Source organism: Peromyscus maniculatus, chromosome 4 (assembly GCF_049852395.1).
Source record: "Peromyscus maniculatus bairdii isolate BWxNUB_F1_BW_parent chromosome 4, HU_Pman_BW_mat_3.1, whole genome shotgun sequence".
In the NCBI taxonomy this organism is placed as follows: Eukaryota; Metazoa; Chordata; class Mammalia; order Rodentia; family Cricetidae; genus Peromyscus; species Peromyscus maniculatus.
The window spans coordinates 37,413,742-38,438,367 of NC_134855.1; the positions used below are offsets into that span (position 1 = coordinate 37,413,742).

The following is a 1,024,626-nucleotide window of genomic DNA, read 5'->3' on the forward strand; positions in this document are numbered from 1 at the left end:
GCCTCCCAAATGCTGGGATTAAAGGCGTGCATGTCAATTACTATCTTAAATATCAATTGTCTATATATACTCATTAAAGGACAAAAATTGTGAGGATCGATCCAAAATCAAGACCCATGCTGTCTACAAAAATCCTACTCTAAATATGAAGATACATGCGTATTAAATGCAAAGACATAGAGAAACACACACCACACCACACTGACCAGAAGGAAGTAGAAAGTAGCTGAGCTGACAGAGGAAAATTTCCTTGAACTACCTGCGCTCTGGAAGGTTCTGGTAGCCTCTGGGAAGGGGTGGTTCTTTTCAGTCTAATTGAGAGCAGGGCTCTAGAAACTTGGCTCCGCCCTGTAATGGAGCAGCTCTTGCTCTCTCTGTCTCTGTCTCTCTGTCTCTGTCTCTGTCTCTGTCTCTCTCTCTCTCTCTCTCCCCCCTCTCTGAATTTAAATGATCTCAGCTGTAAAATGGAGATCATAATGAGGATTTGATGAGTCAATTAATAGAAAAGAACATTAACATAGTAAGTACTGTATAACTACTGTCTTTTATTGCTGTGTGAGCTGAATTAATTAATGCATTGTGTTAATATTGGCAAATACTTTCAAATATTTTTTTTTATAAAGGATTGGAAATATTTCTCTTTTTTGTAGTGCTTTGGGGTTGAAGGGTTGACAATACCTCTACAAGGTAAATATTTGTAAAAAAACAAAAACAAAACTTGTTTTCTGGTGTGGTGGTATAACTGGGAATGTCCCACATAGGCTCAGATGTACGAATACTTGGTCCCCAATTGGCGGCACTGTTTGGGTAGGTTTAGGAGGCATGGCCTTCCTGGAGGAATTGTGTCACTTGGTGGGGCTGGCTTTGAGGTTGCAAGCCACACATCATTTCTGGTTCTCTCTTCTCCTTCCCGCTTGCTGTTCAAAGGGTGAGCTCTCTCAGCTTCCAGCTCCAGCGGCCATGCCTGCTACCTGCAGCCATGACGTCGCTGCCATTTTGGACACCAACCCTCTGAAACTGTAGGCCCGCGCTAACTCCCTCTTCTATAAATTGCCTTGGCCATGGTGTTTTCTCTCAGCAACAGAAAAGTAAAGAAATGTATCTGGGATATCCATCTCTATTCTCTGTAAAAAGATTTTTTTTTAATGTGTATGTATGTTCTGCCTGCATGTATATATGTACACCACTTAAATGCCTCATGGCTATGGAGGTCAAAAGAGGGTAACAGGTCAGGGGAACTGAAGTTACAGATGGTAGTGACCCACCATGTGGGTGCTGGGAACTGAACCTGGTCCTGGGCAAAAACAAGTGCCCTTACTTCTGAGCCATTTCTCCAACTCTGTCTCTGCATTTCTTGATGATTCTGCCAGTTCCAGGCAGGGCTCCCTGAACCTATGGGGTAGCCTGGAAAGATGCATGATCATTGCTATCAAATGTCTCCATTTATTACGAGAATGTTATCCAGAAAGTCTATCAATAACTATAGACATGACCTATCTACCAGTTCCCCCAAAAGAAAGGAAATTAATTGGTTTTTATTCCTCTACTTAATTTATAAGTAGTAACAGCAAAGATATATGCTTTCTGAAATTAATACTTAAAGTGTTACATTGGAACCACCACCCTCCTGTAGCATGAATCTTAAAAGTTCTTATTGATAAAATCAAACCCGAGGCGAGTTATTGGGGTCCATGCTGGTAGATCAGAGAGATAGAACAAGCCACAGCTATCTCACCTTGCCAGTTCCTCAGCTGGTCCTGTTTCCTCAGACTGGAAGCTTCTGTGTCCTCATCCCAATGGCTCTCAGCTGAACTGCTGCTTAAAAGCCTGAATGCTTATCCAGCCAAATCTTAACCAGCCAAAAGCCTCTAGTTTCTGGTCCTCACGCCTTATATATCTTTCTACTTTCTACCACCACTCCCTGGGATTAAAGGCTGGCTTTCTGGGATTAAAGGTGTGTGTCACCATGCTTGGCTATTTCCAATGTGGCCTTGAACTCAGAGATCCAGAGGGATTTCTATCTCTGGAATGCTAGGATTAAAGGTGTGAGTGCCACCATTTTCTAGCCTTTGTATCTAGTGGCTGTCTGTTCTCTGACCCCAGATAAATTTATTAGAGTACACAATATTTTGGTGAACACAATACCACCACACCCTCCTTAAAATGATTAATACTCTCTATTTTCAGAACAACTTTAAGCTACAGAAAAATCAAGCAGCAAGTGTCTCCACAGAACTCCCAACACACACACACACACACACACACACACACACACACACACACACACACACACACACTAAATAACAGAACTTTGACTTGGCCCAAATTGAGATGTTTCATGACTATGAAATGAATTCCAGATTTTGAGACTTGATACAAAGACTGAAAAGTTTATCATGATGGGAAGCATGTCGGCATGCAGGAAGACATGCTGGAGAAGTAGCTGAGCGTCCTACATCTTGCAGGCCACAGGAAGTCAACTGAGACACTGGGCGGTATCCTTAGCATAGGAAACCTCAAAGCCTGCTCCCACAGTGACACATTTCCTCCGACAAGGCCCCACCCACTCCAACCAAGTCACACCTCCTGATAGTGCCACTCCCTATGAGATTATGGGGGTCAATTACACCCAAACACCACCCTGGTATATGCTATGTCCACATGATAATGAGTTTTGTTGTGACATTTTCATTCACATCTATAATGTATTTGACCACATTCACCTCGCCCTTACTCCATCTAGTCTCCCTCTCACGGCGGCTTCTGCCCTTCCTCCTCTCACCTAATTCCTTTTCTACTTTTCCCCAAAAAACTGTTTGTGCCATCCTTACAGAAAAAACACCATCATCTTCTCCATATTGTTCCAATTTTAGTACATGTGCATGTGCTGCTGAAGTGAACGCCCAGATCTGTTTATTACCATTTGTCTCCACAGAGGGATGCTTCCAGCTTCCTTATCTATTTTTCTAAAATCTTTGATTTCCCAAAATTATATATAGTTATTTTATTTTTTATGACATTGCTTATTTTTGTGTGTGCACATGGGAGGGGCCAATGCACATGCACCACACCATACACATGGAAGTCAGAAGTCAACATGCAGGAGTTAGTTCTCTCCTAACTAACACGTGGGTCCTGGGGATCGAACTTGGCTCACCAGGCTTGGCAGCAGGCGTCCTTACCCACTGAACCAGCTTGCTAACCCCAAGGTTTTTTTTGTTTTGTTTTGAAGTATTAATCCTGTTTGGTGTTAAGCTTCCTGGCTCTGAGGTTTGGTGTCTGACATTAACTTGGAGGAATGGTTGGTCACTATTGCTTTAAATATTTCTCTGTTGTCCCCTCTCCTCTTTGGGCGATCCCCTTACAGGTAAGTATACCCTGGGTAGATATCCCGTGGTTCTAGCTTCCTTCTGTCCTGGTGTCCTCACTTGTCCATTCGGAAGTTTCCTTTTCCACGTCCTCAAGTCCTCCATTTGCTCTGTCAATCTGTCAATGCCCCCACCAGAGGCATTCTTTACTTTCTTCCACTGCTGTTTTTGATCTCCAACACTTCTTTTTTATTCTCTCTTAGAACCCCCAGCTCTTGACCTCTTCTGCCCGTCTGTTCTTGCATGTGGTCAACTTTATCAGTCCTTTATCAGATATCATAATACAAAATCGTCACCTAACAATCCCAGTACTCCTGGCACATCTGGCTCTGGTTCTGATGCCGCCCTGTCTCTTTAAGCTGTGTGCCTTTTAGTGTGCCTTCTAGTATTTAGTATGTCTTCTAGTAAGAAGGCAGCCGTGGTGTAAGGAAGTTAGTGTGAAGGTGGAGGGAGCAGGGAGTCTCTTTCATCCTTTGGTGGCCTGTATCCATGAGCTGTGGGCATCTCTTGCGTTCCACATTCCCCAGCACTCCCTTGGGAAGACACCATGCTTGGAGAGGACTGGAGTCCTGTGCCCCCTTCTCCTCCGTGGGAAACTGAAGGGAGCTGGAGTGAGGTTTTCCTTTTCCCGCAGGTAGGTAAGGTACTGATAAACCCAGCAGGTGAGGCTCCGGTAAAGGGGTTTCTCCTCTGGACAGGCCTTGTTAGGAAGCACAGAATGCTCTGGTACCTCTCGGTATTTCCTTTCCCTTCCTCCTGTTGGACTCTGAAGAGAGTTTTCTCCCATCCTCCCCATGAGAACCTTCTGTGCTCCTGCAGAAAGGTTTACAACTGTGTGTGGCCTCCCTGTGACTGAGCCTGGGACTTTAGCTCTCAGATTTGCTGTTACTGAGCTTAGTAAATCATCACTTAGACTTCAGGTCATGCTCAAGTCACCTGGTGTTAAAGTTAAAACAATACCTGATAATTGTTCTAATTGTACATAGTTTTACTATGTTAGAGTTAAAACCTTCCCTTTTTATTTAGACAAAAAGAGGAAATGTTGCAGGATACTTGTTCGCAATGATACTCAGAGACAATAAAGTTTACCTTGAATCAGAGGGCGGAGTGATTGGCTGACCAAATTAGCCATAGAATTTTTGGAGGACTCAGGATAGATATAGAGAGACACAGGAAGTAGTATGGAGGGGTTTAGAAAGACTCATGGGCCTTTTTTGGATCAGAGAAGGAGAGAGAAAGGAGGTCACTGGTCGCTTCTCCACTGCTTTTCTGATCAATCAGGTTTTCACCCCGATATCTGACTCGCGATTTTCATTTAATAATAGAACAATACAAGTCAACGCTTCTACCCAGCACTGGCTCCCCGGAGGCCTCTGCTCATTGGTTCCTACCCAGGTAAATTTGAAAGGACTCTGGTCAGGTCGGGCCTGGCAAACATGGCTCTGGCAGGCCTTGCCCATCTCCCCACTCCCTCTGCCTTGCTAAAAACTGTTCGATTACATTCCTGAAGCCAGCCACCAAGGTCTGTTCCTTTATTTGGCCAGTCTCTCCCCCTGAGGCTGACTGCCATGATCCAGCTATCAAAGTCTTGAAGTCCAGCAATCAAAAGCCCTGTTTGGCTCACCTAATTAACATGCCCAGTTAAAATTAAACACCTCATCTTAACAAGGGTTTCCCACTTTACCTTTATAAACCATCATTTCCCCGTGGGCCACGTCTGTCTCCTCTCTCTCCAGAGATAGTCCCTTGTGCCCCCACCCAGACAAATGTCCCTGCCCCCTCTCCTTGTCCCTTCCCCTTCTCCCTTATCCTCAATCTCCTGTCTCTGTCTCCGATCCCTCCCTGCCCTCTGTCCCTCAGTACTTACCTATCTGTTGCTCCAATTTGGGGGTTACAGTTGACCCTGCCACTTCATTTCTCTCGTGGATCTAAGGAGAGTTGGCTTGTTGCTTTATTGTTTCATTTTCTCCCTTTCTTTCCATTTCTTTCTCCTTTCTTCCTTCCTTCCTTTTTCTTGACAGTTTTATGTAGCTGAGGCTAGCCATGGACTCCTGCTCCCCTGCCTCTATCTCCCATCTCCCAAATGCTGGCATTGCAAGCGTGAGCTACCAAATGTGTATAAAGTGGTTTTTGTCTGTTTATTTTCCTTTTCTTTTTCAGTTGAACTTTTAACTTGTTCCTCCCCCACCCCCCCATCTCACCACCACCCCCACCCCCTACTCCCCCCACCTCCCGCCACACACACATTATCTCACTATGTAGTTCTGAGTGTCCTGGAACTCACCCTGTTGACTAGGCTAGCCTTGAACTCACAAAAATCCTCCCGTCTCTGCCTTCCAAGTGCTGGGATTAAAGGTGTGTGCTATCATGCCTGGATTACTTTTATAACATAGTGGCAACTTCTAAGCTCCTTAAATGTCTTACCAGGGCCTAGAAATAGTCTTGTGGTTTTTTTAATTAAAAAAAAAATTAAATCTACAAAGAAGAATTAGTATAGCATAGCCTCCCATAGCCAGCATTCAGGCTTAACCACTGTTAAGGTTCCTATATTTATTCCTACGTGGTTTGTTGTTTGTTTGTTTTTGTTTTGGGTTTCTTTGTTTACTTAGATTTTCTACACAAAATTATAACTCTTTACTCTTAACTTTTTAAGAATAGTGCAGTTGAAGTGTAAATTCACAGGCCTTTTAAAGCATATAATTCCACGTTTCCCTGTCACAGATATGTGCGAGCATTAGCACCATGAATCTTATAATGTTTTCACCTTTAAAAGAAAACTTAAAACTCTCCAGCTCTTAGTCCCCACATCCCACCTCTTCCCCAGAGAACTACTAATCTTCCTGACTCTGTCTTAGATTTACTATTCTGGACATCAGGTATAAACAGAATCTCCCATTGTTCTTAGAGAGGACCTTCTGAGTAGCTTCATTCACTCAGCATAACTTTTTCTTGGCTTAGCCATGCTCTGCCATAAATCACTACAGCATTCCTTGTCCTGCACGGACTGTAACTTATTCTCTGGGTAGACCATATTTTATTTATCCGTTCACCTGTCGATTGCTAATTGGCTGCCATATAAAAAAATGCTACTAGGAACATTCACTTATGAATAGCATGTTATTTTACTCCTTACATTTTTTTTTTATTTTCATGGCTAAGAGATGAGATTATTTGTCCACAATTCCATACAAACGAACAGCCGTCTAAGAACCAATCAGAATACAGATTTAAGCTCCAACACTACAGTGTGTCGGTGTTCTGTACTTGGCCGCTTGCCCCTCGAGTGTCTTTGGGCAGAAGAAAGTCGCCTTTTACTCCTCTCTTCACTAAAAGGTATTGGTTGATATGGTTTTCTTTTGTGGTACGACTTGAACCCAGGCCCTTGCACACTCAGCATACATCTGCCCCTGCGCTACACCCCTAACCTGGCGTGGATCTTTTGAAAATCCACAATCGTTTAAGTCACTTTCTGAGAGTCAACAGGGATGAGTGGGGGGGGGGGGGCAGAGAGCCGGGGGCAGGGAGCGGGAGGCCAGGAAGAGCACGGGGCAAACAAATTCAAACAAACCAACCCCCAAGCAATCCAGGCTCCAGGGCTCATAACAGCAAATTCATCCATAGCCCTTAGTTATTTTGGCAGTGTGCTTGAATCTCAGCACACAAAATACAAAATCCGCACACCTCCATCTTCCTACAGAGAAATTAGTTTCTATTTTGAGCCCTAGTGTCTTCCCGCTGAGTGTGGAGACTTAATTGTAACCGGATTGAGTTTGAAGTTCACCCTTCCCCAGGGTGATGGCCACATTCCTAGGGGTTTACAGTGTGTGCAGGTGTGCCAGTTGTGGTGGCACAGGCTGCTAGGATGTGCTAGAGAGGTGGAGACAGGAGGACCACAAGTTCAAGGACAGCCAGAGTGTGGCTGTGTGCGGTCAGATAAGTCATGATTCTCCAGCTCGCCACCTCTCTGTGGTGACCACTGGACATCCAAATGGCCCTCTTCGCTCTCAACCCATGCAGGTCAATGCTCTTTCCCTTTATCATAAAACAAGACCTCCTTAGGCCCTCTGCCTCCTGGGGCTGTGCCTGTGATACTCTTGAATGTACTGTACACACACATACACACACACACAAATCATAGATAGATAGATAGATAGATAGATAGATAGATAGATAGATAGATAGATAGATAGATAGATCTTGGCTATGGGCTAAGAATTCTGTAAGACTATTCTATCAAGACCTGCACTGTCCAATACAACCCTCTGAAACATGCATACAAAATAACAGAGCTATGACTTGGCCTAAATTGAGATATTTCATGACGATGAAATGAATTCCAGATTTTGAGACTTGATACAAAGACTGAAAAGCTTAGCCAGGCATAGTAGCACCTGCCTGTAAATCCCAGCACTTTGGCATGCAGGAGCAGGAAGACCTTAAATTAGAGGCCAGTCTGGTTTACCTATCAAGACCCTGACTCAAAAACTGAAAAATTAGGGGTTGGAGAGATAGCTCAGTGGTTAAGAGTATTGGCTGCTCTTCCAGAGGACCCGGGTTCAATTCCCAGCACGTACATGGCAGCTCTTAGATGTCTGTAACTCAAGTTCCAGAGGATCTGACACCCCCACAAAGACATGTATGCTGGTGAAACACATGAAATAAACAAATAATAAAGTAATAATGAGATGAAAGAAAGCTAAGTATGCTAATTGTAATTTTTGTTGATTACATGCTGAAATGATATGTGGGATATATTGATTACATCAAATGTATTGTGAGGAAGGGAGAGGGCTCACAAAGTAAAGCACTTGCCTGAAAAACATGAGGACCTGAGTCGGGTCACCAGAACCCACATAAAAATCTGGAGAGTGGTGGCGCATGCCTTTAATCCCAGTACTAGGGAGGCAAAGGCAGGCAGATCTCTGGGTTCAAGGCCAGTGTGGTCTACAGAGCGAGTTTCGGGACAGCCAGGGCTACACAGAGAAACCCTGTCTCAAAAAACAAAACAAAAAAGCTGGGTATGGTGACATGTGCCTGTAAGTCCGTGATGATGAGACAGACAGGCAGATCCCTGGAAGCTCTCAACCCAGGAGACTGGCCTACACAACAAAGTTCATGTCAATGAGAGACGGGGTCTCAAAGAAAAGGTGAGAGAGACCTGAAGACTAATGCCTGAAATTGTCTTCTGACCCATATATACCTGTGCCCTGCATATGTGTACCCATGCCCATCCACACATATGAGTTTACACACACACACACACACACACACACACACACACACACACACACAGAGTAAATGTGTAATTCAAATTATTTTCACTTCTTTTACTTTCTTTAATGTGGCCACTAGAACACTGAACGTTGTGTTCATGATTGGAGATAAATTTATTTTTTGTTTTGTTTTCAGGACAGGGTCTTTCTGTTTGTAGCCCTGGCAATCCTGAAACTCATTCTGTAGACCAGGCTGGCCTCAAACTCACAGAGATCCACCTGCCTCTGCCTCCCAAGTGCCGGGATTAAAGGCGAGCACCACCCCAGGCCAGCGTGTGTGTGTGTGTGTGTGTGTGTGTGTGTGTGTGTGTGTGTGTGTGTGTGTGTGTGAATTTCTAACAACGATGTCTAGACCTTCTGTATAGCCATTTTGTTCCTGCTCTGCTTTACCCTTCCGAGGCTGGTGCAGTTCTGATATTTTCAATTCAATAAGCTTTGAATGTTTGAGCAGGATCGGGGTCCAGCCTCATCTGGGTCCAGCCTCATCCACTTGCCTGGCTCTTTTTTCTTCCTCACTCTGCCCCTCCAACAGAGAGTCAGTGATGAGCAGGTGATGCTGCCTTCAACCGGTCCTAAAACCATCTTTCACCAAATGTCTCAAAGTCAAAGACCAGGCATTTGGTTTTTGTTCTATTGTGGATTTTTTTTAAGTTCTTTGAGACTTTTGTATAATATATTTTGATCATGTTCACCTCTTCCCCAATTCCTCCTAAATCCACTACCCTTTCCTACCACCCAACTTTATGTCATCATCTCCCCCCCACACTTTTTTTAACCCATTAAGTACAAGTTTGCGGTGCTCTTGGCTCTGTGGTCATCCACTGGAGTATGGTTGGCCTACCAGGAGCCACACGCTTAAAACTGTCTCTCTGTCTTCCAGCAGCTATCAATTGCCAATAAGTCCTCAGCTAGGACTCAGAACATCATATGTGGGAGCCCACTAGCTTTCCTGGTGGTTTACCCAGCAGGACTGCATAAGAGGATGATTGGACCACAGGCCTGGGTACCAGGTGTTTGTGAGGGTCTACACTTGGCTATATCTAGCAGGGGGAGGTCTTTTGCCCCTCCCATTGGCATTGTTATAAAAAGCCCTTCGGATGTCCATTTAGGAGAATAAGATTAGTGGGTTCTCCCCTAGTGTGTATAACCTGTCTAGCTGCAGTTTCTATATCACCCCCATCCCCAATCAAGGCTCAGAGATCATGATGGAAGAGGTGGCAGGAAGACTGTAAGAGCTTGCATGTGTGTATGTGCCCCATGAGTATGCCTGGACCTATGGAGGTCAGAAGAGGGTGTTGGGTACCCAAGAAATGGAATGACAGATGGTTGTGAACTACTATGTGGTGCTAGGAACTGAATTCGGGTACTCTGCAAGAGCAAGTACTCTTAACCACTGAGCTGTTCCTCCAACCCTGTTCTGCTGCTCCTAGTATTCTGTATTCCCCAGCTTTTATGAGTGACGGTTACTTCATAATCAGTAATAGCAAGAATAATAACTGTTTTAAATTTTGCCTTAACTGCCAGACTACGGTACTAGGTCTTGCTCCTTCCCTCCAATCCACTGAATCCAACCACTGTCATTTGGCTTCCACTCTGTTCCTCATCCTGTCCAAATCTCTCCAACAGTCTCCCGCTTGCCAAAGTCAATGATCTCTTCCTGGTTCTTATGCAACTTGACTTCTTTGCAACATTAACCTAGTTATTTAGACCTTCAGAAAATTACTTTTAAATTATAGAGTCAGATAGCTATACTACAAAGTATTTCCTTAGACCACCCATTACCCACAATGCCACATGACAACACAATCAAGGTTGGGTTTTGTTGTTGTTGTTTTTGTTTGTTTATTTGTTTTTTGAGACAGGGTTTCTCTGTGTAGCTTTGTGCCTTTTCCTGGAACTCACTCTGTAGCCCAGGCTGGCCTTGAACTCACAGAGATCCGCCTGTCTCTGCCTCCTGAGTGCTGGGATTAAAGGCGTGCGCCGCCGCCGCCGCCGCCGCCGCCGCCGCCGCCGCCGCCGCCACCACCACCACCACCTGGCGCAATCATGTTTTTGTTGTTGTTGTTTTGTTTTTTGAGACAGGGTCTCTGTGTATAGTCCTGGCTGTTCTAGAACTCACTCTGTAGCTCAGGCTGGCCTTGAACTCACAGAGATCCGCCTGACTCTGCCTCCCTAGTGCTGGTATCACTGTCACCCAGCATAATCAAGGCTGTCAGCGTATTTTCTGCTATCCTTTTGTGTGTGTGTGTGTGTGTGTGTGTGTGTGTGTGTGTGTGTGTTCATGTGGATGCTCACACATGCATGTGGAAAAGTGTGCCTGCTTGTGAATGGAGAGGCCAGAGGTCAACATTAACTGTCCTCCTCTATTGTTCACCCACTTCATTTTTGAGAGCAGGCCTCTCATGGATTCAGAAGCTCATCAGCTAAGCTGAACAGTCTGGCCAGTAAGCTCCAGGGATCATGTTACCTCAGTCTCCACAGCACCAAGGTTACAGTGCATGCCACTGTGCCCAGCTTTGTTACATGGCTTCTGGGCACTTTAAGGACTGAGTATCTCCCCAGGCCCCTCACTATCCTCTTTACTTAGGCGTATTTTTACATCATTATGTATGAATATATACATACATACAATTTTGGATTTGGTACCTCTGTCTCGAAACTCTCCTTTCTTTTTTGTTTTTTGTTTTTCAAGACAGGGTTTCTCTGTGTAGCTTTGGAGCCTGTCCTGGATCTCACTCTGTAGCTCAGACTAGCCTCGAACTCACAGAGATCCACGTGGCTCTGCCTCCCGAGTGCTGGGATTAAAGGCATTCACCACTACCGCCTGGTGTGAAACTCTTCTTATTTCTACAAGATAATTACTTCTTTGTTTTTCCAAACTTCACCTGACCCACAAACTTGAAAACAGGATCGACCCCATGTCTCCCTGGTTAACAGGACGTGACTGCCACACTACTGTGGAGAAAAATTGTCTGAAGTCTTTGTAAACATGTAAATGCCCAGGGCACAGTCGATGCCTTCAAAAAGATGCTCCTTCATTACTCTTTCTCTTTATGCCTTGTTTTTGTTTGCAGGCAGGGTCTCACTATGTAGCCCTGGTTATGCTGGCTGGAACTCACTATGTAAGCCAGGCTGGCTTCAAACCCACAGAGATCTGCTTGCCTCTGTCTCCTGAGTGCTGAGATTAAAGGCGTGTGCCAACACACCTGACATTTCATTAGTTTCTTTCGACCCCCAAGACATTATAGTTCCTGCTTTACATAACATATAGTCCAGAGATCCCATTAAAAAATATATAGTAGACACACACACATACCATATTAACCAGCTAATCAATCAACCAACCAACACAACTAGAGCGCTGGCTAGTGCACACTTGTCATCAGACTGAGTGGCAGTATCCTCTGAGTGTCTGTCGTCTAAACACCCTTTAGGGAATTCGGACGGTCTCTTCCCTTGGCCTGGCTGTTCTTCCACCTGCACTTCCAGGAACACACGGCTCACTTTCAGCCCCGCCTCTGCCCACGCCTTTCTCTTGGCCTGGATGGCCACTTCTCATGTCCATGCTTAGAGGACAGGTCAAAGGTGGTCCCTGCTACCTTCACAGAGCTTCTCCCCTACCCTGTGTCTTCCCACCCTGCTCACAAGGTAGAGCTAGACAAGTGTCCATGTTTTCAGGCTGGATGACAAACTACTTGGAAGCCACTGTGCCGGATCGACTGTGTTAGTGACCTCCCCCCCCCCCCAGTAGTTCTGTGGTGCTAACAGTGGGATTCTTCCAGCTCTGGGCCCTGGCTCAGCTGAAGGCTGAAAGGACCACAGAAAAACAAACATTTAGCTGCAGCTTTGGTCGGTAACTTCATGGTGAGCATGACAGGGAGAAATTAGGGATAATTAACGTGGAAAGAAAGAGGCAAGCTGCCCGCCTTTCTCTCTAAAGCTTCCTAAAACTTAGTAGCTTTGCTGCCTCTCGAAAAACTGTTATACACACCATCAAGCAAGTGGCAGGTCTTTATTTTTAATTCATCACGGAAGCCTGCTGCCCCAATGATGCCTGACAGAAAAATTTCTTGTTGGTAAGGGCCTTTTTGGATGCCAAGAAAAACTTCAGAACTCCTTGGTTTTCCTCTGTGTCCTTATATTAGTCAGGGTTCTCTAGAACTTATAGAAGGAATACCTCTCTATATAGAGAGAAAGGGGATTTGTTAGAACGACTTACAGGCTGTGGTCCAGCTAATCCAACAATGGCTGCCTATGAATGGATGGTCCAAGAATCCAATAACTGTTTAGTCCACAAGGCTGGATGTCTCAGTTGGTGTGCAGTATACGATGGAATTCCAAAGAAGCAGGCTCTAATGACAGTGGGGGAATGGACTTACTAGTGAAAGTCAGAGTAAGCAGGCAATGAGGGAGAGCCTCTGAGCTTCCTTCATCCATGGCCTGCATAGAGGCTGCCAGCAGAAGGTGTGGCCCAAATTAAAGGTGGATCTTCCCACCTCAAAGGGTCTGGATTAAATGTTTCCCTTCCTACCTCAAAGATCTGGATTAGAAGTAGGTCTTCCCACTTCAAATGATTTAATTAAGAAAAAAATCCCTCACAGGCATGCCCAGTCATTTGGATTTTAGTTAATTCCAGATGTAGTCAAGTTGACAACCAAGAATCGCCATCACAGCACTCAAGGCAAATTCAGTCTAACTCATGAATGGCTCCTAGGCTTTGATATTTGCCAGAAAGGAAACTCTGATAATCTAAAACAGGTAAAGCCTGGGTCCCAATCAGACAGCCTAGATTGAAACAATTGCTATTTACTATTTACTATTTGTAAACAAAACGTTAAGTGGTACAAAGCCAACTAAGTGGTGTCCAGTTGACAGTGTCTTAGGACCTCTGACAATTCAAGACCTAAACCTAGGTCCACACCAAGGCTGCTTTGTGATGAGACCATGAAAGCTAATCCTGCCACCAACTGTACTGATTAGTGAACAAAGGCAAGAATCAAGCCAATCATCCTTGTAAGATCTTGTAAGCTTGTAGGCTCCAATTAGAACCTCGCAAGAAATAGTCACCCAAACTAGACACCACAATGTGCTAAAATAGGATCCCATGGACCAGGGGACTGCCTCCTGCACAGAGTGGCAGGCACAGGACCAAGCAAACACTGAGACGCAGAATGTGGTCCTGAGCTCTCCCCAAAGTGACTCCAGTCCTTGGAAGAGTAAGGTGTCCATGCAGCAAACAGACCTCAGCACCAAGCACTTCAGTAAACAGCGACAGCCAACTTCCTCTAAACTGTAAATTCCCCAATTACATTCAGACAGGAATAGTTGAAGGAGCTGGAACAGCCGCAGATTCCAGGTCCAAGGTCCCCATTAGAGAGATGAAATGCTAACAACCCACTCCTTGGTGTGTGAATTCCCGGTAGAACACTTCAAATGTTAATTAAGAATTCCTGGGGTGAATATCAAAACTAACTTTTCAAGCAGATACAGGTATTTTACTGCTCAAGCTGAGGTATTTAAATTATAAGAATTTCTTGATGCTGGTGAAACTATCACAACCTCATATTTTTATTTATTTATTTATATTTTTAGCGGACAGCTTTTCTATTGACTTTGTTGAGACAGGGACCTCAGTAGCCTACATTAGCCTCAAGCCCTGTGTGAACTGTGGCGGTTTGAATGAGAACGGGCCCCGTGGGCTCCTATGTTTGAACACTTGGTCTCTGGTGGGTGGAAATGTTTGGGAAGGATTAGGGGTCTTGTTAAAGGAGGTGTGTCACTGGGGGGCAGGCAGGCTTGAGGTTGTGGAATACCCCTGCCATTCCCCGTGGGTTCTCTGCCTCCTTGCCTGTGGATTCAGATGTGAGCTTTCAATCTTCCCGCCCCCATGCCTTAGCCCCGCCATCATGGATTCTAACGCCCCAGAGCTCTAAGCTAAACAGACGCACTAGAAGTAACTTATATAGTAGCAGAGGACGGCCTTGATCTATTGAGTGCTGGGAATACAGACGGGCGCCGCCATGCCTAGTCCATACGGTGCTGGAGATGAACCCAGGGCTTGCTGCCCGCTAAGCCATTGCCATCACCAACTGAGCTGCATCTCCAGCCCTTGACACTAAGTTTTAAGGAGATTTATAGGGACTTCATTAAACATGAATAATTAAAACATCAGCTGATAAATGCTGTTTGCAAGGAACCTTCACAGCTCTTGGTTTTATAATCACTGAAAGAAAATGTGCTTCCAGACGTGTGGGTGTGCTGGAAGGAACTCTGCATGTGACTCAGGCGTATCAGAATCGGCATAACTAGAGCCCATCAATATCAGGAGTAGCTGCAGGAAGTCGTCCTCCCAGGAGTAGATTTTTGATGAAATAAATGGAATTTCAGAATTGAAATATCAATGCCGTGACAGGAGCAACTGTGTCCTCTTGGCTGGCTCTGGGACACAAATCTCTGCCTTGGGGGACAGAACCTATGTGGCCAACACTGAAACAGAGATCACAGGCCTGTTTATTGAGGACACACCTCAGTCCTTTGCTTTTGAAATCAACTAAAAGTAGGTCACAGCAGGCAAAATATCAGAAGAAAATATAGATATTTATTTTTAGTGCCCTTGATGGTGCATTGGTTTGGTTAAGTCAGCGGGAGGAGGGGGCAGGAGGGAGGAGACAGAGAGAAGGGCATTTGTTAAAGGGAGCCTGGGTCTGGTTTGAACTCTACGATGTGGCATTGAAAGGCAGGCCAAAGAATTTCACCGTTACTTTTTCTTCTGCCGTTAAGAAAACTAAAGACCTCTTGGGATTATTAAGGAAGAGCAAGTACTGGGAAGGTACAACCATGAGCATTTCTGTCTTTCTTCCTGTGAAATTCCTACCTTGCTGAGTCCTCCTGATTTTTATTTTAGCTAGTTATTTATTTAGTGTTGAGGGAGCATCTTGCTACGTAGCTCAGGATGGTCCGAAAACTGAAGATCCTCCTGCTTCTGCCTCCCTATTCCTATGTGGGGAAAAGTGTGTGCCACTGACCTGGGTTACTACAGCCAGCTTTAAACTTCAATCTTAAAGAAAAAAAAAAAAATCGATGTTAGAAGAGTCGATGTGCTCTGTCACCTCCGTCCCCGTACACTACGTGGGGGGCACACACTGACTCTCCAACGCCATCTTTCTTCCTTTTCCCAGAGGACCACCCTAGGTTTGGAGGATGGAATAAGAGAAATGGTTTCTTTCCTTGAGTCCTCTAGACAAGGTGAGCAGGGCTTCTACCTGAGCTGATACCCAAGTAACTCCAGCAAAACCTTTCTCCCCTGCAGTATCTGCCTAAGCTGTTTCCCAGCACCCCACCCCCTGGTGCACAATCCCTGGATGCAGCATCTGCTCAAGCTCTGCTGCCTCTTCCTGTTAGCCCAGGTTATGATGTACTGGCTCTGTCCTCGTGTCTGTCACTGTCTTTGATATGGTCCTCGCAAGAGAACTTGGGCCCAGGCACTCTGCCGACTGCCCTAATGGGAAACTCTGTTCTTAGCACGCACAGGAGCTTCATTAGGAATGGACCAGAGCACTTTGCAGCAGCGGAGGGGAACAGGGGAAAACAAACCTATTGTCATTTCAAGAAGATGCACCATTCCCATTCCCGGCATCACCGCAAACTCGTGCTCAGGCCGGGAGGAGCCAGAGCAGTGGTTCGCAACCTTCCTAAGGCTGTGACCCTTGGACACAGCTCCTCGTGTGGTGGTGACCCCCAACCATAAAATGATTCCGTGGCTACTTCATAACTGTCGTTTTGCTACTGTTATGAATCATAATACAGGTAAATATTCGGGACAGCTGATGTGTGACACTGGGCTAGAGCAAGGCCCCGATTTCAACATCAGTGCAATGCCTTACACACAGGGAGCACCGAGGGGCTTCGGCCAATAAGCCTGAGTCGGAAACCATAAGAGGAGCACTCATTGTGAAAGCATCCACCTATCAACCAAAGCAGAAGGCTGATAAACTGGCATGTACCCACCACCCGGCTCTGAAGAGAACACTTCGCAGTTAGTCTTCTTTCATCTATGTTCCCACCTAGTCCCCTTCCCCCTGCAGTATGTATTCATGCTATAAAAGCTTTGTTCTTCCTGCACATTATTAAAAACAACAACAACTAGGAATTTGAGTTAATAGTAGAGTACTTGCCTAGCATGCACCAAGGCCTTAGGTTCAGTTCCTAGTACCACGTGCACACACACACACACACACACACACACACACACACACACAATCAATCTAAATGTACAAAACACACCCAAAAGTAAATAGCAATTTCTCAACCACCATCTGTTAGAATTAGCTTTAGCTGTCAACTTGACACACCTGAGAAACGGGAACCTCAACTGAGGAGTTGCCTCAATCAGATTGACCTGTTCCCATGTCTGTTGGCTATTTTCTTAATATTGCTAATTGATGGAGGAGGGCCTAGTCCCCTGTGGGTGGTCCCATCCCTAGGCAGGTGGGCCTGGGCTGTAAGAAAGGTAGTTGAGCAAGCCAAGGGAAGCAAGCCACTGAGCAGCCGTCCTTCGATGGTCTCTGCTTCAGTTCCTGCCTCAAGCTTCTGCCCCGGCTTCCCTAGATGATGTGAGCTCCAAGTTGCTTTTGGTCGGTGTTTGAGCACAGAGAAGGACACCAGGACCCGATCCAGTATCCAGTTCCTCCAATTGTCTCCTACGTCGGGATTTCTAGTAAGGTTCCTAATGTTGAGTTTGCAATATGACTTGTGTGACTCAGAGTACATTATGTTATGCTGTGGTGGCAGAAAACTCTGAAATCAAGCCTCCAACAGCCTGGGTTGACTTCCTGCTCACGTGAATTTCCATTGTGAGTCACCTCCACATCCTCTTCACTCTTGGCTAAAGAAACAGTCCCTCTTCGGGACGACCCACTTCCTGGCAGATGGCGATGAGGAGTGGTTGGAACACACAATGACTTGGAAAGCTTCTGCTCAGAAGTGGCTACCCTCACACCTGCTCACAGTTTACTGCTCAAAGCAAATCTCATGGCAGAAGCGGAGGTCAGCACAGGCGGGAAAGGGTGATTGTCCCACAGGAGAGGGCGGGTGATACTTAAGGCAAACCTACTATACCTCGTAAGTGTCTCTTAATAGGTCTCCCTCTTAGCTCTTCCCCTTCAGTTAATCGGTTGGAGAAATGGGGCCACTTGGACTGTAGCGTCTCCTCTAGTCTAGGTTTTGATGATTGCGTTTCTATGGTATCCACTTAACTGTGTTCCTCTATGACTTCCACTTCTTCCAAGCCTGTAGTTAAATCTAGAGGCCTACTCCAGTTCAGAAAACCCAGAATGGGTCTACTGGAGCTTTACTATGCAATGCTGCTCAGCAATTCACATATTCAGGTATGAATGCATTCTAGATGAGCATTGTGTTGTGTCGACTGTCAATCCTTGTATAACAAGTCCCCCAACCTCCCAAATATGGTGGCGTAAAACAATATAACCATGCACTATAGTTTCTTTGAGTCAGGGATTGGGCCGGAGAAGGTAGCTTGTCTCTATGATTTCTGGGGTTCTTAGCTGGAGATCTCAAAACTGGGGAACTGACGTCATCTGAATATTTGACTGAGACAAAGATTCTGCACCCAGTGTGGCCTGATTACTGCTTTCCTTTCTGTGTAAGCTGTTCATTGGGCTTCATGGGCATGCTAGCTGACTTTCCTCAGAGTGACTGGGACAAAAGAGCAGTACTGATACAGGACTATCGTTATGACCTGTTGTTAGAATTCATATATTGACACTACTGTAAGTCACAATACCGGCTCTTATCCAATATAGGAAAACTCTATACAAATACATAAATACCAGGAGGGCCGGATGTGGTTGCACAATCCTGTAATGCTATGGACCTAGCACGATTCCACTGCTCGACTCTGCTAAGTACATTCCTATAATTCTAACATTGGGAGGTAGAAGTGTGTGTGTGTGTGTGTGTGTGTGTGTGTGTGTGTGTGTGTGTGTGTGTGTGAGAGAGAGAGAGAGAGAGAGAGAGAGAGAGAGAGAGAGAGAGAGAGAGATTGGGAATCCAATTTTGTCTATATAGCAAGTCTGAGGCCAGCCTGGGCTAACAGACCCTGGTGAAGGGAGAGAAAAGAGAAAGGGAGGGAGGGAAGGAGGGAGACTGACTCATTAGGGGTTAGCCTGAATTAGAGGCTAGCTCTTCTATATACTATGTTTTTTTCCCACATCAAAACAGAAAAGAAGCAGGCAGTGGTGATGCACACCTTTAATCCCAGCACTTGGGAGGCAGAGGCAGGCAGATCTCTTTGAGTTCAAGGCCATCCTGGTCTACAAAGCAAGTTCCAGGAAAGGCTTCAAAGCTACACAGAGAAATCCTGTCTGGAAAAAACAAACAAAAAAAAAATCAAACAAACAAAAAACCAACAGCAAAACAGAAGAGAAATGTGAGAATTTCCTTTTAATCAATGACCTTTGGGCTATCTGGCCCAATGGGCATGGTCCTTTCTAGGTACATGATGGGTTAAAATTAAGGAGGGGGTGCTCCTGCTCTCGCTTGGGTGGTCGGAGACCGAATAGTGGGTTCCCATCACCCTTGGGCAGAACGGAGGATAATGACAGCTGGATACACACAGATGTTTATTTCATTCTGTATCCATGAATGCATTATCCCCACTTTATATCTGAATAAATTCCTGAGATCTTTTAACAGACTCAGTGCGTTCGAGTAACAGAGAAAGGATAATCCACAGCACATTCTGTGGGACGGTGACTTTCAGCATTTGAAATGTTGTGGTCAGATAGATTTCAGGGGAAAATCAGAAGTTTCTAAATGGAACAATTTATTTTGCCATATGACAATAAACAAAAAGAATCATTTGTCCCTCACCCCTCTCCTTTCCATCTTACTTTGTGTCACTTAAGACAGTCTTGCTATGTAGCTCAGACTGGCCTCAAACTTAAGGCAAATCCTGCTACTTCTGTCTCTCAAGATGGGATTACAGGTGTGTGCCATCATGCCCAGATTTTTCATTTTGTTTTTAAAGGGCCTTTTTTCATATAAAAGCATCTTAGTCTTAAAATGAAGAATCCACTTGTTTGTTTGTTTGCTTATCTTTTTATTTATTTATTGAGACAGGGTTTGTCTGTGTAACCCTGGCTCTCCTGGAACTCATTCTATAGGCCAGGCTGGTCTTGAACTCAGAGATCCACCTGCTTCTACCTTCTGCGTGCTGGGATTAAAGGTATGTGTCACCACCGCCCATCTTATTTATTTTTTCAAGTGCTGGAATCACACTAGTTTCATCAGGCTTACCTCAAATTCCTGCCTTAGCCTTCCCAGTAGCTGGGACTATACATTCATGCTACCATACCCAGCCAAAATGTCTTCTCTTAGATATGAAGCCAGGAGAAATCCCCTCGACTTCCCATGGCAATGTATGTGTGGAATCCACTTGGGAAACACTCTACAGGCAACTTAAGATTCTGCTACCCAACATCTATAGTACTGTACCCTAAAAATGTGAACACACACACACACACACACACACATACACACACCCCAGGTGTAAGAGTCAAGTGTAAGAATGTGCCTAAGAGCATGTTCAGGATGGCCTTGAAAAGAGAACCAACAAGATGTCCAGCAGCAGTAGCAGCCTCCCAGATAAGCTGATGCACATTTGCATTGGGTCTTCCCATTTGTAGGGAGTCCTGAAACAAGTAAGTATAGTAGTTTAGGATGCACATTTTAGATGGAAAATGCTAAAAGAGCAAGGACGTGATTATTAAAAGGTCAAGCTATGGTTACCATTGGAATGAATGGTGTTTCTGATCCAGAAGGGAGCCACCAATGCTTTCCTTATTGACAGTAGTAGTAGCTACAAAGCTATAGGCCTTATAACTAACTCATTGAGTTACACATTTTTAAACGTCTATGTGCTAATATTTTACAATAAAGTGTACTTTTTAAAAAGGAAAAAAATATCATCTTTGGAATAAAAAATGTTAACTGTAGAGAACACTTAATTTTTTTTAAGGCCCATCTGTTCTTTCTCAGCTTCATCATCACTCTCCCACCCCTTTCTTCATACAGAATGCCAGACTGCCAGCGGGGTCCCTGCTACTTCCATCACCGGCAACCTCCACACTGGAGCCCGGCACGTGGCGCCGACTCGGTAGAAGAAGAGTGAGCCTGGAGCTTCCCTCCGGAAGTCTCACAAAGAGGTCTGCCTTCATTTCTCTTGCAGGGTGAGGAGGAGGAGGAGTTAAGGAAACAGCCCCTGCTTGTGAAAACCGCCAGAGGTCCCTGTGTGTGGTGGACAAGCACTCTGTCATAGAACTCCAGCCAGTCACTTGGAGTTTGGGGCACTTGGGTTGAAACTCTAGGCCCCCAATGAAGTTAAATGCTTACTCTTCCACTGAGTCTCAGCCTGTGACAACTTAAAAATACATCCACGGCCGGGCGGTGGTGGCGCACGCCTTTAATCCCAGCACTCGGGAGGCAGAGGCAGGCGGATCTCTGTGAGTTCGAGGCCAGCCTGGGCTACCAAGTGAGTTCCAGGAAAGGCGCAAAGCTACACAGAGAAACCCTGTCTCGAAAAACCAAAAAAAAAAAAAAAAAAAAAAAATACATCCACAAGGACTTCAGGACTCCTTTGGCTATGGCCTAATTTTCCTCTCACTGAAGTGAGAATTGAGAGGTCTGTACAGAGAATGTGAACATGACTTTCAGGGTTAGGTCATTAAAGATTGTTGTTGGCTTCCTCCTGGTTTTGTCTTTGGATCGCTTTCTCCAGGGGAGCCAGCTTCCATGTCCTCCTGTCAACAACAGCAATCACTTGCCAGGAGCCTAAGTCATTTCAGCAGTGAGTAGTCTCCCATCCCTGTTGTCTTAGTTACGGTTTATATTGCTGTGAAGAGACATCATGACCACAGCAACTCGTATAAAGGAAACATTTCACTGGGGTGGCTCACTTACGGTTTCAGAGGTTCAGTCCATTATCATGATGGGGAGCATGGTGGCATGCAGGTAGATGTGCTGCTGGAGTAATAGCTGAGAGTCTTACATCTTGCAGGCAACAGGAAGTTGACTGAGATACTGGGTAGTATTCTGAGCATAGGAAACCTCAAAGCCCACCCCTACAGTGATACACTTCCTCCAACAAGACCATGACCACTTCAACCAAGCTGCCCCTCCTAAGAGTGCCACTCCCTATGAGATTATAGGAGTCAATGACATTCAAACTACTGTAGGGGACCAGCTGGGAGACCAGCGCTCACACTTTACCCCAGGGTATGCTTAAGGAGAAAGGGACAAGAGATTTAGATAGAAGGATAGAGGGGAGAGAAACAGAAACACAGGACAGCCTCAGGAGGGCCTGAATCATTATCCACCAGCCCCTTCAGTCTCTTCTAAAAGACTGTTTATAGGAATGCCAAGGGGTGGAGCAAAAGACCACCCCCTAGGTCAGTCAATCACCTAGAAACCAAACACATAGTCAAGCAATCTTATAATGCAGCTCTGCTGGGTAAAGCAAGCTCAGATCTCACTAGGAGACCTTTGTGGGCCTCCCCAAACTACCACACCTGTCAAGCCAATGGGTGACTGCCACCTGTGAGAGCCTCTGTACAAGAATCACCAAGATAAGATTCCTCATCGCCACTCTGGATTCCTCATCCACAGAAACCATGGGAAATATTGTTGGTTTCAGCCACTGAATTTTGGGGCTAATTTTTAAATACAATAATAGCTATCTAAAATCAGTATGAAAGGGAGAAAAGATAGTGGAAGGATTTTGATTTTTAAATTTTGTTGGTATATGTGTGTATGCAGAAACGTGTGTATGCTGGGGATCAAACCCAAGGCCTCACATATGCTGAACAAATACTCTACCACTGAGTTGTGATCCCAGCCCAGCATCTGTAATTTTTAAATAAAATTAAAAAATAGGTGGCATATGCCTTTAATTCCAGCACTCTGGAGGCAGAGGCAGGCAGATCTCCGTGAGTTCGAGGCCAGTCTGGTTTACAGAGCGAGTTCCTGGACAGCCAGGGCTATACTGAGAAACCCTGTCTTGAAAAACACAAACAAACCAGCCATTAGGTTAAAGGACAGGGGCCTGGGAGATGGCTTAGTAGATAAAGCACTTCTGGTGAAAGCGTGAGGACACAGAGTTCACGTCATTTTCATCCACACAATCCTGGACATATTAGACAGCCTGTCACCGCTGCCTTCAGGAGGCATCGAGAAGGGAATTCCAGGGGCAAGCCAATGATCTAGACCATCTATGCTAGCCAAATCTGCGCACTCCAAGTTTAGGAAGAGAAAACAATGGAGGAAGACACTGGACATCAACTTTGGGCCTCCACGTGCACATGCACACACATGTGCATGCACCCACACACATTCAAACATGTGTGCACACACACCACATACACATACTGATAATAATCTTTGAAAGATACGAAGGCGAGCTTTAAGAAAAATATTAGTTGATCATTTGCAGAAGAATAATACACAGCTCTTAAAAATTTGTGTGGGCGGTGGTGGCGCACGCCTTTAATCCCAGCACTTGGGAGGCAGAGTCAGGTGGATCTCTGTGAGTTCGAGGCCAGCCTGGGCTACCAAGTGAGTTCCAGGAAAGGTACAAAGCTACACAGAGAAACCCTGTCTCAGAAAACCAAAAAAAAAAAAAAAAATTGTGAGACACTCTCCAGCCAGGTGTGGGAGGGCCTGCCTGTGACCCCAGTACTCAGAGGTAGAGACCAGAGGTCACAAGTCCAGCCTTGGTTGCACAGTAAAACTTGGTCTCAAAAAAGTACAATAAAGAAGGAGAAAGAGAGAGAGAGAAAGGGAGGGAGAAAGGGAGGAGGAAAAAAACACTAGTTATGGAGACTGAATATGTAGAGAACTAGGCCAAAAATATGTCTGTTTCTAGTGAAATAAAACATGATATATTGCCAGTCATCAATCACTATTATATTTTTCTGGCTGGATATTACTCAGTCATCCCTGACTACAGAGGAGGAAGCCCCAGAAGGGCATTTCTCTCTGTTCCACAAACATTTATGTTTATGTTCATGAAGGACGAGAACCCCCTTTGACTTGTTCCCCCCCCCCCCCTTAGAGAATCAGTCATTCAGCTTGTGGTTCTGCTCAGTGGTAATGGCACCAGCCATGATGCTAACCGAAACTGCTTTCTCACGGCCTCCGTAGCCTTCCTTTGGGTGTACCCACCAGAACGCCAGGGTTTGCCCTCCCCTCCCGTCATTTCTGCTGTTTAACCAATTGTTTTCTCTCCTTTGTCCTTCTTGGGCAAACCCAGCAAATAGGCTGTATACTAAGGACTTCCTAGAAAAATACCATTAGCTTAATGACTTCCCCTACTCATAGTTACATTTAATTCCTGTTGAGCTAATGGTACCAGGGGGCTGATGTCTGCATCCTGGAACAAAAATTCCCATCATTTTTCCCTGCCCCCCACTTAAAAACATTCTTTAGCTCTTACTGAAGCTAAAAGCCCCAGACTTCTCTGAGTATTGTATGCGCTGTTAGATGGATTTTATGCACCAGCCAGATTTTGTTTAAAGTAAATATTAATCTTGCCTGGTATATAAATGAAACATCTGCAATTTTCTGTATGTAATGATACCATCAGGGGAGGAAGGGGCATGGAGGGGGGGGAGGGAGAAATCATTAAAGACGGAATATTCGGCTAAGACAAAGGAATCTAGACAGAGACCAGCTGTCTGAAAAGTTGAAGTAATTGTTCTCCTTGAGTTACATCACCAGCCCAAGTTGGGGTGCTGGGAGCCATCCCAGTCACGGTCATTCTGGCTAACCACCCAAGTAGTGAATTCATTCTCGGTATTCAGACGTAATGGCGTTGAGACAGGAACCCGACACCTATTTGACACACTTACTTATACAACCTGTTAGTCAAACAGTTCTCCCGATAGCCTTCCCTCACTCCCCTTTGTAACATAAAAAAGGCACTAGAACTTTCCCAGAAACCAGCCAAGGCCTACTCTGTTTTGACTGTGAAAACCAGGCTTTCAGCTATGGTCTATTTTATGGTCCCTTTGGATTATGGGGGGCAAATGGGATGAAATAAATCTGGAATAAACTGGTTCGGACAGCGCCCCGCTTGCGTGGATTGATTTGGCCCTGTGATGACTTTCTTGTTTCTCGGCTGGAATGCTTCAAATATGCACTTAAGTCCCCCACAGAAAAAGCTGCTAATGTAAATGGATGTGTGTTTAGAATGGACCGCCACCTTAGCCTTCCCTGAGATGCAAGAGCAGGAAAACACCAAAGATCAGCTGGAATAACTTCTTCGGTTTCTTCCTTTCAATACTCGAGGTTGCAGAGTTCAGATTTTCCCTGTCTTCTTCTGGCTCTATTTATCCAGGTGACTTCAATTTTAGCTATTAAAAGAAGGGGTTGACCCTCAACTCTAGGACATTCCTCTTAGAGTTGAGTTTTGACTCCTGTGCCCAACTGATTATTGGAGTCTTTGATAATCATCTTCAACAGTGATTTTCATCTTTAAAGGTCTATAGGAATACAAAATTATATAAACAAATACCTGAACTCATTTACAATGCTCTTTTTAGTTCTAAAATGCATTTCATCAGCGAATCTGGGGACAGGATGCATGCTCAGCGGTAGAATGCATGTCTAGCATGCTTGAGTCTTTCGGTTCAATCCATGCACATGCGCACACACACAAAGTATTATAAAACAAAAAAAAATGAGAAGCAGTGGAAAAATAATAATTTATGACTCACACAAATATTGCTCTATTAGACTTAATCAGAGGCGAGGCAGTACCTTGATCTGGCCACATGCAATGTTGCTCTCATGTAGATGCTGCTGTGTGTGTACACCGCACCAGTAGTTCAGTAGAAGTCTGAAAGGCGCCCTTTGCATGGAACATTACATTGTAAGAATCTTTAGGTACAATTTTCTTTAAAAATAGCATTTTATTTCTTCATTTTTTCTAATTTGTCTTAGAATATACTTAGAGAAAGCTAAATCCAGTTACATCAACATTTCCAACGTTAGCTGAATATGTGGTCTCGCTGTTTGACTCTGTAATAATTGTAGTAAGTCATGGTTGAAACCCCGTTTCATAGGCTTAAGGGGTCATTCTTAAATTACATCCCTGGCAGAAGCAGGTCAATGGTTCTCAACCAAGCTCGGCCAGAGACTTCTACAGCCAATCAGGCTCTGTGGTGCTTTGGCGCATATTTCACTCCCAATCGCCGGTTCCCTCCAGAATGTCCATACCCGGAGCTAGCGATTGCGTGCGCGCGCGCACACACACACACACACACACACACACACACACACGTTAAATGGATTCCTCAAAACTGCAAACACTGCTGAGGGGTGGACGGTGAAAATCGAGGCGCAGCCAAGAGAGCTCTTTCACACAACTGGCCACCACCCTGGATGACGGGAGGCTTCGGAAGTGGATCCCTCGAAGGCCTGTGAGGGCCAGAAATAGAACAGTGTCGCCTCTCAATTCCATGGCGCTGTCTGCCTGACCCACTTGGCACCTCTAGTGCCCCGTTCTCCAAAATCCTGCCCTAGTCCGCTTTTTCTTTGTGTTCTGGTGGATAGCTTTGCAGCCTCGGCCAGGTTAGTTTATTTGGTCACTTCCTTATACTATACAAGGAAGAGGGGCCCCTGTGGCCCCAGGGAGAGAAGAATTTATGTATTTAGGTATTTCTCTTCTTATTTGTTTTTATTTTGATACAGGTTCTCAGATAGCCCAGGTTAGCCTGGAACTCTGTAGTTTGAGGCTTGCCCTGAACTCAAGATCCTCCTGCCTCTATCTCCCAAGTGTAGGGGTAACGAACAGGCACCCCCACTCCCAGCTTGGATTTCTTATTTAATAAGCCCCTTTCTCCACCTTCCGTTCCTCTGCTCTACCCTACTCCCAAGGGTTTGGGGCTGTGGGCAACTGAACAAATTATACTCGGAAAGTATTTAGGAAATCTGAAGAAACTGAAACCAATACTCATATTAGAGAGAATGCCTTTCAAATTGTTTGGTCTGCTCATCTGGGAAGTGACGCTAAATAGTGCTAGACTTTGTTGTGAGAATGAGGGAACACAGGCTAGGAAGGACCATGGCTCAGGATATTAGGGTCACTCACCCACTCTCTCTGGCGCCCCCTTTCCGCCACACGGGGGGATTTCACTTTATGGCCCAGTTATGGTTGCTGGCACCATGCAGCTGGGTCCTGCTAAATATGAAGACAACCAAAGCAACATACACTTAAACTGCCAGAACCTTTAAGACCCGATTTCCCCTTGGCCCTGATGACAGGCCTCATTCAAGATGGAGACGGCTCCCTTGGCTTGGGTTTGGTAGTTACCATGAGGAGTGTGTACCACCTGGCCGCCAAGGCACCGGGGGAATGAACAAGAAGCAATTTCATCTCCAGCCACTGAGAGTTGGGTGCTGTTCCTCCTTCCGCATGACTGACGTCATGTTGTTTTTCTCCTGCTGGAAAGCCAAGTGTACAAGAGTAAACTGCTTTGGGTGTCGCAGACTAACCCTTGGGAAAGCATCGAGAAACCTCCCAATGTCTTTTTTTTTTTTTTTTAATTTTGGTTCTTCTCTTGGGAGAAGGACATATCCTCCCCCTCCCACTGCCAGTCTTACTTTTTAATGTATTAAAATGTTCCCGAATACCAGAGAAAATAACTCAGTATGTTTGTAGATAAAAATAAGAAAGCATCTCTTGGAAATGATCATTGCTTTCCTGAAAATAAAGTTTAATTTGGGAAATAAAGATCATGTTAGCTAAAATATTTAACTGCCTTATTCCCTCCCCTCTTGTAATACCAGTTCTATATTTTTTTCCTTATTGGGGGGTGGGCAGGTAGAAGCAGGGGATTTGAGACAGAGTCTCACGTAGCTCAGGCTGGTCTTGAATTCCCTCTGTAGCTGAGGTGAGCCTTGAACTCTTCACCCAACCTCCTCCAGCTCCCAAGTGCTGGGCTTACAGGAGTGTGCCACCACTCACGGCTCTTGCCCAGTTCCTTTTCAGTGAATGTTTACAACTAATGTCTGAGAATAACGAGAATGTTTACCAGGCCTAGTAAATTATCAGTAACTTTTTGCAGACTTTACCATAACTAAATTTCAGAACAGTAACTAGGAACCTCTTCTTGGCTCACTGTAGTGACTGTTGGCATCGTTACATCCTGAGGTCAAGATATCATTAAAGAGACTTTCTGGAAAAAATAGAAGGCAATCTTTCCTAGGTGTTCTTATTGCAGGGGCATGCTAAGTGTTCAGATTGGGACTGCACTCAGTTGTGAGTGACGGAGCCGGCGCACAAAGGCTGAGTTAGGTAGAGTTCCTTTTCCTTAGGTAAGAAGTCTAGGAGCCCGCATGGCAGAGCATGCCTGTCATCTCAGGACCTGGAGGGTGAGGCAGGGTGGAGAGTTCTAGGTCGGCCGTGGGCTACAGTAAGAGACTCATCCTTAAAAACTGGCAGATGTCTGGAGGTGGGCAGTTCACTGTGAAGGAGAACAATGGACGGGAGACATGCTGGCTGAGTGTCCCCATCTGAGAGTCTACTGCTTTCCTGGACGCCTCTCGCTGTGGAGGCACTGGACGAGACAGCTGAGCAGAAGCCTACCGGGTGCGAAGGGTGGCATTTTATAGTTGTTGCTGCTGCTGCTGGGTTTTTGTTTGTTTTGCTTTCATTTCTTTCTTTCTTTCTTTCTTTCTTTCTTTCTTTCTTTCTTTCTTTCTTTCTTTCTTTCTTTCTTTCTTTCTTTCTTTCTTTTTCTTTTCTTTTGAGATCAGGTTTCATTTTGTAGCCCTGGTGGCCCTGAACTCAATCACAGAGCTCCCCCAGCCTCGGCCTCCTGAGTGCTGGGATCAAAGCTTTTTGCTGTTGTTTTGCGCAAGGGGGCAGTAGTTTTGAGCTGGTCACTTGACCACTGCAAAGGAAAGCAAAATGCTCCTTCTGTTACTGACAAGGAAGGGCAGAACAGGTGGACAGTTAGCAGTGTCTTCCAGGGGATTGTAAGCACCCTAATCTCAGATATTTATTTTTTTGCTATAAACCTGGGAAGCATTTACGGCTATGTTCCCACTGTGTGCATTAAAAACTGAGGTGCCAAGGCTTACCTCGGACAGGGCCACATACGTGCCGGGCTGTAGAACTGGAAGTTGAACCTCCTTTGGACAACGGTTCTCCTGTAAAGACAAAAGTCGAAGACAGAAACTGGGTCAGGTCTGGAGGCCTTGCTCCTTTAAGCCTCCGACGACTGCCTAATCCATTGCACAGAGAGCCAGCCCAGGGCATGGCCAAGGTCTCTTGGGCAATCTGCCAGCCGGCCCCCCGTGGGAGGCCGTTATACGGTCATTCCTTCCCTGCTGAAACCACACACTCCAGTCGTTCTTAGGCAGCTGTGACATGCATCTGGATTAGCTGGCTTGTGAGGCAGAGTTCATGAGTCCAGGAAGCTGGGCACATCAAAGATCTGCGAATGGACTTAGATGGGGGAGGGGTGGGCAGACGGTATGTCCCTCCTGGCCTCTGGGATCAGGGTGTGTTCCAGACAGGACAGGAGGCACTGTCGACTCTTCGTGAGGAGAATCAGCCGGTGCTGAAGCCGCGAGTGAATATGTACAAAGATCCAGTCATCACAAGGCAGAGGGGGGTCTGTGGTCACCCTGTTATCTTCATTCACTGTTTTAGTTGACTTTAACAGCTCCTGGGCCTGTAGTAAAATACATGAAGTACAGGAACAAGAAGAAAGGCTTGGCTGGAGGCAGGGAAGCAGAGGCACTGGGAGCCAGCCACGGTTCTCAGGTTGTAAAATAAAATCTCTAGACCAATTGGACACTGGCCTGAGGCCACGGCAGTGATTAATGCCAGGGCTGTAAAAAGCGCTAGGCAGGAGCGGTCAGCCAGGTTGCACAGTGCGTCCATGTGAGTTCGTATTGTTTTTCTTTTCTCTTCAAAGCCGCTTAATATGAAACACACAAGCTTCAGTTGTTTTGGCATCTAAAATAAAATTAAAAACTCATTTACTTTTCTCTTCTAATTAAGAACTTAAGCAACTTTCCAGAAGACAAGCCTAAGTAACATGACGCCCCGACCTGGTGACATCATTCTGTCGCCCCAGATCTTTCTTAATATACATTGGTACATTTCACACAGGTGTAATTAGTGGAGTAGACAAACAGTTCTGGGTTCAACTTTTTTCACTTAACCTTGTTTCATGTAGACATTTCCAGACTTATTGGAAACATGTGTTGGAGGGGGTTTCTTTCAGCTGTATTCCGTTACATTGATCTGCCGTGGTCTGCGTCATCCTCTCTTGTTTGTGGGGCATGCGGGCTGCTTTCATGGTTTTGTTGTTAGGAATGATGCTACTTCCAGCAGTTTTTTTATTTAAATGCTTTCTTTTCTGCCTTTGGGTTATTGTGAAAGATTATGTTCTTCAAAAGGCTATGCCTGTGTCAACATTATAAAAAGTCACTTACTTCTTACCGTTGGCTTGTTTGGACTTAGTGTCAACAGCAGTGTGAAAATACACTTGCTTTTCAGTATCGCCAGATGTACCCGTGGTTTATCTGTGTCTCTTAGCTCCATACCTACCCTACTATATTCTCCTTCATAACCCTGGGGCTCGGGGCCTGCAAACTACATCTCCCAGGATTCACTCCCTGGCAGGCTTCACATCAAGTACGGTCAGTAAAAGGTGCCAACAGAAAATTAGAAAGGGAAGGAGGGGGTGCCACACTTCCCTTCCTTTTGACAATGTCACTTCTCCAGAAGAGACATCATTTCTGGATACCTTCTCTCTGGTATTCCCAGCATCCTTTTAGGTGCTCCCAGAGACAAGAAAGAAGTGCAGTTCTGGGCTACTGTAGGATTTCCCCCGCCTTTCAGCCCTACCACCTGCTTCCTGGCCACCTGCTTCCTGGCTCTCTTTCCTTCCTAGTCTCAGGGCCAGCTACCTCTCCCTGTCTGATTTTTAGCTGGTCCAACAATATGGTTTTCCATATCAAATGCTTTCTCTTTGAAAATCCTAAGCAGATCTTTCTCTCTCACTCCCTCCCTTCCTCCCTCCTTCCCTTCCTCCCTCCCTCCCTCCCTCCTCCTCCCTCCCTTCTTTCATTCTTTCTTTTCTTCCTTTATTTCTTCCTCTCCTGTTTCTGTTCGTTTATTTTAAGAAAGATTCTCACCAGGTAGCTCTGGCTGGCCCAGAACTCACTATGTAGCCAAGGCTGTCTCAGACTTGCAGCAGTCCTCAGGCTTCTGCTTCCAGAGTGCTGGGGTTGTAGGCATGTTCCACCCACCATGCCCGGCTCCCTGTCCACCTTTTGACAAAGGAGTTTATTATCAGTTGCTCTGTTCTTCTCTGTTCTGTTTGCAGATGGCTCTAATAAATATTTTAGTTAGACGTCTGCGCCACTCATGTTCAGGGAGAAACAGACAACAGAATTCCAGTAACTTCTTAGTGAGCCAAAGTGCCTGAAAGTCATCTTTGCTGCTCCCTTTGGTCATTTTCATTTTACATCTCCCTGTGATCTTTCCTCTTTTCCTTTCTGTTGTTTCCTGTTATATCAGTGACTGTGGACCTGTTTTTCCAGTACTGTTGTTAAAAGAAATAAATAAATAACTGTTGGGGCTGGAGAGATGGTTCAGTGGTTAAGAACAGTGGATGCTCTTCCCGAAGACTGGGGTTCAATTCCCAGCACTCAAGTGGTGGCACACAAATCATGTGTACCTCCAGCATACACATGGTACACAGACATAGATACAGTCACAACACCCATACACATAGAGTGAATATAAATAAAAACCTAAAAAAAAAAACTGTCGAAGATTGATTTGTTTTGAGACAGGGTCTCTTCATACAGTCCTGGTTGTCCTGGAACTCACTATGTAAACCAGGCTGGCCTCAAACCCACAGAGATCCTCCTGTCTCTGCCTCCTGAGTGCTGGGATTAAAGGCATGTGCCACCACTCTCCACTTGTCTAAGATTTCTTTTTTCTTCTTAATTTTTTTTAAGATTTATTTATTATGTATACAGTATTCTGCCTGCTCGACAAAAGAGGGCACCAGATCTCATTATAGATGGTTGTTAGCCATTGCTGGGAACTGAACTCAGGACCTTCGGAAGAGCAGCCATTGCTCTTAAGCTCTGAGCCCTCTCTCCAGCCCCTAAGATTTCTTAATTTCCCTCTACAGTGTAAAAAAAATTCCACCTGTAACCCACCTTTCCCAGTTGTACATATTTGTTGGTTTACTCTACCTTATCAGATACTTCTTGGAGAATTTTCCCTTTCCTGTTGTAGCCCACTTGCCTTAGTACCAATCAACCAATCCCTACATACCAGGAACAGGCTAGGACTGAATCAGTCCAGCCAGCACGCTCCACACATACTCCCACTTTGTCCTACACTGTTACTGCCTTAGAATTAGACAGTAGATGACAGATTGTCCAGGTGAAGTGATTTCAGGGCTCAGATTTGGGGGCAGATGTGATGTTTCCCTATGTGTCCTGGTTACAGTGGCAGCGTCATGGAATTCCCAGGGTTAACCAGTGTCAGGATGAAGGATGAAGTCAACATAATACATATCTACAGAGGATAAAAGATGCCATTTTTATCAGATGGATCCAGATGACCTTGCTAAACTGCTAAACAGGATCATCCTGTCTGCTTGTTTTTTTAATTAATTTATTTTTATTTTATGTACATTAGTGTTTTCTTTTTTGCATGCATGTATGTCTGTGTGAAGATGTTGCATTCCCTGGTATTGGTGAAATTATTAAGGCCACTCCACATAGTTAAAAGGAAGATTTATTTAGTGGGTAGCTTACAAATGAAGGGATAGGTAGGTCGTGGGGTCTGGGGAAGGTGTATCGCAGTCCAGTGGTGTTCTCTGGAGCTCTGCTCGGTCAACCTCCACCTTCAAGGGTCCAGGAACAGAGAGAGCGCTGGCCCATCCAGATCTTGGGTCTCCTGGAGCCTCCCTTGGCCCCGCCTTGTAGGCGTGACAGTTGCCGAAGCCTCAGTGGGGGTTGGAACTTCCAGATCAAAGCTGGAATGGCTACCCACTACACCCTGGAACTGAAATTACAACAGTTGTGGGCTGCCATGTTGGTGCTGGGAATTGAACCCTGATTCTCTGGAAAAGTAGTTGGTGCTCTTAACCATTGAGCCATCTCTTCATCCCCATTAATTACCCATCCTCTTTTTAAGCTTGCCTTACCTATGGTCTTGCCACTTAAGTGAACTAGTAACACTCTGTTCCTAGCTAAGCTCACTAGAGCTGAGTTTTCTTAGGCTGTCCTGGGAGACTGGTATATCAAGTGATAAGTAGTCATTTTTATTAAGATGCATAAAGTTAAACGTTTGTTCAATAACTGTAATACTTGTTCTACTACCATTTGTTATCTACTACATTGCAAAGTAATTAAAATCATTGTCATTCAAAATGTTTCGGAGATTGGAAGAAGGCACTGGGCTACGCAGAAGTGACATGTTGCTAGAAGCAAGTTTGCTCTAAATGGCTGGTGATTTCATTTGTAGAGTGTCCTTTAGCTCCACCACTGCAGAGAAAGCCTTGGAGTGAAAAGTTTTTAGTCAGAGCCTCCTACCATATAGAGCCTTTCCTCGGAAGCAAACACAAACCCCTCTGTTGTAGAATATTACTTTAACTGTGTAAAGATGTGTTACATTTGTTTATGTTGCAGAATATTACTTTAACTATATAAAGGTGTGTTACATTTGTTTATGCTGCATTTGTTTAACATGTAAAGATGTGTTGCTTTGTTTGCCTAAGGCACTGATTGGTCTAATAAAAATCTGAATGGCCAATAGCTAGGCAGAAGAGGGATAGGTGGGGCTGGCGGGCAGAAAGAATAAGTAGGAGGAGGAATCTCTAGGCTCAAAAGAGAGAAAAGGAGGGAGAAAGAAAGGGAGGTGCCTGGAGACAGCCACAGAGTAGGACATACAGAATGAAAGAAAGGTAAAAAGCCCTGAGGCAAAGCATAGATGAAGAGAAACAGGTTAAATTAAGTTATTAGAGCTAGCAGGACAAGCATAAGCTAAGGCTGAGCATTCATAGCTAATAAAAAGTCTCTGTGTCATGATTTGGGAGCTGGTTGGTGACCCAAAAGAAAGCGTGCTACACCTCTCTCCAAACACTCAGAGCAGTTTGGTGTTTGTCTCTATTACCTTGCCTCTAAACTCATACTCACACTCTACCCTGATAAATATTTTCCCACTAAAGACACTTACCTTCAAGACAGCACAATTCACCTCAGGATGCAGAAAAACATAAGTCACCTTTCCAAAGACTCCTGGCAGGAAAGGGAGAGCTATGCTGTGGATCAAACATGTCTGCAAAGTCCCAGGCCTTTTGATGACACCAACTCTCAACAAGAGAGTTGAAAGATGCTGTGTGCCATCTGAGTTAGATTTGAAAGGGATGCTGCTCTTGCTGTTGCCCTGGGAACTCATTCCAGGAGCCTCCTGCTGCCTCCTCCTGTGAGAGGTTTGGTATGCTGGGACCACCATGTGGAGAAAATATGAGACAGCTAGAGATGTCCCAAAGCCCCAGCTCTCTTGCTCCCAGTTGCTTGGCTCTTCCCAGCCCCCAACCCTAGCTGTGTTCTGAATACAACTGCAGGAAGAGCCCTCAGTGAATACTGCTTGACTGACCCAGCCCACCTCAGCTTTGTGAGTAAAACATCCAATATCATATAACGACACTGTGTTTGGAGTGGTTCACTAGCTGATAACTGCCATTGACACACAATTTATGGATATTCCATCAAGCAACGTGTTCTCTGTCCTTGTGGAACTTAGCTCTTAAAATCTGCACTATATTGTGAATAAACTACTCTTCTCTTGGGACATTGAGATGTTGTATTTTAATTAGTTAATTCATTAATTAGTTTATTAATGGTATTTGGAGACAGTGTTTCACTATGTAGTCCTGGATGACCTGGAATTTGCTATGCAGACCAGGCTAGTCCCAAACTTGTAGCAGTCTCCTGCCTCTGCCTCATAAGTGCTGGTATTATAGACATGTACTACCATGGCAGGTTAGATGTGTTTTAATTAGTATCTGGATCAGTCAGTCTTGGCTTCTTATTGATATATTTGTCATTCGAAATGATGATACATACTTGTGTGTGTGTGTGTGTCTAGTTACATTCTTGTGTGTGTGCGTGTGTGTGTGTGTGTGTGTGTGTGTGTGTGTGTGTGTGTGTGTGTGTCTAGTTACATTCTTAGTTCAGCCTTTTTGGAAAAATTAAACTTTTTTATTTTGAGATTGTTATTAGGCTGGTGAGATGGCTCATTGAGTAGAGGTGCTTGCATTGCAAGTCTGAGGACCTGAGTTCAAATCCCTGTAAAGGTGGAAGGAGAAAACTGACTCCACAAAGTTGTCTATTGACCTCTGCACCAGCACCGTGGTATTTGTGCAACCCTCTACCCCCCCACACACACACACGCTAATAATAATAAACACAATGAACTTTGAAAAGATTAACAATATACATATAGTTATATAATATAGTCATCTCCTGCACTATTTATTTACCTATGCCAAATAATCATACAAATATATAGTAAACTATTATCAGGATATCAACAGTTCTACAATCCAGATACATTTCTGTCACTGTGAGGACTCTTCTTGTCACATATTAGATTAGTGGTTCTCAACCTGTGAGTCACGACCCCTTTGCGGGTAAAATGACCTTTCACAAGGATCACCTAAGACCATGGGTGTAGCTGGAGAGTTTCTCTCCAGCTCCTGCCAAGCCCCAGCAGTACCGTAGCCTACTTATAAAATAAACACACAGACTCTTATATTATTTAAACTGTTTGGCCTAATGGCTCAGTCTTCTAGCTATCTAGTTCTTACATCTTAAATTAACCCATTTCTATAAATCTATACCTTGTCACATGGCTTGTGGCTTACCGGTATCTTTACATGTTGCTTGTCATAGTGGTGGTGGCTGGTAGCATCTCCTGACTCAGCCTTCCACTTCCCAGAATTCTCTTCTCTGCTTGTCCTGCCTATACTTCCTATTGGGCTACTGACCAATCAGCATTTTATTTATTAGTCAATCACAACAACACAGTCATAGCATAGAGAACATCCCACAGCACTTCCACTTTTCTTTTTTTTCAAAAAGGAAGGTTTTAACTTTCACATAGTAAAATTACATATAACAAAACAGTTATCAAGCAAGAATTACAGTTACAACATCTAGTCTATTTATAATATCGAGTCTATTTGTATTTGGCAAAATTAAAGAAGATATCCTGTCTATCCTATATTTGTGAGTCTAGGGTTTCATATCTAACTTATCTTTTATCATAACTAAGGAAATTATAACTATTTAGTCTTCAACTATAATTATCTAATCCTCACCTATAATATCTAATCTTCAACTCCCTCAGAGACCCAAGAAGGAAATAATATTACATAACAAAAATAAAAACAGAAGTGCATGCAAGCAGCTTTCAAAAAAATGTGAGTTGACAGAAATAGCCAGCTGTCTGGATAGTTGCCCGAGGTTTCTCTGCAGTGTCTGAAACTAACTAGGAATCTCCAAAACAAATAAAAAAGAAGAAAAAAGCAGAGAGAAGTGACTGAGACTCTAGGCCTGTGGGCTGAAGACAGATGCCCCAACTTTACAGAGGAACATTTAAGTTACTGTCCAGGCTACCAGCTGTCTCTGTCTACTCTAGCAAGACTCCCAAAAGTTGCTTGCGTCCTTCTCCCGTTTCTCAGGTAATAGTGTATCCTTCTGGGGTCTTTGATGTAGTTGAAGACTAGATAGTTATAATTTCCTTAGTTATGATAAAAGATTAAGTTAGATATAAACCTCAGACTCACAAATATAGGATAGACAGGATATCTTCTTTAATTTTGTCAAATACAAATAGACTAGATATTATAAATAGACTAGATGTTGTAACTGTAATTCTTGCTTGATAACTGTTTTATTATATGTAATTTTATGTGAAAGTTAAAACCTTCCTTTTTGAAAAAAAAAGAAAAGGAGAAGTGCTGTGGATAAGTAAAATGCTGATTGGCCAGTAGCCAGGCAAGAAGTGTAGGCGGGACAAGCAGAGAAGAGAATTCTGGGAAGTGGAAGGCTGAGGCAGAGAGATGCTGCCAGCCGCTGCCATGAAAAATGAGATGTAAGATAGTGGTAAGCCATGAGCCATGTGGCAACTTATAGATGAATAGAAATGGGTTAATTTAAGATATAAGAATAGTTAGCAAGAAGCCTGCCACGGCCATACAGTTTATAAGCAATATAAGTCTCTGTGTGTACTTGGTTGGGTCTGAGTAGCCACGGGACTGGCAGGTGAGAGAGATTTGTCCTGACTGTGGGCCAGGCAGGACTGGAGCCACTCCAGCTACACATGGGAAACCACAGATATTTACATTATGATTCAACAACAGTAGGAAAATTATGAAGTAGCAATGAAAATAATTTTATGGTTGGGGATCACCACAACACGAGGAACTTTATTAAAGGGTCACAGCATTAGGGAGGCTGAGAACCATTGTATTAGAAACACCCTCCTTTCGGCTGTTCTTATACAGTCCTCAACCACTGAGCTGTTTTTCCTTTCTAGAAGTCTGTCAGCTCCAGGAGATTATTTAAATGGATTCTGTAGTATTTTGGATTCACCTGCCTTCCTCCTTCCCTCTTTTGTGTGTGTGTGTGTGTGTGTGTGTGTGTGTTTTGTTTTGTTTTTTGTTTTTGTTTTTCAAGATAGGGTTTCTCTATATAACAGTCTTGGTTGTCCTGGAACTTGATTTGTAGACCAGGCTGGCCTGGAACTCACAGAGATCCATCTGCCTCTGCCTTCCAAGTACTAGGATTAAAGGTGTATGCCACTACTGCTTGGCTGTTGTGTTTTTTTTTTTTTTTTTTTTTTTTTTTGAGACAAGGTATCACTAAGTAACCCAAACTGATCTCCAACTCAACTCACTGCTGTGGAGTATCGTTCTGTATGCTGGGAATATATGTTGCTCTGATTGGTTGATAAATAAAGCTGTTTGGCCAATGGTGAGGCAGAATAAGGTTAGGCGGGACATTCCGACTAGAGAGAGAGGAAGGAGAAAGGCAGAGCTGAGAGACACTACCAGCCGCTGCCAGAAGAAGCAAGATGTAAAGTACCAGTAAGCCACAAGCCACATGGCAAAGTATAGATTATAGAAATGGGTTCATTTAAGATGTAAGAGCTAGCTATTGAGAATCCTGAGCCATTAGGCCATACAGTTTAAAAATAATATGAGCCTCTCTGTGTTTATTAGGGCCTGAGTGACTGACTACAGGCCTGGGCAGGACTGGAGAAAACAATCAACTACAACTCACCATGTAGCGAATGCTGGTATCATACCCTTGATCTTCCTGCTCAGACTTCCTAGTCCTGAGAATGACCCACCACACCCAGCTTGGTGTTTTGTTTTGTTTTGTTTTTTTCTATTCAATATGATTCCCTAGAGATAAATACAAGTTGTATGCAACAATATTTCATTCCTTTTTACTTCTGAGTAGTAGTACTCATGTATTAATTTATTTGGCCATTCATCCTTTAATAGGCATGGATTGTTCCAGCTGTCGTCTATATTATGAATAAAGCTGTTATGGGCATTTCCTATGAACTCCAGTCCTCATTTCTCTGGGATAAACGCCCACAAGTATAATTGCTGGGTTCTATGGTAGTTGCATGTTTAGTTAGTTTATTTATTTTTAAGGAACTCTCAAGCTGTGTTTTCAGAGAAGTGATATCATTTCATATCCCCAGGAGTGATACATGAGTGTTCTAATTCTCTGCATGTTACCTGATTTTGAACAATACTTTAAACACAGCTTTCCAGATTAGATTTCCCTCCATGGATTCTTTGGTCAACAAGATTTAGGCCTCTAAACCTGGGTAGATCCCCAGGGGTAGGAAGGAGCATGGAAAATTGAAAGGAGATGAAGAGGCAGAGGGCATACCATCTAATTTCAACACGCAGTGATTGCTGTCTTATTTTGGGTCACTGACACCTTGTTTTAACTGGTTTCTGTGGTAACTGAATTAGTAATCTCTTTCCCTTCAGGTAATCTTTTCGAAGCTCACTGAAAAGCTAGAAGAGTAAGAAGCAATAGATGAGTTGTGAGCACAGACGCTGGTTTAGGAAGACCTTGGAAATCATTGAAAGGTGACAGGGTTTGAGATAGGGGTAAGTAGTCAAATCTATTGTTACGAAGCAGCTGGTTTTCAGGGCAGATGCCCTAGGTAAGGGTGACCCCTTTAATGAAGCCTCGTAGTTTAATATCTCCTGATATTTCCAGAGTGTCTCTTTTCTCTTAGGCACACATGACTCCTGCTACAGCCATTGACATAGACATGACACACACAGGGAAGACAAGAGTTAATGTTTTGACAGTTTGTCTCAGTTCTAAGATGTTTAGATCTTTACTAGACTGCTGCATAGACAGAAAGACCTTCTAAGAGTTAAATTTTAAGTGCTAAAGTGATTTCATTTCTTCTACTGTTTTATGCTAATAATAATTACTAAAATGTGGATACTAGCTCAAAATGGCTTTCTTAGAGTAGGAATCCTGTTTTATATACTTTCCTTTTAGTATGAGTTGCTACTGCCTTTATACTACATTGTCTTCTTATAGTCAAAACCCTTCAGTTCTATCAAATTGATTATCTTCCCCAATAATACCAGCAGCCTTCATCCATTTCAAGGTTGGGTTGTGTGACTGTCAAGGTGGAAACTGCAAACTGATCATGAGAGTTTCCAGTTTGTCAGAACATGCTATATTTATGCCCCGCCCCCTTCCTGCCTTCTGCTTTCCTTTCTTCCTTTTGGAGCAAGCTCTTCCTCTGTAGTCCAGGTTTGACTTCAAATCTCAGTTCTCTTGGGTTAACCTCCAGTGCTGGTGTGACATTATATGCTACTGTGCCCAATTTTGCAAGGCAGTTAAAGTCCCAGGCTGGCCTCAAACATGGCCATTCTCCTGACTTAGCCTTCCAAGAGCTGGTATGATGAGTGCACAGCACCATGTTCAGATGCAAAGCAGCTTTGCTTAACAATTGCTCTTACAAAACTCTTTGTAGAGGTTCAGGTTCATCATCTCACTAGCATTTAGGCTCACTATTTTATAGGACCAAAGGGACAGTCATTGATTAGTATAAATAAGATAGTAATGGCTCTTGCAACGTTTTTCATGGTTTCTTAAATTAAACATTTCCTTTACATTAATATATTATTTTGTTAAGAATTTCCAAGCCAAAGGCCAGGTATGTTGGCACATGCCTTTAATCCCAGTAAAGGCAGGTCTCTGTGAGTTCAAGACCAGCCTGGTCTACATAGTGAGTTCTAGGACAGCCAGAACTACACAGTGAGAGCCTGTCTCAAAAAGAAAACAAACAAACAAACAAAAAATTAATTTCCAGGCTGGGTGTGATAATGCCTTTAACCCCAGCACTTGGGAGGTAGAGACAGGTGGCTTTTTGTGAACTGGAGGCCAGTCTGTTCTGCATAGGGGGTTCAAGGCCAGTCAGGACTACATGATGAGACCCTGTCTCAAAACAAACAAGCAATCTGTACATTGATGTGCGTAAAGTGAGGTATATCAATATAGGATGTGTACTATAATCTCTCCTCTATAATACTAACATGGGAGGAACTCATATCTCTGTAAACGGTTCCTGTGCGCTTCTGTTTAAGACAAGAACTGCCAATTTACCCCCAGATGAGACCCTGAGAACTTAATTGGTGTCATTATCTACTACTGAATCATCATTAAGTCACTCTTCCTCAGAGTGGAGATGTGGGCATTCTGGATTGTTCTGATTATTCCAAGCACACTGGTCCTGGGAACAAGAGAGGAAAAACATCTTGTCTATTAACTAAACACGAACCTTTACAGACTACTTTCCAACTTATTAAGTTTTTACAAACCTTATCTTGTTTATTCTTCTAACAGATCTGTGAGGCAGGGATTCCATATTCTTCTTATTTTGTAGCCCAGGACCCCATGCCAAAAAGACTAGATGGATTGCCTGAAATCACAAACAGTGCAAAAGTCAGAGCAGCAGCCTAGATGTCACAACTCTGATTTCAGTGCCTTTTCTTACAAAGCTTGGTGAAAAAAGGGAAGCCATGTTCTAAGGAGGAGACTGTAAAATATACCTTATATATTCTCCAAATCAACAGGCTACTTTTGTATTATCATAAGTAGATTCAGCATATGGTAGTTGGATTAGTACCCAATTGCATTACCTCACCTTTTCTGAAAAAGGAAAATTTTGTTTCCATCTTCAGATCATTTCACAATCAGAAGATTTGAATAAATTTTTTTTTTGTTTGATTTTTCGAGATAGGGTTTTTGTGTAGCTTTGAGGCTGGTCCCGGATCTCACTCTGTAGCCCAGGCTGGCCTCGAACTAACTCAGAGATCCACCTGGCTCTGCCTCCCGAGTGCTGGGAGGCATACGCCACTACCACCCGGCATTGAATAAATCTATTTTTAAAACATTAGCCAGTTAGTGTGTGCTCCTGTAATCCCTGCCCTGGGGAGGCTGAGGCAGGAGGATCTGAAGTTCCAGGCCAGTTTAGATTATACAGCAGCTGAAGCAACAATAGCAACACAGCTGGTCAGGTTGCCTGTTACCCTAAGCCAGACCTTCCCAGGGCTTCAGCTGGTCCCAGGGTCTTTAAAAAGTTTTATTATGCCAGGCGGTGGTGCCGCATGCCTTTAATCCCAGCATGTGGGAGGCAGAGGCAGGCGGATCTCTGTGAGTTCGAGGCCAGCCTGGGCTACAGAGTGAGTTTTTTAGGAAAGGCACCAAAGCTACACAGAGAAACTCTGTCTCGAAAAACCAAAATGAATAAATAAATAAATAAATAAATAAATAAATAAATAAATAAATAAATAAAGGTTTTATTACATGTATTGGTTTATTCATTTCCGGAGACCAGCTTTTGGGAGGTGGTTCTCTCCTCCTACTCTCTTGGTCCCAGGGATTCAGCGCAGGTCATTAGGCTTGGCGGCAGACGTCTCTACCAGCTGAGCCATCCTTCCAGATCTGTTCCCATATCTCGTAACACAATGTGAACCCTGAGTCTATCTGAATCTGTTTCTCCTACTTTCTTCCCGAACTGGATTTCCCTTCAGTTTAAATAATTCACTGCCTACCCTCTGTGGGATGAGTTCCTACAATACTGGCAGGCCGTGCACTAGACCTGCGAGCGGTTTATACGTCATGTGACTCCTTTGACAGCCTGGCTAACCGAGCACAGCAACGGATTTCTGAATCCCTGGATGAATGTCTGCCATTAGCCCATGGGCCAATGGCGTTAGCAAACATGTGTGACTACAGATCATTGCACATGCAGGGACTGTATAGGGGTACTTCATTCCATTGTTTTTCCCAAGCGATTTCCAAAAAATGTTCAAAAGCAGAGGAAGAATGAACGAACCAAAGGAGAAGAATGAACTCTGGAACTATTAAATGACCCTCAAAGAAGAAGTGTGTGCCTCAGTTTGGATTTATTACCTTGTCTTGTTAATTTTTAAAATTTCATCTGGCATTTAAATTTTAAACATAAACTCTACTTCTTACTATGTGCGCTATACTACACATCCCATAACAGACACTGGCTATGGCCCTAATTTAGGTTTGATTTAAAATAGAACTACTTAGGAATCTGACCAAGGCAGAGAAATGCACCAGCACTCACAAGGCACATTCTTTTCCCAGGCCTCCTCAGTCTCTTGCCCTGGGCAGTAAACTGTACCGTAACATAACCAGTTTAATAGTTGCTGTTTTCTTTCGGTCTGCCGAGAAAAGCTATATTGTTGGCAAGGTGACAGAAAATTTACAAATGGAACCCAGCATATCACATATATATGTGAGGAATGTGTGTGGTACATAATATCTGTGCCATCTACGGTTCCCTCTTATTTCTTTCCACTTGTTATAAACAGACAAGGAATTAGGGAACGTTTAAAACTGGGTGAGTGGAGAGCCCCAAGAAAAGCAAGCGGTGATTCTTGAGCCTCTGTTGCCCCGGAAAATACAAAGTTGCCTAACAACTAACTAAAAGTACCTTCTATCATTTTTAAGGGAAAATCAGATTGTTTTTAAAGCATGAAAATTCACTGTTTGAACTTATGTTCAGCTAATTCTTTACATATTAAGAAGAGACTTTTTTTTTTTGTTTGTTTGTTTTGTTTTGTTTTGTTTTTCGAGACAGGGTTTCTCTGTGTAGCTTTGCGCCTTTCCTGGAGCTCCCTTGGTAGCCCAGGCTGGCCTTGAACTCACAGAGATCCACCTGGCTCTGCCTCCCGAGTGCTGGGATTAAAGGCATGCGCCACCAACGCCCGGCAAGAAGAGACTTTTTTAAAATTTAACTTCTTTATTGACTCTTTGGGAGTTTCACATCATGCACCCCAATTCTGCTCACCTCCCGGTCTCCTCATATCCTCCCTACATCCCTGCTGTGCCCTCCACATAAGGAAACAAAACAAAGTAAGCAAGCAAGAAAACAAAAACAATCCCCCAAACCAAACCAACAGAAAAACCTCCTTGCTTCTCCATCTTTCTGGCCTCTCCAGCACCTCTTCTTCATTCGTCCTGGTGGCACTGGAGGCCTTGGTGTGCCATATGATGTACCTTCGTCCCATCAGCTTTACTGGCAAGGGCTCATTGCAATGAGTCTGGCCTCTGGTTTCTGGCACACCATCACCACTGGATCCTCACCAGAACTCCTCTGGGGTATCCTATGGCCTTCAATAGTCTGGGAGATCTTGTGGGCATCTTTCCACAAGTTCTTTCACAAGCTCCAGCGGGTCCTAAAGGGAGTAAGTGCTAGGATGGGTCAACCCAAGGCCCGACTGTGGGCCTGGGTGGTAGCCAAGCTGGTCAGTCTGGGCCACTGGGGCCACTGTCCTCTGGCGACAGAGAGGAGTCAGCTGCCCTACATGCATGCCCACAGGGTCGGTCCACCCTCGCCTGTGGTGAGGGGTAGATGGGCCATCTCTCCCGAGTGCAGGGGCCAGCTCAAGAAGACACTTCTTAGGAAATCTTAGAAGAGACCCTGGCTGTCCTTACACAACAGATCTCAACGTGCCCCACCCCCTTTTTTATTCTCACCCATGATTTTTTTTTCTTTACTCTGTTGTATGTTTGAGCTTGTCTTTTGCAACATGTATCGTTTTTCACTCACAGGTTAAGACAGCTTTGCGGCTCTTAGTACAATATTCTGTATATAATGGTAATCATTTAAAGCAGGAGATCGGGTTGTGCTTAATAACTTGTAGTGCGGATTATATAAACACTCCAAGAAGGAGGGAAACAGGGCCCTTCTGTGTACCGATTTCATATTGCTAGCTCTCTGCCTGGGTAGATGCTAAGCACCCCGAGCTAGGCAATGATGAGATTACTTGGTCAGCGTCCTTGACTTCTGAAACTATAAAACCAAATCCTTTTCAACCCGAAATAAAGATGATGCAGGAAATTAGCATATTTACTTTCTGTGATTTTGCTACTTAAGTCAAGTTTGAGGGTAAAGAGGAAGAAATTTGATGGTCTTCATAGTTCTTTAAGCAATTTCATTCAAGTTTAGAAAGAGAGCTGAGGATAGTCCAAGAAGAATGCGCAAAAAAATTATGGATTTCCTCCATCACCTACTCATTTTGCCCACTGCAGACAAGCCTGAGCAGGAGGAAGCTGTACCTGTTTATTTCTTTAGGAGTTTCTCACACATCTTAGGATTCCAGACTGGACTGACCTTTGAGTGTTTGTCTTTTGTTTGGTTCAGTGTCTTATTGTTGCTGTCTTTGTTATCTGTGTTTGAAAGATTGGTAACTTTCACACCCTGTATTTCAAGAGAAGTTAATCAAATATCACCCTGGTTTTCGACAGCCAGGCACTTGAGAGCGGGGAGGGGCTGTCCATAACTTCCCGGCTTCCCCTGTTACGCTCTTACTTGCTTTGAATATTCATGTCCTGCTTTGCTCGAGGGAAGCCTGAGATACTTTTGCTGCTTAATATAAATACAGTGATAATCAGGCCTTTGAATGTATGAGTGAGAAATACCCAGCACATTTCAGTCATCTTTTATTTTATTGAGTGGCCTTTGCTTCCTGTCGCTTTTCACAGGAACTTTAAATACGAACACCATTCCGGCTGCTATCTTTATATTGGGAAGCTCTACGTGAGGCTGAAGTTTTTACAGGGAAACTTGTTTAAAACACAGTTGTCTTTAAAGGCGGGTTTGCCACAGTAAAGGTTAGGGGTTCTCAATAAACCCATTTATAGCAACTTCTGTATTCTTCCCTCTATGTACACGGACGGCCTGCGACCAATTCCTTTTGGAATTTCTACTTGATCCTTCTGCAAAGAAAGGGGGTCCAAAGGACTTTGGGAATAGAGTGGGGCTGAGCCTTCTACATGTAAATGGTCTGTGGATGGCTGGGAGGTTTCTGGAGGACCCAGGTCTCCCAGATCCCTAGGCCATTCTTGGACTTCTGTCTGTTGGGAATAACAAAACATTTTGGGAACGAGGGAGTTTAATTTACTGCCACCAGCCTGCTTAATAATAGCATCTTTGTCTGTTCCCCTCCAGGACTCCTCCTCCTGACAAGAAGCTACACTCGGCTGGCCAGTGGACTCAGTCCAGACCGCATCCCCAGCCACAGACTTCAAGGAGGCGGTGGACCCTCGACCCTGGACAGTCACTGATCCCTGAGCACCCCTCCCCCCGCTCCCAATTCACTTTTGCGAAAGATAAAGGTGCAGTGAGCGAGATGCACTGTCCATCTCTCTTAGCTCATTTTGGAACCAGAAAAAAAAAATGTGTTTGTTTGTGTATAGTTAAGCGAGGGGAAGAAAAACCAACAAAGCCACCCTAAGGCATCCGCGGAAACTCCAGCTTGGCTAATTGCTCTCATATGTCCTCCTCCAATGCTTTTAGAGAGCAGTGTAGACCAAAGGCCGGGCCACTTTACTGATTTTTAAAAGCGGCTGGGGAAAAAACAAAAGCGGGGTGGGGGGCGACTAATCACACTTCTGGTCCTGTCCCACAGGCGTCCAGGCGGAGGGAGCCCCAGGGGAGCAGCCTTCTCAAAGGAAGCTTGGCCTCCCGCAGGGAACGGGCTGGGAGAGGAGGAGCGGAGGCGCCGGGCGGAAAGTTCGCGTGCCGCGCCCCAGCGGGTCCCCGAGCCCCGGCAGCTTCCAGTCGGGAGGGGCGCGGGAGGCGTAGCCCCAGCGGGCGCGCACAGCGAAGGTGCCTTCCGGAACACGCGCAAGGGCGGGGACTCGCGCTGCCAATGAGGTCCCGGTGTGGGCCGAGCGAGGCGGGGGGACGGGCCCGAGCGCTGCCTCCGCGGTGGCAGCTGCGGGAGCCCGGCTCGGGAGCCGCAGGAGCCGCCGCAGCTGCTGAGCGCCCAGCCCGCCGCGCCCTGAGACCCGGCCCCCGCGGTGGGAACGGCGTCGAGAGCTGGAAACTTTCCTAGCAGGTAACTCCAGCTGTCCGGGCGCCCGCTGCGGGCCTCCGGGCGTCCGCAGCCGGCTCAGTTGCCCGGGATGGCCGGGGAGGAAGGGTCCCGGGTTGCAGCCCAGGAAACCAGAGCCAGGCTGGTGGGAAAGTTTCGGGACGTCCCCCCTCCTCCTCGGCCGGGCACAGCGGGAGCTTTCCGGGAAGAGGCGCGGGCGGACATGCCCGGTGCTCCCGGCCTCGGGCTAGGCGCTGCCGGGGAGTCGGTGCAGGCCGTTTCCTGCGCACCGGGAGGAACGGGTTGCAGCAGAGCCGGGCCGGGGGGGACACCGGGATCACGCGGCTCGCAAGACTTTCCCAGCCGCCCCTCGTCCGCCTCCTCCGTCCCTTGGCTAGACAGGGCCTGGGCTGCGCAGGGCACCTGGGGTGGGGGTGGGGGAGACATGCGGGAGGGGCGCATGGCACCGCGGGGTCTCGAGTGTCGCGCTGCGCGGGTCGCGAAGTTGCCGAGCGAACTTCAGCTGGGAAAATCGTCTCTCCCGCTGTGGGCTTGAGATTGTGTGCTTCGCTCCTGCAGGCTGCGACTCGCATATGCACGCGAATTTCTTCCCTTGGTGGTGGCGGCGGCGGCGGTGGGGTGATGGCTTGGGATTAGACCTTGAAGATTTTTCTTTTCGTGCCAGCTAAGTGGAGGGTCGTGTCACGTTTGCGAGTCCCCTTGCCCTTGGGCGATGAGTGATTACTTTTGGAAGCATTATGATAGGATTCAGGTTCTTCCTGGAGGACTTTTGGGTGTGTAGGGGGGCCCCCCGGGCTCGGCGCGGTTCTTTCCGGAACGGCTGGCGGGGAAGGAAGCCCTGGGCATTGTGTAGCGTGTTTGCAGACAGCAAGATCTCTGGACTGGCGTTCCCAAAACTTACTTATTGTGTAAAGGCTCCGGGAGGAAATGCGGCCGTGGCCAGGTAGAAACGCGGCGCCGCGGCCGAGGGCGGGGGACGCCGGGCTGTGACAGTCTTCTGCAGGCTGCCCAGGCTCCTGCTTGGGAGCCCCGGATCCTTGTGCCTGGAGTAGTGGGACTCGTCTCAGTATTACAGTTTCCTGCGGAGTGAACTCAGGGAGGTGAGGAGGGCACCTTCATCTTGAACTTGACCCCAGAAGTAGCGTCCTGGCGGGTTAAAAGGTAAAGGCAAGCTGAGTCTTAACCTGGAAAGGAGTTCAGACGCTGTTGGCTCCTTTGGTTCAAAATCTCTTAGGAAAGGGCTCGGGGCGGCCGAGGTCGCGAACTCTGGAAATGCCAGACTCATCAGACTGCCGAAGTTAGTGTGCTGGGGGACGGAAGGAGAAACCTGGTTGGCTGGCCCGGGGAGTTGATTTTTCTTTGTGGTGAAAAAGAAGGGAGCCTGCGTCTCTGCTTTCACTAGATCCGCTACTCCCCTTCACCCCAATCCCCCCTTCCTGGGTCGTCCTTATCCTGCCAGGCTGGCACTCCTGGGATGGGGGAGGGAGGAAGAGGAGAAAGCAGTTGTGAAGTTTCTCCGGGCAGCCCGGAGGTATTTCAGATCTGCTACTAGGAAGATTCCTGGATTTTAACAGCTGCTTCTTGATTGCTGGGAATGAAAGAATTTATGAGCGCCTGTGAGGTGCTCATTATGGTGGCGTTCTGAGTGTTTTGCTCATCTGGGCTACTTAAAAGAGCTCACAGGGACTTCCCTACAATCTGCAAAGTTTGTGTCAGCCAGAATGCTTGTGGGTGTCAGTCAAAAAGCATCATAAATAGATCTTGGTGCTTTTACAAAGAGTATGCCTAGTAAAGAAACTTTGGTGTCTGACGTTCCTCAGTCCCTTCCTAGAGATTTCTTCCTACCTGCCAAGTGGACGTGTCCTGGCTTCCCAACTACTGTGATTCGTCAGCAAGGGATGGGAAATAGTGTCATTAATTTTTGTGGAGGCAGGGAAGTCCAGAAATAAATGTAAGGTCACTTCCATGTTCCTGGTGCCACAAACTTTTGCTGGAACTCGAAAGTATTGATTTTCCTGCTTTTTTGGTTCAACCACCAGAATGTCTAAATTATCATAATTCATGTTCGTTGTGGAGCTAAAACATAACTGATTCATAGTCAGTCAGCCCTTTTTTGCTTCCCATAACAGCCAGAAGAACATTTTGTCTCTTTAACCACATAAAATTTATTTGATGCCATAGTGGGGTTTTGATGCTGGGTGATTGAGGGCACAATTTTAGAGACAATGGAATTACTTTGACTAAATCATCCATTTTTAGACAACTTCTTTTCTGGGTTGCTGATTAATTCTTTATCTCCCAGAGAACATTAAAAGCCCTGTCCCTGGGCTAGTGAAGCTATAATCCATATTATAATGAGGCTTGCCAGAATAGCTGGGAGGTAGTTGGGTCTGTTTCGACCAGGCACTTAAAACTCAATAGTAAAGATTTTGTTTCTGTTAGGCTGAGAATTTCCTAGTTAGAAAAATGGGTTTATTCTTGTCCAACATACATGAGGCCTTGTTGGTGGGGTATGGGGGCGTGTGGAGAACAAACTTTATTTTTATTGTGGAACTTTTAGTTTACACACATATATCACACAGACTGGGGAATTGTGCTATGTCTCTAGAACGGTCTTTTGCTTAACTATTTTTTGTTTGTTTGCTATTTTGCGATGGGGTCTCACTACAGTCCTTGCTGCCCTGGAACTCACTATGTAGACCAGGCTTCCCTCTAACTAACAGAGATCCTCCTGCCTCTGCCTCCCGAGTCCTGGGATTAAAGGTGTGCACCACCAAGCTTGACTCTGAACTGTCTTTTAAATGCTTATTGTAGTTGTAAAACTACCTCTCCTCCAGCTTACAGAAGCATCCGCTCTCTAGGGCTCTTCAGCCTTTCTGGGTTTTTGTTTTCTAACGGATGATCCCCAGAATGGAATCACATTGCAACTTTGTGACTACAAGAGTTGGGGAAATCTAGGAATTTTGTGTAATAGCAGAACAGTGTAACAGCAATCATAAAGAGCTACAATACATATTTTATCCCCAAACCTCTCAGTTGAGTCAACCAGGGCCCCAGGAAGTCAGGTCGGTTTGCCTGATATCACCTATGATGGAGCTGAACTTGAGCCCAGCAGATCCTTGTTGTCCATTCTCTCCCTCTACCTTTATTCATGGAAGTCACCTGTGAATTCACTAAGGCCTGACAGACAGAACGTGTGGCAGTTTCTCACAGTGTTTCATTTATGGTTATTTTGGTTCGAGAACCCCAGAGCTTTATCTCTGCTCTGATATGAAGGATTAAAAACAGTTCTCTAATAATGATAACTGAATATTTCTCCCTAGGAGAGTTTCAGAAAGTCACATACTTCTCTCTGACTAATCATTTGTTTACTTTCAATTTCTTTTCTTTTCTTTCTTTCTTTCTTTTTTTTTTTTTTAAATCAAGTAGGCCTCAGTGATTTATATTCCAGATGTGTATCGGTGATAGCATTCTTGAGGAGATCCCTCCTCAGATCTACATCTTTTTAAAAACAAAGATGAACACACTCTTTGCCTTTCATCTTGGCTCCTGTCAGACTAGGTATAAAGCCTGGCTGAATATCCCTTTCTTGGATTCACTACCCTTCCTGTGGAGTACATAGACGGATTTTGTAGCACTTTCCATGGCATGGAAGTCTTTCCTTGTGGTTAAATGGTGAAGTAGGAGTGTGCAGTGACCCGTTTTCACTCGTGATCTACTGTGTTCCTGCCTGCCTGTTTAGGAGTACTAAGTGTAGCTGGACCCTCAGTCTGGAAGCTGGTCAGGATTTTCGGTAATACTGAGAATCAAATCTAGATGTTCTGACATGCTAAACACATATACCACTGAACTACACCATTTGTTTATGAACTTTAACAGGTTCAAAATGAAATCACATGCTAAGATACTAGCTTTTTTTGTTTGTTTTGGTTTTGGTTTTTTCGAGACAGGGTTTCTCTGTGTTGCCCTGGATGTCCTGGAATTCATTATGTAGACCAGGCTGGTCTCAAACTAATTAGAGATCCACCTGCCTCTGCCTCCCAAGATCAAAGGCGTGCGCCGCCGCCGCCGCCGCCGCCGCCGCCACCACCACCACCCAGCAGATGCCAGCTTTTTTACTTTACAGCTTTTGTTTCATTTATTATTTGATCTGTGCATGTGCAAGCGTGGGTGCACATGCCATGCTGTGTGTGTGGAGCTCAGAGGACAACTTCTGGCATTACTTTTCTCTTCCGCTGTGGTTCTGGGGATTGAACTCAGGTTGTTCGTCTTGTACATCAAGCCCTTTGGCCCATTGATATCTCAGTGGCTCCATATAAGCCCTTTTATGATGGAGCAATTTGTCCATATAAGGCATTTATTTATTGGTTGGTTGTGACAGAAGGTCCTGACTGAGTAGCCCAGTCTGGCTTCAAACTTGTGCTCTCCCTGCCCGGGGCTTCTGTGTGCTGAGATTACAGGTATACGACACAGCTTGTGGCTTCATAGTCAGCTTTTAAAACTTAACTTTTGGAGGAATATCTTTGCAAAATATTAAGAAATGGGGTTTAAACCCATTTAAACAGATGTGTCAGTACCTGTTCACTTACTGGTAAATCTGACACAGTTGTTCTTTCCTTGGAAGTGAAAGTGGAAGGGAACGCTGCCACCCAGTATTTCCTAGTAAAGTCGGAAGGCGGTCGGTCAGTGTACCAAAAGAGGATTTCCATGACGAAGGCCCTTAGAAGCATTATCTGGAGGTTAGTGAAAGGAATTCTGGTTTTGTTTGCTGTCTTGCTGGTCAGTTGTCTCTGTAGAGTGTCTTTAAGGGGCTTCTGTGAGTGTGGGTGATGGAGGAGAATGTTCTAGAAAGACGTACCCCATAGAAAGAAATGTCCAAGGGAAGAAAAACGTTGCAGAGACAGGACATAGACCATGGGTTTCGGCATGGGTTTTGCCATGAGCATGAGAGGATTTATCAGTCCCAAAGTCTCCCAGCCACTATTTCATTGTAAATAGACATGAACTCACAATGCTCAGCCTTTTAACTAACACAGAACCACCGTGACTCAGCGCCTTTCTTGCCTCACCCAGCAAGCCTAGGGCCACACACCTCGGAAGGGTGGAGAGCGTGGAAGAAACAGGTAACTGTGCGTGGGCCTTTCACACAAAGAATGGACTGAAGCAAAATGGTATATTACGTGACATACAGTTTTGAAGATGTGGAAGATATACACATAAAAACGCATATATTGCACCTGTACAGTTTAGAGTCAGTATATGATCATGTGATACACTTGTTCTTGTCATACATGCATCCTCTGTGTTGAGCATTCTTTGGCCCTGTTTTAATGACTGGTTTCTAAATCCATTGCATATGTTACCATCACCAGATAATCCACTTTGACCTTTGATATCTTTGGACCGAAATCTCCCTCAGACTATTGGAACCCTTTGCCTCAGATAGGATGCCTGTATGGAAGTCACCGTGGCCTAGTTCAGCTTCTGGCTCCCAGTAGCTCCAACACCTCCTATCATCAGAAAGCTGCCTCTTTCTGTTCGTGCCAACCTGAGAACAATGTGAAAGGACTCGGATTGGCCAAAGAAGAGTTCCAGTTGGCAGGCCCCCATTAAACCCACAAGATGGGACAGTGTCCCACAGAGGAGGTTCTTGTGGGGAAGAGATGGAGAATAAGAAAACAAAAACAGCTGGCCAGCACAGCATAGATTGCTAGAGGTGGTATTGGCTGGCCCAAATGGCAAAAGACTGAACATTCTTAATGTCTTTATGATGTACGTTCCTGTAGTCTGGAAAGCATAGGCTTGTCCACATTCTGCAGGGATATAGTCTCTGTGTGTAAAGGGGTATTGAATTGACTTCTAAAAACTTAGGACGGGTCATGATGCCCATATAGTGTAGTATGATCCCCTCTCACTGCCAGGCTTTGCTCTAAATTCCTTGAGATTCATAACATCAATTATTAATGTTTATTGAGTACTTGCTGATGTGAACCCAGATGTGTGAATTTTAAAAAAATCCATGGAGATGAAAGAGTAGTTCTTCTCTCATTATCTGCTCCCCCCCCCCCCAGTGACAGTTCTGCATACAACAGCTTTCTGTATCCTGGCCTCCCTTGCTTCTTGTGAAATAGACCAACCACCACTGTTCATTTATTTAGAATGAGAACTAGCCTTAGTTGGATGGTTGTTCTGCCTAGGCTGAGGCTCATCCATGATTCACTGGCTTGAGTGTAGGGCGTGGGGTGGTGGTGGGGGGCATTGCTGTTAAAAACTCACAACATGACTTCCTACCATGATTCTGCCTTGTTTGTTTATTTTGTTTCTGGTGTAGCCCTGGACATTCTCGAACTCATTCCATAGACAGGGCTGGCCTTGAACTCAGAGATCTGCCTGCCTCTGCCTCCCCAGCGCTGGGATTAAAAGCATAGCCACCACCGCCCCACCCACTGCAGGGCCACAATTCTGCTTTTGATGACTTTTTAATTGTCCACATATTCATGGGTAAGCTGGGTGTGTCTCCTGCCCCAGGGAGAGAATCTTGCATCAGGATAATTTTAGTATAACTGCACCTGCTGTCAGTGGCTGGTTAATGAGCAGGTTTGTGACACCAATTGGGACTTGCCTATCTTCAGCATCACCTGAAGCTTGGAGTGGTCTCACACCGTGCAAAGGTTGACAGTACCTAAAACCACAGTGGCTTCTTCTCAGCTGCTGAATTAACCAGCCTTAGAGCTACCATGACTTAGAACCTCTCTGAAGAAAATAATTCTTATTATTGCCTAAGACAGTGATTACCAAAGCAGAATGTGCCAGACTATCTAGTAAGGGAGAGAAGGAAATACCAGAGCTTTTCCAAGGGGAAAACCAAAGAGTTTTCCTAATGTTTATATATGAGTACATACTGGGTATAGAGCTGCGCAGTACCCGTCACTTGGGTTGTGTGAGGAGCGTATTACAACCTAGTGGAGTTGACTGTGGTAACCTCACTACTGTTCTTGCCTTAGAGCCGTGGTTCTCAACCTTCCTAACGCTGCGACCCTTTATACAGTAGTACCTCATGCTGTGGTGACCCCCAACCATAACATTATTTTCATTGCTCCTTCATAACTGTAATTTTGCCCCTGTTATGAATCATAGTGTAAATATTTGATATGCAGGATATCTGATATGCAACTCCTGCCAAAGGGGTTATAACTCACAGGCTGAGAACCTCTGCCTTAGATGAACCCTATCCATTTACATAGATTTATGGTGTATATTATCTATTTTTAATTAAACTGGCTCCCACAAAATGGGAAGCAACTTTAAAAGGTTCTTGCAAAGAAAGTGTGGGGAAATGCTAACGGCACACAGTTGGAATAAAGAGAGTGAGAAGGTATGAAGGATGAGAAGTTATCACAAAGCTGGGTGGTGGTGGCCCACGCCTTCAATCCCAGCACTCGGGAGGCATGGGCAGGTGGATCTCTGTTGTACGAAATCTAAATTGCCTTTTAATAAAAAAAATCTGGAACCAGATATTGAAGTAAAAAGATCAGAAAAACATAGGAACAAGCCACATTCACCACCTCTTACCTCACCAACTCCTCAGCCTAAAAGGCTTTGTAGCCAAAAGGCCTCTAGTCAAAAGGGACGCTTCCGCTGAAAAGCCCTTAGTTCCTGTCTTCTCACCCCTTATTTATATACTTTTCTCTGCCTAGCCGAACTTCCTGGAATTAAAGGTGTGTGTGCTTCCCAAGCAAAGGCATGAGATCTCAAGTGTTGGAATTAAAGGTGTGTGCCACCATTGCCTGGCTCTGTTTCTCTTCTAGACTGAGTCAATCTCATGTAGTCCAGGGTGGTTTTGAACTCACAGAGATCCAGATGGATCTCTGTCTCCCTCCCAGGTGCTAGGATTAAAGGTGTTTGTCACCACTGCCTGGCCTCTATGTTTAATCTAGTGGCTTGTTCTGTCCCCTGATCTTCAGACAAATTTTATTAGGGTACACAATATATTACCACAGATCTCTGTGAGTTCAAGGCCAGCCTGGTCTACAGAGTTAAGTTCCAGGATAGCCAGCGCTACACAGAGAAACCCTGTCTAAAAGAAAGAAAGGAAAAGCAACAAACAACAACAACAACAACAAAAAAAAAAACTTACTACAAAGTGGTTAGGAGTTTTGATAGGTTGGCACAAGATTTGCCTAACAACTTATATTATTAATAAAAATAAACTAAAATATTGATTGAATCGTAAGTTTCATTAGATTCTTGGGAAAAGCCATATGTTATATTCTTCATATGTGGAATCTAGTCACTATTATATGCACATATATAAACAAATGTACATGTGGATACAGTAAAACATGTAGAAAAGGGAACAAGAAAGGCTAAGTATTGGGTGAGGAAGGACTGATTGCAGGTAATAGGCACAGGTTAGGAAAGAGGGTACAAAGTTAGTTGGGTTTCTAGTTCTAACTCTGTCATAGATTGTTTTTGGTGGCTTAAGTGCACAAAAATATATTGGATGGTGAAAGTCTAAAATCCAGTGTGAGCTCCACAGCTTCCGCTCCGAATGGCCGCTCTAACTGTACAGACCGAATGGTCGCTCTAACTGTACAGAAGTTCATTGTGCTGTGTGTGGTGCGGCACACTTTTTATCCCAGCACTCGAGAGGCAGAGACAGACAGATTTCTATGAGTTTGAGGCCAACCTGGTCTACATAGTGAGTTCCAGGACAGCCAGGGCTGTATAGAGAGACCTTGTCTCAAAGACCTGCCTCCCTCCCCTACAAAAGAAAAGTTCATTGAGATGTATAGACTTTGGGTCTGGTTAATTCTGGTGTGTGATTTTTTTTTTTTTTTTTTTGGTTTTTCGAGACAGGGTTTCTCTGTGTAGCTTTGTGCCTTTCCTGGAACTCACTTGGTAGTCCAGGCTGGCCTCAAATTCACAGAGATCCGCCTGGCTCTGCCTCCTGAGTGCTGGGATTAAAGGCGTGCGCCACCACCGCCCGGCGTGATTTTTTTTTTTTTTTTTCAATTTTTGTTGTGCTTTTTCAAGACAAAGTTTTTCTATACAGCCCTGGCTGTTCTGGAACTCGATCTGTAGACCAGGCTAGCCTTGAACTCAGAGACATTCACCTGCCTCTGCCTTTGGTCTTTGATAAGGCTCTTCCTCTTTCTTCAAACTGAAAATTGTATCACCCTTAAAACACAGCTCAAAGGAACTCAGAAACTGATTTCTGATGAAGATTTCCCTCTCTGTTCCCACATTTCAGTGACCCCGCCCCCTTTATCTTCCTGACACGTGTCTGTGCCTGCCTGCCTGCCTGCCTGCCTGCCTTCCTTCCTTCCTTCCTTCCTTCCTTCCTTCCTTCCTTCCTTCCTTCCTTCCTTCCTTCCTTCCTTCCTTCCTTCTTTCCTTCCTTCCTTCCTCCTCCTCCCCTCCCCCCTCCTCCTCCTCCTCCCCCTCCTCCTCCTTCTCCTTCTCCTCCTTCTCCTCCTCCTCCTTTTTTGGTTTTTCAAGACAGGGTTTCTCTGTAGTTTTGGTGTCTGTTCCGGATCTTGCTTTTAGACCAAACAGGCCTCAAACTCACAGAGATCCACCTGGCTCTGCCTCCCGAGTGCTGGGACTGAAGGCGTGCGCCACCACCGCCGCCGCCCGTCTGTGCCTGTGCATTTCTTAAGGTGTTTTTCTCCTTTTGCCTTTTATAATTAAGTTGTTCACCTGTTTGCCCTGCCCTGATGGGATATAAGCTTTTTGATGGTAGGGGTCTTGCCTTGCCTTAGTCACTTAAAAAAATTATTTGCTCCTTCTTTGAAATAAAGAGATAGGCCAAGAATCCATTTTTAAATATTTTTATATAAAAGGTTTTAATCTACATCTTTAAACTATAGACTATACATGATTTGGAAAGGAGACTGTTTCAAACAATGATCAAAGAAGAATCATCCGTTCTCTGTCTTTTCTTTTGTCTGGTCACTCAGAAATATAATGCCATCAGCTATGATTGTTGTTGCTTCCTGCGTCACGTGATTTTCATCCATGTGTTCACCACAGTCCACTTTCCCTTCCAGAAATATGTGAGCGTCCTTTTCCACATACTGATAGGCCTCCTCTCCGAGGCCTGGTTGAAACACTGATATTCTGTGCCATGTTGTCTTTTGACTGACGTCACCTGTTTGGAATACTTCACTGTCCCCTGATCACCACATCTCATTTGTTGCCAGAGAAAATATTGTGACTGGGTTTTGTTTTGTTTTTTTCCTTTCCACCTGTCTTGTGACGGGGTCCTGACCTGCTCGCCCAGGGAACTGAACGTGATTCAGAGATCGTTCAAGAACCGAACTGCTGGCTGCCTCAGATGCTTGTCTTACAAACTGATGCAACACTTGCAACACAGGTGTTCAAAACATGCCTTCGGTTTTTCTTACAATCTAATCTTTAGGCTTTTCCTGACGCACACCACCACCCCGGCTTTGTGATAAGTTCTCATCCTTCATACCTTGAGTGCTGGAGTTCAGAAAAACCAGGTAGGCATGGTGGCCTCCTGTAATCTATCACTTGGGACACAGAGACAGGGGACTCTGTGTGTGTGTGTGTGTGTGTGTGTGTGTTATGCACATGCTGCTGTGTGTATATGGAGACCAGGGGACCAGCCATGGGAGTTGGTTCTTTCCTTCCCACAGGGGACTCCAGGAGTCAGGCTCAGGTTGTCAGACCTGCCACAAGCCCCTTTTTGCCTTCATGTGCTGAGCTGTCGCATTAGCCCGATTTTTCTCTTTCTTAAAACAAGGTCCCATGCAACCCAAGCGGGCCTCAAACTCAATCAATAGCTAAAGCTAGCCTTGAACTCCCGATCCTGTTGTCTCGCACTTTTCAGTGACGGGCTTGCAGCCATGCACCACCATGTACAGCTGATCTTTAGGAAGACCTAACTGCCTGTGAATGGTTAGCCATCTGTAATTACCACCAAGCAAAATCCTGGGAGACTGTCCTGCATGCTACTGTGATACTGGCCAGAGCATTCCTGTTGGGAATGATGGACTCTTCCACCGCTCAGCTGACATTCCTCACGTAGAGAGGCTAATTGAGGGTTGACAAGCTGTCTGCTTTCAAGTTGAGCTCTGCTAGATACTCTGTGCTGCTATGATGAAAAACAGATTCCTCCAGAGTTTTGAGGGTCAAATGACAGAGTGTATACGAAAGTGTTTGGAACGTTATAAATGGCCTCCTATAGGCAGGGGAGGCATAAAATCTGATTCTTGTGGTGTTGACTTCTATCTCATATTTCTTCGTTAGCCATTTCTGTTTTCTTTTGAGTATATTTCCATACATTTTTAAAGTATAGCATATCCTAAGTAGAATGGGATGTAGTTTTTCTCAAAGAATTGCAGATAGTAATTGGAAGTGACTATAAAGCATTTAACCGTGGAGCAGGGATGTTGTGTGATCAAGTGATGCTTTGGCAGTTTAGTTGGCCGAGTATTGGAAGGACCTGCTTATACGTGGGATACGTCTGCATAAAGATGGGAATCGAGGCTTCTGAGGTAAGTGATGGCAAACTTGAAGTGGTACCCAGGAGATGTTTGATTTTTAGGAGTGTTTTAATCTCCTGAGAGAGGTGTTTGATGTTCCTTGGAAATATCTCGACAGAGTTTGGGACTGAAAAGTTAAGTGTAGTTTGACAATCTGGATGAGTTTGAAATTGTTCCTCTGTGGATTGAGAGGAAATGGATGAGAATAGGTAGAATTTAACTTCATGGAGGGCAGGTTTGCAGTGGAGTTTAGTGTCTGTAGAGATTTACAAACCAAAACACATCAGAGACACAGCGTAGTTAGAGACGCATGGGCCACAGAAGCAATAAGTAGCTCTTAGATTGTCGACATGCAGACGTGATTTTATTTATCTGTTTGTGTCACAGAAACTGGCTTTGCAGCCCAGGCTAGTCTGAAACTCGCTGCCCACATGCTTTATTCTGCTTCCTCGGTGCTGGGATTGCAGCTGGCCACCACTTCATTCTAGCTACCTTGTCTGAGGTTCTTAACTTGAATGGGACTTAAGACAACCTTCCCACAAGGTGATTTGTCTAAACAAACAGTAGTTCCCAAAGTGGCTTCCATGAAAAATTAATTTTCATGGAACCGCAAGGGCAGCGCAAAGGAAAAGGCTTCTGTAGTTAAATAAATGCAAAGATCTGGGTTAAGCAAAGTGTACCAGATGTGTGTGTTCACATGTACGTGGCTGTACCTGTGTGTGCAAATATGTATGGAGGCCTGAAAGTGATGTTGAGTGTGGAATTAGTTCGTTTCTGTGGCTGTGATAAAACATGTCAAGGAGACTTGTAAAAGGAAGGGTTGAATTGGGCTTACAGTTGCAGAGTTAGAGACCTTGATGGTGGAGCAAAGGCTTGGTGGCAGGAAGAGCTGAGAGCTCACATCTTAACTGTAAGCAGGAAGCAGAAGAATGCACTGAAGATAACTGAGTTAAAGTCTGCCTTATGACACACTTCCTCCACCGAGGCCACACCTCCTAGTCCTTCACAAACAGTTCCACCAGCTGGGGCCCAAGTAGTCAAGCATATGAACCTATGCGGGCTGTTCACATTCTAACCCCCACAGTCTTCTTCCATCACTCTATTTCGTTTACTTAGGGTCTTTCGCTGAACCTAGAGCTTGCCAGTTCAGAGTAGTCCAGTGAGCAAGCTTGCCCCTGAGTCCCCTGTCTCTGTGTCCCGAGTGATGGCATTACAGGAGGCCACCAAGCCTACCTGTTTTTTCTGAACTCCAGGACTCAAGCTTATGTGACAAGTATTGAGAGCAATCTTCTCAGCCCAAAACTAGGTAAGTTTTTTTTTAAATGCCACAACTTTTAAACACTCAGGTCTTATTCTAGATCTCTTAGGAGGTAAATAGAGAATTCATTGTTTTGCAAATGCATGGAGCAATAGGTATTTTTTTTTTTTTTTTTTTTTTGCAAAGCATGCTTTGGCCACAGAACAATGCTGGTTGAGTAGTTTGTCAGATATTTTAAAGCAAATCCTGTTATATAATTTTGCTTCACCAACTTTGGTACATTTCTAACTAAGGACTAAAAAAACACTACTTCATTATCACATAAAATTAACAATAATCTCAACGTATTATTGTCCCCTAGATGTCATTTATTAAAATTTTTTTTTTGTACCAAGAGTGAATCAAATATTCGCATTCTACACTGTGTTGATTCTTCCTTCAATCTTTTTCAGAACAGAAAAATACTGTTTACAGCTTCCCTGTGCGTCTTGATCTTCGGCAAGGAGCTTGTAGATTGCCCTATATTCTGACATCATTTTCATGTGGTGGTCTTTGTGGTGTTGCTTTGTCCCTGTTTCCTATAAACTGGAAGGTAGTTTTAAAGGTATAATCGGGGCCTGGTGAGACGGCTTAGCAGGTCAACAGACCTGCTGACGAGTCCAGTGACCAGAGTTCGATTCCTAGCACCCATCTGGGTGGAGAGAGAGCTGACTCCTGCAAGTGTCCTCTGACCTCTACTCTCAGGCCATGGCAGTAGCATGTACACCTGCCCACAAAATAAACAATCTGATAGAGCCACAACTAGAGACAGATAAAAGTGTTGCAGTAAAAAAGAAAAAAAAGGTTCTAGACAGTGTATTTTTTCAGCCCTATGGTTTGGGAACATTTAGGTTTAGTAACTCATACGCAGTAGTTTTTTTTTTTTTTTTTTTTTTTTGGTTTTCCGAGGCAGGGTTTCTCTGTGTAGCTTTGTGCCTTTCCTGGAACTCACTTGGTAGCCCAGGCTGGCCTCGAACTCACAGAGATCCTCCTGCCTCTGCCTCCTGAGTGTTGGGATTAAAGGCGTGCGCCACCACCGCCTGGCCAGGTTTTATTACTCTTATTATTTATCTGTTGATTTTATTATTAGCATGTCAAGGAGATGCCAGTTGAATTGGTCCAGATGTTATGGAAAAGCCTGGGTAACCGGAAGGAATAGTATACTGTACCTTAGATGGCATGTGTCTTTTGAGTAAAGTGCTTTGGGTGTTGAACATTTTTTGGTTTAATTCAAAATGGCAAGGTACCCGAGTTTTAATGATAAACTTCAGTTGCATGATGGCTCATTTTTGTTCGCACGACAGTTTAGAAATATGCATCCATTTTACTTTTCCTAGATACAGTTTTTTTTTCCTAGGTACAGTTTTTAATAGATACTTTTCTGACGAATGCTTGGGCCAATCTCGAACAAAACCGTAAGGAAGTCCTCAGAGCGGTAATTTTATCTACACATTATCTTGTGAACTCAGATGTCTAAATCAAAGTCCTCAGCATTGCTGACCTTGCTAATTGAATTTGCCATTAAATTTTCCCCCTCCCTCTGTAGCCTTTTGAGCGCTTTTATGTCTGGGAAAAAATAAAAGGAATTTGTGTGTTAATGAAGACTAACTTGACCACATGTTAAAGTGGCTTTATATGATGAATGGCAACCTTTATGAATTTTTGCCAGCACATTCTTATATTTAATCCCTCGGCTGGCAGGGACACTGTTTTCTACATTCACATTTGCCTTGTGTGAAGTAAGGTGCCTTGGTCATAATAGGTATTTTGTAACTGTAGCACTGTACTGCAAATAGACATATATACTTCTCTCTCTCTCTCTCTCTCTCTCTCTCTCTCTCTCTCTCTCTCTCTCTCTCTGTTTCTCCCTCCCTCCCTCTCCATCCCTCCTACTCTCCCTCCCTCCCCCTCTCCCTCCCTCCCTCCCTCCCTCCTTCCCTCCCCCCCTCTTTCTTTCTTCCTCCTTTCAAGATCAGCATCTTGAGCGCCACGGGTGTGTGCCACTGTGCCCAGCTCCTTTTTTTTTCAAGTGTGGGCTAGCAAAGCAGACTGTACACGCTAGGCAAGTGCTCTCTACTGTGGAGCTGTGCTCATGACCTTTGGAGTCATGTGAACCTAGATTTTGTGTGTAGCTGTGATAGGAGACTTGACCTGTTTCCCTATTTGTAAAATGAGGATAGTAATGCCTCTTTCTTGGAGTTTGTGCCAGAGCCAAAGGTAGACAGACGCTCTAAACTGCCTACTGCCAGACTTGGTTCATAGGTACCCAGGCATGACTCTGCTCTCTTCTTATCATTGTTGGATGAAAAACTGAAATTTATTTATCTGACGTCTTCTTTAGTGTGAGCATGTTTATGTGTGTGGGAAGAACACCCACGTCGGGGTGAGAGTGGAGGTCAGAGGGCAGCTTGCAGTTATTGGTTCTCCTGTCCCACCATGTGGGTCCCTGGGATTGAACTGTGGTCATCAGGCTTGGCGGGACCTCTACTGACGGAGCCACTTGTTCTGGGTGTTCTAAAAATTATTAGTTTAAAGGGATCTAAGCTCAGCAGTAGAGGATTCACTCTGTGGGCTTCAGTCCTCAGCTCAGGGGTGGGGGAGGAGTTGATAATTTTAGGATTTTTTTTTTTTTTTAATAGAAGTGTAAATAAGAACTTGGTTTCATGCTCCTCTCTAAGGTGGTTGGCTTCTATTTAAACAATTAGATGTCCGTACAAAAACTTTTGAACAGCCATGCAGGGTAATTTTAGGTGGTAATTTATGGAAGAGAAGGAACTGGCTGACCAAAATGGGGTGTTTTGACTATTTTGGCATAGGAATATTGCTAAGTAGCCGTCTGGTTTTTCTGAAAATCCATTTACCTACTGAGACTGTGAGAACCTCACTGGCTTCTGGGACTTTGGTGGTGGTTTGCTCTGTGGTTCAGAACAGTAAGTAGTATTTTATTTAGATGAAGCATTTCCGCATACCACACTCACTCCAGTCCTGCAGATGTGTTTATCCGTGGGGCGGTTGCCAGGCAGGAGGACAGGCTTCCCCAGAGAGCTCCCAAAGTGGGTGACGGTGGTGGGGGAGCGGTCCTCTTTACAGACAGGGTGTCTTGTTAAAGACCGTGTCTGCTGGGATTAGCTCTTGCCCAGCGGGACTCGTTCCTCTGCAGTTTGTCTCCAGGTCTTTCTTAGGTCACCGACTTTGGACCTGACTTGTGTAAGGAGAGAATGCTCAGTAAGACAAGGGGTCTGCGTTGCTTACTACCCGGGTGGTATTCCTTCTGAGAATGAATTCAGTACTCCAGTGACACCTAAGTCCAGCTACACTTGAGGGCTTTACCCTTTTCTCCCATTTCCAGGTTTGTTGGTCTTTCCCATTTTGAGTGTTTTGTTTAAGCCTGAGGGACCTCTTCCACCGACCAGCTTCGCAGTCCTGAAGTCAGGCCAGGAGGAATGAGGCAACATGGAAGAGATGCCCTTTCTCCAAGGATGGAGACTGGGTTCGGGGCCGTGGAATTGATAGAGATGTCACCTTCCTCGGCCCCCATTGCTTCCGTCACTAACAGCAGCTTCAGGCAGTCTCACAAATACCATGCTTATGCCTTTGCAAAGATCCGAGGATGCCTGAAGGTGGGTGGTATCATGCCCTGCTGGTCATTCATGTGGTTTGTCCTGGTTAGGGTTACTACTGCTATCATGAAAGGTGGGGCCCAAAGCAAGTTGTGGGGGAAACGGTTTATTTGGCTTACACTTCCACATCGTAGTTTATTACTAAAGGAAGTCAGGGCGGGAACCCGGAGGCAGGCGCTGATGCAGAGGCCATGGAGGAGTGCTGCTTACCGGCTTGCTCCTCATGGCTTGCATAGCTTGTTTTCTTATAGTACCCAGGATCAGCAGCTCAGGGGTGGCCCGGCCTGCAGTGGGTGAGCCCACTCCCACTGACCACTAATTGAGAAAATGCTGTACAGGCTTGTCTGCTTAGAGCCAGAGACGTTTGATCAATTGAGGGCCCTCCTTTCTAGAGACTACAGCTTGGGTCAAGCTGACATAGAATTAGCCAGTACGTGTGGTTCCTTTGCATCAGAGGTGGGTAGGACTGTCTGTTGCTTCCCTCCTTTGGAAGCTTGCACGATGCCTTCTGGTACCATGAAAGCTAGTGCTCAGGGAGGGAGCATTCTGGTCACTCCCAGTTTAGGGGCCTCTGGGCCCTGTGTCTGAAGTGCATAATGTCTTCAGCAGTAAGGGCGTATTTTCCACCTCTGAGGGGGAGGGGGACCAGTGGCAGTAACAATAGTAATAATAGCAGTAGCTTAGACTATTTTGGTAGCCTCTTGCATAACCCCGACCAACCACTCAAAAGAGGGCTTCTTATGCCTGGTGTTGGGGTTTTCTGTCTTTGGGTCTTGGTCTTTGGCTCTTGCGGTTTTTGAGGGCTGTCATGTCTTTTAAGGACCAGGCCTGTGTCTTTGAGAGAGTAGCACACAGGACCCTAGGGGAAGGTGACCAGGAAGGAGCTAGTGCTGCAGGAGAGAGGAGGAGGTGGAGGTGGTGGTGGAGGAGGTAGAGGAGTTGTTGGTTCTGGACCGGCTTCAGGGAGCAGAGGGAGGAGATGAAGCGTGTGTGTAGGATTTTGCCAGGTGGGAGGGGAGTGCTTTCTGGATGAAGGGATCACAATGAACAGAGGCTGGGAGGCATGAAAACAAGTCATGCTTGGGGGTTTGTTCTAGAACAGACGGTGCCTGGCATTTGGGTAGAGTGGCTGGGAGGAGAGAGCCAGATTGCAGAGGCCTTGCATGCCAGGCTAAGAAGTGTGGACTCGCTCCCTCGAGCAATGATAGCTGTCAGGGGCCTTTCAGCTGGGAGGTGATGTCATCAGATCTGTGCTTTGGAGCAGAGCCTTGGCAGCGGTGGTGTGGAGCAAAGGAGATTGGCGTGGGGACAGATGGGTGGCAGGGCACTCTGTTCGGCTTTTGAAGTAGGTCAGGTGAGAGATGACATTTAAGGCTGGAGTTATTGGTCGGGCGAGGACTGACGGCAGCTAAGTGCCTTTTCGTGTGCATGTAAGACATATTAGCTTGTGGGGTTTTCCTAAAGGGAAACGGGCCCGGGGTCAGGTGGGCCAGCCAGGATTTGAACCCAGGTTGCTTACCCCATGGCACTGTCCTCTTAGGACAGGTGTCTGAGAACACCATTTCAACAGACTGAGTTTTCAAGGTGCAGTTTACTTTCTCAGCAGTGCATGAACTGGGCAGCATGGAGTCTAAGACAGACAGGAACTCAGGGCAAGGCGGAGCCCGGCAGAGGCGTGAGCTGGGGCATCAACAGGGCGACACCACAGTGCCACAAGAGGACTGGGCAGGGCCAGGCCGAACCTTTCTTTTGTATGCCCGTGTGTGCTCCGGATGATACGGCTGGCTTCGATTGGCTGCCGTGAATCTTGTTTTTTTTGAAAACTGTCCATTTTGGGAATTTGAAGACATACCCCTTCTCTTCTGATTTCTAGAAAGCTTAGACTCCAGGGGGAGCACAGTTTATGCTTCTTTTCTAGTCTTCTTTAAGCACCCTTACCTGGTAAGGAACTTGGCCAGCCTTCCACCCTGTTTTTGGACACAGGGTCTCTCACTGAAATTGGGTTTGGCTAGGCAGGGGGCCAGTAAGCACCCCTGAACCACCTTGGTCTCCCCCAATCCCTGACTCAACTATCTCCCCATCTACTTCTATTTCAGGAATTTTTCGTAGCCCCTTAAACCATATGGTGTTGATTTTTGGTTTAAAAAAAAATAATCACCTAGGAAAATGATTTATTTTTATGATCTTGTGTGCATTTATATGGAATTTTGCCAAGGTTGCTCTTTTAAAAAAGTTATTTGGATTAACATTAGGGAGCAGCGAGCCCTCAAAATTAGAATTTGCCTTGCTTTTTCAGTGGATTTTCAGAAAGAGATTTCTAGGAAATTAGATTCCCATTTTTCTTGCTTACACATAAGAGGTCGGAGACTGGGTGTGGGTGGCACAGGCCTTGAATTCCGCACTCGGCAGAGGCAGAGAGGTAGGTGGATCTCTCAGGTGGAGACCAGCTTGGTCTACATAGTACATTCCAGGCCTTCCAGGACTACATAGTGAGACCGTGTCTTTGGGGGAAAAAAAAAAAAGTTGGACTTTTGGAACCCTGGAAAATAGAGAGTGAGACTGAGGAATGCTGTATATTCTGGGGTTACGCGTTTGCCCAGGAATGGCCTGGGTTATTCCTGACTAAACATTTATAGAGTCTAGGTGTGCAGCTCAGGGTTAGACTAGAGAGTGTTTGTGGGATGGGGAGAAAAGGCCCTGAATTTGCTTCCCCATCACAACGACAAAAGTCACTGATTTCAGTCTCCTCTTCTTCCCCCAAATAACAGAAAAGCACTCAGCTCTCTGAAATCTGAGTTTTCAAGTCCAGCCACCTCCCATCATACATTGGTTTATATCGAGTGACATCCAGTCCCTGCCCTCTTTGTCATGGGCAACTCTGCCAAAGTTGAGGCTCTGAAGCCAGGCGACTGCGGTAAGGTTCCAGCCCAGTGCCTTGGTCCCAGTGACCTGAGCAGATTGCATGGCTTCCTGGAGCTTGCTCTCTGGGGACCTGGGGTGCGGCTGCTTCTGAAGGTTCTTTTGGGATTGGAGTGTGGTGAGGTCCTGGACTTGAGCTTGATGGCGGGAGGCGGGCGAGGCTGAGTGCCTGTCTCCCTCTCTGGGCACGCCTTATCCTGGGGGGCTTAGCCTGCCGAGCAGCGAGCGTAGGCTGACTGTGTGCTGCTGTTCCTTACTGCCTTCCGTGACTCCTCCAGAGCTGGCAGGAAATGTCTGATGTGTGTGGCTCTGGCTGCTTGGAGTTGATACGGGGTCTGTATTTTTTGGTTTTTGTCTTTTGTTGGTACCTGGCTGCCCACAGTAGTATTTGCCGCTTATCCTAGCCGGCAAGTTTGCCGTTAACTCTTGCAGATCAGACCAGTTTCTTGTTCATTTTTCTTGTGTTGGGGAGGGAGAGGAACCTTCTCCAACTTCCTGTCTCAGTGACAGGGCTTCTCAGCTCCCAGCTCCTTAGTTCCCATTCTGCCTGGCGGAGGGCGAGTGGAAGCTTTCCTTGGTTGCTCGTTTAGTCATTTAGAAGATGCCAGTTGAGCATCCACTGCGTGCCAGGCCTGGGGCCAAGAGCTCATTTATTTTTAACGTGTTTAGTTTGGTCCACACGGGGCCTCAGTACGCTCGCCCACTGTGCCCATTTTGTAGGTGACTGTGAACCCCGACCCTGCCCCACCCCTTGTGGCACTGGATTTGTTCTTTCCCTGCCCATTTTTGCCTTGGGTTCCCCAGTAGGTGTTCACAGGGATTGCTGTGTCTGTCCAGAAGGGGGATCCACTTTTAAATCCTTACGGGTTCTGGTTCTGAGGTCCATTGCAGTGAGTGGTGTGGGCCTGTAAATGCTGTGGAGTTGGGGTATGGAGAGAAAGATTTGGGACACGACGGACTGCTCATGGGGAGAGCTAGCTGGTGGGAGCGAGGTAGGGTACTTAAGCAGCTGCTGAAGGTGGTGGGCCCTTTGGACTTTGAACCGCCCTCCCAGAAGCCCTTGCCCGGGTATGCTAAAAGCAGGTTTGTGGAGCGGGGGCTAGTTACAAAAGTTGTTCATAATATTCTTTCTGTTTCACTGTCATTGCTAGATTGCTTTGGACTGACATTTGGTGGGGGGGTGGGGAATACACTGTCCTTAGATTGCCCACAATTGTGAACTCGTTCTTATCTTCAGGACTTTACAGTCCAAGCTCCAAAATACACAAGGGAACAGTAAAATGTAAGGAGCAACGATTGTGACGTTACATAGACTTGGATTCAACTTTCAGCATCTGCTTAATGCCCTGGCAGATGTTTCTTAATGTTAGAGCCTCAGTTTCTTCATCTGTAGGAGGGGGTCATTGTCCTCATGGGAACTGTTGATACAGGACACCTGGAATAGGTGTTGGCACATAGGAGGTGTTGGGAAGTGTGAAAATCGAGGAGCTTGAAGACTCAAGATGGATGTGGTCTCCGTTTGGGAAGAACCTGACGTCTGTGGGCAAGGCCGACACGTGTGAGTCCCTCGGGTTGAGAGCCAAGGGCTTGGCAGATTCTTTGACATTTTTCAAGACAAGTTGGTGTTTACGTCATCTTTGGAAGGACTAAGAACTGAGTTTGCCTCTTTGTTGCTGTGGTAAACGCCATGGCCAAGAGCAGCTTGAGGAAGAGCTTCTTTCATTTTACAGGTTACAGCCGTCACCGAGGGAAGGAGAGCAGGAGCGTGAGGCAGGACCTCGGATTGAGGTCCCAGAGGAAGGGCACTCACTGCCATCTCCCCTGACTTGCCTTCAGCTACTCTTCCCCGCCCCCCTTGGTGGTGATAGCATCTTTTCTCCATAACAAAGGACACCTTTTCTCACAAAGCCAGGCCCTCACATTAATACACCTAACGTGGAGATGCTCCGTGGGTGTCAGAGGACAAGGATGTAGCCAAACAATTGACGATTGACAGTGCTTCATGAACTGCAGGTCGTAGTAGCCAGACACCCCCATTTTGTTTTCTTTGTCCAGGTGTCTGTCCCCCTTTGGGTGGCCCAGGGCCCTGCTCCCACCACTGCCGTCTATGACCACCCAGTTGTCCACCTCGCTAATGGGCTGCTCTGCTGCCAACTTGATGGCAAACTCTTGTTCATTTCTTCCTGGTGACCTGTAAACTGAACCTACCTGCCTCGTAGTGATACCTAGTGATAGCTGGGCCCTTCTACATCAATCCGCAACCAAGAAAAAAATACCCCAAAGACGTGCTCACAGGCCAGTCTGATAAAAGAACAATTCCTCATTTAAGGAGCCTTCTTCCCAGGTGTATCAAATCGACAACTAAGATGAGCCATCACAGATGGGTGGTAGCCAAAGCAATGAACAGTATGAGCAATGGGTGGGAATATTCAGAGCTATAATCATCGGGTTGAGAGCGGTGGTAGGTTGTAGGAGGAAGGCAGTCCTGGGCCAGCAGCCCTGAGAGCCTGGTGTGTGATATTATTGGTGGGCCTCACGGACCTTGCCGAAGAACTAAAACTTGACTCTCTCGGTGATGGGATTTTTGAATGGCTTATGGGAAGGGACTTGGTTAAATTTGCTTCTGTGTAGATTGGTAGGAAGGGCAGAAGGGAGGCCAGGAAGCCAGTGAGACTCTTGTATGGTTAAGATAGTAACTTGAACTTGGATAGGAGTGGGAAGCATGGAGAGGATGGAAGGGTGAATTCACTGGTTGATTGATAGGTGTTAGGGGGAGGAAACAGGCGCTGTTTAGAGAACCGTTCGAGATTTCAGTGGAAATAATGGGGAAGGGGGGACACCAGAGTTGGGAGAGAAGGATGCAGGGGTGGGATAGACTCTCCTCTCTGGGAGCATGAGGGGTTTGGGGCAATTAACACAAAGATACCTGCGGGGATCCAGGTGGAGTTCACGAGAAGTTGGATGTTGGCCACAGGCCTTAGACGCACAATGGAAAAAAGAAGTCAGGGCTGGAGATAAGACGAAGCTTAGGGATTAAGATGCAGTACCAGGAATGAAATGTTAATAATACTTACATGTAAACCACTGGTTAAAACATAAATCTAGAGTTCACCATTTAATAAGACAACCCAGAAGCCAAGAATCTGGGACGGGAGAAAGCCTTGCCTTTATAGGCCCTTTTGTACTGTACAGCTGTTTTTCTACATTTGTGTTTTTTTTTTAGAGATTTAGAGGAAATACTGTAAAGAAATGATTAATGTTGTACATTATCAGGTGAGCCGGAAACCAAGCACAGAACATAAAAATAACCCGCGCTGCAGTCTGTAATGCTATTATGCATAATTCTAGGTTACTTCATGCTCTGACAATAATACCATTCATGGGGGGTTTAGAGTTCCCACCTTTCACATACATTATTTCCGTCAGAATTAATCACGCCTCCATCTGTGCTCGCAGCAATTAAAATATTTTAAGAATTAGAAATGTTAAATGATGCTCTGTAAAGTTTGGGAAGGGGGAGAAAAGAATACCATTATGGGTTTAAGGCAGTGGCCATGATTTCCTTCTAGCCTCTGTGTGTCTTCAGAAACACAGTTGTAGACAGCTTGGGTGACTTAGGGGCTCTCTGTTTTACAGATTCCCCAGGTGCTCCGGTGTCTGGGTCTTTGCCTGCCCCCCCCATCCTCACTCCCCACTTCTATTGTAGCTGGGTTGATTTGGGTCCTGTTGTTCCTCTCTCGGGATGCTTGGGGCCGGCTTGGCCTCTTTGTCTTCAGAATCAGGGCACAGAGAAAGATCTCAGCAGGTACTCTTGAAAGAATCATCATTTTAGCCTTTGTAGACACTGTAAGGTAGAGATGGAAGATATTTTGGGCCGTTTTCAGCCAAGAGGAGATTCAGAAAAACAGTTACCTACAAGATGTTGGACTCAAGCGTTCTCCTGACCTCTAGCCCAGCAGCCTTCCATTGCCCTCGGAATCAGAATCTTCCAAAAGTTTTACTGTGGGAAGATGATTCAGCATGTAGAATGAGTGCAGCAGGATTTGGGTGTTTTTGAGAAGCTGTCCTGTGTTCTGCTGAGCCGGGGTCATGCGCCAGCAGCATGGTTGATAAGCCTTGCGACCTTGAGTAGGTCACATGGGTCTGGGCCTCACTGTCCCAGAGTGGTGCGACAGGTCACACAGGTGTAATGTATTTGGGGCACCTGTTTGCACAGGGCTATTGTAAGTGCGGGTGCCAGGAACTGTGGCAGTCATTTTCCTGTTGCTGTGGTAAGATGCCATGACCAATGCCACGCAAGGAAGAAAGTGTACTTTAGCTTATGATTTCCGAGGGATTGAGGGTTGATGGTGGCAGAGTGGAGGCATGGTGGCTGGAGCAGGATGGTGAGAGCTTGCATCCGTGAACTGCTAGCTCAAGGTCGAGAGAAGAGTTGGGAAGGGCTTTAGACTCTCACAGCCCACCTCCAGTGACACCCTTCCTCCAATCAGGCCACACCTCCTAAGCCTCCTCAAACAGCATCATCCACTAGGGACCGAGTGTTCAAATACACAGCCCTGTAGGGAGCATCCTCCTTCAAATCACCACAGTAACTGGAGAGCTTTTCAGGTGGGACACTATGGATAGTGCTCCCTGAATACTAATGAAAAGATATGTTGATTAACAAGAATCCTCATGCTAGTAAGGGTGATGGGGACGGGAGAGCTGCCTTCCAGTGTTGGGAAGACCAATAGGGACAGGTATGCAGGCAATCTGTCGATGTATTTATGTGAACCACTGGAACGGGAATTCTAGAAGTTTATGCTAATGAAGTAATTGTACAAGTGCACACAGTTACATCACGTAGATGGTTACCACATTACTTACTAGCAAAATATCGGGGGAAATGTTCACTTCAAAAGGAGAGCTTGAGGAGAAACGTCACCCATACAAGAGAATGCTCTACCGTCATAGTAACTAAAATATTTCACCAGTAGTGTGATGGATAATCTTGGTTATTAACTTGATGTACCTGGGAAGAAGGGCCCTCAGTTGAGGAGTTGTCTGTATCAGATGGGTCTGTGGGGCATTTTCTTGATTGCTAATTGATACAGAAGGGCCCAGCCATCCCTGGGCAGGTGGGCTGGCCTTTATAAGAAGGGTAGTTGAAGCAGGGCGGTGGTGGCGCACGCCTTTAATCCCAGCACTCGGGAGGCAGAGGCAGGCGGATCTCTGTGAGTTCGAGGCCAGCCTGGGCTACCAAGTGAGTTCCAGGAAAGGCGCAAAGCTACACAAGAGAAACCCTGTCTCGAAAAACCAAAAAAAAAAAAAGAAGGGTAGTTGAGTGTGAGCCTGGAGACTTGTGAGTAAGCCTCGTTCCTCCGTGGTCTCTGCTTCCGTTCCTGCCTCGAGCACCCTGCCGTGGCTTCCCTCCACGATGGACTGTGTGGTGGAAGTGGAGTGAACTCTTTCCCCACTCAAGTCTTTATCTATCACAGCGACAGAAACCAAGCTAGAACAAGTAGGCGGCTCTGCACAGAGGCACATGACTGCTCCTAGGGACGCCTGAGGAGAAGGTTTTTAATTGTGGATATGAGGGAGAGTTCAGCCGGAGGCATCTGGAAGAGTCCAGACAAGACAGGGCCATGAGAGGGGGTGGGATGGGGTGGGGAAGTGAGAGAGGAGAAGAGAGGAAGACAGAAGACCAAGAAGGCCAAGGGAGAGAGAGGGAACCAAGAGAGTGGGAGGCCAAAATGGCAGCAGGTTTTTACAGGACTCAGAGGCTGGGGGAAGGGAAGCTGAGCCTTTGGGCCGGAGAGGTCTAGGGTAGAGGCGGGTGGGGGTAGGGTAGAGGGAAGAGTGCTGAGAGGAGCCACAGGTATGGAGTGAGCCTGGTGGTCAGCGTGTGCTTTGGTTTGCTAGATAGGCACCGCAGTGGGCCGTTTGTTCTGAGTTACTTCTGGGCCTGACAGAGAGGAAGCTCAGCGGAGTGACAGGGACAAGTGTCTTCTGTTGAGGTGGAAAGCAGCAGCTCGCAGCTGGCCCTGGGTAGGCGTCCGTCCTATCCGCCGCCGTTCTCCTTCCTGTGGTTCAGAAGTGCACCCGTCGACGGCACCCGAAATTCCGAGTATTTACCTTGGTTTGTTCAAGAGGGACACACACACTTACAAACTTCTATTGTAGTGTTGTGATTGTTTTATTGTTATTGTTAATCATGTCCTGTGACTGATTTATAAATTATGCTTTATTATAGGTGTGTGTGTGTGTGTGTGTGTGTGTGTGTGTGTGTGTTAGGGGAAACAGTATGGGTAGGCTTTGATGCCCAGGTTCTTGGTATCTGTTGGGGGGCAGTCTTGGGATGTATCCTTTGGAGAAGGGGGATTAATTAAATGGTACCGTCACATTTATTTATTTTTTTAAAGTATGCATTACATATCTTTAAAATTATATTTACTTTTTGTGTGTGGATGAGTGTGTGTGTGTGTGTGTGTGTGTGTGTGTGTGTGTGTGTGCCACAGCAGATGTGTGGAGGCCAGAGGATGACCTTCGTGAGTCAGTCCTCTCCTTCTACCATGTGGGTCTTGGGGATCAAACTCAGGGTGTCGGGCTTAGCAGCAGGCGCCCTGACCTGTTGCGTCATCTCCCTAGGTCTTGCATTATATATATCTGTTACCCATTTACACTATGCCAAGATAATGTCTATTTAAGTGTGTGTGTGTGTGTGTGTGTGTGTGTGTGTGTATGTGTGCACGCGCACGCGCGGGGATAGGTGCCTGAAAGTGTAGGGAAGGGAACTTGGCTTCTCTTCACCCTCCTAGATTCTTGGGCTACAAGTCAAGTTGACACAGACGGATTAGTAGGGGAAATCCATGTTATGTGTTCGGGCATAGGAGTCTGTCTCAAAGCAAGAGAGGAGTGAGGTCATTGACGATTACGTAGCGTAATAGGCATGGGGACTTCTGGTGGGTGGCAGGAGCCGGCTCAGGGCAGATGGAGACTGCCTTCTACTGAAGGTAAAGCCCCCGGTGTGGTGACAGCTGTTGGGAGGGAGCAGCTTTCTTACTAAAGGATCAATCTTTCCTGTGTAGATGCCCATTCTCTTTCAGGAAGACAACGTCTCAGGACGTGTGAAGAGGGGGCTTATTTGGGTCTTCTGAAGCCATGTTTTGGGGTGGCACATCCTGAGCCCCACAGCAGTATCTATCACTCTCTGTCATTTCATGAGTGTGTAAAAGATGAAATCATTTTAATGTCAAAAATTTGTCCCTTTTTTATTTTATGGTTTGTAGATCAAAAAGTTATTTTAATTATTTCTGCAGTTAGGTGAGGAGCAGAGTCTTTATTAGGGTGTGGGAGAGGTAGACAGGACAGAAAGGGGAGGGGGTGGGGGTGATGTTGTTTAGGGTACAGACTGAGTTAGGTTCCCCCCCCCCCAGGAGCTCAGTGTCTGCCTGCTTTCAGTTGAGATTTTGTCTTTGATACAGGGTCTTGGATGGTTTAGTCTGGCCTGGATCTTCCTGCCTCAGTCTCTCAGATGTTTTCTTTGTGAATGGGGAATATTATTTTTGGCTGTTTGTTTCTGGATTTTTCACATAGGATATGTTTGCACGTAGGATGTGTTCGTTCTTGAGCTCCTCTGTGTAGCTGAAGCTGGCCTTGAACTCCCGATCCTCCTATTTCTGCCGCTTGAGTACTGGGACTGATATGGACCGCCATGCTTGGCTATGCTTCAGATTTTAACCTTGAGTTCTTGGTATTATGTCTAAGTTATTTTTGGAAAAAAGAAAAGAGTACTACTTGAGGAAAGATTGAGCTGTTGTTTTTTTAAGCTTTATTTATTTCTACTTGTGTATGTGTGTATGTATGCTCTTTTTGGGGGGCCCACCACCCAGGTCCCAAATAAATCACACATGGAGGCTCATTCTTACTTATGAATGCCTGGCCTTAGCTGGGCTTGTTTCTTGCCAGCTTTCCTTAACTTATTCTGTCTACCTCTTGCCTCTGGGCTTTTCCAATTCTCTTACTTCTGTAAATCTTACTGTTACTCCATGGCTTGCTGTGTAGCTGGGTGGCTGGCCCCTGGAGTCCTCCTCCTTCTCTGACTGCTAGGTCTTCCTTTCCAGATTTCTCCCCCTATACATTCTCTCTGCCTGCCAGCCCCGCCTATCCTTTCTCCTGCCTCGCTATTGGCCAGTTCTTCATTAGACCATCAGGTGTTTTAGACAGGCACAGTAACACAGCTTCACCGAGTTTAACAAATGCAACATAAACAAAAGCAACACACCTTAAAATAATATTCTACTACATATGTGCCTGCATGATTATATGTGTACCAAGAGCATTTGGGAATCCTTGGGAGCCAGAAGAGGATGTCTTATCCCCTGGAACTAGAGTTACCGGCAGTTGTCAGCTGCCATCTGGGTGCTGTGGGGCACTGAACTGGAGGCTTTGTGCATTCTAGGTAAAGACACTACCATTGAGCGGTGAGTGGGTGTTTGCTGACGAGTCCTTTCCTTGCTGGTTATGAGGTGAAGGAGATGGCATGTGTAACACGCTGCCTGGTCTAGCTAAGTGTTTAGAACATACTAATTCTTCCCAAGCCCTCACAACTGCAAGAGTCTCCACACAATGTCTGGAGAAGGTCGGCCTGTGTTTCTCTCTAGCCTTGTGTGATCTGGGACGAGAGGTGGTTGTCTGCCCGGCTCAGTGTTCTACACTGAAAATGACTTGAAAGTGAGCGGCAGGCTTTACTCCCATGAAGCCTTCAGCAGAGTGGAAGATTCCTGTGTACTGGAGCAGTTTCTGTTCCAAAGCACTTTCTGTAAAGGTGGGGTGTCAATTCCAGTGTATCAGCCACTTGAGCTTTATTAGGTCCTCAGGAGGCGGATACCCACAGGTGATCTTTTCTCTCCTCCCTGGGCGTGGCCGGAAGGAGGACTCCCTGTTGATGTTGGGGCCCAGGATCTTCTTCATGGAGTGGATAATGAGGTATCTTCTAGGCAGAGGGATACTTCCCTTCCCTGCCTTCATTGAAGTCTTCCCTACCCTTTAAACTCCACGTCTGCACACACTCTCCAGACAGCCCCCGGTTCTACCCTTGCTCTCTGTAGGAAACAGTGTTGCCCACCCGCCCTGCCTTTGAGGGTTCCTCCTGGGTGACAGCGGACCTGAGGGATGTCCCTTGGACCTTTGCTCTTTGTACCATGCCCATAGCCTTGCCCTGGAAACTGTTCCGAGTTAGGACACAGCTGCGGATTCTAGTTGTCTTGTGCTTTGTTTTGTTTTTAGTCAAAGTCTCTCTATGTAGCCCAGACTGGCCTGGAACTTGCTGTGTAGACCAGGCTGGCCTCACAGAGATCCTCCTGCCTCTGCCTCCCCGGTGCTGGGATTAAAGGCGTGCAACGCTGAGCTAGTTTTACTCTTTGTTGAGCTCACTACTCCATGTCTTAGAAGAGTCTCCTGTATGGTTTTCCACATAGCAAACAGGCTCCTTAACTTTAAGGAGAAAAAAAAAGGAATTTAAAAATAACTTTGTGTGTCCTTCGATGCTTTTCTTTTCACAGACATATGCTAAATGGCATGCCATTCTTTTTTTGTTATTTGGCTATGTATTTTTTTTTAATACACAAGTGTGGTATATTTTTATCACATGCCAATATGTATTCAAATGATTCCCAGCAGTTGTATGTAATTTGCTTTGTAGTCTGTTAGGAATAACATTAAATTTATAACTATTACTACTGAATTTTAGGTAACCTTGTGAAGAAAATTGTCCTTCAAATTTTGTGGAATGTCTTCCAACCATTAAACTGCATTGAATTAACATAAAATGACTAAATCTTTATAGCTTGTTCATCTTTTTAATATCTGAGCAGTCTCTGCGTTCCAGAACTGAGCTAGGTGCTGGGTGAGCCGCTCAGGTCTAGGAATTCTAGCATTAAGGGTAAAGCATGACGTGTGTGCCTCCAGGAGTGTTGGACATAAGCTCTTTAGTTGATTAGGCACAGGAGAATTCCAGTGTATTCAGATCAGACGGTAGCTGTCTGTGAATGTGGCGTGCGTGCGTGTTTGTTGAGGTGCAGAATGTGATGGACAAGTCTAGCTGTGTGACAGTGACAGTGGAGATTTGGGACACAAGGCATAGGGACCTAGTCCACCTTGAAGAATGGTGTTTTGAGTATCAATCTAAAGGCAAAAAAAAAAAAAAAAAAGGAAAACACGTTCTATAGTTGGTGAAGTTTCTCATGGGGTATGGGTTAGCAGTTCTGGAGTTCCATTTCCTGTGCACGGGTTAAGAGATGGTGAAGTAAGCAAGAGAGAAGGCTGGGATGTTCCTTGTTGGGAGGGATTCGAGTTGGAGACCTAGGTGTGGACTTGGGTTTAGCTAAGTACTGATCCAGATAGAGTTGGTAAGTACATGTGTGTAAATGTGTGTAAATGGGCTGGTACACACACAGGAGTGATGAGGGCCTAGCAGCCACGCCACACCATAGCAACAAGCACACCCATATCTTCACTCTAGGGGTGCCATTGTCCGGTGACCCGGACTCCTTGGAGAAAGGCGTAATTATAGGTCTGGAGCATCTTGTGTGGCCAGAAAATAAGGAAGTGCTCAAAAAACAAAGGATGTGGGCATGTCGAAGGGAGGAAGGAGCCAACCTCAAGGAGCTCTTAATAGCCAGAGCTAACTTTAGCAACAGAATAAATAGTGTGGTACTGCATAATAATCCAAAAGCGTAATACGTGTATTCACATGACATGAAATTTGTGCTAAGACAGGAAACCTCTTTTGTGCAGAAGAATTTCAAATAGTTTCTGTCGATACCTTTTCCTCCAGGAGCCTAAAGCTGACGTTTGCACGCCCTCCAGCTCACCGAGGGTAAACTGAGGTTGAGTTTTGTGACTCTTCCCCAGGGTAGAGTATGGGAAGGGAGAAGCAAGTTTACAGCGGCTGTCACTTAGCTGAGCAGTCAAAGCTAACCTGGTGGGTAGCCATCCTGTGACAGTGTGGGCGTACAGTGATGGTGGGACCTTAACCTGATCTCTCCCTAAACCTGCAGCCCGATAATAGCTATTAAAAAAACAAGTCAGACAGGCCTACCTCTTTACCACCAGCCGAGCCTGCCGAGGAGTTGCCGTGAGCTAGCCCACCCTCCCGAGCTGAAGAAATCTATGGACAAGAAGTTATCCCTGAAGTTAAGTGGTGACAGACGTGTACAAGGAATACTGTGGGGCTCTGGTCCCTTTGCGAATCTTGTGATTGAGCCTGTGGAGATGGCAGCTGGCGGGCACAGACTAACATTGGAACGGTAGTCACACAATGCAAGAGCATCACGTTAGAAGCCTTGGGAAGAGTCCTCACAGTGGCCGTTCCGCAGAGGAGTCCACATACCTCCCCAAAGGGCAGCTCTGACTATGGTGTAGGATTGGGTTGTGTACATTTTCATATAAGAATTTTTTTTTTTTTTTTGCTAAGTAACTTTTGTGATTGGGGGGTGCGGGGAGCCAGACAAAACCCATTGAGGAACATTTTGCAAAATGCTTGACCAGGACTCCTCATCACCGTTAAGGATGGGAAAAAACCAACAACAATGAAATAAAGAAAACTGTAAGATACCAGAGGAGGCCAGGTAGCTACAGCGTGGGACCCTGGACCAGGAGCCTAGAACGGAGGGATGTTAGTGGGAAGTGAGAGTAACCCGGATGATGTTTGTTATGAGACATTCAAGTGAGGGAAACCTGAAATGAACAGTGATTTCCCCGTTATCTCCATTCTACATCTGTGGTTTTACTCTCGGCTTACTATATACCTGCCCATTAATCCATCTTATTTTAGAAAGTACTTCAAAGTGGCAAACATCAGTGCATATGCCTCCCCCCATACACCCCAGCCTGTTTAAAGAATAAGTTCTTCTTCAGAACGTTTTTATTAGCACATTAATTATACAGAATCATGGGCTCCATTATGACATTTCCATATATGTAACGCATTCGATCTCATTCAACCCGCGTTTTGTTCCCCCTCCCAATCCCACCAATCCTCTTCCTCTTCCCCTTCCCTAGCCTCCCAAGGTGGCTGTCCAGCAGGTACCGGGCACTTCACAGTTGACACTACGTCTGTGGTTGTGTCCTATAGAATGTGGAGGAAGATGAAGAGTTACAGAGGATGTAGGTTTTGTTTTTCATGTCGTAGAGTGATGAAAGGTGTGTGTGTGAGATCACCTGAGCATGTTCGACTGCCATGCAGCTGTATCTGTGGGCCCTGGGACTCTCTGGAGCCTGTGAGTGTCCAGGAAATAGTAGCTTATACCTATAACTGTCAGGGCAGCTGGAGGGCATTGTGTGGGGTGAGAGGCCAGGCTGGGGCAGTGATGTGCCCGAGTTGGGATGTGTTGTGGTAGAGCATTTACCTGAGGAGAGCCTGAAGTCTCCCGACATCCTTCTTCCCTTTCCAGGGGTCGCCCGAGGAAAGCGGATGCCAAGGAGAGCAGCTTTAGCCCTGGAAGGGGCCAGGAGGGTGATCCATCAGAGAGTGCAGTTATGCAGAAAGGACAGCAGTCACCCCCAAAGCCCACAGAGCTGGGGCTGTGCCTGGAGGATGGCCTTCCAGCTGCTAACAGTGGCCCTATTCAGTGTGGATGCATAATGACTTCCAAACTAATCAGGAACCAAAGCCTGAGGCTGGGGACGAGCACAAATATCTTGTTGACTGAGCAAACATCTCGATTTTGTCCGATAGGAAGTTGCTGAGGAAGGTCAGAGTGATGTAATGGCGTGTGCTGAGCTTTCATCCTCAAACAGATGGGCCCCCGGGGTACCATCTGCAGCTCCCTGGGCCCTTGGAAATCATTTCCTATAAATGAAATTGTCGTAAGTGACCATTGAGAGATTGGTGTGGTAGCCATACCAGAAGTAACTAGACAAAGGAAGGGAATTTCCAGTGCCGTTGGCTGCTTGCTTTCCTCCCTTTGCCTTAGAAACCGCCCTGAGCTTTATGATTTTGTTCAGCTTTCTTGTGTAGCCCGCGAATGTTGTTGGTGTCCACTCCCCGCCCTCCCCTCCCTGGTCCTCCAAAGTAAACTTCCCTTTCTCCTCAGGCTCGCACAACTGCCTCGTACCCCTAAGCCAGTGTCAGCTGGGCACTTTTTATAAGCTGCTTTGCTATTTCTGGTTTTTGTTGAGGAGGAAGTAGTGTTTTTGTTTCTGGTCTCCCTCCCACCCCCCAATCAAAGGAATATATTTGTTCTGGGAAGACAAGGGCAGGGGATTGAGTTCAGAGAAAGACAATAATATTGTATTTTAAGTACAGCATCGTATGTAAGTGGTGGGCTTGTGAGTCATAATTGAAGTTGTTTTTTGGTTTGGTTGGGTTTTTCGAGACAGGGTTTCTCTGTATAGCTTTGCACCTTTCCTGGATCTCGCTCTGTAGACCAGGCTGGCCTTGAACTCACAGAGATCTGCCTGCCTCTGCCTCCTGAGTGCTGGGATTAAAGGTGTGCGCCGGCGGGCCCCCCCCCCCAGCTAATTGAAGTTTTTAATGAAATGTCTCAATAAAGTATATATTGGAGCAGAAAGCAGGGTCCATAGTACTTCTTGGTTTATTTATTCAGTAGTCATTGGCACCCTGTGCCCGGCCGGCGTAGCTCTGTGTCCTGGTAGAGAGATGCTTTCAGTAGAAAATAGTGTTCTTGGAGGAGTGCATCCGGTAGAGGCAGGAGGACAGACTTCTTGGAGGAGGCGGTTTTTGTATTGTATCTCAAGGGAATGCCTAGGTGAGGGATGGGGCTTTGGCAGAGGGAGACACCCAGAGTGAGATGTGAGCCAGCCCAGAGGGAGCCCAGACAGGCATGGGTTGTAAATGGCTGGTGTACTTGTCTACATGGGGATCGAACGGAGTGTACAATGGTTGAGACCCAGAAAGGGGACTCAGGGAAGGTGGTTTTGGAGTCCAAGTGGAAAGCTGGGGAGTCCTGTGGCTGAGTCGTGGTGAGGAACAGAGCGGCGGGGAGGTGGGGGTTAGCCTATTGAGCCTGATGGCTTTGGTTTTCTGCGTGGAGTGGGAGGGAGTGATGAGAGTGTGGAGCGCTTGTCGAAGGCAATCAGAGGGGCCTTTTTCCCGTCTTTTGAGGACCTTTCTGGGTCTGAGGATTCCAGGGCTCTGGCATTCTGGGCTACGGCAGGGCCTCTCTCGGAAGTCATTTTGGCTTGGAATGTAGTGGAGAAGCTGAGGCCTAGTCTGAGTCCCACCTTGTGCCCAGTGAAGAAGACCGCAGAATAAGGAGAGTGGCTAAAGGACAGAGGTGGATGACGAGTGATGGATTCTGGGAGGCCGGCCCGGGTGTGAAGAAGAGGACACACAGAAGGGCCACCAAAGGACCAGGACCTTGGGAGGGGGGCTCTGTGCCGGCTGGAAGGACCGGAACACAAGCATGGCACGTCACTGGTGACCATGACGTGGGCCTGCTAAAGCCTAGATTCGGGAGCCGGAGGTGGGTGTGATGAATGACGGCTGCTGTCACTGTGTGTGCTGGACACGGCTAAGTGCTTTCAAGTGTGCGCTAGGACAACAGCGCCACGAAAGGCTGATCCCCATTTACAGAGGAGGCAATGAGGCCCGGGGAGGGGAAGACGTTGCTCCAGGCCACATGGTGAGTCAGAAAATGGAGTTGGGATTCTAATCCAGACTGTCCCCTGGGTTCTTTTCCCTTAGGGGCCGACTGCCGGGCACAAACGTACAGGAAAAAGACAGGAGAGAGAACTGTGACCTAAGGACCACCGAACCGCGTTTCCTCCGTGAATGAGAAGTTACCAGAAGTAGGTAGGTGTCCGCTGAGAGTTGGGGTGGAGGGTGGTGTGACCATGTGCAGGGGAGCACCAAAGGACAGGCGGCGAGGAGGGGAATGGACTGGACAGGTTCCATTTGTCCAGAACCGTGTTTGAGCCAATGCTTCCTTAGCTGAGCAGGCGAGTTCATGCCCAGAGAGCCGCGTTCTCGCGGCAGGGCGAGGGAAGAGTTCTGTTCAGACCTTGCTGGCAGCGACGGCTAAGAACCATGTGCCTGTGCATCTGTACCACTGAACTCACTGTAGCCTTCCAAATGGTGAAATGTTTCTGTTTTTACCATCCTAAAAAGCAAGGTAGCGGAGGGAAGGGAATATAGCCATCACCAGTTACCAAAACCTTTTCCTTTGCCAAGTGGGCACTTAGCAAGTATGTGAATGAATGCTAGGGATTTTGCTAAGCGCTCTATGCATTGCTTTCATTTAATCCCTCTTTTGAGGGATGAGGTCAGCTCTGCTGCACCGACGAGGGTCCGGAGTTTAAAGGGATTAGACAACTTGCCCAGGGCCGCACATTTAGAAAGTGGAAAGCTGGTGCTGTTGGATCCCCCTGCCTCTACTCAGGGAACTGAAAAAGCAGAAAGAAGATTCTGGAAGCTGTGTGAGGGGTGGGAGTGGTTGACTGAAGTAAGAAGAATGCATGATGGGAAGAGAGAGGTGGGAGGAGGCCTCGTGATGAGACCACGTGGTTGAAAGTGTGGTGGAAGAGCCTGGCCTCCAGTGTCCGGACTGGGTGGCGCAATAGAACTGTCGGAGGGTACAGGAGGGGACTCCAGGTTATCATGAGTGTGTGTGGCAGGCTGTGCTACCTACAGATTCCCACTTGCTAGCAGATTCCTCCCAGACTGGGACCTGTGGCTGGGCGGGATGGATCTAAAGAGCAGCTTAGTCTGTTCCCCTTTCTCATGCTCCTCCTGAGTAAGTGTACCTCCTTCCTGTCTCCTTCCCCGGGGGCAGCTGAGGACCCACTGAGTCTACAGTCAGGAATGTGATACAGGATGGAGAGGAGGAGCAGGAGAAGGAGGAGGAGGAGGAGGAGGAGGAGGAGGAGGAGGAGGAGGAGGAGGAGGAGGAGGAGGCGGCCTGAGTATTACTCTGCTGCCAGTAGCAAAGCCCGAATGTGAGGTCAGACCATGGCCAACCTTCCCACTTTGTAGACAGACTGAGACCTTTTGTCACAGGTGTTCTTTCTTTTTGGCAGAATAGTGTGAAATGAATCTATTAGGGATTGGATGGGACCGGCTCCTCAACATTTTTGAGACTGTAACCTGAAATGCCTGAGGCATGTCTTCAGTGGTGGCCCGTGCTATTTGGGGTACAGGTGCTAAGATGTCTCAGGTCCTTGGATTGAGTGAGGTGTTTATGAAGGGAGCCTCAGCTGTTTATGAGGGAAGTACCCCCCTGAGAGTCGCCGTTATCATTTTCCTTCATGTGTTTTCTTTGGACCCAGCAGGAGTCATTCATCCTCCTGGTTGGTGGCTTTTAAATTCTGTGCTGGGAGGTGGGCTGGCTGAGCAGCGAAACAATGGTCTGTGATTATGTAATCATTTAGAATAAATAAAAAGATGGTTCATGGCAGGTCCTGCAAGGGCAGCCTGGAAATGAGCGGTATCGGGAGGGATTAAGTTGCACTGCAGTTGAATTTGGCAGCTGTCAGGTTCTCCGCGGTAAGGTCCGTCAGCTGTAACCTCCAGGTGTAAACAGAGCTTCATCAGCATCCCTGAACAGCCTTCTGAGGATCCAGACAGAACTCGGTGGGATGCTGTCCATCAAAGAGTCATTGGCCAGGCCTTGTTTCTGGCTGCGATGTTTACCCCCGGCGGCTGGCAGGATCTATGGAGCTTTGCTGCAGGGAGAGATAGAGGGTCTCTGGCCTCCTCACTCGGGTCCTGTTTGCTTCAGTAGTTTGTCTTCTTTTCATCAGCTAAGACACATTTAGAGGCCAGATAAAACTTGCCTTTCAAATGGGAGTGGAGTAACAGTTACTGAAGTAGTCCTTCATTTTGTAAAATAATTATATGCTAATTTTGGGGCCACGGTTAGAACTCGGTGGTAAAATACTTACCTTGCCTGGGTGAGGCTCTGGGTTTGATTCCAGCCCCTCCTGGGGGGGGGGGGCGGGGACTAATATTATAAAGACTTAACCTTCTGTGCCTTTGCAAGAAGATTTTGTTGTTGTTGTTGTTTTCATGCCTGTATGTTCTCTCAGCCTAGAACATTCCTGGTGTATAGGATGAATTTAATATAGATGAGTTATTTGTACACGGGGGACACATTGCCTGATCTGTTCAAAGCCACACAGTTAATAACTGGGTGCCTTGAGAAATGGTAGGTGGAGTATTAGGAGATAATGGCTTCTGAACCTCTTCACTAACAACAATATTGAGGGTGCTGGAGAAATGGTTCTGAGGTTAAGAGCACCTGCTGACCTTAGAGACCCGTGTTAGGTTCCCAGGACCTACATGCGGCTTATACACCTGCTTGTAGTTCCAGCTACCAGGGATCTGACGCTGTTTTCTGGACTTCGAGGGAGTCAGTCTGCACTCATGTGCAAATATCCTCCCCACACCACATAGACACATAATTAAAAAATAATAAGGATAAATTTTAAGAAAGGGAAAGACTCTAAAATAATCAATATTGAGTATAGAAGAGTCCTGAGGTTTATAACAGTTTAAGGTTTTATAAAAGTGTTTTTCTGGGGTTGGAGAGATGGCTCAGTGGTTAGGAACACTTGCTGCTCTTGCAGAGAGGACACGTATTTGGTTCATGTCAGGCGGCTCATAACTGTCTGTAACTCCAGTTCCAGAGGGCAATGCCTTCTTGCAGCCTCCCAAGTTTACCTGTGCGAACATGGTGCTCACACTCACCACACATACCTATAAAATAAGTAAATCTTTAAAAAATAGTTTCCCCCAGCTATTAAGAAATCCTAATCTTTTCTAGAACAAATAAGTACAATTTTATGTATTTGAAGTGTCAAAAGCATTAAATGAGAAAGAACTTAGGAAAATTCATATATTTTATAAGTTCTACATTCAGGAGTTTGAAACTTTGTCCTTAATGTCATTGATTTTTAAGAGCTGTTTCTCTGATTCTTTTGATTTTGAAATTTTATATATATGTTTGAAATATTTATGTGTGTCTGAGTATGTGTGTATGTCACCATATACATGCAGCAACCCTTGGAGGTCAGAGGGGCATTGGATCTCCGAGAGCTAGAGTTACAGATGGTTGTTAGCCACTGTGTGGGTGCTGAGAACTGAACCTGGGTCCTGTGTAAGAGCAGTGATTGCTCTTCACTGCTGAGCCGTTTCTCCAGCCGACGCCTGCTGTGTGTGTGTGTGTGTGTGTGTGTGTGTGTGTGTGTGTGTGTGTGTGTGTCTGTGTGTCTGTGTGTCTGTGTGTGTGTCTGTGTCTCCAAGAGTAGGCCTGAATGAAAGTAATTTTAACTCTATAATAGTAACACCAGGAGTGACATAAGATTTTAGGAGTAACATGCTGTTGGTTGTGTCACTGTCTAAATTGTATGGACACAAGACGTTTTATGACCCCACCTCTCATACAGTGGTTTATTTGGCTTTGTCAATGGAGCACTATGGTAATTTGAATAAGAAGCATCTCTCATAGGTTCAGGAATCTGAAAACTTGGTTCCCGGTTGGTGGCCCTGTGGTGGAGCTGGTGCAGGGCTCCTGGAGAAGTTTGTCACTGGGGTGGGCTTTGGGAGCTTATAGCTCACTCCATTTCCCCCTCTTTCTACTTGATGTCTGTGGTCAGAGATGCGATCTCTTTGCTTCCTGCTCTGGTCACCATACCTGCGGCTTGCTGCCACGCCTCTCCTCTGCTGTGGAGGCTCTTAGTCCTCTGAAACTTTAAGCTAGAATAAACTTCCTTCTGTAGGTTGCTGTTGGTCATGGTGTCTTATCAGAGCAACAGAAAAGTAACTAATAAAAGCACCAAGTAAATTTAGGGACAAAAGTGTTACTATTTGTCCTGTAGCATTTATATTATCATTATTATTATTTTTCGATACAGTGTTTCTCTGTGTAGCCCTGGTTGTCTTGGAACTCACTCTGTAGACCAGGTTGGCCTCAAACTCAGAGCTCCTCTTGCCTCTGCCTCCCAAGTGCTGGGATTAAAGGTGTGCACCATCACTGCCCGGCTTTATTTTACTTTTAAAGAGGCAAGATTTTGCTAATTTGTTTGCCCATGGTAATCTCCAACTCCTGGATTCAAGTAATTCCTCCTGCATCAGCTTTCCAAATACCTGGGTCTGTTGGTGCATGCCACTGTGACTGGCTAGGCCAGTAACCTTGAAACATTCTCAACATCAGTAAAATCCTTTCTCACACCTGCAACATTTGTATAGGTATAAATTATAGTCACATATTTACTTAGTGACAAGTGGTTTGTATTTAAGATACTATGTAAATGGAATAATAAATAGGAACAAAAGATGAGGGAAGTAAACACAGTTAGGGATTCTACTAATTCTTTTAGGTACCCTTGGAGAGTACCTCCTACCCTCTACTGTGGAGACATCTGGTTGAGAACGACAGTGATCCAGAAGAGGAAGCACACAGCACTTTTTGAGGGAGGGTTTGCTAGTTTCTGGAGTGGTGTGTGGATGAGAAGTCGACAGAGAGGTACACTGTCAAGCAGATTGAGAGTAGGCTGGGTGGAGAGTCAACCAGAAAGCTGGGGGGTATAACTCCCTCACCATCTGTCTAAGAACGTTGCTGAGGTATCACGAACCAGACTCCTGAGGATTGAAGCTGTCTATCCCATTAGAATGATCAGATCACTTTCTCATAGCTGGTGGTGCGGGATACTGGACCACAGAGCGTAGTTCCTACAGAAGGCATGCAGAATCGATGGGAGGTCTTTCAATTCTTTGAGAAGAATAGGTTTGAATGGAGTGGGAAGGAAGCCAAGCCAACCATCGGGAGTTGAAAATGAGGTGAAAGTACCAGACTCGGGCTTGGTGAATTTTGAGTTGATGGAGGCTGCGAACTGGGGAGGCAGGCTGCAGGGGTGCTTGCTTAATTCTTGTGGCATGTTTGCTGGTCAGCTAGTACGAGTCTTCCATAGCAAACATTGTGAGCTTGTGTTTATTAGTTACGTTTCTAGTACTGTGATAAGGCACCATGACCAAGACAACGTGCAGAAGGGAGGGTTTATTTGGGCTTACAGTTCCAGAAGTTTAGAGTCCACCAGGACAGAGCATGGCGGCAGGAGCAGGAAGCTGAGAGCTCACATCCTGAACTGCAAGCCCGATGTAGAAAGTACACACTGGGGATGGAGCTTAACACAAGGACTGTTACCCAGAGAAACCCCACCCAAACCAAACCAAAACCAGAAACCCTCAAAGCCTGCCCCCCAGGGATCCATTTTCTCCAGTAAGGCCACATCTCCTAAATTTACCGAAAGGTGCCACCACCTGGGGACCAAGTATTCAAACACTTTACGGAGACATTCAAACCACCATCCTAAAAGCATTGCTGGTTTCTGGAGTTCAGAAGATGGCCTGATTAGAACCGTGAGGGGAGAGCGGCCTCTGTGACGTGGGGGAAAAAAAAAACGCTGTAGCAGAACTTGTAGGAAGTTAGCCCTGAAGCACCAGGAGCCACCTCAGACCCGTGTGTGGTCAGCGTGTGGTGTGATGCATGTCCGCCTGGTTGGTTACCTGTTAGGGACTGGGTGTAACTTGAAATAAAGGTGGTGATATCAGGCAGATTAGGAATTCAGACTGTTGTTACATAAAGGAATAAAAGCAGGCAGGGGTGATAAATGACAGATTGCCCGAAGCTCTACCTTCATTTGAAAGTATGTAGAACAGAGTGCTCAGATCTGAAGAGAAGGTGGACTCGGACAGCATTTCGGTAGCCATGGGGTTTTATAGACTATCCACAAATAAAATAGTTAAGCGTTGTTTGAGTAATTCCAGCAGAAGTTTTTCACAGCAAATGAGAAAAGAGCATCTTCAGGAAACGGCGGGGGGTGGGGGGGAGGGGGTGGGTGGGTGTACAGATAGTCAATTACCAGAAGTAATTGCAAACACAGACACCTTCCATTCCGTCAGGAACTACGTGAAAGACGAGCTGTGCAGAGCTATATTAAATTCTGGAGAACCCTTCCTGAATGATGCCTTAGAGCATTTAGAGGCACTTACCATTGAACCCTTACTTCTGAATAAGAAAGAGTTAGCCAACTTTATAACAAGTCGGTGTGTTTGTGGTTTAGAAGGGGAGACCATATAGTTGAGAAATCTTAGAGGTGACAGCGGTACAAACTGATAAAATTAGGATTTGAGATTGCTGGGTGTCCTTGAGCGAGGAGGAGGAGGCCTCACTGAAGGGTTGAGTCAGGACCAATTTATGTTGATTTCTCAGTGGGACAGGGCAAGCATGCCCAGCCTCATCCTTTGAAGGGGGCGCCCTGAGAGCCCAGCAGGGGCTCAGCCTCTCCATTGTCCGTACAGTAAAGAAGGACTTCAATTTACAGATTATAATCTCCCAAATCCTATTTCAAGGAAGGAGATGACATTTAGGAATTGTGTGCTTGTAGTAATGAAGGGCTTAAACAAAGATCTGTGAGTGATGTCTGGCAGATCATTTGTTCATACTAGATCCCAATTCTTTCACCCCCAAATGGAAGAAAGGCTTACTGGGATAATCTCCGAACCCCCTGCTGGTTCTGAATGGATGCATCCGTTCTGAATAGATGAGGCTAGAAGAGGACTGAGCACCGCCTGCTTTATTGAGTGGCCCCCTCTGTGTGTTCCAGCCGCTTTAAGTGTGACAGTTCTGCAGATCTGTGTGTCCCTTGCTCTCTGTGATGCCAGTGAGGTAGGGATAACCCTGTTCCCATCTTACAGGCACAGACAAGTTCACTAGGAAGTGGCTGAGTGGGACACATTGAGACATGGTCATCATGGTCATAATGAAGGCACCAGTGACTCTTTGTCAGTATGGATTCAAGAGTCAGTGTTTTAGGGACTAAATTACTCTGTTTAATTTTTTCTGTTTTCTCACAGATGGCTTAGAAGTAAAATAAATGTAAAGCCATTTATTTTTATTTATGTTTGCAGTGTTGAGGGTGAAACTTGAGTCCTGTTCATGCTGGGCAAGCATCTTACTGCTGAGATACACTCCCAGACTAAAGTCAAATTTCCAAAGATTTCAAGATCTTGAATACTACCTTATACTCTTTTTTTTGGGGGGGCAGATAATGATATAGGAACAATAAATGCTAGTCTAGTTTTCCCTTTTGAAGTTCTGAACCAGTTCTGAGATAAAAGCGGGGGAAAAGGCATACTGAATTCACATTATGCTTTTTGAAATTTTTAATGGATAGAGATACAGATGAAGAATGTGCCTTAATTTAGTGTAATTATTATTATTTTAATTATCTTGTCTTGGTTGGTTTTCTGTTACAATAACAAAATGCTCAAGACTGGACAACTTATAAATAAGTTCATTCGGCTCACGGTTCCTGAGGCTAGTTAGTCCAGGGCATGGCTTTAAGCATCTGCCTGGCATCTGGTGAGGGCCCCTTGGTGGCAGCATAACCCAGCAAAGACTGGGGCTGGGGGATGGCACAGTGGTTGGGAGCACTTGCTGCTCTTGGAGAGGACCGGGGTTTGGTTCCCAGCACCCACCTCAGGCAGCTCCTAACTGCTTGTAACTTCACTTCCAAGAGTTCTAACGACCTCTTCTAGCCTCTGCAGGCAGTGCATGCATTCGGTACACACAGAGACAAGCAGGCTCACATACATACATACATGTATGTAAATCAGAATACAAAATTTAAAACATCTTTAAAGAAAAAAAAACATAGCAAAGAGTATCTCACGAAAGCCAGCCAGTTTGGGTCTCTCTTCTTTTTATGACAATCTCTCACATGCTATCATTAAAGTCTCCACCCTGATGACCTCATCTAATCCTAATTTAGTTTTCAGAAGCTCCTCCTTCAAACGGCATTAGCATAAGGATTTTGGGATTAGGTTTCCAGCACAACCTTTGGAGGACACGTGTAAATTCTATGTGTCCCAGCAGTGGGCTTTGCCAACCAGGTGAATTCCACTATAGGCAGACTTGCCTCGCTGCTTGCTGCCCATGCGGGACCATCATTGTGCCTCCCCATGGAGGCTGTTCTCACATCACCACACGCTGTACCAGAACTTCCAGTGTGTGCTTTAGGAGAGAGCTTGGCAGCCAGGAAGGGACAGGCGTCCGCCCACTTCTCGGTGTTTGTTCCCATGCTTCATGAATTAGTAAGTTACTGTGGCTTCTAGAAGTGGGGCCCCAGAAAGAGACCCAGATGGTGAGCTAGTAGGGCGCTCTCTCTATGAAAGAAACAGGAACCACACTGACTCCAGTTCCCAGTAACAAATCCTCTTCTGTTTCCCAAAGCCAACATCATTCTGGGTAAATGATACCTTGGACCAGAGATACAAGCTTTTATAAAAGGGAAGGTGGATTAAAACAATGACCCAAAACCTTCACCCCATAGCCACTGTCAGGGCTGCTGCTGCTATGGTTTCTGTTTAGTAGAAGGCAAAGTAAATATTCTGGTGTGTCTTATTTAGTATTTTCGGAAAGTCCCGGCCCTGAGGATGCAGCTGTGGGGTTCCTGCTTGTCTAGCATGTGTGAGGCCCTGGATTTGATCTCAGACACTGGGAAAAAGTCCTTATATGTGGTTATACTGCTAGCAATCTCTCTGTACCTGCACGCAAACGCATGCTTTGAGGATATTAAGTTACCTTGGTATTTCCTGATGTGGTGGTTGTTGAAGTCTTCACCATGTCAGAAACCCAGTTTTAAGGTACCTTCTTCCTTCAATTTTTTTTTCTAGTATGAATGGAAAAAATTCAGACAAAAATATATTGTGGACAACTGGTTTGTCAATTTCTGAAGGAACATTTTTATTCAACAGCAAGTAAAGCAAGTTTGCCCAACTAAATTATTCATAAGAATTACAAAACTTGTCATTTAGAATGGATGTTGGGATATTCAGGTCATTTAGGAGACTGTGGTTAAAAATAAAATGACCCAAATATATAGCTCTAGTTTTTTTTTTTTTTTTCTGAAGGCAAGTTTAAACTTTTAATTTTTATTTGACATTGGTCCTAATTCTGTTTCCTGAGGAATGTCAGTGACTATTTTACTTTCAGTGTTTAAATAAAAAACCACTTCTGCTGCTGTTGGTGATTTCTCTGTAGCCAGGTTGTCTGCATGTTGTAGCCATGGTCCATGCATGAGGGATGTGTAAGTGAGTAACAGAGAACCCAAAGAAGGTCATGAGCAAATCACTCCCCCAAGAAAAACTCGAAACAATTTATTACTTGTTCCGATCACTCTCCCTTTGTACTTTAAAGGGGGGAGCAGTTGAAATATGAATTTGTCCCAGTCTGCTTTGGGGTGGTAACTGGAGCATAAGATGTTGAAAATCAATTATGTATTTAGGGAGATGAAATGGGCTGACACATTGAAGGCATGCTATATTGTTTGGTGGACAGATCAGGGCATTACGTCATCTTTCTGCAGTAAAAGGGTCCCCTGAGAGGGAGAGACAGATAACCCGTCCTACAGGGTCTAAACTTCACAAACTTGCCACTGATCTGGGGGAAATCCTGTCCTAGGAATTGACTTAGTTTTTGTTGTTGTTGACTGGTAAGCAAAGTATTTCGTACTTCTGTTTTAACCCATCATGTGTCATGGTTTATAGCAGTGTGGGAAATCGCAAAGCCCTGTTCGTTGCCGTGCCACTGAGGTTGGTAAGATCTTTGCAGGAAAGGGCAGAGAGTTTGAGACTGAAACTGTGCTCACAACCGCACTGAGGTTTATGGATCTGGGGTGCCTTGTGGACACTGTCTTAACCCTCTGATAGGAGAGGCACCCGTGGACTGGGCTGCATAGACTCTATTAGAACAGTCATACACAGTGACTTGCCAGCTGGAGCTAAAACTCAGGGCCTGCAAGCATACAGCTGCAGCTGAATGCCACAAACTGTGCTTTCACAACAGAAAGTTACTTAGTTGTCAGAGACAGAGCTCCAGAATCAAGGTATAGGCAGTGCAGTTTCCCCCTGAGGCCGGCAGAAAAAGAAGGATCTGTTCCAAGCCTCTCTGGTTTCTGGTTTCTAGGTGACCGACCGCCTTGCTTCCTCCCTGGGTCTGTACCTATATGCACATTCCCACTTTTATGAAGATAACAGTCACATGAGATTTAGGTTCCACTCTAAGGACCTCCTTGATCATCTCTGTATCAGTTTTCTCTCTCTAAATAAGGTCCTGTCCTGAGATGCTATGTCTTAGAACTTCAGCCTTCATAGTGGGAAGGACCTATTGACCCTAATGGCAGGGATCTGGGCTCACTCTCTCCTGTCTGCTTACTGCTTCTCATCATTGTTTAGTAAACATCTGACAATATTTGCAGCCTGGGCAAGAAGGTCAGATTTTACACACACACACACACACACACACACACACACACACACACACACACACACACACTTTATTTTCTTCTTGTAGATGAATGTCAAGTCTTAAATGGCAGTAATTTTGCTGGAGGATGTATTTCAATCAATTTTAAAACACTTGTCTTTTCCCTGTTTGCTCTGTAGAGTTTAAAAATACTTGTTTTATGCACACATTGATTTTAGAGAATAAATTGGGTACTTTGTGATCATTTTCCTTTTAGTCTGTTTATAACTTTTAGATTGTATTTTTTTATTCATGTTTGTGCCTTCACAGGGGAAAGTGATCACTGTTTGAGGATTTTTTTTTTCCTCTAGCGTACACAGCCACTTGGGATCTCAGTGCCTGCAAACCAGACAGCCATGGAATGAAGGTGCCAGAGGTTATTTCCAAGATGGATAGGCATTCACTGTGCTATAGTTAGGAAATAAACGATGTGCCATATCATTTGACTTTTACTAGTATTTAAAAGAATCGTTTATGCCCCAAAGACACTGATTTATTTAAGAAATTCCTGTGGGCAGAGAAGTTTTTCCTTGGAGTCAGCCCTATTCAAGATTATAACATTATGGGCAATGATTCTCTCTGTCAGTGTTAAGAAATAAATGTTTCACACTGGGCATGGTGGCGCACCCCTTTAATGCCAGCACTCTGGAGGCAGAAGCAGGCAGGTCTTTGAGTTCAAGGCCAGCCTGGTCTACAGAGGGAGTTCCAGGATAACCAGAGAAATAGTAACTGGAAAAACTAAACAACAAAAACAAAAAGAATGTTTTGAGCCTGGTATGGTGACACATACGTTAATCCCATCATTTGAGAGGCCGAGGCTTGTGGTCTCTGTTTGTTCAAGACTAGTCTACTCTACAGAGCCAGTTTCAGGCCAGCCATGGCTATGAAGTGAGATCCTGTCAAAAAAAAAAAAGAAAGAAAGAAAGAAAGAAAGAAAGAAAGAAAGAAAGAAACAAACAAACAAACAAACAAACAAACAAACAAACAAACATACGTGGTGGATCCAGGAAAATTGTGGGTATATACCATGTATACAGGATATAACTGGTTTATGTGTATTAGTAAACTTCAGTTTTCAAAGTAGTCTAAGTTGGGGTTTTTGTTTTTTTAAAGATAGCTAGACAACTTAGGAAATGATAGCATGTAGAAATGCAAAAACCTTTGGCAATCTGGGCATGATACTATACCCTTGTGTCCTGGCTGTTTTGTGTGTCTACTTGACACAAGCTAGATTCATCAGAGCAAGGAGTCTCAGCTGAGGAAATGCCTCCATGAGATCCAGCTGTAAGACATTTTCTCAATTAGTGATCAATGGGGGAGGGCCGAGCCCATGAGGGGTGGTGCCATCCCTGGGCTAATTGGTCCTGGATTCTATAAGAAGGTGGACTGACTGAGCAAGCCAGAGGAAGCAAGCTCTTCATCAGCTTCCAGGATCCTGCCCTGCTTGAGTTCCTGTCCTGACTTCCTTCGATGATGCGTAGCAATATGGAAGTGTCAGCCAAACCAAACCTTTCCTCCCCAACTTGCCTTTTGGTCATGGTGTTTTGTTGCAGCAGTAGAAATCCTGACTGAGACATCTTGTAATCCCAGAACACCAATTTAGGTGATTCGGGACTTCCTTGTATTTGTTTATAACTACCTCTGAGTGTATATGTGCCTTTGAATATTATCATAGAACAGGCATGGACCAAAACTGTATGTCTGGTTTGCTCAGTATCCCACAGTTCAGAGCTGCCACCAGGTATGTGGCGCCTGGCTGGAAGCCTTTCATTCTGTGTATTTCTGGCGGGAAAGTAGAGAGTGGGGAATCTCTAACAACCAATAGTGAAGGAGCAGCCAGTCCGGCCCCTGAGAGGGCACTAAAGGTTGGTCTTACCTCATACTGTGTTTGCTACAGACTCCTTCCCATGGCAGCCCCAATCCAAAGGAAAGGCTTTTGTTGTGAAATACAGCTGTTAAAGTACTTAACGCTCTTCCCCCCCAAACATATTATGGGATATGTGGCATGTGGTTTTTGAGAACATAGATTTATAGTGCACTTAGGAAATGGTAATACCTTAATTTCAGCAAATTGCTGCAGATCAAATTATGTAGGCTAGAGTAATTTTTTTTTTTTAAATTATGAGATATGGTGGTGCACATCTTTAATCCTAGCTCTCAAGAGGCAGAGGCAGAAAGATCTCTGAGTTGGAAGGCAGCCTAATCTGCATTGCAATTCCCAGGCCAGCCAAGGCTACCTAGTAAGACCTTGCCTTAGGAAAAATGAAAAGAAAAACAACAAGAAGAAAAAGCAAACCAAGCTGGGTGATGGTGTCACACTCCTTTAATCCCAACACTCTGGAGGCAGAGACCAGTGGATCTCTGAGTCCGAGGCCAGCCTGGTCTACAGAGCGAGTTCCAAGATAGCCAGAGCTTCCCAGTGAAACCCTATCTTGAAAAACCAAAACCAAAACCAAACCACTCAAAAAACAAAACAACAACAACAACAAACAAAAACCACCAAACAAACAAAAGGAATTATAGGTGTGGTGTGGTAAAACATGCCTATAACTTATCTCAGAAAAAAACAACAAAAAGAATTATGGTAAAATATATGACATAAAGTTTCTTCTTTAATCCTTCCTAAGTTTGTTATTTGATGCCATTAAATGAATTTGTGTTCTTCTAAGCACCATCATCCACCTCTAGAATTTTCTCATCAGCTCAAAGACAAATGCTGTGCCCTTTAAACAATAGCTCCTCACTGCCCCGCCCCAGTGCCTGTAACCTCTCTGCTTTCTGGTGGTGTGAATTTGCTGAGTCTAGGTGCCTCACGCAGTGGAGACCTGCACTGGTCCCTTTGTGTCTGGCGCCTCTAGTTATCCTTAAGTTATATCTGTACAACTTTCACCGTAGGCAGTTTCTTTTTAAATCATAAAATAATTTGGCAGATCACTGTGGAATATTAAAGTTCTGAGACAGAAATTTGAAACTCGCATGCCTCCGGGGGCCAGAAGAAGGTAGTAGCATCGAATATTGATGGAGCAGTAACTGTGTGCCAGACTCAGCTCCAAGCACTTTGAAGGTAATAACACGTTTACCCTCCCAGCAGCCCAGGGAGGCAGAGACAGTCACGGATACCCCAGTTTTGCATGCAGGAAACTGAAGTTGGAAAGATGAACCATGTCCTTAAGATAATGACCTGGCTTGTATGCGAAAGGCGGGGCTTCCAGCTCCAGAGCCTGGCTAGGCTCGGGTGCGGTGGGCTGGGCCGTGGGAAGCTAGGCCAGCCAGTCCTGGGGGCTTCTGATCCTCTGTCCTGGTGCAGGAGTTCAGGGAGCCGTGCAAAGACATACCCTCGGTGTTGCCGAGAGGAGGTACAGGCGCGGTACTGCTGGCCCTTGGACGTTTTCACCAGACGCTAGAAGGCCTCTCCCGCTCTGGCCTCCTAATTGCTAAGCACAGCCAGCCTAATTCAGGCAAAGACAAAACAAAGCGTGCCGCCAGACAGCGGCCCTGGGACCCACTAGTTGGAGGCTTTTGCTCTGGAGGTTTCAGATAACCTTTTCCTCATCCAGAACCCAGGACAGTTTGCACCCCCAGGACGCTCGCTCGCTGCCTTTCCCCGGAGGGAGAGCCCTGCCGCTCTTCGCTTCCTCAGCTGCAACTTAGATATAGCAATTTTCAGGAAATGTGTTGAACGATGATTCTCCACAGCAATTTTGATTTCTTCTCTGGTGTTGCCAAGAGTTCACTGAAAGTCTAATTTAAAACAAAACAAAGCCGGTCGGCTTGGAGAGCCTCTTATCCTTTCATGTAGGGCTTCGTCATTTACTGTTTCATTTTGGGGCTTCTTTGATTTAACAGGGCTGATTAGAATAGGACTTTAAAGTGCTCTCCGGCCCCCCTTCAGAAAAGGCCTCCCCAAAGACACTCACTCGCATGCAGTGTGTAACACGTCCAAGCCTTGCTGTCCTGATTGTATACCAGCCGCTAGCTTTCAGGACATGGTTACTGCATGCCAACCACTCTGTTAAGGGTTCCGCATGCCTTCTTTCTTCTTTCGCTGTGGAGTCGATCAGTTAAGAGTTTGGGAATATATATTGAATTCTAGAATGGGGAGGATTTGAGCAGTTGTAATTCAATTTATTGATTTTTGCATAGGAAACTGTTCAGGGTCAACTGATTTAAACAACCAGTCGAAGGTCATTCAGCTGTTGTCTGGCAGTCAGAACGCCATGAACACATACATCCATTGCGTATATAGCCAGATAGGGTTTGTTTAGATGTACCAGTGTGTTATCACTCAACAGCTTCTGAAGCCACAGGTCATGTCTAGATATTTTAAATGGGTATATCTTAGCCCATTTATGTTACTACACAAAATAATGAAGACTGGGATACATTTTAAGAATTGACTGATTATAGTTCGGAGGCTTAGCTAATCCACACTCCAGTGCCCGCAGTCTGGTAAGACGATAGCTTGTGACTGTGTTTTCGGGTGTTAGAAAATGGAAAGGCAAGGGGGCTTAGGGTACCCCCCCTCAACTCTTTAATAAGGCCCCTTGTGTCTTGATCACCTCCTCACAGGCACCTTTTAATGTAGCAGCTTCCCTTATCTTCAGGGCGCCCACAGAAAGCTTATTCCCGGCACACCCGGAGACTGGCAGTGGCTATCGGGAGCCCTGGAGAATGCTGAACCCGGCGTATATTATGCTTTCTCCCTGTGCATACATACCTGTCATGACAAAGTTTAACTGACACATTAAACACAGGCGAGATTAACAGTGACTAATAACATAGAACAAGTAAATCATATACTAGTAGTGTAACAGTTGCTCTGATTATGCAGACATCTACCAGAAGAAGACTAACGGGTAGATCGTGTATGTAGTCTGCACGTGTCGGACAGAGATTATTCACATTCTGCAAGGGCAGTAAATGGTTTTTATCAAACCACTGAGTACCCGCACGTGGCAATGTAGCTCAGTTGGTAGAATGCTTGCCTAGCATGTACAACACCCAAGGGTCAATCTCCAACCCTGTTTTAACTGGCCATGGTGGCTCATTACCTGTAATCCTAGAATTTGGGAGGCAGGCAGGAGGATCAGAAAGTTCAAGATCATCCTTCCTTACGTAATGAACTTGAGGCCAGCCTGGGCTATAATGGACCCTATCTCAAAAGAAAAAAATTTTTTTTAATATAAAAGCTTATGAATTAGGGTTTTCCATTTAATCCTTTTGGATCATAGCTGACAAAGGATCAATGAAACCGTGGGCTAGAAGGGACGCTTGCACAATCATGTGGTGTATTCCTCCTGAACCACCATATGAATTTGAGACATTCAAACCACACTACTCTGCTGATTCTAGTGTGATTTGCTGATCTGTCTTTTTGGAGTACTAATGTGGCGTGGTTCCCTTGCAAGGTGCTTGGGATCTGGGGTTTACTGTGCTTAAGAAGAGGTCCAAGCCCTTACCGCATTAACGCAGGACTCTTAATGATCTGATCATCTTGCTGCAGAGAATATTTAAAAGGAAAATATAAAGATAATTTCTAACCTAAAACAAGCAGTTTTCATAAGAATGGAATAGCAGTCACTACATTCATCAGAAACTGGGCTTTCAGCTTACATTTTGGTAGGATGTGAGTGGGGTTCAAAGCGCGGCAGTGGGGAGGGTGGAGGGTAGCCCCCTTTCCAGTCAACAGAAGTCACCCACATTTTCTTTTTTAAGAAGTTATCTTCCTAAAGCTGGTTGTGGTCGCGCCTGCCTTTGATCCCAGGCCTTGGGAGCTGGAAGCCGGAGAGTCAGGCGTGTAAGGCCAGCGGTGGCTACGTGTTGAGTTCAGGGGCAGCCTGGGCTGTGAGGTCCTGTCTCAGAGAACAAGAAGTAGGTAGGGTGAGGTCGGGAAGGGTAGCTTAGTGTGTCAGAGTGCTTGTCACCAAGCCCGGTGACCTAAGCTGAATCCCTGGGACCCACATGGTGGAAGGAGAGAACTGACCTCTGCATGTTGTCCTCTGGCCTCCATACATGGTGTGACAGGGACGGACGGACACACACACACACACACACACACACACACACACACACACACACACCACCCATTTTCTCTCAATAAACAAAAGTTTAAAAAGTTATTTTCTTCATGACAAGAGCAACCTACCTTTTGTAGATAATTTAAAAATCACAGAAAGGTAATTTAATTCACAAATTTCATGTAGGCATTTAAAACAAGATCATTGTAAATTAAAATTATTATTATTGAGGGCATGTGTGTGTGCACGTGACTAAGGCGTGTGTGGATGTGCATATTGTGGTAGGCATGTGGAGGCGACAACTTCGTAGGGATTGGTTCTTTCCTTCCATTTTTACGTGGGTTTCTCAGGCTTGCATGGCGAGCACCTCTAACCACTGACCCCTCCCGAAGGCCCAAGATAGTAAATTTTATTTAATTTAAATTTAACGGAATACAGCTGAATTTAAAGTAGAAGGAATGGCTGAACTTGAGAAGGATTTTTTGACTTTCACAGATTGCTGTGAAGGTTGAGAAGATTTCACATGCTTCTCAACTTTTTATGGGATCATAACCTGATAAACCCAGGAAGTAGTGAAATATTGTAATTGTATTCATTAGTACGCTTGACCTACCAAGCATCTTAGCTTAGTCTCGTCGGCCTTGGCTGTGTTGTTTTTGAGATAGCATCGTCACTAGCCTGCTGTAACCTCCCAAGAGCTAGTTGTACTGGGACTACCGCTCCATCTCGCTGACTCCCTTCCGCCTCTAACATACTCAACACTGTGTGTTGGTGGGCAGCATCATCTAACACAAGTCCGTTTTGTAATGAGTGTTGAGCGTCTCTTGTATACACGCAGGTGAGTGTTTAGTAGACACAACGTGATGCAAAAATATGAAACACGATACCCCCAAACACTGGTCACACAGTGAGTGTGCTGTGGAGTTGCCTGCTGACCTCACAAACATGTGACTGGGAGCTGTAGATCGCTGCACTGTCCAGCATGGAGAGAACACATGCTGTGAGCCTGGGAGAAAGTCCAAATTTAACTCCAAGTATGGTTTCTACTGAATTTGTATCAATTTCACACCACCACGAAGTGGGAAAATTCCCAGGTCATATCATTAGAAGCCAGTGGCCCTGTATATGAAGAAATGGAAGCTCCACCTCAGGATGATTTTGTACAGCCTGCAAGGCCTTACCCACTGTCAGGACACCACTTGTGGTTTGTAATAACTCCAGGCTAACTAGGCCTTGTTTGTGTTTCAAATATTTATCAGGTGACATACTATATACCATGTCCTGGGCATGTGATGATAAAACAAATGAAGCTCCCCACTTGTTCACGGTCTAGGAGGATAGATGGCTTCCCATGCAAATACAAGATAATGTCACAGGAGATTCAAAGTGAGGGGAATGGGATTTAGTGAGAATACGTGGGAAAACTGAAGCAAGCCTCATCTTTGTAGCAGACAGTCTTTGTAGAGTAGCATTGAACAGAAACGGTGAACAGGAGCTTTCAGGAGGAATGAGTATATCCCAGGGGACACTCCATGGATCTGTGTAGTCTAGTGAAGTGTCGAGGATTTGGGGAGCAAACTTATGCCAGATGGGGGGACCACCCAGAGGATTAAAAAGTCATCACAGGAATTATCACAGACCTGTAAGTCATGAGGCATGTAATTAAGTCCATGTAAATACTCACTGGCCAGTTTCAGGCATCAACATTTTGCTGAGTTTATACATAGTTTGTGTATGGATGTTTTGAGTCATTTATTTTTCCTTGTCTGTCTAACATGAGCAGCATGAAGTTTGATCTGCTGTCACTTTCTGTGTAACCATGTTTGGTTTATAACTGATTGCGTATACCACGGTGGCCCTGTAAGGCTATAATGGTACTAAAAAATAGTCCCTTTGCTTAGCGATGCATTGTAGCTGATAAGTAGAATAACACAACTCGTGTTTGTGGTGATGCCGGTGTGGAAATAGAAAAGTTCATGGGCAATCGGCATATGTACAGCATACAGTTTTATAGGGAACTTTTTAATATTAAAAAAAGTGTTCTACTTATAAAAATTTTCCTGTAATGCAGTGTGCTGTTACGCCTGCAGCAGCCTCCTATACCTTGCATTTACACCTCATGGTTGAACAGGATGACTAGGTTTCTCTTAGTCCACTCTGGCGTTTGCACAGTGATGAAATTGCCTAGCAATGCTTTTCTCAGGCTATGATCTTGTGGTAAGAGTACCTGAGAGGTAGTCCTTGGAAGCTACCAGTGTATATTATATTATAAGCAATTGTCCTCCTACTGTTTTGATCTCTAGACTTACTCATCCTGTATAACTGCAGTGTTATAATCTCTGATCTCTGTCTTTTTCCCTTCTACACACCGGAGTTGAAAACAAATCCTATGCATACATGATTTTATTTATGAACAGTATCCATTTCCAATTGATAAAGCTTCCTGTCCCCATGCTGTGGGCACACAGTGAAATGAGACTGATTCCCTGATGCTCATCTGCTACCCAGTCCAGATTTCCATCACTATAATAATATATCTGTATAATAATATATCATCAATATAATAATAAACTGGGATAATCAACCTAAAAGCAAAAATGGCTTATTTGGCTCACAGTTTTGGAGGTTCCAGGACAAGATGAGTTATAGGCTTGTGATAAGTTAACCCATCATGGCAGGCATGTGAAGTGGAGCAGAAACCCTCACCTCCTGGCCAGGAAGTTGAAAAGAGCCTGGGCTCCTACAGTCCTTCTCAGGGTCCTGTCCCCAGTGTCCTAAAGACACCTTGCCTGTGTGCCGGCCCCCAACCCCAGCATGGCCTCCCCTTGGAAAGGTCCCACCCACTGCTGACAGCACCATCTTGAGGACCAAGACTTTACCCACAGGCCACTGGGACATTTCAGATCCGAACTACAGCGCATCTTCTAAAGGGTTCATTTATTTTCTAAACCTAAAATTTTCAAGAATATGACTTTTATTTTACTAGCACATTTGTCTGTGTTTGTATTCCCTTTACGAGTGTTTTATAGTTTATCTGGTATTATTCAGATGGTTCACCATCAGAATGGTTCCTGTGGAACGTGGTTATTGCTTATTTATCACCTAGTACTCTGTGTGTGTACACACACCTGCCTGCATGCCTCTCCCTACCCCTCAGCCCTCCTATATGCTGACCAGTTCCAGTGATTTGTTTGCCTCAGTGGTTTTGCTTTGTGTTTAGCCGATGATTTGGAAGCATGCACGGAGTTGGTCTCCATCACACCACAGCTCCAGCCTTTGAAAGCTGTCCCCATTTTGTTGCTGGGATTTTATTTTCTGGCTTTTTCTTTCTCTTTCTCTCTCTCTTTTTTTTTTTTTTTTTTTGGGTAGATAGATCCAGATCTTATGACTGACTTGTACCATAGCCAGAGGCCCCTCGGTGCTTTGTGATGAGTCATTTCCTAATCAGTGCCAAGCATTGGGCCTGGAGTGCCCTGCCCAGGGGTGGAGACAGCTGGCCTGTCTGCAGCTGGAAGGAAGTCCTTGTTCCAGAAGAGAAGGGTTGAATGGCCTGGATGGGGGTCCTTTGGGCCTTGTCATGGGAGAGGGTTGACACACCCCGTGTCCCTGGACCGGCTCTGGCCTTGGGGATTCAGAGTGACTGCCAGTGTCCTACCTAGACAAAAAAGCCAAGAGCAAGGATGTTCCTCAGCCCCAGGGGATTTAACAGGTTATCTGGGGAGAGTCTGCTTATCAGAACTGAGGTAAAGGGTGGGTTAGGCCTGTGCAAGTTACAGGAAAAGAAGCTGACAGGGTCAGGACTAGCCAGGGGCTATTTAAATCTCTAGTGTAGAAATTCCCACTGGATTGAGCCAGGAAGGGATGGGTGGGATTGAAGGTTAGAGGCTTGGCTGTGGGGAGGAAGGGCTCTGTAGACACTGAGAACAGCAGACCAGGCCTGGAAGTCCCAGCTGAGTGTTCTCAGTGTCCCGGGCGGTCGTCTTGGCCTGTTCTGTAAATAAATGACTGGGGTTTAGAGTGTGTGGATTGTATTTAATAAGTTTGAAACAATATTGAGAATTATTTTTTCAAATGTAGAAGCAGATGTGGATTTTATTTCTCATTTTGAGATAGGATCTTAGTAGCCCAGGCTGGCCCAGAGCTCCTGATCCCCCTGCCTCGGCTTTCCACGACCCAGCACTGTATGTAGTGTGCATTGTAATGCCTGGCTTGTAAGTATATGGCCTCACCTTACAGAACTACCAGGTTAAGTGTATTGCAGCAATTTCTTCATTCAATCTAAAACAGTTTGGTGCTTTTGAATATTGTTGTCTATCAGGTCACACAGTAGGCCCGCTCTGAGTAAGTAATGGCCAGAGCTATCCTTTTTTTTTTTGGGTTTTTCGAGACAGGGTTTCTCTGCGTAGCTTTGTGCCTTTCCTGGAACTCAATCTGTTGACCAGGCTGGCTCTCTGAACTCACAGAGATCCACCTGCCTCTGCCTCCCGATTAAAGGCGTGCGCCACCACCGCCCGGCCAGAGCTATCCTTTTAGAGCAAGGGTAAGCCCACCCTTGCCCTTAGGCCACAGTGCTGAGTCTATTGCTTGGCTCTCTATGCCATACAGGTTCTGTACAGGTAGTTGCCACTGGCCTCACTGATCACAGAACCCTAATGTGTCGACCCATTCTATTAACCTCAAAGCAGGAGAAATAGACTATCTTAAAACACACCCATTTAAATACTGCTTCCCCAGGGTCCTAAGGCCCCAGGACTCCAGGACAGATTGAGCTGACTGAGCCACAGGCTTAGTGTCATCCGGAAGGAGGAAGGATATGGCTTCCACCCCACTGTAGCCCTGGGCTCAGAGAAGCCTGGAAGCTGGCGAGGAGCATACAGATGCCATAAAAAAGGTAGATAAGGGAGTGATGGATGTCGGTGTAGCCAGAGGAAATTCCATGTCCACATAGCAGTGATGAGCGCTGCATCCTGACTTTGGGAAGGGCTGTCAGGGCCTTGGGTAGTCCTGGAGCCTCCAGGACATATAGAACATGGCAGTTGGCTGCAGACTGCTGCGAACTCCATTTTGTTTTTTAGACTACTTGGGTTTTAAGGGACAGAGTTTGGCCACATCTTTCCTTTTTGGTGCCCAGGGTCATCTTTCTGAGCAGCTCATTGTGCATCTTGTAATGTCCCTGGTGCTTTGGGGCACTGAAAGGCTAAACTGTACATTTTCTCCCCTGTCACTCTTAACTTTAGTGCTGTCTTTGTGCCTTGATCTGGCCGTCCCTCCACCCTCTTAATTGCCAGTGGCCTGGGGAACCAAATACTCCCTCCTGTGGGAGTTGTATCCCAAAGGAGATGAATTAGCTGGAAGGGTGGGTCTGGAAAGGGGTGGAGGGTGGAGGTTGGGAACCCCTCTGCTGGACCCTGAGTGTAGTCCCGGATTGTGGCAACTCTGAAAACTCCTGTGCTGCTGGGCTCCTGGTGTCTTCTGGGTAAGAGGGTTTTCAGCTGTCAGGCTTCCTTAGCTCAGCGTCTCAGCAACAGCATCTTCTCATCTGTGCCCAGTGCAATTTCATCATGAAAAGAAGAGAATGGCCGGGCGGTGGTGGTGGTGGTGGCGCACGTCTTTATTCCCAGCACTTGGGAGGCAGAGGCAGGCAGATCTCTGTGAGTTCAAGGCCAGCCTGGGCTACCAACTGAGTTCCAGGAAAGGCGCAAAGCTACATAGAGAAACCCTGTCTCGAAAAACAAACAAAAAAACATTTTATCAGATGGTGAGACAGTGGATAGAGAGCAACTCGGACCCGAGGCAAAGGCCTTTTCTGATCCAGTGTTCTAGAAATCCATGGGACTTCCTCCATGATGACATGGACCCTGTCATCAAAAACCATAGTTTGTAGTAGGGAGAATCAGCAGACCTCCAGCCTGCAGTTAGAAATAGCGGCGTTGCGTCCAGGGTGCCTGTTGTGTGATTGAGTCAGGGATTTGGAATCGAGAGGGCAGGGATCCAAGTGGCATTGAGTTTGAAGGGCCGTGCAGTCTACATTGGAGACCCAGTGGGGCTACCAGAAGCCCTAGGCGGAGGAGAGGGAGTTCTCCCAACCCTCCCAGGGAAGTCGTAGGTGCGGAGGGAGATTGCACAGCTCATTTCCGAGGAGGAATGAGAAGGGTTTGTGATTGGAATGCAGACACTGCGATTCCAGCTCGGAGGAGTGGCCCTGGTGGTGCCTGAGAATGGCCAGGTCACCCTGGGCACAAGTGAGATGGGGAAGACAAAGGTTTCCCCCGGGAGGAACAGAAATGAGGGAAGAGGCGTCCAAGAAGAACAGGGACAGGTCGGGGGCGGGAGGCTAAAGGCATCCTGCCTGTGAGAGGAGAGTCAGCAGTCTTGGGGCTGTCCGTCCCTTCCCGCAGGAGACCCTCAGTATGGTCACTTCTCGCCTCTGAAAGGGCTGAAGGTGGGAGTGTTCTTCACAGACTCACCCTTATCTCAGGCCTGCCAGAGCAACCACATTTAGTGACAGTTTATGCAAGACTTAGCAGTGGCCCCTTCTGTCTCTTTTCTCGGCTTCCCCTCAGGCCACACCTTGCACCTACCCCAGGGATGCCCCCCTGAAGTTACCCACTCTGTCTTTCTCCACTTCCTCCTCAGGTCTGTTTGTTTTCTCAAGGTGTGAGTTTTTCCCAGCCGGTGCTCAGAAGGACAAAGGAAACATTCCGACAATTGGTCGAGGGTAGTGGCTGGCACTCCTGGCTACCAATGAGAAGCCTCCGTAGGACAAGCTGACGAAGCGCACTAATGTTAAACCTGCAACTAAAGATTCTCCTAGAACTCTTGAAAACGTCAGTCAGCATCATCGTGAGAACTCCCCGGGAAATTTGAATAGGTGTTTGGGGTGGGAAGCCATCTATCTCCCTGTGGGGCTAGCAGGGATGCCCGCCTCCAAGAAAAAGAAAGTTGTGCAAGATTCGAAATGGGAAATGATGCCCTTTGCAGCTGGGCTTGGTGACACCTGCCTGTAGTCCTGGGTGCAGGATGGGCTGAGGCAGGAGGAGTTGGAGTTGGAGACCAGTACGGGCAAAACAATAAAGCCCTATTAAAAAAAAAAAAAAAAAAAAAGAGTCCTTTGCCACTTAGGCTCCAAATGCCAGAGGAATTCCCACAAAGGAGAGACTCCTCCCCGTCTTGCTGTTGGCCCAGCCTGCTTTCTATTAAGCGCCATCACTCAGAGCGCAGCAGAAACCAGAGCTTGCTTGGTTTGTTTTTAGGAGCCCTGGGGTACTGTTCCCCGCCCCCCTGGTTGCAGTTGAGTGTGACTCCGAACCTCGTCATGAACTCTGCCCTCTGCCCTGTTGTTGAACCTCTGCCCCTCTGGCTTCTAGTCCGTGTTAGTCCGAGCTGTGGAGCCCCCCACAGAGCCCGAGGACTATCCCATGGGCCCAGTAATGGCAGGCTTTGGTTCATGAACATATACACTGCCTTTTGTTTTGGGGCCTGAGGAGGCCAGTCTTAGGATAATACTTGAGAGAGGGGAAAAAGTGGGTTTTTTTGGATGACTACTTCTATTGGATAAACAACTTTGAAGTCTATTCAGTTTTGAATGAAAGTGGTGAGCAATGGATAAGCCCTAGTAATTCTTCTCAAAAGCATTACATCTTGTATACTGGGGCTTGAACCCGAAATCTCACACATGCTAAGCAGGCACTCTACCATTGACCTATATCCCCAGCCCGTTTTATACTTAAAAAATAAGTAGGGGCTGGAGAGATGGCTCAGCGGTTAAGAGCACTGACTGCTCTTCTAGAGGACCCAGGTTCAGTTCCCAGCACCTGCGTGGCAGTTCACACCTATCTGTAATTCCAAGATCTGACACCCTCACACAGATACACATGCAGGCAAAACATATATGCACATAAAATAAAAAATAAAGAATGTCATTTAAAACAACAAGTAAATATATTATTATGTAGAGAGTATGTACATGGAGGTCAGAGAAAACTTATTGGAGTCTGTTCTTTCCACGTGTGGCTTCCCGGATCAAACTCAGGTTTCCGGATTGTACAGCAGGCACCTTTAACCAGCCCGGTTTTTACTTTCTGTTTGGAGATAGGGTCTTGACATGTTTCCCAGGCTAGCCTTGCACTTACTGGGCATGGTCCAGGCAGGCCTTGAACATGTCCTCTTCCTTTCTTCAGCCTCCTGAGGTGCTGAGCACGCACCCCTAGGCCGTCCTTCTGTCTTGAGTTAGTTGGAAATCTGGGTGTGGTGGATTGTGGTTATAATCCAAACACTTGGGAGACGGAGGCCGGGGTCACTGTTGGAGGCTAGTGTGGTGGTCTACATGGGGCATTTCAGGCCAGCCAGGGAACTATGGGGACACTGACTTGGAAAACCAAAGCAAAGCAAAACAAGCAAAAATGGCAGTCAGTTTGAAATGAGATCTGAAAATTAAACGTTAGTAAAAGGTGGCTGGAGTCCTCCGTCTCCGTAGCAGTGGCTCTCAACCTTCCTAACACTGCGGCCCTTTAATACAGTTATTTTCATTGCTACTTTAGAGCTGTAATTTTGCTATTGTTATGAATCATAATGTAAATATCTGATATGTAAATCCCCAAAGGCATCGTTACTCACAGGTTGAGAACCACTGCTCTATAGACTTGGGTTTCAGCTTTCATAAAAATCCCATTAACACTGATGCATTTTATCAAACTGTATATTTTATGTAGGGATATTATATAACATAGTGCCTATTTTTAGAAACTTGATTGGGTACAAATATTGTTCTATGTACTGAAAGCATCTTTGAAAGGAAGGGATTTGAAAGAGATTCGGAAAACATCCCATGCTTTTTTTTTTTTTTTCCTTGCTAATCTAAAGTTGGTTTTGAGGGACAAAAATCTCAGGGCGTAGTTTTTTTTTTGTTGGAGTACAGCAGGCAGTCTGACTGTAGTAATGAGTAACTTCGCAAGTACCACTCAGAGTTCCTCTGGTCTCCCGGGCCTCTCTTCTTCCTTACCGTAATTACAGCGGAGATCCTTAAGACCCATGTAGGACCAGATACAGAACCTGCTCTCTGTGATCGCACCACCACAAAAACAGGCTGGAGGGGCGGCTCTTCTCCTCGAAGGAAGCTCCTGCCCCTCTGGCCTCTGTAATTTCTACTGCTGCCTTTGTTGTAGTCTCAAATTCAGAAAGGATGTTTTCCCTGGCCCGGCCGGAAGCGATGGTACAGGCAGGTTGCTCTTGGTGGGGCAGAGGCCAGAGCACAAGGGTGCTGTGTACTTAACCTGCTGCAGGTCTGATTGGAAGGGTGTGCGTGTCTGAGGGCCTCAGGGTCGGCCGGGGTCCCTCGGGCAGAGGGCCTGCTGTGGAGTGGATGTCCTTTGATACTTGTCTGCTAGTAGTGGAGGGCGCACACGAGAAGTGCGCCTTTTCTATGGAGGTGTGCTGTGCAGAAGGACAGAGGGAAGGGCCTGCAGTGGCTGGGAGACTCTCAGGCCTGCCTGATCCCCTGAAGGAGACAGGTGAGGGGGGAGGGACACACACCAGGACACCTAGACATGCAGGCTGTTGTTCACCAGGTGGTGCTGTCCTGCAGTGGATGAGACCCTGCCTGGTGTGGGAGCCGCTGGGGTGCCCGGAAGCCCCGGCATTGGCTTAACCAGAGCATGAACGGTGGAGGTGTGCCATTTTGAGGCAGCATTCAATATTGGGTATGAGAGTGGCCCCCCTCTTCCCCTGGAGTGTTCTCTCCCTTGTGTTTGCACCAGTGAGGTCCCAGTTGATTCTGAGGTGGTTGGAGGAGGCTTGACCTTCCCCAGATCAGTGCCCGGTTTCCTCCCAGAGAAGAGCTCCAGTGCTCTGTTCTCATCTTTGAAGTCCTGGTGGGTATGGGGGCGGGGCATGACTGCCAGCTCCTCATTAAACCAATTTAAAGGAGGGGAAAGGCCCCCACTCAGCCTCTGCATGCACAAACCCATTAGTACTCTGTGCCCTGCCCAGGTGATTTTTGTTGGCCCAGTGGTGACTACACACACGGTCGTGTCCTGTTGGCCGTGACGCCTGGCATCGTGGCTGTGAGAGCACTGACTTGGGCCAGAGCCTGGCTGTCAGTGTTTGTGAGTGTGGAAAGCACCCTTGGGAATAACACTTGTCCTGGACAGGTGTAGAAACAAGGAAATAGTCAGTCTGAGTCAGTCTCGGGGGGCCTCTAGAATCCAGTGAGGAAGCCTGCTGTGAGTCTCTGTGTCTGACTCTCCTTTTCAGAGGAGCGGGAGGGTGGCGGCCGGTCACACTAGCCCCCCAGAGACCCAACAGTCCAGGCAGAATGGCACTGAGGCTGACCCAGGGCGGTTGCGGGCAGATTGTCTTTGGTGCAGAGGAAGCACTGTGGGGGTGGAGCAGGCCTGCTGTGTGACTAATACACCTAGTGGGAGAGAGCCTGTTCAGAGGGAGGAGGCGCAGGAGCGCCAAGGTGCTGAGCTGAGCCCTTGCTCAGAAACGGTGAGTCTCGGAGAAGGCTGGGGTTTATGATGGAGGTAAGAAATGCGGGAAGGAGAGGTCAGGGGGACTCAGGTCCCTAAGATTACCTTAAATCCTGAAAACATTTCACTGTGGACTGGGTGCTGTAGACCTCTCTGAAGAGACCTCGAGTTAGCAGCGATGAACTGGACACTTGCTGGACTTGACTGAAGACTGGGGGCCGGGGGCTTTTGGGAACCGTCCAGGCCAGCTTGTACAGAGTGGAGCAGGGGAGGACCTGAGTCCCCCTGCTGTCCTCGGCTGCCTCTCCCTCTCCACTGCTCCCGGTTCTCAGGGAGCCCAGGGCTGTTTTGGGGGTGTGTGGGTTGTTTGTCCCATAGGGTAAGTGTACTGACAGGCTTGCACTTCTGGTTCTGTCTGCCAGTCTTCTTGGTTAGTCTCTGTAGAGGAACTTTCCAGGTGCCCTGAGGAATGAGACAGTCACTCTCTGTTGCAGGCAAGTGGAGCCTGGGGTGAGGTGAGGTGAGGTGAGGTGAGAGCCGGCACCACACTGATGCACACAGATCCTGAAAATTTTGATGGCTTAGGAAATATAGCATATTTTAATGAAAACAAACTTACAATTTTTTAAAACAATAAGTGTCTTACTATTAAAACACTCTGATTAATAGTATAGAAACTTCAGTAGATCCTTTGAACATTTTCTAATTTAATTGATTTATGCTTATTTCAGAGTTCTTTGGGTTTTTTGTATATATCTAGTACAGTACTTCTCTACTGAAAATATTTAATATATGTTGATTACTACAATGTATTGGCTTACAGTTTGCACACAGAAATACAACTGATTAAATTGTCTGATTGTTTATTTATAGACTAGGCCTCTTATATCCCAGGTTGACCTTGAACTCCTCCTGATCCTTCTGTCTCTACTGGAATGTTGGGATTCTAGGCTTGTGTCACTTCACCTGGTTTGTGTGGTGCTGAGGATCAAACCCAGGGCTTTGTGCATGCTAGGCAAGCGCTCTACTGAGTTACAGTCCTAGGCCCTACTTACAGTGTCTCAAGTGATGTCGTTTCACACCCCCCCCCCCTGCCCCCCTGCCTCCAGAGTAAGAGTAGCAGGGACCTCAGGCACATGCTGCAGTGTCTGGTTTGGATGTTTTAATAAAGTTAGATTGACGGTCTCTTTTCCTCTGTCATTCTCCTGCCCCTAGCTCCCCAAGAAAACTTGGTTGGGTTTAATTACAAGCTGCCTTCTGCCTCTCAGGAGACAAATAAGGGAATGTTTCTAGCCTTCCTTACATAAAACACCCTTCACAGGTTGGCTTTTTGGGGTCATCAGTTGGAGCTGGCATGTCTCCTGCCCATTCTGCAGACTGCTCGTTCACTTCTGGTGTCTCTGCCCACACCGGGTTTCAAGGAGGATTTGCTAGGTGTGTGAGGTTTTAGGAATTTCAGGGGGAATATTTTAAACCTGCCTTGTTATTTTTCTGTCCAAATACCTACTTCCTGGCTGAGATGTAGCTCAGTTTGTAGAATGCTTGCCCAGCATGTACGAAGCCCCAAATCCTGAAATACACAGGCATGCTAATCCCAGCACTCAGGAGGCAGAGGCAAGTGGATCACTGAGTCCAAGGCCAGCATAGTCTACATAGTGAGTTCCAGGACAGCCAGGACTACACAGTGAGACCCCATTGAAAACCACCTCCACCACCACCACCACCACCACCACCACCACCACCACCACCACCACCACCACCACCACCACCACCACCACCACCACACTTTCACAGTCATCATCTATGTCGTAGGTAAGCCTGGGCCACATGAGGAAAAAAAAAAAGAAAGAAGGGAGAAAGGGAAAGGAAGTCTCTTTCACTTGCTCATTTTTCTTTCTCTCTTTCTCTCTTTCTCTCTTTCTCTCTTTCTCTCTTTCTCTCTTTCTCTCTTTCTCTCTTTCTCTCTCTCTCTCTCTCTCTCTCTCTCTCTCTCTCTCTCTCTTTCTTTCTTTCTTTCTTTCTTTCTTTCTTTCTTTTTTAAATTTATTTATTATGTCTACAGTGTTCTGTCTGTGTGCCAGATCTCATTACAGATGGTTGTGAGCCACCATGTGGTTGCTGGGAATTGAACTCAGGACCTCTGGAAGAGCAGCCAGTGCTCTTAACTGCTGAGCCATCTCTCCAGCCCCTCACTCATTTTTCAAAACATTCTTCATTCTTTTCATTTATTGTGCGTGCATGCGTGAGTGTGTGCGTGTGCGTGTGTATGTCTGTTTCTCTGTCTGTGTGCGTGTTGCAGGAGTTTGCCTTTCTCCCATCTGTGGATTCTGGGATGGAACTCAGGTCTTAGGTCTTGAGCCATCTCAGCGGCCCTCCACTTACCTTTCTACTGTGTTCCTTATCCCTATTGCAAAGCGCACAGTAGGATTGGAGCATCCCTTCCTTTTCCTTCAGGAGGGTGATCTGATTGAGAATGGGTCCCGAGGGGTGAGTACAGCTTAGAGTATTCCAGTTAGGCTCAAATGCCCACACAGGCACGGGCAGGCACCCACAGGGTGTCCACCAAAGACTCTGACCTAGATCTCTCTGCATCCTGGTGATGCTTCTCCGGAGGGATGGCGGGTCAAGTGAAGGCTGCTCCGACACCTGTTCTTCAGATGTCCCTGGGGTATGCTCTCTGCCACCTTCCCGGTGTGGCTTGCCAGTGGGATTTCTTTTTCTGCACTTGCCTTTTGGTCACACCCTGTTTATCCATCAAGAACAGTGGCTGTAATGCTCCCACCTGGTCTAGGGGGTCTTGCCAAAGGGAGTGTGTCAGGGAGTGCGTATTAGAGTCTCCTGTGCAGGTGGAAGCTGAGAATTCTGGGATTCGGCCCAGGTGTGCTGAGGTAGGGTCTGGGCGAGGATGAGACTCTGCTGTGTTTTTGTTTTTAAACCCTAACACCAGGTGATTGGTGTGAGTGTGTCCTAGATGAGACTGATGTGAGTGACATGTCACATCAGGGACCAGAACATCTCAGCGCCCGCTTAGATTCAGTGGTCACTACAAAGAGAATGGGATGTGTTTGAGGAGACACATCTCAGGATTTCCCTCCCTCCCTCCCTCCCTCCCTCCCTCCCTCCCTCCCTCCCTCCCTCCCTCCTTTCCTTTGTCCCTCCCTCTCTCTCTCCCTCCTTCCCTCCCTTCCTCCTTCCTTCTTTCCTCTGCCCCTCCCTCCATCCACCCCCCCCCTCCTTTCCCTCCTTCCTTGCTCCTTTTTCTTTCTTTTTTGATTTATTGAGACAGGATTTCTCTGTGTAATAGCCCGGGCTGTCCTGGATCTTGCTCTGCAGACCAGGCTGGCTTCAAACACACAAAGATCGGCCTGCCTCTGCCTCCCGAGTGCTGGGATTAAAGGCGTGTGCTACCACCAGCAACAGCTCAAAATTTTCAAATAGTCAAACCCTCCCTTTGCTACATTAATATTTGAGATATATAATTTTTTTGAAAAACACTTGTATGGGTGTTCACTTGAAAACAGAAAAAACGCCTTCTCACCCTGAGCAGATGTGTGAGGGTATTATTTTGAACCTCACTAACTAGTTTAACCACTTTGTACTGCCAAGCCAACATTCCCTTCTGCCATGTATCCGTTTCACAACCTTAACCTAAAATTGCATGGGAACAGCGTTTTCTACAATTTTAACTGCACGCAGAATGAGAAAAATAGCACCGAAGAGTAATTTGCTAAATTCAGCAAAAGTTTGGCTAATTTAGCAATCCAGGTGGGAATGTGCTTGGGTGGAAGTCTACCAGAGATTTGCATATTGAAGTGGAGGTTCACACTGCAGCCACACACTCCTCAGGGTCACAGTGAAATAGTGATTGAGGTGTGCTGCCCTTAGAGATTTACTGGGCTGGAAATGTATTTAGTGAATTATCAGTTTTTCCTCCTCGTGTTTTGTGTGCCAGAGAATTAGCTGATTTTTCCCTTCTCTGGGATGAGCTTCAGGACATAGGTAGGAGCTTACTAACAGATCCTGTGACACGATTTTGTTTGTTTTTTTTTTTTTGTTGTTTTTTTTTTTTGGTTTTTTCGAGACAGGGTTTCTCTGCGTAGCTTTGCGCCTTTCCTGGAGCTCACTTGGTAGCCCAGGCTGGCCTCGAACTCACAGAGATCCGCCTGGCTCTGCCTCCTGAGTGCTGGGATTAAAGGCGTGCGCCACCACCGCCCGGCTCGATTTTGTTTGTTTTTAATTACACCGTGTGCATGTGTGCGTGTGCGCGCGCATGCTCTCATGCCGTAGTTCTGTGGAGATCAGAGGACAGCTTGTGAGAGTTGGTTCCCCTACTGTGTGGGTCCTGGGGATCAAACCCAGGCTGCTAGGATTGGTGGCTGGTGCCTTTTCTGCTCACATCTCCTTGGTTCTAGTTTCTGTTTTTAACTATGTCTCTCTTTTGCAAATTCCCTTTATCTGAAAGACGACTTTGCAGTCCATTGATATTTGAGATCTTATTAATGTTTTGGCTTTGGGGAACAGTGAGCTCAGTGTTGAAGTTAGAGAACTTCACGGCTTACGAGGGTCCTCACGGATGGCCTGTCATCTGGTTTCATTGCCTCAACAGAAGCTGCTCTCGTTGAGGTCCTGTGTGGCTCCTGATGGGAGACCTCGGTGGTCACTTTGTAGCCCTTGACAGGACTTCTCCCTAGGGCCCAGACTCCTGACCACCTCTCCTTGGAACCTTCGCCGGCTTCCTTTGCACATTCACGACTGTTCCTCCTCCTCCCCGTCAGCCCCCCTGTGCTCATGTCTCCTAGGTCAGGCTCACCCGTGGTGGTTTTCGTTGATTCCGCTCCGCTCAGCCCTTTCAGAGCGTCTCAATCCTGCCTGGTCTGCCACCACCCACGAGTTACTCCCGAGTCTCTCTGAATCCATCCTCATCTCAGTCTTTTGGACCTTTCTCCTTGGATGACTCACGGGTACTTTGAACTCGGGATATCTAAACTTAACTCATTTCCTCGCTAATGATCTCTGACTTCCTGTCCCGCTCCAGAGCTCACCCCAGCGCTTCTGTCAGCTTTTCCATTTTGGTGGTTGGCTGCCATGAAAACCAGATACTTGTGACTCCTCTTCCTCCCTTAACAACCCCGTGGTTTAGTTAGTAATTAATTACTGTCATTTTCAATATTGTAAATAACGAAGAGGGTGGTTTTATCTGGGGAGGTCTTCTTGGGAGGGCAGCATCTTGATCTGTAGCTCAGGCTGGCCTGGTGGTCGTTATGTAGCTCAGGCTGGCCTCAGACTCACAGCAATCCTGCTTTAGCTCCCCATGTACCGAGATGACAGGAATGTACCACCACACCCCACTGAAAAAGATTCTAAAGTCCTTCCACACCACACAGCTGTTCCAGGCTGTAGAACATATACCTAGTCTGAAGTATTGTAAGAGCCAGTGGAGACCATTTCTAGTCATATTTCGTACTGGACACAGTTAACCTAGGCACTTATTAAACAGTATTCTGATTTTCATGACATGTTGTAGAATTCAGGGTTTAGAGAGACTCAATATAGACACAGCATTACAGGGCATGGAAAGTGTGTTGGAGTTGGCGTTCAAACCTATGGGTCACCCTCTCCCAAACCCAAAGCCTTTGGCTCTACCCACGCTGGCTCACATTGTTCCCATAATGCCAGTGTTGTTTTAGACTTCTGTTGGGTAAATTGAATTTGAGTTGGCAATTAGGTCTCACTCATGTGCTCATCTGCCAAGAGACATCTTTTCTTCCAAAGTTGGTATGGCTTGGATGTAGTTTGTCCTCTCCTAAATGGGTGTTGAAACTTGGTCCCCATGTAACAGTGTTGACAGGCGAGAGGAAGTGTAATGACTGGATTGTAAGAAGTGGCCAGTGCAGGGCTCAGAACTGGGTTCTGCTCCACAAGAATGTCTTCTTGTCAGCTTGCCCTTCTGCGGTCTCCCTGCATGCTGCCCCACAACTGTGGCCTTCCAGCTTTCCGAACTCTGAACTCTATACACTTCTTTCCTTTCTAAATGATTTTCTGGAGTATTTTGTTATAGCAACTCAAAATCGATAAAGACGTGGCTTTGGGAAAACTGTGGTCTGTGTTGCCTAGGGCCTTTTTTAGATTCCAGCCCCGGGCTTCTCATAGCTGTGTATTAACCAGGTGGCTTGAGACAAGGAAAGAGGGACGGGGCTTTCTTTCCTAACAGGGTTTTCGTGAGAACTGAATGGCATGAGGGAAGTAATTGAAGCCCAGGGACAGTTTGTGGGAGTTGATAGTTGACCAACAAGTAAGCTCTTGTCTGCCTCCCAGATTTCTGGTGTTCCCGGTGATGATTGGATCAGTCACATGTAGGCATAAAGGCCGGAAAGACTCATGTAAAGACCTTTTTAATAAAGACAGTATACGTAGAGGTAGTTTCTGCCATTAGTACTTAGAAAAACTGTTTTTCGAGCACAAATATGCTCTAAATAAAATAAGCTATGATCTACCTCAGGCTAGGCAGGTATAGGCAGGCACATTTGCGTAAAGTCTTCTCAAGTTTTTTTCTATTCTGTTGATCTTAGGAGAATAGATTTGGACATGTTTGTGATATACCAAAGTGAACCCTACTTTATGTATTATTACCTTCCACTTCCCGATTTTTCTGAGGACATAATCTTTTTTTTTCCTCCCTCATATTTTCCCATTACATTTTGATAAAAATGGTTGGCCAAGAAAAGGGGCCCAGCTTGTTACTGTGGGATTTTTGACATTAACTTTTAATGTTCGTGCCCTACAAAAATTGTCCTATAAATTTTGGTGCGATGCTGTATATTTGTCTTGTAGTTTTGACAGAACATGCACCTGAGGTTCTCGGTGGGCCCCAGTAAGAGACAACTTAGTTATTAGAAAGTTAAATTTCAGATTTAATAAGGGCTACCCTGCCCTGTGATGAAGTGACTGGGGAAAAATTCAAGTGGCAATGGTCTTCAGAGGACCCGCGAAATCTCAGCATCATGTTCGGCTTGGGATCATTAGAGTCGGAAAACTCAGCTGCTCCTCAGACACAGGAAACAGACCCTCGCGGCTGGGTCCCAGCAGTCTGCCTCAGCGATACCTCCAGGTGATTCGGACACTCTGGAGTTTAGAGCTAGCAGAATGAGCCTGGAGGCTTGGGGGGGAAAGGGAGGACCTCTAGAGAGAGGTGGGGTGAGTGAGGAGGAGCTAGAGCCGAGGAGTGGTTGTCCTGATTTGCTTAGCAGATACTGGAGGAGGCCATGAAGACAGGGAGGCTTTGAGTTTGGTGGACAAAACAGCATGGAGCTCAGAGCAGGAACCTGGTTCCCAGGGAGTGCGTCTGGAGGTGTGGGAGAGGAAGGGTCTAGGTTAGGGCAAGCAGTGTTGGCATTGCCAGGGTTAGTGCCGTCGTGGACTGTGGTCGTGGTGCTGTTGGAACAATGGAGCAGTCGATTTGTGAGCTGTCTATACAGAGGCAGTAGTCAAGGTGGCTTTAGTAAAGGGACACAGAGGAGAGAGCTCCCGGGGCTAGAGAGAGAGAGCACCCGGGGCTAGAGAGAGAGCTCCCGGGGCTAGAGAGAGAGAGAGAGCACCCAGGGCTAGAGAGAGAGCGAGAGAGCACCCGGGGCTAGAGAGAGAGAGAGAGAGCACCCGGGGCTAGAGAGAGAGAGAGCACCCGGGGCTAGAGAGAGGGAGCACCCGGGGCTAGAGAGAGAGAGCACCCGGGGCTAGAGAGAGAGAGCACCCGGGGCTAGAGAGAGAGAGCACCCGGGGCTAGAGAGAGCGTCCGGGGCTAGACTGGTGGAAACTGTTGTGGGATTATGGTGTTCACTTACACAGATAAATGTGTTTCAGAGTACACAGGAAACGCTGGTGATAGGAACAGCACCAGGGTCTCTCAAGGATGCTGTCTTTAGCCTCCTTTCGAAGTACTAGAGACTTCATGTGCATGCCATTTATCTTGCCATCTATGGCCTTGTGGTGCAAGGCAGGGTTCTCGTAGGTGACCTGTCCCCAGAAGAGAAGAGCGTGGAGGAAGAGCAGAGGTGCGACCTGGAGCAGGCTGCTGAGGTTGTCTCCCATCCCCAGTTTGTCTGGAGAGGAACTACAGCTCTGGCTGTGCATGTTTCCACAGCTGCTGTCTCTGAGCCTGTCGCCGGGCCGTACAGCTTTACAGTGCAGTGGGGAGATGGTTACAAGAAGCTCTGCTAGGGTCTAAACGGGAGATGAATGTGATTTTATGCTTTCCGGAGAGTCATCAAAACTGTGAAATACGAGCTTCGCGATGTTTGTGAGCAGGCAGAAAGGATTTGGTTTGGAAAGGTTTAGTGCACCAAGGTTTGGCTATTTAACAAATCACTCTCTATCCGGGCTTTGTCGCAGACGTATTTTGCTGTACCAGAGAGATGTTTCGCTGAGACCGAAAACCAAGTACATCTGTGCAGCATCTTCCTTCTAAGCCGAACCACCTCCATTGGCGGTCCCTCATTCAAAGAAACATGTGTCCTGGTTTCTTTTGGGCTCTGATTGGGCTTCCTTAGAGAAAGGCATGTGGACCACACACTGATGTTAGGAAGTAACTTTGTCTTGTGTATGTGGGAAATGTCTGTGAACATTCTAATTTTGGAAATTGGCTCCTGGATAACAGGACCTCCACACCCAAAGTGATCTCTCTCTCTCTCTCTCTCTCTCTGTGTGTGTGTGTGTGTGTGTGTGTGTGTGTGTGTGTGTGTGTGTTGGGGTGGTTCACACAGTGCTCAGTCACAATGCCCATCTTGTTCCTGAGGGATAGGATGCGCCTTATACATGTTCAGAGAGGTGGTGACAGATTCAGTGATCAAAAGTTTTCAGTGCAGACTTACTAAGGGCTTGATTGAACCATGCACCAAGTTTCAAGGAAAAAAAAAAAAAGAAAAACAAAACCCCAAACCCCAAAACATATGTATGTGGGATGGGACATGCCTTTAGATTTAAAGCTTGAACTAAATAGATTTGTTTTTTATTTTGAGATAGAGTCTTATGTAGCCCAGACTGGTATCAGACTTCCTATATAGCCAAGGATAACCTCAAACTTCTGATTCACCCTCCTGTCCCTAGTGCTGGGGTCCCTTGAACCACTCCATACTGTTTGCCCTGTGTAGAGGACAGAACCCAGGACTTTGTGCATGCTTGGCAAACACTTTACCAACTGAGCTACAGGCCTAACCTCCGCCCCCAAATTCATAGGCTTGATTCAGATTTTACGGGACTCCTACAAATCATGTTTGATGTCTCCACACATAGAAATTATTCTGTGATGCAGATTTAGTTGGGGTGGTTTTTACTGTTGGCTTGGATTTTACTGTTGGCTAGTTCGGTCAGAATCACCACCCAGCATTTTTAGCATAGCTCAAGGCTTGTATCTTTTCTGGAAAGTTTTTGGCCGCTGCCACAGCCGATATTGGGACCCAGACTTAGGTAATTGTATTAATCTAGGAGGAGCATGGTGCTCCAGCAGCTGCTGCTGTAGTTCAAGTCACAGAAACAAAAGCCTTCTCGGTTACCGGAGAACGTGAGAAACGGGTGCTGCCCCGTGGGAGTCCCTGAATTTTAGACTGTGAGTCATAGTTGTCTTTCTACGGGGATTCCCTGATTTAGGGTGTGCAGCTGGGGAATGGCCTGACTGTATACTGGGCAGTGGTGGGCAGGCAAGCCTAGGGGTTAGACCCTTCCTGGGCAGCCCAGTGTAGTTAGCCGAAAGATGGTGGTTGCCAGGCCATAAGTGCTTTGTGGAATCAGTGAGACAAAGCCAGGTGGATGGTGCACTCCAGTAATCTCTGCTCCGTAGGGCAGAGGCAGGTGAATTGCTGCAGATTCAAGACCAGTTTGGTCTACACAGGGTTCAGACCGGCCAGAGTTCTGTAGAGAGAGCTTCCTCCGCAACACACAGTAAACACGTAGAAACCAGTAAAGCCAACAGTGCATGTAAAATAACACTTGAAGTCCATGTGACTGATGCACGCAGGAACTCTGGTGGCTCCAGTTTGTATGTTGTCTTGCTGTGTGAAGGGTGGTCTTCCTCCTGCATCCCATGCTGCATGTGTGCAGATGAGTGAGTGATTTGCCAGTGACGGGCATCTTGGTACATGGAAGTCTTACAGAACTGCTGGACAACTAGTCATGGGATGTGACATTGGCTTGCGAGCCGTGGTGCAGATGAGAAGCATTCAGCCGTTTGTGAGTGCCCATGGCAGACTACTGTTTAGTTTTCTGGATTTCACTGGTTCCACGGGTGGGATAAAGCTGAGTTACCGTTTGTTTGTTTTTAAGTACCTGAGCTACTAGCAAAGCCTTTTGGGTCCGTAGGCTTCGGAGTCATTGGACGAATGAGGGAAAATTAATTTGAGTGGATGGATCGGTGGACATTGTCTCACCAGTCTTTTGCCTTTGGCTTCAGTCACGGAAGCCAGCAACAGAACCCTAAGATTCTATCACATAGAAGTTAGATTTTTGTACTACGCCGCCAGATGTAGACTATTTTCTTTAATCATCATTGCCTTAAAAACGGCCACTCTTATCGGATTCTCTGCTTTTATTTAAATGTTAAGGACATATTATTGTTTCTGTTGCTTTTTAAATATTTTTGGCAATTGTGTTTCAATATAATCAGTTTCCTTTGTAATCGTATTTTCGACTTAAACATTCAAAATCATTCTTCGAGTAGAGGGTCCAGGTAGCTGAGACAGCACATGGTACCCAAAGTAGAAATCCCCATCGTGGGCGACACCTTTGTATCTTTCTCACCTGACTTGGAGACTGGATTTGTTCAATAATTTGTTAATAGCTAGGTTTCCTGACATTAGAAAACAATTCAGCCGGAAGGTGGTGGCGAACGCCTTTAATCCCAGCACTCAGGAGGCAGAGGCAGGCGGATCTCTGTGAGTTCGAGGCCAGCCTGGGCTACAGAGTGAGTTCTGGGACAGCCAAGGCTACAAAGAAACCCTGTTAGTTTCCACCTCAGCTGCCAAAGCAGTTACGTCATCACCTGTGGCCAGGTGCTTTTCCAGGGTCAGCAATGTGACATGTGCACCCTTTAAAAGTGCCCGCCAGGCACAGCTCGCTCTCTCTGTCTCTTTCCCTCTCTTGCCTCTTCTTTCCTCTCTCACTTCTTCTTCCTCTTGTCTGTCTGCCTCTCTCAGGTCCCCACTCAGACACGGCCTCTTGCACTAACTCTGTTGTGGGAGGGGTGTTTGCTTAGTGCCGTACCTTGGCAGGGCCGCCAAGAGGTACCCACCATCGCTTTTCTTTTCATTTATCCTTTCACCCTAAAAAAAAAAACACAACAAAAAGCCAAACAAAAACAAACAGACATATATTTGACCTTCATTTCGTGGCATGTCTCGGCTTTGACTTTTAATCTTCGGGAGCTCTGGTGTTCTCCATTTGGGGGCTGTTGGGGTCAGTGGAAATCATCGTGTGTGTCTGTCCATGTGATCTCTCTGGCCCTGGTGGTGGTCCCCCTTAAAACTGATTAAAAAAAAATTATGTGGATGGGTGTTTTGCCTGCATATGTGTCTAGCACCACAAGCGTGTGTGGTGTCCTGGGAGGCCAGAAGAGGGCGTGGGATCCCATGGGACTGGAGTTAGAGACAGTTGTGGTGTTGGGAACTGAACCTGGATCCTCTGGAGGAACAGTCAGTGCTCTTAACCACTAAGCCATCTGTCTAGCACAAGACTACTTTCTATAACCAAATGTTTATGGACATTCTAAGAGACTGTCCTGTCCTCAAGCCAAACTGCCGTCACCTTCATGAAAGGGAGCAGCTGTGCCCACTTCAAGTCTGTTGCGATCCAGTTGAGGACTGTTGACATTTCCTCGTAGACGGACTGAGAGAGGAGGGTCATTGGGAAGTCACCTGAGTACTCAGCCACCCCTCCAGCCATTTGTCTGCAATTCTGTAACCACTCAGGGCCTCTTCTAGTGCCGGGAGGAGGGGCCAGAATACATGGGTTGGGGAAGACTTAGAAGGGGGGTTCCTTTCTGTGGGGCTCAGAGGAAGTCATCATCCATCAGGATTCTAGTGTGTCTACTTTCAGGTCACCCACACTCTGTAAGTCAGCCCAGGACACTCGTTGGTTGGATTTGTGCTTTGGTTTGTGGTTGGAACCTCAGGAGGACTCAGGAGAATCGGGCGATATGAACAACATCCAGAGAAGGACTTTTTTTTTTTTTTTTTTAAAGATTTATTTATTTATTATGTATACAGCATGTATGACTGCAGGCCAGAAGAGGGCATCAGATCTCATTACAGATGGTTGTAAGCCACCATGTGGTTGCTGGGAATTGAACTCAGGACCTCTGGAAGAACAGACAGTGCTCTTAACCTCTGAGCCATCTCTCCAGCGCCCAGAGAAGGACTTTTAGTTGCGGTGGCCAAGGATAGTTTCTCCTGTAAATGCCGTGAGAGGAGGCAGGTGCAGGGGCTGACGCTGGCATTTTTATTTATTTTTATTTGACCCGAATTGATGTTTTGCGTGTGTGTCTGTGTGAAGGTGTTGGATCCCCTGGGACTGGAGTTACAGAGAGCTGTGAGCTGCCATGTGGGTGCTGGGAACTGGGAAGTGCTCTTCATTGCTGGGCCTCTCTCTAGCCCCCTTATACTTGGCACTTGCTCTAGATCTGAGAAGAGGTGATGTGCCCTGGGGCAGAATTTGATTCAGCTCCACTGTATCTCCTTCCTTCCTTCCTTCCTTCCTTCCTTCCTTCCTTCCTTCCTTCCTTCCTTCCTTCCTTCCTTCCTTCCTTCCTTCCTTCCTTCCCTCCCTCCCTCCCTCCCTCCCTCCCTCCCTCCCTCCCTCCCTCCCTCCCTCCCTCCCTCCCTTCTTTTTTGGTATTTCAAGATGGGGTTTTTCTGTGTAGCCCTGGCTGTCCTGGAACTCAGTTTGTAGACCAGGTTGGCCTCGAACTCAGAGATCTTGCCTCTACCTCCCTCCCAAGTGCTGGGATTAAAGTTGTGCATCACCGCAGCCTGATTTCCCCTGACTTGCATTTTCAGTGCCGGCATATCCAAACTTACTTTAGAGTTTGGATAAAACCCTACGGCATTATTAGAGTGTGTAGAACTGCCTAGAGAACACAAGAGGGCGTCAGGCCATTCCTTGCCACAGGTCCTACGTTTAACAAGTGTTAAACAATGAACGTGGAATTCCTCTTTGACACGAGAGATACATCTTAGGGCTATGAATCGATCGATGCCCGCGTGGCACAAATGTCTCTGTCCCACATGTTCTTCTCCCTGGCATCCTAGCCTGCCTCTGAGTGTTTTCCCTGTGTGTGCAGGGGAACTCTCGGGCTTGCACCTTTAGTATGTATTCTGTTGTACAGTGCTTGTAACGTGACAACTCAACTTAGAAATAACTGAGTTGGATGTCTAGAAATTCTGAGGGACGGGACAGTAGGTCCCCCAGCGGAGGCAGCTTCTTTTTCAGGATGGATTTGAGACATAGGCTGCTGCTTCTTCTTTTTACCTTCTAACCTCCGTGAAAAATAAAAGTGTTCTTTTAACTTTGCCTGTGTTTAACTTGTTCATCAAGGCCTGGGAGAGAGAAGGCATAGAGACCGCACGGCCAAGGTCTGGAGCTATCCGCATCAGTCTGGTGCCTGGATGGGCAACAAACAAGGCTGTGTCACATGTCCGCCCCGTGACAGGCCTGCCTGTGCCCCTGCAGAGTGGAGATTGGTAGTACTTGCCCCAAAGGACAGTTTGAAGATGAGATGACTCCACACATCCAAAGCGCTCAGAGCAGAGTTCAGCATGTGTGGTTAGTGTTGCTGTCTGCCTGCCTATTAGAGTCACCTCAGGAGAGGTTGAAAAAAAGATCGGTCTGGGTGTGGTGGTGCACACCTTTGGTGAATTCGCATCCATCCTGGTCTACATAGCAAGCTCCAGGATAGCCAGGACTACGTAGACAGACCCTGTCTCTAAAAACTGAAAAAGAAAGAAACAAACAGAAACCCAAAACACTAAGTGGGCATTAAGAATTCCAAGTCCCAAGGACTGGAGAGATGGTTCACTGGTTAAGAGGAATGGCCACTCTTCCAGAGGACCATGTTCAGTTCTCCGCACAGACATGGCAGCTCACTGCCATCTAGGAGATGTGACACCTTCCTCTAGTCTCCACAGGCACTAGGCAGACACATGCAGGCAAAACACCCACCAACATAAACATAAGGTAAAATAAAATGAAGAGCAAATAAACAAAACCCCCGAACCTCTCACCCTAATGAAATCAGAGCATGTGGAGGTTATAACCTTGTTAGTAGTCATTGCCAGTTTCTAACGAAGGGGAAAAAGGATTTTTGAGGTCTTTTATTCCGGGGCATTAAGTGAAAGATTCATCTGTCATCTACATAAGCAGGAGCTTTTTCTGTAATGAATAGCTGCCTTTCATGGGGCATCTTTGAAGTTGTCTGGCCCTTTTCACTTTGTGGCCAGATGCAGTGCAATTTATAAAATTTAATTTCTTTAGATTTCTAATACCAGACTTCATCCGGCTGGCGTTGATTGATTGAGTGCCTTTTAACACTTTTGAAGACTGTCTTCAAGGCCTCTTCCCTTTTCATACTAAGAGCTGATCGCCCGTACCTCAGCCTCCCTCCGAGGCTGTTCTTTTTTATGGTGATGGTTTGTCAGCTACTGTGATTTACAGTGGGAATGTGAACAAGAAATAATTTCTTCTTAAAAATTGCAGCACCCACTGGTGGAAGTGACCTGACCTTAGCCAGTCCAGGGGGTCAGGAACCAGTGTTCCCTTCGGCCCAGTAAAAGGGGGAGTGGCTTTCTCTCACATTGTATATGGGACCTCTTCTTTATTCAGAGAGTTGATGGCCATCTGTCAAGGAGGCAGCTTGGGTTAGATGGAGATTGTAGCCCTTTTGAAACAAAATGTAACGGGAAAGGGAGAGCAAGTGTGACTCTCAGAGATGGTTTATATGGAGCTAACGTGAGGAACATTGGGAGTCAGACCTCCAGGGAAGACTTCTGTGGTCTGGGTGCCGTCCTCCGAGAAGCTCTGTGAGAGGTCCTGAGATCTCATTCAAGACTGGTCCCCATTCAAGCCCCAGGGCATCTTCTAGAGCTTTTGGTCTCATGGCCAATGTTGGCATTCCCCAAGACGGCCTCGGCTGGATCTCTGTTTGCTATAGCTTCATCCTCTTTTAGAGTCCTTTTCTTTGGGGCTCCTACTGTGCTCTCTTTACCTTCCTATCTCCCTGTCTTCTCATTCACTGAAGATTGTGAAGGGAGCTGCTCCGTGCCCAAGCTTTCAGGTCAGTTCTGAGCTCAAGTTCCAGCGTCACCCTCCCTAGTCCTGTGGGTTTTAACCATCATTTGAAACGGTTACAGATCCAAAATTGAAAATCCCCTTTAAAAGAACCAGGTTCTCTTCAACTTCCTCGTTAGCTTGTTCTTCCGGCATTTGTGTTTTGATCTCTGAGATGGCACATTGCGTTTCTCTGCGGCTCTCTTGTCTTGTTCTCCGTTCCCCCCTTTGGCAGCTTTCATTGCCTGCATGTGCCGCCGCCGCCGAGCCCTGCTGTCCTCGGAGTTCCCAGTTGATGCTTAGCCCCTGTGCTGCGGATGTTTGTGGTACTGAGCATCCAAGGCGGGAGCTGGGGTTCCATCATTTGGTCCCTGGCCTGGTCTTCTGCCTATGCTGGGTGACTGGAGCTCTTTCTGCGGTCCTTTGGTCTCAATGCTTGTCTTCCCTTCCTCCACAGGGCTAATCTGAGTCTTCATGTACCTTTCTGACTTCCTTTCCCACTGGAGAAAGTGGAGGGGTAAACTTGGTTAGCTTCCCGACAAGGCCGTCCACATCGCTGCCTTTCCCTTCCGTCGTAGTATGCTTGACTTTGTCCTTGTGGTTGGCACAGAGCAGATACTTAGGGATATGTGTAGAGTAAAAACATCACATTTGCTAGTACAAGAGAAAAACAAAGTTCTGTTACATAAGGTCCTTCAGATGTGCAAACCCCCAAGCCCAGTGAGAACTGTCCATTTTATGCTTAAATTTGAAGATGAACTGCAGAACTCTGGACAGTAGGGTCTGATCTACTGGAGGAGCAGCCCCAGGAGGCCTGTATGTTCACATCCTTCTTGGGCTCTCTGTGTGGCATTCCTCCTTCCCAGCTCCAGACAGGTCAGGCCCCCTGGAACATGTATTTTACAGACTTTGAGACAAAGTAGGTCATAGACTTTATGGCCAACTCCTTCATAGGAAGGTAGGGAAAGTTAGAGGACTATGCCAGACTTTATGGCTTACTTTAGGGAGGAAGGCTTCTAGTTTCGGTGGCTGGGAAGGAGGAGTTCTGGTATCAGTGACTGGGGAAGAATGGAGAGCAGGAGAAAGGCGGACGGGAGGTCAGAGGTTTACTGTATGGCCTTTCGTTTGCCTTTAGTTAAGAGTCCTCAGCATGCCAAACCCAGGCTGTCTGAGTCCCAACACTAGCCCAGTGTTCCTTCTTCTGTTGGAAAAATCTGGTTGTAACCCCATTTCTGCAACTTGCTGACCCCAGAGACCCAGGGCCGGCTCCCCCATTGCTCAGGGCTTTGTATTTTTACTGAGCATATTCAATTTACTAACTTCATAAAAAATGATGATAGCTTTAATTTTATTTTAGAGTGTGTGTGTGTGTTTGTGTGTGTGTGCGCGCACACGCATGTGAGCACGCACCTGTATGTGACTACCTACTGAGATCAAAAGAGGGTGCTGGGTCCCCTGAAACTGGATTTATAGACAGTTGTGAGATGCCTGGTGTGTGTGTGTGTGTGTGTGTGTGTGTGTGTGTGTGTGTGTGTGTGTGACCAAACCCAGGTCCTCTGCAAGTGCTTTTAACTGCTGAGCTCTCTCTCCAGCCCCTCAAAATGATAGTCATTTTTTTTGGGGGGGGAGTACAAAAATTACAGATGGTAACATCATGCTCCTTCAGAAATGTCCATTGATATTGAAATGAGGAAACATGTTTCAGGCTACCCCAGGCTGCTGGGCAAAGCAAGGGTGTCAATAACATAAGGTTAAGGAAAATATCTAAGAGACGGAGATTCTGGGATGGAGTTTGCATTGGCTCGCTTTCTCTGATGGGCCTCACTGACTGGTGATGCTGCTACTCTAGTTAGGAGTGTCCTGCTGCCTGGGTGAAGGCCACGTTTGGTTAGGGAGGACACCTTGCGAGCGAGCGAGCGAGCGAGCAAGCAGAGTTTTCGGCAGGACAGGAGTTCCACCTTTGCACTGGCCTCGCAGGAATGCAGCCGTTGGTTATTTCTAGAGCCGAACTTGTCCTGGTTTGAGGAAGAATGCGTAGATTTCAGACTCGGGCTTCTCTGTCATTGCCCTGATCTGTTTTGTGCGCATATTTGAAATACCAAGACAAATCTTGTAGCCAGTGCTTTTAAGGCCTGATGGAGAACAGATCTGTTTCTCATGTGTGAACCAGAGAACTCTGACCATAAATTTGGGAATTAGTAGCTGGTACCAGAAGAATTTTAAAACAACTAGTCAAAACTTTGGGGGGAGACTTACCATTCATTGTACTTTGCTTTCTCTGATAACCCTCTTAGTTACTTGCTTGAAAACATTTGCTTTGCGTAAATAACCTTGAGGTGCTGTGGGGAATTTGTAGAACTGAGTATTTTTCACCAACGAAGATCTTTCAAATGGACTGTGGGATGGACTGTTGTTGCCTGGAGACATCGTGGAGAAGGCATTGTTAGAAGCTGGCCCCAACGGATCCCTTCTCAATGAATAGGAAGAGGCTATTATTGTACGTAGAAGGAAGTAGAAAAGTCACTCGTCCCTCCAAAAGTGAAGTTTCCTGTTGGCCAAGTCATATCAAGATGAGGGCGTCTCTATACAAACTGAACATAGTCATTGTTAGCAGCTTGGGACATACCTAATGTTTAGGAGGATTGGAGTATTCTAGTGAGGTCGAAAGTGATGTCATTATGATAAGGAGTTTCCACTTACTTTGTTAATCATTGAAGGGTGTGTGTGCAGGTGCAAGCACTCGTGTGTGCTCTCTCACTGAACGTGGAGCTAGGCCGGCAGGCAGCAAGCTCCAGCAATCCTCCTACCTCTGCCTCTTGAAGTGCTGGGGTTAAAGAAGTGTAGGACCACAGCAGCTTTTTAATGTGGGTGTGGAGGATTTGAACTCAAGTCCTCAGGCTTATGTGTCAAGTGCTCTCAGCCACTGTGCCATCTCTCCAGCCCTGATTCGTTTAACATTTGAGTTTAAATTCATGCCTTGAAACTTTAAAAAATTCACATTATGACTATAAATTTGCATAGCTTTTAATGTCATAAATTTTATATCTTTTTAAAAAAAATTTTAAAAATATTTATTACGTATACAATGTTCTGCCTATATGTGTCACTGTATGCCAGAAGAGGGCACCAGATCTCATTACAGATGGTTGTGAGCCACCATGTGGTGGCCGGGAATTGAACTCAGGACCTCTGGAAGAGCAGCCAGTGCTCTTAACCTTTGAGCCATCTCTCCGTCCCTCAAATCTTTTTTTTTTTTTTTTAAAGGTGAATGTAACTTATAATCAAGTGAGTAATAATATAATTGGAGATTGACTTTGTAGAATCAGTTTGAATAAGGCACACTGAAAGATGAGGCCTTTGTGTTGTAGAGAATACAGCCTACGGGCACCGTATTTTCCTACTGTGCATGTCGAGGAAAACCAAAGCTGATTCTTTGTCCCAATTGCTTTCTGGTTGTTTTAATGCTTTTTATGTGAAGTCTCAGAATCCTGGAGACGGTCCCTCACTTGTTCATAGCTGCTTTGCAAGGATTGCTGGTTCCTTTGTATTGGTGGAGGAGGAACTGTAAGTATTCATTCATCAAGAGTTGGGCTTCCCCAGCCTCCTGGGATTTCTCGGGTGATGTAGATGCTGCGTTTGCTTTCAGGACACCTCTGTCAGGCAGGTTCCTCATGAACTCCCAGGGTGCCCCAGACCTCTGTCTGCAGACTCTTCTGTTTTGTTGTCTCCTGTTTGCATTATTCTGAATTGTTTATTATCTTCTCGGTTGCGCTGACCTACTGCTACCATACGTGTCCTTTCTTTGGATGAACACTGAATGTGGCTAATATGTAGAAAAGCCCACAAGGCCTTCCCTACACACGGCAAAACTAAATGGGCTTTAAAAACTCGAGTTGCTAACATGAAGGATGTTTTTGATGTCTCCCTTCTCTGAAGTAAAATGGCTCCTGTAGCTAGAGTTTTCCTGCCTTGCCCACAGTCAGGACAAATCTCTGTCACCCGGCAGTCCCACAGCCTCTCAGACCCAACCAAGTAAACACAGAGACTTATATTGCTTACAATGGCAGTGGCATTGGCCGTGGCAGGCTTCTTGCTAACTGTTCTTATATCTTAAATTAATCCATTTCCATAAATCTATACCTTGCCACGTGGCTGGTGGCTTACCAGCATCTTCACATGCTGCTTGTCCGGGTGGTGGCTGCAGTGTCTCTCTACCTCAGCCTTCCGCTTCCCAGAATTCTCTTCTCTCCTTGTCCCACCTACTTCCTGCCTGGCCACTGGCCAATCAGTGTTTTATTTATTGACCAATCAGAGCAATTTGACATACAGACCGTCCCACAGCAGGCTCCTCATACTGACATGTACCATAACTTGCTGCATTTCCTTTGTAAATATTAATCTTAGCTGGGTGGTGGTGGCGCATGCCTTTTAATCCCAGCACTCGGGAGGCAGAGGCAGGCGGATCTCTGAGTTCGAGGCCAGCCTGGGCTACAGAGTGAGTTCCAGGATAGGCTCCAAAGCTACACAGAGAAAGCCTGTCTTGAAAAACCAATATATATATATATATACACACACACACATATATAATGTATATATAAAATATGATATAATATATATTATTCTTATTTCATTTATTTTTTATTTTATTGTTTTACATTTCTACCTGTTATGTGAATGAATGTTTGGTCTGCCTGTGTTGTGTATGTGCACCACGTGCATACCTGTTGTTTGCAGAGTTCAGAAGAGGGTGTTGGATCCGCTAAAACTGGACTGACAGCCAGTTATAGGGGCTGCCGAGTAGGTGGTGTTTGGGATAACTGGACTGACATTTTCAGGTTAATTCAAGTGCGGGTGTGAGGGATATTAGGAAATGCAACATATTCTTTGCAAGTATCTCATCCCCTGATGTCCTACTGGATTTGACGCATTCCTTGCAAGCGAAGCATGTTCTCTGTCCATTCTAAACTGCTATAAATGTTGGCTAATTGCTTGACTAGGGAGGAAATCGCTTATCTATGTTCATCTGAAGCTGGTTAAATCTGTCAACAAATATTGAGAACAGAGTGGGTGCGGAGCCTGTGTTCTGGCTTCTGTTTGTATCTGTTAAAGAATAAACATAGTCCCTGCCCTCTGCTAGGAAGTGGTCTCAACGCTCTGTAGACAGGCAGCGTGCGTGCCCTGCAGAAGCAAGCCCTTTAATGCTAGTGTTACCATGACTTGTAGTGACTGACAGCTGTGATGGATTTCTACCTCCTCTTGAATTTTTGTTGTGGATTTCCTAGGGTGTTCTGTTCTGTGTCAGACAGAGTATTCCACGCACTGTAAAATTTCTGCTGTATGACACAAGGGTGTTGTGTCAGTCCCCAAAGACTTGAAGGGCTAAAGGAGAAATACCAAAAGTGAAAATTTTGATGGTTAGCTTAACTTCTAGAGAATCTTGGTGCATTTTTTTTTTCTTTTTGTGTGTGTGGTGTCAGTTGTCACTCGCTTTGTTTGAGATAGGCCTCCCATTTATGACTGTAGACAACAGATGAGCTGGCCATGACCTTCCAGAGATTCTCCTCTTCTGTCTCCCATCATGTTATAGGAACACTGGGATTGTAAATGGATGCTGTCTTGTAGGACTTTTCCGGCTTTCTGTGGGTTCTAGGGACTTGAACTCAAGTCTTCATGCAAGTGCATTATCCACTGAGCCATCCAACCTTCCCCTCCCCTCCCCCCACAATGTTTTAAAGGATGGATTTGTGAATTTGTGGTGCCTGGGAAACTCAGATGTCAAGTGATTGTAACAAATAAGGAAATCTAGGTGACCCTAGGATATTAGCCATCTAAGGGTAATGATTCACCTTTGATTTTCCTTAAAATGAACATCATGGGAAACTTGCCTCTGTTAATTTTATCTCTAGTAGCCTAAAGGTTACTCTATTCTTTAGTTGGGCTTCATAACATGGCATCTTAAAATCTAGCCCTTTGCCAGATAATAACAGCAGCAGCAAGAAGGTCAGTGCTTCTTGCATGGCTGTAAAGGAATTTTCTATTTATTTTACCTTAAAGTAGGTCACTAAGACCCCCAGTCCAGAGATCTTGCCCCTTACAGGGCCAGAATACTGGACAAATGGGTCTTACTGTGTTCCTCAAAGTTTACTGCTATTGGTTAATACTGTACCGAAGCTTTAAAAACTCAATTTTCCCGACCCTTTGGGTCTTCATTTTCGAATGCTTCCATATCACCTAAGACCTTGGCTTTCTTCCTGTTATCTGTCTGTTACTAAGGTGTCAAACATGAATCTTGTAGTGGGCAAAGGAAAGATCATACTTCTGCCCTGCATTCTCTCCCTCAAAATAAATCTATTAGTCAATCTATCAATCTCTCTCTGTCTCTCTCTCTCTGTCTCTCTTGTTGTCTCTCTCTCTGTCTCTCTGTCTCTGTCACCCCCCCCCCCCATGGAATCCAGAGCCTTGAGCAGATTGGGCCAGTACTCTGCCACCATGCTACACCCCTAGATCAAAAGTGTCTAACTTAACGTTGTAAATACTATCTATGTATTCTGAAATCTCTCTGTGTCGCTGCCTTCAGGGTCTCATTGTAGTCTAGGTGGGCCTCGATCTTGCAGTTGTCTTGCTTCAGGCTTCAGATGGATAGCCTTATGATTGTGAGCTGCGAAGCCCAGCTTTGAAGTGCGTCACTATCTTCTTCTCTTCATGTGAGACAGTGTCTCACTCTGTAGCCTGGGATGGTCTCCCTCATGGTGATCCTCCTGCCTCGGCCTCCCAAGTGCTGAGATTACAGGTGTGCAGCTCAAAGCAGCATTTTTTTTTTTTTCTTTCTTTCTCCAGACAGGGTTTCTCTGTGTAGCCCTGGCTGTCCTGCAACTCACTTTGTAGACCAGGCTGGCCTGACTCTGCCTCCTGAGTGCTGGGATTAAAGGAGTCCAACCCTACATTTGTTCCACATTCTGCCGTGGAAGCTCCAGTTTTCCAGGGCAGCAATTGAGGGTTCTTAGTCGGCCGCTTGCATCTGTGTCTTTGTGTCGAGCATGGTATTTGCAGTTAAGATAAAGGACATGGCTTGTACCTTCCGTTGTAACACTTGCTCTTAAGTACTTCCTCACAGCATGCATGGCCCTGCCTGAGCAACCTGAGAATTTCTGGCAGTTTCTTTTCAGTGTGCTGGGCTTTCATCACTTGGGTCTGAATGTATGTGTCTGGAATCAGGTGAGGGGATCTATCTACGTCTTCTCTGTTTGGTTCTTGTTCATCACAAGTCGGTGTTCACCTGTTAGAGGGGAAGACATTGGTTGCCTACTGGGAAGGAAGTGTATGATGAACAAAGGCTGCATTCTGAGAGCTCTTGGGTACCATTGCCATACAAGGATTTCTACTGTCTTTCTTTGGTCCTCCAGTTGGGGTCAAGAAACTCACTATTCTGGAAAACGGGTGGGACTTCGCAAAGTGATGTCCATGAAAACAAAGCTCACGAGAGCTTTTGTTTAAATCCAGAACACCGACTTACTCATTTTCTCCCAGAATCATGTCTGCCAGCAGATCAGACCGTGGTGTGACTGGACCAGCACACCATAGTGGGGTGATGGTGGGCTAAGGAAGGACCGAGTCAGGAGGTGCTTCACGGTGGGGATGAGAACAGGGGAGGTGGTTCTGTCATTCCACCGCTTGACATGGCTCTTGAGATGGCTCGCTCTGTTTCCAGACCTGTGCATAGGTGTGGGTCTGTAAGTTCACGGGCACAGGTAGAGTCCGGTATGCTAGATGACCTTCGGAAGGAGGCAGTGTTAGCCTGGTTTGTCACTGTGGCTTCTTTTCTGGCCATCTCTCAGGGATTTGGGATGATTTTGCATGGCTCAGATGGACTTTTGTTGATTTCAAAATTTGACTTCCTGGGAAGTCTTCATTTTACCCCCTTTTCCTGTGTGTGTGTGTTGTACACATATGCACACATGCTATCGTAGTAGTAGGGTACTTATTTTGTGCTCACATATAACCCATTTTCCCATGTCATTGTTTGAACAGCTTTTAGAATAAAATTTAAACTCTGCCCCAAGTCAGCTGTTCACGGATGAGTGGGAGCCCAGGAGAAAAACTTAACGGTAGATATTTGATAGGTTGTTACATCTAAGACCGCTGACGTCAATATAACTATCCTAAAAACAGCTGAGCTCCCGACACAGACCAGCAGGACGTCTGGGCTGAGGTGCCAAAAACCAATGTCACCTAGACCTTACTCTGTAGCATGGTGTAGTTCTGCTGCAAATTAGGAGTGACCTGCTGGCCAATTAAGGGCAGCTTTGTGGACATAATGTGGCCTGAGATGGCCAGAGGGTCAATCACAGGCCTCTCTCTGAGAACCACCACAGCATGTGTGAGGGACCGAGGACAAGCTTACGGCATGGTTCTGCTGGTGTTTTCCTTGTTTAGGTGTGTAGTTTTCACTGAGTTACAAACCGGGACAGTTGATTTGAAGAAGAAAATGTGTGTGCCTATTATGCATCTATTTTTTTTTTTTTTAAATTTTGCCTTTGCCTCCTTTAAATAAAAAAGAAACAAACAAATCCAAAAACTCTTTAGAGAAAGGCTTGCTAAGTAGCCCGGGCTGACCTTAAACTGGTGATCCTCCTGCCTCGGCTTCCTGACTACTGGGATGACCGATGTGTGCCACCATATCTGGCTTTCATGGGCTCTTAAAAATACCACATCACGTAAAAATACCACGTTGTTTTGAGCATGACTGTCAGGAGAATCTTGTGTTTCCAGGGGGCTCCGTATGGAAAGATGCTTCGCAGGTTCAAGAAGCATTTCAAAGGCAGAATTGGGCCCGAGCCATGCTCCTTTTGTGTGTAAAGTCGCTTTGTAGGAAGCTTTAACCCTGATCACCACTGTGGCTTTCTAGATATTATCCTCCTAAAAATCTTTGGGTTTTGTTTGTTTGCCCAAAGCTTTCACTGATCTGAGAGGGGAGCCTAGCCAGCCACTGGCAGCCTGCTGAGGAAGACAGCGTGCTGAGGGAGGCAGGGCCCAGCTGGAACTCTGCACGTTTGGAACCGGGCCTTGTTGTTAATTAGCTGAGTGACCCCTGGGTGGACTCAGTCTCCCAGGGTCTGTTTCTTCGTTGGTAAAACAAAGGCTTGAGAAAGTAAATACAAGCTTGGACCACATGATAAGGAAGGTCACTCTGCTTGCTTGTGTTGTGGCTCTGTGGATGGCAGCACATTGAGCTCCTCATCCTCCTCAGACTCCTAATCCTTCTCGGTGGGCTGCACAGAACTGCTTTACTTGCTCTCTGAGCATTGCCATGTGGCTTGTCAGACTGAGGCCACCCACCTGAGGCTCTCAAGGTAGGCAGGTTTGGGATTCCTTCTCCGGGGGAAGGTGTCCTCCCCTCCCCCCATCCTTGGGGGCTTGGCTCTGCTACATGCCTTCTGCCTTCTTCTTGGTGCATCAGCTTCACGAGGAAATAATAGTCCCATTGTTGCTTGTGGTAGAGATGGTTTCCAGTTTCATCTTAATCCTGGGCCATTGTGTTGTTTTTACAAACTCAGTCCCCCCCTCGTCCCCTCCCCTTGCAAAATGCAATTCATTCTTTTAAAAGACTCAGCAGCCATCCACAAGGCCTGCTCTTCTCATCTCCTTCCCAAAGTCATAACTATATATAGTAAAACTGCACGGGAGTGTGCACTGTTTAATTGGGCCACCTGGCATCAGGGTTAAAATGGGTTCCGTCTGTATTTAGTTTGCAAATGCTTGTGAGCTATGTTCCAATCCAGTAACCTTCCAACATGGTTTTTGTGGTTCATAATTGGTGGCACCTGTAAAACATTTCTCTTAACCATGTCGCTTTTTTCTTCTTAACCATACTCTTTGTGATTTTATGTCTTCTTCTTTTTGTTTTTGTTCACTAGGGCTGGCAAATTGTATTATTACCTTGCCAAATATCTTACCACTAGTGATGGACCCAGGTTTAGCCTTGTAACCCTAATTAGATGTGGAATGCGGAGAATGCACCGCGGGTGGCTGTTGTAACTTTTCTAACATGACAGTGAACTTCTGATGGCTTCATGGAAAGCTAGAAAGCATTCCTTGTGTCTCCCACCACCTGCTCATTCATAGGACGGTCACAGAAATCTCAGGGTACTTCTGGGTTACTCGAAGGCATCTCTTCTGAGCGTGATTACACATTTGAGGTCAGTATGCAAACGACAGTCCCCACTTTTCCTGCATTTGACTCCTTCCCTTCTCTCTCTAGAGACAGAGAGTGTTGACCATGTTGAAGGCTGTGCTGAAGAAGAGCCGAGAGGGAGGGAAGGGGAGCAAGAAGGAAGCAGGTGAGTACACAGATGCGAGTTGAGATTATGGCGGGCGGCACCGGGCGGGCGAGCGGGCCAGATCCCACCACTTCGGGCTAGGTAGGGGCATGGCCTTGGGACCACCCCGGAGACTCAGAACCAGCAGTGTCCTGGAGGCTTTGAGGAGCTCTGTATTTAAGGAGTTTTTATTATTGTTACTATAATGAGAAACGATGTTGGAAATAAGTTTCAGTTTTGAACCAAATCCTTCCCCCAAAGATGTTGAAGGTTCATACTTTTAACAAGTCATTCCGGTCCGGAAGCCTAGTTAAAGAGGCTGAAGGATGGCAGTTGTGTTTAGGAATTTGATTTCTAGAAAGCCCTTTTCCTTGTCCCACATGGAGTTGAATTTTATGTCTGACCAACTGTTGCCTGACTGGTTCTTGTGTTTTTGAGTATCGAATTTTATTCCTAACAGGTGTGGGCCCGCTTAATGCCAGACGGTTCACTCCGTGTGAGGGGAGCGGCCTAACGTGGCTCTGCTTCCCCTCCTCTCCTGTCTGTAGTGTTTTGGGGCATATTTAGCCACTGTGACCCGAATAGCATCGCATTCCGTGTGGTGACCTCCCCTAAGGTTGTTCTGCTCACCGTCAGTCTTAGGTTCCAGTTTCTCTCGATAGAAAGTCTGTGCCAGTATTCCCAGTTAAAATGAGCTGCAGGAACTACTCTGTAAGCCACTCTTAAAACTCAATGTGAGATCTACTCTTGTTGCCAAATGGCCCTTTTTAAAATTACTTAATGTCAAGTAATATTTCAGTTTTCATTTCTGTTAAAATATCATAGATAAATATACTCGGCATCATCAATTATAATTAACTTTTAATTCAAAACACCTTATGTGTTGTTAATTTGTCTCCATGCTTTTCCTAAGGGACTCAGTAACTAAATGTTTTGGCTGTGTGGAACCTAGATAAAGTTTCTACTTATTACTAATTATCCCTTAAACCGAGCCTGCAAAGTGGCCAACTCACCTCGAATGAGAAGCCTTTGTTACAAGGTTGCTGTTCGGATTCTGTTACAGACTTCTCATTAATGCCTGGGTAAACAGATACAAAGACTAGAAGGAAGCAGATTTTAATGATATAAACAGAAGGCTGCAGAGTTAGCTCATAACCTTAGAAAATCAACCCCTAGCTTTGAATAATTAATTAGAATTGTTACTATGGAGAAATTTTAGTTCACATAATTTCTTTCCAGGGGCACATTCATCCTTTGCTGGGTCAGGGCCAAAATGTCTTTCTCATTATTTTTCTGAAAGTAGTTAATTTTTCCCCCCGAAGTTTTGGCTCATCTGATACTAATTCGAGAGACTTTATTTTGTTGCCTTCGAAACCTTTGTAATTTTTAGCATAAACATAGTTCCTAAGCTGTCTTGGGATGGAGCTGCCAAGCAACCAGGTGCCCACCCCCCACTCCCTCTCAGGACCAGGGTCTGCAAGCCAAACTCCCTATGGAGTAACAGGATCTCTCAACAAAGACCCTCCTCTTCCATGGTGCCAGAATCATGGGAAATAAGTTTAAATGATGTTCAGCACCTGTGCCGTTCAGGCAGGCCAGGCAGCAAGCATAGTTTGCCTTTGAAAGGTTTCCAGTTTCAAAACATGGGACTTGGGGTTTAGGTCTCCCTTTGGCCTTTTAAGAGAAACTACTGCTTTTTCTGTGAGTCCTGTCTTTATAGTAGTTCCCACACTCCGGGTTTTTCACTAGGGTACACCGACTTGAAAACGTAATGGGAGCTTTTGGTATAAAGCGTGGTACGGTCCATGTGCTTTGCTGTTACTAGAACGTGGTTTGTGTTGTGCTGGGGACAGAGCAGCTGGGATTTTACATCCAGCTGAAGTTATGGGAAAAGATTTGGGTAAATACTTGGAATTCGACAACTTCTTTGTTGAATTCTATGACAGCGCTCATCATCTCAGTGAGTCCTAGCTGAATTTCTCAGCCTAAGCAGGTCTGAGACAACTGTGAGACTCAGGGAACAACTTCCCCTTCAGCATGACCAGGCTTTGTAGTACTGTTTCCAATTAAAAGCAGTCTTGTTTGTTTGTTTTTTAAGGCAGGGTTTCTCTTTGTAGCCCTGGCTGTCCCAGAACTTGATATGTAGACCAGGCTGGCCTCAAACCCTGCCCTCTGCCTCCTGAGTGCTGGGATTAAAGTCGTGCGTAACCACCACCTGTTGGTTTCATTTTTGGTGGTGTTTTTGAGGCAGGGTTTCCGCCAGCAGCCCAGCCCGGCCTTGAGTGTGTGCTCTTCCTGCCTCTGCCTCCAAGTTGCTGGGATTACAGTTCTGCGCCAACACACCAGGCTAAATATTAGTAGTAGTCCTTCCTCACACCCACAGCTAAGGATTCAGCCTAGGCCTGTCAACCTACTAGTGAGCATTCTGCAGCTGAGCTGTATCCCCAGAAGTATGGAAACGCTTTTCCTCCAGCTTCTGTCCCTAAAAGAATATATCCCATGTAACTACCTTAAGCTGTGTGGGGAAAAAAAAAAATAGCAAGTGTTGACACTCAGATTATAAATATATATATCACAGAACGTGAGATTGAATCCCATTGGTCGAACTCTAAAATTAGGAAAATTCTTTTTAAAAATGATTATGCATTTTCATCTGTGCTTGTAGATGAATAAAATGTTAGTTTCTGGAAGCTGGAGAGGCATGTTGGGGAATGCGATACCAAAAACCTTGAGGTGTTTTTGGGATGAATGTTCTCTTTGTCCTTGTTGAAGTTCCTTCCTTCAGTAAAAAATGAGCCACATCTGTCTCTTGGCCTTGAACTGGGTCTGTGGGAGCAAAAATAAATATTAAGGGCTGGCAGGATGGCTCAGCTGGCCAAGTGCTTGCTACCAAGCCTGAAGGATGACGACTTGGTTTTCATCCCCACCACCACATTCTGCAAAGAGAGAATTAAATAATAAATACATTAAAGGCTGTCCTTTTATCCCCATGTGTGGACCCCATGGACGGACGGACGGACGGATGGACGGACACACACACACACACACACACACACACACACACACACACACACACACACACACTATACATGTATCAATGTAATTTTAAAAAAATCAGTATTTAGCCACAGTAGAAGGGCATGTTGGACCAAGACATCTATTTTTTTTCTCCGTTTTCATGGCAGAGTCTTGATTTAAAACAAGGAAACAAAAGCTCTTCAGAGAGGTTTGCCACCTACCACCAAATTTCTTGATTTCACCTGACCTATCTTACCAGATGATTTTCATGCGACTCTTATTAAACTGTTATTAAAATGAACTAACTGCTGTATTCTCCAGTCAGGGATATCTGATGTAAGATCAGAACCTAACAAGAGTTTGAGTGCATATTAAACCAGCAGAGGAAGCCAGCCTCTGTTCTCTAGAGAAAAGGAATATGTTCCATGTTGTAACAGCAAAAATCATAAATGATAAATGTGTAAGCTATATATCGAAATAAATGATAAAACTGTATTGGTGACTCAAGACTTGACTGAATAAAAGTAATTATTAAATTCCTGAGTATATATGCATACACATACATATTTATTATTTTAAGCCAACTAGTTCTCCTAAAATTATCTGTATAGTTCTTTTACTCCATGATGAAATTCCACTTTTGTTGTTGATTCTTGTAGTCCTGGGGATCAAACCCTGGGCCTCCAAATACGCTTCATCTGATCTTAACCCTGCATGCATCCCAACTTTTTGGTTTGGGGGACTTTTTTTTTTTAAGTTTTCAAAAGGGGTAGTTTTAGGTTCACAGAAAAGTTGGCTAGAAGGTATAGCAGCTTCCCCCAATGCACACGGCTTCTCCTGTTAAAACAGCCACACCGGAGTGTTTCATTTGCCATATTTGTCCCGCTGGCAATCCCAGTGATGCAAAGATAGTTTACATCAGGACCCATTTGTAGTTACAGACATCCTGTGGTGTAGAGAGATATATTGTAGTGTCATACAGGACATTGTGACCTCCTTAAACATTCTGTATGCTTCTTTTTTTCTAACACGGCATAAAATTGATATAAAAGTTCATCTGGAAGAGAGGGGGCTTAGGACTAGGCCAGGAGAATTGAAAACTGTGGAAAGTATTTGTAAACTGGCCAAGCCTGGTTCACATGCCTGGGTTCGATCTGCAAAGAAGCTGGAAGGGTGTGTGTAAATGTCCTCACGTCTATGGGGCAGGGTGAATTCTGCTTCCCATCAGCCTGTGTGCCATGGAGGGTGGTTGAGTCCAAACTGACAAGTGTGGTCCTTAATCAGGAGAATAGCCAGAAAGCAGCTGGTTTGGCGAGGTTTTTGTTCTTGACAGTAATGTCAAGAAATGAAACGTTATTTTATTTGATATCTAATATAATTAAAGTTCACAGTAGATAATTTTTTTTTTAAACATAGATTTTTGCCTTCCTTATTGAAGATCTTTTTCCTTCCATAGGAGGGGCCTGGGCAAGTTCCCTGTATGTATCTCTTCTCTAGCCAGCTTTTACTTCCTCTCTCTGTCTCTGTGTCTCTGTCTGTCTCTGTCTCTCTCTGTGTCTCTCTCTGTCTCTCTCTGTCTCTGTCTGTCTCTGTCTCTCTCTCTCTCTCTCTCTCTCTCTCTCTCTCTCTCTCTCGTGTGTGTGTGTGTGTGTGTGTGTGTGTGTGTGTGTGTGTGTGTGTGTGTGAAGGAAATGGTCTTAGTTTGGAGCAGTTTATTAAGGAGCCTTGGCCTTCACCCTTTCCATCACTAAAACCCAGGTGGTTGACTAAACACACTTGTAATGTGTTAATGAAGGCAGTGGATAGTTTCTCAGCCTGTGTGTACCCAATTAGTTGGTTTGTTTTGCATTTGTTTCTTCACTTTGAATTCGAGGCAAAAGGAAGCTGTTGTCCTCTCCAAAGTCTAAAAGCCATTGATGTGATTGTTAAACTTGGTATTTTAAGCCATTCCAGGCTGCCTTGTGGCTTTTGGTGGTACCTTCTAAAAATGCCTCAATATAAATGATGCTTTGTTTCATCCAGAAACTATGAAGCTGCTTTTGATTAGTCTGCTCCATTGCCCGCTTGCTGCGGCTGTGGACCATTATTTAGGAATTCAGTGCAGCAACTGTATTGTTGATGTGGCCATTTGGTATCTTATGTTAAGAGACTACAAAATGTTTCTCCAGCAACACAGTAACCAGAAACAGTTCCTTCTAAAGGTAATGCATTTTTCTTTACCAGAACATTTGAATAATTGTATCAAGTGTCAGTCTCTGGTTTATGCAGAGTAGAGCTGGGATACAGCTTAGTTCTCAGGGTTTGCTGGGTTCCTGCATCATGTGTTTTCTTTGTTCTCTTCAGAGCGCAAAGTCTGCGAACAAACCAAAACACCAGATTTGGGAATTAGAGGTCACAAATTCAAATCTCAGCTTGATCAACTCTGGATAACTGGAACTTGGGCAAAACTTTCTTATAGAGATATTGTCCAGGTTTAATTAGAAATTCTTTCAGCCGGGGGGCAGGGGGTAGTGGTACACACCTTTAATCCCAGCCCTGGGAGGCAGAGACAGGCGGAACTCTGTTAGTTCGAGACCAGCCTTGTCTACAGAGTGAGTTCCGGGACAGCCAGGGCTACACAGAGAAACCCTGTCTCGAAAAACAAACAAAACCAAAAAAAAAAAATAAATAAAAAAAAAATAAAAATTCTTTCTACCTAGGTTGATACTCAGTTTCTGCTAGATACTCATTACGTCTTTTCTTGAGAAAACCATGTCAGCTTAAAGAGCAGAGGAGATGCAGACCCAGACTGTCCTTAAACTTGCTAGATAGCTCAGTTTGCAGCCATTCTGTCTCTGCCTCCCAAACAATGGGTTATAGGTATAGGTGTGCACCCGTGTGCTGGCGCAAGTTTTATGTCAACTTGACATGAGCTGGAGTCATTTGGAAAGAGGGAACCTCAATTGAGAGAATGCCTCCACCAGATTGACTTGTGGGTAAGCCTGTGGTGATTTTTCTTGATTGATTGGTGTGGGAGAGCCGAGGGCCTGTGTGGTAACCACTCCTGGGCTGGTGGTCCTATAATGTATAAAAAAGCAGGCTGAGCAAACCATGGAGAGCAAGCCAGTAAGAAGCATTCCTCTGTGGCTTCGGCTTTGGTTCCTGCCCGGACTTCCCTCAGTGAAGGACTGTTACCTACAAGTGTAAGATGAAAATAAACCCTTTCCTCCCCAGGTTGCTTTTGGTCATGTTACTTCGTAAGACAATCATTCATTATACTGGGCTTCAAACAGAATTCTTGTTCTTCCCCTGGAAGTTAAAGAGAAGTCAGGGCTGATTGGAGGGATTTCTTTCACTGCTTATTAGAATATAAAACTTAGTACAAGTTAAGATAAGAACCCGAGACTGCCACCACAGCCAAGACACATCTGCCACCACTGTTCGCCTCCTGGTTTCAAAAGGGCCTCTCAACCTTCCACCCCTCCCTGCCCTTCCTCTTCTTCCCAGGGCCGCTCTTTCTCTCGTCCTGAGTCCGCCGAGGACTCTCTGATCCATTCCGGCCAGCTGAATGTGAACCCCACCTCTCCAACCAAATGCTTTATTCAACTGGACAGTGGACCACAACATAGCATTCCTGTAACATTTCCCCCCTTTGTCTAATTAAAAAGGAAAGGGTTGTTTTCAAAGTAAAGTAAAACTATATACATTGAGAATAATTATCAGGTATTGTCCAAATAGAAAGGAAAAGCAATAACCTTAACAAAAATGAAACCAAATACTCTACTGAATTGGACAACGGACCATGACAAAAGCAAAATTTTCATAACAACCGATTCTAGGCAAAAGTGATTTTCTAGAAGTTTCTTTTTATGACTTCCTATTTCTAAATATGGAGTCTACTATCTATTTTGGGCAATAAAGGTACTTCTCCTGACTTAATCAGTTCTCCATAATGTAACTGGTAAGCTCTGAGTTGTTTACTAGATGGTAGTTTATACTTTGTAAATTCTTTTCCTGTATTTTTCACCTTTAGCCTTCATCAAATACTTTGTATCCTTCTTTGTGCAATTAAACTGAAAGGCACCTTCCCTTGCAAAAGTGATTTCAGGAGATGGCAAGCAGATCTGAGGATAGGTTTCTAAACACATTTATAAGACTTCATTCATTCATTTATAAGATCCTCATTCAGGAAGGTCTTCATTTTTGGAAGGCTTTGTCTTTCATCCTCTGGTTGCTTTCCCAAAACATATAGAATGGATGTGTTAGAGGAAGGGGACAAGTCTGGAGCGTTTGTCATGTGTTGGACACCTGCACATATGGGCCATGATGGCTTCATGATGGACTTCCTGGTTGCTGTGTGGTGCATACTTGGAACAAGCCCTGTGCTCAGAGGGAAAGGGAAGGCCAAGGCAATCGCCCAGAACCTCCCACTCCATGTGGCCAATGAGACCTCCAGGATGACATGTCCTGCTTGTCCTGCTCAAATCATCATAAAGGACGATACAAAGCTCTCTGCACTTTTTCCTGAGTCCCTGCTGGATGTGTATGTGTGCAAAAGGAAGCTTAACTTCAATAGGGAAATGATAAATTAGAAACTCAGTTAAAAATGTTTATTTGTGTTTACTACATTGGGTTTCATTTCAGATATTTTTTCCTCATGAAAGGTGTTTTTTTTTTTTTTCTTTCTTTCTTTAAAGAACTGCAAAGAGCCTCATCAGTATCTTTCATGATTCCATAAAATCGCCATATTTTAGTTTCCATGTGAGCTGTTTGCATTTTGGGGAGAGAATTTCAAAGTTGATTGTTTCTAGTCTACAGAAGTGTGGAGAACTGGATCCACCTCCCTCTACTGGCCAATAGTTTCTGCAGAGGACCGTCTGTGTTGGCTCTACTTGAATAGACGATGATCCGAACTTACCATTTTTGGTTAAAGTCTTAGGAATAAAAACCAAACAAGTATCTCAACAGCTGATTTTAATTCTTCACTGTTAAGTTTTCAGCCAGGAGTTGCCCATATTTCAGGTGGTGTGGGAGCATCCAGGCTGTTAGATTTGACCCCCGATGCCTGACCCCACTCACAGAGGACACAGGAATGATTTGACTTCTGACGGGAACCTGCACTGGGTAGCTGCAGTGCTCTTGGTTGGAAAGTTTTTAAATATTTATTGGTATTTGTGGGTGTGTGTCTGCCTCTTCCTGTCTGTGTGCCTGTGGGTGCCAGGAGAAGCGACTCGTCCCCTGGAGCTGGAGTTATAGGCAGGTGTGAGCGGCCTGACGTAGGTGCTGGGATTTTCTGGAGTTTTCCTAGGTCATGGGACTGGCCGATGAGCAAGGCTAGGAGCCTGGCTGCGAACTCTGGGTTAAGGATAGAAGGGGGCGGGGTCAAGTACCAGCTGTGAGGAAATTTTGATTTTTGACAGTGGATTTTCTTAATCTGCTTGAACTGCCGCCGTGGAACATCTTTGGTGGGGTGGCTAAAACAACAGGGACTTACGTGTTTTCAGTTCTGGAGGCTGGAAGTCAGATGGGGGCCAGCGTGTCAGATTATGGTGAGGGTTATTCCTGGTTGGTGGAAGGCGGCCCTTGAGCGGGGCCTGATGGGATAGAGGCAGCACGCTCTCGGAGCCCCTTACACTAACAAGGACTGTGCGCTCGTGTCTCCTGACTGTGGAGCCTGAGGTGTCTACCTGATGCTCAGAGTCTCTTCTCTCAACGCTGCCACGCAATGGGGTGTTACAGCCTCAGCGTAGGAGTTCTGAAGAGGACACATGTGTCCATAGCATTTTATTGTTCTTAAAGTACAATGTCATAATTCACTGATGATAACAACACACCATTATTTCATTAAAGAAAAATCTGTTCTCGATTAAATTTCGACAGTGCTTTATCATTTAACATACTTTTATTAAGGTTTTTTTTTTTTTAAATCTATTTCGGAGATGGCTTTTAGCACAATATTACATTAAAGAGTTCTTTGCATTTGCTTATTTCTATGTAAATGTGTGCCATGGCCTGTCTTATATCCCAGCACTGTAGAGGCTCACTGTGTTCTGCCTGCCTTGGTGAGGGTCTGATCTGAAAAGAAGTCTCTCTTCCTTCCTAGTGTGGCCCTGGTTTGTATGTGTGGCATTTCCTTCTCTTCCGTTTACATTTTGTTTGTTTTTGTCTTAAGAGATAAGATATTTGCTTTGTTGCCCAGAATGACCCAGAACTTGTGTACCTAACAGGTCCTCCAGCCTCAGAGGGATGGGGTTTAAAGGCATGTGCTACCACGTCAGGCAGATACACCATGATTCATTTCGACTGTTGATAGGGAAGCCGAAGCCTGGCCTGGTGGCACATGCCTGTAATCCCGGCATTTGAAAGCAACGGAAGTTTAGAGCCTGGACTAGCCTACGTGATGATTCCTGGTGATCCTGGATGGTGTAATGAGACCCTGTCTTAGAATGGAAGTTTTGTTGTCTTTCTGGTCATGATTCCAAATCAATGCTGAAATGAATCTCCCTGAACACACCTGTCTGTGTTTTGGTGGGGAGAGTTTTTTGGTGTTTGTTTTTTAAAAAGTAGTGTTTTTATTTATATTTTTCTTGATTTTGCAAAAATACCCTTCTAAAAGATGACATTAAATTTATAGTTCTACCAACAATGTATTAGGAAATATCATCAGCATTGTGATGAAACGATTTTATCTCTGCGGGTATCAAGACAGTTGCATTTTATGTTTCAGTTATGATTTTTGGATAAAAGGTATGAGCTCAGCACTTTCTTGCATGTTCAGTGGCCATTTGAAGCAGTCCTGTCCGGGGCTGCATTGTGGCTGTATAGCTTACCAGCTCCACGAACCTGGACACATGACTTAGGTGCTGTGCTCAGGGCTTGCTCATGGGGATTAAATTAATATTTTAGAAGCGTTTAAGCTGATGTTTGACACTGTATCTGTTGTATGACTTTTTGTCAATAATAAAATTTCTTTCTTTCATTGTCCTGCCTGTTTACTTCTCTTTTTCCCATTGGGTTTAGTAGCTGTTTTAATATTTTAATAAGTGTTTAATCACTGAGAGCTCACCAGCTAAAGTTTTAAGCAAGGCAAACATGTCATGTTTAATTTCGAATTACAAAGCCTAAAAAGATTTATCTAAGTCATCCCTTATATTTGGGAGGATTGAGTGAAGGATTCTATACTAATTCTGTAAGTTCAGTGTTAAAAACGGGCTCGGGTTACACATCAGTTTTTGAGGCGATTGACTCTGTTTCCCTGCTTCATGCTCGGGTGTGGTGCTCATGTGATTAAAACTCTCAGACCTGCACCCCGCAGGGCCACGGTTCTGAAGATGCCATCCTCTGTAGGGCTTGTTTCTTCTTATGTACTCAGTTGGCTCTGCAGACATGAGACCAGGTGCCTTTTGATGTAGGACGGTGTTGTGTTGGAGTGAGTTTAGAGCACTTTTGGAATGCCTTCAGCGGGGCACTCAGGAGGCTGAAGTGGGAGGTTGAAGCTGGAGGTCTCTGGACTGTACAAGAGGGTGAAACTGTCTTGGAATACAAAACCAGATAAGCGAACAAACACCAAAACAAAGAAAGTCCCCTGAGGTGGCCTCTCAGTTTCAAGTTTGAAGGCACTTAACAGTTTTCTTAGAACAGGTTACGATATTTCTTTGAACCTTTAGCTTTCTTGCCTATAAAATAAAGATAATTTGTGTCAGATAGCAATTATGAGAGTCAAATATAGTGAATTTTGTTTTAAAATTTCAGTATCTGGGGAGATTAAAAGGTATATCATGAGTATACTCTTGCAGATATTTAAATTTATGCCATAGGTTTTGATATGCAGATGCTGGGTTTAAGAAACCAACAGGAAATGAACCACCAGTTGACTCAGATTCTCCAGAGAAGACATGATGATCCTTATGAAAAAGTTATTCCTCACTGCACAGTTATACAGTGTGCTGAACGCTTCTGTTTCCCTAATGTAGTGGACCGTTTATAAATGGAGAGTCGGGGCTGGGGTATAACTGTGGCAGAGTGCTTGCTTAGCATGCTCGAGGTCCTGGGTTCGATTCTTAGATCCACCGAAGGAAAACCAAGGAAAGCCACTCTGAACTAAGTAAAGACGGCACGGTTCTTGAGTTGTAGAGACAGAATTGCCCAGTGTTTTGGATCACTGAAGTTGGTGATCTGGGTGCTTGAGTTCAGGTCCCAGCTTAAGCTGCTGAACCTCACTGTCTTTCCGGTTTTGCTTTTGTGAAATGGAGAAGAACATTACAGAGCTGACCTGTTGAATATTTAAAATCTGAATTTAAAAAAATTATCGGGGAAAAAAACCTGTATGAACATTGACCACAAACAGATTTCTGCCTTGTACTCCCTAAATAATATAGTATGACCCCAATTTACATAGCATTTCCATTGTATTAAGTATTGTCCAACATCTGGCAGTGGTTAAAGTATATAAGAGGATGTATGTAGGTTTTATGCAAGTGCTATGTCATTTTCCATAAGGGATGTGCTCATACTAAGATTTTACTATCCAGTGGGGAGATTGCAACCAATCCCCTACCCATACCAAGGGGCAAGTCTTCTCTCTAGAGTGTTGATTCTTTGAAGAGTGAATAAGTTAAAATCCTTAGAACAATGTCAGGACCACAGCAAGCATGTTAGAAATGTTTGCTCTTGTAACTGATGATAATCCCTATACCATCCTGGTCTCTTTGCTTCTCTGTCTCTTTCCACTCTCCTTTAGACTTTGGTAACTGGTGGCATCTTGGACATGTTGATTCATTAGCTCACTTGTCTGTGTGGCCAGCCCGACCCTGGCCACTCCATCTGGTGCAGATGGAGGAAAGAGCTACTTCATAGGCATGCCCTTAGCAGAATGCTGCAGGGACAATTGCTGTAAACAGTCTGGAAAGATGTGTTCGCTAAGAGATGGCAGAGGGTAGGGGGACTGGGGCCTAGATGCAAGGATTCGAAACAAGAAGCTTCTCTGTCTGCAAAGATGAGTGTGCATTTGAAGTGCTGTGCACGGGATTCACTGCTCACTTCATCTGTACAGGAGCGGGCTCTAGTGTAACTGATGATGGGCAGCTGAGTCCTACACCGGGCCATTTCTCCTCCACCAGACCACTGGGTGGGGACCCCACATGTGCACCTTTGTGGGAGCGGTTGAGTGGTTAGAGCCGCCGAGGTGCTGCCATTTCTTTCTGCGACACTGCAGGGACATCCCAGCCAGTTACGCAACGCTTGTGCACGTGACTCTGAAAACTCTTAGGAGAAGTATGGTCCCCCATTATCACAAACTGTGACCTTGGCAATCCTATAAAGATGAACTTTAAATACAGATGCGAAAGTCCAGAAGTTAAAGGGTTCTCTTACAAAAGAACAAGGCACACGATTTGATCAAAGCCATTTGTCAGTGTGTTTCATTTGATTCTTGTGTTTATGCTGATTCTGTGTCAACATTTTGCTCTCTCACATACTTACACTCACAAGTTAGATACACAGAAAGGAATAGCTAGTGAATATATTTTTGCTGTTCAATTCGCATGGCCTTAGAGAGCTCTTTTCCCAGAGACATACTCGAAGAATGAATGGAGCAAATAACTTGCAATCCGTTTTATGTTTTAGAACTCATGGTTAGAGTGGAAAGTTAATATGGTTAGCTGCAGTGAGACAATATTGACATTGTTGCTAAGATATTTTACCAGACATGTCGTTGAAGCTGCTGTTTTGAAAGTGAGCAATGATTGTGTGTGTGTGTGTGTGTGTGTGTGTGTGTGTGTGTGTGTGTGTGTGTCTGCCTGCTTGTCTGTGTGTGTGTGATGGTAGAGCAGACATGGTGTATAGAATACAAAAGACACAAAATGGCAAAATGAAGCCAGGTGGTGGCGGCGCACGCCTTTAATCTCAGCACTTGGTAGGCAGAGGCAGGTGGATCTCTATGAATTCAACGCCAGCCTGGTCTCCAGAGCGAGTTCTAGGACAGCCAGGGTTACACAAAGAAACCTTGTCTCAAAAAACAAAACAACAAAAATCCAAAAGCCAGTAAATGCAAAATCATCTTGTTTTCTCCTTTAGTCCCACACCTCATTATAGACCTGAAAAGGACCTAGTTAAATAGCTATGTGTATATAGTCGATTGATACATCTTTCTGGAATATGAATGGAGTTGTCTGTGTTGTGCAGTGTTGAGTGTGTGTGTTCATGTTCATGTGGATGCCAGAGGCCAACCTCAGGTGTTACTTTGTGGGTACCATGCACCCTGGATTCTCTCACTGACTTGGTGCTCACTAGGTACGTAGGCCAGGCCAGCCCGGTAGTGAGCTCAGGGACCCCCTGTCTTTGCGTGTCCAGTGCTGACTGGAATTGCAAGTGTATCACCATGCCCACGCAGCATTTTTAATGTGGATTCTGTGGAGGAAACTCAGATCCTCACACTTGAAATTTTTTTTTTTTTTTTTTTTTTTTGCTTGTTTTTGAAAACTTCACATGCTACCTAGAAACTTTGAGCTGCCTCTCCCACCCCCCACCGAATGTTTCCAGATGCCATTTTCCTTGTAAGGACATTTCCTTTCAATTGACAGAGATAGCAGCTCCCTTCATGCGGTCCTTGCCCTTGTCGTGAGGCCTGCTGGCACACAGCTTTGCTGGCGGGACTGGCAGAGTTTGGGCCTGAGTAGTGAGTGTGGGGGTGGTGTACAGGTTATGGTATTGTTCCAAAAGCCTCCTTTTCCCCTCCACTTATTTTTCCACCCCCAAAATGTCACCATGTCCAATGTGACAGAATGTTCCTGATGATTATCATTCAGAGAAACACGACTTGCTAAATGAGCTGTGGGTGATAGAATTTCTTCGGCACTGAGCAGCTAGTTCTCCATTCCCAGTATGCACTTCGGTTAGGGCATCTGCTGTTTGGGCCAGCAAAGCCAGTGTGCTCCCGTGGTATAGAGTCGAGACTGATCTGTGGGCAACTTTGTGTGCCCTCACCTGGAACACGTGAGATGCTAAAGCACCTTCTTGAGATGGACTGTGATGAAGAAATGAATGTATATAAAGTTTAATGAGGTGTCTGGCACACTGAGTAATGACTACTAGCTTACTCATCCTTATTAGGAGGCTGGCAAGGTGACTTAGCAGTAAAGGTGCTTGCTGCCAAGCCTCACGACCTGAGTTCCAGTCCCAGAATACACAACAGGAGGAAAGAACCGATACCTGTAAGTTGTCCTCTGACTGCCAGACCCACGCCCACACCCACACCCACGCAGTCATCTTTCTTAGTCCAGATACACTCAGTAGACAGAACATTTATAATGAAGACATAGCTACCAATCCCGTTGTGTTACTGTGATGCCCACGTGACGGGGGGTTTCAGGAACCGGGGAGCTTAGCTTGGGCTGTAATCATTGGGCTAAGGCCTATGAGTGAGATGGGCGAATGGCTAAAGGATGGATACTCTCCAGGCACTGGCAGTTTCTGGCTATCTTGTCGCTTGGCTTCAGAACATTACTGACATATTTGCAAGGTCTGTGGCATTATGTTCCTCTTGTTCCTCTTGTTAACCACAGGAAGGTTTGATGGGGAAAGTGATGTTCTTTATATTATTATGGATTAAGAGGGTGAATTTGGGTTGTGTTTAAGGACATTTCGCATTAAGAAAAGAAAGCATTAATTGGTTGAACTTGGAAGTTGGAGGCAAAGAAATTGGAATAAGATAGATGGGCTATATAGTTAATACATGTTAATCCTAGTTGGTGGGGGGCAGCCTGGACTTCTTGGGGAGACCCTGCGTCCATGTGGGGAAGAATGACAGCCAGACAGAAGCCAGTTTAGAACATCACTGTAGAACAATCAGTAGAAAGTAGACCATCTTATGACAGTTAAGTCCGTGATGTATGGGTTGGGAGTGTCAGCTCAAGTCTGAGCCTGTGGATTGAAGCCCATAGTGGTTATGGTTAGAAGCTTCTAGATAGAGGGAAAGTGGGCTTCTTGGTAAGTATCCAGTGGGATAGCTTTACTGGGCAACCCCAGGAAGTAAAAAGAGATGGGTACAGATTTCTGTTTCTGTGTGCCAGAGAGTCAAGTATACTTGATAAAATATTCGTGTCCTAAACATTGCCAGAATACATGCCACACTAGAAACAGCCAAGGCAGAGGAAGCCCATCCATGCTTCTAAGCCTGAAGAACAACCATCATCACCGTGGTTCTGTGCTCCTTTGGAGGCATGTCCCCTTTTATTATTATTGTCATACAGCATATAAAATGTTACATACACTGGCCTAGGTGCTTATTCCACGTGGCTTAAAAAATGCCGATCATATGGCAAACTTTCTTTCTTGTAACTTGTTCACTGGCACCAAAACCAGTCTTTGTGCCGTTCCGTTTGTTTAGAGCTATTGGTGGGGCAAAGGAGGCATTCTTGACCCGTGGTCCTGATCATGTAAAATGCTAGCAAGTTCTGGCAGGACAGTTACCGTTGTTAGTTTAAGAGGCCACCCAGAAAAGATAAGGGCTTCTTTTTTCATTGTGGGGTGAAGTATGTGGTTCAAAATCACACTTCCTGAAAGAGAAGGGCATGGGAAGGGACAGTTGATTGAAGTGCTGGAAGGCGTTCTATAGTACATACTTTTTAAAACCATAGTGTCTCCACGGTAGTTAATTTGGATGGTTCTCTTTAAGTAATGCTTTCGTTTTGTTTCCAAAATAATAAATGTATTGTGTGTTTTGAGTCTGTGAGCATCTCAGAATGCTTTTGATTGATATGACATACAATTGAAAAGTTGTTTCCGCTTTATGAGACTTGATCATCCTAGCCCCTCCCTTTTTATATAGCTATTGTTTTGACTTCTGGCTTTTGATGTTGTGGATTGAATTGTATTTCCTGAAAGGATATGTTGAAACCTCAACCTTTAATATGGTGCCCGTGGAAACGGCCTAGTTTGGAAATAGTGTTTACAGATGTGATCAATTTAAAGGTCTTGATAAGATTAGGTAGGTTGGTCCTAATTTCAGATGCCCGGGGTTCCTAAGAGAGATTGCAACAATGTTGAATGTGATGTTCATGCCTGTAATCTGAGGACTTGGGAGGTTGAGGCAAGCCTGAGCTCTGTAGTGAGTTCTAGGTCAGCCTGAACTATGGAATCAGACCCTATCTCAAGCAGACTAACATGGAGAGAGAACACCAGATCGATGAAGGCAGGGTTTGGAATGATGAGTCTTCAAGCCAAGAAACATCTGAGATGGCTAACTAGAAACACAGCAGTCGCCATGGACTAGCTTGTCTCTGGAGGGAGCATGACCCTGTCCCACACTCTGATTGGTGGCCGTTAGGTGTGGAATGGAAGAAGTTAACTTCTGCTTGTTGAATCCGCCTCTTTTGTGATACCTTGCTGTACAGTGCTCTAGGTCAGCTCAGTGACCAGGCGTGGTCAGGCTCTGGTTCTTTGCAGCATCCTCTGTTTTATGCACATTCAAAAACACATACCTTGGTCTATGACAGTCTTTTCTTAAGTTTTCAATACAAAGTTTTTACCAGATGACTCCAGGCCTGGGTCCTCCCCCAGGGGAGCGGCATAGGGCCTGATGGTCCCTTTGTCTGCCTTCCTCCTGACAGAACAGGGGTTGTTCTCATGACTTGGTCATGTCCAGGTTTCTTCTGAGAAACAGCGTTTGTTTTCTGTATCTGTAATCTTTTCTCACATCATTAAACCTTTTCTGTCACTCCCCTCTATGTCCTGGGGAAACCATCCCGGGCCTTTGCTCTTTCTCTGTGATTAGTATGAAGTGTTGGTGCATCTTAGTCTGGGCTGCAGGTTAAGTGGTCCAAAAGCAAGCCCTGTGAAAAGTGTAGGCCAGCCATTCTGTAGTCCACCAGAGTGCCCAGCTGTCCTTGGGTGGTCTCCTCAGTTTTCTTTTCCAGGTCTTCAAGATGTCCACTTTCCTTTCATTGGTAAACTGTGTACTTTATCAGCTCCTCACCACCGATGATTTTAGGGGAGGCCTGTTGTGTAGGGGGAACCTTTTTAATCATGAAGTGTTGGTGCTGGGAGGCTTGGGGTGGAACAGTCTCAGTGACTAGAGTGTGGTTAAGCTATTGTTGTTCTAACAACAAAGTATGCTCCGTTCTTCTCTTAAATTGCTAGGCTCTCTTGTCTCTCTTGCTGTCTCTTATTTGGGGCTGCACATGTAGATTTTTGCCTCTTAGTTTACAGATATTTTACTGGGGTTCTCCAGAGACTTTGTGTAACTTCCTGCCTGGTGCAGTTTTACACACAAACAAGGTTTCATGCTTTATCCACCTGCATCTCACCTCAGCCCACTCCATCAACTGCCTGTCCCCCTGCCCGTGACAGCAGAGATGAGCTGGCACAGAGCCAGTGCAGGTTCAGAGAAGAAATGCTTGCCATTGATGGTGGCATTCTGCTGTTCTTCTTCCCTTGTCTCCTGACCACCTGCCAATGGCCGTCAAGGTCACCTCTGGGTGATAACCATGGTGCATGTGTCCTTGAGCACATACCGTGTGGACTGGACCTTCATTTCATTCACTTGCAAAGTTAGATTAGAGCAGGTGGCCAGCTTAACCCAAAGACCTTCAGATATACACACGGCTCTTTCCTTGGGAGTGTAAATGTAAATATTTACATCAGGCATGCACACAGAGAGTGTCAGCCATATACAAGGATTAACCTCTGCCCATGCTTCCAGTTGCTTACTTCCCATTTCCAGATGCAGGCTTGACTACAGAATCCATATGTCCTTCTAGAGATCCTCCATTCACAAACAGTAGGTGTGTTTACATGTATATCACACACATAGTTATATATACATATTACGTAACATATACAAATATATACACATACACTCCCATGAAACGTACATTTCTAAATACAGGAAACTTTTTGTGCGTGATCATTTATTTTCTTAAAGTTTCTTCCTTCCCTTTCTCTCCCATTTGTCTTTTTTTTTTTTTTTTTGAGCCCATGTTGGCCTTGCCTTCTGACTTCCTCACACAAGCATTTAGACCCTGGCCCACTTCTGGTTCCAGCAGCAGTAGAGATCTCTGCTACACATTGCATTGCATTACCTTCTCTGGGAGAGTTTTAAAGCCCATGGCTTGAGCCGCAGTAGTTGAAGCAGCTTCCCAGACAACTCTAGGCCTGCTCCCACGAACAGAGGAGTTGGGGCCGTGCCCTGATCAGATGCAGGAACACAGGGCCTTGAAAGCTTCCAAACCCAAAGAGGTGGTGAGGTCCGCCAGGTCAGTAAACATCTCTGTGCTGCTGAGGACATGTAGACTAAGGAATTTTGCATGCATCCCACAGACCTTTCCAGGCTGCTGTCGGGTGCAGCTGACCCACATCTTTATTCTTCCTCTGGGCCAGGCGGGGTGGGGGGGACTAGCTCTGTCATTTAAATGCTACAGAAGCTGCAGGCCCATATGCTGCAAGGGTGAATGAACAAACATAAGGTACTGGGTGAAAGGAGAGGAAACTATTTCGGGTGCTTTGACTAAACACCTATGCTTCAGATGCATAGGTTTGGGTGACGACAGCGTAAGGTGTGACTGAAAGAAAAGGGATGATCAGGAGGCTCGGGCACCTCCCCAGCGGAATGTTCAGGAGCGCTTGGAACTAATTAAGCAGCCGGCACGAAACTGGGAAATAGATGATGGAACAGGCTTCTTCATGGTGGCCTGGGACTGCGTGTAGACCTACATACACTATTCTTGGTTGTCCCTATTAAGTACACAGAATGATGTAATATTGAAAGCGGATCTTGGCAGTCTTCTGAAAGAGGAAGCTCTGGGAAGGTGGATTCCACGTCTGACTGCCTGAGTTCAAACTCACTTGTGACATTGGCTGGTGCCCTCGGGCATGTTCCGTAGTGCTTTCTGTTCCTCAGTTTCCTCATCTGGGAAGGGAAGTAGGAATAGTGACTGCTTGGAAGGGAGACTGTGAAAATGAGGGGGGGGGGGATAGCGTGCACTTGGTGCTCTGTCTGGGCACCTGCTCACACTCCTGAAAGCGTTCGCTTTAAATTACGCTTCTGTAGGGTGCGAGAATGGAGGTTTTTCTGAGGTCATATATTTTTTTTTTTTTTTTTTTTTTTGAGACAGGGTCTCTCTGTGTAGCTTTGCGCCTTTCCTGGAACTCACTTGGTAGCCCAGGCTGGCCTCGAACTCACAGAGATCCGCCTGCCTCTGCCTCCCGAGTGCTGGGATTAAAGGCGTGCGCCACCACCTCCCGGCGAGGTCATATATTTTTAAAGCATAGTTGTACTTGCATGGTGACATACTTCAAAGAAAAAACCTGGACAGTTAGGGGGAAATGCCAATCTGTTTACTTGTGTGTTTCAGGATAAGGTGTCTTTGTGTGTGCGGCTCTGAGCATGCGGTGTGAGGACATTTGCTGACCTCTGTTTAGAAGGCATCTGTACAATGTCTGAAGACAAAAGGATCCACTTGTGTTGTTAGCTGGTATTTATTGGACCCCGGGGGTTAGCTGGTTTCTTGTTTCTTTGGTGGTACTGTGTTCAAGAGTTACTCATGATTGTGAATATGTTTTGGAAAACAGTTGACATGGATTCCTTTCTCCCGTCCTTTTGAAAATGTGTACTGAGTGATCAGTAGCTCTGACTAGATGCCAGGAGGTCACATAAGACACAAGATGCTTTAAAGAGCTTCCTGTTGCAGAGAAAACCTTCTGCAAGGTTCAAAAATGACACTGCAGAGGAAATTTTTTTCCAACTTGCTGGGTTTCTGTAAATATATGAGTTACGTGATTATAAAACTTTATGATGGAAAATACCTTTAGAAAACAGGGCACCCAGAGGCGGGAACCGCAGAAGATGCTGTAATACATTTAATGCCCTAGTTAAATGTATCACCCCAGTCCCCTTTTCGGGAGCTGGATAAACAGAACATCTTTCTCTTTCTATTTGAAGCTTCCAGCCCCCGCCCTCCCCAGTGCACTTTAGTGCACGATAAATGGAAATCTTATTTCCTGCCTCGGCAGACCTATTTCCCTGAATGTCTGAGCTCACCTTGTCTTTCTCAGGGCTGCTCTTTCTCAGCTCGGCTTTGCTCTCATCTGCCTGCCTTCCCTGCCCTGGTTTTTTAAAGCCATCTCTAATCCTACCCTCCATGCTCTTCAGTTTGACAGTGTCAACTCCAGCTTTCTGCATGGCCACTTTTAACACTCATCTCCTAGGTTCAGTTTATCTTCCGCTGTGAATTGAAATCCTCATTCAAAGTCTTTACGAGTAGGGCGAACAAGTTAAAATAAAGAACCGTTATCAAAAGCCATTTCTGCTAATTTACACTGCTTTATTAGATGTCTTTATGCTCTTTGGTGAGTCCATTATCTTTGCACATACAGCTTTCACTCTGATACTTCTCCTATGTGCATATTTTAATTTTGATTTATTTTAAACACAGAAGACCTTATAAATGACCATTCATCCCTATGCCCTTCCTGATCTTTTATTTTTAGAATTCAGGAAATCAGTGATTTTGATATAGGAAGAGGTGTGTGTGTGTGTGTGTGTGTGTGTGTGTGTGTGTGTGTGTGTGTGTGTGAGAGAGAGAGAGAGAGAGAGAGAGAGAGAGAGAGAGAGAGAGAATGAATGAATGAATATCAGAGACTGTATATAGCCTACAGAGCCTAAGATACCATTAGGTCCTTACAGAAAAAGTGTGATTGCCCCTTATGTATTTAACTCATTTAGAATGTGGTTTTTTTTGGGGGGGGGGGCTCTCATTTTCCCTAGCATTCTTAAACAAATGGAGTAGTGTGTTGGAATCTGAGCTGGCTAGTTGGGAGAAGGCTCCAGCCACTCCCTCTGTTCCTCCCAGTTAATGCTGTTCCGGTTTCCTGTCTTGTGAGAGGTGTGATTGGATCAGGGGTTCTCTGAGGTGACCTCGAGCTGGAGTGATGTGATTCTCTGTGGTGTTGAAATATTCCATGGGAAGCACATGCCAGTGTTGGGAGGGGAGCCTGGCAAATCCTGGTCATTGATAACATGGCTTGCGCACCCTGGAGAGGATGCATTTGTCCTGCCCAGCCTGGGCCTTTCTCCTGTAGCAACAGGAAGGGTGATTGAAGTGTGCTTCCTATGACTTACTTGAAGTGAGGGATAAAGTAGGTTGTAGTTAAAACAACATCTACTCAAGGACCGATGAAATGTCCCAGTCATGCTGGTTGTTATAATGAACATCTTTAATTCTTCTTAAACCTCTTTAAGCATCTGCTGAGGAATTGTTGAATCAATCAGGGGCATAGCAAGCTTGGGGGGGGTCTCTGTGTAGTTTTGGTGCCTGTCCTGGATCTCACTCTTGTAGACCAGGCTGGTCTCGAACTCGCAGAGATCTGCCTGGCTCTACCTCCTGAGTGCTGGGATTAAAGGCATGTGCCACTGCCCAGCTATAGCAAGCTTTTTTGTTGGGACCACCAGCCTGCAAATAATGACATGGAGACTTCTTATTAATTATTAATTAACCTTAGCTTAGGCTTGTCCCACTAGCTCTCACAACTTAAACTAACCTGCTTTTATTAATCTACGTCTTACCATGTGGGTTTTTACCTTTCTTTCATTCTGTATGTCCGACCCCTTCCATGTCTCGCTGGCCTCTCTTCTGCACCTCCGTTATCTCCTCCTCCTTCCCCTCTCTGTCCCGGAAGTCCTATCTATACCTCCTTCCTTGCTATTGGCTGTTGAGCTCTTTACCAAACCAGTCACAGTACTATAACTTCACACAGTGTACAGATATCCCCCAACACAGGGGATTTCTGACGTCTGGTAGCTTGGAGCATGCCCCAGCATTTATGTATGTGCCCCTCCCAGAGTTCTGCCTCATAGGATGCTCTAAGCTTTCTTTGACCTTAACCTACTGCCCTGTGCTGTTAAAGTAAAGTTGTAGGGATGCTGCCCAGCCTCTGAGCTGCAGGATCTCCCACTTGGTGCCTCGTGCCTCCTGCTTACCCATAAAGCTGCTCTCTCCCTGCCTGCCTTGGGCCTTCCTAGTAAAAGGAAGCTAGGAGTTTAATCGTTTCTGAAAAACCAAACAGAGCAGCATGTTTGGGACAGATACTGTCAGGAGATGGCAAAGTCAAGTTGGAATAGAAGTCCCCCCTCCTCCAAGCCCCATCTCCGAGTCCCATTTTTATTGCAACCTACATAAAACCAAAGGGCTGGAGCCCAGCTGTTCCCGAGGCTGAGGGTCCTCATGGCTGTGGCATGCTTTGGAAGCCGTTTCTCACAGGCTTGCAGTTAATGAAAATATTTGCTTTGCTTGATACAAACAAAGTTTATGGGCAGAATTTGTGATTAGGAAATGCTTTAAATCTTCTGCCCTCCAGTCCCTAATTTCTCTCGTTCCGTGTTAGAGAATTCCAAGTGTCCGAGATAAACCTTTTCTCAGGAACAAGCTTAACTTGTAAAGTTTCTGGTGATGGTGTACGTCTTTCTCCATTTCTTTGTGTTCCCATCGAAATTAAGGGACTGGAAGTCTGGGTTTTCATGAGGAGGCTAGAAATCTTTCAGAGTGGGTAGGGAGACTGTTGCTTATGGCATGTCAGGCCAGCTCACTGCTGTTTACAGCCCAATCTGGGACTTGGGTAATACATGGGTACCCATGGTGCCATATAGCTCTCTTCAAGCACATGGAAAATCAACATTGACTGGTGTCCCGTGTCCTCTGTCACTGCGGGGGTGTAACCTCAACTTCTTGTATGTTCTTGTCTGTCTCCTGTTGTTACTTGCCTGGGCACCTGCAGATCAGGTCTACCGAGTGTTCTTGTAGGCACTGTACCTGCTTACAGAATGGTCGTGGGGTAAATGGTAGTGGGGACTGGTCATGGAACTAGTTAGCAGACAGAGAAAGTAATTGTCCTTCTGCTCTAAGTATACAGAGCCCTGTTGGGAGGTAGTGTTCTGGTTGTACCTTGGCTTTGCCTTCCATTGGCAGCCACAGAGATGGAAGTCTGGGTCCCTCATGCATTGGCTAATGATCTCAAGAGGTGGCATTTTCAAGAACCCAGGCTGCTTCTCTGGTATGTATGTAACATTGTAACTCTGGGAGGTATGTAGCATGGGTGTTTATGAAATCATGCTAAGCGGGTAGGGACCTCCACTGTTCATGCGGACAGTATAAAGGGCCTCTGCTAACCCGTGTTTACCCTCCTCCCTTAGGGGTAGAATGCCGTGGTACCTGCCGTGAGTGGTTTTGTAATTCCAGTGAGGGCTGTCTAGTCATTGTGCCTTTCCTCTTCTTCAAATGCAAATCATTTGGGCAGAGAGTGATAAATCATCATAGTTTCCCAAGTTTAGTGAAACCCTTCAAGTGTAGTTGGTGAGACTGAAGAGACCTTCCTGACTCCGCCAGTACCCACGGCTTTTCTGTTGACAGCTCTGTTGCTATTGAGTAGCTTGTGGAAGTGAGCCTTCAGCACGTCGCTGCATTCTGTGGCGGGCTTAACACTCCTTCCCCACGGCTCCTCATGTGGAAAACAATCACAGCAATACGACACGGACCATGATGGGTTGGGGGTCACATCCCTTTTTGGCCTTATGCACAAAGATCTGGAAAAAACGAGTGTCTGTCTGGCTATACAACTCACGGTTTTCATTTTTTTCTTTCTCTCCCCTCCCTCCTTCAAATGTAGTACTTTTTCTTTTTTAGCCAGGAGGTCATGACAAGGACTCGGAGAGTGTTTGTCAGACAGACTGGTTTTGCTTATGGAAAACTTGCATGTCTCCTCCTAATTCTCCTGTCTATAATTTAGAACTTGGAAGATGGTTTCTGATCTACAGGGTGATGACTCAAGTTTCTTTGCAGTCCCCACTTGCTTCTTGGTCTATACTGAGGGAATGTGACGAGGGGTGGAGCGGCAGAGTTGGGGAGGGTAGGAGCAAAGTGTATCATCCGAGGACGTGTGGACTGGCTACGCTTCTTCTTTCTCTAAGAGGCTCGCTCTTGCCAAGATCTGTATTCCTCGTACACTTTGTACACTTGTAATTGCATCCTCTATGTTTTTTGGAGGACCTGCTTCCTCTAGAAAGTTCTATTTCATAATGCTGTGCTAGTTTGTTCCTTTGGGGGCTTGCTCCTAAGAGGGTCTGCTCGGTGAATGAGCCCCGTGATGGTTTAGGCTTGGCTGGGCTTCAGAATGGTAGAGTAGACGGGATCAGAAAAGGGAAGTGGTTCCAGGGAGCACTGTGGAAGCAGTCTGGGTTCCACTGGCAGCCCCATATTGGAGGAAGCAGACTGCGAGCTCGAAGTCCGGAGAGCTCCCGGCTTTGGAATCTGTTCCACTGATACCCACAAAAGCCCAGTGACCTCCAATTGTAACTGCAGCTGAAATCAGAGTGTCTTGTGGCCCGTGACTTTCTGTAGTAGTTGAGTGGAACAGAATGAGCCTCCTGGCTGAGTTCATTGATGCTTCAGTGGTAAAGCTGGAGTTTCCCCTGTAGGCAATGGATTTCAAGAGTGATAAGGGAAATCATTTAAAAGAAATTTCATATTCTGGTATATGGGAATTGTATTCTAAGGATGTAGCTCTTGGGAATCAAACTTTCATCAACTTGTTGTGGATGGTTAACCTAGATGTCATCTCTCTACTCCAGGTGGTGACTTTGGTTCCGAGACGCCTGCCTTGTCCTCTGGTCACAGCGGTGACTCTCCTGTGAGTGGTCTTCCTACAGCAGAAGACACCTATCGTGTGAGCTTGGCCAAAGGGGTTTCGATGTCTCTTCCTTCTTCACCCTTGCTGCCTCGACAGTCTCACTTGACACAGTCAAGGTCGAACAAAAAATCCCCAGGTAAAGAAAAACATTCCCAGTATCTACATAAGCCAGATTGGCCCTTTAATATATACATTAAAAGAATGATGAGTGAGTGCCTGTAAGAAATCTGGGAGAGCCAGATTTCTGTGTATGTGTGGATAGATGCGTGTGTGAGTTCAGGTGCCCTCAGACCAGAAGTCTTTGGGCATTTCTGTCCACCTTTCTGTATAGTTCCACCTCCATATATAATGATAAACTACCCAGGATAGACTTTCATACAGATTCGAGATCTTGCTATAAGAACTCACGGTCACCATTGGCTTTGTCAATTTCTTCCTGGTGAGTGGAAGAACACTATCTCTTACAAGATGCCCCTAAAGTGATGGATGCAGGCACGTGTCAGAGACAACAGTCTGTTCACTGCTACCGAGCTCTGTGTATCGAACCTGTTTGCCTGCTGACACCATCCAGCGTTGAAGTTGAATTTCTGGGGAAGAGCCGGACTGTGACAGAGCTGGGGCCGTGGGCTGGGGGGCTGCTTGTCTGAGGCCTCGTGACTCCTTTCATCCTCACCCACGTCCTACCCTTCTCAGCTGATACCGAGAAGAAAAACAAGTGGTAGTTGGCCATGAGAGGCTGGGATTCAGATGTGAGGAAAAAGCCCTTCCCGCGCTCATCCCTGGGGTCCTCGCGGTTCTTTGATAGTCTTTTCAACTGACTGAATATTTACTTAGAAAAGGCAGGATGATTTGGGTCCCCATTGATCATGTGCCAATGAAAATTCTTCTCAATTACATGGGAACATATTCAGAGTTCATCTAGATTGTGCCCCGGGGCTACGAAATTAATTAGTTTCTGGTTTCCTAAATATTTGTGTTACTTGAAATGGCATATGCATTATTTCTGAGTCATCTAGTCGGTGTTTGAGATTTATGTATGGTAAAATTTAAGAGGGGAAACCCTGAGGCATTATATGCTAGGAATGGTGGTGTGAATTTGGTGAGTGTCCAGAATCTTCCATTGTTCCAGAACTTTCTTATTTTGGACAGCATTGTTTACAGTTCAGTCATTAGCTGGAACTTGGGAACTTTTTTTTTTTTTTTTTTTTTTTTTTTGGTATGAAGTGATTTCCTGTGCCAAGGAATTTGACCTGTTTATCAGTATTCAGGGAAATTCCTGGAATGTCCTTTGCTTGCCTCACTGCTCTATCTGTGTGTCACATGTCTTTTCTTCCTTCAAATCATGGTTCCCACAGGGCCTCTCTTGCTAGGTCACCCCGGTTGGAATGACTGTTCTGACGAATCGTGAACATCTTCTTTAACTCGGCTGTGTTAACTTGTCTTTTCACCCAGGGCTAGTGAGTTTATCAACAGAAATTTTTTGCTTTGCCAGATTTCAGACTCATCAACCTTCCTTCTCCCAGGGCTATGTGGGCCGGCCACCTTGTAAAATCCAGATTCAGCCAAGAAACCTGTTCTGTCAGTTTAACAAGGAAGCCCCGCCCCCGCCCCCAGCTCTGCTCCTGTTCCTCCTCTGCCACCAACCCCCAGGTGACACCTGATCATCCTGGCCCGACTTCAGCAAGAATCCTGTTAGCTCGATTCAGCCAGAGTCCCCTCCTCTTCCTGATGTTCCTCTGCAGTTTCATGTCCTCCGACCTTCACCCTGTACCTCGGCTGTACACCCCCACTCGGCTGTACACGCCCACTCGGCTGTGCACGCCCACTCGGCTGTACACGCCCACTCGGCTGTACACGCCCACTCGGCTGTACACCCCCACTCGGCTGTGCGACTTTCAGAGTTGAGCCTGGTCTTTCCTTGGCTGAAAAATTCTACTGCAGTGGTCCAGCACCCACTCCTGGATTAAGTGTGCCTTCCGACTCTTCCACAAGTATCACTGAATAGTGCTTTTCCTTTTTCTTTCTTTCTTCTTTTTTTTTTTTTTTTTGGTTTTTTGAGACAGGGTTTCTTTGTGTAGCTTTGCGCCGTTCCTGGAACTCACTTGGTAGTCCAGGCTGGCCTCAAACTCACAGAGATCCGCCTGGCTCTGCCTCCCAAGTGCTGGGTTTAAAGGCGTGTGTCACCACCGCCCGGCTTATAGTGCTTTTTCTTAAACATTGTGCACTTCATGTAACTGATGCGTTAGGGCGAACACAATGTCTTAGCTGAGTATGCCATACATGGAAAACAGGGATAATTTGGGGCCTGGATATGCTGAACTGTGTTCATCTCTACCAAGCAGTTGCTCAGACAATGAATTGCTATTGCTTTTGCCCCAGGGCTGGGGATCGCCTGAGACTCTAGGGAATAGGACATTTCAGACATAGTTCAGACATTACTGATGGCAATGTCAGTGTCTGTTTGGTGGGACTTTCTGTAGCATTGGCAGGCAAGCCTGGGCAGTGTGATTGTCCTGAAGAGTGCCAAGAGGATTGTCTTCATATGGACAGAGAAAAGAGAAACCCTGACCACTTTGTCCCATGTTCCTGGGCCAATATCAGATAGTTTTAGCTTTGAGAAAACATCCTGAAGTTTTTTTCTGTTATAAAAATGAAATTTATCTTTTAAGTTCTTTGGTTGGTCTTATGGACAGAAGGATGTAGCCGGACACCTGAATATTTAGTCTTTTAATGGATTCGAGAAAATGCCTTCCATTTTTAGATGCTTTTGTTCAGCTGAGCAGATCCCCACCAGCAGAACTGCTCCTGTGTGCTGCCTAAGTCCACGTAGCAAATTCGTGTCTCCCGGTGCTGATGTGGCATCATTATCCCAGTGATTTTACCTGAAAAAATTGAAGGCAGAGATGACCGCTTAAGAATGGCCGCAGCTCACCAGACATAAAATCATATTTTCATAGATCCTAACACACATTTCTACTTAGAGCGTATTATTGGAAAAATATCCTGAGTGCTAATGTCTTACCTGCTTTTTTTTTTAATTTTTAAAAAAGGTTGACATATGGCAGTGAACATACACTGGCTTTAAAAATATCCATCTATTTTAAAACTAGCACCGTTGCTATTAAGGATACAGTAAGTACAGTGTATCCGCAGTTCTCGGAAGATAATGAGCCAGTCCATCCTCGGGGTACCCATCTTTTCTCCCCCGTGGCCTGTGCTGCCCTGACTCATTCAGGCCCAGCTTTCAAATCACCTTGCTGACTTTTGTTACAATTTGTCATGTTTATCAAGTTGCTTTTAAAAGATACCAAACCTTGGAATCAAGAGTTCGTGGCCAGCCTGGCTACACATAGCAAGATCTTGTCTCCACAAACAAAAAACCCTCAGAAGCTCCCCTAAATCACCACACAGTTTTACTTGCTTGTGTAGAAACACTTCACTGCTTGATGTTCATCAAACTTTAGGCAGTCAAAACACATGGTTGTACATTTTGCTTGGAAGGAGGAATGGCCAGATAACACAATTCTTTACTGATTTGTGGGCTGTGGCTCATGTATTGGCTGGATGGTGAAGAACTTGGAAAGAGCATGATTGTAAAATTGGTAAGAAAGGCATTCAAGGAATATGGTGGTTTGAATGAAAATGGCCCCCGTAGGCTCATAGATTCTAATGGTTGGTCGCCAGTTGTTGTAACTGTTTGGAGAGGATTAGGAGGTGTGGCCTTGTTGGAGGAGGTGTGTCACTGAGGATGAGCTTTGAGGTTTCAAAAGCTCACACCATTCCCCATTTGCTCTCCCTACTTCCTGTTTGTTGATAAGCATGTGAGCTTTCAGCTGCTTCTCCAGTGCCCATCGGCTGCCATGCTTCCGACATTACGGTTATAACCCTCTGCACCTGTGAGTCCCAAATTTTAAACACTTTCTTTTATTAGTTGACTTAGTCACAGTGTTTTGTCACAGCAGTTGAAAAGTAAGACAAAGATGAGGTATGTTCAGTAATCTGGTAGATAAGATGGCTGTTCTGTGGACAGTCGGCCTCTTTTCCTGGCCATCTCTCCTTGCCCGGTGGGCCCACGAACAGAATGGTCATGGTGGTGGAGATGAAAATCATGCGTGGACTCGACATGTGCTTCCACTCACTAAGGCTGACCTGGCTCCAGCTGCTGCTGGGTGCCACCTTTGCCAGCAGCAGGGACCAGCGCTGAGGCCCAGGTTTGTCACCATTCCCTGGGGAATGGCCGTGGATTAGCCACATTGGACCACTTCCTCTGTGGAAAGGGCCATGCTTTGTCCTTACTGGAATACATACTTTAAAAAACAAAGAAGAAACTGTCAGAGACTAGAAAGAACTCTTATTTCATCCTGAGTCCACTTCCCTGTAATGAGACACCTTGAACAACACAACTTACATTAGTGAAAATGTGGATTAATACTATAGGTGACTACCTAGATCCTGGGAACTGTGGGCAAGAGATAATGTCACTGCAGCCAGGTTGGGTGGCTCATGCCACATGTGGAAGGCAGAGACAGGAGGACCGACACAGAAATTCAAAGCCAGCTTGGTCTCCATAAAGTTCCAGGCCAGCCAAGGCTACAGCGCAACATTCTATCCCAAACAAACAAACAAACAAACAAACAAACAGAGATGTCTTTCACCTTGTGTTAATGTGAACTTTGTATAGTTGAGTTATTCATTTTTATCACTTATTTTTGGAAGTACTGAGATTGAACTCATGGACTCTTCCATGCTGGGCAAGTGTTCTGCCACTGAGCTATATGTGCAGCCCCCACTTTGTATTCCGTTATTCACATTTACCCTTCTGCCACCGTCCTCTGTTTATTTGTATTTTATTCCACTGCCTGCTAGAACATTCCATTTTCTGGGTATGGTTTCACTTTTTGATGTTCTTCTAACTGGAAGATCCATTTTATGATAACCACAAACAAGGATCGACGCCCAGTAAGATACTTCTGTGGTTGTTGTGAGCCTTGTGGGACTAGGAATTCACCAGTATCTCTACTGTATCCTCCATCTTTCAGAAATGAGAAAACGCCGTTTCCTGTGGCTTCTTCTTAGTAATGTCATTAGCTCTTTCCTGTCTGCAGGCTCTCCCCCAGATCACTTTGGTTCCCTTGTCATTAGGCGTGGATGAGAAGTGGCCTTTTAAACACTGTAATGGAAACAGCAGAAATGGCGACATGTGGCAGTACAGGTTGAACAGCCTTAATCTGAAGCTCTAAAGTCTGAAATGCCCCAATAGCTGCAGTTTTGAGCGTGTCCATGACATCACACCCAACCTCATGTCATTGGTCATGGGCAAAATTCAGGCACCCTAGAAGAGAAGTGTTGCATGCCTTTCCTTCCGGGTATGCCTAGAGGATGGACATGCGTGTAAATCAATTTCATGTGGGTCCCAGGCCCCCTGTATCTCAGCACCTGTATTCACATAGTCTAAAACCTGAAACACTCTAGGTTCTGTATTCTATGGGTCTGAGGCTCCCCAAGTCTCAGCATCTGTAGTCACATAGTCTAAAACCTGGAATACCTTGAGTTCTGCAAACCTTAGATTGGGGATCTTGCCCTGTATTGCCCTCCTTGTACTTTTGGCTAGAGTGGGGAGACCAGAGAACACCGACTGTTTCCAGTTCTGGCTTAGCATTTGACATAATTGTTACGGAGCTTGTGCGAACTCCTCTTGCTGTACGTCAGGGAGAACCCTGGCAAGCTGTGAAGTGGAACTCATCTTCCTTGTTTGATTCTCGGACCGTGAGTTCATGTCTGCCAAGGCTTCCCTAGCCTATCCTGCAAGAGTGTTTCTTAATTTGGAAATCTCACCCTTGAGAGAGAACTATTGCTGCCATTATAATATATATATTGTTTTGCTAGTCTGTGTGTGTGTGTGCATGTACTTGTGCGCGGGCATGTAGAAGTCAGAGGTTGATATTGGGAATCTTCCCTGATTGCATTTCCACTATTTTATTTTTGAGATGGGATCTCACTATGTATTTCTGGCTGGCTTGGAACTTTCTGTGTATATCATATTGGTCTTAAAATTTGGCCATCTACCTGCCTCCGCCTCCTGACTGCCGGGATTAAAGATGCACTCCACCACACCTGACTTTCCCATGTTATGTTTGGAGATAGACCCTCTCACCCAGAGCTTCCCCGTCGGTCTAAGACAGGCTTGGCCCTCAGCGAACCTCAGAGATTCTCCTTTCTCTCCTCCCCAGCATTGGGATCACAGGCACATACTGCCACGCCTAGCTTTTCTGTATGGGTGCTGGGGCTCACTTCTGTCCTCTCGCGTGCACAGCAAAGCCGTCACTGATGGATCCATCTTCGCAGCCTCTCCCCCAGATCTGCCCCACGCAAACCTGAGGCTCACAGGATGCAATTCTTCCCTGTCCTTTTGTTCCTGCTTTATATCTTACTGTAAGGTATTTCTAGTTTTCTTTATGCACGTGATGTTTATTGTCACCTGTTGCAGTATTCGATAATCGATTCCAAAACTCATTTCCACTCAAATATTTTTGTATTGTTTTTCTTTCAAAGAACTGGTAGCCATCCATGTGTGGTGGGCCATTCCTGTAATTCCAGGGCATGCAAGGGTGAGGCAGAAGCATTGCGTTCAAAACAAACTGTGTAGCATGACCTAAAATGTTTCCTGCTTTCGCTGGTAATTCCTGGTGTGAATCTTTGGCTGTGGTGTAATATGTATTGTAGTATGTATCATTTCCCATCTTGCCAATAAGCCTGCATGCCTGTAAGCCCAGAGCATATGAGGTAGAGGTAGCAGAGTCAGATGTTCAAGGCCAGCCTGGGCTGCATCAGACCCTGCCTGTAAGCATATTTGTTTAACAGTAAGTCTTTCATATTGATGTATAACCCATCTCCAGAACTCCTGATATCTTTTTTTTTTCCCCCTGGTAAATTGTATGCACGCCTGCTATCTCCTCAAGGACAGTAGCTTCCCTTAGTGGAATTAGTCAATGAAATGGCCTGCATTGGTGAAGAATCTTGCTGCACACTGGCTAGTTGCTTTCCAGAAAGTAGTATTGAGTTGCTACTCTTCAGAGTTCACTGAGAGCTGTCTTTGAAGTTAGCATCTTCAGGAAAACATCTAACTGGTTGCTGCTTGTAGGCATTCTGTTGGGGCTAGTTGTGCCTGCTGAGACCTTTAGAGAGGTGGAGGGTCTCTGTGTGACCCTCCTCTTTTGAACTCCCCATCTGTCTGGGCTTCTTAGACATTTCCATTTCCTTTCTGTACAGTGTCGGGGGCAGTATCACGGCTGAATCAGATCAAGTTCATGTTTAGAAAAACATTCAGCTGGTGTCCAGTTGCATCTGTAACTGCTTGCTGTCTTTGATGCTTGGAGAGGCTCTTAGAGATTGTGGAGGCTTCTGAGACTGTTAGAGTTGGGAGGGCTCTTAGAACAGCTTCTGGCTCAGAATTTTTTGAAGAAAAGGAAGCAAAGATCCCACGGTCATTATGGAACATGCCTGGAATTTGTACAAGTTACTGATCTCTCCCTAGCACCGTTCGGCCTGGATACTGTGGACACAAGCTATAAAAGAGAGAGTGTATGTTCTGGTTTCACGTATGGAGGAGAGCATAGGCCAGGGGTGGCGCACTGTGTCTGTGAGGCTGCGTCGGGGCTGGAGAATAAGGCAGGGGACACGCAGTCCCTCCCCTGTAGCCATAGTTACTGGTACCTGCTGCTTTCCTTTGAGTGCTTAAGACCAGCCTTGAGCAAGGGCACTGGTGACTGGAAAGGTCTTTGTTTCCCCCTGGAAGTTGTATGACAACCTTCTCCAAGGAGTAGGCAGACAGTTGTCCCTTACCAACTGGGACACACGTGCTTTCGGTCATTCTCCTCTAAACACACAGAGCCAAGGTTTATTCCACTTTGAATTTCGAGGGCCTTGAGTCCACTTACTTCTCTGTTCATGAGTCCTAGCTCACCCACGTGTCATTTGGCTACACCTAGAAATTGCTCCAGCAGTATCCAAGGAAATAGCAGCTCTCCAGCCTTCTGCTGGAGCCGGGGCTTTAAGGCATATGAGGAATGGCTTGAGTCTTGTTTCTTTAGGCCCCAGACTAATGCTAATATATACATAACAAGTTGCTAGCCACTGATGAAGAATGTGATTACTGCATATAAGTCCTCTGTAATGAGAGTAAGCATTTCTATATTATCATTAATTTCTACTATTAGAGATAATAGTTGACAAAGAATTACCCATGCACAAAAGTATATGAAGTTGCCAGGCATGGTGACACACATCTGTGGTCTCAGCTACTTAGGAGGTTGAGACAGGAGGATTGCTTAAGGCCAGTCCAGGCAATACTGAGACCTTAAAAAGTGTGTGTGTGTGTGTGTGTGTGTGTGTGTGAGAGAGAGAGAGAGAGAGACAGAGACAGAGACAGACAGAAACAGAGACAGACAGAGGAGGCTGTACTAGATGTCTAGTCCTTCTGTCCTTCCTAACGGACAGTGACTTTTGTCTATTGCTTGTCTTTGTCAGGCTCTCCTGTGGAGTCCAGGATGGCCTCTGACTCCAGTCTTGCCTCAGCTCCTCCCAGGGGATGGCTGCCATGCACCAACCCACGCAGTTTTGTCTTCCTCTCCTGTGGTACACAAAACCACAGTCACTCACTCACACATTCGCCGGCTTTCCCTACCGTTGGACAAGGAAGGGGTTAGCTGGAGAACGTTCCTGTCTAACAGCTGAAGGAATGTGAACTAGAGGCCCGTGAGAGGAGAGTGGCTGGTGCAAGGTCAGCATGGAGGGTGTGGCCGGTCCCTCCTAGCTGTCTTGTCAGCGCGTTTCTTAGGAATGGCCACAGTTCTACTGTTTGTTTTAAGCTGTCAGTCATGAATGTTATAAAAAAAAAACCAAAAACCTTTGTGGTCCATTTTCCACTTAATTAGGTTATAGTGTTTTATGACTCACAGAAGTTTCTAATTTTCTAAAGTTAAATTGATACGTTTTCCGTTGTAATTTACCCGGTTGTGTTTTTTAAAAACAGATTTATTGAAATATAATTGCGTACTACATAATTTAGCTATTTAAAGTTTCCAGTGCAGTTTTTTTTTAGAAGTTTTCACATGATTGCAACCATTGCTAAAGTCTAATTTTAGAACATTTTTAAATCTCACCTAAAAAAGAAAACTCAAACAAACTTACATTCATTATTAATCATCCTACATTCCTTCCCATCCTTCGCTCCCCACTCCCAGCCCTAAGCAACTATGACTCCATTTTTCTGTCTATAGATTACCTTTTGTGGGCACTCTATACAATTAGCATCATAACAAGGTGTGATCTTCGGTGAGTGATTTTGTTGCTGTTTTTGGAACATGCTTTGTAGTATGATTGACATCATTCAGTTTTGTTGCTATATAAAATCTTACAGTGCCTACTTACCTTTGCTTATCCATTGTGGACAATTGGTTGTATCCACTTTGGGCTATTATAAATACACACTGCTACAATTTCATATTTTAACTTTGACGTACATACATATTTTTATTTGTTCTTGCCTGTATATGTAGTTTTAGCGCCAGTGGGTCTTAACTGTAGCTCTATGTTGAGTGCTTTACTCTCTTGCTAACTTAATTTCTGCAGTGACTGCTCCACTAGATGTTTCCACCAGTGGAGTCTAAGTAGACTTCTGGTATACCTACAGCCTCTCTAACCCTGTTCCTCTTCCTAATTCATTGTCCTAGTGCATAGAAACGAGTGTCTTATATTTTACTGCATTTTTAATAGTCTGAATGTCAATTATTTATCAGCTACTTTATGTGCAAATGTTCTTCCATTCTGTGATTTCTTTTTCACTATCACAGTAGTTTGTTTCAAACAGAAAAGGCTCTCTGTTGGCCAGCTTTTTATCTGCCTCTGACCTTTTGATGTCATGTCTTGACGACCATCACCTAGTCTAGCATCGTGCTGTTTTTCTCCCAAGAGTTCCATCGTTTTCACTTCCCGGTATTTGGATCTGTGGTCCATTTGGGGTTGGCCTGTGTGTAGTGTGAAGAGACGTGGGCACCGCTTGTCCCTGAACTGTTTATTGAAAAGACCGTTCTTTCCTCCTTGCTTGGCCTTTGTTGACCACCATTGCTTCATCAAACCAGCCCGTGCTCCCCGCCTCGCTTGGCTCACTCTCTTTTTTTATGCCTGAGGTCAGAATTTCTCAGAGCTGACTTGCGGTGAGGCTTTGATCTCACTCCATGAAGCTTCCCCTCGGTCTTCCCTTGTCACTGTGGGAGGAGTGGCCTCTGAAGGCAGCAGACACCACACACCATATTTCCCTGCGCCGAGCCTTGTGTTGCATCTCTGCCTCCACAGTGAATGCATGACTCCTTGGGGACAGGAGTCTTGTCTTTGGTTCTGGTTTGTCCGCCGCACCCCAAGGAGGCCCGAAAGCAGGATCCAGTCACTTTCTTAATGCTGGTGATGAGACCCAGGCGTGAGAATTTTGGTAGTCTGCATTGACCAGCTAAATGTGATTGGTCGAAAATACTAATGGACCCATAAGCAATTTAGAAGCAGTGGTACCTTGCATCCATTAGGCTTTGGACATAGCTTTTTGCCATGTCTACGGTAGACCACACACTCTATAGTTAAGGTCCAGCCCGCTTCAGGCCGGGCTGCTCGTAAGCTGTGAGCACAGGGGAATGTACGCGAGCATGTCCGTTGGCAGGCTCTCGCGTTCCCGAGCCCCTGTCGCACTCGCGTTTTCTTGGGCTTTTCAAGGTTTTGCTGCCTCTTTCCTGCCGCCCGCCCGCCCGCCCGCAGTTAATGACAGCTGGAGGTTTCAGCCAGTCACACTTAGAGCAGTGTCAGCTGCCCCCTGTGGCTCTGTCAGATGGCGGCTGGAACCGGCCCAGAGCCACGCTCAGAAATGAATGTTTGGCCTCAAAGAAAACAGGTGGGGGCGGGGACAGAGGGAATCTTTTTGATTATTGCTGATTCACAGCGAAACCCAGAACTCACAGAGGCCGGCCGAAGCTCTTCCGTCCATCTCTCACATTAGTGCGTGTTAGTGTGAGGTAGGAAGAGACAGGCTGGTGCCCTGGCTGGAATCCTCAGATTCGTTGTGAAATGTGAATGTTGGTAGGGGGTAGGAATGGCTGGCTGCGTTGAAGGCAGGGTAGCCAAAGATGTGCAAGGCCAGGAATTGGGAAATGAAGGTAACACAGAATGATGGTCCTTGTTTTAAAAAAAGGAAATAGACTGTGGAGAAGAACATGCCTTCCCATGGTCTCCTCACACGGCTGTAGCAGGCCAGCTCTAGTCTCCTGCCCTCGTCATATAAGGACACATAGTACTGTCATGGGATATTAACAAGCCTCACAAGCCCACCTATTTTTTGTTGTTATTGGTATTTTGGTTTTGTTGTTGTTGTTGTTTTGAGACAGGGTTTCTCTGTGTAGCCCTGGCTGTCCTGGAACTCACTTCGTAGACCAGGCTGGTCTTGAACTCATACAGATCTGCCTGCCTCTGTCTCCCAAGAGCTGGGATCAAAGGCGCAGGCCACCACTGCCTGGCTAGGCCCACCTATATTTAATTATCTTCCCAAAGCCTGTTTCCTAATGGCAGGGTCATCAGGGCTTACTAGAGACACAGCATATGTTCGTGCCCCCCTCCCCGACACTCCACCCCCACCCCAGTTGAACCCAGTGCTTTATGCACACTGGGCAAGCAGTCTGCCACTAAACTCTCCTCTAGTCCCACTCAAGGTTTTCTTCTTTCTTTTTCTTTTTGCGCTGAACATGCGAACCAGGATGTCAAACGTGCTAGGCAGGTGCTGTACCTCCGAGCTATGTACCCGGCCCCATAACCGTCATTGTTCAGGACAGTGAGCGCTGAGACCAGGAAGCCTCGCCGAGAGTCGCTGCTTATTTAGAGTCGTTGGCACCATGGCTCCCTCCTGGCATCCGTCCTTTGTGTCAAGGTGCCGGGATACAGAATTTAGGAAATGCTTCTCCGTGAAAATTTGATTTTCTCATTAACTTCCTTCATCAAAAAGCCTGCCTTGCTGATCACAGGTGCCAAGCGTTGGTAAACGCGTCACCTTTGAAAAGGCCTGGGAGGATTAATTCCCCCAGTGGAAGCCGTGGTCTGGGTAGAGTCGTCTCCCTAACTGAGATGGGAAGGACCTCACTGGTGCAATGCAATCGCTCACCAATTGCTCTAGTCACGGGCGGGCCAGACATGGGTCCTCCCAGGCACCGTGTGCTAGGGCAGGGTGTAGGTGTTTCCTCATTAGGGAGATGGGGATCTGGTGCCTTTCTTACAGGTGTGATATTGAATGTGTTTTCTTACATTCCCATGTTGAAATATTAAGCCCTGCTTGTAGGGGCCCCGCCCCCACCCCCACCCCCAACCCCTGCAGGGTACTCTTGAGCAAGGAGAAGTGGGAAATATTTAGATAGAAATATAGAGGAGAAAGCTAGACAGAAACACAGGATAGCCTCGGGAGGGCCTAGATTAAAACCCACCAGCCCCTTCTGTCGCTGCTAAAGGGCTATTTATAGAAATGCCAGGGGGCGGAGCAAAATACCTCTCCCTACCACAGCCAAGTGCAGACCCTTTCTGATCACCTGGTAACCACGCACGTGGTCAGTCCATCCCCTTATGCAGCCCTGCTGTGTAAAGCAAGCTCAGCTCTCACTAGGAAACCTCTGTGAACTCCAACACCTACCGACCTGCCTTTAGGAAATAGGCTCTGGGGGAGGGAGAGTGGTTAAGGGTAGATGGGCTTGCCGGAGCAGAGACCCCACGGCAATATTATGTGTCCTCGTGTGACCAGGGAAAGAAAGGAAAGCTGGCTTTGCCACAGCCATGGGAGGAGACCATGGGGAGACAGTTCCTAGTTAGTTCCTTGACCCTGGACTTTCCGCTCTCCAAACTATATAAAACAAATAGCTGAGTCTGCTCAGTGTGTGGTGTTTTTATTATAGCAGCCTGAGCCGACTAGACCACAGGACAAGCCACATTTAACCTAGATGGAGACTGATGGGTAGGGTATGGTGATTGCAATGTCCCGGGGAACCGTGTGCTATGGAACTCATCTCCGTCTTCCTTCGTTTGACTCAGTGGCCACCACTGCGCTCCCACAGACTTGGTCTTCCTGAGCCTTCATCCTCAGCCAGATGCCCTCCAGTGGGATTCCACCCTCAGATCTGTGTTTTCTGGCAAGCGTGTGTCATCTTGATGTGCGGCTCGGCCTCCTGCAAGGCTTTGTTCCCTGTGAATAGGGCATGGAAGCAGCATAGCCCAGCGGGTTCCATTCCAGCTCTCCCACCCAGCCGCTGGGGCCACCCATCTCCTCTCACACTGCACATGACTCACGTGACAGGAGTAAAATGCAGTCCCCAGTGAAGGAACTGGTGATTGGGGTGACAAGTCCTTCCAAAGCAAGGGTCTCGGCCGGAAAGGGAAATGTAGGTAAAGCAGAGAGTGGCCAGCGATGTCCTGCCTTGGCAAATGATGACACTCCCCATATGTCCTCAGTGGAAAAGAGAGGTGGGTGTTGAAGAAGATCGAGGGGACTGCGTACTCCGCAGTGATCTCTCTTTGCTCACTAAGCAATGGAGTGCAGTCAAGAAGTCAGTAGCCTGGGATTCGGAGCTGTGCACAGGAGAAAGTCATGGTGTTGTTCCGTAATGCAGGTGAGCGATCAGGTCAGTCCTTGAGTGGAAGCCTTCGTGTCCATTTGAACATGGCTTACACTGCTCAGAGAAGGCACTCACAGGCACACGATGCAGCTGTGATTTCTTCTGTCATTGACAGATTGGAGTTTATTTGGATGTACACCAGATGGAGTAGAGAGCTTGTACGTCATACCAGAAACATGTAGCTTGCCCATCAGAGTCCTGCCATATACAGGGCTTGTGGAGGCAGAGCCTGACTGTGGGGCCAGCAGATGAGGCTGCCATCGTTGACCATGTGCCCTCTTGTTCTGTATGGAGAAGGTGCAGTAGGCTGCAGATGAGGTCATTGTGTCCTAGTTACGACTCCGCCATAATATTGGAGGGGGTTGTTTGACAAGACAGCAAAGGACTAGGGGTACTGCTATTTAGGGCAGCACAATGGTTCTTGGGGACTCTGGATATAATAACACTTGTATGCTGGGAAGCTCCCCTTGATGTCAGAAAAAGACTGTGGACCCTAAGCTCTTTAGTAAAAATTCAGTAAGGGATTTCTTTTATTAAAGACATTTTTGTACAGTTTATATTTTTTCAGTGATACTTTTTTTTTTTTAAGATTTATTTATTTATTATGTATACAGCATGTACACCTGCAGGCCAGAAGAGGGCACCAGATCTCGTTACAGATGGTTGTGAGCCACCATGTGGTTGCTGGGAATTGAACTCAGGGCCTCTGGAAGATCAGTCAGTGCTCTTAACCTCTGAGCCATCTCTCCAGCCCGTGATAGAGTTTTTATTAGAGCCAAATGTATCCATTCTAAGACATGAACGAATATACATTTGTATATACATTAACATTTGCATGTGTGCATGCAAGAGATCCTTGGGATAAGTGGATTTTTGTAAAGGTAGCGGTGAAATGTGAGTAGGTGTAGTCTGTAGTAAGTGAATGTGAATTTTTGTATACTGTCCCCACTTTTACTGTCTTAATAGAAAAATTCTACCCAGGCTTCGTCCTGTCCAGGAGGACAAACCTGGGGTTCGGGTCCCAAGTCCTTGTTGTTGGTAGTGCTGTGTCTGCAACTTACTAGACTGACCTCGCTTGATACTTGGTCTCTTGTAGAGAAATGATAATCAATCATCTGCTATCTGTATCTTTGGGAGAGTTATAGAGGCTGTTGATGAGGAACTGTTTCCTAGAACACACTGGAGAAAAGCTACTGATGTCACATCAAACTGACTCCGACTTCTGAGCCCACATCATTTGCTCCCTCTGGTCTCTGTTGGCTTTTCATAGGCCGTTCTTTTTATTTTCTGAATTTTATATCTCAGACCCGGAGGATAGAGAAAGCAATACGATTGAGATGCAGGGACTTCTAAAACGGAGCTGCTGCTTAGATGTTGGTTTGTAAATGTTGATGGGCCTGTTCAGTGTGGATTTGTGCTTAAACATTCTGGCCACGGCTTTGGGTGAGTTGACCCATCCGCCGCTTCAGTAGACAGGATATGGCCAGATACTGAGTGGTTTTCATTTCCTGCAGCATGTCTTGTTCCCAGCCCAGTGCCTTTCACTTGTTTGTTCTTCTGCCTGTGGCCGCTTTTATTGAAAGCCATGAAGATGAAGCATTGGCAGCACAGGGAAGCAGGCATCTCATGAGCAACAAGCAGTTGCCAGGGAGCCCAGAAGGCCACCTGAACCCTAGGAAAGTCTGTCCACTCATGGTACATGTGGGCCACATCAGTGAAACCAACCCAGTTCCTGACAACCGATAGATACTTACTTATTGGTTAGGGGTTTTACAGTGCACACTGTTTTGTATGACTTTTTAAAAAATGTGTGTATATGTGTGAGTGCGTGCGTGCGCGCGCGCGCGCGCGCGCGCGCGCGCGCGCACGCGCGCACACACACACACACACGTACCTGAAGAGACCAACAGAGGGCATTGGCTACCCTGGAGCTGGAGTTACAGACTTCCCTGAGCTGCCTGAAGTGGAAACCTGAAGGGGGGACCTGAACTCCTTCCTGTGTGGACCACAGCAAGCGCTCTTAACTGCTGAGCCGTCTCTCCAGCCCCCATTTCCTTTTCTTACACTTTGTGGTGTTTCACTAAGCAATTTACTTTTGAAGAAGGGAAAACAAATTCTTGTCCCCTAAAAGCTGCGAGCCACCTTGGTGAGTGAATCATGTTGGCCCTTTGATTTTCTGTGATAGACAGAAGGTGAAAAACAGAGTCCCGGGACTTTGCTCTGAAGTGAGGAAGAAGCTTGGAGCAGATTGCTTAGGAGAATCCCACTTTTACCTGTGTTTTTGCATCTCTTCATTATCTGTGTGGTTGACATCCCATTTTGTTTCATTCACCCAGGAGATTCTTAGTCACTGTGTCTTTCTTTATATGGAGCCCCCCAAAGGTCCCTTTCAGCTCCAGGATCCTTTTCATCACGAGAGGACACTGTGGGATGGAGGTGGCTCTCTCTCGGGCAGTGGGGTTTATTTTTCCGAATGGCCTCAGAGGCACTCTGAGTTATTTGAGTCTGTCTTTCACTCAGTGACTTCGTGAGCTTTTTGTAAACATTTGTTTCATGTGGGTTTTCTGAATGTTAACTGTGTGGGCTCTGGGCGAGGGAGGAGGGAGACAGAGGGAAATAAACACTTGGCCCTAAGCTCTTGGGAACAGCCAGTTTAGTGAGGGAGACTGGTGATGGCGAAGACACGGGCGTGTCCGTCCAGTGTTGTGACCTCGTGGGAAAGAGGGAGGACTTGGTTGGAAGCAGGGATGGTTCCCTGTGTGTGGTGTTGGAAGGGGTTCTTTGTGGATGAGGTCCACAGCAAACCGGAGCTCCTAAGGGGCATCTAGTCGGCCATGGAACAGCACCCCCTCCACCCCCCCAGTCAGGAGGCATATGAAAATGTGAGTCAGGGCCATGGTGGATTTGACTTAGGAGAATAGCTGGGTCATGGAGTCAGGAAGGATTTAATTTTTGTTGTTGTTGTTGTTTTGTTTTTGTGAGTAACATCCTTTGACTGTTTTTATACTGAAGGGTGGAGGAAGTTTGCGGGTTAGAGCAAGGCCTGTTTTCTGCTTGCTACCGGGAGTGGGGACCGCTTGGGACTCTTGCCATGATCCGTTTGAAGTACGGCAGCTTCATTGTCTGCAGGGACAAGAGGATGCAGTGATGTGGAGGCTGGTCTGCGAAAATGTCAGGAAAAAGAAACCCTGGGTTACAGCGACATATTTGCACGCGAGGGTTGGAGGGGGAGACTGTGGACAGTGGCTCTGGGCACGGGCATTTTATCATTGCACATGATATTGACTCTGTGGTTGGGATAGCAACGAACCATCACCGAGGCACTGCCCCGGCCTCTGCCCAGTGGTCCAGAGCTTTGGGATCTGGGAAAGATGCTAGGGCTCCAGTTTGGTTTTCTAGATGAATTTGGATTTGAAAAAGAGATTTTTTTTTATTGTGCCTTGTACCTTTACAATTCTCCACGGTCCCTAAAAAAATGTAGTTTTTGTGATATTTCCAAGGTGAGCAGCACTCCTACATTTTTTAAAAAAAAGAACTCCAAGGCTTTGATTGGTCCTGAAGTTCTAAGTAATACTACTACTGTTGGAACCCAGGGGTAGTGCTGGTGTAATTCACTACCATATGCACTGATTTGACTTAGCAGGTCAGGGAATTTGGGTCTTCCACAGGGTCCTGTTTGTGCAGAGCGTGAGGAGCTCAGAATGCAGAACCCAAGTTCAGATCTCTGGCCTTGAGGAGGAAGGTAGTTCGGGATGTTGAAGGTCAAGAATAATAAAGAATGAAAGTGTCTGTTAGCTTTTGGAAATACAGCTATTGGCCAGAGTTGGCCAGCTTCTGCCACGGGTCAGACAGGAACTATATTAGGTTACTGTGGTCTCTGTTGCAACCATTGGATTCGGCCATCATGGCACAGAGCAGCCACAGATAATAGGTAGATAGATGGTCACAGCTGTGATCTGGCATCTCTTAAGAAAGCACCTGATGGTCTCGTTCTCATGGTTTTCCCTGACCTTTGCCTCTTAGGAATTGAGTTAGAATTTATTTATTATTATTTATTTATTTTTATTTTATATTTATTGTTTATTTTTCAGTGCTGGACACAGTATAGACCATTTTAATCCTCGATATAAGTATCAGCTCCATCTCCAGTTGGTGGAGAGTCCTAGGATTTTAGGTGATAGCTCTCCTGGTGGTTACAGACCCAGCCGATAAATGGCTGGGACCTGAATTCTCCTCTGACTTGAAAGCTTGGCTCATTCTTTCTCACTGGCCTGCTACCCAGGGCAGTTGTGGTCAATATATTGGGCACCCCAATAAACTTATCTGGGGTCAGAGAACAGAACAGCTGCTAGATATAGAGGCTGGAAAATGGTGGCACACACACCTTTAATCTAGCCTTCTGGAGGCAGAGATCCATCCATCCGGATCTCTGTGAGTTCAAAGCCACACTGGAAATAGCCAGGCATGGTGACTCACGCCTTTAATCCCAGGAAGTGATGGCAGGAAGCAGAAAGGAGTATAAGGCATGAGGACCAGGAACTAGATCTGGTTAAACTTTTAGGCTTTTGAGCAGCAGTTCAGTTGAGACCCATTTGGATGAGGACTGAGAAGCTTTCAGTTTGAGGAAACAGGATCAGCTGAGGAACTGGCAAGGTGAGGTGGCTGTGGCTTGTTCTGCTTCTCTGATCTTCCAGCATTCACCCCAATACCTGGCTTCAGGCTTGATTTTATTAATAAGACATTTTAAGATTCATGTTACAGGCAGTGGCCTGGGGTGAGCTTTGATTTTATTTTCATAAACATTTTGGAGTATTTTTTAGATTTTTAGAGAAGTTCCATATATCCTATGTCAGTTTCCTCTGTTATCAACACAGCGTTGTGTGGTACATTCTGTATAATTATTGAGTCAATATTGACACCTGCTAATGTCTCTACTTGTGGGTTTCCCCCATCCCTAATTCCCTGTTCCACATCACCATATCACATTCAGATACCACGTCTCCGTAGTTTCGTTTCTTTTCTTTTCTTTTCTTTTCTTTTCTTTTCTTTTCTTTTCTTTTCTTTTCTTTTCTTTTCTTTTCTTTTCTTCTCTCTCTCTCTCTCTTTCTTTCTTTCTTTTTTTTTTTTTTTTTTTTTTTTTGTGTGTGTGTGTGTGTGTGTGTGTGTTTGAAACAAGGTCTTTCTGTGTAGCCCTGGCTTCCCTGGGACTCTCTCTGTAGACCAGGGTGGCCTTGAACTCGGAGATCTACCTGCCTGGTGGCTCCTGAGTGCTGGGATGAAAAGTGTGCACCACCACCATCCTGTGCCACCACTGCTTGACGTCTCCATGGATTCTAGACCGTGACAGTTTCTCAGACTTCCCTTGTTTTGATGACCTGGTGATTTGGGTATGGTATTTTGTAGGTTGCCCGTGTATAGGAATGTGTCCGATGTTTTTCTCACCGTTGGCCAGAGCTTAGGGATTTTAGGCAGAACTCAGAGAGCTGCCGTGGCTTTTTTCTTCCCACGGAGTAGAAGGTACATACCAGCAGTGTAACTCACCTGTGCCCATTTGGTCTTGATCATCTGGCCAAGGTTTTGGCATTCACACTCTCCGTGGAAGTTACCCTCTCTCCTTCCCGGCCTGTTTCCGTCAGCCGCATAAGGAACACACTGTTGTCCGCATGGTCGCTGTACACAGCCCACAGGTAAGGGTGGGTGCCAAGCTCATGCTTCCGACAGTGGAGTATCTAAATCTTTGCGGATTATCCTGTATCTTGAGAGTTGTGTCTTCCTTATTCATCTATTCCAGTATGGATTTAAGTGCGCAGGGACTTTCAGAATGTCAGCTGTATAACCAGGAGTGCTCTGGCCTCTGTGCCTGCTTTGGTGCCTGGTTGGCGCTCTGTGAGGCTGGGACCTGCCTGTGGGCATGTGTCGTTCAGAATCTGTTCCGTTAGGTTAGGTGTAAAATGGCCAGGAAGCTGTTGCCGCTGAGGTTTAATTCCTTAGTGTAAACTGCTAAGCATATAAGGTCACCTAGAACCTTAAAGAAAAAGCATCCTGGACTTCTTACTCCTTTGGTTGACAGTCATTTCTTGCCTTGATGGTGAAGAAACTTCTCAGGCAAGCATGTGCCTCAGGGCCTTTGTCTGAAACTGGCATCAACGCAGCGCCACCTAGTGGTAAATACTGAGTGTTTCAGGGACTATTTCTGCTAAGTTCTGTGACTTAACTAGTCAGGCAGCAAGTTTTTAAAAGAAAAAATAATTTTGTTCTTCAAAGAATTCAAAGAACTGCTACTTTTGTTTTATATATTACCAAGTTTAGATGAAAAGATAGATACTTTAAAGTAACCAATTATAGTTGTTCTAAAAAGAAAAAGAAAGCAACTTTGACGGGTGAGATGGCTCAGTGGTGAATAGCGCTTTCTACTCAGTCTGGAGGCCCTGAGTTTGGATCCCAGCACCCATGTCTGGCAAATGCCTGTTAACTCCAGCTCCAACTCTGAGCGACCCAGTGACCTCTTCTGGCCTCTGCATGTGCACACATGTACACATGGGTACCTGTATGTTCGTATGGATACACACACACACACACACACACACACACACACACACACACAAAACCTTTTTAAAAAGCATGGATGTTAGGTCAGGCGTTCTCAACCCCGATGTTATTCTCAGTCAGCTTTCATAGGAAGGTCAGATACATTGTAGCAGTTTCACCCAATAAAAGTCCCACAGGCACCTGGGCTGTGGTGTGTTCAAAGTGCAAATCCTTCTTTCTGAGGTGTCTTGAACCCAGCACTTTGACAGAGTCAGCCCCATTGCTGAGGGCGTTGCAGTGGTCTGGGTCACTGCCGGGGATAGGCATGCTGTTTGGACTCCAGAGTGACTTATGGCCCGGCCCAGCACGTCACTGCAGGATGTCTGCAGGCAAGAAAGTGAGTGCCTTTCAGTGACCTCACCGTCAAGTGTGTTCGTGTGACACAAGCCCAGTCTGCGCTCAGCTTATCGGGCTCAGCTTATCGAGCTCAGCTTATGGAGCATGTACAGTAAAGTCCTGACCGCGGAGTTGATGGCGTAGTGGTTTAGGCCAGCGGACCGGACCTCCTTTCTTTAAACAACAGCAGCACAGCAGGGAGCTGCCTTGAGGTGCTTTCGAGGACGTGGGCAGTGATGCATGATGGGTAGGCTTGCCACCTGGGTAGGAACTGGAGGGGAAGGGGGGACTTGGGAGTTAAGAGTCTCTTTTCTTCCGCTAACATTTGAAAGGAAAGCTTGAATCTTAAATTACTTTTCAGTATACTCAACAATTTAAGCTAACAATTTAAAGCATAGTTTCCATAGCCTTTAAATTCAGTTTTAAGTCTTGCATTTATTAATTAATTTGCAATCATATTTAACATGAATTCCTTCTGAGGCTGAGAATCACACAATTCAGGTAGGACCCACAGGCTACTCAGCTATTCCGTTTACTGCGTGTGTGTGTGTTTTTTTTTTTTTTTTTTCTTTTTTAAGACTGGTAATTTTTTACGAAATATATTCTCCGGTTCTGACAGCGGTGACAAGCTTATTCCTAAATGTAACACAATCGTGCTGATTCTTTGAGTTTCTTGCAGCTCCTCATTTGGTTCTAAACTTGGCTTAGGTTGTAGGACAGCTGATGAGCTCACCTCAGGAAAGGTGAGCATAGGACCGGAAACGTGCGTTCTTAGGATTAAATTTGGCTTCGAGTTTGGAGCAAACACATAATAGTTGAAAGAAGATATTTATTACCTTTCTTGTTAACAGTCTAGACTACCCAGAGGTACCTTGGCCACTTGAAGTTGTCTCTCATGGGGGTTGGGGGTGTAGCTAGAGTTTTCCTGCCTTGCCCACAGTCAGGACAAATCTCTGTCACCCGCCAGTCCCACAGCCGCTCAGACCCAACCAAGTAAACACAGAGACTTATATTGCTTACAAACTGTATGGCCGTGGCAGGCATCTTGCTAACTGTTCTTATAGCTTAAATTAATCCATTTCTATAAAACTATATCTTGCTACGTGGCTTGTGGCTTACCAGTATCTTCACACACTGTTTGTCATGGCGATGGCTGGCAGTGTCGCCCTGCCTCAGCCTTCCACTTCCTAGAATTCTCCTCTCTCCTTGTCCCACCTATTTCCTGCCTGGCCACTGGCCAATCAGTGTTTTGTTTATTGACCAATCAGAGCAATTTGACATACAGACCATCCCACAGCAGGGGGGCGTTGGAAAAAGCAGAGCTCCCATCTTGGTTCTGAAAAGTGTTTCCTGGGGCCATAGTGGCCTGTTATCACCATTTGGTGGCTTCAACTGTGGATGCCATCTCTGTGAGTCACAGGCAGAAGTCTATAGAGTCCTAGTCTGGGAGATCTGTTACCTTCTGCACCTTCTGGTGGTTCTAGATGTTTCTGCCTTGCCCCCATACTTCTCCACTTTCTAACCTCTTCTTTGTGTTTCTGTCTTGTTGCCCCCCTCTCTCCTACAAGGATACTTGTATTGGGGTCCTGTCTGGATAATCTGAGATGGTCCCATCATCTTAAGATCCTTATCCTAATCATGAATCTCTGCAGACCTCTAGAAATCAAGTGGCTGCACATTCCAGGGAGTAGATCATGGACATGTCCATGGGAACAATTATCATTTTATCTTACGCTGATTACATTACCTGATGGCCTCATGAAAACTTTGCTTAATTAATTTGCATACTTGTCCACATCTCTTGCCAAAGGAAACAGAGACAAGAAAAAATGCGGGCATCTCTCAGGTCCTAAGCTGGAACAAATGCATAGAAATTGAATAAATGCCACCACCATCAAGATGGAGACCAGTTCCTTCATCCCAGTCTACCCATCCCAATGTATTCATACTGCTCCGTTCAGTCAGCCATAACTCCGAAGCTCTGGCAGCCTGTAGTCTTCCTCCAAACCCAGAACTCTTCAGAGTGTGGTATGCAGAATCATCTATTACCCAGTCCTTTGAGTCCAGCTCCTTGGCTGGGTGCACTTGAGATTCATACATGTTATAGTGGATATCAATAAACCTACATGTTTTAGAATTGTCCACTGCATGCGTATGGCACTGTTTGCCCATTTGCCGGTTGGAAGACACTTGGCTAGTTTCCAATTTGGGATGATTATAAATAAAGTTGTTATAACTGTGTGTGCACCGACTTTTGTATAAATCTGTTTCTTTCTCTTGGACCCGTACTTGGGAGTGGATTTGGCAGGATCAGACAGTATGTATAATTTTGTATGACAGTGTCAAGTATTTTCCAAAGGGCTTAAACACTTGGTATCTCACCAGTGAAATGGACGCTTGGTTGTGCTGCATCCTCAGCTGCTGCTTGTTCTGTGTGGTTGGAAGTGTTAGCTGTTCTGCGAGGTGTACACATCCTCCGGGAGGGATTTACACGGCTGTGCTGGTCTCAGTGCAATCCAGTTAGGCTTAGAAGGCTTTCTTAACGAGTCCCATCATCTCTACAGTTTTGAGGCAGGATTTTATATAGCCCAGACAAGGGTGACCTTGAACTCTCTAGCCTCCTGCCTCTACCTTCCAAGTTTTAGGGGTTCAGGCTAGGGCGACTGCATCTCATTTTATATGGTGCTGGGGATTGAACCCAAGGCTTTACGCATGCTAGCCAGGCACTTTGCCAATTAAGATACATCCCCAGCTCTCAGATTGTAACTAAGACTTATAATTAATCTTCTTTCTAATCTAATTATACCTGTACATTTTTCCACTTAATGGTTCTTCATCATCATCTCTCTGCAAACGTGGTTAAACTGTACATCCTACCCTGGATGTCAGTACCCAGAGGTTAGGTAGAGGAGCTGAGGTAGGTCCGACCAAATGAAATGCAGGTAATTCTGAGAATGAGGCTGAAGAATAACATGTATTTCTTTGATGTGGCCATCTCTTTGCAGTGTAGGATATGACGGTTCCTGTATACGGTGAGAGGTGGTGGAGTATGTGTGCATACATGCCTGTCACAAATAAAGCCAAGGAGGATGGGCTAGGTCTACCTGGTCACTGAGGACAGAGAGGGAGATGAAGGATTGCTCTGTCCCGTTCCTGGATCCTGTGAGTGGAGTGGGATACCTGCTCTTCCTCTGCCTCTTCCTTCACTTCAAGTTTCCTGCCTGACAGAAGGGCGGAAGATTAGCAGAGATGTACTGTAGCCATTCAACTAAATGAAAGCTTGAAGAAATGTTTGCATATTTAATCTTTTATGAGACGATAGTACTTTTTAGCAATTAAATAAAATTCATTTGAAAACCTCCTCTCATTAGAGTCGGTATCTGTGGAAAGACAAGACCTTCTTCTACACCCCCCAAGGATTCCCTATAGTGCCACCCCCCCCCCCCCTTCAGGTGCAGCTCAGGAGGTCCCACTCACTCTTCTGATGCCTCTGCCTTCCCTAGTGACAGCACTGTGCCCGGGCAGGCAGCTGTCTGTCTCGTCCTTCAGCTTGATTGTAAGTTTCCTTCGGAAGTGGGCAAAGTCTCAGATAGGCATTCCAGCTAGGCTAAGCCAGTGGGTTTGAAAGAGGGAGTGGGTGGGGCGGGGCTGAGAATGTGCATCCTGGCAAGTCTAGGGGACGGCACTTGGGAATCTGATGCCCAGAACCCACAGGGAAAGCAGATTTCCTAGGGTTCTGCTTCTCGACTTCTGTATTCAGCTGCTTCAGGCAATGAAGGATCATTTCCTGCTGTGGGAAGAAGGGCAGAGCCATCCCCTTCATGCTGACTGTTCCTCTGTCTCTTCCGGAAACTGGGAAATGACCTTTCCAGGAAGGAAGCAGCTCGCTCTTCCAGGATCATCACAGAATTAATGTCGGTACCTATCAGTTTTAGTTATAAATGGTTCGCACCAGTTGCACCTAATCTGAAATCCCTTGAAGTTTTTAGTGTTTGGAATATTTATTTATACATACAATAAGATATCATAGGAGTGGGACCCAAGTCTAATCATAAAATTAATTAATATTTATATAATTTATATAAAAATTTATATAAACTACACATACATGACTTGAAAATAATTCCTGCTCTTCTCCCCCCCAACCACCAAAAAGGGTTTCTTTCTGTAGCCCTGGCTGTCCTGGATCTCACTCTGTAGACCAGGCTGGTCTCTTGAACTCAGAGATCCACCCGCCTCTGCCTCCGGAGTTCTGGGATTAAAGGTGTGCGCCACCACTGCCTGGCTTTTGAAGATAACTTTATACAGTATTTTCAGTGTGCCTGTGTTTTGACTGTGGCTTGTTACATGAATCAGGTGGAAAACTTACCACTTGCACATCTGCGCTTAAACATGTTTTAAAGATCCCCCCACCCTGTGTGTGTGTGTGTGTGTGTGTGTGTGTGTGTGTGTGTGTGTGTACGTACACGTGTGTGCTGTGGGTCCAGCTCTTGTCACACTCTGCCTTACTCCTTTGGGATGAGATCTCTCACTGGACCTGGAGCTGGCCTTGTGTCTGTCCTCCGTGGTCCTGGAGTCACAGATGCATACCCACAGTCACACCTGTTTTTATTAATGTAAGTGTTGGGACTAGAACTCAGGTTTTTAATGTCTGCATGCAGCAAGTGTCTTGTCCATTGGACCATTTCTACCCCTGTCCCTGACCTTTTTTTTTTTTTTTAATTTAATTGAAAATAAAACAAAACCCCCTCAAGAGTGTGATCTGGTAGTCCACTGTGGTTTGCCATTTGAATCTATACTGAGTAACGAGCTCTAGAAACCAGGAGCCCCTCTCCCATCAAGAAAACCCTTCATCCATTTCCTTTTCTTATCCTGTGCCCATTTTCCAGCATAGGGTGAAAACCTAGACCAGATAAAATTGACAGGACCTTTAGTGTTTCACCGTTGAAGTTCAGGATTCTAGAGAAACACCCCTACATGAGGAATAACCCCAAATGTCACTTCTCACAGTCTCTAGATGCTGCAAAAAATGTAAGATCTACTTTAAATGCAGTGGGAAGCCTCAGGTGTTCTCCCTCCCAAATATTGTACACACGCACACGCACATACACACACACAATTATTTTTAATGGAAACACTCCAGAATGAGGAGTAACCTCCCCCCTCCCGTCTTTCACTGCCTGGAGATAAAGCCCAGCTTGGTTTATTTCTATCATCCTCTTTAAAAACATTCCTTATATGGCAGTTTCTAAGCAGCAGAATAGCTGTGAGATGAAAATGTCAAAAAGAGCAGGAAAGCCGGCCGCTGGGAAAAGTGCATTTGGAGACTTAGGCAAAGACAGAATACTGACCGGCGAGAAGGCTGTGCCTTCCGGTCGCAGAACAGAGCAGCTGGGGTGGCTTCACCAGTACCTTCCAGACCCTTCCATGTGGTTACAGGAGCTGACTGTTTGGTGTCTGCAGCTTTCTGACCGTGACCTCTGTGTGGCACACTGATGTTTGTTTGTTTCCTTGGATTTTAAGGGTCCTTTATAACTGAGAGCCCCCCCCTTTTTTTTATTACATGGTACAGAGAGCTGGGAAAAGTGGATTGGAACAGGGAAAAAGAGAAGGGCTGATGCCATGTCTGGGAAGGATGGCGCACACCTTGAATCCCAGCTCTCAGGAGGCAGAGGCAGACCCATCTCTGAGTTCTAGGCCAGCCTGGTCGACAAAGTGAGTTCCAGGACAGCCCCACCCAGAGAAGCCCTGTCTCAAAAAACCAAAATAAATAAATAGATAAATAACAGGCATAGAGAGCTTGAGTTTAATGTATGTTCAAGAAAAGCCCACATGCCAGATGCCATGCAGATGCACTAACCCCAGCTCTTGAGAGGTACAGGCAGGAGGAGTGTGTGCTTGAGGGCAGCCTGGGTAAATTGTGTATTCTAGGCTAGCCTGGGCCAACGGTGACCCCGTCTTAAAATAAATAAAAATAAATAAATAAATAAAAGCAAAACCCCAAACAGCAACAAAGAAAACACCAGTGCCTTCAGCTTATTCGTCTGGACTGGCTAGGACATTGGACCCCCATTAACGTACCGGAGCGGGAGGTCACTGGTGCTCTTCATCGGCCTCCCTTCTGCTACTGAAGCATGGTCTGAGATCCTAGCCGGCACCTCGGACCTCAGTGTAGCAAGTCCACCTGGGGGCACTAAAGGTAGGGTGACTGCTTGGCATGGCCATCAGGGACAACCACTCAGGAGTGACAGGAAGAGGCTCACACTCACAACCGGCAGCCTCGGTTTTCAGAGCGCTTGCTTTTCACACACAGATAGCAGCAGAAATCCCATTCCCTTTGGACGGTTACTTTCTAACCTTCCGTTCTTGGTTTGTGTAAGGACGGAAGTTGTTTTGCTTTAAGTTGTCAGCGCTTGGGGGAATGCGTAGGGTTTTGTTTGAAGCATGTGTGGACACGTGCTGGGCAGTACTTTCCCCTGAGTGAGGGGCCTTGAGGGAAAATGGGCTTTTCAGTCTTGCTCTGGGTCCGTAACTTGTGTGGCTGCCGTATTTGGAGTGACTTTTAGTGTGGATGGTTTCTGGATCGTTGTCGCTGCTGGGTGGCCATTCCGGAGGAAGACCAGTGCGGGTGGGTGATTTCACTGGTGTGGTCTCCGGTTGTCCTCTTTGGCAGCCGCAGCCTGCTTGGCTGACACATCGCAGACTGAATGCTCCTTGTCACAGCACACCCTTGTCGTTGGATGCAATGCTGTTTTTTCCTCTCGGGGATGTTCCTTCCGGGTTCCTTAGTTCTTTTATGACACTGTTACAGTCAGGTGGGTGGCAAGGCAGGGCCTTTGATTGGTAGGGTCCGCTGGGGATCCCTGACTGTTTGTACATGGCTATGATGTACTGAGGTGCTGGTAAAAGGGGTTTGGGGAGATCTGGCTTGCCACAACGCGATGGTCGGGGGTTTGCCAGCTACGGTACTTGGTAGGTAGGTCCAAGCTTCCTCAGAGAGGTACCCTCCGCATCTTACCCTGCCCTGGTGTACAAGTGTGGCTGTCCGTATTCTCACGGCTGGGTAGAGGGTGGGGGATGTCTCTTGAGCCCATCGGTGTACACATAATATTTTAATCCTGGTTTTTCGTTTTAGCACTACCGTTCTCAGGGGCTTTGAATTCATCCTTCCTAGAGAAGTCCACTCAGCTGCCAGGATCCAGGAGGGACTATTCTTGGCTCGGGAGGAGGCCTGACTCTTTTTCCACCCCGCATGGTTGGCCTCACTGGTCCCTGCTCCCTGACTGGACTGTGATTCTGAGGCCCCATGGCCCTTAGCTTTTCTGCTCTGCTCGGCCCTGTGCTCCGTGGGAGTCCTCTTCCCTGGCACAGAAGTTTGGGTCTCACCTGTGGATGTCTCCTTTGCCCAGCTCTCTCTGTTGAATCCCTTTACTACAACTTTAATGGTGCTTGGGGGGGCGGGGGAGGGTGCGAACACGGCTTCATCTGTGTTGCTTGGTAGAGAGCGTGCTCGAATCCTCTAACGACCAATCGGGGCACGTATAAAAACCTTGCTGCCTATAAATGTATCTTGTTTTACAGCATCCGCGGTTCAGCTGTTCGTGAAAAGCAATTTAAATAAAAGGGTCATGCTGGAGAACAGTTGTTTATATTCACTTGAATATTTCTGCTGCTAGTAAAAGGGGCGATCGGAGACGCGTGGGATGAATAAAAAAGCTTTGCTACCTGCGCCGGTTCCAGTGCTGTGGCCCTGTTGAGAGCCGAAGGCCTAGTCTAGAATTCCGAGTGGCAGCTCAGTCCATGGGCTTCAGAACTGTGCAGACAGCTGTGTGAATTCCTTTGCGTTTGGAGCAAGCTAATTGTTGGCTTTACTTACTTGAGCCTCGGTTTCCTGACCTAAAAATGGTGAACATGGTGCTTTTCTCCCCAGGTTTCTGGGACTGAATTAGTGAATGCTTGCAAGTGTGCTTAGCTTGACTGACCACTGGGGACTAGAGGCTTTCTTTACATCCCTGTATTGTTTATGTCTGGGAACCATAGAGTCCTGGTTTGTGCCCTCATGGCTGTTGCCCCCATTGGAAGAGCCTTGCTTTTTTGTCTCTTAATTCTGGGACATGCTGGAATCAGAATAAGGGGACGATGAGGAAAGAGAGGTACAGTGATTGAACCCAGATTTGTCTAAATTCGTTCCAAGAGTCTGCACTTAACATCCCAACCCCTCTGGGTTGGCAAGGGTGGATTTGTAAGGATGTCTTTTAAGGAGGGATTGGATCTCGGGCTGCCCGTGTGATAGGTAAGGGCTCTCCTGGTAAGCTGTGTCCATGGAGCTCTTGTTACCGTGTGTTCAGATAGTCCCACCAGGTTAACCAGGCTGTGAGGAAGTTCCTCTGTAGCCTGGATTGGCCTCAAACCTGTTGTAATGACAGGCTGCTGCTCCAGGCACAGATCCGTTGCGGGTGGGTGTGGATGACCCTTGAAGGCTCGGAGTGATATAAGACTTCTTGTTCACACCATCCACAGCGCCTCTTGCTGTCCCTGTGAAGTAATCCACATTTTAAGAAAACACCGAACTGTTAAGAGGGTATTTTTGAGGGGATGTTGAGTAAGTACTTTGGAGCCTGGAACTAGATCCCTGGATTTGCTGCTCTTGCACCCCGAGTTCTGGAAGCGGGGCAGGCGTGTCCGGAGCAGTGGGTAAGGTGGGGTAAGGTTGAGGCTGTAACAGCTCAGCATATCAGACAGTGTAGTAACAAAGGGCTGGGCTGCCTCTTTGCCCATTAACCGTTAAGAGACCAGGGCTCCGCGGGGCTGTGGGGTTGGGGAGAACTGAATGCCTGTAGAGTTGTCCATTCCCTGTTCTGTTTCTTTGTCCTCTTCTGGCCACCTTCCTGTTCTTCCTGACAAATGCTTTAGCCTTTCTGTTTTCTCTCTTAGATATCTTAAATGTGGATGTATACATGCATCAGATAAAATCCGAGTGCTGTTGTATATAGACCACAGCCCCCACTTAGACTGTGGATATCTCTTTCCATTCCAGTAATCATTACACTAAAAAAAAAAAAAAAAAATACTGACAGTATTATAGTTAAATAAACTATTAAAACAGCCGTACATGTAAATACTTGATTAGTTATTTGTAATCATGTTTTCTAAAGCTTGAAATGGCATCCTTTTCTTAAAAGAAGCTTCTTGGATAACCCGGCCTGTTTAAGATGCAGTGCATGACCGCTGGCTGGGAATTGGATTATTTTTCCAGGCTTGTAGATACTTTCACAGTAAACCTTTAGATGGCAGCATCCCTCACCATAAGCCATGTTTTGAACAAGCTCTTTCAGACATAGAAGATGTAGAGACAAGAGGATGTTCACATTCTGCCTGGATTACCCTGCTTACTGTGGGGATGAAGCCTGGGCACCGCAGTGGTCTGGGCTTATTCGAGTGTTGTAGCCTGCCCGGAGCACTGCCCACCACCCTCGCCAACCCCCCCCCCCACTCCCACCCCACCCCCGTCTTTCTCTATGACCTTGTGCATACTGTAGCAGGTCAAACAGGTGATTCAGGAACAAAATGAAATGTGATACTTAGAAGGTGCACATAGGCATTATTGTTGCTTCTCAAGTCACTTTAGATGCAGTTCATAGGCCAAGCAGTTCACCTATCCAAGCATGTAGGGTATTATAGTTTTTAGCATGCTCCCAAGGTGTTAGGACTGACGGATTGCTCAAGTCTAATTTTAGGAAATTTCGTTACTCTCCAGAGAACTCCCTGATTACCCTACACGCTTGCCTATCTTCAGCCCTGGCAGCCATTCAGATCTTTGGTTTCTATAGCTCCCCTGTGCTGGAAGTTACATGTTGAAAGGGATCATGCAGGATGTGGCTTTTCGTGACTGGCTCCTTTCATGGGGCATAATACCTTTAAAGTCCATTCATGCTGCAGCATGAACGGCTGCTTCATCCCTTCTCCTTCCCCGGTAGTCTGCCTCGTCAGGTGATGGCCCTTCAGGAACAGCAGTAATGCTCTTGTGAGCACAGTGCCCTGGTTTCTGTGTGGACATAGGTCTGTGTCTGCGGAGCTGCTGGGCCCCAGGACAGCTCGGTTGAACTTTTTGAACAACGGCTAGACTGTTTTCCAGAGTGACTGACTGCACCTTTGTCCTCAGCTGCAGGGAAAGAAGGTCCAATTCTCAGGACAAAAAAAAAAAAAAAAGTAAAATTATAAAGACTCTCAAGGATGTGGTGGTACAAGCTTGTAATCACTCCAGAGGCTGAGGCAGAAGGATGGATGTTAGTTCTAGGCCAGCCTGAGTGACATAGCCAAACCCAGACTCAAAAAGTAAACTGAAAATTCCAGATTTTTCTGATAAATTGTAGTTGGGGGAGGGGAATACAACTCTCGGTATCTTGTGTCCCCACATCTGGGCGGGACTGTGGGCACACCCGCTTGAGGGCAGCTGCTTCAGCTGCCAAGAAAGCAACCATGCTTGGGCTCCGTGCAGTTAGCATGGGTCATCAGCCTGATAAGAGATTTACCTCGGGTGGCCGCTCAGCATGTTGATACCAGAGGCCAGCTGTTTGTAATTCCCAGCTCTTGACTTGGAGAAGCCGAGCAAGCAAGCCGTCTATCTGTACCCCAATGAGAGAACCATGGTCTCTTCCTTAGGACAGCATCCCTTCCTGCTGTCTAGGTCTGAGCACGTCAGAATCCCCTGTTTGACACATAGTAAAGACAGCTGGAGAAACCGCAGCGGAGGGGAGCAGCTTTGGTTTTGGTCAGCGTTTACATTCTCCAAATGGAACTCACTCTGTTCTTCTTTGGCAGACAAGCCTGGACATTCTAATGTCTGCTCTGAACTGACCGTGTGTGTGTGTGTGTGTGTGTGTGTGTGTGTGTGTGTGTGTGTGTGTGTGTGTGTGTGTGTGTTGAAGGGAAGGGCCAGCTTTCCTTAGGCGTGTTTGGGTCCCGGTAAGGACACAAACTGTATGTTCTGAAGCTCTGTTTGCGTCTGGAAAAAGTGAGCTACACTCACCTCTTTCCCACTGCAGGTCCCGTCAGGAAGCCCAAGTATGTGGAGAGCCCCAGGGTGCCTGGAGATACAGTTATGGTCCCGTTTAGAGAAGGGTCCAAGCCCTCAGAGCCCAGTGAGAACGGTAAGACTATGTTTTCCACCATCTTCCCCCTTCCCTAAAGACTTCGTAGTGGCATTCTCCATTTCTGAAGGAAACCTGTGAGTCCCTTGCAAGAATGTTTCACTGAACTAAATGTATTTGGGAGATTTTTTTCCCCCTTAGGCAGTTGACAGAGATTAGTTTAGCTAATGTGAATTCTTGAAATTGTATACAAGAGGCAGGAATAGTTGAGTTGGGTGTATTTGCATTGCTTAAGGGTTGGGTCTTGTGTCCTCTGAATTCTGACCTTCCTGGGTTTGGGAGACATGAAAAGCCAGCCAGTTGACTTTGGTTTTTATATAAACACATTACCCCTTCAGAATATTCAAGAGCGAGCTTTGGCTGAGAATCTGAGATTTCCACTAGACAGCTTAAGAGCGTGTGGCGACTTTGGGAAGCTTAAAAAGTTAAACATCTGTGATTTTCTTTAGGGGGGATTAGATTAGAGACAAAAAAGAAAAAAATCCAAACTGATTGAAGCCAGGGTTTGTTTTTTGTTGTTGTTGTTATTGTTTTTTTTGGTTTTTTTTTTTTTTTTTTTGCCATAAAGTCATTTGTATGACCACAACTACTTCTAAATCAAAATGTAAGTATAACATACGTTATATGCTTGTAGCATTTAATAGATGCACTAATAGTTTGCTTATTTTTAATCAATTCAAGAATTTACTTGTTTGTTCTTTTTCTGGGATGTTGTTTGTCCGCAGAATGTTCTGGACATATAAGTCCCTTCCCTGCAAAAACCTGGTAGTCAGACTCAGCCAGTAGAAGCTTGCTTTGTCCTCCATGAACACAGCTTGCTTCTCATAGCTTCGAACACTGAAGGATGCCCACCCATGGGAAGGATTTTCAGCCAGATTTCCACTGTGGAATACCATTTGTGTAGTAGAAAGGGCTCACATTGAGGATTTGTGTGTGTGTGTGCGCGTGTGCGCGTGCGTGCGTGCGTGCGTGTGTGTGTGTGTTGGGTGTGTGTTGAAGGTAGAGAACTCATGGTAGTGACCAGTTAGGTTAGAAAGCTGTCAACTGCTACAAGAGACTGTAAGTGAGGGTGCGGTGAAACCACTGAACTGACTGACCACTTCCTGGGTAGAAAGAAAGGTTTATTGGTGATTAAACTGCCAAGGCTGTATCTTGGGGGTGGGGATGCAGAGAGAAGAGGAAAATAGCAGAAAAGCAAGCAGATTCATATGACAGTAGCGGGGCGGGATCTTTGAACTGATACTGGCTGTTCAGTTGATTGGGAGTTAGATGCCCTTGCCCTTTTGGGGCTAATTAAGGGAAGATCCTGGTAAGCAGAAACCCTTCTTCTAGGCCTCTGTTTACCCAATAAAGGCCCTTCTGTTTACCTGTTCTTCTGTTTAGGACTTCTCACCAGCACTGCCATTTGGGAGGTGGGGGCTGCCTTGGACCTAAATGGGGGGGGGCTTTCTTGGCTGTGACATCTGCAGGGAGCCTTTCTTTCTCCCTTGTTTTCCTTCTGTGTGGGGAAACAAGAACATTCTTTTGAAGGTAAGCACTAGTCATCAAATTTACCAGTTCTCTGCTCAATTCAGATTCATTATGCCGCCCCACACCTGATCTCCACTGACCAAAGTCTTTGTAGTCCTGGCGGGTTCAAGTGCTGGAGTTCTGACTCTATTATTAGACATAGATGCCATCACAGGGATTCATGGGGTTCTGGGATGGGTTCTTCTCATGTGAGGCGAGGGGACAGATGTAGAATTTTTATTGGACTAAGAAAAGTGGTTACAAATAATTCTCACTGTCAACTTTTCTCCTCTGGCTTGAGGCAGATTTGGACACCTTTCCTGGCAAGAGATGTGTATACTTGGCCATGGGCCAAGCTAAACTCAGGAGTAGCCATTGGTCTTGCTAGAGTGGCCAAAATCTGCAGGTGTGCTCATTGCTCTCTGATTCAGCTTCATCAGACCCCATTAGGACCCAAATCACAACACTACAGTTGGCCAGTTTTAAGAAAGGAGAGGTGTTCCTTTTTGTAGGTGTGGGATGGGAGGGTTGGCTCACGTGTCTGGGTCCACGGTCATGTGTAGAGATAAACAAGCTCCAGCAGTTACTCTGCTGGCTGATGACGAGGCAGTTGTATAACAAAATTGAACTTGACAATTAGCAAAGGGTGGTATGCCTTGTAATCTTTGTGGAATCTTTTAAGTTTCAATGGAGTTAATTAAGATTGCCATATCAAAGTATAAATGTTATGTCTAGATCACTGAACCTCAAGTAGAGGCTTCTGCTAAGTAGAGCCAACTCGTTTTGAGTAAGAAGCCAAGTATGCTGGGCAAACTCATTTCCAGAGTTTAATACCAGCCTTGTCGCTCACGTCCACCAGAAAGTTTGACCTTCTTGCCTTCCGTGCTTCCTTTGGGCACTCTTATTTATGTCTCTGTGACCCCCTCCCCATCGCTGTCAGTAATAACATAACAGGATTCAGTAAACTAATACTGACTCTCCTCCTGAGATGCCTCTGAAATTTCATGTAGACTTCTGCAGTATCAACTTAATCCAAAGGTTTGATCCACCCTCTCCTAGGCTGCCTCCTTTGTTTCAGTGGCCACGAACCCCATAAATTCTTGTTTCTTTGCTCACTGTTTGGAATTTCAATCAAAATAAAATGAGACCAGTGAGCACAATCAATTTGTGTTTTAACTTAGCCATCTGGGAAGTAGGTTCAAGCAGGTGAACATTTTTTTTAAATAAGCAAAGAACTTGAAGTTTACACAAACCTGTAAACATCTGTAAGAAAGACATAATGTATTTTTTAGTATTTTGAAATATGTCTGAACCACGCATTTTTCTACTCTGGCAAAACCAGACTTAATGGATAGAGAAAACAGAGCACCTCCTCTCCCCGATTTTCCCTCTGTCAAGAGCTCTTCTCAACCTAGGCACCACGTAGAACAAGCCCTTTATATAAATAAGCATCCTGCTGTTAACTCGGTGAGTTCCCCCTTAAACGATACCTCCACCTGACAGAGGATGGTTAAATGGCAATAAATAACCTCATTTCTTTGGATTAGGAACAACCATATTTCATGTAGGTTTGCCTTACTGTATCATTAGCAAAGCATGCTGGGATAGGGAGGGGTGAGAAACTTCTTAATCTACTGAGTCATTGCTCAAGATCAATCTCAAAATATGATGAAACTTGTTTCCCCTAGCAGGTTGGTTTGCAAAGAAAAGGAACCCGCATACTGGATGGGGTGGTTAGGACTTGATTGTGATCTCAGCACTCTGTACAGAGGGAGAAGGAGGAGGGCCACAAGTTCAAGGCCAGTTTGGCTTACATAGTGAGTTGTAGGCCAGCCTGGGCTAAAGAGCAAGACCTTGTTTTCAAAGCTTAAGACAAAACAAGACTAAAACAACATGCCTGAGACAGCAGCAGCAGCATTAAGCACAAAACTGTCCTCTGAGCAGAGGGCATCTTCTTAGATGAACGTGTGGGGTAATATTTTTAATTACTTTTACACATATTCAAGATGGTGTGGAGAAGAAAGGAGTCTAAAGAATGATGGCATCTGTCTTTTCCCTACCTAGTTTTAGAAATAAAACATCACTGTGTTTCCCCTAATTGTAATCTCCTCCCTGTCCCGAGAGGTAAGCCCACCTCTAATCTTCAGCTTCTCTGATGGCAGTGCACTTTCTTCTACTGTTGATTGAGATTTTGATGGGGTATTGAAGTGGACATGCCTAATACGTCCACTTATTAGAAGAGAGAATGGGCATAGGGGAGCTCTTCGTTAGTTTTTTTTCTTCCAGTAAATAAATAATTATAAACCGTGAAAGCCCTGTGCTAGGCACTGTGTGAGATGAATTATCAAGTATGTGTGGGGTCCTCTCTTCACTGAGCCTTGGTGTCTGGTAGGGGATTAAAGGCCCTTGTGCAGTGTGACTGGGAAGGGGGATGAATACAAACAGTGATGAAGGCAGAGATGCTGAGCACAGGAGAGGCTTAATTGACGCACTATGCTTTATGATTTACCTGATAGTCTACCTAGGCTACTGTGTCAAAAATACTACAAACCAGGTAGTTTATAAACAATATAGAAATAGATTTTTTCCCCCACAGTTTTTGAGGCCAGAAAGTTAAAAATCAGGGGGCTTGCAGATTTCTTATGTGATGAGGGTTGCTTCCTGGCTCATAGGTAGCCATCTTTTTGCTGTGACCTCTTGCTGTAGAAAGAGGTCACGGGGTCCTTTTTTTGTAAGTGACATGAATCTCATTGTGAGGGCTGTGCATTCCCCCTTCCCTGATCACCTTCCACAGGCCCTATATTCTAACACCATCACACCGAGGGTTAGGTTTGAACATCGATATTGGAAGGGAGACTTAACGTTCAAGACAAAGCAGCTGGCAGCAGAGTACATGGAGGGGGCAGGTGGAGGCCAGCGTGAGGAGGAAGGATGGAAAATGGTTCCCATAGTGAGGTGTGTGAACACAGTCTCGAGAGCAGGGTTGGGAAAGAGGGGATGGGTGAGAGGATTCTGAGGGCCCCAGGGCCCGAGAGAAAGAGATGATGACCCCTAACCTGTGAGGTGGCTGCTGTGGTCCAGAGGAGACCCAGGCCTTTGATGGGACTTGTTGAGGAGGTTGTTTTTTGGAGATGGTGGGAAAGCTAATAAGCAAAAGGACTGAGCTGAGAGTTGGAACTCACACTGGGCCCAAGAAAGAGCTCAACCAGGTACCCTTTGTCCTAGAAGCAAAATGAAGCATGGGAGACCAGGGGAAGGATCTCCGCATTCCGAGATTGCCCAGCAGCTTTGGGAGCTCGTTGAGACGCTGTAGCGGGCAGAAGATGCAGCAGGGAAGGGGCCGGAGAACCGTGTTTCCTTCCGTGTGTCGGTGGCAGGACAGAGTTTGGGAGGTCTAAAAGTAGAGGTGTGCCATCAAAAAGTGAAGCATGAGTGCAGTGAGTAGGGCCATCTGGGGATTCCTGAAAGTTAGTGAATGAAGGTAGAGGTCATGAGGAAAGAATTGAGGAGGACAGTTCTGTTACCCCCCAGGAATTTGAGCAAATGAAGGGAGATGTGTGGATGGATATATATAAGAAAATTTTAGGCTTTCCCTGAGCATAATTGTAGACTTCATTCAGAGTCTCAAAATGTGGGCCTAAGGTGCCTGTGTCTGTATTTATTAGGTCAATCCCCCCTCCTTTTTTAAAAAGTATATACTTACTCCTTGACAGTTTTACACATGTGTATAATAAATTTTAGTCATTTAATTATCTTTTTTTTAACCCATCTCTTTCTATAAAACCTTTCTTCCTAAGACTGCCTCCTACTTTCCCGTCTCGTGTGTGTGTGTGTGTGTGTGTGTGTGTGTGTGTGTGTGTGTGTGTGTGTGTGTGTGTCTGGCTGGCTGAGTGTCTGTATCTTACCAGTTAGCTTTTATTGTCTGCTTGACACAGCTGAGAGTCACTTAAGAAGTCAGTCTCAATTGAGGAACTGCCCAGATCAGACTGGCCTGTGGGCCTCTCTGTGGAGGACTGTCCTGATCGTTCCTTGATGGAGGAGAGCATAGCCCATTATGGGTGGCATCCATCCCTGGGCAGGTAGTCCTGGGCTCTGCGTAAGCCTGAGCCTGAGCAAGCGAATGAGCAATGTTCCCGTTGTTTCTGCTTCATGTTCCTGTCCTGGCTTCCCTCAGTGATGGGTTGTAACCTGAAGGAAAGATGGCACAAACCCTTGCCCACCCCCAAAGAACTTGAGATGCCTGCTCTGCCAGCATCCTGGGATCCTCACACTGCTGCACACTTGCACCAGGACTGAAAATTCACTCAAGCATTCCCCTGATAAGACACTGAAAACAGTCAGTGTTATTCAGTCCTGACCCTCGAATACCTATCTTTTTGTATTCTGGGTGGTAAAGGAGGAAGTCTGCCCCAAGCATTTCTCCTGCAGGGTGATGTCGGATGGCTGCCTCCAGGTAAAGCAGTTTGCTCTTACTTGAATTGCAAGCTAGACAAGCAGCTTTTCAAATGAAACCTAACATTCATTCGAAATAATGACGGGCAAACTGTGATTGTTCACAGTTGAGCATTTATCACAAGTTTTCTTGTAAAGGGGTGAGATGAGCCTGTCACTTCAATTAAACAGACAAAACAACAGAAAGACACCTCATAGGGTTAGTCATCGATGCCAAAACTTGACCTTTTAAATGGAAGTTACATTTTTGGGGAAACTTGCACCTGTCACATTGAGCTTGGTAGCTTCTCAGGATTTTTTGGTTAATAGCTCATGTAATATTAATGATTATGATAGTTTGATATTGTGTAATAAAATGTGCCAACATTTTTAAGATTTGCAAAACCAGCATTTTCCCAGTTGACCCAATCCATGATATTACAAAATCTTACACGGGTAAATGATCCCTTCAAAGCATGAGCAGGCTGGGGGGTAACTCACTGGTAGAGTGCCAGCCCATTTAATGTGCGTAGTGCCTTGGGTTAATTCTCCAGCACAAAACAGAACAAAACCCATAAAACAGATCATTGGATTTTACAGGACCAGAGTACAGAAAGTTAATTGGTACACATTAAAGTCAGCGCTGGAATTTACCTTTAAGAAATTGCTGTTTGTCAGGCGTTGGTGAGGTGTAAGAAAATAGCCAGAGTTAGCTGAAAAGGGTCCTCATTTCTTAGGTTTATAGTTCTGTGGTTCTGCCAGACTGCATCCCGGGGCCAGGGCCGGGGCTGGGACTGGGACTGTAGCTCAGAGGCACAGTGAGTTCTGTCCCCAGCCCTGACAAACCCAGAAACATGCCTCAGCAGATTGAATGTAGGGGTACCTGAGTAAACTGCAGAGGTAAATGAGTTGACTCACTTGAAGCTAGCTTGGATGCAGGTATATTTTAAATGTTATGGCCTAGAAACACCAACTTGGCAGATAGATGCTCTGTTCACAATATGCTGGTGTTTGGAAATAAGGAGGGAATTGTGGTAGCTCAGGAAAATTAACCAGAAAGAAATTGAAAAAGTAACCAGGCATTGTGGCACCCACTTTCAGTCCTAGGACTTGGGAGGCAGCAGCAGGCAGATCTCTTTGAGTTTGAGTCCAGTGAGTTCCAGAACAGCCGGGGCTACACAGAGAAACCCTGTGTCAAAACCAAACCAACAAACAAATTTAAAAATGCTTATAGTAGTAGTCAGAGAAGACAAGAAGCTAAAATGCAGGCCGTGGGTAAGAAGTGGCTGAGTTTAGGGAAAGGGGTGTAATGTCTGGTCCAGGGCCCATCTCACGTAACACAGTTGATTACCAAACATTGGGAACTTCAGCTGTTCAAGGTCATCTAGAGAGTGAATGTCCAAGAGTTTGTCCAAGTGACCAGTGCACTGCGGAGTTCAAGGAAGATTGGGGGTGAGGCGGGCGGTCTCCTCTCTATGGAATGACCACCAAGGACCTTGAAGGATCCCCAAATCAGAAAGGATTTAAATATGTAACTTAATAATGGACCTCACAAGTTTGGAAAACAGGAGCAAAACAAAAACCCCAAACCAGCAGACAGGAAGGAATCATAGATCAGGGCAGAAATCAGTGCAACAGAAGCCTGAAAGACAAGACTCACTGAGACGGAGAGTTGGTTCTTTTAAAGACAGGCAAGATTGACAAACCCTTAGCCTGGTTACCCAAAGGATGGAGGGAGAAAATCCCATTTAGAGATGAAACTGGCAAATCCCACAGCAGGCATCGCACAGTGTCTGGAGTGAGGGAGATGAACTGGGAAACAGTGAGCATGGGCCTGAGAGAGAACCTTTGCTATGAACAGGAAGGGGAGAGAGCTTTTCTTTTGGAATAGTGCGTTTAGAAGAAGCTGTCTGGGCCGAAAATGATAGATAACCTGTTACATTTTGGGGGGAAGAGATCTGCAAGCACCCTGGGAAACAACGTGAACGTGTGAAACCAAAAAGAGCAACAATGCTAGAGGAGGGCCTAACCTCGGTGGCGAAGCTAGTGGAGGCGCTAACCATCTGGTGGTGTCTGAGGCTTTTCTCGCATGGTGCTGGTTTTGAGGTTCAGGAAGTGGGTATGGCCGCTTCAGTGATCAGGAAATTGAAGTTCTGAGAGAGGCTCATTGCCAGAAGAGCTCACTAATAGCGTTAGCTCAGAGGGCTCCATCTGGCTTCTGAAGTGTCAGGGAAGGGCAGAAGAGGCCGGGGAAGGGGAGAAGAGGCCGGGGAAGGGCGCCGATGGTGGAAGTGATGGTGGTCATCACGGCGTATGGACCGCTCTTTGATGTTCGTGCCTCAACTGCAGTACTCTGTGTGCAGAGAGCTGGAAGAGGCCGAAGGGAGGAGACCTGTGAACTCCCTTTTAGCTTTCTGCTTGGGCCGACTTTCCACCATGAGGATTCCATAGGGGGCGTTATTGATTAGAGCGTCAGTGTCCATTCGCCCTGTGGCTTACACGAGGCCAGTTCCCTCGGTCGCAGATATGTTCGCGTGTGTTCATAGCGGAGCAGTGGCGTGTGGCTCTGCAGACACCTCTCCCCTCCCAGAATGGCACTGTCCGTCTTCACTCGGGAGTCCTTCTGCCAGAGGGCGGGTTCAGTTAGAGCTGAGGAAAACAATACACGGCTTAGTGAACACGAGGAGTTCAGTCTGAAGTGGACCTTCTGAGGAGACGGTCACTAAGGTGACGTTTAGAAAAAATATAGCCCCCCCCCCAAAACAAACAAACAAACAAACAATTGGGAAGCCTCTGGAAGGAAGACAGTTTTGGTGACTTTATGAATGCAAAATGAAATAAAGAATGCATGTCTCCTCATCCTCAATCAAAGTTTTAGAGCTTTGGCACTAGCCACGCCCAGGTGAACAGTTCAGGCACCAGCTCATTGTGAATTGTAGTGTCTCTCTTCAGCTCAGCCATTAAGCTTGGAATTGCCACAGTCCCCCAGCTCATTTGAGCATGGAGATTTGAATGGCTAGTTTTGCTAGGGGGTTGGGGGCTTGCTTTTCACTTTTTGAGATAAATATCTTGCTGTGTTTGTTGGCTGTACATCTTGCACTTGACATGTAGTCCAGGCTGGTCTCAAACCTACTACAAGAGTCCTCCCTCAGCTTGAGTGCTGGGATTACTATGTTATATTATATATTATAGACTTTCATTGCCATGATTGGCTACTTCTCTCCCCCCCCCCTCCCCTTTCCCCTTTCTGTGAGAACATGGGGTATCTATCTGCAGGCTCAGTGTAGAGGTCACAGTGACTGTGCCATGGATCAGTAATGCCCCTCTTCTGTATACAGGTCCTGCCCAGGGTCCAGAACTTTCAAGTGAAGCCCAAGGGAGCCACGGGCTGTGTTTGTCCACAGGATAAATGTTGTAGCAGCCGAGCCTGCGTGTACAGCTGCTTTTGGCCTCTCTACCTGGTGCCAACTGGGTGGAGTTTCTGGCCCTTTCCCCAGAGTGTTTCTGGTTGAACCAGAAGCTAGAGTCTCTGGGGCTGGGATGTAGTCACAGCGGTGCAGCACTTTGGAGATTGTTTCAAAGAGAGAGAGGGGTGTGGTGTAGAAAAGCCCCAAGATCTGCCCCTCACCCACTTACTCCCCGACCCCAGTCATCTTTCGACCTAGAGCTGCCTCAGGCCTGAGGTACACTGCAGAAGGGTGAGGCCTGGCGGATGAAGGAGGGGTCTGTAGGACCTGTCCTCCGGATTCAGTTTTTGGGTGTGCCTGGGTCGTGTTGATTTGAAGGTTTCCACCTTCCTTCCCAAGTGCCATCTCCCTTAAGAATCTGTCTGTGGTGTGAAGTCTCTAGCGGGAGGGACTTTTTCTAGGGTTGAGTTAGGGGTGTGGTTCACCTGCCCTGGGCTGGTTCCCTTCCCCTCTGTTGGCACGGGGCCATGGATATTATGAGTTTAACCCAATTTATCTGGAAACAGCAGGGCTCTAAACACAGAACAGTCTTATCACCGTGGCTCTAGAGTGATGCCCTGAACATGAGGTTTTTGAGAGCAAGTGGTGGGTGCTTTTTCTTTACATGAGGCTGTCGCCAGCCTGCTTTCTCTCACAACTGCCATTCTGGGTGCATGACGTAGAAAGACTGCTCTGGAACCGAGGGTAATCCATATGATTTTCACCAAAGTTTTGCTCATTACATTTTGCAGTTGCTTACCAAGTTAGAACTGAACATGGTGGCGGTGATGTGAGCTCATAGCATCGCTCATTTATTACATTTTCCTCCACCTACCGTCTGTAGAATCTATCTGTGGGGAAACTAGGTGCACACACGTGTAGATCCAGATGTCTTGACAAGTTGAAGAGCAGACGAAACATGGAGTAATTGTCTTGAAAGTCACATTGTTCTTGAGTTCCAGCTTCAGTAAGCACAGTTAGCTTTTGAATGTGATCTCATCGCAGTGGATGCTCTAAAGTATGAGAGAGGTGTTAGAATAATGTCCATATTTTACTTTGTCAGCCATACTTGACAAAAGCTAAGTGCCCTTGGGCTTTGGGGCTCGAGATTAGGCTCCAGTTTAGCATTTAAGTAAATTCCAACATGGACGGTCCCTTCAGGACAGAAAGCCAGATGACTGACCTTGGAATCACCATGCTTGCCAGCATTATTGCTGAGAATGTTTTTCGTGTGGCATGGGCAGCGGTACTTTGGATCCTGCCTCCTGGCTTTTTCCCCTGGTCTTGGATTCAATGTGGATTCTTGTGATTAGCACTTGAGTCGGAACCGGGCTTTGACTCCCATTGCTATGGGATCTATACAGCAAGTTTCCTACCAAGTGCTCCTGCCCTTGTCTTGTTGAACGAGAGCTTGGGTTCTAGTTTATCCCAGCATCTAAATAATGTGGGTCTTTGCAGCATGCCATTGGGGTTTGAATGCTGACCTGCTGTGACATTGGATGTAGTGCTCTTTGAGGGTGTGATGAAGTAGAAGTCCTTTCTTACCCAGAGAGGTGTCTGAGGTACCCATTCTTCACATGATACTGGAATTGCTGTCAGATAATGACACGGGGAATCTTACTTTTCAGGTCCAGTCTCTCACCCTTTGCACTTGGTGTTTCTCTGTCCTGTTTTTTCAACCTGTCGTGGCCTCTTAATTAGAATGTACTGCTAGAGGACAGGCACTGTCGCCAAACTTGATACATTTTATAAGGATGCACAAACGCGCCAGACAAGCAGCTGGAGTGCGAACTTGTCCAGATGCGATGCTGAAACTCCCCAGAGGGGCGCCTTCATTGTTTTCTTTCTTTGTTCCAGAAGCAAAGGCCAATAATGAACCGAGCTGTTCGCCAGCGGCTCAAGAACTGTTGACAAGGCTGGGATTTTTACTGGGAGAAGGGATCCCAAGTGCCACACACATAACTATTGAAGACAAAAATGAAACCATGGTAATGCTGGAAGAAGACGCTGCATTTCCTACCTGCTCAGAGGATGAATGAGGCCATAGTACACACCCTACCAGTGTGTGTGTGTGGGGGTGTGGGGTGTGGGGGGGGCAGGGCATGTTATCGTTTGGTCAGATGAGTTCTGGGCTCTTGTGTTTTGAAATTTATTGCAACAGTTTGTTTCTGGGTCTTTGCAGGGGTGGTGGTGGAAGTAGTTAAGGACAAACAGGAGAGGTCAGAACTTAAGAAAATGTCCATATTAACCTTCTCGCCACTACCCGGAGAATATGGGCTACATGATTTAAGGTGGCTGAAAGAGTTGTTTTGTAGTGATGCTCCTTCAGTCTTGACAGGACCATTCCTCAGTTGACTGCTTTGGTCTGTGCTTGCCTGTGCTCTCCCAGCTGTTGGGATTGGGGGTTGGGATGAGTCGGGGGGGGGGGGATGTATAGGAGATGAGGTAGAGACAAAATGAGGGGAAACCACATGGCTCATCCTCTGGGGAGGCGCTCTCTGTCTGAGGGAGCACAGCCTCCTGCCACCTCTGAGTGTGCGAATCGCAGTGAGGGCCGGAGCGTCTGCCTCCTTCTGGGGTCTCTGAGGAGGCACGCATTGGGGAGGCGTTGAGACTACAGTGGTTACCAGTCTCTTTCCCTGAACACAGAACCCATAAATCTTCAGGAATAGAAGCCATGCCGGTCCCCAGGTTTTCCGTACAGAGGTCACATAACCCATCCGTCTTCTGCAGACTTTAAATGAAAGGAAGTCTGCTTGTTGGCCATCTCTGTTTTATGAATTCGTGTTCCCACTGAAGAATTGCTAAGACTGCCCTCTTGGTAAAAATCAAACCCTCAAAGGAGGCAAGCAGAACAAAAACACGTCTCTTTGAGCATTTGGAAAACCGTGTCCATCCCTGTTTAGCTTTCTAGAGGTTAAAACGTGCCTCCATTCGTCTTGTGCTTGGTTTCATCGTGTTAGCACCCAGAATAAAAACATGTGTCGAAGCATGCCGGGGGAGCCACATTAACTCTGCTTCCGTTCGCCTTGCAGTGCACAGCCCTGAGCCAAGGCATCAGCCCTTGCTCCACGCTGACAAGCAGCACCGCCTCCCCCAGCACCGAGAGCCCCTGCTCAACCCTGAATAGCTGTGTCAGCAAGACGGCCGCCGACAAAAGTCCCTGCGAGACCATTAGCAGCCCCAGCTCCACCCTGGAAAGCAAGGACAGTGGAATTATAGGTAAGAAGCTCCCCGCTTGGTAACTTAATGGCTCGATGCACGTGGGCCCGAGCGCTCACAGGCACCTCAGGAGAGGGATTCAGTGGGGTCTGTGAAGGTCATCTGCAGACCCCGCCCTGTTCTTGCAGACAGCTCGGGGCAGGGTTGTGTGCAGCCAAGAGAATGAAGATCAGCTTTTATATTCCTTGATGTTTATTTTATATTGCTGGGCTCGTGTGGTTTTTAAAAAAAAAAACAACAAAACAAAAAAAAAAAACAAAAAAGAAAACCCAAACAAAGAAAAACACCTTATCAGGACTGGCCTGTGAAAACCCTCACACCTCCCTGGTCAGTTTATTCCTTGGGCATCAGGTCCCCTCAGGACACCACAGCAGGGTAATGAAATCTCTGTGTATGAGGCAGTTTTCATGGCCCAAGCTCACTGCTTTTCCCCTCTGGTGACCTGTATGGTCTGTGTTCTCTAAGGCTTGCTTCTCATAGGACCTGGCCACTGTTTTGAGGCCAGGGTTTTCTAAGGAAGCCTTCCCTGAGCCTCATGTGATACACGTGGTCCTGCTGAGGTGGGTGTGAGGAGACCTAAGTTCTAGGTGGCTTGAGCAACATTGAATCGCACACATCATGGTCTAGAAAATCAAGGGTTTTGGTTAATTCATTAGTCTGCAGACCTGTGGGATATTAGAATCCAGTGGCCCTAAGAGCCCCTGTGTCCGTATCCCAGCTCAGACAGATGGCTGTGTGATGCTGCAGGAGTGACTGACAGAGGTCCCCAGCTTGCTGGCTTTCTGACAGTGACCGTGCAGATGGGTAGGACCCAAAGGCATGACTCAGGCACTCTGCTCTGTGATTGTGTTGATTTCACAGTGGGTCTCTCCTGAGCAGTTGGCAGCCCCCCCTTTGCTGGTCTGTGCCCAGTCTTTGAAGGACATGCACATTCGTATGTAGTCAAATAGACCTCTGAGCTCCATGTTCTCGAGTCTCCAATCACCTGCAGTTTCATCCAAGTATGAGTTAAAAACCAAATCTTGAATTCATCCAGCTTAGACTTTGAAGATGCCCCGAGAGAGTACTGGGGCAGGGTAGGATGCGGGTTCACTGTAGAGCTCTCCTCATCTTGGGTAGGACTCAGCTTCAGCAAGGAAGTATCTTTTACTAATGTTGGTGGGATCCGACTCTTACGGATTTGTTTTATGTTGTACTCATTGCAGTATCAAAATGTAGTTTACATACCGTAGTATTCACTCAAGCTAACTTCTGGTATGTTCAAAATTATGTACCTGTCGTCATAAGCTGATCTCAGAACATGGTCACCACCCCCTCCAGAGACATTGTACCAGTTTGAAATCACCGTTTCCCCAGGACCTCCAGGCCTAGTCAGCTAGTAGGCTACTTCTGTCTGTGGTTGAGCCGACTTTGGACATTTTGGATGAGTGGAGGATTTGTCACAAATCCTTTTCGTTTAACTTCAAGGCCTTCCACTGAGCTGACCCAGCCAGTTGGCATTCTCGTCGACTTCTGCTGCTCATGAATTCACTTCAATGAACTGTTGGTGCATTCCTGCTTTTCTTGGGCTCCGTTTCTGCGTTCTCCACCATACATAGCTGTACCTTTGATGTGAATTCGGTGGTAGCCACATGACTTTCCTAGCTCAGTAGTCACGTCCTTCTGAGAGTTTAATCTTCCTTCAAGGTTTTGCTACCTTTTTTTTTTTTTGAACAGGCTTCTTATTTTTATTGTTAGTTCTAGAACTGGTATTACATGCCTCTTGATTTTAAATATGCCATTGAAGGGGGGCGGGGATCAAACATTCCCAAGTATTTTCAGTCACAGAATCAACCATCTATTATTTGTTCTCTCTCACTCAGGTGCAGTGCTGAAATTTTGAATTTGCTTTGCAATTCTAGGGATCAGACCAAGGCTTTGTACCTGTGGACCAAGTGAAATAGAACCAAGCTACACCCCCAGCCCCTGCATGTATTTATACAAAAAAGCAAAAGCCCTGGCCTAGCTGTCTGTATTGCCAGCCAAAGATTAAGCTGCCGGGAGGCTTTTAACTAACACTCGATTTAATATAATCTTCCCCAATCAGACTCCATATTATATGCTCCCACGGCACCGCGGTGATTTCCCTCAGTGTGCTTGTTAGTTAATTATGACTCCATATGGATCAGGGTCTTGTTTTTCCAACTCTGTTCTGGGTTCTTAGCCGGGTGCTGGGAATAAGAAATTAAGGAATTGCTGTTACTATCCAGTTGCACACAAGCAGGGAACATCTAGTTGGTCTACAAACAACTATTCAGGATTCCTATTTCGAGTTGGTTCGTTACATACCACAGTGTATAATACCACAGTGTCTTAAGCTCTGCTTTGCTTGAAAAAAAAAAAAAAAAAAGTAGAACCTTTTATGTCATCGATACTGCCTTGTGCTCCTTGGCTCCTTGGCTCAAACCAACATGTTCCCTTACCTTGGCTAAACATGAAGAGCTGAAAATATTGATGGGAAGGTGGGCAAAGCGAGAGAAAGGGGTTCACAATCTTTTACGGGAGATGGGAGACCCTAGCTCCTGGGGCCAGGCTTGCCCTGCACAGTACAAGACCCTAAGGGAAGCACTTGCTGGGGACAACGTGCCTCTGTTCTCTCCCGTCTGTGACCCGTGGAACCAAAGTCTGTTGCCAGGGTGTGGTAGGGAGGAGAAGGAAAAGAAGCAAGAATTTCCTCCCCGGGCTGAGTTGAGCTGCAGGTGTTTGCAGAGGTCGGAGCGGTGGGGCCAGAGGGGAAGAGCTTCCTCCGCTGCCGCGATCGGTGCGGCAGGGGTGCAGCTGCCAAGGCCTCTGAGCTGACAGGTAACGGTGTTGTGCTTCGGGTTCTGCCATGGCTGGGGTGGGGTGTGCTCTCTGGCCATCTGAAGAGCTTGCCGACGTTATGAACTGCAGCCTGTGATCACAGCCTTTGGGCATCATAGATGTTTAAGAGAGTAAGATACCCAAGAATACCCGGATGTTAGTGGGCAGAAATGCAGGTAAAAACCTGGTTCCCCCATTGGAAGGCCTGGCCGCAGCTTTGTCGAATGAGTTGGTAAGGAGCTGTGTTCCAAATTACGCGAGTCCTGGAGGAAAGAGGAACCAGCTTTCCTTTAACTTTCCATTTTGAGTAAGGTAAGCCTTAGGAACCAGGGCAGCCAGCGTTGGACGGTGGGGCCATGCGATGGGGTGGGCAGGGTAGGGCTGCCTCGGTACTGCGTGCTTGGGGCAGCAGAAGGCTCAAAGCACAGTTGACTCGGGGCATTGCGGGACGTTCCAGACAGTGCCAAGCTATCCTTGAGAATTCCTCAGCCTCCTCCCACTGTTAGGCTGATTTCCAGCTCGCTGGTTGCATTTAACCTAAATCACTCTCTGCCCAGCCGATGCAGGGAGAGGAAGCCTCGGCTGCCACATGCCCGGGCAGCTTCCTCAGGGCTGCCACAGGTACCCCGTTTACATTGGGTTTCCACTGTTTTGCAAGGGGCCAGTGACCCATTAGAACTGATAGGGCACCCTTCCAGTCTTGCTCTGGGAGACCGAGGCTTAATGGACTCTGCCGCCCCCTTTTCAGCTCCGTCATGTCCTTCAGAAGGGAGCCCCACTTTATCCTATTTCAAGAGGTTCGTATTCTCCCAACATGAAAGTCTTTAGAAGGCAGTGGTTCAGTCATGTAGAAATACTGGCTGAGCGGATGGGATTAGCTGCATTTTCTATGAATGTCTTTAATTTTTTTTTTTTTTTTTAAGTAAAGTTCCTTACTTCTTACTTATTTTGGAAGCATTGGCAGTACCTGGATGTTAGTGTCTGGTTTCCAAATTTGCAGTGTGAAAACCTGCCAAACGTGAACCCCAGCTGTACCTCCCTAGCCACAGTAAAACAGCTTGTAGTCACTTGCTTTGGAAAGAAAGGCATTTATAGAGGAACAGTCTTCAAAGGTGTTCCCTCTATGCCTGAGAAAACTGTTTTCTCAGGGACACTCCTTTTAGTGGCTTCCAGCTGTTAAAATGGAATTGTAATCTGTATTAATCCCAGCTTAGGGGGAAATGACCTATATGTATTCATTGGAATATATGTGGAAACTAATCTGACCTTCAAAAATTGCTAGAAGTACTGTGTTTTAAGGCATGTTCTGAATTGAATGTGTTTAATTTTTCTGTCCAGATGATGATAAATATTTTTCCACTTAGGAAGACAGAGGGTAGACTCATTGAGGAGACACACAAACTCACCCTGGCTCTTCTACTGAGATTTCCTTTATATACATATATATGTGCATGCATGCCGGGTGTGTGTGTGTGTACATACTACACCATTGGTGCGGGTGTCAGAAGACAGCCTGATGGACTCACCCTCCTCCTCCTGTCTTTATGGGGGCTCCCAGGACTGAACTCATGCTGCCAGGTTTGTGTAGCACGTGAGCTGTCTCACTTGCCCCAAGATTAAAAAACAACAACCACCACCCACTACATTTTAAAGATTCTTCCTCTTTATTAATAGTTGCTGTACCAAGACGGATTTCAAGGTCGCAATTAGAGACACTCCTCCTTCACTGTCTGCTTTGGCCTGTCCAGGTTTTTACCTGAGTATTCCGCAGCATCCGGCACCTCCTCCTCCTGAAAGGTGGTGTTGGGAAAGCCCCAGGAAGGCTGGAGGGCTCTGTTCCCTTACTCTGTGTCTCTCCCAGGTCATGTGTCACCTGCCTGACCCCCCCTCCGCACCCCGCCTTCCCCAGCTGGACCACGGGAGTCCGCATTCCAGGCGATGTGGCTGTGGGCAGTGAATGCTGATTTTAGCTCCTTGGGTGCCTCCCTCCCTCTGCTGCTCTGGGGTGCTGATCTTTAGTCCCCTCTGTTCGGTTAGAAGTAGGGAGCAAGTGTAAGCTTTGAGGGGAACATCTACGTGGAAACATTTCTCTTGCAAGAGTGGCTCGTGCTAAGCTGTGGGGCCCTTGGGCCATACCCTGCCGCCACCTGATGGGATGTGCTAACATTTGCTTCCCTGCACAGTTCCTCAGAACATAAAACGTCGTCATGGACTGACTTTTATCTTCCGTTGACTCTCTTTGCCTCCTTCCAGGCTTGGGAAATGAAAGAGATTCTGGAGGTAGCCCTCGTCTGTTCACTTCTGTGACTTTGTGTCTCCAGGGAGGTGATCAGATGCAGAGGTCTAGGAGGGTAATCTCATTGTACGTTCTTTTCATTTTAAACTTGTAAGGCCCACCCTTTTGATTTTTATACTTATGCTGCTCTGGCGCCACCTGTATTCCCCCCCCCCCCCCATATTAGAATGCTGTGAAATTGATTTGGTAATAACTATTTAAGATGTTTCAAATCTGGGTTAATACTCATTTTGCTGCATTGCCTGCAATTTAAAAATCATCGTTAATTATAGAAGTCTTTTAAAATCTCTTGGGTAAAGGAGCAAAGTTTCTCTTTACATTTATGATTTGGTAACACAGTCAGCGTGAAGAAGAAATCACTGGCAGTTCCAGTCACAGCATCTGCCCTGATGGCAGTCACTCTGTGTGTTTGGGTTCTTCTGGCTGTTCTGTTCATAGTGACAAGCATGTATGGACGGATACCTGCTGTGTTCCAGGAGCACATTTGTTCAGCACTGGGACGATTAAAAAAAAAATGAGACATGATATCTGTTTTCAAAATTGTCTCCCTGTGGGACTATGAAATTATCAGTCCAGCCGGTGGCTGAGAAGAATGGGTGCCTCTCATGGAAGATCCTTGCTCCAGGTGCATAATAATACCAGCTACTGTGTGCCATGAGCCCTTTCAAGGAGTCGGGAGCTCTGGGGTCTCATTTGAGTGTGCCAAAGGCTCCAGTGTGGATGCAATCTATGTACAGATTTGCAGAACTGTGTAACTTCTGTGAGGAAAAGTCACACAGTCAGGTCTTCAGACGCTTTCTGGAGACTTTGATTGCCATGCCAGATCCAGCTGTGGCTGTGTTCTTATTGAGAGAGGCGGGTCCGGTCCTCCCCTCCCACACTGCCCTGCCTGAAGCCATTTGTTCCTTCAGGTATTTCCACAGTTGAAGGGCCTGATGAATGTACCTGGGAACTGCAGCTGGGTCCCTGGCCTTGCTGCATGTTGTGGCAAAGCGTACCTTGCGCAATGCGGGTGAGCGCTGAGCTGGAGATTCGGTACAGAGATCTGGCTGTCACAATCCAGTGCACAGGGTTCCCAGAACAACACCCAAAGGGGCAGGACTAGCCGGAAGTGCCAAGCTGCCATTCTGGGGCTGGGCAGGAGGAGAAGCCCGGCAGTCCCTGGAGCTGAAGGTTCCCAGGGCACCATCCGGGCATTCCCTCTGGCAGGAGAGGTAGCTTCCATTCTTCCCAGGGAACCTTCTCCTTCCTGAGCTAATAGATATTAGGAGCTGGGAGCAGGTGAGCCAGGGTTGTGTGTGGCTTTTGCCAGTTTGCTGTGTGGTTGGCCTGGGTGGGAGATGTGAGAGATGTGTATTCCTGCATTCCTTGTCGGGAAGGTAAAGCCACAAGGAATTCGGCTTTGCAGTCTTTACCTCTGTCGGTCCAGGAATCCAAAGCATGCCCAGGTATCCTGAGCCACTGATGGAGTGAGGTGTGAGTCCAAGGAAGGGGACCGAGACCTTTGGTCCGGCCAAGGACCTAGAGAACTCCTGCCAAGCTGCCTTGACTCGTGCTGATTTTTTTTCTCACAAGCCCCGAGTTCCTTTGCTGCATTGAAATAGAACTTCTGAAGTGGTCACAGCCCCCCATTGGGTCAGGCTAAAGAAGGCACTCTGTAGTGTCGTGGCGGGGTGTCCCTTTTTAGCTGTGTCTTCCCGTCTCCCACGTCCATAAGCAGCCATCATAGTCCTTTCTTGTTTGCCTTTTAATTCATGGGTCTAAGGTTTTAACATGGAAGCTCTTCCTGTCGACTGAATTTGGAATCTAACAGATGTTTCAATGCTACTTTATTTATTTATTTTTGGTTATACAGGAAGGGGAAAGAACTATTGTACTAATAATTTAAGAGGCACTTGAACTATGACCTCTCATTTAAATGTTTCCAAACCCGGGGAAGGGTGGGGTTCTCTTGGGACTCTTACTTTGAATGTGGAGAATGAGTGTGGAGTACTTGAAGAAAATGCTAGTTTCTGTTTTCCTCTCATTTAAAGATGTATATTTTTCGTATGTGTTTTGTAGTAAATAAACTAGAGCGGTGTGTGTACATAACTTATCAGTAGATTCAGGAGTACATGTCCCAGATTTTCTGGAACTAGTGTGGCGGGATCAGAGCAGTGTTCCGAGGCTCTGAGGGGACACTTCAGGAGTTGTGAGCGCTCCCGTCTGAGGATGTTACAGGAAGTGAGTTAGGGTATGACAAGGGCTTAGAACGGAGCCTGGCACACCACAAACACCTCTGCCGGCCGTGGCAGCCGCTGTAGTGAGCATGTTACTTCTGAAGGACGCTCATTACTTGATTGCTCCTTAGGGGTAAGCAGTGCTCACTCATAGACATGTAGTGAGCCAGGAGTTTTCTGTGGGGGTGCAAGTCAGACAAAGGAGGATGAGAGCAGAGAGGAGATGAACTTAGAAGTCAGGTCATGCAGTTGAACTTGCTTTCCCAATGGTGATCAGAGAGCGGTGTTGAGTTCCCGGGTAGCCAGTGGAAAAAGAGAAACACCATTGCCTGAAGTTGTATCTGTAAGATGGATGTGTATCCCGGTGTCATGTGCCTGGGGAATCAAATCACAGTGCTAGTTCTCAAAAAGAGGAGAGCGCAGGCGGAACCCCAAAGCGTTTGCATTTAAGATACTGTTCTGGGTGTTGTGTCCACATGCTGTGTGTGCTCAAGATGGATCCTGCTGCTGTGTGCAGCTAGGCCTGATCATCAGGCTAAACATGGATTCACATTGTAATCTGTCTAGCTCTCCTTGTTTTTGAGACAGGATTTCTCTGTGTAGCCTTGGCTGCCCTGGAACTAGCTCTACAGACCAGGTTGGCCTCAAACTCAGAGATCCACCTGTCTCTACCTCCTTGTGCTGGGATTAAAGGCGTGCACCACCACTGCCTGGTTCTGTCTAGCTTTCTTAATGCTCTCTCCATGGTATGACTTAGGTCCTAGTGAGCTCCTTGGCTCTGGACCTGCACTGGTTTTTCTGATTCAATTTTCAGGAAACCTCCAACATAGAAGCTGAAGTAAGGCTGAGATGGTTGAAGAGAAGCTGAGGAGGAAGCAGTCACTGGCTCCCTTGACTTAGCAAATTATTTGGTGATGGAGTAGATGGCAGTTCTTAACGAGATGACCTCCTGACAGCAAACCCGCCTGTAGCCACCGCCTCTTACGCAGCCCCTCCTCAGTGCTGAGCCCGGGCAAGCTGAGGAGGCCTTGCAGATGCATTGATCGCACAGAGCGAGGAGCTTGCGTTGGACGTGCCACTGACCCTCTCCCTAGTCTGTCTCTGTACAGTAGGGTGGGCTTCTAGCCTGGCCACCGCTGGTCACGAGCATCCTCTGTGTGTGTATGCCTTCCTAGCTCAGGAAGGTCTTTTGTGTGTGAAGGAGCAGATGGTTAAGTGTGCAGTCACTGCAGAGGAAGATAGACACCGTCCTTGGCGGTACGGGAGTTTTCAGAGGACACACTGAGAGAACAATGCACATCGAAGCTGTAGCGAGCAGCACCAGGCCCCATTTATCCCACGGTCACGCGGCACAGTCTAGCCTGACAGCCTGATGGAGTGTGTACAGAACTGTATGCCTCGTGTACAGCATCCTACACGTGGAAGAGTGGTTAAGACAAGGTGGGCGACAAGCTTCTGTCAACAGAGGCTGGCGTCTCTACCAGCTGCAGGACTGAAATGGAAGGATTGTGGGTGCTTGGAGGATTTTAGAGTATCCATTCTTTGGGGGATGTCGTGTAGAGATGTTTTTAAATTTTTATTTTCATACCATTATTTTTGTTGGTTTCTTAAGACAGGGTTTCTCTGTGTAGCCCTGGCTGTCCTGAAACTCACTCTGTAAACCAGGCTGGCCTTGAACTCAGAGATCCACTTGCCTCTGCCTCCTGAGTGCTGGGATTAAAGACATGCACCGTCACTGCCTGTCTAAAAATTTGTTTTTATTTTAAATTTATGTGTATCTGTGTGTCTCTGTGTGTGTATGCATACATATGACATACAGAGGCCAGAAAGCATCAGATCCTTTGAAAGTGAAATTACAGGCAGTTGTGAGCTGCTGGTGTGGCTGCTGGCAGCGAAACTCAGGTCGTCTGGAAGAGCAGCCAGTGTTCTCAGCTGTTGCGCCCTCTCCAGCTGTGTGAAGAAGTCTTCAGATTTAAATCTTGCCCTAGTTTTGTTGTTGGTGGTGTGTGTGTGTGTGTGTGTGTGTGTGTGTGTGTGTGTGTGTGTGTGTGTACCTGGCTATGTGTGCACATACATTCTCCAGAGCGGCTGTGCTAATAACCTAAGTAGGAATTTGTGTTGCTCTTAGCCTGGAATCTCTTGCAGTAACACGTTACTTATCATGAGATTCAGCTCCCTCTCTCCAGGAGACTGGAGCTGTCCTCTGAGGAGGTGTACTTCTTGTGTGAGGGGAGATGGAGTCACTGGCCTTCCTCTGTCCCACTGGCTTGCTTCAGGGGCTTTAGTTGTACCTGAGCTGAGCCCAGAGTCCACCACCTGGGCTTTGTGCAGTAGGACAATCCCACCAGGCTTCAGGAGCCCCTGGCCTCTGCTCTCAGTGCCCTGGTGAGGGTGGCCAGTGGACGGCCTCTCAGTCACAAGCTCCCTAGTGGCAGCGGGACACTGCTACTCTCTTCTCACCAGAGTCCCTGCTAATGAACGCTGCCCTTTTCTAGCCTCCACTAGAAGCGGCTAGTTCAGGGTTAGGGATGTAGCTCAGCAGTAGAGCACTTCTTAAGATGTGCAAGGCCCTGGGTATGATGCCCAGTACCACAAAATAAACAGCAATCAAAATGGCTACTCCAAAGGAGAATTCTTTTTCCAACCACTGCTCCTGTGGCTCAGGGCCACCTTCTCTCATCCACGTTTCTTCTTTCACTGCCATTCTTGAGGGTTTCCTCCCATCACATCCTGGATGCCATGTAGAACGCTGAAGCCTTGGCTAGGCTCTTCCAGATGTTCCCAGCTGCTTCCTGAGACCCTGAGGCTGCAAGTCTGCTGTAACAGGAAGTGGGGTGGTCTAGGTCCCTGTTCCTACTGGTTGGGATCTTAATTGGGACTGAGGTATTTATCATAAGAGCAGAGGGTACTAGAAATGGAGAATAGCATCAACTGCCCTGAGGCTTTTTAAGAACAGGTGCCACCAATAAAATAGCCAAAACAGGAACTCTGGACACACCACTCTATCTTCATTCTGGACACCACCCCTTTCATCTTTCCATCATTTAGATGTTGGGACAGCCCTGAGAACTTAACTTATTACAAGGTGTCTTAGGAAAAGCACTCAGAATTCCAAGTAGTGGACTTAAAACAATTTGTTTTATGAGACAGACTATATTTTTATGCTTTTCACTTACTAACAGAGTTGCTATTAATAATGAATTCCCATAAATAAACAATAAACTCATTAATAAGTTAAACCATTCCTGTAAGGCATTAGGTCGTCCCTGGCATAGAGCAGATCTCCAGTGAGCGGCCGCTGCTGTTGTTAATACTGCAGCAGCGTTTCCAACGGGAAGCGTCACAGTGCTTGTTATGCATACATGTAAATTGTCCATTTCACAACACAGTGAAGGCTGGCTTGATTCTAGAGAGACGGAGGCATGGTTTATTATTGCTAGAACGTGCAGGAATGTTGGAATAATAATCTTGGTTTCTTGAAAGTTCGAAACTGCCCCATACCACACTAGTTTTCACTTTGGTTAGGTGTTAAGGCCAATGGTCCCGAGCAGGAAACAGTAAGTAAGGCCAGTGAGATGCAGTGTCTGAGTGCAAGTGGAACTGAAATATTATTTGCTCTCTCATTCATTCATTCATTCATTCATTCAATAAGTAAATATTTATTGAGCACATATCATGCCTAGGATGCTGCACTGTCCAGAAATGGAGAAGGTCACCTTGAGGTGGGTGTACTACAAAGATTCCCCACACGGAACCTGTTTATAAGGAAGGGTTTATAAATAGGAAGAAACCAGAGAGCTGTCTGTCCAGGCTGCAGCAGCAAAGGCCGTTGTCGAACTGTGGCAAGGTGTCCTGCGGCCACAGCAAGGAAATCGTTCGTCTTCTAAACCTTCAGGAACATTCCAAAAACCAAACCATTCAGTCCTTTCGGTCCTGGATAAGTGACTCTGTCTGAGCTCTGTCAGTGACCAGTTGCTGATACAGTGTGCTCTTCAGAGTGTGTGGATAAAGCTGCTCCCTCCAGGGGCTGCCTCTGAGTGCACCTTGGCCAGCTTGCCCTCATTTGCCAGGATCCTGCTCAGAGAGGCCTGGGCTGCTGGGATCCAAGCTGCGCGTGCATTAGTAGACATGGCTCCTGTCCTCAAGGACACGAGCCAGCAGAGGTCAACAGCTGGGGCAGCGCGAGTGGCCGGGTGACCTGTAATTACAGGAGATGGGGTACTGCTCGGGCCACCCGAAAATCGGGAGCGTCTGCCTGTAGCAGCTATGTAGGGTGAGTACTGAGTACTGGGCTTCGCGTTCCCATGTTCCTCTGCGCTTTTGGCAGGATGTTTTTAAGTTGGGTTCCCCCCTCCACTCTCCCCCCACTCCCCCCCCCCCCATCCCCAACCTCGTGCTGGCTTGCTTTTGTAAAAGTTAAATTTTAATTCTAAAACCGGAGCAGACCTTCCCATACCGGGCCCTTCCCTGCTCCGGTCACCCAGATTTTTCCATCCTGGGTTGCCGAAGGAAAAAGGCAAGTTGATCTCTCTAGACTGTGCTGAAGAGACGTTCGAGTTCTTGGTTGAAAGGATCCGAGTCTCTTGACTTTAAATTGCATCTTTGTTTCCATATCCTGCGTCTTTTCTGCAGTAACTGTTGTTGTCTCTCTCCCAGCAAATGTTTGTTTGGATAGGGTATTTAAAGATTCAGAGGAATTTAATGAGATATGAGCAATTCATCTTGGTTAAAGGGAAGATTCATTATCTCCAAATTATATAGATTCGCTGTTAAGTTGCAGATACTTTCAGGCAGCTTTTTCATTATCTTCCTATCAGTTTTTTTTTTTCCCTTTTCCTGTAGAGTGATTTAGCAGTTTATTTCCCCTGATAAGCAACGCTCTTTTAATTTACCAAAATACATTGTATGAAACATACTTTGATAAGAATCTGTGTCGACCAGAAAACTTTCCATTGGTCCTGGGGGAGGGGTCCGAGCGTGTCTTAACTCCCGCTGTGCTTCAAAGTATTTTCAAAGTATGTTGATTTCTCATTTCAGCCACAATCACAAGTTCGTCGGAAAATGATGACCGGAGCGGCTCCAGTTTGGAATGGAGTAGGGATGGGAGCCTAAGGTTGGGGGTTCAGAAGGGACTGCTTCATGACCGGAGGGCGGATAACTGCTCCCCAGTGGCAGAAGAGGAGACCACTGGGTCAGCGGAGAACGAGCAGCCCAAGGCGGAACCCTCAGCTGGAGATGGTCCGGTCCCTTATTCTCAGAGCTCCAGCTCGCTAATAATGCCACGGCCCAACTCAGTTGCAGGTAAGGCCACAGCTCTCCCCCGGGGCTCATCTCTCCAAGCCTCGGGCTTCTGGGTTCCCTTTATTTACGCCCCCGAATTAATCCAGACACAAGCCAGTGGTGTGATCGGTTCCTTAGGCCTCAGTTTTCCTGTTGCACACACACACAGGGCCTTTTAGTGGTCCCTTTACTCTGAATCTCTGTGTAGGTGAGGTGGAAAAGCTTAGAAACTCTGCCCTTGGGGTGGCTTTTGTGGAGAGTGAAGCTGACGCCAGCTCAGAGGATTTGCTAATTCGACTCTGAAACTTGGTTTTATGTGGTTGAGGGCCATCTTAGCCGGGAGGTCAAATGTGTCTGTCACACTCAGCCGTCGTGGAGCTCACAGCCAAAAACGTGTGCCGTGGGAGCGAGAGCAGTGTGTCGCAGCTAGAGATAGGGCCACGTACACATGCACGGCGGCACACACAGCGGCACGGGTGGGTAGTTGGGTGGTCAGTGGCCCATCCTCCAACAAGGAATATGGAAGTTGGGGGTGGGGTGTGGAGCGCCACCCTGCGCTTTTTGAAGGCCTTTCCTGTCTACGTTTGTGCTCTTGGCTGCATTCAGAAGAGGTGCTTGTTCAGGTAGTTCTTTGTTACCAGCATAGTGCTTAGAAGTAAGTGTCCCCTACCACCGTCCTGACTCCTTGTACATCAAAGGATCTTCCTGTAATTTATGCTGTCCCTTCAGTATGTGCTAGGTCATTCTGGCTGCTGCTGAGTGGTTTCATTTTATTTTTTTATGATGGAACTCTGAAGCAGCTGGTAAATAAATAGCCTTAATGGAAAAGTTGTGAGGTACAACTCTTAATTCACTTTCAAAGGAAGCAAAGTGGCCTTGTTCCAGAAGAGGGATTTGGCCCGTCTGCTAGAGAGAAATACTAGAGAGCATTATGTGTATTGATTGATGATTCTTCCAAAAGCTCCCCTGTCTCGCACTGCTGGCCTGCCCCCGGAACGTAGTAGGAGGTACTCAAGATGCTTCAGGCTGTAGTTACGCAGTTACAGTGAATGGGTCACTTGTAGTCTCCAAGAATTTGACAGCTTTCGTGTCCTCAACAAAACAGCGCACTTACATCCAGAGTAACCCATCTTCTTTTAAAATTAGGAAACTCTTTAATACAATAGTTTTAGCGGTGTTGACCGTACTCAGCTGGGGATGATCTGTCCTGCTAGAAGCTCTTTGCGTGTCTCCGGCTGTGTGAAGGACAGTGGGTGGGAGCCGAATTCTTCCAGAGACTGCCTGGCTTACAGAGCAAAGCTGTCTGGTTTCTGCTGTACCCACCTGGTGTGTCCTGTGTGTGCCCTTGAGCTAGAACTCCTTCGGAACAGTTGGCTTTTACCTCTGGGTTTGAGCTGACTCCGTGGCTTGATGGGTTTGCTCATTTCCCTCTTGAATTGTGCTGCGAACCCAGTGCATAGTCACGTGAGGCAGGCGGCTGTCTTCTCTTGAGCTCCGGTTAACTAGTGAGGAGTCTGGTAGCTTCTCCATGGCCGCCTTCCTGCCACCAAAAGCACACCTCAGCCAAGAGAACGGCACCATGCGTCAGGGTTTGTGGGAAAGAATAATGTTCAGTTGTGTGGCCTGTATTCAGCTTTGTTTATACAGTAGATTCAAGGCAAGCTGCAGACAGGGAGCACTTAGTGTTCAGATTGAAACCAAATGTGATGGGCCATGAGGCAAAATCTTGTGGAAGTATTTGCGTGTTTTCATCCGTGTAAATACAAAGTGCTACTTGGTAGGAAGCTGGCCTGAGGGTTAAGGAGAGGCAGCTGGTCCCAGGCCTCTGTTGATAGCTGTCCACGTGGGACCTGGACCTGAGGTGAAGAGACAGAGGTAGTCCCTGAGATCACCAGCCATTCCTGTAATTCAGCCTCCTGAAGAGAAGTGTAAAGAAGAAGGAGTTCTTTAAAAAAAATTTTTAACCAAAGACTTAAAAATAAGTCAGTTATGATTAGAGATTGTAAAGGATTTTTTTTTAGAATTGGATTAATTTGAAGTGTTACCTATCACATCAAAAGGAATGACATGGACTTTTTTTTTTTCCCTTCCTTAAAGGCAGGGCTCAAAGACTTTTTTTTTTTTTTTTTTGTATCTTGGGTAGTCTAGAATTTGGCCAATTGATTTTACTATTTTTTAAAAACATTTGTGTGTTTGTGTGTGTATGGGTGTTTTGCCTGCATGTAGGTATGTGCACCGTGTGTGTGTGCCTAGTGTCCATGGAAGCCATAAAAGGGCTTTGGGATCCCCTGGAACAGGAGTTACAGACAGTTGTGAGCTGCCATGTGTGTGCTGGGATCAGATATCAAGCGCAGCGTGTGCATGCATGCATGGGTTCCCACACGCCTCGTGCACGGCTTAGTCACAGAGGTGTTAGCCGTGGGTTTGCTGCAGTGTGACATTGTTTGACCTCTGATTTTTGTCGGCCCAGGATGGTTTTTAGCATTGTAGGTGGTAGCTGTGTAGACGATGTGAGCCTGGCTCTAGATGCTCATGTCTGGGAGCCTGTGGAAGAGGACAGAATTGCATCATCACTTGGAAGGGAGTGCCTGAGCTCATAGCTGAGCAGCCGAGGCCTCGCTGTTCCTGGTCTCAGGTATCTTGGCGGCTTCAAAAATGCCCTAAGAAGCAGAGATCGTTGCAGCTGGCGCTTGCTGCCGCCATGCAGCTTAGAGCTCGGCCTAGTCATGGGTGTTTATCGTTTGAAACAGCCTTGCCTCATAGCCCCAGTCTGACAGTATTTTACGGTCCCTTGCCTCTGCCACGTGAGGTCTGGGATTCTTGCGTGTGCCCCATGCCAGCTCTTAGCTATGGTGGAAGTGGAGAATCAGCCATGTGCAGTGTGGCGTTGCTCAGGCTGCCGTGCCGCAGACTTTGGAGCCAACGCTGGTGGCTGGAAAAGCTGAAAACAGAGCCACTTGAAATCTGCCCATCTCCTGTCTCCACATGACGCTGGGGTTGTCTCTCCCCTCCAACCCCTGGTTCTTTGATGTGAATGTCTTTTACAGTCATATATTTTTTTTAGTCTTTTCAGTTGTCACAAAATTACAAAGTGAATGTCGTGCTCTGAGGGACCAGGGAGAGGGGAAACAGAAGCCTTTTGAAACTCAATGTGTCTTTGTGTTCGTTGGGACCAAAGCCCTGGCTGGCTCTGAAGTGAGTTACAGTCTGTGACTGTGATGGGGGCCCTCGGCCTGAACCACGGTGGTTGCTTTCACCGTGAGGCATGTTGGGCGAAGGAGCTAGCGTCCCAGGCCTCAGGCATGAACCAAGGATTAGGTTTCAAGTTGTGTTTCTACAGGGAGCCTGGAGGGATGGGGTGGTCTTGTAGCCACAGTACGAAGTTTCCCTCTGTGTAAGGTCTCTAGAGAAGCTTGAGGCTCTTAGTGGATTAACCTGCTGAAGGCCACTGAAAATCCTGCCTGAGGAAATTACTCCCTTTCTTCTCTTGTTTAATTTTTTTGAGACAGGGCCTCTTGTAGCCCAGGCTAACCCCAAATTGTCTGTGTAGCCGATCCTTGCTCAAACTCTTGAACCTCCGATCTCTTGTCACCTAAGGGCTAGGGTTCCTGGCATACACTACAGTATCAGCGTAGCCGAATCTTCCAAATGTGGAAGATGTACATAGCTTTTGACCACGAGCAGAACAGTTACTTGAATGTGCGCAGTATGTGATTAGGCAGTGGATGCACTCCAGTAAGATGCAGAAACAGGGTTTGCTCCCTGGGAGGGACCGTGGGTGGAGCATTTGCTTGACTGTTCTTGGAGGCTGTGTAAAAGGAGACTGGACATCTCCGAGTCAGGCTTTCAACCTTTGGTGCTTATGGAATGAAAGAGTGGAGAGTGATATTGGACTGGGTGGTTTGTGTGTCAGTTGGACACAAGCTAGAGTCATCAGAGGAGGAAGCTTCAGCTGAGGAAATGCCTCCATGAGATCCAGCTGTAAGGCATTTTCTCATTTAGTGATCAATGGGGAGGGCCCAGCCCATGGTGGGTGGTGCCATCCCTGGGCTGCTGGTCCTGGGTTCTGTAAGAAGGTTGAGCAAGTCATGAGGAGCAAGCCAGTAAGCAGGTCCCGTCCCCGTCCCCCCCCCCCCCCCCATGGCCTCTGCATCAGCTCCTGCCTCCGGGATCCTGCCCTGTTTGAGTTCCTGCCCTGACTTCCTTCAGTGATGAACAGCAATGCTGAAGTGTAAGCCAGATAAACCCTTTCCTCCCCAACTTGCCATTTGGTCATGGTGTTTCATTTCAGCAATAGAAACCCTAAAAGACAGATGTGAACTTAAAAAAAAAAAAAGAAGAAGAAGAATAGGAAGGTGAAGGGAGCTACAAAGGGTTCAGGATAGATGATGTTCCGGGTAGCTAGATGCTGGTAACAGCCCGGGAGAGTTTTTCAGAGTACTGAGTGCCCAATTTGACTTCTGTACCCTTCATCCTGGTCCTGCTAAGCACTTCCAAAGACTTACCCCATGGAATGTAACTCCTCCTATAGTTACTACTTAGGCCTACATGTGAATGACCTTTAATGCTTTTAACAGGTATCTATGTGTTGTGAACCTTTTTGTCTTGGTCAGAAATAAATGACATACATATAAACATATATTTGGGGTTTTGTTTTTGTTTTTTGAGACAAGGTTTCTTTCTGTATGTAGCCTTGCCTAGCCTGAAACTCTCTATGTAGACCAGGCTGGCCAGGAACTCATAGTGATCCACCTGCCTCTGTCTCCCAAGTACTGAAATTATAGATGTATACCATTATGCCTGGTTTCATATACATATATGTATTTTATATACATGCACACATACATAGTTGAAGATTAAGAAACTGTACTTTTACTGCCAAGAGCTAGCTTTTCCTGTCCAAGTGCTGTGGAATTGTACATGCAGAATCTGCTTATTTAATTAGGAGGGTTAGAGTTCCAAACAGCGCAGGGCTTCCTAGAGCTGCAGAGAATAGTTCATGCTACGTGTTAGCAGTGAGTACTCAAGTCCGCCATGTGATGCTGGGTATCAAGTTTGTTTGCCTTTTTGTTTTTCATTAAAAAAAATGTATAGTGAAGTTGGTTTCTTTCAAGGAATAATGGCCAATTCTGGCAACCAGGTCAACGTAACATTAAAAATGAGTAGTGTTTAATTGTTTCACTTTTTCAAGATAGAAATAATGCTGGAAACATAAACTAGCACAAATAATTATCCTGAGGTCAATTTTCTTGAAAGTTGGAGCTGAACTGCTTAGTAATTTATAGTGTACAGTAGTCTAGGTGTGGCCTTAAACTCAGTTTTACTTCCTCCTCTAGCGACAAGTTCTACCAAATTGGAAGACCTGAGTTATTTAGATGGGCAGAGAAATGCTCCTCTCCGGACGTCAATCAGGTTGCCCTGGCACAATACGGCTGGAGGTAGGACACAGGAAGTTAAAGGTATTTATCCTTGCATCCCGGGTCGCAGCGACAAGCTTGCCTACTAAACGCTGAATGTCTGATAGCCAGCCTTCAGGCTGTGTTGGAAGTGTGGTGTGAAGTGTGTTTGTGCCCTTCTTTTAAGTAGTATCTTAAAGGTCTGCTGGGATCCAGCATTAAGAACATGCGGCTTCTTCCTTAAAGCACGTGATTAAATTACTGCTAGAATGGAAAAATAATTCTGTGATAAGATAGTTGCCATCACAGCCCATCAGTATTGTTTGGTCCCTTAGGCCATATCAGCCACATCCTGTGGCTGTCCGTAATGCACAGCTGTGTTGTGGTCAGGGATCTACCTGTCCTGTGGGCAAAGCACCATGGCACCCAGATGAGGGCCGTGCCCTCGAATCTGGGAAACTGTTTGCATTTTATCTGAGCAGGGGTGGAAGAAGCCGTCTTCCATATGCCTTCAGATAAACCAGCCAGGCATGATGGGAGCGTTCACTTTGCTTCCTCTGTGTGCTTGAAAATTACTTGGAAGTGTGAAAGGGCCAGTGAGTCATTGTAACGGGAGACTTTGGGGGGCAGGACGATATAATGAGTAAAGTATTACAGACGAATTTACAGAACCAAGTTAGACATTTTGTTTCCTCTTATATTAAGTAACTGTGCTCTCCATAACCGCGTTGTCTGCTTTTTTGAAGCCCGGTTTGCCCCCTACAAGCCACAGGACATCTTGTTGAAGCCTCTGTTGTTTGAAGTGCCAAGCATCACCACCGACTCTGTGTTCGTGGGAAGGGACTGGCTCTTTCACCGGATAGAGGAAAGCTTGAGGAACACGGAACTGGCAGACAACAGAGGAGCGGTGGTCGTGGGCAACGTGGGATTCGGGAAGACGGCCATTATCTCCAAGCTGGTGGCACTGAGCTGCCATGGAAGCCGCATGAGACAGATTGCGTCCAGCAGCCCCAGTTCATCACCCAAAAGTATGGCCGTGGTTGCTACTTGTCTAGCTTATTATATTAATGGAAGACAGAGAGATGGAGGGAGCCTCTGTTTGAATAGACGGGAAGTACCAGTTTTCCTTAAGGTGTTCTAGCCGCTGCATGGGGTCTAAGGTCATAGGTTAAGTGAACTGTCTGAATACTTCCAGCCATTGTTGTGTGTTTGTGTGTGTGTGGGGGGGGGTAGCTTTTTGCTTATTTTCTTTGGGTACTTTTTTTTTTTGAGTGGGGAAGGAGAGAGAGGGTCTCCTGTCATTATAAGGTATATTAGTTACAGTCTGGACTGGTGCCAGCCTTCTTGTGTGGAACAAGATAACCTGGAACCCTTGTCGTCTTCTCTCCACAAAGGGGGTTTGCATGCATGCACTACTACAGAGGGTTTTCATCGAGAGACCTGGTGCAGTTTTGGTCTTAAAGTGCTTGGAAGAACCAAGTCTAATGTGTTTTGGTTTTGGGTTTTTTTCCCCCTTTTTTGCTGTGTATGTGTGTGTCTGTGAGTGTGAGTACACCTATTTTACCTCCCTTTATCCTATGCAGAATTCTTTTGTATCCTGTTCACCACAGCCTTTTCTTCCATGCTGGCTTTACCAAAACTAAAAAGACTAACTTAAATAGGAGACAGAACAGCTAAACACTTGATTTCTTACTCTGTGCCTACGAGAGCGTGTGGGCCAGGGCTGTCTGCATCCCAGGCGACCTTTGAGCTTGAGGTCCTCTTGCCTCGGCCTCTACCCCAAGATACAGACACACACCACCATGCCTGGCTTCCCTGACTGTTTCATGGCAGTGAACCTGTTAACAAAGATCATGTCTTGAAATGGGAACAACTTTTGTTTTGTTTTTCTGTGTAGCCCTGGCCATCCTGGAACTCACTCTGTAGACCAGGCTGGCCTCAAACTCAGAGATTTGCCTGTTTCTGCCTCCCAGATGCTGGGGTTAAAGGCATGCACCACCACTGCCCTGCAGCTTTTTTTTTTTTTTTTAACCAGAGGAAATATGATTAGGAATGCAGCCCTCCAGGGCAGGAGATAGCATGGGAGCTGGCGCGCTCATTTGAGACCTCTCATTTCCAGTCATGTCTGCTCATTACTATTCAAGTTGGTCTGGGACTGATTCAGAAGCGTACTCCACACTCGTGATGCCACATGCTTATGTTGCATCTGGGTGGCTCTCTCCGCAGCATCAGATCCCACCCAGGACCTCCCTGTCACTCCATTACTTTCGCCAAGTTCTTCCACAAGTGCTCTCAGTGTGGCCAAACCACCTGCCGGGCCTGGGACTGCTGAAAGCCAGAGACCAAGAGAGGACGCAGTGAAATCCCTCGCTTCTAAGGTAACCTGCTCTTGTTTCAGAGAGTCTTCCAGATAGAGAGTTTGGCATTGAAAAATGAGTTTGAGAGGGGAATTTAAAACAGAAACAACTGTTTGTAGGCTTGGAGCTGGAGTGGAGGAGTGTAGCTTTTGATAAAGTATGATTAAGTACTCCAAATACGAGGTTTTAATGCAAATAAATCCCAAAGACAACAGCAGTGGATTTATATCCATCTGAACCAAGTTCAAAGAGTTCCTTGAGGCAGCAGAAGTCATGTGTACTCAGCCCACATCCATCCTGACAAGCATACACCCTTTCATTCGCTGTGTGAGCGGAGATGAGAAAGAAGCTCTTAACTCGGCCCAGACTGCTTCTGCCTGGGCCCTGTTGCCCGAGGCCTGTGCGTCTCTGCATCCTTCAGTCGGAGCTTCTGAGGAGGTTGTAAAAGGACTTTGGCTGACTTTTTTTCTCTCTAAACACTTGATCGTCAAGGGCTTTCTGAACTCTTCCCTCTGCCCTGGGTCTAACACTGGCTCCTAGGCCACCTTCCTGCATGCAGGCAGTCACATTTCCTGCCTTGATGGGCCGCTTCCGTCTCCTTGGGCAGCAGTGGAGGGAGGTGACGAAGCCAGAAAGCCATCAGAGATGGCAGTGATGAGGCCTACCTCGAGAGGACACCCTGTGAGGTGGTACAGATGGACTCCCACGCTCACTGCCCCCCACCCGGCCCTGAGAAGGCGGCTGCTTCTGGCACAGTGAACCCACATATGACCACTGATTCAGAGCAGCCCTCTAGCCTTGGAGAGATGATCTGAGACGAAGGACAGCAGTCTCAAAGCTGCCTTTACTATGGTGGGGTTTCAAGCATTCTAATTGTGGCCCACAGTAAGAGACATACTGTAATGTGCACACACACGGGTCACAAGAGCAAAGGTGTTACTGAACTCTGTTAGCATATGTCCTAAAGCATGTCCTGTGGTTTAAATTAACTTTATTCAAATTTTAAAAACTACCCGTGGTTCCAGATGGATTTCATGGCCTGCTCTGGGTTACCAAGATGCTTTGGTGAAACATTGTGCAAGACTCTGGTATTGGCTGTCTTGCTAATGGTTTGCACAGGTTTGGGGGGGGGGGGGTCCTCATGTAGGTTCGCGCTAATGTGTGTTTGTGTAGGAGTTGAAAGGCAGTGAGCTTCAGCCTAAGGGCTCATGATAGATTTCATCTAAATTGGAAGTCATGGCTGTTCTGTGTCGCCCTAAGAAAAGCTGCATTGTATGTACTCTTGCCTCTTGCCAAGTCTGCCGTCGTGGGATCCCGTGCACGGTCTTGAACTGTATTGTCATCTTGACACGGTTTACCCCGCATCCACGGAGCCAGTGGTCTGTGGCCTCCTACTGGAGGAACTGCGGGACCATGTAGCATGGTGGGGACTCAGACCCCTCCAGAAAGCCCAGTGCACTGTACACCTTCCTCACCGCACACACGCATGCTTGCTTTCATCCTCCTTTGCAAAGTGGTGTGGTTTTCACTTTTGTAAAGCATCCCTCTTGTTCCCAAGGGCTCTGTCACTGGCGCTTTGGGCTGATGTGGAGGAGGTATCTCACAGACAGCCTGCTTCTGCGACTCTGCCCTAAGGAAGGGAACCCCTCAGCCTGGCAGGCTGTAGGCAGCTCTTCCCTGTCTCCCCTTGCACCCCTTCACATGATAAGCAGATCGCCGGTAACTTCTTGGCTGGCTGTTTTGCATGTCTCCGTAGCATCCCATGAAGAAGTGAGGATGTGGGGAGGGGGCGAGAGCCATCCCTGCCAGGAGGGAGACGCCGCTGTGACTTTGCAGCTTGGGTTCACAGCCACCAACTTGATCCTGTGCTTTTTGGATGAGCCAAGGGTCCCCCCCCCCCCCCCCCCCGAGGTGCTACTGATCTAGAGAACAGAAATGCGGCGCAGATGGCGGTGTTGGGAACAGGGCTTGCTTGGAGGTGCTCTAAGCCAGACCAGGAGGCGTTAGGTTTTACAAATGCCTTTTGCTAATCCACATTCAATACAGAGAACAGTTGTGCTGATTTTTGTGTTAATCAAGGTGGATTTGTGGCTGCAGTTAATGGTCTGCTGAGAACTTAGCAAATCACGCCAGTGAAGAACAGGAATAAATATTAAGCTAGTTGGTGAACCCCGTCTCGGGGAACAGACGCACAGTGTCTTATCTCGGGGGAAACGTCAGAGTTCTGTTCTTGATAGAAGTCCTGGGAGGGGAGCTGTGGCGGGGGTGGGATGATGCTGATGTCTCTGCTTCTCCGTAGGTGGTGGCCTATCATTATTGCCAGGCTGACAACACGTACACGTGCCTGGTGCCCGAGTTTGTGCACAGCGTTGCAGCCCTGCTGTGCCGGTCCCACCAGCTGGCCGCCTACAGAGACCTTCTGATCAAGGAGCCCCAGCTGCAGAGCATGCTGAGCCTCCGCTCGTGTGTGCAGGACCCCGTGGCTGCCTTCAAGAGGGGCGTGCTGGAGCCACTTACCAGCCTAAGAAACGGTACCTACCGGAAGTCCCGGGGCTGCTTCCCAGTACAGACTGATGCCCAAGTGGTCCTCAGAAGAGGGAGGTCAGCTTAGTCCTGGGGTGGCGGGGAGAGGATATCGGTGAGTCAGTACACATCGGGGGCCACCACGTATCTCCTCCGTGGTATTGTCCCCGATGGGATGTCTCTGATGTGGAAGACATTGACACCTGAGCAGTTCTAAGGAAGCCATGTAATGGAGGAAAGAGGAGGCTTTCTGCCCTTCAGAGGTGTGACACTTGGTCCATGAAATGAGCCAAGGGTAGACAGATAACAAAGCCAAAGAGAGCTTGTTAATGCCTGCAGTGCGTGGACGTGGATGGTAACTGAGAGCGGGGCTTTAAAACTCCCCCTCCCGAAGGGTCTTCCACAAAGAGCAGTGACTTTTAGGAGTGGTAAGAAGTCAAAACAGAACAGGAAACAGCTTGGGCTTTCAGAGGCCGGAAGCTAGGAAGATAAATATATGGGACGATTAATGCTAATTACAAGTAGTTAGTAAGCTTTGAAACCTAGACTTGTCCAGTTCTCCAGCCGCTGGGATACTGCACTCTTCCCTTTTCCTGGTAGGAAGTTGTCTCCCGTCTGTAAGCTAAAAGGCCGGGCAGGGGGCTGTCTGAACTTACGTCTTCATTGTTGACCCTCACAGCCCTTCACATTTCCAGGAGGCACATTCTGGTTAATAACTGTAATCTATGTAGGTGATGCACACACTAAAGACTAGGTGACACACTCCCAGGCAGCAGGGGAACCAGCAGATGGTTGAGAATCCTCTAGCATGTTCTCCTTTCTTCCCCCCAGCCCCTGCTCAGATGAATTAAAATCTAAATCTAATACTGTTTCTAGGCATTTCCATTTGTTTCTTCCTTTACCCCCTTGCCCCTGAATAGTCTCTAGGTGGGCGTACCAATGACATTGGTCTTTAAGGTTTCCATCCTCTGCCCCCTCCTTTCCTGGTCACCCATCTACAAAGTGTCTTCTGCTAGAAGATGCTAGAAAGGGGGCCTGAGATGGTGGTGTCATGCTTGCTCTGTGCTCCGAGCAGAAGGCTGTCCCAGCTGTGTGCAGGACCCACTCGGGGCATCTGTAAAGCTGGGCTGTCACCACTGAGTGATTCGGGCCAGATGGCCCCTGGTGGCAGTGTGGGGAGGGCTGGGCCCTCATTCCTGAGGAAGTCCACTGAGGAAGTCCAGTCGAGGGCCTGGTGTCTGCTCCGGGTTTAGGCTCTAGGTACGTCAGTTCTCTTGGCTGCAAGCTACTCAGGTGATGGTGACTTACGCAGAACTAGCTGTTACATGTGTATGATTGAGATTCCGCTAATGTCTGTAATGCAATATGTTTCCAAAAACTGTTTTGTAAGACTTTGGTTTTCTTTTGGCTCAGTCCTCTGTTTTTTCATTACAAATTTAATAGACAATATGCTTCTTTGAAAACATGTCTTCTGCCATATGTAAACCTTTGTAGGTTTTGCTAACACTTTGGGCTGTGTGTTAAAATGCACTGGGTGGTGCCATGTTATAGAAATGTATAATTTCTTAATTTGGAAAAATTAATTTCATCTTTTAGAGCAGAAAATTCCAGAAGAGGAGTACATCATTTTGATCGATGGCTTGAATGAAGCGGAGTTTCATAAGCCTGATTACGGAGATACGCTGTCTTCATTTATTACGAAAATTATTCCTAAATTCCCCACCTGGCTGAAGTTGATCGTGACTGTGAGAGCAAATTTTCAGGTGACAAAAGATTTCTCCCCTCTCTTTCCAAGTTCCCACATCCCAAGTGATCCCGGCCTAGTGTTATAGCCCATTTACCTACTGAGTTGAAAACCATGTCAAGACTTCAGAGAGTCCCGTAAGAACAAGGATTCTCAGGGGTCAGCTAAGAATCCTATCAGCAGTGAGTTGTCCCTGTCCTGAAACGCCCATGTCTAAGCCTGGCTCACCATAGTGGGGTGTGTACTGGCTGAGGTCCCCGGCCACGTGATGTACTGGACTTTAAAAGTGTTTCCTGGCCTTTGTGGCGGCTCATTGTGGGTATGCTTTGTTTTAGTTTGTAGATCTGGGTGATCATGCTAATTTTCTTTCTCATTAAAGCTGAAATTAAACCTATATTTAAATGGCATGCTTAATTGTATGCACCTTTGAGCCGTACATTTTCAGTCATGTTTCCCTGAGTAGGCATAATTGGGCAGCTAGGCTAAAACTGGACCTGGGTCCTGTGTTCCTTTGCTGGCCGAGTGCGGAGGCTTGGTTAACTTCCATGCAGAGTGGAAAAACTGTCCTCTACCTTCTTCTTGTAGTTACTTCATTTAAAGCACATGCTTCAGAAGTAATAGTGAGAAGTTAGAATTTTTCTTCTCTCTGCTCTTGGGGTTAGGGCTATGCTTCCGTTTGAAATGAGAGAGCGGGAAAATTAATGACACCATGCAGTTAGGATTCATCCAACAGTTCACTCGGGGGCTGGAGAGATGGCTTGGTGATTAAGAGCACGGGCTAATCTTTTCAGAAGACACAGGTTTGACTCCCAGCACCCGCATGGTGGCCCACAGCTCTCCTGACTAATTCCAGGCATCCAACACCCTTGCCGTAGGTACTGGGGACATGCAGACAAAACACTCACGTTTATAAAATAATTTTTTGAAAGAATATCTACTTAAAATCCTTTAAAAATGAGAACATGCCATACTGGGAGAGGCAATGGTTTTTGTTGTGCATTGTCCGGGGACACAGGTGGGACCGGAAGTGTCATGTTTCCTGGTGGGGTTACAGAGCCCTGGTATCTGATGCCAAGAGGGTACCTCTTATCCCAGAGTCTGGCTGTGTTCATAGACATGCAGTGTGGTTTGTGTTTACCCTTGTTTTAGAGCCAGCCGCTCGGGGATTATGGGTATTGGGTCACCCGCGGGGTCTCGCCGCCCTGCTGCCCCCCTGTTGGAGTGGCCTGATTGCTGCTGTCTACTTGGGCCCCTCTCTCTGCTCCTTTGGCTCAGAGTCCTCGATGAGGGCTTTGGGAAAGCCTTTGCCGATCCTATCTCGCATCAGGATTTCTTTCACATAAGCTTTTTTATCTGTACCTTATCCTATTACATGTTTTAATACAAAACAACGAGTCCCTCTAATCCACGAAAATCCTCCTTGAAAGAGAACGAGCGAACCTGGTTTAAAGCGGGAAAAAGGAAGCTCTGTGAGGTGACACTGTGGGCTTTTGTTTTCTCCCAGGAAATCATCAGCGCACTGCCCTTTGTCAGGCTTTCCTTAGATGACTTTCCGGACAACAAAGACATTCACAGCGACCTGCACGCCTATGTCCAGCACAGGGTCCAGAGCAGCCAGGACATCCTCAGCAACATCTCCCTGAATGGCAAGGCCGACGCCGCCCTCATCGGCAAAGTCAGCAGCCACCTGGTGCTGCGCAGCCTCGGTTCCTACTTGTACCTCAAGCTCACGCTGGACCTCTTCCAGCGGGGACACCTGGTCATCAAGAGCGCCAGCTACAAGGTGGTGCCCGTGTCTCTCTCCGAGCTCTACCTGCTTCAGTGCAACATGAAGTTCATGACCCAGTCCGCCTTCGACAGGGCCCTCCCCATTTTGAACGTGGCCCTGGCGTCCCTCCACCCCATGACGGATGAGCAGATATTCCAGGCGATCAATGCCGGCCACATCCAAGGCGAGCAGGGCTGGGAGGACTTCCAGCAGAGGATGGAGGCCCTCTCCTGCTTCCTCATTAAGAGGAGAGACAAAACACGGATGTTCTGCCACCCGTCCTTCCGGGAGTGGCTGGTGTGGAGAGCGGATGGCGAGAGCACAGCCTTCCTGTGTGAGCCCAGGTACGGGAGGCGCTGCCGTTGGCGCCCAGAGGAATTGGAGTACCGAGTACCGTGCGGTTTTGCTGTTTGCGTCCCCGTTTTGGTCAGGAGAGAGTGAAAAAAAAATTTCATACCTTTTTACAAAAGCTTCCCTCCTTTGGTTGCTGGGTTTCTAGTGTATCTGGGTGCAGGGGAAGCTGAGCGGTGCCAGGGTGGCATTTCCTAGCTGCTAAGTGTGACTCCACCCACCGGCATGGCAGGTCATACACGGGAAGTGTGTCTCTGCTTTAGGGAACAGCGAGCTCATGGAGAATGTTTGCCCGTGGCCGGGGTCCGTCCTGGATCCTTTGCCATTGTCTGACCACCCTTGGCTCTATAGTACCTCATCCCAGGGAGCACAAGTGTGGGGGACAGAGGGTGCCCTATAATCCAACTTAGCTGTCCCCTACAGACAAGGCCAGCGCGGGATGCAGTTCTTGCAGAACTCAAACCACGGGAGGCTGGGGAGACAAGCTTGCCTGCCTGCCTGCCTGCCCTCCTGCCCTCCTGCCCTCCTGCCTGCCTGCCCGCCCGCCCGCCCGCCCGCCCGCCCGCCTGCCCGCCTGCCCGCCTGCCTGCCTGCCTGCCTGCCTGCCCTCCTGCCTGCTCTCCTGCCTGCCTACCTCTGCCTGCCTGCTTACCAGCCATCACCTAGTGCAAAACAGGCTGAGAGGTCAGGAACGGAAGACTCCAAGGGCCTTTGGACACGGCCACTCTCAAGCCCTCTTTCTGTCCAGCATTTCTGTCTTTGCATTCTTGGGCAGCTGTTCTCTGAGTCAGGATCGCCTCCTACTCTAGTGACAGGCTGGCAAGCTGCTGGATTGTCTCCTCAGAGCTACTGGGCACTGGGTTGGATGCCTGGGCCTCGAAATGAAGAGGCCAGCGAGTACCTTGGAGTCACATAACCACAACCCTCCTGGTGTATGCCGATAGGTCTAGTGCTGCTCAGTGCTATGGCTGTTTTCTTAGGTGATGCTGGACTCAGGTTTTACTCTCTTTCAAACCTGGTTTAGGACCCCAGGTTGGCTACCAAAACCAAGTTACCAGAGTGTGCTGTGACATCGCTCACCAAGTTAGGGATTTTCAGGGAAAGCACATTTTTTGAGGAAGATCAGATGCAGTTGACTTTGTAGAGACAGAGGCGCATCAGGAGACTCACGGGATGTAGACTGCTGGTGTCAGAGGAGGGAGTAGCTGGGCTGTGGTCATTGTTGACCCTTGCTGCATTTTGAACCGTGGCAGTCCAGCACAGGGCAGAGCCGAGTATGGCAGCTGCTGCAGGAACAGAAACCACAGGCAGACAGCGGTCACCGGGACCTGAGGCTGGCAACCAACCCCTTGTCAGAGGCGTTTGCAAATCCTTTCCCGTTTTGTAGGCTGTCCCTGCACCATTGTGGTTAAATCCACCTTACTTGCCTTGCTTTTGTTTCCGGTGCGTCCGAGGTCGTCTTCAGGACAGTCCTGTCCATGCTAACGGCTTGAAGTATTTCCTATTTTCCTTCTAGCCCATACTTCTTAGTCTTATGTTTAAGTCTTTACTTTTGAGCCATTGTTTTAAGTGGTGAGAGATCTGTTCAGTTTTACTCTCCTGCTTAACTGAAAAGAGTCCTTTCCTTGGGGCATGTTAGTATGACCTTTGTTGAAAATCAGTTGGGTGTAAGAAGGTGAATTCACTTCCAGAGTCTCTGTTGTGTTCTAGAGTGTGTGGTTGTACGCCATTACCACGATGTTCTGATACCTAGCGTACATTTTGGTAGGAAATTTTGAAGTCAAGGACTGTCCTGCCTTTTGCTTTGTTCTTTTTGTTCTTGTGTTTTCTGTTTTTATTTTCATTTTGCAAAGAAACCTCGAAGGTTGTGGTTAACACTTCTCAAAGGAGAGATACAACTTGAAATCTCTGTGTGATGCTAGACTCCCCCAGCCATAGCCTGGATTCATCGGCTCGTTAACCTTTCACAAGGACTCACGATCTAGAACCATCTCTGCTATTTTCTCCATGTGATTGGCCTGAGGAACAAAGGGATACAGGATGCTATCAGAAGAAGACACTCCTGTAGACAGGGGAGCCTCAGAAACAGCACAGGGCACACACGCATGCACGCACGCACGCACATACGTGCTGGTGGAAAGCAATCTATTTGCCTGGAGCTCTTGTGGTGTGGAGGACTGGGAGGAGCCAGCAGAGGAATATGCTAGAGATGGCCTCTTTGTGCCATCTCTGGAGGATAGAGTGTCTGTGGGCAGAGTGGGGGGGCAGAGAGTATGGTGGCTACTGTGCCAGCTGAGGGAGAAGGGGGTAGACAGGTGTGAGCAATGGATCAGGTCTTCTCAGATCCGAGATGGCTTTGATTTCGAACAATTTGAGCCTGTGGGGAACCTCTCTCCAGGGGGGCAGATCTTGTGTGGCCACTGGAGAAGTTAGTAGTTGAAGATTGAACATCACTAATGGCGGCTGTGGTGTGACTTGGTGAGGGTGCTTGACACGGAGAGAGAGAAGCATTCTGGGCTTCTGGAGGTGGAGGAGAGTTGCAGGGAAGGTTAGCGTTCCCAGCAGAGGTTAAGGGAAGTGAGGATTTGGAGGAGCCTATTAGAACAGAATTCTGCATCCTTGGAGATGCCTTCCACTGGGTTGCAAGGAGGCACAGAGCAGTTTGGTTTTAGTAATGCAGGAAACTGAGGTCTTGTTGGGAACACCACTGAGACAGTGTAATCCACGGGGAAGGGGAACCGGAATGCAAAGTCAGATTGTTTCTTTAGGGCTGCTTCCCACCTCCTTCCACAGTATCTCTTCTTTGCTTTTCTGGCTGAATTTCATTACAGTTATATGTGTCTCCTCCAGTTGCTGAGAGCTCCTGAAGGGAGGTACACAGTATTGTTCTCCCCAAGTTGAAGCTCTTGAGTCTGGTAGAATGTCCACTCAATTACTAGCCATTAGGTCTTGGGCAAATCAGGCCACTGCCTCGCGTAAACAGATAGGGCGTTATAACGCAAGTGACTCACAAGGTCATGTGGGTAAAGGAAATAGCTCAGTTCTGTTTCCGGATCTAAAGTGGAGCCCATGGAGCGTGAACGACTGGGGAAGGCCAGCCATAGGAGGGTAGCATGGGGGTGCACAGAAACAGAATGAGTGACCAGACTGCAGACAGGTGGGAAGCCATGGGCTTTGCTGAGAGCCCCGAAAACCCTTGGGCTGGCCACTGAAGTCTGCCCTTGTAGCCACACCGGGGCCATCTGTAACTGTGTAATTTACAAGTTTTAGCATACATTGATTATACAGAGTATTGGTTTCATTGTATGCTTTCTTACGTGCATTTAACACATTTTGATCATAGGCAGCCCTCCCACTACCCAGTCTCACCCTCCCTTTCCCCCTTCTGCCTCTGTTTTCTTCTAGACTCCACATGTGACAGAAAATATAACACACTTGTCCTTCTGAGTCAGGCTTATTTCACTTAACACAGTGAGCTCCAGTTCCATCCGCTTCCCTATAGATTACATGATTTCATTCTCCTCTGTGGCTGGGCACTGCTCCACTGTATATATTGCCCACCATGCATCTTCGTTCTTGAGTTAGCTAGCAGCTTATATAGGCTGATGCCATAACTTAGCTATTATGAAAGGCGTGGTGGTAAATGCATGTTTATCCATTGTATGCTGACTTTGATTCCCAAAGGTACACACAGAGGAGTGATTGTGTTTTTTAGAGGAACATACTGCTTTCCTTCTCCTCAAAAGTGTGTAAGGGTTCTTCTCTTGGCCAGCATTTATTTTATTATTGCTGTTTTGTTTGAGACAGGGTCTCGTCTATCCTAGGTCAGCAGCAGGCCTTGAATGCATTATACACCAAGAATACCCTTGATTTCAGATCCCCCTTAACCATCTAAGTACCAGGATTACAGATGTGCAATGCTCCACCCCTTCTGCATTGCTGGGGATTGAACCCGGGATTTTCATGCATCCTAGGCAAGCATTATCCCAAGCAAGCCTTATTATCAGCTGTGTTTCCTTGATGTTAGCTGTTTTAACTGACATGAGATAGAGTCTCGGTATATTTTTATTTGAATTTCTCTAGTGGCTAAAAAATGAACCTGTTTTTGAAACTGTTTGGCTGCTTATACTTCTTTTGAGAAGTGTGCATTCACACTTCTCAACCCAATCAGCATTTGCTGATTGGAATCCTTGTTCTTTTGCAGTGAGCGTTTTTTGAGATCTTGATTTGTTCTGGATGTTAATTTTCTCTTGGATGAGTAGCTGGCCGAGATCCTGTGCTGCGGGCTGTCTGTTCCCACTGTGGACTATTTCCTTCACAGCACCGACTCTTTTCCGCCCAGTCCTGTTTGTGACTGCCTGTTGCTGTTTCCTGAGACAGTGGACTCTGATTCAGAGAGTCATTGCCTGTGTCTGTCTCTTGAAGTGTTTTTCTTAGTAGTTTCACATGTCAGATCTTACGTTGGTCTCTGGTCCATTTTCATTAACTTTCGTGCGGGGGTCAGAGATGCACCTATGTTCTCATTTCTTAACATGTGGATGTTTTCCCATCATCGTTTGCTAAAGAATCTGCCTTTTCTTGAGCATGTATTTTGGGTACCTTGTGGAAAATCAGGTGGCTGTAGTCACAAGTGTTTATTTCTAGGGCCTCTGTAGACCAGGCTGGCCTCGAACTCACAGAGATCCGCCTGCCTCTGCCTCCCGAGTGCTGGGATTAAAGGTGTGCGCCACCACCGCCTGGCAAGTAGTTGGTATTTTTATTCCACTGTCTGTCATCGTGGTTTTTGTTACTATGGTTCTCTAATGTATTTTCCAATCCCATATTGTGCCTGCAGTGTTGCTCTTTTTACTCAGGATTGCATTGGGATCTCCCAGCTCTCTGCACTTCCACAGGAACTTTCTCTAGTAGTGTCAGGATGTCATTGGTGTTGGTAGGGATTAACTCTATAGATGACTTTCCATAATCTGGCCATTTAAACAGTGGTATATTATTGCCCATCTAAGAACCTAGGAGATCCCATTTTCTAGTGGCTTCAGTTTCTTCAGTGGTTTTTAATTTTCACTGCAGAGGTCTCTCACCTCCTTACCATGAATGGATTTCTTTCTCAGAAAGTTTGTTACCAGTGTTTAGAAACCTGCTGATTTTGCAGCCTCTTACAAACTGGGTGTGGACACACGCCTTTACCCTGTACTCAGGAGGCAAAGGCAGGCAGGTCTGTGTGAGTCTGAAGCGCGTGGGTTCCACCTAGTCTTCTAGGCTCTGCTCCTCAAGAGCTATTGCTATGCGGGGCCTGGCTTTTCTCCCCTTCCCCTTGTAAGGCCAGGCCTGTCTTTTGCCAGTTGTGCCCCAGAATGATGATGGGGATGGGGTGGGGGCTGAGGGCAGTGAGGATTATGTACCACCAGTCCTCATGTTCGTCCATCCAGTAAGCACTTGCTTGTGTACTTACCATTAGGCACCGTGTTAGGCATTGTGACTACAGCTGTGACTTAGTCAAGACCCTTGGTGTCGTGAAGTTTGCGTTTTTTGTGACAAGCTTGACCAAAACTCCAGGTGATGGGGGAGTGGTGGTGATGAGCAGGCAGTGGTGGTTCTGGAGATCCAGGCACCAAGGTGCTCACTCTACAGAGATAGGGAACCCCAGGAAAAACCTTACAAATGACTGCAGAATAAACATCAATTGCCGTCTTTGTAAATAGCGGGCAGCATGAATGTTCCATGTACTCATGCTGATGCCCACGGATGACAGTTCAGAGACAGTGTGGTGTCCTCATCTGAGGGCCTGTGGTGTGATGGGATTTTGTCATGAGCCTTTGGATTTCTTGCCCTAGGAATGGACACGCTCTGCTGGCGTTCATGTTCTCTCGACAGGAAAGCAAGCTGAACCGCCAGCAGACCATGGAGCTTGGCCACCACATCCTGAAGGCACACATTTTCAAGGTGAGGTGTGAGTGAATTCTGTGGCCTGAAGATTTTAGGCAGGCCTGTGGGCCCTTCGTTCATTCCCTGGTGTGTCATTACTAATCGAAGAACTTGAGTTCCATGGCCTGTATCATTTCATACCGCCTGGTTCTCTGACCCTGCTTGCTTCCCAAAGGGAAGTTTGCTGTGTACCTCTTCCCCCTGGATTTCCTGTCTAGTCAGGTCTGTCTAGAGCCGTGATCAGGTCTGAAGTTTTGTTTCCTTGCTAAGTACCAAGATCCAGTGGTGAGAATATTCTCTATGGGGAGACACAGCACTGAGCTTGCCTCTTCTTATAATGCCACCAGCGCCAAGCCATGGTGGCACACGCCTTTAATCCCAGCACTTGGGAGGCAGAGCCAGGCGGATCTCTGTGAGTTCGAGGCCAGCCTGGACTACAGAGTGAGTTCCAGGAAAGGCACAAAGCTACACAGAGAAACCTGGTCTCGGAAAACCAAAACAAAATAAATAAATAATGCCACCAGCCTTTACTGCCTAGACCCCTTTATTCATTAGGAGTCATGGATCCTTTATCACTTACTATCTTCTGATCTCCTTCTGCAGAAGGAAGCTTGCTCCGAGTCTCTCTCTCTCTCTCTCTGCTGTGCATATCGTTCACAGGGCCCTGAGCTGTGCTCCCCGGCCAAGGGGTTCTTTTGTATAAGACACTGCACAGCACACCTCTGTTGGGCAGACTCTCTTTCAAACTGATGGGCAGCTGGGAGGAGGCACTCACAGGCGTCTCTTTGGTTCTTTCCAGGGCCTCAGTAAGAAGACTGGCGTCTCGTCAAGCCATCTGCAGGCTCTGTGGATCGGCTACAGCACGGAGGGGCTGTCTGCTGCCCTGGCCTCTCTCAGGAATCTCTATACTCCCAATGTGAAGGTGAGCCGCTTTCTGCAGGGGAGCCTGGCCATTTCCTCCTCTACCAGTCCTGCCAGCTGAGGCTCCAGGGAGGGCAGGGGAGCTCCTGGTGATGTCTCCCCCACATACATGCTCATCACAGCCTTCTCCCTAGAGGGAGATAGGGTAGATGGAGCCACTGTGTTGGCACACAGTGACCATTTCAGAGAGGATGTGGTCAGGAGGTGGTTCACAAAGGGAAGCAAAGGTCAGAGAGCTTGGCAGGGAAACTGAATCTTGAGTGTCCCGAACTACTGTAGCAACCCAGCTCTTCATGGGTCGTACAAAACTAAGCATTGGATGACACAAAACAGTGGGCCACAGGAAGCTGCCTGCAGGTTTCAGGGACGCACACCCTTCTGGCAATGGGAAGAGTAGTAGGTTGGGTGTACACTGAGCTGAGAACGTTTTTGCTCTGTGGTCAGTGGCTTTCCCATCATGCTGTTCTTGCTGTAATTTTGCAGATAGATTTTCCTCCCCCATGTGCAGATTCTATAACACAGTCTTAGAATCAAAATCATGCCTTAGTCCGGCTCTCTGGTTAAGGCCACACAGAAGAGTCCAGCCCCAGGTCCTGACATGTCTTGCTGCTCAGACTCCGGGGTTCCTTCCCAGTGGACTGAGTCTTCACTCTGAGTCACTACGAAGTGATAATTGCACCTGCGCCATCTTAGTAAAGCCAAAGGAAACCCAACCTGGCCGTCGGTGAAAGAGGAAGCAAGGCCTGACTCAGTTTTCAGGCACCTGGCATCCCCTTCACCTCAGAAATGGAGACGTGGGGAGCACTCCCGGGCCCTTTAGTACCTGGTCTCCCCACCTCCCTCACTGTACCCTCAGACTACTTCCCTTGGCCGTGGCTCTGGAGTCCGCACTGTGGAGCCTTCCCATTGGTTCGAGGGGCTCTGCCTTCTTCCTTCCTGTCCCTGTTGAAGAATGAGGTTATCCCATGCCGAGGACTGTGGGTGTCAGGGAGGATCTAGCTGTGGCTGAGCCTGTGGAGATGACCAGGGCCCTGCTGGCCAGTGTAGGACCTTGGTGTAGAGCAGAGTGTGGATACAGACAGTGTTTGCAACGATGAAAAATGCCACCTGTGTCCCAGTGACATCCTCACTCCCCGCTGTAGGTCTTCGGCTTGACTCACCCCTTTCTGGGGACCTTCACACTGAAGTAGAATCATGCTGCTGGGGACCCCCTGCGGACCCCTCTCCCCCTAGCTTTCAGTGCTTTTGTCCTGACTGAGCCTTGCATGCAGGTTTTCACAAGTGGGTGGGCAGGAAGCCGGTTCTGTAATGCAGGGGAAGCAGTCCATACTGCTGTCCCTTGTCCCAGGTAACGCTGGCTTTCCAGATGGAGTTTTTCCAAAAGTGGATAGCTCTAAATTTAGCTGTCACAGAAAGATCGCTGTGTTGTGAATTTTTTTCCACTTAGAGTTTATAAAAATTTGAGTTTAGGTTACTATCACATTGGTCATCTTTCTGACTGTAGCATCACAGCTTTTGACTTCTCCATAGAATTAATAAATTATAAAAGAAGAAAAGGAGGAGTCAGCTGGCAGTATCTGTTCACGCTACTTTAACAAATGTATGGGCATAGATATTAACTGCAATAGGCTGTAAGTGTGGCGAGGAATGAATGGTAAATGTCAAACTCTCCTGAACGTGGGTTTTAAAGACAGCAGATTGCGAGGCTTCGCTCTCCAGGCTATCTATCCGCCTTCCTCTTAAGGTACTGGCGAGTTGGCTTTGTTCGTTTGGACTTTGTTTTCTAAAATTCCCATGGTACCTACCTCTGTACCATCCCCAAATTCATGTAACTTGTCTCTGGAATCTTAAGTCCTTCCATTATCTTCCTGTTTTGTCTTTGATGAGGGAGAACAGGGTTTTCACAGAATATTGAACAAATTACAGTAATTTAAAATTATGCATGCAATTAAGGAACTGTTTTTAGAGAGTATTAACTGTTGTCATACAGGAATGAATGTCATTTTGAAAATAATTGCAGTTTGCCACTTTGGCAAATTCAAATGACTTGCTCTGAAAGGAGCGCTTGGTAATTTTGGGAGTGTGCTGCTGATTGCTAGCCCTGTGGCCTCCGTTACTGGGCCGGGGTCATGCCAGCCTGTCCCCGCATGGCCCACTGCGGTCCTGCCCAGCCGCTTCTTTGCTCCAATGTTGTCTTTTGGCTGGTGCCAGCCCCCGCATGTCGAGCATTTGGCTGCTGATGCTTTGCTGAAAGGAGAGAAGCCCGGGAAAGAGGCAGGGGCTTGGCTGGGCTCAGGCAGTCAGTTGCACTCTGCATGACAATCTAGCAGGACACAGAATGGCCCCCGCTTCTGGAAGCCTCTCCTATGAGCTGGTTGGCACTTCTCCAGGGCCCCTGTGGTCAGTGGCGCTGCATGACCCTTCTGTCTTTCTCTACGTTGCTAGGTGGTATTGCCACTTTCAAGTGTGAGCTAAAGAGAGCTCCTGCAGATGGGCAAGAACGCTCTGTGGCAGCAATTAGCTTTGTGCCCTGAGCTACCTTTGCCCTACCCACTCCCAGCCCCTGAGTCCTCACCTCCGAAATGGAGCCGGCAAAACACCACCTCCCAGTGATGAGCAAGCTGGCAGGGAACGCTCTTGGGAAAGTGCCTGGCATGTTCTGTGTGCCCAGGTGAGCTGTTTTTATTGCTGCTCCCTGTGGCTCTGGAAACTGTGACAGCACCAGGCCTTTGGGCACCTGGGAACTTTGAGATGGTGGCTGTGACTCATGTAAGGCCCTCCATCCTGCTCTTCTGTGCTGTGGCTCGTCTAGGTGGGCAGGAGATGGGCCTCCAGGGACCTCACTCTGAAGACAGGACAAGGTGATGGTAACAGAAGCTGCTAATATTTATTTAGTACTTTTGAAATACTGAGTGTAGTGCTAAGTCAGTCTCTCTCTCTTCCCCCCCCCCCAACTCTGCTCACCCTCCTTCCTGTGATTCCCTCTCTCCCTGGGGGAAGGTGTTGTTATTTTTGGCATTCACTTTTAATCTTTGCAGCCACCTAGGGAATGGGTGCTTTTGTTCCCATTTTTCAGCTGGGAGCAGAGGTTTGGGGTGCAGAAGGATGGAAGGACACCTGATTATCAGTCTACCACAGTGTGTCTGCAGGTGCATCTGTCACCTGATGTGTTTACAGCCCTGCTTGCCAAGTCCAGCCCCAGTAAAGTCAGAATCTCCAGCCTAGGGTCCAGGCACTGGAATTTTGAAGCTCTGGGTGACTTCCACATGGTTAAGAACGATGGGTGAAGAACTACAGACTGGTGGGGTTTTAAGTGGTTAAAAATACACACAGCAATGCAGCAAAAAAGCAATGTGTTTCAGCAAAGCTGATGAAGTGTGAATGGGTGAGAAAGCCTCTGCCCCTGAACACATACCCTCCAAGAGTCTTGTCAGGCCGGGCGGTGGTGGTGCACACCTTTAATCCCAGCACTCGGGAGGCAGAGCCAGGCGGATCTCTGTGAGTTCGAGGCCAGCCTGGTCTACAGAGCAAGATCCAGGATAGGTACCAAAGCTACACAAAGAAACCCTGTCTTGGGGCGGGGGGCGGGGGGTTGGCGGGGGAGTCTTGGCAGGTCTGCATCACAGGGCTGCATGCACTCCTGCACCAGGGTTGGCAAAGGGACCATGCTGAGCCGAATGGGGTGACACTGTTCATTCCCTAGAGGAACCTGGAACCCTGAAAACGTGAAGAACATTTTGAGTCACTTAATTCAGACCACTTACCCAATCACCTTTCTCCCTCAGGCTCGTGTGTCTCAGGAAAGGGTGGGGCTGATGGGAACGTGGTTGTTGGCCAGCAAAGTCATCATTCCTGCCTGTCCTGTGGTAGGCCTCAGCAGTCTGTATTTATGTCCCTGCGTCTTGTTCCAGATTTCTGATTTCTGAGGCCTCTATAAAACCCCAAGTAGCTCTTCAGTTTAATGCTGGTTTTTCCATACTGATCACAGTTATTCAGAAGGACTTTTTTTTTCATTTTTGCTTTTATTTAAACTTAACAGTTTTAAAATACCCTTGAATTGTATTTGAGTCAGGTGGTGTTTTAGGGATATCGAACCTGTTTAACTGTTGTAGGAATCAGTCAACTTATTTGCTAGATTCTCACATTTCTGAGTGTCTTTTCCTTGTGTTTTACACACACACACACACACACACACACACACACACACACACACACACACACACACACACACACCTCTAAGGGCTCACTGACTGGGAGGCTGGGTTGGTGTGGACCTGGGTCTGACTACCCAATGATAATTGTCCTTCTGATGGGATAAACAGCCGGACAGATGGTCAGGTGGCCAGATGACCTGGTGGGGCCTCCTGACAAGTGTGTGACCTACCTTTCTTTGTGGATGGGTATTGGTCCCAGTGATGAGAAAGACCCTGTGTGTGTACGATCCCCGACTACGGAGGATCCTTTTCCTGCATCTCTTCTCTGTGCACTTCCGGTTTAGAACCAGTGTCCAGTGCAGGGAGCTAAGAATGCAAGAGCATGTGGAGGGGCGGAGAGGGCCAGAAGTCTATGCCTGAGAGGAGTGTGCCCGGAGCAGGGTGGGGACTTCACTTTGGGGTTCTGTTGCTGAGGTAGAGACTCATGGGAAGCACTCTTTGCTGTCTGTGGAACTGAAAAGGCAAGGGCTGTGATGAGAGGGTCTGTTTAGTGTTGCTGGAGCCGGAGGACCTGCGGTGAGGGCATGGCCCTGGAGAGAATGTAAGAGAGAAAGTGGGGACCACTGTCCTGTGGAGTTCAGCAGCATGGAGACGCCTTAACATTTCATACTTCAGGTTCTAACATGTCGAGATGCCGCCCTAGGCTGTGGTTTCCCCTCTGGAAGTATTAATCTCCTGAACCTACAGTTTGTAAATATTCTATCAGTTACTCCACGGACACATTACTAATTACCCAGAATTTTGATATGCCCGTCTCCTTCTGTAACTTTTAATGATCTACACATGTTTCTAGTCAAATAGACGATGTGGTCTCTGGGTTTTCAGTCTGATGGTCAGCCCTGAGGACCTGCCAGGGCTTGGCACGGGCAGTGATGGGTGCAGGTTGGAGTTGTTAAAAGGGACCAATTAAAGAGATGCATAAGCCATCTTACTAGGTGTGAAAGTGCATCGTTTTTTTTTTTTCTCATAATCTGGAGATTTGAAGGAGATTAGTATAGTTAGAGATTTGCATCTGTTCAGTGATTTTTAATAATTGTAGATCAGAAACTTGCCCTGACGTCTGACAGGTGTGGTGTGCAGTAGTCTCTGGGAGCAGCAGAGGACATGCTGTCGGGATGATCCTGAGGACACGGGGGCATTTCTGGGCTTTCTCTTTTCTTGTAGGATCATGTTCTTGTCGAGAAAAGGGGCTATTCGTGTTTTCTTCGGGCTTTATCTCATTGTTAATAATGATTCCATCCCTAACTCTGGTTATAGGGGATCTGATGCCCTCTTCTGTACTCTGTGGACACTAGGCATGCACACGATGGCACAGGTACTCATACAGGCAAAATATTAATGCACATGAAGTCAAAATAAATAAATCTTTTAAAAGAGGTGTTGTGCAGGGGATGAGGGAGGAGAGGGTACTGTGCACATCAAAAAATTTATTTTCACTTGAGATGAACTAAAAATCCATAATAGAAATATAACATCTGCCGGGCAGTGGTGGCTCACACCTTTAATCCCAGCAGTCTGTGATTAAAGGCAGGCTGGCTGATCTCTGTGAGTTTGAGGACAGCCTGGTCTACAGAGTGAGTTCCAGGACAGCCAGGGCCGTTACACAGAGAAACCCTGTGTAAAGCAAAAAAGAAAAAAGGAAGAAAATTTAACATCTTAACCATTTTTAAGTCAGCTTTCACATTTAATGTTGTAAATCTCTACACTTTTCACCTAGTAGGTCTCTTTAGCCACTAAGCACTCTGATTTCCCCCATGTCCATGGCCTGGAAGCCATGCTCAGCTTGTGTCTCTATTTGAGTACTTTGGGTACATCCTTTATAGCATCATAATGTGGCCTTTCTCCTTTTGCTTATTTAGCATATTTTGTATTTGTCTCTGCTGGAGCATCCCCATAACTCCTTTCTAAGCCGGAATCTCTCCACTGTTGGCATGCACATCTCTCTCCATCCTTCGGATGGTGGACCCCGGGGCTACTTACATGCCTTTGTGAATAATGTTGACGTGAACGTAGATGTGCACATTTCTTCAGGATTCTGCTTTCAGTCATTTTGGAAATATCCCCAGAAGTAGCTCTGCTTGATCACACTGCAGTTCTGTTTTCCATTATTTAGGTGAACTTGGGCAGTTCCCACCAGTAAAGACGCACGTTGTACACACACGCACATGCTCATGTATGCACACACACTCAACACACTCATGCACGTGCAGTAGTGTGTGTGCACATATTTGCCGCTGCCGCATTTCAAACTTGAGCTCTGTTAGAATGCAAACATTGCAGAGACTGCCCTTCTTCCCAGATGTTTTTAAGACGAACACATGTATGAGATGTTCATCCTGTTGCGTTGTCCAACAGGTGAGCCGGCTCCTGATTTTGGGAGGGGCCAACGTGAACTACAGGACGGAAGTGTTAAATAACGCCCCCATCCTGTGCGTCCAGTCTCACCTTGGCCACGAGGAAGTTGTCACTCTGCTTCTGGAATTTGGCGCCTCCCTGGATGGGGTGTCGGAGAATGGAATGAACGCACTCTGCTACGCAGCTGCTGCAGGCCACATGAAGCTGGTGTGTCTGCTGACCAAGAAAGGGTCAAGGGTAAGCAGCAGCCTTCTGGCCGTGGAGGGCGACAGCAGGATGGCCGAGGGGGTGGGAAACAGCTTCCTGTCGTGACTAGGGTTGTTAGCCCCCGGGCCAGGCTTGGTGGATTTCAGTGAAGTGAGTTAAGCGATTATAGAATCGGTGGAGAAGGTCCGGGCATCTTGGTGGGAGCCCCAGGAGAGAGGCAGCCGTACGCGCCTAAGCTATTGGTCTGCTTGCTTTTGTACCAGGCAGATCCCTGGCTGCTGAATTTATTCTAGACTCTAACAGGGCACCACAGTTGTTTGGAAGATTATTCAGAAATTTTTTTATGTGTGTGTGTGTGTGTGTCTGTCTCTCTGTCTGTGCGCATCTGTGCACATGCGCGCTGGTGCCATGCTGCACATGAGGAGTTCAGAAAACGGCACTGGAGGGAGTTGGTTCTCTCCTCCTACTGCGTGGGTCCTGGGAATTAAACTTGGCAGGAAGTTCCTTTCCCTGTTGAGCCGTCTTGCCAGCCCTGTTGGAAAGATTTTAAATGTTTACCTCACACCACCCCCAGCTCCCCCTTCTCGTCCTATTTCATTTCATGATTCTTTTAAAGCAATCCCGTGAGGTCTCTGCTTCTTAGACGTCACATGCCGGAGCTGTGGGAACTGCCTGAAACCGTTTTTCCTTTTCCCACCTGGAACCCTGGGCTTTCCAGGGCCACATTTCTCAGCTGTCCGCGGAATCCCAGGAAGTGTGCCGTGACAGCGGCGTGAGCCTCCCACCAGCCTCTGGCTATTACCGTGAGATAACTGCCTGCTACCTGACACATTCGGGTGGAACTGCCAGGCTCCTAGATGAGCGAGATGGACGCCAAGCTCAGCCTCAGCCCCCTTTGGCTTCCTGTGCGCACAGACGCATGGCACAGGCAGATGATGAGCCTGTCGAGTCACAGTGGGAAGCACTGCGAATAGTCTTTCGCCAGTTTAGTGAAGTCAGGCTTCTAGTAGGTCCAGAAATGTTGTTTGTTTTGTTTGTTTGCTTTTCTTCAAAGTCCAACATGTGGGGCATCTGAAGCTCCGCTCCAGTGTTGGGGTGCATGCCTAACTGATGAGTGGCACATGCCCCAATCTCTGGATCGCAGCTGTCTCTCAGCTGTCCGCTGAGGCCAGTGGCGCCGCCTCTGTCACATCTGGAAGCTTGCAGGAAGAGGCTAGCTGTCACGTTGGGGACTCTTGCAGAGTTTCCCCGTGACGAGGCAGCAGAGCTGGGCCCTGGGCTCTTCTTCAGTCCTAGGACTCCCACGTTTAGATAAGGAATGCTGGGGTGCCTGCCACCATCAGGCCCTTAGGAGGTGTGCAGCACTCACGAATGTCTTCTGACTAGCTGGCGTCTCCCGGCTTTGTGACTTTGATTTATAAGCCAGTGTGTCCCTGGTCATCTACCTGCACATTCCCCTTTCTGTCCTGCATCCTTTAGATCTGTGATCTCTAGAGTCTTCCCTTTCTTTGGCTCCCTGGTTCAGTGACCACAAGTCTCAGAGCAGCCTGAAATTACTTCATCTAAGTACCCCCACTGGGAAGCATCGGACGTTGTCTGAGGGTTCAGCCTTTGAGCTCTGTGTAGTTTGCTGAGAGATGTGTGCGTGAGGAGACTGTCTTGTGGTTGCCAGTCGTGCAAAGGGAACCTGGGGCCTGGATGAGCGTCCTTATCACAATGAAGGGAGGCAAAGGTCCAGTGCTGTCCAGAAAGACAAGTCGGAATGTGAACCCTTGTCCTTTTGAAGCCGTGTGAGTCTGCTGATAGCCTTCACAGGGCAGTCATGTTCTCGGCGCAGAGGGGATGCTCACCTGGTGCCCTGCTTCTGCTCCCCAGGTAGACCACTTGGATAAGAAGGGTCAGTGTGCACTCGTCCACAGCGCGCTGCGGGGCCACAGTGACATTCTCCAGTACCTGCTGAACTGTGAGTGGTCATCAGGTCCTCCCCAGCCTGGCACGCTGAGGAAGAGCCAAGCCCTGCAGCAGGCACTGACAGCAGCCGCCAGCATGGGCCACAGCTCGGTGAGTGGGGCTCTGGGCTTGCTTCCTGAGGGACGAAATGCTGTAGCCCATCAATCAGCTGTCGGGTCGCCACAGCCTTCTAAGTGGGGAGCTATGGTAACAAGAGGAAGCGGAGGTTTCAGGAAGTAGCTGCTGACCTTGCTTAATGAAGGGCTTCCAGTGATACTCTACCCTGCTGGGAGTGAGGCCCATGGTCTCATGTGCGTGGGACGAGCAGAGCGCTTCCTTCCCACTCAGGAGCTCTGGTGGGTGTTCACGGTTTTCTCTGGTTCTTCCTTCCTCTCCTCTGCCTTGCTCTCTTTCTGCCCAGCCCCGTTGGCGCCTTCTTTTGTCCTTATAACCTTTAGAAAATGATCGCAGCTGGGCGGTGGTGGTGCACGCCTTTAATCCCAGCACTCAGGAGGCAGAGCCAGGCGGATCTCTGTGAGTTCAAGGCCAGCCTGGGCTACCAAGTGAGTCCCAGGAAAGGCGCAAAGCTACACAGAGAAACCCTGTCTCAAAAAACCAAAAAAAAAAAAAAAAAAAAGAAAATGATTGCATGGAACCCTAGTTAAAGTCATTCTTGAGTGTGTGAAGAAGAGTTTTTAAAAATGGGGCTTGGGTGCGCTGAGAGCCTGGGAGCATGCCCATTGTTCGAATTTCCTGCACCAAAGGGGAGATTCAGCACAGCGTTTCTTTCTAATGGATGTCACTAGCTTTAGGTTTGAAGATTTGATTGCCGTCAGCTGGCCTGTGTCCCTGCTTTGGCTGTGGATATAGCGGCATTTGCTCCCACTTTGCTGTGTGTGTCCCTCTCTTGGGTATCTTTAAGCAATTGGAGGTGCCAGTGTTTGGTAATATTCTTTCCCAAATGACTGAAATTTGACTGCCAAGCTGGCTGACTGGTATTTGGCACTTATACACGATGGCGGATATACATATAAGCATGCATTACTGCTGGCTAACATTTGGCATGCCTAAACTACAGTGTTAAATACACACATCTGGAAATGTAGATGGTTTCCTATTTTATTTGTCTTGGTTTTTTAAAACAAGGCCCCACATAGTCTAGTTACTCTAACTCTGTCTTCCTGACCCTCCCTCCCAAGTGCTGGGATCACAGACGTGGGACACTGTGCTCTGCCTCCTCCCTCACCTGTCGGAATGAGTAGCTCCTACACGTCATCACTAGGAGGTCTGTGAGCACATGCACACCCACGCATGACACATATGCCTGCCCCCCCCCCCCCCTGTGTTTGGAAGCGATCCTTCTCTTAACTCATGCCCACCACTTAGGAGCTGGCCTGGAGAACACGGAACAGAAACTACCTCCGCACAACCAATAACCATTTCAAGCAGAAAAGCAAGATTTCTTAGTTAAAAGTCCCAAAGAGGATATTAATTTCCTCATGTTATCACAGCAAGTAGCCACACTGTCAGCGACTAAAACACAGCACACACTGAATCTTAAACCTCTGGAGGTCAGAAATCTAAATTCAAGGTGAGAAGAGGCCAGACTTCTCACTGAAGGCTGCAGGAGAGAGCCTTTCTTGGCTTTCGTAGCTTCTAGAAGCCACTGCCTTCCTTAGCTCAGACCTGCTTCTTCTATCTTTGGGGTACACGACCCCGCTGGGTGTCCCTACCTATGCCTTCCTGCTCTGACCCAGATTCCTCCTGTCCCATCCTTACGGATATTGTGGTGGTGGTGGTACGAGGTTTGTGACAGACTGTATACCCAGACAGCTCCACATAATCACTCCATTTCAAGGTCTGTGATTTCCTCCTGCCATTCAAGGAGCATCCAGAGCTTCTGGGGATTAGGAGGAGACCCAGTCAGCAGACCGCAAACAATACAGATTGGGAGCTTGGAAAATGGCTTTGTCGTACTCTCCCATCATTCAGGATGATGCTGGCTCTGGTCCAGGGCACAGCTACTTCATCTCTCCCCAAGAGCAAGCTTTCCTGCCTCTAGCTTGTGACCTGCTCTGCTCCTGGATGGGAAGATGCCCAGAAGGGAGAGGGACCGTGCTGTCAGAGGAAAAATCATTTGGATAATACCAAAAGAAGAAATTTTTTACTGTAACAAGTATCTATCACCTTGTTTTTCTTCCTTGTGAGGAATGCACTAATGGTGATTTATGCAGAAGCTGCACTTTCTGTGATCTGCTGGGCCCTTTGTTGATTACGTTGGCATATTTGGGTCATGTCGGAATTCATTAGAATTCTGAGTACCTGGTAATCCCGAGCAGAGTTGCTGAAATGCACTGAGGTTGTTTTATTTTTTTAATTCTCCAAGTGAAAGTGTGAATAGCCTACGAATTATGCTTGCAAATGGTTTTCCTTCTATTTTCTCTACTTGTGCAGCACACGATAATAATGGTTAAAAAACAACACTCTCCCCTTTGATATATGGGCTATAATAAGCACCCATTGCTCCGAGAGCTCATTAAATCACCTTGCCACGTCTGACAGGTAGTCCAGTGCTTGCTGGGAATGGCAGAGGAACACGGAATCGAAGTCAATGGCACCGACACCTTGTGGGGAGAAACAGGTAATTATGCTTCCACTGTTTGTATTCAGGGGCAGCTTGCGTGGTGTCTCGGCCCTGCTGGGGCCCGATTGTCTCAAGAATGACTGGTGATGCGTGTAGTCCTGTTTTATTTTGTCACGAGACATTTGGAGCTTAAAGCCTTTTCAGATTGCCAAATGAGTAGTAAAACTTCCCTGGAAGCAATAAAAGCGACTCATTTTGAGTTAGAGCAGCAGTTACCACGCGCTTGAGAAACGTCGGTGGAAATGCCTTAGTAGGGCGTTGGGTTTGCACGTGTCCAGACCTACCTGATCCTCCTTTGATGCCTGCCAGAGGAGCCAGGCAGCGGTCCCATTGCCACGGGAAGCCTGGCTGGCTCAGTAGGGAAGTAGTATTTGCTCTGCCTTGTGGAATGAGGGTAGAACTCGGGTCTCACAGCCCCATATAAACTACTGAATGCAGTCCATAGTCCCTCTCCGTTGGTCAGGGGAGGAGGCCTGAAGGTGGGAAGAGAGATCACTATTCAGATTAATGAAGTTACTGCTGCTTTGAAAATTTCCATTCGACAGATGTAACCAAGATGCTTAGAATGCTTCCCGACTTCGTACATGATGCATGTGATTGCCTTTTCTCTTGCACAGATCTGTTTCTAATGCTTCTAAGTTCTTTCCTAGCAAAGCAGATGGTGGTGTGGAGAGTTTATTAGCTAGCTCACACATGGGAGAAGCCTCAGAGATTTTCCTGGTGGGAGAGCAGGCCTGCCCTTCAGAGCCACATGGCTCGCTCTGGGAAGCCACCATCAGCTGGCTTCGTATCTCTTGCTATGGACTGAAGGAGGAGTGAGGAATGGCGTGAGTTACAGAGAAAGTGTAGGGCTCCAGATGGTGTGGATCGGTCCTGAATTTCTGTTCCCTCCCCATTGAGAGTCTGCCAGTTGGTTGATGTCTAAAGAGACACTTGAGAAATTAAAGAGTTCTCACTTAAAACAACACACCAAAAAGACAGTCCGTCGCATTTATTAACTCACAGTTTGTGAAAGTCGGAAGTCTAGGCTCTGCAGGCCTGGGTTTTCTGCTTCAGGCTCTTACCTGCCCATAATGTAGGCATTGGCTTGAGCTCTGCTCCCATCAGGGACTCATCCAGCTTCCAAGCCGTTGTTGATAGGATTTATCTCCTTGCAACTGTACATGAGTCTGGTGGAAAGCCACAGGATTTGTCAGCCCTTCTCTTATAAGGCCTTATGCGCAATCTTTAGTCTTTGTGACCTAGAAAGCAGTTCTAGTCATTAGTAAGGATTTGGGTGAATTTAGTCAGCTGAGAGATTTTTGATTTGGGCATTTTCTTTTGTTTATTTTTTGAGAAGTTCGTACAACATCTTGATCATATTCTCCTTCCTAATTCTTTCCCGGAACCCTTCCTCACCCAACTTCATGCTCACTCTTTCTCTCAAAAAACAAAAGCAAAACAGAAGTGTGCTCATGAGTGCAGACACACACACACACACACACACACACACACACACACACACACACACACACACACACACAACCATGAAATCCCTTTTGCTTTGGCCAACTGCCCTGGAGCGTGGGTTGGTATACCCAGTGTCATTCCATTGAAGAAACTGATTTTTCCTCTTCCAGCAACTATCAGGTGCAAATAGCTTCTTGGCTAGGGGTAGGCTTTTGTTCCCAACTTCAGGGAGTCTCTTAAGTGGGGCTTGGGGTCAGGCTCAGCGTGGTTCTTGTCCCAGGACCCAGTAGCTGGTGGGTTAGCTGAAGTTCTAGTTGGAACTCTGGGCTCAGACTCCAAGCAATCCCAGATATTTGAAGTTGGAGGGGTGGATGGTAGCAAGAAGTTGGGGAAGGGAGTGACCTGTTCTTGTCAATGGAGACAGGCTTGGCTGGCCTGGAATTCACTATGACGACCAAATTAGCCTCTAGCTAGCGGCCATCTTACCGCCACACCTTTCTTAGAGTTAGGATTATAGGGGTGCACCACCGTGCCCAGCACCAAGAGTTTTATTGAGATAGTTTTACATTTTAACGTTCAAAGTAAGAAAAGGCAAGCTTGGCTGTCCGTCGGGCTTAGGGGAGCACTGCACCTCTCTAGGGATTGTGTGCTGATAAAACCACGGTGCCATTGCCGACATTTCCTTCATCCCCGATAACCACTGTCCGCCCCAAACCTTCCTGCCTTCCACAGCCGTACATGTCCAGGGAACAGCCTGAAACCTCGTAAGGCATGATTTAGATGAGAACATCAGCAGCTGCCTGTGCTGTCCGGAAGCTGAGGTCCGTGTTTTTATTTGGCCGTGGGGTCTACTGCCTGACTCCAGATGTGGGAATGAGAGATGAGTGAGGGAGTAGGCATCATTGTGACTTCGTGCATCCTGCAGTGACAGTGATTGCAGGCGCCTCAGCCTGTGTCCGTGCTCTCCAGCCTGGCCGGTCTTCAGTGCGGGTGGGGTGGACTCCACATGTCCTTCGGTTGGTCCTCACCACTGTAGGCGTTCTCAGCGGTGAAGGTGGTTACTTGGTCAGTGGTTGCTTGCTCCTCGTTCCTGAGTGTTCTCAATAGTGCTTTGTGTCCAAAACATCCCAGAGTGTCTTGGCCACAGCCTAAGCCAGGATCCCTCCCGAGAGTGGCTCCTGTGTCGGGTGTGGGAAGGTGGAGGAACACCTGGGTTCTTTGTGTGGAGAATACACTCATTATTTCTCCTGGAACCCTTGTATCTATTTACAAGTCTGCTCAGTGCAGATGCAGTCATAAACAATTTGGCTTTAAGCTGCTGGCGGACTTCTAAGGGTGGTTTCCACGTCTGTTTCAGGCTCACCCGCCTGTCTTTGAAGGGTGCACTGTTTGCTCCGTAGTGTCTCTGCCCTGTTTGGTGTGCAGTGTCTGCTCTCACAGTCGTGAGGGGCTCAGAGGTGGGCGCCGGCTCCTCTACCAAGTCCTTCCCTACTGTCCGGTCAGGACAGACTTTTGCCGGCTCCGTGTACCTTTTGGTTCACAGGGTCCCAGTGTGGGCACCACGGCCCCTCCTGTTGTCTGAAGTGATGACTGCTCTCAGCCCGTGAGAGAAGAGACCTCATGGGGTGGGGCAGTCGGGAGGAGGCATGGTCCTGTGCCTTTCTTTTTCACTGGAGCGTCGCACCTCACTGCTGAAAGTCCACACACACGTCATCAGCTTCATTACGGATTCTAAAGACATTCATCTACCACCGTGTGTAGTCTGGGCACTGCAGGGAACCCACAGGTTTTACAAAACTCTAAGTGTCTGCTGATTTGGGGGAGCAGAGGGCTTTGCTTAGAAAAATCTTTCCTTTCATGAGGCTGTGCTTCTTGTCTGTCCAGTGTTTAGAGACAAGCCCTTCAAAGCGAGTTCTGTAGTTGAGATAGCTCGGGGCTACTGCCTCCCCCTCTTCCCCTCCTCCTCCTCCCCCTCTTCCTCCTCCCCCTCCTCCCCCCCTCCTCCATGGAGAATAAGGAGTGTGACCTGTTAGCAGAAACTGCACCACCCTTGAGGTTGCTGCTCTGTGACACCCACAGACTGTCAGGCAGTGATGGTCCCACAGTTTCTGGGCCGCCCGAAACATGGCACGAGCCCATCAGATGCCTGGGTTATCTGTCTCAGCATTCCACAGCCATGACCAGTCAGTCCTGGCTCCCACAGAGTCCCGACTGAAATGAGTTACTATTTCCATGTCAGTGTTTGATGTGAATCAGCCGAAGCCGAAATGACGAGCGACACTTAACCGATGACCTCATGCTGTGCTGTGGGATCGACACACCATGCTTCCAGACTCTGTCCAGTGTGAGTCTGTACTCTGCGGCTGGCTGTTTAGCCTCCCTCTTGGGCCCTGGTTTTCCAGCCTGTTCCTGAGAGCAAAGGCTTCCTCTCCACAGGTCTCATCAACCTCATTCTGCAGCTCCCTCCTCATTCATTTTATAGAATTATGTGGGGGAAATATTTGATGGATAGGGGCAAGACAAGGAGCCAGTGGTGTGGTTTTGTTTGGTGGTAGTCCTGTCCTGTCGGTCTTGTTGGATTCACAGATGAGCGCTTGTGTGTGTGTGTGTGTGTGTGTGTGTGTGTGTGTGTGTGTGTGTGTGTGTGTGTGAGGGGGGGGGGGGAGGGGGAGAGGGAGAGAGAGAGAGATCACAAATGGGTTTGGCCTGCCAACTAACGGGTATATTACTTCCTGGTGCAGTGTGGGCGTAGCTCTTCTACCCCCCCCCCCCCACATCTATAACACCTCCCTCTCCTGGGCCCTTACCTTTCCCCAGCAAGCTTCTGCCTACTGACTTGGTTGCTTCCTTCCTCAGAGGCCCTTTGCCTGAGCTTTGAGAATACAGGATGTTAGCTGCCTCTGAGGGCTGTCCTTTTCCTAATTTTGAAAGGGGGTGTCCCAGCAGGTCCCATCAGAGTTAGTTAGGACTGAGGAGAAACTTTGTGTCAAGTGCCAAGTCTTTTGTTTTGAGTCTGTGATGTTTGTGTCGGTGAACTCTTGCAAAGGAGTTTGGTCATCGTTACTAATTGGCCCCCATTGCCAAAGCTGCTAAATAAAGATGCCTGATTTGCTGCTGTTCCTAAGGCGAGCCAAGTTTTCTCCTGTAAGTGGGGTGGGAGCTTTGGGCTGTGGTGTATGTGCACGCACGCCACATTTCCTAGTTGGGTTGAAGTGCATAAACTAGTCCCACTTCTCTCCTGGCTGTTTCTGGGTGGAACCTGGCCACCTCTGTCCCGAGTGCCCTGCCAGATGGCTGCTGTGTGCACAGGCCTCCAGTCGTAGGGCAGGATGTGTGCATATACCTGTCTCCACACTGGATCACAGAGCTGGGGAAGGGAGTTTCCTCCTTTGTGACTTCAGGGTTCCCTTGTCTGTGGGAACCTTCTTTCCTTTCTGGTCTGTGGCCTTGGAAACCTGGGTTTATCCATAGCTACCTCAGAACATAAACAACCGAGTGCCTTATTATATTACTTTTAAAATGACTACTTTTAAAACAAACAAAAAAAGAAAAGTCGGGCGTTGGTGGCGCACGCCTTTAATCCCAGCACTCGGGAGGCAGAGCCAGGCGGATCTCTGTGAGTTAGAAGCCAGTCTGGGTTACAGAGTGAGCTCCAGGAAAGGCGCAAAGCTGCACAGAGAAACCCTGTCTCGAAGAAAAAAAAAGAAAAAGAAAATGACTACTTTTTTGTTTTTGTTTTTCGAGACAGGTTTTCTCTGTGCAGCTTTGTGCCTTTCCTGGAACTCACTCTGTAGCCCAGGCTGGCCTCGAACTCACAGAGATTCACCTACCTCTGCCTCCCGAGTGCTGGGATTAAAGGCATAGATAGCCACCACTGCCTAGCTATGACTACTTGTTCATTTGAATTTTATCTTTGGTTTTTAGGTGGGTTAGGGGTGGGGCTTTTAGTAAGAATTTATATCTTAAGCTTGCTGGGTTCAGTTTGGTCCTCACACAAACAAGTTTTGTGTGTGTGTTTGTGTGTGTGTTTATATATTGTATGTATATTTATACATTGTATGTATAGATATAAATGTGTGTATATATGTTATATATATATGTATATATGCATGCAAAATGTGTATATGCATATATATGTGTGCATATAGACATATGTGTGTGTACACACATGCACACACATATCCCTTATTTAAAATGCTTGGTGCCAAAAATTTGGATTTGTGGATTTTCCAGAGTGGGATATTTTCATAATTGGTGATGTTCAAAGATCTAAAACTTGGAGCATTATGCTGCTGTTTTTGAAAAGTTTCATGTTTTAGATTTAAGGATTTGGAACACTCACCCTTTATTCATTCCCCTTAGCGCACAGGCCAGGTGAGAGATGAGGAGAAAAGCGCTTGCCCAGTACTTTCTGGGGGTCTATGGAGAATGTGTGTGACACTAACCAAGAGATGTGACACCCTCTCCCTTCTTGTCACTGACACCCAGTGTGATGTCCCGCACATGACTGTCCAGCTCAGCTTGTGCTCAGCTGTAAGGGAGAGAAGGACAGACCGTGAGACACGTCTCCATGCCTTTAATGGAATGAAGCATGCCTTCGGTGTCTTGGCAGGTAGCTGGATCTATCCAAAGTGTGAACATTCTCAGCATGCTTTAGGAGTGACAGCTGTTCAAAGCTCTGGTCCTCAGACCGATTTTTAGAGGAGCAAAGCACATATGAAATAGGATTAGTGTCATCTGTACTTTTGGAAATTGTGTTTAGGTTAAATTTATGTTTTTTATAGCACACATTATTCCCAAGGCCTATTTGGAATAATATCAGAATAGGGCCAAAGGGAGGCAGGACTCACTCAGATCCAGGTAACAGCTTGGATGGGCACGCTGCGCACTGGTACCAGAGTGCCCTAAGATGCACTGCCCTCCTGGCCTCAGGAGCCCCGTGGCCAGAGTGAAACGGGAACACAGCCATGGCAGACTGTTCTTCTCGTCCATGGGAGGAAGCGGGCAGCCCTTAAGGAGTGCAGAACTGTTGTTGCGGTCTTTTCCTTCAAGACGCCCACAAGAAGTTGTTTGGTGAATTCAGTGTCTTTAGAGCTGCCTTCCCAGAGGCAACAGAGGAGGAGTCAGGAACTCAGATGGCAACCAGGCTTCCACTTTCTGCATGGCCTTGGGCAAGACAGTGAACTTTTCTGGGCCTTTCTTTCTCATTGGCAATAGACAAGACTAGCACTTGCCCCCCAGGAGTTGTTGAGTATGAAATGGATTCATGGATATGCAAAGCCATGAAGCGTTGCATAGAAAGCTCTTCACACATGGTATAGTGTGTCATTAAAATGGTTAGTGGGACTGGAGGGAAGAAATTCAGTGTGTGTGTGTGTGTGTGTGTGTGTGTGTGTGTGTGTGTATGTATATATATATTAATCTATACCTTAGTAATATGCATATATAGCTCTCGAATATCTGTTAGCCTCTGAGCTCCTGGTTCACTGAGAGGCTCTGTCTCAAAAAGTGAGAACAGTAGAGGCCAATACATTTGATGTTGACCTCTTAGCCTCCACGTATATCCGCACATGTGTACACACTTGCACACATGGGGGGCGGTGGCTAATAAAACTAAAACTTCCATGTACTCAGTTGTTAGTCTTGAGACACAACCTTCACTGGTCCACAGTCTCATTTCCCCTAGCCCACCAGATGAGCGGCCCTCACTATAATTCTTGCTCCTACAAATGGCTGTGGATTATGGAAGACTTGGAAAATCAAAATGCAGAAGAGACACTAAGCTGCTTTCTTAAGAATTTGTTCACTTACTTTTATTTGTGTGTGTGTTGTGAGCAGCATCAGCCTGTTCAGTGAGGAAGCTTGGGGAAGCACTGGCTGCATTCATAAGGGCAAGGGCAGAGCGCTCCCTGGAGGGACCTCTTGGGGCTGTGCTGGGGACGTGCTTCCCTCCCCAGGGCCTAGAGCACTGGCTTATGATGCAAGCGCAGGATTTTTTTGTTTGTTTGTTTTAATCTTTGTTTTCATTTCATCCTTTAAGTTGGTGAAGATGAGCTGAGATATGAGCCCCAGCTTTGTAGAGATGAATTTATATATCTTGGAGAGTCTGTTTTGTGTCTAGTGAGAACCCTGGCCTCCCTCAAGGATGGACAAAAATGCCTAAGAAATGAACTAGGAAAGTCGTAGCCCTGTTCTGGGACAATTGCAAAGACATGTTGCCTTGCCTTTGGGTGAAGGCACCACTTTCAGGGACCTTCCTGAAATACCCGAGTGATAGCCCCGACTGGGTAGGAGGGCATCCCCTCCCCTACACACACGCACACGCGCACGCGCACGCACGCACGCACGAGGGTAATTTCTAGTTTCAGTTTACCTTTTAGATTGGTCGTTCTCAATCTGTGGGTCACAACCCTTGGTATCATGCCATGCTTTCACAGGGGTCTCCTAAGACCACCGGGAAACACAGATATTTACATTACGATTCATAACAGTAGCAAAGTTGTAACTATGAAGTAGCAACAGAATAATTTTACGGTTGGGGTCACCACGGCATGCGGAAGTGTGTCAAAGGGTCGCAGCACTAGGAAGGTTGAGAAGCGCTACTGTTGATAAAATAGCAGAGAAATCTCCAACCCTTCTTACAGCCTTTGCTTTGCCCTGTGCTTTACTGTGCATGCTGTGTGGCCACTGTGCCTGGCTAAGGGCCAGGCGTCACCATCCCTGTCACATCTCCTGGTTTCTCCCTCAGCCACAGTGAGGTGACTTCTCTGAGAACCGGGCTGCTTACTTTTAGCATTGGTACTTCCGTTGTTTTTAATTTTTACAAAACCGGGAAAGGCCAGTATCACATGGAAATAAATTGTACACGTGAACACACACATATAAACAAAGCTGAGCTGTTCTGCTTTTGATGACCTTGGAGCCGGGGGAAGTGTGTAGAGCAGAGGCAGACTCTTGCTTAAGAGCCATGGCTGGCTATGAAGGTCAGTTTGGATTCTCCACATGCAGTGTGTGGAAGATGGTCGTCTGGTACGGAGCTGTGGTCTCTGTCACCTTCTCTCCAAGTCTCCAGGTCAGGTCTAAGAAGCAGAGGAGGGGAGCGAGCATCCCTGACTTGATCTTCAAGCTGAGCCACCTTGGACCAGGTCAGTGACACACCCTTGTGTGTTTGAGTGACAGGTCTGTTGTAACATTTTATAAACAGCCCTGTGGATGCAATGACTCTGTTCCCAGCAAGTTGACAGTTACGAGTGGTTTCTTTTCATTAAAATTAAATCTTTGCCCGGAGAACTTCAGTATGCAAAAGATTCTGCCAAATGATCCATTTTATGGTGCAAGGAAGTGTTTCTCAGGGATGTTTTCAGTAAGCTCAGACGGGGGAGTGTCAGTCAGGTTTTTCTTAAAATGAACATCTGCCATGACGAGTCTACTCATGCTCAGAAGACAGCGCTGCTGAGGTGAAATTATTCAAGATCGTCAGGGTAGGGAATGTGCTTTTTTCCACAATGGAATCACACAGATGATATCTTGCCAAGTAAAAAAAGCGCTTGTGTCTGGCGAGCTCCGGTGCTGTGTGCTCCCCCAGACCGGGGGCTTCCCTGTCAGGTGTCTTTGTGTTTTGTTGGCGGAAGAGAAAGCATCAGTGCCCTCCTCTCCCACCCTGGTCTCTCGTCTTTCATGCCCCTGCCTCCTCTCCTTTCTTGTCTGGTCCAGCGAGTTCACTGACCCTCTTTAGAGCTGGGGCCGAGGTTGGCTGTCTCAGCAGGATGGTTGGAATTCCTGAGCAGAGCTTGTTTGGCGTTTGTTTGCGGTACCCTCCATGCTTCCGAATATGGGAATGTGGTATCCTGAAGTCCTTGAGGCTGCTGAAACTTGAGATGCATCCTCGCCTGGGGAGTTTGTGTGAGGAAGCTAAAAATACTCTCTGGGTAGAAGAGGAAAGCCGTGTCCTGTTGTCTGTCATCAGTAGTGTCTCCTTAGGATTCCTGTAGAGAACCTGATCTGGTTTGAGCCTGAGCAAAGCGGACCTGTGTTGACAGGTTCCTAATCCCCGCCCCCCCCTGCCCCCTTGAAGAACTGAAGTCACAAGCACACAGCAGATCGGGCTGTGGGGAAAGAAGGTGGAGTCCAACCCTGTCGCCAGGCCTGGCAGGGCACGCATGTCAGCCTGTCAGCTGCTCCGGCTTCCGGCTTCTCTGCCAGCTGGTGAAACACACAGATCCTATTTTTAGCTCAGGGCTGTCTGATGTGTTACTGTTGAAAGACATCAGTAGCAGCTGCAACATAAATCGTGATTTAAAGGTCCTGTTTCTCACAGGGATGAAACTTCTCCACAAAATGAAAGAAGGCAGCCTTTAGTAGGCAGACCGCTCAGGTCTCATCCAACGCAAGGCTGGGCTCACTTCTTTCCACTGAGTCCTGTGTCTCTGTGTGCAAACACATGTGTGCGTCCCCATGTGCCTTTTGATCCCTTTCTCCTCCTAGTTGGTACAGCCAGGGAAGGAGGAGGAGGGTCCCTGAGTGAAGGAAAATTCCAGAGCAGCAGCTGGCACCAGGATCCTTCACGGTCCACTTGCAGAGATTCTGTTCAGATCAGTTCAGATGGTGTATATTATAGAAGAAAACGGTAGAATTTTTACACCCTTCATACCCCCTAGGGTGGGGCCAGACCCCTGTAACAACAGATGTGGTAACAGGAGCAGAGCACACCAGAGCGCCATACCCTGTGAAGCCCACGTGTACAGGACAGAGAAGTGCTCACAGCTCACAGAGGCAGTTGAGACTCTGGCTTCTGACTCAGCCTTCTGCACAGGCCAAGGGGTGCACAGGCTACATGGACAAGGCCAGCAGGTGTGAGGTTTGCGTGGCTGCTTCTCCAGATTCTGTCTCACTCTCCCCGGGCAGAGAAGATACCTGTCGGGAGAATTCCCATAGAGCTGCCAGTTCCCACACAAAAGAGGGCAGCTCCTTTGTGCCCAGAGCTCCTTCAGGTATCTGAGTTTCTCAAAACAATCAATATAGCTTTTCTGCCAGAGGCAGATCTGGGTGTGGCATGTTCTGGTCTTCTACAGTGCAGAGTACCCCAGCCCCCCCCCCCACAATCCCTTGGCCGTCATGAACATCACCACCACCATCCTTGTGGCAGGAACAGACTGTATTGGGGATTCCCTGCAGCAAGGTGGGCACTGGCTTAGACGCTCATCTTCTAGTTTGGACCACCTCGGCAGCTGGCTCTGTGAGTGTGAGATGCTTTCTTTACCTTTACCACCGTGCATTGCGGCATAAATGTGACTTGGTGCTTATCTTTTGGTCCATGTTTATGTATAAGTTTGAATGTCTCCTCCTCCTCAGGGGCAGGAGCCTGTTTGTATCATGCACGATTGTACACACACACACACACACACACACACACACACACACACACACACACACACACACGTAATAACTTCTGGGATAAACTAAAGAAATATTCTGTAGGTGCCCTTTGGCATCGCCCTAGTCAGTGTTCTGTTGCTGTGAAGAGACACCATGACCAAGGCAACTCTTATAAAGGAAAACATTTAATTTGGGCTGGTTTACAATTCAGAGGTTAGTCCATATCGCCATGGTAGGAAAGGTGGATGGCAGCATGTGGGCAGACAGGGTATCCTAGAGTTTTCCGTCCAGATGCACAGGCAGCAGGAAGAGAAGGGAGCCCCCGGGCCTGACTTGGGCTTTTGGAAATTTCAAAGCCCGCTGCCCGTGACTCACTTCCTCCAGCAAGGCCACACACAACCCTTCAAATACTGCTCCCCTCTGGTGACGAAGCATTCAAATCTGTGAATCTATGGGGGCTCCTCACTTTCCAACGACACAGGCTTATTCCTCTTGTCACCCGTACCAGTGTGCTTTGGTGGCCTCAGTGTTAAAATCTAGTAATAACAGATAGGGTGGAGCATGTTGTGTTTATGACTCCGTTCTTCAATACTTAAGATGTTTTTAAGCAGTGAGATTCGAATTGAACATCTGATGACCCTTAGGGCTCTTCACACCCTCTTCCTTGTCTGGTTTGACCATTTTCACTGAACAAGTGAGGGAACCATCTTGGTCAAACATAGAAAATACACCTTCTAGCAGTATTTTCCAGCTCATCCTGAAACCCCGGCATTTCTGGAGTGCCTCCGCTCCATTCCGGACCCCTCTCAGTCCAAGAGGCTCTGTGTGCTGGCCCTGTACCTCCTGCTAGAGTCTGTAGTTCCTGCCTTGGTGTCAGCTCTGATTTTTCCCAGGGACTGAGGCTGTACCGCTCCCTTGGAGAGCGGAGAGGGATCCTACTTCCTGGAGCAGCGCGCTACCCCAGAGGCCAAGACAAGCCGCTAGGATGTGCTGGGCTATGTAGAAAAGCACAGTTGCTTTGGATTTTAGAACATCCTGCCAGGCAGCAGATGCTAGCCCAGGCGTGCTCCCGGTCAGGCCCGAAAAGGCTGGTGTCAGCTGCTAATCTGCTGCCTCCTCTGGTCCCCTGACTCGATCCTTCTGTGCCGTCTGCTGCAGAAACAGCCAAGAGACTTGGGGTCCGTCAGAACTGTGCCCCGTGAACACATTTTCTTAGAGAAATGTGCTGACCTACTTCCTGAGTGGGTAGCAGATGTGTGTCACGGAGTGAGGAGGGACTTGACGGTGAGCAGGAATGGCCTGATTGGGCCAGGCCTGCAGAGTGCTCCTCACCTCCCTCCCCAGCTGCTGGAGACTCGGGGCCATCCATGAGGGAGCTGCTGGAGGAGGGTCGGTGCCCCGACTGTGAGGTCCACATTCATGCCTCAGGGGCTCAGGACCAGAAACACAATGAGAACTGGCTTGCCTTTCTGGAACGATGGGGTACTGCGTGTTCTTGATGTCTTCCTGCGCTTCAGATGCTAACACCCCCCACCCACCCCCGCCCAGATGAGGTCTCCCTGGTGATCTGCTCCCTCCGTGGTTCCTACCTTACTCCATCCATACTTTTTGAACAGGCTAGGGGTGGAACTCCAGTAATATCAGCAGGTGTCAGGCCCAGCTGTTTGGTCTGCTGTGTGTATGTATATGTGTGTGTGTATCTGTGTGTGTGTATGTATATGTGTGTGTGTATGTGTGTGTGTCTGTCTGTCTCGTGGTTAACCTCAGTCACCAGAGCCATGTTGAGGAGAAGCTGGAGGAGTTGTGAGCAGAGGGGAGAGGTGTAGGAGCCAACCCTGATGGCGTAGATTTCTGGAGGGCCCTAGGAGGAGCAAGTGTCAGCTAGCCACATGCAAGGGGTCTGAAGAGAGAGGTGTAGGCAGGCACATGTATGGAAAGCAGCCTTGCTGAGCACAGGCTTCTGAGGTTCTCATTACCACATGCCCAGCTCTCCTGAGGCGGCAGAGGTCTCTTCTACAAGGCAGCTCTTATGGTGTGGGTTGACTGTGTAAGACTGGCCTGTTGAGTTGTTGAGTTGTGTTAGGTGTGGGGTATGCATTTTCACGGATGTGTCAAGTTCCCACTGTGTGACGTCATCGCCGGTGTTTCCCACTGTTGATGGCAGTGTGGTATCTGGCTTGAGGCTGTGTGAAGAATGCTGCCATACAAGTGTGCATTCACCTGGCCTGTTGTCCAACCATGGTCTCCGGCCATCATTCCCACCAATGAGGAACAGGTGTCCCCTCATTCCACATCCGTTTCTCAGTTACATCAGCTGCTGAGGAGGATGGGCACTTTTCAGATGGTCGCTGGCATTGACTTGCTCCTTTGTGAAGGGTTTCTTCTGTTTCCGCTCTTGTAGCCTGAGAAGTCTACCTCTTCCCTAGTTAACAGGAATACTCTGTCTTCTGGAGGCTGGAAATTGAGGATATATTTAAAAACAGAGTTTTCCAGGAAGGCTTGAGAATGGCTCCTGGCCGCAGGATGCTCCCTTCTGAGGAGCATCTATCCTGTGTGGCTCAGAGCCATGCTGTCCCTTTGTCCCACTGAAAAGTCGTTATTTTGGCCTGGGTTGTCACTGACCCCTGCTGCTGCCCTCTCTTGGACATAGTTCCTGTGACAAAGCGGAAGCCAGGATGTAGGTGAGTGGAGGCACAGTCAGTCACGTGAGTGTCCGTTCCCGTTGGTACTGTGCCCCGCCCCCCCCTGCATAGCACTGGTCTGTGATAAACTGGCATCCACCCCAGCACCATACTTTTTGTTTTATAACATCAAATCTGATTTGTTAAAGAGTTTTTTAAATTCCAGCAATGCACAAATGATAGGGTGGGCACTCTTCGTTATCTCAGTAATTCTTTTTATTGAAAAAAAGGTTTTAATTTTTGTTAATGTGTCCGTGTGCGCGTGCCCATGTGTGTGTGTGTGCGCGCGCGCGTGTGCCTGTGTGTGTGCGTGTATGTGTGTGTGTGTGTGTGTGTGTGTGTGTATGTGTGTGTGTACACGCGCGCGCATGTGTGCCACAGGAATGTGGGGGCCCATGGAGGCCTCTGGAGCTGGGGTTACAGGTGTTTGTGAGCAGCTTAATATAGGTGCTGGGGACTGAACTGGGGTCTCCCGGAAGAGCAGAAAGTGATCTTCACCACGGAGCCATCTCTCCAGCCCCTCTGTAATTAGGTTTCGTTGAGCGGACTCCAACTGAAGGCTAAGAGGCTGGATCTGAGTATAACACCAGTCTGTTTGTGATATACTGTGTTCTGATTATCTCTTGTTGAAGAAAACAAACCCCAAACTTAAAATGAGTCTGGGGTTTAAGCAAAGCATGCTGGGGCCAGCTGGTGTGTCTTGACCCTCATAGCTCTAGGAGTACAGTTTGACTTGAGCCGGAGACCTACGTAGGACAGCTCACACAGAGATGGCTGGCCCTGATGCCATCCACGGAGAGCTTACCTGAGACTGTCAAGGGCATGCAGGCCCAATTTTGTCCCTGTTGATCTCACCCCAGAGCTGCTCAGTCTTCCTCACAGCTTGGCAGCCGGCTTCCCAGAACAAGCATTCAAGGGGCATCACAAGTTGCCCATTTCCAGAGACCCAGGCCCAGACATTAGCCTAGTGCTGCCGTGCTCTGTGGATGGCAGATGTCATAGACCACCCAGACTCGGAGGGAAAGAGCACACGCACAGAGCCCCTCGAGGCCCTGGCTCTGCGTCTCCCCTCCCCGCTGACAGCCCCCCCTCTTCCCCTCCCCCCAGCCCTGACTGCTGCTGCCGGGAGAGGAAAGCTGGAGGTCTGCGAGCTGCTGCTGGAGCATGGAGCTGCTGTGTCTCGGGCCAACAGGAGAGGGGTCCCCCCTCTGTTTTGTGCAGCCCGCCAAGGGCATTGGCAGGTACCTGGGGGCCCCTAGATGCTTCAGGAACAATGGGTGGGGCTGGGATTCATTGCTGAGAGCACTTGTAACCCTTGAGGCTCTGTCCCATCCCTGGCTTCTCCCTCTACCGTCATGACTGCTCCTCAGAGGCCAATATGACGGACAGGTAGAGTCAGCGAGGCGGACGGGCTGGCCAGAAGACTGGCCACGCCACAGACACACAGTAGTTCCCTTAACTCCAGGAGGATTGGATTAGAGTGCTACAAGATCCACCGTGGCATATCCGCTGCTGTTGTTCTTTGTAGCCTGTCCGTACAACATATTTGAATTATAGCTGCCAGGCTGCTTCTTGGAAGAACCATTCTTACACCATCTTTAATGCAAGGGAGCAGCAGGGCATCGCTGGCCCTCAGCTTCTGCCTTCGTTGTGAAACAGTGACCACATCTCGGCTCATACTCGGTGCCATGGTTGCGCCTGCATTGTACACACACACAGCTTCAGGACCACTCATACAGTGACTAACCCTCTGCCTGCCTCAGCGTCTCCTAACTGACAAGGAAGGGGGAGGGGACTTGCTGGTGCGCGAAGTGAAAGCAGAGGGAACATGCCACTCCGTCACTGGCATTGAAGCAGGTGACGTGCCTGGGTAACCTGGGCCGACCCAGTGGATAAAGTGGCTTCCTCCAGCACAAGGACTGCATTCGACTCCTGCCTGTGTTTCTGATTTTTCTCCCCAACCTCACTAGTGTGCATGGTGTAAAGCATATTGCTGATGCTGAGAATTCACTTCGAGAAGCTTTGCTCAGAGTTGCCCTCTGAGAAGGACAAGCCACCCCTTGGTGCCACATCTCGGCAAAGCTTGTTAACTGAGGGTGCAGAGTCGCTCTCCTGCCTTAGACCCTTCTCTTGTGACTATAGTTCGTCCCCTTTCAGTTTGTCCACAGATGTCAAATCTAAGGACACTCAAGTCCCTTATAATGGCACGGTACTTGCATTCAGTCCGTAGATTGAATGCCATTAGTTGGTTAAATCTATTGCTTCAGAACCCTAGATGCAGAGGGCACTGTCCTTGTCTTCAGGACCAGTTTGGAACCTTAATGGCAACTGCCGGCCCCTTTCCATCCTGAGTTAGCCCCGCCTTTTCTCAATGTGACTGTCCTACCATCACCTAATTGTGACTGGCATGCCTCATTACCAATTCTACCTGGTATGCGTGATTTTGTACATATAACAACTGGGCACACTAAAAGAATATAGAGAAAAAGATTTTGCTGAAAGGAATACAGTAGAAAGATTGTTTGGCCCCTACATATCACATATCGAGTGGGAAGGATGGAGAAACGGGCTGGGTATAGAGACTGAGGCTGTAAGCGCAGCAGGGGACTGATTCTCAGTGCCTCTTTCAGATTGTCAGATTGCTTTTGGAACATGGCTGCGATGTGAACCTGAGTGACAAGCAGGGCCGGACACCTCTCATGGTGGCTGCCTGTGAAGGACACCTGAGCACTGTGGAGTTCCTCCTCTCAAAAGGTATGGTGTGTTGCAGTACGCTGGCTGCTTTGGCAGAGACCCACTAGTACTTTGGGCTTCCCCATGAGTCTTTTCGTCCTGTGGCTTTTCTAAGGCATGATGCAGCCTGGGGGCTTATCATTCAGCCTTGGTGAGACCCTCTGGCCATCACACCTGCTCAGGCTGATACACTCCCAGGCGGGCATCCAGATGGTGGGACCCTCAGCAGCCCAGGTTTATTCAGGTTCTAAGATAGCCAATTAAAAGAACCAAATTAGAAGTAAAAGGCAGAAAAAGGAAATCTACTCGGTGTGGCCACATTGGGAAAGGTCCAGCAGCCTCCTCAAGTCTGTCTTGGGGTCCTGAAGTGAAATCAATGTTTAATGTAAGGGCCAAGGATACGAACATCTAAGTAGTTCGGTTGAGGTGTGGTCCCGCATGCCACTGGCCCATCATTGTCTGGGCTTCCATCTTGTCCTGTTAGGTGGTCTAGCAAGTTGTTAAAACTGGGAGAGTTCTTCGTGGGAGACAAGTTCTCCCTCGGGCTGGTGCGGTTTCCTTCTCTCAGCATGAGATTCTTAGGGGAAAATCTCATTCTTTGGGGTCCATTTTTCAACAGTCTGATAGTGAGATTGGGAAACCCAGGTATCTTTTAGGACACCTTCATTTCTGCCAACCAGTTATAAATGGACTCTTCTCTCAGGCGCTGCTCTTTCTTCCCTGGACAAAGAGGGCCTGTCAGCATTGAGTTGGGCATGTCTGAAGGGTCACAGGGCCGTGGTCCAGTACCTGGTTGAAGAAGGAGCAGAGATAGATCAGACGGACAAAAATGGCCGTACTCCCTTGGACCTGGCCGCCTTCTATGGTGACGCAGAGACGGTGGGTACTAACGGATGTTCACTTCCGGTGTGGGCGCCTTCCCGTGTGCAGGATGGGTCAGATGTAGCGAGGTGCTTGCTCTGAGGCACAGGCTCTGTGAAGCCATCTGTAGACTGTGGCCTCTGTGTACACACACACACACACACACACACACACACACACACACACACACATGCACACACGGTATATGGGATCTTTTCAATTGTCTATAACTCTGTTACGTGCAGTCCAACCCAAGACTGTTAGTCAGGGTTTTAATGTGCTCTTTAAAGCCTGAAAGTCCTACCCCTACCAACTGCATGTACTGCAGACATGGAGTTGAACATGGATGCCCAATTCAAAACTTTATTTTTATCATGTGATGCATATAAATAAAATTCCTACATAAGTCATTCAGAAACCACTTCCCCTTAAGAAAAATTATTAATTAAGGGAATAGTTAGTTCATAATATACTAATTGTTTTAAATTATTTCTAGTTATAATTTTCATTTGGAAACTGAGAACTGGGAGATGTCTTCCAGGGCAGATGCCATGCTCTGTCAGCATGCGCATTCCAGACCTCTGCAGGCACCAGGGCATTGCTGAGCTATCTGGGAGTCTGCTTTCTTAGTCCTGTGCATCTGATGAGAGGATGAGCCAGAGAGACAGACACATGTAGTGCTGTGGAAAGGCGGTGACCTGGGGCCAGAATTTTATTCATGCGTTCAGGCATCAGTAGAAATATCTTAAAGGCCCCCCTCTCAGTCTTTATGGCTCCATGCTCAGAAATGCCCTTGCAAGGTCATAGGGTAATCCTTTGTTTTTTAAAGATAACATCTCACACAGCCCAGCCTGGCCTCCAGCTCCCCACTGTAGCCAAGGTTGGCTTTGCACTTCTGACCCTCCCCACTCTACCTTCCAGATACTCTGACGGCAGATATGCACGCCACTATCCTTGGCAGTAATTCTGTTTTTAAAGCTCCCTAAGGACGGCTCACCACCACACAGCCCCTCTCCACTCCCGTCCACGAGTGGGAGCTTGCATTTCCATCATGAGGCTCCAGCGTCTTGACGTCATCGTTATCACCCTCCCCCACTCTTAGAAAATACAGCCCTGTGAGTGTGGGTTGATACCACACCATGGCTTTGATTTTCATTTCTCTGACAACAAGGGACTTAACATCTATTTCACGTGCTTGCTGGGTCTCCTCTTGGGAGAAATGTCTATTGAAGAAGTCCCTCACCCACGTGTTGGTTTGGTTTTATGGTTGGTGTAGCTCTTTCATATTCTAGACAGTAACTTTGCTAGTGTCCTTTTGAACACCCAGCGGATTTATTGGTAGGAAACACGTCCTGTTGCAGACACACAACCATCTAAGCTGGACAGAAGTTTCTTTTCTAGTAAGTGGAAAATTTGGAGTGGCCAAGGTAGTTTTTGTTCTTGGCATTTCCCGTGTCAGTGCACACACAGCTGTTTCCTCATCCCCAGCCTTGATGCGGTGACCTCAGACACCCCGACTTCACAGTCCTGACAGTGTCACCCCTTTCTCAAACCCTGAAGTGACTGACTCTGGCCCCTCTGGTTCCAGGCTGCTCACATCTGCAGCTTGTCCTCTCACGCTGTGTGAGTCTGTGTCTGGAGCATGCCAAAGGCCACAGCAGCAGCCTCCCTGCTAGTCGCAGGTGAAACGGTGACCGTGAGTCTTGTCTGTGGCCGTTGAAGTGGGGTCAGACACAGATCCTGTACGTGGGCTCACACCTGTCTGTACCCGTCGGCTTGCCTCCCTCGTCACTGACAGCAGAGAGAGTCTAGCCATGGCTGTAGCCCCTTTCCGCGGTGTCCATTGACACACACCCACGCCTCCCCCCCACCCCACCCCACCCGCAGTGACCGCTCCTGCCAGGGACTGTTCCTCAGGCCTGTGCTGTCCCTGCTGCTCTAGGTGCTGTATCTGGTGGAGAAGGGAGCCGTGATCGAGCACGTGGACCACAGTGGGATGCGCCCCCTGGACAGAGCCATTGGATGTCGAAACACTGCGGTGGTGGTTACACTGCTTAGAAAGGGAGCCAAACTAGGTCAGTGAACCCCACTCCGGGTCAGCGGGTCAGCGGGGCCTTTCCTGAAAGGACTGAAGATTACCTGCTGGCGGCTGGCAGCGTGTGTGTGTGTGTGTGTGTGTGTGTGTGTGTGTGTGTGTGTGTGTGTGTGCGCGTGTGTGTGCGCGTGTGTGTGCGCGTGTGTGTGCGCGTGTGTGCGTGCTCGTGCTCTCCCCCCTCCCTCCTGCTCTGCTCTGTCTCATGTCTCATTTAATCCCAGTCATCCTGTAAACTGAAATTGCTTTTGAGTTTCTCGTTTAAAATTACATTTTATTCTGTGTGTGAACACAAGCTATATACAGAGGTTATATACCCTTTTAGCATGTAACATCCTCTCCTGGTAGGCAGAGAGCAGAGGCTAAGGGGGAGGGACACTCACACCAGGAAGTGTTAACATCTTCCTTGTTTACTGCTGTGATGAGAACATGGCCAAGGCAACTAAGCAAGGAAGAGAATTCAGAGGGGGAGTCCGTGACCATCATGGCGGGGAGCATGGCAGCAGGCAGGCGTGGCGCTAGAGCAGTAGCTGAGAGCTGACATCAGTAGCATGAGACAGAGAGATAACTGGGAATGGTGTGGGCTTTTGAAGCCTCCAAGCTCACCCCTGAGACACACCTCCTCCCACAAGACCACACCTCCTGATCCTACCCAAACAGTTCCACCAGCTGGGGCCCAACCATTCAAATATATGAGCCTATAAGAGCCGTTCTCATTCAGACCACTGCGATCGGACTCTGCTGCACTTGCAGGTGGGCTGAGCATGCGCAGCTCAGAATGCCCTGGATGGTTCTGTAGAACAAGCTGCTGTTCTAGAGTTATCATGAAAGCTTGACACGAAGTTCTGACCCCGGTGCACACAATCGCTGTGAAGGAGACACTGAGGAGAGAGTGGCCTTGGCCAAGGGTTGTGTGGAGGCCCACGTATGTGGCTAGTAGAGCCTCACGTAAATTCGGCATGTATGCAGGGAAGAACCGCAGGGCCCGTTTGGATTTGCTACCCAGGCCCTTTGACCATGAGCAGGTCTGGGTACAGGGGGGCCGCATGGAAAACGGTTTTTCCCAGTGTTTGACCGGTTTCCCTTTTTACCTTGATCCTGTATGTAGGTAGTGGTGATGCCGTCTTTGTACTTGAAACCAAACACAAAACACGGGGTGCTCCGTGGCCCCCAAGGTCATAGTACGTGGCAGAGCTGTATGTGTGTGACGGGCTAGAGATGAGGCTAGAGCCAGACCAAAAGAGAAGCTGGACAGGGACCGGGCAGGGGACCCAAGCTAGGACCTCGGAGTGGACTGCGGTCAGAGTGCAGGGACCTTGGGGACACCAGCTTCCCACCCCTGCCGTACTGGGTGCTGCAGGGCGCAAGGAGGGTGCCCTTAAGGGCCTCCTTGCTTTTCTGGACTCCTCCTCAGGTGAAGGTGAGCACCTTTGTTTCCAGTGTTAGTGGAGCGATAAGATAGCTTTTGTGGGCGCTGATGATTCCTCCACAGGGCTTGCCGGGGCATAAAATAGTTGAGAAGCTTAAACCAGCTTGCTAGAGTCCCGCTGCGGGGAACTGCCTTGCAGCGAGTTCCTGCAGCTGGTCCTGTCGAGCGTCGGGCTGCAGAAGGAACCTGCCTCCTCCGGGCCGAGGAAGCACCTCTGACTGCGTGTTTATTTTGCAGGAAATGCCGCTTGGGCGATGGCCACATCCAAACCTGATATTTTGATTATACTTTTACAGAAATTGATGGAGGAAGGAAATGTGATGTACAAGGTAAGAAGCTTCGTCCCTTTCTGGGCTGCTGTTGTTGACTTGGGACCACCCCTGAGTTTGGTGTTGGATGCTGCAGCCATGCTTCTGTCAGAGAGTGTAACTTTGCAAGGACGGAAGTTCCAAAACTTTCCCACCTGACCTCTCGCCCGGGAGCCTGTTAATCTCCAAACAGCAGACTCTTAATGGGAGAGCACTTCTCTTGGTGGTTGAGAACAATTGTTGGTGATACTCGCGGCGCTGGCTGTGACTTCCTGTCTGAGCCACTGCTAGGTCGGCTGGCATGTCCCACGGGAAGGTCCCTAGGCTTCCCCGCCTGTCAAATTTCCAAGCATGGCACTGGACCTCGTCACGAGGTACATGGCAAAAGCCACCAAGGAGCATTTGTAGAAGAAGAGAATGTTTCAGGGGACAGGAGGAGGATGACACAGTGGCTAGTTGTTGGCTGCCGACCTTGGCAGCCCCTCGGCATCCTAGACACCCCCCCACCCCCAGAAGGAGAGGACGGAATCCTACACATTGTCCTCTGACTCCCACGTGCACCTGTGGTGTGTGCGTGTGCCTACACAATACGTGCCAAGTACATCAGTGTATTTGAAAAGGAAATTAAAAGAACCATCCAGTGTTCCCCTCTCACCCCCGGCCTTTCACTTTCCAGTTCTTAATTCTCTAAATTTAGGGATTTTAAGTGTTTTTAGTGATATTTTTATTGAATGTGGCCAAGTAACACGCTCTCAGTTTCTCAAAAGATAGGTTTTTTTTTTTTTCTCAGTTTCCCTCAGAAATGGAAATAAAACCTACAGATTCATAAACTTGACTTTCAATTCTCCCGGAGGAGCTACCCGTTTAGATCCATGGTGGGTAGCTCTGGTTAATGCATGCAGCTTTGCAGTCTCTCCAGACCGGTCGGCCACTGCTGATCTGTACGCACAGACGAGGCAGCGTGGCTGTGCCCCAGGAAAAGCGTAAATCTGTGTCTGTGGCCGCGGCCTGGCTTGGGAGGTGTGGAGGCCCTTTACATAGGTTACTGCTCCTTCCAGACCTGTAATTAGGTAGAATTAAGATTCCGGGGGGGGGGGGGGGGGGGCGAGATCGTGAGTACGTTTTCCTTTCCACTGCTCGGCAGCTTCATCTGCTGTGTTTTTCATTTATTTCCTTTTTGTTGTGTTTTTTTTTTTTTTTTCATAGTAACAAATAACTAGGCATGCAGCATGACCCAGCAGGGTTCCCAGCTTGGAGTCGGTTGGAAATTGAGTTCAGGGTGTATATTGTTGTGGCTTTGAAGTGGTTTTAATGGGGGTTCTGCTAGGTAATTATGTCAGAAATATCAAGCCATTTCCAACAGGCTGCCGCTCCTGCTGTGCAGTGGGCTGCCTGAGCAAATGGATTTCCTCAGCCTGGGGAGGGGTGGGCTGGGGCTCCGGTTTTTGAAGTCAGTTCTTCAGCGCTTCTAAAAGAAGCATTATTATTATTCTACAGCAAGCTGCAGTTTATCCGAGAGGCACTAGCTGCCTTAGAAACTACAGCATTTTTTTTCATCAGGTTTCTATTATACTTGAAATTAAAATATATTTCAGCAAAACATGGTTCTTGAAATAACACAGAGATTACATGCGAGAAGATAATTTGATGGGTGAAGGATGGGGAGTTCGTGATTTCGCAGTTTACAAACATTGTTCTTGTTCAGCCATCTTTCTCCTTGCTGGGTGATTACATGTGAAGTCGGTGCGGCCTGATCATGTTCAGACTAGTCTGTCTCCTGGTTCCTACTAAGACACCTACCCATCTGGATCCTTCTCCTGGGCCCTGATGATTTTACATGACGTTCTTCAGCACGGTGGTTCATCTGAGAACCCCTGGGAAAGGTTAACTTTATGTGGGTTTTGAATCCTAGAAAGGGAAGATGAAGGAGGCGGCCCAGAGGTACCAGTATGCCTTAAGGAAGTTCCCTCGGGAAGGATTCGGAGAAGACATGAGGCCGTTCAATGAACTGAGAGTCTCCCTGTATCTCAATCTGTCTCGATGCCGGAGGAAAACAAACGTAAGCCAGAGTTGTTATCCCCACCCCGTTCATTTGTTAGCAGCAGGGGACGGCCATCCCCTAGGCTCAGTCTTGGGACTGCCAACCTGACTGGGGTGCTGTGGGGACCTGGGGCTCTCAGGGACCTCTTACAGGTCCAGGTCACAGCCACTGCCCACCTCCCAAAATGCTGGTGGATGCACTGACGTTGAACTTCCTTTGCTTCAGTGAAAGCAGCAAATGCCAGCTGCGCCCCCTCTCCCCCGGCTGGAATGCCACCAGTGCTGTGAATGATCAAGAAAAAGTCCAACAGTCAGCCTCTCACAGTCAACCTGCCCTGGGGCCGTTTTCTCAGAGGACCTGTTTAGTAAACACTCAATTGATGACCAGTAGTGGTTAACTTGTAGTTTGTTACTAGTAGATGTTTTGTAGTTCTTCCTCCTGATGTTTTGAACGGCGGCATCCTCCCCTCCCCTCCCCCCACTCCCACCGGTGTAACTCACCTGCCCCGGGGGCCGCACCACATGAGAGAGCAGAAGGATGCAGCCCTGCACACAGACACCCACAGACTGCTCCGCTCCTGGCCTGGACCCTCTCCTGCCCCCTCTGCCTTCTGTGCCCTGTTACCCCTGCCCTCTCCTGAGTCATAATTGCTGCTTCTGTGCTGGATTCTTAAGAATAGTCATATGCTCCGATTATCCAACTTTAAACAAGCAGACGGGGAAATGCATCTTGCCCTGCACCCCCAGACGCCCCCCCCCTCCCCCGGTCCCAGTGCTCTGTTGCCCTTAGAGCAGAGCTCCTAGGAGACAGACCCTTTTCTAGGCGCTACCTCTGACTCGTGTGTTTAACTGTTGACTCCAGGACTTTGGCTTGGCAGAGGAATTTGCTTCGAAGGCTCTGGAATTGAAACCCAAGTCCTATGAAGCCTTTTATGCCCGGGCAAGAGCCAAAAGGAACAGCAGGTACTGTCTGGGGTCACCCACGTGACTGCGGGAGCCTAGATGAGTGTGAGGGTATTCCTTCCTCAGGGTTGTTACTCAGACAATCCCCATCCCTTTTAACAGGGACCAGTAGCTTCCAAGAGCGCGGTAGTGGGTGGTACTAGCGGCTACCCTTTCGTTTTCCTGGCATTCTGGTGTCTTCCCCACCATACCCCAGCACAGAACACCTGCTGAGGTCTGGTTTCAGGGAGACTGACAAGTCGGGGTGGAACGGGAGCGGAAGAGGGTTATGTCTGACCTCTGAGTTAGAAGGGGGGGACATGATGAGGTCCGAAGAAGATAACATGAGCAGGATTCTGGCACCCTCTGTCTGCGGGTCTGTACAGATAGATCAGGGGCGCGGAGTCACAAAGCAGCCCTGGAGGGCAGCACTGGACTTGGCCCCGCATCTCTGGGCCAACCAGGACTCCCCCACCTCAGCCAGTGCTTGAACCTCGCTCTTTCCCCTTTGAGGACGGCTAGCGTAAGGACGGTTCCATCCTGAGCATGCTCCTATGTGGCGTCTAATCACATCTTCTGCTTCCATATGAAGGCAGTTCCTGGCAGCTCTGGCAGACCTGCAGGAGGCCGTGAAACTCTGTCCCACCAACCAAGAAATCAAGAGGCTTCTGGCCCGCGTGGAGGAAGAGTGTAAACAGCTCCAGAGGAGCCAGCAGCAAAAACAGCAGGGTCCCCTGCCAGCTCCGTCCAATGACTCGGACAATGAAGAGGATGCGCCAGCCTCCAGTGTAAAGGACCACTTCCCCATCGAGGAGGCAGAAGAGGAAGAAACGTCTTCACAGGAAGAACCCATGTCCCCAACTCCCAGATCCCAGCCACCGCTGCCGCCATCTGCCCCTTCCCCGTATATCCGCAACCTTCAAGAGGGCTTACAGTCCAAAGGCAGGCCAGTGTCACCACAGAGCAGGACAGGAATCAGCAAGTCCCTGAGAGAGACTGTAGCTCAGCCAGGCTTGGTTATGCAGCCGACCAAACAGGCACAGATAGTGAAGACCAGCCAACATCTGGGTTCTGGGCAATCGAGCATGAGAAACAGCAGCGCAAAAATACAAGTCTCTTCCCAGAACCCTCCCCCAAGTCCGATGCCTGGTAGAATATCCGTGGCCCCTGCGGGGAGCAGAAACCAGCATTTAGAGGGAACGGGTCCCTTCACTGCAGGAACTGGTTGTGGCCACTTTGCGGATCGGCTGGGCCCCAGCCAGAACCTCCAGCTGCAGCGCAGTGAGAGCGGAACTGCGTACCCTCTACCAAGCAAAATCAAAGCCGCCGAGCGCCTCTTGGCTCATGCCTCCATGACTGTGGATGTAGCTCCTCCTCCGAGCCAGGGTGGACCGGCGGCGGCGGTGGCGAGCTGCGGTGGCGGCGATGTGCGACACCCCGCTTCCCTCGCCAGCTCGGGCTCTTCTGGCTCGCCGTCTAGCAGCATCAAGATGTCAAGTTCCACCAGTAGTTTGACTTCAAGCAGTAGTTTTTCAGATGGATTCAAGGCCCAAGGCCCAGACTCTCGAATCAAAGACAAGGGCACCAGCCAGGTGCCGGGCGGCACCACTGAACACAGGCCCCGCCATACTCCCTTCATGGGCATCATGGACAAGACCGCCAGGTTTCAGCAGCAGAGCAATCCTCCGGGTCGCTCCTGGCACTGCCAGGTGCCAGAGGGGCTTCTGACAAACACAGCCACTGCAGCTGGCCTGCAGCCCAACCCCGACAAGCCCACTCTCAAGCCAGGAGGCTACTGTAGCCAAGCCAAACCTTGCTCAGTTTCCCCGCTGGGCACGGGTGTCCCCAACGGGGCACAGGCGAAGGAGCCGGAGGAGAGTAAGTGCCAAATCCCAGCCCTCTGTCAAGACAGCCGGAAAACTAAGGGTGTGCCTCACCTGTACCAGGAAAGCATCTCGAAGCAGCCGCCTCACGTCGGCACGGAAGCTCACAGGAGCCACCTCACCTCAGCGAAACCAAAGCGATCGTTCATAGAGTCAAATGTGTGAGCCTTACGCTGTCCGCATGTGGTAGTATCGAGTGCCGTCTCTTGGCTTGGGTAGCGAATAATGTCTTTTTTTTTTTTTTTCTTTTCATAATAAGAATTACATTTTAGCCATATTCTCCACCTCTGGGGTGGATCTGATGCCATTGACATATTAAAAATGTAGCGTAAAACTATAGTGCATAGCTAGAAATCGCCCACCAACAGGAATGCTAAGCAGAATTAAAAACTACCCTCGGCTTCTACCTGTCAATTTAAAGGCTGCCAAGAAGATATCACCTGATGCTGTTCTCTTAGGAGAGGTTTGGTTTGCTGTGCACAAAAGCACATTTACTTAGAGAAGAAAGAAACACCCACTGGTAAAAGATTTTAATTCCCGACATAATACCTGGAAGTGTATTCTGGGAAAGATGGGGGAATGTTCGAGAAGTTACAGATCCCTTTAGTCACACCCCAGTTCTTACATATGTATAAACGTTGCAACCTGAGTGCTTTCTGGCCAGCTATAATAATAAATGTGACTGTAAACAGCAGGTTTTTTCCTGTTACTGAAATACGAGCACACCCAAGTATCATTCCCATCATGGCAGTTACTCAAAGGGGATCACACATTTACTTCCATGTTAATGGTCTTTTTTGCAGAGTATTTTTATAGCCCTTTTTTTTTTTTTTTTTTTTTTTTTGGTTTTTCGAGACAGGGTTTCTCTGTGTAGCTTTGCGCCTTTCCTGGAGCTCACTTGGTAGCCCAGGCTGGCCTCGAACTCACAGAGATCCGCCTGCCTCTGCCTCCCGAGTGCTGGGATTAAAGGCGTGCGCCACCAACGCCCGGCCCTTTTTTTTTTTAATATATTCATGCTTCATGGCGTTGCTGATAGAAGGGAAAGGCTATCTAGACTTCTGGTTGGTAACCGGGTCAGATACTTTTGTGCAAAAGTACCAAGACAAGCACTCTTGGTGATGCCGACAGCTTAGCTCTAACTGGTTCCAAAGGCGCTCTGGACAGCGGTGGCGCAAGTCCCGGAAACAAGCCTCCGATGTCCTCTAGGGACAGTTTACACAGGACCCTGGAGGTCTGGGGGGGTTGGTTGTTTTCATCATGCCGTCATTATCTCGCAGTCACATGTTGTATATAGAAACAGCTAGCCCGGTTTTATTCAGGCTTGTACATATAACTCAGAAGAAGTTACTCTGAAGACAAACCACAGAACCCTGCCATCCATCTGCATGTTCTCTGTAAGCTCCATCCGTGCTGGTCACTGCACTGAACAATGCGCTCTCGTGGCATGTTAACAGGATACTCCTAACGGCACTTTATCTCGTTGTCTGAACACCTCTGAGGTGCTATTCATCTGTAAAGATAAGGTACACGGATGAACCTTGGCTTATGGTATTTTTATATAAAAATGGTGTTATTGGAGGATGTTCAAATGCTGGTGTGAGAGAGATTGGGGGGGAGTATTTTATATGTTGAGATGTGAAATGTATTTTCCAGACCTGGGGAGAAGGAAGTTCTATATTTGCAGAATGTTTTAAAAAGGAGTAGCCATGATGTTCATGTGAACATCACTAAGGTTTTGTACGAATAGGAACCTTGCAGTGTCCTTCGGCATATGTTCCTGTGTGTGTAGCGTGCTTTGTACAAAAGCTAGGCCATTTGTATGAGCTTTCTCTGAGCTCTGCTCTAATTCCTATGGCTATTTATTGTTTTCTTTAATATTTGTGAAAGTCTCTCTCTTTGGTTATGTAGTTTTGTTTCTGCACATCTACTGTACTTCTCCATATGGAATAAAAACCATTACTACAAGTGGGTTGGCATTCATTGATAGAGCTAAGTAGACAGTAGACCTCCTCAACAGCTACCTGCCTCGTTTTAATGGTACCCTAAAGGGTGAAAAACACTTTGGGTTTTGTTTGTTAAGACAGGGTTTCTCTGTGTACTTTTGATGCCTGTCCTGGATCTCGCTCTGTAGACCAGGCTGGCCTCGAACTCGGAGATCTGCCTAGCTCTGCCTCCCGAGTGCTGGGATTAAAGGAGTGCGCCACCACCGCCCAGCCTGAAAAACACTTTTAATATAGCAACAAACACGTTTCATCTTCATTCCACAATAAAGTAGAAGCTTCTAGAAATTCCAGAGTCCTCTAGCATCATAATTGGTGATTTTTCTGTCAATAGGGAAGAAGCATGAGGAACAGGAATGTGTACTAATGGGCTGGCTGGCAGCAGGTGATCTGTAACATGGACTGGCAGTGCCCTGTGCTCCGTTAGAGGGCAGAACTCTCTGAACAGCTCAGGGGCTGGAGAGATGGCTTGGCCAGAAGACCCGGCTTCAACTCCCAGCACCCACATGGCAGCTCACAACTGTCTGTAACTCCAAGATCTGACACCCTCACACAGCCATACATGCAGACAAAACACCAGTGCACATAAAAAAATAAAGAACGGCTGGTTCTTTTAGCACATTTGCACTATTCTTCACTTAAAAGGGTCTTTCTGTCTTCACACCCACAGACTTGTTTCAGAGCAGTCAAGAGTGAGATTGTTTTTGTTGTATCATGATACACGGTTCTTACTTGAAATATTTGTTTATGTATTTTTAACTTAAAATTTTTTGAGACTTTTCCATATGCATACTGTATTCATATTTCCACAGCTTCCTGTGCCCATCCAACTCCCCCCCCCCGTCACCCCCATGCCCTCTCACACTCATGACCCTTCCGTCGTTACACATGCACACGCGCACACACACACACACACACACACACACACAATCTACTGAGTCCAGTTATTGTTGCTTGTATGGACATGCATTTAGGACTGGATAACCTATTGGGGGCTTGCCCCTTGAGAAGATTAATTCTTCTCTCGGCAGCCACTAATTGTCTGTAGTTCTTCATCTAGTGGTGGGGACTCTGAGATTTCCCTCATCCTTGTTGGCTTATTTCTATTTTTTTCCAAGTAGTACTTTTTATATCTATGTAAGATGATTGTTTTTTACATCCCAACCACAGTTCCCCCTCCTTCCTCTCCTCCCAGTCCCTCCCCCAGCCTCCTCTCCACCCCTCACGAGCCCAGGTCAGTTGGTTCTGTGGGTTTTCTTGTGGTGTCCTTGACCCCTCTGGCTCCTACAATCTTCCTCCCCCTCTTCAACAGGATTCTGAGCTCTGCCTACTATTTGGCTGTGGGTCTTTGTATCTGTTTCCATCAGTTGCTGGCTGAAGCCTCTCTGATGACACTCGGGCTAGGCACCAATCTGAGTACAGTAGCTAAGACTCCTAGCCGTGGGGGATACAGAGCCTGAACCGGCCATCTCCTGTGACCAGGCAAGACTTCCAGTGAAGGGATTGGGACACCAGCCCAGCCACAAAACCTTCGACCTGCAGTTTGTCCTGCCTACGATAGGTGTTGGGAAAAGGTGGCACACAACCAGCAACTGGTTGGTCCAGCTTTAGACCCACGCCACGAGGAGCCCACCCACCCCTGACACTGCCTGGAGGGCCAGGACCCAGAGGCTGGAGGGCCCAGAGACCTAGGACAGAACCAAACACGACTGGGGTGTGTGTGTGTGTATGTGAATGAAATGATCCCTAATGATTCTCTGCTATACACAAATACTTTTTAAAAATGCTTTTCTTGAGAATTTCATGTATGCATACAAGGAAATATGACCATAGCCCCAATTTCCTTCCTCCAGTCTCCCCATATCCCTATCAATATGTACTGTCCCAGCTCCATGGTTTTGTTTTTACTGGCCCATTAAATCCAGTTCACACTGCGTATTATGTGCGTGGGTGTGGGCCTTACTTGAGCAAGGGGATCTACCTGTGGGGACTCCTCCCAAAAGATGGACTCTCTCCCCTGGCCGCCATCACCTGCCCGGAAAGACTGACTTTGGATCTGAAGCTTAGTAACTAGTTTAGGTCCCTGCCTTGTTCCTGATGTTGCGGAAGCCTGACTGTTTCTAGTCCTCAGCACTGTTTCCAGGCCAACACAGAAGAATGGGACGGGAAGGCCAGGGGAGTGCTGAGGAGTGCCTAGCTCCCGTCTGGACCACCCTGGACAGCCGCCAGTGTGTGAGGACTGCCGGAGTTGCTGTTCTGATTTCAGTCTTGATAAAGACAAGACATGCTCATTATCCAGGCAAGAAGTGAAATCCGGGGAAGCTGCAGGTCAGAGGGCACTGGACACTGCTCCCACCTCCTCCTGAACCAACCCCTGGGCCACAGCGTCCCAGCGGGGTGGGGGCGGGGGGTGGGCGGAGGATGTCTTGAAGAGGGGGTTGTTTGGCAAAGTCGGTTTAGATAAAAAGCCAACACTTGGAAAATTAGTAGTTTTCAGGTATTTTGCTTTATAAGAAATCTTAACACATCTATTTTACTTTGTGTGTCTGGGTATTTTGCCTGCGTGCCTGGTGCCATGGATCCCCTGGAAGTTACAGTTGTGAGCCACCACATGGGTGCTGGGAATTGAACCTGGGTCCTCTAGAGGAACAGCCAATGCTCCTAACCACTAAGCCATTTCTCTATCCCCACACATTTAAAAATAACTTAAACTGCCTTTTCTAGCCAGTGACTTCCAGTGATTGTTAACTTTTAAGTGAAAAGCTAGCCAGCAAATCTCCTACTTTATAAAAACAAACAATACAGAGATACTTGGTTTAATGGTGGTTCCCTTCTAAGTTAAAGAACAATTGGAAATGATAGCATAATTTCTGTATAGATTTCAATTTAAAGCACCACTTTGTGGAACTCATTTTCACGTTTTGCCCACAATGAAACTGTAAATTGTGTAGAATAAAATATATTCCTTTCTGCAATAAAAGATGGAGGGGTCTACCTGTGAAACAAAAGAAATACAGTTTGGTATCTGTTTAAAAAGTCCCAAAGCAGTGGTTACAAAAAAAGGACAGCTAGATCTGGCAGTGTTCTGTAAAGGAACTTACGCATTATATGTTTATGAAACAGGAGAAAGTAAAAGGTGTATTTACGTTGTTTCTCTCTCTCTCTCTCTCTCTCTCTCTCTCTCTCTCTCTCTCTCTCTCTCTCTCTCTCTCTTTTTTTTTTTTTTTTGAGGCAGGGTCTCTCTGTGTAGCCCTGACTGGCCTGGAACTCAGAGATCCACCTGCCTTTGCCGACAAGTGCTGGGATTAAGGGCATGTGCCACCACTGTCAGGCATTTTTAAAAATTTCTAAGTGGTATTTTATTTATGCACAGCAGCCTGGGACAATCTTGTGATTAAATGTCCACAGTGCTTTTCATTCACAAAATAGTTATTTATATGAGCATTGTTTATAAATTCATTCTGTTTGCCATGTGTATTTCTGGTACTTGTGAAGGCCAGAAGAGGGCGCTTGATTCCCAGGACCTGGAGTGACAGGGTTGTGAGTCACATGTGGGCTCTGGGAATTGAACCCCAGTCACCTGGAAGAGCAGCCTAAGAATGCTTAACTGCTGGGCCACCTCTCCAGCCCCTCATTTACAAAAGTTTTTATTTTCGTCTTTTCTGTGGTGCTCCATGAATGATGGAACACCTTTCCACTGAGCTACGAGGCTTTTAAAAATTCATTAATAAGTTTGTATGTTCCTCGTGTTTTCATGTTGTTTGAGACAAGGTCTCACTCTGTGGTGCAGGCTGCTCTGGCATTCTTGGGGTAGACAGGCTGGTTGCAAATACATGGGAACTTACCCACCTGCCTTAGCCTACTGAGTGCTAATGGCTTGAGCCTCTAACAAATTGTTTCTGCTTTTATGAGTAGGGAATGGGCATGCATCCAGTGATAGCCTACAACTCAGTATGAACCCTGCTGACTTCCAACTAGTGATACTGTATCCTTAACATCCTCGTGTATGACCAAGCCTGACAGCCAAGGTCTGAAACATTCGCACTGGATAAGACAAGCATGGCTATATGTATGTCATCTGAAGCTGCATATCATCCCTGCAGGGTGCATGTGAGTATATGTATGTCATCTGAAGCTGCATACCATACCTGCAGGTTGTATGTGAGTATATATATGTCATCTGAAGCTGCATACCATCCCTGCAGGTTGCATGTGAGTAGTCCCAGTGGTGTCTGCAGGGGGTGCCCGACCTCTAGGAGGCCAGGCAGTGCCTGTAGCCTCTAGAATGATACGATTCTCCATTGCTTTCCTTAACATTTATTTTTGTTTGCTTGGTTGATTTTGTGTTTAGTTTTATTATGAGACAGGCTATCAAGTGTCCCAGGCTAGCCTGTAACAGGCCATATAGCTGAAGGTGACCTTGAACTTCAGGGTCCTCCTGAATTGGAGGTAAAACACCATGACTCACCTGTGCCAGAAAGTCTGAAAACCTTTGGCATCAAACACACTCTTTTCTAAAACTGGCTTCCAGTCTGGATCAGATTCCTGAATCCCTGCCTATAACATCTACATAGTGTCCCAAACCAGCCTTAGCTCTGAGTGAAAATAAATAAATAAAAAAGAAAGGGCATGACCACTTGTAGGTATGGCGGAGGGGAAAGTTTATTATAGAGATGTGGGGGAGCATAGTCAAGGGCAGGGACATCTGGGAGGGTCCCCAGTAGACAGGACAAGCCTGAGCTGTGAGTGGGGAAGAGAGGGAGGAACCGGGTGCAGCAGCCAGGAGGCCAGGAGGCCAAAAGGCAGGTAACCAAAATGTCTGGATTATATGGAGAAGAGCCTCTGGGCGAAGGGCAGCCCAGGCCCCGGGCCAGAGAGTTCAGGGTAGGGGTTAGGGTTTGCCAGCCGTACCCTGTAACTGAGGGATGCTGGGGGAACCTGGTGGTCAGGTCTGCTCTGATATATTAAATAGGCACGTTTGGTCCCAGGTTTGAAATTTAACAGTTTCTAGTTCCTGGGGTCTCATTTCTTCTTCTGACTTCCTAAGGTACCAGGCACTCATATGGTGCAAATATACAAGTGCAGGAAAAAATTAAACACATGAAATCAAATCAAATCATTTTTTGTTTTTGAAAACGGTGGTCCCTCCCTCTGTAACCCTGCCTGGCCTAGAACTCACTCCAGCCAGCCTCCAGCTCACAGATTCACCTGCTGCAAGGGACAAGGCCTTACCACCACACCCAAGTTAAACAAAACCTTAAAAATTATCTTAAAAAGCCAGAAATACCAGTCTGAAGTGAACGAACCATGGAAAGAAAAAAATAACGGAAGTTTGATTAGGTCACTCAGAGATATCGGTAATTTAGGAGGCTGGGGCAGGGTTTGATGACACAGTCTTGTCATTTCAGCTTTCGGGAGGCAGAAGCAGGAGAATTGCAAGTTTTAACCAACCTCCGCCACATGGCCAGTGCAGGACCAATCTAGACAACAGAGCAAAAGTCAGTCTCCAAAAAACGAAACCATAAATTAACAGACTTAAAAAAAAAACATTTGAGATGAAGGCAAATCTACAGTAGACAAGAAACCAGGCTCTGTGATGGTGAACATGTTTACAAGTTTAAGATGACTGTGCTTACGAGAACAAACTATAAAACAGAAATGCCTCTAACCTGTGAGTCCCACCTGGCCGAGGACGGACCACTTCCCAGAGTGCTGGGGGCTGTTCCTGTCATTGCCTGGTCTTACACAAACCTTGTGTTTTCCCTTCTGTAAACAAGCTTGCTTGCCTCTGACTCCACGTAGGCAGGAAGTGTGCCTGACTGCATGTACACAGGAAATACATCAGGATATGTGCTTGCCCCTGGTTGCATGAATGCAGGAAGTCCATGCCTTGTGAATTTTGTCTTTATAAAACCCTGATTAATGTAATTGGGTGCTGCATCTTGAAAGAGCTCTCTGATGCAGTCCTGGTACCATGTGTATCTGGTGCCAGTACTGTTATGGTCTGGGGTTGTTCAGAGATTCGCCAGTCTGACCAAGAATACATTTTAGTAAATAAGAGGCTTTATGAAATACTGACTAGGCCATGGACACGGGCCAGGTCCATACCGGGATTCCCAGAGTATGGCCTATTTCTTAATTCTAATGTTCTTGGATACTCTGTGAGTGTTTGGGGGCCTGAGTGAACAGGACAAAGGCTAAAGACACAGTGTTCTGCTCCCTGCCCTGGTAGTCAGGCTCCGCTCTGGGAAACAGCTTTGGGCAGGCATCTGAGAGGTCAGTGCAGACTCCTTCCTGAACTTCAGGTCCTGTGTGACGGAGGCAGACACAGTGCTGGTGATGTCGCAGGTGCCAGGCTAGCTGCCTGGACACACGTTCTCACACTGGGAGGAAGTCTGGCACTTGATATATTTCAGCAAAGTTAAAGTGACTAGCCGAGCTCCTTTACATCTGAGGTTGAATAATGAGGGAAAAAATCCTTATATTATACAAAGTTAGAACCCAACAAAATTTCTTTTCTTTTTTTTTTTTTTTTTTTTTTTTCTTTTTTTTTTTTTTGGTTTTTCGAGACAGGGTTTCTCTGTGTAGCTTTGCGCCTTTCCTGGAGCTCACTTGGTAGCCCAGGCTGGCCTCGAACTCACAAGAGATCCGCCTGGCTCTGCCTCCCGAGTGCTGGGATTAAAGGCGTGCGCCACCAACGCCCGGCCCAACAAAATTTCTATTCAACATGCCTGGAGTAATTTTTTTCCAATTTATTAAGCAATTTACAATTATAGTGTGAAAATTCTATTCTAAAGCTCTCTGAAAACTATTAAATGGCTGTTATCCAAGATGGAAACAACCATAGAATCTAGACTACTCCAGGATGAGGCCTACACCTAGTAACACAGTTAGGCATTGCAATTTAAAGTCTCGGCAAAGTTTTATTTCTACACATTTCCCCATTAGTGCAAAAATATTTTCACTTTTATAGAAACAGCAATGACATTAGATATATAATTCTGTGTTTTAAGGGTGATTTACAGTTTTAAAAGTAACTGAATTTCACATCTTTTCCTATTTGCTTTTGTAATGCCTGGTCAGCGCTGAATGACCTCACTGGAAAATGTATCCGATACCCTATGAACGATTCATTTCTGATGTGTCTCTAGCCATCGATTGATGGCCATTTTCAGAGTCCTGTTTGGTGTCAGTACCAGCGAAGGAAGGACCAGGTTTGTCATGGGGCTTGTGCGTTTCTTTTTGTGGATCCAGCTTTCCATGGCTTCTCTCTCATAGGAATAGCCATCTAGAAAAAAAACACATTGCTTCAGGTAAGGAAGGGGAATTAGGATTAGTACAGGAACTGCAGTGTACGAACCAGGGTACCTATAGGATCAGTACAGGAATTGTAGTGTACAAACCAGGGTAAAGGATTAGTACATAAAACTGCAGTGTACGAACCAGGGTATCTGTAGGATTAGTACATGAACTCAGTGTACGAACCAGGGTATCTATTGGGAGTTAATGGTCTTCTTGCTTTGCCTGCACCATGTCCAAAATAGCCCAGCCATAGCAGCTGGCTCGTACCCCGAAGGTATACTAAGCTTGGATTGTGCTCTGCTGAAATACAACAGCTGAGACCAGAGCTGTGTTGAAACTCAGAAACTGTGGTTGAGAAGAGGGCAGGAGTGGTGTGAAGACAAATTCTGGAAGAGATGAGGGAGGAAAAGGCCTTAGGAAGAACTCACGGAAACCCTTCGAGGTGTCGAAGAGCAAGAGTTAAAGACGACAGAATATGGCCAGAGAGAGATGGCGCGGAGGAAAATCGCTACCGTCTCATGCCATGCTTGTGCTAAACTGCTTTGTCACACATTGACGACCGAGGTGGGCGAAGGGCCGCGAACCTGTGAGGCCGGCACTCAGGAGGAGGCCGGTGAGATCTGCTGCTCTCGGACGTTCATTGCTGAACTTGGACCGTTTGTACCCAGCCTGAAATGCTTGCTTCTCTCTCACTGTTGACAACAGGGCCCTGAACTTGCCATCCTCCTGCCTTCCCCAGGGGAACGTTACGAGTCTCGCACCACCCTGCCTGGCTTCGGCTGTGATGGCGTCTTTGTTGGCCCTTCAGCTCTGCCTGGCTGGTAACACTCTACTGTGTAACTGTGCGCTGTATGTATCCCTTCCGCAGACGGAAGCACGCAGACGGTTTCCACGTGGGCGTTCTCAATGCTGCACTCTGTGCCCAGCCTCTCCCATGAACTGGACACACACACACACACCTAGGGGTTAGAACTATGTTGTAAGTTTCTAGGAAACTGCCAAGTTAGTTTCAACAACAGCCAGAGCATTTTAAATTCTCACCGACATAAGATTCCAATTTCCGTCCATCTTTTATTTTCCCCAACTTTCTGGGACTAAGCCACCAGTTAACATGACTGCTGTGTGGCCTTGAGCTGTACAGAGCACTGATGACTATAATGATACCGTGCATACTGCCCAGCTGTAAAGCAGTTTATTCTAACTGTGCCTTTTTTTCAGTCAGGATTTCACTGTGTAGCCCACACTGACCTGACTTGCAGCAATGCTCCTGCCTCCCCACTGGAATTACAGGTGTGCACAACCATACCCGTCCAAGTCACATGCACTGAAAACCCACTCATCTACGCACCTGCTCCAAAGCTGGACAGTCGCGGGACACAAAGCCAAGAAACCAAGCCCAATCCCATTCCCAAATACACATGCAATAAAAAGTGTAAAACCACAGTATGAGAAAATACAAAGTAATCTTAACAAAAGAAAAAATATGCAAAATCTATGAGCAAAACAGTGCTGGAGAGAGAAAAGACCCGTGTTAACTGGCAAGTGATGTTCCCAGTCCCTCTCCGGATTAGACACCATCCTCGTGAAAACCCCAGCAAGCTGCTGCCGTGAAGAAAGCCAGGTGATGTCCGAGGGTAGGAACCAAACCTGCAGACTCATTGGCCTGACTCGAGACCCGCTGTAAAGCAGCAGCGGTCACGGGCTGAGTGACTCGGGATTGGACATAAAGATGACATGGAGCCTGGGAGTGAGCCTTCCGTGGCCGTGACTCGCTTCAGTGAGGAGGGACTTGTTAATGGGTGAAGCTGAGCTAACAGGAATCCACCTCTTACCGTATGCAAACATGAGCCTGAAATAAGCCATAGGCCTAAAAACCAATGTGTCTGGAGTAACATGGTGAGTCCTGGAGCCTTGGCCAGGCAGCCTTCTTAGGATTAAAAAAGGATGAATCCACATGAAAATGGTCCAGTGGACCCCATCAAAATTAAACATGTTTTTCAAAGATGCCGTAGAGAAAATGCATACAATGCATTGCCTGATAAAAGACACACTTTGTTTCAATACAAAGTGAAGGGTTGGAGGGTATGTATTATGAAAGATCTAATATAATATCTAAGACGCATACTGAAAGATGCTTCATTGTAGTGAGGATTAAAAGTACAATGAGATAGCACTTCATACCTGTTATTCAGGATTAGAACAACTAACAATACCATGTTTGCAAATATGGGCAGAAACTGGAATTCTCAGTTATGAGCTTGAAAAACATTTCAGCAGTTTTAAATGCACTTTGTAAACAATCCAGAAATTCCACTCCTAAGTATTTCATCATGAGACATGAGTGCTGTCCAGCAGATCGGTGGATGGAATGTCAGGACAGCGTTCAGACATGCGAGCCCGTTGCCGGTTAATGGACAATGTATGTGGTATATATCTAGTGCAATGCAACACTATTCAGCAATAAAAAGGAATGGACTGGGGCTGGAGAGATGGCTCAGAGGTTATGAGCACTGGCTGCTCTTCCAGAGGTCCTGAGTTCAATTCCCAGCACCTACATGGCCGCTCACAGCTGTCTGTAACTCCAGTTCCAGGGGAGCTGACTGCTGCACGAAGTAGGAATGAAGTAGGAAGTCAGCTGACTGTGACAAAGCTAGACCTGGAAGAAGCCAGGGCCTTTCCAGAGGATGAGGCCAGCGCTCAAGGAGTCTTGGTGATACTGGCGTTTGATTATTAGCTGTTTCCTGCTATGAATTTCTCGTGTGCTAGTGTGGCTTTTCCATTATTCATTGGGCACAATTTCCCCTATACACTTAAAGTATTTGTATAACTTTCTCCAACTGTGCTATGACAGACAGACAAAAATCCCTAATTTCAGGCTTTTCTGTAATTATCAACATTAGCAGCATCCGGCCAGGACCATTCCTAGACAAACAAAAGTATCTGAGATACCTCCCAGATTCTCTAAGAACAAACTTAAGCATCCAGAGTATCTGTTTGAGAAGCCCTTGTGGATGTGCTTATTAAGCTTAACTCTCTCCTTTCCAAATTCTTCTCTCTAGTTTTAGACCCACCCTCCACAATTAACTCAAAACTAAAGGGTTCCTTCTTACAGGTACATCTACCTGTTACGGAAGTTGCCTAGCCATCAAACACACTTCTCCCACCCGGCCAGAAAATGGCAAGAGCAGAGATAGCTTGGAGAGATAAAGGCCAAAGGGATAAAAGATAGTTTTATTTTCAGAGCAAGGATGGAGAAGAAAAAAGAGAATGGAAGAACTAGATGGGAAAGAACTGGAAGGGAACGAACTGAGATGGGAAGAACTAGAAGGACGAGATGGAAGATGAGGAAGACCACAGTGGGGCAGAACTAGATGAAGGAGTCAGGTGCACTTAGAGGGAACAGCAGAGAGAGGTAGAATGAGGCACGAAAGGAGCTAAGTGTGAGAGCAGAAGAGAAGCTGGGTAGAGAGAGAACTGACTCAGGAAAACGAAGTGAATGGACTACAGAATTCCGTGTGCGTAGATTTATTAGAGAACCCTCAGGTTAATCTGCTACCAGGAGCGTCTCTTCTGGAACTAGGGTGAAGGCTATCGTGGGGCTGGACCCTGAAAGCTTTTGATATCTCACACCTTCACATCAATGCACATAAAATAGAGCTAAATAAATTTTATATAAAAAGAATTAATTACTAATGTGTGCAACAAGGTAATCAAAAACATTCTGCTGAGCATGTCTGAATACTGATGCAGAAACTGGTATCAAATGTTCCAACTTCATAATTTTTAAATTCTTGTTTCTGAATCATTTAAATTCATGATAGACACGCCGGGCGGTGGTGGCGCACGCCTTTAATCCCAGCACTCGGGAGGCAGAGGCAGGCGGATCTCTGTGAGTTCGAGGCCAGCCTGGTCTACCAAGTGAGTTCCAGGAAAGGCGCAAAGCTACACAAAGAAACCCTGTCTCGAAAAACCAAAAAAAAAAAAAAAAAAAAAAAAAAAAAAAAAAAAAAATTCATGATAGACACAATAACAGGTCAGAGATCTAGGCAGTCATTTTACATCTTGAGGGTTGGGAAGCTGGCTCAGTGGCTAAAAGTTTTCTGTGCAGGCATGAGCATGAAGACTCATGTGCACACCACCAGCACCCACATACAAGCCTGGCATGGCTAACGCATGCCTGTAACTCCAGCACTGAGTGACAGACCGGTGCATCCTGGGAACTCACTGGCCAGCCAGCTTAGCCTAATCTGCAAGGTTCAAGCATGTGTCTTAAGGAAGTAAGGCAGACAGTGATAAAGGACGACACCCAATGTCGTCCTCTGAGCATGCATGCACACCTGCATACACACACAGTCTTGACATCTGGTATTCACATAAATTTAAGTGAAATTTCAAAACTTAATCCTTTGTTTTGATTCCAATTTGCTCTGTCCAATTTATTACAAAATATATGTGTACAACTTTTTACTTTGGATCTAATGATTTTTTTAAAGAGAAAAAAACCCTACTTATGAGAAACAAAATGGGAATTTTGAACATAGCCCAAATTTAAAGGAACTTGTGCGAAGTGCGCATTATCCTCTACGTGGACGTCACCCCGAGTCTGGTAGTCACCACTCATACCTGATGCTATGACGGGGTCCTTCATAATCTCTCTAGTTATCGGACAGACAAACTCATCAGGAATTTCAGAAGAGAGGGAGTCCATCCTGGTCCTGAGCTCCTCGACACTCCTCAACACTTTGCTGCGTAGCCCTAGAGATTCTGAAAGAATATTTGTTACTTTAGGCAGCGAGTGAAAATCTGTAAAATGAAGTATTACTAGGAAGTGAAATCAACTTTCAGGGTGTAAAGACAGGTGACACACAAAGCCAGAAAAGAAATTTGTATTATTTTTGTTACTGAACACAATATCAAGCTGACCAAAGGGGGAAGGGTAGACTCTGGCTTTAGTCCATGGGTGAGCTGGCTCTACAGCGTTCTGGCCTGCTGAGAGGCCGCAGAGTGTAGTGGGAACACTCAGTGACGAAGCCGCCTGCCTCTGGTGTCTAGGAAGGGAGGGGGCTCCTGGTGCCCTCTTCAGGGGGTACCACAGTGACCTGACTTGATCCCACTAGGTCTCAGCTCCTAAAGTTCTCACTGTCATCTCCCTGCAGTAGCACAGGCTGGCACTCAAGCTTAACACGTGGATGTCGAGGCACACACATCCAAACCCTAGCAACCTGGAAAATGATTAAAAAGAAATGCCTTGTGGGCTTTTATTAGTTCCCAGAAAGAAAAGATCAAAAAGTAAAACCTCCAGAGGAAAAAAAAACCCAAAACCTTTTCATTCCTATTTATAAATGTATGATTAATTATTTCAATATATGAATACTGACCTACAGTAGTTTCTTTGCACTTGCTATTCTAAATTTCTACCAGTTTATCTCTTCCAAGTTCTAAGATCCACAGCACCGTGCAGTATCCCGAGGACCCGGATAAAAACTGAGGCCAGGGTGCACGCACAGCTCTAGTGACTGGACTCAGCTTTTCTAATTCCGTCCAAAACTGGCTTTCCTGCTCTTTATCATGAATACGTTATACTTAAAATTTTTATTTTAATTTATTTTTTTTGAAGACAAAAACAAGTTCTTTTATTATAATTATTTACATCACCCTGGAGTCAGGGCCCCTTGTAGTAGAAAACACCTGTGGATTGCGCCTCAGAGGAGCACCTGCCTGTCCTAAACCCAGGTTCTCTGTGAAGCCTGGAAATGCTAATGGCAAGAGTTCACAAATGCAGATTCACAAATGCAGATTCACAAATGCCTTAATACATCTCAACATCAAGGATGGATACTCCTTATGCAAATAGATGGCATAAGGAGTTATTCCTTAAGGGAAACTGTGACTCTGAACTCCTAGAGAGCTGGGAGACAGCAGATAAGGTGCGGCGTTTGAGAACACACCCACAGTGGCTCACTTTATAGTGCATGGCTACTTCCGTATGCTGAAAGCAAATTCAGATTTCACACTGGCCTTAGGAACTAAAACCAAACTACAATGGCAAGTGCAGGCAAAACATTGCTGCATGTAACAAGCAGACATCAGCATGTATGTCCTCAGTTTGCCTTTTCTATTTTCAATCTCGACTTTAATTCTACGTCAGCCAATTTATTGTTTTACAGAAAGGGTGTTTTTCTTAAAATCCAAGAGTAAAGGAAATTCTTTGTCGCTTAAAACAGTATTTGAAGATTAAAAGTTAACTTCTATAATGAAGATAAATAAAACAGCATTTCAACATACTTCAGAATGGCCTGGTATATAGCCATGAATGCCTATAATCTTAGCCTTTGAGAGGCAGGAGGATCACGGGTCATAGCCACACAGTAGATGATGACATAATACCAAAATACCAGATATTTCAGAATGATGTGAAGAACCAGATGTTCCAGAGAACACATATCCTAAATCTGCTTCTAAATTATTGAATTTGGCAATTTTCCAAACTGTAAAGCAGAATATTCATTTGTTGAAACCTATCGCCACTGGTTCCCTGCCTTAGGCCAAGAACAAGTATGACACATGGTTACAGATGACGCAGTGCTGTTAGAGGCCAGCCTTTAGACAAACAGGACCAGAACCCTTACAGAAGAGACCCCAGAGAGCGAACTCGCCCATCCCACTAAGTGAAGGTACAGGAAGAGAGGCGCTGTCTGTGAACCACACGTTACTCCTGACTAGACACTGCACCTGCCAGTCCCTGGATCTTGGACTTGGCCGAATGAAGAAATCAATTTGATATTTATTAGCTTACCTAGTTAACAGGATGTTGCCATAGCAACCTAAATGCATTAAGGCGACAACCTAAGTCATCAAGGAAATGCAAATCGAAGCCTCAGGAGAAACCACAACTACTGGGTGGTGCTAACAACAAAATCAAACAAGTGTTAGAGACACTAGGAGAAGCTGGAGCCTCCCCCATGCTGGGGGCTGGGAGAGGGTACAGAGAACCGCCCCCCCATACTGGTAGGACTCAGGAAAACAACCTGACAACTCCTCCAGTGTCAAACAGAGGATTCCCCTGTGACCCACCAATTCTACTTTGAATAGATGCACAAGAAAACTGAAAAGATGCTCACACAAAAACTTGTATATTAGCCAGACAGTGGTGGCTCACGCCTTTAATCCCAGCACTCGTGAGGCAGAGGCAGGTGGATCTCTGTGAGTTCTAGGCCAGCCTGGTCTACAGAGGGAGATCCAGGACCAGGCACTAAAACTACACGGAGGAACCCTGTCTCCAAAAACCACACAAAAAACTTTGAGGTGTCTGAACTACAATCAATTTTTAAAATATGAAACTTCCTAAATGATAACTACAAGCTAGGTTTAGTGACTTGAAGAACTACTTTCTTCTTCCTAAGGAGGCAGATGGCTCTCTACAAAGACGTCTCTACCTGGACTGCTGCTGTGCAAGGAGAGAGGAGGGACCCATGGGAGCCGGTAACCCGACAGCAGGGGAAGTCAGCACGGATCTGAGGACTGCCCGTTCCTCACTGCTCTTACCAATTTTCAAATCGCCAGCCAGACTTTCCTTTGTGAGATGCAACAGTTCTTTTCCGTCAATGTTGTTCATCTGGAAAACGCCGACGAGCTCTTCCAAGCCTTGAGCACGGAGCCATGTTGAGACGTCCTCCTCCGACCAGTCTTCAATCAGTGGCTTCTGCTGATCGCCCGTGCTTCCTGCTTTAAAGCACAGGCCAAGTGAACGGCAGAGCCAATGCTTCTCCTCTCCACATTCCCGCCTTGAGTCTGGCTGACTGTTCGTTCAGCTCCCTTTTAAGAACTCGTGGACAGTACTAACAGTAGCGACCTAATGCTACAGGAAATGCTAGCCTTTCGCGATTTCCTTTTCTCTGCAGAGAGACGGTTTTGCTTTTGTGGCGCTCGGGATCAAACCTTGTGCCTTGTGCATGCTGGCCACACACTCTAGCGCTGACCTACACTTCTGGCCACTTTTTCTTCACTCCACCCATGAAGGGACACTCTGCTTGCTCTGTCACCCGCATACCAGCACTGCTGTGTAGTTATTTCTGACAGCGATAAAGGTGTAACTCCCAAGTTGTACACCTGTGTTGCTTGGAGAGGCCAAAAGGAGAGCCAACGAGATAAAGCTGGGATTCCGATCCTGTCCTCAGGCTACGTTCACAGGGAAACCTGGCACCTAACACAAACAATGGAAAACCCCCGGGGCCCTGATATACGTGAAGGTGCACACAAGCCTTTGCCAATACTTCACTGTAGACACCTCTGACGCTAGAGTCTCTAAAATGAGTCTTAAGGTGTATTAAATTTGTGTCTGTGCAGTATAATATGAATAGCATGTCAAAGGATTTACTAAAGTTTAAGCTTGGGGGTGTAGCTCTGAGGTAGAGCACTTGCATGCACAAGGCCTCAGGGTCAATCCCCAGGACCACAAAAAAGAAGTACCCAAATTTTCTGATCAGGGTTGAGATGGTTAAGGATGCCCAGCGCTTGGGCTGTAGCTGTGCCTTGCAGAGAGCACTTGCCCAGCAGGTCCTGAGGCCCTGGGTTTGCGGGCAGCACAGGACAGGGATGGGGTCATCTTACCAACCTTGGCAAGGTGTTTCCAGGTCCAACTCCCAAATGTTCAGAGTCTTGTCCATGGAGCCAGTAGCAAGCAACAGGGTGTTGGGTGCAAAGGCACAAGTTGTGACATACCTAGTTAATAAACACAGCGTTATATATTTATGTCTGGCTAATATTTTCATTATGTTAGAACTGTGAAAGTAACTCAGACCTGGTATGCTGCGTCAATGTGTACAGCACACTCTGGGTGCCCTGAAACAGAACAGAATAACTTCGTCAGTCAGGCAAGAGACAAGGTCGGGATGAAGGTCACTGACAGGGTCTGTGTGCTGAACGCATCATCAGTAACTAACTTGCTGAGGCTGACAATGAGCGAGAGCTGACATCCATAACTAAACATGAGAGCTTGTTCTGCTTTCTCAGGCATCAGCATGGCTGCTGACGACCTCCTTCGGAAGTTTTCCTCCAGTGACCCCTGACATCTGTCAGTTTGACCAAGACTGTTAACAGAAACCCAACTGCATAATAAACGAAGTCTTGCTGTGGCATCTGATTTGTACTTATTGCAGGATGGGTGAACGGAAGCTGCTGAAACCCTGAGTACACTTGGGGGCCAGTCAATGGGCAGGTATTGTCCTAACTAGGGTTCCTATGGATGTGATAAAACACCATTTCCAAAAGCAACCTGGGGAGGGAACGGTTTATTTCACTTACACTTCCAAATCACAGCCTATCACTGATCGAAGTCAGGGCAGGAACTGTCGGCAGGAACTGAGACAGAGAAGGCATGGAGGACTGCTACTGACTGGCCAGTTCTCCATGGCTTGCTCTGTCTGCTTCCTTACGACCTAGCACCATGGCCTCAGGAATGATCCTTTCACATCCAGCATTAAGAAAAACTGCCCAGGAGCTGGAGACATGGCTCAGCAATTAAGAGCACTAGCTGCTCTTCCAGAGATCCAGAGTTCAATTCCCAGCACCCACATGGTGGCTCACAACCATCTGTAATGGTACCTGATGCCCTCTTCTGGCATGCAAACAGAGCACTCATATACAAAAAATAAATAAATCTTTAAAAAAAAAAAAAAAAGGAAAAAAAGGGCCTGACAGAATTGCCTACAGGCCATATGCTGGAGGTACTTTCCCAGTTGAGGTTGCTCTTCCCAGGTTAACTAGTCAGGACAAGTGTATTTAGCGGGAACCAGTGCATGTTTTATAGACAAAAATCAATGTTATACCCATTTGTGAATATAGACATCCCATAACAAGACGGTAGGAAACAACACAGCTTTTTCATCTGGCTTGAGTGTTTGAGGGTTTGTTCCCACTTTCTGCCAGAACCTCCAATGACTTTAACTCCTGTGTGGGTGACCAGTCACTTGTTGGACACCACTCCCGAATGACTTACGCCTCCGCTGAAGCCATAGCTGATGCATGCAGCAAATACCACACAACACCAGTTTTCTCTTAAAGATCATTCCCATCAACTATATCTTTGTGAAATATAATGTTTATACTTGTTTATACTCATGCAATTCAGCATTTACTCATAAATCTGCCCCAAACTCCTATTTTTCTAAGTCTATGATACCTTAGACTTGTCTTATGCTGGTCCCTAAATCCACCCTGTCCTCTAAGAACTCTAGGTAGGTAGGCCACATCCATGCTGCTATGGAAACAGGCTCTGATGAATTTTTGAATACTGCTGCTCTCTAACTCTGTGTTTTCTAAGATTAGATTTAAAACTCCATCCATCATAAAGACATTATTGAAATATTTAAGGTTTTCCCAAGTATCTTACTATTTCACCATTGTGAGAACGAACATTATATTCTTGGGTACAATAAATAGATATATTAAAAAATAAACCTATTTTATGCAACTAAATTTGAAGCTCAATTATCTCAAACAATTTATATAGTTTACACACAAGATCTGAAGTACTTACGATATCATATATGATGACAGACTTATCCACTGACCTTTAAAAAAAAAAAACAAACACTAGGTAGGTGAAAAGTTCTATAAAAACCAAACACACCCTCTTGGAAAAGGCTGGAAGATTGACACAGCTAGAATGGAGTGGACATCTGGGGGACTCTTCTTGTAGGAAAAAGAATTGTAATACAAAGAAACTACGGCACTGTAACAAAGCACAGGGTTTTTACAATAGGTTAAAACATGCTGTTTTTTCTTCTTTTCCACCCTTGGAAGAGTCTTTCTGCTACCATGGTACACATTGCAAGGTCACCCAGACCAGTGCTAACACTGCCTGTGGGACACTAACATCTGTGTTCATCATCATGAAAACGGAATGGGCTAGTCAAAGGAGTCCCTTAACCTGTTAGCTTAAGGTTCCTGTTCAGTAGGCAACTGAATACCAACAATGGGTAGTGACCTCAGAATCCCTGTCACAGATTCAGAATAAGAATTATGCTAGACATAATATATAAATGCTCTTATTTAGTCCTGAATTCAGTAAAGTACAGGTTATCATTTCTGAAATGTCTAAAATTCTTATGGAAATTTCCATATATATTTTTTAAGCATCTCTTAAAAAAAAAACGCTAAGGAGTGACATCAGCAACATGGTGGGTGGAACTTCCCAGTTTCATAGCAACATCAATGTGGACAACTACCCAAGAAAAAAACATTCCCTGCACAGGAGCTTTGGAACTCAGGTATGCTGCTTACAGCAGCATGAACGGATGTCAGCACCATAGTAAAACATTAAAGATGTCAGGAAAGACAAATGAAAGATCCATCAACCGACACACACACACACACACACACACACACACACACACACACACACACACACACACACACACACACACGTAAACTTCTAAAGGAACGAGAGCCGGTATCCCGTGCAGTTGCTCAGAGCCCATTCATGGCAGGTTTATATTGAAAACAATCCTCCCGCCCGGTCCTCAGGACACTCTGTCTCACATCTACAGTCTCTGGATGTCAGGCTGACAACCAGCTGAAAAGCAAATTCCACTCTCAGAAGCCACCATCGGATGCAATGTCACTTGGGAAGAAGAGTCACTGTTGGTGACTTCTGTGAGCACTGGATCGGGACAACTGTGGGTGAAGGTGTTAATGAGAAGAAAGGGAAGACAGGGACGAGTTTTAGGAAATGTCCTAAGTCACCCTCTGCCAGTCATTACGGAGTAACCGGGTTGGCCGATTTCTAGCAATAAGACCCCAGCATCTATACACAGAACAAAACAGGAACCAGTGCCCGGGCAGGGAGAAAAGGAACTTGTCTTTGGGAAGAAGACTTGGCCTCCCGGCTCTCTTCCCTACCAGGCAGACAGAGATAAGAGACGACTAGAGTTTGGAGAAAGGCCATGTGCCACGTGGCTCAGCTCCTGGTGCATTTTCTAGTTTTCTGACCTGCTTAATTATGGAAGTGTGGGAGCCATGCTGCCCAAAAGGTAAAGAACAAGTTAGGATATGGCATCTGTTTTTGTTTTTTTTTTTCTTTCTCATTATTTTCAACATGAGAAAATAAGCATCTTTTTTTTTTCAATTCAAAACTCTTTACATATTTGTGAATAATAAATATTCAAAACTGGCTCCATGGAGTCCTAGCTACTCAAATACCACAGAGAAGAGCAGTCTCTATCTGAATGATAAAGGTGGAGTTTGTGCTCAGGCGAAACTGTTACATATAACACTCCTTACATCTGGCTAGATCAAGAGAACAGGGTGGAACAAAATACAAGTTCTGCAGAGGGGCTGAAGGGAAGTCACCACAGGGGAGACCAGAAGGATGAAGGGACAAACTTCTCCATGCTTTTCTAGATGTCATGTGCTAGCATCACAGCCCTGAGGCAATGAGGTATGCGAAGCAGGCAAGAACACCCAAGTGCCTCTGGAAGCCAGGCACTGGGAAGGTCTTGACTCTTGCTATTGTCTGCTTTGAAATTTCCTTTGAAAGTATGCAAATATGTGATAAGTTTATTATAACCACCCCCTCAGTATCTGAGGTGGGGAGGGGTGATTCCAAGCCACCTCTAGGTTTCATACATAACAAAATCTTCACATGATCAAGTCCCTTATCTAGTCCTGGAACTTACTCTGTAGACCAGGCTAGTCTTGAACTCACAAAGATCCATCTGTCTCTACCTCCGGAATGCTGGGATTAAAGGTGTGTGCTACCACCACCTAGCCAGAAATGTATTATTTTTATGTCATTAAAGTGAATCTGACTCTAAGACCCATCCTACTTGGCTGGTAAGAGAGCCAACTACCATTTCTGCAATGCCCAGCACTTTCCCAGGGCCACAGACGCTCAAACTTCTAGCATAACGTGAGCTCCCTCAAAATCAGGACTTATTAATCTTATTTATTTGAGACAGGATCTCATACTGTACAGTGGGTGGGCCTTAAAACTCCAGGCAATCTGCCTGCTGCTGTCTCTCAAATGCCGGGTTTGTAGGTGTGAACCATGATGCCCAGATAAGACGGCTGTTGTCTTCCTCAGTTTCCCACAGGAGCTAGACTAAGAAGGATGGTACTCAAGCCCCTGTTTCCCACCCCTGGAAGGTGTAACAAGAAGCCAGCTTTTGAAACTTCTCTGCCAGCTTAAGCTGGCACTTCGACCCCAGCTAACTATCTGTACATTTTCTACCTTTCATTCCATCCTTTCCACAAATTGTCAGGCTGCTGTGGGGGAGGCAGAGACAGAGTTCTCTCCCCAGTTTTTGGCCCAAACTGTAAATAAATCCACTTTTCCATTTAACGTATTTCAACTTAGAGGAAGAAGGGTTTACTGGGTTAGATTACTGCTGCCTGCAGAGAAGCGTGTGAGGAGGTGGAGGCTTCTCTTCATCCCTTAGTGGACAGAAAGCTGAGAGAATGGGCTATAGGAAGAGGCCAGGGACAGGTATGACCCTAGGGAGAGCATGACCCCCAAGAACTTATCGCCCTCCTGTGACCTGCTTCTTCTACCTAGGCTCCACCTCTCCTTTTCCCCACCTCCCAGAAATACTGTCATAGTGTAAGTCCGCCATGAATAACCCAGTGGCCGGAGCCCCTGGGTTCTGCCTCTGAGGACCAGGCACCATCCCGACACTCGGAGATGTGGGTTCCTGACCCTGGGGGGCCTGCCTCTGCTTCCCGGCCTGCTACTGCTCTAGCTTGTTCTTTTTATTTAAAGACACCGAATCTCCTAAAACTTTTATTATATGTACATGAACCACATGTGGGCCCCCAAATATTTGGACTCGGCCACAACTCTTGGGACAGGAAAGAAAACAGATGAATGCAGTAATCTGATTTCAGGATTATGAAAACTGAAGAAGAGATATGGACTCCTGTAAAGTTATGGAGTGGGAGATTAAGTATAGAACACAGAGAATCATTTGCTATTTCATTTCAAAACAAGTATTATAAACAAAGGCAAATGGATGAATTTTCTCAGAGGACTTTTCTGGCCATAGTGCACACTAAAATTCAAGAATATTTAGGCAATAAAGCAAAGCTTCTCCCACTCTAAAAACACCAACTTGAAAAACTAATGGTGTATAACTCAGTGGCTGAGCGCTTGTCTACCATGGGCAAGGTTCTGAGTGGATCCCTAGCACTGCCAAGAGAAGACAAAGTCAATGTCAAGTGGGGCCCGAGAGATGGCACACTGTTCCTGCAGAGGACCTGAGTTCAGCACCCAGAACCCACACAAGGTAGCTCACAATTAGCAGGGGTTTCTGATACCTCTGGCCTCCTTGGGTACCTGCACTCACATGCACATACCCTCATACATTCACACGCACATACCCTCATACACTCACACACACATACCCTCATACACTTACATACCCTCATACACTCACACGCACATACCCTCATACACTCACATGCACATACCCTCATACACTCACACACACATACCCTCATACACGCACATACCCTCATACACTCACATGCACATACCCTCATACAGTCACACTCATACACAGAACTATAAATAACAAATCTTAAAGTTAACGTGAGGAGTGTAGAGCCTGTCTTATTGAAGTGTCTAGGAACTTTTTAAAATCTAAACAACAAAGGAATCATATCTTTTGTTTTTGTTTGAAAATAGGCTGGTTGTCAAACTATAATATAAATTTTATGAAAAAATATTATTATAAAGTAATTGAATCAAGCATGTGCGTTCAAATCAACCTTCCTAAGATCAAGCTTTGAAAAGAAATGCTCCAATTGAGAACAGGAAATCACAAAACTGGTCAAAAGAGCCTTAAACAGCCAATTAGAAACTGCAGAGCCACAGTTTAAGCAAAATTAAAAGTCAGAAGACTATTAACTGTAGCAGAGTAGGGAGCTGGAGGGTGGCTCAGCAGTTCACAGCACTGGCTGTTCTTCCACAGGACCTGAGTTCGATTCCCAGCACCCACATGGTAGATCACAACCATCCCTAACTCCAGCCCCAGCACATTTGACATGTGCACTTGGTACACTTACATACATGTGGGCAAAATATTCATACACATAAAAACATACATAAACAAACATTAAAATAAAGTTAACAAAACTAAAATAAATTTTAAGTAGCACAGTAGCTGAAAAGAGCATCAGTAAAGGGGAAATCAAGAGCGAAGTATAAAAAGACGAACTGGCTGGAGAGACAGCTCAGCAGTGAAGACACTGGCTGTTCCTGCAGAGGACCTGGGTTTGATTCCCAGCACCTACAGGGTGACTCACAACCAGCTGTAGCTCCGGTCCCAGGGGATCTGATGCCCTCTTCTGGCTTCTTTGGGCACCAGGCATACACATGGTACACAGACACATAGGCAAAACACTCATACACATAAAAATACATAAAAAATGTAGAAGACATAAACAATAAAAATACGAAAGGCTAAAAGAGAGAACGTTTATAGTCGGAAGGTACAATTTGCACTTAACTGGCACCTTAGAAGAGAGACAAAAAGGGACAAGGGCAATAACAGAAGAGATAAGCATTTTCAGAAATTGATGGAACGTTCTTCTACAGATTTAAGAAGCTCAAAGGATTCCTGGCATTGCTGGCCACTGTGGTTCGTACTATGCAATCTCAGTATTCAGGAGGTACAGGTAGGAGATCATCAAGAGTTCAAGGCCAGCCTGGTCTACACAACAAGTTTCAGCCAACCAGTGCTACACATGAGACCCTGTCTCAAAAAGAATTCCTGGCCCAGCAGGATGGCTCAATGGGTCAAGGTGCCTGTTGCCAAGCCTGAGGATGTTGTGGAATATTTAAGTACTCTGTGTGAAAGGCACCTTCTGATTGGTTTAATACGAAGCCGAATGGCCAAGTGCTAGACAGGAGAAGATAGGCGGGACTTGAACTCTGGGAAAAAAAGAGGTGGATATCTCCAGCAAGATGCAGAGAGAGTCAGATGTACAGCATGGAGGAGAGGTAACGAGCCACGTGGCAGAACACAGATTAACGTAAACAGACTTAATTTAAGTTTTAAGAGCTAGTTGGGAATAAGCCTAAGCTAAGGCCAAGCTTTCATACTTAATACTAAGTCCCTGTGTCATTATTTGGGAGCTGGCAATCCAAAGAAAGTCCAACAACATGAGGACTGAGTTAAATCCCTGGTACCCACGTGGTAAAGGGAGAGAACCCATTCCTGCAGCCATCCTCTAATTTTCACACAGAGCACACACCCCACCCTCACCCCCCAAATTTGTTTTTATATCCTAGCAAGCTAAAAATTAGCCCAAATGTAGTTATACCAAAGTGAATGTACCACATACTGAAAGTTTTATGAACATCTAGAAGAAAAAAATATGAATCACATTCAAAATGGTGAGGTTGAAAAGTAACTTTCTCTACAGCAATACACCATATAAATACGCCCAACCTGTCTGCTGCATCAAAGCAAGGTTTAAGTTGGAAGTGAGTGTAATTCACCTGCGATCATCTTGAGGTGCAGGGGGGAAAATATCTTTTACTGAAATAGATCACAACGAAGTTCTCACCTCATTGCGTTGAGGAAATACAAACGAACCATGGTGCTAAGGCGGCACCATTCCACTCAATGGTTAAAATTTAGAAGACCCAAAATATGAAGCATAGGAAAGGAGGAAAGAACACTGGACTGGTGGGATGGCTCAGCAGGTAAAGATGGTTGCCACCAAGCCTGATGACCTGAGGTCAAGCCCTGGAACCCATACCATGGAAGCTGTGCTCTGAGCTGCGCACACATGCTGTGGCACGTGCCTGCTCACACAATGAATAGCTGAATGGAAGCAAAACAACGACAGAGGGCTGCTTCAGGAGCATCAATGGTTCCGTCACAGATCGCTTACCCCGACACAAGCATCTGTCCATCGTAGGAAAAAGCACAAGCCAGAACAGGGGCACAGTGCCCACGTAGTGTACTTTTATATTTTAATTCAAAGCCTGTAATTCACAAGGTGAGAAAATTAGTAAGTTGATTATGCGTACAATTTCATTTCTCTACTTAATAATGTGAGTAACAAAAAGACAAGGTCATAAAAATCTTCATGCAGCTTAGGTATCCACACAGATAGCAGATAATTATACCATAGGTTTGAGATGGTTTCAATATCCAGTAACATCTGGAGATGTAGTCCTGAGTCTAATCTCTAGCTTACACACATACACATGCCACACACACACACACACACACACACACACACACACACACACATACACACAACACACACATATACACAACACACACATATACACACACCACACATACATATACTTAAACACATACATCACACACATACACCACACACACATATACACACATATCACACACACACACCACACATATACACACCACACACATACATACATGCATACACCACACACACACACACACACACATACACACCACACACATACATGCTTCAGTAATAGATTTTTTTTCTTATAATCCATTAAATCCAATTAGTGCTGCCAATGACAGATTTTGTTTTAAAATGATGCAAAGACTAGGCTAGTGCAATTTTATAATCACTAAAATTTTTAAACATGTGAACTATACATAAATTTAGTGCCTGGTAAGATTAAAAAACAAAAACTGCCTAAAAGCCTAAAAAAAAAAAATCAGTGCTTATATTTTGTGAAGTCTGACATTATCAACACATTTTGTCTTTCTGTACATAAATCAATGGTATTTATAATTCTGTAAATCTACAACATCTCCAGTCATAGCCAGGCATGGTGGTGCATGCCTTTAATCCCAGCACTCAGGAGGCAGAGGCAGGCGGATCTCTGTAAGTTTAGGGCCAGCCTGGTCTACAGAGTGAGTTCCAGGACAGCCAGAGCTACACAGAGAAACCCTGTTTTGAAATAAAGGGGGGGGGGGAATACAACCATAAAATCTTTAGAATTACAGAAAATAAACACAACTCTCTTAAAAGTTAGCAGACGGAATTCAGTGCGTTCTGATGCCAACATGTAAAAACAAGCGTAAGAGGTTATGGAGTGGTGAGATCTAAGATCTCTGAGGAGGTGTCAGACTTCAAACGTTTAACTAGGCAAGAGGCCCACGCTCAAAGCGGGACAGACACGTTGACCTGGGAGAGCAGAGAAGAGTGTTAAGACAGCCACAGATCCCAGAACCTGGCGTGAACTTGGAAGGCTTTCATCCCAACAGTCAAACACAAGTCAGCCGCACATCCCAGGTGACTGCGGAACTCGCCCGTGAGAACGGCTCCTGTGAGTCCAGGACCTAGGCCTGCTTATGCCCCACAAGACCATGAAGCTGAGTAAGGTGCCTACGGTGACAGATGCTGTCTAAAGAGGCTTTCCCTGCACACCCAAGAGGCCCCCCATGTTTCTGAAAGAGTGGTGTAAAGATAGTTTTCAACGTATCACAGGTTTTCCTTTTGAACAATTTCAAGGTAACTGTATTCAGGATGCCCACACATGTGACTGTATTTGTATTTCTTACCAGAATTTTACCTGAGTAAAGAAAGAGATAAGGATCTTGGATAGACTTGAGAAGGAAGAAGTCCCACCTCCCCATCATGTTTTAGATGAAAAGGATATTACATGTAAACTAAAATGAACAGTCTCTTAGTTCCTCATAAGGCTCTTCCTACACTCTAGAACAATTCATGGCAAAACCGAGGTTTGTATTCTAGCTGAAGCTTATTAGGTAACAAATGACAAACCATTTTGAGGCATGTGGATCAAAAAGCTCTTTGACCACAAAGCTTCAAAATCCTTAAATGATAATTGATGAATTCATCAAGATATGAATGCAAACAGAAGTGCCTGGGAAGGAGGCATCCACAGAGAAGCTGGAACCAATTGTGGAAGGTCAGAAAACAGGCTGACTGACGGGCGAACAGCCCAGTGCAGGGGGCTAAACCTGAAGAGGACGCATTCAGTCCCAGGAAAGCCTTTCAGATAGGACGGGCCATCAACAGCCAGGGAAACAAGGTCAGAAACAGAACGATTACCCCAGAGTCTGAACAGGAAACACTCACTGTCTACCTCAATTCCCCCCGGCCCCCACCCCACAGTAGGCTGCACCAGGCAGGCGATTTTCCCCAGGAGCAACCTATATAAGGAAAATGGTAGTTGATGACAAGACATCCATCTGGCCTCAGTTCCTTCCTGAGAAGGCAAACACACCTCTTCATGCTACAGGCCTTGCGGGCAGCGAGCTCCTGAGATCCCAGCTGTCAACTCTCTAGATGTAAACGGTGTCACTGGACATCTGAAGGAAACGATGTGGAGAAGACAGATGTAGGCAGGCACAGATGGAGCCCAGGGGTTATGAGAACAAAAGGAATTTGGAAAATTCTTCCTTGTCTCATTCATTAAAACAACAACAAGCTAGAGAGGTCCACAGAAATCCACAAAGATACCCCCACAATAGACTTACTAGCAATGGTCCAGAGACAGCCAGAACTGACCTACTCTGGTGATAGGATGGCCAAACACTCTGTCATGCTAGAAACCCCATCCAAAAAAGAAAACAACAACAACAAAAACCAACTATAAAAAAAAAAACAAAGGCCAGTAAGATAGCTCAGGGGTAAAAAGGTGCTTGTCACAGAAGTCTGATGAGCTGAGTTCAGTTCCCAGAACCGACGTGAAGGTGGCAGAAACCATCTCCAGTTTTCCACTGGCCTCCACACGCATACCATTCGTGCCCCACCCCCATAACGAGAAATAACTCTTAACAAGTATTTATTTTATTTTTAATTATATATACCTAAGCGTGTGTGGATATGAGCGTGTGAGTACGGGTACCCACAGGGTACCTGTCAGCCATCCTACACGGGTGTTAGAAACCGAACTCAGGTCCTCCTCAAGAGCAGAAAGCACACTGCACCACTGAGCAATCTCTCCAGCCCCAATAAATAACCTTAGAAAAAAATGAAATGACTTAAAGATGAACTTTTAGAAACTGATGAGATCGATTCAAAAACCTGAAAGTGAATGATTTCCTCAAAAAGTAAGAAAAATGCAGATTCAATAGACTGAGAGATGAGTGTGTATGTGGCTGGCAGAATCCATTCAAGGCGTCCAACAGCCAAGTGACGAAGTTCAGAAAGAGAGCACAGGGGAGGATCATTAGAGAGACACTATGAAGGAATACCGTAGCCCAAAGCAGACAACCACACATGTCCTGACTGAAGGACCACCCGAGAAAATGAGACCGAGCATGAGGAAGACTCACTCATCAATAAACAGCAGCCATGATAAATAAACGCAAAGATGATGTATGCAACATTTAGCAAGAATATGAAAACCACTGAAAGCGTCAAAGCTAAGTCAAGGACAGGGTGGAAGGGGCAGGGTGTGGTCAGAGCCAGCTGTGGACAACAGACTTTTACATCCAATCAAAGTTTCTCTTTGCTTCTGAGGTTGGTCTGTCATAGCCCAGGCTGGCCTTGTCCATGTTACACAGCTGAAGCTGGTATTGAAGGTACTCATCCTCCTGCCTCCGTCTCCTGATGGGGTGGTTTTTTGTTTTTCAAGACAGGGTTTCTCTGTGTAGTTTTGGTGCCTGTCCTGGAACTCCCTCTGTAGACCAGGCTGGCCTTGAACTCACAGAGATCTACCTGGCTCTGCCTCCTGAGTGCTGGGATTAAAGGCATATTTTTACTATTATTTAAAATATCCAGAGTATCTTTTTTTTTTTTTTTTTTTTTGGTTTTTTGAGACAGGGTTTCTCTGTGTAGCTTTGCGCCTTTCCTGGCGCTCACTTGGTAGCCCAGGCTGGCCTCAAACTCACAGAGATCCACCTGCCTCTGCCTCCCGAGTGCTGGGATTAAAGGCATGCGCCACCAACGCCCGGCCCAGAGTATCTTAAGTTTTAAAAAAAGATTAAAGTCTTATGTAGGTCACAAATAATTCAGACAGTTAAAACATACCTAAGACAGGGGTAAAAGAAACAACCCAGAGTTTGATTTCACAGTCCTGACCACATGATGCCAATCGGTAAAACTGAAGGCCTTGTTCTCCACCTAAAAAGAGCAAGTTAAATAAACAAAGAATTTGTAAACCAAAAGTTTTGATTCTGCTGAGATCTGCTAGTGTGACTCGTCTATGCCATATAAACAATGAATGTTTGTCAGCTGCCACTATCGATAAAATGGTTATAGAATTTCTTCTAATCAGGTATTATATAGGATTGTAACTTTACTATGAAATTGCTGGGTTTTTTTTTTTTGTTTGTTTGTTTGTTTTTTTTTGTTTTTTTTTTTGGTTTTTCAAGACAGGGTTTCTCTGTGTAGTTTTGGTGCCTGTCCTGGAACTCCCTCTGTAGACCATGCTGGGCCTTGAACTCACAGAGATCTGCCTGGCTCTGCCTCCCAAGTGCTGGGATTAAAGGCATGGACCGCCACCGCCGCCGCCGCCGCCGCCGCCGCCGCCGCCGCCGCCGCCACCACCACCACCACCACTGCCCAGCTGAAACTGCTGTTTTAAAAAAGTCCTTGGCCAGGTGATGGTGGCGCACGCCTTTAATCCCAGTGCTTGGGAGGCAGAGCCAGGTGGATCTCTATGAGTTTGAGGCCAGCCTGGTCTACAAGCGAGATCCAGGACAGGCACCAAAACTATACACAGAAAAACTGTCTCAAAAAAAAAAAACAAAATAAAATAAAAATAAAAAAGTCCTTTTAGGCTATATAGCTCAAAGCTGTAAAAACCAATAACCACCAAAGTAGAACATCTTCCAGCTGACTTCTAGAGGTTATGAAGCTATCATTAATGAAAAAAATTAGAAAAGTCAGCTATTTTAAGAATGTTAAATGGTTAATCACACTCAACATAATTGCTTTCTGAAGTACCAAGTTCTTAAAAGGCTGCTGTAATGCACATGGAATAATAGTGAAAATTTATTTTCCAATGAATTTGATCAAGAGGAAAATTCGAATTTATAAATATAAAACCATATCAATTCAGCTGATCTGGTGGAAAATATTACACAGTTTAGGACAATTAATCAAATCAAGTTGGCATCTCTGATGCCGCTAGATAATGTTTTCTTAGAGAATTCAGGATTTCATTAGGTATCTACTAGACTAAATCCCCTCTTGCTGCCTATCATATAAAATCTTGGTGCTTCCCTATTGCTACCCTGTTCTTGGGAGTGGGTCAGCAGTCTGTTCCAAACCCCAGTCAACTTTTCTTTCTACCCACAGAGTGGTCCAGTTCAGTGGCTTCACTGTACCCTCTCTCACAATTATCTAGTGTAATGATGTTATTTTTAGATTATCTCCTTGCGCAAAAAAGAATTCTAAATTCCTCCATATTTATACAATTCCTCCATGATTCAATGTGTGAAAAACAATGTTTCCTATCAACCATGGCTAGCCCACCATCTTGTGAAATAAAGTCTTGTGTAACTGTCTGCCCAACCTCCAGATGCCAGGCACTCCTGAAGCCTGGCACCTTTCCCCTTCAGAGGTGAGACATGGTCACCCCCCTGTTGTAGGGTAAAAGCTAAGTATTCTTCCCACCATGCTGTGCGCACTCTCAAACCTCCTTGCCTACACAGTGTGACTCTTTGTAATGCTCTTTTTCAGTAAGGGAGTGCCTCAAAGATGTGGAGAAGGTACCTCAAAAATGGGCAAAATGGTTCCTGTCTATTATAAACCATCCTGGGAATAAAACAGCACAAAATGATCATCAAAAGACTAAAATGCTTAACTAACTGGGTAGAGAATTTAATAGAAGAATGGATTCAAGAAGAAAAAAAATCTATGAGGCTGATATATAATGTCAAAAGGTTAAAAAAGAAAAGATTTCAGCTAATCAGGCAATCCTCACCAGTCAAGGTCTGGTGTCTGTCTAGGTGATGGCCCCCAGGGAAAATGCTTGAAAACCAATTTCAATACAGTCAAGGAATGGAGGCAGGCTGTGTGCTAAGAGATGTCCGAAGCCAGGTCTGATCTTCAATTGGGTTAGGTACAACATGCTAAGAAGGCATTTAAAGACTGTGCTTTAGGGATCTGAAATTTGACCTTCACTGTCTTTGAGCCATTGAGGGCTCTAGAACAAAGGCAATGCCGAAGCCATTCTGTCTGCTGTCTGTGCCAAGCTGCCAACCACACAGCCAGCCACACGTGGGTACTGAACCCCATGTTACACATGCCAGTGTTCAAAGGCTTCATTTAACACAGTGGTTCTCAGTCTTCCTAACGCTGCGACCCTTTAATACAGTTCCTCATGCGGTGGTGACCCCCAACCATGAAATGCTTTTTGTTGCTACTTTATAACTGTAATTTTGCTACTGTTATGAATCATAATGTAAATATTTTTGGAGACAGAGATTTGCCAAAGGGTTCACAACCCAGAGGTTGAGAACTGCTGGTATAATAAAAGGGAAAATGTTTTGTTAATTTGGATCTGTTCTCATTCAGACAACATTATAGGTGATGGGTTGAATATACTCGTCTGCCAGAAAAAGTTTAGTCTATTTGTGCAGTTCCTTTGCTGCCTCGGATAGCTCTGATCTGGGGACAAGACCAGAGAGGGCAGAGTTTCTCCTCTGACACCGGCTTGAACCAGACCGATGACTCCTTGCAATGGACACCTGCAAGCAGACGTATGGGCAAAGGGTTCACTGCGTGACGTTCTGTGTCTCACTGCAGCTTCCAGGACGAGACTTTTTTCATTTTTTTCTCTTAAATTTTGTTTTATTTGGGTGTGTGTGCAGGGGTGGAAGGTAGATGTGAAGGGACAAGAAATGAATGGCCTCAGATACATGATGTAAAAGACACACAGGATAAATAAAAAGAAAGGAAAAAGAAAATGAACAAGGCTAGCTGTTCAAGCCAATGCCTCCATTTAAAACCAATAGTTTAGTTAGGACTTCTTGTCCCATCTTTTAAAAAAATTAGTTATGTTGTCAAACATCTTAATCAGTTTTTAGAAGATTAAATTAGTAAAGAAAAAATGTTCCTTCTATTTCCAACCTGGTGTGTGTACATGTTTGTGTGTGTACATGTTTGTGTGTGTACATGTTTGAGTGTGCACATGTTTGAGTGTGCACATGTTTGTGTGTGCACATGTTTGTGTGTACATGTTTGTGTGTGTACATGTTTGTGTGTGCACATGTTTGTGTGTGTGCATGTTTGTGTGTGCACGTTTGTGTGTGCACATGTTTGTGTGTATACATGTTTGTGTGTGCACATGTTTGTGTGTGTACATGTTTGTGTGTGCACATGTTTGTGTGTGTACATGTTTGTGTGTGTACATTCACACAAGGAACCAGAGGTCAATATCAAGCGGCTTCCTCAACTGCTTCCCACAGTTTGAGACAAGCTCTCTCAGTCAATCTGGACCTGCTGACCGGGTTAGGCTCCTACCTGCATGCCCCAGACACCCTCCCATGCTGAGACTTCGGGAGCACACACCACTGCGTCTGGATTGCTGTGTGGTGCTGGAGAGCTACACATGTCCCCCGACTTGTACAAGTTCCTTATCAACTTTATATCTCCCCAAACCTTTCCCGATTTGTAAATTTCCCATTTCTAAGCCAGGCGGTGGTGGCACACACCTTTCAGGCAGAGGCAGGGGGGTCTCTGAGTTTGAGGCCAGCCTGTTCTATACAGTGAGTTCTAAGACAGACAGAGAAACCCTGTCTTGAAAAACCAAAAAAAAAAAAGAAAAAAAAAGAAAAAGAAAAAGAAAAATTTCTAATTTCTATCTCAATTCCAATTTTTAAAAAAAGACAGTAAAAGCAAAAGTTAAGTCCCTGAAAATCCCACATTCAAAGAATCTGAATCTACTGTAACAAGCAGAAATGTCCTGTACAGACAAAAAAAAAAAAAAAGACAATTTTTTCATATAACAGCTCTTCACGGTTCACTTTGATCTAGAAAGACAAAGGATGGTTCTGTAATAGAATGGAGAGACCCTCAATACTAATGCTGGGATGGAAACGCAAAGGACCAAGTCAGAGGAATTAAAAAACAGGGATCCAGTGCTTCAAAGGGTGAGCTGACCAACCAGAAAGGGGCCGTGGGGAAAAGTCACAGCAGGTAATCCCCAGGTCATGAGCTTTCTCATTGTGCAGACACCTCATTCGATTATCCCACGCTGTTAAATCTCCACCAGAGGAGCCAGTGACAAGGAGGCTTCCATCAGGAGAGAATGCACAGGCCACCAAGGAGCCATCCTTGACACCACCACACCTGAAACCAAAGCAGAAGAGGAGGAGATGAGGTGTTCTTTATGTGATAGACAGTCCCTTTTCAATGACAGCAGTTATGACAACTAGAACGGGTGACCGATGGCCACCAAATACAGCATCTCATGCTGTAAACCAACCGACAGGGAGGATTTAAATCTATTAGCTATACCTATGAGCCCAGATCACAGGGACCAGAGCCACTACAATCCTCATCTTTATATCCTCACAGCAAGTTAACATGAACCCATGTGCTTTTTATCTGTATATTTTAAATAGGGCCATTTGCAAAAAACAACCAAGAGTAACAATGGCCCTATTTAAAATATACAGAATGATTTTTACTGAAAAGACACACTATTACGATAAAAAGCACATTCAATTTCTGTACTGAAATCACTCAGGTAATAGCGCCTCATCTTCAAACAAACTCTATGAAAAAAACATGTGGTGCACAGTGACTCCCTTGGGAAGAGGGCAAAAGTGCTGTCCTGGGAACACTGTTCGTCAGGTAGGTAAACAAACTGATTAGGACCCAGCCATTAGTGCGGTGTTAATCACGTGCAGGAAGGAAGCTGTGCCACAGAGGTGGAAATCACAAGCCTGGCTAGCTAACCGCGGGCGTTCGTTTCTATAAAACAGAGACATCGCATTCATTCTGAGCTGCCTGATTAGACTAGGCTAGCCCCCTACCATCACTTAAAAGCATCCCTTTCTTCAGCTCCAAGACCACCAAGGAGCAAGTCTTTGGCCAGCTGGCCTGCCTGCTCTGCAGATGCCAAGCAGGAGGAACATTATTAGATGATTTTCACTGTCAACATCATGAAGGCCATGTTTCTAGTGTACTCAACGATCTCAACTAAAGTGGTCAACTGCGTGTCTACTTTACCACAGTAAAAAGTAAGACTTAATTTTAACAGGGTTCCAGCCAGGCGGGGTTTAAACAGCCATACCTATACAATTTGTATGACTGTGCATTCCACAAGACAACAGACCCATCGGCGGCCCCTGAGGCCAGGTAAGCCGAGTCCGGCGAGAAGCAGCAGACCCGGACGGGGCTGCCGCCCGGCTGCTCCATCACCGTCAGGAACTGTCCGCTGTGCGCGCTCCAAAGCACCGTGGTGCCGTCGGTTGAACACGATGCCAAAATGTGTCCTGAGGGAGAGAAGCAGCAGCAGTGGACAGCGTAGGTGTGAAACCTCAACGGGGAGTGCGGCAGTTCCGAGAAGTCACTCAGGGAGTACAGGCGAATGGTCTTGTCCAGGGAGCAGGTAGCCAAGAGGGACGAGGAGAAGGCGCAGCAGCTGACGTCATCACCGTGATCCGCCAGTGTGCGAATCAGCTTCACCATGTTCCCCACGCCACGGAAGACAGCCTGCGCGTTTGTAGACAGGTCAACGTTACGTGCCAGCCTAGGAGTCGGGGAAACCCAAGCTCGTGTAAACGAATCTACCCAACGAAGACGCCCACCCCCCCCCCCCATGTTGAAGGTCACTTTAGTACCTGGGATAATTTGGGGAGATGATGGAACAGAAAACATAAGAGCATCTCTTCTGCGGGTCATAGCCACCCCAGTCAGTAGACTCGCTTCACCTTCGGAACCTAAAAGCTGGCCTCACTTCAAACCTGTTACTCTCAACTCAAAAACATTTCCACTCTTAACTGTGTCACAGGAGAGCCAAGGCTGTTTGCTTTACACATGAGTTATTGACGGGGGAGAAATCCCCAAAATCTCATTCGAAGTGTGGTTGTGTTGTCACGGTTTGCATAAAGACACAAAAGATTTGAGGCGGGGAAACCAAGATGCCGAGAAAATGGAGTTGGCCAGACCATACACGATCCAAAAACAAAATTTAAAAACTTAAAGTCCAAATTCCTCTCTATAGCTCATAAAAATATATGGTCTGATTCCTTTTTTTAAATTTAGCAATATTCACTTACAAATCTTTGGTGTTCCTGTTGTTTATTCAAGGTAAGTTTTAGATTCGCTTTTTTTGTTTGTTTGTTTTTCAAGACAGGGTTTCTCTGTGTAGCTTTGTGCCTTTTCCTGGAACTCACTTGGTAGCCCAGGCTGGCCTCGAACTCACAGAGATCCGCCTGGCTCTGCCTCCCGAGTACTGGGATTAAAGGCGTGCGCCACCACTGCCCAGCTAGATTCGCTTTTTAAAACCAGCATATAGTTGTGGGTTTCATCATGATATTTTCATTCAGTTTGTCTTGTTGAATTTCCCCACTTTCCTCCCTGATCTCTGAACCCTCTGGAAATAACCCCCTTCTGCCTTCATGTCATGTATAATACACACACACACACACACACACACACACACACACACACACACACACGTACATATGTGTGTGCCTGTAGTATAGACATGCGCGTGTGTGGTGTATATGTGTGTGTACAGTATATGAATGTTTTGCCTATATGCATGTTTGTGCACTACACACGTGCAGTGTCAGCAGACACCCAGAGGGCCCTGGATTTGGCAGTTCATAGACAGTTATGAGCGGTTATGTGGGTGTTAGGAATCAAACCCAGGTCCTCTGGAAGAGTGGCCAGTGCTCTTAACCACCAGACCATCTCTCCAGCCACATGCCATACATATTCCATTACTTTCTTCCCATCCCCTGAGTTTTCTCCCTTTTCTTGTTCTCCTTCCTAATTTTATGACCCACATATCCCCACCCGACACAAATGTAAGAACTGAGATCCAGAATCCTAGCTTCAACTCTTCAGTTTTATGTGTTTAACTTGGGATACCTGTGGAAGCCAGGAAACTAGAACGGGGACACTGGGCATAGGGAGACTTTAGTGGAGGAGAGAGAGTAGTTTCATGGGCTACTCAACATAAGTAGAGATGAGAGAATATACTGAAGCAGAAACGTTTAAGCTGGGCAGGGGAGGGGAGCGGATGAAAGACGGAGAGTGTTAACCAAAGCAAGGAGTGTATCGAAGGCCATATGGATACCCGATTGAGAAGTATCAAAGTTTAAAGGCAGACAACGTGCACGGCTAACATGCCTCTAGCTAACACTGCCCTAGAGGCACCGAGTTACTGCGGAAAAATCTGAGTGCCAGATGTGGGACACCTCCTTTCTTAGTTACTTTTCTATTGCTGTGAGAAGGCACCACGACTAAGGAAACTGATGGAAGACTTGATTGCATTTCCAGAGGGTTGGAATCTAGGACCATCACAGTGGGGAGCATGGCTGAGGTGAGTAGGCGTGGCCCTGGAGCTGAGAGCTCACCTGGATCCCCAGGCACGAGGCAGAAAGAGAGCAAGCTGGGAATGCCACGGGCTTTCGAAACCCCCAAGCCTGTCCTCAGTGACACAGCTCCTCCAACGAAGCCACACTCCCAATCCTTCCTGACAGTCCCACCAACGGGAGACCAAGGATCCAAAGACGTGAACCTATCGGGCCATTCTCATTTAATCCCCCACACTTCATAGCGACTGTTGGTCAGAGAAGCCCCAGAGGCCTCCAAACAGCAGGCTCTGGCCATTCCTTGGTTGTCCACTAGAATTAGACCATTAGGCTCTACTGCTGAAAATTCCACACCACTTGGTTCCAAGAGTCAAAGAACTCAAGCTGGAACTGACCTCGAAACCTCCTCCCCGCTGGCTAGCTTGGAGTGCCAGATGGTGCTATGGAAGGCTGCTGGAGCGAAAAGACAAGTCTTACCGAGCGGAAACCCTATGAACTGTACGCACAACCTGCCAGGCAAGACGTACCCACCAGTGTGACAGTGGTGCACCTGCTATGGCGTAACCAATCTCCCTCTGATGGGATCTGTGCACAGCTCCACAGGAGGGACTCCATGCCCAGTACTGAAAAACCTGTCCAGAATCCATGCCTGGAGACGTCGTGAGTCTTTGGGGAAAACTTACTACTGTTGTTTTTAGCTTAACTGACAGCGTGTCAAACTGCCCTTCTAAACATCTATGTTCATAACCGTAGACAAATGGCACCCTCCGCCCTAGAGAAACCTCTGTGCCACGAGCAGTGGTGAATGCTGAGTCTCATGGCTACTCGGACACGCTGAGAATAAGTAAAGCTGAGGAGTCAGCCCTGAACAAGAGGCTGGTACCATCCCTTCTTCAGCTTAAGGAACAACATAGGCTGGGGAACAAAAGGAATTCTAGAGGCGGCGGTGGACAGGTGCTTTGAAATTCCACCCTCCAGATGCAGCACAGCTTCTGCGATCATAAACTCACAGCAGCTGTGGTTTTACACCGGGCCCGCATAGGACTGGTCCCGCACAGGACTGGTCCCGCATAGGACTGGTCCCCTAAGTCAAGGTCAGGGAGCGGCTCCTGAGGCACCGCTCCTATTGGCCAATGGTGGATTCTGGGAGAAGGGGACAGGTTCACTGGTGTATCCACGGCTGAGCCACGAGGCTCAAATGAATCCTTTCAAATCCACGGCCACATGGAAGGTCCTGGTAAAACTCTCAGGGGCTCATAAAACAACAAGACAAGACGGTGGGAAAGAGTTTTTCAGGGAAAGTGGGGAGAGGGTGGAGTCTGCCAGAGTGGGGGCGGAGTCAGGAAAGAATAAGGGATGAGAGCAGTCAGAATGCATTACGGACATATTATGTAATAAAACTGTCAAAGAACAACTTTAAGTTTCTTAACTAACAAATTTAACAGTTCAGGAGCCACACGAGAGAAAGGCAGCATTTGTCTGAGTCTGGTTTATTTCACGTAACGGGGGTCATTTCTAGCTCCACCCACTTTCCTACAAAAATCATGATTGCGTTTTTCTTTATGGCAAAGTGCAATTCTATTGTGTACATGTACCAACTTTTACAATCCACTTATCTGATGACAGACCTCTAGGATGCCTCCATTTCTTGTGATATACAGCAATATGCACACATGTGCATGCATCTCTGTGGTAGGACTGAGGCCTCTGGGTATATGAGAAGTTGTACAGTTAGGTCATACGTTAGCCTTCTGAGAAACATTCATACTGATTTCTACAGTGGGCAGCACCAGTGGGCAGCCACACTGCCAGTGACCAAGAGTCTCTCTCCCAAGAAGACGTGGGCACCTCGTCCATATTGCTCATCTCTCACCACAACAGCCAAGACGGTGCCAAGTACCGAATGTGCTCAAATAAAACGTCGCTTAGTACTGATTTTCCCAAGTATAAGTGGGTTTGCCTTTAAATATTACATATGAAAACTAGCGTGAAATGACTTAGAAAACAAAGCTTCCAAAAACAAAAAATCTAGCAGTGGAAAAACGGAACAATTAAAAATTAATAATGCTGGCTGCGCCTGGTGGCACTAGCCTGTAACAACAGCAGCAGGGAGGCAGAGGCAGGAGGATGGGAAGTTCAAGACTACTCGAATCACCCAAAACTAAACAAGGAGGTGAGGCCAGCCTAACTAGTCTCAAAACACCCAACAAACCGACAATAATAGTGTCTGTGCCCATCCCTAAGGGTCAGATGTGACCTGGACTTGTCAAATGCACAATCTCCTTTCCTCACCCAATTTACGGACATCTCTACAAATAAAACCCTGTATGTTCTCAGCTTCATCTTCTCCCCAAAGTTGAACAACACACCCCCCCCAACACACCCACCCACCCACACGCAGCCTTAAAAACACAAACACAACACTCCAGCAGGTGCCGGGAAAACACTCTCAGGTGACGCTTTCTGGAGCCCTTCCAAATCCCCGGAGTGCAGGTGCAGCGGGAGACTTTCCGAAGCGGCGCAGGAGGCCGGGCGAGCCGGCGGGCCAGTGCGGGGTGCGAGCCGCAGCCGGCCGGTGCCCCGCTCCCGCCCCCCCTCCCCGTCCGTCCCCCCCACGCAGCCCGCACTCACTTCCCTCGCACCCGAACCGCGCGTCCCGCCTCGGGGCGCCTCCTCCCCGCACTCCTCGCCCCCGGCCGAGGTCACGCTAGCACAGCGCGCGCACCGCGGGGCTCCGGGTCACCCGGGCTGCACCGCAGGAGCCTGGAGGCTGGGCCTCCGGGCAGGGCTGCTCAGTGGGCACTGCCCGGCTCGCTGGGTCACGTGGTGACGAAGTGGCGTGGGCGTGGCTTCGGCGCCGGGAGTGCCGCCCCAGGCCCCGCCCCAACCCGCGCATGCGCGCCCGCGCCACCCCCGTTAAAGCGGCTCCCTGCTGGGTTTGCCGCCGGGAACTTAGCTGGAAGTATTCTTTTTCCTGCTTAATGGTCCACGTGGAACTATATCATAATTTTACTGGACATTTCCCTACAGCTGAATGGTACTTAAGCATTTTTGATCACAGGAAAAAAATGCTAGATTAAGCTTCTTCGTACATACATCTATCCACATTTACAAACTTCAAATACAGCTGAATAGAAATGGAACTTTCTGGGTATATGAGCCTAAAGATTCTTCAGAAGTACACTACATACCAAGTACCCAGTGACTCTTCAGAGAGGCATGGTGTGTACTCTGAGTGATATGTGTAGTGAGTGGTGTCTATCTCTCCATATTCTTTCCAGACATGAGTGTTACCTCTATACCTCTGTAGTAAGTGAAGGAAGACCTGAGTGAATGTGTATATGTTTGATATGCGCACAGCCATATTAAGGAGCCCAATACCTTAGATCCACAGAAATGGGAAAACAACCCCCGCCTGTCTCAATTCCGATGTTGACAGTGTGCTGAAAAGGTCCACTGTAGCTTGGTCCTCCTGGATATTTACAGCCTGAAGACTACAGAGACGGCTCCTCCGGCGATTGGCTAAGCCTGTCTCCTTGTTCAGCTGTATACCATAAACCCTGCCACCCTGATTCAACTGAATATAACCCCCATCCCTGTTCAATGTCTGCAATAAACACACCGAGCTTCCAGCTTCCAGTCTGCAGCCTTTTCTGTGGGAGAAGCCACCATGTGATCCCAGCTTCTGCAAATGTGTGTCTGCCACATTCATCATCGCTTCCAGGGCCCAGTCAGCTCAATTCCTGGAGGCGTGTGCAAGGATGCAGCATATCTCCATTCATTTGATTGGCTCTAATCATCTCTAGTGACATCTATAAGAAACCTATGTTGATGGTTAATCTTGTTAATATGTCCAGATTCTACAATCACCATGGAAACAAACCCCAGGGCATGGGTGGGAGGAATTTTCTAGATTAGATTAACAGAGGTGGCAAGGTCCACCCTAACTGTGGGTGGCGCCGTCCTCTGGAATGTCTTGGGCTGAAAAACAAGGAGAAAGGACACTGTTCATCTGTTTCTGGACGGGGATGCCATGACCAAGCCGTGAGACCCACGGTCTCTGTCACAGTGCTCTTTATCTCCGGAACTGCGAGCCTTCCTTAAGTTGCTCTGGCCACGTGCTTTATCGCAGCAACGAGATGAATAACTGATGGACCCTGCCTAGACACCAGTTGTTTGTAGCACATTCACCCCAAGGACACCAGGACAGGTAGATTGGAAGAGGCAAACTAGTGACTGGTCTCTTCCTAAAACCTTGGAATTTGGAAGATTTTCCAAAATATCTTGCCAAGGAGGAATAATCTATAAAAAAAAATTTGAAATTTATATAAGAAATTTAAATTTGTAAACAAAATTATAGTTAGGTTCTCTGTGTGTCCCCACTGGACAGATGGACAGACACACCCTCTTCAGTGCCACCTGGGTCCCTAAGACGCGACAGTCAACATTGGGGAGGGGAAGTTTAGTATCCTGGCTCCTGGTCTCTGCATTGGCTTAATTCTATCGGGGTGGATACTGCCATCATCAAGGACCCTTTCTTTGACTCCAACTACATGGTGTCTATGGTCTAATAGGATCCAGTTCCAGAAAGCTCCACACACACTGTGGATGTGCAAGGCAGAGCAAAATCACAGCTTCAAGGCCAGAAAGTGAAAAAGAAATAGAAAGGGCTGGATCCTGCTGCCTGCTTCAGTGGTATGCCCTCTGCGACCTGAAGATGTCCCGTTGCCACTCAGAGGGTCCACTACGCCTCAAAAGCACCAGGGCCTTGGAACCAAGCTTTTAACACAAGGACTTTTGGGGTGCATTCCAGATCCAAACCACAGCAATTGCTTCCCCCTGACTTGAGTGGGATGCTAGAGCTGCCTCAAGTAATAGGCTTGTATAATTTCAATTGGTAGTTATGAAAGGCAAGACAGCTTCGGGGTACTCACCTCGCTCTGAGGAAGTCCAGCCCACATGGAGAGTGATGAAGGCCCCATCTCTCCTTCCAGGAGAAGATCTGCCACCTCACAGGGCACCTCACCATGTGCCGGGCCCTGTCCTGATGACAGATTTTTCTTCATGCGCTGGAGTTGCTCACACAGCTTTAAGTGCAATAACCAAAGGCTAACTTTTCATTGGTCCTCAACCCTTGAAAATTAGAGAAATATGCTCTCTTAATTACTTTTCTATTACTATGACAGAACACCATGACCAAGGCAACTTAGAGATGAAGTGTTTAATTGGGCTTACAGTACCAAGGGGTTAGAGTCCATGATGGTGGAGCAAAGGTATGGTGGCAGAAACAGCTGAGTGCGCACATCTTCAATCACAAGCAGGAGGTGGGGAGAGCTCACTGAAAATGGCACAAGTCTTCTCAAACCTCAAAGCCCGCCCCCAGTGACATACTTCCTCCAGCAAGGCCACACCTCCTGATGTTCCTCAGTCACTAACTGAAGACTAAGTATTCAAATGTCAGAGCCCCTGGGGGGTCATTCCCATTCAAACAACCACATGTACTTGCTGCTGGAGAGCTTCTCTCCAGGTTCCACCAAGCCCTGCAGTCCCACAATCCACATATAAAATAATCACTCAGACACTTATATTACTTACAAACTGTATGATCGTGGCAGGCTTCTTGCTAACTGTTCTTATATCTTAAACTAACCCATTTCTATAAATCTATACCTTGCCACGTGGCTGGTGGCTTACCAGCATCTTTACATGCTGCTTGTCCTGGCGGTGGCTGCAGTGTCTCCTCTTCCTCAGCCTTCCGCTTCCCAGAATTCTCTTCTCTCCTTGTCCCACCTACTTCCTGCCTGGCCACTGGCCAATCAGTGTTTTATTTATTGACCAATCAGAGCAACAGATTTGACATACAGACCATCCCACAGCATGTGCGAACATTGTTTCTCTCTGCTTAAAATGTTAGGTTGAAGCTCAATGTCATTGTTACTTACTTAAAATTGGAAGACCATTCTTGGAGTCTTACCATAAAGCTAGAGTGGGTGACCAGGAGCAACAACAATGGTCTGTGTTCTGATGGAGGCCTGTAAGCTGGAAAGCTTTCCTGTGTCCCACCTGGTCCACAGCCGCTCAGACCCAAGTAAACACACAGAGGCTCATATTAATTAAAACTGCTCGGCCATTAGCTCAGGCTTTCTACTGACTAGCTCTTACACTTAAACTCAGCCCATTTCTGTTAATCTATATGTTGCTATGTGTTCTGTGGCTTTACCTGTGTGCCATTACATGCTGCTCCCTGGATGGCAAGCTGGCATCTCCTCACTCAGCTTTCCTCTTCCCTGAATTCTCCTTGTCTACTTATTCTGCCTATACTTCCTGCCTGCCTACTGGCAAATTAGCATTTTATTAAACCAGTGTACAAAAGCATTATCCCACAGCAGAGACCTCTGTGGCCTCCCTGACCAATAACTCACAGAGAGGGATCTCATGCCTGACGTTCAAATTTCTTCTTAAACCCATGTCTTCTAGTAGCAGCACTGACCATCCACATAGTCTCCATCTGAACTCCTTTAAGTTATCTTGAAATTATCTTACTAATTAGTTTCTCAAAGGCCCACACTCCTCCTCCCTCTTTTTCCCCATCCCCATGCTCCCTCCCATCCCTCCTTAAACCTTTAACACCCAGTATCCAGCCCTCTTCTTTCATATTTAGGGGTCATTCTTAATTAACAGAGGTTAGCAGTGATATTCCTCCAGAAAACTCTGAAGTTGTTCAAAACAGTGCATTGATTAAATCAACTCTAGATTCATCCAATAACCAGAGCTGAATAATCACTTTTTAGTTATGCCTATTCTAAATTATTACAAACACATTTGTTCGTGAAAGGTTCTGCAATGATATTAAAGAGGAAGATTAAAATATTCCAGGAGCAAAATCACATGAACAAAATCTACTTGACCAGAATAAGAATACAAACTTCTTGTTATGAAGGTCACAGGGTGACATTAAAAGACACAATGCCACAATCTGAGAATCCAAAGGAATGTATTCAATCCAACTCTCCTGTCCAAAGAAACATGCAGATGTTTGTTTTTCTGACATATGTAGATTTGTGGAGTCTTACCCTATGATAGTTATGAAGTTAATGTTTCTAGGGCTGATGAAAATATATATTGCTTAAATGTCTCTTCCTCACTCAACAAGGTGAGAGCTTCCCGCTCATACCATATAGGACAGGGGTAGATGATTTTTCTTTTTGTCTGGGTCATCTCTAATATGACTAATCTTTCCTATGACTTTCTAATTCTTTATTTTAATTATTTAATTAATCAATTTTGGTATTTTGTGACAGAGTTTCTCTGTGTAGCCTAGCTGTCCTGGAACTTGCTCTGTAGACCAGGCTGGCCTTGAACTCACAGAGATCTTCCTGCCTCTGCCTCCCGAGTGCTGGGATCAAAGATGTGCACTGCCACCACCACCTGGCTGACTTCCTAATATTTTTAACTGATCAGCTGGCATATAACTTAAATACCATGTAACTCAGCATACAACTCACCCATTTAAAATATAAAATTTGTTTTAATATATTCACAATTATTCAACTGGTGTTACTATCTAATTCCCTAGAAGTTAATAAGAAAGCTCTCAGCTCTAATCTCTAGTCAAACACACTGATCCACTTGCTATTTTTATAGCATTGCCTTTTTTGGTCATTATATGTAAAGAGACTCATATAATGTGGTTTTTATGGCTGGCTTTTTCACTCAGAATAGTATCTTTAGTGCTCTTACATATTATAGTATATAGTTCTTCCTTTTTATTACCAAATAATATTCCACAGAGTAAGTAGACAGCATTTTTGTTCATGTGCCAGCTGGCAGCATTTGAGTTGCTTCCCATGAACATATGCTTTTGCATGGACATATTTTTAAGTCTTTTGAACACACACCTAGGGGTGACATTTCTGGGTCAAACAATAGTGTAAGTTTCACACTGTGAGAAACGTTCAAATCGCTTTCCAAAATGACTGTGCTAGTGCACAAGGCCACCAGCAGTGAGTGGGAATGCCTGGCAGTTGTTCCTGTCTTGGTTGCAGTCATCCTTAGTTCTGAAGATCTTGGAAAGTGCACTTTATCTGCCTTCTCACTTCTACACCCATCAAGTGGTCTTGACTCCATTTTCAAAATGCCCTGTTGCAAAATTATCAAGTGTAACCCTCCAACTTTTATGAGTTCTCTGTCTGTCTCTCTGTCTCTCTCTCTGTCTCTCTGTCTCTCTGTCTCTCTCTCTCTCTCTCTCTCACACACACACACACACACACACATACACACACACACACACACACGAATACAGAAATACATCTGGGTTTTCATCTTGACCTACAGTTAAGTTTGATAATCATGTGGGTGTTTTGATATGGTTAGACAAATTTACAATGGTCCAAAAGTTCCTTGGGTCAAAAGTTGCTCCCCTCCACCTTTTCTTGGTATTTCTGTATCTTTAATCATGACATTTCTCTCCTGAGCCTGGGTCAAACTGTTTGGTTTTGCTTTCATGGTAGATTTCTGCTGTGTCACCCACCACCTACTAACTTCTTCAAGAGCCTCATCTTCCACTCAGATGCCTCTATTGTAAATTCTACTTCTCTTTAGGGGCCATTCTTCAATGAGATTTTTTTTTTCTTTGAGTGAGGCTCTTGCTATGTATCACTGTCTGACCTCAAACTCAAGGCAATCCTCCTGCCTCAGCCTCCAGAATGCTGAGATCATAGGTATGAGCTACAACATCCAGATAAATGACGGGATTAGAGGAAGAAGATGAGAAGCCTACCAGGACTATTTTGTTTCCTTCGAACCCAGTGGCTTGCTAGCCAGTATGTTAGGATCCCCTGGGCCTAGTGGTTCTCGACCTTCCTAACGCTGTGGCCCTTTAATTCAGTTCCTCACGCTGTGGTGGCCCCCAGCCATAAAATCATTTTTGTTGCTACTTCATAACTGTGATTTTGCTGCTATGAATCATAATGCAAATATCCATGTTTTCTGATGGTTTTAAGCAATCCCTGTGAAAGGGTTGATCGACCCACAAAGAACTCACGACCCACAGGTTGAGTCCTGCCCTAGGGGTATGATGCAGTTACATACAGTAGGAGCTACTATTTCAGGCACGTAGAACATCAGGAGTATATTCCTGCTCATACTTCATGTCCACTATGAGGCTTAAAGAACTGCATTGATTGTAGCTGGTCAGAATAAAGAACACAAGTCACATGAACACTAAGGAGCAATTAGATCTTTCACCAGCCGTGCAAATTCATGGGAACACATCTAAGAAGCCACCTACTTTAAACACTAATGTAGCTAGAGTTTTCCTGCCTTGCCCACAGTCAGGAAAAATCTCTGTCACTCGCCAGTCCCACAGCCACTCAGACCCAAGAAAGTAAACACAGAGACTTATATTGTTTACAAACTGTATGGCCGTGGCAGGCTTCTTGTTAACTGTTACCTTGCCACGTGGGCTCGTGGCTTACCAGCATCTTCACATGCTGTCTGTCATGGTGGCGGCTGGCAGTGTCTCTTTCACTCAGCCTTTCACTTCCCAGAATTTCCCTCTCCTGGTCCTGCCTACTTCCTGCCTGGCCACGGGCCAATCAGTGTTTTATTTATACAGAACGATATCCACAGCACACTAATGCATGCTACTTGCATTCAAAACTCTTAGGCCAGGGTTCGCCTATCACATGGCTCTATTCACCTCCAGGAAACAGGAAGAACACAGGGTGATGGAAAACTGAGTCTATGGTTTCCTGGCATCGATGACTACCAGATAGTACTGCTCTCTTTCTTTAAGGGGAATGTGGCCAGCATTAGAAGCAGAGAGAAGCAATCTGGAGAATTTCCTTAAAGTCCCACTTTGTATTAACCTATTCATTTTCAACTATTGAACTCCCTGGGAAACTCTTATTGGAACCCTTACTACATAGACACAAGCCTCTTCAACAAGTTCCCGGAGGCAGATGTATTCAATTCAAACACTGTTAAGTCAAAATTATGATTACAAAATAGTATGATTACAAAATTCATGAAACACCGTCCAAGCGATCTATACAAATAAGAGCTAAGCTTTTCAGCTAGGTATCACACCTACAATCCCAGCGCTGGAGAGTCTCAATCAGGACTGTCAGAACTTCTAGTTAATAGGGCACCTTAGGAAACATAATGAGACCCTGTCTCCAAAAAAATAAAGGTGGACTTTTCCAAGAAAATGTTTTAAAAGGCCAAGCATTTGTCTCAATAAAGCTGACTCGAAATGGTAGGTAGAGCCCCCTTTCAGCACCTGCTCTCAGAGCGCTCAAAGGCTGAGCACCTCCTTGAGGGGAAGGCCTTATAGGCAAAGTTTCATTGGTATCTTTAATATATCAAATGCTATATTAATGACGGGTCTAAAAATAGGTATGGCACAATCTCTTGAAGAACAGTGTAAGATAAAAGAGGAAACACTTCTTCGAATTGTAGACAAGGTGCATCCTCACTTCACTGCCCATAGATATTGTGAAAGACAATTAAATCCACAAACACTAGCAAGAAAGTTTGCATGTACACCCAGAGCATGTCAATGAACACATGACTCATGGGGAGCTCTGGAATGATCCATAATTGCACTCAGATGGCCAGATAGGATTTTAAAGAGGCAGAATTAGAAAATGTATCATCATGAAAATGGGCGTATTTCTGTTCCTCGGTCACAGCTCTATGGAACAAAACAACAGTTTGAAGGGCAGAATGGGCTGTTAAATATGCATTGTGCAAGAACGGTCCAGTTTCAGAAAGGTTTCATTGTGGCTGACTATCTCATGGCAAAGGGCTGATTCACCTGTCCAGTTTCATCACAGCCTCTTTATGCGGACTTGGGTGCACAGATCATCTTTCAGGTGGCTCATCCTCTTCCCAGGTATCATGACACTGGAAACCTGGCCACGGTTCCCTAGTCACTGGAAAAGAATCCCCCCCACTGTGATCTAGCTGATCGTCTGTTTTATGGTTTTGTGAATGAGGTAGCAACCACAAGTCTCACTGACTCTTAGGCCTTGATAAAATAATTTCCAGGCCTAGAATAAGCAGCTGAGTCTGCAGAGTCTATTCACTTGTGCTAAGCAGCCACCCCGTCCTTCATGGCGGCTTCACAGCTCGGTCATGGTCGTATTCACTTGGAGCTACTTGACTGTCTGAATAAGCACCCATAAAATACTTAGCTCAATGCTGTACACACACTAACACGTCCTCTGTGTAACTTAACAGGTGTGCTAACTCTGAACAAAGATGCAAATATGCTCTGAAAGTTTCCAGTATGTAATCATTTGGCCTTGAAATTGTTACCTTCCTGTCTCAGCCAAGCCAGTGGTGGGATTATAGGTATACACGACCATGCCCCTGGCACTCTTAGAATTTTGATGCCTCTCTGCTCAGTGGAACACGGTCAGTTCTGTGCTCTCTTTAGAAAGTGTCTTCGAGTAGAGGCCTGGATAAACAGGCCAGTTTTCTTCATTGGTCCTCAGAAATTAGTCTTACCCTGCTTGTAGCCTGATGAAAATATTTCCTTTGGTTCAAATGCATTGTTTACAGCCTGGGCCTAATGTTAGTCCCAGCTCTTTCCTCATGGACAAAGAACAAAGTTTGCTTTTATCCTTTTAGATTTTTTTTTAATTCCAAATGTGTTCATCTCTTCCAAAAGTCACCATCTTGATACCATTTCACAATGCTATCAAGACTCACATAATTCTTGCAGTATTTTGGTGGAAAAGGGCATTGAGATATTTGAAATAATCAGGAAAATTAATGTGGACATATCTGAGAAATGCTTTTGGCATGTACATGAGCACAGCTGCGCTCCCCTACATGTGCATGTATGGAGGCCAGAGGCCAACATCTGGTGTCTTCCTTACTCTTTTCTTTAGGCATTCAGGGAGGCAAATAATCTACATGGTGGACAGAAGGTCAAAGGGCACCAACTATCAATTCTATCAGTGGCTCCCCGAGCTTTAAGTACTAAAGTGCAGAATTCTCTCCCAAAGGAGATGTTGAAAGTGGATGCTGTCACCAGCATACTTCTGGATGCTATTTTTATTATTGTAACTTACAACTCTTAACATCTATCACTTCTCCATCCTTCCCATGAACCTGGGCATGCTTACACACATTCTTTTAATGCCAGCCTCATCACCTAGCCCGAACTCACCTTGTTACCGGAACACATGTTACCAGAACGCATGCCGAGCATGCCTGGCTGAAAAAGACATCAGAGGCAGTTTCCACAGTTCTAAAATGAACGACGGTTAGATTTGCTTACTACATTGGACAAAAACTGTGAGAGAACAAGCCAATATTAGAGCTGCTCAGATGATCAGAAAACCAGCCTTATTTCAAAACTCAAAATCTGTGACAGTTTATTAGTAAAAATTATCCAAATATTAACGATTGCTTTGAAGGCAGGCCTGCTGTTCTCATCCATGGAGAGTGTTCATCACCCACACAGCAGTGTGGCAAAGCTGTGGGACGCATGCACACACAACTTGGGGATTCTCCCATAGCAATCAGTCCCAGGGAAATTTTTAACACAGGCTTAGTATTTATTGCAATGTAACAAACCACTTAAAGTGAGTAACAAACATTAGGAGCTTCTCCAGCTGTCCTTCATAGCCAACATCTAGGCTCAGCCTGAACGGACATCCTGTGCTCTGACCCAGCATAATGGGCGTAGCTCTCAGGCCTCATCAACAGTTTCTTTTTGCAGCAGCAGCAGGAGACCATCACAGAGAACCACAACTAGTCAAAACACAAGAGAACTGACCGCGGGGTGCCCGGCCCAAACTGCTAAAAGGAAAACATAACCCAGCACTGAGGCTTGCAGAGTGTCATGTAAGAAGGGTCAGAAAGATTTTTAAAACCCTGAGAACTAAGAAGTTGTTGTGAGAATGTGCATTCCAGGTATAACAAGGAAGCTAGGCCCATGGAATCTCAACAACACAGCCCAACATCTCTACACAAGACCGAGACAGTTCAAGTTGATACCCAACAGAGATGGAGAAAATATTATGAGGCCCTAGATGAATGACTACAATTAACATCTGCTGAGAGAGAGGAAAAATGATTCTTTCCCAAGGATGAGCCACCTGATTGATCAGCCATAGAAATATATAATACAAGCAACACTAAGTGTACTCGGCAGATTGTATTTATGTTTATTCGTTTATATGTATATGTAACAACAACAGGTAAAGAGAAGGCTGCCAGTGTCAGGGTGGGGGGCAGACATGGAAGGGAAGAAGGGAGAAAGAAATGATAGAATTTTTAAAAATAAAGAAAAATACAGTAGGTAAGTATGTAAGGAATCATGTAAGTACTTATTAATACAGAATACCATGAACTTACTGAGAGGGAGACCAATGTTGGTTTAACATTTAATCTTCACAAAACTTGGATATACCCAAAAGGAACAGGTTTGTAGGCTTGATAGAGATTAACTTCATCTGTCAACCCGATGATGCTCCAAATATCTGACCAAAAATATTCTTTTATTTTTTTAAAGAGTTTTTTGATGTGATTAACATTTAGGTCACTGTACCAAATAGACAGACTTTCAAAATGTGGGTGAATGTCATCTAATCAATTGATGTTTGAACTGAACAAAGAGATGACCTCATTTCTAGTGAGACAGCATTTCCTGTGTCAAAGCCTTCCAGCAGGGACATTAGCTCCTAACTGCTTCTATGACAAACTGCCAACCTTAGGAATAAACTCGAAAGGACCTGTCACCTTCCATATGCATGAATCAGTTCCAATGAACTGACTGTATATGGGTCCCTTCTGTTTTTCTGATTATCCCAACAGAATACAATGAACGACTTAACTGAAAACAAACAAAACATTATGCCATAGCTGACGTGGGTCATGAGTTCACACGTAGCACAGGTAGGAAGTTCTGGCTCAGGGTCTCTCAAGCGGTTCTCAGGACACTGGCTGGGACTTCACTTTGGTTGTGGGATCAGTATCTACAAAGTTTCACAGGGCTGCCCCAGAGCAAATGATCCAAGGTAGAAGCAGGAATGGTTTTTATAACTTGGTTTGGGAATTCTTCTGGTGCTGTTCCATCTAATGTTGGTTATAAAGACTCTCCTCATGGGAGGGGATTTTATGTGGACCTGAAGCCAGAAGGCAAGGAATGCTTGGGATCAGCTTGGACAATGGCTTCTGTAGGAGGGTCCTGTATTACCAATCCCAGCAGTCTTATTTGCACAGAAAGAGAGCTGCAGAGAGTGTAGGTTTTTACTCCTAGAGGAATTTATTAGTAAAACTTGGGTTACCTGTGATGGAATACCTTTCAGTGATCAAAAGATACTTTCAAGTCAGAAGTAACAGAAACATCAAGAAATACTAGGAGTTACAGAATCTAACTGGTATGTTTTAAAGTTGTATAAATATATATATGTCACATGATATATTTTTAAAGATACATATATTGCAAGTGCATAAAAATGGCTAGAAAGACATTAAAAGTGGTTATACACAATGGGTAGAGGAATCAAGAGAGGAAATAGTAAGCTAAGGAAAACATTGTAAGAACAATGTGAAAAGTAGGCCATGAAATAAGAATGAATCACCTCGGTCGAGGATAAAACCCCCTTCTGCTGGGAGTGTTGTAATGTGGTCCAAGCACATCAAGAGGTCGTGGGACGCGACTCTTAGCTCGGAGGGCTCTACACCTTTCCCTCTGCTGTCTATCCAAGAGAACGCTCGTTTCTCACAGAGCCCCTTCCTTATCTCCTCACCTCACAAATGTCAAGAGGAGGTCTTTAAGATGTAAATCATTTGGAGAAAAGTAGCCTAGAAATTAAATGCATATAACGAACAGATGATCCACCTCAGGTTTCCTTGCTGGGAGAAGACCAAGGGGGTAGGTGGACTGGGAGTTCCTACAAGGATGTGGGAGTGAAGGGATGGGGAAAGAATAGAACAGAGTGGGACGGGCCATCAACATAATGAAGTTAGGTGAGGTGGAACACAGCTGTGATCCCAACACTGGGGAGGCTGAGGCAAGAGGACATCAAAATCAAACTGACCTTCATAATCTTGAGTAACTCTGGTGTTTGCAGAACATATGGGCATCAAGAGGAAAGGTCAGTTTGCATGAGCAGTCATTTCCTTGAGTTTGAGGCGGACCTACCACATCTCACGCACTCAATCGTCACGGTTAGCAACTCAGTGACTACTTACTGGGGTGACTAGCTGGAACTGGACATGAAGGCAGGCTACTTGCCTAAAATGCACAGGGCATTTAGTACTGAGAAAGGGTCAGAGTTGAATCCTAACGTGTCTTACTGAAGTGCGCTCTCCGTAGGGCAGTACTGGGGGAAGGTCATTGTTTTATAGCTGAGAAAAACACTAACGATGGTTTCATTGAGACGGAGCGCTGTGAGTGTTCTGAGTCACTTACAAAAGAAGCACACACCTAAAGGTGTCCCTGGCGGGAGCTGCTCTAGGATCTCACCCACTGCCCATTTCAGTGGCTACCTCTGCCCAATTCCAACAACGAAGACGCCAGTCCAAGGCACACAGTATTTGTCGAACTTCCCTTTTTCCAGGGAGACTTATTTATCTACTTGTTCGTTTCTGAGTCTCCAAATGCAGCTGAAGCTGGCCTCCAAGTCACAATTCTGCCTTAGCCACTGAGTACCAGGGTTACAGGTGTGTGCCTCCATGTTCCAATGTTGTATTTTTAAAAGAAAGAAAATGGTTGCTTGGAGAAAGATGTTTTATTCATACAGATTGAAGTATTTTCTCATTTATGAGAGTCCTAGACCCTGGAGGTAATGTGATCTCATAGAGATTAACCTGCCGCAGAGCCCCCTGGGAGGGAGACTCCCCAGACAGGTCCTCCTGCCCAGCACAACATCACTTTCTTTCCACGTGGATATTTTTGATCAAACTCCCTAAGGGCAGTGTTGCAAAATCTGCTAAACAGAAACAGACATATTTATATGCCAGCTGATGTCACAGAGAGCTCTACCAACAAATCAGAGATTCTAGAAAGTACTTATGGCTCGGTATTTTTAAACAAGCATTATTTTCTTGGGAAATTTTAATTTTTTTCTTCACTATGAAAAGCAGTGGGTATGGACACAGCTCAGCAGTAAAACATCTGCCTAAAGCCGGGCGGTGGTGGCGCACGCCTTTAATCCCAGCACTTGGGAGGCAGAAGCAGGTAGAGCTCAGTGAGATCAAGGTTAGCCTGGTCTACAAATCAAGTTCCAGGATAGGCAGGACTGTTAGACAAAGAAAACTTGTCTCAAAGAACAAAACAAACAAACAAACAAACAAACAAACCAAACCAAACCAAACCAACCAAGAAATAAAACCACCTAACCCCACCAACATCCGCCCTCAAAACAACAAAAAAAGAAGTCTGCCCACCACGAACAAAGCCATTCAGCTGCCATTGCCCCTCACCCCTCCCGGTCTGCAAACAGGGGTCTGGCCTGGCTTGTTTCTGTCCTCTCCTGCCTGTGCCCTCTCTGCGTGTACACCAGGCTTGTCTTTTCTCTTTTTTCTATCTCGGTTCCTTCCTCCCTTCCTTCCCCCTCACTGCCTCTCTGTGCCTCACTGCATAGACCATAGACCAGGCTGGCCTCACTGCATAGATCAGGTTGGCCTCACTCACAACCATTCACCTTGCTTCTACCTCCCAAGTGCTGACATTAAAGGTGTGTACCACCACACCCAGCGTTTTATTACTTACTGTGTGTGTGTGTGTGTGTGTGTGTGTGTGTGTGTGTGTGTTTGTAGGGGGTTATGCATATGTCTTTGTGGGTGCGCCTGCTTATTTTACCCTGTTGGAGGATGGTGTAGGAGATTGACTAAGTCTCTTTATCAAAGCCTTCTATCCTACTTTTGAGTCTCTTACCAAATCTGAAGCTTGCTACTTGCTGGCTGCTCGGCAAGCCCCTGAGATCCTTCTGATATCACCTTGCAGTTAGTGTTTCAGGCAGTTGGGGTTACAGGTGCTTACAGATGCTTACACTGGGCCTGGCTTTCTCGTGGGTGCTGGAGATCTGAACACAGCTCCTTAGGCTTGAGCAACCTGACCACCGAGTCCCCTCCCCAGTCCGACCTATCTTGCTCACCAGTGGCTTTCCAATGTTCAGCTTTGGCCCACCAAAACTTGTAACTATGAATCTCATGGCTTAATTTATACCATTAACTTTCTTTATGACAAGTGGATTATGCATCTATAAACAGGTATCTCTCATATCATAGTATCCTAATGCTTTCATATTGAAAAGTGAAACAAAATGAGGTCTAAAGAAACTGACATTCTCACAGAGCTCAGAGACGTGATTTTAACCCAGGCTTTGGACTCAGCCTACGGCTCTCTGAGTCACCACACACTGCTAAGACTGCAAAAATGAAATTTAAATTAACTGCCTTTTAACAGAATGCATGTTCAGGTACATTAAGAAAAACAACAACAACAACAACAACAACAAAGAGTTTACCTGCTTTGTAAACTCTTTTATTGTATCTGTGCCACATAGAGTAGTGAAAAATAACACCCCTAAAAAAGAATACTACCTTTTCCACAACATTTTATTTTAAATAAAACTTCAAGTACTTTTACATAGGTACAAAAAAACTCTCATCTATTTGCCTCCAACAGGCCACAACACACAGTAGATAAAACACAGTGGTTACAAATGTCTTTTAAATTTATTTCTGAGGCAAGGCAGATGGGAAGGAAGTGTCTCTATGAAAAAATACTGTGTGTGTAGGAAATCGTCACGATTTTATTTCACATGGATACAAATGATTATACTTTAATTTAGGCCCTGGTGGCTTAAAATTATATAACAAAATAGAAAAATGGAAAACTACTATCCCCTCCACCCTGTTTCAAAGGCAGGCACTACCAAGATTAGGGAGACGCCACAGTGTTGGTAGAGGATAATTACTGTACAAGCTGTATAGTTGTAATTACCTTCAGACGCAGATAAAATGCTACAGTCCTTCTAAGGCATAAACAATAATGTCTCCAAACAATATATACACATAATACATATTAAAACAAGACTCAATATAAACAATAATGAACAATATATACACATCAATTTCCACTGGCTTGAAATACAATTTAACTACACAAGTGATGCGCAACATATATATATATATATAAATGTACTTGTAACTCTACAGTAAAGTTTATTTTTGGTGCTTTCAGAGCACATCAGTGTAAACAGTTTCACTTGGCTTTGTTTTATATTTTAAAACATTCCTTGTTGTATTTTTCAAGATTTAAAGCAATTTTCTAGTTCTTCCTTTTCACAGAAAACGAAGATTCTGGATGTGGTTTAATCATAAATAATTCATAAAATTAAATACATTCACTAAAAAATAAACTACAAAGTAAAAAACTGAAAAATAGATATTTATTGAGAGGGAAAGGAGAACCGTTTCCCGTTAGAGCTCTGGTGTCGGCTCTTCAGTGCGACTTGATGAGTTAATAGCTATTGCACTACAACACCCTCGCCTTGGGACATTCTTTGGGTGCGCTGCCCTGCTCTACCTAAGTTAGCTGATAAATCACCCACGCCAGCGACCAACGGTCTTGGCTGTAGGAGTGAAGCCTCTAAAAATGGTATCATTCTTCTCATCTTTTTTTTTCTTTAATATATATATATATGTATATATATACTTATTTCAAGGAAAAAAAGTTAATATGTATATGTGCCTTGCACATCTGTGTAAATGCAGTTCACATTGCTGGTCTTGTTTGTCCTTGTTTAAAAGGAAAAGAGGAAAAGGAGATTACAACTTCAGCTCACTTTGAAGGTATCTGTCCACTTTTTTTCAAAGTACTTTCTCATACTGTGGCCAGCTCTGCCTATGTCGGAGTCATCTTCGTTAAATGTTTCACAGTTGTCAAACACCAGCCTGACATCTAGAGCAAAGGTCTCAAAGCTGGTGTACCTGAAAGGAAACACATCATTACAGGCTGCTTTCGCGGGTTTAGACTTGCACACAGACAAAGAGGATGGGAAAGAAAGCTGGTGAGATCAGGGTGACTGCACTTGAACACATCTAAATCCACTTATGAAAACAACATCTGGAAACATTCACTGTGCTCTGTAATGCTGGGTCAAAGATGTTCAGTAGAAGAGGTCACAAAACTAAGGTATTTTCCCTGGTAGGCATGGTACCACATAACTGTATTCCTGGTACCACATAACTGTATTCCATGGTACCACGTAACCATATTCCTGGTACCACATAAATGTATTCCATGGTACCACATGACTGTTTTCTTGGTACCACATAAATGTATTCCTGGTACCACATAAATGTTTTCCACGGTACCACATAAATGTATTCCATGGTACCACATAACTGTATTCCCAGTACCTGGCTGGTGAGGACAGGAGGATTGCAAGTTTGAGGGCAGCTTTGGCTACTGAGTAAGACCTTATCTTGACGCAAAAATAGCAACAAAACCAGGAAGATGTTTTTCACCTGCCCTGTGTTTCCCACATCCCATTTACTATGTGACTTCTTACCATTCTGCTGGAGGGCTTTCCAAACCCACCACTTTCCTAACCCTCCGGCCACCCTATGACCCTCATTCAAAAGTGTTACACCAGTAAAGTATGGAAACATTTCTTACACACTACAAAAAATCCACAGCCTCCACAATTACTTTACGATATGTCACCATGTTAAACCTTCAATATCAATACTCGCTATTTGCTGAACAGAAATTATTTACTTACTGTCCATTATTTAGTTTTTCTCTAATTGTAGAAAAATCCATAGGCTTCTTAATGACTTTCTTATAGCCAGGTACAAGTTTCAAGTTTACAGGAAGTAGAAAAGGCCAGGCATCCTCATGAGTTTCCATCTCAGTCAGGATCATACTAAAGAAAATAATGTTTGGAATCAGTACCTATACCTTGGAATCTCCCAAATTAAGTATAAAAACTGAAGGAAAGATAGGCTACCTGCAGAGAGTCAGGTCTTTGGAGTCATCTCTTTTGGACTTCTTAACAGAAGCGGCACTTTCTCCTCTGGAGAAGCTGCCGGCAGGGTTCTCCTCCAGCTTCCTTTTCTTGAGCTCTTTGCTTCCTCTTTTGAAGGAGCTGCTGGTGGAAGTGGAGTCTTCATCCTCAGTGTCCCCAGCCACATTCCCTCTCTTGCTTTTCTTGGACTCATTTGTCTTTTTTCCTTTGACATGAATTTTTTTTATTTTTATAGTCTGACCACTTGCCTTTAATTAAAAAAAAAAAAGAAGTAGATAGGGTATAAGAAAACAACTGTTTACAGACTTCCTAATCATAAATGTTTGGTAGGATCAACAAGAAATACTAGCTCTGCATTAGAAGACTGGTAATTCTATTCTTTTACAGAGATCTGGGAATTTCTTCTCCTATAATATGAGTGACACCTAATAAAGCATGGGGAAATAATCTATTTCAAAAATTCTCAAAACTGGCTGGGTACCTTTAATCCCAGCACTCAGGAGGCAGAAGTAGGTGGATCTCTTTGAGTTCGAGGCCAGCCTGGTCTACAGAACGAGATCCAGGACAGGCACCAAAACTACACAGAGAAACCCTGTCTTAAAAAACCAAAAAAAAAAAAAAAAAAAAAAAAAAAAAAAAAAAAAAAAGGCATGGAGAAAACAATCTATTTTAAAAATTCTTAAAACCGGTGTCAGTGGTTCATGCCTTTAATCCCAGCACTCAGGAGGCAGAGACAGGCAGATCTCTGTGAGTTCAGGCCAGCCTGGGCTACAGAGTAAGTTTCAGGACAGCCAGGACTGTTGCACAAAAAAATCCTGTTTCAAAAAATAAAGAAAGAAAGAAAAGAAAAGAAAAATTCTTAAAACTGGAGATGGAGGTCCACAGTGTAGAACTGATCACCAGTATTCCTATAGCCTAGGCTGCTAACCAAGGGAGGGGTTAACCAGACGAGGAGCTAACCAGGTGAGAGGCTAACCAAAGGAGGGCTAATCAGGTGAGAGGCTAACCAAGGGAGGGGCTAACCAGGTGAGGGCTAACCAAGGGAGGGCACAGGGCTCTTTTTCAGAGCACAGCACAAATAGGAACAAACATGTCGGAAAATGAAACCATGGAGGTCATTAACAGTAATGATGAAGAGGAACTAGAAAGCTAGAACAAACAGGAAAATGAGCTCAAGAAGCACCAGGTGGAAAATTAGATTTTTAAAGTGATCCAATGATGAGAAGAATTTCCTAAGTTGTGGCTCAAAGCACAGACAAAGATGGGGAGAAAAATGTCTCTTTTTGAGAAAAATAAAATACCAAATGTCTTAAATGAAAGTGTTGCTCCATTTACTAAATAAGGCATGTTGGGCTAAAATTTCAGAGTGGTTTGTTTTCTCTTCTGTAAAATAAAAGCAGCCACATATCTATGAAGGTCAGCTATGTGCTCACCAAGACTGACACATCCAACCACAGACTACAGTGAGATCCTGTGCCTTGCGTGCAGAAAAGGGAAATGCCTCTTTTGAGGATTAAAGGTGATGCTATACGTAATATGTCATAAAAGGTACATGTCATGGTACTAGTAATGTAGAGTTTTTGCCTTAATATTTCAAATGGCACATTCTAATGTCTTTCACCAAACTACTCCCTTGCCCAGAAATCTGCAGAATGTTATGACCACTCTGATAATAACCTGGCTGACTGCAAACATTTTTTTTTTGGAGTATTTTAAAGCAATTTCATTGAGCATAAATTTACCTCGACCAGTGATATTATTAAAATGTGCTTAACGAGTTAAAATTATTTGGTTCTCTACCTACTACACTGTTGACAGGTTGTGAGAAAAGTTAAGGAGATATTTTAATTCAATTCACTAAAATGAAAAAAAAATGTGCAAATACACTTTCCCACAGATTACTGAAGAATCACTACTCTGTCATGAACTGAAATAATTTAAATGCTTAATTCTTTTCTCCACTTAGTTTCCTTTTGTGTGTTTTTAATACACTGAACTTAAACAATCAGATATTCCTTTAAAAAAGAAAGGTCTAACAATAAAAGAATTCCCTTGATGATGATGAAGGTAGACAGCTATGTGATTTCAAACTGCGCAGAGTGGCTCAAACCTATGATTTAGTACTTAGGAAGCTGATGCAGGAGGACTACCTTGAGTCTGAGGCCAGCCTGGCTACTAAGTAAATCCCACGCCTGCTTGGACTACAGACTTAGATCCTAAGTCAAAGAATAAATGAACAAATAAAAATAGAAATGCAGTAACATTTCAAGAATGATGGGTGAAGATCTCTAGTTTCTATTTGAACTAGCAGATTGCCAGGCATAGTTTTTTTTTTTCCTGACTTAGGATCATTTTCTAACCAATTAATACACTGCACCAAGAAAACATACAATGAAATGGAAAAAAGACTTTCTGATGTTTCAGACCGGTGAGTGTCCTTCAGTGAATGCTGCGCCACTTGCTTGATACTGCAGATACACAGACTCTGAAGCTTTTCTCTGTGGATTCAGAGTCCAGTGACTAGAGGGAGGATGGAAGGGATTGACTAGAAATAAATCACCATGCATGACTAATTCCAATTCATGTTTGGAAGTTAAAGGACTGGACATTGTTCACAGCCACATATAGTTACAAAGAGACAGGCACAGAACAGAAGGCTGGAATAACCATAACGAAAGGTTAACTAAATAACATACTAAGAGAGGTAAAGGACCTAACATGAATGCATCATTCTAATGACGGATGACTGATATGTTAAGTCATAGGGAAGGAAACAGTGATTATAACTGAGGACCACTGGAGTGACAGGAGGAGGAACCTGGGAAATGAAAATTTCGATCTGAGCTCATGAACGAGGGTAGGCACTGGCAAGCACTCGGTCAAGTATAAAGTTAGAAGACTGTCAGATGTAAGGAATACCTACCGAAGACTCAGGTCTTCAATAAACACTGATCTCTACACACTTCATAGTCCTCACCGTTTAATCCTACAACTAAATTTCTTCCTTCCTTTTTTATTGTGGTGCTAAGGACTGAACTTAGGACCTTGAAAATGATACAAAAGCTAAATCCTTAGCCCTTATTTTACTGAGAAAAGGTCTATTTAAGTAAGCTCAGAGTGGTCCCAAGTTCCTCATCTTCCTGTCGATGGCTTCAGAGCGCTGGGATTATAGGTGTGTTTGTCATCACAGCCAAGTCATTTCTTCTTAATTTATGATATTTCTATTTCTCCATCCCTCCCTCCCTTTCCCCACCTCTCTCTCTTCCTGAGACAAGGTTTCTCTGTGTAGCTTTGGAGCCTGTCCTGGAACTCACTCTGTAGACCAGGCTGGCCTCGAACTCACAGAGATCCGCCTGGCTCTGCCTCCTGAGTGCTGGGATTAAAGGCCTGGCCTATTACTCCTCTCATAATTTGGTTCACAGGTTTCTACTTTAAATGTGACTGGAAAATGACTAAAAATATAAGTGTTCATTATCATTTGACTAGACATTCTCTTCCAAGTCACATATCCAAGAGAACCAAATAGAGTTCTTATAAAAACTGGTCCATGAGCAATAGAGAATCACTCACAATATCTGGAAGGTAGAAACAACTCAGATGTTTATCAGCTGATGACCGAATAAGCAAAATGTAGTAAGTCTATATAATAGAGTATTATTTGACTATAAAAAAAGTACCGAGCAATGCTAGAACATGAACTTTCCAAATATTTTAGGTAAGAGAGGATGGCAGACACATTGTATATCTGTAAAAAGGCTTTTGGTATTATGAAAATGTTCTGGAATTTAATAGTGGTGAAGTTGCACAACCTTGTGAATGCATTAACAATTAATAGACTATTTAAAAAAGATGAATTTTATAAACTGTGACAAGCCACAGAACCCTGGTAATTTAAAAAGCTTGGTTTCCCACTGTTCTTACCTTAGCAATGCACGCTGGACAAAACCAGTCCCCATCTGGAATAGTCGTAATCTTGGGCCTGTGGCAGTAGGTATGGCAGCCTTTGTCACAGCCGTCACAGAGCAGAAGCAGTTCCTCGTTATCTCCCTTCCGGCAGATTTGGCAGTACTACAAACACACGAAAGTCACTTACAATTAGTCCTCTGCTGTGAGGACTAGCTGCTGGGAGAGGAAACAAACCGTAATTCCTAGGTTCTATTAATAATGAACATTCCGCTTGATGACAAATATATAATAGCCACACACATCTATGTATCTCTCATTGCACAGATATGGACCACATGACGGGCGAGCAATTCTTTTGGGGTCAATGCACACTTCCAATACACTGCATAGAACAAAGCTAGAGGTCGAGTGCCTTCACACACTTCAGAAGCATGTACACGTCAACATATGAAGTCATCAGCATGACATCAGAGCACACACAGCAATGAAGAGCTCTAATACATGGGGCTTTTAATGTTTCATCTTTTGCTTATCTTATTGTCCTTATGATACTCTGAGAAAGAAATAAGAGTTAGAATAGCTCTTAATATTGAAATTCAGAAACGTCTTAGTATAATTAGATATAAAGATATTCCTAATTGTACACAATCCATCTATAATTTATGACTAACTTAAAAAATGTGTCTAAACAGTGAACTCTGAAAACCAACCCAAGTCAAATTTCTGCCACAAATCTAAAGATAGTTCTCCTTTATTGAACAATGTACAATACCATGAATTACTTCAAGTATCCCCTGGTAGACACAGTTTGTATAACACTTTCAGAAAGGGAAAGAGGCGGAGCCCACAGCATCCACGGTAGCTGCGAGAGCGGAGGGAACTAACCCCACCGCAGTTCAGGGCACAGTCAGGTCGTGAGAGGCATTACCTTGCCATCAGTAGTTCAAAAGTGACAATGGTTAAATGGGAATTCATTTACATTAAAGTTAGGAATTGATAATCTTAGGAAAAGAATGGTTCAACATGCACATTTGCTTTATTTAACTTCAATACGTTATATGCTAGCCTAGGAAACACTACAATAATCTTATATAACTTAATATATATACAAAGATAGTTTTAAAATGTTATCAATATGCGAGATACATACTATGCAAGGGAACAGGTAAAGAGAACTGTCTATTAAATACATCAGATATGTGTAATATTATAATTGTCATGTATGTAAGCACAAAAGCAGTAGAGTTTAATAACCCCAAATAAGTTTCTATTAGAAGAGCTTTCTGAATCCCACACCGCTGAGTAACTTAAGATGCTATTTCACTGAATTCACACTCTATCTTAAAAACTCTACTGTAAAAACACTTATTCAGAACAACGTGCAAGTGCAAGGTTATGTTTAAATCTCTTTAACAATATTAAAAATAAGATTCATGAACATAATTTTCTGTTTACTGAGAAAACACTAGAAATACTACAAAGCCTGCTTGACATCTCATGTCCAATTTAAAAATAAGTATTTTCTTATCTTTCCAGAGAAAAAGTGAAAAATATCACATTCTTAGCACTTTGGAAAAAAAACCACAGTAACAGCTCACAATTATTATGTGAGATCGTGTACACTGATATTTTGTTTTAACTCCTTTGCTACAAAAGCAAAAAAATATGCAGAGAATTACCTGGAAGCAAAGTGGCTGTTTCCACTCTCTTGGTAAGCTTGCGATCTGGCTAAGATGGTTTTTTTTTTTTTTTTTTTTTTTTTTTTTTTTTTTTTTTTTTTAGTTTTTCGAGACAGGGTTTCTCTGTGTAGCTTTGCGCCTTTCCTGGAACTCGCTTTAGAGACCAGGCTGGCCTCGAACTCACAGAGATCCGCCTGCCTCTGCCTCCCGAGTGCTGGGATTAAAGGCGTGCGCCACCACCGCCCGGCCTAAGATGGTATTTTTAAAGGTAATGATCACTTGAACATTTTGTTTGGATTTATTAGGAGGATTATTACGGGTCCTGACATCTATCTAATCAAAGGTCACAAAATACTTGTTAATCTATCAATAGCAAGCCATGGCATCACCATCATCACCATCATCTGCAGTGCTGAGAAAGGAACCACAGCATTGTGCTTGCTAGGCAAGTACTCCTCTGCTGAGCTCTAGGCTCGGCTACAAACGGTGTTGGTGACTATTTCTAAAATGGCTTTAGTAACAACAGTAATTGATGATACAAGCACATCAGGAACATGGGCAAGGTCAATGCATCTCAAAACGGAAAGGAATGGGAGGTTGCAGAGGGGCCAGGTGTGGTGGTGCCTGGCTCTCACTTTAGTTCTCGGAGACACAGGCAGGAAAACTGTGCGTCTGAGGACAGCCTGAGCTACAGAGAGAACCTGACTCAAAAACACAACAATTAAAAAAAAACACCAAGTAGCCGGGCGGTGGTAGCTCACGCCTTTAATCCCAGCACTCGAGAGGCAGAGGCAGGCAGATCTCTGTGAGTTTGAGGCCAGCCTGGTCTACAGTACGAGTTCCAGGATAGCCAGAACTGTTATATAGAGAAACCTTGTCTCAGAGAGAGGGGGAGGGGGTGAGAGGGGGAGGGAGAGAGAGAGAGAGGTTACAAACATTTTTGGTAGAGTTTGGTGTTTTTTTTTTTTTTTTTTTGACACAGGGTTTCTTTGCATAGACCAGGCTGGCCTTGAACTCACAGAGATCCACCTGCCTATGCCTCCCGAGTGCTGGGATTTAAGGAGTACGCCACCATTTCTCGCCCAATTTGGAGGTTTCTTTGCTTAGGTTTATAACAAAACTGACCATGAGAGGAGGATAAGAAAAATTAAGTATAAATTTCATTTTAATGTAAAACTCCAATGTTTTTACTCACTATAGTCTAGACTTCAACAAATATGTTTGCCCAAGGAGATTATATTTTTAGGAGAAGTATATTTTTTTAATAATTTTAGGAGAAATATATTGTTAAATATTTTTATGTTTCAGAAACTGCACAGCACTTTCAGGCTTACAGTAAATTCTATTTGAACATACTGTAAAAAGCTGCAGATTCAGATTCCAGACATCTTCAGGAAGAGATGAAAAAGCAGAAGACACAAACTGTATCTGTGTAAACTGCATATAAGGCCTTGAGCAGTCTAAGCACCGAGGGGAAACTGAAGAAAGGGATGCTGGATTACCAGGAGCTCTTCCTTTCTATTTCAAGTAAAGGAATTTCCAGCCTTAGCCATTCATGAGATTCAATAAATCTCAAATACTTCAATTTTAGAGCTGGTCTTTAATTAAAAAAACAAATATTAAAGTAATCTGTAAAGGTCTATGTATAATAGGTACTTCCATGTATGGCACAAAAATAGGTAACAGAGCACTGTGTACACGATTTAAAACAACCGTCTTTTTGAAAGTATGTGAACTATTGCTGTTATTTTAAGTATGTGGCATTTGTTGGATGCCACCGTGAATGCGTGCTATCTAACAACCACCTGGGGATTTCCAAAGATGAAGAGTCCGTTTTCCTTATCAGGAGAAACACAGAAAGTTCTACTCTCTATGCCAACCTTATGTGATAGTCTGAGTTCTCTGTTTTGTGTTTAGTATTCCGATTAGTGATGGAAAAGTAATACAATTAAGGCACAATGGAGCCGATAATGCTAGCAGGTAGAGTGCTTACAGGAGCGAACAGCCTTTAAAATACTTCAATTAACAACCATTATGCTGGTGCAGTTGAGGAGGCAACTTGTTATGATTATAAACAAGTATTCAAAGGAGACACAAACAAAATTTGAGCGAAGAGAAGATAACATATTTGGCAGGTTGCTACAGAAAGTTCAAGATAAGAAAAAAGTATAGATCATATGGTATTTAAGAATTAGACACACTCCCGAGTACAATATACATCATTGTAACAATATGGTAATATATAGTTAAGAAAGATCTGGAGGTGGGAAAAAACAAGACAGAGAACATCAGTCATAGTATTTCTTAAATAAAAGCACTTACAACTTTCATAATTGATTTTTCCCATGCTATTGATCTCTGTAACTGCTGGATGCACAGGGCTACCTGTGCGGCACTGCGAGCTTCTGCTAACGCCCTTCTCCAGACCCTGAGCCCTGGAGCAATATCCTCTTCAATTCTGCATTGAGATACAGAGAAATTGAGTAGGTCATGGCCACACTTATGGTCACTGAATGTGAAACAATCATCACACTGAAAGCCAAGCAATGACAAAAACATGTAACAGCCAATAAGTATAAAGTTTAAGCAACTAAATTTGATGTAGTGCACAGACTGTGGCTACGTGCCTTGAAGCTTAGTCACAACCAGATAAATGTAAGATCACTTTGCAAAGATTATCGATGCACATCACAAAAATAAAAGTTTTTACAAAGCATCATGCAAATAGCATGATCCACATGGATCACAGACATACAAGAAGATACATAGATAACAGGCAATAGAAAATAGGCTCCAATTAGCAAAGAAGCACAATAATTTGTCAAGTTAATCTCAATAACCTACCCGTCACCATCACCACTAATGGATGGTGCAGGAGCAGGGACAGTAACTGTGCCCACATTATCCAGTTTGATCTGAATGGTGGTACTTAAGGGGCTCTTCAGATACCTTCTCTCAATGTTCCGCTCCAAATCAGCCAGCCTGGTTACAGCTATATCTAGGGGGTTGTCACTCTTCCGTGCCAGTGCATGCGCACTGTTTTCTTCGTCACCAGTAAGTTCTCCATCATGTTCCTTGTACAACTTAGTAAATGACTTATGTTCAAAATATACCAAGTCCTCCCTTTCTGACGCAGGCTCTGGACACATCCAACCCTATACATCAAGAGAATAATGTCATTACGGTTTCTTCTGAAAATGTTAGGTGGGTGAGTTACCTTAAATTCAGCAGCAACCACCAGCAGATCTCAAGGATCTTTACTGAAAGGTTTTACCTTGTATTTCCTAATTCTAGGTTAAAACAAGCACAAAGAAAGGAAAAGCAGTTGGTAAGTCTGTGAAAAATAACATTGGTTACATAGGCAGTAATATTCAGCAAACGATTACAAAGGTTTAGATTAACATGTTCATTAAAGCTATACGCGTACAGAAAGAGAATGTCTTGGTGGCCTGTGAGGCTTTCTCTTGATTCTCTTCTCATGCCATGCAGGTCCTCATACCCACTACTTTCCATTTGGCTGCAAAACTCGGCGTTGCTATTACCCTTGCCCATAAAATGCTTCCTTGTCCTCACCCACAAAGACCACTCATCTGCCAGCCCTCATGTCATGAAAGCGTTCCCCAAAGAAGTCCTTCCCTGAACTCCTTCAGGGGTTAAGCACCCGCTCCCCCGCAGCCTTTCCTAGGATCCTGCAATGCTCCACAGCCTTGCCACGGATGTACCATTACATCGGCAGGAGGGTTTGCCTAACATCCTTGTCCCGCTAAGTATCCGGAGGGTGGGGGCCATGCTGGCTCTCACTCCTTTATTTCCAGCATGGTGGAGGTAAAATAATGGGTACTCAATACATACATATTGACTGAATAAATGAATAATTTTATAACCAAGCTTACTCACACTGATCCTTTGTCCCAAACCAAAGATTGTCAACTTTTAACAAGTCCTCCATCTGTGACATTCAAATCTAGCATCACTCTCACATGCCATTCAGACCTCAACTCTGCACTCAGATTCCATGACTTGCTCCTCTCTGACACAGCAAGTTTTCAGTCCCTGGTCCTTTATCCATCCTCCCACTTCTTAGTGAACTATTCACCTGGGTCCCGTCAGTCAAAATCTCACTCATTTTCTTACAACAGAACAGTCTCAACTCTACACAGTTTGGACCCATCTCTCCCAAATATCCAGCAGAAACCAGTTCACTCTTTAAAATTCAGACATTAACCTGTATTTCTTTATGGTTAGTTACTAGATTCTGCACCCATGCACCCATATTTTACCTTCCTGTTATAAGGCAAGCTTTCTGGAAATTAGAAGTACATTTTGTCCAATTTTGTAGTATCTATTGTCTGATTAAAAACAAAACAACTACTGAGCAAAAGTATATTTAAAAAAACAGAAGGAATTCTTTGCAAATTAAATCTCTTTAGAAATTATTGTTTTAGTCTCTGTATTATGAGCAAATGGTGCCAGGCGGTGGTGGTGCACGCCTTTAATCCCAGCACTCGGGAGGCAGAGGCAGGCGGATCTCTGTGAGTTCCAGGAAAGGCTCCAAAGCTACACAGAGAAACCCTGTCTCAAACAAAACAAAACAAACAAACAACAAACAAAAAGACCAAATGGCCTCCTTTATCTCAACAGAATATCTATCTAGAAAGAAAGCACAGGAAATCACACACAATGGCACACAAAACTGAAACAGGAGGATGATCGTGAGTTTGTGGGCTGCTGGCAATCATGAGGAACTGGATAAGGCAGAATACTTATTAATACTTAGGTTACATATACAGGCACAGGGACAACTTATATCACAGAAACCTTCCCACATTCTAAAAGGGAAACAAAATAGCTAAATAACAGAAACCTTGTAAATATGATGCTTCAATTTCTGCAAAGTAACTGTCAAGACAACAACAAAAGAACGACATTAGAATTCGGAGATCAAAAGCCAGATGGCGGCACTCTGTCCAAAAGGTGCTACTTCAGAAAAGGTCCTTAGTGCCAGTGTCCAAAGGCTCTGCATTTGATTTGTTCTGTTAATACATGGCTGAATGAATATTTAGGTTGTTGCTATAAATCTGTAATATTTAAAACTAGAAAGAAAACTTAATGTTTTGGGTAACAGACTATGATAAAAGTAGCTCCGCATGTCAAAAAGTACACTCAAATAAAGCTAATAATAATGTAACAAAGGTAAATGCAAATTTGAGCTTTGACATTCTGTGATAAATCAGAACAATACAGTATGTGAAAGAGGTTCAGGAAGTTCTGCTCCGGCCCATGCTTAGGAAAGCCATGTGATGGCGTGGGGGTTAGAGTGCCACCAGTTCAGACAGTGGCAGTGGACACGAAGGCCAGATGAAGGATAGTAAAATCCCACGAAAACCTATGATATCTTCATGTACAGTTACAGATTCACTATTTGAAAGAGGTTGTAGACCCCCCGTACTTTTCAGAAAACATCTGGAATTTGGGAGCCATTTCACAGGGCTCCTGGCTCACAAAAGAGAAAACACAAACAGAGACACAGAGCTGTCGCTAGCCAGTGGGGAATAAGAGGACTTGAGCATACACTCAACGACCGCGACGAGGGGCAGATCTTCCTACAATATACAAAGAAAACACCAACATTCTTAGCAATATGAAAATGCAAATGAGTGTATCTAATAGATCAACAGCACGAGTTTAATGTGCATTCATAATGGCAAGCTCCTCCGGCTAAAAGTATTTTCTTTTTAAGAAAAAACATGATTAAGTCTTCTATAGCTAGTAAAACATCTTATTTTTACTTTTTTTTTAATCACTTAAAGACAACTGGAGACTAATAAAATGACAATTCACTTCTCCGAATAACACAGCACAAATCACAAGCAGCTCACCAACAGGGTCCTGAGACCCTCCACTCAGACGCACACTCCACAGACGTTAGCTGCTGAGAACACTAGCAAGAGCGCTGAAGGCCCAGATGCGGTGGGACCAAGGGAGCCAGTGTGGCTGGCTGTTCAGGCCCCACTCTAATCTATGAACACTTGACATGCTTTCCCAACTGCTGGTCAGTGAGCATTGGCAAATTAGATAGAACACGTTGAAGGAAAGTGAAAACCATGTAACCCAACAAGTAGTAGCAAGTGACCATGACAGAGGGCAAGATCAGAGTGTGGAAAGCAGATGCACTGTGTGAGAAAGCATGCCAACCATTCAGGAGAAAACCCTTTCACATTTCCTATGGGCCCATAGCCTGATAACTGGTCTTCATGCTAAAGATACTGTGTCACCAAGACAATTTAAATTACACTCATTATTCTTAATTTAAGGAGGCAGTGAAATGCATAAACCAAGAGATCCAACAAACATCTTAAAAAATTATAGCACTAAATGGAATAATTTTCATTTCTCCAGAAAATTAACATGTATGGAAGAGTTCCTTTGCTAAAGATGCCAGATAAATGAGGCGTGTGGACAGTTCACAGGCTAGGGGGAGGAGATATATATATAGTTTTAGGCACAATAGTTTTAGGAAGTAATACATTTTGCTTTCTAATGTTAGTAATTATGTTTGTGGCAAAAAGGGATATATTAGCTCTGGAAAATGATGGTTTTTGGAGACCTTCAACACTAATTATGAAGCAAAATTTAAAGTATTGGGCAGGATAGGATTATGTAATAGGTTTTCCTTCTGAATAAAATACAAATATCAAGTGAAATGACTTAAGAGAGCCCAGTTTTCTAAGCCTCTGGAGCTTCCTCTGCTTAGTCAAACTCATCAGCACAACTGCACCACTTGCCTTCTTCCTAAGCCTAAGCATCTTGTGTAGTACGTAAGACCTTCCTCCTGCCTCTCCGGCAGAAATCAGCTCTGACCATGGCTGTGACATGTCACACCCATCAGATGTATGTGCTTCACGGATCCTAATGTGCCTGTATTGTCCTTCCAGTTTAGACTATACATGGTAAAAGTCTGACATACAACAGTTAAAAATGAGAGAGTTCTTGGTCTTCTATGAAACATTACAGTAGGACTTTGTTAAGATTTATAGAGAAAATTGTACTTATCATGGCGAAAACAAAAATTTGCTTGAGGTAAAGAACTCCATACCAGAAATGATTTCTGTGAATACCATTAAGGAGGCAGCAAGATGTAAAAAAACAAACAACAAACACACACACACATAGGCTACACAGTCAAACAGGCTTGGCTTGCACACATTCTTTGCCACTTAAATGATGACTGGCAGGTTATTTATATTGTTCCCTTACCTGTAAGACAGGAGAGAGTAACTCAGGACTGTTTTGAGAATTAATTGAAATAATGTGAAAACATTTAGTACAATACCTTCCATTATCCTAAAAGCAGACTGGATGCCAAGCCAGCTTTACCTTCACTTGTAAACTTGCTGACGCAACCCTCCTCTCCAGGTCCTCGACTTGCTGGAGGATGTTCAGGTCCAGCTCCATTGCTTGCTCTTCTACTGACCAGTTTTCCACGATATCTCGAGTTACCTGATTTTCTTCATTTTCATTGAATTCAATAATAGCAACTACATTTGAAAAGAAAGTACTTTTTAAAACTATTTCATTTCTAACCCCTGCACGATGACTTCTTCCTCTAAATGAGTAAAATGCTAGGGACACTACGCACATCAAAATTCTTAACATGTATACATGTACTAGCACACGCAGTCCATTGCTGAATAAGAAATTGTCTAAGACACACAAAACAATCTGTATACAGGTACTAAAAGTGATAGAAAGTAATACAATTTGAGAAAAGCCATTAGTCACTGTTGAGCAACATTTAAAATAATGAAGTGCATGTGTGCTGCAGAGATGGCTCAGCGGCTAAAAGCACATACCGTTCATCCCAAAGACTCAAGTTTGATTCCCGGCACACACCTCATGTGGTGCACAACCAACTATAATTCAAGCTCCAGGAGGATCCAATACCTCTGGCTTATGCATACACATTCATAATTAAAAAAATAAGAATAATTTGAAAATAAATAAAAGTAATAAAGAATTAATACATATTAAAATGGTTTAGGGTAAAAGAACAAATTCTGGGGGCTGGAGAAATGGCTCAGCGGTTAAGAGCACTGGCTGCTCTTCCAGAGGTCCTGGATTCAATTGCCAGCACCCATATACCAGCTCACAATCGTCTGTACCTCCAGTTCCAGAGGATCTGACACTGTCACACAGACAAATGTGCACATAAAACAAAAAGTTACAAACAAAAAGGTTGTGAGTTTTAGCCGGGCGGTGGTGGCGCACGCCTTTAATCCCAGCACTCGGGAGGCAGAGGCAGGAGGATCTCTGTGAGTTCGAGGCCAGCCTGGGCTACCAAGTGAGTTCCAGGAAAGGCGCAAAGCTACACAGAGAAACCCTGTCTCGAAAAACCAAAAAAAAAAAAAAAAAAAAGGTTGTGAGTTTTGATACAAAGAATGACTTTTCATACTAAATAAGAGGGCACACACCATCCTTATTCTTGACACAGGCTTGAGTGATGTAGTCCAGGTGCTTGTGTATCTGCTTCTGTAATGCCTTTTCCCTTATCCCTCGGAGGTGCAGCACTTTGAGCAGTGTTTTCAGGTCCTCGGGGTCAATAATTCTCCACCAACCAAACTGCATTTCTAAGTCAAGACCAAGTATGTACATAATTTATATTATTTTGAGTAGGAAATAACGGCACAGACCAAATCTCAAGAGTTGTTAGCCACACAGAACTCCCTTAGAGATACAGTGATAAGAGATTAACTGTCACCATGAGATGCAGTAAGTACTGCAAGCCACCGCTTTCTACCTACCTTCTGGGATAGGTTTGGGACTTGGGAAATCGACTGGCTTTGCTACTTCAACAGCTCCTGGCTGAGCTGTGGAGGCCTTTTCCGGGGGAGGGACTGGAGATTCACTTTTACTTGAAGCAACACTGGAGGTCAAGAAGGAACTAGCATTTCCTTCTGGCAGTGCCAACCCTGACCCCAGACCAGGCAAAGGTGATGTGAAGGGGACATTGGACGTGAGTACACCAGCAGGCCACCCACAGAACTGAAGTCCCATCATAGACACGCCGCTTTTCACCTGTAAAACAAAACATGTTCAACTCAGATTGGGGTTCAGAGGGTAAAGGCCCTTGAGTTCAATCCCAGAGACTCCCATGATAGATGGGAAGAGCTGTGCAAGTTGCCCTTGATCTCCATATACTTAATGTAATAACATTTACAAAACAAAAACAATACCTATGAGTCTAAAGAGTTGGGAGAATGTTTAGAAACTGAAATTATTTTTCAAATTCTAAAACAATATCCATTTACCAGCGAAAAACTAAATTCATTAGCCACAATGTTGCCTTTCATGTTATTTGTCCCCCAGGGTAATTACATGCTAGTTATATTACAACTGTAACAACTGAAAATTAGGGCCAGCTTAGACCCAGGTTAGAAGCAGGAGTGCTAATGAAGCTTGGTGACCCACATTCTGACTGCTTTGCTTTTCAGACTGTGTTAGGATACTTTAACTCTGACTGAAGCTCTCCATGAAGATCAGCAAAGGTTAAATAAAGAACTGTCACAATGTGTTCTGTGAGCATTACTAACCTGAAGAGGCGATAAAGCAAATGGATTCAGTCCAGCAGGGTTCTGAACAGAGGCCGATCCGAGAAGTGGAGCAGGAGCAGGTGACGGCGACTTCGACGGTGGCTGTGACTGAGGAGTCACCAACGTGGCGGACACGTCGGCATGGGTCAAGGAAGTGTCATCACAAGGTGTTCTTGGCAAAAGGCTAAACCACTGTCTGTTCTTTTCAGTCAGTGTTCTGAGCAGCTGGTCGTTGGGGAGAGGGCTGTACAACTTCCCACAACCACCCGAGCCAGCGCTAAACAGACCCAAGTCTGTCTTCTCCTTGCTGCTCTGCCCTGCCGCCGCTGTCGCCGAGGGAACGCTCCCCAGGGAATGCTTCCCACCGTTCTGATGGGACAGCGTGCACCCGTTCGTGCTAACATTCGCTTTTGGGGGGGTCATAACATCCGACTCTGGAGGCATTTTAGCTACTTCCAAAAGCTTGCTTAACTTGGAGAAAGAGCCAGGTTTCTGAAGAAAGAGATTTGTGTTATCTTTCTCTTTGAGGTCATCCTGCTGCTCACAGTGATCTGGAATGGAACAGTTTAAAGTGTCCGCAGGAGTCTCAAATACTTCTTCTTTGATCTGGAGACTTTCTGCCTTTTTAAGCTTTTCTTTTTCTTTTGCAATTTCTTCTAGGCCTAAAAAAGTGAAAGATGTTATTAAAGTAAGTTATTACTACATATCAAACCATTACTGAAGTTAAATTTTATTATTCACCAAATTATATACATATACATCAAACTTCTACACCATTTTATATTCCCCATGTTTTCTTTTTTATGGATTTTTTCAGTCATTAGAAACTTAGTATATATTTAGTGTAAAAAATTAAATATAGGGTCCATAGAGATGACTCAGGGGATAAGAATGCTCATTGTGCAGGTATAAGGGCCAGAGTTCGAGTCCCCAGCATCCACATAAAAAAGCAGGCACATATGACCACGCATGCCTGGAGCTCAAGTGTGGAGGAGAGTCCGCAGGCCAGCCAGGCTAGCACAAACAGTGACCTCTGCAGCCAGGGACTCTGTCTCAAGGCAACAAAGTAAAGAGTGATCAAGAAGACATGCTATGTCCTCCTCTGGCCTCCTCATGCATGGTGCAGACACACACACCACACAAGCCTGCCCCCCAACACACCAACACACACACACACACACACACACACACACACACACACACACACACACACTTTAAAATGTATAGTTATTAATAACAAAACCTACACAGTAAAAAGTACTAGATCTGTATAACACTTTCGGGAGTTCTCCATGTACCTCTCGGTCTACATAATATGAAAAAGGGAGTCTAGTCTAGTCTGCCTATTTAAATAAACTGAGACTACATATAAAACGTCAATAAATATACAACTACATCATAGATTTTAATATCTACATGATACTGAATGGATAACATTATGATTAATCTGCTGAGCGTAATTATCTACTATTAACAATAAATGATATGTTTTCTCACTTGTGGATTTTTATTTCTGATCTATTTCCTTGGGTAAATTCCTTAAAACAAGCAATGAAAGATACACACTTTTTAAGAGTTCTTGAAATATACTGTCAAACTGTCCTCTATAAAGTTTGGGTCAAATTTAGGACCAAATACACTCATCCCAGAAGCACACAAGGATGGCTATTTCCCCAACAGAATTGGATGCTATCAATTTTTTTTTGTCTTTGCCAATGACCAGTAGGTAAAAAACTAAATTGGATCACATCTGATCATTAGTGGACTAAATATCCTTTTGTGGTTAACTATTTATTTATCCTATTAATGAATTTTAAGATAAATTTTAAGAACTCTTAAAATAATAAATCTATTACTTTATTCTGTCTGAAATGTAGCAGACTTTCTGGTTAACATATTCAGGCATGAAGGAGCAGAGTAAGCCCATCCTGCCTATTCTTCCATCTTTACTTTTGCTCAAGACTAATCCTGATTAATCAGATTTATATATGTATAACTTCCTCCCAGGAGTTACACGTAAGCAAGCAAGCACGCACGCACGCACCCACCCACCCACATGCACACACACACCCTACCTAGTTTCTGGCAGTCACCATTTTTTCACAGTATTTATTTCCCACTTGAATAGCGTCTTTGAAGATGTATCTGTTTATGTCCTTTGTTCCTGTTTTATGGTGTGTGTTTGTAACTTATGGTTTGGAGTACCACATAAATAGAATCCTGTACACCCTTCTGCAACATGGGAGACGATCCCAGTTCCTTACTAAGGCCTCAGCACTCTACAAGATCTGACAGACCTCCATAGGCTCTGCCCTATTGGCCCCGGAGCCCATCGCTGTTCCTATCTCCTGCTTCTGCTTCTCAGATGTGTGAGGACTCTTCCTCAGGGCCTCTGCGCTTACTGTTCTGCAGGATCTGTTCACTGCTTCTTAGCCTTCATGTCTCAGGTTAAATATTTTCTCAAAGAGCTGTCTCTCATCATCCTATGTGCAATGGGTTTCTCCCCACTCATCTTGGAATATCATTCTATATTACTTCCTTTACAGAGCCCACCACTGAACGAAGCAATCGATTTTAAATTCTCTCTTTTATGATAATGGAATTCCACTCAATAAGCTCTCCTAAACATGGTGGCTGCTATAAAACAGAGGATGCAGTTAGAGCCAGAGATAGTGACAAAACCCTACTGTGGCATGCACAAGGTCCACAGGTTCATTGGTGGAAGGGTGCGTCTGATTCTCCCTGAAGCTCCACTGTGAGAGCGTCTCATGGCAAAACACATCACGGAACTTCATTCTGACCATATACGTGACACTCTGAGTATATCATATCTAGCCAGTTCTCCATTAACATTGGAAAGCTCTCACATCCTTCCCTTAAATTAGCTGCTAATTAGAATTAATACTATATATCTTACTAATTCTCCAGAGCAGCTTAGATACTAGGGATTAATTTGTGAAATAACCACAAGCAGCTTATTCATCCGAGTCTTTGCTGGTCCTCAAAATCGCAGGGACTAATAGTCACAGGAGTCACCCCTTGAGTCACATCAGGGTTGGAAAGAAAATGTACAGGGAGAGGACGTGTCTGAAAAGGCTAGGGTTCCTCCAAGAAGTCTGGTCACAATTCTGTCTCTGTTCTTTCTCTTTCTGTTTTTTTTTTTTTTTTTTAAGATGCTGAGAGTTCACATAAAGTTTTCATTTAAGAATGGTGGTTCTATTACTAAAACAAAAGCATAAAAGCGAATGCTTTGTTTACAATTTCTACTGTCTTCTACATGGTTAACCAACTGACTGCAGTAGTAACTTTTTCTATAGGAAAACAGATCTCCCTCCTTCCTAAAAGGGTCTTGCTATGATATAGCCCAAGGAGGTCTCAAACTCTCCACCTCTCGCATGATGGAATTACAGAAATGAGCCCAGTGCCGGGCTATGGATTGTTCCTCACGTAACTTTGTGCCTCCTACAGAACCTATACATTAAGGGGACACATGCTGACAGAAGTTCTGTATTCTATATGCCACCAAGGGTCAATCGCGACGCCCTGGGATTCACAAGTGCTGATACAATGCTCCTGTCCTATCAGAATTCTGACACTTAGTAACACTCAGCTATGGAGTTCTGAGAAGCTAGGCTCAGCAGCTTTACTGAACCCAGAAGTTTAAGATGTATCATACAGTTAATGGAATGGAGGTTTAAAGATGAAATAGCAAAAACCGGTGGTGACAAGAAAGAAGAAGTTAAAAGGGTTTAGGTGCTCACAAATTTCAAATATGAACACCATTTTAGACAGAAACCAAGATTTGGGGAAGAATCTCAGAGCTAATCTTCCGCAGTTCTGTCAGGACAGGCCTTGCTGTGAAAGGGAGAGCACGAGCCACGGGGCTAGAAGTCTGACAGTGGGAGAAGACACATCTGCATCAGAGTCACAAGGGGACAGCGAGGACACCGCCCACAGTGCAGAGTCACAAGGGACAGCGAGGACACCGCCCACAGTGCAGCCGACTGGCATGAGATGGCAGCAGCAGCAGCAGCAAAGCCGTAGGCATGAAGGAAGCACTCATCAGTACAGAGGCTCTAACGGAATGGGAACTGAATATTCACTATGACCAGTAACATAGCACGCTTGATCATGAAAGGACACAAGACACAACACTAGCCATAAGCTTAAAAAAAAAAAGTAATCCTAGCCAGACAGTGGGGGGTACATGACTTTAATCCCAGCACCCAAGAGGCAGAGGCAGGCGGATCTCGTGAGTTCGAGACCAGCCTAGTCTACAGAGTGAGTTCCAGGACAGGCAGAACTGTTTCACAGAGAAACCCTGTCTCGGAAAAAACAAAAAAAAACAAAAAACAAAAAAAACAACAACAACAACGAACAAACAAACATATATAAATAAAAATACATATAAATATAAATACACACACATTTATATTAGTATCCTGGTGGGTGGTGATGGCACACTCCTTTAATCCCAGAACTCGGGAGGCAGAGGCAGGTAGATCTCTGTGAGTTTAAGGCCAGTCTGGTCTACAGAGCGAGATCCAGGACAGCCATGTACACAGAGAAACCCTGTCTAGAAAAACAAAAACAAAAAGAAACAACAAGAAATACAATATCCCACTTAGGAGATTAGTAGTTCTTACCTTCACCACTTTCCATGCCTTCTACAAAAATCCCTCCACACTGAGGAAGAATCCAGTATCTGCGTCGGTAACGATCCTGACCAAACATCATGGAGCGTAGTGAGTGAGAAGCATCAAAGAGCTTTCGCCTGTACTGGCTCTGTTGCTGTAAAAAAGCCATCCATATAGTTACATCACGGCCAAAAGTGACTTAAAAGTTACCCAAGATACTCTGTTTACTGCGTCATCATGCTGCACAGCGAAAGGACTAATGTTACACACCCAGTACAATTCCAGTCACACTGATGACAGAAAATAACTTTAAGGGTGATTTCAAAACAAATGAGGATAGTAAGAAAGATCCTGGATTCAAGCAAGGGCTTAAAAGTAAGTTTTATTTTACCAGGATCTTCTTAAACACATAAAAACACGGTTGTATATGCCATCAAATACAGTACTAAGCCAAAACAAATTAGCTAATTTCATTACATTGCCAATACTTCTGTCTATAGTTTGCTTAGCTTTAAGCACGTTTGATTCCTTATCCCCGCACGCCTAAATGCTGACCTACAGCTAGGGCCTGAACACTGACAGAGTATTATACAGGCATCTCTCAGTACTTAAGAACTAATTTTTCTGCCATGAATCTGAAGGAGAGTAGGGATGGGTCTAAGAGAGGGCTTGGAGAGAGGAAAGGGAAGGAAGAAATATTGTAATTATATTATAATCTAACAAAATACCTTAATGTTTATTACAAAAAAGACTCATCTTAAATTTTACTAATGATACTGAATGCAGAATATAAATTTTAATGATAAATACAATAAGTATATATAGGTTATAAGTCTAATGTGAGTATAATAAATAAATGCACAAGTGTAAAATGAAATATGAATATTCAAACTACTACTATGAACTCAGAAATTTTTTGGGTAATAAGTTCCAAGAGATTATATTTTACTGATACGCTAATTTAAAGGTACAACTGAGGAGTCTAGAACTCTTTCTGCATAGATTTGGTTAAAAACAATGCGTCAGAGGCTTCTAACCCTAGCATTCAGCTCGTGAAGTTTAACTGAGGGTTTCTAGAGTTCTTCTGTTTAATTGCTTCTAGAAGCTTGCTGTTCCTTAGCAGTGAGAAAGAGCAACCCCAGACAACAGGGATTCGGGACGCGGCCCCCACAGTGGAGACATGGCGGAACGCGCTTACTTTGCTGAGCTTTTCAATCTGCTTTTCTAGCTCCTCGACGCTCGCTGTTTGATCACCTTCGTCCTAAATGTGACAAAACACAGGATCAATGATCCGCCTGAAAGTTCCATCCGTTAATCATCAGATACTGCCTGAGTACATCACACACAAACACACACACACACACACACACACACACACACACACACACACACACACACTTTTATTTGTCTACAAGGTATATAAAGTGGTAAAAGCGGCATGGGGGTCTCTCCAAGGGTCCCTTCTGAGGCTATTTTGTTTGCTTGTCTTTTGTCAGGGCAGAGGCTTTACCACGCTACATAAGTAATCTAACACTGAGCTGTACCCTCAAACCCACTTTTTAAGGGTCTTGCTTAAAATGAGGGCCTTGTGCATAACAGGTGAGCATTCAATCATAGAGCTACATCCTTAGCCTTTCAATTCACTGTTGATATTCCCTCCGGGCATTTTTTTCTGACATTCCCATCCAGTAAGGAGCATTTTTTTCACAAGTCACAAGCACTCACTCATAAACATCAGAAAAGAAACGCACCTAGTAAAGAGTACTGCAAGGAGGAAAGACTTCCATATCTTATCACCACTTAGTATTTATGCACTTCTTATCCAAAGTCAGGGGACAGAGTTATTTTGGCTTTTATGTAGACTGTTTGAGCTAAAAGTAACATGAATTCTAATTGGGATAAAATAAACCTCAAAAAGACAATAGGCCTCCAAACGCTTAAATCCTGACTCTCAACTAGATACTTCAATATTGATGTAAGTGATCTTTTGATAAGCAGGACAAAATGTTTTCAGAATTCACTAAACCAAGAATTACATTCCAATCAACAGATAATTAGAATAAGGTAACAAAGTGGTAATGCATCAGCCAAATCAAGCGAAGGTAACCCCTCCACTGTCTTGTGCTGTGCGATTGACTGTCCTAGGGCTTGGTGAAAACAAGGCAAGCATCCTGCAACTGCGGTACACCCAACCTACAAAATGGAATTTGTAACACTTCTCTCAGGATGAGAGAAGTGACAGAATACAAAGTTTTAATTAATGGAATTTTGGTTAATCATAATTTTAGTTGGGTGGTGGTGGTGCACGTCTTTAATCCCATCACTTGGGATGCAGAAGCAGGTGGATCTCTGTGAGTTTGAGGCCAGCCTAGTCTACAAGGACAGCCAGGACTACAGAGAAAACCTTGTCTTGAAAAACTCCAAAACAAAAAACGAAGCAAACAAACAAAAGCCTGTAATCGTAAGGAACGTCAAAGAACTGGGAAGTTCAGAGAGGAAGGCGACAACAAAAAGAGTGTACACGATGATCAAGCCTGAAGACAGAAACCATCCTCACCACGGTTCCCACTGCTTCTTAACCAAAGATGCCTTCGTGCTAAGCATTCAATGCTCAACACAACCTCATGTACGTCACCTAATGAGGGCATAGCTCAGCTAAGTCTCAACAGAGGTCCAACAATTAGAAGGGCTATGTGTACAAGGATAAGAGTGGGAACAAAAGGGAACTGACGAGACAAAGGGTCTGACTTAGTTGAGGGCAGCATCTTCTAATTGAAGGGATCACGTGGGCCTTAATGGAAAAACTCCCAGTAATTAATCCTTCAAGGACTATAACTATTGTCCTGCCACACTTCCTAGAATTTAAGCAAGATTGCTGAGATTGCTCTTAGATATCATCAGTTCTTTATTGACTAGTCAACATTCAATACATGTCTACCATGTTTTTAGTATGATAAAGATGCCCTCCAATCATTTCAAGGGGAAAAATATGCACACATGTATATAACAACAATTAATGAGAAAAGAAGTTATAAATAAGAAAGCAAGAGGGGTACATGGGAGGCTTTGGGGGAGGAAAGGGGGAGAAGATGATATAATATAAAAAAAATATGATATAAAAATAAAAATAAATGTGGCAGGAAAAAAAAAACAGCTGAAGACAAGGCTGTACACTGCCGCCTAGGCTGGGCTGGAGCTCTTTGGAGCCTAAGCCGCCACCCTTGACCTCACAGACAGGCTCTCATCTTGGCCTCCAGGTGCAGGCGCCAGCCACTCCACTGCAACTTCTTTTTTAAGTGGGGCCTTGGTACGCAGCCTGGCCTAGCTCTGGACTGCTTATTCTCCACCTTAGTCTCCCAAGGGCGGTAGTACAGGCATCTGTCACTCTATCCAGCAAAAGGAAACATAATTAGGTTTTAGGACCCCAAGTATTTACTATTTTTTAAGGTTTTATATCATTTTCTCATGTTAATAATAAGACAAATAACCTTACTATGACTGCTCATACTGTGGCCATGTTAAATGACATGCCCTCTAAAACACGTTAATGCTAATTTTCAAGTGTCTGTGTATAAAGAATAAAATCTATAGCTCTTAATTACGATTAAAAGGGAAGTCAGAGACTGGTTAGGGTGGTACACAGCTATAACCTTCAATCTTCTGAAGATTTAATTTTTTTCTAATCTTTCAAACTTTGCACACTTAAAAGCGGAGACCAGAAGGGTCATGAACTCAAGGGCAGTCAAGGTTCGCCTGGCCTACATGAGCAGTCTGTCTTCCCTTCCCCTACCGAAAGCAAGGTGAGTCAAATCATTTCTCTAAGTCAGTCCTATCTAGTGGGACATCACTCGGCAGAATACACTGAAATCCCAAAGTGGAGCTATAAATTTGTGTCAACAATTAAGCTGATTGATAATATTAAATACTTAAACAAGACACCAATTCTGTGGAAAGGTGACTGATTTTAGTTAGAAAAGTTTAACTCTTGTTATGGAAACAGCTCTACTTTCCAAATGAAACACATTACTGATGACTGGGTCTCTGATTCTCAAATTATATACTTCTTCCATGACCTGTGACAAGATGAATGTTTATGACCCAGGGCTTTCTTTTAAAAAGTACATTGTATCAGGACAGGGCCATGCACAAGCCATCCCACGCTAGTCAGAATTCCATCTCAGGCAAGAGGGCCTCTTGAACCCAAGTTCGAAGCCAGTAGAGGTAACATAAAAGCTTGGAGGAAGTACAGCATTATGGAACAATTTCTTTCTGTAACAAATCTCAGTGTCATTTCCTTTCCAGGACTGCGACACAAAACAAAGTTCAACAGTGGGACCATATGGATAAAAATCCCTGCAGAGCAAAGAAAGGATGGATTGGAGAGACAGCCCTGTGCATTTCATAAAGAAGTGATGTCCAAACACGTAAGAAACTCAGCATCATAGTAGCTGCCACAGACACTGTTTTCTCGATTTTCCCCATGCTAACATCTGCCCAACAAGTCGTTCTTAGCTAGTGGGTGCAGAAAGCTCTTGTGAGAGTTTGTTCCTCCAAACGTCTAAATGTCCTTTATGAGCATATGATGTACACTGCAAATATCCTCCCTATCATGTCAATTAACATTTGAAAAAGAAAAAAGCAACCAAACTTCCTCACTTAGGTGAGGACTCTCAGTGCTGCATCAATCTTAAAGCTGCCGAAAGCGAGTGTTCGAGAAATACAGCATTTTCACTAAACCTGACAAAACCTTTGAGGCACGAGTGGTGAGCAAGTGAAACAGAATATATCCGGGGCCAGAGAGAGTGTCTGAGAATCAGTCTGCAGAGCTCTGGAGAGAACACCAAGGATAATGACCGTCATGTGCCAATTAACAACAGGGCCATCCAGAGTAATATACTGTCAGTGATTTCATTACTTGACCTCACAGAGGACACTGACGAAACAAGAGGGCAGCAGGGTCAGCAGGTGACCACGCTCATACCCCTGTTGAGAACAACGTCTGCACACACAAAGCCAATCTAACTGCTTTACTTCAGTCCAAGTTTCTTTCCGTGCTCAGCCACGCCACTGTGTGTTTCCTAATTATCACACAACACGATAAGAGACAAACACAACGTTACCTTCAGGCTGGGAGCATAGCACAGGTAAGCCTGGCAGGGGCAGGGGCAGGGGCAGGGAGGAGGAAGAAAGGAAGGGGAAGGAGGAAGGAATGTTCAGACGAAAAGACTGGAGCAAGCCAACGCCACAAACTGAACTGAAATCATAGCCCCACGACTTTAATGCCGGGTTGACTTTTGGCAGGTTGCACAGCTCTTGTCCGATCTTACACATGAACCTGAACTTGGTTACCTCATCTTCGCAGGTATCAGTCTTCTTCCCTTTTTTGTCATCTTTATCTTCTTCATCTTCATCATCCTCATCAGCTTGGTCCTCACTGTCATCATCATCATCATCATCATAATCACTGTCTCCTCCCTTCCTTCTCCGCTTGCGTCCTGGAGTGGGTGTGCCCAAGGGATGCTGCTCTTCTCCAAGATCAATGCCTCCTGAAGTGTCTCTCTTGCCTGTTTTCTTAGCATGAATTATCCTAAGCCTTTAGACATTAAAAGAAAGACACAGAATAAAAAGCTACTCCTGTCACTGTTAAAATTGTAATTTGTATTAGCACAATGCTAGGCTTTCTTTTCCCCGCTTTCTAGCAGTGCAGAGGATTCAACACAGTGTTCCCTAGGTAATTATCTACCACTAAGCTACATTCTCCCACCCAGTACTTGGCATCTGAAGCTGAGTCTTCTTTTGTAGCTCAGGCTGGCTTAAAAACTTGTGATCCACCTGCCTTTGCCTCCTACATGCTGGGATTACAGGTGTGCACCACCATATCCAGATCATAATGTGAGTCTTCAGCAAGAATATCTTACACTCATGTAGTAAACAATATATCAACAGCAGTAAAAAATTCAATTAGGGAAATTTAACATATGTTTCTACAGTTACAGGATAAAGTTCTATGAATGATCTTTTGGTAATTTGAACATATTAGACAAAAAAAAACATAAAAGCTGAGATGAATAATTCCAACAATGATCAAATGATATTTCCTGATTTCTATACTGTGTACCTGACTAAATTTCAATTCAAATTACTGCAAAGAAACTAACTGTTAAACATTTTTGTTATGTTTTGTTTTTCAAGACAGGGTTTCTCTGTGTAGTTTTGGTGCCTGTCCTGGATCTCACTCTGTAGACCAGGCTGGCCTTGAACTCACGGAGATCCACCTGGCTCTGCCTCCTGAGTGCTGTGATTAAAGGCATGTGCCACTACCGCCCAGCTGTTTAACATTTTTAATTAAATTTATTCATTTTATATTCTATGTGTTTAACATGTATGTATGTGCACCATGTGAGTGCCTGGTGCCCACAGAGGTCAGAAGAGGGCACCAGGTCTCCTGAAACTGAATTTACAATGGTTGTGAACCATCATGTAGGTACTTGGGAATTGAACCCAGGTCCTCTGCAGGTGCAATAAGCACTGAGCCCTCTCTCCAGCCCAGAAACTGTTCTTTTTGTTTATTTCTTTATTTAAATTAGGAAAAGGCTATCACTATGTAACTCTGGTCTTCAACTCTAGATCTTTCTGCCTCAGCTTCTCAAATGCTGAGACTACAGGTATGGGTCATATGCTTGGAGAACCATCTACCCTTTTAGCATAGCAGATGAACAACTAACTATACAGTTACTTATTTCCCAGAAGGAAGACAATTAAATTCTATGGTTGAATAATTTTCATTGCATTTTGTGAAGCAGATTTTAATTTTAAACAGTCATTAAGAGAAAGGATAGTCTGAGACAGATATTAGGTAGGACAAAAGCAATCAGGTAGCAACAACAATAGCAGAAAACATGGTTGCTTGACTTCATCAAAAGAAGAAAGGGGAAATGTCTCTTTTAAATTTGAAACATGAGTTCGATGAATATAATTCTACTTTTCTTGTCTGCTATAGACTCTGACCTAAAGCTTTATTAGTTTTAGATTTCATCATTCATTTCAGACTGCAGATTAAGCAGTATCTTTCCTGTAGAAAGAGTAAAGTTTAAACTTTGTCTTTACAGCTCACATGCCTTACTGGAGACGTGAACAAAAGGAAGACAACACATTAGATTAATAAAATTGGACTTACTTGCGGAGTTTACCTTCCACTACCCATTTATCTCTCCTCAAGTTTGACATATACTCAATGTTCTTGTCAATCTCACTGCCAATACAAAAATGAATTAAAAGATAGAATCCATTTCTGCAACGCATCCATGTAGTATGTAACATCATATATTTTAGTAGGTAAAATGATACAAACAACCTCATTTCAGAACTACATGGCTTTAGACATGGACATTTACATTTAATTTCTTCACTGGATACTATTAAGAAAGTTACTTTGTTCCTACTTTAATCAAGAGAGCTATAATATACTCTCACAATATGGTTATAAAAATAGCATTCTGATGTGGTTGTCATATATTTAGGGAGTGATCATTTCCAAATTCAACTGGGAAATTAGGATGTAGATGGATATTTACTAAGTATGTGTACATACTTATGTGCAGATAACATCTCTGTGCATGTATACATGTCAACATGGAAACTAAACATGTTGTGGTGTTTGCTGGAGGTAATAGAATAGTAGTTCCTTTATTCTTCCAAAACAGAAAACATTAGTGTTCTCTGTATATTGAGTTTACATGTGTATACATATATTTTAAAGAGCCACTCAGCATAACTATTTGTCATCTGGCTTACGCATAATGAAATAATTCCTTCATTCAAAACTTAAGTATTATTACATTTTTGGAGATATTCGAAAAGAATACAAAAAATAAATAATAACAATCGTATTAAGATATCATAGCTAAGATAGGTACAGATTTAATTTGCCCATCAATGGTAGAAATAAATTCATAAATCCTTTTTCCTAAAAAACGTAAAAGACTGAAAGTATCACAAGTAAATGTTTGAACAAATTAAGAACAAGCAAAGGATGAACGGTGAACCTGAAATGCTAGAATACTAGCTAACTCTTTTGTTCATAGGAAGTACTAGAGTGCCAGATGGAATTGGAATCTTAAACAAGATTAAGTACTTTTGGGAAAAAAAGTATAAACTACTTCACTGACAAACTAGTAATCTAAGGCTATATTAGCATACAATGAAATAAATGGCTGGATCATTTTATGAATTTCTAGGGGAAATCAGGTCCTCAAAGATGTCCAGGAAAGAGAAATTCTGGATTACTATGATGTTTCTGAATTCTAGCACTGCAGCAAACAATAAAGACCTCCACTGCATGAAGAATTAGTAAAATAATTAAATAACACAGGTAACAAAGACTATAGATGACATACATACAGAAAAGTTGTTATTTCCAATAGAACACATAGAAACCCAACTGAAATCGCATTGGTGGCCGTCTCTAAACTGGTTTACAACTTTGATGCTCTTCTTGGTGCTGGTCTGTAACTTCCAAACTGTTCGCTAGGCCATCCGCATCGCTCTGATTAGACACACTCAGACAGGAAGAAGGGACTCACCTCACCACACTCTTGCTACAGGCCAGCTCATTAATGAGGAAGGCGAGCACTGAGGCTTTCTGTGCCGGAGTGTGAGCCTGAAAAGCTTTAGTCTTCAGGCTCTCAGTCAGCTCTGTCTGTCCACAGTGGGCTTCCATGAAAATCTGTAAAACCTCGGACACATTGTCTCGATTCACACCAACATTCAGCAAATGTTCTCCAAGAGCAGTTTTGGCCTATAAAGTTGGCATTTTTATCAGTGCTTATCATATTCATGCATTCAAAAATAAGGATAAAATATTGGCTTATATGCTCTAGATATTACTAATAAGGACTTTATTTTTCACAGAACTGAAATGGAGATAAACAAAACAGCATGATAGACAGATACTTGAGTATCCGCCCTGTTCTGTTAAACCTTGTTAAACCGCCTTGTTAAACCCTTACTGAACTGAAGTAGGGAGAAGGGTCTGACTATTGGCAGAAGGCAGAGTTAAGTAGTCAATCAAGTATTCTTTATTTGTAAAGACATTTTGAATCTAATGCAGAAGAAGGATGATCAAAAGCACTATGACTATTTTCTATCTTTATTTATAGCATGTTTTATAGGTCAGGTTAGTGAGTAGGCACACAGAGAAAAAAATCATTGCATCTGGAAGCTTATCTTTCTACAGTATTATCTAGAGAAAAGATACCTTGAAAGTGTACCTGAGTAAGAAGAAAGGCAAATGTAAATCAATGGAGTACCCACTGACCAATACAGAGTCAACACTGACCTACACCTGATTCATTAGCCTGTTGTTCACAATTGACAAAGGAGAGCTTCTGAATAAACACGCAAGTTCTAAATCATTGAGAAATTATGAATTCTGTGTCGTTGTCGCCCCCCACCCTCAAGACAGGGTTTCTCTGTGTAGCTTTGGTGCCTTTCCTGGAACTCGCTCTGTAGACCAGGCTGGCCTCAAACTCACAGAGATCCCCCTGGCTCTGCCTCCCGAGTGCTGGGATTAAAGGCGTGCACCACCACCGCCCGACTGAATTCTGTTTTTGATAGATACCACTGGCATATTTCCTTAAATAGACTTGGACTGTGCTTACAGCTAGAGCAACAATGAGTAACCAAGAGACCGGCCCATATTCCTCAGTCTAGCAAGATTCTTCTGCATCTGCCCCAATTGTAACCTAGTATAAATTTACATTTAACTCCAAGAGACACATGTGAGCAATGCATTTAAGAGAAATCTACACAATCTTCTGCTAGCATGGAAAAGTTAACCAGCAATGCACGGAGAGGACAAACTTAAAAGCAATGGGTTAGATTTTGGTTTTTTTTACCTTGTATCCTGTAATTAGACCTGGATCACACACAGCAGCTGAGAGGAGTCTCACAAGCAAGTCTTGTACTTCACCCATGCTGTCCCCTACATTTAGCAATCCCTCTTGAAGAACACTGAGGTTTGGAACATCAATATTCACATCAAAGCCCAAAACTTTACCAAAGTTTCGTAAGAACTGCACCACCATGAGACAGTCTGAAAATGTGGTTCCAGAGAGGACAAGTCCTGGGATTCGAGGCCACTCTGGCAAGGGCTGCAAACAAAACACAAGGAAAATTAAAACAGCTTTAAAAGTTAAATTGGAATGGTATTCGTGTATGCAGGGTTATGTATGTATTTAGATGTATGTACACATGTCGACACTGAGTGCCTTCTTCAATTGCCTATTAAACATTTATTTGTTGATTTATCTGTGTTAGTGTTGTATGCATTCGGGTATGTGCTGCAACAGTGTGCCTGTGGAAGTCACGGAACAACCTGCAGGAGCAGGTGATCTCCCTCTATCATATGGGCTCTGGAGAGCAGGTGCTCTCCCTCTATCATATGGGCTCTGGAGAGCAGGTGATCTCCCTCTATCATATGGGCTCTGGAGAGCAGGTGATCTCCCTCTATCATATGGGCTCTGGAACATCAAATTCAGGTTGTCAGGCTGGATAGCGAACACTTTACTGTTCCAGCAATGCTACCAGGCATCCCCCCAACCCCATTTAGTTAGGCACTTTATTTTTTTATTTTTTTATTTTTATTTTTTTATTTTTTTTTTTATTTTTTTTTTTTTTTGGTTTTTCAAGACAGGGTTTCTCTGCGTAGCTTTGCGCCTTTCCTGGAACTCACTTGGTAGCCCAGGCTGGCCTCGAACTCACAGAGATTCGCCTGCCTCTGCCTCCCGAGTGCTGGGATTAAAGGCGTGCGCCACCACCGCCCGGCTCACTTTATTTTTTTAAAACAGAGCCTCTCACCAGATCCCTCAGGGCTCATCAATCTGCCTAGACTGGTTAGCCAGAGAATTTCTTCCCCCTCTGTTCTGGGTTTCAGACACACGTGGCCACGCCTGTGCCTAGCTTTTGATGTGGGTGCTGGGAACACCAACACAGGTTCTGATGCTGTGTGGCCAGCACTTCACGGACTGAGACATCTCTCCAGTCTCAGAACCATGATTTTTCTATCACCTAAAGTAACTGAAGCTGCTATTTTTCTTTTTCTTGTATTGGAGGATAGGTTTCCCATGAACGTTTCTGCAGCTCCTGTGGTACTAAGTATCAGAAAGTAATCACCTGTAAATCTGGGTTCAGCTCAATATGAATTTAAATTCCTGACAGCAAAAACCTGAATTTAAATTTTTCTTGTATATTGAAAAAAAAAAGTTATATAATCTGGGACAAAAATTAAATAACCTGAGTACTCATTTCAGCTACATTTGGTGGTCCATGCCTAAAATCCCAGTACCCAATAGGTGAAGTATTGAAGACTTCAAGGCCAGCCTTGATACAAAGTAAGTACAACACCGGCCTGAGCTACATGATATCCTGTCTCAAAAAACAAAAACAAAACAAACAAACAAACAAACAAAACCCCAAACCGACCAACCAATCAAGCAACCAAAACCAAGCAAATCAAAATAAATAAGCATTTCCAAAATATTACATAATTAATAAGATGTGCACTGAGTTTTTCTAACAATTGAGATGGCTGAAACGCACACTGTTTAATGGCTGCTCAGAACTGTGCTATGAGTATGTGCCCTGGGCATTCTGGTTGGCAGGGGTGTACCATCTACAGCTAACGGCTGCAGTAAGTCACTGGTCCACATTACCAGAACTCAGGACGCTGGCTGCAATGCACCTCTAGGGCTGTAGGTTCCCCTGTGTTAGTGAAGCATCAATGAGTCTTAGAACTAAAATTAGAGCGAAATCCGTTGCCACTTCTCAAATATGCACACGTGGTAAGACTTTAATAATAATTAAGCTACATTAAGTTTATCATAGACATTAAAAATTCAGTCAATAGGTAATTTAAGTTAGGAGCATTTTGCCCATGTTTGATTTCTTTAAATAGTAATTTAAATTTTATAAGGAAAAGTGATTTATAAATATTACCTGAATAAGGCCTTTGCTCTGGACTTAGGTAACTCACTGAAGAATTTCTTTTTAATATTGCTTGACAACATTGAACTATGAATAATAGCTAATGCTCTATTTGAAAGCCAGTTAATTTTGAGGCTTCCTTTCTCCTGAACCATATCAGATACACACAATTCTGTATAACTTTAAAAATGTATAAAACAGAGCTAAAAAAAAAAGTGTGGCTTAAAATAAATACACATTTGACAATTCACATGATTTAAATAAAAATAAAAGATGCAAGATAGTCAGGCAGTAGTGGTGAACGCCTTTAATCCCAGCACTCAGAAGGCAGAGGCAGGCGGATCTCTGTGAGTTCGAGGCCAGCCTAGTCTACAGAGTGAGTTCCAAGGCAGCCAAGGCTGTTACACAGAGAAATCCTGTCTGGAAGAAAAAAAAAAAAAGATGCAAGATAAAGTCCACTTAGAATTTAAAAGTCTTCTCACTATAAGTTAATTAACTGTTTTCGCTAACTTATAGGAAAAACCCCATTCTGCTTAGGAAAATGTAAACGTCCAACCAAATAAAACCGATAGGTATACATTAATTTTTATCTTAAAGCAGTTATGCTAAGTGAAACAAACTGAATGGTAATATAATGCACCCCCTACTGAGGCACTAAATGTGTGTGTTAAGCACACTACTGGAGGGGATTGTACAAACCAGGGCGATGACACAGAGCAGATGGATATGGCAGCAGCATACACAGCTGTGATAGGCCAGCATGGTCGTAGATGACAGGGTAGTTAGAGAAACCGTATGCATTGTTAGTATCATTTTCTACCAGCACCATATTCTTAGCTCTATTCAAAATTAAGCTTATTTCTACTCCAAAATATAGCACAGCACGTTGTTGCCAAGGTTATTCTAATCTTTCTAAATAGCTACTCTCGTGTACTATGGTAACACCGCATCTGCCTGTGAGACTGAGGAGAACACCCGAAGGAAGCTCCGTGGCTGGACACAATTTCTTGGACTTCAAGACGATGAGGAGCATGGCCTCTAACATCAGACAAGTCAGCTCCAATACACGGGTGTTCGTCAGCTGTTGTGATCAGGAACACGTTTCTCCTTCTGTCTCAGATTTTACATCAATAAATGGAGACACATAAATACTAGCACCATGGGACTTCACTGAGGACTAGATCAAAACATGTAACTCAAGGAATTCATATAGGCACTCAGCGCAGGCCAGGCACACAGTGGACACAGTCAGTAAAGGCTGGCTAACGCACTGGAGGAACTGTTCACAGATAAACCTCATTTACTTAAATATCTATCAGGTGTGAAGAGATGGCAAGCCTTTCTTGCCTCAAGTACAAGAGAGTGCCAGAGACACAGCTGCTTCTCTGATCCTTCCCTGAAGACGTCTGCGGCGTATCTACGAAAACTGAAAGGTCCGCAGTGATGCAATGACCACGGGGACCGCAGACAGTGCAGGCTAAACTAACCGAGGCTTGGACACCTGTGGAGGTTCTAGAAAAGGAACGGCTCATGCGCCATAATCACCTTTTGGTCTGCTAAGCACATGTCTTCCTTCGGCTTCTTTAGTTCCTTTGCCATTTCTAATTCCAACCTCCGCTGTTCGAGCTTTCGCTCCTTATTCAGTCTTTTCTCATCGCGTTTCTCCTGTTTCAATCGCTCTTTCTCCTGAAAGAGATCATGCACATGAATGCTTAATCCTGACAAGTGTGTGAAAACTGATGGATGTATTTCCAAAGTGATCAAATTATTATTATTTCAATGAACAAAGTCATCTTTAAGAAGTCTAGGAATAAGCTTAGAATTGCATAGAAACAAGCACTTATTTTGAGGTTTGAATTTCTTAACAAGTGTGTGTGTGTGAGTATGTGTGCATGTGTGTGCATGTGAGTGCAGTGCTCACGGAGGTCACAAGCTTCAGGTCCCCTGGGCCGGAGTTGTGGGCACTTATGAGCTGCCTGACATGGGTGCTGGGAATTGAACCTGGGTCCTCTGCAAGAGCACTACACATTCTAAACTACTAAGCACAAACAAGTAGTTTTTTAAAAAACAGTCTACTATTTGATATTTTAATCTCATATAATATGTTATGAAAATTAAACTGAAACAAAGATAAAATCTGAAAAGAGGCTTCTTACACTCAGCAAGTACAAATTAAGAACATGTAAAAGTAAAATGTTCCTGTTGAGGTTTCTTTAGAAGCCAACAAAGAAAAACACTGAGCATACACTGGGTTAACTATCTGTACATATTATATAGGACACTACTCACAACTATCTCCTAAACTTAAAATTATTTACTCTCAAGTCAGACAATTCAAGATTACAATACATTTAAATTAACAATAATGGTAGAGAAAATCTACTCCACCAAAAGATACTTAAAGTTTTATTGAAAAATGAATATAAAAGTAATTTTACATTTGCATTCAAAGGGAATTTAAGTTTAAAGTAGAAATGAGTACATTTGTTTAAGTGGGTTAGGTTATTTAAGTACATTTCTATGTCTTAATTTCAATATTGAAATATTGAATTGTTGACAACTTGTCTGTACATGTAAGTCTACTCTCATTTTCCACTACATACAGATGAGGCCCACTCTCACGACTGGAATCGCTGGAACCATAGATTTTTCCTGCTTACGGGGTAAGAATCAGGGGACATTGGACACTTGAAGGGTCTGTCTCCTGGAATGCTGACTCACCATGCTGTGGCAGATCCATGGTCACTAGCTCTCTGTTCTCACTGACCCATAGGGAGATGGTAAAAGGTTCTGTTATGCTTCCTGTGCTTATCATTCAGTTCATATGAGTAAAGCTATTATGTATGACTCATGTAGATTTGAAGATTTATAACTAAAATAAGATTGTGAAACATTGTGAAAACTTACTTTACTTTTTCATGTTGCTTAAGCTAGTTTATAGAGATGGGTATTGAAAGCAAATGTTTCATATTGTATTAGTTACACTGAGTTATAAAAATATTTATGAATTCTATAATATACTAATGCCCCTTTAAAAATAGTGAACAAAATAACTTATATAGATCAGGTTTCTAAAAATTAACCATTTATTTACATATAGAAAAAAGTATAGAAAGTAGATTTCTAAACCAGAGAAACAGTAGGATGCTGGGATTTTTTTTAAAAGTAAGACCAGTATACTGTGCACAAAGAACCACCAACACTATTGGTGCAGCTTCCTGGAGAGAGGCCTTGCATCCTATCTGAGCACCATAATTAAAAATGGACATCAACCACAGAGAGAACAGAAACCCAAGGAGACTGAACCACTTACTGCTGAATGAAAAATGGGTCAAGACAGACATTAAGAAGAATTGAGCCAGGCAGTGGTGGCACATGCCTTTAATCCCAGCACTTGGGAGGCAGAGGCAGGCGGATCTCTGTGAGTTCGAGGCCAGCCTGGTCTACAAAGTGAGTTCCAGGAAAGGCGCAAAGCTACACAGGGAAACCCTGTCTCGAAAAAAACCAAAAAAAAAAAAAAAAAAAGAAAAGAAAAAAAAAAGAAAGAAAGAAATTGAAAACTTTCAGAATTTAGTGAAAATTAAAACACAACATTTCCAAGCTATGGGATAAAAATGACAGTTCTAAGAGGTAAAAATGGAGAAATCTCTTATTAGTAACTTAATGAAACACCTGAAAGCTCTTAAAAAAAAACAAACAAACAAGAAATAATAACCCAAAAGAGTAAATGGGAAGAAATTACCAAACTCAGGGAAGAAATCAATGAAATAGAAACAAACAAACAATAACAAAAGAATAAAAAAAAATCAATGAAACAAAGAGTAGTTCTGAGAAAAATCAACAATTTTGACAAACCATTATCTAAATTAATGCAAATATAAAGATGCAAACTAATAAAATTAGAGATGAAAAGGGAGACATTACAACAGATATTGAGGATAATTCTGAAAATCCTAAGAATATACTTAAAAAATTTGTATTTCATCCAACTGAAAAGCTTAAAATAAATGGATGAATTTCTTGATATGTACAAGCTATCAAAATTAGATCAAGATTAAATAATCTAAATAGACCCCAAACCCCTGGTAAAATAGAAGCAGTAGTTAAAATTTTCCCAACAAATAAGAGCTCAAGGCAAGATGGATTGAGCACAGAATTCTACCAGACCTTCAAAGCACTAAAGTCAATATGCCTCAAGTTATTCTAATAAACAGAAACTGAAGGAACATATAATAATACTTTTTATGAAGCTACTCTTAATTTGATACCAAAAACACACAAAGACCCTAGAAAAAAGAGATACTTATAGAACACTATCCCTTATGAACATAGATGCAAACATTCTCACAAAAATACTTGCAAACTGTATTCAAGAACACATCAAAAAGATTATCCACCATGATCAAACTGGCTTCATCCCAGAGATGCAGGGATGGTTCCATATCTACTACATAAACATATTGAAAGACAAAGACCCACATGACCTTCTCATTAGATTCAGAAAATGCCCTATTACTGAAGAAAACACTAATTTATGCCATGGAACACAGAGAAGTTGAGTTGATGCCCAACTAGAAGCTCCACCCCTAGGAACTAGCCTTCATCATGCTAGAAAGTACTCTGCACAGTACAGCTTCCAAAGGAGGAAGTAACCATCAGTATCACGGAGCTACAAATGCTGAGACCTTCAACAGCTACCTGGCTGCCCAATACGCTGGTGCAACAACAGCACACATGTCACGGGAGTCACCAGCCACTTTAAAAATGGATTGAAGACCCACTTCAAGAGTAGGACCCATGCCTGACACTGCTGAAGTGGCGAGAACATGAGCTCGGGGAAACCTACTGCTATTATTCCAGTAAACTATCATGACTCCTAATGGTGTATCACCATACCCACAGCAGCTCTCATCAGGGAAACTTCTTCATGCAGTAGATGGCAATTAATAATTAATTAAGAGAGCCACAACTGGACAATGTGCAGAGAGGGAGAGACTTTAGAGAAGTTAGTCTTAAGTGGAAGGCTTTCACTAAACCAAGGGTCATATAGGATCATGGAATATATGTAGAAGAAGTCGCAGAAAGATTGTAAGAGCCATAGGTGATGGATGAGTCCAAGGAAACAGAGTCTTCCCGACATGAACAGGACTGAGGTACATAAGAATTCATATAAACTATGGCAGCATGCACAGGGCCAGCTTAAGTTCAAACCACACAAGATCCCAGCACTGAAAAGGGTAAGTAGACAAAAGTCCTACGCCTAGCCAAGAAGCTATTTGCAATTGATGCCTGCTGGGAAAGGAAAAATCTGTTTTGTCCAATGGAGTGACAATGGATAAATCAATCATAGTCCAGGGCAGGACCCATGCCCAGGAGTAGCTGGCCAATATAAAATGAATGGGGTGGGGAGCAGGTGCTTTTTATCTCATTTGTTTGCTATCTTCTTTTTCTACTACTGGCATTTTGTTTAGTTTCTTTATTTTACAGAGAAAGAGAGAGAGAGAGAGAGAGAGAGAGAGAGAGAGAGAGAGAGAGAGAGAGAGAGAGAGAGAGAGAGAGAGAATGAATGAACAGGTGACTGGGTGAGTAAGCATTAAGTTGGTTAGGTGGGTAATGAGGAAGAGGGAGGAGTTTGGGGAGGAAAAAAATGGGATCAAAATATATTCCATAAAAAAAAAATAAGGGGAAAAAAAAAGAAAAGAAAGAAATAGAAGCAGAAAAAGCATTACAAAATTGGTTAAGGCGAAGAGATGGTTCATCAGGTGAGAGCACGGGCTGCTCTTCCAGGACCTGGGTTCAATCTCGAGCACACATGGCATGTCTAATTTCATACACAGAACATGCTTAAGAAGAGTTCTGATGGCAGAAGTTTGTGGTCGGTGTGATTAGTATTTGAATGAAGGTGCTGGGGACCTCTATGCAGGCTATAACATTAGTTTTGTGACATACACTTGGTTACAGTAATAAAGTGCTACAGTTAGCTAATCAGTGCCATCCAACACACTAAAAATCACTACAAGCCTGTACTCTGTTTCAGGAAAGCACAGCTAATTTCTAAGGTAACGTTCTTTTAGAAACACACACTTACTTCCGCTTTCTTACGAGCTTCCATAGCTTTCATAAGCATCATGTGCTGTCGCCTTCGCTCCCGCTCCTGTGAGGCCAGATAAAATGTGGAGAACAACTCAACCACAGTTAACTGTTTGGTGTTCAAATGGAAAACAACAACAACAACAACAATAACAACAGAAACAACAACAAAAACAACAACTCAATATAGCATGTTTAGCATTTATAGACAAGTCACAGTAGATACTAAATATCAGACAAGAATGGCCATTCTGTGCATGTTTTAGTTCAGGTTTAGAAAGCAATACGAGAGCAATCAACAGCAAAACGGTGAAGCAATGAGCATGGAGACAGTGTAAACAGAGCACACAAGGTACTTATGGTCAGCTGTGATGCTCCTTCAAAAGCTGCCAGAACAAAGAGCATAATGGTTGGCTGGAACAGGTCAGTTACCTTACATCTGCTATTAGAAAACCATAAAATGCTATAGCCAATTTTACAAGTTCTATTGTTCTTAAAATTTCAGATCAGGCAGAAATTAATTCATAATCACTTTCACATTGTAGTTTTAGAATTGATTAAGTTAATTTCAAGTACAAAATCATTTTTAAATCCAATAGTCCACCAATAAATTAGGAAGATTTTTTTAAAAGTGTTTATACCAATTAAAAGTTAAACTAGTCATGGTTCATACACATGTACCAATGAAATGTGATATTCCTATTTACTGATGTCTGATGCTTGGCACACGATTTAAAGGCATAAAAATTGTACCATGGGCAAATAGGAGTAATCTAAAATGCCCAATATAGAAAGAAGGTAAGCACTACCTTAGTTTGGTAACTAATTTTAGTGTACAAGTTGCATATTAATATTTAATCAACATTTTGGTTTTAATATATTTGGTCCCCAAAAGGATTATTTCCAAAATTTGACTATAAAACCAGAGTATATTTCATATTCTCTCATCAAGCAAATTCAAAATTCCCATTGTACTTAATGGCAGTTTTGCATCTACAAGGATGGGAGAATATGGGATGTCTAATGAGTCAGCTTTCCCTGTGACATCAGTAACGCATGTTTTGAGAGAGGAGTTTTATGCAAGTCAATGGACTCTTAGAGACGTGTCACACTTCTCCATAGACAGACAAGCAGATGTATGCAATGCACTGCGCTGTGAAGCCATGCAGCAGTATGTAATATGACAGCAGCCAGTGCTACACTTTATGCATTGCTATGACAACCATATCACAACCAAATCACAATGCGGTGTTAGATGTACAAAAATAAACATACCCATACCATATCTAGTCTATGCCTCTCCAACTCCTGGTAGAAAGAGTTGGCACAACATTATGAAACAGAAATCACAGAGTCATAAAACCAATTTTAACCCCCCAAAGACACCAATACCAAAGCAAGGCAATAAACTGTAAGACAAAGGGAAAACCTAAGCGGGAATTATAAAGAAATTTTAAAGAAAGTATTCTGAAGCTTCCCACCCCCCACCCCAAAAGTTAAATAGAATGGTAAGGTACTTCCGACGGTGTGGCTCTGCATACAGACCTGGTGCTTCAGAAGGACAGCCTGCTGTCTTCTCAGTTCTTTCTCCTTAAAAATAAGAGACTTTTGATATACGGTTTTAGGAGAGATTTCGAGAACATTAAATAATAAAGATTTCGTTGCTGATAAACTTTTAGCCTTCTAATAGCTTTAACCACAGAAAATGTTCACTATTTAATCTTTCTTAACTTGATATGACTCTACTTAACAGCCTAATGGCCTAATCTACTTATGGCCTAATCAGTAGCAAGGATGTTTTCCTAGTAGTCATTCCAACTTCAAATTCAATGGACAGTTAGAAAACATACTTCATTGGAAATTCACTAAATTGACTGAATAGATCGTCAAACATAGCATATTAAAAACCATACAAGTATTTTAACAATTACTCAATAATTTATGATTCCAGTCTTAAAACTAGCTTAGTAAAGCCCTTCCTCACTCTAAACATAAGGTCCCAAATATACTCTGTGTATGCCTGGGTGCATCTGTGCGTGTGTCCACCAGCAGTTCACAGTACCATCCCAAGGGGATGGGCCACAAAGCAAAACAATTATCTAAGTTTGTTACCTATTGACTATTGTTTAGCAAGGTAGAATCTAAGTAAAATTAATATCAAGGGTAAATGTAAGGGAGACTATATATATATATATATAATATAAAATATATTAACATATATATACATATATATGTAAATTAAGACTATTCTTTATTCTAGAGAACAAAGCAAGGGAGTGTATGTTGAAAAGACTGCAAGCTAGGGTTAGCAGAGCTTAGAAGCCGAGCTTTGCTTAGCTGCGCAATTCATCCCAAGCGCATCCTATGGTGCCCCGAACAAAAACAAGCCAGCACACAACGAAGCATTGTCACGGCTCTACGCGGTGAGCCGTGCTGCCAACTAGAGCACCAGCGGGTTCATTCGGCTGCTGCCATTCAGACTTCAGTAGACGGTGAGAGTTAAGCGGGGAAGGAACAGAATGAACAGAACCTCTCTCTTATGCTTCATGCCAGGGAACTGTAACCAAAACGCCTCCACAATTTGCTACAGTAATAAAATGGGCTGATTTTATTATGTAACGACAGTTAACAGTATTGTTTCTGTTACTTGTTTGTTTATAGACAGGGTCTTGCTATGGCACTGAACTTGACTTCCAAGCAGCCTAAGTCCACCTCCTGACTGCAAACATGGCAGGTATGCATCACAATGCCTAGATTATGAATTTTGTTTTGAATAAAGAAAACACTTACTGGACACTAACAAAGAGAGAGTTATGAAGGGACAGTCAGGTTTGGGGCACGGTTTGCAGCATTAACATAAATGACACATAAACTAGTGTGGGGAATCATTCTTATCAAGCAAAACTTAAAATTCAGATGCCATGCAATAGTTTGCATTTCTGATTTGATGTCTTCGATTTGCACATATCAAAACAGCACATAAAACCTACATTAAGAAATAAAAAAAAGTACAAAAATATACACACAAATAAAAGCACACATTTACACATATTTTTCAATAGTAGTTTTGAGAAAAACTATTTTTTCATGATTGGTGTTAAGCAAATGAAGTTTTTATTTTTGAAAATAAAAACTCTTGACTCTCGGCTAAACTAACCTTTGTTCGTTTCTCGGCCTCCAATAATTTGGCATTTGCTGCTTCTTCCTTCTTTTTCTTTTTAGCCTGTGCATGCAAAACAGGTCTCAAGTCATGCAACAGCAGCGCTGAGACTCGCAGATAACCCCAGACTCACAGCTCCATGCCTCACAAGGTACACAATGAGCATGTAATACATAAGCAGACAATCACAAAAATCCCCGCTTCACATCACAGTGTTTCCAATCTGCAGACCAGTACTAAAACATCTACCTAAGCACCCTTAAAAATCACAACTCGACATGGTTTTCTTCTATAAACATCTGACTGAAATAACATGATTTTATCTTGACACTTAAGAAAAATGACTGTCATGTATTGCATCTGGAGTATTTTAAAAGAAAATTTACTTTCTGAAAAAATTTTAGAAAGAATTAACATGGATGGATAAAAAGAACTTCAAAAATACATCAGTAACACTTACAGCATATTTACACTTTGGACTTTCCTTTACTCCTTAATATTTTAGATAATTAAATGAAATTTGGTAAATGTGACTTTCACTGCCTCTGCAGAGCGAGCGGGTCTTGATTCAGCGTTTAGTTTTTAACAGGACAGCGCCTGCACTCTGACAATCAGCACCGTGCTGCCCACCTGAAGCCACTCACCGGCTGTGAGTTTCTATCTGCTAGTTACTGTGTGTTGAATTTGGAGTGGTAAAATCAACTGAAACTGGGTGAGGGAATGAATATGTGTATACTCCTAGGAGAAAGCAACTATTAACACAAAAAGGCCTAAGTCTCTGCAGACCTCAGGCCATACAGTGTTCCAAAAAGCAGCAGTTCATGAACAGCCGAGGGTAAAGGAATTGCAGCCATTACAAGTTTATTTTCCCTGGGTGGTGGTGGTGCACGCCCTTAATCCCAGCAACTTGGGAAGTAGAAGCCGGCAGATCTCTGTGAGTTTGAGGCCTGTAGGACTTCTAGGGAGATACAGAAAAACCCTCTCTAAAAAAAAAAAAAAAAAAAAAAAAAAAAAAGTTTGTTTTTCACTATATTTGCTGAAAATAATTTCAAGGCATATGCCATTTTTGATATGGGACATGAAACATAATTTGCCTTTGTCTTGATGATGGGGCAATTGTTTCTAGCATCATATTATCTCACTATGTGACAGAGTGACTCTTTGGACCACCGGATGTTACCAACTACTCTTCAGGTGACTTGAGTCCTGTATGTGCTAGCCCCACTTTTTCAGTTTTTACTCCTGCTGATTTCTAGCTACTAATTTTGATGCTAACATTTCTACATCCCTAATTTTAGTCCGCTTGCAGGAAAGGGAGGAACACTAGAAACCCTGTTAGTGACATCATTTTCTGCACTTAACGAGTTCCCTTTACTAAACACGGGTTTCTAAATGAAAAGAAAGTCTATACACCCTCAGGGCTTTCCTGAAGGTAGACACCATGAACTCCATGACAACTACACTGGCTGTCCAAGTCTGCCCTTTTCTTCTTCATTTTGTTTTTTATTTTACTTTCTGATATTTAGTGCTAGCATGGATGAACTTGCTAAAAAGGTTCAAAGAATGTCTCAGGCTACACAGTTCTGAACAGACTTTCTAGTGGACATACTCATTTGAACAAATGAGGTAACAACTGAGCATCTTAAACAGCCTTGGACTTGGAATATTTATCTTAATTGTGTTACATTAAGAATTCTACCTCAAGAATTTGCTGAGCTCGGAGTTCTTTTTCCATTCTGATTTGCTGTATTCTCTTAATTTTTTCCTGTAGGAAACATTAGGAAAATTTGAGATAATAAATATTTAGGTTAAAAAGTTTTAATTGGAGTCAGATAATTTTAAGACACAAATACCAAACTATCAAACGCCATCCATGCTGGATCCGAAATTCAGTTACCTGGTATAAGGTGACTCACAATCATATGAGTGTAGAAATTTTCTCAGAATTGTAAACAATAAATGTTAAACGAACATATAGAAGAGATAACAAAGCTGATTAAACTTATATATCCAGAAAGTATTTACACGTAACTGCAAGTACAAATAAAACAGAAACTGAAATACATAAAGCGACTGATATACAGCTACAACTTGCTGAATGAACATGAACAAAGAACAATATTTCTATAAAAAATTTATATGCATGGATTGTCATAAATTTGAAAAAACGCTTTAAAACCATAACTATATAGTCATTACACAGCTATAAGGTCATTATTAAAAATAACCTCTGATTCTAAAGTTTATTTCACATGTTGACATGATATGAACAATGCTTTCAAGCATAAGAATAAACCCATAAGATTTTATACTGCATTAATTTGAATTTATAATCTGGGAAATTACTTACATCAGATAGCTGGCATGTAAAATGCTATTTTATAATTGAGCAATCATCTAAGTTATAATAAGAATTTATATTTGATTTTCAAAATTATCCTTCTATGCTATAATCACAGTTAGAAGTTTCAATTTAAAAATGTTCTTTGAGGAAGTTTCAAGTGGCCTGGATAGGAATATATACCTAACAAGAACAAACCCTGACATTTCTTACCTATAATTAGATTTGTTCTAGAATTTCTATATCAACACATTTGATCTCTATCAAACATTGCTGTTTCTCCTTCAGTCTCCAGATGTGGTGTTTGACTGCTCTACTGCCAATTCTCCGTCATCTGTATTATTGAGTCTCTACAGAGGTGTATAATACAATCATGAGATTGGAAGGATCAACAATTTAATTCAGAAGACTCATCACACTCTAGGACTTTGCTGCTGGTGATCCTTTCTTGGCACTGAATATTAGCTGCAGCTTACCAAAAATACAAAGCCGCTACACATGGATTTTCATTTTATTTCTAAGTAACAGATTGCAGAACCCATTTTTTAAATTATTGAGACCTGAAGAAATATTCTTGGTGAAATTTTTCTGATTTTGGCAATCCGAAGACTTTTAAAGGGCTGTGCCCTTAAATCAGCAAAAGCATTGCACATTCCCTCCTGTGCAGACAGAGGCTCTTAAAGTCATCTGGGCTTACATACATGCAGTTTAGAGCTTTACCCTAACTGTGAAACATATGTTTTATAGATATAGATATAGATATAGATATAGATATAGATATAGATATTACAGATATTTAGAGACAGTATCACCAGGATGAAGACTAACATCATTTAGAAGTTATAAATTTTCTATAATATTATGTGCTCATTTATTGAGATGGTTACTTCATATACAGTATCTTGTTTATCATAAGAGTCTTAGTGGTTGGAATTATAGTCTTTTTCTAAGTAGGACACTGAGTTCTTACACAGCAAATATTTTGCTGTAATGCTAACACTTAGTCCATAGAGTCATATTCGACTCAGATTACAGTGTCTGTGCTCACCCTACTTCTTTGTGGTGCTTCCACAAACTTACAGAACTGCTTTAAGGATTCTTGTTGTATATGGGGACACATAGCTCCCACAGTGGTCAAGTGCTTATGTAGCATCTTCAAAGTCCTGGGTTCGATCCCCGGCTCTGGCAGGGATGGAGTGGAGTTGGGGGGTTGTCAAATGTGGTCTTGTGGACACAGCACAGTCAGTGAAGTAATGACAGGAGCGGTGGCTCCCTGCATGGTGCCTACACAAGACAGCATTGCTCAGCAACCCACTGTGAACCAGGGGAGGGCTCGCGGGCCACCCTCACTACTGCACCGCTGCCAGCTGGTGGATTCTGGGAAAGAGGCAGTCACTGTTGTCAGCTGTGTGACCACTAAGGAGTCTACCAGGTCCCAACAGATCTTTTCAAACCGACAGTCACACAGGTGATCCTGGTTAAACTCAGGGGATTCAAAACAAAAACACAAATAAAAACAAAAGACACGAATGTGGGAAAATGACTTCTAGGGACCAGAGCTGGGGTAATGGGGTGGGAGGGAAATTAGAAAGAGTTGTATGGGGTTACTTTAGTTAGAATACATGTATGAAATTGCCAAGGAAAAAATTCAATAAATATTACATGTCAAAAAGTACTCTGATGATAATTTTGTCAATTTTTGTGTTAAAAATATTCTAAGAGCTGGGCAGGAGTTGCACACACCTTTAATCCCAGCCCTTTGGAAACAGAGGCAGATGTATCTCTGTGAGTTCAAGGCCAGCCTAGTCTACAGAATTCTAGGCTACACAAAAGACCCTGTCATGAAAACAAACAAACAAAAATCAAAGATGAAAAAGAAATCCAAAGAGTGAGAAAAACATGATTCTATTTTCTTCTAGATCAATGCTGACTTTAATCATTTCAGGGCCAGATGGCACATATCTATAATACTGACAACTCTGTTAACTGATGCAGGACAATCACAAGTTAGAAGTCGGCGTAAGCAACACAGAGTCACCTTAGGCTCAAAAATAAAACAAGACAAAATAAAATGGTCATTATTTAACAAAAAGTCTAAGTAGTTTTGTTTCACAAATGTCTGGACAAATATATAAGGGTAATTCACCCGAATTAATGGTGTTGAAAGCGTTGAAGCCTAATGCTGGTTCAATTAGCAGTAAAGAATGTGAAAAATTTAGGTTGCAGGCACTTGACTTTAAGATCACAAAGCTGAATTTAAAGTTTTAAGATAATTCGATAAGTCTTTGGTCAACATAAAATCAAAGAAACTACAAAAGGTTTAACAAAATGGCAGTATTTTTGTTTAAAACAAAATATGAGAACACATACAATTCAATAAAGATTTATAATACTTTAACAAATGCATTACTAGGTGTACTTATTTTAAGTCAACCTCACAATGTCTGGTAGTAACAATAAACAAATAGAGGAATTTAAGTTTACATATTGCGATTTTAAATTAAGGTAAAAGGAATATTTTACATACATCTTTCAAAAACAGTATTATTTGTTGTCAAGACTGTGGAAGGCATTGTGTATTCATCCTCTCACTAACTCATCAGCCACCACACTTAATTCCTTTCCAATAAAGGAAATGGAGACATAAGACATTATTCCTTTAAGGGTCACAGACTCGTTAAACAGTACAGCCCACATTTAACTGTAGGCTGCCTGATTGGAAACTCTAACTTCTCAATTCCACCTCTATGGGAACTCACTGTGGTCACATTTCTTTAGTTAACTCTGTAAGAAATGTCAGAGATAATGAGACGGATGTCAAGCCAAGCAATTCAGTTAGCAGCTATTTGTACAGTAACACAACTGACTTCATTTAAAACAATACACTTTCTCCCCACTTCCTTTGTTTAAGTGCTGGATGAGCACGTGGAGATAGGGAACAGCTCACACACTGTGTCAATTAATATTTTCACTGTTTTTAAAAATGACTTCATTTTACCAAAATTATTTTGCAAAGTAGAAAGGAGAAAGGCAATACAGATACAAGAGAGAACTCTGGATATGGTGAATAATACTCTTTGAAAATATTCAGAAGCAATAAGGGCAAACTGTTTTCCAGAACACCTACATTTAGTTTTTTACTAATAGGGCACATGTATTATTTACTTACTTTTAATTAATTAAATTTATTGTGTGTGCATTACTGTAGGTGTGGGGTGCACATGTGCCATACTGCACCTGTGGCAGTTAGGTGACCATTTGTGAAGGTGGTCTTTCCTTCTACTATGTGGTTTCCAAGGACTAAACTCAGGTCAGGCTTATACTGTTCATGTTTTCAACTCCCCAGTGTCCAACTGGGATGTTCAAGGAATATCCTCTACCCACTGGCACATTAACTTAAGTTTGAAAACAGTCTCAGGGTATCAACTTGAATTCAATGTCTACGAGAACATTAAGATACTTACAAATATTACATACGTAATGCCTTATATAAAATCTCACTTCTTAAAGAACTTTAAGAAAAAGAACTTGATTCAAAAATGGGGGAAGTTCTTATAGATTTTCCTTTAGGACCTATGATCTTTCCATCAACAGGTTCCTGCTAGGTTTATAGTACTAGACCTGAACTGCCCCTTAGTGAATGGGTCTTAAGTCCAATCAGCCAGCTGTTAGTTACTCCCGAGATATTAGTGCCACTGCTGCACCACAGGGCACCAGGCTGGCTGTTCTTCATCATTTTGCTAAATGGATATAGTATGCAACTGTCTTCTAAATACTCATCCTTAAATAAACAAAGAAGTGCAGCTCGCACCCTCATGAACAAGTTTCTGTTTGCATAAATGGAGGCTGTAATGGAACCACAACTGGTCACACTGCAGAAAAAACGGACTGTAGAGGGCCCATCGCCACCTGTCACACAACAACTCCACTCAAGCTTCAGAGACATCACGGAAGAGGGGAGAGCTGTAAGAGCCAGAGGGCTAGGGGCCTCCTGTAAAATAGTGTCTTTGGAGATGACAGGACTGTTGGAAACGTGAACTCAACAACGTTTGCCTACAAGACCATATCAGTTGATATCCCACCATGGGTAGGGGAAGAGCTCACAAGCCCTTACTTGACAGCTACAGACAGCCAATGGCTTTGGAAGGAGGGAAAATCCGTTTTTCCTCACGAGTGAGTCCCCTTGATAATGTTGCCTGTAGCCCAGAGGTCAGCCCCACACCCATGTACATATGAACAACACTCATTGGACTCAGGAGGATGGAGATCTCACACACACACACACACACACACACACACACACACACACACACACACACACACTTAGTAGGGTTTACCTCACAAATATGAGGACCTAAGTTCAGAACACACATTAAAAAAAACAAATCTAGGTCGGGAACAGTTACTCAGCAGTTAAAAATACTGATTACAGGGGATGGAGAGATGGCTCATCATTTAAGAGCAACTGAGTACTCTTCCAGAAGTCCTAAGTTCAATTCCCAGCATCCACATGGTGGCTCACAACCATCTATACTGAGATCTGGTGCCATCTTCTGGCCTGCATGGACACATGCAGGCAGAACACTGTATGTATAATAAATAAATATTAAAAAAAATACTGATTGCTTTTGCAGAGGACTTCAGTTTAGTTCCCAATACCCACATGGTGTTCTTAACTACTTTAACACCATTCCAGAGGATCCAATGCCCTCTTCTGGTTTCCATGGATACCAGGCATAGATGTGGTAAAAATACATACATGTAGACAAACACTCATTCATATAAAATAAAAATAAATATCTCTTGAAATATTAAAAAAATTTTAAAGGAGAACAATTTTAAGATGGCACCTTTCTAAACAGAGAGAGACATTCACACATGACAGCAGCTATGCAGGAAATGCAGGTGGGTACCATGCCCGTGTACACCAGGCAGACTCACATCGGAAGTCCGTCCCAGCACATGAACATACCTGCTGCTTCATAATCTTCATCTGTTCTTTCTGCTTCCGCTTCTCTTCCGCAGCCATGATTGCTGTGAAGGGAACCCAAAGCACGCCTGTCAGCACAGAACCACGAGGAAGGGCAGCCCTGTGAAGGCCCAGCTCCCACCTTTCAACGCATACAAGACATCTATCTACCTTGCTGTTTTTTAGCTTCTTTGGCAACCCGTGCCTGTTCTTGCTTTTGAAGTTTTCTTAAAAGCTTTATTTGTGCTGCTTGTCTGGCTATTTCTGAAAAACACAAATTTCAAAGGGTTTTCGTGACAGCATTACACACGTGATCAATCTCAAAGAATAACTGAAACTGGTGCTGGGTCACCACACATGACGAAACACTTAAGAAAATTGCCTAAGGGTAGATATAGACCAGGTAGGAAAGTAGTTTGGTAGAAAATGGCATGTTCATTGCCCCCGCTAGAAAAGGTGACTGGTAGTTCCAGGCTGTAATTCCAGCACTTGGGTGGCCGAGACAAAGGGATCATGGATTTTAAAGCCCAAAAAGTTAGAAAAGAATTGGCAAACTATTTAGTCAAATATGAACAAAGGAATAACTGTATAAGTGTGATCCCCATCACGGAGCTCCCATAAGTACCCTTTCCACACTGCAGGCAATGCTGAGATCTAAGAATATCAGTTTAGCCTCACTCTTAACACACACACACACACACACACACACACACACACACACACACACACACGCAGACACAATCACACACATATATACATTTTTTTTTGTTTGTTTGTTTTTCGAGACAGGTTTTCTCTGTGTAGCTTTGCGCCTTTCCTGTGACTCACTTGGTAGCCCAGGCTGGCCTCAAACTCACAGAGATCCACCTGGCTCTGCCTCCCGAGTGCTGGGATTAAAGTCGTGCGCCACCACCGCCCGGCATACATATATACATTTACACATGTAAAACACACACACAATCACATAAACATACACATGTAAACCACACACTCTCACAAAGAAACACACACACATACACACTTGCAAAGGTAGAGACCTCTAGCCAAAATTGTACTTCAATTATCTGTACTAATGATTAAATCCTTGAATCTAGTGATACTTTTGTTTAAAAAGTAGAAGAGCTAAACTCTTAAAATAGAAAGCAGAGACTACTGGCCAGACTTAACAGGTAAAGGCCCGTGGCTATTTAAGTCTGTCAACAGAGTCTCCTTCCCAGAACCCATTGCTGTGTAAACCTCCCGAACAGAGTCTCCTTCCCAGAACCCATGCTGGAAGGAGAAAACAAAGTAGTCTTGAAAGCTGTTCCCTGCCCTCCACATGTGCAGCATGGCACATGTGCATTTGCATTCATACACACATCATTATGCACATACACTAATATTATTAAAAATGTTTAAAAGAAGGAAGAATATCCAATAGTTTTAAGACAGCAAAGGTCTCATCATTTTAAAGGACAGACAGAAGGATTTGGGGCAAAAAGACACACCAGTCCTTTTCTTCATCCGTCTCTTAACCCAGGCCATTTGCAACGTGACTTTGGAGTCCCTCTCATTGAGAGATGGAATAAACTCTGCCCCTAGATTCTGAGTTCAGCCAATGGTCTCCCCTGGGCAAGAGGATGTTAGCTGAAACGAAAGCAGAGCTTTCAAGGGAACACATGCTCTCTAATGCCCCTATGCCTGGCCCACCAACCAAGGACATGTTTTCAATAGGCTGTTGGGTATTGAACACATGGAACCAATTGAGCCCACACATGTGAACAATCCCAGCCAAGACCAACAGAGCTGCTCTCACTGATTCCATCTGGAAAAGGGATTAGCTTTTAGTGCCCTGTGTCACTGAGATTTAGTGGTTGGTTGTTAGTGTGGAAATGGGTATGATGGATACAGAAACCATACAATGCCATTGTTCTCAATGGCAAGAGCAATCTGAATGCTACTAACTCTAAAAGGGATGTATCATAATATTACCTGGAAAATAATTTTAGAAAGTACCACTTTACAACACAGCAGTAACAGTTCTAAATTTTGTAGCTGATTAAGATATAAGGAACCTATAAACTATATTAATTGACAATGACTATATATTTCTACCATTTATTGAATGTGGGTAATGCATTGAGTTTACATGATTTTATTTAATCTTCATAGCTATTTTATAAGGTAAACAATATTATACACAGTATATAAATAAAATGTGTAAGGCTCATAGAAGTTACATAGCGGTCAAAGCACAAGCTCACATCTTTCTGAACTGCCCATCGACATTTCACTATGAGGAAAAACCTTGAAGCAGCATTTGAATGTTTTCAGGGTTCTAGTAAGTTAGCCGTATAGTTTATGAATTGATTTTCTATCATAATTAATTTTGAAAGGAAAATGGATATGAGTCTCATTTCATGTAGCAAACTATAGATATTACTGAAGAGAAAACAAAACTGATGCTAAAATACATTTCAACCTTCCAATAATGTTCACTATTTGGAAATCAGAGGTATCATGAAAACTTTCTGAGTTATGCAAAAGATCTCCTATTTATTAAACACCTTAGAAATGAACACCTCTAAACTGGCATGCAGAGAAAGCAACCTCTGCTAACAATATGCTAGAAGACAATCATAATACCAAAACAGTAACACATTTTCAATATTTAAATATTAATATTTAAGAACCAAATGTGAGTTTTTTGTTTTTATTGAACTCTGATTTAAATGTTCAACATTCTCTTAAGTTGAAAAGCACATTTGATTTAGAAAAAAACAGTTCCCTAAAAAAGTTACATAAGTTGATCTTTCACTCTAAGCTTAATTCTTTCTCTAATAGAAGAATGGGCCTTTATAAATTCCGAAAATGTCAAAATGAGATAAATAATTTTTACCTATTAAATAGATGCTAATAAAATTTTTAAAAATATATCTGCCTTAATTTCAAAGATAAGTATTTAGTTTCAAATAAACTCATACCACACAGAATTAGTGAGACACTTCTTTGGACAGAATATCCTAAAGCACTGCAGCCTGACTAAAATCGGAGGCTGTCAGACAGTTAGTTACCTGCTGTGGTGGTATTGTGTTCCCCAAAATATTGTGTACCTTAATAAATTTATCTGGGGTCAGAGAACAGACAGCCACTAGATACAAAGGCTAGAAAATGGTGGCACTCACACCTTTAATCCTAGCATTCCAGAGATAGAAATCCCTCTGGATCTCTGTGAGTTCAAGGCCACATTGGAAACAGCCAAGCATGGTGACACGCCTTTAATCCCAGTTAGCCAGCCTTTAATCCCAGGGAGTGGTGGTAGAAAGTAGAAAGATATATAAGGCGTGAGGACCAGAAACTAGAAGCATTTGGCTGGTTAAGATTTTAGCTGGTTAAGCATTCAGGCTTTTGAGCAGCAATTCAGCTGAGAGCCATTGGGATGAGGACTCAGAAGCCTCCAGTCTGAGGAGACAAGACCAGCTGAGGAATTGGCAAGGTGAGATAGCTGTGGCTTGGTCTGTCTCTCTGATCTACCAGCATGGACCCCAATAACTGGCCTCGGGTTTGATTTTATTAAAAAGAACTTTTAAGATTCCTGCTACAACCTGCACTCCCTCTTAGCAGTCCCTGGGGAAAGCACGGTGTCCCCATCTCCAGTTCTGTGACATCCAGCGCAACTGCTACTTTCTGCTCTACACAACCTGAGGTACTAGTGTCAGTCAATTAACACACAGGTTTTAGTTACACGCACTGAAAGCCATTGTCATATGGAAACTGTGTCAGATTTCATCTTTATTCTCTGATAATTTAGAGCTCTCTCAGTTTTACAGTGTTTGGAAATGTGCTCAAAACGTGCATTTATCATATTCTTAACTATTCTGCAAACTTAATCAAAATTTTCAGCATACTTTAAATCCTAGTAGAATAATAATATGTAACAAAATCTTGTAGAGGGCTGGAGAGATGGCTCAGGGGTTAAGAGTGCTGACTCTTCCTCTAGAGGACCTGAGTTCAATTCCCAGCACCCACATGGCAGCTCATACCTGTCTGAAACTCCAGTTTCAGGGGACCCTGACACCCATGGAAAACCACAAATGCACATTAAAATATATGAAAAAAAAAAAAACACCTTGTAGAATCCTCTCAAATAACCCCTTTAAATTGTTTGAAATTTTAAAATAGGTGTTAAACAATTCGTTGTTACTTAATCTCTATAAAGGGGGCGCACAACAATTCATACACTTGTAATCATAAAAAATATTATTCACTTATTTATTGCTATGTACAAGTGTATGTGGGTGGGTGGGCCATGGCAGGCGTGTCGAGGTCAGAGGACACCTTGGCAGAACCATGTCACTCCTTCCACCCTGACGTGGGAGTCCAGGGACAGAGCTGAGATCCCAAAGCCTGGGCAGGAATAACTTTACCCATGAGTTGTCTTGCTAGCCTGAATGTAGTAATCATTCACTGTAAATATTCAATGCTGTGGCAAGGGAGATGCTCAGTGGATGAGGACTGTCACCGCCAAGGCTGACGACCTGAACTGGATCCCTAGAACTCACATGCTGAAAGGAAAGAACCGATACCTGCAATTTGTCCTGTGACTTCCACGGTGTGGGGGACACAAGTGCCCCTACTTTCCTTACTAAGTTAATAAATAAATGCAAAAATAATGAAAACACTAAGTGCTTGTTCTAATGGAGAGAGAGAATATATACACATACACACACTAACAATAAGGCCTAAGTGAAGCCCATTACAACCAGAGACAAACATGTCATGGAATAAAATCAATTTGAAATCTAGGATAAAAAAATTATGGGTAAAAGGACAATTAACTTCTTTGTTACAATAGAGTTAATTTTTCAAATTTAAATGCTCTGTTTTCGATAGTATATAAGAGTATATGTGCCGGGCGGTGGTGGCGCACGACTTTAATCCCAGCACTCGGGAGGCAGAGGCAGGCGGATCTCTGTGAGTTCGAGGCCAGCCTGGGCTACCAAGTGAGCTCCAGGAAAGGTGCAAAGCTACGCAGAGAAACCCTGTCTCGAAAAACCAAAAAAAAAAAAAAAAAAAAAAAAAGAGTATATGTATTGGAAATGAAAACATATAAAAAGACATTTTGGCTACCAGTTCACTTCAAGCACTCATTTCTAAATATATCGCAGCTACCATCACACAAGCCTCACAAGAGTCATGGCTTTATTGATAATAATTTCTAGAACTCAGGGCCGGCAATAGAGTTCAGTGGGTGAAAGGACTTCCTACCAAGACTGACAATCTGTGTTTATCCCCAGGGCCCACATGGTGGAAGGAGAGGACTGACTCATGCAAGGTCTCTTCTGACCTCCAGACATGCGCTGTGGGATGCACGCCCATACATACATGTGCACACATGTGTATGCAAACACACAGGAAAAAAGACAATTGAAAATGCAATTTTAAAAACTGTAAACTAAAGCTGGGCATGCACTTTTAATCTCAGCAATTGGGAGGCAGAAGCAGGCAGATCTCAGAGTTCGAGGCCAGCTTGGTCTGCAGAGTTAGTTCTAGAACAGCCAGGGTTACACAGAGAAACCCTGTCTTGAAACACCAACAAAAAACAAAACAGCAACTTTAAACTAATTTTAAAACTCACGCATGTCTCTTAATATATTTATTGTTTTGTTTTTAATCATCACTAAACTATTTGGAAGATGGAAGTATTAAGATGGAGGAAATAACATTAAAAAAATCAACTGTTTCAAGGCAGAGAAAGACTAAAGCTATATTAAGTTAGATGCTAGCCAGTAGTTACTGTAAACGCTATTAGATGAAGTATGAATTGGAACATCTGTTTTAGAAATAGTATTTGACTGCTGATTCACTTGGAAATGATGGGTGTTTATGAAACATATACTTATAAATGCTCACCATGTGTTTATTATTACATTGTATCAAAGACACAGCATTCTAACGGGGATGGTAAACAACACGTGCATCACTAACTGCTGAGCCACCGGAACATGACCAAGATCAAGCTGACAGGACATACACCGGAAGCCCGTTTTAGAAATGAACAAAAACTTGTTAGGACTCCACTGATGAGCGACAACAGGAGCTTTCTTTTAAAGTGTTTTGTTCTATGGGCCTTTGTTATGTATTATGACTGATTTATAATGAACAAAATACATTTTGTGTGTTTTTTCTAGGTTTCATAGAGATAAAACATTCTTGAAATGACATAAAATTCTGATAGCCTTTTTAATATAATTTTAATTATTAAAAATTTAAGCCATCAGTCATCTGTACATATATGCTTACAAGTTCAAGATATTTATACAAGATGATATGCTTAAGAGAATTTAAAGAGGTTTCCCTTTTATACGAAATAACTCAAGACTCGACAGCAGAACATCTATTTTATCTTAGTTGTCCCTTGTTATAAGGAGCAGCTCCAAGATAATTTATGTACGATTTTGAATAATAAGTACATTTCTGATCATTGTGAGTACTTTGAACTTATACACCCACTCTCTGGTGTCCTTGTCACATCTTCTAAAACACACTGACCACTTCAGCATTCTGGAATTCATACCCAGACTTCAGGAGACTACAAACTAACACGGGGGTTAGTTACCATAACTGGGGTACTCTGAAAATTGACCCACAGACCCACATATTTTGGAGTTATTCCCATGTGCACTTCAAGGGATTGGGAGCTGTGGAAAGGAGAATCCTGTTGGCACAACCTGAGGGCATGTGCCAAGGGCTGGCTGACCCCTTCCCGGGCAAATCTCAAGAGTGCAGCTGTAGCACACAGGGGATGGGTCTGTAAGCACAGCTCTTGAGATCTGGTTATGCATTTGAGAACTGCTCATTTGAGAGCGGTGCCAATCACTTCCAAGTCAAAAGGACAAGAAGGTTGACTCCTGGGCTTTTGTAAGATCGCTAGTGGCAGAGAGCAGATGCGTCTTACCTTGAGCCTGCAGCTTCCTTAGCAATTTTGCATCTGTGTTATCCAGGAACTCAGCGCTGCCGACGTTGGGAGGGCGGCCCTTCCGGCGCTTCATCCTGGACTCCTCTCTTGCTCTTGGTCTATCTGGATTGGGTGGTCTTCCTCTTCGGCCTTCCATTGCCCTGATACGAGGAATGACATCCTCTTCTTTCAAAAGACACCACTGCATTCCCTGTTAATTAATAAATTACAGAAATAAATATTACAAACAAAATAAAAATAAGGGATCAACATAATAGTAAATTCTAGTTAAAAATCATAGTTTTTTTGAAGTTTATAAAGCTGGTATAAAATTTAATGTACTATAAAATAAGTTTAGATTAGTAATTTTCTATGGTATATCTTTAATAATTCTTAGTCAAATTATTTATTCCTGAATTAAGTATGTAGACAGATTTGTATCTATATCTATAAGCTTATAGAGAAATATAACAATCATCATTTCTGAATACAATTACGACCAAGTTGGTAGACATTTGAAAGTATCAGTTGTGTGATACCTTCTCTATGGGTTATTATTTAGTGTTAAGAGTTCATCAAAAACATTAGGCTATCCAGATATCAGACAAACCGTTTTCTCAGATGAATATTATACTACTACATGAGAGAGAGAGTTAAAATATTAGTCTGTTGTAATCAGTAAGGAAGTAACAGTTGTCCTTGAATGGGTTTCATTTCATCAAAAAAGAGACAACCTTGCCAACACCAGCCTCTTGATGGAGGCGCATGTCACCTTAAAGTCATCTTATTTCTACCCCCAGGCAAACCTGTACTGGATGAAAATTCAATACTTAATCATTATAACTTTAAATGCGGGACTGGACAAGAAGAATCTCTTTAAAATACATGCAAAACCCAGTGTGAGGAAATCAACAAGTAAATTATGACAAGCTTAACCAACAGAACAGGAAAATTAAGTAGACTTTAAAATATCTATCAGTCTCAATTCATCAGCCTTACTTGGCAATTGATCTAAACAAATGATTGAGGAGATTTAACATTAAAAATTCTAACAAACAATGACATTTGAAAGCACCAAGAAAAAAAAGCAACCATTTGAAAACAGTGATGGAACCTGTTAATTACAAATATATTTGCTAAAGGAACAGAAAATAACTACAAATCCACAGGAGAAGTCCTATTTTATTCAGGCACTCTGAGGTCATATACTTGGATCTTCATAGCATTTCTAACTTACATGGATGGCACTGTTTAATGTTTTAGAGGTACCAAGAAAGCAAGGAAGAAAACAGTGATTTAATTTGAAAACAACTGTCACACTTTGACACAATATGCTCTTGACATTGTATCAGAGGTTACAAAGATATTCTTCTGTCTTTTGATATAGAAGTATATATAAGTTTTAGGACTATATCAAGCCAAACTGTGACTAAAAAACTAGTGCACGTATTCCACATCTGCTTGCTAAAAGCAAAAATCTAATACTAACTCTTCAGCGACTTGCATGCTAAAATAACTTTAAATCTATTTTGAAAAAATTGTTTTCTCTTAAGATAAGAAAAAGTCAACAGAGTCAACTGTCGCACCGAGTCCATTTCAGGCCACGCACGACTTCAGAAGGCCGTCGGCACAGAGAGGTCAGAGCAAGCTGCGCTCGCCACCAAGGGAGGCTTATTATTAGCTGTTCACTCCTTTGTTAGGATTTTAGGCATCAGAGCAGCATGAATGACACAGATAAAGTGACATTTGTGACTGCGTGACCTGAGCATAAGGAGCTGTAAACACATCTGCATTCTGTTTCTAAGTATCTTATTAATAGGAAAACCTATTTCAAGGGTCTTACATGAGTATCTTTTCTTACTAAATACGGTTTTTATATAGTGCTTTGACATTTACTCAGGAAAATTTCCTGCTGTCAGCAAGCACAGTATGTTAGTGCTTGAGCCTTATCACACAACAGTGCCTTTATAACTTACATTTGTGCCTGTGGCATTTAGAAAGCAAATACTTAGCAGGACAGTAGTGGCCCAGCACTTGGGAGGCAGAGGCAGGTGGATCTCTGTGAGTTCAAGGCCAGCCTGGTCTACAGAGTGAGTTTCAGGACCGTCTCCAAAGCTACAGAGAAACCCCATCTCAATAAACAAACAAACAAAAAACAAAACAAAACAAAACAAAAAACAAATACAAAGGGATAGCATATGTTCAGTTAGACATGATGTCATCTAACTCTTGGATTTCAGAAAACAAGAAAAGGAATGTTAGGAAATCCCGTGGAATAGTCAAATTATTATGGGTAAGGACATACAGTCCAGATCTAAGTAGCCATCTCTTGAGGAGAAGTAAATTGAACTCATAATACTTGACTAGCTCTTGTGAGTCAGAAATTATGTTAAACAGTTAGTTTATGTGAGCAGCTGGCTTGGGTTCCCTCGCAATAGTGGAGAATGCTTGTTTTTTTCTTTTTCTTTCTTTTTTTTTTTGTTTCCCCTTTGTTGTTTGTTTTTTTTTTTTTTTTTTTTTTTTTTGTTTTTTGGGTTTTTTTTTTTGAGACAGGATTTCTCTGGGTTAGCCCTGGTTGTCTTGAAACTCTGTAGACCAGGCTGGCCTCTACCTCAGAAATCTGCCTGCCTCTGCCTCTGGAGTGCTAGGATTAAATGTGTGTGCCACCATGCCCAGCCATTTATTTTTTCTTAAATTTTAAGGTTTAAGACAAAAAATGTTTCCTAGAAATAGTATTTCTTGACTAAGATTTAAAAGACACATCTAAAAAGAGAGATTATGGAGATGACCAAAGATTGTTTATTATTTTATAAGCCTTTGTGAAGGGTTATTCATTTATATTTTTACATTTTATTTAGGAAGAACAAACAAACTTGCAGCATAAGAAAGGAAATACGAGATAAGTGAAACTGTGCTGTTTTTAAGTTAGACTCTTGATGTGTTATTTCGTACAATAGCTCAAGGATATCTGGGACTCAATGACAAGTGGTTGCAGCCACCACTTGGGTGCCAGGAAGCAAAGGCAGGAATCTGAAGCGCAGCCAGTGCTCCTTCTGTGGAGCCACCACCCCAGCTGCAGAGTGACAGCATTTGTGACAATGTGCCTCAGGCCCAGGCGTCTCTAGCGTAGGTGACTCAGGGCCACATCACCAACAGTAATGAACTGAAAGCTTTAGAAGTCAGGTAGGAAATTGTCCCAATGGACCATATACACACGTGAGACTCTGGGGATGGGGATTCAAACTAGAAAGAAAGTCAAATGCTTCAAGTCTTACAGGGAGAAAAACAAAAGCTGAAGACTACCTGATATGAAAGGGGAAGCCTGAAGCCAGCCAGGGAGAAAACTGAACAGGAATCACCATACTTAGATAGTCATGGGTGTGCTCTCACATCTCAACCCTGATTTGATATTGTGTCCTAAAAATCAATGAGTCCAGGGGGCCGAGGAAGCGAAGTGGCCCTTTTGTCAAATTTCTCAGGATCACTTTCCTCAGTGTTGGGTCACCAAGACTGGTGTGGAGCTATGATTCTATTCTTCCTAAGGCTGATTTCTCAAGTTAACTCTTGAGAGGCTGGCACATTTGAAATGAATGAGGGATACTTTTTTTCTTTTCTTCTTTTTTTTAACTTGAGGCTACACTTGCATGGATGGGCTCTTTATCACCTAACATCCCTGTCTCTTGGAAGTAAAATAACCGTGGCCTATGGCTGAAGTAGATTAATGCATTTGTTGTGACAATTTTATATCTCTTAGTCATTTACTTAATAGATTCTTCAAACAGAGTTTCACTAAATATTTTTTAGTAAAATTAACAGCCTAAAAATAAAGTTGTTTTAAAAAACAAAACTAAAACCAACCTCCCTCTGAAAGTATGCTTTGAGTCTTACTTTCTATTAATTCCCGTGAAATGTTTCAGAATGTTATACCAAAAAACAAAAAACAAGAATCTTTAAAAAAAAAATTTTTTTTAACTTATTTTGTTTCATGTTTATGAGTGTTTTGTCTGCCCCTATGTAAGTGTACTGTATGCATGCCCGGTGCGCACAGAGGCCAGAAGAAGGTGCTGGATCCCTTGGGACATGGGTTATCTGTGGTTGTGTGGATCCTCTGGAATTTGAGCCATCTGTGGTTGTGAGCTGTCACGTGGAGGCTAGGAACTGAGCCCCGATCTTCTGCAAGCGCAGCAAGTCCTCTTCACTGCTGAGCCATATTTCTAACTCAGAAGAGGAGGGATATGAAAGACCTGGTGATGCGCAATTCTCTTCCAGGTAAGGGAATTAAATAAGATATAGTGCTTCAAAGTGACATAGGATGCTGACTTACAAAGATTAGAAGGCTCAGAAAAATCGTAGGGCATGGAGCAAAGCATGTGTATCAAATTCTTTTTCAAAGATTTTGACAACTTGCGATTTAATAAAAATGTTAAAATTAACACGAAGAAAAGTGGGGTTCTATTGGGCTTCCCCAGGCCTAGTGTCTACTTTCCACTGCCTTCTACTTCAAGAGCAGCACAGAGAGCTTGATGTACTTCACAGGAAGGGCATTGGGCAGTCTTAATCTCTTCAGTTACACAGCTCATTAGTGCCAAACACTATTTTAAGTAGAATTTAAGAGACATGAAAGACCAAGAATAGCTTTCTCTCAGAGAACAGGGGTATCACCCATGAAACATGGTGGGAAAAGGTGTGGTTTGATACAATTATCTCCACAGTGTTGATTATGCTGTCCAACTGATCAAATAGGTGATCCCTAAGATGACAACTTTAGAGGAAGTGACCTCTGTGCATAGTCCAGAAAACAAAGGATGTGAAGAGAAGGGACTTCAAAGTGACTCAAAATGGCCTTCAGTAGCTCCACACTTGGGCTTACGTGGCAGGCCGTCTGGTACAGGGCTCTTTTAGCCACTAAAACCCTACCTGGTACACGAGAGACATGAATCTGCAGACCTTTCCCCTGTCCGTGCCGACTGCTCATGTTCCCAGAGTCCATATGGGCCAGAGCTAGACCGCACAGCGGTGGCAGTTAACAGCAAAGCTGGCCTAGAACTCCGGTTGTTGACTCCCAATCTTTGGTTCTCTACTTAATTGAAAATAATCACCAGCACCACAACTGTGCGGACGCCATGTGTTGCCCAAATTATTATGATTGCCCTTTTAACTCTTCACCAGAAAAGCCCTTTCATTTGGGCTGGACAGCAACAGACTAACATGAAATTCACCAGCTAATACACTTCTTTGTGGCTTCTATATTAATGTACTATCTGGATTCTCCATTTATGTTAGTTTTTCTTCATATTTAGACTTCCCACCTTCATTTCTAAAGTAACAGGTATGTTCACAATTTCCTCTGTGGGGAAAAAAATGTCTTTGGGGAAAATTTGGGGACATTATTTGTCATAAATATTTATAAAGTGACTTTAAAAAGGCTATTTTTTGAAAGAAACACATTTTACTTTTCTTATGACGTAACATCATTAAACAGAATCCTTCAGAAAATTTCTGAGTGGTGTGTAATTCACTTCTTTGGGCATCTTTGCTTCTCTTGCCCACCCTCTTTCGGGATCCCCTTGCTGTCTTTTCTTTCATTTCTTTCTTAGACCGAGGAAGAGTAGGCATCCAATGTCCTAAACGCCTCTGAACTTATATGGTGAAAAATATGGAATTATTTTTAAAAGTTATGCTTAATTAAATATATCACCTACTACAGTTCACACAGTGCTTATCAGAGAGCATTGTCAGGACTGCAGAGATGGTTCAGTGTTTAAGAGAACTGGCTGCTCTTCCAGAGGACCTGGGTTCAATTCCTAGCACCCACATGGCAGCTCACAACTGTCTGTAATTCCAGTTCCAGGGGAACCAACACCCATGGCAAAACAGCAATACACAGAGCATCGTCAGATACTTCAAAACAACCCCTGTCAATAGCTACTCACTGTGACGCCGTCCTATGTTCCCAGAGGCAAATGTGGGTAAGAGAAAGAACTCTCTCAACTTACCAAAATCAATCCAGCACAAACATATTTTCTATGACTTTGGTAACCAAAAAGAGTGAAATAAAATAAAAATTGTGACAAACATAAGGATCAACAAGTTTTTTATGATGCAATGGAACAGAATTCTGCAGAGACATCTATTTGAATCCTTTTCACAGAGTTGCAAAGAGGCCATAGTAACAGACATCGGCCGGAGACAGGGGGCTGGCAGCGCATGGCCTTCTCAGTACTGCCGCTTGTTTCGAAGAGTTAATCTTCTAAGATGAGGGTTTTTATGGAAACTGTAAGAGCATTTGAAATCTAGCTAGCAGCAATGCTACCCTTCACTGATCTTACAGAGCTCTCACTCCATGAACTCAAACAAATAAAACTCTTCATGAATACAGGTTTGCTTGGCCTCCTTCCTTTTAGGGCCAATCTCTTGAATTAAGGGTGTCTGCTTTAGCTATTTGAAAGAGAACCACTACACTGTAGTTCTTCACATGTAAAATGGTTCCCACCTTTCATCTTGTTGTAATATACACAATCACTATCTTCAACCAGTGTTTGCCATCGTCTAATACATATAGAATTACTACCTTAAGCTGCTAAATACTGAATAAAACGTTTTATCACTTCAAACATTACTTTCTGGCAGAAATTACCTCCTAAATTTTACCTATCTGATAAGAGTTTTGGAATATTTTGAATTATTTACTCCTTTAGGTAAAATTAGAATGAACAATTGGTGTTCCTCTGGCATATCATAAAAGGAAGAATAAAGACGACTAGAAAACATATTCCAAGCCGGGCGGTGGTGGCACACGCCTTTAATGCCAGCAATCAGAAGGCAGGGGTAGGCAGATCTCTGTGAGTTCAAGGCCAGCCTGGCCTACAGATCAAGTTCTGATAGCCAGAACTACACAGAGAGACCCTGTCTGGAAAAACTAGAAAGAAGGAAAAAAGAGAGAGAGAGAGAGAGAGAGAGAGAGAGAGAGAGAGAGAGAGAATGTATTTCCAAGGAAAGCTATTAATTTGAGTAGTTAAAATGACAATAAATTCGTATAAAAACATTTATTTCCTATTAAACACCAAATACACATATCACATATAGAGCACCTGATATCCTTATGTTCAATTTTCTTGCATTTTAAAAATAAAAAGTTCTTAGCTGTATTGCATTACAAGGTAGAGAAATATTACTTTGAAAAGCAAACTATTTTCCACATCCTATATTTGATTCAAATAAATTTTAGAACACAGAAAACACACAAAAGAGATGAGTAAAACATGAAAACACAAAAAACAGAAGAATAAAACAATCTCTTCTACCATGACCAATTAAAGCCATTATCAGTTTTGACATATTTATGTTTTTCCCCCTTTTTGGATTTTTGTTGGTGTTATATTTTAAAACACAAACCCAATATGCAGACCAGGTTGGCCTTGAATTTGCAATTTCCCCCCCTTTTCATCCACTGCTGGGACTGCAGACACGCAACACCGTACTAGTTAGCCTCCATTTGGAGTATGCACTTGTGTTTTTAATATATGGCTAGCCATCAAACTTTTATACAATTTGTATAAAGCTAGAAGTATTTTATACACAGAGAAAACTATTATTGTGTGACAATGCATTTGTGCCAAACCGTATTTTATAACCTCCAAAAAATTAGCTAATCAACTTTCCTTCCGGCTTTGTGCTTACTGTTGAATTGGAAAAGTTTGGGAAACTTGGGAAAGTGGTATTTGCTCTGGCTGGATGCTCCTCCAGTGCAAAGCCTTCATTAAAAAGGGCACTGATGATCACACCTCAGACCTCCCCTAGACTATGCTGTAGTGGATGGTATTGACAACAATCCCAAAAGGTGACCACCATGGCCAAGAAGGAAGTCACCAAAAGGTCAAAGATCAAGTCCGTTGTGAAGGTTTACAACTATAGTAGCATCAAGCCTACAAGGTACTCAATTGATAGCCCCTGGGACAAAACTGTGGTCAACAAGGATGTCTACAGAGACCCAGTTCTGAAGCGCAAGGCCAGATGGGCAGACTAGGCTAAGCCTGAGAAGTGGTACAGGCAGCTTCTGATTTAGATTGTTGTTTGTTTTCAACACTAAAGGAAAAAAAATCTTTCCCATCAGTTACTCTAACAAAAGGATAACCCATTAACTTTCACAGAAAATTCTTACATAATTATATAAATTTCTAATTGGTCCTATGCTTAAACATGAATAATATAATATATAAAATATATTATCACTTTGCACCTATAAGAATTTTGAAAGCATGAACATTTCTAATTCTTTAAGTAAAACATTTTCTTGGGTACCTTTAGCCATAGCTCTCAAAAAGTACTTTAAAGTGAATTTAACTAACTTTTCTGAACTAAAAGCTGGTATCAGAGTTCATGTTATCTTCCCTGTGTACTCTGAAATGTTGGTTGCTCAACATGTTACAGCTCTAATAACTCATCCAAGTTCTTACCTGAAATTGATTTCAACAAGACACTCTGCTGAACACTGATTGTGTTTAATAAAGTGAATGAATGTCAAAGAACATTCTGCTCTGTGTAATGAGGCCTTATAGATTAAGTCTAATTATATTGATACAATACCAAAAATCTTTCATGTATTGAATAGCAATTAGCTTTCCCCTCAGATCAAAAGTCTATTGAATAAAAAAGCATAAAGATGATTCTGTTATAAAGATCAGAATGATGAATCAAAGATTAAAAAGAAGAATTTCTAATAATTCTTCCTTCCAAAATGTCTCTTAGTAAAAATCTGAACTAGTATGTAGGGAGTTTATTTAAAACACAGTGGCTCACTCAGATTAAAAAAAAAAATCTGGTGACAAACTGAGTTGAAATTAAAAATTTTAATTTTTAAGCCGGGCGGTGGTGGCGCACACCTTTAATCCCAGCACTCAGGAGGCAGAGCCAGGCGGATCTCTGTGAGTTGGAGGCCAGCCTGGTCTACAGAGCGAGATCCAGGAAAGGCGCAAAGCTACCTAGAGAAACCCTGTCTCGAAAAACCAAAAATAAATAAATAAATAAATTTAATTTTTAAAAAAATAAGTCAAAATAAGAAAAACCCTATAATCAAAATTTTGGCATTGTGAACCAGCAGTAAGGAGACAATTAGAACTGAACACAACACAGTCCTCATGGTAACACCTGGAAAAGGTTTATATGCTGTGGATATTGATCGCTCTGTATGCTGTGAATGTGTTGCTTTGATTTTGGCTGATAAATAAAATGCTGATTGGCCAGTAGCCAGGCATGAAGTATAGTATAGGCGGGACAAACAGAGAGGAGAATTCTGGGAACAGGAAGGCTGAGTCAGGAGACATTGCCAGACACTGCCACCATGAGAAGTAAGATGTAAAGTACTGGTAAGCCACAAGCCAGGTGGCAACTTACAGATTAATAGAAATGGGTTAATTTAAAATATAAGAACTGGATGGCAAGAAGCCTGCCATGGCCATGCAGTTTATAAGTAATGTAAGTCTCTGTGTGTTTACTTGGGTCTGAGTGGCTGCGGGCCCTGGTGGGACTAGAGAAAACTCCAGCTACACTTATGTGACTTGTACAAAGAACACATTTCCAGAGCCTTCAGTTCCTCATTCATTCATTAACAGCTCTGCCTTATTGAGGTTATGTGACCTTGGGATCTGCTTAATTTTCTGAGTAAGAAACATGGAAATGCATGCCTTTTCACAAAGAAATTGTTAGTTCCAGAAAACAAACAAACAAACAAAATCAAAACATTTCTGTGCCTTATAACTGGCCCAAAGGGGAAGAGGCTTGATCAAGAAAACATTATCTACTTCGCTGAGCATCTGAACCTATCTGAAACAGTTTCTTGCATATTATCTCATTTTAACTTGGCTATAATCTCATAAGGCAGAAATGTTACAATTGTTATCTCTATATGATAGATGAAGAAACTGAAGGAAAATGAACATTATTTTATTGTTTGGAATGACAAGACTATGCATGGTTAACAAGAATCTACCTTTCATCACTCCCTAAACTAGAAATGCTTTCAACAGGACTGGTAAAGATAACAGGAATTGAATAAGCATTTACAGGTAAATGTAAGAGGAAAGGGATGATCTCCAAGGAAACATCACATAAATGAGACCTTCTTGGGAAGTTGTTTTTGGGGAGTGAGTGTAAAGTTGTATATATAATTCACAAGTTCAGAGGCAACTGTGCTAATATGTTAAAAAATGTGCATAATTAATTGAAAGCCCAATTCCTGCAAAACACTAGAATTTCCACTTACCTAATACTAAGGATCTCTACTTCCCAAATTAAAAAAACATGTAAAGAATGCAATGGATCACATAATGTGGTGTGATAAGATGACAAAATCCTGTCCTCAAACCACGTGGTATTCAAAATAATTTTTGCAGTGTCTCATGAACTGCCAGTTCAAACTAGTTTTTCTAAAACTGTTTTACCAATCTGGGGTATAACTTCAGACAAACAATGCATGTATTTTTATACTGATATAAAGTACAAAACTGTTGATACAATTAATAAGCAGGAAAGAGTTTAGCTAAGTATAAAAAACACCATTACATCAAAGCCCTCTGTCACTGGAAGAGTGCACTGAGGTCTTCCTGAGTAATCATCACAGCACTGCACGTTAGCTGACAAAGGCAATCCTCTAGAGTCAGTGAGACTTACTCATTTAGGTTATAGTACCACTTTTGGTCCAAAGACTACTTTAAAAGGTGGATCCTCAGGTCATCTCTAGCTTCATAGAAGCCACCCACTCTTAATTTTGCAGTGAAGCTAAAATTGCCCCTTGGGATAGCTATTTTTCTATTTCTGCTGAGTGAAAAAAAATAAAAAAAAAAAAACAACCAAAAACATGTTTTTCCATTTCAGGTTTTGATAATTATAAGCCATCTTTGATGTGCAGCTAGCTTTCAAGACACTAATGTCTTGCATATTTCATAAAGAAGCTATATTTAGGTGAGCAATTTAGGTTAAGCACATCAGACCCATACAAGAGAATATTTTGTACCAAGGAACTTCATCTGAGAAAGAAGTGCATTTCCCCTCTGTGTTAGAATGCTGTATCAGAACCAAATGTATGAAACCTGGAGAAACGTATTTACCTTTATCACATCAGGGTACTGCCTAAGCTTCTTGCTGCATGGAGCATAATATGCCATTTCTCCTTGAAGGCGCCCACCGAAGTTTCTTACCCTTGTCTCTCTCTGCCAGCTACATATAACAGAAATGAGCATTGTAAGATACTTCATTTAATTAAGAAAACTTTTAAAAAGTTAAAAATAGTAACATGCTCTTCATAAAACATTAAAATGAGAAAAACTAATCATATAACCCAAATACATTTATTTTAAAATGATTTAGATTTTTAGCTAACTAATTCATCTACAGAATTAAAGACTTGACTTGAAAACATTGAACTATCAAGTTTTATAGTAATCACTGCTGGAATTACTTTGAGGGCTTATGCATTGAGTAACATGGACTGTTTCTTTGAAGAGCAGAAAACTCCAAGTGCAAAAAGCACACGCACGCCTCTCTAGCTCTGTGGCCCTGAACACCCAGTCTTAAGGGTTACCTGGAACTAGAACCAAATAAACTAATCTTCCCTTGAGTACTTCGGCCTTTACCATGACATCTTTCACTGCTCTTTACTTTTCTCTTGACAAAGCCTTCTGCTAGTATTCTTCGGCTCTCTGACATGTGACGGCCGTTGGTTCATTCCAGTCACATGAACCCACCCCAACACTGTCCTTCTTTAGGTTCATGAGGTATTAGACGTGCTTTCAGTTTTCTGGTAAATCAACATTTTGCCTTTTGTTATGTTCTAATCACTAATTAACAAGAAATCAAGTATATATGAAACATTCAGGCACTAAGGGAGGAGAGCCTTGTGTGGCATACCCATATTCCAGAGGTACACGCAGCTCGCGTTCATCTGTTACTCTTCTTCTCTTGGATGTACCTTTAAGGAAAGTCAACCAGGACATGAGCTGTTCAAATGTACAGGTGACAGTTCTCTGACAGATTATTAGTATATTTATGAAAACTGCATTATTTCTAGGTTTTTTTGACAAAGCACACTATGTAAGACAGAAGAGGTTTCCCCATCTGCCCTAAGACAGACACCAGGCTTTCTCTAGAAAAGTGTTTCTCTTGTCATTAGCAGAAGCGCCAATAAGAAAGGAAACAGTGGCTAGGTTTCAAAACCACTTCATTTTCTTCAGAAGTCTATGAGATTTTTAGATAAACACTACAAATTTTAAAGGCTGGCTCAAATATTTAAAGACAATTTAATTTCTATGCGCATATATACCCATGGCCTCAAACAGTACCAGGCCTTTAATCAAAACCACACAGGAATGGAATTGTGATTATATGTACACTTTTAAGACAAATACAAATAAATATAAAATTAGTAGGACATCATGCTTGTTTGTTGTAAATAAAGCAAAAATTAGAAAGTGCTAATGAAAGTCAAATAAGTAAAACAGTAGCAAATTACTATACAAACCCATATTTTCTTAGTTATTGAATGAGAATGCAGAGTAGCCTTGGATTGTTAAATGTAGGAAATTTAAAATGGAAATGCCTAGATGTTTATAAGAAATCAAATATGTAAAAAGATAGTATTCTATGGATTAAGAATGCTATTCACTCAAAAAAAAATCTGAAGATGTTGACTGTACAGTGAGTGAGCAGGCATTTAATTGCCCAGGTGATCATTTCATGTAAAACACAAAAATCCAAGTCTGAATTGAATTCCATACTAAATTAAAGGGTGAACATAAAACAAGAAAAGATTCAAAATCAAGAGGGATCATCAATTAGATTCTTAAAATAAAAACCACAGGGAAAAAAAAATTAAAGTCTCAGGCAATGGATGAAATCTTCAAAATGCAATGTTTCTTAGGCAATCTACAAATCTAGAGCAATAGATGGTCAAACGAGCTCCTCTCCCCAAAGCTATGTAGACAGCAGTCCCGGCTGCAGTCTGCCTTGACTGTACATGGATAGAAATAAAGGGTAGTACCAGAATGTGGACTTGCAGTGAGTGTGGAAGAAGTACCAAGGAAAGCAGGAGACGGGGACTCAGAGCACAGGGCAGCAGGAGCAGAGCCTGGGGCGCTTCCTATGTGGAGGTTGTGAGGTGCTGAGTGAGCTGTGAGACTGATGGGGGTGCTGTTGGCAGAGGAGGTTGTCTGGTTGAGGCTCGTGGCAGTTTTCTCCCCTTCTGTGTCACTATCTGAGTCCTCCTGGTCTTTCTCCTCGTCGTCTTCTGAGCCTTCTGTATCTGATTCTGAATTACTATCTGATTCTGGGAAGCAAAGAAGCACCTGGATATTATAACTAGGTCATAACCAATCACCTGAAGTTTGCACCGAAAGGGAGTATTTCAGAACCAGTATATTGAGAATTCAAGGAAGCAACTTCCCAAGAGTAAGTGTAAATGTAAAACCATCTCATAAGCTATTTGAGTAAAGTGTATGGAGACTACAGTTCCTCAAATTCCTCTTAAAACACTTTTACTTAGTATTTGAATCATGAAATAGTTCCCACATGACACTTCACATTTCAGTTCAGCTTAATGCTTTCAAAATTAATTTCAACTTAATAGAGAAAGTTAGGTAAAAGAAGGGATATTGTTGAGCAAACTGACAAGTGCCAGAGTTTACAGTCTCCTGTGCTAATCTCACTGTCCTGGGACAACCATCAGTCTGTTATTTGCGATTCTGCACAAAAGAAAACGATTGTTTAGGGCAGGGTTCCGGTTTGGTGTTCTGCTTTTATAGCTGTAGTTTTCCTAGTTCTGTAAAGACTTCATCAGGCGTCTCGAGATTCACAAACTATGCTCACAGGAATAACTGTGGAGGGGCAAAAGACTGGCTGGGGGAGGTCTGTCCTGGCTGTAAAGTCCGATATATTAACACATATATTAGTAATACTCCTCTAGCCATGCAACATACAAGAACGGATTGTTAAACTCGAGATAAACACAAGACTATACCACAGAGATGCGCAGAGCAGCATGTAGGTGGCCCTCACCACTGTGGGCCTACTGCCTGCACTGGGGTTCAGGAAAAGCTAGTTTTTACAGGAAGCACCTTTCAGGATTTTACATTATGAGGACAGTAAACTGTACAGTGACTCTTTTCCTGTTCACATTGGTTACTAAAAAATTTCTGGCTGACCAGTAATAAATCCACATACAAACATAACTACAAATATATTTATGTAATCTCTGCATTTAAATTTTTAGTTGTCTTGCATTTTATGTGTTTAAAAGCAGTCTCTCTTAAACGAAAGAAAATACTACGGAGAAAATGAAAATTTAATCAAGGCTTAAGTTCATGACTCCACATTACTTAGTAAATTCTGATATCAAAAAGGACTTGACATTTGGTTCTTTTTTGGTTGTGAGCCTAGCCTTTAATGGCTGAGCTATTCCTCCAGCCCCATTTGGTTCTTTTTGAATGACCATGATGAATAATTTTAAAGATATCCTGTAATGTTTTAATAAGTAGCAGGAGAGAATAAAATACAACCAAGAATATTTGGACAGCAAATATTGGCCTTGATATAGGTAAAAGACAAAAAGCTGGGGAGAAGGGAAGGGGGATAATGAGGAAAGAGGAAGGGGCAGGGGACTTGGAACCACTAGGTTTCCTAGTGGTTGTACTCAGCAGGACTGCATGGGAGGTTGATTGGACCATGGGCCAGGTGTTTGTGAGGGTCTGTACTTGACTGTAACTAGCAAGGGGGAGGTCTTTTGCACCACCCCTTGGCATTGTTATAAACAGACCTTTGGAATAAAGTTCTGGGCCGGTGGATAAGGATCCAGGCCCACCCGAGTCTATCCTGTGTTTCTCTCTGTTTCTCTCCCCTCCATTTCTAACTAAGTCTCTTATCCCTCCCTCCTCAAGAGTCCCTGGGGTAAGTAAATGTGGGGGCTGGTTTCCTACAGTGACTGTATTAAAAACATATTGAATGAAGTTCTCAAGGAACTAATAGTTCCTGCCCTCCCCAGACAGAGTTTCTCTATGTAGTCCTGGCTGTCCTTGAACTCACTCTATAGATCAGGCTGGCCTCAAATGCAGAGATCCATCTGCTTCTGCTTCCTGAGTGCTGAGATTAAACACATACACCACTACATACGGCTCAAAATTATTATTATTGTTGTTGTTGTTGTTCTTTCTAAAGAGAGATTCTCTTTGTCAAACTCAGAGATCTGCCTCCTTCTGCCTCTCATGGTATTAAAGGCATATGCCACCACCATCTGGCTAGAAATTATTTTTAAAAAGAGTAGCAATTGTACTGCGGGTAAGTGCTCCTGAATTAAGTGAAAATTCAGTAAGCTAATAAAATTGTTCACTTCATGCATCAGCATACCCACTTTACAAGTCGTCATTTAAATCCAGGTGAATGATAAGCTAGGATTAACTTCGAACTTCAATATCAACTACTTTTCTAATTTACTGAGTATAAGAAACAGTGAATGACAATGATTTCAAGTGTGTAAATTAAGATTTTTTTCCAACCATTTTGCTAGATATTTGGAAATAGACTTTAAATTTTAAAACAGAAAATAACCTGATTGACTGTCATCAGACTCATCCTCTTCATCATCCTCTTCATCTTCTTCCTCATCATCTTCCTCCTCATCCTCATTTGAATCTTCAGAGTCTTTACTGCTGGGAATGTCTGAATCCGTTCCTCTAAACTGTTCCACCAAAGATTTTGCAGGATGAGAGTGATGCTGTGTTTTCAGTGGTGTTACGTTATTGCTAACCACTTTCTCCTTCCCTTGACTGTGCAGTATGGGAGAGGTGGAGGGCAGGCCAGGGGTCTGATTGCCAGTTCTTCTCCCACCTGTGCTCAGGTTGACAGGTGAGGAAAATGGGGTGCTACTGGCAACATTTTCATTCATCTTACTCTGTATTTTAGTTTTGGTAGTAAGTGCTAAGGGAGCTTCTTGAATGACACTTTGAATAACTCCATTTGGTTGGTGGTTCCCTAAAAGTGCATTTGTCAAAAACGGATTAGGGTGGTTGTTTTCTAATGGTTGTTTTGGATGTGCTGGTGAACTAGAGGTTGCTTTTGTATTTGACAAAGCTGCAATAACCTTCTTCAGGCTCTTCGACGACTCTTGTTTCTTTACTTGTGATGGGAATGTCTGTTTATATTGTTCCTGATGAAACACAAGTAAGAAAACAAACAGAAAACCAATGAGACAGAAAACAAGGACGGCTTCTGTTTGTCGGTATCAGAGTACATAGAGCTTCACAGAGAGACTGAAAGCATGACCTACAGGCGTGGGGCAGGCGTGTCAGCAATGACAACGGGCGGTGGAACCATGGCCAGACTTACATATATATATATTAATAGTCACACTTTCACTCGCTCTATGCACTCCAAGGCCTGGGTTTCTAGGCTGTCCCTCTCCTTACTGGTGCTCTCTCTCGTTTTCACAATAATCCAATCCTGAAACTCTAAAAATACCCCCCCCCCCCCGCAGAAAAAACTAGTCTATTACCATGTGCTTGGATTCATTCATTAAATATCGCTCAAACTTTGGCCATGCTGTTATTTCTTCCTTTCCAACTCCCAACAAATACGATATGAGAACACAAACTTTGTATTAGTTTTCTTTTATTAGCTTCTGGGCACACTGCCAACCTTGTGAATTCAGTAGCATGCACATCATCTCATAATACTCACTAGCCTTCCTTTCTGGCTGACTGGACTGCTGCTAAGGCCAGCGCCGTATCACACTTCTCCTCCTCCTCCTCCCACAACTTGCTAAAATCATTTGTCTATATGCACTGTTCCTGACAAGGGAAATACTGCCCATGCTTCATGCTCTAACTCAGTAGCTTTCCACATTCGTCTCAGTCAGAAACATTCATTCTTTACTCCATCCCTGAAGTGATCTACCTTACTAATATCCAACAACAACAACATACTAGTTTTCTGTTTGTTTTGTTTTTGTTTTTTGTTTTTTCTCCCCTTTTTTGAAACAGAGTACCACTCATGTAGCTAGGATGGCCTTGAAGTCCTGATAATTCCCTCTAATTCCCTAAGTTATGAGATTACAGCATATGCCTCAACATGTGATTCTCTAATTTTGTTCTGATTATACAGGTTTGTATGCATAATATAAAGAGCTAAGTTTGCATTTCTGATAAATTTCTGTAGCAGAAACTGTCATTTACGGTCTTGCTAAAGCATTACTAATAGCCCTGTACTTGAAACACACCTGAGACTAATACTCCAGTACCAAATGACTTCTTGAGGAAGAAAGTCTTCTGTTTGTTTATTTCTTGTCCTTTGAGATAGAATCTCATTCTATAGCCCAGGTCACCCTGGGACTCACTGTCACCCAGAGTGTCCTCCAACCTACTGTAATTCTCTGGCTTTAGCCTCAGCTGGCATTACAGGCATGAGCCATCATGTACAGCTAGAAAAGATTTTCAAAGCAAAATTTTGAGATATTGGGAGGCCAGTGGGGAGTTGGGTGCTAGGCTTAGTAGCTGAGTACTTGCACAAGGCCATGGGTTCAATACCCAGCATGAGAGGAAAACAAGTAAACTTTCATAAGAATAGCCATTATTGTGGGAAAAATTTATAGAAAAATCAAACCATAAAATTTACTTCTATTAATAAAAATGGAAACCAGATATTAGAAACTACTTCAGGGGCTGGAGAGATGGCTCAGTGGTTAAGAGCACTGGCTGATCTTCCAGAAGACCTGGGGGGTTCAATTACCAGTAGCCACAGGATAGCTTACAACTGTCTGCAACTCAAATACAGGGGTTCCCATGACCTCTTCTAGCCTCTGTGAATGCCAAGCACAAATGCAGTACTCAGACATACACGCAGGAAAAACTTATATGTATAAAATAAGAGAATACTACATCTTTAAATAAAACTACCTGAAATTTTTAAAAATGTAAAATTTGTTCGTATAATTGAGATAATATATAATGATTTTGAATGACTAAAACATATTGTGTTAATTTTTAAAAGCAGGAGTGGAGAGGTGACTCAGCGGTTAAGAGCATTTGTTATTCTTGCAGAGAACCAGGATTCAGTTCCCAGAACCTACATGGTGGCTCTTAACCACCCATAACTCAAGTTCAAGATGATCTGACCCCTCTTCTGATCACCTCAGTATCAGGTACACATGTGGTGCAAACTATATCAATACAGGCAAAAGACTCATACAGAAAAAATTAAATTCTTCAAATAATTCTTTGTAAACAAATGCTACTACATTCTTACTAAATGCAACCCATCACCAAGTTCTTAATTAGTATTTATTTGATGTATTCCTTTTGTGAAAAGAATTTTATACTATGATTCTCATAAAATATTTTTATAAATCCAAGATACAATTCTCTGGTAGAAAAATCCAATGTTTCTGCTCTTAGGACGTAGCTGTCATATAATAAACCTTTTACTAAGCAATACATGTTTCCTTTTAATACTGGACCAAATGGTTCCATGAAAGCAAAGTTTTCACTGTACATTCATATTTTAAATTTCAGCAACTACTCCTTGCTTTAGCTCGAAACAATCTCATACCATACGTTTATACCCACAGCTTTCAGGAATAAACAAAGGTTACTACATTTTTATTTCAAGGCAAGTCAGGTAATCTTAAGACTACACATACTATCCTACTATCCTTTGTTGCTATGAAAAGTATCTAATAATGGTGTTTACTAGTAGAAAATCTATTGCTGTTTTAAAGCATCAACTACCCACATGCCAGTGTATGGGAACAGATGGGTTTGAAGGACAGTCCTACATCTAAGGTCTTACTTTATTAGCCCTTATCTCATTTTCTGCAAATGCAAAAAAAAAAAAAAAAAATCCTCCAGGTCTGACTTGACTGACAGATCACATTCTACTTCTGGTCAATATATCTATTTTGTTCACACATACTAATTTAAATTACATGTTCACAATGTAAATGTCAAAGGAATCAATGATAAATCAGAAATTCATAGACTAATGACAAGACCGAAGAATTAATAGCAGGTAATGTGGAGCAAAACAGATTGTCATAAGAAATAAACAAATAAACGAGAAATTCAATATGTTACAGTGCTCTATAAAGAAAACTATTTTAAGAGAAGTACTCATAATATATTCTGTAATGCTAAATAAGGCATGTGGATAATATCATTTAGAATTGAGTCTAATACAAATGTCTATTCATGGGCCTGGAGAGATGGCTCCAGGTGGTCAAGAGCACCGGCTGCTCTTCCAGAGGACCCAGGTTCAGTTCCCAGCAACCACATGCAACACACACACACACACACACACACACACACACACACACACACACACACACACACGACATCCATACACATTTAAGAAAGAAATGTCTCTTCACATAAAATACTTGCAATTACTTGTGTTTACTTCTGGAATGATCTCTAGACAGTAAGAACATTAAAACTTTTAATTAGAATGCGCGCACCCCACAGATGTATAAAATTAAAAAATAAAAACCAACAAAACAATGGTTGCTTTGGGCTTTACAGTAGAAGAAATATGGGCATATGCCACTGTGCTATTCCTGAAAAAAGATTTTTTTATAAAAAAGTTTTAGACTTAAATTCTAAGAGTAAAGGTAAATTACACAAAAGTTAATTTCTTCAACAGAGAACATATTAATATTAAAATAAGGAGGCATTAATTTTACACAGAAGTAATTATAAAACATGTCTTATTCAACTATAATATACGCTTACTGCCCAAATAGTAAACAGGGGAGTAGAAGGGGTCGATGACACAATAGTTTTGTCAGAAATATATGAAATAGTTTATGACTATAAAATCAGAAAACACAGTTTTGGGGGATGTGGGGAACTGAACCTTGGTCTTACTCTACCACTGAGCTACATCCATAGCATAAAATCTGGAGTTGAGGAGGCTGGAGAGATGGCTCAATGGTTAAGAACATTGACTGCTCTTCCAGAGGACCTGGGTTTGATTCTTGGCATCCACATGGTAGCTCACAGCTGTCTGTAATAACAGTTCCAGGGGACCCGACACCCATGGCAATTCACCAATGCACATAAACTAAACTAACTAACTATCTAAATAAATAAAAAGTCTGGAGTTGAGAATCAAACCTAGTGCTGTGCTCCACATTTGCGCAGGTGCTACAAACTGAGCTACACCTTAGCCCCATTTGTAATAAAACCCCAGCACTAAGATTCTTGTGTACATAATATTTAACTTACCCGTTTGGATCGCAATTCACTGGTCAAAGAACTAGATTCTTCAGAGGTATTTTTATTCCCTGCTTTAAGTACATCAGGAGAAGGAACTACGAGTTTCCTGTATGTTTCCTTTTTGGCTTGATTTACCAAAGACAAAGGTTTCACATTGGCCACCAATCCCGTAGACTGTATTACACTGGTATGTTTGTTCACAGATTCCTCCTTTGCCTGAGAGCTTTGGAAAATAAATGGAAGCTGCTGTGACAAAACCTGAGGCTGCTTCTGCTGGGATTGGAATGATGAGTGGGTCTGGGATTCAGACACAAGAGGTAATGGCTGCTGTAGTCTTTTTTCCTGGGCTTTTTCAGCTGCTTTCTGTCCATCTGCTTTTGGATCTGAAATAGCATGTAATAGCACCTGGAAATAAAATTTAAAAGGAAGTTATCTTGGCAACCATTAAGAGCATCAAGTGGTAAAATGTGGAGAAAGAGAATATTTTAGAGAGTATTGTTAATCACTATGACAGAGACATAACACAGAGGTCACTAACACATAACAAACACCCTTTAAAAGCACTTGTCTGTGGGAAAGAACTGAAGGTGATTAACAAAACAGGCTATAGGCGAGATGAAGGCACTCCCTCCTAACTGTGAACGAGGTTGAGACACATGCAAAACAATACCTGGTTGTTACTTTTGTGTTGTGCTTCAGTCTCTGAGTCAGAATCCTCCTCTTCACTCTCGTCAATACTTTGATCTTCTTCCTCCTCCTCTTCGAGATCATCTGAGTCACTACTACTGATGCCTTCACTTGAGGTGTCTGACGATGTGCCCGAATCACTATCGCTGTTGCTAGAACTTTCCATAGCTTTTTTCCTAGGTTTCTGGACAAAGAGCCGTTACTTGGTAAGCTATACTTTTGAAGAAATTCAGGTTTCAGTAAAAGATAAGCTCTTTTAATTTTCAAACAATATCTTCAATATCAAAAGAGAAATGATTTATCATGAGGGTTATTATTAGCTAACTTATTTGACAGGAAATCATCAACAGAAAGTGTAAGTTCTGACATGGCTTGTCACTTAATGCATTTGCCCGTTAATCTGTTTAGAAAACAATGATTTGAAATATTGTTATGGGGTGGGGACTGATTTCGTAATCTGAAAAAATTCCCTATATTCTCCTACTTAAAACTATATCAAATAATTCTATTATGTTGCTTAATGTGTAAATTGTATTCTTATGCATAAAGCATAAAATAATGGCTTTTAATAATAGACAATGTCCCATGTAGAACAGTTAAAATATAAATATCATACATATGTAGATTTACCTATGTTTCAAATAGTGTACCATTTAAATTGTAGTTCACAAAATAATTCCACAGATTTAGTGTGAGCTGTCTATTTATATAGTAAAGAGACACGCTTTTACCTAAGATGTGCCACAGAACCTTCTGAAGTACCTACTGTAACTGTGTGCCACAGCGAATCTTTGCACACAGGAAACTCCGTCTAATGGAGGAGAGAGGAGGAAGCACTTTTCATAGAAGAGCAAACAATTGCATCTGTGTTGAGTGACACATGGAAGACATGGCAGACAGCAAAAGATTTGTGGTGCTATGTCAGGAAATGCGATCCTTTCTAAGACTATTTCATATCAACACAGCAGTCAGCAGGCAGAGGCAGGAGTATCTCTACCAGTTTCAGACGAGCCTGGTCTACATAGTGAAACCTTGCCGTTAAAAAATTTAAAAAGAAATGAAGAAATCACACAGGGAAAAAGCTATTTCTAGAATAATTAAGACTTTATTGGGAAAAATATTAAAAGCTGACAAAAGTTCATATTTAAAAAGTAGGCTATGTTTAAGAAATGGTCAGAAGGTGTAGATGCCTGTAGTGAAAGAGTATTTTGGGGACATGAAATTATAGTGGCACACACGATTCAAAGTGGTTGTGACTGTACAAGCCCTGAAGAAGAATAAGCTAGCTCAATCTGCAGAAAGGATGGGGGAAGGGCTCCTGAAGATCAACCCACACCTGAGAAGCTCCTGGCAATGATGGCCACTGGAAGGAGGAAGACCACCTTTCTTAGGGATGCAGGCAGTGAGGGGTTACTCATGCTCCAGCAGATGGTCCTACAGCCATGTACATACAGGCAACAATAATCTACTTGGAGGGTGATGAGACGGAGCATGGAGAGGGCGAGGGAGGGAAGAGCATATACGGCAGAGAGCACCCATCAGCAAGCACGAAGTCGGGAGGAGGAAAGGGTGAAGAAGGGGGATTATATCCAAACACATTACAGGAACGGAGGAATGTTCAAAAGATAAATCAGGGGCTGAACTACAAAACTAGTTATGTAACCACAATAAAAGCCAACTAATAGGAAGACTGAAAAGAAGGAATGTTGAAAAGATAGAGCAACGATTAAGTAGAACTTGTACCTACTCCCAATCATTTCAGTCAATTTCATTTACAAAGTCCCTAGGAATGGTGTACATATGTGTGTATGTGTGATGTGTGGTGTGTGTGTGTGTGTGTGTGTGTGTGTGTGTGTGTGTGTGTACACATGCACACATGTTGTATTTGTAAATTAATTAGGTAATGTCTCTTTACTTTCATGAAAACTTTTTAAAAATCACCTTGAATACATAAAAATGACCAAAGGAGAGCTGCTTAACTTCATTCCATCTGAGGACAGAGTTTCTTAGAACTCTCTTGAACTTTAATTTCACTACTTTTTTGAGTAACAAAACAAAGATATGTTATCTGCTACGTATAGGTGCTTAAATCTTTGGGGATACAGGATATGAGGAACAGACTTAAAATCTGCTAGTGAGAACAGGAGACATCAAATTATCCTGAGTGGCGAGTCTCTTTTAAAAACAGGAGTGTTAGTGCACACCCTGTGCCGGAGGGTGAAGGGAGGACTGTGCTGCTGTTGTCAGGACCTGGTAAGCTGAGCTCAAGGGAGAACGAGCGCAGGAGGACAGCGGTGGAAAAGCCACTAACTGGACTCCGGGCAAGTCAGAGCACAGTGAACAGGACAAAGTGGCAAGTGATAAGGGGGGGTAGGCCAACAGACCTCAACTCAGATGGCTCTTCAGAGCAAAGGGCAAGTGCACTGGATTCTGGAGGAGCAGCCATTGCTGGAAGGAGCGACAACAGAGGCCAGCCTCCTTAAAGTCTGCAGAGAACCTACACTTTGAACTTCAACGTTTACGCATTTTAAAGTGCACAGCTCAGTACTATTAAAAACATTCAGATTGGCACATGATTGTCAGAAGACACCTTCAGAACTCTTTCCATCTGTGACACAGAAACACTAAACACATTAAACACCAACTCCTGGGCCAGGGAGATGGCCAGGGGCTAACGTGAGCCTGACAACACATGGGGAGGAAATGGGGAAAGGGCTCTCAAGGTTATGCTCCGATCTGCACACATGCGCTGTGAAATGTGTGCTAGCACACATCCATACACATAAATGTAACATGGAAGGAATCAAACTTTTTAGTTACCATGATAATTAAACTACAGGTTCATATATTTGAGACTCTTCATTCAAATCTTTGGAACATATACCCACAAATGGAATGGCTGGATCAGATTATAATTCTATAATTTATACTTAAATGATAATTTAAATGTTGGGGTTCACAGCACACTTTGTCCATGGCAAGTCTGTCAATTTATATTCTCTAAAATGTTCTTCAAGTTACAAATAAATAAACAAACAAACAAACAGACAGACAGTCTTATTATTTTTAAAGGTGGAATTGGCTACACAGGACAGAAATTCATGTAACTGGAAGAACAGAATACTTTCAACTTTAAGTAGTTTTATTTTCAAAACAGGCTGTATGTCTCTATACTCTAGTCTGAACTATGATCTAAGCAAGCTACATGAGGAAATGTATTTATCAGTGACTCTAATGAGGAGGCCTGAGATCAGCATTCCACCTCTGAGGAAGGACAGACAAATTATCTGAAGAAATTTCTTTCAAACTATACAGGAAAGCACTAATGAGGCAGTTTTTACAAAGCTTTTAATCTTGAAAAATAATGAGTAAAAATACAGGATTTTATGTTCATTTTATTTAAGCAATCTGTTACCATAACACATGTTGGCACATATATAATTCACAACTGCTTAAGATTATATGAAATCATAAATTTTACATTATGATAAATTCTACTTTAAGATTAGATAAAACTTTGCTTAACAGCAAGTCTCTTATACTATTACTTTGATTGGGTGTTTACATGCACCAGTATGGTACCTCAGATCTGTCTGTACAGTTCATGAAAGAGGAGTGTCTGTAGGTAAGTTTGAATATGTGCTTCTGGAGAGGTTTTAGTGAGGAGCCCTAATTCTGCTTAAGACTCTCAGTGCAGATTCCTCACTAAAAACAAGTTAGACCTGTTCCACATTCATGCCTTCCAAACTTCTTGTGCAATGCCTTGAACCTGTACACCACTTGAGGTTTCACGTTTCCCTAGACTTTTATCACGACTTCCAAGACGCAGGATGACAAAGTTGAAAAGTTTGGACCCTTGCATTTTAGAAATACAGTGCAGACATGCATCCAACGACACAATGCATGAGGTTAGCTTCCTAAAGCATGGGAGGTGAGCAGGTGCTGTGTCACACACAGAAGAAGGAGCCGGCAGAAATAAGGAACGAGCCCTGCTGCTTACACCGTTGGGACTGCCCTTGGAAACACATCCTAAGGGAGACCTGAGGGCAGCCGCAGAGCGGCAGGTGGGAAGCAGCACCCGGCACCGAATCACCTGCAGGAAGAGCTGAGGATCTTTCAGCCGGTGGGCTCAAATGCTCAGTGTCTGAAGCAGAAAGAGAATGTTTGGGGTCTTGTACAGCTTCTTAGAGACACCAGGTGACCTTCCCCAAGCTCTTATATGGGTGTACTATATTCTGAGAAATAGCTATTTTCTGCTGAGAAAACAGAGATCAAGAAAATAAAGATAAAAATGTAGCTGAAGGTGTCTTGGATAAATGAAACCTGGACCTAATGATGGCCAACATTTTATGCAGCTGGGATGTCAGGGTTTCCCTTGTATCATGTTAAAAAGGGAAGCCGAAGCTTGGAAAGATTAGAAATCTGGAATGAATTTACCATACATGTGAATTATCCACTAACCCTACATCTGGAACCAATTCTTTTAAGATCGAGTCAGAAGGCAGAACCCATATTAGCAATCTGACTGAGAAAGGGTAACAAAGAATTACCAAGTAGCTAGGGGGTGCTGATACACACCAGCAACCTCAACACAAGGAGTGAGGTAGGAGGAGCTTAGGTTCCAGGCCAGTCTAGCCTACAAAGTAAGACCTTGTCTCAAAACAAAACAGAAACATGCTCTGAGAACTATTAGTTAATAAAAGGAGATGCCTGATAAAACTAGTGAACAGCCCCTCTCTAAATAATAAGGAAATCACAGATAGAGTCATTTTTCTGTAGGATTAAGGAAGACAGTTTCTTTCCCATGATCCCATTCACCTGAGGCTAAGCTTTTGATTTTGTTGAAAAGAAGTAGCTCTTGCCCACCATATAGCAGGACTGTTGAGTGAGGTATCATACAGCAAGGCCCTGGCACACACATAGGGAATACAGACAGCTAGGGTAGGTACCAGGAAAATTACCAAAAAGGCATCCATTCATTTTTCAGCAAAACTGTGTTGCATATAAACTGTGTTGCGGGGTATATGATAACACTGTGAACTCCCAGTTTGCATTTGTGTTAACTAAATAAAATAAACCTTGGGTCAGGAGGCAGAGTCAGCAACTAGTTGACGGAAAGTAATCATAGAAGTCAGGGGGAATCTGGAAGATGGATAGAAAGACCCACAGAGAGTAGGAGGGACTTTGATTGTGGCGGTCCTTTTTGGTTTGGAACAACTGAAGAGACACTCTGAGACACTGGCAAAGGGGGAAAGCCAGATAGATGCTCTTCAAACTCTCTGAGCTAGCAGGTTTTCATCCAAGCTTTATTTCATATGAGTCTTTATTGGTAAATAGAATGATAGAGATTTAGTTAAAAACTACATTTGATGGCAGGAGGTAGATCTGGAGAGATGTAAAGGTCCTGCCAGGCCACTGCCTGAGAAGGGGGCCGTTCCTGGCTGAAACAGCAGTAGATTCATGTGCAGCCACTGTGAGAGCTGAAACAACAGAACTGCTCTGATGCTGATGAGATCACGGGCCGGTGTGCACCTTTGGAGTTCTTTGTACACCAGTGCCTGTATTTGGACAGTACCAGTCTAGAGGCCATCAGTTGGCAAAAAAAGGAATCCATTGACAGCATAGCCTAAAAGAAACACTAAATTTGGGGCTGGAGAGATGGCTCAGAAGCTAAGAACAAAGGGTGATCTTCCAGAGGGCTCAGGTTCAATTCCCATACCCACAAGGCAGGTCACAGTTGACTGTAACTCTAGTCCTGAGGGATCTGACTCCCTCTTCTGGCATCCATGGAGATGGCACACAAGTGCATAGACAAATGGAGGCAAAAACATATACATACATAGAGAATTTAAAGAAAGACAGACACAGAGATAAAGAGAAAGAAATACTAAATCAGCAGCAAAAATCCCTCCTCTAATAGGACACTGCCCCCAGGCTTTCGGTTTGTGTAGCTCTATTTTTGACAAGGTCTCTCTAACAGCTTAAAATTTGCTATGTAGCTCAGGCTGGCCTGGAGCTCAGCCTGCCTTGGCTGGGAGTAAAGGTGTGGGACACCATGCCCAGCCTAGGACTCTCCCTTAAGAATGCCTAATCTTCTACCAAAAGGCAAAGGAAAAGAAGAATGTGTTCAGTGCAGAGAAAATCAACTGACTACTTGCATACAGAGCAGAACTGGCTCAACGTGGTTAACTCTTCCATAAGCCTAATGGGTGGATTCTGTATGGGAGTAACTGATCTACTGAGAGGATCTAAAACTTCCCCATAATAAAAGCTTGTTTAGTTTTGCTACCCTAAACTAGAGACTCTCAAGTTAACATTTTTGGCTTCAAATTCTGACTCAGCCACTAACTGGATAATTATTTTTTCCAATTTGTACAACCACCACCAAATGTAGGGTACAGGGAAAATTGAAAATGATGTGGAAAGCAATTAGAATAGAGCCAGCATCTAGTATGTCTCCTTCAAGTTGTCTTGGAGCTGGGAGCCTAACTCAGTGGTATAGTACGAGCTTAGTTTGTATAATTCCTTTGGTTCAACTCCTAACTATTACTACCAAATATATTGTTTGTTCAGGTACTGTGAGTTTTAATATTCCAAGATATCTATTCTAATATCAACATTATGCTATAAAAATATACATCTGCAAAAACAAGAGTTGGTAACAAGAAATTAACCCACATTTTCTGGTGGCTTGACTTTTAAAATATTTACCTTATCTATTGATCCATTACATACTTATTCTTAAAGAAACAGCTTACCTTATCTTTGATTTTGTCGGCTCTGGCATCCAAAGGCTGACTTTTGCTTTGTTCCTGATGACATTTTAGGTTTCCTCCACCTGAGCTTGTGCTTTGATTCTGCCCCATGGAACTTGAAGCAGGAGTGGACAGTACAGATGTACTGACACCAAGTACAGATGATGCACTGTTTCCATTAACTGACCCATTTATACCTTGAAAATAAACATGCTTATATGATGGGACATTATTTGGCCAAAACAAGGAACAGAGTACTTGTGCATGTGTAATGTAGATCAAGCTCACAAACACTGTATGTTAAAAAAAGACACTGAAAGTCACATATGATTCCTCTAAATGAAAGATTCATAATGAACACTGTAGAGACAAGGTACAAACAACAGTGTGACAGGCAGGGAGGAGTGATTATTTACAGGGTATAGAATTCTTAGAGATAAAATTTTAGAGTATGATACAGGGTGACCATCATGCAACATTATGAATACATTAAATCAACGGAATTATTCCTAGCATTAAATTGTGTGAATATCATTTAAATTAAACAAACATATTTAGAAAATATATTCTATGTAAGTATTGTCTGCTTAGAAACACTCAATTTAAAAGACCAATGGGCAGGGCTGGAGAGATGGCTCAGCAGTTAAAATCTAAACTGGCTGCTCTTCCAGAGGACCCGGGTTCAATTCCCAGCACCCACAAGGTGGCTCACAACTGTCTGTAACTACAGTTCCAGAAAGAAAGAAAGAGAGAGGGGGGGAGGGAGGGAAAGGCAGGGAGGGAGGGAGGGAGGGAGGGAGGGAGGGAGGGAGGGAGGGAGGGAGGGAGGCAGGAAGGAAGCCAAAACAATGGGCTATCTACAACACTGTAATTTCTAAATACTATCATAACAATACTTAGAAACTGTAGAAATGCTGGTCATTTCAAAGAAGAACACAGTAGTGGGGTGCTGGCTTGGACAAAACTAATACTTAAGTTGAGAAGCAGCAGCATTCCACTGAGTTAGGTGTAAGGAGATAATGACATGCAGAGGGAAGAGGAGTAGAACTGGGTTCAGATCCCGGCTAAAGCACGTCAGTGAGCTTCCTAGCACAGTATTTAACCTCGGCTGCAAACTCAGGAGGTGTGTAATCTGATTATTGTAAAGATCAAGCAAGATGCTAAGGAAGCATCGAGCACAAGGCTGCAAAGGGTCTTGAAAGCAAACTCTTGCAAAGGGGCATGGGACAGGGTTCTGGCTCGTCACTCATGCTCATGTGAGTACCTTTCTCAGGACCGTTTCGATTACTCTTTCCAGAAGTCCTTGAATGGAATGAAGAATCGTGATTCTGGGCTGGAGGAGCGAACATTGGTGGAATTCCCAGTAAGGGTGGAAAGAAGGGCGCTCCTGCACGAGTGTGAACGTCTGTGGTTCGCCACCATTCTGCACCTCAAAACCAAAGAAAAGGAAACTGAATTAACTTTCAAATTCATCTAGTCACCATTTTCTACTATTGCAGAAACAACGTTTCAAGTTTCTCCTGGGATAGAACTGCTCAAGTCACATAGTTCTGATCATTTTTTTTCCCACTGTAAACAGGTAATTCGAACTTGTATAATCTCCTCTTATTACTAGGCCATTATTCAAGATTCTTCCCTTAACAGTTTTTTAGATTCAAGCTAAAAAATAACACATTTTCATAATTTAAAAACTGCCAAAAACCCAGAATATAAAACAAACCATTTGACTTGATAACTTACACAATCTATTTACTAAGCCAACAAGGAAAATAATTAAATCCATATTAATCTATTTCAAGACTTTAGATTTGAAGCTGACATCTGCAACCTCTTAAGATTTTCCTCCAATTGCCGGGCGGTGGTGGCGCACGCCTTTAATCCCAGCACTCGGGAGGCAGAGCCAGGCGGATCTCTGTGAGTTCGAGGCCAGCCTGGGCTACCAAGTGAGTTCCAGGAAAGGCGCAAAGCTACACAGAGAAACCCTGTCTCGAAAAACCAAAAAAAAAAAAAAAAAAAAAAAAAAAAAAAAGATTTTCCTCCAATTATATACAATATAAATTTGGCTTTGACAATTCTGGTGGGTGGGTAATTAATATTATCAGATGAGTATCTCAAATGCATTTATGGATTAAATAATTCTGTAGCCAAATAAAAAACAAAAATATAGAAAACTTAGTAATAAGCCTTTTTTGTTTAGACTAAGAAATAAGTTCTCAAAGAATATTTTCAAAACAAATAATTTTTCATTAAAATGTTAGGCATAAGCCAGGTAGTGACGGTGCATGTCTTTAACACCAGCACTCAGGAGGCAGAGGCAGGTGGATCTCTGAGTTCGAGGCCAGCTTTGTCTACAGAGTGAGTTCCAGGACAGGCAGGGCTACACAGAGAAATCTTGTCTCAAAGAACCAAAAACCAAAACCAACCAACCAACCAAACAAACAAACAAAAAAGGCTTATAAAGCTTCTAGTTTTAATATTGATAAGGAAAGCTTGGGTTCTCCTTTATACTTCTCATTTAACTATAGATGACTGATTTCTTTTAAATACATATCAAACAACTAAATTGGAGAATCATGGAATGCAATTCAGATATTCAAACAGTAGTTCTTCATTAAAACTCTTGGGGGGGGAGCCAATTGTATAATTTTTATTTTTTATTTTATTTTTTTTTTTTTGGTTTTTCAAGACAGGGTTTCTCTGTGTAGCTTTGCACCTTTCCTGGGACTCACTTGGTAGCCCAGACTGGCCTCGAACTCACAGAGATCTGCCTGGCTCTGCCTCCCGAGTGCTGGGATTAATGGTGTGCGCCACCACCGCCCAGCCTACTTTTTCAAGAAGAGTGTGGATTAAAAAGAGCTTTGGAAATTATCCAAAGAACAGTCTTGGGTTGCCTCCTATCACATCCTGGACACAATTACCAACTGAATAATCCACCAAACTTTCAAGTAATTTCTATTCATACCAGTCTCCTAAACAATATGCCATTCATTTTTTGATTGGAATAAACACAGAAAATGAGAAGAAAACACCACAATACTATCAGGAGATTTGACTACAAGATCTTTAGAAAGTCCCAGGAATATTCCTTCATATGTAAAGGTAACACTTGTCCAGCTGGGCTGTGGTGGTGCATGCCTTTAATCCCAGCAGTCAGGATCAGAGGCAGGCGGATCTCTGTGAGTTTGAGGTCAGCCTGGTCTTCAGAGTGAGAGCCATGACAGCCAGGACGATTACACAGAGAAATTCAGGGTGTGTGTGTGTGTGTGTGTGTGTGTGTGTGTAATGTCCAAGGTCACTGACAGTCCCAAGGGATATCATGAACAGCATAGGCAAAACACTGCAAAGGCCACTGTTGAAACTGCACATGGAGTAGCTAGTGTTCAGAAAAACTGAGCATTCCAGTTACTCAATTAGTCACTCATCCACTGTCTGGATTGCACTTAGATGGATAAAAGGAGGAAGCATTTTGGGGAGGGGCTATCTGTACAGATCATCCCTACAAACAGGTTTGCAACTTAGTTTTCACTTAGGTGACAAAAACAGACTGCAGTTTCCCAGCAGGAATTGTTTCACTTACACTTCTGACAGATGTCTTAAGGTTGGATATACAGATTTGGTAAACAACTAAGAAGTCAAAGCATAAGATTGTAAATGTGACAGATATACAGTAGGCATTAGAGAAAAATAATAGGTACAATGTATGCTCACAGTGACAGGGCATCCCAGAGAAAAACATACAAGATCAATTAGATAAACTAAGAAACTGGCCTTCTCTGAAGATAAATCTCTGACATTATTTCACAGGAAATCACAGCTTTTCAGCGAAAAGTTTACGTAGCTTTCCAATTGAGGAAAATAAACAAAATTTAGTCATAAACTAACTTAAATATCAAACGGAAGATATAAAATAAAGGTAACATAAGTAGGTACAGGATGAAAGTCAAAGCAAGTTCAAAATCCCTAAGAAACACTACAGCAGCCACAACCATCATTTCCAGGTGTGATGCTAATATTTTAGAGCATACAGGAAATCGCAGTTTGATCATGCAGTACATTTCTTTGTAGGTTTCTTGGCACCAGGGTTTCACTGTTTAGCCCAGGTTGGCATTAAACTTGTGATCTTCTGCCTTCCAAGATCTAGAATTACAGTCATGTGCCTGCATGCCTGGCTCTGATATGGTAGAATTTAAAAACTACTCATATACGGAAAACAACTCAAAACTTCATAGAATTATAGCATTAAAATGTAAACACCAAGAATTTTAAATATTTTAAAATAAAGTTCATAAAATACTATTTTAATATAAAAATGAAAATTTTATTATATTAATATCAATTAAACAATTTTACATTCTCTGTTTGAAATGAGCAATACTTTAGATGTAAATAAATTTTATAAAAAAATATATCTTACTGAAAATTGCTAATATCTTCTTGTGACTTCCTTGTGTTTATGCAAGACGTTTTTCCTAAAGTGGCCATTTGATTACCCTTCTGAATGATAGAGAATTTAAATATATAAATTATTGCACCAAGGTGTCATTTAAAGAAAGTGGTTTCTCTAAAATTAGTCATAATCTCTACCCATTTGGTAAAGAAGTATACATACATACGCGTGTTTTTATTACTAATGCTTCTGTTTATAATTATCTGTCTCTAGTAAGCCATAAAATACATTGTACTGGTCTGTGGCTGCATAACCAGTCTCCTGCACAGAAAATAACTGGTGAAATGGGTGAGCACCTTACCTAGGTTCAAGAATTATATTGCGTGTTTATGTAGGATGTTCTTAAATATTTTTTATTTATTTGTTGTGTGTGTGTGTGTGCGTGTTCATTCACATGTATGTGCATGAATGTCACAGTGCATATAGAGGTCAGAGGGAACTAGAGGGTACATGTTCTCTCCTTGCATCATGTGGGTCCCATGAATTGAATTCATGTCCTAAGGTTTGGCATTAAGAGCCTTTTCACACTGAGCTGACTGGTTTTTACATATTGGAGATACCATCATTATTAAAGCCCATACAAGTTATCTTTTAATATTCATTGACCATCTTATCAGTATTTGATTTTAAAATAATACACTATAGTTTAGAAATGTTCAAAAGTAGTACTATAATAAATTAACACAAAACAATAAAAGTACCGAGGATATCAGTAATTATATTACTGTTGACTATTTAGATTTTGATTTAGAAATCTATTTCTGGAGATAGCTGTTGATATCTGATACTAAATAACCATGTTAAAAACAGAATGAAGCAGGCATGGTGCTGCTCGGGAGGCAGAGGCAGGTAGATCTCTACAAGTTTGAGGCCAGCCTGATCTACACAGCAGAGTTTCAGGGCTACACAGTGAGACTGTCTAGAACAGTGTTTTTAAAGTCCCTGTTAATATATTAAAGGAAATATTCAGACTTGGTCAACACTGTCTATCCACAAACTTTTCCCATCATGCCCCACTCCAAGACAATAAAATTAAAGAAATAATGTGACTCAAGAAATAGTACTTGAAATACAATGTAACCATTTCTGTTTTCTATGTTTCAGAAGATATTTGATTCTTTTGAAAGACTCTGTAGATACTTTGTCTGCCATTAAGGTGGGCAGGAAAAAATATATATGTGCCAGACTTTGCAGAAAGCACTAGACATGCTTGTCTACTAGAATCTTCACACAGCCCCAGAAAGCCAGGAATTTTACGGTTTTCAGTTTACAAGGATGAAGGGTCAGAGATTTGTCCAAGGCCAGATTTAAATTCAGGTCAATTCTACCAAGAACTAAGCTCTGCTGTTTTAAACACTGTTGCAGTAAACCAAGATTCTTTAATAAAACTGAACTATAATGTGCAGTGACTAATGTAAAGCTTGGAATTTCACGAAAATTTGTGTGAATTCAGCTACTGTGTGGCCACAGTCTACAGAATTCCAAGTCACACTGGCCCTGACTAGGTATATTCACCAACTGCATAACTGCATTTCCAAACATGCTCTGGAAACAGTTTTTAAATAGGAAAAAGCATAGAAATTTAAGATTCCGCCTCATCCTCCCAACATGGGTGAGCAAAAAACCTAAAACAGTTGTTAGAAAAGCTACCCTCCAGGTTCATTAAATTTTTCCCAGTGCTGGGTGTCTCTCCCAAGGCCTCATATATGCTAGACAAGTAAGTGATCTACCCCAAAGCACATTTCAAGCCAAGTTAAATGATTGATTTAAATATTAGATAAAGGGCCTGGGGAGATAGTTTAGTCAGTAAAGTACTTGCCCCAAGAGCATGAGGACCAGAGAGCAATCCCCATGTAGCAAGGGTAAAAAGTCAAGCACACATCTGGGAACAAAAACAGAGACCCAGAGCTAGCTAGCCTGCTAAACTAGCGAACCAGTGAGCTCCAAGTTTAATGGAAAGACCCCATCTCAAAAATTAAGGACTAGAGTGATTTGAGGAGGACACCTGACTTCAACCTCTGGCCTTCCACAAAGACGTTCCCACATGTGTACCCAGCATGTAGCACATACATACACACAGAGAGACACATTAACATGTACATATATATACATATATATACACACACACCATACACACACACACACACACACACACACACACACACACACAGTCCCCCAAAGAAAACCAAAGCTGAGAAAAATCAAAACTGTACACTCACATTTTTATACATACAATACTTTGGTAAAAAGCACCATAAACACTTGCCTTAAATATTCTGTTCTATTGCAGGCATTTATTATGTAGGTAAACACCTGATAAATACTTAATTAACTGCTATATCCCCTGACACACAGTGAGATTTATTTCGCTGTATGTGTAAAACTGAGCCAATTCGTGCTCATGAATCTAATACACTATGCTTTGCTGTTCAACTTAATAAACACATTACGGTTTGAGCATTTGCAGGCTTTTCTCCTTTCCTTGAACACCACAGGAGATGTTTACCTGGAAAAGATGTTAGTTGGGGATGTGCGGCTAAGGCTGTGGGTGTACCAAGTGTCCCCAAACCACCAAATTCTGAATGCCCTGAGCTGGCTGAATGTAGACCAAAGACTGGGTGGCTGACCATTGGGAAGGCACTCGACACTGTGGACAGGTTAAACGGCTGATCCCCAGCTGGTCTGAATAAATGTCCTGGGAGGGGAAAAAAACATACTTAAAGTTGTTTAGATAAAACAGATGAGATTTACCTGATTTCATTCAGCATTCATGAAGTTTACAACAATATATTATGTATTAAATTTTTATTTTATATTTTTGTCTATAATTTCTACTCTTCAAACCCTACAAAATGATTCTAGAAACACAAAAGCATTGTAAGATTAATCAAAATGACTAGAAGGCCCTTCTTATTTCGAATTTCCGATTTTAGAACAGATGCCAAGTCTGACCTGAGGAAATGAAGTTGGCTTTTTGCCAATACATGTGCACTGATGTGACATCACATTCTTTAGTTCTTGAGAAAAAGAAGAACATCCTCTGACTCTAACCCTGAAAACCAATGAAACAGATCCCGACTCTATTACCATTCATCATTCAAATGTGAGGCTTGATGTAAAGAGGTGTGGTTGTCATGTGCACAGCCTGTTTCACATTTTGTAGGAAGAGCATCCTGATTCCCCCAAGGCAGCTTAGGCCACTGTAGTCACATAGTGCCAAGGACAGCACAATTACTACACTTCCTACGGCATTTCTAAATGAATTCACAAATACATTGGTAGTCAGCTGCAGAACACAAAGAAAAATCTTCCTTTACTTACAGGAAATAATTAGGACACTTTGGTTTCCTACTATGAAAACAGCCCAGTATTCTAGGCTTTTTAAAGAATTTACTTTGAATGGTAGGGCACGCCTTTGATCCCAGTACTCAGGAGGCAGAGGTAGGAAGATCTCTGTGAGTGGAGGACAGCATGGTCTGTAGGCTGAGTTCCAGGCCAGCCAAGACTTACATAATGAGACCTGGCCTCAAAAAAAAAATTTTTTTTTTAACTTGGAATATGAAGACAGTGATAAACACCTGTAATCCAGCACTCAAAAGGTTAAGGTGGGAGGATTCAAAGTTCTAGGCCAGCCTGGGCTACATGAGGAGGTCTAGCCTTTGCTAATTAGTGAGCCTGACTTAGAAACAAAGAGGAAACAACCAAGAAGTGGGGATGCAGACACAGTCTAATGGTTGCCAAGGGCTTGCCCTAGAGTAGAATACTGCAGAGGAAAAGGCCATCTCCTTTGTGAATAAAACTGTAGCCAGTGTTTAAATGGAGGAAGGTCCACATATCATCTATCTCTGCTATTTTTACATAGTATGTCTGAAGTAAATGAAAAAGGAAGTTATAAATGAGAATACCTTTGCTCAACATTTAGCAGTCTATCAAATGTTAACTCTGTTTTTCTGGTCTTTAAGAAAACAAGACATAAAGACCCCATAGACTGATTAAAAACCTTATGTTCTTAAAAGATATAATGCTAATATCTTTATTAAACTAAGACTATTCAAATGGGATGCATCAAGTATATCTTCGATAGGAAGATGTCTGGATTCAGGGAGGTGCTCCATACAGTGAAACAGTAACTCCTCTCACAGGGAAAGTCTTCAGAGGGTCTTACAGGGACAGTGCACAAAAATCTCTGAGATGAGAGAAACGAGGAAAGGACACACGGTTTTTTGGTTTTGTTTTGGCTTATTTTGTGGTTGTTGTTTTAAGATAGGGTTTCCCTATGTAGCCTGGTCTAGCTTGGAACTTGACACGTGGACCAGGCTGGCCTCCAACGTACAGAGATCTGCCTGCCTCTAGCTCCTGAGTGCTGAGATTAAAGGCATGGGCTCCATTCCTGGCCAAGGATACAATATTGTGTGTCCATTCTAATCAGTCAATCTGGTTTTGTTCTTTAAAGCCAGAATAGAAAATTAGTGAATTTTTAAAAATCTGAATGTACTTTTCAGTTATTCTTGATTCTTGATATTACCTTTGAAGTCAAGATCAGATAAAACTGGGACAAATACAGTAATCTAAACCATCACAATCCTGGGTCTCATCAATTAAATGAACTTCTTGATTTAGTTGTACTAATCAAACATTTTGTTTAACAACATACAATATACTTCCTTCTCTGCCTGCGTTTCTAAAAAATGAGGTAAGCTAATAGTCATTTATTACTTACATAGAAGTAAATACATGATGTGTATATTTGAGTGTGTGGGAGAGCATGTGGATGCTAGAGGACAACCTTAGTGTCATTATTCTCAGATTCCTAAATATAAAACAAGATGACTTAAATATTAGAAAGTTTTACTTTTGGAACAGTAAATTTTTCCTACATTAATATACCTAATGTCAACCTAAGCTCCCAAATAAAACTATCTTGATTAAAAATAAGTTTTCTCAAGGAAAATATCTGCAAACTTATGACTAAGGCAATAACGCTTCCTTTAACTGGAAGGCGTTCAGTTTCCACACTATGTATGTAAATTTTATTTTACTTTAGTTTTTGCTTTAACGATGATGGATTACCATGGATCACTTAGACAATGACCATTTATCTACAATGGCAATGTTAAGATTCTCAAATGATATGCTGGAAACTTCAGCGCAACTTTTCCAAGTCTACCAGTTGACACACAAAAATTCCTTAAAAGCAGAAGGCAAATGCCAATGTGTCAGTCATAAGGAACGGTAATTATAAGCCCTGTTGTTAATCTGAGTGAACAATAACAAGTTCCACCTCACATGAAGCAAATAACAATGAATGCACAGAACTACTGCATGAAACTGAAGTGCCAGTGACCCAAGTCTCCTATGACTATAGCAAAGTCCAGAAGTCACTATGAACAGAATCAATGTAAGGAACAAATACGCAAAACATCTAATCCTCAAATCAGAAACAAAATCAGAGCAAAGATACTATAGAGGCTGCTTTTCTGTTTGCCAAGTGTTCTTCATCTTTCAGTGCTATACAAATTTGCTGCACCATATATATCTTCAGTTCTTGAACACTGCTAACGTGATTTTACACCATTGCAAAATTAGTCTCTGGTTTGTAATCTGTAAAGCACAGCTAATCATAAAAAATGGTAGTTCATTCAAATACAGGTCTCACAGAACAATGGAGTGCATCAATCCAAACAAACATAACTGAAATTGCTATAAACTGAATAATTATCAGTTAACATGTGAACTTCTAAGTATTTTGAAACTCAAATTGAGAAATGTATAAATTTGAGTTTTAATTAACAAAAAGAATTCTATAGTTAATGTAGCTAGAACATTTTTTCCTCAAATAATCTTCATTTTATTCCTATATTCTCTTATTTGGAGCCATTTAAGCTTTATGTTTTAATACCTAGCTTTATGTTTTAATGCTTAGATGTATGGAATGCAAACAAATTTAGTCATTGATAGTCATTGATTTGTTTGTTTGTTTTTCAGGGTTTACAGGGTTTTCAGGGTTTCTCTGTACAGCCCTAGCTGTCCTGGAACTCACTCTAAAGACTAGGCTGACTTCCAACTGAGAGGTTTACCCGCCTCTGCCTCTATGGTGCTGGAAGTAAAGGTGTGAGCAACCACCACCAATCCTTTGTTTTTCTTGAGACAGGGATTCATAATGTAGCACAGGCTAGACTCACTATGTGGCTTAGACTGGCATTGGACTTGAGTTCTTTCTGCTTCCGTGTCTCAGTGCTGGAATTACAGGCATGCACAACTAACCTAGCATACTGTTATTTTCAAGTATTTATTTTGAGATTATTTTCTGTTCACAACTAACCTAGCATACTGTTATTTTCAAGTATTTACTTTGAGATTATTTTCTATTCACAAACACTGCAAAAGTACCAGCAAGTTCCTACAGATACTTCTCTAGGCCCTCCTATGCTAATATCTTACATGATCATAGACAATCTTCAAAGCAAAGAAATTACCCTTAATTAGGCAAAAGATTTATTAGCTTTAATCAGATTTCTCACTAACTCCATTCTTTATCCCAAGATTCCAGACTCCCATATTACATTGAATTCTGTACTTTTAACTTTCTTTAGTCTGCTACAATTTCTGTCTTGTGTTTCTGATGGATAAACCAAAGAGATCAGAGTGTGTCTAATGCTTTGTCATGATCAGAAGTTGTACATCACTGAGAATGATACACAATGGACCCTTCTCAGAACAAGATGCTCAAGGCCCAGGCTGTTTCTATGTAGCACTGGTGATGTTCATTTTGATCACTTGATTAAACTGGTGCCTGCCAGTTTAACCTCTCCACTGTGAAGTTAACTATTTCTCTTCAAGCAGTGTTTTTATGAGAAAACAAGTCATTAAAAGCATGGGTTGCTTTGGGAACAAAAGCTATTAATTAGTACCCCTCCTATCTTAAAAAGTTAATTCCTTCTTTGTAATAAACATTTTTGTTAAATCTACTGAAAAAACTTAATACTGCTGTATGGTATTATAAAAAAGAAAAAAATAATTAGGAATAATTTTAAAGTACTGTTTTTTCAATAAGCAAGAAAATCTGTTTTCCCACAATGAACAGAAACTACTAAAATCAGCTTTGAAGAACACAGAGTGCATTACTTTGCTGGGGCTGTCATAACAGCTTAAAACAGAAACTACTGCTTGAGGTCCAAGGTCAAGATGATGGCATGACCATGTATCCTAGCTGGCTTTGGTGCGCTAGGAAAGGCTATGTTCCAAGCTTCTCTCCTAGGCTCTGGTCTTCTCCTTTGGCTCCACTGTGGACACGTCTTACGTAAGGACACAGTCACAGCTGAACTGGGCCTGGGCATACTCACTGACTTCACTTTAACTGGAAGACCTCTCTAAGAGCCCATCTCCAAATAAGCTCACCTTCTGAAGCACCACGAGTTGGCTCCAACATATCTGTTTCTTTATAATAGGAAGATATAATCTAACCTGTAATACTTGGTTAGTTACCAAAGTTACTTAATTGACTTGGACATACTATTTTTCTTCAGCAACTTACTACTAAGTCTCAAACTAGATTACAAAGTTATACTAGCAAAAGTTAAAATAATATTTCAATCTCCCATTAAATATACCTCAGTTAAGAAGAGCTGGACAGAGGCCGAGAAGATGGTTCAGCAAGTGAACAGGCTTGCTGGGCAAGCCTCATGAGCTGAGTCGAATACTAGAACCCATGAGGAAGACAGATGCGAGAGGCACATCTGCAAGTCCAGAGCCTGGAGTGCCCTAGGCTGCAGCAGAAACCAGAGTCGAAGGCGAGAACTGACTCCCAACGCTTGTCCTCTGACTTCCACAAGGATGTGCATGTGCACGCACGCACGCACGCACGCAATAAAGAAATGAACAAAGTTTGAAAAGAAAGAGAGAAAAGACAGTTGGGAAATGGAAAGCCTGCATCGGAGATCTACAGAAACCCACAAAATTAGCAAAGCAGCTGCAGCGAAAAACAGTACTAAAAAATTTTCCGTGTGATGCAAATCCTGAAATTGGCTTTATCTACTAAACACCTAGAGAAGACCTCTCACATCCCTAGTGATCCTCTCCTGACTGCAAACTTAAAACCTGGCTGCCTTTCGAATATGCCTCGGAGTTGGATTTTAAACATTGCCTCTTCAGCACATCAACTGATTTTTTCATTAGCTGAAAAGGAGCGCTGTATTCATATGTATTATATAGTGCTAAACTAAACAAACAAGCTACCTTCCACTTGGGTGCAGTCACAGTTTTCAACAGCACGCAGAAATATCAGAGGTGGACTCTCTAGGACACTGTTTTGACTGGGGATGACACACTTAAGTACTGTCCAATACATTAACGCACTGGTCCAGAATGCTGACACATTCTCCAACAGGCAACACCTGATGGTGTCATTTCAGTTATGTGTTCCTTGTACTGTCAAGTGAAATATATGCATAATCAATGGGATATGACTTACGTCAGCTGCTTAGCTGGCCCCTGAGACTAAGCCTTGCACACACACACAGTCTTGCCTAATTGACTAAGGGTCAAGTGAAACAGGATACAGGAATGCTAAATAAGAACATATTAATGGACATAAATTTTCATTATCTAAAAGTTACCATTATAAATACTTCTAATACGCCTAAATATATATTCTCCATATAAATAATGTTAACTATTAATAGATTTAGAGATTTTAAAATTCAAATAATGCTGGCAAGAAATCTTATTTGGATGTTCTTTGACCCCGAAACAGCACTGATTCCTCTCCTGCTTCCTTGGAACAGGTCTTGGTGACAGATTGCTCATTACTTTGATGAGGCCACTGATCATTTGCACCAGACCTGCAGGTTATTACTGGACTTTGATCCAGCTTCATGAAGCCATTCAGTTTGTCAGTGCTGTTCATGAACAGAACAAGCAGGACTCCCTCATGGTGTTCATATTCTTTTATATGGTCCAGTTGTAGAAGGTGTCAAAGAATTCAGATGATCTGACTCTGATTTTTTTTTTTCTTGTTATCTCCTCTCCAATTTTTCAAAATATCTCTTTCTGCTACATCTGGAATACACCATCAAAATATCCCTTTAGATTTTCAATTTATTTGAAAAACATGGCCTGGCAGAAACAGAAGAACCCAAACTGATATAGACCTGAACAGCCAAGATGTAGCTTGCAGAATTCACTGTCTATGGAGCTGGAGTGAAGATGCTGAAATCAGCAATAGCTCCTGCCTTATCAGACAAGGCCAAGAGATGTAGCTGACCCCTCTTTGCTAACAGCCCACAGCGACCTGAACACCGTACTGGACCTCCTTGAAGCTCCTCACAGTGAAGGATGTCACACGGATGTTTTAGTGAGCGGTGACAGACTTGAGGGATGATGGTTGACTTGTTGTGTGGCATTCTACTGTTGCAGCCAGAGTTGTTCTCAGCCCCTTGGACCTCTGATGATGCAAGACCCACTGTCCCCACTAGTGCCACTCCTGGGAGAGCTTCTGAAAGCACGTTACACCATGCAGGAAGTGGAAAGGGAAGATTCAGAAACACTTCACCTTTGTAAACTAGCACATCCTCTTCCGCAGAGCAAGCGCACTGAACATTTGTTTCTGATTGGGAACAAACGACAAAGGAAATTCTAGATTGCTTTGAGCCATTATAAATACGGGAAAGTTTTCTTGCAAAAGACCAGAAAGCTAGGAATGAAGATGTTTTTTCAAAAACTGTATGTGGTTGGTTAACTGATTTTTCCACAGTTCCTTACACTGTTGTTCTTGATGCTTAGTCTCCAAGGGAAATTTGCAGAGTTGTTTGAAATTATCAAAACAGTACTTACACAGCTTGCAAAATTTGCAGATTTTTTTCCCCACTGAAGAATTTTACATGTTTGTGTTACATTCTTAGAAAACCTGAGGGTTTTCCCCATGACTTGCTTCTTCCTGGTCCATAATTTTAGGAGAGACGGTCAGTACAATGAGACCAAAGTAAGAAAATACATTGTTTTGTACTTCCTTAGATCTTTTGCGCTGCACATGAATCTGGGTCTCTCATTCCATGTTTACCCTGCCTGTGGGATTCACAACAACACCACCAGTTCTGTGATCCTTCATGATTTCGTTTAGCAATGTAACAAGTTTTATATTTTTGGTTGTGAGCCTAGCCTTTAACAGCTGAGCCATATCTTCAGACTTAGCAATATAACAAGTTTTATCCTTTATCCTTTAGCCTGAGGATGGGTGTGAAGCAGACCTAACAGGAACCTGGCATTTAGTATCTTTGGGGCATTGCTGGTGCTTGAGAACATCAGTCAGGGCATCCAATGCATCATTACATTAGATTGTGAAAGATGGTGGAAACAGCCAGAAAACTATTAATCATCTCATTTTTAAGTCCTAGTCCCACAAAGTTCAACCCTCCTTCTCTTTCTTCCATAATGGTTTCTTATGCATTCTGTGCCAAGGTACTGGACACATACTGTAGAAGAAAACAGATACAGTCTTTGCCCTTTAGACATAGGGAAAGGATGAATAAAACAACATCAAATGTATAATTACATATTGTGAAGAGTTCTATGGAGGAAATTAATAGGTACAGGGCTAGATAATAGTAGAGCAATTACCTAGACACTATGATCAGTGGAGTCATGTATAATTAAGGTCAGTATTAGTCAAGATTCTTCAGAGACATGGACCCTGTAGGAACCAATGATTTATTATGACGAATCAGCAAATAAAATTATGGTGGCCCACAAGGAAAGCTGGTGATGCAGAGCTAGAGCTAGAGAGCTGATGGAGTTTAAGTCTGAGTGATGGGAGAAGCCTGACATCACAGATCAAGCAGCCAGGCAGAGAAAACAAATTTTCTCTTTTCTCTTTTCATTCTGTTCAGGGCTTAAGGAATTGAATGACGCTCACCAACACTAGGGAGGACACTTTTCTCTACTCAATCCATAGATTCAAATGTTAATCTCATCAAAAATACCTTGTAGACACATTCAGAAATAATGTTTAATCTGAGGCATCCTACATCCCCAGCCAAGTGGACACAAAATTAGCCATCACACTATCTCTGGATAATTGAGACAAAGCATGAGAAATAAACAGCCACAGAAAGATTTTTCAGACAAGATGAGGGCATACTTCAGATACTAATCTAGAAAAGAAAGCTTTCTACTTGAAGAAGTGAAAGGTCAGAAGGCTGAATATAATGGATCAGAACAAGAAGAGCACAAACGAATGTGATGAAATAGGGGAGGTCAGGTGAAGGACAGTATGCAACCTTATGTATTATGCAGGTTGAAATACACAAAACATCTTATTCAGCCTGGCTATGTGAAAATGTTAATTTGATGACTCTCATACCTCAAAAGCTCTTGGGAAAGATTTGCTTCAGATGAAGAAGCTATATTTAAAGACTGACTAATACGAAGCTTCTTCCCATCCTTTGGCTCTGCTCCCTCTGATGGGTCCTTCCTTCCAATACTCAGTGCCAATAAAAATCCCCATGAAAATCTCTTTAGCTTTGGATAGTCTGGTTTGTATCATGTGCCCATTGTATAAGTGACAGCATTTTCCCCTGGTAAAGATGATGCTTACACTGCCTACATCACATGGAGTCTCAGGAATCTGAGACCTTAGGTTAAAAAAAAAACAACTGGAAAAGTACTTTACCTTTGAGGTAACAACTTCTAATACTAGAAGAGGATTAAAGAAGCCACATTAAGCCTACAAAAGGTGGTAACTGTTTCTAACAAGATTTTAACTGAACTTACGAAAGAAAAAAACTGGGCAGGTCTGGTAGTGTACTCTTCTAATTCCAGCACTTGGAAGATAAGAGACAGGAAGAGAGTTCAAGGTCAACCTCCACTACACAGCAGGTTTCAAGGCCAGCCTGGATTATATAAGAACCCACTTCACCGAGGTAGTGGCACACGCCTTTAATCCCAGCACTCAGGAGGCAGAGGCAGGCAGATCTCTGTGAGTTCAAGGCCAGCCTGGGCTACCGAGTGAGTTCCAGGAAAGGCGCAAAGCTACACAGAGAAACTCTGTCTTGAAAAACCAAAAAAAAAAAAAAAAAAAAAAAAAAAGAACCCCCTTCAAAATACCAACAACATAGGGACTGAGGACGTTAGCTCAGTCCGCAAAGTGCTTGCATGGAGACCTGAACTAGATTCTGTGCACCTTGGTCAAAAGCTAGGTGTGGTGCTGTGTGCCTGAAAGTGCAGTGCTGGGAAGGAAGAGAAAGGAAGAGTCCAGCAGGTTTGCTGGTCAACCAGCATAGCCAATTTAGCAAGCCCCAGATCCTAGTGAGATACCCTGCCTCAAAGACAAAGTAGATAGACAGTCCCTGAGGAATGTCAGTTGAAGTGACCTCCAGCTTTCACTTGTAAGCTTCACACACATATGCACTTGCACATGTACATGCACACGAGCACACACACACTCTTTAAAGATATCAGAAAGCATCCAAAAGCAGAAAAAAGCCAAAGGAGAGTCTGTGAAAATGATAACAACAAGGGCTAAGAAGTGTGCATTGGTGGTTCCCTATCCACTTATGCTGCATCAATCTCCCAGCTGCCACAGAAAACAGTGGAACTAAACAATGGCAAGTCTAGCTACATGAGGTACAGAGGGCAGAATTCAGAGCTAAATGAACATCTGGAAATCTGAAGGGGTGAAATCCAAGTGGTGAGTAACTACAAACAGAACAAAAACCCAACCCAATTCAGAATGTACAGTACCCAAATGCCTAGCTGTGAGTACTCTACTGAATAAAAGATGAGCTGGCAAAGGACACACAGGAATCAATTCTTAAAAGGCAAAGCCATGTCCAGCAGATCTGTTGAGTTGGATATTGCTTTGTTGTACATACTTTGGAGCCTGAAGAGTCTAGTCTGACATGTCATACTACAGAGTCCAATGAAGACTGAGCAGCTAAACTGAGGGGGTAAACAAAGAGGCTAGAAAACCACAAGCAGGAGACTCGTGTCTGCTTAAAACAGTTTGCTGACCCAAGGATTTTCAAATGCACAGAGAAATGGGGAGCCTGTCTACAAATGCAATCAACACACAGTGATCAGAAGAATATGATAGCATCAATGAATATTCTGATCACAGTAAAACCAAAGTGGGTAACAATTTTTAAAATGCACGTTTTAATTGCTCACTTCTATAAAACCTGCTAGTCAAAGAGGGATAATCAAAAGAAAATACATTTTTAATGGAATAAGACAATCAATATTTTAAAATGCACAGGTTGCAGCTATGGCCATACTATAAAAGAAAATGCATAGCATTAAATACATATTTAAAAGGACAAAGGTCCCAAATAAATGATCAATATTTTATTTTAAAAAGCAGGAAAAAGACAGTTGGTGGTGGTACATGAATTTAATCTCAGCACTTTGGGAGGCAGAAGCAGGTGCATCTCCTGAGTTCTAGGACAGCCTGGTCTATAGAGTTCCAGGACAGACAGGGCTACACAGAGAAACCCTGTCTCAGAATGAATAGATAGACAGACAGACAGACAGACAACAGACAGAGAGATGGATAAATGGAACAACAACAACAAAAGAAACAGGAAAAAAGAAAAGGAAATCTTACTAATAAAAAAAAAGACAAATAATAAAGATACGGCATAAATCATTGAGACAGAAACAAGGGCTTAAGAAAATTCAATCAGACTCATACTTGATTCTTTAAGATCAATGAAATCAGTAAACCTCTACAAAATGAGAAAAAGTCACACATTATAAATATTAACAATTAAAGAGAATGCTCTTTTGGGCTCACAAATTAAACAATAGATAAAATCCTTTAAAGACACCAATCAAATCTCACTGAAATAAAAAGATAACCTGGGGTGTTTGCATATTTGGTACGAGGTATCAAAACCAGGGTATCTTGAATGTAGGAAAGTGACCAACCAATGAGCTCATCCATCCTCCAGCTGTACCTGTTCTTCAAAGGTAAAGCTATGACTTAATATTGTGTAACAACCAAAGTTTAAACAAAGACACACACACACACACACACACACACACACACACACCAGTCTCAAGGCTTAGATGACTTCATTGCTAAATTGTGTCAAACATTTAGAAAAGTAAAAACAATTATATACTCTTCCAAAACACAGTAGGACTGGGGACTATCCCAAATAATTTCCAACAGAGAATGATAGGAAAAGAAAAATGGAGCAATTATCCTGTTAAGCATTCATGTAGGTTGCCTAATAGAATTTCAACAAATCACGCCAACGATGGTTTAGAAGACCAATACAGCATGATTAATTGGAATTGGTCCCTCAATGCTATAATGGTTTACCATATAAAAAATTAGTCAATTACTTCACCTTATTAGCAAGTTAAAAATCAAGGCTATGTCAGCATCCTGCTAGACACAATCACATGACAAAATCAATACTAAATTAAATAAAAAATATTCAACAGTCAATGATGTCTGTTATTATCAGTTCTATTCAATAGTTCATAAAACAAAACAGCAAAAGTTTATAAAGCAAAGAAAGAAACAAAAATTACACAGATTGGAAAAAAGATAGCCCCTACCACAATGAGTAAAATATCTGGATAAATGTATTATGAAAGAAAGTATATGAATGACAAGTAAGTACATGCAAATTTGCTTAATACCACCAGTCTTCAGAGAAATACATATTAAAGACAACACCAAGTAGCCAGCTCTGAAATCATAACATACAAGTAACATTCCATGGACTGAGCAGTGAGTGTGTGTGTGTATACATATATACATATATATATATGAATATTATATGTATAAAAAATAGAGACCATGAATTTGAGACCAAGCAAGGTGTAAGGTGATGCTTCAGAAGGGCTGGAGGGAAGAAAGGGAAAGGAAAACAATATACTTACATTTAATTTCAAAAAGTAAAAAAGTTAAAAACTAAAACCAAAGCTATATAGGTGCTATAATATACCAGCTGTGTTGGTTCAAATGTTCTTTAATGACACACTCAGTATAGGAACTACTTGTTCCTATTATCTTGTACATGTTGCTTTTAGAGAATTAAAGAATAAATGTTAGACAGTTTAGAAAAACACTTGCCAAATTTCACCAAACTAAGCATATATTTAGAATATTCTCTAGCAATTCCACTCCTAGGTATTTACCCAAGAGAAATAAAGACGTGTGTAAACACAAGGGTTTGTAACTTGAACCCTCATAATTGCCTCAAGTGGAAACATTGCAATGTCTATCTTCAGGGGAATGATCACACAAATTCTGGCACAGTTATAAAACAAAACAGAATTAGTAAGATAAAAGAATGAGCTACTATATAAACAATGATACAACTAGTTAAAAAGAATTATGAAAGACAAGTCACAAAAGCACACATGAATTAATTTGCATAAAAGTCCCCAAACAGTAAAAAGTGGCAGAAAGCAGGGCAGTGACTGCCAGGGTGGAGATAAAAGAGGAAACCTTGAAGGAGTGGATATAACCTGGGGCTACGTGAGGACACATAGGTTTTCCTGTTATGCATATTTACACTTTCATCATGAATTTCAAGGGATAACCTAAATTTGTCTGCTTAACATATTCCAGAGTTAATAGACTATATGGCCTCAGAATTCTGGAGTTTTTTCACTACAGTGAGTAAACTCCAATACAGAGCAAGAGTTTACTTTCCCAAATGCCCAAATCAAATCAAAACAGTCTAAAGTCCTTATAGGCTCTTTAAACAGATTAATTCTTTAAAGTTTTGTGCAGTGTGTTTTGGTCATATCAACTTCCCTTCCAGCAATTCTTCCCAGAGCCACCCCAATTCCCTACCCATCACATAGTTTGGAAAAACAACTATAAGCAAATGTTGAAGTTATTACTAAGGAAAACCCAAAAGTGAGAAGTTTTGTCTATTACCTTCACTGCTTTATGAGGGGAATGAATTACAAATGACTGAGCAAGAAGTGGAGAGAGCACATGGGATGAACCACAACGCCACAGGAGGGAGGTCCTGGTACCACTTACTTTAGTGACAGGAGGCCAGAAAGAAGGTACCAGCGGCAGCTTTATTTTCAAAGCAGGACCATTGGGACTGATATGTGAGAGTGAAAGAAAAAAATTATGGTTGAAGTCACTGGACTTCTGAACAGTAGCTCTAATATTTAAATGAATGGGGATGAGTATAAGTGAAACTGATTTTATCAGAAAAGGCAAATTTTTGGTTGGGGTTTGTTCAGTTTGTTATGGTAGAGATGTCTATAAAACATTTATACAAAATGTGTATAATCAGGATCTGAGAAAGTTCAGTTCTCATTCAGGTACATTTAAACAAAGAGCCAAGAGCTAAAAGACCTCAGAACCAAGACCTAGGAAAGTTCACCTTTATGAGTGAAGCAAAAGGAAGAAACTAAACAAAAATCAAAGTCAACCAAAAAATGAATAAAAAATCGAAGAAGCAGGAGCTAGAGAAATAACAGAAAAACTGAGAGTGGGATCACGGAACCTAGTAGGCAAGATTGGTCAGCTGTCAGCTGTTGGTGACGGGGATATGAGGAAGAAGGCTCTGCTGTGAGCTGGAATGTGCACAAAAGGAGGAAACCGAAAGCACACGGTGCTATCTCTGAGAAAGCAGGGTTGCAAACACTTGAGCAGAAAACAGAACAGGAGTCGGAAGAGTGTTTGGTAAAGGAAGGCTTTGGAATGTCCTCCTTCTTGAAGACAGGTGACAAAGGAGCACCTTCTCACACTCACCAACACGGTCCAAGACATAAAAATGAATGATACTATATCCCAAGAATGAAACATTTGAAAAGTCCTTCATAATCTTTACCAAGGGAACGATAAATATTTGCATTTCATTTAAGAGTTAAAAGCTGTATTTCTTTCAGCATTGACTGTACTTCATTATTTTATTACACAAGGTATATAAGGGAAGTTAGTAAGGATACATAAGGTGACTTCTCTTCCCTGTCTTCTCCTTTGGCCTTCCCTCCTCTTCTCTTCCTTCTCACCTTTACAGATTTCAGTACTGGGGTTGAACTCAAAGAGTTTTCTAAGCACACACTCTACCGATGAAATATGTTATTAGCCCTTTTTAATTTTGACAGCTGCAGGTTGTCTGAGCTGTCTTCCTTGAACTTACTATATATCACAGGCAGGCCTCTACTTTGTCATCGTTCTGTCTCAAACCCCAGGCCTATTCCATTAATTAATTAATTAATTAATTGATCATGACTTAGGAGGGGCTGGAGGGAGGGTTGGAGTCCACTAGAGTGATGGTAAAATGGCACAACAGTGAAGCCAGCAGTCGTGAGCGTGGTTTGAATTGAACCAGAGGAAACTTCCTTAAAAGGTCATTTAGGCGGCAATATTCTGAAGTCAGTCATGGAAACCAGGAGTCAGTTATTCTATACTTTTCTAAGTCCCTGATTAGATTAATTACATTTCATTCTACTTAAAATACTTTTAATGATTTATATTATCTTTAACTGATTTGACACATATTATAACCAACAAGCAAAAATTCCAAAATTCAGTGGCTAAATTCAGTCTGTCACACTGGCCTGATATCTAACAATCATGTACTTGTCTAAGTAGTAGAAATGAGAATGTTGGTGTTCCCTTAAAATTTGTATGTTAGAACTGCAATGAGACAGTATTGTGAGGTAGGGCCTTTGGGAACTAAGTTGGGAGAGCTGTTATCCTTACCAATAGACTAGTGTCTTATAAAAAGATGTTAAAGGAATTATATTCTGTAGCTATTGCCCCCACCCCCAACTCACACATTCCCTCCTATGGGGAGGATAGACACTCATGGGACTCAAGAAGCAAAGGAAATTTACAGGGCTCAGAGGTCTCCTAAAACTTACAGGATTCATAAAATTCCTCTGGAAGATAATAAAAGCAGTAATAATTCTTCCAGAGAATGGACTCTCTGATATGCAGAGCTACCCACAAGTTGTGCACAGAGCTGCAGGGATGCAGCTTTCAAGAATTATCATCCATGCTAGCGTGGGACTTTGATGATGCAACTGCTGTTGAGTCACCCATGCTTCTATAATAAGCACTTCACCCACACTCCTTCTAGTAACCCAATTATGATCCATTAGGCTAGAGTTGGGTCAACTGTTTCTTTTGGTCTGCTGTTGCTGCCCTATCTGTAGTGAATAGATGTTGGCTTATTTCTCCCCAGGAAAAGTCACACATTGCTGCCTTCTTACTTTTCCATTTTTGCAGTGATTTCTTGAGGGGGTGAATCTTATTACACTGAAAAAGCTATACAACAAACTGTCTTGTTCCCTTTTCTACCATGTGAGTGAGGACAAAGAAGACAACACAATCTATAAGGAAAAAGGCTTTCAATGCTGTGGGTTGGATATGGTTTGTCCCCTAAAATGTCATGTGTTGGAAGTTCAGACTTTAGTATGTTGAAAGGAGGTAGATCTTTAAGATGTAGAGGCTAATGGAAAACTACTCAGTCAGAGGGTCCCAACAGAGGTGATTAATGTAGTTCTCAGAACAGATTAGTTCTCACAGACAGTAGATGGTTGTAAAGCAATGCCACGCTATGTGTTTGGTCCCTTTTCCAAACAACTATTTCTCTTTCAAAATCTCTGCCACATCTGTTGTAAGCCAGGGATCATTCACTAGATATTACACATAATGTTTAGACTTTTTGATCATTAGAATGAAATGCCACCTACGTCTCTTTTCACATAAAGTATTTGATAAGTACTGAGCCAGGATTCTGTGACACTAACACGAAACAGGTGCGAGACACTTACCGGACACTGAGTCGGGTGGCGCCTTCATCTTAGACTTCCCAGCTTCCAGAACTGTGAATAATAAATTTTTAATGCTTATAAATTATCAACTCTGTGGTACTTTGTTACAGTAGCCAGATTAGACTAAGCCCAGAGGTTAGTAAAATCTTAAATATATAAATGTTTAACTTTAGATGCAAAGCAGGATTTCTTCAGTAAGAAACAAACGCAACCAGAAATAAAACCATTGAAGTTGGTTCCATCAAAGGTGGAAGTTAAAATTAAAAGATCATATACAACAAACAAATATATACACACATCGGACTGTGAAAAGTTGTCTCCACACACATAACTGAAAAGCATCTCATATATAAGATGATTCATAAATATTTAGGGAGATATGTGACTTGTTAGAAATATGAAACAAAGCCCTAAACAAGCATTTAAAAAAGAAGAAGGAGGAGGAGGAGGAGGAGGAGGAGGAGGGGGGGGGGAAGGGGAAGAAGGGAAAAGGGAAGAAGGGGAAGAAGGGGGAGGGAGAGGGGGAGGGGAGGGGGAGGGAGAGGGGGAGGGGGAGGAGGAGGAGGAGAAAAAGAAGAAGAAGAAGAAGAAGAAGAAGAAGAAGAAGAAGAAGAAGAAGAAGAAGAAGAAGAAGAAGAAGAAGAAGAAGAAGAAGAAGAAGAAACCCAGAAAGCTAAAAAACCTGACAAGAAGCTAAAAAGACACCTCGATGAAACATGACTTCACTGACCAGAAGTACCTCACAGTCTGACTGGTGTCATAAGAATTATCTGGCAGAAAAAAAATGAGACTATAGGTATCAAAAGTACATGCTTGTATGTATCAATATCTATATTTAATGATGCCCTTAATGGCAGTATTTACAAATGATAAAAAATGGAAATATTTTTAAAAATTCTACCAACAGCAACATGAACATATAAATACACATGCTGGAGGATGTCTTTCTGTATGTTGTGAATATATGTTGTTCCCATTGGTTAATAAATAAGCTGCTTTGGCCGATGGCAAGGCCACTTAGAGGCAGGCGGGAAATCCACGGAGAGTCAGGAAAAAGAAAGGCAGAGTGGAGAAGACGCCAGACTGCCATCCTAGGAGCAACATGTAATGGGATGCAGGGAAAGCCATGGAACACGTGGAGATACATAGATTAATAGTGATGGGTTGAGTTACACTATAAGAGCTAACTAGCAAGAGGCCTGCCATAGGCCATACAGTTGATAACTAATATTAAAGTTTCTGAATGATTATTTTATAAGCAGCTGCAGGACCTCAGTGCTGGCCAGGACCAGAGGAACCTTCCGGCTACATACATGTACCACTTGGGTATAACAAACAAAAAGATAACCTAGTCCTGTATCCTTACAAACACATTCCCTCTTTACATTTCTCATTCCATCACCCTTTAGTAGACACACCACATCATGTCAAGACTTCTCTTTCTCTATATGCCTCCTTGCACAAATGCAGTCTTTATATCCCATGTGAATCTATTTCCAAATGTCTCTGGAACCTTCATCATTTTTCATATGGATAAACATATATAAACAAGAATATAAATGCAAGGCCCTCTTTGCCTCTAGTGGCATTCTTCTTACAAACTAATGCTACTGATAGAAATGCTGTCTGGGAGCACTGCCACCATACCAAACCATTCTTATTAGACAGAGTGTAAGAAAAGATAATGGTCACCATTTACTAGGCACCAACTACATGTCAGTCGTTACCTCATTTATCATAATACTGAAAGCAGCTGTTACTCCTGCCTTACAAATGAGGCAACTGAACCTTAAGAAAAGGTAATGCATAGAGCTAATAGGTGGACAAGCCAAGGTTTGATCTCACAGTGTCCTTGCTTTTAATCATTACATTATTCTGCACAGATTCTTACGCATGTCAGATTTAGTTCTAAGTGTTCTGTCATGGCCTACTCCCCAGCTTGGGCTCCTACTTGTCTGTCTCCTCTACAAAGCCACAGCACATACAACCAAGCCAGCTTTCCTCCCTTCCTAATAGAAGCCCCATTTTAGTCAAGGCCACAATATGGTCTGTTAATACCCAGACTTGCTGTCCTTCCTTAAAGCCAAGACTATCACTCACACAATTCTGATGAAAGAGATTAAGTGGAAATCTCTAGGTGGGGCTTCTGGGAAAAGCATCCATTCTATTGGCACACAACCCTGGCTGACCTCATTCCCCAGGCCTCCTCTGAAGAGGTGTTCTAGAAGGAACATCCCTCATGAAGTTGTGAGGTACACATGTGAGAATAAAGCCTCACAATTCAGGAGACAGATTTAAAACCAGGAGGAGCCTCAGGAGCCGACAACACTCCCAGCACCCATCTGTGAGCAGCATGTTTCCCATGCTTTCCTGTCGTAGTTAATCATTGCTGTACCTAACAGCACGAGACTTAATCACCTTGCAATTTCCTCAGTGTACACTGACCTGGCACACATTTGCAGAGAACAGTGATATGATATAAATATTAATCTTAAAGATAGGCATGCCTACTGGAGCCTTACCCACAGCAGGCTTAATTTATAAGTTTTCCAGATTCTGCCTGTGATGTAGGATTTGTTTGAAGGAATCTACCTCCAACATGGACACCCCCCATCCCCCCCACCACCCCCCACACACAACAAAAAGCAGCAGACTATTGTACAAATTAACTATCATTTAAATTTCTTAAAGTTCTGTCTATGTATTAGGTCAAACAGCCAAAATCTCAAACAAATGGACAGTGTAAGGCTGATTTATTCAATTATGTTAAATGTCACTCCCTTAGCTTTTACTTGGAGCCAGCATGTAGGAAGGTAACTGATTGTCGGTGAGCCTGGCTATGGTGTACATCAACTGCTGTTCTATATAAAGGCTCCAATGACATGTACCCGCCTGGCTCAAGGCAGAGAAAAGGGAGTTTGGCTTTCTTTTTCTTCCTGATGAACAAATATCCTTATAGGCACTAGGATAAGTGAGCTGAGTACTCCTGTTGGCTTTGCCTCTTGCTCGGTACACTTTTTGTTCCATATGGGTAGCTTTGTTAGATGTGATGGCTCATGCCAGGAATCTTAGCACTTACACCAAGACAAAGGAGTCCAGGCTAAATCATTAACATCATTAGACACTGTTTAAAAAAAAAAAAATCTGTGATTTCTTCGGGGAAGAGCTTTCCATTTTTCAGAGCCTATCTTCTAATACATTAGTTAACTGTATTTACTTAATGCACACAATTGATGTAATACATTTGGTGAGCACTGTCCCAAAATTATTTTCTTAGAAACAGGTGGTTTATTTTTTTGTTTAGTATCATTCCTTACGGGAAAAGAAATATTACTCTTTTACAAAAACAATAAAACCCATATGTTGATAGCCCTAATTGTTCTTACTGCAATGACACTGGTTTTGAATCTCAAACATGGCAATAAAACTAAAGGTATGTTCTGGGGATCACCGTTCCATGGGTCCTAAACGTCCCTGAATGTCACTGGTGCAGATGCCAAGAAGGCAAGGCCTTGGCACTCTTGAACAGGACTACTTTTCAGGACGGTTCTTAAATAAGCAACTTTAGGTGATTTAAAAACAAAACAAAAAAAGCGCATATCCTTAAGTAGTGGGCCTATTTTTTCTCTGATAAAAGTGGTGTTCTCAAGTACGGTGTTCTGAGCTGTCTCAGAAACCCACTGCATCATCAATCCACAATGCAGTGGTGGACTTAAGACAGAGGGAAGTGTGGAGAACCAGGAATAAGTAGTGCATGCCCAGAGTGAAGTCCAGACAAAGCAGAAAGACTACACATTTAACCCAGAGATTATGCAACAGGCCAGAGTGCAGAGTAACAAATACAAAACCCTGAAAGCGCTCTAAAGTCGGGTTGGAAAGGATATTCACCACATGGGTTGATTGTAGAACTGAGTGAAGCAGCTCCCGAGGAAAGGCTGCTTTTGGAAACTGCTGAAGCCACAGAAGGAGCAGAAGATGCCGTTGGTGTAGCGGAGGAGGCTGGTGAGGATGGCAGCCGTTCTCCAGAGTCCATATCTACAACAGAAGGAAACGCTGTGTTAGGCAGAATTACTCCAAAGTATTAGACAGGTCTGCGCATCTTCGTTATTTTTTTAAAGGTATAAGGTGAGATATGGACAAAATACCCCTGTAGCTTAAAAATAGAGTATCCCTGCCCAAACTCATATTAAGGCTTGAGTCCTCCTTTCTCCTGGGACTGGGCAGGAGTGAGTGGACTCTCACTCTTCGAGAAACATATCTACATTTAGTGAAGTGGGTAGTTGTACAGGGAGGACACCTTACATGGTTAGCTGCTCAGATTTTCTATTGCTCAGGGTTCAGAACTCTCTACTTCATAAATCATTCAATACTAGGTATTGTTGTAATAACAGAAGGTGAGGTAAGATGAACATTTATGGAACGAGTTTAATTTGATTTTTGAGACAGGGCTGTGCTCAAGCTCAAATATTCCCCCACCTCAGTCCCGGGCTGGGACTACAGCCTTGTGTCCCTGCAACTCAGCTTGAAACAAATTGAACATTAGGTGCATCATATTCGCTAATGAATCACACAGGTTGTGTATCTAAAAATAGCCTAATTTTATGCAACCGTGTATGTCATCAGCTTGGGAAAAATAAATTTTATATTCTTATTCTTCTCAAAGTTCTTCATCACATCTCAACTGCAAACAAATTCTGCATTATCATGAAGCAGCAGTTCTTAAATTGGGTGTCACAGGTCAGATTTCCTGTACATCAGACACTAGCAAAATTACAGTTATGAAGTAGCAAAGAAATAATTTTACGGGTGGGGTCACCACGACATGAGGAACTGGTATTAAAGGGCCGCAGCATTAGGAAGGTTGAGAACAACTGTTGTAAAGAATAAAAGCAATACAGTAGGCTGCAGCAAAAAGCTACTTGGGAGGCTGAGGGGAAGGTTCACTAGTTAAAGGCAAAACTGAACAACACAGGGAAATGCCTTTTAAAAGGGAAGGAGGGAGGAGGAGGAGATAGGAAGGAGGGAGACAGCAAGAACAGAAAGGAAACACCAATGTGAACAAAGAGTATCCTCATCTTCTAAATACAGATGGACATATCCTTGTATTGTCTCAGGTGACCAGGATGACTCAGTCATTTCCAGTGACAGAGAGGGAGAGAGAGAGAGAGAGAGAGAGAGAGAGAGAGAGAGAGAGAGAGAGAGAGAGAGAGAGAGAAAGACAGACAGAGACCTGTTTAAAGTTTTATCAGAACCAAGTTTCCACTCTGATTTCAAAAAAGCTTTATAATGACAAATCACCGAGCATCCTTATTAAAGTACTATAGGTTCAGTCTTACATAGGTTTCATTTTCACTGTAATGGTGATATTCAAATTTGAGGACCTACCAGACTATGGTCACTTTAATGCATATATTCATTTCACAATTAAGCAAAGAAATCATGATGTTAATGCTTTAAAAAGTACATCTACAGGAAGAAAAAAAGATAGTGCTCATCTATGAGTGAATTTACAATTAGTCACATGTAAGCTCTCACAATTTCAATAATCTTGTTACAAAAAGGTATCTGTATAATATTCCATAGTGAATTCACACAGACACATATTTCCTTTGAAAAACTGTTCAGTTACACCTTAAAACTTAGACTTAAAACAATGCAAAGTTGAAGTGTGGATACGGAAAGTACATACATTTTTTTCCTGATAGAAGGAATCATACAGGATACTCTGAGCATTGTGAGTGAGACCGCTTCCAAACGCTTCCTAAGAAATTCAACAGCCACCCTTAATTTCCCAGGACTGCTGTCAATCACCTCCTTAGCTGACAGTACTATAAGTATGCTCATGTATGATAGAATCTTTGTCTCTATCAGTCTTTGTCTAGGGAAAGACTGAGTGGTCACTGGTGGCTAAAAAGACTAATTTCTATGGGCTGCTTTGGGTCAGGCACAGAAACAAATGACCTCTAAAACATATGCCCAAGGCCTATTCTGGCACATTCTTCATAAACGATTTTCATGAATTCTCATTTAAAAATAGAAAGACAAACATGAGCTGTTTACCTAGAACGACTTCTTACTAATGAAACAGCTTACTCTGGACCAGTGAGATATTTGATGGCAACTGTTATCTGTGTGTACAACTGTACCTTGGAGTTTCTTGGCTGGGATATTGAGAAAGTCACATAAATATCTGAATTGCTTTCTAACAAATAATGTGAAGATATAGTTGAGATCAAAGGAGAAAATACACATAAAGTGCTGAGGGTCTAGCATTCAATCACAGACAGCGTCTACTTTTTTTTCTTTTTTGTTTTTCAGATAAGGTCTCACAGTGGACACCATGCTGACCTTAACTCATGGCAATCTTCCTGCCTCAGCCTTCCAAGGGCTAAGGACTATGGTTGTGACCACCGTGCCCAGCCTTACTTGAATTAATAAGTATTTGTTTATCTGATTGCCAGAGGATATAGGTGGTAGTAAAAGAACCAAAGGGATATTTACGTTATTTGTGTTAAAATGCATATTAGTATTTATAGGTTCCATAAGTCCTTGTCATGGTATCATGTTGATTACCAGATAGAGCCTGTGTTACTCAGGGGATAGCCAGCTTCTTTCCATGGCTGTCCTAACAACAGAGGGGCCTGCTGTACTTTTCTGTGATAACTTCACTTTTCCTTCAGCTCATAACTATCTTTGTATATGGTCTTCTACTATAAAACTTTTCAAATATGTTATAATACAAATTCAGATGATAAAATAGTCTGTTATGTTAGTCACTATTCAAATATAGTATTTAAGAATCAAATTAACTCATTCAAATAATTTAATAGGATAAAATCATTTAGATGTCTAAGAACAACCTACTTTCATCCCAAGGACAGGGCCTCTATGTGATAGCCGCGCTCCTGTAACCGCCTTTCATTCTGACTATGTGCTTTAAGAATATTCTTTTCCTTGGGATCCAAATAATCACCAGCCAATAGATTGCTTGTGTCTTAAAAACTAGCCCATAAGATTAAAATGAACACACTATAATAACATGATTTCCCTCCCACAGCATATTCTCCTATGGTAGACTATAAAAATATAGGCAGATCTTTTCATTTGAGGCAATCCATAAAATTGTATCATTTCTAAGGTACATCTTAAGACTCTACTTAGAAATTTAACCAGTTCTAGGTCCAGTGATGTGTGTCTATCACCTGCCAGAAGGCTGCACTCCAAAGGTTAAGACCCAGAAGTTCAGGTACAGCTTAGGTAACATACCAAGATGGAAGGATGAATGGAAGGGAGGGAAGGAGTAAGTTAGAATAAAAATGACTATAACTGAAAACTTAACACATAATGCTAGAGTATAAAATTGGGGGCTGGAGAGATGGGCAGTAGGTAAGTGTACTTACTGCTCTTCTGGGAACCTGAGCTTAGTTCCCAGCACTCTTCTTTGAAGGTATAACTCTAAACAACTATAATAACATATATAGTATATAATAATAGTACAATGATTCAAACTGATTTTATAAGCTAAAGCCAGTGCAAATAAATGGAAAAAATTATAGTCAACATATTCTATTAGCATACCTCTAAGAGTCTAATATTTAAAAATTTTTCCAAATTGTATAAAACTGTAATAAATGACATGCAGTCAGCATTTGTCATGATACTCATAAGGGAAAAGATAAATTTGCTTCATTTTAATAAAATGACCTTTATTTGTAACAATCTTGAGGACAAGCTAAAATCAGAATTTGTGAAAACAAAAGACCACAAAAAGCATTTTCTGCTTGATGATTTTATGTATGTACACAAAAAGAAAAAGAAATCAATGGTTAGGTACTCTTGTTCAAACTCATGTACATCAAGTATTCTTTTGTGTAACCACAGGATTAATGAATGCTGACATCTGGTAGTCATAAACTGAACAAGTGCACTAGGGAAGGGAGACATGTGGACTAAAAGTATCATGCTATCAGCTATCTTCCTTATTTCATGTGCACCCATATTTTACAACTAAAAATGTAGCTGTATGGTCTGAGGATGTAACTCAGAGCATGTGGGAGGCCCTGGGTCTCATCTCCTCACTGGGGGTATGAGAAGCTTCTCATAAAGCCAGTTGTTAAGGCAAGGACCCACAAACTTAGCTTTGGGAGGGAGTCACTTGATCCCACGTGTCACAGACTCGCGTGGGCAGTACTGGTTAGACATCCATCTATAAAGGAACAGGCTTTGATGGTTCTCTAAGGAAACGCTTATTAAACAGTGAAAACTGTGCTAAATACCCCAAGAGTTCTCTGTGGGAATCCAAAGTACAGAAGAAGATTCAGTGAGTCCTTCCTTTTTTATATATAATGCCAATTAGGAAGAACACCAGGAGCCAGACAGTACACTGCTTCTTTTACCTTAGTAGATCCACTAAGAGTAGAGAGCTACAAGTTCACTATTTTTGGGAGGTTCTGACAAATGCTTTTATTCCAACATTTCTCCTACAGCCAGCAAGGCAGCTCAGCAAGTGAAGACACTTGCCACACAAGCCTGGGATCCCTGGAACCTACATAAGGTAGAAGAGGAGAACTGACTCCCCAACATTGTCCTTTGAACTCCATTATATTTGTGCTGTGGTGTACACACACACAATAATAATAAAATTGTAAAATCACTAAAGCAATTAAACAGTTGGATGTATAAAATTCTAAGATATCAGGTAGCAGACAGAAACAATGGCTAAACAGCAAACAAAAATGTTTCTATCAAGAGTCTTGAAAAACCAAAAGCAAAGCAAAACAAAACATTTACCTACAGTTTTAAAATATTATTATTTCAAGTAATTAGGTAGTCTGTTATGATTTCAAATACAAATATATGAAATAATCAAAAAATAATCAAATAATCAAAAAAATAATATGAAATAATTGTTACTTCACACTTTCAATTCTGACCATAAGCAGATGACAGCCTGAACAGAAGTCACTCGGTGATCAGGCGCTCTGTGCTCAGCCTGATTGGGACAGTCTTGGATTCCCCTAAATATTAGCTTCTGTGCCTGAAAACTGAAGTAAACTACCCCTCAAGTCCAAATGAGTTTTACAAGCTTGGTAGTTCAAAAAAGCCCTCTCCTAAACAACAAAATTCCCAAACCAGGAGTGTCAGCCCACTCCTTTCATCCCATACTTGGGAGGCTGAGGCAGAAGGACAGCCTCAGATGTGAGGCCAGCCTGGGCCACAGAGCCAACTCCAGGTCAGCTTGGGTTAGAGTAAGATCGATTGACCGATCTATCTATCTATCTATCTATCTATCTATCTATCTATCTATCTATCTATCTATCTATCTATCTATCTATCAATCATCTATCTTTCTTTTTATCTATATTTCTCTTTTTTTCTGTCTCCCTCTGTCTCCCTGTCTGTCTCCCTCTGTCTCCCTGTCTGTCTGTCTGTCTGTCTGTCTGTCTGTCTGTCTGTCTGTCTCTCTCTCTCTCTCTCTCTCTCTCTCTCTGTGTGTGTGTGTGTGTGTGTGTGTGTGTGTGTGTGTGTATGAGCATGTGTCTAGACCGGCGGGCCAGTGAGCTCTGAGAATCTGTCTTTGTCCCTTGTCCCCTGACCCCAGCCGCACTCTGCAGTCCCAAACACACGTTACCAGGAGCAGCACTTGAGCAGATGCTGGGCACCCACGCAGCGGTCCTCACGTGTGCACGGTAAGCAGTTCTGTCAGCAGAGCTCTCCGTGGCCCTGTGTTGCTTTTTTTCCCCTATTTTCCAATGCACACCATGCTAAATTACAGGTTCTATAATCTAAATTTTTAAAAAATTTACTCTAGAGACCTCAAGAGACCTGAACATGAGAAAATAATCCAAAAGCAAAGCACTGATTTTTATACTGCTCAGTAAATAATCTATTCAGGGAGTATCCTTTTCTATCCAAAAGATTAAGTATTACTTTGAAATGAAATGTTTGTAGGGAAGACATTATCATAGACATAAAAAACAGATATAAGGGGATATTAACAGAGGATGTGAACAAGACTTAATATCTGTAGATCAACTAAACCATAGGTATAATCTATGGCTTTAAATATTGACTAAGCTTAGAGATTTCTAAGGACATGAAAGATGAAGACCAACAATGTCTGATTACCTAACCCAAACACAAGACACTCCAAAGAACAAACAGGAGACCGGAAGCTTTGTCAGCTAAGGAAGACGCTTAGCACTCTCACAGGAACAGTGAGGAACCTCTGGAAAACAGCAGCACCCAAGGCAGGGGAGAGATGAAGAACATGTCAAACACAAGTTGCAAAAAAGCCGTTGATACAAGTTGGCACAAATCTGAATGGATTTTAAGGTGGTTTGCAAACATAAACCAGATGAAACTTTTTACGCAATCCTGAAACTCATCCCACATATAAGCCATGACTCCGATATCCCTATAGAGGGATGACACGAACATGTCCATTCCTCTGTCCTATCAGACTCAATTCATCTCAATTTTTCTTCTACTATGAATTTGAAATTTATCCATTTTTCTCCATCACCATAGCGACCACACTGATCTATGTCACTCAGAGCAAAGCCCCGGCCAAGAACAGTCTACCGTCAGAGTCTGCTTTTGTCTGTTTAGGGTCGGACTTCCTTTACTAGTGGTGACTGCTTCTGCATAGCCACAACGTAGCTGCGATAAACTATGAGAGCCATAAAGCTTAGAGTATTATCTGACCCTGATGAGAACGCTGGTCAGTCCCTCCTCTACTCTGGCTGCTGGCAAAATCCCTAACTCTATTTACAAATGCCTTCATGTTCCTTACTAAAAACCCATTCTTCATAGAGCAGCCACTGTTAAAAACATGTACATAAATTAATGACTGACACTTTGCACCTTAAGTCCTATAATACTGCAGTTACATGTAAGACAGAAATTAAAATCACTAACAAGATCCACAAAGCCACTCCATTTGCATCTGTAGCATTACAGACAGACAGACAGACAGACAGACAGACAGACAGACAGACAGACGAGGCTTGTTTATTAACTCGACATTCTGGCCAAGCAAGCCTGGGTATACCATGTAATAGAGCTACAGATATAATTGTCATGGTAAAGGCTATGGTAGCTTTCTTGAACAATCTTCCTAATGAGCTGTAAAAACAAATGAAAAGTTTACTTTATTTTGCAGTTTGGGGCATATAACCCAGGGTCTCATGCATAGTAAACCACACTTAGAAGCCATACAAAGCCGGGTCTGGGCTACACAGCAAAACTATGTCAACAACAAAAGGGGCAGGGCGTGGGCTACGTAGCTCAGTGTAGAGAACGAGCTGCCATGGACAGTGCCTAGGTCTTATTATTTTGATTTCATTTGTGTTAGGACACAATTAGAACGCCACATTCATTCTGGACACTGGTTTGTTTTTTTGTTTGTTTTTTTTTGTTTGTTTGTTTTTTGTTTTTTCAAGACAGGATTTCTCTGTATAGTCCTGGCTGTCCAGGAACTCACTTTGTAGCCCAGGCTGGCCTTGAACTCCCAGAGATCTGCCTGCCTCTGCCTCCCAGTGCTGGGATTAAAGGCACACACCACCACTGCCCGGCCTGTTTTGTTTTGTTTTGAAGCATATAAAACAGGAAGCCGTGGATCAGTCCCTATAAATAATTAACATGTGACAGAATGTCAGTTGAATAAATGGATAAGCAGGGTGGGAGGGTGGGAGGGTGTTTCAGTCACAGAGCTTAGCTTAGCTTGTACAAAACTCTGGGTTCATTTCCAAGGACCTAAATAAGTAAAAAGAAAAACCAAAAACCATATAAAAGTCTCTGATATGGCCTTTTTTTCTAAAATACTTATAATGGTCCATTAAAAAAAATAAAAAACAAAAAAAAAACCTAACCATTGAAAAACAGAACCTAAGCCGGGCGGTGGTGGCGCACGCCTTTAATCCCAGCACTAGAGAGGCAGAGCCAGGCGGATCTGTGAGTTTGAGGCCAGCCTGGTAAACAGAATGAGTTGCAGGACAGACTCCAAAGCTACAGAGAAATCCTGTCTCGAAAAACCAAAAAAAAAAAAAAAAAAAAAAAAAAAAGGAACCTAACCAACGGGGTGTTGTGGATGTTGTGGTACACACCTTTGATCCCAGCACTCAAGAGGCAGAGGTACACAGATCTCTGTGAATTAGAGGCCAGTCTGGTCTACAGAGTAAATTCCAGGACAGCGAGGATTACATAGTTGAACCTTGTCTCAAAAAACATAAATAAATAGATAGATAGATAAGTAGATAAATAAATAAATAAATAGGAGAAGCAGCTGCTAACAAATCATGAAAATATTAGAAATATTTCTGAAAGCAATAAACAATGATTGGCTAATAAACTTAAATATTTAAACTTCTAGCAATCTTATTTTCTAATGATGTAATGTGAAATAGAAAAGAAACGTAAATAACATGTAGAATGATCTAGTTTTAAAAAGTAAATATATTTAGTTATGTGATGACATATAAAAATATTTGTGATATATGTATGTATATATGAACAGAGTAAAAAAACTTTGAGAGGCATTCTGCAAAATGGTAACAGTTGTTTCTGAGGGTGGTAAGATTATGTGTGTGTTCCATTCCTTCTTATACTTTCAATCTATTCCAATTTTTATACTAAAAACTATCACTTGAGGATTGGAGACAATAACTTTTTGTATCTTAAGGGAAAAAAGTAATGTTGTTTTTAATTTGGCACAGGAAAGCATCTTGTAATAATGACCAGATAAAATGTGTTCCCACAGTAGCTTTAGAAGGACAGCACAATCACATGTCCAACACTGCTTCCCTGGTTGGCCAGCGCTGAGCACTCGGTGCACTCTCTCAGAACAGTCCAGAAGAAGGAAGTAAATGATCTGCTCTACAGCTTTCTTTTCAGTCACTATTAACAAAGAGAATCATAAAATGCAAAGGACAATAAACAAGTTTTCACTAAAGAACCAGATGTTTTTTATTTTTTTGTTTGTTTGTTGTTTTGTTTTTGTTTTTTTAGACAGGGTTTCTCTGGCCCTGGCTGTCTTGGAACTCACTCTGTAGACCAGGCTGGCCTAGACTTCAGAGATCCGCCTGCCTCTGCCCCCTGAGTGCTGGAATTAAAGGTATGCGCCACCACCACCTGGCAAGAACCAGATGTATTTTGAAAAGCAATCCATTAGTGCAGTTGGCCGGCAATATTACTCTTTATCACAGTATCATAGCAAGACCGGGTCATTGAGCCAATTCCTTCCAGCTTTTATCTATGCTTTCCCCTAGTAATGAACGGGTATACCACAGATTCTTGATTCTCAATACATAATATGAATTATCATGAACAAATTAAAAGTGACATAGATAAGACAGACACACACAGATACATACACACATGTAACATATGCACTTGCACACACACACAGACTCACTGGGTTAAACAGCATAAATGAAGTTGAGGGGCATCAGTAGATATCCAATATTAGTAAATGAGAGAATAAAGATTTATAGACAACCAATACTTACAGACATATGGGTGACTAAACAAATTCTGACATTGACAGTGAAAGAATCGTGGGAGCAGAGGACAGAGGGTCCAGTGCTGAGAAAGTGGAAGACACAAGGCTGGATACTTTACATTTCTGGTTAAACACAAACAAACCTGAAGATACAAGAAGCCGAGAAAACTTCAGACTGAATGAACTCAAAGAAGGTCGAACTCTGGATAGAAATAAAGAATGTTCAACTAAATAGACCTCTTTCACCAACTGGAGTCATTTACCATTCAAGAAAAGAGGTTCTCCTTTAGGGGAAAGAACCAGGGAAATACCCGTTTGCTTGTGTTCCAATTAAACTCGATCATTTTTTTCCTTACTTTCTTTTTAGTGCATACCAGAGAGTGATCCTTAACTTTTCCCTAAATTTCAGAGATGCTAGGGTTTGAAATATAGAAAAATCCATGTTTTAATTCTTCTTGTGATTAAATTTACTTATACCAAAGATGTATACCTAGAAAAAGTGGACCAAAACAGATAAAACTATAAATATGAAATGTGTAAGGTAATCAAATCTCTCCCTTGTCATATTTTTAAATTTAGGATAGTATAAGTAGTCAGATTATTTCACATGAAAGTTTATACTACAGTAGTCCAAAAATAGCAATGGAATCCATCCATATACTAAAATTTACTAATATGGATGCAACTCATCTGGCCCTAACCAAATCTTAACAAAACAGAAATCTCTAATATTGTAGTCATCGATTGCTGGAGATAGCCACTGTTAATATCATATTTTATTCCTCCCATTGGTTTGGTTTTGTTTCATTTGTTTTGCTTTGTTTTGGTTTTGCCTGACTGGTCATCTCAATCCTCCTTTTCTCCTCCTCAACTAGTCTTTGGGAAAAAACAAATCACTCTTTTGGAAGGAACAGCGCATCATTGCTCCTCCCCTTACTAAGAAAAGAACCACGGACTTCGCAGGCCGGGGCTCTTGCACTGCCCTGGCAGAGCTGCTGCCCTTCCCTTTCCTTCCCTTTCCTTCCCTTCCCCAGTGCTGGGTATTAAGGCTGGTGCCATGTGCATGCTAGACTCACTAAGCTATACCCTCAGCCTAAAACTTCACTTTCCCCGATCATACTGAAATCATAGCCAGAATCTCCTACTCGCTTCATTCACCCACGTCCCAAAACTTTCTCCTACTTCCATTTACATGGTCTCTAGTGTTCTCTACCCTGCCTCACAGCCACATAATCTGACTACCCAGAGAAAAGTCGTTGTGCCCACATCCTTAGTGACAACTAAAACTGGAACAAGTCACAGTTCCCCAACAGTCACTGCATTTACCATATTTTACTCTGATCACAACTATGAACTTGAATAACTATGCCTAACAATCTGGAAGCTTACCTGAGTAGAAGCCAAATTGGTAATGTGCCTTAGTTAGGGTTTCTATTGTTATGATAACACACCATGGCTAAAACCAACTTGGGGAGTAACGCTTTTATTTCGTCTTACACTTATAGATAATAGTCTATAACTGAGGGATGTCAGAGCATGAACTCAAGCTCCTTCCACTGAGTCTCCCCAATATGATGGACGCTTCTCCTGTTCCTTTCTCCTCTCTCTCCCTCTCCCTCTCCCCCCCCTTCTCTCTGTTTGTTGAGACTGTTTCTCTGTGTAGCCCTGGCTGTCCTCAAACTAAGAGATCCACCTGCCTCTCTCTCCCAAGTTCTGGGATTAAATGCATCCTCACCACCAGGTTCTCAATGCATTTTATCATTGCAACAACAACAAAAAGTAGCTAAGAGCTTCTGCTATTATCAGGGTGTAAAATTCTGACATGGGAACGGGAATTCTCTTAAATCCATGCTAGAATGACCACATTCTTTACATAGAAAATAGTTCAATAAAAGTAACTATGTCGTTTTTAATAACATCATAACAACACTTTCAATTCAAGCTCCTAACTACAAACTTTTATCAATTTTTATATCTACAGTCCTCATTTTTAATTTGCCAAAAACCTCAGTTTACACAACAAAAATATAAGTTCTTGACACTTTTAGAATTCAATCCATAACAGGGTATGATGGCACACACCTTTAATGCCAGCAATCTGGAGGCAAGGCAGATGAATCTCTGTGAGTTCGAGGCCAGCCTGGTCTACAAAGTGAATTCCAGGACAGCCAGGGCTACACAGAGAAACCCTGTCTTGAAAACCCAACCAAAGAGCCCGAGCAAAGGAAAAAGCATTCCATCCATAGGCACTCGTTTGATTATGGTCCACTATGCACGCACCAGCTTCAGAACAACACTGGCTACACTGACACAATGGACGTGGTTCTTGGATCCTCAGAATAGATTCTAGTGGGACACAAAATCAAACTGAAGTACCCAGAAATTACTTGAAATAATCTCCACTGTGCTATTCCTTCAACCACATGTAAAAACAGGCCCCTCATTACAATTTACTGCAGTATTTAAGGATAGAACTCCACTAGACAGCAAGAATTTTTAGGAACACAAAATCAGTGTACCAAAAGTAACATACAATGCTGGGATTCAACTCAGCTGGTAGAGTAGTTGCCTAGCACACACAAATTCCTGGATTTGACCCCTTCCATATAAAGCAGGTGCCATGGCTGACACCTACAATCCCAGGGAGAGGCAAGAGGATCCGAATTTCAAAATTCCTTTCAGTGTACAGTAAGTTCAATGCCAGTCTGTGTAGCCCAACACTCTACCTTCTCAGGAAACAAAATAACACAACAACAACAACAAAACCCAAGTAATATGTGTACCCAGATGTTGTGGCTCACATAGATAATCTCAACGCTGAGAGGCGAAGGCTGAAGAATTTGCCATAAATTTGAGGCCTGCCAGGGCTGCAAAGTGAGACTGTTCCTCAAGCAACAAAAGTAATTCATAAACATCCTCTCTCTCAGGTAAACCTGGATACATGCTTACCTCTAGATTACCCACACCCTGGCAATTTCGCCCTCCAAAGAGGATAATCTTGTGTGAACTTTAGATAATAGCAAAATTTTAGTTTGGTTTTAGGCAACTGTGTTGCTTTTTCCTTTTTAGTTTATGCTTAATTTCATAAGTTCATAATTAAAGAATGAGTTTTGTTCAGACTGCAGTGTTCCTTTTTTCAGTAATTAGGGACCAAGTTCTTTTCATTTGTTTTTTCAAGACTGGGTTTCTCTCTACAGCCCTGGCAGTCCTGGGCCTTGCTTTATTTATAGACCAGGCTGGCCTCAAATTCACCGGAATCCGCCTGCCTGTCTCCTAAGTGCTGAGATTAAAGGTGTGTGCCATCTCACTGCCCAGCTCCAACTTTCTTAAATATAGACCAGGCCTACCTGCTCACAGATGGCACTGTTCACAGTGGGCTGGGACCTCCCACATCAATTACTGATCAAGACAATATCCTTCAGACATGTTCCCAGGCCATTTTGATAGAGGTGATTCCTTAACAGAGATCCCCTCTACCCTGATGTCTCTAGTTTGTGTCAAGTTGACAGAAACTAGCCAGGACAAAATTGGCTGGGAAAATGGAAGAATACATGTACAAAGAAACTGAGTGGCCCTCAGAGGTAAGAGTATGGTTAATCCCAGGTTCTTTTCCTTAGACCTATCCTTTTGAGTTTAATTCTCCAAAACATTTGGATACACACCAATCTTTTTTTTTTTTTTTTTTTTTTTTTTTGGAGACAGGGTTTCTCTGTGTAGCTTTGCGCCTTTCCTGGAACTTGCTTTGGAGACCAGGCTGGTCTTGAACTCACAGAGACCGCCTGGCTCTGCCTCCCGAGTGCTGGGATTAAAGGCGTGCGCCACCACCGCCCGGCTTTTTACTTGTGTTTCTGTGAGCTATTTTCCTTGCAACCTAAGAGGCTGGCAGAAAGTTCCCTAACAGATATCATGCCACACTTGCCTCTTCTCAGCACTGCTCAGGCTGTTTACATGCCCGATAGGTTTCCCTTCCAATAGTCCAAACACTACATTCCACTGAGTACAGACCCAAGAGCCTTTTTTTTTTTTTTTTTTTTGGGGGGGGGGGTTTCAAGACAGGGTTTTTCTGTGTAGCTTTGCGCCTTTCCTGGAACTCACTTGGTAGCCCAGGCTGGCCTCGAACTCACAAAGATCCGCCTGCCTCTGCCTCCCGAGTGCTGGGATTAAAGGCGTGCGCCACCACCGCCCGGCAAGCCTTTTTTTTTTAATTGCCATTTATTTCAGTCCTTGCTTCTGAACTAGCTGAGCATTCCACAGCATCACTGCTAATGTCATCCATGATGTCATGAGGATGCAGGTCATCCACACTGCAGCCCACAGACTGTGCAGTACCCAGAATCTTCTTAATATTTCCAGAAAGTTCTCTGGATAAGGACCAGTGTGCTACATCTGCCCAGCAATGTTGACAATTTCATCAAAAGTGATAGTTCCAATGTGTTTAATGTTTGTCTGCTTCTTTCTGGCTCTTGGTAGCTCCGTGAGGGCTCTGATGATCAAACGGAGGGCACCACCTCATCTGGGCCTGTCTGTCCTGGATGGTCAGCTTCACTGTCTGTACTCTTCAGACATTTCCAGTTACTGGGTGCTTTGGCAATGTCATCCCAACTTTTTTTGGTGACAGACCCAGGGCAGGGGACTGATCTTGGGGGCCAAGGCAGATAGATACAGCACCCACCTCGCCTCAGGTGATCCTCAGGCTTTGATCTCGGGGTCAAACTTGGGTGGCATCCTATTATCCAATAGGGCTATTATTAATCACATGCATAAAAAACTGAACATTAAACCTGAGTAATTTTAAACCACATCACTAATATTTCAAGTGTTTAATAACTACAACGACATCCTTCTGAAAATACTATAGTACAGCATGCTGACCTAAATGACTGACATCTTGTTCAGTGAGGAAATCTGTTACATATAAAGGAGACTATTAAAACTGTCTGATGAACCAGATCCAGGATAACTGAAGAAAGCTGTGTCCGAGCCTATTCTGAAGTGAAAGCTAAAAGGCCCCAGAGTGGATCTATCCCCCCAGATGCATCTGACTAACTCCAGGTCACAACAGAGAGTTTCAGCGTCTACCCTGGAAGCTGCTAATTACATTGACTTTTTACTGCTCTATAGTTCCCAAATTCACTGTGTTATACAGCACACAGCAGTATATCTGTTGAGCCTTAGTTTCTGAATCAATAAAATGGGGGTTAATTATACTTCAAAGAGCTATCGTGAGAGGGAGGGCCTAGCACACTTCCGGCTAGATGCTTTGTTCGTAGATTAGTCACAATGTAGAAGAAAACTGCTTTGATTTGCCAAAGGAAAGAGGCAAGACTAGGAAAGCTCAGTAAGTCAACACCACTTCTTCATCAGTTCAATGGGACTAAAGGTAACTGAAATGTCCAGAGAATTACAACAGCAAGCACTTCTCTCTCTCAGGTAAACCTGGATACATGCTTACCTCTAGATTACCCACACCCTGGCAATTTCGCCCTCCAAAGAGGATAATCTTGTGTGAACTTTAGATAATAGCAAAATTTTAGTTTGGTTTTAGGTAACTGTGTTGCTTTTTCCTTTTTAGTTTATGCTTAATTTCATAAGTTCATAATTAAAGAATGAGTTTTGTAGCCGGGCGTTGGTGGCGCACGCCTTTAATCCCAGCACTCGGGAGGCAGAGGTAGGCGGATCTCTGTGAGTTCGAGGCCAGCCTGGGCTACCAAGTGAGCTCCAGGAAAAGCGCAAAGCTACACAGAGAAACCCTGTCTCGAAAAACCAAAAAAAAAAAAAAAAAGAATGAGTTTTGTTCAGACTGCAGTGTTCCTTTTTTCAGTAATTAGGGACCAAGTTCTTTCCATTTGGACTTGACAATTTACACATTAACTACCAATTTTAAGCAATATGTACTAACTTTTTATATTAGGCATGTCTTTCCCCACAATGCATCATATTTTAATCTTATGCATGGCCAATTATGTATAGATATAAGATAATAAATACAAGATTTTCCCTAAACTTTTACTTGAAGACATTAAGTTGGTCTTAATTCGTATTCACTCCAAACAAGTCCGGTGGGCTTGGGTTTCCTTCATACTCAAATACACTGGGAATATATTTGAATAGAAACTGGTTGTTGGGAGAGGAGATCTTAGCCCATTGTCCAGAAAGGGACATGTATTCATATACACGAAAGCGAGGAGCTATGCAGCTAAGTGGAGCTATGCAGCTAAGTGCACTATCAGAAGGAAGGACTGGGTAGCGGAAACAGTCCAGCTCACTAAATTATTCTCTGATTCCCGTGTCAGAATCACTAACCAGCTTTCATTCTCTATGAATTTGTCTATTCTACATAATTTACATAAAAATAATCATGCAGAGATCGCTTGTGATGCCTAAAACCATGTTTCAAAGTTATTCCATTTTAAAGCATACATAATACTTTTTTCCTTTTTTGTTTTTTAATGTAGCCCAGGCTGGCCTCGAACTCCTGATCCTCCTGCCTCTGCCTCCTTCAGCAAATCCTACTGGCGTGTGCCACCACAACTGGCTACTTTATTCCATTTTATTGGTGAATAATATTTTATTTTTTATTCTACCACCTCATTTACCACTTAATGATCTTTTGGGTTATTTTTACTTTTAGATTTTACAAACACTGACTACTGACATGGGTATACCGTGGTTATGTAGATATATAGTTCAATCCAGATTAGAAATAGATTGATATGTAAGAACAGAATTGCTGGGTCACATGGTAACTCTTACGCTTAGCCTTCTGAGGGGCCTAAACAGAAACTAGCCTTTGAAGATCTGAAGTGGAGCCTTACACGAGCATTTAAAGGACCAACTATTCTGTAGTTGACGCAGGTGTACTGTCTGGTTAAGTCACCAGACCATATTAACTTTAATAATCCTTTCATAGTCTTATTAAATTTAATAAAGTGTTTCTAGAGGTTACCTTCAGAATCGTCAAGTATTTCATAGCTCACTTTTAGAATAGTTTACTATTGGTTAGTACTTTGTTTTACTTTACTGAAATACACAAAACATTTTGGCTCATAGTTAATACCCATCATATCCTTGTATTTTTCTGTCAAATGACGGTCCATACATTCAATGCAGGTCTTATAAAGACACATTTGGGATGTGCATATGAAGTGCTTCATTTTGTTTGTGATGCTCAGGATTGAACTCAAGGCTTTGGGTGTACTATATCCCTTCTAGGACGTCACATTAAAATTCCTTTCTCAGCACTATTATGTAAGGTCTCAATCCTTTCAAATACAATCTAATGATATTCTAATACTTGAGGATATCGTCGGGGCAAAATATATGAAATTCAGAAAATAATAAAAGGAGAAAGAATATATTACAAAGGATAGGTTACTATATATTAAAATGTATAGTTCACGTGAAAATTATCAATGTCCCAAAGGAAAGAACCAAACTCCTCTCTGGAGTTGAGAATCCTCACTCATGTGACCCACTGTCAATCTTGATACTGTATCCTTTCCTAATCTGCACTACTCCTTTACTTTGAATAAAGCTGTCTTGCCAGTTCTGCATATCTGTGTGAACCCTTATTTTCAGTTCCGTGGATAAGAGGTCAAGAAGTTAACAAAAAACCGATCCCAATCCAGACCATAGTAGCAGTTCCTTAGAGCTGTGAGTAGATTGGGAGAAAATGAGGAACTGGGCTACTCTGGGTGACAATAAAATATTTTAATTGATTGTGTTGATAGATACATTAATCTGAGAATCCACTAAAAACTGAATGACATTTGAAATGGTAAAATGTATGATATGTAAATCAGATTTCCATAAAGCTGTTGAAAACAATCTTTTTGGATCTCTCTCTGAGAGAATATTATTTGACTTTATTGATTCCTGATTCTGGCCTCTGTTCAAGACTGAATGTAGAGCACCTATAACTTCATGTGTGACAGACACAGGGAAATAATAAAGCAGGGGTTCAATACACCCTCTGTGCTCATTAACCTTGCATCACCATGTTGTAAGCATTAAAACAACAAAACAAAAGCCACCCAGCTAAAGCCACATGAGCCCAGTTTAGGGACTAACTAGTTTGAACCAAGCAAGGGCCATTCTTGTTTCACAACCTCATTAAGCAGTCACATGACTGGCCATGCTGCTAAGGATGCTGCTACTGCTCACCTTTTGTCCACAACATCACTCAGTCTTTACTGTAAACACTGCAGTCACCTCGGGAGTTCTAACCCCACCTCTCCTTTTCTTTAGTTTTCCATGTCAGGAGTGATCCTGACTTTTTCAAGGAGTAATGCTTGATAGAAAACTGGTTCTGCCACCCTCTTAGTTCAACTCTTCAGTATTTCTGCACCTCTCTAATACAAATAAAAACTCCAGGTCCTTACTAAAAATAGAAAGCTCTCTCACCCTCACTCTGATATTTCCAAACAGATGAGTCCCCTTTAATCCACGCCATGTGTTACATCTTAGGCTCTCACAGGCTTGTAAAGTCCTTCCATTCCTTGCTGAACTTGTCCTCACATTCCAGGCCTCCCAGGACTGGAGAAGCATTCTGACTCACATGCAAATCTGGTTCCTCTCTCCTTACTCTTGTCTATTTCTAATTAAATTCTAACTAAGCCACATGGCAGTGTTCAGATCTGTGGCTTTCTACCTTGAGAAGTAGACATTATTGTCTTCCTTAGAGCCTTGAGCTTGTAAAATCTGAATTGAAGGCTTGAATGAAAACACACGACAATCACTAAAACTGCAATTTGAAAAGTATACACATATATTCTCATTTTACCTAACAACAAATCTAGAGGTAGGTAAATCGGGTATCATTATTCCACTTTTGAGGTTAGCAATTCTTGTTTTCATTCATGACGGCAATATTGCTGGTAACAGTAGACATGGCCCGGAGCTTATCCTGGAGCAGGTCAGCGTTGGCTCCTCTCCTATAACTGGACATAGAGCTCCCATCATGTGCAGATATGCTCAACTAAAAGAGAAGGCTGACTGCTGTCTGGGGAAGAAGCGGGGAAGCAACTCCAAATTATTATTTTTGTATTTTTTAGTACATGGTCTCACTATGTATCCCTAGCTAGCCTAGAGTTTTCTGTGTATGGCTTCAAGTTTCTAGTGATCCTCTTGCTCCAGGCTCTTGAGAGCAAGTGTAAGCTAGTAGGCCTGGAGGGACTCTAAGTCTTCAATCTGGAGTGAGAGCATTGTTGACAGGGTACCTGGCGTGCATACAGCTTCTCCGACTAGCATCCTCGAGTTGTTTTGTTGCTTATGACATGGAACCGACAGTAGCTGTGACTGTTGTGGGTGTTGGATCTGGCAACTGTGGTCCTGCGGTCTGCCCAGAAGGCTCCTAACACAATCGTATTGCTCTCGATCTGGAGGAGCGACTTCAAAACTCTTTAGCAGTACCAGACAGGCGAGGACAGAACCTAAAGCCTTCTGAGGGAAGGAGACGTCTGTCCTTACTTGAGCTGTTTGGATCCTCAGCAACTTCATCACTGTTGAAAAGCAGTGACAACTTGACAAAATGTCTGCCACACAGTTTGAGAGGTGGCTCAGCAAAGAGCACTGACTGCTCTTCCAGGGGTCCTGAGTTCAATTCCCAGCAACCACATGGTGAATCACAACTACCTATTGTGAGATCTGGTGCTCTCTTCTGGCCTATAGGCAGAACACTGTATACATAATAAATAAATCTTTAAAAAAAAATTCAAAGTTTGAGAGGGTAGGATATTGATCAATTACATCTGCATATTTCACTTAATCTATCACTCAAAGCTCAATAATAAATAGTAAAGGGCCTGAACATGTATGTGTTTGGACATAATGATGCTTCCTATATTTATTCCATCTTGTCACTTTTACTAACTTTGAATTTTTTTAAAGGCAGTAGTGGCACATGCCTTTAATCCCAGCACTTGAGAGGCAGAGCCAGGCGGATCTCTGTGAGTTCAAGGCCAGCCTGGTCTACAGAGCAAGATCCAGGCGGGCCCCAAAACTACACAAAGAAACCCTGTCTCAAAACAAAACAAAACAATTTATTTAGTGTTTTTGTTCTGAGGCAGGCTCCCACTCTTCCACCCAGGGTGGTCTCAAACTCACAGTAATCCTACCTCAGTCTCCCAAGTACTGGGGTTACACACATGAGCCGCCATGACTGTATTGTTTTTTCTTAATTCTATTTCCATTTTTTATTTTTATAAGATCCTGGCTTCCCTTAATGATCTTTTGATATTCATTCATTTCAGTGCTTCTGGTTGCTCTGCTCAAGGCCTTCACACCCCTGTTAAAGCTATTAAACAACCGAAATCCTGTACTTCAACTCCTTCATCTGTTAACCCAGTCCCATAGCCATAATAGTAAAACACAAACACACAAAACCATTATTTAACTTATGCTGAAGTGATGGCTGCTGTCATGAATATGACCTCATGTAATACGATTCTTTCAGATCTTTTTCATTCTTTATAGAAAGAACAGTTTTGTCATTGCCGACGTCTTCCTAGCCTTCTAAAGCAGCCATTTCTTTTAGGTGTTTCTGCACACTATCAGTAAGCCACAGAAATCTGTAATAATATCATAGCTAATAACCACCCTCATTTGCCATCCTGTTTTCTAAGTAAGAAAAGCACCCACCATAGGCTGGACGTTTGGTGCATGTCTATAACTCCAGCACATGGAATGGCGGCAGAAAGATTGCAACCCGGAGGTCAGCGTGGGCTGGAGAACAGGTTCCAAGCCAGCCTAGCCTACACAGTAAGGACTTTCTCAAATAAAGACAAAAGCAACTACATTCAGTGCAGAGCAACACAAAAGGATGAAAATGGAGTTGAGCACTCAGGAGCAGGAGAATCTGGCTGATCAGAAGCCCAAGGCTAGCCCCAGTTACTCCCCTAGCTAGGGAGTCTCAGAACAGCCTGGGTGACATCTTGCTTTTGAAAGAACATGTTTTGGGATTAAAATTGTGGCCTACCACGGGCTAGGCAATACTCTGCCATTGAGCCCTACCCTGACCCCTATGAGAAGCCCTATCTCAAACAAACAAAAGTAAATGAAGTAAAACAAGAAGAAACACTGGCAAATGGAAGCCTGCATTTCCTGTCCAGTACTAACTACAAACACCTGACGGCAGGCAGCACACTTAACATCCTTACACCTAAGCTCTCTATCACTGCAACTCAACTCTGTAAATGACAAGTGCACAGGGTTTGAAATCCTCTACAGAATGGCCAACTGTCCTGGTATATCAGTTCTTCGTTAGACTTCTCCTGGTCATAATGTGAAATGCCATCACCACCAGCACTTTTTAGAACTTATGATAAAACCGTTAATCTATGTATTATGCAAATTTTATTATTTGTTGTCTGTCTCCTACCAGTAGACTGTTAACTACTGTATCTATTTTGTCCACTTTAGAAGCCTCTGAAAACCCTGCCACATAGATACACCCAATAAACTTTCATTTGAAGAAACAGACAGAAACACACTAAGTTACAAGGATTACCTATAGAAACATCAACAGGTATTCTTTTATAAAGAGTGCCCAGGGAATGAGGAATCCAGATTCAATAATCACAGCCTGTGAAATACTTCACCCAGACCGGGATTGTGTACACCGAGAATGCTTCATTTTTGATAGCTTCACTATAAACAGAAGCCCTTTATACCCAAACATGTTCTCACACATAACACATATACGGCTGCTTTTCTTTTTCTTTTTTCCAAAGAAAAATATCTGATATATGCTGAAAGCAATAATGATTCAGCCTCATCTTTTCCATAATTTGCGTTTTAAATTTCACTTTATTTCTTATTTATGCTGATGTGTCTGTGCATATTCATGTATGTGGATGCCAAGGGAGGCAAAAGGAGGGTGTCAGATGCCCTGGAGCTGGTTGTGAGCCTCCTGACCTGGGTGCCGAGGATGGAACACTGGTCCTCTGCAAGAGTAGCAAGCACTTTTAGTTGTTGAGCCAAATCTCCACAAGCCCATGCTTTCTATATAATACTAGGTTCCTAAGGTGAATATTCTTTTCAACTGAAGCATGACAATTCCCAAAAGGCTAAGCATAATATTACCACAGAAACTTCGAGCAGATACTAGTATACTCTAGCCATTAGTATATAAATGGATGGTATATATATAAATATAATTTTATATATATATACACAAGGGTAGATCATGCTTCTTTATTTACATAATTGAATCATATAAAGCAACGAGGTTCTCAAAATTCTATAAGAGGAATCATCTTTGAAATGTTTGTGCTAAGTAAAATAAGCCTGCCCAATAAAATAGTGTATGAATATGAGAGATTTATAGGACAAAAACAGATTAGAATTACTGCTTGACAATTACCGAATTTTTGGGTGGTGAGAACATTGTGGAAATAATAGGAATATCTGCACAATACTGAATTAGATACAGTCAAATGTTCACACAGCCAGGTGTAGTGCCATAGCCTCTTACTGAAGCACTTGCAAGGAAAGACACACATCTCTGGGAGCTCTGTGGTAGCCTGGTCTACACAGTGAATAGCCAGGGCATTATAGTGAGACTCTGTCTCCAAAGAAATGGAAAAAAAAATGGCCAAAGTTGGGAGTAGGACTATAGCTCAATGGTAGAGCACTTGCCTAGCACGCCCACAAGCAAAAACAAAAAACAACCAACCAAAAACCATGCTCCTCCAAAAACAAACAAACAAACAAACCCTAGTCCAAATGGCAAGTTTTGTGATATATATTGCAAAATGACATAAAACAAAATTATTGAATTATGTATTGGAGGGTGATTTGCTAGACAGTTAATTCTATCTCAGGAAATTTGTTTCTTAAACTAGTGCTTGAAGCTGTTTTTTTAGTGCTCAGGGATCTCACTCTGGTCCGTTTAATGAAAAGGCTTCCTCTGGAACTCTATTTACCAGGTTTCCCTTGCTGTCCAAGTGTTTTATTTATACAACTCACTCATTTAGCAATTGATCTTGGACCCTTTTGTGAGATGCTTAATGTTTTAAAATTACTGTAACACATTTAATATTTGATTATGCATTGCTTATAACACTGAGCAAATTGCTTAAGTTATCAAATCAATACTCATACTTAATATTTGTTTGGATTTTATTTGCCAGAATACATTTGTAGTGGCTCAGGCTGTCAAAACAGGATCTAATAACCCAACACATGTGAAGCAACATGGAATCCAGTCCTACACTTGAACAAACACATTAAGTGGGAATTTCAATAACAAATGGTAGGGGGAACCATTCCAGAAAAATACATAAGATTCTGATTGCCCTTTTTTCAAAAGGAAAAAAAAAATTGTTTGTAGAGTATCTCGCTGTATCTTAGATTGGCCTTAAACAAACTGTACCCTAGGCTGGCCTCAGCCTCTAAGGCAATCCTTCTAAATGAACCTCAGTGTTGGAATTTTAGGCATAAGCAACCACTTGGCTCTCATTTTCCCTGATTGAATAAAAACCAAGATGCTGTCCAAATAAATACTTTAAAAATGAGTAATACACTGACATATTATTAATGTGTATGCTAACATTTTCTATGCCTAAATAGAAACAGTCAACCCATATAACTCTAATTCTTAGTAGAGTTATTTAAAATATGAAAATTACAGCTATTTTAGATATAATTATTTTAAAGATATTTTGGAGGCCAACCAAATAATTTAAATAGCTTATTTAATGATTACGATGACATTAAAATAAATTATACTTACAAAACTTTAAGTTAGAGTATGACAATAAAGTAGAAGACTTTAAAGATAAGTGTAGGAAGTTTGAATAAACTGTTTCTAGTCCTTTGAAAAAAATCAGCATATTGGGTAGTGGTGGCACACGCCTTTAATCCCAGCACTCAGGAGGCAGAGCCAGGTGGATCTCTGTGAGTTCGAGGCCAGCCTGGGCTACAGAGTGAGATCCAGGACAGGCACCAAAGCTACACAGAGAAACCCTGTCTCAAAAAAAAAAAAAAAAAAAAAAAAAAAAAAAAAAAAAAGAAAGAAAGAAAAAAGAAAAAGAAAAAGAAAGAAAGAAAAAATCAGCATATGATGTTAAGTGCTATAAAGGCATGTACTTATAAAAACAGTCTCCAAAGCAAAGCTGTTTCAACAGCCAGGTACAGTAGCAATCTGTACTGAAATACAGGAGGGGCAGTTCATTTTTACATTAAAAACAAGTACTAGTGCCTTGGAGATTAGTGTTCCAGTCAAGGAAAAGCACTTGCCACACCACCACAGAAGCCAAAAAGGAGGCCAAAGCTGGTCTATACGCTGACAAAACACAAGTTAAAAGCCATTCTTTATCAATTAAAAAGTCCTTACACCCTTAATCTCTGAGACAATTAATAATCTTTCTTGTCCCCACTTTGTCACCATGTAAAATGAGAATAATATTGACCTTGCAGCACTATGGTGAGAATCAACAGCTAAAGCACTCAAGTACAGCTCATGATTAGTCACTGAAATACTATGAAAACTTAACTATCCAAGATCCTTAGTTCTTTGACATAAACAACTTTATTACATTTCAAATAACAACACTCGGGGCTGGAAAGATGACTCAGTGGTTCAGAGTACTGGCTGCTCTTCCATAGGACCTGGGTTCATTTCCCAGCACCCACATGGCAGCTCACAACTGTCTGTGACTCCAGTTCCAGGGGATATGACACCCTCACACAGACATACATGCAGGCAAAACACCAATGCAATGCATAAAATAATTTAAAAGTAATAATAACAATACTTTCCAGATGATTGGATGTTAGTAAGTATGTAAAGAAGACAACACCCAAGTGTAAAGGTTTTCCAGGGAACACCTGTGAGTTTTATGCGAAAACATCTCTTATGCTGGGATAAGTCAAATTCACTCTTCAATATCAATTTAGATTGTTATCGTCTAGGGGAAGCCTTCCTACATCTCTCCTTGTACTTCTATTAGGCACTTAAAATGTACCACATGGAAAAAGTCCTGATTCCTTATCCCTACCCATGGTTCACCTGGAAAACCTCTTCATCTCACAGCTGATGTGATGGCAACATCACCCTTCTAGTCATCTTTTCTCCCTCTCATTGTGAGCATCACCAAGAAATCTTTTCAGTTTTACCTTTCAAAACATCCAGAGTTTAAATTCTACCAAGCCATTCCCTTCTGTTAGATTAAAGAACTCTGTAACAATGTTCCATGACTACAGCCTATTCTCAACACAGTCAATAGAATGACCCTTTAAAACTACAAACTAGATCTATGCAAAAGCCTGAGTTCCACTAAGTCCTAACTAACAGGGGTCTGAAGGGTCTCGTGTGAACAGCCTCTCCTCCTCCTTCTTCCTGAAATGCCCCTTCCTACTCTCCCCTCTTCCTCACTCTTACCTCCAACCACAATGGCCTCCATTTGTTTCCTAAGGTCATAACAGGCATGCCCTGCCAAATGCTTTCGGCCTGGAAAGGTATGCACATAGATTACCTTGATCATTGCTCAATCACCACCTTGGTTAAGTCCTTCCAGAGCCCAGAACAGTGACAAACGTGATCCTGCTCCCTTTCTTTAGTTTTCTCTCTTGCTTAGTAACATTTACAGTCTAACATGCCATATATTTCACAAATTATTCATTATAGTTTATCTCTACCCAAACTATATGTTATACAAAAGTAAATCTTTGGAAGGTTTACTTACTGTTATTTCCCAGATACCTAGAATAGTCCAGTGGTAGGGTACCTAACATTCTCTAAGGCTCTATCATCAGAATGTCAAAATAGTAATAGTGATAGCAATAATAATCTTAAATAAAAACAATATAGTGACTATCACTTTATACAGCATTTAGCACTGTGTATTGAACTGCACTTTATCAGTTATCACACTGTACTATCAGAGCTTGCTAATGTTCTACTTCTTACATTAAAACTGTGATCTTTCTGAGACAAGGGTTTTGTTTGGCTTCCAACTGTTAGTAATTTTACTTCATACCGTGTCTGAAAACTTGGAGGGACTCTAAAATATTTGATAAATAAATCCATCTAAACCAAAGGCACCTTTATAATCAACAAAATATAAAGTGTCTTTTTTTTTTTTTTTTTTAAAGACTCTATAGGACTCTGGAGTTCTGGATTCTGGGTTCTGTTAGTGTTTCTCACCTGAGTCTGACACTGGCAAAAGGACCTTAGTCACAGTATTTAAATTCTCTACACTTATTTCTTCGGCAATGAAAAGGGAAGCAGTGATACCGTGCCTAATGTGATTAGCATGAATATAAAATGATAAATTAGCCCATCGGTTTCTATGTAACAATAAATGACATCTATTACTTATCACTACCAAATGAAAGAGGCACTGTTGTAAATTTTATTTTCATAACTTGACATTAAACATAATATTTAGAACCTTCTGAGATACAACAATAACTTATATTTAAAACTACTGAATCAAATTGAACTTGATAAGCATTTTGAAAAGAAGGTACCTCAATTCTCTCAACACAAGCTAGATTATTTATTTCCCCAGAATACTTTTAAATGTTTGCCTATTTTAGATTCTATAGCCTTCTTCAGAAACTGCATTTAATTTTTAATAATTTTAAAATGTTATCTCTTATATGAACAAAATACTTACAACTGGAGCTTAAATATTAAAGATGATAATATTTAAATAACCTACACTTCCCAGCATATAATATATACACTCTTCTCTATTCTCTAAGTAAGCTCATCCTTACAAAGGTCAGAAGCATGCTAGGGACTCGACTGAATTAACTATCAGCCACCTACTTGTTATTTTAGTCATGTATCCAACAATATTCATAATTCTTGGGTAATGAAGGGTTAAGAAAAACAAGTTGTACTTAAATTAGATGATCATTTCACTGTAAAAAACGTGAATCTCCTGCTTTTCTATATACTAATAACACTAATGCTTCCATCTGGGAAGTTAGTTCTCTATTTTATAAAGCACTTGTAAAATGTGTTTCCTTTATATTTTGTATTGCAATAAATAAACACATTTTACTTAAGCACCTGTGTAGGAAACAAGAAAACAAGGTAAGCAGTTTAAATGACTGTCCCAAGGCCACAGATGGGGTGGCTGCCAGCTCCAGGATTAAAGCTAAGCAGTTCTTTATTCCTTCTTATGCTCTGAGTACTTAACATTCATTTTGCTATCACAGGGCCCTCGTAATTAATGTAAGAAAACAATTCAATAAGAATTAAAACAATACATTATGACAGCATGGAAACAGAAATTTCTTCTAGAAAATAAATTAGAATCTATCCCAGAGTCTGAAAACAATAAGATTTACTGCATGTTATTTCAGGATTTTTGCTGAGAGCACTATGCAAGTGGCGGCTTACTATAACTTATCATGCTAATGGTTTTTTAAAGCTTGTTTCTTAACCAAAATATATACAGTTAGTATATGAGATGGTCGGATTTAAGATACAAAACAGAAATACTTTCGAATTTTAAAAAATCCTCCAAACTTAAAACAGTAGTTTCTACTCAAAATGTAAGTTCAAGTTCAGGAAATACTTCTAAAAGACTCGTCAATGAAAACACAGTGATACACAATAAAGAAAACAGCAAATGCTCTCGTTAGCAGGAGAAAGACATTCAGCACAACACTGGCAGCTTACTGTGGAGGGTTTAATCAGGAAGTAGCCATTATCCTTTCGATTCAGGGCAGAGACAGCACTTCACAACAAGCCCCGATATTTTCAGTTGAAAGGCTTGAAAGAATACTTACTATTGTATCCTAGCTCTGCTGACCCCAAAGGTCACTATATGTCTTTTATCAAGCGCCACAATGAAAACACAATTCAAGTTAGCATTTGCAATGCTCTGTTTGTTGAAACACCTACAATCTACCTAACACAACCTCTCTCTCACCAAACATGGCTGTCTTATTCAGAGATTAGCAATTATTGTAATGAGATACTGTCGGAGAGGGTCAAATAGTACTTCCTGCAGTTTACACATCTTGATTTCCTGGTAAACAAACTGCGAGGCAGGTGGAGGGAGCACTTAGCTCACCGTAACCGGAATGCTCACGTGACGAAACTAAGCCAGGTAAGGGGACGGCTCAGGTAATTGTTCTTTTCTTAATTCTGCTGAGGTCAAACCTTACAATAAAGAGAAGAATCATCTCCTTCCCTTTTGAAGAAGGATTTATTTCTGACTCGCAGGAACTCAACTTACAATAAAGACTGCTCACAGCCTTAAGCAGGTTCCAAACACTGGTTTTTGGCAAACAAATTGTAAAAATAAGGCAAGGCTAACAAGATTTCTTTTTCTAAATTAAAGAAAATAAGTATTCAAGAACCTGCTAAAAAAAAATTGCCTTTAAATTTCAACTGCTTTAAAAAGGTAGCTACAAGGAATTTCTGAGTTAGAATAAAAGATTAACATTTAATTATTTGTCAAAGCATGAGTCTTTTTAATAGAGTAATTAGACTGCTGTATAATATACAGTAATCTTTGAAAAAATGGTATGTATCAAAAAGTTTACATAAGGTAAAATGACTCCCTACATGTTAAGCTCCTTTTTAAAAAACAATAAAATTTAAAATATTCACCTGAGCCCTTAAAAAATATCCAATTGTTATTTTAAAAATTGCATTTCTTTGTTCTTAGTTTTTCCCTCCCAATTTGCTTTTTGCCCTTTTCTCTGAAATTTGTAATATAGCTGGATGGAGATTGATTTAAATTATCACTACAAAATCTAAAATCCTTAGCTTTCTGAAAATGAAAAACAAGTTACTATTTTCACAGTATCTAGGTGATTTTCAAAAATCTATAAAACTTGTATTCATCTTAAAAATCTATTTGTGGGGACTAGAGAGATGGCTCAGTGGTTAAGACCACTGCTGCTCTTCCAGAGGACCTGGGTTCAAGTCCCAACACCCACATCCATCTCTAGTGGGATCTGATGCCATTTTCTGGCTTAAAGGTATACATGCAGATAGAGTACTCAGACATAAAATAAATAAATCTTTAAAAATCTATTTGCTAAAAATATATTACTAATTATATTTGGACTTGTGAATACAACTTTCAATAATTTTAATGCAAAGAGTGATTAAAGACCATTTTACAATATAAGCACATCAAACATTTAAGTCATTTTGATTAAATTAAGCTTATACTAACTCATTTTGCAAAACAAAAGTTTTATGTGCTGAAATAAGAAAAACAGAAAACAACAAAAATCAATACAGAAAACTCAAATCCACCTGAACAGAAAACTCTGGGCCAGATAGACAGACTCTCAGGAGTCCGGTCACAAATACCAACTGTGTTATTCCAAGAGTATTGAATCACATTAACACAGGTGCTGACATCACTAACGCTTTCTTTACCACAATGAAACTGGCAATTTTCAGAAGACTGTAACTAAGCAGTTCAGAGTTCCAGCTAGCCAGGTGGTGGTGGTGGTGGTGGTGGTGATGCACACCTTTAATTCCAAAACTTGGGAGGTGGAGGCAGGTGAATCTCAGTGAGTTTGAGGCCAGCCTGGTCTGGTCAAAGCAAGTTCTAGGACAGCCAGGACAGAACAGTTACACAGAGAAACCCTGTCTGGAAAAACCAACAAATAAATTGATTGATTGATTGAGTGATGTGTGGTCAAATTCAGTAACACAAATACCCTATTTTCACCTAGCATGCAAACATGGTCCTTATTCCATCAGAGAAAACTGTAAATGGAATTCCGACCATATGTGCAGTTTTTGGCTATGAACAGTTAAGTTTTAAATTATAAAATTATTATTTCAACTATTTCAAAGGTCCATGACTAGGTTAGGTCCCACGATAGCTCGCATTTGGAAAATGGTACAGAAAACTGTGAAGAGGAACAGAAAGTAAGTGTGATACTTTGGTCATTCAAAGTGGCTCCTGCAGCAGAAGTCAGTGAGCTTTACTAGTAAGAGTGTATAGTCCTGGGCTAAGAGATGGCTCCGTGGGGGGCAAATGTGCTTGTTGCCAACACAGAGGACCTGAATATGACCCCCAGAACCAACATGGTAGAAGAAGAGAACTAATTCCCACAAGCTGTGCTCTGACCGCACACACACACACACACACACACACACACACACACACACACACACACACACGAATGAACGTAATTCTGAAGAGCGCTTACAGTTCAGACAAAAGGGGCAGTTGCTATACATGGCACTCTGTGACTCAGATGACAAAGGGCGCTTTCCCCTCTCAGGGGTATCTCCTCCCTCCCATCTTGTCCTTCAGACACCTGTATAGGGCACACTTAACACAGCTAACTGTAATTGTGGGGTCATGAGGACCAAGGGCCTCAGAAAGACCCCCACCCCCGGCAAGTCTGACAGCACTGAAGAGATTGAACACACGTGTGGAAGGGCCAGTAGGATGGCCCAGGAACAGAAGGCAGGCAGGCTTGGCCTCCCAGAGCCTCAGTTTGATCCCAGGATGGCCTCAGTTTGATCCCAGGAACTCAGAGAGAACAACAACAGATTCCTCAAGTTTGTCCTCTCACCGTCACTAGTGCGCCACCGCAGTGGCTGGTCAATGCCCGCAAACACACACCCACATCACACTCACGCACACTCACAATCACACATAGTAGTAAATAAAATTGTTCTGTAATAAACACCACTTATCTCCCATTTTATACCAAAAGAACGTAAAGTGGCTTACAACTAATAGGAAAGAGTGTCTTTTAAATGTAAGTTTATATAAATAAAATAACATTCACCTGTGAAGGCACACTTCAGGCCTAACACTCAGGAAGCTACCGAGGATCATGAGCTGGAGACCCACCTGGCTCATACAGACACTGTCTCAAGAAATTGTGAAAAGTAAGAAAAGCACATACGAGGTAAAGCAGAATACAGAAATGCTGTCACTAGGTTCATACACATCATGACACGAGGCTTATAGCTGAGTTTAGCCAGCAAGGGAAGCAATTAGATAATTGCCAAAATCCTCACTCTCATACATAAGATACCAATTCACAAACCCAAAGCTTTACCTAGTTCCCATGATGAAGACAAATTTCTTCTGTATTTTTAATAAAAGTTTTCTCGGCATATTTACAGGACTCAGAACAATGAATTTCCTGTGCCATCTTCTTTTATCATTTCCTCAACAAAAGCCATAGTCATAGAACAATAAAAGATGACTTAACTAATAAGTGATGTAGTCAAGAATTCTAATCTGTCTAATCTGAATCCTCAGGTATCTTTGTTAAATTCCGTTTCATATTCCCAACTCAGTCTCTTCTAAATGTAGTCTCCCCTGAAGACTGAGTCCATCAGGCATTCAGGGAAAGGTGTGGTTTCAGAAGGGAGGAAGAAGATGTGAAGGTGTACACCCAGGTCTTCACAGAGAAGGCTTTCATTTGTGGCCTCTCATGTCTGCCTGGGAGTGAATCAATGATGAATCCTAGTCCTATTCAGTCTGGCACTCCTAACTCAGGGAGACAACTCCATCTCCATATTGAGCCTCACCCCTTAACATTCGTGTTTTCACATGTAGAGCTTACTTTTGATGTTATTAGTCCAGGGAAAACAACAAAACAAAGAATAAGGAAATGCCTTCTGCCCCACTACATCATCAAAAAAGAAAACCCCCAGACATTACTCCCTAATGGTGTCAACTGCTGTGTACTTGGACTGAATGCAACTGAAATGTATCAACGCCACACTCCCATTCCATGTGAAGTAAAGAGATAATAGCAAATCAAACAGTCACAGTGGGGTGGGTCTCTTCCATTTTGTAAAGATGCAAACTTTATGTCCTATGACTTCCCAGATCATTCTTGTGCTTCCCACAGCTTCTCTCCATTCATTATCAGTTCAGGGTTAATCAAACCTAGGGTGACCCTCTCTTGGAGTCTGGTTCTTTTGGCCCACAACCTTTCCTTCACTAACCCTAGAACAGCTTGTTAATTGTTCATTACCTTGCTCACAATGAATAAAACACCCTTAGTACAAATTAACTCAATATGATGCATTAATAACCCGTTGTACATATTATAACAGATCCTGTTTCGTCAATGTAGCCAAGACATTGCTAGGATTGCATTAAGTGAACCAAAAGGTCAGTTATTACCACATATATCTTTGCATGTGATAAAACTAACTTGTACTTACACAAACCAAGATTCTCATGTGGGGACAATTTTTGAGAATCTTTCCAAAAACCAACAGACTTTGTCAAGCACTGTCAAGCTGCAAAATGACTCTAATGCCCACTGTATCCACTTTAGTTTGACCCATGCCTGTATTCACTGGCTGAAAGCATTCCGAGTGTCTGCACTGCTGTCCAGTAGTCACCGCTAACGTAAAAACACTGAAATTGGGGGCTGGGGATTTAGCTCAGTGGTAGAGCAAGGCCCTGGGTTCGGTCCTCAGCTCCAGGGGGGGGAAAACAACACTGAAATAGTTTATTTCAGAATCTATTTTATGAAAACACAGGCTGCAGTAATCTCTAGACACAATTTCTGCTGTTGCAAAAGGTTGCAGCTTTCAGATCTTGCTTACCAAATTTTGTTGCAATAAAAAAATCATCCTCAGTATTTAAAAAGGTTAGAAAACATATGCTTATGTAGCTAATAAAAATCAATTAAATTTGTTATTCACTTAAAAATCATAATTAACATGTTTACAAATACTAACCATCTTATAATTGTTTACACCAGAGAACAAAAATAGAAAACTTCCATAATACAAATTTAAAGGCCTTTTAAAAACAAATTTAGCAACAAAAGAATAGAATTCAATTTTCCTTGTTTTCCTTAACAAAATGGTAAAAGTAAACCAAAGATAGATGTCCATTCCAGTAACTGTAACAGAGAAGATACACGCAAGGCCTGTGAGTACAAGATCATTTTGCTGCAGAGGAACAGCCATTGCATAACAATGAGGCCTGCTAATGAAAGCAACCATCAACCTGAAATACATATGTATTAAACCGGGACCTCAGGGTCATTTTCTTTTTGCATCATTTGTTCCTTCTCTGGCCTTTTTCCCCCTGACCTCTTCAGGATTTTTGTCCTTTAGACTGAAGAACTTACTGGGAAGGGAAAACCGAGACTCTGATATTATACAGCGCTGCTTTTTATTCCCCACATTTATTTTTAATGCAAATTCTAACTGCACTGCTCCATCAGCACTATTAATGTACCTTTAAAAAGAAAATCAATGGCTGCGACCAGAAGAAACAAAGAAGGGCAATGTCTAAAGACAAGTGCTAGACCTGGTCTGAAAAGACCAACATTTGACATAAGTTCCATATGCACAACTTCAGAGCAATGTGAATGATGCATAAGAATGAAAAAATAGTAAGTCAATTCTAAATCACTTCATAAATCCTCTAGAACTTTCCACTACTGACAATTTATTAAATGCAACAATATAGGGCTGTATATTAACTATCAAAATGAAAAATCAGTCTAATGTTTTTAAATAAAAAACACATTTCTCCCAAAAAATGTTTTACTTTGGGGTCTACATATGTTGATTGCTAATTCCCATGTCAAAAATTAAGTAATTCTGAAGACTTTACTCAAAGATTTGTGATTTTGTTGAGTAGAACAGGAGACTATTTGGTATTATTAATCTTGCAATATCAACACCCCAGTCAATAGACACCCTTTGAAGTCCAGAACCATCATCCATCCTGCCCACTCAGATGTACTAGTCCCCATTCACCTTCAGTGCAGGCAAGGCTGGCAGGGGGCCTCTGTTGTAGGATTTCCACTAACCCACGCCTTTCAGAGGGGAAAGGTAAGTGCTTACAGCCACAAACGACCCGAGTTAAACGGAAAATTGTTTCTTATTCTCACTTTAGTGACACATTAATGTCTAAATTAGAATAATATCCAAAAATAATGAAAAACAATTATGAATTCTAGTTCTACCAGAAAAATAAATGAAATACTTAGAACGGCTTGTTAAGCTCAACTTTCTGGATTGTCTCACAGCTGCTGAGGCCACTATAAAATCTGGGGGCTGCAGGGTCACTCAGCAGTGAAGCACTTATGTAGCATACTTGAAGTCTTCAGTTAGTCTATAGTGTTCACGAAAAATTGATGATGATGATAATGATGATGATGACGATAACCTTGAAGGATGGCTTTGAATAGATGATGTTAACACCTCTGAGCAGTAACTAACCCATAATCAATATATTTACTGAAATACATAAATTTCCATTAATATAGCAAAATATCAATTAAACTGTACAAAATTAAACAAAACACGTATCTATAGCAATGTGAAAGCATTACTTTTATATGGTGCAAAAGGAGCAGCCCTAAGTGTGGCCATTCAGGAGTTCATCAGGCTCTTAGCTAATCAAACAGAGGCCACAAACTAAAAGCCCTTGAAAGGATTTTTACAAAATGCAAAATCTCAGACTCAGCCCACACTTAACGACCAGAATATTCTGTGCATTAAAGATTAAGAAACTAATCTATGGGTTGTCAGTGGTGGCATACACCCTTAATCCCAGCACGTGGGAGGCAGACACAGGTGGATCTCTGAGTTCAAGACCAGTCTGTGTACAGAGCAAGTTCTAAGACAACGACAGCTACACAGAGAAACTATCTCAAAAAAAATCTAAAAGGAAAGGAAAGGAAGGGAGGGAGGGAGAGAGAGAGGGAGGGAGGGAGGGAGGGAGGGAGGAAGGGAGGGAGGGAGGAAGGAAGGAAAAGAAAAAGAAAACAGTATACAAAAGTACATTAATGTACTCAACAACCTACACACCAATTCCAGTCATTTGGATGGAACCCCAACAGCTCCTTATGGGTCCATACTAAAACACAGAACACTCATCAAATAAACCGTTTGTGGTACCCTTATCTACTGACTACCTCCTGCTTAATTATTTAAAGTCTCATTCATATGGATTTCTCTTTGGAAATTTGCAGTCATGCGAGGAGTGAGAGAAGGACTAAAAACCCTTCAGTAATAGATTGGAAAATGTTAAGCAGCTAAAAGGAACAATTTTAAATGGTTTCAGCAGGAGAGTCCTTTTTGTAAATAAAATGCCATGAAGACCAGTACAGAAAAGGGGAAAAAAAAAATCAAGGCGCCTCAAGAGTACAAGTGTAGTTTTGAGGCTGTGGTTTGCTTTTAGAATAAGGAATGGCTAAAGGATCTAAAGATGAGGACCAGCCAAATGGCCAGTAGGTAAAGGTGCTGCCGCCAAACCATCTGTTCGATCCCAGCACCCACACAGAGGAAGGAGAGGGCCAACTCATCCTCTGATCTCTACACACAGGCCATGGCATATGCACACCCACACACATGCACATATAAAAATACAGACCTAATGGTTTTAAGTAGGACAAATTGGAACAGGAATTTCTTTTTTCTTTTTAAGTTTTCAAGACAGGGTTTCTCTGTGTAACAGCCCTGGCTGTCCTAGAACTCACTCTGTAGACCAGGCTGGCCCTGGAGCTCACAGAGATCTGCCTGCTGAAATTAAAGGTGTGCACCACCATCACTAGGCCAGGAATAAATTTCTGAGAAGGATATTGTGATAGTTTGTCTACTAAGTTAGTTTAAGCAAGAATAGGATTCTGTAATTAAGTCTTAAGAAAAAAACAAAAAGATGAATATCGAAGCTACAAAAATAAAGAATGCATTTTTAATATTCTGACTGATCACAGTAGAAAAAAGACATCTGCAGATGTGTATATATAATATACAAAATGTATATTATATAATATACAGATTTTATATATAATATGTACATAAACATATATTACAGGAGTAAAACCTCTCATCCAGTACTAAGCAAAGACGATTCTGCTTATCTTCCAATATCAGACAAGACTAGGCAAGTTCAGTCATATGGTCATAGAAACCTACACATTAAAATCTGTTAGACTTTATTACAAGTTCTAGACAGGTACTGGGAAAGGAAGAACTAAGCAAATGCCAGCAGGCCTTTGACATGGGTGGTGTAAACTAGTAAAATAAACACAGAAAGCTATCAGACAACAGAAAGCTAGTAGACATGCTCTAAAGTAAAAACATCATGAAACCTCTAACATGGTAATTCCATGGATAGATATCTATGTAAGGAAAGTTCTCAAATAGTAAACATAAAGAATCATACTAAGAAATGAAATTGTAGGCTGAAGGTAGAGTGAAAAGGCTGGAAATATTGTGAAATAAATAAATTAAAAGTTAAGACATGTTTCTATTATGAAATAGCACACAGCAGTTAAAAAGAATGAGATTGATATTTTTCTATGCCAACTCAACCTGAGCAATGCCAGCGAAGGAATAACCCTCATGCTTCTGTTTATCACATTACTTAGGACAGGCAAGTCTACAGTTGACAATAAAGAAAAAATACTCAAGAGGAAAACAGTGGATATGTGTTAGGTATATTAGTGAAGAAAACCTCTGGGGGAGGTCGAAAGCTACACAAATCATAAAGTATGGATAAAGTCTTGTCTTGAATGAGGACGTGGAACACTTTGGTTCTCAAAGGTGAACAGAAAGAAGAGTGAGCTGACCCAATCTGGCAGCGCAGGCCTGGAACAATAGCTACTCTAAGGCTGGGACAGGAAGGTTCCAAGTTCAAGGGCTTCCTGGACAAAGAGTGATAGCAAGGCCAGACTACGCAATTTAGTAAGACTCTTACAAAATAAAAGTTTAAAGAAGGCTGGAAGTTAGCTCAGTGGCAGGTAGACTGCTTGCCTAGCATGTGTAAGGCCCTGGGTTCGATTCATAGTACAGCAATTCTTTTTTTTTTTTTTTTTTTTTTTTACAGAACATTTTTTATTTTTCACTAAGACTTTCCCAGAGGACATAACTAAGTTTGTCACCATCCCTACCCCCACAAAGGGTTAGTGCACTCACTGCTGTAAGGCAGATACAAACAGTTTCCAGGACTGTAACCAACCTTAACTGGCAAAGACCACTTTCTCTCTGAATTATCATAAAAATGTTTAAGTAAAAAAAGAAAGGAAAGGAGCAAAGGGGCAATGGTGGTTTCAGAATGAAAAGATCATTCACTATCATGTCATACATTCAATCTTGGCTCTAGTAACAAAATGGAAACAGGATTACTATCATACAAAATGTTCACTACAGCACACTGTATGCACCTGTTCCAAGCCCACCCTCAGCCCCCAATGCTTCCAACTCAACTACTTCCCAGCCTGTTGGGCCTGTCGACGAAGGAGCACGTAGATCTTCTCTTTGATGCAGTCTTTGTTATAAGGCTGGTACGTCTGTGTATCAGCTCGGTAAACAAGACAGCTGAGATCTGCCAGATCATGGATAAAGTCAAACAACTGACTGATATCGTATGTGACGGAGGGGCTGTTGGGATTCATTCTCTTCAGATGTTGTTCATACATTTTACAAGCACCTTCCATGCACTCATTCACAGACTCATAGTCAGCTTAAGTCCTGCCTTCCGGTCTCTTGGTAGGCTGTACCAACAAAATGGTGTGAGACATGGCGCCAAACGCTTTGCTGCAGCCGCCGCTAACACCACAGCAGCCACCCATATTCTTAAAAGCATTTTCTTTTTAAATAACCACGTTTGTAGGAAATGACAAGATGATACAATCAAGTCCCACATATCAGTCACTGTTTCCTTAGTAACTACATCTTATACATGCTGCCTGCACTTCAAAACCAAGAAGCCACCTACAAATGTTGATCTCAGGCAACTGTCCTTTCTGTTCGTCCTGTAACCAGCACTACCAGGAAGGCCTCTCATTGTGCTCTTAAGTCACATCCGAGCCCTTCCCCTCTGACATCTCTAACCCCCAAGAACACAATCTTTTTCTGGCTTATATACTGCTATTGTATTTGCCTTTGAGAATGGACTCATACAATTGTCTTTCATGGCTCATTTCCTTTAGTCAAATATACCTGACATGGATCCAAGTTGTGGGATGCATCATGCTAGGTATATAATTTGTGTGTGTGTGTGTGTGTGTGTGTGTGTGTGTGTGTGTGTGTGAGAGAGAGAGAGAGAGAGAGAGAGAGAGAGAGAGAGAGAGAGAGAGAGAGAGAGGCAGGCAGACAGACAGAGACAAACTGCCAAATCTGTTTTTCAGAATAATTATATCATTTTACTTTCCCACCAGTAATGTATTTGGAACCCAGTTTCTCAACATTCTTGTCAGGATGTGGTATTTTCACTACAACAAAACAGTTTTTGATTTGTATATGTGGTATACATGTGCAGTGTATAAGCATAAAGAGGCCAGATGAGGGAGGATGTTTGGTGTCCTCCTCTATCACTGTTTTATTCCTTTGAGACAGGTCTTACATTGACCAGGGGCTTGGCTGGGGGGCGGCAAGTCCCAGGTATCCCCTCGTCTTCCACATTCTCTAATACCAGGGTTACAGGCTGCGTATGACCACACATGGCTTTAAACATGAACTGATTTAAACTCAAGTCCCAACAACAGCCCAGCAAATGCTCTTACTCACTGAGCCATTTCCACAACCTCGAACTTTGATTTCATCTGCTCTCTTTAGTGAGGAATGAAATGTCATTTTGGGTTTTCCTGGTGCCCTGTGAAATTAATCATTTCTTCATAGGCTCAAAAAGTATCTACATGGTCAAACTGTTTTTGTCTTTTGTCCACTTTTAATTGGACAGTAAACAGTCTCAATATTAATTTGTGTACTTTTCTATACCCTAGATATTCTCAGATACGTAGCTTTGAAGTTTTTCCTCATAGTATCCTTTTATCATCTTTAAAAACTATATACCTATTTTCGAACACCCCGAGTCCATGTGGTACTGTACTTACCTGCACACTGGAAGCATCATGGGTTGGGGGCAGGGAGGCCTGGAGTGTAACAAAGAAAACAAACTCATCTTTCCTCAGCAGCCACTGACTGTCAGCAGCCCCTCAACTACGGGTGGGGAGTTGGGGGCCCCTCCCCACTCCGTGTCCGACCTATTATTATATTGATAGGATCTTCCAAAAAGTATCTTTAACTTTGATGATACCCAATTGCCTGTTTCCCTTTAGAGATAACATTTTTTGCATATCACATGAGAATTCATTCCCAAGTTTGAGCTCATGATTTTCCAGTTTTCTTTTTAAAACTTTACAGCTATACATCTTAATCTATAATCCATCAGTTTATGAGCAGAGAGAGAGAACTTGAGGTCTTTCCATCAGAATACCTTCCACTATTTAGCTAATCTCAACTCTGATCATATCTGCTCATGTGATCAGACATTTAACACAATTATAAAGTGCAGTGCAGGGAGGGAGGAAACGCAGATTTGAATTTTTATTTCCTCATACTCAGTGTTCTGATGAAATTCATGCATAAGTACCTGGGTTTACCCAGGAAGACCTTGAAAGCTCTTGTAGATGACATCAACTCTCAAACTCTGAAAAATAAAAAATAGCCTGGGTGATTGTGTACACTTTTAATTCCACGTACTCAAAGGCAGAGGCAGATGGGTCTCTGAGTTTAAGCCAGCCTGGTCTACATAGAGAGTTCCAAGACAGCCAGAGCTACAGAGTGAGACTCTGGCTTAAAAAACAAAAACAAAAACAAACAAACAAAAAAAAAACCAACAAAGACGGGATGAGGATAAAAAAAATTAGGCTCCCTGCAGAAGGGTCTGTCACATAGCTCTGAATAAGGAGAGGGGGTACTGCATACACAGCACCTGCTTTAGTACAATTAAATGGTTTTAAACGTAGGGAGCAGTTAAGTACAAAAGGCTGAGGTATACCTTCAGATAAATGGAACAGTTTATGAATGATTTCATGAGACTTGTGAGTGACTGCAAGTGAGTGCAGGATTTGAGTAGGTGAATGACCTAGTTAGAGTGATGGTATCAATGAAATCATCACTAAGACAAGGATGAACAGGGCACAGCAAGAGGCACCAGTTACTCAGCTTATTGCTACAGGCTGAATGAGACATCGTGCAAACCTACATGAATACTTAGGCATCCGGCTGAGTGTGGGTGCTCACACCTAGAACCCAGTACTTGAGAGATTAAGGCAGAAGGATTTCCATAAATTTGAGGCCAGTCTGGGCCTGTTGCAACACACACACACACACACACACACACACACACACACACACACACACACACACACACACACACGAGGGTATTCAGCAGAGGTTTCAAGAAACATGTATTTGAGAAATATTTAGAAAGGAAAGGAAGAAAGGGTGAAAAAGACTTGTGTCTCAATGAAAGCACAGGCCGGAGGATTGCCAAGGGGAAGCAGAGACACTGTGCAGCAGCAACTTTACCCCGGTGGTTAGCCTCTAGTACTGTCTGGTAGGCATTTACAACAGCATGGAGATGGATGCAGTTTCCTAAGATATTCTTTGAATGTCAAATATGCTGTAGATTCATAAACACATGAGTACTTTAAAAGATGCCCAGGAACAACTTCAATAAAACAAACCCTGTTTAACAATTTCTTCTTTCATTTCCCCTCCCTCCACTACTCTTCTCTCCCTTCCTAGTTCCCTCCCTCTATCTCTTCTTTGAGACAGCATCTTAGCCTCCAACTCACAATCTTCCTGTCTAAGCCTTCCAAACTGCCATTATCAGGATGTGCCGTGTGTGTACCCGGCCTAACGTTAATCTTACACCTCCCAAGTTTACTTAAGCATGAATCTTCTTTTCATGTAACGCTCCATACAACCAATGTTCTGACACAATTACTTTGGAAATCACTGATTTGACAACAAGGATCAGGTACAGTGGGCTCAGGCCTCTAATCGCAGCATTCGAGAGGCAGGAGGACTGTCATGAATTTGACGGCAACAATGTGAAACCCTGTCTCAAAACCAAAACAACAAAAAGACCCAAAGAACACAAAACCTCTCCACTAGCAGCATTTTACTCACTGTCCCTCGCAGAATCCCATCCACATGGCTCACTACCCCTCTGGGGCTGTGCCCCGCGGTCCCCTCTGGGGCGCTCCTGCAGTCCCCTCTGGGGCCGCGCCCAGCACTCCCCTCTGGGGCGCTCCTGCAGCTCAGCTGCTGTCTGATCAGAGAGCCTTTGATGAGCACTGGAGAACAGGTGTCAACTTACACCCTGCACGTGGGGCCCTTCACTCGCTCTATTTTTCTTCACAGTGCTGATGGTCACACAGCAAATCAAACCTTATTTTGTCTTTTACCCATAGAGTAAGACACATGAGTAAGTCTGTGTTGTCCAGTCATTAAGCTTACCACTTTCCATAAATAGGTACTTATTACTCAGCTGTTCAATAACTCAGTGACTATCATTTAACATCTATCTGAGTATAATGATTTAATATTAAAGTAGGTAACAGGTGAAATAGCTACTTATCAGCATATTCACAAGGAGTGCTTACCTCAGAATATTCTGGTTCATATTTTTCATATCTACATTCTATATAAAAACACAGGATTAGAGTTTGTTGTTTTTAAAAAGTTGTTTCAGGATTTTGGAAACTTTAAGCTCAAACTTTTCATTCAAAACCATTTTAACACTTCTACTCTTAGCTTTCCAAAGTGCACAGAGAGCACGTTCGTGTATCTCCTTTCGCCGCACTTTTGCGGACACTAGATGACAAGTCTGGATCTGAAGTTCTACATTTGAAAGCAGACACCCTTTAAAGTTAGGGGCCTTTTTCTTCACGGATATCCATGACTCCTTTCTCTAACTCAAGAACAGCTGTTCTCAACCTGTGGGTTGTGACCCGTTGGGGGTTGAAAGACCCTATCACAAGGGTCACCTAAGACCATCTGCATAAGATATTTACATTACAATTCATAACAGTAGCAAAATTATAGTTATGAAATAGCAACAAAATAATTTTTGTTTGTTTATTTGTTTTTGAGACAGGGTTTCTCTGTGTAGCTTTGGAGCCTTTCCTGGATCTCGCTCTGTAGACCAGGCTGGCCTCGAACTCACAGAGATCCACCTGCTTCTACCTCCCAAGTGCTGGAATTAAAGGCGGGTGCCACCACCACCCGGCTAGAAAAATAATCTTATGGCTGTATTAAAGGGTCGCAGCACGAGGAAGCTTGAGAACCACTGCACTGGAGACTGCCAGTGCTAGAGTAGATTTTAGGTGGGTAGTGTTTCCATTTGTCCTCCTGACATTACTCTCCACTATTGGTCAGTTTTTCAACTGAACATACTCCACATGATAACGGACTCTCATAGGTACCTACATTCCACTAAAGTCAAAGTAAGTTCTCACTGACACATGCAACAATTTTTCAAAGTATTTCATAATACAACCAACAAACTATTAAGTAATTTAACATCAAATGCAGTATTTCTAAAATTTCTAAAATTCACAATACAAAGCAAATACAGCTCAATTCGTCATCAGGTTATATCCATTGGATTATATATTAAAACCAGTGAAATGTAGAAATATTGTGAGTGGAAATGTACTTTATAATCTCACTGATAAAATAAAAAATTAGCAACCCAGTGTAATACAGACTATTGCATTTTAGCCTTGTGACCGCACAGCTGACAGGCCTGGGGCTCACTCCTGGCTCTTTGGCACCAACAGTATCTTCTCATCTATTGCTAGCACAGCAGAAGATCAAACTTCAAATTTCAAAGTGCAGTAACTGCTGAATGCACAGTGCTCCCACAGCTTTAGAAGTTAAAAGTTGTAGGATGAACCATTTTAGGCTTGAGACTTGTCTGTATGACTCAGTTGGTTAAGACACAAACAAGTATTTATTAGGGGATAACAAAGCTGATGCTACATCACTTCATATTCCTCATATAAACAACTACACAATTGTTATTCACTCCAGTGATCGGGCTAGAAATGAAAGCTGGGATTCTTTCTAATGAAAATACCTGAAACTGAATAATAAATGAAAGACTCTACAGTTACTTTCTTTATGCAGCTATTATAAATAAGTGTGTGCCTTCTATGGTAATTTTTAATTTTACTTAAAGTAGTATCTCCAAAATTAAAAATAACTTCTAAGTACAACAAAACATAATCTATCAATCTGTGAGCCATAAATCAATGAAAAAAGAAGTAAAAAAGGAGGAAATGACTGCTCCTAGATCTGGTGGAGGAGAAGGTTTAATATAGATATGTGGGAGAGCACAGCCAGAGGCAGAGACATCTGAGAGAGTCCAGAGTGGACATGACCATGAGCAGGGACATGTAAGAAGGGAGAGCCAGGAGACCAGGGTGCCAGGAGACCAAGAGGCCAGGCGGGAAGAGGGTAGACAAAAAGGGCTGGGTAACCAAAACAGCTAGATTATATAGGGAAGGGAGGCTGAGGAAAGGGCAGTCCAGCCTCTGGATTGAAGAAGTTTAGATTAAGGGGCGGGGCTTGCCAGCCATACCCTGTACCAGGTAGGGACTGAGGGATGCTGGCATAGGCACCACAGTTAGCCATTTGTCCTGGGTTTGACATCTAACAGTGAATTGGCAAAATGGGTCCTGAATACATCAGCCTGAGTCTTGGTTTCTTCATCTGCAAACTATGAATGTGTCGGTCTAGGATTTTCTTTCAAATTGTAATATTCTTTTTTTTTTTTTTTTTTTTTAACTAAAACAAAGACTATGCTAGGTGCTTTTAATCTTGCAAATCAACTGAGAAATTCCGGGTTTCTGATGACAAGAAATGCAAATTCCCTTAAAAGCTTACTTCCTTAAAGAGTGGACAATAAAACATGTTTATGTCTCTTCATAATGAAACACCTCAATTTGTACTCAAATGTAATGACTACTATTTATCTACTTTTGGTGAATAAAAGCCGAGGACAATTTATTAGAGCTAGAAGAGTCTGAATCTAAGAAGGTCACAGCCGGTGTGCTGAGGTGCTAGCAAAGCATCTATGCACTAGAAAGCTGCCATTTTTCTTCCTTGACAAAGACTCCATCTGCCACTGAGCCATTTGCAGCCTCCAAGTTAGAATATCAATGATTTCCCACCATTCTGCAAGCCTGCTTTCACCTTGGTGTCACCTCTGCAATACAGCTACAGCAGATGATGAATCCCTCAACTGTAGGCATGAAGCCCACGCTTTATTCACCCAAGAGGTATTTAAGTTGCCCTCTAATGCCCCATTTTTATTCATTCTGGGTTGCAAAGGAATTATAGAGTATATATATGCACTATGATTCTAGTTGTTTTACTTACATGCTTTAAAACAAGCATATTCGGAAAATGTTAAAACCCAAGACTCCACAAGGCAGTTCTCAATAACGGCTCATGAATCAAAACAATGGACCATTACCTATTTTTCCGCTGAGGAGATCGCTCAGTGGGCAAAGGCTCTTGCCACCAAGCCCTCTGAGTTTGATGCTCTGGACTCACATGGTGGAAGGAGAAAACCAATTCCCGTAAGTTGTCCTCTGACCTCCACACATAGTATGACATGCACATGTCCACATATAAACATACACACATACAAAATAATAAATCATTTAAAGAATTATGTCATATTTCTTGTTAATAAAATCTGCTGCTTTGGGGGGGGGCAGTGCCCTCCTTGCTCATGCTATACATATACTCCTGTAATAAAGCCTTTCCACTCAAACTGTTTTCTTAATAAAACAGCTCAGCTCCGTAGAAATTGACATTACAACGATGATGTAATGTCTAGTTTTATACTTCAGTTAGTGTTGTTAACACTGCAAACAAGCCAAATCCAAAATAGAATGAAATTTTTCAATTCTATTTCGTCGTTTCCCACTACTTTGTGTTCAGTAAAGCTGTAGGAACAGATGGTTACTATCAGACTATGACAAATACTTCTGGGGCAGGGCATGTATTTGTCATGCACTTGGTAAAGTGCTTGTCCAGCATATACAAACGCTCTAGGTTTGATCCATAACACCACAGAAATACAAGCCTATAATGCCACTGGAGATAAAGACAGGAAGATCAGCAGTTCAAGGCCACCTTCAGTTACATGATGAGTTCAAGGCCAATTTGGAATATAGGAGACCCTGCCTCAAAAATAAATGAATGAAAGAATAAATGAATGAATAAATAAATAAATAAATAAATGCTTCCCCCATCCCTTTTAAACAAATATACCATAATATTTGGTCATTAATATCTTTACAAATATGCATACATTTATTTAAAATTTTAGTTGATTTATGTATTTGAGACCTGTTTTCCTAAGTAACCTAATCTGGCTTTGAAATCAGAAACTTCTTGCCCAGGTTCCACAGTGCTGACATCACAAGTATATACAACCATGTCAGGTTAACCCATCCTCTTATCTGAAAAGTAAGTATTCGCTACAAAAGAAAGGAAGAATTAGTCTGTTACATACAAACTATTGGAGAATACAAAAGAGGTTAAAAGAAGGTTCTGGTCCCCGGGCGGTGGTGGCGCACGCCTTTAATCCCAGCACTCGGGAGGCAGAGCCAGGCGGATCTCTGTGAGTTCGAGGCCAGCCTGGGCTACCAAGTGAGTCCCAGGAAAGGTGCAAAGCTACACAGAGAAACCCTGTCTTGAAAAACCAAAAAAAAAAAAAAAAAAAGAAGGTTCTGGTCTCAAGCTAAGCAAATAATAAACACTCTCTTTAAAAAGCCTCTAAAATGAAAGACAAGGCACTTTACTGAGGAAGTAAAATACAAAAGAAAGTATTCTGGAGTTGAGATTAGGAGAGCTGCATCTGTTTAGAACTCTGGTCCAGGGAAAGTCACTTACTCACCAGAAAGTCAAGTGAGTAGAAGAGATGCCGTCTACAGCCTTCCTGCTCTAGCATTCCATGATAAGAGAACACCAAGTGTCCAATGACAGAGAAGCCCCGACTCCAGACTTTGCAATTCACACTCCCTTTCAGGCAGAACCCAGAAGGAAAGGAATCTGAGTTGGGTATTCTAAGATGTGCAGCATTTGACTACACACAGAGGTGGGAAAAGATGTTTCCACAAAATGAGAAGAGCATAAATAAATGTGAGAAAAAGCAATCATGACTTCAGCTATGTTAATATGGCAACGTTATCCGCAGTGTGAGAAGAGGAGATATGGTCTTGGAAACAGAAAGTGCTAAGTGAACAGACAGCTGTCTCAGTGTGAGCTAGGGATGACAGTGTGGGGATGGAAGGGAAACAGAGGACACTGGGACTAGATAGACCACATGCCTTTTCAGGTCTGACTGCCTGGAGTCAGAAGAGAGCAATCCACAGATGCCAAGATCTCTGATCTGATGTGGAAATTGGTGACTTTAATCGCAAAAGCAGACCTAAAACAGGATTTTTGTTAAAACAATATAAGAGAGAAAAGAACACACCAAAAGGAAGAAAGTCACCTAATATTCAGAAAAGAATACAGAACTAAGACACCAACGTCACAATCTGCCAGAGTACTGTCACACAGTGTCACTCTTAGGTTCCTTCCGATGCTGGAGAAATGCTCAACGGTTAAGAGCAGCGACTGCTCTTCCAGAGGTCCTGAGTTCAGTTCCCAGCCCCCACATGGTGGCTCACAACCATCTGTAATGAGATGTGGCACCCTCTTCTGGCTTGCAGTCATACATGTTGTATACACAGTAAATAAAAAGACCTCCAGCCTCTGTGCAACTCATCACCTTCCTCCCCTACAGAGTAGAAGTGATGGAGGTGGTACTTCTTTTAAAGATCTTAATTCTGACCGGTTTAAGACTCAAGACAAAGCACTAGATAGCAAAAGAAAGCAAAGGAACACAGTGACTCTTCTCCAACAGGTACACAGTCACACAAATGCCCTAACACTGACGGCCGCCCGCGTAAGCACTTTGAAAATGACCCTGTACTGCTGTGCTCTCAGCCATGGAGAGACAGTCTCTAAGTACCCCTTGGTAGGAAAAAGGCAAAGCCAACAGAGATACTGTCTTCCTGTTTAAACATAACTCGACTGGTGAGATTTAAAAAGAAAAAAAAAAAAAAAAAAAAAAAAAAGAGGAGGTGGTATGTAAAACAATAAAAATTGCTTTTTTAAATGTATTGTAATGCCAAAGAAACCATTACTTCATATCACTTCCAAGGACAGACTGCATTTGAGCTGCAATCAGGAAAGTGGGCATATGAAAACTTGTCAATAAAAAAAAAATCAGCAGAGTGCTTTCATCTAAGCCTAACACCCATACACATAAAATAAAAACTTTACAAAAAACTTCATGTGTTCCCATGATATGACGCAAGTGAAGTAAATAATTTTTATTACAAGTAAAATTAGAATTTAAATAATATGAAATGATTTTCACTCCAAATATATTTTTTAAATTAGTGACTCTAACTTTGATAGGAATTTAATTAATTTTAAGAATCATACAAAGGGGGGTTAACTTCCAAGTAACTTGCTTTATTTCTTTCATTTAAAGAGTATGATAATAAATAATTAAAATCATATTCCAGAGCTTTTTAATTCCTCAATACTTATTTGCCATTAACATTATACTCAACCCAAGACATAATTAAATTGGCAAGTGCTACACCCATTCAAGCATGATAAATTCTTATTTTGGGGCTGGGGGATATGTCCCTTTATTTAAGGTCTTTGACCTCCTAAATCATTTCTTTCTGATTGAAATATGCCTTTATTTTATTTGAAAAATAGGATGGCTAGTATTAAGGTTTGAATCTAAAGTTCCCCTATAAGCTTCTAAGGTGAGTGCTTGCTCAGTGGCAGCTGGCAATTATTGGGGGTGGGGGACTATGGAGTCTTTACAAGGTAGTGTTGACACACCAGGTAGAAAGAGGCTCCAAGGGTAACAAGTACAGCTTCCAAGTGCCTCGGTCTGCTCTGCTCTCAGCCCGAGCCTGAATCTACAGAAGGAATCTATCACGTATGCTGTGGTCACAAACTCCACCACACCTTTCTACCAGGCCCAAACCAAAAGCCCTTCCTCCCTCCAGTTGTCTCTGTTGGATATTTTGGCCATATCAATGCAAAAGTAGCCAAAACAACAAGTAAGCTTCATTTTACTAAGTAAGTCAATATTCCATTTGTAAAAATGATCACAATACAGTAATTGAGACAAAATAGCTAAGAATACAGAGTGTTAGCTATTTAAAATGCACGTATGACTTCAGATGACAACTGCAACATTCTCTCTCCATTAACTTTCATACAGGCCCCACATCAAGATGTGCTCCAGAGTAGGTAGTGAAAGTGCACACCTTTAATCCCAGCACTCAGGAGGCAGACAGACAGAACTCTGAGTGAGTGACCAGTCTGGTCAACAGAGAGAGTTCCAGGACAGCTGGAACTACAGAGAACCCCTGTCTTGGAAAACAGAAGAAGAAGAATAAGGAGGAGAAGAAGAAGGAAGAGGAGGAGGAGGGGGGGAGAGGGGAGGAGGAAAGGGAGGAGGAGGAAGAAAGGAAGGAGGAGAAGGAAAGGGAGGAGGAAAGGGAGGAGGAGGAAGAAAGGGAGGAAGAGAAGGAGGAAAGGGAGGAGGAAGAAAGGGGAGGAGAAGGAGGAATGAGAGGAGGAGGAAGAAAGGGAGGAGGAAAGGGAGGAATGGGAGGAGAAGGAGGAAAGGGAAGAGGAGGAGAAGGAAACAGAGGAGGAGGAAAGGGAGGAGGAAGAGGAGGAAAGGGAGGAGGGAGAGAAGTCATTTGGAACTACTGTAACTGTTTATAATTCTTTGGCCAGTGTTCAATGTATGTATAGGGAGGGTGTAAGTGACTCATTGTTTATGCTAATTTACTATTGGTCCCTAAGTCTAAAATTATTAATATCTTATCTTCAAGAGTTACTTTAGAAAACAGAAAATAATTGAGTCACCGTTTTGTAAAATTATGCTGTATAAACATTCATTGAATGCATAAGCAATGCCTACAAAGATACATTTTAAAAGTCAGTCAATTGATCAATTTTGCAGACAAGATTGAAGGCTTACATCCCAACACCAGGAACAGGCATAGTGGGAAAGACAGTTTTGTCCTAAAGGAGCTCACAACCCATGATATGCATCTTTTCTTCTTCTAAGATTTATTTTTTTACTTTTAATTATGTGTGTGTGGGGGTGGTTAAATGGGGAGGGGGTTGTGCATATGTATGCATATGCGCACAGAACCAGAATCATCAGACCACCTGAGGGTTGGAGTTACAGAGACACCTACCATAGGTGTTAAGAACCCTGAACTCGGGTCCTCTGCAAGAGTATTATGTGTTCTTATCCACCAAGTCATCTCTCAGAGATTCATAAAATATTTTAAGATGTTCATCGCCGGGCGGTGGTGGCGCACGCCTTTAATCCCAGCACTCGGGAGGCAGAGCCAGGCGGATCTCTGTGAGCTCAAGGCCAGCCTGGGCTACCAAGTGAGCTCCAGGAAAGGCGCAAAGCTACACAGAGAAACCCTGTCTCGGAAAACCAAAAAAAAAAAAAGGTTGTTCATATATTTGAATGAGATAATAGTGTTTAAATTTCCACTTAAATAATAAATGACAGACTTTCTACCATAAATACACATCATGTGTATCAGTGAATGGCAATCAGATTCGAATATTCAATCAGATTCAAAAGTCCAATCCTTGTCATAGTTGAACACTGATATGGTGACATGATGACTTGATATTTCTAATATTTCAAAATGTTAAAGAATCCAAGCATGAAGGACAATGGAAATGAATCCCAATGCTGAGATTCCAAGCACAAGACATCATGACTGGCTACTTTGTGTGGGATCCCACTCATGTCCTATTGCTTGTATGACAGCACCAAGCTATATCCTTGGCCCTTTGCTTCCCTTTTTATAACCATAACCCACTGTTTTCAAAGAACAAATTGGCAAAGTTTGCTAAGAAGCCTCTTCCCAAAGAGCAATTCTTACACAGTATTGTTCATCTTGTTTGCATTGCTCACCACTGCCTGATGAGCCAGCCTCCCCATCAAAATTCTAACAGCCCCTTCTTCCCACCTCATGTAACCTTTGGAATGTGGAGAACGGAAGGTGAAAGGAAACAGTGGGGAGAAGGGTAATAATACCAACAGTCAGCATCCTGTGCAGTCATAAACCCAGAGGAAGCTGGCAATATGGCAAATAAAAAGGAGACACTTAATATATGTAAGCTACAGAGTATCAGAGCTTAGCAGTGTGGTGCACTTTAGGGCACAGGTGATTAGCCTGTAAACTCATGGCTGGGCTTGTTACCATTGCCCAGCATTATAAGAATATCACCAGGCCAGGAAGAGATCACAAGTCAAAATTTAAAAAGTACTGATTCCACTGGATGCATGTTACCTTTGCAACATCTTGAAAAACTGTGATGGAACCATACTAGGTCCAGGACTGTCTGTAACACAGACATATATACCTTTCTATCTTAGAAAAGTTTAGAACAGCAATTCAATTTCTGCATACATATTAAGTTGCAATACATACGTATGTGGAAATTTATGAAATTTAGAAATCATAAGCTCTTTCAAAAGACAGTTTACAATATCAGGATCCTTGGTTTAATTAACTCTTGTTACCCTGTTTCAAAAAGCACACATGTGCACATACATGTGGAGGCCCAAGGTAGATACTGGTAATTATCCTTGGTCATTCTTGCATCTAACTAGTTGAGGCAAGATCTCTCAATAGAAGCCAAAGCTCCCTGATTTGGCTGGCTTTGTAAGCCAGCTTGCTCTCAGATCCTGTTTCCACCTTCCCAGGGTGGGACTAGAAGTAGGCAACCACACCCACCTGGCATTTACATGGCATTCTGGGGGTTTGAACTCCAGTTCTCATGCTGGAGCACTTAACCACTGAGCCATCAACTCATCCCTCATCCGTCTTTTGATGCTCATAAGAGATATTATATATACTTTTCTCATAGTATATAGCAAACTTTTTTAAAAGCTTTTTAGAGCTTTATTGGGAAAAAAAGGGGGAAAGAGAGAAAAGAGGGGGAGAGAAGGGAGAGAGAGTGGAAAAGAGTGTATATAGCAAACATGTAACATGCATTTTTACATGTCTCTTTTTCTACTAGACTAAAAACTTTGAAAGGATACAGTGTATTTTCTACTTTTATAAGTTTAGCAAGCTAAAAGGAATACAGTATTTATTAAATCAAGATAATCGAACTTTCTTAAATAAGCTACAAGTATAACTTAGGGACAAAAATCATAAAATACTGACAAAATATAACTTCATACAAAGCCTGAGGATGTATAATGACTTAATGTCACTAGTGAATTAAATATAGTTGCTTCCTTTAAACTATCAAATATGAAGAATGTTGGCTATAAAACAATCTCATTAAACATTAACCAGGGAGGCGGAGACAAATCTGATTAAGGAAACCTTCCAGTGGCTTTACTTCACATTTGAAGGATGTGCTGCTAAGGACTGAACCCAAGGCTTCAAGCTGTTGGCGAATGCTCTGCCCCTGCAGTCCTGGAACTCCCTGACAGATCTGCCCACCTCTATTCTCCTGCTTACAGTCCCCCTGCCTCTTGCTGCTCCATCCCCTGTTCCCTCAGGTCTTCATGTGGCTGGGCCTTCATAGGAATTCATTTCTCAACACAGTATCACTTTAGCAAGGGGGCCACTCCTAACTCTTAGGAATCTATTGCCCTAGGCTCAACTCCATCCCCTGTAAGCAGGACCACCTTCTCCTTCCCTCATCTTTGAAGTACTTATCAATCTTTGAGAATATTTGTTTTTCTCTTCTCCCACACTCCAAGGTGAACTTAATGACAAAAGAACTTTGTCCTATTGACCACAGTATCCCCAGTACATGGACAAGGAAAACACAGGTCAACACTCTGTAAATATTTGTACAATGAACAAATGCAAGAATGAGTGACTGAATGTGAGCACACAAAGAGTATTGATTAAACTAATGAAGGCTCTTAATTCTTACCTGGGGACTATTTGAGAGCAAGCAACTTTCCATTTGGCATCTAGCTTTATATCTTTTCCATTAGTATCTGCAGTATAACTGAGCTCCACAAAAATAAAGCTAAATAAAACAGAGATTAGTAGAGTATAAACTGGTTTATTTATGTGACTCAAAATGCCCTCAGGAGCCACACTAAGTCTTTATCCATTTCTTCTGCTCAACATAATGGGTCAGTCATGAGTCAGTGTATGTGGTTCACGGTTCTGGAGGCTGGAGTACAAGGAGAGTCCTTCTGTCTTGCTTTTTGTTGCAACATAACATGGGCATTTACCCACCAACCCCACGGTTCCCCAGAGTTTTCTTGAGTGTGAGCAGCAGGAAATATTAGATAGAAGGATTTAGATTGTGGAGATAAACAGATAGAAAATACAGGATGAAAGGCCCTGACTGTCTCTGCCCTAAGGAATTTATAGAAATGCCAAGGGGTGGAGCAAAAGACCACAGCCAAGCACAAACCATCTCAGACACCTGCACTCAGGCCCGTGGTCCAATCATCCTCTCTATGCAGACCTGCTGAGTAAAGCCACTAGGAACCTGAAAATGGGCTCCCAGAGAGAATGTATCATATGTGAGACAGAGTAAGTGTGTATGGGGAGGGGAGAGATCAAACTTTCCCCACCTATTATTACTAAATTATCATGGTAAAGGCCTTAATTCAAGAGGGTGTGCCCTATAACCTAATCCCCTCTTAAAGTCTGCACATTTTAACAGTGTCACAATGGCAATTAATCTATAAGATAAATTTTGGAGGCGACAGTTAAACCATAACAAATTAGCTTATCTATAATTTTTTGTCATTTAAACACTCAAAATATTTATTGAGCATTATGTTTGCTTTACTTTTACATTGAGTGCATTATAGTAGAAACATCATTGTCTCTGATTAAAAACTATGAATGTAAACTCTTCCGAAGTGTGTCAAATTGGAATTGTTACTTTATATAAATAACACATGGAAACTGTCTGACACATAATTCATCATTATAATTTACCCTCAGAGAACAAGAATTGAAAGGTAGAAAAAAATCATAGGGGAAATCAAATATGTCTTTGTTATAATAGATGTGGTCGAGGACTATGAGTTCCTCTGTCGACTTAAAAGCAACAGATCAAACCACTGCACTGGTAAAGAATAAAACGATATCCTGCAGGCAGAGCAGGCATTTAGTAAGTATCTGTTGCAATAATAAGACACGAGACAATTTCATGTTTCAGAAACTTCAAGTTTTTCACTTGATTAGTTTGGGGGCTTTGTTCATTTGTTTTGGAACAGGGTCTTTCTCAATAAGTTGCCCAGAGCAGCCACAAAGCCATGCTCCTCCTACCTCAGTCTCCTGAGGCTCTGGAATCATAGGTATGTGCTACTACTTAGAATTTCTTACACATTTCCTATATATGAGGAATACGGTGACACAGGTACTAAACCTCACACTCACCAATTGTGATGCTTGTTCTGCCATCTAAACATCATGTAATCTGAGCAAGTTATTTATCCTCTCTATGCTGGCTACTTTCATGTCAACTTGACACAAACTGGAGTCATCCAAGAGAAGAGAACCTCAATTGAGAAAAAGCCTCCTTATAATCCAGCTGTAGGCAAGCCTGTAGGGCATTTTCTTAAATAGTGAATGTAAAAAGACCCAGCCCATTGTGGAGGGGATATCCTACGCTGGTGGTCCTAGGCTCTATAAGAAAGCAGGCTTGCCATTTGGTGGTGGAACACACCTTTAATCCCAGAGGTAGGAAGATGGATCCCAGAGTTCAAGGCCAGCCTGATCTACAGAGAGAGTTCCCAGACAGCAAAGTCTGAAAAGAGAAACTCTGTCTTAAAAAAGCAAAAAAGGAGGCTGGAGAGATGGCTCAGCAGTTAAGAGCACTGGCTGCTCTTCCAGAGGTCCTGAGTTCAATTCCCAGCAACCACATGGTGGCTCATAACCATCTGTAATGAGATCTGGCACGCAGGCAGAACACTGTATATATAGTAAATAAATAAGCCTTAAAAAAAAAAAAAAAAAAAAAAAAAAGCAAAAAGGGGGCTGGAGAAATGGCTTAGAGGTTAAGAGTACTGACTGCTCTTCCAGAGGTCCTGAGTCAATTCCCAGCAACCACATGGTGGCTCACAACCATCTGTAATAAGGTCTGGTGCCCTCTTCTGGTCATACATGCTGTATACATAATAAATAAATAAATCTTTAAAAAAAAAAAAAAAGCAAAAAGGGAGGGAGGAACAGACGGAAGGAGAGGAGGGAGGGAGGCAGGCAGACAAGCAAGCAAGCAAGCAGGCTGAGCAAGTTTTGTGAACAAGCCAGTAAGCAGCTCTCCTCCATGGCCTCTACATCAGTTCCTGCTCTGTTTGAGTTCCTGTCCTGACTTCCTTCAATGATGAACAGTAATGTGGAAGTGTAAGCCAAACAAACCCTTTCCTCCCAAAGTTGTTTCTGGTCACAGTGTTTCCTCAGAGCAACAGAAACCCTAACTAAGGTTACTGGGACTACAGAGAGAGACCACAGGGTTCAGTCTCTAGCACCAAGTATAGATGTGTGACATACTGACAATGCTTCAACACGTTCCGAACAAAAAGAGCAAGGTCTTACTTTGTTCCAGTATCACTCACTTCTGTTACCTGAACTACAATCCTTGGTCTCTGGATTACAGCTACACAGGATTCGATCTTCAAGCTCCTATCTTTCCTGTCTATTTACCTTCAAGTTAAATTAGCCAGGGCTGTGGTGGCGCACACCTTTAATCTCAGCACTCGGGAGGCAGAGGCAGGTGAATCCCTAAATTCCAGGTCATCCTGGTCTCATTAGCATGCTTTTAGGGTGGATCTACTAGTAACAGATTACATTTCTAAATCATACTTGAAGACCTAAAGGATATCAAAGACAACAAAGAAATCAAGAGGGGGAAAAATGAATAAAAATAACATCAATAAAGAAATAGGAAACAGAAAATTTAGAGCTAGAAATAATACTAAGTATGAAAGTAACTAGGGGAAAACTCACTATGCAAATTTAAAAAGTTGTGAGAAAGCAAAGACAAAGAGCCTGCAAATGTGAAGACTGGCCATCTGAGATGATCTGCTCTAAGAAGCAAACACAATAATCTAAGTGAAGAGAGCCCATGGAACCTGCAACATCAACAACTGAACCAACATATCAATGGCGAGTATGCAAAAGTGCGGCAAGAGAAAGGAACAGAGAAGCATTTGAAATAACAGTACTGGAAACCTTCCTAATTTGCTGAAAGATATAAATCTACAGATCCAACAAAATCAACAAACTCCATCTAGGAAAGTGGATCCCCACCAAGACATGCTGGGATCTCCTAGATGGGAGAGGCCATGATAGAGATAGAACCCTGGTTCTTATAGACTACAGGTAAATGCAGAAACACCTTTATCTCCAGCCAACAAATGTTCTCAAAAGCAAAGAAGCAATTTATGAAGGATAAATCTACAACAAGATTAACAGCTAATTTCTCACCCCAAAACCCAGGGACAAGATAGCAAAGAAAAACATATTTAAAGAGTGTTAGGGAGCTGGGTATAAGGGCACACACTTTTAATCCCAGCACTTGGGAAGCAGGGGCAGGTCAATCTGTTAGTTCAAGGCCAGTTTGGTCTAAATAGTGACTTCCAGGCTAGCCAGAGTTATGTGGTCAGACCCCGTCTCAGAAAAGAAACAAACAAAACAGTGCTAGGAAACAAACAACAATAATTGAAACAAACCACGCCTGCCAGCTAACCCCGAATTCTGTCTTTGGTAACACTGCAGAACAGCACAGTGGGGAGAACCTAGTTTAAATGCCTAGTATCCATGAAACAACCCGGCAGGGCAGCCTGTAGGCACAGCGTTGTGGGGTGGAAACGGGGCTCCGAGAGCTCTCGGGCTGGCCAGCCAGTCTAGCTAAAAATCCGAGCTTCCAGTTTAGTGGGAGAGCCTGTCTGGAGGCACCAACATGGACAGCAACAAAGGAAGGTAATCAACAACCAAACAAATGGGGACTCTGTCTTCCATGTGCAAGCACCGCACTACACACACACACACACACACACACACACACACACACACACACACACACACACACACACACACACACACACACACAGCAGGCAGAGGCATAAACAACAATTCCTCAGGCCCTGCCAGATTAACTAAATAAATAAGAGTACCATTAAAAGCACCTTGTACCATGGAAAAAAGAAAAAGGTGCAGCATAATAGTAAAGACCTAGGCTCTAGGTCTCCCTTCAGAGTGTGAAGCCTGAGCCTCACTCACTCTCATGCATTCCTAAGAAAACTTCTCCACTGCTTTCCCACTTGCAAAGGGAGGGGAAATGAGAATTGTTAGGCAGGAAAAACAGCGAATACCCTACACTCATGAAACAGTGTCTGACTAATTAAGAACTCAATGTTGACTAGCATTATCCTATGAGGACTCCAGAAGTGACACTTTTTATTTGAATTCCACGTATTTCTGTGGAATAAAACTGAACAGTAGGGAACTTACAATAATCAGGAGTAAGTTTTTGTTTTCAGGAAAACTATCTCAGGAATACCCTCCCCCCCAGACAGGGTTTCTCTGTGTAGCTTTTGGAGCCTGTCCTGGATCTCACTCTGTAGACCAGGCTGGCCTGGAACTCACAGAGATCCTCCTGCCTCTGCCTCCCAAGAGCTGAGGTTAAAGGCGTGTGCCACCACCACCTGGCTGTATCTCAGGAATATTAATGATATTGGACTCAATAGTCTGTCACCTCTATTAGGAAATTCTCTTTTATGAGAAATGTTGTAAGAATAAAAAAAAAAGGTTTTTTTCTTTTTCCTCAATATTGTCTCTGAGGATTATATACTTACCCTATTGTAGTACAGACTTATGCTTCATATATAAACATTGTAAAGTTCTTTTTACATATAAATTTTTTTGGTTTTTTGAAACAGAGTTTCTCTGGCTGCCCTGGAACTCACTCTGTAGACCAGGCTGGCCTCAAACTCACAGTGATCTGCCTGCCTCTGCCTCCTGAGTGCTAGGATTAAAGGTATATGCCACCACCACCCAGCATAAAATATTTTTAAATTAATCTTTTATTTAAATTTTTCATTCATGTTTTGATCATTCTTTACCTTCCCCCAACTCCTCTAGTACCCAACTTCAGGTTCTCTCAACACACACACACACACACACACACACACACACACACACACACACACACACACACACACACAGTATTGCAGCACATGCCTGAAATCCCACCTCTCGGGGCAAAGATCAGAACGATCAAATTAAGAACCTGTCTCTAAAGCAGCAAAACCAAACATTTGTCAAAACAGAATTGGAAAGGTAGGAAATACACTTGCACTACCACTGTGCACGATTTGAATTCATGCCAGTTTAACTTCTATGTGAAAGGGAAGGTTACTGGGGTACTGTGATTTGGGGCAATCCCTCGAAGGTGTCTGTAGTACTTTCCCATATCTACTTCCAGTCCTATCTCCTGTCTCTCCTCTTTCCTATGAACCAAGACTTCTCAAGCTGCCATAAATATAAAACCTACAGACTCACATATTTTGCAATGAAGTATTGCCTTATTCCATAAATTACATATTTCATGGTCAGCTTTAAGACTGCCAAGAAATATATACTTTTCTGATATCATCCTAATTCAGGCATATCTTATTTTACTGTACTTTGCTTCTCTATAATAAAATGTGTGTGTGTGTGTGTGTGTGTGTGTGTGTGTGTGTGTGTGTGTGTGTGTGTCAGAAGCTGACTTTAGGTGTCATTCCAAAATGGCTTCTGGAACTGATTTTTGAAAATAGTTTCTTGACAGGTGGCAGTGGTGCACGCCTTTAATCCCAGCACACAGGAGGCAGAGGCAGGCAGATCTCTGTGAGTTCAAGGCCAGCCTGGTCTACAGAGTGGGTTCTAGGACAGCCAGGGCTGTTATACAGAAAAACACTGTCTCGGGGAAAAAAAAAAAAGTTTCTCTGAACCTCGCCCTCCCAGTTCCTAGACTGACTGGTGAGAGAACCTGGGCTCTGCCATGGCTGCCCCCCAGCAAGCCTTTACAGACTGAGCCATCTCCAGCCTGGTGCTGCTTTTCTTAAAATCAACCGTGGCACCCTTGCATTGAACAAGTCATTGGCTCCAGGCCAGTTGGAGGGAGGCTTTTTCTTAACTAAGTTTTCTTCTGCCTGGATAACTTTAACTTGTGTCCAGACTAACCAGCACAGCTATCCGCAAAACAGCCTTCCATTAGAAGTTCCCTTCAAGACATTTATGACATCAGAAGAGAGGTCAATGCCTAAAAGTTCAGGCCAACTCTCTCACTGTAGGCTACTCTAACTAGCTGGCACCAATATTAATTTCCCAGTCTGACAATCCTAGAACCCTAAGAATCAGCCCAAGTCTACTTTTACCCATGGAAAGAATTGGATGACAACACATCTGTTTGAAAGGCTTAATGAATAAGGCCCCTGTTGTGACCTACTCTTCACAGAAAGTGATTCCTTTAAAAGTATTACTACTTGGGGTAGGGAAAAGGATTCAGTAGGTAAAGTATTTGTGCAAACGTAGGGGTCTGAATTCAAGTCCCCAGTGCCTACATAAAAACCAGCCACAGCAACCTCACATCTGTAAACCCAATAGCAGAGGGTGGTGGGAAAACACGTAGAGCATGATGGGGACTTGTCCATCTCACGGACCACCACGTCTAGCTCAGATGGGATCGCTAGGTTCAGTAAGAGACCCTATCTCAAAAACTAGAGGAAAAGATAGAAAAAGACACCCGATGCCAACCTCTGAACTCTACAGACACAGACAGGCACACCAGCCGGCACATTTTCACACATATGCACACACCACACAAGAATATTACTGCTCATTGATACCAGTTACCCAGTGAAACACAAAATAAGGTCAGGGTTACTTTCATGTCTGTCAATATAACATCCACTCTGTAACCTAAGATAAAGTAGTGACTTCACCTTTCAAGCATTACTATGGAAGAAATACAAGTGGAGCTAAACTTGCCATAGATAATGACTTCTATAATTAATACTTTAAATTACTATATTTTATGTGCATGGTGTCTTGCCTGAATATGTATGATGGACCATGTGCCTTCCTTGTTCCTGAAGACACCAGAAAAAAGGATCATTATCCCTTAAAACTTGAGTAACAGATGGTTGTGAGCAGCCATGTGGGTGATGAGAACGAAACCCAGTCCTCTGGAAGAGCAGCCATTTTCTTAACTGCTGAGCCATCTCTCCAGTCCCAGATCATGAATTTGTGGGAAAGTAAATTAAAAACCTATAAAGGATCAGGACATGGAGCACATGCCTATAATCCCAGCATTCAGAGGCTGAGAAACAATCATCACAAATTTGGGGCCATCCTGGGCTATGTCTCAGAAAAAGGAAAAATATTCTGACTCCCCATTTTATATATTACAAGAACATCTATGATTTATGGGAAGAATTCAAAATATCAGCAATTCCAAGAGTTTACAAGAAGTTGATTACAGCCATCGGGGTGATTTTAAAGGTTTTGAGATTTCGATGAAGGAAGCAAGCACAGGTGTCTGGTGGAACTGGCAAAAGCATTTTAAGTAGACCATGAAACGTGACTCAAGTGCTACAATACTGTCATAAAATGTGATGAGCTGTTTCTTATGCATGAGCAAATTTAGAAAGTGAGTCTGAATCCCCTCCTGGTGAAGATACTACTGAGGATACTAAAATGTCAAGGAAGATACAGAATTTATGACATAAACTTCATGATAAAGCAGTGCAGGGTTTAGACAACTATAATCTTCAAAGTTCCACTATGGGTACAATGCTTTCAAACAGCACCAGATGCTACTGAGAAATCTGTTTCAAATTCATTATCTTAGTTGAAGAAGCTGCCACAGACCTTGGCCAGTCAGCGCCCACTGAATTTTTGTCAGGGTAAGACCCTTGAACAAAAAGAAGATAAGGATACTCTGAAGGCTTAGATGATGGCATTCTTTCCCCCTGGTTTTTGGTTTCTCGAGACAGTTTCTCTGTGTAGCTCTGGCTGTCCTGAAACTTACTCTGTACCCCAGGCTGACCTCCAACACTCAGAGATCCACTTACCTCTGCTGGGATTAAGGGCATGCACCACCACTGCCTAGCTAACTATGGCATTTTTAAGGAATGAAGTACTAGCTGGGCAGTGGTGGCACACACCTTTAACCTCACACTATACGGAGGCAGAGGCAGGTGGATCTCTGATTTCCAGGTCAGCCTGGTCCAGAAACAAGTTCTAGAACAGCGACAGATACACAGAGAAACCTTGTCTTTAAAAAAAAAAAAAAAAAAAAAAAAGTACTTTTTCTTTTTTTTTTTTTTTTTTTTTTTTTTTTGGTTTTTCGAGACAGGGTTTCTCTGTGTAGCTTTGTGCCGGAATGAAGTACTTTTAAATAAAACATATATATATATATATATATATATATATATATATATATATATATATTTGTACAGATAGTGCTACTAATAAAGCTAACAGACCACATAACAATGTAAACAAGACTTACAAGCACTAAGAAACCCAAAAAAGTTGGGTTACTTCCTTTATTGCAATATTAGCTTTATTAGGGTATGTGAAATTACTCTGATTGGTCAATAAATAAAACACTGGCCAGTGGCTAGGCGGGACTAACAGAGAGGAGAAAAGAAAAAACAGAAAGGCAGAAGGAGACACTGTCAGCCGCCACCATGACAAGCAGCATGTGAAGATGCCGGTAAGCCACAAGCCACATGGCAAGGTATAGATTTATGGAAATGGATTAATTTAAGCTATAAGAACAGTTAGCAAGAAGCCTGCCATGGCCATACAGTTTGTAAGCAATATAGGTCTCTGTGTTTACTTGGTTGGGTCTGAGCAGCTGTGGGACTGGCGGGTGACAAAGATTTGTCCTGACTGTGGGCAAGGCAGGAAAACTCTAGCTACACTGGATCTCACTCTGTAGCCCAGGCTGGCCTCGAACTCACAGAGATCCGCCTGGCTCTGCCTCCCGAGTGCTGGGATTGAAGGAGTGTGCCATCACCGCCCTTAATTGGATTCTTACAGTAATGAAATATAGAAAAGTAAAACTGGATGGGATGAAATCTTTCTTTGGCTCCAGAATCTTATCCAAATGTAATACCAAAACAAATGAACAAATATGTTCACAAACACTAGAAAACTACTAGATTTTAATTTGGTATCACATGATGGCTTTACAAAAATTAATCATTATATTCATTATAATTAGGGCACTGACTGATAGTTTCCTATGTTTTCTGTCCTAGTTTCTTAAACAAAGGCAACATAAGGGAGAAAGGGCTCATTTAGCCCATGTTTCCAAGTTACAGTCCATTACATTTGCACATAAAAGGCACACAAGCAGTCAGCCCAGGTCCCACACACAATTCCTCCACTCATTAAGAAAGGTCAAGACAGTATCTCACAGGCATGTAATAGATGCATCTTCTACATGATTTTAGAGTTTATAGAGTTGAAAATTAGTGGTAGCCATGATAATTCCACCCCTTGTCAACCTGACACCCTAACACATCAGTTTAATATTCTGTGTCCTCTTCACATAGGCTAGTATCATATCATGAAGTACATTCAGTCCAACTTTAAAAGTCTCCATTGTCTTTTACAATTCTAACATTTTAAAAGTCCAAAGTCTCTTAACTGTGAGCTGCTCTAAAATAAAACACAAGTTAAAAATTTCCAACACTTATCAGGACAAAGGAAACATTCTCATCTCAAAATGGAGGAACCAAGATGTAACATGAAACAATTATGTCAAGGCAAAACCAAAATCCAACAGGTCACACACACACCAAATCCTGCAGTTCCATGTCTGGTACCTGGGGCTCATAAGGTCAAGTTCCAGGCTCCAAATGGCTCTGACAGCCCCACTCCTCCAGCTCTGCCACCGATAGTATACAACAGCTTCTCTCCTACGCTGGCTCCACTCCATGCCTACAACTCTTCTTGGTGGGCACCCCATAGTCCTCGCATCATCTATGACCTGGTGTTTCCATGGCAACTGAGGATTCACATTCACAGATTCGAGAAGTAGGCTCAGGGACTCTCTGTAAGAACTCTGACCCTATGACACAGTGGCTAGCCTCAGCTGTTTTCCATGACCCCTCAATCTTGCATTTGCTGTGCCTGCAAAACCAGTACCACCTGGACAATGATGCCAAGTTCGTTCAGCTCAAGATGTAGGTTGCCCACCTTGGACTGTGGGTAAACCAGTTTCTGTCTGCTGATTCTGGGGAAACACTTTTCTAGGCAATTGCTTTCAAGGAGAGGGGAACCTGTAGCACGAATCTTTTTTTTTTTTTTTTTTTTTTTGGTTTTTGCGAGACAGAGTTTCTCTGTGTAGCTTTGTGCCTTTCCTGGATCTCACTCTGTAGACCAGGCTGGCCTCGAACTCACAAAGATCCGCCTGCATCTTGTAGCACGAATCTTAAAAGTTCTTATCAATAATAACAAACCTGGAGCTGGGTATTGGGGTGAATGCTAGAAGATCAGAGAAGCAGAAGAAGCCACAGCTTCCTCACCTCGCCAATTCCTCAGCTGATGCTGTTTCCTCAGACTGGAAGCTTCTGTGTCCTCATCCAAATGGATCTCAGCTGAACTGCTGCTCAAAAGCCTAAAATCTTAACCAACTCTAGTTCCTGGTCTTCATGCCTTATACACCTTTCTGCTTTCTGCCATCACTTCCTGGGATTAAAGGCTCACTTCGTGGGATTAAAGGCGTGAGTCACCATGCCTGGCTGTTTCCAGTGTGGCCTTGAACTCACAGAGATCTGGATGGATCTCTGCCTCCAGAAGGCTAGGATTAAAGGTGTGTGTGCCACCATTTTCTGGCCTCTGTGTCTGTCTAGTGGCTGTTCTGTTCTCTGACCCCAGATACATTTATTAGGGTGCATGATATATTTTGGGGAAAATAATATATCACCACATTGCCCCTTTTTTTTGTCTAAAATAATAAAAGAATGTTACAGTCAAGAATTACATTAACAATGTCCAGTCCATTATCATTAGATGGATTCAGACAAAGAACTCCATTATATATATTAACAATGTCCAGTCCAGTAACATTTGATAAACTCAAACAAAAAATTTCATTACCTATTTAAAACAAGTAGTTCCTTTTTAAAAGTAGATTCAATAATTGACCCTTTTAGCTTATCATATCCAGGAACCTCCTCAGCTTAGGCTTTCTTCCTTTAGATGAATTAGGATCTTCACAAAATGGAGCCTTGGCTACTCGGGGCTTTGCTCTCATGACACCTCTATTGTCCAGGCATGTCACAGTGGAGTTGAGCTCGGTAACAATCACAGCTGATATATCTCGTCACCAGCCTGAATGCTTGCCTGTCCTGAAACTTCCTCTACCCAACTACTCACTCCATCATCTCATGATTTAACTTCACTTAGGTTGAAAGGACCTTAGCTAAATGAAGCCAGATTATTGGCCAAAATATCACAAAAATGGCCCCTAGCCCAGTTCCTGATGGACTATTTGTTCCTCTCTGAAACCTCACATCCTAGGCCCAAATTGTCTCCATTTCCCTTGCTATTCCTATCTTCTAAGCTAACACAGGAACGGTCCATTAAACCAGGCATTGACCTCACAGAGGAAAGTGGATGCCTAAGTTCAAGGCCAGCCTGGTCTACATAGCAAGTTCCAGGAGAGGCAGGGCTACACACAAAAGGACCATGTCTTAATAAACAAAAAGATAGCCTGTTATGCTCTGATTCCAGCAATCACTGGCTTTTTTAGTACAACATTCCAAACTCTTTCACATTCGGCCCATAAAACAGTTCCAAAGTCCTAAAAGCCACACAGTCCTGTTTATGAGCAGTAGTCCTCCTCCATACCAATTTCTGACCTAGTTCTTTTCTTGTTGCTATGATAAAATACTCAGACAAAGCAACTTAAGCTAGAGAAGGTTCTATTTAGCATACAGTTCCAGGGTACAGTCCTTTCATCCACAATCAGGAGAGCAGTTAATGGACATATGTAAGTTCTCAGTTCATTTTTCTCACTTATACATCCTAGGTCCCATCCACAATTAAGATGGGTCTTCCAAAATCAAAGCATAACAAGACAATCTCTCTCAGGCATGCACAGAGGTCCAACACCTAGATAAGCCTAGATTTATCAAGTTAACAACACTCACCATCACACTTTCTAATTAGATTTGAATTTTCACACCTGTACTGTGGTATGCTTGAATGATTTAAGTAGTCCTACCATTTCTTACTACAAAACTACAACATTTTGAGTTAGCTTACTATGCTATCAACAAATCTTCAATGGCACAAATAAATCATTTTCATATCAAATTTATTTGGGGAGTAAAATTTCATTAGACCAATATAAATATAGTCACAACCCAGAATACACTGGCAGATATTGGTTCTAGAATGGCCATCTTAGATAATCTAGGAATGTATTTACATTAATTTTTATATTAATACTGAAAACTTTTAGTCTCTTTCTCACGAGTATATGTAAATATATGTGTATATATATATGTGTGTATGTCTGTGTATAGGTTGTATGTATATATTATATATATGTGCATATATACACACATATACTAGTGAGAAAAATACACACACATTCTCTTCTCTAAATAGTCCAGGCTCATATATGTGTGTGTGTGTGTGTGTGTGTGTGTGTGTGTGTGTGTGTGTGTGTGTGTGTGTGTGTACACTGACTCAGGCCTAAAATCCCAGTGCAAACGAACACTGCTATAGTAGAAACACTAAATACTAGAAAGAAACACATAATGGAGAGATCAGCTCTAACACTGAGAATCACATTTTTTTCTCTTTCTTTTTTTTCAATATTCAAGGTCTTTATTTAACTGTAACAGTAACCGTTGGTGAGAATTTTTCCCTGGTTCCAAACACCTGCTAGCTTGGAAGGACAGAAGAAAACAAACTGGTCATGAACTCCCACAGACTGTCTTAGGGGTGCATGGAACCTCCCACTAACCATTGCTGACAGTGAATGAGGGGAGGGGAGGGGAGGGGACAGCACACCACGGGGACAAAGTGAAGGACCAAGGAAAGATTCCATCCCACATGGTTAAAACTATACAGCAGGGAACAGGGTCGGGTCTATCAGCAAACACAGATTCTGAAAACAGACAACTGGGTATCGGAGTCCTTGGGGCTCAAGTTGCTTTCTTTAAGGCTTACTGGAACTGGCCCAGGTGCCATGAAGTGGGGCAAAGGCTTGGCATGAGCCAATGTGGTCCCGCTGGCCCTTATCTCCTACTGGTGTCCCCACTGTCCTGCCCTCCAGGCTGGGCAGTTCTTAAGACTGAAATGGAAAGGAAGGGGGTATAGAGAGGCAAAAATGGGCATTCTGTGCTGCATTCATGGAATTCTCTAAGTTTGCAATGCCCTGGATTTGGGTCGGAAGCCCTGGTGGGAGCTCCTTTGGCAGCATCTGCACAGCCAAGTGCTTAGGAAGCATTCAGCCTCTCCCTGTTACCCCTCCACCGCCCAAAGGTAAACAGGAATTCCTATTGGCTGGGAACTGTTTCAGCTCAGTAGTCTTTTCTACTGGGCACAGAGGATGGCCCACTAGGGCTGCAGGAAGAACTGAGCAGAGACCACAGACCACCCCAAGACTTTGGAAAGTTAAGCTCTGCCAATAAGCAGCAGCTTCCAGGGCCTGCCTAAGAGAAAGCAACAGTTTCAGAGGGTGGGGAAGGTATCTTGATTGATCAACTGGAAAAGCAAAGACCTGTCAGTCACAGGATAACATTTTCTATATAAAAGGTGAAATTTCTTGAGGGACACAAAAATATATCATAGAGATTCAGCTGTGTATTAAAGCTGAACTTTGACAGGCCAAGGGTCTGTCAAAAGGCAAGCCATTTATTATGAATATTTGGTGTTACCCAGCCTTTAATATTTCAGCTGTCTTCTGCTATGAAATCCTTGCATGCCCAGACCTAAGTTACTAACTGCCCTACTGAGTTTAGGAGACAAGCGGGCGGGAGACGCCTAACTTTGTTTCTTGTGATAATGAAGCTCACCATCCCCTGGCCTTGAGGAGGCCTAGTGGTTCTCCAGAGCACTTTGAGAACAAAAGAGGTTTTTACATATCAAGGTGAGAGATAAAACAACATTCCTGAGGAGGCAGGGAACCACGTGCCCAAGAAAAGAAAAGGCAGGTGTTTTTTGTAGACAAAGAACAGCATGGAGAAAAGAGAATGGAAGAACTAGATGGGTAAGAACTTGAGAGGAACAAACTGAGATGGTAAGAACTAGATTGAAGGGCTAGAAGAGAGTACTAAAGGAATGAGATGGGAGATGAGGAAGAGCCAGATGGAAAAGAACAAGATGAGGAAGAGCCAGATGAGAGAGAAGGAGATGGGAGAGGAGCTGATAGGGGAAAGAACTAGATGGATGAGAACCTAGAAGGGACAGAACTAGATGAAGGAATTAAGATAGAACCTAGAGGGGACAGTAGATAAATATAGAGAGAAGTCAGGCAAGAAAGGAGCTAGGCATGAGAGCAGAATAGAAGCTGTGTAGAGAGAGAACTATCACAAAATAAAGTGTATGAACTAAGGAGTTTCGTGTACATAGATTTATTATTTTTTATCAAAGATTAGTTATCAGCTGGCTGTAGATTCTTCCCGGACCCTGAGAGGGGACTATTGAGGGGCTGGACCCCCATAATCCCCAGATAGAAATTGGAAATAAACTCAAGCATTAAATTTAGTGCCAGGTGTATTGTATGTCTTCTAATTTTTCCTTCCACAAAGTTGACACAGAACAGAAGCTATTAGAGAAAATGTGAATGTGTGTGTGTGCGCGCACACACACACACACACGAATATTTGATAAGAGCAATGAAGAAACAAAAATTATGAATTATATTATCAAAAGTTCAGGGTCTCTTGAACATGAAAAAACAGGGACCATAAACTGCAGTCTTTAGATGCAGTGCTCTTTGTGGATTGCAAAGTTTAAATATACTGTCTTACATGCCATGGAAATAGACCTGTGGATTTGATAGTTTTAAAGAAACATCAGCAATTTTTGTGTTAGACTTTTTAAAACGTCCATCCCATGCTAACTTAGATGGTAACTGTACAATAAAAAGCTTTTCTCCATTTTTATCAAAACGCCTTCTTTACTACAGATTATTCTTTATATGTTTATAGGAAAAGAACAAAAGTGTGAACTACCCAAATCCCATAACTCAGTGTGTAACACTGTTTTTTTCACTCTACCCAATTTGACGGACTTCCCTGGACTACATCTGTCTACACAGGTAGATCTTGTAGTACAAGTGCGCCTTGGTGTCCTACAAAAATGTTAGAGAAGACAAAAATGTGCTAACCAAATTAAATTCCATGCAGCCTTAATTTCAAATGATTTATGTGATTTAGGTGCTAGTCTCCGCACTATTATAATAATAATAAAAACAAATGTTTTTCAGCCGGGCGGTGGTGGCGCACGCCTTTAATCCCAGCACTCGGGAGGCAGAGCCAGGCGGATCTCTGTGAGTTCGAGGCCAGCCTGGGCTACCAAGTGAGTTCCAGGAAAGGCGCAAAGCTACACAGAGAAACCCTGTCTCAAAAAACCAAAAAAAAAAAAAAAAAAACAAATGTTTTTCTTCTACACTCTCTAGTACTTCTGTGATTATTCCTAGATCTTTTAATTTTTTTCTCCTTTTTCAGGCAGACAGATGAATAAGAAAGTATCCGTTCTAATTTTATACACTTTCACATATTCAAAAGATGACAGATGTGGTGGTACACACTTTTAATCTTAGCTTCTGGGGAGAGTGGCAAGAGGATCATGAGTTTGAGGTAAGCCTGGACTGCTTAGAGAGATCCTATTAAAAAAAAAAAAATCAAGGTATGTATGTATAACTTGAGTCTGTGAAACATAGTACCATTTATACCTCAGTTGTTCAACTGCAGGACACCACGTGCTTTCCACTGCCTTAAACTGTACAATGACAAAACAGTGCAAAACTTTAGAAGATGGAGCATTGCTGGAAAGTTCCTTTCGTTCAAATACACATTTAAGAACAGCAGTGGAAAGTGCTTTGTATTAAGTAATTTAAATGGCTGCAACAGAGTAATTTTGAAGATCTTATTCAAAATATTCAGATTTTAGATATCAAAATGTCTAAGAGATTTTCTAACTCTACTATATATTATGCATTGCATTATACTTTATTTAACTATCTTATATTGTTGACATTTTTAGTGTACTAGAGGTAATGGTTTACATAAAGACTGAAATTCCTGTGTAGACTTAACTCAAGTCTATTTACTCTAGTTTTGCTGTTAGAAGATGGGAATGTAAACAGATAATAGACCTGTTATGGAAATGGTTGATCACAGCTAATGATTAAACAACCACTAGAATACTGGGAACATCTCAGCTTATTCATTTGTAAAATATAATACTATGCCATCTAAATTGTTAAAGGTACAAATAGAATGAAGCTTGATGCACACATTGATATATTTATTTAAAATATTTAACAGAAAAACAATAAATAATACTGAAATGGTCAATATTTAGAAAACTTATCACTAGACACCTAGCTCCTTCCTGACATTTTAATCTCTCTCACTAACACAAACTTTATATTTCAACGATACCAGAATAAAATGCCTGCGCCTATAAATCTCCACCTCTCTCAATGCATATTCACTAAGTATTGAGCTACATGCATAGCTCTTTTTACTTTATTATGAGAGAGATCACAAAACTCGGAAGCCTGGCCTTGAACTTGATACCCTCCTAACATCAGCCTCCTGGGTAGCTGGAATTACAGACTAAACTTGTAGGAATGGCTTGATTGTCTCCTAAAAACAGTGACTTGTTATGGTTTCTCTAATCTCCTAAAACTAAAACCACCAAAAATAACAGTAGAGTTCAAATAAGTGAAAAGCGAAAAACAAGCAAATAAACTCTATAACATTTTTTTCAATGGTATGATTTTTTTTCCCTAAAAACTACCTTAGTGTTGCTGGGTGTTAGTGGTGTACACCTTTAATTCCAGTACTTGGGAGGCAGAGGCAGATGGACATCTGAGTTCAAGGTCGGCCTGGTCTACAAATAGAGTTCCAGGACTGCCAGGGCTGCTACATAGAGAAACTGCTGTCTCAAAAAACCAATTAAAAAACAAACAAACTATCTTTGTGTTATCAAAGTCAGTTTAAGCCATGAATGGTAGCACAAAGCCAGTAGTTCTTGCAACACAGAAATTTCACTCTGTCACAAGAAAAAAGGAAGTGCAGATGTGAAAAGGCAGAGCAAGGCAGGTGGCATCATGAATTTGGAGACTTTCATTGTTTTGTTTCCCCCTTCTCAGTACATGGCCTCCAGCCATGGTTCAGTTAGCACAGCTACATTTCAACAAGACAGGAGGAAGAGACTGCGCTCCACCTCTTCCTGTGGGATGCTTTCTACTCAGTTGGGCAGATGGAGTCTACCAGCCCAGCTCTCGGACAAACAGGAGGACCAGGCCTTTCCTGGTAAGTTCCAGGCCCGCTAAATCTACACACAGAGATTCCTACTGTCTCAAAACAACAAAAATAAAACAAGACATACTATTGCTACTTACTCATTACATTTAGCTGCAAGGGAGAAATGAAATGTTTTTTTTATTCCAGGTAGTGGTGTACTATGGATGTAAGTTAGAAAAAGTACCACATGGTAGAAGGAGAGAGCTGACTCCTACATATTGTCCTCTGGCTTCCTCATGCTCACTGTCGCATGCCCCCCCTCCAACCCCTGCACATGCACACACATACACTTAGACACACAGACACACTGTATTTTTAATTAAATTATTCTATTATGCTTTGTATAGATGTTATGCTGAAACTTTTAATCAAGTTGGGGGTAATCATAAAACAGTAATGTAAATTATAGCAGAACAAGACAAAACTAGATAATCAATGTCTTAGGCAATGAAATTTGCAGATAACTAGTATGATAGTCAAAAGAAGTTAGTTCATGCTGTCTTTTATGCTAAGTGCTTTGTGAACATTATTTCTTCTAATATTCACAACACTCCTGAGATCTAAGTAGTATTCCTAGAGAAGGAAACCTGGATCTTTAAGTAATTAGCACAAACTGCAACTATAATATAAACCCCAGAGGGAAAACAATAATTTTCTGATGTAAGTCCATGTTCCTAAACACAGTACACACTACCACCCCTCAAACTCTATCCATATTGCAATGTCCAGTCAGAACTGTCTAAAGTTCATTCTAGCCTTTTAAGAGGTTAGCATTCCAGCCAAGTATGACTGCCTTCTCCTAAATAAATGAACGTTACATCAGTAGCTCTCACTGAATTCCTCTTTGCTAGAAATTAAAGACTGTGGAAGGTTGAAATGGGTGTGATTGTGATAAACATACATGTATCTCTATCAGAAAGCATAATCTGGAGGCTGGGCACATAAAACTACTGGGTAAAGAGCTTGCCATGCAAGCATGAAAACCTGAGGTTGACTGCCAGGACCCAAATAAAAAGGTGGGTGTGGTAGCCACACCTGTAACCCCAGTGCTGGGGAAGTGGGACTGACTGTCCAGCCAGTCTAACCTAGTCCAAGAGCTTAAGGTTTCTACGCATGTACCTGAACACACATGTGCACATACACATACAGGGACATGCACGAACACACACAGAAGAAGGTAGAAATCTATGGAAACGTACATGATAGGGCTACAATGAATATCATAAATTTCGATATTCAGGGGATTTTTAGAGTTGATTTCATGTCTCTTAGCAATGTATAAAGGAGAAAGCTGCAGTTAACACAAGTAACAGGCAAGAAAGATAAGACATTCTATTTAAGTATTAGTCCAATCCTTTCAAATAGATGCATCGCATCACTTCATAGTTGACTATTCCAAGGCATAAGGTTGCAAAATAGCACACAGTGACCTCATTACCTGCATTCTACATGAATCTAAAACCTATCCTCCTTGCTATTCACCCTGTACCTTAATGTTCAATTACATGTGCTAAAATCTTCATTTCCATTTTAATATAGGGGAAATTTAAGATACTAAGTAATTTAGCACTTTCAGTATGTTTATGACTACCAACAAACACTTGCTGAGTATAGTAGAAAGGTTTATGTACTTAAAATCAATCCAAAATATAAGAGCCAATGATCACTAACATAGAACTCATAAAAACTAAGTGTTATCAAATTATTAGAGAATAAGAATCACTTTCAATTAGGATGATTAGAGAATACCTCAGAGAGATGACTGGATATAGACAGAGCATTAAAAGGGAGAGCTGCTTTCATCAGAATGGTGTTTTTAAAGCTTGAAAAGATAGAATTAGTCTATGTAAAAATAATATAAGAATGACATAAAAACATTTAATGTAGCATATGTAGTTTATATTGGGGACAATATACAGTTATTGCTCTTGAATATTATAATGTATTCAGGAGCCAATTGGGACATCAAATTAGAGTATGGCTCTGAACTAGTAGAAAACAAGAAGTCACCAAAGGTTTTCTGATAGGGAAATCCCTTAGTAAGACTAAACTGAGGATCATATACAAGTTTTGATGGAATTGACAATGCCCAACCCCCAAAAAGCTCAGTAAAACAGTTTTGTTATCTGTGTGGATTATGGTATAGAGGCAAAGAATAGTAATTGTAATTTTCCTTTTTTTCTAAAAATTCCTAAAATGTTTTAAGGAACAATATATTTATATATTATAGGATATACAAACGTTGCCTATTGCTTTAGCTCAGAAATAGCTAAAGTCTACAACTTTAATTACTATGTCATCTCATGATACCAGCTTATGGATCTCTGACTAGGTCCTTGGCTTCCCACTGTCTTGCAATAAATGAGCCTTCTCCTAACAGTACCTTACCTCAGGCCCAGGCTTGGCGGCTGTGGTAGTTTGAATGTAATTGTCCCTCATAATCTCATAGACTATGGCACTATTAGGAGGTGTGGCTTTGTTGTAAAGGCTACAGCCTTGTTAGAGGAAGTGTATCACTGTCAGGGTGGGCTTTGAGGTTTCCTATGCTCAGGATACCGCCCAGTGTCTCAGTTGACTTCCTGTTGCTAGATGTAGGCAATTACTTTGTAAGAGCCATGGTCATGGTATCTCTTCACAGAAACCTAACTAAGACAGCGGTGAACCCCCCTTTCCCTAGCACGCCCATAATCAGTGTCAAAATCTACTCTCCTCTCTTGACTGGAAGGTGTGAAGAAAGGCTCACAAGCCTGCCATCATCACAAAGTACAGTCTCTAATTCCAAAGGAACACCTCCTGTCTTTATTGAATATCTAACAACACTAAACATCACCTCTTCCTGAAATTCTTGAATTTAGAGCTGCAATTAGCTACTTAATCATTTAACTTCATTATAAAGCAGGACATACTACACAAATGCTTTAGTATGTTGCAGTGAAATATTCTATTTTATCAATAAAGTTCTGATTATAAATAAACAACCTGAAGACATAGTTCAGGGGATACAGCACTCACTTGCCTAATATGTGTGGCCAGGATTCCATGCCTACCACCACAAAGAATGAAAACCAGAGGGGAAAAGAAAAGGAAGAGGAAGAGGAAGGGGAAGGGAGAAAGGTGGGGGAGGGGGTGCTAAAGAGAAAGTAAAACTGCTTCCATAAGGCTCAGTGAGACAAAATAACCACAAGACCTTTAGAGATAAAATAAAAACATTCTAGTCAGTACAAAACAGCAAATTGAAAACAATTTCCAAAAGGAATTCTTAACATGACTATAAAGATCATCTATACATGGCTTTGCCTTATACATAACTTTAATACCTCTTAACTACTGTTTCTATGCTGAGTTAACAATTAAAGCATGCCCAAAGTAGGCTCCATAAATAATTTATTCAAAGCTCATTCTTTCGTTATTTATGAAGATACTATTTTAATGTTGGGAAATTTCATTACTACAATGTAGCCTTTACTAGTTGAGAATCCTGTACCAGGCCTGGGGCATGCTTTAGAATTCATGTTTCCTATGTATAAGGTCTGTGTTCAATCTCACCAACACTGTAAACTTAGGCATTGTTAAGGGGCTAGTTTTAGGTAACACATTTCCTTGACACACAACAGAAATGAACATTTAAAATAAAGCTAAATAGAAGAAGCATTTTCTCCAAACACTGCCACTTGGGAAGCTGTCTTAGAACATCTGGGTATCAATAAGACTTTAAGGAAGAAGCCTGAGAATTCTGTGAAGTTGCTATGCTTTCATAACCAGTCCTTAATAATCTATAACTATCTCAAGTAATTGTATTTTTCCAGTTTTTCCCTACTATGGAATAACCTTAAATCTTTTGCCACATTTGGGTTAAAAAAAAAAAAATGAAAAAAGATGACAGCGTGATTCACAGTGAAATATGCATGTAATAATTTTAGTTATAAATTAAATTTTCATTTTAAATGACTTTAAAGTCCTTTAAGGCATTTTACAAGTATTAAATAACTAGAAATATGAAATATGAGTCACTGAAAATGTAAACATTCAACTGGCTAGTGGAAGAAATTATAATAGTGTTATGTTATAAATATCTCCCAACTCAATTCTTATTCTCAGAGAAAACAAATCATCCTTTGAAGCTGAATTATCATTTTGGTCTTACTGTGATCAGTGTGGTCAATCTCGTGACATCACTGTTGAGAAACCTGCAACAGGAAAACAGAATTAGCAATCAGCTGCATCTCACTTAAGTAAGTAATTTCAGGAACGATTTCTTTAGAACTTTGTCTTTATTCTCCTCACATTAACCTCGAGTGAAGCAAGCACAAAACCAGCAAGACACAGATCGGCCCCAAATGCCTGGCGCCTATGAGTGTGGCAGCGTGGGCCTGTTCACAGTCGGCAAGACTAAACATTTAAAAATAAACTGTAGGACATTCGGGTTACAGGCCTTGTTTATTTTCAGACATTTATCAAGAAAGAATCACTGTGTCTTAAATATATCACAATGAGGGACTGATTTAAATACTTTCTCTATGATTAGCAGCCTCACCTACAGTCAAAATGTCATTTACTGAAAACAAGAGAAATTGCTACACACTAATCCTTATCAAAGATTAAAAGTATCTTTGGGACAGATCCAGTGTAAGCCGTGAACCCGAGGGAACCTGTACACTAAGCCACTTCCTAAGCTATTAATGACTTAGAATTTATCCCTGAGAAATCTGACCTTCTAGAAAGTTCTTCATTAACAAGGCTTTATTTAAGACATCTCTTAAATACTTTAGTATTAAAAAACAACACACTGTCAGTGTTTTAAGGTTAATAGCTTTCATGTGTTGTTTTAACAAATCCTCATAATAATCCTTTCAAAGAAGCAGAAGATGAATAATCGTCATTACATACTCATGGAGGAGCTGGCACCAGGATACGTGAACTGGGCCAACGGAAGGGAGCTGCCCTGGTCCTTACATTTTCCACACAATTCACCCTGCTCCCTTTCCTCATCTGTCTTTAACATAAAACCAACTACTGCTATACTACTAGTTCAAGATACTGCTCAATGGCCAACAGATGCCTGAGGGGGTAAAGATGCTTGCTACTAAGCCCAAGGACCCCAGTTCAATACCCAGGAGCCACATCTTGGCAGGCGAAGATTCATGTATGTAGTACTCTGACCTCCACCCTCACACCATGAACACAGAGCATGCATGTGTTCCCCACCCCCATACATACATACAAACACATAAAACCAATGAACAAAGGTTTAAATGATAGTATATATATATTCATATAGAGCCTCCTACTTCCAGTCTTGGTGTCTTATATCACGGCCTCACTGAAAACTGAACAGTTACTTTCTTTTTGTTTGGTTGGGTTTTTTGTCTCGTTTTGAGTTGCAAGGATCTACCCCAGTGTCGCATTCTTGATAACTGGAGTACTCCCCACTGACACACCCTTGGTCTTTCCCACCATGCCCTAATTCTACCACTGCTTAGGAGAATTCTCCCAGTACTTCTTGAGCTGATGACACCTTCTGCCACCCGACCTCCACGACGTCTCCGGCCACTCTCTCTGCTCCACTCTGGTCACAAGGACCGTGATACACCCCAGGGGTACGGAACCTGTCTCATTTCAAAGCCTTGACACTTCCAGTTCTTCAGTCTGGAGGAATTGTCCTCCCTGCTCTAGAAGATTGATTCTCTCACTTCAGTCAGGTAGTAAGGCAATGGGCTGCAGAGACGGCTCTCCAGTCAAGAGCACTGGACCGCTCCTCCAGAGGAACCAGCACCTACAGGCAGCTCAAATACACCCCGAACTCCAGTTCCAGGGCATCGGTACACTCTCGCGGCCTTTGTGGGAACCAGGCATGCACATGGTACACAGGCACACACATAGGCAGAACCCTGGTGAACATAAAATCAAATACAACAGCCAAATACAAACTATGCACACCGTCAGCTCTAAGTTCCATGAAGGGAGATCACAGGAGCTCTGCTTTTGACATAGAATCCAGCAACTGCTCCTTAGTCAGTAGCTAAATAAATGAGTGAACAAGCAGTTGTAGCATTCTTAGTACATCTAGTATGAGACCATCATCTATAGAGAGCTACAAATGTAAATGAAAACACAAAATTACTACTGCCTATTTAAGTAAAATAAAACGATAGAAACTCGATGAACATTTTCATTTCAACAAGTCATTGCAGGAAGCATTTAAAATGCTTAAATTTTCTGGGTGGTGGTGGTGGTGGTGCATACCTTTAATCCCAGGATTTCTGTGAGTTCGAGGTCAGTCTGGTCTACAGAGCTAGTTCTAGGACAGCCAAGGCTACACAAAGAAGCCTTGTCTCAAAAAATCCAAAATATACATTTTAATGCTTAAATTTAAGTAAACAAATAGAACCAAACAAGCAGAACAAGGTAGTGAGTGATGGAAAACTAAGGGTTGTGAATTACAGTAGGGTAATAAGAGTCTGGATAGCTAAGATTTAAAACTTGAAGAAGGAACTGAAAACCCACGATATATTTTTTTGTTACAAATTAGTGCGTATACGCATGGTGTGTGGCTGGATGTGCTTGTGTGTCCGTGTGTTGGAGTCTACAGTGACAGAAAGGTCAGGAGACCTCAGGTATCACATCAAGTGCCAGGCCCTTGCTTCTCACCTGTTAGAGGCAGGATCCCTTCTTTGCTATTTGCTGCTGTGGACAACACAATTTTCCAGGGCTTCTCCTACCCCCACCTCCCATCTCCCTGTAGGAGCTCTGGGGTTCTGGGTGAATACTACAACACCTGGCTTTCTGTGGCTTCTGTGGACCAGTCACTGCTCTTTATGTTTACACAGCAAAAGCTTCATCCACTGAGCCATCTCCTTAGTGCAGGATATGAGAGGAACTCATGTTAAATTAATAATGATAGCAAAGACCATTTAAAGTTCTAAGTCACACAATGAAACACACACAGTGGGGGAGCAAGGCGACTTTTGTTTTGAACAGCCAGTAAGGTCCATGTTGCTATCATTCATTCAAGTGGATGTCTCTACAAGCAGGTGAATTTTAAAATAAAGTAAGTGTAAAACTTAATGAGAAGATTCAAAGCTTCCATTTCAATATAGAAGTTCATCAAGTTGTCTAGACTTCGAGTGGTATTTTTATCCCCTTCTAAGTCTTTTTTTTACAATAAAGTTTATTTACATTTTTTAAAGATTTATTTATTTATTATATATACAGTGTTTTGCCTGCATGTATGACTGCATTCAGAAGAGGGCACCAGATCTCATTATAGATGGTTGTGAGCCACCATGTGGTTGCTGGGAATTGAACTCAGGACCTCTGAAAGAGGAGCTAGTGCTCTTAACCTCTGAGGCATCTCTCCAGCCCTTATTTAAAGTTTTTCAAATAAAATAAAATAATCCAAGATTTGAAAGTAAGTCACATAAATTATATCTCAAATCAAGATTGAAGATGCATTCAATAAGTTGAATGGAGAAAGGACAGACTATGAAGCGGAACTTGAGGAACTCTTATAAATAAGGATCATAAGAATCAAAGGGGCATCATAGGCTTGCTGACTCAAGCAGAAAAATGGTAAAGACTGCAAAAGCAGGTGAAGAGCCATCTCTGACGAGGAGAGTGTACGAAGCTTCAAACGATGCAGGCAGGACTTTAGACCAACAAAGCAGGTCAGAAGAGGCTACATGGCCGCACCACATCACTGCACTGTGCCCAAAGGACTGCTTCAAGAACACCATGTTTTTCAAATAGAAAAGGGACTACTACTTGGAATGACTTTCCAGTGTAAACATTTGTTTCCATTCGAACCAGGTGATGAATAAAACAAGAGGTATTTGTCATTTCTCTCAGTCCTTCCAGGGAGTCAGGGAGACATGGACATCCTTTCTCTGTACCCATGGAAAAGATATGCTCTCCCTTCAATCAATACAAAATGGTAAGAGGCAGGTCAAGAAAAACTACACTTTCTACAAAACTCTGTAATTTTGAAGAGGTATGAAAATTTGTGTAAATAATTTGAAAGACTATTCATAGCTAGATAAAAAGATAAAAGCAAATGCTCCATTTTTATTTTTTAAAAAGTTATAACTGTATTAAAATATATATACCTTACTTCAAATATGTAGCTAAAATATATATGGCTTTACTAAAATGCTAAGCTCACAGTGTTAAAAAATAAGTTTAGTCATTCCTCCCCTGTGATAGCATTTTTTACACATGACTTAGCAAGTACTTGCATGAGGGGAAAAACTGTGCATAACTGAATTGACTCCAGAGAATAAAGCCAGGCAAATATTAAAGCTTCTCATAAAAATCAAGTGGCTTTTATAAGCAATAGATAACTCTTTAAAATCATGTTAAAACAAGGAAATGTATTCAAATTACACATGTAAAAAGTAATGTTTTATTTTATGAAAATATAATTCAACTAATATATTGGTTATGTACCATTGCTCTACAAGTCACCATTATAGTACACGCAGAGATCCTTCAACTACAGTTAGCCTCAGAAAATACGTAACAATGTTCCCACCTACAGATGTGAGAGAACAATTTTTAGTCATAACATAATGAGCATTCTTTCAAGAAATTAGCATGTACTACCTTTATTTTTACTCTTGCTTTGCCCCAAATCAGGACTTTCCTAAGTTTTTTTATATCATCATATCATCATCATCATAGTGAGTGTGTATGAGTGTGTGAGTGTGTATGAGTGTGTGAGTGTGTATGAGTGTGTGTGTGTGTGTGTGTGTGTGTGTGTGTTTTCACAGGCACCACAGCATATGTGTGGAAGTCGGGGGACAATTCTGGACACCAGTTCTCTCCTTCCACCATGTGGGATCAAGGGACTGACTTTAGGTCATTAGCCTTAGCAGCAAGCACGTTTACTCACTGAACCATCTCTCCTGACCAGGGCTGTTTATATAATCAAGTTTAGTATGCTATCTTACCTTGTACTTGACAATGTTCTGGAACTTTCCATATCTACAAAGTGAGGATATTTATGTCTACTGAAAGGATTGAAAGAAATAAACCTACTTATTTTATTCACCAACCAGTTCAACATGGAAATAAATACTAATTACACCTAAAGTCATTAAAGACAATAGTTACCATTCATTTTTTTTTTCTGTGTTGGACACCCTTTTGAAGAAGTAGTTATATAATAAAGAAAACCATAGCTGAAGATATCTCTTTGGTAGTGTTTGCCTGACATGTATACAGTCTGGGTTTGAATACCAGAACTGATACAAATAATCACTTATTTCTGAATAATAATAATACATTTCTGAATCTATTAATACCATACCAATACCAAATTAAAATGACGCTCTTGAAGCCAGGTGGTGGTGGTGGCGGCGGCAGCGCACGCCTTTAATCCCAGCACTTGAGAGGCAGAGCCAGGCCGATCTCTGTGAGTTCGAGGCCAGTCTGGTCTACAGAGAGATCCAGGACAGGCTCCAAAGCTACACAGAGAAACACTGTCTCAAAACACAAACAAACAAACAAACAAACAAACAAAAAAGATGCTCTTGAATACTTGCAGTTTTATTTCTTCTAGGGGCTGAGAGCAAGTCTCAGTATATGCTCAATAAACACAGGCACTCAGCTCAAGCTCCAGAACTAATAACTTTCTCTCTTTTTAACGAGACAAAGAAGAAGCACTCTCAATTCTGTGGGGTAGAATTTGTTCACTTCTGTAAAATAGTCCCAAATAAGAGAAAAGGAATTATCTCTTAAAATTTTTATTTATTCTTATTTTATGTGTATGTGTAAATACCCGAAAGTATGTATGTATATATACCATGAGCATGCCTGTTACCCACTGAGGTCAGAACTGGACTCTGGGGCAGCTGTGAACCACCATGTGGGTGCTAAGAACTGAACCCAGTTCCTCTACAAGAACAACAAGTACTCTTAAAACTTTGAGCCAACTCTCCAGCCTCCAAAAAGGAACTATCTTATCTTCAAACAATTATGAAGTTTACCTTTAGGGAAAAAAAATAAAACTGTTTATTTTGCCAAGAAATCCATAATGTAAAATAGTGTTTATAAAGGGAAAATATTCTCCATTTTGGAGAACTGAGGCTTTTTGTTGCTGTTGGTTTTAATTTTGTGGATAGTATCTCACTATGTTGCCAAACTAGTAAAGGTTGGGGCTCAAGTGACCTTCCTGAGCAGTGGGGACTACAGAAGTATGCCACCACACCCAGGTGAAGTGTGTTTTAAAATTCTTCAGGTTGCAACACGTTGCCTAACACATTTCAATCTGCTTTACTGTATTCAGCTAGGTAAACGTCTTTCGCCTCTCTAAGCAGTACTAAGATCTAAAATCTCAACAGAACATAGAAAGCAATTAGGTGACTTCATTAACACTGGATAGTTTTGGCTATTGGGAACCTCATTTGCTAGAAATTACTTCCTGTTTCCTGTGTAATATCAGAAAAAAAGTAAGCAGCTTTAACAGCAAGACAAGGTTGGAGCTTTGTTGTTAGTTTTGTGGTTTTTGATTCTTAGAGACAGATAACCCTATACAACACAGACTAGCCTTAAACTCGGCCATCTTGCCTCAGCCTTCCAAGAGCCTGGACTACAGCTTTTCGCCACGCCCATTTAAGGCAGGCAGCCTTTAAACTAAGAGTAGCATGTGCATAAGAAAAAAAGCTTGCTGTCTCAATTCAAAGCAAGTATAAAATAGAAACTCTTGGGGCTTCAGTGTCAGTGGAAGTCAGTGGTGGGTTTACTCATGAGGCAGAGCTAAGCATACAAGAAACCACACATTCAATTCCAGCACCAAACATAAATAAAATAAAAATAGACTATTTTGCAAAGCATTAATAGAAGCCATGTGAACGGTGTAGCAGTAAGTTTTGCTGTGTTAAAATAGCACCAATTTTTAAAAAAAGAACTGTAATGCAGCAAGCAAATGGTAGATCATCTTCTGAGCCGTGCTGGAACCAGGCAGAGAACATACCTGTTTAAGAAAGAAGAAGGACGAACACCTAACTTCAGCCACAGTGAGTTGTTTACCTGAACAAAGAAGTCATGAGGAAACTGCACTCAGAATCAGAGGTCCGGATGGCTCTGCAGCAGTGACAGGACCCAAGGCAAAAGTGAAAGAAGACAGAGATGTATATACCTGACTGGATGAACTGGTCCAGGGTTAGAAGGCACCGCCTGGAAAGCCTCTAGTTTCTGATGTCTACCTTCAAGACTAAGCATCTGCTGGGGGGGGGGGGGGGGGGGGGCTTATTTAAAGTGCTAGAGCTGCCTTCCTAATTTACAAAACAAACAGAACCAGTAACACATCCAAAATAGGAAAGGAAGGGAAATAGCCAGATTGCGTGAGTATGGTTCCAATTCCAAGCTGCTCGTAGTACAAGAATGTCCTGGGTGATTCTTGACTTAAGTCTGAACTTTGCAGGTCAAGGAAAGACAAAATTCAAATGTGATTTCTTCTTAAGGTTCAAAGGGGCTATCAAGGCAACAGTTCCAAAGATGTTGCAAATGAATACCTGCTAAGCTACAACAAAACTGATAAAACAATATAACCTTAAAGCTGAAATAACTGAATCTGTGAATAAAACCATCTATTCACTGGAGCAATGAAAGAAACTGAGTTTTACAGGCTTGCCAATACAAAGCTATCTATCATTTTTAAATGTGTGTGGGTATTCTGCCTGCCAGTGTCTGTGCATATGTATGCCTGGTGCCCACGGAGGCCAAAAGAGGGTGTCAGAACCCCAGGAACTGGAGTTACAGATGGTTATGAGCCATCATGTGTATGCTAGGAACAGAACCCAGGTCCTCTGCAAGAGCAGCCAGTGCTCTTCACTGCTGAGCCATCTCTCCAGCCCTAAACCATCAATTTCTGTTTGGACACTTGGCAATTCCTCATCAACAAAAGCAAGATCATCAATATCATAGTTCTATTTGTTGGGTATTCTAAGACTTTGGTGACCTCAGCGGGTTTTTGTAACAGGATAAGTAGACCTCTAATTTGGGATCTGTCCCTGGGAAATCATTAGGCGTACACTATTTGAGGCTGGTGGTGGTGGCACACAACTTTAATCCCAGTACCCGGGAGGCAGAGGCAAGGGGATTCTCTGAGAGTTCCAGGCCAGCCTGGTCTACAGAGTGAGTTCCAGGACAGCCAGGGCTACAGAGAGGAACCCTGTCTGGGGAAAAGAAGAAGTCCACTATCTGGAGCTGCTCAGAAAGCTAGCTTCCCATGAAGTCTAGGAATGCATCAAATGGTAATGTTATTTAACCCCTCCCAGATTGTCAAATCACAACCTAAAAGACAGTTAAGTTTTCTTAAGAATATTTATTCATAAGAAAATTTCCTTTGGTAGTAAACAAAATCAAAGGTGAAAAAAAAGAGTACATGTACAATCTCTTTAAAAAATGTAAAAAAAAAATGCATTATCAAGATTCCAACTCTTATTGACAAAATGAAAAATACACTTGCCATTCATCACCATTCTTTAAAAATCTCAAAATTTTTAAAATTTCCAGTCTTTTCTTGTTCATAATAAGTCTCTGCTAATCATACTTGAGCTTATACTAATTAGGGGGGAGGACAGAGCACCCAGGATAGCCTCAGAATAGGGCCAGTTACCAGAAAGGTCAAATAAATAACAAAAGTCAGGAATTGTAGCTCACCTATTAGTCTCAGGGAATGAGATGTGGGTACTAGGGATTAAGTGCTACAAGGATTACTAAACATGATTTACATGATTTGATACACTTCCAAGTAAGTCTCCAGGAGGGTAGTTCACCCCTGCTCCATGGAGAAACAGACCCTTTAGATATGCACAAGACACTGTCCCATGTACCTCTTCATTTGGCTGGCTGGCTGCATCCCTTAAAATAATCTTTATAAAAACTGGAAACACAGACTGGCAGGGTGGCTTAGTAGTTATGGGTGTTTACTACTCTTAAAAGAGTAGCAAAGTTCTATTCCCAGCATTTACATCAGGTGGTTCACAACCACCTGTAACTCCAGCTCCAAGGGACCAGTTACTCTCTTCTGACCTCTGCAGACATCCTCCCTCCCCAAACATACATATATACACATGTACCTATACACACAAATATTTTTCTAAAAAACTAGTAAATGTAAGTAAAATGTTTCTGAGTTCTGTGAATCCTTCCATCAAATTACTGAACTGTAAGAGAATCCCTAATTCACAGCTTATTGATCAGAATTTGGAATCTGAAGGGGGGCACTGTTGTGGCAATGAGTTTTCAACTTGTGGGATCTGAGACTAACTCTAAGTATTTGTCCAAATAGAGTTAAACTGCAAGCCGGGCAGTGGTAGCGCACGCCTTTAATCCCAGCACTCGGGAGGCAGAGTCAGGTGGATTTCTGTGAGTTCAAGGCCAGCCTGGTCTCCAAAGCGAGTTCCAGGAAAGGCGCAAAGCTACACAGAGAAACCCTGTCTCAAAAAAAAAAAAAAAAAAAAAAAAAAAAAAAAAGAATTAACCTGCAACACATGTAGCTAATGTTCAGAGTTAAAGAACCATAAGTGTGGGAAACACATCTGGCCCCACAAGTGAAGTATACAGCAACAGAGGTGGGTTTTCTTGGGACTTCTTCAAACTAAGCAACTTGTTTTAAGTAGAACTATGGGTCTTTATATTGGTTCTTTCCTCAAATTGCTAAATCATATCAAATAATCTATCTCCTATCCTTTCTAGAAACACACACGCACTGGACTCTCTCAAAATGTTATCAGAATCTTCAAATTATTCTTTACCTACCACTGTATATGACCAAAACCTCTCTAGAATACAGTTCCTCTAGGTTGATGTAAAATACTTCTGGCTAGAACCCAAATGACAGCTTCAATGTGTTGTTCATAAAACCATTCAAAGCAAAACTATCTGATGAACTTGGTACCCTTTCTAAAAAGTACTGGTCGTCTTCCCAAACGTTACTAATCTAGTCTTTTAACATAAACTAGCAGTTCTCAAACCCTTGACTCCTTGTTCCCAGTCCCACTTCTGAGCCACAAGTGGACATCCATCCATTGAGAGGAAGGAGGTGCTAGTACCACCAACTGGTGCTGAAACCTTCCAGAGGTTACTTCCAAACGGGAGCCGATCACTTGGGTGAAGTAAAAAACGTCTCACTTGAGGATAAGTACATGCTGTTTCAGCTAAATCTTTATTTCTATAACAACAAGTTCTTCAGGGAATTCAAAATGTAACAACACAAGAACTTTATAGTCCAAGAACCACTTTAAATTAAATTACATTCTCTGAATATGAAAAATCAGTTTATTCCTAACAAATTAAGCCTGTCGTAGTCCCATTAACCGATGTCAGGTCTACAGGTTATTTCTACTCATAAGACACCCCCCCCCGCCCCCGTTAGAGAGCTAACTCAGGAACAGAGTGCTCCATGCACAAGACCCTCTGAACTCAAACACCTTTAGCAAGAACAGTAATAATATACCCTAATCTGAACAAGCCAGACACAAGTCAAACATATGCTCACAGTTTTTATAAAGCTTTTATGTACCATAGCTAAGAAAATGAAATGATGCTATTTCAACTTAAACGAAAAATCCACTTCAGAAGGTGGCTAGGAAGATTGGTGGGGCAATTATGCAACATAAAAATACACAGGTCAAAGAAATATATACTTAGAACTAAGCTGAACTAGACTGCAGGGAATTCAGATATTTTTCTATTAAAATAATTTTGTTATGACTAATTAGGAATATTAAACAATTCAGCAGGCGTAGGTTTTTTTTTTCTTCCCCACTTAGGACTCTTAGAATGATGCTATGCTATATAATAAATCAGACTTAATGCTTTCTGGTTAACAAGGAACCCTGTAACTCTAGTCCTTACTACAATTTGACCACATGTTCATGATGTACTTAGGTGATCTATCAGTACTTTAGTTTACTATACTATAATTATTAGCTTCACAGGGAAATTGTGAAATTTAGTTAACTAGAATTATAAAATACTTTGAGGTACATAGATGAAAGAGAAAGGTGTAGGACATACACACAATTAATTGCTATGCATTTGATGAAACATGCTACTAAAAAACAACTAACAAAAAAAAAGATGTGAACCTTAATGATGTTATGATCAGTGGAATAAGCCAGTCACAAAAGACAAATGTACTATGAAAGTCAAATTCATAGACATGGAAAATAAACAGCTGGGTCTGTTTAATGGGTACAGAATTTCAGCTGGGAATATGAAAAATGTCCTGGTGAGAAACAGGGATGAGTACGGTTGTGCAGCTAAAGGAATATGCTTAAAGCCACTAAAACAGATTTAAATGGCTAAAATAATAAATTTAACATATGTTATAACAAAAATTGAATGTGTGAAAATCAGGATATAAACAATCTTAAAACCATTATGCTGCTTAGTTTTCTTGTCAACTTTACAAGAACTAGACTCCAAGAGGAAACATCAGCTGAGGAACTGCTTGGACAAGTCTGCAGGGCATTTTCTTAATTAATGAGGAATGTGGGTGGACCGAGCCCACGGTGGGCAGTACCACTCAGGAGCAGGTGGTCTTCAGTTGTCTAGGAAAGCAAACTGAGCAAGCCAGAGGAAGCAGTCAGGAAGCAGCACTCCTCAGTGGCTCTACTTCGGTTCCTGCCTGAATTCCCTCAGCGATCAACTATAACCTATAACTGTAACATGAAATAAACTCTCCCTCCCCAAGTTAATTTTGATCATGAAGTACGTCACAAAAATGGGAAGCAAACTAGGACAGAAGTTGGTACCAGGACTTTGGTACTGCTGTAACAAACCTGACTATATTGTGGAAGTGTTTGAAACTTGGAGCTGGAAAAGCCATTGAACATTCCATTAATGGGCTATTCTGTGAGAGCTTACAAGATAAAAGTGTTGAAAGAAATACAGAAGAGGGAGACCTGGCTTGTGAAATTTCAGAGGGAAGTAGACTCTATCGGGATCCATGTAATACATTTGAATTCAGAATCTGTAGTTTGCCGGGCAGTGGGGGCGCACGCCCTTAATCCCGGCACTTGGGAGGCAGAGCCAGACAGATCTCTGTGAGTTCGAAGCCAGCCTGGTCTACAGAGCGAGATTCAGGACAGGCACCAAAACTACACAGAGAAACCCTGTCTAGAAAAACCAAAAAAGGTCGGGCGGTGGTGGTGCACGCCTTTAATCCCAGCACTCGGGAGGCAGAGGCAGGCGGATCTCTGTGAGTTCAAGGCCAGCCTGGGCTACCAAGTGAGTCCCAGGAAAGGCACAAAACTACACAGAGAAACCCTGTCTCGAAAAAATCAAAAAAAAAAAAAAAAGAAAAAGAAAAAAAGAAAGAAAGAAAGAAAAAAAGAAAAACCAAAAAAGAATCTGTAGTTTCTGGTTAATTGGGCTGAAGAATCAGCTGTGGTTAACAGGCATGCAGCAGCATGGAAGTGGAACCTTTGCTTTCCTGGAACAACAGAAGATGCGTACGTAGCTGGAGATGAAAAACCAGCTGTGGTCACTAAGAGGTTAGGATCATAGAGGTGAAATCTTCTGGGAAGTATTTCCTCAATGTCAGCACAGAAAAACAGGGAGGGGAATGGAAGGACAGGGGAGGGCATGGCTGACTCTCAGGCTAGTGACCAAGCTTGGTAAGGTGTAAGAGTCTTCCACATTGTACTGGATTTGAAGGCATCATGGAGCGTAGCTGAGGCTCGGCACAATGAGGCAGGGTTGGAGTCCCTGAAGAGACCAGAAGAGGCCACTAGTGAAAGTGCAGCCTCAGCTGCAGTGGAGAGAGACTACAGCATATTGGAAAATGCCAGGACTGTGGGATGACCACCAAGGACAAGAGCCGACATGGAGTGGAGCCAGCCTGAGCCTACTGGGTAAGGTGCATGGGCTGTAGCTGACAGAATGGAGAGATGGCATACTATCTTTGGGTCAAACAAGTACGAAAAGTTATGTTTCACAGTGATAGTGTAGAGGGCCAAGGAACAAATTTGGTGGTTAATTTTCTGTCAGTTTGACACAAACTAGTTATCTGGGAAGAAAGAATAGCAGTTGAGGAACTGACTCAAACAGACTAGCTGTTAGGCAAATCTGTTGGGGACATTTTCTTGATTAATGATAGATGTGGGAGGAACTAGCCTTCCTTGCCTCCTCTGGGCAGGTAGTTCTGGGTTATATAAGAAAGCAAACTGAGCAAACCATGGAAAGCAAGCCAGTGAAAAGTACTGCTCCATGGTTCTGCTTCGGTTCCTGCCTCCAGTTTCCTGCCCAGATGTACTTCAGTAATGAACTGTTCCCTGGAATTGTAACACAAAACAAACCCTTTCCTCTTTAAGTTGCTTTCGGTCTTGGTGTTTATCACAGCAATCGAAAACAAACTAAGACAACCTTCTAATTTATTCATTTGCTCCTTGAAACAATCAAATAATACTTTTTCTTTGATGTAGTAAATATTTCTTGGGTTTTTCTTTTTGTTTTAAAACAAAGACTAACAATGTAAAAGTTGAAACACAATCCTTCTAAGTGCTGGGGTTACAGGCGTGCACCCCCACGCCTGACTTTACTGAGTACTTTCTATGCGACAGTGGGCAAGACCTGAAAGTGTAGAGTGTACAAGTCTCCGGAGTCTCTGTCTATGGAACGTACAGTCATGACACTGAAGACGACGGCCAGAGCATGACGGCAATGAAGGCATCCCTTGAGGCCAGAAGGACGTCAGAAGGAGTACTCCAGATGAGGAGACTAACACGTGTCAAGGCTTTCAAGTGGGAGATCTCGGTGTTTAAAACACAGAAACAAAAAACACCAGAAGGCCCAGGGCTGGTGGACGTGAAGTTGAAACTGAGGGTAGGAAAGGGAAGCAGAGATCACAGAGGGCCTGAAAAGCAATAATCAACAGTTTGGATAGACTCCTACAGCTACTGAAAGCCACATGGTATGTTTGGTCTAAGAGTGGTGAGGTCTGAGCTCATTTTTTCTTTCAGAATTAAATAACCTAGGGGTTGGGGGTGGGAGAGGAAAATCCAAATACAGACTGATGGTTCAGGAAAATGTCTCTCCCAGAACCATCACTGGTGTTGTGACAAATGGTTGGGATCTGGTCTCTGACAGACAAAGCCAAGGAAGGGATCCTAACCAAGACTGACTTAAGCATGTATGAGGCTCGGGGCTCAATGGTCAGCACTGGAGGAAAGAAACAAGAACTGAGTGAACTACACTGCCCAGCAACGAGATACAGAAAAGTGAAGTAGTGCCCAGCACTGAAGTGATGCTCCTCCTGGGGACAGTACTAAGAAATCAGGAGTTTTCCCAAAGCTAAATAATAAAGTGAAGAATTACAGGAAAGGCAGATTGATAAACTTCTTTTGAAAGAAATGCTGCCAGGAAAACACTTGAGGGCTGAATTGAGCAAGGTAAATTTTATTTTATTTTTGTTTTGTTTTGTTTTGTTTTGTTTTTTTGCTTTTCTGAGTCAGGGTTTCACTATGTAGCTTTGTGCCTTTCCTGGAACTCACTCTGTAGCCCAGGCTGGCCTGGAACTCACAGAGATCCGCCTGCCTCTGCCTCCCAAGTGCTGGGATTAAAGGCGTGCGCCACCACCGCCTGGCCGAGCAAGGTAAATTTTAATGTTTCCCATGACCAGGTTTTCCTGCAATCATGAGGACAAAGCCATGAGCAAGGGGAACGGACAGAAAGGACAAGGGAGAAGCAGCACAGACGAGACTCTGGAAGGGATTTGCCCGGGAAAGGGCACACAGGTGGGCCCGGGACCTGCAAGAGGAAGTGATCTCCCATGCCTGCATTTAGCAGACCAGAATAGCACATCTGTCTGCTGCTAAGATGACCTAAAGGGAAAGTGATGATGCAAAAGCTACAGAAGCATAATTAATTATTAATAAACACTTATAAATGCACAAAATTGTCCTTGCTACTGGAAAGTAAATGAACATAAGATGTGACTAGTTAAAGGGTTATTTGAGAACTATTGAGAATCTGGGGAGAATATATTAAATATAGATAACTAAGTTCAAATTTCTTTAGAAACATTATTTTATAATAGAGGCTGTCATGTTGAAAATATTGTATAATGATGTATCTCATGATATGACAACAATGCCCTTCTAAATGATATGCATGCAGCTGTGGAGAATAAAGTAATGTCATGCACAGCTTTTATTTGATTACATAGAGTGGAATTTAAATAGGATCAACACTAGACAAAGAATGATGGCAGCGATTAAGAATGAAAAGTCTCTCCACCATCCTCCTTCCCTTTGTCCTCCTCTTACTGACCCATTTCCACTTTTCCATTTCCTCTTCCCCTTACTCTGTAAATCAGCAAACACTCAAAGAGCAAGCCATGCATCCATCCTTTGTACAAGTCTTCAACATCTTCCATGCTCCCTTTCCTTTGTCCATGCTTCCCACCATGTTCTCTTGCCTCCAAAAAACAGTGAACTTATAAAAACTATAATTACATACTGATATAGAATTAACTTAGGTACATTACTAGAATTCACATGTGAAAATATTTTCCTTTTAATTTTAAGATTCTTTTACATTTGATGTACCTTCATACTCTGCCCTGGTCTATCAAATGGGAGGTAACTTCCAAAGGTAAATAATATATAAAATAGAGAACTGAGTAAGTTGAGAGAAAATAAAATGAAGCCAAAATAATTTTGGAATCAAAGACAATGTTACAATAACGTACGACCTGGAGAGTAACATGTGCCTTTCCATTTACCATAATCAATGCAAAGAAGAAAGAGATGCCAGTGCAGTTTTCATTTTAATGTTCATATTCACAGTGTTCATGAGGGGAGTCACCTTCTTACAAACACAAGATAGAACCATGCATTCTGTGGGAAACTGAACTTCTGCCAGCAAGTCAAGTGCTTGAGCCCTTTAGCAGCTAGAACGGCATGCTTCAGCTACGATGCCCATCACCGTAAATCAAGGATAAGATCTGAAATATCCAGTATGCTGTGTGCTTTTATTGTTAACTTTAATTTTTAAAGTTACAATGCATTTTACTGAGATAAAAATTCGACTCTGAATCAATTCAAAGTGTGATTCAGTAGTGTTCTAATACACACTGATGTGTAAGCATCATAGCTAATCCCACCAAAAGAAACTCATCACTAAAGCAGTCAGTTCCCTACTCTTACGTTGTACCCGGTGAATTCTCTTCCCCTCACACATAAGATCTACTGCCCTGTTGATCAAATGATATTCAGAGAAAGGCATATTATTTAGCATTCAACAGAAACTTAAAACTGTCAGTAAGAAAATAGATATTAAAACAGTCTGTATCACATGAGAAACTATCAAAATCAATAGATTACAGATTGAGAAACAGTAGCATATTATTTACTCATCATCATTTAATGAAGGTGGACAACAAATACTAATAAACTAAATACTGAAAATAATTGTTTGTAGAAAGCTAACTGTAAGTCAGCTAATGAACTAAGCTCTCCTGTATGAGAGGAAGTTCTCCATGCAGACTGATGAATTTAAAAGTTCTTCCTTTGATTTCTGAGTTTCTTAACGGATTCTAAGAGTAGAAATCAAAATTATATGATTGGATTTGCTGCCAGAGAAGACAGCTAATGACGAGTTGACACTGTTAGATGACTATCTAAACTTTACTGGATGTCATTTTAAATTCACTGCTGTCACATTAAGTAAGCAAGTGAGTTTCCTTGTCCCACTTAGAATGTTTCTTCACATTTGCTGTGTTTCTATGATGTCTCCATATTACTTGTGTCTAGTCAACAAGAGATGCATAAGCAGCATTTACTCAATGACACATCAATGTCATCTTCTCCATAACAAACTCATCTTTTGTTCGATAAGACAGAGTCTTGCTACGCAGCCCAGGCTGGCCTCAAACTCATGACATTCCTCCTGTCTCAACCTCCCAAGTGCAGTAATTACAGTCTTGGGGCATCATACCTGGTTACATAGTATGTCCTTTTCTTTTTTTGTTAGTTTGTTTTGTTTTGTTTTGTTTTGTTTTGTTTTGTTTTGTTTTGTTTGAGAGAGGGTTTCTCTATATAACTGCCCTGGCTATCCTGGAACTCTCACTGTAGACCAGGCTAACCTCACTCAAACTCACCGAGATCCACCTGCCTCTGTCTCCCAAGTGCTGGGATCAAAGGTGTGTACCACCACCACCTGTTGTGAGATAATCGTTTTATACACTGTGAGGATGTGTCTCTGCCTAAGGTACCTTCTGATTGGTTTATTAAAGAGCTGAATGGCCAATAGCTAGGCAAGAGAGAATAGGAGGGACTTCTGGGGAGAGAGGAACTTGGGAAGAATTTCAGGCACGTAGGAGTAAACAGTAAGACAGGGAGGGAATAGGGCATACCAAATGGAAGAGAGGTAAAGAGCCATGTGGCAGAAAGTAGATTACTAGAAATAAATTAATTTAAGTTATAAGAGCTAGTTGGGAACAAGCTTTCATAATTAATAATAAGACTCCATGTCATTATTTGGGAGTTGGTTGTACAAAGAAAGTCCAACATGAAAGTCCAACTACAACCACCTGACCATATTATGTCCTTTTCTTAAATTTTTTATTTTATTTTATTTATGGGTTTGTATTTATGTGACTGATGTCCTATGTGTAGGTGCCCAAAGAGGTCAGAAGAGAACATCAGATCCCTTGCAGCTGGAATTATAGGCAGTTGTAAGCACTTAATATGAGTGCTGGGATCAAAATACTGGTCCCCATAACTAAGCAAGGAAGTCTTCTTACTGCTCTCATCCACCAGGCCATCTCGCCACCCATCCCCACTATGTCTTGACCTCTAATTTCATCATGTATTTACTATGCCATCCATGATATAGAAACACTACATACTTACATCATATAACCTCATCTCCAATCTAACCGTAAGGAGAGGAAATAAATGAAAAGAAGACCACTATTACCTTCAAACTGCTAATGAATTAAATGAACAGAAAAGCTGAGATTCTCCAGAAAAAAAAATGGCTACCTTCAGTTTTTTTGAGAGAGGACTTATTAAAAATGAAAATGGTGCCAGGCTGTGGTGGCACACACCTTTCATTCCAGCACTCAGGAGGCAGAGGCAGGCGCATTTCTGTGAGTTCGAGGCTGCCTGGTCTACAGAGTGAGATCCCGGACAGCCACAACTGTTACACAGAAACACCCTGTGTCAAAACAAAACTAACTCAATAAATAAGTTTTAGAAATGAGAGTAGTTGTTTCTGAAGAGTTCAAGGAGCATCAACATACTGTCACAGACTGTGTTCAGGTTTCCTACTGTACACCAAGATACTACAAAGAACCTACAAAAGTATAGAAATGCTTAACTTCTTTTATACTTCTATAATTATTCTTTATATAATTTTATATTTATCCAGCTTACCAACCAGCAAATGCTCTACCACTAAACAGAAACAACACAAAAAGCCTGGTCTCGACACTCATGATCCCCCTGCCTCAGCACCCCAGTGCTATGAATATCTACTCAAGCCACCACACCAAACATGTTTACTAATTTAAGGAACTGAAAGAGTTGGAATCTTTTAAAAGAATAAAAACAAAAAATACATTCATAAAAATGTATTTCTTGGTTTCAAATTTTTAAAATGACTTAACTTTTACAACTGCTTTACTGTCATACTGTTTTTTAAATGTATATAAATAAAAAGTGACCATTACTAGCACTCGATCCACTCGGACGATGTTTCTATCTGTCTACCTACATGGCAATCTTAGCTCAGTACATTAAAGCCCACACAGAAGCTCTGCAGTAGAAACCTGTGTATGGAGTCTAACAGACTGTGTGTGGAGACTAACAGGGGATGTTGTCAATAGCTTCCTCTGTGGTGTAACACCAGTGGGTGGAAATGGACTCTCACCCTTGGTTTAAATCAAACTTAGAATCCTCTTAAAACAACTGACAGTTTCATTCCAGCATTTTTAATGAAATTCTACTATATAGAAAATGGTGGGGGGTGGGTTGGAGGGGGGAGAAGGCTGGAGGGTGGGAGGAGGGAGGACAAGGGAATCCATGGCTGACATGTAAAATTAAATTAATTATAAAACAAAAATATTTATTAAAAAAGAGAAAATGGTAAGAGATAAAAAGTAGGGTATATGCAATTTGAATCTACCGTATACACCACTGAGGAGAGAATAACTCGCCCTACCCTTACTGACCTTTTTCTGACATCTATAGGCCAGAACATTCTATTTCCTTCCCTCTCTCCCCTCCACCCCTTCTCCCTCCCTCTGTGAAAAGCAGACTCTTCCAGAGAACCTTTTTAACCTCTGCCTTGCGCCCTCCGACCCCAGCGACATTTGGCTGCATCTCCTGTGTCCTGGCTTAACCAGTGTAACCCCTGAGTCACTAAAATGTTGTCAGAACTTTGTAAATGTAAGAATTTACTGCTGAGCCCAGCTAGAATGTTCCTTTTATCAATTTGCTTCCTTTCCCTTTAAGTGGTGGGAATACAGCTCAGCAGGAGGGTGCTTGTCTCCTGTGCCCGAGGCTTGGGCTCCATCCCAAGCATCAAAGCAAGCAAACAAAAACAACCCACTAAAGCTGGTTCGTTCCCTCTCATTAGACTCCCTGGTTCCTTAGTGGTAAGAATTATGTTGATGTGAACAGAGTTCAGAGCCTGCTATAAAACAAGGAACTCTGGCACACTCAACACTTTAAGCTGGAGGAATCTAGAAAAACGGGATGCACAGGAAGTTTACCCACAAAAGTCTTTGGCCTCTGCTTCATTTCTAACCCATAGTTCCTACAATCTATTGCAATCTTGACATGACTTTGTCTTTCAAGGGGTGGAAGTGCTAAGATAGCACCACACTCTAGTTAGGCTCCAGAAAGACCAACAGGAGGAGATGGAAGGGAATTGGACTTCATAAGTTAACCAATGATGCTTATGTAATGAAACACATTTAAAAACCAAAGAAAGGAAACTGGAGAGCTTCTCTATTAAAGATCCAATACTAAGAAGGTGGTACAACTTAACTCGATGGAGACCGAAAGGCCCCTATACCCAGGACCCTTTGGGACCTTGCCCTGTATTACCTCTTCATCTAGGTGTTCATTTCGATCTGTTCAAATAACTGGCAATAATAACTACAGCATTTTCCAAAATCCAATGTGTCGGTCTACCAGATAACGGCATATGAGGAGGTTTCGGGAACCTGCAATGGTAGTCATCCAGGCTGAAATGCAAATGGAACAGGATGCACATTGGTGGCTGACATCTGGGATGGGAGTAGTCTTTTAGAAAGAGACCTAAACTTGGATACTGCAGGAAATGATTTACATCCTGGACACATACTTGGTATTAAAGAACTAGAGAATCTGTTTTAGGAAGAAAAACTCAAACAACACTCACTATAATTATCTTGTACAAGTTAATAACGGAGTGAAAGTAAACAGGTACAAACCAGTGGTGTTTGCTCTGTTGTGTTCAGCCTTGCTGGGATCACTTTTCTTTCCATGCTGGAAATACTGAATACAGAGCCTTGTGCATGCAAAGCTCTATCAGAGTGGGTCATACCTCCTGCGCCAGTTTATTTAGTGGTTATTCATTTAATGGGGATTTTAAATCCTGAAATAATTTTGCTTACTTATATATTTCTTGGAAATTATCTATTTTAGGTCACACTTTTAATTTACTAAGACAGCTGATTGTTTTACATACTTTTTAGGTACATATGTTATTTCTCAGAAATTTCTGATGGTATTCATTTATCATTAATATCTATCTTCTATTGTAATATTCTAACTGAATATTTATAATATTTAACTGCTGACATAGTTGGATTTAATTTACCATCTTTCCAGTTATTTTCTGTTATACGTGTATTTTATTCCTTCTTTTTTTCTTTCATTCTTTTGGAATTATTTCTTGTGAAAAGAGAGAAGGCAAAGACAAGACATTGTATAAAGCTAGGACATTTCAAAGCAAAATCAATTCCAGTTACAAAACCCAACTGTTTTGGTAGGTCAAGTTCATCAAAATATGAAAACACTATTAATATTTTATGATTGAGTAAGTTCAATTGGAAGAATGCAAAGATAGTCTATTTTTAAAATACTATAAACACTGATCACATTAATGAATGAAAATGAGAAAATTATATTATCCTTTTAAAAATGAAAAAATTCAAGCCATGATTAAAAACTCTCATCCAATTTAGGGTAACAGAACGGAGGTGAGCAGGATTAGGAGCAGGAAACTCAACGTGACAGCACGTAGCAGTCATGAATGATGAATTTAAGGAGCTTTCCCATTATGGGCAAGAAAAAACTATGTGTTTATTACCATCAATTCTGTTCAGCATGGCCTTTGACTTGCTACTCAATGTGGACAAGCGTGTAGGGCTTCTGGCTAGCAGCCCAGCTGAAGTCTAATCCCAACCAGTACCAACCACACGACACAGCTGTCAACCCCCCATCCGAGCTCTGCACAACAGACACAAAGCAGCCTTGCAAGGCCGGTTCTCAATTCCTAACATAGAGAAACCACAACATAGAATAAAATCATTGTTTCAAGCCATTAAGTTTTTGGCTACTCACAAGAGTAATAAAGATTTAAAAAACAAAACCTAGAAAAGCATAACTAATGTATGAGGCCCCCGGTGTGTATGCGCAAGCATCCTCAGAGTAAAAACCTGTAACTAACTAAACGAATCATTTTAATTCTTTAAGTGTGTGTGTGTGTGTGTGTGTGTGTGTGTGTGTGTGTGTGATACAAGTGTGGGTTTGGGCCCATACTAGAGGTCAGAGAACAGCTTTCAGGAGTCAATTTTCCCGTTATACACTGAGTACTAGAAGTCAAACTCAAGTCATCAGGATTTCATGGCCAGTGCTTTTAGTCACTAAGCCATCTCGCTGGCCCTATAGGAATAATTTTAAAACTAACATACCACAAAAAAACTTTAATCAAAGTGAAAGGCCAAGAGATAAGAAAAGACATCTCCAAAGAATATTCTGTAATATATATAGGAAACAAACCAATTTGGAAAAAAAAATGGATCAAGAGCATGTGAGTAAACAAACAAACAAACAAAAAGCTATGAAAGACACTCAACCAGGCAATGAGAAATAAAAATAATCAGCCACCAGTTTGTAATCAGTCAAATTAAAACTTTAAGTCTGATAATATCATATTCACTTAGGACCCTTGAATTTAAAACTTGCCAGGTGGTGGTGTTGCACACCTTTAGTTCCAGCACTGGGGAGGCTGAGGCATGCAGATCTGTGAATTCAAGGCCAACTTGGTCTACAGAGCGAGTTATTGGACAGCCAGGGCTACACAGAGAAATGCTGTCTCGAAAAACAAAAAAGAAATTAAAACTTAGCCGGCATTGGTGGCACACACCTTTAATCCCAGCACTTAGGAGGCAGAGACAACTGAACCTCTCTGTGAGTTCAAGACTAGCCTGGTCTACAAAGAGAATTCCAGGACAGCCAGGACTGTTACACAGAGAAACCCTGTCTCAAAATTTAAAAAAATAAAATAAAATAAAAAATAAATTTACAAAAAGCAAAATAGAAATTAAAACTTGCATGCACTTTTAATAAAACTATTAACTGCTCAGCCATCAAAGAAATCAAGTTGTCCACAGCAAATGAGGATACAAACTGAATTTGAGATACATACCCTTTAGTAACTGCAGAAAACAAGTTCAATAATGACCCTTTTCCAGACATAACATGTCCGATGCACATATAAACTCAGAGACTATGGCAATACACACAAGACCTGTACAGGTTCAAGCCAGATAGGGTCCTGCACTGAGAAGAGGACACAGACATGGGGTTCCACCCCTAACCAAGAAGCTATCTACAACTGACACCCACTGGCAAAAAGAGTATCAGTTTTCTCCAAAGGAGTGTCACTGAGTGTACCAACCACACTTCAGGGCAACCCCATGCACAGAAGTCATTGCCAACACAAAATGAATTGAATGGTATTTTTTATGGACTTTTTGTTCTGTTTTACTTGAAGTTTTTTGTTTGTTTTGTTTTGTTTTTCAAGACAGGGTTCTCTGTGTAACATTCCTGGCTGTCCTGAACTCACTTGTAGACCAAGCTGACTTAAAATTCACAGAGATCCGACCAACTCTGCCTCCTGAGTGCTGGGCTCACACACCACCATGGCCCAACTACTTGCTTCTTTTTATTGTACTGTTTTTGAGGCAGGTTCTCTGTGTATTCTCCTGCCTGTGTCTCCAAGAACTGAAATGAGAGCTGAGCTTAAACGCATGTGCTGCCACCACCAACCACCACTACTGCCGGGTTTTGTTTTTGTTTTAACGAGAAAGAACATAAAATTGAATCTGGGATGAGTTGGGGGAGGGGGAAAACATGATCAACATATACTATATGAATTTTTTAAAAAGAATATCCCTTTCACCATGTCATGGTTTGAATAAGAATGACTCCCAATAGGATCATATGCTTGAATGCTTAGTCACCAGGGAGTGGAACTGTTTGAAAGGATTAGAAGGATTAGGAAGTATGGCCTCTTGGAGGAAGTATGTCACTAGGGGTGGGCTTTGAGTTTCAAAAGCCCATGCTAAGCCCACTGCTCTCTCCTCTCCCTCTCTTCCCCTCCTCTCTCCTCCCTTCCTCACCACCACCTCTCTTCTTACAGATCAGAATATAGCTCTCAGTTACTTCTCCAACACCCTGCCTTCCTGCCCTCCTACCATGCTTTCTGCCATGATTATAATGGACTAAGCCTCTGAAACTGTAACAAGTTCCTAATTAGACGGTTTCTTTTTATAAGAGTTGCCTTGGTCACATTATTTCTTCACAGAATTAAAATGGTGAATAAGACACACCATAATAGTGAAAAATCATAAGCTATATGATAGCAAAGACTATGAAAAAGGCAAGGTAGAAATAGTGCAGACAATAAACTGCTATACAGATTAAGCATCCCCTGATCTGAAAATTCAAAATCTGAAATGCTTCTAATTCCAAAACATTTGAGCATCAATGTGAATTCATGAACTATTTATTCTAAACCTGACTGATTTCATGTAACAGACTGGAGTCAAAATGTAGGCGTCTGGAAAAAAACAAACAAAAAACCAAAGCAAAACAACTGTATACAATACTATGTTCAGGTTATGTGATTAAGGTATAGCTGAGACATAAATGCATTTCATGCTTAAAGCTGGGTCCTGAACTTAAGACACTTCATTGTATATACCCAGATGCATTAAAATTTTAAAATAAAAGAAATTTGAAATTTTTATAGTCCTGAGCATTTTGTATAAGAGATACTTGCATAGTTTTATCATATGCCAAGCAGTCCTGCAGATCACATATTCATGCAGTACAAAGATGTAGAAATACTTGCATAGAAGCAATTAACAGACATGTCAGGAGACTAAGAAGGTAACATCTAAGGTCAAATATATCTGTTATTTGTTTTTTTAAAAAAAAAGATGAAATGGGTAGGGAGAGATGATGCTCAGTGGTTAAAAGTATTTGCTGCTCTTACAAAGGACCCAGTTTCAATTTGTAGCATTCACACTGCAGTTCATAACTATTTGTCCCTCCAGTTCCAGGGAATCCAATCCCTCTGAAGGCATAAATGCAATCAAAAGATCCATATACATGAAATCATTTTAAAAAAGGAAGAAAAATCAGCCAAGTGGTGGTGGCACATCTTTAATCCCAACACTCAGGAGGAAAAGACAAGGGGATCTCTGTGAGTTTGAGGCCAGCCTGGGCTACAGAGCAAGTTCCAGGACAGGCTCCAAAGCTACACAGAGAAACCTTGTCTCAATCAATCAATCAATCAATCAATCAATCAGAATTAAAAAGAGGGAGGATATATGATAGGTATATTTATATTCATTGTACTATTCACACACACACACAGAGACACACACACATATATATTTGCAATGTCTTTTAAGCTTTAAAAAAGGTTCTCAGAAACAATATAACTGTAAAATTACTTATTCTAGATTCTTCCACTTAATATTGTATAGTTATGAAACATTCTACTTGAATCCTTTGTCCTAGAAAGTGTTAATCAACTGCATAATAAAAGACACATATCCATCCTGGAGAGATGGTTAAGAACACTAGCTGCTCTTCCAGAGGTTTTGAGTTCAATTCCCAGCAACCACATGGTGGCTCACAACCACCTATAATAACATCTGGTGCCCTCTCCTGGCATGTAAGCATACACACAGACAGAACACTATATACATAACAAATAAATCTCTTTAAAAAAAAAAAAGACACATATCCCTCAGACATAGTAATTTAAATGTAGTAATTTAAATGTAGATTCTAAAAAGCAATATTTGAATCAAAAATGCTTTGATTTTGTTAACTAGTTAAAGAAACTCTATGAAAAATTTTTGAGATTTCCTTATACCTTCTAAGTTTAATCTTATTTCCTACTATTATTTTCATTCTTATTTGCTGCTGTTTAGTGCTGAGAAGGAAAAACACTAATTTGGGTGAACAAAAACATGACCATGGCAGGATAACAGGTTGAAATTTGTTTTCTATTCATTATTATCTAAGTTTCTACAAAATGAGACTTAGTAAAATTGAATTTATATGGCTAGGCCAAAATGTATTCCCAATATATCAACAAACGTGTACAAACACCATACTTAGACTCTGTGGGCAATACTTTTAAAACTTCCATCGTTGGTTTTACCTTACATAACCATAACATAAGCTCTATGTACAACAGAAGATACATATGAATGAGAGTTTGTATGCATAGAAGCGCTTAATGCATTCTTTGAATTGAAGAAAGGATACTAGTTAAAAATTGTCTGGCACAATTCCATGACTCTCTCTGAGATTATAGTAGTCTACCTCAAATCCATATACTTACGGGATTTTCTAATTTATGAATAATTATACTTTCATATTAGCTCCTAATTTATCAATGAAGCACAAAGAGCAAATATCATTGCAGAAGAGGAAACTGAAGCTCAGCGATGAAATGACCTAAGTGGCACAGAGAACTTAAGTGTGAACATGCCATAAAGTTACACAACTGGAAGGACTTTGGTCAAAGATGACCCCAAAATAGGGAAATGGTTATGCAAAAGCCAAACCAGCACTCTGTGTATGCCAGGCGGTTGTGACTCACGCCTTTAATCTCAACACTCAGGAGGCAGAGGCAGGCAGATCTCTCTGAGTTTGAGGCCATTATGGTCTACAGAGTGAGATCCAGGACAACCAGGGCTACACAGTGAAACACTGTCTCAAAAATACAAAAAGGAAACACACACACACACACACAGAGAGAGAGAGAGAGAGAGAGAGAGAGAGAGAGAGAGAGAGAGAGAGAGAGAGAGAGAGAGAGCACTGTGACTATCCTATAAGATCTAAATCAATAAAATCACTTTGCAATATTGCCTAGACACCTCATGGCACCACAGATGCTTTGGCACTGCATTCTGTACCATTCTGCAAGAAATACATATTTCACTTGCAAAATTTTACTGTGTAAGAAGATTCTGAATTAAAGAGTGATCTGAAAAGCAAACATACTGTTTGAGAACACACATGAAAACCAATAGGAAGACAAGTAGTAAGTATTGCTTAATATAATCAGTTCAGGGAAAGCTCTTCACTGAGATGTTTGAGCTTGCATCATTATAATCATAATGGAGCCAAGAAAGACTGGCCCACCAGTCTTTCCCTTGCCATAGATCCAAAACATTCTCTGTTGCAGAACCTTGGCTGGAAGAAAATGAACCTAGCAGTTTCGTAGCATTTATCTCTAACTTTATTCTGATTAGTGGTTACAGCTTATTCTTAATGCTGATCTTGCAGAGGTTCCAAGTCCAGTTTCCAGCACCCACGTAGCCACTTGCAACCATCTATAATTCCTGCTTCAAGGGATCTAGCATCCTTTTCTGGCCTCTGAGGGTACCCATACTTACGTGTGCACACACAGACACAACACCAACACATAATTGACAAATAAATCTAAAAAAATTAAAATAAAAAATACTTATGAAGAAATACAAATATATGTCAATCTTCTAAGGAGTTATTTTTCACAACTATAAAATTATACCAACAAGGTCTGCAGATAAACAGTAGGGGAAAGCTGAAAAGAATTCACAAGCATATCCTTAGGTCTATTACTTTTCTATTGCTGTGAAAAAACACCATGATCAAGGCAAATTATTAAAGAAGTATTTAACTGGGTTTACAGTTTCAGAGGGCTCAGTCCATGATGCAGGTCAAGGCATGGCAGGACGAACAGTACAGGGCAGAGAACACACTGGGGATGGTAAAAGGCTTGCTTCTGAAGCCTCAAAGCCCTCCCTGGGGACACAAATCCTCCAACAAGGCCACACCCCCTACTCCTTCCCAAACAGTTCCACCAACTGGGGACAAATTACTCAAACATATGAGCCTATGCAGGCCATTGTCGTCCCAACTATGGCATGACCTACCTAAGTATAGTTATATGCAGGTGAGTTAACCTCCCCACACTCACATGAAAAAAAGGAAGCTGAACAAAAATTCTGTCATTAAAAGGCATGACATGTGTCTAACAAGGTGGTCTAGCAGGTAAAAGCACTTTCCACAAAAGCCTGGTCATCTCAGCTCAATTCCTGGATATCACCTAAAGATAGAAAGAAAAAGGCTACCCCACAAAGTTGTCCTCTGCCCTTCACTTGTTCAATGTGGCACACACTCTTATACACATTATGTGTGCATGCAAGTATATGCACACACACAATACAGTGAATGAAATTTAAAAGCATGAAACAAATTCTTGGAAAATATTTCTTTTTTTTTTTTTTTTTTTTTTTTGTGTGTGTGTGTGTGTGTGTGTGTGTGTTTTTCAAAACAGGGTTTCTCTGTGTAGCTTTGAAGCTGATCCTGGAACTCGCTCTATAGGTCAGGCTTGTAGTTTGAAGGTTTCACCAGTCTTGCCAAGCCCCTGCAGTCCTGTGACCCGCTTATAAAATAATCATTTAGAGAGTTAATATTATTTATAACTGCTTGGCCATTAGCTCAGGCTTATTGCTGACTAGTTCTTACATTTAAATTAACCCATAATTTTTATCTATATTTAGCCACGTGGCTTGGTACCTTTTTTAGTTTTGCCTTGTCATCTTGCTTCTTCTGTGCCTAGCTGGCGACTCCTGATCTTGCCCTTCCTCTCTCCCCAGCCAGCATCTTCCTAGTCTGTTCACCTGCCTATATTTTCTGTCTGGCTATCGGCCAATCAGCATTTTATTAAACCAGTATATAAGAGCATTTTTTCACAGCATTTCCCCTTTTTTGTTTAATTAAAAAGGAAGGTTTTAACTTTAACATAGTAAAATTATAGATAACAAAACAGTTATCGAGCAAGAATTACAGTTACAATATCTAATCTATTTGTATTTGGCAAATTCAAAGAAAATATTCTATCTATCCTATATTTATGAGTCTAAAGTTTCATATCTAATTTATCATTATCCTAACCAAGGAAAATTATAATTATCTAGCCTTCAATTACATCAAAGACCCCAGAAGGATATATTATTACCTAAGTAAACAGGAAATGCATTGTAAGCAACTTCCAAAAATCTAGAATGACAGAGATAGCTGGCTGCCTGGACAGTCATCCATAGTTCCTCTGTAACATTAAGGCATCCATCTTCAGCCTGTAGGCCTAGAGTTTTTTAGTCACTTCTTCCTGTGTCCTGTAGAATATTTGGCAGTCTCCTCTGAGAAGCAGGAACCTGAAGAACCATTTCGTCTTGCAAAGTTCAACGGTCACCTTTCTATGGGTCCTGCATGTCCAGTTTATATAACATATTATCAGCAGTCCAGGCAAGAGCAGTTTCTTGCCCAAATGACTATTTTTGCCAAGAAGATAAACTCCATATAGATTGTCTTTGATGCCCATCTTTCTCTTTGAAGTAAATCAGTACTGCCAGGAGCAGACGTGTCTCAATGACCAGAAAGTTTTAAGTTTTGTTTTTTTTTTTTTCCCCATCACAGGCAATTTATTTTGTTCTATTCATTCACAGTTAATACAGAAAATACTTGGAAACATTTCCATATAATGTTTGACACAGAAATCATCAAATAGAAGTATACAATGTTGACAGGAGGCAGTACATTTATAATTTATAACCCCAAATGTATTTATAAATTAGAAATGGAAAGATCTACAAATGAAATTATGAAGGTTCACCAAAGTCATTTAATCTGTCAGTTTCTCATTCATTTTTATGTCTTAATAATATTCTATTGTATGAATAAGCCACATTTTATTTCTCTCCAGTATTTGATAGCTATTTGAGTTCTTTTAACTTTTTTACTATTAGCAACACACTGCTGTAAACTTTCATGTACATGTTTCATAGGTGCCCATTTTCAGTAGTTTGAGGATATATTCCTAAGGGTAGAATTGTTGAGTAACAGAGTAACAATGTTTTGCATTTTGACCAACCACCAAACTGTTTTGCCAAAGTGGCACACCATTTTACAATCTCACCAAATCCTTGTTTTTAAGGCTCTGATTTTTGTACAAAAGCATTCAATCATTCTGTCAGACCAAACCAGGAAAAGTAAGCTATAGTTCAGAGCTGTTCTATTTCATTTACTATGCAAAGCCATTCTTGGCGTTTGCAACTCTCAGCCCTTTTGAGTATTCTTGCAGTGTTCACCTTTTCCTCCACCGCTTTTTTTTTCTTCTGGTTTATTTCTATCTATTACAAATGTATAAAAAAAAAATTCTCCATCAACACTACTGTTAGCAGCAGAACCTTGAGAAATATACCTTTGGTTTGCCTCAGAAAAGGAACACATATTGCACTGTAAAGTTTATAAAATTGGCGCAAAACATTGTGATAATGTTACAATACCAGTTTTAAGAGTTCAGTGACTAATGGGGAGCCAATGGGATACATGCAGAACTGTGAAAGCGATCTCACTTTGCCAGCTGTACACATAGACTGTAAATCTACATTCAGATCATTTCTGAACTAAGACTATCATCTCAGTTTATCTGTTGAGGTCAACCAGGAAACCCTAGAATATACCTTGATTTTTGCAAAAAACAAAATAGGGGGCAGGGTTTCTTCAGCATTTCAGTCCATGAGTAACAGTATCCTAACAGGCAAAGTGTTCTCTCACTGTCAACATAGAATGAACTGCTGCTGGAGGTCAACTTGGGTTTTAATTTGCATTAGCACTTACATGCATAGTAGTCCAAGTTGTTGACCTCATGACTTTAAAAAGTAACTCTAAAAAAGTAAAATGGCCCTTCTTGGAAGACTAAAGAAAGACATCCAGCCACAGTTGCAAAAAGTCTCATCAAAACAATATACCCTTTTATGAATTACGCCTCAATTTAAAAAAAAAAAAGTAGCCCCAAATAAGAAGCAACTCTGAAAAAGAAAATATAACTTAAGATATTTGAAAAAAACAAGGTGAATACAGGTTCAAAAATAATTAAGATACATTTTCTTAAGGCTACCTAGAAATAGGCTTTAAAGAATTCTACCACTTCAAGTTTACCACTAGTTACTAGATACCTATTTATAAACAAGATGTTCACTTTTTTTGTTCCTTTATCAAGAGAAAAATCTACCTTCAGACTATGAGGGTGGTGATGGGGAGGGACTAGAAAACAAGATTCAAACAATCCCATGCAAATATCACATTTTTCAAATGGAAGAACTCCAAACTGCACTAGAAGTTCCAATCACTAAGACACTTTCCATTGAAATGATTTAAGTACAACTACATGGCACCAAGGTGTAGGCCTAATATAGGCCTGACAACCAAGTCCTTGTTTTCTGGAAGAAAGGCCTCAAAAGTCCCACTCAATTCCACATAACAATACTTCAAAGATCAATTAGGTTTTCCTTTCCTTAATATTTTTGTTTTTGACTTCTAATCTTAAAGACTAGATTAAAACTTAGCTCATTTCCCAGAAGGCATTGCTTCCCTTTGCTCTATGAAAGAGTCCACCAAGACCTCTTCCTCAAAACCATCTAGCCCCCAGCCTCCAGTCTGTGCTTGTGATGCATCTTTCTCAACATCCTGAAAAGGTAATGTAGGTAAAATATGCTCATAAACATTAAAACTAGTTGTTAGAAAGACGTAACTAGCTTTATAATTTAAGTTTTAAAACATAAATACTTGCAACTTGATCTGCACTGACAATGATTGTCGAAACCTAGAATTCAACATTTACAAATTCTCATTCACACACACAAAACACACTATTATCACACAACTTGTGTCTTGAGAGAATCTTCTGCTTTTTAAATCTTTGGCCTCCCAGCCAATCCCAAGTTCAACCAACTTTAACTAAAACTTCACTCAGAATTTCACCAAGGTTTTCACCCACACATTAATGCTTGTCGTATCTTTCATCAACTGTCAAAATCTGAAGCCTGCTCAGAGATCGCCAGGTAAAAGAAAATAAATGAAATACACAGAGGTTATTTCAAAACAGAACATGACCACCATCAAAAAAAAAAAAAAAAAAAAAAAAAGTCACGATTCCCGATTGGGATCATCTTTTGTTTCCCACGTTGGACTATTTCACACTCCAGCATTGGCCAAAGGACATGAGAGCTGGTTCTGGAACATACAGTTTCTCACACAGGTGTCCCCAGAGGAACACCAGAGACAAAGTCACGTGAGGCCTCTCCCGTACAGAGACTGTCTCACAGGGGAAGTGAGGGAGGACACCCACTAGTTTGTGGAGATCCCTGAGAGAGTATGATTCTTAAAATCTGGACTGTACATAATTCACATCAGCCCTGTTCAGGTACTTACTGGAAGAAAGATGCAGCTGTTTGCCAGAACTCAGCACTCCACTCTAGATCTCTGCTGCCTTAGTCTCCGTTGCGGATTTCCGAGTTCTGGTAATTACCTGGACCACTGAGGCATTGCCACAAGACTTCTTCTCTTTTGAAACATCCTTTTCTCTAGATATTAGGATAGCTACACCAGCTTGTTTCTTAGGTCCATTTGCTTGGAAAGCCTTTTCCCAGCCCTTTACTCGAAGGTAGTGTCTATCTTTAAAGTTAAGGTGTGTTTCTTGTATGCAGCAGATGGATGGGTCCTGTTTTCTTATTCATTCTGTTAGCCTGTGTCTTTTTATAGGTGAGTTGAGACTATTGATATTGATGGATATTAATGACCAGTGATTGTTAATTCCTGTTATTTTTTGTGGTTGTGTTGTGTTGTCCTTCTGTGGTGTATGTTGGTGTGGGATTATCTATTGCTTGATTTTTCATGGATGTGTTTAGCTTCTTGGGGTTGAATTTTCCCTTCTAGTGCTTTCTGTAGGGCTGGGTTTGTAGACAGGTATTGATTAAATCTGGTTTTATCCTGGAATATTTTGTTTACTCCGCCTATGGTGATTAAGAGTTTTGCTGGGTATAATAGTCTGGGTTGGCATCCGTGGTCTCTTAGTGTCTGCATGAGATTTGTCCATGATCTTCTAGCTTTCATAGTCTCTATTGAGTAGTCTGGTGTTATTCTGATGGGTTTACCTTTATATGTTACTTGGTCTTTTTCCTTTGCGGCTCTTAATATTTTTTCTTTGTTCTGTGTGTTTAGTGTTTTGATTATTATGTGGTGAGGGGACTTTTTTTTTTGGATCCAGCCTATTCGGTGTTCTGTAAGCTTCTTGTATCTTCATAGGTATTTCTTTCTTTAGGTTAGGAAAGTTTTCTTCTATGATTTTGTTGAATATATTTTCTGTGCCTTTGAGTTGGTATTCTTCTCCTTCTATCCCTATTATTCTTAGGTTTGGTCTTTTCATGGTGTCCCAAATTTCCTGGACGTTTTGTGTTACGACTTTTTTGTCTTTAGTGTTTTTTTTGACTGACGAATCTATTTCCTCTATCGTGTCTTCAGTGTCAGAGATTCTCCGTTCCATCTCTTGCAATCGGTTGGTTATGCTTGTTTCTGTAGTTCCTGTTCGTTTTGTCATGATTTCTATTTCCAGCATTCCCTCAGCATGTGTTTTCTTTATTGTCTCAAATTCATTTTTCAGATCTTGGAATGTTTCTTTCATCTGTTTAATTGCTTTTTCTTGGCTTGATTTGATTTCTTCCCATTTTTTGTTCGTTTTTTCTTCCATTTCTTTAAGGGAGTTTTTTATTTCCTCTTTAAGGGAGTTTTTCATTTCCTCTTTAAGGGAAGTTTTTATTTCTTCTTTAAGAGAGTTTTTCATTTCCTCTTTAAGGAAAGTTTTTATTTCCTCTTTAAGGTAGTTTTTCATTTCCACTTTAAGGAAAGTTTTTATTTCCTCATTGAGGGAATGTTTTATTTCTTCTTTAAGGGCCTCTATCATCATCTTAAAGTCATTTTTAGGGTTGATTTCTTCTATTTCTTCTGTCATGGTATGTTTAGGTCTTGCAGGTGTAGAATCACTAGGTTCTGATGTTGCTATATAGGTCTTTATGTTGTTGCCTGTATTTTTGCGCTGGCGTCTACTCATCTTTTCCTCTGTGCGGTGCAGGTGGTGTCTGTGTCTGAGAGTGCCTCTCTTGTTCTAATTTTTAGTCTTTGTTTAGTAGGGGTTCTTGGTTAAATTGGTGCTATTGGGCTGTTTCTTCAGGGGCAGCTGATTTCAGTCGGTGAATTATATACTTATGATTCTGGTGATCTGGTTTAGTGGCTGGGTAGCGCCTTCTTCTGTGTTCCCAGGTCACGTTTTGTTCATTTGTCAACTCCTCAGCTGATCTTGTTTCTTCAGACTTCAAACTGTAGGCATCTGAATCCTCTCCCAGATGGGTTTCAGCTGAGCAGGGTAGTCTCATCAACACCTCCAAGTTGTTGGGTTTCACAGGATCAGCAGTTGGGCCCTGGGTTGTCCCCAGACAGAGTGCCCAGACTTGCCCTGGTTCCGACCCACGTAGATAGCCTCTTCCCCAGGTGTTGGGGCTAGGGGTGTCCCCGTTCCAAGCTGCGTCCGCCTCTCTCCGTTCCCGGGCCTGTCCACCCCTGTGACCCGCCGCCACAGGCCCACCTGCGTCCACTTGTCTCTGCCACCGGGCCTGTATGTCCCTGTCAGCTGCCGCTGGGTCTATCTGCCTCTGCGGGCGGCCAATGGGCCTGTATATCTCTGCTGGCTGCCGCCGCGGGCCTACCTACCTCTGCTTGTCACTGCTGCCGGGCCCATCCACCTCTGCGGACCGCCACCGGGCCTGTATGTCTCTGCCGGTTGCCGCTGGGCCTGTATGTCCCTGTCGGCCGCTGCCACCAGGCCCGTCCACCTCCGCAGGTCGCTGACCTGCGTCTGCCTGTCTCTGTCGCATGGCCTGCCCACTTCTGTGGGCCACCGCAGGGCCTAAATGACTCTGTCTGTCGCCGCAGCCGGGCCCGTCCACCTCCGTCTGCTTATCTCTGCTGCAGGGCCTGTCCACCTCTGTGGGCCGCCGCTGGGCCTGAATGTCTCCGCCAGCTGCCACTGGGCCTGAATGTCCCTGTCGGCTGCCGCTGGGCCCTGCTACCTCCGCGGGCCGCTGCCACAGGCCTACCTGTGTCTGCTTGTCTCCGCCATCTTGAATCTCTCTAATCAAGTTTTAAGTTTTTAAAACATTTTAGATGCTATGTTCTGTAGTTCTTTGAAGTGTTTGAAGATTACCTAACTAACTGAAACATATCTATATGTATAAATAGAAAACTTAACTAACATGACTATAAGTTTGACTATCATAGAAGACTATTAATTTGTATTTCTTAATTATATATTATAATTTTAATTGAGCTGCATAAGCATAATACCTTAAACAAGAGTTGAAATATACATACAGTATGACAAAATTAACTTTAAATTTGTATCAATAAACTAAAATCCATAGCAATGTAAAACATTTCAAACAAGTTGTTGCTCTTTAAAAGTAGTTTCAATAATCTACCCTTTTATTCTATCATATCTGTATCACAGGCTGGTCTTGAACTCAGAGATCCTCCTGTCTCTGTCTGTGCCTCGGAGTGCTGGGATTAAAGGCGTGTGCCACCACCACCTGGCAGAAAATATTTCTTATGAAAACGTAAGAAATTTTTATTGTTACAAACTAAAATAAAACCAAACTTTATAAATTTAACCCAGTCCTAATCAAAATTCAGATAAATTCTGCAGTTTGACAAAATGATCAAAATATGCAAAAATATATGAACTGAAAACTTGCTGAAATAAGTGTGTAAAGATGGCAGGCAGTGTAAACATGATTAAATGCACAGAGTTGACAGTGAATAATGGAGTACTGAGGAATAACGAGATGATCAAGAAGCAATTTAGAGGGGCTGGAGTGATGACTCAGTGGTTAAAAGCACTGGCTGTTCTTCTGGAGGACCTGGGTTCAATTCTCAGCACCCACATGGCAGCTCACAATTGTGTATAATTCCAGTTCCAGGGAATCCAACACCTTCACACAGACACACATGCAGGCAAAACACCAATCCACATAAAATAAAAATAAATCAGTTTTTAAAAAAGGAGAAGCAGCAGCAGCAATTTAGGAAACACCATGAAGAGCCTGAGAATCTGCTTGGTATACTTAAAAAGGTGCTGGCAATTGTAACTCCACTGTGGAGTTCTACCCTAGATGCACTTGGGCCTCTAGGTCTAGCCAACAGCTCACAAAAAGGAAGCCGAGTGGTACAACATAATGAAAACGTACGTAGAGGGTTCATTTTTGTCTTTAGCAGCTCTAGAGATTTTAAACCCACTCTACCATTTAACTATATGCCAATTCTCATAACCTAGTGTGAAAGTCAGGGGGAAGAGTCATTTCCTTTACAAACAGTAGCACAGAGGGAGGGCATCAATATGCCAACTTCTCCAAAGAAAGCACACATGAGAACTGAAAATTCTCACACAATTAGCAATAAGAAATTGTCAATGCCTTTCCCAAAGAACTGTCTAACAGAGTAAGGATGTACAGGGCAGGCTACAGGAGAACGCTCCTGTAGAGTTGTCCCAATCAACCTACAGTTCCATCCTTAAACCTGCCCGAGCCACAGACTGGATTATAAAAGTGAACACATTTCAAGACTCGGCCAGACTCCCATCTTAATAACTACAAAGTTCCCTAACAGAGTTCCCACAGTAGTTTGCATGTCTATATAATTATTATGGAAATTATTTCTATTAAATTATATTATTTCTATTATATCTCAATAGAATACATTCCTAGTATTGCTCCCTTTTGCTTTTTTGTTAAATCATGTATGTGTATTTTTGAGTGTGTGTATATGTAAATATGTATGTGTGGGTGTGCATGCATGTATACATGTGCATCTGGAGGCCGAAGGACCACCTTCGTTGTCATCCTCCTTTGAGGCCTCCCTGGCCTAGATCTCACCAATTAGGCAGGAACTGGCAGTCATCAAGTCCCAGGCAGCCTCCTGTCTGGCTTCCCTAGTGCTGAGATTGCAGTCGCTTAAACCAGTTGGCATTTAACCTGGGTTCTAGGCATTGAACTTGCATCCTCGTCCTTACAAGGCAAGTCTACTGGCAGCTCTTCCTCTAGCCGCATGTTGCTACCATTGCTCTGATCCATCATGTTATATGGGTCTTACTATCAGACACAGTTTGTCCCACCTCCCCCTACCTTCTTCAATGCTGAGGACAGAAGCCAGGGCCCCAGGCATGTCTGGATGGCAAGTGCCCTACACCACAGCCCTCAGGATTCTTAAGCCCAGTGTCTTGGATAGAGAATAGGCACTTATATAGCCTACTATCACTTTGGATTTACTTAAAATATCCTAAGTAACTATGATGAATCTCAATGCTTCTAAAAATTGAGGAATAAAATCAGAAATTGAACGTTAAAATATTTAAACAAGTGAAGGTTATGTCTCCTTATGGACATTACTATTTCAAGATAATCTGCACACAGATAATGTATTTCCATGATTGACTTTGAGTATTTCAATATTTTGATTATTCTTAGAAGTTTAATCAATAGCATGCATGACTTGGCAATAAAATTAAAAACTTAACCACAAATGAATTGTTGACTGACATGTAGTTTAGGGACTCTGTACCCCATCTACTCTTGAACATTAAGAATAAACTACTGAAAATCCTCTAATTTGATTGTATTATGTTTTATTCCAGTATTGTGTAAATTATCCAAACCATCAAGATCTGTATAAAAACTTACAGTGTTACTATATTTCTAAGTAAGGATTACAAATGGCTTTGCTTCTTTGGGCTGGACTAAACCGGTGGGATTTTCAAAAGTTTCCTTCCAATATAAGCTATATCATTACTGAATTAGTATTAAAACATTTGGATCTTGTACTGCTCTATGAAAGCTTTAAATTAAGTGAGCATCTTACTTCATATTCTAAAATTCTTAATGTTTATGATTTGATGTAACTCCTTTTAATTTTTTACCTGTATTTATAAGTTAAGCACTTATAAATGAATTCTACAAGGCACTGAACTCACTGGACAGTGATGGTGCATGCCTTTAATCCCAGCACTCAGGAGGCAGAGCCAGGCGGATCTCTGTGAGTTCAAGGTAAGCCTGGTCTATAGAGCAAGATCTAGGACTGGTACCAAAACTACACAGAGAAACCCTGTCTCAAAAGAAAAAAAAGAAGGCACTGAATTCAAAGAATACTCTTCATATACAGTTAGCTATTTGTTATCATTGAAGACCAACTATACTAAGACCTAAACAAATATGGTAGGATAAAAAAATGAAAAGGTACAATTGGACAAGCAAGTGGCTCAAGCCTTGAATCTAAATAATCAAGAGGCCTCAAGTTCAAGGCCACCCTGGCTATCCAGCAAGACCCTACTTCAGGCCTCAAATACACACACGCACACACCACCACCACCAACAAAAAGTGACAATTCACAGGATGAAGAGTTCAAATAAAAATAGGGAAAAGCAGAAGTCAATTTAATCAGCAGACATTGGCCACCTGCTTATTCTAGACAGAGTTGTGCACTAAAAAAAACATACATATAGTAGACAGTTCATTAAGGCAAGGAGGCAAACACCACAAAGCCCAAAATGAAATATGTAAAATTAGTGTTTAAAGTTGAAAAAGATTTGTCATTAAATATCTGTGTCTTTAGAACTTCCGTGCCTAAAGATCTTAACCTATAAAATGGGAAATCTGAACTGTAGATCTATAATAAGATAAAACAAACAAAAACACTGTCAACAGACTAAAATTGTATTAGACCAAAACCAACAAAAACAGCATTTGGGTTCTATGTTTAAATACTTTATTTAGTACCCCGACATGGGAACCTGATGATTTGGGTCTGATCCTGGCACTCACATGGTGGAAGGAGAGAACGAGCTCCTGAAAGCTGTCCTCTGAACTTCTCCTCTCAACAAATAAGTAAAAATAAATAGATAGATAGATAGCTGTTTCATCATCCTAAGTGCTGGAATTCCAGGTGTAAGTCACCACACCTGATAGAACTCAAATGCTTTAATAAGTTACCTTATTTATGTTAAAGATTCACAGTATTGTCTATATAAAATTATCTTCTCTACAATTTCTGCATTAGTATTAAGATTTCATATTAAACTTAAAAGCCCACTACATTTAATTATTAACTTGTTAATGCTCTATACCTCAAGAGTGACATTATACTTGGAATTTCATATCTAACACAGTGAAGGGGAATTCAAAGGATTCTCAAAACTAAGAGGTATTGCACTTAAGCCTTAAAGGCTTTAATTCCATGTGGGCTGAAGACGTAAGTGGTGGAGCACATGTGTATCAGTATGTGTGAAGTCCTAGGCTCAACCTTCATGAAAATCCAAACATGTGCTTTCATTTTCTAACCCAAACAGTTGGCTTGTTTTGTTGTGTTTGTTTTCTGTTTGGTAGAAATAATCAAATAAGCCGATTCCATATACAAACAAACATGCTACCAAAATTATTACTCACTAATCTTTGCTTGAAACAGTTTATCAACTTCGAGCATATTTGTTTTACCCAAAAAAATTAAGCAAAGATATTAATACTGTGCAATACCTGAACATTATACTCCTCTAAGAGGTCATTTTGAACATTTATAAAATCAAATATTACTAAAGAATTATTAAAACTATTTCAAATCCAGGTATGGTGACTCATGCCTTTAATCACTAATACTCAAGAGGCAAATACAACTAGATCTTGAATATGCTTAGGTTTAAATAACACAAATTCTAAAAATGAAATTTATAAATGTGGGCTTAGATTTTCCATTACCATTTATATGCTGGTTTGCTGTGTGCATTTGAGTGTGATTTTCATGTGTGTGCACGCTCATGCATTCACACAGAAGCCAGGGGATAGCATGGGTTCCTCTGACAAGCTCTACTTTACTCCTTGGAGGCAGGTCTCTTACTGAACCTGCAGGGAGCCTGACCATCACGTCCCAGAGACCCTCCATCTCCATCCACAGCACTAGGGTTAAAAGGCACATTGGGATCATGCCTGACATTTTAGTAGGCTCTGGGGATTTGAACTCAGGTCCTCATGCCTGTACAGAAAGTGCTGTTATTGACTGACCTATCTTGCCAACATTCTCCTAAAACCTTACATGTCTGAAGTTCGCTACTAAGAAATGGCATTTCTGGGATACACACGAACAACAAAACAACAAAGCTGGGCTGAAGCAGCAGAGTCCAGAAAACTGTTCTTGAGAAGCTAGAGTCTAGATACATGTACTGCACAAAAGCATTTCTTCAAAAGTGAAATATTGGACCTGATGAGATGTTCAGTAGGTAGAACCCCTAGCCTAATGACCCGAGTTCCAATGTTGAAATGGAAGGAGAAAATCAACTTCCAAAAGTTGTTCTCTGGCCTCCTCACATGCTCTGTACGTAGTCCACACATGCTCACATTCACACACATGCATCATACGCACATATAAATGCAAAATAATGATAAATAAGAATATTTTGTAAAATTGGAATAGTAAAGGCAGTTTTTAGTGTAAGATGAAATCATGGAGGCCAACTTTATCATGATTAAGAGAAAATTTTGCGCCAGGCAGTGGTGGCGCATGCCTTTAATCCCAGCACTCAGGAGTCAGAGCCAAGTGGATCTCTGTGAGTTCAAGGCTGGCCTGGTCTACAGAGCGACATCCAGGACAGGCACCAAAACTACACAGAGAAACCCTGTCTCGAAAAAAAAGAAAGAGAAAATTTTGCTATTAATGTATGATGTGTGGACGGAGACTATGACCACTAGAATTGAATGTAAGGCAGTTTATGCTTCATATAGATACAAAAGCTATTGATGAAAAAGGCATGGAGCCCATACTATAGAGAAACCCACAGAGGTGTTCTTATGTGGTCAATGTCTTGCATAAACTCAAAATACATGAGGTAGATTTTTAAGTTAAATTAACTACTTAAAGTCAATTTTCACGAAGAAGGAGGAGGAGGAAGAGGAGGAAAAGAAAGAAGGGTTTTAAAAATTATGGGGTAGGGGGACCCAAGAATTAAAAATACTTCTAGTCACTGGGCATGCATTGCATGCCTTTAATCCCAGCACTTGGGAGGCAAAGGCAGGCAGATCTTTTGAGTTCAAGGCCAGCCTGGTCTACAAAGTGAGTTCCAGGACAGCCAGGGCTACACAAAGAAACTCTGTCTCAAAAAACAAAAACAAAACAAAACAAAAACAAACAAACAAACAAAAAAGCCTTCACAATTAGCAAACTATCTTAGAGTATTATTCATATCACATCTATCCTATCCTGTCTTTATTTATACTTATGGCTGTACTGTATGTCCCAAATGAATTGCTATATTAGTAGCTTTATATAATTTATAAACAAATATACCCATGTTGATGATCCATACTCCAAAGCATCTTTCTAGTAAGAAAGTGTAATTTAGTCCAAAAAAGACCATTTTAAAAGACTTGATTAGCCAGGTGGTGGTGGCCCACGCCTTTAATCCCAGCACTCGGGAGGCAGAGGCAGGCGGATCTCTGTGTGTTCGAGGCCAGCCTGGTCTACAAAGCAAGTTCCAGGAAAAGCGCAAAGCTACACAGAAAAACCCTGTCTCAATAAATAAATAAATAAATAAATAAATAAATAAAAGACTTGATTCTGAAAGTATTATAAGACAAAGGTGTAGCCCCCAGCCCAACAATGCATGCAAAACATGTCCAAAGACCTAGGTTCAATCCCAGTATACACACACAAAAGTCAGTTCCAGGGCCGGGCAGTGGTGGTGCACACCTTTAATCCCAGCACTCGGAAGGCATAGCCAGGCGGATCTCTGTGAGTTCAAGGCCAGCCTGGTCTACAAAGTGAGTTCCAGGACAGGCTCCAAAGCTACAGAGAAACCCTGTCTCAAAAAACCAAAAAAAAAGGTCAGTTCCATAAATAAAAGAATTTCTGAAATTTTATAAGGAATTTTCAGTGTGTATGTGCACCGTACGCACATAGGCGTCTGCAAAGGTCAGAAGACTGCATCCGATCCCCAGGAACCGGAGTTACAAGTGGCTGGGAGAGCCAGGTCCTCTGCAAGAGCAGTGAGTGCTCTAACCACTGAGCCATCTCTCCAACCTCAAATTTCTAAAATTTACAGTGAATCAGATTTAAAGAAAACCTTGCACCTCACAAGAAAAAAAATCACTGTTAATCATTTCCTCAAAAAATATCAAGGCCATTTCATCAAAAAAGACAAATGGGGACAGTGTGATGACTCAGGTAAAGACATTGTTTCAAAGCCTGGTGGCCTAAGTTTGATCCCTGGAACCCATTTAGTGGAAGGAAAGAATGGATGCTTGCAAAATGTCCTCTGATTACCACACATGCACCTTGGCATATGCTTTTCCCCCACCCAACATACACATATCATACACATCTACCAAATAAAAAAATGCCAAAATTATATTTTAAAAAAGTCAGCCAGGTGATTTTTATTCCCATGATATAAGGCTGTTTCAGCATATACAAATCATAAACATATTAGAGCACATAAATGGAATCAGAGACAAAAATCACACAATCATCTTATAAACACAAAAAAGGCTTCAACAAAATCCTAGCTTTTAATGATAAAAAAAATCACCGACAAATATAGAAATATCATATGTCAACATCATAAAAGCAATCAATATACACCAAACCTCTAGCCAGCACTATACTGAGTGAAGAAAAAAAGTTTTTTGGTTTTTGTTTTTTTGAGACAGGATTTTCTCTATATAGCCCTGGCTATCCTGGAACTCACTCTGTAGAACAGACTTGAACTCACGCAGACCTGCCTCTACGCCCCAAGAGCTGGGATTAAAGGTGTGAATCACCACTGCCTGGCTGAAAGTTCTTACTTCAAAATGAGAGAAGGAGTCTACTCTTGCCATTCTTAGGCCACATAGGTGCTACATTTTTAGACAGAGCAGTAAAGCAAGAGGAAGAGCCAAAGGAGATACAAACAGGAACAGATGAAATCAAATTATCCATATTTGCATGAGTGTTCCATACTAAAATAAAAGTCTCGGACGACTCCACTAGAAAACTCTTACAAAGTCAACATACAAAAATCAATACCTTTTCTATATACCAATACTGAGCATGCTAAGAAAGAAATTAGGAAAACAATCCTATTTACAATAGCCTCAAAAAACCCAGAACAAGTGTAACCAAGCAGATAAAAGACACCGACAATAAAAAGTCTAGGACACTGAAAGGAAATTAAGAAGTCACTACATAAAGAAAGGACCTAATATAATCATGTGTTGGCAGAATTAATATTGCAAAAACGCCATTATTACCAAAGGTGATCTACAGAAACAATGCAATTCCCATCAAAACACTAATGACATCTCATGTAGAAATAGGAAAAAGTCGTAATAATCATATAGAAGCACAAAAGGTTCCAAATAGCCAAAGTAATCCTGAATATAAAGAATCATGCTGCAGGTATCCCAATGCCTCATTTCATAGTACGCTACATGCAAAGTAACAATAGCAGCATGGTACAGGCACAGAAGCAGAATACAGACCCAGCAGAATACAACAGAGAGCTAAGAAACTAACAGCTACAGCCATTTCTTCACAAAAGTATTAAAAACATGCTGGGGAGCTTTAATAAATGGTGCTGAAAGCCTGACAGTGGTGACGCACACCTTTAATCCTAGCACTCCGGTCAGAGGCAGGTGGATCTCTGATTTAGAGGCCAGGCTGGTCTACAGGACTACACAGAGAAAGCCTGTCTCAGAGGGGATATCCATATGTAGACAACTGACATCAGGTTCCTACTGTCCTCCCTGCACAAAAATCAATTCAAAACATGTCAACAACCTTAACATAAGACCCGGAGCTTTGAAGCTACAGCTTTATGAATGTTTCCATAGTTCTAAAAACAAGAATTAACATATAGAGATACATCAAATTAAAAACACTTCTATACAGTAAAGAAACCAATCAACAGAATAGACAGGGCCACAAAATGTGAGAAACTCCTTGCCAACTACTCACCTGACAGGGAATTAGTAACCAAGGAATTCAAGAAAGCTCACTCTGTAAGATGGAGTCCATACCCCTGATACCATTAAATGAGCTAAACCCCATGGCCACAGACCCTAGGGGAGACCCTAGTATTACTATCCTGCTAAATGGACACAGCAATAAACTATCCCTAAAACTATCCCTAAGTTCTTTGGAACCCACAGATTGTTGTGTCTCTCAACTCTCATCAGAGAAGCTGCTTTCTGCAGTAGATGGCGATTTATACAGAGACTAAGAAGACTATAGACTGCTCATCTCTAAACAGGACATCTATATTCCACACTCTCCCCACAAGGTTCAGGGATCATCTTGAAAGAGGGGACAGAAAGACTGTAGGAGTCTACAGATGTAGGATGTAGTCTAGATCTGTAGGATGTCCTAGAGAAACAGTTTTTTGTAGGACTTTATGTAGCACAGTGACACACATGAACCCACAGAGACGGGGCTGCATGCACCGGACCTACACAATGTTCAAGCCAGCCAAAATCCCAGCATGGTTGCAAGACGGGCTTATCAAGTCACCCCCATACCCCCCAAACTGAGGGGCCACTGGCAGGTAATGAGAACTAGTTAATGGGAAGGAGAATTGTTTTTTTCTGCATGATACAATCCCTGAGAGCCTACCCACGCTCCTATTAATAGTGCCACATACATATACCTACAGGCAGCACTAAATGAACTCAGTATTAGTTTCAAAAAAACGAAGAGACCGGTCTGGAGAGATGGCTCAGAGGTTAAGAGCACTAGCTGCTTGCTCTTCCTGAGCCCTGAGTTCAATTCCCAGCAACCACATGGTGGTTCACAACCATCTATAGAGAGATCTGGTGCCCTCTTCTGGCCTGCAGGCATATATGCACTATCTACATAATAAATAAGTAAATAAATCTTAAAAGAGAGGGGGGGGGAACCACATAAAGTTTGTGGGGGGGAGTGGTGGTTAGGGAAGTATAGGAGAGGAATTGGAGGAGAGGGGATGGTGGATGGATACAAACTCATTATATGCACATTAGAATACTAAATATTTAATAAAAAGGAAAAAAGTAGCATATGGAAAAAGGGTAATACAATTAATAGATGGACAACCAGGAGCTGGGGAGAGTTTAGCTGGTAAAAGACTGGCCCGGCAAGCATAAGGACCGCAGTTCAACCCCTGGACCGCCATGGAGAGCTGCGTGTGTTAGAGCTCCACTGGAGAGGTGGAGGCAGAGAGCGCCCTCACACTCACTGGCTAGCCAGTCCAGTCTAATTACTGAACCACAGGTCCCAGTGGGAGCGACAATTCTTGAGAAATGGCATCCGTGGTTGTCCTCTGCTCCTCACCCCTGTACACCCACACACCCACTCCCACACCCACACATCCCCCCACACACTCACGCACACACACATGTGCACAGGGAGACACACAAATAGGCAAATACACTAACTAGATTGTTCTTTAAAAAAGTACATATGGCCCATGAATATATAGCAAAGTATTCAACATATTTAGCATTTAGAGCAAACTGCATTGAGATTCTACCTCATCCCAGCCAGAAGAGTTTCCACCAGCAAACAAAATCAAAGGCTGGCAAGGAAAAGGAACTTTTATATACTATTGGTAGGGATGCAATTTAGTAATCACTATGGAAATTATTATGTAGGTTCCTCAAAAAACTAACAGAAAACCTACCATGAGATTTGACCATACCATTCCCAAGTATACACCCAAAGGAATCAATGCCAGCATATACTAACTATAGCTTGAACTCAAAACATGTGTTACATAGTTTATATGTAACCATAAATTGAATGAATAAAGAAAATGTGATACACATACACACAATGATGTATTATTTAGTTACAAAGACAAAATCATGTCACTTACAGGAAAGTGGATAGAATTGAGACTATATTAAGTGAAATAAACTATATTCAGAAGAATTATCACACTTTAAGAAAAGGGAGGGACTCTGTTAATCATAAAAAGGCCAGAATACCTCTAACCAGGAAAGGCTGCAGCTGCTCGCTGGCTTTTAACCTGGCCTGCATAGTCAAGCCTATCGCTGAATAGCCTGACTCATTAACCTACTTTCTTCAGAGAAAGCCAGTCAACTCTGAAAGCCATGGAGGAAGGGTAAGTTCCCATGATATCATCTTTCTGGCGGAAAAGGTTTAAGTTGCGATGATCTCAAAATAAGTTACAGGAGTATCCCAAGGTTCCCAGTGGAACAGCTTTAACAGGTTTGCTTAACAGAGGCTCAGCTCCAACTGCCATCCTTTTGTTGGCTCCTTTCTGACCACCGAGTATTCAAAGTTCATTCATTTTTCTTGACTAATTCAATCAAACCAAAGAGACGTTTAAAATTATTCCAAGCAGAAGCCATCTCTTTCCTATTCTGATGTTTCAAAGATTTATTGTGTGTAAGCCATGGTGGCACACACCTCTAATCTTAGCACTTGGGAGACAGAGGCAGGTGGATCTCTGAGTTTGAGGCCAACCAGGTCTACATAGCAAGTTCCATGACAGCCAGGGCTACACAGAGAAACCCCATCTTCAAAAACCCAAAAGCAAACAAAAATCAGAAAGATTTATTGTGTGTATGAATGCAGTCAAATGTGTGCCATTGCCATGTACATGAAGTCAGAAGGAACTTGGAGGTGCTGCTTCCTCCTTCCATCTTGTTTTTGAGGCAGGATCTCTCTTGTTTCTGTTACTGAGCTGTGTAGACTCTATCTTGTGGCCAGTCCTCTAGTCTTGCTGTAGGACTACTGGGGTTTCATGACCACTATCACACTTTTCACATGGGATAGATCAGAATTCAGTCCCCACTTGGATGGCCAGACATGCACAGCAAGAACTTTCACTCCCTTAGACATCTCCCTGGCTTCTACTCTGAACTTACAGTAAACTTTTGTCCATAGCTCTCCAAATGCATGCTTAGACAAAACATTCAAAATAAACATGGAGAGTTTAAGTCACTGCCTCTCTTTCCTCTATTATTACTAAAACAATAAAAGTGTATTGGGTAGCTACACTTTCTGTTGTGGCTGATGTTGAGTCCATTCATTTTTCAAACAAATACTAAACTTTATGTTTACCTCATGCTTCCTCTCTCCATACATATTACCTGTGTGATAAGAACTAGAAGTCAAAAGCCCAATCCTTCATTTCAGTGAAAACCTCAGAAAAACCCTCCATCTTAATCTCTTTTTATTGCTGTTGTTGTTTCGTTTTTCCAGACAGGGTTTTTCTGTGAAACAGTTCTGGCTGTCCTGGAACTCACCCTGTAGACCAGGCTTGCCTTGAAGTCAAAGATCCACCTGCCTCTGCCTCCCGAGTGCTGGGATTAGAAGCATGCACCACCACCACCACCACCACCTGGCTCTCCAGCTCTCCATTTTATTTTAAGAAGTAGAGAAAGCCAGGCTTTTCACCTGTGGCCTTGGGTTTAATCCCCAGGGCAAAACAAAAGAACAAAAACAAATCATTTTATTTCCTTTGTTTAGTCATTGATGAAACTCTATGGAGCAGAGAAATATCTGAAAACACAATTGTCCCAAAGGGAAAGAAAGGACATAGGATAGTTCACAAAATGACTAAATAAAGGCAATTTAACTGCACAAACTTGTGATCCTATGCAACTCAAAACTAAAATGTAACACCTTGTCCTTTTAATAACCTTTGAATTCATTATTTAGAAAAAAGGACAACCTACTACCAACTAGATTAAACCTGGCCATATATTCTGCTATATTGCCAACATATCCAGTCATTTGTGAAGCCAAGAAAGAGGAAAATGCACTCTTAGGACTGTTTCTCAACCTTGAGGGGTGAGAGCTACTTCATCATTCCGGCCTGGAGACAAACACTCGCTAGCACAAGTGTGAGCCATGTTGTGTAAAGTTCAGGACACCAGTGTCGTCGTCGTTGTGGTAACTCCCTCAGGTGTGCACTTTCCTTACCATATCCAAAGCGATGCGCCCTCCCTGTCCTTCCTAAAAGGACACATAAAAGGGCATTTCACATAGTTTTCTCCCGCTCTTACTGGAAGCTTGGAATACTGAGATTGTTTTCTTTTCTCTGCTTACAACTACAACTGACAAGATACAGGAGCTGACAGCTGGATTAACAGGTACCTTTTAAAATGTGTAAGATAACCTCAAAGCAGAAAAGACTACTTGGTTGAGTATTTCCAAAAACTGGAGTAGTTATATTGCTTTCACATTATTCTAATCGAGTTCCAAAGTCCTAGCAACTGTCTATCTTGTGTTTACACTACCCATAAGCTAAAAGTACTACCTCTTTTCTACATAAGACATTATTTTACAAAGTAATTAATATTAATCTATTGTTTCTCAAACTATATGTAACTAGTAAAATATAATGAATAATAAAATTCTCAAGCAAAATCAACTCAGTTATTTATCTGGACAAAATTATACACTCTTACTGTCCAAAAATTATAATAGTTGTGTAATTTATGTTTTGTTAGGTGGCTGGCTGGGTTTTAGTCAGGATTAAATATTGTGCAGATAAGATCCAACCTTTTATATTTGTTTCATTCTAAGGTCCTTCATTTTATTCAAAATCCAACTTAAATAGATGATTTAAAATTGAAGCTGTTCTGTGTTGCAAACACAGCTAAAATGAAGAGCTTCTATAGCAGCACTGACTAGATTTTAAATGCAGGTAGATCAATAAAAAAAAAAAATCACCAAGCACAGGCTCCATGTGAGTGGAATGGTTTATAATAGCTTGCAAATGACTATGTGCTTGCTGTAACCAGCTGTTCTTAAATTATGAATATGCAACCAATTCATGTTAAAGGCAAATCCCAGCACTATTCTACAGAGAAATCCCAGTAGTTCTGCTTGTTCTCCATGTTAGCTCTGTTAAGGATACAAATAGCAGTAAGCTTCCGAACAAATAGAAGCAAACTATTGGCATTTCATGCACTAGGTCCATTATCCCAGCAGGGAATGTCAATCATTGGTACATTCCTATAACAGCTCATGCAATATGACAATGATCTTGCAGGGGGAAAAATCAAAATCTCTGCAGCATACTCCAAAGTCCTCCGACAACCTAATGCTTTCTCACTACAGCCAATCAGATAGGCAGAACTGATCCACTAGAAGACTTGTACTAAGCTTGAAACATTTAAAAACATCAATCATAAAAACAAAGACAGGACATTGAATTATACAGTATTAACCTCCAGGGTTTGCATACAAAGACCTTAGATTTATTTATGTCCCAGTGAGTTAAGAGCTTCAGTACACCGTTCTTTACACCAAGCTGACTGCCAATTTGATGAACCTCTCTGCCCTCAGCAGGAGTGCACGGTCTTTGATTAATGAGTGCATGTTTGTAGAAAAGTGTTAAGAGGAGAAAACAGAAAAGAGGAAAAAAATACACATTATGTCGACATATAGGTAGGTACCAGGGCAGAAGCTATCTTCAAACCATATGCATCTCTTTCTTATATTATAAACACTCACACAAAGAAAATTACTAAGGGTTCCTAATTGACACATTACCTCCACTGTTATTATCCTCACTGCCCAGCAATTTTTATTTAAATGAAAATCATTCAGTGGCCAAATTACATGCAAATTTTATATAAGAGCTATTTTTAAAACTTTATTTTCAAAACTATATAGCAAAAACAAAATACGTGCAATAAAACTATTTCACCTCATACTCTGATAAAAGCATATTAATTTTAAAAACTGGATATTTAACTGACAACTTAAAACTTCATAATGAATAGAATGTTGTAAGTTTAACTTATCTGAACCATTAAGTATTTTACATCTCAAATCCTGAGTTCTCACAAATCAAATACCACTCAGGGCAGATTTAAAAATCATATAAATTCATTTAATTCTGTACTTTCAACAGATGTTCCCAATATTTTATAACTGTTTTTTACAAATGAAATAAATATATTTATTAACCATAGTTTCCTTCTCTCTTTCTTTTGGTTTTTCAAGACAGAGTTTCTCTGTGTAGCCCTGGCTTTTTGGCTGTCCTGGAACTTGCTATGTAGACCAGACTCGCCTCAAATTCAGAGATCTGCCTTCCTCTGCCTCCCAAGTGCTGAGATTAAAGATGTACACCATCACACCCAGCTAGCCATAGTTTCAAAGTAACATGGGCAACAAAGTTCCAACTCATCCAGACTGGTCCAGCATCGTCCTCCACTGAAACAGCAGGGTACCTGCTGGAATTACTATACTACCTCTAACATTAAATTAAACTTGCATGCTTCTTTAAAATACTTTATCTTTAATAAACCACTCAATTTACCATAATTTGGTATACATGACTAGTTGCCTTGACACACAAATACATGCATGTTAAGTAATTATGTTCCTTTAAAAGCAAGTCACAGAGCTGGAGAGATGTCTCAGCAATTCAGAGGATCTGAGTTCAGTTCCCAGCACCCACATTAGGTGGCTTACAAAAGCCTGTACTCCAGCTCCAGGACATCTGACTCCTCTGACTCCAGCCTCTGTGGGCATCTGTACTCACTTGCACAAAATCTGCACAACACACACACACACACACACACACACACACACACACACACACACACACTTTAAAATAATACAAATAAATCTTTTCTCATACATAGTCTAAGACAGTAGAACGATTTTCTTTCTAAGGAACTTTATGGCTGTAATACAAAGGCTTGAATGTTGCATTCCCTTACTCTAGCTTCAGTGGCAGTAATCCATGACTTTCATAAAATCAAAGACTCCATAAATTTAGGATTTCAGGATAATCCCAGAATCACTCAGAGGTGTATCATCAAAAATAAAAATTTGCTCATATTAATTATACAGGAAGTCTTTTCAATAGGATTTACTTCAGCTAATTACATATTCCAATGATCAGTTTTACATTTAAGTGTCTATTTTTTTAAAAAAAAAAGTAAACTATGCTCTTTGAAGAGTTGTTAAAATTATATTCTATTTTAAGATCTAAAACTTTGGAAAAAAATAAATATTGAAACTAAAAAAGCTTTTGACGAAATAAAATCCACTGCATTCTGGCACCATACCATCCTAAAGTTTTGTTTTGTTTCCACAGTTTTCTTACAGTATACTTCTGTCTTTATTCTTGGCCTTTGCTCCTTCTTATTTCTTCTCCTACCAACAAAACAATGCAAAGAACTAGAAAAAGGACGAAGTTCGGGCACCAATGGATAATGATATGGTTGGAATGCTACGTTATAGAAGAACTGAAGCTACAGGTAGAAAGGGCACAGCCTGTGAGGCCAGCCCTCAGGAAGTCAAGACTGATGGAAGCCAGCTAGAGCTACAAATGCACCTCAAAACAAACAATGCTAGTTCTACAATAAAAACATGATTTTAGTTAAGGAAAATCATTAAATAGATACTAGGAGGGGAGTTTAGAACAGTCTTATGAATTTTTAAACAACATTTTGGCCTCATTAGAAAATTACAAGCAAAATGGTATATTTGCCAATAATTATTTATTTTCTGATCATTTCCCACAGTAAAGGTTTAAAGAAACATTAAGCCAAATGAGCCAATATTTATTAAATAAACCACAATATTTTAAGACTTTATTACTCAAAATATTTAATTTAATTTAAAAAAAAAACTCCTAAAATACTTACTAGACAATTTGACTAATCCCTCAGGAAATTAAGATTATTAAAAAAAAAAATCACTGAACCCTGATTACATAATTCCTTACAGGGGTCAATACCACTTTATGATTTTGTTTGCAGTATGACTTTTTTAGTAGTAGTTTTTTAAGAAGGACTAGTTCAAACACTCAGAAATCCTTTCTTTTGTGAAAACTTTAAACCTATGGAGTCACCAAGGTCTAATGCACTACCTTCCACTAATTCGAGGAACTAAGACAGAAACCTTGAACTTCAGTGCAACTGTGGTATCCCTCATCTTGTAGAGTAACACAAAAGTAGCAACAAAGACATTAACAATTGCAGTTCAAGCTGGGAGTGACTGTTCTGTTTCAATTCAATGACACCACTAATGGCTTCTTAGCAGCTCCATGAAATCAACCAGCTGTCAAGTTGATGCATCAGAAGGAGCAGCTCTGCACTCCCATAAGAAAAAGCAACACATCAGGATGTTTGGCAAAACATCTGCTCCTTTACACTGCAATTCTACAATAAACATGCAAACAAAGAAATGGGAGAAAGGGCAACAGAACCAAAATCCCAAGCTTTCCATTACAGCTTATATGCATTCTAAATGAGTGCCTTATATAAACTAAAAACAAATTTCTGCAAAGTTCAATACTTTTTAAGATATTCTATTTTTTTGAAAAAGCAAATACACTTACATTCTTCCAGAAAGACCAGAATTACACAAAATATTTACATTTATAAGTAAATAGTAAATTATATTCATCAAGTCAGTATCACAGTATTATTATGTACACAGTTCAAATATTAAAAATAAAATATATCCTTTGACTCAATGCTATTTAGTAAATGAAGCCAGACAGTATTGTAATCAATGCATTTCCCAAGACTGAGCAGCTAAAATAGTCAATGTATTTGTTCAACCCACGACAGTACAAATACTTATTATCTAAATTTAAAAATATGTACCTATTCCTATTTCTCTGAAAACCATTATATGAACATATTAAGTTCTTATAAATTGCTGTTTTAAAAGCATACACTCTGATACCCTGAAAAAAAATTCTTTATCACCATAGCTTAAAAAATTTTTACATTCAGCATTTGCTTTCAATTTTGTAAAATCTTACTTTTTTACTGAAACATACAAACGCCATCATGTCATCTAAATTATTGATTGTGCAGCAGTGTTTACAATAGGTGTGAGACATCAACGTACTTAACTACCATTTTCTTAAACTGCTTATCCTCTGTTGCTTCCATTTATAATCTGCCAAATCTTCTAGTCCTTTGTTGCATGTATAATTTAGAACCATCTGTTCTATGTGCTTTTAACTATTTAAACATTTTTCACCTACCTACAATTCACTAAATAGCAGCCATTCAATTCAGTTAAGATTATTTCTATGTAGCATTTTACATACAGGAAATTTCTGGATAAATAGCAGAAAATATTGCTACAGAAATTTAAAACATCATTTACAGTGTAAGTTTTCATATATTAGAAAACGTTAATGTATTTAGAATTTTTTCTATTAGCTTTTTTTTAAGTTCATTGTAGTCAATGTTTTTTCCCAACCCAGAAGACAAAGGGAATGCAAATTAAATACAGACAGTTTCACGTCCTTGTTAGAAGAGATGTAAATATGCTGACTGAAAATGACTACTGGAGACAGAATTACACTTTCCCATTCAATTTACTGTGCCTATTTATATACTCGTCAGTGAGTGTATCATTAAGTATGGTCATGTGACCAGCTCAACTTTTTTTTGTAAGATGAAAAACTATTTTAGACCAACACATTTTAATAGTACCTTTTAATCATTATTTTTATGAAGGTTGATAAAGTTTACAGCAAAAGATTACAAATTATCTTTTTACCTTAATTCTGCCTTTTATATGCTAAACTACGTCTTTTTGCCAACCTTTTTACCTTAATATTTAATATTAAAATGTACAAGTATCAAGAATCTCATGATATTCAGAATAGTTCTTTTAAAATCTAAAAAACAAAACAAAACACAAAAGACTAGCCCACAAATACAGAATAGGAGCTATGTAGCCCAAGTGATGTATATGTAAATATCAACTGAGCTAAATTTGTTAAATCTTATGGAACCACATAAGAAAGGACATATATTGTTACAAATACATTTGAAAATTTAAAGATTAAAATCTGCATGCACAAAACAAGCCGTGAATATTAAGTGGCACAATAAAAGTTTCGATCATTTTTTTAAAATAATCTTCCACTTGCTATCAAACGTTAAATGTGAGGGTTTTGCGATTCGTTCTGAGTGCAAAATAAAAAATAAACCCACAACTTATCAGTAGACTCTAACTTACACGATTCCATAAAACGAGAAAATTTTGAGGAACGAACACACACACACACACACACACACACACACACACACACACACACACACACTTTGGGGAAATTTTCTTGATAAAGTTTACATGACGTCACAAGGCCCCCTGAACCGTTCCTAAACTTTGAGCCTTATCCAGACACACTTTTTGCATTTCTATGGCTCCTTTCCCTTCCTTAAAAATAAAAAGACAGACAGACTTGGGAATAAAAATTGCCCAAGATGGCGAAACGCTTGTTGTTTAGAGGGCAGGGGGAAAAATGGAGGATATTGTAATATACACAAAGGGATAAATTTCAACAACTCGGCCACGGACTGCAGCTGCTTCTCTCTTTACAAGGAAACAACACACAAAAGATAAAGACCGAGGAGAGGCGAAGAGGAGCCAGCCCCCACCCGCAGGGCCGGCTCCGAGTCTCCGCACACTTCCTAGCCTTTCTAGATCCCAATTCTGGGGTTCTCGGAACTACTTTAGGGGAGGGGAGCGGGGCGTCGCGGGGGAGGGCGCGGAGACCGCGGGCCGGGAGCCCAGCCCGCCGCGGCGGAACCTGCTTGCCAGGCCGCCGAGGACCCGGGACGCGGGGAGCCCGCTCGACCCCGGTCTGCCAGGGACCCGCCGCCCGGGGCCGCAGCCCCACCCCCACCCGGCTCCCGAGCCCCGGCGGCCTGGCGCGGGTCGGCGGGCGCGGGCGCGAGGCTGCGGGCCGGGGCGGAGGCTGGCAGGGCCCGGGGCCTCGCGGACTGCCCCGCGGGGCGCGGCAGCGGGCCTGGCAGGAGGACGCCGCGAGGCCGGCGGCGAGGGCGGCCGGCACAATGGAGGAACGAGGCCCGGCCGCCCGGTCCCGCGCTCGCACTCCCAGCAAAGTTTCCGTTCCGCGGAGCCCGCACCCCCACCCCGCCCGGGACCAGGTCCCTGCGCCCTCCGCCCGGAACTCTACTCGGGACCCCAGAGCCACCGCGGCGTCGCAGCCCGCACAACAAAGAGACACACCGGGCGGCGCGGGTAAACAGCGGCGGGCGCCTCGGGAGGGCTCCAGCCGGCAGCCGCCGCTCTCCGCCCGGAACCCACCTCTCCCGCACCCCCGCACCCCGGCTCTCAAACTCACCTTCACTTTCGAACTGAGTTGCGGTGGAAGGGATTTTCGCCCTTCCCGGGTGCAAGTTAAGCTTTTCGTAATCCCCACCGCCTCCTTATTTCTCTTATAATTTCTCTTCTAAGAAAGTCTAGGGAGTTGGAGTGGAGGTGAGATCCGTGATCGCGAAAGCCCTGGCTCCCTCCGTCCCCGTCTTCCGCCGCTCTCTCACTGATTAGTTCCTATCCAGCAGCAGATTGAAGCAGGAGATGATTCTTCTCAAGGTTTGTTCAGCAGCTTCACTTCTAGGCGAAGGCTTCATGAACCAAGTGACGTCAACCAACAAGGCTTCTCTCTCTCTCCTCTCTCTAACAATGAAAGTTGCTGTTAACAAGGGAAAAAAGAGCGAGAGAATTGTTTATACCATTTCAGTTCCAATAATAAATGACCTATCAGCTCTAAATGGAGCCAAGGGAGGGGGCTGCTTCTTCATTCCAAGAATACTGTATCTTTGAGTTTGCACCGCTCCTCGTCCCAGGAAAAAGTTAAGAAACTTAAATGTTTTGTTTTTCTTTTCAGGGGGGTGGGGGGGAAACAGAACTGAATATTTAATTTTTTTAAAAAACTTAAACAACTTAGGCAACATAGATTAGCTATCTCCACCAACTTTTATGTTTGTAAACTAGAAATTGTGTTTGAGGCTACAAGCTAAATTAATGTGCCAAGAATTTGTGCATGCTAGGACTCAAAAAACAGGGCGCAAGGCGATCTCAAGGTAAGCTACTACTGCTTTTCCATGGAATTAAACTGGTTGTAATGTTCATAGTTTGAGTCAAAATAAGATTCAAATTAAAGACGTTTAAACAGCCCTTTTGCAGTTACTGGTATAAATTGTAAGCCGTAATCTCAATTTTTTTTCTGCTTTCGGTTGGGGGGCGGGAGGGGGGGCTAGTTTAACTGTAAGAACTAAACACTTTAAAAGACCAGTTGCCCATTACCAACTAAGTATCCGTCTTTTCAGAATTTCAGCCAGCTGACTCAGTTTTTAACCTTCCACTCCCCAATTCCTTTCAACCAATCAAGTTAAACTAAAGGCAAAGTGCAGCCCGTTCCCTTCAACAGTCTACCCGCAGCCTCCTAAAAACGATTTTAAAAAGGGAAAATTCATAACCATGGTATATTTTATTACCTAGGAAGAAAGGTGATTTTAAAAACATATTCATTAACGTGTTTTTCTCCCTTAAGAACACAATAAAGTCTTGAAGTTTATGTAATTACAAATTAAGTAATTTGATTTTCAGGATGAAGACCAAGTAAAAATTTAGTTATTGGAGAATAATTTGACCATATATTATTTTATGCATTCATATGTGGCTAGATGTATCTTAAAAGATGCTATTGTTTTATGTTTCCTCCTCAACCACTGGCTGTGATTTTAATTGTGCTGGAGGATCTTCATTAGTATTAACACATGGGGAGATTTCACAAAGCTGCTTCATTAGGAGGGAAAAAGAGCTGGCAGACTAGGTCTTTTCTGCATGCACTGAGAATGTCAGCCTTACCTCGGTCATTTGTAACATAATAAGCGCAAGTACAATGATTGCAGGCAGGGGCCTGGGGGAGGGGCAGAGATACTGCCTGTCTAATAGGGGCATCTGAAAAGACGCTGCTCATTACATAGTAATGTATGCTAAAAATTAGTGAAGATGATGTCTCGGGAGACTGATGCTAAATAAATTAATGTGCTGATATGTTTTTAATTATTATTTTTGTAGTAGTTTATTTCAATCTTAGGATTCACATTGAGCAGCAAAGCTGTGCTAGCACTTATTGATTTTTTTCCTGCCACATTCCCGGAATACAGATTTTAATCATTTCACTACACCACACTCAGTAATTTCATTAAAAACTGGAATCTTCCATCCCCAGAAAAGCATTTAATTTCAATGACATACAATTTCTCTTTTAGCAGAAAACTGTCTCTATAGTAAAAGCTGGCCTAAGGTTCAAATGCATAATTTAATCCTGAGTTTTCCATGCTCTACATTCCTTTCAAACTATAATTTCAGTAACTACCTAATAACTGTAATAAAGACAATAATTTCCTTACAATATATTATTAACTCATATTTAATTAACTCAGAGGCCAAGCTTTATACATGTATGACTAGGTCAACAATCCCACCATCTCAAAATTTACTAATAATGTCCACATGAAAAATAGATTAAAATGTAAATATGAATGGTAGCATGTAGACTATGATCCTAAATCACATTCAAAAAAGTTCTTGTATTATTCTATACTGGTGGTCATTACTCAAATGGAATTTAGCAATATTCCTATGCATAAAGTTCAATGTTGCTATTTTAGTATATGTTACTGACACTTTGCCTAGTTAACATTAGTTTAGGATAATAAGGAAAAGGGGTTGGTTTAAAGTTGTCTTGACTTTCTGAGTTGACTTGAGATGCAATTCTCCTTAAATTACCATGAGTGCTACACCATAACTTGTGCAAGCCAGAATGGTATCCTGCTTAAAGTAAAATTTGGTCCATAGATGCTCAGTTGGTCCTCAAATAATGGGTTTCATAGGATATGTAATTTACATTGCTTGGCTTTTAGGGGGGAAAACCCATGGGAGAAAATTATAGTATCTTTTTTATAATAAGCTGTGGAAACATACCTAATAAAGAAATATATACATAATAATCAATTAATTACTATAAAAGAGTATCATTCCTTTGAACGATTGTAGAACCAAAGTTTAAATGTCTTAAAAGTATGTACATGCAATTGAAGTTGAAGCCACCATCAACAAAAAGTTGTCTTTTCCCTGGTTGTGACTTACAGCGAAATGAGCCTTATTGTCCTGAAAAGATTTAAACACAACAGGAAAGCTGTTATAGCAAAGAATTTTATTTTAATGTCTTTTCAGAACATTTGAAAACTTATCATTGAGAGTTTCTTGTCTAATCTGGAAATGCTTTTGTGGCATTCTCAAAGACAAAGTTTGATGGAAATCAATAATTGACACCCAAAATTATAAATGAAAATTTCTACATTTTCACATCAATAATAAAAACATTTTTATATTAAAATATGGCTTTGAGTCTCATGTTATTTGGTCATTGAAATGAATTAATTATCCAATATACCTTATATATATTTTTTGTTTTATTTTGTTTGAGACCTGGCTGCCCTGGAACTCACAGAGATCCACCTGCCTCTGCCTCTGAGTGCTAGAATCAAAGGCATGCACCACCACCCCTGAACAATTTAGCCTCTATTTTTAAACTGATATTTTAAAGTAATGCTGTATTAGGAATCTTAAGCTATATTACTCCCGGTACTTGACACCTTCTTACAAAGCTATGCTTGTCTTGTTGAGATCATGTTGTTCCTTTTTCATGTTTACGAATTTGACCATTGATTAGCTCACAGAGTTGAGGAAAAATCAGATCAAATTACTATAGTTATAAAATAATTCAGCTCCCACAGCACTTTGTTTTCTACTGGAGATGACCTAACTCAGCACTGAACCACATGCACAGTTGTGAGAGGATTTAATGATGGAGCAATCTTTCCTAATCTTGTGATAATTCTGAACTTGTATGGCTTCTGCCATCCTCCAGACTAATTACACCAGCACTGTGAACTAAGGTATGGTACTTGTGAGGGATTCAGAAATGATAGACAGCGTGATGGGGATGCAGCAAGAAGACTTGGCTGGTATCGAACACTGAAAGGCTTACTAAGGTTAAATGGTAAGGTGGGTGAATTTATCCTGAGAGCCAATAATGTTAGCAAAGGATTAACATGACTGACCTTGGTTTAAAGGAATAACTTCACAGACAGTGCAAATGATAAGCTGCAGTAGGAAGACATTGTTTAACTAGTTTAGAATGACCTGTTATCCCAGAGGTTGGGAGGCTGAGGGAGAAGGGGCTCCACAAATCTGAGGCTAGCATGTCTTACACAGCAAGACTCTCTATCCAAATGAATAAATGAAATAAGCAATTCACAAGAGACTTTGTAAAAGGGAGTAGCATTGGAGGTGTACACTCAGATAATTTGGTGCAATTTTCCCCTGAACTAGAGGACATCAGAACTAAGGTAAAGAATGAGTAAAAGGCAGCTAGAGAGATTGGAGTCATTAACTACAGTCCAGAATGTGTAGGAGAATCTAAATCATAAGACAGTCCAAAATCAGAATTTAACCCTGTATTCTACAGGCTTTTATTTTTTACTGGTATTCACCAAAATTAAGTGTAAAGCTTTTATCAAAATGCATATACCCAACTTTAAAACGAAGAGGAGATTCCCGTGATCTGGAATATATACCTCCTCCCATCCAATCTTTCCCCTCCTCCCCCCGCCCCAACCTTCCCCTTCTCCAAGAGTGTTTGCGGTAAATACTACTATAAGCAGAAACAGATAGCAACACTGGTGGGGGAAAAAATGAAGCCTAAAGAAGAGTGGGGCAATCATATCAGGTATTGGATTATTATAAACTATTTGTAATTTAACTGTTGATAATTACCAAGAATGAGAAGCTGCCTCAAGTGGCAACAAAAACGTCGCCTAGACAAAAGGTGTATCCCAAAGCATCGAGACACAGATGGACTTTTAACTAATAAGTGTTTGAGTAACTGAGCTCCCATAGAGAAAAAGATAAACTTTGATGCTTCCCAGAATAAGTTTCAAAGAGATCAGATGTTTACATAGAAAATGTACATCTTGTAGTGTAGAACTATAGGGGATTCCTTAGAGATGGGAAAAACTTCCCAGGCATGTCAAAATAATATACAATAAAGTGAAAGACTGCTGCATTTCATCCCATCAAATAAACTTTATAGAAAAAAGGAGACCCCCTCATAAGCACAGGACAAACAAAAATTATGAACTGTGAAAAACACTTCTCCACACAGACTAACAACTAATAACCTGATACAGAAAGAGTATTTTGACATGAAAAAAATGCAAATGCTTCTTCATTAAAAGCATTCACAACCTTTCTATAATGAGAGATGCAAATTAAATCACTCAGATCTATTCCTCATCCATTAGTTTGGCAAAAATCTAAGTTTCACAGCACAGTCTCTTAGTAAGGCTCTTGTGAGAAATGAGGTGGCCCACACCCCATTTTTACGTTTTAGCTTACTGAAGTACAAAATACAAAAGAAAATCCCAACATGGGAGAATTTGACAGCTTCCAACTAAGTTACATATGCATGTACTTTGGAATGGCAAAACTCACTTTCAAAAATCTGACTCAAAATGATGAAAATAGGTATATAGGAAATTATTCAGTGACGCATTCTCATTATAGAAAAAGCTTAGAAATAAACCAAGTGTCTGCTGTAGGATAATGGATGAATGACTCATGGCACACCCACACAGCAAAATACTATGCACAGCTTAAGGAAGGACAATGACCATGAAAGGGAGTACTTAGTTAGCATTGCTCCCTAAACTTAGGAAAATAGAGCATTAAAAAAAAAAAAAAGCAAGTTAGAGGAAAAACTTGTATGCTACCTATCATCTATATTTTAGCTGGGTTTTGTCAGGTAAAATGATACATTAAACAACAAAAGCAAGTTTACCCATGAGAGAGTGAGGGAGCAGGTGGGAAAGGAACGTAACTCATTTGTGAATTTCTCCTAAAATATGTTCAGTAGACACGGTTGGAGAACTAGATAAAATAAACTATTATCAAACACCTGCATGAACTCATGAACTTGTATTTGGTGACATAACTGGACAGAAAAGAAGGAGCCGTGTCCCCTTTAAACACTACAATGAGGTTTGGGGGTATGGCTCAATGCAGAACATAAACTTAACATGTGTGAGAGCCTACCTACATTCAGTTTGCAGCAGCCACCGAACAAACAAAACTGAATCACATTCTCTAACCATACAGTCCTCCTGCAGTACCCTAAGAAAAAGAATTACAAGGTAACAGAAACAACTCTGTTATCTGTAACAATACCATGTGCTATTGCCAGTGGGGTTGCTATAATACTCTTGAAGCATAGTCTGAGAATGAATAAACAAATTAATTGGTGTTTGGGGAAAATTAACTTTTGGTGTGGTACAAATAAGAAACATGAAAAACTTTATGCTTTAAAATGAACTCATTCTATAGTTTATATTTAAAACCGCCTATTTCTTAGCATGTGCCCATTGTAACTATCTGGGAGGGTCTAGTGTGATTTCACCCAGCACACAACCATACTACTCAGGTTACAGTCTCTAAACACCATCTGCTTATGAGAATTCCCAGAAGTGAGAGCTAATTCCAAGTTTGGGGCAGAAATACTTAGGATGAATTTGAAATATCCTGCCGTACTAAGTATGGAAACCATTAGCAATTGTTGATGCCTTGTCAAAAGGACTTGGGAGCCAATTTGAGGGGACCAATATGAACATCACCCATTGGTCACAGGAGACAACGTAAATCGTTAAAACTAACAGTGATAAAACAAATCATAACAAGAATTTTTTTTTTAAACCTGGCATGTTTAGCTAGGGAAAGGTCACTATTAGTTACTTTTGTTGCGGTGACCAAATGCCTGACAAGAGGCAACTTGAGGGCCAAGTGCACTTTGGCCCTGTTTCAGGGGATACAACCTATCAGGGAAGAGAATGCATGGTGGAGGCCAGAGCACATGGCAGCCGCTGCCACTTCAGCAGAACAGGAAGCAAGGATAGGACAGGAAGTGGAGCCGGGATATACAGCTCAGGGCCTGCCACCAAGAGATCTACTTCTTCCAAGCTGGCCCCACCTCCTAAGGGTCCAGTCTTCTAAAACACAGCTGCTAGCTGCAGAACAACATTCAATTTCCTTGCCCATGTAGAACAGGAAGCAGTGAGTCTTTGTTCCTTAGGGTTTGTTGTTGTTGGTCTTTTATCCATTTGTTTGCTTCTTTTGTGTGTATGGGTGTTTCGCCTGTATGCGTGTGTGTGTGTGTGTGTGTGTGTGTGTGTGTGTGTGTGTGTGTGTGTGTGTGTGTGGTGCCAAATGACAGAAGAGGGTGTCAAATCCCCTGGGAATGCAGTTACAGTTAGTTGTGAGCTGTCACATGGGTGCTGAGTGGGTGCTGAGAATTGAACCCTGGCCTTTTGGAAGAGCAGCCCATTGATGTTCTTTTGCAATGCTGGGGGGAAGGAATTTGCAACATTTACAGAGTCATATGCATAATATGGAAATGCTCTTCCATTAAAGAGTCCAGCCCCAACTCATTATTCTAAGAACTGGCTGGTAAAGAAAATAATTTCCTATTAGATGTTGACAGAGAGCCAAATTTGAAATTGTGTAAATATGTATGCATGTAAGTATGTGTGTTCGTGGTGGGGTGGTGGTGGCACATGCCTTTAATCCCAGCACTCGGGAGGCAAAGCCAGGTGGATCTCTGTGAGTTCAAGGCTAGCCTGGTCTACAGAGTGAGAGTCAGGACAGGCACCAAAACTACACAGAGAAACCCTGTCTCAAAAAAAACAAACAAAACAAAACAAAAAGTATGTGTTTGTATATACATGTATGCAAATATATATCAGATTACAAAATAGATTTGATTTTCAAAGAAGTTCCAGGTAAGTGTGCCACACAGTGTATCTGTGAGTTTCAAGGTGGCCAACATAAAGGCACTATAATGCCATTCTCTTTATCTGGTAAACATGGAAACCTTATGGGTTCATTATAATAAACTTTGAAAAGACAAGTAACATTAGAAAAAAATTTTAAAGCAACCCTCTATGCAAACCAGGACAATAAATTGAAATGTTAAAATTTTTAGGATCTAGGGGGCTGGAGAGATGGCTCAGCGGTTAAAGAGCACTGGGTGTTCTTCCAGAGGTCCTGAGTTCAATTCCCAGCAACCACATGGTGGCTCACAACCATCTATAATGAGATCTGGCATGCAGACAGAACACTGTATACATAATAATAAATAAATCTTTAAAAAAATAAAATTTTAGGATCTTTGTAAGATGGTTACTAAATTTATTACTAAAAAAATTAATATTTTCGAACTTACAAGTCAATACATTAAAACAAACTTTACAACTCATCACTTCTTATTCCTCTGTTGTCCCTGTACTTGAGGTTATTTTTGTCTACTATTGCATTGTCAATAAACAAAACCAACATTCTATTGCTGTGAAGAGACAACATGACCAAGGCAACTCCTATAAGAGAAAGCATTGACTTTGGGCCCTGCTTAGTTCAGAGGTTTAAGTCCATGACCACCATGGTGGGAAGCATAGTAGCATGCAGGCAGGCACTGGGGCAGTAGCTGAGAGCTACATCCTGATCCATGGAGGCTCTCTAGGGCTTGGCATGGGCTTTTGAAACCTCAAAACCAACCCCCACTTCCCTCCAACTCATGACATACTTCCTCCAACAAGGCCACAGCTCAAGCAATCCTTCTAATCCTTTCAAATAGTGCGACTCCCTAGTAACTAAGTTTTCAAATAGATGAGCCTCTGGGGCATTCTTTGTCAAACCAGCACACCCACACAGTGAGGCACTGCTATAGGGTTCTTCCCAACTCTGTGATGTCACAGTGGTAGCTGGAAATTGACTGTTGGAATATTCATACCACAGAAATGTTCATAAAACAATTCTCCTCATAACTTCATGTTTTGTTATTAGTCTAGACCAGCGTTTCTCAACCTGTGGGAACGACCCTTTCACAGGGGTCACCTATCAGATATCCTACATATCTGACATTTACATTATGATTCATAATAGCAAAATTACAGGCATGAAGTTGGAACTAAAATAATTTTATGGTTGGGGATCACCACAACATGAGGAACTATATTAAAGGGTTGCAGCTTTAGGAAGGTTGAGAACCACTGGTCTAAACTTAAGAAAGGGATGGCAACCAGGTGTGGTGACACACACTTTTAATCCCAGCCTTCAGGAGTCAGAGGCAGGTGGACATCTGAGAGTTCCAGGCCAGCCAAGACTACATAATGAAACCCTGATTCAAAAGGGGGACAGTGGATATATATGTATAGAATGTGAATAAAATTTGAAGTGTTGCACTGAAATAACCAAAGATGAGGAAATAATCTAATATTTGAAAGTTATGAACAATTCAGCAAGTTGTTAACATGGATAGAGTTTCAACACACATCTTTTTAAATGATTTATTTTTCATTTTCTTTTGTTTGCTGTCCATTTTTGTTTGTTTTGTTTTGTTTTGTTTTGTTTTGTTTTTGAAGACAGGGTTTCTCTGTGTAGCCCTGGAACTCAATCAGTAAACCAGGTTGGCCTTTAACTTCTGCCTCCCGAGTGCTGGGATTACAGGCATGTGTCAGCCACCAGCTCACTTTATCCTCCTCTTTCAGCTGGTTATTACAAAAATGTACCACCACATCAGGCCCCATTATTGGTTTACTTTCATCTTCTTCATTTAATTAAACAAAATAATAATGTTCATGTTAGAACTGCATTCACTCACAACCTACAATAATGGATGGCTACAGTTAGTGGGACAGAACAAGAATCTGGTGAACAGAGTAGCTCAGCACTTGCTTAGAAAGCACAAGGGCCCAAGCTAATACAAAACCAGAACCAAGATCCAAAATTCAATGGGGGGGGGGGGGCGGGGAGTATACTGAAAATCAAGTAAAGCCTTCTGTGACAGTCAACTGGCTATATGAATTTTACGATACCTATTTTTTGGGGGGGAGGGAGGGTTCAAGACAGGGTTTGTCTGTGTAGCTTTGAAGCCTGTCCTGGAACTCACCCTGTAGCCCAGGCTGGCCTCGAACTCACAGAGATCCACCTGCCTCTGCCACCTGAGTGCTGGGATTAAAGGCATTCACCACAACTGCCTACCCAGCTTGTCTATGTACATTTTTTAAAAAGATTTATTTATATATTAATCATACAGCATCCTGCCAGCGTGTATCCCTGCAGGCCAGAAGAGGACACCCGATTTCATTACAGATGGTTGTGAGTCACCATGTGGGTGCTGGGAATTGAACTCAGGACCTCTGGAAAAACAGCCAATGCTCTTAACCACTGAACCATCTCTCCAGCCTGTGTATGTCCATTTTTTAAGGTCAGAAATTACCAGTACATATGTGTGAGTGGAAAAGTACCAACAATAACCCTTCAGGAGTACACACTCCAACTGACTAGTATCCGTACACACCCAAAATCTGTGGTTACTACTTGATTAAAGACATTAAAGGCAAATGGATGAGCCGGGCGGTGGTGGTGCACACCTTTAATCCCAGCACGCGGGTGGCAGAGCCAGGCGGATCTCTGTGAGTTCGAGGCCAGCCTGGGCTACCAAGTGAGTCCCAGGAAAGGCGCAAAGCTACACAGAGAAACCCTGTCTCGAAAAAAAAAAAAAAAAAAAAAAAAAAAAAAGCAAATGGATGCATATTAGGAGAGACTATATATTTTTTTTTCTGGTGAAGATAAGGTAAGGAAAAAGGCTGGGGTTTGATACAGAATCCATCTCATTGCTATAAAACATACTTTGGCTCCTAATTTGTACACACACACACACAAGCACACGTGCATGCGTGCACACACGCACACATGGGGATGGGGGGCAAAAACACTGTGGCAAAACAAGATTGAAAGTTAGACCACATAAAAGTTCCTCAAAACATTCAACTAGGGACTAGGGGAGCTTAGAACGAGATGGTAATTGCTAATGGTCTTGAGGTTTAAGCCTCCCAAATTCATATGTTGAAATTCCAACTCTCAAAATAATGGTATTAAGACCTGGAGCTGTTGGAAGGTGGCTAAGTCATGAGGGGAGAGTGTTCACTAGTGGGTTTAGTGTCTCTGTAAAACAGACCTAAGTGGTGGGGAGGGGCTGGGAGAAGAGGAGGGTGAGGCAACTGCAGTCAGGATGTAGAAACAAACCAATAAATAAACAACAAGGAACTCATCTGGCCTTCTACCATATGACCAAAGAATGAACCAGAAGACAGTCCCTCACAAGATAGAATATTTGGTTGTGTGCCTTTGATCTTATACTTTCCAGCACTCAAAACTGTGAAAAAGACATGCATACTATGTATGAACCACATGGTTTATAGTGTTTTGTTACAACAAATCAATGATTAAGACAGAAGTGATGGATGTACTAAAAAGGGGTCAGATTCAGAAATTTTCCTGAAAATAGGGCTAAAAGATCTGTTGGTTGGTTGCCTAGATAATATAAAAGAAGGAATAGACTGACTGATGGTAGATTTTTGTCTCCAGGAAACAGGACTGAAGATTTATTTACATAGTCAAACTGCAAAAACAGATACACTGGATGATGAAATCAGAGTCTGGTATAGGTCAGTAGATTGTTTTAGACATGTTAAGTCACAGATACAGGTAATCTAAGCATCCATGTGAAGATGTTAAGCATAAATATAGCTACTTTATACAAACTGAACTTCAGGAAAGATTCAGGCAGGAAACAGAAATTTAGGAGTTCTTTGTTTTTAGTATTTAAAGCCACAAAATGGTTGAAATCACCAAGAGTACTGATGGAAAAAACTCTTTGGTGTTCTGATATTTAGAAGTTGTGGAAAACTGGAAAAGGAAATTGAGGAAGAGTGACCTGTGAGGTCAATGTAAACTCTAGAATAATATTCTAGAAATTAAGTGTAGACTATGGAGGCTGGAGAAGTAGTTCAGTTGGAAAGGGCTTGCCTAGCATATAAACACCTGAGTTTGATCTCCAGTACCACATAAAGTGTTGCAGAACTTGGGAAATAAAAACAAGAGGACTAAACTAAGTTCAAGGTTGTGGAGAGGAGAGGAACCCCTGAGTGTGAGAAGGCCTGAGGGGTATGTGCTGTTTCCATGAGCACAGCTGGGTCAAGGACCATAGCCTCAAAACAATAAGAAATGGCAAGGCCCCCACTTTGGGGAGGTAGGGCTCAGAGCGATGGCAAAGCCTTCATCCTGTCCATGTACGGATGTTGGATGCTGACAGTGTATGCAGAAAATGCCCACTGTAGTTTATGTCCCCTGGATATTATAGCATGAAGACTGCTCCCATATAGAGACTGCTTCTACAGAGATTAGTGAAGCCTGTCTCCTTATCCAGCTGTATACAGTAGCCCTGCCTTGTTATCTGTATGTAAAAACCCTAACTCCTGGTTGACCTGTAAGCTATAACCTTGCCTCCTGTTCAATTCTATATAATAGTTACCCTGGGCTTCCCATGTACTGTAGCTTCTCTAGCAAACAGCCCAGTCTACCCAATCCCAACCTCTTATGAATGTTCATATGTATATCTGTATGTATATTTATTTGTCTTTTCTTTATTCCCGCGCTGCCCCAATCAGGTCAAGTCACGAGCAGTGCAAAGACTCACAGGAGCTCATCCTTGCCTGCAGGGTGAGCTTATCAAGAGGTGGGAGGAGTATTGTGGAATACTAATTTAAGATGTGTTACATTTGTTTATGCCAGGAACATTTGTTTAATGATGCAAAGATGTGCTATATTCTTTTATGTTGTGGTATTGTGTTCCCCAAAATATTGTGTACCCTAATAAACTTATCTGGGGTCAGAGAACAGGACAGCCACAATATTAAACATAGAGGATAGGCAGTGGTAGCACACACCTTTAATCCCAGCATTCCAGAGGCAGAAATCCCTCTGGATCTCTGTGAGTTCAAGGCCACATTGGAAACAGCCAGGCATGGTGACTCAACAGCTGCCCAACAGCACCAATTTAACCAAGAACTCCTAGTGGACCAAGACTAACAATTAGAACAAGAGAAGCACCTTCAGACACAGACACCGCCTACACCGAGCAGAGGAAGAGATGAGTAGACACCAGTGCAAAAATACAGGCAACAACATAAAGACCTATATGACAACATCAGAACCTAGTAATTCTACACCTGCAAGACCTGTACATACCAAGGCAGAAGAAGCAGAAGAAATCAATCCTAAAAATGACTTTAAGATGACAGAGGCCCTTAAAGAGGAAATGAAAAACTCCATTCAAGAGGAAATAAAAAATTCCCTTAAAGAAATGGAAGAAAAAACAAACAAAAAATTGGAAGAAATCAAAGAAAGCAAATAAAAAGTAATTAAACAAATGAAGGAAACAGTTCAAGACTTGAAAATTGAAATTGAGACAATAAAGAAAACACAAACTGAGGGAATGCTGGAAATAGAAATCGTGACTAAATGAACAGGAACTACAGATACAAGCATAACCAGCTGAATGCAAAAGATGGAACAGAGAATCTCTGACACTGAAGACACAATAGAGAAAATAGATTCGTCAGTCAAAGAAAACACTAAAGACAAAAATGTAACACAAAACGTCCAAGAAATCTGGGACACCATGTAAAGACCAAACCTAAGAATAATAGGGATAGAAGAAGGAAAAGAATATCAACTCAAAGGCACAGAAAATATATTCAACAAAATCATAGAAGAAAACTTTCCTAACCTAAAGAAAGAAATACCTATGAAGATACAAGAAGCTTACAGAACACTGAATAGACTGAATCCAAAAAAAAGTCCCCTCACCACATAATAATCAAAACACTAAACAAACAGAACAAAGAAAAAATATTAAGAGCCGCAAAGGAAAAAGACCAAATAACATATAACGGCAGACCCACCAGAATAACAACAGACTTCTCAATAAAGACCATGAAAGCTAGAAGGTCCTGGACAAATGTTATGCAGACACTAAGAGACCAAGGATGCCAACCCAGAATAGTATACACAGCAAAACTCTCAATCACCTTAGACGAAGTAAACAAAATATTCCATGATAAAACCAGATTTAAACAATACCTATCCACAAATCCAGCCCCACAGAAAGTACTAGAAGGAAAAATCCAACCTAAAGAAGCTAAACATACCCATGAAAACTCAGGCAATAGATAATCCCACACCAACAAATACCAAAGAAGGAAAATGCAACACTACCACAAAAAAATTAACAGGAATTAACAATCACTGGTCATTAATATCCATCAGTATCAATGGTCTCAACTCATCTATAAAAAGACACAGACTAACAGAATGGATAAGAAAACAGGATCCATCCTTTTGCTGCATACAAGAAACACACCTTAACTTCAAAGACAGACACTACCTTAGAGTAAAGGGCTAGGAAAAGGCTTTCCAATCAAATGGACCTAAGAAGCAAGCTAGTGTAGTTATCCTAATATCTAATAAAATAGACTTCAAACTAAATCAATTGAAAGACATCAGGATGGACATTACATATTTGTCACAGGGAAAATCCACCAAGATGAAGTCTCGATTCTGAACATTTATGCCCCAAATACAAAGGCACCCACATTTATAAAAGAAACATTACTAAAGCTTAAATTGCACATCAAACCCCACACATTAGTGATGGGAGATTTCAACACACCACTCTCACCAAAAGACAGACCTACCAGACTGAAACTTTACAAAGAAATAAAGGACCTAACAGATGTTATGACTCAAATGGACTTAATAGATATCTACCGAACATTCCATCCTAACACAAAAGAATATACCTTCTTCTCAGCACCCCAAAGAACCTTCTCAAAAATTGATCACATGCTTGGTCACAAAGCAAATTTCAAATAGATACAAAACCATCAGAATAACCTCCTATATCTTATCGGACCACCATGCCTTAAAGTTAGATTTCAACAACAACAAAAATTACAGAAAGCCTACAATCTTATGGAAACTGAATAATGCCCACCTGAAACACCAAAGGTTAAAGGGGACACTATGAAAGCAGTGCTGCCAGGCGGTGGTGACGCACGCCTTGAATCCCAGTACTTGGGAGGCAGAGACAGGCGGATCTCTATGAGTTCGAGGCCAGCCTGGTCTCCAAAGCGAGTTTCAGGAAAGGCGCAAAGCTACACAGAGAAACCCTGTCTGGGGCGGGGGGGGGGGGGGGGGGGGGGGGGCAGGCGGGAAGCAGTGCTAAGAGGAAAATTCATAGCTCTAAATGCACAAATAAAGAAGATAGAGAAATCTTATACCAATAACTTAACAGCACAACTGAAAGCTCTAGAACAAAAAGAAACAAACTTACCCAGGAGAAATAGATGCCAAGAAATGATAAAATTGAGGGCTGGAATCAATGAAATAGAAACCAAGAGAACAATACAAAGAATCAATCAAAGAGTTGGTTCTTTGAAAAAAAAAAAAAAAATCAACAACCTCCTAGCCAAATAAACCAAAAGGCAAAGAGAGAGCACCCAAATTAACAAAATCAGAAATGAAAAGGGAGACATAACAACAGACAATGAGGAAATCTAGAGAATCATCAGGTTGTACTTCAAAAACCTGTACTCCATAAAATTGGAAAATCTGGAAGAAATGGACAATTTTATGCATAGATACCACATACCAAAGATAAATCAAGACCAGCTAAACTATTTATATTGACCAATAACCCCTAAAGAAATAGAAACAGTCATCAAAAGTCTCCCAACAAAAAAAAAGCCCAGGACCAGATAGTTTCAGTGCAGAATTCTACCAGATTTTCAAAGAATAACTAATTCCAATACTCTTCAAATAGTTCCACACATTAAAAACAGAAGGAACATTACCAAACTCTTTTAATGAGGCTATAGTTACCCTGATACCCAAACCACACAAAGATGCAACAAAGAAAGAGAATTACAGACCAATCTCCCTCATGAACATTGATGCAAAAATACTCAATAAGGCACTGGCAAACCGAATCCAAGAACACATCAAAAAAATTATCCACCATGACCAAGTAGGTTTCATCCCAGGGATGCAAGGATGGTTCAACATACAAAAAAATCTGTCAATGTAATACACCATATAAACAAACTGAAAGAAAAAAAATACATGATCATCTCACTAGATGCTGAAAAGGCATTTGACAAAATCCAACATCCCTTCATGATAAAGGTCTTAGAGAGATCAGGAATACAAGGAACATTTCTAAACATAATAAAGGCAATTTATAGCAAGCCAACAGCCACCATCAAATTAAACAGAGAGAAACTCCACTAAAATCAGGAACAAGAAAAGGCTGTCCACTCTCCCCATATTTATTCAATATAGTACTCGAGGTTCTAGCTAGAGCAATAACACAACAAAAGGAGATCAAAGGGATACAAATTGGAAAGGAAGAAGTCAAACTTTCACTATTTGCAGATGACATGATAGTATACATAAATGACCCCAAAAATTCTACCAGGGAACTCCTACAACTGATAAACTCCTTCAGTAAAGTGGCAGGATACAAGATCAACTCAAAAAAAAAAAAATCAGTAGCCCTCCTATACACAAATGATAAAAAGGGCTGAGAAAGAAGTCAGAGAAACATCACCCTTTACAATAGCCACAAATAATATAAAATACCTTGGGATAACACTAACTAAACAAGTGAAGGACCTTTTTGATAAGAACTTTAAACCTCTAAAGAAAGAAATTGAAGAAAATATCAGAAAATGGAAGGATCTCCATGCTCATGGATAGGCAGAATTAACATAATAAAAATGGCAATCTTACCAAAAGCAATCTACAGATTCAATGCAATCCCATCAAAATCCCAACACAATTCTTCACAGACTTGGAAAGAACATTACTCAACTTCATATGGAAAAACAAAAGATCCAGGATAGCTAAAAGAATCCTGTATAATAAAGCAACCTCTGGAGGCATCACCATCCCTGACCTCAAGCTCTACTATATAGCTATTGTAAAAAAACCAGCTTGGTATTGACATAAAAACCAACATACACACCAATGGAATCGAATTGAAGACCCTGACATTAATTCACACACATATGATCACCTGATTTTTGACAAAGAAGCCAAAACTATACAATGGAAAAATGAAAGTATCTTCAACAAATGGTGCTGGCATAACTGGATGACAATATGTAAAGATTACAAATAGATCCATATCTGTCACCATGCACAAAACTCAAGTCTACTTCAAAGACCTCAACATAAATCCAGTTACACTAAACTTAATAGAAGAGAGAGTAGGAAGCACTCTTGAACACATTGGCACAGGAAGTCACCTCCTAAATATAACACCAGCAGCACAGACACTGAGCACAACAATTAATAAATGGGACCTCTTGAAACTGAGAAGCTTTTGTAGGGCAAAAGACAAGGTCAATAAGACAAAAAGACAGTCTACAGAATGGGAAAAGATCTTCACCACCCCCACATCTGACAGAGGGCTGATCTCCAAAGAACATAAAGAACTCAAGAAACCAGACATCAAAATACTGAACAATCCAATTAAAAAATGGGCTAACAAGCGAAACAGAGAATTTTCAAAAGAAGAATCACAAATTGCTGAAAGACATTTAAAGAAATGCTCAACACCCTTAATCATCAGAGAAATGCAAATCAAAACGCCTCTGAGATACCATCTTACACCTGTCAGAATTGCTATGATCAAAAACACTAATGATAGTCTAGGTTGGATAGGATGCGGAGCAAAGGGAATACTCCTCCACTGTTGGTGGGAATGCAACCTTGTACAACCACTGTGAAAATCAGTATGGCGGTTTCTCAGAAAATTGGGAATCGATCTACCTCAAGACCCAGCCATACCACTCTTGGGCATATACCTAATGAATGCTCAATCATACCACATAGATACATGCTCAACTATGTTCACAGAAGCACAATTCATAATAGCCAGAATCTGGAAACAACCTAGATGCCCATCAACTGAAGAATGGATTAAGAAAATGTGGTACATATGCACAATGGAGTACTACTCAGCAGAGAAAAACAATGAAAGCATGAAAATTGCAGGCAAATGGATGGAACTAGAAAATATCATCCTGAGTGAGGTAACCCAAACCCAGAAGGACAAACATGGTATGTACTCACTCATAAGTGGATACTAGATATAATGCAAAGAACAATCAAACTGCAACCCACAGAACCAGAGAGGCTTTATAGCAGGGGGGACCCTAGGATGACTGTAGCTTATAATAAGTTTTGGTTTTACTCAATTACTGGGCAAGCCTCAATGACATTTCACTATTAGGATACGAATTTATACTGTATCAAGCTGATAATAGAATAAATAAATAAATAAATATGAAAAAAAAGGAAAGGTATACAGAAACAGAGAAAGGTAAAAGCCCAGAGGCAAAAGACAGACAAGATAATTTAAGAAAATGCTAGCTAGAAACAAGCCAAGCTAAGGTCGGGCATTCATAAGTAATAATAAGTCTCTATGTGTATTTATTTAGGAGCTGGGTGACGGGCCACCAAAAGACCAAAGAGCAAAGAGTGAAAACAACCAACAACAGAGGAGAGAGAGAGAGATGGAGACATTATGGCCGTAAAAGCTGTTTCCTTGTATTATTTCAACTGACAATGACAAGCTGGATAGAAAGACTAAAAATTGACAGCTGAACTCAGTAGTACAGTTGGCACAGCAGTTTTATTAAGTTATCGAAAAGAGGAAAAACCAAAAACCTTCAAGTCCAGCATAGCACAGTGGTACACATTTATAGTTCTATTACTCTGGGAGGCTGGTGTGGGAGAATCAGTTGAGACAAGACTAGTCTGGTAAATGTAGTGAGACCCTGTCTCAAAAAAGAAAAAGAAAAAAAAATTCTTTCAATCATGAAGTGTGTCTTAATAAAGTATTTTTCCACATAGGTTTGAAAGTATTTTTTCTGAGCTCTTTTTTATTCTTTTCATATACAAACTCTGAGCAAAAAAAGAACAAACAAAACCCCTCTACTTTATGGGTTGAGATGGGGTTTTTTGTTGTTGTTGTTGTTGTTGTTTTTGTTTTTTTCCTGAGACAGGGTTTCTCTGTGAAACAGTCCAGGCTGGCCTTGAACTCACAGAGACCCACCTGGCTCTGCCTCTCAAGTGCTTGGATTAAAGTGTGGCTGCAAGATAGGTTCTTAATAGCTACACCATGCTGGCCTTGAAATCAGGGCCCTCCCACCTTAGACTACTAGATGATGGGATCACAGGTATTCTCTACATGACCTAGGTTACCCCAAAAATTCTTAAAGTATTTTATATGCTTAAATTATTTTAAATTATAAATAGGTTACAAGTGATATTGTGATTTTATAAAAAACAATGTAAGTCAACTAAACCAACCAATTAACATATCACTTCAAATCTTTATCATTTCTGGTAGTGAAAACTCTTCAATTTATTGTAAGGCATTTGATTTGTTTTGTTTTTCTTAGAGACAGGGTTTCTTTGTGTAGCCCTGGTTGTCCTAGAAACTCACTCTGTAGCCCAGGCTGGCCTTGAACTCACAGAGATCCAAGTGCTGGGATTAAAGGCGTGCGCCACCACTGCCCCGCCTGTGATGATATTTTAATTGTGCTGAAATGTGATTTTATTTGTATGTTAATAAATAAAGTTTGCCTGGAGATCAGAGGTCACATAGTGAGGTCACACAGGAGTCATAAGCAGAAGTCTGCTGGTGGTAGCACACACCCTTAATCCCGATCACATGACAGGCAGAGTCTCTGTGTGGTCAAGAACATAGTCACTTATGGTGACACATGCCTTTAATAACAGTACCAACCATAGAGACCTGAAGGTCTGTATAGACAGGCAGTGAGGAGGAAGTCATGTGGCTGGGTTTAGAGCCAATGAGGAAGCAGAACAGAAAGGCAATAAAAACACAAATCAGACAGGAAGAAGCTCTCTCTGGGGAAGCGATGGCGGCGAGGTGGTAAGATAAGTTAATCGTGGCTCTCTGATCTCTTTGGCTATTACCTCTGTATTTGGCTCTGTGTTTCTTATTTACTAAAACTGTTTATAATTTCATCTACACATTCCAAAGGAGGCACACCTACTTAGGTGAGAAGTGGCAAACAGATCTCACTCAGATCCCTTATTACAAGACTATAAACAGTTACACTTCACTGGCACATTCACCTGGTGGTCTGAGTTCTACGGAGAATTGAAAAGGTACATGAGGGTTGGGGATTTAAGTCAGTGGTGGAGCCCTTGCCTAGGAAGCACAAGGCCCTGGGGTTCGGTCCTCAGCTCCGGAAAAAAAAAAAAAAAAAAAGAAAAAGAAAAGGTACATGAAGTTTCTAAGGCAGTTACTAAAAGAGATCATTCCTACAGAGTGTTGAGCAATCTTCCTTCCCAACAAAAACAACAGATAGTCCCCACTCCACTTGGTATTACTGATCATCTTCACGCAGCATGGAAGAACCAGTCCTCTAAAAAGGCTGGAAAGGCTAGTCCTACACTTAAAAGGCCTTGTCAGTAAACTTCTAGTCCTGGCTAAACTTGCTACCACAGCCCTTCCCAGAACAAGAAGATGTCCCAAAGATACCTTATAATTTAGCTTTTTTTAATATGCTATGTAGAGGCCCTTCCTGAATAAATATTTACTTTATGACTCAGAGAACCAAGAGATTATCAATTATGGAGAGAATCTAGGACAGATGGAATGAGCTATAATATAATATGGAAAGAGGGTCCCAGCTGGGCACAGTGGCACACATCTGTAATCCCAACACTTAGAAGTCTGAAACAGGAAGATAGTACCCAGGCCAAGAATGGGTACACTGAGTGCCAGGCCAGCCAGGGTTACACAGTAAGACCTTGACTCACATGAAAAGAAAGAAGAGAGCAGGGTGGTGGCGCACACCTTTAATCCCAGCATTCTAGAGGCAGATGGATCTCTGTGAGTTAGAGACCAGCCTGGTCTACAGAGCAAGTTCCAGGACAGCCAAATCTACAGAGAGAAACTCTGTCTCAAAAAATCAAAATGAGAGATGGGGGGGGGGGAGAGAGAGAGAGAGAGAGAGAGAGAGAGAGAGAGAGAGAGAGAGAGAGAGAGAGAGAGAGAGAGGAGAAAAAAAAGAAAGTCTTAGTAGCTACTGATTTTTAATTCAGTCTAAAGGAGATATACCTACTTAGGTGAGAAGTGGCAAACAGACTTTACTCAGCTCACTTATTGCAAGGCTATAAAGAGGCCCCCACCCAGGAACTTCTGATTTAGATTATCCAACAGGGAAGAGTCACACCCTCTGATAACCCTAATGTAAAGGGCCATACCAGGTTTGTTGGTGTTTTGGGTTTTTTTCTTTTTCTCCTTGTTTTTTGTTTGCTTGTTTTTTGAAGACAGGATTTCTCTGTGTAGTCCTGGCTGTCCTGGAAATAGCACTGTAGACCAGACTAGCATGGAACTCAGAGATCCACCTGCCTCTGCCTCCCAAGTACTGGGCTGAAAGGCATGAGCCACATACCAGGTTCTTTTATATACACTCTCTACTGTCGAGCTAAGTGGAATACCATTTGGATTCACCTTTCTGAAATAAAACCTATCTCTTGGGGTTCTCAGGAAACAGAAATCAACTCTGATAGGACCTATATCCTTAGAGATTGAAGCCTTCCCTTCATGAGGGACCATAAAAGTAAACATTTAGAATTTAGATAATGTTATCAACATTTATCGAGCTGGGAGTCATTCTTGAATCCTGACTTGATAATGTGACTGATTTTTGCAGACCCCGTGCTCCCCAGATTTTTGAGGCTGGAAAAAGAGACACCATCATAAACATGAAATAAGACAATTGGCCAAGAAAGACTAGAAACCCTCCCCTACCTGGCCTGCATACATGAGCAAACTTTGGAAAGACCTGCAAATACAAACATGGAGAGGTGGTGCTATGCAAATGACCTAGACGAACGGGGCTGTGGCTCTTTAGCATGGTTTTCTTCAGCTCGCCAGCCCACTTCCATTTCTCAGGAGTGTGTTCCTTTCTTAATAAACTGTCTCTATTGCTCCTTCTAATCATGTGTCTGCTGCAATTCTTTGTCCTTAGACACAAGAGCCTAGAAACTCCAATGGGTACCTTGGGACCCAAATCCACACCTATAACACAACCACCAACCACAACTGGGAATCTGGCCATCTGTACTTGGAACCCTTGCAAACCATAAAAGATGTCTTCTTGGACAGTAGTCAAACAAACTTCACACTCACAGTAATGGTATAATACCCCTTACACCAACAAAGGGGATAAGGATTCCTTTTGTTTCCAACTTAAATATTTTATCTCAGATACTAATATTGGAGCTGACTTCAGTATCACTAGAGACCCATTAATGTATAAGAGCTCATGTTCCACAGATGACCCCAGGAGACCCTAAACCTTCTCATATACCCAGGGCCAAGATTTTATTGATACTTTTACCAGTCTTCAGGAATCACATAATTCTCAGACATGTTACATATTTCTTCCCTTCACAGGGCCCCAGGTATTTCTGATAAAGCTTCCCATTAAACTGTCCTATATCAAAATATATTTACTAGAACTACAATGAAAGGCATCTAATAGGGACTCAACTGGACCAAAAACATAGCCCCTCATCAAGGCACACTCTCAGCAGCCTATTCCTGGATTCCATGATTCGTTGTCCTCCTTAGCTTCTCTCAAAAGCCCACCTTACCTCCAACTGAAACTTGGTTCTAGAAAATGGCTTCCTCTGCTTTGAATGACCTTGATGTTTCTTAATCAATTCCAGGCAGGGTAAGGTTGGGGTATATAAAGTGTGGATGGGAATCAAGTGGCCACTCAAATGAGGCCATAATTATTTACAAGCCCTCATTCCCACTACTACTCTCCCCTCTTCTTGCAATAATCACAGAGCTGTAAACACACACCATGGCATTGAGTGAGGCAGTTAGAGGAACAGCATACAATGCTGACTGTCACAGACTGTCACAGGGTCTATGCCATGATTATTTGAACTTCAGGTAATGAATTCAAAGTACTGTAGATCATTAGATTGATTCGGTGGTTCATGCTGACTTTGGACAAGCATTTTGCCCCAGATTACTTGTTAACTGAGCAAGGCAGATGACGTGTCCTTGTTAGGACTTCCTGCTGGATGTTCATTAGCATTACAAGTCAGATACAGGAAGAGGCACAAAAGCAACACAAGGAATCTCAACTGCTCCATTAGAGAACAAAAGCCAATGGACTGTTCAATTTGAGCCACACTTAAGAAGTCAGCCTTGAGTCAGAGACAGTGGCACACGCCTTTAATCCCAGCACTCAGAGGCAGAGGCAGGCGGATCTCTGTGAGTTTGGGGCCAGCCTGGTCTACAAATTGAGTTCCAGGACAGGCTCCAAAAGCTACACAGAGAAACCCTGTCTCAACAAACAAACAACCAACAACAACAAAAAGAAGTCAGCCCTTGTCCTTCCCAATTGTTTGGTAAAGACTGTCCAACCCTCATAGTTGATCCTTTCATTTTTAACCTGTTTAGGAAATGTATAGCTTCTCTACTCCAAAAGTCTCATACTAAAATGATGGTCCTGCACATTTTCCAGTTATTCCAACTTAAGAGACACCCATAGTGCATCTGGCTTTCCTACATCATGCACCTAAGATTTCCACTCACAAGGAAGAAAAAAACTTCAAAACCAGACTTCTACCTTTCTTCACTTGTTAAGACTAAGGGATGAAAATCCCTGGTGTTAATTATGGCCATGACATCTTGGAAAGCTCCTCCATTTTGGTCTGACAATGACAATTACAAAACCTAAAGTAATTTGGCTCCCAAAACTAAAATAATTTGTTCTCTGGATTCTCGTCTTCTCTGTGCTATCAACTCCCAGCAATGGTATGTAGGCCAGGAGAGATGTCTATAATCACCCAAGGATCTTTAACTTAACATGCCCTGGTTACCCCTAGCAATGGCCAACCTCAGGCTCCAAGAGAAACCTTCCTACCCACCTCTTTCTCCCCTTTAAGAATCCCAGCTAGTAAGCAGACAGCAGGTTCCACTTTTGCACCAGAAACCCTCTCTGCAGGTTTCTCTTTCTCCCCTAATAAAAGCCTACACTGTCAAGTGGCTCGTTCCCTTGTCTTTATTTCCTTCTTGCTGACACTATCCCTACAAAAGATTAAGTGTGCCCACAGATCTGCTCCCCAAACTTGGTGGAAGTCCCATGCCCTGAGAACGCTGAGTATGGGCTTCCCCTTATAGTAAAAGCCTTCTCTCAATTCTTTGTCTAATCTCTGAATTCTCTCATGACAATGACAAAAGCCTACAGGATTTCCTTTACTCTAATGATGGAAACAATCCTGAAAGCTTCCGGGTAGAACGCCATCCCTAGCTGCCTGAATGGGAGGTCACCCTCCTGAAAGGCTCACCTCTAGGGTACAAGGACATATCCCTCTACCTTTGATGGCCTGCATAAGCTCAGATGAATTGCCTGTGGAGTCCTACAGGATAGATAGCGCTCACAGCTCCATACATTAGGAAATGGTAGATGTTTGGCAGGGAGAGACTTCTTCTCTGACAATAGAAAAGAATTTAAGGAATTGAATTCTTAAATAGATTCTTGAACTGGCATTCCCTAACTGTCCCTCTTGCTCCAAGGGCAATGGAAAACAGGACAACTAGCAGGTCCCAACTTGTAGAAAGCAAATTTTACTCTGGGTCCCATTAACACAGACCATACAGACAGGCAGAATGGCCAGATCTACCCTCAGGCTTCAAAAGAAAATTCATTACTTAGCCACTTTCCACTTGCTACTTTGCCAATGGAGATCCCAAGTCTTATGCTGGGACCCTCCACTATATAATGACATAATTTGGACCAGATAAGATAGGATAGGTGGCCCTACAACCCCTAAGGATTCTGTGAATGGCTCTCCTCCTCCTCCTCCTCCTCCTCCTCCTCCTCCTCCTCCTCCTCCTCCTCCTCCTCCTCCTCCTCCTCCTCCTTCTTTTTAAACCTGATATTCATGTTTGTCCATCTTTAAGTCTAAAGGGTGACTTACTATCTGGACACCTCTTAGGCCAAATGCCCCTCCCTGCTAGCAGTGACCCTGAAGAGCCTCATACAGAGATCCTTCTTACTGGCCCAGAAAAATTTAAAGGATAATATATCCAGATATAATTAGAAAATCTGAACATAAGACCCAAGCCTTCTGACCTCCAGCAGGACAAGGCCAGCTGCAGTACCAAGCCTGGGGCCCCCATGCGGTCTCTAAAGACAAAGGAGAGGGCCCTCTTGTGGTTAAAAATGAGAGGAGTGAAGGGATGCTCTGCAACCCACAGAGTCAGGGATAATAAATAAATCAGGGATGTGTTTTCTCTTTCGCTATCATACTGATGAACAACCCGAGTCCTCCCTTGCAGCGTATCCTTGAGAAAACTTATTTTTGACCCCAGACACTCCCAACCGCTGGATGGTTTTCTGCCATCAAGTTTGGCCTGAATATCAGTTGGCAGATGGAGAAAAGTGGTCCCCAAAGGGAAGCACTAAACATCCTATTATTTTACAGTTAGACTTATTTTTGCTGGGAGGAGGGGGAAAGATCTGAGGTTTCCTACGTGCAAGCTTTCTTTGCTTCGAGAGATAAACCTGTTTTATGTCAAAAATGCCACATGGATTCACAAACCCAAGCTATGCTCATAGCTTACTCCAGAAACTTTAATTACACCCCCTAGGCAGGGAAATTATCCAAAAGATGAGGGAAAGCCTCCATCTAGGAAGAAGATACTTTCAATATCTCCTTGCTGTCCACCCTATGCAGGGGAACCCAAGCCCAAACTCCCTATATCCATCTCCTACCTGACAGAGGCACACCTAGGGCCTGAAGGAAGACCCGATTGGCTCCATCCTCCCTTTTCCTCCAAGATTTAAGACAAATAAGAACTAACCTGGGTACATTCTTAGAAAACCCTAGAAGTATATAGACATTTTCTAGGGACTAGCCCAATCCTTTAATTTGACACAAAAAGAAATCATGGTAATTTGTTTTTAAAAATCATACTTTAAAAATGTTTGTATTTACGTTCTCTCTCTCTCTCTCTCTCTCTCTCTCTCTCTCTCTCTCTCTCTCTCTCTCTCTCTCTCTGTGTGTGTGTGTGTGTGTGTGTGTGTGTGTGTGTGTACCAAAGGAGTGAGATGGGAGAGAGTTCACACTTGCCACAGTGTATGTGTGGAGGTCAGAAGATAACTTGCAGGAGTCTGTTCTGCTTCTACCCTGTGGGTTATAGCCACTGCACTCAGGTCACAGGAGTGGTGGCAGGCACCTATAGTTGCTGAGACATCTTGCAGGCCCTCATGCTACTTCTTAACTAAACCTTAACAGCCATGAAGACTGCAGAACATACAGGAAAGAAATGTCTGAGATGAATCAAGAGGAAGATTACTAACATGACAGAATACTGGTGGGCAGGCAGTCCCCGTGAATAACTGTGAATGGGATTAAAGTGCCCCCCAGGGGGATAGAGACAAAAGCATTTCTTTCTGTGTACCTTAGAAGGTTTAAACAAAGAATCCACAATAAACCCTTAAATTACCCCAAGGTTTCTCAAGTAATCCAGGGAGAAGAAATGCCTGCCACCTTCCTAGAGAGACTTGGGAAGTCCTGATCAGACACGCCATATAGAGCATGAATCAAATAGAGATACTAGATCTTACAATTTTATTAGACTTATTTTTATTGTGTAAACATATTTGTAGGTGCACATGCTATGTCGTATGTGAGCAGGCCAGAGGAAAATTTGCAGGAGTCAGTTCTTGCCTTCCATCATGTGGGTCCCAGGGACTGAACTGAAACTAACCTTCCAGGTCACCCAACTGACCTGGATGGTCCTACTCAAGGGACTCAAGCCTTATCTAATGTGTTGGCTAATCTTGGTTGTCAACTTGACTACATCTGAATCAACTAAAACCGAAGCAGCTGAGCACACCTGTGGGGAACTTCCTGAATGGATCATTTTAGGTGGGAAGACCCAACCTAAATCTGGGCCACACCTTCTGGTGACAGCCCACATAAAAGGGTATAGAAGAAGCTTTTGCATTTTGCTAGCCCTTATTCTCACTGGCAAGTTCATCTCTCCTGCTGCTGAGGCATCCCTTCACTGGTATTAGGACCCTGTCTAAGTCAGAGTCTCTATTGTGAAGAGACACCATGACCACAGGCAACTCTAATAAAGGAAAACATTCAACTGGGTCTGGCTTATAGTTCAGAAGTTTAGTCCATTATTGTCATGGCAGGAAGCATGGCAGCAGGCAGACATGGTGCTGGAGAGGTAGCTGAGAGTTCTACATCAGGATAGGCAGGCAGCGGGGAGAGTCACTAGGCTTGGCTTGAGCATTTGAAACCTCAGAGTCCACTCCCAATGACACACTTCCTCCAACAAGGCCACACCTACTCTGACAAGGCCACACCTCCTTACGGCGCCACTCTCTATGAGCCTATGGGGGCCACTTTGGTTCAAACCAGCACAGACCCACTTCTTTGAGATTCCAAAACAAATCAAAGACAAACAGAGATATCCAGCTTTATGGACTGAACAACTACCGAATTCTTGGCCTTTCTATCAGAAAACAGCCATTGTTGTAATAGCCAGACCCACAGCCTGTAAGCTGCTCTAATGAATTCCCTTTTAAGATGAATATATACACACACACACACACACACACAAGAATGTAATGTACTTATTTCATCATGCTCTTATGAATATAGAGTATGAATATGGAAAAAGTGAGACTGGGTTGCTACAGTATTAAAAGGGACTAATGGGACAGTTGGGAACCTTTCTGCATAATACAAAACTCATCTCAGTCAGAGGGGGTGCTAGGAGCAAACGAAAATGTTGGTCCTTTAAAAGAAGTTTCAATTCCTTCTGAACTTCTTTATTATGTGTGTGTAGCACAGATGTACTGGTTACAGGACAGCTTGCAGGAGTCAGTCCCCTCCTTCCAACACGTGGGAACTAGGAATTGAACTCAAGGCATCAGGCTTGGTGGCAAATACCTTTACCCATTGAGTCACCTCACGACCCCAGGTCACCTTTTATCTAACGACTAGAACTGTTGGTATTCCCTAAGAAGCATGTGATTTACACTTTCTTCTTCTAACTTTCTCCTTAGTAAAAATCCAAGGTGCATTCTTACAGGCACTCCTTTGCCAAGCTTCCACACCCTCTTTATTTACTTTTCTCAGTACTGTAGATTTCTGTGTATTTCTCTTTTCCCAAGTACATTTGTAAGATCAGCTGGTAGGACTGGTAGGAATATATTATTTTTGCCCTTTAATTAGTGAAATGGAACTTATTTATCATAAAATTTTTATCTGTAAAATGTGTTTTCTGGTTTTGAATTTTTTTGTTGTTTTAGTGGCAGAATGTGTTTTATTTTGAGACAATGTCTCATCACATGGCCTAGGCTGTCCATAAACCTGAAATAATCCTGATTCACCTCCAGTACTGGGATTACCCATCTTTTTTTCACCATGTCCAGGTCATTTCAGCAATTTTTAGTCATGCAAGAACATCACCAGTCTATGCAAAGTTGCTCACCTTTTGGTACCAGGAAGTAAAGAGAGTACATGGAAAAGAAGAGATGAGGAAAAGAAACTGTGTGGTGATATTTTATTTATACTGAAATGTGGTGATATTTTATTTGTGCTTTAATAAACAAAGGTTGCCTGGAGATGATAGGAAAAAGCCAGCCACAACACAGAAGTCATGCAATGTTAGCACACGCCTTTACTCCTAACACTTGGCAGGCAGGATCTCTGTGTTCAAGGCCACACTGGACACAGAGCCAGTTATGGCAGCACATGCCTTAAATCCCAACACTAATTAACCATGGAGGTCTGGAGGACTGTATAGACAGACAGGAAGTGACAGAGCTGGGCAGGAAGAGGAAGAGATGTAGTTGAACAGAGAGAGCAAATCAGATGGTAGAACAGCAAGGCAATAAAGATGTGGGTAGATTGGAAGTAACTCGAATTTGGAAGCTGACGAGTTGATGAGGTAGTTTAGCTGTGACTTTCCCTATTTTCCTGATCTCTCTAAGGCTTTCACCCCTATATCTAGCTCCGTGTTTTTTATTTTATAAGTCCATTTAGAAATTCATCTACAAAACTGCCTTCAAAATCTGCTACCTGTGATCAATATCCTCCAATCGGGCCTTACTTCTCAAAACCATCAAATTTGAAGTTCATCAATGGATTAATCCATTCATTAAATGAGCCATTATGATGTAATCGCTTCTGAAGAATCCCACCTCTCACTATTGGCATACTAATACATGTGCCTTTAGAGGGGACTTTTAGTATTTTAGTATATTTGGAAGACCAAAAGAAGACAGTTCCTGCTGTTCTTAGCTGTGTGGTGTTAGGGACTGAAGCCAGACCCTCACACAGGCTTAGCAAGTGTCCCACCATTGAGCTCTGTCTACAGCTCACACCTGGTTCACCAGGTTCCTAGAAACAAGATATAAGAAGACCACAGACTCCCAACATAATTGTCAACTTATGGTTGTTTTTAAGGAATAGTAATTTTCTCAATGTGTTGTTTTGTTGTGGAGTGGAATAGCCAACTGCTTCTAGCTGATATAAGTGTAAGTCCCCTATTCATTATACTATAATGATTTTGTATATAACTTCATGATAAAATAAAATAAAAATACACCATTTAGCCTTTTTTTTTTTTTGGTTTTTCGAGACAGGGTTTCTCTGTAGCTTTGGAGCCTGTCCTGGACTAGCTCTGTAGACCAGGCTGGCCTTGAACTCACAGAGATCTGCCTGCCTCTGCCTTCCAAGTGCTGGGATTGAAGGCGTGCACCACCACTGCCCGGCCACATTTTCATTTTCTTAACTATATATTTAAGTGTAAAATTGATAGATTATACAATAACCCTGTGGCTACTCTTTTAAGGAATCGCCAGATTGATTTTACAAGGCAATTGTACATTTTTAAACTTCAGTGAGTATTGTATGGGAGTTTCAATTACTCCATATCTTCTCCAATATTTAATTTAAAATTAACATTATGAGCTGGACATGGCAGAACATGCCTGTAATTCCAGTACTTGTAAAGTACAAACAGGAGAATTAAGAGTTCAAGGTTAACTTTGATTGTATAATGGGTTCAAGACCAGCCTGGGCTAGATGAGACACTGTCTCAAATAAATAAACAAACATACAAATAAACCAAAAACAGACATAAAATCAATGCTGACTAAAAAAATAACCTGTTTTGATATATGGATGCATTAAGTAGAGTGAATGTGTTTCACTCTACTTTTTTTTTTTTTTTTTAAGATCTTTTTTCTTTTCCCAAGACAGGGTTTTTCTGCATAACCTGTCTGTCTTGGAACTCACTTTGTAGACCAGGCTGGCCTCAAACTCACAGAGATCTGCCTGCCTCTGCCTCTGCCTCCTGAGTGCTGGGATTAAAGGTGCTCACCACAGCCGGGCGGTGGTGGCGCACGCCTTTAATCCCAGCACTCGGGAGGCAGAGCCAGGCGGATCTCTGTGAGTTCGAGGCCAGCCTGGGCTACCAAGTGAGCTCCAGGAAAGGCGCAAAGCTACGCAGAGAAACCCTGTCTCGAAAAACCAAAAAAAAAAAAAAAAAAAAAAAAAAGGTGCTCACCACAACTGCCTGGCTATTGTCTATTTTCAAAAAGTATTTATTTAGTTATTTATTCAATTAGTTATGTCTTCTGCAGCAGCATCACAGTGCTGGGATTACAGACATGCAGCCCGGCTTTTAGTATTTTTAGGAATGAAATCATATAATAAAAATGAGTGGGCTTCTCCATTTAGCAGAATTGTTTTATGCTTCAACTTTATTGTGCCAAGTTTATATTGCAAGGGTCTATCTACAATTTCATGTATCCACTACTAAATATTTAAATTTGAGAAAGTAAAAATAAAGCTTCTAGGTAAATCACTGTATCAGAATACAGGAGTCTGCATGAACAAATACTCTTTATTCTTGGGCAAATTCCTATGAGAAGAATGGCTGCGATCATGTAGCTCATTTGTGTTTAAATCTGGGCTATATATTCAAATGTGTCTGTGCATCTGTACATGGGGTACATGCATGTGTACATACATGTGGAAGCCAGAAGTTGATGTTAAGTATTTTCTTTTTTTTTAAATTTTTAAATAATAATTTATTTACTTTTATTTTATGTGCACTGGTATTTTGCCTGCATGTATGTCTGTGTGAGGGTGTCAGATCTTGGAGTTACAGTGTGTGAGCTGCCATGTGGGACTGTGAATTGAACCCAGGTCCTCTGGGAGAACAGCCAGTGCTCTTAACCGCTGAGCCATCTCTCCAGTCCCACTGTCATACATTTTCCTCAATCACTCTCCACCTTAAACTTTTGAGACAATGTCTCTCACTGATTAGTCAGCCAGTCGTGGGAATCCCCCTGTATCTGTGCCACCACCCCTCTCCCCAGGCTAAAATACTGGTGCACTGTGCTTGTTTTGTTGTTGTTAGGTTGTTTTTCTTTTGTGTGTGTGTGTGTGTGTGTGTGTGTGTGTGTGTGTGTGTGTGTGTGTGTGTTTAAACATAGATCATGCTTGTGTGACAAACACATTACTGAATGAGCCATGTCAGCAGGCCTATGTCCAATTTTTTTCATCGACAAACTGTTTTAAAATTGATTTTAAAATTTTATATTCCTGTCAGCAGCAAACAAGCATTCCAGTTCCTCTGCAAGGGTAACAAGATGCAATACTGAATTGGGCTTTAAAATTATATCTAGTTAATTTGCTGTGCAAAGGTGTGGCCTTGTGAGCTTGTCTCTCTGTATTTTAGTGTGGGAATTCATGCAATATACAATTATCCATGTTAGGCTTGGGGATACATCTTAGTGGTAGAACACATGTTTCAGCACGCATAAAGCTCTATGTTTAGATATGCAGGACCACACACAAGCACACATGGACACACTCAGGTAAAAATTAAATAGACCATTTTAAAGAGAACAAGTTAGTGTCATCTAGTATATTTATAATGTTATGAAACAAAAATTCCAATAACACAATGTTTTATTTTGACATAGTTAGTTAAATATTATACCTATGAAACAGATATGTTATTCATTCTTCTCCTAAGAACTAGAAATCACCAATCTATTTTGAACTTATTCTGTATATTTCATATAAATGGTTTTTTTTTTTTGTTTGTTTGTTTGTTTTTGTTTTTCGAGACAGGGTTTCGCTGTGTAGCTTTGTGCATTTCCTGGAACTCATTCTGTAGCCCAGGCTGGCCTCGAACTCACAGAGATCCTCCTGCCTCTGCCTCCCGAGGGCTGGGATTAAAGACGTGCGCCACCACCGACTGGCTTATTTCATATAAATGGAACCAACAAACATGGCTTTTTCTGTCTGGCTTCTTTCATTTAGCATGATGTTATCAAGGCTCTTTTGTATTGTAGCACTTAGCAGCATTTCCTCCCTTTTTGTTTGCTGAGTAGTATTCTATCATATGAATACACCATCATTTGTTCAGATATTCATTTAGTAAAGGGCATGGAGGTTGTTTCTGTCTTGTGGCTACTGTGAAGAGTGCAGTTGTATAAGAATTTACATACCTGTTTTCAGTTTCCTTACACTTTGATATGAAGTATCTCTCAACAGCCTTCTCTAATATAGATCAGGGGTTAGTCTAAACGCGTGGCACTATTTTTGCAAGGTTCTGGGGAGGTAGGATTTAGAGGAAGTAGGTCACTGGTGGTGTGTCCTTGGAGTACACATCTCCTGGGCTCCTTCTCGTGCTTTCTGTCTACCACAGGTCAGAATCTTCATCAAGGTCAGCTATATACTCCTGGGGTCCTGACATTCTGCCAGAATCCACAGGGTCAAGCTACCCCACATATTAAATGCTTGAAAACCGAACAAATAAATTATTCCCCTTAAGTTGTTTTTGTCAGGTATCTTTTTGTTGTTTTGGTTTGGTTTTCGAGACAGGGTTTCTATGTGTAACAGGTCTGGCTCTCCTGGACTCACTTTGTAGACCAGGTTGGCCTTGAACTGAAAGAAGCTTCTGCCTCCCAAGTGCTGGGATTAAGGGTGTGTGCCGCCACCACCCAGATGAATTACATTTTTATTTTTAAAAAGTCAATATACATTTTGACTTTCTCTTTCATGGTTTATCCTTTATTCTAATAAAGAATCACTTTCCCATCTCAAGATTGCAAAGTTTGTCTCCCCCACCCCCCAGTTTGGTTTTTCGAGACAGGGTTTCTCTTTGTATTATTCCGGCTGTCCTGGATGGAACTCACTCTGTAGACCAGGCTGGCCTCAGATTCATAGACATCCACCTGCTTCCGCCTCTTAAGTGCTGGGATTAAAGGCATGTGCCACCACTGCCTGTCTTATACTAATTCTTATAGATAGCATAGTTTGATGTTCTTCATATCTGTGCTAACACTTACGAGGTACTTTGTACTTAATATTTAATGTAATCATTGATATCATTAGATTTTACTCAATTTTATCATTTGATTCTATTTTTTAAATCTTTGTTGTAATTGTTCTTCTTCCTCCTCTTATATCATTTAAAAAAATAATTCAAACATTTTTAGCATTTCATTTAAACTTTTTTGTTTGTTGTTTTTTGTTTTTCAAGACAGAGTTTCTCTGTGTAACAGTCCTGGCTGTCCTGGAACTCACTTGGTAGACCAGATTGGCCTCAAACTCAGAGATCTGCCTGCTTCTGACTCCCAAGTGCTGGTATTAAAGGCATACACACCAGGCTCAGCTCATTTTAACATTTTATTGTTTCATTAACTATATTTTTTGTATTAGTTAGTAGTTTCTCTAAGATTGTAACATACAACTCAATCTTTTCAAAAAATTTTTTGCCTTATTTATTTTGTGTGTATGATACATATATGAATGTGCACCACATGCATGACTGTGCATGTCCATGGAGGTCAGAAGAGGGCATCAGATTTCCTGGAACTGGAGTTACCAATGGATGTAAGCCACCATGTGGGTGCTGGGAAGTGAACCTGGGTCTTCTGGAAGAGCAGCTAGTGTTCTTAACTACTGAGTCATCTCTCCAACCCTATACCTTATTCTTTCAGAGTTCAACTAGAACACTATTTTAATATAAAATGTAGATAGTATCATGGAAATATATAGATTTCTCTTCTTACTTCCTCCCATATAGTATATTTCCTTGTGATTTAATAGCAGTTTTTATTGATATTGTTGTTTGTTTGTTTCTTGGAGTTTGTTTGTTTTGTTTTGAGACAGGGTCTATCTGTGTAGTCTTGGCTGTCCTAGAACTTAATATGTAGACCAGGCCAGCCTCAAACTTCCAGAGATTCCCCCTGCCTCTGTCTCCTCGGTGGTGGATTAGAGGTGTGCACCACCATACCCAGCTTCTTAATTGCATTTTTATGTATTAGCTTTATTATATATTTAGGTAGGAACTACACTGAAAACTCTGAGGACTATCATGTTTTAACTATGCATACATCTTCTCAAAGAACTCAAGGATAGAAGCAGTCTTTTCTTTTACCATGGCTGTTGTCCTTCGTTTGCTCCTGAGGATCCAAGCGTTCTGTTAATATCCTCTCCTTTCCACATGAGGAACTTCCATTATCCTTTCTGGTAGCACAGGTCTGCTGAAGACAAACGTCTCTTAGTTTTCCATTCATAAAACTGTCTTAATTCTGTCATTATTCCTGAAGGACACTTCCACTGGACATGGAATCCAGGGCTAACTCATCTACTGGAGCAGCTTTGAAGATGATATCCTACTGTCTTCTGGCACCTACATTTTTCTTTGGGGAAAAAAAAAAACAACCTGTTGGCATTTGAATTATTAGTCTTCTATATGAAAAGCATTTCTTTTTTTAAAAAAAAATAATTTATTTATGTATGTGAATTGGTGTGAAGGTGTCAGAGCCCCAGGAACTGGAGTTACAGACAGTTGTGAGCTGCCATGTGGGCGCTGGGAATTGAACTGGGGTCCTCTGGAAGACCAGCCAGTACTCTTAACCACTGAGCCATCTCTCCAGCCTGAAAAGCATTTCTTATTCTGGCTTCCAGATTTTTTTCGTGTTATGTTTCACCTGTAATATGTCTAGGCTTCCTTTCCTAAGAACAGCCCTCAAAGTTCTAACCTGTACCTAAGTTGCCTCATCTTTCCACACTGTGTCATGTCAAATAGGTTAAGTCCTCTAAATCTGGCACCCATTGTCATCTATGTTTTTCACTTACAACTATCTGTGTTAATGGTAAGCACAAGCTGACAAGTTAATTTTTTATAATTTACGTGGGTCTGGAAGATCCTTGGCAATATATTAGGACTTTACACCCTGCCCACCGTGTGCTTCCCAGGCCGGCTAGACTCTCATTTGATGTGGGATATGAAATTTGTTACTATGAAGTACACAGTATCTAGTGTGTCTGCTGGAAATCTATATTCAACAACTGTCTCATTGTGATTTCCACTCAAAAGGTTATTTCTATTATATTTATTTTTGAGGGAGGGCATGTGAGGACAGAGGACAATTTTCAGGGTTTTGGGTATTGAAATATCATTAGGCTTGGTGGTGAATGCTCTTAACCATTGAGCATTCTAAAGCCAACAAAAAAAAGTTTCTATTGAAACAGTAACTCCCAGTTTTTTGTTTTTTAAGATTTTTTGTTGTTGTTATTTTTTTTTTTTTCCAAGACAGGGTTTCTCTGTATAGCCCTAGCTGTCCTGGAACTAGTTTTGTAAGATCAGGGTGGCCTTGAAATCAGAGATTTTCCTTCCTCTGTCTCTTGAGTGCTGGGATGATTAAAAGTGTGCACCACCATCATCTGGCTCAAAAGATTTTATTTCTTTTTAAGATCTTTTATTTTATGTGTATGTGTGTTTTGTCTCCTTCTGCGTATGTGTACCACATGAGTGCAGTGCCCGTAGAGACCAAGAGAGAGCAATGGATCATCTGGAACTAGAGTTACAGATCATTATGTGCCACTATGTGGGTGCTGGGAAATGAATCCAGGTCCTTTAGAAGAGCAGCCTATGCTCTTCACCACTGAGCCATCCCACAGGCCTCCAAAGCTTTTTACTGAAACAATTACTCCTAATTTTATGTTTTTAAGATTTACTTTATGTGTATGCATATGTTCGTGTGTATATGTGCACATGTGTGCCCATACAGGCATCAGACACCTATAGAGCTGGAGTTCCAGGAGTCTGTGAGCTGCCCAACATGGTCCTCTGCAAATGCTCTTAACATTGAGGCATCTTTCCAGCCCCTACTGATAAACTCGAAATCTGTATCTCTAATGTTAATATTGGTTGTAGGCAACAGACATTTCTCTGTTTTAAGTACAAAGCATTTGGTTCATTTTTAAACTTTTAAATATTATTAGGTAAATCTTGAAGGACTATGAACAATAGGAATAGTAGTATGACAACCCTAGATATCCTTTCAAAACATTTTTGGATAGTAGGAAAATACATTTCTTCTATCTATCAGTTGCCTCATGGGATTATCTGAAGTAAATCACATATACCATCGTTTCACTTCTTGTGTGAGTGTGCTGCTAGGAATCATGCTCAGGCTTCATGCATATGGGCCAAGCATTCAATGCACTGCCCTATATCCCTAGACCCATAAAACTTTTTTTAAACAGCATAATCACTGTACAATTTGACATATCATAATAGCAGTAATTTTCAATAACATTAATGTTGGGAGCATGCAGGTCCTTGTACCCACAGATCACTAGGGAAACTAAGAATGTTAATCACACAGGGGTGTCTCCTCAAAAGAGGAAATACCTGTTCTTCCATCCAGAAGGCTGGGAATTGGAGGTGATTAACAGCCCGGTAATCTATGGCATCTGTTGGGCCAGGCCATATCAAGCTTTCACAACGAAGACCGGAGGTGGCTAGCAGTCTAAATGACCATTACATCATCTGTATAGCTAGGGGCTCCCCCAAGCTCCCACAACCAGGACTGAAGGTGGCTAATGTCAGATCCTTCCATAGGCCCTTATGCTAATGCAGGTAGCCTATCTCTAGAACCCATCTTTTGGAAGAAATAGCATATACCCCGAGTTGATTTTCTATGTAATTATGCTTCCTTGTGCACTGGGGGTTGTACTATACCAGTGAACTTTTCCCCAAATTATACTATGTTTTAATATTTTGGCAGATGGGGATTTAGCTCAGTGGTAGAGCACTTGCCTAGCAAGTTCAAGGCCCTAGGTTCGGTCCTCAGCTCCGGTTTAAAAAAAAAAAATTGCTTTCAGTTTAAATATTCTGGCAATAAACTGTCTGGCATCAGACTCCCAAAGTTTGATCCAGCCTGCAGACTCAGTTGGACTGAGCCAAGTTTTCATTCTCACTTCTTAAGGTTCATGTCCCTGCCTTCCATAACACCTGCAGGGACCTCCTCACATTAATATATAGACATTACTTATTCAACTTTTCTTTGTTGTATGACTGTCTTATTGCTCGTTTTTCTGATTCTGAGATGACAAAGCAAAAACAGCATCTATCGATTGGTTTATCTGATACATTTTAAAGTCTTTTAGAGGAAGGTTAATTTATAAGCTGTTTGTTCACCAGTCCTGGGGATGAAACCAAGAGCCTCGCCCGTGCTAGACACGAAGTTTTCAGTTAAACTACATCCTCAACTCTTCAAAGGCGTTTAAACCGCAGTAACATCAGCAGCAGAACACAAAGCAAGCATAGCGAAAAGTGCTGAAGATGTAAAACATGGGGCTGGAGATAGGCAGAGCAGCTAAGGGTGCTTGCTGCTCTTGCAGGGGACCAGATTTCAATTCCCAGCAACCATGTCCAGTGACTCACAACTCCAGTAACTACAGCTTCAAGGATCAAAGACCTCTGGCCTCTATGGGTACCTGTACTCATGTGCCCATACCCACAAACATACAAATAATGAAAAACAATAGAAATAAATGTTTTATTTTTTAATGAAAAATTAAAAAATTTTAAAACATTAAAGTAAAATTTTAAAATTAAAAAAAAAAAAAACCCACAGCTGGATGGTGGTGGTGCAGGCCTTTAATCCCAGCACTGGAAAGGCAGAGACAGGTGGATCTCTATGAGTTCGAGGCCAGCCTGGTCTACAGAGTGAGTTACATGACAGCCAGGGCTGTTACAAAGAAACCCTGTCTCAAAAAACCAAAAAAAAAAAAAAAAAAAAGAAACAAACACACTTGTATTATCAGAAGACTTTCTAACATACCCCTATCTCAATTCTCATAACACATTTGAAAAATGATACATGTTATGAATGCTGACATCATAGACTTTGACAGTTTCAAAATACTTTTAAGTTATAGTATGTAGCATAGTTTTATACTTGTAGGATTTACCTATGTTGTTGCATATAGTCATAGTTTTTATCCATTATTTGTTATTGCATAGTATTTCATCACGTGTATGCCAATATGGTGGCTTGAATGAAAATGGCCTCAATAGGCTCATAGAGAGTGGCCTTGTTGGAGTAGGTGTGGCTTTGTTGGAGGAAGTATGTCACTGGGGATAGGCTTTGAGGTTTCAAACACTCAAGCCAGATTCAGTGTTGCTATTTCTTCCTGCTGTCTGATGATCCAGATGTAGAAATCTTGGCTCCTCCAGTATCATGTCTGCTGTGCACTGGCATGCTTCCACCATGATGATAATGGACTAACCCTCTGAAACTGTAAGCCAGCCCCAATTAAATGTTTTTCTTATTAAGAGTTGCCATGGTCATGGTGTCCCTTCACTGCAATAGGAACCCTACAAGACAGCCAATAACAACAAAATTTCAAGATGGTTCTCATTGCCCAGATACAGTGGTCATTTGCAGTCATGATCCCATCAATTATCTTACTCTCAGCATGGTGAACTGCCCAAACTCCTGGCTTCACATGATCCTCCTGCTTCACTCCTGAATACTTGCTACAGACATGTGCTATGATATATAGTTACATGCTGGTAATATAGCAATGATACATACTATGCATAGGCATTTGAATTGTCATTTTGACTAGTACAACAATGCTACTGTGATTCTTTTACATATGTTTTGGTGCGCATATTTTGATTGGGTATACCTAGAAATGGGAATTAAAGGTGAAGTATATACATGGGTTTCTAAAGTAGGGCTGTCCATTAACAATATCAACCATCACAGTTACTCAAATTGAATCATACACAGCTGAACTTAAATTTAAAATGATAGCTAGATCTCATTCCTTTATTTCTTTTTCTTTTTGGGGTATGTGTTTATGTGTGTTTGAAACAGGGCCTCATGCAGCTGAGAATGGCCTCAAATTTCTTATGTATCTGCAGCACCTTCCTCGAGTCTTCAGCCACCATCTCCCATATGCTGAGATTACAGGCATACTCCACTACATTGGTCTGACTTTCAGTGTTGCACTGTAATTGTCAGCTTTTGGTGTCAACATCATCTAGTCTCATCATGAGTTGGCAACTTTTACTTGTATTCTATTTTATAAAAGAAGTTTTGAAGATCCTGTTCCTTTTTCCTAAGTAGTGCGAACATAATCAGAATGCAGAGACTGTTTAATCATTGTTAGTAACAAAGAGATAAAAGAACTATCTGTAGGCTGAATTTATCCAGGAATTCTTCCATTTCAGCTAAATTTCCAAACACATTAGCATACATTGCTATAAATATCTTGTTATTTTAATGTATTTGAGATTTCTAATGGTGTCCCCTTCACTTTGGATAGTGATTTGTGCCTTTCTTTCTTTCCCTGATAAAGAAATGACCACGTTACTTCATTTTAAAAAAATATATCCTGTTTAAAATATTTCTTTGCTAATTCTTTTTTGTTTGTATATTTTGTTTTGTTTTTTTAGGCAGAGTCTCACTATTGTAGACCAGGCTGGCCTGGAATTCATGGGATTAAAAGATTATGTGCCCCAACATTGCATCCTATTTCTTTTACCTTATGATTTCCATCTTTTATTTTCCATGAATGTATCTTGCAATTATTTTTTCACATCTTAGAATTGGTTTTTAGATCACTAGCTTTTTGGGGGAAAGGGGTTGGGGCTTTCTTCTTTTGGAATATATGTATATAAAGCTCCTAATTTGTCTCTTAAGCAATGTATCCCAGAAGTTGATTTGTTTACTTTGGTGCTGAGAGTTGGATCCAGGGCGTTGACTATTCTATGTATGTGCTTTACTTTGAGCTACACCTGCAGCTTCACAAGTATTTATATATGCACATATACTTATGTATATATTTGTTTAAAATAATTTATAATTTCCACTGCAGTTAATGCTTTGACCTAAGGATATTTTTTAAGTGTATGGCTTAATTTTCAAATACACAGACATTATCTCCACCTATTTTGTTATACATCTATACTATGTATAAAACTCTTTACATTTCTTTCATCCTCATTTCTCCCATTATTATAGTTCTACTCTTTGGAACTATCCCCAAATAAAATAGAGAAGCTGCATAGCTTTCTGACCCTCACTTTAAATTTTTTATTGCATTCATTTACTGATGGAAGGGGGAAGATGTGCCACAGTCAATGTGTGGAGGCCAGAGGACAACTTCCTGGAATTGGGTCTCTCCTTCTACCATGTAAGGACTGACCTTCAGGCTTAGTGGCCAGTGCCTTTTCCTGTTGGCCCCCTGAACCTAGAAACCAGGCCAGTAATTTATAGTAATATTTCTCCTTCATTTTAATTGCGTGGTGTGACAGAGATGTGGTGATATATAATCGTTTAGTGAACTATTCCCTTCTGATAGATACATGGTTTGTCTCTTCTCTGTTGCTACTAATGACATTAAAAACATCCTTGTGCACAGAGATTATAAATTCAAATTATTCTTATATTCTTTGTAAGATAGAAGCATTGGATCCCCTGGAGCTGGAGTTACAGGTGGTTTGGACACACCCAATGTAGTGGAACCAAACTCAGATTCTCTACAAGAACAGCAAGTATTTTCTTTTTTTTTTGTCAGCAAGTATTTTTAACCCCTCAGGTGTCTCTCTAGCCTCTAATTTTTTATACTCTTAAAAACTGAACTGTTGGGGCTTGATAGATGGCTCAGAGGTTAAGAGCACTGACTGCTCTTCCAGAGGACCCGGGTTCAATTCCCAGCAACCACATGGTGGCTCACAACCATCTGTAATGAGATCTGGTGCCCTCTTCTGGCCTGCAGTCATACATGCTATATACATAATAAATAAATAAATCTTTAAAACAAAAACTGAACTGTTAATCTTTTTTTTTTTTAATTCGGAGCTGAGGACCGAACCCAGGGCCTTGTGCTTGCTAGGCAAGCACTCTACCACTGAGCTAAATCCCCAACCCCACTTAATCTTTCTATTAGTCTCTAGATACTGCAAAAAGAAGCTTGCTAGGGATGAAAGCTACACTTATCTGTGGTCCAAAGGACATAGATTCAGATTCAGGTGAGAAATAATTTTGGCAGGGCTACAGTGAGATGGCTCAATGGGTAAGGCATATGCTGACAAGCATGATAACCTGAGTTCAATCCCTGAGACCCACATGTTAGGAGAGAACCAACTCTGCAAGTTACCCTCTGATCTCTACATGTACACCATGGCATCCTGCCCACCTCTAATCAAATAAATGTAAAGGAAAAATCATATTGGCACTAGTAGGCTCTCCTCTAGGGTCTATGACCTAATCAGCCATGGGAAGTTGTCTAGGTTTATAATTCCAGGCATGATTTCCCTCCTACTGAGCAGGTCTTAAGTCCAATTAGTCAGCTGTTGGTTGCCCACGGATAAAATGCCACTACTCCACCCTATGAGGATATCTTGCCAGACCAGTTATTGTATGGTTCATAGGCTTTACATCTGGTAGACTACTGATTGTTTTTTTTTTTTTTTTTTGGCAGCTTGCATAGCACCTTCTGATACTATGAGAGATGGTCCTCAGAGAGGAGGCTTCCAAGTCAATGATTGTGGGGTGCCCATTCTTAATTGGTGCATGTACCATGCAACCCCTATACCTAAGGCTCAGGAAACATCACTCAAGAGGGAATGAAACTACTCTAAGAGCCAGAGGACCATGACACTTATGAGTTTGTGTCTTCTAGACCTGAAAGAGAAGCCACATCCATTAAATCTCAATACTGTAACCTAAGCAAGGCCTTTATAATGACAACACCAACTGATACGCCAATGTGGATGAGAGAGATTTCACAAAGCTCCACCCAGATGAAGTGCTATGAGCCATCAATGGTTGCTTAGAGAGGGAGAATCAGTTTTCTCCAAGGACAGATTCTCCAATAGGTTATTCAATCTCAAGTGGTCATGCCTTCACACCTATACTTATGAGCAGCACAAAATGAACTCAATAGGCCAACAGGTTCTCTCTCTCTCTCTGTGCGTATGTGTGTGCGTATGTGTGTGCGTGTGTGTGTGTGTGTGTGTGTGTGTGTGTGTGTGTGTGTGTGTGTAAAACAAAAATTGAAGAAGAGGTCATGAATTTGAGAGGGGACAGAGGGACATGGTAAGAGTTGGAGAGGGGAGAAGAGCTGGAAATAATGTAAGTATATTTGTGATAATAATGTGAATATACATTAAGTATACCCATGTATACAATTCTCAAAAAAATCTTTAAATAAAACGACAGAATTGTTGCTTGAAAGTGTGAACACATTTTCACAATACTAAATTCCTTTCCATAGGATGAGAGCAATTTTTATTGCTATATATAAGAATGCCTGTTTCTATAATGGACTCACCAACACATTCAAAATTCAAGATTTTCTCTAAATTTGCCATGTGGTGATATTTTGTTGTACTCTAATAAAATATGCCTGAAGATCAGAGGACAGAGCCAGCCACTAAATTAAACACAGAGATCAGGCAGTGGTGGCACACAGCTTTAATCCTAGCACTCTGGAGTCAGAGATCCCTCCGGACCTCTGTGATTTCAAAGCCACCCTGGACTACAGGAGATTAATCCAGTCTAAAAGAAACAGAGCCAGGCAGTAGTGGCACACACATTTAATCCTAGCACTTGAGATCTCATGCCTTTGCTACCAGAATTTGGGAAGCACACACACCATTAACCCCAGCACTAGGAAGGTTAAAATAGGAAGTGAAATGGCTGGGCAGAGAAAGGCATATAAGGCGTGAGGAGACAGGAACTAGGCCTTTTTGGCTGAGGACTCAGAGGCATTCAGTCTGAGGATTCGTGGAGACAGTATCAGCTGAGGAGTTGGTGAGGTGAGACGTGGCAGTGACTTGCTCCTTTGTCTCTCTGATCTTTCAGCATTTACCCCAATGTCCAGCTCCGGGATTTTATTATAAGGCCATTTAGGATTCGTGCAACATTGCCAGGCATGGTGATACACAATTTGAACCTCAGCATTCAAGAGGTAGAAGCATGTGGATCTCTGTGAGTTTCAGGACATCCAGGACTATAGAGTGAGACCCTGTCTCAAACAAACAAACAAAACCAAAAGACCCCTCAAGTCTCTCTAAATATATTTGGTAAGAAATATATTACATATTAATGCATTTTCCTTCTTACATTAGAATTCCCATTGGGCAAAATGATGTGCTATACTATGACATTTTCAAACTCATGGTCTTCCTTCTTCGGCATCTTTGGTTCTGGGATTATGGACAAGAGTCATCTCACTTAGGTCATCATCTGTATTTCAGCAGAGAAATGTGCTTGAGTCATCTGCCCATTTCCTGGTTGTGTGCCTTATTTGGGGTGTTGCTTTGTTTGTGTTGCTTTTGAGAAAGGGTTTCTCTGTGCAGTCCTGGCTGTCCTGGGACTCGCTCTATAGAGCAGGCTGGCCTCCCGAGTGCTGGGATTAAAGGTGAGCGCCACCACCGCTGGCTCTGTTGCTTCTCTTTTTGAGGCAGTGTCTCACTATGTGCTCCCACCACTCCCCAGGCCTGTCTCCAAAGTGCTTGGATTATTGGTGCGCACTGCACACATGGCTGGTGCTGAGCTTCCTGAGCTCCTTACAGAGTCTAGATATCAATGCCCAATAAGATGAACAGCTGGCAAAGGTTCGCTCCCATTCTGTAGGCTACTTTATCACTTCCTTTGCTGCACAGAAGCGTTTTAATGGGATGCATTCACTTTTCAGAAAGCTCTTGCCAATTACAGTATTTTGAAGTGCTTTCCCATGGAGGTTCAAATGATCAGTGCTTACGTTAAGGACTTTGACCCATTTTCAGTAGCTTTTGTGTAGGCTGATAGAAGAGATCTACTTTCATTCTTCCATAGGATAGCCAGCTTTCCCAGGACTACTGAATTTTTCAAAATAATTTCATTGTGTGTATGTGTACACATGCACACCATGGTGCATATGTTGAGGTCAGAGGATAATTTGATACACTTGGTTCTCTCCTTTCACCATGTGGGTTCTAGGAATCAAATTCATGTACCAGGCTTGGCAGCAGGAGCCTTTATCCACTAGCCCTCTCACTGGCCAGCAAACACTTGTGTAAAATGCTATCTTTTCTCCAATCTACACACTGGGCATCTTTGTCAAAAATTCAAGGGTTGTAGCTGTGAGACTTTAGTTCAGGGCCCTCTCTTCCATTCTGTTTTAACACCAGTGCCATGCTGCTTTTGTTACTATGGCTATAATATAATTTGAAATCAAGGACTGTGATAATCCGGCATAACATTTAAAAGATTTTTATTTTCTTTTAATAAAATAACGTGTGTGTGTGTGTGTGTGTGTGTGTGTGTGTGTGTGTGTGTGTGTGTGTGTTTGCAGGTGTGTACAGAGGCCCAGAGGGCAAAGGTGCTGAATCCACGTACAATAGGATTAACAAGCAGTTGTGAGCTGTCCAGTGTGGGTACTGGGAATTGAACTGAGGTCCTCTGCAGGAGTAGTATGCCCTTTTAACTGCTGATCCATCTCTCCAGCACTAGCTTTATTTTTTTTTTCTTTCCTTTAATTTTTTTTTTTTGGGGGGGGGGTTGGTTTGATTTGGTTTTGCTTTTTTGAGACAGAGTTTCTGGGTAACAACTTTGGCTGTCCTGGAACTCATTCTGTAGACCAGGCTGGTCTCAAAATCACAGAGATCCAATGGCCTCTACCTCCTGAGTATTGGGATTAAAGGTATGTGCCACCACTGCCCATCTATTTTCTCTCTCTCTCTCTCTCTCTCTCTCTCTCTCTCTCTCTCTCTCTCTCTCTCTCTCTGGAAGATAGGGTTTCACTATGTATCTCTTGGCTGTCCTGGAACTCACTTTGTAGACCAGGCTAGCCTCAAACTCACAGAGATCTGCCGGTCCCCAAAGGCGTGCACCACAATGCCTGGCCTGGCATTACCCTTATACTCAGAACTGCTTTGGGTTTTAGGGGCCTTTTGTAATTCAGAATGAACTTAAGGACTGTTTTTATACATTCATATTTGATGATGTTACACTGAATGTATACAATGCTTTTGGTAACACTTTCCCCCTATTAATTTTGTTGATGCGTTAGCTCCCTATTCTAGTGTCCCCTCCAAGTTCTTGCTTCAGTGTTTTAACTATAAAGGTCTTTCATCCTCTTTCTTAGGTTACACCTGGATTTTGCTTTTGTCTTGAAATACCATGACAGTATTTTCTACTGATTGCCTTTCTTTCTCAGCATGTTTGTTACTGGTACATAGAAAACTAATGATTTTTTTTACACTGGTATTGTAACCTGTTACTTTGCTAAAAATTTATAATATCTAATAGCTCTCTAGTGAAATGTTCTGATTTTGTGAGACTCGATATCATGTAACTCAGGCTGGCCTCAAGCTATAAGCAAAGATGACCTTGAAAGATGATCTTTGTTACTGCTGCCCACATGCTAGGATTACAGGCTTGTGCCACCATTTCAAGCTACTGCATGTTAGGATCAACTCCAGCGCCTAGTGCATGCTAGGCAAGAATTCCAGCAACCAAAACACATCTCTAGCCTCTGGTGGCGATCTCAGGGTTTTTAATACAGGCCCGTACTGTTTGCAAACATGGGGATTTTGACTTCATTCCTGGTGTCACTTCTATGTCCTCTTCCCTGATTGCGTTGGCTAACAATTCAACCATTATATCAACCAGAGGAGAACCACTGTTTTCTTTTTCTTTATTGTGGGGTCGGCAGAGACTCCCAATGTTGAGGCAGATGGACATTTAAAAAAAAAAATCTATGTAGTTCTGGCTGTTCTGGAGCTCACTATGTGAGCTAGCTTTGAACACACAAAGATCCACCTTCCTCCTAAATGCTGGGATTAAAATTGTGTGCTACGACATCTGTCTCACAGGGCAATTTTTTGTTTGTTTGTTTGTTTTTCGAGACAGGGTTTCTCTTTGTAGCATTGGAGCCTGTCCTGGAACTAACAGAGATCGGCCCACCTCTGCCTCCCAAGTGCTGGGATTAAAGGCATGCGCCACCACTCCCCGGCTTTACAGGGCAATTTTTAAGAGTAGGTTCTCTGCTTCCACCTTGCTGAGACTGGGTCTCTTGCTGTTTCTGCTGCTGTGGTGCACACTGCAGGTATCTGGCTTTCAAGTCTTCAGACACTTCTTCAGCCATTAGTCTGGCTCACATCTCATGGTAGGGATGCTGGGGTTACAGATGCATGCTGCTGCATGTGGTTTCTGGGGATCAAACTCAGGTTGTTAGGCCGGTGTGGCAAGCAACTTTACCTTATGAGCCACCTTCCCAGCCCTGTAGTAGATACTTTTTACTTTGCTCCCAATTCTAGAGGAAATGCATCCAGTTTTCCCCATTTAGTATGTTGGCTAAAGGTTTTGTCTTAGGGTTTCTATTGCTATGAGGAGATATTATGACCACTTCAACACTTTTTTCCCTCCTGAGACAGGGTTTCTCTGTGTAGTTTTGGTACCTGTCCAGGATCTCACTCTATAGACCAGGCTGGCCTCGAACTCACAGAGATCTGCCTGGCTCTGCCTATGCCTCCCGAGTGCTGGGATTAAAGGCATGCGCCGCCGCTGCCGCCACCACCACCACCCGGCATCATGCCAACTCTTAAAAAGGAAAACATTTAATTTAGGTGCTGGCTTACAGTTCAGAGGTCAGTCCATTGTCATCATGGTGGGGAGCATGGTGGCATGCAGGCAGATGTGGTGCTGGTGAGGAGCTGAGAGCTCTACATCTGGATCAGCAAGTAGCAGGAAAAGCGAGACTCACTGGGCCTGGCTTGAACACCTGAAACCTCAAAGCCAGTGACCACCTACTCCAACAAGGCCACACCTCCTAATTGTGCCACTTCCTATGAGCCTATGGGCGCCATTTTCAGTCAGACCACCACAGGTGTGTTTTATTTCGTCTATTATCTTGAGGTTATGTTCCTTCTTAGCCTAGTTTCTTTAGAGATTTTATGATAAAAGGATGTTAAATTCTGTTTTGGCCATTTCTACAACTACTGAGATGATCATGTGACATTCTGTCTCTGTTATTTATACACTGAATTAAATTTACTGTTATGTACATGTTGAACAATCTTTGACCATCTGAAGTGAAATAAACTTGGTCATGTTGCATGATTTTTAAAAATATTTTGCTGAGCTGGGCAGTGGTGGTGAACACCTTTAATCCCACACTTGGGAGGCAAAGGTAGATGGATCTCTGTGAGTTCAAGGCCAACTTGGTTTATGAAGTGAGTTCCAGGACAGCTAGGGCTACATAGAGAAACCTTGTCTTGAACCACCCCCCCACCCCACTCCTCCACCCTATTTTTCGAGACAGGGTTTCTCTATGGCCTTGGCTGTCCTGGAACTCACTCTGTAGACCAACCTGGCCTCAAACTCACAGAGATCCACCTGCTTCTGTCTCCTGAGTATTGTAGAATATTATTTTAAAGTGTGTTACTTTGTTTATGTTGCTTTTGTTTAACTCTGTGAAGCTGTGATACTGTGCCTGTCTAAAACACCTGATGGTCTTGGTGCTGTGGATGATTGATTGATAAATAAAACACTGATTGGCCAGTAGCCAGGCAGGAAGTATAGGCGGGACAAAGAGAGAGGAGAAGTCTGGGAAGTAGAAGGCTGGGCAGAGGGGATACCAGCCTGCCCTCCAGGGAGCAGCATGTAAAGGCAGCAAGTAAAGCCACGGAACACGTGACAACATATAGATTAACAGAAATGGGCTGAGTTTAAGTGTAAGAGCTAGACAGTGGTAGGCCTGAGCTAATGGCTGAGCAGTTTAATTAATATGAGCTTCTGAGTGATTATTTTATAAGTAGTTGTGGGGTCTATGGGGCTGGGCAGGACTGGAGAAAGCACCAGCAACAAGTTGGGACTGGCAGGCAGAGAGAATACATAGAAGGAAAAATCTGGGAGAAGGAGATCTAACAGTCAAAGAAAGACGACTCCAGGGGTCAGCCACTCAGCTACACAGCACGCCATGGAGTAAGAGTAAGATTTACAGAAGTAAGAGAATGGGAAAAGCCCAGAGGCAAAAGGTAGTTGGGATAATTAGTTAAGGAAAGCTAACAAGCGGGTTTGGGGATTTAGCTCAGTGGTAAAGCACTTGCCTAGTAAATGCAAGGCCCTGGCAATAAGCCAGTCTAAGGCTGGGCATTCATAAGTAAGAATAAGCCTCTGAGTGTGATTTATTTGGGAGATGGGTGGTGGGCCCTCAAAAAAGAGAAAAAAAAAAATAACACCTGACTGCTGGAATTAAAGGCATGTACCACCACTGCCTGGTAGTTTGCAAGTATCTTATTGAGAACTTTTTTTTAAAAAAAATCTGTTCATCAGGAAAATTGGTCTATAGCTTCGTTTGGTTTTTTTTTTTTTTTTTTTTTTGGTTTGTTTGTTTTCTGGTTTACCAAAATCAGGACAATCCTCATGGAAATCCTCCTATTTCAGATTCCTGAGTACTGGGATACAGTCATGAGCCATCAAACCAATTGTTTGTGGGTTGTTTTGTTTTGACATAGAATCTCACTCTGTAGTTCAGGCTTTCTTAGATCTCAGTCTGTATCCAAGGCTGGTCTCAAATTTAGCAGGTGTCTCCTGCCTTGGCCTCCCATGTGCTGAGAAATTTAATATTTGTCTTAGTCACTGTCCTACTGCTGTGAAGAGACACCATGACCAAAGCAACTCTCATAAAAGAGAACACTTAGCTGGGGCCTTGCTTACAGTTTTAGAGGTTAGTCCATGATCATCATGGTGGGAAGCAGACAGGCTGGAATGATAGCTGGTAGCTCTACATCCTGTTCTACAGGCAGCAGGCAGAGACAAAGAGAAACCTACAGAGGGAGACTGGGCCTAGCCTAGGCTTTTGAAACCTCAAAGCCCACCAACAATAGCTTTATACTTCCTCCAGTAAGGCTGGGTCTCCTCCAACAAGCCAAACAATTCTTTCCCAAACAATTCTATCAGCGGAGGACCAAGCATTCAAAGACATAAGTCTATGGAGTCCATTACCATTTAAACCACCATAGCATCTGTTTTCAACTTGCTCTAATACTGTTTTCAACCTCCCATTTTCAGTGTATGTGTGTTTTCGGCATTGAGATATATTTCTTGCATACAATTAACAGTTGGAAATTATTTTTATTACTTTTTTGTATGTGTGTATGCCTGAGTGTATGTATGTGTACCACAGCAGGAGCCTGGAGAGGTCAGAAAAGGATACTGGATCCCCTAGAACAGAAGTTATAAACAGTAACTATCATGTCCTCAAGAACAGCCAGTGCTCTTAACCACTGAGCCATCTCTCCAGCCCCTGGGAATTTTTTTTTTCTTTTCAAAACAGGGTTTCCCTGTGTAGCTTTAGAGCATGTCCTGGAACTCACTCTGTAGACCAGGCTGGCCTCGAACTCACAGAGATCTCCCTGTCTCTGCCTCCCAAGTACTGGGATTAAAGGTATGCGCCACCACTGCCTGGCTGGAGAGTTAAGACCATTTTATGTCAAGTTAATATTAACAAGTATTTGCTGATTCCTGTAATCTTGGTTTCCTAATTGGTTTGAATACTATTCATTTTTCTCTTTCTTTTTACTCATCCTAGCAGTTCACTGGTATACTGAAATAGATATGCTGACATTTTCCCAGCAGTTCCTCTTCTCTCATGAAATTGATTCTTTCCTAAGCTGACGAGTGACTTTCTTCCTCTTCTATGAATGGCCTGTAGACAAACTGCTAAATGGTCTTATTAAATAAAAAAAAAAAAAAAACAGAGCCAGATATAGGGGTAAAAACCTGAGAGATCAGGGAAATAGGGAATGCCACAGCTAACCTCACCTACCAATTCTGCATCTTCCAAATGTGAGATACTTCTGTCTACCCACGCCTATATGCCTTGCTGTTCTGCCATTTGATTTGCTCTCTCTGTCCAGCTACATCACTTCCTCTTCCTGCCCAGCTCTGTCACTCCCTGTCTGTCTGTACAGACCCCCAGAACTCCATGGTTAACTAGTGTTGGAATTTAAGGTGTGTGCCACCATGCCTGGCTCTGTTCCCAGTGTGGCCTTGAACTCACAGAGGTCCAGACAGATCCTTGCCTGCCAAGTGATATGATTAAAGGCATGTGCTACCATTGCCTGACTTCTATAAAGTAGCTGGCTTTTTCCTCTGATCTCCAGGCAAGTTTTATTTTATTGGGAGACACAGTATACTGGGGGAAACAATATGTCACCTCAATGACCTGCCCTTTTCTTTTCTCTTCCCTCCTCCCCCTGCCCCACAACTCTTTCCTTTCCTTCCCTTCCCCTTTCTTTCTTTCTTTCTTTCTTGCAGGGTCTCACATATCCTTGGTTGGCTGGCACTTGATTTGGAGATGAAGAGGACCCTGAATTTCCGATCCTTTTGAGTACTGAGATCATAGGCACGCATTACCTTGCCTAGTTTTATATGGTGTTGTGTTCCCGGGGCTTGGTGCTCACTAGGCAAACACTGAGCCCCTGCCTTAACCCTTGTGTGTAACAGTTCTTCAAGTATATATTTGCAGTGCTAGAGTGTTGCTTGTGAATGAGTTTGTGCTTGTATTGGAAGGCCATTTCTCCAATGATTCTGAAAGATAAGTTCGAGGCATGTTGGTATTGGTTGTCAATTATTTATTCTTTGTGCTTGAAATGCATCATTACATGCTTTCCCATGTTTATATATAGGTTGTCACTTTTTACTTATGTCTAATTGATATCCATATCTTCTCCTAAATTCAAGGATTTTTCTGCTATGATTTAGCTGCACACACTTTCAATGCCTTTAATATGGATATTAGGACCTTCATTTACTCCCTTGGTTTCTTAGGCTTTGTCTTTTGTTTTGTTTCTTTGTTTTTGTTTTTTGACAGGGTTTTTCTGTGTAGCTTTGTGCCTTTCCTGGAATTCACTTTGTAGCCCAGGCTGGCCTCGAACTCATAGAGATCTGCCTGCCTCTGCCTCCCCAGTGCTGGGATTAAAGGTGTGCACCACCACCGCCTGGCTCAAGGCTTTGTCTCTCAATAGAGACAGAATTCTTAAGTATAGTCATGCTTGGACGAAGTAGGAATGGGGGTGGGTGGGTTGGGAGGGAAGGCTGGGGGGTGGGAAGAGGGAGGAGGAGGAAATCTGTGGTTAGTATGTAAAATGAATAGAAAATTTCTTAATAATAATAAAAAAGGAATCATTTTCATCTATTGATGTCTGAATGTAGAATTTTCTTGTCTTTAATGCCTGATAGTCTATCGTCTGATTGACTTAGTCTTTCAGTGAATGTGATTGTCAGTTTTCATTTCCAATATTTCTGAGTTTATATTTCAAAGTCTCAATTTCCTTCCTGATTTTCTTATCCATGTTGTTGAATTTCTTGCCCAGAATATTTCTTTCTTCATTCAACTGTTTGTTTGAATTCTCTTTGAGGTCATTGATCATTCTTAAAAAGAGACTTCTGAATTCTTTTTCCAGAACTGTAACCATTTTGGTATCTGAGGTTTGGTGCTTAGGGGCTGTGGTATTTTGCAGGAGTCATGTTGCCCTGCCTTTTCATGTTTTTTGTTCCTAAATTGTGATCTGCAACATGTATTGGGATGGTCATCCCTTCTGGCTTTATTTGTGGATCTTCTCAGTGAGCAGTCTTCTTTTGAAAGATTAATTCTATATACTACTCAGAGAGGAAAACAAACCATTTTCACAGCAATAATGATAAAACCAAACTAGACATTGAAAAAACCAAAATCAATTAAAGTTAATTGCACACTACCAACAACTATAGAAAACAATACAGCAAAAGATAATGTTAAGCCTAAGTTATGAAGTAAAAAGTTATGCTAAGAACCTAATAAATGTGGAAAGGAAAGAAGAAGGAAGCCATGTTGCACAAAAGAAAGTCAAATATGAGGGAGAGAAGAGTAAGAGATGAAATCTGACCACACACTAAAAAATATGTGAATAAAACTGGATAAAGATAAGAATGAAAAATAAAAGTTTTCAAAAGCAAAGTTTAAAAATACTTTAAGTATAGTCAAATCAATTGTTAACAAATAAGACAGAACTGGAATGGCTTCCTCTTGGCTCCTCTAATGATTTAAGTCTACCAGGCACATGTGTATGGGGGAGTGAGTGTTGAAGCTGGGGTGCTTTGTAATTCCATCCAATCGAGCTAGTTCTTTGCCCAGCCTCAAGCCATCCTATCAGTACTGAAAATATTCTAAAGACACACACACAGGTGCCTTTCCATCACACTACTGAAAATAATGGTCCCCCCAAAATTGGAATTTTCCAGGGACTTTTACACTGTGAGAAGGAAAAGACTGGGAGGCTGGTGTCAACAACAGGATGAGCTTGTCTCTCAGAAAGGTATTTATATCACATGGTTCTGACAACTTATTAAAGCACTTCACTTGACTGGAGCCACGCAATGGTGAACATGACCACACTTGGCCGGGGCTGCTTAGTCACACATAACCTTGTCTTCAATTTAAATGTAAATGGAAGCTGGCAAGCTGGCTAAGTCAGTGAAATGGTTGCCACCCAAGCACGCGGACCAAAGTTCAGTTCCTCAGAACCCGTGTGAAACAAAATAAAAGCCTGGGTGTGTGGCGTGCTCCTGAAGCCAAGTGCTAAGTAAGTGGAGACAGGAAGATTCCTGAAGCTTGGGGATAGCCAGGATAGCCAGCTTAGGGAGCTTTAGCTTCAGTGAAAGACCCCATCCCCCCCAGAATGAAGTGGAGAGTCAGTGAGAAAGACACTTGACGCCAACTATCTTCTGGACTCCAAATGCACATAGACAAGTATGGACAAGTGTACACCCACACCTACACACACACATACATACGATAAATGAAAACTTCAAACCGGAAGCGAAGATGGATTCGAGGGGAGTGGGAGTCACTATAACTCTGTTCCTCTTCACATACATATGTGGCTACATAAATTTCTTTTCTGTTTTTCACTATGTTGTATCTGAGTATTTTCATTGGCCTCTTGGAGGGTGGGTGGCTGAACCAACATGGGTCCAGGCTCTGACCCTAACAACTCTGCTAAGAAGACTGGTTGCTGTGGACCACAGGAATATGAAGCAGGAATTCAGCTGACTATAGCAAAAGCTAATATCTGGAAGAAGCAGGGCTCTTCCAGAGAAAAAAGCTAAGCTTCAAGGAGTCTTGGTGATATTAGCTTTTAAATATATATTAGCTGGTTCCTGCAATGATTTTCTTGTGCGCTATAGCAGCCTACCCAATTAATTCTTCTCTCCTAAGAACTTCTAAACAGTATGGATTGATCATTCTTTGGGCATATACAATTAAGGTATTTGGGTTACAGCCACACAGGCAAGGCTGCCTGCTTCCAGGCCTTTTGTTTCTCCTTTTTTAGCATTAGAATCATAATCTCCTTTAGCTACATCTAAGGACAAATGACAGACAGAATAAACATTCCAGACCACCACCTGCTAGTCTCCTGAATTAAGATAAATATCCATACAGAGACATCACCTAGGCCAGACAGATGTCAGGTACATGGTCTTGTTTCTTGTGCAAATTAAGCCCAGATCCTCCCTTTTTACATAGCCTGAGTAGCATCCCCAGATTTCCCTTCCAACAATTAACTCAGAACAAAAGGGTTTCTTCAGACCAGGTGCATTCAAACTATGAGGCAGGTTTCCTAGCTACTGAGTAGACTCACCCCGTCAGAGCAGAAAGCAGCAGGGCAGAGGTGTGGCTGATGGTGGGACACGGATCATGGGAAGAGGAGAGGAAGGAACGAAGATGGAAATAGGAATGAAGACAAAGATGAGAATAAGATGGAAAGAACTTAGAACTAGGAGAGGACAGGAGGGGAAGGGACAGAGAGGAGCTAAGGATGAGAACAGAACTGAAGCTGTGCAGACAGAATTTTGTATCAGAAGAATAAAGTGAATGGACTAAAGAGTTTGGTGTACTTAGATTCATTCTCTCGATTATTTCTTGCCGTTAGTAGCGTCTCTTCTGGAAATCCTGGGAAAAGATTATTAGAGGCTGGACCCTAATAGCCTTTGTTAGCTGGTCAGGAATCACTTGTCCATCACACTGCATTCATGTTAGATGCTTCCCTTCGTGGCATACCAGTGGTGGTTGCTAGTCACACTTAGCTTTGTGATCTGTGGGTCCAGGAGGTTCTCACTTCCCCTAGACACAACCGAGTTCATGCAGTCTTGGTTGGCTAAGGTCTCAGCCAGTAGACATCTTCTGAAGTGTATCAGAGAGGTAAACAGCAGAGTTCTGCACTGAGAGGAAGAACTAGGGGAACTCAGACCTCTGTCTGCCAGAGTGACAGCTTCTGGTCCCACCCAGCACTAAACCACCCTGTGTAAGGAATGAGACTTAAGTGACTATCACACTGAAGCAAGACAGACAGAGAAATTATAGAGACATGAGAAGGGAGAGGAACCCCTTACTCAGAAATAATGTTGAAACTTCTTTCCCTCAGAGACAAAAGAATTGCAGCACAATTAACAACTGCTTAGAGCCTTTCTCCCTTCACAGCTACAAACCTGCAGTTTTCTAGAAATCTCACCTGAAACTCCGATGGAGGGAAAGGTCATGTCCTAAGCCCTTTGTGTAATCCTAGTGGCTTGGAATTTACTTTATGAGATTGTAATTCCATCCATGTTATCTCTGAAGTCTGTTGGAGAATATTATTTGAAGGTGTGTTACTTTTGTTTATGTTGCATTTGTTTAACTCTGTGATGCTGTGTTACTTTACCTGTCTAAAACACCTGATGGTCTAATGAAGAGCTAGACATTGAGGCAGGAGAAAGGCTAGGCAGGGCTGGCAGGCAGAGAGAATATATAGGAGAAATCTGGAAGAAAAGAGGAAGGAGCAAGAGAAGGAGGAGGACTCCAGGGTCCAGCCACCCAGCTACACAGCAAGCCCTGGAGTAAAAGTAAGATTTACAGACGTAAGAGACAGGAAAAGCCCAGAAGCGAAAGGTAGAAGGGATAAGTAAGGAAAGTTGGCAAGAAACAAGCCAAGCTAAGGCCGAGCATTCATAAGTAAGAATGAGCCTATGTGGGATTTATTTAGGAATTGAGTGGCGGCCCCCCCAAAGGACCAAAGACCAACCAACAACAGAAGTCACTCTATAATCTCTCTTATCTAAAGAGAGAGAGAAAGAGAGAAATACAAAAAACAAAAAACCGGCTTCTTTGCAACTTTGAAGATGTAGCTTGAGAAGCACCAAGGCGGCAGCTATGACTGCAGCTAAGACAACTGCAGTGCCCCTGGAGTCTGTACCCGCACTTAGACTCTCTCAAGCCCATAGCCATGCTCTCTAGTGCGTTATTCCAAGCACTTTTCCTCCTAATCTTCCTGTTTCAAGTCTATAGTAAGATACCTTTAATAAAGCTGGGCAGTGGTGGTGCATGCCTTTAATTCCAGTGCTTGGGAAGCAGAGGTCAGAAGATCTCTGAGTTTGAGTCCAGCCTGGTCTACAGACTGAGTTCTAGGACAGCCAGGGCTACACAGAGAAACTCTGTCTTGAAAAACAAAACAAACAAACAAACCAAAACCATACAAACAAATGACAACAACAACAAAAACAAACATCTTCAACTCCGCTTCATACTAGCTAGCTAGTCCTGAAATTTTTTTCTACATCAAAACCACAAATCCCAACTTGGCCTGAGTTGAGGTCACTAAAAGATTAGTGGAACTCCTTACACTGCTGAGGTTGGCACGGCAGAGCTGCCCAAGCATCTGTTGCCTAGACTTCTCAATGTGTACACATCCAGCTGAGGCCGGCAAGCACAGGAAAGCTTACTAACCTGGGGCTCCACTTGGATTGAGTTATACACACCCCTCTTTTCTAATAATGATCTTGGCAGATCAGCTCCTTTACTTGTATGTTTTGTGCATGCAAAACCCCTCTCCAAACATTGTACCTAGCAACCTTGAACCCCCACCTATATTAGGCAGTACCTTCAACTTTCTCTGGACAGCGATGTTTCTTTTCTCTTCCCCTAACAACAAACAAGTATAGGCAGTTTCTTTTCAAATATATTCCCAATGTAGTGTAAATGAAAAGGCCAATCCAACCTGAACTGGTTCTAGCTGCTTGTGCATTAATGCAAAACTGTGTCCTCAAGAGAACTTTTAGGGAGGAACCCTACTTAACCATCTTATGCTTACACATGATTCAGTGTACTTAAGATTAAAATCTGATGCATTATGGGAACAAGCACGGAAGAAAAATGACTATATGATCCAATCTCTCAACCAAAATAAAGAACCTTAGTAATCACTTGAACCCCATAAAAGGAAGCCCTGAACAGTAACCAGGGCTCTTGAGTACCCTCACTCATGTGACCCACTGTCACTCTTGACATGCAGCCTTTTCTGATCTGCACTACCACTACATTTTGAAGTTATCTTACCACTTGTGCAAGTCTGTGTGAGCCTTGATTTTTAATTATTTGGGTAAAAGGCCTAGAACCTGGAAACAGGGATGGTGATAGATGCTTTTAATCCTAGCACTTGAGAGGCAGAGGCAGGGGTCCATGAATTCCAGGTTATCTAGGGCTACATAATGAAACCCTGCCTCAAGCAAGCAAGCAAGCAAACAAGTAACAACAAAAAGAACCTGGGTGAACTCACCCACTGTAAAACAACTGGCCCCTTCCTCCAGGGCTACTTCTTGTAATCATCACCCACACGCCACCGCCCCAGAGTACTATCTGTTCCTTGTTTTCTGGTCTCCAAGAGCACTTCATTCTCTACCACTGGACCATTTTAACATGGCACCTAGATACAACCCAAGATAAGTGGAGAAATAAAATGGATTTCTTCTCCAATGCTGGCCTATCCTTCAGGAGGGGTCAGGATTATACCAGAGTCCTCCAATGGCTTTAAAGCCTGTGAAAAGCTGTAGGCTTGCCCTGTGGGCAGGACACCAGTCTGTTTTTTTTTTGCCAGGGCTGCCTCATTTATCTACTGGCTTCAGCTTCCCCTTTCCCACAGTGAGACAGAGCTGGAGCCTTGGTCTATTTCTCCCTTTTCCTGGATTAACCTTTCTGGGCATGCTTCTCAGCTGTTATATTACCTATGAAGGGAAGGATATTAGTAAGAGACAGAAAATATGGCTGGTCCACTTAGTAATTTAGACAAGGATCTCAAGCTGCTGGCTACAGAACACTGTACCCTGACAGAGCAGCACTGAAGCCCTGAGCCTTGTGACTCAAAACTTTGTCCATGACCACCCTTTGCACGGCAGAGATGGCACAAATGGGAAGTGCATCCAGAGAGGCTGATGCCAGCCTCCCAGAACTGTGCAGCAGCCAGTCTTTACAATCACACCCCAGGAAACCACATACAAAGAAGCTCACCCTAACTGTAATCGTGAGTGTGTGTGTGTGTGTGTGTGTGTGTGTGTGTGTGTGTGTGTGTGTGTGTGTGTTTATGAATGTAAGTGCAGAAAAGGGTAGCAGATCCTCTGGAGCTAGAACAGCCCGTGTTTTTAACTGCTAAGCCATCTCTCCAGCTCTCAAATTGAGTCATTTAAGCTGGGCAGTATGGCATACACCTGCCATTCCAGCTACTTAGGAGGGTGAGGCAGGAAGATACAGTCGTCTGGACAACATAGTGAGACACCCTCTTTTTTTCTCTCCCTCTCTCTCACATACAAAACATCATTTAATCATAAGAACTACTCTCTTGAGAGCTGTATCACTTAATAAAGATGCTTTAAATGTATCATCCTCTTGGACAATCATTTGTGACCTAGATTTTTCCAAAGAATTTCAGAACTATGTAATAACCAATAATTTATCCCCCACTTATACTAGAAATTGACAAGATTTTCTTTATTTGATACATCCTTTTAATTATAACAATATGCTAAAATATTTGCATTTTAGCTGAATCAAATATTAAAATTCTTAGATTTAATTAAAAACCTAAGAAAGATGACTGAAAGAAAAACAAAAGTGAGCTAGCTCTTACTGACTACATGTATGGAACCATCCATGCTGAAAAGGGATCTTTAATAGCAGTAATGATGTTTAATTACCAAAGCAAATGTAACTGCCAATAACTAGATGCATGCCTACAAAAGTAATAAAAATATAGAGCTATTCAAGAAAAGAAACTTCTCAAGAAAACAACTCAATATACACAACTTTTTTCATTTTAAAGATAGGAAAAACCACCCAATGAACAGCAAGAACAAAACTATTAAAGCCTTGGTCCATCTCTAACAAGTTTCTCCTTTAGATAGATAGGGTCTTGCTATGTAGCCCAGGCTGAGCTCTAACAAACAATCCCCTGGTTTGGCCTTTGAAATGCTGCAATTATAGATGTGCATCATCAATGCTGACTCCTAATTAAAAGGAAATACTTACAAAACAAAACAAGACTGTAAGGGACTGGAGAGATGGTTCAATTTAAGAGCACTTGCTGCCAAAAAAATTTCTAAGCCTGGCGGTGAAGGTGCACGCCTTTAATTCCAGCACTCAGGAGGCAGAGTCAGGCGGATCTTTGTGAGTTGAGGCCAGTCTGGTCTACAGAGCGAGATCCTGGACAGGTACCAAAACTACATAGAGAAACCCTGTCTCAAAAAACCAAAAAGAAAAAAAGGGGGCGGGGGAAGCACTTGCTACTCTTCCAAAGGACCAAAATTTACTTCCCATAATACCCATGTCATATATAACTCCAGCTCAAGGGAATCTGATACCCTCTTCTGGCCTCTGCAGGCTACTGAACAGAGGTGTGAACATGTGCAAAGACATACACACACACACAAAATTAAAAAAGAACACACAATACAGTGGTGTTTTGTCTCAAATCAGTTCTATGAAGAGACCCTTACTATTTTGTGTTGTTCTTTATTTGTTTGTTTGTATATTTGTTTGTTTGAGACAGGGTTTCTCTAGATAGTGCTGGCTAGAGTGGAATTTGGTGTGTAGACCAGGCTGGTCTTTTGAACTCACAACCATCCTCCTGCTTGCCTCCCGAGGACTGGGATTAAAGGCCTGTGCCATCATGCCTGGCTATGTTTTTTTTTTTTTTATCCCTTCCTTCCTTCCTTCCTTCCTTCCTTCCTTCCTTCCTTCCTTCCTTCCTTCCTTCCTTCCTTTCCTCCCTCCCTCCCTCCCTCCCTCTCTCCCTCATTCCTTCCTTCCTTCCTTTTTTTTTTTTTTTTTTCAAGACAGGGTTTCTCTGTTTAGTCCTTGCTGTCCTAGAACTCTCTTTGTAGACCAGGCTGGCCTTGAACTCTGAGTTCCGCCTATGTCTGCCTCCAAAGTGCTAGGATTAAAGGCATGCGACACCACTGCCTGGCCCTATGTATTTTTTTTTTAAATCAACTATATATAGAAGAATTAAAAAGACTAATAAAGCCATGAAATTAGCGTGCTTTTGTAACTATTAAAAGAGGCAAACATTCCCTTTATGTTCTAGAGTATCAAAAACTGTGTGTGTTGGGGAGGGGGACTGGGGAGATGGCTCAAAGGTTAAGAGTCCTGGCTGCTCTTCCTGAGGACTCAGTTTCTGGCACCCACGCGGCAGCTCACAACTGTCAGTAGTCTGTGGGGACCTGACGCCCTCTTCTGCCCTCTGCAGGCACCAGCACACACATGGTGCACAGACCTGCAGACAAAACAACCCTACACATAAAATACATTTAAAAATGTTTGAAAAAAATTACAATGTATCTTCCTAAAACACTTGATTAGTGTGTGTATGTGTGTGTGTGGTGTGGTGTGTGTGTGTGTGTGTGTGTGCGTGCGTGCGTGCGTGTGTGTGTGTGTGTGTGTGTGTGTGTGTGTGTGTGTGCCACATAAGTGCAGGTACTCTTGGAAGTCAGAAGCAGGCATTGTGTGTCCTGGAACTGGAGTTCCAGGGTGCTGTGAGCTGCCTGACATGATCTGGGAACACAGGTCCTCTGTAAGAGCAGGAAGTGCTCTTAACCCACTTGGTCATCTTTACAACCCCACACTCTTATCTTTTTAATCTCAAATATTTCTGATTTAACATCATTAAGCATGTACCAAGAAAACCGACAAGACAAAAAACACCTCACAGATTCTAAAACTGCAGTCACTCAACTCATGTTGCTATATATCACAATATGCTATTCAGCAAAAATTACTTCATAGTTTCAAAAGTTGAGTTTTTTAAATCCAGGTTTTCATCTCATTTAAAAACATAAACCAAGTGCTTTTATAGATGTGTCTTTGCTTTATCCTCTTCTCTGGGAAACATAGGGAAGTCTGTATAAAATTACGTTAGAGCAAATTATAAGAGAAACAAGTGCTAAATTGTTTACATCTCCACCTAGTGGTCTGCAAAATATTTAAAACAAACATTTAAAAATGAAGAAAACATAATACAAATAATAGTATACAGACTGAGTAGGTTATATTTAGGAGTATATATGCATATACATATACATATACATACATATATATATATACACACACATGCATGTAACAATTACTGAAAAAAGGCCATGAATTTGAAATAAAGCAAGGAGAGGTATATAGGAGGGTTTGGAGGGAGAAAAAGAAAGGGGGAAATGATGTAACTATAGTCTCAAAAAGAAAAGAACACACCTTTAATCCCAGTACACAGGAGGGAGAAGCAGTTGGAGCTCTGTAAGTTCAAGGCCAGCCTAGTTTACATAGTGAGTTCTAGGATAGCCAGGGCAATGTAGAGAGACCCTGACTCAATATCCCTCCTACACACACACACACACACACACACACACACACACACACACACTGAAAACTCAAGAAGTTCTCTGGCAATAAAATTATACAGATCAGACTTTCATAGACAAGATGTACTTGTCAAGGACTATGTGACGTCACCAGCAGAATCATGGAATATCTTCCTAGAGCTTTGTTGTTACTTAATGCTAAGTAATTAAAACATTTCTGCACAAAAGCAAACTTCATTTGAGTAAAGTACTTATTAGAAACATTTTACCTTGAGAAGCATAGGGTCCAATCTTCCCAACTACAGAAAAATATGATGATGACCTGGGCAGTTAATTTACCTGACCAAGTTCCATGGACATGACAGTGATAGTCAAAGATACTAATACAAAATGCACATCAAAGTCACATTACAAACCCTAAATCTCAGCTTGCTGTCTCTTTGCATATAGAGTTTCTCAGATCGTTTATCCCTATCCCCAGAAATTTTCTTTCATTTTTTAGCATAGCATGCTCACAACCTGAAGCCAAATGTACCATTTTATATTATTTTAAAAACCTAATTAAAATTCAATGACCAAATTAAGTCATATTGTGATGAACTTTTCTTTGTGATGAAATGTGGTGATATTTTATTTGTATGTTAATAAATAAAGTTTGCCTGGAGATCAGAGGAAATAGCAAGCCATTAGTCAGGCAGTGGTAGCACACGCCCTTAATTCGATCACTTGGCAGGCAGGGTCTCTGTGTGTTCAAGGACACACTAGGGAACAGCCAAGTGTGGTGACACGTGCCTTTAATCCCAGTACCAACCATAGAGACCTGGAGGTCTGTACAGACAGGCAGTGACAAGGAAGTGAGGTAGCTGGGATAAGAGCCAGAGGGCAGAACAGCAAGGTAAAAAAGGCACTGGTAGATAGGAAGTAGCTCACTTTTGGGAGCTGCAGAGCTGGTGAGGTAAGGTTGGTGGCTCTCACTATTTCCCTGATCTCTAAGGTTTTCACCCCTATCTTTGGCTCCATGTATTTTATTTAATACCACCTTTTAGAAATGTGTCTATATTGTAATAGGTAGATAGTTTTATGAATTCAAAAATATGTGTTGTTCTGGGGTGCACCTTAAGTGATGAAATGCTTGCCTTACATGCTCAAGGCCCGGAGTTTGACACCCAGAAATGCAAATAGCAGCTACAGTAAACAAAACATTCAAACAACAATATGTATGGATCTATAACTGATACCACAATCAGGATATAGACATCTCTGAGCCTCCCCCTGCCTTGTCTTTTCTGTCAAATCCTTTTGACTATGCTTTTAGAGTCATGTATTCACTAATAGCTACCAATCATTGATCTGCTAACATTTGTCAAGAACAGTTTATTAATGTAATCCCATGGATTATACTGTTCAGAAAATAGCTTCTATTTCTTATGCCTCTGAACTCCATTCCTTTTATTGCTGAGTGTTATTTTATAGTACATTATATATTACACAGCACAATATGTAATGTAGTGTGAAATGTAAAGTCACAGTTTGTTTATGCATTCATCCAATGAAAAACATTTGGAGTATTTAAAGTTCATCATGATTATGAAGAGAGTGGCCATAAGCATTTATATTTAGGCCCCTTTCTAATTTTTAAATATAATTTACTATTATATATCTTTCCTGGTTCTGATGTTTATATACAATGTTCCTAGAAAATGAAACTTTCAGAAGAACAATGATTTAAATATAAATACTTTTTTTTTTTTTATAGTACTGGGAGTTCAATTAAATCCAGGGCCTGATACATGTGAGGCAAGCATTCTACCACTAATCTATCCCTGAAGTCCTAATAAATATTTAAATGCCTAAATTATTTCATGATTATTCAGAAATTAGCATTAAGAAGACAATTATTCCTACTTGTATGGAAAAAGTGAAATGACTGAATAATCGTACTTCCTTCAAACACAGACATATGTCATAACTTACTTAGAAACTTAAGAGGGAAATGACAATGTGTCACCATGCCCAGTTCCTCTACACACAGTCTACATCCCTAACTATTTAAGGACTCAGAATGCTCAAGGCACAAATCAACTACATAATAAGGGTTAAGACCCCTGTCTGAGCAAATTTTCATCTCTGGTTTAAGAAAAAATATCAGCAACAATCATTTCAATAAAATTACTCTAGCTTTAGAGAGAGGGAAAAAAAGTCCCCCAATGCTCAATCCATTCTTAAGTCTTGGGTCTATTGTTATGTGATTTTTCTCAAGACTGAGCAAGAAACACTGATGGTATAGTCTGCACAGCCACTCATCCCAGTATCCAGGAAGAGATGAGTAAGAGGAAACGGTTACAATATGAGGAGACACTGCAAGCAACAATTAGACTAACAACAACAACAAAAGCTGGCAGGGTGATGTGGAGGGGCAACACTGGAGAACAAATCCAGGTCTTGCACATACAAAGTAAGTGAGCTACATCCCCGCCTGTAAAAGTTCTCATCATCCATTGTACTAAATTTCTCTTCCATTTTTTGTCCTATTTTCTGTACCATCAGGATTAGATTCTAGAATGTAAGGACATACTTGAACTGTCTTTCTCTGCAAATCAATGCATACAGAAGGTTACAGCTGGGAAGCCTATTGGCTATCATAATAATTGGCATCCTAAGATATGCCCATGATGCATTAGTGCACAGATGTTATGGAACAATCACTTTCTCATTGGATTTAAGGCCTGCTCCACAAGACAGAATTTGGGTACTAATACAGAGAACCTATTGCTAATCATTCTGCTAAATGTTCATAAGATATATTGAAGATATATTGTTATGCCCAAAGATAAGTAAATCTCTCAACACTCCTCAGAGAAACCTCTCTTCCCAGGAGATGACAGTTAACAAAGAGACCCTCAGCCGGTCTCCACACAGAGAATAGGAGATTGCGGACTATGGAGCCCTAAATGGGACATCTATATCCTACCCAACTTCTCCCAAGGCTCACAGGATCACTGGAGAAAAAGAGGCAGAAAAGACTGCAAAAGCTGGGTAGTGGATGAATACAGCAAAACAGTGTCTTCTGGACACAAGGCAGTTACACATATGACCTAACAGTGAGCATGATGATTTGCACAAGACCTGCACAAGAAGGAGCAGGTGTGGTTATCAGAAAGTCTACCTTTTCCTCAGGAGCTATGGCAATTGATGCCTTCTGGGAGGAGAGTCAATTTTCTTAAGTGATGCAGCCCCCAAGAGGCTACCCAGGCTCCAGTAGATGGCCCTACACTCATGTGTATATTGGTAGCACTAAGTGGATTCCACGGATTTAAAAATAAAAAAAGAGAAAAATAAAACCGTGAGGAAATGGTGGTGGTAGGGATAGAGGTGGAATTAGAGTGGAGAGAACGGGGGGGGGGGGGAGGGGGGAGGGGGGAGATGGACTTGATCAAAACATTATATGTGTACATAAAATTCTCCATCCACAAAAAGGAGTAACATAAAAATGAAGTAGGGCATGCAATTTGGAGAGAGGTGGGGTGGAGGATGAATCAGGAAGGAGTTAATGGGAGAAATGGTGAAATGAGTATGACCAAAACACACTGTATGAATGTATGAATGAAATTCTCAAAAAAGTAATCAGGGGCCATTGAGGAAGAACCAGAGGTGGTAGATAATTACAATGAAATAGTGTTTGGGGGACCTAAAAAGGATAGTTGCACATTTGAACTCACAGTGGCTGTCAGAGAATTCACAAGACCTGTACAAAATCAAACGAGACAAACGTCATAGCATAGAGGGGAGAAATGGTCACACAGTCCCACCTGCAGCTAAGCAGCTATTGGTATCTGATGACTATAGGGGAGGGAAAGTCAGTTCTATGCAGGGATGTGGGCATGAAAAACTATCCAAGCTCTAGTGAATGGTCTTAATTGTATGCACACAAAGCACTAAGTGGACTCAGTGGGTTCCAAAGAGTAGAGCCATGAGGTTGGACGAGAAAAGTCTAGGGGATAGGGAGGAATTATAAAGCAAAGAGTGGGGGTGGTCGGTTTAACAAAACACATTGTATGCATGTCTGGAATTCCTAAACAATAAAAAGGAGTAAAACAAATAGAGAAAAGAAAGTGAGAGGTAAAACTTTAGAGAAAGGAGACATGTCCAAAACAAAAATAAATACCGCTGTGTACCAAAACATTGAAGAGAAATACAAATAAATGTGCTGATTCTGACTGTATTCTAGTATCAATCCAACCCCAGTAGTAACAGGGGGAAATTCAGCTTCTCTACTTACCCAAAAGCTTACCCATGCTCCATGTCATGAGAAGGAAGGAGAATCTAGCTCACCTTTTACAAGTAGACAGAGGCGCATTACTCCCACTCCAACAGAATGCTATGGAATATGTTATCAATAGACAGCCCCAAGCTTCCGTTCTGTAGAAAAGTGAGAACTCAAGAAGACAAGAATATAGCCTTGTGACCATGTACTCTTGTCAGGATCAGCAATGTCCTCCAGTAATATTGCAGTAAAACCACCCAGAGATGACTTTCTGAAACCTGTTCCTAGACTGAGGATTGGTGAACAAGGGTTTGAACATTGCTAGGGAGGATGCAAGAGCATAGAGCAAGAAGAAGAAGAAAAAGGTGAGAACAACATCTACTTAAAATCAGCCTGCTAATCAAAGTAATAACCTATGAGAAAATATTATACTGAAAGAGTCACCTATTGAAATTAACCAGAACATTAATTTACTTTGATTAAATTTACTGATTTATTAGGTCCGGCGGGGTGGCACCCACCCTTAATCCCAGCACTCAAAGTCAGAGGCGGGCAGATCTCTACCGAGCGAGTTCCAGGACAGGCTTCAAAGCTACACAGAGAAACCCTGTCTCAAAAAAAGAATTTTACTGATTTATTTTAATTATTACTTATTTGTTCTCTTGAGATGGGGTGAACTAAGAAGCCCAGGCTGGCCTTAAACTCACTATGTAGCCCAGGCTAACCTCATACTTGCAGCAATCCTCCTACCCAATCTCCTGTCTTATTCATGTCATTCTTTTTTGCCCAGCACCTACACATATAAGCACCTCTTCCAAGAATGAGGCACACTAAGAGGAAAAGGAGGGTCAAAGTATCTGATGACAGTGTTGAAAACTCACCAACCCTTTCGACAACATGCTCTGAGCCAGAGACTGAGGCATAGGTTCCTCAAGAGTAATGCCACATATTCCATTAGGTTTGTGTTGTCCCCCCCCTTTTACTTCTATAATACAAATTAAAAAAATCAATGAATATTTTGTTACTTAGACATGTTCATTTCTTTTTTAATGATTACAAATTTGAGGTCTACTTAAAATAAAAAACAAAACAAAACAAAAACCTCTGAACAGGATTCCACATAGATTATATGAGGACTTTTTTGCTTATCTATGGTGGTAGATAACATGGAAATGATTCAGACTTTTTCTCTTAACAGCTTTTGATAATGTTTGTTCATTTAATGTGTGGCCCAAGATAATTCTTAATCCAGTGTGGCCCAGAGTAGCCGAAACGATGAACATTCCCATGCTTTTCTTAGTTTACTGGTGGCTGCCATAGTGAATTACCAAAAACTTTGTGTGTCAGCAAAATTTTAGTTTTTCATGTTAGAAATGCAAAACCAGTTACATGGGATACAATGAAGGTGTGCTAAGTGCTGGCTCCTTGTGGAGGCTTCAGGAAAGGATGTGCTCCTTGCTACTCCCCTCTCCTAGCAGTTGCCACACTCTATGGTTAACATTTCCATGCTTTGTCTTCACATTGGCCCTTTCTTTCCTATTAATCCATCTGCCCTTCCTAAGAACCTGTGATTACATTCAGGGCTCACCCAGCTAATCTAAGATAACTACTTCATCTTTAATCACACCTACAAAGTCTCTTTGCCATGTAAAATAACAATCTCACATTCTAGAAATTAAGATATGGACCTTTCTAGGAGCCATTGTTCTTCTGCCTATCACAGGAGGCACTTTTTCTGCCACCTAAATGGTGGAAAACACTTACCATTAGTCTCTATAATAATTTCCTCTTTACTAATATGTATGTCCTATAAATGTAATCATTATGGTGTGTAGGCTTTTTATTCTGGCTTTTTTTTTACATCTCACGATGTACCTGAAATTCATCCACACTGTTGCACTTTTCACATAGCCATTTCTTGGTACTTGCGGAGATTTTAGTTCCAGAAACCCTCACTGGTACTAAAAATCTATGGATGTTCATGTTTGCATAACGCCTACACAAACCTTATCATATACTATAAACATCATTGTATTACTTATAATTCCTAGTACAGTGTAAATAGTATTGTTTGGAGAAAAATGGCAAGCCTATTCATATTTAGTACTTATAAAATTGATTGTATCTACATGTACTTTACTTACACTGGAAATTACAGATGTAGAAACTCAAGCATGGAGGGTTAACTGTAGCTTATTACATCACTGAGAATTTCCCACATATGGTTGTACCACACTTTGTCCATTCACAAACTGAAGGATTTGGGCATATTTCAATTGTTGAACAAGTTTTAGTGAAACTTCTATGAACATCAATATACAATTTTTCACATGAATATAAAACTACCATTTCTTCTGGATAAGTATCTAGGAATAAAATTGTTGGGTTGAATGGGAAGTGTTTAGCTTTCTAAGATATGCCAAATTGTCTCCCACATTGTTGTACCTCTTTTTCCCCCCTTTGGAGCACATGGTTGCTCATTGTGTAATCAAAGGGAAAATGTAATTAATAGAAAAAAATGAAGAAAATCGCATTATGGGATGAGTTTTCTATACAAAGGTGGAGAGTGGGGATATAGCTCATCAGGTAGAGTGTGTGCCCAGCGTGCACAGAGCTCTGGGTTCAATCTCTAGCATCACAGAAACAGGTCATGAAGGTGAATGCTTGTAGTTCCCAGTACTGGGAAGTACAATCAGAAGGATCAGAAAGTCAATGTCATCCTCAGCTACAGTCTCAAGACAGCCTGGACTAGATGAGAGCCTGCCCCCCCCCAAACAAACAAACAAACAAACAAAAAAAAAACCCAAAGGAGACAGGATAATAATTCTAGAAATTATGTTATTACATTTAGAATAGTGGAGGAACAGTATTTAACATGCGACAATCCAAATTTCCCATGCAATTAATGATTAAAATAACACAGTGTGAATGTCAAACAGGATAGAGTCATACTAAAATACTTTACGATAGAAATGTGGATTGTAAGAATAAAAGAATAAAGAAAAAGATCTTAAAAGCTAGCAAAAAGAACAGAAAATTAAGATTAGCAGGAAACATTTCACCTGCAGTAGGAAAAGCCAGATGATAACAATATTGAAAACCTATTTTTTTTTTCTTTTTTTTTACTAGAAATACTGGAAGCAGACATACTCTAGAATTCCTACTTGGGAGAGGAGGCAGGATAGTGCGGATTCATATGGTTTAGATAATGAAGTGCAATAGCACATCTATCCTGCTCCCAAGAATAAAACTAAGAGTGCAAGGTGTGAGCAGGCGAGTTGAAGGCAGTTCCAGAAGCTCCTACAGCTACTGGAGCAAGCAGAAGTGTCACGTTAGAAAAGAGTCAACTGCATTACACTGGAGTGGTCGTAAACTGGGTTTCCAGGGCTTCCTAGACCTTGTTATTGAGGCTCTTTGGACTGTTTATTCAAAAGAACATGGAGAAGCTAGTAGTAAGACCCTCAAAGCCTCTCAAACCCAAACCCATCTCCTTTGTCCAAAAGATTGGAATGGTCTTCCATTCCTGTACCTGAACTTCCAAATATGCTTCTCTCTCCTTCCCTTCCCTTCTCCTCATCCCCTCTTCTGTCCCTGTCTCTCTCACTGCTTCTATTGTGAATAAACCCAGGGCCTTAAACATAGCAGCAAATACTCCACCACTGACCTATGTCCTCAGTCTCAAATATTCTCATTTTCCAACTCCGGTAAATACAATAATTAACTTTTGTTCCCAGTTTCTGGTACAGCGCTTTCAGAATTCTTTGAATTTCCTGAACTTCTTAGAAATTAGGTAAGGGGGCAATGTTTTGTAATTCATAAACAAACTCTATGAATTTATACTAATAATGTGAATAGCCTAATAATGGAGGCTAGTTGACAGAGAAAATGAGCATATGATTAGATAGTAGAGACTTTTGGTCCTACCTCTAGACCTCTGAGGAGGGGAGAAGAGCCAAAGGTTGAAGTCATTCACCAATGGTCAATATTTAATTAGCCATACCTATATAATAGATCCTTCATTAAGCCATTAAACAAAGGGTTTCGGAAAAGAACTTTCAGGTTGAGCATATGTGTATTGGAGGAGGGAAGATGTGCCCCAAATTCCACAGAAACTCAAGTTCTCCCTTAGTTATGAAAGCTCTTTTACCAAACTACTGGATATAAAAAATGGGTCATGGGAACCCCAAATTTTTTTTAAAGATTTACTTATTTATTATGTATACAGTATTCTTCTTGCATGTGTCCCTGCAGGCCAGAAGAGAGCACCAGATCTCATTATAGATGGTTGTGAGCCACCATGTGGTTGCTGGAATTGAACTCAGGACCTCTGGGAGAGCAGTCAGTGCTCTTAACCACTGAGCCATCTCTTCAGCCTAGGGAACTCCAAATTTGTATAGGAGGCCTGGGACCTGTAGTAGTGACTGAAGTGGGTGAATCAATCTTGGAAGCCCTAGCCATTGATCTGTGTGGCTTGGAGCTAACTCAAACTAGATCCAATGAAGTTTAACTGTCGAACACATCAGTTGGTGTCAGAAGTGTTAGAAGTAGAGAGAATAGCTTTCTTTTGTTAACTTGTTAAAGAGGATACAGAGGACACCAAGCAAAGTGTCCTCTAGACACAACAGGACTGATGCACGTATGAACTGCAGAGATTATGGCAGCATGAAAAGGGCCTGCACAGGGTCAAGTCAGACGAAGGTCACAGCTGAGAAAGGGAAGTGGATGCTGGCTCCCACCCCTAACCAAGAAGCTATCTGCCATTGGCACCTGCTTGCAAAGGAGAAATTCCATTTCTCCGACTGAGTCTCACTATATTAACTACACTTGGCCCCTATGCCCAGGAGTAGATGGCCAACACAGAACAAACTCAATGATATTTTCACAGACTTTTTGTCTCATATAGCTTTGTTTGGGCATTTTTGTTTTGTCTTATTGGTCTATTGCTTGTATATTTTGGTATCTGATTTTGTGTTTTTGTGGGATTTGTTGTCATTTTGTGTGTTTGTGTGTGTGTGTGTGTGTGTGTGTGTGTGTGTGTGTGTGTGTGTGTGTGTGTTTGAATTTCTTGTTTCTTGTTATTTAAATAGAAAGAAAGGGCATGAAGTTGGGTGGGTAAAAGAGGTGGGAATATCTGGAAGGAGTTGGGAGAAAAGCATGATCAGAATATATTGTATGAAAGAAAATGTTTTCCAATAAAAGTCAATCAATAAAATAAGATATAGAGTTAACTTTGTTTTTCTGGTTCTAACTCTGTCATGGACTTTTTGGTTTTGCTGGTAAGTACTTAAAATATAAAGCCCCACAGCTTCAGAAATGGCTAGGTTAACTAAATATAAGTCCACTGAGATGTATAGACTTTTGGCCTGGTTAATTTCAGCATGTGATTTTTTTTTTTTAAAATTGGCATTATGGAATATCAGTCAATGTGGATGTGACTAATGTTTTTTTGTTTTGTTTTGTTTTCTTAAATTCTAGTGTGATCAGACACCTGACAGCCTGGGAATTGAACTTTGGTCCTCTGGAACATCAGTCAGTGCTCTTAACTGCTAAGCCACCTCTCTTTCCTGTGACTAATGTTTTTGATGTTTACTTTTATGTCATACATCCTGCAGGACTATCTCAGGGGAAGAGATCTTTTTAGAGATGCTACCAGGATGCATTTCTCTTTGTTGCACTACTGATAGCAATGACAATATGGTAAAGGTATGTCCACTCTGAAGTTGCTTCTTCTTTTTTCTTTCCATTTTGTGATTAGCTACTATCCTATGGGGAAAAATTCCGAGTCCAAAAATACTTCTGTCATCAACTTTTCTTGCATTATTATAGTAAAACATTCATGTTTGCATGAAACAATTCCTGGTATTACCTATTTTTAAAAATCAGATTTTTTTTTTTTTTTTTTTTTTTTTTAGTTTTTTGAGACAGTTTCTTTGTGTAGTCCTGGCAGCTCTGTAACTCACTTTGTAGACCAGGCTGGCCTCAAACTCACTAGAATCAACCTGCCTCTGCCTCTCAAGTGCTAGTATTAAAGGCCTGCACCACCACTGCCCGGCTTAAAAATCAGACTTTTCTATCAATTTATTTAGTGCCATAAAAATGTCATGGTGGGGGCTGGAAGGATGTGTTTGGTCCCCAGTACTCACATGGCAGTTTATAAACACCTGTAACTCTAGTTCAGGGGATCTGATGTCCTCTTCTGGCTTCTGTTGGGACAAGGCATGCATATCGTGTGTATACATACATATAGCCAAAATACTCATACACAAAAAAAGAAACAAAAATCTAAAAAAATTATGGTGGTAATTTTATACTGTGGAACAGTCCTTTTCTATACCACACATATGTTTTACTCTCATTGGTTAATAAAACACTGACAGGCTGGTAGTTAGGCAGGAAAGACAAACTAAGAATGCTAGGAAGAGGAAGGCTGAGTCAGGAGTCGCCATCCAGATGCAGAAGAAGCAAAATGAGACTGTCTTACTGAGAAAAGGTATCAAGCTTATTACTAACTAGCTCTTACACTTAAATTAATACATAATTCTTATCTATGTATAACCATGTATGAGTGTGTAGTTTTGGTGCCTGTCCTAGATCTTGCTCTATAGCCCAGGGCTGGCCTCAAGCTCACAGAGATCTGCCTGGCTCAGCCTCCTGAGTGCTGGGATTAAAGGCATGCACCACCACCACCACCACCACCACCACCACCACCACCACCCCCCAGCCTATATTTAATCTTTTGAGGAACTGCTGAACTGTTTTCATAAGCATCTACACCATTTTATATTCCTGATAGTGATGTACTATGGTTCCAACTTTTCATGTTACTGTTAACATTTATCTTTTTTATTGTCTTACTATATGAAAAATACCTCACTGTGGTTCTGATCTGCATTCCCCAAATGATTGATGTAGGTTATCTTTTATGTGTTTATCATATATATGTATATATATATATATCATACATATGTATATATATATATATATACACATATACACTTACATGTTACTTAAATCTTCTATTTAAAGTTGGTTTGCTTCTCTTTTCATTGTTGAGTTGTACAAGGTTTTTGGTTCGTTTTTTTTTTGGGGGGGGTTGTTTTCTTTTCAGTTTTGCTATGTAGTTCAGACTGCTCTTAACTAGCAATCTTCCTACTTCAGTATCCCGAGACATAAGGTTACATACAAGCACTACCACACCGAATATGCACCTTTTACTCACTTTAGACTGTATTTACAGTGTGAAGTGTGGGGTTCAAATTCACTCTTTACATGTCAGTTTCATTCTACCCTTCATTGTTTAAGAGATTTTCTTTCCTTGCTCTCTTGACATTCTGATGAAATCAGTTGACTGTAAATAAAAATGTTTATTTCTGTCTTCTTGGTTTCCATTTCAAGGATCTGTAAGTCTATCTTTATGCCTGTTTTTGTTTTTTTGAGGGGAGAAGAGAGTGACAGGTGTTATAAATATCAAGTGATCTCTTCTCACTTTCTATCTTCTTTTAAAATCAGTTGTACATGGCTGAAGTTGCTGTTGGCCCTGTTTTCTTTGACCAAGACTGACTGCATAAGAGTTTACCAATTCCAGAATGCCTTCTCTGCTCCTTCTATATAGACAGTTCTTCTACAAATGCACTGAGTGTTTCCAAAGCCTGTAGGGCTTTCTGTAAGGTGGAGCATCCCACAGCCTGACACAGAAAGAGCACAGCACGGCAAGGGTTCTCTGTAAACTCACAAAAGCAGTAATAGTGGCAGAAGCAGAATGGCTGTCACCTGCCAATTAAACGGATTTTCTGGGAAAAAGCAAACGCTTGAATGAGTTGAGCTCAACTGCAAATCTAAGAGAACAGAATACTGGCTTAAGAGATGGAAACCCTTGGAATCAGGGGGAAAGGAGTGGGATATGTGGCCCAGTTCCGAGCTTCCTTTTTTGTTTTACTTACAAAGACAATGAAATCTTCAAGCTGTGTTCCTTTTATCACTTTATGTGGCCATAGCTGGTCTTCAGGAAGAGTATAAACTAAAGCCATCGGTAAAATCTTTGTTTGAAAACAAGCAAAAGTGCAATGTCCACTGCTTCTATAAAACTGATGTCTTTAACTGGATTAGAAGGTGAGGCAGTGAGAGGATATTGAAGATATTCTGTTTCAAAGAACCACCACTGACCCACACCCCTTAGATGAATCCCTCACCTTTTAAACACAGGGCCTCACTTGCCCACACTTGAACTGCCTCCAGAGGGCTGGCATTAAAAGCATGTGCTAAGCAGGCTTTTATATGGATCTAGGGATTGAACTCAGGTGTTCTGAGCCATCTCTCCAGCTCCAAAATTCTTTCAATTGAAAGGAGTTACCTATTTTTGTTTAGGATTCTCCATTACGAAAATTATTTTTATACAGTCAAGTTAATAACAGTTTATTGTAAGGTCTACTTAAGGAAGTGTTTCACAGTCTTCAACAATTCTGTCTTTTATGACCTGTGTTTAAAAAAGAAGAGAGCCCAGCCAGTCCTTTAATCCCAGCACTCCTGAGGCAAAGGCAGCCAGATCTCTGTGAGTTCAAGGCCAGACTGATTTACATAGTCAGTTCCAGGACAGCCAGGGCTACACAGAGAAACCCTGTCTCAAAAAACAACAACAAAAGAGCCCAAGTAAACAACTTAAAGGCCATGCTGTTAAAAATAAAATTGAATATGAAAATCTTATGTGAATATGTTTATGCTTAACAAAAACTAAGTAAGAATACTCATTTTATTAAAGCTATGTAATTAAATTGCTGTTTTAGGGGTTCAGTGGTCAAGAATTCCCACTGCTTTTCTAGTATTTGGTTCCCAGCGCCTATACCGGGCTGCTCACAACCGCTTGTAATGGAGGAAGCCAGCCCCTCCAAGCCTGCAGGGACCTGCGCTCTACTCACACACATGTACACACACACACACACACACACACACACACACACACACACACACAACTAATTAAAACAGAAATCTCTACCTGGTCATGGTTGCGCACACCTTTATAATCCCAGCACTTGGGAGGCAGAGCAGGCAGATATGCTCTAAGTTCGAGGTCAGCCTGGTCTACAAACCAAGTTTCAGAACAGCCAGGGCTGTTATACAGAGAAACCCTGTCTCAAAAACCAAACTAAAACAAAAATCTAAATAAATAAATAAATAAATTGTGGGGCTGCAATTTAGGTATTAGTACATTGATTTTGTTGACATGAGTTATATTTAACAGGAATTTGGAATAACTCAGTCTCCATCAGTTAAATACTATGTGACCACAGGTAAATAACTTGGCCTCTATCAGTTTCTGTTTTCTCCTATGAAATACCTAACTATTTAAACTGTATGTAGCTATCATGAGAGGTTTTGAAAGGTTTAGTGTTTTTAAAGTACTTTGAAATGTCAGAATGAAAAGACTTCATGAAAATTATTAGTAACCGTAATTTGGCCATCATACATTATAATGCTAATCACCAATGCTGGAACACTCATGGTGTCTTCCTTGATTCTTTCCTCAAACTCTTTCCTTCCTTTCCCTCCCCCACCCCTCTCTACTGGAGAATGAGCCTATGACTTCTCAATCACTATGAAAGTGTGCAACCACTGAGCTATATGCCTTGCTCTCATTTGATACATGTTGCCCAAGTTGGCTTTGAACTCACTTTGTAGCGAGGTAGATTCTTGAGTAGCTAGGATTATAGGCTTACACAAATAGACCCAGTTTACATTACTTTTGTCTTTGCAACAAAATCTTGCTTTGAAGCTCAGGGTGCTGAACTCACTGTGTAACACAGGTTGGGCTTGAAATGGCAATCATCCTGCCTCAGACTTGAAGATAACGTATATCTTCAGATGCCCAGTTTTTAAAAATCCATTCTTCCTCCTCAACATAAAAACATTTTAGTGCCAGTTATTTTAGCTCATGCCTTTAATCCCAACACTCAGGAGTCAGAGGCAGGCAGGTCTCTGGTGAGTTCGAGGCCAGCCTGGTCTACAAAGCAAGTTCCAGGACAACCAGGACTACACAGAGAAACCCTGTCTCAAACAAACAACCAAACAAAAAACCCACAATTTTCTTTTGTTGTTTTGTTGGTTTGTTTTTTAGTAAAAGAGGACTAGGGACATAGCTCTGTGACAGAACACTTGCCCAGTATACACAGGTCTTAGATTCAATCCCTGGAATTTAAGAATACTTTATTTTACTAAAAATCACTATTACATCACATACTCTAAGAGTGTTTAGCCCATTCTAACAAATACTATCATGTAGTATTGAAACATAGTCTGTGTTCACTTCGATATATTTTATTAAAAATCAGTTGCTTCATACATTCAGAATGTTCAACTTTTCCTATAACTTTTTATATTATGATAAGTGATTTTAATAATCCTCTGAATCAATGCTTTCTCTCTCATTTAACAGTTTTTAGGAATTAAAACCTACATATTAAAAAATTTTTTGTCAAAGCACTAATAACTTTAAATTTTCCAATTGCTATAAAAAATATAAAATAATGAAATAGTATCTTGAACTGAAGGCATTTTAGTAATAAATATCTTACTCCCTTATACATGTAAGTACATATACAATACTATCAGATAACTACCACTTAATTTCCATAAGCAACCAAAATCCAAACGTCGACACAATGATGCATCCATCAACATACACTAAATGCCTACTGCCTGCAAGGACTACTCTTTGGGAATTGCAAATAGAAGCAGCATGTGACGACAGAACAAACAATCAGGATGGAATGGGGTACGTACAGTATCCTCAAAGAAGGTGATGACATACAACCACAAGCGTCTCTTCTAAGACTGGAATGCCCTTTCTATTGGATGTTTTTGGATTATACAGCAAACCAATATCAAAGGAGGCCTAACCACATCAAAGTTACTATTAAAAACAGGGTTAGAAATAGATCTTGAATTTTCTAATTCTATTCTTTATAGAGCACACAGTAAATTTCAGTGCATACTAGCAGGTTCATCTTGCTTCATTCTACTTCTCTGAGCTACTTCGCTAACTCTTCTTCTTGGCCAAACTTTAATATCGTATCCACAAAGCTACAATAAATTTGATTCATCTAGCTGGGTGGTGGTGACATATACCTTTAATCCCAGCACTCAGGAGACAGAGTTCAAGGCCAGCCTGGTCTATAGAGTGAGTTCCAGTACAGCCAGGGCTACACAGAGAAACCCTGTCTCAACAAAAATAAATTTGATTCACCCAAAATTTCAATGATTTTTAACTCAGAATTTCTAGGACCTTATTTATCTATAGCATTTTTCACTTATAATATGCTCTTTATTCATTGAGACAGGGTCTCATGTAGGTGCACTTTGAACCTCTGATCCTCCTGCTTGTACTTCCTGAGTGCTGGCATTAGACCTGTGCCCTATGCTGAGCTTAATTTGGTGCTGGGGACCAAACCCACAGCTTCCTGTACACTAGACACTCTACTAAACTACATCCCAAGCCTATAATATGCTGTTTTAAAGGTCTTCTTATTTTATTTATAGTCATGTGTTACATAACAATGTTTCCCAACAGGCTCCATATGTCACAGTGGTATCATAAGATTACACTACCTAGAAAACAATAAATAATGTTTGCCCAACCATAAAATTGCCTAACAATGTTCTCAGAACTTATCTCTACTGTGAAACCACATGACTGTACTGATCATAGTTCCTCACTGGAACTGTAGAAGTCAATGTGCTGGGACATTTACTTACAGGGCATTACAATGTAAAAAAATAAAATATGAAGAACATAAACATTTTCTAAAACACTGGAGATGTCAAGTAATAAAAACATGATAGACTTCTAGTTGTTCTTCTGAGTGTGAAATAGATAAGCTGTCAATACTATCTCGCACTAAGTACAAACCATGTAAGTGACTCTGAAAATGTCCAACCTATCAATGAAAAGCATACAAAAAGGTGTGTATCACAGTTATGGAGTCAAGTAACATAGCAAAGGATGCATAAAGTTTTAAAATTCCATGCCTTACACTAATCAATTTACTAAAAGTTTAAAAATTATTTATAGAAGATGAAGAAATGGCACATTTTTCTTCTAGAGGACCTTGGATAGGTTCCCAGCACCTACATCAGGCAGCTGACAACAGCCTGTAACCTCAGTTCTAGGCATCTACCCTCTTCTGGACTCCAGGGGTACTAATGTGCATGTGCCCCCACACAGACACATACATATACACTTAATTAAAAATAAGAAATTCAGGACCAGCTAGATGGTTCAGTTGGCAATGGTGTCTGACACCAGGCCTGAGAGCCTGAGTTCAAGACCCAGAACCCACACAGTGGAGGAGAGAACCAGTCCTGACAGTTGTCCTCTGACCTCCACACATGCACACACAAAAAATAATTTAAAAACTATCTATACATTTATCTTAAGGAGAGCAGAAACAACGTTAAATAGCCTGCCACTGTTCTTTTAGATAAATGTCCTTTTCAAAAGCTTTGAGAGATCTTGGGATATACCTCAGTAGTACAATGCTTTCCTAGCATGTATAATAACCTGGGTTCAAGCCATACCATCATAAGGAAAAATAATTTTAAAAAACTTGAGATTTGGCATTAATACTGTATTTCTAGAATACAACCTAGATAGCTATGACAATATAAGTATTGCAGAGGAAATTTTACACATTCTGAAAAGTTCGTGCTCTCTCTCTCTCTCTCTCTCTTTTTCTTCAAGACAGGGTTTCTCTGTGTAGCTTTGCGCCTTTCCTGGATCTCGCTCTGTAGATGAGGCTGGCCTCGAACTCACAAAGATCTGCCTGCCTCTGCCTCCCGAATGCTGGGATTAAAGGCGTGCGCCACTACCGCCCGGAGTATTCTCTCTTTTAAGCATAAGATTTAAAAAAAAAAAAAATACTGTTTAATTCTTATGGAAAAAAAGGCTAGAGGTAAATCTGAAAAAAAAATAGCAATTATTAAACTATTTAGTATAGCATTCTGGCCTGTTTGCACCTGCACTCACACGCACATATCCACTCACAGACATACATGGTCATACTTTTTAAAAAGCCTTTTAAAAAGTTTTGAAGCGTTGTGTTTTCTTTCTCTTCCTTCCTTGAGATAAAGTCTCTCTCATGACCCCATGAACTCTAGGTAGCCTAGAACACCATGCACTTCTGACTCTTCCACCTCACCTCCAAGTACTGGCACAACAGGTTAGGATTACAGGCATGGATTACCATGGTCCCAGTTATATGCTGTCCCAGGAATTGAATCACGCTTCAAGTATGTCAGGCAAGCAGTCCACCAGATGAGCTATATCCCCAACCCCTTAGGTATTATTTACTTTTTTTTTTTTTTTGGAGATGAGGATTGAACCCAGGGCCTTGCGCTTGCTAGGCAAGGGCTCTACCACTAAGTTAAATCCCCAACCCCTTATTTTCCTTTTAATTATAGAAAAATGTCATACTTTAATGGCTTGCTATTAAAACATTCAGCATAGAAAAGAGTTGAATCATTTTTTATTTTGTCATGAATAAATGTCTGGTATTTATAGATAAAAGTTTCTACTCTAAACACTCATTATTTAAATAAAAGTTGGCCATTCAGATACAACCTGCTACCTCTCTTACTATACTTGCACTGCTCTAACACAATAGTACAGACTGAGTAATTTATGCACAGTAGAAATTCATTTCTCACAGTTCTGGAAGCTAGGAAGTCTAAGATCTCGATGTCAAGAGAACTAGTATCTGATACCCTGTTTCCACGAGGCGCCTGTGTCCTCCAATAGGGAAGAATGCTATGTCCTTTATGTGGTATAGCAGAAGAACAATTCTATTCCTTCAACCTACACACTACCTCTACTAACCCCACCTCCACACTTTCTGGTTGTTTTGAGACAGGGTCTCACAACATAGTTCAGACTGGCCTCTAGCTGAAAATTTTCTTTTGCCTCAGTTTCCCAGTCTGGGACTACTATGCCACCTTTATGTCCAGCCCTCAAATGTTTTCTCAGGGCTTTGGCCATGGGAGCTTTGCTCTATGATTTAAAATCTCCAGTTCTTAATATGATTATATTAGCCATTACATTTCAACACATAGGGGCTGGCAAGATGGCTGGGCAGGTATGGTGTATGCAACCAAATCTGATGACTTAAGTTTAAAACTCAGTATCTACATGGTAGGAGAAACCCCACTCTTGCAAGTTTTCTTCTGACTTCCCCACACACACGCATATTCACACACATGTATTATACATACACACACAAAATGAACACATGTGAACAATGTTTAAAAATTTTACCACGTATATTTTGATTGTAGTTAGGCTATGACACTTCCCTAACAGTAGATATGCGACAAACAACCCTGTATATACACAACACACACACACACACACACACACACACACACACACACACACACACACACACTCTCTCTCTCTCTCTCTCTCTCTCTCCTCTCTTTTATGACTGCATGGCCATGCATGAAGAACAGTGGAGGAGCACGCAGCAGTTTCTTAGAGTGATTGCGAAGGGTGCTTGTGAAGCAGAAGAGGCAGGAGAGCCAAATTAAAAAGCAGAAGGTAGAGTGAGGAAGGAAAGAAAAAAAGAGACCCCCACAAAAGCACTATATTAAAATTGCTAGGAAACAAGATATAATTGCTATATACTTTAAATTTTGCATTATTTATATGTATACAAATACACATAACTGTCTTAGCTTATTTTCCTATTAGCATGAAAAAATACTTTAACACAACCTAACAGAGAGGAGGCTCTTTTGGCTCAGTTACAGGTTACACACCATCATGGCAGGGGAAGTCACAGCAGCAAGAGCTGGAAGAGAAGTGGTCACATTACATCCAGCAAGAGCAGACGGCAAGGAATCAGTATACACATGCTACTGCTCAGCCAGCTCTCCTCTGTTCACCCAGCCCAGAGCCCAGACCATGAAATGGTGTTGCCCACACTTAGGGTAGGTTTTCCCACCCAAATTAGCTCAATTAAGAAAATTCTTCACAGGCATGCCCACAGGCCAACCTAATCTAGACAATTCCCTGAGATCTTATTCCCAAGGGATTCTAGACTGTATCAAGTTGATAATTAAAACTAATGATACATATATACGCATAAAAATGTAAGAAAGGGGATACAACCAAATCTGTCAGAGGGAGTACCCACAGAATCTCTATCCATAGCCATTTCTGCTTTCAGCCTCTTGAAATATAAAGAGGCAATGGAGATTAAGTGTATATAGTTTTTATTATCACAACAAAACCTGGGTGTGTAGACTATATTACAGGAACAGTAATTTAATCTAATTTTAACTGCAATTAATTTTACAGTTCACTCTAGAAGATCCCAAATTTTCTGTAAAGAACCTGTGATGGTTAATCTTGTTAGCTTGCTGGCATTTTGAATCACCTAGGAGACAAACCTCTGGGCATACCTGTGAAGGCATTTCCAGACCCATCCTAATGAAGCTAACATCATTCCACAGCGAGGGTTCTCAGACTCCATTAAAAAGAAATTGAGGCCGGGCGGTGGTGGCGCACGCCTTTAATCCCAGCACTCGGGAGGCAGATGCAGGCGGATCTCTGTGAGTTTGAGGCTAGCCTGGTCTACAGAGTGAGTTCCAGGAAAGGCGCAAAACTACACAGAGAAACCCTGTTTCGAAAAACCAAAAAAAAAAAAAAAAAAAAAGAAGAAATTGAGTAGAGCTCTACTCTGTATTTCTTTCTGCTTCCTGACTGCAGATGCAATGTGACCAGCCAACTCACTGCCCCACCATCATGTCTTCCCTGCCATGATGGAGTACCACCCCAAACTGTGACATAAATTATACCATCTTAGGGCTTCTACTGCTGTGATAAAATACCATGACCAAAAGGAACTTGGGAAAGGATTTAGCTAATGGTTCCTCATTACACTCCATCACTGAGAAAGTCATACTCAGAGGTTGGCACTGATGCAGAGGTCATGGAGGAACACTGCTTACTGGCATGCTCATCGTGCCTTCATATAGCACCCAGGACACCAGTCCAGGGGTGGCACCACCTACACTGAGATAGGCCTTCCTACAGCCAGCATCAATTAGGGAAATGCAGGCCAGGCTTACCCACAGGCCAATCTGGTTGGGGGCATTTTCTCATTGAGGTCCCCTCTTCCCAAGCCACCCCAGCTTCTGTCAAACTGACATAAGAACAGTCAGCACAAGCCTTTCCTGGCTAAAACATTTCTGTCAGAGATCTCGTCACTGCAACAAGAACAGTAACAGATAGAGGACGAGATCAGTGAATGTTTTAGTGTTTCTCAGTCATACTGTCTCAGGTACTCAATTCTGATTCTGTAGGAAGAAAATAACCACAGTCAAGTGATGCTAACTTTATTGTGTTGACTTGACAAGACTTGAGTACTCAGTTAAACAATCAACACTTATCTAGAAGATGCTTGGAGGAGTTTTGTAGTTGTGATTAACATTCACGACCTATTAACTGTGAGTGAAGATTACTCTCAACATTGTAGATGAGCTTCATCCAATCAGTCTCAGAAGAACTAAGGTTTCCTAGGAAAGAGGAAATTCTCCCTCAAGACTGTCAAAGACTCCTGAATCTAAGAGCCAGCCTGCCTTATAAATTTCAAACTTGTCAGCCACCACAATTGTATTAGCCAACCCTCAAAGTAAATCTCCTGGTAAGTGACAGATAATGTGTGGTATACAACTGCCCATGCTTCTCTAGAGAACCTTGACTAATACATAGACAATACATAAACTAATGGGCATGACTGTTCCATTAAAAGTATTTACAGTAACAGCTGGTGGGTGAGATTTAGCCTGAGTTTTCCAAACACTAATTGTATCATTAATAAAAGATAGCTGCTTTCACTCAACACATTTTAGTTTTTTTAAGATTTAAATTTTTAATTAGGTGTGTATGTGTGTGTCAGTATGTGGGTTTGTTCATTTGAATACAGTGCCCTCAAAGGCTTGAGGAAAGTATCAGATACCCTGCAGCTGGATATACAGTCAGTTGTGAGATGTTGGATGTGGGTGCTGGCCACTCCAAGCTCTCTAAACCACGGAGCTATCTCTCTAGCCCCACATTCTAGGATTCAAGCAGTGTAAATAGTGTGTCACACACGTCATGGAAATTGTGCCCCATGAATTGGAAATCATCCTTACTAGGACAGACTGTTTGGAACTACTATGAATGAATACGATCTCTAATTATGAGACCTATACTAAAGTTTAAGTGTGAGAGCAGTTTCTCAGTGTTGCAGGTTTTGGCATTATTTTCACATGTTCTTATATTTTTAATTATTACCTTTGGAGATTAAATTATTACCTTGGAGATTTTTTGCTGCCCAAAAAAGCAGAAGTCAATTAAAGGAATGTTTTAGATATTAATTTATTAAATTTTGCATATTTTCAATAATAGTTAAGGAGAATTAAAAATGTATGAAATCATTAAATACAAGGGTTACAATTTCTGGCACAAAAAGAATTCTTTTTATCGAAGATGTACAGCACAGGACTTTCATAACATATTTATTGCAAATACGGATTCTTAATTTAGAAAATGGGACCTACCTATAAATTTATTTTTATTATTTTTTTGTTTATTTGAGTCAGAGTTTCATAGCCCAGGCTGGCCTTGAACTTGTGATCCTCCTGCCTCCGATTCCTGAGTTCGAGTGCTGGGATTACAGGTGTGCACCACCATGCCAGGCACTACCTATAAATTTAAATAGTAGATTGTCAAGTTAGTTGATGATACCAGATTCCCTTCTCTAGCCCAGGGATTGATAAGATTTTCATTTGAGAGGAAACTGTAAATATTGTCTCATGATGTAGAAACCTGTTTCTCAAAAGATTAAGATAATGTATAACTGAAAATGATCAATTTGCAAAAAGCTAACATTACCTCATCTTCTCAACAGTGAAGAATGGCTTTATGATTGTTTTTGACATAGAAGAGCTTCTAAGAAGGTTATATGGTATAATGATGAAAAGAGAACAGGTAACTTGAAATGTACTATCAGAAAGAGAAAGTAATCCAGTGGATTAAACAACAATAACAACACTTAAGCCTAAGAATAAAGGACTGCATGATCATGGCTAGATGACCGACAAGTTTATAAAGCAGAAGGGTGAAGTCAATAGAAGCCAGACACTGTCTTAAAGAAGTAACATTAAGAAATGGGAACTAAGGAGAACAGTGTTGGCAAGAGGTCAACAAAGACACCTGAATTCAGAAAAGAGCCATAGTTATAAAGGAGAGATTATCAAAAAAGGGCCAAGTGAGAGAACTCTACAAATGAAAGGGTGTTGAGTCTATCTTGTTTCGAAGAGTTCTGATTTCAGATGCTTGCCTATCAAATTGTTTGCTCTGATTATTGTTTGGGAACATGTAGACACTATTATACCTACTTATATCCATAATTCCTAGTAAAACATAAAATGTCTCTAACATAGCAAAATTTCAGTAATTATTTGTTGACAATGATAAATTACTTAAAATTTACAACAGGGAGTAAATCAATCAATCAATCAATCTCTCTCTCTCTCTCTCTCTCTCTCTCTCTCACACACACACACACACACACACACACACACACACACACACACACACGCGCGCCCCTGACCATTCTCAAAGAAAAAAACACGTCAGTGGCTTTTAGATATTACCTAGCATTAACTAAAAATTAAAATCTGGAGCCTGTGAGATGGATCAACAGGTAAAAGAGCTTGCTGCCAAGGCTGACGACCTGAGTTTGATCCCAGGACTCACATAGTAAGGGAGAACCCACTCCTACATGTTGCTCTCTGACCTCACACACGCTCTGAGGCAAGCACCTCCCCACACACTAAATATATACATAAATAAACTAAAAAGTCTTAAACAGTTAACATTTGGAAGCTCTGTCAAATAGAAATCTGGTACCACACTCACCTCTCACAATAATTTCCTCAGTATTGGAAGAAAACGAAGCCATAATCTCCCAAAACCTGCACCATCCTTGCCAGAAGTAGGGCTTCTGTAGAGAAGTTCCCACTACCAGGTTTGATTACTATAGCTCAGGAAAATGGTGCTGTTATTCCATTTAACACAGAACAAGCTCAAAAAGATGTTTAAGGGCCTACACAGTGTTAAATTCTAGAAAGGCCAAGTGGTGGTTTAGACACGCAATGTAACTATGAACAATTATGGAACGCTTGCTGTGTTCTAAGAACTGATAAATGGCCTCATTTAATCCTTTCAACAACACCATGAAGTTTAGGCAGCACTGGGATTATGGTCCCTAATCCACAGGAAGAAGCCTGGATTAAGGAATTCTTAGCAAGGTTAAATAATTGATGAAGACAAAGGTACTAAGAGGCAGGGCTGAGATTTGAACCCAAGAATTCTGATTGTTAAGGGTGTTATACGGCCAAACAGAACAGAACAATTAATTTTCTTAAAAGGACAAATTAATCTTCTCAAAAGTAATCTGTACTTAATTATATCCCCTACCAGATACTTTGTCTACATTTCAACACCCTAAAAGGCTGATGCCTGGGTGTCAACTTTAACAAAATTAAAACAAAAAACTGAAGTTTGTACTAGCTAAAACTTACAGTGATGAGTGGAGATCAACGAAACAGGGATGATTACTGACTGATGCTCCACTTTGTTCAGATGAAATGATATATATATATAGCATTTCACTCAGCGTAATTATTTAGATTCAAGGGATTCTTTAAAACAAAACAAAAAGCTAAATCAAATAGGTCTAAATCAAGTGTCTTCACTACGCTTCCAAGTTTCAGTAAGAACTTACCGTTAAACAACTCGTGCTTGGTAGATCATTCAAACTCCCCATAATTTGTGGCTTTCCCATACTCTTTGTATTTATTAGTACTCATTTACATCTTAGTTTTCAGACATTTACAGTGGTTTTGAAAGTTTCCTCTCATATTCACCAGACTACGTCACAGATTCCCTCGCTCCTTCTCAATAAGTGAATGTTTTGCTGCAAAACCTGTAGCTGCGCTCTCAAAGCTTAATAGCATGATTTGAAAATAGATGTGACCGTAAAAAAAAGAAAGAAAGAAAGAAAAAGAAAAACAACACCCCGACCTTTAAAACTTATTTACTCCAAGGAAACTACGAGAAGGGTGTACGCATCCATCAGAAGAAGGCTGGAGAGCTGTCAAATCCTACAAGGTGGGCAGGGACGCGCGCCAGGGAGGCTCGAGGGGGAGGTGGGAGAAGGAGGCAGTGTTTGACTCGATTCAGTAAACAGTCACTGCGCCACTTGCCAAGCGCCGAGACACAAAAATCCACCCACGCCACCAGCCGGGCGGGACCCGGAGCGGCGGGCCTGCAAGGGGCCCGCGGCCGGGCACGGGAGCCAGGCGGGCGCCGTGGGTCCCTCACTCTCCGGGCGGCGACCAGCCCGCCCGGCCTCCCGCGCCGCTCCCGGCGCCCGCACGCCCGCACGTCGCCGACCAGCCGCGGCCGCTTACCGTGGCGCCTGGCAGCTTCCCCCGAGGCGGCCCTCAACGGCTGCCGCAGTCAGAGCACCACCCCGCGGCGGGGCACGTCTAGCCCGCCCGCAGCTTTCCCGGCTCCCCCGCAACGCGGCCACTCTCGCGAGAAGCGGCCCGAGAGCGCGCCGAGGGGCGGGGAGGGGGGGGCGGGGGAGGAGGAAGGGCGGGGCTGCCAACGGCGGCGGCCAGTTCTGCGCCGCATCCGGAGGGGCGGCCGCCATTGTGCTTCGTCGCCGACTTCTCTGCCTGAGCCCGGGACCGAGCACACACCACCTTAGGAGGGAGGCGGCGGTGTGGCTGCGGCGAGCCCGACGCTCCCTGTGCTGTGCCAGCTGGACGAGGGTAAAGAGCGGCGGCGGCGGCGGTGGGGGAGGGGGGCCCTGGAGTGCGCACCTCCCCCCCCCCCACCCCGGACCCCGGACCCCGGGAGCGGGGAGGGCGGACGGTGCGTGGCCCTCGGGGACCCGCGGCGGCCGGGAGGACGGGATCGGCCTTTAGCAACCCCTCCTGGAAGGCCGGTCAGGTTCCCAGCCCCCGGGAGTCGGCGATGGTAGGTAGGCCTCTGCGGGGCCCCGCACCGTGAGTGGCGTGACGCCGGCGTGAGTAGCAAAAAAAAAAAAAAGATGGCTCTTGAGATTCAAACCGGGGCGAGAGGTGTCAGTGACCCGACGCTAGCGAGACACGGCAGGGTGTGAGTAGCAAAGGCTCCCTCATCTTGAAGAAACTGCGTCGTGAAGACGAAGAGCACACACACACACACACACACCATATCGAAACCACTACAATGAACACTGCTTCCTTCCCACAAAAGTAGATGTTCGTATATCGGGGGGAGCTGCGGCGCGCGGGGTGGGGTGGTGGTGGTCCGTGGAGGTAATAAACACATCGTCAGGACCAGTGTGAAAACAATTTAATAGGAGCCTGTCTCGGTTCACGCACCATTGTGTGGCTTTTAGATACTTTGTTTTAACATTTCCTTATCTCTTATTCCTTTCTGCTCCTTTTGTATCCAGAGTGGAAGATAAATAATGAAGATAAGCATAGCGATACATTTCTGATTTACAAATCAAACAGTAGTAGATTTGTATTCTATGTGTTTTCTATAGTAGATTCTGTGTCTTTTCACAAGAGAACCGGAAATGGGGTCAGTGTTTTCTTTACAGCTCCAGTAAGTGTGAAGCCGCAGCGTGATGGTGAGGCTGTAGCAATGGAATCAGAGGCTTTGGTCATGACCAGGACCATGGTTATTTAACCTCCTCAGATCTCCTAGTTGAGATGACTTCCCCCACTCCTTGAGATGCGTTTTTTTAATAAGATGAGCTAGTGTGTCAATCAACAGACACTTCAGGGCATAATACTTGAGTGTGAGTTTTTAATGACTATAAACAAATGAAATTTACCACAGGTTTAATAAACCCAAGTATTCTGATCAGAAAAAAAAAACTTAAAATTGGACTTTGTGAGTTGTATCCACATCGCTTCATGTATATGTGAGTTTGTTTTGTGTAGGGGGTCTTACCTTGTATTTTATGCTGGCATTGAACTCATAATGCTACCCAGACTGTCCTCTAACTTAAGGTGCTCTTGCCTAAGCCACCACATCCAGCAACACTACACAGCTCTAGTTTACCCTAAATGTTTGGTACACCATCCCCCCATGTCTATAGATTTTTTTCTTTATTCTTCTCATACAGTTTCATATATGTATATATTGGAATTTAGTGCCCCACCCCATTACCTTAAGTTATTTTCAGTTTCATAGGATCAGATGTCTTGGGCATACTAAGCATTTACTCTCTGACTAAGCTGTAACCCCAAACCTAGGTCAGATGTCTGGAATAAGGAGGATTGTTTTCCTACATAACTACATTTTTTCTTCTCTATTCTACATTGAAGGACAATCCACTTGGGCATGAGTCATCCATAGCATTTATGTAGACAACCAACGTTTATATCATATGATAAGTAGTCAGTTTCATATTCGTCTCTCACGCTTCTTCCATCTGTTAGAAAGAGTTGTCCGCATTTTAATGTACCTTAAGGTGATCTTAGTGTGGAAAATTATCAAGTAGTATAAGCACTGCTTGGTTACTAGAGTTTCCCTTTGCAACAATGAGCTTGACGCAACCTTCCATCTACAGCTCACAGTTTAGTCATCAGACGGATCTGTAAACAACTGCTGTTAGTACCTTCCTGTAAATACTATACATGAATACTGTGGGGCCTCAGTGGGTGGTCAGGCTTGGGAAGGCTTAAAGGGAGAAATGCTTATGCCAAGCTGACGGTGGCCAGGACCTGCTTGTGGAGATGTGGTTTAGGAGGTGACAGTTGGCTTCCCACGGCTGAGAGGTAAAATGAAGGAAGGTTAGAGCTTGCTTGCCATGGAAGACTTTCTGTGACACATGAGAAAGTTTAGTGCCCCGTGCTGTGGGATGGAGAACTGTTGTATCCAAATAAAATTGATCCTTAAGTCAGTAAGAAATTTGGAAATACTTAAATAGAATGTATAGGCTTGCATCGAGCCATATTTTTAAGTAACAAATTAAGTAATAAGTAATGAGCTATTAAGCTATTAGATCAATAATGGGCCAAATGAGATGACAACTTAAAATGAACAAGTTCCTACTAAAGTAGTCACCGAAGGAGAATTATTTCATTTGTCTTTGTTTGTTTGTTTGTTAAACTTGTATCATTAGTAAAGTTGCTGGGAGTGAATCCAAAAGGACTGAGCAGAAATGATAAAATTGCTCTTATAATTTAAGAGTTGACTGAGATTTGATGTTTGTGTGTCTGATTGTAATTTTTAATTTTCCACACTGACATGAACTTATTGTGGTCCAAGCTGGTTTTACCTGTTCTCAAATATGTTTTCTCTAACGACTGGTTAGACAAGATAAGTTTGAACGTCTGCTTTTAAGATCACCTAATCCTCTGCACCCATTTTTTCCAATAGCTGTAAAAAGAGGGTAGGCTTGTAAAAGCTGGTAATAATGTATTTCTGACTGCACAAGAACTCTAAAATGGGTGACTGGAGAGTGAATTGTGACACCTAAACTGCCTTCTCTTCAGAGAGAATAGGTTATATCTTTAAGTGCTGGAGGCTGCTGCTGCTAAAGAAAACCTTTAAAATATTAAGAATACCTTAAGTATGTGTTTAGCTAAGTATCAAGAGAGAACTTTTTTGTGAAAGGCCCTAGAAGTTTTGTGTGTCAAAGGACTTCCCTCTTGGCACAGTTAGCTTCCTTGCCCCTTGGTGGTGTTGGTTGATCCTTGGATCTTGCCTTTCCAAGTGATCTCTTATGGGATGATGTTTCAGGATAGCATCCAGGGAATGAAATGAAAGGTAAAAGGCCTCAGGACTTTTTCAAACCATACAGTATGACTTGCAAGGCACATCTACATTCAAGGCATAGAAAAGTAAAAGTTGGCCGTGTCCTGTCCAGACCAGCCACATGGCACTGCCAAGATACGTTCGTACTAGGGGATGGGAGAAATTTGTAGCCGTATTTTATGATTTGCCAAAGATTTAAGAATACACATTATTGGCTGGGCAGTGGTGACACACGCCTTTAATCCCAGTACTCGGGAGGCAGAGCCAGGCAGATCTTTGTGAGTTCGAGGCCAGCCTGTTCTCCAAAGCGAGTTCCAGGAAAGGCGCAAAGCTACACAGAGAAACCCTGTCTTGAAAAACCAAACAACAACAACAAAAAATTCAATAGGAAATTTAAGTCCTACATAGATGGTGGTCTAAGCTTTTGGGACTCTGATGTTGTGGATATCACTCTATATAAATAAAACACTGATGGCCAGTGACCAGGCAGGAAGTGTAGGCGGGACAAGGAGAGGAGAATTGGGGAAACAGGAAGAAGGGAGAGAGACACTGCAGCCACCACAGGACAAGCAGCGTGTAAGGACTCTGGTAAGCCACCAGCCACGTGGCAAGGTATAGATTTATAAAAATGGGTTAATTTAAGAGAAAAGAACAGTTAGCAAGAAGCCTGCCATGGCCATACAGTTTTAAGTGGATTGTGGGACTGTGGGGCTTGGGGAACCTGGAGAGAAGCCCTCCAGCAACACTCTGACCTCATCTTATTGTTTATAAGCACAGCACTTTTTGATACTTGCTTTGTGTGTAGATGCAAAGGCTATAAACAGCTATTTATGTTTTGCATGTGTTGTGTATGTATGTGGGTTCTCAATCCCGTCCATTTGTGCGATGAAGCCAGAGATCAGTATCTGGTTTAGTGTCTTCCTCTATCACCCTCCACCTTTTTTTTTTTTTCCCAAAGTTTTTTTTTTAGTTTTTCAAGACAGGGTTTCTTTGTGTAATCTTGGCTGTCCTGCATCTCTTTCTCTCTGGAGACCAGGCCGGCCTTGAACTTACAGAGATCCTCCTGGCTCTGCCTCTGCCTCCTGAGTGCTGGGATTAAAGGCGTGTGCCACCACCGCCCAGCTTCTACCTTATTTTTTGAGATAAGGTCTTTACAGTCTAAATGAACTGCAATTCACTGATCTTGAGCTGTGAGCCTCTGGGATCTTCTTGTCTTTTGTTTCACAGCACAGATGTGCATTACCATACCCTGTTTTGTATGTGGGTGCTACAGATCTAAACTCAGGCCTTCTTTCTTGAGCAGAACATGTTTTACTGAGCAAACTCCCCTTCCCTTTAGTTTTTTACATGGGGTTGCTAGCCCAAGCAGGCCTTAAATATATGAGGATGACCTTGACTTTGTGTTACTCATGTCTCTACTAGATGCTGAGATTATAAATGGGATTGTAGGAAGCCTCAACCACACCCAGTTTTATGTATTTCTGCATGCTAGGCAAGTATTCTGCCACCCGAGCTGTATCCCCAGCTCTCACCTCCCAATTCAGCAGTCTTCACAGCCAATAGGCTGAGATACTTTTTAAAATTTATTTTATGTGTATGTGTGTATAGGAGAGCAACAAGGTCAAAGGGGGCATCAGATCCTCTGGAACTGGAGTTAGTACAGATTGTGAGCTGCCATGTTGGTGCTGGGAACCAAACCCAGTCCTCTGTCAAGAGCAGTAAGCAGTCTCATTGCAGAGCCGTCTCGAGCCCCAAGTGATATTCTTAGTTCAAAGATACCATTAAGGTAACTACACTGGTAGAAGTTTCTTTGCAGAGAATGGCTTATATATAAACCTGAGTGATTCTTAAAGATTTTATTTTATGATAAATACAAATTTCAAATAATAAAAAAGCCAATAGACTTTCTAACTTTGGAGGTATTGTTTCATAACAGCTAGTGTTTGTTCAGTGTGTGCTCTGTCACCAAATCTCACACTTGAAAGTAGTATCATCACCATTTTGTAGGTAAAAGACTTATTAAGCATTAGAGATTAAATAGAGACTCATACCACGTATAGAGATTGCAAAGCTTACGTTTTACCATTTTTCTACAAATTGTTTGAAGTTGGCTTGTGCTAAACATTAGGTGTCGCCGGGCGGTGGTGGTGCACGCCTTTAATCCCAGCAGGTGGATCTCTGAGTTCGAGGCCAGCCTGGTCTACAGAGCGAGATCCAGGACAGGAACCAAAACTACACAGAGAAACCCTGTCTTGAAAAACCAAAAACAAACAAACAAAAAAACCCCAAAAAACTTCAGTGTCTTGTTTTGGAAAGAAAGTGGTTAAGTGAATTTGACTAGTAAATGTGTTAATACATTTGTATTAACTAACGCATTAAAATACAGGAAAAGACTTAGGTGTAGGAAACAACATTGGTTCATATGGATAGGTTGGGTCTTTTTTGTTACTCTAGTAGTGTGGATTGTGTTGACTGTGTTACTATATGACTTGACATACCTGAATGGAACTATTATTAGATTAATGGGACATAGTGATCTGCAGTATTGTGGTAGGAGAGGAAGCAGAATCAAAACTTGGGGCCAGGCTTAGTGTGACACAGCTTGTAATTCCAACTATGAAGGCCGAGGTAGGAAGATCACTGGGGCAATTTAGTGTAACCTGTCTCAAAAAAACGGTAATAGCAAAAGAGTTTTTCTTTTTTGGAGACAGTCTTACTGCATAGCTCTGGCTGGCAGGGAGATAACTATGTAGACCAGTTTAACCTTGAACTCAGAAGTCAGCCAGCCTCTGTCTCCTGAGTGCTGGAATTCAAGATGTGTGCCACCTGTGCTTGACTAAAATTTTTCTTAAAATTACAGTTTAAGGCGATATCTCAGTGATACAGTGCTTGCCTCGCATGAGTGAGGCCCCAATTTTAGTCTCAGTACTGCAAAAAAGAAAGGAAAACAGCTGCTTCTGGGTTGTGTGGTTACTTCTCTGCTTTGTAACTTCACGGCTTTTCAAGTTTTACACTGACAGGCAACTTGTGGTACAGGTCAAACAAAATTGACCTCATAAGCAGGTAACATAGAATTTTCATTAACTTAGGAAAAAAAAATGTGTGTGTGTGTGTGTGTGTGTGTGTGTGTGTATCTGTGTATGTATGTATGTATGTGTTTGCAGAGGCCAGAAGAGGTTGCTGCGTTCCTTGGAGTTAAGGCATTTGTGAACTGGCCCCCGTTGATGTTGGTTTCTGAATTTCAGTCCTCAAGCAGCCATCTGCCTATCTTCTGTTTTGGTTTTTGATAGCATGCTAGCCTGGAACTCATAATCTTCCTGCCTCCTCAGCCTGAATGCTGGGATTGTAGGCATGCATTATCATTCAAGGCTTCAATTGTACTCCAGATTTTACTATTAAAGATATATTGGAAGCCTAGTGCTAAGACTAACCAAGCAGAAGGTATAGAACAGACAGAAAACAAAGGGGTAGTATATACCTGACAAAGAGTAAAAATGGGCATGATTAAAAATCTGTTGATGGCCCACATTACCCTACTATGCTTTCAGAACTTTATTAATAACATCCTCTGGACTTTTAAGTCACTTCATACTTCTTTCTTTCCTTATTTTTGTTTGTTTGTTTGTTTTGAGACAGGGTCCCTCTGGAACTAACTATGTAAGCTAGGCTGGCTTCGAATTTAGAGAGGTCTGTCTCTGCCTCCTGAGTACGGGGATTTAAGGTGTGCACCATAACATCTGGCTATTTTTTATTCATTTAAAAATTGCATTTTATTTATTTTATGTGAGCACATGTAGAAGTCAGATAACTTTCGAAAGTCAGATTTCTCTTCTTCCAGGTGGTTTCTGGGGATCAAACTCAAGATCATGAGGTTTGGCAGTAGGTCCTTTTAACCCAGAGAGCCATTTCCTAGGTGCTGCCACAGCTTCCTCCTCCTATTCTATGTATTGGGTATGTCTGGATATTTGTGTACATTGTCGATTGCCTGTGTAAGCCAGAAGGGGTATTAATCTTTGGAGTTAGAGTTTTAGACAGTCGTGAGCCACCCAAATATGGATGCTGGGAAGCAAATTTGGATCTGCTACAAGAAGTGTGCACTCTTAACTAGAGTACCTTGTCTCTGCCCCCACTCCTTGAATCGTCTTACTTGTACTTTTCTTTCTCCCTGCTCTCAATGTCAAGAAAGAAAAGCATTAAGCTTCATTTAGTTGATTAGTATTCTTTCTGAATAATTACTTCCCTCTCCTTCTGGTTATTAGATCATTTGTTTTCTTCTTTGGAAGTATGTATCAACTCTGCCTTCTGTTCATTTCATTTCTTCTTGTTGGGGCATCACTCAACATTGTCTTGGAGCCAGATTCTCTTCCTGTATCTTAACTGGTTGCTTAGCCAGCTTGTGGGGGAGGGGATTTTTTTTTTTTTTTAAACTGAGCTTGTTTCAAAATCTTGAGTAGCTCCTAAACTTTATAGCATTGACTTGCTAAAGTGGAGCTTGGGCTTCCACAAAGGCTGTGAAACTAACTTTGAAGTTCCTTTATTATTACAAAAAGTGCAGAAGTTACAAGTGACCTATTAATACTAAACAGATAAAAGTTTTGTTGGAATACTAATTATTTCATTTCTGAAAGCTCCAGAAAAGCATTGGAGGGAGAGATCCTAAGTACACACACCTGAGCAGAGGACACCAGTGCTTTTATTACTTGGAGTAGTCTGCTTTCTGCATTTGCTGCTTTCAGAACTCTTCCTGGCTCCTAGTCTGCTTTGAATTGCACCCTTTGTAATGTTTTTTGGCTTTCATTCTTAAAAAAGCCTTACTATGTTTGTGCCTTTTTTTTCCTGCCTTGAGTCATCAAAAAAATCATTCCAAATACTACCTATAAAGTTGTCTTTGTTATTTTTGTTTTTGTTTTTTTGGGGGGAGACTTGTCACATTGGTGTTTCCATAACATGTTCAGGTTATTTTCTTTTTCTCTTCTTAAACTTTTATTTTGTGTTTATATAAGGGGACGTCTAGTGGGAGCCAGTTCTTTCCTTTGACCATGTGGGTTCTGGGGATTGAACAGTCTTCTTGCTGGCCCACATTTGGAGGGCTTTGTAATCATTATTTTCAGCCTTCTATGTAGGTGTGGTATTAATTATCTTAGTTTGTACTTGTGTGCTCTATTTTTGCCAGGGTGTAAGTGTAATGGATAGCATTGGTTTAATTGTAGTTGAGTCTAAACTGGAATACTGCTTATTTGCCTAAAACCACTCTAGTAGTAGATTGCCACTGCTTTGGCCTTAGAGGTCTAGAAGGCTGTGTGGTTTCTTTTCACTATTACTGTGTTAACTATTACTGTGAATTTTTGTTTTGTTTTACATTTTATTTTGTGAGTGTGGTACAAGTGAGCCACAGACTGAAGGTCAGGATAGCTTGTGGGAATTAGTTCCCTCTGTTGGACCATGTAGGTCCAACGGGTCAAACTCAAATATTAGATTTGGAGGCATGCCTGTGCCGTCTTGTTGGCCCTAACCTCAGTTTTGGTTTGTTTGTTTGTTTGTTTGTTTGTTTGTTTGTTTGTTTTTGAAAGTCCTATGCTGCAGAGAATCTCAAAGGCTTTTTGTACCTTTCTCAGCAGTAGACTACTTTTGCATTTTATTGACTGAAACAAAATCCTATCTGGAAAAGCATTTTTTCATCTTACTGGTGCTTCTAACTTAGGTGGGCTCTCTGTGTCCGATTTCTCTTTGAAAGGTGAGAATTCTTCAGTGTTTCTATGCTTCTTCCTGTCTTCTGTCCATTCTGGAGTCTAGAGTGCAGTCAGATTTTGTGTAAGCCTCCGTCCTTTGTGCCAGCTGATCTCTGCCTTCAGTTGGCCAAAGGGCTTAGCTGAGTGGGTTTCATAGCCCTTCCCCAAGGTCTACAGACCTTTCTGTGGTATATCAATCAGTACAGAGTCTTTGCAGAAACTCCGTTTCCTAGCCTTCCCTTAACAACAGCCTTACTTCCACTCTCTCTGGAAGAGTGTGGAAGTTGGCTAGGGTTTTTGAGATTCTCCTCTTTTGTGTAGGTAGGCTCTGCCTACATGATCATGCTACCAAGTTAAAAACCTCTCACAAACTTCTGGTGATTTACAGTAGGCCTATATTCTTTTAGTGATGAGACTTGTATTTAACAGGCAACTTGATTAAACTTGATAGGTGGCACTTAACATCAGAGGGAGACTTAATTTTCAGATTTTAACAACTGATGATGACAGATTTCTTTAGGCTTTTACATGGACTAAAAGAAAACTTAAAAATTATTTGTGTGGAATAGATGTGAATATATTTAATGCTGTTTATGAGTGTATGTGTGCGCGCGTGTGTGTGTGTGTGTGTGTGTGTGTGTGTGTGTCTGTGTCTGTGTGTGTGTCTGTGTCTGTAAAGACCCTTTGGGTTGTGTATAACAGACCACAAAAAGGTGTGAACTAATTATAGACAGCTCTGAAGGGCTTCCTAGGATTCTCAGATGAATGAAATTATCTACAGCAAGAGGAAGTTAACCTTTTTTAATAGCTACAGCAAGCTACTGATTTGTAAGAATATATCAATATGGGAATTGGTGTACATATCTCTTGGTGCATTTATCAATCACTATTAAAATGGCTTTATATCTTACAATAAATAAATTTTTATTTAGTTATTTATTTTTAGTTTTTGAGACAGGGTCCCTCTATGTAGCCCTGGCTGTCTAGAAACTTCCTGTGTAGACTGGAAGATTTACAGACTGCCTCAAATTTACAGAGATCTTCCTGCCTCTTCCTCCCTAATGCTGGAATTGAAGGTGCACACCACCACACCAGCCTAAAATAAATTTTTAAAAATCTGAAAAAAATGCTCTAAAGTGAGGCTACAGTAAAAATACAGATGATGCAGTAAGTAGTAATAATTACAGAGAGTCTTTACCCAGAGACTTCATCTTGGGAGTTGAGAGTTAAGTAAAATGACAACCTCAAACACTTACTAAGATTGTAATGGCTTTGTGGCTCATTATGTTCTTTGTGCATTCAGAGCAATTTGTAGAGTTGAGAAAATGCAGTCTCTTGTACCTGTCAGTGCTTGCTTGTTCTTGAGGGCCATGAGCACAGAAGACTTCCCATGACTGGGGATTTCCTGAGAGCCTCAAAGTACAGTTCAGTGTGATGAAAGGATTGTATGTAGATTGAGTGCACTGTGTCCTACCTGGTATTCTTGCTTATGCCTTTCCTTTTCTCTTACAGAACTTGACAGTTGTTTATATAGTTTGTTATCACCAGACTACAGCTTCTTGATATAGTGAGCGTTTTCTGCTCAACTTAACCATTCCCTTGTTTAAAATTAATTTGCTCAGCACATAGTAAACATTCCATAAAAATCTATTAGTTAAATGGGCTTTTAAAAAAATTCCTTCTAAATCTTTGGTAGACAATTTTCAAGGACTACATTTTATTTCTTACTATTTTTTGTGCTTTTGACCTACAACTTATGCAACTAAATTACATAAGTTTTCATATAACACATTGTCAAAATTCAATCAGTTTATGTAGCGGCGTTGCCAAAAATAGTTTCACATGGTATCAAATTCTATCTCTCAGAGGACTCTTTCTGCCTCTCTGCCTCCTCTCCAGAGGTGTGTTCTGAACAGACATTCTACTAAGTTACTTTCTAAAAGAAAGAGCTAGGTATGATAGAGTCAAAGTAAATTATGAGAGGCATAATTATGCATTGTGCTTTTTTAAAAAATGAGTCGTAGACTTGTATCTTTTAATGAATGTTGTCTTCCAGTTCAAAATCCTTATCACATATACAGTCCTTTGTTTAATATTTTTGTGGCCACCTTGATAAAGTAACACATCTTCTTGTTAAAATACTCTAGGATTTTACTTCTTGGTGCTGAAGAGTCATTGATCAACTTTTGAATGTTTTTGTTCATGAATATTTTTTCCTCGTAATACATGTCTTTAAATTTCCAATGTAAAATTTCACTCCTTTCTAATGAACAGTTTTGTATGGACTTACCAAATACGTATATAGATGAGAAAAAGCAGGTGGTAGGAAGATTTCTGAGTTAGGTGACCATATCTTTTACTACCTAACATCTGCAATTTTAAAAACAGCATAGGCATTGTTGTTAGTTATCCTGGGAATAGGTATGCTGTTACATGCCTTTTATCCCAGCATTAATAAAGCAGAAGCAGGTAGATCTCTGTGAATTCAAGGCCAGCTGGTCTACATAATTAGTTCCAGGAGAGCCAGAGCTAATATAGAGTGACCCTTGTCTCCAGACAAACTTATCCTGGCATGGTAATCCTAAATTAGGATTTTGCAGATTATAAACTTAGACTTTTCTAGGTAAGTCATGAAGTATGGATAGCCTACTTAGAAGAAAATCAATCAGTTTGTCCTACCCTTTACCCCATTCTGGTCCTACATGCCAGTTTGTGGTTGGTTGGTTGTTTTTTTGCTGTTTATTTGTTTGTCCTAGGATTTGTTTACCTTCATTTCCTAAAAGGTTTGTTTATACTGTTACTTCAGGATGTTTTTCATGCAATTCTTTTTGGTTATCATTGTCCATTTCTCTTAAATTCCTGCACTTTATAGCATAATAAAATTGAGTAGTCTGTTTATACTATTCTGACTAAATATTAGCAGTCATTCAAATAGAAGCATACCTCCTTTCCCAGATTATAATAATTGCCTTTTAAAAATATTTTAAATTAATTTATTTTGTGAATGTGTTAGTGTGCATATATGGAGGTCAGGGCAACTTGAGAGAGTCAGGTCTCGACCATGTGATCTTCTCTACCAGAGATCAAACTCAAGATAGTCAGGTTTGGCATAAGGTGTCTTTACCCACCAAGCCATATCAATGGCCCCACAAAAATAACAGAAGATCTTTTGGGCCGGTCAATGGTGGTGCATCCCAGCACTCGGAAGGTAGAGGCAGGTGAATCTCTGTGAGTTAGGGGTTATCCTGGTTTACAGAGCTAGTTCCAAGACAGCTAGGGCTACACACAGCCCTGTCTCAAAAAAAAAGGGGGGGGGGGACACGACCCCGTGGCTGGTTAGAATTTCTGTTAGAGGTGGGAAACTGTTGGCACTGAGTGCCTCTTGTATACCTGACAGTGAGACCACGTGCTCCAGTAACTGCTTCTTGTCAAAATAGCCTCAGTCCTTAGAGTATTGGAAACAAATCAGTAAACCACGTTTATCCTGGAATTAGTACTGCTTTGTTAGATATGTATTATAGTGATAGATACTCTTTTGAAGTTGAATTTGTACCTATACTGTTTTCCTGTGTCTCACCCGGTCCACAGCCGCTCAGACTCAAGTAAAAACACAGAGGCTTATATTAATTAAAACTGCTTGGCCATTTGCTCAGGCTAACTACTAACTACCTCTTACACTTAAACTCAGCCCATTTCTGTTGACCTGTATGTCCCTACATGTTCAGTGGCTTTACCTGTATGCCATTACATGCTGCTCCCTGGACAGCGAGCTGGCATCTCCTGACTCACCCTTCCTCTTCGCAGAATTCTCCTCATCTGCTTATCCTGCCTATACTTCCTGCCTGGCTACTGGCCAGTCAGCATTTTATTTATCAACCAATCAGAGCAACACATTCACAGCATACATAACATCCCACAGCAATATGGTGGTGAGGCTTTCCCTTTGGTAGTACTGAGATAGGCCTTCAGTCCTTTTGTTCTTTGATTGGTTATGCGTGTCCTTAAATGTCTTGTTCTTCACAGTCATGGATTAGAATTCATAGTTGTATACATGCTTTTCAGTACTTTGGGCCTTGTTTAATAGTTGAATGTTGCCAAATTTCTCTGGTTACTGTCCCTTTGCATGGGTCCACTTCCCTACTGTGGTAGATGGTAGGATCTTCCCTTTATTTCTATGTTTCTGAAATTTCACACTGAAATGGTTGTGGCTTGAATTACGAAATGTCCTCTGTAGGCTCATGTGTTAGAACATTTGGTCCCCAGCTAGAGCTGTGTTGAAAGGCTGTGGAACCAATAGGAAGTGAATCCTTGCTTGAGGCAGTGAGTCACTTGGAGTAAGCCCTATGGTTTGGTAGGTTAACCTCACTTCCCTTTTTTGTCTGCTTCCTCACTGCTAATGTTTGGTGACCAGCTGCTTCATCTGCTGCGCCTTTCCCATTATGGTGCACTGTATCCTTAAACTGTAAGTCAGAAGAGTGTCTTCATTCCTCCTCTCTCTAGTTGCTTCTTGTCAGTGGCTTTTGTTTTATTTTTTTCATCACAGCAATGAGAAAAGCAAAATAATGGTGAAATGGTGTTGCTTATAATGTTGATCTTACTCTCTGGGATCTTGCTTGCTTCCTTTCATTGTGGAGGTTGGTGTATTTCAGTTGTAGAAAGGTATTCCTTGACAGTTTTCTTCTCTCTTATCACCACAAATGATAATCTTTTGAACAATTCTTCTCATGTTACATTTTTTTAGTTATTTATTTTTAATGTGCATTGGTGTTTTGTTTTGCCTGTGGAAGGGTGTTTGGTCTCCTGGGACTGTAGCTAAGGACAGTTGTGAGCTGCCATGTGAGTGCTGGGAATTGAACCTTGGTCCTGTGCAAGAGCAGCCTGCTACTTAACCTCTGATCCATCTGTTCTGTTGCTTATGTTACATTTTTTACCTTTTCTGCTTCCTGGGAGGTTTCCTTTGTTGTTCAACTTTCTACATCCCACCTTGGAGCGCCAGTATGTTGTTGGTTGTTATTTTCCTCTTCTTGTGTTTTGCTCTTTTGCCTCCCCCATGGAGGCTTATTTTTAATTATAAATGCCAGGCCTTAGCTTGTCTTGTTTCTTACCAGCTTTTCTTAAATTATCCTGTCTACCTTTTGCCTCTGGCCTTTTTCCTTTTCTTAATTTCTGTATATCCTACTTTTCTCTTTACTCTGTGTCTTGCTGAGTGTCTGGCCCCTAGCATCCTCCTCTCCTTGTTTTCTTGCTCTGTCTTCTTTTCCTCCCAGATTTCTCCTTCTATTTATTCTTTCTGCCTGCCAGCCACGCCTATCCTTTCTCCTGCTTTGCTATTGGCCATTCAGCGCTTTACTAGACCATCAGGTGTTTTAGATAAGCACAGTAACACAGCTTCACAGAGTTAAACAAACACAACATGAAAGAATGCAGCACATCTTTACATCATTAAACAAATGTTCTAGAGCATAAACGAATTTAACGCATCTTAAAATCATATTCTACAATATTCCTTAAGTCTTTATACTTTGTCCCTTTTAAGTATATTTCATTGAAAATCTCCACAACTCTTACAATACTGGTTGTATATTCTCAAACATCTTAGTTTGATACCTTTGAGGATAATAATCAAACCTTTTCTCCCCAGTTTCCTTCCTGTAAGTTCCTTTTATTGTCATTATTGTTTTATTTTTTTGTTTTTTATATACTATCAATTCATTGAGTAATTAGGCTTGATGTTTGTTACTAGGAAAAAGCAGGTTAGATACTTTTGATAACTAGTGGCCTTGGGTGTAGAGCAGTTAGGTTGATTTTTGTCTGCTTGCTTTCCCTCCCTCCCTCCCTCCCTCCCTCCCTCCCTCCCTCCCTCCCTCCCTCCTTCCTTCCTTCCCTCCCTCCCTCCCTCCTTCCCTCCTTCCATCCCTCCCTCCCTCCCTCCTTCCTTCCCTCCTTCCTTCCTTCCCTCCTTCCTTCCTTCCTTCCTCCCTCCCTCCTTCCCTCCCTCCCTCCTTCCCTCCCTCCCTCCCTCCCTCCCTCCCTCCCTCCCTCCCTTGTTTCCCTGTGCTGGTGATCAAACCAGGGCCTCATGCATGTATGCGTGCCGGGCAAAGCATTCTTACATTGAGCTACATATGGTTGCCCTGTTAAACTTTTGAGAATATGCCAACTTTAGAAATCTTACCTCTGATTTTTGTTTGTTTGTTTCTGTTTAAAAGCTTTTTAGGTCTGTTTTATGTGTGTGAGTATTTTGCCATTATGTATATATGTGTACCATGTGTGTGCCTGCAGATGGTCATATGGGTACTGGGAACAGAACCCAGATCCTCTGCAAGAACAGCCAGCCCTCTTAACTGCTAAGCCTTCTCTCCTGTCCTGAGCTCTTGTGTTTTTTAGTGATTTAAGAATAGAAAATTGCCTTTAATCCCAGCACTCGGGAGGCAGAGGCAGGCGGATCTCGGGGTGAGTTCGAGGCCAGCCTGGGCTACCAAGTGAGCTCCAGGAAAGGAGCAAAGCTACACAGAGAAAACCTGTCTCGAAAAACCAAAAAAAAAGAATAGAAAATCGTAAATCTCCTGACAACATCAGAGAAACGGGATCATAAAAGAGACTTTGGGTCTCAATAGCATATATATAGATTTTAAAAAATTCCTCATACTGATCTCTTTGCAAAAATGATTATGATGGTAATCAGGGATGGGTAGTACCTGTGCCTCACCCATACCTAGTGATTAAATATTATGTATTTGAGGGAATGGAGCTGGGCAAGAATATGAGATTTTGTTTCTCCAAATACAGGAGTTTAAGTGTTTGTGTGTGTTCATGTGCATTTGGAGGCCAGAGATCAAACTCTGGTATCACTCCTCATGAGTTGTACTTTCTGTTTGTTTTTTTGTGTGTGTGCTTGCCTGGTGCTTGCGTGTGTGCATGTATGTGTTGTATGAGAGACAGGTAGACAGAGTCTGTCACTAGGATTAAAAGCCCACACCATCCCACTGCCTTTTTGTGTAGGTACTAAGGATTGAATTAGGTCCTCATGTGGCTTACTTCATTACTTCAGCATTTTGCTGATTCATCTGTCTCCCTAGCCCTCTCCAAATAGAGGTTTTTAATTCAATGGACTTTTCAGCCTCGTGCTTCATTTTTCTCTCCCACAATTTTTTTTTGATTATAGTAAAATGACATCATGTAGAATTTACCATCCTAATTGTGTTTAACTGTGCAGTTAATTTTATTAAATGTATTTATATGGTGTATAAGTTCTTTTGATCTTGTAATATTAAAGCTGTATACACTTCAAGTAGTAAATCTTGACTCCTCTTAGTAACTGCCCTTCTGGTTTTTGTTCTTGTTTTTTCTTTATGATTCTGACTATGTTAAATAGATAAGTGAAATCATATAATACTTGTCTTGTGTTTGACTTAATTCTCCAAGTATAATTTCTTCAAGACTGATTAATATTCTATCACAGGTCAGAATGGCTCCTTAAACCTTTTTTTAAAATACTACATTTATTTTATTTTTGGATTTTTGAGAATAGGGTCTTTCTATGTATCTCTGGCTGTCCTGGAACTCACTGTGTAGACCAGGCTGGTCTTGAACTCACAGAGGTTTGCCTGCCTCTGCCTCATTGAGTAATGGGATTAAAGGTATGCACTACCACACCCAGTTTATTTTAGTATGTGGGTGATGTGTATCCCCTTGGGTGTGTATGTGCCACAGCATAATTGTATGGAGGTCAGAGAACAGTTTGTAGCAGTTGATTTTCAGCCATGTAGTTTCCAGAGATCCAGCTCAGATTGTCCAGCTTGGCACCAAATGCCTTTACCTGCTGAGCCACCTTGCCTAGCCGTCCTTCATTTTTAAGGCTGGATCATATGAGTTGTATGTATATTTTGCTTATCCAGTTACTCATTTATTGATAACATTTGAGTTCTGTTGTGACAGATACAAATACTGCTGTGATTGGGATGTACAAATATTCCAGGATCCTTATTTTTCAGTTGGTTAGGTTGGTTTGGTTTGGTGGTCTATGATGATTCTGTTTTTATTTTTGAGGAATTGTCATTACTGTTTCCATGGAGATTGTATTATACTCAGATGTCTCTTTATTCTTTCTCTTTTCTTTTGGTTTGTTGTATGATGGTAAGGTTAAATCCTCTGTTTCTAGTTCTTAACGTCTTTCTGGGTACCTAGACTTATAGCACCATCCTCTGCTGAGTTACTGGACCTCTCCTACTTCAGATACCCCTCAGTGTTCCTTTGTAATTTTTTTAAAATGGCTTAAGTCTTCAATTCATTTACTCTTGCTTTATGGGGTTTTGAAAGGTGAACAAAAGGACTGTTAAAAGATAGCCTGTTCACAGTAGTTCCTGATACGGTTTCTTTAACCGATACTGCTTTTAGTCTTATTTATTTCTCATTTGCTGGAAATTCTTGGTTGCAAAATATGATACTTGGTGACGTTTTCTTATTTATTACAGACTTACAAGCTATCTAATATTTGCTGTGTCATAGCCAGAAACAGACAGACGTGAGTTCTTTCACGGTGTCAAAATTTATTTAATGAGCCAGGCGGTGGTGGCACATGCCTTTAATCCCAGCACTTGGGAGGCAGAGGCAGGCAGATCTTTGTGAGTTCAAGGCCAGCCTGATCTACAGAGTGAGTTCCAGAATAGGCTCCAAAGCTACACAGAGAAACCCTGTCTTGAAAAACAAAAAAACAAACAAAAAAAATTAATAACAAATTCACAAGCTACTTAGGTTTTATTTTGCTGGCTACCATTGATTTCACAAGTTCCTTATTACATTGAGTCTTAATTAGTAATATCTGTCAACACTGATAATATATCACATGGTTCACACAGAACAACCAAGAAAGGGTTAAAGTAGTCAGTAGTGACAGTGAAGGCATAGGCTGATACTAATGGCAGTCACTGCAAGTAATAAAGTAAGGGGTTAGTGTGCAGTCTAGGCGAGGATCCCATGGCTAGGTTTAGCTTAGCTTTGAAGTGGGCGGACATAAGAACAGGGCATGGTGGCACATGCCTTTAATCCCAGTACTTGGGAGACAGAGGTCAGCTTCGAGTCCACAGAGCAAGTTCCAGGATAGCCAGGGCCACACAGAGAAACCATGTCTTGAAAAACCGGGGTGGGGGTGGGAAACCTAGGGCTTAGAAGAATCCCAGTGATGTGTATCACAAGTGGTCATGATAACGAGTTAGTGTTGCTGCTGTGCCATGGTCTTAGGTACCCTTCCTTTTGTATGTTTCAGGTCAGGGCTGCCTTTTATTGGACTGATGTTTTTGATAAACTTAAATGCCTGGTGGTGGTTCTGATAGGATTTGATATGTCCATGTGTCCCTCCCTGATTTAATTTGGTAAGTTTACAATAGTAATTTTATTAACATAAATAAGTTATTAGTTTGTGCTTTGGATATTGCTCTGTGTAAATGAAGTGCTGATTGGCCAGTAGCCAGGCAGGAAGTGTAGGCGGGACAAGCAGAGAAGAGAATTCTGGGAAGAGGAAGGCTGAGTCAGGAGACGCTTCCAGAAGCCACCATGACAAGCAACGTGTAAAAAGATACTGGTAAGCCACAAGCAATGTGGCAACTTATAGATTAATAGAAATGGGTTAATTTAAGATGTAAGAACTAGATAGTTAGAAGCCTGAGCCATTAGGCCAAACAGTTTAAATAATATAATAGTCTGTGTGTTTATTTTCTAAGTGGGCTGTGGGACTGCCGGGGCTTGGTGGAGGCTGGAGAGAAACTCTACATCTACAAGTTTGTGCCCTATGGTTGTACAGTATAACTGGGGAGGGATTCTTCCCATGAATTCTGTGTATCCAGTATGGTTTTCTGCCTGCCCAGACAGGTTACCTGTTTATTGTACCTTAGCATCTAATATTCAAAGTAGACTAGCAAAAGGGACAGAGCAGCTTTGTAAAATGGAGTCACTTGGGGAAAGGCATAACTCAAGAAGTACTGTTCTGTACAAGATGGAGTCACTTGGGGAAAGATGTGGTGTGATATATTGTATATCAAATAAAGCTTGCCTGAGGATCAGAGGACAGAGCCAGCCACTAGATTAAACATAGAGCTGAGTGGTGGTGGCACACACCTTTAATCCTGCACTTGGGAGGCAGAGATCCTTCTGGTTCTCTCTGAGTTCAAAGCCACCCTGGTTTTATGAGATTGATTCAGTCTAGGAGAGAAACGGAACCAGGCAGTGGTGGCACACACGTTTAATCCCAGTACTTGGGAGTCACACGCCTTTAATCCCCAGCACTAGGAAGGTTGAGACAGGAAATGATATGGCTGGGTTGAGAAAGGCATATAAGGGTGAAGAGACAGGAACTAAAGCTTTTTCCGGCTGACTCCTTTCAACAGAGGACTCAGACGTTCAGTCAGAGGATTCATGGAGTTGACAGGTGAGACGTGGCAGTGGCCTGTTCCTTTGTCTCTCTTATATTTCATCATTTAGCCCAATATCTGGCTCTGGGTTTTTATTATAAGACCAATTAGAAATTCAAGCAACAGAAAGGCATAACCCGAGAAGTGCTGTTCTGAACAAAATGGAGTCATTTGGGAAAGGTGTAACCCAAGAAGTACTGTTTTGTACAAGATGGGGTAACTGGGCAGGGCTCTGCCAGCTCTGCCTTCTGTTCTTCCTTTCATGTCAATATCTAGTATATTTTTAAGACAAAGGTTAATTCAATAATTCCTTTGTTGTAAATTTAAGTAGAAAGATGTGGTTAATACAGAAGTTAGTTGATGAATTATCAAGACGGTATGCTGAAAGTCAGTTCGACAATTTGTGTTACTTAGTTTGAATGGTTTTGTAAAGCAGTATTACACTTAACTCTAAGCTGCACATCAGTTATGTAGTGAAACCACTCTGTATATTTGCCTGAATTCTAATTTTCAGGAAGGGAAAAATTAGGTTTTGATCTTAAAAATACTTGGTAATGCAAAGTTAGGGAGATTATTTTGTTATCTCTTGATTCCCCTTGTAGTCTTACGGCTTTGGCTGTCTCCAGAAGGCTTATAGATCCCTACCCTAAGTGGGGAAAATGTTGTTTTTAACCTTTTTAAAAAATAAGAATTTTCAGTAGTTTTCATTGTTGAGGGGTGGTATGTGCTGCAAGTGACTGGGAGAGCCAGAGGCATACCTCTGGAGCTGGATTTGAGGTGTAGTTGTGAACTGAGTCCATAGCCTCTTTAAGAATAGTACATGCTCTTAACCATTGAGCTGTATCCAGCCCTTAAATTGTATGATTGCATGTAGGTGTGTACCAAGGACAGCTTGTGTGAGTTAGTCCTCTCCTTTCACTGTATGGGTCCTAGGGGGTTAAACTTGATCCTCAGGCATGGTAGCAAGGCTTTACACTTTGAGCCATCTTGCTAGCCCCAAGGGTTTTGATTTATAAAGGCAATATGTTTGTCTAAATGGTGTTGGTAATAAGAGACAATTTAATTTCCATTGACAGAATGGGAAAGTAAATATGTACACCTATACAGTGACATGCTGTCTGAGCAACTAGCATGAGAGAGTCTCACAAATGTGAAGCAGATGAAGCTGGAATCATACAAGGATCTAGACTCTGCTACCTTCTGATGGAGACAGTGACTCGGCAGAGTGACTGAGCACGTTTATTAGCAACAGACCAGCATTATTAGAAGATAGTTGGCATCTGTCTTCAGTGATCATCTTACCCTAAGTTCTGAAGGAGTCTGTTAGGTGATTTTTTTTCACGAGATGATCTCTTGATATCAGACCAGGTAGGTTCCTCAGTTGAGGTTTGCAAAATGGGTTCTTCTAGAATTTGGGCTACATACTTCTAATCTTCACATAGGTCAGCACAAATTGCAGGCCAGTAAAAATAAAGATGTTAATGATCAAGCTTTCTATGTTGACTAAAGCAACATGTTTAGTTTTTTTTTTTTTTTTTTTGCTCAATGTTTCTGGAAAACAACCTTTCGGGCATGACCTTTCCATAGTTTGGAATGGGAAGTCCTTGGAGGGGATGTGGTGTACAGTCAATCTAAGATTAAGAGCAAACAGGAGCAAAGAAAAAATTTGAATATTGTCATCTCAGTGGGAGGGGCTGGGGCTGTTGTCTTGGGTGCTCTTAGAACCAGACAAAATTAATTTGTGTTATGTGATACATTTATAGGTAAAGAGCTGTAGAGCTAATGATGACTATTGTGTGTTAGCTAGTGAAGAAAAATTAGAAATTTAATTAAGAATCTATAAAAGTGGAAAGCATTTGGTCCCACATTTTACATGAACTGAATTTAATACTTTAATTCCTTAGGAGAGTGTGTGTGTATGTCTAGTGTTTTGTACATGTGTAGGGTGTGTGTGTGATGCTTTGTATGTGTATGGAGGTCAGAGGTCACCTTATTTTTGAGTCTCTTATTGAACCTGGAATTTGGAGGTTTCTGCCAGCAGACTGTGTCAGCCTTGGAAAGGCTGGGATTGCAGTGTTCTCCAAAGCCTTGTGAGTGTTTCATGTGAGTGTTGGCAATTGAGCTTAGGTTTTCATGCTTGCACAGGAAGTGCTTACCAGCTGAGCCACTTCCTTAAATCACCATATAATTAGTGCCATCTCTGGTTTGTATGTTTTATAGATCTTTTCACCTAAAGTATTCCTTTCCAATAGTCTAAGTAAGTTTTCTTATAAATTGGGGCTAGTAGAGTAAGTACCTATCTCACAGGATTGATTTGTAGTTGACTAGTGAATAATCAGTAGTTCCTTACCCTCACAATATTTGGTAAATAACAGCTATTGCTTTTATGTATGTTATAATTAAGAGATCGTATCAGTGGTAAATAAAAGGAAAACACCTATTTTGGAGACATGGTTTCCCTGTGTGGTTCAGGCTAGACTCTCTGGTTCTCCTGCTTCAGGCTCTGGAACGCTAGGAAGCAGGCATGGGGGTGTGTCACATCCAGTTCTATATTTATTCTCTGGTTAAGATTTTTCAACTTGTGTTTTGAGAACCTGTTTCTAATATTGTTCAGGTCAGAGCCTGGACAGCCCTAATAAGCTAGACTCAGCTACCTGTCCTCAACAGACCAATTACACAGAGAAGTAATAGAAACAAAGAAGGGACACACACATTCTCTCTCTCTCTCTCTCTCTCTCTCTCTCTCTCTCTCTCTCTCTCTCTCTCTCTCTCTCTCCCTCCCTCTCTCCCTCTCTCCCTCTCTCTCTCCCTCCCTCTTTCCCCACATATTCCCTCCCTCCCTCCCTCCCTCCCTCCCTCCCTCCCTCCCCCCAACCTCAAAGTATCCTGACACAAGGTATAGGTTCATTTCTTTATTATTTATATGTTTGTGCGGATGCCCATGGAGGCCAGAAGAGGAGGGGATGGATACCTTGGAACTAGAGTTAAAGGTGGTTGTGAGCCATCTTTTTGTGGGTGCTGGGATCTCTGGTCTTTTGCAAGACCATCAAGCACACTTAACTGCTGACCCCATCTCTCCAGCCCTGAGCTTTAGAGGATAACTAAGTAGTCATGATGAAACTGTGGTCCTTAGAATCTGACCAATCACTGTTTCAACTCCAGCCTCTCCTGCCAGGTAACAACATGTCAGAACTGTGTGAAATCTGGGGGAAGACAGACAGGCCCCTTCGAGACATTCCAGTTCCTTAGGTCTTTTGTCTTTAACAGTCTGATAGCCAAAAGGAGGGGTTACAAGGAACTGTCCTTAGTATTCCTGCCAGTACATTTACATATCGTAGGCAGTGATTTAGAAGTGCTTTAAATAGTCCTGACCTAAAGAAATTGCATTGTTGAAAAAGGGAAAAAATAAAGTGGTAAGCAAGTAAGTCTGTGATGTCTTAAGAAAAATATGTGAAAAGTGGAATTACACAGAATAAAGATTTAATCTAGTGGGCAGAAATTTGATAAGGAATGTATAGGCTTCCCAGACATATAAAAGGGTTGTGAGAGTATATTTGTTAAAGGGTGTGAAAATAGTCTAAGAGGTGTATACATTAAGAAGGATGGCCCAAGAGTAAAGGATAAATGTATATGGGGAAAAAGTTCAGGCATTGCAAGGTAGATCTGTGTATTTGTAGAACGTCTTTCCATGTCTGTCAAGTAGGCAGTAGGAAACCTTGATTGGATGTTACTATACATGCTCTGCCTTTAAGGAGAAGGGTGGTGACGGTTTCACAGTTTTAATGTTGTTGCAAATAGTTGACTATTTGATTGTTTTTCATTTTTAATATTTATTTTGTATGTGCATATGCAGAGGGCAGAGGACAATTTTCTGGAGTCAGTTCTTTCCTCCCTCCTTGTTGAGGCAGGAATTCATCTGTTTCCCAGATGAATTGTTTACTCTGGGATAGCTTTGGTGAATGGGGTTCTTGCTTCTGCCTTGCTCTGTATGGGTTCTAGAGATGGAACTCTGCTCTCAGGCTTGCAAGGCTAGCACCTTTACCTGCTAAGCTGGACCCGCCAGTGCCAGTTGTTGAATGGCTGCTTTTTTTATTAATGAGACCTGAATTGTGTCTCAAACTAAATGAGCATTCCAGAATAAATTGTTGTTGTATGTATTGTGGGGGGGGGGGCGGGGAGGGCGAGTGCTTGCATGTGTTCCCAAATAAAATTAACACAAATTTGCATTTCACAGGAAACCTTAAGCATGGAGTCTAAACCTTCCAGGATCCCAAGAAGAATTTCTGTTCAACCCTCTGGCTCTTTAAGTGCTAGGATGGTGTCTGGAAACAGAGGAACTGGTTTAAATGATTCCTATCATTCTAGAGACTCTTCCTTTAGACTGGATTCTGAATATCAGGTAGTATTTTAACTTGAATATATTTACAGTCAAATTCAAAATGCTGTGGGTACATTCATTAGATTTAAAAAAAAAAAAAAAAAACTCCACCCGAGGCATCCTATAATCTTAAATTATTAAAATAGAAACAAAATAAAATAGCTAATGATTTTCAAAATTTGGGAGCTTCAGAATTGTAGATAAAAAAGTATGGTCTTATATAAAATGCTTTCTAAAATTAGAAAACTTTGCATTTGAAAATAAATATTAATTAAAATAAATTGTAGCTGAAGTGGTGGTAGGTGTGGGTGGATGGCTTTATCTGTGGATAAATACTTCTTCCAGTCAGAATATTTATTAATCTGTCTTTATGTGTGCAAAGTGGTGGATGAAATAACAATACAGGCGGTGAATACTTTTGCTTTTAATGTTGATTAATAAGTCTGTCTCAAGGTTTCTCTCAGTAGTGTGTACCTAGCATCTGAGAAACCATGGGTCGGTTAACCCAGCACAACCTTCCCACTACCTTCAAATCACCTGCTGTTTAGGAAGCTACATTCCAACAGCCCTTAGCATGATTATTTGAATATTAGTATTTTCTGTGAAATCAAGTAATTTTTAAACAGCAGTTTTTCCTTAATCTTTTTATAGTCTACATCAGCATCAGCATCTGCATCACCATTTCAGTCTACATGGTATAGTGAATCTGAGATAACTCAGGGAGCACGATCAAGATCACAAAACCAGCAACGGGATCATGATTCAAAAAGACCTAAGCTTTCTTGTACAAATTGTACGTCTACCTCAGCTGGGAGAAATATTGGAGGTGGTTTAAATACAGTCTCAGGTAAGAAGTTACTCAGTTTCTGGTAAAAGTCACTTTATGAATATTTGGGACTGAAGTCTTTCTCCCCCTATGAGATTCTTAATTGTTTTAATAAAATAGTTTGTATATGATAGTGGATTTGGAAATGCAGTAGTTTCTTGAAAAAAAAAAAAGTTTTACCACCTTAAGTTGGTGGTAAAAATGAGTTGCCTCTTCATTTGGCTTTTTTGCTTTGCAACACAGAGCATGTCAGTAGGTTTAATTAGGTCGAATAGCTGCTTGGTTTGTTTGTTTTGGAAACAGTCTCATTATGTAGCTCTGCCTGGCCCAAAATTTACAGAGTGTGGATTAAAGGCATGTGCCACCATGCTCTGCTCTAACGTTAGTATGTATTAGTATGTAGTTCAAATTGGTGAAAGTCATGAGTTTTCTGTTGGTTATTATGAGAGAGGTTTTTAAAGTGATAGTACAAAAGCCACATCTGATAAACATTCCCTCGTGTTTTTTCAACTGATAAACATAGTATATGATACTTTTCAGAAAATGTCAAAACTCTTAGTTTTAAAAAAAAGTTGGAAATTAAGAGCTCTAGTAAAGTATATAAGAATGGCATTGAACACTTTACTTAACCACCATGGGATTTGCATGCTTTATCTATACAGCTCTGAGCCTCCTTATATTTTATACCTAGGTTTATGTATTTGCGTCGATCACAAAATCTTTGTTAGGAAAGCAGATTTCCTCCTTACTGAAACTCCTCCAGTAAAATGTTAGACTGTCCCTAAAGTTGTAAAAGGAGACAAAACTTGTGATAACACGAGAAATAAAATGCTTGTACATTACCAACTGAGTTAGTGTAAGCAATTCCTTTTAGTTTTGCTAGAACTCCAAGGGAAAGACACTGCACTTCTGAAGGTCACTAAAAGTAGTGAGGTGGCTAAGAGTACATTGCTTTTTAGAAACAGTTTGTTACTGTTACGCTATGTGAAAGTGTCACATTAAACTCACTGGGCTATTTCTAGGAAAGGAAGAAAGCCAGGTGTGGTGACATACGACATTAATTTCAGCATTGAGAGGCAGAGGCAGGCAGATCTCTGAGCTCCAGGCCAGCCTGATCTACAAAGCTACTTCCATGACAGCCAGGCCTGTGTTATATAGAAACCATGTCTCAAAAAAAACGGGAAAAAAATTCAAAAGCAAGAAACAAAATAGGTTTGAGAATTAATTTTAGTTTACTTTTTAGGGAAATCATATCAAATAAAATTTGGAGTATCATTGCAAAAATACATTAATTCTTAGTATAAAGACCATTTTGGGTAACTGTTACCTTGCTTGCTGACCTTTACCTTGATACCTACCTATGCTAATTCCCTGCTGGTTTCCACCCTCCTGAATGCTTAAGGGAAGTTCCTTGTCTGTATATCCTGCATAATGGGCGTTAACAGCTTAGATGCAAGATTGTAAAACATCAGTAGGAACTTCTGCCTTCTGGGGTTCTCCCATTGTGCTGTAAACCTGTATTTAAGACCTCCTCCCTCCTTCAATAAAAAAAAAAAAAGACCTAATGAAATGTGACTGTGAAACTATTTCTGAGGCTGATAGAATGTGTGCTTAGAATATGCAATAATTTAAGTCCAGTTCCTCACATGAGAAAAAGAACTTTTTTTCCTGATAAAATTATAATTTATCCTATAATTGAATTACCATATCAAAATAGCTTTGGTTTTAATTTTTATTTGTTTTGAGACCCAGGTCTCATTTTATAGCCCTGGTCTAGAATTCACTGTGTATATCATGCTGGCCTTGAACTCACAGAAATCTGCTTGCCTGATTCTGTCTCTGCCTCCTAGTGCTAGGATTAAAGCCAACATGCCTGGCTTTGGTTTTGGTTGGGTGGTTTTCTAACATCACCTTTGACTTTTTATGAAGAGTTCTGTACCTTCGGCAAATTTTCATTTTTGACCTATAATCATTTTGACATAATGTTATGGTGTAATAGAGAGTGTCTGAGACATTTAGCTTATGTATGAGGATAGATTTACAGTGTTAAGGTTTGTTTAACATACATAGATTTACCATATCTGAGGTCTTGGGTTTAGTCCCCAGTACCATGAAAGAAGAATGTTTGGGCAGAAAGATAATTTGGAGATGATTAGTTCATTAGTAAGTGATTTTGCTTTTGTTAAACTTGACTTGTGATTATAGCTATATAACTGGGTATAGCTATAATAATACAGTTATCTTCACTCTATTGCTAAAGATTTATGAACCTCGGAAACCTTGAAAACTTTCTCTAAAATAAAACTTCTTCCATTATTTTAAGATTCTTCTTGGAGGCATAGTCAAGTTCCCAGATCTTCTTCAATGGTACTTGGCTCATTTGGAACAGACTTGATGAGAGAAAGGAGAGATTTGGAGAGAAGAACAGATTCCTCCATTAGCAACCTTATGGATTATAATCACCGAAGTGGTGATTTCACAACTTCATCATGTATGTATAAACTACTTCGTTAAGTATAGCTTATGTGTTAGTACAAATGATCTCTGTGTCATTCATAAGAGTACAGTGGAGGAAATGAAGTAATTTGAATTTATTAATGGAGATATCAGAACTGTCTAATTTTTTAGTATCTTGTTTTACTTTTAACAAATATAAAAAAACTTAAAACATGTTCTTGAGTATTCAGATTCTGTATTTTAAATTTTTTATACATGAAAAACAAGTATGTTAATAAAGTACTACTAGATCATTTTTCCATACTACAGTATGACTTGTCTATAACAGTTTTAATGTGTACTTCTAACTGAATCATGAAATAACTCTATATGTTTATTTACTGCACCATTTTTAACCATTTTTATGGATGTGGCTGTATTTGCCTACATGTATGTCTATGCTCTACTTGTGTGCCTGGTGCCCAGGGAGGCCAGAAGAAAGGGACAGATCCTCTAGATTTAAGTTATAAATGGCTGTGAGCTACCATGTGAGTGCAGGAATGGAACCTAAGACCTCTGATAAAAACAGTGCTCTTAACTGCTGAGGCGTCTTTCTAACCTCCAAATTAGCCATTTTAAGAATTATGTGGAACTGTATGATTGTTTTGATTTTAATTAAATTTTCAAATGTACAGTTTTTGTCTCTGTATGTAGACTTAATTAAGATTTTCAGAAACAAATCACATTAAGTAACTAAAGGAAAAGAATGCTGATCAGAGTTAACAAAAGTCATGCAGAAGTGGGGTTTGTAGTTATTTTAATCAAATTACAGGACAGGAATAGATTTTTTTTGCCCCCCTTCAGAGCTGAGGACCGAACCCAGGGCCTTGTGCTTGCTAGGCAAGTGCTCTACCACTGAGCTAAATCCCCAGGACAGGAATAGATTTAACCTGTTTATCCTTTCATTGGTCTCATATCAGCACAATAATAAAGACACATATTACACAAGGTACATAGGGAATATTTTTCACAAAACAATAATAGTGTTTCTTTTCCCCACTCAGATTGAAGCAACCAGTTAAGGGGTTATATGTTTATCTTGTTGACCTTGAGCCAAGGCCAAACTAACGTAGACAAGCCTGGAACTCTGATTCCCCCTCCCTGTGCCACCCAGTGCTGGGCTGTTCCTCCTTCCCTGCCCCACTTTCAAAAACGGAGATAGCAGAGGCCTGTATTGACTCACAGTTCCTAGCCAGTATTAAAGGGCTAAGGTGTGTCTGATGAGTAACCAAAATTATAGAAATTCTTACCTATTAATTAGCAGGGAATATTATCAAATTTCATGGGCAATAATAACATTTACATAAAATAATTTTTGTATTTATTGAATAGAATAAGAAGAATCTCCAAAACTGTTTCCTTGGGGTGGTTTTGCTTTTTTACATCATTGCACTATATTTTTGGGCTAAAGTTCTGCATCATTTTTTTGAGAATTGTCCGTTGTATCAGTTTCCCATTAAACTTGAATCAGTGGCTGATTCTTATAAGCTTTCATACCTTGTTTTGAATTTGTAGTGTTGACTTTACTTGGGAGTACTTCAGAAATAATTTTTCTCCTGTAATAGTTAAGCCGTTAATTATAAGATAGCAGTATTCATTTCAAAGCTAGTCTTTCAATTTGGCAGTAGTCAATAAATGTACATTTAATAATGATTAAATTATTTCTTAATTGGTTACCTTCCCTTCTTTCAAAAATAGATGTTCAAGAAAGAGTTCCTTCTTCATATTCACAGGGAGCAAGACCAAAAGAGAATTCAATGAGCACTTTACAGTTGAATTCATCATCCACCAATCACCAATTGCCTTCTGAACATCAGACAGTACCGAGTTCTAGGGACTCTAGCAGAAATTCTTTCAGATCACATTTTTCTCCAAGACAATCAGAATCTTTTCGAAACAGTTCACATCCCACATTTTCATATCTTTCAAGTAGAGATGAAACCCCAGTTCTAAGCAATTCAGAAAGGCTTGGTTCCTCTAGGAGACCATTTCAAGAATCTTCTGAAAATGAAGGTAGGCGTACTACTAGGAGATTGCTGTCACGGATAGCTTCTAGCATGTCATCAACTTTTTTTTCACGAAGATCTAGTCAGGATTCCTTGAATACAAGATCACTGAGTTCTGAAAATTATATTTCTCCAAGAACCTTGACTTCACAGTCTCGGAGTAATGGAGCATCATCTTCTGAAGTCAATGATGGCAGGGCATCTGAAGCTTCTCAGGGATTTAGATTTCTTAGGCGAAGATGGGGTTTGTCATCTCTTAGCCAAAATCATAGCTCTGTACCAGATGCAGAAAATTTTCATCAAGAATCAGAAGGTAGAAGTACAGGTCCATGGTTATCTTCCTCACTTAGAAATAGATGCACACCTTTGTTCTCCAGAAGGAGGCGAGAGGGAAGAGATGAATCTTCAAGAATATCTGTGTCCGATATACCGCCTAGATCTCATATTTTTAGAAGAGACTCAAATGAAGTAGTTCACCTTGAAGCACAGAGTGATCCCCTTGGGGCTGCTGCCAACAGACCACAAGCATCTGGAGCATCAAGCAGTGCTTCTGCAGGTGCCTCCACAGCAGATTTGCCTCCGGGTGGAAGAAGTACAGGAATAGCAGGGATTCTTCCTGGCTCCTTGTTCCGGTTCGCAGTCCCACCGGCACTTGGAAGTAATCTGGCCGACAATGTCATGATCACTGTAGATATTATTCCTTCTGGCTGGAATGCAGCTGATGGGAAAAGTGATAAAACTAAAAGTGCACCTTCAAGAGACCCAGAAAAACTGCAGAAAATAAAAGAAAGGTAAATATTTGAATATTTATTGTACATTGTAGAGCTAGGTCAGATTAGCTCTCATTATCTGAAGTTTCTTCCTTAACCTTATATGGTATTACTGTGTTTTATAGACAAATGGTGATAATAATAAGATAGGTCCTGGGGTGTGAATTGCATCAAAAAACAATCTAAGGTTTCTTAATTTATCTCGATACACACAAGTTTCTTTGTTCTATGGTTGGACTACTGCTAAATGGAATTTAATTGGGAAGAGGAATCCAATGATAATGCATTGTCAATCTGTATTAGACTAATTGGCTTACCACTTAATTTTTTATTTCTTAATTTTTCTTTTTTTTTAAAGATATATTTGACCGTGGACTATTTTCCTGATTTTAAACTTTACTCTTCCCTAGTAATATTAGCTTTAATATTTGTTCATTATAACAATTTCCTCTGATTGTAAGCTATCTGAAGTATGTAGTAACTTAGATTTCTTACCCTCAAAAATAGCTTTATTTATTGATCTTGACTGGTCTACAATTCTGTGCTAGTCTATCTAGTTGGTAGGTTTAGTTTGGTTTTTTGGTGGTTTGTTTTTGAGACAGGATCTCACTATGTACCCTGGTTGGCCTGGAACTGATAGAGATTTATTTACTTGCTGCTGTCTCTTGTGTACTTGTATTAAAGACATATATTACTACACCAGCTCCTAGTTATGTAGTTTTAAAAGAGCATTTATTTTGACAGTTTGTAGTATGTGTGTTTGTTGTATTTTGCCTTATATATGAGAATTTTAAGATGACTAGTTAAATTAATAAACAGAAAAATTGGATCTACTTAGTAAAAAGTAATTGAAACTATGAAGGGAAGAGTTTTAAATACAAAACAAAATGTTCCGCTTTTCAGAATGTTTGAGCTTGGTGTCGTGTTTCTGACTCAGCTAGGGCAGAAAGTCGCCTTATGTCTGTGTGTAAATGTCTTGCTAGACTCACTCCTACTGTCCAGGTTGTAGTTCAGTAGCAGTTCCTCATTCAGTACTGTCAGTTTATTGAGTGCTTTTGATGTGCTATCAGGAACTCACAAAAGACAAAGTTGAACAGAAAACTTGACTTGATATAAAGTGAATTCACATAGAAATGGTACATGTTAGCCTGTGAAATGGAGGACAAAGGATAATAGAAAATGTTGCATGTTTTAAAAGCCTTCCTTTATAGATACCAAAATGATTTAGTAAGATTGTTGAGAGTAGAGCGATAGAGAACTTTTAAGTCTCCCTATTTTTAAAATTTTGATTCAGCGAATAAGAATTTATCAGTTTTGATAACTTGTAAATGAGAAACTACAAGTCAATATGTACTTAATTCATTGAGGTAGTTTGTAAATTCTTTTGCAATCGACAAAATGGCCAAAATGATATGTATGTTACTCTTAATACTATTGCACTTAAAGTAATCTAGAAGACGTCAGTAATTAAAATCTTAGTGATTGTGAAAAAGGTGTGTTACCAAAGAGGAAAGTTTAAACCATTTGAAGCTGAGTTACAGTATGACTGGTCTTATTTACTGTGATTTACTTATTTACTATGACTTCATAGTAACATAAACTCTCAGAGGTTACTAGTGTTGCTTTATTCTTACCATTTGCTTTTTTGTACTCAGTATGAGTAGAAATGAAAGACTGAGATTCTGTATGATGAAAATGTCCATCTAGGACGGATCAGAATATCTCTGAAATCTGTGCCTTCTTTTTCAGCCTCCTGTTAGAGGACTCTGAAGAAGAAGAAGGAGACTTATGTAGAATTTGTCAGATGGCAGCTGCGTCATCATCTAATTTACTGATAGAGCCATGCAAATGCACAGGGAGTCTACAGTATGTCCATCAAGAGTGTATGAAAAAGTGGTTACAAGCCAAAATTAACTCTGGTAAGAGTCACTCCTAGATATTTTGTTTTCAGATCTTTTCCCAAGAGGAAGTTTTATTGTCTGTGTCATTTAGCAGGGTGTCAGGGAATTCCTTTGGGTGTGCTGATGGGAGAGTCAGGTACAGTTCCGGAAATGGGTTTTAGAGCACAGTAAACAGGCATACAAAGCCCCTGGTATCCTCATACTGTCAGTAAGAGAGCACCTTGCTTAGGGAGCACCATTTAATTTTAGACCTTGATGATACCAGACTGGCTCAGAAGGAAAGGAACATATTAGCAGAGCAGCTAATAAGAAAGACTTAGGTATATTTGGGGAACTGAGTGGTGTATGGTATGGCTGGTATTCAATTAATAGTTGGGTAAAGGTTTGGTTGATGCAGTTGGCATAAGAGAGAGTATGCAAGGCTTAAAGATGGAGGCTATAGCTTAAATTTTTATCTGAATATGATGGGAAGCCACTGGAGGGGCAGAATTGAAATGGTTTTATTTTTATTGGCTGCTCTGGTGAATAGATTTTAGGATAAGACCAGTCCTCCAGTCAGGCTGGTGGCAAGAAAGTGAGAAAAATTTACTTTGTGTAAGCCAAAGTAATTGTGTAAAAGTGGGTATGATAAACTCAGCATTGCTAAGAATTGAAGGATCTTAAGATGATAATCTGTGAAATGGGCTAGGGATGTGGCTTAGCAGGATAAAGTGCTTCCTGTGCCAACTTGAGGACCTGCGTTCAGACTCCCTAGCCCCCATGGAAAAGCATGGCCAGTCATAGCGCCAGTCAGTCCAGCTAAATTAGAGAGTTTCAGGTTCAGTAACAGACTATAGTCTCAAAAATGAAGGTAGAGAGTGATAGAGAAAGACACCCAGTGTCAGCCTCTGGCTCCCATGTGCACACACATGAGCATGTATCACAGACACTGAAATGACAAGATTGATAAGTATGTATGTTAAAGGGAGATACTACCTCATAGGCTCTTTTCCCAATAAACAAAGGTAGCAGATTGGAGTATTATATGGGGTTGTGTAAACATTTTTATTTTGAGGTAGGAAAATACTCAGGCATGTTTTTGAGAAGCTGTTGGGTTGGAGGGGAGAGAAATCCATGAAAAGGAGCAGAAGATGGGGTCTTGAGCACAAGTCAGACAGAAGAGCCATTTCATGTCCAGAAGTGAGTGTGGATCAGTCTGCTGCTTCAGTCAAAGATGCATGACCTGTTGTAAACGGTTCCATAAAATGATTTTAGACCTGGGGAGACGGTTTAGTGGCCAGAGTACTTGCCTCTCATTTGTTAGGTCCTATGTTTAATACTCAGCACTGACGAAATTATTGAAATGGAACACATGCATTTTTAAGAAAGTGGTTTACTGATTCTTGGATGTGGATTGGAATACATTGAGCTTGGCTTCTTTGCTAGGTAAATAATGAGTAATGTTAGATATGTGGGACTTAATCAGGAGGGGGAATAAGAGTATTAAACTCATGAATAATGTAATATTATGGTGGCGCATGCCTTTAATCCCAGCACTCGGGAGGCAGAACCAGGTAGATCTGTGAGTTCGAGGCCAGCCTGGGCTACAGAGTGAGTCCCAGGAAAGGCGCAAAGCTACACAGAGAAACCCTGTCTCAAAAAACAAAAAAACAAAACAAAAAAAAAATTATTCTGGAGAATAGGAATTTTTCAGGTCCATTATATTCTTATGGGACCATTGTCATGTTGACTAAAGTCTGTGACAATTTGAGGAAAATACACTGATTTCACATACAGCTCAAATAGACAACACAGTTTCTCAGCTTGGTACTTTTTTTTTCTGTTAGGTCTAAGGAAACTCCCAATTTCCCAAACTCCAAAAGGCAGTGCATATACCCAGAAATGAGCTCACCTAGACTATGGAGGATTTCTGGCTGTTAGATAAAAGCTAACCGTCCTCAGCAACTTAGGAAAACAGTTCCCACCTGCCAGAAGGAGTCATTTTCCTTACCTCTGACAGAAGGAACATGTGGCTCTCCGTTAACATATATATACCTGTGGTTGCCCATCAAAGCACATGCTGGCCTTCAGGCTCCTTCAGTGTCAAATACTGTTACACATCTCAAAGCCTACACATCTCAAAGCCTCTACTCTAGCATGCTGGTTTCTCACCTCCCAGAGTTCATACTCTCTTCACAGTGGCAAGGCTTTCCCCCTGCTCTTCAGTCTCACTATGCTTTCTCTATGCTCTGTCCCCTGCTCTTCTCCCCTCTTGGAGATAGATGGCCATGTTCAGTCTGCGGGCCATGTCCAGTCTACTTCATTTATTTCTCTGCTTTGGATTCCTCTAGATGCCTCTCGCTATTTTCTCTCTTGACTCACAATAAAAACCTCTCCACTAACAATGGAGTGGTGATGTTGGCAGTTTCTTTACCATACTTGACCATACCTTGCATACGCTGTCCTTTAGACTACCTTTTTATGAAAGAGTGTGATGATACTCTTACTCTTCTCAATCTCCAAAGTCTCTGGTTGGAGATTGGTGCAAGTTCACTCAAAGAATGTAAGTGGAGTTGAATTTAAACCTGTTCACTGCTACTCATAAAGCTTATTTGAGGCAAGTTTTCAATTGGTAGCTGTATCTAATAATCCCCAAATAGTGGAAGGGCCTACATACATAGTTAGGCATGAATGCTTACTAAAGTGGAGCTACTAACCTTGTAGAAATCAAGTATTGGGTGTGACAGAAAAAAAGTGTTTTTTTTTTTCCCAAAAAATTGTGACAAAAATATCATGTGTGAGAAAATTAACCATTTTTACCATTTTAAAGTATGTAATTTTCAGTAGTTAACTTTCAAAACATAAAGCTTATAGTGAGTAAGCTGTAACTCTATGCGTCATCCCCTTCCCAATCCCTGATAGCTTTCAGCCTGTTGTTGGGGATCCTGGTTGTACCATTTACGTCTTCTTTGTTGGCATATCTTGGGTTGAACAATGTTTTAAAATATATGAGGACTTAAATCTAGTAATTGCTGAAATGAGCTGCTTTTATCTGGACAAAGGTGGATCTCTTTTTTTCCCTCTTTGAGGCAGCAAGGTATGCACATTGCTTAGATCACATACAAGGTCTACATATATATGCTGTGATACCAAAAATAGTGACCCAAGTATGTAACTAGTGTTTAAGATACTATGTGATTAAACATTGCTTTTGTAACATGTTGGTGTACTTCAGGAGGAAGGAGGAAGTACAGGTGACATTCTTTTGCCTCATTATCTGCATCCCATAATTAACAGGATGTATGAATATGTAGGATTAAAAAAGGTATCCAAATGATGGGTGAAGGCATGAATGTTACAACACACAGCATGACATGCACATTTGTCATTGTACATCATTAATTTTGCATACATTATTTGTTTATTGCAATATTATAATCTCATCTTTCCTGCTTGTCTACTCCAGTATTTTAAACCTTGAGCTTAGGACAGAAAAGCTTTACTATTTACTATTTGATTTTTGTCAGGTTCTTCATTAGAAGCTGTAACCACCTGCGAACTCTGTAAAGAGAAGTTGCAACTTAACCTGGAGGATTTTGATATTCATGAACTACATAGAGCTCATGCAAATGAACAAGTTAGTATATTTTGCCTAATTTGGTAAGTGTCTGTTGTGTGCTTAAAGGACAGCTCTTGAAGAATAGATTGTCATGGTCAGAAAATCTACATTAGTAATATTCTTATCATAATTCATATTATATGAGTTTATTTTTTCATAAAAATTTTCCCTTTAAACGAAAGACTAAGATAAACTGTTAGACTTTATAAGTGAGCCTGAAAATTAATAAAAGTTTAGGAAATTGGGTCCAAAGTAGGCATCATCACTACCTGGCAATGTGTTGTATTTATACATTTACCAGCTTGGGATAATTCATGTTGATGAAATCATACAATATAAGGTTGTTTTGTTTTGTTTTTCGAGACAGGGTTTCTCTGTGTAGCCCTGGCTGTCTGGGAACCCATTCTATAGACCTCTGCCTCCCGAGGACTGGGATTAAAGGCATGTGTTGCCACCACTTGGCAATAAGGTTTTTTTTTTTTTTTTTTTTTAAGACCTGAGGTCTGTTCCCAGCATCCATGTTGGGTGGCTCACAACTCTGGCATCTGAGGACATTTAGACACACATGCATATACCCACATACAAATTTACATACGTACACATAAAATAAATCTTTAAAAACATAATGTGAGAATAACAGGTACAATTTGAAAGTCTTATAAAAAGCTATGGGTTTGCCGGGCAGTGGTGGTGCACGCCTTTAATCCCAGCACTAAGGAGGCAGAGCCAGGCAGACTCTGTGAGTTCGAGGCCAGCCTAGGCTACCAAGTGAGTTCTAGGAAAGGCACAAAGCTACACAGAGAAACCTGTCTCGAAAAACAGAACAAAACAAAAATACAAAACCACCAACAACAAAAATACCAAATCCTTGGGCTTATAGCACATAGATATAATGTATTGTTGTCTCTAGACTAAGAGAAGTCAGAAAGTTATTTTCTCTTGCTACCTTTAGATGTACATTGTCTCTTAAAATTGTCACATTTTCTTTCACTAAAAAGGTTTTTTATTTTTATTTAATCATATTAATGACCTGCATTCTTTCATAATAGAGAAGTGTTAGAAGATACTAGTTATAGTCATTATAAAGACAATGATAATGATAGTCTTGGCTTTATCTTATTTTATATAAATCATGGATTCTAGTGGCTATAGCTAGCCTGATTTTTAAGTGATTGGTTTAATATAATTTTACTCCTTTTTTTTTTTCTTTTGCAAGGTGATAACCATGTAAATTTTTGTTGTTGGATTGTCTTGTTTTGAGACAGGGTCTTATACCATATCTCTGGCTGGCTTGGAACTTGTTATATTAATCAGGCTAGTCTTAAACTTAGATCTACCTGTCTCTACTCCTCCCTCCCCACACATACCCCCAAGTGCTGAAATTAAAGATGTGTGCCATCATACCTGGTATAATCATGTAAAGTGAAAAAATAATGATTTTCCCAGATACATGATTTACTTTTCAGCTTAAATAATGTCAAAATGATTAAACATTTAAAGATTTTATTTCAAATTTTTAATGATAAGTAAAATTTGGATGAACAGTTTCTAAAATTAATATTAGCATGCAGTTCTTTTTTTTTTGTTTTTCAAGACAGGGTTTCTCTGTGTAGCTTTGTGCCTTTCTTGGAACTCGCTTTGTAGACCAGGCTGGCCTTGAACTCAAAGAGATCCACCTGCCTCTGCCTCCCGAGTGCTGGGATTAAAGGCGTGCGCCACCACCGCCTGGCTTAGCATGCAGTTCTTCATTTCAGATGTGTTTATTATCCAAAATAGGTAAAATTGACCTTTTCACTGTAAAAATTAAAGGGACAGATTGGGTTTTTAATCTCTGTATCCTAATTTGTGTTCAGAGCTATGTTTGTATTGGTACAATGTTAGCCTGGTATTCTTGGGACCCTGAGTTCATTCCCCAGGACCACCAAAACAGCAAGAAGGAAAAAAGATAAAGGAGAAGTAGCATACTCATAACAGTTTGAAACTGTTTTGAATTTGAGTCTTCCATTTCCAACGTGACCAAAAAAGCATGCTAATATCTGTGTGTGTTTGCTTTAAACTAACGGGATTTAAAAAGCAGAACAAAACAAGAAACACTAGTATATCACTTTTGGTATAAATTGTAGTGCCCATTACAGATTTAGGATAAATGAAACTAATTTATTTTCAAGTAGACTGATATAATTATTAGTTGTTTGTAAAAGGAAATCTATTAGGAGCTTTATAGAAAACCAAAATCTCACCAAATGATTTAAAAAGTAAACTTTGATATAAATGATAAAGGGAGCTAGACTGAGGAAAGATAACACCCATGTAAGGCAGCTTTATATTTTAATAGTTGACTGTATACCTTTCTAGGAGCTGTGTCTGAATACGCTTCCTGTAGTTTACCAGCAAACAGTGACTGTCAGTCACAATCCTAGTTTTCATTCTCTTTCTTTTCTTTGCTTTCCCATTTAAGGCTGAGTACGAGTTTATCAGCTCTGGTCTCTACTTAGTGGTCTTACTGCATTTGTGTGAACAAAGCTTTTCTGATATGATGGGAAATACAATTGAACCAAGCACTCGTGTCCGAGTAAGTAGCATTGGTATTGGGGAAAGAGGGAGGCGGGTACGATACCACAAGAATTGGTCTTGGAAAGCCAATTGATCTGTGTGTTCATATCCTAATTCCTTTGCGGGAGCCCGTTTAAATGTTTCTTAACAATAAAAATAGTCTGTATTTAGTGGAAATTGCTGTCTTCTACAGCAAATACCCTAATTGTATCATAGGTTATTTAGAGAAATAAGTGATTTTTCAGCTCTTGCAAGAAAAATATTTCCGGGAGAAGCAGGGTCAGAATTGGAAATACCAAGAAAAATTTGTTATTTTTAATTTATGGAAAGAAAGCCCTTAGCGTTACATCTTAGAAACATAAAATTGAGTTCCAGAGTCCAAAAGAAAATGGAAGATTAATGATTTGATGTTATCCCTTAAAGGGTTACCCTTGAACTAATAATATTACCAGCTAAGGGAGGAACTAGTTGCTATAAGTAATGTTGAATTTTAAGCTAGCTTTTTGTGAGGTATTTGTAACTAATCAATGCCCTTTGTCTTCGTGAATCCGAAGACAATTGCATTCTGTTGCTTTGGTCATTTTGTATACCACTGTCTTACTGCAACATTCTGAACACTTCCTATCTTGAAATGTGTTCATAATACAATAAAATATATGTAAAGGTAACCATTTTTATAATTTTTAAGTATATAATGCTTAAGAGTTCATGTTAAGATGTTTTCATCTTAAAATGATAAAAAGTATAATTCAAAATACATGTTGCTCCTAAGTTACTATTGTGCTTCTTCATTATATAGATATTTAAGTGACCCAATTAATAATTACTTGCACTAAGAATAAAGAAAACTTACGTACCATAATTATGAATGCTCTTAAGTTTTCTATTAATTTTTAAGTATTTCAGAAATCATATGCCCCTCTCTGGCATTAATGCCATAAAATGATTTGTAAAATGGTGTGTTAACTCTTGTGACTGAAGAAACCATATAAAGCATATAAGTAAGGCTTTTCTTTTAAAAAAATATTAATCATAAGAATAGAGGCCATTCTTAATATTTTATTTTACAAGCACTGAGTTATATACAACTCTGTAGCTGTCAAGTTTAGCCAGGCAAACATTAGTTCTTTTGGGCCCAGAAAACTTGAGTTTTTTGTCTCCCCACTTAATTTCATAATTTTTCTTAAAAATGTTAGGAAGACAGTATTATTGGATACAATTATTTGATTATATCTGCTCCCAATTTCGTGGTACTGGTCTCCCCATGATTAAAACCGATTATATGAGACATGTAACATATAATACCCTTAATGTTATAATTTTTGTCATTGGGGGAGAAAAACTCCTGTTTAAAGGATTAAAATGGTGTTTGACTTTTTTAAGTAGAAATAAATCTCCTGTAGTGATTCTCTTTAGATCCATTTGCAACATTTAAACTACTGTATTTCTTTCTGCATTGTTTCTAGTTTATTAACCTTGCAAGAACTCTTCAGGCACATATGGAAGATCTCGAAAGTAGGTGGAATTTCCCCTCCCCAGACTTGTTGAATTTACTTTTGCAAATTATACCCACAGAACAAAACCTAAATGTACTCTTTTCTACCAAATTGAGTTTTGGTTATAGGCCTAATACTGCCACAGTTACTGACTTGGATACTATGGGTTAGACGGTAGACTCTCGTTTTTTAAATGTATTTTTTTTTTAAGTTATTGTTTAATGTGTGGAAGGAGGTAATTTTATTCACTAATATTTTCAATAATCTACAAATTTTACTATTTGTGATTAAAGGAAAACATAAAATTTAACTACTAAATCCTGTCTGTTAAGGCTTTTTATTTTTTAATACATGAAAAAATTTTGCCTTTTATTCAGATCATGAAAGGTTTTCTTTAGGCTTATGTTTGGTTCCAGGAAAATAAGGAAGATAAGCCTGAGCCTGTAACAAAAGGACTTTGTTTGTTCTTTGTTTACTTATAGACAATTCTTTGTGGACCTTTAATACACAGACAGCTCAGATTTCTTAGGGTCACTTTGTCATAGGTGAAGACACCAGATCTTATAGGCACTTCCACAACCTGCTGTCTTGTAATGTCTTATAACACATCTGTGATGCTTCATACCAGACAGAGACAAAACTGCCTTTAGAACAACTGGGAAGATGAAACCCATCTGATCCCTAGTTTACTCTTCACTCACAGCAACAGGTTTCCAGGACAGTCTCCAGTGTTGAAATGTGCGTTTTCATACCTGTTATCTAGAAAATGTGTAAAATTATTACCTTTAGAGGAAGTCTGGCATCCTTTGAAGACAGTGTCAGAAGGATTCAGTTATCATTAAAACTTTTTTCTTCCTTGAATATTCTAAGACCAAGCCTTTAGAAAAGTTGTTATGCCTGTGCTAATTTTAGATTTTAACAGGATTTGAGATAAAATTGGGCAGCACATTTTCAGGTTTTTTATTGGCATATGTGAAAGTAAAGGAGACAGTTGTAATTACTATTCACTGTGATTTATTTTTCTTTATAATGCTCATAAAAATACCTGATTGGCTAATACAAAGGTTCAGCTTTTGTTTCTGAAAATTATAATTTATGTTTAGGTTGTGGTTATTGGTTTCAGTGTATTTCCCTAAGATTTCTCACTTTAAGAAAATATTTAATTTAAAACATAATTTCCTAAAAATAGCATGGTCTTTTCACTATATGCAAGAGAAATAAAAAGCTAGAAGTAAAATGTAGACAATTTCAGCTGACAATGGAAAATGGCGGTGCCTCAGATGAGTATCAAATGTCAGAGTACTGCTACATTCTGAAAACTAGCTGAGATGTATTTTCCTGTGGAATCAGTCACTAGAGAACATGACAGTCATGTTTTCTAAACACTCTTCAGTGTGATATAGCATAGAACTTCACAACTTTATGTCAGTCATGAGCTAGGTAGCACTTATTTCAAGTAGATTTTATCCATAAATGGTAACTTTTTTCTGGCTCTTTGTCTGGCTTAATCTAGTATCCTAGAGTATATACAAAGCTTTTCTGCTCTTGATAATAGTAAAGAGATTAGTTAGATGTTTATTTTAAAGAACTTAAAATTTCCCTAACGTATAAAGCAGATTATGTAATACATAGCTTCTTACTACTTTGGCTATCTCAAAGACATTCCAGGGTGCTTTATATTAAATCTTACATCACTAATGGCCACTGAATAAATTGAAGTCAGAAGTGTTATAAAGATGATGTTTCTGAGAGTTTGGAGACTTGGGGTAATCTCAGCTGCAGATTTTTTTGTTGTTATTGGTTTTGTTTTGTTTTTTTCTGAAGCCAATTATTTTAAGTTAGGCTGTGTCTATATAAAGCTTTACTTTCACAATAGAGCTTTTCCTTGGCATTGTATAGACATAGCTTTGATGTAACTTGCAAGAACATCCATAACCTATTATTCTATGTACATTTTTTTTCATTCTCATCGGATGCATCAAACATGCAGCGGTAATAAGCCAGATTCTACTCAGGTGTGTGAGAGCACTTGCCTTAAATTCACTTTTCCTCTGGTGTATGTTTATATACATATCATTAGCTACTATGAACACAAACTGGTCTCAGAAACATTTTTAAAAGATGCTCTTAAACCACATTTTTTAAGCATTTTCATTATATGGAAATTATATAGCATCACAAAGATGTGGGGGTGGGGACATTGTGAATGGGCATCACCCACAATCAAACCACCCTAACACTATCATAATAACTTACCATTTTGACCAAACAGTATACTAAATTGGGATTTTTGTTTTTACAAGTCATTGCTGTTCTGGTTTCATGTTTACAAGTCACATTCCTGTCCCCTTAAATCATTCTTGATCATCCTGTTTTCTCTCCACAGCTTCAGAGGATGATTCTGAAGAAGATGGAGACCATAACAGAGCATTTGATATTGCCTAACTTCATTTAAGACAAATGGATGATCCGTGAACATGTTTATTAAAACTGGCAATTAAGTATGAATCATTTTGTGGGGAAATGCCTATTAGATATATTGACTATATATAAAATGAATATATATACATACATGTATAAATGTAAATATATATTCATTCTCAAGTGTTGCTGAATTGAATTTCTTCAGCTGGACCTTTTAACACTGGCCAGCAAATCTCATGTTTATAATACATAATCAAAAGCATTTTTTTCTTTTAGGTGAGTGGGAAAGCATTACCCTTCCTTATTTTAAATATCTAAGCAATGCTCATCAACTTTTTTCTGTGTTACGATTACTGTAGTCATATTTATGGAAAAAAAATGTTTGTGTATTAGTCTCTTGCTAGTGAAAAGTCAGATAAAATGTACTTTTGAAAATAAAATGCCAATGGCACCTAATTAGTTTTCCTTTTTAAATGCCTTAAGTTACAGCCACATTTTGATAATCATTTACTTCCAGTGTTTAAAATTTTTTTTTTTTAAAGAACCGGGAGGTTTGAATAACATAATTATATTAGGTTTCCAAATTTAATTTGAATTCTAAATTCACTTAGCAATAAAACCTAATTTTTAAGAAAAAAGTATGTAAAAGATATAGAAATGATGGATAACTTTTGTATTGATTTGCAAAAATGCAGATTATATTTGATAGGCCATGGTATGTAGGTATTCCTTTCAGGAATATTACAGCTGTAAATTATATCAGAATTGCCAGTCAAGTGATATTTGGTTAAACATAATTGAAAATCTCAAGTTAACAGACTATTTTTTTAAAGCCCACATTCAAAGTTGAAAACACTGGTTTCAATGTGTTTTTAGTGTTGTCACTTCTTTATAGAGAAATACAATAGAAATAACCTCTTTGGATCCTGGTCATTTGTAGCTGTTCCTTGGTAATTGCGAGCATTTATTTGATGATTGTTAATATTTTTCACAACCTTTGCAAAAACAGATGAATGACTTATTCACCATGAATGAGTTTGCACTATAGTCATGAGTTGTGTAAATTTCCCTAACAGTTTCCACTGTCAACACCCTTAGGATTTACATTTACACTTTCAGGTGGTTTCAGATTAGTCCAGTGTTGTGGCAACAACTTTTTCAAAATCTAAATAGAAACCATGTAATTTCTCAAATGTGAATGAGCAGTTTGCCTACACTTAGTTTGTTGGTATTAATGTAAAACCTTGGCTTGAAATAAAGTGATGCTGATTGATTTATTTTAGTTTGAACTTTTTCCTTTAAAACTGGTCTCCAATGAGGAATTTCAACCCCCTTAAAAAGAATTTAATTAAAATTTCAACTCTTGCCGGGCAGTGGTGGTGCATGCCTTTAATCCCAGCACTCAGGAGGCAGAGCCAGGAGGATCTCGAGTTCAAGGTCAGCCTGGTCTACAGAGTGAGATCCAGGACAGGCACCAAAACTACACAGAGGAACCCTGTGTGTGTGGGGGGGAATTCAACTCTTATTTCATACAATGATTTTTCAACTATTTCCTCAACTTTTTTATTTTATGTGTGTGAGTGTTCTGCCTGCGTATATGACTCTGCTCTGTGTCCATGTAGTATCTTTGGAGGCCAGAGAAGGCTTTGGATCGCCTAGAACTGTAGAGACAGTTGTGGGCTGCCATGTAAGTGTCAATAATGGAAACCAGGTCCTCTACGAGAATAGCAAATACTCTTAACCCTTAGCCATTTCTGCAGCCCTTGAACATGCTCTCAACTTTCATTATCTGTGCATTGTCTTATGTAAAAACACCTTTTTTGTTTGTTTGTTTTTTGAGACAGGGTAATAGCCCTGGCTGTCCTGGAACTTGCTCTGTAGACTAGGCTAGCCTTGAACTTACAGAGATCTACCTGCCTCTGCCTTGAAGTGCTGGGATTAAAGGTGTGTACCAACATGCTCGGCTAAAACCACAAATTTTAAGAATGCTAATGTAAATATTTTCTGTCCTTGGGAATTGAATTTGAAATATTAAATACTTTTATAAAATTCATTAAGAAAATGACTTCTTAACCCACAAAATTGCTTATTTGAAAATGGTATTTACTCTGTAAAATGTTCTACAATTCATTCATATATAATTTGTTACTAACTACTGATTGATAAGTACTAAAATGGGTGCTCCCCAGTACTGGTATTAAAGGTGTGTGCCACCACTATCTGGCTTCTGTCTAATCTAGTGGCTGGCTCTGTCCTCTGATCCCCAGTTAAGTTTATTACGGTACACAATATAACACTACAATCTACATTGTGTAGGAAAAGGTAAGGGTGGTCTGGAAACCCTTTGCTCAAGGGACACGCATGTTAACCCAGCTGGCCACCATCTACATGACTCTTAGCTAGAGCTGTAGTCTTTTCTTGGAAAGAATTTGTAACATAATTATTTGATTGTCACTAAATACTACTTGTCCCAAATGTTCTGTACAAGGAGTGAATGAGCAAGTGTGGAGTAGGAGTATCAAACTGTAAAATGTCTTCCTCTTTAAGGGAAACAACAGCAGCCATGGCCAGTGAGATAGCTGTTAAAGGACAGGCTCTGTCTGGCTTGTTCCTGGTGTGCCTAGTAAGGAGTAGAGTTGTAAAAGGAAAACCTGTAACTGAATGGAAGAAGCAATAAAGAAGATCCGGCAGTGAGTGGCATTTTAGCAGCTTTATTGTACATGGAGGTTTCATTCCTAAGAAAACTTCAAATTTGATCTACAATTGTTCCTTTTCAAAAATCTGCTTTTTTTTTTTAATGAACCAAAAGGTTAATATTTTGTTGTCACAGTGAGTACATGAAAATATGAGAATAAGGAATACCATAAAAGCTTCAGTTTTCTGTGACAACTTTTATATGAAAACCTTGCACAGGAAATCATTGTCAGGGTATATCAAAGTCTTAGTCCAGTTGAACAGCATATTCATCATCATCTGCAACTACCAAAGCACAGCCGTCATCATAAGGTGATTGTGGTGCAGTTGAGAAAGTGAGGAAGCCGGAGCAAGCATTTCTTTTATAGAGGAACCAAATGATTGCTCCCAAAACTGTCAGAATTACTGTGCTAGCAATCACCAGAGTTGATATTAAGATGTGATTATCTGGAGGAAAAAAGAATACAGGCAGTTAGTGTACAGGTTGGAAGTGTTGCATTGGAGCAGTTAGCTTATCATAGACTTGTTTATATGTAGAATTTCCTAACTGATGAGAAAAAGTTATACATTCTTTCCTAGACACTGGTCCTTCTGGGTAGGCAGAATGGTTCAATGAGTAAAGATTCTTGCTGTCAGGCCCACAAGGTGGAGAGAGGACTGACCTCTACAAGCTGTCCTCTGACCTCTGTGCATGTCATGGTGCATACTTGTGTGTATACACAGTAAAAATTATTGAAATAATTTTTAAAATTAGCGTTTGTGGGAAAACTAGCCATACTTGAAATTTCATTAAAACATTGCAGTTCTATGTTCTACTGAGTATCGTTGTCTGTGGTCTTGCTTATGTCTCTTTGCTGTTTCTAAACTAAGATTTTGGAATTTACACTTACTGTTCTCTTGAGGATCTAGTGGGGTCTGATGGTCCCTCTTGCTTTGATAGTTATAATTTGCTTCACAGGAATAGCACAAAGAGCTATAGTACCTTGCATTTTTATTTCTCTACAAGTAGCACTATATTTGTGGACTCCGGGCAGTGGTGGAGCACACCTTTAATCCCAGCACTCAGAAGGCCGAGGCAGGTGGATCTCTGTGAGTCTGAGGCCAGCCTGGTCTACAGAGTGAGATCCAGGACAGGCACCAAAACTACACGGAGAAACCTTGTCTCGAAAAACCAAAAAAAAGGGAAAGAAATGCACGCAACCTTTCAGTTCTTGCCTATTCAAAACTCTTAGGATCTTTCTGTAAGAATGTCATTTAACAAATTTAGTAATTGGGATGGTAGATGTATGTAATAAAGGATTCAAAATTATTCAAAACTTCATTGCAGATGGATTTTTACTTAACTAAATATTTAGTAAAAATACTAAATATTTTCAACTGGTGCTTTTTACAGTGGGACCTAAAAGGGCTAGAGATGAATGGGATAAACTTGACCAAGTGTCTTATTAAGGCAGGGAAAACAGTATTATAAAAACATTAAGGTCATCCTCAGTTACAGAGTTTGAGGTCAATTTGAATCTCTAATAAAACAAACAAAATAAACAAGACTTCTGGACTATTAGTTCAAATGATAATCTTTATAGTTCTATTAAATGTCATAGTTATAAAGTGGTTTGCCCTTTTGACTTGATGCAAGTGAACACACTTAGTGTTGATGATGTACAGTCACATAATCAGTAGGATATGCTTCAGTGATTACATGCTCACAGAAATTCAAGTTTAGAAAAACAGTCAATTTTAGGCGGAAAGAACAGCATGGTAGTTTAGGGTTGTTTACAGATACATAATCACAGACTTAACCAAAATTAAAAGACCTTTTAAATATGGGGCAGCAGCTAAGATTGATGGGACACAGTATGTCTGTATTTATACGTTTTGCAAGTGGCCTGTGAATGAGTTGCAAGGCTTTTTGTTGACTAGCTGGTATTTCTAAAATGTGCCATCTTCATACAAAAGTTACAACATCATTGAGGCCAAAACTACAGTCCATCATTTAAAATTATTAAATTTCAAGTTATTTATTGTTTACTGGGCATAATTAATTCTGGGCACGATTTAAGCAAGTTATCCAAATCCATTTAATAAGCAATAACAAGAGCTCCAAACTTTTTTGTAACCACTAGGCTAGCCCTTACTTAATCCTTTGTGTTCTAGCTATCCTGGTGCGTCTATAGTAAACTGGTATATATCCCCAAAAGACTAACTTCCATGTGCTTACCACACCAAGTATATCCCTCTATAGCCCTTACTCTCTTCACAACATTCTCAAGGCCTTCCATCTTACTTTGTGTAGAGAACTCCTTGTTCATTAAAATTGCTGCTACAATTCTGTTTTCCTTGCTTCAACTCAGTCAGTGTTCCTGTTACTCAGTGACTTCTGACAAAGCCTGTCCATGTATCAGGCAGTTCTCCTTCAGATCTTTCTGCTTTGCTACAGCCTTATGATTGAGGCCTAATCTGGTCACCTGCTTACACTTTCCCTGGACTCTAAACCAAATGTACACTAATCTATACCTGCCTGCTATTCTTTGCATGGTTTTGAGATCCATGATTGACCTGTCTGCTCTATTTTTCCACAGATTTCAATATAATCTTTTTAAAAATGTCTACACAGCTAAAAAGTCTTAGTTTGTAAAATCTGTGAAAAAAAAAACAGTTGATGGGGTGCATGAGTAAAGAATTTTAATTGGAGCCGGGCGGTGGTGGCGCACGCCTTTAATCCCAGCACTCGGGAGGCAGAGCCAGGCGGATCTCTGTGAGTTTGAGGCCAGCCTGGGCTACCAAGTGAGTTCCAGGAAAGGCGCAAAGCTACACAGAGAAACCCTGTCTCGAAAAACCAAAAAAAAAGAATTTTAATTGTTTGAAGTGGAAAGAGCTGCCTTTAGCATTTTTCTTTTGGAGTAGGAAGATCCACCTTTAATCTGGGCCACACTTTTCTGGTAGTGGCCTATATAAAAGATGTGGAAGAAGGAAGCTTTTGCTCTTTGCTTGCCCTCATTGCTGGCAAGTTTATTCCTTCAGTGGCAATAGTGCCTACTTTGGGATTCCAGTGTATACTGTGGGCCAGCCGAGACATCCAGCCTTGTGGACCGAACAACTACTGGATTCCTGTACTTTGCGTTGGTAGCCAGCCATTGTTGGACTAGCTGAACCACAGCTTTTTTTAAGTCACTCTAATAAACCCCAACTAATAAATAGAAGATCTGAAAAAATACTGTGCTGCTATTCCACTGCTCAACCCAATATCCATTCCTCAAAATTAACTGCTAGTTGTCTCCATGTTTCCAAATACCATGCTTAAACTGCTTTTGTTTTATAAGTTTATAGTAAAAACCTAAGTGTAGTTCATTATCACTAACTGGAGTCAAGTTGGCTGGGACCACCATCCATCTATAGACATGAGGCTCAAACTCAGTAACTTTTCTCCCTAGCTCTGATGTCATAATAAAAATACATATAAAATCATTCCAGATTTGTCTGGGTACCTATGTAAGTGAGATCACTAAGGAGGACACACCTACCTTTTAGTGATTGACTTGCATTAATCTGTTCTCCAGATTTGTGTATTCTGTAGCATATTGTAATTTAATTCCCTTTGTTGTTGAATAATAGTTGGTATTTATTACACTTCACTCATCCATCTCTTGATGCGCACTCAAGTTACCTCCATCTTTGGACACTTACACATACGGTATTGTGGATACAGGTGTGTGGAGTCTCAGTACTGTATGTATGTCTTATGTCCCATGCACATGCCAAAGAGGCCAGAAGTATCAAATCCCCTGAGACGAGTTACAGATGGTTGTGAATCACCACTGTGACAGTGCTGAATAATCAGACCCGGGTCCTCTGGAAGAGCAGCCAGTGCCCTTAGCCACAGAACCTCCAGCCCCTAGTGCGATGCCTTACTTAGACCTTTCCATATTCTGATAAAAGTTCTTTATGTCACGTAAATTTTGTTTGCTTCTTGTTTTTCAAGACAGGCTCTCCTGGAACTTACTCTAGACCAGGCTGGCCTCAAACAGAGATCCGCCTGCCTTTGCTTCTCAAGTGCTGGGATTAAAGGCATGTGCCAACATAATATTTTTAAATGGGTCTACAGTAGTATCTTAACATACCAGAATTTAAATGTATGGAAAATTTTAAGATCAAAATGTTGCTTACCTGATAAATATTTCTTGTCATATGGGACTAAAATGCAAAAGAAAATTAAAATTAAAAATTTAAGGATGCCTTATAAGATTTATATACAGTTGTTTAAAATGGATACTCTATGAGGTTAATATGCTTTACTGCTTAATCAAGTATCTATCTTAACTGTTTTGAATTTAGTTTGTTTTTGTTGTTTTGAAACAAGGTTTCTTGTGTCACCCTGCCTGTAGAGGCTGGCTTCAAACTCAGAGAACCACCTGCCTCTGCCTCCTGAATGCTGGGATTAAAGGTGTGTGCCACCACTGGCCAACACTCACTTGGTTGCTGGGAAAAGAATAAAGGAGCATAAAAAATAGTAGATGAGGGAAAATGATTCTGGTTTCAGAGTCTAGAAAACATGTACAATTAAACAGCTGTGGATTTGTTTAGTGTTCGTTGTTTGCTTAATAGTTTTAGAGTTCATGCATTTGAGTATTTTGCAATGTGGATGTGCGATACATCCCATGCCTAGCGCCCATGGAGGTCAGAAGAGGCATTAGAACCACTGCAACTGGCTGTGTGTGTGTGCAGGGAACTAAACCCAGGTCCTCTGCAAGAGCATCAAGGACTCTTAATCTCTGAGCCATCTCTTCAACCCATTTCTGGTCTTTTTCATTTAGTGTTTGTTTTCTGTAATGGAGCCCTCAAACACAGTAGATGAAAGGAGCCAGTGTGCGTGTGTATGGGGCTGGCTAGGGGGTGGGTGTTTGCATACCACCATCCGGAGGCCAGAAGACATGTTTAAGTTTTTGTTTTTATGCCTGTATGCATGTCTCTGCACCATGTGTGCCTGGTGCCCCTGGAGACCAGAAGAGAGCATTGGATCTCCTAAAATTGAAGTTCCAGACAGTTGTGAGCTGCTATGTGGGTGCTGGGAATTGAACCAGGATTCTCTGGAAGGGCAGCCAGTGTTCTTAACCACTGAGCCATCTCTTTCTTCAGACTCGGCTCATAACACCCATACACACAAATAGAGTAAAACAAAACGAAAATGTTTGAAGTTGGGGGGGCTACTCTAATACAACAAATAATAGTATTCCTATAACACTATTAGAGCCAAGAACTGTGCTATAACAAGTGAAAATAAGTGTGGTTTTAAGAAATGGGAAATACTCAGAGCCAAATGTACAGATGTACAATCTGCTTTATAGTTAAGGAGAGACTATTAAGGATCAGATTTGGGGCCAGGCAGTGGTGGCACACGCCTTTAATCTCAGCACTCAGGAGGCAGGGGCAGACAGATCTCTGAGCTAGAGGCCAGCCTGGTCTATAGAGCAAGTTCCAGGACAGCCAGGGCCACACAGGAAACCCTGTCTCAAAAAAACAAAACAAGAAAATGGATCTGAGATGGAAAACAGTTGTGACCTGTTTTAACCATACCATTTGTAGTTTGTAGTTTTCATTTGTTTACTGTGGAAATAGTTACTCAGTATTTTAGAACAAATTCTATTCAGTGTTTAACAAATAACGTGAAAATATTACAGAACGTGCTAATTTTGTTAAACTTTGATCAGAAAAATATTTCAATACAGAATAAATCATGAAGTATGAAATTTTAATGTCATGTTTGTCTAAACAAAAGATATTTTGTAGGGAATCTAATCTCTTAAAGTAATGTTAGCATGTTAAGATTATTCAATTTTATTCTTTATCACTTCTCAGTCAGAATCACAGGCAAAGAGGATATGGAAATTTGTTTGAAAAACAAGGAATTTATGGGCTCTTAGGAACTTCTAAGAAGAGGCACACAGAATTAAATTATGTGTGATTCACATGATCTGGCTCCCCTTCTGAGATGTAAGAGCATTACTTGACTTCCATCATGCTGCATTCTGAAGTCTTAATCCCTCTATTTGTAAGCCAGTGTGTGCCTAAGAAAAGCACTCCAAACTAAGCCTGTGTCCCGCTCTCCTCGAGTGGAAGAGACAGCCTTACTTACTCGCGGCTTTGCAGAGTGCTCCCTCCACAGAAGAAAGTTCACAGTTTCCTTTTTTCCATTCACCTGTCTTGGTGTACAGAAAACCACAGGTGTCGACTAGGTCCTCGACATCTTGATCTGCCCACTTGTCAAACGTCATATTTGAATTATCAAACCACTTGAAACTTGCATCTGTCAATTAAGGAATATTTTAAACATGACTGTTTTCAAAGGTGTGAAGACACAAAGGAAAAGTTTGATTAAAGGTAGAAATGTACATATTGGTGATCTAATTTTTGGTTGTAGGAGTAAAAGTTGTAGAAGGAACACTATATCCAATCAAAAGATAGTGATTTTAAGGGGATTTTGGAAAAGGTGCCATTTTTGTGAAGGAAAACATTTTTGTGAAATAACTTAAAGATAGTTAAACGTTAATAACCTTAGTCTTTCATGACATTTAAAAATGTGACTAATATCTCTGTATACATATACATATGCATTTCATATATCTAAATATATAAAAATCATTCTTATATAGACATTAAAATACATGTGCTTTATATTTTTGTATATTAATAAAATTTACATTTGTATTATATAACCAGGGAAAGATAATTTATCTTTACCTTATTAACAGCAAACACTAATACTTCTTATAATCCATGGCATCTTCAGAAAAGACTAACCCTATATCCATACTTTAATTAAGAGGGTCAAGTGTGTTTCCCACTTTTGAAGCACTTGGAGTGACTTGGGAAACACTGGATACTAGTTGGTGCATACTGAAAAATGTAATACCCAGCGACATGCATTTCATCTAGAGCAGTGGTTCTCAATATGTGGGGCCCGACCCCTTTGGAGGCTGAACAGCCCTTTCATAGGAGTTGCCGAAGACCATAGGAAAACATAGGTATTTATTACATTTCGTTTTATACCAGCAGCAGAATTGCAGCTATGAAGTAGCCACGAAAATAATTGTGTGGTTGGGAGTCACCACACCATGAGGGAACTGTATTAAAAGGTTGAGAAGAAAGGTTGAGAAGCACTGATCTAGAGAATTAAGGAGCTAAGTATCTTAAGTCTTACTAACATTAAAAAAATCAAGTCTCTTGGGCTGGAGAGATGGCTCGTTTAAGACCACTGTTTTTCCAAAGGTCCTGGGTTCAATTCCCAGTACTCACATGGCAACTAATAACTGTAACTCCAAGATCTGACACCCTCACATAGATATACATACAGGCAAAATACCAATGCACATAAAGATAAAAAAATTAAAAAAATCATGTCTCACAGGCAAATACCACTTACCGTCTGTGTCATAAAACATGCCTAGCAGGAGGTCGTCCGGGCCTTTCCACTGCTTTTGCAGCGTGTCCAGTATAAAAGCATTTTCTTCTTCGTTGTGTATACTTATCATGTCTGCTCCTGAAATAATTTTAAAAGAAAAGCAACTTCAGGAATCGGTTGAGGGGCTGGGGAGGTGGCTCAGTGGTTAAGAGCACTGGAGTTCGATTCCCATTAACCATATGGTGGCTCACAACCATCTGTAGTGAGATCTGGTACCCTCTTCTGGTATGCAGACACATGCAGGCAGAATTCTGTATACATAATGAGGAAAAGAAATTGAAATCATGAAGTGTATAAAAATTGTGCTTTATGTTTTACCTGTACACCTTTAAAATGGGCAGGAGTTGTGGTTAACTACAGAAGGAAGATGTCTGTGGTCCGAAAGTCAAAGCCTACCATGGCCAGCTTAGATGGTTCTGTTCTGAGTCCAGTCCCCAGGAACCACACGATGGAAGGAGAGAACCAACTTCTACATTGTCCTCTGGCCTGTATACATGTCCTGTGGCATGTGTACACCTGCACTCATACATACTATAATATACAAAAGTAATAAATTTCTTAAAATGTATTTGTCGTGACATGAGTAAGAATGGCCCCATAGGCTCATATATTTGAATGCTTATTCATCAATGGGTATCACTACTTGAGAAGAATTAGGTATATGGCCTTGTTGGAGGAAGTCTTTCACTGGGGGTAGGCTTTGAGGTTTCAAAAGCCCAAGTGTCTTAGGGTTTTTATTGCTGTAAAGAGACACCATGACTATAGCAACTCTTATTAAGAAAATATTGAGTTCGAGGCCAGCCTGGTCTACAGAGCAAGATCCAGGAAAGGCACAAAGCTACACAGCGAAACTGTCTCGGAAAAAAAAAAAAATTTAATTGGCATGGCTTACAGTTTCAGAGGTTTAGTCCATTATCATCAGGGTGGGAACATGGCAGCATGCAGGCAGACTTGGAGCTAGAGCTGAGAGTGCTACATCATTCAGGCAACAGGAAGTCGACTGACAGTCACACTGAGGGAAGCTTGAGCAAGACACCTCAAAGCCCCCCCTACAGTGACACACTTCCTCCAACAAGGCCACGCCTAATGGTGCCACTCCCTTTGGGGGCCATTTTCTTTCAAACCATCATTCCAAGTTAGGCCTAGTGGCTCTCCTCTTCCTACTGCCTACAGCTCTGTTTAAAACTCTAAGCTCCCTCCAGCACCATGTCTGCCTTATTGCCACCATGTTCACCATCATGACAATAGACTAGACCTGAAACTAAGCCAGCCCTAATTACATGCTTTCCTTGATGATGAGACTTGCCATGGTCATGATGTCTCTTCACAGCAAAAAACCACTAACTAAAACAACTGTCAAGAGGAAAACCAGAAACTAAGCAGACTATTATAAAATAGAAGCAAACACTTCAATAGAAATAGAGCTAAGCTAGGCAGTGGTGGCACACGCCTTTAATCCCAGCACTTGGGAGGCAGAGCCAGGCGGATCTCTGAGTTCGAGGCCAGCCTGGTCTACAGAGGGAGATCTAGGACAGGCACCAAAACTACACAGAGAAACTCTGTCTCAAAACAAACAAAAAAGAGAGGGAGGGAGGGAGGGAAGGGAAGGAGAGAAAGGAAAGAAAGAAGGAAGGAAGAAAAAGAAAGAAAAAAAGAGAGAAAGAAAGAGAAATAGAGCTAAACAAGACAGTGGTGGTACACACTTTTAGTTCCTGCACTTGGGAGGCAGAGGCATATGGATTTCTGAGTCAAGACCAGCCTGGACTATAGAGTGAGTTCCAGAAGAGCCAGCCAGGGCTACCAGACTTGAAAAAGAAAAAAAGGAAGAAGAAAGAAAGGCACAAAAAAAAAAAAAGGAAAAGAAAAGAAAGAAAAAAAAAGAAAATGTTAAAAAGTCAACCCAAGAAATGTGAAAAGTTATCACTGGTTTAAAAAAAAAAAAAAGATGAAAATGTGGGATCTGGAAGCTAAGCAGGGAAAGATCTAGCTAGCCCTGCAAGCTTGACACCCTGAGTTCAATCCCTGCAACCCACATAAAAAGTCAGATGTGGTTATATGCATCTGCAATTCCTGCATGCCTACGTAGAAATGGGAGGTGCACACAGGAGAACTGCCTGGCAGTTTGTGGACCTGAGCCTGTAGTATAAAGTACAGCAGCAGAAATAAGAGACATCCTGCCTCAGGAAGGTGGAAGGTAAGAACCAACTCCCAAAAGTTCCCCCCCCACACAACACAGGTGCACACGTGGTGCATGTGTTCCCACAAACATACATCCACACAAAAGTGACAATTTTATAAAAGACGAAAATTAAACTTCCAGATTTTCAGACTAACCAGTTTAGCACTTGCTGCAGAAAACTAGGAACTGATATGTGGATGATCAGTAAAAATGAGAACAACTTTTTGGGGAAAATTTGGTGAGGCATATCTGAAGACCTAAAGCACATATTCCTTGAGCGACCCTTACTAGCATATTCTGTGTTAATCACTGACTGTCCACTCCAAATGAGTACAATGATTAATCACACACTCAACTGTACACACATGGCTTTTCCCAGGCATAATCACTACAGCCTATTCATGACATTGAAAGATGGGAACCACAGTTACCAAAATGTTAACAATGACTATCTCAGGATGGTCCAACTTAGGTTTTGTTTGTTTTTTAAACTGTTTACATATGTTTTTCTAAATAGTATTTGATGATAATCGTGTGATTATGAAAGGTCTTTTAAACAAAAAATGAAGTCTGACCTTTAATATACTAACACTTTAAAGTCAGAATGCAGCAAGCAAGGCTTTCTAAAGCCACCATTTTTATTCTCTTAGGTGTTTCATGCCATGTATGTGCCATAACTGTGGTGGTTAGACTGAGAATCCCACCACCACCCACCACACAGGCTCATGTATTTCAATTCTTGGTTCCTTTGAAGGTGTGGCTTTGTTGGAGGAGGTATGTCACTGGGGGTGGGCTCTGAGGTTTCAAAAGTCCCGTGAGCACTCTGCCTCTTGCTTGTGGATTAAGATGTAAGCTTTCAGCTACTGCCCCAGTGCTGTGCCTGCTTGCCTGCTGCCATCCTCCCCCCATAGTGATCTTATGCCTACTGTTGTGCTCCCACCCCATAATCTTATGCCTGCTGCCCTGCTCCCCCCCCATAATCTTACGCCTGCTGCCCTGCTCCCCCATAGTGATCTTACGCCTGCTGTTGTACTCCCCCTCATAATGGCCTTATACCTGCTGCCCTGCTTCCCTCCACCCACAATGATTGTCATAGACTCTAACCCTCTGGAACCATGAGCTGGAAATTAAACATTTTCTTTTAAAAGTTTCCTTGGTCATGGTGTTTTGTCACGGCAATTGAAAAGTAACTAAGTATGTACCAGCTATCATTGTGACAGGCCTGACCATGTGGGGGGTTTTTGGAAGAATGTGGAAGACTTTGGAACTTTGGACTAAGAAAGCAATTGAATGCAATAAGAGGGTCTTAAGGAGCTGTCCTTTAGGACCTTGGAAGACAGTAGTGTTAGGAGCAATTTGGACTATGGAGGTCTAGCCCAAGAGATTTTAGAAGTGAACAATATTAGCAACTGGGCTAGAAACCATTCTTGTGGTGTTTTGGCAAAGAATGTGGCTTCTTTTTGTCCTTGTCCTAAGAATATGCCAGAGGTTAAATTGAAACGTTTTGGACTGATTTCATTAGCAGGGAAGATTTCAAGGCAGTCTACCACTGTCATGTTGTTATTCATAATCATTCTTACGCAGGTCTACAACGAAAAGCAGCAAGCAGGTCACAAAGAAGTAAAAGAATGTACAGTTTGAGGAGAAAAACACCAGGAAATGTAAAGTTGGAGGCAAGGATTGTGCTGAAAGAGATAAGAAGAGGCCTGATGTAAAATAAGAGTAAAGAGGCCTGGTGGTGGTAGCTCACGCCTTTAATCCCAGCACTCAGGAGGCAGAGGCATGCGGATCTCTGTGAGTTTGAGGCCAGCCTGGTCTACAGAGTGGGTTCCAGGACAGGCTCCAAAGCTACACAGAGAAACCCTGTCTCGGAAAAAAACAAACAAACACAAAAAACCCACCACCACCAAGAAAACAACAACAACAAAAAAACCAAAAACAAAAAAATAGAGTAAAGAGAGTGGTTCCTTCAGGGTGAGACACTACCCAGCTAAACCTCAACTTGGAAAGCAAAGGCCTGGGGGATTTTCTTATCCTAAAGAGCAACAACAAATCAAAGCTTACACAAATATAACCAGGCCTCGTCCCAAGTAGGCAACCAACTTGGCAGCATCTGCTGTGTGGCTCTCTCTGTCTTGAGTGATGAAAGATACTCAAGAAAGGGGGCTTGTTGTACTTCCTCCATGGCTAGGGAGAGCTGCTGAGATCAAGTGTGTGGCAGGGGAGTCCCTGAGAGGTCATTGCTTTAAGCTGTGAAAATGAAGCCTGGATTGCATTGGAGACCCCAGGATATCGGAGGTGCCAGAGCTGTGGGAAGTCTGCCAAGGAGGGCTGAATACAGGGAGTAGAGCCGGCCCAAGGCAGAGAAGTGATCTGTACTTGGCCCTTTGAAATCAGACAGGGAACTCCGGGGTTTGGAGTCAGCCCTGCCTGCTTTTGGTCCTACTTAGGCCCACTATTGCCTCAGTGTGCTCCATTCCTCCCTTTCAGAATGATAATACATATCTGTGCCATTGTATGTTGGAAGTATGTTGCTGTGGATATCGCTCTATATAAATAAAACACTGATGGCCAGTGACCAGGAAGGAAGTATAGGTGGGACAGGGAGAGAGGAGAATTGAGGGAACAGGAAGAAGGAGGGGGGAGACACTGCAGCCACCACCAGGACAAGCAGCATGTAAAGACGCCGGTAAGCCACCAGCCACATGGCATGGTATAGATTTATAGAAATGGGTTAATTTAAGATAAAAGAACAGTTAGCAAGAAGCCTGCCACAACCATACAGTTTGTATGCAATATAAGTCTCTGTGTTTACTTGGTTGGGTCTGAGCGGCTGTGGGACTGGCGGGTGACAAAGATTTGTCCTGACTGTGGGCAAGGCCAGAAAACGCTAGCTACAGTATGTAATTTGCCTTTTGATTTTACAGGGGCTTACAATTAAGAGATTTTCCTGAGTTTCAGAATAGACTTCGGACTTTGAAAGCATGTTGAGACTGTAAAACACTTTGGAAGTTGGACTAAGTGTATTTTGCATGACGATATGACCACAAGCTGTGGCCGCCAGGGAGTGGAAACTTCTTAGTTACTTTTCAATCTTTGTCACAAAACACCATGGACGAGGCAACTTAGGAAAGAAAGCATTCAATTTGGGGCTCATGGTTCTGAGGGTTAGAGTCTGTGACAATCATGGCGGTGGAGGTGGAGGGGTGGGGGGAGGGGGCAGGCATGGCAGGCATGGTGCTGGAGGAGCAGTTGAGAGCTTATGTCTCGATCCACAAGCAAGAGGCAGAGAAAGCTGACTGGGAATGGAATGGGCTTTTGAAATCTCAAAGCCCACCCCCAGTGACACATCTCTTCCTACAAAGCCACACCCCCTAATATTTCTAACTGGGAACCACATAGTGAAATATATGAGCCTATGGGAGCCATCCTCATTCAAACCACCACAGTATCCCACCTATTGTCTCTGAGAATCATGTATTATGTCTTCAGCAATTATTACAAGTTTATAATGTATTTTTATATCTTGTTTTATATATACATTGATGTTTATATATTTATGTTTTATATGTACATAACATTCAAAAAGCTTTGTCGATTGATAAAGGGATGTAAAATATGAAATCAACAGTTTTCATAAAATTGCCAACTGTTTTTGCAGTACTTTATTATGTTGAGTGTTGTGTCTTTCTTTGGTTTTTGGTTAAGCTAGTGAGTGAATACATTAGACACTTCTGGATTTTAGTTGGGATTTTACATAGCTTGTACTTTAATTCTTTGGTTCTTTGCTATTTCTGTTAACCCATAGAAATATTTTAATAAATGTTCTAAAAGCAACTTACAAAAAATTGTTTTTTTTTAATCAGTGCCAGCTGATGATACCACCTCCTGTCTATTAAATGCCATGTGTACTTTTAATAATCTACTCTAGTACTTAATGGTGGAGTGCAACCAAACTGTTCTTCTAGGAAAATCCTCAGGAGAAATACTTAACATATATAGAATTGTCTTAGTTAGGGTTTCCATTACTACAATGAGACACTATAACCAAAAAGCAAGTTGGGGAGGAAAGCGTTTATTTGGCTTACACTTCCATATCACTGTCCATCATCGAAGGAAGTCAAGACAGGAACTCAAGCAGGGCAGGAACCTGGAGGCAGAAGCTGATGCTGAGGCCATGGAGAGATGCTGCTTACTGGCTTGCTCCTCATGGCTTATTCAGCCTGCTTTTTTTTTTTTAATAGAACCCAGGACCACTAGCCCAGGGATGGCACTGCCCACAATCAGTGGGCCCCTCCCCATTTGATTGCTAGCTAAGAAAATGCCTTACAGTCAGATCTTATGGAGGCATGTTCTCAATGGAGGCTCCCTCCTCTCTGATGACTCTAGCTTGTGTCAAGTTGACATAAACCTAGGTAGTACAAGAGGTATTGTTAATCCCCAAGATGGGAAAGAAACAGACCACTGACCTAAATCATCATGGCCAAATTAATTAAAGCAAGCTTTTTAATTCATGTACATGGGCTGCCTCCCCCTAAGGCAGGGTTTGAGGGGTCAGCATTGGATATGAGGAAGACAAGGCTTTTATAGCTCAGAGATAGGGGGTTTCCAAATGGGGGTAGGGGTGGGGAAACAGATGGGGTTACATGAGCAGATTATAATCATAACAAGTTAGACTCCCTTGAAACAAAGACATGATTGCAAGGTGGTCAAGACAAGGTAGTCATAACAACAGGTAGTCATAGCAACCTTTTGAAACGAAGGTAGGGTTGCAAGATGGTTATAACAGCAAAGATAAGGTTGCCATTTTCTGGAACGGGCAGTACAGAACCACTTGTAGTTAAGGTCACAGGTGGGGCAGAGCCCAGATCTTGAGAAACAGGTTTAATCATAACCAGGAACGAACCTAGTTTGTCTTTACTATAAGATGCCTTCTAAGCCTAAGATGGAGGTGGGCTGGTTCTTCAGTATCCAGAAATGAGGGTTTTTTCCTCCGTCCTTGTCTTTGATCTTTCTGCAGTCAATGGAACTTTAATATTTTAAGCTCTATAATCTAACAACGTACTATAGAGACTTAATTATTGTATGTGGCAAATAAGATACACTCTCATTTTCTTAAATGACAGTTTGAATCCCCAAGGAATATATGTGCTCAGGCAAAATTATTTAACAACACATTATTAGTAATACCACCTAATGAGATTTAATCTGATAGTTTTATTCTTTTTTCTGAATGATGACACAGCTCTTTTCTCATAAAAAGCAAATTGAAAACGCTTGTTACAATAGACAGCATATATTACAGACTTCAGCTTAGTTTGAGGTATTGACCATTATTTATTTATTTGTTTGTTTATTTTGTTTTTGTTTTTTCAAGATGGGATTTCTCAGTGTAACAGCCCTAGCTGTCCTGGAACTTGCTTTTGTAGACCAGGCTGGCCTCGAACTTAGAGATCCACCTGCCTCTGCCCCCTGAGTACTGGGATTAAAGATGTGTGCCACCATGCCCGGCCTGCCATTTTTTATTTAATTAATTGTGTGTGTGTGTCTATGTGTGTAAGAGGGACAGACAGAGACAAACAGACAGAGAGAACAATATCATTGTGCAAACAGGAGAGAGAGAAATCTTTCTGAGCATACGTGCACACATGTGGAGGTAGGGGCAACTCTGGAATTGTCTCCTTCCACCATGAGACCCGTGAGTTTTGGGGACTGAGTTCAGGTTGTCAGGCCTACATAGTAGGTAAGTGCTTCTTCCTGTTGACCTATCTCACCAGCTTTATTATTCACTTATTTCTCTACATGAATAATTCTAGCAAAAATAAAGTAAATTAGCACAAAGCTCTGGGAATACTGTAAAAATAGCTCTCTAGGGTCCCCTAAAAATAAATGTTACCTACTTTCTATAAACCCAATACCAGGTTTAAGAAATGACTTTTATGTTACAGTAATTTTTTCCAAATTACCATAGTGACCTATGATCCTAAACAAAACACCACTATGGCCCAAAGTAAGAATACTAATATCGTTAGCTTTCTAATTCATCTGTTAAATGGGAATTTGTAGAGGGAAGTAAATGAGATTATTAGAAAAAACACATGGGATTTCTAGAGATGCACAAGAGCTTTAAGAAATCAAATCAGTAAGACTTTATGTTTTAAGGGTGAGGTGGGTGCTGGGGATTAAACCTAAAACCTTACACTACATCCATAACCTTGAAATGAATACACTTTTAATTCAGAAAAAGACATCATTTATACACAAGAGTGTAGCACAAATCTTAAAAGGTCTTATTAATAAAAACAAACCTGGAGCCAGGTATTAGGGTGAATGCTGAAATATCAGAGAGACAGCACAGGCCACAGCCATCTCACCTCGCCAACTTCTCAGCCGATCCTGTTTCCTCAAACTGGAATCCTCTGAGTCCTCATCTGGAATGAATCTCAGCTAAACTGCTGCTGAAAGCCTAAAAGCTTAACCAGGCTCTATTCCCTAGTCCTCATGCCTTATATACCTTTCTGCTTCCTGCCATCACTTCCTGGAATTAAAGGCGTGTGTCACCATGCCTGGCTATTTGCAGTGTGGCTCTGAACTCACTGGGATCCAGGCGGATCTCTGGCTCTGGAATGCTAGGATTAAAGGTGTGTGTGCCACCTTTTTCTGGCCTCTATGTCTAATCCAGTGGCTGTTCTGTTCTCTGACCCCAGATAAGTTTACTAGAGTGCACAATATATTGGGGAACATATCACCACATTCCCCCCTTTTTTGTCTAAAATAAAAAAAAATCTTATACAAGAAAAACTATCTCCAATAAGTATATACAATATATACAGTCAAGAATTACATTAACAATGTCTAGTCCATTAACATTTGACAGATTCAGACAAAAATCTCCATTAATATAAAATAATGTCTAGTCCATTAACATTTGATAAATTCAGATAAAAAAATTTCATTACTTATCCTAATTTAAAACAAGTAGTTCCTTTTTAAAAAGTAGATTCAGTGATCTCCCTTTTTATCTTATTTTAAAATTAAAAATTTTTCAATTTAAAAAGTCCCAAATCCTTCCTTTGCTTCAACAAGAAACCCAATAACAGTTCTAAACAAGTAACAGGAGTCAAGCCACAAAACTGTTCTGTGTTTTCAATTTAATTTTACCGAATTTGCTCAAGAAAATACATTTGCATCATAAAGGAAGCCAGTCAGGGGCCAATTTTGCTTGTGTACAATAAACAATTGCTTATCTGATAACTCTAAAGGCTGTATTTTCAATAAAAGGGGGGAAAGGCTTGGCAATGAGCTAATTAATATAGCTGGTGGCTTTTCATGGCTCGCAGCCTCCACTATAGTTTACACTATTAAAATCTATGCTTACATCTAAACATAACTACTATAAATTGCTGAGAAAGAGGAAGCCGTGAGGCACGGTTGTTTATTAATAAGTTTATTAAGGTACACAATATTTTGGGGAACACAATACCACCACATTTCCTCTCTTTTTGTCTAAAATTAAAAAAAGCTTATAACTAATACAAGAAAAACTATCCAATAAGTATATACAATATATACAGCCAGCCTGGGCTTTCCAGGTAGACTATGTTCTAAAACAGAGACTGAAGATGGTTTTCAAGGAAACCATTTTAAAATTCTCTTAGGACTTGAAAAATTACTATTCTACTAAGTTACCTTGAAATAAACCCCTACAGGCATACTAGAAATTGTGTGTGTGTGTGTGTGTGTGTGTGTGTTGCCAAAAGCCAACAAGGCCAAAAGCCAACAAGTCAACACCATTTAGCAGCTACGGACTTTCCAAGGGGAAATAAATATGTTTATGTGCAATGTGGGCAGGAAGTCTCAGCATGCACTTATAATCCCAGGTCTCAAGAGGCAGAGACAGAAGGATCAGACACTCCAGGCCAGCCTATGTACACGATGACAGTCAAAAACACACAGAAGTCTGTGGCGCTTCAACAAAATCAATAAAAGTATATTTCCATTTATTCCTTCTGCAAGGAATATGATTTTAATTAAATATACTTAGTATAATTTTATAGTTTTCCAACATGTTGTACTAGAAGGTTTTCAGAAATCGCAGTTTTTATTTTATTTTATTTTTCTATGAGAGGATTTATTATATAGGCTTGCAGGATCAAAGAGCTTGAAATTCCATCCATGGCCATTGGCACACTGGAGAGCCAAGGGAAGCTAATGGTGGCTAAGTCCAAGATCCCTTAGAACAGGAAAAGACCCGTTAGTGCGGGTCCTACATCCGGGGCCAAAGGCCCAATATACGCCTAAGAACAGTGTAAGCTCAGGTGAATTCAAGCGAATCTCCAAGCATCCCTCAATCCAGTCAAGTTGATGACCCCAATTAGCCACCACAGTGCTGTTTCTATGTTTTCAGCACCTGCCCCCAGTGGCCCTGCGGATTGAACTCAAGGGTCTTGTCCATGCTAGGCAAGGGCTTCAACCACTGAAATATGCCCCCAGCCCTTATTTTTTTGAAGCAGTGGTTCACTGTGTAGGCCAACCTGGTTTGCACCCACTGATCATCCTGCTTCTGCCTCCTGAGTGCTGGTATTATAGGCGAGCATCACCACACCCAGATTCTTCCTTGCCTCTCCCCATCCCGCCACCCCCCCTTCACTATGTACCCTGGCTAGCCTGGAACTCTCAGAGATCTGCCTGCCTCTGCCTCCCACATGGGATTAAAGGTAGGCAGGGCATTTCTAAGGAATGGAGTTGGGAATTTGATCAAGAAGAAAGTGGGATGAGATGATCCAGTGGATTTTCAGTTCTAACATGGAAATAAGGGCACCTTTAAATAACTAAAGACCGATGCCACAAGCTTATTTCACTCAGGTTGTATGGTTCTAGATCTCACTAAAGAATGTGTCTAGCCGGGCAGTGGTGGCACATGCCTTTAATCCCAGCACTCGGGAGGCAGAGCCAGGCAGATCTCTGTGAGTTCGAGGCCAGCCTGGACTACCAAGTGAGTTCCAGGAAAAAGGCACAAAGCTACACAAAGAAACCCTGTCTCAAAAAAGCAAAAAAAAAAAAAAAAAAAAAAAAAAAAGAATGTGTCTTAACAGAAGCGTGTCTTTGGGGACAAAGAGCCCACCCAGTTTATCAGCTGTCACACCAAGCACACCTTTAACCAAAGAAGACCAGTGAGACAGCTGGAACACATGTACTCCACGTGCCTGAGGACCTGGCCTCAATATTCACACCCAGGGTGTGAGGGGGACCCTCAAAACAACAGAAATGTTGCTGGGGTCCTATGGCAAATGCCTGTAATCCTATCTACTCAGGAAACTGAGGCAAGAGTCAAGGCCAGCCTGGACAATGTGCATAATGAAAATCAGTCTTTTTTTTTTTTTTAAAGGCATTTTGCTGAGAGTGTGGCGCATGTCTGGAGTCCTTGCTACAGGGAAGGGTGACACCTGGCTGTGTAAATAGTAAATTGTTACATTTGAACCCCAGAGCTGAGGAGATGGTTCTGTGGGTGAAGCGCTTGTCCCACAAGCTCCCCAGGACTCACTAACACCGATCATCGTAACACATGCACAGAACCACAGCATGCCTAGGGTTAGACACAAGATCCCAGGACTCACTAACACCTATCATCGTAACACATGCACAGAACCACAGCATGCCTAGGGTTAGACACAAGATCCCCAGGACTCACTAACAACCGCTCATCATAACACATGCACAGAACCACAGCATGCCTAGGGTTAGACACAAGATCCCAGGACTCACTAACACCGATCATGGTAACACATGCACAGAACCACAGCATGCCTAGGGTTAGACACAAGATCCCCAGGACTCACTAACAACCGCTCATCATAACACATGCACAGAACCACAGCATGCCTAGGGTTAGACACAAGATCCCCAGGACATCGTAACACATGCACAGAACCACAGCATGCCTAGGGTTAGACACAAGATCCCAGGACTCACTAACACCGATCATGGTAACACATGCACAGAACCACAGCATGCCTAGGGTTAGACAGCAGCTAGAGACAGAAGCCTCCAGACGCTCACAGGCTAGCCAGCCTGGCATATGAAGCCGTGATGAATCAGCGACCCTGTCAAACAAGATGGAAGGTGAGGACCACACCGGAGGGGAGACCGTCTTCTGCATTTGCCCACACTCGCACACAAACAACTCGGCTGGCTACAGGCTTTGTGGGCTTCCTGTCTGTTGTTACTCTATAAAATAATTCTAGCTTGTTACACATTATGAAATTGGAATACAAAAAAGGTAATTTGCATTAACTCTGCTTTTAGGAATTCCATATATATATATATATAAAATATATATATATATATATATTACAGTGAGTTGATACTGTGAGAAAATCGTGGGTGAACATTAAGAACTGTTATAGGATTAAGACAAGCTGATGGAATTTCTGCCACCTTAAAACTCATTCTTACCGTGTACCATTGTTGGTCTGCTGCTGGTGTCCTTTTAGACTTTTCACCAAGAGACGAGTCACCTACACTCACCCTCCCGGCCTTTCTTCCTGCTTTTTTTTTTTTCTTGAATCTATTCCAGTTCGGAATTTGTTCTGAGGCGCATAGAGGTTTCTGTGTGAATCCTAACACACCCACACTCGTGCATCCAAAGATGAGCTCTCGATCCCCACCCTGCTGAGCTGCTAGCAGCATTAACTCTAATTACTCCCTCTTCCTCAAATCAACATCTTCTCCTGGCTTCCAGAAAATTTGCTAGTCTTCTTAAGGGTCTAGACCACAGGTGTCCCAGAGGGTCACATGAGTTGCATTTAATTTAGCAAGCAAGTCACAAGGACCAGCCTAGAATCACAGGGAGGGCAAAGAGATTGTAAGATGTAAGCAAGTGATCAGGAAGGACCATACTGTTGGCAGGCGTCTTTGAAGACTGTCACATTATCAGACCCTGGGTAAGGAAGAGCAGTCCAGAGAGAGAGAGAGAGAGAGAGAGAGAGAGAGAGAGAGATGGAGACAGAGACAGACAGCAAGGACAGACGGGCACTTGTGGGCAAACCCAACCAGCAGGCCTAGGTCCGAATCTCGGCTTCTGTTATCATCAATCTGTGTGATTTTGAACAAACAACTGAATTGAGTTTTGATAAAGGAGAATTAAATATACAGCTCGATAGGCTTGTTCTGATAGGTAAAGCCATGGAAACCGAAGTGCTTAAGCACAATGCCAGGCATGGTTCGGTGTGGGAATGTGTTTTCCGGAAAATACATTTTAAAGTAGTCCGCTTTCACTAACTGAACTTTTACCCAGCTTTGTAACCAAGTTCATCATAGGCTTTGAGGTCATTGAAAACCAATGTACTCAGTCTGTCTGCATGCAGAGTGCTCAGCCTGTCTAAATTTAACTTTCATTTAATAAAATGATGTAGGGGCTAGGGAGGAGGCTCAAGGGTTAGAGCACTTGTTGCTCTTGCAGGGGACTGGGGTTCAATTCCCAGATGGTAGCTCATAAACCATATGCAACTCCAATTCCTGGGGATCTGACACCCGATTCTGACCTTCTCAGGTGCTGGGCACATATGTGGTGCACATGCGTACATACAGGCAAAATATGAATACACAGAAAGTAAATAAACATTTAAAAAGTGTAATCAATCTTATTATGCCTTGGAGTCTCCATGTCAAGCTAAGTTAAATGGATGGCTCTGATTTTAACCATTTCCTCTTTCCATCCCATGTCCCTGACCAAAAAGTGTGTGTGTGTGTGTGTGTGTGTGTGTGTGTGTGTGTGAGAGAGAGAGAGAGAGAGAGAGAGAGAGAGAGAGAGAGAGAGAGAGAGAGAGAGAGAGAAAACGCACAATTAGCTCTAATATTGTTGAAAAAAGGTATGTGGAAAGCAATGCATCCCCCGCACGGTAAAGGTCCAAATGACACATAGGTGTAGGTTGATAACCTACATGTTTAAGGTTGTCATGCTGTTCTGGGCCAGTAAAATCTAAAAAGTAACTTGTAAAACTCAGGTAAAAGATTCTTTAAGAAAAAGTTCCTCATTTCTTCCCATACCATACTTGACATGCTGTGCAATAAATACTAAGGACTGTCTTCTGTTGGAGAGAAGTGAGCAGACGAGATCAGGCTTATTCTAGGCCAGCAGTTCTCAGCCTGTGGGTAGCACCCCCTTTGGGGGTTGTGGGACCCTTTCACAGGGGTCACCTAAGACCATCGGAAAATGCAGATATTTACATCATGATTCATAATAGTAGCAAAATTACAGTTATGAAGTAGCAACAAACTAATTTTATGGTTGGGGGTCACTACAACATGAGGAACAGAATTAAAGGGTCGCAGTGTTAGGAAGGTTGAGAACCACTGCTCTAGGTTCTCTGACTCTAAGAGTCAGTGTCTTTCACATGGCACTCTCACAGCACACACACTGAATGGATACTGGTGTGGTTACGGTTCTGTCACTCCAATGTGAGCAGTCTTGTCCAGCAACTGTCTTCCAACCAGGGAGAAAGTGTATGGCCAATTCCACTGTCTGCACATCAATTCTAGGAACACGGTTAAAAGATATTTGGAGCCGGGCGTGGTGGCGCACGCCTTTAATCCCAGCACTCGGGAGGCAGAGGCAGGCGGATCTTTGTGAGTTCGAGGCCAGCCTGGGCTACCAAGTGAGCTCCAGGAAAGGCGCAAAGCTACACAGAGAAACCCTGTCTCGAAAAAACCAAAAAAAAAAAAAAAAAAAAAAAAAAAAAAAAAAAAAAAAAAAAAAAAAAAAAAAGATATTTGGATCATCACTATTTTTAAAGCTCCTTACCATGGTCAGTACACTGGTTTCTGACATCCTCTATGCTTTCCACGTTGGTGGTTACTTGAAGAAAAATGTAACAGCTGCCTTGGAACTGAACCCAGGTGGATGAAGGACAGTCTATGTGGGAAAAAAAAGAATATTAATATGAGTTCCTGATGCTAAGGATATTGAATATTAAAAGTCCACATGTACACACAAGTCATTTCCTTTGTTAAAACAAGAAATCAACCAGTGTAAAAGGAATTCATTTTTTTCCATTTTACATGTAGAAAAAAAAATGTGCCAATGATTCACTTCTGTCTTCACAGTGCAGTTACAAGTGTGTTGATTCTTTAGCAATTCAGACATGCAAATTAAGCGTCATCACCAAGCCAACCAACTACGAAGGAAATCAACTAGTCAGAATTTAAAGCTTCTCTCTGAGGGCTATCTTTGTCGTATATAATATATATATAATTTCTCTCTCTCTCTATATATATATATATTATATATATATAATATAATTTTAAAAGTCTTAAGAGTTCTGCAAAATCCCTTTGTTCAAATTCTGCTTTTGAGAACAGAAGACAGTATATAGATTATGAATATTCAGGAAAATTTTAGTATTGCATATTGCACAAGCAAACACGACTGATGTTCTTGTTTTCTTCCTTTCATTGTCCTCCTGTGGGTGTTGGGTGTGTGTGGTGAGGGTTAGGATTTGAACTTAGGGCATCATGTATACTTGGTCCTGTGCTCTCCCACTGAGCTATATTTGTCAAGTCCTGTATGTTCTTAATTTAGCATCTTATCAATAAAGATTCCATAGCTCTGCGAAGCTGAACCTTACATTTCCTGCTCCTGCTGTTTAGGAAGGACATCCCTATTTCTACCTGGGTTTCTTTTGTTCATCATGAAGATATAAAACTTTTAAGCCTGGGACCCAGAAGATCATCACTTAGCATTATATGCAAAAATAAGCCTGTAAGAACTTGATTTCACTGAAACAAATTGGAGGAATAGAAGAGGATTTATTAATTTTAGTGGACAAAAGAACAAAAAAAATTAGGCTTACATATTCCTGTAAGTTTACATAAAATCAGCAAGATCTCACCTCTATAGTTTCACTTTTAAGTTCTGTATGTGTTATAATTTAATATAGAGGAATAGAAGCAAGCACCTCTATAAAGACCAGAGCTGAGTAATCAGCTGCAGTACACTCAATTAATTCAGCATTCTTGATTTTACTGAGGCCAAACTATGACATGAGTTACCCCTAGTACTTAACCTTGGCCTCTGATAGCACAGAGCACACTGTCACCAAAATAGATTATTTTCCAGTTTTCTGGAGGATGAGGGGTGAGCAGAAGTCAGTCAAGAAAGGAAAAGTGTTCCTCATACCCTATTTTCTGCTGGGGGATGGCTTTCTGTATGCTGTGAATATATGTTGTTCCCATTGGTTAATAAATATGCTGCTTTGGCCTATGACAAGGCAGCTTAGAGGCAGGTGGGAAATCCAAGGAGAGACAGGAAAGAGAAATGTGGAGTCTAGACAGACACCAGCCTGCTGCCCAAGAAACAACATGCCAGCAGACCGGTAAAGCTACAGAACACGTGAAAAACATAGATTAACAGAAATGGGTTAATTTATGATATAAGAGCTAGCTAGCAAGAGGCTTGCTATAGGCCATATAGTTTGTAAATAATATTAAGCCTCTGAGTGATTATTTTATAAGCGGATGTGGGACTGCGGGGCCAGGGGGGACTGGAGAAAACTTTCAACTACAATTTTCCTTGTCCTGTTGGCTAGACTGCATCAGCTACCATGAGGCCAAAAGTGCCATAGGATGACAGAGTAACAAGATGGCTGGATCGCCATATCATACTCACATTGGATTAATTCACTAATTCAGGCCTTTCATATGTCAACTAGAACAAATAAATGACTATTTCACTTAACATCATCCCAAGTGTGAGTTGGCATGTTGCTACTTTTAATAGTGAAATCATCCAAAACATACTAGGATGAGGAAGATACAACTCATTTTATATACAGGCAGTTTTCCATCCTATTGTGTTTCGGAATTGTTTGTTTGTTTGTTTTGTTTTTCAAGACAAGCCCTGGCTGTCCTGGAACTTACTTTGTAGACCAGGCTGTGGAACTCATAGATCTTCCTGCCTCTGTCTCTTGAGTGCTGGGATTAAAGGTGCGTGCTACCATGCCTGGATATCTTTTAAAAAAAATTAACTACATTTTTTATCAGTGTGTGTGTGTGTGTGTGTGTGTGTGTGTGTGTGTGTGTACTCAAACACAGGTACATACATCCATGCGTGCCACAAATGTATAAGTGGAGGTCACAGGACAACTTGCAGAAGTCAGTTTTCTCCTTCCACCATGAGGGTCCATAGTATCAAAATTGGGTTTCCACACTCAGTGACAGGTACGTTTCTTTACCCACGGAGCCATCTTGCCAGCCCCTTTCCTACTGTTTTATCAATACTTGCATCACACACTATGCTGGCATGAGCCTGAGGTTTACAAAGCAATAACGTCCAGAAAGACTGAGGGACTGGACATGACAGACACATGCAGGAGGAAAGTTGAGGGGGCCTGAAAACAGGGCACTGAGTGGAAGGCTGTACTGGGGCAGCCAGGAGCCTTCTCTTCCTGCCAAGCAGCACTCAGGCACCTTTGCTCCACCTGTGCCTCTGCTCCTCCTGTGAACACTGTAGGAGCCCAGCTGGGAGACCGGCTCCCACATTTTACGACAGGGTACGCTTGAGGAGAGAGGGATAAGAGATAGTAGACAGAAGGATAGAGGGGAGAAAAACAGATAGAAACACAGGACAGCCTTGGGAGGGCCTGGATCATTATCCACCGGCCCCTGCTATCTCTTCTAAAAGACTTGTTATAGGAATGCCAAGGGGTGGAGCAAAAGACCTCCCCCTAGCACAGCCAAGTGCAGACCCTTTCTGATCACCTGGTAACTATGCACGTGGTCAAGTGATTTCCTATTGCAGCCCTGCTGGGTGAAGCAAACTCAGATCTCACTAGGAAACCTTTATGGGCCTCTACAGAACATCTGGCCTCTTTCTTAAAAAGAAAGACTTTTATGTCTTTAAATCTACTTCCAGGCCATGAACCATTTTCTTTATCTCTTCATGCTGGTAGAACCCTTTTCCTGTATCATCTTCTTTGACACATCAGCACTGGAGTTTCTTCTAGCTTTCACTTGCAATTTTACCACACAGATCTTTCAATGCAAATGAGCATTAAGAGCAAGCATTAGACATCAGAACAGGAAGGATTTCCTCCTTGATGGCTTCTCTTGGTTCCTGTGTTTACTGGGGGATGAAAAGGATGGATGTCTTCTTGGTTGGTGTGGTGATTTGAATGAAAATGACCCCCATAGGCCAACAGGGAGGGGCACTATGGCACTATTAGGAAGTGTGGCCTTGTTGGAGTAGGTGTGGTCTTGTTGGAGGTGTGTCACTGTTGTTGGGTTTTGAGGTCTCAGATGCTCAAGCTAGGCCCAGGGTCTCTAATCCTAATGCCTTTGGATCTGGATGTAGAACTTTCAGCTACCTCTCCAGCACCATGTCTGCCTGCATGATACCATGCTTCCCACCATGACAATAACGGACTAAACCTCTGAACTGTAAGCCAGGCCCAATGAAATGTTTTTCCTTTATAAGAGCTGCTGTGGTCATGGTGTCTCTTCACAGCGACAGAAACCCTAACTAAGACAGATGGATTATTGTTGTTAACATTAGATAAGGCATGCAAACCACACAGCACAATGAGGCAAGATTCCCAGACTATGTAGCTTTTATCAACCCCAATCACTTTTGTTGTCTTCCTCCCCTGGTTAGGGACCTACAGTAAGGATTTAAAACACTTGACTGAGGGACTGGAGAGATGGTTCAGTAGTTAAGAGCACTGACTGTTCTTCCAGAGGACCTGGGTTCAAGTCCCAGCACTCACATGGCAGCTCACAACTGTCTGTAACTCCAAGATCTGACACCCTCACACAGTCTATGTACATGCAGCAAAACACCAATGCAAATAAAATAAAAATAAATTATTAAAAAAATAAAATAAAATACTTGACTGAGTGAATAAATCCTCTTCTTCACCTTCACATACCAATTTATTTCTATCTTCTTCAAATGCTTTACCTTGAGTTCATCTGCTCCTTTCTGAAACTCCACAGTGTCTCATGTCTCCAAATTTAAGTAAATCGACCTCAATGCCAATGCTATCACCTTACTAGTACATTTTTAAAAAAATAAATTTGTCATCGAACACAGCATACACAAAAAAGCACAAGCCATAACTATGCAGCTTGGTAAACTTCCAAAAACGGAACCCACCCACACAGTCATCAGCAAAATGAAGAAACAGAACATTGCCCTCTTTGGTTACCACCCCTTCCCCAAATGAAATCATTTCCCTAACTTAGAACACCATAGGTCAATCTTGCTTTTTTGGGACTTTACAGTAAGGAGATCAGGTACAACGTTCTCTTGTGTTTAGCTTCTTTTGATAAATATTACTTTTATGAGAGTCACTTGTTTGTAGTTTGTATCTGTGGGTTATTATTTCTCCTTGTTACATAATGTGTGCATTTTTCCACTGTTTCTTTGGTGAATATGTGGATAGCTTCTAGTTCACAGCTTCATGGCAATAACAAGCAATGTCTCTCCAAGCCTTCTTCTCATGGCTCACTGTTCTACATGCTTCACACTAAGAAGAGCTGAACTGGAGAATGCTAAGTAGTGATATTTTATTTGTGATGAAATGTGATTTTATTTGTATGTTAATAAAGTTGCCTGAAGATCAGAAGTCACAGCGAGGCATAAGTGGGAGTCAGGCAGTGGTAGCCCATGCCCTTAATCTGATCACATGGCAAGCAGAGTCTCTGTGGTCAAGGACACATCCAAAGCAAGGTGACCTGAACTTTTAATCCCAGTATCAACCATAGAGACCTGGAGGTCTGTATAGACAGGCAGTGAGGAGGAAGTCATGTGGTTGTGTTTAGAGCCAATGAGAAGGCAGAACAGAAAGGCAATAAAAAGACAGGACACAGGAAGAAGGTCTCTCTCTCAGGGGAAGGACGGCATCAAGTGGTAAGACAAGGTGGTCTTAGCTCTTAGCTACTGCTAGATCTCTGGACTTTTAACTCTGCATTTGACTCTGTGTTTCTTATTTAATAAGACCAATTAGAATTTTATCTACAATGCTATGGTTCTAATGTCTCTCCCTGAAAATTATTGATCCTTTAGCAGTATTAAGAGGTAATACCACACAAAACACAAGAAGTCTGGTGGGTCCTAACCTGCCAGGGCTACTTAAAAAGACTCTGTCAAACAACAAGGACCCAGAGCACCCATTCTCATTCAAAAGAGGCTATATGATCATTGGAAGTTTTGGACACATTCAGTATTGCTTTGTACTGTGGTCACCTATTTCTCAGGTTTGATTATTAACTGCAAGTCAGCAGAGATCCGGTCTTAAATCTAATCATATCACCATTAACAGGTGCTCTACTGTCTGGAACACAACCCAGAGTAACATGCATAAGAGTGAGGGAGCCCACAGCTCTGGGCAAGCAAGCTAGGTTGTAGAGAAAAGTCTGACCCAGATAGGATCTCTGGTCTATTACTTAGGCCATCCTCTGCACTATTTTTCTTTTTTTTTTGAAAACACTACCTATCTAGGTGCTTGGGAATTCCTTGGTGAACAAAAGGGAGGGAGAACCCGGTCTTCTTACAGGTGTAAGTTAGTGGGGACAGACGCACAAAAGCAAAGAAGTCAAGTAACAGATCAGATGGTGTCGTAGTTCCCTTTTCTGTTGCTGTGAAAAAATATTCTGACGAAATCAACCTAAGGTAGGAGGGGTCTCTTTTCAGTTCAAAGGTATAGTTCATCATGGGGGGAAGTCGAGGCAGAAGCAGCTAGTTACACTGCATCCACAGAAAGCAGAGAGTCATCAATGCATGCTACTTCTCAGCCCTTTCTTTACTTATACAGTCCCAGTGGGAACTAACCGGGCCACTCACAATGGGTGTAAGTCTTCCCACCTCAATTAATGCAATCAAGATAATCCCCAGAGGCCCGTGTCCCAGGTAATTCTAGATTCTGTCAAATTGAGGCTAACCATCTGCTGTGTGACAAATGACCAGCTTAAAGCAGGAAACAGCATCTCATCCAGTGTCTCTGGTTAAGAACCGGAAGCAACAGCTTACTTGGGTTGTTTGGAGGGTTTTCCCATGCAAATGCAGCCAATGTGTTGGCTAGGGCAGCAGTCATCTGAACACTCAACTACAGCTGGACTACTGGTCCCAAGAAGTCACATTCCTATAACAGTGAGTTGGTGTGGGCTGGAGACCTCAGTTTCTTACCACAGTAATGCTGAGGAGTCCCTATATGTCTTGATTTGAATGTGAAATGTAGTCAGAAGATTTCCCGTGTCCTGGCCTGCCAGTGGTCGGGACAAATCTCTCCCATTCGCATCCCCAGGTAAACACACAGAGGCTTATATTAATTACAACTGCATGGCCATGGCTCAGGCCTTTTTGCTAGCTAGCTCTTATTTTAAATTAGCCCATAATGATTAATCTATATATCGTCACATGTTCTGTGGCTTTTTTTTTTTTTTTTTTTTTTTGCTTTTTTGAGACAGGGTTTCTCTGTGTAGCTTTGCACCTTTCCTGGAACTCACTTGGTAGCCCAGGCTGGCCTATGTTCTGTGGCTTTACCTGCGTCCCATTACATGTTGCTCCTTGGGTGGCTCGCTGGCATCTCCTGACTCTGCCCTTCCTCTTCCCAGCATTTTCCTAGTTGCTCACCCTGCTCACACTTCCTGCCTGGCTACTGGCCAATCAGCGTTTTATTAAATCAATTTACAGGAGCATTATCCCACAGCAGTGAAATGGCCTCTATGGACTAACCTGTTTGGTCATTTAATCCTAAAGCAAGTGGCATTGTTTTGTGTGGCTCTTTCCTTTCCTGTCCTCTCTATGCTTTCTGGCCCACGAAATGAGCAAGCATCCACACACTGCTGCTACGAGAGTCGTGAGCTATCCTTACCACCATGCCTTTCCTTCCCTGCTGGACTAGCCTCTCACACGGTGCACCAAACAATTCTCCCCTAACTTTCTCTGATCAGGTATTTGGTCCCAGCTGTGAGAACAGTAGCTAATACATAAAATTGATAATGAGAATTGGGGTCATGGTGGCTGCTGGGAGAAAACTGACTGCATTTCTTAGGTTTTTAGGAGGAAAAGTGGAAGAATTTGGAGCTGGAGGCTAGAGAGGTCCTAGAAAGTTTAAGCAGAGTTTAAGAGGCAATCCCAGTGAGAGTGAGGGAGGATGGTGAAAGAAGTGCAGACAGGAAGGAAGGATGAGGAAGGAAGTACAGAGGGAGGAGGATGAAGGAAGTACAGACAGAGGGAGGATGATGAAGGAAGTACAGACAGAGGGAGGATGATGAAGGAAGTACAGACAGGAAGGAAGGATGATGAAGGAAGTACAGACAGAGGGAGGATGATAAGGAAGTACAGACAGGAAGGAAGGATGAGGAAGGAAGTACAGACAGAGGGAGGATGATGAAGGAAGTACAGACACAGGGAGGATGATGAAGGAAGTACAGACAGAGGAAGGATGAGGAAGGAAGTACAGACAGAGGAAGGATGAGGAAGGAAGTATGGACAGAGGAAGGATGAGGAAGGAAGTACAGTCAGAGGAAGGACGATGAAGGAAGTACAGACAGGAAGGAAAGATGAGGAAGGAAGTACAGACAGGAAGGCTGTGATCATGTGCTTTCAGAGACTAATAGAGTCATCGTCTGGTAAAGAAACTGGTTTCATTTTGCCTCCGTCTTGAAAGCTTGACTTAGGGGTAATTAAGGAAACAAAGACTGATTTGTTTGGTAGGGAAAACTTCAAGATTGCATGGCATTCAGGTTTGGCATGGCCGTACTACTAATTGCTCTTGGCCAGATTTCCAGTGAGCAGGAAGTGAAGCCCCCAAATACGAAAAATGTGCAGTTTGGTAACGAAAGGCGGGGAGGTTAGAAGTCGGGGCTAAGGCAGGTGGGATACAGTATCCATAACCGCTAACGAGCTCAGTGTTATCAAAGAGCCCTCCTCCCGTACACACACTTTTCACGGAGACAGTAGGAAAGATGCCCTAAAACAAGACTCTGCCCCTTGAGAGCACCAGGGTCGAACAGTGCAAGCCCATTTTAAGAACTTTCACTTGAAATAGTGTTCCTGAACAAAAACCATTCTGGGCAGCTGAGCTGCCTAGAGAAGTGTTTGCTATGTTCAGTCATAGAGATACGGAAAGGGTACTGGAGATTGTGGTACAGGAGGGGCCAGGCTATCATCTGGTGGCAGAATTCGCTATTGTCTATATGGTGCTGTATTTGTAGACACACAAGAGGCAAGCATGAGAGATTCATGGAAGATTGTGCCCATCTTTCAGGAAGCTGCCAGAGCCAGGCAATGTGCGCGACAGGGTCAGAGTCCATGCATGGAGCTGGGAGCTTTTGTATATAGCTATGAAGTTAAGTAAAGCCTAGGGTGCGCTAGTGATCTTAGGAGATTGGAGATGCCAGACACAAAGGGCATCTACCAACAACAACAAAAAAAAGCTGCTGACATTGAGTGTGGCTGGTCCAAGGGAATGGCCACATGAGCTGTAGGCTGGAGGGACAGGGCTACCCAAGCCTGTTGGAGCCCAGATGTTGCCATGATGCTGGAGTTCCAGCTGCCAGACATGGAGCTGCAGGTTTGCTATTTGCCTTGTTGGGTTTCATTCTTGCTTTGGTCCAATTTTTCCTCGCTACTTTCTGTGTAGGAATGAGAAATAGTCTGTGCTGCCCTATACTGAAAACATACATTTTTGTCTATATTACAGGGGCTCACAGACAAGGGTTTAAAACAGGGTTGGGAATGTTCATTCTCTGAGGATGCTAGAAGCTGAGCCGAGTGCACCTTACATTGTGAATGGCCACAAGTCTATGGAAACCAAGAATGAATGTCCTGGTTTGAGCATATGTGTTCAAAGACTCAGTCCCCAGCTGTGGCTCTGTTTTGCACAGTTGTGGAACTTTTGGAAGGTGGTGCCCAGCTGGAGGAAGTGGGTTGAGGCTTAGGGTTATAACCAGGCCCCCTTTTCTGTCTTTTCCATTTTCTGGTCTGCTGGGATATTAGAGGCAGCAACCTCACACCCCGTCATCACAAATTCCTGCCACAGAATGGATTTTACTCTCAATCTGTGAGCCCAAACCCTTCCTCCACTACGTTACTCTTGCTAGGTATTGGGTCCCAGCAATGAGAAAAGTAACGAATCAAGCAGATGGCTTCCCAAGAGCTAGGGATTCGCGGTGCAAGGCGGAAGTGAAAGCTTTACAGAATGCAGTCTTTGTGGTCACACTCACTCATTTCTGAAACATCCTATGGGCTATATATTAGAATTTTCTAGGACAGCACCAATAAAAGAAAGATTTGCCATATTTCTTTCTCTTTCTTTCTTTCTTTCTTTCTTTCTTTCTTTCTTTCTTTCTTTCTTTCTTTCTTTCTATCTATCTATCTATCTATCTATCTATCTATCTATCTATCTATCTATAATTCATCTATCATCTATCTATCCATTGCCCCACCTACCTACAGATGTCTAGCTATCTGATTCACACAGTTATAGAGGCCAAAAAAAAAAAAAAAAAAACCAAACCAAACCAAAACCAAACCTCATGGTCTATCTTTGGCAGGCTGGAGAACATATGATGTGTTATTTAACCCTAGTCTGAAAGTCTGAGAATGGGGTCAGGGACAGGGGCAATGGCATAAATCCTTACCTGAGTTCAAAAGCCTGAGAAGCAGGTGTGCCTACAGCAAGTTCAAGGCAGAAGTAGATGGCTGCCTCAGCTCAGGTTGGAAAGGAATTTGTGCTTCCTCAGCATTCGTGTTCTAGCTCAAGGGACTGGATGATGCCAGCCCAGGCTGATGGGTTTACAGACACAAATGCTAATCTCAGGGTTTAGAAGTTCAGGTTCAAATTCTCAAATGCTAATCCAGTCCAGAAATAGTGTCTTATCAGCTGTTTAGGCATCCGTTCATAGTGCACTGAAGTTGATACATAAAGCTGACCACCACTATGAAATAGGTCAGCCCTGTTCAGTGTGGGAGTGAGCTACACCCGAGTAAACACTAAATGAGAAGAAGCGCCGGGAACATCTCCGAAGGCTGCCAATCACAGATGCTTCTAAGAGGTGAAGACCAGATATTGAAGTCAGATAAAGCAAGTAGGAAACTCCGGAGGTGAAAGTGATCCTGGTGATGCTGATGACAACCAGGCTACTGTTGAATAATTATGACAAGATCAAAAGAAAGAAAAAGCTACAAGTGACAGAAGCAGAAAAACACTGTTGACTCAGAACTTTCAGCCCCCTTCTCCTTCGGCCCATTCCAGCATGAGCTGTACCTCTAGTTAATTAAAAAGGAAACCCCTCTGGGAAAGCTGAGTGTGTACCCCAGCTTGAGACACACTCAAGACATAGTACAAAGAGGTTGACTCTCCCGTAAGGACAGTTGATGAGGCCACGTACCTCATGCGTGGGAAGCTGACCTATGTCGCCTTCCATGCTAGCGGTTACTGTAAATCTGTTGGAACTAAGAACTGCCTGTAGAGCTCCCTGCAAAGTTACTTTCTATAACTCCTATTTCTTCCCAACAGTTCTGAAAGGTACATTGCTATTTATAACGAACTTAACTGACATTTTCAGGGATTTGATAATTTCATAATTTTGCTAATTTGATATGCCTAGAAATTTAGTAGTCTCACCAGTGTGCACCCATCTCCCCTGACTGTACCTCAGTGCTACTGCTACATAGAAAGCACCAATAAAAAAACAAATTAAAAAAATTTAGTTGTCTCATGGAAAAGTTAAAACCAGCACTTAGCTCCAAAAGTTCCTATATAGATTACTTACCTAAACGTACCATGTGCTAAAAGAATGAAAGGTTATTGCCACAGTGAATCTTGTGTTCCCAAGCCAAGTGTAATGACACTCTCCGTTCTCTCGTAGCGCTCATTGACCTGCCATAGGCCAACTTCATCAAGACAAGGGGGCAATGATGGCTGTTTATTACACGTGTTGTGAGTCCGGGAGAGAGCAGCTGGACCAAATGTTCAATTAAGCATAGCCTTTGCCAACATGCCCAGCCTCAAAGGACTGTTACGATATTTACCCATAGAAGAGGTCTGTCATCTGTACCTTTCTCATTGGTTTCTCCTCAAACTCTAAAATACCCCATAAAAACAATCACCTACCTGACATGGATGATGCAAAACTGTTCTTTCTTGACCTCGTTTTAAGCCAGATTTGGCTCCTATTGTCTGGATGGATTTGTGAGGTATCATGCTGAAAACCGTCTAGAGGAGCTCTCGTGTACCATTATCAGATAACTGGGTTTGCTCTAGAGGCTGACACAGCCATGCAGAGTGAACCCATGCTTTTGGTGGCACCATTGATTTTCAATACTGCAGCAAAGTCTCAAGGGCTTCTCAACAATGAGAGAGATGCTAAAATCGTAACTATTTGTGAATTCAATTTTTTGTTGGAAAAAATAAAATTAAAAAAATATTATTTTGTTAAAAACAAATTATTTTTTGTTTATTTATTTATTTATTTATTTTTGTGTGTGTTGGTGTTTTGACATGGGTTTCCAGTCCCTTGAAACTGGAGTTACAAATAGTGAGCTGCCATGTGGGTGCTGGAAATTGAGCTGGGGCCTCTGGAAGAGCAGTCAGTGCTCCTAACCGCTGAGCCAGTTTCCCAGCCCCTATAAAAATATTCTTACATCTAATTTGAGATCATTTCCTCTGAAATAGAAATGTTCCACCTACAATGTTGAGAAAAAGTGGCCTCTATGGATTTACAAGTTGTAAATGTTTTGAATTCAGTTCTAAGTTCAGGCAGAAGAGACACAATTGGAAAGAATCCACAATTCTTTCTACTTTTTACAATACCCTTCTACTTTTTAAATCATCCAATTTTTCCATCATCCTATTATAAAATAAAATTTAAAGACACATCAAAATAAAACGAAACCCTTCAAGACAGTAAGGTTCCTGCTGTTAAATAGCTTGTTCCTGGGAAGAGAGTGATGGGCAAGGATACAGAGAGACGAAGTACACTCAGAAAAGCTTTGAAGATGAAACATTGTAACATAGAGAGTAGGTGGTGGAGCAAGGCCTCAGGGTATGACGTAACTACAAAGAGCTAAATGGTAGGGGAGGAATGACCATGCCAACAACTAGGGGGTTGGCATCCTGTGTAGACGAAACAGAAGGTTGGAGTTCCCACAGGTCAGTGTAGAGAACGTCAGTGAAGAGCTGGGAGGGCCGTGAGACAGCATCAGACAGAAGGCAGGGGCACCCAGACCATTGCTTGTCAGTAGCAGCCCCTCGAAATCAGAGGTCTAGAGTCCCAGCCTCATGATGAGCACAGAATGAGAACTTACATTCACTCCCCCCCGTGCCACTCAGGGGAAATCACTGACCCTGGGGTCACTGGCACATGCCCGTGTGCAGATGCACTGTGAGAGAGAGGCTCTAGATCTGCAGAGGTGGCCCAGTGGGTGAAGAACTAGCTAGACAAGCATGAGGACCTGCACTTAGATCTCCAGCAGCATTCACATAAAACAAACAAACCCAAACCAGAGAAGCTCCACCATGGTCTGCCATGGAACCTTCAGAAGTTAAAGGATGTTTTTTAGCCATTGTGAACGCTGAGCTAATAACTAAAACCAACAAGATCCCTTTCACTAATATACTCCAAAGTGGTAGAGAAAACTACGAATGATTTCCACTTCAGCATTAAGTTTAGACTGAGGTTCCTTTTATGCTGAGATCCGGATTGAGATCCGAGATTCGGCTAATTCTAATTCTTGATAAGCTCTCTCCATCATGAATGTAAATGTGCTCAGTAGCTATACACGGCCAACAGAGTGGTACTCTTAGGATGTTTTCTGTTGATGCAATTACCTTTTGTGTCTTATGATGAGAGCAAAGGGAAAGAGACCAGGATTTTGCAGGCCTGTAATAGGTAGGAGAGGGAGTTCTCACTTAATACTCAACAGCTCTATGAAGTGTGTCATCTCCATTTTCCTGAAGTACAGGGAAGCTGGCTAACCAGTGAGTGAAGTGCTCATGCTCTCTAAAGTTACCTGACTGAAAAAAAGCCAACCGGCAGGGTAAATGTATTCGACGTGGACGGTACCTAGAGCTCTTGGCAAGCCCGTTTGTCCAGACCAGACTGTCCAAAACAACTTCACAGGCGATATCAAAATCTAGAAACGCACTGTCTTTCCGGATTTGCTGAGAATGTATTTTTCTTCTTTTTTAATTTGCTAGCAGTGTGTGTGTGTGTGTGTGTGTGTGTGTGTGTGTGTGTGTGTGTGTGTGTGCAGTGTGCCTTCCGAGGTCAGAGGATGATGCCATGGAGTTTTGATTCTCCATTTACGTGGTTTCAGGGATTAAATGAACTTAGGTCACCGGGCTTGCAAAACAAGCATGTTTACCCATGTACCAACTCACTGGTGAAAAACAAAAGAGTGTTTTTAATAGTCTGGAACTGTAGAGAGTGAGCTAAGGGGGAGTTCAGATGGGGCTCAGATTTAACAAGGGGATGCCTAAGGAGGACTCAGAATCGGCCCAGACTTCACAGAAACTCTAACCCAGCCTTAGACAAAATGAATGCACGCAGTCCAAAGGGTGTGAAACTGCACATCTTGCTTCTGCTCCTCAGATAGGCAGCAGATGGTCTAACTGGTCATAAGTGCCGCTCTACAGGAGCCCAGGAAAAGAGCTTCGCAAGCTCTGAGTTGCTCACTAAGCTCCGTCTCCAACACCCAGGGCCTTTAAAATATTCCCTGCTGTTAGCAGGCTTCATATAGAAACTTACTTAGAAGTGCAGTGAAATCCAGGAGGCCAAAATCTCTTGCATAATCCTGTTGTTGAAGCCCACACAAGTATTCACTCAGCTCTTGTTTATTTTGTTCTTTCCTTCTCGGAAATGGTCACTCGATAGTGTTTTTTTGGAAAGAAATCCCCCCCCCCCAAGTTTCCCCACTAACATATTTTCTACATGCCTCCACGGAAAGCTTGTTTAAAGAAAAACACATGCTTGGAATTGTCTGTCTTCCCCAGGAGTCCGTTTGCAAGTAGCTAATTATGTCTAATTTTTTCAGATGTCACTACACTTAGTACATCAGCTGACCAAACGTTTCTCTAAAGCAGTCTTTTTTTTTTTTTTTTTTACTGTGTTCCAAGTCTGACCTATTCTCTCTTGATGCGGAGGGGTTATTTGACTGAACTCTTTTTCCTGTTTTAACAACTTGACCACCAGCCAAGGGACAGGGCCTGTTTCCTCCCGCCCTCCACCCCCCAGGCCTCATCTCCTCCCTGCTGCCACCCATCTAAGGACTCAGTTCCTCTGCCCCTCCGTCTTGGGGGTCGGAACTGAGGATGCAGACACGGTGGAAGCGGGTGGAAGGTCCTCGGTCTTGGCCTTTGCCTCGGGTCTGGCTCTAGGAAGCCACCCAGCCAGAGAGATGGGCGTGGGATGATCTGGTGTGGGATGGTCTGAGCGCAGGACAAGAGGGGTGGGAGCGGGGAGCCTGCGCCCTGGGGGCGCGGCAGGGGCGGCTTACCCGCGACGGTGGCAGTGGCGAGGCTCAGCAGCAGGAGCGTGGACAGCGCTGCGTGGGGCATGACTGCGCTGCGCGGAGCCGAGAGCGGGCCGGGGGCGGCGCTTGTCGGGTGTGCGGAGCTCCGGGCTCCGCCGCGACGCCTCCCACTCGAGGCGGGGGAGTGCAAGCCAGGGTCGCACAGCTGGGACGCCCAGAGCTCCAAGCGGCTGGCTGGCTCACTGCTGGTTCCAACTTCTCTCTTTTAATGATAAACTTTTCATGTGAATTGAAATCATCTCGGACTTTCTAAAATGTTGCAAAATAGAATTCCTGCAACTCCTTTGGCCAGCTTCTCTAAATGTTAGCATCTTACATAACTTCGGGGCGATGATCAGAACCAGGAAACGAGCAGCGGCGGAGCACTGCTGACACTGTGGCACTGGACATTTATCTCTGTTCTAGGACCCAATCCAGGAACAAGCGTTACACTTATAGGTCATAGGTGACGTCTCTTCGGTGCCTTTTTGTCCAGGACTACCCTCCACTCTCTTATCTTTCCACACCAAAAGCCCCTGGAAGAGTTCTGGTCACTTGGAAGAATGTCCTTCAGTTTGGTTTTGTCTGATGTTTCTTCTCGGGAGAATTCAGTTTGTGCCATTTTGGCAAGAGTCCCACAGAAGGGACAAGGCGTGATGGACTTTGGTCATTTGGTGAAGGTGGTGTCGGCAGCCGGAATCTCCTTTTTCACAAGCTCCTCCTAGTGGACTATGTCTCTCAGAAAAACATCTCCATCATGAGTTGCACTATCAAGAGTATAGCAGAATAATGAAACAGGAACGGTTTAATTGGAATGCGAGATAGAAAGGCAAGTTGAAGAAAGAACTATGGGTAGTATAACTAACTACTAAAGGAGGAGGAGGGAGAGAGAGAGAGAGAGAGAGAGAGAGAGAGAGAGAGAGAGAGAGAGAGAGAGAGAGAGAGAGAGAGAGATTTTTTTGGAGCTGAGGATCGAACCCAGGGCCTTGAGCTTGCTAGGCAAGCGCTCTACCACTGAGCTAAATGCCCAACCCGAGAGAAAGATATTTTAATGGAGTTACCTCACAAGAGAGAAAGAGGACAGACACCTCAACCTAACAAATAAAAACCACATACCAGGAATGGGCTACTTCTTGAATTGTTGCCAATGGGGTCCGATAGAGCCTCAAGAATTACAGGTTATTGCCAATAGTCTTGGCTATATTCAGAACTTGTCGGTAAGCCCCTGTTGCTGAAGACACCACGTACCAGAGTCACATAATTTGGAGAAATCAAGGTGGTACTTACCTGGAAGCTTCATCTCTACCAGCTAGCTTTCACAGTTCTGGGAGGTGCTGGTATACACACTACTGGAGAAGTATTGTATTCCTGTAGGCTCCTCCAGTAGTGCGGACAACCAGCACCTCTGTCTCATCCAGATGTGAACCCTGCAAGCTACAACAATGACGCACCTAACAAAATATGCCTACTGCTGCAATAGTGGTATGAATGTTACGAAAGTAACTAACCACTTAACAATTAGACATCAGGCTCACTCCATGAGATGGAACCCATTCCTGGCACTGTGCCAAGAACCTGTGGCTAAATAAGTCATAGTCCCTAGGGGAGAACACAGTACTATTATTCTGCTAAATGAGCATAGTATTAAAGTAACTCCTAGTGACTTATTGCTTTGCCCACAGATGAGAGTATCCCTCAACCCTCATCAGAGAAGCTTCTCCTTACAGTAGATGGCAATTAACAGAGACTCTCCTCTGATCAATGTGCAGAAAATAACAACTGTGGAGTCCTTAGCCTTAAGTGGGTCTTACATATTACACCCCTTCCTTCCCCCACTGCTCAGGGATCTTTGAGGAAGAAAGGCCAGAAAGATTGTAAGAGCCAGAGTTTGTGGATAGCATCAAGGAAACCGTGTTCTCCAGACACACCAGGGTAGATGCCCACATGAGCTCACAGAGACTGTGACAGCATGTAGGAGAGATGTGGAAGCTCAAGCTACGTAAAATTCCAGTGTAGAGGAGCCAGTTGGGCACAAAATCCTACCACTAGGTGAGGAGCTATTGGAATTTGATAGTATTGAGAAAGGGAGAGTCAGTTTTCTTTAACAATGTGACCCCCTAGTTGGTCAACCACAGTTTGGGGCAGACCTCTCTCCCAAGAGTAGTAGGGCAACACCAATTGGACTCAATGGTTGGGGTGTGTGTGTGTGTGTGTGTGTGTGTGTGATAAGGGAAATTACAAATTGGGTGGAGAGGGAGGGGAGAGCAGAGGGGGTGGGTATGAAAGGAATTGGGAGAGGGGAATGAATATAATTGAACACATTGTATGAAATTCTCAAAGAATTAATCAAATGTTTTCTGAGGCACATTTGTTTGTCTGTGACACGGACTTGCTATGTATCCCATTCTGGGCTTGAACTCACAATCCTTGCCTCTACTTCCTCAGTGCTGGGATTACAAGCAGGTCCTTTAAACTATGCTTTTATAAATGATGCAACTATAACTTAACCCAGGGGGTTTCTGGAACCAGAAACAGGAACTCGAACCAAGCAAGGCCCCTTGGGTAAGCCTCATGTCATTCGTGTATAAAATCAAGTCAAACTCAATACAAAGAAAACAAGCAACTCGACTGAAGAATAAACACTCAAGGAGATAAGCAGATAGAAAACAAGCTTATGAAAAGATGTCATTAGAACATCTTTAATGCAAAAACTAAGTACTACCACATACCTATAGAATGACTCAAATCCCAAGGATGACACACGCTTGGGAAGATGCGGAGCAACAACCCATTGCTGTGGGAATGCATACAGAATGCATTTCACCGAAGGAACCTATAGGGGCATCATGAAGTGCTAGAGACAGTGTGGGCCGTCTTCATTCACAGCACTCCAGGCTCTGCCTTTGTCCAAGAGTCAAGACTTTGCCGTTACCTATTTCCAGTCTTTGTAAGTAGTCAATAATGGGTTCATGCACTAAACTCAAACTGAAAGCAAATCCTTCCCAAACTGCTCTATGTTTAAATATGGACATATCTTGATCTGGGGCTCGTTTACCCACTACCTATCCACCAGTTCTATGGAATCCTGCAACTGACAAAGTTCCCTTCACTGTCACTTCGGGCTTCAAAGCGTTGTTATGAATGTGGATTAGTTTATGTTCAACTAATTGTCAAAGATATCTTAGATATAGGATAGAACTGACAATCTAATGAATTGGTTTAATTTAAGCTGTGACCTACTTCAGCAGGGGTTTTTGTTTTATCATTTGAACATTGAAAGGCGTGTTCTTCCCTTAGGCAACTCTGGTACACACTACCTTTATTTTATTTTCCTGCTAAGACATAAAACTGATTACTTATTGCCTCTTTGTGGGAGAACGTGGCATCCACCGAAATCCATCACTCCCCATCTTCCTCTCTAATCATACCTCCCACCTTATTTTTTTCTCTCCAATTTATCTCTTCTCTGGTCTCATTCTATTTATTTTCCGAAGCCTTCCATTTCTCCCTTTTATTCCGGTCAGCCTCCACCCCGGGTACTGCATCACCCAGCCAGCTCTGAGCCCAGGGTCTCCTTTGTCTTCCGTCTCCACCCCCACCCGGTATATTGTAATAACTAAGGACTGCAAGAGGAAGTCCATTCTTCCAACAGTTGCCATTTCCAGAGCATCTGGGTCCTACGTGCCTCTTTGGCAATCCTTTTCTTTTTACCTTGGTTATTGTCTTCTCCCATCCCTCCCATTGTAAATGCCAATTTTTTTTTTATTGCTATTTTCAAGTTAAGGCTTCGTCTGCTTTCTCATAAGACCATCTTGCGTTCTGCTGAACAAGAAAATGGAGGCCGTCAACTGTCAGTTAGAGATAAACATCTTCAAATACTTATCTGGAGCACTTCCCTTGTAGCCTCAGAGAGGAAGACATGCTTCCTCATCCCGGGCAAGCCCAGTTCCCCTTTCTGTAAGTTGAGAACCACCCCTCTTGCCTCTTCTCCAAAATCGTCTCCCATTGATGACTCCCCCTGTCTCCTCTGCATCATCAACTGTTCCATGAAACTATTTTTCCCCTTCCTCCTGTCTTCTAGACCCGTGGTTCTGCCATGATAATGCACATTTGTAATTTGAGCACTCAGGAAACAGGAGGACAAGGAGTTTGAGACCAGCCTTGGCCACATAGTGATATCCTGCCAAATAAACCAAGGGCTGGGGGTTGTAGATCAGTGACACCACATCTGTGCAGCATGCAGAAATAAGTCCCTGGGTTCTGTCCTCTGTCCTCATTACCACAGAAACAAATCTTTATTTTCCATCTCTTTTGGAAGGAAGGGAGGGAGGGAGGGAAAAGGGAGGGAGGAACGGAGGGAGGGAGGAAGGAAACCTTCAAACCTGCCATGGACCATCCTCCTCCTTCTATGGCCTATCTCCATCAGATTTCTTAACTTCCTCAGAATATACCCTCTCAGAATACTCCCACACTTCCACTGTATTTCTCACATTCTCCTATTTCCCAATTCTTTCTTTTCTGCTCACTCCCTCTGGACTCTGGCTCCTCTGCTGCTGGAGTTCCATTGGCTGGGATCACCAATGGTTTCCCAATGGCTACACTCTCCTATGGCTAACAGTTCTCTCTGTTGTTTCCGTAAACACCAACTTGACGCTACATTCTATTAAAAGGCTCCTTGGCCAGGGCATCAAGCTGACCCAGGACTGATTATCAATCTACATTAGGTCCAGGGGGGAGATAACAAAGAAATGTGACAGTTGGTGCCTGGCAATCTCCCTCTTTGTGAGAAGTCCAGGGAAAACTGAGAAAAATCCTTGGACTGGGAAGATAAGAAAGGATTTGTAGGTGACTTCTGGGCTTCTAGCTTGGAGACAAAATTATGCCTTCTCCATATTAACTAATATAAATATAACAACTGCTTGGGGAAGTGGGATAGTTTCTCAAGTCTTGTTTGTGATTAGCTTAGTTCAGGGGAAAGAAATAAATGTCTGAACATTACTCAGTTTGTGGAGGTGTAGATATATCGAGACCATTTTCATTGAATACTCAGGGACTTAGAGTCGAGTGTACCGACCATCAGTTTTGTGTTGATATCAGGTTGTTCCCTTCTAAGTCACTCTACATTGTGTAAAGCAGTGCTTTCTCAGATGCGTACTGCCCTCAAAGGCTTTATTTTACAAGCAGATGCTGACCCCATTTTGAGGATGGAGGAAGACTGGGCTGGTGGGCACGTGACCAGCACCATCTGTCTGGATTCACCTTCTTAGGCCTTTTTGAAACATCTTGCCTCTTGAATCCTTTGTAGTCATTCTGCAACATACATACATACATACACACACACACACACACACACACACACACACGAGAGAGAGAGAGAGAGAGAGAGAGAGAGAGAGAGAGAGAGAGAGAGGTAGATACACTGTGTGAGGAGTGATAGTGATCTAAAAGTTAGTGTTAAAAAACAGAGCTCAGAGGCTGGAGAGACTGCTCAGAGGTTATGTGCTACTCTTCCAGAGGACCTGAGGTTGGTTTCCAGGACCTGTTAGGAAGCTCACAGTGCCTGTAGAGCCCAAACCAGGGAATCTAAGACCCCATCCTCGCCTCAGCAGCCACCTGCCTTCATGTGCACATACCAACACACATACACATACTAAAAATAAAATAAATCTTAAAACAACTGAGATTTCACTAGATGAATGCATGTTTGCCTCAGCCAGAATTACAAAGGAGCAGACATATTACCACTGAAACTGTGAGGCCTTGTGATCTGATCGTCCATGAAGTCTGACACTGTGCATTGCCACAAACATGTTTGTCTATGTTTCTGACACAGTGCTTTCATGAAGGCCTAGTTTAGAAAGTCTTTCTTTTGGGAACTAATTCAAAATTCTCTTCCTAAGCAATACACAGCTACTGCATTAACTTGTAGTAATGAGGTCTCTGCTTCGGCAAGAGGGGTTTAGCATTAGAAAAAGCCTAAGATAAAAAGAAATAGGGATCGACAACATTCTCCACAAGAATCAGCAAAGGGTCAGGCATGGAGCTTAGGAAGAACACAGCCAAAAAAATTTTTTTTTCTTTAGCTGGGTGTGGTGGCACATGTCTTTAATCCCAGCCCTTGGGAGGCAGAGGCAGGCAGATCTGAGTTAGAGGCCAGCTTGGTCTACAAACAGTTCCAGGACAGCTAGGGTGCCACAGAAAAACCCTGTCTCAAAAACAAAACAAAACAAATTCTCCTTTGCTAGGGAGAATTTGCAGATGTCTGAGGAAGGGGAGGGAGGAAGGGGGCGGATGTTGGTGTCGCTTCTGTACTTGTTCCCTGTGCTTATTTATTGCATCCACTGACTTGCCCTTTTAGGTGTCTGTCTTGAAGAGACAAATTTGACCAGACCTTATGCAGTAACTGGGTTAGCCAGGAAAGGCTGGGTTGTCTTAAGTTTTTCAGACACCTGGGACTGAGAAATGGGGAAAGGGACCACTAGGGGGCAGTTCTGGACTTGTTGAGAAGAGCGTTCAAGTAGATCATCTAATGGATCATTGGAACTATGCATTTGAACCCGGAGGGAACAAATATGAAGGATCCTTTAAGAGGAGCACAAAGAATGAGAAATCAGTATAACACAGATGGGATCCCTACTGAGAGATGCTAACAGACACATTAAGGGCTTGAGAGAAGGCTTTGTAAGAGAGGCTTAGTGTGCAAGCCGCAGGACCAGAGTTTGAATCCCCAGAAGAGATGTACATGGCTTTGCATGTCTCAGACTCCAACAAATTCGGGCAGAGACCAGTGGATCATTGGAGCTTTGTGGCTAAGTTGCCTAGACAAAATGGCAAAATTCCAATTTACAAGAAGACAGACAGCAATAGAGGAAAACCCTTGATGTCCTTTGGTACAAGTGCACATGGAAACATGCACCCATACACTCATGTGCCACACACACACACACACACACACACACACACACACACACACACATCACATACATCACACACAAAAGAGAAACACTGAGCCAAGGAGACTAAAATCATTTTGAGATATATATATAGAGAGAGATTTATTCTTTAAATAGACCTTGCAAAATCTTTAATACCTCAATTTGCAATAGCTGGACACTTTCTCATCATACTAGACATGGTATACAGTCAAATCCAGTTCAGAGATGCTTTTGCATGCACGGATCAGCTCCAACATTTTTAAAAGGCAAGACAACTTTACCATGGCATCAGCCTTATACACAGCTGTAGTCACATTGTATTGGTTTAGTTCTCTAAAGACACTCTTAATGACTATTTAAAAGATGCCTCAATAAAAATATTTAGGACATTTGTAGACCATATTAAAACAGTCTTAGAAAATTATTTACAACTTTATGATAGTATAAACACCTCAAACAAAATAAATCTGGATCTTGTACAAAAATATTCTAAAGTATAAATATGAGTTAAACACTGTATAAAACAGTCACCCTATTTAGTGGACACGGCTTGTAGAATATATTCCGGGTCTTAAAATGGAAATTACACCCACAAAATAATGTTTTCCTAGTCATTTAGGTTTTAAATATTTCCACATTAATCACAAAGTTTCAAGTTTCATGGTCTTAGAAGCTGTCATTTTTTACAAATACAGAGTTAGCAAATACCATTCAAAGACCGCTTTTATGTTTTGCTGGGGTAAAAAGGCAACAAAATAACACATTCATCAAAAGCTGATGTGCTGTGTGAAATAGATAAACTGTAAAGTTCAAGTTTCATCTGAAGTTGGGTCCTTGTAAAAAAGAAAATCATCAAACACAAGTCATGCTGATACAGCATGCCTAGTCAATTCAACAGTAACATCCCACACTTGAGGAAACATTAAACTGTTTTCACAAAACAAAGCAAAACCCCCCACTGAGTATGAGTAATTATAAACAGAAAACATAACAATTAATTAATATTGGTATAAATATCTTCAAAATAATATAAGAAACATCTTCCAAGAGGCTCCATTTTCTGAGTATAAAGTATGCCTTATTAAGCATTTTTTTCCCCAGTGCCATAAAAGGCTATTTTTGAAACATCATTGATCTTATTTTGTAGTTGAGTTTTTGCCTGAGGTACTAACTTTGCCTTTGGCCAGATGCTCAAGTAAATTAAAAGGTAGATGTGGAGCCTAGTAGTATTGACACCTTTAATTTTCTAGGAAGCAGTTAAAGCACTATTAAGATATGCACATATCTACTTAGCAACCGCATTTTTTTTTTTTTTAACCCGAGACAGGGTTTCTCTGTGTAGCTTTGGAGCCTGTCCTGGATCTTGCTCTGTAGACCAGGCTGGCCTCGAACTCACAGAGATCCGCCTGGCTCTGCCTCCCAAGCGCTGGGATTAAAGGCATGCGCCACCACTGCCCAGCTTGCAACTGCACTCTAACAGACACAATTCACATTGGTTGAGTTTATCCCCCTGGAAACAATTTGAACCTCCATTTTGGCTTTAAGACCTGTCTGCTCTGGTAACTGGAGTCATTAGCGTGGCGGTTAGCGGGTTAAGGAATTATGCGCCTCAGCTGAGCAACTCACCAACTAAAAGCATCCCTAAGGCTTCTGTTTTGAAACAGAGTAAACACTGATTGTGGGGCAATGTTCAGCGGCTCATCTTTCTTCTGGAACTTTGGTGCCAATGAACAAACTCTTAGGAGAAGTTAGTCGTGGAAAGGAGGTAGCATCACCTCGTCTTCATTGGCTCCATGTTCATACCGAACCGAGGACAAGCCAGTCCAGCGGAAATGGTTTTTTTGCACGAGGAACCAAATCAGTCCGCTGATGAGCGCTAAGACACAGAGCACAGCGAACAGGATGGCTATGCCTCTGTAATCCGAACCTGGAATCCAGACGGTACATTGTAAGACAAAGGCAACGGTTACCATTGTTTCTGATTTCATTCAGCAAACTGTAAGAGATTAAGCCCTGTACAGATTCAAGATTGTTTCATAGCCATGACAGATTCCAAATCCACCATTAAACACCAAACTTCTTTTTTTTTTTTTTAATATAAGTGGTTTTCTTTACATCAAAATGCTTTTCGTTTTTCTCCCAAAGAAATTAAAGGATTGCCATTACTTCCTTCTACTCACTGCCTTCCTTAGGAGAACAGCTTAACATGTATTATTGGACTTTGCGTCCCCCTCCCACTAATGGTTTTGGACCTCGGGGCTTTGCACATGCTAAGGCAAGCACCCCACCGAGCTACATCCTTATTGCTCGTTCACGAATTCAAATGTCACCCCTATGCTGCCCACCCACTTCTCTTACGTATTCAGCTGCAGACTGGACATCCCCGTATCGACTTCCATGTCCCAAACTCATGGCCATGACCAGAACTGTAATTTTTTTTTTTTTAAACCACACCGTTGCTGTCCCCTCTTTGCCCGAAAGCCCTGGCTGCTGCCGACTCCGCTCAGAAAAGAGCCAGGGCTCCCTGCCTGTCGTTTGCAGCCTCGCTAAGGGTCTCTGTCCGCTTAGCATGCTGCTCTTCCTTGAGCATCGGCGTTCTTTCTGCCATTGGAGTCTCTCCAGCTGGGTCCTCTCGGCTGTACCGGTCTCCAGAGCTTGCTGGGCTGACCTTTCTGAGCTCAGCCTCAGCACCTCCACTAGAGACACCTTCCTAGAGCTATGTAATAACCACCACCCTGGTTGTCAGCACATGGAGTAGCTAACTATTTGTTACTTCCCTCTCTTAAAAACAAAACAAAACAAAACAAAACAAACAAAAAAAAAACCAAACCAAACCAAACAAACAAACAAACTTGACCCGTTTGTCCCTAATCTATCTTCCTCACAGAATTGGACAGTCTGTGATAACATGCAAGCTGACCCGCCTTGTTCAGGTGCATTTCAGCATGCAAAACAGGGTGGCGCACAGCAACGCATGTACAAACGTGTACCGCAATGGCATTTTATCATTAATATTTAGAATACCAAAATGGAAAGCCTATGCTAGTTGTTTTTAAATGTTAATGTAAAAGGTTTAGCGCCTTTCCCCCACAAATGAAGCCCAATGATATTTTTATGGTTGTTTTATATATCAATTCAGGACAAGACTAAAGTTCAAATCGCAGTTTCATACAGCTACCGTGAGCACTTTAAGTAGTTAGATCTAGTTTTAGATGGTCTTAAAATTTTTTATGGCTAGGTGTACTGGCACACACCTTAAATCCCAGCTTTTGGGAGGCAGAGGCAGGTGGATATCTGTGAGTTTGAGGGCAGCCTGGTCTACATAGTGAGGTTCCAGGGCAGACAGGGCTACATAGTGAGACTCTATCTTAAAGAAAAAAAAAAAAAGGAAAAAACAAAATATGAAATAAAATAAAATTCATTATGAAAGTTTCATGGGACCAAAGAAAAAGGACGCAAGCTAGCTGTGGTGGTTTGAATGAGAAATATCCCCCAAAGGCTCATGAATTTAGACTCTTGGTCCCAGGTTTCGCCCTTGTTTGGGGAATTTACATAACCTTCAGTAGGCGGTGCCTTGCTGGAGGAAGTAGGCCACAGGGGTAAGGCTTGGAGGGTTTGTAGCCTTATCCCATTTGCTGCTTGCTCTCTTTGCTTCCTGCGTGTGGATGGCAATGGGATCATTCCATCACCTTCTACCATGCCTGCCTGTTGCCATATGTCCCCCAACGTCTGGGGCTATATCCTTCTGCTCAAGCCAAAAGAAGCCTTTCTCCCATAAGCAGCAACAGGAAACCAGCTACACTACACTAGCCACAAAAGCAGACCTTTAAGCTTTTATACAGGGAAAATACAGAATAAAATACATTGTAAGGACATTCTCAAAGAAATTTCCTCCTCGATTCTACAGCAGTTTCCATTTTTAGTTAGGAGAGACTTATATAGAATGTGGGCTGTTTAATAGCTTTATTTTGGAATTCTAGATGTATTATATATTTATATACCATATACAATCTCTGTGATTTAATGAGGATTTGAGATATGCTTTATAAATGCTTAAAATTACATGGAAAAACAAAAGTACATAGATGTGCTGTTTATTTATTTATTGGCATTAATGAGTGAACTTAGGGCTCCATGCTCACCAAGTAAGGGTTCTCCCACTGAGCTACAAGAACATCCCTGTATTTATTTCTTAATCTATTCTGCTCAAGACTCTCTTAAGGACAGGTTGCATACTTACTCAGAGGAACTTTGCAGACAACTCTCGCATAACCACGGGAACATTCAACTTTTTTCCAGGTTTCATTTGAAGCGATTAAAATGCTACATTTTCCATCACTATTCTTACTTTTATTTTCCCATTTGACAAATGTCACATCTAATCCATCTAACCAACTCCAAGACTGATCTAAAGAAAGATAATAAATGTAATTATATTTCTTGCTACTAATTACAAAGCTTTAAAAAAGCACAAGATTCAAATAACTCATTTTCTTAGCATGGTGTTGTTTAATTTTTTAAAAAATATTTATTTATTTATTATCTATACAGTGTTCTGCCTGCATTTATGCCTGCAGGCCAGAAGAGGGCACCAGATCTCATTACACATGGTTGTGAGACACCATGTGGTTTGCTGGGGATTGAACTCAGGACCTCTGGAAGAGCAGCCAGTGCTCTTAAACTGCTGAGCCATCTCTCCAGCCCCAAGGTGTTGTTTTATATGATGCTATTATTTAAAAATAAAACTGACAGGCTGAAGAGACGGCTCATTCAGTGATGTGCTCCCCATGTAAGCACAACGACAGGAGTCTGATCCCTTAGGACCCATGTGAGGAAACAGGACAGCATGGCACATGCCAATAAACCCAGCACTGGTAAGGTACAGACTGGATTCCTGGGCTCTGTTCACCAGCCACTCTGGATTTTTCACTGAGCCTAGAGCTCAGTGAAAAATCCAATCTCAAATAATCAGGTGGGGAGCAGCAGAGAAAGAGACCTGATGTTGACCTCTGACCTATGTACACGTGCATACACATGTGCATGCACACATGAACATGAGCACACATAAATACGGTGGAGAGAAATTCAGGAAATGAAAGAAATTCACCCTGCAGTGACCTCTAGCCTTCACACACATGTGCACACATACATGTGCACAAATGAACATGGACACACACAATGAAATTCATTAAAAATAAGCAAAGGCCTGTAACCGCTGTCTTGGACAAGGAGAAACAGAATGTTTTTATTTTTAAAGCCATGTATTTTTGTTGTTTTAAGTTATGTGTAGGTGTGTGTTTTTGTACATGTGAGTGCAAGTGTCTATGGATGCAGATCCCCAGGAGCTGGAGTTCCACACAGTTGTGAGCCAATGGATGTGGGTACTGGAAAACTAACTTGGGTCCTCTGGAAGGGCAGCAAGTGCTCTTTGCCACTCAGTCATTTCTCTAGCCCCCATTTTCATCTTTATAGACACCGACACATGTGTTTTGATAAAGGTACAGAATGCTGGCTTGCAATAAACACATTTGCAGGGATATTTAATCTCCATTCTTTAAGAAAACGTGTCATTAAAACTATGCTGCTGAGGGAAGGGACTACAAGGGCTTGGGATCACCTCTCACCCCATTTTTGTTTTTCAGCAGTATAAATGTGTAAACACCATTTATAATTCATTTAGACGGCTAATATTGAATCCATTCATTTTTGAAAATGACTTGATATTTTAGAGTTGACATTTATTTTAATTATTTAATATTCAACTTTACATAAAGTATGAAACAGATTACCAAATTTATATACTTAATTCTTTTTTTTAATCAATTTCAGCCTCATCTTTCAAACCCTGTATCTATTTTTTACTGAAAAAATTCTTCCACAAATTCTCTTTAGATTTAACTGAACTTATTGGAAAAATACAGCATTGATAAGGCTTAATTTTGAACTATAGTAAAACCATTCAGTGTTAGAAAACAGGTGTGGGCCACTGTGTCCAACTTTAGAACTCTGCACGTGCGCACATGCACACACACAAATGTGTCACTTACCCAGTGGATGTTGAGATAATCCAAGCCAAACTCTCATAGTTATATTATAATTCTCCCTCATCAACCTGCTCACAAATTTATTCTCATTTTCATCTGCTATGGTGACAACGTTCGCAGATTGATCTGTGGAAAGCAAACAAATTGTACTTAATTAACTCCATGTTAAACATGTAAAGCAAGTGCTTTATTCTGAACGAGCCCATTTGGAGGAAAAAACAACCTCCATTGTGAAGAAGACCATTGAGAAATTCAAGCTTCACCCAGAGGCTCTCTTTCAACCACTGGTATTTATGTAAAAAATGAAAAGTACTCCCACAAATAACAGGTCCAAAGAAATTAGAAATGTTTTTAAATAAAAAATTTGCATAAAGAAATTTCCTAATTTAAAAAACATGTATCTGGCCGGGCAGTGGTGGCACACGCCTTTAATCCCAGCACTTGGGAGGCAGAGGCAGGCGAATCTCTGTGAGTTTGAGGCCAGCCTGGTCTACAGAGTAAGATCCAGGAAAGGCACAAAGCTACACAGAGAAACCCTGTCTCTAAAAAAACCAAAACCAAAACCAAAAACCAAACAAACAAACAAACAAAAACAAAACAACAACAACAAAACCATGTATCTGGCAGTATTTTTTGGTTCTGGAAGTGCCAAACTAGTGAGACCTTTGTGTCTGAGCAGCTGGCTGCAATCACTGGGGCTTGTGACTGTACAAGTATACGCCACCTACATATTTCTAGGTCTCGCCTCAAAAAAGCATTTTTGTGTAACTTAGATTTAAACTTCCTTCTGCTCAAAATAGAATTCAAAGAAGCCTGGTCTGTGATCTGAGGGAGTACGCACTCTCCTTCAATGGTATTGCACACAGAAATGTGATTGGTCATAACCATCAGAAGTTCCTAAAAGTGATAGGGGATTGAGTGAGTGAAAATTCTTTAAGCTTAGCATGTTTCCTAAACACCTACAGGAAACAGTGTTACATCAGATAGAATAGAAATTAGTAATAAGTAGGCTAGGAAATCCATCTTAAAAGGAGAGAAAGCCTTTGGCCTGCACTGAATGTGTTTAACATTATGTGGCCTGGGAGATAATACCAAAGGTATTATCACCTTTTACAGAGAAGGAAACTGAGTCACGAAGATGAAGCCAGCCAGCTAGAGAACTTAAAAAGGTGATCAAAACCTGTGAAAGAAGAATGGTTCTGAGTTCACCACCTTCAAGGCACTGTGCTCCATGTGCAACACTTAATGCCATTCCTACGATGCCCCCAAATGTCCCAGACTCCCAAGTTTCCATTCTCATCGGCTAGATGAGAAGAGAAACAGGTCTGCAACTTCTCAGTGTCTGTTAGCGACTCATCTGAGAGCTGGGAAATGAACCCAGCCTGTCTGCCTCAAAGGCTTAAATACCTTACCTGCCCTCATGCTACATGCACAGTAAATGTTCTTATTTCCTCCCTTAGGAGGAAGAGGCATCCACTCATGTAAATGCATAGATATGTCTTATAATGCTTCTCATCATATAAACATGTACAGCACACCAAGGTTCCCACACAAAAGCTCCTGTTATGTAGTTAAGCAGTAACTAAAATGCTTTCTAACCAGCCAGCTGCCTCCACAATATTGAGCAAAAGGAACGAGCTAAATGCCATCTGCCTGGATACATAGCTACCCAACGATGAAGTGAAATGGCTTTGATTTTTGAAATACCATAGGTGACTTTCCTAGAAGTCATTTTACATTTTGATTGAAGGCAATGACCAGGTCCCTCATGGGAGGTAGTCAGTCACTGATGCTTTTTTCCTGATATGGCTAAATCTGAAGACTAAAGTCCTGCCCCTTTTTGGGGTTCTTAGGATGTGGGGCAATCCTATTCAGAATGGATGGACAACTCATGCTCAGTTGATTTTATACCCTCTTCAGTATCAGCTTAATATTAAAAACTCAGTAATAGACTACAGAGTCAATTATATTTTGCCTCTTAACCCCCCTTTCCTAGCGTCTTGAAGTATATTTAAAACTGTTTCATTTGTTATCACTGCTACTTGATATGAATAAATAGATCACTTGGCATTTTTACTTCTTTCCATTTTTACTTTCAATATATTCACTCTCATTTTGATATTTATTTGTTTTTGAGACAGGATTTCCCTGTTTAGCCCTGGCTATCCTAGAACTTGTTCTATAGACCAGGTTGGCCTCGAACTCACAGAGACCCGCCTGCCTCTGCCTCTTGAGTGCTAGGATCAAAGGTGTGCACCACTGCCATCAGGCTTTTTCTTTATTTTTGACATTAAAATCCTAGAATGTTTATTAAAAAGGTAAACCCTGATCCTTGAGATGGGCTTATTAGTAGGCCCGTCAGTTACAAGCAGGGTCCAATCATACTGAATGAAGATATTTTTGCTCTCCTTCCTGGAGGCCCCATCCACATACTTCTGGTAATAAGCCACCAGGGCTTTGGAGACAGACTGTCGGATAGCATAGATTTGGGCCACATGACTACCACCCTTCAGACGGTTATCCACACCAGCAAGTCGCTCCTTGCCCAGAAACAGAATGGGCTCCGGTAACTTGTACTGCTGTGTGTGTGAGGCTCGATCCTCTCCAGGGGACGTCCATTCACCTAGATGAACCCGTTTTCCTGTTTGCAGTGTGCCGCAGCTGTCTGCTTGTGTCTGAAGATCTGCATGGACTGCAGCTGACCCTTGGATGAGGGGTGAGCATGGACTCGAGCTCCTCAATGCGCGTCGTCGCCGCCGCCGCCGCCGCCACCACCACCACCGGGAGAGGAAAGTCCGTCAAGCATAGCTCTACCAATTGAGCCGTATTTTCAGTCTACATCAGTCATTTTTAATGACCACTGCAATATTCCATTGAGCTATTATGCATAAAATACTTATTTCCCTACTATTAGACAATAAAGTGATAATGCTACTATAAAATAAAAATGCCTTTAAAACACTGTCCAAGATATGGTCATTTCCCCCCATTATTTCCTTGAGAAAAAATTATGAAGAGTTAAATCAGTAAAAGAAAACAAGTGAATTTTAACTTACCAAGTTCCTGACACAACTGTTCGGCCTCCGAGAAGCTGTGCAATGCTTGGTCCGTCGAGTAACAGTGATCCCCATACTGGACCCACTGGGAACCATTCCTTTTCGGCGTTGGACACCTTGATGAGTGTACACGAGGGGACAGCTCTTTAGCTGTGAAAAGATGTTAGAGACAGCTGTAGTAATGCACAGAGGAAAGTCAGTACTTCCCTCAAATCTCATTCAGTGTTCCCATATGAAACCTGTGCTTGTGGATAAGCAGCCTGCTTCCTCTCGAGGATGGAGTTCAACCAACTTAGATCAAGCAGACACACAGACTGGGGAAGGAAGAAAACACAGACTTTGGTAGGCCTGTCAGTACTCTGAGCCAATAACTAAATTTTGTTCCCTTGGCTTCCTTTTATTGTGAAAATGTAAACCAACGTTTATGTAGATAGATAAGATTGACTTTAAAAGTTGCACCCACAAGTAAAAAAACTGGCAATTTGTCAATCTCTTTCAAACCAAAAGATGTTATCTTTTGAAACTCTTAAAAGTTCTTCTGGTTTCTACCTAACCTGTTTTGTGTGTGTTTTAGCTGTGCTGAGTAATGCTAGCAGCCTCTGAAGGAAGGCTGGGTCCCTTAGGGCCTGAGATTAATTCCTTTTCAAGAGCACAAAACTGGAAAGAGGCTAAGTACGGCTCATCTGAGTCAAATTTCTCATCTCTCAAATTTCTGGCCTTGTCCCAGGCGGTGATCTCAGCCCAGACTTCAGCTCAGTTGTGCTTCCTACACTACCTTAACCCTCTCCCTGTGGGCTCTGCAGGTCACAGGTGGGTGGGATTTGTCTTATTTGTGGCTTCTGTGACTCCAGAGAAAATGGCGTCTAACATTTTCTTCATCAAGAACCTGGGGTTGACTAGTTCCTTCTGCTTCTGTCTTCTGTTAGAAGGCAGGATCAATCCTTTCAAATTTCAGCCGTTGGCTTAGCCTTCCTAATGTTCCCCATTTGGGCACCCCTGCCCCTCCCCCTCCGCTCCCCCCGCTCCCCCAGTCAGTTCAACTGCTGGAGTAGCGGGGTGACCATTCAGTTCCTCACTGGCGCCAGTGGTGGAAGGAGCTGCTACCAGCAATTCTTGCCTTTACCACTTCGTGAAAGTAGCCGACGAGCTGCAGGGATATTGCCCTGTGATTCTGGGAGTAGCTGTGTGTGTGGGCTTCAGTAGATGTGAAAGTGAGTTCACCCACCAGTTGCCACAGCGCCACAGGGCATATGGCCTCTTAACATCTCACACCGCCAACCTTGATGGTTTCTAGAACTGTCTGTAGCTGGGCTGCCTTGTGTTGCAGACATTCCTTTTCTTTCTCATCTTTATGAAGTTGTGTTTCCAACTCCTAAACTTTTATTTAAGCGCTTGCATTGTGGTAAGTTTGTTATAGTCTTTTTGTTGTTTGGCACTTAGAATCCAATGTAGGGTCTCTCAAGTGTTAGGCAAGCACTTTAACACTGATCTATATTCCAGCCCTGTTGAATTTCTGCTTAGGGAAAAAATATTTTGAAACTTTATCTCATGTAGCTCAGGTTGGTTCAAGATGACCTTGAACTTCTCATCCTATCAAGTCCAACACGCCATGTGCTTGAATTATAGGCATGTATCACCAGATCGGTTTCTGAGGTGCTAAGATAGGAGCTAGGCTTTCTGTATGCTAGGTAAATAATCTACAAAGTTAGCTACGGGGTACAGCCTGACCCCATTTTTCATCCTACCAGAAAAATACACATAACATATCTTTTATCACCTCCACTTTGTTTGTTTTCTGTTTTATTCTGAAACAGGGTTTTGTTTCTGTAGCTTAAGGCCACCCTAGAGCACACTATGTGGCCCTGACTGGCTCTGAGTTCCCTTTTTTCCTCCTGAGTGCTAGGATTACACATGTGCACCAGCACACACACCATCATCTTGATCATGTTTTAGTGCGTCCCTCAGTGGCAATAAGCACAGTCACACTACAGTAATCACTACTACCCAACTACAGAACTTTTTCATCTTGCAAAACTGAAACTCTGTATGCAGTCACTGTCTAAACCTCACCCTCTCTAGACCCTGACCTCCTATTACCGTGAACTTGAAAATTCTAGGTACCTCATAATACGGAGAATCCTACAGAAGTTTCCCTTTTATCACCAGCTTATTTTGCTTAGCGTGTTGTCTTCAAGATTTAGCCACACTGTGGCATGTGTTAGCATTTCCTTCCTCTTTAAGAGGTACTCCAAGCCGGGCGTTGGTGGCGCACGCCTTTAATCCCAGCACTCGGGAGGCAGAGCCAGGCAGATCTCTGTGAGTTCGAGGCCAGCCTGGGCTACCAAGTGAGCTCCAGGAAAGGCGCAAAGCTACACAGAGAAACCCTGTCTCGAAAAACCAAAAAAAAAAAAAAAGAGGTACTCCAGTGTGTGTTTTACATAGACATATTTATACACATCTTGACATACTGTACTAACTTCTATTTATCCACTCAGTTGTTGGAGGATGCCTGGGTCCTCTGCCTTTGTCTATTATGAATTATACTTCTATGAACGTGGCTGTACAAATATCGGTTTGAGTGTCTGTTTTTAGTCCTTTTTAGTCTAACCCTGGACATGGACTTGCCAGGCCATATGGTAATATGATGCTTGTTATTTTGAATGATCATTCTCCACTCTGAAACGTCTGTTTTCTCAGATTTTTTTTTTTTTTAATTACTGTGTGCTTTATCGTATGTCATGGATTCCAACAGGTTTTTTTTTTTTTTTTTTTTTTTTTGTTTTTTGTTTTTTTGAGACAGGGTTTCCCTGTGCAGCTTTGTGCCTTTCCTGGAACTCACTTGGTAGCCCAGGCTGGCCTCGAACTCACAGAGATCTGCCTGGCTCTGCCTCCTGAGTGCTGGGATTAAAGGCATGCGCCACCACCGCCTGGCTCCAACAGTTTTTCTTTGCATTTCCTTCCCCCTTGTACTTGCGAAGCTGGTTTTTGGTGATGCCATTAAGGGAACACCAAAGCCTTTGAGAACCATTTCTGCATGAAGCAAGAATCTTCAGATTCTAAAGTAAAATGTAACTGGTGCTAGAACGATGAATCTCCTTGGGAACAAATTCCCTGACAGATACATCAATTCTACATCCGTTCACAAAATATCAGAAAGCGTGTTCTATAGAATTTGTGGGCAAGCCTTATTTAAAATCTACAAAAATGGATATTAAACAATGATGTGCATACATTTATATCAAATTATAGTAAATACACAGTTATTCGAAATCAAGTCTTACATTTTGTAGGCTTGTAACAAATAGCACCATCCTTAACAGACAGGCATTTTTCATGTTTCCAAATTCCTTTTGGATCTAAAACGACACAGTTTCCAGGAGATCCTTGGCTTTTCCATGGGGTGTAGTCAAATGCACTGCCATCGGCCCACTCGAAGCTCGATTCACTCCCCTGTTTAGAAACAGTTTGGATAGCCTGAGCTCAGCTGCGTGAATGTAAGAATGCAAGAATGCATACACTGTGCAAAGTGAGTTCTGATTATCTGCTTATAAATATTGTAAGTTTGGGCCTGTGTATAATGCCAGAGATTTGCTTTTGATACAGTCATTTGGAGCATTTGCTCTGACAGAATTGAAGCCGGACTTTAAATTCAGAAACAGAGTCACTACATTCTATCCCTGGATTGTCCTTAAAGACTGGGTTTATGAAACACATGCCAATGGCTTCCGTTTACCTCTGTACCATAATTCAAGGCTTAGGCTCTGACCATCATGTTGTTCTGAAATTGTTTCATGTTGTTCTTTTCCTTATTTGTGGTGCTGGGAATTGAACCCAGGGCTCACACAGATTGGGCAAGTACTCTACCCTTGAGCTGTATCCTGCTCTGGAAAGCTGTTTTCTGAGCTTCATGGTTTCGCAGTTTGTGTCTGGCAACATGACAGAGGCCATCGCACAGCAGGGGCTAGAAAAGGCAGCCTCTCCCCAAGGAGCGAGGCATGAGGAGACCACTTTCAGCTTGTGCTTGAACCCACAATCTTAATGCATCTTCTTTCTCTCTCTCCCTCCCTTCCTCCCTCCCTCCTTTCTTTCTTCCTTCTATTTTTCTCCATTCTTTTCTAAAGATTATTTAAAGAGGCCCAAAACTCTCAATGGATGGCTATTTTTGTATGTCAGACATTATTAAATGTACATAATAATATAAGAGATAGGACTCAAATGATGGCACCAAAGATGTGTTATCAATATATTAATCTTTTAAAATACAAAAGAAAATGTTATTAGCTGATTTTACTGATGAAGAAATAAGATTGATAAGGTTAAATAATTCATTAACTATCAGCTACCACAGAAATGACAGATGTGCCATTAATACTGAAAGGCTTTTCTATTCCATGCTATGTACTTCATAGGAGCTTTCGAACTGGTCCTTCTCAAACAAGCTCCAGGGACCAAGGATGGAGCTGAGAGGTGGAACACGGGATGTTGACCACTCCACCCACAACAAAAATAACTCCAAATCAAAAGATTACAAGAGTCTGTTGAGTTATTAACCCACTGAACCCTTGGGATGGCCTGACATTTACACTCTATAATTTTATTCATTCCATGCTGTAAAAGGTAAGAAACAACCAGGAACTAACCAATTTCAAAGTCATCGCTTTTAAAAATTTCTGGAAACAAAGTGAGACTTACATCATGACTCGAGAGCCCAACCCAGAGAGGGAATCCATCACGGCTCACAATGTCTTCCAGAAAGGACTTCCCATGTGTGTTGTGAACACTTGCTAAATGTCCTCCACTTTGAGAGCACATGCTCAATGCTTGGTACCACGTCACCTTCTTCTGAATAACATTATAGATGCCATCCTCATACGGAATGAACTCCGGCAGTGTGCTATTGTGTTCTTCCTTGTAGTCAACTATAACATTGAAAATAAAAGGGCTGGTAAGTTTAAATAGTTTCAAATACATATTTTGAACAAAATAACTTATTATAGTTGTTGTGACATGATGGAAAAATGATTCAGCACTTGGACATGTGAGACTGTCTGTAAAGGAGAATTATCTGCACTGGGGGAGTCAGCAAGGTTGCTTGACAAAGAAATCAGGTCTGCAGTGCAGGGGAAATTAAGGCTAAAGAGAAAGAAGAGATCCAGAAAGTAAGGAAGATAAGCAAATCGACATGAAAACAGTGATGCTGGAATTCCTGCAGGGACACTGGAGTCCAAGGATCCAGCTCCTTGTGGTCAGGCTGCAATGAGCTAGTCTGAGCAGGTCAGTGATTAGTGTGATATGTTGAACAGAAATCCAAAATACCAGGTTTTTTGTTGTTTTGTTTTGTTTTCAAGAAAGGTTCTCAGATACCTCAGGCTGGCCACAAAATCACTATGTAGCTGAGGCTAGCCTTGAACTCTTGATCCTCCTGCCTCTCTCTAAGTGCTGGGATTAACACACAAACTATAGTCCCTGGCTGCCAAGTATAAATTAATAACTAAGAATAGAGGGTTAAACGAAGGATAAAAAGAAAGAATCGGGTTGGCAAGATGGTTCAATACCTAAAAGCATTTGCTCTGGCAGCCTGATAACCTGAGTTCAATCCCTGGAGCCCACAGAAAGGAGGAAGGAAGAATGAACTCCACAAAGTTGTCCTCTCCTAGCCACATGTACGAATACACACACACACACACACACACACACACACACACACACACACACACACAAATTTCTAAAACTAAAAACAGTAATTGAACAAGCAACAAAACTACAGTGATGAGGGTATAAATGACTGAATAAATTTTAAAATGCAAACAAACAAATGTCTTGTACAGAATTCCAGATAATCACATAGATACCCTGTCTCACATCCCAAAGATGGAGGATAGCCCTCTCCTCCTGTGAGTGTGGACTGAGTGCAGTAACTTTATACTCTCTTTAGAGAGTACAGCATGGAGAGGGGACAAAGGGTAAGTTTACAACTGAGAAATCAACAACACAATCTTGACCAGAGAGATCAATGCTAAATCAGCAGTGATGTCGACAGTATTCGTTGTTCACAGGCTGTCCTAAAAATGATACCTTCTCCCACACTCAAATCACAGCCTAACCCAAAACTGATAATCAAGACAATATATGACCAGATAACCTCAAAACTGTCAAGAGACATGCTCATAGCTAAGAGGAGCCACGGCTGAGTCTAATGCAAGATCCTGGATGGATGTCTGAACAGAAAAAGTACACTTAGTAAGAACTAGGGGATATGAATAACGCACAGGCTTTGGTTAATTCTTACGCACCCAATCACGTTGGCTTATTAGTTGTGACAGATACTCATGAAGGATGTTAACAACAGGGAGATCGGCTGTGGGGTAGTGAGGACTCTCAGTTCTAACTGTTCAAGTTCTCCGCAAATCTAAAGCGAGCCCAACATGAACATCTATTAAAATGTATATGAAAGAATGGAAAGCAAACAAAGCCGACACCGTGTGGTGGGACACTCAGAGAACAAGGAAGTCACTGGCTGACAGAATGATGCCCGAGGAGAACAGAGAGAGAAGAGGTGAGGGCTGGGGGAGGCCTGGACAGCAGGAAGAGAGGCTGGTGTCTAACATCTTAACCGTTTACAAGGACCCAGAGTGACTGTCAGAAGAAGAACACTGACGTGACAGGTCTCCAGCACACTACTGGGCAGCACCCGGAACAAAGAGGGTCCACGAGGCTGTCGCTGCCATGGGCCGCACATCAGCAGAGGGCTTAGCAGAGCGGGCTGCTGTACTCGAGTTCTAAAGCTGACTGGTAACTTATACATAATTTACATTTCAAAATAGGCTTGTTTAAGGATTAGACAAGATTGTAGGACACACATTTTGCCTGGAATGTCAAAATTCTATTCAACCCCCCCCCCCTTTTTTTTTAAATAAATAAATAAAAGTTCTGTCCCTCTTTCAAGACTCAAATCAACCACCACCTCCTCATTCTCACCGAGCTCTTTGTTCACCAAATAATCTAAGACTTGCCTGCAAAGGATAGAAAAGCCAATGCTGTCTCACCAGCAATGCTTCCCTTCTGGAGTTTGAGTCCAGGACTCCAAGGACTCTGTTCTCTTTGGTAACCTTCTGCGGTTCCACATGTGGATTAAATATGAACGGAGCTCTCCAGACACGCGTGGTCTGAGTCTCTGTAGTGGAGCTAATGGTCTTACACTTATTTCCCTGGAGTGAGACCACACCTTTTCATGCGTACTGTTGTGGCTTGACTATCAAATGTCCCCCGCTGATGACACTGTTTGGGGACGTTGTGGAGCCTTCAGGAGGCAGAGAGAGCCTCATTGGAAGAGGTAGGTCACTGGGGTGGACTTTGAGGCTTTACAGCCCTGCCCTACTTCCTGTTAACTCTCAGTTTCATGAGTGTGTGGCAGTGTGACCAGCCAGCCTCCTGCTCCTGCATCATGCCCTGCTGCATGTCTTCCCCACCACGATGGACCGTAGCCCCTTGAACCATGAGCCCAAACAAATCCTTTTCCCCTTAAGTTGCCTTTGTCAGGCTATTTTACCACAGAAACAGAGACGTGACCAAGACTCTTACCCATTTCGATTTTACAAGCTAAAATGCTGTGCTGGTAAAAACGAATTGTTTCTTTGATACTGTTGAAGGGCTGAATATCCCAGAAGCCATCAGTACTTAGACCAGCCAGAAATTGGTGGTTTTTCACGGCTGGTCTTCCCGCTCTCCAGTGTGTGTACGACAATGCAGTCCTATCAGACCACATCAAAGAGTTGTCTAGGAAAGAAACACATGCTTCTATATTAGAGATTAAGTCAAAATTTCAATTTCAGTGTTAGTATTTCAAACCACTGCTTTATGGTCTCCTTTCCTTACCTTCTAAAAGGTTGTCAGATTAACTAGACCTTTAAAAAAAATCTTCTAATTGTAACACTAAATCATGCTTGTTTTTAACTTGAAAATATGAATTATGAATATAAAAAATTAATTAGAATTCCACTCTTTGGTGGCTTATTTGTTGCTCATCAACTATCCATTCTCCTTATATATACTCTCAACTGTAACATAAATGATTATAACTATTTTATTTTTTTAAATTCCTGATATCTTATAAAATTAGTGAAAGAAATTATTTTCTCTGGATACAATTGTTATTATTTGTTTTTGCTCTCTTAGGGGGCCCACCATGCAGCTCTCAAATAAATTACACATGAAGGCTTATTCTTAATTATAAATGCTCGGCCTTAGCTTGACTTGTTTCTTGCCAACTTTTCTTAACTTTAAATTATCACCTCTACATTTTGCCTCTAGGCATTTTCCTTTTCTTACTTCTGTATGTCTTACTTTTATTCTTACTCTGTGGCTTGCTGTGTGGCTGTGTGGCTGGCTCCTAGCATCCTTCTCTCCTTGTTCTCTTGCTCTTTCTTTTTTTCCTTCCAGATTTCTCCTTTTATTTATTCTCTCTGCCTGCCAGCCCCACCTCTCCTTTCTCCTGCCTCGCTATTGGCTATTCAGCTCTTCATTAGACCATCGGGTGTTTTAGACAGGCACAATAACACAGCTTCACAGAGTTAAGCAAATGCAACATGAACAAAAGTAACACACCTTAAAATAATATTCTACAACACACAATTGTGCATACTCCTGAGTGAAAGATTTTAACACACTTCATTTCAAGCATGTGGAGATCATGCTTCTCAACAAATGGTGCTAAATAGCTAGGCATTCATACACAAAATTATGAATGTAAGCTCCTTGCTGTTACCACAATAAAAAATTAACTCAACTGGGCAGTGGTGGTGCACATCTTTAGTCTCAGCACTCAGGAGGCAGAGGCAGGTGGATCTCTGTGAGTTCGAGGCCAGCCTGGTCTACCAGTGAGTTCCAGGACAGCTAGGGCTGTTACACAGTGAAACCCTGTCTCGAAAACCAATTAAAAAATAATACATTTTCAGTTGTTTCTGATAATACTGTGACAAAGAGGGTATAACTTAATTTTACTAAGTTTCTAGACTAGCATATAAGACAATGACTTTATTTTATGGCATCTACATACACTCTGTCTCCCTGCCCCACCCTCGCTGCCCCACCCCACGCAACAGTCCCTTTCTGTGTTCATGTTCCATGCATTCCAGTCCCAGAGGGTACAATTCAAATACTCATGCCCGAGTTTGCTCTCTTCCGCTCTGCACAATCGTCTCCAGGGGAACCTGCACCTAGGGAACTTTCCAATTTTAGGAGGACTTAATTTTTACACATGTTCTCACATCTTATATATCCGCTTAAACAGACTGAACTCTGGGTAAGATGGTCTTCCTGGAAAAGCACAGACACTCCCTGGGAGCGCCCACCCTAGGGGAAGCACAAGAGGGCACAACAAGGACAGGAGAGAGGGGGCACATGGCCCGACGGGCCCAGCCTGGAGCTGCTCCTTGTGTCATGGGTCTATTGCTTCCTTGCTTGCTCTAATGCATCTCTGCGGCCTATTGCTTCCTTGCTTGCTCTAATGCATCTCTGCGGCCTATTGCTTCCTTGCTTGCTCTAATGCAACCCTGCTGCTTGTTCATCGCCGTGTCCCATCTGGACTCTTCTCTTCCAGGAGCTCAAGGGCCACGACTACTGCTAGGGTAGAGACGAGAAGAAACGCCAGCCCCCTCCATGACATGCCTATAGATGGATTTTCCTCCCTAATTTCAAGACCTCATGGACTCCAGGATACCCCTGATTTTCCTTCAAAGTTGGTCTTGTTTATTTTCTATTAGACATGGGGTTTTAAGGTTTGTCCATATCAGTGGTATTTTGGAGACATGATATTTAATCCAAATTTCAAATATCTTTCCCACTGTTAGACTAAGAATCTTATTTTTCTGTTGCTTACTATACACATACCCCAAGATAATGCTATAAAGCCAAAGGGGTGGCATCAATAGAAATGGGACCCTGTGTTTGTTCTTCCCACATAGTTATAATGGGAATGCAAATTGGGGATTTCTGTGGAAGTGTGGTCATTTTTAGTCTTGAGTCGCCAGAAGGAAGGGTGGAGATGGGAAATTGCTCTCTACCATTTAAATCTAGGATTGGGGTAAGGGTGTGTTAGTGGCAGAGCAGGCACACAGAAACCTTGGTGGGATTATTACATGCCGTAGCAGATACATAACACGTGCTGGTGCATCCATAAACATGGTCTTTAAAGAAATCCATTTTGGGGGCTGGAGAGATGGCTCAGCAGTTAAGAGCACTGGCTATTCTTCCAGAGGTCCTGAATTCAATTCCCAGCAACCACATGGTGGCTCACAACCATCTGTAATGAGATCTGACATGCAGACAGAACACTGTATACATAATAAATAAATAAATCTTTAAAAAAAAAAAAAAGAACTCCATTTTGAGCCAGGTGTGGTGGCACACACCTTTAATCCCAGCACTCAGGAAGCAGAGGCAGGCAGATCTCTGTGAGTTCAAGGCCATCCTGGTCTATAAAGAGAGTTCCAGGACAGCCAGGGCTGTTACACAGAGAAACTCTGTCTAGAAAACAAACAAACAAACAAAAGAATGCACTGTGTAGTTTGATAAACAGGTCATAATGAAGTGCTAACGGAGAAGCCCACAGTTACCACTTACTTTCATAGGTTATTCCTAACATGACCCATGAGGCAATATAATTGAAGTACAGAAGCTGCTCCATAACAAAGGTATTCTCCTCTTCATTTCGAATACTCAGAATATGTGCTTTTGAATCTGTCAAAACAAGAAGGCCAGTTTGAACAATTCCTGTGTACAGAATCCTTTGTCTTCCCTGAGAGAGTCAGGCACCCTCCTTCCCAGACCTATCTGCACCGAAACGGCCATCAGCTGGCGGAGCTGACAGGCTGTGCCGCGGTCAGACATTCTGATGGGCACCCGGCCCCACAGGACACGGGGATCTGGTAGCTGAGCTGAGAACTTAAGACGCCCACTTCTCTTTCCCTTCACTTAAAGCTCACTTTCTGAAGGGCACAAATCCACACAGCATTAATGGGGTGCTGCTAATAACTACCCTGTGACAAAACTTCTCTAGTGTGATTTTAAATTAAAATAAAATTATACCATTTCCCCCTCAGCTCATAAGACAGGCCTGCCTCTTCCTCAGACACCACTGCTACATTAGGGTTAAAGGTGGCTAGTGTTTCCCAAATGTGTTGTGCAGAAAAAAACCAGGGGGCCTCTCAGCAAAAGTACACATGGATAAAACATCTGGAAACACTGATACAAAAAAGGTTAGTCTAGTTCATTTATGACAGTATTTCTTTTTTAAAATTGCTGTTCTTCTTTTATTTTTTATTATTAAAAATAGATTATTTTTCTTCATACAATACATCTTGATTATGGTTTCCTCTCCCTCTATGCTCCCAAGTTCCTCCCCATCCCTCCCCCCATCTGGATACACCTCTTCTTCGGTCCCTCATTAGAAAACAAACAGGCATCTAAGGGATAATAATAAAATAAAGCAAAATAAGATAAAACAAAAACAAACAGAAGGAAAAGAACCCAAGAAAAGGCACAAGAAACAGATATAGATGCAGAGACTCCCTCATGCACATGCTCAGGAATCCCCAAGAAAAACAAGACCAGAAGCCATAATATATATACAAAAGGCCTGTGGGGTAAAAAGTAAAATAAATAAAATTAAAAGATAAATAAACAGTAATTAAAAAAAGAATAAAAAGAAAAAGCCTTGCCATGACATTATGAGACAAAGAACCTCCAAAGATGCTACTGAGTGTGTTCACGGCTGGCCTGCCTTGGGCACACAGTCCACCCTTAGAGTAGCTTGTTTCCTGGTGAGACTCTGAAGGGACACTAGCCCACAAGGCATGTGGCTCTGGCAGGCCTTGTCCTCTTCCCTGTTCCCCCTGCCTTGATAAAAACCATTAGATTACATCCCTAAAGCTAGCCACTTATTTGACTACCAAGGTCTAGCTATCATAAAGGGCCGTTTGCCCATGAGCCACGTCTGTCTCCTTTCGAGAGGCAGTCCTTTGTCTCCTGGGGACAAATACTCCTGCCCCCTTTCTCTTGTTCCCTTCCCCTCTCTCTGGTCCCATCTCCTTTCTAGCCCACTCTAGTACAGACCTCCCCTTTTTCTCCTCTTAAAAATGACACCTGCAAGGGCATTTGCTGCTGTGTTCTGTCAGAGTCAGAAAGCAGCCACTTTAACTTTTCTTCTCTGCTTAATAAAGGATCTCTCTGTGAAAACAGGAGTTTGGGTGTGCTTTGTGCCTAATCCAGGGTCCAGGAGGGAGCCCCTGCTGTGCAGGGTGGGGTTGGGGGTTCAGACTCCTTTGGAGAAAACTAAATTTTCATTTGCACGTGGTTATCAATTGGACGTAGCTTCTTGGTAGTGGGTGGGGGCACGTGTCCACTTCTTTCAGCTCTAGGATCCCATCAGGCCCTGTGCATGCCTTCAGTCTCTGTGACTTCATATACTATGCCAGTATTTCTTAAAGTTGTACTTTGATACAGAGGGTAAACAGTCTAGTGTTTCTCAACCTTTATTCTATCTTATTTTTTGTAGAACTTCTCTAAAAAGCCCGCTTCGGGGGATACTGACTTGATGCTTTCCATAGGAACTCTGCACAAAGTTCATAGTTCCTTCTGTTCCATCATTCAAAAGCTACAGACCCTCAGGGTTTAACCGGGAATTGCTCCAGGTCTGGAAAGCTCCACGTGCACAAGGTCAATCCCATCCCCTTGGACCTTGCCTCTGATGAGTGGTATAACCGAGCTGCTGGCCACACAGGGTGACCTAGCTGCCTCACGCCCAGTTCTCTGCTCTCTAGTGTGAAAATCAGGGGAGTCGGTCACCAGCACTACTTAGGAATCTCTATAACACGCGGCATCAAAAGTGAGCGTGTCCCAGCACACGAAGACAGCAGGATGGACTCACGCAGTTCCTGGCACATGGAGTGCACTTCCTTCTGTGTGACTGTCTTATGTCTATTCTTCGTTATCTCGAAATTGTAGCACGAGTTCCGAAATGCTATCCATGGAGTGTTCTGCACAGGAGACGGACACTTAGCGCTGTCTGATGGTTTGACCTCCTTTTCAGTCTCATCTAGAAAAGGAGTTAATGGTGAGAATTCTAATTTCAGATGTAAATGTTAAATCCTGTTCGCAGTCATTAGACTTGATTTGTGGGAAAGATGCAGGAAGCGAGGAAGTAACAGCCTGGCGAGGCTTGCTCTGTTTACACTCGAATATAGCATAAAATGCTGGCTTTCTGTGGGGAGGAAATTATTTGACATAATTTTCTTACCCCTGCTGCGGAGTGGAGGAATGTAAAAACGAGGTGCTTTTTAGGTCACATGAGATTCTGTCTTCCTGCATTATTAAATGTCAAGTACCAGGAGCCTCCCCAGAGGAACTCTATAAACATATTAATTAACAATAGGCATCTAACTAGAACTGTGTAATTCACTCTCACGTTTCTGCTTAACTGATATCTCTAATTTTAATGAAATAACTTAATGGAATAGTTATTCCCTTAACAAAAGTAAACAGAGATATCATTTAAAACATGGCCTCCAGAATATCTAATTTTTTTTTCATTTTATGAAAAAAGTCATATATTCTAGAAGATGCAAATATAGGTATGCAGAACTCAAAATAATTGAGAAAGATTTACTGTGTCCTAGAGACCACTGGGCATTTTTCTCCCATTTTGTGACAAATCCCTCGATCTCAGAAATAGTGTGTTCTTTCTCCCACAAGCGCACAAATGTGGGCCCCTGATTGGGCTGGAGATTGCATACCCAACTCAGGCTGAGCCTGACAGATGCTAAGAGATGGAAAAGTGGGATTCGGAAACCGTGCACTCACCTTTAGTGACAGGCAGAAGTGGAAGTTGGGGAGCAGTAGTGTTCCACTGCGTGCAGAGAGAGCAGAGTTCACAAGGGCAGAGCAAAGACACACAGAGAGAGGACAGGCACACACACATGTCTGGGTTTCTGTTTTCTTGTTGGTGTTGGGATTTTTTGTTTGCTTTAATTTTGCTTTTTGAGACAGGGTCTTACCATGTAGTTTTGGATGGCCTGGAGTTTGCTACGTAGACCAGGCTGGCCTCAAACTCACAGAGAGCTGCCTGCTTCAGGCTCCCGAGTGCTGGGTTTCTGAAATTCCTCCAGATGGGTTGAATTCTACCCTTGTTTGTAGGGTGGTGTTCGAAATTCCCTTTTGACTTAAGCTACCTTGACCAAGTTGGTGCTCCTTACAATCAACTGAGTGTTGTTTGTTTTTGAGACAGGGCCTTGCCTGTAGCCCAGGCTTGGCTTTGCCAATCTTTTGCTCTACCTCTGAGTGCTGGGATTAAAAGTATGTGCCACCATGCCTGGGAATTTCAACAGTGGCTTAAGATGTCAGTTGTTGGTGTTAAGAATTAATTAAGAGTTTCCAGCCTGGTGGTGGTGGTGCACGCCTTTAATCCCAGCACTCGGAGGCAGAGGCAGGCGGATCTCTGTGAGTTCGAGGCCAGCCTGGGTGCTGCAGAGTGAGTTCCAGGAAAGGTGCAAAGCTACTCAGAGAAACCGTGGCTCAAAACAAAACAACCCAACAAAAAAAGAGTTTCCATGAGTTAGTTTTGTAAATATATATGAATAAAAATGAGGCTGAGTGACAATGGGACTGTATATGCCAATCAACATTGTCAGCTGATATAAGAAAGACAAAATCCAAAATAAAAAATTAATTTCAAAACAATTTATAATCAATAATTCTTGAGTACAAATGTTTGCACCAAATTTCTGTTGAAAGAAAAAAATGACACGGTGGAGCTGGAGAAGGCTCAGGGTGAAGAGATGCCTGCTCCCCTAGAGGGCTCACTTTAGATTCCCAGCACCTCTGCGGCAGCTTACAACATCTGCAACTCCAGTTCCAGGGATCTGGCCGCCCCAGACACTAGGCCTGCTCACGGTGCCCAGACACACATAATGCCAATACACCCACACAGAAAATAAGATGATAAAAATACACTCTTAAAAAGGACACGGTTTCCTTCTAATCCCCACATAAGATTTTGCAAAACCAAGTGAATAAATTCCATGACATTTGAAATTTCCATACTTCCTGGATAGTAGCAAATGGCACCAGGTTGGTTATCATTACAGCCGGCTGTTTTCCAGAACCCATCCGTGTCTAGGATCACACAGTCATCAAGCTTCTCATTGTTGGCAGCCCAGTTACTAAAATGAAGACGTTTTCCATCTGACCAATCGAAGTTGAGCTCATCCTATGAGGTGCAGAAATTCATTTCAAAGAGACAATATTCACATTATCCCTCTCACATTATTTTAATTATTAGTTGTATTTTATATTGTGTTAAGCACTGTCTTAAATGCTTGGTAAATATTGACTTGTTTAATCTGCGTAACAGCCGTCGGAGGAGGGCACTGTTACCTCTCTTTAACAGAGCAGGGGACTGAGAGTGAGTACAGTGCTGGGACCCCAGTTCTGGCTCTCAGACTCTGTGGTCCTAACTATCATGCTCTGCTGTCCCCAGGTCATAAGAACTGTTGGTGGAAACCAGAAAGCTAAGATGGAGTGAGGACCACTGTTTGCCCCGGATATGATGGAGACAGCATGGCACACTAGAAAGAGCAGGAACCTGGCTGTGAACAGTAGTCCAATCCCGTACGAGCTTTTGATTTGTGAGCCTGGCCCTCCAAATTTCCAGACCCCCATCTGTGACGTGGCTGTAACACAAGACTAGTCAAGTGTGAATGCTCATTTCCTGAGTCTCAGCTCAAGCCTGGGCAGCGCACACTGCTGTTTTCACACTGGTCTCTGGGGCAAAGCAGCTTCCTTTACAGTACGCGTATCAACCCGGAAGCCTCTAAATACTTGTCTGTAGCTCTTGACAGGGCCTGACCACCCGCTTGTCTCGAGAATGGCTTTATGTGGTTGACACGGGAGTTTCAGCAATAGCTATGAAGCTTCCCCTTGGTGCCACCAGGCGCTAGGTTTTAATGACCAATGCTGGCCCAACTGCACGATAGGGCAAAGCATTTCTGAGGCCCAGGGGAAGGTCACACACAGATTCCTTATTTCAGAAACAGTCAAATGCTACCAAATGCTACCAAATGCTTCATTATTTTGGTACTGCTAGGGGTTAAATCTAGGGCCTCCTGGCTGCTAGCAAAGACTCTATCAGTTAATTCCTATGCCACTGTGGGGCTTTAAACTTGCCCCTGGGGAGGCATTTTACCTATACTCTGGCCTACACTGTCCCGAATTCTTCCCCTCTGCCCCCAGCCCCTGCCAATGGCCTTTGAAGTTTCCTTCTACCACAGATTGCACTCCCTACCCACAATGAACGTGAAATCTCCTGATCAAGACTATAAATACCTAAACTTTCTAACATCTAAACTTTGATTGATCTTAATTTGAACTTGGCTTTTCCAAGCTAACAATCTGTTTTAGCTGCACAAGGGAAGCCTGTTCATTTGTTTTTGTCCTTAGATACCAAAGGACTGTAAGTGGAGGGCTGTGGGTATTACCTCCTTTGATGTCCCTTCACTTAGAGCAAACTTCCAGGATCCATGTCTCTCTCTGACAACTTACATGACGACTCATTCTTCCTGCTCCCTCCTGATATTCACTACAGTGTGGTGTGACCCTGCTGTGACCCTGCCGTGACCCAGCTCTGGATTTCATTTAACCCAGAATTGCTATACTTGAGATACAGTGGACATGCTTTATTTCAGGTCCACATCATTTCCTTTATACATGCACATGAAAACAACTGTCCCCACAGCTCCAGGCTCCATGCTGCTGCTGTTCTCACTACTTCCCTGGTGTCATGACACTTGAATAAAAGTCTTATATTATTTCTATTCTGCTTTTAAAAATTCAATTGTCTTCAATATACACTGTTGCATCTTCACATCCTGTCATGTTCTGAAGATCAAAGGCAGCTTATGAAGACACACTAGCTACACAGGATATGTAAAGTGAAGGGAGAAGGGAAAAGAGAAGCACAGGTCAAGACTGAAAACACAAGAGAGGCTAGCAGGATGGTTCAGTGGGTAGAGCAAACCATTCAAAGGTGGAAGGAAAGAACAGATTCCACCAAGTTGTCCTCTGATCTCCACATGTGTGCCGCCATCTCTCTCTCTCTCTCTCTCTCTCTCTCTCTCTCTCTTTCTCTCTCTCTCTCTCTCTCTCTCTCTCTCTCACACACACACACACACACACACACACACACACACACAAACACGATGATGATGATGATGATGATGATGATAGAGAACAGAGTAAGGGAAAATACCAAAATCATTAAGTGGGAAATGAGGACAGTTATGAGACATGACTCCAACTGCTTTAAAAACAAGTCCGTAAATATAGTAACTCAAGAACACACAGCAAAATACTAGCCTACAGGTAAACTTCTGATAATTTAGTAACAGTGACTTTTTCATTAAATAGTGGGAATCTTGCTCCGTAGCTTGGGCTGGTCTGGAATTCATCCAAGAGTCCAGGCTGGCCCTGGGCTTATGACAATCCTCCTGCTTCAGCCTCCTAAGTGTTGAGATTACAGGAATGGAGCCACCATACCTCGTTAACAGAGATTTTAATACAAGTGGTTTTAATTTTCATTCTTTTAATTTATTATAGTCTAAATTTTAAAATCATATATGCATGTGTGTGTATGATGTACATGTGTCAGTGTGTGTGATTTGTGTGTGTGTGATGTGCATGTGTCTGTGTTTGTGTATCTGTGCACAGACTGGCACACATGTGCCACGGTTTGGGTGTGAAGTCTAAGGTCAGCCTGAGGTGCCAGTCTTTGCCTTTTATCTCATCTAGGACAGGGTCTCTTATTTGCCTGTATGGTTTAACGTCTTTGTGCTAACTCTGAAAGGGACAGAAAACTCTCAACATTTGCTCCACAGCCAACCCTACTGGAGTTGTAAACTCTTCCCTCCTCATCTTTGGTGGAAGAGACCTGACAGCTTCTGATTCTAGCTCAGTCAACGAAGATAAATAAAAAGAAGTGCTCAGTGAGTCACACACACTAGGTTTTTAAAAACCCCAATCTTGCACTTTATGTCAAAAATTAATTGGCCTAAAAATAGACACTCATGGAATTAACCGAGTAAGGCTTTACAATGTCGCTTTCTCTTGGTCTACGAGAGGAGCTGATGGGCGGGATGGAGAACTTACATCTTGGCTGGAGAGTCCGATCCAGAAGGAGGAGTTGCGCAGGCTGGCGTGCACGGACAGGAAGGCCTGCTGGTACGGGTCGGTGATGCTCACCAGCCGCATGTTCTCCTTCAGACACTCCTTCAGAGCGCCGTGCCAAGTCAGAGGCTTCGAGATGATTTTGTACAGGTTATTTAGATATTTTACAGTTTCCGAGTTCGTCTCCCAGGGCTGTCCATCTTCAGTGTCTATTGTAAAAGAAAACAATCTAACGACAGTTCCTCCCACACTCTGTGCTACGCCGTAGAGGGCTGTCAGATTTCCAGATTTCATTTTAGTTTACTTCAGACATCACTTGCCTATGTACTTCAGAATTCTGTTGAGAGGTTAAGCTATATCTTGCTGAATGGCTTGGGTAAAATGTATGACTTGCAACTTCCTAAAATCAGGATGTTCTCGTTTGGAGAGAGAAAAGCTCCCCATAAAAGTCTCCTGCACTAAGATTATCACACCTCCTTTGTGTTAACTGCTTTGCCAGGAAAGGTATTTAAAAGTTTCCCCTTACAACATCTTGGTCACCTCCACTGCTCCAAAGGTCAGGGACCCTCTCTAAAGAGGGGACAGGAAGATTGTAAGAGCCAGAGGTTGGGCTGGGCTGGAATGGAACAGTGTCTTTGGGACATGGCAGGCCTGCTGCGCTTCTAAACGCCCAGTGGCTAGGGTACCTGGAGGAGACCTGCACAAGAGCAAGCTGCTCCACTGTGAGCACGGACTGGGAAGTGGTTCCCAAGCCGCAACCGAAGCCTATGGAGAGCTGGTGAGGTCTGTGGAGGACAGGCAGTGTTCTTTAAGAGTGTGGCGCCTGGTAGGTTGACCAGGCTCCAGCTGATGGTCCCATAGCTAGGACTACAGAAGCAGCACAGCCTGGACTCCACGCGCTAAGTAAGAAACAAAACAAAGGAGGCGGAGTTTGGGAAGGGGAGGTAAGGATGGCTGTGGAAGGAGTGAGGGGGAGAAATTCCTGTGCGCACGCGGTGTGAACAGAACCTGAATGCATTGTTGATAAAATTCTCAAAGAACCAATAAAACTAATTTTTAAAAGTGTCCCCTTATGGAGGCCAAAATCTTTTTAGATTATGGATGAGCCTATAGAAAAATGTCTGTCGTAAATCAAACAGTGAAAGGAAAGATGAATAGGAATCTCACTTACACAGCTTAAGTAAAACACAGCTCTCTGAACAGATGAAGATAGGTCTCTTCTGTATCCCAGAATCTAATCAATATTTATATGTATAATTCAGCTATCATTTGGCTTAAAAGGGCTGATTGGGAAATGTTATCATTTATACTATTTTCTACAGAGAAAATATTTTACTGTTTAAAATAACCCTGGACTTTTAAATTATAACCTGTTTTTATGTTAAAAAAAAAAGTTAACTTCTTTTTCCCACTGGATATATCAGCTGATTGAATAAAGTGACATTAAAAAAAAGTGTCCCCTTATAAAGTTCTCAACTGGAAAAACTTTGCAGAGTCACTGTTACCGCCTTAGGGTTGTTATCTGAACAAGGAAGTCATTAGAGAGGGCGGGACAAAAGGGCAAAGATTAATTTAACAAGAAAAGATTTGCATGAAATATGTGCTTAAGGTTCTCATTATGTAGCAAGAACTTCCACTTAAACATTTGTTAAAAACTTATCATGGTCAACAAAAATAATGCAATATATTTTAAAAAAACCAGGTGGTTTCTATTTAATTTTTTCCCCTCTTACTTTGTAGCCCTGTCTGTCCTGGAACTCACTATGTAAATCAAGCTGGCCTTGAACTTACAGAGATTCATTTGCCTCTGCCTCTCAAGTGCTGGGACTAGAGGAGTATGCCACCTCGTCCAGCGTGGGTGGTTTCTACTTTTGAAGTACATATTTTACCTTATTTTGACTATGGGAAGACACAGACAGCTTTACATAGTGTTTCCTCTAATTTCTGTAAGTTAAAAATAATAGTAAGTGTTTGTACAGTACCGAACTTTTCTCAGATAAAAACTAAAATCTGCGAAGTATCTGAGTAGAAAGAACATTCAACTATAGCTTACTAGAATATTGAGTTATGACTTTCATTAGATAATTATTAACATGTGCCACCATAGATTTAATTTTTATATTTAACTGTGGTAATAATACTTGAAAAAAATCACAGTCTATAAGAGATAATCTGCCCCACTGTGTCAATATGAACTTGTCTATGCTAAAAATGTAAGCTACATAACTATCAAATATATGAATTCACTTGTAAGACTTTAACAAGGAACCCTAACAGCATGTATCTAACGGCGTAAAGCACAGCAGACATCTCGGGGACAGTTAGTACCTGAGTACTTCTGACAGAGAGACAGAGAATGGCGTTCGGAGCAGGAAGTAAAATTCCAGGTCCCAGTCAGCGGTGACTTTTTGAGATTGAGAATCAGGGCACAGTGGTAGTGAGACTCTTCATCAAAGAACTAAAAAAAAAAAATATTAGTACAGTTATGGGGCTAATAGTCTGAAGATCCTTGCAAGAAAATTTTGCATCTTAAATTAGTGTTTCTTCTTCCCCCTACATACCAACAAATTAACCGAAGCCAAGACATCATCAGTGGCGACTGGCGACTAGGCACCTGCCTTAAAGAGCCGGACACAGATCCCCACTCTCTCTCTGTTCCCTCTCTGCTCGGCTCCCACCATCTCCTCTCTTTCTCTCCCCCGCTTTTCCCTGCTAATAAAGCTCTAAAACTAGCACTGGGTTCTGTTGTGACTGTGACCTTTCCATGCGGTAACCAGCGCTGCAACCAGAACTATTGTTCTCGATTTAGTGATTTATGGGAGACTCAAGTGTTTCCCACACTAAATAGATGATTGAAACATAACTCACATTTGCTGGTATACTCAGCCTCCGACCAACCAGCAATGGGTGAAAATTACTGTAGGTCAGGTCTCTGCCATCTGTCCACTTGTTTATTCTATCGTAGGCACTCCAGCGCAGACCAATCCACAAACTAGTTTGCATTTCCGGAAGCAAGGATGTAATAAAATCTGTTCAAAAGAAATTTTTGGAAAAGCAGTTAGGGCCAGAGAGATAGAAAGCTGAGTTGGATTTTCAGAACCCACATGGTGGGAAGGACGAACACGTTCTTTCCTGAATGTTGTTCTCTGATCTTCACATGCATGCGTATGAGCGCGTGCATGTGTACACACACACACACACACACACACACACACCGCATATACACCACACACACACATTGCATATACACCACATACACACCACACACACACCAGAAATACACATATCTCCACACATACATCACATACACACATAGATCACACACACACACACACACACACACACACACACACACACACACACACACACCATATATACACCACACACTCACACATACATACATACACACACACACACACACCACACCATACCACACATAAATAAAACACAAAAACAGTAGAAAAGCATTTGGATTATCTATCAAGATAGCCTTTTACCTTTTCTATGGAAAAAGAGTTTAATTATATGATTTTATTTTAATTCCCCACAGCCTCCTAAAACTAACTTGGCTCCCAACCCATACTAAAACAAGGTTCTCAGCATGCAGCACTTGCTCAGCTGTGCTGGGGCCCTGTGTTTGATCCCCAGCATTCCAAAAACAAACAAAACCCGCTTTCCGGCAATCCTGGGAAACCCTGGTACCTTGTTCACTCTTGCTCAGCACAGAAGGCAGGGTGCCACCATAGGTCAGACAAGTGCTATTTGCTTGAGAAAATGTAACAGGCTGCTCGGAGTTGATCTTCAAAAAGCACTGTAAACAAGGGACACAAGAAAACCACACAAACAGAAAATGCCTCCCTCACCTTTTATAGAGCATTGCTAGCAGTCTGTGAGATATGGAAATTAACAAGCACTATCACATGATTTCAAATTGATACTTTTAATAAAAACATGTGATGAACAATCTTCAAGCTATTACGTGTATTTTAAAAGTATCTCATTACTGTGTGTCTCTGACTTGCTCTGCAGTTTTTGTACTCAGTTATCTCATAATCTCATCTAATTCTCAGAACAAACGAGGAAACTGAGGCACGGCAAAATGAAGCAACTTGACCCATAAGCAAAGTAATTACCGGGTGGTAAAATTGGCATTCCAATTCTATTTCATCTGACCTCAAAACCTGGGCTCTTAGTCAGCACCCCTGATGTTAAACACATCTCTTTTCTTCTGGGTACAACATTTTTTATTTTTATTTATTTATTTATTTGTTTGTTTTTTTCGGAGCTGAGGACCGAATCCAGGGCCTTGCACTTGCTAGGCAAGTGCTCTACCACTGAGCTAAATCCCCAACCCTATTTTAACTTTATTTATTTATTTATTTATTTATTTATTTATTTATTTATTTATTTATTTATTTTGTGGTTTTTCGAGACAGGGTTTCTCTGTGTAACAGAACTGGCTTTCCTGGAACTCACTCTATATAACAGGCTGGCCTCAGACTCACAGAGATCGGCCTGCCTCTGCCTCGGGAGTGCTGGGATTAAAGGCGTGCGCCACCACTGCCCAGCTTGGGTACGACATTTTAATTCAAGTTTATATCACTATGCAAATTAACATAGTTCCAGCTTCTTCTCGAAATTGAAAAGATTATTTTTTTCTTTCAATCTAAAATGTGGCTGGGAGCATAGCTCAGAGAGAGCGACGCTGCCGGCTGCCCCTCCCCCAACTACTCCAGAGGTCAAAATGGTCCCAGCTTCGCTACAGGCTGTCAAATACATCTCTTCCTTTCTCTGTGATGACGAACAGTTTAGGGTGGAGTAGATTGTCTCGAATAGTGCTCCCTGAATCATTCTACAATTTTCTTCAGCCTTCTTAGAGACTGGGTGGTTAGATGAAGCTGAGCCACAGAGTCACTGGTTGATGTCCAGAAACGGTCCCAGAAGGACCATGCTGAACTCCAACAGAGAAATCCAGCATTGAAGACCGCACAGCAGAAACAAGGACCTTGCTGCCACTGGTGATCTTGTGGGGGTTTTTACATCAGCCTAGCCTGCACCCCTTTAAACTTCTTTTAAGTGAGAGGGAAAAAATGTGTTAACATCCAGTGACCATTTCTTCCTAGCAACCCAATAATCCTGTAGATAAATACAGCAGTGTGGTGTATACATCCCAAAGAGGCAGGCACAGAACTCACCGTTCCCCAACCCCACTTCATCCCTGAACTCTCAGGTGGGCAAAATCAAAGAGAAGTATTTGGTAGCACTTGTGGGTGGTCTCTGACCTAAGTTGATTGAGATGCTACTTGGATTTTCTCTCTTAGGGGGAAATGAGTCAGTTTCCTCAGGGAGTGGGATTAGCTGTGATTAGTCGGAGGATGGTGACCCATTGGTAGATCAACTTAAGCAACTTGGTGTTGGAAATAATAGACTACAACGACCTGTAGGCACCACTAAATTTAGAGGTGAGTTTGGTGCCCATGTTCCTGGTGACAGAGGTCATCTCAGAGAGGTGTCTGATTGGGTGCCCTTCTACCACAGGCCATCCAAACAGCATCAAAGCAATCACCCTTTGAACAAGGTGGCAACTCTCTCTCTCTCTCTCTCTCTCTCTATTTTTTTTTTTTTTTTTTGGTTTTTCAAGACAGGGTTTCTCTGTGTAGCTTTGCGCCTTTCCTGGGACTCACTTGGTAGCCCAGGCTGGCCTCGAACTCACAGAGATCCGCCTGGCTTTGCCTCCCGAGTGCTGGGACTAAAGGCGTGCGCCACCACCGCCCGGCGGCAACTCTTTTTTTTACCTTGTTCCGAAAAGGGATCCATTTCCCGGTGCACTGTACTTTAGCTGCAGAATCTGGACTGTATTTCTCTAATGAAGACACGTTATATTTTTCACAGACGAACGGCAACTTTTCGTTACAGTCTGCTCGTTTACTCAAGTCTGAAAAAGGAGAGCCGGAATTGCGAAGATGAGAATTTTTCACTCAGTGCATTTTAAGAACTGCTAAGAAACATGGGCGCCTTTTTTTTTTTAATCATACGGTTTTTGGTGCTAGGCATGGTCTGAAGTCTACCCTCAGCCCCAAGAAAGGCTCTTCCAAGCAGTAGTTCCTGATACTTACAATATATTCTCAGCCTTTACTGCTCATTTCTGTCTCTACTGTATTTGTATCAAGAGGTCATAGGACAGTGATATTGCCCGTAAAAAACACGCACTTGATAAAGCAACCACACCATCCAAGGAAGATGGCATGAAACAGGAAGAGAGCTGTCAGGGAAGTCTATTTAGGCAGCACAGCCACAGCCTGCTGCTCACCCTTGCAAATCCATCTATCTGCTTACCAGTGCTGAAAGTGCTGAGCTTCGTCTGAAGTAATTGCTTGAGGATAAAAAGAGCCCAAAATGCTCACCTTGGGAAAGGGCTTTTATTTGGAATTTGAACTACTGTCATCAGTGGTAAATTAAGAAGAACCCACTGAACATGCAGTCAAAAGAAGACAGATTCAGGCGGTCACTGAATTTGAAGTTCACATATTACACGGTCAACACCGCAGCATCAGAACAAACCTTACCAAGAAGCCACGTCTTGGCTGACATGTACAAGCATTCATCTCCAAGTGGTATAGAAAAACGGTGCCACGAGAATCGTGATCTGAAAGAAAGAAAGAGATGTGACAACTCCCTATGTGATTGCATGTCCTATCCAGTTTCTTTACTCTAAATTATCTGAATTGTCAATTTAATGCTAACATTATTTTTATACCACTTTTTGATACCAACATGCAAAGGAACTTGGTTTCTCAAACTTATTGATTCATGTTGAAAACTATTTAGAAGTAGCAATCCATTTGCACAGGGCAATCAGGACTGCTTCTTCTGTGATAAATTGACAGAATTGGTATCTAAGGTGTTACATACCTCGGGAAGTAATGATCCATTGGATCCGAGCTTGTCTTCACCCACCACCTCTGTTCTTCACCAGATATCTGAAAACAAACCGCATACCCATCCTGACATGTGCTGGAGACTTTTGATTTAAATATTCTGTTTTATTGTAACCACGAATCATGAAAATCTCCAAACACTCTGTTACTTTGTTTCAAAAAATTATATACACCAGGACCTTCCATCAAAAATAATTGAACCTATCTTTTTTTTTTTTTTTTTGGTTTTTTCGAGACAGGGTTTCTCTGTGTAGCTTTGTGCCTTTCCTGGAACTCACTTGGTAGCCCAGGCTGGCCTCGAACTCACAGAGATCCGCCTGGCTCTGCCTCCCGAGTGCTGGGACTAAAGGCGTGCGCCACCACCGCCCGGCTGAACCCATCTTATTTTATATAGTCATAGGTTCTATTTGGATATAGAAAATGATTGCTGTAATCATAGCCATATATACATGGACCAATGTATTAATTGGGCATATAGTGTCTTCTATGGTTAATTATAAATTTTTAAAAACACTAGTTTCCCTTCCAAAAGCTATTTTGCAATTTCATTTATTTTTTAATTTAATTTTCTAGTAGTAGAAACAGAAAATTAACTATAAATTAAAAAAATGATAAAGAATAAGGATTATTCAACAAGTAGGGCTCACAGGGGCTCATGGAGACTGAACTGACAATCCAGGAGCCTGTATGGGTCTGACCTATGTATGTCCTCTGCATGTACTTTATGGGTGTGTAGCGTGGTGATCTGTAGGACACCTAGCAGTGGGAGCAGGGCCTGCCTCTGACTCTTTTGCCTACTTTTGGGACCCCTTTCCTCCTACTGGGTTGCCTCATCCAGCCTTACTATAAGGGGAGGAGCCTCATCTTACTGCAACTTGATATGCCGTATTTGGTTGATGTCCCTGGGAAGCCTGTCCTTTTCCCAAGGGAAATGGAAGAGGAGATAGGAGATCTCCTCTTCCATGGAGAGATGGGAGATGGGAGGGACTGGGAGGAGAGAAGGGAGGGGAAACTGTGGTCAGGATGAAATATATGAGAGAATAAACCAAATAAATAAAAGAGAATAAATATTATTCGTTTTTACATTCTCTACTGCTAAGTATCTACCAAGTTGATATTTACTATCAGCCATGTGTATTTTAATAATTAAGCCTTTAATTCTCTTTAGCCTTCCTGGCATGAACCAATGGTTTTTGGAGGCTGCGAAGCAAATCGTATTTTGTATGAGCATCCCCCTCCATTCTTCCCCCCTCCCTTCCCCCCTCCCCAACCCTTTCTCTGTCTATCTTCCTATATAGTTTAGACAGGTATGGCCTCGATTTCACAATTTTCCTGTCCAGCCTTCCAAGTGCTGAGATGACAGACATATATTACCATGCATGGCTAAGATTTGGGTTTTATAGACTTCAGAAATATTTCAGTGAAATAAATGTAAATATAAGAAATGAAAATGCATTTGACAGGCTGGAGAGATGGCTCAGAGGTAATGAGCACTGGATGCTCTTCTAAAGGATCTGGGTTCAATTCCCAGCACCCACACTGGAGCTCACCACCAGCTGTACCTACATTTCTAGGGGATGCCCTCTTCCGGGCACTGCCTGAACATGGAACAGACAAGCACTTATACACATAAAATAAAAATAAATAAAGTCTCAGAAATGCATTCGTCTCAATTACATTTGCTATTTTGTTTTTGATGGCTTTCAGTTCTGTGAAAGATGTTATCGTGGCGAGAAAGCTGTGATTGCTGGCGCAGTACAGGACGGCTTCTTCGTAGTTTAAGTGGGGATCGTCAACAAACCAGTATTCACTTCCTTCAATTATGACTGGGGGCCCATGAATTCCAGTGCGCTCTGAAGAAGAAAACAGAGTTACAACCGTGATGACCAAACAGTACGGCTAAGCACGGAGGTGTTCAAATCAGATCATATGTCCTAACCATTGCCATTTAGATAAGTGTCCCTCGGAGGCCTGCTGGCCCCCCGGCCAAGATTCTATTGGCAGGTAGAAGAATAAGAGGAAGGCCTAGAAGGAAGTCTGGTTATACCGAAGTGTGTCTTCTAAGGGGCACTGGGACCCTGGTACCTCCCTTTTCTCTTTCACTGTCCAGCCCCCATGAACAGCTTATTACATCACCTACTCCCTGACACAGGACATCCTGTCAGGCCAAAATACGGCAGGCCCCCAGCTGAAACTTCAAAGTTGTGAGACAAAAGGAGCCTTTTATTTATTTCTTTTTCTCTCTTTCTTATTTAAGAAAATTTTTTTATTCAATTTCCATACCAACCACAGCCTTTACTTTAAAATTGTCATTATCTCCGTTAATTTAACACTATAATCCACTAAGATTCTGGCTGTCTGCCCTGAGGAAGCACTGTCCATAACACAACAAAGACTTCTGAACCAGTGGCTGGACTTTCCTGCGCCCACGGAGAAGGAAACTCCATCTCGGCTACCTCATCCCACACCATCCACATACCTCTGCTGCCTGCAGGCATTTCACTTGAGGATATGAGAAAAAAGCTAGCAATTAACAACAAACTACATGCATTATCACAAAGAGGTGGAAGTAGCTTTGGTCAGCTTTGGTGCTCAGCTTACCTGGATTGTACCAGTCTGGTGTTTGTGGAGTGCTGCCTGTGTAAGGAAGAGAGCAAAGGCTTATGGTTAGTGCTGGCCTCCAAAGCACGCATCCTGGAAATGGAGCCAGAAGGTGATAGGAGGCCTTGTGGGGGCCTGTTCCTTTTGGAATGTCGAGTTAGGCATTCTGAGTGGAACATTTCAGGGTTTATACTAACGCTTGCTTTAGTGCTGATCTTTTGAAAAGGCAGACCTATTAAATATTGCTAGTGGTCTAGCACTGAGTATGTAGTTCAATGGTAAAGCACTTGTCTAGCATGTGCAAGGCCATGGGTTCGATCCCCATTGTAAGAACAGAAAGAAAGACTTACTAGCTGTCTTTTGGGAAAGTCTTTTGCATTAAGAAAGTCACAAAGAACATATGGCCAGCAATTAGAAACTATAAATAAAATAGCAAATGATGATTCTATAGCCATTACACAGTGCACCAAGGGATGTACAGCGAGGCTCAGCACTGTTCTAATGGAATCTGAGTATCCAGTCTGTAAGCATGGGGTGGATTCTTACCAGTTCCCAAGATGGTATTGGAGAAAATATACAATGGGGTAGTAAGTGACTCCTTTAAGAAGATTAAACAAGGCTGAGGAAAATAAGAAAGTCACTCAGGATTCTGGAATGGAAACAGGAAATATGGCAAGCTCTATAGAATTCTGGGCTTTGGGACTGGGTGGGCCAGTATCCAGACGCCTGCACACACCTCTCCTTTGCAAGGCTCTGGATAAGATGACTGACTCCATGAGCTTCCAGTTCCCACTCTGTAAGAGTGCCTCTACTCACAAAGGCCGGGAAGATCACACCATTGTGCCTAAGAGGCACCTGGACAATGGCCCTCACAGGACTCCAGTGGTTTCCCACATCATTTTCCTATCAGCTGCAGCCACACTGATTTCAAATAAATATATAATTCGCTTAACCTTAGAAATTATAGGGTAAATTCACTGAGCCTCATTTCTTGTGGTCATGAAATTCATGTGGTCATGAACTACCAAAGCATCAGTAGCCCCTCCTAAGAGACTGCCTACACATCAAATGTGTTTAGTGTTTCTCTCTGAGACAGCACTCTTCATTTTGGATAATTTTCACCAATAGGGTTGTAAGACAAGTAAAACTGTACATGGCTTCTTGTTTATAATCTTGTCAAAGACAGGGTGTCATTACGTAGTCCAGGGTGACATCCAAGTCTGGCAATCTTGTCTCAGCCCCTGAGTGCTGGAGTCTACAGGTGTGTACCACTATGCCTTATCTCCCCCCTCCTCCCTCCCTCCCTCCCTCCCTCCCTCCCTCCCTCCCTCCCTCCCTCCCTTTCTCTCTCTCTCTCTCTCTCTCTCTCTCTCTCTCTCTCTCTCTCTCTCTCTCTCTCTGTCATTGCAGGCTCTACTGTCATTTTAACTGGTTTCTTGAATTTGAATTTGCATAAAAATATTAGTATCTTGGAGTTGACTGAAAATTGCTTCTAAATTTCACAAGAATCTGCCAAATTTTGATTTCCTCATTCTTGCGTCATTCTTCCCAGAGCACCTTCTAGCCCAGCGTTTGCAGGGTTGAGGCTGAGAAAAGCAGGAATACCACTTGCCTTTCGGAATCTGACACACCCAGTCAAGCTTTGCATCACAAGCAAAAGGCTTCAAATAAGCAAATTCTCTGTCATCGAAGAAATACCAGCTTCTTCGCCAAGGATGCTCATACACCTGCAGGAGGAAGAGGATGGCAGAATATTCTGGAACTGTTGCAGCTCTTTGCAAACACTGTAAGCTAGGGCCTCCATCTCTACTTTAGTTCCAGCACCTACCATATTTGCAAAAAGAACAGATGAAGGAATGGAATGTTTAAACAGTAACAGCTTGGGCGAGTGTGACAAAGGAAACATAAAGTTGTGTTTATGTCCAAAATGCTAATTGTTGTCTTTTTTTTGTTGTTGTTGACATGAAACTTTTGACTTTTTCCCATTTCTTTTTAAAATTATAGTAAAAACTTTTCCTTGGATGTATTCATTATACTGTGTTGCAGAAGTTTTTTTTTTATTTTATTTATTTATTTATTTATTTTTTATGCTAGGACATGGCAAAATAGCACAGTGGTGAAATATCCTGGAACCAGACATGTGTGGGTTTAAGCGTTACTTCTGACGCATCTAAGTTGAAATTTCTTTCTCAACTTGATGGTTATGGTAATGGCACCTATGTCACAGTTTGCATACATATTAAGTGGAATAATGTGTGCAACATGCCTACCTCAGTGCCTGGCTCACAAAGAATCTATAACTCTTCGATACCACCATCATGACAGTGCTACTATTTTGATTCTCATCATTACCACCTCATTGCACATGCCTTCTCTTTTGCCTATTGGAGCCCTTACCCAATGGTACCCCAGCTTATTTGATTGTCCATCTACTGCTGTGCTCTTGTGAAGAGCCCTGTCACTGATATCTTCTAGGGCCATTATGTACCTCCCAGATACATCACTTATAAAATGGATAAACAAATGGATTCTGTACAAGATTCCAAATGTGTCTGTGGTATTTTCCAATCCTAACTGCTGTATCTTGAAATAGATCTCAAGATAAATTTTCCTCACATTCTTGGCTTCCTGTTCACATTCACAATCTTGGTTCATGTTGCCCTTTCTCAGTTTAAAAAACATCCTGTTGCCTATCCAAAACAAATAAACAAAAACACCAAGAGTTCAAGCATCTGAATCAGACAGCAACCTAATTTCCCAACATTGTTTTTTAAAATTAAAAAAGTTAATTATATGCATGTGAGAGTTCTGTTTGCATGTGTTTGTACACCACGGGAGTGCTTGGTTGCCTGTGGAGGACAGAAGAGGGCAGAGGATGCCCTGGAACTGGAGTTAGGGTGGTTGTCAGCCATCATGGAAACCCAGGTCCCCTGGAAGAGCAGTCAGTGCTCTGAACTACTGAGCCATCTCCCCGTTCCTCAAGTACTGTTTTCTAATGTAGAACCAAATAAAAGTTCTGGATACATCCTGTTCTCCTCACTGCTGGTCATCAGACTTCCTCTTGTACTTCCTGCAATTGCCCATTAGAAAGCCTGATCCTACTGCAACTGCACAAATTCTATCCATCCTTAGAGACCAAGGTCAAGTCCCAACACTTTCTGGACAGGTCTTAGAGATCACTTCCTTTTTCCTTGGCTATCTTCAGCCTCCTCTTTTGAAGCATCATGAATTATTACTACATTACTACATAATAATGATAATTGTTTTTCTTGAACATGAATTTTAGTTTAAGTGTGTGTAAGTTAGACTGTTTAGACATGCTTTTCGCTGCACCGGCATCACACTCCATGAACAAAAGGTATCCCATGGATATTTTGCCTGACTATACATGACATCAGATTTGTGTGTGGTGTTGAGGGTTGAACCCAGGGCCTCACACAGGTTAAGCAGGAATGAAGCCACTGAGCTCCAACCTCAGACCCTGGGTTTTATTTTTAATGCTGATCTTCCAGGATGGTACTGACCTTGATAGCAGCACAGTCTCTGATGTCATAATCCTGTTGAAACTCCTGCTCCATGATAACAGTAGACACCTGGAAAGACAAGCCTGCCTTGAGGATGGAAGGCTGATATGATATTTGCTACTTACATGTAATTTAGGCAGCTTTTAATAATTCAAGCATGGTCACTTGCCACTGAGAGAAAACAGTTTTATTCGCCACTTTGTGAAAGATCTGGAGGCCAAATCATGAGAGGACTTAGGAACTGCCGGAATGTCTTAAGTCTCTCACAGTTTGAGAAGTGTGGTCAGCAGGGTGTTCACCTCTGAGTCAGAAAAGACAGCTGAAAAGAACTTTTTAGTTTGTTTGCTTTTGTTTTGAGACAGTGTTTCTCTGTATATCCTTGGCTGTCGTGGGTCTCTCTGAAGACCAGGCTGGCCTTGAACTCACAGAGATCCACCTACTTCTGCCTCCCAAGTCCTGGGATTAAAGGCATGAGTCACCACGCCCAGTGACTTTTTAGTATTTTGGTCAATTATATTCAATATTTGTGTATTTGGTCAGCTGTGTAATCAATTGATTTCAGATATCCCCCAATTTGAAAACATAAGCCTGGACTCTTCCATTTATCAAGAACAGAGAAAAAACTGATAGGAGTAACACACAGGAAGTGATGGCTATCAGGGAAACGGACACTTAGAAGTGTCATGTACCTCTCTTTAGAGAAGGTCAACACTGAAAGTATTATTTAAGGACCTTTTTAGGTTTACCTATTTTGCTTAATACAGATACTTTCTTTGTTATATAACTAACGTTTTTAGATGATAAAAAGATATTTTCTATTATTAATAGATAATAGAAATAAACACAAAGTAAGTACAAATGAAAGTTTTGGAAAATGATTTGTATTCTCCAAAGATTACTGTGATGTTTGTAAAGCTCCAATTTTTTTTTGTTTTTTGTTTTTCGAGACAGAGTTTCTCTGTGTGCCTGTCCTGGATCTCGCTCTGTAGACCAGGCTGGCCTCAAACTCACAGAGATACGCCTGGCTCTGCCTCCCGAGTGCTAGGATTAAAGGCATGTACCACCGACGCCCGGCATAGCTCCAATTTTTTTAAAACTCTGTATAGAGAAACTAAACATACAAGCTTTTAAAAAAGTAAAACTAAATGGAGCCAGTGGGAAGGCTCAGCAGGTGAAGGTCCTTGCTGTCAAGGCTGACGGCCTGAGTTCAATTCCCAGAATCCACCTGGTGGAAGGAAAGAACTGAGTCCTGAAAGTTATCCACTGGGCTCCACTGCCCCACCCCAGACACACACACAATAATAAGGAAACATAAATAAATAAATAAAAGTAAGATGACTACTTTGCTTTTTCCTTCCCGAACCATATAAGTAAATCTGTGTCTATTTCAAAATATGTAAATAATTCTAACGACGGAGATGTATTTTTCCCGTCTTTTTAATGGAGGTAAAAGTGCTTATGTCTTTATGATGTTTTAAAGCGTACACACCGAGAACAACGGAGTCTAGCTAGTTAGCATTTGCATTTCCTTTCACAGTCACCATGGATGCAGTGAGAACAACGTGTTGTTAACTGTGGTCCCACACTGCACGGTAGATCTCTTGAACTTAATTGCTTATCTTCCTCAAATTTTGTATCTTTTGACAAACATCTGTCTACTTCAGTCTGCCCCAGTCCCTGGTAACCACCACGCTGTTTCCTCCCTTCTACTTCCTCATTGTGTGTGTTCAATGTGTGGCCCCATGCCACACCAGGACATTTTCACACAGTCTGTGGTGTCTACTGGGCAATTCCGCCCCTCGGTCCCTACCCTGCCCTTTCTCCTCCGTTTCCAGACAGCTGCATTTCTATTTTCACACCTATCACAGGCCTTTGCATATCTATGTAAACACATGATTTGATGTATCTATATAAACACCCAAGAAACCACAGATTGTATTTCTCTTTTCGAGACAGGGTCTCGGGTCCCCTGGGCTGTGCAGTAACTTTTAGCTGGAATCCCGTCTGCCTATTTTTCCTTTGGTCATTTGTACTTTCGAGTTCATATTCCAGAAATCATTATCCAGACTCTGTCATGGAGATTCCCTGCTACCTTTTTCCTTATAGCTACATAGTTCGGGGTTCTCACATCGAAGTCTTCAATGAGTTTTGAGTTCATTTTCATATGTGATGTGCATATGGGTATGCGTGTGGGTAGACAGTCTTCTTGGCACCACTCATCCAAGGGACTGACCTTCCCTGATGTGTCCTGGCACTTTTGTCAATAATCAGGTGACCATCAACTCACAAATTTATTTCCTGTTTTCTCTTCTTTCCTATTGATACCAGCATGGCATTTTGATCACTGTAGGCTCCTCAGAGCACATGATAGAGTTTGGTAGAATTGTGTTAGGTGAGTGTGATGACCACTACACTACAGAAACCCCCGAGTTTGGTAGAATTGTATCCCCAGAGTTGTCCTTCTTCTGCAGACCGCTTTGGCTAGTCAGGCTCTTCCACAGTTCCATACAAACTTTAGAAGTGGCTGTTTCAAACAACCGACTTCCTTGCTTTTGAAGCAAACATTCCTTCCATGTATTGCCCACCATGAAAGTTTGAACTTACTGGTGTACGATCGCTCCACTGCCAGGACCCTTGTAAATCGGGGCTTCTTTTATTGAGACCTATCCATAACCAACGCCGCCCACTGTGTTAAAAGAAGAAAAGGAGGCAGTATTAGAAGTAGAGGACAATACTTGCTAAAAATATTTAGCATTCACATGTTTAAGGTGACAGAGACATGTATGTGTGTTCAGGAGATCTGGCACCAACAGAAGAGACAACCTCAAGCGATACAAAGAAAGAAATGAAATCAAGCCTTTAGCCTGGAGCAACCATAGAAAAGGCACCACATGTGTAAAACTAAATTTTAAGTTATTTTCTGTGTCCAAAACACCCTAATAGTTGTGCCAGAAACCCCATCCAAGTACTGAGGAATCTAGATGCAGACATCCACGGCTAGGCCCCGGGTGGAGCGCTGGGAGTCTAATTAGTGAGAAAGAGGAGGGTTTATATGAACGAGAATTGTTGAAACCAAGGTTAGATAAAGCACAGGGACAAATAGCCAAACAAATGGAAACACATGAATTATGAACCAAAGGCTGAGGGGCCCCCAACTGGATCAGGCCCTCTGAATAGGTGAGACAGTTGATTGGCTTGATCTGTTTGGGAGGCATCTAGGCAGTGGTACCGGGTCCTGGGCTCGTTGCATGAGTTAGCTGTTTGAAACCTGGGACTTATACAGGGACGCTTGGCTCAATCTGGGAGGAGGGGACTGGACCTGCCTGGACTGAGTCTATCAGGTCGATCTCAGTCCTCAGGGGTGGCCTTGATCTGGAGGTGGTGGGAATAGGGGGTGGGGTGGGGAGAAGGGGAGGGGGGCAGGAAGGGGGAGAACAAGGGAATCTGTGGCTGTTATGTAGAACTGAATAGTATTGTAAAATAAAATTAAAAAAATAATATTCTAAATAAAAAAAAGGCAGAATCTACTCTGCTGTGGGCTTTTAAACGGAAAATGTGATTATTAAGTTTTTACTGCAATAGTTCATATTAGGCAATATTTTCAGACAGAGTCAATGACAATAATGGCAGTTTGCCTTGGTCTCCTTTTTCTAGACTTATTTATGCCCATGAATGCTTTGCCTGCATGTCTGTATGTGCACCAGGTGTGTGCCTGGTCAAGAGAGGACATTGGTTCCCCTGGAACTGGAATTATGAATGTTGTGAGTCATGATGTGGGTGCTGGAAACCAAAGCCAGGTCCTCTTATAAGAACACGAGTGCTCTAAACCATGGGCTACCTCTCCAGCTACTTGTCTTCCTTTGAGATGGCGGAGGGGGTGTCATGTGGGCCAGGGTGACCTTGAACTCTTTATATACAGTCAAGATTGACCTTGAATTTCTCATCCTCTGTCTCCACCTCCTAAGTGCTGGGATTGCAGGCATTAGACACCATGTTTCATAAGGTGTTGGCACTTGAACTCGGGGCTTTGTGTAGGTACTTTACAAGATGACCCACATTCCCAGCCCCAACAACTGCGTTTTAAAAACAGTGCTTGTCTGGGGGTTAAGGATGTTGCCCAAAGGTAGATCACTTGCCTAGCAAGTACGAGGCCCTAGGTTCCAACACACACACACACACACACACACACACACATACCCCTTTATAGCATTATCAAATTTCTTTGCTTTATAAAGCAAAATAGGCTATTTGATTAAAATTTTATTAAGGAAAAACTTAAAATACTCTAATTCCTACTGTCCATTAATTTTAAAGTGAGCAAGTAGTCAAGTTTTTGTTTTTGTTTCATTTTTTTGGCTAGGTTTATTCAGGTAGCAAAGAAAATGTCAGGACAAGTTAATGAAATAATCACTTCAATGATCATATTTAAGACTATCAGTCTTACATTTCTATGTAAAAGCACTGAGCTGGATATAATGATGTCACAGAGAAGCGTGAGACCTAATGTCTTCTGTCAAACAGACTATAACACAGCCAGGGAAGTATCACTACAAAAATATGATACATATGAACCCATGGGAGCTACCAAATGAGGTACACAACATTTAAGCATTATAAAACTCCAGCACATGGAGAGGTCACAGTGGACTGCAGGGTGCAAATACTGTTTGAGGCCGGAGGAAAAAGACAGTCTTCAAAAGATAGATAATATTTCTTTGGAGCCCCAAATCCAAGCGCATACCATGTTTCAGTGGAATGCAGCTAGGTGCCTCACGGATGAATAGATACAAACGGGAAGGCAGGAACACACATGTAAGTGATATCCTTCCCTCAAACAAACTTCCACATTAGCAGGCCTACATGTGTGACAAGTGATCCAGCCGCAAACCTCCCTCTGACTCCAGTTCCAACTGAAAACATTCCCTAAAATTCACTAGACTTTTCACCTTTAATAAGTAACCAAATTCTATCCCTTTAATTTAACTTCATGTTGGAACATGCTATCAGTGGTATAAGCACAGTATACATGTGCATGCGTAGATTATATATATATATATGTATATATACATATGTATATATATAATTATTTCAGAAGAGGAAGGATTTAAATGCAAAAATAGTCTGTACTGTTTAGCTTTGTAGAAAATACAGAATATATAGAATGGACAGCTATAAAGTTATTGAGAAATATAAGCCTGTATATCTTTTTGTTTGTTTGTTTTTCGAGACAGGGTTTCTATGTGTAACAGCTCTAGCTGTCCTGGAACTCACTTAGACCAGGCTGGCCTCGAACTCACAGAGAGCCATCTGCTTCTGACACTCAAGTGCTGGGATTAAACGTGTGTGCCACCGCCACCACCACCTGGCAAGCATGGATATCTTTATACAATGTTTTAGTAACCTAGAGCACAAACCTGACTTTATACCACCCTCTTACACTTTAATAAAGTCACTGCGTGTGGCCATGGCAACACACATCTATAAGCCCAGCACTTAGACGCAGAAGCAGAAGGATGGCTGGTGTGAAGCCAGTGTGGGTTATTTAGTCTGTTCCAGTTCAGCCTGAGCTACACAGCCAGGCCTTGTCATGAAACAAAACTGAACAGCAAAAACAAACACACGCTTTCCTTTTCTTCAACATTCTCCAATAGTTTAGTATCAGTCAGTATTTTCTTACCTGCTCAACTTCAACTTGTCGGACCTGGAGAATATGAGAATTCTCCCCTCTTATATTTTCATTGTTAGGTTGTTCTATTTGGAGAGAACAGTCACCAATTTTGTAGACCAGATAAACCCAGTAGAGACAATTAATTCCAGTTCAAATTGAGCAGCTATAAGGAAATTGCAGTTTCCAGCTTTCTATTCAGCTGACAGAGCTTTCTCACAGGCCTCCTACTGTATCACGATTCTCTAAACCATGAGATCGAGACAGTTTCTATACATAGGGCATCCTTGAGCCAGGTTGCTAAGACAGGGTGAGTTAAGTCTCTTTCCTCAAACTCATATGGTGATACAATGATTTCTTCCAAGTCTTTGCTTCTTACATACTTGGGCATGGGAAATTCCCTACTTAAGCTTTAGAATATTTATCTTATTTAGTAATCTTTTATCTTATTTAGTAAGTGAAAAATTTAGTTTGTTACTCATTTGGGAAGAAAGACAGACAATCACCTATCGCCTAGACTCAAGCAGCTGCCCCACACCCCCAGCCTCTGCAGAGCTCTGCCCATCCTTCCTAGGCTCCTGGGGACTCTCACCCATGTCCTCTTAGGCAGCGGCTCCCTGTCCTCCTAATGACAAACTTCTCTAGTTCATTCCTGAGTGCTGTGCTGAAGCTCAGAGGGCGGTTTCTTATAGAAAGGGTTGCTCCTTTGTCCGAAGTATCTCTAATCATCACTCCTTTCTGAGAACGAACTCCATTTCAACCCTGAATTTAGTACAGCATCATTTCAAGGGATTCCCTAGAGTGTCATAAATACAGAGAATAATAGGTGCTCATGGTGTGTGTGTGTGTTCTGGGGTGGGGGGGTTAGAGGAGAAAATAATTTCTTGTTCTGAAGTTGACCTTCCTTAGCTGCTGACAGATAAGGGAAGAATAAGCCAGAAAGCACATCATTCACTGCATACCTCTAGTGCAGAATTCAAGAAGGCTGGAGGGGAAAAAAATGCTCCTGACCATAACTGGGGAGCCAGATCAAAACAAAACCTTCCCATATCCTTTCTAAACGACTTCTACTCCACGCGCTAAGCATATGGTAAGGCTATTAGGAGACACCACACAAGAGGTTAGTAAGTGGAAGTGTGTTAAAATTCTGATTTTCAGTCCAATATCCTGCTGCACTTGGTTTCTAAGGAAAACAGTATCTCAGGCACGAGCCCGGATAAATACTATTTAATGAGGGCTCTTAGTCTGCAAAGCCTAGATTTCTATCTCAAGCCACTCATTTCTCTTCCCAGGAGGGAGTGTACAGAGCAGCAATGGCTGTGAACAAGGCTTTCTTCTCTAATCCGAGGACTGTTTTTGCTCCACAATGGTTTCCCATTGGGATGCCATTAAGAGTTGCAATGATCTAAGAGCCTTAATGAGTCGGTGTATCATGAATCCTTTTTTACTGAAATACAAGCAGAGATCTAGAAGCTGGACTGTGAGAAACAGCAGTCTCCAGTCTTAACTCCATGGCCTGTGGTACAGACTGGTGGTGGACAGTAGGCTTCTTGCCGAGAAGTAATAAAAGCAACACATTTAGGGGTGAACTTAATAATAATTTTCTAGTATAAATGACTCTGCTTCCTCCTTTCCATTAAACTATTGCGGCAATCTTGGTTTTAAAGTAATGCTCTTTTTCTAAGCACAGCCCAAGCAAACAATTGCTTTATGATGAAGCATTTATTAATTGGATAGAATTATACATATATGGCTTTTTGCTGGCTTGCTGGCATTCATGTACAAATAAAATAGCGTTCCCATGGGTGAAGGTATTATGGAGTTTTTTTTCTATACTTCCATCTTTTCCATTTTCAATATGCATTACTTTTGTAGACAGAAAATTTTTTTAAAATAGTTTTTTCTTCGGATAGTTTTATGAAAATGTGTATAGGAATGGAAGAAAATGGAAACTATTTCCACAAAATGTTGCCTATAAGTAATTTTCGAAACCGTTTTCATTTTCTTCTTTACTTTTTTATGTACTTTCCAGTTTTACATATGAACTCCTATCAGTTTTTAAGGAGGGTGTTCAATAGTGCTAGAAGGGACCAAATCAATAAAAGCAGCCACCTTTCACACAGCTTTCTCTCCTGTAATCCACTCTGCCCACCGATGTTCTTACTGGCTATTTCTACCACACAGGGCTAGGACATTTTTCTATTAATTGGTCCCTTAAAATATCTGCAAATATATTGTTCGGCACTTGTCCATGGATTCCTGCTCCAATTGGACATAGTAACTCCTTGCAAAGAATTGTGAGTTTGTTCTGTAAATATTTTCTAAGAATGCTTCACCTAGATAGTGTGATTGTGTGTGTATGTGTGCATGCACACACTTGTGTGTTTGAAGCTCATGATTTTATTAGGTTGCCTTGTTAAAATTCCAAACTTCAGCTAATATTGGCAGTGTATTTCAAGGGCCATGCCCCAGAGGCAGCTACCACAAGGACTCTTTGATTCTATGGTATACCAAAGGCTTTGGTTTCTGCTCAGTGTCATAAACAGGTTTATCAGCAAAATTTAGAAGTTTGTTAATCAGCAAGACCTCAGAAATGGGCTTTGTTGGTGAAACAAATTATTCAAGATACAAGGACTGGCTAAGATACTCAGGAACCTTACCTTTCATTAAAAGGTATTTTCCAGTAACCTGCATCTTTAGAAATGGCACCTACGGTCCCTACATGGCCCCAGGGCCAGGTGGTAGGTCAGGTGACTATGACAGCCTGATAGAATTGATCATGGGAACAAAATTCTGTCCTTGTTACATCTACCTCAAGTGAGCCTGCAACACAGCTCAAAATGCTCAAAGACAGACTGCTGGGACAAGGATTTCAAGCTTCCAAAGTAGACTGTCTGGAATGTGCTGTGGCTGCTTCAACATATGTCTGTGTAACAAATGACTGCAAGCACAGAAGGATTTGATCTGAATTTTGTAATCACCATACTCGACTCTCAAGCCTCTGAGGAAACAGCCAAGACTCCTTTCAAAAAGAATCTAAGAATAAGTATATCCAAATTGGCTTAGGCCTAATACAAGATGATGAAGTCTAGAACACCTGAACTCCTACAATAGATGCCCAACACATAGATAATTATAAAACATAGGTATTGTATTTTACATCAGTACTCAAGTACAGTATTGTTTTAGACAATCAATGTGTCCAGCCTGGGCTACATGAGACTCTTGTCTCAAAAGAAAAATGAGGAGGGCTGGGGCATAGCTCGATGGTAGAATGCTTGCCTAGCATTCATGAGAATCAGGGTTCAATCCTCAGACTCCCTATGTAGCCAAGGATGATCTTGAACTCTTGATCCTCTTGCCTCCACATCTGTGGAAGACCAGCTGGGAGACTGGCTCCCACATTTTACCCCAGGGTACTCTTGAGGAGTGAGGGATAAGAGATTTAGATAGAAGGATAGAGAGGAGAGAAAGAGATAGAAACACAGGACAGCCTCAGGAGGGCCTGGATCCTAATCCAACCAGGCCCCTTTGTCTCTGCTAAAGGGCTATTTATGAGAATGCCAAGGGTGGAGCAAAAGACCTCCCTCTAGCACAGCCAAGTGCAGACCCTTTCCAATCACCTAGAAACCATGCATATGGTCAAACAATCCTCTAATGCAGCTCTGCCATGTAAAGCAAGCTCAGATCTCATTAGGAACCTTTGTAGGCCTCCACACACATCCCTAGGCTAGGATTGACTACAGGAGTGTGCCATCATGCCTACCTTAATAAGAAAATATAGAGTGTTTATGATTCACTATGATAAAGCAAACTTGTAAAAATATGGTAAAAATTTTTCTAATGGAGTATTTTAAAAAATCACTCAAAATTTTGCTTGCTAGCTGTAATACCCATTGATTATCTCTATGTATTTTGAAGTCTAGTTTTCAGTGTGAGTAGCATATCTTTAAATTTTTGCAATCTTCCTTTTTCTTCACTTAAGACAATATCCTGGAACTCACTCTGTAGCACTGGCTGGCCTCGAACTCACAGAGCTCTGCCTGCCTCTGCCTCCCAAGTGCTGGGATTAAAGGCGTGCGCCACCGCTGCCACCCAGCAACATTTTCTATCTTAATATATATTAAATTACAAAATAGCTCAACAACGATAGTAATAGACAACCTTACCTGTTTCTTTTATGAAAATGCATTTCAAAATGCTCCCTCATTAATTATGACAGATAGTGACTTGAGCATTATGTTTCTAATGTAATAAACATTTATATGTTAATTAAACACATCAAATATATGATTTATTTATATGTTAAGACAGAAATGAATTAGGATTTTTTTCTATTTGCAGTTTCAGTCCCTATTATAATCTGATCACACAATCTCTAGCTTGTGGTCGTTAACTCTTTTGTTATTTGAGTTAACATGGGACAACCACACAGATAGCACACGCAAGCAAAAAGGACATAATGAGCCAAGGACATGGCAAACCAAGAGATGCCTGTGTCGGTGAGCCACTATTCAGCACTCTGTACATAAAACGTCACCACTTCTCTTAACCTTTAGAGAGAAGGACTATCACTGAAGTGCACCATTTAAAGCATTGTGTGCTTCCTTCCACCCAGAGTGGAAACACCATAATCTCGAGGCTGGACAAACACTAATGCCAGATTTGCCTCGTGTGTGTGTGTGTGTGTGTGTGTGTGTGTGTGTGTGTGTGTGTGTGTGTGTTTAGCAAAATAGAATCAGATTTCATTATTGAATAAATTTGTAGACTTGGACTTAATCAAAATTGATAATGTACAAATTGGGCTGTTGCCAACTTATTTTATGCTAGATTAATCTTTTATTATTTTATTTCTATAATTCTCTACATGGACATTGTACAGCTTCCTTCCCCTCCTACATCTGACTTATGGACACATACTTTTAAACTCTACTGAATGTTAAATTTTTAATATTTATAAGATGTTTCTAAAATATGGATTCCAGATAAAATAATTTATTATGCCTTCATATTTTTCACAACTATTTTATGTTTCTACACTCCAGTTTTTATTTAGAAAGTGTTTAAAGCCTGATATTTATTAAAGCATTCCTTTTAAGATTAAAAAAAGAAAAACAACTGTGTGGGGGTGGGGGTGGGAGAGGGGCGTATCTGCCATGGTGCCTGTGTGTGTGTGTGGGGTGGGGTGGGAGAGGGGCGTATCTGCCATGGTACCTGTGTGTGTGTCAGAGGACAACTTTCAAGACTCAGTTCTCTCGTTTGACCCCAGCGAGGCAGGGTCTTTCTTGTTTCTGGTACACGCCATATTCTGGACTTAGCAGGCCCACAAGCTCCCAGGCATTTCTGGTTTCCACCTCCCATCTCACCACAGGACAGCTGTGATGTGTGCCATGGCATCTGGCTTCTTCAATGGCTTCTGGGCTGGCACTCAATCATCAGGCATGAGTGGCATGTGCCTTCACCTGCTGAGGCATTGCCACAGCCCCTGAAACCCGCCGTTAGGACGGTTTCTCTTCTGAGACTTAGGGTAATTTTGTTCTGTTCTTGTAATGACATACATTAACTATCAAGACTTGGGGGCGCACTATATCCTTTTACAATAAACTACTTATTCTAAGTGTTCTTGCTTTTTTAAGTGTACATCTGAGCTAGGGTATGTTTGTGATGTGTTTTTTCAAAGGATGATATACATACTGTTCAGATCCATCTTCTAAAAAATGAAGTTAACTGGGTGCTGAACAGATTGCAAGCATCTCCTACCGTAATATGCTTTAGATGCCAGTTTTCACATATCTTTTATATTTAATAATGTCCAAAAGAACAAGGCTAGTTAGATTATCCTCATTTTTCTCATAAACTTTTATTTTGAGGAAAGGACTTTTGTTGGATTCAGAATCGTAGAGAAAATATTCACTAGGATATATTTATATATATATTTTAAAAGCCATTTATCCTAGTACACCTTGATTAAACAAACACCTTATAGTCTTTAGAAAAGCGAGGAAGAAGTAATTTTGTGGCGTCGAAGGCCCTGATTCCTGCGATTGTCCTGAAAGCTTCAGCTGACCTTCATTTGCCTGAAGGACATCAGAGGAGCCTTCCACACTAACATTACAACCACGACCGTAGCCACTTCGATAACTAACGTCTCAGTGTCTTTCACACTGTCCTTACTTCATGCGGCTTTGCACAGGGGCAGCTGTAGCAGCTTTCTAACTAGTTGCCTGAGAGTATCTACAGACCTGCTCTTCATAGTCTTACTATTTCTCATTTCTGGAGACAGAACTCAGGGCCTCACAGATGCTGGGTGAGCATGCCACCACCAACCCATGCCACGGCCTAGCCTTGTCTGTGCGATTGTACACGAGTGTTACAGGAACACAGTGGTTCATAACAATTAACCTCTTCCCAGCTGAAATGATTTGGAGACTAACTTTGATTTTTTTTTCTTAAGATCAAACTTCTTCCCTGATTAGCAGGGCTGTTCCATTTCCATACAATCCCACTTCCTGTTGCGTGGCTCTTTCCTCCTCAGCTGTCCACTCTGTTCTCATACTTTTGTTTCTATTTTGTGTTCTCTGGCTTCTGTTTCTTTCTTTCTTTCCTTTCTTCCTTCCTTTCTCCCTTTCTCCCTTCCTTCCTTCCTCCCTCCCTCCCTCCCTCCCTTTCCTCCCTCCCTCCCTCCCTTCCTTCCTTCCTTCCTTCCTCCCTCCCTCCCTCCCTTCTCTTTCTTTCTTTCTTCTTCCTTCCTTCCTTCCTTCCTTCCTTCCTTCCTTCCTTCCTTCCTTCCTTCCTTCCTTCCTTCCTTCCTCTCTCTCTCTCTCTCTCTCTCTCTCTCTCTCTCTCTCTCTCTCTCTCTTTCTTTCTTTCTTTTTTTCAGAGCTGAGGACTGAACCCAGGGCCTTGTGCTTGCTAGGCAAGCGCTCTACCACTGAGCTAAATCCCCAACCCCTCTGGCTCCTATTTCTATCTTACTGTTCAAAACACTGTCTGCCTTCTAAGAATCAGCTTCCTTCATAACATTTGCCCTGATTGCACCAGAAACACTCCCTCCCCCTCTGGCTCCTTCCCAAGGCTCCCCTTATCTTTGCCCTATATTTTTGCCGCACTTAACCTGGCTGTTGGTACGTGCTACACCAAGGGTGAGGACTCCGCCTTGGGCAGCTTTGAATCTCTCACGGTATTTTGCAATAAGGGTGCTCGATGTTGCTCGAGTGTCAAGCATGGGTGGTTTTTTAGATGCTAAATCACAACAACCTAAATACCTAGAAGACATCAGGCTTAGGCCAGAAACACTCGTTCTAGAAATATTACCTGAACAGGTCTGTTAACAAGCGAACAAAGTCCTTTATTTCATCCATATGGCTGAAGCTGGGTAAGTGTGCTCCAAGCGCTTGGCAGAATCTTTCAGCTTCTTCCCAGTTCCTCTTTCTTACTGTTCTTTCTATATGGAACACCTTAACGAAAATAGAATATTGTTTTTCTGGAATGATCATAAAATATTCATAGTTTTTTTTTTTTTTAAATCAATTGCAGGCAAAGGTGTGGGTCCCTGACATGAGTTCTTTCAGGTGTAATGGAAGCATAATTAAACGCATACACAGCAAACAAGCAAGTCCTGCCTGGAGTGAACTAAAGGCCCACACAGTGATGGCCACTGTCACCAGGTGAGTGGCCTTCCCCAGCCAGCCTGGAGAACTGCTCCAACTAGCACATTTCTAGGACCTTGAAGAGAAAGCGTACCAGGGTCATGGCTGAACAGGGTACATGGGAACACTCTGGAAGCAGCCTTCTGAGAAGAAGTGTGCCAACAGCGTAATCCTGAGCATCAAACACGGAAGCCTGCGGAAGAACAGGGCTCTTTTTCTGATCAAGAACAATCAAAGAACTATCTATATGGGTGTGCGAACATCGACAGACGGTGCCAAATCAAAGCCTGGCACTTTTAACTGTTTGTTTGATTTGTGATGATTAACTCTATGCTAAAAGAGCCCCTCCCTATTTCAAAGAGGAGGAAGAAGCAGGGGAGCAGGCTGAGAGTGTGGAACCACAGTTGTCTGACTGCTGCCCCTGGAACCTACACTCTAGCCAGGACTCCAGGTGAAAGGAACATGCTTCTTTCTCTCCACCCTCACAAGGGACTTGGCCATGTAGTTTGCTGAGGTCAGTGGCCCTGAAGTAACCGAGGTCTGAGATGCACCAACTTGGTTGGCCTTGCTTTCTTGGGCTCCAGGAATTGACTATGAGAAAAACAATCTGATAACTGCCACCCCTTTGCCTGAGCCCCAGAGTGAAGGGTAACAGACACCAGGTCACAGCCTACAGCCCAGGACAGCTGACTAACTGCTGGCAGAATTCACAGCCGAGCAATGAAACCCTGACTGAGTCAGACATCTGTAAGTATGAAACTAAATGTAATTACCATGGGGCTTAGGAAGGATATTGAATGGTTTGGTTATGGAACTAGACTGTGGTAGCTTGAAAGTAATTGGCCCCCATAATCTCATTGGGAGTGGTACCATTAGGAGGTATGGCTTTGTTGGAGTGGGTATGGCCTCGTTGGAGGAAGTGTGCCTCTGTGGGGGTGGGCTTTGAGGATTCTGATGCTCAGGATACTATCCAGTATCTCAGTACATTTCCCATTGCCTGCAAGATAGGACTCTCAGCCACCTCTCCAGTGCTATGTCTGCCTGCACACTGCCATGCTCCCCACCATGATGATAACAAACTGAACCTCTGAAATGGTAAGCGAGCCACCTCAATTTAAATGTTTTCTTTAAAAGAGTTGCCATGGTCTTGGTGTCTCTTCACGGCAATGAAAACCCTAAGACACAGAACTCAAATTATTATTTTTTTAACACAATAAGAACTGGCTTTCATTATACAAGAAGGAATTTTAAGAGTCTTATGCTCTACCGACCGAGCTAGCCGGGTGTCTTACAAGAATTTTAATCCAATAAGAAGAATTAGGGGCCTATGAGAATCTTACACATGAAGTCAGCCTGCTGCAGGTCACCCAGCTTCTCAGAAGGAAAGAACCATGGGAAAAGGGTTGCTCCGGCTTTGGTCTTACTTTTGAGGGCAGGACATGGGTAGGGTATGGGTTGAACTGTCTGATACCAGAGTCCAATGATGCTTTTCTAAGGACCCCATGCTCCCAAACTCTTGTATTAGGTTCTGCATGCTCAAAAGGAGGAACATAATTTGTACAATAACAAGAACCAGGATAGGAAAAGAATGACTCCATTGAAGGACTGAATGAAAATGCAGCTTTACCTTATAACAAGAAAGACTGGAGGGGAAAGTGAGCCAGCCTTGAGGACAGGGGTCATCGGGCTTCGGGACTGCTTCCTTGGGCTCCTGGGGTCCCTTCATTTTCTTGCATATTGAAAGTGCTCTGAAGCTTTTGCAGTTTTTCACTTCCCACCTGCCAAGAGTCCTTCCGGTAGACATGGCCACACACCCACCTGGAGATGCTGGGGAAAAGTCAATGAAAAATTAAAACTTCCAAAGAACAGCCAGGTGGTGGTGGTGCATGCCTTTAATCCCAGCACTTGGGAGGCAGAGCCAGGTAGATCTCTGTGTTCGAGGCCAGCCTGGTCTACAGAGGGAGTTACAGGACAGCCAAGGCTACACAGAAAAATCCTATCTCAAAAAACTAAAATCAAAACCAAAAAAAAAAAAAAAAAAAAAAAAAAGGACAAGTTCTTGCTATGCAGTCTGGCTGGCCTCAATCCCAGGGTTTTCCTGCCTCAGCCCTAAGTGCCTGGATTACAGACATTTGCCACCAAGATGTCTATGTCTTACTTATTAGAATATGTCTACCTTATCTGATATTTAACCAGGATTAGCATCTATATTCTACCTTCTCTAAGTAAAAAGATAATTTTGTTATTATTAATGCTACTCACACTGATAGTCATGATCATGAGATTTTTTTTTTTTTGGTGGAGATTCTTTATTTAAAATACTGTGTCCTATTATGAGATCACACAGTCCAGTTTCCATGTTATAGAAAAATATCTTTTTTTTTTGTTTTGTTTTGTTTTTTCGAGACAGGGTTTCTCTGTGTAGCTTTGCGCCTTTCCTGGAGCTCACTTGGTAGCCCAGGCTAGCCTCGAACTCACAGAGATCCGCCTGGCTCTGCCTCCCGAGTGCTGGGATTAAAGGCGTGCGCCACCACCGCCCGGCTAGAAAAATATCTTAATGATCACATTTTATAAGATCATGCAAAAAATATCGAACATTTAAAGAGAGAGAGGTGGAGGGACTTGGGACCTTTAGCTTACTCAAAGCCAAATCTAAACAGCCCTGGCTTGGAAGTTGGAAGGTCTTGATTTTATTAACTCAACAACCAGGTATATTTTAAATAAGTCCCCGAAGCTCTATTTTCTCAGCTCTAAAATCAGATGGGAATTCTGAGGCCCTTCTACATCAAATCCTGGTTTCCACGGCAAATTGTGGTCAATGCTTGAGGCTGTTTGGAGAAAAATGAACTAGCTTTTGAAATAAATGCCACCTTACACTGCTTTCCTAATTTCTCCTCACTGAGACTGATACAAATAAACCTTTAATTCTGTAGGATGAAATTAGGTGACAGATAAAAATGTAAATACTTCACAGAAACATCTAGGTTTTATTTGAGATTTACATTAAAAAAAAGATAGAAAAACAAAACCTCACCCTCCAATACACCAACAAAACAAAAAAACCCAACGAACCAACCAACCAACCCAAACAAAACAAAAAAACAAAACCCAAAGCAAAGCAAAACAACCCAGCCCTCCTACGTCTGCCGCTGGCTCTGGGTACTCCGACCCTGGCTTTGGAAAGCACTGGACTTGATGTCCAGGACAGCGGCACTGTTTCTGACTTCACAGCCTCCAGTTCTGAGGATCCCCAACTCCCTTAGACCCTAACACAGGTGGCAGGTGTATCGGGAGGGACGCAGCGTTTCATCACTTCCCGGTCTACCACTTCGTTTCTTAAAGATGAAGCTGTATCTCTATAATACCCCCAGTTTTCTTACACTGCTGTTGGCATTCTTTTGTTGGTACCTTTTAAATCTCTAAAGCTGAAACAGCAGAGATGGCCCCTCCCTCTCTCCAACCTTGTCAGGACTTAGGTGTCATAATGTGGTGCCCAGTCCATAGGGCTTCATGCAGAACTCACTAATTTGTCAAACAGATTTCTCAGGTTTTTTTTTTTTTTTTTTTGGTATGAACTGAGTCTGTGCTCTTTTGTTTTTCTCTATAGCTATATAGCTCTGGCTGTCCTGGACCTCACTATGTAGACCTAGTTGGCCTCGAACTTACAGATATCTACTTGCCTCTTCATTCTGAGGGCTGGGATCAAAGGTGTGCACACCACGCCCAGCTGAGCCTGTGCCTTATCTCTCTCCCTCTCTCTTATCCTTCTCTTTGAGTGTTCTGCCCCCACTTTATCATGACAACCAGCTGGCATGTGTGTGATACTCTTTTTTTTTTTTTTTTTTTTTTTTTTTTGGTTTTTCGAGACAGGGTTTCCCTGTGTAGCTTTGCGCCTTTCCTGGAACTCACTTGGTAGCCCAGGCTGGCCTTGAACTCACAGAGATCCGCCTGGCTCTGCCTCCCGAGTGCTGGGATTAAAGGCATGCGCCACCACCGCCCGGCTTGTGTGTGATACTCTTTAATGAGTTAGCATTTAGAATAGTTATTGAATCCCAAGCATGAGAACGGCTTCTGCTTCCCCAAGCTCCCCACTCCACCTTTCACCTCAGAACAGCGAGCTTTTGGGGAAACCATAAACTCAGAACCCCAGGTGGACTGGCACAATGCTAAGTCATGGCCTCCTGCGACTCACTCCTCTGGGGCTGTCTGTCTCTGTCCCTAGTGCCACATGGTCTGCTACTGTCTATGTCTCCTGGGAAACCTGAATAGACAGACACAAGCAAGCTTTGCAGACTGGGTAAAGGGCATCTGCAAATCTGGTGTCTCGTGAAAGCATTGGGCTCAGTGCTACACCAACCCCCTCCTTGTAAGCTCTGTCTCGAGGCGTTGTCAACCCTACATGAAACACTCACCTGGTTCAAGAAAATTCCAGTTGGCAAAGGTCATAGCCTGCTTTACCCCACCAGTGATGGCCCAACTGTACTCTCCGCGGGCATCGGCATCTCTCAGGCCCGTCCAGAAGTACTTCTGAAGGGACTTGTCATACTTCTTCATCATATCATTCAAGTATTCCTGTTCAAATCTACAAAAGAGGAACCAATCTAGCAAATGTCTCACAGTGTTTGAAATAAGAGCCACCCCCAAAACCTCTGCCTGCCATCTTAGGGAATGGTTTAGGCAAACTCAGTTAAAAGTTATCTAGGATATGCGTACTGATGGCCACACCTGCTAGTGATGGTCAGATTGCAGTGTGTTCCAAAAGGGACCTCCTTCTCGTAAATTTTGTAACAGGTTTCTCCATGTCTCTTCCAGCCCTAAACCAAAAGAGGAATATCATCACAGTGTTTGAAACTTAATGGTGTCCCCCTCAAACAAGCAGGATTCTGTTACTTTGACAAAATCATCAACGTGAGGAAGGGGTGGACATGATTATTCACTTGATAAGGGTGGATCAGTTTCACAGATCTCTACATGACCGAGATGTGGCATAATTGTCTTTGTCCTTTGTACCCGACACACCCCATTGCAGCTGTTAGTTGAATTATTTTTCAGTAAGCACTGTCATTGGAGGAAATCGAACCATCAATAATGAGGCTAGTAGTCATATTTGCATGTCTATAGAAATTCATAAATAGGTAAATCTTTCTTTCTGTAAGAATACCAATGTGTTAGGATTCTCTTCTTTCTCGCTTTTTCTCAAATCAATGAACAGAAACCAGTACTTTTACTTGGCAAGTTTGAATTGGTTAAACTTCAATGTCATCTTTAACCAAGGAAGGATAATTCCGCTCAGGGAAATTCGTGAAGGGATTTCCTTACCTCGTCTGGAGGACACAGTTTATCAGAGCTTGGATCACTAGTTACTTCTCCCTTTTTCTTGCATACATATCTGAGTTTCTTTTCACAGGACTGGACTTTCCACTGACCTAACTTTCAAAGAAGAAAAAAATTATTTCTTACTAAAGGAAATATTTGCCAAATATTCAGAATTAACTCACAATAACTCTGGGAGGCCAGGAAAGGTAATGGCTCAGCCTGTCGTTCCCAGGTCACAGCGAGCACAAACTCCCTTTCTTAGAAGCTTACCAATAAAACCTTACCGGAGGACAGTTAGTCAGAAAGTTGAAGAGAGAAAAGGCCCTCTGTAGTAGACTATTATTTGAAGGTGTGTTACTTTTGTTTATGTTGCATTTGTTTAACTCTGTGAAGCTGTGTTACTGTGCCTGTGTAAAACACCTGAGGGTCTAATGAAGAACTGAATGACCAATAGCAAGGCAGGAGAAAGGATAGGCAGGGCTGGTGGGCAGAGAGAATAAGTAGAAGGAGAAATCTGGGCTCTAGGAGCCAGAGAAGGAGGAGGACTCCAGGGGACAGCCACCCAGCTACACAGCAAACCACGGAGTTAGAGTAAGATTACAGAAGTTAGAGAACGGGAAAAGTCCAGAGGCAAAAGGTAGACGGGATAAGTTAAGATAAAGAAAGCTGGCTAGAAACAAGCCAAGCTAAGGCCGGGCATTCAGAAGTAATAATAAACCTCCATGTGTGATTTATTTGGGAACAGGATGGTGGGCCCCCGAAAAGAGTAAAATACCAACAACAACAGCCCTCTCACAGCTACCAGTGTCTGGCCGCTTCCCTGTGACCTGGCTGCAGTTAGTTCACAGAGTAAAAGTCTTTAGGAAGCATCAGCCACTGTCTGCTCACATTTCCTCATCCGCATAAGGATGATGGTGATTGTGGGGTCTACGACTCAAGAAGTCGAAGGTCAAAAGTTTCTTTTAATTCTACTCCAATATAGACGTCAAAATTGTCTCTTTCAAGTATGCGACATAAAATTAATTTGGCTGAACTAAGTTGCATAGCTTCTTGAAATGACATGTTAGTGGCTCAACTGTGACGAGGGTCAGCTTTGAACTCAGGCAGGCTGTGGAGTTCTGCCTTCTGTTCACGCGTCACTTCCACTTTTGACAATGTTTTTGAGACATCTTGGCTTTTAAAGTAGGCCACCAAGTGTGACACCTTCTAAAACACATCTTCACGACTGAAACAGTTCTAAATACGAACACAATTTGTTGCTTCCATTTAAAGGCTAGATGTCTGGGTGACAGTCACCCTGAATACCAGGAGAGAGCTGCCTATAGGAAAGCAATCCAAACAAAATTAAAAGAGGTGCTTAAGTCCTCTGTACAAGATACAGCCTATTTTAGGCTCCTAACCAGCGCATGTTCAATGAATGATTAACAAGCTATACATCTCAGGAAAAGACAGTTTTCTGGACAAATCTAACCTAATATTTTATATAAATTAAAATATCGAAAACCATATAAAATTGAATATTGAATAGTGTTTTCCAATTAGCCTCAAATTAATTTGAAACTTAATCATAGCATGGATGGAACCTTCCAGGCTACCCTGTGGCTACCTGCCAAACGTCAATCAGAGCAGAAAGGCTGATGTAGACTCAGACCCTGGAAGAAGGCAGGTTATTTGAGACAGTCTGACACAGAGGTCCAAAGTGTCTGTATATCTTTTCTAGACAGAAAGCAGGCTGCTTATTCAGCGACTGCCTCTGTTTACCCTCTGCTCCCCAGCTATCAGAATGACACTGATATGACAGGATTTCACCTTTTCCCTCTCAGCTTGCACACAAATCCCGTCCCCAGCACAATGTTATTGTTATTAACTCTAACAAAAAGACTATAAATAAGCCACGGGAGGTGTCCTACCTTTCCTAAATAGGAAACGCAGTTGGGAGTCTTATTGTAGGGAACACTCGGCTCATTCTCATTCCAGTACGTTAGGGTGACTTCCGTATCATCTGACCACTGGAACAAAGTGGGGCTGTTTATGTTCTTAAGGCCTGTCCATATTTCTTCTTTGACATCTAAAAGAAAAGTCTTTTATTTGTTTGTTTTTGCTCTGCTGTATGTTCTAATATGTAGGTTACTGATTTTGGCGTGCTGATAATGTCTTTTTAAGAGCTTCCTGGTATTCTTTGGTCGCCCACGTTTAGAACGTTGATGAGCAGGCAGGGTGGTGGGTCTTGAAGGCCTGTAATGTCACTCATGGAGGCAAAGTACATAGAAGGGCTGCACGGGAGTTGGCCAGCTGTATGTGTGTGTCTGAGATCTACGGTACAAACTCTGCTTTCTGGGTATTAGTGTATTGTATCTACAAATACAACCACAGGTATTCTAATTAGAAATAGTTCATGTCCACCGCTGCCCACCACTGACTGCCCTGAAATGACTGACTACTGTGGCACAATATGGGAAGAGGAAGAGTTTCTGGTTAAACAGTGGCTGCTAGGCAGTAGTAGCTATTCAAACTGTAATGAGAAAGAAAGAGAGAGAGAGAGAGAGAGAGAGAGAGAGAGAGAGAGAGAGAGAGAGAGAGAAAGAAAGAAAGAAAGAAAATTAAACAAATTTAACACTTCAGCTCCTCGTTCTTCCTAACTACCATTCAAGAGTTCAAAAGCCTTGTGGTAGCTACAGCACTGGACCGGGCAGGTCCAGGATGAGTCCATTTCCTCTGAACACCCCACCCCCACACTTCCAGATGTGCTGATCCAGGGACAGGTTGGAACCCTCTCATTCCCACCAAGAGTCTGAAAACAAGGAGACCTGAAATGTTTTAAACTCCTTAAACAAGAGGTTTACAACAAAACAAAGCAAAACAGAAAACTCACCCCCACTATGGAGTTTTGTGACAACCACCTCGACATCTGCTAAGGAATGGATGCTGATGAGGTCACCTCCGAAGGCTTTGCATTTCAAATGGGCTGCATCCCAGGAACCACTTTCGTTTGCCAGCAGATAGCAAAATCCATTATTGGGCAGCCAGCCCACCTCACAGTGGGTATCTGAATCCGTCCAAACATCTGGGGGAAAGCAGCGATTTACATTCCAGTAAGGACAGATCTAGTTTGAATCAACAACATTGCAAGTTTTGTTTTTTCTTTCTTGAATCACAAGGCTTCTGGAAAACTGGGAGATGTGATGTCAGCTCTCAGGGTGACATGAATTGTATGCTGTGCTTAATGTATATTTGACATCATAAAAATTCCTGCAGAGATTCAGGTACGAAATCTACTTACTGAGAAACACATATGCTATGCGACTGGACTAGACTGTTGAAGGGGTATAGACAGGGTCAGGGAAGGGAATGACTTCAGTCCTAACAGGTGGAAGACAGGTGTGGAGTAAGCCAGATGCTGACAACATTTTCTGGGTCTGAAATTTGGAAGGCACCCCCCACCCATGGCTCTGAGATTGGAAGGAGGCAGGCCGCCTTTCCTTGTGTGACCAGCTTAACAACCGGATGCCTATTCACACTAACTGTTGAATACAGGCTGGGTAGAGAGGGAAGGACAGGATGTGGTATTTGTATTCACTCAAGGGACGCAGCAAAGGAGGAAAAGGGAAGGACAAATGGCTTCTCTGGACACCTTCATCCACTCTGAAAGACCAGTGAAGGAATCTCAGCTTGACCATGGTGAAATCCACCAGGGAAGACTAATCTTCCAAAGGCAAAGGGCTAACACTCTCCTTAGCAAAACTAGAAAGTATTTTGTTATTCAACTTATCCAGATCCTCTCTGGAACTTTTCTTTTCTTTCTTCTTCTTCTTCTTTTTTTTTAAACAAGCTAACTCAGTCATCTTAAAAAAATGGAGTAGTCCAACAACTGATGGACACAGATGCAGAGACCCACAGCCAAACATTAGGTGAAGCTCGGGGAGTCCTGTAGAAGAGGAGAAAGATTGTAGGAGCCAGAGGGGTCAAGAACACCTAAAGAAAACCCACAGAACCAAACTAACCTGGGCTCACAGAGCCTAAACTGACAACCAGGGAGCCTGCATGGGACTGACGTAGGCCCTCTACATATATGTGACAGTTGTGTAGTTTGGTCTACTTGTGGGACTCCTAACAGTGGGATCGGGGCTGTCTCTGACTCTGCTGCCTGTTTTGGGGACCCTTCCCTCCTACCAGGTTGCCTTGTCCAGCCTTAATAGGAAAGGAAGTGCCTAGATTCACTATAACTTGATAGACTGTGGCTGGCTGATATACATGGGAAGCCTGCCCTTTTCTGAAGAGAAGAGAGGAGGAGTGGATGGGGAAGAGGAGGGGGCTGGGAGGAGAGGAGAGATGAGGGGAAACTGGTCAGGATGTAAAAACAAACAACTACAAAAATTGTAAAGTATTTTTTTTTAAACAAAAGTTTAGGTTCAATTAGTCTCGAGCTTGCAAGATGACAACTCAATTAACTTGGGCTCTAAATGGCATTCATTATGACCATGAGATATTTCAATTATGGTGAAGGAACCGAGAGAACAATCACATGTAAATGAACGCAAACAATCCTTCCCATAGTCTAGTCTTTGTCTCCAGGAAGACATAGTTTTACAAAATTAAGATGACAGGTAAGCATATCATTTTGCTCCGTTCCTTGTTTCCCGCCGGCACAGCTGTAACAGACACACACCGTTCGGTGCTATGGAAACATCACGGCTGACTAACAATGGCTACTTCCGGGTGTTTACTCCGTCATCAGTGCTTGCACAAGCCCCATGTGCGGGCATCTCTATTGTGCTTTCTGTAGGATGGGCTACAGTCGGCAACTCGGAAGATAAATGTTCATTTCTCTCTATTATCAATAAGACATCTCCCTACATTCTTTGTTCTATATAACCATTTTTTTTTTTTTTAAATTGCTCTATGCTCCTTCTTGGATAAGAAATTGAGAGCGCTGAGGAGATGGCTGGGTAAGAGCGGGCTCTCAGTGTCTGAGGATCTGAGTTCCAATCCCAGTAAGCACCCTTGTAAAAATCTGGGCATGGATGGGTAGACCTGTATGTATTCTAGCATTGGAGACTGAGACAGGTGGATCCTGAGAGTGGGCTGCTCAACTGGACGGCTGGAAGGGTGGACTTCCATTAGTGAGAGCCTTGGCCTCCACTGTATACATGGGCACGTGCACTGGAACACTCACATGCACGCAACACATACAGTTTAAACTCTTACTTAGTGTGCGTGTGGACCTGAAGGACAACCTCAGGTTGTCATGAAAGCCACTGACCTCCTTTGAGATAGTCTTTCCTTAACCTGAAGCTCATGAATTAAGCTAGACTGCTGGACAGTGAAGCCCAGGGATCCTCCTGCACTGCCCCCAGCCCACGATTTCAAACACGCACAACCATAGCATTTTAGCATGGGTTCTGGGGACCAAGAAAACATCGGCAGTATCAAGCGAAGGAAAGGTGAAAATGGGTATCTGGCACGCACTTGCTTGACCAGAAAACTCTGGCCTTGAGACATAGGTATATATGAGAAAGTGGGGAAGAACCTGTGAGCTCCACCGTGTTGGTCAATGGCTTCTTGCAGACATAGGGCAGCTGAGCTTCACAGGAAACACTCCGCCACAGCCCCGACCCTGTGTCCATCTGTGCGCAGCTTGCTCCGCCTATCAAGGGTGCACTGGTGCCTTCGGAAGAAAGATTTTCAAGGAGGTTAGGGCCAGAGTGGTGCTTAAAATAATTCGAATTCAGAAGTTTATGTCTATATGGAAACTCACAGTATGGTTCAAACTTTCAACTAAACTGAAGAGTTATAAGCCACAGTGGACAGGAATGGAATCATTTGTGCCTCTTCTAAAACACAAGATGGAGGGGAAACATTCTGATCCATGATAGTGGATTCTCAGCAGGGAAGACAAATCAGTTTCTGTTCTAGAGCAACTTCCGCGACAAACAGCCTGTGGCCAGAACCTCTCAGTCGATATTAAATTTACTCTCCAGTAAATATTTACAACCAGATGGAATATTAACATACGATCCTGCCTTTGAAGGCCTTGAATATTACGTTAGGGACCGGGACTGTAGTTCAGTGGTGGAGCACTTGCCTGGCATTGTCTAGTTTTGACATAATAAGAGTATTATGTTGTTTACTAATAAGATTTAGTTAATGCAAACCTCATGGTCATTTGATAGTACCGAATCCATTTCTCCTCTATGTAGGCAGAACACTTTTATTAATGTTATTTAGGTTTGGCCTTGGTCAGACCAGCTTTCCAAAGGTTTCTCGTCCTTTATTTTGTAGAGTTTCTGGCTAAGCAGGATGTTATTTTCATTGCGGGACTGATTTGTGTAATAAGACACAGCTGTTGTGTTCTCAGTATTTAGGTGATAGAGTGGGGCAAGCCTAAGAACCGGAAAAGGAAGGGCTATTCCTGCTTTAAAGGCAAGCTCTAGACTAAGCATTGGCAGTCAAGACCCGAGGGGATGTAGAATGGTTCCCGGCGATGTTGTAGGGTTCATTTTGTTCTTCTTAAAAATCTAGGGATGCTCTAAAGCCCTGGAGCAAATGCTCCTTTGTCCACGGTGTGCTTCAACTTGGCTAAAATAACAGCACACTTAAGAATGTCTTAGAAAAAAATTCTGAGAAAGCAACCATGAGATCTGACAATACATGAAACTTTTAAAAGCTCTGTATGAGTAAAAATTTCTTCATTTTTGAAGATTTTACCCTGTATACATTTACCTGGATCCCAGTTAAGAAATTTTAGTGGCTTGAAGTCTGACCATTCCCAACCTCTTGCAGAATAGAGCTGATTCAGTCCAATCCAAACAATTCTAGCAATATCTTCTTTTTCTGTAGGAATTATATTATTTTAAATTGAAAACAGGTCTTTCATACAATACATTTTGATTATAGTTTCCCCTCCCCTAACACCTTCCAGATCCTCTCCACTTCCACACTCATGCAAATCCACATAAACAGGCATATAAAAGAGTAATAATAGCCGGGCAGTGGTGGCGCACGCCTTTAATCCCAGCACTCGGGAGGCAGAGGCAGGCGGATCTCTGTGAGTTCGAGGCCAGCCTGGGCTACCAAGTGAGTCCCAGGAAAGGCGCAAAGCTACACAGAGAAACCCTGTCTCGAAAAAAGAGTAATAATAATAATAATAATAATAATAATAATAATAATGATAAAATAATACAAACAAACCATAATAAGACAAAACAGACAGAAGAAAAAGAGCCAAAGAGAAAGCACAAGAAACACATACAGATGAAGAGATGCATGGAATTTATATAATTTTTAATGGTGACAAAATTATATAAATCAGACTAGGTTTCTATTGACAGTCAAAAAACAGAAGGTCTTGACTGAAGCAGGAATCTCACTATGGGGATGTCTAGGCAACAGAGGCAGGTCATGTTAAGAGACAACCAAACTATTCTTTTGAGAAGAACAAAGTCTAATAAATTTATTAAATTCTGTTTTCCTAGTTGTCTAGTTCTTCTTCCTCTGAGATAAAAGAATTTTCTCAGAGTGGCAGTTTCACTATGTATTTTCACACACACACACACACACACACACACACACACCTGTTGTCAGGGACACACATCATCCAATTTTATTATTTCACAATCAAAATCATAACAAAAGAAGGTAAGGGGATAGGGAAGCATAAATAGTTTCAATAGTGAGTTTAGTTGTCCATGTGCTACCTGATATGGATACAAAATATGGATGTGCCCATGCTTGAAAGGGTCCATACAAATTGGAGAAAACGCAGAAAGAATAAGAGTGATGGTAAGGATTTTTACCACCACCTAGGAGATCATGAAGCTGGAAAGAAAGATTTTATCAAAACCACAGGGGAAGAATTTGAAAAATTAATTGAAGGCTTGATAGAAGAGATAGAGCAACAATGAAATGGTCTATGAATGACGAAGAGGATGTTGAAAGACATTAAGATGGGGATCTTTATAAATCTGTTGGAGTCTTTTTGCTGTAAATGACTTAATAACTGTTTCCTAATTACTCATAGGGGAATATGCATATTATTACATTACATCCCTATCTATCCCCCTATCAGGTGTCTATGTGTGTGTATTATAGACTATAGGGGTTCACAGAGAGAGAAAACACATCCAGATTATGAGGACTTTTCAAGAGCAATTTTGGTTATACACAATCTTCGCCTCACTGAATACTTTAGACGCCAAATGTATAAAGCAGGACTTCTTGGGATTTGTAAAGGAGCTCGGTTAAGAGAGAAGACAGGCTCCCAGGACCCAGGAGCGAAACGAATCTTCAACGGTGAATATTTACACAGGATGTAGACAGTTGAAAAGGCGTCAGTATGGTGATAACAATGGAAGTGTGAGAGAACGGCTGGTAAGACATAGAGATCTTGGGGAGAAGGGAGAGCTTTGGAGGAGCTGAGGGGCCACAGTCTAGATACAGATACAAGTGTGGGGTGGGAACTTAGAGCTTGCCCCCCCTTTCTCAAGGAAGTAGATGGCAAAGATGCTTTATTAAGGATAGTGAGGATGGGTGTTTGTGTAGAAGCTTAGACAAGGTTGGGGGAGAGAACTCGGGACTCATCCTTCTCTGACCCCACAAGCATCTGCAACAGCTCCAGCACTGTTACAGAACACCCTGGAAGATGTAATCTAATGCACATTTGTGTTGATTTTCCAGCATTCCCGAAGAAGAAGTCCAGGAAACTAAGAGATGTCTGATGCTCCAGACTTAATCGTGTTACCTGATATTTGGAATGCTTTTTGTTTTCTTTTCTACTTTCCTGCCGTGGTTCAAGCAGGATACTAAGGAGTACCCATCCTTCCTAACCACTGCAGATTCAGCTGCATCCTTCCTATGAAGGTTTTTCAGCTATCCCCCCACCTGCACCCCTACCCTCCCAGGAAGCAATCGCTGCTCTGTATAATCCTGGCACTTACCTGCAGGTGGCAAGGACACACATCATGTGACCTTTTGAACTAAAGTCCCTGATTTGTCTCACCACTGCGTAGTCTTTGTAATTTGTATGGACTTCACTGGAATTATAGGATTTGAAGTTTTCTACCATGTTGGCAACCCAGTGGATGTCAATGAGAAATGGGTAAGTTCTAAGTGTACTTGTTGGATAGATATGAAGAGCAGAGATGGTCAGGACCATCAAGAGCTGGACTTTTTCTCTCCTTCCACTTGGACCAGTGTGAGGCTGTGTTGATTGGCACCTTTGCTATCACGCGGATGATTGACAGTAGAGAGCCCCAGACTAAAGGAAGGGCAAGTCCACTTTGGCAGGTGTTCTTTTTACTTCTTTTGCCTGTTTTTAATAGGCACATAGTAATTGTATGTACTATGGGTCACAGTGTGATACTTTGATGCACTGTATAATGTCCAAATCAGGGAAGTTGGCATATTTATCACTTTAAACATTTATCTTTACTTTGTGATAAGAGCGCTCCAAATCCTTTCCAGTTACTTTGAAATATGCAAGGTATGACTGTCAACTATAATCACCCCATTCATTGTGTAAGAGAACACCACCATTTAGTTCTGTTAATTTCTACCTGCTGAGCAGCCTCTCCCCATCCCCCCTCTTCCTACTTCCTGCTGCTCTCCTCAGCCTTCCTTCCCACTAGTGCCTCTCCTCTCAGTTCCCATGAGATCAAGGTTTCAGATTCCACAGATGACTGACAATGACTGACAGCTTGTGGCAGTCACCTTCTGCGCCTGGCTTATTTCACTTAACATGATGTTTGCATTGTCACAAAGGACAGTTTCTCTCTCATTTGTGGCTTCATAGTATTTCGTCCTGTATCTATGCCATTTTTTTCTTTGTTTCATTGGTGGGTAGAAATCCATGGTGATTGCTGTTGATTATTTATGCAAGTCATTGTGAGGAGAACTGCATGATTCACCATCTAACCTATCTTCCTCAGATTCTCTCTTTGGTGATGCTCAGGGGTTTAGAGTTCACTTTCTCCTCTCCTTTTTTCCCATTTAGGATGAGGGTACTAGTTTTATATTATACTCTAACTTGCTTTCTAAACATCAGTTTCTCTCACAAGATTAATTTCAACACATGGAATTATTATGTTTACATTCAATCCTCCCCCCCCCCCCTTGCAGGCTTCGGTGTTAAGGTTTAAATTTTAAGAGAGGCCAGAAAAGAGTATGCCTGGATATGAAACGTCGAAGAAGGAAGCATCTTTACAAATCCAGCTATCTGCTCTACCACGTGCAAGTTAAACCTACCCGTAATGTACGCTAATTCAGCAGCACTGTGGATGCTCAGTAAGCCAGCTCCTTGGTTCTGACAGGAAACATAAGCTTCTTTCCAAGAAACAACTTCCTGATTATTAAATTGGTAGCAACTTCCAATCTGCTCATTCTTTTCCCAGTTACCCTCACAGCCGTTTTCTGTTGATAAAAAGATAAATTAGTGATCGTGAAATAAGGGCATAGTGTTTTCTGTTACTTGGAGCACTTACAAGACTGCAATCCATCTACATTTTCTTAGGATGTGCCAAAATGGAGGCAGTCATTGCAGGACCGTACTTGGGTCCTTTCAGTATGTGCTGAAATGGAAGGCAGAGCACCACAAAGGACTCAAGCTGGTTAAATCTTCCACCCTCCCTCTGTCCCCTGTTAACCACAATGCCATATTTTCACCGGTTCCTGTGTGCCCTTTGCCTGAAGATGGGAGTCTCCCTATGTACAGGTGTGGAACACTGAGCCAATGGAAAACATGTTCCCTAGAGCTTGGCAAAGATGTCCGCAGTCTTCTCTACAGCCTGCAGAGAAAGAACTGTATGTGTGAGTACAGACATGCTGCTTAAATGGCTAAGATGCGAGCATAGCGACGCCTTTATTTTGGAAATTCAGTCCAAATTTCTCCGTAATATTTGAATAGATGATTGAATCCATGAATAGAATTAACATTATAGAACTCACATTACAAATGCACATACAGGCATATAAACATGAGTGTACAACATAGAACACCCATAGTATTTATCTCTGTGTGTATGTGGTACATGTGCACAGGTTGGCACCTGCGGGTGGCTGTGCTAGTGTGTGTGTGTCCAAGCAGAGGCAGGAGGGAGACACCAGGTATCTTGTTCTGCCACTCTCTATCTTCCCCCGAGACAGTATGTCTCACTTAACCGGAAGCTCGGCTGGCAGCCAGCAAGCCCCAGCCATCCTCTTGTCTTTACCCTCCACAGTTCTGGGGTTACTGGCAGCATCCTCGCCATGCCTGGCTTTCTGATTTTACCACCCGCCCCCCCTCCCATTGGCTTCAGACCACAAATACATTATAAGTCGTCACCATCCTAAATATGGTTTTTCAGTCCCTTTGTACCTGTTGCTCTTGTTTGCCTCATGAAACGCACAAGGGGGACTTCCTTCTGTTCAAGCTGCGGTCTCCTACATTCCACTTTCTCTCCCTCTCGTCTTTTGAAGCTGCAGTTTCCCATCGGCTCATGCCCTTTCCACTTCTCCCTGATGTAGATGAAGCTTCCGCAACCCCCCCCCCCCTCCTCATTTTCCAGGACACAAACTGTCCTGCTTCCCTCCTTGCCCGGCTTCTGAGGGCACATTCAAAGCTGCACACGACTTCTTCCCCTTCCTGCCAACGCACACTCCTCATCTAGGATAACAGCTGCTGCAGACACTTCCAAGTCACCGTCGACTCCCCCTTCCGCCCTCTGCCTCACATAAATGGAACTCTCTTCTCGCAATTGGAGCTCGCCAGCCCATACGTACCTGCTGTTAAGCAGATGCCCCACTTTTGATCGTATTCATAATTTGGGGTAGTGGCACACCAAGGCCCGCTATGCTCTTCATCACGAACACAGTCATGGTGCCATGTCTCGCCAACTAAGAACGGAAATTCACAAGGTCTCCCATGGGAGTTCCCATCTCTGGTATATATCTCTGTGGGATGGGGAGGAAGCAGGGGAGAGTTAAAAGCTGAACAATCCACCTTAGGATAGCTGATTCCTAAAACTTTTAAAAGAAAGAGTGCTGGTCTCACCTATGAGCCTACAATATCTGAGCAGGCTATACACTGTGGAAAGAGCTTAGATACTGACTGCTTGGGTCTGGACGTTGAAATCTGGGGTCTCCTGTGTGCCTACAGACAAACTTAGTTTCTGCATTTCAAACGGAGAATATCAGTGTTTACCTCAAGGGTTGTCCACTGTGTATTTGGTGACAGAGTAAGAGTCCTTTTCTGGCTTGATCAAGGCAGAAGTGACTGAGCCCAGCATGGGTGGCAGAGACAGCTACTTCCTCAAAATGGCTATCTGGACAGAGATTCAACTCTCCTCCCTTTCTTTAGTGAGTGCGGGGCCAAAGAAACACCTGGAACCACTTACGCAATTAGCCAGATGGGCAAGGGACACGGTTGCCCAACAGAGTTGAGGCGGTGGCTTTGGAGGAAGCGAAGGAAGAGAGCTGCTAGATAACTGAGTAGATGCTTGGGGAGAGTCAGGACATGGTCATTCGGGTTATGCAACAAGAACTGGCCTTAACTGGGCAGTGATGGGAGACGCTGGCGACCAGGGAGGTGGCAGATCTAGCTTTCATTTTAATATTTTTTGTTAGTCTCCAGAGAGGCACTGGAAAACGATCACAATGCAGATATGCCTGGGACCGCAGAGGAAGTGCTCAATACTGTGCCAATAACAGTCCCCTTGAAAATACGCTTTACAGAGCAGGTATCTATTTCTGTCACCTTTTCTCATTAACTTCGATTTCTTCAAAACTCTGGTTATTGAGCAATGAAAGAATGGCCATTAGGGAGAGTATCATCATCAAGACTCATTAGCCTTCATCAGGCTTTTAGAGTCCCTCAGAAAGTCTCACAGGTTGGCTTTGAAGTATGCTTAAGCTAGCCTTTGATTCTATCTACATCCTCTATCATTCCCCAGTGTTCATGTGCCTGAAGCAGAGACTTAAGTTTGGAAGGTATCACGAAGCAGTACAAAGGAAGAAACATCTGGATGCCTTTCTGAAGAAAAATAATAATAAATCTTTTGTGGGTCATTGATTTTGTTTTCCTGTGCCACATAAATAGCTTTCAAGAGAATAGTTCTGCTAAAGAGTGTGGTGGCCCTTTGCGGTAGCATGCTTATCACATGTTTCAAATTTAACCACATCAAAAAATTCCCCAGGGTGCATGTGGTCCTTTAATCTCAACACTCTAGGAGGCAGAGGCAAGTGGATCTCCAAGTTCCAGGCCAGCCTGGTCTACAGAGCTCGTTCTAGGACAGCCAGGATGACACAGGGAAATTCTAGCTTGAAAAAAACCAAAACCACAAAAAGAAAAAGGAAAAAATTCCCCCAAAGCACTTGACCAATTTTCCTTCCCTGTTATAATACTGAGAGGACAATCCCAGAACATGATGCAATGCGCTGCTGCTTCCGGGATTCTCGGGTTCCCCTAAAACTTTTTATGTCCATGTGCAAAATGCTTTCAGACACATTTCTGTACTTGTTGCTCACCACAAACCTGTGAGATCAGAGTTGTTCGTGAAATCCCCACTTTTGAGGAGTGGTTAAAAGGACACATTTGGTGGCTCATCGTGAAGCATGGTATAGGGACAGCCTCTTTGACAAGTCACTGACACACACCAACAACTTTACACCATCAACTGCTTAAAGGTTTCGAGTAGCACATCGCTCCAAGAGGAGTGTCATCATACAGCTCTTCGTGCCACACAGTGCTTTGTCAACCAATAAGCAAACCACAGCCATGCCGGATGCAGGCCTCGAACTGATGCTCTCTGTTAATCAGGCATTTTATTCCCACTTGTCTTTGCTGTTGATAAACCACCTGCATCCCATGGGTTGTCTTCGTAAGACAGGTTCTCCTAACAAGACTCTTTTCTGAATGTGTGGATTTGGGGTGACAACATCTTCAGATCAACAGCTGAGTGTGTCACTGACACAAATTTATGAGATCAGGGGTTTACATGGAAAGTGAATTGCTTTAGCAATGAGACAAATAGTTAAGGAGTTTGGCAGGCTTCAGAGAGTCACCAAGAGCAGACGGAGTTCACAGTTCAGTCCATCCTCTGCATGAGTCAACAAACATTTGTGATTTGAAGATGCCAGTTGGGTCAAGATATCTTATGATATCATTGTATATACAGGAGCTAGTGAAAAGCAATTCATTCATAAGAAATTTTACAGTTAAAGCGTTTTCAGTATAAAGATGATTTCTATGATGAAGTGTGAAGAAACCACAAACATAATGGTAAATTAAGTTAATATAGTCAAAGTTAAAAAAAAAGGTTACAAAAGCTAAGGGAGAAATAAGATACTGTTATTTGGAGAAATGAATGACTTTTGATTCCCAGCTGTACTACAAGCTGGGTAGCCTTGGACTTTACTTGCTTGGGACTTGAATAGCCTACTTTTCTTATTTCTATTTTGATAGACAGCTGGGTTGGGAGTTAGAGCAAGCCTGGCAAAGGCCCCTCACTTTAAGATAGGAAGGGGCACGTGTAAATTTTAAAAGTTAGAATGGGCAGGACCTAATATCTGGTTAAATTTGAGTGGAGGGAGAAAAAGCAGGACAAGTCAAGAGGGCCTTGTAGATTTCCCACTTGAAGAAACTGAGTGGATCTGAGAGGGGGGGGGCAACCTTGGCCTCTGTGCAAGTGAAAATCTGATGTGACTCTTAATCAGGCAGAACGCTAAGGGTCTAAAAATTTTTAGCATTTCAAGTATTGAATTTGGAAAGGTAAAGAAACAAATCCAGCCTTTTGGCTGTGCAGTGGCGTGCTGGCTCTGTCCCTCTCCTGGGCACTGCTGTGGAGGGTTCGAGGCCTCCCCCTCCCCATTTTTTGTGCTGCTGGTCACTTTAGCAGTTGTGTGAAAATTATTAACGCATAAATAAAACACAAAATAAGAAGGAAAACACGTTTCAGTGGAATGAAGACACTTCAGGGTCTGAGGGAGTTGGAGATTACAACTGTTCTCTCAAAAGAAGCGAGGGCAGAAGGACAATGGAGCTCGGCCAAGGAAACGATCCTTCCTGATCCCCGAACAAACAGAAACAAAATGCAATCTGAAGCCGTTCTTTTGGGTTCAATGTTTTCTTTCAGTTGCCAAGCTGGGGCTCTTGTTGCACAATATTTAAGCCTGTCCTTTAGGGGTATCCAGAAAGTAATTGCTCTAAGTTCAAGCAACAACCTGGTTTCTCCCCTGTGCTCTGTCTCTGTCTCTCTCTCTGTCTGCCCATGTCCCCACCCTCCTCCCTTCTCCTTCTCTTTCTTTCTCTGGGGTGGATGTATGTTTGTATGTGTGTGGGCACACACTCATGTGCATGTGTGTGAACCCAGATGTAAACATTGATCTTCTTCCTTGCTCACTCTCCAACTCAACTGAATCCACAGGTTACTGCTGTGGGATGTTCTGTATGTCCTGTGGGAGCCCTTCTTGGGTTCTTTGTGGCGTTACCCAGCAGGTCCGTATAGAGGATGATTAGGACCATGGGCCTGAGTGCAGGTGTTTGAGATGGTCTGCACTTGGCTGTGCTGGGGGATGGTCTGTATGTCAAGTTGCTCTGATTGGTTAATAAATAAAACCTGATCGGCCGTGGCTAGGCAGGAAAGATAGGCGGGACTAACAGAGAGGAGAAATAAAAGGACAGAAAGGCAGAAGGAGACGCTGCAGCCGCCGCCATGACCAGCAGCATGTGAAGACGCCAATAAGCCACCAGCCACATGGCGAGATATAGATTTGTAGAAATGGATTACTTTAAGGCATAGATTTATGGAAATGGACTAATTTAAGATATAAGAACAGTTAACAAGAAGCCTGCCACAGCCATATAGTTTGTAAGCAATATCAGTCTCTGTGTTTACTTGGTTGGGTCTGAGCGGCTGTGGGACTGGCGGGTGATAAAGATTTGTCCTGACTGTGGGCAAGGCGGAAAACTCTAGCTACAGGTTACTGATTGGCCGAGACTAACTAGCCAGAGACCCCTTGCCTCTACCTCCAGAGCAATAAGATTACAAGCAGGCTGCCACACCCACCCAGGATTTCCATGGATGCTGAGGATTCAAACTCTGGGTCCCCATGATTGCAGAGCAAGCATTGTTCACACCGAGCCCTGGCCCTCAGTTAACAGCTCTGGAGTGCCAAAGGAAGCTGGCCAAGAGAAACAATTTAGTGATTCAAAGGCCATGAGTTGAAGGCAAGGAAAACCCCATCTCCAAGTCTCTAATATCACTTCATTAAGAGCAGAACCAGACACTCCTGGAATTTTTTTTTTTTTTTTGATCTTCACAGAAAGAGATTCTCTAAGCGGAAAAACCTGAGAGGGTAATGGTTAGAATGGGGAATTAAGTTGCCATCCTAAGTCTTTGGCCAGATATAAGAGGATGTCCTTTATCTTCCCTTCAAACCCATTCACGTTGACTATGGCCATAGACTCAGGAAGAGGAAAGGAAGACCTTAAGGGGGGGCGTTTAGTAGAACACAGGTGATATGGAGGGGGAAAAAGGAATTAATGGTGAGGGGGATTTAAGTGGGGAGAGGAGTAGAAGGCTAGGGCAGAGGAGGGATTGGGAGAAGAATAATTAACCCTTAGGAAGCCTAAAAAAGCCATATAAAACCTACTTTTTAAGTAGATGTTTCATATAAATGAATATCTGCATATTTTCATATTCGAGAATTTACTTGGCGTTACCCTATACAGAAGCTATAGGTTGCCAAATAAAAGGCCCAGTGCCAATGTGGGATACTGCCCCTCAAGTTGTTGGGTCACAGGTGTCCCAAAGATCCCCCAAACAATCGGGCTATTGGCATTGCTCTTAGTTGCCCAACAGAACTTGATGGTCAGACCCTCTGCTGAAGATACCACACACATTGGTGACAGGACACGGAGAAATCACGGAGTTGGTACAGAGCGGGAGGTTTTCACCTTGCTGGGTAGCTTCCATAGTACTGGAAGATGCTTTCCAGTCTGCTGGGCGTGGGAGGGAGTCAGCCAACAGTTTTACCCAGCGATGAATGCTGTGAGCCGCAGTGATGACCGGTGTGCAAGAAAATGCCCATGGGTAGGACAGTGGCACGAATGTAATGGGGTGACCAATCGATTCCTGATTGGATTTAAGGCTCACTCAACAGGAAACATATGCCTGGTATGTAGACAGGGTCAAGCTTTACGGTTGGAGAGCTCACAGGTCCCTGGGGGGACCTGCTACTATTACTCTGTGAAACGGACACAATATAAAGCCACCATTTAAGTTTGTATCTCTCTACCTGTTGATTAGTACAGCTCTCAGACCCCATCAGTGAAATGGACACAATATAAAGCCACCATTTAAGTTTGTATCTCTCTACCTGTTGATTAGTACAGCTCTCAGACCCCATCAGAGAAGTCTCTTTGTGAGGTCATGGTGGTGATCAACACAAAAACTCACCATTGGCCAAGTGCCGAGAACAAGTGGAGTACTCAGCTGCTAACGGAACATCTATAGCACACCCCTTCTCAAGGCCCAGAAACCATCTCAGAAGACGGAATGGGAAGGTTAGAAAAGAGCCAGAGGTCAGGGAAGATGGGAATACCACAGTGTCTTCTGGATATGACAAGGCAGCTGCACTCATGGACTCACAGTGGCTGTTGTTGCCTACAGATGACGTGGTCCAGATCAACTTCTAGCATGGAATAGGAAGGGGGTCTTGAGCCCCCACCCCTAACTGAGGAGCTATGGACAGTTGATGGCTTCTGTGGGAGGGAGAGTCGGTTTTCTTTAAGGGTGTGTTGGTAGGTTGACCATGTTCCAGAGGAAGGTCTCACAGCTAGGGCTACATGAACAGCACAAACTCCAGTCAGTGAGCTATTATTTTTTTTTTTTTTTGGTTTTTCGAGACAGGGTTTCTCTGTGTAGCTTTGCGCCTTTCCTGGGACTCACTTGGTAGTCCAGGCTGGCCTCGAACTCACAGAGATCCACCTGGCTCTGCCTCCCGAGTGCTGGGATTAAAGGCGTGCGCCACCACCGCCCGGCTTTTTTTTTTTTTTTAAAGATTTATTTATTTATTATGTATACAGAAGAGGGCGCCAGATCGCATTACAGATGGTTGTAAGCCACCATGTGGTTGCTGGGAATTGAACTCAGGACCTCTGGAAGAACAGTCAGTGCTCTTAACCTCTGAGCCATCTCTCCAGCCCCGTCAGTGAGCTATTATTATTATGATTATTTTAAAGGACATAAATTTGGAAGCTCAGAAGGTGGGGGGTGGGTGGGCCTGGGAAGAATGTGGAAAAGGAGCTGGGAGTAAAAATGATCAAAATACATCACACTAAATTCTCAAAGAGTAAATGTATTTTTAAAAAACTAAAGACTCATTGCAGTCTAGAGCAAAGATCATGGCAATATTCATATACTTGTTTTTGGAAATGACCACAGAAAAGTTCACATTTAAAATGTCAAATCATAAATACAAAGAGCAACATGTGATACCTATGCCAAGGATGAAAATATTATGAAAACCTACATGAGACTTTCAAAATATTTCTATTATATTAAATTTCCCAGGCATGAAAAAAAAACAAAACAAAACACTTTTTTTCTTTCTTCTTTTTTTTCTTTTCCTTTTTTTTTTTTTTAAAAGGTTTATTTATTATGTATACAGTGTCCTCCTACATGCATGCTTGCAGGCCAGAAGAGGGCACCAGATCTTATTATAGATGGTTGTGAGCTGCCATGTGGTTGCTGGGAATTGAACTCAGGACCTCTGGAAGAACAGCCAGTGCTGTTAACCTCTGAGCCATCTCTCCAACCCCTCTTATTTTCTTTTTAAACTTAGGATTAGATCATATTATTCGATTATGTGCCTTTAGCTTAAATGAAATATTTTTTATCAGTATAGCATTTCCTTTTTCCTCACATTCAAATGGTATCATAGGAAGTAAATAAATGAGGCATAGGAATTCAAGTCCTGGGTTTACCACACCAAAAGGCTGTGTGACCTGTGATAACACCTAAGTTTTTCTAGTCCAGTCCACGAAGGGGAAGGGGAGGGTACCCAGCAGCCCCAGGTGAGTAAGACTGCAGCTCACTGCCTATTCACTGTGACTTCATTTCAACTCAGTCGTGGGGAACTGAGGAAGGCCTGAGTGAATGTGCATTGTTGACATGGGCACAGCCATACCAAGGGCCAATGCCTCAGACCCATGGGAAGCTGGCAAAGCCTCCTCCATACGGATCAGGCTGAGAAAGGCAAAGCTTTCCTGTGGTCCAAGTACAAGTGATTACCAACTACTGGCCAGTGTGTGCAAACACTAGCAACTGCAGCTTCCTCCTCCTGGATGTTTAGAGCCTGAGACTGCTGGCCCACAGAGACCTCCTACCTGGACTAGCTAGCCCCTCCCCGTGCGCTCCTCCTAGGAAACTGGGTTCTGGGTGGCTTCAGTCGGTAGAACCACTCCATCAGCCTGCATGCAGCTCACCTTTACCCAGTCAGGTTTCCAGGACCAAGCTGTGCTGGGTGTGACATTTAACGCCAAATTAAGCAACCACGACAGCAAGAGGGTCAAAGTCCCTCTCTCGTGTACTCACCACGGTAAGGCTGGTCACAAAGGTTCTCCTTGGAGCCTCCCTTCCTCCAGACAGCAGTTGAATTTGTGCTGGCTGTGGCATATCCATCTTTCAGAGCCAGCCTGTACTGGGCGGCAGTGTACAGAGACCGGTGCTCACATTTCCACCACAGCATGACGCTGGAGTCACAGCGGAACATCCGCAGGTTGTCCGTAGCTTTGGTAATATCGAGGCCAAGGCACTTCTGGGATTCCAGATGAAAGAGGCGGTGCTGGGACACCCACTTCCACAACATGCTTCCAGAGTCACTGCAGTCCTGTGCCACTATCCAGTCAGAAAGTGGCTGGATGCACTTGCCCGTGTTTTCGTTGACGATGGTGAAGGGATCATTACCTGGGTCAAGACAGCGAAGGAGGACATTTCAGGACTCTGAGTCACATGACAAACGCACCTTGGTCCTGCTTGTTTGCTGAGGAGAGCCTGATTAGCACAGGGCGGCACTGACCCTTGGGCTTGGTAAACTCATGTGTTCCACAAGGAGTGAGGGTCACAGTGTGTGGTAAGAGCAAGACTCTAAAGCCAGCTGCCTGGCCTCATACTTTGCCGCTGCTGTGCTATGAGATCGGAGCAAATTAGGCAGCTTTTCTGCTTTAGATTTCTCATTTGTAAGGCTGCATCCACTTCACACTGTGGATGTAGGGATGCTGAAATGAGCTGACCCATGCCAGTAGAGAGTAGGGTGTGTACCTAATTTTGCTATTCCAGGGAAGGTTCCCTGCCTTGCTTATAAAGCACCTCCTTAGTTTCCCCCTCTTCTTCCACAAGTGGTCTGCGGCCAATGAAAAAGTCTCCTGCGTCTCCTGGGGACCACACCTCTGTCTTGCAGCGTCAGTGTCCACAGCACAGCGGTCACGCCATCAGACCTGGCTCTCACTTCAGCTCCTCCCCCTCACCAATTGTGAAGGCAGGGCTCTATGTTCCTCATGGCTCAGGGTGAGTTACTGCGGCCATCCAAAGGGAAATCTACTTGAAAACCACTTCTCCTGAGACTTCTGTGGAAGCCGGCCTCACTGAGGTATACCAGTGGAAATGGGGACACTTCTGAGAAGGCAGGGGGCGAGAAATTAGGGGAAAGCAATGGGAGAAAATAGAGGATCTGGGTTCTGAGGTGGGGAACCTGTGGCCAGCCCCACGGCAGCACCTCCAGGAGAGAGAGAGGCCGGGGATTCACCAAGTGAATGGAGGGGATCAGACACTGGGCTCCAGGGACAACCCGAGCCACCAGGTCCAATGTCTGGCAGGTATGGACAAGAGAAAATCAGAATTAACCAGTGGCAGCTGCAGACTAGAGATGGGCCTCTCTGAGTGAGCTCCCAGGACTCTGTAGGAGCTGGGAAAACCTCCACAAAGATGCAGATAAAATTTCTGTCACCTTAGTGGGATGGGGTTTCAGAAGCAAATTTAACCGATTTTCTAAAAACAAAGTAATTGGTTCTTATACACCTGAGATTGAGGACCAAGATTTACAGGAATTGCAATAAACCACAGTGGAACACTTTGGTCAGTTCTTTTACAAAGAGAAAAAAGTACGGCACAGATGGTCATGTTGATGAACATAAAGCTGGACTATTTTAGACACGCTTAAACAGTCATTGTCAACGACTCAGGGCACAGCAGAACACCATAAAAGATTTGGTTCTCAAAAAGGGGGTTTTCATCCTGAGGTCAGCTTCACAGTCGCTGGGTTTACTACCACTGAAAACTTTCTCAAGTCATAGGTTAAAGAGTTAAAAATGATCATGCCAGGTACTGCTGGCTAGAGGGGAAATTTCATCATGTAAGCCATAGCTCCAAAACTCTATCTGATCGTGTGAACTGTGGGTGGAATTCTGTTTTGTTTCACTTTAAGCAACAGTAAGACAAACAATGGGAAACACAACAAAGAAAAACTTAATAACGCTGTGGTCATTTCTGCTTTCACATTTGAGTTTAAAAAGATCACAGGCCAGGATGCTGGCTCATTGGTTGAAAACACTTGCCTCAGAAGCCTGAGGACCTCAAACCTGCCTCAAAGCGGGACCTGTAGCATGAGCAACTAGAACCTTGGTGTTCCCATGGGAGATGAAAGCAGAGATAGGAGAACCCAGAAGCTCTTGGGTCAGCCAGCCTGGCATAAACAGCAAACACAAACAAACAAAAACCCAAACCAAATCAACAAAAAAACCCCCAACAAAACAACAAAGAAAACCTATCTCAAATAAGGTGGAAAGTAGGGACCAACACTCAGAGTTGTTCTCTGACCTCCATAGTGCATGCTGGTGTGTGGTGCGCATGTATGTACACACACACACACACACACACACACACACACACACACAGACACACACACACACACACACAGACACACACAGACACACACACACACATACACACACACACACACACACACACACACACACACACACAGACACACACACACACATACACACACACACACACACACACACACACACACACACACACACACACACACATACACACACACACACACATACACACACACACACACACACACACACACACACACACACACACACACACATACACACACACACACACACACACACACACGCTAGGTGGGTTTGTCCAGCAGCCGCTGTCCCCACTCTTTCTTCTTTGACAGCCCTCTGTCATTCTTTCTTTGATGGTCACAGGTTGGGAGGATAGTGAGTGCAAAAGAAAATTTCTCTTATGTGCTTTTCAGCTGCCCCTCAAAGACCTGATCTACCCTTTCCCCACACTGTTCTCTCCCACATCTCCAAACTCTCTGTGTTCCAAAGTATCACAAACTGCAGCCGGTAAGTGAAGTCTGTTGCACGTGGCCCTCACCGTAGTTGAAAAATCCCTCTCCCTGAGCCTGAAGTCTCAATGCTCTCTCCTGGGCACTCGGCTCCATGACCCTTGACCTGGAACAGGTTTCCTGGACAAGCAGCAGCTTTGTTTTCTTTTGGAGTTCCACGTTTTTCAAATTTCTTAATAAAATTCACTAGGTTAGGTCCACGTCTTAGCGTGGTGGGAAGGGCAGAGGAGCAAAGGATTGGAGTCCCTAGATCGAAGACCTACTTTTATTGTAGTTTGCTGGGAGACTCATGGAAGTCACTTCCTCTCCAGGGTCTTATATCCCTAAGTATCAGATGAAAGCTGTGGAGCAGAGGCAAGCCATTCCAGAGCTAGTATCCCATTCATTCACCAAGTAACAGGGTCCTAGCTCCCCAGGGTGTACTAACCTATGCCAAAGTCATTGCACATCCTTCTTGCAGATGTCCACATGGTTAGCTCACACTACTGAACCGCGAGTAACATTTGAAGTTGGTCCCATTTAATTTATAACGAAACACGTGGAGTTACGCGGCAAGTCCTGCTTCCTTGACGCTCATCGGAAGAGAGAAGTTTTGCTTTTCACTTTCTCCCCTTAGGTTACTTCCAGGCCACTTGTGGACTTACCGACTTGGTCGGAGCCACACGACAGGTGAAGTGTGCTGTGGCATGGAGTAGCAGGGGAGGCGTCGCCAAGGATCCCATTAGGTTGTCCTTTGGAATGTAGGTGCGTGTGTCTGACTAAGCCCGTGCTTGAACTGAGTACGTAATCGTTACCAGTGTTTGACATACCGATGAGATTTCTTAGGACAATTATTCATTATTAATGATTTAAGAAACTTGTCATTAGCCTTCATATATAATGCATGTGTAAGCATTAATAAATAATATATCTGCTGGGGGAGAGATGTATCCTCATAATAGTTTTCCATATCACTCTTAGCCCTATGCAAAGGCTGTTCAGCCTGCCTCGGTTTTATGGCATTATGGGATTGCAGACTGGAGAGCGGGGAAACAAATCCAGTAAATAAAAACAACTTCTTATTTAGAAAAACTGTTTTCTAAGGTCGTGTAAACTATTTGAGAAACATATTGCATTTTGGGAAAGTAACCACAAACTTTAATGACCATTTTTTGGTGTTGGGCATCAAATCCAGCACCTGGCACTGAGATCTTTCCAAGCCCCAAACAGGATTCTGTCCGTAGCTTTAGAGCGCACACCGTCCACTTTCCCTCTCTGCATTAATCTTCAATAGAGGTTTCACATTCACCTCCAGATTTGTTTGGGACAGATCTAAAGGGCAGAGGCTGATGACAAGAAGCCTAAGTACATCTGGGAGTCCTTTTTATATGCTTCATTTTATATAAAGACTTCAGTGAGGTTTGAGGGAGTAGCCAAAGAGCATGTCATCATTAAAAACGATTTCTTAGCATTCTTATCTCTAGCAAAGAAAACGAGCCCTTTCAATATTTTCTTGTTGTCTAGTCACTATGGCCTGTTTTTAGGCTCAGCACAAAGGGCTCTGTACATCCTGGGAGTGGAGTTGGATGTGAGCGTATACCCATTATCACCACAGATCACAGGAAGGAAAAAGGGGAAATGGGGAAGTGGAGGGGACAAAATGGTGGCACCGGTCGTTCCTAGGGAATTTCCACAGCTTACTTTGTTAAGTGTTTTGCGATCTCCGTCAAGGGTAAAGAACATACCGATGTAGAGGGAGACAATCAGAAGTCTGGATTTGCTAGTTCAACACAAGTCCTGAAGAGACAAGTGGGTCCATGGCAGTATGCTAGGTATCAGAAAGCCATAATCCCAGATGGGTGGTGTGCCTGGTGAGATGCTCAGAAATCCCTAAAGGATCACATTACTTCATGGCGTTAGCTCTCCAAGGAAGCAAAAAAAGGAAACTTGGCATCTCCCCAAGAACAGAGAGATACACTTTCAGCATTTGGGTGGCCACAACCAAACTGCCCAAGCTTCCTGCACACATGTGACCAAGTGCATGCCATTGCTAGCATCCTGGATCTGACCCACCGCCAAACAGGCTGACAAAGAGATGGAAGTTCACACTCCAGTTCTGGACTGGAGAGATGGGTGACTCCATGGAAAAGAGTGACTGTGGCTCAGGCACGAGGACCTGAGTTTGAATCCCCAGTGCCCACATTACATTAAAAAAAAAAAAAAAAGAGGAATCCCTGCAAGCCCACAGTTTTGGGGGAGAGACAGGCAGAGAGATCCCAGGACCAATAGCTGCTAGCTTGGACAAGCTGGTAAACTTCAGGCACAGTGTACCTGGTCTCAAGAGCACAAGGTGGAGAGAGATTGACCAGGGGATGGGACATCCTTCTCTGGCTTTCTGGCCTCCGTGCACGCATGCGTGTACACACATACACACACCTCTATATGTTCCCCCCAATATAAGGCCACAAGTATGGCCTGAAGATGGGAGAAAGCCACCACGGCAGCTGTTAGAAGTGACGAAGGAGGAAAATAAATACCTGTGGGGACCTAGTCTAGGGGAAGAGACTTAAGCCCAGCATTTTTTGCTGTGGGTCAGTGAGACAGGATACGGACTGCGGAGACCACGGCGTTCTAGTCAGAGTTCTTATCATTGTGATTAATACCACAACTAAAAGCAACTCGGGGAAGCGAGAGTTTATTTCAGTTTACACTTTCATATCATACTCAGGGCAGGAATTCAAGGCAGCGGCCATGGAGGAATGCTGCTTACTGGCTTGCTTCCCCTGGCTTGCTCAGCCTGCTTTCTTTTACTATCCAGGAGCACCTATCCAGGGGTGGCCCCCACTCACAGTGCGCTGGGCCCTCCCTCATTAACCATTAATTAGGAAGATGCTCTACTAACTTGCCTACAGGCCAATCTGATGGAGGAATTTTCTCAGCCAGGGTCCCTCTTCCCAGATGACAGTACCTTGTGTTGAGTTGACCACAAACCAAACAAACAAACAAAAAACCCAACCGGGCCATTTGAAAGTGAAGGAAACCGAAAAATTTGTGAGGCAATGAAACAGGACTCCCAGACGTGGATGGAAGCCAGGAGAGTGGGGCGGGGAGAGTGACCAGAAGTTAGCGTGCTTTCGCTGCGAATTGCTGCAGCTAGATTGTTCTCCTTGGATTGTGCAGTGGACAGAATTGAATTCTCATATCCATAAAAGATTTTACTATTAATATCTCCTTTGGTGGTTCCCAGTGCAAAAATTGAGAGGACTGAGTCAAGACAGGACACATCAAAGGTTCTTGGTGCTGACAGGTTGACGACACCCACCTTTCAGGAAACTCTTCCCCTAACTTTGGACAGTCTACATCAGAGGGTAACTAAGCTTAGCTCCAAAGAAAGCAAGAGCCACACTCAAGAGCCACATTCCTAAAACCCATCTTGACCATCTTTTCCTTTTTCACTCCGGCAAGACAGCAGAAACAGTGGGTGAATGTTGCGGCCTTTAGACCGTCAGTTATATAGCAGAACCAAGTAATAAGGTCGCTGACACACCTTTTGCTGAGGCAAAAAGGGAAAGCAAAAGCAAAATCGAAGTGGCTTGGTGGTGCTCGCACCACCCCGAGCTTTACAGAAAGCATCCTTTCCCCACTGACAGGAAGTGATCTGCACTTCTATCTGGGGGCCACCTGCCTCGCTGGGGAGCGTTTGGAGATAATAACCACATTAGAAGGGCCACTGCTCCAGGTGGCAGGGAAGGGCATCCTAAGACACTTGGCTGACTTCTGGAGGCGATGGTTGAACCTGGCTTCCTTTCCAATGCGTCCAGTGGCCACGGTGAAGTCAGCATCTCTGGGAATCCTTGCGGTGTGGGTGAAGGCTCATCCTCATCATGGAGGGGCCAAGATGACCATGGGGCGACAGGGATGCAAGGGAAAATGGGGAACCCCAGGGCAGCACGCTTTTTGGGGACAATCGAGGAACAAGAGGCAGAGAAGACTCTGGGAAGACTGTGGGAAGGCCTCTTCTGGGCAGAGGCTTTCTTCGCACCACACAGCCCAGCCCACCGCCCTCCTAGGCCAGACCTCCCCGCTTGTCCACTCCAGAGACAGAGAGCAAGGCGACTGTGACCTGACCCGGAGGAGGAGGCAAATGCTCAGAGCAGCATCGTCGAGGCCGCCCGGTTACCTGAGCGCTCGAAAGGCTCCGCAAGCCCGAAGCACCGCAGCAACAGCATTAGTAGCCCCGTCGCACGGCCCGGGGTGGTCCAGCGTGTCCCCATCTCCAGTCCCAAGCCTCCGTTCCCGGCACCGGCTCCTGGGGTGAGTCCCGCCGGTTTCACGGTGCCTCTGGGGCAACCTCTGGGGCGAGCAGGCCCCGCCCCCGCCGCCCTCGACCAATGAGAGCTGCGCCTGAGGTCCCGGACCGAGCGGGGGCGTGCAGGATTCCCCCACCCACTGCAGACATCTGTGCCGGTTTGGGACCTCCAGAAGGCTCAGGAAAACCACAGTACATGGGGTACCCGCTCCCCCTCTTCTTCAGCGAAGTTGGGAAAGTGCTGCTCTGTCGGTTTAGGACATGCCCTGCGGTGTAGATAGATAAGGCAGCGAGAGAGAAGTTCATACCGTGGGGGGCTGGAAACGTGCACCCAACCCTGCCCACTGCGGTTGGGGAAGTGTACGCTTGGAATAAAGGCACCTAAAAGGTGGAATAAAGGCACCTTGGAGGTTGACGTGAAGTTGTCAAACTACTAAAAGTAACAGTTATCCCAGCGATTATATTACTTGTTACGGTGTTTTAACCATTATCACCTTTGCAAATTTTTTCCCCTGTAGTAATAACAATTCAGTTGAAATGTGGAAGTCTGCATCTAGAATCTGAAATTCAGTCCTTATTCTGTCCGTCGGACAACACTATCACAAATAGAGCAAGTTCTAAATGAACTAACTTGCCTAGAGGTAGACATTTTACATTTTAAACTCATACTTGTTTATGTTTTTAAACATAAACTTGAGATAGCCCACATCCGTTTTCCCCAAAGGTGACTGTTAACGTCAGGATGTGTCTAAGTCAACTTTCCAGGTTCCAGCGGTCTATGTGGCTCCAAACCCATCCTGGTTCCCTTCCCCTCCCAGGCTCTTGGCATTTAGTGGCTGCAGAGAGCACGTATCACAGGAACTGGGTATTTCATGAGCGAGGATGCTAGAGCAGCGTTTCAGCCTTCTGGTGTTTACAGAGCTGTGGAAGAGATGAAGCCTACACAGTAACTCAAGAGTAAAACGCACAGAAGGTCAGACGACAGGCAACTGTTCAAGTGGGGCTTGAAAAATGGGTGGAAATCTGACCAAGGGAGGCAGATGTGACAGCACAGAGGTAGAGAGCGCGAGAATGCTTCCAAGTTCTGTAAGTGATAGTAGTGGGGGGGGGGGGGTATTGAAGAACAGCAGGAAATGGTGTTCTGTGAAGGACTTTCTCCTGCAAGTCTCCAGCAGCGGAAAACGTTAACAGCAGCACCTGCTACTGCACCTGCCCACCCGACTTGGGCCCCTTGAAGGCCGTGGCTGTCTTCACAAACACACTTTCTGCTTTAGGAGAGGGGTTCAAGGCTTTCATGAGAGTGTCGAAGAAGGCAGTGATGGCCGAGAAAACTCCGTCTAAGAGAAAGCCAGTCTTCTATGATGTGACCCTTGCACTTTAACCCCCTTCCTACTTATCCCTGTTTACACCAACCTGTCTAAACCGGTCTTGTCTCCTCCAGTCTGCCCAAACTCAGAGCACTGCTTGTTGCAATTGACACTTGCTAGCAGAGGGAAAAACCAGTTTTCTCCGATGACCTATCACTGGGTTTACCAACCACACTCCAGGGCAGGCTCCATGCCCAGCTCTAGTTGGCCAGCTCAAAACGAACTCAGTGGGGCTTCTGTGGTCTTTTTGTTTCAGTTTGCTTTGCTTTGGATTTTTTTTTTTTTTTTTTTTTTTTGTCTTTTCTCATTGGACTTTTGCCGACTTTTATCTTTGTGGCTTTTTGTTATTTATTTTGGAAGAGTTTTGGTTTTATTTCTTGCTTTTTGTTTTGTTTTATTTGAAAGGGAGAGAAAGAGAAAAAGGACATAAAGTCAGGGAGCAGGGCAGTGAGGAGGAACTGAGAAGAGCTGGGGGAAATATAATAAAATACTGTATGAAAAAAGTTTTTAGTAAAAGAAAAAGAAAATACTTATTATTATTATTGTTGTTGTTGTTGTTGTTTTAAATACGAAACCTTGCTATGTAGTTCAGCCTGGCCTTGAACTCTCAAACCTCCTACCTTAGACTTCCAAGTGCTGGAATTATGGGTGTGTGGCTCCACAACAGAACTAGGATACCCCCCACTCTCTCTTACTTCCGTTCTTCCCTTAACTGTCTCATCAGAATTCACATTTTATTTCAGCCAGTCTCTCAGTCTCTCTCAGGATTATCCCTCCAAATATCTGCACAATGTCGTCCATCCTGTGCACCCAGCATTTGACATTTAACACTCGTTGTCCCTGACGCTGTTTGTTCCTTGGGTACATGTGCACTGAAACTCGACTGACATTACAAAGCCTAAACAAGTATTGGTAGTGTGACAATAAATGGTGGCATATCTTTCAGGTCTGTCCTTCACTGTCGTCTTCTTTAAGAAATCTGTCTTTCTGAACTGAATGGTCTAGATGACCTTCCATTGCAGCAGGTTTCCTAGACATCCCTCACCCTTTCCTGACAGAACCCAGCACATCTGGCTTAGATAATTATGGTCTGTCTCTCCACTTCCCTCCCTCCCTCCCTCCCTCCCTCCCTCCCTCCCTCCCTTCCTCCCTCCCTTCCTCTCCTCCCCTCCCTCCCTCCCTCCCTCCCTCCCTCCCTTCCTCTCCTCTTCCTTTTCTCTCCATCCACTTCTCTCTCCTCCACTGCCCTCCAGAATGCAAGCTCCATGGGGAAGTGATCATTTACTGATTTCTGTGTGTGGATAACCTGGCATGGTTTTTCTGGATGAATGAATGAATGATAGAATATGTCTCATAAAATGGTACAGGCAACAGGAGTTTATGTATTTAGAAGGAGAAACAGGCTTGGGCAAGAGGAAGGGTCTTCAGATACTGGACTAGAGGTCCACAGATGGCCACATTAAGTAAGTAAAGACAATGTGGAGAGTGGACACTTCAAGTTGAGGCAGTGTGGGAATGGAGTGGCACCTGCAGATCTCTGGTTACCAGACTATTGAAATAAGCGTTTCTCATATTCAATCTAATTTGGTAATCACCCTATGAAGTAGGCATTCCCGGGATCCTCATCTTGTAGATGTGGAAACTGACAACATATGCAGGGTCGATAACTGGGCCAAGGTTATTAACCATGAGCGAAGATGCCAGTGACAATCTCGGGAAAGAACTTGGCGTGAGTGGATGAGATAACATTTAATTGAGTACAATAAAATAATATTCCCAGTAACAATTAGGGAGAAGGAGAAATGAACCTTTGGGGCTTCTAAAGTCTTGCTTTTAATGACAAAATATTCTGTACCTGAAAATTAAGAGTAGATGTACTGTAGGTTTCTTCTGGTCATGGCCACCTTTTTTCCTGCCAGAGGTAACCACTCCTCTGAACTATTTATCAATCCTTTGTCCTCTCTTTTCAGTGGTGGGAATCGAACTCAGGGCCTTAAGTATGCTCAGCATGTGTTCAACCACTGAACTTAGACCTCTGTTGATTATTCCTTTCCTGATAGTTGGTTTTTCTTTCATAACTTTTATTAAAATGTGTGTGTGTGTGTGTGTGTGTGTGTGCCTAAGCGCATGTGCACACCATAATAAAAGTCGTGGGAGTCAGTTCTCTCCTTCCAACTTCTGGGTTTCAGGAATTAAATCCTGATCATCAGGCTCAGCAGCAAGTGCCTTTATCCCCTGAGCCTTCTCATCTACCCCAGTATTTCTTTTTCTTTATAGTCTTGCCATGTATGTATGATTTAGCCTGTAAATAGTGCACATAATTTTGCAAATTTAAAAAATTCTATACCTTTTTGAGGTAGGTTCTTCTGATGCTTTTCTTCTTTGCTCATAATTATGCCTGTGACATTCATGGTGTATCTCTGTAGTTCATTCATTTTAGTGTTTTATTAAAAGAATAAAGTACATGACAGTTACTCTCTTGGTGGACATTTGAGTAGTGTCCACAGTACCAATGCAGCTGTCTCCTAGTGCATGTTGCTGCAGTTTCCTGAGGATGCATTTCTAGACTCGGAGCTCCCAGACACCAGGGTGTGCTCAGTATCAGCGCATCAGACAGGGCCAATGGTTCTTCAACTTGCTCTCCCACTATTGTGGATAAGCATTCCCATTGCTGAGCATAGTCATCAACACTTAAACTTGTCTGTATTAAAACTGTGTGTCCTCAGCTACTAGCGAGGTTGAACGTAATTTCCTATGCTTAGTGGCTACTAGGGTATCTGCCCCCTCTATTCTTGGGCAGATTGTTTGCCTGTTTTCTCTGAGCCATTCCCTGCCCTTCACTGTTTGAATCCCCAGGGGCTATCCTGAATTTCCCAGACTCCCTTGCCCATTCATTGCCTATTGGTTAGGTTCAGCCAATGGGAGTTCCTCTCAAGAAATGGGAGCTGAGCAGAAGAAGCAAGGGTGTTTTTTTTTTTTTTTTTTTTTTTTTTTTTTTTTTTTTCCTTTCTTCTTTGGGAAGACATGTAATAGGGACTATGATCTCTCTGGGGCTCTGGCTCCTATCTGGGATCTGCACTCTGTGATCCAATTTCCACCAGGCAACTCTTGCCATGCCTCTAGATCCCTTTGTGTGGTACCATCTCCAAGGTTCTAGCTTCCACAGGGTAGCCATGGGTCCTAGCACCTCATCCCTAGTAGATAAGGGTAGCTTCTTCTAACTGATGCTTTTTAGGGAGCTTCTTTAACACACTTTTAGAAAACTTCGATTACGAGTTACTCCCTTATGTTACATTTCTTCTGTTGAGGTACTTAGTATGGATTTTTAAAAGGTTTACTGAACCTTCACAGTACTGTTTCAATGTGGGAAAGACTGGTTTCTTGAGACAGTATCCAAAATTGAGATGTGAGGGAGAAAAACTGCACAAGAAGCATATCCAGCTGCTTGAGTAATTGTGTATAGGGAGGGCCAGTGTGTGCTCCACCTGAACCACAGCAGTGGTGGTGCCCACGGATGGTCTCAGGTGTGGTAAGCCAGACTCAGGAGGTTCAGATAAGGGCTTGGTTTAAAAATAAACCTTAAACAATTCCCACTGCATCATGGTAATGAAGATCTGCTTTTATTCCTGGTCATAACTAAACTCTTGAGGATTAGAATCAAGACGTAGGTGGACTCAAAGGGCCGGTATAACGGTATAATTCAAACACACTCATCCACAAAAATAATAAATAAATCAAACTTCCTTCCACAGGCTTTAGGCTGTAGAATTCTCCAATGAAGAACCATTTTGTTAAGAACACAGACCCAAGAGGCTGAATAAGAAGTAAATATGGCTGACCCATTGCCTCGTTAGCTTAACCCGTGCGGAGACATCAGGGAGTGTAGAATTACAGAGATCAGCAGATGTTGGGGTCTGCTGTCCTTTTGCTTTCTAGACAAAGAAAAATAGGCCTAGAGAATTCAGTATCCAATGTAAATACAAGCAGCATCAGAGGTTAGATATGTACTCCTGGGGCGAGGGAGAATCCAAATGTGCCAATGAGAGGACCTTCAAGCCAGCTGTCCAACAGAACGAAAAAGAACTCTGGGCATCGAAGGATGGATCATAGATCAAGAGAATGCTTTTGTTTGTGGGAGTAAGTCGCAAGTATCAGTAATGTGTTTGGGATAGAACAATATCTCACAAGTGGTGAGAGTTCTCTAAGAAGCATTTTTAGCACATTTGCAAACCATGGATGATGATGATGATGATGTTAATACAGCAATTTCAGAGGAACAGATATTTTCCTGAATAGGAAAAAAGTGGTGAAGGAATGATTTTTTTTTTTTTATTTTGACAGACAAATGTTTTGTCTGTTTTGGCAGGGAGCTAAAAAGTTGGGTGATGCGTTTGATTTTTACATAGGTAATTGGAAGCACTTTCCTCATAACTAAACTCATCATCAGAATTTGTCCCAAGAAAACAACAGTTAAGAAGATAAACAATCAAATCCCAGGAGTCTTGGTTCTTCGGGGAAAATGATCATGCTTAAAAAATATTTTTCACCTTTAGTACAAGAGAAAAGCAGTTAGGTTTTTGTTGTTGTTGTTTTGGTTTGTTTTTTAGCTTTGGGAGTCACAGTTTGATGTGAACCTCTACCAAAGCTGCCTCATAACTCTGAGACAAGGATAGACCAGCTAACCCCTTAGGACTCATAACCCAGAGACAAGTTTAGACATGCTAATCTCTCAGGTCAGTAGAAGTTTAAAAAATCTGTGTTCCTGATTTTTTTTAATGTGAAGTTTCTACTAAGAAACTTTAGCATCAAGAAGTATATTATGATGCCACTGTACTTACCATTGTCACTATCAGTTTTTGTCCACTTATTACTACCTTTATGAGTATAACACACACACACACACACACACACACACACACACACACACACACACACGTTCCTACACTCAGCAACAATTAACTGCCTTTAGCTTCTCTGGCAGGGATGGAACCTCATGAGCCCCTGCCCCAACCATGATGGATTGTTGACAAGCCCAATCTTGTGCAGGTCTTGTGTAGATGGCCACTGCTGTGTGAGTTCTTATGGACAATGGCTATGTCATTTTCAGGGACAGCATTTCACTGCACTCCTCAGTGTCCTCTGGCTCCCACATTCTATCTACTCTTCTGAAACATTCACTGATCCTTGGGGTGGGAAGTGACCCAGACGTCCCATTAAGGGCCAGGCATCCAACAGTCACCTGCTCTCAGCACTGTGCCCCCGTGTGAGTTTCTGCCTTCTCCATCACCCTCTGCAAAAAGCTTTTCTGACTAGGGCTAAAAGCAGCACAAATCTATGAGCATAAACAAACATTTGGGAGACAGTTTGACAAGCATGTCACTTAGCAGAACATCAGTGGGGGGGTTCTCCTCTAGGACCTGTGACCTCTTCTAGCCACAGGTCGAGCATGTCCTAAAATTTTTTATTATTTTTAGCTTTTGACTGTATAATTTTAGAACTACACTAAAGCCAGAGAAAATAGTGTTATGAAGTCGCTGCTCCTTCAACAGTCACAAGCGCAGACTGACTTTTTCCATCTCCACTGTCCCTGTACTCTGTTCCTGACAGATTAGTTTAAAGCCAATCTCAGAGGCAAAGCATTTCATCTGTAAATATGTCAGAGTGCATTGACAAAATATGAAGAGTCCTGGGCCTGAGTGCACTTCAGTGGCAGAGTACTTACACACCAAGTAAGAAGCTCAGTCTCTGGCGTGACACACACACACACACACACACACACACACACACACACACACACACTCACTCATACACAATCATACATACACGCTCACATACATGCACACACACACACACAAACACACACACTCATACACAATCATACATACACGCTCACATACATGCACACACACTCACACACTCTTATACACACTAATACATACTCTCTCTCACACTTACTCATACACACTCTGTCACACATTCTAACACATCCTCTCTCACATGCACACACACACACACAAACACACACACTCACACATGCACACATACACATTAAGGACTTCTAAAAATAGAACCTTAATACATGATTCACCCTAAAAACATTGGCAATAATTCATTATTAGTTCTTAGTCCTGTTAAATATCTGTTCAATGTTGGCACACCTCGAATTATCTTAAAAGGGCCTTGTTTAATTTTTCACTGTTTGTTTGAATCAGAATTCAAGTAAAGAGTTTACAAATTAAGACTTGTTGCTGTATCTCTTACATATCTTTTAATCTTTAGAGACCTTGTTGTTTTTAACTTTAAATTTTATCTCCCTTTCTTATCACTGAGTGGAAAAGAATCCAGCTCTTGGAGGGTTTTGCAGTGTGGATCTCGGTCACCTGCTGTTGCAATGTTTAGCATGTTCCATTAACCTTCATATTTCTCATAAATTAGTGTTGGGCTTATGAGGTTTAAATTCAATTTATTTTCAGCAATACTATTTCATATGTTTTGGGCCATCCTATCAGGATGTACACATCATCCCCTCTCATTTGATGATATTATCAGCCCTGATAAATGACCTAAATCTATTCATCTGTTAAAAATGGGAAAGTATAGATATTCCATTACTTTTCATTTATTAGCTGGCTGCTTCTTTAAGGAGAAAGTTTTTCTCTTTAGGAAACTTTTATTTATGAGATTATAGATCAAATTACTTAGTTATTTCCCTTGATTTATATATTTTGAAAATAAGGAGGTGGTCCCACAGCATCCCCAAAAGATAACAATGGGATTTTAATACTTCATTCATCACTTAAACATGCTTGATGTAGTGTTTGATGCCAACCTAAAGTAAGCAGTCTGAAGTGATGGCTGGTATATTTTGTCTTAATTACCCCAGATGCTCGTGTTATCAAATGGAGGGAGTCTCAGTAATATGACTAAGGGAAGGAGATTGGGATTTAGAGAGGCCAAGTTGCCCAAGATGGCCGACAAGTGGCAGAGCTATAACTCAAAGTCAGGAAAGAGCTGCCCAAAAGCTTCTTAGGGTGATATTTTATTTGTGCTGAAATGTGGTTTTATTTGCATGTTAATAAAGTTGCCTGGAGATCAGAGCTAAGAGCAAGCCATTTAGCAGAAGTCTGGCGGTGGTGGCACATGCCCTTAATCTGATCACATGGCAGGCAGAATCTCTGTGTGTACAAGGACACAGCAAAGCGGTGACCCGAACCTTTACTCTCAGTATGAACCATAGAGACCTGGAGGTCTGTATAGACAGAAAGTGACGAGGAAGTCATGTGGTTGGGTTTAGAACCAATGAGAAGGCAGAACAGAAAGGCAATAAAAAGACAGGACACAGGAAGCAGGTCTCTCTCTCAGGGGAAGGCCCAGCGAGTGGTAAGATAAGATGGTCTTAGCTCTTGGCTACTGCTAGATCTCTGGGCTTTTAACTCCGTATTTGGCTCTGTGTTTCTTATTTAATAAGACCATTTAGAATCACATCTACACTTCTTCCTTCATTGAAACACTTATGTGCAAGGGCAAATTCGAGGGTTCCAAACCCTTTGGCTCCCATGGTACACCTCATTGCCTTCACTCCTACAAAGGGGTGAGGAGCAGAGGAAGACCACATCATACAAAACAGTGGCAGCAGTAAGCTATTATTTTATGGACCCATGAGGACAATGGTGACAATATGACTTTTTGGGATCACGTGTAAAAGTTTTGTTTTTTTCTGGAATATACAAGTAAGCAAGAAATAATTAGATACTTTGATGTTTGCATGCCAAACACTAAAGGCGTTGGCCATCATTCCCAGAATCATACCAATTTAAGTTCCCAGTTTCCATCACCCTGTGTTGACAACAATTGGTTGACCATCCCATGTTTTCTGCCTGTTTTTCCACCTTTATTTTCTCATCACTTTACACATTTAGATTTTCAATTCCTCTAGACTTTAGGGCATAGAGTATATTTGACTAAGTGGATAAAAACACAAAACATTATTTTTATTTTAGTTAAATATACCAAATTCATTCTTTTCATATTGTCTAGTAGTGCCACTTGTGTGATATGGACTTTCCCATAAATTTATGGGACAATATATGGACCCTGCATATAGCTTCATTAAAAAATGTCCCATCTTTGCACCAATAGTAACAATATTTTTTATACATTGTATTTTTTCTTTTCTTTCTTTCTTTCTCTCTCTCTCTCTCTCTTTCTTTCTTTCTTTCTTTCTTTTTTTTTTTTGAGACTGGATTTCTCATGGACCCTGGCTGTCCCGGAACTCACTCTGTAGACCAGGCTGGCCTCGAACTCAGAGAGTCTCTTGCCTCTGCCTCCTGAGTGCTGGGATTAAAGGTGTGTGCCACCATTGCCCAGCTTACATCTTTACTTTTAAATTAATTTTCTTTTTGAGAAAGGGTCTCATGTGGCCCAGGATGCCTTTGAGCTCACTGTATAAACATGACTTTGAACTTCTTTTAAAATGTTATTTACTTATTTAGTGTGAGGTGTGTATGTGTGTGTGGGGGGGTGAGTGGGGGTGTGTGTGTACACTCACTCACACTCATGTACACACAGAGGCAAGAGGAGGATGTCAGGTATCTTGCTGTATCACTCTCTGTCTTATTCTTTTGAGACAGGATCTTTCACTGAACCTCAAACTAAATGGGCAGCCAGCAAGCCCCAGAACTCCTTCCCTTTCTGCCCCTCCCTGGTGCTGGAGTTAACACTGAGTGGCCATGCCTGGCTTTATCATGTGGGTGCGGTGGATTCAAACAGCCATCTGATGCCAACAGAGCCATCTCCCCAGGCCCACGTTACAGCTTTAGAATAAATCATCTCAGTTTCTGGGAAGGTAAGGTATTTCACCTGATTTATTTTTCCCTTTCATAATTATCTTGGGTATTCTTGCCCTCTTGTTCCTGTTCATGAACTTTGAATTTTGTGACAAATTTAATGAAAAACAATTTGCCTTCATTGAGACTGCATTTAATTTAAGGACTAATTAAAGGGAGATTGCATTTGGAATACACTGATCTTCCCTTCATGAATTCGTGAACATGATACTGCTTTTTTTTTTCCTTCTTTTTTTTTAAACTCTGGCCACCTTTTGCATCTGTCTGAATGCTTAGCTGGGGGGATATGTGCCTGACTTGGTAATTGTTTGAGTCTCCTTAGAGATTATTGAGTGGAAAGAGTGGCCTAATGCGAGCTGGGTAATGATAATATTGGTTTGAGAGTGGTAGCGATTTGATTGGAGATTGATGGAGAGATCAAGCAGGAATCTCATAAAGGTCTAGGGGAATAAAGGAAGTCTGAATGTTAATGGTAGCAGTGGTAATGAAGATAAGATACCTCAGAGAAACTTCCAGAAATTAATTACTCTCTTTTGTAAGAAAAAGACACCATCAGATTTTCTGCTTCTCTTGTAAGACTGAGAGAGAAGATGCTCATATTTGGAGGGGTTTGTCTTAACCTGGGGCTGAGAAAAATGATTCTCACTGGAATAAGGACGTCCTCTTCCTGGCCTTATCTTTGGGAAATCTGAATTTACCTTCAAGTGCGATTAGACCTCTTCCATGAGGCCAACTTTCATTCCATCATTCATAATGAGGACGCCTTATGGGTTTTTTTTGCATATAAATTCCTGTGGTAGTTGTCACAAAGACTGACATTTTCATTTTTATCCTCTGTTGTCTGGTACAATAACTAATTTTAAAAGTTACATCTATTTATTTAGAGTGTGGTAGGAGGAGGGTATGGCAGGTGTGTGGAGGTCAGAGGACAACTTAAGGGAGCCATTTCTTTCCTTCCACCATGTGGGACCCAGGGGTGGAACTCAGGTCATCAGTCTTGATTCAAGTACCTTTACCGGCTGAGCCATCTCACCAGCCCACAATTACTCTTACTGCAGGGAAGAGACTACTGTCTGTCAACGATGGATGACAGTGCAAGAGTAGGAACAAACCCCTCCACAGGTAGTGGGCTCCACAAAGCCCGCTCATGCACCAGAGATGGATTCTGATCCTACCACTGGGGGCCTCCCAAGCAGATCAAGCTACACAACTGTCTCACCATGCAGAGGGTCTAGTCCAGTCCCATGTAGGCTCCACAGCCATTGATCCAACTTTCATGAGTTCCCTCTAGTTTGGTTTGGTCGCCCCTGCATGTTTCCCCATCATGATCCTGATGCACTTGCTCATAGAATCCCTCTTCTTTCTCTTTGACCTATGATGGGACACCTCGTGCAGCCTTGAGGCAGGGGGAAGGGGCTGGACTTACCTTTACTGAATGTGCCTCCCCTTGGGAGGCCTTGCCTTCTTATGGGTGCAAGTGGGGGGGTGAGTTGGGAGGGGGAGGCTGGGGAGGTGGGAGGAGGGAAGAGGGGGATCTTTGATTGGTGTGTAAAATGAATGAAAACAATTTCTCAATAATAATTTTTAAAAAAAAAGAACAAACCCCTTCATCTGCTCCGCTGATGGATACTAGGTTTCTTCCCCTTCGGGGTTAGCTTGGACCACCATGCTCTATGACATCACCACAGTGGACTTAGGCAGAGTCTTTATGGAGATCTGCCCTCATTAGTTTTCTTGTTAACTTTACACACCTGGTTCTCCATTGAAGAACTGTCTTGATCGGCCTTTAGGTATGTCTGTGGGGCATTGTCTTGACTGATGATTGATACACGAAGGCCCAGCCCACTGTGAGGATAGCTGACCATGAGCCTGGGAGTGAGCCAGTCAATAAGCAGAAGTCTTCCATGGTTTCTGCTTCATTTCCGGACTCCAGGTTTCTGCTCTGACTTCCCTGGGTCGTGACTGTGTCCTGTAAGATGAAATAAACCCTTTCCTCCCCCAGTTACTTTTGGTCATGGAATATATCACAGCAACAGAAAGAAAAGAAGACAGTGTTTCTTACCTCGATTCCTTCTAAGATGTATGTTTTGTGATTTCATTTATTGTTTGGATTTTTTATAGTTCTGATGATGTGTTATGATATCCCTCTGTGAGTTACATAGCTATTAAATTTGAAGTGTTTTGTTAATCTTATGGAAAAATAATTTAATCCATGAATCACTTAACAAGTTACTTTGTGCAGTTTGCAGAATGAAAGGTATGTACTTAACAATTCAAAAATTAAAAAGAGACTACAACAATAAATGAAGGTGTATCTTTGCTACCTTGTAAGTAGCTGTAGTAGGTTTCTGCCCCATGGGTGGTCAGACTTCCCCTGTGAATTAATGGATACTGAGAAGGTATTGTTAAGGTTGTTAAATGTGGCTCAGCTTCCCATTGCTTTCAGCAAGAAGGGTAGATTTCTGGAGCCTTTATGTATTTGCAGGCGAGGTATACACACACACACATATGTATCTCTTTGCATGTGGTGTTTTCTCTATTGAAGCTATGCTCATGAGTTTGTTTCCAGTGTGTTTATCTCTCATATTTTATAATACTGCTTCCTGATTGCAAATGACACATGAGTACAGACAACACTTTTGGTTCTTCAACTCATCATAACTGCCCCAACTTACTATCACTTCTACCCAAAGGAACTGTCTCCATTCAAATGGCAATCATTGGAAGAGGAGAATAATCAGTGATCTTTTGATGGCCACTGTAGTTTATCTAGTATTTGAGGTAGTCTGTTGTCCCCAAGAGGTGCCATAATGAAGAATTAAAAATACAGTTAAGATCCAAATGGAAAGGGAAAAAATGGTTGTAAAATGTTACTATATAAGGATTGCGCTGATAGATGCTAGTGAATTGCTCATTAGAATTTCAGCACTATTTGGAATGCTGTCAATGTCATCTCATATTTAAACTATTAAGTGCATATTTAAACTGCACAGAGTGCTTGCATTCATTTCATGGCTAATCAATCCAGTATGGAATCGTTTGCCAAATAGTAATGGGATTTTCTCTAACAGTCAGATACTTAAGGCACTAGACACCAAATTATAAGATAAAAAAAAATCAATTCAGCATCCCAGGTAATTATAGGCTTAAAACAATATTGTGTTGAGCTCTGGCACACACTTTCTAACAGCAGATGTCTTTGTTTGGGGCCATTTTGATGATCTTGGTAACTGTAGCATGATAAACCAATGATGCAAATTATTTTTTCATTTAGATTTTACATTGTAGATTTAGCCATTGTTTTTAACATTACACACTGTCTGTTTTACCCAGCACCTATGTTAGGATGGTAACAGTGGAGAAGGAGAGTAGATGACATTCTACAGCTATTAGGAAAATATAACACATGGAATTGAAAGATAATACCAGGCTTCTAAGTGAGCCACCGGCAAATGCTACAGCCATTAGCTGTGACAAAGGATTCAGGAGAGGAAAGAATGCAAAATGCTGATTAGCTCTTTTTCAGAGTGGATGAATTTAAGGTACCCATCATATAGATAAATAAAAAAAATCACTTAGTTGTCCCCTGAGATTGCCCACTACTGCTGAAGACACCATGTATTTCAGCCCAGGGGCCCTGAGCTGGAACTGATCTGAATTTTTTCTCCCTGAGAACTAGCTTTCGTGGTACCAGAAAACACCATGCAGGCTTCCAAAGGAGGAAAGCAATCAAAAGTCCTACCCAGGTATGATACCTATGAATGACCACAATGGCACCATGTGGATGTAATTCTGAACGGTTTTATTAAATAAGAAACACAGAGCCAAAGGCAGAGTTAAAAACCCAGAGATCAGAAAGCAGTAGCCAAAAGCTGAGACCACCTTCTTACTACCCGCTGCCACTGCCATCCTTCCCCTGAGGAAGAGACCTACTTCCTGTGTGTCTGTTTTTTTATTGCCTTTCTGTTCTGCCTTCTCATTGGTTGTAAACCCAATCACATGACCTCCTCATCACTGCCTATCTATACAGACCTCCAGGTCTCTATGGTTGGTATTGACATTAAAGGCGTGTGTCTCCATGCTGGCTGTATCCTTGAACTCGCAGAGACTGTGTCTCCTGATAAGGTCAGAAGCCACGCCCATAAAGTCTCACCAACATGACTGCTTAAACAGGAGCTCGCCAAGGACAATGATTGACATGCCAAAGTGGGTAGGGGAAAGCCCAGGAAGCCTCAGTCCTACACAAAGAGCTGCAGGCAACTAAGGAATGATGAAAGTAGGAGAAATAGTCTTCCCCAGGGAAGAGCACACCAAGTGGTTATTCAATACCAAACAGTCAGCCCTGAAAACGTACATATAGGTAATGTTATACAGACGGTGCAGATTGCATTTAGGAATATATGTGTAGATACATATATGCATCTAACAACATTTAATTAAAAAAGAGACCATAAATTTGAAGGGGAAAGAAGAATATATGGAATGGTTTGGACAGAGGACAAGGAAGGGGGAAGTGATATAATTATATTATAATCGGAAAAGGAAAATAAAACAATCACGAATCCTTTGAGAACTAAGAGGAGGTCTGCCCTGAAGACAGGCTGAAGCATTGTTCCTGCAGAGGAAGTGAAATTACAGGAGCATCCAAACAGTGGAGAAGCTGGGGAATACTAGCATGCAGAAAAAGGGGAAATAAAGAGGAGAAATGAAGGGAGCCACAGATAAAAAGCCAGAGTGTGGGAAGAAAACCACAAGAGACCATCACTTGCAGAGACTTGGTTTAAATCAGTTATCTCCATATCTGTTTGATTTTGTGCCCAATCAGCATATGTATATTAGCTTATGAATTATATGCATTATCTTCAATCTATATAGTAACTACTAACCAAACAATTTGTTGAAAATTTAGACATGGACAAAATGAATTTCCCTCTGCTAAGGTGCTTATTTCCCTATTTCTTAGGGACTAGTTAGGATGACGTTATCGGTGGCCACACATATAAGAACTTAGTCACAATAATCATATTGTCACTGCTTGTAAGGTCAAATAAGTTTGTGAATTTAAACAAAGGTAAAATAACTTTCTCTTTGTTCTTCTTCTTCTCCTCCTCCTCAAGACAAGGTCTCATGTAGCCCAGGCTGGCCTCAAACTTACTATGTAGCTGAGGCTGGTTTTGAACTCCTGATCCTCTTGCCTCCACTTTATAATTGCTGGACTTATAGGCATGTGCCTCCATGCCTGACTCTGCTTTTTCCTTCTTGAATTTTATTTGTACAATTTTAATTAATTAGTGTGTGTCACACAGCACACCTATGGAGGTCAGAGGACAATTTGTAGAAATCAGGGCTTTCTCCTTCCACGGTGTGGGCCCTGGGGATCGAGCTCACATCATCAGCCTTGGCAGCAAGGGCCCTGATGCATTAAGCTATCTCAACAGTCTTGTTTCTCCTTCTGAGTGGTACATAAAACAAACCTACACCTTTCAATCAATGGGAGTTTTGAGTTCTTCTTCTTACAACCAAGTGATCATCTTGTGCATCCTACTTTGGATACTGGGTTTAAGAGACAGGAGTCAGCAGCTTGAAACATCTTGGAGAGATTAAATAATATATTGTTTTAAAAATTAAGAAGAAGAATCTTCATCAATTTGGAAGCCAGAGGAAGCCTTGGTGGGGCAGGCTCAGGAGCAGAGGGAGAGCAGCAGATGTTGAGTTTGGGGCCTATACGATAACAGGCTGCATTAATTCGCACATACTATCTGTACTGTAGACGCTGTGCTAAGGACTTGGAATACAACCTTTAGATGTTATGACTACCCCCATGTAAGAGGATAATCAGATACGGTGTAAGTGTTCTCGGTCACACAGCTAAGGAAGCAATTCTAGCGGAACCTGAGTCCAGGCTGACCTCAAAGATTGAGCAATATGCAGTGTCTGTCAGAGTGAGGCTGCTGGAGATTTGGAGTGAGTGTGGTGTGGAATGAGCACTTCTGATCCCTCTAGCTATTAAAATGAGAACAGAAAGAAGGGTAGGAGCATTAAAGAAGGATCCTCCTCACTCACTAGCCCTATCACCATTTTAAGATGTTTTTAAGTGTGTAAGAATTGGATACTTTCACACAGAGAATGGAATGGGCAGAAACGGGAGATACTTTGAAGTCATTAGGCAAGAGAGATGATAAACTATAAGAAAATCACTCAAGATTAGGAACATACATGGAAGGTAAGCCATAACAAGGAGAGACTACCTCCTCCACTACAGAGAGGAAAGTGTTGAGACTAAAGGCAGACACAGGTTAGTATGTGGGTCTGAAGACGTGAAAACCTCACATTTCTGTTACTCATTTTCTCTGCGGAGTAGGAGTCAGGCCATTGTCTAGAAAGTATGAGATGAGGAGAAGATGGGGTAGAGTTGGCATGCATCAAGAGAAGAGTTAAGTAGTTGTGGGGAATGTGAGCTGTGCTTCACTTGGGACCCATTGTAGGCTATAAAATAACTAAAGATACCAGACTGCGTGGTGCTGGAGTTTTCTCCCTAACAAAGCCTGCCAGCCTGGATTGAGGGATCACGTTGGTGGGCTGATGTGACGTCGGGCTTTTGTATAGTTTAGGGAGGCGATAGTTGGAAGTCAAGGAGGCAGGGAGTGGAAGATTGAAGAAAGACGCAGGGAAGTGGTAGACTGAAGAAAACTGAGGGCTCGAAATGCTGGAAGTCGCCATGAAGTGCTTGACATAGGGGTATGAGTGAGTGAGGAAGTTGCAGGAGAGGAGGGAGATGAATTCAGGCATGTTAGCCTCCAGTTACCCCATTCTCCAAGCACCATGCTGCTAGTCATTCCCCTCCTAGCAAGACTGGAAATGTGAAACTTACGTATTTCTCCAGTTCTCTTGCCAGTTGAGTTTCAGTTTGGGATTCTCCAGTGAGGGGCCCTGAACAGAGGCAGCCATGGCTAACCACATGAGCACTGGCAGCGGATATCTGGGGAGTAGTGCCAAGAGATATCCTTGGTGGTTGTGTGGCATATCAGAGGGACTTAGCTCTTCCAGGGACATGGAGTAGGAGCTAAGTACTGCTAACCACTTAAATATTACTAAGTACTATCTGTCACATCTGTTAGAATCACTGTGTTAAGCTTTCACTGTCTTTGTTGAAAACACCCCTATGATATTCTGTAAATGATTGAAAGTGTCAAGAGTGGGCTGCCTGTCAGGATCTTGCCCTGTGTAGGACTGTCTTCCAAGCATAGTCTCTTTTTAGCAGTTGGGTGGACTACGCTCGGGGCAGCCAGTTTGGTTTGGACATTTTACAGTCACTCTGAGAATTCTTCAGCAGCTTCAGAGGACCGTGACACCCATGGCTGAAGATGTGCTCCAGTCATGACCATTTGGGACAGTCCCCACCTGTCTTGGAAAGCAGCAGTTTAACCAAGACAGGTGCCTGAAGCCATTTTTGTAAGAGAAGACCCAGCCCTAATGGTCTGGGCCATAAGTCTCTGGTCTGCCAAGCAGCCCTGGGCTTCCAGCACTCAAGGGCTGCGGCTGCTAACACTAGATGAATGAGGTTGGCCTAGCCCACTTACGATTTCCACTTGGGTAGCACAGGACCCAAAAACGACACATTTCTTACAGTGGTTTCTGCAGCCCGCACATCTTCAATTTCTTAAATTTCCCCTGGTCTTGGTTTCTCTGTTCTTTCCAAAGACAGGGCAATCCACTCATCTTCTATATCAAATCCCTTTTTACTTGGCATGTTTAGAGGAATTTCTGTTTCCCTGACATAACTAACCATGGCTAACATTTTCCCAGTTCTTCCACGAAGCTGGTATGTGGCCTTCCTGTGACCACACTGGTATGAATCAGGATGGTTGCATGCAAACATCAGAAAACCTAGCTAATTAAAATGTATTGAAAGGGTTTTAGAAGGTTTGTGGAATTGCTGGAAGGGCAGACAACCAGACTCTGAGATCAGCCTCGGCAGGTAGCAGATACGACACAGGTGAACTCCTGCCACAGAGCTAGCTGATGCAGGGTCTGCGCTGTTGAACCCGGGAAAGTGTGCTTAGCTAATAAACCTAACCCAAGTCCCTGTGTCTGTACTTGAATGGCAGGGAATGTGAACACTGAGCTCAACTCTTAGGTCCAGCTTTTAGAGTGACTGTTCTGTCTTGTAAATGGAGAAAACTCAAAGAAAGGGATGAACAAATATCCATTTTATTTCCTTTTTTGATAACAAAGATTAAACTCTGGATCTTGGGCATGCTACACAAGCTGTCTACCACAGTACTATATCCGCAAGCCATATAAATGTCTATTCTGTTATCCAGTTAACACCCAGCGTGTGTGTGTGTGTGTGTGTGTGTGTGTGTGTATGTGTGTGTGTGTGTGTGTGAGAGAGAGAGAGAGAGACAGAGACAGAGACAGAGACACAGAGACACAGAGACACAGAGAGAGAGAGAACATTCAGCTAACTGTTCATTGCCTTCTTATCTCCTTGTCCTTCAGGATTCAGCCTTGTCCTTGAAGCCCTAAAGCTAGAAGCGTTTACTGTCTGTCCCAAACTCCCATAACAATGTGCATCTTGTTTGGTATTATTAAATTCTCACTTGTTTGTATTGATATTTGCAGTTTAAAATATTAAAGTGCTAACACATTTAAGGCTGAATGAACATTAGCACTCATTTAATCTAATGGGCCTTAGCTCATCAACTCACAGAAATCACGAGAGCTTCCCTACTCATGTCTGTGCACGCCACAGCTTCCAGCTAATACCTGCCCATGATAATATTTCACATCAGTTAAACTCAATCAAGGAACCGCTCCAGGATTCACTTGTCTCCATGCCCTTCTCCCTGACAGCCACCCCCTCCACCCACACCTCTTTTTTTAATTAGTCACCCCTCCTGCATTGGCTAGGATCAGATTTTACTCTTTCATCTGGAAATTTTGCCTTTATAGATTCCTACAAAGTGATCTGAAATGCATCCAAGTGTCCATTTGTCATAGCAAACCTTTCGTGTGGATCTTTCCGTGTACCACCCTTCACATTCTAAAGCAATGCGTAGCTCGTCTCAACTGAGCAAAATATTGGGTTTCAACGTGACTTTTCATACATTTATATAATGGGTTTTCACCATATTTGTCCCCCATAACCATTTCTCCTCTCTTCCCCACCCCCACTCCCATTACCCTTCTTTCTAACCAGTTCCTTTGGGATGGTAGTATTGCTTGGTATCTAGGAGGCAGGTGTCTGGTTATACCTAGGCTTGTGGTATTGTTGGAAGGCCAAAGAATCCAGCTCTGAGAATGAACCCCAGCAGGCAGCAGGTATGACACAGGCAAACCATGCCCCAGAGCTTGTCTAATGACTGCCACTGTGAAACCCAAGGCAGTGTGCTTAGCTGATAAACATTATCCATGTCCCCGTGCCCTAGAATGGCAGGGAAAGTGAGCCTCAGCCCATATTAGATTAGAATGCTTATGTGGGATTGTCTTGATTAATTTAATCGATGTGGGAAGACCCATCTGAATTGTGGGTGGGAACATCCTCTGAACAGGGGTCCTGTACTACATAAGATGGAGAATGGCAAGCTGAACTACTATGCCGGTATTAATGCATTGTTCTCTGATCTTAACTGTGGGTGTCACGTGACCTGTTCTCTCCACCTCCCGCCACTCTGACTTCCCTGCCATGATGGACTGTAACCTGGAACTGTGAACCAAATAAACCCTTCCCCCACTGAAACTGCTTTATCAGAACATTTTATCAAAGCATCAGAAAAGAAACTGAGACACCTTTCCACTGACATGCCCCCCTCTCTGATGCCCACTGAGTTTAGTTAGGGTTGTTTACAGGAACATGGGTGGAGGGTTATTTACATACAAGCTTGGATATTTTACCTGTGGCTATACTATTGTTGAAGACAATGTCTTTGCCTCCCTCTGAAACATTAACTGCACTTATATCCTCAGGGAGGGGTAGCCTCGTGATCCGCCCGTGACAGATGCCCACAGGCTCAATCTCATGCACATCAAATGCACTCACGAATGCTGAGAGGCCAAGAGCACAATGCCATGCCCGGAAGCTGTGGCTCTACAACACTCCCTCACTTCCTCCAGTTCTTACATGCCTCCACCTCCTCTTCTACAGTGTCCCCGGGGTCTTTGGGGGTGGGGGTGGGGAGGGGGTGGGTGGTGGGTGGTGGGTGGTGGGTGGTGGTGGTATCAATGTCCCACTTAGGGCTCGGCATTTAACAGTCGCCGTCATTCTTAGCACTTGACTGTTGTTCCCAGATCGTGACCCCCAGAGAGACCACCAAAGACGAGCATGCCGGAATGCAAAAGCAAGGTTTAATTCTGCATATACAAGCCTAGGCAGGGACTCCGTCCAATACATCCAACGCAATGGAGGCTGGAAGAAGTGCCCACCTATCTGCAAGCTCAGTTTTTAAAGGGAAAAGTCACAAGGTTACATCATTTGAGGGTGCTAGTACGGGTACAATTCTGATTGGCTCGCTTCTAGGGACTTCTAGAAATTACTTCTAAGGGAGTGGTTGCCCGCCATCATTTCTCATTGGCTGCCCTCAGGTGGGGGCATTTCTGTGGTCAGTTACCCTGGAAACCAGGGAGAGGACATTCCATAGTCTGGCAGGCATTACCTTGTGACTCTCTTGTGACTCTGTACTTTTACACTTCCTGGTTTCTGGAATCTGAACTGACTGGTTTCAGTAACTAATGGCCTGTTCCCAAAAGGAGAAATCTTAGGCCTTAGTTTTTGGGTGAAAGCATTTTGGTCTTATTTCTAAGATGGCTCATTTTGGTCTCACATTGACCAGTCATGAGTCTCACAATTAGAAAGGAAACTTCTCTTAGCACAGCAGACAATATCACGAATCTCTATGTGCCAAAACAAAAACAACAACAACAACAAAAAAAAACAAAAAAAAAAAACCAAAAACAAACAAACAAAAAAACCCACCAGTATTTAGAAGGCAAATTTGAGAAGCACATCATTCCCAATTAATAAACTGGTAGCAGCTGATTGCACACTACAGCATATTACTTCCCTAGCCACAGGCTTTTGACCAGGTTTTCAGGAGCGGATATGAATTCCCTCCTGGGGAGTGGACCTCAAGTCCGATCAGGAAGTGGTTGTCCCCCGACAGCATCCCACTACTTCACCAGTGTGCACCTGTTGCTTGGGTAGTCAATAGTAGAGCACAGCCGAGTGTGACTGGGAGTGGAAGTCGCCTCCCCTGCGGCCTGCGTAGCAGCTTCCAGCAGTCGGAGGGAGGAAACCCCCAGCTCAGTTACAGCTTAATTTCGCTGTGGTCAGTGACCAAAATGTGAGGTGTCTTCTTCAGCAGTAAGGTCTTGCCACCACTGCTAGTGGGCAGACAAGAGCACTGGCAATAGCCTGTATGACTTGGGGGCCTTCAGGGACTTTCCTGACCAGCGACTCTTAGCAGGGTGGCTCAACCCTGGCATTTTCCTCCACATTTTACAAAAGGTAGTTTTTATGTCCAGGTCACGTTGCCACCTCACTCTGCCTCTGTATGATTTCACGACTTCACTGCTAACAGTGAACCACCCTTCGCATCCAGACCGCGTCACTGACGAGTGACCCTGTGACCCCTCCCTTCTCCTCTCCTGTGAGGTTGCAGTATGATTTCTCTGATGTCTTTCCTTCCTCCTTGCTTCGGGGGCCATTTGTCAACTTCTGGACCTGTGTCTGTCTGAGGAAGTAGCTGGGATGTGGCGGGAAGGCAGGCAGAATCCATGGGGTATGGAGGAGGTAACTTCCCTCCACTTCCCTCTCTTCTCACTTTCTTCTACTCTCCTCCTCTTCCTGCTACAGGACTACACCCCAACTTGTGGTAATATAGTGTGTACCCTAATAAAATTTGCCCGAAGATCAGAGAACAGAACAAGCCACTAGATTAAACATAGAGGCCAGGCACTGGTGGCACACACCTTTGATCCCAGCCTTTAATGGCTGGGTGGAGAAAGGTATATAAGGCATGAGGAAACAGGAACTAGAAGCCTTTTTGGCTAAGGAAGTTCATTCTGCTAGAGGCCTTCGGTAGAGAGGCTTTTTCAGGCTGAGGAGTCCTAGGGTAAGATGTGGCTTGTTCCTTTGTCTCTCTGATCTTTCAGCATTTAAACCCCAATATCTGGCACCAGGATTTTTTAGTTAAAAACCATTTAGAATTTCATGTTACATCTGGCACCAAACTTGTGGGGCACGGATTCACAAAAAAGCCACAGGCTAAGGCCGGAGCTACACAGGGCTGGGATCTCCACCTTGCTGGGATTTCCACCCTGCTGGGATCTCCACCCTGCCTGGCCTGGGAGTCCCTACCCTGCTGGCTAAGTTTTTGTTGCAGCCTCTCTGTAGCAAACTCCCCAGGCTCAGGCTCCAAATGCACCAGAATTAGCTGCTTTTGCATGTTCTCCCACGCAGACTGCTGGCTCCTTGGCTTCTCCCCTCTCCGGTAGGTTTTGGCTTTCTCTGGGACCCCTCACCAGGCTGCTGCCACATCGTCATCCGAATTGTCATGTCAGCAGATTTGGTGAGTCAACTGGGATTTCTTAAAGGGAGGAATTAGTTAAAAGAAAGTATTTTTCCACATTAAAAAATGGGAAACATTTTTACAATGGAAGGCATTTGGTCTCTGTTTGACTATACAGTTAATACTCTGAAAATGGAACAATTAAATGAAAGGATAATTAATGTTGATTGGATAAATGTAATGTCAATTATAAATATTATTTATTTGATCATTTTTGTTTTATCATTAAAAAAAGTTGGTTAATATGAGTGTCAAGATAAAAGTTTTAGAAAAATGTGTTAAAACAGATCATAGAGATATTCAGACCTAGACAGAAGAATTTAAAGGAGAACCAATCTCAACATTGTATTATAAGGCTACAGAGAAACAGCCTAAGGCTTTCAAACAGCCAACCTTAATCTATCCAGTAACCTTATGGGAACTACCCAGTGATAGATATCCTCAAGGCTGTGTAAGAGCTGACTAGATTCCTGTGCAAATTTAGATTTGAGGAGATTCAAAGAAGCAATAGTCTCATATGGCATCCACTCATCTTTCATGAAGCAGATGTTAAATTCATGGTCAACTTGTAATAGAAAAATCTCTCAACACTGCAAAGATTTGGTTATAGCATTCCTAGGGGCTGGTCCCCAATTACAATGGAGGACCTGGTGGAAAGAAGAGGCTATGACTATTGAACAATGAAGTAGAGCTAGAGGTATGGAAATTTCCTAAGATCAACTTCTTGGAGAAGGCCATTATGCTCATATACAAAGACAATCTTTATATGATGACCACACCCTGGTTTTATGCCGCATGGCAGCCTTGAATGCTTGGGACATAATTAAAGAAGTGGAAAGAAAACTGAGTCATTTACTAAAGTTATACAGGGCCCAAAAGAAACCTTTACTGACTTCTTACAAAGATTGACTTCAGCAGTAAATATAATGATACCAAATTCAGAAGCTATACAGATAATAATTAAATCTCTGGCTTTTGAAAATGCTAACACACAATGCAAAAGGATAATTAGGGTGTTAAAGGCAAGATCAGCACCCTTGGAGAGATGGATCCAAGATATAATTAGTATTGAATCTCATGATCATGATGATGCTTGGATAGAAAAGGTGATTTCCAGAGGTTTGAAGAAAAATCAAAACAAATGTTTCAATTGCTGTAAACAAGGTCACCTAAAAAGAGACTGTAAACAGGGAGTTCCTAGAAAAAATGTTTTTGCTAGGAATAATCCCCATAGAATGCCTCTCCCTTCTGGATTATGCAGAAGGTGTAGTAAAGGCAGACATTGGTAGATCAACAAGGGACAGGCAAGGTAATCCTTTGGCTTTGCCATCAGGAAATATCCTGAGGGACCTCTCACAGGCCCCCATGTCAAATTCCATTCAGTTCTTTCCTGTCATCATGAAAGAAACTCCTTCATAGAGCAATTAAAGAACCTAATGCCTATTATACAAAACCATACTGCTCAAGGTGATAGGACAGCTTTAGAAAATAAAACAAAAATTTCAAGAGAAATCATAAATCAAAATTGACAAAGATTGAAAAGGGTACCTCCCCAAAGTTAGGGTTGGGGAAGAGTTTTGTTTTGTCTTTCAGGAGAATGAAGGCTAAGGAATCTGTAGAACACTGGACAAATGAGACATTTGAAGAAAAAGGACAAATCATCCAGAAAAAAATGTCCCTCGAAAAAGATTTTCTGCAGTGAACTATGACCATGCCTAATAGACCTTTGGAGTCTTTGAAAAGATGATGGGACCCCACAATGATGATTCCATTAGGACAATGATAATACCACCAAGCTGACAAACACCACCAAAGATTGGCTTTGGATTACAAACTGCTCAGGACAAATTTGAGATGGCTAGCTGAGATGATCTAGCCTCACAGACTACTCTAGTTAGGATTTGAGACAAGCCCTGCACTTTCCCATTATGCAGAGACTGGACAACAAATGATACAGCTACCTTTCCCAGGACTTGACAATTAACCCAATATTTTCTTTTCAGGATCCCCTAAAGATGCCTTTGTCCCCCAGACAGCAGGAAGTAATTTTAAGACCACAACACCTACATTCCCAAGAGGTAGGGTGGGTGGTTTTTGGTCATTCAGTGAGTTATTGTGATTCAATGATAATTGTGATTGTTTAGGATATTTGGTTACAAGTTGTTAATTGATAATGGTCAGGAAAAAGGCTAAACAAAGGAGATTAGATTTAGGGTTCTTGTTTGAAAAAAAAGAAAAAGAAAAAAAGAGGATATAGATATGATAAGATAAAAGGTAGATTGTTGAATCTACTTTTAAAAAGCAACTACGTTTTAAATATCTTACATTGGATTGGATTTTTGTATATTTTATACAAATTTTATATATTGATACAAATTTGAGATTAATTTTGTTAGAACATACTGTGCATACACTTCTAATCTTGTTCAAGGTATTATACCTATATAGTTCATTTAACAATGTAATGCAAATTTCTATTCCTTGAAAGTTATTATTACAATCTACTTAGGATAATAAAGAAATGCAGGTTAGTAGTTAGTCACCTATTACACTCAAACTTATAGTCAGGTTAGTTAGGTATCTTTTCAAGGTCAAACAGATATATTTTAGATAGATAGTCATCTTCAAACATTTCAGAGATGTACAGAATATGGCATTTAAGATGTTTTAATAACATAGATTATTATTTTTTTATGACTATAAGAAAAGTCTACTCCTGGCAGCACCAATCTACTTCAGAGAAGATGATGAGCTTCCAAGAAACTCCATATGGAGTTTACTTTCTTTGTGGCAAAAGTTAGCCACTGGGCAAGGAAGTACCCTTACATGAGCTGCTGACAGTATGCTGTCCAAAGTGGACAAGCAAGACACAAAAGAAAGGACTGCTGAACTTTGCCAAACAAGGTAGGACAGCCCTTCAGAAATCCTGCTTCACAGATAAGTTTGTCAGATATATGGTAGGCCTGTAGGCCAAAGATGGATGCCCCAAATGTTGCAGAGAAACCTTGGGTGACTGTTCAGGCAGCTAGCTGTTTCTGTCATTTCTCACATTTTTTGGAAGTTGTTTGTTTGCACTTCCTGTTTACTCAGTGAATATTATTTTTTCTTGGGGTCTCTGAGGGAGTTGAAATCTAGATAGTTAGAGTTTTCCTTGTTAACAAATTCAGAAAAGAAACTCACTGGAGAGGTGTAAAGTGTATAAGTTTGAAAGACATCAAAAGATAGTTTTGTGTTGGTAATACAAGTTAGGATAGAAAGTGAATTAGGTACATTTTGGACTCAACAAAATAGGATAAATAAAGGAGTATTTTCTCTTAACTTGTCAAATGTTAATGGTCTAAACATTGTTAATGTAATTCTTGACTGTATATATTGTATATACTTATTGTATATAGTTTTTCTTATAATAGTTATAACATTTTATTATTTTAGGCAAAAAAGAGGGAAATGTGGTGATATATTGTGTACCCTAATAAAATTTGCCTGAAGATCAGAGAACAGAACAAGTCACTAGATTAAACATAGAGGCCAGGCACTGGTGGCACACACCTTTAATCCCAGTACTTGGGAAGCACACATGCCTTTAATGGCTGGGTGGAGAAAGGTATATAAGGTGTGAGGAGACAGGAACTAGAAGCCTTTTTGGCTGAGGAAGCTCATTCAGCTAGAGTCCTTTCAGCTAGAGAGGCTTTTGTAAGCTAAGGAGTCCTAGAGATAAGATGTGACTTGTTCCTTTGTCTCTCTGATCTTTCAGCATTTACCCCAATATCTGGTACCAGGATATTTTATTAAAAGACCATTTAGAATTTCGTGTTACACAACTGGTGTCCCATTCACTTGAGACTCTTGCATGGGACAATCAGAAATATTTTCTGGAGGACGATAGAAGCAAGAACTCAGGCAGGCAGTGTGACGTCAGCCCTGATGGGTCGCCCCACAGGCAGCACTGGTGGTCTCAGCAAACTGTTCCTGTGGCCTCCTTGAGCTTGTCTTAGCTCACAGCTGTCTGCCCCATGTCTCTTCCTCTTGTTTTCTGATCTCTATTCTCTAGCTCTTGCTCCTATCCTATCAAATCCCTTTTCTGCCTAGGACAGCAGAGCTGGGGAGCTGTGGTTTGCTCCTAAGATATGTGGCCAGAACACTCTCTTTTCTCTCTCCTGACTAAGTGATGACGTTCTGTGCATTCTCTTCATGCCTGCCCATCTCCACCTACATGCTTACCTTTGGAAAATTTACTTATTTCTCAGGTATCAGTCATCCTCTTGTCTTTTTTCTCCCAGCCTTTTTTCAGGTTTCCCCCTTCTCTCCTAAGGACTGGTTTAATCTCCCAATATCAAGCACATGTTCCCTAGATGACATTCTGACATCAAAATCAGCAAGACTAACCCAAACTCATTAACTTTCACCTTGATAATCATTTTTTCTCTTCCTGCCGGAACGCCCTTAATAAAGAGTTTCAGTCTCCTCTATCCCTTACATCCTCGGCCAAATGAATAGTCCTATGTTTATTTTTCCTGCCCTGTAACTCACACACTTCCTTTTCCTACTCCTGTTGTTACTTTGTTCTTGTATGAACAACTGCCATATGTCCCCGATCTCTAGCTGTTTCCTGAATCAACTTGACATGCTTGATTAGAGTTCATACCATTTCATCTGCCCTTTCCTGTAGCTCCAGTGCCCCTGGGTTAATGTGGAAACTCTCCCATTTGACCATTCACTGTCTAATTCTAACTTATTTCCTGCTCACTTACCCTTTGGGTAGGGTTAGAAACTACTGCATGATCCCTTGTGGTGGCCTATGCGTCCCTACCTTTATACCTCTGCTCTGGATATTTTCTGTATCTGGGGTATTGTAGTTAAACCCAAGCAACAACTCAAGTGTCATTTCCTCTGTAAAGTCCAGCTTATCCCCTTGGAAAGGCCTGCTCAACCTTCAGTATACACAAGGATCACGTGGGCATCCTTTTGAAATACAGAATCCGGCTCAGTAATTCTCAGTGATGGGTTGAGAGTCTTCCTAACAAGTTCTTGAAACACTGAGGTTTCCTGGACCACACTTGGAGTAGCAAAACCCTAGAGCAGTGGTTCTCAACCTGTGGGTCAAGACCCCTAGGGGGCGTTTAAATGGTCCTTTCACAGGGGTCACATATCAGATATCCTGCATATCAGATGTTTACATTGCAATTCATAGCAGTAGCAAAATTACAGTTAGGAAGTATCAACAAAAACAATTTTATGGTTGGCAGGGTGGGTGGGGTGTGAGGGTGGGGGTAACACAGCATGAGGAATTGTATTGAAGGGCCACAGCATTTGGAAGGTTGAAAACTACTGTCCTAGAGAGAAGCTCAATCTTACTCTAATGCACAGGGGAAGAGCTTTCTTTTTTGTCTGCAAATTTTTTTTGTCTTGCCTCACCTGGCCTAGAACTAGCTATGTGGACAAGACAGGCTTCAAATTTCAGCAGTCTTCTTGCCTCACCTTCCTGAGTGCTATTATTATCAGTATGCACCACCATTGCCAGGCACCAGGCAGGGTCTTCATAGTATTCTCACCTAATGTGCTACAATTTTTAAAAATACTCATTTTGTCTCTTTACAACAGGCATGGACTTGGATGGTTAAATCGAGCACTGGAGAGTTTATTTTAATTGACTTGGATATGCTTCTGATATCACCTTTTTAGCTCTGTTCCATGGTTACTCAGACATCTCAGTTGAAGCACATTTTCCATGGATGAACTTATGGGAGAAAGAATACTGCCCCTGGGTTCTGCTGCATTCAAGGACAGCCCAACATGTCTGAGATAATGCAATCAGAATTGTATGACCAGAGCTCCGAGTTGTACAAAGCCCACTCTAGTTCCAACAGAAAAAGAATTTGTGAAAGTATGAGCTCAAAAGATGGAGTCATAGACTGCTCAGCACAGTGGGGCACAAATTACACAGCATACTCCACAGTCACACCCTCTGGGCAGAGGCAGTGACTCGCCATGACTAGAATGTAGTCTTGCAATTCTGGCCTCTCTGTGAAAGCCTGTGTGTCCTTCATTGTCCTAGCAGACTAGATTCTGTGCAGGGCCGAATTCTTCGGGTTGGTATTAATTATCAATGTGTAACAAATTTCCATAAACTTGGTGGTTTAAAACACCAGCAATACATTCTTTCTTGGTTCTGGGGACCACAATACCCAGATTGGGGTCCACTGGGCTGGGACACTAAGAGAGAATCCATCCCTTCTTGTCCAGCATCTGGTGGCCACTGGCTTTCCTTTGCTGGTGGTTACATTTCTAGAACTTTCCAATACTACATTTTCAGACCCTCCTTATTCTGTCTTTATGTTGCTTTGCCCTGTGTACATCCTCTGTCCTCAAATCTCCCCCTGCCCCCTTCTTAGAAGGTACATGTGATGGTACCTAAGGCCCATCTGGGAAATTACAGGATAATGTCCTCATCTTAACGTCTTTATCACATTGGCCAAAATATTGCCCTATAAAGTGACATTTGTATATCCTAAAAGAGAAATTCAATTAGGTTTGAAATTCACAAAGAATAACATTTGGTTATAACGCCATTTCCTCTCTCATCTCATCCCTTTGATGCCACACGTTGCTCAAAAGAGTTACGGTGGTCTGAGCTTGGGCAGTAAGAAGAGAACAACCCTGTTTCTTCAACTCCCTACTATGGAATTTCCTAACAAACTGAAGCAGCCCTTCCTGTACCTGCCCCTGTCCCAATTCCTTATGTTAGTGATGATTTTTCTTCCTTATTTTCTCTTTCCTAATTATTTTATTAGAAAAAGAACCCATCAGATAGTCTTTAGGTCTGAAAGGTTTCGTCCGTGACATGGCGGTAGTTATAGGCATTTCCAAGGTTGAGCAGTGTCCTTGCTGTTGGGGCAATAATGCTACATTTGGGTGTGGGTGTGTGTGTACTCATGGAAACAGGTCAGAGATTATCGAGGTCAGCGTTTATACCAGTTGCATAGATGGCAGTCAAGTAATTTGGGCTCTTGCGTGTAAATAATTTTCCAAGAGCATTGTTTTTACTGTTGACATTTTCCTGTTGATTTCTGAGACTCTGAAAATTCAACCTGTTTCTTTGAGTGTTTTTTGTGAATAGGGCAGCACAATAAAAATATCCTTTTAGAAGGCTCAGAAAGCTTTAGAAAGCAATGGGAAAAGGTTAAAGTTAGGTGCAAAAATGATTGTTTTCCCCTAAGATTGGAGGCTTCTCATTTTTCATTGCTGAGGGATTTCCTTTAGGAAAGAAAGACCCACAATGTGTGATGTGCTTGACAAGGACTCCAGCATCCCCACGCACTAGCAGAGCGTTTGGGACAGACCCTCGGCCCCTCTGGTCTCCCCTTCTCTTTAGAAGATGAAGTAAGATCCAGGTCACCTCTTCCTCCCCAGCACAGGTTCCATTCCCTGGTCTTAGACATGATTGACGTTTTTTAGACTAAGTCCAGGTCAGCGCGTGTGTCTCTCCTTTGGTTCTCCAGCAATGTTGCTTATATCCAGCACTCAGACTCCTTTGTCACCAAACTCTGATTCAAGTGACCTCTTTGGCGGCGGGGAGGAAGGAAGAGGGAGGCCTGTAGAGGTTTTGGAAGCTTCCTTCGCTCTGAATGAATTCTTCTGCTTCAGTGTAATGTTGGTATTTGATCAAACATAAAAAGCTTGAAGCTTTAATGTCCTGCTGACACCAATATCAACAAAGCATCCAAGCGGAAGCTTCTGGCAGCTCATTAGAGGGAGATTTTATGTCACTAGGTTGAAGACTGAGGATACCTTTTAGTGGCTTTTTCTCAAGGATAAGCTACCTCATGCAGTATGAATCAAATTCAAGAGCTTTATTAAAGCACCCTCGATAATTTGGTAATATATTATCACTCAGTTTTGGAAAGGCAATAAATGACTGCGTTTTATAGTGTAATTTAAAATAATAATATGGATTGCAGTTGTGTTCGCTCCTGAAAGTATAATTTAACAGTTTGAGTTGATAATAACCTTTTCCTCCCCCGGCAGTGACCACTCTTCTTTCAGTTCAAAAATGGTTTACTGGGGGGATGATTTACCGCGTCTGTGTTTAGAGTCCAGGAGGGCTGAACATGTGTTTAATTGGAATTTTATGTTGTGTTGGAAAAGCTTCATACAAAAAAAAAAAGAAAAAGAAAAAGAAACACCCAAACACCCTTCCAGAGAATCCAGACTTCTAAACAGTAACCATTCCAACATCCAAAGCGGGGTCACGCTTGTCCTTAGGGCTCCCCAGGAGAAGCGGGGTCACGGGGAGTGGTAATTGAAGACAGTTTAATAAAAGTATAAAGTTGAAGTTCAGCTCCACCTCCAGGCATCGGGGGACTTTCCCCAGGCCAGGCCTGAAGAAACATGTAGGGCTGGTGGTCTTGGACCTGGAAATGCTGTAGCTTTGTTCCTGTGGGACAGGCAAGGGACAGTCACAGAGGCTCATGCAAGAACAGGCAGAAGGTGTGGAGAGAGTTGGGGAATCCACAGCCCCAACTTTGCTTCGCTGGCTCATCATTGATTCTTCCTAGGCTCCATTGGGCTGGACCTACCTGAAACTACAGGACACAGACATGGAAGGGACATGCCTGTGGCTCATCGTGTAGTAGGCCATTGAACTCTCTAGTTATGCCAGCTCATGGGAGTATTGCTAAGGGATGCTTCAAGGGCTAAAACTGCCTTGGGTAAAACTGGTCTCTGGTTTCTTAGACCAGTCATAAACTTCCTAAGGTAAACTGGTCTCTGGACCTGACCTGAGTCCCTATCCAATGTGACCCTGAGCTAAAGGTTAACTGCCTGACCATTTAACTTTTATCTCCATGTCTGCAACCAAGGCCTGCTTGCTGCAGATGTCCAGAGCTGCCTTTCTGTATAGGTCACAACTGCATTTTACCCTTAAAAATTGGACCCAGCTGGGGGTCAAGAATGCTTCCCGCTAATCTGCTTGGGACAGTCCTGCTGGCGGCTAATAAAGGCTCCATTTGACTTATTCAGGTGTTGAATGGAGCCTTTCTAGTCAGGTTCCCCATAACAAAATAGCATGGAATGGAAGGGTGGTCTGTAGATTGGGAGGGAAAAAAGGTAGCTCACATAAGGCTAGGAAGGACAAATGAAAAACCTTGATGCTAAAAAAAATTCCTCATTCGTATTTGTTATAAATGCAATCAATTAGAATCAAACTCAGTTTCTAGCTGCCATTTTCCACTTACTACTAGTCAAAAAGACTTCCTTAAAGTTCTCTGTTTCCTGGAGTTGCATAACTTTCAGAGCTGATAGTCTTGCATCTGTGGCCTGGATGGAATGCAGCTCACCTGCCTTCATTGGAATGGATCAGTTTCTAGGAGCGTAGACCAAACTAGAAACAACCAGATGTCAGACCTATGCCAGCTACCCTGAAAGTTTTACCACGTGCAGGATGAGTTAGGAAAAAATAACTGAGGTAGCCTTGCTTCTGCTTCTTCGTAGTTGTTCTGTGTGGCTCTTCTGGGCTCCCGCCCCGCCCTCCGTGAGCCTCCTCATTCAACTCCCCAATTTCAGAGCTTCCCTGGCCACCCCCTCCCTGTTCCAAATGCCAGCTGGGGTTCCAAAGCATCATTGCAACTGCCTCCCCCCTCCCCCCCCCCCCCCCCCCCCCCCCCCCCCGCCCCGGGTGTTTGGGTAAGGAGACTGTTTGCCTTTCTATGATTTCCTGGTCAAATCACAAGGTCTCTTTGACTGTCCCCAGTCTCCCGTGACTCCCTCCAACCTCACCCTTCTGCCCTGTGCTCTGGATGTCAAGTCATCTTGCAGGGAGCATGAGAGCTCAGGACGGGAATCACGCGTTGTATTCTAACCTTGCTACAGATCAGATGTCTGTCACCTACACGACAGAACGTTGTCTTACTTTTGTCATCTGTAAGATGATGTTTGCAATAGGTTTGTGATCTTTGAAACACCGCCGCAAAGTCATTCGGACGAGAACCAGTCCTCCATTAGGAAGCCCCACCGTTCTTCTGGGAAAGAGAGGAAGAGTAGAGATGGACTGGACCTTGACGATTGCCAGGGGTCTCTGGGGTTGCTTCTTGATTGGCATAGAAACAGACCGTTTTCTGGAATAAGGAAGTGCAGGACCTTGGCTGACTGTGGTTGAGCATCCACAGCTGCTGAGGTAGATGTCATAAGATCAGGTTGTGACTGCGATGCCAGTTAAGTGAGCATGCTTGTTCTGGAGTCACAGCACTGGGACAGGTTCCTGGGGTCTAGGTCCCCTTTCCAATGAGACCATAGTTCCTATACCAGTCTTCTTCTATAGCAATGTGTCAGAGTTACCACGACCCCAACATAGCCATACGCAAGACTGAGGTGGCCGCTATGATGTCAGCTGTACTGGTTGATAATTAGAACTCAAAGACAAGGGCTGGGGAGAGAGCGCAGTTGTGTTTGTCTCGGAAACACAAAGACCTGAGTTTGAGTCCCAGGACCTGTGCAAAAATAATGAAAATAAAAATAAAAAAGGAGGAAGGTGTGATGGTGTACTGTACTCTTGTAATCCCAGAGCTGGGGAGATGGAGACAGGTGGGTCTCTGGTTCTCTTTGGTCTGGCAGCCTAGATCACATGGTGAGTTCCAAGGCAGTGAGAGACCCTGTCAGAAAAATGACTGAGGCTCTCCTAAGAGTGCACTGAGCCTCCATAAACACATGTGCACAAGCACTCCCCCTCCATATACATACGTGGACACACACACACACACACACACACACACACACACATAAAAAGACATTTAAGACTAGAATGTTCACATTAGTGGTTCTCAATTTGTGGGTTGATACCGCTTTGGGGGTATCAAATATCAAATATCCTGCTTATTACGTATTTACATTACAATTCACAACAGTAGCAACAAAATAATTTTATGGTTGTAAGTCACCACAACATGAGGGATTAAAGGGTTACAGCATTAGGAAGGTTGAGAATCGCCACTTTACACAATCAATACCTCTGTTTCAACTGCATGGGAAATTAGATTGCAACCATAAGCTTTTGTGGGTTTTTTGTTGTTGGTGGTGGTTTATTTTTTAGCAAAGATAATCCCTTTCCTAGGATGCTAAGAATCAAATACTGGGAGATCACATGTTTTCTCAGTAACAGGCAAACCCATCCTGAGGATCGAATTCTAACTAGTGACTCTAGTGAGCAAGAAAACAGAACAAATAAAGTCATTACGCTCACGGCAGAAGGAAAGATAGCCTGATAAATCATCCATCTTGCCAGAGGATGTTCTTACAGAGCTGAAATCTGAAATGCCACAAAGAGCTTTGCCTCCAGAAGCCCTGGTCCCACGCGCTGGGGTGCCGAGGATGCCCTGTCGTGGCTTGCTTCCTCTGAGATCGCATCTGCCTCGTCAGCATTTACACGCTTCCTTCTTCAGACATGTTCCATCAAGTCACCGTCTGGACAGGTATCTCGGAGATGTCTCCGTCTTCTGGCTTGTTTATGTTCAGACCCAGCCAGCGAGGATTTCAGAGTTAAGTTTGGAGGCACAGTCTCCTTCCTGAATCTAGAGTAAAGCCTCAAACACTAAGAACCCCAGAAGCTAAGGACTTAACTACCCCATTCAGTCGCCAAGGCTTCAACACAACCAAGTGTGGCCCAGCTGCTGCACCTACTGATTCTTTCCTGCATCTAACACCAGCTGCTGTGTTTGCTAACAAATCTATTTTATGCCAGATTACCAGCAACTGCAAACATTTTGCAGCGTAAAAACGGGGGTATGAGTGTTCTTTTTATAAAAAGCTAAACTTACAGCTTTGTGAAGATTTAAACGTGCGAGTGAAGACTCTGTTATTGAACAAGAGAATCTCAGATGGGAGGAGATTACAGGAATCTAGAGTGTGCACTCAGACTGGTCCACAGGCATCTACAGTACATTTTCACTGGCTAGCGACAGAAAAACAGGTGATTGTGGACAAAACCTGGTGGGACCAACAGAGAGAGAGAACAGTGAAATGAACGGTGCTGTCCTGAATGCCAAAAGATGAGTGAGTACGCCTGGGTGTGTCCTAATAGAAAACACATGTGCAACCTAAGAGTTTCGCTATCAATTTTCACGACCTCCTTCTTATAACTGATTGAAAAGAAAGTTCTTTGGGGTCCCAACTAAGTCAGATATTACTGCAACCTACGCAGTAAGTTCAGTGGCTGCCATCTATAAAACTCCATTAGGTAGCAGACACAAGCTATAATTAGACTATAATGTTAATTTACCATTAATATGCCATTACAGGCTATCTTCGTTCTCTATATGCCCCCCCCCCCCCCCCCCCGGCTCTTCTCTTGGGAAGTTTAGTGCAATATCCACGATCAGCACCAGGGAGTTTCTATTGCACTCTCCTTTCCAGAAAGCTCTCAGATCCCTCCCTGTGGTCAGAGGCACAGCATCTTTCCATGAACTATTTATGTATTTATTATTTATTTGGATTTTCAAAACAGGGTTTCTCTGTGTAGTCCTGGCTGTCCTGGAACTCGCTTTGTAGACCAAGCTGGCCTCGAACTCACTGAGATCTGCCTGCCTCTGCCTCCCGAGTTTTGTTGTTTACTTGGAGGGGCCCTCCAGAATGGAAGGAGAGTGGGATCAGAGGCATCTTGCTTGGGCACTCCCAGTGGGGGTGACTTGAATAAACACCACCTGTATCAAGGCTGGCCCAGTGGCCACGCGGTTTCTCCCTGGTCTCTGTAGAAGTACAGAGTACAGAAGTACAGAGAAGTGTCACCTGAGGCGACACTTCCTGCTGACTCCGCCCTCCTTCCTGTGAGTCTTTCTGTGGTTTTCCTTCTGTTCCACATCTCCCCTGGGAGGTTCCCCTACTGGGAAAGAGGGCTATTCACTAATTAAGCATTAATTAATTAATTAATTAAGAGAGCTAATCATATCCATGTTTAGGTTTTCAGCTCCCATGAAGCCCTACCTACTAAGAGGTTAAAGTTCAAACAGCCACTGAAAACATGACCTCATAAGGTGTGATTCAGGGGGAGGCGCTCCAGTTAAGGCACAAACCCGTGGAGACAATAATAAAGTTGTAATTTCAGAGGCAGGGAAGAGGCAAGAGAAAATAAAAATGATTCTTTAACTGTTTGTCATATTAAGCTTAAGATATATCTATTTAAAAAAATCCAGGAATTCATACAATGAATCAAATGTAAATAAGAGACATAATGGGGACAATAGAAAAGACATTAATTTTGAAACTCGGTGTCCATTAATAAATAGAAAACATTAAAAAAGACACAGATTGGGACAGTTTTTAAAGGAGATATTGGTATTTATTGCCGTGCACCATTACAGGAAATGGATGATCATATTTTAAATGCATTAAATTTGGCCATCACGCTCACTTCATGGTGTGAAGAAAAACAGCACTTGAATGATTTTTCCCTTAATTTGTTCTAAATTACAGCAAAGTGCTCTGCAAGAAGCAAGTGCTTGTGTTAATTAACTCTGAGTAGAGAAGGTCACTGGCACACACAGGGCTCAGTTTGTGGCTTTAGTGAGATATTCTCTCCTGCAATTAGAATTCATCATCAGGAATTAGAGACGTGTGCAGATTTTCATTTCTTCATCTAGCACTTCATGTTTGGGCACTTTTGTTGACTCTTTAAAGACATTGAAAGCGCAATAACAATAATGAGATGGACTTATGAAATGAAACACACGGTCCACATATTTATTTACAAGCATGCTTACAACATTGGCATTTTCTTCGAGCCTGAATTTTTGAGCTGAATCCATAAAACTGCGTTCAAATGGCTTAACAGTGCTCCACAACATAAAGAATTAACAAGTCTGAATTTTAGTTATGTTAAATTGTAAGATCATACACAAAATTATAAATACTATACAGTCTCTAAATCATCCTCCAGGATCCTCAAAATTCCATTGGGGTTTAAAGAGCCACCAACAGCTAAGTCCATAGTTCTAAAATACACAGAACTTTTAAATCTTCTTTCAAATTTTCACTTCCCTTTAGTTTCTTAGGATGTGTGCTGTTATCTTTATGCCTATAAAATTGTGAATGCTATAGTACATGTTTTGTGGGTCATACAACACATGACATGATACAAGTGTTAAGCTGAAATTGTTCATGTGAGTTAATATTTGAATGCTAGGCACTTGCCTCTTCTGATCCCCTCCAGTATCAACTGTGAGTCACTATTTAAATGGATTTAGCCACAGTGTCAAGGTAATTATATATGTCATTTCTGTGACTGTCGTTTGTCCTGGATTTGGCCATTTCAAAGAGCTAAAGAGACGTTAAGACTAAACAGTCATCTAAAGAGATCATTCAAGCGTGGAGCTTCCAATGAGAAGAGTTACAAATTTAGAATGGGAAGGACTCAAGATACTATTAATTGAAACAAATCCAAGACTTTCTAATTCTTAGGAATCTATAAAGATACTCAAGTCAGTCACAGGATATATATATATATATATATATATATATATATATATATATATATATATATATATATATATATTAATTTTTAGTGGTCATAGTGTCCACACAGGATCAATGGCCCTTCAGCAAAATAACATGTTTTATTTTTTTATTTTTTTATTTTTTATTTTTCGAGACAGGGTTTCCATGCGTAGCTTTGCGCCTTTCCTGGGACTCACTTGGTAGCCCAGGCTGGCCTCGAACTCACAGGGATCCGCCGCCTCTGCCTCCCGAGTGCTGGGATTAAAGGCATGTGCCACCACCGCCCGGCGAAATAACATGTTTTTAAGGGGTGCATACTAATCATGAGTGAGTTTGTAATCCTGCTACCTTTATGTCTTTTTTTTTTTTTTTAATGCTGTAGCTATGAAATTAAGTTCTGGGGGCTGGAGAGATGGCTTAGTGGATAAGAACACTGGCTGCTCTTCCAGAGGACCTGTGTTCAAGTCCCAGCACCCACATGAGCTTACAATTGTCTCTAACTCCAATTCCAGGGGATCTGGCACCCTCACACAGATGTACATGCAGGCAAAACACCAATACACATAAATAAATAACTTTAAAAAAGAAATTAAAAATAGATGTGTATTCCATTCCTAACCAAGAAGCTATTTGCAACTGATACCTCCTGGGAGAAGAGAAATCAATTTTCTCCAGTGAAGTAATTCTGGGTATATCAACCAGTTGGCCAACACCAAATGGATGTCATGGGTTTTTTGTGTGCTTTTCATTTTGTTTTGGTTGTTTCCTTTTTTTTTTTTTTTTTTTTTTTTTTTTTTTGTCTTCCTGGGGTTTTTTGTTTGTTTTAATTTTCATTTTATTGTTGTTGTTGAGAGAAAGACTATGATGTTGGGTCAGAAAGGAAATGGGGAAGATCTGGAAGAGTTGGGGGAGAAGAAAGAACATGATCAAAATACACTGTGTGAAAATAATTTTAAGTTAATGAAAGAAGAAAATTAGATGTGTAGAAAAGACTCTAAAGGGTTCGTGTGTAGAAAAAGCAGGGTGCCTTAGTACTATTTATTTCTGAAGTTCCAGCAGTGGAAATAAATGCATGGTCTGTTTATGGGGACAGACTCTGGAGGGAAGGTTCAATACCAAGTATAAAAAGCCAGAGCGTTGACAAGTAATGCCGTCTCTTTCAGCAAAACTTCGTTTGCAGTGAGATACTTTTGTCCAATTGTTATCTGCGACTGTCTACTTTTAGTGGGAGGTTAATTGATTACAGCTTCATCAAATCTACTGAAATGAAAGGAATTTTAATTTTACTTGATAGATTTTTAAGCTGAAGTTTTTTTTTGTTTTGTTTTAATATACCATCTGGTTAGTTAAGCCAGTTATTCTTTTGAGTCAGAAATATACAACTGCCACATAATGTAATGTTTCTTAAAAGTGAAGTCCTAAGATGTAGAAAAAAACGAAAGCAGATTGTCCCCAGTGTGTCAGCTCCACAACAGCAGGAGCAAAGAGCTGCTGCGACCGGGAGCTGTGTTCTCTGTACTAGCCCACAAGGACCTAGTCTACCTGGTGCATGGCTCACAATCCCAGTTTGCTGTGCAGAAACAGGTCCATGCTTTTCCTCAGAGCTCCCCCTTGTGACTAGCGGCCACTAGCACCGAAGCAGTTGATTGTACTGGTTGAATGCACGCTGAGGCGAGCCTGGAGAACCCCCAAGTTTATCACAGGACTATATTTGATTTGATTTCCATAGCCCCCTGCTGTCTTCTGTGTGTAGACTGCTTTCCTGGGGTAAAGCGTCAGAAGGACAGAGACAACCCAGGACTGGTTCTAGAGCAGACCATCTGTCTTAATAGGACGTGCAGTAAACATTTATATGAGAAGTAACTTTTCCATCCTGATTATGGAGCCACTTTTATTTATCAGAAATTAATGAAAGAATGTCATACCTGTGATTTTTTTAATTTACAGAAAATATACTTTAAAATTTTAATTTGTATTTGTGAGGGTGCATGTACATGTGTGCATGTAGAGGCCAGAAGTTGACAATTAGGTGTCTTTTTCCACACTAGTTTTGAGACAAAGTCTATCACTGAACCTGAAATTCATCAATTTGATTCATCAATTTGGCTAGGCTGCCTGGTAAATGAGCTTCAGGGATTAACCTGGTTTTGTTCTACCCCATTCCAGAACTGGGGTTACAGATGAGCACCACTGCATCCCACCCCCATCCCAGAGCTGGGGATACAGATGAGCAGCATTGCACCTGATCTTCATGTGGGTGCTCAGGATCTGAACTCAGATCCTCAGAATTGCAGAGCAGACACTTGACCAACTGAGCTACCTCCCAGCCTCAAATATCATACTTTTAATCCATATTAACCAAGCAATGGCATCAACTAGTCGAACACAAAAAAGAGATAATCAAAATTGATAGTTTATTTAAAAACACCTAAATGAACATATGACAAACATATCTAGATTACTACTGCAGTCATTCTATTTAATATTTCTCAACATCCCTCTAGTTTGCTTCTAATGGGAATATAATTCAGATCTTCATTTTTTTTCTCTTTAGGTTTAGGTTACATATATTTTGTATCTCCTGGTTAAGATCATTATTTCTATATTATATTATTACTTTACTTTTTTTTTTTTTGGTTTTTCGAGACAGGGTTTCTCTGTGTAGCTTTGAGCCTTTCCTGGAACTCGCTTTGGAGACCAGGCTGGCCTTGAACTCACAGAGATCTGCCTGGCTCTGCCTCCCAAGTGCTGAGATTAAAGGCCTGCGCCACCACCACCCGGCTACTTCACTTTTTAACAAGGTCCAATATTGAACTCTCAGTGGATTCCTTTGAGCTTACCTATAAGATACCTTTAACAGAGTAATCACTTAGCAAGTGAGGGTTTATGCCTCATTTTAATGGCATGGTTGTCCCTGAGAGTGTTTGCATACCAAGATCTTCATATTTAGAAGAAGGTGCTGGTTCTCTCATTTAGTTTAAGAGTCAAACCTAATAAAAATTAATGCCTTCCAAAGTATTAGCTGAGAGCCCAGAACCTGGATGTTTAAATTTAGGACTTTCCCAAGCCAGACTATGAAAAAAACGACTGAATTGGAATCAAACAGGACGCAGTTTCTCAGAAGCACCTTCCTCTCAAACACAGCCAGAGCCCCGCCCCCTTTCTCTTTTAACGCATTGAGTGAACTTACATGTCGGAATGAGTGCCGGACTGGCTTGAGAGTACTCAATGCAGGATTCTTTTTAATAGTCCGTGTCTTTCTAAATAATAACCAACACCCCTTTTCAGAATGGTCCATGGCTAAAGGAAATGAATCCATTAAACCTCGTCTGATTTGGTTAAAATTCAAAACCACTGCCTGAAGAATAATTAAACCCGAGTCGTCACAATTCACATTCTAATGGGCTCTTGTTAAGGGGAGACGCAGAGGGAACTCCCTTTGTTCTTCATAGCTGGAGTATTCGCTCTCTTCATCATCACTGGTTACTCTTCTCCAGATCAGAAATGAGGATGTTTTCCTCTAAATGTGCTGTACTGAAGCTGAATGTAGGATAGTAAAGACTCCTAGACCCCCTGAGTCTCTGGAAGAAGCCACTGTTCTGCTTGTACACCCAGAAGGAAAGCATGAAAATGGCCAGCATTATTATCAGCGTCAGTGAGACTGCAAGAGGAACGATGCTGTGGCTTAGTCCTGGAGGCAGACAAAGAAAAAGAGAGAAGAAACACTGTCACATGCTTGCTGTCTGTCTTATTAATTCTAAGACATATCTAAATATTCTTTCCTCTTCCAAGCCTACCTTTTCCTGGATGCTCTATTACAGCTGGAACATCTAAAATCAAATAATAAATAAAAAAGTCTTTAAATTCAGCAAAGTTATGGCATTATTCAAACAAAGCAAGAATCAAGCTATTGCTCATACATCACATCTGGTGGCGTGTTTTTATGAATGATGTTTTAATGGAGGTCTGATATTCATTCATTTATGTATTGTCTATGTCTCTCCTCTGTCTGTCTGTCTGTCTGTCTGTCTCTCTTTCTCTCGTGTGTGTGTGTGTGTGTGTGTGTGTGTGTGTGTGTGTGTGTGTGAGTGAGAGAGAGAGAGAGAGAGAGAGAGAGAGAGAGAGAGAGAGAGAGAGAGAGAGAGAGAGAGAGAGAGCTTGTATGCCATGGGGCATGCATGCACCATGGTGTGGGTGTGTGTAGGTCAGATGGCAACTTGTGGGAGTCAGTTCTCTGCTTCTACCATGTGGGTCCTAGGGTTTGAATCCAGCTTAGGTCATTAGGCTTGGCAGCAAGTGTCTTTACCAGGTAAGCCATATTGCTAGTCCATGAGCCATTTGTAGTCATAAGGACTGTATTCATAACATGTGAGTACTTCTTTTCTTTTCATTTAGTAAAGCCAAAGAATTTCCATCTAGTCCCAGCACTATTACAACAGAAATACCTCACTGGCTCCTGCCCTCACTGGCTCCTGCCCTTACTGTCTCCTACCCTCACTGGCTCCTGCCCTCACTGACTTCAACCCTCACTGGCTCCTGCCCTCACTGGCTCCTACCCTTACTGGTTCCTGCCCTCACTGGCTCCTGACCTCACTGGCTCCTGCCCTTACTGGTTCCTGCCCTTACTGCACTGCCTTTGTGCACACTTAACCACTGCACTGGCTGTGTGCATACTTAACCACTGCACTGTCCACACTTAACCACTGCACTGTCCACACTTAACCACTGCACTGTCCACTCTTAACCACTGCACTGTTCACACTTAACCACTGCACTGTCCACACTTAACCACTGCACTGTCCACTCTTAACCACTGCACTGTCCACTCTTAACCACTGCACTGTCCACACTTAACCACAGGGGGTCACTATTTTGCTTACAGGAGGTCACTATTTTGTTGGAATTAGAAGAAGAGTTAGCCCAAAACATACAAGGCCTGCTTGTCTGTATGTAACAATTTTACAATCAGTACCTTTCACATCTGGAATTCCCAAGAGTCTACAAAATAAATACATAGGCCCTCCATTCCAAAGTGACATGGTTCCTGTTTTAGGTTGTTTTACTGTAAGAGCGTTTCTCACTTAAGAAGACTATCTTAAGGGCTAAACTCTGCAATTTTTGATCTGGGAAAGGATCCAGAGAAAGCTGTAGAGCTGTGGAGGTACCTGTGAGGCTGGAGCAGGAGAATTGCTGTGAGTCTGAGTGTGGATTTATAGTGAGTTCCAGACCAGGCAGGGCAACAGAGTGAGACCCTACCCTAGAAGGCTACATTAAAAATAATAATAACAAATAAATAAGTTTTAGAAAAAGAAAAAGAGAACCTGGTGCTCAGAGCAGCCTCAGTTTGGACAGACACTTTCTTACCTACAGGACGGGTATGTTTGAACTGCTCCATGGCCTTGAAAAGTTGCAAGGCTTTAAAATTGAACACTGACATACAGTGCTTCTGATTTGCTCTAGATGCTTAAATGACAGTGAAAACTTGGGCATGCTGGTGGTCTGATGTCTCCTGCAAGGCTCTGCTCTTTGGGTTTTCAAACCTCTGTGACTCATACTCAGATTTTTCTCTTTCCTTGCCAGTCTTCCTACCCCTCCCGGTATTTTTCGTCATGCCATTCAAATTGCTAATGCTGTTCTTTGCATCTAGTGAGTTTATCTCACTGTGGGGGTCTACACTGCACACTGTCCATCCCTTGCTTCACCAGGAATCTCAGCTCTTTGGCTCACCCCTGGATCTTGCCGCACTGGTCAGTTTTACTCTCATTATGTGTCTGCTGCTCCGGTCTAAGAGCATTCGCCATGGCTGCTTTCAGCAATGCTTGGCCTTTGCTCTAAAATACCTCCTCTCCTTCTCCGTTCTACTCCTTCCTGACCCCCCCCCCAACCTCTGAAGCCTTCTTCAGCATCCCAGAGGCACACCCACTTTCCTTCTAGCTAAGATGAGCATCTAGGAACTGTCTGGATTATTAGAAACACCGATGATCTCATGGTATGCTGTAGATGTAACCAACTGTCTTATTAAATAAGAAACACAGAACCAATGCAAAGAAGAAAGCCAAGAGATCAGAGCTAAGAGCCTTACCCGTCTACTGCAGCTAGCCTCTTCAGCCAAGAGAGAGCTACTTCCTGAGTGTTTGTCTTTATATAGACTTTCTGTTCTGCCTTCTCATTGGTTGCAAACCCAACCACATGACCTCCTTGTCACTGCCTGTCTGTACAGACCTCCAGGTCTTCTATGGTTGATATTGAGATTAAAGGCATGTGTCTCCAATGCTGGCTGTATCCTTGACCACACAGAGATCTACCTAGCTCTGCCTACCAAGTGCTGGGATTAAAGGTATGCGCCACGAATGCCCAGCTCTGCTATGGCTTGCTATTAGCTCTGACCTCCATATAACTTTATTTATTAACATACAAATAAAATCACATTTCAGTACAAATAAAATATCACCATAGTATGCTAGCTCAGAAGCCTTGGCTGTTGTTTGCAAATGGCTAGGATTTTCTGACTTAGTTATTGAAAACTAATTTCCATCCTTTTAAACTGTATTTCTTAGGATGGAGTCAAGTATGACCTTTCCTGCATAACATGCTCACAAAAGAGAATCACGCTTACTTGTCCATGACACATGCACCAAATGAATAGATGATATTTCTTAAGACTGAAGATGATTCTAAATGTTCTCACAGCACATCTCAGCACAGCTTTTTGGTGTAAACTACATGTCTTGATTTCATTTATATGACTAACAATTTTTTCCCCTTCAGATTAGAGGGAAAAAAAGTAACTCAAGTGTTCTGACTTGTGTGATGTAGACCCAGAATCCATCTGAAAAACTCTCTGAAAATCTGCATTTATAATTTTTTAAATGCTACCATGGTGGGTCAGTATTAACAAGGGAAGAGTCAATATGAAGAATGTCTCTCTCCCTTCACACACCTGTGTCCATTTTACATATGAATCCCTTTTTGTCTTCACATGAGGTCAACTGCCATACTCCTTCAGGGATCCTTAGGGCAACACACGGATGGGGCTTGAGGTGGTCTATAGTTGGCTTCCGAATGCCCCAGTTTGACTGGTCTGTGGGTGTTCCATCAAACCACCTTAAGGTTCCATCTGTGGAAAGATTGCTGATTATGAATTTTGAGCATGATTCCCAAGCTAAGATTGGGATAAACCATAAAAGTAGGCCCCAAATTTAAGGAGGCACATTAAAAGTATGTTCATGAACAAAACACAAAAAAGGTATCTATCCATTAAAAGTTGCCTCTGGTGCAACTCTCTATTTTAGATACAGGTATCTTGTTTCTTAATATCCTGGTTTGAGTTTTGAAATAGTCCACACATTTCTAACCAATTTAAATAAATCACATAGTAAATGAAATGAAATTAATTAATGTATAGAAAATCCCTTGAAACACAACATCAACCCCATAACAAAAGGGTTCATTTCCTAAAGCTATTATAATGCTAGACGTGGTTCAGTGGGAAAGTCCAGCCCATATATGGTCAATAAGGTGTGTATGTGTAGGGGGTGGGTATACTGTCTGAAACGATTATAAAACTAACAATAAAGTGAAGTACAAGGCAGCTTGCTTTTGATTGTCACCATCTGCTAGAAATTCAGACCATGTCCAGGATTAAAATGCTCCTTGCAAGAATGGGCTCTGCCCCCTCCTTCCTACACCACGACAACACTCTCTCCATGCCAATTCAAATACTTTTCTTTACAAGTACCTTTCGATAACATCCATTACATAAAGAAAAGAATAGTGTGACTCCAATTACACACGCTGGTGTTTATGAGTAGTATATAAGAATTCAAAAAGCACAGTTTATCATTGAAATGGCTTCCTGACTCTGCTTTGCAACACTTAAGGGAGCGGGGCATTTTGCCATCCTGAGCCTGGGGACACAGTTGGAGTGAGCATTTTCCCAGTCAGTATGAAGGTTAACTTGTCATTTGTTTGTTTGGGGGAGGTGGCTTTAGGATTCACACTACACTTTCACAGCGAATGTGTCCGAGAGAGTTCTGTGGCTCCCAGAGGTCTGAATGCCTGCGTATGTATTGACACCTCCTCTGCACCCACATCACTTACTGTTACTATCAAACTGAGCATTCAGCCAAACCATCTGGACAGAAGAACTAAACGCAAGAAGCTCTTCCAGGAGAAACAAGTTTTCAGCCTCATCTTTGATCGCTAAAAGACCAGATCCTGCAAAAGAGACAAGCAGCCACTGAGCAAGGTAAATGCAATTAAAAAATGTTTCTGTGCCCTGTTTTGTGAAACTTGGGCTTTTAAAAATCAACATTACATTCCTCAATACATTTTTATTTTCCCCTCTGGTGAAAGGAAGGGGGCTAGAAGCTCAGGACCTTGCCATGTTAGGCATGTGCTCTCCCACTGAGCTCCAGCCCAACGCCACATTTCTGTTGTTAAAATGGGGTTGGTGGGGAGACAGCTGGGTTGGTGAAGTTCTGCTGACCATACATGAAGACCCAAGTTTGGATCCTCAGGACTCAGGTTAAGAGCAGGGCTGGGGAGGCAGAGACAGGAGGATCCCTAAGTCTTGTTGGCCAGGTTCAGGGAGAGAGCATGTCTCAAACATATCAGATGGTGAGTGAGTGATTGAGGAAGATACCTGGTATAACTCATATACACACAGGCTCTTCTCAACACACACACACACATACACACACACACACACACACACACACACACACACACACACACACACACACAATTTTAAAGTGATTAAAAAGAAAAGAAAAGAACAACAAAAAGAAGGTCTCATTATGTAGCCTGGCCTCATTATGTAGCCTGGCTGGCTTGGAACTTACTATGTAGATCAGGCTGCCCTTAAATTCATAAAGATCTGTCTCTGTGAGTATTAGGTAGCCTGTGCCACCATACCCACCTAAAATGTCATTTAAGACTTTTAAGGTGAAATTACATTTATAAAACTGTATAAGCTTTCACTTAGAAAGCTAAAATACTGATGATCCAGTTTAGAGAACATTAAAAATTCATAATGCACATGGCTTCAGAAAGAAGAATTTTGTGGGAAAGCTGTGCACTGAGGCACCATCTCGGGTTTTCCAAGTCTGCACTGGAACATGGATCGCCTGTGGTAGCTGTCCCCCCAATAAGCAAATTCAATAGTGTTTTTTCCCCCAGTAGTTTTCATGGCTCCTAAAGTCACTGGATGATCAGCATGTGAGAAAGCACACTGTTTACTGAGATGTCAAGGAGTACATGAAAGCGTTTTAGTGCCGCAGAAGAATTACCTTCTCTTTTGCAAAATTCATGAGCATCCTCGAAACTCCTGCTGTCCAGGACTGTAGAAAAACTGTAGCAATTACCTTTAAATTTTATCCAGGGAACTGATGTTTCTGGGCATAGCACTGGGTGCTGAAATGCCTTTGTTTCTATGGAGAAAAAACAGGCATGATTTCAGGCTGGTGCCTGGGCTCATAGGCTGAGATAACCCTTATTTGACATTCAATGAAAGGCCAGAATCAATGCATGCATTAAGATTTTCATGATAATACCCCAAAAGACTGGATTTGATGTCAAGGATTACAAACTAGGGTTAGGTTCTTGTATTTCTGTTAGAAATACTCTTTACCTAAACATGCAGAGTGTGTTAATAGATTTCTTTGTTTACTTTTGAGTGTGCCTGGAGAAATGCTGTCTACTGCTATCCTAAAGCCTGGGGCATCAGGGAGATGCAATTCATAGAGGAACTGGTAGCTGAAAGATGCTGGGAAAAGGATGTCTAACTATATAATACATGTCCTATGCAGGGCTAGGTGTCACGGATTTCTAAAATCCTTACTTATCAGTAAGCCTATGAGAGAATAGCACATTCAGCAAGTATCACAATGAAACACAACATGAAATAAATAAGCAAAGTTTGAGGGGGCTTTCCTTGCAGCACCATACATGAGAGTCAAATACATCCATGCTGAGATCCTGGCCGCATTGCTTCCTAGCTGTGTGGCCTTGGGCATGTCGCCCTGTGCTCAATTTCTTTATAACAGGAAGCTAACAGCAATATCACCCTCTCCCCCAAAACAATTCGAACGGTTTAGATGTGTTAATGTCTGGCCTTTGTTATTTATTTCATTTATTACTGTTCTATAGATAAGTGTGTATGAGAGCGTGTGTGCCACGGCACGGGGGCTCAGAGGAGTCAGTTCCTTCCTTCCGTGTGCGTTCTGGGGATTGAACTCAGGATGCAGGCTTGCTCTGAAGCACCTTTTACCTGATGAGCCATCTTGCCATCCTGTCTGGCACCTCTTAAAAGTCTACAATAGATGTGTACATTTTATCAAAAAAGGAAAGAGACATATGGTATTTTAGAGGAATTAATTTTGCTATATGTATATATATTTCTTACGTTTCCATATGTGTATACATGCATATAGGCATCACTTATGTTTAATCCTGAATTGTTTTCATCTACAATTATGCACAGCATGTGCACTATTTGTAATGGTATCCAGAATAGGAGTAAATGATGCAGTTCTATGAAATGAGAGATTTAAAAGGAGATCAGAGGGGGAACTCGTGGTGTATATGACAGCAACAAAGAGACCCAGGCAAACAGGATAAAGCATGCCAGAGGGTGAGGAGACAGAGCCTATTCTTGGTACTGCTGATGGCTGGAGCCTCGGGAGTCTGTTTAATGCTCTCAGTTAAGTTTCATCTCCAGTAAAGGAGTGGGTCAGCTGAACTTCATATAAATGGGGTAGTATGCAAAGTGTGGGGTAAGGCATGTAGTGAATGTCCGAGCAGTATCAGCTACCACCGCCACAACCATTGCTCAAGAATCTACCACTATTGTCTTAAACATAAACCCTTGGTTCTTCACACAAGCTGAAGCACACCTTTCTAGTGTGGCTGCCCGTCTTTATCTTACTCTAACCCGAGACGCTGGCAAACTCCAGCCCAGCTTTGCCATTGGTATCCCTCTGTCTTTGTCTAATCTTCTCCCCTCAGGGTGCTTCTCTGTGTTCTGTTACCGCCCATCAAGCCATTCTTCAAGCTCCATCTTCATACACTGCCATGCCCTGCAAGCCCTTCTTCCTTCCCCCAGATAGATAGGATGCTCTTTTAAAAACAACCAAAATGCATTTCTTATGCTGCAGGCAATGGTGGGGATGGCAGCAGCATCAGAAGAACACAATGCATCCTCTTCTTGATAATCCCTCTTTCCGCATCTTCTAGCCATGCCCACTGTGACAGCTATTTGTTTTCATATCATAGACCAGCCTACAGGGTCTGGGACTTTTTTATTCCAAGGGCTGGGACTTTTTCTTATTCACGATCATATTCCCTGCTGAGCACAGTCATGCACACAACAGTCATGTAGCACAGGACATGTTTGTTGAGTTGAATAGACTTGTACTTACCAGTGGGTACGTGACAAATGGCGCCCTGCAGGAATGACTCACAGGCTGTGCTGTGCCAGCGTCCATTAGTGTCAGCAAAAACACAGTCACCAAGAAAGGTTGACTCCTCATCCTTCCAGTAGGTGAAAGGGGATCTAGTGCCATCTGACCAGTCAAAATTAACACCGTTCTGCAGAGGGGATTTGAAGCATCATTTCATTGCCAAGACTTGCTGGAATCACCCAATGCTACCCAAGCATCCACTCCTTCCAAATTCTACACTTTCCCCCCAAAAGAACCAGAGGTTGTGAATGGAATAGAGTTTGCATTTCAGTAATTCAAGTGTGTAATACTCTTGTTTTTAAAAAACAAAAACAACAGAGAACAAAACAAAAACAAAAAATCAAACTCATACAAACAGAACTCTGCATGTTATATTTCAAGGGTAGTGAATTAATTAATAATAAAGTTTCTGAGCAGGAAGCAACAATCATTTGTCATGGAGATTCTGGAAATCTAACAAATTACCCAAACATGGTACTCGAGTTTTGAGATGTGTTTCATTGCATAAATGAGTCAGTACTCAGGATGCTTGAGAATTTTCAAAGGACCCATGGGGGCATTATATTTAAAAATCAGGCAAGTGCATGTTCATCCTAAAAAGACGTATGCTCTTGTTTTGTAGCCTCAGGATTCTCAAAAACAAAACAAAACAAAACAAAACAAAACACAACACAACAAACAAATGAACCTGAAAACAACAACAACAACAAAATCCCCAGTAGTTTCTGTATAAACCAATGGTTGAAATGATACATTTACTACTGTGTCTGGGAATTATTTTTGCGTGCTGATTCCAGTGGTTGTCTCACTAAGGAAGTAGACAGAAACTTTGCAAAGATGACTGGAGGAGCTCCGAACACCTACGTCTGTGGTGGAGAGTCCAATCCAGTGGGCGTAGCCCAGCCTGCTGAGGAGAACGGTGAGGAAGGACTGGTGAAAACTGTCTGTAATGCTGGCCAGTTCTGCTCTGTGCATCCGGCAGGTTCTTCCTGCTGTGTACCAAGTCATATTAGCACGGATTATTTTGTAAGTTCTGTTTCCAAATTCCAATGTACTGGGGACTGAATGCATCTCAGACACGTTTCCATGGTATTCTGAGGACATGAGGACAATGACAAAATCACTTGTAGTATCTGGACCACAGAGGAGGAGGTCAGACTTAACATTCATCTTTGTCACTAATATCGACATTGACCAGAGCTTTTCTTCCAGAAGTGATGAATTCAAAATAATGACACTACACTTCGAAGTATGTGTGATGCTAGGGAATTGGAACATTGTGGTGGTTTGAATGACAATGGCCTCCGTAGGCTCATACATTTGACTGCTTGGTCCCTAGTTGGTGGAACTGTTTGAGGAGGACTAGGAGGTGTGGCATTATTGGAAAAGGCATTGCTGTGGGATGGTCTGTATGTCAAATCTGTTGCTCTGATTGGTCAATAAATGAAACACTGATTGGCCAGTGGCTAAGCAGGAAGTGTAGGCGGGACTAACAGAGAGGAGAAAAGAAAGAACAGGAAGGCAGAAAGACACTGCCAGCCGCCGCCATGACAAGCACCATGTGAAGACTCTGGTAAGCCACAAGCCACGTGGCAAGGTATAGATTTATGGAAATGGATTAATTTAAGCTATAAAAACAGTTAGCAAGAAGCCTGCCACGGCCAGGCCATACAGTTTGTAAGCAATATAAGTCTCTGTGTTTACTTGGTTGGGTCTGAGCGGCTGTGGGACTGGCAAGTGACAGAGATTTGTCCTGACTGTGGGCAAGGCAGGAAAACTCTAGCTACAAAGATATGCTATTGGGGGTGGGCTTTGTGGTTTTAATAGCCATGCCATTTCCAGTCCTCTCTGTCTATCTGTCTTTCTCTCTGTCTCTCTCTCTGGTGTGCCTATGTGAGCTTTCTCTTTAATATATGTGCATTTCTCTTTTTTGTCTTATATTATGCTGTATCCACAGAATAGCCTAAATGTAGGAAAACAAAGTGAAAATTTCTGCACTATCTGATCTAGAATGAATTTAGTCCCTCTTGCATACTAGGCTGAAAACTAAAATCAGTAAGTGGTTTGGGCTTATTAAAGGGCATGCTGAGATGTGAATGGCTGAAGGCCTGGACTTCATCCCATTCCTGACCCTACCTGGCTAAGAGTCCTGGAGAAAATTAGTCCTTCTAAAGCTTAAATTTCAGGTCTATAAGAACTGACAAGGTCTTCCTTAGAAGGATGTGTACAGAATTCTTGCCATACTCATACAGCACATGCCCTATTGCATCCGGGACACACCAAACACCTAATAAATGTTGCTCCTCACTCCCCTCTCCTGTTTTTGTTATGTTCTTCACAATAAAAATGGCAAAGTGGGAAGCCACCTTTTGCCTTTGTTACTGCTCCTTGACTCAGAAAGCACACACAATAAAACCTAAGCAAAATGAGCCTACTTATTAATTAACTTGTGATGCACTTGGTCACCTGCGTGTTTTTTGCTGGAAGTCTGTTGGCCAGCCTCTGCTCCCAGTTTATGGTTAGTTATACAAAATCTATATGATACCAAAGTGCTATTTCAAAATGACAGTTAGTACAATAAGGTAACTGAATTTTTCTTTTTGTTTCGTTCCACTGGGTTATACCGTTGCTTTTATTCATAGGGATTTCTCCCAGTGCAATTAATCTTTTCAAGTTTCAAAACAGAGCACACATGATTTTGAGCAGCATGGTTTTGCAACTCAATATCCTGGAGAAGAAATATCTATGGAAATAGTTATTTCCAACTGTTCAGTTCTCTCTCTCTCTCTCTCTCTCTCTCTCTCTCTCTCTCTCTCTCTCTCTCTCTCTCTCTCTCTGTGTGTGAAATCATGCCTGTGTGTGCCATGGCACACATGTGGAGGTCAGAGGACAGCCATGGATGCTGCTTCTTCTCTTTATTTGAGTCAAGACCCTGTTCCGCTGTGTTTCTGCTGTTTTTTTCCATGTTAGCTGGCCCATGAGCTTGAGGGGATCCTCCTGTCTCTGCCCTCCATCTCCCCGAAGGAGTTTTGGGATTATAGGGGCTTACACCATGCACCTGGCTTTTCCATGGGTCCTGGGGATTCAAACTCAGGTCTTCAAGCTTGTACGGCAAGTTCTTTCACCCCACTCCCCCAGCAACCTCCTCTGGCCTCTGTCACTCTCTTTATTAATCTTTCCTTCCTTCCTTCCTTCCTTCCTTCCTTCCTTCCTTCCTTCCTTCCTTCCTTCCTTCCTTTCTTTCTTTCTTTCTTCTTTTTGATTTTTATTTTTTGAGACAGGGTTTCTCTGTGTAACAGCCCTGGCTGTCCTGAAACTCACTCTGTATTCCAGACTGGCCTCAAACTCACAGAGATCCGCCTGCCTTTGTCTCCCAAGTTCTGGGATTAAAGGTGTGTGCCACCACCACCTGGCTTATTCATATTTCTTTGTTCTTTCAGGAACAGAGCAATTTTTGGCTCAAGTCCAATATAAGCATATATTTATGTGGAAAATATAGAACGTTCATTGTATCAAGAATTAAAGTTTAATAATATTTTTCAGACATAATAATTTTTAAAAACTGTCATTTGTTAACCATATGCTGAGAACTATGCTAATCTTGATATGCACATATGAAATAGTTCTTACCTCATTTTACAGAATTGAAATCAAGGTTCCTAGACGATCAAGTCATTTGACTGACGCTTATGGAAAGAGGTGAAGAGGGGGGGGGCTTGTGTAGCCAGACATCAGGCCTGTGCTCTCCCCCTCTGCCCTGCCCTGCAATGCCACCAAAGGAGTGCCCACATTGTTTGTCCCCAAGTGCCAAAGCAAGCAATCCGCGGGTACATTTGAGAAGAGGTCAGCGTTGCAGAAATAGAGTCACTATATTTAACGGAAATACTCTTTTCTTTTGTTTCATTTTTTGAGACTAAAGTTCCTTGTCTATAGACTGGGGAGACTTTGACCTACTTCCTGGAATGGTCTTGAAGGTTTTATGGCACAGCGTTCATAAACCCAAGGCATGGTGCCAGGCACAGGGACACGCAGCAGGTAGTGAAAGCAAGAGCTGTCTTGGCTATTTGTATTATTCAAGGTCCCTCAAGGACAATCACACTGCTCCTTTATCCCACTGGATATATGTGATCGTGTGACACTTTCATTAGGATCTTCAAGGTCTTCCAAAGGCCCAGGTATCCCAGCTGTGAGCCCCAGAGTGGCGACACTGGAGCTGATAGAGCATTTAACAGGTGAGGCCCGGTCGAAGGTCATAGGTCACTGTGCATGCCACTGAGGGGAATTATGGGAGCGTACACTCTTTCCTATCCATTTGCCTCCCAGGAATGAGTTCAGTGGCCTTGTTCTGCTCCCTGATTCTCCATAGTGCTCTGCTCTTGGCACAGCCCCAAAGCAGTGGATCTGACCTTCAAAATTATTATGCCAATACAAATCCTCTCTTTATATTTCAGATATTTTGTTACAGGGAGGGGAAGCTATCACATATGGCTTTGATATTACACTCCAGAAATCATTAAGGAGCTTTATCTGCCTGATCTAGAAATATACCACATGTTATATTTAGCCACAGATACTACTTTTGGAGTTTAAAAAAAAAAAAAAGAGTGAGTGTGAATTGGTTTATTTTTATGACTTTTGCTGTTCTTGTTTTGAGTCAGGATCTCATGCTACAGCCCAGGCTGTCCTTGTTAAGTTTTTTATTTGTTTGTTTGTTTTTGTTTTAAATCTCAGTCTTCCTTGTGCAAGGAAGGGTTACAGGCATAAGTTAAGCCAGTTCCTCATTTTTCTTTTTCTTTTTTGTTTTTCGACATAGGGTTTCTCTCTGTAGCACTGGCTGCCCTGGAACTCACTCTGTAGACCAGGCTGGCCTCAAACTCAGAGATCTGCCTGCCTCTGCCTCCCTAGTGTTGGGATTAAAGGTGTGCACCACCACTGCCTGGCTTCAGTTCCTCATTCTTTTTCAACATTCTGGGTGACTTTTAAAACTTGCCACAATAGACTATGTTTGGATCTAGTGTCAGTGTTCTCTGCAAAGTGGTATATGTTGGAATTTAATCCTCCATCTGGGAAATTAAGTGGGTAGAGACTTATCTGACTGTGAAGTTCAGAAGTAGGGTCTCTGGAGGGTGACCAAGCTGAAGTAAGGCCACAGGGTCCCCTGATGGAATCTTGGTGGCTTTCACTGGAGAGAGGGACCAGAATACACTCACCCCAGTCTCTTGCTATTTAATGTGACATCTTGGAAGTCTGGCATGAAGATGACCATCAACAGATGTCATTACTTTGACTTCAGAGCAGAACTGTGAGCCAAGAGAAAGTGTTTTTCTTTGTGCTAATGATAACATCACAGTATGGGAAAATGGACTGGTGTAGATGTAGAACATAGGAGTAAAGCTATTTAATGGTCCTAGGGTTGGCGGATCAACTTGGTTATCTGTCGGATGGTTTCTGCAGTCCTTAGAACGCGGTTGAAGGGCATAGTCCTAAGAAGTGGTGGTGGTGGGACGACACATGGCTAAACATACCTAAATACAGAGGACAAGAAATCATACTGTTACTGCAAAGCTGGTAGACAACAAGTGTGGAAGGAAGGATAGAAGTAAAAGGAATAAACCCCAGTTATTTCTTACCTTGCATTTTTTCACAAACAAATCCATAGCCTTCTTTTCCACAGTCATCAAAAAACCATTTTCCGGTGAAATGAAAATTATGATTACTTGACATCAGAGCACAGAGAGGAACATGCGTCTGAACTTCAGAGGTGTTATAACTTGGGATCTTTAAAGGAATACATATGTTATAAAAGTATGGTGACGTAACATTCTTGTCACACTGAAAAATTCTATTTAGGGCATAATTTTAAAAAGTAAAACACCATTATTATCTTATTTACATCTAATTAGAACCAATTCAGAAATCTCTTCCTAGCCTCCAAGATAAACAATCATCATGATGTGTAGTGTAATTGTGTTAATGGTATGCATGAAGCTGTTATAATGTTACATTATTAAAAATTAACATATGGCTAGTAAACTAATATAAATTTATAGCTTTAAAACACAGAAAGAAAAAGTTTTAGTCAGTAAGTCTCCGTTTTGATATCATGTTAAATTGATGTTAAAAAAATAAATCTTGAGGGTCTTAGAATACAGAACAATGGTTGAAGTGTACCATTATTTGATCCCCAGTAAACCTTGCCCCCAGTAATTCTTTTTTTTTGGTTTTTTTTCGAGACAGGGTTTCTCTGTGTAGCTTTGCGCCTTTCCTGGGACTCACTTGGTAGCCCAGGCTGGCCTCGAACTCACAGAGATCCGCCTGGCTCTGCCTCCTGAGTGCTGGGATTAAAGGCGTGCACCACCACCGCCCGGCTGCCCCCAGTAATTCTTAAAACTTACATTTATTATGTCAGATGGAGACCAGTTAGAATATACCACAGGCTTCCTATTCACCCACTTCTCGTGATCATCACTTTGTAAACCTATCCACACATCCGTAGTCTGGCCGAAAAGATGCATAGTAATAAAAGCTGGAAGACAAAAATACATTATCTAATAATAGCACACAAATCATTGGGTCGTCATCAAATGTTGTTCATAGAAAGGACTGTATTTAAATGACAGCGAAACTTCATATGAATCAATTGTAGGAACCCCTTACTTAGTTCTCATTATGACAATACAGCGTCTTTCATTTTGGTTTCAGTTTAAATTGACTGAAATTAGCTGGGCAACCTGAGATTTCATCAGATCATTTAGCAAAACAATTTCCAGTGTTCACTTATGACTTTTTTTTAAACAGAAGTGGATTAATGTATCATATTGAAAAAGAAGTACGCAGAAGTATGCAATTGCCTAAGGTTCAAGTTAAAATGTATAGGTGAACTCAAAATGATCTTTAAAAGGCTTACCATGTAATTATAGTAGATATTCCTGAGAAATTACTTTAGCCATTCTAGAACACACGAAACATGTCCTTATTCTCTCCAGTGTAGCCATCCAGTTAAAGCCTCTTATGTCTGTAGTTTTTAGGCAGCCTACTGACTCTCACAGATGTCATGGCAGAAACCTTTATGCTCAACCTGAAATTTCCTGTATCTTAGCAATACAGTGTTTTAAATGTTGATTTGTAAATGAGAGTTTGGGGGTGATGTTTTGATTAGTACTAGAATGACAGTGGCCATTTTGGCTTGGTGGAAACCTTGGACTCTACCTTGTTCCAGTTCACTCTCAATGGAGACCAGTGTCCCGCCCTGGTCAACACAGAAGTCCTGAGCACCTGTCCAGGTCTTCAGCTCGTGAGTGTCTTTGGGAATCATCACCAGGAAGCACTACGAACGACAACACAATGTGTTCATTCCCGCACTGTTGTACGTGAACTAAAACAATTTCCCAAAGGCACCGAAGGTCAGCCTTGGAAATGATAATTTTCTTAGGCAGAGAACTCATCCATCTTCCGCCAGCTCTGTAGGCATTAATGAAGCTGCTTTGGGGTGAAGAGCGATTTGTCTCATTCACATGAGGCAGAGAGGAAGCAGGGATGTGTCTGTCATCCGGAATGACAGCAGAGTCTCTGCTAGGTGGAGAAGGGCAGGAGACTCTTCCTAGGAAGGATCCGGTCTGTTTGCAAGGTTTTCAGTAGGGATTTAGTCTGAGAAGGAAGGGGTGGCTTGGCTTAGACGTCATCTATGAGCAGAGAGATGAGAGATGGAAGGACGAGGAGGATTTAAGTTCACTAGAAGCTCAGAGGCAGCCATTTAATAGAGAGCACACAGGAAGTTACAGGAGAGGGAGACCGGAAAAACAAAGGAGATAACTGGGAACAAGCATCACCGCCGATGCTAAATGGAACACAAAAACACAGGCTGAATCTTCACAATGAGAGGGGCAGCTTTGACAAAAACTTCTGTATTATGTCCCACACATCATGGTCAGAGGACAACTCCGAGGAGTCAGTTCTCTCCTTCCACTGTGGGGCCCAGGGAGGAGACTCAACTGTCAGTCAGGCTGATGAGGTAAGCGCTTTACACACTGAGCCACATGGCAGGCCCGTGACTGTCGTGGCAGAGGTTTCCTTGCTGTGAGATGGGATGAGAATCGGAATGAGCAACGTGCCCACCTTGCTCACTAAAATGGAGACACGGCAGGAACAGCTGAAGTAAAGGCATGAGGGAGAAAGAAGACCACGGTGCTAACACTCAGGAGAGACCTCGTGCAGGGACATTCCACCCAGGACTCTCGACACTCAGTTGCCTCCTCAGTGAACATAGCCAACCCTAGTCATTGGCAGGTCTGACCCCAGGATCGAGCTACAGAGAAAATTTCAAACGTACCCCAGTTTATCCAGAAACTCAAGGAGTTTGCTACCTTTCAAGTCTTAGTTTGGGATGGTGTTCTTCTCCCTTATTCTCTCATTTCTAATCTGTCAGTTATCACCCCCTCCTGACCACCATTACTCCAGAAAAGCAGAGGCAGTCTTTTTGGTACAACATCAGGGATAATCCCTAAAAACCATCTATGAGCTAAAAGAATGGACTGTGAAAGGATTGTCAATTTCAAGCCACTGAATGAGGCAGGAACCTTGGAGGGGAACCATTCCATTAAAATAGCATTTACATATCTTTTCCTTTTTTTTTTTTTTTTTTGTCTCAAGACAGGGTTTCTCTTGTGTAGCTTTGCGCCTTTCCTGGAACTCACTTGGTAGCCAGGCTGGCCTCGAACTCACAGAGATCTGCCTGCCTCTGCCTCCCGAGTGCTGGGATTAAAGGCGTGCGCCACCACCGCCCGGCTCTTTTCCTTTTTTTTATATTCTCCAGTTATAGCACAGTTGAGATGGCTCAATGGGACATAACTTGTCGAACAAGCATGCTGACTGGGATTTGGATCCCCAGAACCCATAGAAAAAGCCAGGTTTCCCTGGGGCTTTCCACTCGTAATCCCAACAAGCAGGAGGTAGAGTGTGCATCCTGGAGCAAGCTGGCTCCAGGAAAGCTAGCCAATATTGAGAGCCTGCCTCAATATACAAGGTGAAGAGCATTTGAGGAAGGAAACCAATGTCAACCTCGGGCCTCCACAGGAATATGGACACACATACACACAAGTATATAATCATGTGTACTTACACACACGCAAGCACTTGTACACACACTCACATGATGCATTTAAAAACAAAGAAAAGTCCGTACACATTACTGACCCCATAGAGGCACTCTATCCCATTTTTTTGGGCACTTAAACTTGCCTCACTCACTACAACATTGAACCAGAGTGTTTGTGTCCTCCATCTGTGAGACATTGAACTGAACGCGCCCAGAAATGGCCATGTCCTCTCTCTACCTTAACCTTGTAAATGATGTGCTCTATGACCTTGAGCTAAGCATGTCCAGAAATGGGTCCATCACCTTTTCTTCTTAGACTATAACCTTACACTGAGCATGCTCGTGAATATGCCCACTTAATAGTGCTTCTCCGGAGGAGGAGGAGGAATAGACTCTACTGAGATCACCACACTTCCATTCCCTGAGGAGAGCAGCATTCTGGGGACAAGCCCAGTGCTCTCCTTAACAGGAAACAGGTCCTTCCTGCTCTTACCTCCCGCTTGTGTTCCTGGTTCAGCACTCTCCCAGACACCAACTCTCAGCAGTCAATTGTACAATGACACTCTCAGGCATTCTAGACTTAACACAGTTCACACACACACACACACACACACACACACACACACACACACACACATCACAGTTTTCATTCTTGTGGATATTTTGACAAAGTCTGGGCATATTCTTAGTTATTCTTAGCTCAGGAAGAGTGGTCACTGGCGTATATTTGCAGATGGAGACTAGGACGTGACCAGATACAGTCATGAGCGATCTTACCATTTTTCCACAACAAAGAACTATCCAACAGTGCCAGGGCCAGTTTCCCCAAAACTCAGTTCTGACGATGTCGTCCTTTAGGGCTTCAGGGCTTTTTACAGCTTTTAGGGTTAAAAGCCAGAAACTGTAATGTAGCCCAAGTTACCAATCAAGAGAGGAGTGGGGTTCCAAGTCTCCCGCATACCTCTTTCTTGTTTGCTTCACAAAGAAACGAAATTGGCTTTAAAGGAGTTCCTTTTTATAACAACTACCCTTTTATCTGTTCCTTTTTATTCTGCTTTTTTCCTTCTAATTACAAATCCCGACGAGTGGCACACACTAATTATTTCGAAGTCTTATCATTTAATGCGAGTTCACCCTGTATTCAGATAGTCACTAATGAACCATTCATAAATACCAGTAACTCTTGCTGGCTCCATTTGCTCCACCCTTCTTTGCAGGAAAACTTCACTACCTTACATGTTTCCCACAGCCAAGATTTATTAGTTTGACAGTGGAAGTATGGCTTCCCATTACCACAGGCTTGTTTTCCTAAAATACACTGTATTTACCAACACACTCTGAAACAGTGTCATTAATAATTAAGGCAGAACAGCTGGAGGAAGGAAGGCATCCTCGATTTTAACTTGTTTACCTTCTGACAAATTTTCAAAATGTGATCGAGTTTTACACGTCTCTGATCATAACTGTGAATTAAGGAGGCCCTATAATAGTCCAAATGGGCTTGGAATAATAAGAATTTCTAAAAGAATACCAAAAGAATTTCTAGTCAATATTTATCAATAGAATCTATAATATTTCCTCCAAATTTGGTCTTTTCTCTCTGTTTTCCTTCTCTGATTGAATGTTAATGTCTGCAACTTTGTGGATATCCTTACTCTCTCATCCTTCTCTGCCTTAGATGCCACCAAAGGAGCCATTGGCATCAAACCAAAGAAGGTCTGAATTAAAATGTACAAAGAGCGTGCGCGCACCCCCCCTCCCCCCGCCACACACACACACACACACACACACACACACGCACACACACGGGAAAGAGGTGAGGAGAAGAGGAAGAAGATAGAGGAGACCTCCCTCTTGGCCCTGCTGACTAACCCTTCCTAGGGTGACATTTTGTCAGCCCTGCCCATATGTCTTTAAGCTACATTATCACACATGGAGAAGATGGTTTATGAGTCATTGGAAAGGATGCTTAGCTTCCAGATAACTTGGTTTTTAAAACTCTAAAAAGGCAATTAACTTGTCAGCTGAGTGTTTTAAAGTAATAAAAATTAGTCCTTGGAAGAGTTGACGAAGAAGTGGGGAGTATAATGGCCATAATGTACTGAAGCTTGTTCAGAACTCATCTCCACTTTTCTTTCTGAAGCCTTAAGAGTTAATGGGGGAAATGGTCCAACAGTGCTTATTACTTCTCTCAGCAACAATCCTTTCTTCCCTGGCTTCCAGGCTGTCTGAGTAAGCCACGGACACCGTCCCTTCTTATCCATGGTTTTCACTTCATCGGTTTCAATCACTCATAGTGACAGGCAGTGACAATAAAGGTAGGATGTGTGTGTATGTGGGAAAGAGAAGGGACAGAGGTCAGAACAGAGACAGGAGGCAGCCCCTTAATTCTGTCATAAGACATTGTTTTCTTTTGTTACTGGTTACTGTGACTCTTTCTCTTTTAAAAGATTTATTTATTTTTATATATGTAGGTTAGTACCCATGCCTGAGGAGTCCAAAAGAGAGTGTCAGATCCCCTGGAGCTAGAGTTAAATGTAGCTGGGAACCCCCATGTGGGTGCTGGGAGCAGAACTTGTGTCCTCGGCAGCAGCAGTACAAGCTCTTAACTGCTGAGACAACTCTACGGTCTTTATGGTTTCCTAACCCACCTCATTTATAAATGGAACTTTATTAAAGTTACACAGTCCTCAGAAGGACCCTCACGTAAAGGCTTCCTCTGCAGTGGTTACATTGGGAGGTGCTGTGGACACGTAAGAGGAGAAGCCTGAGGAGAAGTCCTTAAGAAATCAAGGTGTGCCCTCACAAAGGACCCTAGTCTCTGTTTCTCTGTCCATCTACTCCTTACCCCACGTGTGTTCAAACACTTGCTTTTGGATTCTGTTTTAAAATGAAATTTTGACAAGATAGGCATTTGTTTGTATCTGTGACAACGGACTCTAGGAAGCACTTGTCTAACTAGCCTTGGGTTAGCTCAAGGAACTAATGGTCATATGAAGAAGTAAAAGTCCATCAGAATCCAAATCTGAGCCCAAATTAGATAGGAGAAGATGTAGGGGAAAGTATCTGTGACATGTGATTGGAGGTTGTGTTCTTAGGTGTGATTCCAAAAGCACAAGAACCAGAAGAAAAAGTAGATACACTGGACTTCATCAAAATGATAGACTTCATGCATCAAAGGGCATTATAATTATAAGGGAGAAATCATTATAATTATTAGGGCTAAAAACCTGATGGGAATATATTACACCAAATACTAGAAAGAATTCCTATAATTCAACAATAACAAAACCAAATGACTTAATTAAAACATGGACAAAGGATTTAATTAAACATTTCCCTCCCCCCAAGTACATGAATGAAACCTCCTATTACATATGCAATTGTAAATTGTTTACTTGTTGGGAAAACACATTTGTCAGCTTCTCAAATAGCTAAACAAGAGCATTCTGACTTAGCGACATCTTCCTAAGTGAAGTGAGCCAATCATAAAAGGATAAATACCGCATGTCTCCATGTACAGGATTCATGTTCAGAGAGACAGAAGATATCATGGTAGAGCCATTTACTAAGGAGCCAGGATGTGATGGGGGAAGAACAGGGAGTTATTACTATTTAATGAATGTAGAGTTTCGGTTCTATTAGAAGGAAAAGGACCTGGAGATGCACCGTACAACATACCGATGCTAAACACTCGCAAACCACACACTGAAAATGACTAAGGTAGAAAATGCTATGGTGTGTGTATTTCACCATAATTAAACTAGCCGTGTGTGTGTGTTTGCGCGTGCGTGCGTGCGTGCGTGCGTGCGTGCGTGCGTGCGTGTGTGTGTGTGTGTGTGTGTGTGTGTGTGTACAGAATTCAGGGAACTTTGTTGGCTGAGTTAACAGTGATCACAAGATGGTGAAGAAGAGCGCGCCCGCCGGTGTGACCACCCAACACTTCGATTGAAATCTGCTGTCCACAATTAAAGAGCAATTTCATGTTAGCGTATGAAATTATGACTCCGTTTCATTTCTTAATTCCCTAAGAGTTAAACAATTACCGTTTGGGATTCACTTGAATCACTTCCACCCAAGGCCTGTAAAGTTATTTTATTATAAAACCTAAGGAGTGGACATAAAGTCTCAGCCTCAACGGAAGGCCGCAGCAGAGATCGTAAACCTGGCTGACAGTGTCCCCGCTGGCAAGCTCTTACTCTTAAACTGAATTCTGCGCCAAAGCGTCGGCTTTATGAGGCTCAAGATGAGATTGACCAAATGACATTATTAGTTCATGAGTTTCTAGGTGGGGAGAGTCCTGCTGCTGCAGGGCGGGAAGATGAGGAGGGATGGAATCTGGGCCCTCTAGAGATTACAGTTTCTTTGTGGGCGGGGTCTAGATGTAAAGGGCACACAGGCACACACGGGTGTAAACACACACGTGTGCTACACACACACACACATCATATCTAATGACTCATACAGCACAGGGACATCACTAGTAAAATGGCCTCTACAAACGAGGGGTGGAGGCACAGCTGCCTTGCCCAAAACCTGTTCCTGAAAGTTTGTCCCTGAACGGAAAGCCTCTGAAGTCATTCGAAAATTGTGACAGTGATATCTCAGGTCCTGTGGCTAACTGGTGCTTCAAACAAACAAACAAACAAACAAACAAACAAACAAACAAACAACCCCCCCAAAAAAATACTACCTTTACTTTTAATTACTTTTCAACTGAAGTTCTACAAAAAAGAAAGCAAGGAGACTCTATGAGCAGAAACTTACCTTGTAGTTAGAATACAGCCAGCCTCTGGGGCACGTCCCGTGCTGGACGGGTGGCTTCTCCTTCTCGATGACCCATGTTTTCACTCTCTTACAAATGCTGGGCATGGGAACAGAGCAGTTCTCAGTCCCCCAGAGCCCTGTGGGAGGGGGGGACAGATCAGAAAAGCCACAGGAAGTAGGACAGCCCCTCCACAGTCTTTATGGACCGATGTTCATGGCTGCTATGGTTTTCCACCATTTTATTTTTTTGAAGTCTGGAAACTGAACTAAACTACAAATTACTGAGATCTCTGGTGACACCTCTCTGGGCAAGTGGCCACCTGAGCGATTAGAATGTAAGGATGTCAAAAAACTTTAAAAAAAAAAACAAAAAAACAACAAACAAATGCTATAATTTTTTGAAACAAGATTAATTTAAAGTCCTATGACTATTTGACTCGGGAAGCAAAATAAGACCTCATGGTTTTTAAGTATCCAGCTTCGGCATACAGGGAAAACGATTCTCAGAAAGTAGATCATCATGTCTAAAGATTTTAAAACATTTCTAGACTTTATAATCCTTCTTCAGAAAATGTAGGTTGAATATACCTAATGTAAATATCTAAATCCTAAACCGTTTGAGTGCTGACATGGTGTTTGGAAGCCTCGAGGTATTTCTAGTTTTGGATGTCCAGCTTGGAGACAGCTCACCAGGAAAGCCCCTGTAAACATCCCCAACCTGCAAACACGAAACACTTCTCTTCTTACTCATCAAAAGATGTTCATCTTACACAATAATGTAGGATAATTAAACCGGGAACTTCTCCAAAAGGAGGATTTCTCAGTCTTGACCCTTAAATGAGACAGACTCCCATATGAATGTGTTTTCTGTAAGATAGACCCCCAACTTCCCAGCCTCCTGCAAAACTGTCTTGTAGTTTAGAAGGGCTGCAATTGCAGAGGGAAGGTGACAGGATGCCTGTTAGTACTGAGTCAAAAATGCCAGACAAAGAAGCTGCATTACAATGCAAGGCAGGTCCAGCTTCTTGAATCAGAACAGGAGTAAAAAGACGTGAGCTTCACAGGTGGGGCTGGGCTGTGGTTATCAGTGTGGCTGTTCTTGCAAAACAGTCCTTTCCATAGGCTGTTGTGACACCTGCTGGTAAAGCAAGCGGATTCACCACAGCGGTCCCTACCTCTGCAGAGGCCTGCCCACAGATGATCACTGGCCTCTCTATTTCTCTCCTGACCATGCTAGTTAGGAACATGCTATTTTAAAATTATTTTATTTCATTTTTTGAAAGGGTGGCTGGTATCAGTAGACACTCGGCTAGGCAGCACTGTTCTCAGAACATAGAGAAGCCAGTCTCTAGCCTTCAGATGCCTTTGGATCCAACTTGCAAATAGCTGTTCATTTAAGATGAGCAGGCATTAGTTCCAGAAATAATAAAATATCAATGAACAACAATATTGATAATAATAAACCAGTGAACTGAATGTAAGTTTTAAAAAAAAAAGATTTATTTATTTTTATGTGCACTGGTATCTTGTCCGTGTCTCTGTCTGTGTGAGGGTGTCAGATCCCCTGGAACTGGAGTTACAGACAGTTGTAAGCTGCCATGTGGTGCTGGGAATTGAACCCGGGTCCTTGGGAAGAGCAGCCAGTGCTCTTAACTGGGACCATCTCTCCAGTCCTGAGCATAGGTTTTAACTATACGAAGGAAAGCAGAAGTCAATCGCACAGAGGTTAAAGTGTCAGCCAGTTTCCAAATAGGAAAGTAGAGTTGTATGAAAAATGGCTCCACGCAGAGGTTTCATGGAGAGCCGAATTTACAGGGCATTTTTCTTTTTCACTATATCAAGTCATTTTAACGATTCCACCTTCACAGTTTTGATAATTTACTTGCATTTTCTCCAGTTAGTACACTTTACTTTTCCTCTCACTCATATCTTTGATGCAGTCGCTTCCTGTACATTTTAAGTTCCAGCCCCGCTTCATCCTGGAGTGTTAGCGTATTTCCTTGTAAAATTAGTGAACAGCTCTTAACTGTTTTGGGTAGGGACAAGAAACATCTATTTTGTTTATATTTGATATAGAAGTGCATGTTTGTCTCTGAAGAAAGATTTCTTAATCTCACTATTGTATGTGCATAAGCATTTTGCTTGACAGTCACCACATGTGTGCCTGGTCCCAGAGGAGGTCAGAAGAGGACATTTGATCCCCTGGAACTGGAGTTACAGATGGTTGTGAGCCACCATATGGGTGCTGGGAATAGAAACCGGGTCTTCTGGAGGAGTGGCCAGTGCTCTTAGCCTCTGAGCCATGTCTCCAGCCACAGAAGGGCGTGTCTGTAACAGCCTCAGTAGGCTTACGTTGGTTCTGCTGGCTCGTGAGGACTTACCCACTTGTAAGTTATTTACAGGAATGTGACTGCATGAATTTCACAGGATGAGTGGCCATCCTGAAACCCAATGGCTGATGAGTTTGCACACGATCAACAGAAGACAAAAACAAGCACACAAAGGAGCCTGGCTGCTTCTAGAGGGGTGTGCAGTATGAACCCAGACATGGATAAGTAAAGTAACCTGTTACGGAAGAAATGAAGACACAACGCCGGGTCTCGCTATCCACTCTTTCTTCTCTTCCTCTGTCCCAGTTCTGGAATATCACAGGTGACCCATTACTCCAACTGTAGGACAATTTTGAAAAATTAAAGATTAATTTTTTTTCACATATGTGTCATGTCATATCACTGTGTTTGTGTAGACTTATGCCACATGCATGTAGATGCCCGTGGAGACCAGAAGGAGGCGTCAAGTACCCTTGAGCTGGAGTTACAGGTGGTTTGTGAGCTGCCCAGGGTGGGTGCTGGAAACCAAATGCTGGAAGAGAAGCAAGTGCTCTTAACCATTGAGCCATCTCTCCAGTCCCAGGAAAATTAAAAAAAAGAAATTAGGTCTCATTTTGCGTGTTCAGTATCTGAGTTCAACTTTGTTCTGGGGTATGGACTGAAAGTGTACTAGTTCATTCAATTTGGTTAAGTACATGCAGTATCTTACCTACAGTTAATGCTGCATTGTATACACCAACATTTTCTAACAGTAAAGTTTATGCTGTGTTTTTATCACACACACACAAAACCTGGGAGGCAGAAGCTTTCCCAGGTGATGGGTATGTTTGTGGTGCAGACTGGTGATGGCTCCATTGATACTGACTTAAAAACACCCATGCCTTTGGTTAAAAGAATGACCATTGGTAAGTTAAAGGTAACAGCTGAAGGCTATTCAGCAAACTGGTCACTAAGATCCAGTCCAATCATTCTGTACACATAACTTGTCAAATAATGTTAAATACAGATTAATCTCGGTTCATACTGAATTGGATCACTGGCTCTTCCTTCTTCAATTCCAATCCACCAATTTACACCATACTTTGATAGCTATTAAAGGGAAGAAAGAGAATGTCAGCATTTATTGTTCTTGCTTACATTGTTCCCTATTAAGATCAATGGGGATGCTATTAGCTTTTTATTTACTACGATTATACCTGGTTACATCTGGAGGAGGAGCAACTAAGAGCTAGTGTCTAGAGACAACTTGACATTGCATTGTTCTAAAACACTCCCCGTTCATTATGAAAAAGAGCTGGAATGAACCATTGAAAATATTTTCGGTTTCATTCAACATGAAAAGCCAAATTTCTAACTCTGTACGAAGACATAAAACATAAAAGAGAAGATGGATTCTTTTTCTGACTATAATTAATGGCATCTTCCCTCGGTGATTTAGGGAAGCTCACTGCAGATGTCACATCTATTTGACAAACAAGGTACAAAGACATTAACAGAATAAAGATTTAGAGTATATGTATTAGTCTGTTAAGCTTTAAACAGTGTCAGCATTCAAAGAGAGAGAGACATGGCATAGGACAAAAGAATACTGCAGAATTCCAATGTCTGACAGCTAGAAAATTACCCTTTATCCATTTTATTAATCTAAAGCCAATATTAATCACCCAGCCTGAGCACAGTGAAGTATCAGACGCACACACAAGTACACACTGCACAGCCAGATGTAATGCTGGACTTATGGCCCAGGAAATTGAAGCCTTGCTCCGTAGTCATAAAAGAGGAAGGGGACAGAAAGGATTTCACTGAGCCATCTCATGCCGTGTGCTTTACGGTGTATTTGCTCCCTCTGTGTGTGTATTGAAATTCAAATGAACTTTTACGTGCCAAAAAACCTGTTCATTTTCAGGCATTATGTATTTAAATTTGTACTCTTGTTCCATTTTGAGAAGGCTTGGGGATAAATTTTAAGATATATTATTTATTTCCATATGAATTTCAGGTCATTGTGCAACAGAATGTGATAGCTTGCTAACATTCTAATTTTGAAACGAGTGTACTTTTATTCCTTAAACAGCGTGGCTGTCTGCCAGATCAGCAATTTGGGAATATTGCAAGGGGAAACTACTATAATTTGAGATCCCTGAGGAGCTGTTTCATGGACATGTACCCACACGCTGAATTCAGATTCCCATTTTCAGACTTTGGGATGGCTCTGTTGAAGTTGACTGTGGGTGCAGTGAGAGAACGACAGCCTCATCCCACCTAGAGAAGTCTCATGGGTTGCTGGAGGGTGGTGGCACATACCTTTAAGCCCAGCACTCGGGAGGCAGAGGCAGGCGGATCTCTGGGAGTTCAAGGACAGCCTGGGCTACAGAGTGAGCTCTAGGACAGCCAGGACTATTACACAGAGAAACCCTGTCTTGAAAAACTGAGGGAGAGGGAGAGGGAGAAGGGGGAGGGGAAGGGGGAGGGGGAGGGGGAGGGGGAGAGGGAGAGAGGGCTCATGGGTAACAGCAATCAAAATCATGGCCTGTTCCATGTTCTAATTTAAGACCTTTAAAGAGAGATTGTGACGTTTACATCTTAAGTGGCACAGTTACTACCACCTGAATTAAGGTATGGTAATCCTCTACACAGCACATTATATGTGTGATGTATGTGGTAGAGAACTTCATGGGACAAACTGAAAAATGCCCAGGCCAAACACCCTGGTGTGGAAAGTGAGTATTTTAAATGTTAGCTAGGTATACGGCCACAACAATAGAAACCTAATAACAGATGCTTGAGAGAAGAAATGTAATATGACCAGGCATTTCATCTCTCAGTTACATGTTGGTATGTCCAAGTAGTCCTTCCAGTTAATATTACATGGACAGTCACTTTCCAATGAGATAGAAACACAAGCCAACGTCTCATCCACTAGGTTTCTAAAGTAAAGGCAATCTGTCATCTTTTATGTTTTCACCAGAGTGATCAAGGGCTTTGATTTATTGTAAGGGCTTAAAAATGCCAGATTTTGGAAAATCATGAATTTGATATACTGTCTTAGAAGTGTTTATAAACACAACTTAAAAGTAATAGTGGGTTATTGTTTTAAAATGCAAATGCTGCTGACCACAGATCAAAGGGGCAGCCAAGTGACTGATGGGTGAACCATTCATGTCCTATGACTCTTCAGTACTGGTAGCTTTTAATGTTTCCATCAATGATCAGAGAGAGAAGATTGGTCCTAAGAGAAACATTCAAAGCTTGCCATGATAACACTCTGTGGTCTCTTATCAAAGAGGACAAGGAAACACAAGAATCCTTGAAAAGAAAAATCACTTTTTCAGACTTTAAAAACTGTACCTAGCCGGGCCGTGGTGGCGCACGCCTTTAATCCCAGCACTCGGGAGGCAGAGGCAGGCGGATCTCTGTGAGTTCGAGGCCAGCCTGGGCTACCAAGTGAGTCCCAGGAAAGGCGCAAAGCTACACAGAGAAACCCTGTCTCGAAAAACCAAAAAAAAAAAAAAAAAAAAAAAAACTGTACCTAGCTTTCTGTCTTATATTGAGTTCTCCTACACTCCAAGTGTTATTTTGCCTTTCACAGTCCAAGGTACTATTCTTCATAGGAAAAGGATATAAAAATCTGTTATTTAAAAGTAATTACTTATTCCAACCTTTTTGACATTTATAAGGTGGTTATGCTTCAAAAGCGAGTGATATGACCTCGACAAGTTCGACTCCTCACCTTGGAACCAGTAAATTCTCCTGCATTGACCCACTCTTCAAGGATATTCCTAGGCATGAGACTTCTTACTTGTGAAATGTTAATGCTCACCATAAACACCACCATACTACTGATAACAAAAAATGCCAATCATGGGTAGAGATAAATACTGCTTGGAAATCTACAGCTAGATCCTGCCAGACTGAATATGTATACGTCTCCACCCTTCCTAGTCTTTTATATTGAACTCCTAACTCACAAGATGGTATATTAGGAAGTAGGAGCCTCTGGTGAGTGATAAGATCCGGGGTGGGGAGCCCTCTTCAGGGGTGTTAGCATCCTAGTGAAACTGAGTGCAGAGAGTGACAGATGAATCTCACTAAACAGAACTCAACTAACTTAACACCATTGCTATTACAGAACCAAGTGAATCCAAAGGACACAGCCACGTGACAAACCCGCGTCTCCACTGTTTTCTATTAATCTACAGAGCAGGAAGGAAAACAGTCCCCGAAAGATCCATGACTTTCATGGAAACATAAATGAATGTGTGAAGTCAAATTTTGAAAATATCTCCTCCCCATAGGACAGAAGAAGGTGTAAACTATGAATTTCGTGTAGTGATTTGTGTTCAGGTACCACTCTGATTTTGCTGTGGATGAATTCTTGCTCCTGAGTGGAATAAATTGTGAGGAAATCACTCCGCAGCCAGCCACAAACAAACTCAAAGGCATCCCACTCTGCAGCGTGGGTGTGGAAGAGGTACTCGGCATCCTGATAGAAGAGCCAGGGCGCATCTGCAAGGAAACCAGATGATGATGTTGACTGCGTCAAGACTAGTGAGGGATGTAGGACAGACTTGAAGAAATGCAGGCTATGACTGACTCCAATAGCAGTTTGTAATTTGGTCACTTGGCATTTTAAAAAAAGGTATAAATACATGTGGATACACTGTACACATGTGCCTGTGCACACACATATAATGTGCTTATTTTCTTAGTCTATCTCACATAAGACCCCTTCACTAGTTTTCAAAGGTCAGGGATAGATACATATTTTAAAATAATATGCCACAAAAATGAAGTTGTGATGTTAATTTCAACCCGACTTAATGAGTACATTTATTACTTGGATTATGCCTTCACGATCTGTTAATTTGAATGAATTAGCCCTAGGTTGATATATAAGAAAGCAAGCAGTATGGGAAGGATAAGATGGGGTGTGTTCAGAAGTTTGAGAATTGCCAGGTTGGCTCTTACCGTACTGGTACCAGTCTGGAAAATTGGGTCTCACATCTGTAGAGTGAAAGCAAAGCATCTTGACTGAGCCTTTGATGCAGGTGCACATTTTCTGAACTACCTCACTCTAACCACACTGTTCCTACTTCAGCTTGAAAAAATAACTTGAAGGACAGATGCTCTGGACTGGTTAGACTCTGTGGAGAGTTCCAACATGAAGGGGAATCTCCAGAGAGTCTAAAGAAAAGCAGTAGACGCTTGCTGGGGGCCACTGCATGTCACACACTGTCCTGGGCGCTTTCCCGCATTCACAGTACAGGTAATCCCGTAACGTCAGAGTGGTATTTCTTTCAACTGTACTTACTCCATAGGTCAGCCGGTGACCTTCCTTCCTAATGGACAACTTGGATGGGGAACTGTACTGTCTCCTCTCCTCTGCCTGTTATCCATGCTTACCAAACTAGTGTAGCTAGACTCATCAGGCGGGCTGTTGGCCGTGTGGCTCAGGGTTCGAGTGCTGAGATTTTGAATCTCTGTGACTCTTTATTTGAGAAAGCGCTGTATCTCATTAAAACGCAAACATACAGTGAAGATCTTATACCTCTTGGGATTTTGCATATCCACTCGTGTTTGGAAGCACAGTTTGCAGGCAGCAATGTTTTGTTTGCTTTATACACAGCACAATTTCTTGCATCTTCTCCAAAATACGTACTGTCTAAAAACGAAGAGACAACCTGCGACAGATGAAGTTTGTTATTCCTTAGTGATGATCCCCCAAAAGAGTTTCAGAAGATCAAAGAAGGCACCCACGAATGTAAGTGCTAGGGCGGTGGTTCTCAACTTGTGGGTTACGACCCCTTTGCAGGGTCCAATGACCCTTTCACAGGGGTCACCTAAGAGCATCAGAGAACACAGATATTTACACTGTGACTCATAGCAGTACCAAAATTATAGTTATGAAGTAGCAACAAAGTAATTTTTATGGTTAGGATCACCATGACATGAGGAACTGTATTCAAGGGTCCCAGCATTAGGAAGGTTGAGAGTCACTGCTCTAGGACTCCAGAGGGATCTTCAGAAATGACTGCATGTCATTCCAGGGTTAGACTTGTCCACATTTGTGAGGACTAAGCTAATGGGTACTTAGTATTTTCTTTCTTTCTTTCTTTTTACCATAAGGCATGAAGGGCTGGGGATATGAGGCAGCTGACAAAGTGTTTGCTTCGCAAGCATAAGGATCCAAGCCTGCAGCACCCACATTAAATTTTTTTATTTTAAATTCAACATAGCAGCATAGACCTGCTATTCCAACACTGTGGGGGTGAAGGGAAGAAACTTGGTCTTACTGGCCAGCCAGTGTAGCCCAATTGGTAAGTTCCAAATTTAGTTGGGGGTCCTGTCTCAAAAAAGGTAGAGAGTGACTGAGGAAAACACTTGACATTGGCCACTGGCTTCCACACACATGTGCAAATATGCACACACGCACACACACACATATACACACACATTTTTCTATTGTTTTCTTCAGAAGAAATCAGATGCATGCTTCATTCTGAATTTGCATTGCTGTGGTTTGAATGAAAATAGGCCCATAGGCTCATAGGGAGGGGTGCCATTAGGAGGTGTGGCCTTGTTGGAGTAGGTGTGGCCTTGTTGGAGTAGGTGTGGCCTTGTTGGAGGAAGTGTGTCCCTGGGGGGTGGGCTTTGAAATTTCAGAAGTCCAAGCCAGGCCCAATGTCTCTCTCCCTCTTCCTGCTGCCTGCCAATCCAGATGTAGAACTCTCAGCTCCTTCTCCAGCACCATGTCTGCGGGTGTGCCACCCTGCTTTCAGCCATGACAATAATGGACTAGACCTCTGAACTTTAAGTCAACCCCAATTAAATGTTTTCCTTTATAGGAGTTGCCACAAGGTCATGGTGTCTCTTCACAGTAATAGAACATTGACTAAGACGACTATTTTCTGGGATCTTGGGTAAGCTTAGAGGTTCAGAGCTGTTCCAGATTTTGGTATCATCTTTGGAGCCAATTCATTTGCTAAGCATTTATGTTAAATGCTAAGCATTTAGTTTTTAAGGACTAAAGTTTAAGATCGAGCTAGGCTTTTTGTTTGTTTTGCTTTTTTATATTTTGAAATTTATATTTATGTACAGAAAACTTAGCAGTGTTCATTTAACCCAGTTTACTGGTAAGTTCTTTGACCTTTGTCTTTTTCTGCGTTGGCAATGTGAGCCACGGATTTAGGACCCAGGATGTTGCCTCCCCAGTGGCGGCGGATCTCATATTAACTGTTACTGTAATTGGTTCTAACAGCGTCCCCCAGCTTATCCAGAGCGCCCTTGTCTTCCGAGTTAACCTGTGTGAAGACAACAGTGGTGCATGTCTTCCTGTGGTCTTTCCCTTGGTGGTGCACTAGAGGATGCCCATCTTGTGATACAGCGCAGACAGGAAAGACCACCAGCTCAATGGGGTCTACATTGTGGGCAATCACCACCAGCTGAGCCTTCTTGTTCTCCACCAAGATAGGGACCATATTGACCCTGTTGGAAGGACAGGTGGTCTCCTAGTTGGGCCATCCCCTTTGCCAACAGCTTTCTTCTCAGCATGGGCCACCAGCCTTTGCTTCTTCTCCCGCTTTGTCTCTGGCCTGTACTTGTGAGCAAGTGTAAGAAGCTGTGTGAGATCTCTTTTGGGCTGGATGCCTTCCCAATGCCGAAGTTCTCAGGCCTTTTCTTAAACAAAGGATTCACCACCTTTTTGGCCTCCTATTTCTTCACGACGGTGGAGGTTGGGACCACCTTCTTCCCCTCGACCTCCTTTCCTTTGGGCATCTTGCTTGGCTAGAAGAGAGCTAGTTTTATTCTTTTGAGACAGGGTCTCAGTATGTAGCCCTGGCTGGCCTGGAACTCCCTATGGAGACCAGACTGGCCTCGAACTCATAGAGATTCACTTGCCTCTGCCTCCTAAGTGCTGAGATTAAAGGTGAGACACCATGCCTGGCTCCAGAGACAGCTTTCATGATTCAGAAAACCAACATTGTTTTGAGTGACCACATATTATATGTAATTCCTGTCACAGATGTTTTTAAACGAGGTGCAAACCTTTTTAACCTGACAGAAGAGTAGCAGAACCAACCACACGTGAAATTAGGGTTAAAATGTGGAAAATAAGAGGATGTTTTGAAGCCATTTTGAACTTTTTTTGGGGGGGGGAGTTTCGAGACAGGGTTTCTCTGTGTAGCTTTGCGCCTTTCCTGGAGCTCACTTGGTAGCCCAGGCTGGCCTCGAACTCACAGAGATCTGCCTGGCTCTGCCTTCCAAGTGCTGGGATTAAAGGCGTGTGCCACCATCGCCTGGCATTTTGAACTATTTAAATATGCACAAAGCTATGTATCAATTCATCTAATGTATCTATCCTCCTGTTTGGAGAATGGCATGAGTTATAATTTATTTTGTCGGGTGGGCTTTGCTGAGCGCCTCAGCGCACCCCTTCACTTAGTCTCGTTTATTCTTAAGCAAATTGTCCCTCTCCTGTTATGAATTAGTTTGAGCAACTAAAACAAACCAAAGTAGCTCAACTTCTATGCATCACACTTTGTTTCCCAAGTGGGAAATGGCCTCAGCATCCCTTCCGTTTCTGGGCCTTGGTTTCTTCATTAGCAAAACAGATGGGCACAGCTGAGGGACCCAAACCCTCTCTATGGCCTCTTTCCACTCTCTGTTCTTGACACCCTTTTCCAAAGAAGCAACGTTGGAGTGGAAAATGGGGTTAGTATCATTTTTCAACTAGCATTTCTTTGTTATTATTGTCCCCTGGAGAAGCAAAGGGTTTTGTTGTTTTGTTTTGTTCCTTTTCTTGTAAATCCCTTCTCAGCTACAAATTTGAACCTCAGCCTTTGAATAGGCTTTTTTTTTCTTCGTTGGTCTTTATCTTTGGCTGCCAGTATTTGACAAACTGGGAAATGTCAAAGCACTGTAGCTTCAGAGTCAGATTACTGTATGCAGAACCTGGCTGCCCTCTGTAATATCTCAGGTGGAATAACTGTTCTATTGTCCACTGGGGCGAGCGACTGGAAGGACAGAGTGTGATCATGTGCAATGCACCTAGTCCACAGAATGTTAGGAAGGTTTGGGAAACAGCAGCTGCCTCAGATGTTCCCTGAAGGCTGGTCCTAACCACCCCCTTTCAGAGTTGAAATGGTATCATGTAATCTTCCTGGTCACCTTGATGAAAATCTGAGAAATCCTGCACCTGAAAAAACAATGCAACATCCGGGTCCTTGCAAACCTTCACAGAGGTCTTTGAGTATGGGGTGGAACGAAAGCAATGCTTTCCCCACTTCTGGAACTACCGTGTCTGACTAAGAAGGGTGACAACATTTGCCCCTTTTCAGAGAGAGAATAAAAACCATTCATAAAAATTCTCTCTCTCTCTCTCTCTCTCTCTCTCTCTCTCTCTCTCTCTCTCTCTCTCTCTTTTTCTTCTTTCCGTATATGTGGAGGGGAGCAGGGGCAAGCAGGCAGAGGCAAGAGAAGGATGTCCTGTGTCTTCCTCTGTGTTGCCCTCTCTACACCTTATCACTTTGACATAGGGTCTTCATGCTGAGCCAGAAACTCACCATTCTGGCCAGGCTGGCTGGCCAGCAGGTTCTAGAGATCCACCCTCTCTCTTCTCCAACAGTGAAGTTGGGTGCAGTTGTGTCTGCCTTTTTATATGGGTGCTGGAGATTTGATCCTCATGGTTGTAAAGCATGCTTACTCACCAAGCTATCTCATAAGCTCCCCAATAGTTTTTCACTGTGACATGGACAAAGGCCCCATACTCACACAGTCATTGTGTAGGAAAGGGGGGGCTGGATTAGAATCCGGGTATTATTGTAAAGAGCAGCTGTTTCTCTGAATGGGAGGCAGTTTAGGGGAGTATTTTTGGATTTCTTCTCAGGATGGAATATTGGGGTCTCAGAACAGTGTGGTCGCCCTGGTTTTCCCAGGACCTTGGTACAATTGCTGTCATGGCTAAGACCTAATGTAAGTTTGCCAAGGTGCTACAGCTGCTTCCAGGCTCTCTTGGTTGTTTGACTCAGTAGGGGTCCAGTACCACCTGGCTTGACTTCATCTCCTGTATTTAGTTTGAACAGACTTACAGGTGTCCCATCAGACCACTCCCAAGAACCAGCATTCAGAGGGTTCCTTTTATTAAATCCGATCCAGAACTGCCTTCCTTGTGTCCTAGAAGGAGAAGAAACAAAAGCTTTGTCTTAACAATCTCATTCCCAGCATGAGATGAAAGGTTCTAAGATATGGTAAAACATTTATGTGAACAGGAAAGAGCTGATGCTAATTGGCAGGATGCGGCAAGTTGACATCAATGGATCAAACATTGTTTTATATGCAAAACCCTGTGCTCTGAAATGAGAGGAGACATTGAGACTCACATACTCCTGTGGCTTGCTCTGGGCTCATGCACAATGAAGAGTGTGTTGGTTTGAATGAAAATGGCCCCCACAGGCCCGTAAAGAATGTCACTGCTAGGAGGTGCGGCTTTAATGGAGGAACTATGTCACTGGGGGTGGACTTTGAGGTTTTGGAAGCTCAAGCCAGGCCCAGTGTCTCCCTCTCTTCCTGCTGCTTGCTGATACAGATGTAGAACTCTCAGCTAATTCTCCAGAACCATGTCTGTCTGCATGCCACCATGCTTTCCATCATGATGACAGTGGACTAACCTCTGAACTGTAAGCCAGCTCCAGTGAAATGATTTCCTTTATAAGAGTTGTGGTGGTCATGGTGTCTCTTCAGCACAATAGAAACCCTAACTAAGACAGGGAGAAGAATCAGCCTATACTGAGAACAGGAGCTTTTCATAAGAATGGAAATGCCTTTCAATCAGGTCATGAGCACACCGAAAGGAGCTGCTAGGACATCCTAGAGCAGAGCATCTCTGGATGACTTTAACTGCTGTACGGTTTACTGCTTTACTCTTCTTGTGTGCTGTTTTACTGTGGTTTGATTTGTTGCTCCTTTATCAACTATTTGTGTATTTTCTAAAAGTTGATCACTATTATTCCCCATGTAACAAAGGGTACACAGAAGGTTTAGGGATTTTTTTTTTTTTTTACCCCCCAGTTTCCAACATAAATGACTCTGTGGCCAATCAGCCCGGGCCATGGTAGATTAACTTGAACAGTCACCACTGGTTTAGACTTGGCAAGAAGCTTCACAGAGAATCCCCGTCCCTTCTATTAGGCAGAGCACAAATATGTCAAATTGCAGAGTACTCAATAAATCAAGCAATAAAGCCTAATTGTACAATGAGCCATCTCACTAGGATAATTTTCTGAGAATAATTTTGAAGAATTAAAGATTTAAGAGACTCAGAAGTTGTGACAGATGCTTTCCCCTACTTAGCACAGAAAAGCATGACCATTCTGCAGGGTCACTTCTTACATGTGAAAAACAGAGACCAAAGTCAAGTGCAGGTCAGAGCATCTGAGGTCACTGGTGTCTGGGTGGCCATTGGTGATGCCATACTTCTAAGAAGGTGAGGGTGACCTCTAGAAGGTCAGGCATCTCCAGGGCACAGGCTAGAAACCAACTTCACTCTCCCTACACTGGGAACTTTCCATCACTTTCCTCACTGATTTCAGCATTCTTTGTTTTTCCTGCTCTACTGGCTCATGGAAGACAAATTGATATTTATGTCCTCTCCACTAATTTTCTCAATTGTGTGATTTTTAAACAACACACATTTGACACAGCTGAATTCCCTTAGCAGTGTGGGCAAAAATAAAGCATACATTATACAACTTTGGTGCTTAGATGCTAAAGATCAATAATTTGAAAGATGCACAAAATTCTACTAGGAACTTCAAGTGTGGACACTTATGTGAACAGAAAGAATGTCAGTACATTTGATCTTAAAGGAAAATCGTTTGTGACCTGATGTGGGGGCATGTCTTGCAAGGGGTTAACATATCAAAGTGCAATAGAACATAGGACTTTGGAAGCTGTCCTCCGCAGCTGGCAAGCAATCCAGCCAATGGGGAGGCTTCTTTGACACCATCCTGACCAAGTCTGAGGTGCCATAGAAGACTCTGTATCTCAAGAGACCCAGTATCTAGGCTCTGTCTGGAACCAAGGGTTCAGTCAGTGGTTCCTGGAGGGACTAGCAATTCCATGGACTGTTAAGTTTATTCAAAGGGGGAAAAACATTTTACAGAGAAAGGTTTTTCTGCTAGAAGTCTTCACAATATTAATTATATACCATATTTCTAATATTGTACATTGTTTTTCAGTTTTATTTGATCCCTCTGATGCTGTATCCCCTACCCCCTCTCAAAGAACATTAACAATACCCCCTCTACTAAATCCTTTCCTATGGAATTACTCTAAGACTCATATTTGATCTCACTTGGAAGGTCATTTTTGTAAACGCTACAGCTGAATAATATGATGGTTATTACATATTCACTTATGAGAGTGTCCTATGAAGCCTTTAGGTTCCTTCCAATTTAAATTCAGTTGATAGGGTTGGGAATTTAGCTCAGTGGTGGAGTACACAAGGCCCTGGGTTTGGCCACTGGAAGAAAAATTCCCACAAACAAACCAATAAACCAACTTACCAACCAACCAACCAACCAACATCAAGCGTTTATAACGTCATGAGCATGGCATTCTAACAATTGGTGCACACCGATAAGTGAACATAGATTTCTTCAAACATACAATTAGAGATCTGGACTGGATTTGGTTTTAAACTGTTGGGACTTCCCTCCCCAACAAATTTTAACTGGACTCTCATCATAGGAAATCCTTGTCAGGGAAATGGGACTGTGTTTTCTGGGGAGGTCGCAGGCAAGGAACTGAAGCTGTGCCCAAATGGTCCCATTTACCCCAAGACCTTGAGAGTCTTCAGACAACACTTTGAAATCCACCAACCTCGATACTGCTGACAGCAAGCTCTCAAAATCTGACTGAAGGCACACAGAAAGAGTTTGAATATCCAATATGCAATGTGAACTTGGTGCAATATAAACACAAAATTATATGAGAATATAGTTTTCTTTCACAAGCAGTGACTAGCTATTTTTTAGACGTGAAACAAAATATTTAAGTTGTAAACAACCACTTGGGATATTCATCCCTAAGAAGTCACTACTAGCAGACAATTTTTTGACTATAATTTTCTCAGAATTAGTACATATTTACCAGTTAAATTTTGAATGCAGAAGCTCATTCACAAAATTTTCTTCCTCTATGTGGGCAAAGCTTGCAAGGTGAGCTCCGAACTCCTCACAGAAGGCTTCAGCTTCTCTCCATGATCTTTTCATCAGGACCTTTTCACTGTGAAACACCTGTGGAGCAACACAGTTGGAGCGAGGCTGCTGAGTTCTGCTTAGTATTGTTTGTTCGCTTTCTTCTTTTTTGGGGGTGGGAGTGGTGGTGGACAAGAAGTGAGAGACTTTTTGCATACTGAGCACACACTCTTTCTACTGAGCCAGACTTCCGTCCCTGCATTCTTCTTCACTGAAGTTCTGATCTGAAGAGGTCAGACATATCAAACTAGAACACACCCGGTCCTTATAAAACTGTTGGCACCTTTTACCCTTCTTGGCTTCCTTTTCACTAACCCTCTTCCGACAGATGTAGAGTTTTCTCTTAATAAATGTCTGTCAATATATGAGGAAAATCAGTTCAAGAGACATTAAGAACACCAGGTCACACACCTATAAACCTGCCTTAGACCCAGGACTCCTTGCCTCCAGAATCCATCCATTTCCATCATGGCAGCCTGCCTATGGACAAGTCAGAATTCATCATGGAATGACAATTGAGTTGTTGGATCCACAAGGCTGAAGGCTTACAGCAGGTATATTTCTAGGGTCTTTGGGTCTCTGCTGAGTTTGCAGCTCCATGGTGTATATCTAAATTCTCTGCTATTCCTTGGCTATTGTGGTGACAGGAAGCAGTTACTTGGATCGAGCATCTGCTTTTGTCTTAAGATCAGGCAGGAGGCAGCTGAAGACCCAGTGTTGCCAATCCTGGGCCTCTGCACCCTTGCTGTTTGTAACTAAGGCCACTAAGCTTTACCCTCTGATGCTGCAGGTACACTCTACGACCAGCTTTCTCCAGGCTCTGATTTGCTGAGACCAGAATGAATGCCTTTCCAAGTCCTGTGGACCACAGCACAGCCTCTCCATCTTTTAAATTATATGTCAAAACTTGCTTCCTTGGGGAACCTCTCCCCGAATCACTCTAAATTCATAAATCCCACCACCACACACATCAAGCACACCGTGCATTTGTTGACACATCAGGATGATGGATAGTAAAACAACAGTGTGCTGGGAGTCCCAAGACCAGGGATTTATTCCAAGTCTGTCAATAAATAATTGTGATCTTGGGTGAATCACTTCATCACACCGGCCTCAGTTTACTCATTTCTGAAGTTTAACTTCTTGCTCCATGAGGTCATGTCTGGGCCTTTTGTTTATGAATTCTATGTAGGCATTTCTTGTGTACATTTAAGTGGAGTGAATTCACTTGTGTCTCCTGCTACATCTGTACCAGTGTCTGGGGATACTATCTGTCTTCATCCTGTGTGTGTCCAGCTGATGGGGAAGAACTTTTTCCATGGATTTGGAGAATTGCTACCTGAAGAACGAACTTCCAAATGTAAGACTAATTTTTAAAAAGTGGGTATTTCTAATAAAATTGTAAGAATTGGTTTAAATCTAGGATCTAAAGCCTATCTGCAAACATACATTTCTTCAAGGATTTCACATGTATATCATATGTACATCTCATATATAGGCTGAGCATTCTTAATCTGGAAATTGAAATTATGGACTACTCTAAAATCTGAAACTTTTATGAGTGATATTCTCACTGTTGTAAGTAAGTAGACCAATTCATGCTCCAAACATGGCATAAAATGACCTTCAGGCTATGTGTACATAATGTATTCGAAACAAATGAATTTTATATTTAGACTTAAGTAGGAACCCCAAGATATCTCATTACATATATGTAAATATTTCAACACCTTAATTCCAAACCCTTCTTGCTCTAAGCATTTACATACATACACACACACACACACACACACACACACACACACACACACACACACACACATATATATGCTATCTGTATTACCTTGTTTGAGGTGATTAGCAAGCAGGCTTTAAAGTCTGTCCTTAGTATGAGAATCATTTCACAATAATTCCTTGATGCATGGACTTACAAACGATATAGAATGGCACATTTCTAATGCCCACTGAGTGTTGGCTTCCTTTTTTTGGTGTATGCTTGGCAATATAAACAGCATTGACTGGTGCCTTTGTACTTATTGGAGGAAGACAATTCCATACACGACCATGGCTGGTCTTGCTTTGCTCTTTCTTGATTGCAGTTCTAGTCCAGAATGTATGGAGAATGCAACACCCCGAGGAAAGGAGGAACTGTCCTTGTCTCTCCCAGGGCAGGGAGTCCTGTGGTGTTTCATCACAGTGGACCTAAGTGGCTTGTGAGGCATAAAGCCCAGAGAGAGTGTGTCCCTAATCCCTGGGCTTCAGTCGCAAGAGAGTCCGTCTGCCACCCTGAGTTGCTTTCCCGAGCCTTGAGGGACAGGCTCTCTAGGATCCTAGGACTCTCCTGTTTCTTGCAACCAGTCTGTGAACACTGAAGTTGTTTTGCCTGACTTGAGGGAGCATCCTGCCATACTGGACTTGGACTCTGGCAAGTGAGATTTTACAAAACCTCCCACTAGTTCTAGGAACTGGCCAGGCGTTTAGAGTCCTTTCCCAGGGCTGATAGCCAGTGCATAGGGCCCTTTTCCTTGGGTTTAATACTGATGCACGGTATTTATGCCTTCAGTGATGCTGGGAATAGCTGCCATCTCTTTTTAGTATTTAGAATTATTTGGAATGTAAACATAAGGAGAGATAGTGACTGTACATGTGCTGTATACCAGGCACCGAGGAAGGAAGTCTGAGAATAGAGAAAGAGGGATACATGGACCAAATGACTATGCAGATAGCCTTGACATCACCTTGAAGCAATTAGCCAGACCAGACTTTGATTCCCAATCCAAATAGCAAGCGTGAAAGGGCCACCTTCCTTCAAACTCTGGTGTCTCCCAGGTTTTGACTGGCATCTTGCACAGGGACATTGCCTTAAAGTTGCTGCAGTCCTTCACTTCCCAGCGACCCGGTGGACTTCCTCCTCGCATAACAACACAGCCTCCACCGTGGCCTGAGAGCAGAAAAGAAGCATTTTCATATAATATGACTGTAACATTTCGTGCTCCAAAGGCAGCTCTCTGGAGTGTTGAATAATTGACGCATCATAATGAAGCACCCGAGAAGAACAATGGAGATGAAAAAGGATGCTTTATTGGCACGATTATCTCCTTTCTCTTCATCTCGGGAGAGAAGAACGGAAAACAGAATCAGGAGAGAAAAGAAGCTGTGAAGCCTGAAATTTGGACATTGTCTGCTTTGAGCTCAGATGGTGGGTGATGGGAAGTGAGGGGCTGTCCTGAGGGGGAGCTGAAGAATGCCCCACTGCCCGGTGACATGCTTTGAAACCACACTGCCAACATCACAATGCGAGGTGCGCGGTGCTCATCCCCGGAGAGCAAGGTGCACCGCGGCAAACCGGTCACATGAATAATGGATTCAAGACAGACAAGAAACATAACAAAGATCCAAACTCTAAGCTACAAACCATGGAGAATGGAGAAAAGGAGATAAACTCTTGAAATGGGATAAATCTCAGGGGGTTGGAGGCAGGACCAGAGCTGATATCAGGGAAATGAGGGAGATGGTTTCTAAATGAGGTACAAAGCTCACCAATTTCACAGTAGATACTGTGTAAAATGTTAGAGGTGAAACCTCCTCAGTTATGAACATTCGCATGCTCTTCTATGTGTGTTGAGCATGAAATATACTTTTCTGTAGAAATAAGTGTTCATATTTCCAATGAAGATTTTGGAGATGGGGTCCTGTTAATTAGTCTGGTCGTTATATTTGCAATCTCCCTCTCTCTATCTCAAGAAGGCGAGATTACAGGTGTGGACCACCATGCCTGGCCCATAGAAACAATTTATAGACAGAATCAAGTTTCCTAAGTTTGTGCAAAATTTATACAATTTTATAAGACCATTGAAAATTTGCATTTCAGCCAGGTGGTGGTAGTGTACAACTTTAATCCCAGCACTTGGGAGGCAGAGGCGGAGGCAGAGGCGGAGGCGGAGGCGGAGGCGGAGGCAGAGGCAGGTGAATCTCTGTGAGTTTGAAGCCAACCTGATCTACAGAGAGAGTTCCAGGACAGCCAGGGCTACACAGAAACCCTGTCTCGAAAAGCCAAAAAAAAAAAAAAAAAAAAGCATTTCATATTTCAGCAAATATTAGCTGACTAGCTGAAAACAATTTTGTTTTAAAAATTGAATGAGAATGCCATTGGTTCTTTTCCCGTTGAGTCTGGACTGATCATTCAGTGAACTAAACTGACACTCAATAGCTACACAAAATTATGCATCTATAACATGCCGAGGTATAGGGAAAGGTATGTTCTGGGGCAGACTTCAGAAGGAGCTACAGAGCCCGTCCAAAGAGATCTGTCAGCAGAGTTCATGGGAGGTGGCATTTGAGCTGAATTTTAAAGGCTGGAAAGGGTTTTCAAGACGGGCTTACGAAAATCAAGTGACCCTGGAGGGTGGACCTGGAGATGTGTGCCAAGTTTGGACCTAAAAGCATTTTAAAACTACGTAGTCATTTGGTATGAGGTATCTATCTGGTTTAATTTTCCTTAGAAGAAATGGGCACACTTACGTTAGTGTATAGGTAGAATTATGCTTCTGTGTATAAATAAGCCTATGCATAAAGGTGAAAACAAATAGGTGTAAAGTAGAAAATACACTGAGTGTGGCTTACATTGAACAAAAAAGAGTGTTGGTTCATACCAAGGCCAGCACATGCCTATGGTGGCCCAGACAAGGACTTTGTACTAATGATGGAGCTGGGATGCGGGAGGGGAGAGGCAAGCAACAGAGCTCACATGACTGCCTCGGTCCATGAACAAAGTTTTGTAGGTCCAGTGCATATAACTTTGGGATGAGGCCCACAGCCTACCTGGATCATGAGCAATAGAGGATAAGTGCGTGTTTTCTGAAGTGAGACTGAGTTGTGGAAACCCCACGGAAGGCCCAGACATTACACTACACTGTGGGGCTGTAGGGGGAAGTTTCTCCGTCCCGCCTGGGCCCCACAGTCTGGATAAATCTCTCCCATCTGCAGTCCTGCGGCCGCTTATAAAATATTCAGAGGCTTATATTAATTACAAACTGTTTGGCCTATGGCTCAGGCTTCTTACTAGCTACCTCTTACATCTTAAATTAATCCGTTTCTATTAATCTATGTATCGCCACAAGTCTCGTGGCTTTTCCTGTGTTGTATTACATCTTGTTTCCCCAGTGGATCTCAGCCTCCTCCGACCACGCCTTTCTCCTCCCTGTCTCTCTCCTTGGATTTCCCACCTGCCTCTAAGCTGTCTTGTCATAGGTCAAAGCAGCTTATTTATGAACCAATGGTAGCAATACATATTCACAGCATATGGAAAGACCACCCCACAGCATGGGGCTGTTCTAATTGATGGGAAACATGCATGTTGCTGATTCCTCAACTATCCCTTGAAGGCACCCTGGTGGGACTTTCCTTCCCCACAGAGCGCAGGTGAGAAGTCTTCTAGACAGAACCTCTAATTTGGAGCCTTGAGGCTGGGATTCTAGTCTCAGCACAAATATTTAATAACTTAACATTGGAGTTGATTAATTAACCACGATAAGTTTTAGTGAAAGTAGATAATTCCTTTCCTTCTCATGGGTCTTCATGGAGATCAAATGAAATAATTCCGAAAAAGGACTCTGTGAAACAGAAAGCTAAAACCATCCTATTCTTAGGGGCATTTTCATTACAAAACTGGGAAGTTGTGTGTGTGTGTGTGTGTGTGTGTGTGTGTGACAAGTTCTGCTGTGTGTTCCAGATTTTTTAAAAGGGTTGAATCAGCAAGTCTGCAGCAATACTTTTTTTTTTGTTGGCCTTGCATTTTGTCTCACTCCCCACATTAGACAATGATTAACTAGCTGTGGTTTTTAGATGCTGTGGATAGTCAAGTCATCTTCATTAGTGGGGAAGGAGATGTTTGTGGCCCACGATGAGGATGAAGAGCGTTGCAGGAGTGCTATTGGTATTCTAAAGTGGTTAACTTAATGTCTCCTTTGACCCAAATTTTAGAGTCTCGCTCCCAGAGAAGCAGTAAAATGGTGTAATAAAGGGAGGCTGGGCTAAGGGAGATATGAGGGGAATTTGTAAGTCAGTTCATGGGAAAGCTTGCCAAGTCAAATAATAAAGGAAAGCTAGAAGGGCAGAGGCAGGTTTCTCCCAAAGAAACTGCTCTTCCATTGGATGACTCCCTTCCTTCTCCTCATTGGTGAACTTGAAATCTCACATGTCAACGCACTCTCTTGACCCACCTTTCTCCTTGCTCCCCTTCACCATCTCCCTTAAACATCAGCAGAAAAACTTTCTGTAATTAAGAATTTCTAACTCACGAGTCTAGACTTTTCCACGTGTCACAGCTAATCACAAGAAGTGAATCGAGCTGTGAAAGCTATCAACTGTGACCTCTCTGGTCAAATCCTTAAATATAAAACCAACTACTCAAGCCAATTTGTCGTGTCAGGGCAGGGCAGGATTATGCTGGGCCTTGGCGTCGCTAGACAGTTATTTGACTTGTTCTGTCCAGTCACTTCCAATTCCTTTCCACAACTCTCTCGCTTCTTGAGTCCCTACCTGCCTCAACCTCCCTGTCCCTGGTTTCTTCTTCCACAGGGTAAAGCTGCCAGGGCAGGGAAGGTGAGCTTTGTGGACGACCCCAATCTGCTCAGCATTGTGTTGGCTACTTTCTGTGGTCTTTCTGCTCTTTATCTCCAAACACTCTCAGAGGCAGAGATTGTGGTAGCATCTTCAGATGGAAAAACTGAGGTTCAAAGATGACAGTGATCACCATAGGCCACAGCGTTAGTGAGGGCTTGATCCTGGCCTGGAAACCAGACTTATCAGAGTCTAATTGTGAGCTGGAACTGAGGCCTGGGGATGTATTCAGTACACAGATGCCAGAGGAAAGAGTTCTCTCAAGGTCATGGCCCCTGTGCTATTCCTGGTTCATGTCAACTTGACATGAACTGCGAGGAGGGAGCCTCAGTTGAGGACTTGCCTCCATCGGATTGGCCCATGGTCATATCTGTGGGGCATTTTCTTGATTGCTAATTAGCACAGGAAGGCCCAGCCCACTGTGGGTGGTGCCATCATTGAGCAGATAGGCTGAGCTGTAAAAGAAAGGAAACTGAGCAAGCCGGAGGGAACAAGCCAGTAAGCAGTGTTCCGCCCTGTCTCCCCTTCAGTTCCTGCCTCCAGGTTCCTGTCTCCAGTTCCTTGATGAGGGACTGTGGTGATTGGGATATGCAAGCCGAATAAACTCTTTCCTCCTAAGTTGCTTTTGGTCAGTGTTTTAGACAGGTTAATGAGAACAAGCCTCCTCTTGCACTGAGCTGCCCCTGGCCCCAGCCCCCAGCATGGTTCTCTCCTTATGTAGCCACAGGATTCCCTTGAAGAATTCCTGTCACAGGTTACCTTGCTTGACTATAAAGAGATCTGGAACTGTTCCAGAAACAAGGCCGAGAACATTCTCACGAATGCATCCTCAGGATGTGGGGTTTCATTTCGGAATCCAGAGGCGCCTCAAGCTTGGCTGTCCTGATTATTGTTTGTTGATTGTTGTGACAGGCTTCCTGGCCTTCACTTTGTAAAGGGCACTTTTAGGCAGATAAATCTGACCTGCTTTGTTGGGACACAGTTGCCCTGAACCGGCAGATTACATCTGATTTGGATGGTCCCATGTGACAGATCTAGGAATGGTCCTGATGCAGAGTTGAAATTATGGACTGCTGCGAAATAGTGATTTCAGGTGTTTTTTTAATCTGTTGGGACACATCTGAAGCACACACTTATCCTAGAAAATATGTGTGCCATCTTAACAGGAGGTGACTCCTGTTCGCCGGTATAGAGCTGTCTCCACTCACTGGAATCTGCACTCTAAATACAAGGACATTCTGTTTCTATGCATTATTGTTTCTCCCTTTAATCAGTAGCAATGGCTAGTGTGGTTCAAAACCATGTTTCCTGTTTTATGGACTGCTCTACTTCTCTCAAAATACTAAGTAAGGCTAGGGAGACCTTTTTTGTTGTTTTAAAAGAGAAAAATGTCAGAATTTCCTAGTGTTGAGGGAAACAGAGAATTTTGGCATAAAAATGCAGATAACAGAGAAATTAAGCAAAAACTCTGCAGTCCTGAACTGAAACTGAAAGCATCACTTTGAACCGAGAAAGCATCTCATCTTCACCCATGCAGTGCAAGCAAACACACACACACACACACACACACACACACACACACACACACACACACACACAGCACGTTTCCTAGACATGTCCAGGGGAATAGCCTAGAAGCAGGAACAAACCCACAAGCCCCCTTATGGCCAGATTTATGTGAAAATGACATTATTCCCTATTAAAGAAAACCCGGGGCTTCTTGATGAAGTGGCACAGAAATTTATCTCTTGTCACAATGGCAACAAGGACCCTATGGAAGACTGAAGTTTCACATGACCAGTACTCAGGAGTACCAGTATCCTTGAAGACATTGCCATCAAGCAGATGGGACTTAAGCATTAAGAACAATTGCAATGAGCCGGGCGGTGGTGGCGCACGCCTTTAATCCCAGCACTCGGGAGGCAGAGCCAGGCGGATCTCTGTGAGTTCGAGGCCAGCCTGGGCTACCAAGTGAGCTCCAGGAAAGGCGCAAAGCTACGCAGAGAAACCCTGTCTCGGAAAACCAAAAAAAAAAAAAAAAAAAAAAAGAACAATTGCAATGGATGGAGGTATATCAATGCTTACAGTCCTCCCTTCATTGTGATGCTGGAGGAGCCAGAACCTCTAATTGCTCACTCTTGAAGGACACTAATGAGGAAATAATTCTTTTGGAAACTAGGAAGAAGAATGACCAAGCATCTGTTTTGAGACTTTCTTATAAAATCTGTACCACAAAGCAAACAAAACATTGATTGCAGAGAGTTACTTTCTTATAGAAATAGCCCAGCTATACACTGGGGTGTAGTTTGGTAGTAGATGACTTGCCTATCAACAGAAGGCCCCAAGTTTAATCCCTAAACCAAACAAACAACAACAAAACCCATCTCTACTGGATCAATGAATCTACACATTGATCATTAAACACTCCCTATCACAACAATGTTACTCTATATAGAACAAATAACTACCTAAAACATAGTTTTTCTAAAGTCAAATAAACCTCAATTTTGATCAGGTCTTTAACAAACAATGAAGTATAGACTTTAGAAAAATTTATAAAATGAATAACCCACTTAAATTAGTAAATACACTTTAAAAGAAAAAAGGGATGGATAGAGAATCTAGACATTAAAATAAACTTTAGGAAACTTTATTAACCAATTATAATATGCAAATGTTATTTGGATCCTGAGTCAAACAAACCTTAAAATATACTATATAGTGGTTACGATATATATATATATATACACATATACATACATATATATGTATATATATATGTATGTGTGTGTATAATTAATTTAGATATTTGGGCATTAACTGAAAGAGTTATGACTTTATAATTAAATAATTATGGTTTCAGGGTTGGAGATATGGCTCAGTGGTTAAGAGTACTGGACGCTCTTCCAGAGGTCCTGAGTTCAATCCCCAACAACCACATGGTGGCTCACAACTGTCTATAGTGGGATCTGATGCCCTCTTCTGGCATAAAATTGTACATGCAGATAGAGCACCCATATACATAAAAATAAATAAATCTTTAAAGAATTATGGCTTCAAATGTGATCATCATAGTATGTTTTTGACAGAGAAGACCTTATATTTTAGTGGTAACACTGCAATATATGTGGATGAAGCAATTTGATGTCTGAGATCTGTTTTGAGAAAAGACTCAGATGGGCCTGAGCTTAGAGTTGAGACAACACTTACCACGATTCAGTGATTGCTTGGTGCTTCATTATAATGCTAGATGAACATAAGAAAAAGTTGAAGAAAATGGCTGAACCATAATTTCACCATGGGTTGCCCATCTTGTAGGCATACCTTAAGGACAGCCTTGAGCTGAGTTTATAAAAAGCTTTGGGCTTCCTGTTCAGTGGTCAATTTAGATAGTCAGTTTATGCTGGATTAAGAGTCTGACATGGGGTCTGAGCTAATGGATGCTTTGGTGACAGGCAGGAGAGGAGAGGTGATTTACAGTGGTGTTTCTACAAGCTGCAATTTAAAAGGCAGAGAGAAACACAGGGGCTTTTATATTGCTATTTTTTTCCAGAAACGATTTACATTTTCATCTTATTCAGAGACAATTTACTCAATGTCAGTCAGCATGCACAGCCACGCTGAGCATCACGGCATTATTTTTGCTTCAGGGAAAAGAGAGAGAGAGTAATGCCACTCAAATAAATTACCGCAGAAACTTATGAATGACAGGACGCTCCACTTCATTTCCAGATTTCAGACATCTAAATATGCCCTGAGGAAGTTAACATGGAAAACCAAAAATTCTGTCTGCTCAAAATGTATTCATTTATTTTGACAGGTATAGACACTCCTAACCGAATTCCACAGGCTGCAGACACGATCCTGAGTGGTTCCCTCTTAACAGCACAGTGACACAAAGCTGCGCCGTTCTCTGTCATACAGTGGCGTTCAGAGCTCAGAACAAGGAGACTGTCCCGCCACACGCACAGGCCACGGTGCTTCCTGTCTCTGAGCTGTGGAGAGTCAGCAGTCTCCATACAGATGTCTTAAACTGATGCTTATACACACACACACACACACACACACACACGCACGCACGCACGCACGCACGCACGCACACACGCACGCAATGTTAGTTGTAATGTCACTTTACATGCATCTTTAAAAAGCAGAATTTAAAAAATGACTAAACTTTTAGAATAGTAGTTTTTGGTCTGCAGAGAGTTAAATGGGATGGAGAATGTTCTCATACAACCCCTTCCCTGCTACCTGCAAACTCTCCCTCACTATAGAGGGCACATTTGTCACAACTAATGAGCCTATAGTGACACATGGCCATCACCCAGAGTCCCTCCCATCCCCGTTAGGCACTTCATTTATACAGGAGAAAACGCAGGCCTGCATTTCTCCATCATTTTCCTTGCCAGGCAAGGCCAACTGGCAAAATGTCCTTCAATTTTTGTCTTATAAAAATAGTTCTCCTTCAGTTTTAGGGGATAATTTCACAGAGAATAGAACGCTTAGGGGTCTCCCTCCCACCTTCATCACCGATATTTCACAGACTCTCGTTTTGCCTGCATGGTTCCTGAGAAGTCAGAAGTAATTCTTATCTTTGCTCCAGTGCATGGAAGGGGCTTTCACGCTCTGGCTCCTTTGTCTTTTATTTGTCTGAAATTTGAAAATGATATGTGTAAATCCTTAGTCATCTGGGAAATGAAATCAAAACTACTTTGAGATTTCATCTTATACCTGTCAGAATGGCCAAGATCAATGAAACAAATGACAGCTTATGCTGGGGAGGATGTGGAGTAAGGGGAACACTCATCCATTGCTGGTGGGAGTGCAAGCTTGTACAAATGCTATGGAAATCAGTGTAGTGGTTCCTCAGAAAGATGGGAATCCATCTACCTCAAGATCCAGGTATATAACTCAAGGGACTCTTCATTCTATCACAGAAACACTTGCCCAACAATGTTCATTGCTGCTCTATTCATAACACCCACAAAATGGAAACAACCTAGACATCCCTCAACAGAAGAATGGATAAAGAAAATGTGATATATTTACACAATGGAATATTACTCAGCTGTTAAAAATGATATCATGAAATTTGTAGGTAAATGGATGGAACATAAAAAAAAATCATCCTGAGTGAGACCCAGAAAGATAAATACCATATGTATTTGCTTATATGTGGATATTAGCTGTTAAGTCAATTAAATTAATGATAACCAAGCTACAATCCATAGAACTACAGAGGTTAGGAATAGAGTAAGGGGGCAGGGAACAGATAGATTTCCCTAGGAAAGGAAAATAGAACAGATAGCTATGAGTAGAAGTCAGGGACAGGGGAGTGGGGATAGGGCTGGAATAGACTGATCAAGCAGAGAGGGAGAGGGGGGAGGAGGAGGAGGGAGGGGATACAGGGAAAGACAGCTAAAATGAAGGGCCATTTGAAGAGTAGTATGAAAGCCCAATACAGTAGAAGATTTGTATATATATGACAATCTATATGACATCTCCAAATAATGGGGGAGACAGAGCCCCATTTGGACATTCTTGTCATCAAATGAACTTTCCAGTACTGGGAATCTGTTATATCTAATTGAGTTGTTGACCAAAAGGTTCCTATGGTTATTCCCAAACAACTCAGGCTGTTCCCAAGACTATAGGTTGCCCTCCACAAACTGACAGCAAGGCCCCAATGCTGGAGACAATTCTCACACAACTCACTGAACATGGAGAGGTCAAGCTGGTGCCTACAGAGAACTTTCACTGCTGCGAGTTAGTGGTTTTGGTACTGGAAGGTACTCTGCACACTACCAAAAGAGAAGGAGAAATACCAACCCATCTACAAACCCTTAGAAATACAATAGTGTCCTGCCTGCAATATATACTCGTGCAATGGTGGCCCAAAGCTTGTGGGAGTAACCAACCAACATCTGATTTGACTTCAAGCCCACCCATTGAAATAGAAATCATACTCAACACTGTGACCAAGAACATGAGACTAGATAGCTCAGGGACCTAGGGTAAAACCAAATACTACTGTTCAACTAAAGGAAAGTAGCAATAAAATCCTATGCTATACTCATACATCAGCACCTTGTTCAGCCATCATCAGGAGAGGCTTCCTCCTACAGCAGATAGGGACAAATACAGAGACCCACAGCCAGACATTATGCAGAGAGTGAGAGACCTTGGAACACTCAGCCCTACATGGGACACCTTCATCAAATTCCTCCCCTCAGTGTTCAGGGACCCCACAGAAGAGGAGGCAGAAAGAGTGTAAGAGCCAGAGGGGACAGAGGACACAAGGAAACAAGGCCTCATGAACATACATATGAACTCATAGAGCTGACTGAGCATGCACAAGGTGCCTGGGTCTACACCAGAGAGAGTCCTAGAGCTGAAAGGCGAAGTGGACACATGCCCCATCCCTAACCCAGAAGCTATCTCCAACTGATAGCCACTTGCAAATGAAACTTTAGTTTTTTCCAAGAGAGTCTAGCTGGGGGAACAAACTTCTCATAAGGGTGGGCTGCATGTCCAGCAGTAGATGGCCAACAGCAAATGACCTCAATGGCATCTTGGAAGTTCCTTGTCCCATAATGTCATGTTGGGCTTTTTTTTTTTTTTTTTGTCTTCTTTAAAAATTATTTTTGTTTCTCTTTTATTTTCCCCACAGGTCCTTTGTGTACTTATTCTGGTTGCTGGTTTTATGCTTTTATGGGATTCCCGAGTGTGAGAATGACGGGTTTCTGGTTCTATATGTGTTTCTTGCACCTTTGCTGGGCTCTTTTCCTTCTTGTCTTGTCTTGTCCTATTCTGATGTGCTTGCTTTTGTCTTATCTTGTCTTATTTATTTTTATCCTTTAGAGGCCCATGTGTTTTCTAATGAGGGGCAGAAAGGGGGTGCATCTGAATGGAATGGGAGGTGGGGAGGAACCAGGAGAAGTAGAGGGAAGGGAACCATAATCAAGACACAATGTATGAAAAATAGATCTAATTTTTGATAAAAGAAAGAAAGAAACAAAGAAGGAAAATGATATGTGTAGCTGTAGTTTTTCAGCGGGAGGGCATTTATCTTGCTTGGTGTTCTCTGAGCTTCTAGAGTCTCTGGTTTGGAGATGCTCATTGTCGGAGGATCACCCTGCTCCTTTCTCTCTTCCCCATCCTTTTGCTTTTCCCATGAACACATTTAAATATCTTTTAATTATCCCACAGTTCTTGGCTACTTTGCTCTTTTTTCTTTTAGTCTCTTTTTCTTTGTTTCTCAGCTTTTCAAGTTTCTATGTCATAGTCTGGAGTGTAGGGCTCTCTTCCTCAGCAGGTGCAGGGTACTGTAAGCCATGGGCATCCTTCAATTCTGTTAGAATACTTCATGTCTTGCATTTGCTCTCTTGGCTTTTCCCTCAGAATGCCCATCTCTCTTTCCATTAAAACCTTCAGGATATTAATTATAATTTCAAGGTAGCTTCATAATTCCAACCTTTCTGCCACATCACTGGTTCTGATCCTGGTTCGGTTTCTTCAGCCAGCACACTTTGCCTTTAAGCCTGTGACAGAATTTCTGCTGCAGCTGGATGTGATGCACTTGGTAAAAGGAAGTCGGTGAATATTGTAAGGTCAAGTGTCATGGAGGCGTGTGCTCCACGCCCCGTGACCCTGATCTTAATGTTTTTGGTTGGTGGTATCCAACTGTGAGGGCTTTCCCCCCCTCATGGGGACAAAATGGCTGGAGAAGGCTAGCCCTGGACACCAATGTTCCTCCCCAAACAGCCTCTTCTGCTTTGTCAAGGGCAGAATGTTCTCCCTTCTATGTCTGCTGGAACCATAAGGAAATTTCCCCAACACTCGCTGTGAGACTCTAACATTGCTCTTGGAAGCAGACAGAGCTCACAGAAGTGGAGGAGCCCCCTGTGATGAGACCATCCTGGAAGGTAGACTCTCAGGGTACCCTCACCCAGCTTCCAGCAATTTCAAAGGTGTATTTGGAGTTTTCCTGTCTCAGCCCTGGGCCTTGGGGAGGATTCTGCTTGTGAGTTTCTGTCCCAGGAGGTTGAGATTCTGTTGTCTTGTCTGTCTCTTTAGTTTAAGCTTCCTAATGCTGCGACCCTTAATATAGTTCCTCATGTTGTGGTGACCCCCCAACCATAAAATTATTTTCTTTACTACTTCGTAATTATCATTTTGCTACCATTATGAATCATAATGTAAATATCTGTGTTTTCCGATGGTCATAGATGACCCCTGTGAAAGGTTGAGAATTTCTGGTTTAGCGGGTCGGCCTTGGCCCTCTAGTCTGATCTATCTTTTCTGATGGATCTAAAACTCATTAGCAGTTTTCAGATTTTAATCATTATTAGGATGGCATGGCCATTCTGAGCTTCTTACATGCTGGGTTGGGAACTGGAATGCTTCAGAAAGTACAGATACTTAAACCATGGAGCTAACATGGCTCAGGGGTTAAGAGAATAGGCTGCTCTTCCAGAGGTCCTGAGTTCAATTCCCAGCAACCACTTGGTGGCTCACAACCATCTATAGTGAGATCTGGTGCCCTCTTCTGGCCTGCAGGCATACATGCAAGCAAGCAGAACACTGTATACATAATAAATAGATAAATCTTAAAGAAAAAAAAAAGAGTACTTTATTTTGTATTTCATACAATGCTCATCTCGTGTGTTTCTATTGCCGTGGCTTGAATGAGTACATCTTTCAAAAATTGATATGTTGTAAACTAGTATCTATTAAATTGTTAAAAGCATCGACTTATAAATATCAATATAGAAAGTTCTCCAGGAGAGACTGTGAGTTAAAAAATAAAAGACTGGGATTGGAGAGATGACTCTATGTTTAAGAGGATTGATTGCTGTTCCATAGGCCCTGGGTTCAAGTCCCAGCACGCATGTGTTGGCTCACAGCCATCTGTAACTTCAGTAACAGGGGATCTGACACCCTTTTCTGGCTTCTGTGGATACCAGGCATACAAGTGATGCATCAACATGTATAGGAAGCATATAGGTCCTTGTGCTCACAGAACCAGGAATATTAAACACACAGGGTTGTTTCTTCAAAGGGGGAGATATATAACCTATTTCCACCCAGAAGTCTGGAAGTGCATGTGTTTAATATCCTGGTGACCTTGCCTTATCTGCCTGGCCATGCCACACTGGATCCTCCCCAAGACCCTTATCTTGAGTCTGTTTACTCAGTTAATACACAGAACCCATCTTTTTGGAAGATGTCACTTATACTTTACAAAGAGTTTTGATGTCATCATGTCTTAATCTTTGTTGTGGACATGGGATTGAGTTAATTATCACCAGGAAACTTTTTTTTTTCAAAAATTTCTGTGCTTAAATATACCTAAAATAAACTACTCAAGGTTAGACTCTTGAAGTTTGAACCCAACACCGCCTACTGGGTCACAATGAACTGAACTGCCATCTTGCCTCTTGTGGATTGACACTGCCAGCTGTGGTGTTTGCAGAGACCCCCCAAGACACACATGCGGGCGAAACACTCATACTCAAAACATAAAACAAAATAAAAGGCTGTGAACACACACACAAACCAAGAGGAAGACACCAGTTATCAGTGGAAGCGTTGGTGTTGGGAGGTGAGGAAAAGACCTCCTCATTTTCCTTCCTGTACTTCCCTTTTCTTAGAGCACCCATGTAATTCATAGAGATTCATTCCAACAGAAAATGCCAGAGTAAAAACCAGTATGGGTAGTTGCTGCAAGGTAATATACAAAGACTGGAACTTGTCAGGGAAACTCATGGCACAATGTCATGTTATCCATAGTGAGAATTACTGAAAAAACCAGATATAAACCATAGACACTTTGGCTATCATTTCTGGAGTTGAAATTAGGAATTAATTTTGGACTAGACTTTTATAGAAGGAAAAAGAAAAGATGGGCTGGCAGGATGGCTCAGCAGATAATAGCATCTGCTGCCAAGCCTGACAACCTGGGACCTGCATGAGCTTCCAAAAGTTGTCCTTTGACTGCTATACATGCTCTGTGGAACACTTGAGTGTGCATGTGCGCGCGCGCACACACACACACACACACACACACCACTATAAAAACAAAACCAAAGTAAATTTGTGTGGCTTTTTAAGACATGATCTCTATGTAGTTGTCTTACTTAGGGTTTATATTAGTGTGAGGAGACACCATGACCACAGCAACTCTTAAAAAGGAAAATATTTAATTGAGTGGCTTACAGTTTCAGAAGTTTAGTCCATTATCATTATGGTGGGACATGGTGGCATGCAGGCAGACATGGTACTGGAGAAGGAGCTGAGAGTTCTACATCTTGATCCACAGGCAACAGGAAGTGAACTGTTTCACTTGGCATAGCTTGAGCAAAGGAGACCTCAAAGCCCACCTACATAGTGACACACTTCCTCCAAGAAGGCCACACCTACTCCAACAAAGCCACACCTCCTAATAATGCCACTTCCTAGGGGCCCATTTTCTTTCAAACTACCACAGTAGTCCACGCTGACCACCAGCTTCCCGTATAGCCCAGGCTAGACTCCGACTCATGATTTTCCTGTTTCAGCCTTCCTCTGAGTGCTGGGATCACAGGCATGTTGTATAACACCTGCCTTGAGGTGTTTCAGACTTCACTAGTCATTAACACTCTTCAGTTTAGTGAAAACTCTCTTTAGCTTGGTATCCAGATGTATAGACGGATTTCTACAAAGACCCTGGGACCTTCTGAGAGAACAGAGCCTGAGCCTGTCACACATTTCCTTTCCTGCCTCCCTTGTATTGATGGAACAGCACAGACAGAAAGGGACCGAGGCTTCCAAGGGTGTTTATGCTGCAGTAGAGAAGGAATGAGCAGTCTAGGCTGTCAACCTAAGCCCCCTCAGAACCTGGAGCTTATTCTTACTTTACAGATTTGTGCACTGGGCCCCAGAGCTACACTTGTTAGGATGAACTAACAGGGCTGATGGTTTTGATAACAGAACTTCAGGAATCCATGAAGACCCAAAAGAACAGCATTCCAGTAATGGGCCTACATTCCCCAAAGATGCCATGTGGCAACACCTATGAACTGGTTAGACAGCTTATTCCTTGTACCTGGATTATTCTAGGCTGGCTAAGCTCCTTGATTCACTGACCAGGAGGAGGATCTATAGGGAAAGACATAAGGAAGGCAAAACTTTCTGATAACTAAGGCAAGTGTGGTCTCCAGCAATAGCTGCATCCCTAAAAACAACACAGGATAAATATGAACTTTAAAATGGCCACCCTGTGTTACCCCATGTAGACCTGTTGTGATCACTTCAGTTACACGAGGCATTGACGAAACATTAAGGGAGAGCTAAAGGAAGTGACCAAAGCGAAGAGGGAACTTGGGGCCAAGGAAGCAGGTTTGCAGGGGTGGGGTGGGATGAGCTGGTGTTGCAGGGGACTACTCACTGGGTTGATGTGTGTTCCAGTGTGTGTACATCACCGGCTCAGCCCTCTGGCCCACGGTCCTCCAAGTGTATTCTCCTGTATTGTTTTGGTCTTGAAGAGCTATCCAGAAATAACTGTCCTTTGCTCTTGCCACACCGCTGATGAGAGCGGTTATAAAAGCCTGCTCAAACCTTGGAAATAAAAAAAGAAAAGGAAATCAGTATCCTAAGTTTCTGAATGATAAAAACATCACTAAAGTGTAATGAAGTGCACAGAATCGAACCAGAGCAAACACTTCTTGTTAATTCTCTAGAACACAGAACAAGAAAACTCACCAAAACCCTAGTATGGCTGATAGATGCCAAATGTCAGCGCAACTCCAGAAATACATGAGTGGAGAGAACGTGACTCCCAAACACTTAATTCCTGTAATTGTCCCAAGGACCAGAGCCCAGGTCTGGCTCTGCAGTGGAGTGGCAGCCTCCACACACACAGCAAGGCGCCTCTTGGAGAAAGACATTTGTTTTATATTTAGGCTGCACACCACACACACACCATGGTGAGCATGCGTTAGAGGAGACGGAAGGGAGGGAGAACATCATGCTTTTCTGAATGTGCATTTTCTACCGCGGGGTGCACATGTGCCCTCTCCCCACACTTGCTTAGTAAGAAAGGAAGTGGAGGAACAATTCTGTGCCTCTCAAATCAGTCTGTTCACAGGCATATGGAGTCTTTGGCTTATTCAAATGTGTTCAAGTGCGTATTCTCACTGGAAATAAATTTCAACAAATCCAAGGCATTCCACCCACTAGCATTTTCCCCAAGCAGTTGAATGAATTTGCTCCCAATGATTGTTGGCAATGCTCCTTTTCAAATACAAATACATCCAAGGCTGATGTAGACAACTTGTGTACACACACACACACACACACACACACACACACACACACCTCTGTAACAAAGGGTAAGTATCAAACTCAACTAGCATTGAATTCAAAGCTTAGTTTGAAATTACTCTTAAAGCACACAAAGTGAAAAGGACTTTCAAATGGTGGTGACTTCTGGACATATCTGCTGAGTCAAAGGAAAACACAAGGCCTGGTAAAATTACCCAAGAAACCTCAGGAGAAAGCGCATTGGACTTTTAACATCCAATTTTAGACTCGTTTTATTGCATGCATTATTCACTTGCTACAGGGAACAGAAGCGATGAAGGTGTTTATAAAATCGAGGAGCCTCAGATGGAATGGGGTGGGAACAAGAGATGAGACGTTCAGTGCCTAAGGGCCAGTGGACTTCAGTGAAGCACCTGAGGCGCTCACAGTGGTGGAGCATGTGGGTTTCATCAGACTTTAGTAAATATTTTTTGCAAATGCTCTATCAACAGTCTAAATATTATACTTCTAAAATCAGAAAAGTTACTTTTACTTATACCTCAGAGGCAGAACTTTACATATGTGTGTTCCCAAGGAAGCTATGTAAAGATAATATTGTCTAGATGCTGTGGTGATTTTTTTAATTCTTTATTGGCTTGTGCTGCGGCAGTGGAAGATCTGCTTTATTGATCCCCTCTGCTACCTAGAATGGTTGTGCTACAAACCAGAGACTACTATGTTGTTGCTACGTCCAAAGCTACGGCTGGTCTTTCTTTACTTTAACAAATAATAGCAAGAAATGGCTTTGTTTGTAAACTTGGCCTTGGGTATAATTATTCATGACAATAATGCCTTTGTAACCTGTTGTTACACATTTATTTAGTCCACTCTGATTTGCTATTTTTTTTATCTCCATTACTGTTTGAGACAATGGGAACCTACTTTTTGATTTGCCAAGTCTATTTTTATGGAGTGCATATAATATTTAAACATTAAAAATTTCAAATCAAAAACCAACACTCAGGTTTCCTCGGTCTAATTTACAAGATGGTACCATTAGTAAAATAATTCAGCAAGTGTGTCTTTACTTTAAACCAAACATGCCCTTCTAAAACTGTCTGGGAAGTGCTCTGGAGAACAGTTCATTATCTGGGGTAAGCTCTTGAGTATCTATTTCTAGTTGGCAAAGAGACAATTTTATATTCTTTACCATTTTCTGTCTTATGGTGGTATTTTATTTGTACTGAAATGTGATTTTAATTGTATGTTAATAAATAAAGTTGCTCGGGGGTCAGAGCTATTAGAGCCATAGCAAGAGCGTGGTGGTGGTGGTGGCGCATGCCTTTAATCCCAGCATTTGGTAGACAGAGCTAGGTGGATCTCTGTGTGTACAAGGACACAGCCAGCATTGGAGACACATGCCTTTAAGACCTGGAGGGCTGTACTTAACAGGCAGTGACGAGGCAGTCACGTGTTTGGGTTGCAACCAATGAGAAGGCAGAACAGAAAGACTTTATCAAGACAAACACACAGGAAGTAGTGCTGTGGGATGGTCTGTATGTCAAATTGCTCTGATTGGTCAATAAATAAAACACTGATTGGCCAGTGGCCAGGCAGGAAGTAGGTGGGACAAGGAGAGAGGAGAGTTCTGGGAAGCAGAAGGCTGAGGCGGAGACACTGCCAGCTGCCGCCATGACCAGCAGCATGTGAAGAAAGACACCAGTAAGCCACCAGCCACGTGGCAAGGTATAGATTTATGGAAATGGATTAATTAAAGCTATAAGAACAGTTAGTAAGAAGCCTGCCACGACCATACAGTTTGTAAGCAATATAAGTCTCTGTGTTTACTTGGTTGGGTCTGAGTGGCTGTGGGACTGGTGGGTGACAAAGATCTGTCCTGACTGTGGGCAAGGCAAGAAAACTCTAGCTACAAAGTAGCTCTCTTTCGGAGAGGTAGGAGCACCACAGGAGGAAGGGTAAGGTTTTAGCCCTGAGCTCTGACCTCTTGGCTTTCTCTTTTACATTGGTTCTGTGTTTCTTATTTAATAAGATGGTTGGTTACATCTACATTGTCTGGTTTCAAACACTGGATGAAAAACTCTGATTACAATAATACAGATGGTGTTTGTGAAGAGACACCATGATGAAGGCATCTTATAACACAAAGCTTTTTATCTGGGCTCATGGTCCAGAGGGTTAGAGTCCATGACCATCATGGTGGGGAGCATGGCAGCAGGCAGGTACGATGCTAGAGCAGTAGCTGAGAGTTGACATCTGATGAGAGAGAGAGAGAGAGAGAGAGAGAGAGAGAGAGAGAGAGAGAATAACTGGGAACGGAGTGTGCCTTTGAAACCTCAAAGCCCATCTTCAGTGGCACACCTCCTCCAACAAGGCCATACCTCCTAATCGTTCCCAAACAGTTCTACAAACTGCAAACTAAATATTGAAATATATGGGCCTATAGGGACCATTCTCATTCAAACAGCCACAGACAGGAACATTTCAAAGGTTTTCTACTCTTTGTTTTAGAATTATTTATAGAAGAACAGTTCAGAGTTGTATGCCATCTGACCATTTTGTTTGAATTTACTGATGTTAAATCAGATGTTGCCATTTAATAAATTAAGATCATTGTATATACATAGTTTTATGTTGTCCTTTGAACCAAGAGAGCAGGATAGCGTGTTACACAGAGAAAATTAAGTGAAGTAAAGATTCTATGATTTTTAAAAGCATTCAGCAAAGTTGCAGGATACAAATCTAACATTTAAAAAAAGTTGTCTTTCTATCTTTAACAATCCAAAAGGGAAGCTGCTGTGGGATGTTCTGTAGGTCCTGTGGGAGCCCATTCTCAGGTTCTTTGTGGCGTTACCCAGCAGGTCCGTATAGAGGATGATTGGGACCATGGGCCTGAGTGCAGGTGTTTGAGATGGTCTGCACTTGGCTGTGCTGGGGGATGGTCTGTATGTCAAGTTGCTCTGATTGGTTAATAAATAAAACCTGATCGGCCGTGGCTAGGCAGGAGAAAAGGACAGAAAGGCAGAAGGAGATGCTGCAGCCGCCGCAATGACCAGAGAGGCTGCAGCCGCCGCCATGACCAGAGACACTGCAGCCGCTGCCATGACCAGCAGCATGTGAAGACGCCAGTAAGCCACCAGCCACATGGCAAGGTACAGATGTATGGAAATGGATCAATTTAAGATAAAAGCACAGTTAGCAAGATAAGGACAGTTAGCAGGAAGCCTGCCACGGCCATGCGGTTTGAAAGCAATATAAGTGTCTGTGTTTACTTGGTTGGGTCTGAGCGGCTGTGGGACTGGCGGGTGACAGAGGTTTGTCCTGACTGTGGGCGAGGCGGAAAAATCAAGCTACAGGAAGCTAAGGAAAGAATTCCATTTATCATAACACCAAAAAGAATGAGATACAAGTAATCACACTCATAATTAAAAAAAAGAATGAGATACTCAAATTTGTATATTCATTTAAAGTAGAAACAATCCAAATGTCTACTGATGGGTAAGTTGGAAAACACAATGTGTATACAAACAGTGGGTTATTAGTCAGCCTTGTAAAGGAAGGGAATCCTGGTCTAGGAGCAATGTGTATAAACCTTGAAGGCACTGTGCTATGTGAAACTGCACCACAGATAGAAGATGGTCCTGTTTATATCAAATACCTTGAATAGTCCAGCTTCTAGAGAACGAACACAGAGAACTGTTCATCAGGAGCTGGGGGGTGGGTAGAGGATGGGAAGCATTATTGGGTAAGTATGGAGTTTTCAGTATGGGAAGAAGAACCGTGTTCCAGAGAGATGGTGCTGGTGGATGCACAGCCCTGTGAATGCATTTACGACCACTGATGTTCACTTAAAGTGCTGGCAACGGTACATTTTATTTCGTGATGAGTTCACCATGCTAACTCAAATTGTGTTTAGGGGCATATGGTTTCAAAACAGGACACTGAGAGATAGGGCAGTCTATTTTTGTACAAATTTACAAAATCATCACTTGCATTATTTTCTACAAAACTTTGCATGGCTGATTGATTCATTGGTCATTGACTTAGCTATTGAGCATATAGACAATAATCTGTGGTATCATTGTAATTCAGTTTTTGCATCCTGCTGTCTAGAAGCAAAGTGGCCAGACCAGAAAAGGGTCTTTAAAAAAACAAAACAAAACAAGACAAAACCAAAAACAAACAAACAAACAAAACCCAGTAATCCAGTAAATCAAAATCTGTTACTCAGAAAGGAGGACCTGCTTTTCCTCCCCTTTCTATTCTACAATGCATTAAAAAGTCCTAAACCAGAAACAGTTGCACCATAACAAAAGAAACGAGTAATCTGCAGCAGGTGGTTTTAATTGCACCCATCAAACCTGTCACTCCATTGTGCAGAGAGTGGAAAACCAATTAACAACTAACTACAAGCCTAGGTGCCCAGAGTGGGAGGAGGGTCTGTAACTCAAACGGAAGATCAGTAATGGAAGCAGAAGATTCCTCAGCCTGCTAGTGGGTCTCCTGGGTTTGAGAAGACCTCCCTTATAGTACCCAGCTTTCTCAGATAAGTAGTTCTGTAAAACATTCCGGCACTGATAACCACTTTGCTTCTTCCCTGAAGGGGTCTGAATGAAATGGGGGCTCTCTTTCCTCAACCCGAGAGTCCCGTGCTGGGGCCCCTGCTTTGGATGGGTTCTTGTTTGTGGAGGCAAGTCCTTGTGCTAACTGACTGCCCTCATACAGTCCTACAGGCTCCGTTGGTGGCATGCTCACACACGATAACCTGGATGGGCCTGCATGGCTTTGCGCTGGCTGGTTTTGTGTCAACTTGACATGTGTTAGAGTCATTTGAGATGAGAGAACCTCAATTGGGAAAATGCCTCCAGAAGATCAGCCGGAAGCAGGGGAGTCTGCAGGACACTTTCTTAACTAGTGACCAATGCGAGAGGCCCAGCCCTTGTGGGTAGTGCTATCCCTGAGCAGGCGGTCTTGGGTACTATTAGAAAGCAGGTTTGCAGGCTGGGGCAGTGGTGGGTACCTCCACAAAGAACAAATATATCACGGTGTGTACCCTAGGGAGGGAGGTGGAACTAGAGATATGATGGCAGGGACAGGTGAGAGATCAAAGACAGCTCAGATCAACTTGCTGTCTTTGCCCACTAGGATTGGAGGGATGGTGTAGAACAGCCTGGAACTTCGGCAGATGCGGACTCAGTCCCAGAACCTGTTGCCTGACTGCAGGATCCCCCTGGCTCTGGGCAACCATGGAGGCCTGAGATGAGAAAAGTTTCACGTTCTGGATTGAACTCCTCAAAAAAATCACTGTTGCCCATGGTGCCACCGGAGGCCATATTGGTGTCTGTGGCCCATGCTGCTACCTCAGGTGAAGCCTGAGATCCATGTAGACTCCTGGCAAATCGAATCCCAGAATACATCAAAAAGCTCATCCTACCATGATCATCATCCCAGAGATGCAGAGATAGTTCAACACATGAACATCCACTACTACCACTGCCACTGCCACCACCATCACCACCACCACCAGCAGCAAATAACAATCATTGGTCATTTATATTTCTCGATATCAATGGACTCAATTCACCAATAAAAAGACACAGGCTGAAAGAAGGGATGCGAAAACAGGATCCATCCCTCCTGTATGCTGCATACAAGAAACACACCTGCTGCACAGGCCATGAGCCTCGACATGGCCTCAGGTGGTTACACATGTCAGTCACATCAGTGGGGAGCCTTGGGCAGTAAAGCCCGAGGACATCAAGGCCTGAGGCAGCATCACAGACTGTGTGAGTCCCCAAAATTATACAATGGAGAAAAGAAAGCATCTTCAACAAATGGTGCTGGCATAACTGGATGTTGGCATGTAGAAAATAGATCCATACCTATCACCCTGCACAAAACTCAAGCCCAAGCAGATCAAAACCTCAACGTAAATCTAGTTACACTGAACCTGATAGAAGAGAAAATGGGGGAATAGCCTTGAATGCATTGGCACAGGGGACTACTTCCTGAAAAAAAACACCAGTGGTACAGACCTTAAGAATGACAACTAACAAATGGGACCTCATGAAACGAAAAAGCTTTTGTAAGGCAAAGGACACTGTCAACAGGACAAAATGGCAGCCTACAGAATGGGAAAAGATCTTCACCAACCCCACATCTGACAGAGGGCTGATCTCCAAAATATATGAAGATCTCAAGAAACTAGACATAAAAATACCAAACAATCCATTTTAAAATGGGGTACAGACCTAAACAGAGGATTCTCAACAGACAACTCTCAAATGTCAGAGAAACACTTAAAAAAGTGTTCAATATCCTTAGCCATCAGTGAAATGCAAATCAAAAGGACTCTGACATTCTATCTTACACTTGTGAGAATGGCTAAGATCAAAAACATAAATTATAGCTTATGCTGGAGAGGATGTGGAACAAGGGGAACACTCCACTGCTGGTGGGAGTGCAAACTTGTACAGCCACTTTGGAAATCAACATGGTGGTTTCTCAGAAAATTGGGAATCAATCTATCTCAAAATCCAGCTATACCGCCCTTGGGCATATACCCAAAGGATGCTCAATCATATCACAAGGACAATTGCTCAATTATCTTCATAGCAACTTTATTTGTAATAGCCAGAAACTGGAAACAACCTAGATGTTCCTCAACCAAAGAATGGATAGAAAAACGTGGTACATTTACACAATGGAGTATTACTCAGCTGTTAAGAACAATGACATCAGGAAATTTGTAGGCAAATGGATGGAACTAGAAAAAAAAATCATCCTGAGTGAGGTAACCCAGATCCACAAAGACAAACATGGTATATACTCACTCATAATTGGATATTAACTGTAAAGTAAAGGATAACCATGCTACAATCCACAGACCAGAGAGGCTAGGTAACATGAATCTCCCTAGAAGGGGAAATGGAAGAGATCTCATGGGTGGGGATGGGAACTTGAGGGATTGGGTTGGGGCATAGATGGAGGGGGAGAGTGATGAAAGAGATGACTGGAAGGGGGAGGGCTCTTTAGGGACAGGTAGAAACCCGATGTAAGGGAAACTCCCACAAATCTACAAGAACGAGCTCAGCTAAGACTCCTAGCAATAGTGGATCCGTAGCCTGAACTGGTATCTCCTGTGATCAGATTGGTGATTACCCCAACTGTCACCAAAGAGCCTTCCTCCACTAACTGATGGAAACAGATACAGAGACCCACAGCCAAACATTAGGCCAAGCTTGAGGAATCCTGCTGAAGAGAGGGCAGAAGGATTGTAAGCGCCAGAAGGATCAAGGACACCACAAGAAAACCCACAGAAACGACTAACCTGGCTCGTAGCAACTCACAGAGTCTGAACCAAAAACCTGAGAGCCTGCATGCGGCTGACTTAGGCCCTCTACGTACATGTGAGTTGTTGTGTAGCTTGGTCTATTTGTGAGACTCCTAAAAATGGGAGCAGGGCTGTCCCTAATGATTTACCCTGCTCTTGGAAACCTATTCCTCATATTGGATTGCCTTGTCCAGCCTAAATACAAGGAGAAGTATTTAGTCTTACCGCAACTTGATATGCCCTGCTTTGTTGATACCCATGGGAAGCCTGCCCCTTTCTGAGCAGAAACAGAGGAGGAGTGGATTGGTGGTGGTGGTGGTGGGGAACACAGAGAGAGGTGAGGGGAGGGAGTGGGAGAAGAGGAGGGGAAACTGTGGTCAGGATGTAAAGTAAATAAATTAAAAAAAAAAACAAAACAGGTTGAATAAGCCATGGGGAGCAAGTCAGTAAACAGTTCCCCTCCATGGCCTCTGCATCAGCTCTAGCCTCCAGGTTCCCACTCGGTCTGAGTTCCTCCTGTCCTGACTTCCTTCAATGATGAAAAGTGATGTGGAAGTGTAAGCCAAATCAACCTTTTCCTCCCCAAGTTGCTTTTGGTCCCAGGGTTTCATTACAGCAATAGAAAACCCCAACTAAGATATGGCTGAAATTAAAATAAAAAAAAAAAAAGAGAGAACAAATGTGATGCTTCTGCTTTAGAGTCCGACTATTCCTAAGTGCTGGCTGCTAAAGATAGTTTGTCAAAGCAACAAACAAACAAACAAACACCCCACAAACGTGTAGCGTATCCTCTTGTATCCAGTTTGGAGGAAAGGGAAGATTTTGGTCCTCAGAAAGTGTCCAAAGGCCGATTTCTGCACTGGCTCGGGTCCAGCGGTACTCTGAACAACCTGTAAGGCCACCTTGCCCAGTTGTTCTGTTCCTCCTCCTCCTTCTCGTGTTTCATTTATGTAATGCTCTACCTCTTCAGCTCTGTGCTGCTAAAGGTACAGCCACACCCACCTTTCTTTCTTTCATGAGGGCTGAGCACTGTGTGAAGGAAGAGTGTGAGGGGGAAAGACCATGAGAATGGAAAGGCTTCCAAAGTAGGGAGAGCAGCGTGTGTGTGTGTGTGTGTGTGTGTGTGTGTGTGTGTGTGTGTGTCTGTCTGTCTGTCTGTCTGTCTGTCTGTCTGTGTCTGTATCTGTTCATTTTGAGACACAGTATCAAATGTAGCCCTGGCTAGCCTGGGATTCACTCTGTAGACCAGGCTGGCTTTGAACTCACAGAAGTGACCCACTTTGCTGGTATCGTTTCCCATGGAACCACTGGAGAATTCTACCCTACTGCTGTGTTAGGCATGGAACAACTGGTCTCCCAGACCTCACTCTACTGGGCATTGATATGGACACACCTTTGCTATGAGACTCTTATTCTCTTTACACATCTGTTGTGTGATTCAATTTTTAAATAGCATAAACAAGTATAGTCTCTCTGTTACTGTCAGGAAGACACCTGTGTACAGAGCAATCTAAGTCTAAACAAAATACTCCTAAGAAGCATTTTCCTGCCCTTCCATCTCTCTTTATAGTTCTTTTTCTGCTAACCAAACAAACAAACCGCAATTTTTAGCCATCACTTTTCAAGTACTGTTCAGTGACATTGTCTTCTCATTACAAACAGAAGACAAAACCCAGATATAGCTGCCTATAATAACAAAGCTGGATAATCAATGAATGTTCTTGGAATGTAAAAGCCACCTTAAGTTTTACTATTTGTCATTTAAAAAACAAGCTAGAAATAACACCAGACTTCAATTCATCTCAATACATACTCAGAATCACTTAATCATCTACTGCACGCCGACTTTAGATGTGGACGAGCTCCGCTGACAGACTTTGTCATCACAAAGCCCCTGGTAAAGCAGTCAGCTTAGAAAGTTCCCTCTCACCTGCTGGCAATGGTCAGGAGGCTGGGAGGACAATAATAGCCACTGGAAGCCTGCTCGAAGTTTCTCAGGACTGTGTCAATTTTGTAACAAAATTGGCCATGTCTCTCCCATCCCTTCAAAGAAGAAAGAGACACAATCTGATTTAGTTAAATGCCAAGAGACCTCTTCCCGGCTTGCATTGCTCTCTCCTCTGACTTGATAGAATTTTTGTTTTCACATCACTTTTGTATTTATTCTGTCTGGAATCACCAGCAGCTACAGCCACTTACACATTTAGTCTTGATTTCTTATTTTACAGTTCAAAAAAAATGTAACCAACTTAAAGACTTAAACACAACTGAAAATAAAGTGGGGGGACACTGTAAAAACAAACAAACAAACAAATAAACAAACACACAAAGGACAGTCACTCAAGAGTTACCGTTCTTTCCTTTCTTCAGGCTCACAGAATTTCTTTCAAATGGCTGTGACGTTTGGGTAAAGACAGAGAATTGGCCATGGAGGGAGGACGCTTGTGTGTTTGAATTCTGGCTTCCCCCTAAGCCACTTCATTTGTAGATAATGAATGCATCTTAAGAAACACGCTTAATCTCTCCACATCTAGTTTTCTCATCTATGAGGTGGGGGTAAGAGCAGTATTCGTGCTTGTCCCAAGGATCAAAGGAGAAAACACAGGAGAGGCCTTGAGCAGAGCCAGCGAACTTGGAGGGGCAGTGAAGCCAGGCCTCCAGGTAGTGGGGAGCGTTACGGAATTGTCAGTTCAGTTTCACATCAGCTGTTTGGGGTTCTTAGGGACTTAAGTAGAGTTACTGCCCAGTGGATCAGCTGGGCCCGGACTGAAGGTATCCAGGGTGTTTTTTCATGGTTGCTGCTGTTGTTTTGAGTCATGGTAGCCCACACTTGCCTAGCCTGGAACCCCCTAAGTTGCTTGGGTTAGCCTCAAACTTGTGATCCTTTTGCCTTAACTTCTTGGGTGTTAGGACTTAGAGAGCCATTGAGTTCAGCTAAAGCAACTGTGTTTTGCTCCCCCATCCCACCTCCGGCCCTGTGCCGAGGATGGAAGCCAGACTCTTCAAATGCTTGCAACTGAGCTCCATCGGAAGGCCCTAGGATGGTCTTGTTTGGATCATGTTTCTAAGTAGAAAATGGCTCCCTTATACGGAGACTCATATATGGTTAAGATTTTTCCCCGAATTAGGTGGTTGGCCTTTGGGGGATATAAGAATGTAAGTTTGGCCACTCAGATAAAGATGATAATTTGTAGGTCTGTGGCTTAGCCATGGGAGCAAGGTCGGGTGGGTCTGTCCCTTAAAGTCGTACGGTACAGTGGCTGCCCGCTTATTCTAGTTCACCTGACTTCATTTCTGCTCCTGATATCACTGAGTCACACGCCTCCATGTGTCCATTTTTACTTATTCACCAGTTTAAAGTGCTCATCATTTCCTGTCATTCCAGGGATAACCAGCTTTTGATCAGACACAAGATGATTTCTAGGGTATTTCTTGGAAAAGGTTTTAGTTCTGTAGTTAATTTCAGAACACTGTAGAAATTGGCTAATTCAGTTAAAAAAACACCCCAGGGAATGAGCCAATCACAGAGCTCCTGCATCCACCTCCGGTCTGGTCTGCTCTCCCCCTTCACTCTGTCCTGGGGCCTCAGTGTACAAGCTCTGGACTGAGGCCCCTCAAGTATCACTGCTCTTGGAAGGATGGGGAAGAGCGGCTGACGTTTGACCTTTCTGACAAAGCATTTCTTATTTCTTAGTAGCTTTTGCGTAGTGTGGGGCCCAGGGCTGCTTGGCTACACTGCTGCCATGACAGGCTGGATAGAAACCAGCTAGAGAGTAGGCCCGAGTTTCGGTTTACTCTAAGGTAACACCCAGTTCTAGAAAAAGCCATAAACTAGTACCACCCCGGAACAGGCCAATCAGCATCCAAGGCAAAAATACCTAACATTCCAACCATTATAGATAAGATCACCAGATGTCCCTTAGCCCAGCACACACCTATTCTCTTTGGCCAAGACACCCCTAGACAAATGTCAGCCAGTTAGGGTCCTGAACCCTGGAAATCCCCTCACCCCAACCTCTGCTATGATAAAAACCCCACCCTGACTGGGCTCAGGGCTCTGCTCTCACTGCTGTGCTACACAGATGCAGAATCCAAGCTTGAACTTGAATAAAGGCTCTTTCTTTACTTTTGCGTATGGATTCAGTCTCTAGGGTGGCCTTTGAGGGGTCCCCTCAATCTGGGCATAACAGATGGAAGGATTGCTCACACTGTCCAACACCCCAAAATGACTCAGTGGGAAATAAAAATCACTCTTTTCTCTTTGAGGTTATCAAGGTTATTTATTTATTTTTAGACAAGGGCTCACTATATAGCACAGGCTAGCCCGAAGCTTGCTGTGGAGTGCAGGCTGGTCTCAAGTTCATGATCTTCCCCAGTCTCTTGAGTATTGGCATTATAGTACATGCCTGGCTTCAGCACTCATGCTATGAATTAACTACACATGTATGGTTATCTAGAGAGTTTTACTGAAGCAACTGCTGTGGAATACTTGTTTAACTAGGCAAAGATGTGTTACATTTGCTCATGCGGCATTTGTTTAACTGCGTAAAGATGTAGTGCATGTGCATTAATTAAATAAAATTAACCTGGGCTCAGAGAGGCTGGGTTAGGAAGTAGTTGACAGGAAGTAGCAGGGAGGAGCATAGAGTGGGGTTTTTAGTTGGGGTAGCGTGGAAGCAGAGAGGCTTCTTGGACACCAGTGAAGAGGGGAAGTTCCGTTTGCTGCTCTAACTCTCTGAGCTGGTAGGTTTTCACCCTAGCCTTTGAATCTCAAGTTTTATTGGGATGATAGAGATTTAGTTACAGCTGTGTTAGCAGCAGCAACAGAGCCATTGTCTCGGGGAACAGAATTCCCCCAGGCTACGGCCTTTGAAGCCCTGCGCTAGAGCTTTCAAGTGTAGCCATTGTGATGAAGGTAAGGTAGCAGCGATGAGCTAAAAGAAAAGAGCATCGGGGAACCATTTTTATAGACTGATACAAAATAAAATGAATGGGAAGTTTGCTGTAAACCTCAAGAATCATCTCTGGACATGAAACCTTTAAATCCTGGTGATCCCGGCTGGAAGAGGAAGCTGAAAAGAGGCGTGCAAAGGGCACCTTGGGTACTTGTGCTATGCTCTCACAGCCCCGCTGGCTTGTCTTGAAAGCCACAGAAAGGTAGATTTTAGGTCGGTGGGCAGCTAGGACTGACTCAGGAATTGCAATCCTTGGATGGAATATCTAGTGGTGTGTCAGCCGTGGCTGGAGGGGGCAGGGTCGCTCATGTGTATACACATTGATTAACAAGGAAAGCAGAGCTTCTGCAGAAATGGATCACTCCTCAGTTGGACTGTCAATGGGTGGCTTAGGGGAGAAAATTAGTAGAATTTCATAAAACAATGCCTGTATCATTCTAGAATACAGCCAGCCAGAGAGAGAGAGAGAGAGAGAGAGAGAGAGAGAGAGAGAGAGAGAGAGAGAGAGAGAGAGAGAGAGAGAGAGAACAAGAAGCGGCTGGGCAAAGAGAGACAGAGGAACAGATGCTAACACTGACGGATTTCACAAAACTTTACTGCAAAATACTAAATGCGTTAAAGAAACTTGAAGCACGATATTCTGCCTTTTAGATTTAAAGCTAAAGTAATAGCGCTTATTTAAAGCATGTAAAAACACCTTGTCGCTTACACTAAACACAGCTTTACCGTCTTTTCCCCAAGTAACAAATATGCCATGCGCACACTTCCCTCCTCGATGTATTCATGACGATATTTAAGGCTGAGAAGGGCGAAAGGAAGGCAGGGTCCTGGCAGCAGATGCTTGGACCCTGTCTCCAAAGAAGGAAAAATGCGCCCACACTCCCTGGCATCCCACTCGAGAACTGACTGTGAGGACCACATGTGAGATGGGGTCAAGCGTTCACCATGCTTTTTATAGAAGGAATAATGGGACTGTTTATACTTTTTTTTGGTGTTTTTTTTTTTTTTTTTTTTTTTTTTTTTGAGACAGCATTTCTCTGTGTAACAGTCCTAGATGTCCTGGAACTCGCTTTGTAGAACAGATTGGTCTTGAACTTACAGATACCTGCCTGCCTCTGTCTCTGGAGTGCTGGGATTAAGGCGTGTGCCACCATGTCCGACTGATCACTTACATTTGTATCTTTTTTTTTTTTTTTTTAAGTTGTTTTGGGTCAAATTACACAGTAAGACATCCTTCTGAGGGCTAGAAGGCTTTCTGTGCCCCCGCTGACATCTGACTAGTCAGGGGGAGATTCCCACTCAGAGGGATCCCCTTTGATCCACGGTGGGCACATCCTTCTAGTTCTGAAGTCCTGGGACCCTGTTGCAGCGTTGGCCATACTTACTTCGTGACACTCTGATTCCTCATCAGCAAGGACCTGCCCTGCTCTTTGGCAAATGTAGAAGAGTGTTTCTTCGCAGGCTTTCACTTTCCAGCGTCCTTCCTAACGGGAAAAGTGACACAGGATGAGCGAGTGGACTCTGGGGATGTTGATGGGCAGCACGTTAGTCATGAGCCGAGCTGTGGACAGCAAGTGTTCCCAGTGGGGTGGCGGTCCAGAACCCTGCCTGGTCACACAAAAGCCTGGTGACGACTGCTCTCTGCCTGTGACTGCGGGAATGCAGTCCAGAGCCGGGTGGACCTGAGTGAGGAGGAATTTGGTTGCTTCTGGAAATATCCGGAAGCTACCACCAGTCACCCTCAGGATCAAAATTCATGTTCCACTCCAATGTCCTTCCTCACTCTGCTTTCTCTTTAATTAATCAAATATTTTTATGTTTTTGAGAGTGGGTCTCACTGTGCAGTTCCAGGCTGGCCTAGAACTCACTGTACAGCTTCCATTTGCTTCAGTCCAGCAATCTTTCTGCTACAGCTTCCCAAGCACTAGGGCTAGAAGTATAGACAGGCTCAGACCCAGCTTTCTTTCCTTCCTTCCTGCCCCCCCTCCTTCTCCCCTTCCCTTTCTTCCTTTTTTGATGTGTGTGCGCTCATGTCTATGCAGATATGTGTGTGTGTGTGTGGGGGGGGTGAGCGTGTGTGTGTGTGTGTGTGTGTGTGTGTGTGTGTGTGTGTGTGTGTGTGTGTAAACCAGAAGTTGACATCGAACGCCATTCTCACTTGATCTTAGCCAAAAGGCCAAGAAGCGATCCAACGCCATTTTCAACTGCTCTCCACTTTATTTTTTGAGACAAGGTCTCTCCTTGAGCCTGGAGCTAACCCACTTGCCAGCTTGCTCTAGGAATCTGCCTGTGTCCTCCCTCCTCCCCAGGTTTCACATGTGCCTTAGAGATCCAAACTCAGGTCCTCACGCTTGTTGAGGGTACTTTCTATCCACCGAAGCATCTCCCCAGCCCAGCTTCCTGCTCATATACAGACACCTTTAGGTTTTCTCTTACTTTTGCCTAAACGGTGGTTCTCAACCTCTGGTGGTTGAATGACCCTCCTACCCATATCAGATTTCCCGTATTTCAGATATTTACATTATGATTCATAACAGTAGCAAAATTACAGTTTTGAAGTAGCAATGAAAATAAATTTTATGGTTAGGGGTTACCACAGCATGAGGAACTGTATTACAAAGGGTTGCAGCCTTAAGAAGGATGAGAACCACTGGCCTAAGGCAACTCTCAGATCTTTTACTGCTATTGATAAAATAGCTAACAGACAGCCAGGCAGTGGTGGCACATGCCTTTAATCCCAGCACTCGGGAGGCAAAGGCAGGCGGATCTCTGTGAGTTCGAGGCCAGCCTGGTCTCCAAAGTGAGTTCCAAGAAAGGCGCAAAGCTACACAGAGAAACCCTGTCTCAAAAAACAAAAACAAACAAACAAACAAAAAAAATAGCTAACAGGCTAAATATTATTTTCCCACATTACTTTTAAATCTTAACACAAAACAGATCCTTAGATGAAAAATACTCAGTTCAAACTTCAGGTGGTATTTTGATATTTGGGATTTTAGGGGAATATGGAATCCTTCAATGGCCTTCAGGGAAATACCACACTGACATTTTCACTAGTAAGAGCAGCACTGTGTGTCTCCCCCATGGAATGTTCCAGAACATTATCATGCTATAGGACAGTGTTAGGCATATTGCAGGTGCTTTGTAGCTGTTGGGAGGATGAGTGAATGAATAGTTCTCACCTTCAAATTTTGGTGATAGCACTATTTAAGTAAAATTAATGATAACAATTATTTATTAATATAATAATTATTATATTCATACTGAGATCTGCTTGATGGAAGTAAATGTTAATTTCAATGTTCCATATACTTGTTGTCTAAGGAGTTAATAAGCTACAAAAAAGGGGTCCTACAAAATCTCTCAGAACAGCACTGTTCTGATCCATGCAACAATATTGTCTTAATTACGGCTACTACAACTATGATGAAATACCATGACCAGGAGCAACTTGAGGAGGAAAGGGTTTATTTGGCTCACACTTCCACATCACTGTTCATCATCAAGGAAGTCAGGACAGGAACTAAACAGGGCAGGAACCTGGAGGCGGGAGATGATGCAGAGGCCATGGAGGTGTTTACTGGCTTGCTCATGGTGGCTTGCTCAGCCTGCTTTCTTATAGAACCCAGGACCACAGCCCAGGGGTGGCCCCACCCACAATGGGCTTGGCCCTCTTCTATCAATCATTATTTAAGGAAATGCCCTACAGACTTGCTCACAACCTGATCTTTTGGAGGCATCTTCTCAGTTGAGGTTCCTTCCTCTCAGATGACTCTAGTTTGTGTCAAGTTGACATAAAAGACTAGCCAGCACTAATATCAGTATCTGTCTTTGTTTTCTTAAACACCTATTCAGAAATTAGAGAACATAATTAAAATAAGCCAGACACAATGACAACTATGCCATGTTTCTCTCATATGTGGGACCTAGGCTTTATACACACACACACACACACACACACTCAGGCATGTGCTCATTCATGAGATGGGGGCTGTTGGGGAAGAGGGAGAGAACCAATGACAGGAGGAGGGAGATTGAAGGGTAAAGAGGGCTGAATATGGCCAAAATTTATGATATGCTTGAACAAAAATGTCATTATAACCCCATTACCGTGTACAATGAAGATACACTAATTAAAACAATCCCTATCCAAATGTTAGCTTTCGTTCTATAAATATGATAAGTGAAATGGTCACACCAGGCAATAGGAAATGGAGGTCATCTTAATTATATACAAAAACCAGTGACTCAAGAAACCATCAGCTCCTGTAACTGTGCTGGGTTTCTGCAGAGCTGGATCCACGACAGACATCTAAAGAGCCCACCGCTGCTTCCTCCTCGAATGCCACTCAGACACACATTGGTAGCGTGTGTAATTATGAATGCACATGTTTCTGCAAGCCTCAAAAGATACAAAAGTGAAACATGTCACAAAAGTAAGTGCTTTGAAATTTTTTCATGTTTGGTTGGCACAATTACTTTGTCAAGCTACTTAAGTAGCATTTAATGAGCTGTTTCTTGCGGGATCCTGACACAGCATCATGTGGCTGGAAAGAATGGGGACACCTATCAAGTCCTCCAGCCTCCTTAAACCCAGCCAGTGCTTCCAACAGCTATGTGAGCAGAGAGAGGATGTTTGTGTAACGTGTTTAATCAACTATTCAGATGGTTTGGACTTCAACTAATTCTGCATAATCTGGTGTCTCAGAGAAGTGGGGGATGGGCACACAGGAATATGCAGCGTGCTAAAGTCACTGGCTCCATTCCATCCCTGTGAGGCTGAGATTTGCCATTGATCCTTAGTCTTCAAAGAGGTTTGCACAACCGTTTTCGTCTTAATCAGCTAATGGAGCTTTGAAACTATGGCTCTCCAGTGCCCTCCAGCCTTTATCTTCTTCATCTCTGCACCAGTATGGTTGGCCCCACCGTCTGCCAAATGGTATTTGTTCAAGTAAAAAAACTTGCTTCTGACCCTCCATATTTAATTTAGTTAACCATGAATCTTGTTATTTGAAACACCATGACCTCTTCTCTTCTCTTCCCTTCTCTTCCCTTCTCCCGTCCCCTCCCCTCTCCCCTCCCCTCTCCTCTCCTCCCCTCTCCTCTCCCCTGTCCTCTCCTCCCCTCCCCCTCCCCTCTCCTCTCCTCTCCTCCCCTCCCCTCCCCCTCCCCTCTCCTCTCCTCCCCTCCCCTCCCCCTCCCCTCCCCTCCCCTCCCCTCTCCTCCCCTCCCCTCTCCTCCCCTCCCCTCCCCCTCCCCTCTCCTCTTTTCTCCTCTCCTCTGCATAGCCTCCACCCTAGGCCCCCCACAGAACAGACACTAATTTCTCTCTCTCTCTATTTTGTCCTCTCCGATCCATTCTGTATGTTCTGACCACGGTTATTTTTCAGGACAGATTTTCCCACTGTGTCCCGCTCCAATGGCTCCTCCACCTTGGTTTGTAACCAGTGTTTTCGTACTCCCTTTGTCCCATTCATCACCTCCTTACTACTGGTCATGTGTTTGGCTACTGAAGAAGGCAAGCATTTGTCTGCCTTTGCATTTTTCTTGGAATGGGTTTCCTCGGTTGTGTAAGGGTTTCTGTTTTTGAAGGTCTAGCTTAAAGATCATCTGTTGAAAGAGGCTTCCCACCCCTGTCCTGTCTGAACCCCTGCTCTAACCCCAGTTCTGCCCCTCTTTCCTCAGAGTAAGGACCGTCGTCCTTCCCATGTGAAAGGAAGCCCCACGAGGAACAGGGACCACCTCTCTTGGTCTCTCCCATGACATGAGACTCTGGCTTATGTGGTTCTCACTATCAGTGCCACAAAACTAATCAAATGAATCAACTTACAGATTGCTCTGCTGCGACACACAGCTGGCTTCTCTTTGGGAAAATCCGAGGCTCAAGAGGGTGCCAGTTAGTGAGGATGACAGAGGAACCACTGGACCAGCCAAAGGAAACTGGAACTTTATTGCTACTCAAACCAATCCATGTTTCTGATGCATTTTCTGTAAGAAATAGATGAAAATTATTTATAAGATACTATTTGCATATTTTGATGGCACACGCTATCAGTAAGCTATACCTTCTCATGTGTGATTCATTTCTTTATGTGATAAATCTTGTTTGAATCTATGAAATACCTGTCTAGACCTCTTTCCCCCCAATATCCAGGTTTACTCAGTATAGGCCTTCCAAGTAAGGCAGAGTGTGAGCGAAACCCATGACAAGCGCTGGCCAGGGCAAGTCTCCACTCTGTTCAAAGCGACCTGAAATGTCTAGTTTTGCTTTTGCCTAAGGAAAAGAAAAACTAAGAGGTTAATTGGATTTTGAAAGGAAATCATTAAAGCATCACCAACAATAGAACTCTTTTAACGGTAGTTTAAGTTGAATGTTTTTCTGCTCTCGCTCCCCCTCAGCCCCTCACAATAAAACAAGCAGAAGCTCTCCCAGGCGCTAACACAGAACAGTGGGGTTGCTGGAAAAACAAACGAAGCCTCACAGCCGGGATGCAGTGAGAAACGCTAGGTAGCAGAGAGACTTTCAAGTGTCCTTGTTGATACAGGGGACGCTGCAGGATTCTTTTAATCCCAAATGCAAAGGATTAGGGAAAAGGACATAGAAGTATTTGTGTTTGCAGACTAAAACCTAACATTGCAAAGGTCACTGCCTAGAGCCCAGGGATGTTTTTGGTTTCGTTTTTTATTTTTAAACACCGGAAACTGAACTCAATCATTTCCAGGATTTTCAGGAAGACTTCATGGCTGATGTATGTCAAGGGCCAGGCTTGCTCTGAAGAACTGAAGATGGGAGGCCCAGGAACCGGAACCTCTGAGCATGACACACAGCCTGAAAGCCACCAAGCCTAATGAAGTTATTTAAATCATTTACTGAAGAAATTCCCTTTATGAGAGAATAGCATACTGTGGCTATCCAGTGGCCATGAAGCTGATTTACAGGTTTAGGGTTTGATGGAAATTCTAAGGAATGAGTTTTCCTCCCTCCCTCCCTCCCTCCCTCCCTCCCTCCCTCCCTTCCTTCGTTCCTTTTTGTTGTTGTTGGTTGCTTTTTCTCTTTTAGGGGCCCCCTGCCACACAGCTCCCAAATAAGTTACACATGGAGGCTTATTCTTAATTATAAATATCCAGCCTTAGCTTGGCTTGTTTCTTGCCAGCATTTCTTAAATTATCCTGTCTACCTTTTGCCTCTGGGCTATTACCTTTCTCTTACTTCTGTATATCTTATTTTCACTCTTACTCCGTGGCTGGCCCCCTTGTGTCCACTTCTCCTTCTCTCTCTTGCTCTTTCTTCCTCTTCTCAGATTTCTCCTTCTATATACTCTCTCTGCCTGCCAGCCCCGCCAATCCTTTCTCCTGCCTTGATATTGGCTGTTCAGCTCTTTATTAGGCCAATTAGATGTTTTAGACAGGCAAAGTAACACAGCCTCACAGACTTAAACAAATACAACATACAAGAACACAACACATCTTTGCATCATTAAACAAATGTTCCACAGCATAAACAAATGTAATGCATCTTAAAATAATATTCTACAACTTAATTTTTTAAGACAGGGTGTCTCTCTCTGTGTACCCCTGGCTGTCCTGAAACTCACTCTGTAGACCAGGATGGCCTCGAACTCACAGAGATCCACCTGCCTCTACCTGTGCTGGGATTAGAGGTGTGAGCCACCACCATCTGCCAAGGAATGACTTTTATGACTTCTACTCCTTAAGATTTTTTTAATTTAAAGTTTTATTTTTTTGAGAATGTAGTGTGTTTACATCATTTCTATCCCTTCTTCTCCTTCTCCATTCTGTGACCCATTGTACTCCCTCCCAAACTCATGATCCCTTCTTTAATTATGTTGTTACATATATGTGTGCATAATCTATTGAGTCCAGTTAGTGTTGCTCGTGTGTATGTGTGTTTAGGGATGACCACTTGGGATTGAAATAACCTATCAGGTGGCTCGTCCCTGGAGAAAACTGACTCTTCTCTCTTTGTAGCCATGAACTGGCTGTAGCTCTAGGGGCAGGGCCCTGTGAGATGTCCCCTATCTGTGTCTGCATGTCAATGGTGCTGTCATTATGCAGGTCTTGTTTCGTAAACTGCATGGTTAAGATTTCATGGGTGCCACTTCTCTAGTATGTCTAGAAGATTCTATCTCACAGCAGGCATCCTGGTCCTCTGGCTCTCACAGTCTTTCTGTTCTGTCTTCCATAAAATTTCCAGAGCCTTAGGTGTATGGGTTGAATATGCACCAATTGGGATTGGCCCCCCCCCACCCCGCAACCCCTGGTCAGTTATTACCACTTAAGATTTAAAAATATATATATTTAATCTACTGGGCAAAATGTGAATATGTTGCATAGCTTCTGAATATATGACATAAAAATCCAGTGCGTTGTGTTTCTGGACTTTTTTTTTAGAAATTCTGAATATATATATTTCATATCTACTCACATATATTATATATACACCATACATATATATTACAAACAATCACTTTTAAATAGTTTTGAACTCTAATTAAAAAGTAGTAACATGCTATTTCATAGGTCTTAAATCAAAGGTCTTGGGTGCTCACCATCCCCAAGGAGGTTTATAAGAAACTCCACCTCTGCTAATGAAGTCACATCCATCAACATGCTGTCATTAGACTGGCAAGAATACAGAGCCTCACGCCAGGTCTTTTCTTCTTTCTGAAGTTTGTAGCATTTACGATTGAAGGGACTCCAGCCAGGATCACAGTGAGTGGCATGGTATTTCCAAGAATCTTTTTCTTTATAAATCAACACAAAGAACATCATTGGCACAATTACTTCCAAAATTATTTGACATCCTTTATACAAATTGCCACCAGTTTGATTACTTTTAGTATAAGTAAAACACAAAATTAATTCCTAGCATCCACGTGGTGACTTATAGTCATCTGTAATTCCAGTTCTAGAGGATCTGGAGCCCTTTTCTGGGTTATACAAGCATTGGTCACACACACACACACACACACACACACACACACACACACACACACACACGAGAGAGAGAGAGAGAGAGAGAGAGAGAGAGAGAGAGAGAGAGAATGTAATGTAACTAGTCAGCTGACTTAAAAATGTTTTGATATTGTGAAAGTACTGTTATGGACCATAATTTAAAAGGTATTCTAAGGACTTTATATTGGAAAGGTAGGTAGATAGTAGGTAGGTAGAGCAGACACTTATCCTCGAGTTAAAAGAGCCTCAACTTCTGTTTACTTCCTTTAGAACAAGGATGACGAAGCTCCACTACTGTCCCCCGAGGTCACTGAATTGTCTGTGGTGTCACACTGGGTGGACGTGAACCCTGGATTAGGTTTCCCAGGGTCAACTGCCATGAAGCTTTAGACATTTGAGAAGGTGGTGGTGTGCAGGTCAGGTTTCAGCTCTCATTTTTTGGGCGACCTTTGTCCCTGGTTGGTGATTGCATTTTGGGTGTATTTTATTAATTGGTAGCAAGTGTTTCCCTTAGGCCCTAGTTTAGTTAGATATGATTTCATTACCTCTTTGAGAAACAATTCATTCTTTCAAAATTACTTTTAGGCCTCTGACAGCAATTAGAATCATAGAGAATGCTAGAACATTTAGATATTTAATGGTTATTAACCTAAACAAAACAAAACAAACAAACAAATTATTCTAAACTTCACTCCCAGTGTAAGAAAAAGGCTAAAAGAGGAGTTTCTGAGATGGAGATGGTGGTAAGATCTGAGAGGTTGAACCCCGAGAGGCTGGGTGAGATGCTGTTAAGGACTGGAAGAGTGCTTGTCTAACGTGCCGACTATGGGTTCAGTCTCCCCTCTCCAACAGTAAAAAAGAAACCGTCTCCCTCGATTCTCACCTAACTTTCTTCAGAAGAGCTAAGAATAGCAGATAGGATGCTACCGTGGCCCCCTTTAGTCTAACAAAATGATAAGACAATGAAGAGAGCAGGAAGGACAGGTCCCTATGTCTTCCCTTTCATCCCTCCTCCACCCCCAGGGGGCACAGCACAGAGACCCCTCTGACTTAGGGAAGGAAGGCAGAATTAAGTGTAGTCTTCGATGGGAGACCCAGCACCAGGCCTCCTATGATGAAACTCAATGCTAGCCAGAGCCCTGCAACTCCTGCCTCAAAGCTATTAACTGTGGGCGAATCAGGGGGTGAATGCTAGCACAGGTCTTTAAATTGGAGCCCAGCCTGGTGGCCATAGACATGACATAGGCCCATTCCTGATGACGGCCCAGAACAGGGCAGAGTCCTTCCATGTCGGACAGTGGGTTAGTGTTACCTTGGGGACGAGGTTTTGCTTTTGTTTCTACAGGAGAAGATAAGCTGTGGGTACCATCAAAATTGATAAAGGTTCGATTTGAACAAGAGAGACCTCTTAATTAGAGGAGGTGATGGTTCATCAACCAGCATGAACATCCATTTTAAACTAACTTGTATCAGTAACACATGCCTTTTCATTTAATCATATAATAACTTGCCAAAAAGGAACATCCCCAAAATTAGTCTTGGGGAAAGGTTTTGGTTTTTGTCTTTTAGGAGAATGAAGGCTAAGGAATCTGAAGAACACTGAACAAATGAGACAACTGAGGAAAAAGGACAAATCATCTATCCCAGGAAACAAGAGTAAAATGGCCTATTGACCTAACACTATTGGTCTTCTAATAGTCCCAGTTCAATTAAAATTTAAAGCTGACTTTGGAGTTGGAGAATGGCTCTCTCCTTCTTTAAACTCAAGCATGTTGTTAAAAGGAAAATGCAAACTCCCTGTATCATGCCAGAAGAAAAGAGCCATCGTCTGCTATGGGACAGGAAAAAAGCCAAATTAATTAAGGGACTATTCTATTACTAATCTCAACTCTTTGATTCTATTCTGATTCTTTAAATTTTTCTTAAAGTATAAATTTTATATCAAAATTTACAAGATTAATATATATATACATATATATATACATTTAAAACTTTGTTAAGATAAGAATGGTTATATAGAGTATTAACTAATTCTAGAAAGAAAAAAGGCTTCAATTAGCTGCATATATATGTTCGAGTCTCTTATCAGTTTTCTGTAGGAAATCACGGTCAGGCCTAACATCAACTGAAGTCTCCAGGAAGAAGATGGGGCCCCTCAACAATAATTCCACGTGGACAATAATAATATCACTAAGCTGACAAACATCATCTACAGATCAGCTTTGAACTACAAAGTGCTCAGAGCAATTTTGAGATGACTAGCTAAGATGATCCAGTCTCAAAGACTACTTGAATAAGGACTTGAGATAAACCCTGAACTTTGGCATTATACACAGACTGGATAACGAAGGATATAGTTACCTTTCCTAGAATTTGACAATTAACCTAAATTTTTTCTTTCAGTATAAAGATAACTTCACCCATACCCAACAGGAAGCAATTTTAAGAATACGATGCCCACATTCCCAAAGAGGTGGTGTGGGGCAGGTGGTTTTTTGGGCTTTTTAATGGGTTTTGGGTCTGTGATAATTTTCATTGTTTACAGGGGTTGGTTATAAGTTGTTGTCAAGGGTTAGGAAAAAGGCTAAGCAAAGGAGATTAGATTTAAGGTTCTTGTTTTAAAAAAAAAAGAAAAAAGAAAAGGAAAAGACAATTACTAGTTTTAAATGCTTTACATTGGATTGGATTGTTTTATATTGTATACAAATTATATATATATTGAAATTGATATTGTTAGAAAATGCTATATGTATATTTCTAATTGTACTTATACTGTTCATTTAACAATGTAATGCAATTTTCTGATCCTTGAATGTTATTATTACCAACTATTAGGATATAAAGAAATGAAAGTTAGTAGTTAGACATTACAATAGAACTTGTAGTCATATTAGGTATGTTTTCAAGATTGAGCAGATATATTTTAGATAGACAGGTCATCTTCAAACACTTCAGAGATCTACAGAATATGGCATTTAAAATGTTTTAATAACTTAGAAAAATTTTCTTTTTTGTTATGACTGTGAGACATGTCGGCTCCTGGCAGTACCAGTCTACTTCAGAGAAAATATGGGCATTGAAGAAACTGTAAATGGAGTTAACTTTCATTGTGGCAAAAGTTAGCCACTGGACAACAAAGTATCCTCGAATCAATTGCTGACAAACAGGACAGACAGGACACGAAACAAAGGACTACTGATTCTTGCCAAAACAAGTGTGGTTATGGCTTTATCAAAAGGCATCTTCTGAGGCCAGGACAATATAGCACCATCCCTGAAGTGGCCTTCGCAATCCGGAAAAGGTACAGTACCCTTTTCTTCGAAGGCAGCTGAACAGGCAGTGGGCCGATGGCTTCTGATGTGCAATGGAACAGCAGCTGAAACAGTTATTCTTGAAGAGTAACTAAGCTCACACCTCTCAATAGTAGACTGGCATTTAATAGAGGGATGTGGAGAAGAATGGGATGCTGAGATGAAGCCATATATACACAGTCAAGAAGAATGGACAGCTAAATTAAAAAACCATCAACAATTTCCAGAATTTAAAATCCTGAATCATGACATGACACTAGTGGAATTCAGGTGTTTCTGGTACATGGACTGCTCTCACCCAATGTGAGATTGAACTGTTGACCTTGTGTACATCCAACTTCACAAATGAGTCTGTCAGATATGCTTAGCCTATAGGCTGAAGATGATGCCCCAACACTGCGGAGAAACCTCAGGTGACTGTCCAGGCTGTTTCTGTCAACTCACAAATTTTTTGGAAGTTGCTTGCATGCACTTCCTGTTTTTATTTTTGTTAGCTAATATTATTTCCTTCTTGGGTCTCTGAGGGAGTTGAAGATTAGTTAGTTATAGTTGAAGATTAATTAGGATAGAAAGTGAATCAGGTACATTTTGGACTTACCAAAATAGGATAGATAATGGAATTATTTTCTCTGAATTTGTCAAATACAAATGGACTAGACATTGTTTAGGTATTTATTACTTGTATATATAGTATATAGTTATTGTACTTTTGTATATAGTTTTTCTTATGTTAGTTATAACCTTTTTCCTTTTTTCTTTTTATTAAAATAGAAAAGGGGAAATATGGTGATATTTTAATTGTACTGAAATGTGATTTTATTTGTATGTTAATAAACAAAGTTGCCTGGGGGTCAGAGCTAATAGCAAGCCATAGCAGAGCTGGGCGTTCATGGCGCCACACCTTTAATCCCAGCACTTGGTAGGCAGAGCTAGGTAGATCTCTGTGTGGTCAAGGATACAGCCAGCATTGGAGACATACGGCTTTAATCTCAATACCATAGAAGACCTGGAGGGCTGTACAGACAGGCAGTAATGAGGCAGTCATGTGGTTGGGTTTACAACCAATGAGAAGGCAGAACAGAAAGTCTATATAAAGACAAACAGACAGGAAGTAGGTCTCTTTTGGAGAGGTCTTTTGGCTTAAGAGGCTAGCTGCAGCAGACGGGTAAGGCTCTTAGCTCTGATCTCTCAGCCTTCTTCTTTGCATTGGTTCTGTGTTTCTTATTTAATAAGATGGTTGGTTACATCTACAGGTTAGTAAGTGAATGATGCTTCTGGGTCTATGCTGCCTCCCCGGGAAGGCTTGTGGGGACAGACTTCTCTCTCTCTAGATGCTCTTCTAGTTTTTTTTTTTTTTTTTTTTTTTTGAACAACATACTAACTGTAGTTGGGGAAAACTTGGTTTGGATTGCTCTCTAATACTGTAATTGTGACTGTGTATCAATACCAAGCTCTTGGCAAACTGGACTTGAGCATCATCTGGTGCTGACATACTAGAGGCAAGAAACCAGCATCCAGGTTAGCATTTCTAGGAAGAAGGACATGACAAAGTCAGATTAGGGAAAAGTAAAATAAACAGCCAGTCCATTGACGGCCAGATGCTACAGCATGACAGTAAATACTGGGAGTGTTCAGAAAACCATGCCTGCATCTACCACTCAAAGAAAGTTCTAGAAGAGGACCAGCTAGTAACTAGTCTGGGAGAGCCACCATAGTATTTAAAACAGTGGCTACTTTTTTGGTTGTTGTGGTTATTGTTTGGTTTCTTGAGACAGGTTTTCTCTGTGTGACATTCCTACATGTCCGGGAACTCTCTTTGTAGACCAGGCTGGACTGGAACTCACAGAGATCTGCCTGCCTCTGCTTCCCTTGTGTGGGATTACAGGCATGTGCCACCATCGCCCAGCTAAAACAGCTGCTTTAAAAAAGCTCATTAAGCTTGAAAACAAAATACACAAAGCAAATATTACTGGGCGTGAAGGGAGAGAGAGACGCCACTGCAGCAGGGGTCGGAAAGTTGCACCTCATATCTAGTGACGCACAGACTGTCCAGTCCACATGGTAAAACCAAACAAGCAACTGCAGAGTCCAATTGCACCCCTGGCCAAATAGTCCTACAGAAATCTACAGAGCATTCCACCAGCTGCCCAAGTCACATTTCCCCTCATCAGAACAAATTCTCCTCCAGGACAGATAATGTGCCTGGCCACAAGACAAGTCTCAACAAACTGACAAACACTGAAGATCACATTGACTATTTTTTCAGCACAATGCAATAAAACTATAGAAGTCAGAAACAAGAAAGGGGAAGCTACGCTGGCACATGGAAGTTAAATGATTTACTTTGGAGCAGCCAATAAATTGAGAAGAAATTTTAAAAATCCCTTTGAAATGGGTGCGAATAGAGACACAACATGTCAAAATTTATGGGCTAAAGCCAAGGGAGTGTTAACGGGGAAGTACTTAGCAACCATCCCTTACACATAAATGATAGAAAAGATGCAGACAGTTCAGTGCTGCACCTCAAGGGGCCAGAAAAACAAGAACAAACCAAACTCCAAATTAGCAGACAGAAATAAATAATAAAGATTAGAGTCAAAATGAATAAAATGGAGATGAAAAAATATAAAAGGTCACTGAAACAATGTGCAAGAGTTCTTCAAATGCAATTGACAAACCCTTAGTTAGAAAAAACTAAAGACTAGTTAAAAACAGAAAGACTCAAGTAAAACCAGAGATGGAAAGGAAGACATTAACTTTTGGTTAAGATGGTGAACTAAAGGATACCTCTGTGAAAGCTGGTGAAGGAAAAAGTCAAGGGGAAAAAAGGCAAAAAACAAAACAAAACAAAACAAAAAACCCAAAGCAACCAAACAGCTTAACTGAGAATAAGCCTTGATGTTGATAACTCTGAGCTCTGAAACCACCTGTCATTCACTTGGGTAGAATCAGAGAATTCTGAAGTTCTAAAGGTGTGTGTGTGTGATACCTACCATACCATCCTGCCAGCAAGATCAGTAACACTGTGGTGGTTTGAATGAGAATGACCCCTATAGGCTTATATGTTTGAATGCTTGGTGCCCAGTTGGTGGAACTGTTTGGGAAGGATTGGTAGGTGTGGTTTTGTTGGAGGAGGTATTTCACTGGGGGTGGGCTCTGAGGTTTTGAAGCCTCTCATTATTCTCAGTGGGATCAAGAGCTCTCAGCCATTCTGCCACACCTTGGTCATGGTATTTTGTTACAGGGTAAAAAACAAATTTATGGTATTTTGTCACAGGGTAAAAACCAAACTAAGACAATACTCAGAAAGTCTTGAGTGTGAAGATGGATTTTCTGCCTGTACTTATCTCAGTGCTGTGGTTGCTTCTTGCACCTGAGGACAACCCTCAGGTGAAACATTAGCCACCCCAGGGGGTATCATCAGGCGTCTCAGGAGGGTGAGACTATTTACCCACATCATAGAATGCAAAGGTAAGTGTGGCCAGCAGAGGCAACTGGTATTGCCTCAATTTTATCTAGAACTATAAATCCCTCAAATAGTCAAAATCACCTTAGGCAAGGAAAAAAAAAACAGAAGGTGTTAGACTATTTGACTTTGGAACATGCTACAAAACTCTAGTATTCAAAAGATTATGGGATTGGCGTAAAGACAGACATATTGACTAGTGGAACAGTATAGAGAACTGAGAAGTGAGCCTATGCATTACAGCAAATGATGTTACAGAATAATATTTTTTGTACACTGTGAAGATGTGTCTTTGCCAAGGCACCTTCTGATTGGTTTACTAAAAGGCTGACTGGTCAATAGTTAGGCAGGAAGAGGTTAGGCAGGAGAGGACACTGGGAAGAAGAAGGGCAAAGTCACAGGGATCACCAGCCAGATACAGAGGAAGCAGGAAATAAATATGCCATGCTGAAAAAAGTTACTGCCACGTGGCAGAACATAGATAAGAAATATAAGTTAATTTAAGTTGTAAGAACTAGTTAGTAACAGGTCTAAGCTATAGACTGAGCATTTATAATTAAACTAAGTCTCTGTGTTGGGAGTGGGCTGGCAGAACAGAGCTAAATGACTAGACAGAAAGGTCTTCAACAAAAGTTGATCTTCAACAAAAGTCATAAGAACAGCCTAGTGGTGGCACACATCTTTAATCCCAGCACTCAGGAGGCAGAGGCAAGTGGGATCTCTGTGAGTTCAAGGCCAGCCTGGTCTACAAAAAGCAAGTTCCAGGACAGCCATGGCTGTTACACAGAGAAACTCGGTCTCAAAAAAACAAAACAAAACAAAACAAAAAAGTCATAAGAACAGGGACTGAAGAAAAAAAGTCTTTTCAATAAATGGTGCTGATGTTCTCCTCTGGCCTCAGGCTGTTCACATGGGTATGCACACCCATACATATGTGCATATACACCACATTCATATACCTTGTACATACACTGGACACTGTTGCCACATACATAATGCACACATTCATACATGCAGATGAATAAAAAACAGTGAAAATGATAGAATTGGACTAGATTATACTATACTAGATTATAACTAGATATTATTTGAGTCTTAATTATAACCCAGATTTTGCTCAGTATTTTATTGGGGAAAGTGTGTTACTAATATGAAATGTGAAATGTGGTAGAAATTTCCTGAAATACTATTGTATAAGGCTGGAGTCAGGATGCTTCTGTTGTATATCAGGTGACCAGAGTTTAAACAGTGAATTGTAATGTTCAGACAACCAATAGAGAGGAGTTTGAATGGTCTTGCCACCAAGAAATGATAATGTTTGAAGTAATAGATATGCTGTTCATTGCACAACACATATATGGATCAAAACTCATTGTACTTCATAATTATGCATGGTTATGTCCAAAAGTGAACAAAAAAGAAAATCAACATAATAAAAAAGTACTATTAAGTTATTTTTCTTTTGTCTTTAAGTGTGAGGAATCCCACAAACAAAACTCAAAACTACAAGAGGAACCATACTTTGGTTTTCTAATGTGGAATGGCGAAGTGCGAAGCTCTTTTAATAGAAAGGGAAGAAACGTTTGCTTGGCTCATGTTATCTTGTCGTAGTTCTGAGGAAGTGCCTCTGTTGTAGTCAGGGTGCTTTAGGACGGCAGGGATCACTTATATATTTTTATTTATATAACCAAAAACCCAATTTTGCTAAGTCCCCATTATTAGCAAACACGGAGAAATTTTAATGTGTGGAGCGGGCATGTGAACACCCGAAGCAGACTGAAGGAGCACTTACCGCGTACTTCGTGAGCAGTGTGGTTCCAATATCGTTTGCACACGTATGGCAAGGGGGACTCACAGTCCCTGCTCCTCCAGGCAGTTGAGGCAAATTTCAGTGTTCCACAGCGATACTCAACAAACGGCCCAGCATTTATCTCTGAAAATTAATATGCATGGAAATGTAGTTTCAGCACAGAAATTAGCCCTTAAAGACTGCCCTTAAGTTAGCCTTAAAGCCTAAAGCCCTTAGAGTTAGTCCTCAAGTAGCGCTCCCTACAGGACATTTGTTATGATTATCTGTGATTTCCAAGTTCAAGTCTAGGCATGCCAAAGATGGCTGAAGAGCCACTTTTGTTATTTTAGAGTAGAGGAATATTTTTCAATTTGTTACTGTTTTGAAAACAGCAGTCTATCTCTGCCCCCCAATTCTGCTTCAGGGTTAGTTAAATAGACTTATTATCTTTCTGGGTTCTGCCTTATGCAAAGCTTGCCTTATAGAAAGTCAGTAAGATTAAAACAATATTTATAAACTACCAGGTGTGGTGGCATACACCTATATCCCAGCACTTGAGAGACTGAGGCAGGAGGATTGAGAGCTTCAGGCTTGCTTGGACAGCATAGAAGACCCTGACCTAAGGAAAAAAATTATCTGAACCACTTGCAGAGTAAGATGTTTTTCTTGTAGGACTGCTATGATTAAGCCTGCAATATAGCCCAGCATGTTGAAGGTAAATGAGATGCTGTGGGTACCTGGGCTCCAGTTCAGGTAGCTGAGTGCTGTTCCATCAGACCACTGCCAGCCAGCCTGTTCATCCAGCTGATTCAAACCAATCCACACTTCCCCTGCTTCCTTGATCAGCTGCTCTGAAAAGAAAATCATGGTATTTGAACAGAAAAGAGAATAGGCAGAACACAGTGAAAGTCAAACTCGGCACTCTGTTACTTTCTCAAATTGCTATTTCTTCATGTCGTCAAGCCATAGTTAACGCCAGCCCATGATAAAAAGGGGTGTTATGACCCTCATGCTGGGGCTTCAGTGTGACAAGGCAGGGTTTGGCCACCTGCACTCCCCAGCAAGCTTCTGAAGACCCCCTGACAGCAATAAGAATGCCCAGTTCCGGTCTGTCCAAAGGTGCCCTGTTCAGCATGCGAGGCTCTCCCATTTCCCCCAGCTCACACAGTTTTAGATGGTGGAGATGTCCAGGGCCCCCACCAGAGAGTAAACGGAAGCAGTTACAACACACTTAGGTGAGCTGAAGTCTCAGCAGTGGGGACCCAGGCCAGGACTCCACACCCTTGAGAAGAGGGTTTTGTGGTTCTGTGCTTATTATTAAGTCTCTGCTTCTAACCACGGTACTGAAGCAACTCACCAGTTAGTCCAACCATGTTTGTGCAATGGATACTGTAAATAAACATGACTGACATGCTTGCACAGAAAAGTGTGCCTGTAGAAATTGTGTGATTGTGGTTTTTCTCTTAGTGTGCCTAAGTTGAAAAACATTTTTTTAAAGTATGAACATGAGCGGCTTTGTACAATAAAATTGGGGTTGGGGAACAACCCACGCCAATGACTATTAGTGACAACGGCTAATTTTGTGGCTCCCTCAGCTATTACCATCTTGCCATTTCTTCTGTAAAGGAGAGCACTGTTTTCTCCTGTTCGAGTGCTTCAGAACAATGCATTCACTTCCTTTCCTCCTCCTCTTCCTCTCTGTCTCATCTGTCTGTCTTTGTTTCTGTCTGTGTCTCTCTGCGTTTCTGTCTCTCTGTGTGTGTTTTTCTCTATCTCTGTCTCTCTCAATGCAGGGACCTAGCCTGAGCTTATAGGCAGGTTATACAGAGAATGTTCTCTGGGCTTCCTTCCCTCCTATAGTTTCACAACAGTTGTTAATTGCATTCCCCTTAATTCTCACGAGCTCCTCAGCTTGGGCCGCAGCTTGTGTGATGAACAGGGTAAGGACTCCGTGTGTTCACATATAAATCTGCTGATCCTCAATGACTGGACATTTCAGTACAACAGTGGAAGCCGGAGGAAGCCAGACACTTACAAAAACAGAAGGTGCTTTATCACTAAATAGAGCATATTGTACACGAACATATCCAAGTTTTTGTGGCACTGTGCCCAGTCTCTTCCTGATGTCCATCTGCTTCCTGCTTTCAATGGTACTGTTGGATTAAATTGGTTAACCTTCCCATGAGGACAGGAGAGGTGGGTTGGAAGGCTCCCTGACAAGACAGGGAGAAATTTCTATATTTCATACCCAGGCAAAGTGATAAGTGGTATTTTAAATGACCTAATTCAAATACTAATTACTCTTGGAATTACTCCACGTTCAAAAGTGTGCAATTTTGTTTACTAAAGCGCATGAAAACATCATGCAATTTGTAATTCATGTTTAAAAGTTCTCTCTCTGTCTCTCTCATACACACACACACACACACACACACACACACACACACACACATCACCACCCCCCCCCCCAAAAAAAAAACCAACCCCACAACCCCACTTAATCTATTTACCTTTATAACTAAATTTACCCTTAACACATAAATACAAACTTGAAACTAAAGTCCTTTGGGTGTTTCTTGTCATTTGTGACAGCCTAGATAATTCTTTATCTCACAATTTTCATTCACCAGTGACTAGCAAGAGATGTTAGACTTGTCTCATCACTGAAAATACTTTGGTTAGGACAATTTCTGTCTATGAATAGACTTCTATTTTCCCAAACAATCCCCAAAGCCTAATTATAGACTTGAAATGTTTAAATAAAATCCAGTGACAGATCTTATTTTTTAAAATTGCTATTCAAGCCTGATGAATAGGTACAAAATTCTCCCATGAGAGACCACGGCAGTTAAGATAGATAACAACCATAATTCATAAATGGTGTGCAAGCTTTTGCATAAGACCCATTACACATTAGTAATGATTTTGGAAATTGGTATTTTACTCCAATAAGATTCACTCAAATTAGTTTTGATGATAATTCTCCACTTGTGCAGAGCTGTGTGGGGGAAGGAAGAGCATGCACCATGCATCCATTTATCACCATCCTTCTGGGAGGCATCTCCGGCTTTGTAAAGCTGTAAATCTGCTTCTTCTTCCTTCCAGTGACTCTCATTCCATGAACACAGAAAAAGTAACTGGGGCACTGCAGGAAGGTCTATGGGGGGTTGGTAGGCAACAAGCAAATGTCAAAACAACTTCATCTGCCTATTTCAATGGCAAGTTAATATGTTACTACAAAGCTACACTACTATGCAACCAATTGTTTTTGTGTAACAAAATGGAGCAACAAGATGTAGGGCTGAAAGGATGCCTCAGGGGTAAGAGCGCCCACTCTGCAAGCACGAGAGCCTGAGTTCAAATCCCCAGCACCCACATTAAAAAGCTGGATGTCACTTGGATGCCTGTCACCTCAACATTTGGAGGCAAAGACAGGAAGACTCCAGAAGCTCACTGGCCAGCTAACCTATGAATAAGGCAGAGGGTAATACAGAAAGACACCTGACATCTTGTCTTGCCCTCCAACTGGGTGTGCAGGAACACATGCATCTGCACACTCATAAACATAAGCCACACATACAACAAATGCACACAGGCACACACACACACAGATACTCACACGCATCCTACAATGCAGAACTATATATACATCTTTATAGACATGAACACATGCAGGTAAATTGAATGAACAGATTACAAAGTTGTGTAGTAGCGTCAATTGGTGAACCTAGACAACTTGTTATGCGTGTCAGACACTTTCCTGAGTCTCCCCCTGCCTTATAAGATGCAATGTACATCATCACAAAGCTACTATCATTATTTCCCCTTGATAGAGGGGAAAACGGAAGCATCAAGAGAGGCTCAGCCACTTCTTGAGTAACCCTGCCAGTAGGTGGTCACGGGAGGATTCAAACACAGACAAGTCTCTCTCTTCCTTGCATCTACGCACTGCACAGCAGCATCTGTGTTTCACACAGCACCAATTTCTATGGACACTGCTGGCTAGGTTTGTTGTTGTTGTTGTGGTTGTCAACTTGACACAAGCTAGAGTCATCTGGAAAGAGGGAATCTCAATTGAGAAAATTCTGCCGTCAGATTGGCCCGTAGGCAAGTCTGTGGGGGCACTGTCTTGATTAATGATTGACTGGGAGGGCCCAGCCCACTGTGGCTGGTGCCATCCCTGGGCAGATGGTCCTCCGCTGCATGTGAAAGCAGTCTAAGCAGGACTGGTTAGCAGAATTCCTCCATTGCCTGTGCTTCAGTTCCTGCCCTGACTTCCCTCAGGGTTGACTATTCTCTGGAAGTGTACAAAGAAGTAAACCAATAAACCCTTCTTTCCCCAAGTGACTCTTGGTTATGGTATTTATCACAGCGATGGAAAGCAGGTTAGACCGTTCTGTCTGAACACATGTATTTACCTGCTTTTGCAGGACATGATTAAGGCTGAATTGTAGAAGTATGGCAGACTTTCTCCCCCATTTGCTTTTTTTCCTATATGGTTGAATTTCAAATTCTAAAACTACAGATGAAGTAAAATTTGAGAAAAAAAAATTGTGTCAGAAACTAAATAAAATTAACTAGTGTGATAGTTCTTAATGTTTCCAAATTAATTTTTAAAATCAAAAGATTATTAATATGTGTGCATAGGTACATGCATGCAATGGTGAATGTGCGGAGGGCAGCTCTCGGACTTGGTCCCCTCCTGCCTCATCGGGGGACCCGAGGATTGAACCGGGGTCCTCAGGCTTGTGCACAAGCACCTCTGCCCAGTGAACTGCCTTGTCAGGCCCCAAAGAACCGTTCAAAGGTCCATGAATGGATTTGATCAAAAAGGAAGAAGAGGAGGGTTGGATGACAGAGGGAACCAAGTTCCAGCTCATTGTCACCGTTCTGTTTGAGGCAGGATAGAAAGATATGGAAAATGTTTGGCACACAGGAGGGAAACATGAAAAAACAAAAACAAGAACCAGGCCTTCCATGCCCAGTTTGGCTTACCTGTCCTGCTGATGGAGTCAGGAAGCTTCAGGTGCCACTGGCCACTGACAGGGCCAGTACTGCTTACAGAGACAATATGTATTTTTTCTAATGCTGTCTTGTCCAAGATAAGAAACATATTGTGCATACTTTAGCCTAAAATTATGAGTAACTTGGAGCATTTTGAATTCTCCTCCCATTTCTAAATCTAAACAACACCCTTCATAAATCACCTGATACCTTCGTTTAGAAGAAAAATCTTTAATTTTTAGCATTAGTGTAAACTATATCTCTGAGAAATGTTTAAAAATGGGGGAAGAATGGTTTCTGAGCAACCTTTAGAGATGTAACTTGAGACCACCAAAAATTCTACAAATATCATTGTAAAAACACCTAGATAGACCCTATCTTAAGAAGCTGATACCTATGTTTGGGTCTGCCTCATTCTTTCTTGAGTACTTGTCTATTAACCCCTGTTTTTAAGATCATGTTAAAAATCTCATTTAATAAATTTCTAATTCTTCTTCATAATGGTTTACCCTTAAATTCTTTTTTCCCCAACTGAACAACAAACTCTGCTTGTCAATAGAGGTTCCTAACAGATAGGAAACCCTTCAGACTGATATGGGGGGTGGAGTATAGCTGTGTTTTTGTGCTTATCACCATTGACATATGTTTCCAATGGGGGCTTGTCTGGGACCCAATTTAAAGTATTGCTGGTGAATTTCCCTGACTTATTCCTTGTCTGTTCTGCCTTGGTAAACACAGCTTGCATTTCATCATGGTTTCTTTGTTTCTGTTTTCTGGCTAAAGATCCATGTGATGCTTATTAAAATAAGTATTATTAGAAATAAAGATAAAAATCCCATAGCATTGTCCACACACCATTCTTGGATCAGATAAAACAATACATAGCTTATCTAGAAGGATGTTTCCATAAAGTCTGATTTACTGATGTCTCAAGTCATGCCTTACAGTTAGCAGTCTGAAACACCATAGGAATTCTGTCCCCCCAAACAGCACATTCCAGACTCAAAACATACTAGGAACGGCCACTTCTATACTTTGTTTTGACCCTATATCTTAAGATCTATGTTAGAGTGTCTTTTAATAGATATCCATCTCTATAATATTGGGGATCCATAAAATTATTTTCTTTGTCAAAGCCACAAATCCCAATTTTGCCTGAATGGAGGTCTCTAAGGGAAAGAGACCACTTTAGCCTGCTGTGGGAACAAAGTAAAGCTGTTCCGCCATCCCCATCACTGCTGGCACTTGGAAATATTATTGTCTTACACTGTTAGTTAGCATGATGGTATTTTTCATTTTCCCACTAGTATTAAAGTTTTGGTATTTACCAAAGGTTTTGTGATGGGCCTGTACACCATGAATGATGGATAAGCTATTAACAAATAGACCTTTGAGTTATTTACCAGTGAAACTGAATGTCTAAATTCTGCAGATGACAAGACTCTTAACTTTAGGAGCCCCTCTGATCCACTTGTCAGAGTTGCAGCTCACCTGGGTCACACTCTATAGCTTCAAATTCTCTTCCCCAAGGGGAAAACTAAGACATGAGTAGGAGCCAAAGAGAATGGCACAGTATTTATATAAAATTTCAGAGCTGGGCTGTGGTGTTACATGCCTTTAATCCCAGCACTCAGGAGGCAGAGGCAGGTGGATCTGCTGTGGAATATTCCTTTACACTGTGTGAATATATGTTGTTGTGATTGGTTTAATAAAGAAGCTGACTGGCTAATAGCTGAATAGAATAAGGTTAGGCAGGAGAGCCATACTAATGCTGGGAGGAAGAAGGAAGGAGTCTGTAGTCACCAGCCAGATGCAGAGGGAGCAGGAAATGAACATGCCATGCTAATAAAGGTACCGCCACATAGCAGAGCATAAATAGGGAATATGGGCTAGATTAAAATGTAAGAGCTAGTCAGTAATAAGCCTGAGCTATTGGATAAGCATTTATAATTAATATAAGCCTCAGTGTGTTTATTTGAAAGTGACTACAGGACAGGAAAGCTCCACCTACATGGATCTCTGAGTTTGAGGCCAGCCTGGTCTATAGAGTGAGTCCGAGGACAGCCAGGGTACACAGAGGAACCCTGTCTTGAAAAAGGAAAAAAGTAAAATAAAATTCAGGATTAGAAGGGTGCTGAGATGGCTCAGTGAGTAGGGCACTTGCCACTAAGCCTGAAAACCTGAGTTTGATCCCCAGACCCACATACTAGGAGAGAACTGACGCCTGTAAAAATAAATGTCCTCTGATATTTGTGTGCATGCATACAGACATATACACACTGAAAAAAAACCATTTTAAAAATTCAGAATTAAAATTTGGGCTATATTAAGAAAAGAAAAATATTTTTAAGGATTTTTTTTTTTTTTGTATCCACAGACAGAATTGCTCACAATAGCCATTTTATTGCATCAACATTAGTGTTCACCATTCCTGTAGCTGGAGAGTTTCTCTCCAGCTCCCGCCAAACCCGCCAGTCCCGGAGCTCACTTATAAAATAAACATACAAACTTATATTATTTAAACTACTCAGCCATTAGCTCAGGCCTACCATTGTCTAGCTCTTACTCTTATACTAAGCCCAATTTTGTTACTCTATATGTCGTCACGTGTTCCGTGGCTTTACCTGTTGCCTCTACATGATGCTCCCTGGATGGTCTTTCCTTCCTGCCTTCTTGTACTTTCCTTTCTCCTCTCTCTAGTCCCGCCTATACTTCCTGCCTGGCTATTGGCCAATCAGTGTTTTATTTATCAAACAATCATTCACAGCACATTCCCATACTTACTCCTTATGAATTTTTCTTCATTTTCATCTGTAAAACTTAACAAAGCACCTCCTTGCATCTGACATGAAGAATGTGCCTTATTCCAAGAGAGAGATGAAAGCAGGTTGAATTGGTAGCAAATGCGTGAATAGAAGTCCTTGTACCACACAGCATCACAAAATACATCTGTGGAGGCTGAAAGCAAAATTCATTAGAAACTTCTCTGTGCTATTAGTGATATCTAATATTTCTAAGATGAATTTAAATAATATGATTCCAGCTCGCAACCTCTAAACCTTCAGTGTCTTGACTCGGTCTTTATGTGAAATATGCACTGCTGTTCCAGTGATAACTTATGGTTAAACTTTTTAAAAATGTACCTACTAAGGTAACTCAAGAAATGATCAGTAAAGAATCTTTGATACTTTCAAGGAAATAAGAGAAATTTGTTTTAAGAGAAAGAAATGGAAATGAAGTATTTATGAAAATAATATATTGATTCTTTAATAAGCAAGCATTAGAAACTTTACATTAAACATGAGAATTAAATATTTACTTGGGATAGACCTTAATACTATTCCAAAAACCTTTTTCCTCTAATACCAAACTGCCAAAATGGAGTGAAAGTGATAAGTAGACATATGTGTCCAGAATGAACACATATGTGTCCAGAATGAACACATATGTGTCCAGAATGAATACATGTTGTCATCAGGTATAGGGATGATGATACTAATTTTAAGTAGTTCTTCAGAGAAGAGGCATAGAAACAAAATCCATTTGTAAGACATTGGTCAAAGATTTCATAGTATGCTTAAAAGTAACTTAATAGAGTATGAACGTGGATCTGAATCTGAAGTTAATTGAAATGACAGAAAACAAAGGCCTAGTTGGGTGCTTTTGCTACAATTTTAAACCAAACCCCAAGGTGAACTAATTCTAGAACTCAAACTCAGTCATACAATTACAAAATGTAGAAGATAGAGAAGCAATATGCTACAGTTTAGACTGTTCTTTTTCTAAGTATGGTCCTTAAAATAAAGTAACTTCAAGACACTTCCTATGGCAACCTGGTGCAGAATGCCTATACTGTGTCCTCTGGGAATATATCATGTATACTACCACAATGAAGACTCCAAGAGTCTTGTGGTTAAGAAACCTGCTTAATATTAATTCAATATACTTCAAACTTACCTGATAATGAAGTCGTTTTGTAGGTTATTATTTTTCCTAGAATACTTAGATAATTTTCTTGAGAAATGTAGAAGGTTTGATTTCATGTCGAGTTACTGAACACATTTCCAGAGCCAAATTAGTTAATTAGAAGTTAGTAAATTATTATACATCTAAAGATGTCCACAGTATCTCCTGGCTGATACATGTATTTATAGAAGGGTTCAATATTAAAGACAACAGAAACAAGGTCGTCACCAGACAACATTCAAGGGAAGAGAGAGGAGAGGGAGAAATTTTAATTCATTTTGCTGGGGTGGTTAGATGTCCTCATGGAGATGAAATCCTTCATCATGGCCTTTAAGTAAAAGGTAGGCTTTCTCTGAGATGGACAATACTCTGGGTTTAGACTTTAGTTGGCCATGTTCATCTGGGTATGATGACTGAAACCATCAAAGTTGATTGACAACTTTCAAATAAGATGTGTAGGGTAATACATCCTGTCTAGAGAAGCAGACATCACCTGGGGCTGCCCGCATAGAACCATAAATTCTAACATTTGAGTTAAACAAATGGGCTGACTTGTTAGGAGGATATGATGTCTACTGCAAGTATTTGACCAAAGTTTCTATATTATATAACCTTAGAAATCAGCACAGATAGTCTAAACTCAATCAAAACCTAACTTACCCTGGGCTGCACATACACAGCCCACACTACCACTTGCAAACCCCACGTTGCAATTATTTAATATATAGAATTTGAAGAGGTTCTGAAAAAATGGTCATATTGAAAACAAGACCAACTCTTGACAAAAACGGAACCCAGAGCAGCTGAGGTGCCCTTCACACCTTTTCTTGTCATGCGTACGGCTGTGGTCTGTTTGATAATTACGACTTAAATTAAAACTTACTGGTAGGTTTTTCTCCATGTCAGAAGTGAGAGGCAGGCGCCCTGTCTCCAGGATTAACCTCTGCCATTGTGTCGTCCTTGAGTAGCCACAGGTCACTCAGACATGCCCTCCTTAGGAAGGGCTTTGAATTTTTTCCTTAAAGGCAGTGTTTCCTCGTGTTTGCTTCACGTAACATCTGCTTTACAACCAGGAATAGGTTTTAAATGTTGCTGCTGAGCCCCGAGTCAGGCCTGATTCCTAATCTCTGAGACTGAGCGCAGGGAATCAGCCTTTCCTGAAATAACCTGCTACAAAATTCCTCGGCACACCAAAGTCCTATACACTTTCCTGCTTTTCATGGTCTCAGTGTCATACCAGATGAATATTGCCAATCTAAGGTCTAAACCCAGTACAGTGTCCATCTCAGGGAAGGCCTACCATTATACCTAACGGCAACAATGAAGGATTCCATCTCAGTGAGGACATTCTACCTATCCCAGCAAAGTGGTTTCTAAATATTTTCCCTCTATCTTCCTCCTTTGCTTCCTCCTTCCTTAAATGCTGTTTGGTGACAACCTTGTTTTCTATTGTCTTTAGTACCGGAGCCTTCTATAAATGCATGTATCAGCCAGGAAATACTATAGACAACTTTAGATGTATAATGAATGTCACAGCCACTGGATCAGTTTCTTATTTTCTCCCATCATACAATCTATCAGCTTCCTTGGACCTATGCTGTCCTCTACATTACTCCTATTGAGAATTTCCTTTAAGTATATAACCAGTTAATCTGTGAATATATGCTCTGAACCCTACTTCTGTTCTCTGAGAGACAACATAGAATTGCTTTCACTTTCCTCCATCTTTAGTGCCTCAGTTACATCATTTCCAGATGCATTCCAGGATGGCTGAGTCTCTTTTGTTAAAAAGAGACAAAAATCTCCCTACTTTGGCCTCCCTATCCCAGTTATTGCCTTCTCTTGGTCTCTAATAATTATACACCTTTATGCACATACTGTCTCTAATTTCTCATCTTCTAAAGTTTCTATTGCAGTGTAAGTCATACACCATGTAATCCACCCATTTAAACTACACAATCCAATCTTTTATATAATCGGGAGAGTGTGGGACTGTCATAATTGCGTTAGAACCGTTAAATCAAATGCAGAAGAAACACAGTGCTCATGAGGGGTGACTCCCCATTTCCACTTCAGTCCTCACTCCCACGTACCTCCAGCCCATAGCAACCATTATCTGCTTTCCATATCTATAGAGCTGCTTATGCTATATAGTTCATATAACTGAAATTATATGACGTGTGCTATTTTGTGCCTGGCTTTGTTCTCTTAGCATTGTGTTTTCAAGAGTCATTTATGTTATGGCATGTAGCAATATTTCATTTTTTAAAATAATATTGAGATATTATATATTATATGGTATGCTAGTTAGCAGTTCTCCAATTTGACACAAGCTAGAGTCATGTGGGAAGAGGGACCTTAATTAAAAGATTGTCTCCTTCAGGTTGGCCTGTGGGCATGTCTGTGAGGCATTTTCGTGATTAATGACTGATGCTGGAGGGCTGTCATTGAATGAATGAGAATTGCTCCCATATTTGAATGTTTGATTCCCTGAGTATTTGAGGGGTCACAGTAAAGAAACTGTTGACGTGACCACTTCATGTTATGGTTAAGGGGTAGATTTTTATTATAAATGTGAGAATAGAGATAAAAAACAGGAGACTAAACATGGCCAGAGCTATCTGTGGGAGAAGGTAGAATAACCAGAGACAGAATAGGGAGTGTTTAGTGGGAATATCTGGGTTATAAGGAGGAGCTGGAGGGAATTAAGATGGAGAAGGAAGTAAGAAGGGTTAGGATGCTAGTGTGAACTTCGAAATGCATAACAGGTACTTATGATACTGAGGGAGCCTGGAGGCGGTGTGGGCTTTGATATACAACCACAGGTATATGTCAATGGAGACATCCACGTCTTCTGCCCAGAGGTAAGGAAAACAACTCCTTTTGACAGATGGGATCTGGTTTCACAAGTTCCTGAGGCACCACCAGAAATCCTCCTATAGTCCAGGTTCAGCTCATTTCTGGATATTTATAGAACATTTTAGAGTTTGGGGAATTGAAATTTCCATTGGATGCAACACCCAGCTGGTGAGCTGTTTAGAAAGGGTTAGGAGGTGTGGCCTTGTTGGATTTGAGGTTTCAAAAGCTCACTTGTGCTTATAAGATGGAAGCTCTAAGCTGCTCTAGTGCCACACCTGCCTGCCTCTTGCTGTATTTCCTGCTGTGGTGGTCATGGACTCACCCTCTGAAACTGTAAGCAACCCTCCAGTTAAATGATTTCTTTTATAAGTTTCCACAGTCATGGCGTCTCTTCACAGCAATAAAACAGTAGTGAAGACAAGGGCTTAGGTCACTGTAGGCAGTACCACCCCTGGGAATTCCTTGGATGGGATACAATCAGAATTCTTTTTATGTTCTAGATACAATATCCTTAGAAGGCAAATCATTCATAAATATTTTCTCCCATTTGTAGATCTTTTGAGGTAAGGGTTCTGGGGATAGAACTTGGGGTCTCAGTCATGTGAGGCGAGCACTGAGCACCAGATAAGCACTGAGCACCAGATGAGCACTGAGCACCAGGTGAGCACTGAGCACCAGGTGAGCACTGAGGACCAGATGAGCACTGAGCACCAGGTGAGCACTGAGCACCAGATGAGCACTGAGCACCAGGTGAGCACTGAGCACCAGATGAGCACTGAGCACCAGATGAGCACTGAGCACCAGATGAGCACTGAGCACCAGGTGAGCACTGAGCCATTCTTTTCAGTGCCTTGATATGTTCTTTGAAGCACATGTTTTTTGTTTGTTTCATTTTTTAATTAATGAAGAGAGACATAACACATTGTTGATTCATTTTAGAGACTCTGGTAAGGATGGCAATGACCATTGATACCCATCTATTCTGTTCTATCATTCAAGTCACTAATCAAAACTACATAGGACAGCAGTTCTTAACCCGTGGGTTACAACCCCCTTGGGGGTTGAATAGCCCTTTCACTGGGGCCACCTGAGACCATCAGAAAACATAAGTCTTTACATTACAATTCGTAACAGTAGCCAAATTAGGGTTACGAAGTAGCAACAAAATTAATTTTAGGGTTGGAGGTCACTGCAGTGTGAGAAACTGTGTTAAAGGGGTGCAGCATTAGGAAGGTTGAGAACCACTGTTCCAGAGGATGGAACTCCAAAAATATCTCTATTCTTTTTTAGGTTCAAAAGCACTAATGGTTTGGCCCACACAATCTTTCATGCAGTCAATTCTCTCTGTGTATAAGGTATATAACCCAGAGAGAGCTAGCATGACCCAGACTCGCCTCTAAACAAACCTGTTTATCATGCTTACTCAGGACACGGTTTAACTACGCTCTTAGGACTAGTGTGTTTGCTCATGTATGTGTTAAGTTTAAATTTTGCTCCCTTACAATCAACTTTCATTGAAGGCAGCCATCATTCCACACATAGAAATTTTAAAAAATATTCCTTATGAAATCAGATGAGACACGGAAGTGTGAATCTTTATTTCGCTTCTCTCTGATCTGTCTACTTGTTGACTCATGGAAAGGACGGTCAGTGTACTCCAATGCCATTCCTTGACACATCATTTTGAGTTATGTTGACCACCAGGAACCAAAAGTAATAAGGAAGGGAGGAAAACAGAGCTGAGCTGCAATTGAGCACCGTGTGTGTACACATGCTCTCTGCGGCTGCTGCGAGGAAGGTCAGAGGAGCTGGGACGGGGTGGGCTGAGGAAGTTCCTGAGCTGGAGGAAGCTGAACAAATAGCCCAGGGAGTATCAAAGCCCGGAGCCCAAGCAAAGCAATCTTCCATGGGACAAGGCTGAAATTGGCTAGAAGGGACAGCGGATGCTGACAAAATTCTTCTCAGAAACTTAAGAAAACTGTTTGTGCTGGGCAGTCTGTCAACCTGACATAAACTCTGGTCACCTGGGAAGAGAGAGCCTCAACTGAGAAAAATGCCTCCATTAGTGTGGCCGGTAGACAAGTCTGTGGAGTCTTTTCTTGATTAATGATTGATGTGGGAGGGCTCTGCACATTGTCACTGGGGACGTCCCTGGGCAGGGGCTCCCGGGTTGTAGAAAAAAGCAAACTGAGCAAGCCACGGAGAGCAGACCAGTAAGCAGTGTCCCTCTGTGGCCTCTACTTCAGTTCTGCCTCCAGGTTCTGCCTTGACTTCTCTTCATGACAGACTGGGATTGGGGCTCTGAGCACTTTGGGCCCCAATTTGCTTTGTGGTTGTTGGGTTTTATAGAAATGCCACAGAAAGTAAACTAATATATGATTCTTTTTTTTATAAAAAGTCCCTCAGGGAGAATGCAGTACTTAAAAACAGTCCCACATGAAGAATAGAACTTCACACCAAGGTCTCCACTTGGAATGGTTGATACCTGGTGTGATGCTGGCTGTTAAATGTCTTCACACCATATCTGGTATATAGATAGATCGCTAGAGATAGCTGGAAATTACTTGCATATTGTGAATTTTTTGGTAAAGAATTTCATGCATCAGATTTACCTGAGCACTTGTCAAAAATGCAGATGCCTGGATCCCATATCCCGGACTACTCAGTTGTCCAGGTCACACATCCTAGACCACTGGGCCTCTTCCCCCAAGTGATTCTAGTGCATCACATCAAATTTTGTCTGAATTTTCTGGCACAGAGCAAGCCTGTCCATCTTGCCTTAAGCCTAGATGCCAACTTCTTTGAGGGGAACATCCAAAGCTCTAAAACTCTTGGCATTCACTAATATTCACAGTTTAGTGGAAGGGCCAGCAATGAAGAGGAGGGATTCTTCATTCATAAGTAAATGCTGAAAGGCCTGGGATGTAGCTCAGTGGCAAAGTACTTGCTTAGCCTGTTAAAGACCCCAGGTTCAAGCCAGGTGGTGGTGGCACACGCCTTTAATCCCAGCACTTGGGAGACAGAGGCAGGTGGATCTCTGTGAGTTCAAGGCCAGCCTGGGCTATAGAGTGAGTTCCAGGAAAGGCACAAAGCTACACAGAGAAAATCTGTCTTGAAAGACCCCAGGTTCAGTGCCCAGTACTGCCAAAACAGCAAATGTGTTGAAAAGACGAGTGAGAGCCAGTCTGTATGAGTGCTAATGGAGTGCACACTACTGTAAGTGTATTTGATGCTCACTGTCTAATTGAATATACACAACAACCCTAACAGGCCATGCTATGGTCTTCATTCTGTCATGAGGGAAGCAGAGACTGAGAGAAATGGAGATGTGACTTTCCAAAGATTCACTGCTGGGAGAAAGTCAGACTCATCTCGGTTTGGCTAAATTAAAAACTGCCACTCTTTCTTATTTATTAAACCCCGTGGCTCTTACACTAGAAAATAACCATGAAGAGAGCTTATAAGTGACATTATTGGGAGTTATCTCTTTAATTTACCTTTGTTTTAAATTTAATTGTTGCATTTTAGTGTATGCCTGGAAGGGAGGCAGGCACGGAGGGAGAGAAGGTGGTCATTCTCTGAGTCTCGGGAACCGATGGGAAGGAAACAGAAATCAGAATGTGGAAGATATAAATATTCCTTAAAACTTAGACACAACAGAAAATCAAGTTAAATAAGAAATAATAATCAAGCTCTAACTGGAAAAAATAGGTAGGATGTTATAGCTGTCGCTGGATCTTGAAAATTAGGTTAAGAACTCGAGGAAAGGTTTTGAGGCTACAGCAGAAGGTTGGAAAAGTGAGAAGTCAAGACAAGAGAGAGCTCAGTGTTGATAAGCACCTAGGGCCAATGTGATGCTACAGGAAGATCATCAAGGGGCTGGCTGATGTCTGGACTTGACAATGGGCAAGACAAGCAGTCTGGATGTGGAGACATCGTGGCAGCTCCTAGGAGGCAGTGGACCAAAAGGATGGCTGGGTTTTATGTGCATTCTGGTTGTTTGGAAGCACTCTGCTGGAGAGCTGGCACTGGCAAGATCACAGAATATTATAATTTGATTCCAGTTAAATCATCTTTATGCACCAAGCACAATGAGGAAAGGCTAGTTAGCATCTTTTGAATGTAGAGGAAGGGAAAGGACTATGAATTAGAATTGTCTCTTCAAGTAAAAAACAAACCTCAAATCAAAATCTAGATTGATGGAATCAGAGCGCTTGTTCAGACATCAACCCATCAACCCTGGTGTGTTCTTTCACTACAGATAACTTTCCAATCATCCTCGATTCATTCATGACATGTGGAGACGTGTTTATTCTTACTAGGATCTGGGCAGAATCCCCATCTCTCATCTCGTTCGTATCGGCTTGTCGTGGCACACCACAGCAGGTCTTCTTTCTGCCCTTCCCGGATACATTCGTGGTGCCACTGATGGTTGTACTGGAAGGGGAACACACAAGGCATCCCGTGGGCATTCCCTTTGATTGTATATAAATCTAGGATAAAAAAAAACCACAACAACACAGTCAAATACAGTGTCAATTTCTTCTTTGGAACATGTCATCTGCTGGTGCATTTTTATTGGTTGAAAACCCCCACTAGCAGACACTTGTTAAAAGCTCTGTGAGCCCTGGGGCCTCAGCAGCTAGTGTGTGCAGACACACCAGGCCTTCAGGAGTGTGGCAAAGGATTTGTTTCTATGTTTATCTAGCTGTGTTTACTATGGCTACCGCTCACAGCAGTATACAAATTTGTGAATGACTGAAAAGAAAAAATGTAATGGAGTTTTTCTCTTTTAAAGTATTTGCAGCCTCCCATCGACCATTACCGTCTGAACTCCAACAGTTTCATAGGCACCCATTCATTCATTTAGTTGATGTTGTAGAACACAGTTCTCTAAGCAAACAGCGGCCATCTTCATCAGATCGGCTGGGCCACTTCCGAGTGTCATCATGATTGGGCCTGTAGACTGTTGACATTCCCTGATAGATGAAAGTGGATCATAGGACTCTCACCTGAGTATCTAGCAGTGGCCATTTGTATTTGTGTCCTAACTGTAAGTAGCCTGAGAGAGCCCAGAGGTACTAGGGACTAGGGTGTACAGGCTAGGGCAGGCTAACGGAAGCTATCTATGCAGCCTTGGGGGCTGTTGTTCATGCTAGGCACAGACCTTCTAGTATGGCTGCTTTAGGCTTGCCCACTCTCCAGCCCATAACCCCTCCCCCATGCCCTGAAAGTAAACCTAACACACTCATTGCTTCCTCGGGGTTAACTTTGGTGGACCCCACCTTTGGCTTGTCATTGGGATCTTATGCGGGGGGTAGATGTTGTTTATGTCTCTCCAGGGAAGGAATTTTCATAACAGCCAATAGATATTTGTGGGGCTGGAGAGATGGTTTGACGTTTTAGAGTACTTGTTCGTCTTGAAGACGACCTGAGTTCCATTTCCCAGCGCCCACATGTTGACTCAGAACCATCATAACTCCAGTTCTAGGGGATACAATGCCCTCTTCTGGCCTCTGTGGACACCAGGCAAGCCTGTAGTAAATGTACATATGTGCAGGCAAAACATTTATACATCAATAAATAAATCCTTTAAAATTAAAAAAATAAATACTTAATGCTCATTCAACATATCCTGCACTGGGAATATAGCAGTGAGCTGTAAAAATTCCTTTTTGTTAACAAGATGGTTTGGTGGCGAAAGAATATGTGATAGCAAATATACAAACATAGTTTCAGGTACTAATAAATCCACAAATAAATAGGATAAGAAGCTTGTGTGTGTGTGGAGCAGCCCCTGCATTGGGTGGTCGAGCTGGCTGAAGCAAGGTTACTAGCTAGTGTGGGCAAAGGAATTGTCTGAAGAAGGAACAGCAAATCTAAAGAACTGGAGACAAGATGCTCATGGAATAAAGGAGGCCCCGGGGAGTGGACCCCAGGGAGTGGACCCCAGGGAGTGACCCCAGGAAGCAGTTTCCCAAATTGCTGTTCTCTACTCCCGTCTTTATTCTGAGGGTAGTGGGAAGTCATTGGCAGGTTTCAAATGAGAAAGTGACAAAATCAGACTTCCATTTTTAAAAAGAATGCACTGTGACATGGTCTGAATGCGCTGTGCACTGTGACATGGTCTGAATGCACTGTTCACTGTGACATGGTCTGAATGCACTGTGCACTGTGACATGGTCTGAATGGAGAGTGAAGTGAGCTAACCAGTGAGTCAGCTTCTATATCTGTAGGAATATTGGGGTACTCTCGATAACGGAAGACTCTTTCTAGGGGAGCCAGGGTTTCAGACACAGCCAGCAAAGCTGCTTTGAGCCAGTGCTCCCAGACAGTGCTTGTCTCACGAACTCAATGAATGAAATTCAGGGGCCACAGAGGGAGTCTTGGAAACTTATTAGAGATTCACAGCTGAGGGTTCGGGGGAGGGGCACGCCTCTAAAGCAGGGAGGGCTCCCAGGGAAGCAGGTGCCACCCAGCTGACAGTCGGGGCCTTTGAAGGGACTTAGGGCAGAAACTGGGCTGAGGTATGAGGAGGGAGATGAACGGATAAGTCCAGGTGCCTAATCCCAGTCCCTCAGGCAAGTACCCACAGCCTCCTAGTGCTCCTTTAGGAGATGAAAGGGAAAACAGGGATCAACACTTTGCTGTCCTTCCAGGCCTCCAGCAAAGACAGTCTCAGAACCCCAACCCGCCTGTAGCTAGAGTTTTCCTGCTTTGCCCACAGTCAGGACAAATCTCTGTCACCCGCCAGTCCCACAGCCGCTCAGACCCAACCAAGTAAACACAGAGACTTATATTGCTTACAAACTGTATGGCCGTGGCAGGCTTCTTGCTAACTGTTCTTTTATCTTAAATTAACCATTTCCATAAATCTATACCTTGCCACGTGGCTGGTGGCTTACCGGTGTCTTCATATGCTGCTGGTCATGGCGGCGGCTGCAGTGTCTCTCCGCCTCAGCCTTCCGCTTCCCAGAATTCTCCTCTCTCCTTGTCCCACCTACTTCCTGCCTGGCCACTGGCCAATCAGTGTTTTATTTATTGACCAATCAGAGCAATTTGACATACAGACCGTCCCACAGCACCCACCTGACCAGTTTCCATTTCCTGTTCTCATCAAGATGGCCACGCACAGCGTTTCTGCTGACGGCCTACTCGGAATATTGCAAAAATCCACCATCGTTGGCCATAGGGGCAACCAACAGAACCACCCATGATTCAGCAGGTGATTTCCATTATGGGTGTTATCCAAGCCATGCTCTACGAGGTCCTCACTGTCTCACAATTAGCAGAGGCTGGACTGAGTTCCCAGCACATGGCCAGTTTATTTATTTATTTTTAATAAGAATTAGAGGTATCTCGGGACCCAGCCTTTTATCTCTTTCAGCCCCTTGTTTTCTAGTCCGAAGCCTGGGCTGTTGTGTGCATTGTCAGTATGGAGAGAGGGCTAAAATGCTAACACATAAAGCAAGCACCACGTTCTTCCTGAGAATTATAGGGTGGTCAGCACGCTGACAGAACTCTTGCTTCACGGTAGTATGCAAACCCAGAAAATGTCTTAGGCTTGGTCCTGACTCTTTCTTCACTCGCTCGCTCGCTCACTCGCAGCACCAGACGGTCCTGTCTTAGGACTTAGGGCTTCCCTGATGCACTGCCAATGACTAGTACAGTGTTCTTAGGACTTTTCATCTTACAACCCTGAGGAGAAGGACTGCATCTGCCTTGGCCTCTGTACACCAGGTGCCCAGCACTGTGTCTGATCAACAGTCAGTGCTCCAGAAAAGAAACCGTGGTCCAGATGGATGGGGGAGGGTACAAATGAATAGGACTGGGGGGTGGGGTGGGGGCAGAGCACTGGTGCCAGCATTTTACTGTGTAGCTTTGTTTTTGGGTCTCCCATTCTTTTTCTGTTTAAAAATGCCAAAAAGCAACAGAACTGTAGAAAACGAAAGCCCCCCTATAAATCACGCCTCCCCACAATCCATGCTTGGTACACAACAAATAGCCCTTGACAGAAGTGTGTCATTTATCTTCCAGTGCCTGGTAGCACGACTGTCACATGGACGACAGCCAGGCTTAGGAGGTATCTGAATGCCCCAGAGACAGTCCCCCCTTCCAGCCCCCCACAGGTGGGGTTGAGCTTCTGCAATCGGAGACGTGGTGCCAAGGGTGGGGGCTTTATATCTGTCGGTGCGGAAGCCTTTTGTTTACACAGCTTCCCTTCTGGTTTTCCCTCTTCTCCCTCTAGTTAGTTCTCCTTCGTAGTGATTCCCAAAGCTAGTTTAATATTTTCTTTCGGTACCTTTAAATTCTGAGATTGTTGTCTCTTTAGAAGACTTAGCACATCCTTTCCAGGATTCCAATAATCCTTCTACTATAAGCAAGGAAGTGACTAAAATTTCCCAGAAGTCTTGACATGGCAGACTCCACATGCTCTTTATACATCACATCACATCACATCACACACACACACACACACACACACACACACACACACACCACACTCTTAGGAAGTCTTGACACAGCATGCTCCACATGCTCTTTATACATCACACACACACACACACACACACACACACACACACACACACACACACACTCTTAGGAAATACCGTCTACATATTCTATACATCTACTCTTACCTCTGTGAAGATGCTCACAGATGTCTCCCCCACCGGACATGTAGGCGACCCACTTATGGAACTGCTTCCACGAGGCTACCACGGTGTTGTCAGGCTGTACCTGGACCTTGAACTGGAGTGGGCCCATGATCACCTTCCTCCTACAGTGCCACCTCAAGGAAATGAGGGTGGAATCACATTCATAAAGTCTTAATGGTTCTTCTGGATCAGAGAGGTTCAGGCCTAGGCAGCCGCTGGCTCCCACGTTGAAGAGGTGGTTGTTTGAAACCCATTTCCATAGCATGTTCTTGTTTGGCGGCTTGCAGTTCTCCAGGGTCAGCACAGATGGACCTGCCTGAATGCATGTCTGGAGGCTCTCGCTCTGGATAATGAAAATTCCTTTATCTGTAACAGAATAAATGAAAGATGAGGCGTGCAATTTTCATATGTAATTAGCTAGGGCTATGATGATCCCAGTGTGTGCAGCTACGCTGTGATAAGTCGCAGCTGTCAGTCACTTTGTAGTTGGGGGACAGAGTCCACTAGTCTTCGTGGGTGCAAAACAGTTTCCTGGCAAGCAGGTGAGTCCTTAGAGGCGATCATGGGAGACCCCTGATCTGAGAGGGCACGGATGAACAGGGTTTCCTGGCAGTCAAAGTTCTTCTAACACTTGAACAGACAGCCATGATGCACAGGACCAGTGGGAAGGACAGTGGGTGTCCAGGGACATTGGTGCGGCCATAATCTATTTTTCTTCAGACCAATTCCTTAGTGTTGGGGACACGGCAGCTCAGTCGAGAGCCGTTGAGATGGAAATCTCTAGCCTCATGTTCCTGCAGAGAACCACACGGTAATGAAGTAAACAGGAGCCCTTCCTGTGGCTGTCTGGTAGAGGAGGATTCAGGGCTGGTGAGAGCTTAATGCTTCTGCGGATTTGCTTTCTGTCTAGATCCATCAGGAGTGCGAAAGTGGCAACGTCTGATATTCTTATCAGAAGTAGCCTAGGGAGCATGGTGGTGGCGTCAGGAGAAATCCTGATGCCTAGATACGAAAGAGGCCCAGAGCACAGAGGCAGCCGTAGAAAAGAACACAGGGCACGATAGAACATTCCTTTGGCCAGTCTCCTGTGAAAAAGCTGGTAGGAGCCAGCCAGAGAACCCATGTCCACTGCTTGCCTGCTGGCCCAGAAGTCACCTACTCCATAACCGTCACAGGTATTCTAAGGAGGATAGTGCTATCTTAGTTCTGTGGTCTAAATTCAGTAAGTGCTTGATGTTGGTTGGACATGTCAGCAGCTGCTGCTTAAAACCCATGGCAGCTAAGGTTTTATCTCAGAATATTTGTTCACATCCTTGAGTTCTTTTGTCCTCTTCTGAGCTGGGATCCCATTTTACATTTTACTTTCCATTTATTCTTAAAAATCCCGGAGGGACCTTATCAGATTCCGTAAAATGGCTGGGTTTTGGGCAATGAGAGCCATATAGCAAAAGTTGGGCAGAGACAGGGAGAGCCTTAGAGAGACTTGAAACAGTGCAGATGAGCGTCCTAACACATGGGAGTGAGGGGGTAGTGCCTCCTTTTGGGGAAAATCCTTTTGGTTTCCTCCAAAACTGGTCTGGCCGAGAGTTGATTTCTAGTAACCCAAATCACTTAAGACACTGTTAAAAACATTGTCACCATTGTATTAGTAAAAGTCGTACCTCATTTAATAATTGATAACCTTTCTTATAACCACGTGTTTGAGGAGTTAAATTAGTTGTCAGGAAAATGCTTTGATTACCATACATCAGAGCAGAAGAGACGGGAATGTCAAGGAGGTGGGGTGGGGTCAGGTGGGGAATGACCGGTTTTAGGGAGATTTCATTTAGATCTGCAAGTTTGTTTTCCCAATGAAAGCCACGTCTGGGTGGTTATTAGTAACAGTCATTCAAAATCAAATCCACCTCTCATCAATGTGATATGGACTTCAGTAATTAACCCTCCCCCCAGCCCTTCTTTCCACCTTTTCATGCCTGGGCAGAATGTTAGCCTTAATTTCTGCTGTAATCTACTAATTGCTTTCTAGCTAGCCCAGAGTTCCATTAATTTTTCAATAAAGGATAATTATGTTACTATGATCAACCTGTAGCTCAGCTTCTATCGAATATGCCCATCCCAGTGCATCCAGCTCTGAATCTACTGACTGGGCCTCGATTTATGCGTCTGAGACAGGCACATTGGGTAACTGGATTGTGGGTAAGAGCTGTGGACACAGGTGGACGCACCACAGACCAGCTGTCTCTGTGGACTGATGGCTGACCTCTGAGAGCCTCACCTTCCTTATTTGAGCTGGAACTATGTATGATACGAATCTCATAAGGATCCTTGATGTGAAGGGCAGTCTGTTGACTACACCAAGCAAAACTACCATGGCAAGTGAGAAGAGGCCAGCAAGTGTACTTAGTAGTGTCCCCCAGACGTCTTGATTCTGAGTGACAGAGCCCGCTGGAGATCTGGCTGGACATCACGAAGTCCTACTCTGAACATCTGCCAAAGGCTTTTTTATTTTTCAACATTATCATGAAAGTTTATTTTTACTTTTGTTTTAATCACACACAGTGGGAAGCAAAGTGATTCTGAGATATTATGTTATCATCCTTTATGGAGGAATCATACTCTTCAGAGAACCAGATTTTAAAAATCCTTGTCTCGCTTTTTGAAGTACATGCACAACTATTATTAATTAAGACTCCTCATGTTCTGTTCTTTCACACTCCCTTCACTGTCAAGTGTATACTGCAACTTCAAAAAACTAAGAAAAAGAAAGATTTGTGACATGAACAAGTAGTGTATTGGTGGTGGGATGAATTAGTGGACATAGAAATTGCATATCACCAGGATTTGAGGCGAAAAAATAATGTTTAAGTTTCCAAATTAATACACATTTAAGGGAAAGAGTGGCAGAATCAGGTATGGTGAGATCATACCAGCAATCACTGAAGTCTTTCCCAAAGCATAAAATACAACTAGATAAGGCTGGCCCATGCTGCAGAGCTCTGGGTGTCATGTAGGTTCCATGCCAACTTCCTTTGGGATGCTGCTTTGGGAAAGTGAATCAGTGTGTTATCTTTTGTTTTTGTTTTTTGAGACAGGGTTTCTCTGTGCAGCTTTGGTGCCTGTCCTGGATCTCGCTCTGTAGACCAGTCTGGCCTTGAACTCAAAGAGATCTGCCTGGCCAGGCGGATCTCTGTGCTGGGATTAAAGGCGTGCGCCACCGCCCCCTGGCTCAATGTGTTATCTTAGACAAGTGGGCTGGCTCACCTACATGAGCAAATTCGTGGACTCTCAATAAACCAAGGTAACAAACATCCGAGCAACTTTCCCATCAAGTCAGAGCAGAATCTGATCCTAATATTCCATGACTCTGTCTGTCCAATGAGCCATTGGAGGAAGCCATTGCTTACTAGAGGAAGAGCCCTGCTGTTTTGTAGGCTGGTCTTGAGTTCCCTCCTTCCACCCCAGCCTCTCATGCACTGGGATCTCAAGTGTGAGCTACCATGCCTGGCTTCTAGCACCCCAAATCTCCTTGAATTCACTAACAACGAAACAATCTTCCAGTGGACCATGAGGAGACCCACTGTAAGCATCATTATTCTGGTTGCTACTGTGTGTACATATTCAGTTGTCACTAAAAATTCTGCAATGTGGAAAAAGGCCACTAATCCTTAGTGTGTGCAGTTGTTGGGTTTCCAAAAGGATGGAAATCAAGTGTGGGAGGAACCAAGACTGATTATATATGTCAAGGACATCAGTTCTGCCTGAACGGTGATTAAGTGATTAATGAAGTACTGCCTGCATTAGAAATCTCTTTGCAGGGAAGTATTATGTTCTTCCCTTCCTAATTATAAATTTGGGTGGAGAAGAAGTATGGATTACTAGAAGAAACTTACAAGCTAATTAACACTCTTTCGAGCACAGGTAAAAATGGTACATGCTTTTTACTTCCGAGTTTCCGAGCAGTGAGAGGGAGCACCGGCCTGATCAACGGTTCTGCTTAAGCCAGGGTATTTTTTTCGTGACTGCAGGTGGGACATTCATTCACTTTCTCATGCAACAAGCACCCATTGGTGCCAGCTGTGTGGGAGGGACAGGCCTAGAGGCTGTCCACGGAAACTATCAATCCGTGTGTTCTAGAATCTTGAGAACTGTCCCAGGTAATGTAATGAAGGAAGTCCTGTCAGTGCTGAAGAAGGACGACACAATTACACTCAAATGAGTCTGTGAAAATAAGTAATTAAAATAAACCCAGGACAAAGAAGATAGCTCACACAAAAAGACGCTTAACTGAGCCGTCAATGACTGTCAGTAGGAAGGAGATGGGACTCCCTTCCATGCAGGGAGCATGTGGACACATGTGCTTGCCGGTCTTCCAGGGAGGATAGGCTGAACAGCCCTGGGGAGAACCTGAGTTCAGCAGAGGAGACAAGATTCACCCATCAGCCCAGACCTGTGACCTTCAGTCAGGTAGGACAGGTTATTTAACTGAACCATCATCCATTGTTTTTCTTCCAAACCCAAGTCTTAGGATACAAGTACAAAATTTACCGAGGACTGTATTCTACCGAGACTTTACTTTCATACATCCTGTCAAAACATTTAGAAAGAAGAACACGAACCTGAAATTTCCAACAACAAATGTGGAGGGAGTGAAGTGTTGGGAACCTGAGATGGAAGGGCATCTGAGTCTGAGTGCTGCCCTGAGGCGTGAGTGACAGGGATGTAAGCAATGACACCTCAAGACTAAATGTCTATTCTATTTTACCTACCAGAAGTCCAGTGTGGTGGAAGCCAGGGGTTAGAGGCATCATTCTGGTCTTGAATATCAGAGGATCACAGTCCTCATATTTTCACCCAAGAAACACTGACTAGAGGCTTACTATTTGTAACCACGAGTATGTCCTGATACCAGTCCCAGATAGCTGCCTTAGCTTGTCACACAGTGTTCATAATAGCAGGGCACTGAGTCAATAGATACACTGGTGGCCAGCCGAGGGATCGTGGAAAGAGGATGCCCTGGACACAGAGAGTGTCACCAAAGCTCAGAGATGACGAAAATACTTAGCCTTTGGGTGATGTCAGTGTAGCTGGATAGAAAATGTTCACAGCAGAGGAACATGAATTAGAATGGCTTTTTTGTGCTTTAGGATCTTGAATTGTATTTAAAAAACATTTATGTTATTAATTACATTCTGTGAAAGGGAGCTTTTGAAAAAAAAAACATGGCTGATGCTGTGGCTTAAAAGGTGAATTAGGATCAAATAGCATTCAACAAAAACATTTATTGTGTATGTTTTGTGTGCCCAACATCCTTTTAGGTGTCCAGACAATAAAAGACAAATAACCAAGCTCCTGCCTCAGAGGTGCTCTGATTTAGGTAAAATGAATAGCCATTCCTTGCCCTATTCTGTATCTGAACTAACACCTCATTAAAATAAATAATAAAAAAAACCCTCTTAGGAGCCATTAATTTAGCACAAACTAGCTTCTACCAATCCAACAGCTAAGAAAGCCATCAGACAGCATCTTGGGCCTTTAGAATAACAGTTCCTCCCATCTCACTGTACCTGCCTCTCTGGTGTACCCACCAATATATTTTAAACTTTCCTTGATTTATGATTTTCTTTGTCCTATAAAACTAATAAATAAATAAACAAACCAAAAACCAACCAACCAACCAACAAAAACAAAAACAAAGCTGTGAAACTGCTTCTACATTGGATGATGGAATTTGCCCTAACCTAAATCTGTGTTCCCAGGCCATGGTCATTCAAAAATAGCTCCAGTAAACTGTCTTTTATTCCCTTTAAGTTGAGAACTGTGGTTTTTACATTGACACGTACTCGCACTGGCTAAGTTTTTGGCTTCATGGATCAAATGGCTATGGGATGTCTCCCAACTCCTTGAGGTTAGAGTGAGAGAGTAGGAGCTAGACAGATTCCCTGATAGGCAGGCAGACAGGGAGAGGGCCCAGGATGAGGTACTAAAGATGGCGAGCTCCCAAGATGGCTGGCTTCTTCACCCTCCTGACCTGAGACAAAAGCTTGGCATGGTAAACCAAAGGCCTTTGGACTTTTTCTCTGGCCAGTAGTGCCTCTGCTGATGGACTGGCCCAGCAAGTTCAAAGCCAGATGAGGGCATGTTTATGCAACAGTTGAGGGCCTATTAGCCATCCTATCTTTCTTCAAATTGACCAACCCTGAATTAGAGGAGGAAGACTCCCCTCGAAGACTTAAAACAGCCCTGCTTTTGAGGGGGAGCTGGGGTTCGGCTTCCTGAGTACCCTGTCTGCTTTGAGGAGGGTCTTTCTGTGTGCTTTCTGGATGTGTTCTCTCTGATAAAAGTCTTTCTTCGCTGGCTGATGTCTATGCTGGAGAATTTCTCAGTTGTTATCTATCACACAGAAGATTATTTTCACCTTTCAAAAAATTTTTATTTAATTTATATTTTATGTATGAGTGCTCTACATGTATACCTGCATGCCAGAAGAGGGCATCAATTCAATCCCCATCAAAATCCCAACACAATTCTTCACAGACCTGGAAAGAATAATACTCAACTTCATATGGAAAAACAAAAAACCAAGGATAGCCAAAAGAATACTGTACAATAAAACAACCTCTGGAGGCATCACAATCCCTGACTTCAAGCTCTACTATAGAGCTACAGTATTAAAAACAGCTTGGTACTGGCATAAAAAAAAATGACATGTGGACCAATGGAACCGAACTGAAGACCCTGACATTAATCCACATACCTATGAACATGGACAAAGAAGCCAAAACTGTACAATGGAAAAAAGAAAGCATCTTCAACAAATGGTGCTGGCATAACTGGATGTCAACATGTAGAAGACTGCAAATAGATCCATATCTGTCACTGTGCATAAAACTTAAGTCCAAGTGATCAAAGACCTTAACATCCCCAAAGAAGAGAAGTACACACACACTACCAACAAAAGATAACAGGAATGAACAATCACTGGTCATTAATATCCCTTAATATCAATGGAGTTAATTCACCTATAAAATGACACAGGCTAACAGATTGGATACAAAAGGAGGACTCATCTTTCTGTTGCATGCAAGAAACACACCTCAAATTCAAAGATAGATACTACCTAAGAATAAAAGGCTGGGAAAAGTCTTTCCAATCAAATTGTCTTAAGAAACAAGCTAGTGTAGCCATCCTAATATCCAGCAAAATAGACTTCAAACTAAAATCAACCAAAAGAGATCAAGAAGGATATTATATACTCATCACAGGAAAGATCCACCAAGTTGAAGTTCAATTCTGAACATTTATGCTCCAAACACAAGGATACCCACATATGTAAAAGAAACGTTACTAAAGCTTAAATCACATATAAAACCCCACACATTAATAGTGGGAGACTTCAACACCCCACTCTCACCATTGGACAGATTTGCCAAATCGAAACTTAACAGAGAAATAAGGACTTAACTGATGTTATGACTCAAATGGACTTAATTGATATCTATAGAACATTCCATCCTAACAAAAAAGAATATACCTTCTTCTCAGCACCCCATGGAACCTTCTCTAAAATTGACCACATACTTGGCCACAAAGCAAATCTCAACAGATACAAAACAATTGGAATAACCTCCTGTGTTCTATCAGACCAACATGGTTTAAAGTTAGATTTCAACAACAAAAACTACAGAAAGCCTACAATCTCATGGAAACTGAATAATGCTCAACTGAATCACCAATGGGTCAAGGAGGAAATAAAGAAAGAAATTAAAGACTTCCTAGAGATCAATGAAAATGAATATACCACATACCCAAACTTATGGGACACTATGAAAGCAGTGCTAAGAGGGAAATTCATGGCACTAAATGACCACATAAAGAAGTTGGAGAAATCTCACACTAGTGACTTAACAGCACACCTGAAAGCTCTAGAACAAGAAGAAGCAAAGTCTCCCAGGAAGAATAGATACCAGGAAATAATCAAATTGAAAGCTGAAATCAATAAAATAGAAACAAAGAGAACAATACAAAGAATTAAGGAAACAAAGAGTTGGTTCTTTTAGAAAATCAACAAGATAGACAAGCCCTTATCCAAACTAACCAAAAAGCAGAGAGAGAGAGCATCCAAAATAGCAAAATCAGAAATGAAAAGGGAGACATAACAACTAACACTGAGGAAATCCAGAGAATCATCAGGCCATACTTCAAAAACCTGTACTCCACAAAACTGGAAAATCTATAAGAAATTGATAATTTTCTGGATAGGTAACACATACCTAAGTTAAATCAAGACCAGATAAACTATTTAAATAGACCAATAACCCCTAAGGAAATAAAATCAGTCATTAAAAGTCTCCCAACCAAAAAAAGTGCAGGACCAGATTGTTTCAATGCAGAATTCTACCAGATCTTCAAAGAAGAGATATTACCAATACTCTTCAAATTGTTCCATATAATAGAAACAGAAGGAACATTACCAAACACCTTCTATGAGGCTACAATGACCCTGATTCCCAAGCCAAACAAAGATGCAACAAAGAAAGAGAACTACAGACTAATCTCCTTCATGAACATTGATGCAAAAATACTCAATAAAATACTGGCAAACAGATTCCGAGAACACATCAAAACAATTATCCACCATGACCAAGTAGGCTTCATCCCAGGGATGTAAGGGTGGTTCAACATACAAAAGTCTGTCAATGTAATACACCATATAAACAAACTGAAAGAAAAAAAAAACACATGATCATCTCACTAGAAGCTGAAAAGGCATTTGACAAAATCCAACACCCCTTCATAATAAAGGTCTTGGAGAGATCAGGAATAAAGGGAACATACTTAAACATAATAAAGGCAATTTATAATAAGCCAGCAGCCAACATCAAAGTAAATGGAGAGAAACTCAAAGCGATTCCACTAAAATCAGGAACATACTTATTCAATATAGTACTTGAAGTTCTAGCCAGAGCAATAAGACAACATAAGGAGATCAAGGGGATAGAAATTGGAAAGGAAGAAGTCAAGCTTTCACTATTTGCAGATGACATGATAGTATACTTGAGTGACCCCAAAGATTCCACCAAGGAACTGATAAAGCTTATTAACACCTTCAGCAACATAGCAGGATACAAGGTCAACTAAAAAAAAAATCAGTAGCCCTCCTATATACAATGGACAAAGAAGCTGAGAAGGAAATTAGAGATCCATCACCCTTTACAATAGCCACAAATGATATAAAATACCTTGGGGTAACACTAACCAAGCAAGTGAAGGACCTATATGACAAGAACTTTAAGTCCCTGAAAAAAGAAATTGAAGAAGATGTCAGAAAATGAAAAGATCTCCCATGCTCATGGATAGGCAGGACCAACATAGTAAAAATGACAATTTTACCAAAAGAAATCTACAAATTCAATGCAATCCCCATGAAAATACCAACACAATTCTTCACAGACCTGGAAAGAATAATACTCAACTTCATATGGAAAAACAAAAAACCCAGGATAGCCAAAAGAATCCTGTACAATAAAACAACCTCTGAAGGCATCACGATCCCTGACTTCAAGCTCTACTATAGAACTACAGTAATAAAAAACAGCTTGGTATTGGCATAAAAACCGACATGTGGACCAATGGGATCGAATTGAAGACCCTGACATTAATCTGCATACCCATGGACATATAATTTTTGACAAAGAAGCCTGTAGGAAGTGTTTCTTGAGGTCTTCTACTTGGAACTCTCCTGGTTTTCTCTGTCTTTAGTGTCTCCTGGGTTACACAGCTTTTCTCATAGAAGCAGCCGCATGAAGAAATAGAGTGGCTAGGACAAGTTTTGAACTGTTAGTTCTCTGTACAGCATCAGCACCTTAGCAAACACCACTTGCAGCAAACAACAAAACAGAGTTCTAAAGAAATCCTACGCTATGGCGACATTTTAGGCATGCAAAAGGGCTCTCTGGTGTTCAACAGGTCACACCATGAGGAAGCTGGCCTCTCTGGTGCTCTACATCAAGGGAACTGCAAAGAAAGTTCAAGTTCACAGTTCACATCAAGTGCAATGCTTAGGGACAAACTAGTAAGAAGTCACACTTGTGAATTGTATCCAGTGTCGGCTTCCTTTCTCAGTTCCCCAAGTTTGAAGCCTCTTGTACCCCATCCACCCAAACATCACCCACTGGCCTCAAAGGAGGGCCTGCAGCTTCTCTTTGAGTCAGTTCATTTTGTGTGTGCGTGCGTGTGCGAGTTGGTCTATGTGTGTGGTATATGCTTGAGCACTTGTGTGCTCATGGAGGTCAAAGGTTGGGCGTTCTGCTCTGCTGTTCTCGACTCTATTCCTTTGACCTAGAGCCAGCCTGCAAGCCGTCGAGCCCAGAGATCCTCTGTTTCTGCCCACCCTACCCCCAAGTGCTGGAGTTAGAAGAACACATGCAGTTACACCTGGCTTTTTCATTCGGGGATTTGAACTCGGCCCCTTGTGTTTGCCCACCAACTGTTCTTACCAGTTAACCCATCCCCCAGCCCCTCTGACACTATTGTTGTTTGAGGAGCAATCTCAAAAATGGGGAAGTCATCTATCTCCCTGTGTCTAGTCTGAAGGTGGGCATCTTCTCTCTGGGGATGTATAACCACTGTATCGGCTTTCTGTATTTGGGTTTGGCTGCGCTCTCTTTAGTGAACACAGGGATTCAGACCCAGCTGCATGCTTACAATTCTGGAGCAGGAAGGGGGGTGGTAAGCTCTTGAAGCAAACTCTCCTCATAGCTCTGGGACAGAGAAATCTGGTTCTCTTCCATATGACTTTGTAAATCTGAAGGGAGGGACTTCCTCTGCCGGGCTCTCGGAAGAACAGAAGCACAGAAGAGAAAGGGAGATAGATGGTCCTCGCCACACCTCTTTGCACAGAAGTCTATGTTTTCTCTCAAGTCCTCTGAGTGTTATGTATGTCTTTAACAGCCCTTGGGGTCCTGTCGATTGCCTTTTATTAATCAACTAAAAAGTTACTTAAGGGCAAAAACAAAAGCAAAAACCCCAAGCCCCAACCTTCGTGTGTCAGCACTCCCGTCTTCCTGCCCTAGCATCGTCCTTGACTCTGAGGTGTCTCTCTTTATTCCCCAGCTGCTTCTGAACTGACTAATCACACCCACGGGTCCCCTCTGGCTAAATCTTTTACATGCTCCTGTCCCCTCTCTCTCTAATCTCCCCAAATCACCGCTCCAGGTTCCAGGAGGCTCACAATACCCTTTGTCAGGAGCGGGGAAACCGAAACCCAGCTTAATCAGCTCCCTGGGTAAGCGGCTGGCTGTGAGGCTTCAAATTGCCTGTTCCCAGCCCCTGCAGGTGCAGTAACCGTTTAGACTGCTTTTGACAGTCTCAGCCCGCCTGGCCCTTGCTCACTCCTCTCCCGCAGCCCCGCAGCCCCGCAGCCCCGCAGCCCCGCAGCCCCGCAGCCCCGCAGCCCCGCAGCCCCGCAGCCCCGCACTTCGTCATAATTCCCTATCTTACTAAGAAGATTTAAAACTGAGCTAGGAACGCGTTTCTTCCTTTTCGTTGTCAGCCTATTCCTGCATCATTTTGCCACCATTTAAAAGGAAAGTATCCGGCAGACGTCGCTGGGGTAAAAATCATTTTTCACCGTGGCTCTGTTATCTTCTTATGGCCTGTGCTGAAACTATACCATCTCAGTCACCAGGGAGCATGCTTACAAGGGCAAGCTACGGCAGGACACAGTAGGATTGACATGCTAAATTTCCTGCCCAAATGCCTGCTTATTAAAGCCTGGGGGAAATGATACAGACTGAACCTAGCAAGCAAACAGAAAACAGCTCCACCATCATCAACCAAAAAAAAGACTCCGGAAATGCAATATGACCTCTCTAAAGGCAGAAGTGTTTACACCAAACCGCCTATCCTAACTGCTTTAGAATGTGCTTGTTTAAAAATTAATGTAGGCAAATAGAATACAGCATTAAGGTGGGCTATTCTTTACATCTGTACTAGCTGCCACCAATGGAATGGCCTTAAACAACAGAACCGTATTTTTTCCTAATTCTGGAGGCTGAAGGGTGTGGTCAAGCGGGGCGGGATTAGTCCTCCTGAGGCCGGGAGGGAAGGAACCTCTCTCATTTACTGATCTGCCAGGTCTTTGTGAGTCTCTTCATGTCTCTATTTTCTACGCATTTCTTCATCCCAAATGCCCCTGACTAGGCATACACCACTGTATAAGATTAGGGTCACGATCAACTCCCTTTAACTTGTTTCCCTTTGAACCCTCCCCCCCCAATAAGTTCTCATTCTGAGGAGCTGGGGGATTATATGATTGGGGGTTGAGGGCACAGTTCAAACTGTGAGTCCCCATCTGTGAGTGTCTGAATAAAAAGTGTTCCTCACAGAGTCAGGCATGCAGAACACTCGTGACACTGTTGGCGGGGGCTGTGGCCTTGCCGGAGGAGACATGCTGTTGGGAAATGGATTTGAGAATGTGTGGCTTTGTCCCATTTCCAGTCTGCTCTCTCTCCTTTGGGTTTGAAGTTGAAGATGTGATCTCTCAGCTTCCTGCTGTGGTCCTGCTGCTGAGTCTCCCTCATCATTGAAACCATAAGCCCAAATAAATTCTATTTTCCTTAAGTTGCCTTTGGTCGTGGTATTACACCACAGCAACAGAAAAGTAACTCACACATCATCCTTCTTATTGTATTATTTGCAGACTCCAGTGCAAAATGAGAACGAGTGTCCCTGACTAACCGTGTAGGGATAGCTCTCCTTCCCACAGGCCCACAAGGCTCGCACTTTCTGTCCCATAATACTTCTTGACACATACTCAGTATCTAGATTGGACACAGGTGTTCAGCTCCCACTCAGCCTTCTTAGAGTATGTGGTGAGGTTGCTGGCCAGAGGGCAGTCCACTCTCAGGCCCCAGGCCATGTGCTTGCTACTCCGAGTGGAAAATAGCAGTGGTTGTGGGGATGTACCAGGAGGAAGTAGTCAAGAACCTATCCCAGAGGAGAAAATTGAATCCCAATCCTTTGGTTTGTTCTCCCCTGTCCATCAGACTTACATAAGGTACATAAACTCAGAGAGAAAAACTACTAAGACCCCGAACCACAGAGCATTAAACTATATGCTGGAGGCCCCTCTGAAACTGGGACTCCAAGAAACTACATTGGATACATGCCCATGAATCCTCCCTGATCTTCTTGGACCTAAGTTAGTGCTGTAGAAAAAAGGCCGGCAGGCTACAGGACACATGCTTGGGACTAGAAGAGAATCAGCCTTGGACTCCCCACCTGAATAATGGGTTCATCCTAGTGCTTGCATCATAGGCTCCCGATGGGTTATGATAAAAGATAAATTAGATATGAAACTTTAGACTCACAAACATAGGATAGATGATAAAATATTTTCTTTCATTTTGCCAAATACAAACAGACTAGATATTATAACTGTAATTCTTGCTTGATAACTGTTTTGTTATATGTAATTTTACTGTGTTGAAGTTAAAACTTTCTTTTAAATAGAAAGAAAAGGGGAAATGATGGGTAATGTAGCTCTGTATGCTGTGAATATGTGTTGCTCTGATTGGTTGATAAATAAAATGCTGATTGGCCAGTAGCCAGGCAGGAAGTATAGGCAGGATAAGCAGACAAGAAGAATTCTGGGAAGAGGAAGGGCGAGTCAGGAGACGCCAGCCTGCTGTTCCAGGAGCAGCACGTAATGTTACAGAGGTAAAGCCATGGAACACATGGCGACATATAGATTAACAGAAACGAGCTGAGTTTAAATGTAAGAGCTAGCCAGTGGTAAACCCGAGCTAATGGCTGAGCAGTTTTAATTAATATAAGCCTCTCTGTGTTTACTTGGGTCTGAGCGGCTGCTGACCTGGTGGGACACAGGAAAACTCCAGCTACAGGTTCCCATATGGGGGTACCCTTGGTCATCCGGATCACTCTGAAAACATTAATGAAAGTGAAAACACATCTTAATTTTGAATGTCAGGGCAGTGGAAAAAAAAAAGTGTTCATAGTTACATAATCACTTTGAATTTCCTGTTTATTTTTATCCTTGCAATTTTTCAACAGCAGTAATAACATATTCCTTTGGAACAACAGTAGTCTGGAAGGTATCATAAATTAACAAGTCATGTGGCCACTCATGAAAGTCCAAGGCTCTTGCTTTATTTAGTGACTTATCACAGAGCCCATTTCTTTGAGTGGCTTTACTTCACAGAAATACTATAGTTAATCTGGTATTTATAAGGTGCTCTTTGGTTTGTTTCTTTTTATAAATTATAATATTTCTTTTCACTTCAATCAATTCAAGCCACGATTTATGTTCTCAGCTATGTGCCAGAACATCTCCTAAAAAGCTTTCAAGGACAGTTTCTTAGAGCACACAGAAGGAACAGTTCGTAGATGTCTCAAATCTGTTACTCTGATAGATGGGGGGGTTGAGTTCAGAAGACATAGTACAAAAGCATTTCTGCTTTAGGACACCTGAGATAAATGAGCGAATTGTCAGGTCAAAGAGGAGGAACCCAGTGTTCAAATGGGCTCCCTATGTGACTTAACCTTTCTAGTCACTGCCTTGGGACCTAGATTGGGTAGCACCTGTTGCTGTGACAATGAACAATGGAAACAAGATTAGAAACAATGATGAAGAGTTAAAAAGACCAGGCAAACTGGAAATCTATGTTACTGTGCAAAGTAAGTGAGTGAGGTAAAGAGCCAATCAGAGGAGGCATAACAAGGAAAACATGAAGAGAGAGATGCTGGGCAGAGATAGGAGAAATGAGGTCCAAAGGGCTGGAGTGATATGTGGCCAGGGAAGGCAGCTAAACCAGTCTGGGCATTCTTTTGCTTAAATTCCCAATCTCCAGATTAGGAGAACGGCGTATTGCCTAAGGACATAGGAGTTTGCTAGAACGGTATATAAATCAACAGGTTTATGCATTTTTTTTTTTTGCTTTCTGAATACATTCACTTGTATTTGTGGGATTTGAGAGTGAGGGGCCCCATTGATCATCCCAGGGCTAAATTGATCTTCATGCTCCAAGTATAGAGTAGGAGAAGGACTGAACTAGACCACAGGGTCACAGAGGCACATCCAGCAATTCTTCGAATCAATGCATGGACGACTGGGCTGGAGCCCTGTTCTACACGTCCTGTAGATGCAAGCTACTTAACCTGGCCTCCTCTTCAGGAAGGTATATATTGCCGTTGCCTACCTCAGTGTAATGAGGTTCATCATGATGCAGATAAACTGGCACCGAGTCCTCCCCAGGGTTGGAAACCACTAGGATCAGTAAAGAGGGCATTTCAACCTGTGTATCAGAAATGGTGCTAAGGGAGAATGCCAGAGCCTTGCCTCTTCCCCACCACAGCCTCCTCCCTGGAAAGCTCTCCCAGGTGGCAATCTCTCTTCTCTTCCTCTTCTGGGGCTTTCTGCCCTGAACCACACTTTTCCTCACATGCACAACACAATGACTCTGGCAGCAGCAGGCTCCTCTTTGTTCTCTTCATCTGAAAATCTTTAACTTCCACACAGATTCATCAATTCTCTGGCCCAGTGCTTTGCCTGCTGATGGCTGTGCCTATTAATGTAGCTTATGAAATGAATTTAGTATCATAACCACTACTACAGAGTAAACAGCATAGTATAGAGTAGAAAAAACGCCAGTATGATATATTGGGCTAGGGCGTCTTTTAAATGGAACATTTAGTTATATACTATGCATTTGTAGTATGAAATATTTCTGTGAACACTACACCCTTGACTTTGGCTCTAGTATTGCTCTGGCCAGTTGGTTTCTTGACTTCTGCTTCACATCTCCTTTTTCACTTACTGTTCAATGTCATGACTACTCCTGCAACCACATCGTCCCAGGAAGTTGTGGGAACTACACACATTTGACTCCAGTACCCAGAATGGATACATTTCCCACATGGGACTTTCCATGTCTGCCACCCTCCCCTTTCAAGAACTTCTCCAACCTCCTTTCACTTACTCATTTTTAAAAGAAAAAAAGTATGTGTGTGTGTGTGTGTGTGTGTGTGTGTGTGTGTGTGTGTGTGTGTGTGTGTATGTGTGTGTGTGTGTGTATTTCAAGCTTGCTGCTCCCTGTGAAGACTGACTTAGCTCAACTCTAACTTCCCAGATGATGTCTTTGCTGAGGTGGGGTGCGGGTCCTTCATTCCAGTGGCCAGTATTCTTGAGTCTCCATAAGATTCTGGGATACTGAACAATGAGCCCCACACTTGCCTCAGCGACCTTAACAGGCCCCTTTCTTCACAAATAAAAGCCTCATCAGTAACTTGCAGCTTGCTGAACTTTGACGTTGCTGATGTGGCTCTCACGTAAACTATGACTTGATACCCTATCTCCCTTTCTTCATTTGTCAACCCCCCCACTTACTCTTTAGGAAAACAAGAGCCTTGTGGCAGGTCCCCAGCTCCTCAGGCCTGTCCCTCCTCCGAAGCCCTCCAGCCCCGGGCCCATGGCTTGGTGTCCTACTGCCTACTGTACTTTCTGTGGTTGGTTGTGTTTCTGTGCCTGTCTTGGGCTTCTTGGAGACAGCGTCACATCACTCCTGTTTTTATATCTCCAATATGGGGTTGTAGAGCTGCTGCTGCTGGCCCTGGGCTCACATCCTCTAACCTGGTGCTTGCTCACTTGCAGACAAGTCCTGTTTCTATCCAAGTGTTTCCGGAGGGCCAGAAACATCCGAGAATGAATGTTTCAGGAATGGCAATTATGGGGGTGGGGGTGGCGGGAACATGCTAGTGGAAAATACCACAGCTTTCTGTCCCTCTGTGGGCCCACTGAGACCTCTAAGTGGGTCTTCTCACCATGGAATTGAACCTCAGGCTTTCTTCCCTTCCCTGCCCATTTCCTCTCTCCCTTCCCATGCTTCCTTGAACTGCCTCCCAAATAAACCATCTGCACTGCAGTAAATGCCCATCTCACGGCTTGCTCTCTGAGGAGCCCAAAGCTGCACAGTGGAAGAGCACATGACATTTACCAGATAGAAACCAGGGAGACCTTCAGCCACTGCTCGCCCTTCTTCCCATCGCCCATCTCGTTTCACCGTCATTTCTTTAGACAGGGCCCATGGTCAAGAGACTGATCTCCTAGTCACCCACTCCCTCATTTTTCTTGGCACTGATTGTTCAGAAGAGACACCCCAGCTTGCTGGAGCTCACTACATTTGTGCATCCGGGGAGCTGATACCACTGGAGGAAACTCTCTCACTATACTCTTATCAGGGCCACTTCACAGTTAGGGCTTTTAACTTTCAATGTCGCTTCAAATGGGTTGACTCTCCCTTAGTTTATTTCCTTTAGCAGAAACGTTGCCTGTCTTTCCCCAGGATGCTCTGCTCCCTCTTTCTCCTCCCTTCGCCCTCCCAGTATCTGGAGTGTGTGAGTGATCAACTTGACAACTCCACACAGCCCAGAATCACCTGCAAAAGGAGTTTCAGTTGAGTAATTATGCTTATTGGGTTAGTCTGTGGGCATATCCATGATTGATAATTAATGCAGGACCCCCGTCCCCCACCACAATGGGAGATACCATTTCCTGGGCAGGTGGTCCTGGGCCATATAAGGAAGATAGCCAAGTATGAGCTAAGCAGAGATCTAGCCAGCAAACTATGTTTCTCCATAGTTCATGCCTTTATGTCCTGCCTTGACTTCCCTCAATGATAGATTGGGAATGGTGTGTAAGTCAAATAAACCCTTCCCTTCCCAGGTTACTTTAGGTCAGAGTGTTTTATCACAGCAACAGGAAGCTAACCAGAACAGTGGCATTATCAAATTTAAGCACATGGTAGGACTCAGTGAGGGAAAGTCAACCACAAAAGGCCCTTTTTAGTCACCATGGAAGTGGAGGACAGGATCTGCCAACTGGAGTGCTGAGGATAGGAAATGATTGACATAGGGTTGCCAAACTGCCCAAACAGTCTGGACTAGCCATAGGAAGAAGGTGCCATGAAGACCATACCGCTAACGGAAAACACATGCCATTATGAGGCTCTATGTTTTACAAGGAGGAAACGGAGGCGCAGATATCATATCTAGGGTTTGAATTCAGTCTGGCTCTGAAACTCAGTGAACTCTACTGCCATTTGACATATTTACTGATTTTTGCATACAGATTACTGATGAATGATTGAAAAGTCAGCACAACGTAGTATCCTTGGCCTCGCAGGGCTGGAACACTTGGAATGCACAGAACAATATTGCATATGCAACCTGCTATACATAGCTATAGATCCACTCTTAATTGGCATGCCACTAAAATGATGTGTATTTTCATCTTAGTTGTTAGGTGGATGCTAGTCACGGATAAAGGTAAATCAACGTGGTGCTGGAGCGATGAGAAACAGGGGTGTTCTGAATATGGCTAAGCACACTGTGGCTGTCCCTGGCTTCCTGCACTTAAATGTGAACTTCAGTCATGCTGGCCAGTTTTATGTCAACCTGACACAAACCAGAGTCATTTGTGAAGAGGTAATCTCAATTGAGAAAACGCACCACAGGCCAGTCTGTGGGATTACTGCTGGTGCTGCCTCCCTTGCCCGGGCTGGCGGTGCCAGGCGCTATAAGAGAGCATTCTGAGTAAGCAATGGGGAGCAATCTAGTAAGCAGTCCTCTTCCGTGGCTTCTGTATCAGCTCCTGTTTCCAGGTTCCTGCCTTGCTTTAGTTCCTGCCCACAACTTCCTTCCATGATGGACTGTAATCTGTGAGGTGAAATAAATCTTTTCTTCCCCAAGTTGCTTTTTCTCATGATGTGTATCACAACAATAGAAACCCTAAGAGAGAAATAGACACTATTTCAGGCCCCACCCCCCCATACGAATATTTTGGTTTTTCCTTCTTTGCTAATAAACACTTGATTCACACCTGTCTACAATTCACTTGTGATTCAGCTGGTGCAGGCGCTGGGATCAGGAAGGGAGCCTGTGTGGTAGGTAGGTAGCACCCCCACTGTAGTGCCTGCCTTTGAAGAATCTTTATGCCCACCACGCTGAACTTTCAGATTTGCAGGCTGCACCTAGAAAGTACAGCAGGGAGCTGGTGATTCTCATTTTCAAAGTGCCCTTGATTCTGGAAAAGAAGGCCTCATTAGCCACCATCTCGGGTCAGGATTTGGGTCTGTCAAATATAGAAAGGATTACCTCACGGTGGGTGCTGGCCCTGACTGTGGGATCCCCAGATGTGTATCACGTGGCTCACTCCCAGCTCCTCTCACAGGCTACTTCCTGCCTAAAACCTACGCCCAAGATTCGGATGCTGTCAACTGCAGGACGTGTGTGTGTGTGTGTGTTTGTGTACGTGGGCTGAGAGAGAGTTTTACTCAATTGAACAATACCTCCAGAGCATTTCCGACCTGTGGCTGCTCCAGAAGAAGCGTTGGTGTGGTTTAGCCTCGGTGGGCATAAAGTCCCTGGAGAGTATTAGGAAGTACAACCCAGAATTTTTTTTTAAAAGTGTGTATATATTGAAAGGAAAATAATAGAACAAAGATCTGGATTACATTTTGTTTTGTGCTTCTTCTCCAAATGTATTCCTAGGTCAGAGCGGATGGGAGCTGCCAGGGAGCTCTGTCTGATTTGAGGCCACATACTTGCTTCTATCACCACACAATCATGCCTTCTGGGACACACCTGCCGTGTCTCAGAGACTGGCTTCTGAGCTGGTCCTTGAGGGCATTGATCTTTGCTTGGATTTCTTACACGTTCACTTCTGAGTCTTACTGTATGTGGTTAGCGCTCAAACCTATGCTGAATTTAGCAGTTGGTGCACGTGTTTTGGGATGTGTAACTTAATTTTCAGTGGTTTCATGAATATTGTAGATCCATTGTTCAGCCTAGAGAAACCGAGGAGCCGAAGGTAGCTCATGTCTACACAAATCTCAATGCGGTTCACTCTGCTGAGAGACTCGACGCGGTGCCCCGCCTTCCCGAGGGGCGGAGCAGACAGGCCTGTTTTGGGGGTCATCTGTAGAGTGTTGTGCACACGGTGAGCCAAGTTCTAGCTTTGAAAGGGAATGGAATGAGACATCTTTTTGTCAGCTTTATCTGAAAGGTGACTTTCCTAAACAACTCTTGTAAACTTTACATTTTGAAGCTATTCTTACCCTCCCAAGTCCAGTACGACCTGCAAGCCTGGAGAGCAAGATCCTGCCTCTCACCGCGCCCTAATTCGGAGGCCAATGGGAGAGCCGAAGGGACGATTCTGTCCCATCTGCCTCGGGACAGTACACAAGCGACCGCAATACAAACTCGGACTTGCTCTTGCTTGCTCTTCTTGCTCAACCCCTATCCGTTTCCTGCCCCTGACTCCCGAGTGCCAATTTGCCCCAACCCCGGCGCTGGGGACACTCACCTAGCCACTCGAGGGCCGGTTCCGGGGTGAGGGTCAAATCCTGGGCGCTGCCTGGGTGAGCCCCAAGCAGCAGCAGCTGCTGCATCCAGAGCAGCAGCAGCAGCAGCAGCATCGCTAACCATTTCACCATCAGGCACTCTAGGTGGCACCCACGGGGGCCGCAATCGTGTCCCCTGCACTGGGCTTCGGTGCAGGATGCAAGAGCAGCCTCTAGCCTTCTCGAGGACCACACTACCCGGGAGCCTTGGAGATGAATTCGCCTCCCTGGTCGCCACACTGTGAACGGCACTGGCTCTGGGCGTGGAGACACAAATAGCAGAGTTTTCCCCGCCCTGCCTACACTGCCTTGGGGAGGGAGGAGGAAGAGGGGCCCGGCCCTGTGCGATCCCAAACACTCCTGCCTTTAGGGTTAGAAGAGGCAGGGCTGAGGAGGCCCGTGGCTGCCTGTCGGCTGAGTACCCAACCTTCTCCCCCCTCCCTCGCCCTGCCCCAAGGGTGGGCAAGCTGATCCTCTCAGGGAGAAGAAAGCTGCCAACTGGATTTGCAAGGGTTTGGAGACCAGCAGAGGAGTTAAAAAAAAAAAAAAAGGCTGTCTGGTGAAGTCACCAGCTTTGTCCTGACTTAAAATAACCCCAGGCTTCTGTTTCCTTAGATCATCTTTATCTAATAGATTATCCCTGTGCAGAGTTGAGAAACCCGGCCAGAGAGGTCATTGGTTACTCTTTAATTCCACAAAACTTACTCCCTAAATGAGTAGAGACAAGACAACAAACAGACAAGACACCAAGCTCCCCAAACTGACCAGACTCGGTCTTCCTAACTGCCCACCTTCCCCCTCAGATAACCAGCATTAACTCCGCTGCGAGCATTCAACACACACGGCAGCATTTCCGTACAAGACCCACCCTAAGCAAGACGTTGGCATTAGATGGTAAAACACGAAAGAGGGAAGACAGCAAGAGGGGTCCTAACGGGGAGGGGGGACAGGCCATACGACCTCGGAGGACCCGTACTTCTTAAGTATTTGGCCGATTACAAAACCAACAAGTACCGGCAGCACAGTGCCTCTCTAACTTTCTACATCTTTCTGGTGGAGGGTGAAGGAAGCCTTGAGCTCTGTGAGCTGGTCTGTGCGCTTCTGCCACGGTGAGAGTCTTTGAGACGTTCTGGGGCTGGAGGCCTTCCGTGCAGGGGTTAAGGAAAGATGAGGTGCTGTCTGGCTGGGAAGGGAGACTGAAGGAGTAAGAGGCGCTTGGAGAGTAGGAGGAGAGAAGGCGCAGTGTGTACCTCCAGTCTTTAGCAGGTGTAAGTATGTGTAGAGGTCACATGCCTGAAAATATGCACAACAGGCATGCTGTGAGGAGCAGAGCAGACCGATCGATCGATGGGTCGGCAGCCCCCAACGGTGGCTTTCTCTCCGTTGGCCTCAGAGCCACGTTACGGTGGGAAGAGTGCCTACGGTGGGAAGGCTAAGCCCCGATTAAGCTGACTGGCGTCCATGGTGGCAGACAGGTGCAATCCATGTGGCCCAATTAGATCACAGATCTGGTTACTGATGTTAATCTCCGGAGAGAAGCAGGGCAGGGAGAATAAAGGGGAGAGAGACGGGAGGAACTGGAGTGGGCTCTGAAGATCATGCCACGCGTCGGTGATGGGTGGGTGGGTGGGTGGGAAGCAGCTACTGCCTGGGCCAGGAAGTTGTAAGAGACAAAGGTTAGAATGCAAGGCCTATATGAGAGCATGTGTGCCTGGCTAGAACAGCAACCAGCCGGCACACTAGGAAATGAGGCAACATGGCTAAGTCTTTTCCTTGCTAGGATCTGAAGTTCAGCCGCTGTCTAATGAGGCTGGGGAGCCTTCTCTGATCCACGTGGATAATATTCTAAAGTGGCAGGGCTCTGGCTAGGAGGAGGATAAGGGAGGAGGGAGACAAGTCATATTTCATCCTCAGAGCAATTAGTGTAATGAAGAGAGGTGAGGGCAGCTTCCTGGCCTGTGACACCGCATATCCTATTCAGCATTAAAGACCCAAGAAGAGCTACCGTTTTTCATGTCTTCCCAGAACGATAGGGCTTAGAGGCAGAGAGCCATGGTGGAATTTTTAGTCCTTGAGAAAAAGAATGATTATGCTTCTTCTGGACTTCCGTTTCAGGTTTTTGAGACATGGGAAGGGGATGGAGGTAACTTGCCTGCACTGTGACTAGCTTTCCCTAAACCTTTGTCTGTACAATGGAGAGAAAAAAACATTAGCTCGTTGTGGGATGATGCTCAGAAGGGATTAAATGAGCTATCGGATGTGAAGTGCTTAGCACGGTCTAACCTGTTGTAAATATCCACCTCTGGGAGCTGTGAGGGTGTGGGGAGGAAACAGCCAGAAGAGCAGGCTCCAAGCGGGACTCAGGGCAAGATTGCAGAGTGTGGGTCACTGGGAGTGTCTCCTGCCCCCACCAAGAATGCCCTAGGCAGGACTCTGAACCTGTGGATCTGCATACAGCTGTCTTCTCCTGTTGGCTTTGGGCTAGCTGTTTACTTATCTGTCTCACCTGATTGAGAGCATCTTGAAGAACTGACTGCATTGACTCTCTGAGTCTCCTGAACACCACATTTCCAGGCACTTAATAAACACTTCAAGGTCTTCTGCTGAGACAAACACTCATAGAGAGTGGCTTAGCATCCTGACATCCCACTGTACCTGGGCTACACATACACCCCTTTATAATAATAGTGCACTTGGCAGCCCAAGACCTTACCTGCACAGAGGATGCTTACACACGCCTCTCTGAACAATGGGATAGGTTTCTCCTCTCCTTAACAACAAACTTAGATCAATTCTGTTCCACAATCCTCTGGACCAAACCAGATTTGAGTTTATGTGCAATAAGGCAAAACGGTCTTCAAGCTGAACTTTTAGAAAGACTCTCCTATTTATCATCTTATACCTATGCACAACTGGGTGTGCATATAATTAAAATCAGATGAATTATGGGAAGGGACATGTGCATTGGAAAAATTTTTATATCACCCAATCTTCCACTCAAAATTGAGAACCACCCAAACTACATCCCTTAGTAAGTTGTGGGTCTGGGGTCATTCGATAAATTCACCAGTCTGACTCCACATTTTTAGTAAATGTTGAGGCTTTTCATTAAACAAGGCAAAGCAAAACAAAATAAACCAACAAAAACTGGCCAGGACCAAACCAGAGAGTTCTCTAGATAAGGCCTTGACTATTGTTAGTCCAAGGAATTTAAGGCAAAACCCACAAAGTTATAATTTTGGGGGACCGAGTTAACTCATACCTAGTTTAGGTGCAGGCAAAAGCTTGATTTTGTGACAGATGTCCAGCAAACACCTCAGCTATCCAAGCAAACAAGGGGTTCATACAAAAGCGGAACTTAGCAGTTAGCCTGTGAATCTTGTGACCCCATTACCTTGTAAGAATAGCTGAGGCAGTGAAAAATTTTACAACAATCAGCAGTTTCCAAGAATAGCCCAACTACACTGGGAAGTTGTCCATCTTGGGCAAGCTGGCTGACAGGGTGCATTCAAGATAGGAGCAACTTCCTCGTGGCTTGCAAGCTCAAAACAATTTTGTTTTTACAAGTTTTTTCAACACAGTAAATTATCCTCTAAACATAATGCTCACCATCCCAGTTACCAGTTCCTCACTTTTTTCAGATGCCATAAAAAGACACTCCAGGCAGTAACTTGAGCCCTTGAGGGTCTGACTTGCCATCAGTCCCTTCACTCTAGTTCTTTTCAATATGTTCCATCGCTTTGCTCAGAATAAAAAGCTTCCTTACCACTTTTCAATCTGTGCGGGTTTTTATTTCATTCTTGAGGGAGGCCAAGAACCTGGAAACACTTCATCTAGACTCTGACCACCATTAACATTCTCAAAGAAGGGAGCTAAAGAAAGAAGGGAGAGAGAGACAGAGAGACAGAGAGAGACAGACAGACAGAGACAGAGAGGGAGAATGGGATCAGGGGAGAAGAAGGAAGGAAACAAGAAGGGAAGAAAGGATGAGTTTAAAAGGCATATAGTATTTGAAGTCTTTAGAAACTTGATAGAACTGTTTGGAACCTGAAGTGTGTAAATGAAAATGCTTAAGAAAATGTGGGCATTTAAAGCTCACTTGATGCATGGGCTGTGGTTAGAGACGAAATTGATGAGTTGTTTTAAGCATTGAAAGAATCAAGACCTCAGCAAGAATGGGCGAAAGTAGTTGGAATGAAAATTTAACCAAGTGATCATTTACCAAGTACAGGCAAAGCAAAAGGAGCCCACATCAGGTAGCAAAGTGCCACATTGATGGCTAGACCCTGTGTCATTTCTGCACCTAGGCCTCAGAGAACGAGGGTAGAAAGGGTGGTAGGAGTCTACTGAGAGCTGAGTCCTTGGGGGTGGGGGACATCTAAAGGACAGGAGACCAGCTAAGAGCAACTGACCCAGCCAGGGAAGAGACCAACCGAATAAAGAGCTTTTGTTGTCTGCCTACTCTGATGACTTCTCACTGGCCAAACCCAGCAGAAATTCAGCAATCAAGGAAGTCACAGAAGTCAGCTCCCTAGATCACTGAGTGGAAGTGGAGTATTGTGGACAGCAAGTCCGAGGAAGCAGATGAACAAATTGTTGCCCTACAGAGAGCAGAGCAGAATGAGTCCTTGACTGTGTTCACAGGGGAGAGAGGCAGGGGGAAACCATAGCTAGTGATAGCAGGGGATGGCCTGAAGTATGGAAGGCATGTGGAAGGCATTTGAAGTACAAGGACTCAAAGGCTGGAAGCTCAGGGTCTGCAGGTAGCTGCTGACAGCCATTGTTTGCACTTGCTATAGTTGCATCATGACAACCTCTGTTGTTACACAACCTTCTCTTTTGGGTCTCTCTGCACTTTTCACTTGGCATGTTTATAAGGGTGCCTACCAGTCATTGGAGTTAGTATGTATCATACCTTGGTGTGGCCCCATCCTAAGTGATTATATCTGCAGACTGCTGCCAAATAAAGCCACACTCTGAAGCTCCAGTGGACAGATTTGGGAACATTATTCAGCCAGTTCACCTACTGTATGATCAAGTTGATATACTCCTGGATATTTGCTGGAAAAAAAAAAAGAAACCATGCATCCATGCAAGATTTGTGCATTAATCTTCATAGTAACTTTGTTAGAAATAATCAAAGACTCGAAACAATACAACAGTTTGCCAAGAAATGAATGAAGAAATAGACACTGGTAATCATACTTTGCCAAACAATGGAGTATGTTCTGAGAAACGTGTCATTAGTTAGTTTTTTCATTATGTGAACATCGTAGGGTATATTTAAGCTAAAGGTCCATGATATCACTAGGATCATGGATTTGTGGGGCTTGGTTTAGTTTCTTTCCCACTTTCTGTGACTATCCTGACAAAAGCAACTTAATGCAGAAAGACTTGTTTAGCTTGCAATTCAGGCTGTCATCCATCATTGTGGGAAATCCATCACTGTGGGGAAGCCAGGGTAGCAGGAACTAGAAGCAGCTCAACACACCCACAGTCTAAAGTGGGGGAGAGAGTGCTTGCATGCACGCTCACTCTCAGCTCACTTTTTCTTCTTTTGTACAGCCCAGGACCCAAACACAAGGAATGGTGCTGCCCATGTCAATTAATACAGTCAAGAGAATCCCCCAAGAACATGCCCATAGACCAACATGATAAGGAATGGTGCTGCCCATGTCAATTAATATGGTCAAGAGAATTCCCCAAGAACATGCCCATAGACCAACATGATAAGGAATGGTGCTGCTCATGTCAATTAACCTGGTCAAGAGAATCCCCCAAGAACATGCTCATAGGCCAACGTGATAAGGATTGTTGCTGCCCATGTCAATTAATAGGTCAAGAGAATCCCCCAAGAACATACTCATAGACCAACATGATCTAAACATTTCATCATTGAGATATCCCTTCTCAGATTAAACTACTTTTTTTTTTCAAGCTGACAATTAAAACTAGGCACCACAGGGTGGTCTGTCACTGATTTAAGTGGTACCTGACTATATATCCACACAATAGGTTATTTCTCTTCAATAAAAAAGAACGAGCTCATGGAGCTAGCAAATTGGATCAGAGGGTAAGGGCACTTGCTGCCACACCTGATGACTTGAGTTCCATTCCTGGACTCCACGTGGTAGAAGGAGAGAACAAAATCCTGCAAGTTGTGCTCTGACTTCCACATGTGTCCAGACACACACACACACACACACACACACACACACACACACACACAATTTTAAAAAAATTGAAATAACTCTCAATACATGCAGTAATATGGTTAAACCTCAAAAAAAGTTAGGCTGAGTGAACAACACTAGACAAAAGAAGACAGCATACCTTAAGGCTTTATTATTTTAGTCACAGAGAATGTAAATTAATATATAATGACAGAAGTCAGGTATCAGGTGACCAGTTGCCTGGAATTAGAACTAGAGCCCTAGCAAGAAAGACCAGGTTGAACTGGGAGGGACTGGACAAATGTTCCAAATAGAGGAAAAGGAGGAGAGTATGTGCATGATGTGTTTGAGGAACTCACATAGTATTCAGATTGAGTATTTCATTGAGGCTAAATACAAAAGCTGGTGCCAAAGTCACTAGGAAGCCAGATTTGTTTTATATTTTACTCAATAAATAGATAAACAGACATCTTCTACAAGAAGTCTGGCCGGGCGGTGGTGGCACACACCTTTAATTCCAGCACTCAGGAGGCAGAGGCAGGCAGATCTCTGTGAGTTCGAGGCCAGCCTGGGCTACAGAGTGAGTTCCAGGACAGGCACCAAAACTACACAGAGAAACCCTGTCTTGAAAAAAAAAAAAGTCTGGGTTGGAGTTAGAGCCACAAGACAGGAAAGAGAGAATACTCCATAAGATGGAGGTAGGATTTCTAAGCAAGTTTCATAACTTCTGTAAAGGTCTATGAATCCAGACATTAAATTTAGGGAGAAGGCAAGGTATGATCTTGGGAAGATGTTTGTTTTTCTGGTGCTGGGGATGCAACCAAGAGCCTCTGTTGCTGGAGAGCTTCTCTCCAGGTTCCACCAAGCCCTGCAGTCCCACAATCCACGTATAAAATAATCACTCAGACACTTATATTACTTATAAACTGTATGGCCATGGCAGGCTTCTTGCTAACTGTTCTTATATCTTAAATTAACCCATTTTTATAAATCTATACCTTGCCACATGGCTGGTGGCTTACCGGCATCTTTACATGCTGCTTGTCCTGGTGGTGGCTGCAGTGTCTCTCCCCACTTCTTTCTGTTTCCCCAATTCTCCTCTCTCTTTGTCCCACCTATACTTCCTGCCTGGTCACTGGCCATCAATGTTTTATTTATATAGAGCGATATCCACAGCAAGCCTCACCCATGCCAGGCAAATATTCTACCACTGAACCACATACCCAGTCTATATTGTATTTTGTTTATTATTTATTTGTGCTCGGGAGTGAACCCAGGGTCTTGTGCATGTCAAGCAAGTACTCTACCAGGGAGTTATTGTCTCCGCATTGTGTTGTTTCTAGATGGACATCTTGAGCATATCTAAATGATGGGAAGGATCCAGACGGGAAGAAATCAATGGAAATTCATGATGAGAATCCCGAGAAGTCAGAAATTCCCGTAACAGAAAGAAAAGGGTTTGCTTCCTAAGAAGAAAATGGTGCATCCCATACAGGAAGGAATGAAGGAAGGGCTGTTCCCAGGGCTAAGCACGTGAGCTGCATAGTTGGGAGTTATCAACTGGCCAGCTTCCTGCTTCTGTTTGGTATGTGCTGTGAAGTAGCTGGGACCTCCACCTCCTGAGGTGGAGAGTGAAGGATTCAGGAATACAGAAAAATATAAAATTGTAAACAAAAAACTGACAGTCATCAGCTCTACAGGTTCACTGCTAACAATGGCTCTCTGCTTTACAGCCAGCTCCTCTGTCAACAGCCAGGGGTTAACTTTTAACCCCCTTACCCCTTATAGCCAACAACTGCCTGGACCAAAGTTAATTTTTTAATAGATGTGACTTCTAGCATGCACCCCATGCCTGATGCTTTCCCCCTTACTATAAAAAGGGGGCCAGAAATCACCTCCATTGACACAGCCTCGGAATCCTGAATACTAGCTATGATCTCAGCTAGCTGATAAGCTTTTATTCCCCATGGTGATATTTTCTTTCCCCTTTTTCTTTGGAAATAAAGTTTGTCTCTGGTTTAATAGACCTTGGTGGTTTGTCCGCCATTATTGCGCTACCCCAGACCCAACAGAGAGGGGCCAGTGGGTGGGGTTGGTTTCCATAGGGACAGAGAGAGCATTGCTGGGGGAAGGCAGGTGGGTATAAGGGACTCACTGTATGTGGTAGAGGGCATTTATAGTAGCTCGTGTGCTTTCTCACCCCTGTTCTGTGCGCAGGTGCAGACAGGGAGAAGGTAGACACTAGCCTTCTCCAGCATGATGTCACTCAGTCAGGAAAAGGATGCGAGCAAGATGAAGGAGTTAGCAAGAGAAAGGTTGTGCTGGGATTTTGGAAGACGTGGCTTTATGATCACAAATGGACCAATGGTGACAAGTAGAGGGGACTCCAGGGAAAGATGGCTAGTTTTGGGTCCTAGCTTATCACTTACTAGTCCAGCGACTCAGCAAAGTTGTTAAGCTCCAGATAACTGCCTACACAATTAAAATAACAACAGTAGCGCCTGTGTCCTTGGCCCGCCTTGGAAACTAATTCCTCAACAGTGACATCACACAGCAGTCCTACAGGTAGGACTTTTTATTATGAGTGACTGTTACTTCAAGTTAAGAAAGGGATGTTTGGGAGATTAAAGAGTGAGTCTGTTTTCTAGGTAGCCTCCCTGGAGTTGTGAGTAGCAATCTAGTCATCTTTATTTTACATCTAGTATCCTCCTATGAGTGAGTACATACCATGTTTGTCTTTCTGAGTCTGGGTTACCTCACTCAGAATGATTTTTTTCTAGATCCATCCATTTGCCTGAAAATCCTATGATGTTATTTTTTTTTTATCTGCTGAGTAGTATTCCATTGTGTATATGTACCACATTTTATTTATCCATTCTTCAGTTGTTGGGCATCTAGGTTGTTTCCAGGTTCTGGCTATTATAAACAATGCTGATATGAATATAGCTGAGCAAGTACTTTTGTGGTATGATTGAGCATTCCTTGGGTATATGCCCAAGAGTGGTATAGCTGGATCTTGGGGGAGATTGATTCCCAATTTTCTAAGAAAACACTATATTGATTTCCAAAGTGGTTGTACAAGCTTGCCTTCCCACCAGCAGTGGATGAGAGTTCCCCTAGCTCCACATCCTCTCCAGCATAAGGTGTCTTCAGTGTTTTGGGTTGTCCAATGACAGAGAAATGGATGAGATCTACATGAACAACATGGACGTGAGCGGGAGTAAGGGAGGGCGAGGGTCGAGGGAAAGAGAGCAGGAGATCCCAGCTGGATCAAGAAAAGAGAGGGGGAACAAGGAATAAAAGACCATGATAAATGAAGACCACATGAAAATAGGAAGAAACAAAATGCTAGAGAGGTCCACAGAAATCCATGAAGATATCCCCACAATAGACTACTGGCAATGGTTGAAAGACAACCGGAACTGACCTACTCTGATGATAGGATGGCCAAACATCCTAATTGTCATGCTAGAAACCCCATTCAATGACTGAGGGAACCGGATGCAGAGATCCACGGCCAGGCCCCAGGTGGAGCTCCAGGAGTCCAATTGGCGAGAAAGAGGAGGGTTTGTATGAGTGAGAATTGTTGAGACCAAGGTTGGCTAAAGCACAGGGACAAATATCCAAACGAAAGGAAACACATGAACTATGAACCAATGGATGAGGACCCCTCCAACTGGATTAGGCCCTCTGGATAAATATGACAGTTGATTAGCTTGATCTGCTTGGGAGGCATCCAGACAGTGGGACCGGGTCCTGTCCTCAGTTCATGAACTGGCTGTTTGGAACCTGGGGCGTATGCAGGGACACTTGGCTCAGCCTGGGAGGAGAGGATTGGACCTGCCTGGACTGAGTCTACCAGGTTGAACTCAATCCTTAGGGGAGTCTTTGCCCTGGAGGAGATGGGAATCGGGGGGTGGGCTGGGGGGAAGGGGGGGCGCCAGGAGGGGGGAGAACAAGGGAATCCGTGGCTGATATGTAAAATTAAATTTAATAAATAAAAAAAGAAGAGTGAGTCTGACTGGATGTCTTACTGGGCAGAGAGAAAAACCATCAGACAAAAACCCCCTTTCTTCTCAGCAGCAGCCATTCAGAGAGGGCTCCTAAGAATCAGGCTTCAAGTATACTGTGCCTGCAGGGTGGTTAGAAGTTGAGGACACTAAGTGGGAATCTGCTCTGTGATCAGTCTTTGCGCCTTGCCCAGTCTCAGTTTCCTCTCTGTAAAATGGTAGTAACAGCGTATCTCACGTATAATCCAGTCTGTGGAAGTCCTTCCCGCCCTGGGAATGCTGAGTGCTGGTGAAAGAAACTGTGACTATTAAGTAACACAGCAGCAACACCATGAGACACAACATTGCAATTATTTGCTGATAAGGACACTGGGAGGGGTCCCATGGCATATTGTTAAGGCCCTTACCTCGAACCCATTAACTTCATATAATAAGCTTCCAATAAGAGAGAACTCTGTATAGATAAAAGAAAATATTCACTTATGTAATACACAGATTTTTTTCTAACCTATTTAATACAAATATTTAACAGCTTACTCCCAGTATTTATTAAACACTGGAGAGTGTGTTCAAAATATTATTTTATGTTATGATTTATCAGTACTGCGGTACTTTCATAATGCCCACAGTTGCTGAAGTACTCAGAGGTGAAAATTCATTGGGCAGAGGGCCAGTTTTAACAGCGAATTAATAAACGAGCTTTTTACCATAGTCCAAACAGCAATTTATATCAATTTAATTCAATTAACAGCATTCCCACGATGTGGTGCCTAGCCAGAAAAAAGTTCCACTCAGTCCGAAGTTTCGGCGGGGGGGGGGTTCTGTCTTGATTGGTTATGCGCAGGGTGTCTTGTATGCTTGCCACGTCTCCCCCTGCTTCCTGCCCACAGCCTGGCTGCAGACACATGAAGGAAGGGAAGGGGCTGTAACTGTGAATGAAAAGGGTGAGCACTCCCAGACAGTGCCCACCTGCCACTCAACGCAGGTGCAGTAGAGCTTAGTTCTTCCCGTGGCCAGAGGTGTGCAGAGCTCCTAGGCCTTGCCAGCACTCAGCGCCTCAACCCCAGGGATTCTGACTCAGGGAGTGTCTAAGAGCAGCAAGCATCAGGCATCAGTATCCTTTTCTAACTAAGCTCCGAAGGTGATGGATGCTAACTGGCAGGCTAGGGTGGACCATGTTGGGTTCCCAATAGAGATGACTAGGAACTCATGTTTAGGGCATGGAAAAGAAATGGAACCAGCAAGACACCTCCCAGAGTTCAGGGTGTTATACTTAGGGCAGAACAATGCACAAAAAGCCATAGTAGATGTGTGGCCACTGAGGACGAGGCTGCTGCCTGGCTCCAAGAATCTCACTGTAAGGAGCAATGCTTCCAGATCATCTTGGAGCATTGTGGGTGATAAGTATTGAATCCCTGGTCATTGGGCATCCACCGCCTGCAATAAGCCAATCAAGCCAAAATAGTAAGTCCAGGTTTAATAAACAGAGCAAAGCAACTCTCGGTGACTCTCGGGAAGGTAGGAGAGGAATCACAAGGCAGGTCTGGTGACAAGATCTTAAATATCCTGTACATGTGGCCTAGAGCCGCCCCGGGGGAGGGGCTGACCTTTGGTGGCCTTTCTGAGGGCGGGGTCTGGAGAGGGCAGCTCCAGGGGAGATCCCCAACAGTGGGTTCCGCTTTCCCCATAGACTCCATAAAGAGAAGGTCAGGGAATGAATTTGTTTAACATCTAGTAGTGGATTTATAGTAATTTTGACATTTTCTCCTGTTTAATATTGAAGAAAGCATACAAGATCACTTCTGTAATCACCGACGCTCCTTTTAAACAGAAATAATAAAACATAGCGGCTGGTGTCTTTGGATGGTACGAAGTAACTCCCAAATGGAAGTGGAGTCTGCAGTTGTGTTTGTACCTGGAAGGAGCCAGGAAGGGGAGAAAGAGGAGATAAGACAGAGGGTAGTGGTCAGGGAAGGGATGTCACACTATCTTCCCCAAATTATATGTTATTTGTACAGCTTGGGTCAAATCACATAACCAGGCTGAGTTTCCCTCTTTTACATACAAACAGCCGCCTTGCAGTGTTGCTGTAAGATGAGAAAAAAACCCGAGCCAAATGTTCAGCACAAGCCCGTCCCGCCGAAGTGCGGTCATTTCACTGGAGGGGGACCCGTCTTCTAGTATCAGGGCTAGAGAAGCTGTAGTGTGTCTGGACTTGTCCCATCTTGCTTACTCTGAAGGCTGGATACTCGGTGAAGTTTTATTCTAAACAATTCAGGATGCTAAGGTTCAGAGTGGATTACACAGGAGATCATTTTAGAGACTTGTACACAAAAGGTCTTCATGTGTCCTGGTTAAATATAAAGTTAGTGCAGCTTTCAGAGATGGTCAAAGCTAGGTGAGCAGAGAACTGGGAATTCTGCAAACCTGCTTGATGTTGCTAGGTCTCCGAGGGCTCCTCTGAGAAGTACTTTTTTAAATATTGTTAATTAAACTTCTTCCTCTCTTTCTCAACAGGAATCACAGTGTTGTGAAATGTGTGGATTTTGTAAGAGAGGTGTGGATGGCTGAGGGACCAGGGACCCATGAATATGACTTAATTTTTCATTCTGCATTATGGCATTATTTACATTTGACACGAGAGAAACAATTTGCTAATATAGAGGCAGCAATCTCAGTTTTTGAAAAAGGATGACCTATTAAGTTTAAAACGGAACACGTTTTTAGTGAAATTTAAGATCACACGAGCCCTTTGTTGTAGCATTATTCATGACAAAATAATAAACTATACGCTTAAACCACACATTTTCGTTTACACTACAAATTCTTGTTCGCAAATTTGTGGCACGCATTCACACCCGTGAAATCATTACCACCATCAAGACAGTAACGTGCTTATCCTCCCTGCAAGATCCCTGTGTTATCCAGTAAGCTTCCCCCCACCATCCCTCCCCACCACAGTGGCCTTCAGTCAATTACCAAGCAATTTTGCCAGTATAGATTAATTTCATTTTTAGAATGTTATGTGAATACATTTATATAGAGCAAACCCTTTTGGTCCCGTATGCTCCACTCAGTGTGTTTTGAGATCGGCCATGCTGTTACATCAGTGATTTGTTCTTAGCTGAGTGGTGTAGGACTATGACCCTGCCTATGTGGGACCTTGAGATGGGGGATCACAGAGTTCAAGGTCAGTGTGGAAAGCCTAGTGAGGCCTGTCTCAAAAGGAAACATTTAAAAAGGATCAGTGAGAACAAATGCCTAGAATTTGCAAGGTTCTAGGTTCAATCCATAAGAGCATCCAGTTCTCAATGTATAAATTGTGACCCCTTTGAACATCCCTTTCATGGGGTCCCCTAAGACCATCAGAAAACAGATATTTACATTATGATTCATAACAGTAGCAAAATTAGTTATGAAGTAGCAACAAAAATAATTTAATGGTTGGGGGTCACCACCACATGAGGAACTGTATTAAAGGGTGGCAGCATTAGGAAGGTTGAGAACCTCTGTCTGGGAGTATGGGCGCAGAGGGTGCACACAATAAGTTAATTAGTTAATATTTTTTATTGCTGAGCATGAACATGGTACATATTGTTTATGCGCTCCTCTGCTGATGGCCATTTGAACTGCTGCTTAGTTTGGGGTGATTACAGACACAGCTGCTGAGAACATTCTCGTATAAGTCCTCCTGGGGAGAACCGTTTGGGGTTAGCAAATTCATGTGAGTGGCAGGATGGGGTCATATAGCTCGACATATAACATTTTACAAAACTGCCGAATCATCTCCCAGCATAGTGCCATTTTACATTCCTGCCGACAGTGCTGAGGATTCCAGTCCCTCTTTTGGTTCCTTTCTGTGGGTTGAACTGAGTCCCTCCAAAAGATGTTCAAGTTCTAGCCCTGAGAAGCTGTTAATGCAGCTTTGGAAACACGATGTATTATCAAGTTATGGGAAAGTCACTCAAGATCCACAATCCAGCATGATTGGTAGGTAGCCTAGAAAAATGTCAAGTTGGGGGGCTGCTGAGGGGGTGCAGTCTGCAAAGTGCCTACTATGCAAACATGAGAATGTGAGTTATATCCCAACACCCACATAAAGCCAGACTCCATGCCATGCATATCTGTTGTACCCAAGAGCCCTGGGGCTGCAGGTTCAGTGAGAGACCCAACTCAAAAACCGAGATGAAAAGTGTTTGAGATAGATACCTAACATCTAACACACACACACACACACACACACACACCATTCACCCTCCCCCCCCACACCACACACCATACACACACACCCCATCCACACACCACACACACATACCACACACACCATCCACCACACACACATACCACACACACCCCATCCACATACCACATCCACATACCATATACACACACACTACACATACATACACACCACACACAGGAAATTGGACACAGAGACAGATGTGCAGAAAGGGGACCACCAAGTTTACATGAAGGCACAGACTAGAGTGAAGTAGCTATAAGCCAAGAGAAACCAACAACCACCCACAAACCCCAGAAAGAAGCTTGGAGATGTTTAGAACAGGCTCCCCCATGGCTCTCAGGAGACCCTCACCATGACAACCCCCCTCCCCTTACATTTCTGCCTTCCATAACTGTAAGACAATTCAATGCTATAGTTTAAGCCTTTTGATGTGTTATGTTGTGAGAGGGGGCCTAAGAAATTAATATATGTGCCAGCAATTGGTGTGGCTAGTGTTCTCAATTTTAACTATTCTGCTAGGAGCATAATGATATTTCCCTGAGGTCTACATGTGCATTTCTTTAATGAAATATGATTTTTGACAATCACTTCATATGCTCATTTCTCATCTACATCTCTTCTTTGGTAGACTATCTGTTCAAAACGCCCCCGTTTCCTCATCTAATTGTCTCACTGAGTTCTGAGAGGATTTATTGTTTATCACTTATCCTGGATATAAGTTCCTTACTTGACATATGATTTAAAAATATTTCCCACAGTCTGTAGCTTATATTCTTTTCTCTTTATGTTATCTTTTGGAAAGTGCAAAGGTTTTTGTTGTTGTTGTTGCTCTTTTGGTTTTTGGTAAAGCATGGTTTATGCATTCCTTCTTTTATAGTTCATACTTTTAAATCTAAGGAGTCTTTAGCCCAAGGATGCACAGATTTTCGCCCATGGTTTCTTTCTTCAAACTGCTCCATACCTTTGGATTTACTGTTAGGTTTGTGGTGCATTTGGAGTTGGGATCTGTCTATGTTGTGAAGTTTCATTTCATACAACTGTCCAGGGATTCTGACACAGGTACTGACCAGAACATCCTTCCTCCACGTAACTGCCTTTGGACTTTGATTAAAAGTGTTAAGTCTTGAGCTCTGATCCCTGGCTCAGGAGCTACTGCTAGGGAGGGAGAGTCTTCTTTAAGGGCTGTGTCTGATAGGTCAACCACGTACAGTGGGTGGCTGCATATTCAAGTATGTATAGAAAATACAAGCTGAACTCAGTGAGCTAAATAAGATGGACATGAAGTTGTGTGTGAGAGTGGGTCTAGAAAGAGATGTGAGGAGTGAATATGGCCAAACTACAAATTACATTATGTGGATGTATGGAGTTATCAAAGAGTTAATAAAATATCATATTAAAAATGAGCTGTTTATTTCTGTATGGTCCCTCCCCACCCATTTCCTTTCTCTCTCTTTCTTTCTTTCTTTCTTTCTTTCTTTCTTTCTTTCTTTCTTTCTTTCTTTCTTTCTTTCTTTCTTTCTTTCTTTCTCTCTCTCTCTCTCTCTCTCTCTCTCTCTCTCTCTCTTTCTCTCTCTCTCTCTCTCTCCTTCCTTCCTTCCTTCCTTCCTTCCTTCCTTCCTTCCTTCCTTCCTTCCTTCCTTTCTTCCCTTCCTTCCTTCCTTTCTTTCTTTTCTTTTCTTTCCTTTTTTTTTTTTTTGTGAAATCAGGTCATGTTAACCCCCCAACTTTGCTCCCCTTTAAAGCATTTGGCTGGCTACTCTAGGTTGTTTGAGTTCTTGGTTACATTTTAGAATCAGTTTGTTATTTTCTACCCAAAGCTTGCTGGGATTTTAATTAAGGTTGCATTGAATTATAGATCAATCTGAGATAAAATATTATTTTAACAATATTATTTTCTGATCCAATGAGTAAGGAATATCTATCCATTTATTTCAGTTTCTTTAATTTTCCTCAACACTGTTTTACAGGCTTTTTTGTATTTTTTTGGTTTTGGTTTTGTCTGTTGTGTTTATTTGAGGAAGACTATCACCAGGTAGCCAAGGCTGTGATCTGCCTTTTTCAGCCTCCTGAGAGTTGGGATGTAAAGGCATCCGGGGGCTTGGTTAGCACTTTAACGCCCAGCTCTTTTACATCTTTTGTCAGGCCTGTCTCTAGATTTCTTTACTGATGCTCTTGTAAATAGCCTTGTTTTCAAATGTTCAGTTTTCAATTATTTGTCTCCAGTACATAGAAACACAATTGATTTATATATATGAATCTTTTTTTGTTTGTTTGTTTGTTTTGTTTTTCGAGACAGGGTTTCTCTGTGTAGCTTTGTGCCTTTCCTGGAACTCACTTTGTAGACCAGGCTAGCCTCGAACTCACAGAGATCCGCCTGCTTCTGCCTCCCCCTCCCGAGTGCTGGAATTAAAGGCATGTGCAACCACCGCCGGCATATATTAATCTTATATCTTGCAATCTTGCTAAATTGATTCCTTTTTTTCTCATAGCATTTTCATAGATTTCATTGGCTAGAATCTTTAGTACAGAAGCTACATTGAGTGGGAGTTGTTAAACATGGATATTCATTGTCCTGTTAATGAATTATTACACCTGGCCTTGTACCAATAACTTAACTGCAGGCTTTTGGTAGATCTCTATCGGCTTAAGGAGATCCCTTGTGTTTACGCCTAGTTCTAGTTGGCTGAGAGATTTTATGGAGAATGGATGTTATGTTTTGTCAAATTCAGCTTCTGCATCTATGAGCTGTTCGAGATGCTTTTTTGCTAATATGGCAAAATTTTCTTCAATAATTTTTGTATAACTAACAAATTCTTCATCCCTGTACTAAATTTTAGTTCAAGTTGCCTTCATCTTCTTCCCCTTTCCTAGGCCCCAGGAAGACCACTGGTTTGCCATTGATTCCCTCTTCTCAGGCTAGACAGCCTCAAAGAGCATCAATCAGTCTTTCTTTGACTGTTGTATCAGAGGCCCAGCTTAGTTGCCTCACTTCTGTTTGTGGGTTTCCAAATCTCTTAAGTCATGTGTTCAAAGATGGCCTCTTGCATCATTTCTACCTGTGTTTCGGTTGGCTTTTCATTTCCTGAGAAATTTTATTTCCAAATCTAAGGTTGGTGTGTCTCCATTCTGTGGGCTGGCTCCCAGGCACAGCTGTATTTCCTAAGGCATCCCAGTCTGTTGGAGTGATGGAAGTGCTTTTTATGGATTCCTTGTGGGACTCCCCTGGCCCTTGGCCTTTACCTGAATTCCCTGCAGGGACTGTGTGACTCACCTGTGTGAGCTGCTGAAAGCCTATACATCTCTTTTTGCTAAATCGTTCTATGTTTTGACTTGTGCATTCCATTCAGGTGAGTCCCTGTTTGTTAGTAAAAGAGATTACTTTCTAGAAGGGCAAAACCCAAATCTGAACTGTCCTGACTCCTGTACTTGATTTTCTTGAAAAAACAGATCTGAATTCTGTCACTTGTGTTCTTTATTTTCATAAGTAGCGGTGGCAGAGTGATTTCCATGGGTATCATTAGTTTTGCCTGTAGGTCCTCATGACCTACATGCCTTTACTCTGCTCCCCACAATTTTCTCAGCACCATCCCCTTTCTCAGAAGAGCCTTTGATTGTGATTTGTTTTGTGGGCCGTCCCTCTCAGAAGACTAGCCAGGGAAAGGACTGAGCAATCACTCTTAGCACTGAGCAATGGCCTCTAAGGGTCTACAAATGCTAATTTGAGAAACGTTGCTGTAAGTTGTTCTTCCTTTGCCGATCTTCATATCCAATATGTCTGCTCTTGAAGTCCTAAACCTTTCTAAGCATCAGCAGCCAGTGGGTATGTGTAAGGTGTTTTCAACATTCAACCTGAATTGTGAAGACACCCTTCATTATTACGCAATAAATGCAGCTAACACTTTGAGTCTGTTATGCCAAAGGCTTTAATATGCTGTATAATCCTCACAGTAACTCTAGGAGTTGCTGGAGACAGAACATAGAGCCAGGTATCCACTGGGTTGCTATTTTTCCCTTGTGACCCTCTCAGTATGTGACATGAAGATTCAATTCGATATTCACAGCCAGTTGCCAGTTCCTTTTAGGTCTAGGATATTAAATGATCCTCTATATGATGAGAACTTTGCCTTACGACCACAGCATAAAAATTATATGTGTGTTTCTCTGTGTCACTCAGCAACTGAGACCACTGCAGATTTTGAATGAATCATAGACTTTTATTAAAGTATGGGTTGGTTATCTCTTAAATGAATATTAGATTTGATTGTATCAAGCTGTGACTGAACACAATGTGACCAAGACCAAGAAAGCGTCAGAGAAAACATTGTATATTTTCTTTTTTGTCTTGATAACAAGTTCATATCTTTTATTATGCTCAGTGTTTCCAATTTTTTGCTGTTTATATCTATGCTCTCAAATTCTATCTTCTTCATAAAAAAGGTTCTAAAATATGTCACACTTCTTGAATTGATGAAATGGATATTTAATATACTGAGAGTAAGCAAAAAATACATTTAACCGCCTACTTAATTTAAACTTTTATTATCTCACTGTAATGTTTACAAAGCCAATAGTAATCTGTGAGAAGATAGTAGACACTAGTCATTTGTTACAGAAGAAAATGAAAAAGACATGAAAACATTTTAATAAGAAAATATTTGCTAATCATAGAGATGATAAAAGAAATATTAAGTTTATGATAGTATTAAAATGCTTCAAAAAAACCTTGTAAGATATTCCGTAAAGGTGATTATACCTGAATTCATGCATTTTTACACAATAGGGACTAAAAAGATCTTTTATTGCATCCTATGTATATATGTGTGTGGTGTGTGTGCATGTGTGTTGACATGTATAGGCACATGTGGAGGCCTGAGGCTGACATCAGGTGTCATTTTGGTTGCTCTGCACCTTATATACTGAAGTGGAATCTCTCACTGAACTCAGCTTGGCGTTTCTATCTAGCCAGCTTGCTCTGGGGAGCCCCCGGCTCTACTTTCTAGAGTGCTGGGGTTACAGAGAGCCTGCACCCCACCTATCCTTGGAACTTTGATTCTCATGCTTGTGTGGTGAGTGTTTTCCCCATTGAGCCATCTCCCCAGATCCCTGATATCTCTCTCCTCCCATCAAAGTCTTATTTTATTTTAATGGCAAATTCACATGATCTGTCACTGAGGTCACTATGTACAGACACGAGAAGGGAGCTTTATTTCTTGTCTCTTCCTACTTGGGCAGTGTCTTGATAATCTCCCCTCTCTTGGCTTGGAGGATTCCTCACGGGTTTGTGTGCTTCCTAAGTCTTAGCCCTTCAAGGCTCAGCCTGGTTAACCAAGAGCTTCTGGCAATCCCTGTCTGTCTCAGTGTGTGGATGTGTTTATTAGAATCTGCTTTTTTTTTTTTTTTTTTTAAATACATTCTGCTTCACGCATGGGTACAGGATGTATGTGATACACATGGTGGTCAATCTGTTAGAGTCACCCTATCTCCTGATACACAGGATCTGAGTCACCTTAGCAGGCACTGGAGGATGGGCCGTACTGTCCACCTTCTTGTGCCCATATGCCTTCACTTCCATGGACACAAGGGGTTTGTCTGCCACCGAGCCGTGGAACGGACAGTCACGGGCCTATGGACTGCCAACTGATCTTTGATCAGCATCTGGATCTGCTGAGGTGAATTGCCTTGGTGAGTTCACTGGCGTCACTTCGGTCCAATCAGTAGTGTTGGACTTCTTCTCACTGTAGCACAGAACGCCAGAGGCAAGCCTCTCCTGAAGCCTGAGCACTCTCATGGCTGCGGATCTATCAGCGAAAGGAAAGCAAGAAGATCTTTTAAATGACATTAGTGACGGGTAATTAAAAAAAATCTCAGAAAGAGCCATTTCTCTTTCTGTCTCCAGTAGCTTTGGGGAGACAAAACAAGAGAAATTAAAAACAAGGGCTTCAGAATGACTTGTATTGAAGATCTGAGTATGCAATTCTTATCATTTTTTCTGGTTATATTTACCACCAGTACCCCTACCCCACCCCTGTCTGCCTCTTCTGACTCATCAGTCAGCAAAGAGGAGCATGCGGCTCGGGGACATTGTGTACTTTGCTAACTTTTCCCTTCAATTTCTCATGCCAAGCAGGTCAGGTCCTCCAGCTCCTGAAGCAGAGCAGGGAAGCCCTCAGGGTAGCAATGTAGAAATTCAGGGACAAGGGTGTAGGCAGGAACTGTCTCCGCAGACAACCAAGTCTAGCTATTTGAACAGGACACAGCAGCATTTACAGGAAATGCTATGTGGATGTACAGTCTTTGCTGCTGAGAATAGATTCCTGTCATGTGTGGTGGTTGAGCGAACAGTGTTCCCTTAGGCTCTGGTATCTGAAGACTTGGTCCCTGTTAGTGGTGTTGTTTGGGGGAGGTACAGGAGATGTGGCTTTGCCACAGGAAGATTGTTACTGGGGGTGGGCTTTGAGAGTAAAAGCCTCCAGCTGCCTGGGGTTCCTTCCCTCTCTCCGCTTCGTGCTTGTGTTTGAAGCGGTTTGCTTCCAGCTCCTGCTGACACGCCTCCTTGTCATGACGAATTCTTACCTTTCTGGAACTATAAAGACCAAATAAAGTCCTCCTAGAAGTTGCTTTGGTCACAGTGTTTTATCCCAGCAACAGAAGAGTAACCCATACACCATATAAAACCCCTATCTCCAAAACAATCTAAGGCTCCCTCTAGGACTTACGGTCTCAAAACAAAGCTTGATAGGTATGGACATAGTGAATGTCCTGTCCTTGTCTTCAAGAGTGGAGGGCAGGGTTATAGAATGAGAGCTGGGCAGGATACTTCCCCACCCATTTCCTTAACACTGTTGGTTAGAGAACAATTCCCTGAAAAGGCCTTTATTTTCATAGTTTTGTTTCATTATAATCTTATGGTTAGGTCTACATGAATACTGTGAATCCATTGCTGCACCTGGAAGAGTTACCTGAGACAAGCCCCACAGAGCAGCTTAAGGTAACACGTGTGAGTGTGTATGTGTATATGAGTGTGTGTGTGTGTGTGTGTGTGTGTGTGTGTGTGTGTCCCCTGACTTCAGGGATATCAGAATAACATGGAGCTGAAGAGGACTCTGCAGCCAGGCCTATTCAGGTCCTGGCCCCAACTTTGTCGTTTATAAACTCAATAACTATGGGGAAATCCCTCTCACTTTCTAAGCTTCTGCTTTCCAGGAGCAGAGAAAAAAAATAATCCTCTCAGAGATTAAAGAAGATATGATTCATCATGTTTTCACAATACTAATGATGGCAGATTATCAATAAATCAATACTATGTCTTGACCTAGAATATATATACACAGACACACACACACACAGACACACAGACACACACACAGACACACAGACACACACACACACACACACGCATATATATATATATATATATATATATATACATATATATACATATATATATATATATATAAAATACAGTATGGCACAGTGCTGAAAAGCGTGTATTCTAGATATCAAATACTACGTCCAATGCAGACTCTTACAGTCTAGCCAGGCTCAGCTGAGGTTCTCGACTAGGCCTCAATGTCAGCCTATAAAGACATAACTGATATGCTAGGGCAGTTTTTTTTAATAGCTGAAAACCATATCCTTTTGACATATCCCTGGCTCCCTTTAGAGTGCCTGCTATGGATTTCTCAAGACAGCCAAAATAATCTATTATTTGTTCAGACAAAACACAGAGACAGGACCCCTGCCTCAGCCTCAGAGCAGGTGGGAGACGCTCATCAGTGTGTGCCAACAACCCCCACATGTTTCACGTAGATCAACTCTTCCCTTTGTTCGTTTCTACCTCCATGACTACCAAGACCCCAAGTACTGCCCCATGCCCACTTCTCCCCTTAATATGCTCAGTTGTCGAAAAACAGAGTGAAGCTGGGTTGAGTTCAGCCTGGCTTCTTCTCTGTCACAGCAGTATATGGCTGATTAAAATCTGTCTTTCCAGTTTAACTAGTGGCAGACTTATTTTTTTTTTATCTTGGACACTTCATCAAACCTTTCTAGACACCTCACTTTCCTCATATATAAACTAAGCGCTAATACCACTCTGTAGAGTCATTGCAAGCTCTCAGTGAGCTAGCATATAATAATTGCTGCACTTAGAACAGTAGGAATTCTCTATTTTTATTAGCAACACAGGCTATTTAATGTTAATAAGATAAGTCTATTGAAATAAAAAAGAAATACATGCTGTGGGATGATCCCTCTGTATGCTGTGAATATGTATTACTCTCATTGGTTAATAACAAAGTTGTTTGATTTATAGCAAGGCGGGATAAAGTTATGTGGGACAATCAAACTGAGGACTGGGATGAAGAAGGGTGTGGTCAGGAGAGACTCCAGCTGCCCAAGAAGCAACTTGCCAGAGGACGGATAAAGCCATGGGCCACGTGGCAATACACAGATTGATGGAAATTGGTTAATTTAAAAGTAAGAGCTAGTTAGTAATAAGCCTGAGCTATTGACTGAGCATTTGGTAATTAATATAAGCTTTTGTGTGTTTATTTGGGACCGGGCAGTTGGGACAGAAAAACTCTATTGTTTACAAATACATGTGTATTTCTATATACACATTTTCTTATATTTGATAGAGTAAAGCCAACTGGATGAAAGAAATGGGCATGACTTTTCAACTAGTCAGTTATTGACCAACAATGAGGTTTTATGGTAGTACCTGCAGCTATTGACCTGGAATACAATCAACTGATATGCAAACCACAAACGTCAATACATTTTAGCCTTAAGCCAGTAAACACTTATCTGATCAGTAGATTCCTTCACAGAACTCCTTCTTGAAAACTACAAAGGTCAGACTAAATTTCAAATGTAACAAGATCCTCTGTGGGATTGGTTAAATCTTGTAGTTATTGATGACACCAAAAGAAAGGGAAGTGTCTGAATCTGTGTCTTTGATTGCCAGGTTACCCAAGGACATAGCTATGGGAAAGCTCATGGGATGGAAGACTTCTGAGTTACAGTGTCTTCCTTGCTGGCTGTGCAACTGCGTGGGAAAGAACAGAAGATCCAGTTCCCCGGCCTTTTCTCCATGCAGAGAGATTTTGCACAGCAGATTACCAGCAGAGAGGGCAGCATCCAGCCCCTGTAGTCTGAAACATAAAGGAATCAATGTGTTGGTCCAGTGTATGGGACCACTCAGTGACCAACACCATTCTAGTAGCGGCCTCTTACAGAGTCTCTCGCTTAGTGTCAGAACTTCTCAGCCCAACTGCCTTGTTAAGGGAGCCATGGCCACGGTGAAGCCTCAAACACGTTTTCTTGCTGATGAGTTGTGTTGGTTTGAGTCTGTTGTAGAGTACTGAATTCTAACAAAATTATTTCTACTTACCACATTTTGTTCATTTCCCGTTTCTTCTCTCCAGGTGTATTTTCCTATTGAGATTTATAAGAATGGTAGGGAAAAATTATGAATCATGGACATTTCTGGGAGGAGGAGGTTTATTGGGGAGTGAACCTGCGGCCTTGCCCATGCTAGGTAAGTATTTTACAAGTGAGATATAACGCCAGCCTGTATCAACATTTAAGTAAATGCTTTGAAGGTTGACCTCTAGTAGTTAAACAATGCTGTTAGTGGGAATGCTTCTGTAGTTCCATGAGCCTGTAAGAAGTTTTAGAAGGAATAGACAATTGAGAGATGAAGAAAAAATAGGAAATCAGAGGACTTTCAGTTAATTGGGGAGGTTATTTGGGTCAGACATGTTACTTATGGGCAGGGTTTCAGAAAAGTATTTCAGGTCACACTTGTTTCTGGTGTTGAAGAGAAAGTAAAAGTCATCACGTAGACTGAAATCCCCATGGAGCTAGCCTTCCTGCTCCATAGAGCTAGACCTGCTGGCTGGGGTAGTCAGGGGATAGCTGTCTCAAAAGGATGAGTATATTAAAAATAAGTAGCCAACCACCTCCCGTGTTTTGTTCTCAGTATCACCCCTGCGTAGGATTTTTCTTTCCTTTCCCTAAATTTCCCACACTTCTCCAAAGAGTTGTTACTTTCCTCTGTCTGCCTTGGCTTAGTGATTGGCAGCTCATAGTGGCGTAGGATTGCATTTTTCTTTTGGAAGTTTGATTTCCTTATTGCCTTTATAACAACAGCACCTCTGAATGTTGCCTTGACCCTCACCCTCCACCAGCATTAAAACAATGACAAAACCCAAACAAACCACAATAATTTTTTCTCTAGAAGAAGAGAGAAATCTGGATATGTAGCCTTTTTTTTTTTTTGCAGCTGTAATATAACCTTTGATAGTTGATTACTAAGTGCAATGGTGAATAGGGATCAGGCCACCTTATGTGGTAAGCACCATGCTTAAATAAAAACAATGGGTTGTTTTGGGGAACCTGTCTGGCAACTGATTTGAACTATGTTCCTGTGAGTGAGATCACTGAGCAACAGGACTGGGAAGAACTGCAAAGCTTAGAAATTTAAAGCTCCATGTCTAAAAATGTTTTTAACAGCCCAGTCAAATAGTTTGGTTCCATTTTTAGTATATAGTTGCTCCCCTTTCTCTCCCAGTTCACCTCGTTCTTTCTTAAGTGTGACAGTGTTGACTCCTGGGGTCCTTGCACTTGCTCACTGTCTTGTCACACAGGTCCCTGCTCAAATATTTGAGCTCTGCCTCCTCACACTTGATGATATGGTTTTGTGTTCTTATGTTCTGCACAGCTCCCAGAGCTGGTGGGTTTATCTTAGTTCAGGCTCTCCACAAAACAAGGGCCCAAAGCAAACACAGCTCTGTGCTAATTCTCTAGTTGGAGGTGCTAACCCAGGGAAAAAGGGGAGTGTGGATGGGATTGGGGTAAGAGATGGCGAACACACAATGCTGCTCTACAGTGCTGGTGACCTCATTCCCAGAAACTGCTGCTGGTAGCTCAGCTTTAATGTGTCTTCTGATTCCTTCCTGTGGGGGCCCACAGAGGTTCCCTAATAAGGCCTTCCTCAAGGTCAGAAAGTCTGAGCTTGCTTTACTCAGCAGAGCTGCATAATAGGATGATTTGGCCAGGGGTGTGGTTACCAGATGTTTTGAAGGGTTTATATTTGGCTGTATGTTGTGCTTTGATGTTGAAGGGGGGGGTATTTGCCTCTCCCCTTAGCAGTGTATAAAAGGCCCATTAGAATAAAGGACAAGGCAACTGGGTATTGACCCAGGGCCCTCCCGAAAATGTCTTGTGTCTCTGTCTTTCTCATCTAGCTTTCTACCTAATACTTCCTCATTCCTCTCTCCTCCCCACAAGAACCCTTGGACAGGTAGGAGCTGGTCTCTCATACCTTCCCATCTCTACTTCTTGGGTATCTGCATGTTTCCTTTGGGTGCTAACTCTCCTGCATTGTTCTGTTGTGTTATGTGGTCCATTAGTACAGCAACTGGCAAAGCCACCCTGAACATGCTTTGGGAACTACTGCAGCTGGGTTTTACTACCAAAAGGACTGTGGCAGTTGGTGCTCAGATTACTCCAGCACAGACCTGGGAGGCAGGTAGGGCCACATCGATGTGAGATAAGCAGAAATTTGTCTACTTTCCCAACACCGCATACTTACTTGTATATTACCATCTCCCACACTGAGAAGAACAGAGATTGTTTTGTCCAGCACTCACAGTATATCCATAGCCACAGGGAGGATATTGGACATATGCTATACATAAAATAAATATTTATTGAATTAATTTACTGTGTGCTAGGGGTAGTTAAAGGTACTAAAAAACACAAAGTTTGTCACCATCTTACAGATGAAAAATTAAGAAGATAAACGACCTTCTAAGTGCTATCTAAAATAACAGCAGGCATTGGATATCTGGAATTTGGGGATTTAGTATTTTTTGTATTCAAGAAACAGCCCCTCAGAGGTAGAAGGTACACTCATATTGATGAAGACACCATGTACTTCACACACAGGTCTCAGAGGTTTTTGAGCTAGGACTGACCTGAAAGCGTGCTCTTTGAAGACTAGCATTCATGGTACCAGAAAGCACCATGCCAGTTTCAAAAGGAGGGAAGAAGCTATCAGTTCTACCCGGAGATGACACCTATGAACTAGAGTGCAGTAGAGGCACACACATTGGTGGTAACCAACGACTCTCTACTTGGACTTAAGACCCTCTCAACAAGAAGGATGTCATGCCTGCTAATGGAAGCCTAGCCAACTATCCAGAGCTGGTGAAGTCGTGGATCTTGGAGGAGACCCTACTAATTACTAAACCAGTACAATCCCTAACTATGTTCTAAAAATTTATCATTATATGCAAAGATGAGTATAGTCTTTACCCCTCATCAAGGAAACTTCTCTTTTCAGCTGGTGGAGACCATTATAGAAAACCACAACCAACCAAAATGCAGAGTTGTGGAAACTAGTCCGAACTGATACATCTACTACTGCACCTAAGGTTCAGGGATCATTGCAGAAGAGGAGGCAGAAAGATTGTAAGAGCCAGCGGAACGGAGAGTTTGCTGTGAGAATTGTCTCCTAGAAATGTCAGAAGCTACACCTAAAAAGTTTCAACCTGGCTTCCTGACAATTCCTGAACAAGGATGACACGAACAGACATGTTAACATGGATGGGGAAAGCTCATGAGACCTTAAACCTATAGTTCCAGACAGAGAACTACAGGCAACTAGGGAATTCTGGAGTGGGAAAAATTGTCTTCCTCAGGGAAGAGCATATCAATTTAATATCCCATTCCAAATGGTCAGCCCTGGAAACATATGCATGCAAGCAACCTTATATAGACTGAACAGGTTGTATTTAGGTATATATATATATTTAAAGAAAAGTGAGGCCATGAATTTGAAAGAGAACAAAGTGGGACACATGGGGGACTTTGGAAGGAGAAAAGGGAAAGAAGAAATGGTGTGATTATATTATAATCTCGGAAAGAAAAAATGGTGTGATTTTATTATAATCTCAAAAATCTTTAAAAAGACACAGCATATCTCAGAAACAACTACTTCTGAATTGACTTTTGAATGTACTTTTGTAAGGAATGAGAGAGAGGGAGGGAGAGAGAGAGAGAGAGAGAGAGAGAGAGAGAGAGAGAGAGAGAGAATGAGCTGACCCATTTTGTGTGTGAGATTAAACTGACCCATTTTGTGAGCATTTTGTCTTCTGCTTAATTCTCTGTGCTCATGTAGTCATAAATTTAGTATGCCTATTTACCAATAATGAATATTCTGAGAGGGAAATCAGGAAAACAATTTCATTTATAGTGGCTTCAAAAACTTAGTGATAAATGTAAACAAACTGGAAGACTTCTAACCATGAAAATTTTAACACGGAAGAAGGAAATTGAAGAAAACCTAGAACACGGACTTTCCACACTTACAAACTGGCAGATTTCTAATGACAGTCCACAAAACAGTAAAAACAATTTCAGAATTCCTGTGGAAACACAGAAGCCCCGGACAGCCAAAGCAATCCTGAGCGAAAAGAACCCTTCTGGAGCGGTCGCCACACTTGACTCTAAGTTACACTACAGAGTCACAGTCACCAAGCAACAGGGAACTGGCATAAAGCAGACAGAAGCTCTCTGAAATCGAAGAGAGGGCACGGAATTAACCCCTTAGGGGTTATTATTATTATTATTACTTTTTTTTTTTGGTTTTTCAAGACAGGGTTTCTCTGTGTAGCTTTGCGCCTTTCCTGGAACTCACTTGGTAGCCCAGGCTGGCCTTGAACTCACAGAGATCCGCCTGGCTCTGCCTCCCGAGTGCTGGGATTAAAAGCGTGTGCCACCACTGCCCGGCCAGAGGTTAATTTTTGACAAGGATGCCGGGGGGGGGGGGGGAACGTGTTGGAGGAAATACAGCCCCTTCCACAAATGGCCATGGGAAACTTGATATCCACATGTATAAGAAACAAGCTGCAATCTTACCTCTCTTTCTGTCCAAAAATCAACCCAAAATGTATCAAAGATGTCAATCTGGGCAGAAAGTCTGACAGCGTTAGCAGAAAACACAGCCAAACACGTGAAGATCTAGTCCCGGGCAGGGAATTTCTGAGAGGGATTCGAATAACTCAAGAAATAACACCAAGGATTGACAAATGTGGCTGCAAGAAATTTAAAAAAGACTTCCTCACAGAAAAGGAAATAATTTGTCAAGTAATGAGACATCCTAAAGAATGGGAGAAAATCTTGGTGAGCT

General features: G+C 42.8%; 6 protein-coding genes, 1 long non-coding RNA gene and 4 pseudogenes across 92 annotated transcripts; 2 read left to right on the plus strand and 9 right to left on the minus strand.

The window, feature by feature from the left end:
• Positions 1-25,606: 25,606 nt before the first annotated feature.
• Positions 25,607-29,445, minus strand: LOC121829045 (uncharacterized). Its single transcript, XR_006071822.2, has 4 exons — positions 28,802-29,445; positions 27,030-27,160; positions 26,808-26,897; positions 25,607-26,134 (listed from the first exon to the last, which is right to left on the minus strand). It is a non-coding gene; the product is annotated as an uncharacterized LOC121829045 (long non-coding RNA).
• A 16,597-nt stretch (positions 29,446-46,042) lies between these two features.
• Positions 46,043-275,385, plus strand: Tanc1 (tetratricopeptide repeat, ankyrin repeat and coiled-coil containing 1). Of its 11 annotated transcripts, none has more exons than XM_016003138.3 (27): positions 46,043-46,206; positions 80,242-80,349; positions 132,907-132,985; positions 157,578-157,772; positions 189,294-189,398; positions 200,642-200,772; positions 201,820-202,006; positions 214,400-214,663; positions 219,979-220,101; positions 220,785-221,066; positions 222,265-222,416; positions 224,695-224,926; positions 226,515-226,681; positions 228,167-228,774; positions 234,613-234,721; positions 235,503-235,625; positions 242,194-242,430; positions 244,276-244,461; positions 246,913-246,991; positions 261,607-261,740; positions 263,130-263,253; positions 263,936-264,111; positions 266,036-266,168; positions 267,852-267,943; positions 269,835-269,981; positions 270,825-270,925; positions 271,497-275,385. In XM_016003138.3, exons 3-27 carry the CDS (start codon positions 132,925-132,927, stop codon positions 272,950-272,952), a joined length of 5,604 nt encoding a protein of 1,867 aa, XP_015858624.1. In that variant the 5' UTR covers positions 46,043-46,206; positions 80,242-80,349; positions 132,907-132,924; the 3' UTR covers positions 272,953-275,385. The 11 variants fall into 11 exon arrangements, with proteins under 11 accessions (XP_015858624.1, XP_006984705.1, XP_076424623.1 ...); XM_006984643.4 differs by having other exon boundaries at positions 219,979-220,080; XM_076568508.1 differs by having other exon boundaries at positions 200,645-200,772.
• On the minus strand, positions 56,127-56,594 carry LOC102917044 (single-stranded DNA-binding protein, mitochondrial pseudogene; annotated as a pseudogene).
• A 6,305-nt stretch (positions 275,386-281,690) lies between the features above and the next one.
• Wdsub1 (WD repeat, sterile alpha motif and U-box domain containing 1) lies at positions 281,691-313,402 on the minus strand. 6 transcript variants are annotated; one of them, XM_076568518.1, is made up of 11 exons: positions 313,154-313,402; positions 308,269-308,690; positions 307,135-307,319; positions 303,051-303,143; positions 298,989-299,082; positions 292,627-292,660; positions 290,890-290,930; positions 290,704-290,810; positions 289,635-289,811; positions 286,713-286,853; positions 281,691-282,075 (listed from the first exon to the last, which is right to left on the minus strand). In XM_076568518.1, exons 2-11 carry the CDS (start codon positions 308,664-308,666, stop codon positions 281,918-281,920), a joined length of 1,428 nt encoding a protein of 475 aa, XP_076424633.1. In that variant the 5' UTR covers positions 308,667-308,690; positions 313,154-313,402; the 3' UTR covers positions 281,691-281,917. The 6 variants fall into 6 exon arrangements, with proteins under 6 accessions (XP_076424633.1, XP_076424632.1, XP_076424631.1 ...); XM_076568517.1 differs by having other exon boundaries at positions 308,269-308,727; positions 313,154-313,327; XM_076568516.1 differs by having other exon boundaries at positions 289,635-289,814; positions 313,154-313,326.
• A 14,688-nt stretch (positions 313,403-328,090) lies between these two features.
• Baz2b (bromodomain adjacent to zinc finger domain 2B) lies at positions 328,091-653,898 on the minus strand. Of its 50 annotated transcripts, none has more exons than XM_016003115.3 (40): positions 653,764-653,876; positions 602,435-602,540; positions 568,184-568,534; positions 513,749-513,791; positions 440,611-440,757; positions 436,723-436,773; positions 420,464-420,652; positions 414,775-414,939; positions 413,514-413,707; positions 406,739-406,939; positions 406,078-406,473; positions 401,411-402,008; positions 398,853-399,137; positions 397,724-397,784; positions 396,925-397,033; positions 385,820-386,030; positions 379,054-379,146; positions 378,886-378,947; positions 373,272-373,337; positions 371,570-371,635; positions 369,958-370,002; positions 369,688-369,720; positions 368,411-368,476; positions 363,868-364,008; positions 360,237-360,491; positions 358,923-359,137; positions 357,518-357,592; positions 355,690-355,933; positions 351,539-351,601; positions 350,350-350,494; positions 345,704-346,365; positions 344,915-345,188; positions 344,585-344,740; positions 343,491-343,651; positions 338,958-339,268; positions 338,436-338,571; positions 334,450-334,596; positions 330,511-330,776; positions 330,283-330,426; positions 328,091-329,485 (listed from the first exon to the last, which is right to left on the minus strand). In XM_016003115.3, the coding sequence occupies exons 5-40, from the start codon at positions 440,753-440,755 to the stop codon at positions 329,332-329,334; spliced, it is 6,585 nt and encodes a 2,194-aa protein (XP_015858601.1). In that variant the 5' UTR covers positions 440,756-440,757; positions 513,749-513,791; positions 568,184-568,534; positions 602,435-602,540; positions 653,764-653,876; the 3' UTR covers positions 328,091-329,331. The 50 variants fall into 50 exon arrangements, with proteins under 50 accessions (XP_015858601.1, XP_015858612.1, XP_015858605.1 ...); XM_016003126.3 differs by having other exon boundaries at positions 339,063-339,268; positions 369,694-369,720; positions 414,775-414,933; positions 602,435-602,537; positions 653,764-653,875; XM_016003119.3 differs by having other exon boundaries at positions 414,775-414,933; positions 602,435-602,537; positions 653,764-653,875.
• On the minus strand, positions 454,326-455,834 carry LOC102916736 (large ribosomal subunit protein uL11 pseudogene; annotated as a pseudogene).
• On the minus strand, positions 477,238-479,759 carry LOC143272872 (enhancer of rudimentary homolog pseudogene; annotated as a pseudogene).
• Positions 652,485-696,978, plus strand: Marchf7 (membrane associated ring-CH-type finger 7). Of its 20 annotated transcripts, none has more exons than XR_013050293.1 (13): positions 653,922-654,129; positions 672,113-672,218; positions 674,330-674,621; positions 677,488-677,652; positions 678,283-678,478; positions 680,781-680,948; positions 682,652-683,750; positions 685,479-685,648; positions 689,137-689,269; positions 691,687-691,800; positions 693,248-693,296; positions 695,268-695,292; positions 695,664-695,785. XR_013050293.1 is itself a non-coding variant. In XM_076568565.1 (13 exons), exons 4-13 carry the CDS (start codon positions 677,500-677,502, stop codon positions 695,674-695,676), a joined length of 2,097 nt encoding a protein of 698 aa, XP_076424680.1. In that variant the 5' UTR covers positions 653,922-654,129; positions 672,113-672,218; positions 674,330-674,621; positions 677,488-677,499; the 3' UTR covers positions 695,677-696,978. The 20 variants fall into 20 exon arrangements, 15 of the variants coding, with proteins under 15 accessions (XP_042131278.1, XP_076424683.1, XP_015858620.1 ...); XM_076568565.1 differs by having other exon boundaries at positions 689,137-689,246; positions 695,664-696,978; XM_076568566.1 differs by lacking the exon at positions 653,922-654,129 and adding an exon at positions 654,213-654,337 and having other exon boundaries at positions 689,137-689,246; positions 695,664-696,978.
• A 1,418-nt stretch (positions 696,979-698,396) lies between these two features.
• Positions 698,397-828,210, minus strand: Ly75 (lymphocyte antigen 75). Of its 3 annotated transcripts, XM_076568561.1 has the most exons (39): positions 828,049-828,192; positions 821,051-821,422; positions 813,237-813,407; positions 811,725-811,889; positions 808,206-808,316; positions 807,013-807,150; positions 804,358-804,549; positions 803,396-803,553; positions 801,489-801,599; positions 800,895-800,983; positions 800,582-800,751; positions 797,797-797,996; positions 795,835-795,977; positions 785,460-785,541; positions 782,856-782,924; positions 780,940-781,058; positions 779,332-779,363; positions 778,408-778,583; positions 776,705-776,772; positions 776,359-776,438; positions 775,588-775,727; positions 773,495-773,603; positions 772,661-772,821; positions 772,121-772,250; positions 769,775-770,001; positions 766,676-766,841; positions 764,505-764,672; positions 762,200-762,316; positions 759,161-759,355; positions 756,272-756,498; positions 754,861-755,029; positions 751,580-751,729; positions 748,527-748,649; positions 746,720-746,887; positions 720,833-720,943; positions 705,813-705,929; positions 704,526-704,696; positions 702,560-702,586; positions 698,573-698,842 (listed from the first exon to the last, which is right to left on the minus strand). In XM_076568561.1, exons 1-39 carry the CDS (start codon positions 828,140-828,142, stop codon positions 698,643-698,645), a joined length of 5,616 nt encoding a protein of 1,871 aa, XP_076424676.1. In that variant the 5' UTR covers positions 828,143-828,192; the 3' UTR covers positions 698,573-698,642. The 3 variants fall into 3 exon arrangements, with proteins under 3 accessions (XP_006984697.1, XP_076424676.1, XP_076424675.1); XM_076568560.1 differs by lacking the exons at positions 698,573-698,842; positions 702,560-702,586; positions 704,526-704,696; positions 705,813-705,929; positions 720,833-720,943 and adding an exon at positions 742,573-744,406 and having other exon boundaries at positions 828,049-828,210; XM_006984635.4 differs by lacking the exons at positions 746,720-746,887; positions 748,527-748,649; positions 751,580-751,729; ... (29 more) ...; positions 821,051-821,422; positions 828,049-828,192 and adding an exon at positions 735,530-735,778 and having other exon boundaries at positions 698,397-698,842.
• Positions 750,886-751,329, minus strand: LOC121829182 (small ribosomal subunit protein uS9 pseudogene; annotated as a pseudogene).
• Positions 828,211-867,832: 39,622 nt separating the features above from the next.
• Pla2r1 (phospholipase A2 receptor 1) lies at positions 867,833-996,273 on the minus strand. Its single transcript, XM_042275349.2, has 30 exons — positions 995,967-996,273; positions 975,569-975,952; positions 971,246-971,419; positions 962,886-963,059; positions 955,835-955,948; positions 955,101-955,241; positions 946,126-946,320; positions 943,386-943,543; positions 938,941-939,039; positions 934,531-934,643; positions 924,396-924,565; positions 909,085-909,287; positions 906,240-906,385; positions 903,179-903,263; positions 898,639-898,771; positions 898,059-898,094; positions 897,439-897,596; positions 894,115-894,179; positions 893,326-893,429; positions 890,761-890,897; positions 884,109-884,226; positions 883,295-883,425; positions 882,530-882,677; positions 877,764-877,993; positions 876,858-877,026; positions 874,728-874,868; positions 873,538-873,654; positions 872,378-872,554; positions 869,235-869,267; positions 867,833-869,128 (listed from the first exon to the last, which is right to left on the minus strand). The coding sequence occupies exons 1-30, from the start codon at positions 996,094-996,096 to the stop codon at positions 868,914-868,916; spliced, it is 4,398 nt and encodes a 1,465-aa protein (XP_042131283.1). The 5' UTR covers positions 996,097-996,273; the 3' UTR covers positions 867,833-868,913.
• Positions 996,274-1,024,626: the final 28,353 nt, after the last annotated feature.

Excerpts from the sequence above, each read along its gene's own strand:
- Tanc1 (XM_016003138.3), top strand. The coding sequence starts at position 132,925 with ATGTTGAAGGCTGTGCTGAAGAAGAGCCGAGAGGGAGGGAAGGGGAGC. Across the intron at positions 242,431-244,275 it reads TGACCAAGAAAGGGTCAAGG|GTAGACCACTTGGATAAGAA; the intron begins GTAAGCAGCAGC and ends TCTGCTCCCCAG. Across the intron at positions 264,112-266,035 it reads TCTATGGTGACGCAGAGACG|GTGCTGTATCTGGTGGAGAA; the intron begins GTGGGTACTAAC and ends CTGCTGCTCTAG.
- Wdsub1 (XM_076568516.1), bottom strand. The coding sequence starts at position 308,666 with ATGGTGAAGCTGATTCGCACACTGGCGGATCACGGTGATGACGTCAGC. Across the intron at positions 303,144-307,134 it reads TTCCCCACGGCCCCTTTCTG|GTGGAGAACAAGGCCTTCAG; the intron begins GTTGGTCAGCTC and ends TGCTCTTTTTAG. Across the intron at positions 286,854-289,634 it reads GGCTGGCGATTTGAAAATTG|AATCTCTAGGGCTACGCAGC; the intron begins GTAAGAGCAGTG and ends ATATTCTTTCAG.
- Baz2b (XM_016003116.3), bottom strand. The coding sequence starts at position 440,755 with ATGGACTCTGGAGAACGGCTGCCATCCTCACCAGCCTCCTCCGCTACA. Across the intron at positions 355,934-357,517 it reads GTGGAAGGTAAACTCCGCAA|GCTTAGGATAATTCATGCTA; the intron begins GTAAGTCCAATT and ends TAATGTCTAAAG. Across the intron at positions 350,495-351,538 it reads AGATTGAAAAGCTCAGCAAA|CAACAGAGCCAGTACAGGCG; the intron begins GTAAGCGCGTTC and ends GCTTTTTTACAG.
- Marchf7 (XM_076568562.1), top strand. Across the intron at positions 683,751-685,478 it reads CTGCAGAAAATAAAAGAAAG|CCTCCTGTTAGAGGACTCTG; the intron begins GTAAATATTTGA and ends CTTCTTTTTCAG. Across the intron at positions 689,247-691,686 it reads GAGCTCATGCAAATGAACAA|GCTGAGTACGAGTTTATCAG; the intron begins GTTAGTATATTT and ends TTCCCATTTAAG.
- Ly75 (XM_076568561.1), bottom strand. The coding sequence starts at position 828,142 with ATGGGGACACGCTGGACCACCCCGGGCCGTGCGACGGGGCTACTAATG. Across the intron at positions 720,944-746,719 it reads TGTCTGCAAAGTTCCTCTGA|ACTGTCCTTCATCCACCTGG; the intron begins GTAAGTATGCAA and ends TTTCCCACATAG. Across the intron at positions 705,930-720,832 it reads AAACCAGTGTACTGACCATG|GAGCAGACATGATAAGTATA; the intron begins GTAAGGAGCTTT and ends AAATTATTTCAG.
- Pla2r1 (XM_042275349.2), bottom strand. The coding sequence starts at position 996,096 with ATGGTGAAATGGTTAGCGATGCTGCTGCTGCTGCTGCTGCTCTGGATG. Across the intron at positions 946,321-955,100 it reads CACTGCTCACGAAGTACGCG|AAAAAGATTCTTGGAAATAC; the intron begins GTAAGTGCTCCT and ends TGATTTATAAAG. Across the intron at positions 877,027-877,763 it reads TTGGACTCTCCACCACAGAC|AACGGTGTTAATTTTGACTG; the intron begins GTAGGTGTTCGG and ends TCCCCTCTGCAG.